The 1,003,206-nt window shown below is 47.1% G+C and overlaps 16 protein-coding genes, 6 long non-coding RNA genes and 1 other non-coding gene across 30 annotated transcripts in view; 13 read left to right on the plus strand and 10 right to left on the minus strand.

Annotated features, from left to right (window-relative positions):
* Positions 1–7,458: 7,458 nt before the first annotated feature.
* LOC126527745 (uncharacterized) lies at positions 7,459–14,808 on the plus strand. Its single transcript, XM_050175617.2, has 2 exons — positions 7,459–9,079; positions 13,062–14,808. The coding sequence occupies exons 1-2, from the start codon at positions 7,767–7,769 to the stop codon at positions 14,005–14,007; spliced, it is 2,259 nt and encodes a 752-aa protein (XP_050031574.1). The 5' UTR covers positions 7,459–7,766; the 3' UTR covers positions 14,008–14,808.
* Positions 14,809–27,724: 12,916 nt separating this feature from the next.
* LOC126527763 (uncharacterized) lies at positions 27,725–31,121 on the plus strand. The gene is made up of 2 exons (XR_007598833.3): positions 27,725–27,894; positions 30,955–31,121. It is a non-coding gene; the product is annotated as an uncharacterized lncRNA (long non-coding RNA).
* A 22,680-nt stretch (positions 31,122–53,801) lies between these two features.
* On the plus strand, positions 53,802–63,439 carry LOC126527748 (uncharacterized). Its single transcript, XM_050175620.3, has 2 exons — positions 53,802–55,409; positions 57,655–63,439. The coding sequence occupies exons 1-2, from the start codon at positions 54,238–54,240 to the stop codon at positions 58,646–58,648; spliced, it is 2,166 nt and encodes a 721-aa protein (XP_050031577.1). The 5' UTR covers positions 53,802–54,237; the 3' UTR covers positions 58,649–63,439.
* Positions 63,440–74,876: 11,437 nt separating this feature from the next.
* Positions 74,877–83,206, minus strand: LOC126527747 (uncharacterized). The gene is made up of 2 exons (XM_050175619.3): positions 81,544–83,206; positions 74,877–76,622 (listed from the first exon to the last, which is right to left on the minus strand). The coding sequence occupies exons 1-2, from the start codon at positions 82,728–82,730 to the stop codon at positions 75,626–75,628; spliced, it is 2,184 nt and encodes a 727-aa protein (XP_050031576.1). The 5' UTR covers positions 82,731–83,206; the 3' UTR covers positions 74,877–75,625.
* A 6,458-nt stretch (positions 83,207–89,664) lies between these two features.
* LOC140213368 (uncharacterized) lies at positions 89,665–112,761 on the minus strand. The gene is made up of 3 exons (XR_011890308.1): positions 111,029–112,761; positions 93,253–93,525; positions 89,665–90,342 (listed from the first exon to the last, which is right to left on the minus strand). It is a non-coding gene; the product is annotated as an uncharacterized lncRNA (long non-coding RNA).
* Positions 112,762–119,647: 6,886 nt separating this feature from the next.
* On the plus strand, positions 119,648–129,167 carry LOC126527764 (uncharacterized). The gene is made up of 2 exons (XR_008611730.2): positions 119,648–121,609; positions 126,518–129,167. It is a non-coding gene; the product is annotated as an uncharacterized lncRNA (long non-coding RNA).
* Positions 129,168–150,613: 21,446 nt separating this feature from the next.
* On the plus strand, positions 150,614–162,049 carry LOC129383909 (uncharacterized). Its single transcript, XR_008611731.1, has 2 exons — positions 150,614–150,864; positions 151,955–162,049. It is a non-coding gene; the product is annotated as an uncharacterized lncRNA (long non-coding RNA).
* A 2,610-nt stretch (positions 162,050–164,659) lies between these two features.
* Positions 164,660–186,449, minus strand: LOC126527772 (uncharacterized). Of its 3 annotated transcripts, XM_055068923.2 has the most exons (11): positions 185,873–185,890; positions 184,458–184,528; positions 182,550–182,769; positions 181,302–181,450; positions 178,301–178,418; positions 174,314–174,372; positions 173,436–173,552; positions 170,415–170,492; positions 168,948–169,014; positions 168,013–168,099; positions 164,660–166,596 (listed from the first exon to the last, which is right to left on the minus strand). In XM_055068923.2, the coding sequence occupies exons 3-11, from the start codon at positions 182,686–182,688 to the stop codon at positions 166,538–166,540; spliced, it is 873 nt and encodes a 290-aa protein (XP_054924898.1). In that variant the 5' UTR covers positions 182,689–182,769; positions 184,458–184,528; positions 185,873–185,890; the 3' UTR covers positions 164,660–166,537. The 3 variants fall into 3 exon arrangements, with proteins under 3 accessions (XP_054924898.1, XP_050031598.1, XP_054924899.1); XM_050175641.3 differs by lacking the exon at positions 184,458–184,528 and having other exon boundaries at positions 185,873–186,449; XM_055068924.2 differs by lacking the exons at positions 184,458–184,528; positions 185,873–185,890 and adding an exon at positions 183,499–184,404.
* A 2,776-nt stretch (positions 186,450–189,225) lies between these two features.
* On the minus strand, positions 189,226–192,096 carry LOC126527768 (RING-type E3 ubiquitin-protein ligase PPIL2). The gene has a single exon (XM_050175638.3). The coding sequence runs from the start codon at positions 191,898–191,900 to the stop codon at positions 190,338–190,340; it is 1,563 nt and encodes a 520-aa protein (XP_050031595.1). The 5' UTR covers positions 191,901–192,096; the 3' UTR covers positions 189,226–190,337.
* A 3,013-nt stretch (positions 192,097–195,109) lies between these two features.
* GlnRS (Glutaminyl-tRNA synthetase) lies at positions 195,110–227,045 on the minus strand. Of its 2 annotated transcripts, XM_050175634.2 has the most exons (17): positions 226,885–227,045; positions 226,513–226,666; positions 224,337–224,522; positions 223,766–223,896; positions 221,750–221,819; positions 216,778–216,828; positions 214,325–214,485; positions 211,792–211,978; positions 210,506–210,693; positions 208,170–208,531; positions 206,070–206,157; positions 204,683–204,768; positions 203,277–203,538; positions 201,409–201,536; positions 198,345–198,411; positions 197,223–197,348; positions 195,110–195,792 (listed from the first exon to the last, which is right to left on the minus strand). In XM_050175634.2, the coding sequence occupies exons 1-17, from the start codon at positions 227,017–227,019 to the stop codon at positions 195,742–195,744; spliced, it is 2,433 nt and encodes an 810-aa protein (XP_050031591.1). In that variant the 5' UTR covers positions 227,020–227,045; the 3' UTR covers positions 195,110–195,741. The 2 variants fall into 2 exon arrangements, with proteins under 2 accessions (XP_050031591.1, XP_050031592.1); XM_050175635.2 differs by lacking the exon at positions 216,778–216,828.
* A 393-nt stretch (positions 227,046–227,438) lies between these two features.
* On the plus strand, positions 227,439–228,681 carry LOC126527775 (uncharacterized). The gene has a single exon (XM_050175649.2). The coding sequence runs from the start codon at positions 228,053–228,055 to the stop codon at positions 228,482–228,484; it is 432 nt and encodes a 143-aa protein (XP_050031606.1). The 5' UTR covers positions 227,439–228,052; the 3' UTR covers positions 228,485–228,681.
* A 1,522-nt stretch (positions 228,682–230,203) lies between these two features.
* Positions 230,204–254,775, minus strand: Sec6 (Exocyst complex component Sec6). Its single transcript, XM_050175636.3, has 9 exons — positions 253,700–254,775; positions 249,976–250,305; positions 248,332–248,463; positions 246,414–246,592; positions 245,259–245,637; positions 242,377–242,646; positions 239,088–239,378; positions 235,179–235,272; positions 230,204–233,376 (listed from the first exon to the last, which is right to left on the minus strand). The coding sequence occupies exons 1-9, from the start codon at positions 253,997–253,999 to the stop codon at positions 233,081–233,083; spliced, it is 2,271 nt and encodes a 756-aa protein (XP_050031593.1). The 5' UTR covers positions 254,000–254,775; the 3' UTR covers positions 230,204–233,080.
* Positions 254,776–255,026: 251 nt separating this feature from the next.
* Positions 255,027–256,467, plus strand: LOC126527773 (non-selective voltage-gated ion channel VDAC2-like). Its single transcript, XM_050175643.3, has one exon. The coding sequence runs from the start codon at positions 255,128–255,130 to the stop codon at positions 255,974–255,976; it is 849 nt and encodes a 282-aa protein (XP_050031600.1). The 5' UTR covers positions 255,027–255,127; the 3' UTR covers positions 255,977–256,467.
* Positions 256,468–261,184: 4,717 nt separating this feature from the next.
* Positions 261,185–281,053, minus strand: SerRS (Seryl-tRNA synthetase). Its single transcript, XM_050175639.3, has 11 exons — positions 280,841–281,053; positions 280,559–280,629; positions 280,100–280,183; positions 277,159–277,317; positions 275,887–276,027; positions 275,072–275,227; positions 271,082–271,291; positions 266,903–267,032; positions 262,870–263,027; positions 262,388–262,517; positions 261,185–261,334 (listed from the first exon to the last, which is right to left on the minus strand). The coding sequence occupies exons 1-11, from the start codon at positions 280,974–280,976 to the stop codon at positions 261,213–261,215; spliced, it is 1,497 nt and encodes a 498-aa protein (XP_050031596.1). The 5' UTR covers positions 280,977–281,053; the 3' UTR covers positions 261,185–261,212.
* Positions 281,054–281,117: 64 nt separating this feature from the next.
* On the plus strand, positions 281,118–296,197 carry NitFhit (NFT-1 protein). 2 transcript variants are annotated; one of them, XM_050175650.3, is made up of 11 exons: positions 281,118–281,325; positions 281,536–281,750; positions 282,309–282,464; positions 283,068–283,271; positions 285,790–285,900; positions 288,356–288,457; positions 289,488–289,662; positions 290,902–291,018; positions 292,383–292,528; positions 293,542–293,640; positions 295,992–296,197. In XM_050175650.3, the coding sequence occupies exons 1-11, from the start codon at positions 281,322–281,324 to the stop codon at positions 296,082–296,084; spliced, it is 1,422 nt and encodes a 473-aa protein (XP_050031607.1). In that variant the 5' UTR covers positions 281,118–281,321; the 3' UTR covers positions 296,085–296,197. The 2 variants fall into 2 exon arrangements, with proteins under 2 accessions (XP_050031607.1, XP_054924900.1); XM_055068925.2 differs by lacking the exons at positions 283,068–283,271; positions 285,790–285,900.
* Positions 296,198–300,500: 4,303 nt separating this feature from the next.
* Positions 300,501–377,246, minus strand: LOC126527771 (uncharacterized). The gene is made up of 7 exons (XM_055068926.1): positions 376,747–377,246; positions 375,470–375,838; positions 307,902–308,108; positions 306,745–307,064; positions 304,193–304,339; positions 302,594–302,836; positions 300,501–300,912 (listed from the first exon to the last, which is right to left on the minus strand). The coding sequence occupies exons 1-7, from the start codon at positions 377,163–377,165 to the stop codon at positions 300,602–300,604; spliced, it is 2,016 nt and encodes a 671-aa protein (XP_054924901.1). The 5' UTR covers positions 377,166–377,246; the 3' UTR covers positions 300,501–300,601.
* TRNAL-AAG (transfer RNA leucine (anticodon AAG)) lies at positions 305,267–305,348 on the plus strand. The gene has a single exon. It is a non-coding gene; the product is annotated as a tRNA-Leu (tRNA).
* On the plus strand, positions 325,079–334,616 carry LOC140213369 (uncharacterized). Its single transcript, XR_011890309.1, has 3 exons — positions 325,079–329,913; positions 329,997–334,203; positions 334,411–334,616. It is a non-coding gene; the product is annotated as an uncharacterized lncRNA (long non-coding RNA).
* Positions 340,960–355,773, plus strand: LOC140213370 (uncharacterized). 2 transcript variants are annotated; one of them, XR_011890311.1, is made up of 4 exons: positions 340,960–341,911; positions 346,940–347,159; positions 352,535–352,672; positions 352,784–355,773. It is a non-coding gene; the product is annotated as an uncharacterized lncRNA (long non-coding RNA). The 2 variants fall into 2 exon arrangements; XR_011890310.1 differs by having other exon boundaries at positions 340,965–341,911; positions 352,535–352,693.
* Positions 377,247–379,505: 2,259 nt separating the features above from the next.
* Positions 379,506–384,194, minus strand: LOC129383881 (uncharacterized). Its single transcript, XM_055068851.1, has 3 exons — positions 383,931–384,194; positions 382,564–382,884; positions 379,506–379,901 (listed from the first exon to the last, which is right to left on the minus strand). The coding sequence occupies exons 1-3, from the start codon at positions 384,192–384,194 to the stop codon at positions 379,506–379,508; spliced, it is 981 nt and encodes a 326-aa protein (XP_054924826.1).
* A 9,744-nt stretch (positions 384,195–393,938) lies between these two features.
* Positions 393,939–953,583, plus strand: mib1 (E3 ubiquitin-protein ligase mind bomb 1). 2 transcript variants are annotated; one of them, XM_072284616.1, is made up of 23 exons: positions 393,939–394,341; positions 400,764–400,935; positions 403,669–403,903; positions 406,916–406,982; positions 409,749–409,879; positions 411,681–411,757; positions 415,066–415,267; positions 416,103–416,247; positions 418,358–418,491; positions 420,651–420,758; positions 421,473–421,670; positions 422,975–423,126; positions 921,772–921,904; positions 923,620–923,706; positions 924,815–925,003; positions 929,549–929,730; positions 932,360–932,552; positions 936,087–936,165; positions 939,378–939,464; positions 941,090–941,161; positions 944,143–944,256; positions 946,877–946,995; positions 949,250–953,583. In XM_072284616.1, the coding sequence occupies exons 1-23, from the start codon at positions 394,101–394,103 to the stop codon at positions 949,388–949,390; spliced, it is 3,258 nt and encodes a 1,085-aa protein (XP_072140717.1). In that variant the 5' UTR covers positions 393,939–394,100; the 3' UTR covers positions 949,391–953,583. The 2 variants fall into 2 exon arrangements, with proteins under 2 accessions (XP_072140717.1, XP_072140718.1); XM_072284617.1 differs by lacking the exon at positions 941,090–941,161.
* On the minus strand, positions 567,880–586,061 carry LOC129383910 (uncharacterized). Its single transcript, XM_055068927.1, has 2 exons — positions 585,413–586,061; positions 567,880–568,712 (listed from the first exon to the last, which is right to left on the minus strand). The coding sequence occupies exons 1-2, from the start codon at positions 585,588–585,590 to the stop codon at positions 568,279–568,281; spliced, it is 612 nt and encodes a 203-aa protein (XP_054924902.1). The 5' UTR covers positions 585,591–586,061; the 3' UTR covers positions 567,880–568,278.
* A 27,991-nt stretch (positions 953,584–981,574) lies between the features above and the next one.
* Positions 981,575–1,003,206, plus strand: part of LOC126527944 (CDK5 and ABL1 enzyme substrate 2) — a 150,154-nt gene continuing 128,522 nt past the window's right edge. Inside the window, exon 1 of one of the 2 annotated variants that reach the window (XM_050175781.3) lies at positions 981,575–984,691. In XM_050175781.3, the coding sequence (XP_050031738.2) occupies positions 984,330–984,691 (362 nt within the window). In that variant the 5' untranslated portion in view covers positions 981,575–984,329. The remainder of the gene's footprint in view (positions 984,692–1,003,206) is intronic. The other variant, XM_055069044.2, reaches the window with a different exon arrangement.

A 1,003,206-nucleotide genomic window follows, 5' to 3' on the forward strand; every position in this document is an offset into this window, starting at 1 on the left:
TCAAGCAAAGCGAGAGGCCTAGCAATGGGTAGCCGAAATATAGATTTGAGAAAACCAAAACGAATTCAGCAGTAAGAAGCTAAAGGGTTGTTTTGGTGTAGATCAGTGGCTAAGTCCGGATATGAAAGAGGAGGAAGAAAAGCCTAGTCTTTCCACTTCGACACTGAGGCACAACTCCCACAAATAAATAGGACTCTTACTTATTTTACTTTTTTAAGGAGATCACCGACTTGCATTGGCAAGTGTTCACTTCAGCAAACACTGCATGAAGTAAGCTTCCTGTGCATATTTCACCAGCTACTGCATCATTGTTTCACATTATGAGTGAAACTGCAATTTTCTTTATGCCACAACTTGCCCAATTTTGTGTTTTGCAGTGGGATGTTAGCAGTGCTAATAAGGCACCTAAATACTCGTGAATAGTAATACAGAGAAAAAAAAGTAAGAAAGCAGTGGCTTTTTGTGCGTAGACTATGCATACACCTGGTGCTCTTATGGTCATTTTTTCCCTATCCGCTCAGCCATTCTAAACAAGAAAAGTTTATACACAGACTACAACTAAACCACAGGTATCGTTGATAAGCAAAGTATATTTATTCGGTGACATTTTCTGGAGCCATGCTATTAAGCTTTCCTTCCTTTTCAGCTGTTCAGGTTCATTAAGAAGTGATGATACAGTTTGACAATTTTAATCATTGAAAGACTTAGCGAAACCTTTTTCGGGTTGTTTTTTCTTGGTTTCAGACTCTGCACATTGCATTTTAAGGCATGTTTTCTGTGTTTGCTGCTTTTTCTTTATGGCTAGGGCATGTCAACATTTTTTACACCACTTCAAGTATGTGGTGCCATATACTGTTCTTAGATGAAGTCTTGCCCTTTCATTCTGTACTGATGTCGGTTTTTTGTGTCCACGGCCGTTTTACAGCGCGATTGTAGCATTTCGCTAAGTTTTGCCTCTGTCACCCGAGCTTGAAAGATTGCTACACACTGGTGGTGGCATGACACATGTGACGTTTCTTTTTCAATAAAAGGAAGTCTGTCACTTATCCTGTGCACTGGTTGCCTTTTGTCTCTTTGAATTGTAATTTGTTGCCTATATTTGCTCTTTTGTTGCATTTCAGATGAGGAATGGCTATCATAATTGACATTTAACCATATTGCACACAATGTGGATGATATGTAATTGCAATATATGGCCACCATAAATATAATAGAAGTTAATAATTCAAGAATAGTGCCTTTGCATGGTGGTACAGCCATGAATTGTGGCTATAAGGTACCAGCGCTGCAGATAGCACTGCTTGTGCAGAATATAGTGCAGCTCTACTACTTTCAAACATCATTGTTTTTATCTGCATTTGTATAGCTCCAGTTTCTGTGAACAACACACATCTGGTGGAAGGGTGGCTTGCACCTGCAGTTGGGTCCAATGAATAGCCAAATTTCTGCCAGTTTTCATGTTATTAGCATATTAGTAAAGGCAGTCGTTTTTATAGTAGCCTGTTTGCCCAGTGTAGAAGCCGCTGCAGGGTGTCAGGATCTCATGCACATCTTCAGCTTTGCAGGGGACACAGCATCTGGCGCATAGTTTGTCACAGGCCATGTATTCGGGGCAAGTTGAGTTCACTCACTAGCAAAGGGAGAACCAAGCTTGTCAGATATGAAGTAAACCGCCTGTATACTCAGTGGCCTTCATTTCGTGTGACATATGTGGTTATAGCGACCCTTGTTTTAAGCACTTCTTGTCTAGCAGCGGTCGTTTGCTTTTTGAAACACTCAGGATAGCTTTCAGCAACCTGGACAGGAATAACACTGAAAAACCAGCAGATGTTAATTGTCGCACTTATCATGCGAATCTTCATACAGTATGATGAGGGCGTAAATAAATGAGGGTGTTCCTCAAGGCCTTGTAGCACATGTTACGAGTTTGGAGCAACATGATGTATAGCACTTCTTTGATCGCATGCTATAGGTTTAGCAGGTGTGGCCATGGTTGAAGTGCAGTGCAAGGTCAAGAAAACAGATATCTATGAGCAGCACCCTGGTAAGGAGACTCTGGGAAAACTAGTGGGAAGCCTGTTGAACATCTGGTTGACCCACTTGCTGGCTCCACCAGGCAAAGTATGATAAAGAGAAGGAAGTCATCAACACATCAGAAGGTTTTTACATATAAACACTGTGCTAAGGTCATAACATGCTAACAAGTCTTAGTGCGCAGGCTATGCACGACCAACTACATATGCCTTCTGTTCGGACATTGCTCATTGTAACTAACAAGGATGGAGTGGACAAAAAAAGAACAGCAGCTCCATTAATTTAGTTTCACTGGTATCGACGGTGTTTTGTAAGCGTAGATTGCCATACTCCCCAATGCCTTCTTGGGTGACATCAGCAAAGACCAGCTTGAGGCAAGGGGTAATAGACGTCTTTACAAGCTAAAAATGCATGAATGCATGAAGAGCACATTGTGTCCAAAAAGTAGGCACTTCAGAGGGGCACTGGAGAAGGAACAGGTTATTAACAGTGGGCAAAGACAAGCTACTAAACACCCAACACTGTTGCCATGTAACGACCTCTGAAACAATCCCTCTTAAAGAGGAAATCATCTTTGTGTATCCATAAAGAGGGCAGATGGGCAAAGCCCCTTCAGTAATGCTGCCAGCTTCAAAAGCCTATTTTGCACATCCTGAATGCTTCCTTCTTAAGACTTTGCTGGGTGCAAGCATTCTACTGTCCAAAAGCTGTCATTGAGAGCACTGTTGGTTTGGTGGCAATAAATTTCAGAAGCAATTGCAACAAACCTCTCTTCCTAGTTGGCCTGGATGCTCACTGTGCTTATGAAGCAGCACCATGAGGCAAGCAAGGTGGATGGATGCCTCCAAGCCCTTGTTTGTTTATCACACTGTTCTGTTAGTAACAACCATGAGACTTGAAACCAACAAGCTCAAGCTCAGCACTCGCATGGTTACTGCGGAGGATTCATAAAAGGCACAAAAACAGAAAACTCAAGGTAAAGGATAAAGCACCATTTAACACTTAGTATTGCTACAGCTCACCCCCTTCTTTTATTTTGTCTGGTCGTGCTACATCTTTTTACTATATATAGGCATGAACTTAGGTGATGTTCCCAATCAGTGCCCAATATGTATATACACTATGTGCTGGTTCAAAGAGGTTCGAAACACTGCAATGGAAGCTTCAAGTAGAAAAGGTGCCTGGAAGAAAAAAAAAAAGCTGTGCTGCAACCATCTTGGCAACATCTTGTCCCCTTAATAAAAGTTGTGCTTTCATATCAACTTGAGCCCTCCAGTTTAGAGTAAAGTACCAGTGCGCTTATGAACAATGAATCAATTCTCAAAGAGCATGTGCAGTCCAGCCAAAAGCAGGGGCAAGAATCCGCATTGTGCTCCTGCATTGAAGGTGAATAACACGTACCATAATGGCGAATGTGCTTTAGTAAGCTTCATTGCAATATTAATTTGTAATGTACAAAGAATTGTCAATGAAGCTTACCACGAGCACAGATGCACTTGCAAATTATGTCACAATTGAAAGTAATGAGCACAGTGTAAACCTATGTGCCCTTTCCACTCTTAGTATGCTTTACTGCACGATGCTTATTTACACCCCTGTATTGCGGTCTAGCAAGCTACAAAAGAAACGTTGCATAATTAGGCTTTTTACGATTATCTTTCTCGCAATACACTATTATTTCGCGATGAAGCCTAAGCAATGTACTGCGGTGAAGCATACTAAAAGTGAAAAGGGGCCACTGTCACTGGACATAATAAGAGTTCTTTAATCATACACTCGCGAACCCGCCGCCTCTCAGGTCGCCTAAGTGGACATACTATGCTGGCTGATAGTGGCCCCCTCCCACTTTTAGTATGCTTCATCGCGTAAGTAAAACGTACTGCGGCGAAGAAGACGTACATTTGTATTGAGTGAATAAACAAATGTTTTTTACAACAGTACAGAAATAAACGCGCACCATGCATCAGTCTACCACACGGAAGAGCGTCGCAATATACGGTAGCTGATTCACACAGGCCGTGTAGCCCACTTATCAGTTGTAAAGGGTATTATGGGTAATTCAAAATTTCAGACACACATATGTGTTCATGTTTACGTTCGCACTCCTTGCGTAATAAGACTCCCAGAACTTCCACAATAGAAAGTAATTTACAACACACAAACGCAAAGAACACTATATGTCTCGTTTTCAACTCGGCCGTCATGCAAATGACATATAGCGCGGAAAAACGTGAACATGCTGTGTGTTAGCGTCGTAAACTTCATACTAGGCAAGGAGCTAGCACACCACAATCCCGCGACAGCCGCTAATGAGACCAAGACGGGAGCACATGTCTGTGAACGCGCAAACCCTAAGCCACTCTGCTCCTCCGCCACCCCCGCTGCACGGCTGCATCAATCGTTTCAAGCACAGCACACTAAACACACATTCAGCGCTGAACAGTGGGCGGTCGACGCAGTTGCATTTACATGACTTGCAGCGAGCAGCACATGCCTCGATGTCCGTTGAGCAAAGTCGGACACGGCGACGCCACATCGCGGTTCGCAGAACTTCGCTGCCGAGACGCTAGGCCACTTCGATATGGTGGCTAGATAACTTCAATATTTCAATTGTCACCACCGCCGGCTTCTCAAGAAAGCACGGGTCACACAACGCAGATTCTGTAGTGCCAGAGTTCATCGAGGCCAAAGCCGCACTGCCACTACTCACGGCTTTCCGCCAAGTAACACAGAACCTACAACCAACACACAAGCAACGCACGCACGATTACATGAGCAATGTTGAACAACGCGCGGTCCAGAGAACGATCACGCCGAGGACGAACTCGCCACGGCGTCGCTCGGCGCCAGCATCGCGCCTTCTCAAAAATCCCTAAATGATGCTGTCCCTAGGCACCTAGGATCAGGTCACGTGAGGGATTTTTGTACGACAAATAGACGCACGCCACAATTACTTTTTATCCATATTATATGGTAAGAGGCCAAGGCATGCCCTGTGAAAGCCTTTTGAACAATATCCACAAGAAATGTCCAGCACTTTTCCGCCATACAGCGGTTGCCTGCATACACAATGCAACTCGTAAATACAATCTGGGGAGCAATCTGGGAAATACAATAATGGGGGAGCTTGCGAGTGGAAACACAATAAAAATACATAAGTATAATTAAGATAACCCTGCAAAGCAGCTTTCGCGCATATAAAAGGATGATGTTAAAGGCTTGCGAGGATGCAGCAGAACCAGGCCTTGGGACCAGCGACAGCAGAAAAGCACGACCCGCAAGTAACGGGATGAGTACTGAAGCACACCGTGCGAACGACAAATCAAACCAGGCGCCCTCGAAAAACCGAAAATATACATGCATCATGCATGCGACCACGGAGGAAGGAAACTAAGGAGAGGCCCTGACGTCACTCTTTGTGAAGCAAAAGTGAAGCCGGAATTTGGCGTTGCTCATGGCGATGCTCCGCCTTTTGGGCCACCCTCCTCTCTTGTTTACATCTTTCACGAAACCACGCCGCGCTGCGCGTAGTGTCGCGCGCGGAGCGCGCGCGCTCGCGCAACATCTGGCAGAGCAGGGTGCAGGTAACACAGCGCAACAAGACACGGTGACTAACGCAAACCCGCCCACTCAGCGCCTTTGCCACGGCCCGAAACCTACCAGACCAACACGTGTGAGCGCTCAAAACCATAACAACGCCGCCATTGTGGCCCAAAAGGCGTGGCCATACAACAAAAAATAAATAAAAAAGCAGCAAAAAAGTGAGAACCTACTACGTCATTTCCTTCCTCCGTGCATGCGACGTTGTTTTTTAGTGACGTCACTTCCGTGAATCGATTTTTAGAAGCTGGATGGATGGATGTTATGAGCTTGCCCTTTGGAACGGGGTGGTGTGTTGCGCCACCAAGCTCACCCTTTGGCTTGCCCCTTCTGCCACACAACAATAATCGTTATCTGCCTTGATGCGTTTCCTTTCTTGAACGCTGCGAGCCCGGAACTTTCCAGCAACGAACGGCACGCGCGTTATCAGAAGGGGCACTCCAAAGGGTGTAAACTGTTCTATGCTGATAACGCGCGTGCCGTTCGTTACTGGAGAGTACCGGGCTCGCAGCGTTAAAGAAAGGAAACGCATCAAGGCAGATAACGATTATTGTTGTGTGGCAGAAGGGGCAAGCCAAAGGGTGTAACTTTGCCTAAGAGTGTGTGAATCAATCCTTTTCCTGTACAGATGCACGCCGGTCTACTACAGCGCCATCTGTCGCTGCAGCCTGGAGTCATTGCTGGCAACAGAAAAAATAACGGTGCAACACAGGGCCTCCGGGATTGGCAGTTATGGTTGTCGCAGGTAGAGTTCATGCATGTACGTCGGGAGCTCGCCGATTGCTTGCTGTGTTTTTTCCTACCGCGTTCGCACATCCTTTATGCGCACGGCAAGCGCTGGGTTTGCAAATGTACTTTGTGTGTGTGTGTGTGCGTGTGTGTGTGTGCGCGCGCGTGTGCGTGCGTGTGTGTGCGCGCGCGCGTGCATTGAGGTTCCTGCACAACGATCACAACTCCGAGCTGCTTTAGATCGGGCACATTGAGAGGACTGGCTGTATTCTAGCCCTTCGGCGCCCTTTTACGGAGAGAAATGTCTAAACGTTAGCGGCGGCATTCGTCAGAGATCAGTGTTTTTTTTTTTCAGTGAAACCTGGCGATCGCTTTTCTGGCTGATACAAAATGGAAGGAATCCCGTGCAACCGACCAGGTACAGTGCAGGTGCTCCTTCCGGGCTTTTCATCCTCGTGTCTTTCGAAATACTAAAATCATATGCGTGCTTACCGAACAGAACGAGCAGACGAGTGTTTGTCTTTGGCTGAGCAGACGATCAGGAACACTGCATGATCTGTGGTCGGAAACGTGCAAGCATAGACGGCGTTATTGATGTATCTTAACAGTTTGTATTATTTATTTTTTTGCAAATTATAAGAATTTCAGTTGTATTTCGAGCGTATTTTAGTTTAGTTTAGTTTTTAGTTTTAGAAAGTTTTGCACAACATGTTTAGATTTCGCGCGCTAGGCACGCCGGTCGATCGTAGCGCCCCGCTAATGGCGTCATCGCAGAAGCGTCCCCAGTTCTCCCATTGTTTTTCTGCTCACACGACACACTGCCCCATTCCATACACCTTACAGTAACGAACGGCATGCGCGTTATCAGCATGACATAGCATTCCCGAGAGGAAAGTATCGGGCGCGGCGTTTTCAAGAAAGGAAACGCAAGCTAGGCAGATGACGATTATCATTGTGTGGCAGAGATACACTCTTAAGGCTCTTAAGGGTATAACTTTGCATAAGAGTGTAAAGGGTGTAATTTTGTTTTAGAGCGTAGTTAACACGAAAACAAATGACGTCATCGTAGCTAAGGGGGCGTTGCATGCGACAAGGCAAGACGACAGACCACGTGGTTTCTAGCGCCAGCACGCATGGCAGGGCTGCATAGGCGACGTGCTTGCACGGAAGAAGCGACGCTTTCATTTCCATGTCATATCCATGCAAGCAAACATGAGCAAGGAGCAAGTTAAGTAAGCTTTCACCCTGCCTCTGCATGAACCAACGTACGCCGACTTGCAGTTTTGGTGGAAAAGGCTCCTCGACACACTGACTCATTCGACGCCCCTTGTTTACATTAGCCATCCAAGATACACTTATCGCATGCTTCGTTGCCGGGGCCAAGAGCTTCACAGCGAACTGATATGGTCGACCGGCAGTCATCCTTGGAAGGAGGGATTGACAAAAGCTTGAAGACGGTCCGAACAATGGAGGCGCCCGGGGATTGCCAAGACGTAACGCACACAGCCGCCGAAACCGTCAGCGGTAAGTCGTCTCGAAGAGTCTCCCATTACATCGACGACCGCATCCGTCATATCCGCGGCGTCCTCGCCCGTAGCGGCATTAACTTCGACCGGGCCTGCACCTTCGATGCCAATGGCGACTGTTGGCTGTCCGCAAAGTTGACTCCGTGGAACAAGCTAATCGCACCGCTGGGCCTAGAGCTCAGCGAGTTGGAACCGTCGAAGCTCTACCTTCGCTCCATCAACGTCGATGGTCGGATCCAGCCTGAGGTGAAAGCGGTGCACGAAAGCGCGTACATCTTTACGTGGCTGCCCAAGCAGCACGCGTGCGTGCAAGCCATACATCTGAACGAGAACGTCCTCTACCAAAAGCCGGCGTACGCGCTGAAGCTCGCGCTTGGCGAGAGCGCCCGCTTGCGTCACCTCAGGCTGAAAGGCGGCTACTCGACACCTTTCAGCGAACGCGACCTGTCCGAGGGCATGAGGCCGTTGGCGGGCCTCGAGAGCTTCGAATTCCTCAAGCTGGACGTCGCTTCCCACAAGCTTGCCAGGGACATCGCGGCCCTTCTGCGCAGAAACGCGGACCACCTTGCCAAGGTAGCGTTCGAGCGCAACGCACTCTCGCAACGTAGCACTGCCACCCTTCTCGCCGCGCTCGCCAAGTGCGAGGCCCTCGCCAAACTTTCGTTCGACCACAACCACCTGAACAAGGCCAACATCGCAGCGATGGCCGCAGTAATCCGCTCCTGCAACCAGCTGAAGGAGCTGTCCCTTCGCTACAGCTTTGGGGAGGAAGGACACATCGGTCCCATCGCGGAGGCGCTGCAGTTCAACGTGTCGCTCGTGGAACTGAAGTTGCACGCGTGTGAGGCGCCTTTGGCACCGCTCTTCAAAGCCCTGGAGACGAACGCGACTATAAGGCTATTGGACCTGGACTCTTCCACGTTGTCCTCCACCGCTACGGCGTGCCTTGCCGAAGCTCTGCGCCACAACAAGGGACTCCGGTCGGTCGCGCTGCAGCACTGCAGTGTGGTTGACTCTGGCGCCGTAGTGCTTGCCAGCGTAATGGCGCAAAATGTTACGCTCGAAACACTGGACCTGTCTTACAATTACGTTGGCTTACGAGGCATCACGGCTTTCTGCCAGGCTCTGGGGAAGAATGACGTTCTAAGAAAAGTCTCCTTCGGATCCTTCGAGGCTTCAGATCAGCAAAGGTACGTGAACAGGGGTGCCTGAGCTACGACTGCAGTCAGGCGTCGGAGATAGACTGGTGGAGTCACGTTGAGATGACTGAATCTCTTGCACGTCGTTTAGCAGAGTCTGCAGGTTGACAGTGTCACGACTCAGAGTCGATGCATTAGCTCCTCCTGAGTAGTGGCATAAGGGAAATGAAGTCTGGTGCCTACCTTTCGCCAATTGCCTTCGTAAACGAGACAAAGGCCTGATGAAATCAAAGGCAGTAATTTAATGAAATTTTTAAGCTACCAAACAAACTGGCGTTATTAAGTAGTGGATGTGATTATGTTATACAGAAAAAGTATGAAAGTGACAATTCCAAAGGACAGGTGTAACAATGTTGGACAATTACGATGTGCAATCACAACGTGAACAATGAACATCAATTCAAACTACATTTCTAAATAATAATTGGGAAAGCATATATTTAGTCCACAGAATCAAAAGTGGCATGCATAAAACTGGGCGCGCCGACAGTCCGTCCCAACAGATGCGTAAGTGACCCTCGACGGCGGCGGCTGGCGGTGCTCCATGTCGGGGCACATTGTCAGCAGCTTATTTGCCCGGTAGTTGCTTTGCGTTCATCATTCCCAGAGCAGACTGCTGGAGTGTCGGATCGGCTCGTTTTCATAAAACTCTCGAGGTGTCTCCGTTCCCCTCCTGGCGTCCAGACATGGATCACACACGCGCACTGGATCTCACCGTAGTTCAGACTCCTCTGGCAGTCACCTTCACCGGCAGTCAATTTGATCGCACACAAAACAATAGCTGCGGACAAAGACGGCTGCACGTAGGCCGGGTGTGCTTCCACCGTGGTTCAGATTCTGCTAGTGGTCACCTTCACTGGCAAGCAGTATAATAGCACACAAAACAGCTGCGGACGCAGCCACCTTCGCGGGGCCCGGTTGTGTAGCCACCATGGTTTCTACCCTACCAGTGGTCGCCTTCTGCGTCGAACAATTTAATCACACACACAACAGGAGTCACGAATGCACACAGCTCACGTGCTCTGGATGTACCCAAGATCGCGTTCCCTTATAAGCCATTTACTTATAATGTTTCTTTGCATTCTTCATAGTGGAAGCAACTCGCAGGCACTCTCGCATCACCTTCCTGGAGTATGATCCTAAAGTTACCCGAGTTAAGCCTTTGAGCCTAAATATCAGGCGTGTTGGCCTAGTTTGACGCTACATTATCTCCATATGGGTAAGGTTATGCAGCAGCTATACTTTTCCGTTATTCATTCCCAGCTTACGTATTGCGTTCTAGTGCCAAGCACCTGTAACAGCACAGATGCAAACAGGCTGTGGTATTCCCTACAAAAACGCACATTGTGTCTAATAAAGTAGCATTGCCTAACACATGTCACTTTTTCATGTGTATAATGTGATTCTGTGTTTTTTGGATTGTTATAAACAACTAGCTGGACTGGTATTTCAGAATGTTAGACAACATTTCCAACACCTGACTTCATAGTGCACATAATCTGAATGTTGCAGCACTTGTCAGCCCAATAAGGTGCACAAACTTTGGAGCACGGTCGATAAACGATCAAATTGCTGAACTGTGTAATTAGAATCCTCATGGTATATGCAAAACGAGACCACTAACATATTCCAATTTAAGAAATCTTTCCAGTTGACGAAAAAGTGATGTGTTTCTCGTGTAAATAGAAGATGTACTGGGTTTGGTGTAGTGTTTCATGACATCTGCAAAATTTAGTGCAAATTCATCTGGCCAAATTTCTTTTTTCGTTATACTTTGCTGATTGCTTGCGTTTATGTAAATTCGTTGTGTGCTGTTCGACTTTCATTCCTGTATGATTAACACACACATCGTGCATACTGCTCCACGAGCGTAACATAGATTTGTTTTGTTAATGGGTGTTTCATCTTTTCGATCAAGTGTCCCATCTCTATACGTAGCATATGTTAGTGTTCTGCATTGCTGTACCTCTCTGAAGTGCGGTAGGAGGTTTAGGTCCAGTTGGAGGACAGATAGCCTCCTTTTCTCTCCATGGCAGTCGCTCAGATTCTGCAAATAAAAATGAAAAAAAAAGAATCCAGTGAAGCTTTTGCAAACAATAACACATCATAAAGTGCTACTCTTTAATAACTTTTCGTGTGAACATGCCAGTGGCTTAAAAGGGGTGGCTCTTTATCCTTTAATGACGGCACATAATATAACCCCAAAAATGCTTACGTTTGTTTTGTCTAAATGTGTTGAACACCTCAAGAATAACCATAATCAACTGAAAGAAAAGAAGGTTTTGCAGAAAACTTTGGCAATAGGAGGGAAACACTAGGCAGGAAACTAGAAGTGGGCCTCATCCCAAGCCGTCTATGGCTTCGCCTTGAATTTGTACAGACAGCTCTCGTTATGTTAACTATATGTGTACATTTCATTTGCTTTACGTCACGTTTGTGACACTACTGTAGCCGGAGACTTTGTATCAATCTCTCCTGCATGCGCGTTCAAAAGAAAGCAAGATGTGTGCCAGACTTCTTCCTCTTCACCCTCTCTGCCTGCTCTAAACCTGCTCAAATGATGCTGCCTTTGATTCAGTGTTGGTCGAAGGCATTTAGACAGAAAGATTGTACTCTATACCAGCAAGAAAAAAATTTCTTAATTTTAAGCAAAGCTTTCTTTTCCTCTTCCTTTGATTTTCCCGCTGCTGCTGTGGCTGCTTTGCACACTGCATCGAGGGTGGTTCAGAGCGTGTATATATACATGGAAGGAGCACGACAGAGAGGAAAGGAGACGCAAGAAACTCGTTTGGACCTTTGCACCGCATCGAATGTGCACAATGCCCTCTGGAGCTCTGTGGGCGTCACCACATTAACCTTATGACAGCTGTAATTATCCCTGACTCCCAGCAAAACCTCTGCAGAAATTGCAGTGCTTACCTTTCTACCAACCTGCAAGTCCAGGGGGGTGCTAGATAGAATGGTATAGAGGAGGGGGAGAGGAGGCAGAGATTAAGTAGAACCGGCGGAGTCGTGAAATGAGTAACATTCTTGCTACTTTTCGCTTGCAGTTCCCAAACGAAGGGGCGGGGAATAGGGAAAAGGTGACATGAGAACGCAGGGAAGCGCTACAACTATAGACATGACAGTGGTTGCGGGGAAATTAGATAAACTTAAGTTCAAGGTACGCTACCTTTGTGCTATTGCTGAAAATTAAACACCATGCAATTATGTTAAGCACCACATTAACAGCTAATTAATTAAAGCGCATTGCAGGGTCTAGGCAACAATACGGAAGCGGCTGCGCATCAAATCAACACTTCTGTGCGCGCCGCAGTAGCTTTTTGGCTATGGTATTGCCCGAAGTTGTGGATTTGATCCCGACCATGGCACCCGCATTTTGATAGGGGTGAAATAAAAAATGCTCGTGCACTTAGATTTAGAGACACGTTAAATATCACCACGGTGTCAATATTAACCCAGAGTCCCCCACTGCAATGTGCCTCATGCTCAGATTGTGGTTTTGGCATGTACAACCCCATAATCGAATTCAAGTTTAACACTTCTGCCACGATGCAATGTCCCATGTGAGCCAGTGAAAATGCTCAACCCTCTCAGAGATTATGAAATGTAGCACACAACAATGCCTCAAGCAAACACCTCTCTCTGGGTGTTCTGTAGACTACACAGACAGCAGTGGTGCATGCAAGGTAATGTTTAACATCAACTCACCACTCTCGTGTTGGACCAGACATTGAAGAAATTAAACATTCGTCATCAACATCACTACTAACTTAGTTAGTCAAAGCAAACAGCACAGAAAGCTTCGCTTACATCAATTCCCACATTGCATGGGATCGGCATGATTTTCGGTTATGTTGCCTGTAGGCAGCATTCATCAGTAAAATGTTCATGCCTATCTCATTTAACAGCAAAACATTCCGTGCTTGCGTGTGTGTAGCTACATTCATAACAGCTTTATTGTGCATTACAGGAGGGACTTGGCTCATCTGCTGAACCAGTGCCAGTGCTATGGCCGCATCGCACTGCCATGGATTGACGTTGACCTGACACCCCTGACGATGGCATTGATACTGGATTCTCAGTCTCCCTCGGAACTCGACCTTGATGAAACTAACGAGCTCTCCTGCTCACTTTTTTGCGCACTTTTTGACGCTCTTGCCACCAACACTGCGGTCAGGGTCTTAAAGGTAGAGGCACGGCACTACGAACCCCTCAAGGCAGAAGCACTGCGCAAAGTGTTGATCTCCACTGAGTCTATCAAGAGCCTGGAGTTGCAGATGGGCATCAATTCGTTCGAAGGGTCCCTCCTTGTCGATGTATCCAAAGCCCTACAGGTCAACACAACTGTGACTGAGCTGATCATATACACGCGGGAAGTGGGCCTTCGCTCTTCTAAGGAATTTGCCAAAATGCTGTCGCACAACAGAACGTTGACGAGGATAGTGCTTCACTGTCAGTACCTCGAAACAAAGCGACTGGAGATGCTGTCTCGGGGAATGATAGAAAACAGGGTTGTCACATCATTCACGTTCAACCACCCCTTGCGGAGAAATCATTCCACATTCCGTCTTCACGAGGCTCTCAGGCGAAACATCACCTTGCTCAACATGGCAGTCAAGTTTGTGATGCAGAGCAATCTGACAAAGCACTGTGCCCAAGCATTTGAGACGTTGCGCGGAACTTCTTTGTTGGTGTCGCAGGTCTCCAAGGTATGTGGGAAGCCCGAAAAGGATGCCGTGGCAGACATTGATGCAGCAGACAAATACATACGTTCGCATTATCTCTATGTGACTGGAGTCGTCAGGTTTTCTGTGAAGTGCTACCCCAGCACACAGACGCAGGTGGATGCGTTGAATGATTACTGCTGGCTAGCAATTGCAGAGTTCCTCAAGGTTTCTGATGTGCTTGATGAATAATGATCTGTTGGTGCTATTCATCGTCCTTGGTCTGTTTATGCTACTTTGTATTTATGTGCGCTATTACTTATGTAAACGTTGCCCAGCGATGGTGAACGTGCTCACTGGAAAAACCTTGTGTAACTGGCTTTTCATTACGTTGTATAGAGTGCCAGTTCCTCGAATGTTCTTGTGTTTGAGGAACAAGAATATTGTGATACTATTAAGTCTCGTTAAACAGTGTTGAAAAACTTTTAATACTTTTTTTTAGCCTGTTACGTTTTATTAAGATGAAAACGTACCTGGAAAGTACTTGTGACAAAACTTGTTGCTGTAATTTATTGTTCAGAACGGGCAATTTATCATTGTATTCCCCTGCCTGCATGTGTCTGTGCGATTACATTTGGCTATAAAAAGTTTTGCCACGTGTTGGCAGTGATGAGATTCTATTGTGGCTTAATGTCAAGCACTGGGTTCAATTCAGTGTTGCAATAACCCCATTTCACTGGTGATATGGTACAAAAAAATATTCTTGCGCACAAGCTTAGCTGCACCTCGGGGAGTGCCCTCTGGTCTACACTAATCGAGAGTCCTGTAGAAGGATGCATCTTGGAGCTTAACTGGCTTAACCGCCATTTTGGGACGATAAACATCAGTTAGAAGTACTCGGGGCAACCCGGTCAAGACTGAGTGGTGGCTTTGTTCACTTGCTGTATTGTTGGAATGTACTTCTGAAATGTACTATCGCGCTTCACGAGTTGCTATGCGGGTATACATCCGTCAGTTCTTTCAATAAAAATGGATGAGTGCCATTCTTGTAAACAGATTACTACCAGTCATTGGATTTGTGTTCAACAATACTTCCTGGTGCTGCCATTTGGACACTGTATGGCAGCAAGTGGGAGTCCCTTAAATTTTACAAACCTACCCACCCAGCAGCAACGATAACCTTAATGAATGTGTAACGGCCGCTGTTGCTTGAATATGTTATGAATAAGCTTAATAAACGTTTCTTTCAGTGCCCTTTCAATGTTCCTCGAGAGCATAGTTTACAAATTTTTTGCAAGTCAATAGGTGCGACAAATTTTTTACTATTTCACCCATTTTTTAGTAATGTCCTTGAGTGCCGTATTTTTTCACTTTATAAATTGGCAAAACTGATTTCAACACTAGCAAGCATTTTTCAATGTATGTAAATGTTGCAGGTGATTGAACCATGGTTAGAAAAAAAATACCTGTGGCACTATGACTTGCAGCTAAACTTTGATGTGACTGGACCTGAGAATGTTTATTTGTATCGAATACAATCAAAACTGATGTGAATAGCATAATGCTTATTCGAGAGCAAAAAATTTTTGCCTGCCTATTCTTTGATGCACCAAGAAATGCTGAGATAGCTGATACAGCCAATGCTGAGCTTTCAGTGCTGAGGCACTGCAACACAATTTCAACAAAGGATGATGGTCCAACTCAAACTGACAGTCTAATCAGGTAGTTTATTTTAACAATACTGGAATAATATTCTTGGCACATTGAGCCCCCCCTCCCCCCTTATTGTGTGCTTTCTTTCACCTCAGTGCGGCCTGAGGCCAGACCCTGTCCAAATCGTTGGAAAATTTGCACCATATGTTCTCCTCCAAATAATGGAGCATAACCAGGCCTGAATTTTGAAACAAAACCTGCTTGTATCATTGCAATTACTTCACACATCTCTCTTCATGATCAAGTAGTAGCATTGACGAGCAAGGCATTTAATTATGCATAGTCACCATGGCACAATGGCACATTCATTTTTCATTGCAAGCTCTTATTTTTATATTGAAATGATGGTGGTCACGCAGATTGAGCTTCGCTCTTTGTCAATATATCAAGATTGCTAGAAATGTTGCATGAAAAATCCACCAGTTGCGTTACTGTACTGAAACCACGAAGGAATTCATGTTGAGCATTAGAAGAAGGGTACTAATTGGATATAAGGTATTTTATTATATGCTTGTGTATAGCATGCTCTAGTACCTTGCAGAAACTTGAGTTAGGTGACACAGGCCCAATCATTGTTTTTCGCCAGACTTGCGGAAAGGCAGGACTTTGGGTAGCTCCCAAGAGTGGGCACAATTCCTTATGTCAATGATTTGTTGAAAATTACAGCTGAATAATGTGAGCACCAGAGAGAGTAACAAACCAGAAAGCTGTTTGGAATATTGTCAGCACCTCTGCACTTTTTTGTGTCTCTGTTCAGTATGACATTCATGGTAGCATTTTTGCTTATAACATCACCGAGAGTGAGCTCTGGAGTAGTGCCTGTAAATGGGGCAAAATGTTATCGCCTTATGCTAGCATAGGTTGGAAGCAAACATTGAAAGAATAAGCTATCTTATTCGGATCTGAATTGGTTCTGCCTTTTGATATAAATTACAGCTTTGTTGACTGGCAAGATGGAACTCCAGAATTTATGCGAGTTAGGTTGCTATAATCCTTGTAATCGAATACGAAAATAAATGTCTTTAGCTGCGTAAGTTTTGCTACGCAGCTACGCTTCAGCAGTATTAAAGCATACAATATTAACTGGATCATTGGCCTTTTTAGCCGTCGCAAATGACAAACACAATGTGCTAATTGCAGTATACCACGGTTCATCCAAGAGATCTTAGGATTTGTTGTTTTAGTCTTTCTGGGAACAAAATGACCAATTCACAGTTGTACAGTGCCCTGAAAAGCGTCAACCAAAGCATCAGCATCATCCTGAAGACCAAGCGCGTGAAAGGAATCAAAGAAGTTAAAAATATGTCAGATATGTTACTGGCACGTGCCAAAACCACAATCTGACGATGAGGCATGCCGTATAATGGGAAACTGTGGATTTATTTTGACCATCCAGGAATCTTTGTTGGGCACCCAAAGCGTAGCACACAAGCATTTTTGCATCCCACCCCCATCGGAATGCAACTGGGAAATTATCCCGGAACCTTGTCCTTTGCAGCACAAGTCCAAAGCCACTGAGCAACCGTTGCAAGGGAGTCCAACTGAATCTGAGTGCATCCGTCTGCACTTGACTGCTACAGATTCTGTGACTGAGCGAGCCCAGCTGGGTCTCATTTTGGTGGATCTGAATTAGCTTTGTATGGTTATGACCTCAGCCCTTGGTGGCAATGTTTTAATAACTGATAAATGTAAATGATTAAACAGTCCACGAGCAAAGAGGGTGTAGGTCAGGATATATAGTTAAGTATGTTGTGTTTATATTGTAAGCACTATTAACGTACTTCGTCGTTTTCATTTGTACATAGCCATCATCATCTTCCCTCTTCTTCGACTTCTTCGCGCGTGAGCTACGGGCGTTGCCTTTTTTTGGAATAAACAGTGCTGGACAACTTGATCGGTCTCGGTATTATAAAGTGGTGGAGGTACGTCAAGATCCCGACGTCCTCTCGCGTTCCCGTCCTCCCTGGAGCTCCGTTCCGGTCGCCGCCTGCACCCAGCTACCCCTACAACAATGGACACTTCCAACCCCGGCCCTTCCGGCGCCTCTAACCCTACCACACCGACGACCCCGCCTGCGGCGCCCTCTTGGACTGTGACGAGCCCTCAGCGCGATCCCCCTGTCTTCGCGGGACTCCGCGGTGATGACGTAGACGATTGGATCGACCACTACGACCGCGTGAGTTCTTGCAACAAGTGGAACGACACCCAGAAATTGAGGCACGTCGCCTTCTACTTGACCGGTGTTGCAAAGACGTGGTATTTCAACCACGAATCCGACATCGCGGATTGGTCCACGTTTACCTCGAAGCTGCGGCAAATCTTCGCTTCCTCGTCTGGCCGTGCAGAAGTCGCCAAACAGAAGCTGGGAACGCGGCGCCAACTTCCCCAAGAGTCTTACACCTCATACATAGAGGATGTCTTGGCTCTGTGCCGCCGTGCGAATCCTAGCATGACGGAAGCCGAACGCGTTCGCCACATCTTAAAAGGCATTGGGCCTGTCGCATTCAACGCCTTAATCGTGCAAAATCCGGCTTCTGTCCAAGACATCACTTCAACGTGTCAACGCCTCGACGAGCTGCAGTCTATTCGTCTTCCACATGACTGCAGCGATCCTCAGGTTCCCCATTCTCCAGATCTACGTGCTCTTATCCGCACCATCATCCGCGAAGAGCTTCAACTACAAGACCTCAGTCGTCCACCTGCTGCCTGCGCCCCAACCCCCGCCTTCGACTTGCGCGAGGTCGTAAAGCAGGAGTTGACAGCGATGACTACACCCATGACGCATCTTGCTCCGGTAGCGCGCTCCACACCTACCTACGCGGATGTTGTTTCGCTACCCACCCCTACCGTGCCTTCCGTGCCTACTGGCGCTTCCTATGACCATTTGGCTTCGATGGGAACCAGAGCACTTGCTGCGCCATCGTACCCTCAGTGGCGTCCACCTCGTCCAGTTTGTTTTTACTGCGGTATACGCGGCCATATATCTCGCTTCTGTCGCCGGCGCCAGCAGGATGAAAGGCGAGGCTATGCTGAGCACGAAAGAGACCGCACTCGCCGATCAGACGACTACTATCCCGGACCGTACTCGTCCCCGCAACAGCGTTCTCCGTCTCCACCAGCTGCTCCCAATCTGCCTCATAGTTCCCGTTCGGCCAGACGTCTATATATATATATATATGTTGCCATAGCCACGCATGAGCTCTTGATTTCCGAAGCATAGAATAATGCGCGAGTGTCTAATAATATGCCAACTGCAATTTTAAGCAATAATTATGCTGTATTTAACAACAGTCTACTTATATACAGCAATCTCGTAGAATACATCCAAAGTACCAAGATTTCACCACCAAGTCTCGCCACTTACTGGTTTTTGAGACTTTCTTTGCCAATTTAAAATTATAATTCCTGCTTAAATTACGAACCGCGTGCTTGATGTTGTCACTGTAAATCATGGTCATTTCATTTCCATCAATGTCTCACAACCAATTCTGGCCAGTTGCCAGTCCCTTTAAGCTGCATATTTGTATCTCCTGAGACTTTGAGATGCAACCAGATGATTTTTGTGTGGATAATGCCACATAAACACTAGATCATCAATTTCAGTAAGAATGTAGAAACTTTTTCTTTGCAACGCATGTTGCGCCACGCAAGTTAAGGTTTTAATTGACCAATCAGCACCAAAACATTGCGGCTCCACACATTTCTGCCCACCGGGCTTGCTTCGAGATGACTGGTTAGTACTGTATTGCACTGTCAGTGGCGCGACTTGTTCCGTACCATCTATCCATCCGTTGATGTGGAAGGTGGAGTTACTAATCTTTTAAAAGATATCTATAAAAGTAACAATGTGCTTATAAAATGAGGGAAAAGAAGGTATGTGAGCCTGTAGAGATACAGTGGGGGCTTAGATAAGGGTTGTCACCTCCATCACCTTTGTTCTTCATGTTATATCTACAAGGATTAGATGCCAAATTGGAGAGGAGTGGACTTTGCTTCAACCTTTTTTTCAAGCAAGGAGAATGGATTGAACAGACATTACCAGGACTGATGTATGTGGATGACATTGTACTATGGCTGACAACAAGGAAGATTTACAAGGATGGATGGACATCTGCAGTAAAGAGAGAGATAGAGTCATGATTTTTAATGATAATTAGGGTGGCGAGCATAGGGTACAGGAGGTTACACTGGAGGTAGTTAATAAGTACAAATACCTTGGCGTGTGGATAATCAGTGGGGCTGAGTACCTATTGGAACATGAAAAATATGTAACAACTAAAGGTACCAGGAATGCAGCAATGATGAAAAATAGGGCTCTGGAATTACAATAGGTATGAAGTGGTGAGAGGGATATGGAAAGGGGTGATGGTTCCTAGTCCGACTTTTGGCAATGCAGTCCCGTGCATGAGGTCAGAACTAGGTTCGAGCAAGGTTGGAAATTGAGCAATGAGGGGTAGGTAGGCTTGCTTTGGGAGCACACAGAAATAAACCAAATCAGGGGTTACAAGGTGACATGGGATGGACATCATTCGAGGGCAGGGAAGCTAGCAGCATGATAGAATTTGAGGAGCAGTTGAGAGAAATGGCGGGATAGTAATGGACAAGGAAAGTTTCCAGTTACTTGTACATGGGAATGTTGACACAAAATGGAGGGAGCAAACCAGAAAATTGTCAAGCAAATATTTGGACAGCATCAGGGAGGCAAACCAAGAAACATCGGTTAAGAAAAAGGTTAACGAAACAGAGAGGGGTCTACGTGAAACAGGCATGCAGACAAGTCGGCACTGGAAACATACAGAACTTTCAAGCAGGAAATTGCCAAAGAAAATATCTATGATGATTCTAGGGGAAGCTCTTTGTTGTTTGAAGCCAGGACAGGAGTATTGCGGGCTAAGACCTGCTGAGTCAAGTACCAATTCAAATGATAGATACGTAATGCTGTGCTTGTGGAGAGGAAGAGGAAACAGCTGAACATCTGATACTTTTCTGTAAAGGGCTTAACCTTGCACTTGCAGTTTAAAGCAACAGGGCGTATGTTCTCAAAGCGTTGGTGTTTAGGGTTGGTCAGTGGCATAGTAAAGGGGGGGAGGGGGACCGGTGGGCCATGGGCCCCAGGTACCAACCAGGTGGGGGAGGGGGGGCACCATATATGTCTAAGGACCCCCCTCTTTTCGCCGGCTTGAATGCGAGTAAATGGTAAAGAATGCTCCGGTGACCAGCAGCTCGAGCTCACATATCCGATGTACAGGGTGGTCCTTTATGAAAGGGAACACGCGAGCATGTGGCCTGTGCTCTGCAGAGGCTGCTTAGAGCGCCAGAAACAGGCAGCAAGGGCAAGCGCGTTCGCTTGTAGTGCTATCTATTGGTGGCCAGAATAAGCAGACAGCTGATAAGCAAGCTGCTGTGGACTGCCTGCCATGCCAGGTGGATGCGCAACAGGCGGGGCCTGCAACACAGTGTCTGTTGCTATCAAACCACACTTGGTACGCTTGCACATCGTTAACGTGGAAGGACTAACATATGCCCACTAGTTAATAGGCACTCCCAGCGTATTTTAATGCGTAAGCATTCTTTGGTGAGTACCGCAGCAAGATCTGTCCACCAGCCGCATTGGCCACTCGAAAAGTGTAATGCCTTGTATCCGCACAAAAATGTGTAATGTGTGAAGTTACAACATTTAGTCGTTATAATAGTGTCAATGTAGATGATTGGTAGCTTTATAAGCAATGAGGAACAATTGAAAAAGAAATTGATTAGAGAGAATAATTGTAGAGATACGTAGGGTCCACAGAAGATGCATGGGGAAGACTATAGTATGGGTGGGCCAACTTGGAATTTGGTTGTAGGCCAACATAACTTTAGGAGTGGGCCAATTTACATTTGGGGGTGGGTCAATTTGAAATTTGGGGGTGGGCCAACTTGAAGTTCTGAGAAATTTGGAGGTGGGCCAACCTAAATTCGGTAGTGCACCAATTGTTAAAACTTGGGGATGGGTCAACTTGAAATTTGAGCGTGGGCCAACTCATGTTTGGTTGTGGGTCAAGTTAAAATTTGGGGTAGGCTTATGCACACTTTAACAACTCCAGTAGAGTTTCTGCATACTTTTTTGTAGTACGGAGCCCTGGCTACCCATTCCCCTCATAGCATAAATAAAGCTCACCTGATTTGGAGCGGTTTAGGAGCAAAGTGCATTCAAGTGAAACTTTAACTTAGGTTAAGAAACAATTATATTGTTATTTATTATTCAGGCTTAGTTATTTCTATAATGGTGAAATATGCTTAAGTGCTTAATTAATTAGCCTTAGTTAAAATTATGGTGGGAACATTCATATATGTAATTAACAATTAAGATTAATTAGGTTTGCCTAATCTCAAGATACCCTTAATTCTTGATTAGGCTCCGTTGATTTAACCTTAGAAATGTTTGATTAGTCTAATAATTTAACATAAATTGGTTTTAATTAGCCTCAGTATTCCTACTTACTCTCAATTAATTGCCATTACACTTAATTAATTGTATCATAACTAATCTTATTAGCCTTTACTTACACTTATACGTCTCAGTACTCACTATATATAGTCAAAATCATAAATCTCATTAGTCATACGTAGTCATAAGGCACTCTCATATACACCTTCATAGGACCTCATGTATACCTATGCATGCAGTGCATCGTGTCACATATATTACAGACAGAAAAATGGACGGACGAACTGATGGATGGACGGAAAAAGTTCTGAGGAAAGAAGCCCTAGAATGCTTACACATTAGTATAGGTACACCAAGAGTACCTAATCACTACCGGGCATACATTGGCACTTCCACGTTTCTAGTGTGCTAACGTATCCAACGGGGTTTGCTAGCAGCAGGCATTGTGCTGCAGGCTCCACTCCTTGAGCAACGGTCATACGAGGAGGGGGGAGGGGGGGGTGGTTCCACTTAATTCTAGCAGGCGCTTCCTTATTGCCTGGTTATTCTGGCCACCAACAGACGATGCCACAAGGAGACTTGCTTCTCCTTGCTGCCACTTGCTGGCGCTCTCAGCAGCCTCCGCAGAGCACAGGCCGCGCGCTCGTGTGTTTCCTTTCATGAAGGACCACCCTGTACCAGATGGTTAGTGCCGCAGAATTGTCGGCTGCAGCTTTATGAACATCCTACGTAATAAATGCACGAAGGTGGGCGCTAAAAAATTTAATTCGCTAGGTGGTCGCTAAACTACTCACCTTAGCAGAATGTTTCATATGCAGTGCGCTCACGTCACACCATGTTTTGTGTGTCATCAGTATGTATAGAGTGTTCCATTTATCAGTTTGTACTGTTTGTATTAGTTTTGTATCAGTTTCACAGTGTTCACTAAAAACACTGCCTCTTAGTCAAAACTAACCGTCTCTTTGTCATCTTATTGTCGTCACGGTGGCGTCCCACAGGGCGGGGTATTCAGCCCTATTCTCCTTAACTTAACTATGGTTGGCCTTGCTGAAGTATTACACAAGACAATTCACCTATCAATCTAGGCTGATATTTGTCTTTAGTCTTCTGTGGTGACTCGTCTTCAAGTATGCGCAAGAATTCAGTGGGCAGCCACCCGAACTTGTTCGTATCTCCGCAAACAAGACCTTAGTGTGTCCATTGAAAAATGGGTGTTAATCGTGTTGATGCACAAACCCATGACGTCGCACCCTGTTTCTTTCAATAGTCAGGGTATCAGGTATCAGAAGTCTCACCGCTTCTTGGGTGCCTACCTGAATTGGAGACTAATTTTGATTGTACATATAATGAGGTTCCTGTGCTGAAAAACCTTGGTCACATCGGTACAGTTCATGCTGCAGTTGTACAGAGCCACTGTTCTTGGGATTTTTACAGTACAGCTTGCTGGTTTTGGTAAACGCGTATGAAACAAAGATTCGTACCCTGAAAAGTTTGCAAGGCCAGGCTCTATGGAGATGTCTTGGACTACCACAATGCGCCTCGACTCATGCAACAATCATGATTGCTAGAGACTACTTGGTTCCAACATATATAATGACTGACAAACTTAGAGGACACATTCGACATCTGTGTCGCGTACCCAGTCAATATGTTGCTGCTTTGCCAGCACAACGACCTCAAGCGACATTTTTCAAACTTGTTGCGACACATGAAGGCTACCTTCCATTGGGCTATACACCACCAGCAAGACCACTGTTACCCTAGTGGTGCCTACGACAGCCACAAGTACACCTCACGATTCCAGGAATTACAAAGACTTATCATTCAACAGTGGATTCACGTCAGTTCACATTGTAATTACTAGCTGAACAAGGCATTTGAACAAAGAACGCATATTTACACCGATGGATCTGTCTCAGCCACCAGCTACACAGGCGCTGTTATCATACCGGCCTTACAAGTCACAATTACGTTCAAAGTGCCCCTTATAAGGACCTCTACGGCAACAGAACTTGCCGCTGTTAACCTCGAAGGTGGGTCATTTTTTGTGACTCCGAGGCAGCCCCTCAAAGTCTGCAGTCAGCCTTATGACTCAAGACCTATCAACAACTGGTGTTTGAGAGAGGTTCTCTATCAAGCCCTCATAAACAGACAGGACATCATCAATCATCTTTCAATGGCTTCCGGGACACTGTGGCATTGGTAGAAATGACCTTGCTGGTTATGCCGCTCGGTCAGTCCATAAAGGAGCCCTGACACCTCCTATACCCTTATCAACGACGGACAGTGCGAAGTATCTTCATTTACTAGCTCATACCAAGACGAAAACTTTGTGGAACAGCCTGATTTTCTCCAACTGCCATCTCCACCAGCTGGGTTGCTGCAGATTCCATCAAACTTCTCCAGCTGTGGTGCAACCTTACTGTGCCGCCTCTGGTTAGGAGTGGCTTTATCGAAGCCTACTCATTCCTTGTTGGAATGTCCGACACATTGATTTGTGACTCGCGCAAATGTTAAGAGACGATCGAGCATGTGTTGTGTTTTTGTCATTTCTATGAGATCGAAGACAATGTTCTTCGGAGGGCGTTAAACAGATTAGATGGCAGACCATATTCAGAGACTTAATTACTTCACTCCATTTTACCGGTTTCCGCAGAACTATTACGTCAAACTCTTGCCTTTACTTCGAGTTGTTGACAAATGCGACTTTGTTAGCTCAGATGGTCAAGTGGCTGCCCCGGAAAGACGGTGGTACCAGGTTTGAGTCCCGGACCAGGACGAATTTTTCTTCAACTGCGAGGCTTTTCTTTTGAGGTACCCATATGGGTTTCCTTTGTAGCAATTGCTACGATTCGGTGGATGTCTCATTTTCCCTAACTTTCACTAAGATTTCGGACCATTTCCCCATGCGTCGCAGGCTTACAAAGTGACGCGGTCACTGCGACGTTTCATGAAATCGACTGGCCTCAGTGACTGATTATAGGCGTGAAGTTATGGACAAATGCACGTATTCCCACTGCTAGTATCTTCTTGCCTCTATCTTCTTTGCTTTCTTCCCTTAAACCCTTTCCCATGTGTAGGGTAGCAAACTGGACGCACTTCTGGTTGACCTTCCTACTTTTCCTTCTTTCTTTTCCTCCTCCTCTTCCTCCTCTTGTGGTGTCCTGTTTCAGCTGCATGGAATTTTGCAAAAGAATGAATTTTCTGACGATATTTCTCGATATTCTATCAGGTTATGTGTCTTTGTGATCACTAGGATCTTGGTATCATGCAAAATAATATGGCAGATAATTATTAAGGATGTCTTAAATAACTGCTTTATTAGAAATTATAGAGGAAACATTGCAATTTGGGAATTGAGGACCCAAAGTCATATTATTAACTCAACAAAAACTTCTCTAACAAAATCGTCTTGGGTGCTAGAACTTGCAGTACTTTGGCACTGTGGGTGACCCCAAATGGCAGTACCGAGAGAAACATGGAGTAGTGCACCAGTGATGCCGATATCTCTACCCTCTCGATTGCGAGTGCAGACCAACAGTAACGCAAGGTTTCGCTGGCACAGGCTTCATCGCGGTCTCCTCGTATTGTGCATGGTGATGCCAGGAATCGACGCAAAATGTGCTCTGTTCAGTTTCCAGTCTTGTGGCAGTACCATAGCTCGGTTGATCACGTTGGCAGCAAATAAAGAAAGGTGTTATGGATTAGAATGAAGCTCATAATTGTCATGGTCTTGGCACCCGCGCAGCAAGGAAGCAGGTGGCGTTTTGTGATAGAGTGGGCAGACCAGCGTCACTGATACGCTATTTAGTTTTCATTTGGGTTCAGGGCTGGCCATAGCAAAAATAGTGCACACCGTAGTAGCTACAACGATTCTTGTGAAGTTGTTGGTGGGCAACATATGACTGTCGGGCTTCCATTTTGCAAATGAAATGTTGCCTCTCAAATCGCTAATTAAAACTTTATCTGTATTGGCTGCCAAGCTTTACAGTCTGATAGCTGATGTGCAAATGCGCTTAAACACAATCTATCAAAGAGCACCCTGTGTTATTTGGTGCAGAATATAAAACAGCCTGTATACCTGCTACATTAGCGATCTCTGGGAACGAAAGCGAAGGGGGGTGGGGGGCCAAGGCGGCTGTGCTGGTGCTGAAACATCATCCCCCCCACGCCTCCCCCCCCCCAAACACACTCGCTGGAAATTTTCGATATCCTGGACTTTCTGACTACACCCGGGGAAGAGAGAGAGAGAGAGAGAGGGAGGGAGGGAGGGAGGGAGGGAGGGAGAGAGAGGGGGGTGACAGATAACCTAAGGGCCCCGGGTGCCAGACGATCTATAGCTACGCCACTGGGGTCGGTGGAGGAAAAGTAGACTTTCAGTGGGTAGAAATAACGAAATGGAGGTTATCTGATTGGTGGCTAAAATCAAGGCAAGAGTAACATTTCACCCTCCACTAAGTGCAAAATATATTACTAGTCACGGCTAGGTGGCGTGTGCCGCCGCCCGATTTAAGGGGTTCAGCCTTAATTATATATTCATCCATCGAACATCATCAAAGCTGCAGCCGCACGAGGCTTTTGCTCCGCTTCTCAAGCTTAGGTGGACGTTTTTTATCTATATAAACAGATAAATAAAGAAAGGGAAGGAAATTACTGCATTAAGTCGTACGCGGACCGTATCTACACCTGGCAATTCGTTTCACGTATCGCGCTGTGCCAGTTGCGCCTGCACCGCTTCACTCTTTCTTGATTTTCTAACCCTCTCGTGCTCCGGCGTCCTTTAAATATGACATCCAAGGTTGCGTTAGTAGCGATGTCGCAGAATGAGTTAATGGAACCACGCAGGAGGTATTACTGCAAAAGGGGAAGGCCGAGGCTGCTTCCGTTTTGTTAACGAATCTCCTGGAGGCAGCTAAGCGGGGGCCGCATGACCCCTATGGCTGTCGCGGAGCCGATCGCGGACCGGTGGTGCCGCCAGGTCCTGGAAGAACAGCAGCAGTGCTCGCCAGGGCTAGAGGCGTGGGATCCGGACAGTCCGGAGAGAAGAGGGCCAGGGAAGAAGGCCAGAAGGCTCCCACGGAGGCGTGGGATCCGGACAGTCCGGAGAGAAGAAGGCCAGGGTCCCCGCTTTATGATGGCCAGCTGGGGCACGAAGCGTAGGTGGGATGTAGAGGGGGCACTCGATCCCAAAACGTGTTTGAGATCAGCACGACATTTACACGTGGAACAGAATCCAGTTACGGGTGGCACGTGTGCCTCTCCTAGCTACCACACCAGCTGAGAGAGCATATCCGACGGCAGACAAGCAATGTGCGACCATGGCCGCATGCTTGTCGACGTACTGCCCACTTCACACGACGTACCACCCACTTCACAGCAGTGGGCAATCCACTCTCTATACCGTCGCTTCCCTTGAAGGTATTCACACGGCGAGAGTCAGTCTTGCTTCGGAGAATTCAGACAGGCACGCTCCTTACTCACTCGCGATGTCGGAGCCACGACCTACTGTATAAAGAGTAGGTCGTGGTAGGAGCTCGTCACCGTCCGATTGTATGTTGTGGCGGGGTCGCCATGGGCTACTGCGACCTCTACTACGACCCTACGATTACGTTACGACACTGACAGCTCCTTGTTCCTTTTGGATGTTTATTGGATTTATTGGCTGCATAGAGGATTCATCTGCTTTTTGTAGAAAATTCGCTGTTAAGGTTTCCGCCGAACGCGAACCCGTTCAGCAGATTTTGAATTTTCCCGCGCTTTCGGTAGAAGTTTCGACCAGTTTCGTAGCCCGTCTCTCGGACTGCGAACCCCATAAACCACGGCCGTGTCTGCTGTGCCCGGGGCACAGCAGACGAAAGGTGCCCGAAATGTCTACGTTCACCCATGACGTCACGTCCGCTATAACCCATGATGTCACATCCGCTCATTTCCATGGCGTCTGTCTTGCGGAGCCGGCTGCGCTGCGAAGCGGTTCGTATTCCGTGCCCACTTAGAGCGTGAGTAATTCATCTTTCCACGCTATATGCGTGTAATAAAGGATTGGGGCTGTGAGCTGTTTGATGCGTTACCATTAGGTACCTTGTGCGCATATTTTGCCTCATGGCCGCGTCAAATTGCAGCCGGCATGTGGAATGGGCCGTGGCATCTTATATGGAGCTGCTCATATGTGAGTGGTATTGCCTCCGTCAGGATCGTCAGTGCGTGCTCAGAACCATTCAGTAGTCTTTTTCAGGGGAGCGTGCGCGTAAGAACGAGGACGTGAGAAAACACTGGCATGACGAGCTGTTCCGTCAGATCGCGTTACGTCGTGCTTTTTGTCCAAGACCATCTCGCTCGAGCGAGAGGATCTTAGAACAGCATTACTACTGCTTTTTTACAGCTTTGCTGCGGCTCATTTAATCATCACCTGCATTCTTTTAATAATACGAATGGCATCGCTCCGCGGAAGAGCGTCTCTTGAAGTTTCCAAACAAGAGCCAATGCCGCCGTGCCTGCTGCATATACGCTTACCTTTCCTAACGCAGTTAAGACGCGGCACCAGCTCTGCTACTGCGTGATACAGGGTCACTATGATAAGAAAATTAAAAAGAACAAACGAAATTAATGCAGAAAATGTCAAACGTTGCCAAGCGTGCTAAACGGACCTGCCTCGCTAGATAAGTTGAATAAATCGGCGTCCTGAAGTCAGCTTCGCCGCAGTAGACTAGTGTTACGCGGTGAAGCATGTCAGAAGTGAAGAGTGACCGCTTTCACCGACATATATAATATGTGTTCCTTAATGATGTACGCGTGCACCTGCCGTCTCCTGTTACATTACGCGCGCCGAGGCGCCTAATAAGTGTACTGGCTGGCCTTCAGCGCTATTTCGGACATGGCTGTGATGCTTTGAACCTTTGGTTTGTCGGCCTCGTAAGCAATTGAGTTAATGTTTACACAGCCATTTGTTTCTGAACTGTTGATTTCTTCCATAATAGCTACGTAATTTCGTAGTCTCCTGTCTAACTGCTTTGGTCATATGCGAGTCAAGGTGTTTTCTTTAGCCGAGCGCAGTTTTCGAAAGCGAAACGACGCTTTTGCATCGATCAGCATATAGTGCCGTCGCCCATTTACAACACAGTCAATCAATGTCATTTTGTATGTCACTGGGAAACCGCCGAACGCAGGGAACTCACTCGCATGCGGGGAACTGCATAACTAGCCACTGGATTAGCGTGCCTCTTGGGAAGCTGCTTTGCATCAAAGGCCAGGTACCCTTGCTATGATTCACCGCAAAACATTTATCTCTAACTGCTTAATCTATTTGTATTGCGGTGAAGCTAACCTTACGGAACCGAATTTAGCAACGCTTTTTAGACTCCTGTATCTCTACCAGCCACTACCAAACGCTTGTCGGTACGTCTCTTGGCAAAGGTCCAGCTAAATCTCCCTGTTGGGAATTGGGGGGACTCACGTATATGAAAACTGCCAAGGAAAGCAGTTGCCCTGATGAAGGCACGCTCCCCTGTCGAAACATTTGCACCAGCCTGTTCGACCACCGTTATCACCGCAACATAGTTGTGTGTTGCGGTGAAGCATGCCAATATTGGGAAAGATTTACGTGAATCTGGAATGTATGGTTTCTGTTGGCGACGAACCTAATGTTCTACTCTCAACAAAGCAGATTTTTGCGGCAGGATGCATGGTGTCTTAAGAACTTTTGTTGGCTAAAGCCATACATGCCAGATTAGCTCTTGTCACAATAATACGCTTTACCGCAATACACAAGACGCCTCGCTGCAGGACACGCCCGCCGTAGTTAGCCAAAACCTTACGTGACCGTTCACTGCAAAACACCTCCTGTATTGCGGTGAATCGTAATAAAGCACATTTGTCAGTTTAGAATGTAAAGACCCTTGCCCTTCGCTTTTGTAATATTATGACTCAGTTTAATGAGAACATGTATTCACTGCTAAAAACATCCACATTGAACTAGAGATATGAACACTGATGGCAGCCTGTGTGATGTTTTATCTCTTTACTTCTTTTGTGTACCTGTCACGCTGCCATTATTAAATTTTCCTGTACTTTGTAAGGTGCTGACGTACATAACATTACATCGCAAGGAGCCACTGTGTAATTAGTGTTCAAGGACCAGTGTGATGGTTTTTCTCAAGAAAGGTTTGGGTTATTTTGTTGTGAAGGTTTTTTTTTTTAGAGAGGTAGCTTTCTGAGAAGAAATCAGATGTCAGGAAATAGACCTCAGTGGCACAGTAATCTTGGCTGTCTTTTGCTGAAACGTGCCCTAGACATAATTGAGTGATTTGCACTTGCAACTAGACAGCAGCCTTAGCTTGGGAGACCAGTGATATGGCATATTTTATCAAACTAGGCGGCACATTGCATTACCAGTCCGAACAGAGACCTGTTTAAATGTTTGTCACCTTTAACACCTAGATTTTCGACCATGAATTCAGAAAAATCTGTAGCACATTTAGAACCTAGATTTTAAATGCTGTATAAGTTGGCTTCTTGTTCACTGCAGCTGTGCTCGGCTTCTGTCCAAACGGGAGAGCACTTCTGCGCAGCTTATTAGGGAACATCCTTATTTACATACCTTCTTTTTATTTATCTTGCCTACAATAACAATCAAATGTTTATAGCACATGAATGTGCTATGCATGAATCTTAACTTACAATGCCATGTTCAACAGCACAGTGCATGTAGCTTGTGTTGGTTCATTCAAGCTAAGCATTGCTATAGCCTTTAACTGTAGGTATCATGGTATGAGAGCAGAGAAATGGATATGCAAAGACAGTTGGGTACATTGAGACAACATCTTTGTTGTGTGTGAAAAGGTGACAGATACACAATATGGGGAGAACGCATGCACTTTCATATTTTCTCGCGCACAAAAAAAGCCGGAGGAATAAGGTTTCTTCACTGTGCCATAGAAACTATATGTTTGCTCTCAAAGGTAATTCTGATTCATTGGATATGTTCCTGTGCTGTGTTTATTTTCTTGAGTGTGCTTTAGTTTTTGCACGTTAATGTTTCAAACTCGTTTTTGTTTTCACAGACTGAACATCCCACGTCTTGGTTTGACTTCCTGGTACGGGATACTTGCACTTAGCATGGAGTGATGAAGCAGAGCAGTGTACTTTTATTAAATGTGCAGATTTTAGCAGTATAACAGCCGTTCATTAAAAAAACATGTGTGCTGAAAATAAAGTGTTCTTACCCACATCCCTCGTTGTCTATTTATTTATTTATTAATACTGTCAACCCTCATAGAGGGTCATAACAGAGAGGACAATCCAATTACATAAATCAAATATGGACAATGTCAATGTACGTAAAGTTGCTTAACACTTGTCAATTCACAGTGAATAAGATGTTCACTTGAATGCTGTTCAGCACACTTCTGACATTTATCAAAATACGTACAATGAATATCAAGTTGCACATATCACTTGGCACTTCAAAACTAAATCGAAAACTCCCATAAATATGCCTCAGCAGCATTTTCAAAGTCGGTGACATCTTTTAGGCTAACAATAGCGTTTGGCAATTGGTTCCACATTTCTATCGCATCCAGGAAAAAATGAGTATCGATATGTATCACTATTGATACGGTCGGCTTTATGACATAGTCGTGGTTAGTTCGCGGGTATCTTTTGCCTAGAGCATGTAGATATTTGAGCTTATCAATCTAAAGTTGATCCTGCATTATTTGATAAAGCACCTTCAGCCTATATTTTTTTCCTACGTACCTCAAGAAGATAGAAGTTGTAACGCTGTAACATAAGCGTGACCGATTATAAGCGTGACCGATTCCTTCCTTCGGTATGTCGAACAAATGAAACGTGCCGCCAGACTCTGTATCCTTTCCAACTTCCTCTTAAGCGTCACTTGATGGGGACTCCAAACAACGGCTGAATATTCTAGTATCGTCCTAATGAAGGCGGTGTACGCAATAAGTTTTACATTACGCGATGCACGTTCCAGTTTTTTTTTCTCAGAAAATATGACTTTTGATAGGCAGTCATGCAGACGTTATCTATATGTTGGTTCCATGTCAATTTTGCTCGTATTCCTGTATTCTCATCAGCAAAACCACTTATATGGGGAACTGATCATGATAAGTGCTCATGAGCATTTTAAAGAACAGCCTTAAACCCTACTCATGCACTCGTAAAATGTATAGATGCAGTGAAATTGAAACAGAAGGCAAAATAGCAAACATGATGCAGTATTTGTCAGACAATTATGTCAGAAATTTTTGCATAGAACAATTTACTTAGAGCATACTAGCACTACAAAGTACCCATATTTCTTGTTAGGCATACATTACCACAAGCTTTTAAATGTGGTCACAAGAGAGATGCTGGCTTTAATGAGGAACTATAGAGGTTAAAGGCAGCCATGAAAATGTATTAAGAAATAATGCAATGCATAGCATTTACTCAGTTCAGAGAGCTTCCAAAGTTGCCATAAGGCCTTGATAGCTGTGGATGAGGGAACAGTTGTAGTCCAATTGGAGTATGAGGAATGAACATTAAGATCGAAACAAGTAACAACTTGTATTGCAATTAAAGAATATTGCTATACCTTTAAAAAGACAGTGAAATGAAATTTGTGTGACAATTTCCTTTTCCTTCTACTTCATTTAGGTTCAACATACTTATTTTAGTAACACAAAAAAGCAGAGGCGTGAAGCACATAAGAAAGATGCTAGTCTGTTTTTATATTCTGCCTTCTCTAAATTCAAAGTTCAGTAAAGTTAACTTAGAAAGCTACAGTGAAGCCATTGCATCTGCCTGTATGGTGCATAACAGCAGCAATCGCCAGCCTAACTGCTTGGGTTTACAGTGCCTTATCTGTATTGTATACCTTTTAAGTGCTGAGCTACTGGAAGATTGATTAAGGTGGCCAACATGCTGAACCAGTAGTTTACTGAGTAAAATACATGGAGAAGGGTGGAAAGATAGGACAGAGCACAGGGGATGTATTTCGTGTCCACCTAGTGGAAATGTCCATTTCATCCGCTGCTGAAGTTCTGATTGGCTGGGCTGGGGTAAGCATGAGAAGGAGACATGCTCCCCCAGCTAATTCAGCAGAAGAGGATATGGACATGTCCACAAGATGAATACTTACAAAGCTATTTAATAGAGTACTTCTGTAACCAACATGCCTGCTATGCCATCCTTGCTTTCAATGTCTGTCTTAGTAAAAGTGTGAAAGAACCAGGTTTGTGCATGAAAAGTCTTCCTGAGGGTGTGTGCCTTGAAGCCCATAGTGGTAATCACAGGAAACGGGGGTGGATCCAGAGTAGCACCAAAGGGCAAGCCTTCATCGAAACAAATATGGAGGGAAGTGACTGCATGCTCAAGCTTGTCAGCTCACAAGTTTGCCAAGACCAAGTGATGTCAGAAGTTGATGAAGCCTACATGGTTAATGTATAACCGCTTAGGCCAAAATTATTTAGATACTTTTTATGAGAACTACGTATTTACTGGAAATCTCAAAATAATTATGTTAGTGCAGAATACCTTCCACTAGTTGTGACTTCCTTGAAAGAATGAAAATGTTTGAGTTGTACTTGTGTGGTGCATGAAGTTACTTAAAAAAAAAAAAAACTCAGCAATGGAAACAAAATGCAAAGAGTAGTATTTGAAATAAATTGCCACCTCTTTAGGGCTAGATGAATTCAAATAATAATAACAATAAGCAAATGAAGATCGGGCATACAAGATAGATGCTTCGGCTCCCACTTGAAAGCCTTGTTCGCAAAGATTGCGAACAAAGCTCCAGTTGAACCAGTTCTTATTTTTCATTTTTATGGTTAGCACCTAATTTTAAACTACTTACCGTGCCTCTTTTGACCAAACCAGACAGGCTGCCGTCAAACTCTTCACTACTTCAATGCAAATAACTGGAGGTTGGCAAATACATTTTTCTAATAGGAATAGTAGGTAACGAATAGTCAAACACTGATGCATACAGTTACAGCAGGCATATTTATCTTGGAATTAAGCACCATGCTTATATTGTCTAGTAAAAAAAGGACAGCTATCAAGGAAGATTAGGATTATTTTTAAGCAAAAGCAATTATACCTCATATACTTGAAGCAGACGTAGTGCTTCTCAAGAATCACGTCCAAACTGCACACACTAAAACATTAAGCTGGGATACTCAAAAAGACAAGTACATGTTTTGCTCGCCAAGTGACTTTTAATGTGCTCAATTATGTAAAGTGTGCTATTATATGATTAATGTAATTTGCTAATGTAAAGAAAGAACAAGCCAAGATCTCTTGCTTCATATATATGCGCTGAATCAAGAAAGTAATTAAGGAAGAAGAACACCAGAAATAAACACAAATATTTGTGTGCTTTCTGGCATAAAATAATTCTCATGTAAGCCACATAACATGCTTTCCAAAGCATCCCCTACCTTAACTTACAGCTGCATTACATGAAGGCACTTTCTAAGAACCCACATGCTTCATGATCATTCATTGTGTTAGTGACTCCTACTGAAGTAGACTGAGAACATATCTGGGCATTACATTCAATAGCTGATGTAAAGTGAAAAGACGGCTGCTTGTAGGTATGAATGAACCAAGTGAATAAGAAATATAAGTTCTCAAACTTCTAGTAGTAAGTGTGGCAGCACTTAAGAAGAACATATTGCAACTAAAAATTGCAACACATGATGAAATAACTGAAATAGCTAGGGAGAGTTTAATAGACCAATAAACAGGAAACTGCAAATTCCCAACATTTCTGAATACTTTTCTTCACATGTACTCACCTCATAAGTATGACTTCCCTTAATGCTCGAACCTCTGCCTCAATTTCATAATTCCCCATTCTCGCTGCTTCGCTCATGCTGATTGACATCTAGCACAAAGGTTGGCAAAAGTAGCTCAGCATGTGCATGTGTTGTGAGGCAAGCTGCCCACATCTGGTAGCCGCATGCCAATTTCTCAGAGTAGATGAAAGGGAAGCCTTGAGGGTAAACCATAGAGAAGACGGATACCTTGGTTCAATGATAACTGAAAACACCAACATGGAAAATTTGGACAGCCCACAGAATCAGCAGAATTGACATAGTTTGGAAAAACTGAAAAGATGCATTATGATATTTATGTTACACAGGTTCCAGTCAAGTTGAAGATTTTCACTGTCTAACAAACTTACAAGACAATACATGACCAGCAATAATGTATGGAACCTAAACAATTTTAATAAAGTCATCTGATCCCGAAGAAGCACTAAACAAATTCTGCACTTTATTTTTATTGGCCGTTTCGACTAACACACGCACGGTAAATTTGGGAAAAAGTATAAATATCCGCGCAACCCATGAATGACGGAGGGTCTTCTAGAAAGTTTAAGAAAGAAGGAAAACATGTACAAGAAAACTAAATGTCAGCCCTTTAATACTAGACTAGCTAGACGCTATAGTAGATACTGTAAATTACTGAATGTTTTACTTAAACATGTGAAAAAAAAGTACTACAAAAATAAATTTGATCAGAATAAGGATAACCCCAAAAAGCAATGGCAGTTATTGAACTCTTTTCTTAACAAATCGTCTGTTGATGCCTCTATAACCAAAATAAATTACAATGGCCTCACTCTTTCTGAGCCCAACGAAATTGCTAATGCTTTTTTGGACTACTTTTCTTCTGTTTACACTAATAACAACACACATGCGCAGTTGCATAATAGTTTGAGCCGTACGACACAATCGTTCTTCTTGTTACCAGCTACACCAAATGAAGTGTGCTCCACGATTGCTAACCTTAAAAATACAGGGCCTGGCTTAGACAATATTTGTGTCAGGCATTTAAAACTGGTTGCGCATTTAGTTTGCGACACACTCTGTAATATCATCAACCTTATGTTCAAAGAAGGTGCATCCCCTTCATTTTTAAAAAATGCCAAGATTATTCCTGTTTTTAAATAAGGCGACAAACACGTACACAGTTAATAATTACCGACTAATTGCAATTCTTTCCTGCCTTAGTAAACTCATTGAGAAATTATTTGTTAAACGTCTTAATAACTACTTAACAAAGTTTAAATTGCTAAAGAACAATGAATTTCGTTTCCGCCCAGGAATTTCCACGAATCTAGCTGTCCTATCTCTACCTGACTACATAAAAAAAATGTATTGATTTGGGAAACTTAGTTGGTTCTGTATTTTTAGACTTCAGTAAAGCTTATGATACGGTTAACCATCAAGTCCTGTTTAATAAACTTGACTCTTATGGTATAACCGGTCCTGCGCTAACATTCTTAAAAAATTATTTACTTGACCGGCCATACACAGTACATGCAGCAAATACTTTCTCAGTAACAAAATGTATTAACCAAGGTGTACCACAGGGATCAGTTCTGGGCCCTTTGCTTTTCCTTTTATATATTAATGATCTTCCGGATTCTCTTAACTCCACCAACTACGTTCATTGCATTTTATATGCAGATGACACAACCATATCTTCATCTGACAAATCTGTTACTACTCTTACTTCTAAGTTAAATATTGCATTAAGTAACAATGTAAAATGGTTTAGCAACAATTACTTAGTTCTTAATCCTTTAAAAACTAAATTTATGTTATTCAAAAGTGCTCAAAGGGCCCTAACTTCTATTCCTGAAGTAAAGCTTGGAATTAATTCAATTCCCATTAGCACCGATGTCACTTTTCTTGGCATACATCTTGACCCTAACCTTAGATTTCGCTCTCACTTCCAACATCTCAAGCACAAGACTGCGTTTGGTATACGTGCATTAATCAAAGCTCGCCCTTTTTTATCTCGTGAGGCTCTGCTAGCGTTGTATTATGCATTCATTCATAGTCACATTAATTACGGCATTGTTTCATGGGGCAACACATACGCTTGTCACTTATCATCAATTCAACATATCCAAAATCAGTCGATACACATTATCACTTCTAGCTCCATGCAATCCAATGCCTCTTTGTTACTTCGCGCGTATAATATCTTGCCTATTAATAATTTGTTCCAGTTTAACATACTCGTCTTACTCCACAAGTTGCTTCATAATAACCTTACGTTTCCATTCATTGCAACTGACCTTTTGCAGAATAAAAATATGACCAGATTTGCGGCTAACAACAATTTCTTGTTACCCATGGTTCATACCAATTATGGCAAAAAAACATCTTCCTTCGCTGCAATTTCTCTTTGGAATGAATTACCATCAACAATAAAATACTGTACTTCTCTTGCAATTTTTAAAAATCATTTTAAGCATCATTTCCTGCGTTAACTGTGATGTGGCGGTGTACCTTTGACTTTTATCTCACATGTCATTTCTTGTATTTCACCCATGCTTTTTTCCGACTTTCTTTTATAACGTGCTTTTTCGTGTTTGATTCTAAATGACATGTCTAGTGATGTATTTGATCTGTAGATGTTGTTTATAATACGCTAACTTGCTGACTATTGATATCACCATCAATCTTGTTATTATTAACCGAGGGTCCCATTACAGTTCTCTCACTTTGGGACCCTCGTCTGTATATTTGTCATGTAATTACTTCTTTTTTTTTGGAACCAATAAATCTGAATCTGAAATATGAGAAGTCAGGATGGAGAAGTGACTAAATTGAGGATGCTAAAATGGATGAGCTGGAGGCAGATTGTGAAGACAGGTCTTAAAAAATTAACATTCAACACACACTTAAGTTGGCAAAGATTGGACTCAATGTTCAAGAAGAAATTGACTAATATAATTGATTGGTATACATACATGAGAGAGCAGCAACAATACAGCAGAGATAACTGTCATTCAAGAGGGAAGGACGTCAGTCTAAAAATTAACATTTGATCAGAAGAATGGTTATGCATGGGCTAAGGCTCATGTACAATTCTGTATGGTACGCATGATGTCAGAGCTGCATCGCATAAGGAACTGTGGCCTTACATGCCTCGATTATGAAATGATGTGGGCCAAGAGTGGAACAAGGATAGCACCAAGAGGGGGCCTCCTCCAAAAGTAGAACGGTAGGGAAACAGGGCGAGAGAGATTTTCTACTCAACAGATACAGAGTTATATGAGTCATAGTCATAGAAACCATGACCCAAGGAGCTGAACAACAAGGTATATAAATTCAAATCTCTATACAGTTAAGCCTCAGTATAACGAAATTCTCGATATAACGAAGTATTTAACTTTTCATAACCTCTTCTCCATAGAACACCATGCCTTTAGAGCCTCAATATAAAGAAGTGTGTTTGTGTGCAATTTCAATATAACGAAATTTTGCTTCTGCCGCAGAGGAGTGCCAAGACAATCAATGGTAACTTCCGCGGACGCAGATAGTCAAATGATTGAATTACAAGCGGCTGCTTGCAAACGCACCTCTCAAACGGCGTGCAGCGCGACAAGAACAGCTTGGAGCCGCATCATGTTCCGTATAAATTAAGTCCAAGTGCGATCAGATCCTATCGCGCCCCGCGCACTTGTGCTTTAGGTGCGAGTGAAAGTGTGCGAGGGTGAGACAAGAAAGATGGTGGCTTCATAAGTGCGCCCTTCCCACGCGAGCAATGGCAAAGTGGGGAAGGAAAGCGAGCTGGCGGTAACGCGATCAAGCGCGCGCGAGGGGGCGGAGTGGGGGGGGGGGGGGGGGGGGGGTAAGTTGACGCGCGTCTCGGCCATGACTGCGCGTGGCTGTAAGCGCGGCTGAGCGCATATGCAGCCGCGCACCCTGCTCTAGAGGTAATCTGCTGCATGTGGAAAGAGCGGGGATGCCAAGACGGCGTGGCATCATGTAAGCTGTTTTCCAGTACGTTTAGTATTGAAGGTTGCGCAATCTCGAGTTTTGATGACCCGTTGGAACGAGAAGCAGACGAAGCATTCGCTCCCAGCTGCCGGCGCTTTTCATGATAGCGTCGTCGCAGTGCGACCGGGCGACGCTTTGGGGGCGGAGTGCACGCGAAAGCATATGGCGTCACTTAATTCGTACCGCTGATGTGAAGATATCAACGTGGCATGAAACCGTATCATTCATCGCCGCTGACTCCTATATTTCTCAAAATAAATTGTTTTCTCATTCAAACGCTTTTTTTTATTGCCCAATAGTTCAGAAAATTGCATGGCCCCTTTCTGTGCAATAAAAATCGATCGGCGACTGTACTCATTTGCATATCAGATCGAATTTCAATGCAACGAAATTTCTATATAACGAAGCGAATTGCCGATTTTACCTACTTTGTTATATCAAAGTTTAAGTGTATAACGAAATTTCCTGTTCTCTACACGGGGGCGGCAATGTGGGCTTGTTCGTTGATCATCATGGAACAGCATGTAGTGTAGCGCAGCAAAAACAAGAACACAAGAAGAAGTGAAACACAGACACAAGCGCCTAATTATGTCTGTGTTTTGCTTTTTCTTGTGTCCTTGTTTTCGTTGCATTACACTACATGACATTCAATACTTTCACTGTCACATTCATGAGCACTGAAAACCTAGAATCAACTAATATCTTGCCTGATTTGCCATAATTAAAAAAAAATGTGGGTATAGTAGGTCTAATTGAGTTCTGGTGATTTTAGTATCACTGACATGTAGCTTTTAAGAATGTTTAATCGTTTCTTCTGTTAAGGCAGAGTACATGCTCAACTGCTACAATAAGTGTGAATGTAGGCAAAAACGACATTTCTGGCTCTTGCATCAATTTTATGGCATGTTGCGTGATCTAATCAAGTGGTTTGAATTTGACGAAGTTCTCGATTTAACAAAATAAAACCTCACATCCCAATAAAATTTATTAACTAGACTTATTGTACTTTATAACCAAAGTACTGTATAACTATAAGCAGCTACAGCCGCCAAGAGTGGCGAGCAGAATTGAAATGAAATTGCTTTAGTCGAAACACGCCGAGCGCTGCTGTTAAAGTACGCGCCACATGCATTGGGCAACTGCGGGAACTGTGGTACCACATGCAGTTATTCAAAGCAGCACATTAAAGTGCCGCGGACTCAAATTGGTTGGTAAATGCATTCGGAACCAGTCTTTCGATTACTCAATTGATACATCAGCCACACACTCGCATAGCACGGCCACGTGGCAAACGCAGCCATGCGGACGCTTCACTATGCACGGATCGGCTGGTTGCAATATTGGGGCACTCTATGGGTGCATGTTTAAAGCACAGCGTTTTTTGCCTATCGCATGATCGTTGCGGGTGCTCCATGGCTGAGTGTATTGCATGGTACAGAATTGGCCCCAGTACCAAAAGTACACAGGTAGGGTGGTCCGTGTAGACGAAGCGTGAACGCGAGCTCAACATAACCACGTCGTCATTATTCTATAGCGATTATTTATGCGAAAGCGTCAAATGGCCCATTGAGCAAAAAAGCCGGCGTCTGTCGTCTCAGCGAAACAGCACCTAAAATCCCATTGGCTGCGACCACGTCACAAGCGCACCTCGACGAAACAGAGTGGGTGAAAGGGTACACCTGCTGTCGCTATAGTGCACCAGGTGTTGCGTGAGGGGAGAGGGCGTCGCCGCGACGCCACGTCATCCTTGCTCTCGCAAGCCGCCGCCCGGTCCGTATCTCCCCTCTCCACTGGGCTTAACTGCTGCGCGTGCCTGCCGGCCTTGGTGGCCACTGCTGTTTCCTGGTCTCTGGTCATGCAGCACGTCGGTGGCATGTGGTGTTGGCACCGCAGGCTGCTGCTGCTTGCTAGCTTGGGCCCAATGTAGCTCTAGGGTGCATCACTTGCAGCGTAAAACTCGAAGGACTGCTCAGCCGCATTCAATTGGGCATTAATGCTTTCACAATCACAACTCAGATAAGACATGCTTAGCTGTCCTCATATGTTTTTCTTTAGTTGCCAAGTGGATGCAGCATTGTTCACCATTCACAGTCTTCAATCTGTCGTCATCATCGCATTGTCATTTCAAATTAGTTGTAATATCACGCCGTCGGATGCTGCCGCCTTCACGCTGTGTAGTAAATACGCAGTCATTGCCATGCATGCACTCATCATCCCAAAGTCGTTATGCCTCAATCGTGATGACTCTAGAATTGTCATCCCATCTTTGATCATGCCATCGTTGTCACCGCATCAGCATCATACTGTTGTCGGCATTCGACAGATGCATTACACAAATTAGCATTACCTTTTCAGCTTCTAGAACAGAATGCACGTGGTGATCTACCGCAGTAATATCATGAGAGACACTTGGGCGGAACAATTGCTGGCCTCAATTGCCAAGCCTCCCTGTGACATCATTTATTTCAATCTCCATAATAATCTTAAATTGTGTCACAAAACTTCTACAACAAATGTCAACATGGTTTCCATAAGACCTTGTCTCTCATGAAAAACACAACTATATTGTCATGTTCACTAACTTGATCTCCTCCATTGAACTTAGTTCTTGCGTTGAATGGATGCTTCTAGCATTTTAAATTCTGCTACTTTGTGCCACTGCCTCCTTCTCCTGAATAAGCTAACTTAATATTGATCCACATGCAATTACTAAAATTCACTGAGTGCTTTCTTCATGACTAAACACAATTTGTATGTTAACAACTCCAATTCATAAATCTGTCTTTTGTCACTTCTGGCATGCCACAATGCTGAGTGTTTAGGCCCTTGATTTTTCTCATTTTAGATCTCGCAATGGACTTAACGTAGAAAACTAAACTTTCTGTTGATGACTGTGTCTTTTGTCTTGAAACAACCGAACTCTGGCAGGTCCGTTTCTGTTCAAACAGACTAAACAAATGGCCCAATCAGTAAAAAAGGCAGCGTCAGTCGTCTCAGCGAAATGGAACCTCAAATCCCATTGGTTGTGACCTCTACGGAGCAGAGCGGGTGAAAGGGTACATCTGCCGTCGCTCTAGAGCGCCAGGTGTTGTGTGAGGGGAGAGGGCACCGCCGCAATGCCACGTCATCCTTACTCTCGCAAGCCGGCGCCCAGTCCATATCACCCCCCCCCCCCCACTGGGCTTAGCTGCTGCACAAGTCCAGTGGGGCAATGTCTACACTAATGTCTCTCCGGGGTGCCATCACTAGTTAAAAACCTAACATATGTACCCTAGCAAAAAAAACTGATAGAAATTTCTATAGTCTCTTAGGAATATGTATAGGTTGTACGGGTCCTTCTAAGAGTGATATACATTCCTACCTGACCCATAGAACTCTTTACCAGACTGGCAGGCAGCAGATAGATCTCACTGTGCTGCCTACAAGACCAAATAGCATGATATACGTATCAGTCTTTTAAACCCAGATAGAGATCATCATATGACATACAGAAATCTGATTGAGGCACTGATAAAGCATGTTAGAAATAGCACACATGCCGGTGCCCACATGCCTGAAGAGACGTTTTTAAAATGAACTGAATATACAACCCTGAATGCATTGCCTGCCACGTGAACAGATTAACAAACACAGTTGGGATATTGGAGTATCAAATAAAAATGAAGTGTGTAAACTGTGCAATTATCAAAACTTTTTACAGCTTGTATGCAGATATATTATTCTAAACATGTTTCAACATAAATTAAAGCACACGTTTTCAAAGCAGAGCAGCGTTACTTAGCCTGTGAAACTACATTGGGGAAGTTGCATGAGAAAACTATCAGTCCATCTTTGTAGCAGGTGTGCTCCAGCTCTTTTAATACAAAATTACATTTACAAATTTTGCGAGACGGATGTGCAACATTTAATGCATATCCAAAACAGGATTACTGTCATCATCATCATCATCATTATATTTATGTCCACTGCAGGACGAAAGCCTCTCCCTGCAATCTCTAGTTACCCCTGTCCTGCGCCAACCGATTCCAACTAGCACCCGCAAATTTCCTAATTTTGGCGCACCACCTAGTCTTCTGGCATCCTCTACTGCACTTCCCTTCTCTTGGTACCCATTCTGTCACCCTAATGGTCTAACGGTTATCTAATCTGCGCATTACATGACCTGCCCAGCGCCATTTCTTTCTCTTAATGTCTATTAGAATATCATCTACACCCGCTTGCTCTCTTGTCCAAACTGCTCTCTTTCTGTCTCTTAAAGTTGTACTTGGCATTCTTCGTTCCATCCCTCTTTGCACGGCCCTTAACTTGTTCTCAAGCTTCTTTGTCAGTCTCCAAGTCTCTGCGCCATATGTCAGCACCCATAAAATGCACTGATTGTATACTTTCCTTTTCAATGATAATGGTAAGCTCCCAGTCAGGAGCTCACAATGCCGGCCGTATGCGATCCAGCCCATTTTTATTCTTCTGTGAATTTCCTTCTCATGGTCAGGGTTTCCTGTGATTAGTTGACCTGGGTAGACATACACCTTCACAGACTCTAGATGCTGACTAGCGATCTTGAACTCTTGTTCAATGTGCCCGGTTATTTATCATTATCTTTGTCTTCTGCATATTAATCTTCAGCCCCACTCTTACACTCTCCCTGTTAAGGTCCTCAATCATTTGTTCTAACTCGTCCGCAGTGTTCCTGAATAGAACAATGTCATTGGCAAACCGAATGTTGCTGAGGTGTTCGCCGTCGATCCCTACTCCTAAACCTTCCCAGTTTAATAGCTTGAATACTTCTTCCAAGCACTCAGTGAATAGCACTGCAGAGATTGTGTCTACTTCTCTGATTCCTTTCTTCATAGGTATCTTCCTACTGTTGTAATAAAGTTTATTTACAAAAGCAAAACAAAGCACTTTCAAGACTGTGGATACTAACTGTAGCTCTAACATGTCCGGCTGAGTTTGTGAATGCCATAAATTAGATACTACCAACGTGATTTCATTAAAGCTACTTTCTGGGCTAGTTTGTGCATACTTGATTTGAAAATTAGAACAATGCTAATGCATCCATCCACAAAGGAACAAGGACAAGACACAAGCAACATGACTACAAACATGACTAGGGTTTATTTTACACTCCACTATCTAAAGAATAAGCAAGCAACTTTAGCCACATTTAAACAAACACATAACAGGAAGAACACAGACTGAAGTACCAACTTCACCATGCCCATTTGTGCTCACAGATGCTGTATAGAACACCAGGTCTAATTGGCATATGCTTTTATAATATTACAACTTCATATGAAGCTATTTTCTCTAGACTATGCATTTTTGCATTCACCCCAAAAGTGTTGTGATATGTCACAGAACACAAGTGAGCTTGTGCAAAAAGAAAAAACTGGCATGGCACACTGACAGGAAGCAAGGAAAGAGGACAAGCATTGCTACTGGTACAAGATCTACAGCAATATATCAGAACATGACAATGCAGCAATATTATTTAAGCAAAAGTGAGTACAGATCTGAGAACTTATTCAAGTAAGAACATGGATTTACCATTTTTAAAACCACATAATCATGAACAAAAACAGCTAAACATCAGTGCACATATTGCAAAATCAGAAGACACAATTCTTCACTGGGTGCTAGTTCAACCACCGCACGTTGAAATGTGTAAAAGTAGTTTAACCTGTGTAGCCTTCAGCATGCGAAAGCAAAGAAGACTATCAGAACAGGCTTCATATATAGTGTTTGGAGTCTTTGATTCAAACCATAATACACTGTTAAAATAAAATTTCAGAGTTTGCTTGTTTGATTCAGAAAAAAGATAGTGTCTGAGTCATGCTGCCACAGTTAACGGATAAACTTGCACCAGCTACATTGAGTCAAAGGAGTAAATAAAGTGAGGCAGAAGGATGCATGGTGTGAAAATGATGCTGTTGTATCAAGTAGCATAACTGCTCACTTAACATTCAGCTGCTTTCCATGCCTCTGCATACAGACTGAGAAACTTTACCTCTTCACCATCTGCTAATGAAGCAGTGTTTGTTCACTGTGATCACCCACTCAAGGCAGTCACGTGGTTAAGTAAGGCCCTTCGCTACATGTAAGGACACCGACCCGAAACTGTGCATAAGTCCTGTAAAATATTGTCATTTTTTGGCTACTGCAGCTGTTCATCAGCAGCTGCATCACTACTGCCAACATGCAGACCATGCAATTCCCCAAGCACTTAATCAACAAGAGTACAATAATGAAGAGTGGCAAATTGGGCTAGCTGGTTCGTTAGGAAAACAAGAAGCTATCGCAAGAAAAAATAAACACTCTAGAATTTTGACGGCTCTGGCTTGGTTAATATATTCAAACATCAAAAAGCTGATTATTACAGAACGCCATAAAGTGTGGTGCACTGTTACCAACTGTTGTTTTTTAAAGCTATAACCTGTTATTACCAGACATTCATGTACCATGGCTGAAGACATACTGTTCATCGTTGCCATGTCTTGAGCATGGGAATTAGTCTCTTTCATAAAGGTTTCGTATTGTCCATTCAAAAATATTGCTGTCTATTTCTATAAACACATAAAGGCGCATAACTTCGCTGGGTATTAAGTAAACTAGTGGCTCCTCTCTTCTGACGCAGACTGAAAGGTGCTTTGCATGGAGAATTTCAACAGGAAATAGTTCCTTGCATTTCAGAATTATACAAGAATTCGCTCCAGTAAGAATTCTACAAATGAGAGAAAACGCACCTGAGAAGCTGACAAATGCACTGTTTTTAGTCTTTATAGTTCAAGTGTACTGGAGAGAGTGGAATGTTTGTTGGTTGATGACCATTCGCTAATATTCAGTGACACTTGTTGAATCACAGCCATGGTTGTGGACTGCAGCCTGTTTTTCACTTTCATCCAAGTTCAGGCACAGCTTTCCAGTGCCTAACAAAACTGTCTGCTGACCAGCTCTCCTCTCCTGTACACCAAAAAAACTCACTGCTTCTGGTGAAAGATTTAAACTAACTTTAGCTGCCTGTAACTTTCGAGCAACTACATAACATTCCAATATTTGTAAAGGAACATCATTAGCTCCGCTGACCAATTTCACAAGAAGTTCATTTCCGCCTTCAAATACAAATGAAGAATGCGACCAATGAGGTCCTAGTTTAGCTGCACTTTTAGGAAGATGCAGGATTTGGTGTACATTGTATGTCATTGCACCCAATCCAAACAAAGACTGTGCTCTCACAACAAACTCCGAGAGAAGATCAGATGATCTCATTATGGTCATCTGAAGTGACGGTGTCTAGTAGAAGTATATAGACACCTTCCACAAGCAAACTGGAATGTCTGACATACTTATCTGGCAAAAAGCCATGAAGGCATGGTAATGAATAATGAAGAACCCACCACTTCCATTCACTAGCTTTTGAGATTGTGAAGTCTAATAATCTTTGTGGTGTATGTGTGAACCAATTCGGTGGCTTGATTGCCAATAACCTCCTTTTTAAAGAGGCAAACTTTGTTGTGAACCAATCTAAACATCTTTTCTCTTTTAAATGTGATCACATTTTTATTCTTTTTAAGCTGTTGTATGGTGTATATTTGTTCCAACAACCTTTCCTTTCTGAATCCTGGGCTTCATATTTGATTTATATGTATTGTCTTTTGTGATAATATAAATGCATTATTTCTGACGCATTTTTTGGGCAAATGAGGAAGCTTGCTTCTCCTTGAAGCACATTACACCTACACAACACACATAGATACTGATAGACTATAAATCTGGCAAACTAATATCAATACACTATTACACTAATAAAAAGAATACACTAGTAGACTTGTACAAGCAGAATAGCACAGATACGTCCGGAATAGAACTAAAAGTAATTTTATCAGTGTATCAGTTGTATCGTTTCATAATGCAATAGAAAAAAACTGATATAATTTTTATTAGGTTGCTCTATCAGATTTTTTGCTAGTGATCTTTCAGTGTAAATGCATATCAACTTTTTGACTAATGCTATAATAACTGAACACATGTCTTTTTTTGCTGCAAGTTTTCTTGGACTCCTGCTTCCCTTAAACTTATACCGTATAATATGCTTGCAAGATCAAAACTGGAGTATGCTTCATCAATCCGGGATACACCGACAAAAAACACAACTCTCATATTTAGTTGAAGCCATACAAAACCAACCTGTACATTTTATTGTAGCTGCTTATTCCCATACTGCAAGCATATCAACAATTAAAACTTGCCTTGATTGGCCAGGCTTGTCAACAAAAAAACTTACCCATTTATTTCACAAATTCTCAATTGAAACATATGTTATTACCTCCTTGTATCTCATTGAGAGTGAACTACAACCTCAAGGTACAGGTGCCAACTTGCCATACCAATCTTTACTATTCCTGTAAAAGGCAGCCTCAGAACACACACACGCACACACACGCACACACATATATATAAATGAGCTACAAGGAGGTAATAAAAACATGTTTCAATTGAGAATTTGTGAAATAAGCAGGTAAGTTTTCTTGTTGCCTAGCCAATCAAGGCAACCTTTAATTGTTGATATGCTTGCGGTGTGGGAATAAGCAGCTACAATAAAATGTACAGGTTGGTTTTGTATGGCTTCAACTAAATATGAGAGTTGTGTTTTTTGTAGGTATACCCCGATTTATGAAGCATACTCCAGTTTTGATCTTACAAGCATATTATTCAGTATAAGTTTAAGGGAAGCAGGAGTCCCAAGAAAACTTGCAGCACAAAAAGCCATGTGTTCAGTTATTAGCATTACTCAAAAAGTTGATATGCATTTGCATTGAAAGATTATTAGTAATATGAATACCTATGTACAAGGTGCTTAATTAGAACAGAGTGTTTAATTTTGTAGGTAAATGTGTTAAAAGGACTAGTCATGATGTGAAAATCTCTTCATTTTACTTTTACCACCCCACCTTACCACCATTTTACCTTTACACACACACACACACACACACACACACACACACACACACACACACACACACACATATATATATATATATATACCATGGCACCCATTCCGTAACTCTAATGCTCCATACGATAGAAAATACGATAGAAAATTGGGCAAGTTGTTGAAGCTTCATGGCAGCTACTGCATGACAGATGCCGACAAAAGTAATAGAATGGGACAGGATACAGCACTATCAAATGAAGTTTATTGAAAGAAAACAACCAATATATAACACACATCACGTGACCAACACCCGGCCCCCTAGCATATGCAGATACATACCAAAACAACCTTCACATCACCGAATGCACATGTTTTGACGGCAACACACATGTCACGGCTGATTAATCAATGTAAAAAAACAATTACTAAGGCACAATGCAACTCAGTGGCTTTACTTAAGATCTAACACGGCAACCTCGCTATCTTACAGCGAGATGGATGGCTGGCTAACACATAGTGAGCCTTTCTTTCTAATGTGATAAGCCTCCATTAATTCATGTGAGAGCTTTTCACAGTGTGTGAACAGCAGAATAGTGCTTTCAAAAACTGGATGACGCCCAATGCTGCAACAATGCACAGAAAGGTGTGGATGTGCAAAAACCCTTAAAAAACTATGGTACTTCCTTAGTCGAATGTTTAAGCACCTTCCAGTCTGACTGATATATATTTTGTAGGCTTCAAGAAAAAGGAATCGAATAAACAACATTTCGTGTGCAAGAGACAAACTGTATGCTATATTTCACTTTGCAGTCCTCCCTGCTCAAACACCCGTTGTGAAGAATGTGCTTGTTTATTGCTTCACATATTCCCTTCAGCTTATCTTTAAATGAAAACCCAATCCTCTCCTGGAACTTAGAAGCCACCTTTTTCTGCCTGTGCGACAATTAATAGAGGGGATAATGGCAACTTTTTTCCGCTCTTGCTCCTTAAGCTTCTTCCAGCCTGGTTGCACCTTAAGTTTCTTAATTAACGTGCTTCAAGATAAAAAAACCACTGAAACTGAATAACCTGCCTGATTAAGCCTTGTCTCCAGATTCCTTACACTTTCAAGGATAAGGTGAGGATAGCTCTTGGTTAGGGCATCTCTAATTGCGTGAGTGGCAATACTGTACTTAATAAGTTTTGAATGGCTAGACCTATAATCAAGAAGGAGCTTAGAAGTTCTCGACTGATATCCCCAGCATACGTGATCCCACATAAAAGTAAGCCTGACATAAGAAGTTGCAGCACATTTTTTTTCTGGAACTTCTAAAGTGAAGTTGAAACTTTGCTATTGTTCTTTAAATAGCTTAAGTACTTCGATGACAGCTCTGCGAAAGTTATCATTTGCTCATGAAAAACAAATAATGATCCGCGTATCTGAAAATTTTAAGAGCAAGCCCACTCAGGTTTTGATTATTTTCTGGTCAACATAACTTAAAATATTACTGAGCACTGGTGCAACACCGGAACCTATGCAGATGCCAGCATTCTGGACACATATTTTACTTTCCCACCAAATTGACCTTAAATACAAATCAAGAAGCTCCAGAAAGTTTGCAACAAGAATTTTACACCTTTCAGCAAATTCCAGCTAACCTATTTGCTTGTGTATGCAGTCCTTAACAAACTGCAAGAGACGCACCTGCGGCAAAGAATTGTATAAATCTTCTGCATCTATACTAAAGCCTGCCCATTTTCCCAGATTATGCTCCTGCAGGAAGTGTACAACAGTCTGAGAGCTGGCAGCAAGGAATTCGTTGTTGATTCCCAGCCTGTCAAGGTGTGTCTGCAGAAATTCTGAAACATGAAGCCATGATTTACATTCCAACACAATGGTTCTGAAATGGATTCCCTAAGCTTGTGTGTTTTGCACTGAAGAAGGCACATAAAAGAAGATCTTTTTCCACCTTAACATCATTTGAGACTGTTGTCAAACCAAACTGATTCAACTTCGTGACAGCTCAACATTTTATGTCAGCTATATTGGTATAAATTTCATTAAAATTTGTCAGTGGCTGACACACCCTCCTCCGGAAAAGTGCTTTCCAACATGACAACACAATGCCCTTTTTTTGTCTCCAAGGAACCTCCAAGTTTCTGCCCCATACGTTAGCTCAGGTAGAAGGCAATGATTCTATGCTTGATTGTACAAAATTATATATATATATATATATATATATATAACTTTGTATTCACCATCCAGGGCCAGGGAACAAGCGAAGCCAGACACCATTGACCAATTTCTGACTAAAAGAATTAATTTTTGACCTTATACATCTTGTTTTTACTGCACATGTCCCTCACCTCCATCCGGGTTCCCAACATTTATATCTAAAAAGCTTGTCTATCACCACATACAGGGTCTGTCCTGAAAGTAATGTCAGTAAATTTATTGTGATGTGACTGTATGTCAGAGCGGTCTAACTGGTTGAAACTAGTAGTGACGGAATCCAGCTAAGCAGCGGTCCGTCAGTCAGTGTGCTCCGAACATCAGAGAGTGTCGGACGGGCCCGTCCATGAGAGCTGTTTTTTATTCTTGTGCAAGTGAAAATGCAGCGCTCATTAGAACAAAAATTTGCGATCAAGTTTTGTGTGAAACTTGGCAATACCGCTGCGGAAACTGTTACTATGCTCAAGACTGCTTATAAAGAACATGCATGGTCAGATCAGCAAGTGTTTCGGTGGCACAAGGCCTTTTGGAAGGCCGAGAAGAGGGCGACGACAAGGACTGCGCTGGATGGCCATCCAGACCACTACGACTGACAATGTGACACGAGCGAGGGAACTGTTGAACTCAGACCAGCGATTAAGTGTTCGTTTAATGGCCGACATGTTAAACCTTTCGAAAACTCAAGTTCATGAAATTGTTACAAACGATATCGGCATGCGGAAGGCGTGCACGAAAATGGTTCCAAAAGTGCTCACTGACAACGGAAAGTCACACCGCGTTGAAACATGCCAAGAAAATCTCAACATGTGCAAATGTGAGCGAAAATTTTTGGACAACGTCATTACAGAAGACGAGACTTGGGTATTTGAATATGACCTGGAGACCAAAAGGCAATCATCTGAGTGGCACACACACTCGTCCCCTCCCCAGAAGAAAGCCAGGATGAGCAAATCAAAGATCAAGATCATGCTCATTTTTTTTTTTTTTTGACATCCACAGACTGGTTCATCATGAGTTTGAAGAACCTGGAACCACTGTGAACTCCAAATTTTATGTGGATGTCCTCGAAAGACTGAAACGCAGGGTTCAACATATCCGGCCGGACATTGCACACAACTGGAAGTTGCACCACGATAATGTGCTGGCCCACAGTGCCTTCATCGTCACCGACTACCTGGTTAATGCAGTGGGGCCAACGATCCCCCAGCCCCCGTACAGCCCGGGCTTGGCTCCCCCCCGACTTTTTTCTGTTTCCATGCCTCAAAACACCCCTGAAAGGCAATCATTTTGGGACAGCGGATGTGATTAAAGCAGCTAGCACCACAGCATTAAATGCCATTCCGGAGGAGGACTACCACAACGCATTCGAGAGCTGGAAGTCTCGCTGGAGCCGATGTATTGACGCAAAAGGAGAGTATTTTGAAGATTTTTAAACTTTTTGTAACAACAAAATCAATAAATGATTTTTAATCGCCTTACTGACATTACTCTCAGGACAGACCCTGTACATGCACCTTGAAGGTATGTATGTGGAAAGCATTTCAACCTCTGCTTGCTTTTCTGGCATGGAATAAAATGGCCTTTTGTCTCTAAACCACTTACTTTTAAACTATTCCATTTGGTTCATTTTTCTAACTTCTGCAGAGTTGCATTCACAAGTTTCATAGTTAACCGGCTCCGTTTTCATTCTTGCTTCCTAAAATATGCCCTCCTGTCATGCATAATTTGGAAGGCCTTCTGTTAGCAATGGGTATTGTATTTCAAGACTATCAGTGCAATGTTCCACGAAGGAAACTATTGTTGGAGTAAATTATTGTTCAGCTTGATATCATGATACTACTGCATGGTTGTTATTTATCTCTGCAAGAGAATGGTACTGCCATCCTACCAAGAGGGCATTTCATGGGTATTATTCTCTATCTTTTGACATTAGTTTATGAGGCTCACAGATATGTATCTGTGTCAACAACACCACCTGACATCTAATTTTGTGCAACATACACTACATTTAATCAGATAAAAGTTGCATGTTTGGTCTCTTGGACCAGTCTGCTCAGTGGTAGGAGGTCGAGATCGCAAATGAGAATGGCTGGCCAAGATCTGTGGTGTATGTCCCGTGTTATGCATCTGACAAGATTTCATGGTGGCAAGAAGACATGACAGACATGATGTGATCTTTCTAATTATTGTGCACAGAGTTATCAGCATGATAATATCCTTAATGCTATAAAGAGTACCTCCAGCAAGCAGTCTATATGCTTATGCCTTTTTGTTGCTTATGGCAACAAAATCCAACATCCTTTGAAACATGCTCACTTGCTGTCTGATGCACAAAATGAAGAACGCTGCCTTCTGTAAATTTATTAGCAACAAGAAAGCCACTCTGGAAGCAATTATATACATACACAGCAACACACACTAAAACCTACAAATGGGAGAAAAAACACAAACTAAGCTAACAATAAAAGAAACCAGGCACTTAACAAGTGTTACATGTTACTCATGTAGGCACATTCAACCTGAGTTAGAGAGATAGATGGTCGACTCCCACACTCCTGTGCATGCATCTGGATATATTAAGCCTCAACTACTCTTTCTGTATCATAACTATCCCCATGTTTGTGAAATCTGGTGTACAACAGCAAGAACAATGATGGCTTGACAGGTGGTTCACCTTTCAATGAGTTCTATAAGGAGGATGCATCAACTCTTCCAGCCAATCTACACATTACCACATGAAAGCAGCAGCTTATAAACAGCACAACACCATACAGCACAAATTATATATTTGCCACGTGTTATTAAACTTACATCATTAAAGTACATCAGAATTGGCGCTAAGGCTGGTGCACAATATATGAATATACTTTAATCAATCATAAATAATGCAGGAGCTTGGAATATGGTTGACTATTCTCGGAACTGCTTTGATAATACAGAAGTCAAGGCTTTGTTTTTGGCATCACCCACTCCAAGCATCACCCACTCCAATTCGTTTTCTTTCTTTTTCCAATTGAAGCGTTGGCAAGGTTTGTGCCATGCGCTTCGACCGTGATTTTTCCTTGTTCGCGCACGGCCATGACCATGATACAAAAAAATCGCCCCAGTAACGCAGTGGTCCCTGCCTACTTTTTCATATACTTTACCGCAATACATTACATGTGCTTCACGGCATAACATGACTGTTTTGCGGCAAAGCTGATTTTATGGAACTGACATTATGTAACGGACCTTTTGTCCTTCTGCTGCTCGCATGAGCATAAGCTCGAAAAAACACAAAATAAAGACTTGGCTTGCTGCTGGTTGATTTCTAGCTAACATTTCGAGACGTCCACGTTGTTTACAAAAAAAATCGGTGAAGTTTCTCGCGCTCGACGCGCTTCAAAAGGCAGCGTGACCACCTATAGTTAAAGCAGTCATAAGCGGCAACGAATTCCACACAAGGTACACCAACTTCCACAAAGCTACTGGGCAACGCCATCAATAACTGGCACACGGGCCACCCAGGAGCTGGCAAACGCTGCGATGACATCCACACAAACCACGTCGCTTTCCACAAAGCTATTGGGCAACACGATCAGTCACAGGCACAGGTGAAGTCCGCAAAACACTACATGGGCAGAACTACTACGGCCATACTCAATCACTTCGCCACAAGCTCTCACATTTAACGACATCAAACAGCTACAATCACTTAATTCTCCACAGCCACGGACACAGGCGAAGACCGCACGGACAGAACGGAAGCACCGATTCAGGGCTCGATCGTCGCGTTCATCGCTTTAGCGCCACCTATTTAAAAATAATATACGGAGCCAAGCCAAACCATTATTCAGCGTCTATTTGGGTGAACCTAACGCTTTCGGGCCCTAAGCGTTCGAACGACCAGGGCACTATAACGCTTACCCCCCCTTTCCACTCCTGCGACCGGGTCGCAGGAACGGCGGCCATAAACCACATAAACTCTATGCCATAAACTAACTACATCCATGGAGGCATAAAGTTTCTCAATATAGTGAGAAACTCTATGCATGGAGGAATGTAAAAAAATTAATCCATGCCTATGCGCTTCTCCGACAACTGGATGTGACTGTGAATCTGTCAGGATAGCGAACTATAGTCAGGGCCATGTCAATGCCTGCCTATGTCAGGGAGTCGGGCCGTCGGGCGTCGGTCAGGGCATCGGTTATTTATTCTATGAGGGCATGCTATGCTAGCACAGAACACCTATATGATGCTAGCAGTTGTTCTTTATTCTATGATGCTAGTCGCTAGTCAGACTGGAAGAGCGGACGGTCTGTGACTGCATAATCGAAGAAGCCCACTGTGTTCTTTGTGCATATGTGCTTAATTTCAGGTAATTCAACAACGTTGAAGGTGCAGCGTAGCGACGATGTCTTTGATGATTTCTACGTTGCTACCTGGTATCACCGACACTTGTTCGTCGTCAGCGAGGAAGGACTGTTGGCTCTGCGAAGAGGTGACGCAGTGGAATTTCTTCTTACGCCCCTTCTGTCTTGAACTGGAGGAGGAAGAGGCCGGAAACTTGTGTCTGCGGACTTTGACCAACGCCTGGCGATACGATAACGATACGTTTGACGTAGTAAACGGCGTAGGTTACAGCACGACCTATGCTCTGGCGTGCCTTACCCATCAGCACAGATGTATCAAAAGGCTGAGCCTTGGCCATCACGTGTTCGAATCTCGGGGGACTCCATCTCAAGTCGAAACCGTAGTCGAAGCACTAGGACCAGAGAGCGCCGTTGAGTGCATAGAGATTTCCGGGGGCGCAACCCGTTATTGGAATTCATTGCTGAATGCTGTCGGTAGCGTTGCCGCTTTAAGGAGCCTGCGTATCGAAGACGCTGTCATCGACAGTTGCTTGGTATGGAGGCTCGCCGAACTTTTTGCGGCAAATGGGGGACGTCTGCAGGAACTTGTCATTTCCGCAAGCGAGGCGGTCCCTGACATACCCAGGCAGCTGATTTGTGCCATCGACCAGTGTGAAGCCCTGACTGAGCTGTCACTTGATGGCCATCTGGCGTTAGAGGCTACCACTGCCTTGGAACGACTTCTCCAGTCAAATAAGTCCATCCAGAAGATTTCTCTGCGAGATAGAAGACAAAACCAAGCTTTTTTAAGTGCGCTCTGCAGTGGGCTTAGCTTGAACTTCTCACCCACAGAGCTACAATATGAATGTGCCAATTTGAACTTCGGAGAGCTGCTTAAGCTACTCACGCCCAGCCGAGTGCTGAAGCATCTGGTTTTGAGCGGCGATAAGTGCAAACCGGGAACGTTCGGAAAACATCATGGCATGGCGTTGAACATGCTTTTGGCGCATAATGCCGAACTTCGCAGCTTGGCAGTTCGACACTGCACTTGGACGCTTGATGCCGCTGAAGAAGTTGCTTCCGGGATCTCACTTAACGACTCCCTGGAGCGTTTTGACCTTTCTCAGTGTCACATGGACATAAACACAGTGATGACATTGTGCAGTGGACTCGAAACCAATGATACTTTGAAGGTGCTTAGGTTTCATCCCGACGAGAAATTCTTGCATGCGCCGTAAGTATGAAAATTAATTGAAACTGTTAGAGAAAACGTAAACTGCCAGTAGTAGCAGACAATATTTATGAATGACAATTGTATGGCAGCATGAACGAACTTTGATGATCCGGCTAAATATTCCCCAAAACTTAGTGTAACCGACTACTGACTTGCTGTGGCTGTTATGGGTTTTGGGATGCAGGTTTCATTCCAACGAATTTTAAGAAACTATAAAGGAATGCTAACACATGTTTTCGGTTTGTAGAAGCTCTACCATGTGCGTCTTGCTTATAAACGATGGCACTTGGCAATTGCGAAGATTAATGAACACAAGATATGTTAATGTGACCCTAAAGTTGGTGTGAAAATGCCGGGAATGGTGTCTTCAGCATCATTGTGACATCATGACACAGCAAAATTTGCTGATGTGTGCCACTAAGGCTAGCTATGATGATGCAGCTTATAAGAAAAATAAACAAGAGTGCTGCTTGTGTTCTGCCTGAAATGGGATGTGGCAGCATTAGTGATCACGGTAATGAAGCGAGCCAGTTTATTATGACATCATGGCACGTCAACATCCTGTGTACCAACACTGAAACTGGCTTATTTAAACTAGTATTATACCATTCTCTTCAGGTGGCAACTAATTCTGTTCATTGAAAATTTAATTTCAGTACACTTGTATGTTGAGAATAATTTAAAAAAAAATGCAGCTCTAGAATGGAGTAAACGTTTTAAATTCAGTGAGTTGTCAAGGCTCATAGGTTAAAAACACCACACGAGAATTCTTTACAGGAGCATCAGATGCAAGAACCTCAACTATTTCATGCTTAGCATACCATACTCAGCCACTTAAAAAATACGCTTGATATAAAACATGGTGAAAAACACTGAAATAAGTGAGCCCACTACTTGATGACATTGACATTGAGAGCAAACAGCTAGCTGTCTACCTTCCAACTCGTCTCGCAAGTCCAGTAAGAAGTGTTTCAGGATATATGCGGGGCATTTTGAATAGTATTTCCATCAGTGCTGTTGCTTTTGATACACCCTCTTCGTGTGCGCAATTGTGTACGCAGCACCTTAAAGGGTTACTTGAGGTGCTTCAATGCACGGAACTATTTTTTCTGTGGTCCAAAGTTCTTGGGCCTTCACACAAACAAATTATGTCAGAAGTGCAGTGCCAGTACTCCTTTATAGAGTCTGAACAGCACTGATAGTCACATGATACTGTAGGGACTGTCCATCCCTATATGTTGTCCCCACTTCTGGGAAATACAGTTACCTCGCCTTGCCTCCACGTGGGGGGGTCATTGTGCCTTGCTCTTTCTTCGAAGAGAGGTGGCTGCCTGAATGGGGTGCTACCACAGCCATTTGACAAACCTGCTTTTACTTTGGAATGAAGCCAGTTGACTCTCCGTTTTTAACCTGTCAAAACTTGTATTACTTGCCTCCGCCAAACCAAGCTCCCAACAATACAAAACTAACTTTTTGGCAGTGGTCAAATATTACTCTGTCCCAAAAGGACAAGGTTGGGGCATGATGGGCTATCTTGTAACAACAATTGTCTGGAAAATTTTCAGTGATAGGAAGGTGGATAAGTCTTAAAAAGTGTGTCATATTGATTGACCTTGAGTTGCAAGTGGAGTTGGCAAGGATGAAATGAAGTGAGCCAGTATAGACAAGTTCAAGTTGATTCGATTACTAGGTTGTGAGTGCTGAAGCGTATTCAAGCTCACTACAGATTAGTGCTTTTTTACAAGGGTGGTGTGACTGATACATGGTTGGAGTATGTTTCCAGCGTCTCTGGTGTAGTAAAGCTATGTTCCGGCAGAACTGTTGAATTTTTTTCGGCCACATTTGATGTCTCTTCATCATGTCTACAGTGTACCCTGTTTAATACATTGCAGGCAATGCTACAAAGGCTAGAGGGACTTCTCTTGCGACCTGCATTCACACGAAAAAAGAAAAAAAAGAATAAAACCTTCACAGATGCACGCCATTGTGACAACCGATACCTCAAAGACTGCAAAGGCGTACGAGCGATTTCACATACCCATCTGGGTTCTATCACTGTAAATCATGGTCATTTCATTTCCACTAGCATCTCGCAACACATTCTGGCCAGTTGTCAGTCCCTTTAAAGATTCTATAGCAGTGCAACCCATATTTACCCTTCATTATAAGATAGCGGTGGCATTCACGTCCCGACATGTGTGGCTGGTCAAAAAAGTGCAACAATGCAGATATCTTTTCTTTACAGGACTGGTTTGTCTGGAAAGCTGCTGGCTGCTCGATGCTTCACTCGAGTGGTCACAACTTGGCCCGAGGTATGTGTGGGGAATCTCGCAAGAGCCCTGAAAACGCCTGCGCTGTGCCCGCCAGAACTGCACATCAGCACTTCCGGGTTTTCTGACACATCTTTTGCGTGGCTGTGCGCAGCTCTTGGCCCCAGCACCATAAAGCACCTCTCTGCGAAATTCTCCAACTGTGACTTCAACCCGGCCATGCAGCTGCGTGATGCAGTCATTGCCAACTGCTCCATCAAGACGCTTGCATTGCAGGAGGACAGCATCGCTACCGACGTGTGTTTTACTGTAGCAGAAGCCCTAGAGAAAAACAGAACAGTGACCGAAATTTCCCTCAGCATCAACAACCTAAATGAGAGAAATGTAAAATATCTCTCGTCAGTAGCTACTGGCAGTGATGTCTTGGAAAAAGTGTCGCTAAACTGCATCACTGTAGTACCGTGGTTTATGGACCACCTACGCAGCATTTCTTTTTGGCTGAAGCATAACGGTACACTAACTGGTTTTTACATCTTCGAAGAGAGACGCCGCATTGAATGTGTAGTTGCTGAAGTCAAGGACAGTGTAGATAAGAATCGGAGAAAGTGGAAATGCGCGCTTCAATTTGTTCTTGAACCTCGCATCAACAAGTGCTGGGCAGAGGCATTCGAGTCATTGCAAAAAAAGCCTTGTTTTCTCCCACGCGTTGCGGCTGCCGCAGGGAAGTCATTGGAAGATGCGTCGAGAATTATCAGATCGGCCGAGCGTTTCATTGCAAAAAACTACCTTTTAGTAACTGAAGTGGTGTCTCGAGGTGTTACTTGTCATCCTCATCAGAGGACTCAGGTGGACAGCCTCAACAGCGACTGCTGGCTGGTCATTGGGCAGTATCTAAGCGTGTTCGATGTGCTTGACAAAGGGCCCACATTTGCAAATTCAGACTCTTCCTACGGTTTTACGAATGTTTAGTATAGTTGAATGAAAAATTCTGTCTACTAAGGAGTTTAACTTATCCATCTACGGCTATACTGTAGAGTGAAGAAAAAGAAGTGTAGGAGCAACCGTGTTCAGGCACGTGATGAAAAAACAAAAGGCGATAGAAGACAAAGAGAATGACTATGCCGGTGTGTGGCGACTCGGTGCATCATGATTGGGCCTGTGTATGCACGTGACTAAGTCAATGAACGATGGTCTTGTGGTGCCCCGGAGGTGCGGTGTGCTATGATAGGGCCTAGTGTCTGGAGCGTATGCCCAAAAAGGTGTGAAGAGGAGGTCGGGATGCAAGAGAAGCGAGACGTGCACCACGAGCCAAGGAGATTGAATGCGGTGGACATCCCTGGAGGCCCCCGATGACCCGGAGCAAGTGACAAGGCAGCCAAATGGGCACTGCTAAGAAAGAGTTCCTAGGCTGCCCGCCGTTCTGGGACTACCAGGGGCCTGTTGTCGAGATTGAGGGTGCCTGCGCAAGTGACGAGTGCTTAGTGCTGAGCCTGGGCTTTCATGGGTGCCTGGGCAACCGCTAGGCAATGGCAATGCTGACCCTAGCAATGTGTCTTCCCCGCCTGCCACCTCATGCTGCTGCACCTGCCTGTCTTAGTTCACGTGAACTGACCTACGTGAATGTGTTGAACCTTCTGTTTAGCGACTCGTGTGACACACTTCGCTAGCAGTTGTGTAGAAACTCATAGGACTTGAGGTACAGTGTTGGTTTGTCGTGCTTGTCTCACGAGTGTGCTTTGTGCAGGAGTATGTTTTAGTTTGTCCTGTGTCATATTGTAAATACCCATGAGTATGCTTTGAATGAGTTGCCTCACTGGGCCTCCTGTGTGTGTTCCTCAATGCACTGCGCGTCGCCAAGCATGACAAATGTCTGCTGATAAAACCTTACACGCACCCCTGGATCTCTTCTAATGGTTAGGGGTCCTAGACAACTACATGCTTGAAGGAAGTTATTCAAACAAGTTTCTAAATATAGGCAAACTTGGCCGCAGCAATCGTTGAAAAAGTTTCGTCATCCAAAAGCAATTTTTTGCTTGCAAATCTCTGCTGATTTAGATTTTTTTTTTATAAACCATCGATAAAGTGCATGTTTCTCCCAAAAAGTGCTTGTGTGACGTGCTGTGTGTTCTCTCCCCCTTCCCCTCTTACGGTGTAATCTGTGGGATTTTTACCAATTTAAAGTTCGCTAGTTAGCAGGTATGCGTGATGGATTAGATTCTATCAAGTAATCTGGCCAAGGTCAATGCCTATGTGTTCGTGACACGGACAGCAGGTATGGTAATGTGTCAACCTGGTGCTTTTTATCTGTAAAGTTTGAGAAAATGAATGTACATGTCCGCATTTTCAGATATACTTGTCCGCATTTTCTGTTACTGAACTGTTCCTGTGTTGATGGTGAATAACTACAAGATTTAAGGTAGATGCTTGGTTTAAGACTAAATAGCTATGTAGTGAAGACCTGTGTGTTGCAGCCATACTGCCGTCCTTCCACCTGAAGGAGAGCTCTGTGTACCTAGACTGGTACATGAGAACACCGCTGTGCACAGTTATTCAATTGCTTTAGAGCTGCAATAACGTAAGAAGTACTACAAAAAAAGTGAAACAAGCACAGTCATTCCTTCCATGGCGATAAGAACTTCTGCTAGCTTAATCTGTGATTTCTGAAACTGCAGCAGGAATGTCAACGTTTTCTTATGACTTAACCCAGCAGCCGTTCTGCCAGCCACTTTCTTGGGTGCTTGTTGTTTTAGTTCCACTCGGAAAAATTGCATTCCGGTTCCGCTACGGAAATTTAAAAAAAGAAAAAAAAAAAGTCGGAACGGTTTATAACTGTATTTGTTTGCGTGCACAAGTCTTTGAAGTAACTATAAAAAGAATAGTATTTTTTTTCAATAAGTGAATTGCACATTCTGAGATCGTCCTCGGTGCCTAGGCACTGCGCATGATTACTTGATTTGACCATCCGAATCCAGCAGAGGCCACTCTCTCGCGCTGCAATAATGTGTAGTAGAAGAAGGTTGAGTGGGACGAGTGGCTGGGGCACTTCGTGGCGCAAGTTTGATCGCAGCGCCGCGCATGCTGCGGCAGCGCTGCGATCGAACTGGAGTGGGCCGCATCAAGGCCGCACCATTGGAAAATGCTGACAATACTTCTTGGAAGGGTCATTCGTACTACCTCGCTCGCTGGTACATGCGTTCAGACCGCTTAAACGGTCTTCGTAATTGCATGCGGCATGTATTTATGCCTTAGGAATAGATGCCTTTCTTCCATTTTATTTCTCGTAATGCCGCTCGGTGATTACGCGGGCATGCAGCCGTAGTGTCAGCTTTCATTCTATAAATACAATGTCTTATACAATGTTATTGTATGTGGTTTCCTTTGGAGAACAAATATTTTTCGTGTTCTTCAAGCAACATATATCTCACGTGTGTATATTTAGGCGTATAGTTTTCCATCAGTGGGTCTTGAGAAACGCAGACGGAAATGGAAACTTTCTGCTTACCGCTTCAAACAAATAAAACACATCTTCCCCATCTGACGCTCTGTACTCAGATTGATGGGAGGCATTCTTATAGAAGAAAAAGAAAAAACTGCAGTGGAACATTCCATTCATGTTTCTGTCTTCCTCGTGTAACAGAATCGACTAATTGGTACCAGTTCTTGCGGTCGAACCTCGAGCGCTGAAAACAGTTTTAGGTAGCCATTATATCTGCTAATCTTTGGCCTGTAAGCCCATGCTTAACTAAAAGAAAAAAAGAAAATGGCACGGTAGCTAAAGTGGCTACATAGTGGATACGGCGTTGCGCTGCTAAACTTGAGCTCACGGGTTCAAACCGGGTCGCGGAATTTGATGGGAACAAAATGGAAAAACACTCGTGTACTTCTATTTAGGTGCACGTTAAAGAACCCCAGGTGGCGAGAACTGAACAGGGTGCCTCATTATCATATCGCCAGACTTAAGACGCCAGAATTTGCTTAATTAAAGTAAAAAATAAATAAGGAAAGTATCCTTCGATGGACTGGGCACACTAATTACGTATCCCTAAGTTTATCAAAAGCTGTTGGAGCACTTCCCCGGTGTCGTGGCATTCTTCCAGTGCGCATTAAAAAACGGATATATGTTTCATTATTTCAATCACACATTGCATATTGCCATCTTGTTTGGGGCACAGCATCACCGACTAACATGAATAGAATTGTGAGCCTGCAAAAGAAAGCGATTCGTGTCATTGCAGACGAAGAGTACTGCGCACACTCCAGACCGCTTTTTATTCGGTTAAAAATTCTGCCCATCAGTGTTATGCTACCGCACATTATTGTTTCTTTATTCACCACTAAAACCACGTTTCGTACTAACTACTATCTTCCTTATCAAGATATCAGCGCTCAAGGAACGCGTACCGGCAGCCAACACTCGACAATTAGAAAAGTGGTGTCTTCCCAGAACTCGAACTAATTACGGTAAACAAACGTTAAAGGTATATAATACCTTACACCCTGAACGATAATACAACCTTAATTGATGGCCCCGCAATAAATAAACATGCTTTAATTGAATACTTTTTAAACAGAATTGCTTAAGGGGAGAGGCTCCTCGAAACAACTTTTTTTTTTATTATTTGTACCAGAGACTTCAAAATTCAGCCAACTGGAGAGTTTTTCATGCAGATTTCAAATATGCAATTAGTTTTTGTGTAGCTGCTATAGTTCTAGAGTTATATTATACTGAATGACAAATTATAGCGATCTTTACGGGCACTTTTTTATGAACTAAACTTTCACAAAAGGTATTGTGCTATAGCTTATTTAGCTCTTCGTAGATCACAGAGTGCCGATATCTAGTCAAAAAACGTGTTCAGTTATAGGAAGTGGGACAAAAAAATTTTGACACTTCAACCATGGTTTCTTCCAGTTCCCTGAGACATAACTTCGTACTATTGTAATTACTGACGACTGATATTGAAATTTCAAGTAGATATCAGCATTCTACGTACCTTCAAGAGAGTGTGTCAAATTTCGTTAGTATACACAAATTCTAAGTGTACAAAAGGCTTCCCGGAAGACACGAAAATATCAAAAAATTTGAAAATGAGAAAAACAGGTTTGAAAGTTTCAAAACCTTCTATTCTTCAAAATCCAATTGTTTTTGCATGAATCTTGGTCACACTCAAGAGCAACCGATTTATATCACATAGTTTACATTCTGCGTTGTGCGTTCTTTTGTGTGGATTAGTTTGGAATGATTTTGCAGGCATTGTATAAATTCACTTTTTTTTTTCTCTCTCTCGCTCTCTCTTTTTGTAACAGTTCATTCTTCATAAAAAATTTAACTTGGAAGTTATACATGTGTGCACTTGAATGCTGAGCGTATATATGCCATGTGTTTGTGCATATGTGAATGTATATGTAGGTGTACATATATGTATACATATGGGGGCGTATGCGTGCCACTTCCATGGGTGTTTGCGAGTGTACGTGTGAATATAACATGTCGGTGTACAATATAGCTTTGCATTGGTGTACGTATATATAATATTTTTTTCTCCTTCACAGCTTGGTGCGAACAGTTTCTTTCTATTTTTTTGTTTGTTTCTCGTGTTGCTTTTTTTTTTTTCTTGTACGGGTGTACGACATACACTGCTGTTTTGCCGCTGTTGCCACTGCCTGTAGGGCCCCAGGCCTCGTCAAGCTGCTCAATGAGCAGCTTTTTGTCTGGGGTCCATTTTTCCTTGAGGAAAATAAAACTGATTCTGATTCTGATCCGTGTACCTCGGCTTTTTTCTAGGGGTGTAAACGAAATAAATTCTTGAGCCTCATTTCTAAGAAAAACGTTTTACGCTTATGTTATATTTCATACCTAAATGTAAAGCCATTCCCAACTGTACATCCGCTCAACTAAGCAGCTTCTGTATTACGAACGGCTGCTTTCATGTTATCCAGCGCACTATTATAAGGACAAATAATGAAGCAATTAAAGGAACGGCATACCCCACATATGTAGATCTGCTGTGTTCGTTGAAGATAAGTGTGGTACCACTTGGGGCACCCAGTTTTATTGGGTTTCAGACATGGTGAGACTGTCAAAAAAATGTTTTCCTTGCCTGAATCAAGTTAGCAGAGTTACAGGCTGCCCCAAAATGGGGCGTTTATATTGAATGACAGCTAGGAACTTGTTCAGCAGAACCGATTAGCACGTGTGCGTTAATTCTCTCGGGGATTGGTGTGCCTCTGCGCAACAACCACGTGCCTCTCCAGCAGCAGAGTACTACGGAATAAGAGTCCTCACTCGCATCGGCCCCTCACCTTCAAGACTTCAAAAGTGCTGTTATGTGTTACATCCGTACGGAAATGGCTATCCGTTAATTTTTAAGTCTGAATTCCGAAGTTGAATACGATCTGAATAGCAAATACCATTAGATGAACTATATGTTTTTACTTCATTTCGCCTGCTGGCACATTGGAGGAGATCGCCAGACAAGCTACGAAGATTACATTGGTAAAGACTTCCCGGTCTCCCTGATTCAGTCAGAGTGCTTGGGCAATGATACTTCCTTCTAGCACCTTCTCCATCCTCGCCATGTACATCATAAACAGCAGTGTGGCTAGAGGGCATCCCTGCCTCAGTTCCTTGTTAATATGAACTTTCTCCTCGCTCCTCGTCTCTTTTCATATTCAATGCAAACGGTATTTTCTAGGTAAGTCTCTCTCAAACGTTGTAAACAATTATCGCCTAAGCCTTCCCCTTCCAGAATATCCCACAAAGTGTTGCGGTCTACGTTGTCATACGCTCCTGTAATGTCTAAAAAGGCTGCATATAACAGTCTGCTTCCTACTCTTGATATTTATATACACTGAGTAAGAGCAAATAAGTTATCATCCAAACGCCTACCTATTCTGAAGCCATTCTGAAATTCTCCCAAAATTCCATTATTCTCTGCCCATGCTTGAAGCTTTAATTTGATTGCCTGCATTGCTAGCCTGTATATTACCGATGTAATGGTCAACGCGTTCTATACGAGTAAATTCTACCTTTCTCCTCCTTACCTTTATAAATTAATTTAGTTCTACTTTGTCGCCAACTGTCTGGTATTCGTCTATCTTTTAAAGTTTTTTCAACTGCTGGTCACTAGAGCTTCCTTACTGTTTGGTCCTAGTTTATCAATCAGCCTAACGGGAACCTCGTCTAGTCCTGCGGCTGTGCGCTTAGAAATTTTCTTTTCAGCTTTCTTCCAGTTTAAATTTGTCAGCACCAGCTCCTTTTCCATCTTGTTCTCTTTCATGCTCTTTTTTTTTCATCAAATATAACCTCATCATTGCCTTGGACAGATTCGGCTGTTACTTTTCGGATGTAATTTAATGCCACGTCCCCTTCCAGTTTGTTTCCATCTTCGTGCAGGATATGTTGTTCAATTGTTGACTTCCTGCCTAATAATTTTTCATTTCATTTATTATAATCCTCAGGGACAAGGGTATTACAAAGGGGGAGTGGCAAATACAAAAGGAATGAAGACAAGTACACTTGGTTACATGAATGTTTAAATGGCACCTGTATATACAATATTAGTTAAAGCTTCACGGAACTGTTCATAAGTAGGAAGGCCTACAACTTCAGCGGGAAGATAGTTCCAGTCACGTGAGGTTCACGGCAGGAACGACTGAGAGAAACTTTTAGTGTTGCATGACAAAATGCCGACTTTGTACTGATGATCAATGTGATGGGATACATAAACTGTGGTTCCAAAATATAAATGTGTGGTTCCAAAATATTTTAGGTGCGGCATTCTTTTTCTCACATATTTCTGACAACAGACGTTCACTTTCACCTTTTATCTTTGCTTGCACCAGTATTTGAACCATAATTTTTTTTTCTCCCGGTATATTTCCCATTTACTGGCTACTTCATCCTGCGGCAACTGTGCTTTTTTTGCCTGCCTGTGGTCTCGGGATGCTTTCTGTCGTTCGGCGATTGCTTCTCGTATCTCCCTGTTCCACCAGCTTTTCGGTTTCTTTCTTCCTTTCCAACGAGCATGTTGTTTCTCTTTCCGTATTTCTGTCGTTATTACAGTTAGACACTCACTGTATTCCCGCTCTTTACTTGGCCATTTGCCAAGTTCTTCCTCGACTCTAGTGACTATATTTGTTATTCGTTCAGCATTCAAATTGTGACTAGCCATTTTGCACTCCTTGATCTCTTTCCCAACTACATATCCCATTTTCAGAATGATGCACTTATGGTCACTCCCTATGCTGCTATACCCTTCCTCATCAATGACCATTTCTCTCAACTTATCATGAATTCCTTCTGTCATCAGACAGTAATCAATGGTTGACTGCCGGTTTCCCACTTCCCACGTGATCTGCCCTTCACACTTAGCCCCTGTATTCACGATAACGAGGTTATGTTGCTTGCAAAGGTCTAGCATTGACTTCCCGTTGTTGTCGGTATAGCCATCTAAATCCTGTATGTGGGCATTCATGTCACCTAATAGGATAACTTCAGCACCATTCCCGAAACCCTTAATATCAGCGCTTATGCATTCCATTAACTCATTTTTCTTCTCTGTGCAATTATTTCCGGTCCACAAGTACGTAACGCCCAGCGAAGTTTTTTCCCCACTCATTGTACCTGATAACCAAAGATGCTCTTGACATTTTGAATTTACTCTTTTCCATTTGGCTCCTTGACGGATGAGCATTCTGACTCCCCCTCCGTTTCTTTCCGACTTAGTTCTGTTGCACCCTTACCAAACATAATTCTCAATCACTGGCGGCTCTTCCGAGTCTCCAAGTATGTTTCTGTAAACGCATACACCCCTATTTGTTCTCTATGTAACTGCTCCTCAATCTCTGCCCACTTTTCCTTTCTTCTGTTGCCCTGCATGTTTATGTAGCCTATCGCATGGCTACATAAGGTTGCGCTTGGTGTGTCTTCTTCTCTTATGTCCGTGTCGCTTTTTTGTTGCACAATAAAACTTGAGAAATGGAAGATGTCTGCAGGAATTTGTCATTTCTGCAAGCGAGTTGGTCCCTAACATACCCAGGCAGCTGATTTGTGCCATCAACCAGTGTGAAGCCCTGACTGAGCTGTCACTTGATGGCCATCTGGCATTAGAGGCTACCCCTGCCTTGGAACGACTGCTGCAGTCAAGTGCATCCAGAAGCTTTCTCTTCGAGATAGAAGATACAACCAAGCTTTTTTAAGTGCACTCTGCGATGGGCTTAGCTTGAACTTCTCGCCCACAGAGCTGAAATATGAATGTGCAAATTTGAACTTTGGAGAGCTGCTCAAGCTACTCACTTCCAACCGAGTGCTCAAGCACCTAGTTTTGACCGGTGAAAAGTACAAAGCGGGAATATTTGGAAAACAACACGGCATGTCGTTGAATACGCTCTTGGTGCATAATACTGGACTTCGCAGCTTGGCAGTTTGTCGCTGCACTTGGACCCTTGGTGCCGCTGAAGAAGTTGCTTCCGGGATCTCACTTAATGGCTCCCTGGAGCTTTTTGACCTTTCTCAGTGTCACTTGGACTTCAACACAGTGATGACACAGTGCACTGGACTCAAGACCAACGATAACTTGAAGCTGCTTGTGTTTCGTCCCGACGAGAGATTCCTGCATGCGCAAGATTGCTGCTCGTTTTCTGCCTGAAGTCGTGTGCGGCACCATTAGCGATCACAGGAATGAAGCCATCCAGTTTATTACAACATGCCACATCGACCTCCTGGATACGAACACGGAAACTAGATTATTTAAACTATAAGTATTATAGCATCTATAGTATTACATCATGCTCTTCAGTTGCCAACTAATTCTGTTCACTGAAAACTTGATTTCCATATGCTTGTATCGTCAGAATAATGAAAAGCGTACAGCACCAGAATGGAGCAAATATTTTAAGTTCTTCAGCGAGCTTTGTCAAGGCTTGTAGATTAAGAACACCACACGAGAAATCCCTACAGGAACATCTGGTGCAAAAACCTTGACTATTTCATGTTTAGCACAGCACACTTAGGAAGTAACTATCCAGCCACTTGAAAAATACGCTTGGTATAAAACATTCTGGAAAACACTTAAATAAGTGAACCCACCACATGATGTCATATTGACATTGAGTGCAAACAGCGAGCTGTCTACCTTCCAACTCGTCTCGCAGGTCCAGTCAGAGGTGTTTCAGGATATATGCGAGACATTTTGTATATTATTATTTATATTTATATTATATTATTTTCACCAGTGCTTTTGCTTTGGATACACCCTCTTTGCTTGCGCCATTGTGCACACAGCACCTGAAGGGGTTACTTGGGGTGCTTCAATGCGTGGCGCTATTTTTTCTAGGGTCTAAACGTCTTGGGCTTTCACTTCACACAAACAAATGACGTCAGAAGTGTAGTGCCAGTACCATTTTAGAGTCTGAACTGTACTGAGATTCACATGATAAAAAACTATAACTTTTTGGCAGTGGTAAACATTACACTGCCAAAAAAGGACAAGGTTGGCACAGGGTGGAAGATCTTGTAAACAGCCATTGTCTGGAAAATTTTCGGTGATAGGAAGGTGGGATAACAGTCTTAACAAGTGTTTCGTTGTGATTAAGCTTGAGTTGCAAGTTGTAGAGGATGAAATGAACAGAGTCGGTATGATCAACTTCAAGTGATTTGATTAATATGTTGTGAGTGCTTAAGCATACTCAAGCTCGTTACAGATTAGTGCTTCTTTACAAGAATGGTTCACCGTTTCAACTGTACAAACTCTTAGCTGATCTCCAATGTGGAGCTGGCATAACGCAACATGAGAAAAATAAAATTATGGATTTCTGTTTAAACATAAGATGTGCAAATAAGATGCAAAGTTGTCCACTCCAGTGAGGTCTGCACAAGGTAACCTGTATTTTATAATCACTGATCATGATGTTTCAAAGTAAATTCAGGGTTATGATGTACATTGTTTTGAATTAAGATTTGATGTTGATCACATCGTCACATACCGCAGCACGAAAGCCATTGCAGAGCTACCTTTCACAGCTTTGCTGTAAAAATAGTGTGTCACATGTGAAAGGAAGTTACAGGTATGTTTCAGATAATCCGGTGTAACACTACATCTCATATGCCTTTATGTAACAAAATATGAGTCAGATATTACTAGGAAGGCATCACAGATGTGAGCCTATTCACCATTAAATGAGTGCTGTGGCATATTTCTGCAGCCAGGACATAGTTTGTTGCATATTAGAAGCACAGAGGTGCCCAGAAGATTAAGTGGAACCTTCCTGACTGAGAACAACCCAAGATATGCGTAGCATTATGTGGCGGTCAGTATTGTCTGGAATCTTTTATGCACAGTAATGATGTGTGTTGTGGTTATTTTGATGTAGCATGTATCATTTATTTATATATGCATCTGGAGCGCGAGCAGAGAGGGGCACAAAATTAGATTGCCAGACATATACATTGCACACCATGCCGGCTGCTGTATAATGCTACACATATTTTCAACCAGTGCGTTAATATTATACTATTATTAATAAATATTAATGTTATTAAGTTACCATATAATGAATATTATTTTAGGTAAGAAACCAACAACTAAATATTTGGGTGTGCTTCTGTCGGGCGACTGTTCTTGGAATGCGCATGTGAATTATATGGTTGCCAAGGCTCCGCAGTAGCATTAAATTATATTCAGAGATTTAAAATGTGCAAATTCCAACCTTAGAAGCACAGTGAACCTAACGTGTATAAGACCTATCTTAGAATATGCCTGTCCTGTATGTGACCCATCTCGAACATGTCTGATCAATAAACTAGAAAAAAAATTTCAGAACAGAGCAGTCAGGTTCATCTTGGGTAGGTACGGTAGGAACTATAGTTGCACTATAGTTCCTATAGTGGGGTTAAAACTAAAAAATTGGGGTTAAAACTTTTATACCAAATATTTAATAACAAAACTGGAATGGATAGTGAAAGTTACTTAAAACAGCCAAATTATATATCCGGACGGACTGACCACAAGTACAAAATTAGGGAATACCAGCCAGGATGAGAACCTGCATGAAAATTCTTTTGTAAAAACTATCGCTCAATGGAATCGACTGACGTCTGAGCAAGTGTGCAGTATGAATGAAGATGTGCTTTCTTTTTTCAAACTTGTAACCCCCCTGCTGTAGCGCCTTTGGGCAAAGCGGGGAAATATATGAAGAAAAAAAATTAATAAGGGGGGAAGGGAGGGCTTCGCATGCATGTGTGATTAATGCACTACGGGCACATCCTTCTGTTTATGGTCCATTTTAGTGACCTTCCATCCTCACTGGCTGGGTGTTTACCAGGGTGTCCCATACTGCTTGCTATCTCCCTTTTCTCCCTTTTAGTATAGTCTTGGGCATTTCTGGCCTAGGTTTAAAGCCTCCATTCTATGTCTGGGGAATGGTGAGAGCGGATAATTGGCTCGTAGAACGTTTTGCCTAAGCGCGCCTATGGTTATTGCGGACAAAGGGCCGTTTGTCTCTCTACTCCAGATGGCAGCTATCAACCGCACACACAATGTGCTTAAACTGCACATTCTTGTCCTGTATTGAAAAAGGGGGTTTTCTGGCTTCACATGTCATTTTTTGACCAACTAATCATATAATGCTATGCATTAATATGCAACCACATAACCTTATGGCCACAAGCGGTAGTTGTAATGTCAGCTATTTCATATAGAAAGGGTTGTAGAACAAAAACAAGTTCACCGTGAAATACACCAAGTGACTGCATATTTATTACCACACTATTTGCATATCTCCTACAGTGGTGCCTGCTACATACGAAATGGAGTACTAATAAGCTATCCCTCTCCCTTTGTTTGTCTTGGTCTAGCTGAGCACATAAGACTGAGACTTAAAAGACCTACTGCAAGAAAGGTAATGAAAGTGCCGTCTGAACATCCTGTTCAAGACTATGGTTTTCATGGGACTATGTTGGTAAATACGAAACAGCCCCGAGTGACTCCTCCTTGGTTTTCGAAACTGATGCTGAAGCCCAGTAGTCGACCTTTTTCTAGGAAACGATTAGTTCACTTTTTTTTGCCATGCCTCCAATGGGCAATGGTTGTAAAAGACAGGACATGTTAGTAAAGCAGTTTAAGGTCTTTGCAAATATAGGGAAAGATGATGGCTAGGTGTGGAGCCTTTTGTGCCAATATTCAGGCTGCCACAGCTTGTGCTCTGCTGCAAGAGTACTACACTGACAGTAGAAGTGCAATGAGATGGAAGGGTTGCTGAACTTTCACTATGCATAACTTTCATGTACAGTGTTGTCCACTGTTACAGGGAACACAGGGAAGTACAGCGCCTGGCAAATTTTTCCTCTGGCAAGTGTACAGTCGCTTAGCTTCACAGCAGGTGAAGTGTGCTTTAATGCTGGCGCTTTTCTAAACCCTCGTACAGTTAATTGACATGACTTCTACTGCAACGTGTTGCTAAAGTGCCAGCAAAGTGTGAGCCGCATATTCATGTGGTCCCTTCAACAGTAGACTGCACTGCATGTGTTTAGAAGTCTGCTAGGGAAGAAGTTGGTGGTGCCCGGCTAGAAGCGTCTAGTCATTCTTCCCTAGGCTCCCTGTGGCCAGCCTCGAGAGTCATGCATTGCATGTTGCCCATCTTTGAGAGGGAGAGTAATTATTCTTTAAAAATTCTGTAGCAGTGCAAGCGATGTTTATCTTTCTTTGCAAAATCGAAGTGGCATTCATGTCTTCACATGTGCAGCTGACGAAAAGGTACAATGACGCAGATGTCTTTTCTTTTTTACATGTTTGACATGTCCGAAAAGCGGGTGACTGCTCGATGCTCGACAGCGGTTCCGGGTTATTTGATTTTTTATTTCACCAGCCAAGAGGGGAAGGGGGACAGTTATCATCTTTGCCAATGCCTCCGCTTTGTTGTCAGACTAAACGTTGCACACAGCAGTCGCGTCACATCAGGGAGGAGCTTTGCGCCGATCCTGACTCTCTTACATGCGTAATCATGCAAACGACAATTAAAATTTGGAGTCTGATATATCTCGGAGCACAGACACGCTAGAAGAATTCTTCCAAGTGATACTGTGTTGAAACACGACTGCCTCTAACTTTTGAATACAAACATACCCACTTACTGCAGTAACCAAAAAGTTCATTATTCAATTTTAGTTAATTGGGCTGCTGACAGCGAGAATTATCATCTCACTTTGTGTCCTCCTTGCCATATAAATTATTTGCACCGGTGGTCTTCGCATGCTTCTCAGTGCCTAACCTTAAGAAAACCGTAAAGCTTAATTTTGAACATCCTGTATAATGCGACAAACAAGTAAACATGTTGCACATTCACAGATTACAAAATCCTAAAGCCCCCCCTCCCCCCCACCCCTCCCTCCAATGCATTCCGTGCGACGAGATTACTCATCGACTTCCAATTGGGTCCAACTGGAACCAACTGGACTTCTCATGATGCCCAATTGGAACTTCGGCCTCTGATAGCGTCCAGTTGGAACCAGTTGGGTCCCAGTGAAAAATCCAACCCGACTCAATGTTTTATTATTATTATTATTATTATTGGGACGAGAAAAATGCATATGCTTTGGCTGGCTCTGACAGCCTGCGGGCTGCAAGAATATGAAAATTGAAGAGGCTCAATGTGTCTTCGTGAATAAAAGTCAAAGTAGAATAAATAGATAAGAACGTAGTGACCTTTGCTGGCTTTAGTGTCTTGACACGGATGCTTTGGCGCAGGTGAAAAAGATGTTATTATTTTATGTGACATGACAGTACAAATGAACTACCATAACGCTTCGCCTTATCGGGCCTCACTGCGTGCTTTCTCAACTTGTCTAATAGCATGTTGATTTGGCTTGTCTCGTTGTATGGGCTGATGGGCGGCTCTAGAAAAGACAATGCACCTTTGGCGTCAAATGTTTATAAGAACATTAAACCCACAAAGATCCTCAATTGAAAATCTATAGCACGCCTTTGGAAATGTTAATGCACCTTTTGCATAAAAAGGTTATGAGAACTTTACACCCATAAAGATTCGGAATTGAAATCCATATGCTCCGTAGATTCCACGGCCTCCACGAGATGAGCCCGTTCACCATCAAAACACCATTACACTTTGTGCTCCGGATGGGGCTCCTTGCATTATCTGACTCCAGATGCATGGGCATTGCCACGAAAACCAGCCCGAGTTCGCAATGTTCGTGCCTAAATGTCTTTTCGAGTGTGAAAAAGACATTCTAGACAAAATCCAGAATTATTTCCGGCGCCGGGGGTTGTTCTGAAGCGAGAGTACGAGAGGAAGACGACTAGGTCTTCCCTCATACCTGCCTCATACATATGTATTTTGATGGTACAATGCAGTATGTCACTACATTGCTTCAATGCTCATCATCATTTATGCGATTAGCATTCGTTGAGAAGTTCACCTGGTGTGCAGTACGTCTCCACATGTATGTATGTGTCTATTATCCATGCCTAGCCTCATTTTTTCTGCCAGTTCGGGTCACTGGGTAGTCCATCGTCAAATGGGTGGAGTATCTGGCTGCTGTGCTGAGAAAACCAGCATCAAAACCAAGCATCGGCTCAACTTTGGTTGTTTGGGTATGTGACTGAATATGTGCCGCTCTTCAATGACCTCTGTGACATCAAACTGGGTCAGACTATGTGCTGCTCTTCAGTGAACCTTTTTGATGCCAACTTGGGTCAGAGAGTATCTGCCTCTAGGTACGTGTTGCTCCTTAACAAACGTCCTTGACATAGCTAAGCTGGGTGTTGTGTCACTGGGTACGTGATGCCATTGTCCTTATACACTTGTAATCTCATCGTCCTCATGCCATTGTCATGCTATCGTCGTCACACAGCCATCGTCATGCATTTGCTGTCATACCTTTGCGTCCATTCCATCGTCGTCACAATGTCATTTTACCATTGTCACCACATCGGTAACGTCATCCCATTGTCATCACACTGCCTTCGTCATTCCGTTGACGTCAATCCTTCTTCGTCCATCTATCCCAATTATGTTATTGTCATTCAATCGTTATATTGCCGCGAGTGTCAAGCCATCATCGTCAGACAGTCGCTATCATAAGGTCATTGTCGTCATTCTAGCTTCATCATCCGGTTGTCATCATACTTTTGTCGTCATATCTTCATCATCAAACTGTAGTCGCTATACCATCGTCATTTAGGAATTATCTCATTGCTATCATCATCATATTGCTTTTGTCATTCGACTGACATCATTCCTCCTTTGTCATTCAATCGTTGTCACTGCGTCAGACTCATATGGTCATCATGACACCTTGCTCATGGGTGACCTTAGCAAGCGAGTGTCATAGCTAATTTGGATGATACCCGAGTATGTTGCATATAGCAGAAGCAGCGGAAGTTTCAGCACGACCGCTACAGATGTTAAATAAATCTGACCTCAGTAATATGGTGTGTTGATACATTGCTCGAATGCTAATTGCATTGCCATCGTCAGTTACCGGGAGATGAGTTCTGCCACAACTTTTTTTTTCTCATTGAAGATCGGCATGTATCCAGTGACCCAAGTTGCTGTGGGTGCGAGAGGTTCACTGAAATGCGGCACATACCTAGTGTTACATACTGAGACCCAAGTTGGCGTGAAGGTTCACTGAAGAGCGGCGCATAAACAGTGTCGCATACTCCATGACCCAAGCTGGTTGAATGGTTGTTTCTGTATATGGTTTTCTGGACACAACAGCCGAATGCTCGACCAGTCAGCCTGTGGTTAACCCAGTTACAAAAGTTGGTGGGAAGACGGTTGGAAGTGTGTGAAGCAACCAAAGTATTATTATCGTATCAATAAAGATAACCAACAGCACTGACAACCAAATTAGGTGCAGTCCATCTGCTAAAAGTGTGCTGAAACGTTTAACAATGCTTTGGAAATACATTAAAGCAGATGTGGAACTGTAGCTAACAGCGCATTAAGAGTTGGGCTACCACATGCCTAACAATGTGGTGTGCATGTTACACTCCCTAGTTAAGACTGTCGAAGCAATTGTAATATTAAGCAAAGCTTGGCTCTGAATCTTGGTATACAGGCATGAATGTATGCTGTTATATCTTTGATTGTCTATGCACATAACACTAATTTATGTAACTACCCCAGCAATGTATTGTAATAAGTTGGTATTTGTGGAAAGGAAGTAATAAACGAGTAATGTAACAAATAATTTATTGCATTGGCTGTACATCAAGAACAAATGGGAAGCACTGCTGTAAGCAACAAGTAGCTGTATCTTGCAAGCACCCGCATATTTTTTGAAAAGTTGTCTTTTCAATTATCCTACAGACATCGTCCAGCACAAGCTTACGGGGATGGCTCTGTACAAATGGCTAAAGGTGTAAAGATGTGTATACCATACTACACGTGGAACTGTGAGAATGGGCAAAGTAACAGGTTCACTTCGCTTTGTGCATTATCACAGGCTTGAGCATTGCATGGCAGCGGTGAGCATTACTGTCACCCTGTGCAACGAACAACTCGAGGAAAACTTAGTAGTCAGAAAGTTTTTCTAACCTTCGTAGCACTCAAACGACACAAGCGCACTCTTTTTAGTTAACTGTTTCAGTACAGTAATACTCTGGCAGAAAATTATTTGCAATACCTTTACCTAAAAGCTGTCTCGCACCAGTTCTCTGTTGTACATCAGTGAGTGTTTTGTGTGGCTAGCATTCAGTACAACACTGCTTGGATATGACTTGGAGAAACTGAATCTGGTACTGCATACTGGAAGCAACAACAACGTAGGCCTCAGAAATTTTGGCACTGTGCCAGTTGTGAGCTGATGATGACATCTGATCGGCAACAGTTCTTTCTTTTCAGAAACTGACAGTTGTTACAAAAAATATACACTACAATACAAGAACTGCAAGATCTGCAGGTTTGCAAAAGGAGTCAACACATTTACTCATAATCTTTTTTTTCCTGAGCCCAACTGACTGAAGTGGTGCTTGACTCTGAAGGAATGACATCTGACAAACTTAGGTAGCGTGTGACTGCGCACCAACAATCATGGTTTAGAGCATCAAGCTGTGTGCTAGTAGAGGGATGACAGACGACACCATGTTGCACAACACCGGCAAGACGTAGGTAGTTTGAACTGATGTAATGCTGTGCTGAGACAACTGCAGACCTCGCATCCTCGTCACTTTGCCCATTCACCTTCAGATGCGGCAGGAGCGATGGTTTCGTTCGGAGCGTCTCAAATGCTCTAGCAGCTTGTCCGTCTAGCCTCTGCCCTGCAAGGAACCTAACTGCCAGGTTCAAAAGGTTTGTGTTCCTCCGCAGAGCACTCGCGATCCGCCACGACACACGGTTTGCATCGAGGTTAGGGGAAAGCGAAAATTTCATGACAGTTGTGTTTTTGGCCAGTGCCCGAGATATGATGCCAACCCACTTAATTTTGAGCGCCCATAGTGTGTTCAGTGACAACTTAGTTATGCTGGTGTTCTTTGATAAAAGGAAAGCAATAGTCTTGGCAGATTTCAAGGACAGTCTGGTGCTTCTCATCTGGACCTCCGACACGGTCCGATTCACTAGGAGAGCTTTGGCCACCCGGGCAAGCAGTCCATCGTCTGTGGTGTCTATGCCCACAGCAATTTCGAGACGCTCTATGGTTCGGTTTGAGGCAAGCGCATGGCACAACGCATCAACTGTTTCCACACAGTGTGTTACTGCCACAACTGTGATGGCCTTGACACGTGAATTGGTGGCGAGGCTCTCAAGAAGAGTGCGAATCGCATTCCCTGTAATGTACTGAGTGCTGCAAAGCTGGAGCTCTGTCGGTGATTCCGAGGCCATTGCCATGGCTGCTGAAAGCATTGGAATGTCGGGTAGTGCCCAGGACATCTGTATGCATGTGTAGCCTCTACCTGCAGCCATTTGGAATGAAAGCCTTGCTCTGCAACAAACAAAAGCACCAATACTGGTCACCCACTTCTGCACAAAATCGGCCAGACTTGCAGTATTAAATGTTTCAATGAATGCAGAAGTCTTTCAAGGGCACGGCCATGAGCAACTGTTGCTTTACACAATTCACAGACAGCACAAAGTTCTCACAAAATGTTGTTGCACCAGGATGCGTCAACTGCTTTGATTTAGAGGGGCACTGCAAAACTTCTTTGAGCACAAGGAACTGCTAGTAAACTGCAGACAATGCTGCCATGAATGTGTGAGCCAAATATTATTCCAGTGCGTGCAGCAGGCAGCTCATGATCTCGCATGATATATTGCTCACTCTTCTGCTGTTGTCGAGGCTCCCTCGATTACTTCCCTCCTATGGCGTCACCGAGCTGCCCGTCCTGTTGCTGCTCCTTTGTCGAGTAAAGCGAGAAATTAGGCTAGTTGCTGTTTGTTCATCTTGTAATGTGCAAAGTACAAGTATAATAGCACGGTAGACACACTAGACAACTCTTGCTCTGTTGTCCTTCTCTGGTGTGTCCTACTGTGCTACCAGTAGTACACAGTGCACTACAAGATGAAAGCTCCTTCGTTGGTTTCCCACACCTCTGTCAGACACCAACGGAGGTATTCTGTAAGTGTCCACCTAGTGGACATGTCCATTTCATCTGCTGCTGAAGTGCTAATTGGCTGGGCTTCCTCCTCATGCGTACCCCATACCAGCCAATCAGAACTTCAGCAGCAGATGAAATGGACATGTCCACTAGGTGGAAACTTACAGCGTACCCTCCCAGCTTTAAAGGGCTTTCATAGGTGCACCGTGGAAAGAAGAAAAAGTAAGAAAGGAGCAATAGGAAGGACATTGCTACTGATGCTGCCTATGCTGAGAAGGAACGTGTCAATGAAGAATGGGGAAGTAAACATTGCACTTGTTGTATGTCCATTATTATTAGGTCCTTTTCAAGAACTTTTACAAGAATACATGAATGAAGGACATTGCACTCACTCCAGTGTATTATCAGTTTTGAAGAATAGGTGTAGGAAAACCTCCCTTAAAGAAGTACTAAAAGAATGCAATACTTGCACAGAGTATTAGATTAATCTTTCAAGCTTTATAGTATACTCTTACCATAAATTGAAACGCTCACAGGAACTAACTGATCAGAACGCCAGTTACAAAGAATTGCGCGAATGTGTGTAGTGTAACTGCTCTGTAGCTGGTTTATAAGCATGGAGTAGTCCCAAGAGTATGTTCTGGAGTTTGAATTAAGTCCATGTTACAAATGCAGGTGGACCTGGAAATGGAACACTGCACTGGAGTAGTTTCTCAATTGTTCGCATTAGAATTTATGCTGCAAGTACAGTCATTTATGGCACGGAAAGGTTGATTACTAGTACAGAAAATGAAGACCAAACTTGTTGCTATTTGGAACTCATTGCCAGAAATGATGGCATCGATGACATCAGTTTGACGTTAGAACTTTGTGATGTTTTCATGCTTAAGTTGAGATTACGTCAACTCTTTCATTCTGGCACGGGCAGCTCAAGTTGAGGAGCAGTACCGGGACCTTTGGCAGCAATTTCCTATGCGACAAAAAGTTGCATGTTGGCACATAGTAAATGACGATACCCTTCAAGATGAATAATTCAGCAATCTAGCTTGACTTAATATTTAATATTTCCCACTAGAGTCCCTATAAGTAGTTGTACTGCCTGTGAGCAGAGCTGGGCAAAGATACTTTTCAATTGTATCATGATACGACACAAGATACTCAGACAAGTATTTGAAATAAAGACACAAGATACTACTACAGTTATTTTATCTGATTCGTTACTTCCCATTTGTATCTTAGGATACTTTGATACATTCGCAATTTACTTATTATAGATCTATGTAATGTAGTAGCAAACGCGTATACAGAAAAGTGTTTGCTTGAAAATTTCCTAACACCGTACAACCTTGTTTCATTTAAATGAAATGACTGTTAGTATCCCAACAATTCTGTCTTTCTTGCTAAGGTATTATAGTTTCATTCCAAAACAATGTGTGAAAGCCACTAGATGCAAGGCAACCCCATTCTTGCATTTTTCAGACTTCGTAACAAAGCAGCACTGAAGAGAAACTTAAATATTGACACCATAGCGGCACCAGAATTTGTGCAAAAGACGCCGCACGCATTGGTGTACGCAGCACAGTATGGTGGCTACGAGCAAGTGTCATAGCACCGGCGCAACTAAAAACAAGAAATCAAGAAAACAAAAGGTCAGCTGCACGCAGACTTTTGCGCACTTGTTCTTGTCAAGACAGTGCGACCGCTGCCACATGACTCTGCTCCACCAATAGGGATGTGCAGACCTCATCGCCTGCCCTTGCTGGAGGGCTTTGGCGGAAAGATAAAAGAATGTCACTGCCTTTAGTTTTATTAAGGTGGCTTAGTGACAGCAGTATCAGCCTGAGAAGTAGAGTTCATCCAGCCTTCATAGTTTCGCACGATCATGCTGCAATAGCAGTATCTTGTGTCTTAAGATACACAATACATTTTTCATGCATCGGAAATACAGATACTAATATTACACGTCTTGCCAGAGGTGTCATGATACAGATACAAGATACGCAAAGAGTATCTAAGATACGTGTATCTTCGATAGTGCCCAGCGCTGCTTGTGGCTTTCCTCAGTGACTTAAAGGGCCCTGAAACGGTTCGGACGAATTTTGCAGACGCGTAGGGCACAGCTAAAGTTAATAATTTCCACCACAATTTGTGTGAAGCGTCTCACATTAAGAGAGTTACGGATGATTACAAGTTACCCTCTTCCATAGCCATGCATTTTCTCCTCAACTCCTTCGTCGAGTAATCAGGTCTAAGCTCCGCCTTCACTGGCTCTGCATCATTGCGTCATGATGGCATGTTGTGTCGTCTACTTCCGGTTCTTTAGGAGCGAGCGCTCGAAGTATAGAGGCTAGAAAGGTTTTATAGGACGAAGCCTCTCCAACCTCTCTGGCAGCAGCTTGGCAGTTGACCCCAAGGAGAGCTTCGAAGCAGCGTGCGTTGCGAGCATTCTGTCGCAGCGCCGAACGCGTCTGGTATTCCAGTAACCACAGGCGGGCTGGGCCTTTTGACGGATGGGTGGAGGCATAAACTCAAGCTGATGAAGGAACTTTAGCATGGACGTACCTGAGTGGCCTGATCAGTCTGCACAGTCTATCCACCTGTTCGCGCAGAACTTAACCAGCCAAACAAAGAGCTAATATTGCTCTAACCAAGTGTAAAACATTTTAAACATTTACAAAAACAGCATGTTAACGATTCCGCTCCTGCAAAAATTTACACCAGCAGCAAAAAATACACTTCATTACTGCTACTGTGTTTGGTTGAGCTCTGTGCCACCAGGTGGCTGCACCGTGCCGATAATTCACGTTTGCACTTCTGCTCATCCCCTGAAACGGCAAGGTCAAGCAGCCAGGCCCTGTCCCCTCGCTTGCGTTTACCCGAATACCAGACTCACGAAACACTACTGTGGTAGTAATCCTCCGGTGTAAAGGGATGGCTGCAAATGCGCAAATTCTGGCGCCGATCGGATAGCGACAGTCAGATGCACTGCAGCCACTCCGCTGGTCTGCTGCCTTGCAGTGAGACATGATGTCGTAGCTTGACATATTGCCAGTTGCTATGCTAGCAGCTCACAAAGCAACAAAGGTGATTAATGGTGCTCAAGAAAAGACAGACTGACACTGACCGCGGAGCTCTCGTCAAGATGGAGCACGTTGTAAGACAAGCAGACGACGCTTGCTGTGTGCCGGAAGTGCTTAAGTGTAGTGAGAAATTGTTCTTGTGCATTCTCTTTCTGTTACTTTCTTTTGATAGATACAAGTGAACTAACATTCCAACTATTACAAACATCATTTGTTCATCATAAAGGTGGAAAAATTATCGATGACGTGCCCTGGGCAGCCAATTGAATAGCTCGCCCTACAGATGTCAATTGGGTGATTTACGTCATATGTGTAGGGGCGGCTGAAAATTCTGCCGGGCAGTGTACTGCGATTGGCAGTGATGTACATTTTTAAAACCTGATAATAAATTACACGCTTTACGCACAGCACTTAGATGCATCAATTAATGCTCAGAAGGGCTTACTCTAACGACTCAGTATGCTTGTACAAATCGTCAAAGTCGTTTCAGGGTCCCTTTAAGACATTGAACATCCATTTTGCATTGCACATTGTGCATAAGTAAGAGTGGGTGTACACTTCTGTGTAGACTTGACTGGCGTGATCGTGCATGTCTGCATTGTATTCGTCCGAACATGGCCTCCATTGGGGGTTTTCTGGACTGCCGAGTGCAAGTACAAAGGCATGCATTGCAGCTTATGCGGCGCTGTTGTGGTGGGGGGTTGAGCTCAAGTGCAACCACGATAGTCCAGAGGGCATTGTGGCGATTCCCAGGGTGCTCTCCTTGGAAACGTCTATACCAAATACTTCTTGTACAAAATCCAGTGGGCAGGATTGTTGCTGTGCCCTGTGTGTAATGTCCAAGCACATAGCACAGCTAATCTGTAATTGTAACCTCACTGTACATCAAAGGATTGTCCTATTAATCACACTAAATGCACCTCAACGTTCACACCTTCAGCTATGTGTGCTTGGACCATGGTAGTGTTGCCTGTGTGTCCCACGCTGTGAGGGCAGTTTTACCTTTTTTGCAAAACACAGATAACTTCATTTTGTATGCTGTGTTATGTGTATGTTAGGTGTTTGTTAAGTGATGTATGACCCTTTTCCTGTTTTGCATAATGAAACATGCAGCAACAGTACTGGTGTTTGCATCAACAATGCAAATTTTGTGCCATATGCTAACATGTTTACCGCATACAAGGTAAACGTTTGAGCTACTTTGCTTGAATAAAAAAAAAACAGTTACCTTTCCTCTTCAGAACCTTGAACATGACTGAAAAGGACACACTTCAAAGTTGTGTTTTTAAGCAGTGCTGTGCAGAACGCTGCGACCGCACGCACAGTGAAGAAGTTTTCCTTCAGGTTCAGCACTTCGAGGGTTGAGTTGGTCTCCAGTGCTGCTGCAAGTTGTACGGCGCAGCCGTCATCAAGTTGCGAGTACATCATCTCCAACCTTCGCAGTCCCGTGCTCACCCGCAGTGCCTTTGCAAGTGACGCTGCATTGTTGCCGTCGACATTGCAACCACACAGGTCCAGATGCCTCAGGCTTCTGTTCACAGCCAAGGCTTCAAACACGCGGCGAATGTCCGCTTCATTCTGAGTAGCGTCCAGTTCGCACTGGAAAAAGTGCAGTTCTTCAAGCGACGTACTGACTTCCAGAGCTTTTGAAATGCCGCCGAGATTCGCCCCACTTTGAAGGCTGTCGCTCAGATCCAACTTGCGCAGCAGCTTGGCGTACCGCACAAGTATCGCCACAGACGCCAGACAGTCGTTACCGAGAATGTTCTTGACGATGGACAGCTCGCTGAGAACACGGCAACGGCGCATGGCTCGGAGCAGCCTGTTGGTGGTGTTCTGTGACATGTCATTACTCTCGAAGACGATCGAGGCAAGATGGCCCGCGTTGCGGTTTATCAGCTCCGCCATGTGCCGGGAAAGGGTCGCACTAACGGGCAGTTGCGTGAATTCGAACTTTTCGAGTACGGCGAGGGCCGCCAATCCTTCGCCGAGCTCGCCGTCGCTAACGGGCGTGTCGAAGGCGCCCCGAAGCACCAGACGCCGGAGGTTGCAACTCCGGCCCAAAGTCAGGGCGACCGTCGACGCCGGCCTGCTCAGCAGAACGGTTCGCGTCCCTTCGAGGGAGACAGACTGTACGCATCGGTGCACCCTTGGAAGCCAAGAGAGGACGTACGCGGCATCGTACAGCTCCTCGATGTCGCCGTACGGACGTCTGTTCGTCGGCAGCGTAAGGAAGGCGAGTCTGCCGGGTGTAACTTCTCTTAGTTCGAGGCTCGCCGGATGCAGGACCTTGTTCCATCGGAGCAAGCCACGACAGAGCCAGCAGTCGTCGTTGTCGGGTTCGTACTGACAGTGACGGTCGAGGTCCAGACCACGAGCTGTCAGGCGCTCCACGATCTTTTCAGTATATGTCATTATTGCTCCGATTTGAGCGCTTGGGTACCAGCATCCGTTGAGTTGCCAGGCAGATGAATTCAACTAGAGTTTCCAGCAACGTGTACTACGTATTGCTGCACTTGACAGTCTTCAGCGTTAAAGGCACAGTCCCACTTCCTTCTGAATGAGCGTTTGTATCGACCAAGTACGGCACTCGTGCCGTCGATGCCATAGCATCCACTGTATCTAGCTATACATAGTGGCATTCGAACAAAATAGTGAAAAGTTGAGGCTGTATTTTGTACGTTGTTCATATGCGCTACAGCCTACACAACTATTTCTAGCACACAACACAACCCAAATCGGTGTAGCAGACGTCGTCCGTTGGTGTCCATGACGATAACGCTCTGAGGCAACATGCTCTGAGATAAATATTGAGGCAAAGGCTACCATAAACAACGTTATCATCATTGTTCTTAGACATCTGTTATTATAGCGTGAAAGAAGGCAATCCAGCATAGGATACAACTTGCGAACATAATGCCTACCATCATTCCACGCCTCTTATGGTGGCGCCATCTGAATAGACAAACGCTGATCCTGAAGGCTATGCTTCTACTTGTATGCGGCGAAAGCGATTGCGAGAGTACGTCATAATGCGTTGGGTTTTGACAGGCGGTGTCTAAGGCCACAAACCAGCAAAGGTTTCCTCTGAGCATGCTACCCTTCTATTGATAAGCCAAACGCACCTCATTATTTCGTAACAAGTAAAATAAAATCAATCCCGAACTCTAAGGTCATGGTTTTACGCGCTGTTTGCGATTGCAGAACGCAGCTCTATACGTGTTTTCATTTCGCGATATATTGGCTGGCGCGAACAATCTGTCTAGTGCGACACCCATTGCAAACAAAGCGAAGTGCGGCGCCACTGCCTCGCTAATCGGGAGATCGCGAGAGGCATGCCACTGGGTGACGCGTGGGCGCGAGCCGCCGCAGACAGACCGCCCCTTATGCAGCTCTTTGTTTCCATATTTGGTATCGGTGGCGTCATCGGTGAAAGACACGCGCTACTCTGGCGCCGTCTCGTAGCCATCGTCACCGTAAAACGGGTCTTGCGCGGCACTACGCTTTTATTCTCGCGCGCTTTCATACTTCGCTGTGCTCGTTCGCTCGGTTACGAGGGACGGCGACGCTCGCTGCAGGAACGGGAGCCTAACTGCGCTCTAAAAAAAAAAAAAGTCCAACTTGCGATGACTGCGGACGGTAATGCGTTGGGCATTGAGTCAATATAGCGAGCGACACAACGTATTGCGCCGCCGAGACGAGTTACGTATGAGGCGTGCACCCTTCTAGCCACCCTACAGCAGGACTAGTCTTTCGCACTTCGATGATGATGATTTATTGGCATCCTCTTTGGAACGGGGCGGTGACATATAGTCACCTAGCCTGCTTGAGTTAATCATCTTTTTTTTTTTTGCATTCTAACAATTTTTGTACACACTCCATCTTTTTTCTCTTCCTCAAAAAAAAAAAAAAAAAGGAATACTTCTCTGTCTACCTTGTACCGCTACCTGTGCCTGTAACGGGTCCGGTCGTATCAATCTCGTCGCTGCTTTTTTTTTTTTTCACGAATACTCTTAACACACCTTGCTTAACTTCACTGTTGACCGGGTGATGCTTACCTTTAAATCGAAGCGCTTCTGGTAGGTGTGCATTTCCTTAAGAACACTCAGCGCCCTCTGGCGTCGCCGCTGCGAAGCCTGCGCACGGTCACAAGCTATCCATCCCAGCTCGCTCTCTCTCTCTCTCTCTCTGAATATATTCCCTGAAATTATGTAATATCTCTAGATGCAGTGACAAAAATGCGATTAGTTCCTGACGCCGCACAGTTGCAGCAGCAGCACCGTGCACGCTTACAAATATCGACATTTGCTACAATTTTAATTATGGTCTTGGGCTGCTAAGCACGAGGTCGCGGGATCGAATCCCGGCCGTGGCGGCCGCATTTCGATGGGGGCGAAATGCGAAAACACCCGTGTGCTTAGACTTAGGTGCACGTTAAAGATCCCCAGGTGGTCGAAATTTCCGGAGCCCCCCACTACGGCGCGTCTCATGACCAGAAAATGGTTCTGGCAAGTAAAACCCCATCATGTTTTTTTTTTTACAATTTGAATAATTTAACAAACAATACTATTGGTGTATACGGTACTACAGTACAGATCTATCGCTAGTTCAGGCACTTGTATTGTCAAGGTTATACACATCAAAGCGGTCAACATAATATTCATACAATACAATATTCACAAGAAAAAAAGATAAAAAAATAAACGCCGGCAGATGTTTTCGACCTCGCAGGATTAGAAACTAATATCCAGCGAAGTTGTTTCTTTCGAGCTGTTGAAATAAGAGTTTTAGTTGTATGTACTTAATTACACCTTGAGAGGTTGCTTCGTTCCGTTTGAAACTTTGCGCGCATGTAACGCTTTCGAGCACTTATAGTTAGGAATTTTCGAAAGGCGGTAATTCATCAACACACATTTTACTTCGCCAGAACATTGAGCATAGCTGGTCGCACGGTATATCCCCCCCCCCTCGATTTTTGCTAGATTTTATATCGGTTGAGTTCCTCCCAGGTCTCCCGGAGCAGCGAGAGCAATTCTCTGCTTCGTTCGTAGAACACATTGATAACGCTCTGGATCACTTGCATCCGTGATTTAGTGCAAATGTCGTAATTTGTCCCCTCCCTTTTAACTTTGCCTACGCATTACCCATAACGCGCCCATTTTCGCAAAATATAACCAACGTGCCTAGAATAGTTCACTGAGGGTCTCACAGAAACCAACTACGTCTTATTACGCTTGAATATAGGAAAAAGGAAAACGAGGGTTCAGTAATTATTTGCAACCGGACCAGGAACGTAAAAATTTTGCCAGGCGTGGCATTTACCATGACCACCCCTCCCATATATAAAACTTGATGAAGAGTTTTTTTTTTTTTTTTGCAAAGGCTGTGCTTGTTTAACATTGCACAGAGAGTTTCATAACGTCTCACCCATTTGTGTTAAATATTTGGTCTCGGTGGCATAATTAGTTCTGCCAGGACAACGGGTTAAGTTCTGCTCCGTTCGTTAGACAGAATCATAAAGCTAGAGTACTTACATTGGTAATTTATTACCATGGCCTCAATTACCTACCCACTTTGAACTCTGCCTACACATCACCCATTACCTCGTTCGCACTGTCACCAAACATAAAGAAGCTTACTCATTTCTTTCACTAAAAAAACCAGGCGAACTCAATATACGTATCACGCATAAAAAAGAAGAAAAATAACGAGGGTGCAATAATTATTCGTAGCGCTCCTAAGTAAGACAGAAAAAGTTAGAACCTCGTGACACATTCCACTTAAGCTGCACCCATTCCTTCTAAATATAAAGTTGGTGAAATTTAATGCACAGTACTCTTGGGATTTTGGGAAACGTAGCTGATAACGGCAGCTTGACACTCTCGAACGCTTGCTTAAGATTTCTTTCATTTTTAAAACATTTTTTTACGGAAGCTGTATTTGATCAACACGCATTTAACATCGCACGCAAACTTGGGGTAGCGTTCCCCATATGTTAGCAAAATTTGACTTCTGTTGTAATTGTAATTACGCGAGGAGGTTTACGCCGCTCATTAACACACTTATAACGCTCCGGACTATGCTTGCATACTTAATCTATTGTAAAAAGGCGCATTTAACCCACATTTTTGGAACGTTGCCTTACCCATTACACACACCGTGCCTCTAATTTTCCCCAAATACAAACAAGGTACCTTGTTTTGTTCGCCGAGGACACCGGAGAAATCACCTGCGAACCTCGTATGACGAACAAAAATAGGGGAAACAACGGCGCTTCAGTAACGACTTACAACGTTAGATTTAGAGCGAGCATATATGTGAAAGTTTCGCAGCGCATTGCACTAAGAATTATCCCTATTTTCACGGAATTTGAAGTTCGTACATCGTGCCATTGTTTTAGGAGTCTGGGAAACACTTATCGCTCGTCACACAGAACACGATCCCTACTTCAACGAAATATAAACACTGCGAATCACATAGTTTACGGAGGAAACCAGGAAAGGCAACTAAATACCTTGTATAACGCATAAAAGTAACGCATAAAGCACGCATTTAGTCAATATTTTCGAAGCACATAAGTAGCCTACACAGTTGAAAATTTCGACATGTATCACCCAAAAAGCGATCCCGATTTCTTAAAAATATAAAATCTCTACGCTTTCTTTTTTGCTTCTGCCAGGGAACTTGTGCTAGTGTAACTCCTATGTTCAAACAGCCTGAAAATAAAAATATAACAGACAGCTTCAGAAGTGACAGTCGTCAGTCAGAAGGCCGATAGAAAAAAGAAATCAAGGCAGTGTTGTAAATTTTTGTAATGGCTCTCCTCTTTGGACAGTGTTTTCTTCTTAACGCATCGAGCACAAAACAAAAACACGAGGAAACATGCTGAAAGACCACACAGGACAACTGATGCCAAAATTATTTGTCACCAACTCACCCAACTGTCGACATTCCTGAAGATCGATAAGCGGTCCTGGACACACACACACACACACACACACACACACACACACACACACACACACACACACACACACACACACAACTTGTGTGTATATATATATATATATATATATATATATATATATATATATATATATATATATAGTTTCGGTTTGATTTGATGAAAACATTTGATAAACATATATAGCAAGCTAAGTTTGTTTTCAAATGTGATAGGCGGTCCCAAAACACTGCGAAACTTTTTATGACGGGAACTGCCCAGCGCCAGCCTTCTTCTCTATACAATGCCAGCGTGTATGGCGCACCCCGTTCGTCGTCTGCTGAAGCTCTTCGCGGCGAGGCACCGAAGACCATCCTCACCGCCGAAACAGAGGATGCGTAAAAAAAAGTACGTTACTTACGTGGCTAATGCATTCACAAAATAAAATTGGCCTCAGCTGTTGTTTTGTTGGATTTTTCCAGCGTGCAGCCAAAAGTGCCCGCTTTCAAAAGTGCGGGTTGGGGGTTGGGGGGCGGGGGAGGCGGCGCAAGCTACGGCTACTTTGGGGACGTAATTCCACAACTGGGGGAGGGGGGGATCGGCCGAGAACGATGTCCACGTATTTGAATGTGACGATGATTTCCGTATTATACGGCACGTACCCACAACGGGGGATCGGCCAAGAAGCGGTCAGTAAGTTTGAAATAGGAAGAAATTGAGAAATACAAGTCGGATATAATAGTATAATACACTACGTACACTACGTAGTATACAACGTATACGTATATAGAACACTACGTACCACTATAGCGCGCGAGCAAATACGAGCGATCCAGTTCGCTTTGCGCCAATAACGCAGGGAATTAAATTGACAAACTTGCAGCATTTCATTCACCGTTCACAAAAGCTTCGATTATTCATATAGATTCCTAAATGTGCGCAGGATCTGCGTTTCTTTTTTATTTTCTTAATTTCTTGCTCTACTTACGAGACACACTTCTAGCGTGCAAAGCAAGAATGAAGTTCGTAAAAGACATTTATGAAAAACGTATACTTAAGCATGATACATAAATAAAGGTTGGTGGGTATACTAAGCACATAAGAACACATTCACTCCTAATATGAACTGATACGAGGCCTACAACTCTGCACACTTCTCAGAACCCACGTAGAAACGTCGGCAATACTGCGTATTATATATATATATATATGGTGTCCCAGCTAACGTTACCCAAGCAGTTCAAAGAAAAACATATTTAGAAAAATTCACCGACCATTACTATATACTCCTTAATGCGAAGTTTCAGCGCAGCTCTACACGTGTTTTCATTTCGCGATATATTGGCTGGCGCGCACAATCTATGTCGTGCGGCACGTTGCAAACGACGCAACGAAGTGTGGGGCGACTGCCTCGCTAATCGGGGGATCGTGAGAGGCAGCACGTGGGTGACGCTTGGGCGTGACTCGCAGCAGACGACGCTGACAGAATTCCCAGACGGCGTGCGCTACTCTTATGGTGGTGCCATCTCATAGCAGTCGTCGCCGCACCACGCTATTCTTCTCACCCTTTCGCCTCCACTTTCCTCCTCGCGCAAGCTTCTATGCCACGCTGCACTCCGCGTTCGCTTTTTCATCTCTCACTGTGCTCGTTCGCTCGTTTACGCCGACGCTCGCCGCAGGAACGGGCGCCCAATGCGCCAACCACATGGAACGTACCTCCTGCGTTTTTTAAGCGCATAGCTTCTTTTGGCGTTGGCGCACCCGTGTCGCGCGTCGCGATCGCACAGTTATCTCAGCCGTAATGTATTCTTGGTTAATGCAAATTAAAGTGCGTACTCCCCCTCTTCCCAATCGAGATCGTATCAGCCGTGGTAAAAGCGTCATTTTCACACGCCGTAAACTGCAGGTGTCGACGGCGGACGACACGGCTCCGAAGATACGTCGGAAATACGCTCCATGTGGCTACCACTTAAGAGCTACGCTCTAAAGCATGATGCAAGATACGATTTTAAGGCCAGTGCTGTTCCGTCCGTCAGGCCTATGACGACCGAACACCGTATATGTATTATGACTGTATCGTGCACTGCGCTCGTTAAATCTTCATTTTCGTTGAAATAGCTTGGCTAACGCTAACTGGCACATTAGGTAGAGTGCTCTCAAGATCACCGAGCTGCATGACACTGAGTCAATGTTACGTCAGGCCACCAATTCTGAAAACTATCACACCAAAAATTAAATAAGAAGCCAGTATGGTTGAATGAAATCAAAATATTATTTCTGTAAGAAGAAAAAAAAAGACAATGTTGGAGAGAAACACACTGCAACCTGTTATAGTTTGGTAGCACGCGTTCAATACCACTGCGTTACACGAGTAATCGCGCATGAGACGCGGATGGACCAAGGTGTTCCTACGCTGTTTACACCGCTGACAACCTAGCAGGGCCTAACGCATCGATCGCACATGAACGACGGTTACACCGTGGCGTCGACGTATATAGCTACATTTCGTCTTCGAAGGCAGTATCGTCTTCCGCGAGGACCTCGGGATCTCGGTACGAATTCGTCTCGGGCACCCGGTAAGCAGTTGGCGAAGCGGTGCGGGCGTCGCAGAGTTGACACCACAGGCCAAACGGCGACGTCGGATGGTCTTCCTCGTCTGAAACGACGCTGCGGGTCGAAGGGCGCCGACTCGCCTTCCAAACGCGGCTCAAGAGGCCACAGCCGTCGCCGCAGTGCGCCACGACGAGGCCCGCGAGGATTCCCGAGACGTGGGCGGCGGTGGAACTGCCCGCGATGAACAATCGCAAGTGCGCCATCTCCAGCAAGACGCCCGTCCAGAAGGACACCGGGATGTCAAACGACGCCATCTGGTAGCTGCGGCTGTCGCGGTGCTTCCTGTAGTGGATGGTCTTCAGGGCCAGCAAGGTGCCGATCAGAGTGCAGCCGGACGAGACGGACAGGTACGGCGCCGGGGCTGGGACGACGCCTTCTCCGGAGGCGACCGCGTACTTGCACGCGATCCAGGACAGGCCGCGCGGGAGGAGGTGCCCGGCGGACAGCAACCCGAAAGCCAGGCAGAGAAAACTGCGCGGCCAATAAGTTGACGCGAAGCGCAGTGCGAGTGGTCTTTAAGTAGACGCTTATAACAGAGACGTCGCACCAGTTTGCACCGCTGGTCATTGCACTGAACACTGATGTGACCTACATGTGGTCTAACCACGACGTAGAGAACGCGAATGTATCGAAAATGTCCCATATAAGTAAGTACGTGTAAATGTTTCTTCTTGCCCACTTCTCAGAGCTTGTAAGTACAAAGTATGTGCTTATAACAAATATTCGATATAACGAAGGTAATTTGGAGAGCGCAACTTCATTGTATGGCCTGATTCGACAAACACCTGCGCAACACGTGTGCGCTGCGGTCGTCTCACGCAGTTCGCTATCAGTGAAAGCTAGCACCGACAGCGTGCCGCTTCCTGGCGGTTAACGTGTCATTAGGGATGATTTGACACAATGAACTGAAGGCCCCGATAAAGCGCATGCGTGCGGGAGGCCGCTCATTCGTATCGCAATCTGACTTCATACAGAACATCACGGTGATGGCGACGACAATAATTTGTATGAATTGCTCATATAGGTTTTTTTTTTAGTTGCACCAAATTAAAAAAAAAAGCCCTATGGCAGATAGCACGATTGTAACCCTTTTTCTAAATTACTCGATTAGGCAGCCATAACTTCTACGAGAAATAAAAAAGTTTAATTGAATATTTACCATAATTACGCTAATTAACATATAAAATAATCGCTGTACGGCGCGTATTTCAGTCTACGAATGATAGCCGCTAAGTCTGCAAGGCGTATCAATTTGTAACGAATTCTCAGGACTGTACCAGTTTCGAGATTTAAAAAAAAATCTCCGTTTTAGCACAAAAGTGTAACCGGAACACCAACGCATTTCGTCAGACACTGAAAATTAATATCGCGTTCAGAGAATTTGTTCCAAGTGTATACGCCTTGCGAACTCACCAGATTCATTTCGCAGATAAAAAAAAAATATATGTGCCGAAGAATAAGTAATTATAAAGCAGTTAGTGTAAATATGTTAATTCTTTTTAATTATGTATTTTGATTTATCGTACAAATGGGCGCGTCGAGTAATTCAGGGGTTAGAATTGTGATATTTACTTTAAAAAGTTGGTAACCTGTATTTAATTGCTACCACAACGACATGAAAAGCGTGACGTCGAGAGACAGGAAGGCATACGGCGTTGCCTAAAATAGAGCAAATTAGTGCAGCCGACACTTCGTTCGAGATTCCACGAGGTCGCGGGATCGAATCCCGGCCACGGCGGCCGCATTTCGATGGGGGCGAAATGCAAAAACAGCCGTGTACTTAGATTTAGGTGCACGTTAAAGAACCCCAGGTGGTCAAAATTTCCGGAGTCCTCCACTACGGCGTGCCTCATAATCAGAAAGTGGTTTTGGCACGTAAAACCCCATAATTAAATTATTATTCGTTCGAGATTGAGAGGAATACATCTATAGTTGGTCAGGCCATGCAAGCCTCGGTACGCACTGTATTTGGTGTGTGTTTGCGCTGTGTACAGTGGCGACCAGCCAATCGTCCAAGACTCTAGCCAGCGGCTAGCAAGGATGGCAATCGTATGACGACGACGTTACATTCAATATGACCAACGCGCATTCCGCAAGAGCTTTCCGTCGAGACAGCAGCCAGCAACAGCAGCGCAGCAGCGGGTGAGTTGAAGGAAGAGAAAAGAAAGATTCGCTCTTAAAGGGGCCCTGAACCACCCCTCGGGCTTGGTGAAATAACATAGTCCGCGGGTAGCATACGCTGTTGTGTACATCTGGGCCAAGTTCTGCTGTCGTACGCGGTCCGTGGAGCTCGCAAGCGGAGCGCGAGGTCACCTTTTTCTCAAACGCTCTCGTTTCAAAAACCCCATGCTCCTCGCTCTCTTCTGTGTGCTTTATTTCGTCATAAAGCACACTCCAATACGCGGCTGCTATTGGTCGCTGCGCTCGGCTACACCGCGGTCGCCGCGAGGTGCCGCCACGAGTCCAGTGGCAGGCGCACTGCGGCTCTCTGAGGACAGCCGCGTTTGGCTTACGTTTAGCGCGGCATAGGCACCAAATCGGAAATTCGAACTGCGCGCCACGGTGACGTCTCCGCCGTAGCCTTCCCAGTGCACGGCATGAGAGGAGGAAAGGGAGCACAGCTGAGGCGGTGTTTGATTGCCGATAACTCCGTTTCTGCTGAACGCATTGAAGTACTTTTCGCGGCAATTAAAGTGGTTCTGAAATAACCTATCTTCACTTCAAGTACGTGTCTTTCTCCACTAAAAAGTGGTTCAGGGCTCCTTTAATATTGGTCAGTGATTATGAGCGAGTGTCGACTCATTGAGCCGATTTAAATCGTCACATACAATCATCAGCCGTCATAGGCCGTGCGCTCCCCTCCAATGCCAGCCATTGATATGCTGATAGACCACCGGTTATTTACGTCTTCTACGCATCGCATACGACAAGGTCCACTCAGACGTTCCTTTTCCCGATTCCGGTCAACGCGACATTTAATAGAATTTTAGCCTCTTTGTTTACTACTTTCGTTAACGTGAGTGCCGGAAAACCGGACAGCAGCATAGTTTTACGGTGGCTAACGTAATAGTGTGCATCGATAAGCGAAGAACGAGCGCGTCAATTAAGGCACCCTATGGCGGAAGCGCTAGCAGCGCCACCTCGTACGCAACGCTTTGTTCAAACGGAAAGTGTTAGAAACCTTCTTTAGTTGAATGGCTTACCTTGCCGCAAGAGAAAGAAAAAAGAAAATAGTACGCGAATTATTGATGCGTTTACAGAACGCGGTCGTCGTATTTTGAGTTTTGTGCGCTCTAGCTTAACTTAGCATCACAAGACGGCGCCACGAATGCTCGACGCTACCGTGACATTTCTACAACGGAAGCGTCGTACAGTGCTGACCTGAAGTGGCCAAGGTCACGTTCGAGGTCTGTGCCCACCGCCAAAAGAGACAGGCCGATGTAGGCCACCTGGTAGACGTTCTCAAGGTACAGCGCCGACAGAAGGGGCGGTTTCCAGACGGGGTAGCGAAAAGTCAATGTCGACTCGGCCGCGGCCCAAGTGTCCGGGTAGGGCCCGCACAAGAAGGCGAAGACGAGCGCCACGACGAATAGATACGTGACTGGTGCGTTGGGAACGACGCAGAGGTATATCTGCCTCCGAGGGTTCGGAATCCTGCAAACAGAAAGAAGTCCCACAGTCTCTGCATTACCGGCAAACAGTCGCAGCTAGTCGAAGGAGTGCATGGTCACAACGACAGGATGCAGCAACTCGATTGAGACGCTTACTTATTCGGTAGTAAACCTGCGATTATTTTACGATGACGGGCCTTGTGGTTAATCTAGTGCGAGTTTCGTGGCACCGTGTACTGGACCGATAAACCGCTCCGTGTACTTGCACAACCCGCGGTGCAACACACAGGTGCAATCCTGTCCGTCGTTGCACGATACCGTTACTCAGACAAGCACGACATTTTATGGTTGTGCTACCCCGTCTCGCTCTTCTCCCTTGTTTCTGGCGTTCGTTCACCCCCCTCCCCCCAACAACTCACTCGAAGCATGCCCTACCTCTTCGAGGATCGAAGTGCAGCTGGCGATGGTCAGTAGCTGACTGAGGCGTCGGTGCTTCAGCGCCGCCGCCCTTTCCATTTCTCGAACGCCCATTCGCAGCTGTACTGTGCTGCGCTCTCTCTCTCTCTCTCTCTCTCTCTCTCTCTCTCTCTCTCTCTCTCTCTCTCTCTCTCTCTCTCTCACACACACACACACACACACACACACACACACACACACACACACACACACACACACACACACACACACACACACACACACACACACACACACACACACACACACACACACACACACACACACACACACACACACACACACACACACACTGAACTGGCGCATAATTCTCGCCGTTACACGGTGCCACCGAAGATACCTTGACGGACTACGTTCAGAAGGGCCTGGAGAAGCTCACCAGCGGAGTTCTGGATTGAGGGCATGCTTAGCTGAGCGTCCGCCATACGCGCTTCGTTTACAGGCTCACCTCTTGCATTAATTGCATCCACTGACCATCAGTGGTTCAACTATTTATGACCATGACGGCCAGACTCGTCCGTAACGAATTGCGCTTAATTAATTACGTGTAATGATCTACATATGTTAGGGAAGTTTTGTAATTGGTCGATTACCTTTTTACACGGTAAAGACAAGTGTAATTCAATTACTTTTTTTTTTCCGGCAACATGTAACCAGTTACTTTACTGATGACACAAGCTGTAACAGGCGAAGCAGCTTTGAGCACTCAATTGAATTTGCCGGGAACTACAGTAGAAAACCTGTGGATCGTGCCGCAGCAGCCTCTCCGATGTGCATATTCAGACAGGCAAACCCGGATGCTCAGTATTTGTTTAGTCATCTTGACGTTTCCTTTAATGTTGCGATGACGAATGTAACTGGTACTGCTAGTGCTCCGTAGTGACAGCTACTTTGGACGTTGATGCAGGAAATCACCTGCGAATGATGTTTTCATAGCATTTCGTTGGCCCTAGCGGGAGATTCTCCTGCGAACCCCAGCAATTATCCGACGCGTTCGTCGCGGCACTATAACCACATGTCCTGTGCGCTCGCACGTTGTAACACCACCCTCGAGTTTTTAGTGTTTTGCAAGTGTTCAGTATCGCTGCCGATATCCTCACAAATGAACGTGGAAAGTCGAGCGTCAAAAGCTTCGGAAAGTTATTGTTAGTTAAGACAAACAACGTGTGAACGGCTGCAGAAGACACGCACTGAAAAGAGCCAGGCCAGCTCGTTCTAGTCATTGGATTTGTGCAATCTTAAATGTGGGTAAAAAAAGTTGCGCCAATGTAATCGGATACGAAGTTCACTAATATGGGAAGTTGGGCTAGTTGGTGATTAATCATCATACCTTGCTGGTGAAGCAGCGCACTCACACAAGACGCACAAGGAAAAGACGACACTCGACACAAAAGACGTTACAAAATAGTTGCGAGTGCAAAGAGTGTCGTCTTGTGTGACTTCACCGTGTCCGTGCCAGTGCGCTGCTTCACCAGCAAGGTATAATGAGTAATCGGATACGTTTTCGTAATTTTTCACTTACTTTCCATGGAGCAGTAATTGGTCATTGTAATGAATTACATGTTTTGATAAACTAATTGTAATTGGTTACTTCTTTCTGTAATGTACGAGCACACGTCTGTCAATGGCCAGTAAAAGCCGAGCGAGACCCTATACACCGCGCAGGTCGCAAACTGGTCGCGCTGTTGCCAAGCGTAATATATCGTTAATTTTCATAATAATGTTTGCGTTTCTTATGCATTTTCAGCACATAATACAATACACTCTATTCTCGCAGCTGCACTAAATGGTATAATCGTGAGAAAGAACACGTTACAAACGCTGATCTTTCAGATGACAACAAAAAATCTCACCTGACTATGAGGCCTCCCAGCCTTGTGTTACATAAGAAGATGCCCACCAAATATCCACTGATTATCGGGATCGAGTTCTTCTCTGAGCAGAAGGACAGCAGCACAAGTTCGAACAGAGAGTACAGGAACGGCCTCATTCCGAACTGGCGGTCTCCGTAGTAGACCGTCGAGTCGTCGAGGTAACTCCGAATGACCATGTCCAGCGCCACGACGACGCCGGCCAACGTGTGCATGCACGTCGCGTAAACCGAAGGCTGGTCGGTCAGTTGGCAGACGACAGAGAGATAGAACGTGTTAATGAGTCCCACGAGGACCACGACAACGGCCAGGAGTGCGACGAAGTGCGCCGGACCGAGTGCGGCCTCGAGTAAGAGACCCTTGAAGAAAAAGAACAGCGTGCCGAACGAGAGCTGATCGACGTCGGCGTGGTGGAAGGCCGCGTAGGCCACGCGCCTCCACTGTCCTTCGAGCAGGATGGTGTTGACGCTGGCGCACCGTTCGGGATGGTGCTGGTGCAGGAAGTTCCAGTGGGCCAGCGCCTGCATCCAGATCACGGCCAGAGTGGCCCACGGGACGCGAGCAGCGGCGTACGGGTCTTCGGCGTAGGCCTCGGCCAGCAAGGACGTGTGGCGGGCGTCGTCTTGTCCGGGAGGCCGGTCGACGGTGACCGATCCGGCGGTGAGAACCGAGTCGGATCGCTCGGCAGACGACGCGTCTACGGTGGCCTCCGGTGTCTCGTCGAGCGGTGGCCTAGGGGTATCGCGCCGCGGCCCCAGTGACCTCGGAACGAGCGTACCACGTGATTCCAGAACCGGCACAGCCGGTTCGTCGAACTGCTTAATCACGGTCTCGGCCCTATTTCTCAGCTCGGCAGCTGCGGAGAAGGTTGCTGCGCTTCCGCACTGCGTGTTCCTTATCGCCGGTGATGGAGACACTTCGGCGAGCTGCCGCTGCCTCGCATCGTTCTGGGGACTCGCGGGCCACGTGACGTCGCCAAAGGGATCCGAGAATTCCGTAACAAGTAGCGGCGTATCCTGGCACTCCGACATCAAGGGAACTCGCCGAAGGCTTGGAGAACGCGGTCGCAAAGTTGAGTTGGAAGGCTTCGACATCGATGTTGTTTTCGGTTGGTCTCGCCTTGCTGGTGAAACCTGGCGACACAGGGATTTGTAACCGACGGTTGCCGGCACCGAATAGCGAGCTACCGGCGCGACTAGAGAATGGCAGTTCGGTATTGGTTTTGACGAATCTACGGTTTCATACTGCCGTACTCTCGGCGATGGTGAGTCCTTTGGCAACGTAGAAACACCTAGTGATGTTTCAGAGAATCCGCAGTCCTGGAGTCGCAAATCTTTCTGTGCAGTTAGTGATCCCGTCTCTGGACACTCGACAATGGCAACCTGTGTGCTTTCCAGCGGTGGGACATCGACTCGAATGCCTTCAGCTTCGCCCTTGGCTGGCGGTCAGAAATCGTAGTCGTTGGCATTAGAGTCCATCCCGGCGCAATCAAACTCCGCTGAGGTAGGCTCACTATACGGAACAGTCTTGCTTGCACGGGCCTTGAGGAATTCGCGTCCACATTTGCTCTGAAGCTGGTGGTGGTTGTGGTTGTGGTGGTGGTGATGATGATGATCCCTCAAGATATTGCACGTACCCACACTCGGGGATGGGCCGAGAATTGGGGCGTTTGAACGCACTGATATTGATAGGAACGAATGGATAATTAGTCAAGTTGAAAATCTCAAGAAGAAATTTGAACCAGATGAACAGATTAATAAAGAAACAAAAACGTTCCCTGAATGATTTAGCTACGGCGACTCTGTACCTCGTTTTCTTCTTCAGCACATTGCGCGACATCAATTCTTTTTGTTTTGTTTTTTATGTGCCTTACTCTCGCCCAATTCTTGGTCAATCCGCTGTACTGGGCTGTGCCATACTTCTCTTAGAAGCAACCACCAACTAACCTTGTTCAATTTCTTTTTTTTTTTTTCGTTTTGACGGATGTCAGCGCTAGGCATTTTAGGACAATTTGCTCAACGGTGGCCAAACTCAAGCCTCGTGTTTAAAGGAGTATACCCGTTGGAAAACGGGCAACAGATGCACAAAGTCATTGCTACAGCACTTGTATCACTCACGGCTGCCCATGTAAATTTTATCTACTTTCTTGTGTGTTTTTATGCGCGACTCAGTAAAGTGGGACAAAAATATTACAGAACGCTTTCGGATGTAAAATAAATTTTTAAAAGTGTATTCCTGCTTATCTAACGCAAACGTTCACTCTTTATTTCATTCGCTCATTTCTGTTAGTGTTGTTAATCGTACGTTAGCTCATTTTCACGGCTTTTATTTGACCTTGCCCTGTCATCCCTTGTCCGCAATGTGTGAAGTAGTAGCCAGTGTGCACGTAACCATCGTCGTCGACACGTCATTTTCGGCGGTCTTTTATCTTTTTTGTTTTTTCACACACTCGTTCCAAGAAGCACACTACACCCTGTCACCAGCTGTCAGCGCAGCCCGTGCAGGGGTTTGGGGTGTTATTCGCTCTCAGATTCCACCATACTGCCAAATACTACAATGGCGGCGTTTCGAGCCAGTCAGAGAGGCTGCAGCAGCCCTTTGAGCCCAACGGAACTCACGTAATGACAAATTCGACGATGTGGCGTCAGTTTGACAACGCCCAGAATACTACCTCAGGCTCGACGGGGCAGCTGACGATAAAGCCCTATGACTAGCGAACACTGGGCCTCTTCGATTTGTCGCCCCGGGACTGTCCGGGACTGCCCGAGACACTGCAGAAGAAACACTCATTGGCTGAAAGCACCGCCGCGGGCAGTTGAGGACTGTTAGGGACGTCTAACGGAAGAGCTAGGCCCACTCCCACGAAGCATGCGATTCAAGTAGGTCACATGTTATCATGTTTTTTTTTTTTCTGCCAGTTCCCTCAGTCCCAGGCGAAAAAAAAGGCTGTCTGCTGGAAGCTCTACGGTGTATGGTCTATAGGAAAGTGTGCGGGTCTAGCCACTGGCAACCTGACGTGATAACTCGTTACACGGTCCTATATAGCAGCGTAGCAGACGACCGAGAGATCCCGTGCGAATTCCAAGACGCCACGATGGTCTTCTACCACGTGACCAACTACTCAAATATTATTGGGAAGTTTAACATTCACGCTTCTTGCGCTAAGTAGTACGAAAAGACCGGGTCAGAAAAAGACGAACACAGTAATGGTGCGCACATTTCAGCTGGCTCATTAATATGTCAGGTCACGTATGTATACGTATTTAAACATGTCCTGAAGCATGTTGACATGTATAACTAAGTTTACATCGCTCATTATGCTACCTTGTGGCATTTGTATGTATTGCCAGTATAGTTGTATGCTATAACATTGTACACTGACATTTTATTTAATTCGTTCAACTTTCCTGATGTTGTATTTCACGCCATTGTGCTTGTTTCTTTTTAGATATTTTTACTTGATGTTTTCCTAGCTTGCTTATCTTCTCACTCGTGTGCAGATTTTTATAATTAACCGAGGGTCTCGTTGCAGTCTGACTTTGGGACCCTAGCTTGTATATTATCTGTATCCCATTCTCTGTATGTTAACGAATAATAAACTGAAACTTAAACCCTTTCTTTCTTTCTTTTTTGACCAAGAGGCCAAGTAGGACGATTCTGGAGATAGTGAACTGACTGAAGTCTATGCGGCAATGTGGTCGATTTTCAGCTATATTGGCGCTGATACGTCAGTATCATTAATTTTATTGACTCTTATTTTTTCTTACTTCTTGTGGGCACCACCGATGCCGCTTTTCGGTCCCCATTGCCTGGCGCCAACTCGCTCCATTTCCCAAAAATGTGCCGTACGATGGCTTTGCCGCAACATGTCTATAACTACGGCGGTGCATTCTTTACAGGGGCATAGTGAAATGTGGTAGAATTAGGAGTATCGAAGTAAAAAAAAATGGAGGACGCTTAAGCTTCGCCTTTAAGAGCGGAACGCAATAGCGTTCAAAGACCCCTTACTGATTTTCACACTTCCCGGATACTGCGGCTTACGTAACCGTAACGATTACCGGGAAACGCTGGCTGCGAACGCTATGCACGAAGGCGAGCTTTCTGGTAGAAACGCGGCCTCTTGCGTGGGTCGATCTCGTGTTATTGTTTCGCACTTTTAATGTTTTAGCCTGAGAAGAGCTAACATAAAGGATAAAGGACATACGCTGTCGGTGTGTTTTTTTCCATTACATTTGTTTATGGCCTGCCATTCTGTGGGCTGCCGTTCTGCCGTTGTTTGTGGGCTACCAATACCGAGGAATAACTTAGACAAGGTACGAGCAATTTTCCTGGTAGAGAAGTGGTTGGGTATGCGTGGTTCGGAAGTTGGTTCGAAATTCCTTTTTCCCGAAGCGACGTCCAACGCCGACGCTGGACGCCGACGCCGGATTTCCTGCAGCACGGGCTCCTTAACGCTATCGCGTTAAAAGCGCATGTGTGTGTGAAGCTGGGCCGAGACGTGTGTGAAGCCGGTTACGTGGTAGAAATAAAGAGGCGACAGGAGAGCTTACTGGAACTTACCAATGGGAGAGCTTACAAGAGCGTGGGCGTTCTAGAAGTCAGTGAGAGCTGGGAAAGAGAGAGAGAGGGAGCGAGATAGATAGATAGATAGATAGATAGATAGATAGATAGATAGATAGATAGATAGATAGATAGATAGATAGATAGATAGATAGATAGATAGATAGATAGATAGATAGATAGATAGAGAGAGAGAGAGAGAGGCAGCGCAGCTGCCCCCATCTGTCTGTCTGTCCGTCTGTCTTGAGCGGCGCTAAAGCACCGTCGCCTCAGTCTGCTCCTAACAACCGTTAGTTCAGCTTCGCTCCTCGAAAAGGCAGGGCATGCGTCGAGTGAGCTGAAATTATCTGCGAAGCTACGAAGGTGCGATGAAATGCTAGCGCATTTCCATCGCATATTCCGCTAAATCGCCACTGACTTGTTACTCTACAGGCGCTAATTACATCCGCACCGTTAGTTTTACCTCTTCTGCGACTTATTCACGATTCTTGTGGGCACCGCCGAAGCTACCTTCCAGTCAGCATTGCCCAGTGCGAGCCCTGCTTAATTCAAGCTAACTCGCCCATTAAAAAAAAAAAAAAGAAAAAAAAGTGCCGTATGGAAGCTTTGCCTCAACATTCTATAAAGTACAGCGGTGCACCCTTTACAGGGGTATGGTAGATGTGGTTAATTGTTTACCATATTGGCGCTAATTACACCTTTAGCGTTAATTTTACGTACTCAGCGACTAATTCTCGCTTTTTGTAACATTGGGATCTTCATTTTCATGCCTCTTGCGACTCGATAGGTCGCTCTGAAGACGCGGAAGGGCTGTTCTTTTTCTGGAAGTGGTTATAAGGTGCTCGGATCTCAGATGCACCAGACCCGTGCAGTCAGCTAAGACCTTGTCTTTAAACACAATACCAACAGACAACAAAGTGCACACATGACGATCACTGATGCTCAGACAAGACAGACTGATTTAACGTCCCTAAATTGCACGTCTATAGTAGGATACAACTTAAAGGTCCCCTGAAACGGTTCGGACAAATTTTGTAGACGCGTAGGATACAGCTTAAGTAGAACATTCGCACCACAATTTAAGTGAAGCGTTACGTATTAATGGAGCTACAAGCGATTAGAAGTTACCCTCCTCCCTAGCCATGCTTTTCCTCCTCAACTCGTTCGCCGAGCGATCGCGGCTAAGCTCCGCCTTCACTGGTTCTGCGTCACGATGCGACGTCACATCGTCCACTTCCGGTTGTTTTGGAGCTCGCCCCCGCCCGCGCGAAACCTCTCCGCTAGCCGCTTGGCCGTCGACCCCAAGCGAGAGCTATCGAAGCAGCGTGCGTTGCGAGCATTCTGTCGTAGCGCCGAACGTGTCCGGTATTCCTGTAATCGCACACTAGCTGAACGTTTGGACGGAACGGTGGATGCATAAACTCAAGGTGATGAAGGAACTTTAGCGTAGACGTACGTGAGCGGCCTGATCGGTCTGCACGGTCCAGCCACTTGTTGGCGCAGCGCTTAACCAGCCAAACAAAGCGCTAATATTGCTCAAACCAAAAGTAAAACATTTTAAACATTTATAAAAACAACGCGTTGATGATTAGACTCCTGCGAAAAATACACACCAGCAGCAAAGAAGAATACACTTCGTTACTGCAACTGTGTATGGTTGAGCTCTGTGCCACCAGGTGGCTGCACCGTGCAGACCATTCACATTTGCACTTCCAACTATTACAAACATAATTTGTTTACCATAAGGTTGGAAAAATTATCGATCACGCATCCTGGTAAGCCAATCATATAGCTCGCCCCACTGACGTCATATGGGTGATTTCCGTCATATGGGTAGGGGCGGCTTAAAATTCCGCCGAGCAGTGTGCTGCGATCGGCAGCGATGTGCATTTTTAAAACCTTATAATAAATTACACGCTTTACGCCGAGCACTCAGATGTGTCAATTAATGATCAGAAGGACCTACTCTAACGACTCAGTACGTTTGTAGAAAATCGTCAAAATCGTTTCAGGGTCCCTTTAAAGAAACAGCAGTTGGCAACCGAGGCACACGGACGGCGCGGCGTTGTGTCACTCCGCTAGACAATCACAGAAGCAAACAAAGTCGTCGTCATGCAACGTTTTTAAAATGGCGTCGTACTTTATACCTCCGGAGCGTCTGCTATTCTGCCCAGCCACTGCGGCGTGTGTCATGATTCTGGGTTGGTTAATGTACTCTTTTCATGATGTTACTTTCACACTTGCCTCCAATTTACAAATCTCACCAGCGTAGGGAAATTTTTTCTATTTTGTCGCAAGATGATAGAATTCTTGTTTAAATGATGAAGTGCGATAAACTTGACACGGAAACGATAAATGTGACATGATCATATCGTGGTTTTGGCACGTAAAACCTCAGAATTTTTTTTAGGAAGAAATAGAAGACACTATAAGAGCTGTCACAGTGAGCAGCACGCTTGCGCGAAAGCATCATGCTGTTGGGTACCGAAAAGTTTCGAGACACCTCTTTGTGGCATTTCGTTCTGAGGTCCCTTAGCATGAATTATCATGAGAGTAAATAAACTTCCAATAAGTTTCAAGCTTCAGAATTACTTGTCCGACGGTGGGATTCGACTAGGGTCGGCCAGCACGGGAGCCCGTTACACTACAAACACATGCACACACCTCTCGCGCCAACGCCAACTGTAGCACTTTCATGCGATTGGCGCGCATGCGTCCCGTCGCGTAGCAACAAAATTTTGAAAAAAGAAAACGAAGCGAAAGCGTGTGCTTTTCATTAGGCTGTACACGCAGGAACGGAACGTGACCATCGCGTTTTCTTTTTCACGTGCGCCACTTTGCATAGGAACACGCTGCTTATAAAAGCGAGAGCGTTGTTCCTCGCGTGACACATACAGTGTCATGTTCAGCACGTGTGCATGAAGTCAGAGGACGATGCAGACGAAATAAAGACTATTTATTTGTGGCCGTCCTGCCCTTGCAAAGAAAACGGTCGGCTGCTTGGCAGCAACCGTCTTTACCATACAAACAGTGGTCGGTGTAAAAAAAAAAAAAAAGAAGTATCGTTGTCAAATACAGGCAAGTAGCTTTTAAAGGATGGCATGTAACATGTGTTACGACCCACCTATCGAAAACCGCAACACCCTAGAAGACGTGCACGTTACTCTTCACTGTAGCTACCATCAGTCGCAGGTTATCGCGACGCAACAAACCAAAATAAGACGGCATACATGCATGAAGAAACACGCACGAGCAAATAGCACGCCAAGGCTATAGCCAGAATCCTTGCAGTAGGTGCGTTCGCAACAGGAATAAATTTGGTGTTTCCTGCGAGCAAAATATGTGATAAATAATATTATCCCCAGCCTCTCCGTATTGGGTTGTCAGTGGGCACCAGCGTGATCCCCATCTGTTTGCTGGACTTCGCGGTGAAGACGTCGAGGATTGGCTGGACGACTATGACCGAGTGAGTTCGGCTAACCGTTGGGACGATGCGTCCAAGCTACGTCACGTCGCCTTTTATCTGACAGGCGTAGCGAAGACTTGGTTTTTCAACCATGAGGTTGATTTCACGAACTGGGGCGCTTTCAAACAGCAGCTCCGCCAAATCTTCGGTACACCGGCTGTTCGTTCTGCCCTCGCAAAAAAGACGCTCGACACTCGCAAGCAACAACCCGGTGAATCTTATACGTCGTACATCGAGGATGTGCTTGCTCTTTGTCGACGCGTGAACACGGCCATGACCGAATCAGACAGGGTTCGCCACATCCTCAAAGGCATCGGAGCTATTGCTTTCAATGCTTTAGCCATCCAGAACCCCGCTACCGTCGCTGATATCGTCGCTACTTGCCAGCGCCTTGACGAACTCGAATCAGTACGGTTGCAGCCGGACACCACTGCAAACACTAGCGCCGACGACCCTACGTTACGAGCAATGATACGCGCAATAATTCGAGAAGAGCTTCAGTATCTTGGCTTAGCAGCAGGACCTATGCCTTCTCATGCCTCCGATACCAATCTGCGAGATGTCATCAAGGAGGAATTGGCATCCATGGCTGGTGCAGCGTACACGGACCCTCTAACACCTAGGGCCCCATCGACGTACGCACAAGTAGCCGCAGCTACTCCAGTCATCGTCCCACCGATGCCTCCAAAACCAACACCGGCTCACATCGCTTCCATGACTACCAGCGCACCTACCCAAACCAGCTATCCGCAGTGGCGTCCTCCTCGTCCCATCTGCTACTACTGCGGCTATCGTGGCCACATAGCGCGTTTTTGCCGCAAGCGCCAGCAAGACGAGCGTCGCGGATGTGACGTATACGAACGGGATGACTTTTCGCCCGGAGCTACTTTCCAACGTCTAGGGAGCTTCCATGACCAACGCCGTCCTTATGGTCCACCGCGCGGACGCTCTCCATCGCCTACTGTAGCATCCGAGACAGCTTACCGTCCTGCGAGACGCCGCTCGCCGTCACCCCTTCGCCGCTCTACGTCCCCATTGAGACCTGCTTCTCAATTCGCCGAGCGTCGTCCGGAAAACTGAATTATGCAGCTTTTGGAGGAAAAGCTGCATCGAACGACAGGACAGAAATTCCTCCATCGCGTCCGTACAATGTGATATTGGTTGTAGTAGAAGGTGTACAAGTAGAAGCTTTAATAGACACTGGTGCTAGTGTTTCCGTCATTCACCGTGATTTGTGTTCGCGACTTAGGAAAGTTACGACCCCCTATGATGGACCTACGCTACTCGCTGCTCAAGGGGCCTCCATTCGACCTATCGCTATGTGCACAGCTCGTATTTCCATCGATGGACTTCTACATCACGTACAATTTGCAGTGCTAAGTTCGTGTGCCCAGCAGCTCATATTGGGATGGGATTTTCTTTCTACGGCCTCCGCCTCCATCTGATGTGGACAACGCGTTCTCCACATGACCGACACGACCTATTCACTTCATGCAGATGACACACCCCTTCACTTCGTTGCTGCAGAAGATACCGCGTTACCTCCTCGCCATCAAAGCATCGTTACTATCACGTCTGATGTGATTGACTGCGGCGACGTGCTCGTCTTACCATCTGCACGCTGTCTTGCAAGAGGGATAGCCTTTGCATCAGGGCTCGTTAGGTTTGATCATGGCGCTGCACTTCTCTACGCTACAAACCCGACATCCGAAAAGATTCTCATCCCTAAAGGCACTACATTGGCTTGCGCCACTGCATCAGAGTCTATATCTGTTATTTCCTTTAAACCAGCTTCCTCTGAAGGTCCTTGTACCGGACGGGCCGCATCTCCTTCAGCTCTTGCAGCTGCCATCAGTTCCGACCTGACAGCTTCGCAGTCACAACAATTGCTTGCTTTGCTCCGAAAACATGAAGCTTCCTTTGACGCGCATTCATCTTCGTTGGGAAAGACTTCGATTACGACGCATCGGATAGAGACAGATGGTACATCCATCGTGCGCCGTAGACCATATCGCGTATCGCTAGCCGAGAGGAAAGTCATTGACGAGAACGTCACCGACATGCTCCAACGAAACATAATACGCCCCTCTGCTAGCCCTTGGTCTTCCCCCGTTGTTTTGGTTCGCAAAAAAGACGGCTCTGTTCGATTTTGTGTCGACTACCGAGCACTTAACAAGATCACACGCAAGGATGTATACCCTATGCCGCGAATAGACGATGCCTTGGATTCCCTGCAGGGTGCCGAGTACTTCTCCAGCATCGATCTGCGTTCCGGCTACTGGCAGATACCTATGCATGAGGACGATAAGGAGAAAACAGCGTTTTCAACACCCGATGGGCTCTACGAGTTTAATGTCATGCCATTCGGCCTTTGCAATGCGCCCGCAACATTCGAGCGCATGATTGACACCGTTCTTCGTGGCCTAAAGTGGAAGACTTGCCTGTGCTATCTCGACGATATTGTTGTTTTCTCGTCAACCTTCTCTCAGCACCTGCAACGTCTGGATGAAGTTCTCACGTGCCTTGCCAACGCTGGACTTCAGCTAAACACTAAGAAATGCCATTTTGCGAGCAAGACAATCAAAGTTCTAGGTCACATTGTGAGCAAAGATGGCATTCGTCCTGATCCTGACAAGGTTTCCGCAGTTCAGCACTTCCCTCGTCCCGAAAAGACCAAAGATTTGCGTAGTTTCTTAGGCCTCGCTTCCTATTTTCGGCGATTCATACGGGGCTTCGCCTCAATAGCGTCACCTCTGCACAAATTACTGGGTTCTAATGTTCCCTTTGTGTGGTCTCCCGAATGTGAATCTGCGTTCACCCATCTGAAGCGCGCTCTCACATCTGAACCAGTACTACGCCATTTTGATGAAGCTGTTCCTACCCTCCTGCATACGGATGCTAGTGGTCACGGAATTGGTGGCATTCTCCTACAGCGAGACGACACTTTAGGTGAGAGGGTCGTCGCATACGCAAGTCGCGTTCTGACAAACGCCGAAAAGAATTACACCATCACGGAGCAGGAATGTCTAGCTATCATTTGGTCTGTGCAGAAGTTTCGACCTTATCTTCACGGCCACCACTTTACGATCGTTACAGACCATCATGCATTATGCTGGCTTTCGACGCTGAAGAACTTGTCTGGACGACTTGGTCGGTGGATTCTTCGTTTGCAAGAATACGACTTTACCATTACCTACAAGTGCGGAAAAAAACACCAAGATGCAGACGCACTTTCTCGCTGTCCGCTTCCTACGACACCATGCAATGGAGCTCCAACTACCATCCGTGACAAGCTTTCGCTCGATCCCTCCTCAGATGCTCTCTTGTTGGCCACTGTCGACGAGATGCCTCCACACGACAACAAATCCTTCCAATTTCATCAACTTGCCGACTCTTACTGTCGGCGCATCATCGACCACCTTCAAGGAGCTTCGCGCCCGCCTAACGCCCGCCTTCGTCGGCAGCTGACGCAATTTAAGATTGACAACCGCGTCCTATACCGTCATGTCTATCACCCTGACGGTCAACGCTGGGTTCCTGTTCTGCCACGCTCTCTACGTGCTTATGTCCTGCGGGCTTCTCACGACGACATGACTGCTGGTCACCTTGGTTTCCAGAAAACCTATGACCGCATCAAAGGGCGCTTCTACTGGCCTGGATTGTCCGCCAGTGTAGCGAGGTATGTCGCTTCCTGCGCTCTATGTCAGCGTCGAAAGCTCCCTACATCAGCTCCAAGCGGACAACTGCAACCGGTTCCTTGTCCGTCGCAACCATTTGAGGTCGTTGGAGTTGACCTATATGGCCCACTTCCTGTGACTCTCACCGGTAAACGATGGATTGTGACAGCCGTTGATCACTTGACACGCTACGCCGAAACAACTTGTGTGAGTTCTGCCTCAGCCTCTGAAGTTGCTGCATTCATACTTCAATCCTTAATACTGCGTCACGGTGCTCCTCGCGTCCTCCTGAGCGACCGTGGAAAAGCATTCCTCTCGCAACTACTAGACGAAGTACTCAGAGCCTCCAGAACCACCCACAAGACTACCTCCAGTTACCATCCGCAAAGCAACGGCCTCACAGAGCGATTTCATCGCACGCTGTCAGACATGTTAGCCATGTACATTGACCCGGATCACAGAAACTGGGACGCAATTTTACCATTCGTGACCTTTGCATATAATACCGCCGTTCAACGCACGACCGGTTACTCGCCATTCTACCTTGTCTATGGTCGTTCGCCCTCTTCCTGTCTTGACGTCTCTTTCTTCGCGCCAACTGTCCATCAATGTCCTTCCTCCTGTGAAGAATATGTGTCCCGCATTCTGCGTTGTCGCCAGCTCGCCCGCATCAACACCGAAGCACGGCAACAGGACCGCAAGCAGCATTACGACGCCTCTCATCGCGTCGTGTGCTTCCGCCCTGGCGAGGAAGTGCTACTCCGGACACCAGTTCGTACTCCTGGCTTGTGTGACAAGTTTCAGCTTCGGTTCATCGGCCCCTACAAAGTCTTGGAGCAGACTTCTCCAGTGAACTATCGCGTGGAACCAGTTATTGTTCCAAATGACCGCCGCTGCCGCACCGCTGAGATTGTCCACGTTTCCCGTATGAAGCCTTTCACGAGACGTTCACCGCCCCTTTGAATTGCGGCCAGGATGGCCGCTCTCGCGCGAGGGGACATTAGTGTGGGAATTTATAAGCTATTCTTTGTCATCTGTACACGATCATCATCATATGGGGTTTATATGGGGTTCTTCTTCATCATCGCTTGTGGGGCTGGCTCTCGAGTGTGCTCCGTGCTGTGGGCGTGGTCGGTTCGCCTAATCTTGTGACGCGGAATAAAAGCCGTGATTACTGCTGCGTCACAATATTCTTTATTTCGGTTCAGTAGTAAATAAAAAACAGTTTCAATCCTTAATTTTAAAAAATTGAGAGAGAAAGAGAGAGAGAGAGAGAGAGAGAGAGAGAGAGGGAGAGAGATACTTTCGCTCGCCCGACATGTATCGCAGCCCAAGGCTGCGATGAGCGCTTAGATTAGTCCTGCGTTACACTTCGCAGCAGCTTGACACGGCGTGCTCCGGTCCAAGGCTGGCATCTGAGCCACATAATTATTGCACACAGCGCGCACTAAAAACACAGACGAAGAATAGAGACAAACTCGAGCGCTACCAACACTTAGGGCGATACCACCTCCGCAGGTTGCAGTTGTTCGGAAAGGGGCCAGTGGAACGGTTAGCGGAGCCTCTCGCAAGCGAGCTTACGCCCCTGCATAGAGCAGGGCACCTTGTGCCTGATTTGTATTCTAACTAACTAACTAACTAACTAACTAACTAACTAACTAACTAACTAACTAACTAACTAACTAACTAACTAACTAACTAACTAACTAACTAACTAACTAACTAACTAACTAATTAACTAACTAACTAACTAACTAACTAACTAACTAACTAACTAACTAACTAACTAACTAACTAATTTGTTATTTTTTAGCTTTCAGTTTTACTGCACTACTTCGAGTGATTTTCAATGTATACCTTTGCAGTCAAAAATTCAAAGGCAATCGCTTAACTATGAAATTTTCTCAATGTTTAAGAAATTCCAAACGCATTCTTTGAAACACCACCTTTCATTGGAGAACTTGTAATTGCATGCTAGGAGGAAGAATTTCGACGGCCGGCAAGTTTCGTTCTGACAAATAGACTTCTTTAATTCTCGTTGTTTTTTAAGCTACAAGAAATATGTAATAGAGAGCTCCTTCCATGTTATCATAATCGCAAATCTGTCTTTTTTTCTTCTGTAATATCAGTTTGTCTGACTGCTTTGTTTGATGAAGGCCAGCGACCTCCATCTGGCCCGGCATCAGCTGACTACATGGCGTGTTCGCAAGTTTCTGAGTCTCACAATACCATCTAATCTTCTTTCGCCATCGATGTAACGCACAACCGCTCATCTGTTTTTCGCATTATACATCTACGCATGCGCGTAAGGAATAGCATTGCACACGAACTACTGTTCATCAACCAATAAATCAGTTTTCCTCTGCAGTGACAGTGGCCTGGGTTTTCAGGGTAGCGCCATTCGTTAAACGCATACAGAGGTGGGTACTTGGGTACTTGGGAGGTGGGGTGAGTGTACGCGCTTGACCGGGGACAGATAGGTGGAGGAGTGGAGGAGGTGGAGGAGGGGAGGGGGGACGTGCTCAACACCCCTCCATCCGCATCTCAATGGCTACGCCCCTGATACTACTAATGCACCGCATATTACCCGACGCTTGTAAAATAGTGGGGAATAGTAAAAGTGAGCTTTTCCTTAAGTATAGTCTCACAACGGAAAAGCCAGCTTTCAAGGTGTCCTGCGAGCGCGCACACACACACACACACACACACACACACACACACACACACACACACACACACACACACACACACACACACACACACACACACACACGCACACGCACGCACGCACACACGCACAAACGCACGCGCGCACACACACAAAGAAAGAAAGAGAGATAGAGATAGATAGATAGATAGATAGATAGATACATAGATAGATAGATAGATAGATAGATAGATAGATAGATAGATAGATAGATAGATAGATAGATAGATAGAGAGAGAGAGAGAGAGAGAGAGAGAGAGAGAGAGAGAGAGAGAGAGAGAGAGAGGGGTGGCAATAGAAAATATTATGGCAGAGCCCATCATCACGACGATTGTCGACGTTAGTACCACTCGCATTAAAGCAAAGTAGGGGCACCCCGTATTGCTAAGGATACCTCTATTTAATAGCTGCAGTAACGGAAGTAGGCTGAGAATGTTAATCGCATTAATACATCCACACACAACAGCGGCTACACCTTCGGACGCCACAACAAAAAAGCCCCACTAGAAGCGGCATCCGAACCACATCCAGTTTTGTGTCGCCGGCACTGAATACTTGGTGTTCAACATCTATGAATTCGAATGAACTAGGCCTCAACTGTCCAGGCGTGAAACTCTTATTGCTCGCATTCTCACTTTTATTAGTCGGGTGTCGGGCCATAAAATGCGCGCCGTTTCAAGTCACACCCTATGTTAGACAGTGCCGTAGAAGCAGTTAAATAGATACCGGCAGAGCGAAAATTGCTTGTAGTATTCAAAGAACGCTAACAGCATTAATAAGCCTGCACTCACTTTTCGCTGCCCAAGTCGCTTTCCAGCCTCTAGCCAACCGCGTCAGTAGTAAGTGAGCCACATGGTAGTTCTTGCCAACGTACAACGGTGGAAGCGCGAAGGGCCGCCTTTAAAGCCACAGCTTCTTCGTCCGAGGCAGATGGCACGGCGCACAGTCCGTGCAGGGGGGTAGCCACGACCGCAGACGTGAAAGCAAACCTCACAGGCGCCACGGACACAACGAGCAGTTACGGGTGACGCCAGGGATACGGTACGTAGAGGAATGTGCATTTGCAAAAAAAAGATGAGGCAACACTATTACAATGTACTGTCATTCACTGATTACGAGTCGATATCCCCGCTGCATCTTACATTGTGGTCGTCTGGAAGGTCGTCTGCTGCTGTGCACGCGAATTTACGTCGTCAGCTATGAGGTCAGCGGAAACACAGTTTTAACAAAGCGAACGGTTTTGTTTGCCGCTCTTAAATATGGTACAAGCACATCGCAGCTATCGCTGTTGAATGCACTATTATTGCCTTACGGGGCTACCGCCGCAGATCCTTCTGTCATGTGTCTCTCTACGTCACATCACTGCTCCTTCTTCCCGCTCATGTCAGTCTCACCCAGAGAGTTGCTCTGTGGGGGACCTGCCATCCTGTACTGTCGAAGGCGAAGTTTTGGACTGTATAATGCAATCGAGTTAAAGTTCTCGCTAGGAAACATGCGGTGCCCTTGTGATCGGTGCGTTCAGGGCTTTGAATACACTGCCTCCGTGATCGGCCAGAGCTACCAACAGATGACATTCCGCCGGCCCATCTATGATAGCCATAATGCGGTTGCATCACAACTCGCTTATGCTGCATCTGTGTTTCATGCAATTCATGCAGTTGGCCGGTTGAGTATGTTAACAAGCTTCTATCATCATTGTTCCAAATAAATAAGTCGGAATTATATTTGAAAATTATCTGAATGCAAGTTTGGAGTGCCCGAAATTTGTTTCACATTATTTGTCATGAAATTCGTGAGCTTGTTCTGAAAAAAAAAAAAATCTGAAACGGCAATGTTGTGCAATGAATGACGTATATCCGCGTGTTCTATGACTGTTCGGCCTTTCACATAGTCGGGGTGCGGTTTCTCGTGTTAGGGATGGTGACGAACCGAAATGTATTAACTTGTAAGAGCAAGTGATTTAACCATCTTAATTACTTAAATGTGAATAATAACGTGAAGTCGTTTAGTGTATTCTTGATTAGTTTTCAACGTGAACTGCTTTACACGGAATTGAAGGGTACACGCGCGATGACGTCAAGAAATGACGTAATAGTTCTGCAGAAGCCCGCAAGGTGGAGAGAAGTAATTAATCAAGGGAATATGAGACATCCACCCAAACGTAGCAAATTGCTACAAAGGAAACCCATGCGGGTTCCTGGAAAGGAAAGGCTCGTAGTTGAAGAAAAACTCGTCCTTTAGGCTCCGATTTGCGGCCAATCTGTCTTCTCGTCCACTTTCATTTCTTTTTTTTTTTCCTATTGCTTCTACGATTAAATAACAGCCGAACGGTTTTATAACGAAGCGCTTAGGGACTCCGATTTCATTCGCGACACAGAGGCCGTATTCTGTAACGGTTCGCTGTGTAACTGGTTCGGTCTGGCTGTTACGTCAAGGTGATGTCATTCGGAGAAAGAGTAGAATGTCGCGGCGCGAGGGAGACCAATGAACGTGCGGCGTTCTGTCGCAAGGTCACGTCATCATTTTTTTTTACTTTGGGGACGATATAGTAACTGAAGGATGTTGCTAGTTCGGCAAAAAAATCAAGGTTGAATGAATGAATATATGATGTTTAATGGCGCAAGGGCCAGGTGTGGCCAAAGAGCGCCATGCTAGTGTTAAGGAGTTCGCAGTGGACTGATGTGTTCTGTGAACTTAATGTGACGTGGCTGTAAAAGGCCTAAAAGAGTTGATATATATTCCATAAAATCTACGTGTAGTAAAATTATGGGAATGATTATTGACGTGTACTATGAAGATTAGAATGCATAAAGAAAGAATGATGCAACATATGAAGTCTGTGAGGTGTTAAAATTGTCTAGAGCACTACTGCCTCACCAGAGCCCTTGAAAGCCAAGGGCTTAGAGGCATGTGCTTTACAAAGAAAACTATCGTAGCAGCATCCTCTGGAAAGAGGATGCGCTACGAAATTAATGGGATTGTGACATGGAGCACAACATCTTTCAAAAAGGCGACTGCTTTGGTCTTAAAAAGCGGTTCGTCACCAAGGAACATAGCCGGATGCGGGAGAATACAATGGCTATATGCAAAAGGAAAATGTTTTCTCCTGTCTCTTTCGGCTTCCCGGCACTCCAGGAGGACATGGAGGACGGTCAACCGGTCGCCACATCTACCACAGGTTGGAGGCTCGTTACCGGTTAAGAGAAAGTTGTGAGTGCCAAATGTGTGTCCTATTCTCAGTCTAGTGAATAGGACATCGGTTCTTCGTATTTTCGTAGTTGGGTGCCAGGAACCTAACTTCGGCTTAATTAGGTGAAGCTTATTACTTGTTTCTGCGTCCCACAAGCGTTGCCAGTGGCTTCGGAGCTTGTTTCTTAGGAAAGGCTTCATGTCCAGGGACAGCAGCAGAACGAATGCCTTGCGATGCTATTGATTTGGCGATCTCGTCGGCAAGCACATTTCCCTCGATTCCTCTATGGCCAGGAACCCAGCATATTACTACATGCCTATGCGATAGGTACATGTTACATAATAGTGAGTAGAGTTCATTGAAGACAGGATTCGTATGCTTTTGAAAAGAAATGAGTGCTTTTACAAGACTTCACGAGTCTGTGAATATGATGGCTTTGTCGAGTTTAAGTTTCTTTATATGTTTTACTGCACACAGTACTGCGTAGACTTCTGCAGTGAAGATACTTGTTATAGGGTTCAACACGTCAGATTCAGTAAAAGAGGGACCAACAGCAGCGTAGGATACGCCAGCATGTGATTTTGATGCGTCTGTATAAAACTCGGAGCAGGAGTACTTCAATTGAAGCTCACGGAAATGCATGGCAATTTCAAGCTCAGGAGCGTGCTTTGTGACCTTTACAAAGGATACGTCACATTCTATCACCTGCCACTGCCAGGGCGGTAATAGCTTAACTGCAGGCATTAGGCGATATTCGAGAAATGGGACGTCCATTTCTTCGCCAAGTTCTCTTACATGCAGTGAGAAAGGTAATCTCATAGAGGGTCTATTACGAAAAAGTGTTTCACACGTCAAGTCGTTAACGGTTGTGGAACACGGATGTTCCTTATTAGAGCGCACTTTCAGAAAATAGTTAAAGCTGATGTATGTTCTCCGAAAATGGAGTGACCACTCATCGGACTCGACATACAAACTTTCAACAAGGCTTGTTCTAAATGCGGCAGTGGCCAGGCGGATTCCCAGATGGTGAACGGGGTCTAAAATCTTTAGCGCGCTCGGGGCGGCAGAGTTATATACTACGGCACCATAGTCTATGCGTGATCGAACTAGGCTCCTGTAAAGATTCAACAGGCACTTCCTGTCGCTACCCCATGTTGTGTGGGATAGGATTTTAAGTAGGTTCATTGCTTTTAGACATTTTGTTTTTAGACATCTTATGTGTGAAATGAATGTAAGCTTGGAGTCAAGTATAACACCTAGAAATTTGTGTTCTTTGTTAAAAGGAATTTGTTGTCCGCCCAGTTCTAGAAAAGGGTCTGGGACCAGGCCTCTCGTTCTTGTGAAGAGAACACAGGAACTTTTGTGGGGGTTGATTTTAAATCCATTTTGGTCTGTCCACATGGACACCTTGTTTAGGGCCTGCTGTACCTGTCTCTCGCAGACTGTGAGGTTGCAGGATTTGAAACCTATTTGTATATCGTCTACGTAGACGGAATAAAAAATAATGATGTAATGAATAAGTAATGATGCCCGAAGCGTGTTCATCTTTACGACAAAGAGCCTGCAACTGAGTACTCCACCCTGGGGTACCCCAGTTTCCTGTATGAATGTACGCGACAGTGCAGGACCTATTTTCACCCGAAATGTACGGTTCTCTAGGTAGCTCTCTATAATAGTTAACATGTTGCCGCGGATGCCCAGCGCCGAAAGGTCGCGCAGGATACCGTACCACCAGGTTGTATCGTACGCTTTTTCCATATCCAGAAACACAGATAGAAAAGATTATTTGTGCACGAGGGCATCGCGAATGCTCGCTTCGATGCACACGAGATGGTCGGTTGTAGATCGCCCTTCCCGAAAACCACATTGAAATGGGTCAAGCATTTTGCTGGACTATAGGAGATGTATGAGACGGCGATTGATCATTTTTTCAAAAAGCTTACACAGGCAGCTTGTAAGCGCTATGGGACGGTAGCTAGTGAGCAATGAAGTGTCTTTACCATGCTTCAAAACAGGGATCACAATAGCCTCCTTCCACTTTGATGGGAGATAACCAGCAGCCCAGATAGTATTGAGAAGTGTAAGTAGCGTGATTTGTGTGTCGGAGTGTAGGTGCTTAAGCATATCATACATGATTCTATCGGGGCCCGGTGCAGAGCTCCGACATACTGACAAGGAAGCTTTAAGTTCCGCAATCGTAAAAGGACGATTATAAGGATCGTTTGGGATGGATTTCCAATTCAGTGGCTTAAGTGTGGCTTCTATTGCTTTATGCTTAAGAAAGTTCTCCGAATACTGAGTGGAGTTAGACACGCGCTTGAAGTGTTCACCAAGAGCATCAGCCTGGTCTTCCATACTTGTTTCCTTCTTTATCAACAAGGGGCAATGGCTGAAATTTTGTTCCCTTTAGTCTCCTCAGCCCCTTCCATACTTTTGCCTCCTGTGTGTAGGAGTTAATGCCGGACAAGAATCTCTCCCAGCTTGTCTTCTTTGCTTGCCTTCGCGTCCGCCTTCCCTGCGATTTAATGTTTTTAAATTCTATCAGATTTTCTGCAGTGGGGTATCAGCGCAGTATGCCCCACGATTTATTTTGCTTTTTCCGCGCCTCCTTGCATTCCTCATTCCACCATGGAACTCGTCTTTTGGATGAGGTACCCCTTGATTGTGGGATGAAGTTATTCGCTGCCTCGATGATAAAAGCGGTAAAATACGCTACCGCGTCGTCGATACTAAAATAGGTGATAAAATCTCGTGATAGGTAGGTCGATTCCTTAAAATGCTCCCAGTCGGCAGAAGCTAGCTTCCACCGAGGCGTATATGAAGGGCATTTATGTTCTTCAATTAAGTTTAGAAGTATTGAAAAATGGTCACTTCCGTATGGATTTTTAATAACACTCCACTCTAGGTAAGGGAAGAGATCTGCGGAGCCGATAGATAGGTCTATGGAAGAATGTGAGTGGTGATACATATTATAATAAGTCGGTTCGTTTTTATTGAAGAGGCATGTTCCCGTGTTTACTAAGAAGTTTTCTTCTAATCGACCTCTCGCGTCGCATCGTGAGTCTCCCCACATCGTGTGGTGAGCATTAAAATCTCCCACAAGTATGTAAGGTTCGGGAAGTTGGATAATAAGGTTGTAAAAGTCTGTTTTTTTTAGATGATGGTTCGGGGGTATATAAATAGAACAGACAGTGATTAATTTATTAAAGATAATGGCCCGAACTACCACTGCCTCAAGGGTCGTCTGAAGGGCGACGTGTCGGCAAGCTACAGTCTTGTCCGCTATTATTGCTACTCCGCCAGAGGCGTTAGCCTCATCGCGGTCTCTTCGGAAGATGAATTGCGAAGAAAGTTTGTGTTTGTGGGTTTCATATGTGTCTCCTGAACACACAGCAATTTGGGATTGTGTTCGTGTAGTAGTTCTCTAATGTCATCGAGGTTATTTAGAAGTCCTCGTACATTCCACTGTAGTATTTGTGTGTCCATTATGCTATTTGTGTTTAGTGCTGTGTGTTTAAGACACGAGGATTAGCTCACGGGCCCTTTTCAGGCGCCGTGACGGGAGTTTTGTCTCTTTTGGAGCGGTCGAGAGTGCCTCGCCGCTCCTTAGGCGCTGGTGGCGCCGTCTTGCTGGTGGTTGTGTCCATTGCCTCTTGCGAGGCGCTGGACTACAGTAGGTCGTGCGCTGGACACGCGCTCTTCCGAGCGCTTTGTTAATTTGCATACAACACTTGCACGTTTAATTTCCAGTAATAACCGCGCGCGACCCTCAATTGAACCACTTCTCCGGTGTTCCTCTCGTAGCAGGCGACGGGTTCATTTCCGGATGATTAACCTGTGTGACGACAACAAAATTTGTTGTCACGCCCACCAGGGATGACGACTACGAAGCGAACCGTTACACAATACGTCCCCAGGTCACTTTGTTGTAAAGGTCGCGGACCGCGCATCTCAATATAGAACAGGGGGCAGAATTATTCCTTCGTTATACAGGTAATTCGTTGTATAGGCGTTCGATTGTAACAATAACATTCATTTTCCCTTTTGCTTTCGTCCACACCATTGTTTGTTCGCTTCATGAGGTCGTTAACTACCGAAAATTCAAGCCCCCTATGGTTTCGCCGCATACTTCTCGCTTTAGACGTAATCGATACTTTTTGTAACGTAAGAGGCCCTGCTGGTGTTATATACAAATGTCGAAAATTTGGCCGTCAGAGTGATTACTCCGATGAAGGCAGGCCCACCTGCCGAACGTCAGTAAAGCTGTCTTCCGTGTGTGCCGTACTATAGGGCATTCCTACACGACTAAATGTGATTCTACGTGACAGTCGGTTTCGTCACGCCTCTCAGAGACCGCAGAAGTTGTGTTTGGGACGTTCACTTTTTCTTTACTTTATTGGCGCTAAAAAAGCCAACTTCAAGCAAGTGTAGTGAAGCCAATTTTGCCTAGAACTGAACAAATTCTTATGGGAGTTCTGTAAATAAATATATTATTCCCAGTGTATTTCCGGCATTTATTTATTGTGCCGATTCACTCAAGTGCTTAAAAATTGGCATTTTGGAAACTTCTTTTTTTTTTTTTTCAGAGATAGCTCGGGAAGCAAAGCATTAAAGATATGTGATCTAAGTGCAAAAAAGAAAAGTCGCAACTTCGCCCGATAAGCAAAGCATCGATTGCGATAGCAAATTAGTGGACAGCTATACAAAGTAAGGATGGTAGCTTTATCGGCAGAGTGAACTTGTAAACATTCGCTTACTAACTCAAGCATGGTGTCACGCGCGCGTACAGGCAAACAAACGCACCTTACTGGAAGACAGCAGATATTCGCTGCCGAAACGCTGGCGTTGGGAAGAGCGGCAGCAGCGAGCGAATCGACCTTCGTGCTGCCTCTCGCCTCAACGCAAACTAAGTCGCGCGAACACAGCGCACACGAAGCTATCAATCAGCCCTCGGCGTAGCTAGACTTTGTACCCATCGCGGATCGCTTTCAAGATAGGGCCTGCGCGGTCGCGCTCAACCGTGCCGTACGCAGCCGCCACCGGAGTAGAACCTAAAGCCCCTTAAACTTCGTAAAGTACTGCCACGCTTTGAAGAATGCCGCCACCTCCTCGCGCGCTCTGGCCTAGGCCTACGCCGCTATTGGCCTAATAGCATCACGTGGGCCCTCCCGCCATGCATCAGCGCCATTTTTGCTAGAAAAGCGTCTACGGAGTGGCGGGAAGCGCATGTAGGCGCCGTTGCTACGCTCGAGCAGTGTAGGTGGCGCCACGGTCGAGGAGGGAGCGTGAAAGAGAGGAGAAACGAGGAGGAGTGAAGGCGGAGGAGGAGAGCGTCGTTACTTTACGAAGTTTAAGGGGTTTTAGGAGAACCCCCTCCCGCCTTGATGCCTTGCGCGGGAGGGAAGAACGCGCTTCCTCTCCGACTTCCTCCCTTGCGGGCGCGTGATCGAGCACGGCCGCTGGCATTCTCGGCCGCTTGACTGGGCCGAACGGCGCTAGCTCTCGGGGACGGGACGCGTCGGTTTCCACGGGCGACGGCGTTCGAAGCGCGTTCCTCATGCACTTTCTATGCCGATCCGAGACAACAGCCCCCGACTGGCAGCGCCACGTCGGTGACGGCGTTTTCGATGCACGCGGCAGGCCGCACCTTTTTTTTTTTTTTAATCCAGCTTTTTATCCAGCGGCCGTGGATCGAGCCACCGTCCTCGGCTCACCCTCGCACGTTTTCATTCGCACCCACAGCAGATGGCGCTCGGCCACCATGTTATCGCGTTGAATGGGAAGGGATGAGGAGCGCGGAGAAAGTTCATATCAACAAGGGACTGAGGCAGGGGTGCCCTTTATCCCCGCTGCTATTTATGATGTACATGGTGAAGATGGAGAGGGCGCTAGAAGGAAGTAATATCGGGTTTAATCTCTCATACAAACAGGCAGGTACAGTAATAGAGCAGCAACTCCCAGGTTTATTTTATGCGGACGACATATTGTGTTGCTCGCAAACAAGCAAAGTGATTTGCAACGTCTGGCTAATATCTGTGGACAGGAAGGCAACAATTTAGGTTTGAAATTTAGTGTTAGAAAATCAGGTGTTATTGTATTCAATGAAAACAGTGAACAGACAGTGGAGATACAGGGCCAAGAAATACCTCGGGTAACAGAATATAAATACCTTGGTATATGGATAAACGAAGGCAACGGATATATGGAAACACAGGAAAAAACCATAACAGTCAAGGGGAAGAGAACTGCAGCCATAATGAAGCACAGAGCGCTATGGGGATACAATAGGTACGAGATCCTCCGAGGTATGTGGAAAGGGGTAATGGTTCCAGGACTTACTTTTGGAAATGCGGTTGTTTGCTTTAAATCAGGGGTACAATCAGGACTCGATGGGAACCAAAGGTCAGTGGGTCGCCTCGCATTGGGCACTCACGGGAAGACTACAAATGAAGCTGTGCAAGGGGATATGGGCTGGACTAGTTTTGAAGTGAGGGAAGCTCGCAGTAAAATTGAGTATGAAGAACGGCTGAGGAATATGGAGGAAAGTAATTGGGCTGGGAGAGTGTTCAGGTATCTGTACAGGCAAAACATTGATTCACAGTGGAGGAAAAGAACTAGGAAGCTTACCAGTAAGTATGCGGCCTGTGGGGTGGGCAACACAGCAACAAAGAAGGTCAAGCGGAAAGTCAGAGAGGCTGAATTAATCTCATGGGTGGCGGCAATGGAAAAGAAACCTGCCATGAGTAACTACTTAAGGGGAAAGAACGAAATTAGGAAAGAAACCATTTATGATAACTCAAAGGGAAGCTCATTACTTTTCGAAGCGAGATCGGGATGCCTTAGAACACGCACCTATAAAGCGAGATATAAGAAGGAAGAAGAAGCATGTGCTTGCTGCGGTAAAGCTAGGGAAACGACGGAGCATATTTTATTAGAATGTGAAGACGTCTATCCAGCGGTCGATTTAGGCACCACTGGCCTCCTTGAAGCCCTTGGGTTCAGCGGGAGCAGTGGTAAAGCAAACAGGTCCGCAATAGACATCAGTAAGAGGCGATTGGAGGATTGGTGGAAGAAAAGTAGGGAAACGACAAAAGACGGAGACGTACAAAAGCACAGTTCGCAATAGGGTATCAGAAAATTTGGACGTGGTAGTTCATAGTTGGGTTTTTTTGTTTTTTCATTGGTTAAACTAGGTAGGATATTAGGCAGCATAGTAGCAAGAGCTTGGTGGCGCAAGCCACCGCCCCGTTCCAAAGGGGACGCTCATAACATCCATCCATCCATCCATCGCACTTGCACTAATACGGAACGTCGGGGCGACGGGGCAAGTACACCTGGAGTGTAAATATAATGGTTATCGCAACAAAAGAAAAATAGTACAGGTTTTAACATCCCACGGACATCCGAATGTCCGAGAGCTACGCCTGCAGAACGTCCAGTCGCACGCCTTCCTTCCATTTTTTTTTTTTTTTTCTTGCTCGGCTCGGTCCAGAAGACATTTGTAATATTGTCACGACGTTAACAAGCGAGACATTGGCAAAACACCCGTGTACTTAGCTTTACGTGCGCATGTATTAACTTTAGATGCGCGGTAAAGAACCCCAAGTGGTCCAAATTATTCCTTAACCCTCCCCAACTATAGCGTGCCTCATAATCAGGTCGTGGTTCTGGCACGTAAAACCCCATAATTAGAACCGGGCAGACCAAACTAAATAACTGGTGATTCGCATTGATGAGCCATCAACAGCTATTTTAGATTCTTGTTTCACTGCTATATATATTAATTATAAACTGAATAAATCAGTAAGTTTAAACGACTGCTGTGCATCAGCAGGAATCGAAATGATCAAAACCACGAGAAGGACGCTACCAAAACCGCATACTAGTCGAAGCTTATCCAAAGCCAGCATTGTGCCGCCGCGGTCATGGCAGCGAGCGCATAGAATAAAGAACCGAGCGGCCGATCCCCTTCCGATGTCGGAAGCCAGTTTTGTCTTCCTGGGTGATTTGACGCAGTCGCGGTACACCTGCATCCAAGTTCGCTCTGCTTCGATTGTGTGGAACACGGCGTACAATACGTAACCCTGTCGCAAATGGAAGGGGACAGGAAGTTTTGGTATTACACGGGCTCTTCCACTGGCACAACGTGGGACGCTTCGCAGGCAATCGCTACACTGACATTGTTTGTGCCAATTTGTTCTTGATTTTGTGATTGTTGTTTGCTGAGAGGGCCCTGCGTCACGGGTAAGTCTGGTATGCCGCAGGTAAATCGGAGAAAGCTCGAGGCTGTCGGCTGGTGCCCTAGTTGAGTGGGTCGTTGACAGCGCGATATGTCAACCGCATATGCAAAGAAAAAAAAAACGGTCTTAAAAAAAAAAGAAATCGCACTTATTGTGGTACCAGCGGATGGACGTATGTGATAGAGTTTGCAGGCCTGGGCAGATCGTCACTTGAGACGGTCGAACTACGCCCGAGTCGCGTTTCCTTGCGTTGGTTGAGAATCTCGCCCGCCGACTTCAGAGCACATCCGCAGACGTTCTTGCTCGCATGCCCGCAAGCATGTCGCCTTTTCGCATGTTGCTTTTGCTTACATACGCGAATGAATAAAAGAAAATCAGTTGAGAGACATAGTCAGGGCTGTTGTCTTTGCTACTGGGAATCGGCATTTTATTACTGTAGTCATTCAAAGATGGAGATCTTTATTTTATTTATTTTTTTCTGGAAAATGCAACACTGAATCGCCAATGTATATTATGCGGTAAATTTTTATTTGCCGTTTGCGTGTGTGCGGTAGTTATAGGAAGATTTTCGTAGACGTCAAATGCACTTCGTGTATCGCGGAGAGTGATTTTTGCAGTAACATGATTTTGTGCTTTGAGGATGTTGGTGAAAACTCGCAGTGACAGCGGAGGTGGCGTTGCTCTAGTGATTCGTGCGTGAATTCTAGAGTTTGGCCACAGCTTATGGGAGTTCTAAATGGTAAAGCATTAATGTGGCTAACTTATTATATTCTTTAAAGTAGTATAGCCAGACCCACTATTGCTAGAGAACTGGCCACAATGTGACTTAATGCCACTTTGTAGTGACAAAAAGTGAACTTATACAATCGTATAAATGCATACCTACCCTGTATTTTATAGAACATGAATTTTTCTATGCTGCTGTTGTATTTGCTCAAATGTGTCTATTTTCCTTTGTATCAAGTCTTGTGCAATTAGCATTGTATGAAGGGTGACCATGTCTTTGTCGCAGTTTCCCAGAAGGTTACCACAAGCAAACATGTTATGCTCGAAATGGCAAATGTGCAGCATGCACTTGTAACATATTTTCACTGTGGCATGCGTCAGCAATCATGCATCGATTTCACGCTCCGTGATAACTATACTGTAACTGCAACCAAAATGTGTTCAGTATAGATATCGAATAAGTGGGGTGATTTATGGTATGTACGTTGCTCGTGTTAGGAACCTGGTTGATGCCTGCCGTGGTTGCTCAGTGGCTATGGTGTTGGGCTGCTGAGCCTGAGGTCGCGGGATCGAATCCCGGCCACGGCGGCCACATTTCGATGGGGGTGAAATGCGAAAACACCCGTGTACTTAGATTTAGGTGCACGTTAAAGAACCTTAGGTGGTTGAAATTTCTGGAGTCCCCCCACTACGGCGTACCTCATAATCAGAAAGTGGTTTTGGCATGTAAAATCCCATAATTTAATTTTTTGAACCTGGTTGATGTACTGATGTCAGGAGGGTCCTGTGCTGAAGATGTGTCGGAAATATGTTTCATGCTGTCCCTGCTCAAATTGTTGCCTTTCATTCATTGCCCACTAAACAATGTGCTTGCATCGTTTCATAGCAGCCCTGCATGGGACATTTGACAGCGAGGTATCTTCCAGCTGTGTGCTCTCTATTTACATGCTTCTTTTCTTTCTTTTTTTCTCTCTATCTGTGACAGGTGTGTACATGGGTACTGCCACCATACTAGGCAGGTGCAGCTAACACTGAATCATTGCTGCAATGCACCGGCCATATGGAGACTTGAGTGTTTATTGAGTGTTTAGGAATCATGAAACAGCTGGCAAGCTGTTGCGGCCATGTGACACTTGAATGTAACTGTATTGCATTGTGTTGAAGTGCACTGGTAGCCTCGTCAATCACTGATCGTGTTTGCCCACACACGTAAACGTAGCCAGAGTTTGCAGGCGGCCTGTGTAACCGCAGCTGTGCGGCACGCGCCTGCAGTTGGCCACTCTGCATTTGGACAAACTCGGATTGCCCTTGCAATTTTATGCATGACCATTCGTGCGAATACACCTTATCTGCAATGACCATGCCTCTATTTAATGTTTCAGATGTGCAGGGCTTGCTGTGTACAGGCGCCGACAAAAGTGGTATACTCCACGCAGCGGGAGCCGGAGCAGCGGCGGCACACTGCATAGCGGCGCCATCTACAGGCGGCATCTGGGACCGAGACAGTCGATGGGTGGCCTTTATTATCGGCAGACATGTCTCGAGATGCTGCCTGTAGATGGCGTTGCGATGCAGTTTGCCGTTGCTCCGGCTCCCGCTGCGTGGAGTATACCACTTTTGTCGGCGCCTGTACATGTCGTGCGGTAATCGTAGATGGTGGCACCATACTGTGCGTTTTGCACAATTGAGATTGAAATTTTTGCAGGATGAATGTCTTCGCCTGGTAGAGTAGCATTGTAGATGGGCCGTATGGGCGCATTCAGGAGCGGCATTCTCGGTCACTCACTTTTGGGGATACTTCCACTATTTCAAAATTCATGTGATAGACGACAATCCTGACACAATGCCAAGCACGTTGTCTTCACACAGTGCAGAAAGTGACTACTAGAGACCATATTTGCAGCCACTAAAATGTGGGTTTTAGATGCCAGGCACATAAAAACTCATTTTAGGTACAATAGGCGCCGAAATAGGCTTTATGTATTGCTCAATTTCTCAGAACCTTCTTTTATGTTCATGGGCAAAATACTCTGTAGGCCAGGCCGTGAAGGCCATTGTAGGTGTTTTTGAGAGACACTGAATTGAATATATGACTGTGATGAGCGTTTCCAGTTATTAGTTAATTTCTTGAGTCATGCCTTTTGTTTTTGAGTTATTATCATCATTACTTTCTCCTCCTCCTTTTGTTTCTCTTTTCCCCTTCCCCAACGTTGAGACACAGGCTAGAAAATAATAGTTTAGGCCAAGCTCTCAGCTTTTCTCTCATAATAAATCTCTGTCTCACCATTCCAGCGTCAATGTGAGTGGTGATGCTAGTGTTTCCTTGTTTTTTGGTGTCAATAACATCTATGTTTACAAGCTTTTCATGACAAATCCACTTGTATTGTGAATGCAAAATCATGTACAAATGTACACTTTGATGCAATACACCAAGTGTCAACAATATACGTAAGAACGAGAAGAAAGGGGGTTAACCGAGGGGCTCGATATTTATTCATCGTATCATGAGAAGCCAACAAAGACACCAAGGGCAACATAGGAGAAATTACTTGTTCTTACTAATTGAATTAAAGAAATGATAAGTTAATGGCAATTAAAGGGGATGAAAAAACAACTTGCCGCAGGTCGGGAACGATCCCACGTCTTCGTATTACGCAAAGCATTGCACGTGTAATGCGATGCTTTGTAATCATTTCCCACCTGTGGCAAGTTGTTTTTTCATCCTTTTTCATTGCCATTAATTTATCATTTCTTTAATTCAGTTGGTATGTACAAGTAATTTCCCTTATGTTGTCCTTGGTGCCTTTGTTGGCTTCTCATGAAACAATATATGTTGTTATTTTCTTGCAACTTTCATCAATCTGGATGCGATGAACGTCAACAGTATTCAAATTCTACATATTTTCGTTGAATCCCGTCACTATGGGAGTCGAGTTTTCAGTCTTAATGCTTCCTTTTCGTATCCTAAGTGTCTTTTGCTAATGCTACCTTCTTGCAAGAACATCTTGCAGCATGTCTTGATAGTTATGTGACAAATTGTTTTGTTTTTTTGAGTATGTGATCCTACTGTAACCATTGCACAATGTTGTTTACAGTAGCTTCTTGCCACTTATGTATCTTCTTGATGGTGCAAGCCCAACACTGCACAATTTTGTCTGCCATATAACCACATGACAGTCCGTTCTATATTAGACACAGAGCTGTCATTAACCATTTCACATCGGCTACTATCAGCAAAGCTTACTGGATGTTGAAATCGATCGAGTCTTGGGGAGATTTATATGTAGGGCATGGGAAACCGTCTTGCACTTGCAGGAGTGTGGCTTTTTCTCCCATGGTAGTGTCATATCTGAAGTTCATGTGATCATGATATCATGACCACTTGAGAGCTTGGTCGCATGATCTCTCTGACACCATGGAAATAATCAAATGTCATTGGCTGGTGCATCTATACAAATTCTCTTCAAGTTCGACTGTGGTAGATATGCACACCTGCCAACCTAGGGCTCTCACATTTCGGGATATTCAACAAGGGGGGGCGGGATGACAAAAGAAAAAAAGAAAAAAAAAGTTTTTTTTAATGCCTACCAGTGCGTCTACTAGGCATCTCGGACTTTGTTTTCTGAGTGGAGGTGTCGACTGCAAGTGCACATAATAATTAGGGAACACATACTATATCCCGTGAGAATGCTCGTTTTCCATTCTCAATGTGTTTCCCAACATAACAAGTCTCTGTAGTGATGAAACTGGCCAAAGATAATCGCCCATCGTGCAACTCGTACTAAACCTTTGCTTCGTGTACACTTTTAAACGCATGTCTCAATCCGAGTTAGGCTTACATTTTCTACTCACAAATGGCTTGGATTGCGATCAGACTTTGGCTAGCTAGCTTGTGCATAATTTCAGTTGCGATGCAGCTGAGTTGCATTAACTTGTCTTGTAGTGGCGGGGGTGAGGCAGTTTTTCGGGAGGTTTGTGGCCACGGTTGTACAATCGACGGAATAGCTTGGAATTGGGGAGTCTCCTGGACAGATCGGGAGAGTTGGCATGTATGCCTGTGCTACTGCATTCTTCGGTTGTCGGCGACTGTAGTGACATTTTTTCTTTTCCTTCCTATTTTCCAGCAACGATGCAGGTTGAGAACGCCCTCATGTGGAGGCGCGCCAGAGAAAAGAGCCTGCTGAAGTGCCAACAGTGCAATTACACCACCCGCCAACGAGGCCACATGAACCGGCACATGGTGGTGCACACGGGCAAGCGCCCCTTCGGGTGTCACCTGTGCCCCATGGCGTTCAGCCGCCAAGCCAGCCTGGCCGATCACGTGCAAACGCACAGCCGCAGCAAGAAGTTCCAGTGCCGCTACTGCCCCGTCACGTTCACCGACCGGTCTGCCCTCTGGCGGCACTTCACTGTAATGCACTTCACGCCGTAGAATTGTGTCGGCATGTTTTGCTGCACAGCACAAGGCCACGGCTCTGGGTCCTTGCTGCCGCAGTGACATTCCATTGGGTGTGAAGGGCAAGGATGCTTGTGTACATGGATTACGGCACACGTTAAAGAACAAGAAGAAGAAAAGAAAGCTTGTGTTGCATTTGAATTTAAATTAATTGTGCCAGCATGTGAAAGCAGCAATACATGGGGTCTCCCATGGAGTAAGGACAGAAGTCAACGAGCCGAGTATTCAGTTGGCTCTAGATGTGCCACATGGCATGTGTCAGCGAGTTATACGCCCGTACATATACACCGTATATACACCGTATACCGTATGTAGCATGTATATACCGGGTAGTTCTTCTTTTTTTACACCATACAGAATTTTTTAAAATTTCTGGCAGCAGATAGCATAATTCTGGTCATTGAGCTAGATTACTTGAAGCAGCAGACATTACTGGCTGGAGAAATAGAATTGCATGATCAATTCACAAAAACATACTCGTGAGCTTTTTAATTATTTATTTTATGGCATGTATTGCAATTTACAAGTTGCAGCCTGTGAGTTCGCAAGTACCCTGGTTAGATGCTGAAAGCAGCATCTCTGTGTGAATGGACAAGGTAATTATCTCCTCGTGGTTCTTGTTGTAAAAACCGTTTTCTTTGGCCAATACACTGAGTTGAAGATCTAACACTGCGCAGTACGTTGGCATGCTTGTGCAACATCCTCTATTTTCGTGTCAACTGGCCATAATTGAAAAGCACTTCATGGCTGCTTTTTGTTATCTGTGACCACACACCGGCCTAGACTAAATCGGCGGGAACTATCACAAAAGGCTCACAGCAATATTGCATCTGAACCATTTTCACACAGTTCTGCATGCCTCACCTTTTATATAGAGGAGAAATGTTACATCGAAGCTGTTAGCCTGTAGTTGGTCGGGATTTTTCATGGCCGTGTGTGTGTTGCTCACAAACTCAAAAAATGTCATGTTTGGCCTGATGACATCATCAGATTACGAAATCGGGCAATTTGTCACATGACGATGCTGTTTTCTCGTACATTCGAATTGCAGTCCGAAGCTGTCGTGTCTGCAGCTCGTGTGCAAGTCGTGCTTTATGAATTTTCTAGTGCAATTTACTTTGAGAAATTCAATTAGTTCAATACTACACTTGCACTTGATGGAGGGCCTGGAGGAATGAGCATCTATGCTGCACTACCACACACGTGCGTGCATGACGTATGTCGCTTGTGGTGGTGGAGCTTGTCTAACGTCTGTCATGCGTGTCTAACGTCTGCAACATCTTCACTGCACATCCACCTTCACAGGGTGGAATGGAGGCATTTTTTTTTTTACACAATCGCTGCTGAGGCTAATCTAAAAGAAGAAGAAAAGCAACATGCCCAAATGGGTATGGGACAAGAGATGTTAAAGTAATTAAAAAGTTAATTAGTAATATTTCGGTACGTAGTTGATTGCGCATTTCGATTTTTCGTGTGAATACTGTCCCCCGCTTCAAGCAATACAGCTTACGGATTACAATTACGCTGTCTGCCCCAGAAATTTTTTAAACATTCTGTATGGTCTAATGAAAACATACCGTGTATGCATATATCTGTAGGATACGTATGTCGCAAGAGCATTAAACTGTTTGCTGCAGAACAGTTGTATAAGTCATAACAACCATCCTTAACCAAATCAAGCACGCTTTGCATTACATAGATGTGAAGTGAAGTGAAGCTTGTACTGCTCTTCATTTAAGCATACGGCAAAACTAGACTGAATCTCAATGTTAGGTAGATGTGTTTCTGCTGATCATCAGTGATGTAGTCACTGCCTGCTCTATGTGTCACTCATTAATATATTCGACATGGTGGTGTGAAAGCTTTAGTAGATAGCAAGTGCTTAGCAGCCTTTTATTGAGAAGCATTGCATTTTATCATTCTCTTGTGACTGCTTTATTTACAAAAGCTGACAATATTAATCCAGCCATTTATCTTTGATCACTTGCATTATGCATCCTTAGAATGTTCCTTTTATTTGTCAAAGGGAAGCAGAGTGTTTCTTTACATGTTATAGCACCCCTTAAGTATATTAGAAGAAACATGATTTTAATTCTGCACCCTTACAATGTACACATCTGTTCCATTAAATTGTGATTAAGATCTTTGCAGTTAAGCATCCTCACATGCAGCTCTGTGCTGGTGACGAATAGCTACAATCCAGTGGTCTTGCTTCGTTGGACCAACAGTAAACATTGTACATATTTAGAGGGAGCGTGTGTATTCACTCACCTCATTTTCTGTGGCAACGAACCGGGCAATAAAATGGATATGCATAATTTGTGCATCTAAGGCATCTTCTTCAATTTCCTTTCTGTTATTGAAAACACGTAATCAGGAAGTTTGCAAGCACTGGATAGGTCGCCACTCCGGACGGCTGAACTATGTTTGAATCGCGCTGCCGTGCCTTGGTCCAGCAACTCGGCCGCCGATTTCCGAGCACGCCCTCTAGGTGAACATCTCTTTCTCAGACACTCTTGCTTGTGTGCCCTTGGGCATCGTGCCTTTTTGCATGTTGCCTTTGCATGCACATGCGCATGAATAAAAGAAAATCAATTGGGAGCAGCTCGCAGTTATTACCCATAACTTATGTTGTTTTCCTTGCTACTGGAGACCGGCATGTTATCGCTGTAGCCATTCAGGGATTGGGATTATATCTTTCTGGAAAATTCAACATTGTGATCACAGTGCATTGTATGGGACAAAATTTGAAATGCCTTGGGTGCTTGTGTACTGTGTTGCAGCTTCATGAAAAGCTTCAGGGGCACCGTGGGGGATTCAAACACACGTCTCGTACACAGTGGCTTTAGCAGTGACATGCTTTTGTCCTCTTGTGATGTTGGGAAGCTCACAATGATAGCAGTGGTGGCGTTGTCTTGGTGACCCAATGTATGCACTCATGAGTGAGTCATGAGTGTACACTCTGCTTCGTAGCAAAGCTTGTGCAATCGGCTATGTATGAAGTGCAATTACGTCTGTGTCATGGATTCCCAGAAGACTGCCACAGCGGGTCTGTCAATACACCTTAAATGACAGGCACGTGGAATATGCTTGTCAAATATACTTAGCGAGACACAGCTAAGTGACAGTGCATTCATTTTATGCTGCATGATAACTACTCTGTAACTGAAACCAATATGTGTTCCACATTATTATTAAATAAGGATGTATGGTACTCGTCTTTGGTCATGACGGGAGTGCGGCTACCTGCCGTGGTGGCTTAGCGATTATGATGTGGCGCTGCGAAGCATGAAGTCGCGAGATCAAATCCCAGCCACGGCGCCGCATTTCGGTGAATGCAAAAAACGCCCGTGTGCCGTGCATTGGGTGCACTTTAAAGATCCCCAGGTGGTCAAAATTTTCAGTCTCTCCCACCACAGCATGCCTCATAGTCATATTGTGGTTTTGGCACGTAATACCCCAGAATAACAACAACAAACAACATGTGGTTATCACAATGTGTGAAATTGACGTGCCGATGCCAGACGATGCTATGCCAAAACTATCTCGAAAATATGTTTCGTGCCTGAAGTTTCGGATCAAATTATTGCACTCTATTTGGTGACCGCTGAACAGTGTGCTTGCACCGTCTCTTAGCAGCACTGCATGAGACATTTGACACCTGGGTATTTTTCATCTGTGTACTCTCTACTAACATGATTCTTTTTTTTTTCTCTCCCTCAGCCTGCGACAGGTGCGTATGTAGCAACTGCCACCATACTAGCCAGCTGCAAATAATGCCGAAGCATTGGTGCAATTTCATCGACCACCTGAAGACCGAGGGCTTTGGGCACGAAACAGCCTACAGGCTGTTGGGGCCATTTGATACTTGACTGTAACTGTACTGCATTGTGTTCGAGTGCACTAGTACTCTGATCAATTACTGCATTTCTATAGAGCTCCAGCATTTGTGCAACCTTGTTTGCCCCCTCCATACATAAACATATCCAATGCTCAGAGGTGGCCTGCATAACCACAGCTGTGCTGCGCCTGTCCACTCTGCTTGTTGACCGACTCTGCGTTTAAATGAGTCCACCTTGTCTGTAACAGTCGTGCCTCTATTTAATGTTTCGGGTGTGTAGGGAGTTTGTTGTGTCCGTGTGATGCGGTAATCGTAGACGTAATTCACAATTAAAATTTTGCGGGATGCAGTTGCGTAATGTCGACACCTGGTAGCATGGCCAGAGAGGCAGTATGTGCACATTTGGGTGCGATATTTTCGGTCAGTCACTTTCGGAGATACTTTCCCCATCACGAGATTCGCGTGAACAGCAGCGGATGCACTGACATTTACAGGTGACGGCATTCCTGGCACGATGCCTAGTCTTTACAAAATGTCATAAACTCTGCTGCCTGTTGCTGCCAACGCATCCAGTGCTATTCATGCAAAGCCTTGCAAAAGTAAAAGTGTTCCTAAATGTGTTCGATTGAGAATGCTGCCCCAAGGTGTCTGACACTATGAATGGTTAATTTTAGGTTTATGGTATTTTATGTTGCTAATTAGTATTCAAAACAACATAGCTTGAACTAAGAAACTCCGAAGGGAATAAAGTGTTTGGTGTGACTTGTTAGGCAGATAAAGAAATGTTACGGAAGCATTTATGGCTAAACAGAGTTGTGTTCAGCTTTGAAATGCATACTAATTTAATGTTTGCTTTAACAGTACAGTGTGCTGTACAAATGGAACAAATCCTTATGACTCTTTTTGGTATCTTAAATCTGTGTCTTGAATGTCTTTCATTGACACTACCTTTTATGAGAACATCTTACAACGTGTTTTGACGATTATGTAACTAAGTGTTTGTGTGTGTGTGTTTGTGTGTGTCTGTTAGACCATACAAGTTTTGCAGAATGGCGTTTACATTAGCTTATTGTCATTTCCTGTGTATTTGTTCAAGGATGTGAGCCCAATACGTCACAGTTTTGTTTTCCGTGTAGCCACACCAGACACTCCTTCTGTGCTAAACAAAGAGCCATCATTAAGCGTCGCATATATACTTCCAAATTGGCTAAGCTTTCTGGATGTTGAAATTGATATATCCTTGCGTAAAATTTTTACGAAGGGGATAGGAAAGTGTTGTGTACTTCAATTGGAGGAATATGGCTTTCTTGAATGACTGTTCACATAATCATGCGACACGTGACGTGACCTTAAGAGAAAAAAACAAGACATGCTCCTTTAACTGAAATGCAAGATAGTTTCCCATGCTCTAAGCATAAAGTTTCGCATGTGACTTTAAGCTCATGTAGCAGAATTCTGTTTATGTCACATTGCGGAAGAAAAAAATTGAACAGGGAGAAGCGGTGATGGAGCAAATATTTCATACGTACACATGAAAGAGATGAACTGCGTACGGAGAGTGTTCATGCTGCGCATTCTCTTCCATTTTTCGTTAACAGACGTGAGCACCCTACCCATGTTTGTTTGCATGCTTGCACACTCATGTAAGCCTTAACCCTTTCGTTGCAAATGGCTTGGCATTGACATTGTCAAAGTCTTATGCTATGCTTTCAATATGCAGCAATCAAAGATTAGTGATTCAAGTTCTTAAAAAAAGTGTTTTTGCTTAAGCTTACATGTGTCACTGCAATGCACATATTGCTTTTCTAGAAAAAAGTCAAGCACATGCTTGAGCTGTACATTGCACTGTCCTATGCACCAAACTCCTATGTTGTGCAGACTCATGTGCACTACAGAAGTACTTTTTATCATTCTATGCATAACAAATGTTTACATACATTAAACATACATTAGTATTCAACTTTAACAAATAACGGTTTTCTTGTCGACTAAATGACATGGAAGCACTTAAATACCTCTTTAGGCCTTTACCTACCTGTGCCTGCCTGCCTGTTGCCAGTCGATTTCTTAGAATGTATTCAATGTCTGAAAAGAAAAAGTGCATAAAACAAGTGTCATACCTGCTGTTTACAAATGTATGTAGTAAGCACTGCAGCATTTAAGAACATCTTTTCAAGATGCGAACAGGGGCTTATTGGCAGTTAATATTGCACTTCCACAGCTCGGATGACATACAGATTAGGAAAGGGCATTGGCAACGTGAGAAGGGTGTTTCACCGCTAGTGTTTGTAGATGTACTTTTCCAGTCCCTGCGTTGTCTGCACTGTTGAAGTAGTCAGGCCACAAGCCTGGTTGAAACTTTTAACTGCTTTACCTTGGGAACAGTGCTAGACCACCTTGACTGGCGATTCCTTTCTGTTTCTCAATGGTGACGTATGCTGAGCACGAGAGGACATTGAATGCCAGTGCTTGTGTTGCTTTTTCTTGTCCCTCTGCCATCTGCACTGCAAAAGTAATTTATTCAAGAGGCTGGGTGGTTAGGTTAGGTTAGTCCTTGAGTCCTAAGGACAAAGTTAGACCACCTGCTGCTGCAGTCGATGAAAAGCTAAGAATTCAGCGAGAGCTCTGCCCATAAAGCCACACCGCACCTGCACCATCGAGTCAGCTTTGCACCCCCGTGTTATGAAGCACAGTAACTGAGACAGGCCTATAGTGAGAGGAGTTGAGCCTCCACTGTGACGTAATGGAAACAGGCACTGACTCGTATACACAAAATCTGTTAGAGTTGCACATCGGTACATATGCCACTGCATGCTTAAGTTGTCCCCAACTATAGCAACCTTTTTTTTTTTCTTCCATTTCCCAGATTCGGTGCAGGTTGAGAACGGCGTCATGACCAAGCGCGCCAAAGGAGTGAGCTACTGGATGTGCAAGCAATGCAGCTACACCACCCGCCACCGGGGCCACCTGAACCAGCACATGACGGTGCACTCGGGCCAGCGACCCTTCGAGTGCCACCTGTGCCCCATGGCGTTCAGCCGACGGGCCACGCTGGCCAACCATCTGCAACTGCACGAGCGGGACCGGACGTTTACGTGCCGCTTCTGCCCCGCCACATTCAATGTCAAGTCGGCGCTTGACCAACATGTCAATGTGCACCTGACATCGTAGGAGTGCGTCAGTACGTTCTGCTGCCAAGCATGAAGCCACAGGTCCGACGGGTGCGGAATGCAAGAATGCTTGTGCATTTGGCTTAAGGTGCATGTTACGAAACCAGAAAAGAAAAATGCTCGCTTTCCCGTTAAGGCGCTCAACACCATAATTTGAATGAAAAAATAATTGTGTCAGTACGTGAGAGCAGCAATACCAGGGTGGAGTCTCCCATGGAGGAAGGATATAGAGAAAGGAAAGGCAGGGAGTTTGCCATTCAAGCGCCAGTGATAGATGTGGTGATGATCCCAATGCTCTAGGTATTCAGAAAATGCTCCAGAGTTCAACTGGTTTAACGAAGTCTGGAAAGATGTGCTGAATATCGCATTGAGAACAGGTGCACGATGGTTTTCTGCATGTGGCAAAAAAATGAACTACTGAGAGACCGCGACGTCACTATGGGCAATGCCTTCTCAGACCACACTTCCGACTTGTGGCTCCTCCTCTCCACTTACCCTTTCTCATCTTGGAGCTGAGAGTGCCTCTCTACTCTGACCATGTCAGCAGCATAAAGCAACTGGCCTCCTCAGTAACCATTGCCATTTGATGGAAACCCGGAAAACAAAGCGAAAAATTAGGGCGACTTCTGCCACAATTTTCGCAAAGCATTTGCGAATATCAATGCTTCTAGACAGCTTATAAAGAGCCCCTCACCATGTTTGGGCATTGTAAACTGACAGGTGTAATGAATAGATCATAAGCTGATGATTGCATCCTCAAAGTATAAAATTGCTCTACGGCAAAAGCAACTCAAATTTTCAACTGAAAGCCTGTGCGCCTTTCCTCTAAAGGCACCCCTGCTCCCTGACAGATTCAACATCACATGCGTAAACCCTTCTATATGAGCCTGCAATGTCGTCAATTATGGCATGCATCGTCAGAATGGAGAACATGTGAATTTACCACTGGAAGTGTGCTGTGCAGAAAGAAAGGAAGAGGAGAAAAAAAAAGAGGTAGAGCTCACGACAAAAACGTGGTACAGTCCATCAGATGGCAGTGAAGCTAGCCTCCTACACAGCATTTCACTTTCTCCTATTTCCTCCAATCATGAACCATTTCAAAATTTATTTTGTTAAAATGCTCCACCAATGGCACTTTACGACTTCCGGTGTACAAGCAATATTTCCAATGGGGCCTGGTGAAGGGCCTCTTTAAAGTGAAGCTTTTTTCTTTTGCCTCTTGCCCCAACTTTGTGGATGCTGCCTGCTGTCTTGCACGATGAGTCGCGAAAGGTCAAGACTCGAACTATTCATGTTGGCCGTGCGGCAGCAATGGTTGGCTGGAGGTCCTGGTTCAGCACAGTGGTTTAAAATGCGTGCTTTGGAACGCGTGCACATGTTGGCTCGTAAACGCAAAGTAAAGCAGCGTTGAGCGGCAGCGATGAGCGCCAAGGAGCACAGCGAACATATTACCTAAAAACATGAAGCAGAGCAATGTCGATGTGCAGCAATAAATGGCTTGGACAAAGCTAGGCAGCTTCGATGCGCACTGACGAGACAGCTGTGGAACTGGTCCATATTCAGGAGGGTTTGGGCACGGGCTAGTTGATGTGAATCATTCATGTAAAACAGCACCAAAAGGTACGGACAAGGAAGAGCTTGGGACAGCAAAGCTCCTGTGCTCTTCCTTGTCCATATTTTTTTGGCGCTGTTTAAAATGCATAGTCTGTATTGTTTACAGGCGCAGACTAGTAGTAGTAGAAAACTTTATTTGTTGTTTTGTAATGAAGTCCCAGAGGGTGGAGCCCTCAGTCCAGGGCACTGTTTGCTGCTGCTATCCAGCTGACCCAGTCGATTGTGTATCACTGGTTGCCCAAGGCTGTGCTGGACAGAGTGGCTTCCCGCTTGGATCGGGAGGCGTTGGGTATTCTATGAAGGCCAGGTGATTTGGAGCATTCCCACATAGAATGGTAGAGGTTTGGGTGTCCTCGACAGAACGGACATTTGTCAGGGTACTGGGAAGGGTAGAAAGTGTGGTGGAGAGCAAGGCTGGGGAATGTATTAGTTTGCAGCTAGCACCGAGCAGCTGCATCTGCATGGTTTAGTTCCACATGTGGCGGAGAGAACGTTCTACAGGATACTCTGTAGTATTGTAGTATATGCATGTATGTAAGTGGCATCTTTCCACCTTGTCTGGGTTGGACTGCCCTTCCAGAGGTTCCCAGAGGATGAAGCCTCGGGCTGTCGCATGAACGCGCTCATTGCCAGGGAGAGACGCATGCCCAGGTGTCCAAACTAAGTGAACTAGTGGGATATATTGGTTCTTGAGTAGCAATTTATGAGCCATCCGGCAAATCCAGCCTTGTGCACAGTTTGGACATGCTTGCTGGGAATCTGTAAGAACATGTACTATCTGGGGGTTGAGCGCTGATGGTAAAGGCTGTGGCGGCACATTCTTCAGCTTCCGTGCAGTTGTCGGAATGTATTGTGGCTGATAATACTGCTTCGCCCCTCCAGTCGGCCGTCGCTACCACTTTAGCTGTAATGTCGGGGTAGCGCGCGGCGTCTGTATAGAAGGTGTCAAGGTCGTTGCTGTATGCCGAGCGCAGTGCCATTGCACAAGCAGTGTGCCTGCCTTTATGGTGTTCGGGGTGCATATTCCGAGCTGTGGGGCCACTGTAATGTTTTCTCCAATGTTTGGCACAATTGAAAGGGGCTCGTGTGGGGGCAAGCTCTGATGTTGGGTATCGTAATTGTCCGAGTACGTGCCTTCCAGTCGATGTACGTTTCAGTCGTTCGATCCGATTGACTTTCTGAGCTTTGATTAATTTGAAGCCATGGTGTTGTGCAAGCAAAGCTGTAATAGTCTGACTGTTGAGGCATAGATAGGAAGGTCTGTCGCTGTTTTCACCACTGTGCATATGAGGATGTCTAACTGGTTTGTTTGTTTTTGGGTGAGTCGGTGGTAAGGTGCGTGATAGGTAATGTGACTTACGATTAAGGCATGTACGATGCACATGATGTTGAATTCTTTTAGGCCGTGGCGGCAGTTGGTGACCGTACATATCATGTGGACTACCTGATTAATTTGTTTCTTCAGTAGTGTCAGGGTATATGTTGCCTTCACGTTGGCTTTGGCGTGTAGTCCCAGTAGCCGTAATTTGTTTACCTAATTTACAGGTTCACCCTCGATAGTCACCATGATGTCAGGCGGTAGGTGATGTTTCCTTTGGAGTTCTTCTACTATAAGCAGTTCTTAATTTTGAGCTGCGCACGTAAGTTGCCCTGCTCGCGCATATTGCTGGGTAACATCCGCTGCTGCTTGTAGTGCATCCTGTATTTTACCATCTGAGCCACCGGTGGCCCAGATGGTGATATTATCAGCGTAACACGCATGCCTAACTCCCGGTATAGCATCTAGTTGTGGAGGTAGTCTGCTCATAGCTATGTTAAATAGGAAGGGGGAAAGCTCTGACCCTCGTGGCGCGCCTTTTCCCACAAGTGGGATGGAGTCTGAATCTGTATTTCCTATGGACTTATTGTTGCAGTGTGATCTTTCGGAAATGCCTGGACATTACTGTATAATCGTTCGCCACATTTGGTTGCCGCTAGATTGGAGAGTATGAGGTCACAAGCTGCGTTATCAAATGCGCCTTTGACGTATAATGCAAGGATGGCTTTGCTTTGTTGGGTGCTGATCGATATGGTCAGTTATCTCTTCCTTAATTTGGAGCAGTATGTCTTGAGTAGATAGCCCCGGTCGGAAACTGAACATTGTATGCGGCAGTAAGGCTTGCTCTTCTAGATACGGCTGAAGCCTGTCAGGACGACGTTTTCGAATAACTTTCCTATGCACAATGTTAGCGAGATGGGTCTCAATTGGTTTAGAGACGGCTGCTTACCTTGTTTTGGCATCATTGTAATATCGGCGTGCCGCCATTCTTGCAGCAGCGTGCCCTCTAGCCAGAGGTATTGAAAGTAATCCACAAGTTCTTTTATCGATCTGTCATCGAGGTTTTTTAAGAGCCGGTACTGTATTCCGTCTGCTCCTGGGGCAGTGTTGCATACTGTTCGATGCAGTGTCGCTCTAACTTCATGTTGTGTGATGTCTTTATCTAATTATGAAGGCTCCGCATGTGGATAATCTATGTAAGCTGGTGTGGGGCCTCTTATGTAAGTGTCTTTAGCTGTTCTATTATGGCCACATTCTCCCCAGGTGTCTGTCTAAGATTTCTCGAAGGGTTTTGCTGCTCGTCGCTTTGCTTTGATTGGGGTCGATGAGATTTCTAAGCGGTAGCCACGTTTTGGTTATGCCCAACGTGCCCTGCATTTGATTGCATAGGTTCTTCCAATTGTTTTGCATTAGTTTGGTTGCATAACTTTCTGCTTGGGCTGTTAAAGTGGCTATCCGTTGCCTGAACTAGCAATTGCGTTTGTGCTTTTTCCACCTTTTTTACAGGCAGTGGCAAGCCTCCCAAAGTTGTAATAGGTCTCTGTAGACATCGGGATACTCTGGTGACGTGTCGATGATTTTCATTGTTGCACGGAAGTCTGTCTGAATTTGTTGGATCCATTCCTGCAGAGTTTCTAGTTTCAAGTCGCCTTCGTAGGTTGGTGCTTTGTTGCTTTCGCCACTTCTGGAGCTTGTCCCAATCTGTCATCTGTATTTTATGTTTTTTCATTTTTGTTTGCGGTGTTATTAGATACGTTTCTATTGTGGTCACTATTGAGGGTCTCATCAAAGTTGTACCATCCCTGGTACCTGATGTCTTTGATCAACATATAGTCCGGGCTTGTGTCTGGACTGACAATGTTGCTATTCTCGTTGGGTGGGTTGTGTTCGTCAGAATGGTTAGGTTAGGAATGGATCGTCAGTGCTGGCCGTCGACGCTTTGGATTATTTGTCTCATAGCCCCCTGTTGGGTGTGCTGCATTAGAGTCCTCTACAATAGTAACTGTTGCTTTGCTTCCTTTAGTGTGTGTTTGAAGAGTCCTTCGAAACAGTTTGCCCACTCTTTAGGGGCACTACAGATGTTGCGGACAAAGAAGCTAGGCTCTTTCCTGTCTACGGGAATGATTTCGGTGAGTATGTGCGGTATGCATTCACAGCCGAGTGTGTGGTTGAATGCGTTTAATCTCTTTGACACTAATGTTGCAGTTTTAGTCGGCCCATTCCGGTGTTCTTTGTACGCAGAAGTATTGTATCCAGCCAGTTTAGGTTCAATGTATGTTTCCTGTAGTGCCAATGTGTCTGGTGTGTGTGTTTGTGCGTCTATGAACTGCGTAAGATTTCCTAATTTCCAGCGGAAACTGCGACAGTTCCATTGTGAAATTTTTATGGGTTGTGTGTGTGCTACATTTTGTTTAGCCATGATTCATTGTGAGCTGGCCTGAAATGAAGGGCGTGCGTATGGATGTGTCCTGGTATCGTCTTTTGCCTTGAGCGGGCTAATACGGGTGCAGCTAGGGGTGGCGTTGTGGGTCACCGTTTGAGTAACTTCGCAGCGAATTTGTTGTCTAAATTCTTGGGTTAGCTCACTCAACATGTGTTGCAGCATGGTTTTGATTTCTTCCTCTAGTTCCTGCCTATCTTGCATGAAACTCTCCTTGAGTTACTGTTAATCCCATTGCATTCTGTTTTTCAGGCGCTCTCTATCTTGTTGAAACACGTGTTTTAACTGGCGTAATTCCTGTCGAGTTATTGCCATCTCATTTACTAACATTCGCATCTCTTGCCTAAGCATTTGGGCTATGTCATTAATCATTTCCTGCACCTGGGTGTTGGTAGCAAAGTTATTTGTGAGAGGTACCTGCCCTGCATGGGTACTGTGTGTGCATATTGTAAGGGGTGGAAAGTCGGTGGTAGTGGAAGAAGGCGAAGGAAAAGAGTTTGAGAGCCGCTCAGCCCAGCCCATTTTTGGTAGACTCGCTCCAGGGCCCTTCGTGACCGCTTTCCTCTCGCTCCTCTCCAGCACGTCGATAGTTGACCATGATTCCGCCACTTGGCTGGGCGCATACTAGTGATGGTAAACTATTGATAGTGTAGAAAGGACTATCGGTAGTACTGCGATAGTTCTCTATTGACAGTGCGGTCGACAGTTTTCAATACTTGGCTAGCGATGTTACAAGATATCTTACAATAACTGACCATCGGTAACACTCAGTTCATGTAATTGGGAACAGGGAAATGTCACCTGCTTTATGTTCCAGTGTTTACGTGCAGCATGTCGCATGGTGTCACATTATTGATAGCGCGCTCGATAGTGCAATCAACATCCATAGGACACTATCGATAGTGCTATCAGTGGTGTACTACTAATGGTACTATCAACAGCTTGATAATGACTAAACTATTGGTATGGATAGTGTTCTATCACTAGCGCAGACAAGTACTTTTAGAAAGACCTCATGCAGGGTGAGCTTGGTTTGATGCGCAATAGACTCATTTTTGTCGGACGTGTCTGCAATGTTGGACCACCACAATTTTACGTTGAGTGAGGTGTTTGTGGTGAAAACGAGTTCAACTTTGTCATTGTGGGCTATACTTCCAAATAGCCACTAAACCATGATAGAAAGATTTGTTTAAACTTATTTTCACAGCTCGTGGAATCTACAGACTTTTTTCCTTCCTCCATGGGTTCACCCGGGAAGTTTACATGCAAAAGAAGATTACAAAGCACCACTGAAACAGGACCTGAGTGCCACCATTAACACTAGAAGCTGTACTCCTGCTTGGCTCATTGCTACAACCTATTGCTCTGAACAACTATGCGTAGCTCAAAGCTAGGCCACGAATCGGCTTTTCACAATCTTCAACATCGGACTGTACTGTACGATGTGGAAATGAGTTGAGGGTGTAAGCCCAATAGATTCTTGTATTTGTCAGTGCCCCACTTATGAGTCATCATCTCTGAATGGTGTGAAACATTTGGCCATGTGCAGCTGTGCTGGTTTAGATTTTGTCGGGAATCGCAGGTGTCGCCAGGACAAAATAACAGTGCCTGCCTTGGTGCCAACTTTGTTTTGTGCATTTGATCATTATAACCAAGTGTTCTTGTTTCTCTTCTGATATTCGTCACTTGCATTTGTGATGTGACGGTTGTTTATAATCAGTACTACAGATGTACCGAATGAGCAGTTTTCCAAATAACTTTTTTAAACTTTTTGTTTTGGGTTTATAATGTTATGGCAGCCAGTGGTGTAGCTAGGTCTTCTGTCACCCCCCCCCCCCCAGGTGTAGTCGATGAAGGCGAGGGTATCGACAATTTCCGGGTGTCTTCAGACATATATGACACCCTCCCTCTCTGGCCCCTTGCACCCGGGGCCCACGGGCCCTCGGCCCCCTCGTTGCTACGCCACTGATGGCAGCCTTACATTTGTAGCTGATAAATCTGTAGAAAGACAAGCTCTGAAATTCTATGCAGCTATGTTAAGGTTAAACTTGCTTTCTTTCTTTCTTTTTTTTTTTTTTTTACCTTTTGACAGTAGCTTGAATTCTCTGAGGGCACTGCAACAAGCCTGAGCCCTGGAGTAGTTTATGTGAGACCTGTGTGTGTGACGGCTTTTGCTCATTTTACCACTGGTGTAAGAATCGTAAGAACATATTTTTTTACAAGTTTCATTCCATTAGTATTAGTGTGCCTAATTTAGTCCTTACAAAGCGTGCTGCGGAAGCCTAATTCCAGGCTTCATCAAAAAGGATGTTGCGCTTTTCGTGATGTTTACTGCTGCAGCATTACTGCGAGAATTCACTTAGCTTGTATTAGCTTTTGCCTGTGCTGAGAACCGATGTGTGTATATCTGTGATAAAAAGTAGGGCTTACATAAACCATTTCTTCCTGAACACATTTACTGCCCAATACTCATGGTTGTACGGCTGTTGATCCTTGCAACTTTGTAATGGTGTGCCACATTCCAAGTGACTGCTCAGATTGGAATAATTTTGAGGTGCTATAGAGCCTCTGATGACGCGGAGATACAGCCTCCCAATCTTCATTATCATGTGATCACTGACCATATGGCGTGTCAGTGCCTCAGAATGAAAAGAGGCGGTAAGATCGGTGATAGTATGTGCAAATATGCGAAGCACTTTCTAGTGTAGGCATCGTCTGCCAGGGTTATCTTTGCAGTTCTGTTTATGAGAAAATGATATAAGAACACAGTCCAGTGTTCGACAGAAATCCATGTAAGGAGCATAACCGTTGTAAAACTTACGCTAGTGAAATAAAATATAATATTGATTCTATGTTATGTGTCCCATATAGGTCTCTTGTTCAACAAGGGACCTGTATGGGCCCCCTAAAAGTCGAATCAGTATTACACATATTTTTTCTTATTTGGCGATTATACGTTTCACTTCAACAAGAATGTAAGAACGAGCGTATGACTAAGATAAGATACGCCATCTGCGATGCACTTTCCATCCTTCCTTCATATTGTCGGAGCCTGCGCATGCCCAAGGGAACCAAGATTTACGAAAAAAAAAGAACAACAAAAAATTATCATCCCGGTGTGAGGTATTGTCATAAAATAAAAGCATAAGTGATGATTGCAAATGTGTGTAGCTGTGTGGCCTGGCTATTTGTTACTCTGCTCGATGGAGCTTCAGGGATAACAAAGGCGGGGCATTTGCACTCTCCGAGCGAACTGCGTAGCAGACGACGCTCACGGCGGAGAGTGCTTTGTGTGCTTGTGCATTCTATCAATAATCTCGCTGCTTCTCGCCATTCTAAGGCACTCTAATGATACTGTTACAAAATTGGAGAAGCTGTACTTTCCTGTGATTACCTTACATGCTTACTAAAACGAACAAACTCGACTGCTTAGTGCGGACACCTAGTATCACTAATTCTTTTGGGATACTCAGCAACTGTTTTGTGTTCCTCACTAGCATGTCTCTGTAAACGGCGATTGTGTATTGTGCCAAATTGAACCAATGTTTCAAGATACCATTGCCATTGCTGCAAAATAGGATTATTGCAAAGGTGACGTTAGGTGGGAGGTGCACAAAGAACATAGTTACAACCAGACAGCACGAGTGCAGACTAAGAGGAGACATATATTTTTAATAATATGAAAATCTATCCAAGACAAAGGAGCCTGAATGGTATAAGATGCAACCTTGCATGCACCAGAAGAACAATGTACCCAAGAAAGAAAACAATAAGAGAAGCATGAAATTATATGTGCTTGCATTGCCCAACTTGCGCGCTTCCTTTTTTTTTTGTTTGAGCTTTCGACACTTGCCAGCATTTCATCGCTAATTTCGAGCTATGTAGTGTAAGTTGAGTATTTCTTAGAACCACTGTCAATGTCAAGCAACACAATTCTGGTCCTGTCTCCGCCTTTTATGGCAATGCCGGCATCAAGGCATCGCAGTGCCCCTTAAGTGATGGCCCCTTTTAGCAGCTGAAAAGAAAAAGCTCGTAGTGCTATTCAATGTGAGAACCATGGTTACATCAAATGCCACCAGATGCCTCTCTTTTGCAGTTTGCTCTGTGTGGCATTAACTGGTCCTCTGCAAACACTGTACGGAAAGGTTGAAGGCCTGTTGAAAGCAAAGTAAGGACATTACAGATCCTGCATAATTTTTATAAACCATGTCGCAGCATCATAGTGGGAAGAAAATTCTACGGTAATTACTATTTGTAGTTCTTCATTTACCTTAGTCTGCATTTTCTTTTTTTGCTAATGTAATTTAAAGAAGCGCAGGCACCAAATTTTTCTGAGGATGATCTTGTTTCTCTTGGGTAATACACAGCATCTAGGGGACCGTGATAAAATCCAGCATATGAAGAATCGTGTCACCAGTAATCTAACATGGTGCGATTTCCATCACACATGTTCTAGATTTTAAGATTCCTGCAAGCTGGGGTCGATAACCTTTGAGTTGACGTAAATCAGAACTGCCTGAGGTCACACTGTTCGCGTGAACCACCAAAGTGTTGACCACCACAAACTCATCCATCGTCTGCTCGATTTCACACGTTTGTCAATGCCAGAGCTAAGTGGGAGGTGCGCAGCTGTGTCTCCCAGCTGTGTTTCGGCAAGTGCACGTGTAGTTGTGAGAATGTCATCCCCATCAGCGTCTTTAACATCACATTATCTTGCTTGTAAGAATGTTTTCACGATGTCTATTGTGATGATTTTGAACAAGGGAACCGTCTTTAGTTTCTAGAATTTAAAAGCGAAATTAATTACTTTGTAACCATTAGCTGTCAGTTACATGTCGTGAAAGCGTTTCTTATAAGCATGCCAAGCTTATGCTATAGTCAATTCAACCTCTAAACTTGGTGTCTACGCTCCTTTGACATCTTTACAGATGTGTGGGTCAGTGCATGCATGATAGGTGACAGTGGTTATTTTCTCCGTGTGGCTGTGAAAATGCATGTCTTTTCTGTACCGCACGCCCTAGAAATTCTTGCTGCTTTTGTTTGCGAACACGGTGGCACCATCTCTCTGGAGCTCTGGCAAAGTTCTAAGATGCTCGACTCACCAGCGGGTAATGGCGCAGCTGAGGGATATGATACACGTGTGTAGGCACAGGCGGACTTCTCTCGGAACGACTCGTGAGACTGAACGAGTTGAGGTGAATCGAAGAGGGCACGAGGAGCGAGTTGCAGTGAACTGTGGCTCGTGCGGATGTGAGCGAGTTCGTGCAAGTTTAAATTACATGCGTTTCTGAACGATCTTGAATCTACGAGACTTTCTGTGAGGCCGAACCATGTAGTCAGAAATGATCCTCGACTCACAGCTGTTCCTTGACGTTAGTGAGTCGCACCTTGACTGAAGAAGGCTTCAGTAATGCTCCTCTGTCATTTCCTATGACACGGAGTTGCTTGGCAAACACACCTTAACCCCAGTGCATCTGAGTACACGCCGAGACCAGCTGGTTGGAAAACTTTTTGCCTGGAACTAGCCTTAAGGGTGCCATTAAAGTGCAGTGATTGTTGCAGCGAACAGGTGGCAGTGTGATACACCTTCTTAAGTTGAGTTGGAGCATCAAGTGGGGAAACATTCTAGAATACATGGGTTAGTCTACAGAATCCTATGTATTGTGGAGTGGAGCAGAGCAGACCCTATGATTGGGTGAATTTGATCAGCCAAAGCAAGTATGAGTCTGTGCCCATGATTCTGAGTGAATCTGTTTCAAGTTTATTTTGGTGAGTCAAAGTATGAATGAGGGCGCAATAGAAATGAAACGGAAACTAAATATACAACAGCCCAGTACAGGCATTTAGTTCGTGTGGCCATGCCAAGCGTCTAAAGGTTGAGCAAGGAGCCACTCAACACTGTGGAGAGGTGAATACTGTAGGTTGCAGCCTTCACAGGAACGATGAGGAACAAAGTGGTTCCAGCGCAAAGCAGAAGGTGAGAGAAGGTGTGACATGATGCCAAGAAACTAGCACTAGTAATATGCTTGGTCCAATGATGTCACGTTTCGTTGGGTGTGATATTTTGAGTGACTGACGGAGATAAAGTTTTGCTATGCCACGTGTGGTTGGCTGGACGGCATGCTCATGCAGTGATTGCTCTTTTGGGCCTCTGTTAAAGGCCAACTGCAATGAAATTTCAGGCTGTTTAAGGAGGCTGGCGGTTTTTACTAGTTGGTTTTCCATCATGTTAAGTGGTGCAGCACGAAGCAGGACAGAGGGACACAGAAAGGACGAGGAGGAGTGCTGACTGCCGACTGAAATTTTATGGTCTGATAGAGAAGTTTATATAGAAGAAACAGAAGAAAAAACAGCTAGCATGGTACGTGAAGAATGCCACAAGTAAGCTATCCCTGGCCTTATCGCAAAGGGCGTTGGCATTTCTAGACAGCGTCGGCACGAACAGTGGGCAATGATGGTGTTTCTCTTTTGTCACATGTCTGCATCTTGTTTTCTTTGCTTCGTTTTTTTCTATGTAAACTTGTGTCTAAAACAATAAAGTTTCAGTCGGCAGTAAGCACACATCCTCGTGCTTTCCTTGTCTCTCTGTCCTGCTTCGTGCTGCACCACTTAACATAATGTTAAGAGCCTTAGTTTAAGATAACACAAGCCTTACGATAACCCTTTGAGCAAAGCTTTATGCTTCAAACATGAGTGTATGTATCATGAAGAGCTTGAAAAAATAGGCGTTTTTGATACCATAACTTAAAAAAGAAACAGAAAAGAAGGAATCCTGCCATTACCACTCACTGGAAAGAAACTGGAACCAGTATGGTGCTTTGGCACAATGTCTGAAATTATGCGGTACCCGCGACACACTGATAATCTCGAGAGGTCCTGGGCTGGAATTTCTGTCGTATCCTGTAACAATCAGATGCATGTGTCTTCTTGGCTGCTATTTAAATACTGTTCAAAAAATTAGACACTTGCTGACCCTGCAGCTTAGCCAAGATTGTGTCAATTATATACTGCTCATCTGTAAAACATTTCACCAAAGTGAAATTTTATTGCAGTTGGCTGTCAGGAATAGTCATTCCTATCCTTGAACAAACTGATTCTGTGTTGTTGAGTTTTTTTATCTTGTGTCTGTTTGATTCGGTGGCGATTCCTGAAATAATGAGCGCAGGATTTCTTACGGCAGCTGCTTAGATAATGTTCCGAAATTTCGGGATATTTCAATGTGCCCTGCACCGGATCAACAGTTTGGCGCTCATTTACTGTCGGCAGCCATGCATTTAGCTTTCAGGTTTTCGACACACATTGTTTGTTTTACTCCGTTTAGGTGAACCTTATTTGATGACTGTCTGAAGGACCCCCTTATATCTCTCTCCTGTTTTAAGCAAACTGTGAAACTAGACTTGATCTGAACTGGTCCCTGAATCTTAAGAGGATGCGTGTCTGCCGATCACCAGTCATGTAGTCACTGCTCTATGTGTCACTCATTATTATTTTCAACATGCTGGTGTGAAGACTGTACAAGAGTGCCAAGGTAGGCTACTTGGTTCAACACCATTAAAAAAAAAAAGAAAAAACAGCGCAGCAACAGGACCGAAGAAAGACATAACTACACAGGCGCCTTTGTTTATTTCTTTTTTTATTGTGGGGGGGGGGGGGGGGGGGTGCCTGTTGCTGCACTGTTTTTCTCCGGAAGGGTGTGAAAACTATTTTGTAAATAGCAAATGTATGGCAGCCCTCTGTGGTGAAGTATTGCATTTTATAATTCTCTTGTGACTGCTTTATTTACAAAGGCAGAGACAATACTTTTCAAGCCCTCTGTCTTTGTTCCCTCGCTTATAGTGCATCTTTCAAATGTCCCTTTCATTTACTTGGCAAGGAAAGTAAAGCGTACTTTTTTTTAATGTTTTACTTTGTCAGCATAGCGGAAGAAATGCAATTTTAATTCTACATCTTTGAAATGTATGCATTTGTGCCATTATAATTGTGGTTTAAGACCTTGCAGCTAAGGATCCTACGGCACAGCTCTGAGCTGGTGAAAGTCCAGTGGTCTTGCTTTAAGTAATACTGGACCACCAGTAAGCATTGTACATAATTTCACAGTGTGTGTGCCTGTTCTCTTAGCTGATTTTCTGTGTCAACGAACCAGGCAATAAAGTGGATGTGCATTGTTTGTGCAGCCAAGCTTGACAACATGGACTTGTGTCTATCTTTATTGCTTTAATTTCTTTTCTGTTATGGGAAACATGTAATCATACTTCAGCCCACTAATTGTGTTGAAAGTTAACTTTATTGGAAACCGCCACACGTAGCAAAAAAAAATCCTAAGGACTCATGAAATGCAGTTAGTGTCCCAAGTAGGTAACATTGTGATGATGTTGCAGTTTTTTTACTAATATTTTGCTGTATATTAGACGTCATAAATAGCGAAATGCAGTACTGGTTGTAATATCCTTTGAGACGTCCTTGGTAGGATATCTGACGAGACGTCCAGTGGATGTCCCACAGACGAACTCTTTTCTTTCTTTTTTTACTGGCATTTACTGCAACATGCAAGCAACACATTATATTTAAACATTGGCAGAATGTTTAGAAGGTAACATTAAAAATATGAGTATTCATTAAAGCTAATACAAGGAAGCGCATGTCTCGGTCTGCACGCACACTTTAATGATTTCCGATGACGGAACTGCACCATCAGTGTAAGTGTCCACCTAGTGGACATGTCCGTTTCGTCTGCTGCTGAAGTTCTTATTGGCTGGGCTGGGGTATGCGGGTACGCGTGAGAATGAGGCAGGTGGCCTCAGTCAATCAGCACTTCAACAACAGATGAAATAACCATGTCCAGTACGTGGGCACTACAGCACTACAGAATGCACCCAGGTTCGAGAAATGAACCGTTTAAGCGTATTATATCGGCATCACAAGGCCACTTTCGATCGCGATCAAGCCCAATCTGGATCAAAATTCATGACTACGACTGGCTTCCTCTCGCAAATTGCACAAAGGAGCCAATTGCGATCGAAAAGTTCGATCCCTATCAGGCTCGATCGCAAGGGCGCCGTCACTATGCAGCACCCGTACCAAACGGCGAAAACAGGGGTAAGTTGGGAGATGGATATTCAAGACGATGAGCAAAACGGGAACAAGGTGAAAGCAGGAGCCAACGTTTCGACAAGTGGGCTTGTCTTCTTCAAGGCGACGTATGCTTTCCTTGCCACAGTATATATAGTAGGTGGGGTTATACTGGAGGGGAGAGGGCATAAGGTGGGTGGGTGCAGCAACGAGCAAAGGTGTGTTAGCGGCGAGGGTGTAGAATTGAGAATAAAGGAGTGCTGTGCACAAGGCCAGTGACATGGCTGTCTGTCAATCACGTGTCAACAGCCGTGTGTCAGCCAGCGTGTCAGCGGCGTGCACAGCAGCCCTCTATTACCTGTTTCGCTGGTGGTCGTGGGCTATCGTGTCTCTGAAAGAGATAATAGAAGGAGCGGCAAAACCGGTGTTCGTGAAAAAAATAAAATGAAATAAACAAATAAATAAAAAGAGAAAAGAAAATACTGAAATGGAATAAATAAATAAAAGGAAAAAAAAGACGGGGGGGGGGGGGGGGGAACACTAAGCAACTAAACGAAGTGTTGTTGCCTATAGCTTGATTTAGCACAGTGAATAGATTCTAAAGCTCCCCTTTCAAATGTTTATGCCTATTGGATGCAATGTCTTAAACTTATGGATAAGGTATGATTTTCTGTATTTTCTTTCTCATTCAGTACGGAAATTTGACTGTAAGATGTAGAGTTTAAGTTCATCAAAGTTATGACCTGGTTGTTTGAAATGCTCGACGACGGCTTTGGGAAGCTTTTTAGCTGTGTCTGCGCAATGTCCATTCAATCTGACGTTCACTGGTTATTCAGTTTCACTGATATATTGTATTCTTTCTTACAGAAGTAACATTCAAGAATATAAATCACATCTGAACTTGTACAAGTGAAGCTAGATTTGACTTCGTGTGCATAACTATTTGCGGTGCTTTTAATTTTAATGTCACTTTGAAGGTGCCTGCAGGTTTTGCACCTGGGGCAACAACATGCTTTTATTATGAGGGAATGATGTTGGCTGACTTTTGCGTGCACTAACATGTCTTTAAAGTTCCTGCTGCGGCAACAGGTAACCCTAGGTACATCTGGGAACACTTTTCTCAGACGCTCGTTAGTTGATAATATTGGGTGGTATTTTCGTAGGATGTTGTTTATGTTTGGGAGTGCATTAGAATATTTTGTTATAAAGGCAGGCGGTCTGTCAGGTGCTGGTGTAGGCTGTTTCTTTGCTAATTCCGACTGCCTCTCCAATCTTGATGCAACATAAAACCTCTATCGAGAGCAACTTGTGGATAGTTTCTTTCTGCTAGCATTGTTTTAAGGTCATTTAGGTGGTGGATATAACCGTGGTCTTAATCGTAAGAAGAATCTGCAGCGTTTAATCTGCAACATCAGATTAAATGGACATCACGCGGCACAGCTAAAGAGCTTCCCAAAGCCGTCGCCCAGCATTTCAACCAACCATGTCATAACTTTGATGAACTTAAACTCAAATTTCCGTTTGAATGAGAAAGAAAATACAGAGAATCACACCTTATCCATAAGTTCCAGACATTGCAACCAATAGGCGTAAACGTTTGAAACCGAACTTTAGAATCAATTCGCTATGCTAAATTTCAAGCTATAGGCAACAACACTTAGTTTGGTTGCTTGGTGTGTGTCCCCCCCCCCCCCCCCACCCAACCGTTTTTTACCTTTACTTATTTATTCCATTTCAGTACTTTCTTTCATATTTTTCACGAGTACCGGTTTTTGCCGCTCCTTCTATCATCCCTTTCGGAGACACGATAGCCCACGACCACCAGAGAAACAGGTAATAGAGGGCTGCTGTGCACGCCGTTGACACGTGATTGACACACGGCCGTGTCGCTGGCCTTGTGCACAGCTAGCCACCATGTGCACAGCACTCCTTCATTCTCAGTTCTACACCCTCACCGCTAACACACCTTCGCTCGTTGCCGCACCCACCCACCTTACGCCCTCTCCGCTTTAGAAGAACCCCACATATGAGGATATGTCGCCTTGAAGAACAGAAGTCCACTTGTCGAAACGTTGGCTCTTGCATTCACTTTGTTCTCGTTTTGCTCACCCGTACTAAACGTGCTTAATCGGCGCGCATAGCGAACAAAAATAAATTAAATGTACTTGCATGCGAAGTTAACCCGGATCAGCACACGTTCGGCCAAATTATCCTGCCGCATTCTAAAACTATCCACATCGGAAAAATCGTAACCGAAACCAAAGACTGCTCAAAGCGACGCCATCGCTATCGCCAGCATGCACATGGCAGAGTTTCTTCGGTTTGTTGTTGTTGCTTGAAAGCGCTTTTCACCTGCGCTTTCTCAAAAGACCACGGCTGTCCCGCGTTGAGGAGATACGAGGCGTCCTGGTGCGCGTTTTTATTTTTAACGTTTTACAACGTGTGCCATTTTTTTTTCTCCAGCGGCCTCGAGCTGTGGGGCAAGCAGCCCGTGTTCTTAATAGCCGACGATTAATCGGTTGTGTTTGTAAACATTGCAAGCTCAGTCAGCTGCCGCGAGAAGGTAAGTCTTGCAGCCGACACCGCCGAGGTAAGTGACATCTGCTCCGCTGTATGCTTTATGCCGCCGGCGCTAAACAAAGCCAGGTGTTCGATCGAGGTCAGCCTTCGGCTAGGGGCCCGGACCATTGCTCGGTTTCGCGTCATGTCGTCTTGCACGAAATGTTTTCAGTCGATCGCCGCTTCTTTGTCATGCTGGCTTACGGACGGGTCGCCTTATTTTGTCGCTCTCTTAACCGCGACCCGCTAGCGCTGCTCTTTCAAGCCACACCATACGATTTCTTTGTGGTCACTACTCCGAAGAGCAGCGGAGCTCCCCGAAATCGAGCGCTCTTCGTGTTTTCGATTACTCGACAGAGCAGTTTTTCGAGGAAATATCGTTAAAGAGCTCGATAAGTGTAACACACTTTAAGTACGTACGTTACATCTCACACGAGCAGTCAAAACATTCCACTACGCAAAGTAACGGCTTTCGTTTAAAGCGCGCGGTGCTCAATCTCATTATTGGTCGCATTGAACGAAACCGCGCAACCGTTTAAACAACAATGTTGGGCTTTGTCACACGCGTCGTGTTCCTCTACGCACAAAGAATTGCTTAGCATTAGCGAGAAATTAAAGTTGCCCAGAATGGCTAAATTTAACTCGACATCTGGAATTAATCGAATGACGGCGTGAACATTCCAGCTGGTGTCGAACAAAAAGTGGTGCGACCTTTCGTCAGCCTGCGGACAAATAGTTCAGTGTTCCCTGAAACAACCCATGCCCTGTGTCAGTGAAATCTTTCCTGTTAGCATTCATGGCTGTTGTGTGAAAGACCACAATAGACCGTGCTAGACTGCGTGCTCTAGAATATCAGTTCAAGCTTCAAGTTGTAGAACGGACATCCGCAACACACTACCAGACGCTGCATGCATGGCTTGCGACATTAAACATACTTAAAAGACTCTCGGCAATGTGAGAGACACATTTTGGCCACGAAATTAACCTTTCCCCTAGGTAGAATGTTTCTTCAAACATGCAATGTCTTCAAGTTGTGCACTAAGCCACAGCTAGCCATTTGCAACTAAGACAAATGCAGTGCTTGTGTTTTTCAGGTCTCCATTCCAAGACGGAGGTTTATGGGAAGATGCGACACTTGAAGTGATGAACAATGGTCGAACAAGAGATGCGAGGTTGGAGCGAACATATCAAACACTCTTTGTCAGGGCCCTGACAAATGAAAGCGCCCTTGTCGAAATGTTAGCTTTAATGTGGGCCATCTCTTATGTGACCACTGTTCATCAATCACTTCAGGTTTCCGTTGTTTCTTTGGGCTGTACTTTTTTTTTGTTATTATGTCACGTTCAATATATTACATATTATGTCTAAAGCACTGGGCTTTTTTACTGCATGCTCAGCTGTTGTGTTCGTTTTCTTCTAGCATGAACTCGTTGTGTATTCACACCTTGTTTCCTTGTCTTTTGCACTCTTTGTCATCGCATTGTCTTTCAAGTGGATTTGCACGTTTTGCATTTCATTTGCAGGTTGACCAAGCAGCAGTGTGCAAAAAAGTAGTGTTCAACTGTGAAACAAGTAATAAGGAACTAAAAGCTTTTTTAATATTTCTTTCTTTATATACCGTAGTGTCAGTACAATATTCACACCTAGGTAGACTTTGTAAAAAATGAAAGCTTATAATTATACCGTATTTGTTTACTGCTTCCATCTCCAGTTCTCTTTATCTATGTACTTATAAAAGTGCAATTGAGTGTGCTGCTGTAAAATTTATAGAATTGCTAACTCTATGTTTCTGTTACTAGCAACTGCCATAACTTATTGTGTGGTGCCTTTTCTAGTGCTTTCTTTTATCATATTTTTTATAATGCAATACAAAACACTGCTTCTTTTGCATTGATTTATTTATTGCACCATATCTTTTACTTACAGGAATTACTAAAGTTTAAAAAAAATGAAAAAGTTGTCCATTCTTGTTTTCTTTAAATGCACCCCCTCCCGCCTCTTGTATAACACCCCAGTCAGAGCCGTTAAAGCTAAAATCAATGATGGAGATTTTTCTCTCATGGAAAGGCGGTGTTTATGTAAGCCTGGGATGCAATGGTTCTGTTTCTTTTTTCCCCACACGCTATCACTGGTTAGAGCAGCTCTCCAGCTACATATGTTATCAGGATTGGCCAGTCATGAGCGGTGGGTGATATGAAAAAAAAAAAAAAAAAAAAATCTGAAAAAGCAATTCTTACATTACACTAACCCTGTTTTGGCTAAATAAGCACCTTGGTTTATTCTTAAATTGAAAAGCCATAAAAGTTTAGAAGTGAATTAAACAAAAAAGAACTTAGAGGGGTAATAGGCTCAACAAATTTACGGTGGATGGAAGTATGCTTTTGATATTAATATCATCTGGTTGCAAGGATACTTCGGCACAGCACAAGAAGATGGGACATGATTAGTAGACTCAACCAGGCTGAAATATACTCGTAAAGTATTCTTCTACAAGTATTCTTGTAGATATATACTAACAAGCCCAATTTACAACCCTTCTGCACAATTTTCTGGTTAGCAGCATACAGTCTGAAAACTAAGAAAAAATACAGAAAGAGCTACAGGAAGTGCGTTATCGTTTTTCATTCTTTCGTACCATCATTTGTTCAGAAAAAGAGACAGCTGTGGTCCATTGCATATTGTCATGCCAATGACGTGCACTTTCTGTGTGGTGTGTAACCTTGGTGTGTCTGACATAACCAAATTACTTTGTTTCAGGACTTCCAGAAAACCCACTTTGTGCCTTTGATGAAGAAACTGGAAGCAGTTACTGTTCTTCTGCTACCATTTTGTCACTGATAAAAATTGTCCTCAGAACTGTTCATGTCTCTGCCACACATGCATGAAGTTTGTTTGGACTGTTGACTGTTCATGAGGTTTTAATTAACACCTGTGTTTATGTGCCTCTGGTATATCTGGATTTTAGTATGTGCAATTCTGAAAATTTTACACATCATGGCAATACACTTTCCAATGAGAAACTATTCAGGTCAATGTGCTTGTTCCTGTCACACTGCTACGATACCTTCTGTAGAGTTGCTGATGATAAAAGTCACAATTGGCTGGTTTTCTCACGTGCAAAAATAAAGCATTCTCACAAGCATATATTCTACTTTGTATTTTGGATCAATATCTTACGTAACTTCTTCCAAGTTCACTTGGAAAAGGATCAAAGGCATACTCGACTGGGTACCGAGGCATCGAGAAGGGTATTACTGCAGCTAATTTTGGGACAATGCATAGACAATGCTGGAGTGCTGTGGAGACTGAGGCAAGCTCTGAACCTCAAGATTTCAAATATCTTGAAGGTTGATGCCATCACACAACACAGCCAGGTCTAGGTACTGCTCGTGCTTCTAATGGCTTTGTAGCGTGCAACGAAGGTTGTACCTGCTGTGAGACTAGTCAACTTGAGGATTATTTGGTTTTGTTAAGAGTGTTGCTTTCCTGGCAGCCTGCTTCTTGCTTTTCGCTAATTATATGAGAGTAATGCTGCACAGAGTCAAAGAACTCATGAGTGAGCACGAGTGCTTGAACAGAAAAATGTGTGCTGGGGTTCTCTTTATGCCATGTGCAACAGTTTTCCACCTATTTTTTCACGTTATGTTTGCTGACCATAGAAGTAAGCGGAGTATTCTTGTGCGTTTATGATAGGTGAGCAGCCAACCATTCTTGAAGCAATGCAACCAGCACTTATAAATCAGGAAAAAAAGGAAGCTATGTGCAGTTAAGATAGTGGTGACCTCTTTTCATTTGTGAGCAGACTTCTCACAAGAAAACATTCTTCTTTGTTGTTTAACTTATGCAAGAATTGTGAGCAGCCCACTTGTGAAACAGCGAGTTATCGTGTTAGCCCAGGGCCTCTGTGCTGTACCGCTGTGTACCATTTCTCAGTTAGCGGGCAAAGCTCCAGTATACAAATTGAGATATAACACTCAGTCTGAAAACTTAGACCAACATTGCATAGGTTGTATCCTTCTAATAAATAACTTTGCCTTTGTTTGCCAGTTTAGCACTACTTCTGTTGTTTAATGGCTGTTGTTAAATTTTTGCCGTGTCAGTTACTTGGCATCTTCTTCTGCCAAAGTAAATTATAATTGGTTGGGTTCAACACAATCTCACTGAAAACCATGCTTGTTTACATGACCCTTTTTCAGGGTGTGGTAAGTATAACCATATAACCGCTTTTATTTACAGAACACCAGTAGTGACGCCTAGTGGAATTTTGTTCAACCACAACCTGTTTGGAAGCTTGTTACCTTGTGTGGATGTTCTCAATGACACCTAGTGATTGCAACCACACATCTTTAGAAACTTAAGTTGCACGAGTGTTCTCATTGTAGTGACGCATTGTTTTTTAGAAACTTTCTTGTGTTGCACAAATGTTCTCCCCCAAAAGAAAGGCTTATATATGTCAATGATTGCTGCCTATGTCTTTACAACAGTAGCTAAGCAGAACTGCAGGTCATTGTAGTTTTAGTCTTGTATGCTCTCTAATTGGACTCAACATCACAAGTTAGTGCTACCAGTGCTCCACGTTAATGGTAATAGTTCATTGAAGCACAGGCTAAAACTATTATCTTCTTTTCTTTGCATAAGGACTTTGTGCAGGGCTTCACAGTACTTTTTCTTCTACAAACAGTTAGCAGCAACAACAAAAAATAAAAGGCGACTAGCTCCTTGTCATACCCGACTGATTAGTGCCTTGCTGTTGTTCTGTTTGACACCAGGACGTGCCAGCCAGGACTGGCACATTCAGCTGAACTCCCACTTCCTGCGGCCGAACCAGTTCCGGTGCCACCGGTGCTCCCGGATGTTCACGCGGCGCAGCAGCCTTGAGCGGCATGCGCTCATCCACACCGGGGATCGGCCCTTCAGGTGCCTCTACTGTGGCGCCTCGTTTGCCCTCAAGCAAACCCTCTCGCGGCACATCCTGACCCACACGGGCGAGAAGCCGCACAAGTGCGACTTCTGCCTGCGCACCTTCATCCAGAGGTCCATCCTGGTGCGACACCGCAAGAAGCACCTCCAAGAGCAGGGCATCGCCGTCAGCTGAGGAGCACACGCTTCAGCATCTTCGCATGGACGCTTGAGTGCCACAGTGTCTGCTTTAGCACTTCCCTCGTAGGCTGTGGAGACAGGAGAGGAGGAGAGAGGAGACAGGTGCTTCAGCACATTTTCTCACTCTTGTGACTACAGCTGGAGTGTTCCCAAGGCGTCTTCAAGAGCATCACCGTCAGCTGAAGTACAGATGCTTCAGAGCCTTCGCCACTTGACTGGCACATGGTCTACTCTGGCGTTGCCCTCAAAGAGGTGGTCCATTGCCATCAACGAAGAGACGGGTAATCCAGCACACTTCTTCGAACACTTGACCATGGCTGATGTGTTATAGTGGCATCTTTAAGAACAGGGCACTGCCATCATGTGACGGATGAGTGCTTTACTAATTTCTCTTCGACGCTCGACATGCCGAGTGGCATACGGCTGCATGTCCTGGACGGGCACGTTGACTGCAGAAAGCATTCGCAGGCCAACATGTGTATGGCTGGACCTGACAGCAGCTGCTGGTGGCATAATTTCATGAATTGGTGGGCTTGTTTTTATTGCTCGAATTTTATTGTGCATCTTTCACCTCACGCATACTCTCAAGCCGGTGCCGCTCGCGCTCTGCTTTGAACTGTTTTTGGCGCACGAAGATGTTGGCCACTGCTAGCCAGTCACATTCCACAGCTCGAAGTGTTCCCATCACGGTGTCTTGTCCAGGCATGCCATCTCAGGGCACATTTTCACGCACACAGATTGCTGGTCACAAATTTGTAGCCTCTACTAGCAAGCTATCGTTTGATGGTCTGATAAAATCCTGCGTAGTACTGCAAGGATCGCTGCCAGGACTTGGCATCACGTCTGCTGACTAAGAGACAGAGTCTACAACTTACTTAGCTGCCTTTCAGTGACTTGTATCAGAGCTGGACAACCAACCGTAACACTGCAGCAATGTGTGTTCAACTCCAATAAGTGGTAGCAGAAAGCGTATGTGTAGGCAATGTCGTGATGCAAGCAGCGCTGCACGACCTTGACATGTCACGCAGGCTCGTGTGCTGTGGCCCAACAGGAATCCTGGCATCGTTTCTTCATGCCTGTCATGCAAACCTGTGAAACAGCCAGTGTCTGGCATTACATGTCAACGGCAACTCTTTATGTTGTCTTGATTAAGTGTATAAGTAATGTGCGTGTGGCCTCGTAGCACAGTGCAGTGGTTTTGCTGATGTGTGATAGGGCATTTCTACGTTCTTTTAATGTCTAAGTTTTATGGCGCCGCTATTTGTCAACAACTTTTGTTTATGTTGCAAAGGGACACTTGGGTCAACTGCGCAATGCTGCATGTTTGCAGCGCATACTTTAACACAGCCCAGCAGTAGGAATGTTGCTTGCATAAATAAGTGCTTATTAAGCTTCTACAAATCTAGGTCAGATAGCCCAAGAATAAGGCACAGGAATTTTCAAGCAGCACTGCTTTAAACTGTCCTCCTGTTTACAGTGGCCAACATTCACATGGAACTTTCCAAGATGTCATGGCAAAAGTGCTGTTGCATTTTATAATTAATAATGTTCGCTTTATCTGATAAATGAAAACCTCTTTTGTAGAGCTAGTGTGCTCACTGCTGTAATGGGTTGCTCACTTGAACATGTGGAACAGAGGTACGAGCAGATGTGTGAAGCGATACCACAGGGAGGCATGGCGTGTTTGTCGGGCTGCGTGTCTGTATCGGCTTGTTTTTGTCGAGCCAGTGTTATTCTGAACAATCTGAGCTTCCCCATGAGACATTGTTAAATACTGTTATACATCTACATCCTTTGATTAGCGTTTATTTTTGTGTGCTTCTGCAACGAGTCAGATTCATATAGATCCTGAGACATGTACACTTGTGCAGACACGTGCCCAGACTCAGTCTAGGAAATGATACGTGCGGTAGACAACAGCGTTTTGTGCATTTGGTTTATTTCGTTTGCGCCTAGTCGTCTACCCAATGTATCATAAAAGTATAGAATGTCAACTCGCCCAAACCTACACCCTGCTCCAGGAAAAGATACTGCGTAAAACAGACTTAGGACGAGGAGAGACATGTACTAGTGCGACCATCTTCAGGGTCATTGGCCTTTACGAGGCATCATTGCTGCTGCTGGGAATTGCTGTGCATGATCGCTAAAACAGCACACGCCTACAAGGTACACTTTGCAGCCTCAGTGCTTGTCTAGCTGGGGGTATACTTTCACATTTACATTGTTATAGGCAGCTAGTGTTGAATTTTTCTATCCTTGTGTAAGGCACATAGTACGTGTCGAATATAGTTGAGAACCACGAACTGCTGTCATTGCACCCTTATCACGAATGCAAGCTTCTGCTCACAATGCTGCCATTATTGTTGATGCTACACGGCGTGTTCAAGCCACAGCATGAGTCACAGAAGTCCAACTGATCTGAGGCTAGAGTCCATCAGGACAGATATTCCTCCATCGTTCATCTTTGGGTATACAATTGCTTTCACAAGGTTTTGCATAGCTAGCACCAGACAGGTTGGCATCTCCAGCCCATAGCCTTCTTGGCACTGTCCCAGGAACGCTGGCGCATTCCCGGATGCTGACGCATTCAGTGCTAGTCAACTTGTAAACTTGTCCCGAGTACCTCCTCTGGATACTGATGCTCTGAGACTCAAAGCAACCTTGCTAATGTAGTTGCTTGTGGTAGCACTTATTTTTATAGAACAGTTGCTGCATGGCTTTTAAATGGCATGCACTTTGCATGCAAGTCCTGGAATTGAAGATACCGACAACCAGGGCCCCTAGCGGCCATAGGCACTTAGGTGCTTACTGTATGTCACGAAATTCAGCTTGCATATATGTTATACATGCTTCACTCACACCCAATCAGACAGGACACATGGCTAAAGTGAAAGGAGTATGTATTGTGGGACAAATTGTCACAAGTCAGTAAACAAAGCATTATGGTGCAAGATGTGTATCATACCCAGCTGCTAAAAAAAAAAAAAAAGCCAAATTGCTGCGTGTGCCAAGAAGTCGAATCTTTACCTTATCCAACTTATCTGACATTCTTATGCACAGATACCATGTGCTCGGAAATGAGGTCATGGTGACATTTTTTATAAATAAACAAACATCTCTTGGGGCTTCAAGCAAATGTTAGTAGACTAAATATGTAAATTCGTCACTCTTAAATATTGCTGCCGGCAATGAAAGTGCATTTTTAGCACAACCACTATGTTACAATAATAAAAACAGCACTTTTAACCCGTGAAGTTTGAATGCTGAGGTACTTGTAGTAATATATGTTTTTTCATTCTTTGGCAGCTACGAGCAATGTATGTGTGTGCAGACAGCAAAAAAATTGTGAAACAGAAACCTGATAATGTGCAAACAGAAAGGTCACGCAAGTCTTGTGCTTCTTGAAACTATGCTCCGTTTGGCACATGACAAAAGCCAACTTCAAGCTGTGCAACCCAGTTCCTGTCACACTTGAAGTGCTACAAAGCTGCAAATCCAAATACCAGAACAACTCTTTGCCTTCGATTTGATTCCTTTCCAATGACTGACTGCGCAGACAGCAGTAATGGCAGCAAAGTGACAGAGGAACTTGTATTTCACCAGAACATGGCATTATGCAAGCTACTAAGGAACACATATTTGGTTCCTCAGTAGGGAAGCTTCCCTGCTGAAGGAAAGTTCACCCCCCATGTCTTCTTCAATTTTAATTCTTTTACATTTATGTGTTGTGCTCAGTTGCTTATCCTGGCGATAACAATTGGTGAAGTGGTATGCAAGCCACTGACTGGAGGTAACACAAAGAGAATTGGAAAATGGTTGCAAGATATGGCCCCCAGTCCAGGAATTCAATCTAGCACACCTGTTTAGCTGGAGTTAGTCAATTTCAATTTATTGCTTCTCATAGTAGTTGCAAGTTTTGACAAATAAAAAGTACAGAAAGAGGTCCCATAGTCTACGACTATTGGGATCTGCCAAGTGAACCAACCAAGAGGCTGAACAGGCAGCTAGCTGTTAACCAGACCATGGGCTTAACTTCCCAAAACTACACAAAGTGTTTTGAGGCAGGCAGCCAAGAGTCGAACCCTGATCTCGAGCTCGGTGGTGCAAGCGGACCGTTCGCTTTCCCTCATGTGATTGGTTAGAATCGGAAAATTGAAATGTTCACGAAAGGGTTTCAAAAAGAGTAAAAGTGAGACGGAGTCATTTGTACTGTTTTCAGTTTTGGGAGAACAATGAATGACAAGATTTTCTTTTCCCTCACTCTCCGAAATTCCGGGTGGAGCACTGAATGAAATTGATGCTCAGTACATGGCTCAGAGCCATGTCTCCTCCTAGATTTGAGTGAGCCATCCAAAATTTTGATTGGACAAAGGATGTACAGGGCCCAGATAATGCAATGATTATATTCCAATTATTTTCTTTCTGCTGTCTTCAATAGTCTATGCAGCACTACACTCATGTTATCACCAGGATGGGCTAGTAATCAGTGGAGGAGGAGGAAAGAACTTTATTGTAATCAGTAGAGGATGGTAAATAATAGAATAAAGCGAAAGGAAACCTTACATTATAACGGTTCAGAACTCGTAGCCTTGGCTAAATTCACAAGTGGTCTGCTGTTTTAGTAACGACAACATGAATGTGTATGCAGATGAACAGCCAAGCCAGCCTTCACAGATAATGCATTTCATTTGCTGGTAATGCCAATGCTTATCGCAAGGCAGAGCCCAGAATATTGGAAGCTGCCAACTCGGTTGGTTGTAGAAGGAAACAGTGAAGAGCTATTATGTTTTCCAAGGCAGTGTCCCTGGTCAGTGTGGCCAGCCCGGTTTGCAGATGACGAAACGCACTACGTTGCAATGCTAACAATGATTCTCTCCTCTTTGCACTTATGTTATCGTACTCCAAGAGCTACTTACTCTGGTTTCATTGTCGGAAGCCAGTAGCTATGTTTTAGTGTTGTGTTGTGTTTGACGTGTGCGTGTGACAAGAGTTGAAGCAACTTTGTTTTTCTTCGTTACTGGAAAATCTCAGCTTAACTGACGACGTGAAGCAAGTACCTTACAGTTATTTCATAATTCTGTGCCAATGAATTGCAGCAGTGAATATGTTTTGTTGTGGCAGCCGGACTTACACTTTCCATCGTCTTATTTTTTTGGCTCTTTAGCAAAAAAAAAAAAAAAAAAAACTGTGGGCTTCTGTTTGTGAGATGCGACCACGAGGGTCTTTGCCAAGACCACCTGAAAGAAAGCTGGAAGATTCTGTTGTGGCAGCTGACTTTAAATGTTAAAGAAATGCTATCTCGTTGCAGCTTGGCCTTAAAAGCCTAATGGCAGCTACTTGTTAGTCTTTCAAACTTGGATTATTATTTATTTGTTATTTATGTTTTTGGTTACCCGTTTACTCCACTTGCCAAAACAGAACAAAGTATTTCCGAGTGTTGCTGAAAGTTTTTGACTAGCAAGCACTATTTCCGAGTGATCAAATGCTGCGGAGAAGTTTTGCGATGAAATGTCTCACAATAATTTGTGTTCTTTTACTTGTTATTTAACGCACAACACATTTTTATACTCGGCCTTTTCATGTTTAGCTGAAAACAAGTACAGGCCAATTGCTTCGCTTATGTATATTGTGCTTTCATTTACTTTATTCAATCTTTGTTTGTCTGTTTTAGAAAACACTGTTACGTTCCAAGTTTGTATAGACACTTTTGGTCAAGTATGTCCTAAAGATGTGACTGAGAACTTCAAATTTCCTTGGAAGAAAACGCAACTCAAGCTTTGACTTCTTGGCAAAGCGCCACATATTTTTAAGTACACTTATCTTTACTAGCACATCTCTTTATGTGTGCATTTTTCTAATATAAAGAGAACTGCCGACAAAGCTTGTTGAAGTACATGTTTGTGGGTTGCACGCTTTACTTTTTTTCCATTGTTGGATTTATCACTGTTCTCAATTGAATGTGAGACTAAACACTGTGCTGTGAACATCAGATGTTTTATTACTGACTTACAACTTACTTGCACTGAACTATGTAAGAAGTGGAACTTGTGTTTCAGTTACACGTTGAAGTAATAAATTTGCACCGTGAAGTTGTGTTAGTATGTTCATCACCTGCAACAAATCAACACTACAGAGTGCATTTGCAGCAGGATGTCCAGGCATTAAATCCCTGGAAAGGTGTGCCATTAGTGTGAAAGACTTAAATAAGTGGAGGCGCCAGGTATGGGAATCGAAAACAAGTCTAGCACACAGCATTTCGATTCACATTCTGATCAACGCTGTGCAACATAGATCGCACCGTGATGACTGTGTTCGTGAAGTATTACACTGGTGTGCATTGCAAAAACAACTGAAAAATCCAAACAAAAGCCTGAATTCTCTTTTCGAAGAAACCAGTGGGACGGCAAGTAAGTGATGTCAAAAGCAACCTAACTACCTCGTAACATGTGCATTGCCTATGGCGCAAGAAAGCCTGTTGTAGCCCAAACAATTCGGCGATTCCCATAAAATGCAGCATGCACCGAAATGCCTCCGGAAATGAAAGGGAAAGTTGCCATCCACCCATCTTTGAGACACACCTGTGGTAGCCCCTCGTTCCTCACGCCGTTTGTAGGCGCACGCCAGTGGTGTGGCGGGACGGTGCCGCTCTCGCCCTTCCGATTTCAGAATTCTTGACAGGTGGCAAATGATTTAATTTAATTTAAAGGTGTTGTCCCTGCACTTGTCTGTTGCACAAATTGGCCCCCCGACAACACACCTGCTGTGAGCATGGGAAAACCATACTTCTGCATTTTGGAGAAAACCTGGTGAGCAAGACTTTCTATCTAAATAGAGGATCGCCATAAAACACAGTTCTGCTACTAAACTGAGAGCCTCACTGGTATTAAGTACAGCATAAGATTACTAATTCTTATTACTAAGATTACTATTACTAAGATTACTAAGGAAAATAGAACTTGATTCTATTCAACAATGTATTGATAAAAAATACATTTTCCAGAACTTCATATACTAGAACTGAGCTGTAATCGGTGTTTGCATACTACGGTAATTTGGTGTTTCCTTTATAAAGAGTAGACCATACTGCACACCTTTATTATCAAGTACCCAAGCTACCAATAACTTGCAACTCTTTTTGTTATGAAATGCTAGGTGACCACAAGAATGTACAGCACCGTGTTTTCTTGAGCCAAGATTTGCAAGCATTAAACTCTGTGATAAAGTTTCTGATATTCGATATTTGGCTTTCTTCTGGATTAGATTTGACGAATATTCAATTCAAAATCTACTATATTCGGCATTCACCCCCTACCCCGCTACTTCCTGCACAGAGCTTCAGAACTTCTAATGCATAAAATGTTTTCAGACAGAGCCTGATGGAGGGGCCTCTTAAGAACAGCAGATCCTATGGGTCCTTTCATTGCAGTTCTCCATGCACCTGAAGGCGATACCGCAAAACTTTCCACCTTACACAACTTTAACAGTTTCCCCAGGCATTTCAGCATGGGTTAAGCCGTAAATCAACAGGAGTAGACATGAAGAATCCTTGTGCAAGCATACTATCTTTGACGTAACGCATATTGCCATTGCTGCATAGCTTGGTTCCGCATCTGTTGTAGGCATTGTTATTGTAGTCAATGTGATCCCAAAGGGGACACCAGGTGGCTACGAGTTAATGGCACCTAAAGAGATTTTAGTGCAAGAAAACGTGTTCGTCTTGTATATTATGAGGCAAAGCTACATTGAACTATAAGAGCACGCTGACTGCATGACATGCAACTGTCGAGCACTTCAAAAATTTAAAGTGCCATCTCTGAACCCCTAGTGTTTTTGCAGCTAGGCTGCAAAACACTAGGGGTTCATGTTGGCAACAAAAAAATTTTTTTGTACAACAATCTTGCCAGATGAAATGTATGCCAATCTACCTAAAACATGTACCACGAGGTGTGCACATCACAATGTTATGGCAAATATACCTCCCGGCAATAAAGTATTTAGGGAGCTCCGAGACTCGCATATATTTTTTTGGGGGTTTTCGAGGCCGAGCAGCTCTACCCGATGGAAAAAAACTTTTAACTAAATATTGTCATGCATTTCCTCAAAAATGGACGAGCGCTTTCCAAGGTCGGTGAAGGTAAGATTATCTTGTTCAGACAATAATCTGTAGACAGAAGAAACTTCTATGCAAAATTTAAATTCTTAATTTGTTTATTATAGACACGGAGCAGCGCAATACGACAGGGACCAAGAAAGACGCATACACAGCATTGCGCTACTCCATGTCTTTTATGGATGCAAACCAACTAGCACGGCAACATGTCCTAGCAAATTTAACTTGTTTGCTTCATTTCATCTGACCTCACCGATGCTTAAGACAACAAAAAATGTGTTAAAAGGAAACGTATGACTGACATTTAATTTGCACATAAAGAGGACAGATATGAAGTGACAGACTGGGAAACTTGAGAGGCTCTGGAGGAAGGCCACAATGTGCAAGAGCTGTCAGAAACATGCTTTGAGTAAAGTGATCACCCTGCAAATGTATGGAAAACTTGACTCTCGTCTTGCAGCGAAGGCATGGCACTTCCCCGGAATGCCTCATGGTCATGCACATTCAGAGTCGTAGCAGTATTGTGAGGTGTGAAGACAGAACTATGTTTTTGTGCTTGTTAGTCAAAACATAACACAAGCAGGCAATGTAAAAAATAACATAAATCCATTTATTTATGCTGGAACATGCCATCGGGTAAACAGGCTGCCTCAAAGATCCGTCATGAACTTCTTACGGAGAAAGAAAAGAGCTTCAATTTGTCACATAGAAGTGTAAAGCAGACTTTCCACATCTTAAATCTGGACTTGTTGGAATGATAATAATAAAGAGATCAACAAAAGTAATGTAGCAAGTGGTAGTGGCCTGACTGAAAAGAATTGTTCATTATCGACCAATTCTTTCGGCTAGAATTATGTTTTTATGGACGATCTTGATTCACACATACATAATTTATCGTTGTGTTTGTCTCCAGGCACACATTGCATCATTCCAAACATACAGTACACTTCACATGTAAGCTCTCAGGTTACTCTGACATTGCACTGTGTTCCAAAAGCAGCATTAATTAACCGAATAAGAATTAAGAAAGAAACACTGCAGACATAAGTTATTCATGAGCCGAACTTGCTGTACCTTTAGAATGAGTGGTTTTGTTGACCTTCAGCACGCAGAAGTCTCAAACAAGCAGGTTGCTTAACATGATGCGAGCTGTTTTGAAGTTCTAACAGTTTATTTTGCATAGGTCACGAAGTAAAATTTTTTGGGTCTTGTTTCATCTATGAGTTGCTGACGAGTTGATTCATGAATTGAACAACTAACAGTACACTGGCCACAAAACAGGCTGAACTGAAGCATGAACTTGCAGAATGAATAAATGAATATGCACTGCCTACTTGGTCCCAAAATAAAAATTCAACTTTCACGCTATTCTATATATATTTTTTTCATAGCTGCACAAAAATTGAGATTCAGGGCAATTTGCAGCAGGCAAAATTTCTTAATGACATTTATTTGAAGGGTACCAATAACTTTCCATCAAGCTCTACTATCAATGTGCAAGTGGTTACAACAATAGACTCGGGGGTCACCTTTTACACTTTATCCCCTGTAAAGTAAAATCTAGTACTAGGATAACAGGATATATTTAACAGCTGCGAAATGTAGCAGCTCTTCTAGTCTGGAAGCACAAACATTGATTAGTAAATATAGATCCATGCTTCAGGTTCTTCTAGGGTAGATTATTAGGTAACGTACATAACAGGAGCATTAATTTCAAAACAACCACAGTTCAGTGATTCTTCTGGTACTCTGCAACTACTAGACAGAAACACTCGTTAATTCATCCAAGCTTAGCGATTCATCAATACACCTTTCTCATCTACAATGTTGTGCCTTTTCCAGCATAAGCATAAAAGAAAATAATATTTTGAGCTCAATGCCACATGCATTTCATTGCATCGCCAAAATGTCTCCTAAGTCACTCCAACAGAAACACTGAGTAACGGGACCTCTCATAGTTTTCATGCAACACATACATGCATAGTGCTATCACTAGAAACTAAGTAAACGTGTAAGTATAAAAACATACAAAAATAATAAAGTCTTAAAACCGAAGTCAAACAAGAGGATAAGTGAATAACTTAGTACTATAAGCAATGTTACTTAGAGCTGTTAAAAAATCACCAAACAGATTCCAACCATCTCAAAGTCAGCTAGCACATCTTCCGAGTACACAGGTCAGTCTAAAAAGGCATTAACAACAGCAAGATAGCCCTCTGTACAACAGAAAAAGAAGATAATAGGCATTTCTCTACAGGAAGTCCCACTGGTAATGTGTGGCCTGAAGAAGACAGGCCGTATTAGCTCTGTTAGTTTACACAACAAGCACAGAGGATTAATAATTTCCTAGTTCTCCTCGCACCTCTTAAATGCTGTTGCATTCAAAGCAGTCCTCCCATGTTTGCGTAGGTGTAATGCGCACACCAAGGCTCTTTTGAGACAATGTCCATCTGGCACCACCATCAATTCAATGTCTCCTCCCAGACAGCAGGCCAGTGGTCTCTGGCGTTAGAAGACCTAGGAATTCTTAAATAAAAAGGAAAAAAAAATTTCAGAGATAGAATGTTGGTCAGAAAGCCATTTTGTGATTCGTCAAGCAAACAATGCCTCAAAATTATACCAACAGTGCAGATGACAAGGCCAATTGAAGCACACTACATGGCCTGCCCTGTCTACACTGTTTGCGTATCAACTCAAACTAACAGTATCATCACACACTTGTTCAGTGTACAGTTGACTTCTGTTAATTTGGCAATAGTTAACACAGCCCACCTTTAATTCAACTGTGGTTGAAACTCCCAGATGGCATCCATGTCTTTCAACCATGTCCATATGACCAATGCATATCATTTTTGGCACGTTCACTTTGATAACTCATAAGTCTGACATAAGCATGGGAAGCTTAATCCAAAGTCAATAACCAGTGTTTTTTATATCCTAGGGCGAGTCTTCCGCTGTGAGTAGTTGAGGAAAACAATAATACTCCTATACTAACTTTCACCAACCTTTTTTTTTTTTTTTTTTGAATAACTGACTCATGATAGCCAAATGTAAAGGTGAACAAGACCTAATTGTCCATGATGTAGAATGATGTTTGAGCTTTTCAGGGCCAGTTACAACTTCTGAACAACGCAGACAAATAAGTACGGTCCTGTGAAGGTCGAGTTCACAGATGATGTCTGTATTTTGCACCCAGTATGTCAAAAGGGAGGGTGACAGTCATATCAGAAAGAAATAGCCATAAGGTAACATATTTTCTTATTAGAGCCAGGTCAGGTACGGTTACAGATTTCAATGTGTTTAGTTAAAGTATAACTGTGACGCTTTAGGTGCCAAAACCATGATCTGATTATGAGGCATGCTGTAGCGGGGGAGTTCGGATATATTGTGACTGCCTGGCGTTTTCTAATCTGCGCTTGAATATAAGTATACAAGCGTTTTCGCATTTGTTTTTGATGAGTTTTGCATCAAAATGCGGCCGCCGTAGCTGGAAATGAACCTGCGACCTTAATCTCGATATCACAATTTCATAGCCACTAAGCTAATGGCAAGTTAATACTTACCCCCTTAAAGTTTTTACAAATATTCGGACAAACAAAAATGTGTGCACTGTTACTTTTACTTTCTAATCAAAATTTCAAGAATATTCTGATATTTTTAATTCCATACTATAAACAGAAGACCGCAATTTACAGTTTTGATATGCAATGCTTAATGAAGGTAGCCTTTCATAGCAGCAAGTAGGGGAATTCCTTAGTTCAAGGATTATTGGTGTTGTAAAAACTTGCAAAACTGATTAATCAATTGCCACCTTTTCTGGAGGGTACCAACTCCGTCATTTAAGTTCGGGTAGGGGTCTTGTGGTGTGGGACTTTTGACATATTTATGACAATTACTTATTAAGGAAGATGGAGACGCAATATTAATAAGGGCATTGCTCACCTTGATTAATGAGTCCGCAATTGAAGTTCTTGAAGACGTGAAGCAATTCAATGTGGAGATAGACTCTCATGAGAATGCAGAAGCCACCTAAAAGAAGCAAAGTTGCACCAAGCATATAAACTAGGGGCACACAAATACCAAATTTTCAATTTAAAAACAAATTCAAATAAAAAAAATGAAGTGCAAATCTAACATTTTTTGAATACAGATACTATGGGTTTTGCAAAATGCAATTTTCTTTCACCAATCAGAGGTGCGAAAAAAAACAAAAACAGTTTATTGCACAGCAAATAATCTACAGGAAAATCAAGTACAACACTTCTAGTTGACAGCATCACACCTGCAGTTATTTCATGTTGTCAACGGCAAGACATTGCCCTCTGCGTTTGTGCTTGGAGGCCATTCCAATCTCTGATGCTCGTTGTTCTGCCGGACCCATGTACCACCGTAATTTCACGATGAAAAGTGGAAACGCTATGTGTTAACCGATAAGTGTGCAATAGGCTTGTGCGGTTTATGCGGATACAAAATGCATTATGTTCAGTGGACGCTGAGTCAGGGATTTGACTTTGCTACTTTTAAAACAAAACTACTGTTTAAGCGGGTATGGTTTAACAAGGTTCTACTGTACTATGACAAGCACTTCTGCCGTGTTCCAACTAACAGCTGCATTCAATGTTTTACGTACCAGCCACTTAAATAATTTCGTACCACGAGGAGGAACAAAGTGTTCACAAAAAAAGTCTCATAAGCAAGAAATCGATCTCCCACAGTCATCCCAAGTAAACACATTGACCAACAACAGCCCTGTCATACTGCATGCCAGCACATATTCTGTGGAACGCACACATGCAAAATGCATCTGCAATTGTGCTTCCCTCGCTATGCACAGAAAATTTTATGTGAAGTGAATATGCAAATGAAAAAAAGCTCACCCGCAACAACATGCACAACGGGTATGTCGGCGATCTGAATGGTTTTGTTCGGAAACCTGGCACTGATCTGAAATGGCAGGATGAGAAACCTTGCACACATTACAGCATACCACATCAACTTGCGCCTCGGTTCCGAATGCTGCAGTAAAAATAGGATTTATAAAGCAGATCTGCTCACACCAGTGCATAGAGTCATACCCAGCTAATGAGTGTTTTATCACCCAATCCTGTGCAATATTATCCAATATTAAGCAAAAGCTAGCCAATCCTATACAATCAAGTGGGAAGGTGAAGCCACAGTGCTCCACCAGATCATGATATAGAACCACTATTAGTGACTATACCACAGCCTCCTAAACATTATGCTTGACTAGCCATGCTGCCTGAAAGTTATGCACACATCCAACAACACAACAGCGCTAAAGGAAACAGTCATTGTTAATACTTGATAGCACTGAAAAACAAAGCAACAGTCACTGTAAACACCTGCTTGGTGTTTCAAATGCCCAAACAGCACTTAGTGAGTCACTAGACATTCTCTAGTCATGCAGTCTTCAAAACACATGTACTTGATTACTAATTTGTTCACAAAGACTACACAGTGCAGTATTTATATCAAGCACAAATTAAATATTGATGGAAAGAAAGAGCTATTTAGACATTTAACATTAAATATTTACATCATTCTCTCCCTCAAAGATTACCAATTACATAATTACCCACAGCAAATAACAAGCCAAGCAAAACCTTTCAGGTGTGATGGGGTCAAATATATTGTTGAGGTTCTACTCTTTGCTTTATTATGTTTATTACTGTGGAATACACATAACCGAACAACACTTTCCTCAGTGGGATTAGCAACTAACAGTCCCCCTGCCAACAGTGAGCCCACGTATTTAAGCTTCACTTGAATAAACTAAACCTAAATCATTAACGACATCACTAACCACTACAGGATGCAATGATGCACTTATCCACCACCCCATCCACAACTCACCAGATTGCAAGCTGTCCAGTGGCGACAACTGCAAACCAAATCCTACAAGAGCCCGGTACTAATGCACGCTATATATCCAGACATATACACAACAGATGGATGCAACGTGTGTACCACCAGAGCGAGCTAGAACACGTGCTATGGGAATGCCAGGAACTAATACAGGACAATGTTAGCGAAGCCTCCATCGACAGCCTCCGCGCGCGATGGCAGGCCGCGCTGCTCAGCTCGAACCTGGAAGGCCAACTCTGGGCAGTCCAGCGGGCCAAGGAAGCCGCCGAGAGGCAAGAACTCTTGGTTGTAACCTCGGCGGGTGCCCCAGCCCACTAACTCGCCGGACGCGTATCGTTCTGATTCGAAATAAAGTTTTCTCACTCACTCACTCACCTAAACTAGTAGCCTTCATGATGCCCCTTAAAGTATGTTCAAGTAAAACTCTACGCTATTACATCTGGAATGTTATCACTCACCTCTAAAACAAGAAACAGTGGCGCTATCATGCTGAGTGCAACATATGTGTACACCATGATTGGACGTTCTTTTCTCACCTGTAACAGAGATGTCAAAGAAGCATGAAATCGAATTCTGGGGTTTCACACCCCAAAGCAACACACAAGCTGTGAGAGGCGCCGAAGTGTTGGACTGATTTCGACCATCTGGGCTTCTTTATTGTGCACCCTTCCACATCAAAAGGAACAACAATGCTGCTTGTGACAACCGTGCAGAGAAACTACAGTGGACTCTCTTTAAACGGAACCTCAAGGGACTAGGGAAATAGGTTCCATATATCAGGAGTTCCATTTACTAAGAGAAAAAGCTGAATACAAAACCAACCAACCATGAGGATGGTGTTCCGTTTAAGAAATTCTATTTAAGCGATTTCCGTTTATCGAGATTACATCGTATCAAATTGTTCTCTTACTGTGTGCGCAGGACAGAGCACTTTTCTACAATATCTGAAATTTGTAACCACTATATTTTGCATTTTGTAGACACTTTCCAGCCTTGCTATTTGCCAATATTTGTAATTCTATTTTAAAGACACCTTTGTATTTTGTCCGCACTTTTCAAACTTGATCGTGCACACTGTGAAATATATGGGGGTTATGCCTCCCAGTCTGACAAATAGATGCCTTTAACTACATCTCCCCCGAGACTGCTGTATGTATGTATACTGTGCATGTAACATTTAAAACATTAAAAAAAGATTATACGGATCCTACGCATCGTGGGAATCTATGTAAGCAAAGCTTTCTGTGCCATTTGCTTTGACTGACTATAATTAGTGGTGATATTGACAGAAAATGTTTAATTTCTTCAACATTTGGTCCAACACGAGAGTGATGAGTTGGTGTTAAACATTATTTTGCATGCACCACTGCTGTCAGTCTGCGTAGTCCACAGAACACACAGGGGCAGGCATTTGCTTGAGGTGTTGTTGTGCACCGCACTTTATAGCCTCTGAGAGGGCATATTCATTGCCTCACATGGTGCATTGCATCGTGGCAGAAGTATTAAACTTGAATTGGATTATGGGGCTGTACGTGCCAAAACCACAATCCAATTATGAGGCACGCTGTAGTGGCGGACTCCGGATTAATTTTGACACCGTGTCTTTAACGTGTCCCTAAATCTGAGTGCACAAGAGTTTTTTGTTTCACCCCAGTCGAAATGTGGCTTCTGTGGTCAGGATCAAACCCACGACCACGCTATGCCACAGCTGCAAAGCTACCGCCGCGAGCATGGAAGCGTTGCTTTGACGTGTGGCCGCTTCCATAGTGTTACCTAGACCCTACGGTGCGCTTTAATGTGGCTATGTTTCTGCACACCCTGCGCAAGTTGTCTGCTTGACATATTTGCATGGCGTTTATTTTTCAGAAAAAAAAAATTAACTGGCTATCACGATACTCTCTAATGCGAAATTGCCCTACTTGCATTTTCATTTCGCAATATATTGGCTGGTGCAGATAATCTGTCGCGTGTGGCACGTTGCAAACTATGCGAAATGTGGCATGACTGCCTCGCTAATCGGGAAAGATCGGAGAGGCAACATGTGGGTAGTGTGTGGGTGCAATTCACAGCAGCCGCCGCAGACCGATCTCCCAGACGAGGCACGCTACTCTGGCGCCATCTCGTAGCCATCGTCGCAGCACTACACTTTTCTTCTCACGTTTTCACCATGCCTTCCCACTACGCTGTGTGCCAGACAGCAGCAGCAGCAGCAGTGGGAAAGTCAAAGGAAGAGGCAAAGAAAGCTTTGCTTTAAAACATGCTTTTTGTCACTGTCCTTGCTACAGTACATACAGGCAGTCGCTCGCGACCACGTTGGCCTGTCTTGACAACTGCCCACTTTTGGAGCAGACAATCCTGGAATGCCAGTTTATACGGTCGTCACACCAGAAGATGGTCAACGCATTACTGAAGTTTTTTCGTTCTTGTGGCTTATTAGAGAGACTTTGATCCTATTAGAGGCATACTAGAGGCGTTCTCCAACCCCTCTATTCCTTTTTTAAGTGTTTGCTTTCTTTTCTTTGCTGTTTTTTCATCTTTCTTTCCTTCTTCACTTTGTCCCTAGTGTAGGGTAGCAAACCAGAAGCTTCTCTTTCACTTAGACTCCATGCTTTTCCTATCTCATTTCTCTATCGGTCTCTAAAGCACATGTACACTTCTTGCATTGCACTCCCACTGAAATGCCACCACAGTGGTCAAAAATTGCCCCCTCAACCTTGTGCAAACTTCAGAAGCGGAATGCTAGAACCACTGAGCCATTGTGCCACATGGTTAAAACAATGCACACCATGTCAACCAATGTTTTTACATCTCAAAAGCAGCAAAAAGAATGATAAACAAATGCAAAGTGGGAGAAATCTGACACATCTGATGACACAACATGCAGCTACTGTAACATGGCAGAGCAAAGTGGCAGCTCATGAGTGCTACAGCCTCAAGCATTCATATTTTTTATCAATTTCCTAGACAAGACAAATCTTTCTTATTGCATGGTAATTGTCTGAACAAACAATGAATGAATGAATGAATGCATACATACAAAACTGGTTCCTTGTGGGCAGTCTGATGATGCATTATCAATTTACTATTAAGTTACTGAGAAACTATCTAACTTGCAATCCAGCAGCACAACACTGATGCAGTCGACAAAAGAAAGCAACAAATAATGATAACCAAATCAAACGACTAAAACAGCATTCTCTTTAGCAGGATCATGAACTGTAGAGATGATATCTTGCTTCTGTGCAAATAAAAGATCTTGACATATGTATAGACTTTTTTTTTTCGTCAGCTCAACTACATATTTTCATAATGATGCACTTGTGCTTCCGAACGCTGGCTTTAGTAGAACTGATCACGCGGGCTTCAAGGAGCGATGACGACAACGACAACCACAGCAAACTATGACAACAGCGCGAAAAATTTTGTCCGAAAGGAAAAAAGATGTAGAGGATTCAGTAAAGCATCACAAGAACACTTACCCCCATTGACCCAATCCACCACAGGGCGAGACTGTACGCAAGAATGATCGCCAGAGTCGTGAACTGCCACAAGGTGCTATTAACACCGGCATTCAGCACCAGGATCCCAAATATTGCCTGCGTAAAATGACAATCAAACATAGAATTTCATGCTCAGCAGCATAACACCGTAGCCATTAAGCTGTTGTGGTGCCTTAAATGAAAGAGGATAACCTTAAGTATACAGTTATTCAGAGTTCAGCCATTCCTTGCGTGGAATGCACAGACATGCACATCTTAGAATGTGAAAAATACTATTGTCGAAGCCAAAAAAATTTTTTTCAGTATTGTGAAGAATACTACAATAGTGTTTTGTTGCTCAAGATGTTGACTGTTTATTCAGGAATTCACACACTGTTTTGTAGAGACAGCGTGTACAGGCACCATGCCCTACATTTGCAGCTAGAACAATCTGTGCCGCAAACAGAAATATTTAAAGTTTATTCATAAAATATTCATAGAAACGTTCTTTTTTAAGCTTCTACTTCCAACACAGCGAAGTGTCTTTGGCTTCCACTCCTCTGTAGCACAGTTACAGCATATTTAATTAACAATCGTAACCATTGCCGTGCCGAGGCAGCCGGAATTTTGGCTACCGTTATGCTGTGGTAGTGGTGGTGTTGCTAGGCTTGGACAATTGTGAGAGCCTGAAAAATCTGGCTCTGCAAATTTGGTCGGTGGGAAATATAGATTCGTGTTCTTTTCAAACCAGTTTTGTCTTGAAAGCACATAGTGAAAATGAAAGTTACTGGTGTCATTACAATCATAAACAAGCTAGAAGAATTGAGCATTCTATGATGAAATCGTAAATGTTGGCAGATATCAATGCGGCGACTTACATATGACATGAACTCCAGCTTCAGCATGGCAAGAAACTTGCAGAACGATCTGTACATCTCTGGAGAAAAGAAAAAAAATACACTCAAGCATTGCCTCACATTCAAGGAGTGACATACGAAGCAAGACAGTACCACTGGGATTTTATTCAAATACAGTTTGGGCATATTCAGAGGTGACAGAAGTCGTTAAAAATTTTCGTGCAGATTCAACATATCTGTACATGCTGAAATGTACATGAAGCCGTTAATTGTTCTGTACAGTCGAACCCAGTTATAACAATATTCAGGTGCCACGAAAATTTCATTGTTATAACCAGTGTGCATGAAACAAAACAAAATAGGGGGATAGCAGAGCTGTTGCGAGAAAACTATAATGGCAGGGAGGTCAGTGCCCCTCCCCACCACCTTCCGCCATCTGGCTGCTGATTGTGTTGACTCGTTTAACTGTTTACCTCTGCTTCCTGCGCACTCCAATCCTATTTAAAAAGCCGCGACTGTCACCTTTTAATAATGACACTGCTATATATGCACAGAGGGGTCACGGCCAGCAAGCGACATGCGAGCTCTGTCGGAGACATTGCTGTGGTGGCCCCAAAAGGTTCTTTTTAAAATGTGAGAAGGTTGCCGCGGCAGCCTCTCAGCATGAGAAATCCAGAAGTAATGTTGGGGCAAGATCGTCACACGCATCTTGCCATGTACTTCTCACTAGCTTTCACCAGAAAACCCCATGTCTGTCAGCCTTGCTTGCTTTACGCGAGGCTTGCCAACATCCTTCTCCAAGGCATCCAGGTGCTCCACGTAGTGCAGTGGAAGGTCCTTCGTGAAAATGAAGCCCTGGAGGGACTGAATAATTTGCAGGGTCTCCTGCGAGGACAACGTTGACGCAGCCTGCCCTACTGTGTCATTGCTGCTATCGCCGCCATCACTGTCACCGTCACTATCCCATGCAAGCCCGTTTGCTACAATCACCTCATCGGGTTAGAAATTCTGATGTTTCTAATGCACATCCGCATGTAGAAATTCTTCACAATACTGCACTTTGTTTCCAAATATATAGCAGTGCGCTTTATTTTCACCAGCAACGTTGTGGATTGCTGATGATTAGCAGGTGGATCAGCCATGTTCCGTTTCAGTGGTGAGTCAGACGAGGTGGAGAAACCAAGTGGCCAGGAACGACTTCGATGCAACTAACACAGATGAGCACGAGTGACTTAATCTGTTGGCAGAACTGTGCAGAATGAGGGGCCAGAGCGCAAACTGGGAGTAGCACTGTCGGCGCAGTTGGCACAGTCCATTTGTGTTTCGGAGGGTGGCATGGCATAGAGCTATGGGCACAGCCGATGGATGTTCGAAGGGGTGGAAGGGTGACGGTAGAGAGGCGCATGAGGCTGGCAATGCGGAGAAGGATGGAAAATGGGTTTTATTCTATGAGCATGTGGCGGCCATCGAGGCAGCAGGCGAGGGTGCAGCGGCTCAAATTTCTCTTTTTCTTTTGAAGTATTTCACATTCTATTACCTTTCAGCATGAACACCCAGCAACCAGACTTCATCGTTATAACTGATAATGCGGCATGGAGGCACTGTACTAAGCTGGTTATTTCACCACAGAAAACATACAAAAGTTGACGGTGCAGCAGCTTCTCATTGTTATAACCAACATATTGTTAAAACCGGTATCATTATAAGTGGGTTCCAACTGTACAACCAACGGCAATGTGTAACATTGTGTTTAATTACATGGCATTCAACATGTAATACCATGCAATGTTTATAAACTACACTGTTCACAAGCTATGTCGAAATGCGACATCAAATCAGGCATATGCACAGTGTGAAGGCAGTTTCACATGCAGTGGGTGGAGAGAAAAAATTTGTTGCTGCCGTGCACATCCTGAGCGATTGTTGCAGGCAGCTTTCACATGCATCGGCGACAGCGCAGTTTCTATCAGAGCGACATCCAATCTGCTTTGAATGTATTCACACCCTCTACTGGTACAATAAAACAACACGGAAGCCATTAATAAATTTGAATGTTGCTACTTATGTAAACATAGAATATGCTGTGGGCTTTGTAGGCATTCTACATTTATGATTACTTAGTGCTCAATTGCAGAGAAGCCAACACAGCACAATGTAAAATAGACATCAGCAAGAAAGCCTCACTTCAAGGGCACTTATTTAGATCTTGACAAAAGCCTTATTTAGCTCTCAGCCCGCTAAAAATTGTGCTGATCACTGCGGCTTTACGACCAACTTTGCGGAACCCAGTCATAGAGAGCTGCGACGATCACGGCAGTCACAGAGCGACAGAAATCGCTGTGTCGCTGAGTGAAAACCGCACCATGTGAAACAGCCCTGAGATATCGACACGGTGATGTGAAGAGGACGAAGGCGGTGTGTGATGCTTGTCGAGAGAAAATTCGTGATGAGAGATGTGTACGCATGGATAAGTATGACACATATCTAAATACACATTCAAGACTTGCCCCTTATGTCACAATGGAACGTACTCATGGCACATAAAGAATGGTGCAAGAATAGGGTAGCCCAAAATAAGAAGTAACATAGCGCACAGTGGCGCGCCAGGTTACACGAGGCGAAAGCCGATACAGCCCTGTGGCTCGCCAAGCCCGAACCCGCAGCGGTCGGCACTCCTGTGAGATGCCAGGGCCCAATTTTGTACTGATGCCTTTCCTGATACTAATGCCACTCTGTGCTTTTCACGTTCATGAGTGGTCAAGAGGTCGAGGCCACTCACGAACGCGAAAAGTGCTGAAAGGAATTAGCACCACAAAGAGGCATCGCTACAAAATTGCGACTCAGGCCCCCCACAACTTGACCTCGAAATATCAGATGTGCTCAAATTCAAATCACACAAGTACATGCCAGCATATCCTAGATGAAAAAAGTGTAATCGCATTAAACTTATTTATGAACTTGCAATAGACTAAAGAGCTTTCTTCAGTGATGTGCAGAGTGCTCACCATAATTTTTCAGGCATTCAATGCAACAGCAATAGATGCAAGAGCACTGCAATGGCTGCCACACATTTCTTTCCTTTATCTCAGTCCTTGATGTATCTGCTTCATCAAATTTTCAGCTAAAATGAAATTGGGATACTACATAGCAGCGATGTTGTCTGCATTATTAATAAATCAAAACCAAACCATGGGTTTTCTCTAAGAGACACACAGGCTATATAGGGAACACCAGTGTGGAGTGGCCTCCTTTCAAACTTCCTAACGTTCTTGAATACAGAAAAAAATTGATGTACACAAGCTTTTTTTTAAAGCTCTGCTCTCATTGTAGTGGGGGGCAGAAATGTAATGGCGGCTGGGAATTGAGCACATGACCTTGGGCTCAGCACTGGTACGCCACAGTCACAGAGCCACTGTGGCGAATTTGTCTACTAAACAATAATAATGTTTATTAGACTATTAGAATACAGTACCGAGTATTACAGTGAATGATCCAGACCATAAAAGGCAATCTTACAGCAAAATTTGAGCAATAACAGAGAAATGCTAAGTGCCCTTTTTTTTATTCTTCTTTTTTTCCCCTTTTCTTTTATCTAAATGTGTGCAGGAAAATGCAGGTCTCTTTATGTTTGATGCACTATTGCCCTACGGGCTCTTGAGTAATCAGGAATTCTAACGGATGTACATTTTGAGTGTAATTTGAGTGTAGATTTAGCATGCACGTAATAAACCATGTATCTATGCTTGGTGTTCAAAGACTGGATATGTTATTGTGCAAGGCTACATTGTAGCTGAATCAAAGGTGCCTGCAGTAAAGACACAGAAATCAAGCCTGTTACTTTATTTATTTTTTTTTCGCACCTTCTGAACTGTCTTCTGCAGTGTGACAAACTCATTTCACATGCTTTCCAAAGGAGCCTTCCGCACTGCTCTAGCACAAATACAGCACACAGTGTACTGTTATTATACCAGAGTGAAAAAAAGAACAACAGGAAAAGGAAGGCCTCACCTATCATTCCTTCAGCGACTCCGACAAGCACAAATTCTGTCCAAGTCGGGTGAAACACAGCCTTGATGGCAAGGATTGCTGATATGCTTGTCAGCGTTGCGGACACTAGTGCTCGATACTGCAAAAAAAAAAAAAAATTTTTTAATGCGTCTGCCCCGCAGGTTGTCCGAAACACACTGCACAGGTAATCGCAGTCCCTTTTGGGTGCGAAGATTGCGCCAGTCTCATTTCAAGAAAAAGTGACACAGCCAAGGAGGTATTAACCAATAATAATTCTCGTCATCTTGCAGTGTAGTGTCTGTCAGACATTGTAAACAGATACAAACACGCTTTATGTAAAAACCACAGGTGGTAACACAGTACGATTATTACCGTTTCTCTTTTTATAGCACTAATTATATATTATGCATTTGTGCTCTCTTTCTTTTAGGGGAGGAGAGGGTTTGATAATGTGATATCACACTTGGACTGCTACTATTCACCTGTTAAAGAAATAAAATAATTTTTTTTTTCAATTGTATGACCTGTGTTTATCAGAGTGTCGAAGCATAATACCAGTATTAGTGTTCAGTCTTAGTGTTTCATTATTCATTAACAAACTTGTCAGCTACTAAGTACTGTATTCTAAAATATCTTGTTCTGCTACCATGTATTCATTAGATTAGCACAGATTTTTTTACCCACTTGTACACCCACACCCGTACTCCACTTAAACTACTCCAGATTGTATCCTTGATTTTTTTTTGCCTCTACTGTTTCGTGCAGGAAAATTTTTTGCTCTGCTAGCAAGAATTCCCTATGGAATCGGCAGTCTGTTTGAATAAATAAGCAAATAACTATCAGACATGTCAAAGCAAACAATGAGGCTTGCATGACTACGCTCAGCAAGATTTGTGGGATCGAAAGAAAATGCCAGTGCAGAAGACAGTACAGGCAGCTTGCCATCATCACGTACAGCGAATGAAATAACAGTAATGCAGCACGCAATAAGGTCAGTAATTAAATAACTGAATTCAGGGGTTTTATTTGGAACACTCACAACCAGATTATGAGGCACACTGTAGCGGGGGTGTCCGGATTAATTCTCACCACCTGAGGACCTTTAACGTGCATGCACCCAAAGAATGGCGCACGGGTGCTTCTGCATTTTACTACTCCCATCAAAATGCAACCGCTGTGATTTGATCCCCTGACGTCAGGCTTAGCAGCACAATGTCATAGCTGTTAAGCCACCGCAGTGGGTAATAAGATCAGTAAGTCCACGAGAAAAATAAAAGGCAACTGTACAAGGAGTAATAACAATTTTGACATGTACATACTTCATATGGTACATTTTATGGACGGTGCCAGTATATCATTAAGGATAGCATGGGCAACACTAAATAGCTGGCAAATACGGAAACTTCAAGCTTTGCCACAAGTGTGGGCAATAGTTGCGATAGGCATCACAATAAACAAAAATTATTACAAAGTGACGGGTGATAAGGCTGTCTGCTTACTTGCTGCAAGCAGCATAAAAGCAGTGTGGCCGACAACTTTGCGTGCTAGCAATATGCATTATTTTGCTTATTTTTATTACAGGTTTCTTAATTTCCAGAGTTGAATTCTGGCTAACATACGCCTCCCAATCGTAATTACAAGTTTCTACAGCAAATATCTCAATGAAAACTTTGGTTAAGATACACATATGCAAAGCGATTAGTACAAAGTAAGCATCCTGTGCGATAAGTTTGACATATTTAGGACATAATGTAAATGACAAAATGCAACAGAAGCTATTTTCACCCTGTAATGCGAGCACTATTTTTTTTATTAAATATTTCGAGATGTTTGACGTAATAGTTCTGCGGAAACCAGTAAGGTGAAGAGAAGTAATTAATTAAGGTAAAATGAGACATCCACCCCCAATTGCAGCAATTGCTACAATTGGGTGGATCTATCATTTTCCCTTAATTAATTTCAAGATGTTACAGAAACATGACTGGAGTTGCAATTTAAACTTGACATTAAGCTTGACAAAAAAAGTGGTGCACACAAAGGGCTTTCTTTTCTCATAATTTGAAATATTTTTTTTTAGCAATAAGATAAGATCCATTTACTGATGATGATTTGGTGTCTGGTGATGCAAGGGCCAGACATGCCAAAGAGTGCCAAGCCAGTTAAGATCGATTTACTACATTCTTAGCCAAGTCAGCTCTATCTTAAAAAATCAATTTATAGGCGAGTGCTCTGCTCACTCTATTGAGACAGGAGCCTTATCTAATAACTGCTGTTTGGACAACAAACAGCCCTTACCATAACAAGCAAAGGGTCCTAACAGCCTCCAGAGATAAATTTATGTCCAGTTCAGTTTTATGACCCCTGTGGTACTGCCTGCACAGTTGTATGTGCCAAGATAGTAAACTAAAAGCAATAGCACTGATGAAAATAACGATATTTAATATGTGTCACAAGCATTTTCAAACACTTCTGATTTGACCTGTGTTGCAAGTTTGAACAATATGTGCATAATGTTTTAGCAAAAAGAGTTTTAAGTTTAGCCAAAAAAAAAGCAGATGGCTGAGTTTCAGAGTCAGCATGTCGTCATACACTGAGTTCCCTGCTTTGTTTTTTGCGATGTTTACATTAGGCAAATTTTTTAGGTTGTTTGACAGGTGCTTTCCAATTATGGTAGATACAAAATAGTTGATGTTCTCATATATTATGTTCCTGAAAAGACTTCTCGCATGGAGTGTACAGACCTTACAGACCTCGCCGAAGAATTCATAATTCTTAAACCGTTCTGCGGCAGTATGCTTTTCAGTAATCTGATGAAGCAAGGAATATGTGAAACTGAATTTTCTACGAACAGAATGAATTGGTGCGCGAGGGGAATGCAGATTGCTGCACAGACGATAACACATTCAACACAGTGAGCAAAGATTCGTGATGGTCTTCATGGACAATCTACTTGGCGACCAATTTAGTCACAAATGGCACCTGCACGGGCGAAATTCCTTACCATAAGGAGCAGAGAGCTGCCGTCGTTTCCGCACACAAGGTACTCTGTGAAACTGTACACAAACGCCAGCACCATGCAGGCTATGTGCAGTGCTAACTCGTATTGGTGCTCCAAAAGGACTCCGGAGATGCCAAACCATGCTCCAAATACTGGCAATCAAGAAGAAAAACAAATTAGCAAACTCGAGCCATTCATCCGGCCCAGAACTCGACTACACCAACAGCGACCGCCCCCCAACTCTCTCCAAAAACCCCAAACTTTACACAACTACGGTGCTGTTGACGTAGGATGGACACTAGGGCTAGGCTAGCTGGTTCAACACTCTGAACACACATCCAGCACGCGTGCGAGTTTTAAGTCTTTCTTTAATCTGCACCCTTTGCACTGCTGTGCCATTCCTAATGCTAAATTTTATGCAAGCTTCTCCAATTGTACGAGGTAATGAAAACATGATTATGACAATAACAGCAGCCAGATTGTGATCAAATCAAATTACTGGGTTCAACACTCCAAAGCAACTCATGGGTTATGAGAGATGCCACAGAGGAGAAGTCTCCAAATTATTTTTGCCTCCTAGGATTCCTCAATGTGGACTTAATCCCAACTAGATGACAATTTTTGCATTAGGCTCTCATCAAAGTAAGGCCATGACGGCTGCAAATTAAACCTGTGACCCCGTGGCAGGTGAATGCCAAGAAGAAGCCAAGTATTGTGTTTAGCAGCAGAAAGCCGTGGCCTCATTGCATATGCACAAGTTATGAAAATATTTGCAGGCAGCAAGAGAAGGCTGAACAAAATTAGACATGTGCCCATACTAGGACCAACATCTATTTGGAAATACTTGACTTACACACACCAGGTAAATGCCCAAACAGCCAAATTTGCATCTTCAATTAGTGTACACATATTTGTGTGTCTTTTCAAATAAAAGTTGCTGTTTGCCTTGTCTGTCTCTTTCTGTCCTCTCTAGGCATTCTCGTAGAGATGCACTAACAAGCTCGCTTTACAGCCCTTCTGTAGGCACAAGTTCTTCCCTGCATTTGCGCTATCTTCTGGTGCATCAAATTTTTGGTTGTGCTAAAAAAAAAATAAGAAAGCCCAAATCACTGCTAAAGGAGAACAAATGTCCGGGGACGCTTGCCTTTACAATGTTTTCCTTTCGCGACTAAAGGTGCCTGGCCTAAACCTAACAATCAGCACCGCCTTCGCAATGTAGTTTGTGCATGCAACACAAGGGTATCAACTGACCCACGGCAAGGAGAACGATGACATCGAAGGCAAATGGGTTGTAGGGCTGCACCACAAGCTCACTGCTTTCAATCGTAGTGATGTTGATGGGAATGACGAGCGTTTCTTGCGCTGACTTGATGAGCAGCGGGACGCCCATGCCGAGTTGAACAAACACGTTGACGACATTGCAGAAGAGCAGCAGCAGCTCGTGCCAGGTGTACTTAAGGAACAGCACACTCTACAGTTGAAAGGGAAGGGCCGTATTAATGTAAACAAATGTGCCACATACTTTCTTTTACACACGCGGTGATTATAAAGTGTATCTTTATTTGCCTGCTGCCCCCCCTTTGCAAGTGGTGGCTGAAGCTGCCTTGCCATGTACACATATACAACTTGGGTCACTTGGAATTCGCCCGAATAGAGAATTCACGACACTCGGTATGTGCAAATGAGCATGTTCCACTGGGTGTGTGAATGTTCTTGACCAGAACAGGCATGTGCGGCAGGGTAGGTGCCTGAATAGACAAGCTGAACAAGAGGCAAGAAGTGAATGAGTCGGTAAAAAACGGGTGGAGAAGTAGGCAACAAAAGCAGCTGGGTGTGGAAGGAAAGTGAAAGGAACAAAATGGCGCCAGACAGTACATTGAATGAGGAGCACTGAGCTAACAGAAGTCAATAAGAAAGATAAGTGAAGTGAGGACATTTCAGTAAACACTAAAGTGAGTTTGGCTTATCACCGATCCACAGATGTGCATGTAATCTACCAATATTTTTTTTCAATCATAACAGTACCTTTATTAAAAATCACATGTGGCAGATAGAACCCTAATGACCGAGATAAACCACTTGAGGTGGCAGATGCTGAAGTAGCACTGACACATTTCTTGCCTCAATTAATCAAATGAAGGTCAAAGAAAATACAAAGGCAAGCATCAGAGCAGTCTAAATATTTGCCTAAAATACTTACGTCTTCAATCAGTTTCAGTTCTGGTATGCAGGAGATCGTGGCTTATGACGACTTTCTACATTGGTCCACTTTGTTTTTGCGATCGCAGCAGCTGCCTCCGAAAGTGCAAGTGATTCCTTATACATATAAGTCATTATCGGTAGTCGAACAAGAAGTGTCGCTGGAGCCAACATGGAGGATTTTTTACTCCAAGGCAACAACTGTTTTCCTTAGCAGCGTATTTACGTACCTGCAGCTCAATGTCTTCCACCCTCAATGGGAGAGGAGGAGGATAATTAGCTGGTGAGTGGTATGGGGTAACCAATGTCAAAAGAGAGAGAGAAGGTGGTAGAAGGGTGGAAATAAAAGGGCAGGGACAAAGGGAAGCTTGGAGATATGACGAAAACGGGGAACAATGGGCTTGGTTCTTTCCAGGTATGTGGCTAAGAACCGAAAACAAAAAAGAATTTATGCACATAGGTAGGATGGCCGCACCTATAGTCTGCATATACCTATGCATGCAAATTCACCATGCGTAAAACCTCCCTCTTCCTCTAAACTTCCGTTTTATTTGGACTTATACGTGTAAGATATTGCACATCAAGAACATCGTCCAAAGGCATAATGTAAGCACAGTTTTTTTTTAGCGCCTTGCCGGTTGTCAAACATCTGCAATGTGATCAGTAAGAAGGAGAAAATGAACTGTTCAAAGAATCCCGAGGTAGAATAAACCGAGTTCAAGAAAGACATAGTACACCAAATTCCTATCAGAGTTGCAAAAAGGTATACATGAGGCAAACGGGCCAGTGTTATAACGAAAGAGCATGAGAACATAACTTGAATGTGGAGAATCAGCCCAGTCGGCATGGGCCAACCATTGTATGAGGTGCTAATGCACGCTGCTTCTGAAGCAAACAATGTTTCTGAGAAAATCCCTCGATAAACTGAAGAGCAAAATACACCAGATACCAGAAACTTACTTTATCAGTCAGGCAGGAGAAAGTGTGTAAGCACAACTTCTGTTGCCATCCAGGATAAAGAGATTAACCTCCTGCAAGATAATGCTGGTGGAAGCGATGACGATGTACGTGCACACGTATAAAGCCACAGTTGATGTTTCCATAAAACCACATTTGGAAGTAGCACATCATCCTCTGTGTTCGTGTTATTCATGTGTCTTCGCGGTTCACTGCTTTTGTGCTAATTAATACCAGTCTCAGCAAGCCCCAATTGGTGCAAGTCAAGATTATGTCGCCTAAGACATATACCACATTGTGGGCGCAGGTCTCATACATACATAATGCGACTTCATTCTGAACAATATTATGACAATTTTATGAACAAGACAAATATGAATACACATATTTGCATACTAATGATATGATGATAATGAATGTCATGGTAAATGTGCTTAACATACACACCCGAGTCAACCTTCAGTCAACCCGCAATGTATATGTAACACCTAGGGGAAGTGCCTTTACTAGAATGTAGATGCACCTCAGCAGCAAAACAGTTCTCTGTACACCATTTTCTTGCATACTGCCACGCCCAGTGAAGAAAGACAACTGTATATGCATGAAAAGCATAAGATGCATTTGACGAATAAGCAAGCACACAGGTTTGCTTGCTTTTGGGTTCATTTTCAGGATGGCCTTGTTTGGCCTCGTTAATGCAACGAATACCAGACAAGGTAATTGCTCATCTTAATAGTTGCCCACTAACCGGCAAGGGCGTGCCCGCCCGCCTTCGTTACCTTAAGCAATACGTCTTCTAATCACCTGATATACACTATAGCTATTTACATATGCGCTGCACAAGAAAAAAAAAACGTAAAATAACCGTGACGTTTCATACAGCACCATTAAAGTTAAGTTTACTGTTAATTTTCCGCTGTTTTTACTGCAACTTTGCAGCTTTATTTCCACCACAAACGAACGCGCACTATAAAGCGCAACGCCTTAACAGCAAAACGGAAGCATATTCGTATACAAATTATGTAGTTAAAACATTGCCGTTAAACTATAGTTAGGCTTGCAGTATTTTATTATTCATTCCGTTCACCGCACAGCGCGAATCAACCAGGATGGCACGTAGGCATCAGCAGCGTACGCAACAATAATTTTCTAAACCACGTTAACAGCTCCCGGATAATACGCCGTTTTAAGCCCGTTCAAACTTTCGTGCGTCGGTCTCTTTTCGACACAAGCTCCACGAATTCCTTAGTCCCTACGACTTCGAAAAGCTAGGAAGGCTTAAGACGCACAGCATGTTTATAGCACGACGCCGGTTGCTCTATCAAGAGCGCGAACACATCAACAAGTGTCCAATCAAATCAGCTACTATCAATCGACGATGCTTAAGTTTTATCTCGGGTGGACCGATGTTTACTTACGCCGCGGTAGTGCCTTGTATAAGAGCCTGAATTGTCGTATGCTGGCAAGAAGTCTACGCGAGGCATTTCCGCCTCTTATCGCCATGCACATCACTACTGTCATCGGAGAACTCGCATGCGTGGTGTACGGCTAACGCTAGCGGGAAGCACGTGCTTTCTTGTTTTGTTCGTGTTTCGCACCTTCATATCGCTCTCAACGCTCCACGCCTTCTCTCATGATGATGATAGCTGTGTCAAAGCCAAAACATGGTGACCATGACGTCACGTTTTTTTTTTTTTTTTTGTGCTCGCAGTATGAAAAAAGCACGGCCTTCGAGATGCGGTTTTATTAATCCAAGAGAGCCGTCGCGACGCTTGTTTTCGGCGCCCGCTGTACATCAAAAGCACGGTCTTCGAGATTCCTTTCCATTAGTCCGAGAGAGCCGTCGCGAGGCGTGTGCGGTCTAGCGCCCACGGCACCGCGGTTGAAGCGGCGACAAGGTCTAAAAAAATTTAAATAATTGAAGGGTTTCGTGTACCAAGACCACACCTAGATCGTAGTATTGAGGTATGCGTTGCACCTGGGGACTGTGAGCGCTGAATGCCTGACATACGGGTGGCGACACCAACTTGAACTTCCCGCACCAATTCCTCGTGACATCACAGATTCTGGCGGCGATCGTTTAATCCTACACAAAACATAAAACACTGCACTCGGCAACGTGCAGCTCTACATAGCATGGACTTTTCTTGCACAGGTTTTAGGAGCCGAATGCGTGAAAATACAATGAAATTTATGACGCTTCTATTAGATGCGAAATCCAAGTCCATTCTTTACTTTGCAAGGAATATTTCTCTGCTGAGTAGACAATTTTGAACTAACAATCTCTAAATTGAATCATTACCTCTGTAATGTCCTCGTAGAAGAACCAGCCTGCCAGCCAGCCATGGCTGGCACATTACAGCAACAAAATGACCTTGCCCTCAGTACCAGAACACCATGGCCACTGTCATAATTACCAATGTGAGTAGACTACCATGTTTACTCAAACGTTCTTTTCTTCCAAAAATGTTAACCAATATGAGCTATCGACTTAAATTCATGACCAAGGAATCTTGACCTATATTTATGAACAAAGCTAGCAATGGTACTGCCGAGGAAAGCTGTGAAGAATCCAGCGAGGATGACTTTGCTGGCCGTTCGGATAGTTCGCACAAGGGTGCAGCTTGTGGCATTGCCTAGCAAAATTTAGTAGCTAAGCTCAGGGTACATAAAGGTGTGTCATGCTTCAAGTTTTTCGTTTTTCTAAAGAAATATGGGTCAACCTACACTCAAATTATTATTTTTTTGTTTCTCGGCAAGCTTGATACATAGGGGTTGACCAATCCCTCTTCTAACCCTTTGTCGGCCTTGGCCGACAAAGGGTTAGAAGAGGGATTGGCATGTGATGAGACAATTTTAGGAAAACTAAAATTGCCTAAGAGTATAATTTCAGTTCCAAAGAAACGCATGGTAATCTGATTTAAACAATCACATAAGTCATCGCAATAGGATGAGTTGTTTGATGGGGATCAATAGCACACAGATAGTACTATATCTTTTTAAAACTAATAGTTAGGCAACACCAAATTAGCTCTAAATTAGTATTAGTGGGCACAGAAAAACAATTATTACATTCTTTAATAGCGAGCAGGATGCCACCACCAATTCTACCCGTTCAGTCACTTCGGTAAACAACACAATCGTTCTCACACTCAAACAGTTCGGGGTTCATTATTTTGCTATTTAGTGATGTTTCTGTGAGTACAATAATGTCAGAACTACAGTCGTTAATAATGGCACATGATACGTCTTTTTTAGAAAAGAAACTCCGAATGTTAGTACAAAGAACTAAACATTCGCAATCTGTTGAGGCATGTCCCCTCGGATAGCCCTAGCTTGCGAGTAACGTGCGGCCAGAACAAAGAGTTCTGCCATGTGTGTGCTCCTTTCTGCGTATTTCATAAGTGGTGTCTTTAGCTTCATCGTATCCATAGCATTTCCCATTGAAGGTGAGTTTTTCATACCGGAGTTTGAAAAACATGGCTTTCGATTTGCCATATTCTATTAATTTTTTCCTTACATTACGCGTTGCTTGGCAGAAATTTTCGCTCATTGCTGTGTCCGTGTTTTTTAAGAAACCTCGCTTTGAGGAGAGGAGCTCCCTTACGTTGTTCGTTTCAAGTTTAGTTATGAGTGGTCAATTTCTCGCTGAATTGCCTTATTCTTTGCGCGCGCCATATGTCGGAACTTGTGATTTAAAGCTTCAGATGATCATTCAGCAGATGTAGTACCTTGTTTTCCGATTCGGATAAAGTTTTGTCTGCAGCGTCCGGTATTCCGTAAAAGATAAGATTATTTCGTCGAGACCGTTCTTCTGCGTCATCAAGACGTGAGTGAAAGGCACGTGTCTTTCTTCACGCACTCTACTGTGGCATACTGCTCTTTCATATCTTGTTGCCACTGTTCGAAAACTGAAGACTGATTTTCAACTTTCACTTGTCTGTCCTTTATTTCGGACATCGCTTCTGAAACAGACTGCTGGTGTTGCTTTAACTCAGATACTGTTTCCAATATTGATTCTTGCGCTGATTCAAATCTTTTTGTGCACTCATTCAAGTCCTTCATCGTTTGCAGGACTTCTGCAAGAATATCAGGACCCGGGTTGCTTTTGACATCCCCACGAAGAAGTAGCAAGGAGTGAAAGGCCAATATGAGTGCTTCAGGACACGGAAGCACGATAATAAAAGGGTCATCTGATCTGAAGCTACGACAAGGTAATTTGCAAAGGCAACTAACCTGCAGGACGAAAAACACAGGTGTGTAAGCCTTTGGTTCTTCCATTCATCGTGCCTCCATGCCCACTGGAGAGATAGTGTTCGATGCTTGGTCTTAACCCTTCTAGGGTTGATGACGTTAACGTCGCAGCTGCGCGCTGGCGGAACTGCAGATGGCACTCGATGCGTTCGGTCAGGTCCACGCAAGCTGTTGCCAGCAGGTGTGGGTCCGGAGCAAGGGCGACATCACAAATTCCGTTCAAGGGTGGAAGTTTATGCCAAAGGCCAAACACCGATGTGCCGGACGTGAGGACGACGACTAACTGCAGGGCGAAAAAACAGGTGCGTAATAAGTCTTTGGTTCTTCTGTTCATCGTGCTACAGTGCCCACTATTATGCACGTTCTTTCTACATCATTTGCTGTTACACCGATGGCGCGCAATTCTGTCAATAAAAAAAGATCTGGTATTTTACACACCAATAAGTTGATATGATTATGAGGTACAATGCTGTCAATATCCTTGCACGCAATGCAGGGAATGAAACATGAAGCATGGTTTGTCTTATGTACAAAGTTTATACATGTTTCTGATACACAGATGACAGAATCGTTGCAGACATACAAGTTTCTTCACACAAGCTTCTGAAACTTAGTTTACAGCTATACCGTGTTGTGGGTGCTCTCAGAGTACCACAAGCAGCTTGGCCTTACGACATTGTGTTCTGCTTCAACCAGGATGCAATGCTAGTGCTCTCATCATGCACATCATTGGAAAGCTTTATTCATCCTTCATTCAAAAATACCAGAAATGCCCTTAGGCGCTGAACAGATCTGAATAAAATTTGTCGGCCTTGAAAAAAAAAGTTAATTCTAGTTATTGTTGGAAGCAGACATTTTCCTGAAGGCCGTCATATTTAAGATTAGAGGCTTACTAAAAATTGAAGCCCGCTTATAATGCTCAAATCAATACAAGAAAACTTATATTGCAATTCGATAAATATCAATTGATAGAGTTCGAAGTGGACTAATTTACCATATTAATTCGTGCTTTACATAAATTTTCTATGTGACTTCTGAAAATGTCTTGATAAAGAATAACAATATTTTTCACCATAATGTGCAATACACAAATCCTGCTCATTTTAAACACTGCATAAGGCGCTTTCTACAGGATCATCATGCCCACTTCTCGTAGCAGAGCTAAGGCTTCTCAAAATTGACACGTAAATTTTGACAAAATATTTGGATATTTGTGAAAACTGTGCTCCCTATATTCGCTTGAATCTACTTTTTCTTTTACATTCAAATCAGTTCCACAGTTTCCTGATGAATAACTCCAATTTCACATGTATTCAAAAGGAGGGAAGGAGTTATCTTCCTCCTAACAACAAATACCTTATCATGCAGCAGTTATGCTATGAGGCAGTAGAGATCATTTTTAAGCAAATCATGCCATGTTCAGGGGGAAGGACCAGGGAATTAACTGGGCTTCAGCTATCATATGATAAAGCCATCCCACGCCGAGAAAGATGGCTATACCACTGACCGTGTTCCAAACATGTGCACATGAAAAGTTCTGTCAAGTGAAATGGTACATGTGTGGCATTTCAATGCATCTAAAAGATGAACTGAACTTTCTTAAAAATGAAAACAATATTTCTGGTTTTGTCACCAGCAACTGAAGTCCCCAAACTTTCCAGTCACTGCCTTCACTTTCTTCACTGGTACTTCAGCTTCCGCCTCCTTGGTAGCTGCCTTTGCAGTTTCGGGATCAATGTACTTGCCAACTCCCTTGTGGAACTCCTTGAGAACCCTCTTGGCTTTCAGTTTCTTTTCCATTTGCTCACTGTCCCCTTGCTTCTTTTTCATTGCCTCATCTTCTCTCTTCTTCTTCAACTCCTCGTCTACCTCCTCAAAAGGATCCACAAAGACTACAGCCTTTAGAATGACAATGTCTTCGATGGGACGATCCTTATTGTCGGTCTCGACAGATTCGATCGTGTTCAGTGCATCCAGACCACCAACCAGCTTGCCAAACACTGTGTGCTTTGAATCCAAATGGCGGCAAGACCGGTATGTCACGAAGAACTGCGACTTGTTCATGTTTGGCCCTTCGTTTGCCATGCTCAGCATGCCTCTGCCTTGGTGGACGAGGTTAGGCTTGAACTCGTCCTTGAACGGTTTCCCCCAAAGGGAATCCCCTCCTTTCCCGGTTCCCGTGGGGTCTCCGCCCTGTATCATAAAGTGGCGTATGGACCGGTGGAACTTGGTGTTGTCGTAGTAGCCCTTCTTGCAGAGGCCCACGAAGTTCTCGCACGTCTTGGGCACGGCGTCGCAGTACAGCTCGAAGTTGAGGTTGCCGTGCGTCGTCTGGAGCTGGACGTAGCCCTTCTTCTTCACCATGGAGTAACGCACCACGTCGTCCGCCAGCACGGCCGGTTCATGCGCAGTGGTGACCTCCATGACAGTGGACGTGAACGAGGCGGCCACGGCTCCGGTGGAGTAGTGCGCGGCGTTGAACTTGTCCGCCTTCCGGACAACTTTCTCCGTCTTCTCCGCCTCCGTGGGCGGCTTGTACTCCTTGTCCAACGTGTCGAGGATGGTGCGCGTTTCGGCGTTCATCTTTCGCAGGGTGTACTTGGGGTCGGACTTCATCTTCTCTTCTTCGGGGTCGATCACCTTGAGGTTGTGCTTGAGGTGGTGAAACCGGGAGAGATTGAACTTCTCGAGGTCGCTCGGGTCCTGCAGGGTGATGATGTCCTGCCTCGTGAACGGCTCGTCCGTGAGCAAGTCCTTGAAGTTCTTGGCCCGAAGGTTCAGCTGGTCGACGGCGTCGTACGAGAAGACGTTACCGGTCGTCTTGATGGCGACGATGTGCGTGTTTTCGTTGAACACCTTGTACAAGACGGGGCAGTGGTACTTGCCGTCGGCGTTCTTGGCGAAGTTGAGCCGAATCAGCTTTTTGGCGTCGATGGGCTTGCCGCTTGCGGGGTCGATGCCGTACTTCTTGACGAAGGGGACGATGTTCATGATGTCGTAGATGATTCCTTCGGGTGTGCATAGCGGGTGCTCGAAAGGCTGTAACGAAAGCGCGCAGTGGTCGAACGGCAGTCGCTTGAATTCGGAGCCTTCGGCCTGGCGCGTCGCATTGGGACGTCGACCGCCGTAGATCGTCGACCATTCCGTAGTCGTGAGATAGAGCTTGTCCTTCTGATGCTGTCGTTTGCCCATCTTGTGGATGTGTCTGTCTCACACTTTGAAAAAAAAAAAGGACACAAGTGGGACGTGAAGCACGCACGCCAGGAAAAGAAATCGTCGCAGAACTAGATCAGAAACTGTAGAAAGCTGTCGCGTCGCAAAACACTCCTGCGAGCGGCCATGACGTGATGTCGCTGCGCCCGCCGCTGCTGCCTTTGGCTACGGAGCAACGCTTGTTTCGGTTTCTTGTGGACACTGTACTTGTGGAACACAAATACGCCCTGACGATCCATTCGGGCTAGCTGTGTGTGCCGCCTACTCTTGCTCCCAATAATTTTTGCACCTGCACGTATCGAGTGTCTACGGTTTTAATTCTAAGGTTTAGTCTGGTTAACGAGCGAAAAAATAAATAAAATGGCAGGTGACCCCTAATCTTTAGATGTCTCGCACCTCGGCGTTGGTGTTCGTTAGGTTAAGCGGGCGAACGTCTCTCCCATATAGTTTCTCACTGTGAGAAACTCTATGGTCTCTCCCCTGGTACGACATGGAGGCGACAAAAGAGGGAATGTGAATGGATGTTATGAGCGTCCCCTTTGGAACGGGGCGGTGGGTTGCGCTCCAAGCTCTTGCAATTATACTGCTTAATGTCCTACCCAAGTTAAAATAGAGGAAGCGCAGCGCGCGCAATAGAGTTTCCTACAAAAATTTTTGTAAGGAAACTCTGTGGCGCGCGTAACCCGGCGAGGCGTAGCCCGCTAGCGATTGATGCAAGAATCGCACGCATGCGCCCTCTCTGGTGCTGACGTCAGAGTATGTAACGTGCGCGCTGAGAGAGAACAGAGGAGGGAGTGACGTTACATCTGCTCTGCTAGGCAGATGTTCAGTGTATGCCAGGCAACTGCTTTCCATTAATTAGCTGGTTAAATTCATGCAATCTTCTTGTGTGTGACGTCATTACCACCACTTTATACTTCCGGGTTTCCAGGAATTTATCCAAAGTCATGCTCAAGTGGTGGGCCTCTAAAGCCTACAATTCTGTGCTTTGGTGTGCGGTAACCAGTGATTACAAATTAATTCGAATTATTCCAGACACTTCAGTAACTCAACTTGTAACTAAACTTATGCTCAGATATCATATCTATAACGAAACCCATGAATTTTGTACGCTATATTTTTGTTCTTTTATTCTGATTTACTTTGAATTTCGTCCCCGGTCGTCTCAGGAGGTGAACCGGAAGTGCTGCACAAGAAACAAGAGTGTCACTCGACGTTCATGCCACTATAATAAGAAATTACCCTAGGCATTTCGTAGTTCTTGGTGCTTAGCTTGGCAATATGCCAGGTCAAGTGAGAAGTAATTTAAACAACAAAACTCATATGCGCAACTGCAATGTATACTCTCTAATGCCTCCAGAGCCGTTAAGCAGGCTGCACGTTGAAGGCGGATAGTCCCCGTGGGCAAGCCTTTTTACTCAGCGCGTGTCGTATGCCAAGTTTACTGATCTAATACACGTGCATAAGGCTACACCTAAGCATGCGATCTTGCGAAATTGGTTTGGTTGACAGTCAAGTGATCTCGATGCATAGTCACTGTAATCAAATGTTTGTAATATAGTGAAGCTTGTGGTTTCTCCAGTTTCACCAGCCAATTGACCTGAAGCAACTGGATGAGCTAAAAAGCAGAAAATTTCTTGCTCACTCTTTTTTTCCAGGGGATGGTAATTATTCATAACTGATTACAGAAACATCTTGTGCATACAATTTATGTAAAAGCATATCTCAATAAATATATTTTGTTCTGTTCTGATAAGAGTATAGAAACAAATGAATGTATGTATGTTGACATGGCATTATTTTCCTTGTTGAGGTGTCTACACAATACCAGCTTTCTATTGATGCCGACACTAAGTGTATTAACAATTGATTAACAGGTTGCCAAACTACATCCTTCCTGAACAGTTTGCACTAAAATGAGCTTCACAGTGTAGTTTAACCTAGATTTATGTCTCGCTAAGGATGCTGGACTTAGCTGGCATATACGTTCAATCCTGCATTCACTTCCTACTTTGATAAGTGATGAACATGATAAGGCACAACAGTATCTAGTTTTCTTCCCCATTTTTCTGAACAGATTAAAATGCCTGGAGCATGGAGGGGTGGGAATCACTTCCATAATGGATTGCAGCAGCCAAGTAGCTAATTAAAAAGGCCAACTTTTTAATGCAGAAGCATTATATGGCTCATGAGGCGAAAAATCCGGAGTTGGCGTGACCACAGGATGGTCCAACAAGGCTATGAACCCTTGACCTTTGGTGGGAGTAACCCACGACCTTCGGGATTAAGGCAAAGTTAATTGAGGAAAAGTTAAGGCACTCAAACCCACGACTTTTGGTGGGAGTCCAACCCTCAACCTTTCGTGTGAAATAAGGTGAAGTTAATTAAGACATAGTTAATTAAACTATAGTTAATTAAGACACTTAAACCTACAAACTGGTGCGAGTCGAAACCACTACCTTTGGTGTTAAGGCAAAGTTAAATTAAGACGATTGAAAGAGCACAGACATTGTGCGGTAGTCTGAATGCTTAAAGCTGGACAGTACTCGTGAGATCATGTCTGCTTAGCAGAAATCTAAAGTCCGGCACACCTTTCGAGATACCAGTCCTCAATATGTGCTACAACATACATTTTCAGTTTTCCAGTCAAGTTTTCCAAAAGCGCACCACAAGCAGTTTGGGATAATCTTAACTGGAATCACAATGCACTGCTCGCAACATTTTAAGGAAGAATGTCTCAGAAGTGTTACTAGTCTTAGGTTAAGCAGACACAATTTCCCTACAGTTTAGGTTTAGCTTTTCATTTGTGCCCTAAAGTAAACAATAAAAAAAAAGTCAGAGAACCCTTTTCACTACCTGTACACTCCGATTCCGTATGTCAGTGATTTCTGCCTTTTCCTAAAATTCAACTAAAAGGGTGGAGGAAAATTTCTAAAGAATTTGCATGAAATAAAAAAAGACAGGTTACAGGTATACAAAGAAATATACAGCCAAATAATTGTCTTTAACCAACGGAAAACAAGGAACACAAGTTAACATCCAGAAAATTGTATATTTAGCTAAGAAAGATTGCACCAACTATCAGAAACCTACCACAATCGTGGTTTATATCTAGTCTGAGCAGCAAAACATGTTATTGCACCACTTTTGTGTATAAATACATGCACAAAAAACTTTGCAGGGCAAAATTTCCAGGTAGAAAACCTTTTATGTGCAAGCTTCAACATACAAACATCACCAAGGAAACCCCTCACAGAACACATTTCAAGTTAATTTATTCATATGCCACGGCATAATGCTTAGATAGAAATCATTTATGCATAAGCTCCGTCATTAAACAAACATCACAGAGGAACCCCCCCCCCTTCCCAAAACACATTTAAATTAATTTATTGACACGCCACTTTACACAAGGTTGTGTGCCAGTCCTGTCAGAAGTTGCCTTTCCGCAGTACTAAAAGGCGAGTAAATAAGAAAATATCCTTGGCAAGGCATAACATGGGCTACAGCATCACTGCACCCATCAATTATTTTTTTTCTCATTCGTGCCGGAGTTATTTGCACCTGGAGTGCCGAAGCCCAGTGCATAGAGTGGAGCCGTTATCAGTGACGTGTTCCATTTGGCGCTTGCATCAATCGCTGTGTAGAGTGAATGAGGCTTTGGCAGGTTTGGCAGGGGCCGGGAAGAAGCACATAGCACTCATCAACAACTGTCGACTGTACAAAAAAATTTGAAAAAATAGAATCCTTGTGCGTCGTTGCATGCGGTTCACAACACTTTGAAGAACAGAGGCACCTAGGGATGACAGTGTCGACGCTGTCAGTTCTTCCCAGAATCCTCTTTTAGTGTGACCGTCCGGTTGAACACAATCTGGAAGAGGGAAAAATGAAGATAGAAAAAGAAATGCAATACTTACTTGAAATTAAGCGCCATTCAAAGACACTTCAGCTATGTGTGTTAGATCGTGGCACAATTTGAGAAATGGCCACGGAATGCTGCGCATAATCAGTTTTTTGTCCGACACACCCCACCTGCCTACTAAGGTTGACCAAATACCAAATGTATTTGATACACACCTAAATACTGGTTAGCGTCATTGGAACAGCTACTAAAGGTAAGCTCTTAAGTAATAGTGAGAATGGTCACGCAATGCTTATTTCAGCTAGAACAACAAACCAGGTATTATTCAAATTAATTTGGAAACTGGGCTGTGCGGACCTCTAGCATACCTCGCCACTTCTTTAGTAAACACAACACTTAACACCAATGTTACAATATTGCATATATTGGGAGCGGTACAGACTGAACATCGTACAATCGAATCTCGATAACTCAGACTTGAAGGGGCCCGAAAATTAGTCCAAAGAAAATGGATTTCAAATTAAGGAAGCTAAGTGAGTAGAGGACTTGCTTGCAACACTGCATTAGGCGGCGCATGTGGGCTGGGCTAACAAACGAGTGAGGAGTTCCAAAAGTGTGGTTTCACGGCAGCACACACCATGCTACTGTGAAGCCACACTTTCAGGCAAAATTTTCACAGCTTTGAAGCCGCATCTCAAGGCAAAATTCGCACATACCCTTCACCCAGACATTACTGTTAAATGTTCTTTATTTCTGGTGCCGGTATACGCGGCAAAATACGGTATTTGCAATGGGAGATGAAAGCAGCAGTCAGCATGTGGCCAAACTGCCGGATCGGAAGCACCACCAAGTGAGTTAGCACACTTCAGAAAGCACGATCGACAGCGCGGTACGTTCGAATAAACCATTGCAAATGATTACGAGTTTGAATTACTAAGCGCTTTCACACATTGAAATACACATAATTTTGACAGCACCACATTGTCAGTTCAAATAGATTAGAGGTTTGAATTAAGCAGCTTCAAATTAACGAGATTCCATTTTAATTACTACCACCTGAACACAGTTTTTCCTCCGAATGTACCAAAAATAGTCAAAGTACAGCCAATGTGTCGTGACATGATGGTGCATTTGCCTCGACATGATGGTGCATCTGCCTCTTGGGCACGGAAACAACCTGGTTTATAGAAACAAGTACTACATTACGTTAAGAGTGCTTCGATGCTCCCTGCTACCTTTTCCAGGGCTTAGAACTTAAAATTAAAAAAAGAGATAAGTAAAAAATGTCATGTCAGTATACCTCAACACCTTCCGATCTGTCATTTCAGGCCACTGGTCATTGCCTCCATCAAAAATTAGCCACCACAACATTCACATACAATGACTGTAGGCGTCCTTGCGTAAAGACAGCATCCATTACACCTTAGTCGGAGTCTTACCTTCTCTGGAGCACTGTCCTGGTCGACGCAAAAGTATCCAAGGCGCTCAAACTGGAACTTATCTAAGACGGAACAGCTAGCCAGCGATCGGTCAATGAGCGAGTCGCTGCAGATTGTCATGGCCTCCTGGAGATGGAAAGTGCAAAGTTATTACTCCAAGACTTCTTTCTTACCCTTTAGATGACCGAAAGCATAATGAAAAATTACCCGCAGTCCTTTCGGGCAAGCACATTATAATGGCCGACAATGAAACATGCAAAATGAAAAGCCCACCAAACAGAATCTTTAAAGGGGCCCTGAACCGCTTCTTATTGAAGTCGAGAAACGCATTTGAATGTAAATTAGACTATTTCAGAAATACTTTGCCACAAGAAGTACTTCCACGCATTCAGCAGAAGTGGAGTTATTGGCAAACAAACGTCACGTTAGCGGTGATTTCTTTCCTTCAATGGCTTGCACTGCGAAGGCTACGGTGGAACGGGGCGTGTCCACAATGCTCTACCTGCTGAACAGTGGCGCACAGTTCAAATTTGTTTTAGATGTCGACGTAGGTGCCATAATTTTTTATTTTGGTGTGTATGACACCAAAGTAAGGCCTACAGTGTAAGGTCCAGGCACCTCTAAAAACTTCACATCTCTGCTTTGCCGAGATGTGCTGTCTTTGATGTCTGACACTGTGCTTCGGTATCTCCATCCAGCAGGATTTGTAAGATCCAGCGTTGAAGTATTCAAGACACACACACATACACATGCTTCATAAATGATGCTTTGCGACAAACTAAGAGCACCGTTAATCTACTTTGGTGTTGTCAGCTTAGGATTGACAGCTGTGGAGCATTTGTTTCTTCAAGAATGTCAAAGACAAGCACAAATCTGTGCTCAAGGGGAAAAAAAAAAATGGTGTCTTGTTAAGTGCCTGTCCCTGCATTTAATAAACAGCCCTTCCATAAAAGCATCTCGTCATTGGCAAGCATTCAGATGTCTGCCATTTATGGCAACGGTCGGCATGATAGGAATATTATCAGCATGGTGATAATCAGCCGTTGAAGTCATCTATGCAGGAGCACTTCTCGCAAATACACGGGCCCAGATCTAACCAGCTTACAGGCACGAAAAACTTACGCGATTGACATCGCTGAGGAAGCCACCGGCTGCCTCGCTTGTGTCTTCTGGGTTCTTATGGAAGAATCTGAAAAAGGTTGCAAGGAAAATCCTTAAAACACAGCTGTAATTCAGCAAAGTCGACAAAGTAAAAAAAACAGAAAAGCACTCAAAGGCTTGAGTCCCACTAGGACCAGAGTGAGCTGCATCCAAAACCTACAATATCTACAAGTGATATGTTCACAGAATTTATGTGTAGCCATACTTTTAGGTTCAGGAAATTGAAAGTGCCACCTTCTTGTGAAGAAGGGTTCACATTTGTTGGTCACTTGCTAGAGGGGGAAACTAAGGCCTCACCACAGAGAATATGCTACCCGTTTCCTTCCTGCTTTTTTTTTTTTTTTTTTTTTTAAGTTCGCACACTTCAATAAATTGCCTGTAACAGTGCTGTTTCACCGTTTTCAGTGGGCTTTCTAAATGATGCAGAAATTATCAGCGTGTGGTAATGTCATGTCCAGATAGCATTTTAAAAAGATTCAAGAATGCAATTAATTATTCACTTTATGACACATCCTAAAGTTGCGAGGCTCAAATTGAGTAGCAGAGATGATTGCTTAGCGAAAATTTGACTAGCACCACTTCTGAAATATTTATTTTCGATAAGCTAGGCTTATGCAAATAGAAATATTTGGTTTGAAGTGAAGTTGAGGCAAACAGACATTAGCATCAATTTCAAAGCCAACAGTTCCTAGAGTTGTAGGATTTGCATAAAATCTTGACCTAAAGTCAGATGCCAATGAATCTAAAATGAAATAAAAGATTGTAGGGTTTTACGTGCCTTATGAGGCACGCCATGATGAGGAACTCCGGAACAATTTTGACCACCTAGGATTGTTTAACATGCATCTAAATCTAAGTACACAAGTGTTCTTTGCATTTCACCCCCATCGGAATGTGGGAGCCAGGGCCGGGATTCAATCCCGCGACCTTGTGCTTAGCAGCCCAACGCCATAGGCACTGAGCAATCATAGTGGGTCTGATGTATCTAAGAAAATTGGTTGCTTCCTAGTAAAATACAGGTTCATCTCTGGAGACAGTTTATTTTCAAAGTGCCACTATTGAGACATTTTCTTAGAACTCCAGCACAGGCCACGGGAACTTTTCGCTTTCACCTGTCGTGCAGTGCCATGATGCTGTGAAGTGTGAGCTTGCCTGCGCGATGCAGGCAGTTTATGCTGTGTTGCTTAACCTGTTCCATTCTGCATTTGCACAGACGAACCTTGTAGGCATGCTCGCCACTTTTGTGGTCCTCATTCTAGCTTGTGCACATGATCGGGGGACCGGTCATCGATGAGCGGCGAACTTCCTGGCGCTGTGCCTGCCTTGGCTGTTAGGCCTAACCAGCGCTGTTTTCCCGGGTGTCAGGCACCAAAGTTACGGTTTAATGCTGTGTCGACAAAAATCTATTCATAGCAACCGTACGGCCACTGAGAACAGGATGTCTGAATAATTGAGAAGGTGCAGAAATTAGTAAACGAGTGTAAACAAATTTGACTTTGCCTTGTCTTAGCTATGAGCAATACAATGTGACTTGCTCAGCCAAACTAAAGCTGTCGATTATACATGTCTTGAAATTAAAAATTTTTTTTGCATGTATAAGACGCACCAAAAATTTTGTAAATTTTTAACAGTGAAAAACAGGGTGCAAATTATATGCAAATTTCCCCTTGAAGTGCGGTTTCATGGTAACACGACCCATACTGCCATGAAAGATCCTTTAAGGCAAAGTTCTCTACCATTAGTGTCACCTAAGAGTGGGGAACAGGGCTGCTGGACGATGGAAAGATGTGGACGATTCGCGCTTCAACAAATGGAGGCTGCTTTCACAAAGATTTGGCCACTGCGTGCAATTATTTCTGCATGTTATCTGCGTGGATTGTTTCTTCTTTCGGGGTGTTGTAATTCGGGGTGCAGCTTATATGCAGAAAAGTAGATATATTCATTCACTTTGCATACTAAAATTCAAGCCGGAATGAATATTGAATAAGACAATATTCGATCAGATACTCAAAAATATTGAATATTCGTACAAGCTCACCAAAAACTACTAAAGAACACATTGCCGTTGCAGCTAATATCATCTTCAGAAGGAGGCTCTTGAGAAATTGTTAAATGGTTTCCATTTTCCTTTTTGATTAGCTACCTGGCTCCTGCAATTCATTGTGCGTGCATTGTCCGACTCTTCCGGTAATTTATCTGAACAGGTCAAATTGCATTTATGCACCATGCGATTTCAAAAATCTAAGCTATCAAACAAGTGAAAATACACATAAAAAGTATATCAAAGTTCCTGATCCCAATGTTTCCGATCTAGATGCAGTTATCCTGCCACAGAGAGCCTTGAGCATTAAAAATGAGAGAAAAGGCTAAGCGAAAAAAATGAAAGGATGAAAGCCTGGATGTTTCAAATACGCCGAGCCATCCGTGACTGTTGCAAAACGCCTAGTAGGCCGCAATGGCTAAAAGGCATTAGCCTTTATGCATGCATTCTCGCCTCTTTCTCCTCGACGTACGCGACGCCGTGATGTCTGTGTGTGTGTGCGTGTGCGTCAGCGCATTTCTCTCGACTGTGCCAGTGACGGTTGGCAAATCCGTTCAACTGACTTCCATGTATTGACCAGAGGCCGCTTCTGATTGGTGAAAAAAATTGAAATTTTGCAAGACCAATAGTCGATACATATTTAATTCGGTTTGCACTTGGTTCTAATCGTTCAAATTCGTTTCGAATTTGAAAATTTCGCATCTGCACACCCTGACACGTTTTGTCACATAAAAGTAGGTAATATAATACATTACATCGAATTACATGACGCATACATGCGTCTTCCTTTCATGTGTGATGCACTAAATTTTTTGGTCACAAATGTGAGCTGTAACAGAAGCCTTCTCTAGCCTTCATGTGCTGCCTGTTATGTATGAAATGGAGCGCAAACATTTCCTCCCCCATGCCACACCTTCAGTTTAAAAGCTGCTCTTGTATGTTTTCGCGAGGTTTGGAAGGTTCCAGGTCGAACTCCAAACTTACAGCCGGTCGTACAACCGCACTTCGCAGGTGACTGGTTTGGAGACCCAGTGGATGAATGCGCGAGGCTTCTCGATGTCTTCGGCTTTTTGGCATGTCACCTCCAACTCTTGAACGTCACCAGCAGCATCCTGCACGTGGGAAAACATCGCATGTAGAAAAGAAAATGACTAGGAGCAAAGTATCATGGGATAATTTTGAATCTCAATGATAAAAAAATGTAAAGAAAAGGCTACTAGGAAATAGTCCCTCACCATGATCCTTTTACCATTATCTGTTGTCACAAGATTAGGCAGAATCTGCCTGACACTTCAGTCCATTCACTGATAATCTCCTATATAGAACAAACTTCGTTGAAGGAGTGACTTGCAAAAGCAGCGATGTTCAGTACATCCTCCGCAGCACTGTATGCATTACAGTAAGTGTTCCAGAAACAAAGATGTTGTCCTCTTCCGTAATTAGCTTGAACTGATGCAAGCTACCATGTCAAACAGGCCCTCATTAAGAACAGGATGGCATATATATGGCTCGTTTGGTACAGAGCTACATAATGAATAAACGGTACAAGGATGAGACACAGCAAGCATGCATTGTTTTGTTGCTCTAAGTGTGTCCTGCCTATATGCAATTTTTTCATATCTTTAACAAAGTTTATTTCTCTGACAAACAGCAAGTTTCATGGAATGATCACATGGCTGTTTTTATTAGCAAAAGTTGAACAACTAGATTCCTTCTCGTACATCACTCTTAAACAGTAAAACAGCCTTGCAATGTTAAGGCAGAAAGCTGGGCTAGTTCAGTTTGAGTATTCTGACATACATACAGTGCTGGAAAAAAAAAGAAGAAAGAACGAGAAGAAAATGCAACACAGAAACACAGCTTGAAAAAGACAGGATGGGCACTACACAAAACAGGTCAGCATCTGTCCTGTCTTCTTCATGTTGTGTATTTACTTTCTTTTTTTTTTAGCATTGTGAATATGTCAGAACGCTTCAGTGGGACCAGTTACACCGCCAAGCTAGTCCACAAACAACTATTCTCGTATTTTTGTGCATATGACCAGCACTAAAATTTTTAGAAATTTAACAGTAAACTGGGATGCAGATTATGTACGAATTTCGCATATACCGTAATCCTCAAGACAAGGCTCTCTGCCATTCATAGTTTCATTACCTGCCAGGGAACCCCACCTCCTCCCCACCCTTGCGTTATGAACCTCCCTTCACCTGTCTTTCACGGTCGCCTATTCTTCTCCGCTTTATGGGTCGCCATTCTGTGTTTAGTAGTTAGCGAATAACGCACGTGGCGCTCATATGTCACCCATTCCCACGGCACTCCCTCAGTATGCACGAAGTGCTTTGTGAAATAGTGGTGAGCCAAATCACTGTTGGAATTTTCGGCTGGGTCGCATTTGATCCATCGCCATTGCCAATGCGAGGGCTTCTCCATCTGCGCTGTCATCCGCCATTGTGCGAGTGCTAGCTGTGAAGTGATCTGATTCATATCAGATATCATGTGACTGATTCATCCGCGATAACATCCGGCGTGTGAATCCAGCTTTCTCAGCATCGCCAAGGAACAGAAGAACAGAGCGGCTGGCTGAAGATGCGACGTAGACGAGTCGTGCATCCGCCAACGGAGACTGTTTTTGCTAAGATTTGAGCAGTGTTGCATGCAGGTACTTGTGTGGATTATACGCAGGGATATCTTTTTTCTTTCCGGGCTGTTGTAATTGGGGGTGCGGAATATATGCGATGGCTGCTTATATGCGCAAAAATATGGTATGCTCCCCCTCACTCCACTTTCAGAAATTTTCATCTCTATCAAAACTCAAATAAGCTGAAAATAACGCGGTTTCCCTCTTTACTGACCTTGATGACCTTGCTGACCGAGATGACCAGCCCAGTGTGCCGTAGGCCAACAGACTGTTTGAGCGTGAGGCGGCGAAAGGACTTGTCGGCGGTCTCCCTGAAGTCGGCCGCTTCAATGTACACCACGCTGGCAAATGTGACCGTGTGTGAGCCTCGCTCAGGCGAGGCTGGGAAGTCGGGCACTGTGACTGGCACCTCGGCATCCTGACCGTGCGGAAAGTTCGTGATGGTCACTTTGAGTGGCTCCACCACGCACATCACCCTGGGTTAGTGGAGTGGGACAGCATCACACAAATGTTTCACATGCAATAGTGCGCGTATGAGGAGTTTCCCGAACACCACCTAATAATATTGTTGCGAGGCGGAGACAAGCACAAATGTTGTCTATGCAAGGCGAATGCTGAAGGCACCAGCTGACACTAGAACATAGTGGCTGAAACGCCCCAGCAACAACAACCGTTCTTCATCATCGTTGCTTGTCTGCACATTCTGTTCTACATCGCGGCACTATGCCACCGGGGTTGGAGCACCGACCCAAAGCAAGCTATTATGGCCCGACAAAAGCACACACGTAGGACTTTAAATGGGAGACATGAACAACATGTCGTGATCCAGAACAGGATGTGCAGACAAGAGACGATGATGAAGAAGTGTCGTTTTGCTGGGGTGCTTCGGCCATTGATCATTGTGTCAGGGCTCATGTGGTGACCACTGTAGAGCTCCGTGTTGGTACCTAGCACCTCCACCAAAATGTTGCGAAGCGGAGACAAGCACGAATGTTGTTTATGTAAGGCGAATGCTGAAGGCACCAGCTGACATTACAACATGGTGGCCGAAGCGCCCCAGCAACAACACTTCTTCGTTGTGGTCTCTTGTCTGCACGTCCTGTTCCGCATCGCGACAATATTATCCAATCCTAAAAGTGAACAGAGTGACTTTATCACAAAGACTAATACGGTCATATAAGTTATGAACTGGTGCAAGTCATGGATTCAAATCACTATAAAGTTTGCTTTTGGCTTTAACTGCACTTATCTTTTAAGCTTTTGTTATCACTGTACATTTCGGCCCCAGCGGTGAGTGCTGGCAGTTTTCAATGATTACGTCTCTTGGGCCATAGCGCAGGATTGAAAAGTATACAGGAGGCTATGTTCGCATTAAGTGGTGCCTTGCGGAGAAAAAAGAAAGTGGCGCAGGCACTGTCACAACTTTTGTAATCTTTCGCTGCCCCATCTTTCAACATCCTTAAAAATTTTTCACGAACAGAATTCATGTTTTTTTTTAAATTGACACAACATTCAAATGTAAGATTGTAGAACGAGCACAAATTAGCAATCTTTACAAGAAATTCTGGATAGTTGGCAGGTATGCACTGTCTACTTATTCAGTCTATAGCCATGACTCACCGGGGTGCTGTCAGGTTTAGCGAATCCCTAACGCAGGCTTCCAGCAGCTGAGGGTCTACAGCTGAGAGGGACCCTGTCAGGCCCAGCTGCAAAGGTAAAGAAACTGAAAAGTGAGTTTTGTGTGCGAACACCACAATATGAAGTGAGCATTACATTTGTGCCAAGCACACAGTAGCTTTTTCAAAACCTTTCGACCCTTCACCTGCAAAGCGAATGACAAACAATACACTTACATTCATTTATGCATGCAACTGCTGTAATGATACATGGATTTAAGGCACAAGAAGAAGCGGGACAATTATGCTTAAATGAAATTCTTTCCTGCAAGACTGTATCAAGCTCAATATGCAAGACGAATGTAAGTGTTAGATTGAGCTACGATCATACCTGCTTTTACTAGTACCTCATGCTTAAACACTAAAGGAAAATAATAACCAGAAGTGAAACATAGTAAAGAGTTTTACAGAAACTCATCTGGCCAACTGGCATATAAGAAGATACAAACGCTTCTGGTAACTGACCACGTCAATGGTTATTTCCTGTTTTTGAACCCACATGCATTCCTTCTTCCGAACCACACATTACCAGTTTGTTGCTGATCCAAAATGTAACTTAAACTTGACTTGCTTAAGGACCAGAAGCCTCTTGTTTTTCTTTAAATACAGGAACAATAGCTTACTAGCAATACTACATATTACTCTATAAGGCTTTTGCTTTCTCCATTTGAACGTAGTGCTTCGCAATACATTCAATGTGAAACTACAAATGTGACCAGATATATTCTCCGCAGTCACCTAAACGTCATGCATTGTTCTGTAAGTGGCTTTTCCCACACACAGAGTATGCAGAGTGGTACAACGCAATGCAAAGGAGGCAAGGTTGGCAAAGGGGATCGGTCGCTTCACACGGCATGCAGGAGGTATGGGGCCAAGCAGAAACGAAGCATAAAACAAACTCTTTCTACAAATGATGTTTCTACAAACATGCGGTTTTCATTCCTTTAGGCTCTTGGTGTTGGTCAGGCATGCAACATCAGGTCCGCATTGTGATTACGATACATTCCTTTTTTTTATGTTTCCACCCTCTAAATCTCTGAGTTCACATTACATTCTGTTACAGTCAAACGTCTTTATAACGAAGTGGTTGGGGCCTGCAAAATCACTTGTTATACAGGTCACTTCTTTTTAAAAGTATCGCACCGCAAAGCTCACAATAGAACCGGGACAGAACTATTCCTTCGTTATACAGGTCATTTCATTATTAGAGGCATTCGTTGTAGAGGCACCCAAATGTATATACATGCAAAGCAGTCACATGCTGTTTATTGAGATTATGGGCATGGCAGTTAGTTAATGTGGTTAAAATAGACCACTTGCACTAGCCTTACCTTGGCACAAAAGTTATTGATGGCGTCCGGAGGAAACCCACGCCGCCTCAGTGCTGTCAGTGTGTACAGTCGTGGGTCATCCCAGTCCCTGGAAAAAAATAAAGGGACAGGATACAGACAAGACCAATTTTATCGGAAAGCTGTAAAGCGTTCAAATCATTATTAACTAGCACAGTAGACTTTAATTTGACTCTGGTTATTTTAATTTTTCAGTTAATTTGATCCTGGCTGAAAGTCCAGGCCGATGCCAATGTGTTTTTATGGGTCCAAACTTTCGCTAATTCTCTCCTAAGTTGGCCTTCACCAGATAATTCGAACTTGACCAGTTAGTGCCTATGCGCCTGACCCCTATGATGACTCCAATAGTAGTAGCGTCTGTTTCAACTGAGCTTATGGGGCAGTGGATGCGTTGAACACGCGTCATCTGCCATTGAAAACGCCTATTTTTGGGCCTGCCACCCAAGGAAGATTTTGAAGCAAGAACCGCAGCTAACTATGCATGATTACGGTATTTACCCGACCCAACACGCACCTTTTTTGTTTTCCAAGACAATTGGGGTGAAAATTGCGTGCGCGGTGCAATTTGACGCAAAAATAAAACCCTGCTTCGCAGCGCATGTGCGCTTTACCGCATAACAGAAAGTTATTGCGGCAAAGCTGACTTTCAAAACCGCGCGGAGAAGCTAACTTTGGGAAACCGGCCCCCAATGTGCAACACACATTAGACCCTTGCCCTATTTTTCTTGCTAAAAGAGCGGGTGCACGTTAGACGTTTACATTGTTTAGGAGGTTCAATGTAATTTGTACGTTCGGTTTTACTTCAAACACAAACAAGTGGGCGTACATTTGATTCGGGGAGTTGCCGGAATAGGGCAGTTATTGCCAACTGAAACAGTGATGTGTCTTGATATTTTTTCTGCAACTTGTTTAATCCGACTCGCCGGATAACTCGATTTATTTGGTCAGTGCCGTCAGGGCTGAGTTAATAAAGGTCAACTGTGCTTCCTGCTAGACTGCTTGCCACCGTATCCTCTAACGATCCTTGACTCAAAAGCTTTTCCTCCACTCAACTGAGCAGGACACAGTGCCGCTCCACAACTAAAGAAGACACTACATTCCTCAAGAATTGCAGTGGACTGTCACTGAAACGCACCGACCACTTCTGTCGAATGGTGGCATTGGCATCCACTTTCTTGAGTCAAGGTATTGCACTGAGTGGAGGAACTTTCCAGAATATGGGGGTTAGCTGTTTAGGCAGAGAGAGAGAGCTTGCACAGCAAAACAAGTCCATTTCTTGTCATCCAGGCAACTACACGCAGTCAGGTACCGAGTAACCTCCTAGCACGTTGCTGATGTTTAGTGCAAGCTGTAGCGGCAGTTGACTCTCCAGAGTCCCCTGATGTTAGTTTTCCCCACACAACACATGCGACGGTGAGGTGAATGGGCACTAGTTTTGAGCTGAGACGAGACATAGTGGAAGTGTGAAAGCAGGTGCAATCAGCCTAGGGACTGCACTCAAAAGAAGCCAGCATGCGAGCCCACAGCGTTTTAGCGAGATAGCGCTTGATGAGGATGCTTGGTTCATGCTTGCGCGACGAGGAGGCGTAAATGCATCATTCGTTGGGGTCTGCTAAAGGTGTGACAAATTTCTATTCCGCAGTTCAGTTTCGGTTTTTGAAGTGAGACTGTTCAGCATAGGGTCAGCTTTTTGCATTCTGGAACGGGTTATGCCCTGATGACTGGCTTTAAATATTGCATTATGATCAATCGTCCTGACTCTGTGCCAGTAATGCTGGTGCCCGTAGACACCAATGTGTCCCGTGCCAATGCATGCAAAATTGACTGAGAATATTATTGGCGCCATTTTGGAAAGGTTCCATGTGGTCTTGCACAGCCAGGGGACTCCTAATTTTGCAATTTCGTTTATTCCGAAAATCCACAAATCTCGAAACATGTTCTGGCTTTTACAGCTTCGAGTTAATGGGTGCTTAATATACCACTATTCTCATCAGAGCTACTGCTCTTGAGACACTTTGGCGTGCACAACAGAGCTCACAGCGCCCAAAGGAGTTAATGTGGAGTAATCTGTGCCTGCCTCACCTGACCACGCCCTGTTCGATGAGCTTGGCAATCTTGCGCTTGGAGACGACGGTGTAGTTGAGGTTGAGCCGGCCGTACTCCCACTGCACGGGACAGTAGACGTCGACAGCATTGCAGAGCCAGTAGTAGGAGGAGCGCCGCGACTGGAACTCCTTGGTGCACAGCGAGTGGGTGATGTGCTCGAGCGAGTCGCACAGGCAGTGGGTGAAGTCGTACGTCGGGTAGATGCACCACTTGTCACCCGAGCGCGGGTGCGGTACGAACCGCACCCGGTATGCCACGGGGTCCTGCTTGCCTTCCTCCAGGGTCACTTTCATCCGTAGCGTGGCCTCGCCCTCGTTGAACTTTCCCCTGCGCATGTCCTAGAGAGAGAGAGAGAAGGATTACAGTCAAAACTTGATTTAAAGGCCAACTGCAACAAAATTTCGCTCTGACTCTGCTAACGTTCTTTTTTATCATCCTGTTTTATTTTGACCAAAAGCTATGCAAGGTGAAAAAGGGTGTACCACAAAAAGTCCCAAAAGTTATTTCTCTTGATAAAGCTCCATTCTCCCAGACAACAGTGGAAAGGCTTGTGCAATGTTACATAAATGCGCACAGTGTTGACATAAAGGCCTTACAACACAGGTACAAATAGTACACACTTTCATGTTTTTAAGATACGAGCTCATTGAAAACTAATACAAATAACATTTTGTACAGAAAAATGTCTTAAGCAACATAATAATATTTCGACACAATTGCAACAAAATGGTTATGAATGTTAAATTGAAATGCGCTAGTGAGCAACTAGAATGCATGGAAAGGTCATGCACGACATGCGGGCAAGCACGAACTGACGAATGTATACACTAGAACCTCACTGATACATTCTCATTGCATACGACTTTCCGGTGCCAACGCTCACGATCGGGAATGCAAGAATGACCCAATACAGATACGTTTCTTATTTACTGGTTAATATGTCCCCAGAAAACCAAATCTTTCTGCACCAATGCTCAGTACATCGGCAAACTGCAATCGTATGGTATGTATTGCAGCCGCTAGATCCCATGTCAATGATAAAAGGAGTGAGGCATGCGTGATCGATAGCAGTAGGTGCCCGCTACGGCTGCTTCATCACAGTACTCACCCACCCATGTGATGTGGAAATACCAGCACCCACTCAGTTTCCTATTCCGATGCTCGGAACAAATCTCCTCACAAGCTCGCATTCACAGTTATCACAGCCAACCCTACTGCAATAAGCATCTTCACTTACTGTTTTACCAGAGTGTGTGGCATAGTGCCATGAAAAGTGTACTGTACGCTTCTAATAGGCGATAACCCAAACACGCTGCTGTTCCTTGTGAGTGTCATGTTTCATGCTGGCAGCATTGTATTCTAGTGTCACCCACCAGCTCAATTTTGTTTCTGTTTTCTGGCGCCTCCTTCAAATATATTATACAACACAATAGGAAAACAACAAAGCGGCTCTCGGGTAGCTTGGGCTCAAGGAGCTCCACACACACCAGCATCTCAGGCCAGCACGAGCACTGAGTAAGTACGTCAAAACTTCCTGCCAAAACACCTTGTCTGAATGAGCTGCTGACGCGAGCCAAATTCAAGGAATGCAAGCGTGAACTTGCCAAAGCCACAGAAATGACAATGCGCATATCGAGCCACTAGGGCCCTCACCAGCTCATGCGGTGGCGTCTCGTGCTTCATGCAATGCTTCACATTACGCTGATGCCAATTACAGTTGAGTCTGCCAAATTTTTGAGTGACCTTGGATTATATGTTTTCCCGGCTAGTACATATTCCCCCGCATTTTTTTTTTCTGAAATGTATGAACAAGGTCTACTGTACTATACTCGGTCAGTAAGTATCGGAATGCATTGAAATCAGCCTATCAAAATGAGACATGTGGGAGAACAGAAAAACAGACTTAAAAACCGAGCATTCAAGTGCACATTCAAGAATCCATTCCACTATGCGGCTCACATATTATCATCAAATTCGAATTGATGACTTTCATACCAAGAATAAACGCTACCTCGTCATCAGGGAGGGAACATTAACCTCGGAGCGGCAAGGTGGATGAGCCGTGGTCCAGGTGAGAACAACACTTGAGAGATACATTTGATAAGAGATGATAGTGGAACAAAAGGACACTTAATTTGAGAATTTTAACAGCACTAATACATGCATTCGCAAAGGAACAAGGACAAGACACCAGAGCAGCGCTTGTGCCTTGTCCTTGTTCCTTTGTGGATGCATGTGTTAGCGCTGTTATAATTTTCAAATCAAGTATGCACCAACTCGCCCAGAAAGAAGCTTTAAAAAAGAACACTTACTTCAAATAACCGGAGGTTCTGCTCGATGGTGCGATCCCGGTAAGGCGATGGCGGTGGGTTGAATCCCTTGAGCTCCTCCGCGGTTTGGTGGCAGACGTAGGCCAGACCACGCTGAATCAGCCGCACAGCCAAGACGTAGAGGTCATCAAAGTAGTCAGACGCGTGGGTCACCTTGTACGGTTCGTAACCTGCAAGAATTTTTCATGTCGTGATCATCATCACATCAATTAAGCACATCAATAAATTACCGCCTCTACCAGCAATATCTAGTGACCCCTCTCACGTGCCAGCTGACCTAAGCATAAGCCTCCGAAAAACCAGGTGGCGAGCTCGACTGGTATCTGACCAATGTTTTCACCACGCTAGCATGTAAACATCCAGTCGAAAAGTTGAACATGGCACCAAAAGTGCCAGCTGCGATGCTGATCAACGCAATCAAGAACCACACTGTGCTCTACGACAAGAGCCGTACTAAAATGTACTGTCAACAATACTCGCGATAGTATTCAATGTTGTGGACCAGGAGGTGAGGCAAAAAAGTGTTGGTGTGATCGAACTTTTCGTGCTTTTACAATGCCAGGCAAACCCGCCACCATTTCTTCTGAGGTGTCCGCTTCTTCTGTTGTTTATTGTCCATTTCTAGGAAACAACTAGCTAGAAGTATCAAAACTATTTCTTCTTCCTCTTCCATGACAGACAGAAGTAGGAGACAACACACATAGTTGCACAAAATGATTGCTTTTGATGACAGATTGGTCAATGAATGAACATACCGCTTGAAATGGTGCAATGAAGAGCACCACCACGCGGACAAACGTATGCAGACTACATCAGTGTGAGCAAAAGTGGCAGCGGCGGTGGTGGCAAAAGAAATGTGAACAACTTGGACATGCAGGAAAAAGATTTTCCGTCCACTTGGCCTTTCAGCCCGCTTGCCACTACCCAAGTGTGAATGCAGCCTAAGTGCATAACCTTGACGTATTCTTTTGTGCAGGTGGCCTTCTTGTCAGGTTTCCAAGCAGGCCGCTAAGCTGCAATCCGGTTCAGCCAGCAAAGTTGCTTGCATCATTACTGATATCAATGCTGTCTTTGCCACATTTCTCCTGATTCGAACAAGACTTAAGCTGGCAGTTGCCCTCTTTGCTATCTATCCAGACATCTACGGCAAGTATTGGAACACCGTCAGTGCCAGAGGATGTAGTCCACTAGTATATAGCATGAAAATAGTGGAAAGCAAACCAGCGACATGCAACTGGAGTCGTGACTGCCACCTCCTGCTCTCTCACCTAGCCACTGGACCATGTCCTGGATCCCCGCAAAGAAGCGCTCCTCCTCCTTCTCGGGGTTGGTGTCGTCGTAGCGCAGGAAGCACACGCCGCCGTGTGCCTTGGCGTATCCAAAGTTCACATTGATGGCCTTGGCATGCCCTATGTGCAGGATGCCGTTGGGCTCGGGAGGGAACCGTGTCCGCACCTAAGTGGATCACACGGAACGCGTTAGGAAGTTCCAGGGACAGCTTACTCAAACAGCTTTGCATACAAAAAAAAAAAAAAACTCCGCTGTAAGCCCTTCAATTTCGTATGACAAATGCAAAACATATCAGCGTAAGGTAAATTGGTGTCTACAATTGACCGCAATTTTGACACTATGCCAAACATGCAATCTTTCGCGTGACCAACACAAAACACATTAGAGTCTACAAGCGACAGTATTCTTTGCACAGTGCCAAGCATGCTATCCAGTGCAGAAATGCTGGCGCCCATTGATGCATCTGATGCTAGTCATGCGTAATATCACGAAGGGGAAAGTACCTTCAAAAGTAGGAGTGAAATATTCGAAACAAATCGAATGATTGCTGGCTGTGTGGAAGCAAACATGGTTCTTAGCATTTATTTCTATCTAAGAAAGTGTGCCTGATTTTGTGCTGAATTTTCTGATAATTTCATGCTGCTGGCGAAATTTCGCCTGTAAAACACACTTAGCCGTTGGACGTCTAAGCTTCGCAAAAAAAGCCAGACTCTCAATGGTAAAGGGCACGGGTTTGTGAACAGCGAGGGTGCACTCTTTTGCAGGTTCCACCCCCAGTCCTGAGCTTATTACTCGACAGCAAATACGACAAGTGATAGCTGGTACAGGGTCAAATGCCTCTGAGTTTACGGAAAATCGATTCAGTACAACAAGACACAGGTTGGCAAGAACAGACAACTAGCAGAAATTACTCCATTTTCCAAGTACACAATCTTTTAGTATGACGGCTTACTAGTTTAATTTTTTTACCAATGATGATGCAATTGCAATGTTCCAACATGTTAATGTAAACCAACTTGCTAATAAACGCATGTTCATATCACTATTCCATATTTGATGCTAAGTATTTGTATTCGATTTATTATCCAAAAATTTTTATATTCGCACACCCCTATTCAAAAGTAATCATCCAAGAATACAACACATGTCAACATGTTGCTGCATGTACATACGCTTGCCTTTGGCCTAGACATTCAGTGGGCACGATTTTCTAGCAATGCCTTTTATGCAATTCCTTTTGACACAATTTCGTCCTTTATCAGTGGTCAGGGCGACGCCATGCACACATTATCAATAGGGGCAGCCGGGCATGAAACGTGGATAAAAGAGGCATAAAATCGAGCGGAAGGCATCACTACAAAATCACGGCTCCTATCTCGACCATTGTCATGCTCTCACTACAGATAGACGAAAGTAGAGCCAATGCATGCACCGAATACTCATTGGTGACTACTAGATCGATTAATCTTTGTTAGTTTCGGTTTCAAGGAGGCACCACTAACATAGCCAACGACCATGCCGGTCATGTATTAAACCGAAAATGTTGCCGTTTCTGCTCAACTTGATGGCCAAATTAAGATGGTCGCGCAGTCAGAGTCCGAATCATTGCATGGCGTGCTGTAAGGCGTCTGAAATTTCGGTCATCCTTGTACATGAAGTTTATGAAGCTAGTGGCGGTGTCATGGAGTTGTCCAAATAATCATGTCCGAATTATCGGTATTCGAATTATTGGTTGGCAATGATACTGCGCAAGCACAGTTCTACATCAAGAAAAATCGTCCGGCCGAGCACATGTGAAACAGCTCAAGAACGAAGACTGGGCTAGGTGCTAAAGCATTAAGGTCGACGAAGCAGAGGGGAGAAGTAGAGAGAGAGAGAGAGAGAGAGAGAGAGAGAGAGAGAGAAAATGGACAGAGAATGGGAATGTCCTGACACATGAATGATCAGCGAACAGTACAAAAAACACACACACAAAGCAATAAAGAAAAAAAGCAACAGAAAGGAAAGGAGACAAATTTTTTCCTTTTTGTTTGTGATTTTCGTGCTGCTTCGCCAATCTACATGCATTAAATACATGACTAGGTTAGTGTGCGCAGCAAAATTACCTAAACTGCTGGATTTCCTCGTCCTAGCTTGTCACGGTAAGCTCTGTTTGCAGGGTGCATTTGCGTTGCAATTTCTGCTTTATACATACAACCTGATGCCATGGATATGACCTGCTTCATATAAGTGGCAACCTTTCTCAATAGCAGACACACGAAAATGCGTTTTACAGTTTATCAGGCCTGGGAAACCGCAGTGAAAAGCCACCGGAAAAACCGGGTGTGCCTTCGTCCAGTCACCTGCATCTGATGCCATTGCTCTTACAGCCGCCATTGGTGGCCCAGACCACCAGTGCGCTGCTGGCACCTTACAACGGCTGCCTGGTGCGTATAAACTATGAGTCCGGTTTACCGTGCTTAAAACAGAACTTTCAGTATCAAATTCAGCACAAGCAGAAGGGTAACACACCTTGCCACCGGTGACCTTGAGATGGTTCTTGAGGTGTGCCATGGTGGCTGGGGTGACTACGTAGCCTTCCGTCTTGTGGTTCTCGCCGGGCTTGTGGAAGTGGACTTTGGTCCGGAAGAGTTCCTCCATCGTGTTGGCACCAGTGTCAGCAGATATGCAATCTGGCCAAATCGAAGCCAACAACATTGTCGCTATCAAGTAGGACGACTTCAATTGAGAGCACTTTGGCACTGCCATCACCGACTACAGAGGCAACGAAAAAATATTCGCCGAAACAACCAACATCTGTGGTGAAACTGATTATCTAGGGCTGGCTGTGCAGGAATAGGCGGGTGGCGAGGGTGCTCCTCCTTTCCCACATTTATAGCACAGATGTGGTCAGCAGTCATGTGCAACAGTGTTTGATGGATTGTGAATCATAATTGGAACCTTTTCCTCTTGTACTTATACATACGTTGGCCGGTCATCAATTTTTCGAAGCAGAAAGCGACTGCTGAACTATTCTCGAGTCTGATGAATGGGACATGGCCTGGCACTCATGATGTCAGCGTGTCATCAGCTTCAGCGCCTTGTGTCGAAAGTGAACTCAAGAAAATTTTTTGAAGTAGACAGCACTGTTCACTGTTAAGGGGCACAACCAAGCAGTAATAAAGCCAATATAAGTGGAAAATTTTTTGTCTTTATCGGAAGAAAGTGGCTAGTTAATCAAATGCACATACAATTTATGCATAACCAATTCATCCATCGGTCTTTATGCCACATATATCATTGATAACTGACAGCAGGACATGAAACTGTGTGTTGCCTTTACAGTGGGCCTTACTGCACACCAACATGATTACAGCGCAATTTGGCTCTGCCTTTGTCACCACAAGCAAGCACTTTAGGAAATGAATTAACAAATGCAAGCATATGTGAGCCATGCAGGTCCAAATTGTGTGTGTGTGTGTACACTGCTCATTGATTCTATTCATTGCCTACGCTTGGTCTTTTCCACATTGCTGATGAGCATATTGGGGTAGCATTCTTTAGAGATCCCTTTCAGAGGTAATTTCACTTGTGTGAGATTTCATGTGACTTGGCAGTGAACTTGCTCATGAACATCTGGCTCAGCTGACAGTGTTTCCGCTGCTGTTCCAAGCTGATCACTATCTACACACAGTGCCAAGAGCACTGTGGGCCATATACACATCAGAGTGCCCCATGCCAAGTCTTCGATAGAGAGGACTGCTCTTTGGCGAAGAAAATAAAAACCACTGGTACACGCAACCTCATAATGATGCCTACGTACCTGTTTTTTTTTTTTTTCTTTCTTGCACAAGGAAATGTTCTGAAATAGCTACCAGGTTGAAAAATATTGTTTTCCTGATGTGATAAAATTTTTTCTGGTAAGAAAGTGGTAAGTAGACTTGGCTATACACTTATTTATTTATTTTACTTATTGAATACTGCAGGCCCTCACAGCGGGCCCTAGCAGGAGTGGCATAAAAATACAACAATGCACAATACGAATTCAGCGTAGTGACGTCATTCAAATGTGTGACGTCGCATTAAGCTGCTGTGGAAATTTAGGAGGCAGTATAACCCCTGGTGCTACTTTCTTTTTTTTCATGAATGAAGCGAGAATGATGTAATTTGGAGTAGAAGTAGTACAATCCGCCAATCTAAATGTTTCTCTCTATGCTCCAGCTCACCAACTCCAAGCAGTGCAGAAAAGGCAAAGGCTCAATCCCTAGAAATTGGGTGGGGCTCTTTACGTAGACTCGGGCTCGTGTAACAAGCCCAGCTTTGTGATGAGCCCAGTGAATCAGCAACGAGAGCCAGTTGCATGCTGTGAGAAGAGAGGAAGGCCTTTGCCCGTTGCACACCTTTAAGGGCTCACTCACAATGGTGATTGACAGAGGTCGCGCAACCAATCGCGACTGGCAATCGACCACCAGTGGCAACCAAGCAGCGACTCACGGCACCAGTTGTTCATATCGGCAAGTGCGACCTGCCAGTCGCCACACGGAGATGTCACGCAATCGATGCCACTCACCGTCTGCTCACACTGCCATTATTCCGTAAAATAAGTGGCAGTAAATGCAGACGTCCTGCTTCTGCACCGTTGATTAGTTCAGTAGGTTTCCAAGCGAAAAATTTAGCAGCCAGGCGATTGACTCAAAACAGTCACTTTTTGACCAAAGTAACAATTTGTGACCAACTCGGTCATGCAACCTTTGTGAGTCACAGGCGTGAGTGAGCCCTAAATCTACCGCAAAGGTTCCATTTCCACACGCTCATCACAACGCGAAGGTTGTTAAAAGGCGGACAATGTGGGAGCCTTTCTTCTGATTATCTATTTTACTTGGCTGACATAACCTGTAGCTTTGGCTGTAGTGCATGAATTTGGTGAGACGAGGTACAGCATTCCTCACAAGAAAGAAAGAAAGAATTTGAGAGCCCTCTCTCACCCAAGATAGCTGAATGCAGTGCCTTTCGGAGATGACTGATACTTGACCTCGCTGCCCGCCCAAACCAGAGTCAGACAGCATGCAGCAAAGCGTTCGCGGACGTGCACGACGTGACCACACCGGTTTGAAGGAAAGAGGGAAGAGAATATGAAAATGCGATGCTGTGAGGAAGAAAGCAATACGTGCGGGCGAAGCAAGAGCACGCACAGGAGCAACCAGTGAGAGCAATGCAAAGAGTGCGCTTTTACAAAAAAAAGGAAGGCTGCTGTCAAGGCTTTGTCGCAATTCTTTTCTTTTTTGCTCTTCACTGGCACACACACATTTGCTGTGCTGCCATCATTGCTGCCGTTGGCCAGGGAGTTGAACTTCAATATAACAATTTATTGAATATAACAATGATAATGTAATATGTTTGATGCCGATATCGGCATGTAACAAATACATTGTTACAATCAATACTGGATATAATGACGGTATTGTTATGTCAAGTGTGACATCATTTTAACAAGGCTGGACTGTATTTGTATTACCCAGAGCAAAACCTGGCACTACTGCAACGTTAGGATATGGGTGGTTCCCCTCACCTTGAATGTGGCTTGGCCACAATTATGGTCACGATTGCACAGCTAAAGCTTTCTTGGACCTAAACCTCGATAAAATAGATTTAGTTCGCGTAGTACCTTTTCCATTCACGTTTGCTTGCATACACTGCGACAAGTAAGTGGAGAAAACAGAAACATACTATTCAAGCTAACGCAGCGAATGCAGACCTCGTCGTCATTCTCAGAAGCATGCAAGATTGGTCTTGTTGGTAAAACATGCTTTAAAGTTTGTTTAACAGCGCAAGGACACCAGAGGGGACATACTATGAGAGAATACAACGTGGACTTCCAACCAACCAAGTCAGCACCCTGTTTTCTTTTCTGTCCCCTCTGGTGTCCTTGCACTGTTAATAAAATGTTAAAAGGCTCCTCACCAGGTCTGGCCATTTTTAGCTGACAAGTGCAGAGCATACAATAAGTGCTAACGAATGTGTCTACAAAATATTACTTTGGTACACACCTCAGAAAGATCTGAGATTTCAAGCCAAATTCCGTTTGCCCTTCTCGCGGCTGCCATGCTCCAAGCTAGAGGGTGACGTAGTGTGCCTATGTACACATGTTTGTGCTGTGACATGGCTCGTAGTGACATGTGCCCTTGAGAATTATTCAAGGCGACATCTGTTGTTTCTGTAATCTGTTGCTTGAATAGACGATTTAAAGGTTAGAGAAGTAATAAAACACACAAACCGAATGTCTGCATGCTTATGTTTTGCTTCGCACCGCGGCAAGAGAGATGTACTTCCCTTTCGTCGCGCAAGCAGACGAAACGTTTCATTTTCTACTGCGTTACGCGTCATTTTCTACTGCATTACAACGCGATCCTGCCCTCATTATTCGTGCAGCACTGACTTATACCACTAGTCAGATGTCCTTGTGCACAGCGCGCAAAATTGTGCGCTGCATGAAATGAGACATTCGCAACAGCTCGCACGCAACGCTGTCAGCGGAAGAGCACTGTGCAACAAAAAAGCAACAAAAACAAAATCTGACAGCGAGGCCTGTGACATATGCATCAGGCGATCTTCAAGCTACGGCATGGGAGAATGCAGGGAAGGAATTTCACTTGCGGAGGCTAGACGGGGCGAGCTGAGAGAGCGTCTCGCTTGGCAGTGGCACTCGCTTCCCGAAATCATGAGTTCGCGGCACTGAAATATTTACATCCCGGCTATTAATGAACCAATTTGAAAAATTTTTGCAGCAGAACGTTCTCTAGAGGACATGTAACAACTTCAAGCCTATAACCGAAATTCGCACCGTGGCCTGGTGAGGGGCCATTTAAAGCACCTTTCTTCCAAACTTAGCAATCTGCTGACAGTGTTTGTGCTTGACATAACTGTACAATCAAGCACAAGTTAATTATTTTATTTATTTATTTACAGAGTACCTACATCGCCATAAAGGCATTACGTAGGGGGGAACAAAATATGACCAGTAATACAGAAAAGCTTGGACAGATATACTCACAAACAAAAGCACTACAATGGCTGTTAGAGAAAGGCATACAAGTAACGTGAAGCAAGCAGGTTCCAAGATATATAACACATACATTTGTTTTACAAGAGTGCCGTCACAATATTGAATAGAATAGTTCGTTATTTGACACATTTACCATATCATTTGATAAACTGTTCCATTGTCTAATTGATTTGGGGAAAAAAGAGTAGTAAGAAGTGTTAGTTCTGCAGTTATAGGCTGATATCTTTTTGTTGTTATCACAGCGAGTCGATATATAATCTGGTTCCAGGAGATAGTTATAGCGATTAATACCTGTCTGATTATTATATATTCAGTGCAATAGTTTAAGCCTTAACTTCTGCCTACGCATATGTAGTAGATCCCATCCTAAAGTGGCCTTCATTTCGGAAACGCTAGAGTACGGGCTGTAATTATTGCAAACAAACCTTACTGCTTGGTTCTGTAGTTTTTCCAGTCTATTAATGAGGTAATCTTGATAGGGATCCCATATTACACAAGCATAATCAAGTATTGTTCTAACATGTAAGAAGTATAAAGTTTCTTTAACTTCGCGTGTTGCCTGTTTAAAATTTCTGCAAATAAAATGTAACATCCTACTAGCTTTTGCTATGACAGTGTCAATCTGTTTATGCCAAGTGAGTGATTCGGTAAAATAGACTCCTAAATACTTTTATTCCGACTGTATGTCGATAAGCGTGCCACTGATGTTATATCGGTGCTGAAATTTGGATAATTTTCTGGAAAGACTTATGCTACTGCACTTTTTTATATTTAAATTCATGTTCCATTTTTACACCACATCACTACCTCATCTAAATCTGTTTGCAATGTATCTATGTCATCTTCAGTGGTATTTTTCTCTGTAAATCACACAGTCATCAGCAAATAGTTTTATGGGTGATGTAATTAGTTCGACAATGTCATTTATGTAGATTAAAAATAACAAGGGGCCCAGTACGCTTCCCTGAGGAACGCCCTAAGAAACAGTTATTGGTGAAGATACAGCGTTGTTTAGGACAACAGACTGGGTTCTTCCGTTTAGGTAGTTTTGTATCCAATTTTGAACGTTTTCGTTTATATTTAATGCAGCAAGCTTTACATCTAGGAGCTTATGGGACACAATATCGAAAGCTTTTTGAAAATCAATAAAAACCGCGTCTACCTGACTATTGTTATCAATGGTTTTAAAGAAGTGCTGGAATTCTATTAATTGTGTGTTGCAGGAATAACCTTTTCGGAATCCGTGCTGGGAAGGTGTAAAAAAAGCGTTTGAGTCAAGGAATGCAGATATGTTACTATATAAAATGTGTTCGAATATTTTGCAACATATTGACGTTAGTGAAATCGGCCTATAATGTTCTGTGAGTTTTCTATCGCCCGATTTAAAAATGGGTGTCACGCTTGCCGTTTTCCAATCTTGGGGAATGAGGCCTGTTTCAAGGAAAAGCTTATAAATTATCGTTAAATACGGAGAAATGATGCTATGACACTCTTTAAGGACCACTGGGGATATTCCATCAGGTCCAATTGCTTTTGTGTCATCTAAATGCCGTAATAAAGAGTCGACGCCACTAACATCAAATTCCATGTCTGGCATCATATCGCCTTGCTTGGCGTTGTTCAAAAGCAAAGTCTCCCCAGCAGGTAATAGCGAAAACACAGATTGGAAGTACTTGTTGAAGCATTCCGCCCTCTGATAGTCCGACGTCATGGTTTTGCCGTCAACATTTAAAGATGGTATTGATATGTCTATCTAATTATGTTTTAATAAGAAGCATTATTGCACAGTTATGCAGATCAAAACCGCATTTTATGTGCAGCTTCAGTAGAGATTAAACCATTGTGACAGACGGAACATTTCTTGCCTGACACGACTACAACATGAACTGGTTCTTTGAAGAAGATGTCAGTCCAAAAACTCTCACTTCCCAGCAATCCCACACATTCAACGGCATCGCAGCGCCACTTTTCTGGTGACGCACTTATCGGGAACTCTATGGCATCAGCACTGCCATTTGTTGGGCGTGTTGATGAACTGAAAGCATATTTAGTGCCAGCAAACAAGGACGGAAGGGAGACGACACCACAATGCGCTAACTTCAATTTCAAGGCTGAAGTTAGCGCATTGTGGTGTCGTTTCTCTTCCGTCCTTGTTTGCTGGTGCTAAATGTGCTTTCTATGGCATCAGCCAGCCAGTGCAGCAGGCAACAGGAAAACAAGGAGAACTGATGGCAAAGAACACGTAGGATACATAGACCCTGTAAACCTGCCCTTTGTCAGAAGCCGAGTGATTATTAGAAGCCATGCTTGAAAGCAGTGATGCAGAACTTTTGGGGCAGTTGACTAGAGGAAGGGGGGGAGAGGCACGTGCCTGGTGTGACCCCCCTTCAACCTGGATTCACCCCTCCTTGAAAGACACAGCAAGCAATAATGTGATGCAGATTCGGTTAGCATGGTAGCATGATACAACGCATTAAGCTGTCAATTCCCATCTTTGCAAGTCAAATCAAACTGCCAAGTTTATCATTTTTTTTGTAAACTTGCCAATCTGTTCGATCTTGTAACTTTTATAACCTCCCTGCAAAAATCCCCATTGGGGACTGCAGTATTTATAAATAAATAAATAAATAAATAAATAAATAAATAAATAAATAAATAAATTTACTTTCCTGTGTTGTTCTGCCCTAACTAGTTGGACGAAGACCATTTGGCCAGCCTGCCAATGTGTGCAATGAAACATGGGTTACTTTCTCATCACAGTGTCTATTATGAAACAATTTTACTTCAGTGATCCAAAGCAGCCAGTACTACATCAATATCCACACAAACCTGCAACACAGACTTTAGAAAGAGAAAGGAAACAAAAAAAATTACTGAGGCAGCTGGTCTCTCACCACTATTCAGTTGAGTGTCAACCGACTGCGTATCCCGAGGAGTGCAGGCTTTCGGGCGCTCCTTGCCTCCCTAAAAAGCGAGATGCATTAGATTCCTTAGCTTGAAGTGTTTTACTTGAGCGCAGCAATTCTAATTAAAACTGAACATACTACAGGAGGAGGTCCCCGTCAATGTGACTGGACTGGAAACAAGAATGCGGCGTAAATGTTAAAATATTAAATGCAAACATGAGGTTGAGTTGCGAATGAACGAAGCATGGCGTGATATAAAAGCATGGCCTTTGACACGTTCTCCACTGTCTCGAGGCATGTGGACAAATTTTTCAACTGAAGTCAATCCAGGCTGAAAGGTGCGAAGGTGCATCTGAAACTTGTCTGTGTCAGCCACTGCCAAACCCAAACACACAGTACCGCAGCAGAAACCATGCTACATACTAAGCACTTGAATCGTGTTTCATTCGTTGCCTACTGCACATAAGACTGTATGCCTGCTAGTTCAGCTGTTATCTATGCATTACTGTTAAATGTTACACAGTCCCAACAGCCTTTCATTCAGCTTCAGTGCTTTGATTAGCTAAGAGAGCAGAGACACATCAGAGCAAGTCTAACATAGAAGAACACAAGCTATTTGTGAAGAAGTACCTTTAAACCCTACTGTGGATGAGAATGTGTGGGGAACAGTTGTGAAATTGTAAACTGTGGCATTAGTGTCCTCAGTGCTCAAGAATTTATTTATTTGTAGTGCTTAACATCCCGAAACTACACAGCGGCTTATGAGGGATGCTGTAGCGGAGGGCTCCAGATCAAACTTGACCACATGGAGTTCTCTACTGTGCATGTGACACATGGTCGCATTCTGCCTCTAGTGGAACACAGCAGCGACAGTCCAGAATCACACCCAGAACACCACGCACACCAATACAATGCCATAGCCACTAAGCCACTGCTGCGGGTACAAAAAAAATTATTTTAAATAATGTGAAGAAGAAGTACGAATACACTTCGCTACAGTAAACTTTCATTAACATTGAGCAGAGACTGCTTGGCCAATAAAAAGCTTGCCTTGGTATTATTAGCACGTGACTGGGCATTCGTCACTGAACTCGTGCATGAGCCGACTGACTCAGACTCAAAGACAGCCACAAGCCTCAAGCTGAGCCACAAGCCTCAAGACACCCACAAGCTGAGGCTCGCTTGTACTCGCCTCAGCGAGTACCAGCGAGCCGAAGAGGTGATGAGCTTGAGTGTGAGCGAGTTGAGGCGAGTCCAAGTTAGGGCGAGCACAAGTAAGACTGAGTTCAAGTGAACTGAAGCTTGTGCGAGTCTTAGCGAGTTCAACTAAGTATGGATCACATGTGATTTTAACAGCATTTAACTAAATCAGAGTTCATGCGAGGTTGAGTCCACATGGTCTGATTACAAATGAACCTCGACTTTGCGTACCCACCAGTGAGGTTGATCCGATAATACCATATGTCTGAGTGAGACATAGACCTGACTGAGCAAGAGGGAGTACATGTCTGTGATTCTCAGCGAGCCTGCACGAGTCTGATTCTAGTGAGTCTGAGATGAGCAAGTTTGGTGAGGCGCAAGTTTGGTTAGTACGAGTTCGAGTGTGCCAGGCAACATCTAGTGAATGAAAGTCCAAGTAAGGCGTAAGCTAAAGACATATTCTGTAAGTTAGTCTGACTGAGTTTTGTTTATTTTGCTGACCTACCATGTTGGACCAGTCCAACTACAATGAATCTGCATTGAACTGCCGTGGGACACATGCGATGCATCTTTAGTGTTTGCCCCTTCAATAACTGAAGCAGAAAAATTGAAGCTCGTAATTCTCACTTCTCTGTTCCTTTCTAAATGAATGCAGCAACAACAATATAGTAGTTTTCTCTATCCTAAGAAAGACCATCCATGAGGCCACCATAGACACACCAGCATTCTCAATGATTGGCAGTTGGGCCAGAATGACAGCGACCGAAATTCCTTTTCCCTGGCATTCGCGGCACGTCTACCGACCTTGGTCTTAGGACGAGACGCTTTCTGTAGATCAGCGTCTGACTTAGGGCCAAGCAGGTGCAGCACCTGCAAGTCCACCTCGTTCTTGATGTACTTGCCCTCCGCAAAGGGCAACTTTGAGCGAGCTTCCACTGCGATAAAGAAAAAGAACACATTTTAAAAACTTGATTAAATTTTATCAGTAGCGGTGTTCGAATAGTTGAAATTTCCAAATCAAATTGAATACGAATAATATTCGGGAAAACATGACCACCAAACTGATTCAAAGATTTTCTCATATCTAAAGCAATATAGTCCGCTTGGAAAAAAAAAAAAAAAAAACACAGGCTTATACACATTGGCGCATGCGTGTAATGCTGATCGCAATTAAAAGTCCAGACATAAAATAGAAAGAAATGAAAGAAAAAAGGAAAACGGAACATCGAGTACAAGTTAACTAGCATAGTAGTTAATAATTAGTAACTAGATTGCTGAACCATCTACAACAGGAATCTTGCTCCAGAATCTAAAAAATGCTACTAGCAGCACGACACCATAGCCACCGAGTCACACCAGCGGGTTCTCTTCTCACCAAGTAGAGTTCCCACGTTGAACTGGTACCGGTCCTCCACCAGCTTCTCCCGGTGTTTGTTGATGACGTCCTCAACAGCCTTTTCAATCTGGTCGGGCGAGACAACGACACCAACGCCGCTGTATGTCTCGAATGCCTTTGTGTCCAATGGCGGTTCCGGATGGGTGAGCAGGTAGTCCATGGCAGCTGCGCGAGATGGGAGAGAGAGAGAGAACAGTACTAATCAGCTGGAGAATTGGCTGCAGCTATGCCTCATCATGCAACACAGAAGGTCAGCACCACCAGTCAATGCAGAATGAAAAAAAAATTGGTAGGGTCCAAGGTGCCAGTTTTGACCTGTGGGCAATGAGGGATGCCACAGAAGGGTACTGTGAAAAAAATTTTGACCACATTGGTTCCTCTACCGTGCAACCGAGTGCGGATTCTTTGATTTCCTAGTACTGCACTGCTAGAACACACATAAATAAGACACGCAAAGAGGCAGAGCTTCAAAACACGTGCAAAATGATAGGTTTCATTCATTTGCTGTTTCCCACTGTATGATCCCCAGGGCATGTGCGACAACAGGTCAGACGATGACATACATCGTATAGTATTCCAATGGGCAATATTGAACTGCCCTAATCCAAATGAAGTTGTTGGAGGTCTTCAGCTCCATCTCTTGGTGTGTTGTTTTCATGTTTAGTTTTAGTACTGGAGCACATAACTTCACTAAGGTGACAATCTGGGCTTGTCGGAGATCTATTACAAGCGTTTTGCAAGCGAGAAAAATTTGAGAAGTGTGTCCTGTCACTTCTTGTCGCCCTCGTCCACTACTGCTTATAATGAGGTACATAAGTGTTTCTTTTTTGTCTGGGAAGGGCATCTATCTGTATCAAAACAAAATCAAATCACATGGTTTAACGTTTCAAAGCAACACAATGGTTATGAAATGCTGTGTTTGGATGGAGGGGAGGGGCCTCCAGATTATTTTGACTACACTGATTCCTTTAATGTGCCTCTAAGCGCACAAGCATTTTCCTGCATTCTGGCCCCATTAGAATGTAGCCACTGTGGCTGGGAATCGAACCCACGACCTCACACTAAGTAGCAGAATGCCACAGCCACAAACCCACTGCATCACGTGCCTGTATGATCTGAATTTATCGTGTGAGCATAAAGCCTACCTTTATGACCAAGTTGAGGCACACATCCTGGTGTGAGACATATGCATGGACCCCTCCTTTTCACATCAGCAAACAATTTCAAAGTGTGATAGTAGTAAACTTGTGTTACCACACTCTCTTTTAGCTCTTTCTCCAAGCGTAATCTTTAAGTGTTTCTGGGGCAGTAAATTTCACAATGGTCACCAATATGGAATTTAACTGCTTGGTCTTACGAGTAGGTGAGCATACTGTGTGGGCATATCTGGGGTTAAGGCGTGTTTCACATTAGTGTTGATCACGAAACTACCACACCATCACTGCCTTACAAGTACTTCTTGAGGGATGCAGTGGTTCAGCATAGTACTAACATGCCAAAGGTGCAAGGCAGGTTGTTCTGGTTAAACACGACCTGGAATTTTCGAACACATTTCAGCACCTAAGCAGCCTCAACAGAGACAAATTGGGAAACTACACCCAAGAAGGACACAACATAAAGAGGAAGAAGAAACGGCTTCCAGCAAGCTGTGACAAGAGAACGTTAGCAAAATGATGGAACTTTCCCTCAAATGGTCTGTGATTGCTGAAACATCACGCTATCAGCATTTATCTATTGATTAGGTGACTATAGTCACCTTATCATAGTGTTTCCTAAAACCTAAATAGTGTGTCCCTATAGGGACACACTATTGGGAGACGCGAGGAGTCATTCCAGGGAATTTCTCCCTTTCTTTCTTTATTTTTCCTGCATCTTTAGTTTCGCCCAGTTAAGCAGGTTATGTAGTGTAGACGCGCCTCTGGCAGTCGGCATGTCTGCTACGTTGGTGAGCGAAAGCCAAGAAAGACACGAGAAAAAAAAATGAGAGAGAGAGAGAGAGAGAGAGAGAGAGAGAGAGAGAGGACTGCTCTCTGCGAGCTGTGACAAGCGAACGTAAGCAAGATGATGGATATCTGCCGGCCACGCACGATCGACAGACATAAAAAACAAGCGGCGAAAACACATGGCGCTCGTTCACGACGCGGCATGCGTATACCTGTCAGCTTGGCCTCGGAGTCGAGCTTTTCCTTGGCGACGTACTCGACGAGGAGCAGCTCGTACTGTTTTATTTGCCCCTTCATCTTGGTCACGACATGGTACAGAAGGTTGCCCATCGCTTTCGTGATCGGCTTGTTCGCTTTTCCCTCGGCCTGTAAACGAAATCAAAGAAACGCGTCACATTGTCGCAAAACGGTCGAGTCACAGGAGACGAAAGCAATGCGCGCGGCACCATCGCAGATTGACAAGTGTCAGGTTTCACGGATGATGCAAAATCGCACGCGGTGCGAGAACGGAGCTAGGTGCCGGCGAGCCGGCATCGCCCGAAAGCTGTCAACTCGGCAGGGTACGTTCTGTTCTCGGGACTCACCGCGACGATGGCGTCAAAGAGCCCCTGCGAAAGCGTCGCATTTTTCGCTGTCTCCTTCGCCTTCTGCTCGCTGAGTCCGATCTGAACAAACTTCAGCTCGCGGTCGCTCATCGACGCGTTCGCAGAAGCTGCCATGTTGGCCAGAACAAGAACCGGAAGTGCTGAAAGAAGACGAAAAGTTTCTTTTTCGCTTTCTTTCGTTATATATAATTACTCCTAGACGTACTGCAGGCAGATGCCTTTGCGATACGGAGAGGGAATGACGTCATGAGCTAACCTTGAATTTGACGTTGTCTCGTGCATATGTGAATTCAACAGATTTAATTGCACAATGCAAAGAACGCTAAGCACGTAATTGATTTCAAGTATAAAAACTAGTGGACTGTCAGAAGCGAAAAAGCCAAAACTCAACACATCTCAGTAGACTGAGTCCCCATCTACCGGGAAAAAAATAAAACAAGATACACACGTAGCGCACACGTACTTCCTGGTACTTCCTTATTTGGTGTTTGTTTTGCCTTTCATCCACGAGGTGACGATAGGTGAATGTTAGTTTTGCCCACGTTTTTGCCCATCTAGGCGCTCAGCACGTGCTCACGTCCAAGTTACGGTTTAGGCAATCGCATTATTATCCATTAGCTTCCTTTCTCTAGATGTTGGAGTATGACCTTCTGGTGATCGACAGAGATAGCGTAGCGGCCCAGCTTTGCACAGCAACAGTGCTACGTTTCTTTATTCTATGGTTCTACACTCTGCTTCAAGTCTGCCCACGGCGGTCGCTAATTTCACAGGCCGCAACCGAAACTAGAGCAAAGCTAAAAAAATAAATAAATAAAAAGAAGTAGTTAGCGAAGGCTTTTATAACTCTAATGTCAAGTTGTTGTTGCAACGGTTTAAGCGAAGTTGTCTTTTTCATGCTGCGCGACAGCGATCGATAAACGGATAAACGTCATTACGAAAGCACGGCCTCGATCGAGTTTGCAGCTGTTGCTGTTTGTCTGTTGTTAAAAAAAAAAAAAAAAGATAGTATGGCGGCGTTGCGCTGGCGTTGTTGAACAACAAGAGCATTAGTTGGCTTCGTTTTGTCGGCGCAAAGCAAACCGCGAGACAATCAGCAGGCGCGGTCCCGAAACACCCCTTCAATTGCCCCGCTCTACGTATAACAAGCATGGGGGCCCTGTACCAGGGAGACTGCCTCGAGGACGACTTCGATCCGTGGTTGGACGAGACAGACCCGTGGATCGACAGGGTGTATCGGCTCAACGGCGACATCTCGACGCCGTCGGACTCGGTCATCACGCACTTCCTGACCGACGACGAGCTCTACCAGGCGCTGGCGTTTCCCGCCGACTACGATTGGTCGACGACGGTCATCTTCAAGTTCGACGTGGACTGCCCCGAGATATGGCCCAAGCTGTGCAAATTTATCGATCACTGCCCGGAAGTTAAGTTCGGCGGCTGGGCCCGGACGAAGGTGGCCTACGTGCACCTCATCAAGACGTGGACGGTGGACGAGGCGGACTTCCTCATTGGGAAGCGAGAGGTCGACATCGAAGGCGTTCACTGTCGCATTTTGCCCGTCAGAGTTGTGCCCGTCTGAGAGACGGTGACAGTGAAAAGCGTGCGTGGTTTGTGTGCGTGTCAACGTGTCGGTCGTCGCAACGTTACAACTGTTCGGTCCTCCCACCCCTTTTCGTCCGCATCTCGTTTTGGCGTGCGCGTGTATTCATAGGCGGCAGAAGTTATTAAAAAAAATGCTGCCGGCTCGTTTGGTGGCTATAGTGTGTTGACAAAATACGTCTGCCTCTTAATTGCTTGCGCTGAGGAGCTTTGGGGCGCAGAACAAAGAGCTGGAGCTTGCGGAGACACGCGAAAGTTTGCAGGTTAGGCGTGCTCGAGAAAAGACGCTGACATACTACTGGGCGTTTGCATAGTGCAAGTGTATACACTCATTTCCTTATAGTGCTTTTTTTGATCGTGGCTTTTGGAAACACGTTTTGAACCATATCAACTACTGTCAGCCGTAAGCAACTTTTGCTTTTCGTATACTAGTCGTGTCGTTAAACCTGGCCAAATGTAGATTGCCTTAAATAAGCATCTTGTTTTTTCCATGAGAGTCGCATCGCTAAACGTGGAAAACGTAGATTGCCATTTCTAAGGCAACCGGGTTGCTTGTTTACTGATATTTATTTGAGAAAATGATGGTGTAGTTTATAGAGAAGTTTAGCAAGTCTGAACTGTTAGGTACTCATTCAATTCGTGCTTCAAGTTGTGATCATCGGGTAACCGGCCGAAATGCGATTAACATTTTGCAATAGTCTGTTGTAGCAACGCAAGCGGTGAGCAAAAAAACAACTGTTGCAGACACCACAAGCTGCCAAAATACTTGGTAAAAGTATGTACCGAAGGGCACATAGCGTTTTATTTCAACTTGTAGATTAAAAAAAAAAAAAAAATTGCCTTTGACAGCACTGCTTTGGCACTTCAGGTAAATTGCTGGAAGAAGTGAAATGACCTCCATGATGAATTGAAATGTCCAGATAGCAACTTGAATGTATTTAACTGTTATATTCGCCTAAGAGCACATTTTGAAATTTCAAAACAGAAACTAAGCAGTAGTGATGTCATGACTGCTTAGTAGATATCACAAGACTACTACTTTCATGATATCATTTCCCAAGGATTTGCTAGCATTCCAGCTAATATCATCCCAAAGTGCTAGAGGGATGCTTTCACTAGAGTGTCGCCTGGAATGCCACTGCATTTCATAGCACATATTAAGTATGGATACCTTGAACGTGGTGCTAGTCTTACTTCTGATGAGCAGACGGCTTGGCTTCAATTTCAGCACGTGTGCTAAAGTGAACAGTTGAAAAGTTCATATTTCTTAATCAGCCACTTGGACAATGCATTTTGTCCCAGAAGTATGCCCACCTCTTCAGACAGCCAAACTGAACAAGGCTCAAGTTATGCAATTTGTTTTGTGATGACACATAAGCCAGTAAATGGTGTTGCAAAGCTGGGGTTTAGCATACTAAAGCACTGGAGCCATGCGAGACGCAGTGGGAGGGCTACAAATTAATTCCGACCACCAGGGGATCCTTAACATGCACCTAAATCGAAGAACACAGGCACTTTTGCATTCTGTCCCCACCAGAATGCAAAAAGTGCTGCCAGGGCTACAGATTTGAACTCTCGAACTTACCAGCAGAGTGATGTAGCCACTGCAGCATGTAAGCCAGAGATTTAAAAAAAGGAAAAAAAAAAAAGCTTTTGTAGAGTTTTATAGAACAACACATCAGCACAGCGAGATGACAAATTTTGAGAAAAAACATTTTTAATAGGCGACTTTCCATTACAGCATAGTGACAGTTGGTACATGTGATGCAATGTCAGAGAGAAACTAGTGTTCAAGAGTGCCATTTAATGAAGCATGTCAAGAAGGATTTGCACAGGGAGTGCTCTGGCGAGCAACAAAAATATATTAAGCATTATACACAGTCTTGTACACACATACAGCAAAATAAACGGTAACATGTGCACAAATTTCACAGAGGCTATAAGCAAGCAACCAATGTTAATGCTAAATTCATGTACATACAGATTGCAGTGACAGAACAGCTGGTGGACACTGCGAAATAATGTTATGTGTGTGGCAATTTGAAACAGCCGACGCTGCTTTGTCTTCAACAAAGTGCAGCTAACCCTCGACACTCCGTGAAGCTTTGTCTTGCTTCGCTTGTGGCCTGAATGCTTGACCTGGGTACGCCCTACAATCCGTCGATAGCTAAGCGTCCAACAACGCCCGAGGTATGGCACGTGGCAAACAGGCATGCTAGATTGTCACTCACGCATAACTCGATAGTCAACTGATGCAAACTTATTTGGAAAGCTTGTGCAGCTTTGAATCAAATTACCTTCTTTTAGGCCACACTTAGAATTCATCCGTAAAGGCTGCTTTTAAGAAACACAAACATCATTGCACTGGACATGAAAATAACTCTATTACATTATCTGTTGTAAAGCACATACGCAGTTTCTTATAGTATGCTGATGGCAACTAGAAGATCTTTTTATTTACTTTGCTATATCTAGGTTTGAATGCACAAACTAAGCCGTTTCGTTCTATGAGTTGGTTATTCCGAGCACATCTATGAAATCAATGAATCATCGCGATTGAGTTAATCTAGCTATATGCAGTGGGGCTGTTTGCAAGAGATAATCTAGCTTGCCACTGATAACACGGACGTAAACCTACAACCTTGTTCTTTGAAATGTATATTTAGGCAATGAAATACCCGAAACAGTGAAAGAGTGATTGAACGCATGGCTTTGTTTCCACAGCTCCATAGCTGGCCCTCCTCACACCTCCACCTAAAGCACTAGTTTACCAACACAGAATTTTGCACCAAAAGATAACACAAAACTATTTCATGCAAACCACTCCTGCTTGCTATACGTATAGCAAGCATGACTTTTTACCAGTGTTCTGCCACATACAATCAGTGTTAAAAGCTTGTAAAAGATGAAATTCAGGAGAAAGCTGAATTTCCATGGTTCCCGGGAATGCTAGGAGGAATTTAGAGTAACATCCTATGCAAGCATGTACAACAAACACAATGTTACATTTTTTTTTTTTCACAGTTTGGAAAGCCAGACTGCACAAAAATACTGCATGGCTGACTGGGAACAATTAAATAAGTGAGAACTCTGGGTTTCGATAACTTTTTGTTGCAGTTTTTTTTTCAGCTTTAGCCAAAATCAGCTTTTTTTTTTCGGAACCCGTGCTTTTTCAGTTTCTTCCACTGATAATGCAGTTAGACCTCCAATTTAATAAAACAATTTTACGAAGTGCTTTTGATTTCACAACACACATTCATACAACCTGATGCATTAAAATGCTCAAACCAATGAACTACAAGTCTTGCCTAATTAGACAAAGTTTTGGGAAAACATAGGTGCAACAGATTTTGATGTCGGGCGCAGTTCAGGTGATGGATGCCCCTGACCTGTTACGAATGCTTGCCGCTCCCATTAAGGCACACAAGACGTGATCAACGGGCTCATGAAGACTAATGCATATGCAGGCAAAAGAATTAATTTCTTTTGTCTTGCTCTCCAATAAGTGTACGGTTATTTGCACGAATGCGTTAAATGTTTACAAATTAGTGAAAGGGTTTAATGAGCCATATCAACTTTGTTAAATTGAGGTTTGACATTACTGCTTTTCAAGAACGTTATTAGTGCATCATGGTAACCAATGTCGCAATAGGACACACTTTCATGTAGACTGCCCACAAACTTGTGTGACAGCATAACTTTATTTAATTACACTGCGCTCCATTACATCCATTTATTATCATTACCAGTATTACTACACATAGACAGGCACACAAGGCGCGAGGGTGCAGAAGTGGCAAGGCACCCCAGAGCCCATGGGAGGGGCTGCAGATTTGTCTCATCGCATGAATCACTTGGGAATAATTATGTCGGGTAATTCAAAACAGCGCCCCGTACAGCAGGCCACAGATGTTTGCGGGACATAGGCTACGCGAGAGATATAAACTGCTGTTCCTGTTAAGGCATAGCAGTTCTAGTTTAATAAATAACTACGTAGGTCGCAAAGGCTACTGCGCACAAAAACTAATTGATTTGAGGATATGTGCCCGGGCTTTGCGGCAATTCGGCTTTCTCGCAAATCCTGTGTCTCTTAAACTTTTGTGGCCATCTGTACATCCAACTGTACATCATGGTGAAGACTCAGGGTGCTAAACAATGAGCCCAGCGATTAATCAATAAGCCCAGTACTGAACCATCATTTTGGTTGGAACATTATTGAGCGACTTCATCCGAGATACTTGACAACTATCCAACTAATCGGAATGTACCTAGAATGAAACAAGGCGACGTACAGAGGCAGGGATGAGGGGAAGGGGGGGGAATGCAGATACGAGGGGCACGGCCCAGGAGGTTGGCATTTGCCCTCTCCGATGCCCCCCACGTGGGCACCTGTGTACACCCGTGTCCTGCTACTCCACTGAACTGATTACGTAAGCAGTTTCTTGTTGGCCACCCATTTGCCTTGGGGCGAGGATCTAGTCCGTCGCCCAGAGGTGTTGCTCCGCAGGTTGTCTCCGCTAGCACATGCACCCGCGGACGCGCCGAAATAAGTCCACCCGTGTGTCCCGTGCAGGGGCTACGTGAGCACAATGTCGGAGAAGACGCTCTTGGGTGCGCCGATCCCTAGTGGCTGGTCGTCAGAGCGCATCTCTGCCACAAGGGTGCGCGCCTCGTTGCGCGACATGTCACCGCGCAGCAGCAGCAGGGACTGCAGGTGCTCGCCTGAGATGTCCGGGTAGCGCTTGATGAGTCCCGACACTTCCAGGCTGAGCAGGCTCGTGTCCTTCATCTTGAGCACCTCCGCGAGCAGCGGAAGGGCGTCCAGCGGCGAGGAACCGTGCGAACCCATGCTGCCACCCCTGCGCGAACTCGCTGTGCAGGCGTGAAAAGAAAGAGACCGGATGTTTGCATAAAACTGCGACTGAAAGAATGTGCAACAGAAAGTTCAAGTCTCTCTTGCACATGTTGTACATGTTGTAACATAGTACCACAGTCAATCAATCACTCAATCAGAGAAAACTAAAATCTTGCGCATAAATATCTGATTCGATGTCCTGATGTGGCTAGTTATCAATCCAATACAATTTTCACATTATTGCCTTCACTAACTGTTATGTAACTTCACCTTGTTTTAATATGTATACCATAGCATTTGGCTTATGTCTGTGCAGTCTTGCTACTGACTTCGTAGCACATCCACTTGCAAATTATATATATTTATATGCACAGTGAAATGCCTTTATAACGAAGTGCTCGGGACCTCAAAATTCCTTTGTTATTCAGGCCACTTCATTGTAAAAGTCACGCACCGTACCGCTCGCAATAGCGCAGGCTAAGCACATTCGACAAAAAGAAAACCTTTCCGAGATGAACTGAAAAGAAACTCGGCAAAATTAGTCGGCAACTTTTCCTGTGCTGTGCGACTTCAGCCAACCTCACTGCACCTAGGCTGATAGCATCTGCTGCGGCAAAACGCCGGAAACATGCAAGATTAAGCGGCAGATTGTCAAATGCCGCCATCACCTCCCTTGCTGTCAAAATTTTTGGTTCGTTTACACAATCTCTTCATCATCGTTGCCTTAATTTAGATTCACATCTTATGCCTTAGACGGCTTTGAAGACATTGGTCATCAGTTACAACTGCATCACCATGTCGCCATCAACTGTGATGCATTCGTCAGCCATCGCACTCGTTCTTATGAAACGCAGTGTACTATGAGTTGAGCGATTCCCAGTGCAGTCCAGCACTTATATCGGCACGCTCTCCAAGTACGTCACTAGCACTGCCATTGACGTCAGCACGGAGCACACCTTGGTGACATCTGCGGAAGGACGTGGTGGCAAGGCTACATACTGTTCATAGTAAAGCAACAAATTGGTCGTCGAGGGTGCCAAGTTCCTTCGTTGTACAGGCAAATTCATTCCAGATATATATATATATATATATATATATATATATATATATATATATATATATATATATATATATAGGTAAGCTGGCAAAAACACTAAAATTTTAACATAAAATTAAGCTCAATCCATAGGTCCAACATGTATTTTAAGTCCAGAGGTCTTTTCAGAAGAAAAAAGAATGACATGCTAACTGGCTCAAAATTCTGTGCAGTTTTATTGTGCTCCAACTTTTACCACTATAAGACTCTATTAATCATGTGCTGTCACTCACCAGTTGCCACTACAGTGTGCCTAGACAAACGCGCTAGAGCAGGGTGCAGATACTGCATTCCTTGATAGAGCTGAGTTTGCTGTGGCACTAGTGCATATTTTAGTAACTGCTCATTTGAAGAAAACTATGCAAAACGTTTGGGTATAGTATGTGAAATTTGGCATGATCCGATTAATTAATTAATCAAATGAAGCCCAAGCCTGCATCAAGTACTTTTTTTTGTTACATATTTTATATATACACCTCCACTCTGTCACTGCCACTGTTTACTTACTCCCAATGATATTTAGCTATACAAAGACATATTAATGCATAAAAAGTAAGCATCAGAAAAAAGTGAAAAATAAGAAAAGCTTTGTGCAGTGCATACGCGTTTGGACAGTGACAGAAAATCAAGTGTTTTACACTAACTGCTTTTCTATGTCTACGTTCAGCTGCCCTTGCTTTGTTCCAAGTGTTCACAATAAGCCGTTTATACTTTCTCTCTCACCTGCTGACGGTGGTGTGGCCTTCCTGAAAAACTCTGCAAGTTTGTCACTCTCTCGGTTGATCTTCTCGGCTGCATCCTTACGCTCCTCGTAACCCTGCAACATTAAGAGTTGCGGCACCCTTATAAGGTGTCCTCTAGGCGACCAGGGGAGCGAATATTCACGCTATAAAAAAGGTGGGGGCGCAGACATGGACACAAGTCGTGGGAAGCGGACAGCATGACCTGTTGTGTTGCCCATTTGTGCCTGCATGCCTACCTTTCTTTCTAACATGAATCCCTACCAACTAACTCAATAATTGCAAATCCCTTGAAAAAGGAAAAAGAAGAAAGAAAAATTAGAGATAGAACAAATAAAGAAAAATACAAGGCACAAAACACTAGTTCCTCTTGGAAGATGCCAGGTCGTCAGCAACACCCCAATAACGTGCAATTCTAGAGTTGCCACTAGCCAGTTGGGTGACGCACTGTCATTTCACTCATTGCTCCCGTGCGCTTGCAGTTTGCTTTACTGTTGACTGGCCGAAGCTGACCACTCTGAACACATTCTCCTGGTCTACTCGGAGCACTCGGAGGCGCTCTCGCCTTCATCCTGGAGCAATACTCTTGGACAATCAATTTCGAGAGATCATGTGATTCACGCCGGATGCATTGTCGTCTGTGAGTGGCAGTTTTCTTGCCGCAGTACCAAGCAGGCACAGTGCACAAGTAGCACAGTGCCAGGAACGCCCTTGCTTGTGGACAGAGACACATCCTGTGCTAGTCATGCAATCTCTCGCGAAAGTTAAAGTATTCTCGAATGTGATCGTTCCAAGAGTAATGCCCCGTAGAGCACAACTAAAGATCTGCCAGAATACCAGTCACATGGTTTCTGCTGCTTTTGGTGCTGACTGTTTTCCTTAAGCGAAGCAGCAGTGATGTGTCACTGCTTCTAGCCTCATATTGCTTCCAGCCTTATATTGCTTTGGGAAGTGGCTGAACAAACGCCTTCTCTGGCTCCAATCTTGATCGTTCTCCACAGCATTGCAATTTGAGTTGGAAACCAGTAGGAATCAGCCAAATGTACCATAGGCACATTCTGAATCTGAACCAGTTGGAGTGTGTCAATGGTTTTGCTTTGCCAGCATCGCTTTGAACAGGGCAGAGAAAAGCGAGGAGCTGGAGATCTCAATTCTCTCTGTGGCTTTTGTCTTAACTTATGGTGGTAAAAGCAGCGGATGCTTTCTAAACGTTTAGCACATGAGAATCCAATGATCCACTGGAAGGGCATGAATGCTTCTCACCATCCCATTCAGCCACACAAGGCTTTAATAGGAGCGATGACTTTGTAATAGTACTGCTATAGTGTAAAATCAACAATGTATGTTCAACTTGGAACCCATCTACTACATATATATTTCCATCAGAAGAAATTATTGTGAAAACCGCAAGCTTTCACAGCAGGTGCTGCAATCATCTCGAGAAATTCTTGAAACAATGTTGAGAAATGAGGGTGAGCACCTGACTGACTTTAATAACGAGGTTGAGATAGGTCAAGGCGAGGTCACTGGCTGTGGCGGAAAGCTGAGGCAAGACCAAAAGCACCTCAACCTCAACGAACGAGGCTGACTGCAAGTATCATATCCAATTTGACTCTGAGGCGAGGTGGAGCTACGCAAGGTCATTGGCTCACCTTCGACCATGATTTAACGTCTGTGCTTAGTGTCCCCTCAAATGTCTTTAATGTAACCGATAACAAAATTACAACTAAAGAATTGTCAAGAAGCGTTACTGAATGCAGCAAATCAGCACAGCAGAAATCCACAAGGCGGAGAAAGTTTGATAAAAATGATCAGTTTCACCTGAAGGTGAAGCCCTGAAAGCAATAGTGAGGTTTAGCGTTGTGCTGAAGGCGCCATAGGGAGCACCGTCAGCGGTGTCGCAGGCATCGCACCTCAATGGCGCACGAGATGAGACCAACAAAAACCAGCCGGCATTTTGTCAGTTCTGAGTGAAGGGATTGGATAGATTTAAATTGAAATTTACTGTCCATTCCTCTCAGTCCAGTGTATGCACTGCGGTGTGGTATGCACACAGCTCATAGGCAGGAATGTTCATGCACGTGGGAAAAACGCCCATGCCAGCAGCGGAAGCCAGAATGCTGCCCTCACTCTGGCAGAGCCGACCGAGCGGAGTGCGACGGTGTGTCCACGTGGCTCCTTCGCTTTTGGAGCCAAACGCACTGCGCATGCGTGCGGGTGCCATCACAGCCTGACGACGGCAAAGTGATCGTGTGATCGCTATTGCAATAAAACAACAACAACAAAATTGGCCGCATCACCTGAAAGCAGCACGAAGCTACGAACGAAACCCACACAGCTTTCATAGAAAAAAAAAACCACTTGCATGGTATTGATTCTGGTTTAGATCGCCGATTGATCCCCACACCAGGCCAAATTTTTCTTCAACTGTATAACTTTCTGATAAATTCGTATGGGCTTTCCCTTTAGCTTTGTGCTGCTTTCCAGATGTATGACAATCATTCCCTTTTATAAGCATTACTAAATTGCAGCAATTACTTCAATCAAGGGCCACTGGTGCCCGCCCTGCAATGGAGCAAAGAAATGGTTTTCTATTCATGATGTGTTTGCGTACCTGCCGACCTGCGAGCTCAAAATTCGTAACAATCTCTTGTGCATGTTGTTGATGAGAGGTAGGGGGGATAGCACTCATATTGCTTTAAAGGTCGCCTTTTGTGGGGTACACATGGACTTTCCTAATGATTTACGTTAGGCACAGCAAACTTGAAACAGCAAGCACTGACAAGCAACACATTATTTTTAGAATACAGCAATTTTTCAGTGACTTAGCTGTTAGACTGACTATACCAAAATTAAATTCTGGGGTCTTACATGTGAAAACAACGGTCTAATTATGAAGTGAGCCATAGTGGAGGGCTCTAGATTAATTCTGACTACCTGGGGTTCTTTAACATGCACCCGAGTAGTACATGACCATTTCAGAAATTCATGCCCATCGAAGTGCAGCCGCCTTGGACGGGATCACACCCACAACCTCGACCTCAGCAGCTCAATGCTATGGACAAGTAATCTACGACTTTGCCATTGCCAATTTTGCCTGCTTTAGGAAATTGTCTTTATAGACTTGTTTGAATAAAGTACCCATCTGGGGTCCTCCATCAGACTTGCAGTGGAAGGTTTGGAGGCCGTCGAGTGAAACTTGTCCACTAACAGAAAGTATTCTAGTCCCCCGTTCCTGTGTTGAGCGTTGGCGTGCCTTGGCGTAACTGAGCGAACGGGCACAGCGAAAAATGAAAACGAACGTGGAGCGCAGAGGGAGATGAAAGAAGAGAGCGTGAGGAGGAAAGTGGAGGAGGAGGCTACAGTGAAAGCATGAGGCAGAAAGTGGAGGATGAGTGTGTGACAAAAGAGTGAGGAGGAAAGCAGAGTGCCTCACAAGACTACGAGATAGCACCATAGTATTTGTAATCTGATTGGTAAGTGCGAAGCGAATTATGTAGCACTTTCTGGATGCCACGCAATTACGCTGGTACCATCGAAGAACCACGCATAAAAGCCGACACGCTTGACCCACAGATCAGATTTTCGACGATCACCTACTCTGCTAGCCGCTATTGTAGTGCTTGAGTGTTACCTGTTTCGCAACGCTTCACTCCGTTCGCAATATCCCGCACAAGCCAGATAGTCCGCACAAGCCAGATTGTCTGCACCAGCCAGATTGCCCGCACCAGCCAGATTGTCCGCACCAGCCAATATATTGCGAAATGATAACACGTATAGAGTTGCATTCAAATTTTGTATTAGGAAGTATCGCAATCATTGAATTTTTTCATAAAGCTGTCTTCCCCTTCCCACTCGCTCACGCCAGTCCTCAAGGGCGAGACGCACCCACCTTGAAGGTGATCTTGCGCTGCAGGATGGCGTGCATGTACGACCGAGCCAATGCCCACTGCACCTTCGCGGCCAGCGTCTCATGGTTCCTGGGCTGCAGGCGGGTGTAGTCGCGAAAGTAGTCGTCGAGTGTGGCCGCGACTGTGTCGATGATGTTGGAACCCGTGAGTAGCCACTTGCGAGTCATCACGTCCGTCAGCTCCTTGTTGAGGTCCAGGAAGAGCTCATCGCGCAGCGAGTCCAGGGCGCGCTCCTGTAGCCGATCCAAGCTCTGCTGCAGCCGGTGGTAGACCTGCGAGGACAGCAGTTGTAAGCAAGTACTAGTGGGCAATGCGGCTTGAGAACGAGATGCGAGTAGCAAAAAATGTCCATATACGTGTCCCTGTATATGGCATACAGCATTCACCGTGCGAGGCTAGCAAGCTTGTCACAGCTCCGGGAGTGCTGCCAGTCGTGTATCCGTCAACATGTCCGGCGCAGAGTCATGTGAAATCTTGCAAAGGTGAACATACGCCCGAAAGCGACCGCTCAAAAATGATGTCCCTGCTCTTAAATGTCATCTGCTTTATGTCCTGTCATAAAGCGATCCTATTTTGTTACCTTTGGCCATGCAACGCATAAGACATAAAACTATTGGTTCTTTGTTATTAAATTAAAGAGTTTGACATATTAAAACTGCACATCAGGTTATGAGCGATGCTGTAGGGGTGGAGCACTCCGGCTTAATTTTTACCACATGGAGGTTCATTACTGCGCACACAATGCATGGTACACGAGCGCTTTTGCCTTCTGCCCCACCGGAATGTGGCTGCCGCAGCCAGGGTCATTCACTGGACGTTGTGCTCAGCAGTGCAACACCATAGCACTGCAGTGCTGTGCTCGGTTATCATTAGTGTGCTCAGCCGTAAATATAGTGCTTTCTTTGACTTCACAACGGTGTGGCGGCTACACATGCGGGCTACATTTTCTGGCTATGAAGGCAAAGCTGCGAGGAGGAGGGGTCTTCTGCAATTATGTCTCGCACTGCTCTCTTGGCTTCTCTGACTCTGCAGTCTACTTAGTTCCACGAAGGCAGCCACAATTAAATCAGCATAAATGCTGTGCACCATTTTCTTTGTTCGTTGCAACACTTATTTGTTGCTGACGCTTGTTATAACCCTCTGGGGCATGAGCTGAGCAGAGCCAGCACACAACAATTGGTGACCTGAAGACACAGATGCCATTTTGCAATTTGAGGAATGCATAAATGCACAATTATGCCGCAGGGGCTGTAACTTGTGGGGATGCTCGACTCTCGCACGTCTTCTGATGTTGTTCTCCCCGCATGGCTCTCGCATCTCCTGTAATCTGGCTTCTCCCTATAGCTAAGCGCCGGTGGCGGTCGGTGTGGTTGCAACATGTCACGAGAGATGGTGCGAGTTTTGTGCTGCTAATGCCACTTGATGGCGGGGTTAGTGGGGCGCGACATGGAGGAGGCACTTGCTCCTGGGTTTGGGGTCGGTGAGCGGTGCGCATGCGCCGCGGTGTTTTGCGCATGCACTGACCCGCTTCGCGGGACACTGGAATGGACGAACACGATCATTCGAACGTGCCATCGTTCACATGACCGTAGATGCAAATAGTCGGTGTCCAGCATGGGGGCAAACATATTAGCTCCCTATCTGGTCGCGGTGAGTGGGACTTCCTCGATTTTTTGCATGCCCATTGGAATGTTCGATGTGTTGTGAGTCAGCTAGCAGGCATTAGTGTATGAAAGGTGCAATAAATGCTCTTGGGACAAAAGAACAACAACACAGTAGTGCAAACAATCACAAGGGCATTAAACGTGAAAGGCAAAAAATCTGCGCATCCCACATGATGTGCGAATTGATTTAAGTGAAGCCTACATAGATGTTTGAGTGAAGAATGCTGTTCGGGCTTAGCAGCCACTTGCAGTAGAGACCACACAACCTGGTTCGAAACATTTTCACTAGTTAGTGCCTCGTTCAACATAAAACTACGGCACTAGATTATGCACATGCCAGGCATGACAACAAAAGAAGGATAATGATGAAACGGCTACGACGGCATGATGACAGCTGTATCAACAACGATGCAATGACTATGGAATGACGATGATGGCTTGACAACACAATCGCTATGACAAAATGACGACAATGGAACCACCACGAAAACATGACAATGGCAGGATGACAACATCTTGCCAATGCTGGTATGACAGTGACTGTGCGACAATGGGCCGATAGAGTTAGAATGATGACGATGGCATGACAACAATGGGATGACTACGATGGGATGACAATGATGCAATGACAATGTGATGACAATAAGATGATGACGTCTGAAACACTACGACAGAATGACAACGATGGAACGACCATGACGACATGACAATGGAGGAACGATCACAAGTAGGTGTAGTAAAAATAGGAGCACCATCCTGTATGCGAGTGATTTGGCAAGATGAAGGCAGCAAGAAAGTTGAAAAAAGGGGCAAAGAAAGCTTCACTTTAAAATTGTTAGCCAACTGAGAGTAGCTTCCCTAACTGCAAAGCTTTCTTTCTGAGAAACCCGTATGAGGTTCCCTTGTAGCTTAGAGCTACTCTAGGGTGGATGATAATTTTTGCGTAAAAAGATCTGCCTCAACTTTGTGAAGTCATTCTACCTCGCAAGATGAACCTTCCCCACCCCTCACCGCAAGTTAAACAGAGCACAGGCAACCACCCTTTGTGTGTTACAGACCAATACATACCCCTCCCTCACATGCTATCACATCATATACCCCGACATCTACCCGAGCCAGACGTGCAAGATCTGTAAAACTCAATCAGCAACACTCCCCCACATGCTATGGGAGTGCAAACATCAATACCCACACCTTAAACCAGTGACGCTCACGTCGAGTTGGCACGCCGCCCTGCGCAGCTCCCATCTCGATGACCCACTCTGGGTGACCCAACAGGCCTACGAAGCGGCAAAGAGGCAAGACCTCGACGTCCCATCGAGGGAGGCCTAGGCCCAGTCGACAAAACTGCTGCTTCTCATTAAAGTTCACTCTCTCTCTCTCTCTTGCAGATTTCTGCAGGACTGATCTGCCAAAAAACAATTGTTTTCATCTCCTAAAGCTATAAAATGCCAATGAAATTATGTGGCTATTTCCTACAGTAATGCTACCTACCTGCACATTTCAGTTCTGTGCACTATGATATACCCTTCATTTCGCTCTGAAAGGTGTCACCTAAGTTGGCCTCACCTTGCACGCAAAACAGGCAAGAGCGCAGGGTGCTCACCTGAGACACCTCGTTGTCTCCCTTGGCCAGGGCGCCCTGGCCACTGCAGCAGTCGCTGTAGGACTTCTCAAAGAGTTGCCGGAACTGGAGACAGTTGTTGGCCACGCCTATGACGTAGTGTGTGAAGAACTTGCGCAAACTGCGGTCCTCGAAGTGACGGTCCCGGAACTCAGTCACTGCCTCCATGTAGGAGGCCACAAACTTGGTCGTCTGTTCTAGGCTGATGGTCAGCACTTTGCGCACCAGGTCGGGCCCCACCGTTTTGGCGACCTGGAGTTCAGTGACCAGTCCTTTAAACCTCAAAAGCCCTCACGATCCGTACAAGCGAAAGAAGCCAGCAGAATGTCAGAAGCTTCAAAAGAGCTTCCGACATAGTGTAGCAAAGTGATGTGAGACATTATAAAGTGAAGACATGAATGCAAATCAAGTGAAGCACGCTTGACTTCTATGTAGAAACAATGTAATGCGTCCACGTAAGCGTAATACAGTGGACTCTCTTTAAATGGAACTTCAAGCGACCAGGGAAATTGGATCCGTTTATCAGGAGTTTCATTTACTGAGAGTCATTGCAGAGGGCACTGCACGAGTACAAAACCAACTAACCATGAGAAAATTGTCCCGCTTAAGCAGCAGTCCCGTTTAAGCAATGTCCGTTTATCAAGATTATACCGTAGTATGAATTCATACAGAATGTATGAATTCTATGTAAGCATAACAGTAATTCAGAACTGATTAATTTAGTTATCATCAGCAACCTATATTTATGTCCACTGCAAGACAAATGCACCTTCCAATGATCTACAATTACCCCAGTCTCGCTCCAGCTGATTGAAGGTGATGTCTGCAAGTTTCACAATTTGATCACTCATCCTAGTTCGCCGCCATCGTTCTGCACTTCCCTTCTCCTGGCACCCTATCTGTAACTCTAATAGAGCCCTGGTTATCTGCCCTATGCATGACATGGTCAGCACAGCTTCATTTGTCTCCTGTTAAGGGGCCCTGAACCACTTTTTATTGAAGTCAAGAAATGCATTTAAAGTTAAAATAGACTATTTCAGAAATACTTTGCCACAAGGAGTTCTTCAATACGTTAAGAAGCACAATTATTGGCCATCAAAGGTCGCGCCTATTATCCTGTTTGCTGTGCTCGCATCACTCCTTCAATGCCTTGCACTGCTAAGGCTACAGCGGAGCAGGGCGTGTTTACAATGCTCTGCCTACTGAACGTCACCGTGGCATGCTGTTCAAATTTGATTTTGGATGTTCATGTAGACGTCACTACTTCTGATTTTTACATTTACAATGCACCAAACGTTTCCAAACGTGGTGATCCTCAGCGAGCTGTAGTGTGCTCAGCCAGTGGACTTGTCGTGGTACCCTGTGGCAGCCGCAGTCCCCATGCCCTGCCTCGGAGCATAGGTACTGGTTGCCTTCATCAGTGCTCGACAGTGCTCGCACTTATATGCTCCAGTCTGGCCGTGCTGCATGGTGCAGACCGGCATGGTCCTGCACCAGCTTGAATGGCAGATAGTAGCCACATCCAACTTGTGCGTTTTGAAGCACTATCAATAGCTCAATACGAAGCGAAGTCTGCCAAGGCGTCTAACCAGGAGCAGCCAGGAGTGGGCACTCACTGGCAAGTGTGCTGTAATCTGACCTTAAGTTTCGCTTGGTTCGAGGCTAGTTGAGTGTTCAAGAATGCTAGTCGAAATTAGCGAGACCAGACGGCTTAGACACCGATAAGCAGGGTGGCCACAGTTCAACTCCTATACAGATGGCTGTGGCCCAGCGTGAGCAAACAACGGTCGACTACCTCCGTAAGTATGCAAGTCTTATCGAAATTTGAAGGCAGATTTTCATTTACTACAGCCTGTTTATTAAAATGCGTCAATAAATATACACAGTAACATTAGGAAGAAACACACTGATCCAGACGCCCTCCTTGATTGATGTCAGCTATTGGCCAATAGAAGCTGCGTATTGGAATCTGCTATAATACAAAATGAAGTGCCCAGAAAAGAGTGAGGAGCAGGCTTCTGTTGAAAAGAAGGCGTATGAGAGAAAGGCAACTTTGTGCTCTACTTGCGAACTCTATGTGCCACACACAACTGCAAAACTTGGCTGAGATGCTCACAGGCGCGTATGCTATCCGCGGACAGTGTTTATTCACCAAACCCGAGCGGTGGTTCAGAACCCCTTTCATGTCCACTATAATATTGGCTACCCCTGTTAACTCTCTAATCCACACTGCTGTTTTCCTGTCCCTTAATGTTACACCTATCATTTTTTGTTCCCTCACCCATTGCGTAGTCCCAACGAGCTTGTTGCACAGACTAAAATGCTTGCATTGCCTCGATGGCTTGTCCTGGTGTGTTGCACCTCCGCCTCTGCTTACATCTGCGACAATTTGCCACGCTTTGCACATATGTTCGTGCAAGCGAGTTTTCAGTCCATGCTGCTTGTTACTGCCTTTCTTGGGTGTGTGTGCCTGGCTTGGCTTAGTTTGACTGGCACTGGCTGGTCTGCTTACAAATGAAGTAGTAGCTTAGCGCAAATAAAACCACGGACACAAGGAAGACGGACAAGGACAAGCACTTGTCCTTGTCCATATTCCTCGTGTCCGTGGTTTTATTTGCGTTAAGCTACTGCTTCAAATATGGATGCCCAACTAGCCCAACAGTCAACTCTGCTTACAAATGAGCAAGCTGATGTGTAATGGCAGACGCTTTTCCTCATGTCTACAAGAAACGTACAAGCACTTCTGCGTGAGTGCAGAGGAATAAGAAGGGCAGGCTTAGCACACTTCTGCTAGAGGAACTTCTGCATCCTTGACTCGTCATTGATTATAGCACCTATGTTGCACTTATAGAGTGGGTGCCCACCTGCAGGTGCTGGTCGACCATCTGGAAGACGATCATGGGCGCCGAGGTGTGGTAGTAGCCCCGGCTGTCCATGTCCGGCTCGCACTCGCGGTGCCAGTCCTTGACGTCAGACTGGAGTGCGTTTCGCAGCCAGTCCTGGTAGTTGGCCACCAGGGTGCCCAGGTACTTGTCGATCAGCTGCTGCACGTCCTGCCGGCCCAACAGGGGCTCCAGGGCGTGCGTCTCCTTGTCCAGCGCCAGGTCGGGGTGGCCCATCAGCTCCTCGCTGGTGTACACCGTCAGCCAGCCCAGCACCGTGATGTACTCGTTGCCTTCTAGTTCATTGGCGATGATGCTCTGCAGGTGCCGCGACAGGCAGCTGTGGTACATGCGCACATACCTGCCGTGCATCACAGCAAGAAAAGAAAGAGACAAATCAGGGCACTTCGGAAGAGGACAGCGCGTATTGGCAAGTTAGTTGTGCAAAAATCTGCAAGAGGAGGATGCTTAGCTTTTTGAGATCATATAGTAGGGTGGCTGTCCCGGAAATGCATCAGTTGCAAGTTTGAGCACCGGAGCAGGATGCATTTCTTTAGCTGTGAAGTTTTCTTTCTGAGAAACTTGTATTGGGGTTTCAGTTTGTAGCTTTACAATACCCTCGGGTGGTACTGTGTAGATTTATGTGTGTTTAATGTTTCAAAGTATTACTCGGGCTATGAGAGATGTCACAGTGAAGAGGTGCCATTGTGAAGAATCATTCTGACCACCTTTGATTCTGTAGCATGCACTTAAATCCACATAGGCACATGAGAGTTCTCACATATTGTCCCATCAGAACGCTTTCACGGCAGCAGATAATCAAACTCGTAGCTTTAAAGTAAGCAGCAGAATGCCAGTGTCTTAGCTACACTGAGGTGACATGCATCAGCTGTTTCAGCAAGAACTACATACTTGTAGAGGGAGAGAGAATCGGGTTATACAACATCCTATACTGACTCAATGCTTGCACTTAATGCATTACACTAAAGCACTCATGAAAGAGCTGTTACTAAATGGATGTGCATAGTATGTGCCATGTGTTAGCAGCATCCGTGATGGCATTACTGTGCACCAGTAGCGAGCTCTACAGTGTTACCCTCCACTTATTCTGCTTGAAAGTCTGAAGTGAGTGGGCACCTGTTGAAAATGTCATATTCTGGTGGGAAACAGGGAGCGCAGACAGTCTTGACGGTTCTCAGGTCGTCCAGGACGATCTGCCTCGTTACCTCCAGGTGCCGCACCAGCCACATCTTGTTCTCGTGCCGGTCTTCAAACTGGTTGCCTTCGATGCGGTCCTCGACTGCACTTTCCAGCACCTATACAAAGGTACGGGGTTAGCACGCCACCATAAAATATGCCTGGAATTGTGAGAACATCGAAAAAGCTGGATCCACTGAGGATGCATTTATTCTTTTTGTTTATCATGTCCATTTGAGTAGATGTTTTATGCTCATAGTACAGCTCACAAGTGATTGTCACTGTTTCAATGTGTACACATTTTACGCAGTTTACAGCGACTGTTTTCAAGCCCCTATGCAAACCCATTACAGCTACCCTTTGTCACTGACTGCATCATCAAATACTTCACACCATTGCTTCACACTCTTTGGCCATCAGTGGCCGTTGACAACAACAACAACAACAAGACAACAGCAACAACAACCCTGCCCTGCTCATGTCTTGCTGAAAGTAAAGCATGCAGTGAGAAGCTGTGGCTCTTACTTTAGAGAGTTTTAGCTGAGCATTTATAGTCTGCTCCACTAGGACCAGTGCGTCTTAACTTGCATACAGGTGCTCAGCGGATACACTAGTGCGTGTGTACACAATGCTAATCATAAACACCAGAAGGCAGAATGCTGCTCTTGCTCTGTTACAGAGAAGATTTGGCGACGTGTGACAGCGTGCCCGTTTGGCTTCCTTGTTGTTGCGCAGCCAAGCTGACCTTATCGAAAGTGTTCGCTCAACACAATTCGTAGCAGTGCCACAGTGCATAAACTGTGAGCCGAGCAAACTGCCCCCCACATAAGCAATGTTCAGCTAAAGATCTCTATTATTTAAAGGAACACGAAAGAGATGCACCAAATAAGCTTAGACTGATAGAAAAACCTTTAAGATCTCCATTTTCATTATTTCGTAAAAGAAGATATGAAGACCAAGCTCCGGTTTCTGAAAATTTTCACACCAGGACCACAGAGCCAACACATGAGTGCGGTGTCACAAATTTCACAGTATCTTCTCGTATTTTGGCTCGTTGTGGGGCCAATAAAAGTTCTTGAAGATCTCCAATGCTGGTCTTTGGCTCCTTTAGAATACTATGTTGTCCATCTTCGACAATATAAAATTAACTAGGTGTGAGCAGACACCATATAAATCTACAATGCCATGGCAAGCTGGCGAGAAAACATCAGTGCAGCGTTGCATCCGCTCTTTCGTTTTTGCTCCTTTTTAGGCTTAAAACACCTCCTCAAACAGTAAGCATGTCTTTTTTTTTGTATTGTATAACATTAAATTACTAATACAGCTCAAGTTATTTTGTCTCATTAGTGTCCTTTTAAGGCAAAGATGTTTTGCAATACGACCGACAGCCTTTGCTCAGCTACGTTCCAAGCCACAGCGAGTGAGGCAGTCATCAAGAAGCAACGAGTTAAGAGGAGTTAAAAAAGTAACGGAACCGGCTCACTTTCTTGAATGTCTAGCTGCTGAAACTTATTCAGATCTCACCGAACTACCCTCTCGCCCACACTGTCCTGGAATGATACGTCTTCCTCAAAGAATATGAGGGGAAACATGGGGAAGGAGGGAGATGGAAATTCAAGACGATGAGCAAAATGAGGACGAGGTGAAAGCAGGAGCCAACGTTTCGACAAGTGGACTTGTCTTCTTCAAGGCAAGTTCAAAGCATGTGTCGCCTTGAAGAAGACAAGTCCACTTGTCGAAACGTTGGCTCCTGCTTTCACCTTGTTCTCGTTTTGCTCATCGTCTCAAAGAATACGAGTTCCCCAGATCCGCACAAACCCTGCTCGTCAATGGAGGCGTCGCAATTCACGAGCCGCACCTCGAAGCAGCGCTTCCTCCACTGCTTGGGCCTGCTCGGTGGCAGGAAACCGCCCGAGGACTTTTGACGCTCCAGTGCCGCCTGGTCCCGCCGCTCCTCGCGTTCGATAATGCGCAGCGCGGTCACCACCACCTGCGCATTGGCAAACGGCACGGGTTGGTACGATATTTCTGCCAAGAGGCATCACAGGTCGATATCAACAGACTGACTGTACACATTTCTACAAGAATACCTGTGTGTTTGTTTTCCGTTGAAATTTCTATCCGCCGAGTACGTCGTGTGAGTCAAGAAGCAGCTATGTAGCGCGAAGGAGCTGCCACTAACACCCAGATAAACAAAGTTGGACATGTTTGTGCCGTGAGCAAAGAGTGCTGTGTATCAGTTTCCTACCACATGCGGTAAACCTTACAAGGGCCAAGCAATGCTGCGTCAGAATCAACATAAGAGGTTGTTGCCTGAAAACCCGTCTAATCGGTTGTTGTTGATGCACTGCAGTGCGGTTGCAAACCCATTGTTCGAAAACAAAAAGAACTTTTTGGTCTTAAACAGTGCACACCTTGTCATAAGAAAGAATGACCAGTCTTCAGTAAGCTTCAGCCTTTATGAAAAAAGTTAGCATGAATCTTGACTGCGAATAATGTGATTCAAGATTTATATTTTGTGTTTCCATTCTTATTGCTTTTCTTTTACCAGCTCATAGTACGCACGAGCAATTTCCTGTGTTATACAGCAACCATTCTTCCAAAATACACTTCAGTTGCATGTCACGCTTGTTTTTGTCACCTTCTACCGTCCCTTGTCATTTGCACTGTTCGCTTTCCAGCAACGTTTGAGTTGGTGGAGTTACTGCATCACCACAGTTGGCGCCTTCTCTGATGACCGATGCTCAGACAATCGCTTCTGAAATTAGTCCCTCTTGCTTTTCTTTCTTTTGGTGCATAGATCAGATCATATTTTGCTTGAGCAGAATTGCTGTTTGGCATCTGTTTTGACAAATGGTGTCAATGTTCTATGCACAGCAGTGAATTATTCTACATTAGACAGCATTTCAGCACAAGCAATGCATTACTTCTTTTCAGTGGGAAGGAAACAAACAGCTGCCACAGCTCAGATGTGTTTAGTTCACAATAAAGCAGATCTCAAGTGTCCCAGAATAAAAAAAAGAGGTGCTGACTATGCAGTCATCACAGGTGTTGTGATAAGTCTTAAAAAAAAAAAAACAAAGGTAGGTAATTTTGAGGTTTTACGTGTGAGAACCATGATCTGATAGCGAGGCATGCCGTAGTTGGAGGCTCTGGATTAATTTTGACCACGTGGAGTTCCTTGACGTGCACCTAAATATAAGTACACGAATGTTCTTGCATTCTGTCCCCGTTGAAATGTGGCCGCCGCAACCAGAATTGAACCTGCGACCTCAAACTCAGCAGCATAATGCCATAGCCGCTAAGCTACTGCGGTGGGCGTGCAACAAGCTTTGACCTTGCAAGTGCGATGTGCGGCTTTTGCACACAACCTCGGTTCACTCTGCACCCAAGATGGTGGACCTCCGTCTGTTGCCTTGCTCTGAGAATTCCCGAGTTCATGAAAACTGCACCATAAACTGCACCAGCAGTGCCAGGTACAGCGCCAACCGCAGTCACCCACCTGCGGTTCCTTGCGCACCGAGTTGAGTGTCCTTTTCAGCACCAGCCAGATCTGCTTGCCCAAGTCATCCGAGAGCTTCTCCACATCCACGAAGTACTGCTTCAGCATGTTGCGGTCTGTCACACTCTGGCTGGGCAGTTTGTGCAGCTCGTAGAGCAAGTCGTCACGCGAGTTCTCCAGCTCCGACAGGGCCTGGTGCGCATGCAGCAGCTTGTCGTTGGCAATCAACTCCTGCGTCTTCTGCACGCTGCCCGGGACGTTGAAGATGTGCTTTAGGTTCTCAATGGCCGCTCCGTACTGAGAGTGGCGGATGCTCTCTTCTTTCACCTCCTGCAAGATGTGGATGAAGGAAGACAAAAAAGATAACGCCCACTTCACAAGCTGCAATTTTGCACTGATGTTTATGGGGCCACAAGCGCTACTGTGCTGTACAATGATAAAAGACCTGTCTTTTAGCAAGCACCAACTAGGCCAACAAGCAGTTCTCTACAATGATAGTATGTGGTCACAATGACTGACTGCAACTGCGTATTGGTGCTCCATTTATTCCTCCCCCTCTGCTTTCCTCTCTACTTTCCTCTCACTTTACCTCCCCTCCGCTCTCTCCCCAGCGTAATTAGCAAACCGGATCTTCCCCTCTGGTTAACCTCCTTGCCTGCCTTTCCCCTTTCTTCTGTCTCTCTCTCGCACTGTAACTTTCACAGCTATGATTTCCTCACATGCAAACTTCTAAGAACCATTTCAGATAAACCGATCATCGTTGCTCCAATTTTTTGCATTTGTGAGCAGCTAGTGGAACACTGAACTACAGAACCTTGTTGACATGTTTTTTGGGTGACCATGGAAAAAGAATGCATGATGAGGTAATACATAACAACCAATAGTGCTTGTGGAAGCGTTATTGATGGCACGAAAAGCCACTCTCACACAAAACCTTACTTGAAGTTGAATAGGCAGCCAGCAGTCTATTGAAAGCGTAGTCAGTAAAACCCGTTATCGCTACCTGGTGGTTAGACAATCTTAAAAACTTTTTGGGGGGCAGTCGTAGGCATTAATAACAATCAGTCGAACACCTTTATGTCGAAGTGCTCAGGGCCCCCAAAATCATTCGTTATGCAAGGCACTTCGTTGTAAAGGCTGCACACCGCACTGCTCACAATAGAACTAGGACAGAATTACTTTTTTGTTACACGGGTCATTTAATTGTAGAGGCACTCATTGTAGAGGTGCTCGACTGAAATAACGACTAATTTATATCTTGGAATTCTCTTAAGTCATTGATATTAACACCTGCTTTTTGAGCACTCGCAGCTCTTTTCCACTTTCCTCGGAGCCTTGTATGTCAAAGTAACTGCACACGACAGAGCAGGTCACGAGACACCTTCTGCGAACCAGGGTGAGAGGCACTGCTTTAGTCTCCCTTCTCTTGACTTTTGGTCACCGGTGCTGATCCGAACGCAGCAATTGCAATCTTTCTGTGCTTCATGGCAGATCCTGCCAAATGATAGTTTTCAGTGGTCACAGTTAAAATTACAAATGTCAAATTCTTTACTCAAATACGAACTGAACAGCAAGGACAGCAGACTCCCTTTAAGACGAACTCGAAGGGACCATGAAAATTTGTTTTATCACAAGAATAATTGGCAACATGACTAGGTGCGTGCAGATATCTTACTTCAAAACAGTAAATGAAAGACTTACAACGGGGGCAAAAAATGACATAAAAAGCATTTATTTAGCTGAACTTAATAGAAAACTGTCTTCAAGTGGTACGCTTGCTTGGTTTCATCCAGTCCGTGATGGATGTTTGGCGCTTCTGCGCAAATCAACGAGCAGCCACAAACAATGTCAACTCGCCTAATGACCTTCGTGCTGCCAGAAAAAGTTCACTAGGGACTTGAAGCAGGCATATGCCGCCTCACAGGTCATCAGTGCAGGCTCCGAGCTAGCGTAAGTACGAAGGAGCGCGCTGAGCACATGGCGAAGCAATGCTAGCTAGAGGAAAATCTAGGTGACATTGAGCAAAGTGGGGAAGGAGAAATGAGGCGAAGAGTTGCCGAGGAAGAGGGTAGGCAGAGGTGCGTTGGGTTGACCTCCTCTGGCATTTGCTACAGGTTATGTTTGCAATACAGATGTACCGGGTTTGTCTCGTAATATTATCCTCGCATGCCATGCCATGTGTGAGTGAAGGCGTGCGACAGTGAGCCAATGATGGCAGGTCAATCTCGCGTAAGCAAAGGAGGAAATGGGGGTGAGGAAGCACGTTGTCTTCCGTTGCATGCATGGAACCGGGAAGGGGAGGGAGGGGGGTGTTGTACTTCGGCTGCACGCAGTCGTGCAAGCTTTAGCTTGAAAGCGAAATGCTTTGGGGCAAGGTCTAGGTAGGCCGATGGCTCGTAGCTCTGCATGCGCCGTGTTCGCGTCATTCAGGTTGCATTGAAGCGATGGACAGGCCGAAGGTCCCTTCACTCGCTGCTGCTGCGATTCCTCACGCCAGCGTTTTGACAGCAAGTGTCCGTGGTCATCGAGTGTGATGTGTTCATGTTTACCTGTGTGTGTGCTGATGCCATGCTTGCCAATTTAGTTAGTAGGCAAATGAAAGAGGCGTTCTACTCCGGCAGCTGCTGCGTATGGCGCGGCTGTGCAAGCCCGATCTTGAATACAATCTGCGATGTGGACAGTACATGTGCACTGAAGGCCAACAGCTTCATGTGCGCTATAGCACCCATACTATTGTGCACCGTCCGCATTCATGAAGTGAAACGTCACTGGCTTTGTCTGTTTTCTCCTCTTGTTTTTGCCTCTGTGCACGGGTGATGTGCACTGCAGGTCTCCAGTAGGGTGCTTCGATGCATGTGTCTTCAGCGCATCGAGGCACCCTCTCCTGCAGATCGGCAGTAGTCATCTCAAATGTTCGTCTGAATCAAAGAACATGTCTTAAGCGGATTTTTTTTTTTTGCATTGAGTCTACGGCAAACCAAACAAACGTTCCCATTTCGTTTGGGATATGCGAGAATTCGGCTTAACCGAGTTCGTCTCAACGAGAGTTCAATTATATTTGGTTTATATTATAAATTTCAAATTTCACACACCCCTAAATTTAAGCATGAATTGCCAAGTTATAAAAGTTCCTGTATGCAAGATTCGCAAGAGTGAACTTATCACTTGATTTCTTTTTTTTTTCTTGACTTCAGACTCCATGAGGCTCTTCCAGACATGAAGCTTTGATGTCTTGTAGAGCTATTAGATGCTTCACACAGTATCAAATGCAACCAAAGGTTACAAAAATATTTCGTTTTTTTCTACCCAGTATCCTACGCACCACTGTCAACAGATGAACCTTGAGGACCTATATATAGTTTGTCATTAAAAGAAAAAAAGAAAGAAAGGAAGGACGAATAGGGGCAAGCAAGCAACACTGTCTTAATTCAAAACATAATTGTTCAGACTTGTTTAAGAAACTTCATTCTTGAACGTCACTTTATGCGCTATTTTCGCCTGCTGCTATAATCCAGCTAGACCAGGTGTTTTTAGGCACTTTCGGTTATATCGCGATGTCAGTGCGTTGTTTTCAACACACAGTGCTTTCGTACTTTTAATCCTCAGCTATGTGTGCGTGCGCGCGCGCGAAGGAATAGGATGATGAGGATTGAAAGCTAGCACCATAAGCGAAGGTGACAGGGCCGCTTATAAGCGATCGAACTTTACAGCTGTCAATGTATACCTGCAGTCGCTCGGTGAGCCCTGGCAACGACTTGAAGATCTCCTGGACATCCTCGTTGAGGTTGCGCTGAACTTCGAGCAGGTCGTCAGGGATGGACTTCTGCAGATTCAGGGCGGTCCGGAAACCGTCGAGCTGGGACTGAAGCGCCGTTTTGAGCATGGCTTCGACAGACGCCTTCTTGCGGCTGACGCGCTTCTTGTACTGCTGCACTTTTTCCAGCTGCTCGGGCACTTGCAGCATCGTGACGATGTGCTTGATCGCCGTCGCCTTGGCCTCGGCCTCCAAAGCGTTCACGTCCATGGCTGTCCTAGTTCCACGTTACTCAATTAGGTATTGTAGCCCTGGTTCGGAAATGGAACGAGCGTCTGCTCGCGACGTCCCCTCTTCCGGGGTTGAACGGTGTCAGCGCGCTGTCCTCTCAGCAACCGCCATTTGCGCGGGCTGCCTTTCTAAATCCGTAACTTCCCGCTCGTGTCACCTGATAGACATAACTCAGCTTAAAAGTTACGACGTGGTTAATAAATAGAAGGGCAGGAAGCGACGGCAAGCACAAGCCCAACGCCCCCAGCAAAGTGTATATGCCGGTGCGTCCTATATTTGTCTCAGCACATCCAACGCGCTCTAGTAAGTGGATCAAAAATATATCTGACGTAAGAGGCGCTCGTGTCGCATTTTGAGCTTACACAGCAGAATCGTAATACTGTAACCGTACTACTGGATTCGGCTGATAATGGTAAATCCCATATAGTTGTAGTTCCCTACCAGTTTCTTTTTAGAAAGTATGATACCAGCAGAATCACCATTCCTTCAGAAAGCTTTACAATGACTTCAGCTACCTTACAAAACAAGCGACACAAGCGCCGCCGCAGCCTATTTTTCGCAAGGAGACTGGCGTTTTTACCTCTCTTACAGTACGTTTTTATAAACTATATGTAAAATGATGGTGATAATGAAATACTGCTCCACAAACATTTTTAGTTCACATTCGCCTAAATTAAGCAAGCCCGTAAATATGCGGCGGCAAATAAGAGTTTCTTGTAAGTGAACAGCAACCAAATGATGATGTAGCAGAACACACAACTCTGCGGGCTTTTTTTTTTAAAGAAGCGCGACAGAACCGACTATTTCGTTTTTGCAAAAGCGTTTCACCAGTAGCACTTTAACACTACTTTAGACAGCGCGTTTGCCAGCCAGGTATTTAACGGCGGTGGGCTGCCTTGTCTGCATTTTATCGCGTCCCCAAAGTCGACGCGGCAACAGACACATCACGCCCCGTACGAAGCCGCGTCTGAAGCGCAACGACGCTCCTTTCTTCTCTCTCCTCGCCGCGGCCTCCATCTTTAGCTTTCGCACCGCCATCTCGGCTCGCGGAACAGGCCTCGCTCCTGCACGCCGCTTTCCACGCCGCATAAAACCTCACTCATCGCCATGGCTCCACCGTGCTACGCTGACTTGGGCAAGCAGGCGCGTGACCTGTTCAACAAGAACTACCACTTTGGCGTCGTGAAGCTCGATTGCAGGTCCACCACCCAGACTGGCGTCGAGTTCAACGTGAGCGGTACGAGCCTCAATGACACCGGCAAGGTGAACGCCTCGCTCGAGACCAAGTACAAGGTTCCCGAGTACGGCCTCACGCTCAAGGAGAAATGGAACACCGACAACACGCTCTCGACCGAGATCTGCACCGAGGAGAAGCTCGCTCGCGGCGTAAAGGTGGCCTTCCACGCCAACTTTGCGCCCCAGACGGGCAAGAAGTCGGGTGCCCTGCGAACGGCCTACAAGCTCGACAACGTCCACCTCAACGGTGACGTCGACCTCGGACCCCCGGGTCCCATCGTCCACGGCGCCGCCGTGCTTCACTACCAGGGCTGGCTCGCCGGCGGCCAGGTCTCATTCGACACGACCAAGAACCGATTGAGCAAGACCAACTTCGCCGTCGGATTCCAGGCGGGCGACTTCGTGCTCCACACGAGCGTCAACGACGGCCAGGAGTTTACCGGCTCCGTGTTCCAGCGCGTCAACCCGCAGCTGCAGACCGGCGTCCAGCTGGCGTGGACCGCCGGCACGAACGCGACCCGCTTCGGCCTGGGCTGCGTCTACGACCTGGACCAGGAGACCTCGGTGCGCGCCAAGGTGAACAACTCGGGCCAGATCGGGCTCGGCTTCACGCACCGCCTGCGACCGGGCATCAGCTTGACCCTGTCGACCATGCTGGACGGCAAGAACTTCAACCAGGGCGGACACAAGCTCGGACTCGGACTGGACCTCTCTGCGTGATCTACGCCGCAGTTCCTCGACCTCTCGCGCCACGCCGGTGCAACACTTTCTGCTGCTTAGGCCCAACAAACGCACCACGTTGCATGTCTCGACCGACCCCTCCACATTTCTTCTTTAGTCTGGGGAGAAAGAAAAAGTTATCGAGTAACCATTGGGACTACGAAACCAGTTATTTGCATTTTGAGGACAGTTTTTTTTTTTTTTCCTTCAGTGTTTCAGTGCATCTCGTCACGAGGCGAGTGCGTATGGGTGTGTACAGTCTTGTATCATCGGGACTTGTAAACGTGTAATGCCCTGTACCGTTTTTTTTTTTTTTTTCTTCAGGTGTCCTTGCGAGTGAGTATAGTGAAGTCTAGTTGAGTGACTGAAGAAGCTTTAGGTGTCCACTTTGTGCTTTCTTTCATTACATTTATTTTGTTGCATCTCCTAGGAGAAGCACCGAAAGAAAAAAACAAAAGCAAATAAAAACCGTTGGCTAAGCTCGGCAACAACTTGTGTGCTCTTTTGAAAACTTACCTTTGCTCACTGCTGAACGACATGCTCGGTGGTGCAGTCGGCATGCAGCTGAAAGTGTCCAGTGTCGGAGCTTGCAGTGGAAGCTGTCTGAAGCTTTGCTTGAAATTTGATGCTTGTTGCGATTAATGTTGCAATGTGCCACACCTAGAAGCAAGCTACGAGGAATCTGCAAGGTGAACTTTTAATCTGAGCCACATTTTGCATCTATCTGCTCCGCCTAAAAAGCTTACCCGATTGCTTAGCATGGAGCTCCAAGTTGCAACTGGCACATGATCCCTCTAGTGGTGCGAGAAAAAAAGTATTGGAATGACATAGAAAACTGGCTTGGTGGCTTGACACTAAGTCGTAAGTTGGATTCCTTGTTGCAGTGGCTGCATTTCGATGGGTATAGAATGCAAAGCTTCATGTACCCGTGCTTTGGGTGCACAGTTAAAATTTGCTTAAAGGCCTGGATCACTCGTGTCCTTCATAGCTTATTGTGCAACTTTGGGTTATTGAACTCGCACTGTCTTATAGCTCTAGTGTTACTTGGTCATTAAACCATATGTATCACTGGTGTCCGAGGCACCAAAATGTTATCCTGTGAGCATGCATGATTCATTGAAAGATGCGAGGATTTTTGCAGGGAAGGCTTGAAACAAGAACTGTATTGAAGTACTATAGGATGGGCAAGTAGCATTAAGGAAAAAAAAAGTCCAACAATAACCTCATCACTCACAGCTGTCAGGCAAGCATGCTTTGTTCTTGCGTCATCCAGACCCTTGAGCTGTCTTTCAGACCCCATAGTGCAAATTACCTGCTGGACAGCACCTGAAGACTTTCCCCATGGGGCCGATGGCTTCTCTGCATGGTTTGCTCTTGTACAGTTTCAAGCAAAAAGTTTGGAGACCATGGTGGTGCAAAAAATGTTTCCTTGTAGCCTGTTTTATATATATATGCATGCGAGCTGAAATAGTTCAGCTTTCCTGAGTGTGTTTGGCCAATGCAATGTATTGAAGCAATCACACATTGCGAAGCTGTGTTAGAAGAAATTATTTTTTGCTGATGGCATGGTCTCCAAACTTTTGCTCTCAACCGTACAGTCCTCAAATAAAATACTTGCATAGGAGTGTACACAGCAGAAGTACGACACACTGTCTCCATGTTGAACTACATTTGCTTCACAACTAATAACGCAATATGTTATATTGGGCAATGTTAACCTTCTTTCAGTTTTGCAGAAAGAGGCAAGACCTATACCCATGGACAACTTTCTATAGCAACGATTAGAAGGGTGCAAGCTTCTGCAGATGTGTTACGGTTCCAAGTAGTCTGGCAGAGTTTGATAGACTTTCTACAATGAGTATTATTCGAAGTGGCAAACAACTAAGAAGCAGAGAACTAAAAAAGTCGTCTCCTATATTCACTTGTACAATGTCCGTTTGTTAACAGACATGTAGCCTGTCTGATGTTCCTATTTTATGTCTTTTCAGAAATGTCAAAACTGCTTTGCCTTCCCATGGTATCATCATTAGCCTATTCTATGTCCAATGCAGGACGAAGGCTCCTGCCAGCAATATCCAATCGTACTTCTTTTCATACTTAGCAGACAACACTGCAGAAGCTGTGCAAGAAGCACAGTCACGGATATGTCAACCCCCCCGCATTCTAGAATGTTCCTCTACTGAGCCCTTCACCGCAACTCGAGGAAGAGGATGGAAGTGCCGCTCCTTGACAGAAGTGGTCACTGCTCTTCATTGACCTTCACGGTAATTTGTCAGAAGCATAGGGTCTCTTCTAGTTGAAGGGTGGCACTGTACTCAACTCAGTTGAGTGGAGGCCATGCTATGAGTGGAGAATTGTTAGTGAATAGGGGGGGAGGGTCACTGTGTTTTACAGTGCAGTTGTCTTTGATCTGTGAAGCAATCTACGAAATTCCTGCTTCCTACAACACAATTTCTGGACGTCAGGTTACGTCAAACAATGCATTATTTGTGCCCCTCAGTGCTTTCAGTGTGTGACAGTTAAACCTTGATATAACGAAGTAGGTAAAATCGGCAATTCCGTTCGTTGTAGTGAAATTCCGTCACATGAAATTTGACCTTTTGTGCAAATAAGTACAGTCGCCGATTGATTTTTTTTACACGAAAAGATGCTGCAGAATTTTCCAAATTATCGGGCAATAATAATAATAAAAAAACAAGTTGGAATGAGAAAACAATTAATTTTGATGAATTTGGGAGTCGGTGACAAATGATACGGTTTCATGCCACATTGACAATATCTTCACATATGCATATGAAATAAGCGAAGCTAGCCACGCTGTCGCGTGCACTCCACCTCCACGGCTCATAGTGTTGCCCTCAGTGGGACAATGCTATCATGAAAAGCGCCTCCAGTGGGAAGCGAATGCTTCTACCTCTCGCTCCAACGGGTCACCGAAACTCGAGATTACGCAACCTTCAATGCTAAACGCACTGGAAGACAGCTTACCTGATGCCACGCCCACTCTTTGCACACGTGGTAGATTATCTACCGCGGCTGCGTATGCGCTCAGTTACGCCGCTTACTGCCATGCGCAGCCATGGCCGAGTGGCGCGCCAACTTGCCCTGTCCCTTGCGCACGCTTGATCACATTACCAAGGCGTTACCGCAAGCTCGTTCCCCTTCCCTCTTTTGGAGGAAGGCGGCACTCGTGCGTGAAGCCACCATCTTTCTTTCTCACCCTCACACACTTTCACTCACACCTAAAGCACAAAGTGCGTGGGCCCCAATAGGATCTTATCGCACTTGGACTTTATAGGGAACATGATGCAGCTCCACTTTGGGGGGTTGCTCTTGTGGGGCAGCAAGGCGCAATTTGAGAAGTGCTTTGCAAGCAGCCGCTTGGGTCAAGCTTCCGTTTATTGTCTCGGCATTCCTTTGCGGCAGCAGTGAAATTTCATTATAGTTTGGTTCTAATTACATGGTGTTCTATGGACAAGAGGCTAGGTGAAGTTAAATACTCTGTTATATCGAGAATTTCATTATACTGAAGTTCGTTATATCAAAATTTAACTGTACTATATTTTATTTGTAAGTGGCATGCTGTAGCCCCTGGTTGCAGAAACATGACACTCTAATTTGTTTGAGGTTTTCATCTGCAACACCTTTCATGTAATGAATACATCATATTTTGTGACATAGAAGTATTAGACTTAATGTTGTATGGAATTACGTGACGCACACCTATACGTATATGCCTGTACTACATGCCTGCAAATTTCCTAATCTTATCACGCAACCTTGTCCTCAGCTGTCCTCGATTGCGTTTCCCTTTCCACTGCCCTAATAGATTGCTCCATGCATAATGTGACCTGTCTAACTCCATTTCTTCTTCTTATGGCAAATTTGACTTATCATTCCACAGTACTACGGCAGCGCTACAAAGGTCGCACAATACAGACTTGAAGCTGCATTACAAGTATAAACAGATCTGTAAAAGGTAATTACGGTAGGCTTCACTGCTCCCAGCAGGGCCTGCTCATGCTCATTGTCAAAATCCTATACCCCAGTCACAAGGGCCACTTTTGATCACGATTGAGCCACATTGGGATCAAATCTTTTGATCTCGATTGGCTCCTGTCTGCAGCTTGCGCAAAGAGGCCAATCGAGATGGAGGAATTTAATTGTGATCAAAAGTGGCCCCTGTGACTGGGCCATTAGTTGCTGTCCTAATCAACTTCTGGAGCATTGCTGCAGTTTTTTGAAACTAGCAATCAAGTGTTTCATCAACCTCACAGAGAATATCAGCAATAACAATATGCCATCTACTGGCCTGCTTAACCTTACACCTATCGTTTTACAATCCATCACATGTGGTGCAGTCCCATTAGCTACTCCTCAAGCTTCTTTGTCATCCTCCAAAATCAAGAAAGGGACTGACAGATGGAATAGCACACTGTGGTATGAAGTTTGTAAACAGGGATAAGGTGCCTCAGAAAGGCTGGCCAACGTTTAGATAGGAGAAACGTTGGCCAGCCTTTCTGAGGCACCTTATCCCTGTTTACAAACTTTGTCATCCTCTAAGTTTCAGCTCTAATAAACTAGCCTTACTTCGAAGGATCTGTTAATGCAAGGAGTTGGTGGCTCATCTTCCTTTGGAGATGAATGGAAATGTTTGTGCGATTAACAATCTTTAGTATGGTGGATGTGCAAATGGTGATGGTATGTCTTGCATGTTAAGACGATTATTGCATCTCCGTGCTATATCCCCCCTTGCCATCTGTGAACCATGAAAGCGGCGATCTCACTGGCAACCACAATGCCGAATGATACCACAACACAGTAGATGTCATTGTTGAAACTCCACAGTGCTGAAATCCGAGTAGGAACGCCATAGCAACCCCCACTATCCCTAGCATCCTACCAGCAACTTTGTTGCAATGACTCTCCGTCAAGTGGCCACGTTCGACACGGAGGTGTCTGCTGCAGATGGGGGCTTTAACCTATTTAAGGCTACGCACCCCTCGTGTCACCCTGACACATTCATTCTGGGCGACGGCCAAGAATGGGCACGTACCCACACCACACACACCCGAGGGCCCAAGCTAGTTGGCAAGTGAGGTCACTGGTTAAGCGAAAGAGGTTAGATACAAACATACCGCAAACTGGGTGAAGTTCTCACTGAATGCCAATTACATTAAATGAAATGCAATGACGACAGCATGAGAGTTTGTCAAGATTGGGAGAGCATGGTTTTCTATTCCTCTTTCTTGTCCTCGCCGCCCTTTTTCTCCATGCCTTCCCGGTGCTTGCGCTGCTTCTTCGTCTCGGCCTCGTCGATTGGAGCCGGCTTCACAAATGGAATGAATTCCCGGTACTCTGCAAGTGTGAGCAAACATGATTCATTTAAAGCCCTCATTTGATTGGCAACGGCGAATGTGCCTGTCACAGAGGAGGAAATTTAGTTGACTGGTTTGACATCTGGCTGGTTACTACCTCGCTAAAACTTGGTTTTCAGTGATGTAGAGCTACTGGCTAATCCACAAGGGAGGCCCTGGTGGCCTGGGCCGCCTTTGAGGCATGCCAGCTGACAGTAATGAGCGTGGAACAAGTCTCTCCCCCCCTCCCACACACACTCCTCCTTCACTGTAATTTTTAATGAGTCTTCTCCCCCCTGGACGGTACCCTGAATCTGCCCCTTTGAAGAGCCTTGTCAAGCTCGGAGCCAGAGAAAGCCTGCCAAAGCTGAATGTGCAATTTCAAAAATTTTAATGCAAATAATTTGGAAACTATTCCAATGCATTGTACCATTTCCACGTTCACCTTAATTTGTAACAGTGGCTTAATTCGAACTCCAAAACATACACTTGAGACTAACTACTACATGTTTAGAAACTGGCTGCAGAGCGATTACACATCACACTGTTGTGTAATGCCACACAAAATGTGTTTGTTGCTCTTCACATTTCAATCTTTGAGAACTGTACACCCATTAACACTGTGTGGAGACCAGGGATTTTGTTAAAAATCTGAATTTCTTGGAAACTCAGACTGCCAACTTGAATCTAAAGAAGGCACCATCAGCACTCTTCGTCTCATGCTGGTTGAGTCGCATTTAAAAAGCAAGAAACAAAAATGCGTTACAGATTACTTCACGCAATAAAAAAAAGATTTTAATTTGCCAATTTTGCCGCTGATTGTAAATTGGGCCTTTCGGATAACTTGACCAAATCTGAAGATTTGGTCAAGCCATCTTCAATCAAATCTTCAGACTTGGTCGATTTTGTCGAGTTATTTGGACCAAAGTCAGATTAGTGGGAGTCGACTGTATCACCGAAAGTACACTGCTTCAGATCTTCAGAACAGCTCACGGAACATGTTGCATGCACAGAGCATCAGTTGAAGTACTGGCGATGGCATGTAAGCACTCACCAGGTGGCATAAATTGCCGCAGGGCCTCAGGCACGACGACGCCCTCCTCCGTCTGGTTGTTCTCCAGGATAGCACAGATCACCCGAGTTGTGGCACACATTGTTGCATTGAGCATGTGCACGTATTCAGTCTAGAAAAAAGTAAAGCGTATCTATGTACAACACAGCCATCTGTCTTAATGTGGATGTGCTGTAGAGGTCACTCGAGTACTGCAACATCCGATCCTCATGCATCATAGCCTGACATACAAGTACAGTTTAATTTCAATACAATGGTCGGTAAAACCGGCGTTATATATTATGTCAGTAAAAATTGGGCACTTGCCAAGAGAACCACCGCAAGGACGTCTGAAGCATGAAGAAAATCCATGTACTAATCACCATTCCAACAGTAACTGTACAATCACAGCACCGGAGTTGCCGCTAGTAACTTTTGCAGGAAACTCCACGCATTCTGCACAGCACTGAACAAAAAGTCGTCACCTGTGCATTCATCTTCTTGGTCTGGCCATAACGGACTAGTAGGCGGCGTGCCTGGTAGTCGAGGCAGTTGGAGCAGGACACCAGCTCTCGGAAGGCACCCGATCCGGGAAACCACGCTTCCAGGTCGTGCTTCTTGGCCGCTGCATTGTTCAGTGCTCCTGGAAAGCGATGAAGTTGGACAGATGATACACGCATGCAGGAAGTGCGAACTATCATGCACTTTGTAAGGCTTAAAGGCCGGCTGCAACGAAATACAGCAGACTTGCGTTTATTAGACTCCGGTCAATTTGATGCCAGCCAAAGGTCCCAATGCGTCTTTACGGAACCAAAGTTTTCTTATTTCAATCCTAACATTTGTCTTTGCTGGATAATTCAAACTTGACCAGTTGGCATGCGCGCATGAACCCTATGGTGATCCTAACAGTGGCCTTGTGAATCTCAGCATGTCTCAGCTGAGCTTAGGAGACAGTGAATGCGCTGGACGCAAGTCGCCCCTTGTTGAAAACGACTATTTTTAGCCTGTAAGATTTTCAAGCAATAATGGTAGCTCACAACGTCCTATTACATAATTTACCCGATTGTAACAAGCGCCTTTCTCTTTTCATAAAAATTGGGGCAAGAATTGCCTGCGTAGTGCAATTGGATACAAAACCATAACTGCCTTAAAGACGTTTGCATACTTTACAGCATAACGCATTCATATTGTGGTGAAGCTGACTTTAGGAAACTTGCCGCCATTGTGCAACACGCGTTGGACCTCTGCCCATTTTTCTTGCAAGAAAATCGGGTGCGCATTAGGTTTATGACTTGTTTGGGAGCTCTAATGTCATTTCTACGTTATTTTACTTTGGACACACGAAAAGTGAGCAGTGCACATTTCATCTGGGGGAATCTCAGAATTGGGTGAATACAGCCGCATAAATGAGTGGTGTCTTGGCGTTTTCTTTCTGCAACTTGTTTAATTCGACCCAACGGATAATTCAATAATTTCATCGGTTCCATCAGAGTTGAATTAACAGAATTTGATGGTACTGGACTGAGTAAAAATTCCAGCTTCAGATAGCATAGGTATTGAGCAGCATCCATGAGGAATTTTACGTTTGAAATCAGTAGATGCATCACAAAACGCTAGCAAAAATAGACGTTTTATATAATGGAAACGTAAAAAATAGTTCTGTCAGTTTTACTACTCAGAGATAATGCATGACCCACAACATATAGAAGCAGCCCAGCTCCTCAAGATGACCTCCAAAATAAGGCTACACCCACAGCTGCCCACGGCGTGCTGAAAAAACTTGGGAAGCGATGTGCAGGGACATATGTCATACAATGGCATCTCATTAATTCAAACATGCTTAATCTGAACTTCAGGTTTATTCAATCTAATGCCATGATCCTGTCAAAATGACGTGCATCTAAATTTGCGAGAACACCAAATAATTTGAATGCATAAGCACTTGCGAAGGTTAATTTGGACACACCGTGCTGCCAACTGCACTCTCAGCGGCCCACCAACTCGGCGGTGACGCTTCCGAACTGGCAGCGCGGCCGCGTTCCGGCTGCTGCTCCCATTTCCCATTGCAAGTACCGTATTTTGGCTTGTATAACTGGCACCAGAAGTTCACAAAATGTAGCAGTAAAGACAGGGGTGCGACTTCACTTCAGCGATAATTTTGCTTAAAAGTGTAGCTTCCCGGCAGTACACGACGCGCTGCCACGAAGCCACAACTTCCGAAACTCGTTACAAATGTGCTAGCTCAGTGCACCTACGCAGTGCTGCATATAAGTCCTACATTCAATCAACTTCCTTTAATTAAAACTCCGCTTAATTAGAACAAACTTTAGGGCCCCTTCGAGTTTGAATTACCGAGATTTGATTGTATATAATGACCACCATGTGCATGCATCATCTGCTTAGGTACCACTTAAAGGCTACTAATGTGAAAATTGCAAGCACAAATTGGAGTTAGCTAGCGCAAGACAGGGGTAACTGGAGATCGCAGGGAGAAGCCTTCATCCTGCAGTGGACATACAAAAGATAGGCTGATGATGATGATGAAAATTACTCAATTACTAGCCCTGCAACTTTGCCAAGATTGCTCCAATAGTATGGTATAGCAGTAATAGTAACTTATATAATAAACTTAGCGAAAGTGAAATTTTGTTGCAGCTGACCTTCAATGGAGCTGTCCAACATAGACAATGCAGCTTCTGCTACTAATGGCAAGTGGGTGTTCCTTGTCTCGGCTACACAAAGCCCATTTTCCTAGTTTGCAAGTACACTTCTCTGCGTTGCATATTTGTTCAACTAGTGGTGGTGCCAGTTGTGATTCAAACGAAGACGAAGTGTTACCTGTTCAGACTGGGGTTTGCCTCTGGAACATGGTTTCATCACAACAGCGAGTCTACATTTTCCATATCTTAGGACAAACTGTGCTAATACGCACTGATTGCAACAATGACTGCACCACTGTTATTAGCCTGGCAAACTGAATAGAGGGAAAGCTAGCTTTACAATTACGAAAAGGGTTCATTTGACAACTCACTCTATTCATGAATAACTTTCCATGGCAATGAAGAAAAAGTTGTGCAGTTAGAGCTTCTGCACGTGTTACTGCACCAAGTATTCTGGTAGCGTATTACGTTGCTTTTAGTTTCTTGGAAGGGATATTAAGGCGAAAACGTTCAATGGCTCATAGATTGAAAAATCTGTAGTCCAGTGTCATTGACACTCCGGCACCAAAATTCAATGGCACCAACATTGATGGTGCCTCCCATGACCACTGGTGGCACTCGAACCCATGACCTTCGGTGGGAGTCGAACCCTTGACCTTTGGTGGGACCAAAATTCAATGGCACCGAAATTGATGATGCCACCACTGATGGTCGAACCCATTACCATTTGTGGGAGTCAAACCCACGACCTTTGGTGTTAATTAAGATGAAATTAAGAAGGCATATTTAAGGCACTCAGACCTCCGACCTTAGGTGGGACTAAAATTCAATGGCGCCAAAATTGATGGTGCCACCATAGATGGCCGAATCCACGACCACTGGTGCGAGTCGAATCCACCACCTTTGGTGCTAATTAAGGCACAGTTAATTAAGGTACATTTAATTAAGGCACTGGAACACACAACCTTTGGTGGGAGAAAAGAAGTAATAGGGAATAATGCGTTCGAATGAGAATGTCAGCTAATTTAATGAATGTCTTGCGAGTGCACAGGCTTACGCTTCTATCCTCTTAGCGTATGCCAAAGTGACTGTCAACTCTTGAATCAGCACAGCTTCCACATCCAACGTTCTACAATCGCACAAATATGGGAGAGAAAAGCAGAAAAGTCAAATTTAACACTCCATGATGTATCTTATCTTATTCTGCTGATGTTGATTTTTTATTTTCCCCAGCTAATGCAGACGAGAATATGGGACTTTTTAAAGGAGTGCTATTAATTGCACATGCTTTGCCTTTGTGGCTCTCCCTTTCTTGCCACAAAAAGTTGTCTGCGAGTATAGATTACTTAAGAAGCCAGATGTTAACATTAAATAAATTGCAAAATGTTATCACCTAGACAATAAAATGCTTGATCTACAAATTATCTTCGCTAAACTCTCATTAACTCTAATTCATATAATCACAAAAGAATTTCAATGTAATCAGTACTCTGATATGAGTAAAACTGCAATGCACTAGCCATGCATTGTGAAATGCAGAAAAGTAATCTGTGACCATAAAGCCACTGTCTGTGCATAAAAACATGACATATCATAACTCAGAGTATGCCAATATCAGCATGGAATACATACAGAGCATTCTGAAGCAATATAATTAAGAAAGTGCTTAGCCACGCTTTTCAAGTACCCATGTTGCTCACCGCCAATCACACCGCCAATCGCATTGCCAATCGCACCGCCACTCTCAAAGCACACATGTCATTGGTGCTAGTGACTGGACCACAGTGTCTACATCACAATGTTAAGTCTGAGTGAGCATGTTATATCAGAACTTTAAGACTCGTTAACAGCTTCTCACCTGACACAATGCTGACCACACGGTAAGGAATGCCCAGCTTTTGACAGAACTCTTCCGCATTGCCAATCATCTCGTCAAACATCTCCCACGACTTGTTGTCGTGCGGTGAAGTGATGCAGAACTGCTCTACCTGGTGGAAAGCAATTCAATGATGAGATCAGCTGACGTCATAAGCCGGAGATGCAAGGAGCAAGTTGCAAGAAGGTGCCTCTTTCATAAACCATAAGTACAGGTCATCAGACTTGCTGTAACAGTCACGTAAACATTTGCGCATGTGCATGAATAAAGTATAATGGCAATTCAAAAGATACTTGCATCACCTGAAATTCTAATGATCTATAACAGACCGCAATCACAGCAGCAAAGCAAAGGTAAAACAGTCCTGTTTATTTATAGTGATTGCGTTTAATTGAAGGTGTTCTCGGTAGCCTTGGAGTAGACACTGCTGGAATACATAACTTCCCACTTATTCCTTTGCCTAAATAGCCTGCGTTCACTGCAAGCTGCAGTGAGCCCTTTTCAAGTACGTAGATAGCTGCCAAGATCATGGAACACACAAGTTCAGTACATTGACTTTGCAACTGTATACAGTGGCCGTACTCCTCTTACACTGACAGGTCTCTTGGCCCCTCAGAAATTCCTATCACCCATCGCAGCCCAGTAGAGCATTGGAGTCATTCCAAGGCTTTTGATGGGAGTTGATAAAAATTTGTACCACCACAAAATTTGGATCCACCATGACCATATCACTGAGATTCTACAACATAATGCAACCACGAATGTAACGATATGGCGGCTTTCAAAGACCTGGAAGGGTGTTCTGTAAGTGTACCATTAAGTGGACAGTCCATCTCAGTGCACACCGATCGGATGATTGGATGGAGCTTGAAGCTGACAGGTCAGGCAGGCGCCAATCGTCACCACTGGCTCTCAAGCTCTATCCATTCAGCATGCGCTGAAATGGACAGTCCACTTAGTTGGACACTTACAGTATAACCCCCCTGGTCTATGACATGAATTAATGCCATGCCATGCAATCATAACCACTGGCTTTAATATACGATGCTTTAGCATAGCATCCTGTGCAATTTGCCAAGAGTGTGTGCCTTTGGTGAGAGCGAGGCCACCTACACATGTGCTAAGGTCCACATGAATGTGCATCACAATGTATTATACTAAACTGAGTTGAGTTGAGTTGTTGAGTTGAGTTGAGTTGTTGTAGGCTACTGGTGGGATTAGCCTTGCAGTTGCTGCCGGCAACTGCTCCACCGCAGCGACACTTAAAATGAGTAAATCGCATAATCAGACACAGACCACACAAAATACAAATGGTCACTCCTCAGTTCACCATGTGGAGGCCAAATCTGTGTCCTGTAGGTAATTTAAAAGAAGGCGAGAGACCTCCTTCCTACACAACCGGTTCCCGCGCGGGAAAACAATGTCTTGAAAAGAGCTGTGAGGAACTCCTGTCTTCTTGAGAGACCCGAATAACTCCTTCCTTTCCGCGTTATACACAGTACAGCACATTAGGTAATGTTCTATGTCACTGCACACACCACACGTTGAACATAATGGTGATAACGCCAGGCCAGTCTTATACATCCACGCAGGGGATGTAACTAACACAAAGTCATAAAAGCCTCTGTATAGAGAGCTAAACTGATGCCCTGCAATCCAATGAAACTGATATTTATTTATTTATTTATTCAAATACCCTAAAGGCCCTCTTGGAGAGGGTATTACATAGGGGGGGCACACGAAACACACTAATAAGAATATGCGAAAAAAAATAGTAAAAATAAACAATTCAGCAAACATATTAAGAACACCACAAAATACGCATACACCAATATTGGAAGTGGATTAAAGTTCGAATAAAGATAAGAATGAAGTGTGAAAATCGAAACACCGGGGGTTCAAGGATAACACAAAAAGAGAAAAAACTGCAATACGATGTCAAACAAGATACTATACTATACTATACAAAAAATACTATACTATACTGTACAAAGGTATACTATACGATACAAAGGTATTAAATTAGCCCTGAAAAGAAATAGCTAACACCAAAGACGCATAAAGACGTCAAGTTCTGATATGATTCCACAGCATTTGATGAAATTGATCGGTGTTAACTTCAGTGGCAATATCAGATGGTAGGTTATTCCAGTCAGCTATGGTTTTGGGGATGAATGATTGTGCGTATTGGGCCGAGTGGCAAGCTGGGCGTTTGACTTTGCAGGGGTGATCACGGCGAGGAAAAATGACAGGGGGTGACGGAAAGAAGTCGTCGCGCAAACGATCATGATGATAAAGTTTGTGAAAGAGAGATAGGCGGGCGTGTTTCCGTCGTAGTGATAGCGGAGGCAGTTCGGCACGAATTTTTAAAGATGTAACACTGGAGTACGGAGAAAAATCTGAAAAAATGAAGCGAACAGCACGGCTTTGCAGGGATTCAATGTTACGTATAATGTAGTCTTGGCTCGGGTCCCAGATGGCACATGCATATTCAATTTTAGGCCTGATTAACGTGGTGTACGCGAGTTTCTTTAGGTGTGAAGGCGCTTGCTTTAGTCTGTGTTTCATGATTCCGAAAGTACGGTTAGCAGATGCAAGAGTAACGTTGATGTGATGATGCCATGTTAGATCCGATTGCAAGTTGATTCCTAAGTATTTGTACGTGGTAGTAAGTTCGACAACATTGTTACCTATAAAGTATGAAGTTGGAATACGGGAAGAGGAGTGCGTAAATGACATGCACTTAGTTTTAGTATGATTTAGGGTCATTTGCCAGTCTGAACACCATCTGTTTATTGCGTTGAGGTCTGACTGCAAAGCTTGATGATCAGTGTCAGTAGAAATGGTACGGTAAATTACGCAATCATCGGCGAACAGTCTTACTCTGGACGACATGCAGTTAGGCAAGTCATTAATGTAAATTAGAAAAAGCAAAGGGCCAAGCACGCTCCCTTGTGGAACGCCGGACGTGACAGGAATAAAAGAGGAGTTGCAATGATTAATATTTGTGAATTGAGTTCGAAAAGACAAGAAATCTTTTATCCATGCAATGACTTGTGCGTCAATGTTAAAATGTTTAAGTTTCAGTAGTAGCCTGTGGTGAGGAACGCGGTCAAAAGCTTTGGAAAAATCTAAGAATATTGCGTCGACTTGGTTGCCAGCGTCAATACATATATCTGCTAGATGCTGGCCAATATCGGAGACAATGCTTGTAACCAGCTGAAGACAAGGATGCTTGGGCAAAGCAGCATTCAGCCCGATACCTTGAGCCTAACAGTTGCTGTGTTTGCTGTGTCGTTACTACAGTACTCCTTTGCTCTTCAACCCTGTGCTCAAGTGCTCTAGATAAAAGCACTAAAGACTGTACAGGCACAAATCACCATCATCACCACCCTATCTACTACGTCCACTGCAGCACGGAGACCTCTCCCTGTCTTCCATCCCTGGCTTATGCTAGCTGATTCCAAGTTATGCCTGCAAATTTCTTAATTTCATAACACTACCTAGTTCTCTGCCGTCCTCAACTGCATTTCCCTTCCCTTGGCACCCATTCTATAACTCTTAATAGACCACCAGTTATCTGGCCTACGCATTACATGGCCTGCCCAGCTCCATTTTTTTCTCTCTTAATGTCAACTCGAATATTGTCTACCCTATTTGCTCTCTAATCTACATAGCTGCACATATACAATACAATACAACTTCGTTCATTTATATACAGGCGTGCACCAGACAACGACAGGCACCAACCAATATCTTGCCTTGGCACCCATTATTAACTCTAATAGGAGACCGGTTATCTGCCCTATGCATTAAATGGCCTGCCCAGCTCCATTTTTTACCCTCTCAATGTCAACTAGAATAGTGGCTACCCCCATTTGCTCTCTAATCTGCACAGCTACAAATACGATACAATTTTATTCATTTGGATACAGGTGTGCAACAGCCAACAACGTGCACCGCCAATGTTCTGCTTTGGCACCCATTTGATAACTCTAATATAGACCATCAGTTATCTGCCGTATGCGTTAAATGGCCTGCCCAACTCCATTTCTTCCCTCTTAATGTCAACTAGAATATTGGCTACCCCTTTTAATCTTAATCTGCACAGCTGCAATGACGTGCACCAACCAATGTGCTGCCATGCCTTCTCGTACTGACCTTCTCAAACTGGTGGACACGGAAGATGCCGCGAGTGTCGCGCCCATGTGAGCCGACCTCCTGACGGAAGCAGGTGGAGATGCCAGCATAGCGGATGGGCAGAGCTTCTGGCGACAGCCACTCGTCCCTGTGGAAGGCTGCGATGGGTTGCTCCGAGGTGGCGATCAGGTACTTCTCGTCCACCGCACCATCGCCGCCCTTGCCAATCACCTGGTTGTTAGAGAGACTGCATTGGCTGATTGATAGTTGAGAGTTTGATTTCCTAAAACAGCACAGGGGTTATGGAAAGCATCATAGCGGAGAGTTTCACATTAATTTTGACTCAGGGGGCCCCTTAACATCCACCCAAAGCATGGTACATAAGTGTTTTTGCACAGTAAACCTGAGACCTTGTTCAATCAGTAAACGCAACTGAGTCACTGCACCAGGTGTCCCTCAAGAACCACGTGAACATTTTAAAGTATTAAATAGTGAACACAGGAAATGTCCTTATCAATGAATGGACCATTTATTTGAAAGGATGGCCATGAAAACCTGACATAATGGCACAGAAGAGTCGCGACTGTTACGCCTATATTGAATGGCTTCTGTCAGCACATTCGATGTAAAAGACAGTACCTATATACAGGGCAGGGTGCCCCTTCCCTCATCACTTGTGTTACACTGATGCTGCACCACCCACGATGCAAACTGGGTGCAGAATACTGTTCACACAATCGATACTTCGGCCACCAGTGGTCACTCAATGGCCAGCTACATGAAGTCGCACAGCCCTGCGATTCGAAGTGGACTGATTCTGAATGTCAGTGAGCACTTCAGACAGCGCAACAGTGTCGCCAAAGGAAAGCATGGTTGTACTGAACTTGAACGTCACGCCACATTCGTTTATAGTGTCCAAAAGTTTTTGGTAGCTGGACTGTTAGAATAAAGCAAAAAATGTGAACTGAAATAAACATTGTGATAATTAGTAAAAGAACTATCTAAAGGGACACTAAAGGCAAATATTAAGTCAAGCTAAAGTGATAGATTAGTGCTCGAGAATCTCTAAGGCGTCAATATTATCGCGAACAAGGCCTTAATAATCGAGAAATTGAGGTAAATGCAGGACATGGTTAGAGACTCCCCCGGGATATTCAAGCACTTGCCCAATGACGAAAGCACTCTTCAGTTAAATTCTGTAGCTAGTACTCGGACATTCATTGCAAAAAACATCCTTGTATTGTATTATTAGACGAAATAGTGTGCTACTCGTCCAGTTCTATTTCATTTTTTCGAAAAAAGAACTCACTGAAATTACCCTTGACAACCACGCGGGTGGTTGAAAGGTTTCATTTTCGCTTGACTCCGCACTGCCCGTGCTTTCACGTTCCACTATTTTCGTTATCACGTAGTGCTGCGCTGGTTTTGCTGGCTCACGAAACGCACAAACTGCAAGTAGCAGAGAATTCAACTTCCATGTGATGACGCGGGCTGCCCGAACGATCTACGCCACTTGACCAAAAGCAGCTGCAGTGGCGAACCAACCACTCTGTCTTGGCTCGGTAGTGCCATCTGTCGGGCACCGCTTTACTCAATGACGACAGCAAAGGGTGGCGATGGTGTACGCAATATCACCCCTCCCCCAGTTGGGTGGCGGGAGATTTGAATTTCGAAAAAGGCATTCGGACCCTTCAGATGCAATTTTTCTCATAAACTAAGTCTTTTTTTTTTGGCACGAAACAAGCGTTGCGAGGTTTCTGGAATGGTATTCAAATAATGCACGTTGACTTAGTATTTGCCTTTAGTGTCCCTTTAATCACAGGCACTATCTGCTTGAGTAGTCCTGACTCCGTGATAACGATTTTGCGGAAGCATGCAGGTTGCAAAGACTTGACGTGGTTCATGGCTGGTGACATATGGACGCTCGTTCGCACCAACCCTTTAGAGTTACGATGGCCTAATGCTTCGGCCTAGCCCAGATACCACAGCTTCATAAAAGAACCCTTAATCTGTGCGTGGTTACATGGTTATACCTCTGTTACCTGCAAAAACTAAAAGAAGATTAAAAAGGAACGCTATATAAGTTTGAAGTGAAGAAACTGCAGATGAAGCTAAAGTTGATAAAATTTGGTGAAAGATCTTTAAAAATTATTTTAATGCTGAAGATGTTGACTGTGGATAAAAAGAAAAAAATTCAGTGACTTCTTTCTGTATAGGGATACTGTGAACAGACATGTTCCACAGTCAGAGCAGAAATAATCTACACCACGGACAAAAGAAATATTTGCGAAATATTACCGAAACTGAGCCTGAAATTTCGACTGCTGTTATGCATAGGTTCTACATAAGGGTGGCACTGCTGCTGGTAGATTTGAATAAATGAGCAGGTCCGAAAACTCGGCGTCTGAAAAATCGGAAGGTAACTATATCTGCATTCTTCTGAAGTGAGATTCGCCCTAAAATGACTACAAATGAAAAACCTCTAAGTTCTTGCAGACAATACGACAGTCATAAAAAAACTCTACAAATTGGACATTTCATGATAAAACTGAAAATGTTGACTAGTGCAAACATCCCACTTTAGCACCTCTTCAACCTTTCCATACAGCAGAGAACAATACAAGTATACCTGGTAGCGAAGCTTCCATAGAAGCCCACACATTCAAAACATGGTGGTTCATGGGGCTTAGCACCATCTGTATAACGAGGGAACCCTTTTGGCGGAAGAATAATGTGACGCCAGATCCATTAAAAATAAAAGTGACGTCATTTTGTTCTCAAAGGCACAATATTTGTTTTAATGGCCTGCCATTAGAGCTGTATATTCAAATTCCCCGCCATTCGACTTGATGGGCGTTTCAAGCTTTCAACGCGGAAAGTGATGCAGCAGAAGGTCAGCCGTATGGGCATCGAAATTACACCCCTGCACAAAACATACTTTCTTTGGAGGTCGACGAAAGCTTTAGGCGTAGAGTGCTGGTCCTATCGCCGGATGCCAAACCCATTGACCAGCGCAGTGGCACGAAAACAACTAAAGTAAACAATCATCTGGTGGTCGTAACTCACTACTTTTGACTGAACAGGTTAAGAAACGATGAAGCTACCCGCGTCACCAAATTCAGACAAACGTCAACAAGCAAACCAGCACAACGTCTGAGGGGGGCATCTTGTAACAGGTGAACTTTGCAAGCGCGCCTTTCTGCACACTGCAAGTGATAGCAGAGTCAACCCCTCTTACGATGGACCATAAAAAAAGATAATTACTGATAATGACAACATTAAATAGAGTTGTCTTTTCTTTACTCGTCACGCATATATAAAATTGAATAGTAATTTTATTTTCGTTGAATGAATTTAACTGTCTCTTCCTTTAGTTAAAAAACACCTTTTTCTTTTCTAATGTTTGTTCCCTCCAAAAAAAGTCGCGCTTCAATTGTTGCTACCATAACCACCATTGTTGATGTCGGTGACAATTTGTTCTGAACCGCTTTTCGCCCAAAACTTCGTGACCTATTTGGATCGACCTTGCAGAGAGTGACAAAAATTTTGCCAAATTTACCAGAAGCTCCCTAAAAATTTGGCACTCAGGCTACCATGTTTGCACGTAAGCATTCAAGCAGCCCATAATAAAGAAAAAAAAACTGCAACAACAACAAAAAAAAAAAAACGGCACTAGCCCACCAATGCTAATAAAAGCTGCCATCTAGTGCCAAAAGGTCCAACAAGAAGCAAGCTGACCAATATACTCGTCATTGGTTCTCACTGCAAGGTATTCTTCCTTGTGACAAAACAATATTCGTATCACCTATACTGTATCACCAATACTCGTATCACCTATACTATTTTGCATGCAATTCTTGTAAAACTGACATCGTTGATGAATAAACTTGAACTGGAACTGGAACAAATTTCAGTGATGACTACATTCACCAGTGGTAGTGAAAGGGGTTAAAAAGGTTCAACCAAGGCTGCTGCATAAGTACGTGCGTGCACACCACTTCAGCCGCCCACCTTGTAGAGCTCCTCGTCGAACTGGCTGAGCTGCGCCACCTCCTGCATGATTTCCTTGCGCATGAAGAAGGGCGTGTACAGGGGCGAGTAGCCCTTGGAGTGCAGCATCTGCAGCGACAGCTGCAGAAGGGCTTGCTCCAAGAACACAGCTGCATTCTGCACACATCAACGAGGGAGCAACATGTTCTCGAGCACACTGTAAATATCCAAAACTATTCATAACGTGTTTGTCAGTAAGCTCACATTGTAAAAAAGTGACATAATGCTCGGTAAATTTTGTCAACCTTAAAGGAGTACTGACTAGGGTAGCCAACCATCCTAAATTCAGCAAGACAGTCTTGTTTTTTTAGGTAGTAAATGTCCCTGAGTCTTGACTTGACCCAGTCGGAGGCGCCCAAAAGTCCCGACTGTTGCTTTTTTTTCCTGCTGGATAACAATAGACCAGATTTTCATTCCTAAGATGCCTGACAGCTCATTTGTACATTCTTCCCTTTAGTCTTGTGTTGGAATCGTCATAAACATAACGGTTGTGTTGTTTTTGTCTTGGTTCTAGTTCTGTTATAGGCCCTAGCTGTTCCCAGCACCTCTCTCTTATTGGTAACCATGTTAGCCAGGCGCCTTTCCTGTTGTTAATTGCAACACGACAGGAACAAAAAATTTGTTCAACTTTGCTACAGATACACACTAGTGGCCCCTGGCACTGACACTGAGTCGGTCAGTGCCACCAGCTAGCCTACCCTTCCTCCCCTCAGGCAATTTCCTGCAAGAATGATATAGCGACCACAAACTCTCTCCAAACGTAACTGCAAACCAACCATGAGGTAGTAGCCACGCCCACCAGCTGTGACCGAGCCCCGATCACCATCCATGCCATTGATCATGACAATCAAGTCGACGTGCGAGTACTTCTTTTTTGCCTCGACATCTCCGTGGGTCTTTATCACAGCGTTTTCATCCTGGAGAAAAACAAGAAATCAAAAGTCACTCAGAGCAGAAGAAATTGCTGCCTCTACCACCACTGAATTTGGAATTGTATGGTATTTTACGGCAGCAAGATCACCACAGCCAAAACCAAATTATTGCTTCCAAATAATGATGTACCGTAACAACAACAACAATAACAACAACAATAATAATAATAATAATAATAATAATACCACAAGTGACATGGCAAAATTACAGAAGTTCCATTCTCATATTTGCATAAAATATAAGTTAGACATGGGATAGGATTGAATGATCTGTTCATTTAGCCATTCCATCAAACTTTCCAGAGGTCTGCTCCAACACAAAAATTTAAAGAAATCTATTCCTTTCTTATAGTAATGTTAAAGATCCACAACCAAACACCATCAGCAAATGAAAGCACACAACACACACATACACACACAAGAATACAGTGGCTTTCCAAGAGTTCTTTGGCTCTGAACTCATCTAATGCAACAGTAGCAGGCTCCCACAACTGGAACCTCCATCTACTCAAGAACTCACTTAATTAGCAATACACACAGTAACATCCTCGTCTATGCGATCCACACAACCCTGCACAAATTGCCAAGTGTCAAAGCTGCATGATAGCACAGTGGTTAGCGTGTCCAGCTCCCAGGTGCCCATTGCAGCGGGGCATGCGTTCAAGGGGCAGTGGCAGACAAAGTTTATTCGTTTTTGCCCTATAGCGGGGGTAAAGCTGAGGACGAGGAGATGACTGACGATGACCCAATGACGCCAATGGCTGCCATCATCAGTGCAACAGAAAGGACAGACAGACTTTGGAGCCCTTAGCTGCTCTCGCAACTACTGTCACTTTGTTGTACAGTATTGCATACTTTCTCTGCTAACCTTTCCATGCTTTATATTCTTTTTAAATCCGGTCATTGCTTCAGAGCCTGACAACCCCAGCCATATGGTCCCTTTTGCAAACAAGCAAGATCAAAATAAACTTAACCAATAATGATGGGCTCATTGGTGCAAGCTGCTGAAAGGTGCCAATCATAGTTGAAAAATTCAGTCTATACCAGGTTCGATTGCAACCAAAAGTGGCCCACGTGACCAGGGTATTAGAAGAGGAGGAGGAAAGGGACACACACCTCATCGTTAGAGACAACGCACGACTCGTGAAGCCAGTTGCCCATTTCACGGAGCGCAGCATTTCGTTCCGCTTCGTAGGTGTCGAGGTCCTTGTTGCACTGAATTATGGCTTCGTCGATGAGTACTCTAATTCGCTTTATCTGGTTGACAGTGAGGCTCTGAAAAGAAAGAAGCAGAAGCACCAAAGTCTGGCTCAAAAATTCTCTACAGAGATGGCAAAAAGGAAAAGCACCAAAATTTAATAAATGCTGCGATTTCTATGAAACCACACATCCACGTGAAGTGAGAGATTGAGAAAAATTTCATGATGAGAAATGCAGAGGTCAGCTTGCAGTACATTCCTCTATCCAGCTACTCTGTAATGGGGCAAGAAAGAGGAACAAACAAGATGGACAATGATACATGAATAAGGCAAAACACGTAGCTGGCAAGTCTACTCATAGCTTTGTGTTCAGGCCTGTACCTCAAAGCAGGCAAGAGCATCAGCCAACTGTACAGGGTGGTCCTTTATGAAAGGGAACACGCGAGCGCGTGGCCTCTGCTCTGCAGAGGCTGCTTAGAGCGCCAGCAACAGGCAGCAAGGGGAAGCACGTCTGCTTGTAGTGCCACCTACAGGCGGCCAGACTAAGCAGACACGGCTGATAGGCTGTGGACTGCCTCCCACACCAGGTCTGGTATCAAACCGCACTTGGTATGCTAGCACATTGGAAACGTGGAAGGACCAACATCTGCCCACTAATTAATAGGCACTCCCAGCACATTTTAATGCACAAGCATTCTTTGGCGAGGACCGCAGCAAGATCTGTCCGCCATGCGAAAAGTGTAATGCCTTGTGTATCTGCCCAAAAATGCGTAATGTGCGACGTTATGACATTTAAGCATTATAATAGTGTAAATGTAGATGATTGGCAGCTTTATAAGCGACGCGGAACAATTGAAAAAAAAAATTTCGATTAGAGAGAATAACAATAGAGATACATAGCTTCCACAGAACATGTATCGGGAAACCTAGAGTAGGAGTGGGCCAACTTGAAATTTGGGTGTAGGCCAACATAAATTTGGGAGTGGGCCAATATAAATTTGGGGGTTGGGACAACTTGAAATTTTGGGGCTGGGTCAACTTGGAATTTAGAGAAATTTGAAGGCGGGCCAACTCAAGTTTGGTAGTGGGTCAAGTTGAAATCTGCAGGTGGGCCAACCTAAATTTGGGGTAGTCTTATGCACACTTTGACCGCTCCAGTAGCGTTTCTGCGGTACTTTCTTTTTGCAGTACGGGCCCCTGGCTACCCACTCCTCCCATAGCGTGAATAAACCTCACCTGATTCTGAGCGGTTTAGGAGAGAAGTGCACTCAAGTGAAACTTTAGCTTTGGTAAATAAATGTAACTTTGTTATCTACTATTCAGGCTTAGTTACTTCTATAATGACAATGTTTGCTTAATTACTTGACCTTAGTTAAGGTTATGATGAATACATTTATATCTGTAATTAATAATTAAGAGTACTTAATTCGGTGTAACTAATCTCAAGGTACCCTTAATCCTTGATTAGGCTCCATTGGTTGAACTTTAGTACCTTTTGATTAGTCTAATAATTTATCATAAATTAATTTTATTTAGCCTCAGTATTCCTAATTGCCCTCAATTAATCGACATTACACTTCAGCAATTCTATTAGTTAAGTATTAACTTTACTTACACTTACACCTCTCAGTACTCACTATGTATAGTCAAAATCATAAATAACATTAGTCATACGTAGTCATAAGGCATTCTCATATACACCTCCGTAGGACCTCATGTACACCTATGCATGCAGTGCATCGTGTCACGCTTTACAGACAGAAAAACGAACGAATGGTCGGTCTAAGTTCACAGGAAAGAAGCCCTAGAACGCTTACACATTAATATAGGTACGCCAGGAGAACCTGATAACTACCGGGCGTGTGTTGATGCTTCCACATTTCCAGTGCGCTTGCGTATACAACGCAGTTTGCTAGCAGCAGGCGTTGCACCGCAGGCCCCGCTCCTTACACAAGAATCATGCGAGGAGGGGGGAGAAGGGGTTCCAGCTAATTCTTGCAGGCGCTTGCCTATTGGCCATGTCTGGTTGTTCTGGCCTCCAACAGATGACGCCACAAGCAGACGTGCTTCTCCTTGCTGCCACTTTAAGCAGCCTCCGCAGAGCATTTGCCACGCGCTCGCGTGTTCCCTTTCATAAAGGACCACCCTGTACAAACTGCAATAACGCAATCAGCCAACTTGATTTCACCTTATTACATAGGAGAATACATGCACCCCATGTGTCAGTTAAAGGCAAATAATCTAGTAACGAGCGCAGCACGAAACAACCAAACTGCCATGATGTTGCTATTCAGCTGCTGAACATATGGCGGTGCGCTTGGCTCCGAGACGCTGTATATGTACTCTGATGGAGGTGCAGAACAGGTGCGCAGTGGGGAGCAATGGCAACTTGTGCAAGTTGAGAGTCACATGCGGCTCAACAAATAACCTCAAATCCATCCGTAAAGCATCTCTTATGGCCCTGGCAAACCTCTGGAATTTCAAAATAATTTGATTGATCGACCAGCATCATGCATTAACAGGTTCAGCCTGTGTTGCATGGTTGATGTCATTTTAATGTCAAATTTTCTCGGCAAAGCAACTAATCAGTGCGAATGAGCATAATACGTCATAACGATGGGCACAAAATTCGTCAATGCATGACAGCATCGCACGTATAAAAGCTACTGTTTAAAAATGGGTCAAAACTGTTGGTGCAAGTGATTACGAGATGAAACTTTCTTTCATTTCACTTCGTCGGTAACATGCCAAGGTTCACTGTTAGGGATGCTGGTGTGAAAATATAGTGGGCTGTGGACTGCAAAGTTCTCTCCAGTAGGTTGTGAAAAGCTAATCAGGAAGGTGATATTGTGATTTACCTGTAGCACCTCCGATGTAAGTTCGCTCAGCCTTTCAACAACACTGTCAGGTAAGTGGTCGCCTTCGCCGACGTTCTCCTTTTTCTGAAACCGGGAGAAATACCGAAAGAAAACAATGAACAAGCCCTGCTGGCCGCTAAGACATGACAAAACAATGAAACGCGAGCAACATACTGCGTGACAGTATTACAATAGCTAGTTTTCCGGAACATTATAAAAGAAAATGAAAAAAAAAAAACTGAAGGCGGCACATGTTCGTGGCAAACCTTGCTGGCGGCATCGGTCCGACGTTGAAACTCAAGTCGACACGTGATAAGATACACCAGCAACCTAGCACGAACTTCTGAAGCCATGCCCACCTGAGTTACGTTTCAGGTTCGATTCAGCGTGAAATTTGTAGCAGGTCGCCCCATTCAAGCAACGCGGCAATTTGCACTTGACTAGCTGTGCTCGCCTTACCTTCATTTTCTGGCCAATCTCCTTGCTGCACAGGTTTTTCAACTTGTTCCAGTTGTCCAGTTGATGCCTCACTGCGACAAACGGAGCACGGCAACGAAACATCAAACTTCATATTTAAAAAAAATTTCTTTCCGGCGAAGTTTATATTCTGCAACACTCCGAGAAACCGAGTGACGAAACGAGGGGCCACGATTGCTGCATACGCCACGCGCATGCAAAGCGGCAAACGTGGTTTACCAGCCGCTTGTCACACGCACGCAATGCACCGCACACACAACTCACGTTTTCGCCACACTGTATCGGCATCGACGACTTTGTCCACGAGTCCGGGATCCTTAAAACGTCTTCGCTGGTTCTCCCGTATCTTTTCGGGGTCCCCGCCCTTGTCGGCGCGGAAAAGTTCTAGGTCCAAAACCATGTTTCTTCTTGCCGGCTGGTCGATGCGTAAACCCTGAAGTTGGCGAGGCTGGCGAGGCGAGGCAGTCAGAGGGCCGGGCCGGCTTGGAGCAATGCTTGCGAAGCAACGCGTGGCAGTTTTTGAACGCTCGAGGGCAGCACAGACACTATTACTTGGGGATTGACAACTTGTATTACTCTACTGGAGAAGTACAACTATGTTTGTTGTTACCTCTAGATGTCCCTAGGTGCTTAGGTCGCTTGTCGGCGTTATTTTCGAGTGCGAAATGCACCGGTCGCACCCGAAACCAACCGTAAAAACAGCCGTGAGAACGTAAATTGTCGAGCTGCCAAGCGTCCTACGACTATGGGTACGTCGGCTTCACTGCTGCTGTTTTGCATTGTTACTGGACATTGAGTTTGTTGTCGTCCGATCTCGGCCGCTCGCAGCTGTGACGACCGCGCAATTAAGTACGTGCAATCGCCGACCGAGAGAACAGGGTGATAGGATCGCTGCGAGCAGCCGTATTGCTTGTAATTTCCGCTTTGTTCTGACTGTCAACTTTCGGTTTCTCCGCCAGCTTTGGCCGCCATATCTGGCACCGCACGAGGCAAGGTCTACGAGCTGCTCGTGAGATCGTTGGTAGGTCCATCGGCGGCACGCAAGATGTTTAGCACGAGTTCCTCAAACGGAAACCTCATCGCCGTGTGCCAAGTGACGTCCACTTCGGATAAGGCGGCCAACTTTGAGACGTGCTCCGCGCTTATCCAAAAAGCTCGGGAGAGAGGTGCCCAGGTGAGAGCTCGAGAGCATTTATTGCAGCAAAATAGAAGCTGGAAAATTTGTTGATTTTGAAATTTTTTCTGCGTAACGACGGCCGCACAGCCCGTTAGCGCCGCCTTGACAATATTTGCCTTCACATTGTGGACTCTTGTATTAAAACACTAGCATCTACTGCTCGGACGTTTCGTAGGTAGGAGCACCAAATATACATGACTCTTCAGGCAAAACTGTTTGCTTGTTCGAGCTGAAACTTAGCACAGAGTTAGCATTGCCTGGTAAATTTAGTTTGCATCAATCACTTGCCTGTTTCGTTCACAATAAATCAAAAGCGCGTTGTCTCGGGCGATGCCACCAACAAAACGTGTCGATTTCACTGCAACATATTGGTAGTGCCATCTGTCACAGCTACGGCGAAACAATGTACGGCGTTCGCATTAACCAAGCTTGCTTGCTTACGGAACATGGTACTTGGTGGAAATTTACCATATGCAATGTCATTTTACAGTAGATCTTTCATATATAACAGCATGCATCCCATGATTTTGCTTAACTATCATTGTTGTCTTTTAGGTGGTCTTTTTACCGGAAGCAGTTGACTTCATAGCGGAAAAGAAGGCACAAGCATATGAATTGGCCGAGCCACTGGATGGTCCAATCGTTACCAAGTACAAGGAACTCGCACGGAAGCTAGGCGTTTGGCTATCACTTGGCAGTGTCCATGTTAAGGTGTGTTCTAAGCTTTCTAAAGATATAAGTGACTTGCCTCGTGTAGTTAGGGCTTGAAAGATGAATACGTAGGCATATCCACAATGGCATACTCTCTGTCTGCATTTTGTGCCTCATGGCATGACATTTACATTTCTTATCAAAATGTCTGTCGTCGCCAAAGTCTAGAAGAAAGCACAATAAAGCCATTCTTGTTGAAGCAGTTTTGCATAGCTTCAACATATTCATTTGTAGGTGAGGCTACAAAAGTGTATTTCACCTTCATGACGAACGATAACACATTTTACAAACCAGCCTCAGTGAATATTTTGTAAATGAAAACTGTTTTCTGTGCACAAGTTTTTGCACAATTTGGAATGTATACTGTCACTACAATATATGTATGAAAGCTTGTGCATGGCTATTTAATGACAGTGAGTGGAATACGTTATCAAGCTCACACACTACTTTGGGCATTTGTCATTCCTTTTTCTTCGTTTTAGTTGTTAATCTTTACTTTCCAAGAGATCATTCTGAAAAGCCATTTTGTATGTTCTTCTGCGAAGCAAGGACAGGATTTCTCCAAGAACAAAAATTTCTTTTGACGGGAATAAAACTTTGCAGGACCTAAACGAACCGAGCAGCCGCATTTACAACACACATGTGGTCATCAACAGTACAGGGGACACGGTGGGAACGTACAGCAAGGTTCATCTCTTCGATGTTGACGTCGGGACATTCAGGAGCCGGGAGTCAGACTACACCATTGCAGGGTCGACGATTCCCGTACCTGTCACAACACCTGCTGGAAAAGTTGGCCTCGGAATTATATCCTTCTGTTTTTGTTAAACGAGGCGCAGTCTGCGGCACAGCTGTGTGTACGTTGTATGTTTTTAACATGCCGAGCTACATTGAAAAGCTCCAAAATTTTTTTCTTTACTGTCTTGCCACAGTCAATTTGAACTGCTTGCCGCTCCTTCACTTGTCGTAGCTCAGGTTCACAATTCAAGATGGCCATTATTGTTATGTATAATTTATACTTAACACAGCCACCGATTTCCGGACCTGTGTCCTGTAAACCTCTCTGGCCAACTGTACATCTACTGAGAACAGTGGCATAGGGAATCTGCTGTGGCCAGAAGTTGTGGTGATAGCTTCAGTATTCTACTCAAAATTACGAGCGCAAGTTGATGTGGGTTCCTCTCAAGAGACAAGCAGCTATAAATGAAGTGTGTCGCATGCATGCACCTGTTTAAAGGGACTGACAACCGATTTTGAAGGACCTTACGTTTTATGGCACAACACAAAGCTCACCCTAAGTAGTGTTTACACCTGCAGCAGTTACTCCCAAAAGCACATGTATATTTTGTAAGCAGAATTTTTCGATCTGAGCAGCCTCTAAAAAAAGTAAGAGTCCTCCAGCAACGCTGAGAAGTGAGAACGATATCGATAGCCCGCATTGCAAATTGTGAAAGCTGCCCATCGTTCTGCTTCCACAGGAGTGAGTGCAACTGTGGTTAACTGCCTACATTTTTACCTTTTCAACCACTTTTGAAAATAAAAAGCAGGTACAATAAGTTTGTGTTGTTATGCCGACCTTTCTTACATTTGTACTGCATTTTTTCCCAAGCATACGCCTACGCCATGGCTGGCTGGCCCCCACCATCATTATTCTGTCGATAGACAAACCAAGCCAACTCTTCAAAAATTACGGCGAAGGCAGCACAATTTTTTCACTCACTATCACTATCTGTACAGTGTAAGTCAGAAAAATATTATAACAAAAAAAAGGTGTACTGCATTTCAATACTAATAGAAGACCACAAACTGCGTACACTAATAGAAGGTCACGTGATAGGCCTCTTATGCATCTTCGTGTTTTTGCCACGTGGAGTGCCAAAGGTCACTTTTCACGACATTTAGTGAAGACTTAAGAATATAAATTCATGTTTTGTAAGGAAGACATGACTCATTTTAACCAATACGATAAGCCATCTTTCCATTAGCGGTGTTATCTTGAGCCATGTTCTGAGCGGTTGTCTCTCCCTTTATTGCATGTGCTTGATGAGCCCAGCTGTGGCTAGTTTACAGACATGTCCAAGAGAAGTGTTCATGCTCCCATGTTGTAGCTTCCACACTGGGCACAGCATATGGGGCACCGCTTATGTAGGTATGGTTAACGCTGCATGCTTGCCCCCCATTTCTTGACAGTGTTGACAGGTTAAGTGCTGCTGCTGGATTCCGTTACGAATACGAATGAGGCAGAGGTTCACAGGAAGGTGAAGGCCTGGAAGTAACCGACACCCAGAGCAACAAATGCTTTCCTTGGCAGCGTTTATGTAGCTCACTTTCCTCCACCCTCGATTGAGAAGGAGAATGTAGGTGTCAGTAGGGCAAGGCAATCAACATGTTGAAAAGGGGGTTTTGGTTGTGACAAAGAAGACACCTGCGGGGGGTTGCACTGCAGATTCCTTCAATAAGCAGGGGGCGACAAAAACAGAACACTCTTCACATGTACGTGGGCGGCGTCGATCTGGTGGGCTTAGCCTTCCCAAAACTAAGGAAACAGTTCAAAACGAGCAAGAAAGGCAAAAAAATATTAAAAAGGGGGGGTTCAAATAAACCATAGGTCGACAGGATAAGTGGATACTTACTCACCAATATTTTCGTAGGCTAAGTACTCGTGTTCCTACCCATGTTCACCGGCACTCACTCAGATTTATGGTCACTTCAATTAACAGTTGCTGGCACTCCCATAAATGCTCACATCAACTTACACTGGCTGACAGTCGCTCACGTTGACGCTCAAGTCCACTCAAAATCACCCTCATGTACTCATGTTAACTGGTGCTCACTCCTGTTCATACTCTCATCCATTCACCACTTTTGCCACTCACTAAAATTCAATCTCACGCCTGTGAAAAGAGTAGGGAGCAAGTATGAGTCACTGTACTCAGGTGCGGCATGCCGACCCATGAAAGAAACTGACTTGTATAAAGAGGTCTCCCTTTAAGAGTAAAAAAACGCGAAGTAGAAAGTGCAGTTACTGCACAATACGTTGGTGGGCTAGTTGGTGCAAATCCATAATTACTTTGTTTAGTTCAAAACACCAGACTGTCCTGACGAAGACATGTCACTTTGTTGTTATGTCAGCTGTGGCCTGAGGCATGCATCCCTTGTTTAACCACTGTTGATCATGTAGAAATATGTTATGTCCCCGCTGTTCACAGGCAGTGTTCAATTTCAGATTGGCTGTACCTAAGAAAAACTGGTGCAGCTTTAACTTATAACAACCAGTTAGGAGAGATTCTGCAGCTGTATTGCTTCCTTGACTACTTGACTCCACTGCTATGACCTCAGGTTTCCAGAATTTTCCCTCAGCTTGACAAAAATGGGTGCTGAGATACTGACGTACCCTTCAGCATTTACTGTGCCCACCGGAATGGCTCACTGGGAGGTGGGTTTATTTGCTGTGTGCATATTGTGTCTGCTCAAACCTTGTGAATGTTTATGATGTGTATCATTTCTTTTTTTATTCTCTTTTTCTTTCTGTTTGCAAATTCTACTTGAATGTTGCTTTTGAATGTCACATTTCATGTGTGAAGGAGTATTTGCCACATGTTATCAGACTAAACTAATCTGGTGGTTTTAGTAAAGTTGTGAATTCATCAGGACTGATTAACTGCGACATAATGCCGGCTCAGCTGTTCATGACCCTGAACGTCTGCCTATGAGATAGAAGCTTAAATTGAAGCAGACATTGACATACTCTTCACAATGGTTTAGCTGTTTGTTACTGAGCAGACAAAACAGAAAATATCAGCACGTCAGTGATCCCTCTGGCTCTGGACTTGTTTGGCTACAGCAGCAGCAGTCTCTCACTTCAGCCACTGCCATCTTCTCAATAACAGTGTCCTTGTGATGCACATAACTTTGCCCTCGTCCATGACAGTGTTGCCTGTTCTGGCCTCCAAAATGCATGCACAGACGCTGTCACTCTCAGAGTCTCCTATGCAGTGAAACCTACGGATTACCATGAAATGGTATCCGAATAACGCAGCAAAACACGGACACAAGAAGAAACGAAGACAAGTGCATGTCTTCGTTTCTTCTTGTGTCCATGTTTTGCTGCGCTATCTAGATACCATTCCATGGAATGGATAGCGATATGGGCTTGTTGGTTACCATTCCATGGTGACCAATCAACAAGCCCATATCGCCACCCTCTACAGAGTACATTGCGCCAATGCCACGTAATAGTGAAGTGGTTGGCGCATCCAACACTCAACAGCACATTTTTGCAGGAACGTGAGCCTTTACCCAGTGTCGGTGGTGGGAAAAGTATATAGTTTTTATTTGCCTTATGGCTTGTACAAAAGTGCTCGTGTACCATATGCATTCATCATCGTCGTCCTGTCTGTGTCCACTGTAGAACAAATGTTTATCCTAGTGATCTTTCATTACCCTTTCTCATGCCGTCTGGCCCCATCTCATACACGGAAATGTCCTAATTTCATCTCACTACCTATAGTTTTCTGCCATTCTCGACTGCACTTCCCTTCTCCCGGCACCCATTCTGTGACTAATATACCACCAGTTGTCTGCCCTATATGCATTAACATGGCCTGCCCAGCTCGATTTCTTCCTCCTAATGTCAACTAGAATTTGGCTACTTCCATTTACTCTCTAATCTACGCCACTGTTTTCCTGCATCCTAACGTTATTGCTAACATTTTTTGTTCCATTGCTTGTTTCACTGTCCTTAACTTCCTCTCAAGCCTCTTGTTAAAAACCTTAAGTTCTTGCCTGATACATTAGTACTGGTAGAAAGCGATGTTTATACATTTATTTTTCACCGAAGATAGCAGTAAGCTGCCTGTCATTACTTGGAACTGCCCTACACATGTTAACCCATTTTTATTCTGTAGATTTGTTTCTCGTGATGAGGAGATCTTGTGGATAGGTCGCACCTTAAAGGACCCCAGGTTGTTGAAATATATTTGGGTGCCGCAATTACAAGGTCCCTCGCCTACAATAATTTCACCTCATGATGAGACTGTAACTGAGAATGAAGAGTTGGCCTAGTGATGATGATACGATAATGGTGGCTTGACAATGATGACAACATGCATCATGGATACGTAATGGATACGGTGAACAGGCATAATGGATAGGACCAACAGCCGTGGTAAACTGGGTTTCGAGTTTGCAATTGCCGTTGCAGAAAAGGGGATGGTGTTCATGCTTCTATTTCATACAGTGTATTATCTGTGGGAAAGAAAAAGTTTGTTTAATGAAGGGAGGCATTTGGGGAGTGTATATTTTTGCCTACATGAATTGATGTACTATGCAGTGGAAGCAAAACGGCTTTAGTAAGAGGTGCAGAGGAGTTTTAAACTATAACATGCTTGATTTCTCATGGGTTCTGTAGCACTATGGATGCTCTAAAGGAAATGAACAATTTCATCTGCTCACTTTCTTTGGTGGGGTAACTGGCCTCCTTGTTAGAACAGAAGTGCAGAGAACTCGCTGCAATCTGTTTGTGTTCATCTATTGAGCACAATCGTCTCCAATTCTGCATAGTATTGAGCATTACCATAATCTATTTGCAAGGTGAAGATTTTCATTTTGTTCTTTCTTTCCACCACTTTCTTGTCACATAGAAATACTCATTCCATTCTTGCATTCTTCTTTTCTGTGCTACTCTTGTTGTGTTCTCTGTCACCATTGTTTTTACTTGGTGTGTGACTGCAGAGCATGCCCACTCACAAGCAGCACATGCACAGGTGGGGCAGAAGTGTGCCTGTACAAGCACATGGATTAATAAAGAAATCATTAATAACAATTAAGAACCGCCACCAGTAGTATTATTTAAATGTTCTTCTGTTTTTCGTTGGTTTTTGTGGATGCAGGCAATGATGCGAACGCGTGCAATCGAGAACCAGTGCTACGTTGTGTCTGCTGCACAAGTTGGGCAGCACAATTCCAAACGGTCTTCTTATGGACATGCGCTGGTGAGTTATTGTCCCATTAAAGCTTTTGATTATTTAAGGAAGAGTTTTGTTACGATGTGTCATGATAACTCGTATCGTTTTCTTTCTGTAACTTGTATTTTGGTACGTTGCTTTCCTTTGCAGATAGCTAGGCATACCAATTAAGAATTAATTGATTACTTATTAACTTTTCACTTAAATAATATTTTTTGTAAAAATGTACTTGCCATGGCTAGAAAAAATGGTGAGCAAATTATAAATTTCTTTTATGTGCAACTGTGTTTGAGCAATTTACAAGGTTTAGTGCTGTGACCTAGGAAACTCGTCTTCGGTGCATGTGCACACCTCTTGCCATACCCGAGTAAAGCCATGGCAGAATTTTCACTCGCTTCCTGTCTTTTACAAGATGCTTCACGAACATATGTGTTGCATAATTGCTGGTTCTCTTCAGTCATCTTTGCCGCAGTAAAGTTGTGTTATGCGGTGAAGCATGTCAAGATTTGAAAAAGGGCCACTGTCATGGAGCATTGTACGTAGCCCTTAATTATATGCAGGCGCACACTCGGTCCCCTGTCTGAGTATGAGTGCCAGCAGCCATTCAGAGCTGTTTCTGACATTAGTGCAACGATTTGCTGCTGTCCTGATGGTTATGCTTTCCCTGCTGTCTCGTATTGTTGTTGCGTTTTCTTGAAAACATGTCAACAAGGTTCTACTGTAGCTACTGCATGTAGATTGTCGCAGAAAAAAAAAATTGCACTGCAAAATGCATTGAGCAAAACTTCTATGACTGGACTATGTGCGTAGCTTCTGCAGCTTTGCCTGCTAAGTACTGCGGAAACTTGGTTGGCCACAAAAAAAGCACAAATGAAAAGTCAGTGGCAATACCATCTAACCGGCTTTCCGTGGCATTGTAGATTTTGGCTACATTTGGCAAATAATATAAAGTTCTATAACAATGGTCCTCCAGTCTCAGGCGATTCGGTCCTTCGGTTTAGTGTGTGCCCCTTTAGTGCTGGGATGATGTGCACATCTTTCTTTTTTGCCCCGTCAGGTGGTGGACCCGTGGGGCTGTGTTGTGGCTCAATGCTCGGACACGGTCGGCCTGGCATTGGCCGAGATCAACCACGATCTGATCAAGAAGGTCCGACGTGCTATTCCCGTTTGGGATCACCGACGGACTGACCTCTACGGAAACCTCTCACCTTGTTGGAGCGCCAATAGCAATGGCAAGTACTGCCGCTCATTAGTCCTCATGCTTGTCGAGATTTTGAAACATACCGGTTCTGAGCATCTGAGTCATTTGGAACCGAATGCTCAAGTGAGAGAAAGCCAGGTTTCAGCATCAGTTGCAGTTGTACAAGAACGAGTCATGTCACATTTTCCAACGCGAAGAAAGGCACTCTGTGGACAGCCTTTCTGGTGATTCTGGACACACCAACAAACTCGGGCGTCTGCAACCACTTGGGGTTAGAAATTGGAGTCGCCAGTCCTGCAACACGTACCATTTTATAACTTGCTATAGAGTGCAAGGCAGTTTACATTCCAACTGAAAAAAAAAGACATCCGCTTCAGCTTTCTTCAAAACAAGTACATGAATTTTACCATAGGGTAACAATTGTTGTGAAACTAACTCTAGATGTTTTAGCCACACTTACAAGCATCTTTAACTACAACTCGAATGTTTTTATTTGTGCAAAATAGAGAAGGGGTTGGCACACAATAAGAGATCAATATTCGTGTGTCAGCATAGTTTGGAAGAATTACCTATATGGAACAGAAGATTTGGAGCAGCAGTACAATTTTGTGTGCCAGTTAGAAGTGCTTGCACAGTTAAACAGTGAAAAACCTGAATGTAATCAATTATCAGTTATAAATGGAATAAATATCACATTTGTCTTGCTGTTATTAGTGTGTGACAAATATATGCCTGTAACAAATACCAGATATAACAAAGACATTTTCGTGCTAGATGCAAGCTTGATACAGGCGAGTTTGGCTGTAATGAGCAGTTGCCGCATGATTTTAGGTCAACCATTTTGCTTTCTTCACCCAGAACCCACCTGCTGAGTACCTCTTAATATACGTACAGGACATAAATTGTCAGCTTGCGTGTTTTGCAGGTGGTGTCAGGCATACATATGGCACAACATTGACAGTATTGCAGCAAGCAGGCTCTGTACAGCTTATGTTCTTGCCAGATTTTCCTGGTTTTCATTTTTTAGTGTGGGACAAATTCTGAGAGATGAGATTCAGGGATTATCAACTTTAACGTGGAGAGAGCAGCTCCCTCTTCGACATGGGCTGCCATGTGACCTGACACTTTTGGCTTTTGCTGGCTGGTTTTCACTTTCTGGCTACCTCTGAGTCAGTCACCTAAAGCACGCTTTGCGATCTGCTCACTTGGATAAGTCGCAGCTTGCGGTTTCCTTTCTAAGACACTCCAATATTATTTATGCTTTTAACAGAAGTACCAGACAAGGACCAGTACCAGTTTGGCCAGGTGACGTTGGAGGAGTCGCAGATATTTTACAAGTCTTCCCTGTCTATGGCGTTTGTCAACAAAATGCCTGTGCTTCCAGGACGTATCCTTGACCCTCATGTTACCTTGTTGTTTATCGGGGCTGTGTTTGCTTCGAGAGACGTTCAAAGGGCCGTGCCATAGTATTGTATTAGAACCATTGTGAAACTAACAACCAAGACCAGGAAAGCCGGGAAGAAAGAATTGTGTGCAGGAAAAAAAGAGGAGGAGGCTGGAATGCGGTGGTCTGACAAATAAGGCGGCGCTAGGATTTTTCTGCAAGTGAGCTGGTGGAGGGTAAGAGGAAACTTTAGAGCTGCCTTTGCTGCCGGGGAAGCTCATAATCTTCTTGTTGCAAGGCAGTCTGCTAACGCTACCAGGCTAGCCAGGGCATATAAGTGTTCAGCCTGTGGAAACTCGACAGACCAGGCTGGTGCTACCAGGCCAGATGGTACGGGAGCAGGTCCAGCACAACCAGGCTAGAGTGTATTCTCTGCCTGATGCATTTTGTGCCGCCAACAGCAGTGGCGCTGCATTTGCCAACTATTGAAGGTACATCACGGCAAAGTGCGCCGGGAGCATGGTCAGTCTGGAGTATGCATCTGGCATCGTAGCAGACATGTGGTCTAGACCGGCAATGGGTAGAGCTACGATTTGCTAGACATGGTCAATAGCTAGCATCAACTACACCACTGCTATGAGTAGCACGAGAAGGTGAGGCGCTCTTTGGTCGGTGGACTGCCCATATATTCTAGTTAACTGTAACCGGGTTGCTGAGGGCATGGCCGACCGTACACTGTCTTGCCTACACTGCCATAGTGTATTTAAAGTGTTCCGGTGCTTTGTGTGCCACAAGCTGCATGGTGACGGCACCTAGAGGCTGGATCGTCACGAACTGCCGGTATCGTGAGTCACCGTCACATCGGCAAATATAATATCAGTAACTGCCAGAACAGTCAGAAGGAACATTTCTCGATAATTTGCATGTGTTATGGACTGCATCAGCACAGTTAGCTGTGCTTGTAATGTGCCTTTATTGCAGTAGTTAACTTGTGTGTGTGTATATAAATGCTTGCCCTGTCTGTATATCTCTTGTATGTCTGCTCGTGATAGACTACAGACGATCACAAGTATGCAGATGGCATGAACATTTGGATGTCTCTCTCTTTCTCTGCATGTAATCCAGCCTGTACATTATTGTGTTTGATTAATTTAACTCAGCACGTTTGTACTTTGTGAAGAGCATACAGCATTGTGACATAGGGGCATGTTGAGTATCAAAACTCACTAGCATTTATGACACAAGTCACGAAAGTACAGAGACGTTAACACTAGTTTCCTCTTCGATTGCACATTAGTTGTTTATTACACAACTCTACAGATATGTCATTGCATCAGCTTCTTTTTCCATGATTTTACCTCTGTCAGACGTCTTGGTAGCACCGTTCAGACCAGCGCTTCGGCTGAGCGACCTGTCGAGCGAAGAAGTTCAAGATCTCTTTCTAGTGGTCCAAAAGGTGCAGAGGGCTGTGGAGAAGCACTTTGGTGCCTCTTCTTCCACAGTGTCCATACAGGCAAGTTGGCTGTCACGACCGCATCTATTCACAGCAATCCCCACCAATCGTATTGCGATAAGCATCTTCGCCTATGTGTTTTACAGCATGTGGTGCCGTCGGAAGTGTAGCGAACGCTTTTAGTAGGCGATAACCGAAACGCACTGCCGTTCCCTGCTGCAGACTGCGATCGTATACATTTTTGGCCTGCTGGATGCCATATATATATATATATATATATATATATATATATATATATATATATATATATATATATATAAGGTGCAAGGCGTGTGTAATCAAGCCGCCGTCTCACATGAAAGCAACAGCGCACAGTTTCTTATTCCATTACTAGCAAATCTCCGCCCGGCTCGTTGCACGCTGAATTCACAACTATCGCCGCCAAACCTATTGCGATAAGCGTCTTCACGTATCTGCTTCACAGCACATGGTGCATAGTGCCATTGATAGCGTACTGCATGGTTTTAGTAGGCGATGATCCAAATGTGCTGCTGTTCCCTGCTGTAGGCAGCATGATGAGAGCATCACGTTTCGCTTCGGCGGTATCGGGCGTCGCCCACCAGCTCGATCTTGTCTCGGTTTCCCGCCGCCCTCTTAAAATGCCATGCAATAGGAAAACAACAAAACGTGTCTCAGGGTGTCGGAGCACCACCAGCTCGACGTGTGTCATCTCGTGTCTCAACAATCCATGCGATGCTTCGCATTACGTAAATGTCAGCAATAGTTGAGTCTGTCCAAATTCTTTAGTTACTTCAGATAGTACGTTTTCCTGGTTAGTATGTTATTTCTCTCAGTTTCTTCCAAATTGTATGAATGAGTTTCTACTGCAATAAATCATTTAGGACGCTCAGGGGCTTACTAGTGTGCTTTCCTCGATTTCAAGGTCCAGGACAATTATTTAATGTAGAAAAAAGAAAGAGGGAAAGTCCACTCAGATACTGCAGGGCATGTTTTGTTGTAGACTAAATACATAACGTACTGTACAAAGTTTAACCATGACTTTAATTTTTCAGGATGGCCCTGATGCCGGCAGATCAATAAACCACATTCACGTGCACGTGCTTCCGAGGAAACCGGGTGACTTCTCTCACAATGACAACGTCTATGTCAAGGTCAGTTCTATGGCCTAGCTAATTCTAGTTCTAACTGGTCATAATTTTTGTACAGTCAAACCTTGTTAAGTCGCACCTGACCTGAAAGTCCCCTCATTATATCTGATAACATGTGCTCATCAATCTATTAGAATTGTGCATGGTGATATAGGCAAAAGAAATTATTATCTTCAAGTACTCTGTGCAAAAGAAACGCAGGCCCTGATGCCTCCAATGAGCCGACTTTGACGCCTTGCATGGCTGTTGGTACACGATCATGTGATCGGTGTTATCACATGTGATCAGCACATTGGCTTGCCAGCTGCAGGCCAGTCAAGCCAAGCTGCAGCCCAGTCAAGCCAAGTTGCTGGCCAGTGCCTGCATGTGCATCCAGGATATGCTTTTTCAAGTTGCTCATGCTGAGTACTTGACATTTTTGCCGCCAAAATGCATACGTGAACTGCAAGCAAACGAATATTCTCTTCAGTAGAACCAATATTGTCTCAAATCTCGAATTTTTAACGTTGTTATAGTGGTACAGTAGTACAGCTAAACCTCAATAAACCAGAATGGGTAAAAGACGCAAGTTGCTTCATTACATCAAAATTTTGTTATATTAAAATTTGACTTCTTATGCAAATAAGTACTGTCGCCGGTGGATTTTTCTTAAACGGAAGGGGCTGCAAAATTTTCCTGAGTAATGCTTGTTTGGCTTCTGATGCATATCCCTGAATGTTTCCTGGACATTTCATGAATTTGAAGCATCCATAGACTGGTAGCGTCTAGTCAGAAGTTGGTTAAACAAGAATTTTATGGGAGGTTTTGTGTTTATGGCGGCAGATGGCGCAACAAAGCTTATCAACCGGCATTGTTGCTTACGTCTTTCATTTTTCAACATAGCGGAATGGCACGAAAAGCCTGTGCTTTTTTTTTCTTTAACAATGCAGAAATTCAGTAAAATTCTTATCAACTCTGAATTGGGGGACTTCACATTCATTATGAGGTGTTTTCAAGGGACAGACAATGACAGCAACAAAGAGTCCCTGTTGCCCAAGGAATTCTAATCATCTTAGTTAAAATAATTAATTAGCATTTCTGTGAAAATATATGTGGGTTGTTTACTAGCATCTCGCCTATATATAGCATTTGCATTTAAAGTCTGCCGATGCGTTACTTGGACAGATACTGAATTTGTTGCATTTCAGAAAGACACCCGGCACCAAAGAGTTAACAAGGTCATTGTGAGGTCACTGCAGATTACTATATTGGAAGATTACTTGCGAGATTACAAGTGTAGTGCTTCGAGGGTCCGATACGGAGATTCAGGGGTTGCTTTTACTGTTTTGTGGCGCAGAAATACCGTTCTGTGTAGACCACACATGGTTGAACATGATGTGCTCTGCTGGAGCAATGGCATATGAACAGAGGATTAAAGAAAAGCGCTTTGCAGCTCAGACAATGCTTTGTGAGACGCTCACCTCAGTATACCTGATAACTATGAGTACATGTACAAGAGAAATGAATATATACATTGGTGCATCTCTCGTTCCGCTGCATGGTGAGGTTGAAGACTACCTGATGGGTGCATTGCAGCATGCCCGCATGCCTCATAGCATTAACTAGCAGCATTAATAATTGTCCCAGTTGCACATATGAGAAGAGCTACTGGGAAGCTGTTGCTTGACTGTGACAATCATCCTCTGATGGTTACTGCTCAATTTCTTTAAATTTTTCTTCCACTTGACGTCATTTTCCTGTTCCTCGCTCAAGTTCTTGCATATGAAATCTTATGAACTCATATGATGCCTCTGTGTTTGCAGAGCTCGTTTTTGCATATTGAAAGCTTGTGTGGTGTCCAAGCAGCAGGCTGTGGCAGCTTTTTGATAACTTCTCAGAAAAAGAAGCTCTGCAACTTTAAAGTGTCGCAAACACCTGAAATTGATGTTTTGAAATGTGCTTTACAAGCCTCGTATGGACATTGATTGTGGCCGTAAAGTTGATAATTAAGAAGTGTTTTAAATAGTGCTAACCACTCTGTAGCAAACACGAGGAGTGCTGTCCAATCACCAGCACCGGCGCGAGGCACAAGATCAACGCTTGAGCTTGTACTCTCTGTTCTGTTCCCGTCATGTTAGCCGTTCTGAACTTTCAGTAAATAAATTTCTTTAGAACTCTACTTATGAGAATAAAAAATACTGGATGCTTCTCCTCGAGCTTGCCGACAATGTACGGGTTGGTTTCAACCGCACAGAAGGATTTGCTTGCTTTTTTAAACACGATAAATGGGACACCGAGTGTAGTTAGCTTGTTCGGTACAAGCCTTCCTCTCCAAGTTATTTCTTGTTCATGGTGTTTCTTGTGCAACCTTGCAGCTTCAAGAACATGACAAGGACGACAAGAAGCCAAAACGGTCTGCTGAGGAGATGGCAGAAGAAGCACGGCTGCTGAGGGCGTTATTTCAATGACGAATATTAGCAACTCCTAGGATTTATGCTTTATTTCCGTAGTGTTCGTACATTAACGTACAAATACGTATAATGCTTGTAAATAAAAGTGATTTAAAGACTTTCCAAAATAATTTTCAGCCTACAGGACTCTGTTGTAAGATAGATGAATGCAGCTGTGTAGCATTTGCTAAAAGCCTTCGCAGATGTATGCGTATCAAAGCAAATAAATTTCAGGATGCATTTTTTAGCTGCACCAAATTTCTAAAAATTGCCTGTGGCTGATAGCACCATTCAAACCCTTGATCTAAATAGCTCGATGAGGTGGCCAATAGTTCTACGAGAAATCAATATGCTTATCAAATAATGAATATATATATGGTAATTAACCTCTTCATTAGTTACATTATGGCACATATTTTGATGTACAAATTGTCACTACTACTATGCTACTACTAGTTGCTACTAGCCCAGCAACAGCTACTTCTGGAATAGTAGTTATGCTTGCGAACAACTTTATGTGGCTATGAAGAGAAAGCTACGGGGGCAAAGCGTGCACAAGTGAGAGCACTTCTGAAAAGAGTCCCGCGTATTAATCTACGTTAGTTTAGGCTGAGGAAGAGAAAACATAAACACCTTATTAACCACAGTTAAATAAGACACGGAACACACACACCACTGAGCGTGAAGGTTTACTTATTTTGCAGCTTTCCCCTTCACCTCTGGGGAAACACGAAACCATTGCACGTAGGAGCTGCGTCGATTCAGCGTCTGTTCTTAGTAACCAAAAGCACTGTCAAATGCTGCCTGACCACTTGGCACGTTAACTGTGCAGAAGCTCCACTTCCTAGGTTTCCCTTCATTGCCACAGAAAGTTGTCCACGAATATAGTGAGTATACAAGGCATATTTGTACATTTCGTACATGAATGACATTAACAACTTACAGCTAATTGTGAGGATGGCACTAGTTTCGAGATATGCGCTGCCAAATTTGCAGCAAGAATGCACTGTTCCACTTACTTTTTCAAGAAAATGTTGTTTTTTGCATTGCATCACAAAAGTAACTGGCAGACCGGTGCATTTCATTAGACACATTGAAAATTAATGTCTGAAACTGATGTAGTCCTGAGAATTCGTTCCAAGTAAATACACTTTGCGAGCTCACTGGCTAAAATGCATAAATCGAAATATGTGCCATAAAGTATATAATTAAAGAAATAATTCATTAAAAATTATTAGTGTGATTTCATTATTTAATCAATGAGACATTTTGATTTCTCATAAAAGTACAGCCGAATCCACTCGTAACGATACCGGTTTTAACAATATATCGGTTATAACAACGAGAAGCTGCTGCACCGTCAACTTCTGTATGTTTTCCATGGTGAAATAACCCGCCTACTACAATGCCTCGATGCCGCATTATCAGTTATAACGATAAAGTCTGGCTGCTGGGTGTCCATACCGAAAGGTAGTGAAATACGAAATCCTTGAAAATAAAAAAAGGAAAACAACAAATTCGAGCCACTGAATGATGACCTGCTGCCCGAACAACTGCCACGCGCTCATTTTCCAGCCTTCTCTGCGTGCCTCTCTCCCATTGCCCTTCCACCCGTCTGAAACACGAATTGACTGTGCCAAATGGCCTGCTCCCAGATTGCTTGCTGGATCCTCATTCAGCGCAGTTTTGTAAACAGCTTTAATTGCACGCGTTCGTCTTTGTTGGTTGCGTCAAAATCGTCCCTGGCCATGTGGTTTCTCAGCCTCGTTTGACTCACCGCTGAAATGGAAAATGGCTGATCCGCCCGCTGATCATCAGCAATGCACGACGTTGCCGGTGAAAGGAAAGCACACGGCTATAGATTTCGAAACTAAGTGCTCCTAACCAATGAGGTGATCATCGCGAATGTGCTTGCATCGGATATCGACGGCGAGAACAGTATCGATGACACGGTACGGCAGGCTGCCTCAACATTTTCCTCACAGGAGGCCCGGCAGATGATTCAGTCCCTCTCTTCGGGGCTTCATTTTTGCAAGGAATCTTCCGTACAGCACTTGGGTGCCTTGGAGAAGAATGTCGGCAAACTTCGCGTAAAGCATGCAAGGCTGATGGACAGAGTTTTCTCGTGCAAGCCAGTGAGAAGTATGTGGCGAGATGCTTGTGGCGATCTTGCTTCAGCGTTTCTTTTGGATTTCTCAAGCTGATGGGCTGCCACGGCAACCTTCTCGCATTGTTTAAAAGGCCCCCTTTGGGGCCACCAAAGCGATGTCTCGGCGAACGTCGCATATCATTTGCCGCCTGTGACCCCTCTTTGCAGTTGTTATAGCAGTGCCATTCTTTAACGCCGACAGCCGCGGCTTGTTACACGCGATCGGAACGCCAAGGAGGCAGTTAAACGGGTGAACACAATCAACAGGCAGATGGAGGAAGGTAGTGGGGAGGGGCACTGGCCTACCCACCATTATAGTTTTCTCACATCAGCTCTGCCATTCCCCTAGTTTGATTTTTTATGCAACCCGGTCATAACAATTATCGGTTATAACAACGGAATTTTCGTGGCACTTGAATATTGTTATAAGTGGCTGACTGTAGTGGCCACCTCACTGGGTAATTTAGTTCAAGGGTTAGAATTGTGCTATTTGCCGCAGGCAATACTTAACGATTTGGTGCAGCTAAAAAATAAAACGCCCTATGTAGCAAAGACGGCTAAGCTAGATAATGGAGCTCTCGCACTCTTTGGAAGTCCTATGTTTTCCACTGCCTCAAATCTACCCAAGACTTTGGAAATGATAGGAATGATAGCACTGCAAGCAGATGCCCCCGCTCGCAGTCAGATCCTTGATTGTAAAGAGCCACCTTGCCCGACGCTCTAGGGTGCCCTCTCTGCTGTGGGTGTGCTGCGCCGGTACTGTGCTGGTAACGAGGGAATCGAACTGAAGCAGGCCAACACAATCTGATGGGTGGAGAATGTCAGATGTGTTTTGTAGCCCTTAGTAACAGGTAAAGGCAAAGGCAAACATTACGGCATACTAGTACACACAGTTTTGTTTTCAATAAATCGATTCCTTCCATGCTTCTTTTCACCACGGAAGATGACAAATTTGTATATATAACAAATGCATCACAAAGGCTTACTTTGTTATTGGTGAGCCTTGGTATATCAAATTACCTGATATATCTATCTTAGCATATAAGCATGTTGTAACCAGGTTCAACTGTATATAGCCACCAGCAGTGCAAACGAAACTTTACAACTTCCTGCGTATAACTGATATTTATGAAGTCCTGTTGGCGATGCTTCTGATTTTGCTTGCGTTACCGCCTTAAGAACCTTGTAAATGTAAAACTGACAAGGCATGCCAATCATTGTGGCATTGTAGACTCAATGACAACCTAGGAATTTAGTACAAGCCCCGCGAACAAAATGTCTCTGCATCTATCCTCCGTTCCTTTTCGCTCCCAAATACAGTTCCTGGAAAATGACAATATTGAAATAAGTTTGCCTTTGTCGTGATGTCACGGAAATTAATGTTATGGGTTGGTGCATTCATACATTATCTCCAAGTCGGGCAGTGATGCGTTTGCCACTTTTTTCGTTGGTTTTCACAGATTATAGACTGTTCTGCAACGGCCATGGCAGCAGTGAGGTTGTGCCTCATGCCAGATAGAAAGTGCGTCTTCAAGTTCGTTTAACTTACGAGACATCTTGCTACCATTTTAAATAAAAATGCCTCAAGTGTGAATATGTATAATTTTTTGTTTGAGTGAAAATGTATTTGTAAAATTGTGGCTAGCTGCAGAGGAAAAGGCTGAGTTGAAAACCTTTGTGTGATGCACTACAGCGGTCCACCATTGTCCTTCCTGCCACTGAGTTATTTCTGCTGGCAAAGACAGATCATTTCCAGGGTCTTTGTTTGTAAACAGCAAAATGGTCTATAGATGCCTTCATAGAATGCGTTGGTGGGCGAATTGGTTCTAACTTGCAGGTTTAACAAGCGTGCACCATGGACGGGACAGACTCAAGGCATGTACGGTGCTCAGCGATTGAAACGCAATATTTAGACAGCATGGCGGCTGGTACTCTCTTGCGCCACTGGTGGGTGCTGGCGACACTGAGATGATGCATTTTTGTACGTGAAAGCGAGAATCTTTTTGATGCATCGTAACTGCATTCGGCCTCCTCAGTAATCGCCCAGCGATCACTGGTGACGCAAAGAGTGTCTGCCGCCATGCTTTCTGAATATTGCGTTTCAATCGCTGAGCACTGTACATGCTATATTATGTGCCTTATATGCACATGCACTTCAAGTGCTTGTCATTTACCTGCCTTCTCTCATCCCATCTAATGTGTGCACTTGTTAAACCTGCACGATGCCTTCAACGCAATCCAACAGCATACATCCTCTGAGCTTGAAAGACTGTAGCGGATGTTCATGAAGCAGCTTTATTTCAACCAAGGCAAGAAAGAGACCTCACAGGCGCTGTCGAGTGACGTGTCAGTCGGGAAGCTCGAGTAGACGGGCACGTTACCCACGTCACATGATGCGGCACTTCCGGTTCTCAACAGCTGCGCTTCTGCTGGACAGTGTGGAGCTTGCGCTAAGGCGGGGCCGGCTGATGACCACGGATGCAGGAGGGGCGGTGGCCGCCTTCTCGGGAGGCGCGGGCGCATCCGTGTAGACGCGAAAGTAAAGCACGACGCGTGCTCGCCGTTCCGCGGCGCCACTGGCGTTGGTGGCCGCCATGATCTCGGACTTTCTCGGCGCCGACGCGTTGATCTTGCTCGGTCCCCGCCCCGATGGGTCGTAGTCCACGGTCAGCGACTCGGCACACAGGACATTGCCGCCTGCGTGGTGACCGACATAACGGTGCCTCTCCGTGTCGCTCGTGCTATCGCTCATACGTGATATATGTGCGTGTGTGTGTGTGCGTGTGTGTATAAGCGAAAACAGTTAGCGGAACCGAGGCATCTAACTATTCGTTAGTTACATTCATATAATTAGTAGCACTCATTATAGCGAAATTGCTTTATTTGACGTGTTGCTTAACTTGACAATTTTTTCTTGTTCCGACCGCAGTGTGAGACCGAGTTGTTCGACGTTTAGGGAAGAAAATTGCACTATAGCTGGTTAGTTTCAGGATTCTCATGTCGTGTCCTGCGTACTTTTTAGTTGTCTTACATCTGCCTAGCATTTAGAAATACGTAAATCCCGGATATTTCGAAAGGCAGTAACACCGTACTTCACCTGGTACAATGTGCGTAACGAAATATCCACATGTGAACCCTCGGTTCAGCATACACACTATAACCCCTTTGCATACGTTTTTGCGTGTCACTCTGCTGAGGTGAAGAACGCTGCGAAGGAGCACTCTGTGCCATGTGCCGCGGCCAGCTCCTTGAGAGTAAGTGAATCGCGCGTGGTGGTAACCGACAGACGTACGAGGCAGCTGTTTGTGCAGGGTCATTTGCATAGTTTCACCGCCATCGTCTCGCCACTGCCAGGCGCTGCTTTGTTTCAATCACGGTGGTTTCGATATACGTTTTGCGAGCTCCCGTGCTGTTGGAGTGCACGTATCGCATTAAATGGAGGAAGGAAATAAAAATTACGTCACGCAGTAAGCCCTATAGGTTATGCAGCCAGACTTCGCAAGCTAGCTCTCCGTGAAGCCACCCCCTTCGCCTTTTCTCTTTCAAAATGTCAGCCCAACACAGGACCCTGCTCAGCGGACTTGACTTGTGCACTGGGCTTAGTTCGCGGTAGGTTTCAATTGACGCGCACTGTATTGGTTCAGGTGCCTCGCCAACTGTTCTGTGCATATTTTCTGCCTACATGTTCGCACAACTTCAATCGTTTATATTGCAACACTTATCGTCTTTGCAACATGTGAATGCGGCCACTGTTGCAGGTTGCTATTGTACCCGTTGCCTTTTTGGAAAAGGCGTGCGTTGAGTGCGGCAGTGGAAGGTGCTAAAAACTTGCCGTGACATATCACGTGTTGAGCTTACTTCTTTATTGGGGGGGCGTGGGGGGGCTTCAATTTCATTCTTCCTCCATGGCGCACGACTATACTATTTTATGGCTGCCACCTTTAGCGAAATACTCATTATAACGATGTGACGTTTCTCTCAATAACTTCATTATAACGATGCAAGGTTAAGTGTAACTGGCAATTTCGTTCTTCCTCCATGGCACGCGACTATTTACTATTTAATGAGTGCCGCCTTTAGCGAAATGCTCATTATAACGATGCAAGGTTACGTGTAACTGGTCGCAACCATGCATGGTTACGACCAGTTGCGTTAGTAGCACGCGATATCAGTTGAAACACGGGCGAACAAGTCTCTTCCTGCAGCAACGACGCGGCAGCGCAGGCTGCACAGTTCATCAAATCTGCGCCCTAGCTCTTAAACAGAAATAAGAGGGGGATTTCCTTCTGTGTTAAGCAATATGTGCTCCTTGCGTATAAAGAAGAAAACGTCCAATTAGCGATCTCTCATTAATATCGGGGTTGATTTGTCCACTCACGCAGGGCGACGCTCCAGAGGCTCATGTTAGCCTTGAGCGCGCGGATGGCCTCGGCGACGGGCAGGTCGCGGCCGTCGCGGCTGAGGGCGGGCATGAACACGTGGTGCGACAGGCAGCGGGGAAAGATCAGGCTCGCGAACTCTGCCGCACTCTCGGGGAACGTGCTGTACACGATGCGCAGGACCTTCAGGTAGCGAACCAGAGTGCGCACCTTGCGGGAAAGTGCCGTGCCCGGAGGAACGTCTGTGGGTATGCACGTCGCATTTGATGCAAAGCAGCTGTTAATCAAAGGAGTATACTGACTTAACACTTTTCAAACTATGCGTTAGACGAAAGTACAAATAAACGCTCTAAACGCCCCAGAAAAGAACGCCTGGCCACTGTAGTACTCCAGTAGCGTGCCGCAAACCACGTCGGTTTCCAGGACTTGTGAATGTTCCACAACAGAGTCTGTAGGCTCTCATAGGCTACGAGTTTTCTCAGCTTTTAAGGAAAAGACAAAAGATTAAGAAGACGTAGGCAAAAGACTACGTCTTCTATTTGTCACCGCCCCATTTCAAAGATGATGACAACAAACCACGGTGTAAGAAGTAGCTTCTTACACCGTGGTCTACATACATTTCACTATAAGGGGAGCATATATTTAAAAAAGAGACGTTCCGCTTACTAAAGGGAGCCTATTTGGAAAATCTCCCTGAGCGATTGGCTCTTCGGTAGAGATTACTGCTCCTCTAACTTGTGGGGACGCAATCGACTCCCTCGCGTCACCCGATGTTGTTTTCCCGGCATTGGCTTTCACGTCTCCTGTAACCCGGCTTCCCCGCGTAGCTGTGTGCCACCAGTGGTCGGTGTATTGTTGCATATAGCCTACTATATTTTTATTATTGTTGCCTATTACGAGAGGTGGCGCTACTGTTCCAATGCTAGCGCTACCTAGCGGCGTGGATATGCTCGAGCGTAAAGGGAACGAGCCTGCTCCTTCTTGAGCTTGGTATCGGCGATGCGCGCGGACGCTGGGACCCGGCGTCCGGACCGCGGGAGCGTCCCGCGAAAGGCTTCGGAACAGGACACCGCCGGATGGGCGAGCACGATCGTTCGAGCACATGCCACCGTTCGCGTGACTGTAAACGCGAACCTGTACGGCACGAGGCGACCATATTAGCTTGGTGTCCTATCGCGGGAATTAGACTTCCTCGATTCGTCAGCGCCCACCGACATGTTCCATTGGTTGTATTTCGGCTAGGTAGCACTGGTGTATATATAAAATGGCGCAGTAAATGCCCTTTTGATTGCTTGCACCCCTGTGTTGTCGCTCCTTTGTCCCAAGATCATTTTTTGAGACATCACGAACTACATTAAGTTTCAGTAAAAGAACATTTTGCAGAAACGTTGCCAAAACGCGGCTGTGTTGTTTCGGGCGACGTAGATCTCCTGGAGCCTACATCCCTGTAACGATAGCCAGCAGAAGTGTTCACTACTACGCCAAACGTGCGCATACCTTACTTCCCAGTGCAGAACTCGTAGATGGCGTATGGCAAGATGTTTTAATTATTAACATGTGCGCTCCGAAATTGTCGCGCGCGACTTGCGAAGGCTCACCGATCTTGGCCTTGACGAAGAGCGTCTGCAGGTTGTACAGCTTGAGAGGGCTCTCGCTCTGCAGCCACTGGGAGGCCCGCTTGAGCACGCACGTGAAGTCCTCGAAGGCGTAGTCGTCCAGCGGCTTCGGCACCACGTCGCGCACCTCTGCCGCACAAGGTCGGATGCGATGTTCGCGTCAACTCAAACGAATGCCTTGAATATGTCAAATAATTGCCAACAAAAACGTAATGTACCCTTTTCCGCGAAAAACGATTTGTAATGGCGGAGCCTGTTGGTGCGCATATTTTATTGCGGGGGGGCGGGGGGGGGGGGGGGGGGGGGAGGACGCCTTTTGTACGCATGACTGTGTCTGTGATCTTCGTTGACGCTACGCAGTTGAATGCGAATTCTCTGCACAGCTGGGCAGGCCGTAATCCTGCTAATGAGCTTGCATGTTTCTACTACTCTTCCTGTCCTTCTTTGTGCGTGTGTTAGCGCTGAATACACTATCTTCTCCAGAAATAACGCACAAACTAGTACTTCGCTTACGTTCGTTAGCGTTATTAATCACTCGGGAGTGTTCTGTTATGGCTAAGATCTATTCAAAGCCTACAAGAAACCCGAGAAACTAAGGCGCAGTTCGAACAGCGCGCTCAATGTGCAGTCGCTTGTCATTGGTCGCCGTTGCTCTGAGTCAGTCGCTTGTCATTGGTTGCGCTTTCGGCAGCGCTTGGCTTGCAAGGGCGTCAGCGGCTGGGTGGAGGGGAGAAGCATGACGTCATGCAACCCGCAAGTAGGTATGGAGCCAAATGCAAAAACACAAGCTTGTACCGCGCCCTTTTCCCACTTTCTACACTGTTACTACTAGTACTACTACTTCGTGCGCTCTTCGCCGAACGGACAGACGTAAACATTACGCCATTGCGAACGCTGTTCGAATTGCGATGCTCGTTTTGGATACATTGTGAGAGCTTACGGATGGATTACTGTTCAAACGGCGAGGTGAAACGTAAATAAAATAAATATTGATGCATAGTGTCAAACTGCTGGTCTACTTTAACAAAATGAGATGTTGGCTGCACCGCACACATCGGTAGCGTGGCCGAGCGGTCTAAGGCGCTGGTTTAAGGCACCAGTCTCTTCGGGGGCGTGGGTTCGAATCCCACCGCTGCCACATTTTTTTTTTCTTTTTCAGAAACGACAGGTTTTGTAGAATGAACTCTAAATAAAAAAAGAAGTGCATAAAAAAAATTAACATCCGATCCGAATGGCAGAGAACGAACTCCGAGCGGAATTAAACTTCGAAATAATACGGGCGGCGTTACGAGTTGCGCCTTGTGTATGTAAGGGGGGGGGGGGGGGCTGCCGGCTGGTGTCGCGCCTTCGTCGGATTCATCGGAATCATCATAATAATTTTTATGTCCGCTAGAAGACGAAGGCTTTCTCCAATCATCCCCGACTTGCGCCAGATGACCAAATGTGTTACACCTGCAAATTTCCAGACTTCAGCACACTACCCAATTCTTTGCAGTTCTCGACCCGCGCTTCCCTTGCCTTGGCTACCCACATTCTGCAACTCCAATAAACCACAGGTTATCCCCAGTGGCGTAGCTAGGTCGTCTGGCACCCGGGGCCCGTAGGTCTTCTGTCACCCTCCCCCCCCCCCCCCCCCCCCCCGGTGTAGCTGGCGGAAAAAGGGGTGTCTTCAGACGTATTTGACAACCCCCCCCCACTGGCCCCTTGCACCCGGGGCCCATGGCCCTTCGGCCCCCCCTGTTGCTACGCCACTGAGTGACTCACCTAGATAGACGTATTCTTCAGCAGATTTTAGAAACTGACTGCCAATCATGAATTCTTGTTCTCTTGCGAGGGCACTGAACATGGCATTTGTCTTCTGCATATTAATATTCAACGCCGCTTACACTTTGTCGGTTAAGGTCCTAATTTATTTTGTGCAAGTCATCGCCAGCATTGCTGCACAGGGCAAAGTCATCAGCAAACCGTGGGTTGCTTAGATATTCGCCGCTGATCTTCACTTCTAATCCTTCTCAGCCTAATAGCATGAATACTTCTAAGCATACGGTGGAGAAATTGGCTCCTTGCCTGGCCCCTTTCTTGATCGGTATCTTTCCGTTTTTTTCTTTTTTTTTGCGGAGAATTAAGGCATCTGTTCGCGGAGTCTGTAGGTATTTGCCAATATACTCACGCACGCTTCATGCGCTAGTTGAATATGCAAAGCCTTCATTATTACTGGTATCTCTATGCTGGATCAATTGACTTTTCGTAATCTATAAGAGCCATATAGCTTCATCTTATCTGGCAGTCACTCGCCCCCTATACCCCTTCCTCTCTGCTGGCAGGCAATGTTGACCATGGGGCGGACAACAGATATAACGAAATAATAACTACGTTTACGGAGTACTTACGGCTTCCACCTCAACTTCGTTATAGCGGGAAATAATTCTTGCTTCCCCCCTCAACTTCGCTATACCGAGGTTTCACTGTAGTTCGAACCGGAATGAAGAGCCGACCGCCTTTCCGATTGATAATACGGGTCACGTGGCACTCACGTATCCTTTCTCGAGTGGGCAGGCCCCTGTAGAAGAAGATGCGCAGGCTGAAGGGTTGGAAGTAGCCGAAACCGTCCCCCTGGGCCACGTCGCGGCGCATCTTCTCGGGTTGGTGCACGTCGCGCGACTCGACTCCGATGACCTTGCCCGGGACGGGCCTCGCGCCGGTCGCCTGCTCGGCGTTGAATCTCTCCAGCAGGTCGGGCACCGTCTCGTAACGGATGCAGCCGGCCGGCTTCTCCACCAGCTGCGGCTCTACGTCGAGGTAGCCCAGCTCCACGCCGCCGTTGATGTGTGCTTCGCAAGGGAACAGCCACACCCTGCGTTCGCCGAGGCGGCTACTCGCTCGATTGACGCGTGCAGACAGACAGACAGACAGACAGACAGACAGACAGACAGACAGACAGACAGACAGACGGACGGACGGACGGACGGACAGACAGACAGACAGACAGACAGACAGACAGACAGACAGACAGACGGACGGATCTCATCATCACCGTCGTCATCATCATCATCATCAGTGTAGCGTAAATGAACTATAAGGGCTAGGGCTAGGTTGACCGACTACTGGCTGGCTGGCTGGATATATGACGCACCGACTGACTGACTGACTGACTGACTTAAAGAAAGTAACCGATTCCCTTACAACCGGCTGGCCATTTCTGTAGAACAAACAGGAGCCTCGCCGATATAACCTTAATAATAAGCTAGAATCAATTCATAACCACGCCACTTGGTTTAATCTATTCTTAACTTACTCGCTCGCTCTCATTCACTCACTAGCTCACTCACTCACTCACTCACTCACTCACTCACTCACTCACTCACTCACTCACTCACTCACTCACTCACTCACTCACTCACTCACTCACTCACTCACTCACTCACTCACTCACTCACTCACTCACTGTGAGCGCATATTACTGTTTGTATATTCGTTGTGACGTCGTCTGCGCCGTTTGCCCTGTTACTAGGAAGGTTCGGTAAGATGTTGACTTGGGCTACAGTTGGCTAGGCGCGAATCTATGCTGTTTGTGTAACTTATTTCGCCGTCTGCGCTTTTCGCCATATTGAACGAAAACTGAATGCAGCACACGGCTTGGAACTCTCTTTCTACAGACACAGCAGCGGTCAACGCTGTCCGCGTGCCTTGCCTGAGCCCGTCGCCGTAGTAGTGCTTCTGAGCCGACAGGCTTGTGCGCTCTTCGTCCGAACGGGAAGAACGGTATGCCTTCGCTTCCCCTGAAGAGGAAGAGGAAGCCGGATCCCTGTCCCTGAACTTGAACTGCACCGTCTCCATGGAGACCACACGGTAGCCGCAGATCTGCCGGTACCAGTCGCTGGCACGCTCCACCACGTCCCTGCGCCATGTTGCGGTGGTTGGGACGATTTCGATTTAACCATCATCTTCGTCGGCACCCCTATCTGTGTGCATTGCGTATGATGGCTTATTCTCCCACGCAATATCTAATTACCTCTGTCTTGCACCATCCGACTCCATCCTATAGATATGCCTACAGTTTCCCTAATAACGTCATCTTACCACTTAATTCCCTGCTTTCCTCTATCACATTTCCCTTTCCTAGGACCCGTTCCGTAACAGTACGTTACATATTAGTCTGATGTACCGTAACTTACTCTACTTACTAGTACGTAAGCGAAATTTGGTTATCTACTCAGAACATTACATGATTTGCGCATCTTCACTTTGTCTTAGCAAATGTATAGAATATTAGCGAATTCCCATTGCCGTCTAACCCACACACACACACAAAAAAAAAAACGTATCAAAGGAATACACGTCTGTCGCATTGCGCGCTTCCCGAAGCTAGTCGTGCACGGTATGCAATATTTGTGAAGGGCGCCAGTGTGTTTTATAATCTCCACCATAACGTTACAAGAGCAGCGGAGAAATTCTGCAGTACTACACTATATACGCATGCGTAACCATGCCCCCAAATTTAAGTTGGCCCACGTCCAAATTTAGGTTCGCACACCCCCAAATCTCAAGTTAGCCCACTCTCAAATTTCAATTGGCCCAATATATAAGCTTCCTCAAGTTATTTTGCTCTCTCGCCTGTGCATACGGCACAGCGCCTTCGGATCACACCGAAACACCTCGCGCCACTTCGCTTCGTAGCAGACAACGGATTCGCTTTCCGCATGATCGACATGTGCGTGACGTCACCATAATATGCGTGCGCGCCCCGAGGCGATGGCGTCACCCAGGCGGCGACCAATCGCTGCTCGCAAAGCGAATTCCACGGAAACCGAATCATTACAGGATACGGTAACGAACGCGCTCGTCATTGCCAAGGCAAGTTGTTTTGATGAGAACGATCGAGTCGGATTAGACGAAGACGAGCTCATTCATTGAAAAGCGGACATCAAAATAAGGGTCCTCTCATGTTGCGTAGTGCTTGCAAGTGTCACCCTCTTGCCTGTTAGCCTTTAAATTGGGTGCTTCAAGGTGAGATATGTGCAATGGCCGCCTAAGAGATGTATATAACTGGCACGGTCTCTGCCATCTCCCGAAGCACAGGTATTTCACTGTGACGCAGGCTTGCCAGCTGCTCGCTGTGCACTGTTGAAGATTTCTAGGCGGACGCAAAACATGCGAATTTCGTACTCACTCAAACCCTTGAAACTCCAGGAGACTCGTGGTCTTGGAGCGACGCACGAGGGGCAGAAACTCGTAGTAGAGCAAACCGGGCACCACGTCTTGACCCTTGTCTTCTTCCGACGCGTTCGACTTGTTGACCGTCTGCAACGAGAGCCGAGACGACCCGCTCGCCTTGGACGACGTTAACGACGCGCTTTGCGCCATGTCGACCTTAGTAGAGCGCGCGAACAGTTCAGTCACGACCACGACCTTAGCAACGTCCGTTTCAGGTCGTCCGATTCGGACCTCCTGGCAACAGTGTCTTCTGCTTCAGGTCAACTTCAGGCCTCGTGGAAACAGCGTCTTCTGCTTCAGGTGGACTCCGGGCCTCCTAGCAACAGTGTCTTCTGCTTCAGGTCAACTTCAGGGGCAATAGTGACGTTTCCTTCAGGCCACCCGCTTTACTGGCCTGCTAGAAACAGCGGCAACGCTCTTGCTTAAGACCGAACGAAGCGTTTCCTCACCGCTTGTCGTTTCGATAGCGCGGATGCTAATTACCGGCGAAGATGTCTGTCCAGGTCGCACTCGATGGTAACATCGTGAGGTGCCCGAGAGGGTTCACGACGAGTGTATCAGTCCTGCGATTCAGTTCTCGTCGTAGGCGAAGGAAAGTCACTCGATGATACAGGCGCCGTTCCCCGAAACAACGCCTACGTGGAAGTCGGCAGAGACGATGCGCGCGGACGAACCTTCGTTTTTCTCCGTCAAGGTGCGAAGACCGACACGGGCTACCGCATTCCGTCCTTGATGCACGAGGACCGCTTGCGCACTGTGAGCAGATTTCCCGCTGCCAAGACCTGGAACGGCGGTACCGCACGGAAGGCAGGAGAGGCTGCCGCGACGAAGATGCGCGCGATTCGCACTTTCTGTTCTCTTCTTCGTTGAACGGAGCACCTTTCCTACGATAAAACTGAACATCGAAGAAAGGAAACGAAAAAAATGTTATTTATTTATTTATTTGACATACCCAGCACCGAGGCATTGTAGAGGCATTCCCCTATCATTAAAAAAATAATTCTGTTTTTACTGAATGGTTTCACTGCTGCAATATCCCATGTGACTGTCAAGACAGCTCTGTTGCTTGCAGTGTTGTAGTGCAGAGTAAGTAGTGTGTAGTCAGTACAGTCTGCATGTTTTTCCATTTTTGTTGTTCCGAGCATATGAATCTTTTTTTTTCTTTCAAAGCATTTCTTAACTTAGAGGTCGCATTTGAAGTTCTGTATAAGTTATCACATTTCATAGGACATTTCACCTTTCTCACTGCAAGAGAAAAACCTTGGATAAAGCGATTCATAGCTGTCATGGAATGTGAGCTTGAAGAAATATAAGGTTAATTTGGCTGCAGCGAGAGAGCAACGACAATAACTTTGAGACAAGAAACAAGGCAGAATAAGGTCCATTTTGTTTGTTGAATAATGAGCTATCACGTTGAAACTGTTTCCGTTACTGCCCCATTTGGGGTTTTACTTGAGGGTTGGGCTTATCTAGGTCATAGTTTCAATGATTGCCTTGAACGATGAATGACTGGAGTGATGCACCGCCAGTCTTCCCAGTCTTTCGCTGTGTGAATGAAGAAATAGTTCAGATGAGCGGCGGTGCGAGCTGGAGGAGGATAAACAGCCTTTGAATGGCTATGACGGGATCAAGTGCGATGCGCAGGCGTGATGTCGGTCTGGTGAAGCAGCGAGTGATAAAAATTGTAAAAGATATACAGTCTTGCTGTTTTGCGGCGGTGTTCGAGGGTTGGAAGATGTAGTAAGAGCAGTGGCGTAGCTAGGTCGTCTGGCACGCGGGGCCCATGGGTCTTCTGTCACCCCCCCCCCCCGGGTGTAGCCGGCGGAAAGAGGGGTGTCTTCAGACGTATGACGTATATGACACCCCCCCTCCCCCCGCTGGCCCCTTGCACCCGGGGCCCACGGCCACCCCCCCCCCCCCCCCGGGTGTAGCCGGCGGAAAGAGGGGTGTCTTCAGACGTATGACGTATATGACACCCCCCCTCCCCCCGCTGGCCCCTTGCACCCGGGGCCCACGGCCACACCCCCCCCCCCCCCCCCCCGGGTGTAGCCGGCGGAAAGAGGGGTGTCTTCAGACGTATGACGTATATGACACCCCCCCTCCCCCCGCTGGCCCCTTGCACCCGGGGCCCACGGCCACACCGCCCCCCCCCCCGGGTGTAGACGGCGGAAAGAGGGGTGTCTTCAGACGTATGACGTATATGACACCCCCCCTCCCCCCGCTGGCCCCTTGCACCCGGGGCCCACGCCCCCCCCCCCCCCCCCCCCGGGTGTAGCCGGCGGAAAGAGGGGTGTCTTCAGACGTATGACGTATATGACACCCGTCCTCCCCCCGCTGGCCCCTTGCACCCGGGGCCCACGGCCCCCCGGCCCCCCCCTGTTGCTACGCCACTGAGTAAGAGTATATATCCGGAGTGAATGAACCTTGGCGCACGATTTTGTATGGATTCCAGTGCCGTTGCCAGGTTAGATTGGTATAGGTCCCAAACTGAGCATGCGTATTCTAGTTTGGGTCGAACATGTGTTCAATATGCCATTAGCTTTACAGAAGGGGGAACAAGAGGTAGATTACGGCGCAGGTAGCACAGTACACGATTGGCATCATTACTGATGCTGCAAATGTGTGAGGACCAACCGAGGTTACTGAACAAGGTAATACCCAGGTACTTATAATAAGTCACAGCACGTACTTCAGAACCGAAGATAACGTAATTAGCTGAACTACATGACTGGCGACGGTGGAAAGTAGCGACGGTTTTTTTTTGACGTTGAGAGACATTATCCAATTATTACAGCAAGTTTCAATGACGTTAAGGTCGGGCTGGAGAGCACGAGAATCGGCGTCGTTATAGTAATAGAACGATATATTACACAATAATCAACAAATAAACGAATTTTCGAGGAACAACCTCTGGGTAAGTCGTCAATGTATATTAAGAAGAGTAGTGGTCCCAGGACAGTGCCTTGTGGCACGCCAGAGATAACTGGTGATAAATTAGACGAGCATTGACGTGCCAACGCGTAGATAATAACGGGATATCTCAACGGTACCACGCCAGTGACCTGTTCTTAAAGAATACACTGATGCCCTTCGCAAATGATCAGAAGGCTCAAATGATTGTGGCTCTGAGGGCGGCGCACGGCGACAAGAGGAAGGGAGCCAAGCTATTCCGGATGTGGCATTGTGGAGGACGCCCTACTCCGTCAACAATACTTGAAGGTACGAAGTTCTTTGGGAGACAGGTAGCTTCACAAGAAAGCGACACAGGAATGCGACGCGGAAACGGATGTTTTGGCATTCCTTGCTGCTAACCCTCACGTTAGTGTGCGCGACGACGTTAAGTGCGGAGGCCGGAACTTCAAGGTCAGCAGTGCGGAGAATTAAAAAAAAAAAAAAAAGGTCATATGCATCCGTACCTTGCACACCTTCATCAAGAACTTGAAGACAGATTTTGAAAACAGACTTGACTTTGCCAATTGGATTTTAACGAAATGTGATAAAGAACCGGACTTTCTCACTCGCGGGCTTTGCACGGATGAGCCTATTTTTTGTTCCTAAAACGCACCAGTTAATCGTCACAATGCGCACTATTGGAGTGATAGAAATCCCCACTGGCTGGAACAAACACGACACCAATGCCAGTGGTCGTTTTTGGCTATTGGTGGTGGCTATTTTTGATGGCGACATCATCGGACCGATCCTTTTTGACAACACAATAACGACGCAACGCTACGTCGACGACATCCTTGAGGGCCCCGTGAACGACGTCCGTTGCAACGTTCCACTTGCGCACCTTCGGAACATCTGGTTTCAACACGATGGTGCTCCTCCGCATAGTAGTATAGTCAGTCTCGAGGGTGGCTCGACAAGCTTTTTCCTGGACAGTGGATTGGCCGGCACGGACCTGTACCATGGCGTGCAAGGTCGCCGGACTTGACACCACTGGACACCGTTGGAAGGACGCAAGTACTGTATTGCTTCAGTCGGTGACCTGTTTGAGCACGTGCTATAAGTGGCAGTGGAAAATAAACGCTCAAAACTGGTGTAAAACCTGACTTTAACGTACCTTCATGATGTCACCCTATCCTTAGCTAAAAAAAAAAAAAAGCTCACGACAAAGATAGAAATAGGTAAAAAACCGCTTTGTTTTGACTGTTTTCCGGAGTTCAAGAGACAGAAAGGATAAATGGCGAAACAGTAGTTGCACCTTTGAATGTTTTTTTGTGGGCTGCTGAGACGCCTTACGCACTTTTGGTTTATCTTTTGCAGAAATAAACTCCCCAGTGGCTCTTTTCTATTCTCCCGAGATATGTCCTTTTTTTCTTTTTTCGCGTTCTTTCGCGCGCTGTTACTTTTTATTTTAAACATTGCTTGAATTTCTTTTGTGGCTTTGTTTCACGATACGCGAAGGGATCGCGAATGCATGCCTCACGATTGAGCACAACATTCTTGCGTCCGCAAATGCTGACGCTTATCGCACCACAGTAATTAGGTCGCGAAACCACTCGAGCCATCCTACATGACGAAACCTTGTGCGACGCGGCGATAAACGTATGCAGCCGTATACATTTCAAAGGTTGCTTGGAGGCGCTTGAGTAGAGGCGCTCGAGCGCCCATCTATTTCATATTTCGCGCATTTTGCCGGCTTTTTTTTTTCTTCGAAAATTTCGCAGTTCCGCCGGAAATGTGAAGCACCGATTGCGATAGCAAATTAGTGGAATGCTGTACGAAGTAAGGATAGTAGTTTTATCGGCCGTATAAACTTGTAAACGTTCGCTTACTAACTAAATTAACAATCATAGAATGTGCAAGCGTGACTCAACGAGGACGTAGAAAGAAACACACGGAGACAGCGTCGTCTTTGCGTGTCCGCTTCTTTCTACATCCTTGTTCAGTCGCGTTTACACATTCTATCATGGATTCAAACCAATTAACTAGCCCGTCAACGTGTAAATTTAAACTAAACTAACCAGCACGGTGTCACGCGTGCACAGGTAGACATGGACACAGATCACTCGATGACAGCGGAAACCGTCTGTGAAAATGCTCGAGTTAGGAATCGTGGCAGCAGCCGCGAGCCAATTGACCTCCATGCACGTGTCTCTTCAAGGCGTACAAATCGTAGAAAGTACTGCGCATACGAAGTTACCGGCACTACGCGCACTCTGTAAACATCGCGGATCGCTTGGAAGATGAGGAACGCGCGGGAGCGCTCTTTCGCCGCGTCGCAGACCGCTTTCAAGACACACGAGCGCCGGCAACGCGTCCCTACGGCGTCCGCCAAAGGCGTCTACTACGGCGTCCGCGATTCGCGTGGCCAACGCCGTAGTAGACGCCGCGGTTGTCTTCCCTCTGTACGGAGCGGCGGGCGAGGAGGACATAGAGGCGACGAGTAGGTCGGACGTTGGTCGGACGTGCTCCGATCGGCTCCTGCTTTTTCTCGATCTGTTGGAGGTTTATAAAGTGGTTTCTCGTGAACTTTTGAGTGCATCGCTTCAGTGGAGACTGCCGAACACGTGGATACCTTTTTTGGAAATGTGGGTGGACTTTCTGATAATTTATCGCCGATCTTGTGCCGATCACGCCGGACCGAGTGCTAACCCTAACGCTAATCGTAACGGCGCCATTCTAGGCGAGACGCTCAGCCGGTGCCGCTGGCCTGCGTTAGCCTGTATATAGGAGGAAGTTCGCCGCCTTTTGTGCGATGGAGCGTCAAGTCGATCGAGAGGATTTAGCCTCCGAAGGTTTTGGGAAAGATTCTGGCTAGATAACGGTCGCCAAACGGCGCGTTTACCAGAACGCTGCCGGCCGTCTTGGCTCCAACTCGTCCGTGGCCCACGATGACGGCCAAGATACGCTGCCGGGCCGAAATAGATATAACGAAGCTAAAAGCAAGATTCTCCGGGGCAGCAAGATATGTCACCACTACCCAAGGACGAAATGAAGATAGTTTGATGAAGAATGCTTCCAGACGCCGTATGTGGTCAGACGCAGAAGAGAACGCGCGCAACGCCGAGCAGGAAGAAGCAAGCAAGCCATCACCATCCTTCAAGGATGACCAGCACCATCCGACTATCTCCGGTGAAAGGCCCCCACGCTCTCAAGAGGCGTATTCATCGACCCCATCCGGCACCGAAATATGTTCCCGATCCAGACGGCGATCCAGATCCCGCGTAAGCGTTTCTATGCCTACTCAACGAGGAAGCACGTCCGTCCGTAGCCTAAGGTGAAAAGCGCGGCGGAAGCAGCAGCGAGAGAATTCACCTTCGTGCTGTCCCTCACTTCAACTAAGCGGCGAAAACACGGCGCGCACCAAGATATCAGCACTCGGCGCACCCTGTCCCCATCGCAGATCGCATTGAAGATGGGACCCGCGCGGCCACCGTCCGTAACAGTTATCTATATATACTGGTCGGATCCCCTCTTGGCCGGCGGAGAGGGGATGCTTCGTTCCGGCCGCGAAGCTCTCCACATCTCTGTAAGGTGCCTTGGGGTGGTCCCGTGCTGAAGATGCCCTCTCGGTGAGCGCATATTTCCCCCCTCATCTTTTAAGAGGTTCAATACATACAAGCATTTGTCTCGCAAACCAGATTTTTTTCAAGGGAATTTTCCACGTCTCAGTAATTTCTCTCGTCGCATTCGAGTGCTGATTGCCGTGTTATAGTTTGTGTACGAAGCTTTGCCTCAAGTCTAAATATTTTAAGGCAGTTTTCCTAGCCTCTAAAGCCGCTCGAGTTCGCTCTTCTCCTCGAGCGGCCATTTTTCCTAGAAAGTATGCCTTCCAACCACTCGGACAACATGAGTCTCTTTCCACGTAAGTGACGCTCGGAGCAGGAGCTGTGGCGCTTGAAAGTAGCCTGGGGCCTGACGAACCAACCGACTGAGCTATCTTTCCGGGCAACATCGAAGGGTCACGAGTTCAAATCACCTGTTATGTTCCTTTTTTTTCGCCCCTTTTTCTTTCTTTTTTTTTTCTTTCTTTTAATGTCTTTTCCTTTATTTTATCACTGTACGGGAACCCTCCTAAAAAAAAAAGAAAAAAAAAGATATACATCTTCAAATATGTATGGCCTCACATGTGCAGGTCATAAATACCAGGTTCTCTAGCCGAGTGCCATCCATGCGGTATAACAGAGCTCAGATTGGTCCACCTTGACTGATCAAATAGGGCACCACTGTAGGTTAAATGAGGCGTACAACTCCTGCGGGACCCGCCGTGGTTGCTCAGTGGTTACGCTGTTAGACTGCTGAGCACGAGGTCGCGGGATCGGACCCCGACCACGGCGGCCGCATTTCGATGGGGGCGAAATGCGAAAACACCCGTGTACTTAGAATTAGGTGCACGTTAAAGAACCCCAGGTGGTCGAAATTTTCGGAGTCCTCCACTACGGCGTGCCTAATCAGAAAGTGGTTTTGTCACGTAAAACCCCATAAATTAATTTTTAATTTAACTCCTACGGGGACGGTAGAGTATCCGTCTCCAGTGCAAGAGGACCGTGATCCAAATCCCGGTGCCGCGCAATTCTCCACCGGAAAATACAAAAAAAAACCGTGTGTTGAGAAAATTGCACAAACAGGCCTGGAGTGCGGCCTGATCCCGGTGACCAGAACCGGTAACGCACTCTCTCACCAGAGCAGGATTGGTCACCCTGGTGCAGTACTTGGCCACAACCTCCTATATGAATACAACAATCGAACCCCGGCCCTCAGTCCCCAGCAGCCGCGAAGCAACTGACCACGGCGGCGGTCAGATCTGTGACGCTGCAGAGGGTGCTAAGAATACCTGGCTCCGGACAGGCCGCCATTGGAATCTGAACCTGGCAACGTTTAACGTTAGAACGCTATCTAGTGAGGCGAGTCTAGCAGTGTTATTGGAGGAATTAGAGGGTAGTAAATGGGATATAATAGGGCTCAGTGAGGTTAGGAGGACAAAAGAAGCATATACAGTGCTAAAAAGCGGGCATGTGCTGTGTTACCGGGGCTTAGCGGAGAAACGAGAACTAGGAGTCGGATTCCTGATTAATAAGGAAATAGCTGGTAACATACAGGAATTCTATAGCATTAACGAGAGGGTGGCATGTCTTGTTGTGAAACTTAATAAGCGGTACAAAATGAAGGTTGTACAGGTCTACGCTCCTACATCTAGTCATGATGACCAGGAAGTCGAAAGCTTTTATGAAGACGTAGAATCGGCGATGGGTAAAGTCAAAACAAAATACACTATACTGATGGGCGACTTCAATGCCAGGGTAGGCAAGAAGCAGGCTGGAGACAAGTCAGTGGGGGAATATGGCATAGGCTCTAGGAATAGCAGAGGAGAATTATTAGTAGAGTTTGCAGAACAGAATAATATGCGGATAATGAATACCTTTTTCCGCAAGCGGGTTAGTCGAAAGTGGACGTGGAGGAGCCCGAATGGTGAGACTAGAAATGAAATCGACTTCATACTCTGCGCGAACCCTGGCATCATTCAAGATGTAGACGTGCTCGGCAAGGTACGCTGCAGTGACCACAGGATGGTAAGAACTCGAATTAGACTAGACTTGAGGAGGGAACGAAAGAAACTGATACACAAGAAGCCAATCAATGAGTTAGCGGTAAGAGGGAAACTAGAGGAATTCCGGATCAAACTACAGAACAGGTATTCGGCTTTAACTCAGGAAGAGGACCTTAGCGTTGAAGCAATGAACGACAATCTCATGGGCATCATTAAGGAGGGCGCAATAGAAGTCGGTGGTAACGCCGTTAGACAGGAAACCAGTAAGCTATCGCAGGAGACGAAATATCTGATCAAGAAACGCCAATGTATGAAAGCCTCTAATCCTACAGCTAGAATAGAACTGGCAGAACTTTCTAAGTTAATCAACTAGCGTAAGACAGCGGACATCAGGAACTATAATATGGATAGAATTGAACAGGCTCTCAGGAACGGAGGAAGCCTAAAAACAGTGAAGAAGAAACTAGGAATAGGCAAGAATCAGATGTGTGCGTTAAGAGACAAAGCCGGCAATATCGTTACTAATATGGATGAGATAGTTCAAGTGGCTGAGGAGTTCTATAGAGATTTATACAGTACCAGTGGCACCCACGACGATAATGGAAGAGAGAATAGCCTAGAGGAATTCGAAATCCCACAGGTAACGCCAGAAGAAGTAAAGAAAGCCTTAGGAGCTATGCAAAGGGGGAAGGCAGCTGGGGAGGATCAGGTAACAGCAGATTTGTTGAAGGATGGTGGTCAGATTGTTCTAGAGAAACTCGCCACCCTGTATACGCGATGCCTCATAACCTCGAGCGTACCGGAATCTCGGAAGAACGCTAACATAATCCTAATCCATAAGAAAGGGGACGCCAAAGACTTGAAAAATTATAGATCGATCAGCTTACTGTCCGTTGCCTACAAGGTATTTACTAAGGTAATCGCAAATAGAATCAGGAACACCTTAGACTTCTGTCAACCAAAGGACCAGGCAGGATTCCGTAAAGGCTACTCAACAATAGACCATATTCACACTATCAATCAAGTGATAGAGAAATGTGCAGAATATAACCAACCCTTATATATAGCTTTCATTGACTACGAGAAAGCGTTTGATTCAGTCGAAACCTCAGCAGTCATGGAGGCATTACGGAATCAGGGTGTAGATGAGCCATATGTAAAAATACTGGAAGATATCTATAGCGGCTCCACAGCCACCGTAGTCCTCCACAAAGAAAGCAACAAAATCCCTATAAAGAAAGGCGTCAGACAGGGAGATACGATATCTCCAATGCTATTCACAGCATGTTTACAGGAGGTATTCAGAGGCCTGGAGTGGGAAGAATTGGGGATAAAAGTTGATGGAGAATACCTTAGCAACCTGCGATTCGCTGATGATATTGCCTTGCCTAGTAACTCAGGAGACCAATTGCAATGCATGCTCACTGACCTGGAGAGGCAAAGCAGAAGGGTGGGTCTGAAAATTAATCTGCAGAAAACTAAAGTATTGTTTAACAGTCTCGGAAGAGAGCAGCAGTTTACGATAGGTAGCGAAGCACTGGAAGTGGTAAGGGAATACATCTACTTAGGGCAGGTAGTGACCACGGATCCGGATCATGAGACTGAAATAACCAGAAGAATAAGAATGGGTTGGGGTGCGTTTGGCAGGCATTCTCAAATCATGAACAGCAGGTTGCCACTATCCCTCAAAAGGAAAGTGTACAACAGCTGTGTGTTACCAGTACTCACATATGGGGCAGAAACCTGGAGGCTTACGAAAGGGGTTCTGCTGAAACTGAGGACGACGCAACGAGCTATGGAAAGAAGAATGATGGGTGTAACGTTAAGGGATAAGAAAAGAGCAGATTGGGTGAGGCAACAAACGCGGGTAAACGACATCTTAGTTGAAATCAAGAAAAAGAAATGGGCATGGGCCGGACATGTAATGAGGAGGGAAGATAACCGATGGTCACTAAGAGTTACGGACTGGATTCCAAGGGAAGGGAAGCGTAGCAGGGGGCGGCAGAAAGTTAGGTGGGCGGATGACATTAAGACGTTTGCAGGGGCAACATGGCCACAATTAGTACATGACCGGGGTAGTTGGAGAAGTATGGGAGAGGCCTTTGCCCTGCAGTGGGCGTAACTAGGCTGATGATGATGATGATGATGATGATGATGATGATGATGATGACTGGTCGGATCATGTATCGTATAACATTGCTAACGACAACGCGCTGTGTCGAGATAAGCAAGTGGCACAGTGCGTAGCACTTGGCACTTGGACCGGTAGCTCCTTGGCGTGTACATCTTCCCGCTGGGAAAGTCTTCTCAATGCGCCCTGGTTTTAAACATCTGCAGCTGCGCCACAATGTAAAGAACTCAACGGATACAGCCGTTCCTCTATCTTCGTTCTCTTCTTCTTCTCTTCCGGTACTCGCGCCGCTTCGTCCTCGTCTTGCCGACATGCGCATTACAGCGCATATATATATACTTCGATAATCCACAAGGGAGTTCTGGCAATTTTTTTTTCTCGCTTTAAAGAAAAAGTAACTGTAATTTTGTTTCATAAGCATGTAACATATGCAATATAACAAGCACCTTGTCACGTATTTCGACGCATCTCCGGAATAACGCAGGGCCATCGCAGATTTGAGGATGCGTGGTCCAATGGGGAAAGAACCCGTCGGCATCGTTTTCTTTCCTCTCATCACATTCATTAATACTATTATTCAAAATTTAACGCTGCTTCTTTACGTCTACCCTTTACTTTATGTACTTTTAATATTAAGTTAATGTTGCTATTCTTGTCGATGCAAGGCTGACTACGTTATCATTTCATTTATTATCGTTTTTTTTCGATGTTCAATTATCAATTTATTTTCACTTGTACGTTTAAATCATGTTACCACCCCGTTCGTGGTCTATCCCCCATAGTGGGTTTGCGTCATTAAATCAGTCATCATCACCTGAGTCGGTGACGTAAGCAAGCTAGCTGGTGGCGCGCGCACCGCTGACAGAAAGCTCGTGCATCGGCAACCCGGCGACGACGTTCGATCACGCCTGCGTCGAAGTCAACGAAGTCAACTACTTGTGAAGGCAAGAACCCACGCATGGCAAACAAAAGGACTACAGGAGCGTGCAGGGACAGCTACTACCGAAGATCCAGAGGAGACAGCGAACCGGAGGACACGACCTCGTCGTCGACAAGCGAACCTGCGCCAAGCCGGAAATGGTCATCGGATCGCTTGCGCGTCACTGCGCCCCGTCTCCAAGGGCGAAATTACACTGTCGGAACCGCAGACGAAAGCGAGGTCGGAGAGTCGACTGAAAGGCTGCGCCGACGACGCAGCAGCGAAACAAGCACCACGTCGACCACCTGCTTGAAGAGAACACAATCAAATAGAAGAGGAAGAGAACACAAAGAAAGGGAAGCAGCACCAAAACGAAACGGAGGCGAAAGAGCCGTCGAAAAACAAGAAGGAAGAAAGAGAACAGCAAGAAAGGCGCCCTCAAAGGCGTCCAGCAGCGACACTTCTCAAACAAGGTCGCTCAAACGACGCCGCTTTGTGGACGCGAAAAGCAAGAGGGCCAGTGCTAAGCGTCATCGAACTGTATCATCTGAGTCTAGCAGCAAAAGAAGGTCCAAAAGAAAATCAAACCGCGAGGCCAAGAAGACAATGTCAGATAGTAGCTCCCAAGATTCCGAGAAGGAATCCTACCTGACCAGAAAGATTAAAAGGTACTGCCAAACTAATCGTCTGAGAAGACATTTGGAGAAGAGGATGGAAATCGTTGAAGAACTGAAAGAGATACTTAGGAGGAAATATAAAAGTGAGTGCCCGTTTCTTTTTTTCAGTGACATCGAGACACACCTTGTTATGGAAAATCTGTTCCGCGGAAACCCGTATTGTCGAAGAATGTAAGAAAAAAAAAACGAATAAAGAAAGGAAAGACAAGGTTGGCGCTCACCTAACGGACGCTACAAAGGAAATCCACAGTGGTTCCCCAGAAAGAAGGCCAAAGAACAATTCCACCTCCTCGCGGGGTCGAAATCGTGACCAACGCCTTTCCAGGGCAGTTGCTACAAATCGGTTCTATGCACCTTCCGGGTTTCCGCTGAACAGATCTGCCTTATTTTGTGCTTAGAGTTCTCGAATAATTGGCCGCGTCCTGGGAATCTGCTATAGGCTCCTAATGTTCCGCGCACACCACGCTCAATGCGCATGCGCGCGCTTCTCTGAAGTTCACTTGCCGCCAGGTTATAGTTCTAGTAAAGCTCTTGTTTGGGCTATTTGGTGCATTATAGAGCACATAACAGGGCAGCGCGAAAAAAAAATGCCGCTGAAGAAAGGTATACGTACGCATTCGAACACGACAGGAAGGCCCTGGGCGATGTTAATCTACCTCGTCGCTTCACCAACTCCTGTTTTGTCTAAGCAATGACGCACAGCCCATATATAGTGCGTATTCGGCGACTGAGCCATTTTTGCGTTAATTATGGAGCTGGAAGTGATAAAAAGTTACAGTTCCGGTGTGGGGAATGGTGTGTCTTTTACAGCGTAGCTGTAAAAGACACACCAGGAAATTTTCGTGTCGTTGTGGTCAGCAAAAAACTCCCCAATACGTGGGTCGATCTTGGAGATAGTGCAGTGCCGGGCCGACTCGCGGCGGAGGTGCTATGCGCGGTGGTAGTATAAGCACACGTCACGAGGGGTAGAACGCTGTCTTAACTATACTGGTCAGATGTGACCAGTATAGTTGTCGAGAGTGAGGTTAACGTGCACACACATTTGTGATAGCGTGCGGATGATATGCAGTAGTGGTTCCGTAGCTGACATGGCATGCCTTTAGGAGGGCTTCTGTGATATTGAAGAGAAAGTCATAGCCTGGCACTAAGCACTTCTCTTGGGACTGCATGACGAAGTATTAATTCGCTTATCTTTTTATTAGTACCTCATAGGACATGGTGGGGGGTATTACCTGAGAAATGCGGCAGCATTGAAATTATGTGGATTGGACTGGCGCCTGGCATCTGCAGAAAGGTCATTCGTGTGATAGTTTCGTTCTTCACATAATGCTAGTGGTTGAGAACGCTTTGGATTTAAAATACTCCACCTCTGCTTAAAGTTATTTCAAAGAACTAGAGTATTCGCTAAAGAGAGCGTTTTGTTTGATTAGCGAGGGATGTGTACGTTTTTTTACCGGTGGTGTGGTATTTATGCCATGTGCACTCAAGAGTCAGTGTGCCTAGATGGGCAGAAAAGTCTTTTCTCTTTATTGTTGAGGAGCTTTAGTCTCATTTTGAGCCATGGTAATGAGTGCTTTTCGATTACAGTTATAGTAGGTACGTACGTTTGTGTCAGATCATGGTTTTTATTTTAAAAAGAAGCCAGTTAGTTTCAACAGAACGTTTTAAAAACCAGCTGACAAATTCCATAAGTTAGATATTTATATCAGTATAGCTGCCTGTATCATAAAGCACAATGTTTTTCTTTATTTGGAGGAGGCAGGGGTGCCACATAGCAGTGTGGTATTTGGCGTTTAATTATAGCTAAGGCCAGGTAAGTGTGCCACTAGCTAAACTTTATTCTAGGGTTTAGTGTGCTACATGACTTATTGCGCCTTACTGGGGTTACCGGCGATTTATGTTAGGCCAAGTGTAAGACACATATTAAGGAAATCATTTGGAACCCGAGATTACCCGAGAGACCTAGCCCCGAGATTCCAACGTCGTAGGTCAAAGCTGCAACAGTACAAGCCTTGGAAAGAAGCAAGTACCGTTGCTTCAGATGGTGACCTGTTTGAGCATGTGCCATCAGTGGCATTGGAAAATAAACGCTCAAAACTAGAGTAAAACGTGACCGTTTAACGCACCTTCATGATGTCACCCTATCCTTAGATAAAAAAAAAAAAAAGCTCACGACAAAGATAGAAATAGGTAAAAAACTCTTTGTTTTGACTCTTTTCCGGAGTTCAAGAGACAGAAAGGGTAAATGGCCAAACCACTTGCACCTTTGGATGTTTCTTCATGGCATGCTGAGGCGCCTTACGTGCTTTTGGTTTATTTTTAACTGAAATAAGCTCCCAAGTAGCTCTTTTCTATTCTTCCGAGATATGCCTTTTTTTTTTGCGCTCTTTTGCGCACTGCTACTTTTTTTAAACATTGCTTGAATTTATTTTGTAGCTTTGTTTCACGATACGCGAAGGGATCCCGAGTGCCTCACGATTGAGCACAACATTCTTGCGTTCGCAAAGGCTGACGCTTATCGCACCACAGTAATTAGGTCGCGAAGCCTCTCGATCCATCCTACATGAAGCGTTGTGCGACGCGACGATAAACGTATGCAGCCGTGTACCTTCCAAAGGTTGCTTGGAGGTGCTTGAGTAGAGGCGCTCGAGCGCCCATCTATTTCATATTTCGCGCATTTTGCCGGCTTTTCTTTCTTCAAAAAATTCGCAGTTGCGCCGGAAAGGTGAAGCACCGATTGCGATAGCAAATTAGTAGAATGCTGTACGAAGTAAGGATAGTAGTTTTATCGGCCGTATAAACTTGTAAACATTCGCTTACTAACTAAATTAACGATCATAGAATGTGTAAGTGCGACTCAACGAGGACGTAGAAAGAAACACACACACCGAGACAGCGTCGTCTTTGCGTGTCTGTTTCTTTCTACATCCTTGTTCAGTCGCGTTTACACATTCTATCATGGATTCAAACCAACTAGCCCGTCAACGTGTAAATTTTAACTAAACTAACCAGCACGGTGTCACGCGTGCACAGGTAGACATGGACACAGATCGCTAGATGACAGCGGAAACCGTCTGTGAAAACGCTCGAGTTAGGAATCGTGGCAGCAGCCGCGAGCCAATTGACCTCCATGCACGTGTCTCTTCAAGGCGTATACAAATCGTAGAAAGTACTGCGCATACGAAGTTACCGGCACTACGCGCACTCTGTAAACATCGCGGATCGCTTGCAAGATGAGGAACGCGCGGGAGCGCTCTTTCGCCACGTCCCAGACCGCTTTCAAGACACACGAGCGCCGGCAACGCGTCCCTACGGCGTCCGCCAAAGGCGTCTATTACGGCGTCCGTGATTCGCGTGGCCAACGCCGTAGTAGACGCCGCGGTTGTCTTCCCTCTGTACGGAGCGGCGGGCGAGGAGGACATAGAGGCGTCGAGTAGGTCGGACGTTGGCCGGGCGTGCTCCGATCGGCTCCTGCTTTTTCTCGATCTGTTGGAGCTTTATAAAGTGGTTTCTCGTGAACTTTTGAGTGCATTGCTTCAGTGAAGTTCTGCCGAATACGTGGACACCTTTATTGGCGAGGTGAGTCGACTTTCTGATAATTTATCGCCGATCTTGTGCCGATCACGCCGGACCGAGTGCTAACCCTAACGCCAATCGTAACGGCGCCATTCTCGGCGAGACGCTCGGCCGGTGCCGCTGGCCTGCGTTAGCCTGTATATAGGAGCAAGTTCGCCGCCTTTTGTGCGATGGAGCGTCAAGTCGACGGGGAGGATTCAGCCCCCGAAGGTTTTGGGAAAGATTCTGGCTGGATAACGGTCGCCAAACGGCGCGTTTACGAGAACGCTGCCGGCCGTCTTGGCTCCAACTCGTCCGCGGCACACCCTGACGGCCGAGATACGCTGCGGGGCCGAAATAGATATAACGAAGCTAAAAGTAAGATTCTCCGGGGCAGCAAGATATGTCACCACTACCCAAGGACGAAATGAAGATAGTTCGGTGAAGAATGCTTCCAGACGCCGTATGTGGTCTGCAGATGCAGAAGAGAACGCTATCAGACGCAGAAGAGAACGCGCGCGCAACGCCGAGCGGGAAGAAGCAAGCAAGCCATCACCACCCTTCAAGGATGACCAGCACCATCCAACTATCTCCGGTGAAAGGCACCCACGCTCTCTAGAGGCGTATTCATCGACCCCGTCCGGCACCCAAGGCCGTTCCCGATCCAGAGGGCGATCCAGATTCCGCGGGGGCGCTCATGCGTAAGCATTTCTATGCCTACTCAACGAGGAAGCCCGTCCGTCCGTCCGTCCGTCCGTCCGTCACCTAAGGTGAAAAGCGCGGCGGAAGAAGCAGCGAGAGAATTCCCCTTCGTGCTGCCCCTCGCTTCAACTAAGCGCGAGAACACAGCGCACACGAAGGTATCAGCGCTCTGCGGACTCTGTCCCCATCGCAGATCGCTTTCAAAATAGAATCCGCGTGGCCACCGTCCGTAGCAGTTAATATACTGATCGGATCATGTATCGTAACATTGCTAACGACAACGCGCTGTGTCGAGATGAGCAAGTGGCATAGTGTGTGGCACTTGGGCACCGGTAGCTCCTTGGCGTGCCCATCTTCCCGTTGGGCAAGCCTTCTCAACGCGGTCTAGTTTTAAACCTCTGCAGCTGCGCCACAAAGTAAAGAACTCGACGGATAAATGATGATGATGGAGCCTCAATTAAGCCGTTCATCTGTCTTCGTTCTCTTCTCATTCTCCTCCGGTGCTCGCGCCACTTCGTCGTCTTGCCGGCAACGCATACTTCTATAACCCACAGGGGAGCTTGGACGATTTTTTTTCTCGCTTTAAAAAAGAAGTCACTGCAATTTTGCTTCATAAGTATGTAGCATATGCAATATAACACACACCTTGTCAGGTATTTGGACGCATCTTCGGAATAACGCAGGACCATCGCTGATTTGAGGAGACCACTCACAAGCGTGGTCCAATGGAGAAAGAACCCGTCGGCATCGTTTTCTTCCCCTCTCATCACAATCATTAATATTATTGTGCAAAAATTAACGCAAATTCTTTACGTCTGCCCTTTACTTTAGGTATTTTTAATATTTAGTCCATGTTGCTATTCCTGTCTCTGCAAGGCCGACTACGTTATTATTTCATTCATTATCGTTTTTTTTTCTGACATTCAATTATTCAAATTTATTAAATTTATTAAATTTGCCCTTGTATATTTATATCATGTTACCAGCCCGTTCGTGGTCTAGCCCCCACAGTGTGTTTGTGTCATTAAATAAGGATTTATCATCATCGTCATGTGAGTCGGTGACGTAAGCAAGCTAGCTCGTGGCGTGCGCAGCGCTGACAGCAAGCTCGTGCAGCTGCAACCCGGCGATGACGTTCGATCAAGCCTGACGCGAGCTGCGTCGTGTGGACAGGCCGCAAGACGATTCGTGTGTCTGTGGGGTCAACGAAGTTTCAGTGCTACCTTTAAAGGCAAACCCATGGCAAGCAAAAGAACAAAAAGAGCGCGCAGCTACAGGTCCTGCTGAAGAAGCAAAGGTGAGAGCGAACCAGAGGACACGACCTCGACCCCTACGAGCGACCTTTCAGTAAGTGAGCCAGGCGGAAAATGGTCGACCGATCGCCGCCCCCTCACTGCGCCCCATGACCGAAGACGAAATTACACGGTCGGAACCGCAGACGAAAGCGAGAAGATGGGACACTCGACTAAAAACAGGCTGCACCGACGACGTAGTACAGAAACAAGCACCACGTCTTCCACCTGCAGAAAGAGAAGACCATCAAACAGAGGAGCAAGAGAAGAAAAGGGAAACAGGAGCGAAGAGAAAGAGAGGAGCAAGAGCTGTCGAACACGAAGAAAGAAGAAAGAGAACACCATCAAAGAAAGAAGTTGGAGAAAAAGGCGCGTGCAAGGGCGTCCAGACAAGGTCGCTGAAACGACGCCGCTTTGAGGAGACGAGTCGCAAGAGGGCCGCAGTTGAACGTAAAGATACGCGCAAGAGTCCTCGAACTGAGTCTTCTGAGAGAAGCCGCACAAGACGGTCCAAGACAAAACCAAACCGCAAGCCCAAGAAGGCCACAAGAAAGTCAGAAAGCCGGAGCCTAAGCTGTCATATGAAGGTAGCTCCCAAGATTCCGAGAAGGAATCTTACCTGACTAAAAAAATTAATAGGTACTACCTAATAAATTGTCTCAGAAGACGCCATATAGAGAAGAGAATGGAAATAATACAAGAACTGAAAGAGATCCTCCGGAGGAAATACAAAAGTGAGTGCCCGTTTTTTTTTTTTTTCAGTGACATCGAGACACACTTTGTTATGGAAAATCTGTTCTGCTGAAACCCGTATTGGGGAGAAATGTAAAAAGAAAAGAACGAAGCAAAAAAGGAAAGAAAAGGTTGGCGCTCACCTAACGGAAGCTATAAAGGAAATCCATTGTGGTTGCCGAGAAAGAATAAGCCTTCATAGGCAAAGGAAAATTCGTCCTCCTCCCGAGGTCGAAATCGTGACCAACGCTTTTTTAGGGCAAATACTATAAATCGGTTCTATTCACCCTCCGGGTTTCCGTTGAACAGATTTTCCATATTCTGTGCTTAGAGTTCTCGATTAATTGGCCGCGTCGTGGCATTCTGCTAGATTCCTAATATTCCGCGCACACCACGCTCAATGCGCATGCGCGCGCTTCTCTGCACTTGCCGCCAGGTTAAGGTTCTAGTAGAGCTCTTGTTTGGGCCATTTGGTGCATTATAGAGCACATAACAGGGCAGCGCAAAAAAAATAAAAAATAATACCGCCGAAGAAAGGTATACGTACGCAGGACGGGCGCAAGGCTTCCAACTATATATATCAGAAGCGATAGTTCTCGGGAGATATTCGAACACGTCGGGAAGGACCTGGGCGATGTTTATCGATCTCCCCACTTCGCCAACTCCTGCTGTTTTGTGTAAACAGTGACGTACAGCCCATATACAGTGCATATTCGGCGACTGAACCTTTCTTTGCTCAAATTATGGGCTGGAAGCGATAAAAAGTTTACAGTTCCGGCGTGGGGAATGATGTTTTTCTTTTTTTTTTTTAAAGGTCGCGTTTGTTAGCATGCACCAGCTATGCGAATAGCTGTTACGCATTGTTTTTTTTTTTGCCAGTTCGCGGTGGACAACATGGAATGCCGTCTATTGCTGATATCTAAAGGCGATGCGCATTAATATTCGAGCTATGAAATTCCAAATGACACCTTGCGTTATAATCATATGGTGTATATATTTGCTTAGATTTGTTCATTGCCTCGTCTGGGAAAATATTACGTGCGAGCATTGCGATACGATATACCGCGGTGTGCGTTGGAATTTCATAAAGACGTCTGCTTGTCCGAAGGAACATGTATTTTAAGTGGTTAATGTCACAGACGCTACGCGGTACTTCCAGGTGGAGAGCGGTTCGACTGGTTGTTTCCCAGCGCTCTGATATATGAGTGAAAAAAATTGACAAAGCTGTTGCATTTTGATTTTGTTACGATGTGCTTGTCCCGATAGAGATTGTAGATTTGTTAACGCGGTCGTAAACAGAAGCTTTAGCTCGGCACTAGCTACGATTTCGATTTTTCAGATATGTGTAAAACGCAGAAATGCTTTTAGCTCATCCACGCCAAACCCCAGACCACTGCGCTCTGTCATCTCGGATTTCTCTGTTCAGCATTGTGGCAGATCACTGCTTCGCAAGACAGCTTGCGCAAATTTAATTTCTCGGGAAAAAATTATTCAGCTACGGTACTCCATAATGCGAATTTTGAGCGCACTATAGCTGTTTTGGATTCGTGATATGATGCGGCGGCGCTGAGCCTCTCCTCGGGCAGCTCGTTTAGCGGCAGCGGCAGACGAAGCATTTCCACCGGTTGCGTCGTTGCACCGGTGGCGATTAACCGGCGTCTGTACACGACTCAACCGGCGTGTCTTGACGCCGTCGGGCGCGTTGCAGCTTTGCTGGGCGTTTTTCGCCCTCCGCGCCGAGCCGCTCTGGCCACGTATCCCAGCACTCCTCGCGCGGCGCGGGTAGTAGGACGCGACCGCGCTACGAGAGAGTTCGTTCAAAATGCGCAGTGCGCGACTGAAGCCTCCAGCTCTGTTGTGGAGCAGCGCTGCTCGAATCACAGCCATCCATGCGTATACGACAACAAGAGAATGGGCTACCGAGACGCCCAGAGGAAACAAAATGCCTGGGAAGCCATCCGTCGCCAATGCGACCTCCCCACAGGTCAGTGCCTCGTTGCGTACGGAAATTCCACTGTTGTACGCCTAAAAGGGTACTCACTTGAACGCGTAATTTTTTTTTTACAGCGGAGCTGTATATATACATCAACCATCCAAGGAAATTTTCGTGTCGTTGTCAGCAGAAAACTGCCCATACGTGGGCCGATCCTGGAGATAGTGAAATGCCGGGCCGACCCGCGCGGAGCTGAAACAGGCGACGTGGGCCGATCCCGAAGATAGTGCAATAGCGGCCTGACCCGCGGCGGAGGTGAAGCAGGTGTTAAGCACTCCTCATACGTGGGCCGATCCCGAAGATAGTGCAATGCCAGGGCGATCCGCAGCGGAGGTGCAGTTCGCCTTTAAAGGGCCCACCTACACAGCTTCGCTGGTCATCCTTCTTCACAGAGTGAAAGGGCACTGAGATTTTTGTTTTCTCTTTTCTGCACTGGATGCGAAGGAGCAGTGTAGTAGGTTGGAAGGCACGGGCATGTAAATTGGCCGGCTAGGTCACCTAGCTATCCTCTCTTTACTCGATTTCGTTCTTTGTGGTTATGTGGAAGATGGTGATACGTGATAGAGACGGACGTCAGATGAGCTCAAGAAAGGGATAACAGATGTCTGCCGTAGAATTCCAGCATCAGTCATCAAGAAAGCCACAGAAGATGTGATCAAACGCACTTAGCACTGTGTAGCTGCAGAAGGAGACCTATTCCAACACGTCCTCTAGGCAGCAGCTGGCGTTCAACAACACTTAAGAATTTATAGATAACTCCACACTGAGATCTGATGGCTTTAAATGCGCAGGCATTTCTATCCTTATCAAACTAAAAAACCGACCCTCCATCCATCCCAGACAATCGCTTTCAGCATAGCGCCTGCAGTAGCGAGCAAATCCACCTGCGTGCTGCCTCTCGCTTCAACGCCGACGAAGTGTCGAAAATACATCGCTCAGGGAGCTCTCAGCACATGCCGCACTCAAGACGATTTTGCAGATCGCTTCCAAGATACGGGTCGTGTCACCCTTAGCTGCCTACGGATCATGGTTGATCACGGTTCATAATGGTTCACTGTACCTAAGAAATGTTGCATATATTTCCATCATTTGCTACATCTCCCTGGTAATTTCATGCCACGTCCATGTTCGCTGCGGGCTGTCTATAAACCCCAGTGAACATTGCTTCTACTTGCCTCTTCTACGTCATCTTGTGCAGGTCTCACTTCAACAGTTCGGTGTTGAAACCGCGCTTCTCCGTTTCACAGTTATTTCGCGGATTTCGCAATTATACGAAACACACCAGCATACTACCACGAAAAGCAACGTCAGTACTATGGAATGCATACGCATCACTCAGATCAATCCAGAAAAGATACTGCGTGTTTTTTTGTTTTTTTGTGCAGACGTCCCGATTGCCTATTCGGCTTATTTAATAGTGGTACAGTTACTTGAACGCATCGGTTTTGCTTTTGTCTACACCATGAGTCGCTTCTTGGTCTGCGTATTTCGCTTTCATTTCTTGCCAAGAATCTGTTTTTGCAGCACGTACACTGGCTTTTGTCTGAAGCATGTTTTTGGCGCAAAACATAGCTGCGCTCGCACTCTTTCTATGCTATGCGAGTAGAGCCAGGATTTTGAAACATTCTATGCTTATTCCATTGCTTTCCGCGTTTCGTGCGTCGTCGGAGCGGTGCTTCAGCTGCGTTATCGAGGGGCTTTTGTTATCAATGTGGTCAGTTGGTCTTGAGAGGCAGACAGTAAGTGTGACGTAGAAATGGGAGGAAGGAATAGCTGCGAAGCAGTGAAACCTGCTTTTGGTGCTCCTTCAGTACATTATCAAGGTGATGCGTTGTCTCTTTGGGTTTGCCAAAGTCACAGCAGTTGCTTTCAATCAGCTTATTTGAGGGCACTGCTTTATGCGCATATGTGGGTGGGAGCGCAGTCACGTGGTATTTTTTATTTTTCGTGGGGTTCCTGTACCAGTCAGAAAAATTTGTACGCAATTAGTATGTCGCTGAAAACACCACAGTTAGATGTCATTTGGGGGTGCCTACAAATGCCCCATTGACACTTTGATAATTACAACAATTTTACGGAGGAAGATTACACTACCGAGAGACGTCAGATTGTTGGTGGTGCGAGGGGACTTGGGCTTTGAAACTGAACTGTCCCCTGCTTTGAGGGCTTGTATATGCTCATATAATGCTGTCACTTCAGTGAACAATCCTTCGAGGTCACACGAAGTTTGTTTTAACTGCAACATTAAAGGTCATATATATACATGGGTTTCACTCCCCCCGCCTCCTCGGAAAAAGTAAAGCTTTCCGCCTATGCCACTGCCGTAAGTTAAAGAAAATATGCCTACTTCGCACTAAGATGGCCTCACAAGTTAAGCAGGAGGCCGAGCGCTGGTGTCCGACAATGGACAACTGGGTAGCCCGCCACGGGGCAGAAATAGAGACCCTCAGAGATGAATACCGGAAAATAGAGACTGAGCTTCAGAGGGAGCGAAGACTGAGAAAAGATCTGCAGTTGGAGGGGGTGTGTTCAAAGCAGCGAAGCCATACCGAATGCCTACAAACGCCCGAAACCCCTTTGGGGGGACATGATCGTCGACACGCTGAGGCTGTCGCTGCACAGGTGGTGTGGTTACCCAGCTCTGGCAATCGCACATCGAGCTCTGCCATAGTAGACGAGAGAAGTGACACCAGTGTGAAAAAGACAGACTTTTCAACGAAGAATCAGAACCGTGACGAGGCACAATATTATCAGCTCCCACCTAAGAGGCAAGGACAGCGAAAGCATGCAACTCCTGTGGCAGGCTCTCACGGTTGAAATCCAGCATCGACGCAACACAGAGGCGCCGATTGAAAACTTGAGAGTAGGCGCTACGCCAGTGTTCACACTTTATTTTCAGAACAAACTTCCTCGTGACATAGCCAGAAATGTAAAAAATGAGCCTTTCATCACTTTCTTTGAGACACACGTACGGCGTGATCCGGTTCTCCACCGGTCTGCTTGCCTTCTTCTATCAGCCTTTCAATCAAGCCACATTTTCTGGCTTTGCACCACCTGCAATATCTGCAAATCGTCATCGAGGAACGACTACTTGCGCCTCACCTTCCACTTTTGTGAATACGGAGTCTCACGCAGGGCAATGGGCAGTTAGCCATTAAGGGGCCCATATATACATGGCTTTGCTGGTCATCCTTCTGCACAGAGAGGAATGGCACTGAATTTTTCATTCTAATCTGCTCACAAAAGACGAGAAACATGGAAAAGTGGAGAGGATTTTGGTGAGACCGTGATATCATAGTGAAAATAAATAACCAGGAGAGGAGAGTGGTACCGGCATCTCACACAGGTCCGCTTCTTTTGCTAGATTCCTGTGGTGGTAGAAAATTGCAGTGGCGTGAAATGGGGAAGTATAAATGCCACGAAAATGTATCCTCAGTAAAGTAGAGTTGGGAGAGTGATTTCATATACGTGTCAAAAGGGCTTGACAACGATAGTGTCACACAATTTTTTTATTATATGCAAAGAATTCCATCCTCACGAGCTGTTCTGAATAGACAGTGCCAGATCGATCGGCAGGCAAACATTTTCGATTCCTTTTGGAATGGGGTAGCCTGTGGCTGTTAAGGAAGATCTTTTTTTTTGCTGGGCTCATTAATGCATATTTAGTGTGTACGCGTCACTTTGACGAGGTGAGTTTTCATGGTTTTTTGACGTCGTATGATCATGATGAAGTGGCTGCAGCCCGAAATTTTTTAACGAAAAGCAAAGGGCTAGGCAAAACAGTGGAAGATCTGTAAAATGCTTTCGTTCGGCCCAATACCGCATAATCAGCGTGCACACGTCATACGAGATCATGACGTCATGTGGCAGACAGGCAACGTGGGAGGACAACAGTCGCGCATGGCTTAAGGCAGAAATGGCCAAGAAGCAGATTGTAATACCTTTATGTCAAATCGCCTCTCATGTTACTCTGCCATTCTGCAGCACAATTAGACTTTGTATAAATGCAGATATTCCGAGGTGTCTCAAAATATTTGACAGCATTATAACCATCTCAACATCTGCTGGATGGTGTGACGCGTGGAAAACTGGCGCATTATGTACTGGTCTGCCAGTTAATGATTTGATGACAAGGGAAGTGCTGTTTCAGTGTTTTTTTTCTTAATTCCTAACGAGGAGCTTTTCAAATTTGCAGACATCGTGCCAACGCCTTATGGCAGCACTGTAAATGGCTTTGGCGACAAGAATGCAGACCTGGACATTACTCTGCTATTTCTAAAGGTAAGTTAACCTCATAGCACTTTTGGAAATGCTGTGACAAAGGCCTCCTGTCTTTCTGGGGTTCACAATTACTAGTAGTGAATTGTGATTCGTAATTTGTTTGGACATGGTATTTCGTGTTGTCTGGATCTTTGCTATAGACACTACATGTTCCTTGTGAAAAAAAAAAAAATACCGGGTTACTAAAAATGCTTGTGCTCCTTGCAGGCGAAAGTTAAAGTTGATTCAGGCAAGTTCCTCGCCAAAGTAGCAGACATGCTGAAAAAGTCCGGTAAGCTTCTTTGTTCTTTTAAATAATATGCAGTGCTGTCTGTGCCACTAGCTAGTGTCCGTTAGAATTTGAAATGCAAAGTCTGAGAGCAGTTATTCTAGAAGCAATCTCCACCCAGCTCATCCTTTTGTGATTCTAATGCACTCGATTGTTATCGCGCGACGAAATCATGCAGTTTAATGATTTACATCAGCTTTGAACACTTCATCTTGGAACTTGAGTAGGAGATGGGAATGACTGGGATGTCTGCCAAGAAATTCACTTGAAAAATTAGTCTAGAATGGGCACGACATATGGCGATATCGTGGCGAAATTCACCATTGCCCTAAAAATTTCAAAGCGAGACTCTGCGCCTAGGTACTGAGATGGGACAGCTACGTGGTTATGAGATCTGTGTCAAATCTGTTGCTCACTAGGCGTGTGCGTCGTCAGAACAGGTGCTAATTAGGCGTTGGTGACTTAAACATTATGTGAATACGAGGAAAGTGGAGTTTAATTGCAGTTTGTATTTAAGAGAGAACCACACTAATAGAATGGGTCCTTGAAAACTGTGTTTCTGCTTGTTAATATTGTGCACGGTTACATAGCTCACATCTAGAAGAGAAAGCATTCACGAAGAGTGGCTGCACTAAAATGCAGCACAATATGCATATATATTTGTAATGCAATAACAGCAGTATAACAAGCCACATGTCCTATGTTCATACACTTGCTTGTAGTGTTATTGGCCAACAGCAACAGGCCTGTGGAAAGTAGGTTAATGATTCACCATTAAACAGCAGAATATCATAGGGTATTCAAGGTATTGTGCTGTTTTGTTATGACTGACTGTCAATATACACTGCCAGCATAAACATCTCCTCCTGTGTTTATTACAATTAACCAATAACTGTTAAACTTTCTGCACATTCTTTTTGTTTTAAACTTTGAATGGCATCATGAAGTATTATACCAGTACCATTGAAGCTGCAGCAAAGAGAATCTATTCATTGTTTACGAAAGGCCCCCAAATTACATTGAAAGTACTTGTGAAAAAGAGCCATCTACAATTTCAGCAGGAGGAGATGACAAGTGGAAGTATTTGATATTACTATGTGTCTGAAAAAGTTGTAGATTTTTCAGATTGGTAGATTATTACTGCTTCATCACAATATGATAATAAATATTATTATACACTATTGTATGCTTATACAGCAAGAAATTAGGATGCAGTGGTACTTTGATATCAGGGCCTGCTACAGGCTGCTACAGGGCTCCAGTGGAAACTGGCCGTGTCAACCTTTAATTGCCGAAATCTGTCGAGTGAGGCTAGCTTAGTAGGGCTCTTTGAGGAACTATCAGACGTTTGGGATATTATCGGCCTTAGTGAGATTAGAACTGGTGAGCCTTATACATTGCTAAATAACGGCCGTGTCCTCTGCTATAGAGGTCTCCCTGATAAGAAGCAATACGGAGTAGTATTCCTAATCGATAAGGACATAGCGGGCAACATTGACTAATTCTACAACATTAATGAAAGCGTAGCAGTAGTCGTAATCAAACTTAATAATAGGTATAGATTAAAGGCAGTACAAGCCTACGCTCCAAGGTCCAGTCACGATGATGAGGAAGCAGATTAGTTTGATGAAGATGTTGAATTAGCGATGAGAAAAGTGCAATCTCGGTATACAGTAGTAATGAGTGACTTCAATGCAAGAGTGGGGAAAAAGCAGGCTGGTGAACAAGCAGTTGGCAACAACAGAGTCGATTTTAGCAATGCTAGAGGGGAGATGTTGGTAGAATTTTCAGAAAGGAATAAGCTTCAAATAATGAACACTTTTTTCAGAAAGCGTAGTGTCGCGTAGCTGTCTTTACGTTTTTTTCGTTGCCTGTGCTGTGTGGCAGTGTTCCTTTCTTTCTTACCGCTTTTCTCTCAAAATGTCTTTTCGCCCACGAGTCGGGAGGGCGGCTGGGGGGGGGGGGAGGGAATCTCACGCGCGGCACCCCCCGTTCCGCCTGAGGGTCCGCCGGCCGACTGCGCTGTCACCCCCTCCCCCCCTCCTTTGTACTGGCGACGGAAGCAGCGCCTCCTAATTGCTCAAACTGTTTGGGGATGCTTCTCGACTCTTTTGTGTGTTTTCTTTTTGTAGACGCCGCTAGTTCGTCTAAAGCCCAACGGATGTCTCTGTAGTTTTCTGTGCATCTTTACTTTTATTTGGGTCATAATTCTTCAGGCAAGCGGCCGTCATCAAGTTCAAACTCGGCGAAGTCCGCCAACGATTGGCGGTGAGTATTTGAATCTGTGCGGCCTGATTGGCCCTGGTCACCGAAGAGTTGGTATTGGTGATCTGTTTGCTCTCGGGCGGGATGTGGTGACGTTTCCCGAGGGTCCCAGGGCAGTTCGCGCCGGAGACACCGAGGGACGAGGTCGCAGCGAGTGCTGCTGAGATGTCGCAGTTATGAATTGTACAAGTACGTACATGCTTATATTCGGTTAACCAAAGTTCAAATAAATCAAATCAGGAAATGTCTACGGATCTCCAGTGTGCTCGCTTAATCTCTGCGGCGCGGAACAAGTAGCGGACAATTTTCTACGCTACAGTAGTATGAGAAAGTGGACCTGGAAAAGCCGTAATGGTGAAACAAGAAATGAAATGGACTTCATACTTTCTGCTGATCCCAGCATAGTGCAGGATGTCAAAGTGATAAGTAGGGTAAAGTGCAGTGATCATAGGTTAGTGAGGGCTGGGAATCACCTCAGTTTGAAGAGAGAAAGAGCAAAATTGGTCAAGAAGAAACAGGTCAACTTAGAGGTAATAAGGGTAAAAGGTAGGCTGGTACTTGCAAACAAACATGCAGCCTTTGAACAGAGAGATGATGATGGCGACATAGAGGTAATGAATGAAACAGTAAAAAGACTTGCTTCAGAGGCAGCAATTGAAGTGGGAGGCAGGGCACCAAGGCAACCAGTAGGCAAGCTCTCCCAAGTAACAAAGCACCTAAGAAAGAAACGACAAATAATGGAGGTGTCCAACTCAAGAGATAAGATAGAAATTGTGGAACTGTCGCAACTGGTCAACAAGGCGAACATAAATGATATTCGAAATTATGACGTGAGGAAGACCGAAGAGGCCATAAAAAATGGATACAGCCTGAAATCAGTGAGATGTAAACTTGGCCTAGGCCAAACCAAGATGTATGCACTGAAAGGTAAGCAGGGTAATATTATCAGCAATCTTGAAGGTATCGTAAAAGCAGTGGAAGAATTCTATGCTGACCTGTACAGTACCCAGAGGACTTGGTGAAACTCCACTCGAAACAGTAATGAACAGGATATAGAAACTCCTCCTATAACTAGCGACGAGGTCAGAAGGGCCTTGCAATTCATGAAACAAGGAAGAGCGGCAGGAGAAAATGGAATAACAGTCGATTTAGTCAAAAATGGAGGAGACATAATGCTTGGAAAACTGGTGACTCTATATACGAAGTGTCTGTCGACTGCAAGGGTCCCAGAAAACTTGAAGAATGCAAACATTATACTAATCCACAAAAAGGGAGACATTAAAGGACTGAAAAATTTGAGGCCTGTTAGCTTACTTGCAATATTACACGAAATATTTACCGAAATAATCTCCAATAGAATAAGGGCAACACTGGACTGTAGTCAGCCAAGAGAACTGGTGGGCTTCAGGAAGGGATTCTCTACAATGGATCACATCCATGTCATTAATCAGGTTATCGAGAAATCCACAGAATACAATAAGCCTCTCTATATGGGTTTCATAGATTACGAAAAAGCATTTGATTCCGTAGACATACCAGCAGTCATAGAGGCATTGCATAATCAAGGAATACAGGCCGCTTACATATATACCTTGGAAAATATCTACAGAGATTCCACAGCCACCTTCATTCTACACAAGGAAACTAGGAAAATACCTATAAAGAAAGGAGCCAGACAAGGAGACACAGTCTCTCCAATGCTATTCACTGCATGCTTGGAAGAAATATTCAAGCTATTAAACTAGGAAGGTTTACGAGTAAGGATTCACGGCGAATACCTCAGCAACCTTCGGTTTGCCGGTGACATTGTTCTGTTCTGCAACACTGCAGACGAGTTACGACAAATAATTGAGTACCTTAACAGAGAGTGTAAGAGTGGGGCTAAAAATTAATGTGCAGAAGACAAAGATAATGCTGAATAACCGGGCAAGGGAACAAGAGTTCAGGATCACCATTCAGCCTCCAGAGTCTGTGAAGGAGTATGTTTACCTCGGTCAATTAATCACAGGGAACCCTGACCATGAGAAGGAAATTTACAGAAAAATAAGAATGGGTTGGATGGCATACAGCAGACATCGTGAGCTCCTGACTGGAAGCTTACCATCATCACTGAAATGGAAGGTGTACAATCGGTGCACTTCGCCGTGCTGACATATGGGGCAGAGAAGAGACTTTGAGACTGACAAAGAAGCTAGAGAACAAGTTAAGGACTGTGCAAAGAGCAATGGAACGAAGAATGCTAGGCATAACTTCAATATATAGAAAGAGAGCAGTTTGGATCGGAGAGCAAACGGGTAGAGAGGATATTCTAATTGACATTAAGAGAAAAAAAAAGGGCACTGGGCAGGTAATGTAATGCGCACATTAGATAACCGTTGGACTATTATGGGACAGAATGGGTACCAAGAGAAGGGAAGCGCAGTAGAGGTCGGCAGAAGACTAGGGGGTGGGACGAAATTAGGAAATTTGCGGGTGCTAGTTGGAATCGGTTGGCACAGGGGAAGGGGGATTGGAGATCGTAGGGCCTTCGTCCTGGCAGCGGACAGCGGACATAAAATAGGCTGATGATGATGATGGTAATAAAATTATAAGTACAAATTATGCGTAAAGCTAGTTTAGGAAAGACGAAGTATACCTCTCTAGTTGTGTAACGCAATATATTTTTGAAGGTATGTTGCAACATTGCTTCTCTGTAGTGAAAAGAAGCAGCACCTTCAAAGGAAAAGTATTCTCCGTGTAAAATGACACGGAGAAAACTAGGGCAGGAGAGTGAATGATCAATATGTGTATGTAAATATAAGCTGATGCCCTGTATCACCGAATCATTTCGCACAGGCGGGTAGGCACAGGCAGGGAAATTCTGCACACGATAGAAAATGCCAAAAAGAGAACGAACAGGTGCAAACTTGAACTTCGATCAGCAATATGTGCCAAGCAAGCAGTTTAGCTCAGATTTACATTCAAAGTACTGAGCTCTTAGGTATGTATGCAATGGGGCTTAACATTTGACCAACATTTATAAAGTGTGGCAGAAACCCATACAGGGCTGCTAATTGCTCTGGCACTTAGGCAGACTAATTGTTAAGAATCTCTTTGCAACACAATTTGTGTAACTGGTCATCCGTTATGCAGGTAAATGATGTGCTCGCTTTAATACAATGTTATATTGTTGAAAAAGCTAGTTCAACTTTTTGTACTGTAAAGCTGTCGCTTATACACCTGCACATGACCTAACAAAGGGTAGGCAGGTACCAGAGAGAGAAATGTGCGGCAAAATACCACACAGCAATACTTCTGGAGCCGCCTATTGCACCAAATGATATGTCACACAAAACTGAAAGTATTACATGAAGGAATCAAAAGAGAATATTGTCCACTGTTGTGGCAATTATTACTTCCAGGTGTTAACAGCTTGAAATGTAGACTGGACACGAGATGAGAAGACGATATCGCGCAGTTAACACCATGATTGGAAACCAAGAAGCCCAAGCTGCTATTGTAGCGAAATTATTACTTGTTGCTTGTGCCAGAAATTGCAAAGTCGTTTATAGAAGTCCGAGACCCATAACTGCACGTGCGGCGCCATGTAAATCTGATCATCTCTGACATTAACTAGATGTTTAGAAGTTTTTACGCACAAAACACTGTTATCAAATATTCGTCTATGCAGCACATATCCTGACGGAGAGGTGCACCTAGCGAAAAGTAGAATATGGCATCCTAAGCAGAGGGCCTAGGCAAATCATTTGCTTTGGTTTTATAATGTCTTTAGTTGATATTATTGAAATAGGAGACAAAAATGGCACCAGAAAAAATGGGCACTTGGTGGCACCTAGTATATTTCAGGAAAAATTTTGCCATGCCTCCGTTCTTGCTGACCAGCGTATCAAGTTAAAGACACACAATCAGGGTAAGCTTCTAAAATGTAAGCGAAAGGAATCTCGCATTACCTACATTGCCGTTAGCGAAGAAAAAGGCCAATCCACAACTTATCGACAGGCCTTGCCTCTGTGTGGCGTTTCGTGTGAACGTGACCAACATTTTGAAGAATTCACCTGAATAGCTCGCTTTAATACCCAAAAGAATGCTGTACGACAGCTTGGCCTCATCATGGTGTGTATATCGAAGGCCAGTGCACCCTTTACAGGGGTGTCGAGCAATGTGGTTAATTTTTTGTTGTGTTCATGCTAATCAAACACATACCGGCAATTTTATTTTCTCTATTTCTTGTCTCATTGAGACATACATTTTCATGGCTCTTGCGACTCGCTACAGCGCTCTAGAGACACAAATGGGCGGTTCAATGTCTGGAATAGGTTACGAGATGGTCAGATCCCAAACGTGTCAAACCTGTGGGAAGTCAGCTAAGGATACCTTGTCTTTATAATATGTGGCATAAATAATTTGTGCCATTTTCATATGATCACTTCTTCAAAGGTAAACATTGCCTTCAGTGATTCCGTACTATATTTTGAAATTGAAGTAGCCACAGAAAGCAGCCAAATATAGCACAATGGTAGTGCAGTGAAAGATTTTACAGCTTAAGGACTTAAACTGCTTCATTGAAGAAACTGCGCTCTACCAACAAACCGGGAGTGTTGCGCCAATGAGCTAGCTAAGAAAAACTTCACCCACTTCCCTAATGTACAATGCATGCTGGATCGCTGTCTCATGGTTCCATCTTCCACGAAGGCCTCACTCTGAAATCTTCTTAGTGGGTGCAAAGTGTATTACCCCTTCATATCTTTAACAGAGGTGTCTTGAGGACTCTATTTTGGTGCCGATTGTGTTAGAACATTTTCTTGTAGATTTCAGCGTGTGCAGTTGATGTGCCACATGCATCTTTACACACGGCACAGCACTGATCGTTCTGAATTCAACATTCTTCTCTGTGCCCAGGTTTTTGCACTGCTGGAAGTGTCAATATCGTACCGGCGCGAGTTCCTCTACTAGAACTGACGCACAGCAGTGCAATTCCAGTAGACGTGACTGTCAACAGAGCCTCAGCAGTTGATAGCTCACATTATTTAAAATACTACAGCAACCTTGATGAACGAGTTGCTCCCCTGGTACTCTTCGTAAAAAGATGGGCTGAAAGGTCTGGAATAAGAGGAGCAAGAAAAGGAGGCCTGTCATCAGTCACATTGTGTGTCATGGTGATATCACATTTACAAGGTAAGGGACCTTTTAAACAAGTGCATTTGAAATGCATGCCCAGCTTGCTATAGTTACGCCCTGAAATACTTTATCTGAAGTCTATTTGTTTTGCGGCATCTACTTGCCTTTAATAGCGTTTCAGATTAGTTTGCAGGGAATAGGTGTGATGTATTTCCTTTCCCGTCACCGGAATAGACGCATTCTTTGTCTGGTCGCCGACTCGAGCAGCCCGGATCTTACTTTTGTGGCGCTTCATGCCAGGCCGTCAGGCCTCACTGCATAGGTCCCGCGTCCGGCCGCCCCGTCAAAGCTACTACAAACTGGCGACGAGGGTGGGACCTACGGCGTGAGGCCTGATGGCCTGGCGCGAAGCGACGCAACAGAAGAGCCGGACTCCTCGAGTCGGGGCCAGACAAAGAATGTGTTTATTCTGGCGAGAGGGAAGGAAATACGTCATACCTACAGTGTTAGGCACGGAGTAGCGCCAGCAGTCACAACCATTCGAAACAGAAACCAAAACGAGATATTGCAAGGTTCACGGTGATCATTCACTACTACAATTATCTCCCCGTATAGCAAGAGCCGTATCACTGGCCTACGGGCTTTATTGGATGGGTGGATTGCGGTAGAGCTTCGGCCACTGAATGTGCACGATTTGTGACCTCAGCCGTGCTTATCTGAAGATGAGTCAAGGGGCCTTGCCCTCCAGTTTACAGGAGAAGCAGTAGCGTATGAAGCAGTGTAGTAGACTGTGAGATGTCGGTATAGTATGTAAATACGGTATCCATTGTGCAGGAAGGCTTCCTAATTGCTCCTGTAAATATGAAAGAATGGGGAAAATTTGGCTGTGCTATGCGCGGTGGTAGTATATAAGCACACATCACGAGGGGTAGAACGCTGTCTTAACTATACTGGTCAGATGTGACCAGTATAGTTGTCGAGAGTGTGGTTAACGTGCACACACATTTGTGATAGCGTGCGGATGATATGCAGTAGCGGTTCCGTAGCTCACATGGCATGCCTTTTAGATCATAGATCATAGGCGACACATTGAAAGAAGATCATGCAATTTTATGGTGTCCTGGCCACGAGGGTATCTCGGGAACTGAACAGGCACACACTCTAGCTCGAGGCTTTACTAACCGAGCTGGAGATACGCACAACGATGAAAAAGACGATCACCTACTGGTCCGCGATATACTGGAGCACCAGCGAAGAACCCGGCGACAGTACGCCCCACCACACAAACTACTCTATGTAGAGGAGGCGCAGAAATATAGAAGAATACAGACGGATACCTACCCACATTTGGGTAGATACCATAAAATAAACCCAACCTTGTACACTAACTCTTGCCCGTGGTGCGGGCCATGGCCTTCATTGCCTCACGTAACATGGGAGTGCGCCAAAAGACCTCATGCTATTAATTCACCTTTGGTACTCACCTTGCTAATGGAGCCCTGGGAGGCCATCCTCGCTCTTGCTGACCTCGAGGCCCAGAAGGGCCTCTTGGACCAAGCTGGGCGGGTCGCAATGGCCACTGGAGTCTTGGAATAGGGACCCACCCTGCACCGCTCCCTTCAACCATTTTTTTTTTGTCTCATCAATAAATGTTTATTCCTCCTCCTTTCGGAGGGCTTCTGTGATATTGAAGAGAAAGTCATAGCCTGGCACTACGCACTTCTCTTGGGACTGCATGACGAAGTGCCCATTCGCGTATCTTTTTATTAGTACCTCATAGGCCACAGTGGGGTGTATTACCTGAGAAATATGGCAGCATTGAAATTATGTGGATTGGACTGGTGCCTGGCATCTGCAGAAATGTCATACCAGTCCTCGGCAGCCTTGAAAAAGAGGACAAGGAATGAGATCCACAATAGTCCAAGCAGGTGGAGGGTACATATATTTTTCATGACTTGTATGGAAAAGACGGGGCACTGGCTGAAGCACTAGAAAAGAATGATAAAATTTGAGGTAAAGACTCCGTCTTCAAACTTGACGCCTTGTATCCAAATTAGAAATTCCAGCTTTTAATTTGGCCGGAGAGGCACTTGCGTAGTGTAAGTAATCGGAATAAATAAAATGAGCTGCACAATTTTGAACTGCTTCTAATGCATTAGAAAGGGCAGTTTGGCGTGGGTCCCAAACAGAGCCTGCACATTCTAGCTTAGGTATGACAAAAGTTAGATAAGTTAGCAATATTAGGCATGGGGGAGCAATGTGCAAGTTGTGGCGGAAGTAACCAAGCATGCCACTGGCTTCATTAGTAATCTTTGTACATTGAGAAGACCAAGAACGGTTATTTGAAAGTGTAACGCTAAGGTACTTGCACAATTCCAGAGATGATATTTCCGAGTTGCAGAGACTATACTTGCATGCTGATGCTTACCTCAATGAAAAGGTGCTATTAAAATATTTGTAGTATTCTGTGACATTGGCTATAAGTTGCACCAAGTGGTAACATTGTCATGATCATCTTGCAACGTACCATTATCAGTACTAGTAAGGACTGGGCGAAATACGACACAATTGTCCGCGAAGAGACGAATGTTAGAAGAGAGTTCTGCGGGTAAATTGTTCATGTATATAAGAGAAGGCGCCCCAGGACTGTGCCTTGGGCCACTATAGAAAGAACAGGGCTTCTTGATGAGGGGTGGTTGTTAGAGTACACAAACTGCTGTCTTTTGGTCAATAAATTTCGTATCCAGCCTAAAGCAGGATGATTAAGGCATAAGCAGGAAATATTTAGTAGAAGCAGTTGGTGCAGAACTTTGGCAAACACATTTTCAAAATCCAATATGAGAACATCAACTGGAAAGCTTTGATAAAGGTTAGAGCTTACGTTCTTTATACTAAATAGTGCTAATTGGGTATCGCAAGATAGACCTTTACGGAAGCTGTGGGGTTTACTGTGGAATAAATTGACAGAGGATAGAAATGTAGCAATGCGGGAGTAAAGTATATGTTCCATTAATTTCAAAGATACCGTGGTTAGGGAACTTGGGCTATAACCACTACCTAATGATAAAGGACCTTTGTTCAGGAATGGTATAACCTTATCAATGTTACATCCTGCACGGCACCCCTCCTGACAATGAAGACTTTGAAATATATGAGATAAGACCTCACTTGTAAAATATTTGGTATTTTTTTAGACTTTGGAATTGACGCCATCAATACTGTATGATGAAAACTTCAAGGAATCAATGCATTTGCTGATGCTGTTAGAACTGAAGGTGATTGCGGACATGGTATGGTAATTTAAACATGGAAATTCATGAAGGCAACCATTATAGTCGTTAGCAAATACAGAAGAGAATGCACAATTAATCAGTTCGGCTATTTCATGATGATAAATATGATAGTTTCGTTATTCACACAGTGCTAGTGTTTGAGAACGCTTTGGATTTAAAATACTCCAGAGCTGCTTAAAGTTACTTCAAAGAAGTTAGAGTAGGCGATAAAAAGAGCATAGGATAGGATTGGGATAACTTTAATAAAGTGCCGGCAAACGACGGTTTGACGCGCCGTGACGCTGGCCAATTTAGGTTATACAGTATACAATTTAGGTTATATAGGAGTAGGTTATACCCTACTCTGCACTAGCCCAGTTAGGCCCATTTGTAGTGGGTCATGAGGCTTGTGCTTTTCGAGCGCACCCCGGGCCTGCTGGATGGCCCATAGTTGTGAGTCCTTGTCTGCAGACTGCAGTGCACTTTGAAGTTCGGGCGGGTAAGTCCTGGAGGTAGCTGCCGTCGGGAACCTGGCATAGTCCCACATGATGTGCCATTGGTCCGCCAGACCCGCTGCACAAACATTGCACAGCCGACTCAGATAGAGCTCTGGGCGAAGCACGTGCAGCATTGCGGGGGCAAGGAGTGACGCGGTCGAAGTAAAAGGAAGTTCAGCAACAATACCAAGCAAAGCGGGCTTTTTAACCGCCATAATGACTGCAACGTCGTCGTAAATCTTCTTTGGGCAATGATTATGCGGCCGTGCTGATGCAAGCTGGCATCCTGCAATGAACTGCGATGGCCTAGACTAAAGCTTGGCGGGAATTTGAACGGCTGGCAAGCATTAAATTATGATGGCGCCCGTTACCTAGTCGAACCAGTGCATACAAGCTCTGGAGATTATGTGCAAACTGAGGTGCTAAAGTAATACCAGAAAGGAAAAGAAAAAAACATTCCTGAACAGAAACGACGTTCATTCTAAGCATCTTTCCATGTCATCTGCACTTCTTTCTCACCATGCCACTTTAGCATTCCCCTTTGCACATAATGTCACACCAGCCAGCTCAGCTATCCACGATTCTAGAGCTATGGGGGAGGGGGAGGTGCACCTGAAGCTAGAGTGCCTGCACAGAATGTTATCTTTGGGACAAGCATGCGTGCCTCAGTTGTTGGTGCTTCTCGCCATGCCAGCATTGTGACGACGAGTGCTGGCCTCATCGTGTGAATCTTCTTCGTGTGCTTCTTTAGGCATTTGACGTCGCTCATGTTTAGTCAGTAAGCGAATGTTCTCTGCAATATAATCTTGCACCTATAAACCACAAGCCTTACTTCATGTATAAGTGTAATACATTTTTCTCACTGTCGTTGTCTGGAAACTGTGCCCATTTTATTCTCCATTGTTTAGGATGGCACCAAAATGTGGTGGACATACCATCATGAACCCACTCATTATGGCTCGTACCACCACACTGCCCTCCTGAATGCATTTACGCCCTTCAGGCCTGAAATTGTTGCCTAATAATATTACTCCTTTATCTTGCGTGTAATTCCCTCCTGTAACATGCCTGGCTTTCTAGTCTACCTTCCAGAACGCTGTCACACTGTTAAATGTGTGCCGTTCATGAGTCGAAATCACCAGGCAAATACTATACGGCATTGCTTCTTTCTTCCATATCCTCTTGCGCTGTCCTTAAAATGTCACGACTTTAATGCGATAGCTAATTTGCTCTTCAATAACATGTTATATTTCTCCTTTAGCTTCTCGGAGTTCAGGTATGCTTTGACAGGCATAATTTTTTTTTTTGCCATGCAGGAAATGATGAACAAGACCACAAGCCGTAGCCGACTGACGTGGAGGAGCAGAAACCAGGAAGGAGTTGGAGAGCTCTTCCAAGGTTTCATCAAGCACTTTGCAGCGTACGACTTTAGACGCAGCATTGTGTCTATAACACCGACACAGCCCAGAGATCGGGCAAAGATTCAGGCGGATGCATCCAAGTTGACCACGCCCGAGTACTACGTGGTGGTACTTGGTAAGCTTCAGGCATGGCCAGCGCATATATTGCCTACATTAACTCGTTTCACTTCAGTTAGGTGGCAAGATTGAATATATTTTACGTAATACCCTTTAGTTCGGATATAATAGGTGAGTTGCATTCAAACACGCCGCTTCGTTTAACAAAGTTACTTAGGTATAAACAGAGAAAGAATAAAGCTCCACTGGAGTAAGTATGCATAAGCATACTCCTCCAATTTCAGTTGGCTCACCCCTAAATTCAAATTGGCCTACGTCCGAATTTCAAGTTGTTTCACCCCCCAATTTCATTTGGCTCACCTCCAAATTTAAGTTGGTCCTTCGCCAAATGTAAGTTGGCCGGACCCCAAATTTAGGTTGGCCCACCCCCACATTTCAATTAGCCTATTCCCTAATTTCGCATTGGCCCGCCCCCAAATGAAGGTTCGCCCATAGCCAAATATTAAATTGCCCCGCCCCCAAATTTGAGTTCGCCGACCCCCAAATTAATTAGCCCAACCAGCTTCAGTTGGCCTAGACCTACTGTAGGCTTCCCTTTGCATTTTTGTGGAGCGCTCTATGTATCCCTATAGGAATCCTCTCTTTTAATTAGTTTCTGTTGTTCCATATTGCATACAAAGCTTCCAATCATCTACATTTACAATATTACAACGATTAAATGTGTTAACTTCGCAAATTACATATTTTGTGCAGATACAGGGCATTACACTTTTCCCGTGATGGACTAAGGTACTCGCCAAAAATTGCTTACGCATTTAAACACAAGTATAGTTTTCTGGTGTTTACTGCAATACCTCCGAAGACAATCAACACAAGATGAGCATTTTTTTGTGTGTGTTTGTCCACTGTGTCTAAGCTCTCTGCCCTAAACACTACGAAAAAATTCGTTAAAACAATGCCCAAAACTCAACACTGGTAGTTGATGTGCTTCCACCACAACAGAAAAGTTGAGATGGTCAAAAAAGATAATTGGGTAGGTTACATTGCCATAGCAAGAAATTTATCTCTGGGTGGAGGAGGGGGGGGGGGGGGCTGTTTTTCCTGATAACTACCACTGCCCCCCTCCTTCTATATATACATATATATATATGTGTATGACATTTCCTCTGAGGCAGAATGCTGACAGGCCTCTAGAAAAAATAGGGGATAATTGAATGTTTAATTCTACGAGGCGTGTCATGAGTGGTAGTAATCCTTCGTCGGCACGTTGACATTCCGCGATTTGAGTTGGTTCGACAATGCCTAGGTACTGAAAGTCCTCTTCCTCTGATAGTGCTGCATCTACTGGTGCGCACAACAAGCAGTTGGCATCAGTGTGCTTTTTTTCCAGACCTGCAAACCACCGTAATGTCATAGTCTTGCAATCGGAGGCTCCATCTTGCTAGTCTTTCAGATGGGTCCTTGAAGTTCGCCAGCCAGGAAAGTGAATGGTTATCGTTGACTGCTCTGTATAGTCGGCCATATAACCATGGACGAAATTAACTTATGGCCCAAATCACTAGCTCACTCTTTGCACACGCGGCAGATTACCTCTAAGGCAGGGTGCGCGGCTGTGTGTGTGCGCTCAGCCACGCTTACAGGCATGCGCAGCCACGGCCGAGACGCGTGCCAGAAATCGAGACTTACCCCCCCCACACCGCCCCCCACGCGCACGCGCTTGATCGCTTTACCGCGAGCTAGTCGTTCCCTTCCCTCTCCCTTTGCTTGTGCGGCCGGAAGGCGTCTCCCGTGAAGCCATCATCTTTCTCGTCTCATTCTCGCATGCTTTCTCTCGCACTTAAAGCTAGCTGTGTGCACAGTGCGCGGGGCATGATAGGATCTTATCGCACTTGGACTTTATACGGACAGAACATGATGCGGCTCCACTCCAGCGGTCGCTCTTGTCGCGCGGGGCGTGATTGGAGAGGTGCGTTTGCAAGGAGCCGCTTGTAATTAAATCGTTTTTGACTATCTGTGCTGGCGGTAATTTCCATTTGTTTGTCTCGGCATTCCTTCGTGGCACAGTGATATTTAGCTGTAATGAAATTGCATACGAACTTCGTTATAGTGAGGTTCTAAATGCATGGTGTTCTAGGGGCAAGAGGTTATGGAAACTCAAATACTTTGTTATATCGAGAAGTTCGTTATATTAAAGTTTGTTATATCGAAGTTTAACTGTATCATAATCCGCTTTTGAAAACATCACAAAAAGTACAATCTCAGAAAAAGTATTGCAGACACTTCAATCGTTCACTGCACGTGTTTTGAAGGTTTGGTTCCAGGATTATTCAAAACATCATTGAGAATCAGTTTAACAGTTCTGGTAGTTGAGCTCACGATTGTTTTCACGTTAATGCACGTGCAGTGGAAGTTACTCGCTTCCAATAAGTAGACCCACTAACAAAACAGTGATGCAGAATTTATATTAACAGACAGACATTCTTGCAGCATCACTGAGTGCAATAAAGAAACATTGCACAATACAAACTATAAAGCGAAACCTTGCCTGTGAATCATTTCGGCTACATTTACATATAAATCTGTCACCGGCAGACGCACCCTTAACAAGAAAAAAAATGAAGCATAAGAGTAAAGTACATGACAGATGCCGGATGTTGCCATATAAAAGATGATGATGGTGATGATTGAAGTTTATTGGCGCAAGGGCATCTAAGGCCAAAGATCGCCAGGACATGTATTGCGATATAAAAGAGAACTTAGTTCTACAGCTGTGTGGCTTTGCTTGCCAATGTGTGCACCGCTTACTTTTACTGCCCCCTTGTGTTAATGAGTGTACCGGATTAATGGGGCTACCATTGCTTTCTTGAGATATGGCGCTGCGGCTCCTTTAGCGTATCTTGACCGCTGGCGTGGTAGAGAAGATGGAATGGGGCGAAAGAACTAAAGCATAAAGTAACATAACCTACTGTTCGCTATGATGGGCGTTGTGTGTGTCTGGTTTCTTTGCTGTTGACTCGCTCGACTGGCTCTTGCGGGCGCTGCAGTTCGAAATGAAGCGCTTCCGCGAAAGCGGCGACTGTACATTGGAAGACGACTTTACTGACGGCATGTGAAGAAGGTGCACATACACTCTTATGTGCGATTCTAGCTAAAAAAAGATGCGGACGCGAGCTTTCCTAGCGAAGAATAATTCATGAAACCTGTTTCATAGTATTCGAGCTCAGGAGTGGTTGTTTGCTGTGCCTATCGTTCACCACGCTCAAAGATAAAGAAACAGCTGTCGAGGTCATTCCAAGAGTATTCCTTCGGCGAAACGTAGTATATGAGCAGCATCTGCTTTTTCCATATATGGCCACATATGGCTAGAAAGAAATCAAAATGCGCCACCCTATGAAGAAATTGACTCCCGTATCTCTCTTAACGCCTAAATAACCAGTCAATTAAGCACAAGGTCGTAGCGCACTGCAATATTCTCTACCGGAATACTCGTGTGAGGATCCTTAAGAATACTGCCTTGAATTGGGCGCATGCTGTCAATTTAAAAGTTGTCGAAATTAACGCGGGGCCCCAGACAAATACAGCCCTACAGCACGTTATTTCACTTCATTTATTTACCTTAAAGACCCCACTAGGACGCATTACATAAAGGGTGGGTGTGCATCAAGAAGAAATAAAACACTCAAACTTATGATAACAGGTACTCAGTCACATTGGCAGAAAAAGATGATAGGCAGTTGAAAGCGACAATATTATGAGGAAGGCCGTTCCAGTCTTCGGCTGCACGAGGTAAAAAGATTCTGAAAAAATGAACAGTTCTCACACGTGTACGGTAAACGAAGTTGATGACCAGTGCGAGGAGATATGTATGCCGGCGGGGTGATGTAAGGATCACTATTAAGTGATAAATGGTAAAGCTTATGGAATAGACAAAGTGTTACTATGCGTCGGCGGAGGGATCAATTTTGCAGCCCAGATTCCGCTTTGAGGGTGGTAACGCTGACTTCGTGAGCGGCACGATTTGGTACCGCTTCAAGGTCATCTACGAGCTATACTTGTTGCGGGGACAACATGGCTGGCGCATACTCTAGTTTCGAGTGGATAAGTGACTTATAGGCAAACAACCGGTAGTTCTATTTGATATGACGTTTGTAGCATGCACATGCCATGACAGATCATTGCACAAAATAATGCCTAAGTATTTGAAGGATGGTACTGGCTGTATAGGTTTGTTAGCAGTTGTGTACAGCTGTGTAACGGGGCACTTTTGGCGGGTAATGGAAAGAAGTTTACATTTAGTCGTTCTTAAGGGTCGTTAGCCACCGGTCGTGCCATTCCTAGGCACGGTCTAGATTATACTGAAGCTTCACTGCGTTGCAGTGGTTAGAAACTGATGATAAATTACACAGTCATCAGGGAACGTTCGGGTTTGGTAAGGCAAGTGTTGAGACAAGGTCGTTAATATATATTAGAAATAAGAGAGGACTGAGAACAGAACCTTGGGATACACGAGATGTTGCAGGAACGGGGTCAGAGGTGTGATTATTAACAAGAACGTGTTGAAATCGGTTAAACTTTCATTCTCAAGTAGGCATGCATTATTTTTTAACTATGCATAAGTTGGCTTGCTGTGTTTTCCATCCCACTGTTGTCAGTTCGGCTCGTCATAATGAGTCGCTCTTTCTCTACAAAGTAAATGCATGGGGCTGAAGAACGCGTTTGTCACCAGAATTGGCAAATCATATCTTGTGACATTGCCCAAGTTGTCACTCATAAATATGTGACCCGAGTAATGCCGTTTTTCCACGATGAGGTGGCACTACTTTAATGACAAGAAAGTCATCAAAATATGAGGCCTATGGTTTTGAAAGAAATCACCCAGCTCCTAGCTTTTTAGATGGTGTGTGCCCGAGCGTTGCACGTCCTTGCGCACATTGTGCTGAATCTACTGGCTTTGCTTGCATCCAGCGTGACCGTTGAAATGTATTCTGAACGCTTGGTCCCATACATCCTACAGAGCATCATCAACTGACTCCGGCATATAACTTTGTATGAAATTTAGGCCGCTGTTATTGTGAAAGTTGACTGTACTTAGGTAAGCGTTCTTGCATCAATACTGACTGCATTTTTTTCTGTAATTAATGTTTCTTGTGGGTGTGAGGGGGGGATAAACGGAAGTGAAAGCTGCGCAACGGCAAAAGAGCGCAAAAATTCAAATTTCATAGTGCTGGAGAAAAAGCTCTGATTAACTACTATTCTCACGAAAGATATTGCGAAAGAAACTCCGAAGAACTCTCTTTAATTTGGCCCCGAGATGACTTCAAAAGTACAAATCTTAATAGCGTTAAATAAAGCAACGTTTTAGCAACCATTTGCAAAAAATGCAAGCCTGACACGTTATCTTCAATTCTGCCTCATTTCTACTTGTGTTTGCAGATGCAGTCACTGGCTGTAATTTGGCGACTGCCATGGCATCGCGGGAGAACTTCAGGAGGCTCACGCGGGCATTCCGGCATGAGAGCCATAACTTGAGCGAGTGAGGCGGCAACTCGCCTGACGTTCGGATGAAGACCTGTATGTGACCTCAACAGACCTGTGTGGGACCTCAATTTGTGTGTGACCTGTGGGTGGCTCGGCCAGTGGGGGCTTTTGTTCCCCGTGCCTCATTTCTACTTGTGTTTGCAGATGCAGTCACTGGCTGTAATTTGGCGACTGCCATGGCATCGCGGGAGAACTTCAGGAGGCTCACGCGGGCATTCCGGCATGAGAGCCATAACTTGAGCGAGTGAGGCGGCAACTCGCCTGACGTTCGGATGAAGACCTGTGTGTGACCTCAACAGACCTGTGTGTGACCTCAATTTGTGTGTGACCTGTGGGTGGCTCGGCCAGTGGGGGCTTTTGTTCCCCGTGCCTCATTTCTACTTGTGTTTGCAGATGCAGTCACTGGCTGTAATTTGGCGACTGCCATGGCATCGCGGGAGAACTTCAGGAGGCTCACGCGGGCATTCCGGCATGAGAGCCATAACTTGAGCGAGTGAGGCGGCAACTCGCCTGACGTTCGGATGAAGACCTGTGTGTGACCTCAACAGACCTGTGTGTGACCTCAATTTTCGTGTGACCTGTGGGTGGCTCGGCCAGTGGGGGCTTTTGTTCCCCGTGCCTCATTTCTACTTGTGTTTGCAGATGCAGTCACTGGCTGTAATTTGGCGACTGCCATGGCATCGCGGGAGAACTTCAGGAGGCTCACGCGGGCATTCCGGCATGAGAGCCATAACTTGAGCGAGTGAGGCGGCAACTCGCCTGACGTTCGGATGAAGACCTGTGTGTGACCTCAACAGACCTGTGTGTGACCTCAATTTGTGTGTGACCTGTGGGTGGCTCGGCCAGTGGGGGCTTTTGTTCCCCGTGCCTCATTTCTACTTGTGTTTGCAGATGCAGTCACTGGCTGTAATTTGGCGACTGCCATGGCATCGCGGGAGAACTTCAGGAGGCTCACGCGGGCATTCCGGCATGAGAGCCATAACTTGAGCGAGTGAGGCGGCAACTCGCCTGACGTTCGGATGAAGACCTGTGTGTGACCTCAACAGACCTGTGTGTGACCTCAATTTTCGTGTGACCTGTGGGTGGCTCGGCCAGTGGGGGCTTTTGTTCCCCGTGCCTCATTTCTACTTGTGTTTGCAGATGCAGTCACTGGCTGTAATTTGGCGACTGCCATGGCATCGCGGGAGAACTTCAGGAGGCTCACGCGGGCATTCCGGCATGAGAGCCATAACTTAAGCGAGTGAGGCGGCAACTCGCCTGACGTTCGGATGAAGACCTGTGTGTGACCTCAACAGACCTGTGTGTGACCTAAATTTGTGTGTGACCTGTGGGTGGCTCGGCCAGTGGGGGCTTTTGTTCCCCGTTCGACTGGTCGGCGCTTGCTTGGGGAGCTGGCCCGTTCTGCGAATGCTCGGCAACCGCTGCCACGTGGAGGGCTAGGGAAGGTGACGCCGGGTGGCTGTCATGGCGCCGGCGGGGGTCGTTCGCTTGTTGTTCGCCATGTTGCGGAGCTTCGAGAGATGGCGGTGGGCTGCTTTCCGTCGCGGCCGCGGTCGTAGTTTCGTTGTCAACGCGAGTCAGCAGTAAGGCAGGCAATGATGCAGACGACGAGCGATCAGACCTCGTGGGTTTAGAGGTTGGTGACCCGCTACACGAGGCGCTGAGCGATGGCGACGACTCCGTGCTGTCAGAGCTGCTGGCCGGCGAGGAGGAGATCGTGCTGCTACTCGGAGACGTAGGCGCTGAGGCATTGCTGTCGCTTTCCATCTCGGCGAGAGACGCTGCGGCTACAGTGGTGTTGGCGGCCTCTCGCCGATGGCGGTTGCCACGTGCGTGGTGGTTGGCGTTCTTGCGGCCGGCGTTCTTACGGGTTGTATGTGACAGGCGCTTTGGCATCCCTTCCGAACCTAGCATACGGCGGGCCTCCAAAAGTAGCAAGTCCAGTGCTCGCGAGCGAGGCTGTGGCGTGCCAAGACGAAACCCGGGCACTGTGTTCTGGGTGTCATCCATGTCAGGGTCCAACCAAGGGCCGAAACTGCCGGCTACAGGTGCATACCTTCTCCCCTGGGAGCCCTATAAAGGGCTACGCTCAAGAGCGCTGTCGTGGGAGAAGGTTAGGGTTAGGGTAGGGTAGGGTAGCTAGGGTTAGGGTTAGCTAAGGTTAGGGTAGCTAGGGTTAGGGATAAAAACAAAACTTCTCACACCGAGGGCTGTAGCGAGTGCCGTGGTCGTCGGAGCGAGGGGGAATGCGACCGCTCGCTACGAGTGTCCGGGAGCGTCTCGAAGACCTCTGCACTGTCTTACCCCAGTCATTCTTTATGTACTCTAGATGCTTCAAATCTTGTACAAAAGAGAACTCAGCATTTTCTGTGAGCAATTTAAAGATACATTTGATGTTCTTAACTCAGGTGTTGTCGGCAGATGGTGCATCAGTCTTTCGAGTTCCTGCCTGCGACATGTTTTATTTAAATCGACACATTCGTCATGTTAGAGACATTTGCATCCCAGTGCAGAATACATTTGAGTGTGAATTACTGCCCCGTTTCTCTGTGATTATGAAATTTGATCAGTTAAAGCGCAAAGTACAGTGCTTGCTGTTTGTTATCGTTCCCCAAGTGCAGTTTCCTTGTCATTTGTTCCCTAATCGAAAAAGTTTCTTGATTTCATAAAAAAAGATGCTTCAATCTCATCGCGGGGGCGGGGGGGTGACGTTTACGTAAATACGAACAGCAGTGATGTAATAAATAGGACCAATCTAGATGTTGTGTTATGACTGTCTTAATATAATCAATCTTCCTACGAGAGCGACTGAAAGCTCATCATGTCTAACGTGTATGTCACAAACATAATCACTGATAAAATTAAAACTGTCGTTTTCGCATTTGACATTGGCGACCATTTTTGCCTATACTTGTTCCAAGGGCAGTGTGCGAAACATGTGCTCGACTAATTTCACACAACACATCATGGAAGACATTTTCATTTTTATAACAATATTGCTGAAACATTGTGGGACTGTATTTCACAACAAGGATGCAAATAGCGCTTATGAATAAATGATTAGTATGCTAAAGCATATTTGCAAAGCTAGCTTTCCTTATGTAAACTCTAAACAAAATAAAACATGAAAATCATGTGTGACTCCTCAATTATCAAACGGAATAAAATATATAAATTGGGCTATTCAACGACTTCATCAAAAACGTGGATCCAGACGTGCTGCAAGCCTACAAAACTTACTGAAATCGTCTGGATAAAGACGTTAAAAAGACTAGGGGAGATTAATTTTCGAATTTTATTATTTCAACTGCTGGATCTATGGATAAAACGTAGAAAAGATTGAATTTTGTTTTAAGTATAACGCTTTTACACCACAAATATACAAACTTATCAGTAATTCAGAGTTTACAGGCAAGGCTTTTGCTGATGCTTTTAAAAGGCACTTTGCTTCGTTAAGTATTTACTTTGAGTGTGAAAACCACTATAGTAACCTTCCTTTTAACCAGCATTCAAATTTTCTTGCTCCAGCACCAGAAAATAAAGTGATGGGATATTTTTTTAAAGCTTAAGAAACAGTTCTGCTAAAGGCATTGTTTGCTTTCAAGTTAAATCCATCACAATCTGTATGCACTTTCTATACACGGTTGTTTCATTGACCAAGAGCAGGCACATCATGATTGAAGCGACGAGGACGATGAGGACAATCTTATAACCCGTCAAGGGCTGCTTGCTCTGGGATGGGCTAGATGCATCATCATCATCAGCATCTTCCTATTTTATGTCTACTGTCCCAGGATGAAGGCCTCTCCCTGTTATGTCCAGTTACGCCTGTCTTGCGCTAGCTGATTCCATTTTACAGCTGCAAATTTCCTCATTTCATCACCCCGCGCAGTTTTCTGCTGTCCTCGACTATGCTTCCCTTCCCTTGCGACCCAAGCAGGCTATTTGACCATTTGCCACTTCCCGTTTCAAAGGGTTGTCATTGGATCATCATCATTGTCATCAAGAAGCGCCAAATTTAAACCGTAAAGCGATTTATTACAGCTGGCATTGGAGCGGTGATGGCAGACCGAATGTCAGACTGTTTGCACGCGCAGGTTTTTGAGAGGAAGGAGGGAGGAAAGGGAGTGTATATGCTTGTGCATGTCTTGAGCGTGCGTGCGTGTGCTAGCATTTGCGTGTGCGAACGTGTTTGTGTCTCCGTATTTGAAGCTGCGTACGCAGGAGTACGTCTGGGTGTGTGCGTGTGTGTCAATTAATATTGCTTCATTAGTTACCCGTACAAATGGTCAAATTACTCCGTATCTAAGAGATTACCAATCTGAACACTCGAAAATGAATTCTTTAAGGTGTATATTGATTTTATATTTTTATTCGGTGCAGTTAAGCGGCATATTGATAGTGCGGCAGGCTCCTTACAAATCAAGTGTGAAAGCTTGGGCAGGTTTTTTTTTTTTGGCGGAAATCAAGTTCATGGGCCTAAGCCAATGTGCCCACCCGTGCACCTCTGCTTTTAAAATGAATTTTCCTACATCCTACGAGAACCACCTCAGTGCTACGGCACATCGCACAAGGTGTGCCAGAACATTGTATGCGCTCCCGATTAGATTCCTGAGCTTCGGTGGCATCACGCTTAGTTCCCTGGCGTGATTAAGAATAAAAACAGCTGCCTGGCAGAAAGCATTGTACAAATTTTTTTATACTTTGTAACTCATGGTGCAGCGCAGACGTGTGCGTTAGAACTAAATTTACTGAAGTTTTAGGACGAAAGCTTTCCACTGTATGTCTTGGCTGTCTAATGCTAACACCTCAAAAAAAAAAAAACATAAAAGCTCCGTGCCCTTCCTCTTTGTGAAGGATGACACTGAGCTGAAACACTTTTCGAAAAAAATGAGTTCTCTGCGGCATTCTACAATTTTGAGTCCCGTGAACACGAATATCTGGTTCAAAAAGGGCGGAAACAAGAGCAAGCGGCTGTTTTTTAATGAAAACGTGCACCAGCGCCTCAGAGTATCGCGCGAACACCGCTGTTGCCCGTGATTGGTCGGGGCCGCTGTGACATCATTCGCGGCAGTCGCCGGTCGGCGCCGCCATTTCAGAGCGTAGCACGCTGTTCTGTTCTGGCTTCATAGCTGAGTTGTAAGCATTATGGAAAGTTCTCGCTGTCTCGGACAGCTTGTATTTTCGCCATACATGTTCGAACCGACAGCCGATACGGAAAACGATGGCGGCAACGACGATGTTGAGTGTGCCAAAAGCGAGAGCGATGTGTGCACATTCTCGCGCGTTGGAAATCTTAGCTGGTACGCATGTTTTTTTTTTTTTTTTTTCATGTAGCTGCACGTTCCAATGACGGGAGAAAAAATGCGCTAAAGTGTCACTGGGAACTTGCAGCTGGAAGAATGCCGAAGCACTAACTTCTTATTAGATTGTAAACACGGGTGCAATTCCGCGATGTCAAGCACCTTGCCGCTGCTTGTCTAAAGCCCGTGGTTTTTTTAGTGTTGATACACGATCGCGAACATGTCCCGCGTTTCAAAGTGCGCACATGCAGTGCTGCGAGGTACAGTCATGGAAGTTGCTTATCGTACACATCCAGAGATGGCCAGAGGTATTATATGTGCAATATTCATACTATAAGGTTCGACGACTTTGCGATTGTGGCTCAATCAAGAATCGGTATGCGTGCTCCATGCTAGTGTTGACATAAAGATATTAGGCAGTTTTAGCACCGCTGTGTGGTAAACACGATAACTGCAACCGTACGTCGAACGTCACTAGGCAAGCCTATACTCCATTTCATACCTCAGGTGCATCGCTGTGGAAGCTACGCTCGAAGTCCTGTCACCAAAATTTATTACTGCGCGCGTTTCCGTCTATGCTTCGCAGCGTGCCAGCGGCGTTTGCTCGCGCGAGCATGCACGTGAAGCTGCCGCGACGGGCTGCAATTAAAAAATGCCGTAAAGAAAATTGATTTAAAAGAAGTGTTAGCAGCCGTATAAGTACAGGGATTGTTTCTATGGGTAAATTCTTTTTTTTTTTCATTCAGAACTGAGCTTATATACGAAAAATCTTCTCAAAAATCTGGTCAAGAAACACCGAACTTTTTCTAAGTGCGAACGCAGCCACTGCAAGAAGTATCTCAAGCCTCCACAGCGTTGCACCTGATGTATGGAACGGAGTATATAGCAACGCTAGCAACAACGCATTTGTCGTAAGGCTATCCGGCTATCGCGGAAATGGTCCGAGCACAGCACAGTTGATTTCGTCGGCACGAACTTATCTCTCCTCACCGCACTGCGCTACAAGCTTCTTGTCCTTCGGGAACCTGTGAAATACCACATCGCGTCGCCCGCCTGTGTTCGCGCAGCCGAATGCTGCACAGAACGACGGCATGTTGGGCACCCTTGGCTGTATGCACTCACGCAGCACAGAAGGAAAGAACAGTTTACGAAAATCGCAAAAGAAAACAAACGTGAGCGGCGGCGGCGGCGGCAAATCTCTCGTAGCGTCGTTCAGTAAAGCGCAGGACGGAAAGAGGCATGCCAGCACGCCGGTCCGGCACCTCGGTCCCCGCGAGTGACGTCACTCTCGCCGGTTCTCTGCTCTGGCAACCACCTCACCCGGCGCTCCGGGAAGCGATGGGGGCGTGTCCGCGGGGGTGATTTATAAAGCGATTACTGCCTCTTATATTAACAAAACGAAAAAAAAATTCGGAACCGTAAATTATTAGGTCTGTTCTTCCCAATCCCAGCAATTCATGGTAATTGAAAACCGTTTCAGCTGCCCTTTAATGCCACGGGTCACTTCTGCCGCGGGTCGGCCCGGCATTGCACCGTCTTTGGGATCGGTCCTCGTATGACGAGTGCTTAACGCCCGCTTCACCTCCGCCGTGGGTTGGCCCGGCATTGCACAATCTTCGGGGTCTGTCCACGTAGGGGGAGTGCTTACCGCCCGCTTCACCTCCGCCGTGGGTTGGTCCGGCATTGCACAATCTTTGGGGTCGGCCCACGTAGGGGGAGTGCTTACCGCCCGCTTCACCTCCGCCGTGGGTTGGCCCGGCATTGCACAATCTTCGGGGTCGGCCCACGTAGGGGGAGTGCTTAACGTCCGCTTCACCTCCGCCGTGGGTTGGCCCGGCATTGCATGATTAGCTGAAACTGTCATCATTCTTGCTGCAGCTTCTGGTCGATATAGGTGCCTTTTTGAAAGCAAACTTTCACGAAGTAATCTTGCAGTTTTGTATATGTATATTTCTTCATGTGCCATTATTTCTTTCCTGAACTTGGAAGAGCTGACAATGCTAAAAGTGTTTAGGCCAACCTCCAAAATATTTCATGGTACAAGTAATCTCTGAATAGCTGGTACTTCTGGCTGTGCAAGTTGCTATTTGCGGTTCAGTGACCAGCTGGGTTCTGCTAATCGTGCCATTTTGTAGATGCTTTCCTCAGCTGCTCAATCTTGCCACAGCAGCTACTGTACTTGTTTCTTCCACCTACCACTCACAGCAACAAGGCAGAATCATGGCATCAGTAATGTTTGCAGCACAATATGCTTGCTCTAATGCAATTGTCATTAGTCTATATTAGTAAAGCAAGCACATTAAAATCATCTGCAAAGGTCAAGTATTCATTGTTAATGCTGGGCACTGCAGACAAATATCCTTCTTTAGAACGTGAACAGCATTCTCTGAGCTAGGAGCACAGCTCTAGCCAAGACATAAGGTAACATAAAGCTGGAACGCTTGTGTTGTCACATGGCTCGCTTGAATGGGTCTTGGCTCCTGCACATAATGGCCTCTCTATGAAGCCAAGTTCTGCAGAGTTATACGACTTGCAGTGCCGAGGCTTGTTGAGGGACCCTGACCCTCTGCAACACATTCTGAAAGGACACTTGAAACAACTTTGCCTGCTACATTACTCAGCAGACACTCTCCCAGCAGCCATGTTCTTGGAGGGCTTGCTGGACCATATCTCAACCCTCATCTTGCATGCTTTTGTCCTAGCATTGTTGACACCTTGTTGGAACAGGTTGTAAGTTGTAACGTACATCTACGATCAAAATTAGGCAGACAAACCCCTCTGGGAAAAAAAGGAATTTCTTGCCAACTTTGACTCGTAACATTAAATTGATGAATGCACGGCAATAGTTGCTGTGCCAAGTTTCAACTGCAGTTTTAGGTTCAATGCCAAAGATCAAGAAAATTTCAGTTTTTTTTTCACAGATCCCCAGGAGCCCATTTTTTTTTTATCAGTTGTTTACTTCAATGGCACTACGGTGCAGCCCGCACTACGTGCTGTGGCAGATGCTGCCAACAAACATTTGTAACTCCTCTATGCTGCTTTAACGTTCACCTTTAGACACCCTGCGGGCAACCATCCTGCTAGCTTGATGCATTTAACCTGCTGCTGCTGCTATACAACACTCCAGTGGCCTTGCCGACTATCATGTTCACTTGATTGGGATTTTGTTCTGGCTACCAGTCTGCCCTTTGGAACTACAAGGCTCTATCTCTTTGACCGCTTTCTGAACCTTTCTGCTGTTCTCTAAAACCCAAGGTGCCAGCCATACAGGGTATTCCCTGTAGTCCCCAATGCCACAGCCCTTGGCACTGTGCCGACTGCTTTGCCTTGAATTCTTCACACCACTGTCCTCAAGGCTACACCAACCTCTCCATGGTCAATCAGCACGACTGATCACTCTGCATCCACCCTCAGTTTTGCTGCCATGCCCTTCTACAAGTGCTACCGAGTATGAATACTCCAACAGTTCGCATCGAGCCCTATAGTATCCCACACCTTCATCTCACTCGAATGCCAAATAGTCTCTTGAAAGTTTCGTAACTTCACCCTTCTGCTGCTGCTCTACACATGTGCAAACATGACAAAACATGGGATTAGCCAATAATAGATGCAAACATACCCTCCATGCGCAGTATTTTCCACTGTAGCATTGGCAGAGCAGCTGAGACCTACTTTCGTGTCATCTGATCTGGTACATATCTTTTACCGTAATGAAATTAAAAACTTCAACAAAAATTCAAACTTTAAGTAAAATTTCCAGCTTTTAATAAATGCTGTTTTTATCTTGGTTGCATTAATATCTGGAAATTTTTGTCAATATTGTAGGAGTTGTCGGACGATCTCGCCGCTGCCACCGTTTGTAAGGGTTGAAGGTCGTAGAGAGGAACTTGAGAGGAACTAGGTGAACAGGGTTTAATTACAGTATCTTACGTTTTAAACAAGTGATACATTTACACAGTCTAGCGTGACTCCCAAATGGAGCCCGCAAAACGAAGCATACAGCAAACGAGCACACAGCTCACGAGTACACTGACGAGCACATAGCACGACGACGAGCACACTCTAGCAGCCGACAACAGCCGCTTATAAAGTCTTCCCGTGTTCCCTTGATCCCTAGGTGAGGCAAAACGTTTGACGCCATTGTAAACAAGCCGCCTCTCCGCGGGACGGCTTGCACATACACGTACGCACTTTCACTGTCCCCCCCCCCTCCCCCACCACACACACACACTCCGAGGGCAGACGACCTTCGCAGCACTCGGAGCTGACCTTCGCAACGCGGCCATCGTGGTGTACATTGTCTTGCGTCCCCGTAGCCAGTTGGTCACGCTTGACCCCAGCCGGCGCCTCTAAATTCCAGAGCGGACCTCGCACAGTGGCCTCCGCCGCTGCCCATTGTCTGGCGTCTTCAAAGGCCCGTGAAGAGGCACCGCAAGGCGTCTCCGAACGAGGCGCCCGGTGGATTGACACCGCCGTAGTCCGCACTTCTCTGAAGTAAGTGCATGGTTGGTTAGCGCTATCCTCGCTGGTTCCTACGAAACGAGTCACCGCGGCGGGTGTTGGAGGCTTCCATGGTATCTTCGAGGAAGCTCGCCACGCCAGCCTAACTTCACGAACAGCCTGTTCTTACCCTATCGCAGTGGCATACTTATCTCACGTACTGTTGCCACTGAACAGTCCGGTCAACTCTACAAGTACGTAATCACAAGCGCGCTAGCTTTGTGGTGACTATACAGAACGCGTACTTGCGTCGTAGGCAAACCTTTCATTACTCTTACTCACGTTTCTTCCTTTAGTCCCTACAGGACACGTAACCTAAACAAGAACTTCATTTGCGTAACTTACGCACTCCGCAGAACCCTTTAAAAAAATGCGTCTCCTAATAACTCGTTCCGCGCACGGTTATTAGAGAAGTCAGAATACGGCTACCCTCATTACACACGAGCAACCCAGTCAAAAATCAGCTTCCTTCCGTCCGCACAGGACACGCGCTAATGGAACTAAGAGCTCTTCTCAGTGCAAATTACGCACTTACTGAAAACCTACGCGCTTAACCTTAGAAAATTAAAAAAGAAAACACTTATAAAAAAAAAGGTTAACTAAGACACACACGCGTTACCATAGGCCTCTCACCGATAACATTGGCATTCAGGTTACTCACACACACACAAAAAGAAAGCCTATCTGCTCATTAATGAACAATTCGCGAGACCTAATTTTTACATAAAACACCTCTATCAAACATCGGAGATTCTCAAACGAAAACATAAAGAAAGCTCGCACCTTACTTATTCAAAGCAATTTTTAGTCTCAAATCGCGAAAATTATCCAATGCTCAAAAATAAAACAAAACAGCACTTCTTACTTCTACGGAAGCTCTCTTGGCCTCCCGTTCCAAGCGATTACGACTGACTCATACTTTTGAGCCGTACTCGAGTTGGTCGCGGTTCAAAAGCTACTCTGACTACCCCGGAACAACAAAAGGGCCGACACACTAGCAGCTCCTTCAACACGTTACAGTTTCTGGCTTAATTTACGTCCTGGCGCCACGCTTTCATCACTAACTCGACTGACCGCGTCGCGACTCCCTACCACCTCTGTTAGGATCGGCCTGCAGCTATTTCAGCCCGCTGCAGGTGCGTCGATCAATCCGGGGTGGTGGCTCCCTTCAGAGAACCAGCGAGGACAGCGCTGACCAACCGTGAACTCCCTTTGGAGAACTGCGGACTACGTCCGCTCTGGAATTTAGAGGCGCCGGCTGGGGTCGGGCGTGACCACATGACTACGGGGAAGCCAGACAATGGATACCACGACGACTGCGCTGCAAAGGTCGTCAGCCCTCGGAGAGAGCACTGGAACGTGTGCGACATGTGTGTGTGTAAAACCCCTACCCCCTTCTCTCAAAGGCGACCACGAGGACTTTCTACGATGACGTCGAACGATGACGTCGAACGGAGTGCTTATAAGCAGCGACTGTCGGCTGCTAGGCTGTGCTCGTTGTCGTGCTCGAAATGTACTCGTGAGCTGTGTGCTCGTTTGCTGTAGCTTCGTCTTGCGGGATCCATTTGGGAGTCACGCTAGACTGTCGATGTATGTCTTGTTTAAACTGTAATACACGTAAATAAATCATGCTCGCCCAAGTCCCGACGAAGAATCAAGGTCCTCCCTGCAACGACTGCCAAATCTAATAACTCGTCTCGTCTTTCCACCTGGCGCTCCTTCGCCCTACATGCTGCACTCCGAAAAGAACGACGAGGAACTTAACTGACCCGTGCCCTTTGTCCGTGCAGAACATGCTTCTCGGTCTCCTTTTAACCTGTGGCTCGAACGTGTTTGATGCGCCAACGTCGTTAACCACGACCGCACCTTTCTTCTCCTCCGCCTTGGGTTTTCGCGCCTCTCGCCCTTTTTGGCTGCGCTACGGCTTCCCGATTTTTCCCGCGCTTCTTTCTGCGGCGCTTTCTCTTTGAACTCGCTTTCACGTCGACTTCTGGCGCCTTGTGCTGGCCGGTACACACCTCGTCGGCCCGAATCGGTCTCTTACCCGGACAGTCCGAATGATCCTTAACGAAGTCATCCCTCTCTTGGCTACCTAGACTGGCGGAGAGTTGCACCGATCCCTGAACAATGCAGTTGTTTTCTCTTGAGCTACGCAGCTCGCAATCCTGAGAGTCGCCCTCAACTGCATCGTCCAGCTGCCACTGCACTTCGGCATGCAGATCTGACTCGACATGGGTGCTCGCGTCTATCGGTTCAGCAGTGCTCTCTACTTCGTTAGCGACCTCGTTAACATTACCTGCGACGCACACGCGTGGTGAGTGTGCCAATTCATTAACAGCTGGCCTAGCTGTCTCTACAGTGCTCTGTTGGCACAGCGCCTCGTCGCTCTCACTACGGCCTTTAACGGCATCTGCTGCCACTAAGGCATCATTAGCTTCTCGCTTTTTCCGTTCACCTACGAATGTGCCGCTACTCTCGCAGGTACTTCTCTCGGCTTTCGAGCAAAATCTGCTATCTACTTCTTCCCACTTTCGCTGCGTCCAGCCTACAGATTTCTCAAGCCTTCTGTTCTCTTCGTGCGTTTAACTGCTGCAAATACCCCTTCTGTTTCTTCACTGCTGCAATTTCCTTTTCAAGCTTTTTCCGTTTTTGCTCATGCTCTTGGCGTTCTTGCCTGATTGATTCCCGTTCCTTTCTTTTGCTTAGAATTCGTTTCCCCATTTGTTCTATGAATTTCACATGATTGCCACTTTGCAAAATGGTCTTACGAATCTCTGCTTCCGTCAAGTCCTGATCTACGTCTACCTCGATCTCTTCACACAACCACAACAGGTCAGCTCTCGTCAAACACATTAGGACCGTGGTCGCTACTTTAAGCTTTGGCTCTGCTGTCACACAATACTTGCTGCGATACCCACGCAAATCAGAATGCAAGTAAAGCTTGTGGCGACAGGACTAGGCGAACAGGGTTTATTTACAGTATTTACATTTTATTCAAGTGATACATTTACATAGTCTAGCGTGACTCCCAAATGCAGCCCGCAAAACGAAGCATACAGCAAACGAGCACACAGCTCACGCGTACATTGACGAGCGCAGAGCACGACGACGAGCCCACTCTAGCAGCCGACAACGGCCGCCTATAAGGACTTCGTGTTCCCTAGATCCCTAGGTGAGGCAAAACGTTCAAACGTTCGACGCCATCGTAAACAAGCCGCCTCTCCGCGGGACGGTTTACACATACACGTACGCACATTCACTGCCCCCCCCCCCCCTCCGAGGGCAGACGACCTTCGCAGCACTCGCAGCTGACCTTCGCAACGCGGCCATCGTGGTGTACATTGTCTTGCGTCCCCGTAGCCAGTTGGTCACGCTTGACCCCAGCCGGCGCCTCTAAATTCCGGAGCGGACCTCGCACAGTGGCCTCCGCCGCTGCCCATAGTATGGCGTCTTCAAAGGCCCGTGAAGAGGCACCGCAAGGCATCTCCGAACGAGGCGCCCGGTGGATTGACACCGCCGTAGTCCGCACTTCTCTGAAGTAACTGCATGGTTGGTTAGCGCTGTCCTCTCTGGTTCCTACGAAACGAGTCACCGCGGCGGGTGTTGAAGGCTTGCATGGTATCTTCGGGGAAGCTCGCCACGCTCGCAGCTGCAGCTGGCTGTGAAAACTTGCATGTTGCCACCTCGGCAGGCCATTCCTACCAATATTCACTAAAGTGCTTTTTGTACACTGGCAAATATCATAAAACTCAAGATGCACCTTCTTTTTAAGTCAATATACTTGATACTCGCTGTGGTGACATAGTCGCTATGGTGTGGCGCTGCTAAGCCTGAGGGCGCGGGATCCAATCCTGGCTATGGCGGCTGCTTTTCGCCTATGCGCCACGCAGTGGGTGCATGTTAAAAACCTCAGGTGGTTAGACACAATCCGGAGCCCCCCCCCCCCCCCCCCCCCCCCATTATGCCTTGCTTCATGATCAGATTGTGGTTTTGACACATAAAACCTCAGAATTTGAAGTTTAACATACTTGTGGCAGCCACGTCCAGGTATTCTTGCATTGTGCAACTGAAAAAAATTGTCTCCAAGTCCTGGTGAATGCAGCAGTGAGTTGCTAAGCAGGCTTTAACAAGACTCCTTTTCTTACACTTGATGCAGTCTTTAACACCTCTTAATTAAAAAGTAAGCTATTTTTAAGAAAAAAAAAAATGCCTACCTTTCAAAAATAGGCATGTGCTGGCATCATTCTGACTAGCATTCAGCACAACTGGCAGAGCTTTCGTGCAGCATCGCTGCCATATGGCAGACACAAGGGGCGGGCATACCCCCCCGCCGAAACTAAGCGGTATATACCCCCCCCTCCCTACCTGCGCCACCACCAAGTGACAAGACTAATAGCTAGTAGTGGTTTTACTGTGTGTGTGTGTTGGTAGGAAAGTGAGAGCGTGGCCGCCTGGTTGAACACGTGCGAAAACGTGTCATACCTTAAGTCTCTGCGGCATTGATTGCTTTTAAAACATTGGTGAGAATTATTTTGCGACATTTTAAGGATTTAGATCCTGTGCTGAACGGTTTTTTCCAGAAGGCACGTGCTCTGCATTATTTTAGCATTATAGTATTTGCATTAGAAAAAGCCGTGTAATACATGGCAAGAAAGCCGGGAAAGCAGGCAGTGCGCGGGGGTCTCTCAAGGCAGATGAGGGGACGGATGAAAATGGAGAGGGAACCGAGTCAATCGGCACACACTGTGATGTCGATGCTAAGCTCGAGAAAATTGAGGCTTTCCAGGAGGAACTTGTCAAACAGGTTCTTGTCAAACAGGTTCTTGTCAAACAGGTTCTTGTCAAACAGGAACTTGTCAAACAGAATTCAAAAATGAGCTAAATAGGGAGCATGATGCACGGAAGGTAGTGGAAAAAAAGACTTGAAGCAGCCGAGGAAAAGCTGAACAAGGCCGCCATTGTAGAGGGCCGCCATCCTGGTCGTGACAATGGAACGCAGTGCCCCGACGTGACGGGAGAGCGCAGGGCTGCTTCTCTCCGAGTACGCCGCTCCAGTCGAGCGCCCCAGCATCCACCGCAACACTTTCAACTTGTGTCGCATCACGTGGCTTTGCATGATGCGGGAGAGCCAACAGAAAAATATTGCGGCAGAACTCATCTCACGACGACTATCGAATGTAATTCGTTAGCTTTGAGCCCAATATAGTCTCGCAATGCATTTTCACCCTGGAAACTAGTTATGTATGAGGCGTGTGGCTGCAACGTGACTCCTCTCTAGCACTTTCCTGAGGAAACTCTGCCCCATACGGCGCCGACACCGACAAGCCTCCACATGAGCTCCGTATGCATGGCGCACCGTTGCGTGCGAACGCTGAGAAACACGTCATGCGGCAACCGGACTCCTCTCTCGCCCTTCTTATTTAAGCCCCTTAAACTTCGTAAAGTAGTGCCACGCTTTGAAGAATGCCGCCTCCCCCTCGCGCGCTGTGGCCGAGACCGCCGCCGCGTCGCTATTGGCCTAATAGCATTACGTGGGCCCTCGCGCGTTGCTTCAGCGCCATCTTTGCTCGAGGAGCGTCCACGGAGTGGCGAGGAGCGCATGTTGGCGCCGTTGCTACGCCCGAGCAGTGTAGGTGGCGCCATGGTCGAGGAGGGAGCGTGAAAGAGAGGAGAAACGAGGAGTGAAGGCGGAGGAGCAGAGTGTCGTGTTTTTTTATGATGATGATGATGATGTTGTTGTGGTCAACCCGTTGTATCGGGTGGACGTGGCAACCCAAGCCATAATGACGCTCTTCTGCCTACATATCGAGCAAAGCAGGCAGAACTTTAACATCGTACTGGACACGCTGCGCCATCTGGTGGCACTGCCGAGAAGCGCGCGCGTCCTCCGTGATCAGAAGTGTGGTTCACAGGCGCCTGCGAACGCTGAGAGTGGTTCCATCGCTCGCTCGCCACGCATGAGTGGCATATACCTCAGTGACCCAGCTTGGCAAGAGATTCGCTGAAGAGCGGTACATTCCCAGTACACTCGTGGCGCAGATCTCTAAAGCGTTAGTGTGAAAATCGTTCGTCGAAAAGCGGCACACAGCCAGCGTATTTGTGGCGCAGCCTCCACATGCGTCGCGCTGTCCTTGAGTATTCTTTGTGACGTGGGCTCGATTTCTCCCAGGATCGGATAAGTTTACGAAAACTTTTTCGTCATTGTAGGGCGGCATATTGTCAGTGGCGCATGCAAAGTTACCCAAGTTGGCGCAGAGAGCGTTCATTGAAAGGCGGCGTGCACCTGCTGGCACATACCGAGCCACCCAAGTTGGCGCCAAAGGGGTTCTTTGGACACCAGCACAGAGTGGCGCATGTCCAGTGCTACAAATCAGCGTCGAAGAGTTTCTGCGAACAGAAGTGCCTACTCAGTCCCGCGTAGACGCATGTCGGCGTGCATGAGGTTCGCTGAAGTGCGTCACGTCTGTACACCTTACCACATACTCAGTGACCCAAGCTAGTCCGACGGTTGGTTTCGAACCATCTTACCTCTGCACAGAAGCCAGATGCGCAACTTGTTTGACTACAATATACCTAGTGATCCATGTAGGCAGGGAAACGTTAGGTAGGTAGGTAGATAGATAGATAGATAGATAGATAGATAGATAGATAGATAGATAGATAGATAGATAGATAGATAGATAGATAGATAGATAGATAGATAGATAGATAGATAGATAGATAGATGGATAGATAGATAGATTATTAACTATGAACCGCTCCGAAGCCATACGAACCGCTTCAAACAGGTTGAAACTGATATTCTTGCTCCACACGTGAGCTTCAACCGAACTGGAAAACATGCAGAAACCTCACGACGACGTGAACTAGAAAGGTTTTCTTTACGACACCTTGTAATCGTACTGACATCGGCGTTCATCGTGAGATGGGTTCTGCCGCAATTTTCTCGGTGGTTCTGGACATATTTGCATAATAAAACATTTATTTGGTGATACAACCTTCCCTTTCACCAGCGCTGTTATCGAGGCACTATCATGCCTATCATGCTTGAAGCAGGCTGGGAAGGTGGCGGGTCTTGCATGCGAGCAGAATCGGTCATCTCGCGCATCGTGGTCATGACCCAGGTTAGCTGCTCCTTCACGGAAGAAGGTTATAAGCTAGGGGATGTTCCCTTCCCGAGGACGGCAGGGTAGGTGATGGGTGCCGTTCCCTGATACGCATCTGCTGGTATCGATCGGGTCGTAGACTGGTTTGAACGAGGGGGTTTTATTGCGATCATATTGTCGTAATGTTCACCTAGCGCTAAAACTGCACATGCAAACGGCTGGAGTACTAAAAAAAAAAAAATAACTTCGTGCAGCTGCAGATAGGTAGTGAGGATGGGTAGGGATGGGCAGGTAGGATATAAGTATATCGGGAATGAGAGAGGAGGGAGAAAGAGAGGATTTCCTTGTGTCAAGAAAATGCACTAACAAGGAACGGTGGACATCACGCCGTTTGTTGCAGGCGTGGGAGAGGTCGTATTGAACTAGTGGAAAGCCCGATTCGTGTCACTTTGTAGTAGTCTGTGTCCTGTGAATGGGGGCACGTTAAGAATTCCGGTGGTAAAAATTAATCCGGAGTGCCCCCACTACGGCGTGCCTCATAATCAAATCGTGATTTGGCACGTAAAACCCCGTAATCTAACTTTTTTAACACCACTATACACAAACACACGTCAGGAGAAATCAGAGGGCACCTGAGCACATTAGGGGAATATTCGTAAAGAAGAAGAACAACGCATGCGCCAGGAGCTTTAAGACCTATTTTTTGTCTTTTATATGAATCTCCAACACACGGTGTCACGCACGCACAGGTAAACGTGAACACATCTCGCTCAATGAGCGCGCAAACTCGCTGTCAATTAAGATGTTGGAGTGAGGAAACGCGGCAGTAGCAGCGATCGAGCGAAAAACGACCGAAACGTCGAAAGCACCGTGCACACGAAGCTACCGGCACTGCGCGCACTCTGCAATGATCGCGGATCACTCTGAAGATGAGGCCCGCGCGGGCGCGCACTTTGTCCGCGCCGTAGATCGCTTTCAAGATATGGTGCCGCGTCGTAAGCAGCAGCCGCCAGAGAAGAATGCCCCCCTCGCCTCAAGGCCGTGGCTGGAGCGCGACAGGAGAGGGCGCGCTCAAGGAAACTATTTGTGTATGGTATACGATACCTATACCTCTCATAAGTGTCGTTATTTTTTTTTGGAGGATGTCCCTGAAGAACACGGCATCCCTACAACCTACAAAATAGCCATCAGTCATTTCAGAATGTGAACGCAAACGGCAGTTTGTCGTGTTGCGTGTGCCGAGGTATGCGTGGCCGGCAGAAGGTCTTGACCCCACTTCACGCAGAGTCAGAGAGGAGGAGAGCTTTCTCGGCGAAGAATTCTTTATACAATGTGTACAAGTCGGGGTGCTTATCAGGAGAGAGCAACAGAGCAGCTGTAAGCTGCTTAAATAACACCTCCCCGTCCCCGGATTCCCCAGACGGTCCGTAAGGACGAACAAGGTTGAGAGAGAGAGAGGGTCCGGGCATAAAGCCCCTTAAACTTCGTAAAGTAGTGCCACGCTTTGAAGAATGCCGCCACCTCCTCGCGCGCTCTGGCCGAAGCCGACGCCGCGTCGCCATTGGCCTAATAGCATCACGTGGGCCCTCGCGTCGTGCATCAGCGCCATTTTTGCTCGAGAAGCGTCTACGGAGTGGCGAGGAGCACATGTTGGTGCCGCTGCTACGCTCGAGCAGTGTAGGCGGCGCCGCGGTCGAGGAGGGAGCATGAAAGAGAGAAACGAGGAGGAGTGACGGCGGAGGAGAAGAGTGTCGCTATTTTACGAAATTTAAGGGATTTTATCCGGGCAGCCTCCGTGGTCCCAACGCCGCTTTCACTGGCCGGCGCCTCCGGGCACCGCGCTGCGTCGTCAGGCCAATCTGGTGGTCGGTCGGAATGGTGCGCCGGGCAAGTTCAATGGCCCGGCGTAGGACAAAGGGAACAATCTGCCAGGCACGGTGTCGAAACATAGTCCTTGGGTGGTCGGTAAAAGGGTTGCCCCTGGGCGCTGCCGCGCAAAGGAGGGGGGGGGGGGGGGGGGTCTGCATTGCTGTTGGCACGAGGAGGGGTCGAATAGCAGTCCGTGAGCAGGCGGCCGCTTCCGTCGTTGACGCCGTGCAGCCACGAGGACACCCAAGCCGTGCAAGCAGTCATGTGCCCGAAGCGGGCACCATGTGGGGATGAATACTGCCTCCACGGTCGACACACCACAGCACTGGCCTCCCGCCAGGCAAATCCCAAGGCACCAACATAACAGTCGACAACGGCGTGAAACAGCCCCCTTTTTTTCCAACCAGGTTTTGACGGGAATTAAGTGTTGCCGGATGTAACTTAAAGAAAAATGTTTTGATTTCTGGAGGAATGATCATCCAACGGGCGCGCTTAAGTACCATCTAGGTAATAACATTCTAAATAGGGCGCACGATAATGGGGAACAGGAAGCGCTAACACCTGCTAACTCTAGCGGAAAATATGCCCTATAAACGCGCCCTATAGCACGCGTCGAGACACCCGATGTGACATGCGCGCCGCGTAACGTCGATACGTGCCCGCTTTTTAATGCGTATTATTGCACCAGGTGGCACGCCATCTAGCAAACGCACAGGTAGCTGTATAAGGTGTATAAGAGAGCAGGTGTAAGTATGAAATGGCTACCGGTTAAGCAGATTGGTTGGAAGCGATACTAGCCACAATCTTAAAATTGACGTAGTGCAGTCCAGCAGTCTTCTCTGACGCATAACTGGCTAAGCGATCAGTTCGCCGAAACAACCGACCGCGGCGCTCCGGGCGCTGCCTGTTTGCTCACGCAGCGTGGCGCCATCTCTCGAGACAGCGCAAAACCCGAGCCGCGGAACTCACGGACCGTTGGCGTTGAATGGTACCCTGTGTCTGCTTTTTAATGTCGCTATTTGAAAATCGTTGAAGCTGAAAAGATAAACAGAGCAGGGCGCACATGTGTAAGCACACCTTCTATTTTCCTCTGCGATAAAGAGCAAGCGTTTCTGTGACGCTGATACCGGTTGTATAAGCGATAGCCTCTACTTCGGGCGTATAAAAGTGATGTATGTGAAAAATAAAATTTGTTGGAAGTTAGCGCTCGCACTGTTCGTGTGTGTGTCTGAATTTTACTGACTCGTCCTCTGCGCGCTATTCATTGCTATACAAATCATGCACCAACAAGCCCAAAAAGCTACGCTGCTGAACTTTTCATATAATTATATTATTTGAGGAGTTGATTCATTAAGACCAATTATGTAATAAGGCGGAATGCAAAAAGAATTATGCTGAGCATCTCCAAGCGACGGCAAACTACCTTATTGGTTCTGTCCAGCTACATGGCATTTGCATATTTTTATATCTATAGTTGGGACACCCTGTATATTTATGACCTCTGCATGCAAGTGGCGAGGTTTCCATTCCTATAATAAATGTTATAAATTATTTGACGAGCTTCTCTCTCTCTTTTTTTAAGGAATTGTTAGCATTGTCTTCTGGAAAGAGGAGCAATAGTGAGACACATCATTCACGTGCATTTCACACGCCGTTGATAAAGAACTCTGACGAAGGGGTCACTGAAGTCTACAAGGTTTTTTTTTTTTTGAGGGTTATGTTGGCTTCGGCATCGCCTGGGGGAAGGGAACTCCCTCCCCCCCCGGAAATCTTCGGAGTGGGCTCGGCACCTATGGGGCGTTTACATAAAAATCTAACCTCACGTAACCAACACAGGCGTCTGTGTGTCTCCTATTCTAACCTGTGAAGACAAATTTACTGGCCCCGAGATGAGTCCGCCGCCACGTGCTCTAAATGTGTGGTTACTTCATCGATACGTATCGGAAGGAGCAGCTTAACGCAACGCACGTTTATTTTTATCTTGTCACAATTAAAGAATACTTCCTTACGAGCCTCTGTGTAGAGTTGCCTGTGAGGAAAACACGCATACTGAATCCCCCGTGCTGTTTTACGTGCAACGTGTCGCATGACGTCGACACAAGGCACAGAAGGAACAGACGACGCGTGCGAGGCAAAAAATAAAAGTAACGACGGTTTTCCTCTCAAAGCCGGCGTTCTCTACATTTCCGCGCTACTTTCCAACCGAGCCTTCGTCGAGAGCGCCAACCCGTGGCCTCCGAGCATTGGGCCGTGTGCACGCGCAAGCCTCCAGATCTCGGAGGCCTGCACAGCCGACCGCATGCTGGTCTCTCGCTGGGCTACCAGACGTCGCACCGGTCCCGCGTCCGGTTTCGCCAGTTCGAGCATCTGAAGGTCTCCGCAAACTCCGACGAACGGCGGGCCATGACGTTGCAGCGATGGTGCGTCGCCGGTTTCGTAGCCCCGCTACGGTCGTCGGCGCAGAAGAGCAGGCAGCGGCTCATGAAGAACAGACGGCCACGGCTGCTGCGCTCCGTCGGCGACATTGTGCGACGGCGGCCATCTTGAGCGGCCGCTTTTCGGAATGCCCGAAGCAGGGCGCTAACCCCGACGGACGCGCTCGGCGCGCCGACCGTGACGCCTGCCGACGTCCCTTTGCACGACAACCTGCAACGCAGTGGCGGCGGATACGCCATATTGTAGCGATAATATGGACACTATACTACAGCCGTATTTTAGAGCGCAGTTAGGCGCTCGTTCCTGCGCCGAGCGTCGGCGTCGTCCCTCGGCGTCCCCGTAACCGAGCGAACGAGGGGAGCGAAGTATGAAAGAGCGAAGGCGGAGCGTAAGGCGGCGATATCGGAGAGAGCGCGAAGAGGAAAGCGGAGGAGGAGGGTGCAGCGGAACCATGAGGCGGAAAGAGGACGAGTATATGACGAAAGAGTGGAGCTGCGCAAGACGCAATGTATGCTTCGCCTTTCAGGCGATACTGCGACTTTTTTTTTTTTTTTAAGCAGTAGATTGGACACTTATGTCAGACACGTCGGAATTGAACGATAAAATTTGTCAAGGCGCTCTCGGATAGGCGTGCTCAATAGGGATTAAAATGAACATGCCTGATCCTTAAAACGATATCGGTGATTAATTTCGGTGTGAACGGGAAACTAGATTTTGCAGCATAACTAAAATTCACCCTGTTCTTTTCACGATTGCGTTATTTTAAAGAGAATGAATGATAAACGGTGAAATTTAGGCAAACTTTGATTCCAGGTGGTACGTTCCGTTAGTTCGGAAGCCAGCGTCATCAAACAAGCGGAGGTTAAAAATTGGCGGGTGGAGGAGGGGGGAATTGCGTATAGAATTGTCGAACGTTGAAACTGGAGAAACGTCTGAACCGAGGCCGAATTCACGAAGCTTTTTGCTCGTATGTGTTGTTTGTCATTGCCCAACTGCTCGCTAACACACATATAGGCCTAACATCTCATTCGTCTGAAACGTGCTCTTACCATCCTTTTGTAGCGCAAGTATGCTTTTGCGAACACGGGTCCAAGCTCGCGGGCGCTCGTTCGGGATGTAACATCAGCATCACTTGAAACGCGATAAAGTGGAAAGCGTTCTTAGGTTCCCCTGTTCGCAGTATCTGCAGCAGTATGGCCAGATTCAGGCGAAGAAGCCTACGTTTGCGACCTACGCTGTGTGCTTAGAAACCGCCCACGAATAGATTTTCCCTTCACATTCATGGGCAATTACGCGTAAAGGGCGTTCTGGTTACTTCTGCCTTATATGCGCTTACATTTATGCTGATACCAGCGCAATGCGTCAACAAACGGGTAGTCCGCAGCTCACCCCAGCACTATAGTGTAAAAAAAACTTCATGTAACGAACGCGCATGTACAAAACTATTGGCTCTAACGAGGTGAACATACAATATTTCTCACCGCTATCCCCGTGTAGGAAATATATTCCAACAGCAAATATCGGATTTAACGGAGGCATCTACGTGTGTCCGATGCGACTTTGTTACGTTACGGGGTTCTGCTGTGTAACGTTTACACAGTGTTGAGTATATGTACCTTTCGACGAACTGCTTCGCACTGCGCTGGCTCCAAGCGTCCTGGTTATCGCCGACGTGCCTGGCGTCGATCTCGTCGATGGCGGCGCGGGTCATGACCCTCAGCAGCACGGAACCCAGCAGTCCGTAGTTGACCTCCGGCAGGCTCCGCTCTTCGAACAGGGGCGCGAGCATGGACGCCGCCGGCAGGGCGACCCTGTTCTGCGAGGACACGTACGTGGGCTCGGTCCGGGGCTGCTCGACGAAGGCGAACCGCGTGTCCGCGTCGTCGTCGTGCAGGGACTGCAGGAACCGGCGCATGCGCTCCTGCCTCGAGGCCAAGTAGTCGGCCGCGAAGACTCCCGTTGCGGACGGGTACCCGCGGTAGAACCTGGAGATCGGGACGGAACGCGGTGTCCTCTTAAAAGGGGAACTCACTGAGGAGCGATCGTAAATCCTTTTTCAACTGTAGCAAGTTGTTCTTCCGAAACTTCGCTCCATTAAATGTACAGGCAGAAATGAGTTGCTCGTGCACTGCTGCAGAAAACGAAACTATAACCCCGACCCCATTTTTGTTTTATTAGCACCTAGACTCCTCGCTGGTATGTCACTGGGATGTCGACGACAGCCAGGCCTCAACCGTATGCATTCCGCGGTGCGTATACAGGGATTTCTTGAAGCGCACGCTCCGGTAACAGATGGCGCTCGCGCCCGTGACTTGCGCAATAGACATTAGTAAGAGGCGATTGGAGGATTGGTGGAAGTAGGGAAACGACAAAAGACGGAGACGTACAAAAGCACAGTTCGCAATAGGGGATCAGAAAATTTGGGCGTGGTAGTTCATAGTGTTTTTCATTTCTTTTTTCATTGTTTAACCTAGGTAGGATATTAGGCAGTATAGTAGCAAGAGCTTGGTGGCGCAAACCACCGCCCCGTTCCAAAGGGGACGCTCATAACACCCATCCATCCATCCATCCATCCATCCATCCATCCATGCGGAACAGGCTCCGGTTAGTCAAAAAAATCAACAAGGGCTTTGTTTAGGACAAAACGATTCTTGATATCCCCTCGTCTTTTATTTTTAATACTTGTTAACCCTGTGTATCCATTACTTAACCTTCCCACCGCTCCCTTGTCTGCTTCTTCCGCTTCCCGTGCTCTTTTCTGCTTTCTGCAGCCATCATCATACCATCTTATCTCTACATTATACCTCCTCGTAACCTTCGATGTTAAACATGCGTGACACTGCACGGGCCGCCAAGGGGCACCGCACACGATGGACTAAATCGGAAACCAGACCTGTCCAATCCGCTCCACTGGTCCAGGCGAGGCGCGTATCCCAACATCCAACGCATGCGACGGACCCTGCTCTTCAGGTCCTCCCGGAGCCTGCGGGGCATCCAACGCGAGCCGTCGATGCTCGCGATCAACTCTCGAACGACGCCGCCGATCATGGTTTTGACCTGGACCAGCCTCGCGGTCGTCAGGGCCGCGAAGAGGTACGGCGCTCGCACCACGTGACCGTAATCGGCCGCGGTCAGGGCGATGCACCGCGACGCCTTCCGCGGCACCGGCGTGCTCACGTTCACCAGACGCCGGCACGCCTCCCAGGCGACGTAGAGGGCGCGTCCGGCGTCGCTGACGCCCTCTCGCGACCGCATGTCGTTGAAGGACGCCGCGGCGCCGTCGGAGCCGAGGTCGAGCTCAAAGTCCGCCATGAAGGCCCCCGCGGAGTGCGCCTCCAGCGACGTCTTCCAGCTCTCCTCGACGGAGTCGTCGTAGTCTGGAGCTTCGTCTCCGGCCTGCACCTCCTTGAAACGTCGTGAAGCGTTCGCACACCCCTTGCACTAAATTTAATGCGACCGAAAGCCCCGCGTGAAGCCAAGCGCGAGAACTTGTTCCTTACGCGTCAAACAATGCATTGTGTTCACGGGTTTATCGAGTATACTCCTCACAAAGACTACTGTGTTTTGTTGCAGCCTACGGTTCTCAGTGAAAAATTGACCCGTCGCGTTATTTTCGATGCGTTTGCCAACAGCATGACTCCGAATTCCCAAAACGTTTCCTCCGGAAGCGCGCTCGAGTAGTGGTATTTCCGAATCATTTTGAATATGAAATTTTCAAAAGACCTCCGCATATTGGAATGCAGTATTGTATTTCCAAACACAGTGACATATAAAGTTTTTGAAGGATCCTCTTTGCAAAAAAAGATTTACTTATTTATTTATCATTTGATTAGAGGCGTGCCTCATTTACGTGCCTGATTCACAGGCATACTTAAACGCATGCAATGCGGTTCGCAAATGAACGTCCAGTCAACCGAGGGTCTTTTAAATAAGATAAAAAAGCTATTTCTTTCGGTCATCCGTTACATCGTAACAATCTGATTGTAATAAAGAGAAAAAAAAAAGGGGGGGGGGGGGAGGGGACAGCACGCTGCCAGAAGCACTTACAGCGTTGAATGAGAGAAGTGTGAATACTATACAGCATCAGACATGATTTCAAAGGGTGGAAGCATGTGGTTTGATCGAACGGGCAAGTAACAGATTGTGTTGTCTAAACCGAGACAAGTAATTCGCATATAGGCTGCCTAAATATGAGACATTTATAATGAATTAGTTACATTCATTGAACTGAATCTGTCTGCTACAGTGAGATCGCTCAGGAGCTGAGATAGTGTAGCTGCTGCTACTGCGCAATCGCAGTAACAGCAGCTACACTATCGCAGAACAGTCCGGAACAGTCCTCACTTCCGTCGTTTTCTCTCCTTTGATACGGAAGTAAGCGTTGTTAACTCCTTACAAGTTCTAAAGAAGCGCGCACTCAGTGAATTATCGAATCGAATGCGAATCGAAAAGCAACAACAATTCGATTCGTATTCAAAATGTTTAAGGTTTCGCGCACCCCCTAACACTGTTAATGTGTTTAGCATCAGGATTGGTTGGCATTTGTTTTACTAACAATTCGACAGTTAAAGATCGCTTTTGTGAATGAGGGCCGATGTTCAGACTCAGAAAAACGCTCCTCAGTCCAGTAACCTCGAATAAACCTAAGCGCGTTGAGAAACAGACCTACAGGGGAGGCTGGCTACACCACCTGTGATGAGTTCTTCTTGCATTCGTATTCACTTCCATTTACCCTGTAATTTCCGCACTTAAAGGGACCCTGAAAGACTTTTATCGAAGTGGAGAAAGACGTTTGAAGTGAAGATAAGCTATTTCAGAACCACTTTGCCGCAAAAAGTACTTGAATGCGTTGAGCAAAAGCGGGGTTACCGGCAATCAAAAACGGCCTCAGCTGTGCTCCCCTCCCTCCTCCAATGCCTTGCACTGCGAAGGCAACAGCGGAGACGTCACCGTGGCGTGCAGTTCAAATTTCCGATTTGGTGCCTATGCCTCGCTAGACGTAAGCCAAACGCGGCTGTCCTCAGAGAGCCGCAGTGCGCTTAGCCACTGGACTCGTGGCGGCACCTCGCGGCGACCGCGGTGTAGCCGAGCGCAGCGACCAATAGCAGCCGCGTATTGGAGTGTGCTTTATGACGAAATAGAGCACACAGAAAAGAGCGAGGAGCATGGGGTTTTTGAAACGAGAGTGTTAGAGAGAAAGGTGACTTCGCGCTCCGCTTGCGAGCTCCACGGACCGGGTACGACAGCAGAACTTGGCTGAGATGTACACAACAACGTATGCTACCCGCGGACTATGTTATTTCACCAAGCCCGAGGGTTGGTTCAGGGCCCCTTTAAATTGAAAGAAAAAAAAAATGTCCCATATGCTTTCCATGCCTTCATTTATCTGTTGACATCGTGTGGTTGTGACTAACAAAAAGTCAGAACCTTCCGTTTTCCTTGTCCTTAACTACTTATCGAAGTAACTAGAGTAGATCAGACATGAGACTGACCCTTAGTGCCTCGAGTGAGGCTCGCTCGTTGTGCGCCACCAGGATGTGCCCCGCTTCTCTCAACCTCACCTAACACTTCTCTCGACACATAAAAATCCGCGCGCTAGCGGCGTTTCAATATGGCGCTTGCTTCTTTTGCAAGCGTGAAGACCATGCGTATTCAAACGCAGACGAGTACCTTGGCGAGGAGCTTGTCTTCCAGTGCCCAGATTCGGCGGGCCAGCTCCTGAGCACGATGTTTGCCGACGCCGCAGGAGCAGAGCGCGTCTTGTGCGAGAGGACCGTGCTCCTTCCTGTCCGTCATGGCGACGCGCTTCCTTTTCCAGTCGACGAAGTCGCCGTTGGCGACGACTCGGACGAAGCGCACACCGCGGTTCGGGAAGACGTCCACACGCAGATCGAAGAACAGTCCGAGGTCGTAGCGCAGGAGAAGCTCGACCGTCTTGTCCAGGAAGTCGGGCGAGACAGCGCCACCCTCGGCGTCCGCCGAAAGTTGCAGGTCGTTGTGCTCGAAGAAGGCGGCGAGGGCTCTCACGTTCTCGGGACTCTCGGGGTTCTGCGCGACGCGCGTTAATTTCGTGATCGAGAAGGTTAACTGCAGCGAATTTCGTAGACGCATCAATAGTATAGATCGCTACGCAAAAGGCTGGGAGTTAAAGCTTGTGCGCGTTATACGAACAGGGACGTCACGCAATTGAAGAAGTCACTGCTAATGTGGCCGGGAGTGACGGAGAAGTTAAAATAAGCCTGACCCAATCAGACTGCGCTTGCTTGCTGCTTCACACAAATAGTGCACCCTGCGTGCGGTTGTACTTTGAAATTGTTTGAACGTGTTTAAACGCAAAAAAAAAAAAAAATGTAATTGAGAAAGCTCCTTGCGCGCCGCGTGTACTTTTGGGATTGACATCATATACACCTATTCATGAAGCTGTGCGGCACATTTCTAAGGGTTGACATCATATATACACCTATTCTTGAAGCTGTGCGGCACATTTCTAAGGGTTGACATCATATACACCTATTCATGAAGCTGTGCGGCACATTTCTAAGGGTTGACATCATATACACCTATTCATGAAGCTGTGCGGCACATTTCTAAGGGTTGACATCATATACACCTATTCTTGAAGCTGTGCGGCACATTTCTAAGGGTGCCTGTCGTTTCCTGCGGTGCAATCTGAATGACGTTGATTAAACATCTGTGTAGTCTGTATATATCCGTACGGCTTTGTAACAGTTACTTTCGTTGCGTCTTCCATTTGTTTCTAAACGTCAGCTTCAGTGTGATTCCGTAGCAGTTGGCCTTTAAAATGAGAGAAAACCTGACCAAGAAAGGAGGGACCTTGAAACCCAGACAAGGCAAATGCATCATAAGAACATGGAAGCTTGAAATTATCAACAGCTTGTAAAATGGAACCAACGGGTCGACAAGAGGAATTAGCCTGACAAGGGATACTTGCCCTGGACGTAAATTAGTCTCCTTGTAGAAACGACAAGGGGACTTGACGCCAACAAGCAAACTTGTCCTAACAAGGAACGCTCGCCCGACGAGAAAAAAAAATAAAAAAAAATCTAGTTGACACGATGGTTCTAACCACTGGCTTCCCGTGTTCCCTCACTGAGCAACCGAGAAGGAAATTGAATGAACGTGTGTTGTTTAGTGGCGCAAGGGCCAGGTATGGCCAAAGAGCGCCATGACAGTGTTAGGGATTACGCGGTGGAATGATGAGTTCTGTGAAGTTGATGTGACGTGGCTGTGAAGGGGCCTAAAAGATAGTCGCTGTAAATTGAGTAAAATCTACGTGCAATAAGATTATGGCGATGACTAACGACGAGTACCATGAGCCTCAAAAATCGGACTCCAAAAGGATCGAGAGCTGGGTACGTTGGAGCATTTTAGTCACCTATACTGTCAGCACAAAATAGAAGTAGTATATATCAGCATCTTTGTTGTGCCTTCGGCGTTTTTCGTACCTTACACGTCGCGGCTGGGTTATATGCGCGGACGAGTTGAGTTTGTCGTCTTCCAAGTACGTGTTCTATCACTCGTCCATGCATGCATACTCACCGCGCGGAATCAAATGTTATAGCGTTCCACTTCTGAGCATATATATAAATGGAGGATTCGATTACCCGGTCGTGGCATTTACGTTGCGATGTGGGAAAGAGGCAAAAATCATCGCCTGCTATGTGATTGGTGAAAGTTAAGGAGATCCAGGTGGTCGATATTATTCCGAAGCCTTCCGCTTCTGTGTGTGTGTGTTTGTGTTTTTTATATAGCCATTGTGTTGCTTTAGAACATCGAACCATATCGACCATTATCGGTTTATGAATAATTCAGAACAAGGCTAGTGGCGAGGCTCAAGTCTAGTGCGAGCATTTCGACAAGAAAACTTGTCTTCGTCAAAGGCCAAGACATGTTTACGGGTCTCATACGGGTCTCCTTGGTCACACTCGATGGTCAAGGTTACTCCGGTAATTACCGTATCCACAAATCCTAGAGCTGTGGTTTAAACTTGTAAAAGGGCGCTGTAGACAAGAAATGAAGTGAAGGGGACACGTCCCCTTGTACGCTTCGCATGTTTGCGTCTCATGACAGGAAGACACCAACGATTCGCTTCTTCGCAGTCTATACTCCTCAGATCCAACAAAATCCCAGTGGTGAAATGCATCTTAGATTAAGTTCATGTTGTCAACGGATTACGGACCTGAAAATTTATTTGCCTAATCAGACGGCACGGGCACATGCTCATATCAACACAGCTCCTATATGTACATGAAGAAATAGTGCGTTTCTTCAGTTTTTAGCCTCTCTTTATTTTTTTGCCTAAACACATTGATAGAGGTTTAACGTCACATGGCGGTTAGTTGTCGTCCTAGATCTCCGTGTCGTCTTGCGAAAGTTTAAACGTATTGCGGAATCATTTTTTCGATTTCGGTGGTGACACAGCGCTATGTCTCGCACAAAGCGGCAACGTTTCTAAAAAAGTTCGGTAGCAAAATAATTAGGCTGTTTGAATATAATGTCGCCTCAATCTAGCTTTTACGTTAATTATAACGTCTTAGCGCATCGTTTCTGTTTCTTAAGTTTAGGCAAGTGTGGAAGCCGATGCATACGAAGATAGGCACTGTGGGAATCGCGAATCTATATGACGCTCTTTTGCAAGTTCAAATCGCATCTATATGTGTACGTTGGTATACCAGCACTCCACGCTTACCGCATCCATGCACGACCGGTAGTAGGTGGCCGCCCTGCGTAAGGACCAGTGCTTCGCGACCAGTCCGGAAGGGGGGCTGATGGCGCGACGGAAGGAGGCCTCCACCGCGACCGCGACGTCTTGGGCCGCCCGCTCCTCCAGCGGTCGTCCCCTGAGCTCGCCGCTGTCGTACCCGGAGCACACGTGCGCGCGCAGGTCTCGGCACGGGTCGGCGCTGTCGTCCACAGACTCCCTGAGCAGCCGGGAGGCCAAGCCGATCTCGACGTCATGGCGACGGTTGACCGTAATCGTTGCCTTCGCTGCCTTCGTCGACTTCAGCGTCTGCGCAAGGTGTGCGAAGCCGACGAGTCGTATGCAATCGTACATCTCCAATAAACGAACGAACGAACACGACCGAACGAACGAATGAACGAACGAACGAACGAACGAACGAACGAACGTACGAACGAACGAACGAACGAACGAACGAACGAACGAACGAGCGAGCGAGCGAGCGAGCGAGCGAGCGAGCGAACGAACGAACGAACGAACGAACGAACGAACGAACGAACGAACGAACGAACGAACGAACGAACGAACGAACGAACGCATGAAAGGTAAAGGGGTACTGACACTTACACTTCTCGTGATGAATGAATGAATGGTAAAGGAGTACTAACACATATGCTAGAACTTTTTGAAACTCTCCCGTCCATTTCTCGTGATGAAATGACTCACACTCAGCAAATGTGAAGGTTGGAAAGCGTAAAATATTTTAATGCAATACTATATAATCTTGCTCTCGAAATGCCGGGCCTGGCGCCATCGACTTGACGTCATATTGGCACAGAGACAAAGTTGCTGACGTAGTACAGCACTAAGGCTAGGTGCGGGGACGTTACTCAATACAAAACAGAAAGCGGCCGTGCGTTTCTTCTCGCTGTGCGGGCAGCCCCAGCGATCAAAGGAACGGAGCAAGCCTGCGCATCACAACGTCGTGACGCGTTCAGCTCCTGCGTGAATACGTCGCCGAAAGTGAGGACTGCAGCAGATGCTTGACATTACAAACATCGCAGGGTATTTTTGGATTTGAGGTTGTCAATGAGATTCCCCCCCTTTTTAAAGACGCTTAAAACGAAGTACAATACGACGAAGAGTGATATGCCATGGCGATTGTGTGCTGTGTCCCTTCTTGTCCTTCGTTCTAAGCATTTTTAGATATTGGGGCTCGCAGCGACGTACTGGGTAGTCGTTGCTTCGGTTAAGGAACCGGTCCATTGTCTCTTCGGGGGCTAACCTTAACAGATCGGTGATCTGTGCCGTGCCGACAAGTCTCCCCCCCCTTTAAAAAAAAAAAATAAAGTAATATGTAAGCGAACGAGTCCCACCTTCGTTGTGTTTTGATACGGAGGCGTCTGTCTGGACTTCACCGATGTGTCAGCGGCTTGGCTGGGGACGACGGCCGCACCACCGACGACCCCACCGGAGACGGCTGGCCTGGAGAGTGCACGGCCGTGGGCCGACACCACGGAACCCAACAGCAGCGCCAGTAGGGTCGCGACTCCAACGATGAGGGTGCATACGGCAGCCTTGGCGAACAGGTTGTCGTCGCCGTAGTACGAGGTCGTCGAGAACCCCTTGTACTTGGTCATGGCGGAAAGAGCGGCTTCCTCGGCGATTGCGACGATCCGAAACGCTGGCACGTGGGCACCCACAACGGGGGATCGGTCAAGAAGCGCGTGGTATAGAACGAAAAGGACGAAGTAGTGATGTAGTAGTTGAGCGATAAAAATGGAAAAGATGTATCAGATGGAATAAAAAAAATTCCGTAGAACCCATTTCACGACGCATATCGACGTTAATGCGATTAGCAGTGAAATAATGTAGCAGCACTCCATATTTCCATCTCCGGAACGCGTCTTGTACGAGGCGTGTATATACAGCCGGGCTTAGCTCTCGCGCTTCCCTCTGGACACGTACGGTACGCCATCTGGCGGCGCCGCCCCGAAGTACGCGCTTGGCGCGTGCGTGAATTTTCATTGAGACAAGATCGTTTCAACATATATGGCGCGGGTATGATTACGGCCCGCAGAGGATAAATTTTAAGTGTTTTAATTGTCTTTGAAGAGCGGCACATATACACTGTGGCACATAGGCAGCGAATAAAGTCGACGTCTAATAGGTTCGTTGAAGAGCGGCTGATACATAGTGGCACTTACCCAGCGACCCAAGTTCGCGTCAAAGAGGCTCACTGACGAAGGGCGCCACATATCGAGTGGCACATAACTAGTGAACAATATGTTGGCCTCGACGAGGTTGGACGTTGAACGAGGCGATGGAGACTGCTGTCAGTTGATCACCGGTGGCGCCTCCTTAGTGCAATTAATTATGTTTCTTAAAAAGTGCATCATCTAAACTTAGCAGACGTTCGTGGAACAAACCCGCTGAGGTATTGCTTAGTGGCTACGCTGTTGGGCTGCTAATCACGAGGTCGCCGAATCGAATCCCGGCCACGGCGGCCGCATTTCGATGGGGACGAAATGCCAAAACACCCGTGTACTTAGATTTAGGTGCACGTTAAAGAACCCCTGTTGGTCCAAATTATTCCAGGAACCCCCCTCCCAACTACGGCGTGACCCATAATCAAATCGTGGTTTTGACACGTAAAACTCCATAATTGATATTTTTTTCGTGAAACGAGTCTTGCTCAATGGGCCTCATTGCGTGCCGTCTTCTCGTTTGTGCTTAAAAGGGCAAAAAAAAAAAACCTAGCACAGCCAGTCTCACGACGAATGTCCACGCTGTATTACGATTAGCAATAAAGCAGTGTAGTGGCCTAACGCATTGCCCCTGGAGCAGCATGCCAGGCGTCCTGCCACGTCTCCAGCGTATCATTAAAGCTTGCATCGCTCTCGCAGACCGCGTTGACACCGTCGAAACGCGTCACGTACGAGGCGTGTATGCAGCCGGGCTCCTCTCCCGCGCATACGTCTGGACGTGCTGCGCCATCTAGCGGTGCCGCCGCGAAGTCGGCGCGTGGCGCCTGTCTCAATATATATTCAGACAATTGTCTCGGCATATTCAATTCAATTAAATTCAATTAAGTTTAATGCGTTAAAAAAGCTGAAGTTTAGGAACTGTTGCAAGCAATATATTTAGGATGGAGGTATTTCATAAACATTTTTGAAGATCGCAAAACTTTAGAAAACGAAACTATCTAGTTTGCAACTCTTTAACTCAGCAATGAGAAACAATATCCTAATTCAGTTAACTGCATCTACTCGAAAATCTAAAGCGGGCCACTTTGATATGTTAATTTATATCTTATGTTAATTTGTTACGATGTTTACGAGCGTTTTACAACAGTCTTGCTGACATAGTGGTATAATTGAAAGTAATTCATATTACATCAGTTTTTGTGGGCTTGAGATGCTCTAACGGGTGTAGCTTACAGAACCACGATATCTGACTGTGGTGCAGAGATACGAATTCGTAAACTTCGTTCAATTTCTTATATTTACAAATTTTTAGCTATTCTTGTTAAAAATTTAGGACGTAGATCAAACTTCTGCTTGCTACCGTCGCAAGAATTTAAGTTTCTCTCTTAAATGCAACAAATTTCCCTCTACTTGTTCAGGAGGTTGGCTCATAAAAGCATTTATGCTTTTTACATGTATCTGAATAGGCGGCATCGAAGTTTGCCCCATGCAAGATGGAACCAACTTACCTTAAGCTTACTGAACCAACTTAAACACTAAAGGCAAATGCTAAGTCGACGTGGACTGTTAAAAACCATTCCAGACACCTCGAGGCGTCTTGTTTCGTGCCAAGAAAAGGCTTAGTTTACGAGAAAATTGCATCTGAAAAGTCCGAATACCTTTATCGCAATTCAAATCTCCCGCCACCCAAGTGGCGAGGTTGCATACGTCATCACCGCGCTTTGCTACCATCGGTGGTAAAATGGCGCCCTACAGACGGCGGTATGGCTTTTTTCGCAAAACACAAACGCGCGGCCATGGAGAAACTGAGCCAAGAGAGAACTACATTGACAGGGCGGTGGATTCGCCGCTGCGGCTGCTTTGGATTGCAGTGCTTTCTCGAACACTATCTTCATTTATTTATTTATTTATTTATTTATTTATTTATTTATTTATTTATTAAATACTGCGGACATGTGGTTCAAGCAGGCAGGGCGACATATTGTACATACAATGAAAATCAGTTTGACAAAGCAAACAGAACCATGAAGTTACAAGATTAGGAAGTGGATTCAATTATATAATTCCATTCGGCTACAGTTCGAGGAAAAAAAGAAAACTTATATGCGTTTGTTCTTGCAAAGTACGGGGTTAATGCATCATGTCTGCGGTGGCGTGTAGCTCTGGTCGATAACTGCGATAAATGTTCAAATGGGCCAAGGGATAAATTGTTGGTGTGAAGTAGTTTAAGGAATTCAAGTCTCTGTTTCTTTCTTCTAAGTTCGAGTGGTTCAAGGCTGTTAATTGCCATAAGTTCGGTGGGGGAATCACACCTGGAAAATTTGTTAAATATAAATCTGACCGCTCTTCTCTGAATTCTCTCAAGACTATTGATATTAGTTTTTGTGTATGGATCCCAAACTATGCAAGCATATATTCCAGCTTAGGTCTAATTAGGGAGATGTAGCATAGAATTTTAACGTTAGGTGGGGCTTTCTTAAGTTTGTGTCTCAACAAGCATAGTTTTCTGAAAGCTGAAGCACAAGTGTTAGTTACGTGATCATTCCATGATAGTGTATTGTTAAGGGTCACTCCTACGTATTTATAGCTAGTGACTTCATGAAGAAGTGATGGACCTAAGTTATATGTATAAAGCAGGGGTGATTTCTCATGTGTCATTCGCAGTGGTACGCTTTTATCTGTGTTTAGTGTCATTCCCAAGCACCTGCACCGTGCAAGAATATTATTTAAACTACAACATAAACTAGTTTGGTCATGGAGAGAAACAACATCTTTAAAGAGCACACAATCATCGGCAAATGTTCGAATCTGTACACCACTTACAACCATGTTAACAATATCGTTAATGTGTAGAACGAAAAGGAGGGGACAGAGCACACTGCCCTGGGGAACACCCGATGTGACCGGAAGGCAGCCCGATTTTTCACCATTTATCTCTACGAATTGTTTCCGGTTAGACAAATAACCAAAAACCCAAGAGATAAACATCTGAGGGATTCCTGCATTTTCAAGTTTTAGAATTAATTTATCATGAGGGACCGTATCGAATGCCTTACGGAAGTCAAGAAAAATTATGTATATTTGTCCGTTTTTGTCAAGGGTTGACGCAAAGGAATGAACTACAGTGACCAGCTGTGTGACAGTCGAATACCCTCTTCTGAACCCGTGGTGAAAGTTAGTTAAAATTGAATGCTTTTCTAGATATGTGGTTATGCTTTTTGCTATGATATGTTCGATGAGTTTGCAGCATGATGGCGTTAAAGAAATAGGACGGTAATTGTCTACAAGTAGACGGTCTTCCTTTTTATGAATTGGTGCTATTCGGACTGTTCTCCAATCACTCGGTAATTCAGACGACAATACTGAAGCACGGAATATTATAACATGAAACTTTGATAAGGTTACAGCACATTTACGGAGAAACAGATTAGGGGTATTATCAGGCCCACTTGCACATTCCGGGTTTAGGTTCAGCACCATAGAGAGTACACCAGCATACGATATAAAATTCCCATCAAACGGTTGGTACACTGGGAAGTTACGTGAAGATTCACTGGGATTCGAGAAGACACTGTGAAAAAACATATTAAAGTGATGAGCAAGCTCAAGCTTCTCCGTAACCATCTGTCCATTTATTGTCATTTGGGATATTGTTTTGTTCTTCTCGGCAATGTAATTCCAAAATTTGCTTGGATCGTTCGTTATAAAATTAGGCAAAGATGAGTTTAAACAACAATCCTTTGATCTACGCACGACAGGTGCAAGCTTGTCTTGTACTATAGATATTAAGTTTGGCTGCGTACGGGCCTTTTTTAATATCTTAATTTTACGTTTCATATGAATGTTGTTGCGATTGATCCATAGTGTTTGCTTGTGAACTTTTTTTTCTTATTTGGTGTGAATTTATCAAGGCACAAATTACACATGTCCTTAAAGCGGGTCCAGAGTAAGTTAACATTATTTTCGTCAAAATCAGTTAGACAGTTTTCCAAGTAATCACGCATGCGTCGTTCGCGCGAGAATATAATCTTTGACAAAATTGGCAGATGATTTTTTTAGTTTTAGCACAGGAAACAAGCTGTAAGCAAACACAAACAAGACAGTGGTCAGATAGCCCCTGCTCGATCACCAACGTGAATTCAGCGAATTTCCGAGCTAAGGAAACGAGGTCCAAAAGTGAAGATGAAACTGGTCAAAACTGGTCAAGTAGCGTGGACCGTTCGCGCATTTTATGAAGGGAACACAGGGGCTTCACCGCCATGGGCCCACAAGACATGGGCAGAGGGTATTAGCCTAGTGGATGGTGTTACTACTGTGGTAACTGTGGCAACTACTGTGGTACTGTGGTAGTCTTTAAGTGGGTGCAGTGTAGCAGCGTGTAGAGGGTAATGGACTTGTGTCTACTTGAGGTTGGCGCCAGAAACAAGCACCCAGCACCTGCGCTCTCGGGGTTTGGAGGGGGAGTCGCAAAAACATCTTCACAAATTTGTTTCTTAAGAAAGACTGTTGCACCTGCGCTAGCAGCCGTGCACCCCCCAGGTCTATTCATTCAGTTAATAAAGGCAAATTACTGGCCATGCAGTGCACATCGATTTAATGAACTACCGAGGCCTGATCCATCAACAGATTACTTTTTTTGACAGAGAAAGCTATAAAATCGCAGCGATTGTTAAGAGCTTATTGAGCGCATTGCTCGGCAAGATATTAAACATACTAAGCAGTATACCAAATATCATTGCCCGTAAGCTTCCATCCACCCCGTGAACCATAGTTCTTCAAGAGGTAGGCGTTCTATGAATGGAACACCGGGGCTTTACCGCCATCGGCGAATCGGCTGGGCATCGAAACACCGACGCAAAGTCACCCGCGTAGGCCACGGCCGTGTTAATGTCGCGCGCCGCTTCAGCAGTCGTTTTCGCCGGACATCGGTAGTAGACGGCCAGAGAATAGAAAAGCTGTCCGTGCGACATTCGCTGCAGGCTCCACGCCGGCCGTACCCTGTCCCAGTCGGGACGACTGAAGGCCTTCAACACGGAGGACAGACCCAGAGCGAGGGTGACCGACACGTCGCTCTCATTCCTGCCACGTGCTTCGCGGTTGAAACAAGAGCGGAGGCGTCGGATCCCGGCCTCGGTCTTGGGCGACCACCAACCGCTGTTGAAGACCGTGTCCCAAATAACCTGCGCCAGGTACCAGCCGAGCACCGCCATGTTGGGTATCTCCGTGCTCGTCGCCGAACCGGCGCGCACAAAGTCGTACAGAACGGGAGGGATGAAAAAGTGAAGGGAAAATCTTCGCTCCCTTCGAACGTAGAAGTCGTAGGAGCGACCTTTCAGCAGGTTTTCGGCGAAGACAAGCGTGGGTTTCGGCACTGTGATGATGGCTTGGCTCGCGTTCATGGCTCGTTCCACGGACAGCTTCTCGAAGAGGTCTCCGAGTCGACCAGCGTCTTCGGCATCGAAGATGGCGCTCGTGCGGCAGTCCTGGTACACGGCGTCTGTTACCGCCGTGAATATGTTGCGCAGCCGTTTCTCCTTTTCGGGAGTCATCAAGACTTGGGTAGTAAACGTTTCCCAGAGTTTCCCATCCTGCTGTACGCTACGGTTGCAGATTTGAAACACGTGGGGCCACGACTCGTCGCGCGACGGGTAGAACTGCTGCATCCCACTCGCCACGCTGTGCAAGAGCAGGTAGGCCGCCTTGGCACCGTCGGCTCCGTAACGCCGGACGTCCGCGTACAAGTCGAGGACGGCTTGTAGTCCGGCGACATGCTTCACACGGACGCGAGTCTTACCGTCTACCGGGAAGCCGACGACGACCAGACCGGATCGCAATCCGTCCGCGTTCCAAACCGTTTTGTTGAAGTCGTCGACGCTGCCGTCCAACCGGATCTCTTCGCGAGCCGAGAGGAAACGACGGCACATGCTGGCGGTTAGCTCGACCACTTCGTCCGACGTCACCGAAGCGTTGGCTACATCTGCTACGGCGTTGACGGACGAGTTCAGGGCCACGGGAGTCAAATCTTCGGCTGTACAGAGGGCAGCGATGCTCAGCTCCAAGACGGAACTGCCCTGCTCGTAACTGAGCGCAATTACGGACGGTAGCCTGTACTTGAGCGACACCGTCGCGGCATAGGCGAGGGCGTTTCCAGGATCCGGTTTGCCGAGGAACTGGCTTGTCGACCTTGCCAGGGCTCCGGCTAATTCCGAGACAAACTTTTCTCTGTGCGGGATGGTCTCTATGCAAGACTTGTAGTAGGTGATGAGAAACTTCACGGCGTCGGCTGATCGCAGGCCGCGCGGCACGACGCCTGTGACCATGATGCGCTCGAGCTCGGCCTGGATGTCGACCTGTTTCCTGAGCTTGAACCTGATCACGTCGGCGCAGACTCGCGTGTAGTAGTCCTTGCAGGGGTCGAGGCTGGTGTTGAGGAAACGAGACACATCCCGAGCGTCTTCCGGGCAGCAGAAGGAACCTTCTCGGGCTGCGGCGGATTGTCGAAGTCTGCTCCTGTGGCTTCCCAAGTACACACTGAGGGAGACGACGCCCACCATTACCGCCACGACGAGAGCCACGATGAACGCGGTCAAGCGCCAACGGTAGCGAGAGCGTCTCGCGTAACTGACAAGCGCGGGGACGCCCAAGGTCCTCGACTGAGAGGGCGACCTGGTCGAATCGATCATCCTGTCCGTAGAGAGCGTTCTACTAAAGATGTTCTATAGGACACTCTGCGAGCCAGTCCGCTGCCAACGTATTCGTCTTCTTCGCTGCATGCAGCCGCAACGTTGGTGCCGCACGTGCAGCACGAACGGATTAGATTGCACCGAATTAGATTTGGATTGGATTTGTTGGCTCTCCCCTTCTTAATTTTGTCGTGCCATTTTCGACCATTTTTTTTCTTATTATATAAACGAAGGACCGACCAAAAAATGTCCCAGCAAGAGAGTCTGGCAAGTCTCAGAGCACGCAAAATATTCCACGATAGTAACTTTTTCAAGAGGGGCAAGGTCACTCCTGCCGCATCGCTTCTTTGTCTCGCGCGGCCCACGCAAGCCTAGGCCACACGCAAGGAGCTCAAAAAAATTAAATTATGGGGTTTTACGTGCCGAAACCACTTTCTTATTATGAGGCACGCCGTAGTGGAGGACTCCGGAAATTTCGACCACCGTCATTGTGGAAGCTTCCTACTTGTTCAGCTTACCCCCTGTTCATTTTTGCCCATTAAACCATTTTGTAATTCCTTTCAATCCCAGCCTCAAGTTCTGCCCCAAGCACAGCATGGCATTAAAGTGACGACGACGACGATAGGGATGATTGATTAATTGAATAAAATGTTTATTTTCGATGGGACGTCACTATAGCCTGATTCGTGGAACGGGTAAGGGAAGAAAATGTGCCGGGAGGCCGTTTTTTCGGGACTGCAAGTCGCGCTGAGAGGACCGGCACCTACAATTGGTGAGACAGACCGGATCCCCTGGGGACATCCAGGAGAGATGCCAAGGTGGCGCGAAGGTCCTGCAGGTCGCCCACCAGTGGGAAAAAGGCCTCGTTCAACGGCACCTCATGGGCACCTCTTCCATGTCGAGGCACTGTCTTCGTGCGGCTTCGTCTGCCGTACATTCCCGCAATAAAAGCCTCCATGACAGTTGTTGGGAGCGAGCGTGTCGGCGTCTGCGCCGTCGGAGTTCGGCGAAACGCTCGCATTGTTTGCCGCTAGAATGCATCGATGCCAGCACCGAGGCACCCTATTTGCCGCTAAAGGGGTTTTATTTGCCGCCAGATGTCAGCGCCGCTTCTTCCCCTAGCGGAGAGCCAAGTCACAACCGGCCAGTGCGGCGGCCCTGCCAGGCGCTCGCGATCAAGCTTTTGCGAACATGCTCCTCGTTTCGCATGGTTTCACCGTTGTTTCGCGATGGCTGGAGAGGTCGCAGGAAGGCCGAGTAACTAAGGCAGCCGGTGTTGTTGCGCGGTGAACTGCCGCAACTGTAACAAAAACACACGGGCCTCGCAGCTGCCGGTCGTGTTCTACAGATTCCCGGGTAAAAGGTGTGAAAAGGAACGCAGGTAGGAATAGAAAACTGCTGTCCGGAATCAAGTAAATGAAGTTGGTTAGCTCAGATGTTAGATCGACAGCTAAGGAAATGCGTTGGTCTCGGGTTCGATTCCCGGACGGTGACGAATTTTTCTTCGACTGCGAAGCTTTCTTCCCGGGAAAGCCGCATGCGATTCCTTTGTAGTAATTGGGTGGATGACAATTTTTTTCGCTTTCGTTGACGACAAAGTGGTGTCGCTTGGCGGGCAGCGATGGGACTTTCTTTTGGAGTGCGCGAAATAGTCTGTCAATGTCATTATGCGGATCACTCACGCCTATTTACGCGAACTGCTTCAGTCCATATCGGCATCTTTCTCATGGCAGATTTTCACTGCTCATTCCACACTGGGTTTGTTGTGTCCATCCGTCCGGCCAGTCCGTTACGCCGTCATGGTCATCCTCCATCCTCGATGAGATTTGACGAATTAAGGCAGGCTTTACTGTTCTGAAATCCTGATCCTTTGAGAACGCCATAAACTTAGCGCAGTGTACAACCTCCAGTTACTTAGGCCTTGCATCAACTGGATCTCTTCAATTTGTCGTCCTGGACTGTCCAAGGGTGCCCGAAACGCTGCATACGCAACGCTGATTGGCTGAAAGCACCGCCTTGAGCAGTCCATGGGCAGTACGGGACGACAAATCGAATAGTCACACTGACTCCACCTTATCCTTGCAGGAAAGTTATTCGAAACGTGAGCACACATTCACATAGCGTGCCGTTCGTCGAAAATGTTTAAACATGAAAGCACAGCCTTCAAGAAGTCACTGGGAGCTGCGATCTGGACATCAACCGAGTTCGCCGACATCATCTTGTCTCACTCTGCAGCTACCACTGACCTACAAAGAGTCTGAGTGGGTAGATTATACGTAATACTTTTCTTATTGAATGGTATGTGCGTCTGAGGACTGGTTAAATTCGCGGTAGCAGCAAGTAAAATTTACTACTCATAATTTTGATTTGATAATACGCGCCAAATTCTCTCGTCATGGAGCATGCGCAATTCGACTCTTCACGGGAAAATAAATTTCCGGACTGTTACGACGTCGTTTTAGACGTCGATATTGATGTCTCGTTTATTGCGACGCCTAAAAGTGAGAGAAAAGCTTGCGCGGTCGTCGTCGGTTGGCGGCCAGAAAGGAAACACAGTTCGTCGTTTATAGTCGGGAGTCTGGTCTGCGGGCTAGGATCCCGTGCCCTCGGCCGTAGCTATCCTTGGAAGAGGAGCATGCCCTACTATTTTTGAGGCATGGATCAGTGTGGACCATCGCGGACGAACCGGACGAATGTCATGGAAGGCGTCGGATCGCGCGTGATCCGAGGTCCCGACTGGAAATGGGGCAAACAGGACGGCGGAGACGGACATCTGGGCACCGTGCGAAATTTCGAGTCATCGGAAGAAGTTGTCGTCGTCTGGGATAACGGCACGGCGGCCAACTACCGCTGCTCCGGAACGTACGATCTCCGCATCGTTGACAGCGCACCCACAGGTGGGTTTCGAGACGTTACGGTGTGCTCAAAGAACAACGGCAATTCGTGCGCGCTCTCGACTTGAACGCTGAGCCCCCCTTTTTTTTAAGCATTCACACCACTTTCGCTTTCTTTCGAGTTACCGGTCTCACTTAACCGAAGTGGCACCCACGTGCGCGCGCTGGGCTACTTTTTCAAGAAACGACGACGAAACTGATTCGTCTTGTCGTTTCGCTGTGTGATTCTTACGGCGTCTTGAGCGCTTTGTTACTGTTTGTCAGCCAGGTTTTTACATCAGAAAAATATTGTAGCTCGTATAGCAGTGCGATGCAGACACCTCAGTGGCTCCACTTTGCACATTCTTTACGGTTTATGTTACGGTTGAGGTCAACTTCCTTCAACAAACGCTGTTGTCAGCTACAATTTTCTTTTTTTTCTTTTGTTCAAAAAGACGAGGCGCAGTATCGCCTCGTGAAGATCTGAGGTCTATGTTTGCTTTTATTCGTTGGCTCTAGAAAGGAATGTGAAAAATTTTTCATCGCTGCGTCGTCGCAAAAACGAGCTGTCGCTCTCGAAAACAGCAGTTTTCATTCATTCGTCGTCGCGTGCCTTTAGCTTCACTTGGTGGTGGTGTTCAGAATCTCATCGGTACATGCGTAAACTTGTTCTCAAAATTCGTTTTGTCTTTGACAACGCTAGTCGTTAAGAGATTGTGTTTACATAAAGCACATGACAGGAAGCGAGGTTTCGCGCCGTTTTGTTTTGCTCACATCCAGTCCAAATCTACACCGAAACACCCGGATGTGCCCCAGTGCAGTAGTAGCTGAAGGTTGCAGGCGTGACCTCGTAAGCGATGTTTACCTGCTGTGAGTCGTTCCGGCTCACTTGCAGCTTCGAACGAAGGTGCACTTTGTTCCTTATGCACTGGCACTATACCCATTAAATGTTCCTATGCATGCAATCTAGCATTTTCAGTCAAAGTGTTGAGAGGCACATTGCTTTTGAATGCTGTGCCTAGTGACGACAAAAATTAAAATGTAAACGTAGTGCTGACTGTAAACGTAACTTGCTGTTAACAAACAGCAACATCATAAGCCACTTTAATAAGGAGAGTAATGTAGGTTGCACCTTATGTCATCCTGTTTGCACGTAAATTTATTATGAATTCTAATAAACTAGCCTGCCAAAGCACTCTGCAAAACAGTGGTATTGCTCGACGCTGGCCGTCTTTGGCCTCGCTCTGGACATGGTTTGATGAGAAGTTCAAAGTGGAGCTTTGTATCACTGTTGTTAATTAGTGGTCTTCTCGCATTAGAGGGCCTTCAACTTAATATAAATCGGCGCATCTACTCGTAACAAACAGTTCAGTTCTTTTCATGATATATTGCGGCATATATTAGAGGTCAATATCCGTAGTAAATTATTTTTGTAAATGTGACGATTGCTCTGATGTGACCTTCGCGTACATGCTGCGAGCCCAAACATTTTTCTGCAATGTTTTCATGGTGTTTTCAGAAAAATGCATAAATTTTGAGGCCTTAAGAGCACTCAGCCGTAATTAGGCACTGAAAGGGTTAGAGCAACATCAGAACTCATATAAAGGTTGCTGCTTGAACTTCTAAAGGCGAAAGCATTTCTATGCCTACCCAATGAGGAAAGCCGTCCATCTGTCACGTAAGATTATTGCTTTCAGCATAGGTCCCGCAGCAGCGAGCGAATTGACCTTTGTGCTGCCTCTAGCTTCAATGCAAACTAAAATGCAGGAAAACAGCGCACATGAAGCTGTCGGCACTCGGCGCACTCTGTCCCCATCACAGAATGCTTTCAAGATAGGGCCTGTGTGGCCATGCTATACGCTGCTGGGGTATGATTGATAATTGTTCGCATTGAGAGGTGGCAGCGCCATCGACCTGCTACGTACGAGGCCTTCCAAACATGACACTGTTTAGTTGCGTCACTCGCTGCAGCACGCATTGGTCAGTGCGCATCTTCCATGAAGCAGTGGCATCATCCAAACGCACCATCATCCAATTTGAAGGTAAAGAAGAAACATGACAAGAAGAACCAAACAAGAGACAGTGCACATAATAATTGTATATATTTGCTTCACTCACAAAATCTTTCTCGTCACTTTATCCCACGTCCACATCCTCTGGGAGTTATCTGTGACATGAGTGAACATTGCTACTACTCGCCTCTTCTTTGTCGTCTCATGCTGGTCTCGGTTAACATTTCGGTGTTGCAACTGCGCTTCTCCATTTCACAATTCCTTCCCAGTGTTTCTTGCAATTATACTGAACACAGCAGCATATGACAAAGAAACAACGAGTAATTAGTAGAAAATCACATTGCATGCAGAATCTCCCACCAGAGATTCTGTGTGCAATTTTTTTAAAGTGGCGCTAATAAAGTCAGAACATCTACTGTACCCTTTTCTTGCAGGCAACCTTTTCTACAGCATGATGGATTTCCCTGTATCTTTTACATCCATATATGGAACTTATGAATGGAATGTATCTGTAAAAGATATATATATATATATATATATGTAAATATATATGCAAGTATATGTATCTACATATAAATGTAGATATATCTGTCTGTAAGAAACTAGGACTGATTGCTTGATTGTCATGCTGATGTCTCCTGAACGGGGGAGTGATGCAAGGGAACGATTCTTTTTTGGTGTGTGGAAATGGGAGATGGGGAAAAGTTAGTTGAGCTGTATTTGTACAGTGCTTTTCAACAAAACATGAAAAGCCATGAGAGGAAGCCTATAAGCCAGGAAAGATGCTAGATCAAAAAATTGGTGGCGATGCAGCCTTCGAGATTCCGCACCAACTTGCCATGACGTCGTGGATTTTGATGACGTCTACCCAGGTCTGGTTCATTTTTTATCGGCAAAGACAGACTACATTGCATTCTAAAGCAGCCAAAGATGGAACTTCGCAAGTTTTCAAAACATTTACTATGCCAAAAGAACCCAAACATGAGAAAGCACATAAGAATTCAGATGTCACACTGACACGGTGGCCCTGAGATCTTGGCGTGAAATTAAAAAAATAGAAGATTGCATTTCATTGCCTGTTTCAATAAGAAACCTCTTACCACATAATTAATAAAAATATAGTGATGAAGGAATGCTTTATCAGTCTGAACTTAGTGCTTTCTTTTAGTTAGTAACGTCGTAGATTGGGCTAGCTGGTTTTACATGATTCAAAGTCTAACAGTGCTACTTTGAAAGTCAGCTCTTGTCTTTGTCTGTCATTTGTTTTTGGTCTTCTGCATGAAGTCGCACTGTTACACTTTGAATTATTTTCAATATGCCTGTGGTGTAACCACTGCACTCACAAATAGAGACAGCTGGGAGTTTCACAAACCTTTTTTTGCAGGTTTGTTCACTTGGCTCTATGGAGGCTTAGAATCGCTCTGTAGAGAAACAGCTGAGCCAACAGCAATATGCCGGACGTCACAAAGCTGATCATGTGACAATATTTGTTAGCTGCATGACAAGTTTGACAGGAAGTGGGACATTTCAGTCAAACTTGCGTCGTTCACTAAACCTTATGTTTGTGTGGTGCAGATATGTCCCCAATGCTACAGTTAGCAATTTTTCACCGAAAGTACAGATTTGCCCGACTGTCTGTTTTGCATTGCTGTAGAAACAACATGAAAGGATTACATAAAAAGTTTTGTCTATTTTTATTTTGTCGTGGTGAATTAAGTACAACAGTGCATTCCATTTGTGACTGGTTTGTGGAAAAAAATGATGTTTGAATAAACTAGTTTGACACAACTATTCATTACGTCTTGTAGAATGAGCAGAATGCCTTCGGTACCATTTAAATGAGAAGAAAGGGGGTTAACCGAGGGGCCCGATTTTTATTAGTCATATCATAAGAAACCAACAAACACTGACACCGAGGACGCCATAGGAGAAATTACTTCTGCTTAATAAATGAAATAAAGAAACGATAATTTAATGGAAATGAAAGTGGATGAAAAAGCAACTTGCCGCAGGTGATGAATGATCCCACAACCTTCGCATTTTGCTTGAGACGCTCTACCAATTGAGCTACCGTGGCGCCGTTTCCCCATTCAAATACCCAAGAAAGTGGCTGGGAAAATGGCACCAAGGTAGCTCAATTGGTAGAGCATCGCACGCAAAATGCGAAGGCTGTAGGATCGTTCCCCACCTGCGGCAAGTTGTTTTTTCATCCACTTCCCCATTTCCATTAATTTATCGTTTCTTTATTTCATTAATTAAGCGCAAGTAATTACCCCTATGGTGTCCTTGGTGTCAGTGTTTGCTGGTTTCTTAGGATTCGGTACCATTTGTAGTTTTCTATCAGGGTGAGTCAAATGTAAACTTAAATTTGTTACAGAAAGAGAAAGGTGGTGCCAGTAGCCTGCAAATTGGCAGACATGTTCATAACAGTGTGCCAGGTGTTTACTAGGTGGCAGCACCGTCCACATGCAGAAAACAGGCACAGGAACAGTTTAAGGATCACTGCCTTACTAGCAACTTGCACCAGTGAGGAATGACTTTGTTACTTGGTTTCTGTATAGGGAATGTATGAAACATATCAAAATTCGTCACAGAATGAAAGCCCAGTGTGGTGATCCATGTGTATCATAACAGCAAGTCTGCGAGTGGAGTCACAAGTTCGAAAACAGTGTGACGTCAATGGCCGATGCTCTTCATCAGGGTCAGGCACATCCTGTTGAGACTACAGAACTGCTCTACTCTACTCTATCTTCACTTTTTCCAGAGTGATGGTTTTTCAGTGTTTTAGATACGTGTTCTTGCGTATTCATAGCATGTTTTAAACTAATATCGCAACTCTACTGGTTTTTTTGCATGTTGAACTCAATGCTGTGAAATCTGCTTTTTGTTTAATATTAATTCATATATTATTGTACAAATATGAGAGCTTTGGTTGACAGAAATCTAAGGTATTCCTGATTCTATTTGCGATTACCTTAGTAAATACTTTGTAGGCAACGGACAGTAAGCTGATCGGTCTATAATTTTGCAAGTCTTTGACGTCCCCTTTCTTATGGATTAGGATTATGTTAGCGTTCTTCTAAGATTCGGGTACGTTCGAGGTCATGAGGCATGGTGTATATAGGGCGGCCAATCTTTCTAGGACAGTGTTCCCACCATCCTTCAACAAATCTGCTGTTACCTGATCCTCCCCAGCTGCCTTCCTTCTTTGCATAGCTCCCAAGGCGTTCTTTACCTCTTCCGGTGTTACTTGTGGGATTTCAAGTTCCTCTAGCCTATTCTCTCTCACCTTATCGTCATGGGTGTTACTGGTACTGTATAAATCTCTATAAAACTCTTCAGCCACTTGAACTATCTCATCCATATTAGTAACAATATTGCCGGCTTTGTCTCTTAACGCACACATCTGATTCTTGCCTATTCCTAGTTCCTTCTTCACTGCTTTTAGGCTTCCTCCGTTCCTGAGAGCCTGTTCAATTCTATCCATATTATAGTTCCTTATGTCCGCTGTCTTACGCTTGTTGATTAACTTAGAAAGTTCTGCCAGTTCTATTCTAGCTGTAGGGTTAGAGGCTTTCATACATTGGCGTTTCTTGATCAGATCTTTCGTTTCCTGCGATAGCTTACTGGTTTCCTGTTTAACGGCGTTACCACCGACTTCTATTGCGCACTCCTTAATGATGCCCATAAGATTGTCGTTCATTGCTCATCATCACGAAACTTTGGTCAGCTGTTACCAACCGGAAACGAGCAATGGCATCATTCCTTTTAGAATGTTTAGAAAGTTTGAATGTTTTAGAAAGTTTAGAAAACAGCCATGAGCAGGGAAGGTTACTTTGCTGACCCTCTTCTGGCATGGAAAAAAAGGTGCAATACATCGTGAGGGACTGCTATCACTAGCGGCACATAGTCCAACCGCCTAAGAAATCATCTTCGGCCTGCAATCAAATCGAAACGACGTGGATTGTTATCTGCAGGTGCCCTCTTGCAATGTGACAATGCACAGCCGCATACAGTCAGTGCAACCGCTGCGACAATAACGTAACGCAAGTTTGAGTGTCTTCCACATCCGCCACACTAGCCAGACCTTGCCCCGAGTGGCTTTCACATGTTTGGACCACTCAAAGAAGCCTTGGTTGGCAAGGAGTTCCATTCTGACGAAGAGATATGCCGTGCGGTGCATGAGTTGTTGCACACACTACTATACGAATTCTTTTCTACAGGAATTCAGGCACTTTGTAAGAGCTGGCAAACATGCCTTGAGTGGGGAGATTTTGTTGAAAAGAAATACAGATTTGTGGTTTTCATTTGATTCACCCCCTTTTTATAAATAGGTTTGTCTGTTTTCACTTGGTTGTGATGAATTAAGCACAACATTTTCATCGTACATTAGTTTCCGTGAATAAATTAGCACTTTGCCACGTCCCTGTGCAGGCATCAAGCACGAGGGAACCATGTGCGACACCTGTCGGCAACAGCCCATCTTTGGAATCCGGTGGAAGTGTGCTGAGTGCTCCAACTATGACCTCTGTTCCATGTGCTACCATGGGGACAAGCACCAACTTCGGCACCGCTTCTTCCGCATCACTAACCCAGGCAGCGAACGGTGAGCTGTGGGCAATTAGTTGTGAACCTGCTACACAGCTTCATGTTGCGGGCTCGATCACGGCCATGGCGACCGCATTACGATGGGGATGGAAAACAAAAGATGTTCTTGTGTTTAGATTTAGGCGCATACCTAAAAGCAAAGTTAATATACTGACTCTAGACGAAATGCTGGGTGAGAAAAGTGGCAACGAGAAAGGGGCCATCATTTTGCTGCCTCTAATTTTTGTAACACCAAATATAATCAAAATATGATGATAAAACAAGCTTTTACATGTATTATGCATGTGTGGAAATTGCGTAAAATTCATTCCATATAGTTTTGAGAAATATCCGATGCTATTTATAAAGTTTAGGTGGAAACCGTACAGGGTGTGAAAGGATGCATGTGCAGGTGCCAGAACTAGATGGCGCCATTAAACTGAGGGAGGCTCGGGATCGCGCCGATTCCCTGTCTGGTCTGAACCACAGCTTGTCGTCTGAGTAGCAACATGATGGCATCGTTGCGGTTACCGATTTCAATGTGTGGGTGCTATAATGAGTGTTTCCTCTAAGGTTGGTTATATTAACTGCATGCCCAAAAGAGCCCCAGGTGGTGAAAATTAATTTGGAGTCTCCCACTACACCGTAGGTGCCTATTAATCAGATTGTGTTTTGAGCGCGTAAAACACACAAATTTAACTAAAATTTTTGATGGGTCAGTTTGGGTCCAAAAGTAAATATTACTGTCAAGGTGGGGGCCTCCGGTTAATAACGGATGTCAACTAGTAACTTATGCAGCTAGTAAATGCAGCGTAGGCATACAAACTATAAAAAAAGAATACAGCAGGTAAAAATGAAAAAAAAAAATTGATGTAATAATAACATCACAAATAATTAGCACCAAAACAAACCAACACCAACAAAAAAAGATAACTATACATAGATTTCAAGAAGAATATAATAGCATGATTTATAACACAGTAAACTAAGAGATAGCAGCGTGATATATATTTTACTCCAGTCCCTCAGCATTTCCATCACTAGACACTGATGCTTAGTGTTTAACAGTGTTTTTAAAAAGCATAGCTTTTTACCAAATCTAACATAAAATTCACCAGAGACTGCAGAAAAAAAACTGTCTGGAGTTTGATGTGTTTATATAAAATTCCAGCTTTCCAGTCTGTCAGATAAGGCCAGGGCTTGACCCCTTGCAACAGCAGCCAGATTCCAATAACATCATCATCATCATCATCAGCCTGGTTACGCCCACTGCAGGGCAAAGTCCTCTCCCATGCTTCTCCAGCTAACAGTGGAATGTAAAACTGCTCATGTGCTTATTTGATTTATATGAACGCTAATAACCGTCATTTGGTCGACAATGGCCCTTTTCGTGATTGTAAAGAGAACTTTCCTGTGGGGCAGCTTTCGAAGCTGATGGTGGCATAGTTGATCTTGCAGTTGGTGCATTTGAGTGCAGTTTGGCTTGTCTTACGAGATGGAAATAGTGCATGCGGGTCTAGTGAGGAAGCCACGTGTAAGAGATAAGCCCCAGCATGTGCTGCTGGCTTTTTTTTTCATTTGAACCATCACTGGTGGTGCCATTAGTTCGACAATAGTGCAATGCATGAAAGTGCACTTGCGTATTAGGAAAAGGCCTATTTGTTTATATGTCAATGAGTTACTTAATTAATTAATTTACTTATTTAAGAAATACCTTATAAGCTCCAGTGGAGGCACTGTGTAAGGGGTGCAGTCCATAAAGTGCTACTAGTTGACATGGATTGAAAAAAATAAAGAACATGTAACACTGTCAAAAATAGCACACTTATCAAAATATGAATAATAACAATAATTGCAATAAATGCATTATATCAAGCACAAACATTCAAAGCAAGAGAGCCAGATTGACATACAATAATGCCAATGCATCTTTGTAAAAAAAAAAAAAAATTGTTTTATTATACTGTGACAAAAAAAAGCAAGAAAAAAAAAAACATGCATATACCCTTCAAGTGCTAGTTAATGCTTTCCATTGAGAATTCAATTTCAGCTGATTTCTTGCGTATTGGGAATCATGACAACTGTACAACTGCAGAACAGCTTAGGAATTGCTAATTCTCTAATGAGTTTTGTCAAGTTTACAGAATGTGGATTCCATGCGAGAACATTCTACAGGAAAGTCATTTATTAGAAGATCAATTATTTCACGTCTGGTATACCTTGAAATGCATTCATCCAGCCGCTTGAAAGAAACGTCTGATGTAAGACAGTGTGAAAAACAATGACAGTGTTGAATCCTCTAGACAATGCATTCTGAGATCGAGAGCAACCACTCCACCTCCTTCTAACTCAATTTACTAGAACACTTAACACATGTCATTAAAACTTGTAGCACAGGTGGAATCAGAAGTGTTTCAAGATGTATCTGGCTTCTTTTAAATATCATTCATTAGTGCTTTCGGTTTTGATGCACCATCTCTGAGTGCACAATTGTTCACACAGTGTCTGAAGGGCACATACAATGAATTGAGAGAGGTATCACATAGTTATGTGAAAAAGAAGCTGTGGTAGATGATGCAGGGTATCTATAAACTTCTATTAGCAAATTATCTAGCTAGGCCATTGCAGAATATATCGTAGTTGTTGTTGCGGAGCTCTCCACCATAGCTTCTTTCATAACCTGCATGTTTTTTTGGGATGTTGTGCCCCATAATTCGATGCCCTCCAACTCATGCGGTGCATTTGTTTGCAGGGCACTTATGGAGCCTCGTCGTAAGAGCAAGAAGATGGGAGTCCGCGGCATGTTCCCCGGAGCGAGAGTCGTCCGAGGCGTCGACTGGCAGTGGGAGGATCAAGATGGCGGTAACGGGCGCCGGGGGAAGGTCACCGAGATCCAGGACTGGAGTGCAGCTAGTCCTCGTAGCGCCGCTTATGTGGTGTGGGACAATGGGGCCAAGAACCTCTACCGCGTTGGCTTTGAAGGCATGGTGCGTGAACATTGTCGCTTTGTAGTGATAGGGGACAACCAGCAACGCTGCCAGAAGTGTCAAATTAGGAACCAAACTTTATAGGGTCTCTTCGATTTCGCTGTACTTTCTGCGCTAGTTCAGGGAGTTCAGCACTTTTGTCCTTGATTTGACGGTGTATTGAAGGCTGCCTGCACTGTGTTATTCGATTTGACATTATGCAAAGACATTTAAGCACGAATTCGTGGTTCTCCTGTATTCATCACTTGGGAAGTGCAGGCGTTGTGAAAGCTCTCAGTAGCAGATGACATGGCACAGCGCTAGTTTATTCACAATGCATGAGGGCAAGTGTCTCCCGCTCTGGTTACAGTGGCTAATCTAGCAGGCATAAGGACGTGAGGTGCAACCTCGATGCCTCAGTGGTTGTCGGGGCATGCTAGTCAAGACTTCTAATGCGCTGAATTGCATTCGATCGTGTCGATTTCTCTTGGGATACGTTTTGCTAACGAAAAAGAATAGTGTCCGGCCACCATTTCGAAATCACGCCGTAGCGCTGTCACAATATTGATTATTGTGAGAATGAAAAAAAACAAAAGAACTTCGTGTTGGTAGCTGCCTGTTGATGTGCAAATGAGCAGACGACAGTGCTCGTCTGCTTCTACACTTTTCTGCTTGGTTTACGAGGCATTCAGAGGCAGCGCTGTACTTGCATGATGCAAACTTCTGCAGCACCACGCTTGGGACTCTGAGAAATGGTTCGGAAAGTGTAGTCGAATCGGAGAGCCACTTTGTTGAGGTGAACTTGTGCCGAGGACGACAAATAGCACTCAAATTGCAATGATGGTGGTGAGCACCATAGTCCGTTGTTGAATCTGAAGCAATGGACGAAGCATATCTGCCATTTACTCATGTACCACTGTACATTCCAGAGCTATCACTGGTGAAGGCATGCATTCTCGAATGCACAACACTAATTGCTTCGCATGCTCAATCTGATGAAATGTTTCTCTTTCGCTGTAAAAGTGGCAGCAACGTTCGTGAAATTTTAGATACAGTAGTAGTAATAACTCGATAGCAGTGATAATCCAGTGTAAACAGATGCCGACACAAAGAAAAACGATGCATGCAAATGTTCATCTCGTTGCGGAAGACCTGTGTTGCGGAAGGCCTGTGGTATTTTGCTGCCAAGCACGAGGCTGCAGATTCAATTCCGAACTGCAGCGGCCATGTCCCAGTGAAGGTGGAATGCAAAAAGCACTCCAGGAACTTGGGCGACAAGAATCGGGGGAAACCTAGCAGCTCGACTTCTTGTTAGTAGCTACCATGTGAAGCTGTCAGACAATGATGAGGCCAATGAAAACCACAGGGGAAGTTAGCCACATTTTTAAACTGAAATTTAGAATCAGTAAGGAAAAGGAAACGAAAGTGGACAAAGACACCTTGCTGGCTAGTAGTTAGAGCATGAGTTCACATACTAGCTGATGCCTGCAGTTGAAGCAATGTTCCCCATCTGCCGCCATGGCTGGGACTGGTGCTGGATTGCATTCCCCAAACCAAGGTTTGCTGCACATGTGCAAATGCAGTTAAACCTCGAACATTTTATAACTTCTTTTCCATGTATTTTGATTCTCAGTATAATGAAGTGCCTTTGTACATAATTTAAATATAATGAAATTTCCCTGGTGCTGCGAAGGAATACCGAGACAATAAATGGAAACTTCCGCAGATGCAGCTGCTCAAGCGGTTGAATGACAAGCGGCTGCTTGCGAACGCACCTCTCAAATTATGCCCTGCGACCAAGAGTGACTGTTAAAAGGGAGCAAGGCCGTGTTCCATATAAAGTCCAAATGTGATAAGATCCCATCATTCCCTGCACACTGTATGCTGCGGGTACGAGTGAAAGCTTGCAACGGAGAGCTAAGGTTGGGGTAGTTTAATGAGCACTATCTTCCCATGCATGCAAGGGAAAATGGGGGAGGGGAGCGAGCTCTCGGTAATGCGGTCAAGCGGGAGGATGGGGGGGGGGGGGGGTCAGGTAGCCGTGGGTTTCCTTTTTCAGTCCACCTGTGGCTTCTCATTGCTGTTGGCGGGTCTGAGTGCATATGCTGCCCGCGCACCCTGTTCCTGAGGTAATCTGTCATGTGTGCAAAGGATGGGCGTGTTGAAATGGCATGGAAACATGTGCGCTGTCTTCCCGCCCTTTGAGTGCTGGATTTTGTGTAATTCTGAGTTTTGGAGATGTGTTGAAGCGAGATGCAGATGAAGCATTCACTCTTTGCTGCCGGCGCTTTACATGATATCGTCGTGCCACTGCAGGCGACATACATTCGTGACTTTACATATTTGGCATAATAGGTCATATTTCCATATTATGAAATTTTGATACAACGAAGCAAATTGCTGATTTTACTGACTTCGTTGTATCGAGGTTTAACTGTACTACCTAAGCAAGGGGATGGGATGCCGCTGCTGTAGCTTATTTGGTGGAACATCACATGCATCATGTGGAAATTGTGGGTTCAGCTTCTACCAGCGGAAAGTTGTCATCCACTTTTGCTTTGTTTTTCCTTATGATGGTTTCTACTTATCAAGTAAAAAATTTCATTTATATCCTGCTATGACTTTTGTCAGTCTCATTATCTGTTGTGTACGTATGGTAGTTCAGATCGCGCACTTTCACTTATGTGAATGTTGAAGAACCCAGGGTGATCGAAATTAATTCGGGGCCCTCCATAACAGTTTACCTGATAGCTCAGGTTTCGCTGTGGAATGATAAGCCTTGTCACTCGAGTGAAACAATCAGTCAATAAATCAATCATCAAATTCATCTATTAGTTTCCTTCTACCACTTGTACCACTTGCTTGTCAAGCTATTTCATATGATGAGTTTTCCGTAGCATTAACCACGAGTACGCAGACTTAGTGGTAAAGTAAAAGTTACGTTACTTGCAGCCCCTGGTGTTACGAGTTGTTGTTGAGCATCAGCAAATGCCAGTTGTTTCACACAGGGCTCTTGCTTCTTCTTGCTTTCAGGCTGACCTCAAAGTTGTGAACGACGCAAAGGGTGGCACAGTCTACAGGGACCATCTACCCCTCTTAGGTAAATTGTTCATGTCTTGGAGTGATCACTGCAATCTGTTCTATGATGTAGGGCTCTTGTGTTGGTTGTCTTTATTGGAAGAATTACATTTACAATAGAAACTTGTCAATGTTTGAAAAAAAAAATGTGAGAAAAAGCATGCCAACTGGGGAAACGTATGATCCGAAGTCACTAAAAATTCAAGAGTCAAGTGTAGAGGACATCTACGTAATGCGAATCATTGCAGCACGAGACGCTGATGCATGACGAGCTGGTTGAGCTGAGACAAGTAGTGTTGTTTTTACAGCTTCGGCAAGCTTACGTTCGTGCTCCTGAAATTTGGCCTGGGTCAGTAGCTCCTTTGAGCGGGGCATTTTGGCGAGTAGTTTTGACATGCCCACTCTGTGTGAATTGTTGCGGTGTGAGACGCCAACATACGTCGAGCTGGTGGGGTCAGAGTGACCCATGATGTGCATTGTTTCTTTCTTTATTGTGTAGTGTTTCAAGATGGCATTGGGAAGCCAAAATAAATTTGAGCTTGTGGGTGACACCAGAATACGATGCCACCAGTGTGAAACATGGCGCTAGCTTCACGCCGCCTGCAGCAGGGAATGGTGGTGCATTTGAATTATCACCTATAAAAAAATGTGCAGTACACTTATAACAGCACTACATCCCATGTGCTCTGAAGATGCTTATCGCAATAGGGTTGGCGGTGATAGCTGCGAATGGGACGCGTGACAACTCTGTAGGAAAGTTTGCTGGTACCGGAATAGGAAACTGAGCGTGCACTTGCATTTTCGCCTGACAAGGGTGGGTGAGTATTTCGAGGGAGCTGCTGTGAGGCGGGCGGCCACTGGTCTTGATCGGGCATGCCTCGCGCCTTTTCTTGTTTAAATGGGATCTAGTGGCTGGAAAACGTATCATACAGTCGCAGTTTGGCAATGTAGTGAATGTTGTTTACGAAGGATAGCATTTTGCTGGAACGTAAGAAGTGGTAGAAAAGCGTAACCATATTGGTCACTTTGAATGCCTTCAATTGCAAGCGTTGGCTCTGGGAAATCATAGATAATGGGAGGATGTCAGCGAGGTTCTATTGTGTAACTATTTGCAATGAGTTAAGAGCTAGCTTTACCCATTAGAGTTGCAGTGCTTCACACCATTCAGTTCATTCTGTTTTGCTTGTTGCGGGGGAAGTTTCAGTTGAGAGCATTTATTGAGTTTTGCATCCACGGACTACAGCTTTATGATTTTCCTGTAGTCGTGTGTTTCATATTTAGTGCCAGTTGTCACTGGTCGCTCTAGGGTACTTGTACTAGTTTGTTACCATGAGATGTAGGCAAACATGATACGTTGTATATATTATGTTTGTATGTGCTGCTTTCTTTTCAGGCTTTACATGCTTTAGGAGATTATTTAAACTTTGGTGACTCGTAAAGTGTCCCCTGCTAAGAAAGAAGTAGGCGTTAAAAAGTACGAGTGCAAGAAGGAAACATGCTTTGACAAAAAAAAAAAAAAGCCTTAATGTGCACCAACTGCTAGACTATACCTGAATGCCGTAGATGTAGAAACAGCACTGTTGAACAGGACAAGAGGAGACGACAGGCATGAGTGATGACTGGCAATGATAATGTTTATTCCTGTCCAAGTGCCACCAAGCTGGCTGCTTCAATATACGCCGTAGTCCCATGTGCTCAGTGTTTGAGGTCACACGATCTGATTTTTGGAGACGTGGCGCAGTTGAAATTTGAAGCAAGGTGCAGTACGGAACATATGCCTTGGGATGTGCATGCGGGCTCACCACTCTCGGCGCTCTTTATCATGCCAGCATTGTGACCGTAAGTGCTCGTGGCCATGGAGTGAATTCTGTTCATTTATGCCTTTGGATGAATGACACCGCATTTTAGTTAATAAGCAGATGTTTAGTGCACCTTACGCTGCCCATGGAACTACGAGCCTTACTTTGTGTACTAGTCCAATACACTGCTTTTGCTATCAATGATTTGCCTTTTGGGCAGGCGAGACTGTGACATCTTTTAGTGACTTCATATGGTATGTTTTCCGAGATACGGTAACACCTTGTTAATTTGAAGCGTGTGGGACCACGAAAACTCTTCAAATTAAGTGGATTTTCGATTTACCTGAAAACAAGAAGAAAAAAAAGAAATCGGAATAACAAGGGCGAAATGGCGTGACGCAAGCACGTCGCATTTATTTTTCTTGTTGCAGGACTAGTTGAAGTAGTCATTGATGTGGGATTGCTTGGTGGGGTAGTTCACAGCACCAAGGTTCGTGATCTTTAGCCCTATAATCCTGTGCAGCGTCACAATCACGACCGCTACGCTAAAAGAAGCAGAAGACCACGTTCAGGGACTCGATAATCATAGCTTAAGCAGGTGCACGAGTGGGCTCATTATTGTCTCTGCTATCGCCTACTGGCACACTGTAGCTGCTGTCGGTGATTTCGTCTTTCACGTTAGTACACAATGTACACTAACAGGTCTATCTAACATTTGTAACATCTGAATGAACTTGGTAACTGTTCGTTGGGGTGGGTCTGTCTTCAGGATGAGTGTTCGGGTATACATAGTGTGCAATCAGCATGTTGCAGAACGACTGCGCCAGAAGTGTATTGTGGTAGAAGTATAGCATTGTTGTACTGTATGCTGTTTTTCTCACGTGACTCTACTTTAAGACTATTCGTATGTCAGTAGGAATTATCGCTTCCTACTTCCTTCTCCTTTTTCTTCGACCTTGATCCTATTGTTTTTCGTTTTTCACTAACAGGAGAACAGGGCCCTGGTCGTTCCGGAGGTGTGGGCTTCCAAGTGGGTGACCAAGTGAACGTAGACCTGGATCTAGAAATTGTTCAATCACTTCAGCACGGCCATGGCGGGTGGACAGATGGAATGTACGAGGTGCGTGGAACATGTACCAATGCTGTCACAAGGCCTTCAGGTCATGGCTGTTCTGGGGCTGTATTGTCGGTCGAGCACTTTCAGTGACACTTTTGTTCAACGTGATATGACGGCCAGTGTGATTCTCCTTTGGAGCAATGACCATCCTGTCTGCTTGCTCATTCATCAAGAGCATGCTGAAAGTGATAGTACAGCAGTCTTCTGTAAATCTGGTTCTTGTTCATTCAAGCTGTAGTTAATTCAACTCCAGGTAACTGGATTTTGCAGTTAGTTTGAACCCAGCTGAAGGTCCCAGCCAGTGACCATACATTTCTATGGGCCAACACTTGGCCTCCCAGCTGAGACGTTTTCCGTTTGATCACTGTTGGTCACATCAAGTCTCGATTTTCTTATGAACCTCTTGTCTTGTTTGGATTGATAGGTCATCATAGTAAGAGTGAATCAATTATAACTGGCTCTTACTGCACACTAGCTTCATAAAATACCACTGAAATGCAGCTGCCACTTGGTGCTGTGGCCTGTGTATGAAATGCAATGTTGTGACTGTATATTTGTGTGTGTAGATAAACATGTGGCTGTCCCAGTAGCTATTGCATTGCGCTGCTGAGCTCAAGGTCCCAGATTCAATTTCAACTGCGACGCCCACATTGGGATGGGGGCGAAATGCAAAAACGTTTATGTACCTCAATATAAGTGCGCACATTAAAGCACCCCAGGCAATCATAATTAATCGATAGTCCCCCACTATGGCGTGCCTCATAATCAGATCGTAGTTCTGTCACAAATCCCGAATATAACTTTCTTTTAAATGTTGAAAATGTATGACTTTTCATCTGTCGCAAGGGCTAGTGAAAGGCTCAAGCACTCAAACGTATTGGTTATTTGTTATCAAACTTGAGGAAGATTGCTTAAGATGGATTTCAGTTGTCTTAAACATGTTCTTGCACGTGTGATAGTGAAACAACCACACAGACTTACACAACATAGTGTTTTGCAGTCTTCTCTGTGTTGTCATATCTACATATTGCTTCTAAAATCTGGCTTGCTTTGCAGTGCATAAATTGATATTTCGGACAGCACCTCACTTTGGTATGTTGTGGCAGGCATCAGTGCATGCATGGAAATTGACTCATGCTGGCAAGTCTGATTAAAATTTTGTGTCGTGATCCTTTGAAGGGATGCTACAAAGAAACACTAAATTAGTTTAAACTTGCAAAATATCTTTTCATACCTCTACTTTTGTTAATTTCACGATAACATGTTGATTACTAGAAGAGAAGATGAAGACCAAAGTTCTATTTTCTTGTATTTTGCTCTCAAACCCCAGTGCCAGTGTAACGTTGTGGATGTCACCATATGCTCTCGTACTTGGGCCCTTGCGGTTCAGTGAAAGCTCTTGAAACTTGCCAAGTTCTGTCTTTTACCCTTCTATATATTTTTTCGTTAGGGACCAGTTGACTAAACCGGAACGGAAGCCATCAAAATCTGTGATGTCATGGCGACTTGATGGGGGAACTTCAAGATGGTATCGCCACCCACCTTTAGTTTGTGTGGCTTTTCTGGCTTACCAAGCTTATAACTGATGGTATAAGAGTGACTCTTTTGATATTGTAGAATGGTAATTTACAGATACAGCTAAAATTGTTTTTCTGTTTAGGGACCCTAGCAAAGCTCTTCACTTGCAACAGTTAAGTCCATGGTCATGTGACACTTGGTTAAGAACAAGCTCTGTTGATAAAAGCATCTGTTCTTTTATTATTATTGTTATTAACATATATGTCTTTTTATTTCTTTTTTGCAGTGTCTAGGAACAACAGGCACAGTGATTGGAGTTGATGAAGACCATGACATAGTGGTCTCCTATCCAAGTGCAAACAGGTATGAAGTAAGGTGGAGCTTGTGTTTGTTAATGAGATAATGACATCTTGAATCTCTCTTCAGTTTCCTCCTTTTTTACTTTTCCACACTTCCTTATATTCAATATTAAGCAATTCTACCTAGAAAACGATTATTGTAATGTTTGAAAGGTTGTGTTCAGTTGTTCCTTAATTGTAACACCACCAACGTGTTTGGTGCTTACTGAGCATGCTGTTTAATATCTGCTATATAGAGCAACATGCAACATCATGTGAAGTTGTGTTGTCAGTTTATAAGGTGTACAGCATTCCTAAGAATGTGACTGCGCTTTTTGTTGTACTCATTGTCATGATTCATCCATTCATTTATTTGATTGGTTGTCTTGAAATACAGTCGACTTACATTAATTCAACCCAGATGGGACTGAAGAAATTGATAGAATTATCCGGCAGGTTGAAATAAACAAGGTGCAGAAAAAATAGCGTTATTGCACCTCGTTCGCACCGCCCACTCATTCGCTCTGCATGCTCTTGAGTCACACTAAGACGAAACGTGCGCCTGAGCAAGTGGAACGAACCAAAGAACTCGGTGTCTCGGAGGGAGAAACGATCAACACGAGCCAAATCGCAGGGGATGCTTTCCCACTAGACGCGCTACGGTGCAGCGATCACGTCAGAGGTGTCCCGCATCGAACGCTGCACCTAAGAATCGCACTGTGAACGGAAAGAGGGGCCGCGTCGCGCGGGCGAGTGGCGCGCCACCTGTCGGGGCAGCGCCGTACATTGTGAGGAGAGGGTCTTCTGTGTTTGCCGCAAGATGGCTCTGCGTGCGCGCCAAGTGTAGAAGAAATGTAGCGCAAACGTATTTCGCTATGTGTTTAACTGCGACTTCTATAATTTACATGCTCATAATTACCGATATACACCACAGTATTAACTTTCTACGGCACGTTTCTAAGGCAACATCACATTCACTAGAGGCGCTTTTGTCCCGCTTTGAAGCATCGAACTCATGGCTGAGTGGTAGCGTCTCCGTCTCACACTCTGGAGAACCTGGTTCGATTCCCACCCAGCCCATCTTGCAAGTTGTTTTTATTTATGAATTGCCTTCCGCCATATTGCGCCCACGGCCAACGCCGCCGCCGCCGTTGACACCGGCTTTTCTGCGACACGAGCTCCTTAACGCTATCTCGTTAAAATGGCAAAACCCACCGCTTATTCAATTGGCAATGTTTTCCCAAGTCTACCACACCCCCGAATCAAATGTGTGCCCCCTTTCTATGTGAATTAAGTAGAAAAATTTGTTAGAAATTGCATTAAAGCTCCTAAACAAAGTAGAAATATAATGTGCACCCGGTATGTTAGGAAGAAAAAGTAGGCAAGTGTTTAAATGTGTTGCAGAATAGTGGCCGGTTTCCTACAGTAAGTGTTGCTGCACATCTTTTTTAAAAGCCAGCTTTGCCGCAATACACCATGTTATGCGGTAAAGCCTGTGAACACCTCAAAAGCGGTTTTGATATGGTGTCCAATTGCACTGCACAGATAATTTTCAACCCAATTTCAAAGGAAAAAAAAAGAAAAGATGTATGTGTGTTAGAATTGGGTAAATACCGTAATCAAACATAGTGAGCTACGGTTACTGTTGGAAAATCTTCCAGGGCAGGCTGAAAATAGGCGTTTTCAGTGGGAGATAACGTGCTCAAGACATTCACTGCTCCTAAGCTCTGCCTAAACAGACTCTGCCACTAAAGATGTGTCTATTGGGGTTACCATAGGAGTCACCATAGGGGTCAGGCATATCGCGCTGACTAGCCATGTCTAAAGTGTGGGCCCAAGCAAGAAAACACATATTCAGTTTTCTAGGACTTCACGCAAAAGCCGTTAACACGGGACAAGCTGTTCTGAAGTCTATCATGCAAACAGCATTTGCTCATGGTATAAAATATAACTGGGAAACTTTAAAGTGTGGCACCCCACATGTTCAATCACGCTGATGTCACACAAGCTGCAGATTGAAACGAAAGTATGCGCATTAGCCCTCAATTGGCATACTTCATTCCATGAGCACTGTACTATCATTCAAAGCAAAGATTAGTGCGTGTGACCCATAAGCGCAGCGGAAAAGTTCCTCTAGTTGATGCTGCGGTTCGTGAACATGTTGACAGCGAGATTGTCTGACTGTTTGCACCTTTCAATCTTTGGAAGGGAGGGAGGAGGGGGTGCTGATGGGGTAATCAGTTATGCTGAGATTCGGAAAACTCATGTACACGGTCAGGCAGAGTGCAGCGATACTTTAAGGCAGCAACAGCCTTTTAAACGCGTGCCTTAGGGAAGGCTGTTGGCCCACCCCATGCCGCATAAATCCTGGCACTCTTGCGATCTGCGCACTCATGAGTAGCAGTGCCGTGCAGTGGAGTACTGCTATTCCAGTTGTGATTCACTGTGCTAATCTTTTAATCTGATTAGCATTCTTAACCCATTTCCCCCACTTTTTGTTTGGGGTCGTGTTTCTAGCTTCCTTGCTCCAGTGGTCTTTCTAATGAAAAAAAAAAAAAAAACTCGAAAAACTTTGTTACTGCGCAGTATTGCAACTGGGTGCCCGGGCGCAGCAGCCTGACGCTGTGTCCGCTCGGCCACAGTCACGGGCTGCGCAACGAGGGATTAATTATCAGTGTTAGCATGCACCAGAGTGCCACCTGTGAAATTTCGGAGGCCATGCAAATGCAAAGGGACTTTGCGAGCATGCCGCTAGAGGGTGTAGCATGTCCAGAGGCAAGTGCAAGAGAGGAACTCAGCTGCAGTACACGGATCACACGTGACCCGTTTCAGTGGTGGCTCTCTCAGTTCTCTCTATTGGCCTTCAAGCCAGAACACGTGGCAAGAAAACAATGGTGATATGCACCCGATTGTGCTCTCATCCATTACCCACCCACCTGCACACTAGTCCTCTCGGTAGCGAATTTCCCTCCACCACTTGAATGCTGATTGCAATAACAATCATAAACATCCCTAAAGGAGGCGTTCTGCCAGAAATTTTTTCCTGGATGACTCTTCAGTGAGAAGCAATATGAGAGGGAATTCTGAATTGCTTTTTAAGCAGTGATTACTTGTTATCGCCTGATTTGAACTTTGCATGTTAATACATAAACCAGTAGATTTCCTGTCGAAAATTTAGTCTCATTGAACACTTTTATGTAATTCGTGTGTGTATCACCACGACGGACCTTTCGAAAGCAGCTTGCATGTTCTCTTATTGCTTGAGGAGGTACAGCGTGCTTTTGCTTTTAGGAAGTAGCCTTGCCTGAAAGCTTGTTTCATTGTTGCCGTCAGGTGGACGTTCAACCCAGCTGTGCTAACTCGTGTCAACACGGCACCGACTGCATCGACATCGTCGGCAAGCGGCAGCGGCACAGGGGACTCGGCCTCATCGCAGCAGTTTGCTGTCGGGGACCTGGTGCAGATCTGCAGCGACCTCGAGCGCATCAAGATTCTCCAGAGGGGTCATGGAGAGTGGGCGGAGGCAATGGCTCCTGTGAGTTTGGATGACACAGTCGCTGTGAACACTGTTTTCAGTTGTGCTGTTCTGAATTCTGGTGCGTGTGTGATCGTCACTCGTTTTATGCATCTGTCAGGGGCGAAATAGTGTCTGCACCTTCTGGTGCCCGCGTGTCATCTGCTGACCTGCCTCTCAGCTTACCTAGGGGTCCATGAACTTCAGTGACAAGTAGTTGTCATAAGAGATGGAGCAGGTTATGTGCGTGTAGGCCGCTGTAATTGGGATTCCCATCTTAAAAGTGAATAGACTTGCCTATACCTCTTGGTGAAATGATGTGCGTCTAGAACCAAGGCCCTCAAAGCTTTACCTTCTTGGCCATAAAACGTTATCTGGGAGTGTAATGCTTATGTGTTCTTTAAGCTCTCAGTGTGTCCTTCCATATTGTAGTGTTTTAGTGATGGTGAAAAACCAGAAGGAGTGCCAAAAGCGTGACTTAAGAATCTAACTGTTCATTGGGGAACCAGCCAAGTAATGTTACAAAGCCAAGTAATGTTACAATCATAATGACAGCAGTGAGCATGGTTGTCAGTCTTCCAAGTCTAATCCCTCAAGTCAAGTCTGTTAGCTGTTCATACGTGTCTAACTATACATTCTAAAGTAATTGCTTATCATCATGCACATTTAATGCAGAGTGCTATTTCTTATTAGACCTGCCTCTTTCTTTATTGTATTGATGACAACAATCAAGAAATTTTGGATACAGTTTTGACTTTGAACACTTGAGTGTTGGCAATCCTATCGCGCCAGCGGCTATGTGCTGTGGTATTATTGACCCTTTTTCTTGCTTTTTCGTCTGTCTTTTCTTTTCTAGACACTGGGCAAGATAGGCAGAGTCCAGCAGATTTACCATGACAATGACCTCAAAGTCGAGGTCTGTGGCACGTCTTGGACCTACAACCCTCTCGCTGTCACAAAGATGTCATCAGACGGTGCTGTTGCCGGTGTGTCCAGCGGTGGTGAGTGTGTTTGTTACATTTAATATGAATGACGCTGTGTTTTACCTTTCTCTTACAGAGGCTTGTACACGAAAACTTTGGTAGTACAGTAGAACCTCGTTAATGTGATACCACTTCGAACTGTTTCCCGGCTCCAACGTTCGCAGTCGAGAACACAAAAAATGACTGAATACAGTTACGCTGTATTTCTTAGCGGTTAGTACATTCCCGGAAAATACAATCTTTAGGCACCAATGTTCAATACATCTCCAAACTGCAATCGTATGATACATTCTTCAGCCACTAAGGTTTCATATGAACAAGAAAAAGGCACGAGGCACACACGATCGAGAGCAGCAGGCTCACGTGACAGTGGCTTCCCTGCAGTACTCGTCCACCTGTCGATGGGGGCGAAGTGCGAAAACACCCGTGTGCTTAGATTTAGGTGCACGTTAAAGAACCCCAGGTGGTCGAAATTTCCGGAGTCCTCCACTACGGCGTGCCTCATAATCAGAAAGTGGTTTTGGCATGTAAAACCCCATAATTCAATTAATTAATCGTCCACCTGCGTCATGTGAAAATGCCGGCAGGCACTTAGGTTCCTCTTCCGGTTTTAGGAAATCTCCTCACGGGTTGTCTGATGCCACACTCACAGCTATTGTTGCCAACACTATTGCAAAAGGCATCTTCGCCTATCTGTTTCACAGCACGTGTAGCATAGTGCTGTTGGAACCGTAGTGCATGCGGCGCAAAGTGTGTGAAATGTTTTGCTCTGCTGGCATTGTATTCCGATGTCACCCTCCAGCAACATTACTAGAATACTCCTTAGCTTGATTTTATTTTAGTTTCCCGTTGGTGTCTTATGCTCACGATTGTACTGCGCTCAGTATTACACTGATGAAAACAACCAACTTGTTTAATACTGCTAGAGAACCTGCTTATATAAACTTGCAATAGAAAAAAAAGAAAAAGAAAGAAAGGAAGAGAAGTGCGTGAGCACTCACGTTCGTCGAAGCCGAGATTGAGTTTGCCCGGGCCAACAGGTGCAAGTGAACGCAGCTGTCCCGGCCAACTGCATCATCACATGTCATTTGCCTTGTCATATCTTATATTTCATACCCTCCCCAATCACCATGCATGTAAGCGTCTTCTCTAGCAGTATTAAACGGGTTGGTAGTTCGTGCTAAGTACACCTCCTTTTTGTTCTCTTTAGTTTCGTTCTTTAGTACTTCTGTCAGTGTAACACTAAGCGCAATACTATCGCGAACGTCCACCAACTAGCCCTGTTCATTGCACTACACTATGCAATTGGAAACTGACAATGCATGTCTTGGGCTGCTCAAGACCCACCATATTGAGGTGCGTTGGTGTCTAGTGCTGCAACGATTTGCGCTGAGTGGGCACGTCAAAACTTCCCGCCAAAATGCCCCGCTCGACGCAGCTGCTGACCGCCGACGAATTCGAGAAGCGCAAACATAAGCTTGCTCAAGCCGCAAGCACAATAACTCGGGCTCCGGTGTCTTGGGCCGCTCAGACACCACCAGTTTCGTGCACTTCGGGGTCTCATGCTGCAACGATTCGCACGTTTCACACTACGTAGATGTGAACTGCCGTCCAATCGGCCAATATATTTAGAGCCTTCAGATTGTATGTTTTTCTGGTTAGTGTTTCTTTTTGAGCATTTTTTTCCGAAACTTAAGAACGAGGTTGTACTGTATTTAAGAAAAGTGAAAAAAAAAAGAAAAGATGGTGGTAAGCATGATCAAACACCATAATTTTTCATAATCATAACATCATAATCACAAGCGGGGCGCTGTCTTCGTAGGGGTGCCTGTGTGCATCGGCCACAAGAAACACGCAATATGCATGTATCAATATTCATTATGTACTTATTAACAAAACAAAAATAATTATCATTTATAATTTCATACGGACATTCTAAGTAATGTGCACTATGTCCATTCCTGATAAGTCTGTCCTGTCAGCAATTCCTTTTAGTGTTACATCTGCAGTGATTTGTGTCGTGGTTAGCACCATGTTATTTGACTAATGTTTATGCACAAGGGATGCTCCAGCAAACAACTCTTCATGCTCTTTTTCCCATTTCTTTTTTTGCGTGGCCTTTTGGCAGAACGCCTGAGCGCTTTGCTCAAGAAGCTGTTTGAGAACCATGTCTCCGGAGATGTGAACGAGGAACTGGTCAAGGCGGCGGCCAACGGCGACGCTCAGAAGTGCGAGGAAATTCTGAAGCACCCTGAAGCCAACGTGAGTTGTGCTTCCCATTTGGCCACGGCTGTTTTACCAGTTTGATTTGGCGTGTGCTGCTTCATATGTTAAGATGATTGCTCACAAACTTGCCTAGCTGTCGACATTGCTGAACTTAATTTGATGTCCCTTGGGAAAGGGGGGGGCAACAAAAGTAACGCGCACTTTGGGAAGTGTTAAAGCATGTGTGATAATCAGGCCGATCAGCCATTGGAAGGCATGCAGATCGGAGATTGTGTTGGATACGGTACGATTTAGCCCATATTCAATTTACCCCATACGTGGGATTCCTGGTGCTCGTGGCAATCACTCCGCGACGGTTTGCAGCCAGTCAGCACATTGTCCAGCGGCAAATTTTCGTCACAACCACACTGTTCTCACCATTAGGCCTGATTTCCTTGCATTGTGATGGCACCCCGAGCTTTCTGCCGTGAAGTAGGCGACACACAGTACAATATGATGTCCGATGCATCGGAACAACAGCTGGATCCGAGGCGTTTTGCCGTGCTATATGCCATAGCGCCAGTCGAACGCGCAGCAAGCGACAAAAGTAGGAGATGCACGGTACGACTCGACGGCCAACGTCGTATTGGATGCCGACTAATACCATGAGAACTGCTTAAAATTTTTCGCCTCACCATGAATGCATGCCCCTTCATTGCGCAAATCATTACGGAAAAAAAGTGTGTTCATTAGGCGAGTGAATACGGTATTCAGTATTTGCACACCCCTACCTCGCCCCTCCTTTGTGTCGCTGACACCATCCTGTGCCTGCAAGTTTCCTAAACTCATCACACCAGCTACTGTACTTCCTCGTTTCTGACAGGCACTTCTCTTGCAAAAAAGCTTGACTAAAAAAATGATGCACGTTAAAGTCCAGTACGAAAATGAAAGTGAAATAATGACAAGCTGTTGTCATTGGCACTCAAGATCACTGTAATCCAGGGATTCCACGAACAGCAGTTTAGAATTCCAAGTGTGGTGAGAATGAATCCTACCCCAAGCCATATATTTCCCGTTAAATTCCTCAACTTATCGATCTAGAGAAGAAATGATTTATTGCATTTTGGATTTAATGAAGCTATCGCATGCCACTTTCGTACTTCGGCAGGCTGCAAGACACCCACATCGCAGTGTTGCCTCAGACTCGTCACTGTGAAGTATGCAGGCCCACTTTGGTCACGCTGAATGCCTTTAATTCGTGCTTGTGGGCAGAGTTTGGAACATGCGAGCAAGAATCAGTTCGGTAGTTCTTGATGCTGAGAGCCACTTCTGAATTTAGCAGTGTCTGCTTGGTCCACTTTTGCTGCTGACGGATTGGTGTGCATTCACGCATCATTTGTGGTTCGGGCTTGTTGGTATCAGTAACACAACATTTGGATACTGGCTGGTTTGCTGCCGCACTGTGCTGCTTTCTGCCTTGTCAACCAATATTTTTTTGGTGTTGCAATTTTTATCAATATATAAAAAAAATACGGAAGGCCTAAGTAAATATCCACCTCCTACAATCACTAGATTATAACTTTTCTTTTAGAATGCAACAAACCTCATAAAATTTGGTGCAGTGGATGCCAGAAGAGCAATTTCTTCATCTCCATGTATTTAGACAGGAGCTCTCAAGCTAAAGCTTTCTGCTGATACTAACTACTGTTCATGCTTTATTGGTATTTATTTGCTGCGAAGTAGGGAAATACACTTTTGCAACTTATTTTGCTAGATCATTTACCAGTGCAGAGTAGTATATTATTGTGTGTGACCAGGACTTCTAAGCCTGCAAAAAATTTTGTCTGAAAGGCTTTGATCGACCTATCTCTTTGAAGCTTAAACTGCTGTGCCACCTACTACACAGGACATCGGAAGCTAATCTGGGTTGGTCATGTTAAAGATTCCATGATAATTATCATGCTTAGCTATGGACACAGTATGGAGATACTCATTTCATAGCGAAGCAGTTATAGCTTCAATTATTTTTTTAATTTGATTCTATGAACCTAATGGTGGCACCTTGTCACACTTCTTGGCGTATTCTTCTTGTGTGCTAAGATGCTTTCTCAAACATGACCTGACCAAATGGTCATTCTGAAAAGAAAAAAAGAAGAAAACCCCCCCCCCCTTAAAACTGCAGCTGTCTCGTGTCGCCTTGCTTTTGCTACATTCAGGTGAACGGGGTGTTTGCGAGTCATACCGCCCTCCAGGCTGCCAGCCAGAACGGTCATGTGGAGGTGGTCAAGATCCTCCTGCGCCATAGTGCCGATGTTGAGATTGAGGTGAGTTGTTCGTTCATGTTCCGAACGAGCACCGCGTTCATTGCTCATTTTACAGTGTCTGCACAATACGGAAATTTTTTTCATTCTGAACAAGGAACTTCCATTTTCTGCCCCTTACTTTAGAGCAGGCGTATTTTTTTTACCAAGTGCGGTACATCCAGAAAATGCTGGGGAACATTAATCGCTTGTTGGGCGCTCTCCCCGCTGTCTTATTTCCCAAGGACCATGCAAGGTTGTCGCATGCCTGTCTCAGCATTACAAACGCATATAAGCACTGCTACGCCTACTACCATCGTGCCCCTGAAGAAGGAGCCTGTCGAGGGTCTGAAACGTCCAGTTTTAAAATAAATTTTTTGATTGGAGTTTTCCCCATGTTTAATTCACACCCCGCGTTGCACAGAGTGTTTCAGGGCACCTTCCCAAACTGCTCATGACCTTGTGTAATGCACATCAGTGCAGCGCCTAGTATGTGACAGTATGTATGTGACATGTGACAGTATATGTGGCATGTGACAGTATGTGTGACATGTGACATATGTGACAGTATGTGACATGCTTAGGCAGGTCAGAATTTATGTATTTGTATGCTGTATTGACAAATAAACTTTGAACTTTGAAGCAGTGGCTTCATTTACAGTAGTGTCACATTGCGTTGGCTGTGTGCAGCCTGTTCATCGTGTGTTGCACTGTGTCCTTTGCCATACCTTGTGACAGGACAAAGATGGTGACCGTGCCGTGCACCACACCGCCTTTGGAGACGAGCCGAGCGTGATGGAGCTTCTAGCTCGTGCCGGTGCCGACCTGAATGCGCGCAACAAGCGTCGCCAGACTCCCCTGCACATTGCAGTGAACAAGGGCCACATGGGCGTCGTCAAGACCTTGCTCGACCTGGGCTGCCACCCTAGTCTGCAGGTGAGCCATGGAGCATTTCTTTTAAAGGGGCTCTAAGCAAGTTAGAACGTTTTTAATGAATATGTACAGTCTGTAGAGTACAAGACTCCGAATTACATCTGCAAAGAATTGCAGCACTGTGCTTTATTGGTAGCTTGCAGAATGAAGAAACTGGCACACAATCTTCTTCTTGTAGGCGCCATTCTTCTTCACCTGCTGTGGCAATACCAGTTCGATTTGTGTGGCTGTTGACTTTCATACACTGACTGCTCGGTCGTTCAGCGTAGTAGCAGTTAAAGAAATAAAGAAAAAGGTTCATCATTGGGTCATGGTCGATCGTTAAAGGAAAACTTAGGCACAACCTAAAAGCAATGCAGTAAAACCCCGTCCATACATTCTTAAAGGGACTGTGGAAAAAAGAACACATACGAGCCGGGAAAATGCAACTGTGAGGAAAGAGGAAAATTGCCACAGCACAACGTCAGAAATAGTCTGAGTGGCTGCCAGTGCATTTATTGAGATGTCTCGGCGCTCGTACTGTGACCAGAAATGGCAGATGCATGCATATTTATTTAAGGGACACGTACGGTGTTCCGTGACAGTGGCCCCTATCGCCATATTTTGTGTATGCTTCACCGCATAACATGGCTCTGCTGTGCCGAAGCTGACTAAAGTGAACCGGCAATTGTGACATGCAAATAAGTCCCTTGCAGGCCCCAAAGTAAATGTAGTCCTGTACTTGGCAGAATTGGCCCAGTGTGCAGAGTTCCCGGTAGGTTTTAATCGATGCGCACTTTTTCAGATGTTTCGCCAACTGCTTTGTGCATGCTTTTGCCCAATGTTTGTGCAGCGCCTGGCTTGTGCAACTTTGTTCGTTTATTGTAAACTTCGTGTCGTTTGTTGCAATGAACTGGTAGCTTGCTGCAATGAATTGGTCGCTTGTTTCAACAAATTGGTCACTTGATACAACATGTGAGAGTCAGTTTTCTCCCTGCACAGTTATATTTATGTGGCAGCCACTTTCAAATGCAACGTAAGATGCGGGAAGTTTACAGAATGGCACTGTATCAAATGGGAATACGAGTCGATGGGATTGAGGTTGGGACCACGAAAATACAGCATAGCAGCCAGGCGAACGCAACAGTGAGGAATGTATCAGCGGGGTTCCATTATATCTCAGAAGGTGATAGATCCCTTATGTATGTATCAGTGTATCGCTCCTGAAGGTGTGGGCATTCCACTGCTCTTCAGACAGAGATTAGGAGATTAGGCACAGTTGTAGAAAGAAAGACTTGAAAGAAAACTGCTCGCTCCGTTTTCTTCAGGACTGCGAGGGGGACACACCGCTCCACGACGCCATCAGCAAGAAGCGGGACGACATGCTTACCCTCCTCCTCGACCACAACGCGGACATCACGCTCACCAACAACAACGGCTTCAACGCCCTTCACCACGCGGCACTCCGAGGCAACCCAAGGTCTGTGCAGCATTTCTTCTGCCTGCCCTCGCTTCGCTTCTTTTACAGATGACACTCGACGAGGAACACATCGTCGCAAGTTTTCTTTATCGCTTGCCAGACAGCTGTCCCAGCATGACACTGCTCCGGGCCAGTCACGTTTTCTCGTATTGTCTGTGAAGTGACGTTTTCGTGTGGGGTCAACTTGTCTTGCGCTGGGTAATGTGGCTCTGAAGGTAGCATGTGAAAAATTATGTACAAGAACTACCATTCATGCCTGAAGGTTGTTTGAAACTGGCATTGCTAAGCCTCCCAAAAGAGGGATGTGGGGTTTGCAATTGTTATTTCGCTGCAATGCCCCTGAAGAAAAGCAAGCGCCAGCTCAGGGGACACGTGTACCCATCTTTACCCGTGGGTGTCTGGCAGTGGGTTTCGAACGAACCCTCTCCCGCAGCCAAGGCTGTAGCTTTAGCCACTAGGCCGTGGCTACAGTTTGTGTTCGCATTCTCTCTTGTTCCAGCAATGAAAAAGCAACAATGGAGACAGCCAGCCACCATCTGGTCTGTGGCAAAGTGCAGGCATAATTTGACCTTGCTACTGACTGACTTTGTCGCAGGGTAGTTATAGTGCACAAGTAGAAAGGGTTGATTGGAAGAATGAAACCATTTATTGGGTGGTCTTTTTCCCAGAAAGCAAAGCAATTCTTAAATGACAGGGATAGCATCAAGCCTTATCGGGTGTCAACGAGGTAAAGGATGCTCTTGCATCCATTGATTGATACATGTGCACATCATCTTGCCTTATAGAGAACGGTTGGTGGTGCTTACCTAGATTTGGGAATGTACTACACCATTCATGGCACGCGTACAATCTGGTTCGACGGTGTCAAAGTGGCGACAATGTCTATGAGTTTTTGAAAACTGAATATCTCGTGTACCATGTGTGAGAGTGACAGAATGATAACAGTGATCATTGTAGAGGCAAAAAAAAAAGATAACTACACATATAAATATAATAGTCCTCGTCATCCTTTAGTCATTTAGCAATTTGTTGTTTGTAGGGAAGACAGTGAAAGAATGGTTGCGAACATTGCTAGTTAGATCCAAACAAATAAATTTGCCAGAAGAAGGAGGAACATATAGAAAGCTGTAATGGCTGCTTCCTTGTAGAATTAAAGACTTGGGAGTTTATACCGTATGCATACTTGCCAACTCTCCCAGATTTCTGATACAGTTTATGAATTTGGGCTCCTTCTGCAATTTTGCTATGTTGCATCAAGTTTTAAAAAACATTCTGTTCTTGAAAAAGATTTACACATGTTGAGCGGCGCGAGATCGCAAAAAAAAAAAAGGGGGGGGGGGGGGGAGATGAATGCTAAAAAAGTTGGAATGATACTTATGGCGCCCTCTTCTGCCAGTGCAAGACACCTCGTACAGCAAGTGTAAGTCCTTATACACTTATCACTGGCTACGCACCGGTGCTGAAATGTCCACCCAGACTCCTTTCTTCTGCTGTCCCAACGCTCCAAAAGGGACATTAAATGTCAGTCATAGTTCACAAAGTGCATGTGGATCCTACAAAGTGTGCATACTCATGGTAAGTTCAAACAATGCTCGTGCCAGCAGTCAGACGTAAAACGCCGCCCTGGCTCCATTACCACGTCAAATTAGTATACCAAATTATAGACAAATACGCATTCACGGCCTGCACATCCTTTTCTACGAAATTTTCTATTAACCGCTTTCTTATGAGGTCTATGACGTCTTTCGACATCCAGTGAAATTATTACGTTACACATTTTGCCAAATAATCTCTTATAGACCTTCTACAAAAAGTTGCTTGGAATCTCATGAAATACAGTGAAACCAAAGGAAAAAAGAAGTTGTCTGCAGAAAGTTTGTATATATCCTATATGACGAAGAAGTAGTTAGCGAAATGGCAGCTCAGTCTGTTTAAAACCTATGAACTAGCATAGACTGTCGAGCTGGACTTTATGATGAAGTGGCAATGCCCTTCCTCCAAGCGATTGAGGGAAAGCTCTACGAGCAACAGTATACTTCTGAACCGTTGATCCTGAAGCACAACACTTGTCGAATTTCGCGCCCAAGTTGCGACGTTCTGCGAGAGGTGGCGCCACCGTACCTTCTCGCCCCCCTCTATTAGTCCATCCGTCGCGCCATGACCGAAGCGAAAAAAAAAAAAAATCATTTTCGTTTCTGATTCGCCACCTTCTCTGAAGATTCTTTGTCCATGCATCGCCTTTACTTGTGTCGTTTGTAAATTCACGCGAGCTTGCTGTCATTTTAGTGGTGCACTCTAAGAACAGTTTACACCCTTTGGAGTGCCCCTTCTGCCACACAACAATAATCGTCATCTGCCTTGATGCGTTTCCTTTCTTTAGCGCTGCGAGCCCGGTACTTTCCAGTAACGAACGGCACGCGCGTTATCAGCACGATAGCATTTCCTGTCGGCAATGCTATCATGCTGATAACGCGCGTGCCGTTCGTTACTGGAAAGTACCGGGCTCGCAGCGCTAAAGAAAGGAAACGCATCAAGGCAGATGACGATTATCGTTGTGTGGCAGAAGGGGCACTCCAAAGGGTGTAAACTGTTCTTAGAGTGTGGCAGCAATGTTGTTGCGTTACTGCAGTTTTCATCGTGGCTGGTTAAGAGGCATACGCATTAGTAATAATTTTGTGAGCGTTTCAAATCGATGACCGGCTAATAGCTTTTCCGGTGGTGGTAGACCTGCGTAATAGCTCAAACGAAAAGGAAAAGCGCTTTTGATAATACTGGTATGGGCGAAGTGAAAGAGGCCCGATTGAAATTACGTATTGATCTTCATTTAGGCTTCCACAATCCGAATTTCTTTTGAGAACTTGCGGCATAAAGAACAGCTCGCGCACTTTTCTGTTTTTTCTGCGCAACTCGGCAGTAGCGTCGAGTTTTTGTGCGAAGTAAATGCATGCTGTTTTTCTGTAGTGACGCGCACGTTATGCAGACGAACACAAATCGGTTCAAACCGAGTCGAACCGTTCATTTTTCTTTCCAGTTTTCGTTTTTGGCTTCGGAGTTCGACCGTAAGTGAACCGCTTTCGCCGAACCGGAACGCAAAATTTGACCCTCTGGCACCCGACAAGTTCCGCCGAGAGATGGCGCCACCACCAGATTTTCCGGTCTCCGCTATTATTAGTTCACCCGTCATGCCTCGCTGACTCTGGGATTAAAAAAAAAAAAAAAAAAGGAAAAAAAAGAACGGCGCCGAACTGTTCTCGCGCTGCCGCATTCCTTCTTGCATTTCAACGTGTCAGGCCTACCCACACTGCTTTAACGTCTCCTCCTTTTGTTTTATTTTTTTCACCCCGAAGCCGCGGAGATTGCGTTCCTGCACACTCAACGGCTTCCCTAATTAAGCGGCCGAATGAGCTTCTAGTTCTGCTTGCTCCGTTTTTCCCCATTAGGGAAAGAACGGGTCGGATAATGGAGAGAAAAAAAACTAAAGAAGCGAAGCTGAGAGAGAGAGAAAAAAAATAAATAAAACCGACGTGGTCTCGTCCCCGTCGTACTAATTCCGCGCGTTGTCAGGAGATAATGTCGACACGTGTACACCTCTCTCTGCAGCGTACGCGTTTAGGCAGGAGAAGAAAGAAAGAGCTGGCCAATTAGTGGTTTGCGTATAGTCGACCGACGTATGTAGACACTTGGCCCCCGACGGTCGCATTCTTGGCCCCGCTGTCGTAGTCAGGTTGCGTGTCGTTTTGGTTTTCCCGCCTCCGCCCCACGCTTCTATTTCTTTTTTTTTTTCCGTCTTCCTCTCTATATTCGTTCCCGGGCTATATAATTCTGTTTACACGTTCCGGGTGGGGGGTAGGGGGAGGGGGTGTCGCGCGCGATGCCCTTTCGCGTCGACGGATTGTTTGCGTTCCTTCTTTGATCGCCCAGCGTTCGACGTGATCATCGTGCACGTACGCTGCTTGTTGTGCGCGTGCCTGCCCGCCGAGTGTGTCGCTGTCACCGCCGGCTCCAAACCCTTCTCCTCCCCCTTCTCCCCCCTCCCCCCCCTTCCCGTCGGCCCTACACGCGCGTCTTCTTGCCTTCATAGTAGGTGTCGGCTGGCTTGCGTATATTAAACTGTTCGCGGCGAGTGTCGAATGCTTTCGTTTTAGCGAAGTTCTCAGTTTAAAGGAGCGTTCACTGGCACATAGTTTCGAAGTTGTCGAATGTCGGCCGCGCATCGTCTCTTTCGCGTAAAAGAAACTACGCGCACACACTCACGCACGCAGGAAAAGTGCCGAATTTATAGACGATGATTGTTAAAGGAAGGAAATAGCGTAACGGCTGCCATATTGTTGCAGTTAGGATGTTCGGGTTCGCTTTTGTTCTTTGTTCTGTTGCGGAAGTGAGTATTAACCGGCACGTCTGCGGCACAAGCCGCTTACGGCCGGGAAGGAAATGGACTAAAAAAGCCAACGTCACAGAAGCTCTCCCGCACGACTCTGGTGCAGAGAGGCAAAGCAGGAGTGTTCGCTGGACAAAGACGTATTTCACCGCGGTCGCGTTGGGTGGCGTTTGTGGAGGGGCGCTGATTGAGCGATTCGTGTTTGTCGAAGGTGTTTGCTGATGCGTTTAACGTGCGTCGCTGCGTTCCATACTTCTCTGTGTACGCACGGCTCTGCCGTTCGCCCATTGCCTGCCCCATGCACTCGCGAAACATATCGCGTAAGACTGTGTAGGTCGTCGCTGCATTCCGCATCGCGCGTTACGAGGCCGTCCGAACTTGTGCTTGCATCGTTTGTTTCCTCGCGTTAGCATTTATATAAGGCGATTCAAGAACGGTGCAGTGAGGTACAAACGTTTGGGCTATAGTCGGTGTGCCATCCCGAGTGTGCCTCAAGCGCGCAAGGCTATATATATAAACAAGGACAGAAGACGAGAAACACGGTACAGCGCTGATTTCCGACTGTTAGCGGTGTCATGCAACTGGTTTCGTTCGCCGAATATAAACACTTATACATTATGTTGCGATCGAAACATCGACGTTGATAGTACAGAAGCGCCGTTTTCACCTAATCGCACGAAACCACCGTTACGTCTATACGTTGTATCAAACGCGCGTGTGATGTGTTCGAAGCAATCTAGCTGCTCATCGGTGCGGGAAATCGATGCCACAGTTGCGCATTTCCACATCTCGGATGCCCCGGTTTCAACACCACACTTGCCTTTGATATCAGGCCTGAGTAAGAGGGTGTCCACGTAGCGTGAGTAGGTGACGGCGGTGGTTCTGCAGTTTTAGTTTCGGTGCTTTCATCTCACAAGCGTTCTTTCTGCGTATATCTCTATCGTTGTTGGTCCTTGCGCCATAAGCGTATTCAGGGATCAAGAACGCTTCGCCTAACGTAGTTCCCAGCAAGTGTGTCGAAATCTGTCATAACTTTTTTTTTTTTTTTTTTGGTTCGAGGCACCGTGGTGGCGTCACTTGCTGTAACTCGTGACTGTTTTTGCCGTCCAACGAAGTCGTCATCGTCCGCGACACGCGTCCTCACGCGAGTCACGTGCGAGGCCTTCCTCGGCGCCGGTGTTGCGTGTCCATCGCCTTCATTAACGTTATATTGCGGCTGCATGGCACCGGCGTTCTTCTCCGTCGTTATCATCCGCGCGCCTCGACGCCTTTTTTCCCGCTCACGTCGGCGCGACGCCCATTTTCCTGTCTGCCTCGTTAGGAGATGCCCCCCCCGCCCTCCCCCTTCCCCCGTTCCTGTCCCCATTGTCACTGTCCTCCGATCGTATACAGCGTCGTTTCTGATTTGCCGTACGGAAGGGAGGGAGGGGGGAGAAAGCTCTCATCCGCCCAACTTTAGCACGAAGGCGCAAGGGAGACCCGTATGCGAGTTTATTCAGGAATGAAGCCTCGCGGTCGAAGAGGAAGTTGTCCTGGCCCGAGAATCGAGCCCGGGAGCAACGCCTTTTCGGGGCTGTTTCTGTGTATACTTTCTGGACTAACCAGCGGGCTGACGGGTGGCAGCGCGAGGTTTTTATTCAATCGACGACTCGAAGCGCAGGGATTCGGCACCTGTGAAATCAGTTCTGCGGAACTTCGCGAGGTCGGAGGGAGGTTCACGAAAGTGGAAAGTTGTCGCCCACCCAACTTGCGGCACGAAACTACAATCCTGTCAGCCCAAATGGTGGCAGCTGTCGCGGTGGGAAGGTGTTGGGCCCGCGTTCGAACCCCGGACCAGGACGAAATTTTTTTTTCTTCGAAGCTTTCTTGCTGAGGTGGGGAAAAATAGCATCGTTTTCCTTCGTATAGCTTCGTGCTGTGCAGTCGAGTGAATGACAATTTGGTTCCCATTCGTGAACCTCAATTGTTCCAGCTTACGGGCGTCCGCGAAACTTATTTGCCGTGCGTTATTTTGACAGCAGCGTTCGCATCATGACAGCTGGGACCACGTGACGCCAGCTCGACAGTCGAGGCATTATGCGAATGCGACAGCCTTCGCATAATGTCGCCACTGTCGCCAGTCGTGCGCTCTCCGACAGGTGCGTGGTCGCGGTAGATTTTTATTTATTTTCAATACTGCTAGTCTCAGTGAGACCAAAGCAGGGGTCGGACTGCTATCCTCGCAGAAACACGCATGCGCTGTCCTGTTATCAGTGGGGTGCCGTGGTGAGATTCAAGTAGTCAGTACCTCGGCTACTATGTTTTATCTATGTCCTACAGAAGAAAATGAGTAATGTAAAAGCAATAAAAAACGGAAAATAAAAAAGTGAATGAAGAAAATCACTACAAGAGGTGACGTCTTATTTGAAAGAGAGGAGAGAGAGGCTCTTTATTAGAAAAAAAAATTTTTTTTTTTGCCGGCGCGTGTACAACACCAAAATCGCAAGTCGTGGCGTCTACGTTACACTCCAAGAACAGTTTACAACCTTTGGAGTGCCCCTTGTGCCACACAACAACAATCGTCATCTGCCTTGATGCGTTTCCTTTCTTTAACGCTGCGAGCCCGGTACTTTCCAGTGACGAACGGCACGCGCGTTATCAGCATGATAGCATTTCCTGTCGGCAATGCTATCATGCTGATAACGCGCGTGCCGTTCGTTACTGGAAAGTACCGGGCTCGCAGCGTTAAAGAAAGGAAACGCATCAAGGCAGATGACGATTGTTGTTGTGTGGTAGAAGGGGCACTCCAAAGGGTGTAAACTGTTAGTGTGTAACACCCAAAACGACATTTGAAGCTTCGGGCCACGGTGACATTTATCACTCTTAAAACGGTTGCACCTTATGGGGCGTGTATTTGTCCCACAACAATAATCATCTGCCTTGCGTTTCCTTTCTTGGAAACTCGGCGCTCGCTACTTTCCTGTCGAGAATGCTGTGTCACACTAATAACGCGCAAGCCGTTCGTGATTGGGAAGTACCGGGCTCGCAGCGTTAAAGAAAGGAAACGCGGCCAAGACGGATGACGATTATCGTTATGGGACAGGATAAGCCCCAAAGGGTGTAATGAGTGCTCTCGAGAATGCTCTCTCATGCTGATACACTCTACACTCTTAGAAAAATTTACACCCTTTGGGGCGTATCTTGTCCCACAACAATAATCGTCATCTGTCTTGCCCGCGTTTCCTTTCTTTAACGCTGCGAGCCCGGTACTTCTCAGTCACGAACGGCATGCGCGTTATCAGTGTGACGCAGCATTCTCGACAGGAAAGTAGCGAGCGCCGAGTTTCAAGAAAGGAAACGCAAGCAAGGCAGATGACGATTATTGTTGTGGGACAAATATACACCCCAAAGGGTGCAACCGTTTTAAGAGTGTAGAAAACGTTTACACCCTTTGGGGTGTATATATGCCACACAACACTCTTAAAACGGCTGCACCCTTTGGGGTGTGTAGTTGTCCCACAACGATAATCGTCATCTGCCTTGCTTGCGTTTCCTTTCTTGAAATCTCGGCGCTCGCTACTTTCCTGTCGAGAATGCTATGTCATGCTGATAATGCGCATGCCGTTCGTTACTGGGAAGTACGGGGCTCGCAGCGTTAAAGAAGGAAAATGCGGGCAAGAGAGATGACGATTATTTTTGTGTGGCAAATGTGCATCTCAAAGGGTGCAACTGATTTTAGAGTGTAGAAGACGGGGTGTTGTGGGCACGCTCCACTCCGTCGTAGCCTTCGCAGTGCAAGCCATTGAACAGAGAACGGGGAGCACAGCGCAGGCCATGTTTGATTGGCAATAATTCCACTTCTGCTGAACACATTGTAGCACTTTTTTGCGGCAAAGTATTTATGAAATATCCTGTTATCACTTCAAATGCCTTTTTCCACTTCGATAAACAGTGGTTCAGGGCTCCTTTAATGTCCGAAAAGAGTTATGTAGGTGTGTTTCCACAAATCAACTCCACTTCGCTTGATGAGACCAAACTTTCATAGTTTCCAGCAACCAGTTTAGTCGCTTGTGAATCATTTCTTCGAATGGCTTCCTTAAGCAAATAAGCAGAGATATGGGTCTAAAGGAAGTGTAATTTGCTGGCTGTTTCCGTGGCTTCAATACAAGATAACTTTCGCAAGGTTCCATTACGTAGGAACCTCACCATTTATCTGTGAGGTGTTGTAGCACTCCAGAAGACGTAGGCGAGATGTGCAGCATAGTTTTGCGAGGACTTCATTACTCGCACCGTCATGGCCAGGTGACGATCGCTTGTTTGTGTTGCTGATCGCTGCCGTGAGCTCTTCAACTGTAAATGGTAATTCTAGGTCAGGAAGGGTCGCCCGAGGGGAACTAGGCTGATGACTTGCAGTTAGCTGAGAAGGTATTCCTCCGCCTGGAAAGGAGCCTACAGTGCTTCTCTGCCACCTTTTTAAGCGATGCGCGCTCATGAAATGACGGGGCGATAAAAGGCAAAAGCGGTTGCGGCTCTTTGCGAATACCTTTGACGACTGGCCAGATTTTGCTCCGCGGCTTTCGTATGGCCAGCGTCCCACGATAGTCCCTCCACCTTTTTCGGTTCAGTTTGCTGAGGTAACGCCGTATGTGTCTTTGTGCCCGTCGACAAGTTCTGAGGTTTTCGATATTCTTAGTGCGCAGACCCTTCCTTTCGGCACGCCTACGAATGGCGCGTAACCTTTTGAATTATTCACCGTTAGTAGGTACTTTACAGTGCTAAGTGGCAGAGCGGGTACCTTGTTCGAGGCAGGGAGCTATCGTCGGTATTAATTCTGCATTCGTAGTCGAGACTGTGATCCCTTTGTCTACGGCTGCTGCATAAGCTTCCCAGTCTACCAACTTCACTTTTCACTTTTCTGGGCGACGTCCGAAAATGAAGGGCAAAGATTAGGATCGGGTAGCGATCGCCACCTCTAGTCTCGAAATCTGTGCACCAGCCGAACATAGGGAAGGGACAACTTGACTTGATGCGAAGTGTGACATCGATGCAGTCTTCGGGTTTTTCAGGTACGCTATGCTGCCACCGTTCAAGGGCTCTATATCGCAAAATCTTCCGAGCAGCTTCGCCTGCTTAGCGCCACGTGCATGTGAACTGCCCCAGATCTGGTCACGTGCTGTGCTACAATCTCCACTCAACTGAGAATTCGATCAGCATCTAAGTTCTGTCCACATCGCTAAGCAGCGAAATATGACCGGTACACCGTGCCGTCTTTGACGCGCCGTTTTTTCCCAGTGCAACCAAATAGTCTCAGGTTGCCCTATTTCTCTGTCGTGCAGCGGCTTTTCACGAGGCGGTAAACGCGGACGAATCTTGCACGCAGGGGCAACTATATATATATATCCTCTTGAACGCCGTACATACTTGGTCGGTTTGCACACTGACTCTCCGCCATTACGCTCCCTGTCCCGTTCCAATAAATGGGCAGCCATTTCCCGGGAGGTTCTTTATGCCGCATACTCTTCTTCCGTACCGGCCTTGCTCCAACTCGCGTTTCCTCCTCCTGCTATAAGCTCGCTCGCCGAATGCGTGTGCCCTTCGTGGCTATACCATTCGACACGCTTCGCCAACGTCAAACTACTTCCGACGCCCGCAGGCAGGCGTATGTGTGTGTGTGTATATATATATATCGCAGCTACATGGATCGGTCACGATGCGGGATGCGCACATACTATTCGCGCCTCGTATGGGTAGTGCATCCACTCCTCCTTTTTGCCCGTGCGAGTCTTTTTTTCTCGGGCATCTCCGCAAACGTCGGTGCGCGGTGATCAACGCGCGTTGCGCCGATCAGATCGCGAACCCGCGACATTTTCAGCTGTCAGACACATTTTCTTTTCTGTACTTTGCAGTTTTTCGTGCGTTGTCGTCGCCGGCTATTTACTTCCTCCACCTTTTCCCTCGCGGCTAGGGAGTCGCTGTCAGCATCCTCTCCCCCCCCCACCCCCTCCACCATCATTGGGGTCGCGCTCGAGACATTACAGCGCCGTCGCTGCCTTTTCGTATATAGCATACCGTAAGACGTCAAATCGCGAGTCCTCACAACTCTCTCTCTCTTTTTCATCAACTGTGGCATTGGTGATGCGACAGTTGCACTCCGCCCCCTCATTCCACTCTCCCTTCTTCCACACCCGCGACTTGCTTGCCGCGACTGTTTTAGGCATTCACGTCGACCTCTCCCATTCCACGCGACGGTCATCTCCGGTCATCGCTATCGGCGTTGGCGCCGGCCCGGGCGCCACCTTCCCTAATCTTCCCCATACCCGTCGTCGTCATCTTCGTCATCGGTCGTCCGCGTAATCGCGCCAGGTCATCGCAAAGGCGACCCCCCTCTTCCTCTTTCTCCTCCTTGTCCTCCTCCCACCCGCGGAGTTCCATTCTCGGGAAACGCCGGTCGAGCCTTATCGAACGCGGGGGGCCACACACACATCCACGTATCCCCTGCGCTTTTCCCCTTATTCCCTGCACAGTTCCTTTCTTCGTCACGACGACGGCCACCACCGACGGTCATCAGCGTCTTTGTTGCAGGGCGCGCGCCGTCTCTTGCGGTCGCCTTCGAACCGACGTGTTGCTGCAGCGGCAGCAGCAGCAGCAGCTAACGATACCCTCCCCCCCCTCCCCACACACACACTATCGAGGCCTTACCGCGCCCCGTCGGCGTTGCAGTTGTGTGCGCTAGCTCCGGACGGACCGGCGGCCCGCGATCTGTGGGACCGAACGCCGGCTGTGCGTTTTTTCGTTGGGGTTTGATATGCTGCAGCACACGCGCGCCTTAGCCCTATACGCCGCCCGGAAGGCCCGCTCCGTTCATCGATCACGTGCTTTGTTATATTTCGTCATTCTTCAAGCCCCGCAGCGGCTGCCGCGTAGCGACCAGTCGTCCGTATGGGCGGCCGTCTTTTTGCGCTTTTTTGGGGATACGATTCGGTCGAGGCGGCTGACACACGGGTCATTCATTCATTCATTCATTCATTCATTCATTCATTCATTCATTCATTCATTCATTCATTCACAGGTTAAAGGCGAGTAGGCGACGACACAGGTGAGAGATATACGCGCATGCTCAAGGCGCCTTGTTTGTGTATCTTTGTGAGTGTCGTCGCTTACGCGCCTTTCATCTCAGAATGTGCTAAATCAACACGCCCAGGTTTCCATCCTAAATTCATTCATTCATTCATTCATTCATTCATTCATTCATTCATTCATTCATTCATTCATATTAACTCTCCTTTTTCTTTTCTCTAATATGCCATGAGTATATACGGGCTTCGCTATTCGATTTCGAATGCAGTCACGGGGCGTTATGCGAGATTTTCATGTACAACCCTCGCCTCCACGTGGAAGTCAATTTAAATAACGTTCGATGTTCCTTTAGTCTCATGTGCTTTTAGTTCGGATTTTCGATTCGGGTGTGGAAGGGTTGCTCCGTTTTTCCTATCTTTTGTCGTTTTCTTCGGCGGTTTGTCCTTAGTATGCAGAACAGACATACCCGTTGGCTGTGTTTGGTAATTCATAATATAGTCAAAGGGAACCGCCTCGATTATGTTAGCGCGTTTTGTCTGTCCTCGTTTTGCTGCGTGTCTCCGTGTTTCTTCGATTGCGCTGCTTCAACTCAAGAGCATCCGGGGCCCGCGTAACTCCCACTTCTTTCACGATTCTATCGTAACATTCCCGATTTTTTAGAGCCGCCGTTCGTCATTTTCGTGTTGACACCATTGGCTTTGCGTTTTCTTTTATTTGCGTGCGTCTAGTACAGATTAAAAAAAAAAAAAAAAAAAACTTAAGAAAATGTAAACACAGTCGTGGACCGATTTTCAAAGCCCAATTTTTCGAACCCGTCGACTGCGGTGACGTAAATGAAAAATTTAGCAGCGAGCGGCTGACCCAAAGCAGTCGCTTTTCGACCAAAGCGACAATTTGCGGCCGGTTTCTCTGCGACCAGTCTCTATGCGACCGGTTTCTCTGCGACCGGTCTCTCTGCGACCGGTCTCTCAGCGACCGGTCTCTCAGCGACCGGTCTCTCTGCGACCGGTCTCTCTGCGACCGGTTTCTCTGCGACCGATTTCTCTGTGACTGGTCCCTACAACCGGTTTCTCTGCGACCGGTCTCTCTGCGACCGGTCTCTCTGCGACCGGTCTCTCTGCGACCGGTTTCTCTGTGACCGGTCTCTTTGCAACCGATCTCTTGGCGACCTACTTGGTCGCGCTACCTCCGCGGGCCGTCGGTGTGAATAAGCCCTGATGCACTGTGTGGGGTGCCACACGGGCTCTTGGGACAAAGGAACGACAGCGTAGTAGTGCAAACAATCACATGGGCATTTATTGCATGCAATTTTCGTACATTAATGCCTGCTAACCGAATTGCTATCCACAGAACATGCCGACGGGCGCGCGACAAATCTGGAAAGTCCGGCTCACCGCCACTGAATCTCGAGCGAATATGTTCGCCCCATGCTGGCACCCAACGTCTGGCCATTCGCGTGTATGGTCACGTGAACGGTGGCGCGTTCCTCCATTCCGGTGTCCTGCTCCTAGGCTTCGCGAGGCGGTCTCGCAGAAGCAAGGATCGGCGCTTGCGGGGAACGACGGCGCCGCTTGCCGAGCCCGAGTCAAAGAGGAAGAGCCTACTCCTTGTCGCGTCCGATTAACTCCGCCGTCAGGCTGCGTTAGTGGCGCAACCCTCGCGCCATCTCTCGTACTATGTTGCGACCACACCGACCACCGCCGGCGCTTAGCTACAGGGAGAAGCCGGATTAGAGGAGACGCGAAAGCCATGCGGGGAAAACAACATCAAGGGACGCGTGAGACTCGCGCATCCTCACAACTGTAACATAATTTACACCCTTAAAAGTGAATAATGGTGTAAATGTGTCTGGAGATCGCAGGGAAAGGCCTTCGTTTTGCAGTGGACATAAAATAGGCTGATGATCATGATGATGTGTCTATAAGTCACACCCTTAAACCCAAAAATAGTGTAAGGATGTAAGTTATAGACACATTTACACCCTTATTCACTTTTTAAATGTGTAAAATATTTTACATTGCATATAATTAAGGTGTGAGAAGCACTCATTTGCCTTGAGATCGGTGCTTACAGATCTCCCGGTTATCGCGGCGCCGCGTCGCATTTATTTTTGCAATATCGTTCGTGCTCGCTATTGCCTCCAAATTTCGGGGGCCAGCTTGCTGGAAAAGTATACAACGATAACGGACGCCGGCGTCACTTCGCCGGTCTGGTTTGCTTGGGATGCACGTGGCGCCTGCAAAGAAAGCCAGACGCCCACCGAAAACCGCAGGCTGATTATTGTAATGACACCCCATTTAGTGCGAAAGGAAGCTTATTATTAATTGCGTTCGCCAATGGCGATGTTTACTTTAGGCGCTTACATGCACGCGCTCCGTTTGTGCGCTGCAGTGCCTTCGTTTTTCATCACGCGGGCGCGTCGTTATTTCGGGGCTTTGCAAGCTGTGCCCTGTCTGCCCTTGACCCGTGGTGACCTTTCTTTCTCAACAGGCAGTCAGAATTTTTCAAAGCGGAGGAAACGTGCATTATCCATTCCTCGTCCTGGACAGCATTGACGACGAAGGCCAGACCATGCCACCAGACAGGGCTCGTTTTGTCTGGGTTTCCTGAAAAAGATATATATATATATATATATATATATATATATATATATATATATATATATATATATATATATATATATATATATATATATATACACACACACTATAGTAGACAGGCTGCTTGAAATCGCAGTCTAAAAGTGGGTGCGCCGGACTCATTAGGCGCTCGATGGTTTTTACCTTCTTTCCGCGAATGCATGAAATTGTTTGTAGTGCAGTTCTTCCCGTAAATCATGAAAAATGATTTTAATCTGGGTAACTTCACCAGAGATGGGAAACGAGTATGATAGAAAAGAAATAAAGAGGACTCTCGAATTTAGTAAGAGAACTGGAGCTCAGGGTAGATCGACAGATAGATAGATAGATAGGTAGATAGATAGATAGATAGATAGATAGATAGATAGATAGATAGATAGATAGATAGATAGATAGATAGATTTGGCTGATTGATTGATTGATTGATTGATTGATTGATTGATTGTCGTACGTTTTCTAGGAACAACGCACGCCATCATCGGTGCTGCAACTTTAGCGATTCTTTTTTCGCCAGATTTAGCGACTTTTCTGTCTGTTTAGCGACTTTCTTTTTATAGGCATGACAGAACGGTTTGGACATTCGTCAGCGTCTCGGAGCTATAAGTTGCTTGAAAAAATTGCCTTCCATATAGAACGTACCTTAATACTCAAAAGCTACTTCTAGGTGGCCGAAATTGTCTTTACAGTGTTTTGTGTCTGTGACGTTGATGAAGCCACGATGGTCTTCAGAGAGGAAGTACGATGCGGCTACTTCCGAGGCAAGCACGCCATTACTGTGCGCTAAAAAAATTCAGTTATTATCGTTACTATATTTTTTTCATTACGAAACCCGTTATAATGGATCTTAACGCTGCGGGGGCTGCAGTTTCACTGCATGCACGTTCGATTGGTAGACGTTAGCAAGCGTAGCAGTAGATAAACTATTGAAACATGTTACAATAAATTTTATGGTTAGATTAATGATACAGTAGGCCTACAGTGAGGCAGATCCGCTGTAGAAATGCGTACGTAATGGAATATCTGGGCTCGTTCGCGTAAAACTCACGCAAATTTTAACGCATTGCGTCTCTTTCTCGCAGCTTTCGGGCTAATAAATGCCGCGAGGTGCTTTAACGTAGATTAAGGGACGGAAGCCCAGTGTGTTTGAGCCAAATGAATGCCATGCATGTCGTCACCGCGCCAGTAACACGACAAGGCTCGTTTCGCTGGATTTGTTACTCTTCGCGCGCTCTGAGCGATAGAAAACTGGAGGAGTGTGCGTTATCGTGCTGTGAAAATGCGCTTAGCCCTGTTTTTCTTTATGACGTGCTGCATTTTACTAGTTACAATGTGAAGTTGAACGCAGAATATTAGTCATGTCAATCGTCGTTTTGCGTGCGTGTTAGTTAAGAGCCTTCTACATGTACCGATGGTAACTTGCTAGTTTATTCTTCGCCTGCACGGACGCTAAACGAACGTGAAAGGCTTTGCTGGGTGCGCCACGCCATGCACGTTAGCCTATATGATAGTGTCCCAAAATGGCTACGTTATCTAAATGTTGACTCGACGGTTTTAGGGGCAATTTTAGCTAAATTTAGCGACAATTTTGCGACTTCGTAGTCTCAGTTAAGCGAAAAGCTCGAAGGACAGTTGGCAACAGTGGCCATTCTCAAAAGAAGATTACGTGGCTTCTTGAAAAAAAAAAAAGAATATAAAAGAAGTGATGATGATGTTTGGTGCTTAATGGCGCAAGGGCCAGGTGTGGCCAAAGAGCGCCAAATATAAGAGAAAGACCAAAGGCTCACACCAGCAAGCTTCGATAGTTTTCCCGATGCGAGAAGGCCCAGATAGACGCCTTTAAGTCAGCGACGTCGCACTGAGAAAAACTAGAGATTGATCTTGCAGTTGTGCCAGTAATAGTCAAGCTTTATCCGCCAAATGAATGAATACGAAGCTTTCAAATTCCATCACTAATCATGATGGACTCTCGATAATTGTCTCAAAGGTACATAATTTTGTAGCAGGAGGCTGCAGACTGCGCGGAAAGAAAGTGATGTTGATAGGTTGATGCTTCATGCATTCTCTAACGAGTCGTCTAATTAAATAATATTTTAATATATTTCCGCGTCTCTTCTATGTCGGCGATAAAGACAACGATGGGAGCTTTAGGGTGCGTTCCCATTCTGGACAGCATCAGAGACGGTCTACGTAAACAGCTAAGGAGACAGTCGGAGACAGCTTCGAGGCCACGTAATGGAACGCGTTTCTAGCCGTCTGGAAGACGTACAGAAGACGTTTCTGCGATGGGGACGCCATCTCGCGGCCGCACGAAGCTTAGAAAAGCACACATTTCTGCCTGCGAACCTATGAAGAACAAGACGTAGCCTAGAGGAATGTTCAGCTCGGGTGCTGCTGTCTAAATACATGTAAAATGGGAATTCGTTTTTCTCGGCAATCACTGGGCCAAGTTTGACGAGATTTGTTGCGTTAAAAAAAAAAAAAAAAAGAAACTTAAGATCTAGTGACTGTTGGTTTCAAACTTCTGATTTAGGTCGTCAATTTTCTATTAAAAAGTGGCAAAATCGACAATTTTCAGAAAACGAAACTCTCAAGTTTACAACTCTGTAGCTCAGCAATGAAAAATGATATCACAACTATGTGAATTGCGTCTAATAGTACATCTAGAGCGGACAAAATTGATATGTTACACGTAAATCTAAAAAAAAAATTTGCTATATGAAAATATAGCTTTTCCAGAACCCTCGTACACAACGTAACAAATTCACGAAAGATATAAAATGACATATCGAATTCGTCCGCTTTTAATGATGTAGTGGATGCCGTTTACAGAACCACGATATCTGTTCTCGATGCAGAGCTATTAATTTGTAAACTTCGTGCTTCTATTTTTTTTGCAAACTTTGGAGCTTTGAAGAGCTTTTTAACAATATCCAAGCCCTAAATCGAAATTGTGCTTCCAACAGTCACTAGAATTTAACTTTCTCTCTCAAATGCAACAAAATTACATTAAAATTGGTCCAGAGGCTATCTGAGAAAATGTTCTTGTGTTTTGAATGTATTTGAATATGCCGCGTCGGAGTTGGGCCCGAGCTAAAGCTTCCTCTTAAGGGCGTAGAATAGCGCGTCTGCGTTTCCTTGTGCGCAAGCAACCTGCCTGCCGGCTTTGCAAGCGTCCTGCTCGGCCGCCATTTTGTTTGGACAGGAAAGTATAACCTGCATCGTTTTTGACTTCGACGCTGTCTTCGCGAAGCTGTCAACTTTGACGTCTTCGTGAGAATTGGAACGAGACTTCAGATGTCCGCCGTCCGCTTAGCCGTCTACTTAGCCGTCTATACGGCGAGTATCGGAACACAGCCATAGTAGGCTTCGTCTCGTGTATCGGCCTAGCGGAGATTAGAAGACGAAGAAGTAATCTCTAGGCTCTACTGCTAAAGCAAGCTGCTTTTGTTATACGTTTCCTCGTCTCCTATCTTCGTTGCATCGCGCCAATGTACTGTGTATACTACATAATCATCCGCGCTGATTTTTTTTTCATCATCGCAGACACAAAGTAAGCGCGCAGTTATTCGCTGCATGCGTCACGAGAAAGGAGGGAATATTCTTTTGCAGCCGATGACGGATATATATATATATATATATATATATATATATATATATATATATATATATATATATATATATATATATATATATATATGAGGCGAATAGACAACCGCTTATACACGCCGTGTTTTGCTTCTTTATTATTATTTTTTCACTAACCCGTAACGCCTTATAACATCGGATAGCTCAGAAGAGACGAAATGACAAAAGGCAGGCACAGCGCTGTTACATGATGCGCACTTTTTTCTTTTTACTCACGTGTTCGCACATTATCTAAGGCGGTAAGCTGTCTGACTTTCTTTTATTCATCTTTCCTTCGTGTTTTTTTTATTTTCACCGGCTAACACCTACATAATCGGTGTGTGCTTCGCTGTAAAACGTTATTTGAAAGTGTCGCCTTGCTCTGTATTCTTTGTTCCGTCCTTCGTCCGTTTTGCGTCGTTATGGAACTCGCACCACCAGCCCGTGTCATAGTGCTTGCTTTAACTTCTGTTTCTCGCGTCGTATTATACCGGCCGCATGTTGTAGTTAAACTGTAGGAGTTTTGTACGGCAGCGGCGGTCATGGTTGCTGACCCTTTGATGTTGGAATTCAGTCTTCTTGAAAAGGAGGGGGGGGGGGGGGGGGGGCGTCACTACAAGAACAGCCGGCTGCTACCATTGCAGCAGCAACAGCCGCTGCGTTCGACTTACGAAGAGTTTGAGAAGTCGCTCACGCTGTCTTTCATGTGTCAGTTGTCAGAGTGGGTTACATCTGGGAATGATATATATTTTTTTTTCCGGCCACTGCACATAATTGGCAAAAAAGAAGTTGCGCACGGAAATGTGAACACCTTGACATGGTGAAGGAGGGAGGGGGTGTGTCAGAAGATGGGAAGGAGGGGAGGAGAGGGAGGGGTAATCACATTTATGTTATAGTCCCTCTTTAGTTTTCCTTCTAAACCTTTTCTCTTTACGGACCGCTGCTTCAAACTTCCTTCCCTGCATCATCCCAGGTTCTTTATCATCTCACCTGTTATCGCGCGGCCCGACTGCTATCTCGGCTTTGAGCTTGGCTCGCTAAGTACCGCAGCGTCAGTCTTTGTTATCACATTCTGTTTCATCTTGGCGCCGTCTTGCATTATCCGTGGCTGTCTCGCGTTCTTGCCTGTCAAGTGCGAATTTTTGTTTGCGAGGCTCGGAACTGCACTAGCGCGCGGCCCGGCTCGCTAAATCGCGTTCTACTTATTTCTTTACCGCCCGGTGTCTTCTCTGGCGTACATGAAATTCCAGCCTTTTCCTCTGATCTCTAGTCTCACCCGTTTCTTCTTTCGGTTTTCGAGGCAAGCGTAAGAGCAGGTTGAAAAAAAGAAAAAAAAAAGTATAATAAAAGAAACAGAACGAAGTGAAACTTCGGGGAAATTGAGAAAAGGGACGTGTTACACCGTCTTCTCCCGCTTTGCGCATGATGGTGTAAAAAAAATAGTTATAAGAAAGCGTACATCACATGCTGCATATATGGAGGAACATGAGCACGTAGTGGATTAAAAAAAAAGGGGGGGGGGGGATACAGAGAGAAAGATTCCTGATAAGCTAGAGGAGGTAACTCGGGAACTTGGGTCGGAGGAGGGTTTAGGGAAAAAGTGACGGTAAAAAAAAATAATAATGAAAGGACCCAGAAAATTCACGAGAGGAAGCGCATTACGGTGTCTCGCATCGCGTCGAGCAAACGGTGTAAAAACAAGAAGACGAGAAGGAACGCATCTCAAGAACGACGGAGAAACGAGAGAAATAAAAAAAAAAAATATGACGAGGCAGGCTTAAGGTGTTAAGGGCGCGGGCACAGGGTATACCCAGTAGCAAGAGCTTCGGAAGTGAAGATGAGTTGGGGCGTAGCTAGCGAAGGACTGGCAAGAGAACGCTGCATTCTTACACGCGCGTGTGTGTTTATCTCTCTCCCCATCCGTCTGTATGTGTGTGTTTGTGTGTGCGCACGGACATGAACATGGGCACCCGCCACAGTGTGGTGGTGCGTAATCGAATTTTGTGTTTCCTCGCACGTGTACGTATCTTGTACGCTCGCTTGACGATCCCTGTCGTTGCCCGCCTTTTCTCTTTTGTTCTCTCGGTCTTCTGTTTTCTGCCCGCTTAGCTCATCTTTGCTGCCTTCGTCATCGCGACTTGTCTGAGGATAAAACGCACCGAGTGGGCTCCACCTCCGCTGCCTCCTTGCCCCCTTACCCTCGCCCTTTAATGTCGCTTTCTTGTTGTTGGGTCACTTCCGTTTCACCCCTTTTAATTCATCTAGGGTCCTACTTTTTACTGTAATCGCTGTCGTTGTTTTGTCTCACGTTTTATTTGATCTCGGAGTTACGGGAACGTTGTATCCACGTGTTGACGCTTCCCCGTTCGCCGCCCGTGCTGCTATTATTAGCTTTTTAATTGCTGTATCAGATGTTCCTCGCTTTCAGGTCCGGCGCTGTTTTTCTAATTTTCATAAGCTAGCCGTTGTGCCTTAATTGCGCCTGTTGCTCTATTGTTTTACTCTCCTTGTGATCAACTATGTGCACCTTCAGCGTGCTAGGTCTCTCTCTTATATTGTGTTACTGTCTTTTTCTTGTGTTTCTTTGTTCGGAGGAGGTCGTCTTCTTTTCCTTTTTTTTTCTGTTTTCAATCGTTGTCCTTTCGCAACCCGTAATTTGCTGAAGCCGCACACGAATCCTAACGCTGCTTTTGCGAAGCACGTCTATTGACTCGTGCTCTTTCTTTCTTTCTTTCTTTCTTTCTTTCTTTCTTTCTTTCTTTCTTTCTTTCTTTCTTTCTTTCTTTCTTTCTTTCTTTCTTTCTTTCTTTCTTTCTTTCTTTCTTTCTTTCTTCCTTTCTTTTTTTCTTTCTTTCTTTCTTTCTTTCTTTCTTTTCCCTTTAACTTTCGCGTAGACTGATTGGGTGAGACGGGAAAGCACAAACTTCGCGTGCTGATCTAATCGAGTTGCTCGTGTTTTCACGGCGGTTCGCGGCCGGCTTCGCGGCTAGATTGTGCGGGTGCTGTTTGCCGGATGAATAGAACGGTATATGCATACCGTCTAGTCGGGGAACTCGTCGAGCGTAGGCTTCGCAAATGACGAAACATAATCTCTCCTGAGAGGCCAAAAATTTCTTCAGAGAAAAAAAAAAAAAAATTCGAAGAGATGCGCGCCGCAAGTCGGAAGCGCTGAAACGTGAATGTTTATAGTGTAAAAAGAATGGCGCCGAGCTGTCTACGGAGGAAGAGAGTTTCCCGAAGCCTACGTGGGAGTCCGACGATGACTAGTGACTCGCGCAGCGCTCACAATTACGTATGCGCTGGGAAACAGGTTGACGGAGATTGCAGGCGCATCTTAATGAGGGTTCAGGCCCGGCACGCGCGTTTACCGTCGAGGAAGTTTTCGTTTCTTCCTGTTCGTCGGTACGTTCGTTTAACGAGAAGAAGCTGCTTCCGCGTGGAAGTAGGAAAAACAAGAGGCACGTGTCAGAGGAAATTGCTTTGAATTAGGTGATGTTTCCTTCTTTTTTTCTTGTCTGTTTCGGCTATCGTGGTATTTCGTCGAAAATTACTGGAGGTAGGTCAATCAGCTTCTGCCTCTGTGACCACCCTTCAGTACGGTGCTTCAGACGCTGTGAAAATAATGACGCTGCGTAAATTTGCTTGAATTTTGACTTTCAGTTTGAAGAGTGCTTGTGGTTTTTTTAGTAGCTCTCGTCAAGTTTAACTGTATTCGCTCATTTGTTCAACGGCGACGCCGTTACGGTGCAAATGGAAGCAAATTTTTTTTTACTCCTTAAAAGCGTGCTTCACCTTTCGCAGTTGTGCGCAACGAAAAGCTACCTTTACAGTGCCACTTTTCGGGCATTTTTGTTTTTTATCCTTTAGGGTACGTCTTACTGACGTCTGGGAAGAGCCAAACTGAAGCGATGCAGGCAGTTCTGCCATTGCGTCATTTTCGTGTTTCCTCGCTTATTGTGGTCGCTTACTTTTCAGTGTTTGTCAGAGGGAACCGCTTGGCGCTGTCATTTATTAAAGCCAGTTTCGCCCAAACCGGCCTCTAGACGCTGAAAAAAAAAGGAAAAAAAGAAAAGAAAAACGAGACGACACAAAAAAAAAAAAGAAGAGAACGTCAATCACCCACGCTTCATCTCTCGTATTACCCACCGATCCTAGCCGACTATAAACTCAGCAATGTTCCCACTTACGATTTCGAACGTGGACACGTCGAGTCACGCACAGAACGTGCATTCTTCGCCATTTTTTTTTTACACCTCGGACACTCTTGTCTCGTGATTAGAGATTGAAGGTGTCGCGGCGAATGTTCACCACGTCCCTCCACGTTCGCTTCTACCGCTTGCTAAGGTGTGTGTTGTCGGCACTGCTATCAACTATGGGAAGCTAGAGTGCAGTCTGCCCATAGGTTTCGGCCCATTGTGTTTTAAATTACTGTTTCCGTTGTTTCGAGGGAAATGGCAAGAAAGAAATGAAAAAAAAAAAAGAGGCGGAGAGAAAAAAAGAAAGCGAAAGAAAGAAAGAAAGAAAGAAAGAAAGAAAGAAAGAAAGAAAGAAGACAAGACAGCCTATGTTTCGTGCCGTGCGACAGCGACTGACACTTTTGTAGCTTCGTAGTCGTTCGTCCTTCTTAAACAAAAAAAAAAAAAAAAAGAAAGAAAAGAAAAGAAACGGAGCGTGAAGATGAGAAGACCTACGTAGTAATGCTCAAAAGAAAGGAAGCCCTAGCGAGAACGTGCACTCAGACGCTCGGATAAAGCGGCCGTTTTGCAGTCGTCATGAATTCCAATTGCTTTTCGCGCGTCGTTTGGCACGTGCCGGAGCGACAGCGCGTTTTTCGTTTTCATCTTTCTTTATTTGAAGTTGATGCTTTATTTTCACCTTTCGCAAGTGAAAAAAGAAAAGGACTGCATATTTTTGACACGAGGGCTAGCGGACAGCACTGCCCGCCCCCCTCCCCGCCCACCGACCTTCAGAGGGAACGGCGAGCGTCATCACCGTTTTCCTGACGCGTCGTTTTGACCCACGTTGTAGATTTTATATGCATATAAAACGTTGCTTCACCCTGCCTATGTTTTCTCTGTGTGCCTGTGTTTTCTGCAAAGACAATAAACAAAGCAAAAAATGCAGTGGTCTTACAAGCGCTGTTGTTGAGCAGACATCCTATAAAAGAAAGAGACAAGGTTGCAAGTACGCTGTCCGTCGTACGTACGAGGAATTCATCGACAGTTGTTCAGTGTTTATCGCCTTTATTTTTGTAATTCCCGTTCCTGGTGCGCGTTGCTTGAAATGCAAGCACTCCAACTCGCCCGGCTTTCTATATTCTTGTTTAATATACGTGTCTCTATTCCTTTAAGACCTGCTGGTTTTAGAAAAAAAAAAAAAAAAGGGAAGGACGCTTTCGGAGCGTGCGGGTCGTATCGGGATGATGGTGCCTAATGCTATAAACAGGAAGGAGGAAGATGGCTGCGGCGTTCCCTGGCGTCACCTTATAAGGCGAGTGCCGGGAGAGAAGGGCACGCACTAAATACGGATCGAGAACGGCGCTTTGAACCGGAGGAAAGGGAGTAAGAACGCCGTAATAAAGAGTATCGGGAAAGAGACAGGGTGTATTACAAGAGAGGGGAACAAGAGGAAAGAAAAAAGGGAAGATCAATAAGGCAGCGGCGGACGAGGTTGATGCAGCGTCGTGCGGCTGGGTGTCCCGAAATAGTAGTAGCAAGAGACGTGTAAAACAAGAGATTCGAAGAAAAGGAGAGAAAAGAAAAGAAAAAAAAATAACGTCCGGAATGAGAAAGCGTTTGAAAAGATAGAAATGGCGCGACGACGTCATTCCAGTCGGATGATGGAAAGTAACAAAACGAAATACAAAGAAAGGCGAGGGTAGGCAGAGGGGCGGGAGAGTACAGGGAGAAAGGGTCGCAAGGAAAGTACGTATAATTCTCATTTGGGGCTGGCGCGCCGGAAGAGAACAAAGATCACATCACTTCGCACACATGTGTTCCCGCAGTCTAAACAAATTGAGTTCGGATGAAAATAAAGAAAAGGCGGCGAGCTCGAGACCCGTCGAAAAAGAAAAGAAGGGAAGCGAATTAAAGGGAGAATAGAAGAAGAAAAAAAAAAAAAAACGACACGAAAACTCGAGCGTTGCGTTTTGCTGCGATCGCGGCCTTTCCAGCGGCGCCGCCAATAACCCGAACAAAAGAAAACAGTTTTCCTTGTCAGCCTTGCCTTTCTCGGAGCCACCTTCGTTTTTCCCCTTTCTTTCTATAGGGATGAAATGAGACAGAAGAAGAAAAGGCGAGGGGAATGCAGGCGGAAATGTAGTGTATAGGGGGAGGAAGTAGGGAAGCTAGGGAGGGAGTTAAGGAAGGAAAGAAAGGAAGCTAGACGGGTGGGTACTGGTGGTGGTGGTCGCTGCCGATCAGGTTCGTCGGCTTGCGTGGTGTGTCTCGGAGAGAATAGAAAAAATAAAGAGAATATTGGGAAGAAGGTGGGGACGGGAAGGGTGATGGGGACACGGGGACGAGGTGGGGTGAGGGGGTGAGATTTATAGGGGCATCGATTTTTCCATTTACCGAACGCGGCAAGGCGGCGCAGTGCGATCGGTCGCTTTGCTCTTGTTCGATACCCGCGGGTGGGGCGGCGTAGCAGCAGCAGCGGCTGCTGGTGGGCAGGGATCGGGACAGAAAGATAAAAGGGAAAGGGGATGAGGAAGGGGGAACAAGGGAGAACGGGGATAGGGGAGCGGGAACGTTCTCGGTGCCGGCGACGCGTTTGGGAAACTACCGCTGCTGTCTTCTTTGTATGTGCGCGCGTGCCTGTGTGCGGATTGCTGCGTGCGTTTGTGTGTGTGTGTGTGTGAGCCTTTGTCTTCGGCGCTCCGCTGCGGTATCGCAAGGGCGACGGCTGTCGTGCGTGTTGGTGCGTGCGTGTCGCTCAAGTGGTGTCGCGCAGCGGAGACTGGAAGAACGACTGGGATGAGAACCGAAAGAAAGAGAGAAGGAATAAAGAAGACGGGAACGAAGAAACAGTGCCGTGCGCCATAGCTTGAGTTCCCTTGCGCCAAAGTATAAGCGCGGGTCTGCGAACAATTCCTTTTTCTTATGGGTGGAAGGTGGCGGCGGTGGGGCAAGAGCGGGTCCCGGGCGCGGCACCCGCGTTATTGTTTTGTTGTTATTTGTTCTACCTTTTTGTTTTTCCCCGGGAGAAGCTGGCTGCTGGCGCAACGCTTTTTGATTCAGCCGTGTCGGAACCGCAGCGGTGAATGTATATGTGCATTCTCGGTGAGCTCGCCGAGCTCGCCGCGCCTGGTCGACTGTATAGTAATTTCGGGCGACGGGCGGGTTCCGAATCGCTCGGCGAAGCAGGCGTGGGTGGCCCTTCGTTTCGCGGCCCAGGAGCGCAGCCGACACGGCTGCGTGGGCCCACCATCTTGACCCTGACGCGAGAGGTTTGACCCGTCAGGATATTAGACAGCTTTACCTTGTCCTCGGACGTATTAGCGTTTGCGAAATCGCTGTTACCGGAGTGGTGGTGGACAGAAGCAATAACGTCGGTAGCGACGTCTTGCGTCGCAGAGCTTAACCAGAGAGAGCGTGAAAGATAATACTGCAGTGAAGTGGTAAAAGCGTAGAGGGGTGATGTATAATCTTTATCGTGGAAGCATTGTTTCGACTTTCATTTTTAACTGGAACGCGTACGCGGCACGAATGTTTCAAACGCATCGCGTTGTTATAAAAAGCGTCTCAAGATGCCGCCGCTAGATTTGCTTACTGGTCGTGACTGTAGTGACGGTCTTTCGAACCGCAGCCTGTTAGGAGGAACGTCCTTGTGTTGCAAAGTGACATTATCGAAAGGAAAAAAGAAATAGTGTAAGTACGCTAATTGTGGCTGCCGGTGTCCTTGTACAAGACGCCAGCTGGAACGTGCTTTGCAATTGTAGTTTCATCTGCTGGGGTGGAACTAAGTGTCACAACGTGGGGCCACCCTCCCTCTGCGTCTCCAATACTCTCTGAAGTTTAACAGTTCTCGTATAGCGTAAGATTTCGTACTAGAGCGTTCATTCGTAAACTTAGTTCAGTACACAGAATACTGGACCACAGGGGGCTCACGGCAACATTAGTGCTTGTAGCGTCCCCTCGTGACGCTTCTTTTTAGCCACAGTGCCCTAGAAACGTTTTTGCATGGTGTAAATTTGTGCTTGCAGTTGGAACATAAAATCTAAGGTATTTATTTGTTTATTTATTTTCATACTCTCGGGACCCGAGGGTGTTACAGAGAGGAGTGTTCTAACATTAAACTGTTAATCGCAACTTTAAAGGCGGCCGGGTCTTCGATTGCAGCTACAGAGGCGGGAAGGTGGTTGCAGTCGCTGCTCGTCTGCGAAAAAAAAAAAAAAAAAAAAGAGAGAGATAGAGAGGCACGGCAAGTGCTAGTGCGACATAAAGGAATTATGGTTGCCGCCAGTAACATGGGTACAGCATGGTTGTTGCAATTAAGCTGATCTAGTCAACGCCAGCATGACGAGACGGTGCTTCCAGCGATGACGTGCAAGTGTGTCTAATTTGTCTTCCGAGATGAGAAAAAGGCGAACCGACGGGTCTGCACGATTTCCAGTAGCGACCATGAAAAGGCAATGGTTTCCTTGGAAATCGACTTTTTTTTTCCCTTGAAATGTAGAAATAATTGTCCGTCAGTGTTAAGTCTATGGCAAGTGTCGAATTCATGATAGAGGGAAAAGATTAATTGAAACTTAGAAGTAAAGAAAACTTGCACGGATGGGGTTGGGGGTGGGGGGTGAGGGTCAAACCCTTGACGTCGGCATGACGCGCGGGATGTCCTGCCAATTGAATTGCGGCGGCGGCTGTTCCTGGTGCGTACATTCTTGGGTAGGTATGTCAGCGGATGTAACGGGCTCCGACTCGCACCATGTCTTCGTCGTCAGCCGTCGTCGTCACAACGTCGTTTTACCATGGTCATCACTTCGGTACCGTCATCCCATTGTCATCATGGCGTTGTTCAAGCGTTCGTAGTAACTAATATCGAGATTTGCCTAACATGACAGTTGTCATCTGCAAGCCGCAAGTTCTTGGGGGGTATTTACTGCTCGTTGATCGTCGCACCTAACCCTTCCCATTCTAGCAGGTTGAATACGTATGATCATGCCCCGAACAGCGTCGGAGAGATGGCGTCTCCTTGTCTTATCCCTTTCTTGATCCGTACTTGACCGCTTGCCCTCGAATGATTCATGGCACGTAGATGTGAAATATTTTTCGACAATTGCTGAGACTTTCACGGGTGCTTCCCATATTCCTTCACTGCGCGACGCCTCCATCCCTGCAGGTGTTTCTACCGCATCGAAGGTACTTTAGTAGTTCATTAACCTCTGTAGTAACCTTAGGAAGCCATCAAACTGTGGAATATGTGTGTGTGGAATATCTGAAAACGCGCCAAGCGTCTCAACGCGCTCCCGTGCCCGCGAGGAGTTCACAACTGGAAGGACCGCCCAGCGGCGTTCAAGTGGACATTAAAGCTTTCGCTTTCACGACTCAGAAGTGCTCAGGTGTCCTCGCATTTCTTGTTCTAAAGCTATACTGTGCACACTGCAGTGCAGCGTAAGCTTTGAATCCCTTCCTCAGCGAATCAGGATATAGCACCAGAAGAATGACTCCCTTGTTCTCTTTCTGTGATCGCCTCACGGGAGACGCCGACAGAATGCGAACCTTCATCACAGAAGCATCAGTAGCGCTCAATGGACGAGCGCCCCCCCTCTCTTTCTACTCCATCTCTCTCTCCCATACCCTCTTCGGTTCGCGTGACCGACAGGCCAGCCAGCAAAGCGAGGGCCATGTCACGCCTTGTGAACCAGCGAAGGTGAAACTGCCGTTTTTCGAGGCTTTCAACGTTTCGCGGGGTGTTTAAAAATGGTCGATCGAATTTGGTTTTCGGCGACGCTTAGTCGATTTTATTTGTGCATATTGCGACAACCTATCTGCAAGCCGAGCGTCGTATCAATCCAATTCGATTAGTGCCTTTCTGGCGGGGAGCCATCTTTTTTGTGGCGGTGGTTAAGCGAAACAGGCTTAGCGAGCATCCATCTCCAGTTATGCTGGCACATTTTTTAAGCCTTTTCTTTTTACGCTGTCAGACATCGTGGTGCGTTAATCCACGAATATGCTTTGTTGAGGTCTCAAAAGTCCTTGAAAATCATATATATATATATATATATATACGCAGGAAAGAGACGACGAACTTTTTGAAAGACTTCTTTTACTAAACGTTTTCGGCTGGTGGACCAGCCTTCGTCAGAGTAGAGTAACGCATGTACAACACATACACAGCTTTAAAGGCACCGTATCACAGGCAGAGGGCGCGCTATGTGCACTGACTAGACCATACACTGCGCATCATAAATCATGGTCAATATATATATATATATATATATATATATATATATATATATATATATATATATATATATAATATGAGGCATATGTTGCTATATACCACCGTGTAATTTTCCCTTTCGTTGAACATGCAGCGGGGCTCCTAAGCTTCGCCTGTGCTGCTGACTTGCCGCAGTAGCCCAGTGGCTTTGGCGTTGGATTGCTGATCTCGAGGTCGCGGGTTCGATACCGGCCGCGGCAGCCACGTTCTGAAGTGCGCGCCGAATGCATGCAGAGACGCGCACGTGCCGTGCATTGGGTGTACGGTGAAGAACCCCCAGGATGTCGAAATTAATCCAGAGCCCCACCCCATAGAACCATCACCACCGCCGCTGCTGCGTACCTCATTATCAGATCGTTGTTTTGCCGCGTATAGTATCCCAGAATCCAATCGAATCTCGCCTGCGCTGCATGCACGTTGTTCGTGAGACCTGGAATACAGGTTATACTCGTAACTGAGAACCTGCAAACCCGCTGCAGGCCGCGCTGTGTGAGAAAAGAAGCAAGAGAGCCCTCGGCAAAGATAGAGAGAGATGGAGGGAGAGCAAGGAGAAGATAGGCAGGGAGGTCAACCAGACGAGCGTGCGGTTTGCTACCCTATGCACCAGATGGGGGAAGGGCAAGGAAAAGAGAGGGAGAGTGAACACTGTGTATGCGTGTGCGTGCACCGTGACACCGAAGTCGGGTCCCATAGCTTGATGATGTGCGTTGAAGTCATCTGGGATGACCAAGGGGCCGGTCGATGCTGCAGTCGATGCTACTGCTACGGCGGCCGCTGCTCGGGCGAGGAAGATCGAAGCCGGTCGCCGTTGTGGCGCGAAATCGTCGTTGAGCGAACGACGCCCGTGTACGCTTTCTTGCTTCACCTGGCAGCTCTCTCTTTCTTGTCCTGCGTTATTTGTTCTTTCTTTCTTATATTTCTCCCGTTCCGGTTATCCGCGGTCGCGTGCATCTCTGCTGGCCTGCTGCTCTTCTTCGACGTTGTGACGACGGTGCGTTCTCTCGGGTCACGTGCCGCGTACGTTTGTTCCCACTTTCTTTTGCGGCAAGATCCGATTCCGATTCTCGCGCGAGAGAGGCCGGGCTGAATTCTCGCAGTCGGTGTATGTACCTATGTATTGGGCTTCGCGTGTACTTCACCTCAGCACCCTCCGTGCTGGGCAGCGAAGTTAGCCTTAAGGCTTGTGTCAGCCAATCGGGAACTGGAGCCATGCTGCGCTTTCCTAGAGAAGGAAAGGATGGCTTACCCATAATTATGCGTTACTGTAAACCTCCCGTGAACCTTTCATTACGTCAGCATCGCGCGGAGAGGGATAAGAGATAGGCCGATGCGCGCAGGCGCCCTTCTCCGTGCTTCTCTGCTTGGTTTGGCCGACCATATATTGGCCTCCGTGATCTTGCGCGCGCAGTACAATACCTAGGTGTGCGGCGTTTCGGAGGCCATGACGACACCATCGAGTTTTTTTTTCTTCTTTTTTTTGCAAGGGTTCCTAGAGGGGAGTCTGGCGCTAATATCTACTGGAGCTGCAAACGTGGTGGTTCAGCCAGTAAGGCAGTAACAGTTAGAACGCGAATTTGGCTAAACGTCGTACTTCTGGATTCAAAGGACTATACGATATTTTGCAAATGGGTCATATTCAGCAGAATATTTTGCGTTATGAGTGCGACAGTTTGCGGTCGTTAGGCGCGGTGTGCGAGCCGGCGTTTGACACTGCCTCTGTGCGTGTAGAATATATATATATATATATATATATATATATATATATATATATATATATATATATATATATATATATATATCTATGGTTGTTCAGGAACTTAGGTCACCAAAGGCAAATTAAGCGTAACGAGCAAGGTCGCAAGACCTTCTGCCAGCCGCAAGTGCGAATATATACTAAGACAAATCCGCGTACTATAACCACCAGAGTTGCCTCTACTACCTTTAGTGGGGAAACCCTTATACGGACGTCGCTATATACATATATACATCCCGAACGTTCGCCGAACTGCGTGGAAGTTTGTTTTCTGAGGTGGAGGGTTATATACAGCCAGATCCGGTGCGGGTTACGTTTGAGCGCGCCCGCACCGCCGTGTGCTGAACACCGCAGTATTCGCTCCGGGTTTTTGCGTTGGCGGGCACAGTTTTACTGCCGACGCGTCCCCGACGCGTGGGAAGCGCGCGGCGCGCCGGACAGTCGATTTCGCGACAGCCGCTTTCCGTGGCGCCTTACGTGTTTGTTTCTAGAATTTGGAATGCCGTTTGTCGAGCGCCAACAGCTAGCGCATGCGCCGTGTGGTCACTCGCGTGCGGGGAACCGCGTTTCGCAGAAACGGGTTGGGGTTGGTCCATCGAGCGAGACTGTGTGGGTGTGTGTGTGTCGATGAGGATAGACATAGGGGCTTGTTGGTACGGCATATCTTATTTTGTATTAGCGCAAGCCGAACAATAACAACGGAAAGGCACATGTGACGCACACAGCGCTAACTTTCACCACAAGTTGAAAGTTAGCGCTGTGTGTGTCAGATGTGCCTTGCTGTTGACCTTGTTTGGCTTGCGCTACAACAAAGCAAGATGTGTGTGTGTGTGTGTGTGGGAGGGGAGGGGAAGAGGAGGTTAATTGTAATGGATGGCGGAGGTGGGTTCGGTGCGGATAGAGAGCTCGTCGCGCGAGGTTTTGGGGTCGACGTGGGGCGGAATTAAAGGATAACGAAGAATTAATCGCGATGTTTACGGCGGAAAGAAAAAAAAAAGAAAAAAGACCAAGGTCGAGAAGTATAGAGGGTGACGCGAGCGCTGCATTTCTCAAGTAAATGTTTATTCCAAACACGTGGAGATAATTTATGCAAGGGGAAACATTGAAAACAAGGACGCGCCCCTCTTCTCTACCCCCCCCCCCCCCCCAAGAAAAAAAAAGCTACGAGTAGATAAGTGACAAAATCGGAAAGCACACAGGACGAAGCTGAGTTACATTATGAATCCCAATTTTCTCAATGCTCCATTCTTGTTCGGGATGAGGTCTGAAATCTTTAAAGCAAATTGTGGCCCGTGTCGATACTGAGGTAGCCACTACTTGTCAATTGATAGCAAGATCACCTATAAGAGTAATCTACTAAGAAATTCACGATTGAAGGAAAATACGTCCGCAACCAAACTAAAACTGCAACGGACAATATCCCCTCCCTCCGTTTTTCTCTTTGGTTGTGGGAAAGGGGGCGCGGGGGATTGCGATGTGTCACATTTGAAGTCTGCGTATGCGGAGGTTTCGTGGTCGTCACATTTTTAATGTAGGAAAAATAATCTAGCTAGAGAATGTTGTGCTGGGCAGGTGTAGAGGTGATAGAGAGGGAGAGTATTAATTAGCAGTGATTAATTGCTTAATGCTAAGTGATTAATTAACGGTGCTATAAGATCCGTGCAACTACCGACTGGCGAACCTGAAAACTACTCGCGACTGCTTGCAGACCGTAAGTTTTGCAACTATCTCCTGCAGCACTTTTACGCACGTTGATGGAGGCTTTAATGTCTCGCATATTTTTCAGCCGTGTGTCAATTCGTGGCATTTGAAACAAACAAACTGCAGAGTTATCTTTTTTTCCCTCCAGTTCTTCCCGCGCTCGAAATAAGGCTAAGAGAAAAGAGTAATTCATTTCTTTCCCCCTCCCCATTCGCTTCCCCTAGCTTTCCTCACGTTTGTCATCAAATGTTTATTTATTATAGCTGTCTTGCTTGGCACTGACATCTTCAGTTTGCTTCTATGCGCGGCGCATTTTACGTGTTTTTGAACGAGCAACCGTTTGAACAAGCAATCGCGTTTTCTCACGTTTGCGAGCGGCCGGGCGGGTGTCCCCGTATAGCATGGAGAACTTGAAGCTGCGCTGTTAAAGCTTGGGCAAGTTGGTGCGACAATCTTTTACAACAGCGCAGAGGACGCGACAAGTGCACCGGGCAAGATTGGAGATCTGCTTGCGCACTCGTCTCGTCCCTGTCCTTCGCGCTGCTGTAAAAAAAAAAAAAAAAAAAAAAAAAAAAAAAAAAAAAAAAAACCAAGAAAAGAAAACAACAACAACGGGACGGCCGATCTCGTTGATTGTTCTCTGCTCGTTTCGCGGTTCGACATCTTTCGCCGAAAAAGAAAAATGTTCGTTGCGATGACGGTTTGTGTTTTCTTCTGCTCGATGATGTCTGTCGAGGTGGTCGAGACGATATCCGCCACTCGACGCTTCCTCCGTTTTAAGATCATTTTTTTTCTTTTCTTATATTGTTTTTTGTTTCAGCGCTGCCTGCTCCACATGCATCAGAAGGAGCAGTTATCTCGTTTTGTTTTGGTGCCCCTTCGTTCGGAGAAGAGATGAAAAGAAAAAGTAAACACGAATGCGAAAGTTCGCAGACGCACAAATACACACACACACACACACACACACACACACACACACACACACACACACACACACACACGCACGCACGCACGCACGCACGCACGCACGCACGCACGCACGCACGCACGCACGCACGCACGCACGCACGCACGCACGCACGCACGCACGCACGCACGCACGCACGCACGCACGCACGCACGCACGCACGCACGCACGCACGCACGCACGCACGCACGCACGCACGCACGCACGCACGCACGCACGCACGCACGCACGCACGCACGCACACACGCACACACACACACGCACACACACGCACACACACACACACACACACACACACACACACACACACACACACACACACACACACACACACACACACACTGGCGACCGAACAGGTCGTGGGTCTTCAAATAGTATCTTGCACCAGGTTTTTTAAATCATGTTCTTCGTATAATAGCTTGGCTAACGCTAGCTGCTGGAAACTCCTCTCCCTTCCCATATATATATATATATATATATATATAATACATAAGCGTCTCGGAGGTCGATGTTTCTGTCTTTTATCCGCTCTCCATTACCTCTTTGACATCTCGGCACTGTATCCGCGTTTGTTTTGCGCCATCACCAGACATTGTAGTATAGTATAGCCTCGTCCGGCTATTGCTTTTCTTTCTTTTCATTTTTCCCCCCCGCACTTGATTGAACTTGAGATTGTGCAGACTTACCGACGATACCTCTGGCCGTTTCGGTACAGGCGGTTGCGGTGGCCTGTAGCGATCGTAACTGTTAAACGAAAATAAATTCAAATAAAAAAAAACTGTGCGCACGAATAGAACGAGAAGACATTGTCGGCACCTGCCCAGGAGATTCGTTTAAGGACGCGCCCTGCTTGGGAGACGGTGCTGTCAGCACCGTCGTTGTATGCTCTTTTTTAACGGCCCGGAACAGGGATATTGTCTTTGTAAAAAAGAAAAAAAAAAAGGAAAGCGCGAACAACCTTCTCCTGGTTCAGAATTTCTTTCAACCTCCCCTCCCCACTCCCTCGCCCCACCCGCTCTTATTTTTTTTTCTTTTATGGACGCAGTAGCGGCAGGGCTGCAAGCAGGATCGGGGCAAGTACGTTTTTTTTTGGAGTGCCAAGTTTTTCTTTTTTGCGCTGAAACTGTGGTATTTCATTCAGCGTTATAAGCCGTCTTTAATATCAAGTTTGGAACTTTGCTGTAAAAAAAAAAAATACTTACTCTCTGACATTTGCTCTCGGTGCGCTGATATTCCCATGCTTTTTTTTTAAATTTTGTGTGTCCCTTCCATGTAAATGCAAGTAGACACGCGTGCGTGCTAACTATGGAAAGCAGTAAAGGAATTTAGGGAGAGCGAGAGAGAGAGCGATAAAGAGTGAAAAAAAGAAAATAAGAATCAAAGTTTAGTTCTCTCGTTACGATCGCTTCTTCCCTGGCGCGTTAGCCTGAATGCGTAATGAGCGAATACATTCTTCTTTAGCGTCGCACTCCTTTGAAGTCGCCCGCTTCTGTGTTCCTTGTTTGCTTATGACGTGTGACTGGTGGCCGTGTTTTGTGTGTACTTGAGCCGGTCCAGGGAGGCTCCTTCCGCTTTGTTTCTTTCCATCAACAATTCTGCTTTTCCTTCTTTCTCCGTCTTTCTTTCTTTCTCGTTCGAGTGACGCGTGCGGAGTTGCTGTTTCAACCCGTTCATCGCAGCGGGACTGCCGTTTCCCGAGGCAGCCTGTAGACCAAGATTGCGTTTGGTGCTTTCGTAAGCGGGACGTTACCGACCTCGATACCTCTTCTCCCCTCAGAGAGAGAAGGAAAGAGAGCGTAAACCATAGAGTTTCTCACTATATCACCTAGAGGGAAATCTGGCGCTGCTGCGCTGTGGTATGCACGGGAATGCCGGTATATTGTGACTTCGGATTGGCATCGTTCTCGGAGAGCCGCAGGACACCTTGAAGACGCGACTATACCAAGCACCGTTCCGTCTGTCACAGTGACTCATTTTCTACTCAAACAGCGCGTATAAAGCTGTTTCAGCCTTAATGTTACACAAAATCAAGTTTTGTTTAATTATGAGAACTTGTTATCGCATGTACAATTATATGAAACGTAAACGTTATCAGCGGGCCGCTAAAGTTGGAGCACAGAGGGCAAGATTCGCGCTCGCTTTGGAAGTGCTTGTCGTCTGTTTTTGCTTTCCTTCGCTTGGTTATGTATTGTAAGTGAGTAAACTTCATTGGAAGATGAAATGTGGGCGAATGAACATTTTCCGTGAAGATTTTACTTTAAGAACGTGTTATTCGCGTAGCCACATCCATGTTTCAGACGAAGCCTCTTACAACACCAGCCAACACAAGCCTGGCAGACACACATATCATCATTCCCGTGACAACACAGCGCCCCTTACGAAACTCCCATAGACGGTGGCGCCAGATTTCCCTCTGGGTGTTATACAGTGAGAAACTCTATGGGGTCAACCTTCAGAGAAGTTTCATTGTTGCCAGGCATCGGCGGTAAGCGAAGAACGCCGCAATGCGCGCCAGAGGAGCAACTCGCACGAACCGCCATACACGAAGAAGAACTTGGCTACCGTTTGCCTTGCCTCGCTGTAATATTAATTCCTGCCGAAAAAAGCTTGCCGAATCATCCGCGGCGGTCTCTCGGTGACTTTGTGCGGTGTTCCGTATAGCTGACGACGTGGATGCCGCCGGATTCGTTTCTCGGCTGCGTTCTGATAGGGACGGTGATGCAGTGATGCCCGTTGTCGTCTTGAAACGTGCTTCTTCGCGCGTGTTGGCGATGCCCCTCCCCCCCCCCCCAAATCTTCCAAAATCAATGGAGATCACGTTACCGTGGCATTCGTCGGGGTTTCACGTTGCTTTTAACTTAAAACTATTCTGTTCCGTAAAGCTTCTTCCTTGTTATTTTCATGTTCTACGTAGGTGTTCTTTCAGTTTGTTTCTCATAAAAGCTGTTGAAAATTTTTTTATAATACCGAACTTGTGTACTCTTGCCACAGGTAAACATTCCTTGTGCGCCTTATTGTACCATCTACTCGCTTTTGTTATTCCTGCAGTATTGCTTCACGCAATATTCGAGTTTTCTCGAACGTCTGACGCGAATGAATGAATGAATGACTGAATGAATGAATGAATGAATGAATGAATGAATGAATAAATAAATAAATAAATAAATAAATAAATAAATAAATAAATAAGATCAGTCAACAAATCGATGGATCTAGCAATCAGTAAGTATCAGCAAATTTACTGCTGGTAATTTTGTGAATTCTCTCCTATGGAACATTGCTGTGCGTTTCTATTAGTTAACGATACAATATATAGTGTTCTTTTTTCGGCTGCTTATGTTGAACAAAAATTAAGAGCAACATATCTCGTTCTATCACACTTTGTTAGTGGCTTTATGATAACGAAAACATTTGGACAGCCAGAATAATAATAATAATAATAATAATAATAATAATAATAATAATAATAATAATAATAATAATAATAAAGTAATAATAATAATAATAATAATAATAATAATAATAATAATAATAATAATCCTGTATCTATGTCCACTGCCCAGGACGAAGGCTTCTCCCAGCGAGCTCCAATTACCCCTGCCTTGCTCTAGCTGGCTCCAATTAAGTTGCGCCTGCAAAGTTTTCCGCCGTCCTCGACTGCGTTTCCTTTCTATGGGCACCCATTCTGTAACCCTAGTGGTCCACTGGTTATCTGACCTGCGCATTGCCTGGCCTGTCCAGCTTCATTTCGTTCTCTCAATGAGAAGTAGAATACCAACTATCCCCGTTAGCTTTCTGCTCCACACCAGTCTCTCCTGCCTCTTGACGTTGCAACGTCTTAATTTATTTTCGTTCCACCCCTCTTTGCGCGGCCCTTAACTGGTTCTCGAGCTCCCTTGTTTAACCACCAAGTTTCTGGGCCAAATGTTAGCACCAGTAGAATGCAATTGTACACTTTTTATCTCAACGACAGCGGTAAGATTCCAGTCGGGATTTGATAATGTCTTCCGTGTGCACTCCAAGCCACATTTATTCTTCTGTAAACTTTCTTGCCATGATCAAGGTCCCCTTGAGCTATGGACCTAGATAAATGCACTCCTTCGCAGACTGTAGAGGCTGACTGGCGTTGAAAGTCAGGCAAGTTCATAGAAGGGAAACGTTACCGCTTGTTCTTACTTATTGTACTTACTTGCAATATTTTACGAACGTGCTTGCTCGTAATTGTTTTGCTCCCGTTTCTCGTTCCATTCAAGCTGGGCATGCTGTTATCGTGAAAGTTAAATGCTGCCAACGCATCGCGCATTTCTGCAGCAAATCTCGCGTTGAACCGGAACATTTCGTGAAATATATAAGCTTTAATTGCACGGTATAGACTTTCTGGAAGACTTCTAATCTGGCCAACATGTACGTAGTGCTAACTTAAGGTCCATATAAAAGAACATGAACATATATTCTGGGGTTTTACGGGCCAGGACCACGATATGATTATGAGGCTCGCCGTAGTGAGGGTACTCCGAATTAATTTTGACCACCTGCGGTTCTTTAACGGACACCCGCTCCATGCGCAGTACGCGGCGTTCGTGCATTTCGCCTCCTGGGAAACGAGGCAGCCAAGGCCGGGATCACAAAAAGCATGGACGAAAGGAAACATAAAATTAATGGGAACGATTTCGCCTACAGAAATATTGGTGCTTCCTTCGGCGGGTCCGGATTTTTTGGTCGTGGCACTCTGCCTATAAGGGAATGCGAAAGTATTGTCTATCCGGTTCTGATTAGTAGATAGTAGGCAGCGATTCATGTTCAACTGATTGTTAAGAACGGCCAGCTGCAGTGCAAGTTTTGCCAACCAGTTGCGACCGCGGGCGTCATCTTCTCCTGGAGCGCCGCCGCAAACCTCTAGCCACGGCGTCACTAAATCGCCATTGTAACTGAATGCGTTTGGCGGGCCAACTATTGTTACCGAACCCACCAACGCCGCCCTGTTCTGCTATGAGTGGGGAAGTTGCCGCGGGAACGTCGGCGGAGGCCCCTTCCCACACGCCGACCAAGACGCAGGACAATGGCTACCCGGGCGCGCTGCGAGGGTCCGCTCGGAGTTCTACGAAATTCGTGTGATGTCGGTTTCGGACGGTGAACCTGTGTATGTGTGTGTGTGTGTGCGTGTGTGTGTAAACCGTCCCGCGGAGAGGCGGCCTGTTTACAATGACTGGACGAACGTTTCCGTCCCCTTGGGATCAAGGGGGGACCGAGTGTTTAAAAACCGCTGTTGTGCTAATGCTCGACACACTTTCTCAAGCAGTCGTGTTAGACTGACGTGCTTTCTCTCGCAGTCATGCTAGACTGATGAACTGCATGTAAATACTGTAAATAAACCTATATTCCTCGTTCTCGATCAGAAGCAGTCCTTCCCTTCCTCAACGTCCTCAGCGTGGATAAGTTGGACGACGGCATGGGCCAGCTACCCTCTAATTCATGCCGAACACCAATCTTGACAACGAATTACGACCGATGGGATTGAGCCCCCAATCCTGACATGATCTTGAAGCGCGCTGACACACAGACGAAAAGCTACGGAAAAGCGGGCAGGACATAATCATTTGTATGTGTAGCCAGCGCGCTTCAAGACAGGTTCAACAACGCGAATTTTCATCAACTAGAGCCAATCTTGCCATCTGGTTCCGTGTGGTAATGACATTAGAGAGAGCGTTTGACTGTTCGCCTCGCAACGTTTCTGCTATCTAATTTTATTTCTTGCCGAGCCTCCTAACGTAAATTTTAATTTTTTTCCTTGAGTATCTTTAAGGCCGCCGATCATCCGTGCCGCTGCTCTCTAATCGGCCTCGTGAAACTGGGAGCTCGCCTTCCCCGCTCCCGTTTTTCCACTGCCCTCCTCCTCCCCATCCTCCTCTTTTTTCTGTGCCAGCGTCTTCCCCTAACGCCGGTTGCTTGCCCTCTCCGCGTCTCTGCGAAGACCGTGCTGCCCGTCGGTTACAGGCAATGACTTCCGGTCCCCCGGAGATTGTCGTCTGGCCGGAAGGCCATCCCGGAAGTAGCGGAACCCGGAAGTGCACGCAAGGGGCCATCTGACAGGTAGCTCATCGGGTCCTTCCATCCCTTTGTTATAGTTGTAAACGGTTCCGCTTCTCCCTACGTTAGAGTCTTTTTTTGTTTCCCGCGTCGTCGCGTTTCTCCATTTTCTTTTTTTTTATTATCCACTTCCTGATTGAGGGAAGCAGTCTTCCGCGCTCCTTGTAGGCTGAGAAAGGGGACGGTGGGCTTAGGGTCTCGTTTGTTTCCCACCGCCTCTCTCCCCATTATCCCTCACCCACTAGCCCTTAGTGACTAACGGGTGTCAACAGCACGCACGCGAGTCTCTGTTTTTACCGTCGCGTATTCTTTTTAATGAGCTGCATAGGAGAAAGGTTGGGAGCAAATATATGGGAACAATGACATTATCTGGCAGTCTGTAACTTTCGTTTATAAACTGCAGTTTCTGTTCCCCTTTTTTAATCCGCATAGGCTAGCGGCGTTCTGAGTGTCGCCTACCCAGTCTCGTGCACACGCAAGTACATACATACATACATACATACATACATACATACATACATACATACATACATACATACATACATACATACATACATACATACATACATGCATACATACATGCATACATACATACATACATACATACATACATACATACATACATACACACACACACACACACACACACACACACGCACACACACACACACACACACACACACACGTCGGGTGTTCCAGCGAACACTCAAAATTAAATAAACGTCCTGTGACAGATGGCACATAGTCCATGAGCTGGTCTACCTGAAGAGGCGGACATCACTTGCACAAAAGGTTTAGTCATAATAGACTAATTAACAAAAAATAATGAAATAATTTTTTTATCTGATAACCACATGGCACATATTGCAATTTACAAATTCTAGCCGGGCAGTTCGCAAGGTGGAACCACTTGGAACGAATTCTCAGGATGGCGCCAGTTTCCAGATATTAATTCCCGAGTATTGCGGCGAATTCCCGAATGCGTTGGCGTTCCGGTAAGCTTAGTGCTTCAATACATAAAACGACGCTTCGTTAAGAAAGTAAGTACAACGACAGTGCATGTTTACCGCAAGTTTAACGGCGCATATCTTCTAAATGGTGTTATCCACGCAGTTCCTTTGAAATTGATACGCCTTGCAGTCTCACCCGCTAGAATTCAATTGCAATATGTACCATAATGTAATTAGTTATAAACTTAATTAGCCTATTTTGTTAATTAGTAGATTATGGATTTCAATTTCAATGAGGTCTTGCTCGCGTTATTAAGGTTCCTGCGGTCTGCGGGGCTTCACGATAGACTTTAAGAACGCCGCCCCCTACCGATCTGGAGTGTACGCGGTTTGTTCGTGTTCGTATCTGTTTCTCTCTATCTCGCCCTTTCGCTCTCCTTCTCTTTTTATCCCCTTCCTCGTGCAGGGTAGCCAACCGTAGCTACCTGTGGTTAACCTCCCTCCATTTCTATGCATCCTTCTCTCTCTCTCTCTCTCTCTCTCTCTCTCTCTCTATATATATATATATATATATATATATATATATATATATATATATATATATATATATATATATATATATATATATATATGTTGGCTTCTCATGATGTGACGAATAAAATCGGGCCCCTCGGTTAACCCCCTTTCTTCTCGTTTATACACACACACACACACACACACACACACACACACACACACACACACACACACACACATATATATTGACACGTGTACTTATCCTTATCGGGCAACCACGTTTCGCCGCCTAACAAATGTAATCGCACAGCATGGGACGCGCCTGCATGTATCCGAAGTTTCTGGAAAGTTATCGATGCTTCTATCCGCTGTCTGTTGTCGCCGAGACTTATGTTATCTGATTTCATCACCTGACGCGAATGGTGTAGAACTTTGTGGAAGGCACGCGGGTCCGAACGATTAGTCTGGAACATTCGACGACTGCTCTATAAAAGCCGACCCGCTTGACCCGCAGATCAGATTTTCGACGATCGCCGACTGTGTTCGCCGCTTTCGTTGTGCTATAAGTGTAGCCTGTTTTGTGGGCACAGGTTCGCCCAATAAAAGCTAGTTTTGTATTCCACCGTACTGCTTCTTTCTTCACCGTCACTACCACGTGACATCTGGTGGAGGTGCTTGTGCGTTCATGTACCGAACGCCCCCGCAAAGCCGCGATCCAAGCCCGAAGCCCGAGGACAAAACCGACATCGCCCAAGGCCAGCGTACTAGCCGCAGACTGCAAAGACTGCCCCCAGAGCACGGACTTCTGCCTGAAACGACAAAGAAGATCGCCGTGGTCAAGACAAACCAAATGGCTGCCCCAGTGTCCCCCGTTATCCTACAGCAACCTCGGGACCCACCAACCTTCCATGGAGCAGCAACTGAAGACCCGGAATCCTGGCTGGAGACGTACGAGCGAATCGCGACTTTCAACAACTGGGACTCCGACTACAAGTTGCGGCATGTATACTTCGCCCTAGAAGACGCCGCCAGAACGTGGTTCGAGAACAGGGAGTCGACAATGACAACATGGGACCTGTTCCGTACCGGCTTCCTGCGCACCTTTACAAGCGTCGTGCGCAAGGAAAGGGCCGAAGCTATGCTGGACGCCCGAGTGCAGCTACCAAATGAGAACGTTGCCATCTTTACGGAAGAAATGAGCCGTCTGTTCCGCCACGCCGACCCGGATATGGCCGAGGAAAAGAAAGTACGCCTACTCATGCGTGGTGTGAAGGAAGAACTTTTCGGCGCAATGGTACGAAGCCCACCGACGACCGTAGCAGAGTTCCTTCGCGAGGCCACCGGCATTGAGAAGACACTCGAAATGCGGAACCGGCAATTCAACCGCCGCACAAGCTCTACCCACTACGCAGGAATTCAATCACTGGCCACGGACGATCTGCGCGAGACCATCAGGGCCATTGTGCGCGAAGAACTGCGCAAGGTCTTGCCTTCGTCGCAGCCTCAAGTGGCCTCTATCGCCGACATCGTGAAAGAAGAGGTGCACCGATCCCTTGGAGTTCCTGAGGTGCAACCAGAACCACCGCAGCCGGAAGCAATGACCTACGCCGCCGTCGTCGCCCGCCGTCAAGGCCCCCCTGCGCGACCGCGCCAAGGTCCCGCAACACCGCAATTCCGTCGTCCGCCGCCGCCGCCGCCAGCGCGCCCACCCGTCGCCCAGCGCACCTATGCGAGGAAGACGGACATTTGGAGAGCCCCCGACCACCGCCCGCTCTGCTATCACTGCGGAGAAGCCGGCCATGTGTACCGCCGATGCCCATACCGCGACATGGGACTGAGAGGGTTCGCCGTCAACGCGCCGCGTCCACAGCTTGGGGAGCGCCCACGTGACATTGCCGATTACCTAGCCGGCACTCAGTGGAACTCTCGACGACCGTCCCGTTCGCCGTCACCAGGCCGCTACCTGTCGCCGCAGCGCCGTCCATACACTGGCCCAGCCCGGGGCCGCCCTGCGAGCCCATACCCGGAAAACTAAAAGCAGCAACCGATGGAGGTGCGGTTGCTGTTCGTCGAACTGACGAAGATCCTCCGCCGCCGACGAAGACGACGAAGAGACCATCTCGACGACATAACGACACGCCGCCGTCCCGACGAAGTCTGGAAGCCAAAACTACACCGACGAAAGACGACTTGACGACGCGACGTTCCAACTTCAGTTCAACACGACGCAGCCGTGATCCAACGCCAAGACCTAACTGCAATGCCAGACAAAGAACAACCGACCTCGACGTGCTTCTCGACGGCCACGCAGTCACTGCCTTAGTCGACACAGGGGCCGATTACTCCGTAATGAGTGGACACATCGCCGCCCAGTTGAAGAAAGTTAAGACCGCATGGGAAGGCCCTCAAATTCGCACCGCTGGAGGACACCTCATCACGCCGACTGGGATCTGCACGGCAAGAATAACCATTCATGACCGGACTTACCCTGCCACCTTCGTTATCCTCCAACAGTGTTCACGAGACGTCATTCTCGGTATGGACTTCCTGGACCAACACGGCGCAATCATCAACCTGAAGTCGAAGTCAGTAACGCTGTCGGAAGATAAAGCAATGCCGCCGGAGAGCCCTCGTAGCCATCACGCCTTGAGTGTGCTCGAAGATCAAGTGAGCATCCCGCCTCGCTGCAGCATTGTTATTTCGGTCAGCACCGAAACACCCGCTGACGTAGAAGGCGTCATCGAAGGCGACCAACGTCTACTGCTAGACCGTGAAATTTCCGTCGCAAGAGGGATCGCTCGACTGCATGGAGGGAAAACTGATGTGTTGCTGACAAACTTCAGCCAGGAGTTCAAGCACATCAACAAGGGCACGACGATCGCGTACATCGAGGAAATTCTGGAAACAAGTAATGCGTTTGTCCTCTCGGATTCCGCCGCATCTACCCCGACGACCATGGTTCCCGAACCAGACTACGACATTAATCCAAATCTCCCTATGATTAAGCAACAGCAGCTCAGAAGTCTGCTCCGACGATACAAAGGCTGCTTTTCGACGTCATCGAGGATTCGACAAACACCAGTCGCCAAGCATCGCATAATCACCGAGGAATGCGCTCGACCACTCCGTCAGAGCCCTTACCGAGTTTCGGCGCGAGAACGTGAAGCTATAAGAGAACAAGTCGACGAAATGTTGCGCGACGACATCATCCAGCCGTCCAAAAGTCCGTGGGCATCCCCTGTTGTTCTGGTAAAGAAAAAGGACGGAACCCTACGTTTCTGCGTCGATTATCGTCGTCTGAACAAGATCACGAAGAAGGACGTATACCCCCTCCCACGGATAGACGACGCATTGGATCGGCTCTGCAACGCTAAATACTTCTCGTCCATGGACCTCAAGTCTGGCTATTGGCAAATAGAAGTCGACGAAAGAGATCGCGAAAAGACCGCCTTCATCACCCCAGACGGCCTCTACGAGTTCAAGGTTATGCCATTCGGACTGTGCTCGGCGCCTGCAACGTTCCAGCGCGTGATGGACACGGTTTTAGCAGGATTGAAGTGGCAGACCTGTCTCGTATACTTGGATGACGTCGTCGTCTTCGCCGGAAATTTCGACGTTCACCTTAGGCGGCTGGCAACAGTACTAGAGGCCATCAGGTCATCAGGACTTACTCTGAAGCCGGAAAAGTGCCGCTTCGCTTACGAGGAGCTTCTATTTTTAGGCCACGTCATCAGCAAATCTGGAGTCCGCCCCGACCCGCAGAAGACAGCTGCCATAGCAAAGTTCCCACAGCCCATCGACAAGAAGGCAGTGCGTAGATTTCTTGGCATGTGTGCCTACTACAGGCGATTTGTCAAGAACTTTTCACGCATCGCTGAGCCGCTGACGCAGCTAACTAAATGTGACGTCGAGTTCAAGTGGGAAACGCCGCAGGCCGACGCATTTCAAGAACTCAAACGACGCATGCAGTCGCCGGCCGTACTTGCGCACTTCGACGAGCACGCCGATACCGAAATACACACTGACGCCAGTAGCCTAGGCCTCGGCGCCATTCTGGTCCAGAGAAAAGATGGACATGAACACGTGATAGCTTACGCTAGCCGGTCGTTGTCAAAAGCGGAAGGCAATTATTCTACAACCGAAAAGGAATGCCTCGCCATCGTTTGGGCTACAGCGAAATTTCGCCCTTACCTATATGGCAGGCCATTCAAAGTCGTCAGCGACCATCACGCCTTGTGTTGGCTAGCGAATTTAAAGGATCCCTCAGGACGGCTGGCACGGTGGAGCCAGAGACTACAAGAATACGACATCACTGTAACATACAAGTCCGGACGAAAACACTCAGACGCCGATTGCCTATCACGCGCCCCCATTGACCCGCCGCCGCAAGATGACGAGGATGACGACGCCTTCCTTGGAATAATAAGCGCGGAAGACTTCGCCGAACAACAACGAGCGGACCCGGAACTTAAAGGCCTCGTCGATTATTTGGAAGGGCACACCGACGTTGTTCCCAGGGCATTTAAGCGCGGATTAGCTTCCTTCACGCTTCAAGACAGTCTACTCGTGAAGAAGAACTTTTCACCAGTCCGCGCCTATTACCTTCTTGTTGTCCCGTCAGGACTTCGTCCAGAAGTATTGCACGCCCTACATGACGATCCGACCGCTGGACACCTTGGATTTTCCCGGACACTATCGAGGATACAAGAAAAGTATTATTGGCCGCGCCTGACCGCCGACGTCACCCGTTATGTCAGAACATGCCGAGACTGTCAGCGACGCAAGACACCGCCGACAAGGCCAGCCGGATTACTACAGCCAATCGAGCCTCCTTGCCGACCATTCCAGCAGATCGGGATGGACTTGTTGGGACCCTTTCCGACGTCAATAACCGGAAATAAGTGGATAGTCGTGGCGACGGACTACCTCACCCGCTTCGCTGAAACAAAAGCACTGCCGAAAGGTAGCGCAGCCGAAGTGGCGAAATTCTTTGTCGAAAACATTCTGCTGCGACATGGCGCCCCAGAAGTCCTCATCACCGACCGAGGAACGGCCTTTACAGCGGACCTCACCCAAGCCATTCTGAAATACAGTCAGACAAGGCACAGGAGGACAACGGCTTACCACCCGCAGACGAATGGTCTTACGGAGCGGCTGAATAAGACCCTCGCCGACATGCTAGCGATGTACGTCGACGTCGAACACAAGACCTGGGATGCCGTCCTGCCGTACGTAACATTCGCTTATAACACGGCGGTACAAGAAACAACACAGATCACGCCGTTCAAGCTGGTCTACGGCAGGAACCCGACGACGACGCTCGACGCCATGCTGCCTCACGTCACGGACGAGGAGAACCTTGACGTCCGTACCTACCTCCAGTGCGCCGAAGAAGCCCGACAGCTCGCCCGCCTGCGAATCAAGAACCAGCAGAGGACCGACAGCCGACACTACAACCTCCGACGACGCTTCGTGGAGTACCAGCCCGGTGACCGTGTTTGGGTTTGGACCCCTATACGCCGACGAGGACTGAGCGAGAAGCTTTTGCGTTGCTATTTCGGACCGTACAAGATCATCCGACGTATTGGCGCACTGGACTATGAGGTCGTGCCAGACGGTATTTCGCTATCACAGCGGCGCCGCTCGCGACCTGAAATAGTCCACGTTGTGCGACTCAAGCCCTACTACCAGCGTTAACGAACTTTGTGGCTTCGCGTAACTGACCTTTGGACTTTATTTCTTTTTTGTTACTTATGTTTAAGAAGTGTCCTTTTGTGTTTCGCTCTCTTATATTTGTAGCATCGGGACGATGCTTTTTTTTAAGAGGGGGGTATTGACACGTGTACTTATCCTTATCGGGCAACCACGTTTCGCCGCCTAACAAATGTAATCGCACAGCATGGGACGCGCCTGCATGTATCCGAAGTTTCTGGAAAGTTATCGATGCTTCTATCCGCTGTCTGTTGTCGCTGTTACGTTTCGCCTACAACGCGCGGTAATGCCGGCGCGGATGCAACGGACGCCGGGGCTTTGTTCAAAGCGGCGGACATTTTGGCCCGTCCGACGCCGCCGCGACGCCTACCCGCCAAGCGTGTCCAGGCGTGTTTCAGTGCCACGTGTCTTCGTGTGTGCGTGTGTGTGTGTGCCCTCGCTTGTCAAAGCGCGGCAGCCGGGGAGCGGAGTTCCCCGAATGAGGAGCCTGGAGGTCTCTCGGCTCAACAGTTCGCGCCGTCGTGTGGGCGGTTGGCGATGCGTCACTACACTCGGTTCAGCAGGTCTCTCGGCCCGACAGTTCGCGCCGTCGTGGGCTCCTGCTGCGCCGTCCCGTGACCTTCATCCCGTGACCTTCCCTCCTTCCCTTTTGGACCGCGACGCCGGGAGTATAAGAGCAGCTGCCCCGGACGCCAAGAGAGAGGCTCCGATTTGTACTGTTGAGTTACGTGCTCTCCCGTCTCTCCACTTCGGTCGACCTGACCGGCCGCTCTTTTGCTATGTTAGAATAAACAAGTTGTTCTGTTACCAGTCTTCTCATGCTTTGCCGGGACCTTCGGATGCTTCCAGTGCCCCAGGCCGCCAGGCCAACGCTACCCTTGGGGCTTGCGACCCATTGGCAATAACGGGCGTCAGCACCGAGACCCCAACAACTCGGGCCAGCGGTGCGATTCCAACATCTGGTTGCCAGCGGTGAGATCGCGACAACGGAGGCCAGCAGCGAAGAGATGCGGTTGACTGTATGCTGAGCAGCACAACGACCATCCGGGAGCAGCGCAACGAGCCCTGTGTGATGACTGGTTGCCTGCAGCGGAACGACTGCGCTGAAGTCTTGGCTGCGAGGTTTGGTGAGTGCGGGACTTTCTTCTTCTGAGTTTTGCCAGGCTTTTGTTAGTGTTAGAAACAGAGCTGGTAATTGTGGTTGTCGTTGCTACCGGGTTAGTTTGCGGCAAGACAATAGTAGGCAGTAGAGAAAGCAGCATTCAGAGCAGCCATGGATTTGAAGTCGTTGCGCAAACCGAAATTGTTGGAGCTTGCAAGAGAGTTGGGTCTGGATGTCTCAGACAAACTCAGAAAACCAGAACTGCTAAGGGCTATTCTTGAGTTAGAAGCTGAGGATGACGAGCTGTCGGAATGCCTTGAGACCATTGAGGAGAGGGAGCGTGAACTTAAAGAACAGAAAGAGAAAGATGAGCGTGAACTTAAAGAACAGAAAGAGAAAAATGAGCGTGAACGAAAAGAACAGAAAGAAAAAGAAGAGCGCGAACACGCTTTGGAAATGAAGCGTCTCGAGGTAGAGATGGAACGCGCTCGTAATGGAAGTCAGGCACACGGTGCAGGAGAACGAGTATTGTTCAAAATGACTGACCTGATGCGGCCGTTTAAGCTTGGAGAGGACATTGGTTTGTTCCTGGTTAACTTTGAGCGAACGTGCGAGAAGCAGGGGTTCTCTCGGGAAACGTGGCCACAGCGCTTGCTCACTTTGCTACCCGGCGAGGCGGCCGACGTAGTCGCTCGCTTGGAGAGAGAGGAGGCAGAGGATTTCGACAAAGTGAAATCGAGTCTGCTAAAAAAGTACCGGCTGTCAGCGGAGGCGTTCCGTCGGAAGTTTCGGGAAAATGAGAAAGGCAAAAGTGAGTCATATACAGAGTTTGCGTACAGGCTTATGTCAAACATGCAGGAGTGGCTCAAAGAAGAGAAAGCGTTTGGTGACCATGAGAAAGTTCTGCAGTGTTTCGGGCTAGAACAGTTTTATAGTCGGTTACCTGAGAACGTGCGGTACTGGGTCTTGGATAGGCCAGACGTTAGTACGGTGGCTAGAGCCGCTGAGCTAGCCGAGGAGTTTGTGACGCGTCGGGCTCGCGGAGCTAAGGACGGTCAAAAGGGTGAATTTGGCTCCAAGTTGGAGAGGCCGAAGTTCACACCCATGAGAGCAAAGGGGGATACACGTAGTGCGGATGCGAGTGAAAGCAGTCCGACCGAACGTAAGGAGACGGCGGCAACCGAAGCCGAACGCAGAAAGCGGTTCGAGATGAGGCAAGCGCGCGTTTGTTATACGTGCCAGAAGCCGGGTCACTTTTCGGCGCAGTGTCCGACCGAACGTAAGGAGACGGCGGCAGCCGAAGCCGAACGCAGAAAGCGGTTCGAGGCGAGGCAAGCGCGCCTGTGTTATACGTGCCAGAAGCCGGGTCACTTTTCGGCGCAGTGCCCAGAAACAAAACCAAAAGTCGTGTTTTTTTCATTAGGCAGCACTGACGAGAACATCAAGCTTCTCGAGCCTTACATGCGAGACCTCCTCGTGAACGGGAAAGAGTGCCGAGTGCTTCGCGATACCGCAGCTACAATGGATGTAGTTCACCCCTCTTACGTAGAACCCGATATGTTCACGGGCGAGTGCGCATGGATCAAGCAAGCAGTGGAAGCTCATAGCGTGTGTCTGCCGGTAGCAAAAGTGCTTATTGAAGGACCTTTCGGAGCACTTGAGACGGAGGCCGCAGTGTCATCTATGCTGCCCCCCCAGTACCCGTACCTATTTTCGAACAGGTCCGATCACCTCCTGCGCGAGAAGGGGCTTTTGTTTGGTGAGGCTAGCGTTCAGGCCTTAACCAGATCGAAGGTTCGGGAGCTCGCTGCAAAGGCGGTAGTTGCGGGGCCGACGTTGTTGAACGATGAAAAAGGGTCAGAGGCGCAGCAAGCTAGTATTCAGAGCACGCCCGAACGGGATAAAATTGAGCCTGTAGCGTTAAAAGCACCAGATACTGGAAAGGAAATTCCCGATGCGGGAAAGTTAGAAGAGCTTCCGATCGAGCTTCCGGGACTAGGCTCAGTGACGAACAGGAAAGACACCGATCAAGTCATTAGTGACTTAATAAGTAAAGCATCGCTGTCGCCTGAGCAGAAAACCGAACTACACCAGCTCTTACAAGAGTTTCAAGGTCTGTTCTCTGAGAGGCCTGGTAGGACTTCTGTCCTTACTCATGACATAGAACTTACCTCCCCAGAGCCAGTACGATCCAAGGCGTACCGGGTGTCACCCCGCCAGAGCGATATTATGGAGGCTGAGGTAAAGAAAATGCTACAGCTCGGTGTTATTGAAGCGGGTGAGAGTGATTATACCTCCCCTTTGATTTTAGTTGAGGTACCGGGCAAGGAACCTCGTCCTTGCGTCGACTACCGCAGGCTTAATTCCATCACTAAGGATCAAATTTATCCGATCCCTAACATCGAGGAGCGCCTTGAGAGAGTGAGTAGCGCTCAGTTTATTTCCACCCTAGATCTTGTCAGGGGTTATTGGCAGGTTCCACTTACAGAAGAGGCTAGTAGGTATGCGGCGTTCATTTCACCCATGGGGACATTCCGTCCTAAAGTTTTGAGTTTTGGTTTGAAGAACGCGCCATACTGCTTTTCAAGCCTCATGGATAAAGTGTTGCGGGGACAGCAAGAATTCGCTTTACCGTATCTAGACGACGTAGCGATATTCTCCGCATCCTGGCCGGAACATATGGCGCACTTGCGGGCAGTGCTAACCCGCCTGCGCGATGCGGGCTTGACAGTCAAGGCTCCCAAGTGCCAGTTGGCACAGGCCGAGGTTGTCTACCTCGGACACGTGATTGGTCGGGGTCGTCGCCGCCCCTCTGAAATAAAGGTGGCCGCTGTGCGAGACTTCCCGCAACCGCGCACGAAGACCGATATTCGGTCGTTCTTAGGTGTCGCCGGCTACTATCAGAGGTACATCCCCAGGTACTCTGATATCGCGGCTCCCTTGACGGATGCTCTAAGAAAGACAGAGCCGCAAACAGTCGTCTGGGATGAGACGAAGGAAAGAGCTTTTAGCGCCCTAAAGAGCGCCCTAACAAGCCAGCCTGTGCTACGATCGCCCGACTACACAAAAGGGTTCGTTGTTCAGTGTGATGCTAGTGAGCGAGGCATGGGCGTTGTACTGTGCCAACGGGAAAATGGAGAAGTAGAACACCCCGTCCTGTATGCTAGTCGTAAGCTGACCAGTCGTGAGCAGGCGTATAGCGCCACCGAGAAAGAGTGTGCGTGTATCGTGTGGGCCGTTCAGAAATTGTCATGTTACCTAGCTGGCTCGAGGTTTATCATTGAAACGGATCACTGCCCTCTCCAATGGCTGCAGACCATCTCTCCCAAAAATGGCCGCCTCCTGCGCTGGAGCCTCGCTTTGCAACAATATTCCTTTGAGGTGCGTTACAAAAAGGGGAGTCTCAACGGTAACGCCGATGGCTTAAGTCGAAGCCCCTAACGTGGGAATCAGCCTCAAAATTGCTTGTTACTGATGTTTTTCTTCCTGAGGCAGGATTTTTTTTAACTTATTGCTTTTGTGTAGTGTTTCAAAGTGATGATGTGCTTTCTAGTGCAATTTTTCGATTTGTGGACGCGTTCTGAGTGCTGCTAAACTACTGTAAGGAACTAGGCAGCAGTAAAAAAAAAAAGGGGAAAGAGCCTGGCAGGGCTTAGTGAGGGTTGTGCCGTGCTTGCTGACTGAGCGGTTGACTTTTGGCGTGGTTCTAACGCTTGCCGGAAACGAGAACAAAAATGTCAACTCTCCCGAAGTCACTTTGCAGTGTCCTGTGTGCACCTGAACGTGGGAACGAGGCCTTCTCTGTGCGCTGCGCTCAAGAAACGCCCAAGGACGCCCAACTTCGGTTATGAGCATCATCGAGCGACATCCCTCCGGACAGCGGATGCAGTCCCCTGACCATCGGGATCTCCTTCCCCCGGCGGGGCGGTCTGTTACGTTTCGCCTACAACGCGCGGTAATGCCGGCGCGGATGCAACGGACGCCGGGGCTTTGTTCAAAGCGGCGGACATTTTGGCCCGTCCGACGCCGCCGCGACGCCTACCCGCCAAGCGTGTCCAGGCGTGTTTCAGTGCCACGTGTCTTCGTGTGTGCGTGTGTGTGTGTGCCCTCGCTTGTCAAAGCGCGGCAGCCGGGGAGCGGAGTTCCCCGAATGAGGAGCCTGGAGGTCTCTCGGCTCAACAGTTCGCGCCGTCGTGTGGGCGGTTGGCGATGCGTCACTACACTCGGTTCAGCAGGTCTCTCGGCCCGACAGTTCGCGCCGTCGTGGGCTCCTGCTGCGCCGTCCCGTGACCTTCATCCCGTGACCTTCCCTCCTTCCCTTTTGGACCGCGACGCCGGGAGTATAAGAGCAGCTGCCCCGGACGCCAAGAGAGAGGCTCCGATTTGTACTGTTGAGTTACGTGCTCTCCCGTCTCTCCACTTCGGTCGACCTGACCGGCCGCTCTTTTGCTATGTTAGAATAAACAAGTTGTTCTGTTACCAGTCTTCTCATGCTTTGCCGGGACCTTCGGATGCTTCCAGTGCCCCAGGCCGCCAGGCCAACGCTACCCTTGGGGCTTGCGACCCATTGGCAATAACGGGCGTCAGCACCGAGACCCCAACAACTCGTGCCAGCGGTGCGATTCTAACATCGCCGAGACTTATGTTATCTGATTTCATCACCTGACGCGAATGGTGTAGAACTTTGTGGAAGGCACGCGGGTCCGAACGATTAGTCTGGAACATTCGACGACTGCTCTATAATAGCCGACCCGCTTGACCCGCAGATCAGATTTTCGACGATCGCCGACTGTGTTCGCCGCTTTCGTTGTGCTATAAGTGTAGCCTGTTTTGTGGGCACAGGTTCGCCCAATAAAAGCTAGTTTTGTATTCCACCGTACTGCTTCTTTCTTCACCGTCACTACCACGTGACAATATATATATATATATATATATATATATAGACACACACACATACCTCTCTTCCTCGTTCTTCGGCTACCGGTGTTTCCTCTTCACAACGCACACACGCAAGACACAAGGACGCTTTGTGTTCTAATGCCTTAGTTAATATTTCACAGCTTAATCTCCCCCTCCCTTAAGAATGATAATGGCGCAATCTTAAAGTTACAGGAAAAAATGGAAGGAGTGAGAAAGGGCGGCAAATCATTCTTACGCGTCACATCGTTCGTAAGCTATGCACCGACTAGCCCAACGTAGTACCCTCTGTTCAACTCCCCGTCCTCGTTCCCCGGTGTCGACGATGAGACAAGCGCAACTAGAAACGCTGTGTGCTTCTGGACGGATCGCTTGCATTGTTCCGCTTTCTCTACCTCTTTTTTTTTCTTATTATCTTCCCCCGTTTCCCCGCCTCCCTTTCTACGTTCTCCTGTTTCTCGTTCCTAGAGGCTCCTACTTTCCATGTGCACGACCCTCTACCTCCCTCCCCCCTCGTCTCCTCGCCGACCTCTGCCATCGCCAACTTCCTTTTATCTCTCCCAACTTCCGGTTCCGGCGCGGGCCGTCTTCAGAGGCAGCGATTCATTGGACACCGTTGTCGCCGTAGCTCACCGTGGCCGCGTCTTGTTGCTGTGTCGTCCTTATCGTCTCTTGTCGCTGCTCCCGTGTGCTTCCGCTTCCTCTTTTGAGCGGCCCCGCAGTTGGCCGCCCCGGCGGAAGCGAGAGGCGGAAGAACCTGTTCTTGCCGCTTTGCTACGGCTTAGTGGCGACGCCGTGCTTATGTGTGTTCTTGTGCACGCGCCGGCAGATCTTGCCTTGTGTGTCCCTCCCTGCAGAGCGCTTCCGCCCGAGTGGTTCACCTGTTGAACGACCCGCCGCTAGCCGGCGCGCAGTGGTTGTTGCTGAGCGCGAGGTGGCGGGTTCGATACCGGCCTCGTCCCGGTATCGACGGGGGCGAAACGCGGAAACGCCTATTTAGATTTCGGTGCTCGGTAAATGAAACAACGAAACACTGGGTGGTAAAAATTAATCCGAAGCCCTCTGCTATGGAGTCTCTCTCCTAGGCCCAGGGTTACCTTGGGACGCTAAAGACAATCAATCAATCAATCAATCAATCAATCAATCAATCAATCAATCAATCAATCAATCAATCAATCAATCAATCAATCAATCATTCAATCATTCAATCAATCAATCAATCAATCAATCAATCAATCAAAAACTCAATCACTCAATAAATAAATAAACTGTTAAACGCCGACGCTGGCTGCACCGTGAATGACTGAGAGCTGATCTAACTCTTTCGGGACATGCTCCTCGGCGCTTATTGCGTCATGGACGAGTTAGGAAAATTTTTTTACAGGGTCGGCTCTTCGTTGGCCAGAAGACGAAGTGAACCTTTAAAAGGGGAACATAAAAAAAAGATTGTCCAGAAACCGTCAATGGGTGATCGTCAGAATCGAGCGATAGCTTGGTCGTGTGAACCTGGCGATTGATGTCCGCTTGTGTTTAGTGCGAGCACGTGTGTACGGCGTCAACAACAATACGATCGACGTGGAAGGGGGAGGGGGGAGGCGACGCTGGGCATGAGAGCGACGGAGACGAGGACGCGTCGCGACGACGAAGTGACGGCGAGGGTGCTGGTGGCTTACGAGCTTATAGCGCGAGCTCCTAAGCCAGATTCGCCCCACCAAGAAAACCAGGGAAGAGTTCGGAAAATAACCCGTCGCTTTAAAATGGCTGTCACGTTTGTTTTGCAACTGGCCGTGTGCCATTAGATCCGTGGACGAGCGCGCTTGCTTCCTTGTTTTATGTTATTACAGCGCGTATCGTTCCTGTCGATAGCTGAACTCGCGTTCCTTACCTCTTAATATCGACTAAAATACGGACTACCTTCGCGCGCCATCTCCAATCCACTCCGATGTCTTCCTACTACTTAACGTTGGGCCTATCATTTTTTCGTGCCATCGTTTCGTTACGCGCTATTCTTCTTCTCAGGCTTCTTTGTTAATTTCGCAAATTTCTGCCCCCGTGCATGTTAGTATTGGTGGAATGGAATGTTTCTTTTTTCGATGCGAAAGCGTCAAAAAGCCCATTGAGCGAAATAAAAAAAAATAATCGCCCAAGCACTCCGTACAGATAGTTAACCATCGAAGCTGAAACGTGCGGCCCCGGTGTTTATCACTGGGTTAATCCTGACGGTTCATTAAACGACGGCTCGATAGGCTGCCGGATCCTCGGTGCGCAGGTGCTGCTTGCGCTCGGCTGCGCGAGCCTGTTCTTGTGCCCGGGCTGCAGCATCGGCAAAGCGCAGACGAGCTCGTTTCGGGTTCCGTTCGCGGCGTTGCTGACCGAAAGCTGCTTGCTCCTCAGGAGTACGTATGACGCGTGGCCTACCCACTTTAGAACCGGAGGCAAACTGCTACGCGCGCGCTATTAAAATTTGAGCGGTCGTAGTCGTAGCGAGGACCTTGGGACGACAGGACTGGGCGAGCAGGATTTAATGGCAGTCTTTACATTTTATAACACGAGGTACATTGGCAGTCTAGCGCGACTCCCATATGGAGCCCGCAAGACTAACATACAGCAAACAGCTTATGAGCACACAGCTCACTAGTTCATTTCTAGCATGACGAGCACTCAGCTCCCGACAACGAGCACGACACGAGCACACTCTAGCAGCCGGCAAACGCTGCTTATAAGCTCTCCGCTTGACGTCATAGTTCGACGTCATCGTTCGGCGTGGACGGAGCAGGAATGGTCGGGAATGTTCGTCCAATCATTGTAAACTTGCCGCCGCCCCGCAGTATGGCTCACACACACAAAGGCACACACGTTCGAGCCTACACACACAAAGGCTGACACGTTCGAGGGCCCCGTGGACGGAAATGTTCGTGTTGCACTCACACACAGGTGAAAAGGCCGGACAGTTCTCGGTACCGCCCAGCTTTCAGTGCCGACGTCAGAGGGCTTCGTAGAACTCTGCTTTGTCCCGGATGGCTCGGCCAAGTACCAATTTCCTGAGTGGATCGCGCGCCACGTGGCTGCCGGCTCTTCGCAGTTCTCCGAAGGGCGCCCCGTCTGTTGGGCTTGGAACACGTGCAGCGGGCTGAAAGCTGGCACGTTGCCACCCCGTACTGCCATTCTTAACAGCGCTCGGCTGCGACGGAGAGCAACGACGTCATTACTGGTGCAGCTAATCCAACACCACCTAGATAGTCCTTTTCACTCCGATCCATGACGTCATGTTACCTGGCCCGACTGCCATAGAATATAATGGGGTGCCCCCGAGTAGGCACCAGTGGTTTTGACGTCACCGCTTGCATCATGCCAGCTTTGTCGATCGAAATATCGGGCCAGATAGCGCGACGTCATGAATCGTAGTAAACAGGCCTTGTGCTATCTGTGTGGTGTTGGCTAATCGCGCGCGTCTCTTGCTCTGTTTTTTTTCGCGCATGCGCATGTGGTTGCGACAGATGAGTTTTCGGCGTACAGGCGACCGACAGACGGGCGGACGGACGGACGAATCGGCTACCAATGTACAGCTTCGCTGTAGAAAGCCTCGCGTCTGTCGTCTGTAGCAGCGAAACGGCATCTAAGCTCTCATTGCCATTGGCTGCGAGGCCACGACACGAGCGCGCCTCGACGGAGCAGAGCGGGCTAAACGCAACGTCTGCTGCTTAGCGCGCCAGGTGTTGCGTGAGGGGAGAGGGTATCGTCGCGACGCCACTTCACCCTCGCTCTCGCTCTCGGATTCCTCTGTTATCCGCGCGTGCCCTGTCCGCGCAAGCGGACAAGGAATTCCCCGTTGTTGTAACTGCGCCTCAGTACGCCAATTTAAAAAGCGCCAGGCACCTCAGCACGCTCGCTTGCCCTCAAGGAGTTCATAACTCGAAGGATGGCTCAGCGTTCAGTTCGTCATTAATGCTTTCGCATTCACTCACAAGAAGAGCTTAGTTGTCCTTCTTTCGTTCCTTTTGTTCCGACTATGTTAGCCCTAGTAAAAGCTGTTTGGACTAGCGTCTACCAAGATAACACGAGGAAGAGCCGTGCACGCTTTGTCCTTCTCTCTCTCTCTGCACACTCTTTTATATGCGCGATACCATTTAACCATCCCGTTCCGTGAGGATGAGCGCTCGACTGACAATCGGCACGGCATTCGTTTCGCCCGCGGGTGCATGTGGTGGCCCGTACGCGCGCTGCCTCGTGTGTTCGCCGCATGCGCGCCGTTCCCCGACGGTTCCTAATGAATCGTGTCCGAAACATTAGCCCGTCATCGTGTACTGCCTTCAAAACAATTGTTAAAGAAACAAAAAAACAAAAGCGCCGACAGGCACACGCGCGCTCGTGTCGCTCCTGTCATCATTTCCGGCCTTTACACGTCGCCTGGGGAGCCAGCGTTTGGACGGCGTACGGGGGCGCTGGCGTTACGTTGCGCGCCTCTCTCTCTCTCTCTCTCTCTGTAACCATGTGAGCACGCGCGGCCGGCCAAGGCTCACTGACGCACGTATTCGATGCGTGGTGCTAAAGAAAATATACAACCTCGCTGTACAGAGAAGACAGATGTGAACTGTGGCCCTCCATGCGTGTAGTATTATACACGAGCGCTTTCCTTTTTTTGTGTGTGTCTGTCTGTCTGTCTCTCTCTCCCTGTGTCTGTGGCTCCTCGTTGGGTCTGTAGGCGGAGATGGCGTGGAGGGTGAGCGGGGAGAGGTTAGGTTGTTCCGCACTGACGGTCGACGCCTGCGCGCTAAGCGCTCGCTCATTCGAAATGCGCATAACTGGGGGCTGTATCGCAGTTACGCTTGAAACAAAGCAGCCTGGGACGCCTTGCACCGAGGCCGGACAGAAAGCAGGGATGCTGGGGGTGGGAGTTGGCGCGAGATGGAAGGGCAGCCGCAGAGGTTGCGTGAACGGACGGAGCCGTTAGGAAACTGTGTGGGGAGGAAAATAGGCCGGACACGAATGCCCTGCCTCGAATGCTGGAAGTGCGAAGAAAGAAGGAACGAGGGAGGGAAGAAAAATTGCGGGGGGCAACTGGAAGAGCCTCCTCGGTAATGGAATGGAATGCCGGCGTGGTCCCGGCCCCGGCGCTCTGTTCGTACGTCAGCTCGGAGGAGAACGCGAGGCGCGTTCAAATTACCGCGATTTCCGGGTTGCGATCCGCGCACCTTGTGTGTTTGGCCCGCGGGGCTCAGTTTGCTAGAGCCATAGCCGTTGGCAAGGGGTCTGAAGGTGTCGTGTACATTCTTTTGCCGGCACAAAGAAGAAGAGGAAGAAGGAGATTGACTGAATGAGTTACCCGCGCAGCGGTGCATGTCTGCATACGCAGTCCTCGCGGAATCGAATTTTCTGCGCCTGCGGTTATCTGCACGATACACGTGTGCGTTGGGGAGGTCAGGGATCTTAGCTCGAGTGGCTCGGGGGTTTAGGCTTGTGTTGCTGCTGAAGGCGAGGTCGGGTCTTCCATTCCTGGCAGCAGTGACCGCATCCGGATGGAATCAGATTGCAAACTTACAAAAAAAAAGCGCTCATGTAAATCTTATTGGGTTCACGTTAAAGAACTGCGATATTTTGTCGGAGGGCATGTTGTTGTGGTTGTTGTTGTGCTTGTTGGTGCTTATACTTAAGGACAATGTTGCGCAAAGGCACACCCCCAGAGAGAACGAGAAGACGAGATTAACCGAGGGGCCCGATTTTTATTAGTCATATCATGAGAAGCCAACAAACACTAACACCAAGGACAACATAGGGGAAATTACTCGTGCCTAATAAATGAAATAAAGAAACGATAAATTAACGGAAATGAAAGTGGATGAAAAAGCAACTTGCCGCAGGTGGGGAACGATCCCACAACCTTCGCATTTTGCGTGCGATGCTCTACCAATTGAGTAATTTACCAATTATTAGGTTCTCGTGACGCCTGCGGCAGAAAGGACGTTCCACGTCCGCCGCTGAGGTCTGTGAGTGGTGGCGCTGGCTAACACTCCCAGGGTTCTACTAGGAAACATAAATGCCCAATAAAGTGGATGGGGAAACGGCGCCGCGGTAGCTCAATTTGTAGAGCATCGCACGCGAAATGCGAAGGTTGTGGGATCGTTCCCCACCTGCGGCAAGTTGCTTTTACACCCACGTTCATTTACATTAATTTATCGTTTCTTTATTTCATTTATTAAGCACGAGTAATTTCCCCTATGTTGTCCTTGGTGCTGGTGTTTGTTGGCTTCTTATCAATGACCCCCAGAGAGAACCAGAGCCTGTCACGTGTGTCTATGTGCGAGTCCGTCACCGTGGCTGCGCCCTTGCGCTACATTATGTCACTGCGATATCCTGTTTGAAACTAAAAGCAAGCAATGTATTTTGATAGGACATCTAATGCGTTCATATCTAGCAGGCAGGCCTCTACCCATCGTTACGATCGGCCAGCGGGGGTAGTGACCTTCTAATCTCTCCTAGCCCGCTGCAACGAATGGCTTCGTGACGCCAACAATGCGCGCCCTTCGGACAGCACTACGGCGCCAGTAAGTCGAGTCATGTTTGGCGGACCGAGTATTGTTACCTGGTTTGCTGTCGCCTTCACGGACCAATTGGAGCAAGAGAACTCCTGGGAAAGAGTTCTACGACGTTCCCTCACGGACTCACGGACTGCGGTAGCCGCCACGGTCGTTTGACGAACGCGTCAGGTAATTGCGTCGTCATAGCAGGAACCAAGACGCGCCAGCTTGAGTCAACCGCGACAACCCATGTCTACGAAGCTCCCCCCCCCCCCCCGTGTGTTCAGTGAAAGGTGCTGGAGTGAGTCTGTGAACCCTCGCCCTCAAACGCGGGTGCTTCGACAACTCTGGACGCTCCGATTGGACGAATGTTGGACGGCAGTTTTCCTGGCCTAGGGATCTAGGGAAGATACAGGATGCAGCCGTTTTCGGCTCCTCGGTGTGCTTCGTTTTTGTTCATGCTAGACTGATGAGATGTAATGTTCTCCATTCTTCATGCAGATATTGTAAATAAATCCCGTACTCCTCGTTTTCGATGAGAACACGTTCATCCCTGCAACAACGTCCTAAGCGTCGATGAGGCGGACGACGGCATGGGTCAGCTACCCCTTTATTACATGCCGGACCCCAAATCTTACACCATTTACATAGTCTGTTAGAGCGTTAAAGGGAGCAAGAACATATTGGGGATGGCAAACGACTTTAGCTTATGGGATGAAATTAGATTCGCGAGTATAGTAGTATGGAGTCTCTGGGAAAGGCCCTCGCTTTACAAGTAGGCATGATTTCAGTTGATGGCAGCTATGGTGATTAAGACAATCAAGCCCGATCAACGCTGTTCGATTAACTTAGTATCTCAATACAGGTTTTTGTCTCTCTTGCGCTCTCCTGATCCCGCTACCGTCTCTCAGCGCAAGAACGCATGGAGGCTATCTGGATGAACGAGTGTAGAACGCCGTGCTAATGAGAATCTCGTTTGGCATGCCAGGTTGGAAGGAACGAGCTTTGGAGAGAGAGAGAGAAATATCCTCTTGGTAGTCCGCGTACGAATTTTACATTTAAGCATGCTGAGTATCTGCGGACTGTAGTCCGGTTAAATACGGTATACCTTCTGTATGGGCGACGGCTCTTGCTGCTGACGTTGTGCGTTGAGTTGCTTTACATTATGTATAAACTCCCTGGTCGTTGGAGTGGCCCTAACCAGTTACCCGGGCCTATATATGGTAAAACTTTCGGTGCGGAGCTCAGCGTTTTGTCTCGACAGGGTTAGTTCCGTGTGTATTTTATTGCGTTTGCTCTTTCGCGGAATTTTCAAGGACGGGAGAATGGTGGTTATGCTCGTAGAATTTATGCTTATAACACCTGCCGCGTATAGGCTCACCGTCTATGGTGTTATGATGCCAGAACAAACGTAGCGTGTTTTGCTGGCTGTGGCCGCATTTCGGTGAAGCCGGATTGATAATAGGCAGTTTCACCTGTTCACTTAGCACAGGCGCCTCGTCCTGTCGATACGAGCCACGATATAAGCGCCTTCGTGTTCAAGCACCTTGTCTGCAGTCCATTGCTTTGCCCTGATCAAACGGAGTTGGAGATACGCGTCTTCCTTGTCCTGTCTATATGGCGTTGTGTTGTCCTTGCTACTTAGGACAAGTGTTTTGACCTGACCATGTGCGTTGTCGGCTGTCCACAAGCTCATCCTGGTCTTACGAATTGTAGGACAAGTGCCTTGAATGCTCTTTACACCTCGTCCGCGGTGTTTACGAGACGCGGCAAGTATCTTGTCTGCCGTTCGTAATGGGGAGTCCTGTCCTTGCAAGTTAGGATCGAGCGCCTTGACTTGTCCGCGTACGTTGCCGGGCTATCCTCAAGCTATAGTCCAGACTTTACGAGACAAGCGCCTTGTGCTGTTTACACACCTTCTTCTGTCTTTGTTTTACGAGACGCGGCAAGCATCTATATAGTCTGCCGTTCATGACAGTGTCCACATCCCATGTGAGTTGAAGACAAGCGCCTTGTCCCGTCCACACCACGCCGTGTCTAAATGTATGAGACGGGGCAAGCGCTCTGTCGTGTTGACACACGTCTTGTCCCGGACAGGGCGAGCGAGCGCCTTACTTTGTCCCTGCGAGCTGTTTCTCCTACGGCCGCCTTTCCGCGTCCTTCTATACTCTCTATAGGCATTCACCAAAGAATGCCGCCTCCAACTGGCCCGAGAAAGTTTCCTTGTTCTCTGCCCCCCCCCCCCTTTTTCTTTTCCAGTTTCGGAGCGATGCAGTTTCTTCGCGAGAGCGGAGTAGCAGCGTTCTGTACACCGCGTCGTCACATAGTATAAGCGCGCTTCATTCGCACTTGTACAGTATAGTTCGATACGTGTGTCGATGTACGTGTGTCTCCGTGACGCTCGAAAAAAAAAAAAAAATGCGGACTCGCCGCGTGAGCTTTCTGTTTTTCTTTTGTCTCATTTCGAAGCGCACGGAAGCCTCGGGGATATATAAAGCGCCGATGTGCTCGAAGTAGATGTGGAGCACTCCGCGCACACCTCTCGTAAGCGCTATATATATACACACACATATATATATATATAGCCGGATTCCGAAGCGCCTTTCCCGATGCGCAGCGGCTTTTCACCGCGAAGGTATATTGCCGCGACTTTTCTCAACCACGCGCGCGCGCGCGCGCGTGAACGCTTTCTCCTAGAGCTCGCGGAATCGATATATCTTACGGCGTTCTTCGCGTTGGCTTCGGCGAGTCGACCGAGTCTTCGTACAAGCGTCTTAGCACGTCGTCGGCGAGTCATTAATCATTCACGCCGCGGAGGAGGAAACCTTCTTCGCCATCGGGGAGGAGGGGGGGAGGATCTCTAAGTGCCTATATATAAGCATGGCGGAGAGAAACTTTGTTGCGTCGGCGTGCTTTCGCAGGGCTGCTTTCATTGGTTGCCACGGTTTCTCGTACTCTCGCGATCGCCGAGTTGCGTGCCGCGTGTGTGTAACCGCGTCGCCGTTAATCTGCCGTCACTCTCGTTACTCCCCTTAATATTCTTATCGTGGAGGACGCTTTACGCCTTCTTGCTAGTCTCATAAAAAAAAAAAAAATTAATATAGCGCTTTCAGAGACTTCTGCGGCACGTTATACTTCGTGAATATCGACTGCGGCTGAAAGGATGTGCTTCGAATGCGCCGCCGTGGCCCAACACTTGCCAGTGCTGTAGCTAGATTTGTAGTGTATACGTGTGCGGTCGGGTGAGGAATGGGACGTATGCCCGGCCTGAATTAGCGAAAAAGAAAAACTGTGGATGCAGCTTGTGGGCAAATTTTGGTGTGTACTGCTCAATGTCGATGAAGCAGTAACGGTTTACCCTAAATTCTGTGTGGTACGTGTTCCGGAAAGAAAAAAAAATGTCCGGCCATCGTGCATTGGGTACAGCCCGTTTTTGTTTCCGGATGTCTCGAACGCCCTACTGGGTGTTGATGGATAATACGAATTCCCGAGCCGCCGCGAGGCCTCTTGTTTATAGTGATATATATAGACTCCTGGAGCACGGTGTATAGTGGCGAAGTCGTTTGAAATGTTGCTTTTCCGGGATCCTGTCAGAGACCATTGCACTTGGACGGCGGCGTTCGTATGGCTAAGTGGTCGGCTGCCGCCCGCGTGGTTTGCTCCGCAAGCTCCAGGGAAAAAAAAAATACAGAGGCAACAACCGATAAACCAACGCGAGATGACACACTTTCGGGCAGCCACCTCGACTTTCTATTTTATTGAAAACAGTTTTGCGCTTCAAACTCTGTACGCGTAGTCATAAATTTCGTTGCCCTTTGCAATATAAAGCTTACTCTGCCGGTTATGCGGCACCGTGGTACCGCAGTTGCGTTTGAAAGCACGTGACTGCTGCATTCGATCTGCGCTTCCCTCGCGCTGAGCGAAAACAGCTCCGTAATTAATAATTTATGCGCACATCTCTATGAATTTCTCATCACTGCGCTGGTCGTTTGTATGCGCGCCGCGGGCACGTTTAAGCCTAAGTGCTACACATGCGTTTGGCACTGCGCGGACTGTCAGCTCTTTGTTTTCTTTTTCTTTTTAGTATTTTTGAACACGAATAATGAATCGGATGGCTTCTCCCCGTTTTACGGCTTGGTATACGTAGCGTCGCGTCCGGTGTTTCGATTTGCATAGCTCGGATCCACTCAACACTAAAAGCGCTGGGGTAATTTTTTTCCCGAGTGAGGAGAAGTGGACGGAACGACCACCGGCACTCCTAAAACCGCAGCGTATGTTTTCTATTATGGATACAGCCTTAGTTGCAAGCCCGGCCCGTTGACCTCTCGCTGTGGCTTGGAAACCCCTTAACTGCCGATGGCGAGGTGAATCACAACGAGCGTCCTCTCGTGTGCCGATGGCGAGTTGACTCGTCCTGAACGTTCCTCAATTTGTGCACACGTGTGTGTAGTTTCTTGTAAATTCTGACAAATATAAATTATACGCAATGACTTTTGCTGTTTTTGCTGAACAAGCAGGAGAAGCAGGAGTAGGATGAAAGGGAAGGAAGGAAGGAAAGGTAGAGAGGTCAACCAGACGCACGTCCGGTTTGCTACCCTACGCAGGGGAAGGCGTTTAAGGGAAGAAAAGAAAAGAGAGGGAGGGAAGAAGGTACTATCGGTGCGAGTACGCGCGGATGACCGTAACTTCACGCCTATAATCGGCCACTGAGGGCCAGTCGCCATCATGAAACGTAGCAGTACCCGCGTCGCTCTGTAAGCCTGCGAGGCATGGGGCCAGTATGACAAGACCAGTAAACATGCAATAGGCATTTCAAGTATCATACTGTTTGGGAAAAAAAACGTTGGCGCAGAATATGCAGGGTTAAAAAAAATTCCGCACAATTTTTTTTATATATTTGTCACCACAGTTATAGGGTTAGTAGTGTCACTTATGTTCGGCGTGATGACGGAGAGGGTGAATCATGGAAACTGCTAGCCCTGTATACAGACGCTGACGGCGTTCGCGTGTTGCGACTGGGCCACTTTTTTGTAGGGGAACTTCAGGAAACCTAGTTGTGGGGAAGGCGCGTCAGTCTTGGGAGATAAGTTCTCGTTGTATTTCGCGACGTGATCGCTTTTCTCAACTTCGGCAAATGCAGCCACTCTACTTAAAGTAGAGGTATTCGCGGTTAATGTGCCTCGCAGTATTCGACTTCGTTTCAGTTTATTGCGACAACTATTACGTAGTCGCTTAAGTGGATGGCGACTTTATTCTTCGTTCAATTTCAGAGAGCTGTCGGATGGAGCATTCACAGTCCAGCGATAGCCTTTTTGCTGTGTCCAATAATACTTGTTCTCAACCAAGTTGAAAGACGCTCGCGGTTACGGACAGTCTCTTCCATGAAGAGAAACCAACTTGGATGGTGATGGAAAACTCACTACGAATTCGAAGAAAGCGTTTAGAACCGAACGAGGTTTCGAATCGTATATGCAGTCGCTAAAAAAAAAAAAAAAAAAAGCGATCAGATGCTCTAAGACCGCTTGGAATCGTGTTGAAATTTGTCGTCAGCGTCACCCATCATGCTCCTCTCCTACTTCCCCTTCCCCCGGCGCCGAGTAGCTCGCTGGAGGAATATACTATCGCGAGGAAAAGGTTTGGATCCAAAGTGCCGCGATTGTTTTTTTTTCTTTTTTTTTTATTCGCAGGGTGGATATTCCGGCTGAAATCAAGAGCGCACGCCTGCGTGCGTGTGTTTGACAAATACGATGTATTGAACCAATTCTAGGCCGCGGAGTTGCGAGTGAATATATTTAACTTTCTTTCTCCTTTTTTTTTTTTTTTGCTGATGCCGGTGGTCTCCAAATGTTTGCTCGCGACTGCACCTCTGGTCGACCTATCTGCATTTCGTATCCCTGAACATTTCTCTCTCTCTTTCTCTTGCGCACTGAACTGCGCAGTAAAGAAATGAATGAAAAGTTCTGCTTATGGAAGCAACGAACTTACGAACTGAGCTGTTGCTCCCAGGCGCATTGGACGGCCTTCTTCAGAGGCATAGAGAGAGAGAGAGAGAGAGAGAGAGAGAGAGACGAGCTCTCGCTTATGCGGCATTTAAAAAAATATATACACTGAATTTTGTAAAGCTAATTAGAATGAAACACTGTAGATGACAACATAAAAACTACTGTTCACAAATGTATTTCTTTTACTTCTTATTCATTCTGTTCTGAATTTTTAAGCCTTCAATAAACTTTCTATACAGAAGCTGTTGAAATACCATTTGTACTCTTCGTGAGAGCGAAGTGCACATAACCGTGAAAGCACCCCCGGACGCATTTCGTGCTTTTATTTTTATTTGATTCTTTCTTTTTGACGTTTATTCATTTTTTCTTTAATTGTTGGATCATCTCCATACTTTTGCCACCGTGGGCTGCGGAATAAAGCCGTGGAGATATCGTAACATAGTAACGAGATAAAGCTTGAGAAACGAAACAAAGAAAGAAGGAAAGGAAGAAAGAAAAACAAGACTGGTATGCTAATAAGTACCCGACTCGAGCAACCCCAGCGCCACGGATCGACACGTTCGGGCGCAATTAATATTAACGACCGGCCCACCTTTTCCCCGGACCCCGTGCTCCCTCTTTCTCAACCTCCTCTCCACCCGACGAACCCCTTACTACGTCAGCCGCGCCGCTGTTTCGCACTTGCCGGCTCGGCGCATAACCTCAACTTCCCATAAAGAGGCGTCCCCTTTTTATACGCTCCGAGAGCGCGCGCGGATACGCAGATAAGCTGCGCCCACTCGAATAAATAAAGCCCGGATATAAAAATAAGCATTGGCTCGAAGGCGCTACCATACCGCGCACTCTAGCAGCGGCTTGTCGAGTGTGCCAATGCGTTCGGCGAGGAAGCGTAAAAAAAAAAAGAAAGACGGCGAAGAGAAGAATCCGTGCTGATAAAGAGATAAGGAAGGCGACTCGGACGCGGCATCCATTTTGATTATACAGGGTCGCCATCAGCACGCCGCCGGATCGGCCGTGTGTGCGGGCTTTGCGCGCAAGCTTCTTCTAATGGAAACTAATGGCCTTACCGTGCGCGCTGTATTCGTTGCGATCCATCTCGGGCCCCCGTTCCCGTATTTCTGGACCTTGCGTTTCGCTTATTCGCCCGCTTTCTTCGCAACTCGCGTCGCCCCTTGTCCCCCCTCCCTTCCCTCCCGCTAAAAGTTGTCGGGCTCTCCTTGCGTTTCTGTTGTCTTTTGTTTTTGTTCGCTTTTATACGGCGTGGTTGCTGTATTTGCACGGTTGAACGCCCACGCGTGCCTGTCGTTGGTCGTTCTTGGCCAGTGCTTCTTAAACACCTAATATCACTCACTCACTCACTCACTCACTCACTCACTCACTCACTCACTCACTCACTCACTCACTCACTCACTCACTCGCACAGGAGCAACGATCACGCCCACCGCGGTTGCTAGTGGTATAGTGCCGCGTAATCTGATCGCGGTTTTGGCACCTAAAGCGCCGTAATTAAAAAAAATTATTTTTTCGGACGACCGCTGCGCACAAACAGACGTCAAAAGACATCCGAGAATACCTTAGCACTTATTGGTTGTGACGCGAAGCATTAACTTCCAATTGGACGCCATTGAGCGGACCTTCGAGTTTTGCGTTGCGAGTAATGGTTTCGAGTTTTGCTGCGGCTTATGGGTTGCAGAGTTTTGCGATTCAATTGGTGCGGGTTATTATTATTATTATTTTACAGCTTCTACGTTATCATGTTGGCTGTAGGTCGGATCATTTGGACGATATGGCTGAAAAACCAAGTTACTTGTCACTTTCTACGTACGCGGCGCAAGCGACGAGAAACCCGACGAGGAAGCAGCAGCGGCCACCAAGGCCGTTAGGCGCGCGCAGCAACTAAGCCCAGTGCGGGTGAGAGAGAGAGAGAGAGAGAGGTACGAAGCGCGCGCCGGCTTTGATTCCCCTCTCCCCTTCACGAAACGCCTGGCGCGCCATCACAAAGGCGTCCCCTTTCGCCCACTATGCTCCGTCGGGGCGCGCTCGGGTCGTGGCCTCGCAGCCAATAGGAATTTCGGTGCCGTTTCTCTGCTACGGACGCCGGCGGTTTTTCGCTCGAATGGCCCCGCCTTTTATTTTTTTTCGCTCAGTGGGCCATTTGATGCTTTCGCATCAATATGCACGCGCACGAACACGCACCTTCTTGGCGAAATTATTGCCTACCACCATTGGTATGTGACAGACTATCTCATTACCCCTTGTTACTCTTAAATTTACTGCTATGTATTATTGTGTAATTAATGCCTACCATCTTGTTCACCTTTGTAAATGTTCTACCTTTTTGATTACCTCTCGCGTTTTCGTAACATTACAATGTATTACGTTATTTTCCTGCCTACTATATTGGTTGCCTTTGCTAATTGCATGTCTATTATGTGTAATCTTAATATTGTGCTAATTGTTATTGTTACATTGTAAGATAACTATGTAAATGCCCTTCCTGTTATGATTCCTGATGGAATCGACAGTATAAATAAATAAATGAAAATGAATGAATGAATGAATGAATGATTGAATAAATAAATAAATAAATAAATAAATAAATAAATAAATAAATAAATAAATAAATAAATAAATAAATAAAAACGTGCAATGAAGGGTGTGCTAACTGTTGCGAGTGGCGCGTTGTTGCCCTCCGTGCGGCGCTGTCGGCGCCTCGGTTCTTTGTTCGCTCCCTTCTTCGCGAGTTCGGGGTCGTCGTGGGTCCTCGCAAGGTGTGCGTGCGCGTTAGCTCCGGTGATCATCCCGGCACGGCGGTCCCTTCAGCATATATAACAGTATAAGCACGCAGCCGAGCGATGAATGGGGTGCGCTGCGCCGAGTGCCGCTCCATTAGCCGCGAATAAACGTTCGAGAGTGCATATATATATATATATATATATATATATATATATGCTTTTGGAAGGGGGGATCGGCTGCGCGCTTTCAGCGCGCCCGCCGCGCCTAGATGGTCCCTCCCCTCTTCCTGTCGTATCCGATGTTTCTGCCTGCAAGAGAGATCGTCACGCATGCGTGATGTGGTTGTGTTTTCAGTGGCGGCGGGGCTAAGAACAGAAGCTCCACATCTCGTTCCCTTCTCAAGTTCGACTAAGTGAACGGTTGGCGGAATCTACGCAAGAAGCGAGATGTTCCACTCAAAGAGAAACTTATGTGTGACGATAATAAGAGGTGACACAATAACAGCGGAAACAAGCTTTACAAACGGAAGAGCTGACGCTTTTGTGCGCAGTTATTATCCTGTGTGAGTCTACGAAAAGAGAGGTTAAGATGAAGAGAGATAACGCTCTATGACGAAATGGATAGACCGACGCGTATTTAAACGCCTACGCGCTTGTCTGCACGAGGAAATGGATTTGGGACAAAAGGATCCTAGGGCAAACGGCAGACACGGAAAGCCAGGTTAGCTAGCACACATGCGCTAACTCCTAAGAAGTCCAACAAGGTTTTTAGAAATTAGCGCTGTGTGTTGTCTAATGAGCCTACCAGTGTCGTCAGTCGTTCTGCCTACACTATACAGCAAATCAGAGGATGCCATACCAACAAGCCTATCCACATAGGTGTCCTATGGGGAAGGCTGGGGAAAGAAAGACCAGAAAATGCGTGATTATGGCATGTACACCCTTGCAATTTTTTTTTTAACAATAACGCGCGAGCGCCGACCACACGACGTGTCAGTGGCCTTGCAGCGGTGAGGGGCACTCCTGAAGCGAACAGTGCAGCAGTACACATTCGAACTAGAGTTCGCCTTGCACGACCGCACGTAATGTTGCCAATCCCGCCGTACCTGGCCACTACAAGGCCGCGGACACGCCTTACCGTCGACGCTCGCGTGCTAGTGTTAAAAAATGGCAAGGGTGTACAAGTGAGACCGAAGGGAATGTGGCCGATGTAAACAGAGGCTTTCCCCGGCAGAGCACTAAATCAACACAGCAGACGAGGAAAGAACCGTAAGGAGTGAAAACCCGTTTCAGATCGTCACAAGACGCTTTAGGCGATCAACAGCGCCGTTAGAACACTGCGTCGTAATCAGTCCACGAAAATCGGCGTTGGGCGACGGGGTAATATAGAGATTTAGATTAGAGGACGCAAGCGGCTTGCGTACGCAGGAACTAGGGGTCGCGGTACTGCGCATGCGCAGATACAGACGTGGCCGGCGCATGCGCAGTACCGTGATCCCTAGTTCTTGCGTACGCAAGCCGCTTGCCTACCCTAATCTAAAACTCTATTGTACTGGCTCCGGGAATGGCCCGCGCACCTTGGGATGGTGTCCCTAACATCTGGAACTACGAGTGGCGGTCTTGCGTCGTTACGACCCAGGAGGCGTTACGTGTCCGCGCCGCGTTCGGTTTTCGCTCGTGCATAGCCTCCTCTATACTTCATATCGTATATAGTACGTATACTATGACTCGTGTAAAGGTCAATGCTTGTGTAAAGGCCACTGTCAAGGCCGCGCAGAGGCAATGGACCTTGACAGTGGACTTCAACATCTTGTACCGTGAATTGGGTCGTTGCGTGCTATACGCATGATATTGAACGTAATGCGTTGTGCACAATACTTGTGAATCCTTGTAATAACTGTAGTGGATCGTACATAGTAGCGCAACGTATTACAGACTTGTGCAGTGTTACCGGCTGAACTAACAGAATTATTTCGATAGCGAGAACTTCTATACAGGCATAGCTTTTTTAATTGTTATACTGTTTCTTTTTTGTTCTGCTTACATTCAAGTGAAAATATCAGGGGAAAATTCCGTTCCGTAAAGGAAATGTACGTTCCGCAGCAGAGGGCTCAAAAAGAGAAAAGAAGAACCAAATGCGGATGCGATCGCGCCTGTTCCAGTCGCAGTTCTTGCAGCAGAAGCGCGAGTCGCTTGTGGTAGTGAAGGAAAGATCAGAGCGTGACCAGTGAGCGTGAAAATTTAGGAAAGACAACTCTTAAAAAAAAAAAAAAAAAGCCGCGTTCTGGAATGCGATTTTCCCTAATAACGGGTTCTACCGAAATTCGCTTCGGGAATCTTGCCACACCGCAATTCCGAGATGGAATTTGCGTCGCTCTCGCTGCAAGCACCTCACTCTCGAGAAGGGCGAAAGCGCGCGCACGGACGTCGCAGTTTTCGAGGAAGCGGTGGGTCGCGCTGCGAAGAGGAAGTGTAGTAAGCCGGCGAAGGGGGGCGAAACGGAAGTGCGTGCGCTGCTACATGCTTGCGTGCGCACGGGCGTGGGCGCATTCCAGTTCTTCTTGCGCGTGTCGATAACGAGAAGTGCAGAAACGAGAAACAGCGGAGTCTTCTTCTGGAAGTTGAAAAAAGAAAAAAAAATGAGTTTCGACGACAGCGGTATCGAAGTGCTGTGCGGCGTCGCCGCGCTTACGCCCGGTGGTTTGCCTTCAGTAAACTTTTCGACGCGCTTCTGTCGCGGAAGAGAAAGCGGAAGCAACACTCCGTGCGCCTATGCACGAGGTGGTTTAGCGTGTAGGGACGTGTAAAATGGCAGTGAGTGAAAGAGATAAAAAGACATAACGAACAAGAAACAAATACCAAACGTTCTTCTTGTAGTCCGTGTGTATACTCGGTGGGAGAGAATTTTGATTTTTGACAGTAAACGAAGAAAAAAGAAACATTGTAAGGCTGTTTATTTAGGCCCACAGAGAAGGTTGTCAATAAAACCCAGGAAAAAAAAAAAAACACTCGCTCCTCACATAGTGTAGAACCCCATATAATGCAAACTGAGCTGTCTAATTGGGTGAAATGGGAAATTTTTCCAACTTTTGTGTCAGAGGGGCCTCCGCAGATAACGAATTGTTCAATCATCAAAGGATGATAACATCAGGTGGTAAAGAACATCTCGCAAACGTTCCTAAAGAGTCAGTGTAGAAAAGTTATGCAAGCGGACTCCGCATTTTGCCGGATGAGTGCAGGCGCAAACGTGAATGGCCTGCACGGTGCAGCCACCTGGTATAGCAGAGCTCTACCAGATACAAACAGCTAATATTGCAGTAGCCGAGTGTATTTAATTCTGCTGATAGTGCATATTTTCGCCAGTGACGTGATTACGCCGCTGCCGAAAATTTACACTAGCACCGAAGTAGAAAACACTTGGTTGCTGCAACATTAGCTCTGTGTTTGCTTGGTTGCGTTCTGCGCCATCAAGTGCCTGCACCATGCAGGTCGCTCACCGTTTGCACATCCACTCATCCGGTGAAACGCGCAGCCCGCTTGCGTTTACGGTAATACCACCCACGCTAGAACTATCTAATGCATTAAACTTTACATTCCGCGAATGTTGGCCAAAGCAATGTTTAACAGAGGCTGTCGTTGTAAAGCGAGGTCTTGAACTGTTCCCACAGAGTGAAATTTTGGCTTTGAGTCGTGTCACGTTTATGGCCTGCGAACTATTAGGAGTGAAATGCGGTAATAGGAAATAAAAGGAGAAAAGAGACGCAGTGGTGGCGGAAGTGAGACGGGAGCAAGCGTTGTGAAGCGTGAACTGCGGCGACATCAACTACATCGTCTCCCTATAGACACGTTGTCGGCGGCAACCCATTTGCATAGGACCTAGCCGCGGCTGCTTGGCGCGCCGAGCAATAAAAACATCAGAAAATAAACGAAAAAAAAAATAACGAGCTTCCTTTCCGACATCCTTCCGTGTCATTCGCTGCATGCTTTGAGTGGAGATCTCTCAGATGAACTCAGGGTTGTATGGAGGTGCGGGTTGAGCGGGACGTGAAGGGGGGTGAAAAGGAGTCTGGAATGGATGGGTGGGCGCCTCTATTATGCTGCTACCGCGTCTACGCTTGTCTGTGTACACACTCGACTCACAACGGGCGGCAGAACGTGTAGACATTGCCACTGGCGCCTACTCACCACCTTCCGCCCTACTTCTCCCTCTCTCCCTCCCCACCACCGTGTCGCCTCCTTATCGTTTTTGATTCCCTCTGCCTTTTGACTCGCGCGCCCTCGCGCACTTCGTGTTTATTATTGTCATTTTATTTTTCTAGCGTTTTATATTTTGAATATTTCATTTTCATTCCCGTTTCGTTTCTTCCGGTTGCTTTATGGATACTTCTCACCAACTTCCCGCCCCCCCTACTACTCTGTAGTTTACGCCGTTTGTTTAAGCTCGTCTCTCTCTCTCTCTCTCTCTCTCTATCTATCTATCTATCTATCTATCTATCTATCTATCTATCTATCTATCTATCTGTCTGTCTGTCTGTCTGTCTGTCTGTCTATCTATCTATCTATCTATCTATCTATCTATCTATCTATCTGTCTATCTGTCTGTCTGTCTGTCTGTCTGTCTGTCTGTCTGTCTGTCTGTCTGTCTGTCTGTCTGTCTGTCTGTCTGTCTGTCTGTCTGTCTGTCTGTCTGTCTGTCTGTCTGTCTGTCTGTCTGTCTGTCTGTCTGTCTGTCTGTCTGTCTGTCTGTCTGTCTGTCTGTCTGTCTGTCTGTCTGTCTGTCTGTCTGTCTGTCTGTCTGTCTGTCTGTCTGTCTGTCTGTCTGTCTGTCTGTCTGTCTGTCTGTCTGTCTGTCTGTCTGTCTGTCTGTCTGTCTGTCTGTCTGTCTGTCTGTCTGTCTGTCTGTCTGTCTGTCTGTCTGTCTGTCTGTCTGTCTGTCTGTCTGTCTGTCTGTCTGTCTGTCTGTCTGTCTGTCTGTCTGTCTGTCTGTCTGTCTGTCTGTCTGTCTGTCTGTCTGTCTGTCTGTCTGTCTGTCTGTCTGTCTGTCTGTCTGTCTGTCTGTCTGTCTGTCTGTCTGTCTGTCTGTCTGTCTGTCTGTCTGTCTGTCTGTCTGTCTGTCTGTCTGTCTGTCTGTCTGTCTGTCTGTCTGTCTGTCTGTCTGTCTGTCTGTCTGTCTGTCTGTCTGTCTGTCTGTCTGTCTGTCTGTCTGTCTGTCTGTCTGTCTGTCTGTCTGTCTGTCTGTCTGTCTGTCTGTCTGTCTGTCTGTCTGTCTGTCTGTCTGTCTGTCTGTCTGTCTGTCTGTCTGTCTGTCTGTCTGTCTGTCTGTCTGTCTGTCTGTCTGTCTGTCTGTCTGTCTGTCTGTCTGTCTGTCTGTCTGTCTGTCTGTCTGTCTGTCTGTCTGTCTGTCTGTCTGTCTGTCTGTCTGTCTGTCTGTCTGTCTGTCTGTCTGTCTGTCTGTCTGTCTGTCTGTCTGTCTGTCTGTCTGTCTGTCTGTCTGTCTGTCTGTCTGTCTGTCTGTCTGTCTGTCTGTCTGTCTGTCTGTCTGTCTGTCTGTCTGTCTGTCTGTCTGTCTGTCTGTCTGTCTGTCTGTCTGTCTGTCTGTCTGTCTGTCTGTCTGTCTGTCTGTCTGTCTGTCTGTCTGTCTGTCTGTCTGTCTGTCTGTCTGTCTGTCTGTCTGTCTGTCTGTCTGTCTGTCTGTCTGTCTGTCTGTCTGTCTGTCTGTCTGTCTGTCTGTCTGTCTGTCTGTCTGTCTGTCTGTCTGTCTGTCTGTCTGTCTGTCTGTCTGTCTGTCTGTCTGTCTGTCTGTCTGTCTGTCTGTCTGTCTGTCTGTCTGTCTGTCTGTCTGTCTGTCTGTCTGTCTGTCTGTCTCTCTCTCTCTCTCTCTCTCTCTCTCTCTCTCTCTCTCTCTCTCTCACTACCGCTGTCTTTCTCTTTATTTATCCCTCTGGTCCTTCCACCCGTGCAGGGTAACCAACCGAAACTGCCTCTGGTTAATCTGCCTGCCTTTCTATGCATGTTTTCTTTCTCTCTTTCTTTCTCACCAACATCGTGCGGTGCAGCAGCAGAGGATGCGTCAACCAATCGGTAACGAAAGTCGGCTGCCTGTTCCTGAGAAAGGAGGACAGCTCGCCCACTGTGCAGTGACGATATTTCCGTGATGAAGCTTCCACCCAGTCGGCGTCGCGCAGGGAAAGTCATCGGCCGCGGGCAGCGGAGGATCTACTGTTCTGGTTCGCTGTTTTGGTTGGTTGACGCGATCCATGGCTTTCGGGGCACTCCGGGCTGTTTTACACACACACACAGACGCGTCCGCGTTTCTATATTACTCTCTAAGGCCGAGGGTTGAGCAGAGCTAGGAACAGCTGCACTTGGCACTATATCGACTTCCTGCACGGTGGCTTACCCGTCTTATGCATACCCACGCTGCCGGTGCACCATTTAAATTGCGTCGTTCGAGTAGGAGAGGTTTGAGATGGAGCAGTTGAAGAGGGGTGCGCATGCGTTTCTGCCCCGTGTGCGCTGTCCCTGACAGTCTTGCGCAAGTGGATCGGATTTAGCTTGGGATTTTCGTTTCGCAGTGTCGCAAGTACAGTGCTATGGCTCGCTGAATATATTGGTGACATTGGGTAGCTTGCTGCGCGGTCAGCGTTCCACTTCGCCAGCGGATGAGTGCTATTACAGTGGAACACCCGTTATACTAAGTAGACCAGTGATTGGCGGTAACAACGGTAGTTTTCCGATAGCCGAAGTCACTGCAAGTGCTAAACTTCTTTTTGAACACCCGCCGAAGGTTTCTCGGTGCGGATCCGTAGTTATAACAAATACAGAAGTGTCAAATACGTAACAGTGAAGAAGCTGCTTACGAAATTCTGTCCGTGTGGTTGTTCTTTAGCGTATTCTCAGAAAGCAAACGGTAACCCGTGACCTTGAGTGTTGTAGCATAGAGGTTCACCAGAAATGTTCCGCAAACTTAGTGGCATGTCCATAGCCTGCACATGTATGTATAACCTTGCAATCGCCCCCCAGTGCGTGCAGTAGACCGGGAGACCGCGGTTAGGTATGTCACGTGATCGGCATGGGCGCCGGTTGTTTTGTGAATTGGCCTACCGTGTCCTACTGTGTCCACCGCTTGCAAAGCGGTGGACACGGGCTGTGTGATGGCTCGGACCGAGGAGTCAGCGCAGCGTTGCCTGTGCGGCTGCGACGCGCAAAGTAGCACAGACCTCGTACGCACAGCCCACACTTGCCCGAACTGTTAGCAAACCAGTTCTGCGCAATTTTGCAGACTTGGCCCGAGCAAGAATTGTTTTCGAAACGTTGTGGTGTTTCTCTTGACTTGCTATCGCGTTCGAAATAGTTTTTTTTTTGTAACTGAAGGTAGCGCAAAAAAAGAAAAGAAAAGACGCATTAACGTGGGAAGGTAGGAAGGGCAAACCCTCATGTGGATGGATCTTCTTGCACTACGTTCTGTTACAAGTATGTCTAACGCAGTAGGCAAAAAAGGCTTACTATACTAAATGAGTTTCTGTCGAATAGTAATTGAATGTTGGGCATGACTCGTGTGAGATGATGAGGGATGTTTTATAAAAGGTATGTTGTCGGACGCCCGAAATCGGCACGGTAGTATGTACAAATGAATCCCATCTGTTTTAGTCAAAAATATGTCGTCTCGCAGGTAAAGAAGACACCCGTCCTGGTACTGCCGAGCATCGAGCTCGGGACCAACTCTTTCCCTGGCCAATCGCTATGCAACTTCGAAACGGTCGATTCAATAGATTTTCTAAAGAAAGTGTATTCGAAGGCCTTACAAACTCGAGGTCAACTATGCGTTGTCGTCAACAACAATTCTTGTAAAGGGCGCACGCGATCTGGTCCGACAGGAAGCCACCAGATGGTGGGGCGAGGCACACTTAATCGACCGACTCGCAGAGTATATACAGGAACACCGAATCTCCTAACACTGTTAGCGAGATGGATTAGTCTTAGCAGGAACCCTATATGTGACGTGCGCCTCTGGCGCCACCGAGACTCGCAAGGAGTTATCGCTCGGAACGGTTGCGGCCGGGCCTTCTTGCTTTTTTTTTTTTGATCGGGTCTCCTCTTAGCCACACCGCGGAATGCGACGAGCCCGGCGGGGCGAGCGAGTGTGAGCGCATTTTGGCGCTGATTTGATTTTTGGCCCGCCAGCTATAGGAGGTGCTCCTCGCGGCAAGTGGATGCCGCCGCGAAGCGGATGGGAGGCGTTGCGACGTTCAGCTGCTGCCACGAAACAAAAGTAAAAGGCCGTTGTGCCTCCATCCACTTACACCCGTACGTCTCCGCCTTAGTTTTCCCTCGCTCCCCATTTTGCGTTGTTTCCTTTCTCCCCGTCTCTCCCCCACCATCATCGCAACACGGTGCCACTGGTGCGCGGGTTTTCGCGCCTAAAGCTCCCTAACGTATTCCCCCGCTTCGACCCCCTTTTCCCGAATCGTTTTCCCCCGGCTACGGCCCCCGTTTCCCTCCGCGAAGCGAAAGAACGTGCGCCGAGTGTGTTCGTACGCTTATGAAATGCGGGCCCGGTTATACGGCTGCTATCTGCGACTGTTGTCGACGCGTGTTGTGTGGAATCTAGGGGAGCGGACGTCTACGCATTTTCACCTCGCCGCGTTACTTGGAGGTGGTCTTCTTATTTCTTTTTTAGGCCTCTCCCAGCGATCTCCAATTAACCTTGTCTCGAGCCAGCTGACACCTCGTTATGCCTGCGGATGTCCTATTTTCATCTCGGCGCGTATATTTCTGTGCCGATGTGAATCGTATATGTGCTCTCAAAAGCGCCATATTTTTTTTTTTTGAAGTGCTGTGGCATTAGCCGACAAACCGCGTGAACTTCACCTACTGCCTGCGGACATTATGTAGGCCTCATTTCGAAGCAGCGATGCACTTCCTTAAGACTGTAGACTAAAAGGGTTATATATATATATATATATATATGGACTACAGCTGCTGTATACGTACTGCATGGTAAATTTTTGTATAGTAGACTTGAGACATTAACTTAGAAGACCGTATTGCAGACGACCTTACAACAAAGGATCTGTGTTATGGCATGTCGAAAAATGTGGAGCACGTGTAAGCTTCGCCTTTAGAGTGGAACGCGATAGCATTCAAAGATCCCTGATTGCTTCTCACGCTTCCGGGCAACTGCAGCTTATGTAAAGTGCGACTAAGTACAGACATCAAACGGCAGCTGGAAAATGCCATGGCGTTAGAAGGGGCTTGTATTTTGAGTTTTAGCGTAAGAGAACGATGGTGTCTCGTATATTCAAAATACAGTCCGACGCTATGATGTCTGAAGGCTGTGTGTAAGTCGCACTTTACGATTTTTCTGACGCATTTTACTCTGAGAAATTGAATTAGTCCAGTCACTTCCTTGCGCTACACGGAGGGCCTGCGTGGTTGGGTATGCGTGGTTCGGCAAGATTATTCCCGAAACGATGGACGCCGACGTCGGATTTTCTCCGACACGAATCCCTTAACGCCGTCGCGTCGAATCTGTCCTTGCGATCGAAGTCCCAGCTCATGCCGCTTGTTGAGGGTTTCGCCCGCTACGCCGACTCGCGATGGGTAGCCGGTGCCGGGCCACGTCCGGCCGCTCCGTTTGTGCAGCGTGAATAGCAACACCGAGTTCGGGAGACGCTGCTCTGCGTAAGCGGCGCGCGCTTTACTAAAGGCCCGCGTTCGTACATGGCGCTTACGTCGCGTTCGCTTCGCCGTCTGTGGCCTCCCCGCTTCTTTCTTCGGTTTATGTGCTTGGGCTGTGCCTGACACTGTGCGTAGCGCCAGGAGTTGGAGCGTTTATTTTTGCTAACTTTTGTGTGGCTCTCTCCGCTCGGCCCTGACGATGCGGCCAGGTGACGCACGGCTTCGCCCGATCTCTCTCTCTCTCTCTCTCTCTCTCCACGCTTTCGCATGTTCGAATCTCTCTCTCTCTCTCTCTCTCTCTCTCAGCCTCGCCTGCCCGCTGGCGCTTCATCTGTGCTCGGGACACTCGTCATCCGTGGAATGGAATTGCGATTGTCCTAATGTGAAGTCGTTCGCCCTTGGTTGCCAACGCCCTCCCCCCCCCCCCCCCTCCTCTACTTTCCTTGCTTTCCTGCAGACCTGGAAAGACTTTTCTCTCTCCTTCGATTAGTCCTTACCCCGAGACTCTTATCTTGACCATTCTGCTCCAGCAAACTGCGTATTTTTTGGGCCCCATTATTTTTGATGGTTTCTGCTTTGTGCTTCTCCTCCTTCCTTGCTTCTGCGTTTCTTTCATTCCTCCATTCGTTGTCTCCTTCTTTCCCTTTCCTCGAGTCTTTCCAACTTTCTCTTTTTTTACCTCCCTTCATTCTATCATATTTTTGTCTTACCTTCTTCACTGTTTACTTACTTCCTTCATTCTTTATTTCGATTTTTCCTCCATTCATTCATTACTTCTTTTCTCCTTCCTTCCTGCCTTACTCGTTCGCTTTTCTATCCTTTATTGTTTCATTCTTTCCTTCAATGATCAATTCCTTCCTCCTTTCATTCTTACTATTTCATTCCTTATTTCTTCCGCCGCTCATATTGGTCTTGTTACGCCTACGGCGCTCCGTTTCTCCTCGTTATGTGCATTAGTCTTTTCGTTTTGTTTTTGTTTTCCCCTAGAGATCACGGGCAAGCGTTGCTGCAGGCGTTCTTTCTTAGTCGCCGCTGTTTTGCTTTTGCTTTCTTTTGGGCACAGGTCTGCAGGTTTATTTTTGGTCATCAGCGTCGCCGAGATGGCCTTCTTCTGTCCGCTGCGGGAGTGCTGGAACCGGGGAGGACGGTGAGGGTAGACTGGCCCGTTTCGCAGCCGGAAATAAGCTCGTTTTCGGCGAGGGCGTAAACGTCTCGGGGTATAAAGTGTCCACTTGACCACAGAAACGAGCGACGTCGCGATTTGTGTCTGTTTCTCCGACAAAAGAGTGCGGTGTGGGACAAATAGAAACAAGCTGTTTGTGTGGAGGTGGTCGTTGTTGCCTGACCTTGCCGACAGCGTCTATATATAATATGTGTATAAAGAAGCAAGTGTACAGAGGACCTCCCAAGGGAAAGCCTCAAAGGGACACTAAAGCGCGGCATGAAATTGTTTCAGATGGACGGACACAACGAAACGTGAAACGCATTTTTGAGCGTGTAAACTGCTGTTGCTGTAAAATGCAATGTTGTTGCCAACTTTAAGTGGTTGTAGAACAGCTGTAACCACGGTGTCTGTCAAATTTGTCAAGTAGAAGCTCGGGCCACCACGTGAGAAGAAAGGCGTCTGTGGCCGATTGAATGGCTTTGCGCCGACAATGCGCACTGTGTGAAGCCTAACGTAACAGTTTTTGAGGGAAATGTGGACTTTTGTCTATTTTTTTCCTTGAAACTTTCTTTTTCGTATAGCACTTACTACTGCACTGTCTTTTGTTGCAGCCGTTCTGCAACTGTTCATTACAAACGATGTTTTGACTTCCGCGTGTCTTATTTGGGCACTGCGAAAGATGTGACTTCTGGCTGTAACCTACGTCCTATGCGATGAGCATGTCATATTCGATGACCATCTGCTGCGTAGCTATCTAATAGTTTGCGTGTGTGTAGGCTCTTCATTTATGCTTCAAACTGCTTTGTAACGTTTAGAGTCGTTCACAATCCTCGCCGCAATTTCGCGAGCGCAGATTAGGTTGAAGGTTTTTTCCAGCTTAACTCAATCCACCTAAACTTGGACAATACTTTTCACTTCCTTATCTTTAGTATGGCGTCCTTTCTGCTCTTAAATTACGGAGCTGTTCATTTGTCTCGCATGTGACACGTCCTTCGGTGCTAACGAAACGCCCTTTCCTTTCAGCTGCCCCAGAGCTGCAAATTTATTGCGGAGTCCCGATGCTGTCGCTTCGCCGCATTTGCAGTGTGCATGAGGGAAAGACAACTTTCCGCCTGCCATTCTCGGCGTATGCGAGGGATACACGTCACCCCCTTGTCGGCAGAAGGCCATGACGGCCTTCGGCGTCCCGAAACGCAGTCTTCTCCGCAAGCACACTTCTCGCGAGGGAAAGCCTTACTCTTCGCAAATTATCCGCAGGCGTATAGTGAGAACGCGCGGAGCCCTTTTGTCGCGATGATGTCTTCCTCGGCGCAGCCTTCGGGACTCTTGTCGCAGTCCGCGACGAAGCTTCGTCGCGTTTTCCTAACGATGTCTACAGTCTCTAATAGCCGAGCATCCACTTTTTTTAGCGCGTGAAATATGGGCAGCTCGTTATTGCTTTCCGCCCCACTGCCTTTCATTACTCGGCGCTACCGTCCCTCGCACCCTCCTCACCCCGCGCATTCTTCCGAGAGTTCAGACTTCTCGTCGCCGCCTTCTGTGGGGAGTTTTCGAGAAAGGGTTTTGTAGGCAGAGATTGCGTTTCGCGGGCTTGCGAGAGGCTGGAGCCTAGGCACCCGATGCGAGTGGGAAGCGATTCGCGCTCGCTCCAACGGGTTTCTTCCGTCGCCGCTGCGGGCGGCCAAGAGTTTCGAAGAAGCCAGCGGCCGTTAAAGTGATAACCTCCCCCCCCCCCCCCCCCCTCAGCCCCCCTTCTTCCCGCTGCTCGTGGTGTCTTAATCTATTTCCAGCCGTTAAAGCGATAACCTCGTCGCGCCTCTTAATCCATTTGTCAACTCTCTCACTCCTCTGGTGGAGTCGTGCCGCCTTCCTCGTACGCCACCAAGCTGTCCATAGTTGCGCTTCCGGCCATCATTCTCGGCGTTTTTGTGCCCCGGACCGATTTTCCGAATGCGTTTTGCCGTTTGACGCTTATTTTGTGTCGTCGCTTTGGTCCTTATTTTCTATTTCCTCGTCGTCTTGTGTAGCTTTTTTTTTTGTTTTTGGCGCGGTCGCCGAATTTTGTTGTTTTTTCGTAGTTGGAAGTAAATGCGCGCGAGGCTGCTAAAAAGATTGCGCACCGCACATGTAAATTACCATGGTCCCAAAATCGGAGACTGCTGCGGGACCTACGGTTTCCTGTTAAGAAAAATAAAGTAATGGGGCAGGAGGATTACGCAAGCAACTAACTAAAGAGCAGGACCAACACAAATAAACACAAGCATTACTATGTGTGGCAACGTGAATAAATACATAACATACGCGAAACACGACGACATTGTAGATGACATACAATAATCAAGAAAAGACATACATGGGAATAGGAAAGCAGAGCGTGTGAAAACATGTATTGAGTTAATTTGATGCGAAATGTCAAGTTTTGTGTGTTTCGTATGTTCGTTGGGAAGCACGCGGGTCGTGTTTAAATTGAACGACTTGCTTTGCATTTCATCTGCGAACGCGGTCAGTGCTTCGGAGCGTGCCCGAGTTTGTTGCGGCCACTGCGGACGGACCCGAGTCGCCAGATTGACGATGGCCGTGCCACCGCCCACGGATGCATTCATCCCTCCATTTAGCTTTCTCCCTCTTGCAAACTCTGCGTCTCTCCCAAAGCAGACTTAAACCACATCATGTGGGGGTGCCCTAAGCACCCCCTTTCCTCAAGCAATTTATATCTAGGGAGGAACAGTGGGAGGCTGCCTTGCGCAGCTTCAGTCCCGACCTTCAGGAGGCCACCCTGGAGTGGGCTGAGAGGACAGAGGAGACCTACTTCAAGTAGTTCGTCCCCCACCCTCTATTCCGTTGCCCCCTCCCCTCTAATGAGGGATAAATAAAGTTTTTCATCATCATCATCATCCCTCGCCGCACTGGCTTTCCCTCTAGAACTTAGAGCAAAGTTGTACGAACGCGGTCCCGAAGTTTGTGCAGGCGCGGAGCCAAACGCGCCGCTGCAGGCCTATATACTGCGATTTCTCAAACGCCAACTGAGGAGGCTTCTGTTGGCACGCGGAGAGAGGGAAGCTATCCCCCGGGAACTACGGGAGTACGGGTCGCGGTTCTCACACCCTCTCGGCTCGCCGCGCTGTGACCGCGCGTGCGTATAGCCCGCTCCGGAGCCTTCTAGCCCTAGGCTGATAAGGAAGCGCGCAGTGTTTGAACACGGCGTGGACGGTGTGTGAGCTGTGCCTCGTCGCGCGCGCACGGCACGGTTTCTGCAGCGTCGTAAAGCGTTGTCGCGTCGTCGCCCCCCCCTCTCCCCCTGGAGAGGAGACACTTAATTTAATCGACGAGTCGCGCCTTCGCAGCGTCGTTCTCCCTGTGCTGTGGAGCGGCGCGGAAGAGCCGATAAGGACGCTCGCCGACGTTCGAATCGATCGATCGACACTATTGGGGGCCTCGTAGCGTGCTTTCCAGTTTGGTTTCTCGTTTTTTTTTTATGTTTTGTGGCAGATCACGTCCCCGTGCGTTTATTTTTCGTTGTCTGCTCTAGGCCAAAAAAAAAAAAAAAAAAGTCCGGAGGAGCCCATCGCACGATGACTGCACTGTCGGCGTTAACTCGAATAGCATTCCGGCACTGTAGCGACACAGCGGTATTGCCATCGCGGAAACGTGTCGTGCATTAAGGCGTGCACTGCGTGCGGGCTGGTCTATTTCGCTTCTCCCTGTACGCGCTGCACCGTGTACAAGCGGGCGCAACCGGGAAGTCCGTGGAGCCGCGATCTCGGAGGCAGCGATAAAGGAGGGTCTTTATCGTGGCCTCCGAGATGTGCGCCGTGCTCGTGCGTGCTAACACTGTGAATTATTGGCTCGCAGCATTTGTGGTGCCGCAGCGGTGTAGCGTCAGACTGCGGCTGTGGCCAAGCGCCGGATAAATTTCAGTTTTATTTTTCTTCGTAGGAGACGGGACGTGAAGAAGCTAGATAGACCCAAAATGGCTGAAGTAGGCCAAAATGTTATTTAAAAAAAAGCTGTTTGCATGGTCTCCCTAAGTTTTTAACCCCAGGGTGGCCAAACACTGTTCCACAATGGGGAAAATTGAAGCAAAAACAAAAACAATTGTGCACTAGTATCTGTTCATGGAGACTACATCTGTTAAAAAGAAAACAGAAGAGTTACAAAATGTCATTTCTATAAAAAACCGAATTAGTATTGTAATTCTTTAGTTAGGATGCTGAAGTTATTCACAACTGAAATCTTGCTTAAGCGTATGAAACACGCTAGTACTCGCGTCGCGTTAAATTTATGGCGCGCCTAGACGTGAATTTTGAGGTATCAATCTCAGCGTATCAAAAAAAAAAAAAAAAAAAAAAAAAAACTCAGTGCCCTTCAATTTTGTAAAAAACGATGACCAGCGAAGTTGTGTACGTGGGCCCCTTAATTGCGACCTGCACCTCCGCCGCGGGTCGTCCCGGCATTGCACTATGTCCGGGATCGGCCCACGTATGGGGAGTGGTTTGCTTACCACGCCAACAACGACACAATAATTTCCTTAGACTGTAGTGGTGTACAGCTTCGCTGGAAGATGATGCGTTGGACTCTGCAGGAGGGTTGTAATGGTGACTAAAATAGCTTATAGTTCTTGTCATTTCAGCGCCCAGACAGGACGGCCGATTAAACTATGCAAGTCAGAATGCTGGCTATCAAATATAATGTTAATTGCTCCATTAAGTATATATGCCGTAATCAGAGAAGCGAATAACGAAAAAAAAAAAGAATCTGCAGTAAAGAAGCGCCGTACGGTGTGTACTTTTCATAATAAGGTAATTTACTTGATTGCGGCGTGTGTGTACCGCAGCCACACAGTAAGCTTTAGTGCGCAGTGAGTGCTTTAATTGTCTTGTACAGGCTACTAATTTCTATCGTTTTCGTGCTAGAAATGGAAACTTCCACCGATTGCATTTCTCGCCAATTTCCTCTCGCGCACTTACAAAGAATTATCTTGGCGCTTCACGGAAAGTGTGCAGGCGCTATTTTGTTGAAGTATGCACGCTGATTGCCATGCAGTCATTCCCGAAAAGTGCCTGTAACATTTCTGCGAGAAACCCGTTCTGAGGTGTAATGAGCCACTAGACGCGAAAGGAAACGAACGTGTTAGGAACTGTTATCTGTGTAGAGGCAGTATATGACATTTCATAGGTAGATAGCAGTAATATCTCTTCCTTCCTTTTCGTTTATTTTAATAAGCGATTGGCAATAAAATAGCTGACACTGAGGCAAGATTGGCCTTGTCTTCTTCTGATGAAGTACGGATTGCCTACTCGCGACCTCACACCAACTCCATGATTAAGGCACTCGTGCAGGACCTTACAAAGGCACACAGAGCCCACGATAACAATATTCACAGACGCTTACATATGATTGACCCAGACGGTAAATTCTGTTTGCCCCCGAAGCTTACACGGAGCAAAACATCATTGCTACACAGGATTCGGCTCGGCGTTGCTTTCACCCGTCGCTACGCGCACCTCATCGGCCAGTCGAACAGCCCTGATTGTGAACACTGCTAGGCGCCTGAAACACTGCAACACTGCAACATTGCCCAGCATATATGCTGTAGCGAAGGACGTTAGAAAGTTTCCTAGCCAGCGTTGGCAGGCAACGCTGGCTAGGAGCTGGAGGAAGCTATCATCGGCCCATGGCTTGACACTGCAAGTTGAGTGCGTGCAACTAAAGTGTTGTTGAAGTTTCTGCAGGACACCAAGCTTGACGAGCGGCTCTAGCAAGGCAACTGTCTCATATACATAAGCACTCACGACTTATTATCATCATTCATCCCAGTACTTTCACTCACCTTCCCTCTTCCCCAGTGCAGAGTAGCAGACTAGAGCTCACTAGCTCGATCAAGCCGATCTCTGTGTCTTTCCCGTCAATAAATTCTATTCTATTCTATATATTAAGCGAATTTAAGGGTACATGCGAAATCCGCTAAGCATGCTTTGCAGCACACCTAGTTTGACCTAAGAACGACGGCAGACCACGGGTTAGAATCGTCACACACTGCTACTATCTTGAACGCGGCCATCTTGGTTAGGGCAAGCTAGCCGTGTGGAAAGTCCAGCCTGCTTAGGCTACTGCACTGCTTGGCTTGACGAAGGCAGCTGCGCCATTCTTAGGTAGAAGTGGACAGTGCTTATCTTGAACATGTCTCAGGCGGAATTTGTAATAAACATGAAAAAACGGAAACGGAATACTGGTGCACCTACCTTACAGGAGCACATATGTGTATGTACGCAAATCTAAACGCCGACAATTTTGTTTAAAAGAAGTAACATCAGATAAAGCATAGTATATAAAGCCACACGAACGTTTGAAGCATCACGCACGTTGATGAACGATTGGATAAAGCCAGAGATCCCGCTAGTAATTTCAGCATGAAACTCTACTACCGTTACGACTCTACGAGATGAGACTCTACGACCTGTGACACTACGACCTACGACTTAAACTGTACGACTCTACGACCTGAGTGGTGGCACTGGCTAACACTGTCAAGGTTAGCTCTAGTAGTAACACACAAATAGTTAATAGCCAAGAAAGTAGATGGGGAAACGGCGCCACGGTAGCTCAATTGGTTAGAGCATCGCACGCGTAACGCGAAGACGTGGGATCGTTCCCCACATACGGCAAGTTATTTTTCCAATCACTTTCATTTACATCAATTTGTCATTTCTTTAATTCGTTTAATAAGTACAAGTAATTTCCACTATGTTGTCCTTGGTGTCAATGTTTGTTGGCTTTATATGATACGACCTTTTTTTCGATACACTAAGCCGGCTCTCGCTGCCGATTGGCTGGCATAGCAACCTTCGATACATTGCACGCAGTAGGTCAGACGTTCTCCCCGTTGCGTCTGCCCTAATCGCATCCCGCGAAGCTCATAGGCGAAGGCGAAAGGTCGAGGGTTCGGCGAACGTGCTCTTTTAGCGTACTGCCGTGTGCTAGATCGGTTGCTATTCTTTTGACGCGGTGCCTGCTATTGCGGATCATTCCTGCCGAGACGTCACGGGGTCTTTGTTTTTCTGTCTCTCATGTTGTTGCTGTTGTTGTTTTTTGTTATTGCATATGTGGAATCGGCTGGCGGGTGGTCGCGCGCCCACCTCGCCTTCGAAGCTTTACGGTGTAGCTATACGTTGTTGTAGTGGTAGATCGTTGCTGCTGTTGTGTTTAATTGTCGTTTACAGCTTGGTTGTCTGGTGGTTGGGGTGCTTACCTCGCTTTCGAAGCTTACCGTATAACTCCGCGGTGTTGCCATAGTAGTTTGTTGTTGCTGCTGTCGCAGTTGTTGCTTGCCGAAACTTGCCGCGTGAAGCTTCGATGTCGTAGAGCGGCAGCCCCCGTGCGGACGCCGAAAGTGGTGGATTTTTATTGCGGAAGCCTGGAGTTCTAGTCGTCGTCTTCGGTTATTGCTTGCCTGTTTTCGGTCACCACTTTTGGATTTTGTTGAGATGATTTTTTTTCCATCGCACGCGTATATGAGAAATGAAAAAAAAAAAAAAAGAACAGAAGCAGTTTTCGTGCAGCTATCACAAATGCTTATACATCGCTCGCCTGTTCTCGCTTCCTTTCTGCGGAGTTTTATACGGACATGGTCATCCATACCAATCTTTTCAGAAACAGCTTTTCAAGTGTCCGTTTATAGCTTTGTTTGTCTGTATCGTTCACGTTTACTCAACTAGGATGTGTCTCCGCACTTCACAGCGCGCAGGTGAAACGGGGACGCAAAAGCTCTTTGCAGATTTTTCGGCAGTAGCAGAACAGACCCTTACAGGAGTTCTGAAGCGTGTGGGAAACTCCTCTATACCGCTTCGCTGTCTTTTATGTATGAATGCTCGGATTGACACACGTACATATCCGAAGGTGTTTTTTTTTCTTTTTAGGTGTTATAACTTGCCAGAAATCTTTAGTCTAGAGCTAGTTGACATGGAAGGAAATGATGCGGCACCTGAAGAGGCGAGCTTTTCTCTCTCTCTCTCTCTCTCTTTCAACTGAAGCTCTTCTCTCCCAGCGCCTGCAAGCGACGTTCCGCTCTTCAGTCCACCTTCTCTCTTTCGGCGCAGCGAACTTCCAGGGGCGCTTTTTCGCGCTCTGTATTTCGCGGGAATTCCCCGAGTTGTCCGCTCTGCGGCTTGATTGTTTCTTGGCGGTAGGCTGCACTACGTATTGTACGCGCCCGCTGCGAGTGCTGCTCTGACGCGCCAGAGCAGCACTGGGGATGTGAAACGGTGTATTGGGAATGCTCCGGGTAAACTTTGACCACCCAGAGGTTTTTAACGTGCACATCAATCAAAGTGCGCGAGCATTTTAGAGCGCATCTCTTAGGCGCCCGTTCCTGCGGTGAGCGTCGGCGTCGTCCGTCGGCATTCGTCGTAACGGAGCGTACGAGCGCAGCGAAGGATGAAAGCGAAGGCGGAGCGCAGCGGGAGATGAAAGACGGCGATAGCGAAGAGAGCGCGAGGAGAAACGCAGAGGAGGAGGATGCAGCGGAACCGTGAGGCGGAAAGCGGAGGAGGAGGGCGTGGCGAAAGCGTGAGCGTAGTGCGTAGGGCGGCGCAAGGCGGGGGGAGGGGGGGGGGTTCTGCGGCGACGATGACTACGACATGGCGCCAAAGTAGCGCGCGTCGTCTGTGTGGAAACGAAGCGCTGCATTTAACGCGAATACTTTCGATGAACACATTATTACTCCAGTTAGAGCACGTGTGTAACGTCCGGGCTTGTCGCAGTGTTCACAGCTACTTCGCCTGTGACTATACGTTAGTCCGTTTCTGGAAAACACGGGTTGCTCAGAGGTAGATGGATCGCTAATTGAACCTTCCTTCTTGTTATTGCGAAAAGTGATTGTTAAAAATAAAGGTTAATGGCTAGGTCGGTGGAAAGGGCGGAGGTCTTTGCGCCTGCTCTACGTTGCTAGTTAAATGGTAAGTGTTTGTCATTGTGTACGGCAGAATCGAAGAATTTTTTTTTTGTGTGTGCGTGTGAATCAAATTCGCTGCGGACATAGGCGCATTCCGTCTCTGCTTGCACGCCTGCAGACGCAAGAAAGATTAAAGAAAATATATTGTTGGGACGCACTTGGACGTGCTTCAAGGGTAATAAAAATGAAAGGTATAAAACAGAACGTAACAAAACAAAGAACAAGAAAAACAGCAGTGAAATCACCGCCGGAGAAAAACTACCTTCCAGGAAGGATCTCCGCATTGATCTCGTTAGAAGATTGGCCCGGGAAGTTTCTCTTTCGGACCCGTGCCACTGTTGTCCCAAAGCGATTTATCTCTCCGCAACGAGGATACTGGTGGCGGATCGAAAAGCGAGCCGAGCGCCGAGGTCCTCGTACACACGCACACCACACACGCACCCACGCACAGAAAATTCGTCATGAAAAAAGGCCAAGAAAAGAACGAGCTCGAAATATCTGCTGCGATGGATACGCGAGTGAAAGTGTCGAAGGAAAAAAAAAGAAAAGAAGAGGGAAAACAAATAAAGGTGGGCCGCGACGGTTAATGAATGAGTGTAACCGAGGGGGTCTTCGTTCCTTTCTCCGTGTGGCTCTTATTAAGAATCGCCGTCCTGTTTGCGTTTCCTCGTTTTTTTTTATCTTTCCCTCCCCATTCCGTCTCGAGTTGCGTCTTCTCGATTTCAGATTTCTCCTGGCTCTGATGCTTGTGGGCTCCGCTTTACTCGTTATTTGAGTGCACTGCCATTGCCTCGCCTTTCCAGTTGTCTCTCTCCTTTTTTCGCTCCCTTACTAAGGTTCTGCAGAGAAGGCTTTGACGATGACAGGAAAATATACAAAGAAAGGGCTCGCTGGTGAAAGTGAGTGAGGAGGTACAGGGGCGGGGGTGGGGGGTGGCAAAGCTCTGTGAAAGGAAGCAGAATGGAAGATAAAGTGTCTGCCTTGCGCTATCAGTGTGGACACCTTCTCATTTCTGACGAAATCCCTTGAGTGAGTGAAGGTGCGTGTGCGCTTTTGTTTGTGCAGCATCGGCGCGCTCATCTAGCTTGTATCATGATGGAGAAGAGTAAGAAATCGGGAAGTGCAGTCAAGGCTTACTTTGGTTCATCTTGTTTGTTCTCTCATCCTTTTTTTTTCTGGCGATAAACCGGGATTGGTGTTCGCTTTTTCTCCGTTGAACACGGTGAAGCGGTCGGTGGAGGTGTGAGGATGATGAGGGCGACCGAGTGCAAGGCTAAATGAAGAAGAAACAACGCGAAAGCAAAGGAACGGAGGATGGTTTAGGAGGGAAGGGATAGATGGCTTGGGACGAAATGAAAGGCTTGATAAAAGCGAGCGAGAAGCCAAAAAACTTCGTGAAATGAATGTAATGAGTATGGAAGAAGGAAATGAGTAGCGAGTTGGGCTTGATGACGACCGTTCTGTCGCCGCTGTTTCTACGCCTGCGCGCGTGCATGTGTGCGCCAAAAAAAAAATAATGCGAAAGTGGCTCTCTTTGATTTGACCGCTCGATTGCCGGATCCTGAGAGTTACGCCGTGGGGATGAACGCTTATTCGATCCTTCGCATGAGGTTCGTTTGAAGCTTGTTTGATAGCTCGTCTTGTAGATAGAGAGAGAGAGAAAGAAAGAAGGAAGGGGATTGAGGGAAAGTTAGGGAAAGCAGCACGGAAAAGGCGGAGGGAGGACCGCAGCTGACGGGTGCCGCAATGTTGGCTCGCGATGGCTTTGGGCACGGCTTGAGCTCGTCGTGGCTCGACTTGGATTATGCGGGGCTCCAGGAAGTGGGAAACGAAATAAATAGAGAGGTGACGAGGGAAACGAGGAAAGCTGGTTGCTGCTCTTGATATCGTGAAAGGAGAATGGTGAGATTAGGGATGAAGGAGTCGCCATCACTTTTCTATAGCCCCGGATTTGGCTGGGATAGCCGTTGAGGATTTGGCTTATGGTGCCGAAAGGGCCTGAGAAGAGGAAACTGTTGAGAAATGCGAAGAAAAAATCGGACTCGAAGGGATGGGAGGGTACGTCAGGAGAAAAGGATTCGGAGGAACGAAGGAATGTTTCACGATGGCCGACGGGTCCTCTCGGTTATTTCTTGCGTCCTTGGCTCGGTTCGACTTTGGCTCGGTTCGATGGGCCTTGCCATTGTGTCAGAGCCGGGGTAGAAGGGGGAGCAGGGAAGCCGAGGAAATACAGCGAGATTTTCGGGAAGTAACGTCCCTGCTCCCCGGTCCCTCTTCTGCCCTCTTCCTTCCCCTTACAGAATGCGTAGTCCGCGGTGCGGAAGGCGAATAATATGAAGGAATAAAAGGACGCTCGGGAAGAAGCAATGTTCGGAATGAATCGCTGGGCAAGAGAAGGAAAAGAGGGAAAGCGGAAGGGAGGGAGCCAGGAATGTAGGCGCGTTACAGCCGTCTTTGTTTCCATAGAGTGGACGGCTTTCCTTCGATGACCCGTAGAATTTTTCTGTGGGACATAAAGGAATAAAAATGAAACTTCGGCATGTAGTGATTCTGAAAGAAAAGGAAACGAAGGAAACTACTATGTGGAGCGCAACGTAATGTTTCCCTCTTGGGATAAAAAAAAGCAGCATAAAAGCTAGCTTGAGGGGACCTGAGAAGGATAGGAAACCAGCGAGAAATACGTTTACAAGGATTGCTATAGAAAGCAACCTAAACCATAGGAAAAAGGGTGATCGAAAAAGAAAATATGCCCTGGGCGACGTTGGACTGTTGGGAGGGAGGGCAGTGGCTAGGACCTCGGGCTCAGTCGAAAGGGGATCCATGGATGGATGGGGAAGATTAGGGAAGTCGAACGGGTTCCGCGCGGGCGACAGCTGGTGTCCGGGGACTTGTATAACGGTGTTGCACTGCAGTCGTTCGTCCTCCTTTCGGACTGAGGCGTGTAAGGGAAAACGGGAAGAGCAAAAAGAAAGAGAAATGAGGATCGCGACGGTACTTGAGGTGACAAAACATATACGGGTGCGCCATCGCGACGTTAAAGGATGTTCGGCAGGAACTTGGGATGACTTATGCGGGAAGACAGGATTTCGGGAGACACCTATGATCAGGGAGGGAGAGATTTGAATCCCCAGATGGGTGCCATGCAGTGATCTGCAGATGACGTCAAATGTGCGCTCTTTCCTTGTGGTATGGTAAGACGTATGCTAAATTAGAATCGCATCGAGCGACTGTGGTTCTAAGCGGTTTGATTGGGTATTATGCCAACGGGTTTCGTAATCGTGGTATCGTGTCATTGGATATCGTGTCAGACCGCCCGGCACCCATTGGTCGCATGACAGTATATCTTCACAGCAACTGAGAACGCGACCTAGCTTCGTATAGACTCAGGGGCTAACAGTGTCGAACAGTGCCGGGCCGGGCCGGGCCAGGTGCGGGCCTGTTTTAATGTCACCAGGCCGGACTCAGGTGGGCCTGCGGATGGGAATTTAAGGCTCGGGTCGGTCCCGGGCCTGAAGAACCGCCCTGTGCAGCGCTGCAGTCCCAAGTCCGTCTCGGACGGAAAGCTACACAGTGGTTTTATGACGCGTTGGGCGTGGACCCCTCTCTCTCCACTCCCACATATCCTCAGAGTTTCCGAGGGTCCGGTTGGTTTAATGTGATTTTGAATTGTGCGCTTGAGGTTAGCTACGGCGATGACACGGGGCGAACACAATCGCTTGTGTGGCCGCCTGCATAAGTGGTGATTGTGCGGAACACGGCTTGTAAATACGTGGCCTATGGGTTGTAGCGGGTTATTTGGGGAAGGGGGGGGGGGGCTTAATAAGCAGCCGTTTTGCTAATTCTTTTCTTGAAACTCTCGTTGTTCGATTGTAATTCGAGCGATGTTTACTTGTCTGAAGAACGGTGCCTCCGGTCGACTTTTTCTTTCTATGCGCCCGTTTTCCTTCGGAAATAAGGTCATTCACGGGGCACGCGCCGAAGGATGGGCGGTAGTTACATTGCTTTATGAGCTACCTGAAAGGTTTTTTGTTGGAGGGGTGGGGAGTAATCTTTTCCTTGTTTTGCGGTGATAAAACTGTACTTTTCAATGCAAACATTCATTTTCTTTTTGTGAAGCAGGATTGTTGTAACGTCATTTTTATAAAAAAATGCGTAGAGTCGCGTTTGTTTCTTTATGTAGCAGTGGCGGGTAAAGGTTTTGCGCGAGACATTTAAAAAAAGAAAAAGAAAATGCGACTGTCAACAGCTCTATAAGATATTTGTTTGGAAGCTTCGGCTTCAGTTTGCTGTCGTACCTTTCTTTTTTATTCCGATAGCAATTGTATGGACATTTCAAGCGAATTTTCGCCGTTGCCGTCGCCGTGAGGTTCCGTATGTACTTAGTTCTGCGGATGCTACATGCATGTCATGCTGTATGATGTGCAGTATATGCGGCTTATGCTGCCATACCATTCTATCACTAAATTTGTTCACACCAGGTCTTATATTCCTGACAAAATTATTCCTCAGAATTTTGAGAATGGCAGCCCACAAACAAATGTCATGAAGCAGAATACCGACAGCGCATGCCATTAATCATAAATGTTCTCATACTTAAAGATTAAAAATACGAAACAATCACGGAGCTCAAATCTGAATATATGATGCAATTTTATTGGCCCGGCTGTGCAGTACCGCCGATATCGGCCCAGGAAGAAAGGTTTGAAACATACCCGATACGGAAAAGGGGCGGTAAGGTCGCTAAGACGTTGGCTTTAATCGATAAGCAAATGGCATTGACCGACGGCAGAGTTCAAACAGAGGAACCCTAGCACAACTCGTTTTTGCTTCGTCAGCTTACGTTTACTTCGATTCACGTTGCCACTCCAGCTGCGAGTCTTACACTTGGCCTATAATTCTAACATGTTGTTATGCTATCGCATTCGTTGCTTCCCCCCTTGTGGCGAAACGATGAATATTTAATGCGCACGCATTATGTGCGGCATTATGGAAAAATCCGTCGGCGTGACCGAAAGATGGTACCAAAAATGGCCGACGCCGCAAAGAGTAAAAAAAACGCCTCATGAAATGCTCAAATCGACGTCACATTTCTCAGGGAGGTTCCTGTGGACAAATTATAAGTTGACGCCTTTAAAGAAAATGTGGTAAATTTCGGTTAGGGTTGCGAGACGAGCCCGCTTCCCTGACGCCAGGGTGGCTGCATCGTTTTGATTGATTAAAGGTGTGCCTAGTCACACGTCACGTCGCGCGCTGGCAACCTTGAGACGCTTGGCGCGGTTTTACTTGGCCTTGCCGAGGCGCAGTTAGAATGCAGGCGAGAGCTGGCGCGGACAAGGAACGTGCGAAAGAAAGAAGAAAACATTTAACCAAACGGACTACAATGCTTTCGCGTTCCCACTCGTAAGCAGTCTTAAGTGTGTCAGCCGAATCGTATTTTTTAGTTAAACGGCCCGTCACCAGGTCTGGCCATGTTGAGCTGAGAAGCGCAGAGCACACATTGCGCGATAACGATCGTGTCTGCAAAGTATTACTTCGCTAAGCGCCGCGGAAATATCTGAAATTTCAAACCAGAACCCCGTTTTCCCTTTTCCTCGCTGCCGCCGAGCTCCCCTCCCCTTTCCACCGCAGCGTCTTCGGCGCTTTTTAATGCGGAATAAACGTGGTTTCATTCATTCATTGCAAGCCGGAGAATGACGTAGACGTGCTAACGCGCTTACGTACATGTGTTCGCGCTGTGACGTCGCTGGTGGCCGGTGACACGTGACTTACAGAATTCTTCCTGACAACATCCGTTATTTGTGCGATGGGTTGCTAGAACAGACGAATTAAAAGAGCTTAGAGAAATAGTAAAACACACAAACCGAATGTCTGCGTGTTTTTTTTTTTGTTTTACTTCGTACCGCAGCAAGATAGATGTACTTCCGTTTGGTCTGCTTGTTCCCACAGTCGTGCAGTCGCGCGGGCAGACGGGGAAACGATGTCATTTTCTACCACGTTCCAGCGCAGGACCATTCTCTATGATCCGCTTGTGTCTGCCTCAATATTCCTGTAGTACACACAGACTTATACCGCTAGTCGGGTGACCTCGTGCAGAGTGCGTACAATCGTGCGCTGCGGGAAACGAGACAATCGCAACAGCTCGCATGCGACGCCGTCAGCGGAAGTGCGCCACGCGGCGAAAAAGGGAAGAGAAAACAAAAATGAAGGCGGGGCTCGTTACGTATGCGTCACATGATCCTCGAGGTCCGGTATGGGAGAACGCAGGCAAGGAAATTTCGCTTGCGGAGGCTAGACGGGGCGAGTGGAGGGAGAGTCTTGGTTGGCAGTGGAGCCCGCCTGCTGAAATCAGGGGTTCGCGATACTGAAATATTTCTATCTCGGCTATTAATGCGCCGATTAGGGAAATGTTTTTGCAACAGAACGCTTACTAGAGAACACGTAACAACATCAAGAGTATAATCAAAATTTGCTGTGGGGCCTGGTGAGGGGCCCTTCAAAGCGCCCGCTTTTTCTTGAATGTAAACAGGATTGCGTTTCATTCGTTACAAAAAAGCAGGTGTAATCAAAATTATGGGGCCTGGTGAGGGGCCCTTCAAAACGCCTGTTGTCTCTTGAATGTGAACAGGATTGCGTTTCATTCGTTCCAAAGAAACAAGTGTTTTGTTGAAATACAATTCCGTTTTCTGTGCAATGCACGTGAGTGCTTTTCACCTTTTGTTTTTCTTGGTATTGGTGGCTACGTTTTGGATGGCTCCCGAAAACATGCCTTTCCCGTGTGTCCTATGTCCGGACTTTTTAATGAGATTGTAACCTAAGCTCACGCGATTACTCGACGTTGAGAGACGCTGCAGGGGAAAACAATAACACGAAGCAAAACAGAATGACGTTTCGTAATACGAAGCCCCAACGTTTACCTGTACAGCAAACGCATCGAGTGCTTGCAGTGCTAAGCCTCGCTTGCGGATCTAGTGTTATCTCGTCGTTAAGGGAGAGGAGGAGATACGTGCGGGAGCAGGTCGGATAACCGAAACGCAAAACAAGTTTGAACGGGTCGTTCTGAGAGAAACGCTTGCGTGGACAAAACGTTTGAAAGGGTTGGAAACGAGCGAGCTTGCAGTGTAGCGTTGCTCGAGTCTTTTCGGTTTCGTAGCGTGCCCAGTGTAGTGCAGTGAAGCAAGCGTGTGGCAGGGCGCGTTTTGCAACCACGGCTGCTCGGATAAGACGGGACTGCCGAGACGGTGTTGAGACACACGAAGGTATCATCGTGTTTTTGGCTCCAGCCGGTTCGAATCGAGATTTGTGCGGAGTCGTTGTCGCAGTCGGAATGAAAAGGGAGGGAGGGGGACCTCTCTGTTACTCTGGCTTCGGCCCAGTAGAAACGTATGTCGAGCCATTTTTTTTTCTTGTTTTCATTTTCGCCCGCTCTCTCTCTCTCTCTTTCCAGATATATTTTCTTGCGCTTTCGTTGCTCTCTCTGTCTTTTTGTGCGTTTGAAGCGCTATACTTAGTTGCGTGCGAATTTTAAAATTGTAATTACAATAATCGTTTTGTTGACAGTGTTACGTCTGTGTTTTGATACGTCCTGCCGTCTCCCCCAGTTTCGATTACACTTGGGAGTCGTTCCTTGCAGACGCGGCTTGTGAAACATAGCTATCAGAGGAGGGGCGCTCAGAAGGACAAGCAAGATGATTGCCAGACAAGGCAAACACAAGTCAGAATGACGACAAATAAGACAAGAGGAGCTCGTCTTGGACATCTGTCTCTGTTGTGTACAGGGCGTTTCACTTAACTTGAGTCAAACTTTAAAGATACGCAAGTGCCATGTGCACCTGGACCGAACCACGGTAATGTCGTCTGCCGTCGCTTGGAGATGCTCAGATTATTAATTTTTTGCATTCCATTTAATGTGTGTTAATTAGTTAATAAATTTCTGAATTACTCTAATTAGATGAAAATTGTAGAACAACATGAAAAACTCCCGATACAGCATTCTGTTGCTCCATACGTGCTACGTGAACGTGTTTTTTTTTTTCCGAGCGCGAAAGAAGCGCGTGAATACACGCGAAATGCGCCCCGCGAGCGGCGAGTCGCGCGGCATTTGTTTCATTCGTCTTACAGTTCCTCGATAAGCCGTTTGTTAAGAAACTAATGGAGCGGCCAACTGCTGTTAAAGGGTTCCTGAACCACCCCTCGCGCTTGGTGAAAGTCCGCGCCTAGCATACGCTGCTGTGAAACATCTCAGCCAAATCTTGCAGTCGCGTGCGACCCGTGGAGTTCGTAAGCGGAACGCGAAGTCACCTTCCCCTCAAAGGCTTTCTTTTCAACAGAAGCCTGCTCCTCACTCTTTTATATGGACACCCGCCGTGGTTTGCTTGCACTCTAAGAAATGTTCACACCCTTTGAGTCGTATTTTGCCACACAACAATAAATGTCACCTGTCTTGTCCGCATTTGCTTTCTTTAACGCTGCGAGCCTGGTACTTCCCAGTAAAGAATGGCAAGCACGTTGTCAGCATGGCATAGCCTTGCCGACGTGGAAGTAGCGGGCGCGGCGTTTTCAAGAAAGGAAACGATAGTAAGGCAGATGATGATTGTCGTTGTGTGGCAGATATACACCCCAAAGGGTGTAAACTTTTCTTAGAGTGTAGTGGTTAGGGTGTCGGGCTGCTAAGCATGAGGTCGCGGGATCGAATCCCGGCGAAAACACCCGTGTACTTAAGATTTAGGTGCACGTTAAAGCACCCCCGGGTGGTCCAAATTTCCGGAGTCCTTCACTACGGGCGAGCCTCGTAATCAAATCGTGGTTTTGGCGCGCAAAGCCCCATAATTTAATATTTTTTTTTCTGGACGCTTTATTTACTAATACAGGGTGCTCATTTTTAAGTCCTATGGAATATTTTTTTTTAAAAAACGCCTGTTGCAGGTAACGTAATTCCAGCCCGTGAGCTGGGTTGTTCAGAGAGGCGGACGTCACTTGCACGAGAAATCGACACACGTACATATTCAACTAATTAATAAGAAATGACTAATCAACTTCTGAAACTATTAGGATACGGCACGTATTGCAATTTACGAGTTGTAGCCGATGAGGTTGCAAGACGCATCCACTCGAAACGAATTTCCAGGATGACACCAGCTTCAAGATATTATTTCTCGAAGTGTCGGACGAAATACGGGAGCGTTTCAGGCACTTTCATGCTTCGATGCATAAGAGAGCGTTTTGTTAAGTAAGCGGACCAAGTGTTGCATTTTTACGACGAGTTTGATGACGGATGTCTCCGCAAACTGAGGCGATTCTGGAAATTCATTCCGAGTGGAGACGCCTGGCAAACTCACCGGCTACGATTTGTAATTTGCAATACGTGACATAAGGTTCAAGTAGTTAATTTGTGAATTGTTAATTAGGTAATTATGTTTCACTTTATCGGGCAAGTATTTGTCCGCCTCTCTTAACAACGCAGGGCAAGGGCTGGAATTATTTGCAATAGGCGAATTTTAAAAAATTCCGTAAGACCTAAAAATGATCACCCCTCTACAGCAGAATCTCGTACGCAGTTGCTGTTGACCAATAGCTGACATCGATCGCGAAGAGAGTTTGGATCAGTGCGCCTCTTTCTACTGTTACTATGTATATCTATTGGCGCAGTTTAATAAACAGGCTGAATAAGTAGGTGAATATGCGCTTCCGGATTTCGATCATTATTACGTACTTCCGGAACAAGCCGACTATCGTCTGCTCGCGCTCGGCCGCGGCCATAGAGTTTCTCATTATATTACCTAGAGGGAAATCTGGCGCTGCTGCGCTGTGGTATGCATGAGAATGCCGGTATATTGTGACTTCGGATTGGTATCGTTCTCGGAGAGCCAGGCAAGCACCGTTCCGTCTGTCAGTGTGATTAATATTCGACTAAAACAGCACGTAACGAACTTTTACCTTTACTATTACACAAAAACATGTTTTGTTTAACTATGAGAACTTGTTATTGCATGTACAATTATATGATACGTAAAAACTATCAGCGGTCCGCTAAAGTTGGAGGATAGACGACAAGATTCGCGCTCGCTTTGGAACAGTTTGTCGTCTGTTCTTGCTTTTCTTCGCTTGGTCATGCATTGTAGGTGAGTAAAGATGTAATATTCGTCAATGGAAACATTTTATGAATATTTTACTTTAAGAACGTGTTATTTGTGTAGCCATATCCACGTCTTAGACGACACCTCTCACAACACCCGCCAACACAAGCCTCGCAAACACATATACCGTCATTCCTATGACGGCACGGCGCCCCTTAAAAAACTCCCATGGACGGTGGCGCCAAATTTCCCTCTAGTTGTTATAGTGAGAAACTCTATGGCCGCGGCCGCCCGCGTAGGGATTAAACTTTGGCCACCCTGCTTATCGGTGTCGTAGCCGTCTGGTCTCGATGATTGCGACTAGTTCTGTTCTGAACACTCAACTAGCCTCGAGCTACGCGAAACTTAAGTTCAGACCACACGCACGCTTGCCAGCGTGCGCCCACTCCTGACCGCTCCTGGCTAGAAGCCTTGGCAGACTTCGCTTCGTGTTGAGCTATTGATAGCTCATCAAAGTACGCAAGTTGGATGTGGCTACTTTCCGTCGGTCAAGATGGTGCAGGACAAATCCAGTTCGGCCAGACTGGAGCACATGAGCACGAGCGCGCATTCAAGGCCTGTCGTGCGTGAAGCAAAGGCTGCGCATGCGCACTACAGTTGCATGTAGCTGTCGTCTGCTACGTAGCGTAGATGCTGCGGCGAGTGCCGCGACGAGTGCGTCGTAGGCGCCGACATCGTTAGTAGTGGCGTCTACGTTGACATAAAAAAAAATCAAACTTTTGAACTGCGCGCCACGGTGTGACGTTCAGTAGGCGGAGCGTTGTGACCGCTTCCCGTTCCGCCGTAGCCTCCACAGTGCAAGTCATTGAAGGAGGAGCGGTAGCACCGCGTTGGGGATGCTTGATTGCCGGCAACTGCGCTTGTGCCGAACACATTGAGGTACTTCCTTTTTTGCGGCAATGTATTTCTTAAATAGTCTATTTTAACTTCAGAGGCATTTCCCTGCTTCGGTAAGAACTGGTTCACGGTCCCTTTACATAATGTCCAGTAATGTATTAAAGCAATGGCCGGCATTTAGACGGCCTGAGAAATTGTCGCGAGATAGCCTAGGCATTGTATTGTTTAGCCAGTTTGACCAGATATTTCTGCGCGTTTAAAACAATGCGTGGAAATGTAGTGTTGCACTCAGCTCCAGTAACGAGCACAACACTGTCCGTGTACCTTGAGACGTACTGTTTTTTTTTTGTTTCCTTTCTGTCATTTGCATTTTTCATCAGTCAAATTATCGCCTTCCTAGCGTTTCTTATTCACAAAGCCCCTAAATTAACCGGATGTCTTGATGTGAACGGCATCGCACGTGCGAGATAATGTAGATGAGCATCTTTACCAAACGGACCAGACGTCAAGGTTATATATATGTTTTTTAGCTTCGTTTAGAAGTGAGAGAATGTTCGATTCGGTATCCGTAGGTTAAGAATTCCGGTTAAGCCCTCTGGAACAACACCAGTTACAATAGCCTATAAATTTACAGAACTCTCCTGCTCGCATCTGTTTTCCTGTAAAGTTGGAATGTTACAAGTGAATATTATTTTTCGGTGCAACGACACCAAAAAAAAAAAAAAAAAAAAGCCCATACATGATATCGACGCATGGCGCACTTTCTTTATATCTGAAGACATGAAGAATATGTGCCTACAGTAAACTATGCGACAAAATAATTCCGTTTTCTTGGCTAACTTGACTGTTCAGAAATGAATTACCGGAATTTTTCTGGGGTCACGGATGCACTGCTGCCACAGCGGAGACAAAAATGGTCAATAGGAGGAGGAGTAGATTTTAATGAAGAGACAGGAGGAGAGGTCGGCTTGGAGAGCGTGTCTCTAGCCTGCTGCTCCTCATTGGGGAAGTGGGGAACGGGGACAAAAAGGGTCAGTAGTGGGAGGAGTAGTACATTTTAATGAAGAGAAAGGAGGAGAGGTCGGCCTGGAGAGCGTGTCTCTAGCCTGCTGCTCCTCACTGGGGAAGTGGGGAATATAGGGAATAGGAAGTGCAACGGTGCCACTGTGGCATTCATGTAAGCGCGGCTCGCGACGCTTCCGTTCGGTGGGCGCTGTGTGAAGTGGGGGTGAGGGGCAATCGCTTACGCGGAGGATTGAGAACCCTCTCTCCGGGTTCTTCTTTCGGTTCGCCCGAGGCGACGCGCAGCTTTCGTTGCTCGACACGGAGTTCGCGTGACGGGGTGTAGAAAGCAGTCTGTCTGTAACGCTAGCGGGATCGGAGGCCCGAGGCTGTGGGTATTAGCACCGTAGCCAAATACGGGCCAACTTGAAAGGGAAGCGCGCCTTTTGGGCGCGAAGCCGAAAACCGTCCGCGCACCCCGCTCGTGGTCCTCTCACCGACCGGGCTGCGCCGCCGGCGTCGTCTCGCTGCTGCGATTTTCGGGGGGAGGGGGAAGGGGGGGGTGCCACGCGCACGTCGGCGCTTAATTAGACGCGAAAAGGTGTGGGTGTGTGCACGGGAGAGAAAGGGAGAGAGGGAGGGGGGTGGGGGCACGGCGACGGGCATGGCCCATGGTTCCCCCGGTTGCGCCTCCGCTGTCCCAGCGCGCCCGTCCTTTTCATTGTGTTTCGCGGGAAGCTTTCATCCCGAGACACTCCCGCATCCCCCTTTCTCCCCGTCCACGCGCTCCCTTAAAAAGGCGCTCGCTGCGCCTAATGGCACGCGGAGAAGAGGAGCGCGACGCGGCTCGTTCCAGCCGCTTCGCCCGTCGCTCGTTTGTAGCCTCGTGCTTCCAAAAAAGAGTCGCTGCGCATGCGCTCTGAGGCGCTTCGCTGGGCCTACAAAAGAAAACCGAATTACTGTTGGCCTTCGAATTAGTTTCCTAGTGGAGGCGAGACAGCGTGCGGGACCTGCTCGGCTGACGGGAATAGCCTAAAATGAAGTGGACGAAGAGAATGAGAGAGGGAGAAAATGAAAGAAGGTAGAAATGGGGGGCGGCCGCCGGCTGTTGGTGTCGTGGTACGCGTCTGTCTCTCCGTGTATTCTTGTGTGAACGTACGGTAGACCGCAAAAAGTATACCGGACGCGAATACCACGGCAAATGTGAATCTCCTCTCTCAGGGCTCATTCAGGCCGGCGACTGACAGTGGTCGCGCGACCAAGCTGGTCGCAAAGCGACCAGTCGCAAATGGTCGCAAGCGGTCGCTTTTCTCGAAAAGCGACCATTTTGGTCCAGTCGCTCTCTGTGCGATTTTTCAATCGCGCGACCGTGGTCGCAAAACTGATAAACCCATCAGCGGCGCACCGGAAGTGATCTCTCATGTGTCTACATCCGGCCTCCTCCCGCGTCGCGGCAAATTCCGCGTAGAATCGGAGAGTTCTCGCTGAGAACGATAATCTCCGGGATTTGCGACTTGCGGGTCGCGCTCAGCCGGGCTTGCCGGTGTGAACGTCAGTCGCCTTCGGTCGCTTTTGGATCGCGAGTCGCAAATGGTCGCGCGACCTCCTCAAGTCGCCGGTGTGAATGAGCCATTAAGGTATGGCGATTCTAACTTAATAGTTGACCCCGAAAGTCGCAGTAACTATACTGTAAACTGAAACATTTGGATGTGAGGCTATATGGAACCAGGACTCGTGCGATTTGAGAAGCGTGTTTGAGTAGTTCGGCGTAACCTTTCGTTGCAAAGTGTAGGCATCGGTGCGTCTGGCTGTGCTCTCGCGTGTGTGTGCGTGCTTGCGTTTCATTCTTTAGGAGCAATCGGGGCTGACGTTGTCCTCCTCGCCGCGCGATTGCAGTGATTTCTCACGGCAGGGAGGGTGAAGGGAGGAGTTTGGAAAGGCCGCTTTTTGTTTTCGTCGCCGGCGTCTTCTCTCGTTTTGTAAGAGAGGGGAGGGTGGGGGTGTGTAGCCGTTCTCTGGGTAAATCTCAGCACCTTTCCGCTCCCTGGCATGCCAGCTGCCTGATTGCGTTCGCGAAGCGGGAGAAATCGATTCTCCGCGCGCCCGCTGCATGTGCTGTACCTGTGTCACTTGGTTGTCCTGGCGCTACACAGGAAGGTTACACTGCTGTTTAAGTGAGGACTCTTTTCCACCGATTCTATAATATTATCGCCCATCGGATGCGAGTGGCCGTTACCGGCGATAACGCAGACGTGGCGTCCTGCCATTCAGTGACGAAGGGTGAGAAGAATTAAGCATAGAAAGAATGATATGGCCCCAGGAAATATCGGAAGCCGCACGCTTCGGCTGCTCTTTTTAACTTCTCGAGAAAGATCAATCAATCAATCAATCAATCAATCAATCAATCAATCAATCAATCAATCAATCAATCAATCAATCAATCAATCAATCAATCAATCAATGTTTATTGAAATGTCGATGAACAGCCGTTGTAGTACTTCATCCTCGCGTACTTTTGCGTGCTTTTATAGAACGCCAGAAAACGGTAATTGCTAAATACTTATTTATCGATTCTGCAATCTGAGGTCCAGGTTTTAGCAAGTCGAGGGGAGGATCACAGATGCGTGATTTTTCTTCCACAACAAATGGGGGAACAAATTGAATACAAACAACAAACGCACGTCCTAAAGATGACGTGTTTTGAATGCGAAAACACCCGTGTACTTATATTTAGGTGCACGTTAAAGAACCCCAGGTGGTCGAAATTTCCGGAGTCCTCCACTACAGCATGCCTCATAATCAGAGAGTGGCTTTGGGATGTAAAACCCCATAATTTAATTTAATTAGCTTATACTATTGCCTGCTGGATTTCACGCCAAATTTAGGCTTCTATGAGTGCTTGAATGCTAACGATGTCTGTAATGTCTCTAATTCAGCATTTTGTCAAATGTAAAAGTGCCATTTGATAAGTTGTTGTCGACAACAAAAGCGGTTTTTTCCAAGGCCAATGACTGACACTTCTTCCAAGTAAGGTCTGCTGTCTCGAGCACTAATTGATGGTTGCCTAGTAACCTGAAGAAAGAGAAGGGAAAGGGGGAAGTTAACCAGACCTAAGCCCTGTTAGCTACCCCGCAATTGGAAAGAGAACGAAGGGAATCAGGAAAGGGCAGAATGCTCATTCGTACCTCCCAGCTCTCCTGAATTTTTTCGTAAAGATTACGAATTTGAAGTTGTTTCACGATTTTGCGAGTGTTGCATCAATATCTACGAAAATTATTGGTGTGCGCGAAAAAAAAAAAAAGAAAAAAAAAGGAAGGAGTGTCGCTCTTTGGTCCGAGGGTGAAATGACTCCAGAGGGGTACTTGCTTCACCAAAAATGAAAGTCCCTGTTATCTAAAGACAGTCTGTTGCTTGTAAGCACCTGTTTTTGCAGTTTCGCCCCTGCTTATGCGCTTAGTCTAAAGACATTATAGTTAGCTGAGACTAACGTTTAATAAAGTTCGTACGTATCTCTCAAGAAGGCGTGTGCTCAGAGCAAGGTCCAGTGTTGCGTGATATATATATGCTGATATATATCCACTACCCCCTCGATGTAGTTAGTGTCCGGGGGATGGTACGAATTTTAATGTCCACGAGTTGGAAGGGTATGCTCACGTGAGCGGTAGCGTGACACACGGTGTGTGTAAACTACTTCTTTTCCTAGTCTGTTTATTACAAGAAAGTTATTAAAGCTCGCGTAGTAGATAATAATGGAAAAAAAGTAAAAAGGGAAAGCGAAGTGTTCTGGGCCGTTCGGAAAATTTCATCAACGTGATTTGGGGAAAAAGAAGAGTTGGTACATAGATGAAACTATGGACATCGCTATGTATGTGAGCTTTTGCGTATGCCTTTGCGTGCGCGAGCGTGCATTTATAAGCGCCGTGTTCAGTTAATGTTCCTCGGGGGAGAGAATGATTAGAAACGAGCTGCTGCTTTTCCTTGCTCTCTATAGATACGGGCATTAGAGTAGGACTTATACTTAGACTTAGGACTTAGACTATAGAAAAAAAGCAAAAAAAAAACAACAACAAAAAAAGCAAACAGGAAATATGTGCCTGTGAGATCGAAAACTTATAGTGGTACCTACGTTCTGAGACGCTGTCGAGACATATCGAAAATAAGATAAACGCAACAAGCGTAGGTAGTGTCCAAAAGCTGTCTGGAATGGGCGCGGCGAGGGCCTGATAACGAAGATGAACACGGCAGCATATATGCGTTTGCTCTTTGGAGCAATTAGATAAGCGCTAATTAAGACGAAAGCTTCGTTAGCGCGTCGAAGCCTCCTTCATTTACACTCCGGGCGGTTCGGAAATGGGAAAAAATTGCGTCTGTCTTTTTCGGCGTTTTCATTTTCGAGGTGTTTCGTATAGGTGGGCGAGAGAAGCTTTGAGAGGAGTTTTATAACGTAGCGTGCATGCCAAGCTTGGCGACATTCCGGAATTAGTAATTTTATGTCGGTGCAATAAGCTAACATTTTATCGAAGAAACGCCTGGTGCTCTTCGCAAACACGCACACAAACACACCCAAAAGGAGAGGGAGAGAGAGAGAGAGGAAGGTGTAATTAAGGATTTTTCGGTGATCAAAGAGTGGCCTATACGTGCTTCAATACCTCCTATGATTGTTTCCATTTTGGTAGTGTCAATAAATAAATTGTCCCAATGTTGTTTGTAGGAAGAACTCTTCCTAGGCCTAATTTGCATTCAATTAATGATTGCATTCAATTAATGTAGCGGCACACCGTATTGCCACCAGCTGAAGCGCGTCATGCACGAGTCGCGTGCTGCATCCGGCCTCCGCTATCCTCCATACGAATGAAAAATAGTTTTTTGAGGAATATCCTTGCCAGTATAACGAATATTGTTTCTTTTTAGGGTCCGCTGTCGAGCTGATGCTCTAAACCTATAGTATTAGAACTATACGTCAGCATGACAAACTAAGCCCCCCCCCCCCCCCCCATCACACACACACACACGCACACACACGTTTGGCACGTACAGCCCCATAATTCAATTCATCTTTAATACTTCTGCCACGATGCGATGTGCCATGTGAATCAATGCCAATGTTCAACCCTCTCAGACGTTATGAAATGTGGCGCACAACAATGCCTCAAGCAAACACCTCTCCCTGTGTGTTCTGTGTACTACGCAGAAAAACAACAGTGGTACACGCAAGGCAACGTTTAACATCAACTCACCACTGTCTTGTTAAGACTAAACGTTGAAGTAATACATCTTTCATTACCACGCCTGTTCATATCGATCACCGGGGATCGATGCTTTAGATCGTTGATTTCGTCTTGTTGGAGCCGTTTCTTATCCATGCAAGGCCATCCAGTAGTTATCACAGACACTGCACCTTCAGAATTAGTTTACATTTTCGCGCTCCGGTGATGTCGTGATTCTTCAGCGACCTTTTTGCGAACTAATGTGCGTATACTGTAGCGAAAAGAGGCGTGGCTGTCACTTTCTGCCGCGCTCAAGAAACAAAGCATGCGGCTCACTATTTCGCCGCACTAGCATCAACATTTTTTTTAATCAACTGACTCCCGGCAAGTCAAGAATTAAATTATATCGTCGGCTTTGCAGGCGCACTGCGCTGAATGGGGATAATTAACCAGAAACGACGCCAGCTGTTCACTAGCTTTGACTTAGAGTCCGTGTCGTTTTATTCTGCCAAAGCGTATCTCTGAAGGTCCGCCGCATGTCCAACATGTGGACCCGGCTTTTGCAACCAGTTTCGAAGAGTTTCGGTAACGCTACTCTCGTGAAATCCCAGCGAGGGGCGCTGCCGGTGTCACCGCGCAGTTATCGAAAGCCGCTCCCACGGCGTCGTCCCGCGCGGTGAACTGGTCTGTTTGTTTTTCGTGTCCGAAGAACGGCGGTGTACTGAGCATTTATTTTTTCAGACATTATTCCTGGGTTACTTATCTTTGAAATGCATATTCTGAATTTCCTTCGATAATAATGTTTTTGTAGATATCATGTTTTATTGTTTTTATCAACTGGTAGCAAAAATTACGCTTTCTATAATTTTTATGTTTAACTTAAACATTTTTTTTTTGGCAACGTATGTTTTTTGGAGAGAGAATTTCATTATGCGCAATATGATATGCTGCAATGTGTGCTGGGTTATTATTTGTAGTGGTAAATAATTTTTTTTCCGAGACCTATAACAAAAGACTATTTTCTTGCAGTAACACAAGAGTTAAGCATTCGCCGTCAACATCACTGCTAATTATTGTCAATCAATTGCAACCAGCACTGAAAGCTTCGCTTGCATTGATTCCCACAGTTTTGGGATCTGCATAATTTTAAAGTTTACCAATGGTCACGTGTTTCCCTGTTACTGTAGGGCTAAAGCCACTCTATGTTTAACCCTCCGACGGCTTCCCAAAAGCCAACGCTTGTGTGCCGGCCATCGATCGAAGGAAATTGCCCGACCTGCAAGTTTTGCGCACTGCGCGCGAGACCGGGTTCCTCCGTATTCGCACCCGGGAGCGCCCATCAAATGGCACGCGGTCGGCCGTTAATTTATCGGCGCCGCTTAAACAAGGAGGGGCTGGCTTCCCGCATTACGCTGCGTCCTCGCCCTGCGAAGGCCTGCTGCAGTATAGCGGCGACCTCCTCTCATAGTCGCGACGCCGCATTGTTTGAACACGTGGCGCGCGGCGGTGCATACGCGCGACGCCGTCGCCTTTCCGGCTGCGTGGCATTCAGTTCGCCTGCCCTCTCCCTCCTTTTCCCTACGAGGATTTTACCAGACGGCGCCTCTTCCCCAATCCCCATTTCGCCCCGTTCTCCCCTAAACGGACCGCGCGGGTTTCCCGCACTTGCTGTCCCTTTCCTCAGGTACCTTCTTATGTTTCGAATAGCTCCATTTCCCTTTCCCTCCCTAATTTGATATATCTCTCGCTCCTTTCGGCAACTTTGCCGGCGACAGCTTCGCGTACAGTAGCATCTAGCCATAGAGTGAAAGGGGGTCGTACCGTGTGCAGCGCGTTCCCGCGCCAACGTTCTCGTAGTGGCCTCTCTCTCCCCCGTTTTCCCTCTTTCACCGCTGTCGCCAACCATTCTTCCCCGTCGTGCCCGCCTATCCCATTACATTCCCGATGCGTATTCACGCCCGCGCAGGTCGACTGGCGCATCTCTGTCCTCATTTGGGGCTGCGAATTGCGTTCAGCGCGTCGCGAGTCGAACCTGCATACGATCGGTCCGATATCACCCGTGTGATTTAGTTATTCGTTTATTTATTCGTGCATAATGCAGCCCACTCTGGGCTGTTCCAGGATTGGGTTACAAAATAATGAATCAATAAATTGTACATACTATTACAAACGTTCAGTGGCTGCTAGAAATCCATTTACGGGCAGTTCGCGAACATTTCCACGCAGGACATCCCAGCACTGAATCGTATTGAAAAAAAAAAAAAAAATGGCTGCCTTTCCCGTAATCGAGAGTAGATGTAAGCAGGAAATGGCAACCGGCAAAGCAGATTGGTTGGAGATGATACTAGCCGCAGTCTTAAAATGGGTGTAGTGCATGTTCGCAAGGGCACTTCCCACCACACTGCACCACGCCATACTGTGCACTGGTCAACATGGACGCTGCCCAGCTAGAAGAAGAAAACCGGTTGAAGGCGGCACAACAGGCAGCGAAAGACGCCAGGGATACTGAGCGCACTGCCCAGACAGAAGAAAATCGCCTGGAGGAGGCACCACACAGCGTGGCGCCATCTGTCGAGGCGACGCAAGACCCACACCGGGGAACTATCGGATCGCTGGCGTTCAAAAGAGCACAGGGAACACTGTCTCAGCGCCAAAAGATGACAATGTAGTGTATGGTGTCCTGTATTTGTTTTTCGAACTTCGCTGTTGGAAATGACAAATAAAAACTTCAGCCTTCTAGAAGTTACAGCTTGGGTGATGCTGTGAACAAACATTAGGAAGAATTCTGAAGCAATATGTTTTGTAACTTAGCGTATGTAATGCGGTACTGTACAATAAGTTGGGGGCCAGATACAGCATCTTCTTAAGTTTTGGTTGGGTTCCTTCGTAACAATAAGCGATTCTATCGAGGATAATGGGTAAGATGGCGTTCATGTTTTAGGAATTGACGCCACGCTCCTGTCTCACAGATTGTGTGCAGTGGAGGGAAGGCTAACCTCCCGTATTCAGAAATGCATCTTAACTTGAAGTTCATGCTTGACTTGGTCCAGGTGACGCCTGGCGTGAACATACCCAAGACGCTCTTTGCGCTTCCTTCGGCGCGTTCACGTCAGGCCGTATTTTGACCAAGTCAAGCACGCTCTTCAAGTTAAGGTGCACGTGCTCCAGAGTAGGTTGCGTGGCACGTCAATTGTGCGCCAGTAATCTCCCCGTTGAGCTGTCATTTCAGTAGGCAGAGGACGAACAGCGGCACGTATCTCTCTCTTTTGCGGTCGGCTGACGCGACACGCAGCTTTCCCCGCATTGCACGCCATTGCTGCGGTGGAGTATCCTTTCAGTTGACGGGAGGCGTATTTATTGAAGGCGGCACTAAACAGGACTTCTGAGTTAGGCGGGTTTCGTAAATACGCTTCTTTTACGCTGAGAAGATGAGTGCTATCGCTTGCTGACAGTTAATAAATTAGTAAAGGATGCCAGAAACAAAGTTGCATGGTGACATACTCAAGGACGAGCGAAAATAGCTTTAAATCTTGAACGTGCGTAGCACTGCCATATCGCCGCTACGGCTTACGCGCAAAATTTCGAAATTCGCAATGGGAAACGTTCGTTGTCATTTTATTTTAGTCAGCTCCCCCCCTCCGAATCGGCAAACATAGTCTCGAAGGAATATTCCACGATTCCAAACTGGTTTAGTGCTTGCCCTTCAGTGTTTCTTTTTAACGAAAGTATAGGTATTCGTATCTCGCCGAAATCAAAGCGCCCTGCAACGCGTCCTTCCCGCACTCCGTCATGCGCTGACGGCTTTTTGGACGCCAGCTTTCGCTGCATGCAATCTCAGCCGGGGCATTGTCGCCGCGTGCCCCAACGGTCGGTCGCGCGGCAGCTGGCGCGGCCCAGCGGCCCCTTCCTCTCCTCGCCGAGCTTAACGCGCGCGTCCGTCCGCGGGGACGTGCCGCTGTCCGGCGTGATTAACGTCAGGCGTCGGCGGCGCCGGCGGCATCAGCAGTGGCGAAGGAGGGTGACGGGGCGGCAGAGAATGAGGAGACGAGTTGTGCTGCGCTCTGTGGTATCGCGCCCGGAAAACCAGCCAGTGTGTGTGTGTGTGTGTGTGTGTGTGTGCGTGTGTGCGTGCGTGCGTGCGTGTGTGTGTGAGAGAGAGAGAGATCGGGCTCGCGCTGCTGCTCGCTTCGCTGGTTCCGTGTCGTGGCTTTAGTCTGCGATGGCTGGCACTATATCGCCATGGCGCTTTATCATCGATTCTCGTTTTTTTTTACTCTCTCCCTCTCACCCTGGCTCGTCTTCTTGCGTGGGTTGCCAGTGGTTGGCCCTCGCCGTCTCGGCGTTATGCTCAATCTGGCAACGCTGCCGCCGTATGCGCATTCACTTCTCCCTCTGCTTCGGTGTATTGCGTATTTCTCCGGGACTTCCTGATCTGTTACAATGGCTCAGGGTGTGGCTCTCTCCACTACTGAGCACAAAAGCATCGGGTTCGATTGCTTGCCTTACTTGTATTGGGACGGGAGGTGAAAGACAGATGCGATTTTTTTTTTTTGATACGGTTGCACGTAAAGGAACACTGCCAGGTGATCCAAAACCTATCTGTATTTTAACCTTACGATGCAGTGCTACTAGGATCATCCTGCGTTTTGGAAATCTTGGATAAAATACCGAATTCATAGAGGCTTTGCTTCGCCAGAACTGTGTTCTATTCACCGTTAGCCTTCGCTAGTGATGTGTTCTACCTTACGGTTCCTTACCAGTTGTCTTAGGGACAATGTTAGCACGAGAACGGTTTTGCGAATAAGTGCGCAGTACTCGATGTGTTGCTCCCTGTGAAGCAATAATAGACCCTTTTTCAAAACACTTTGGTTCGCTTCATCGTCCGGCCCGACGCCCAAAATATTGCCAGAGCGTTCTTCGCTAAGACTGCTATTAAATGTTTAGTGAATTTTCCTTACCGCATTCGGGCCGTGCAGCTTTCAGTACTACACTGAGAATCGCACGAGCAAACTCTCCCAGGCTCCTTGAAGTCAAATCCGCCACTCAAAGAACAGGTTGGCCGTCACGTTTCGGGCGTTGGGTCTTTGGCGGGGTCACGTGGGCGCAGGATCGACATCGCAACGTTTCGGCCCTGGCTCCGGCTCGCTCTGTCGTCTGCTATGCTGCTGCTACCTGCGCCACCCAATGCGTAGCAGCATAACAGACGACCGAGCTATGTTAGCTGGGCAGTCATTACAGGGACCATGCAACAGACACTCACGTGTTTACAGATAAGGCCCCCGACCGCACTTCTGGAAGAATTGGTGTCTGTAATTATGGGAGCTCTGCGACGAAGGTGAATCGTACACAAACATCTACTCGGGATAAGTGAACCGGATAACTCAGATAAATTTAGTGTTTAAAAACGAAATATCTACTTCATGACGGTCATGACCGAATGCGGGTGGCAGTGTAGTATGGTTTCGTAATGAACCCATCTTTAAGGAATAGCTTGTTATATATATAAAAAAAACTTTCGTCCAATGAGGAAAAGTGTGCTGGGGATGAATCCGCCGTTGTGCATACAAATTGCAGCAGTATCAATTTCACCGGGAGAAAGCGAATTCGTAGTTAGCCGGTGCTTTCTTGGTCTAAATAAAGTTAAAAAAAAATGAAAGTTGAAGAAAAGACAAATGTGCGAGGTGAAGAGCGACGGTCAGAAATGATAGGAATGCGGAATTGGGGGGCGGGGGGGGGGGGAGGAGAGGACGCTTATTCGGGCTGCGAAACGCGCTCGCATTGATGTGCCGGCTGTCGGACGACGCCGGCGCCGTAGAGGAGAGAGAGAGAGAGAGAGAGAGAGATAGAGAGAGAGAGAGAGAGAGAGAGAGAGTCAAGTGAAACGGGCGCAGTCAGCTCCGCCTAGCAATGCAGTTCGTATTCATTCCGCGGTGGGACTAGTATCGCGCGCGGGCCCTCGGCTCGCGCGATAACGTCCTCCCTTATTCGGTGGTGCAGCAATGACCCTTTGCTTTCTCTCTCTCTCTCTCTCTTTTTGTATGTCACGACATTCCTTTCTGATCGTGTGCGCTGGACGGGAGACGGCATTCGATGAAATGAAGCTGAAAAACAAGAGAATGTGGAAGCGTCATGCGAAAGGGTGGTGTGTGAGGTAGAAACGAATGAGCCAATTTTTACCCTGCCCGATATCGGGGGTAGAGAGAGAAACGAAGCACGCTGTCAAAAAAAGAAAGAAAAGAGCAAGGAAGAAAGGAGACAATGCGGGCTAGGGAGATGGAAGAAAAAGAAATTATACATAGGGATAGATATACATTTGGGGAAGGAACACAAAAGGTCATTTCGGGTTCTTTCTCACGGCCCAAAGGGAATAATTCCATCTCACCCGTATAATTACCTTCGATGGCGGGTTGGGAAAAGGCCATTTTGCCGTACGAACCATCCCCTCCCCCGCTTTCCTTCTGTTTCTCCGACTCGCATTTTTTTGTCTTTTTTTCTTTTGTCGTTTCGCGTATCGTTCGACTCATTTGGACCGAAACTGTATACCTGGGACGTTTTGCTCGTATTACTTTATTTATATATGTATTTTTGCTTTGTGTCGATCGACTAGAAGTGCCGGCTTCTGCACTCGATTATTCTTTGTTTCTTCTCTTGTTGGCACTTTTTGATCTCAGTGCTCTTTGGATGTTTGGTGTTAACCGCCAGACACCACACTCTCGTGAAAAAAAGAAATAAGGATGGAGTGAAAGGAACGGGGGATTTTAAAAGCGGTGTCTGCTTGCGGTGTGTTTGTCGTCTATTGTGTCCTCAAGTTCTTTTTCTTCTTTTTTTTTGTGTCTTAAGAAAGAGGTACCTACGCGTGGTCGTGTCAGTGAGTATGGGCGTGTCCTCTCGAAAAAGCGTGATAATGAGCACCGCCACGGGAATGAGCTCATATTACAAAAAAAAAAAAAGAAAAAAAAGAAATGAAAGAAGACAAAGTTGACATAGATGTGGCGCTTTTGTTTCGTTAGTGTTGTTATTTTTCTTTTGGAGTCAGATAAACGTTAGACATTGTGAAAGCTTTCATAACGACGGTGCCCTAGTGCTTTATTTTGTCTATTTTCGAGAAGACGAAGAAAGCATGAACGTCCTTTCAGACGATATTTAGAGTGAGACTCCGTTCGTAGCGTTCGTGCAGATTTGCAGCCTGTATGATTAATTAAATATTTAATTAATTATGTACCCGCAGCGCGAAGAGGCATTACGAGGGGGGTGGCAATTAAACATATAAAGTTCATATACAGCGAACATCACTTTAGCGCACTAGGCAAGCATAACAGAATCGCACGCACAGAAAAAAAGAAAACAAAACAAAACGTACGTCCACACGCCCACGCACGCACGCACGCACACACACACAAGGGTTTGTAACAAAGTTTGACAGCTTTATGCTGCGACCACGCGAAGTAGGGAATCTTGTTAGAGTTCTCCGTCTACCATTTGCCGTTCTACTGTAATGTGAAGCACTGGCGGCTGAGTTGGTCTAGAGCGCGCAAAAAAGAAAAAAAGAATTGTAACTGCGATGGTTCTGGTTAGCTCCTGGTGTAAAGACGTCGGGAGTAAAATTTGCATTGTTCACAATTAGAACAGTAATGTCGACGCAGCCTTTCTTTCGACAGTAGGTCTCGCCTTCGTCAGGGCAGCTAAAGCAGCGCCTCCACTGACGAAGACAAATCGCTGTGTTGAAACATTAGCTGCAGCGACGTTCTTCGTTCTGGAGCACTGCGACTCTCTTCAATCTTCCAACTTCCCGTGAGCCTCTTGTCTTGTTTTGAGTCGCTGATGCGTAGGGACTTTTAATTTCGGCGAGGACCACCCCGCGATGCAGCTTTCCTAACAAGTTGTAGTTGATTAAAGGGTCGTGAGAAGTCGCTCATCGGACAAGTGGCGCTTTGATTCAACGGTTTTCTTTTTTGTTATTTAGTTGACTGGTCGGCGTAGCCACGTTGACCAGTTCGTGGGTGAGCAGTACTACCGGCATATGTAAGACAATACGTATAGCGGCGCAGCTACGGACGTATCATTTTCGAAACACCGAGTTTGATAGTTTTCATAAAATAGCGCTGAAGACGAAGGAACACATACGACAGGACTGGCTCTACTTCCAACTCCTGTTGTACGTGTTCCTTCGTCTTCGTCTTTAGCGCTTTTTTGTTAAAACTGACAAAATGAACCAACTCGCCCAAATCAAGGTATTGTTGAGTTAGATATTTCAGAATTGAAAGTTAGAGCGTGATTAGCATACGGAATGCCCGTTCTAATATTTTTGACACGCTGGAACGAGATTTTAGTTGTGTATATTTCAGCAAATGAAATATTACTGAATCACTACTGTAGACAGACGGACGGACGGACGGACGTGGCTCGCCGCGTTTTTTAAGGGATTACATTGAAGAGCGGAGAGCATTGGCTTAATATTATGAAATTATAGCACTATTTATGGAGAAAATAACAGCGCTGTGGCTTTTTTCCTGATGGTGAAAAAACAAAAACAGAACGGAAAGTGTTTTGAAGAAACACTTGTTCCTCGAAACGCGTTTGCATGCCTCATTTGCTTTATAGCCGTCATCCGGCCAATCACAGTCGTTGCCGAGATGAGATGCGAATAATAAGGACGCGTTCCGAATTTGCGTGAATTTTTCTTTTGGTCCGGGTCATTGTTCTCTGCTGTTATTGTGCCGAAATTCGCCATTTTCTCGGTGCGCCACTCGTGCGGGCCGTGGTCTCTGCAAATCGCACGATGTATAGTCGACTCAGAACTAAGTTGCTTGTTACAAGCCCCCCCGTAAGCTCCTTTTTCTTTTTTTTTTGTTTAGAAGTGCCGGAAAAAAAGAACGCGATCGACGGCTCTGCGTCTAAAGCGTTCATTGTTAAGATTCGTAAAGCGTGAAAACGGGTGCGTTGACGACGTCTGTTTTCTTCTCCAAGTATGTCGTTCATTCATTTTAGTTACCTCCCGTATAATCCTATTCGTGTCATTCCCACAAGCCCTCTCGTCAACGTGAATTAGTGACAGGCGCTTTAACTGGGCCGACTTCTTACACCGTCGTAGAGGAAATAGGTGTTCGCCTCGACTCTCGTCGCAATCTTTGCCCTCCCATCCTGCTCGCTGAAAATTTTCTTTCTTTAGTCTCTCTCTCTCTCTCTCTCTCTCTCTCTGTCGCTGTGCTTTTTCTCCCGACGAGGCCTAAGTTTCTTTATCCGCTCCCCTTTTGTTTCTGCGTTAGGGCTGGTTCATCTTTCTTCCGTCTCGCGATCTAATGTGCTCGTTCGTACGAGGTCGTCATCAGCATTTGTCATAACCCTCCCGCTGTTGCTGGTGGCACGTTCCGCCTCCCGCAGCGCTTTATTTCGTTTTCTTCTTCTTTTTATCGCGAAATCTTTCTCTTTACGTTTTGCTCTGTCCGGGCCTTGGCTTCGGAGATAACACTTGCACTCTTCGATCGTCACGGTTCGATTAGGGAAGTCCTTTTAAATTCTTCAGCGCCTATATGGATTTCGCTCCTTCTTTCTTTTTTCTGCGTACAATCGCATTGCTTAAAGGGATTCCTTTTCCTGATTTATCGCTCCAAGTTTCACCTCCAATTCCGTTTTTTTTTTTCCTTCTTCCTTTTCCTAAACGAGCTATGAATGAAAGGTCTTCCATCTATATCGCCTTAGCATTTCTTGTTTTTTTTTTTTAGTCCTTATTTTCTCTTTGCTGGTGACGCGATTGATGGCTAATGTAGCTTCTTAGCTTTTGCCAGCGTTGACTCTTTTGTGTGTGGCTTTCTTTTGTTTCCCGTGTATGGATGGGCTTACAAGGCTTTTCGTCGTGTATGATCGTGTTCGCTCGTCGTCGCTATTGTGTGAGATAATTATAGCTCGTCTGTACTCTGTTGCGCACGTTGTCACGCTTTATAGTGACGGCGAAGAGGCGAGACACTATCAGAAAGTGTGACTATAAAGACTTTAAGGACTCTGTAAGTCGGCCAACCTTGTGTCCAGTAAAAAAAGCAACACTCGGATGATACCGAACGTGACAACCAAGGTTATCGGTCGCTGCAATCTATAGTTTAGCGGACCAAGTCAGCCGCGTATTTATAGGCACCTTGCGCTGAAGCTTTCCGTAGTTGGACGCAGTTAGCTCCTTATATATAGGTACGTTTCAGAGCAGCGTCATTCGTTTGTCCAGGCGCATGTTTTCATCTTCGTGATTGGCTTGGTACGGTCACGTGGCATTTCGGCCGGTAAGTGGTGTTGTTTGCTTTTTTTTTTGTTCAAAAATGTTCCAAAGAATTCGTTGCGCCAACATGAAAGGGAATGAGGATTTTATGCATGGAAATCAGCTTCACTACCAGGGGTGGTAATAAATATAGGAAGAATATTTATAGAAGGGGAACGAGGAAAGAAGAATGGCGCTGCTTTGGAACTTATGTATTCAGTTTTCTACAAAACCAACCATTGCAGGGAGTCCTGCCGCCGCGATAGTTCCGCTACTATGATAATGACGGTCGTAATATACTACATGGATTTGTCAAATCGTCGTTCGTGTGGCTTCAAACGTAACACGTTGCGTCATTTGTTGCGCTTACTATTGTTAAAAGTTTTCGAGCCCTCATAGTTCTCCAATACACAGCAAACGCAATTGGTCTCCATGCATACGCGCAATCATTGCGAATTGTTAAATTTATAATGCATCCTTATGTCGAAAATGCGCAATTTACGAAACCACAAAGACGCGTTTTGCAGCGAGAAGCACGAAGTTTAGACATGTTCGTGAGCTGTCCATGATTCCACTGGCTGGCTGGGCCACCCTATTTGCAGTCCCCGTAGACACGTGCGTGACTAGCGCCAAAGCTTCTTGTAGTAATATTTTTTTTTAGCGAACCTCACTATGTTGGTCACCCTGTATTACTCACATCGCGTGCTGACAGGTGCGCACCAACTCACTATACACACACGTCGGGTCGACTCCGAGGCATGAATCCTTACACGCGGAAAATCGGCAGGCCCATGCCTGCTCCCGAGCGCACGCACTCTGCGAGCCGCGAGAGCTAGATACGCGCCGAGCTGTTCCACCCCGAGCGAATACCGTTAACCTTACACACACGTATCCTACAACCCCATTTGCCTGTCGCGAAGAACACAATGCCACCCGCCGCCCCAACGCTCTCGCGCGAGAGGAAGTTGTGGTATGACAGAAGCTACAAACATATATCCACGCTCGAGTCTGTACGACGCTAGTACACCCGACTGCGTCATATTCATCTAAGTACCGTACTGCGATGAATGCAGAGCGCTCTGCCGCGTGGTTTGCGCACGCGCAAGCGCTGTATACAGCTCCGACTCGACGGACCAGCTCGAACCGGTCGACCGAGCCAGAAGGGCGGCAAAGGCCACTGGACTCTTGGACTGAGGAGTCCACCCACACGGGAGAAGCTATGTACGCTCGCTTCGCTCGCGTCCTGTTCCCCAATAAAGTTTGTTTCCCCTCTCTCTCTTCCTTTTGTTACGGTTGCTGAAGCCGAGTTCACTTCATATGCATTCTTTTAGGTCCATCTTTCGTATCTAGCGCTATCTCAGTTTATATTTGGTTTTTGGGCCGCTTGCCGTAGTTGTAATGGGTTTTCTATCCTACACCTGATGCAGAAGAGCTACGGACGATGCCGGTGAAGTCGCCAGTGCGAACGGCGGATGTAGCCGGCGAAACCGCGCTGTCTTTTTCGTCTGCGTTGTTTCGTCTGCTCTTTTGTGTCTTTTAGCCCGTTTCACTGCGGTGACGCAGGCCACAAAGCGCTCCTTTTGTATGTAGGTTCAGTGTTTGTTTCTCCGCGTTGCTACCGATTGTTACTTGAAATGCGCGCTCTTCATTGTCTTCCTACGCGTGGGTGCCGACGATGTGTCCACCTTCTCATTCTTAGCTTCGCCTCCTCTCCCGCAGTTCCCCATTTCCCCTCGTACGCGAACGCTCGATAGAAAAGCACGGGAGCGATTTTGCTTCCGTTTCTTCCGCCAGAGCACAATGCCTGCTTTCCTTTGTCTTCTTTACCGTTTTTTCCTTCCTCCTTACCCGCCTCCTTTTCTCGGCCCATTTGACGACGGCTACATGCGCCCCGTGGTCGTCCCGAGGAGGAGCCAAAATGAAGTGGGCTCCTTAATTCCCCAAATGGCCTCAAACGACGCCCTTCCGGAAATGACGGCTGCCGTCTCCGCCGCCGCGGCCGCGAAACGAATGTCCGTGCAAGACGAACTGAAATAGGGAAGAAAAATATCTAATATAGAAAAAATATTTGGGGGAGACACCGCACATCCGAGGAAAGCGTCATCCCTTTTACTCTTCCCTTACGTCCCGTTTTCCTTTTCTTTTGCGACGTTATTTCTTCCCTTCTTTGTCCCTTCAGAAGGGGAAGCCTTGCTTAGGAACAGAATTTTCTTTTTTTGCTGTTGTTTTCTGCTTTTGATTCATTTTTCATCCTTCGAGCTCCAATTTTCGCCGTAAAATTAACTTGGAAACCAGAAAGAAAAGAGGCCCATCCGCAGATGGAAAACAACTCGGAGGTTGTCTTCAGCTTTAGGGCTAGCCATAGATGGATTGCTTTTTCTTCTTTTTCTTTTTTTTTTCTTCCACGACGCTGGCCGTGACCATTTTCTTGCGCCTAAGTGTGGCTGAAGACGTTCTTTTTTTATTATTTCACAGTTTCTTCTCCCCTCTCTATCTATCGACCAGTGCTGGCCACAAAGTGGTCCTCTATACGAAGCGCAATCGGCAAAGACAGACTTTCGCGCGGGGAAGCGGCGTCGGTGTTGTTGACCGCTTTGGTTGTCGTTTCCCTCAGTCCTTGGCGAGTCCGATGAAAGGGTCCGATGATCGAATTTTCCTCTTCCCGTCTTCCAAAGAGAATTTTGCGGCGCCTTACGGGTGGCCCTATATGCCATTGAAGCTGCGTAATGCCAGGGACTTTGGCCGTCGTCACAATTCGACTACGTTCTCGCATCACCGTCAGGTTTTTTATTTACGTTTTCATTTTTCTTCTTTTTCTTCTCCTTGTACGTCATTTTACCGGCTCGATACGCTTGCTTACGGTCATTTTCACGTCGGCCATTTTTGTAGTGAGGATTGGACGGTGGCTTTAGGCCAAGGGGGTTTGAAAAGAATTCTGGAGTGGAGACGCTGTCCTAAAGGTGAAGGCGGCCACCGCCATATTACCAGGGGAATCGATTAACGTTAGATTAATCTTTCGTCTTTTAGCGCTCTTCCCCCAGTAGAATAAAGTTAGCATTTGGCGGAGAACAGGAAGAGTTTCTCTTTTTCTCGCGGTTCCAGTGGCTTTCACAAGGCCAATTTTGCCGTGCAGTTGTTTCTCGGTGTGTCTGTCTGTGTCGCTGGTTTTAGGGTGGAACTTGAAGGTCTTGGCAACTCGAACGGGATATTGCGATGTGATTGCTCAGCCTATGGCAATATTTTAGCCCGAAACATATCTTATTATTTTACATTTTGTCTAAAATTTATATTAACAGATCAAGAGCACTGCGACTGTTCACCGTGTAGTTCAGTACGCTTTGAAGGGGGGGAGTAGGGGCATGAGAACGCTTCACTTCTGGTTGTAAGAAACTGGGAGGGCTGCCACTCCAAAGTTTTTAAAGCGAAAGCTTTACTGGCCGCGAACTTGCGATTTCATCGTGGCGGTGCTCCGAGGAGGCACATGACGTCACAACGCGCCGCCTCGCCGCGGATATTTCTCTCTCTCTCGCTCCCTAGTCACTACTGCGCATGCGCCACTAGTAGCACCGGGCCACAGGTGTTCCGCCGCTGCGCAGCGCCGCGCCTTTCCGCAACTGCCGTTTGGTATGACGTCACACCCTGTTCCTCGTCGTTTCGCTCGCTTCCGCTCGCTTTTTATAACCTCCTTGCTTTAGGCGCAAAGAGGGCGTGGCTCCGGTCGTCTGTATTGGGGGCGATTTCACGCAGAGTGCACAAATCGCACTAGTGCGGAGTTTTGCGGGGTTCTCGTCGCACGTCTTTTACTGTGCACACGTGGTCGGCACGTAGCTTGTTTGTCCAGTGCTTTCTTTTTTTTTTCCCCAGTTCTTTCTTGTTATTGGCGAATTCCATGCTTTTCTAGCACCGTGATTTGTAAACTTTCCGTCACACTTCGTCTTCCTTCCCTTCTTTGTTTTGTGTGTTTACTGTATTCCACCGGCCAAGTTTCAGCTGGCTCTGGGCCGTCCTGCAGGTCCTCGCGGCGCTCGAAAGGCAGGGGCCCAGCGAGCCGGCAACGTCGAGCGGAGACCCGCACCGAGTAACGGCGACATCGTAGATGACGTAGGCCCTCGTCGGGACGCGCGAGCGCCCAAGTGCAGGCACACATAAAGTTTGCTCCAATCCAATCCAGTCACCTGGCTCGCTCGAGCTGTACGCCAGTGCTCTTTCGGGCAGGAACGCGACCCAACGGATGACGCTCCCATCTACGCGAGCTTTGTGAGCGTAAGGTTAACCTCGAACGCGTTCCGCAAGGTCACACCGCCGTAACGTGCTCGAAAGCGGAGAAGCGATGCGCGAACTAGGTAAAAAAAATTATTCGCCCGGATGTGCATATGTGTTTATACGCGTTCCTTCTTTTCTTTTTGCTATGAATGATGTGTATTGAACTATTACAAAGTGCGTTGTTCCGCTTGTGTGTACATTGCATCTCGCTGTTGCGCATCTTTGTTATTTCCTGCCTCCTCCGTACGCCGCGTGCGGTGCAACTACAGACCACAAGACCCGTTCAAGATACTCGCCGTTGCTTTCTTGTCTGGGGTCCTTCCCACACGTTGGGAGAGTGAAGTCCGATTCCGACGTAGATGAACGCGTACGTTGACTTGCGGGTACGTATACGTATTGACGGGAATTAACCGGTTAAACTCGGTTAAGTCGGCTAAGCTGGTTAAGCTTGTGTAGTGTACGGCCTCTAGAGCTTCCCGCTATAATTACTCGAGGGAACTCTGGCGCTGCGATCCTTCAGCCAACGTGGGAGTGATGGGAATTCGTTCATGCATTTGTCTGATCTTCGTGCTTGAGGTTTCAGACGTTGTTGTGGCTCCGTTTATTACGCTTTATCTGGGCCTGAATTGGGCTGAATGTCAAAGCAATGTATACTTTTTTTTTTAATGCAGAAGGTATTCAAACTCTGCAAACATGCATATAATTGCTGCCATATTAGCTGCGTTTCCACTTCTCCGTGCGTCCGTGGCGTGTACTCTATTCTGTTTGCATACTGTGTAAAGAGGTCCCTAGTTCTAGACTTAATGCTCTACTCCCCCATCTCCCTGCCGTGCGGCTGGCGTTTTACACTGGACTAACTCTGGTTAGGAATCCTGCCTTTACTTCCTCCCTTCTCACTCTCTCCAACTGCTCAACATTTCTGCTTGGAACTTAGCGCAGGTGTAAGGGTGAGGCGCTGTAGCTTGCAGTAAGCCGTCGAAACTATATTTCTGCGTACAGTAGCGTTAATCGATGGGCGACTAGCTGTGATCGGTCGTGCGTGGAATGTCGCTGGCAGCGCTAAAATAATTTACGCCCCTAAAAACGAATAACAGTGTGAATAGCTCTATAACTCATTCCGTTAAATCAACACAATGGTGTAGGGGTGCGAGTTGTAGACCAATTTACAGCCTCATTGAATTTTTAAGGGGCTAAATTATTGTACAGTGTACAGCACGACAGTGCGATTCGGCGCGGGGCACCAGTCTGGCTTCTTATGAAGAAGGCAGATTGGATAATAAACTGAAAAAAAAAAAAAGAAAGAGAGAGAAAGTCTCACAGCAGCCAGAATTGCCGCCCTCTTGTAAGAATGACGCTCGTGGCCAAAATATGACCTGCACTTCTTCTCGCAAGGCTTCGCAGTCGCAAATTTATGCAATTCCCCTGTAGTTTTGTTGTTGTTGTTGTTTTTTGTCGAGTTGTTCCGGTTCTATTCGCACAAATGGTCGAAATCTTCGGTGAGCTGCGTCATTCGCCCAAAGTTAGGACAGAGGTTGCGTAAGAGTTGAGTCGATCGCCGTCTCGCTAAATGTTTTGGTTTCTCTTGGATTAGAATTTTCTGTATCCAATCAGTGAAATATCTGATACCGTGTAAACAGTGTTCGTTACTTACCGGTCTAGCTAGTCGGCAGCTTGACGACGAGAATGAGTGAGCTGACACACGCGGTGTTGTTGTTGTTGTTGTTGCTTGCGTGCGTCCGCTCGCTTGTCCTCGTCATCGCCAGTGCGCGTAGGAACAGTCCAAAGCACCTCTTACAAGCAAGTCCATACGTCAACGCTAGCCGACAGTGTCAGGTCACTCAATTAGAGCTGCTTTGTGGGTCACGGGCGTTCTCGGTTATTTCGGAAGTTTCTTGACTGTAGTGCTTCGCCGGGGTGCCCCTTTGCGTTCGAACCTTCCGAATAAACTTTCCTTCTTCTTCTTTTTCTCCTGTCTTTTCTACTTGCGTGTTTACGTGCGCACTGTACAAGCTTCGTCATCGTTAATCACGTTCAACTCAATGATTTTCCCGGTCTCTCTTATTCGCTTCCCGTTTTCGTAAATCCAGTTCCTCGACCCGGGCAATCAATAAAGCGGACTTATTTAAGGCCGCCCTACATTTCACCGGTGAGCGATGCGGAAGCCGAGCGAATGATTAAACTGCGAGAGAAAGAAAGAAAAAAAAAAAACGCGAGGAAATCGCAGAAAGAACAGCGCGAACGGAGAAGAGAAAATTGGGCGGTTGCGGCAGGCTTTGTTTGGAAAGTGTACTTCGATTGAACGGCCCTCCGCGCTGCCGGCGGAGCGATGAGATTAAAGTGGAACGAATCAAACGTGTTGCTGACGAAGCGGAAACACGCGCGTCGTACCATTCCTCCTCCTCCTCCTCCTTTCTTCTGGCCTCCTGCTTCTGCTTCTTCTGCGCCTGCGTTTCCTTCTCCTCTTTTCCAGAGCAATCGCTTGTGGTTTTCTTGCCGACGCGTCGTCTTCGCGCAGAAAAACTTTCTTGTGTGTACGTGCGCGCCTCAGTTGTTTGTCGTGTGCTCCAGGTTTACTGCCTCCTCCCCGTCCTTTCTCTTATTATTTTTTTATATGCATGATTCAAGACGTGATGCCTTGTGTTCGGTACTCGACGGGTCTGCCGAACCGCGGCGAAGTTTCCCGAGGAAGACTCGCGCACGCAGAAAGAAGTCGGGTTCCCGAACTGGGGATCGCTTTGAAGTGCTCGCCCAGACGTGCAGTTCTTGCGCCTGTGTCGGCGTCTGCGGTTAGATGCGTCGGCTACAGATGCCGTCTACCGACGTGTAGTAACTGGGTAGTAACTACTACTATTACTGCTACTACTACTGCTACTACTACTAGAGCTGCCTCCACTATGTGTCTAGTACTACTACAGTATAATAAATTCGTTTTCTATGGATGCCGTTTACCGATCTATAGTAGGTGCACTGCGTTTATGTATTGCTGCCTAATACTACTACTACTACTACTACTACTACTACTACTACTACTACTACTACTACTACTACTACTACTACCAACTAGTAGCGCTACTGCTATAGACTCGTCATTGTGCCAGTGCTACTTCTATACTACAGTAGATGCGTCTGCCCAGACACATGAACTAGAGATGCGCTAGCATTTATCTGTAGATGGCATCTGTATGGGACGCGTGCAGGCATCGAAACGTGCGGACAAGAGGTCAGTTTTAAATAGACAGGTGTCGTAAATCTTGGTTCTTTGAATGTGAACTACGTGTACGATAGCGCGGGAACCATGAACCTTGATCACGCGGTGTCTTTGCTTCAAGAGGACTTGCGTTGTATCTTGTTGGCATGATTCTTGGCCTACACTTGTGACACGCATTATTTGTCTTTTTTTACAGCGAAGGTTTATATGGCTAGGCTTCCGTGCATTTTTGTTCTCCGTGAACAAAAACTATTATCATTAATGGCTCATACCCCCGTAAGCATTCATGCTCCCGTAAGCAAGCAAAAAATGCAATGGCTCATAGCCCCGTAAGGCAGCGGCTACAAGCACTCAGCAAAATGAAGCGAACAGTGCTTAGATTCTTTCTAATCACGCACACAACATACAGAACAGCATGTCGAAAACTGTCATCACCAATGGCTCATACCCCCGTAAGCATTCATGCTCCCGTAAGCAAGCAAAAAAATGCAATGGCTCATAGCGCCGTAAGGCAGAGGCTACAAGCACTCAGCAAAATGAAGCGAACAGTGCTTAGATTCTTTCTGCTCACGTATACAACATACAGAAGAGCGTGTCGAAAACTGTCATCATCAATAGCTTATACGTCCGTAAGCAAGGAAAAAAAAATGCAAAGACTCCTAGTCCCGTAAGGTTCATAGCTACTTACTTTGCGTGAATTAGCTGCGATGACACTACTGTTGTCGTGGTCGGTGATTTCAATGTGGAGGTGTCGGTACAGAAAAGGGAGCGGTAATTACGCATTCCGTGTTGCAGACATATCTCTTGCGATGCCACACCGATCCGGCCCAACCGACCACCAAGCGGCGTACGTGTATCGATTTGACATTATCAAAGAATGTGATTGTAGTTGCGAGTGAAATAATGACCACCGATCAAGACTATAAAGGAGTGTGCGTACCTTTCGTCACGATGACCACCCATGAAGAAAATAAATGAGTTCGTACATTTGTTCAAAATTATGTCACCTCCGTGTCGTATACTAAACAGCTTCGCTGGTGAACTACTTTCACAGAGTGGATAGCTCATGATTTCTTTTTTTTTTCTATGGCATCGTGGTTTCATTGTTTTGAATAGGGAAGAATTTGCTTGCTCTTCGCTCTTTATGCGTTGCTTATGTTTGGGCGGTCTTAACAGCAAACAAAATGAACGGCTGCCCTTTCGCTATCAGCTAAGAGGCCGAAACGACTCGAGTGTTTTGTTACGTTTTCTGTTTCACCTTCATCTGTAGCAGGTCCTAATTTTCTTACGCCGAAGCGTACAGTTCCGCTTACTCGACGCGCACAAACCCTCTGCGGAGCGTTTGCGTGTCACTTTTCGACGCAATTCCGCGGAACAGGCAGTCTGGTCAGCCTTTCTTGCGTAAGCGTTTCAATTTTAAGCCGACTATTTTCGTACCTGCCGTTGTCCCTGTTGAGCACCTACGTTGAGCTCAAATTCAACGTGCTCCTCCAGACAGCGTACGTTTGATACGTACGCCGGTTCGTGAAAGGTACGTATACCGGCGTTCATTAAAGCATAGGTTGTTGGAGGAAAAGGTGATAGTATACAGTTTTGGGCTTAACGACCCAGTCTAGTGATGGTCAAGCAAATGACTGACCGCCGGCGGCCGTCCCGTCCTGCTGCAAATGTGGCGGACGTTCAATACCCTTGTCGGCATTACACGTGCAAACCGAGTGTCCCACTAAGAGGTTTCATTGATTCGCGGGGTTTAACGTCCCAACCTAATACTGGGGCTGTGACAGACGCCTGGTTATTTTTGACCACCTGGTGGTCTTAAACGTGCACCTAAGTCTAAACACACGAGCGTTTATTATTATTATTATTATTATTATTATTATTATTATTATTATTATTATTATTATTTGCCATTTCGCACCCCACCGAGATGCGGCCGACGCGGCCGGTAATTGAATCCGCGACTGTGGCCTCGGCATTCATCGCACCTTGTCACGAAGCTGGCACCACTTCGGTTGCGGAGAGGCCGCAGGAAGCACTCGTCCATCGATTACGGCTCTACGTCCACAAAATCGGACGAGCGCGGGTACCCGACCGCAGCGTCTGTCGCACTCCCGAGACAACAGCTCACAGAATTTTGCGTGTTCCCTCAATATGTGTCCGAAAGAAGGACTTTCCCACTCCCGTTTCGGAAGAAAAAAATTTTGGGCGCGTGGAAAATAGTTGGCCGTGCCCAACGCACCGTAATGTTGCAATAAAACGAGATGCTAGATCACAGAGTTCATGCTCTAGGCTCATTAGCTACGTGCGAAGTCAGTCAGTCAAGAACTTTATTGAAGTCCTGAGGAGTTTCAAGCCGTTGGAGATCCAACGCGGGGAACTCCTCCGGCCGAAACCGTAGGCGACGCCCAAGTCGGGAGGGGAACGTGGTGACGCTCCGCCAGTTCTTGGGCCCTCTGGACGGCCTTGAGTTGGAGTTGAGTGCGAACGTATTTTTTTCTTTTAATAGTGAGCCTCGTTTTATGAGAATCCTGTGGTGATGATGATAACTGCTGGGATTCCACGAACTGAAGCGACGGCTTGCTTGGCCTGTGCAGCGGTGACGAATCCTTATAAATTTTTTACCACCCGAACTCGTTCTAACTCGCGCCACAATCCGTCTACACGAGCGCCTCTCCATTCCACGTCACGTAGGATATGATGTCAGGAATGGAGTCCGTGACGTCACCATCGGCATGGTGAACGTCTAGCCAATCGCAGAAAGGAGGAGGAGAGGCGCTACGGCCGATTTCTGTTGTTTATTGTTTTATGCGCCTCCTTTCTGCAAATGCAGTAAACATTCGAAGGGGGAAACGAGGAAGCCAGAAATATGAATAATAGGGAACTCGAGTGTCTGGCCTGCTACCTTATGCCTGCCGGCAAGGGAGCAAGAAACAGAAATTGGAGAAGGCGTCGGAAAGATTGACAGTAGGCGTACAAGCGATCTATCACCAAGGCCGCTGCAATTCAAACCACTGTGATAAGAAATCCACTGTCTGCTGCATCCGGCTGCGTTATGCCTTGCACTCGCTTGCGGAGCACCCTTTGTTCCCGCTCTTGCGCTCGCTCTCCTCGTGTTCGTTCTGTCCTGGGCGTTTAGTGTATGTATGTATGTATGTATGTATGTATGTATGTATGTATGTATGTATGTATGTATGTATGTATGTGTGTGTGTGTGTGTGTGTGTGTATGCATGTATGTATGTATGCATGCATGCATGTATGTATGTGTGTGTGTGTGTGTGTGTATGTATGTATGTAAGTATGTATGGTGTGCGTGTGCGCCGCTTGTCCGGGCTCTCCGGCCAAGAAGCCAAGAGCAGCATCCCAGTGTCGGCGGCCGCCCCGCCAATATCGCTCCAGCTTCCACTTGTGCTCTTGCTTCCGGATCCCCTGCCCGGTGCTCTCCCGCCCGTCCTTCGGGCATCGGATCCCGCCGCTTCCCGTGAGCAAACACGGCGCAAGAAGACGCTCCCGCGCCTTTCATTCCCCCCCCGTGTCCCCTCTCTATATCCTTCTTCGCGCGACGCGCTGCCTCCGCCACTCGAACGCAATCAAGGAAGCTTCGCTCGCGCGCGCGCTCAGCCATGCGGCGAGCAGTGACGACCGGCTTTGCCTGCCTGCCTCTTGCGTCGAAGCCGGTGGCTGCTGCCGCTTGCTGTCTCCCACAACTCCTCCCCCTGCTCCTGCCCCTTCTCCAGAGCTTCTGCATCACGTATAAGGCTGCTTATTCCGAGTTGATTCTTCTCTCGCCTCGCTGAGGTTGCTCCTCTTCTTCGTCTTGTTATTGTGCTTCGTCGTCGTCTCGTTCTTTATTTCTTTTTTTTTTGTCGCACGGCACCTCCGTGCCTCTTTCTCACTTTTGATCTTTTTTTCTCCCTTGCCTTCCTTCTTTTGTGACTGCCTGCCCGCTTTCTGGTTTACCGTCCCTGTCTCCCTGGTTCTTTTCTGTCTGTTCCCTCGGCTATACCGTCCGCTGCTGCAGATTCCGCGTTGAATCCTGGTGCTCGCTTCTCTTGCACCGTCCCCGGAGTTTCCACCTCGGTTTCTCTGCCGATTTCGCGGGCCTTCGGATCTTTTTCTTTCTTGTTTTTGTTTTTACCGTTTTTGATTTCTCTCCTCTTCCTCTTGTGCCTGTCTCTCTCTGTCTCTCTTACCGTCTCTACTCCGTTCTCTACTTCTCCCTGCTGCTCGCTCTCCTTCGTCCATCTTCTTCACTCGAGCGCCCAAACGATGACTCTGAAGACGCTCGATGAAAAGCAGCGAGCATTGCGGGCCTCCCAGCCCGTGCGAGCGATCCGGTACGTCTTCACGATGAGGGAGACCGCGCTTCTTTCTTTCTTTCTTTCTTTCTTTCTTTCTTTCTTTCTTTCTTTCTTTCTTTCTTTGAGGGTACGTTATAAGCAACCTTTCCGCGCAAAATGCTGCTCCGCGGACGACGACGCCGTTGACTGCACCTAAAAGTGTTCGAGGAGATTTGGAAAGAGCCAAAAAAATCAATGATGCCGGCGCATTTTTCTTATTTTTCACACGTCTCTCCCACGATTGCTCGAGTCGAGCCAATCGTGGGAGGAGAGTGCAGAACTATTCTCCAGCCCAGTGTGAGTCGCGGAATGCAGCTCTTTCGTGGGAAGTTCCTTGCGTTTCCGAAAATTTTCCGGCGAAGCTGTCTGCGGCTCGGACCTCGGGATTTCGTCGTGGCGTAACCTCGCCAGAAAAGCTATCATCATCTATGGCACGTACCCCCAAATGCAATGGCTCATACCCCTTGTAAAGCAGAGGGTACAGGTTCTCAGCAGAGGGAAGCGAACAATGCATTCATTGTTTGGAATCGCGCGTAAAACGTGCAGAACAGCGTACGTATCAATAAAGGACAAGCTCAAAAGAAGCATCCGAAGCGCATAACTGATGATGAGGCGCTCCTGCCCCTACGTGCAATTCGAAGCACCTAGCGCTCTCCGCATACGTTTCCGTGTAAAGATTCCTGTTCCAGAAGTACATGCTGCTGGGCTAGTCGGTTCATACTGCTGAGGGGACCTCCCCTTGTACCCTCCCGTCCTTCCGTGTTTGTGTGTTGGGCTGCTGAGCGGGATCGCGGGATCGAATACCGGCCACGGCGGCCGCATTTCGATGGGGGCGAAATGCGAAAACACCCGTGTACTTAGATTTAGGTGCACGTCAAAGAACCTCAGGTGGTCGAAATGTCCGGAGTCCCGCACTACGGCGTGCCTCATAATCAGAGAGTGGTTTTGGCACGTAAAACCCCATAATTTTTTTTTCCTTGTTTGCGCCATATCGATCGTATTTATGGTCTACTCAGCAATAGTAAAGATTGCAGTTACGCAAGCTGCCGCGGCGACGGCAGCTTGACTATAGCATACGAGGCAGGGAGTGACGTAACCACACTTTCGTACGTAAAGGTGGAACCCCGCCCATCTGACTTGTGTTGTGACAGTGGTGTGGGAATAAGCCCACGTATATACTGAGGACTCCTGAAGGGTTTAGTATGCATGCGAAGCACGACGAATTTCTCTACTCTCTGTTCCACTCTCTGTAGGTGCACGAAGTAAGTAGCGGCGCAAGCGGAGTGTCAGGCCGTCGCAACGTCTTAGGCTAACAATTAGGTAAAGTGCGTGTGAATGTGACCACGTGAATAATTTTAAGCTACGTCGCAGTGGCTCATAGTTCTAAGTTATCGTTTACGGCTTTGCTGTCCAGCCACTTTCACAGCGTGGGTTGGAGACCATTCTTTTTTCAAGCTTCGCTTTTGGTTCTTTCGGTGGCCGTCTTGTACTTTCCTGTTTTTTTTAACCATTTTCATTTGAGGACCATGCGAATAGAGTGTTCTAATGACCCGCTGTGGTCACTTAGCGGCTATGACGTTGTGCCGCGGCGCTTGAAGGCGAGGGTTCGATCCCGGCCGTGGAGGCCGCGATTGAATGGGTGCGGAATTGAAAAAAAAAAAGGAAGAATGCTACTGTACTTAGATTTAGGCGAGCGCTAATGAACCGTGGGTCGTAAAAATTAATCCGATGTTCCGAAACGGAAGAAAGACAACAAAACCAAAAACAAAACAAAACAAGAACGCTTGTGTGCTTAGATTAGGGCGCGGCAAGGAAATCGATAAAATTAATCCGAGGTTCCTTACTAAGCTGTCCCTCAAAATGACGTCATGGTTTTGGCACGTGTAAGCCCAGATTGCATATTAAATCTTGTTCTTTTTTCGAATGAGGAGCGTAATCTTCGGATACTCGCGAGGCCTGTCGACCGTACGCGGACGAGCCGGGTTCTGGAGACACGTGGGCTTCAAGCACCGAGGCGTTTCACCGGCGGATCACGTCGATATCTCTGCGAATCGGCTTGTAAAGCGCCCGCTGGATCAAACATGCATTTCGTTCGTTCTTAGACAGAGGTTGTGTGTGTGTGTGGCGGGGGGGGGGGGGGGGGGGGGGCTTGGATGAGCCTCGAAGCAGGCATCTGTGCATCATTTCAGGCATCATCAGGCATCATTTTGGATATCGAGTCTAAGTTGATAAGCGTGCACCCCGTTTGCTTGCTGCGCGACGGCAATTTTCTTTTTTTCAGAGGGGCTTGATGCGTGACGTCGGCGTCGCCGTGATGGCGTTCACTGGTCGTTGTCGGCGTTGTTCGAAACTTCGTCATTACCCGCACATGCACGTAACCTGCAGAGTCACGAGATGGTGTTGTTTTTAATGCGAAGAATATTAGCCTCTTACGAGGAACTTCGCGGCAGGTTATGTTTCTTCTTTTTTCTTTCCTGCTTGTTTGGGGCTTCTCCGGGATTAAAAAAGGCCGACCAGGCAGACTGGCCAAACCTCGGGAAAGGAAGGCTTCGCTTTGATGAAACAAATAGTATCGTCAAATGCAACAAATGTGCGCCTTCTTCGTCTGTTTGTTCCACCTGTGATATTTCGGTGTCTTTTGTTCTTTCAATTCGTACTTCCGTGTAGAGCGGATCCGAGGTCGCAGGACCATCTGCTGGGCCGGGAAGCTACAGATGGGGCTACATATAATGGGCACTGGCATCGTCCACGCACGTGCCAGTGTGGCTACTGTCACACTAGCACTTTGTCCATTGAAAGGGACAAAAGAAGAAAAAGAAACGAAATAGAGAGAGAAAAAGAACATGAGAGAAAGCTTTTGCGACACTCAAGAAAGCTGTTTCGTGCGCTGTGAAACAAATTCTACAAAGAAATAGAAACGAGGACGATAATAATAATAATAATAATAATAATAATAATAATAATAATAATAATAATAATAATAATAATAATAATAATAATTTATCTTGATAATGGATTGTGTGCAGTGCTTCGTAAGCATCGACGTTCCGACGGACGTTGCAGTTTTTTTTTTTTTTTTATGTTCCTTCGCCGTGTAACGAAACACCGGCGGGTGTCCCGCTTCGTGAAAGTACCGCGTACTGACGATTACCGTGTCAATTAGCTGCCGAGTTCGAAAATATAGCCGAGCGATTTAATTTCGGCGCCATCATAAAGGGCAATACTCGAGTTACTGCTAATGAATTATCGCTTCATCCAAAAAAAAAAAAAAAGAGCTGGCGAATGTCGCGCGCTGCAATGCTTTGGCGGCTACTAATTTCAGAATGATTAGCCGAGCGATGTCGGCACTGAAGTTCGTGACACTATTTCAGCGTGTTCTTCATGCGTGTGTGTTTGCTTTACTGCATGTCAGTTCGGCGCCGAGAAAGTTCTGAAGCTTATTAATTCATATTGTCCGTTAGAGGGCACTTTTTTGCTCTCGAGAACACCGAAATTGCCTCTTATTATTATTAGTTTTTTTCTTTTTGCACGAAGCCCCGCCTGGTGGGTGAATAATAAATAATTTACTGCGACGGCACCCAAGTGGGCTTTGATCTCTTTGAACTTCCCTCTTTTTTAGATTTCCGTGACAGGCTTTTCACGACGCTTCGCGAGTCGTAGTATATGCTGATTTTTGTATTATCGGTCGCGAGCTCCCGAATTCATTGTTCTCTGTGTTGGTCTGTTATGCTTATTTTTATTATAATGCAAATAGCTAAACGAAGTTTGGTAGCGACCTGCTGTCTAACAACTGTAAAGCTTCGCTTCACCTATCATTAGTTGTTATTCGTGGAACTTGCGTGGAGTTCTGGAGAAGCCGGCGAAGTGCGCCGCTTTTGTCATTATCGCCAATCCACAATGAATGAATGAATGAATGAATGAATGAACGAATCTACGTGTGCTTGGGTGTCTTTCGAACGACTAAGCTCGTTTTTGTTTTTCTTCTGGCGATGCTGCCTTGCGGAGTCCTAGAGCGTTTTTCCCTTTGCCGTTGACATTCGCTTACATGTTACTCTTTTCCAGCAGTCGCTGGCTTGAGGTGTTGTTTCTAAAGAATTTCATTGCGTTTTATTTTTTTTTTTTTCATTGCTTTTACTTGCGCAAATGGCCAGGTGGCCCGTCAACGCGAGAATGGAAAGCCTTTTGCGGAGAATAAACTTTAGTAGCAATAACGCTTCCGGCGTTGTCTGTGACTTCGCCGCCCTCTTAACGAATGTGTCGAACCAGGAGCGGCCATAATGGCCGCTAAAAATGTGCTCGTCAAAGAAGCGCAGGTGGTCAGAATTAATCTGGAGCCCTCCACGGCGGCGTCTATCGTCACGTCGGCGCTGCTTTTGGAACATTAAGATCAACGAAAGAATGAATCAATCAGCACGTGCAATTTCTGGGGAAGCTTCGAGATAATAGTTTATTTTTTCGGTTTCGAGAGCGAACGCGCCGAGAGCAGTATTTGTGTTGAAATTTGTTCGCCTCTCTGCATGGCAGTGTCACCGTCTACACTTAGGGGAAGTAGTAGTAGTAGACGTTTATTGAGCCCAAAATTACGGGACGAGCATATCGACCGCCTGGGCGGCCAATCGACGCTGTTCTTCCCCTTCAGCGCCAAGCCACTCGAGCCAGGTAGTGATTGAAATGGAAGGGAGAGGATATGAACCTGATTGCTGGGCAGCCGGACAGTATAGAATAGGCAATGGGATAGGTCTGCATAAGTAGGGGGGCAGTTGGGGGAAGTTGACCTGCGTACTGGCCAAAATATTTTACTCTCGGACGCCCCTCCTGTCGAGGAAGCGCACTTAACCTCGACTCCGGACACAAGCCGTCGCCGAGGCCCGCTTTTCTGCGCGCCGGGTTTGATGGTGCGGGTTCAGCTGACGACTGAGCCATGGCGAACGGGCAATGGCCTGAAGCGTTTCTTTTTTCTCGCCAGAGTCCGCAGTCCCTGTGGAAAGAAGGGCTATAGCGCTCGAAGCGCTGCGAATTCTGATTTGTGTAGTGTACGATAGGTGGCAGCACGCGGAGTGTTTGCGATTGGGATTCCAGTACCATTCTGTAGCGTAGGTAGAGCGTGTTGCTCGGCTAGCTGGTACATAGTGATAGGTTTTACCACGTGGCACGCCTTAGACAGGACAGAGCCCACGAGTATCATCGTAGCGTTGGCCCGATATAAATGATTGATGGCGTAGGTAGCGCAGTTTCATTGTCTCTGTTTGGTCGCTTATGGAAGTTGCATTGTTGTTGCGTAAGGACACTGACTCTATGAAAGTATCTACTGTGGGATTCGTCGAGCTACTTATTGTCGGCTGTGTAGCGAGTTTTCTTTTTTTTTCGCTTGGCAGTAAGGCCTGGCGTTTTCTTCGAAACACATTTCACTGTTCCTTCGATATTGTGCCTTCTGTACTAGCCAAGGTTATGCGATATGTTCTAACTCTTTGTCTTGTTCTTTTTTTCTTTTTTCTGGCAGGTAAGGCACCACCACTCATTTTGGAATTGTGACATCTGCTCCAGGTACCGTGAATTTCGTTCTGTAATCGGCGCCGATTTATGGACCAAGGTATAGAGAAATAAAAGTTGAAACCGATTACCCGTGATAGGCGAGCGCTGAGCTTCGACCGACGCGACTTTCTTTGACGCTTAACGCGACGGCTGCTTAATTTCCGGAAGGGTCTACCGTCTTATAAAAGCCCACCTGCCTAGCACGCGTACAACGAAGGAGTCGTTGCTCCTCGTATCTCACTTGTTTGTGCTGGACTGATTGGAAGTAGCTGAAGTACTTCGAGGGCTTTACTGTCGCGTTTCGTCTTTGTTCCGGACCAGCGTGATTTCGTTGATTAAATAGGAATGAAGATGGAGTTAATCCGCTTCCCACAAGCAGCGCACGCGAGTTGACGTTGTTTCGACCGACGTTGTGCGATTGGTCGAGCACCTTTTACCGCTTCTGATAGCTCGCTCCGTCGGATTAAGATAAGGCGGCAAATGCCCTGAAACGCGTACTGTATAGCTACGGTTAAACGACAACTACAGTGAAACTACAGTATAACTACAGACGGGCATGCTGCGGTGAACGTGGTCGTGCGTTTGTAGCGACTTGCCCATCGCGACTTTTCTGTTAGTCTGCAAATCGCGGCATGATGGCCCGGCCATGTTTGTGTCACCTCGCGCTTGCGAGACTCGAATCTGTGAGCGAGCAAGTGTGAACGTGTTAATGGCGGCACGAACCCGTGTGAAAGCGTTTTCATGCGACTTTCATTAATCTAGCTTGGCCAATATTTGATGTTTAGCCGGTGATTTCTCTTTCGCTGGCGATTTTCCGGCTTGGTGGTTTCAGATACACCGGTGATTTCAGGTTTGCCGATGATTGTGACTTCCGCAACGATTTCCGCTTCGCATCTGTTTTCGTATCGGGCGGTACTCTTTCAATTATGCCGCTGATTTCCATCATGCAGTGATGTCGATTAGCTTCTGCCGCGATTTTGGCTTCGGCTGTAATTTCAGCTTAGCGATTACGTTCAGCTTCAGTAGTTGTTTAGCTCAACCGGTATTTCCTGCAATTACCGTGATTTCTTTTTAGCTGATGATTTGCACTTGGGCTTCGGACCACTGTGCATTCAGCCACACAAGTATATGTTAATCCAGGATGGTAATTTCAGCTTCAGTGAATTTGACTTAGGCGATAATTTTAGCTCGGCCTGCGATTTCAGCTCCGATGGTGGCTTCATCTACACCTATGATTTCAACCGCACCAGTACTTTCAATTTTGTTGGGTATGTTAGGTTCGGTTTTTTTTTCAACATTCGGCGGCGATTCAGCTTAGCTTGGTGGTGGTTTTCAGCTACTCTAATACTTTCAGCTTTGCCGGTGATTTCGGCTTTTCACTGCTAATTTCGGCTTAACGGGCGGCTTCAGCTTCACCTGTATATTTAGCCGGGGCAGTGCTTTCAGCTGCGATAGTGATTTAAGGTTCGCGAGTATTGCTTGCGAACGCTGGGTATAGATTTCAGCTCTGCAGTGCTTTAAGCAAGCTCTCGTTTACAGTAATCACCCCCTCGTGCCTGTGACAAACACTGGTCCCTCGAATGCAACGTTTCATACCGTTAAATGCCAATTGTTTTCTTTTTCTCATCATTTGTTTTTATGTGCAGAGGGGAATGGCTCTCAAATATCAGTTTTTCTTTTGTTTTTGTTCACGGGCTATTTTAATTACAACTCAGCAGTCACTAAAGTCACGTGATTTGTGTGAAATATCACACACAAAAAAATCTGAGTTAGTTTCACCCGATACGTCCGTTAAGCGAACCTCGGAAAGCAATTAGTCGGAAGCCAATTTCCCGCCCCTGTATGCGGAATAGAAAAGTCAATGCCCGCCACACCGTGCTTGAATAAATCGCCGGCTGCCCGAATCGGAATCGTTCACCGTGAAAGGGCGATGGGGGATTTCGGAAATTCGACGCGACCTCGCCCTCCTCCCCGTTCACCTCCCGTTGCGTCTGCATTCAGGTCTCGGTGTGCGGATCGGAGTGTTCCTCGGCTTTCCCCATTCGCGCGTCGCATTCGTTACGTGTTGCCAGGGTCGCTGGCACACGGCCTTCATTGCGAGCGAGAAACATTCGGTCCGAACCGGTGTAGGCAGCGACTAGCGAAGCAAGGGTTCGGGGAAACTCTCGAGCACAAATAACTTTCGTAAAAAGAAAGAAAGAAAGAAAGAGAGAGAGAGACAGAGAGAAAGAGAGAGGAAAGACTACGTTACATTTCACTCGGAAGAAGCTCCTATCGACTGAAAGATACTTTCTTTTTTTTCCCCGAAAAGCGCGAGGAGCGAATCACTGACGTTGCTTGTCTTGGCCGCTTGTTGTAGCTGGGTTCGATTGGCGATTTCTAGAATGCGTCCGCTGTTTAAATTCTGATCGGCGGTGTGATCCTCGGCATGATGTGTGCGTTGCTTCGTGTAATCGATTCGCCGTGTTTTTTTTTTTTTTGTTCTCTCCCACTTTTATTCATGCGACTTTTTGTAATTCACTTTCCGCGCGCGGATGTACGCTTCGACGCATCGATGGATCGTGCGTAAACTTCGTCGGAATCCTTCGCGTCCGCTCGGCTGGTTCCTTCGGCTCGCTTTAATGGGAGTCCGTGATGCGCTTTCGAACGACGCGAACTGCAGCAGGCGAGAGAATTGTGTGTGTGTGTGTGTGTGTTTGTGTGTGTGTGTGTGTGTGTGTGTGTGCGTGTGCGTGTGCGTGTGCGTGTGTGTGTGTGTGTGTGTGTGTTTGTGTGTGTGTGTGTGTGTGTGTGTGTGTGTGTGTGTGTGTGTGTGTGTGCGGGCTGAAATCGTATTCAAATTCAAGTTCCCTTTCTATTATCATATTTCGCCCTCTATTTCATACTTTATGTGTGTACATTTACAAGCCTGCATGTGCGCTGTTGTCAGTTGTCCTTGTGAGTTGTCTCTCTTTCTCTCTCGTAGTTTACTGGAGTTTTCTGGAAGGTCATGTGCGCGTAGGTGTTAGCCTTATAATGTATGTACCGCGTAACGCGACAAAATAGCGGGAATTTTGAAATATTGGGGAAGTGGTATCAAATCGCGTAGCGTTTGGAGGACTTCTTTTCCATTCACAGTCGTACTCAGTGCGTCCCCCATAAAGTGGAGGTAATCATTGCAGGCTGTATTCTTTTCCTCTTTCTGGTTCTTTCTTTTTTGAAGCGAACCGCTTTCTTTTCAAACGGTAATTTGCTATAAAGTAGGCAGCCGCGCACACACGGCTGTCCAAGGTGAAGCCAGCTTTCAGTTCGAGAAAAAAAAATGAAATTGCGTAAGATAAAGCCAGCGGAACGCCTTGGTCACGGGGCCGCCGCAGCGGGTACTTAGTTCAACGGATGGACATCGAGCGCTCGGCATTAACTTCTGCTCAAACGGGATAAGTTGAAAGAGAGACAATAGGGGGAGCTAGTGTCTCTTGAAGAGGGGCACCCGGCTGTACAAGTCCACCGGCCGTTTCCTTCTTTACTAGAGTGATCTTTTTTTTATTGCGTCTATTCTCGCTTGGCCTGCATGTCCTTTAAGCTTGTTCGCGGACGTAAATGCGGCCCTTAACAAAGGGGCATAAGTTTTATTAAGGAGCCGGAGTGTCGGGGAAGCCGAAGCCAGGCGTTTTAGCACGGGCTGAGGTGGCTCGTTTCAGACAATGTCCGCGCAGTGGCGCTTTCGTGCAGCCCAAAACGGGGTGCAGACGGCGCCGTAACGGGGGGGGGGGCGGAGAGAGTCGCGCTCTGCGTTGCAGACGACAACCGGCAGAGAACGCTGCAGGGGTAATCACATTTTCTCCAGACGACGTTTTCGCAACCCTCGTACACTTCTTTAGCCCTGTCCGTTTCCCCGCTTGTATTGCCGCGTAGTCCGGTTTCGCTCGTAAAAATGGCCTTTAAAGTGGCGCTACCGCCTATGCTGCGGAGCGGGGAAAACGCAGTTAGCCGCTCCGAGACCGCTGTCCGGGCATTCTTCCGGCTTCGGGAGTAAGTGGAGCGAATGGTCGCTTAGAAGGAGAAGGGAGCGTTTAAATGCAAACACGCGTATTTTTTTTTTTTTTTTTGCTGTTGTCGCTGAAGAAGTATGGGCTTACGATTTAGCGATTTAGCGAAGTTACGATTTTAGCGGAGCCACCCCCACCCCGTGTGTGTCCTACTGTTTGTGTTGCGTTTCGTATTCGAAGGCGGGAAATGGCGGCCTTTTGCCATGTAGATTGGTGTCGAGCGTGCACGCGTGTTTGAGGAGCTGTTTAGATTGCGGGAATCGATTTTTTGCTTGTTCGAGACATGTTCTTGGGTTGAGATTGTAGGCTAGACTAATCTTGGAGCTGACTCAGTTAATGAGTCAAGTAGGGAAACAAAACAATTAGGAAGTTTGATAATCGGAAGTTTTCCGTGCTGAATGTCAAGGTTAGCATTATTCAGCCATGTGAAGGTGACAAGGCGATAGAAAATATTAATAAAATTGCGACCCGTTCTTATTTATTTATTTATTTATTTATTTATTTTCTATGAATCGATTACTGGACATGTCATGATTTGATCCTGATAGCGTTGACTCGCTGAATTTTTGTAGCTGTGTATTGGCTGCCTAATTCAAGGACAGACATAAAAAAAAAAAAGAAAGATCGCGAGCCATTCCACTCTGCGAAGGGTGTTGACCAGCGAAGTTGTTCTGCACAGGACACGGTGGTGACACATAATTTTGAACAAATTTATGAACTCATTTATTGTTTTGTGGGTGGTCATCGCGACGAAAGGTACGTACACTGATTTATTGCTTTGATCGGTAGTCATTATCCCATTCGCAACTGCAATCACATTCTTTGATGATGTCAAATCGATGCACGTACGCCGCTTGGTGGTCGGTTGGGCCAGATCGGTGTGGCATCGCAAGGGATGTCTGCAACAGGGAACGCTTACTTACCGCTCCCTTTAGGTACCGACGCACCCACATTAACATCACCGACAACGACAACAGGGGTAGTGTAATCGCAGCTAACTCACGCAAAGTGAGCAGTCATGAACCCTACGGGACTATGAGTCATTGCATTTTTTGCTCGCTTAAGGGGGTATGAGCCATTGATGATAGTTTTTGTTCACGGAGATCAACAATGCTCGGAACCCTAGCCATATATGGCTTCGCCGTAAAAACTTGAGCACATAATTGCACAGTCTAGGGCACACGATCCATCGTCATCTGAACTTAACTCGCTGATCAAAAGATGAGCGAGTTACTGCAGATCCACTCGTTATTGATCCAGCGATCGTCAAACGAAACAGAACGGCGGAAGATCAGTTTCTCGCGGGTACCGGAATCGGGAGCGCGGCCCGAGAGAGCAAGAGGGGGTGTGCCAGTTGTAATCGCGTGCCTGCGGTAGCCTTTTGCGGCGCCCGCGGGATCACAGCCCATCTCACGCACACATGCGTACGCGTTGTGTGTGTGTGCGTGTGCGTGTGTGTGTGCACAGTCTACGCGAGAGTCGTCCCTACAGCTCGCGTTGTATTTCCCCTGGGCTTTTACCCGTCGTTACGGGGGGCTCGTCGTAAAAAATAAAACGGCTTTCTGGCCAGCGTGTTTTCGTACTTCCCCTTCCCTCTCTGTCTGCTCGCTTTTTTTTTCCTTTTCACTATTGTTATTATTTTCTCGTTTTTCCGCCGTCTCCTCGCCCATCGCCCCGCGGCTCTCCCGTCTGTGTCCGCGGATTCCGGCGTGTATCGCCTCTTGTCGCGTGCGCCGCCCAGACGCGGCGTATTGGCTGCTTTTATTTATTGTGGCTTCGGTTCTTGTTGTTGTTTATGTTGTTTCCTTGCTGCATCGGCGGTGGTGTCGGCGGCGGAGGCAGCCGCGATCATGTCGGCCCTTCTCTGTGCCGTCGCTTTTATGTCGGCGCCGGCGCTGCTGCACTACAAGTTTGTGCGTACGCCGTCGTTCTCCATCAACCCGCCCGTAGAGCACCGGAGCAGTGTAGCACGCCGTTCGATCGACGGCCCTTGGCGTGGCCTCTCTCTCATCCCCTTCCCCCGCCTTCGCTCCCCCTCCCTCTCCACGTTACACACGCCACTGCTACTGCTCATTTCCCATCCCCACCCCCTCCTCCTCCCGTTCCCCTCTTTCAATCCGGATTTTTCTTTTCCTTTTCTATGGGAGACTCTGCGTCTGTGTTCGTCCGCTGCGGGACTGAAAAGAAGCAGCTACCACCCCGGCGCCTTTGGCCGCGCGGTGAGAGGTCGTAAGGCTTCCATCGAAACGGCTTTGAGAAGCGTGACGGTTTCCTCGGGCTTTGATTGCCCATGTCTCTCTCTCTCTCTCTCTCTATGTATACACATAGGTATATGTTTTTCTTTCTTCCTTTCTTTCTTGGTTTTCTTGGTGCTCTTCTTTCGCTTCCTTCTTGGCCCAACCGATCAGTTCTGCTCGGCGCGGTAGCGCGTAAAAGTTGCGGGCACTTGTCGAAGATCAGCGTGCGCGTTGGAGTTTATTGGGAGCCGGAGCATCCGGGCCGGCGCCTCGACTGTGCGCCTGTCTTTCGACGCAGCTCGGTGGGTGGCGCCGAAGCTTGATGATTGAGAGGGCAGAGAAAAAAGGAAGGGAGCTCGGGCTGTGAATGCTTTTGAAGAATAAGAAGATGATGTAATAGTTTTTGATGGGGGTTTTTTTTTTAGACCAACTTTTTGCAAACCTCATTTGACTTTCATAAGCCTGCCAATATGGATGTGTGAATGGTCCCTTTGGACACGGTGCGGAGAGATGTCGTTAAGAGCTGCACTTCCTTTGGCCTGTTTGCTTTCTGTGGAATTCCAGACGGGTTGTTTCCGGACGGTCTGTAATCATTTAATCCACAACGAATGTAGGGCAATAAGTTCGTAGGCGTTCATTGTAAAAGGCAACTGACTTGTACGAAAAGCTTTAGCCCTTACCGATGTTATCTGATGTTACTGATGTTACTGATGTTAACATCGTAGCGTGGAGCAGAGGTGGAACATCGAGATTCTAATCTGAAGGTCGTAAGTTCGAATCCTCCTCCAGTCGATTACGTTTTCGGGCTTGAAGTGGCGCCTGGCCCCGGCAGAAAAATAATATTGGCCACAGCCATTGCGGCTATGCTGGTCTAGGTGAAACAAAATTAGGAAGTCGCGCCAAACTTCAGAAAAGGCACTCCCTCAGCAGAAAAGAAATTGGCCTCCCTGGCGCAGTATTCGGCCACAACCTCCCTCATGACTCCGGCAATTAACCCATGGCCGTAAGCGCCCGCGGCGATGGAGGACGTGACCAAGGCGGCGGTCAGACCTGCGACGCGGCAGAAGGCTCAAATCTCAGGATCCGGCAGGCCACCACTGGAAACTGAACCTGGGAATGTTTAGCACGTGAACCCTCCCGAATGAGGCTAGCTTGGCAGGACTCTTCGAGGAATTATCAGGCATTGCCTGGGACCTTATTGGCCTTAGTAAGGTTAGAAGAAGTGATGACTAATGACCGCGTCCTCTGCTACAGAGGTCTTCCCGATGAGAGAATTCGGGGTAGGATCTTTAATCCATAATTACATAGCAGGCAACACTGGTGTACTTTACAGCATTAATGAGAGGGCAGCAGTCGCCGTAGTAAAGCTGAATAGGAGGCGCACAGTAGAGGTAGTATAAGCTTACTCCCCAACCTCCAGTAACGATGATGAAGAGATGGAACAGTTCTATGGAGATGTTGCATGAGCAGTGAGAAAGGTGTAAATTCAGTATACTCTAGTCATGTTCGAGGTCATTGCGAAAGGCGGGAAAAGCTGGTTGGGGAACAAGCAGTTGGCAACGACGGGCATCGATTCCAGGAACACCCAAGAGCAGATGTTCGTACAATTCGCGGAAAGGAATAGGCTCCGAATGTTGGAATACCTTCTTCAGGAAACGCAGTAACACGAAGTTGACCTGTAAAAGCCCTGATAGAGAAACAAAAAATGAAGTAGACTTCATAGTCTCTGCCGATCCCAGCATAGTGCACGATGTAGAAGAGTTACGTAGGGTAAAGTTCAGTGACCATAGGTTAGTGATGTCTAGGATTTCTATCAATTTGAAGAGAGAAAAAGTAAAATTAGAAAGAAGAATTACGCCAACATAAACGCAATAAGGGTAAAAGCAGACGACTTCGGGCTAATATTCGGAAGCAGACATGCAGCCTTAGAACAGGAAGATGAAGATAACATAGCGGTAATGAATGAAACCGCAACTAGGCTGATTTCAAAAGCAGCAAATGAAGTGGTATGTAAAGCATCAAGGCAGCCAGTAGGTAAGTACTCTCAAATAACAAAGGACTTAATAAAGAAACTACAAACCATGAAAGTGTCTAACTCAACAGATCAGATATAATACGCGGAACTGTAAAAACTGGTCAACAAGTAAAATGAAAAGGATATTCGAAATTATAACGTGGGAAATGTTTAGGCAGCAGTAAAAGATGACCGCAGCATGATATGGGTGAGAGAAAACTTGGCATCGGATAATTTAAAATGTATGCACTTAAAGATAAGCAGGGTAATGTCATCAGGAAATCGGTGATATAGTAAAAGCAACAGAAAAATTTTATGCTCATTTGTACAGTACTCACAGCAGCCACGCTACCTTCATTCGAATTAGTGATGAACAGGACACAGAGATTCCTTCTATAACGTGTGATGAAGTTAGAAAGGCCTGAAACGACATGAAACGGGGAAAATCGCAGGAGAATGTAGAATAACAGTAGATTTGCTGAAAGGTAGAAGAGATATCATGCTTGAAGAGCTTGCAGCCCTTTAAATACAATGCGTCATGACTTCAAGCGTACCAGCAAGTTGGAAGAATGCCAACATTATACTAACCCGTAGGAAGGGAGTGTTAAACGATTGACGAATTATAGGCCTATTAGCTTGGTTTCAGTATTGTATAAAATATTCACTAAGGTAATTTTCAATAGAATGAGGGCAATATTTGACTTCAGTCAACTAAGAGAACAGGCTGGCTTCAGGAAGGGATATTCTACCATGGATCTCATCCATCTCATAGATCAGGTAATTGAGAAATCTTAGGGGTACAATCAACCTCTCTGTATGGCTTCTTATAGAGTATAGAAACGCATTTCATTCAGTAGAGATACCAGTAGCCATAGAGGCATTGCATAATCAAGGAGTACAGGAGGCGTGCGTAATATTTTGGGAAATACCTATAAAGACTCCACAGCTACTTGGGTTCTCCACAAGAAAAGTAGTAAGTTACCGCTCCTATCAAGAAAGGGGTCAGACAAGAAGACACAATCTATCCAATGCTATTCACTATGCTTAGAAGAAGTAGTCAGGCTATAAGATTGGGAAGGCTAAGGAGTGAGGATCAAAGGCGAATATCTCAGCAATCTTCGGTTTGCAGATGACATTGTCGTGTTTAGCAACATTGGGGACGATTTGCTACACTTGATTGAGGACCTTAACTGAGAAACTGTAAGAATGGTGTTGAAGATTGATATGCAGGCTACAAAAGTAATTCTCAATAACCTGGCAAGAGAACAAGAACTCAGGATCGCCAGTCAGCCTCTAGAGCCTCCACAGACTGTACGTTTGTCTAGGTCAATTACTCACGGGGGACCCTGATCATGATAATAAAATTTACGGAAGAATAAAAATGGGTTGGAGTGCATACGGCAGACATTACCAAATCCTTACTGGGAGCTTACCACTGTCGTTGAAAATAAGAGTGTGCAATCAGTCTATTTTACCGTTGCTTGACGTATAGGGCAGAAACCTTGAGGTTAACAAAAAGCTCGAGAACAAGTTAAGGACCGCGCAAACAGCGATGGAACGAAAATTGTTAGGCGTGACGTTAAGAGGTAAGGAAGAGAGCGGTGTGGATCAGAGAGCAAGCAGGGAGGGGTAGCCGATATTCGGGTTGAGATTAAGAGAAAAAAAAAAATGTAGCTGTGGAAGATATGTAATGAGTAGGACAGAAAAAGTTGGACCATTAGAGTTACAGGAGAGGTGCCAAGGTAAGGAAAGCGCAGTCGAGGACGGCAGAAAAGTAGGTGGGGTCATGAGATTGGGCAATTTACAGGTGCACGTTGAAAGCAGCGCGCGCAAGGGAGTAGTACTAATTGGAGATCGCAGGGAGAGGCCTTCATCCTGGGGGGCAGTGGACATAAAAATAGATTGATGGTGATGATGATGATTTTAACTTAATTGGGCAAGCGCCTGTGCGCCAGTTGACCTTTTCCGCACTTTCCTGCCTTTGCTTCTTGTCTTTGCTTTTTGTGTAGCTATAGTACACGGTGTAGGGAACTGCAAGATTACGTCGAGTATCTCTTGTCCTTGCTGTGACACTATTGAAAAATCATTCTCATTTCACCCCAGCCATCTTCATTGTCAGCCTATGTGTCACGTGCGCTGACGGCTAATTGCCTCTCCCAGTGCCCTCCGGTTACCGATTTCTCGCGTCTGCCGAGCCCATTCTCTGTCTCTAAATTTCACCGACTTCATCGCATCGCCTATCAATCGGCCGTCCTGTAACGCAGGTCCCATCCCGTGGAAACAATTTTGTAACGCTAGTGGACCGCTGGTTATCTTACCTACGCATTACGTGGCCTCCCCGGCTCCATTTCTGCCTCGCATTGTCAACTTGAATATCGGTTACGTTCGTGTGCTCTCAACTCGACACCGCTGTATTCGTTTCTCTTAACGTTGTGCTTATCGTCTTTCCTATGATCGCTCGATGAGCGCTCCCTATCGTGTTCTCAGTAAATTTGGTTATCTTGCACGTTTTCGTTCCGTCGTCATATGACAAAAAAAAAAAACAACAACAAAAAAGGAAATGAATACTTTACCCACTATAGGATACTATTGTGCGTTAGGCAAACTCTGAGTGGCAACATCTGTGCTTGGGTTTCCGTTGCCACGACCGGAAATATGATAGCCTACGAGGATAACCTCGTGCTCATCGCAAATAAATTTGTCCTTCTTCGGCGCCGATGGAATTTTTGAAGTCATCTGATCTTTAAATATTCCGGTATTCATGTTCGAGTCCACGAGTTCTTTTGTTGCACGAAGGTTTGCACATCGAGCATATTTTATAAAGTTGGGACCCCCATAATTTTCGGACGACTTGTAAAAGGGGTACCTAGACTAAAAATGCTTTGATATAAATGTAATGAGCCGGTTAATGAAGAAGAAAAATAGTTTCTGGCAGCACAAGTGCATTGAATAGTTGTGTAACAGCATAATCACTGTGGCGATGTTCCATCTGTCGGTAATTTATTCCAAAACTTTGCTGTGGTATACGAAAAAGGGAAATGTAAATGAAATAAGTGGTACGTGCGCTCAGGAGAAATAGCGTTTTTTTGTGATCACTGATCGTAGTGGGTATGCAATTTGTGATAAGTATTTTTTCCCTTATCGTATTAGTGTTTAAATACTCATCGTATCGATCTTTTTTTTTTACTGAAGGACATAATAATTTTGTGCATGATATTGTGAAGCACAACGGGAACATGGTAACGAAGATGCGATCCTCTCTAGGCGTTACAAGTATGGGGTAAACGAATGTAACCGAGTCCATTTTCTTTTATTAAACTACATCATAGCTCGGAGGAGCAACCTTTCGCTCGAGAATAATGAGAAAGAAGCCGGCGGGGGGGGGGGGGGGTTGCCAAATGAAAAAGAAAATATTCCTTTCCTTCTCACGAGGCGCACATTCGTTGTTGGCTGTTTCTCGGTTCGGCCCCGGAAGACAAATTGATGAAGAGGACAGTCGCGTTGTCTTCGACCCCGTTGTGCTTCGAACCGCCGCTTCCTCGAGCTTCTGCGTGCGACGTTTGCGAAATGCTCGGTTCGATGACACCACCACCGCCAACTGCGGTGGCCGGAAGCCCACGACTCGGTTCGCGTATCTCCTGGCGCCTCCCCCCCCCTCCCCATTCCCAACCGCCAACGAGGGAAGCAATTTTCGAGCGCGCGAATTTCCGCGACAATAGGCTAGTGGTCTCGCTAACGACCGAGCAAATGACTGCGCCCCCCCCCCCCCCCCCCCCCCCTTTCCTGACTGCACGTTTCTGTGGCTATCGCCGTTGGTTACGAAAATCGGGGTCCGCCGGCCGGCCCGTCTTGCAAGGTTCCTCGCGATTCGCTTGATGAGCTCCCCCCTTAAACCTCCCCCCCCTCCCCACAAAGAAAGAAAGGGAAAGCTACGCGTATTCCTCAGGCTATTTCTGAACTGCTTGTGTCCGTGGACCTGGTGGACGGTACCCGCCCACGGTAGCTTGGTGTTTGTGGCGTTAAGCTGATGAGCACGAGGTCGCGGGCTCGATTCCTGACGGCCTCGGCGGCAGCCTTTCGTTGCAGGCAAAGCTAACACACACAAACGCACACACGCACACACACACGCACACACGCTCACACACACGCACGCACGCACACCGCACGCACGCACACACACGCACGCACGCACGCACGCACGCACACACACGCACACACGCACACGCACGCACGCACGCACGCGCACGCACGCACGCACGCACACGCACGCACAGAGAGAGAGAGAGAGAGAGAGAGAGAGAGAGAGAGAGAGAACGCTCTTCTACTTGAGCGCACATTAAAGAACCACAGCTGGACATGATTTATCAGGAGTAACCCCGCTACGGCGTGCCTCATAATCATACCGTGGATTTGGCGCGTATTGTAGGCCCCGGTATTGAATGTTGTAGTTTTAATCTGGTGTATGCACTATTTAGCTATAGCATCTCCTTACCCGAAAACAGTCTCCCGGCCTTCATCGATTTTTCTAGCCGGCCTTTTACGATCTTAGTGTGGATTGAGACCGTGAAAAAAACTCTTTTTTTAACTTAACAATTTTTTTTGATCCCCACAACACCCAACGTGTAATTTATTATGACATGCTCATTTATATGCCTTCAGATTTCGATTACGGCGTCCAAAACCCAGAGCAATGCCCATAGTTAGTGTTTCTTTTGTATATATATATTCTAGAGCGAGTCTTCAGTTGAGGGTAGTTGAGTAAACCAGTGTTTAATAAATAATTCCTGTAATATGTATTTACTTAATTAGCAGTTTAGTGCTTATTTTTTGTACGGATGTAGTTCTGATATCAAATATGGAGGTGAGCAAGTCGTTATAGATATGTATATTTTTTTACTTGAAATAGTATTTAAGTATTGGGGGTTTAATATCGCGGTTAGATGTCGAAGGCGGCATTTCCGCCTACGTTCGAACTGCTCTTTTCACTCAACAGCTCCATCTTCTTGTGCCACTTCAACCGCCTCACTTGGCATAGTCCTCGTTATTACATTTAAGAAAGCTGTCCTTAAAGTACAGAATGCTCACAATCAACTATTTGGTTGAACAGAAGTGCTTCTCTGCTTTAGGCCGCGGGTCCCGCGAATGGCATCCTCCGTTCGACTCCGTGAAGTTGTTCGCCACAAAGAGGGACTCCCCACGCATCCCAGTTGTCCGATTCACCACAGGATTATCTGCTGTTCCGACGCTCTCCCGCCGTCCTCTTCCGTTGTCTTCTCGCGCAATCTTGTCGTCGACGACGACGACTGGTCCGCTTTGGTCGGTTTGGAGATCGCTGTCTCGTCTCCCGTGGTCATCGTCGTCGTAATCTCGTCGGTGTTGACGCTGGCGTTCGCGGCCCTGGGTCCGAGACCCGCAGCGCCGGCCTTGTTTCCTCGTGTTCGCTCCATCTGTTCGGCCGATTCGGAGCTCCGACTCCGAAGTTGGGACGCGTTGCTGCGCTGGCTCCCCGGGCGCCAGGGCAGCGGCGGCACCCTCGAGTACCCGGAGTCGCGACGGAGGACCCGGGTCCCGACGTCTAGGTGGGGACCGCGGGCCACCACGACTGAGATGGCGACGGCGAACAGAGCTAAGGCGATCCACACGGCCATGGCTGCGTGTGGGCGAGAGGAAGAGGAGAAGTAATAGTGTTTGGAAAAACCTTGAGTCGTTAGGTACACATTTCACGTTTTCGTGACATAATGTACGCGTGCCATGTTTTCCAGATATTCGATTATGAATGTTTATTTTTTTTTTTCATCTTAATCGTACTAATATTCTTGGTGGTGGAGCGTTTTTAGTAGTAAATGAATCTTTCAAATCTTACTCGCGAAAGGACTTCAATTTTCGTAGATACCGATACCGAAATGCCGTCAGTAATATCGGATAAGTATAATCACTCACCTACGGGGCAAGAACCTGCACGCTTACGAAAAGGGTTCTATTCAAATTGAGGACGACGCAATGAGCTATGGAAAGAAAAATGATGGGTGTAACGTTAAGGCATAAGAACAGAGCAGATTGGTTGAGGGAACAGACGCGTGTTAATGACATGTTAGTTGAAATGAAAAAGAAATGGGCATGGGCAGGGAATGTAATGAGGAGGGAAGATAACCGACGGTCATTAAGGGTTACGAACTGGATTCCAAGAGAATGGAAGCGTAGCAGGGGGCGGAAGAAAGTTAGGTGGGCGGATGAGATAAAGAAGTTTGCAGTGAAAACACGGCCACAATTATCACATGACCGGGGTAGTTGGAGAAGTATGGAAGAGGCCTTTGCCCTGCAGTGGGCGTAGCCAGGCTGATGATGATGATGATGATGATGATGATGATGATGATGATGATGATGATGATAATGTAACTACGCTTTGCCGTCTTCTCCGTGGCAATTATTGCAATATCTTTGTCCTCCCGGCCACAACGGCCGCATCGCGATGGGGGCGAAATCGAATGCACCCGTGTACTTAGATTTAGGTCACATTAGAGAACTCCCAGGTGGTCCAAATTTTTGGGGTGCCGACTGCGGCGTGCCTCGTAATCGGATCGTGGTTTTGGCTGGCAAAACCCCATAATTTAATTTTTAAATATATTTTTGTCCGTACTGAAACTCTCCTGCTGTACGCGTCGACAAACAAGTTAACCATTGTTAGCAGTTGAGATTTCAACTTGGATTTGCTTTCCTAGAATGGCGCTGCCAAATAGTCCGTGTGGTCTTTTGAAGGTTTTGGTCGCAGTACTTAAGCTACTTTGCCGTCGAGAAGCAGTTCTAATTCTTCTACATAGCTACACTTCTTTCTACTAAGTTCGAGCATCCAGAACTTGAAGACTGGCTTTACGGCGTGGGATGTAAGTGACCACTTTTGTGTGTAGATTGCTATTTCGCGACATTCTCGAAAAGCAATGTTCTCTTCTTACACCAGACGTATATCTTCGCCGAATTTAATAAGTTTTCTGCAGAAAACATATGTTTTATTTTTCGAAGACTACTTTATTCTCGATGTGCCGACGAAACCATAAACATTTTAATTCATAATCTCCGGGTCTTGGCGAAAAGCGTTTCTTTTTCCATGCGTAATAAGCCACCGCGTAAGTGGTGAAAGCCGTGGATTTAAATGTATATGTGATACAACATTAATGAAAACAATTTCATGTACAACAGGTTCCTTACCAGACGTTATCCTTAACGCCTCGGAAATTTAGAAAAAAGATACACTTGCGAACTAAACTAAACAAAGAAATTGAACTCGCCAGGAAAATCAACTGCAGTAACACGTTTTGCGGTACCCGTGAATAATTTAGCCTTTAGTTTTAGAATAAGTAATTCATATTTCGTAACTTAGGCACCATCTGGGACTATAACTCAAGTTACAATCGACGAAAATTGTATGATCGATACTGACTTAGCAAATGTTTTCAATAACTACAGCGTAATTTTTTTTTCACTTGTTACGGATGGTCACTCTTCTTTCATGACGAGTGCCTGCCCTGAAAACATCTTTTGTATCCCGTTCGTAGTCGAAACCAGAAGTCCTCTCCAAGCACTTCTGAACAGGACTGACTAAGCCCTCCTCATCTTAAACCCCTCCTCCCCCCCATCTATCACCTCGCCCCCCCCCCCCCCTCTCCCACCGCCATACGTGCCTGCGTACTCTTTCTCTCTATTCAATGGCTTCGTTAGTGCACTGCGAAGCGGTTTCGAATTTGCCGCTGATTGCGCCCTTCCTCCTCCTGTTCTTTCTCGTTTCCTAGGCGACCTATACACGAGTTTCTATTGAAGCGAAATGCGCAGCCACCGCGGCTCCACAGATTGCAGCGCTCGTTAAAGAGCCCTTGCGCGTCGCCCGAATCGATCCCGGGTCTGCCGTGCGGACCCGACTTGGTTACTCCGTTCGCGAGCTCGCGGGGTTGATTTAGGACTCGATGCTTTCGCTGATTCGAGATCGGTCGGCGGTTTATTAAGCATCTGGCGGGGTTCATTACGTCACTTGGGTCGGAAAGGGAGAGAGGGAGAGAGAGAGACGGGGGAGGCGCGATTGATACGTGACGCCTGGTTCGGTCAGCGTTTGATGGGGCGGGTGGTGTGAGGCGGCCGCTATTTCGGGCTGCCTGGTCTGGTGGTCGTCGGTCACGGATAAATGCCCCGACTGCCACGAGCCCGACACGACGAGCCCGTGAAAGGCGGCGCCATACGCGTCGCGCTGTGATGGATCGCCGCGTAATCGGTATATAGCGAATGCGACGGCGATTATGAGCCGAGAGAGAGAGAGAGAGAGAGAGAGAGAGAGAGAGGAAGTGGTGGAGAAGAGCACTGCTGGCGTCGCAGCGGCTGTCCGTTGAGCGATTGTGCCGGGTCATTACGTGCAACGCGAACCGGCGGCCTTTCCCTCTCTCCCTCTATCTTTTCCTCGTTGAGCCGTATGTCACGTGTCGTGCCTGCAGGTTTGTCTTGTGTTTTGTTCGATTCCCCGTGTTCCTATTACTGTCTGCCGAGTTGGCAGTGTTCAGCTACGTGACGCTAACCCTACAGGGAGTTCACCCCTATGTTATAAGTTTACGCGTTGGGTCGAGTGATTTAGTCGTGCATCTTTCCGCAGAGAGTAAGAAAAGTAAGTTTGCTAGCCGAGGTTTGCCTCTAGTTTAGATCGCCCCAAGGAAAAGTGTGTAACAATGCAGTGTCCTTCCACACTGTGAATAAGGATGAACAGCGAAGGTGTGTATGTGGGCCCCTTAATGGCGAGCTGCACCTCCGCCGCGGATCGCCCGGCATTGCAGTATCTTCGGGATCGGCGAACGTGTAGGGAGTGCTTAACACCAGCTTCACCTCCGCTGCGAGTCGGCCTGGTATTGCACTATCTTCGGGATCGGCCCACGTGTGGGAGGAGTTTTGTGTCTACACGCGGACACGATTCTGGGGGAAACTAAGCCTTACTAGCTTCGCTGTAGTTCGCTTTACAATTGGTAAAGTTTCTGTTTCTTAATTAATGACGACGACGAAAAAACTAAAGCTGTCACCTTCGTTTAGCTACAATACAGAGTACCCGCTGTCTCCATATATCTGCATATTTTTACAGCGAAGCTGTTAAACGCTACTTCCCCCAGGATCGTGTACGTGTGTTAAGAGGAAGCTTTAGCTCGGGTTCGCCTATATAAATACATGTAAAAGGAAAATTCGTTTTTCTCGACAACTACTGCACCAAATTTGACGAGGTTTGTTGCATTTAAAAGAGAAACTTAAAATCTATAAAATCTACTGACTGTCGGTTTCAAATTTTCGATTTAGGTCGTGAAATTTTTATTATATATGGGCAAAAATTCAGGCCCTAATTCGAGATTCCGCTTGCAACAGTAATTATAATTTAACTTTCTCTCTCAAATGGAAGAAATTTGATTTAAATCTGTCCTGGGGTTATCTCAGACGAACGTTTTTGCGTTTTACATGTACTTGAATAGGCCGCGTCGAAGTTGGGCCCGAGCTGAAGCTTCCTCTTCAGAGTGTTAAGAACGGCCCAGCTGAGGTGCAAGTTTTGCCAGCCGGTTGCGACAGCGGCGTCAACTTTCCTGGAACGCCACCACAACACGGCGTCACTAAGTCGACAGTGTGTGAACAATGCGCGGGTCCTCGACTCTCCGTCGCTGGAGCCAAGATGAGTTAGATGAAGCAGGCTTTGTGCCGGAACACGACACCGCCTATCCGGTCTGCTATGAGCGGGGGAGTTGCCGAGGGAAAGTCTGCGGAGGCCACTTCCCACGTGCCGTTCACGACGCAAGACAATGGGCAACCGGCCGCGCACCGGGGGTCAGCTCGGCGAATAAAAGGCACCTTTCCTGACGTATGCCCCGAGTTCTACGAAGTCCGTCTGACGTTGGTTGAGGACCGTGAACCTCGCGCAAAGAAGTGTGTGTGTGAGTGTGTGTGTGTGTAATCCGTCGCTCAGAGAGGAGACTTGTTTACGATGACTGGTCGAACGTTTCCCTCACCTTGGTATAGAGGGAGGACCGAGTGTTTATAAACCGCTGTTGTGCGGCTGCTCAGTGCACTTTCTTTCGCAGGCATGCTGGACTGATGAACTGCAACGTCCTGATGTAGATACTGTAAATAAACCCATATTCCTCGTTCTCGATGAGAAGCAGTCCTTCCCTTCAAGAACGTCCTCAGCGTGGATAAGTTGGACGACGGCATGGGCCAGCTACCTTCTAATTTATGCCCGACTTCAATCTTGTCAACTGATTACGAGCGATGGGATTGAGCCCCCAATCCTAACAAGAGGAAGCTTTAGCTCTGCATCAAAAGCATCAAATGCTCTGCAATAACTCTGCATCAAAAGCAGAGATCGCGGTTCTGTAAACGGCGCCGATTAGATCATTGAAAGCGGACAAATGTGTTATGTAATTTGTATCTTACGTGAATTTATTACGCTGTGCACGAGGGTTCTGTAAATCTTGTATTTACATATTACTAAATTTTTCGAGATTCATGTGGAACATATCAATTTTGTCTGCTTTAGATGTACTATAACATGCAATTCACAGAATTGTGGTATGATTTTTTTCCTTGCTGAGTTACAGAGTTGTAAACTTCATAGTGTCGCTGTCTGAAAATTTATTATTTTTGCCCATATTTAATAAAATTTGACAACCTAAATCGAAAACTTGAAACCGACAGTCAGTAGATTTTATAGATTTTAAGTTTCTCTTTTAAATGCAACAAACCTCGTCAAATTTGGTGCAGTAGTCGCCGAGAAAAACGAATTCTCCTTTTGCATGTATTTATGTAGGCGAACCCGAGCTAAAGCTTCCTCTTAACACACGTACACGATCGTGGGGGAAGTAGCGTTTAACAGCTTCGCTGTAAAAATATGCAGATATATGGAGACAGCGGGTACTCTGTATTGTAGCTAAACGAAGGTGACAGCTTTAGTTTTAGGGCCGTGTCATCTGGTGTCCAGGGATGATGAATTGCACCCTCGTTTGCTTATTTGAGCCAGAGGCTGTCTCTGGTAACCGAGGGCTCTTTAACCGTGCAGACATGGGGGTGGGGGGGGGGGGGTGGGGGTTCTACATGCGAGTACGTTCTTTATAGAAGGGATATTGGAGAGAACATGCGGATTGTCTGCTGCCTAAGCGTAGACCGGTTTGTTTTCGTATATGCTTTGGCTATGTGGAATTATACACTGTCGCGGACCATAATGTTTCCGAATGAGTTGTGTGACCAAAAAGAAAGCCTTCAGGTGTTATTCGGCAAAACGTTTGATGCAACATGGAATGTCTGTAGACATTGTGTAGAGCTCTCGGAGAAGTGTTTGTATGATTTTAGTACGATATTGTAAGTAGAACGCCGGATATCCGCGGTCGTCGTACTCGTGCGACACCTCGTGGCTTTTTTTTTTTGGAAAGTGTTGTCGACTTTGGTGAGGTGTCGATTCCGGCATCGCTGGCGCTATCTTCGTTTTGAACTGCTAGCAGCATACCCCGTAGATACGTGTCAGGTCTCTCCATCGGCGACGTTGCCATTGGTAAGAGAGCAAGGAAAGGAATTTACGCTAAAGGAACAGGGCGTTGTGACGAGTAGCTTCTCTAACAAGTGCGTGCGGGAATGCACGGGGAAGACCCCCGGACTGTCGGCGATGCGCACACAAAGATCGCCTACTCCCGCGCCTTACTCACAAAAGTACGTTTACTCGAATGATACAGCAGCGTATCGCATTTGATGGCGAATCGGCGTTTAAAAAAAAAAAAAAAAGGAGCTTGAGTGTTTTTCCGGTGAGTGCGCTTTCCATTTGAGTCCTGAAGGAGTGAGAGAGCACGGGCCCGGCAGCCGTCTTCAAAACTCTCCCTCGATGCGACACGCCAGCGTTTACACGCGCGGGTCAAAGTCGACTCGGCACGCCTCACACTCCGATCTGTTGGGCAGTGACTGCGATTCGCCTTCCTAGGGCGTTACCGTAGTTTGCGCGGATGTGGCGCCCAAGAAATGCGGTGCAGTGCTCCACGTACTTCCCGTATTCATCTAAGTGTCACCCGGTACGTATTGAAAACTCGCTGTTCCGCCGAGCCTGCTTGCCAGGGCTTGCGAGAACGCTAACCGTCTATTTGACTGCAGTTCGAGTATATTGCGCAAAGGGTTGGTCGTTCGAAGACGCTTTCCGCGCTGGAAATGCCCGGCCGGCTTGGATCACCACGGTCGCACTGGCGGTATAAAGCGAGGATAGGCAGTCCACCACGCAGAAGCAGCTAGGACTTGGCGAGTTCGTGTAATTGTCCTTTCTCCCCCCCACCCCCCTCTATCGTGTAACAATGATGGAACAACTTCACCGATTGCATCCCAGTTACGAGCATTGTTGTGTGCAGCGATTCACGGGCTGGCCTTACCAGTGCGGTGTCATCAGAAGTCGACAGCAGTGGCCAGATTCATTACCAAGTTTTAAAGCGGGAAGTGCGCGGGAAGCAGCGTATGTTTTGTCACGGGAATGCAGGCATTGATTGCTTTTAGTGCGACGAAGGAGTTGTCGGGAATCTTTATAGGTACCCTGTGAGAAGCTTTGCGGTGAGCGCGCATTTCCAAGCTGCCGAGAATGGAAGCCCTGTTGCGCGGCGTTGTGAAATTCAGCGATGACTCATCTGGTTTATGGTTCAAAGTAGGCGCAATGGTCGCTACTACGTCTGGTTGCCTACACGTCAACAGCGGCGACGCGTTCTACACTGCTGGCACTGCTCAAACTACAAAACGGACTGATGATTGAGTTAAAAACTTCGTATCTATCGCTTCCCCGGTGTTCTCTGCGGGCGATTCGTCTTGATCGCAAAGTGTAAAGCAACGCAGGCGTTCCTGTTGGTACGCGTTAAAAAGAAGGAGTAGAAGGAGAAAGCTGTTCCTCGCATTAGCTCGTATTGCAGGCCAAAGCGCGGAGCTTGAAGGTGGCAGATTGCTTCGCACTCTCGAAGATTGGGGGGCCCGATAATTAAGTTTGAGGGTGGCCATACATCAGCCTGGCGGTGCAAGCGCGCTTGTCGGCGGGTGAGTGCAGGGGCCTGTTCCGAAGCTGATGAACTCTCGGGCTTCGCTGCGAGTTAGTTCTCTTGGCCACTCTGCGCCCTTCTACTATTACATCTCTCCCTCACTGGGAGCGAAGCACGCGAAAAAAAAAAAAAAAAAAAAGGTGGGGTCGAAAGAAAGCGACATAAAAGCTACACGAGTGAGCGAATTGATTGAGACGGGCCGTGGGCGCGTGCCACAAGCTGCCAACGCTCCGTGCTATATATATATCTATATACCGCCTCTGCTGTGGCCCCCGTTAATTACCACTGACCTCTCGAATGGGCAGCAGCAGCCCCGTGCACGCCGAAGATGGCTGACGAAGCGGAACCGACGCACACACACAAGCGCGCTCTCCTGTACAGTTCGCTTCTCCGCTCTTCAGAGCCGCTCAGCGTTCCCCGAACCCTCGCGTCTGTTCGGTTGGTGACGCTGCGTTTTTTCTTACTCTCTATTTCGCTCTCTCTTAGTCTCTCTCTCTTTCTCATTGGGAGGGACTGCCGTCTCGGATGGCCCGAGGAAACGCGATCGGTACCTTTCTTCCACGCCAACACATCCTCCACTTTCCCTGCCTCCTCCCCCTACGTCTTTTATTATTTTTTATTTTTTTCATGCGTTAGCTTTATTTTCGAAGTGTTTCTCGACCTTTTCCGGCGCTGCCCGCGTTAGACGTTTCCTGCTTTGGTCATCGCCGCTGTGCCTGCTGCCCCCTTTGGCGTCAAGCGAGCGCCCTTTCCCATTGACGCACTCGTTCCTCTTTTCCCTTCCTTCCTTTGCGTCCCACCCTTTTCCTTTCTATCTTCGGCGCGGCGGGGCACCGTAATTATTGCCGGCCTCCGTTCTTCCCGGCCAGTTCTGCTGGCTCGTTCCCTCAGCGGTGGCGGCGGCGGCGGTTGGCGACTGCTGACACGTCGATCGGTTTCGCGTTCCTGGCGGTTCGGCCGGCTTCCACCCCCCCCCCCCCCCCTCCATCGCCTCCCTTCCCTACGCACCTTACTTTCCCGCTGTCCCCATCCAAGCTCGCGGACAAACCCCCGCTTCCAGCGCTCATTAGAGTTCATCAGTGCCGGCACTCTGCCCGCCGCTGCCGGTCGTGTGTCGCGCGCGCGTGTGCTAGTCCCGAGATTACCCAAGCTCTTGCGCGGGCGCGAAGGGTGTAGGGAAACGCTGGGGGGGGGGGGGGGGGGGGGGGCAGTGTGCCCTGAAGTGTGCTGTACTCTATTCCCGTCGTTCGTCTGTCGCCTTTTCCCGCGCGTCTTCGTTCGTTCGTTCGTTCGTTCGTCTGTCCGGTTTGCGCGAGTCTGTTATGTCTGTTGCGTAGTGTTCCGCGACCGTACTTCTGCGTCGCCCTTCCTTTCCTTCCTACACTCCTGTTCTTTTGGCTCTTTCTATTTTCATTTCGCCGCCCTTCTCTCGCGGTCACCTTTGCTTCCTCTAGCTGACGCAGTGGCTGTCCCACGCTCTGGCTCGCGACAGTTACCAGCAGGGCAAGCGACAGGAGCGCGCTTTCGCGACATGCAGTCAGGAATGCAGTAAACGGACAACACACGGATTCGGCGAGTGACCGCCGCGAGTCCTGCCGTGCGTGGTGTTGGTTTAGCACGAGTGCTACCGATGGGTTATAGGCGAATGCCGAACATGGCCAGCCCTCGCCATTTCTGTGTTTTTTTTTTTTTCGTTCGGGAAGCCGCAGTCTGTGTTGGCATCCAGGTGTTTCAACGGGTCCTGTAGCCTTGGCTGTACTGCACGTAATTGCTGAGGTCGGAGTGTGTTGCTAGAAGGGCGCCTCCCGTCAGTGGTGTGGCAGGGCGTAACACTCGTACCGCGTTCCACGCGTGTTGCTTCATGCCACCACGTATACTGCACAAGATATAGGCGGGAGAGAAAGGGGGGGGGGGGGGGGGGTCAGTAAGATTGGCGTGACCTAATTTACGGTGCGTCCGTCCCGGCGTATCGCCATCACGGCAAAACGTGGGTTTGCCGTCTCTGCACGTTTTTTTTTTAATGTCCCTCTTCCTCGCGTCTGCGCCGCTCGCCTGAATGGTCATTTCAGGCCGGCACTGGGTTCGTGCGCTGGCATGCGTCTCGAGCACTTCTGGCTCGCCTGGAATTCGCGGCATGGCGGTTGTGAAAAGAAAAAAAGCAAGCAGCCATGGCTAAAATTGTGGGAAGGTAGCGTCTATGCAAGCGGAGCTTCGGACCGCGTTGGCACCACGCAGGGCTAACGTTGACCAAACATTGCTCCCGCTTGCATGCCGTGATGGAAAGAGAGAAGGGGGAGGGGCAAGGCTCTAGGCGTTCTTTTCGCTTACGTTATGGTTTCCCGCGTGCAGTGTTTTTATTGCTCTGCACTCTCTACTTGAATCGTTATATACACCAGCGACAGCTGTTATTCGGACTTATTACTTGCGTTATCTGCATCTCCTTATATATTCGCCGTTTTAGCTTTTGGGTGATGAAGATATTAATTAGATTATGAAACGTGCAATCAGAGGAAGGAGTCGGCTTATGGAAGGCGATGGTAACACGAAAAAAAAAAGAGAGACGTACTCGTCGACCTGAAAATACGCAAATTTTTTGTTTTTTTTGTTTTAAGAACCCCGCGCGGGTTTCCGGTGTAGCTTCATACTGTGGTCTCGTGTGGATGACATTTCCTTTTCATGAAGGCTTCTCCACATTGCATATTTCCGCTGAACGAGTTTGCCCTTATTCCGGAGTAAGTACAGTTTACTGGCCCTGCAGAGGCCCAGCTGCTGTAGTTCACTAATTAGGCTGTTGATGTTGGTGAAATTAGATGTTAATGTGGGTGCTATCTCTGTGACCGCTTGACATACTTGATGAACCTGCATCATCTCGTTTACCCCTTTAATTCGCGTTTTGGGGCGATATTCTCTATCGTATAGTAAGCGCTCATGACGTTTGTGTTCATGTCTTGTCGGTTTTCTGTTTGCTAGTGATCTGTTTTTATAAATGATTACCAACGAACAAGCCCGGTCACTCAGCTTGTGGTATTCTCCATCGATCATCTTGAGCATACATTTACTTTCGTGCGACAAGTCTGGTTAGGCTTCGTTTTTACTTCTTTAAGAAGTGTGCTAAGTGGAGTGCATTGAATAATAGTTTTCTTTTGTCCGTAAACACAGTGCCGTTTGCGGAAGGAGTTACGAAAGCCGGCGACCGCAGCGGCAACGCTTGTAGCGACATCTCACGACGCTCTTTTCAAGCACGACGCGTTAAAAGCGTTTTCGTCACCCGAGTGTTCTCGTCGAAGCAAAGTAAACACAGAAGGGCAGAACGTTGACAAATGTGTCGTTGCCTGCTCTTTACTTCGTAACATGAGTAGTATGTGGTTGGTCAGTGGAACAGTAGCATTGGCCTTGACGTTTAAACTATGTGCCACATGATGGCGTCACCAACATGGCCTCTCGTGCGAACTTCATTGGTAATCGGGCGTACCGTGATGGACAACCCATTTACGGGTAGGCTAGAACTTTCTATTTTTTGTTCGTGGCGTAATCTCATAACGGGACCAATACTTGTTGCACAACAAAAAAGTAATATATATATTTTGAATGAAGGGTTCCTTCAATGCTTGTCACGTTGTACCGAATTGGGATGTAATGAGCGGCGGAATTATTCGCTCGTAATAACAACGTGGGGGAACAAGTAAAATATACAGTGAAGAATAACTTTCCTATTCGTCGCCGTCTTGTGAAGACGCCGTCGCCGTCTTACCATTCGCCGCATTCGTGTGTTACAGAGGTTATGGTGTATTTAATAAATATTGCAACTGTAGTAAAACATGTTCGTGTAGTTTGCATTGCGGCGGAGATTTTTATCATTTTTTTATCATATTGTTTTACAGTGGACATTCAAGAGATAAGCGTATGCCACTTGTAGTGTGGGCTTTCCCTCATACGTGATGTGCTTGCAGAGATGCACGCTCTACAGGGCAGTTGACAAGTGATTTCTGCTGTAATTATTTGCGGTGTTAGGAACTTTTCTTACCTTGCTGTACAGTACAAGCGGTCTTAAATAAGAGTGAACCGTAAGGCATTCAATTCACTGCGCAACATTTCTAAAAGTAAAATAGGCGTGCTTTCTCTAACAACGAGAAGAGACGAGAGGCGAAATTCACGTCGGCGAAACACTTCTTTTTTTGTCTCTTCCTTAGGGCCATCAGTGAAACGAACGAATGGAAAATATATACACGCTAGAGTAACAGAAACTGTCGACGAAGTGATAACGGGCGGATCGGGCGAAAGGTCATTCGTAAAAAAAAAAGAAAAATAAAGTGAAAGAAGCAGAAGAAACGAGAAGGCGCGAAACATGGAAATGATTGGGGTCGTCTTTAAATCACGTCTCGGAGCCCTCACGACAACCGTAGGGGTGCTAAGGCGACGTGTCTTGTTGGCAGCGATGTATCCTCGCCCCCCTCTCTCCCGTCTAGTTCGCGTCAGAGGCGACCATTTTCCTCGACACCCTCCCCCAGCTCTCCGTGAGGTTATATACGAAGCTCTTCGTCTTAAGGCTGTCGCATGCTTCCGCCGCTTGTTCAGCCGTCGCAGTCGTGTCGATATGCGCCGGGCTCCGTTATAAATATGCACTCGCCGCCGTGGATCGTCGGGGAAGAAGCTCGGGAGGGTACAGCTTCCCTTTTAACGCCTCCCGAAACGCGCCCTCCCCACGCGCCTTTGGTCCTCGCGCACTTGATCTTTGGGGAGAGCGTCAGCAGAGAACGGGGCGACCGCCCGTCGACTGGGCTCCTGTCTTTATTAAGGCCGCTTTATGCATTATTCATGCGCCCTGCCCGGTCCTCTTCTCTGCCTGCCCACGTTCCCGGCGTGTCTCGAAACATTCGCGTTCAGCCGTACCGCGGCGGCGACGACGTCTTGGGCGAGTGCAAATGAACTGCCCTTAGCTTGTCGTTTTTTGTCTTTTTTGTTTGTCGCCTCCCCCGAGACGGAAAGTAGTGCGGGTTTTGCGACGGCTTCCCGTTTGCCGTTCAAACCGATCTTGTAGCACCAGCTGCACGAGCGGAACATCAGAGAGCTTTAGATTCGGGGAAGCTAGCGGCTTGCGTACGCGAGAACTAGGGGCCACGGTACTGAGCATGCGCAGACACCTACGTCAGGGTCTGCGCATGCGCAGTACCGTCGCCTCTAGTTCTTGCGTACGCAAGCCTCTTGGGTCCCCTAACCTAGAACTCTCCATTATGAAGGTGCGTATGCGTAGTTGTGTACCTATCGGTGGGCGTTGACTTGTTCCTTCGTGGTGGCGTCAGTCCGCCGCGAATGTGGAATTGAGGTGCTGGTGACGAGGTCCAAGGTTTGGTGCTAAGTATGTTCAATAGTAATAACGAAAACTATGTGTGCCGAAATAGTGATAGACTCTGAAGCGATCGCTGGTATTCGAAACCGTTTCGAATTCTTTACTACGTCAACCACCGTTAATCGTGTAAGATTGCGATGTAGAGCGCCTTGACATTAGTTAGTATGCCTATGTTTTTACAAGTTGGCGCGGCCGATAAAACTACTATCCCTACTTTGTGTCGCTGTTAATTTGCTGTCGCAATCGATGCTTCGCCTTTCAGGCGAAACTGTAATATTCTGTTTTGATGAGTGTAATTTAGCACGGAACTTCGGAAACTTCTAGCACGTCCTTTCCTCCCTAACTGTAGGGTCTCTAAATGAAATAGTACTGAACTGTTCGTATAAATAAATTTAAGCTGCGTTATTACTGCACGGACCTCCTTTATTCGCTGATACACTTTCCGCGTAAGTGTACCGTGTGTAGTGAAGGTTTGAATGTCATCGCTCTAGGCGACTGAACATATAAACAGCGTGTTCACGCTGCGTTCTCCGACACGAACTTGTAGAAAAAACTGGACGTTCACCGTTCTTCCAACGAATCCTGAATACCGTAGCTTCAACAGCTGCTTAGGTTAGCTTTAATGGGGACCCTGAAATTGCGGTAGGTGGCCTAACGTCACCACATCGATACAACATGGCGACGACGAACGGTTATCATAACCAGAACGATGACTATATTATGACATGTTCTTGTGCTGTCTTTGTTTTTCCTTGTTTTCAGTGATCCACGTGACATTCATACAAGATACACTCCATTTTTGCCTGTTACAGCAACCCTTCGTTATCCTTTTTAAGGGATATTTACTTTCTCTGTAATAACGTCTATTTTGATGCTTAAGATTTCCTTGGCGAGTTCACCAAACAAAATCTGTCTACACGCGATAAGTGTTATGGCTTGTATCTGCACAAAAACGCGCGATTTGGAAAGGTAAGTCTTTTGTTCGTTATAATTTTGTAAATGTAGATGATTGGTAGCTTAATAAGCGGCAAGGAACAAGCGAAACAAAAAGAAAAGGATTTCATTGGAGAAAATACTAATATGATCAGATATACCCAATTACCAATATACCCAATTGCCCAACATCCAATATGCCCAATGCCCAATATACCCAATCAGATATACCCAATTATATATTAATATACTCATATTGATACATGGGGTTCCATTGGAAATGGGTGGGGAGGCCTGTAGTAAGGGTGTGGGCGGACTGAAATTTTGCGCGTGGGCCAACTTGAAATTTAGGGAATGGCCAAGTAATATTTGCGGGTGGGCCAACATAAAATTTGCAGGTGGGCCAACTTGAAATTTAGGGGTTGCCTAACTTAAATTTGGGAGAGGGCTAACTTGAAATTTTTGAGGGAGCAAACTTGGGATCTTTGGTTGGGTCAACTTGAAATTTTCGAGTACGCTTATGCTTGCTTAGACAACTCCGGTGGAGTTTCTGCATACACTTGTTTTTGTCTTTAATGAGGTGATCAGCTTCTCCATTGTTATGTCTTCCGTGTAGAAATTTGCAAACTGTTTTGTATCCTTTCCGCCCGCATTCTTTCTCTTGCTTAGTTAGACTGCGGTAAGCACAAAATCGATAAGTAAGCATCCGCCAATATCTGGGAACGCTCGGGCCCCGCAATTTCCGCTCTCATCAACATTGCGTCGGCGTCCAACACGGACGCCTGTCGCGTCTCTGGCGCGTGCGTCGAAGGCGCAGAACGTCAAGGCGCAACGATTATGACGAGAACGCGACTTCTGTTTTCTCCAGTGGGCGTCAAACGAGCTGATCTGTGTAGCAAAGCAAAAACGGGTGCTGGGGAATGAGGCATAACGGCTGCAACAGATTATGCGCTTGGTCTCACCAATTTCGTGCGTTGCGATGAAAGCTAGGCGCTCTGGCTCAGCTGATCAGTATCGAGAATCGGCCGCTGCGTTTGCCGGATAGATTGAAGATAATTCGCCCGTTTTGCTCTGCTGATCCTTCCGCGAAGCTTCTTTTTTTTAATTCAGTCGACATCGCGCAAGGACGCGATCGTAGGCGGGACAATGGCGGGAGCCGAAAGTTCTGGTTCTCTTTTCTAGTTGGCTTCTTTTCTAGTCGACTTACAGCATCCTCGACGCCGCATGGATTTCTTGACGCAGAGTATGGTTGACGGAGGAAGGCGGCGAAAACGACGAACGAACATTTTTCTCCTGATATCTGTGGACTCGCAAAACGGGACGAAGTGGATTACATCGATTGCGCGCTTATCGATTCCCTGTTTCAGACTTTCACCTTTTTTTTTCTCCTTTCCACAATGTGCATCCTGCGTCGACTCGGGAGGCCGTTAGAATCTATGCGGTGTGAGAAGGTAAACAGAATTTTCATTTTGATACGTTTACTTCTTCTTATCTTTTATTATCGTTGTTATATTTCATTTGCGTCTTTTTTTTTTTGCATGTGTCTCACGCCGATACCGAGCCCATCTCACTTGAGAGATGCGTGACCTTGGAAGCAGAGCTTCTCTGCGGTCTCTACCGGATCGAGTTCACTTTGGTCCCGGGGCGAACCTGTCTTTGTGTCGAGTGTGTGTGTGTGTGTGTGTATTGTGGTTGCTATCTTGTCTTCCCTATTTTTTATTTTCTTGGATTTTGCTTCGGAGAAGATAAGACAGGATTCCGTGCGGGTTATCGATTCTAACTTAGCGGGTCGTTCTCGTAGTGTCGACGTGTTTACTAGCCGAACACCTCCGCCGCGTTTTTGAAGATCTTCCCCTGCTGTCTGTGAGCTGCCGCGAAACTCGCATCATCATGCGCCGCGTAAACAGTTGCTTGTTCGTTGACCTTCTTTGGTTTTGTGTCTTTCGCGCTTGTCCTGTTCACCGCACATGCCGACGTGAATGAATAACAAACGCCGAGTAAGTAGACGTACAGTGTCAGCGTTGCTTTCTGTTTTTCTTTGTTAAATTTTTTTGGCTCCAAGAGTGCTTTACTGGAGTGGTTACGTTTTCCGCAACCCTATAGTTTATGTCCGTATTGAAAAAAAAAAAAAGGAAAGGAAGAGCTTTTGTGCATTCTTTTATTTCTTTTTCAATGGCAAACATCGTTGACTTGTTGCCGCATTTTCGCCGGTGTGCGAGAAACATTCTTTCTATGGCTGAAGTTAGTGTGTTCGCTTCGGCGTCGCATCATTGCATGTGGCGTTTGGAGTGTTACGGTGACTTCAGTGCGTGGTGATGTTGTCTGTATTGCGTGGCTTTAGATTCGGCGCACTTAGAACGCTGCTCGAGGTTTCTTTTTTTTTTTCTCCTCTGTTTCGTCTTCACGGACTAATAACACGTCCTTCCACACTTGTACACCGCTTCTGTTGCGTGGTGATAGCGTGGTTCCAGTGCTGGCCTGGCGGCCGTGTTTGTTAACTAGATTTTGTGCATGTGCATGCAAAGCACGACGTCGTGGGTTAGAACGACAGCCGCTGCTGCGTGCGCGTCCTGATTGACATCTGAATTCAAGAACGGGCCCGTGTACTGTGTTTTAGGTGCGCAGTAGCTAAAAAAAAATGAAAGAAAAAAAACGGGTGGCCTAAATTTCTCTCGAGACTCTCCGCCGACCCAATTCCTCCTTTCCCCAACTACGAAATTTCTCGTTTCTCTCACGCACGTGACAAAAGCAGCGGACATGTGCGGGATCAGCTCGCATAATTAATCACCCGCATGCTCGCAGAGCGAAAGCTGCCTACACTGTAAAATAATTTGCGCCCTTAAATGTGAATAGCGGTGTGCATTTGTCTATAACTGACACGTTTACACCCTTTTATTTAGGTGTAAGCGAGTGAGTTGTAAATTGATACACGCAACAATTCACTTAGAGGGTGTAAATTACTTGACGCTGTGGGCGACTGTGGAATAAACATGGTGTCGCCTGTCATCGGTGCCGTACCTATGTACTCCTCTTTGTCATCGTCGATGATGGAGTTCTCGAACGGACCACCGCGGGGCGGCCGGTCGTCCGAGGCCCCTCGCTCTCGGGCCTGTCGCCGCGGCGACCGGAAGAACTGGCGCCGCAACACCGGGTCGCTGGTGATCACCTTCAGCGGGTCCTCCTCGTCGTCCGACATTGTCAGGTCAATACGGTGGCGCGTCGGTTCCAATTTCTTCTTCTTCTTTCTGGTCGCAGAACTTGTTGTTGTTGTTGTTGTTGTTGTTCTTGTTGTTGCCGAAGCATGGTTCACACCCAGTACAAGGGGACAGACTCACTTCCAGGTTAGCAGAGGCAGGGCTTGGTTCCGAACGAAGTTGCGCGCTATTCTGAAAAAAAAAAAAGAAGAAAGATAACAAACAAATGATAGGACGGGCGCAGTTCGCGTGCTTTTGCTGCAGGGCTGCCGTCTAAAACGAAACCTTACAACCAGGAAAGAGAGATATATTTCATTCCAGGACAGTCAGAATCGTCGGCCTGCGCGAGTGTGCTCTACCCTGTGACACCGCGCAGAGGGGCAAGATGGCACGATGATGCAAGAGGCAAGATGGCACGATGAAGATGGGAAACGCGCAGAAATTATCAATGTGGCGTTGGCGCGGCAAAAGTGCTCTTTAATCTTGTGAAAAGAGTTTTTAGATATGTGTACGTGTATATATCTGACGCACTTACCCAGCACCTCCACCAAATGTAATGATGCTTAAATAAAGGCGAGCAGCAGCAGATAAACAGCAGCCTAGCAGCAGCGAACAGCCCGGGCTCTCTTGCTAATCACAGCACGGGTCGTCGTATATATATATATATATATATATATATATATATATATATATATAGCGAGAGAGAGAGAAAAATTTATTAAACAAGAAAATAAGGAGGGGTGGTCGGAGGCATTTATTCCCGGGCTAGTCGACCTGGAGTGTCGCACGTAAATCGTGGAATTACGTTATTAGTCCCGCAGTGAGCGTGCTTGTATATTGGTTCGATTACGGAGTGCACAGTGGGCCACATATGTCTACGGGACTCGGGTTCCCCGGCAATTAAACGCAAATTCTACTCTGTTAAGGCATGCGGCTTGAAATTTCATGGAGCAGATGGAAGAATCTGCTACAGATTGAAACTTCGAATTCGAAGCTATTTAGTTATTTGCTTGCTTATTTCTTGTTTTATTTCGTTCTTTCTTTTAGTAATTTTGTTTCTCTGTTTGGTTTGCTGTAGTCATTCCTTCGTTGTATTTTTTTGCTTTTTGCTTTCTTTTTTTTCATCGTACTGTTTTCTACGATAGCAGGAAATGAATCTGATTTCTGATCGTGCACCCTTATAGCCATTTGCCGACCTTGCTCTGACATCGCTTGGAAATCTCTGACGCCGTCAGTGGAAACCTGGACAATGTGAACCTCGCTCTGACGTCATTCATAAACAGCACTACCGGCCTTCAAAGTGGATGTTTGTCTCGGTAACTCCCGAAGCGCTTCTATTTTGAGAGCGTTCGGGCCCGTTTGAACTCAATACTTGGTTCCTTAACTAGGACCTATTGTGCGCTGACCTCGTTGCGACGTCAATGAAATGAAGCTCGGTAGTATAGACGCTCCCGCCGGCAAAAACGTACGTTTCTTTTAAAACGGGAAAGGAAATACGCCTCTATTGTGATACCGTTCTGACGCTTGTAGACTCGATACGCCGTCTCCGCATTGCCGCTTCTGTAGTGGACTCGCAGTGACGTCAGTGCAAGCTCGATCGCTTTATATACTCGCGCACTTGTTGACGTATATATATAGAGCGTACGTTTTGAGGCTTGCGTAAGACGGAGAGGCATTTCAAGTTCACTCCAGCATGGCTGCCCAGTTTCGGTTGTCCGCTCGTCGCTTGACGCACTGAATTTTCTCTCTCTCTCTCGCTTTGCGCAGCAGGCGGAGGGCGGTCGATAGCAAGTAGCGCAAAGCGAATCATTTATACGACTCCACTTCATTCGGCGTCGGCTTCTTTCTCCGAGCGTTCCGCCTTTCAAGAGTTTAGGTTTTCTATAGTTTCGGTTTTCAGCGCGCCGTTATGCCCTGCGTGTTTCTAGCTCGATTTTCTTTTTCTTTTCAAATGTGTTCGGACTTCACTCCGTCCTGTTTTTTTCTCGTCTTCCGCCTTACGCGCGCACACACAAAAAAAAGGTCTGCTTCGTTCGAGGGATGCGCGCCTGAGAGCATGGCTAACCTTTTCGGCGGGCAACACAATACTGCCGAGCTGGTTCGGGGGACAGCCGTCTCACTGCGTCACCTGCCCCTCCCTACTGCGCTTCCCCATCGCTCACCCCGCGCCCTCTTTTGTATTCTGGACGTGGTTCCGTGTGCTCTCTCCCGTACCTTTCCCCTTTTGACCGTATCACGGACGTGATGCTGTCAGCAGCAACTTGAGCTTCTCGAGCAAGCTGGCGCGCGATTTCGGTTTGTTCAGGTTTATATCATCTAGCGTGTTTTTTCGTTTGTTTTACGCACTTATACGGCACTAGTGTGTTCTCTCTGTTTCTTCCCCACCCACCCTTTTTTTTCGAGCCATCGGGCATTCGTTCTTCACTGCGTTGCCATCGCCGCCGTAGGCGAAACGAAGGCTTGTCCGTCCGTGCTCTGAATGAAAGCTCTTCTCTCTTCTTCCTTCCCGAGAGAAGGAATACGCACGGGGAAAGAGAATGAAGCTTGTTCTCTCTCCTGTCTCGAAAGAAGAGAGAAGGGTTTTCATTCTCTCGCCGGGCTTGATTCATTCTTTGCCCCAGGTCCGGTGGCTAGCTCTAATGAACCGTGGCCCCGAGACGTTTCTGCATTGTTACGCGCGGTGTGCCCCCCCCCCCCACCTGCCCTCTGTTTTGTTCTCTTGTTTGCTTTCAATCTCGTAGCCTGCGGTGTTTCTCTCGCGGCTTCGTTGGTTGCTTCGCCGTATCGGTGGCGAACTCCTTTCTATAATTCACTTTATGTTTTTTTTGTCTTGATTTTCACAAATTGCTCGGCTTTCGTTCGTGGCTCTCTTTACCTCCCCCCCCCCCCCCTTTTATTTTTTCTCGAGCCTATAGACCAGAATTCTGTAGCTCTCTTAAGGGCGCAGCCATCTTGTTCCGGGAGGCTGCGGGAACGTGGAGAGCTGGCGAGAAGGGTATCGCTCAGAATGTTGAACTATGCACGTCGCGTGTAGATTCAGGGGCTCGGGAAAGCGGCAGGAACAAAGTCAGCGGGTAGACTTTTCGCTAGTTCTGTTCCTGCATCCTCCCTGAACAACATCGCAAGATGGTCCTTGGAGCTCCGAATTCAAAGACTTGGACTCACCCGGTCGAATTATATGCACAAGTTAATCATTGTCTGCCCAACCATTACTACAAAGGAAACAAAACTATTTCCGCAGTAGACGCCGCACGTCAAACTTCCCGTAAAACATGGTAGTGCCTTTGCGATGAGGTCGTCTGTAGCGATGCATTTCACTCGAAAAGTAAAATTGGGGGTCTCTTTTTTTTTTTTAGGTAAGCGGCAGGTTTGGTTTACCCTTAGTTTAAAGTTCGTGGCCTAGCTATCCCTTGCTGTCCACTCCACAGAAATGGCAAAATTAGGTAACTGCAAAAAAGAAAGGGAAAATGTGTTGCGCCTTACCGAAGCAGGTAAAAGAATAAAAAAATAATATTGGGTGGCCTAATTATCTCGGGCCCCCATTCTAGGTATAGTTTAAGCAAGCTCCCGAGGCGTATCGTCCACGCGCAAACGAATGATATTTGGGAAACAAGCTGGTTCGAAATGATCCGGTGCGAATTTCGCCGCATTCATTTTGCTTCTTTTAATAATAGTATTATTATGTTTTTGTCGCCTGTGTTTCTTAATTAGTATGAGTATGACTGGTGAGGGGGCTAACAATTTGTGCGTGGTACCGACACCTTACTAGGGCGGTTTCCTCTCCGCCTTCATAATTGGAGCGATAGAAATTAGCCACGGTCTGCTGCATAACTTAATTCCTTCTGTCTCGGAGAAGATGCCTGATATATATATATATATATATATATATATATATATATATATATATATATATATATATATATATATATATATATATATATATATATAAGCAGCGCGCTGCGTGCATTCCTTCGAGCGATTGTTCGTTGCTCGGTTCCTAACGATTGTTCCGTCATTTCATATTGTTGAGGGAAAAAATTAATTAACATGCGCAAAAAAAAGCAAGAGAATTGTCGAATGCAAAGTATGGGCTACCCAACAAGAATAGTGGTGGTGTGGTCGACCCAGTGTGAAGACGTCCGCTTTGTTTGTGGGACTCCTAGAAGGAAATCGAGTCAAGGTAAAGAAAGTAAGTAATCAAAGGAACTAAAATGAAGTGTATAAGTGAACGAGGGCTGCAGGGCTGTGAAGGTGGGCGCAGTATGGTGGAACGTTATGTGACCGATGGGATCGGCCACTCTACAAGACCGACGGTACCTGGTGGACTTCCCCTTCGCAGTGCTGGAGTGCGTTTTCGACGAAACCCAGGACTCAGTGTATTGACTGTCTTACCGCCCTGAACTAACAGTAAAGTGGTGCTTATGCGTGTTTTCATTTCGCGTGTCAATATTTTGTATTATGATTATATAGGTACATGGTTTATATTAGAAGGAGAACGCTGTGCGTAGCGTAGCTGGCGCGGACAATTTGTCTCGTGCGGCACGTTGCGAACGCAGCGAAGTGGGGGTCGACTGCCTCGCTAATCAGGAGATCGCACGAGGCGGCGCGTGGGTGACGCGTGGGCGCGATCCACAGCAGCCGCTGCCGGCGAAGACAGACCTCCGCTCATGCAAACCTTTGTTGCATGCAGACCTGCATGCAGACCATGCAGAGGACGCTGTAGGGGTTGGGGACGGACTTCGAGATGAAAAACTTGGGAGGCTTATTTTACATTATTTACAGTGAAACGTCAATGAACAGTCGTACAGTCAATACGGGCCGGCAGCAACTCGGACGCTGCGGCCCGCGGCAAGAAGTTCGAGAGAGGTGAATCAGGGACTGCTCTGGAATCTCTGCAATGCTCTCGGTCTGTGTCTTTTAAGCCCTTCGATCTCTGGAAGGCGCGTCATGTTCGGCCAATGGGAGAGCCCGCTCCGATGACGCCACCTTCGGCCAATGGTAGGCACCCGTGCGGTGGTGTCACACCCGGCGGCTCCCCGCGGTCTTGCCTTGCTGTGGTGCAATGCTCTCTCCAAAGGCGGCCGGTGGGGCGCTGCCAGGCCTTCCCGGTACATCACAGCCGTCTTGTTGTCACGGTGCATTACAGCCGTCTTGCTTCGGGACCCAATTTACTTGCAACAATGCCGGGCTATCCCTTCGCTTTTTAGCAGAGTCAAGCATTGAATAGCCCCACCGGCGGCGTACGAAGTGGGGGCCTTCAACTTGTTTGCCCGTGCGCGCCTCTGCGCTTCTCAATTAGCTGTGGTGCGATTCGATGTGGTCTGGGGAACTCGAAGGGGGCTCAGGAAACAGTCCCATATCTAACAACGCGCGCTATTTTGGCGCCATATCGTAGCCAGCGTCGCCGCGCAGCCCGTCTTGCGCGGCACTGCGCTTTTATTGCGATGTCCGTTACATGGGTACTCCAAGCGCATTTCTGCCGTCGCCGTGATGTACCGTATCAGGTCCAAACACGATAACGTTGTTGCTGCGCGCCGTACGCGGTTTGTGCGAGTGAAATTTTGCGAAGGTCGATCAGCCGTTGACCGCGGCTCAATCTCGCGCGCGCGGGGGAGGAAATCGGAGCGGAAACGCGCCGCCTTCTGTCGCGCGCGACGCAAGGGGGAGGGGGTGAAAGGAGGAGTGAGGAAGGGGAAAGGCGTGCTACCTCGGCGGCTGCTGCTTACAGCGGGGCCGCGCGGGCGCTGTATCTTGTATCTTGCACGTGATCTGCGACGTGGACAAATAGCGCGCCGGGGCGGGCCTCATCTTGAAAGCGATCTACAACGTGGCCAAAGTATGCGGGGTGCCGGTAGCGTCGTATGCGCTGTACTTTAGACGTTTCGTTTGCGTTGCAGCGAGAGACAGCACGAAGGCTAACTCGCTGGCTGCTGCTTCCGCGCTTACTCCAGCGTCTTGACAGCGAGTTTCCACGGTCATCGAGTGGCATGTGTTCATGTTTACCCGTGCGCGCGTGACACCGCGTTCGTTAATTTTGTTAGTAAACGAATGTTTGCAAGCTTATACGGCCGACAAAAGTACTCTCCTTACTTTGCACGGCTGTCTGCTAGTTAGCTATCGGAATCGATGCTTCGCGTTTCGGGAGAAACTGGGACTCTCACGCTTTCTTTCCACCAACGACGAGAGCCGCCCAACGTCGCGGAGAAATCGTGCCACCATTCTCAGCGACGACAACATCCAAGAGAGTGTCACATCTATCCTTACTCGGAGGCGCTCGCCATCGTCCCTATCAGGGCCGATTGCCGTTCGCTGAGATCCCCGTTACACGCTGGAACCGCTCACGGACTTCAGCAGCTGACGACGCGCACGAGCGTTGCCCTCCTCACCTCACGCCGTTGTGACCCTCTCCCTTTTGAAGATTGAAATGTTCCGCCTGCGTTCACTTTGACCACGTCTTTTGCACGCCTCGTCGCTTCCGCCGATGAAGACTCCTCAAGAAAAGCAGCCGTTCAGGATGTATCAAGTACGACGCCATATTGAGAAGGTTGCATTGCGACGATTGTGTTTCCTTCTTTGATTGGCTGGCGAAGTAACACAATCCCGCGCGGTCCGTGTGCCCTGGTTCGCAACTGCTGTTTTTTTTACAGTATTATCTTTCTATAGCAGACATAAAGCACGAGTATAGGTAAGTTATAGAGAACGAATTACATGACTTAGGGATTCATTCGGTCGTTCGCACGCTCGGAAGATCTTGTGGTATATGCGGGAAAACTGCCCATTTGTTTCGAATGCTTCATTTAGACTGTTAATTAACAACGCTTCCTAACCTGCAGTGTTACGATGAAGGCTTGCTGACATTGGGAATACCGAGATAGGAACGTCGTTTTTGCATTAACACTGAGCACGGCAGTTTGTTGCTCGAACATTTTTTTTCGATTCGATTCGTTACTGGTACTATTCGATATATATTCCCTTCGATTTCAAGAGTTTCTATTCACACTCCCCTACTATATGATACTTCTGCCTTTGAGTACGGCCACTCAGTTCTCTTATAATCCTCAATATGATGCGTTTCGTAAAAGATCGGAATTGCCATCCGCTCTTTGTAGTTTAGTGATACTCTCTCGGCCGATAAGGCCAGTGATCTTTGGGAATGCCAACGCCATGAGGAGGAAGGACTAGGAGGAAGGGAGAAGACAACAACAGGACTCTCTGAAGCGGGGCGCCTCGCTGAGAGATGGCGAGCCGCCCTCCTCAGCGAGGCATCCCACGACCAGGAGTGGGTCGTCCAGCGGGCCGAGGCCGTTGCCGAGGATCTCGGAAGATTTTCCTCAGGCGATGGACCCTTGGCAGCCTAGCCCCGGACACCAACAGCAATAACCGTTGGACAAATAAAGTTTATTCGTATCTTCTCCTATCCTCTCAAGTAGATGACGCTCTTCCTTTTTAAGTTTTGGCTCTGATAGGCGCCGATAGCGAATGACTTCGCCATAATTTTCATCACCTCGAGACTTCAGCAGTGTTCAAGAAAGTGTCACCCGGCGGTTCCTATAAGGTGGTTCTGTTTTCGTTGTATAACGACCGAACATCCAGTTTCATTAGACGTATACGCGCTGTCACGCAGCTTCAGCTTCTCTTGAGGACTTTTTTCTTTTTTTTTTCCCGAAGAAACGTGAATTTCCGTGTTCGAACGCCGTAAGTGGATGTGCCTCCTTCACGACGGCAGGCTGCCATTACTACTTCCGCGGTCGACTCAGTCGTTTGTGGGCGGCACACGCTCGACATTCAAATTAACCCGCTGGGTGCTGCATAATTCATTCCAGCCTGTCATTTCGACGAGGCGCGCGAGTGGGGGCAGCGTCATTGCCGTTCGCTGTTGACGCGGCATCGACTCGCAGAGCCCTTGCGCTATCACGCTCTCGATCTATAACAGGGTGTATATAGGAAGCCAGTTCAGCAAAGAATACCCTTTTCACCGTGCTCGTTTCACCCTGGCCAAAGACAAGAGCCGGCGGGAAAACTACGCTTCAAGCTTATAAACAAAAAGATAAGTTATCTGACGATAGAGAGAGAAAAGAAAGCCGAATCTCTGAGGAAGGCAAGATAAATGGCGGCTCATCTAAAGGGTCATCATTTGCTTTGCGCGACTGCGGCAGACGCGCCTTTGCAACGGCGAAAGACTTTCTCACAGTTGGCTGACTCTAATGGGACGCGCGCTCTGCTATGAAACAGGGAACAGAATAGAGCGGAGAAGCAAGAGCGGCGAGGACAACGAGAGAAAAAAATAAGGGGGGGGGCAATGTTATGGGAAAGTGGGACGGTGGGACGAGGAGTTCGACTACGCATGCTTGTACGCTCCTTCGCGAGCCTCACTCCGCGCGCCCGCTCGCTCACACGAACCATGATAGCGCACATGTCTCGCGCGTGCGATTGCTCCCTCCAATTTAGGGTTGTGCGTTCGCCCCCTCCCTCCCTCTTCCCGACTCCCAATTTCTTTATTCGCAGCGTCTGTACGTGGCCCTGTCCTTAGGTCCTCAGCATTTTTTTTTCTCCCTCGCGCCGGTTTCTGCTGTTTCTCTGTCATTTGCCTCCGTTTCTCATTCAAATTTAGGCGCACTATCATCTCCCTGCACTCGCGTTCTCTACGTTCGGGCTTTCGTTTTCGCTCCCTACTTCGCGTGCTTTTCTCCCCACGTGATACCCCTTCCTTTCAGGCCCGTTTTACTGCTCTGATCCCCTCCCCCTTTTTCTCTCGTTTCTCTCAGTGTCTCTACACTTCGCGTGTCTCTTCCTGCCTTTCAATTTCTCCTTTTCATTCCCGCATTCCCCTCTGTTCCCTCAGCCCAATTATCCCTACCGCTGCATTCCTCTCTCCTTTTAGAACTTCACGCCTATGTTCTTTCCTCCCGTTTTGCAATGCTTTGCCCCATCGCCCTACCCTATATGACCCATCTATATCGCACCTTGCGCGGGATTCCTTCCCAGCTTTCCCTTTTCTTTCGTTGTTCCGTGTTATTTTCCTACCCCGTATCCCCCTTTTCGCAACCGCCTTCTCTTTCCCACCACCGTCAGTTCCTCTTTCAGCTCAGCCTAATAAAGCTCACTCGCTAATTTCCCGCCCACCGTTCCGATGCCTCCTCACCTTTCTTTCGAACTTGCTTGCTTTCCGCTCGTCCCTTTCTTGACATCCTTTCCACTTGTATTTCTCTCCCCACGTCTCGTTTCCCAAGCCACCCTCCTTCCCCCTTTTTTCCTTGCGCGTGCCAGTGTTTTCTTTTTTTTCTGCGAAGTTGGAGCAACGACGCGCGTTGGCGCTTGATTGCACGGAGCGCCGGTGCATGCCTTGCCGCAACGCCGCGGGCGCTGTGGAGTTGCGTATACTCGGAGCTGCACGAAGTCATCTGTGTGGTTGTACATGTGCGTGTGTGTGTTTCTTGCTCCTGGCTCGCACATGGCGGGCTGCCTTAACGAACGATGCTACCCTGTGTGCCGACTTACATTACGTATCCGTTCTCTCTCTCTCTCTCTCTCTCCCCTTCTCTCTCTCTCTCTTTCTCTCTCTCTTTATTTTTATTTGCTCGCGATCCTATTGCCTCCAAGGGAATTTGAGATTCCCGTCTGATGCAGTCAGTGCCTCTGCGAGTTGTGCTTCTCGTTAGTTACGTGACCTATTCGTGTACAGAAGTGTCTGTTACTGTTAACAAGTTCTGTTAACGGCAAGAGGTACTGTTAACAAGTTCGGGCCTTTATTTGCTCTTGTAGCGTCATAGCCTTCCCATGTAGCGGTGACCACAGAGACCTGGCTCCGTAATGGCGCGTTTGACTCTGAATTTAGCCCACCCGGCTATGTAGCAATGCGGAATGACCGATCAAGTGGCAAAGGCGGTGGCGGTGCGCTGCTTATTCGCTCAGACCTAAAATTTGCTGTGCTCCCTGACACACCTCGCGTTGAAGTTACCTGGTGTACGCTCTATTTAAGCAAACTGTTTCTATATGTTGGTGTATGCTATCGCGGGCCAGGTTCCTCATTGGAAGTTTTACAGAGGCTTCATTTACCATGTTCATGCAGGAGCACGACTTCGGCACCTCGGACTTTGTGTTCGGGGGTGATGTTAATGTACCGGGTATTGAGTGGCGAACCGTGAGTTGCACTGGTCGTTATTTTTCCATTTCCAGCGAACTTGCTTCTCTTTCATTATCCCTTGGTCTTACTCAAATCGTACAAGCTCCAACCCGCCATTATGCTCTCCTGTGCCTGGTTTTTCTCATCTCGTCCAAACTGGTTTTCAGTGCGACATTATCAACGGCATTTCTGACCACAAAGCTGTGCACGTTTCCCTTCCCTATTCATTGATTAAACTGCGCTCTAATCTGCCTTTCGACTTTATTCATGGTAACGACACACCTGTAACAGACACGTTAGCTTCTACGTTTGATTCCTACCAAGAACTTGGTTTCATTTGAGCGCATCCTAAAATGATGCAGTGATAATTTTGTTTCCCTCAAGGCTAAAAAGGGAAATCCTAAGATTCCGTGGATGAATCGCGGCATACCGCAAGCATCACGTCGTGCTCGTCGTCTGCGCAGACTGAAAAAAGAAGCATTTAATCATGATAGTATCATTCTCTTTAATACTGCCAAGGAAGAACTGTGTATCGAAATTTAAGCAGCTAAAAGACTTTAATTTTCAAGTTGAACTACCAATCTGCTACAGCTTCCTTTATATTAAGATGGCACGACTATTTCAGACCCCTCCGACATAGCTAACGCTTTTAATGTATACTTCCAATCAGTGTTCACGCATGACAACGACTCTCTTTCACTGTTCACAAATACTAACCACCCGGTGAGGCCGCAATGAAAACCTGTCGAACGGAATGGCGCCTCACCAGCTTCAGGCATATTTCGGCGACCGTTGATTCTCCTACAGACGCAACACGTTTGTTCGGATTTGGTTCCACCTGGTATTTCGGCAGCGCAAAGCAGAAGCAACGACGCAAGACATTCAACCAACCAACGTGTAGCTAGCGGCAGCGCCTTCTGCACCCGGCTCGGCCATCACGTGACAATTGCATTCGCGGCGCCGCCGTATGATGGCGCCACCGGTCCAAACTCGTCCCGCTCCCGCTGAATGCTTAGTGTATGGAATAAACTTGAATGCCTATGTAGCTGTGAAACTCGTCTGATATTTCGGCGCGCACACGAGTTAGAATGATTGCAGCGTTTTTTTTTTATTATATGTCTTCTCTCATCGCAGTGGTTGTTTGAGCACGCCATCGTGCACAACATGTCGTGTACGAAATCTGGCCAATGCCCGCCCCAGTCTGCACGAGAGCGACGAAAATAAATGGATCCCGCTGCAAAATGATAAGTCTTTGCACGGATCGAGCTTTCCCCCGGTCCTGTCAAACAGCGCCGTCATCACAATACCCTTCTTTTTTTCTTGCCCTCTTTCCTCTCTCTCTCTCTCTCCATCTCCTTCTGCCGCCTGCCTCCGCCTCCTCCTTCCTTGGCGCATCTCAACCATGACAGATCCCCCGTCGGCTGCCGCTTACCCACTGCTGCTGTCTATACGACCAATGACCAACCCTGCTGGCCTCTGGGTGGTGAATATGCCCTAGCTTCCACGAGTGTATACGCATGCCTCTATCCGTAAGCAAAGCTAACCTGGGCCTTACCGTGATCCGCGAGGCGACGATTCTGCACGTCCTGTCTCCAAGTCTCCCGCCACCTTACCAGTCTGCCCCAAAGCGTGATTGTTATTTGATAACAGTGCTGGTGAATGAGGACAGTGTAGTGTCGAATAAATTTCTTAGGTCGCGTTATCCTGTGGCAGGAACAACCGAGAAGGTTATTGGTTTGTTGGTTCGTGGCTAAGTATACCGGTTCAGTCTAGGTTGCAGGCACTATTCTGCTTGTTTAGCGCTTAATAACTAGCGTATATCGTGCGCGGAAAGCATGTGTGAAGTGCAAAAGAATACACTCATGCAAGGACTCTGTATTTTAAGTTCTCATCTGATGCTTTGTACCCGTGTATTTGATGTGTCGGGCATGCCTGGACAGGAATACGGAGGCATCTTGTAGCGGTTTAGGCAATGTAGGTAGCATCGTATAGCGAGCGCTGCATTTGGTAGGCATCCCGTAATTACCTTCGGAGGAGCACAGTTATACATCTGTGAGACGATGTAAGCCGTGCTTCAAACTAGATTTCTGGCATTGTTTCAGAAACGGTTAAGCTTGTATCAGACATTTCAGCAGTGCTTCAAATTTCTTTATTTGGTTTCGATTGGCGACGTACGTTGAGCACGTACATCACATATTTTCTTAATCTCTTGAAACATAATTTTTAAAACGCTACCCAGGAGGCATAAATTTAAAGTGCCAAGCAAAACAGACTTATTTTTTATTTATTTATACATACTGCAACCCTCCGAGGGTTATCGCAGGAGTGGGGTACAAAATCAAGGGTTGCCACACACACAGCAAAAGGGGTACACAAATGAAAGGTACAAAGCAAAGGACTAGTATAAGGAATATGTTAAGAAAGATAAAGGGGTCTCAGTACATGCATATGTGCATATAAGCATAGTGAATGATACATGGTTTTAGGAATCACGGGCATCAAGCAGTGATTGCCTTAAGAAAATTATCAAACGTCAATTTTCGTATGTTATGGGGAAAATTGTTAGTGGCCAGTGTCTACGTGATCGTGATAACGTAGGACGCGAAGCGCATCCTTTGTCGGTGTTGGGAAGCCGACAATTTGACGCAGCTCATAGGGGCGGTCGACGGGCGGGGAGCGTAGAACATCGTGAACAATTGCAGCAGCAATAGGTGGAAGCGCGCCAACGACGTGGTCGAACGTGGTCAACTGCGAATTGAGCCGGTGGCGATGTAGCAAGGATTCGACGGCCACTACTGCGGGAGCTTGAGAGCGGAGACCTCGGGATCGCGGGGTAGTGGCGTTGACGGCAGTACCTGATAGGGAGAATCCCAAGGCCATGAATGATTGCGTAGAAGGCGGACCGCGAAGAAAGCTGGGCTCGGGCTCCTTGCGGAGGTAGGCCTAGCGAAGCGGCTGAGACACCTGGAGCTGAGAGCGATGACGCGGAGTCAGGAGTCAGCAATTCGCGGGTGAAGAAAAACCAGACGGAACCGCTGGTGCCTGGTGTCCACAGACAGACAGACAAAGAACTTTAATTACAATGTCCTGAGACGCTTTGCCCTAGGGCAGAGCTGCGGGCCGCTCCCACGTGGGGACTGGTAGGCCGAGCCTAACCGCTGCATCGTGGGCTCTCTGGATAGCCCAGGTTTGACGTGAAAGTTCTGAGCTCTGGATGGCAGAGCTCCATTCTTCTTCTGTGATGCGATTGGGTCCTTGTAACGAGGGGCATCGCCAGAGCCTGTGTGCGAGATTGCCAACAGCCCCACAGTCGGGGCAAGTAGAGCTAAAAGCCTCTGGGGTGATCGTGTGGAAAAGGGCCAGGTTTGGATAGCACTTAGTCTGAAGCATGCGTAAAGTGGACGCCAGAGGTCTAGCCAGTTTGCTGTGAGGGGGAGGATAAGTCCTCCTACCCAGGTGATAGTGCGTAGTAATTTCGCTGAAAGTAGTGAGGTGTCCGCAAATTAGATTTTTTTAGCCGAGCCCGCTCAATCAGGCGGAAGCCTGATTCCGCTAGCTCATTCCGTTGCTCGTGCACCATCAGCGTGCTGGGCGTGTCCCCGTCGCCTTTTGGGACCGGATCATATTGGCACGTACGCGTGCGCTACAATCGTACAGCGGCAGCGCCAGCATTCCTTCTGCGTTCGTTTGACGAGAGTGTATATACGACAGGCCGATTGTTGGGTTCTGCGCATACATGCATTGAACGTGCGTTGGCGGGAGATACGTGGATTGTGCATACGTGGTTCTGAAATCTTGCGTGCTGATGTCTATTTCACGTGGGTTTACGTAAAAAAACAACAACAATGCCATTTCTGCTCCTTCGAAGAACTGTTTGAACGTGATCAAGCTGACGTCCTCGTGATGGCGATACAACGTCGCACAACTTCTGCTTAGCGTTAGCTGCCACTAGGAGAGTGCCGGGCGTTCGATCGCCCGCGCCAGTACAAATGTTCGTTCGGTAACTTTTGCAGCGAAGGCTATTTATCGCTAGGATGTCGTGCATTTGTCGTGTCCGTCAACAGATCTCTGTGAGCAAAGACTGTCATCATCAGCAATGGCGCGTGTCGTACACATGCGTTCGTCGTCTTCTTCGACAGCTGGCTCTGTTGCCGCTCATCATGCCAGCGTTCCCATACTGCCCCTCCCTCTTCCAAGGCGCTAACGGCACTTGCCCTCTGTCACTCGGTACGGTGGTCTCGGTCTCAAATTCTCTGCCCCAGTATATCGCGATATGAAAACACGAATGAAAATTTTAGGTTTTTACTTGGCAAAACCCCGCTTTCTGATTATGACGCACGCCGTAGTGGAGGACTCCGGAAATTTCGACCACCTGGGGTTCTTAACGTGCAGCTAAATCTAACCACATGGTTGTTCTCGCATTTCGCCCCCATCGAAAAGCGGCCGCCGAGGCCGGGATACTGCGATAGCGCGACCGCGTGCTCAGCAGCCCAACACCATAGCCCCTAAGCAGCAACGGTGGGTGAAAACACGATTGAACGCAAATGTTGATGGTTTTGGGCGCCCTGAACGAGAACACCTGATTAGAGGTATTAGTCAGTGCCACAATCACCAGCGCCGAGGCAGGCGCGAGAGGATGGAAGAGCATGATCGCGGCGCTGGAACACGGTAGGAAACGACATAGTTCCGTTCTCTGCGCTCGCGACTGCACGGCATGGGAATAAGCAAAGAAAACGGAAGTACATATCCTTCTTGCTACGGTACGAAGTAAGAAAGAAACGCACACTCACGCTGACATTCGGTTTGTATGTTGTATTATGTCTCTAAACTTTAATTCCTCTATTGAAGCAACAGATTAAACAAATAATTGGTGTTGCCCTGAATAATTCTCCAAGTCACGTGTCACTTTCAGTGACGTCACGGTACTGCCATGTAAGTAGGTGCACTTTTGCAATTTTAGTCGACTCTCCGGCATGGATCGGGGCTTCCGCGAGAAGTACCAACGGCGTTTAGTTTGAAGTTTAAACTCTTTTCGCGGCGCGTAGAGATGTAATAGCAGACAAGATGGATAGCGCTCATAGTATACACCAGTTGTGCTTGCCAGCTCAAGATGCCCAGACCTCGTGAGGGGCCCTTAGCTCAGACTCCCCATTAGTACGTTTCGTACTTCTATATATTTAGCTGCGGCTGCGTATGACGCGGCTGAGCGCAGCCGCGCGGGCTTTATCTTGAAAGCGATCGACGATGGGTACAGTGTCTAGAAGCACCGAGGACTGATGGCTTCGTGTGCGCTGTGTTCTCGGCGCTGAGTTCGCGTTGAAGCGAGTCGCACAGGAAGAAGGGAAATTCGCTCACCGCTGCTGCCGCGCTTCCTCACGCCAGCGTTCTGACGGCAAATGCCCGCGGTCATCGAGTGAGATGTGTTCATGTTTCCTTGTGGACGCCATGTTTATGCTTGTTAATTTAGTTAGTGAGCGAATGTTTACTGAAGTTAATGCGGCTGGTAAAACGACTAACCTTACTTCGTATAGCTGTCTGATAATTTGCTGTCGCAATGAATTATTCGCTTTTCCTGCGAAACAGTGACTTTGTTTTTGCTTGTTTTATCTCGTTTTTTCATCTGTAATCACGTCACAGTAAAGAGGCCCGTGACACTATCAAGTGAACCAAAGCTACCGCTTGGTATAGCTTCCTTGAGCAAGTAAAATTATGCCTGGTTTCGCAACCCCAAGATGGGCATGACACGCAAAAGGCTTCAGACAAGAGGTTTTACGAAGTACGTGCGCCCCCGTAAGTACAACTGGGCATTGCGGGAAAAACCGTCCATTTCTCCGTAGCCGTATTATGCTTCAATAGTCCGCGTCACGTGACGCGTTGCGGCGGCGCTGTCATTTCGTTCAGGTCATTGTCGTCAGTCAATGAACTGCCGCATGGAATTGAAATCTCTTCATCATTGTCATCGTGGTTGTCGCCATTATCGTCGTCGTCCTCGCTGCCTTTGTCGTCGTGATGGGACCACCGCAACTACCTCACGTGACGCGTAAGGCGCGTCCGTCAAACCTTTCTTCCACAACTTCTTTAGGACGAAGCGACGACGTCCTCGAGGCGTTCTTGAACGTTTTGTCCGTCTCCGTGGTGGACAGTGAGACCGCGCCATGGAGCACAGATTGCATTCAAAGTTTAAAAAAACAAAGACTCTTAGCCACGTTCCCGTTTTCGGCGTGCCCGATGTGGGCAAGTCGAGACGCCGTTTTACGACGCAGCGGTCTGTTGGGCGAAGCGTGGGGTTCGCTTCTAATGGCGCGGTGCAGCTGTCCAATTAAGGGGCTTAAAAGCTGGGACGTCGCCCGGACAGCGCCGAATAATTTACGGCCCATCTCGAGATGAGTTTCGAGTCGGGACGAATTTCTCGAGAATGAGCGCTGGCCAGAGGATCGCGTATAGTGCATCCGTAGAAAGATGTGCGCCCAAAGACACGCCCGTCCGCCACGTGGCGTATCAAGGAAAGAGGGAGAGAGAGAGAATTAGAGGGGGAGAATGGTCGTATAAGAGAGGACTGAGTGCGTTACGCACACGGCCGTGATGTTTTCAAAATCTTTGTCCTACCGCTTAGTGACGCCATTAGTGCGGGCTTCCTTCTGGAACGTGTTTTTTTACCTGAAACGCCGCACTGCGTCAATTGGAGACGTGTCGTGTGCAAACGATGCTTCAGGGAGAACGGTGCTATCTGGGTCGGTTCTGTGGGCGGCAGGGAAAAGCGGGAGGCTTGCAGTTCCTGGATAGCGCGTACACCGAGGTGAGCTCGAGGTTTCCAGATCGGCCAGGCTTGCGCGGAGGGAAAGAAATATGGCAGCACAGCTCATTAGAGCGCGAGACATCCGGGTGGTGTCGCTGTAGTATATTCCTAGAACTGTATTTCCCGGCCAAACACACCGACAACATATGAAACCAAAGAAAGCGTTGAGTGCATGCATGCGTGCAAGTAGTAGAACGCGTGGTGCAAGCACGCAGTGTAGCACAAGAAGCGAGAACTCGGCGAGTTGGAATGTGTTCATGGTCAGCCGGTGCAACGAGAGATCCTCTCTTCTTTGTAGAGCGCATCTCCTAGGCGCCCCTTCCTGCGATTAGCGCTCCGAAGAAGATCGTAGTGCCGCGCAAGACGGGTTTTGCGGCGACGATGGCTACGAGATGGCGTTAGAGTAGCGTGCTGTCGTCTGTTCCCCGTTTACGCCACCGATACCATTGGTCTGCTTTTAGCCTTACTGCGTCTAGGTTGACCTGTTTCCTCGTGACCAATTTTACTCTTTCTCTCTTTCCATGTACTTCTCATAATTCCAATGCTGGCTCCCGTAATTCCCGTTGCAGCTCTCGTAGACACTAGCGCCAGAGTTCCTTCTAGTTGTGATTGCATGAAACTCCATGGGGCAATACACATGCGTCGGCTCGCCACGTCCGTGGCTTGGATTGGCGTGGCCTCGTGCAGCATACGATCTCCATCGTCTCTATTAGTTCCCTCCCTGAGATGATTGAAGCACCCTAATTTACATTCGCAAGCGCACCATAATGCGGCAAACCAAAAGAGCGCGCAATTATACACGCATCCTTCGTCTTAAGCGCCTTACTAATTAGCTGAAGCCCTGAGGAATGCTGCAAAGCGCCTAATGACGAAGACACGAACGCCGCCAAAGGCAGCGACAATAGGCGTACGTCGAAACGAGCAAGAAACGGCGCGACTGGTCCAGAGTTGTACACTGGGTGCCCCCCCCCCCCCCATTAACCGCGTGCCACTTCCCCGCCTCCTTGAGATTTCCTTTGTTCGTGCATCGCTCACCAAGCTCAGCTTGTGCGCTTGAGGTCATGAAGCGATCAACCATGAAGTAAAAAATTATGTACGTCTTTTTTCTTCCGTTTCATTTGGGCTTCTGGGAATTCCTAGGCATTTTCTTGCCGTGTACATGTTGTATATACGCACCGCCTGGAGGGATAATTCATGTTTTTAACGTCATCCAACGATGGCCGCGCTGCTGGACATATATGTGCTAAAGTCCAGCGTTCGCCCGGACGCATCGAGCGCTCCTGTCCAACAGTTGCTGGCCGTCCTTTATAACGCTCGTGCTTTTTTTCCCCCTCCTGCGCTATGTGTTTGTTCGGCGCAAACTCGGGCGCGGTGCGGGCTTACGCCGGCAGTGAACCGAGTGTGCCCCAAGACCGACCCGTAAGCGGATTTGGCGTCCTGACCTCTTCTTCCCTTGCCCCCCCACGACAATCGGTCCACCGTCGAGTGGCCCTTGTTTCGCCGCAGATAAATTGCCCTTGTATGTCGGTATTAGCTGGCCGACTGTGGAAGCCTCGGGCCATTTTTGGCCTGTGAGCCGCGATGCTTGATGCGCCGCGCTCTCAGGGGGTGGCCGTCCAGAATATCAATAATAAAAAAAGAAAGAAAGAGACAGACGACGCCCAACGCTTTGGGTCTTTCGGTTGGTCGGCGAACCCGTTCTCTTGTTGCGTCGCGCTGTTGTTTTGCGTGTCGCTTTTGAGTTTCCCGTGCCAAAGTTGCCGGAAGGGGGGCGGGGGCGGAATTTGGCGCTGCGGTCGTTTGGCTACCTTTGAAATGACGAAGAGTGCGCGTGCTTGTCTATTGTTCGTGTTCGTGGCTTTGCTCGTTGCGCTTGATCTGGAAGCGTCTGCAGGCGCGCGGCGTTTGAGCTGCGGAGTTTTTCCACGAAATTGCCGGAGGAAAACCTGGTGCACCTTTTCGTTCGGCTATCGTGGGTGGGTATGATTGTAAAGTACGAGGGTTTGTCGCCTATCCGTGCGTCAGGCGTTCTTTTTGTTTTTATTTATTTATTTGTCTCGTTGTCTCTTTGTTTGCTTGTTATACTCTCACGGCTTCTTTGTTAGGTATTATAGAGCGGATTTGCTACAATAGTAATTTTACAAGTATAGAATTCACACAAATGCGCTATAACAAACTTAGAAACATTGTTAGAATATCTGAAAATACTGCGCCTTTGGTAGTAAGAAAGGCAAATACAAATACAGCAATACGGAAGTCAGTAACGAGAACCGATGCCTGGTAAGCATTGTTATGGAAATCAAACGAATGATCTCGTAATACAACGAGGCAAGTGTAAAACGAACTTGAGAAGAGGGAGACAAGCTATATATCATCTTATGCCGGTGGCTAGTGCTGCTTCGCGACCGTGGTGTATGTCGGTGATGTTTACTAATTGGGCAGGCAAGTGCGTGATTGCAGTGACAACTAAATGTTCTTGGCATAAATGGTTGAGAATGTACCGACTGTGTTGAGACGTGATACGCCGACTTTGCGCCACTTGTCTACACCATGCGAGAGATGTAATACGCACGTCTGATCCCGAGTGACCTAAGGTGACGAAGAAAGATGTGACCTGAAATAACGATTATGATGATACATATTACGCAATTGCGTGTTTATTTTTGTCGGTGAGCGGCCAGGTCTGTAGACCAACAGTCGTGCAATACGCCTCATAACTTTCTAACTTTCACAGCAATCGCATTTTTTTTTGAAAGCGGATGGATGCGGCAGGTCCCTGCGCATAGCCATAATCGGCGCAGTCAGTGCGACTTGCTGTGTTTATAGCGAAGTATGGCGTGGAAGGTCATCAATTTGCAAATCGGCAATGTCGTTCCGAGCCTGAAAGATGGAAGTTGAAGCCAACTCGCGCCACACTGTGCCGTCATTTTGATGCGGACACAGCCGCCATGTTCGCAGCTACCACGTGGGCCAGAGTCTGTTGCTGTTGTCATAGAGTTTCATGCAATGATTTCTATATAGGGAACTCAGGCGTTTGTGTCTGTGGGAGCGGCAATCGGGGCGGCTCAGCAAGCGTGGGAGTTACGGGAAGTATGCATGGATTTGCTTAAGCTTCGTCCTTCATGGCTCCAAATGGCTCCGCTACTTTGTAAGTTTGTCATTTTCAACATAGCACTGTGCATCAAATATTTAAAGGGACGTTATTACAATTGTCCGACGGCGGGATTCGAACGCAGGACCTCTATAGCGCAGAGGCCCGATGTTGAAACCGTTATGCCGCGCACGCATGCATCGACGCGTGGCGCGGAAGGCCCCCTTACGAATTTCTTGTGGGCAAGCCAGCCTGTTGAGTCGCTTGGCGCGTTTCAATTTGGCCGCCTCGACAAGTCGAGCAGCTGCAATCTGTAGCGATCGTGCCTGTTCGCAGAGTATTCTGCACGTATAAATGTGCAGATCGCGTTGAACTTTAGCCTAAGTGAAGACAGACAAAGCGTAAATAAACAGAGCCACAAGAACGTCTGACTCCTCAAGTACGAAGATAAGACAGAATCCACCTACTTCCCGTCATTCCCACGGTGGGTCGACGATCGCAGCGCTAGAAGTCCCTCTAGTAATTATTGTATGAAAGAAACTTTATGGCGGTCGCACCACATCCGTTCAGTGCAGGCGCGCTTGTAATCTCGACCCTTGTTGCCAGCTGTCGGTGCAGACCGCTCTAGGCTGTGGCATAGTGCACACTGGTTGTCGCGGCAACAATGAAAACTTTATGACAGCGCAACTGACGACAACGCCAAGGTGATCGAGCACCGGCAGCAATAGACCTTGCGTCAAGAGCAGGGTGAACGTTATCGCGGTTGTTCTTCCTGCCAGTTCCCGCAGTGCGAAGCACAAAAAGATGCCAACTCCTAGAAGCGTTGCACAAAATTCTGACATATATAAACACTAAACCCGGATTTTCGTCTACTAAATATTTTTCATGGAAAACGCGATGGTTTCAATAGCTTTAACTAACGTTGTTTCGAGAAGCGGCGACACTTTTGGGCGGAGGTCTCCGAGTCAGCGTAGTCTGGGTCTTGTGAGTGTACGTAATAATTCTCCCGAAAAATAAAGAACAACAACAATATTATTTATAGCTTCTAATACCCTGGTCTGCTGAAGATTTGGTCAAATGACATTGTGTTGAGCTTAGCCTCGACCAGTGTGCCAGGATTCTTTCCTCCTCCAAGAGGAGCCGACTGAGACGTTGTGGAGCCGATCAGACATTTTTCCCTGTGTGGCTGCGGCCGTTACAGCGGGGCTAGAAAAGCGCTCCCTGCGGCGCTGGGTAAACTGCGGGATTACCGCAAATATGATCGTGCAGATGTAAATCGTAAATAGTAAAAGAAGTGTTTTGTAAGAGACACCGTGGTGGAGCACTGCGTAATAACTTTTGGCCACGTAAAGTTCTTGATCGTGCACGTAAGTCTAAGCACACGAGCGTTTTTTTTCCTTAATTTTCGTCCCTCCCTCCCTCCTTCCCATTCTCTCTCTCTCATCGTTTCATCCAAAGGCGGCCCCCGCGGCACGGATTCGAACCCGTGATATATCGCGATTAGCAGCCAAACGCTATAGCCACTAAATCACGGTGGTGTTTCGCGCTGAAGTGAAGGGATGATATACAGTAAATCGAACAACATTCCACCCCGTAAATCTTTCACAAAGCTGACGAAGAAGATTACCCATGTTTACTAGGAAAAAAAAACAACTGTGTATATGGTAGGGTGGATTATACCGCAGGCTCGCTTGGGTAAAGGGATCAGGATTCCCGTGTTCTTTTCCCTAACGGATGACAGAGGGAGACAGACCGCTGGAGGCGTACACATGACCCCTTCCCTCCCCCCCCCCCCCTTAAATCCCTGATGAAGGTTTCAGCTGAACCAAAGAACAGGAGGTTCGTCTCCTATTTCCACCGCTCCGTTTGAGTCGTCGGCTTTCCATCCCATCTCCGTGATTGCCGGCGCTCTAAGCGCTTACAGTTTCTTTTGTTTACCGCTTGGAGAGTGGTTGTCTGTCTCCCAATCTCTAAACGCCGATTGCCTTGCTGTTGGTGACAGTGTGCTCCGAGAATTTTGGTTCGAGAATCCGTGCCAAGGTAGCTTTGATATTCCTGGGAGCTGGGGGAAATCCTCGGGGCGAGATTGCGGCAGGCACCTCGTCGCTTTTCGAGCGTTCGCCTTGCCTCCGCAACGCCGCTGAGTAGTCGACGTTCGATTGGCGCCCCAGCCTCGCGGACCGCTGACGAAAGCGTGGCGCTGGCCAATCACCAGAGCGTGAGCCATGTGAGGATTGGGGGGTCAATCCCATCGCTCGTGATCAGTTGCCAAGATTGGAGTCGGGCATGAATTAGATGGTACCTGGCCCATGCCGTCGTCCAACTTGTCCACGCCGAGGACGTTGTTGAAGGGAAGGATTGCTTCTCATCGAGAACGAGGAATATGGGTTTATTTACAGTATCTACATAAGGACGTTGCAGTTCATTAGTCTAGCATGACTGCGAGAGAAAGTACACTGAGCAGCCGCACAACAGCGGTTTATAAACACTCGGTCGTCCCTCGATCCCAAGGTGACGGAAACGTTCGACCAGGCACCGTAGACGAGGGCTTACAAACACACCTCTTTGCGCGAGGTTCACGGTCCCCAACCGAGGCCAGACGGTCTTCGCAGAACTCGGGGCTTACGACAGAGAAGGCACACCTTATTCCCCAGCTGACCCCCGCAGCGCGGTCGCCGGTTGTCCTTTGTCTTGCGTCTTGAACAGCGCGTGGGAAGGAGTCTCCGAAGACGTTCCCTCCGCAACTCCCCCGCTCGTGGCAGACCAGATCGGCGGTGGCGTGTTCAGTCATAAAACCTGGCTCGTCGAACTCATCTCGGCAATCCGGCGACGTAGAGTGGCGGACGTGGCTTTGTCCTCCGCGCACACTGGATTTAGTGACGCCGTTTGGCTAGAGCGTAACGGTGACTTTCCAAGAAAAGTTGACGCCGCTGTCGCAACTCGCTGGCAAAACTTGCACCTCAGCGGGCCGTTCTTAACAGCGAACGTTCGGGAAGCGAGATGACGGCGCGATCTCGCCCCCGGGTTCGTGTTCGCAGAAAAAGATCTTACGCTATAACATTGTCCGTAAGAGAAAAGTTTAGCCAATCATGATGCTGGACATGCTAGCGAAGGCAACCGCGTTCAATGGGAAGCAGCACTTACGAGCCGAAAGCTTTGTGAATTCCGCCCTCTGAATATTTCCCGAGCATCGGCGCGCATTCGGCTTTAAGATTTGCTATATCTATACCAGTGTATAGAAATAGCAAACGGCGTGCTACTCTGCTGTTTTGTTTCTTCCGCTCTGAAACTATAGGCTGAGATTAAGCTTCCTTGCGGTACCCGCATTCTGCCAACTTTCGACGCCATATGTGCGTCTTGCGGGAAGCGAAAGAAATACGCTGTTTCGTACTTGGACAACGTAATCCTGTTTTGCTTATCAAAATAATTATACATCATACCTCGTGGCTGTGGCGTTGCTCTGCAAAGCACGAGGTCGTGGGCTCGAACCCGGCCTCGGAAGCCGCATTCTGTTGAGGCTTAAATGAAGAAAAAAAAAAACGAAAAAAAAAAAACGGAGAAAAGAAACTCTCCCGCAGTTTTAAACAAAATAGCACCTTTTGGTGCTTGTCTTGTCCCACAACATTAATCGTCATCCGTCTTGTCCGCATTTCCTTTCTTTAACGTTGCGGGCCCGGTACTTCTAAGTCAGGAACGGCATGTGCGTTATCAGCATGAAGTAGCATTACCGACGGGAAAGTAGCGGGCGCGGCGTTTTTAAGAAAGGAAAGCGGGCAAGACAGAAGACGATTATTGCTGTGTGGCAAATATACACCCCAAAGGGTGTAAACCTTTCGTAGAGTACACTACACTTTAAGAAGGTTTACAGCATTTGGGGTGTATATCTGCCACACAACAATAATCGTCATCTGCCTTGCTTGCCTTTCCTTTCTTGAAAACGCCGCGCCCACTACATTCCTGTCGGCAATGCTACTTCATGCTGATAAAGCGCATGCCGTTAGTTACTGGGAAGCGCCGGGCTCGCAGCGTTAAAGGAAGGAAATGCGGACAAGACATATGGCGTTTATCGTTGTCTGGCAAGATACGACTTAAAGGATGTAAACTTTTCTGAGAGTGTATACCGCAGGGCATGCCGCACCACAAGATAAGCGCTGCCCTGTGTGTCCTCATTTTAGTATCGCTACCGAAAAGCTTACATTGAACATGAACCAACCACCACGAAGCTGTCTCTTATCATCGACCAAACCTGGAAAGGGGCCCATCACGAGCAATATCACTCAGATAAGAGCGCGTCCTGCGGAAGGGAAAACCTCTCTGCCGGGTTTTCATCTTTTGTTTGTTTGATTTGTTCCCTTCTTTTTTTTTTTGGTTTCTTGGGGTTCGCTTCTACAGGTGCTATTTTTTGTTTGTTTCTTCCGTTTTCGCACACATCGCTCTTGTTTCCCCGGTCCGGTAATCAGCCGCGTGCCCGACGGTAAGCCGACTATGCGGAGAGAAAAAGAACGCTGTGGTCAGCCCTTTCTTTGTTTTGCTGCGCGCGGCGGGACGAATTTTCCGCCGTGGAGGCCGGTGGCACTCTGCCTCGTCTTGTTTCTTTCTCTCCTACGCGCCTTGACGCTGATTAATTGTTTCCCATTTCCCGAACTCGCCTTCTGGCTACAGGCGGGCCCGTTCGATCCGCATTGTTCGGCCTCGACGCGAAACATGGGAACCACACCCGCGGTTAATCGCGCTAGGCCTCTCTCACCCAGTCCTTTGTAGTTTGCGTCAGACGTTATCGATCCGGTTCCTTGAAGAGCCGGCGCTACCTTGGAGGTGTGCCGTTTGGCGCAGCTGTGTTATCGCCGATGTGAGCTCTATGGCGGCAGATAAGAGCGTGTGGCGTTATATGCAGTCTTTGCTGCGGGCGAGGAGGGGGGGGGGGGGGAGATGAATGTGGTAAGTGATAGAACAAGTGTTTGGTGCTCCGGTGCACGTGACCAGCCGGGGCAACCTTAGGTACTGCATCCCGCGTTTCTCAGCGCAACCAAATGTGCGAGGTCGCACGATATTATGTTAAAACGGCTGGCGTCCACATTGCAGCCCCAGGAACGGCCCCCTCGGAGCAGCGGGGTGTCGAATCTCGGAAGCTGCGCTTTTACGTACTTCAGGCGCCGGAAGCAATAGGCGGTGTCCTATAATGCACGTGCCAGCGACTAGTCTTTTCGAGTGTGTAAAAGAAGGAGATCTGGAAGGTTTCGCTTTTCCTGGCTGCATGCGCCGGGAGCGATTGCACGAGTCGGACACACCGCCAAGTTTTGGACGCCACCATTGTGTGCATTTTGGACACGCATCTATATCTTTTGTAGTTTAGCGTCCCCATGTGAGTCATTAGCGACGCCTTAAATAGCGGCTGCGGATGGATTTGACCACCTGGGCAACTTAAACCGCGACCTTCCAGGAAAATGTACTACACAGGCGTACGTTTCTGCTTTCTGTACCCTGCGTAGCGACGCTCTTCCCTTTTGAGAGTAAACGTGATAACAGACTCACGTTTTCCTTTTTTGTTGTTGTTGTGATAAACGTGTATATCCAAGCTCTTCGTAACGCCTTAACGTCGATACAATGAGTTTACGCCGTCTTAGGAGCTTGTGCAGACTGATCATTAAATGACAGTCCCCGTGTTTCAAGTTTAATGTTCGTGCGGAAGGCGCATATATATATATATATATATATATATATATATATATATATATATATATATATATATATATATATATATGTAACGGCTTAACGCGGATGGGCCGTTTTAACACCATTATCACTTTGAACGACAGTTTCTTAAAGACTTTTTCAGGCTGCAGCCATCGTTCAGGTTTAATTTAACTGCAAGGATGGCGGCCTTGGGACGGGCGGCATTGTTAAGATACGGGACCGTTTCCTGAGCCTACTTCGAGTTCCCCAGACCACATCGAATCGCACCACAGCTAATTAAGGAGCGCAGAAGCACGGATACGACATTCCTGAGGCACGGCACGTGCAAACAAGTTGGCGGACCCCACTTCGTCTGCAGCCGGTAGAGCTATTCACTGCTTGGCTCTTCCCGAAAGTGAAGCGAGAGCCTGGCACTGTGGCGGGTAAAGTGGGTCCCGAAGCAAGACGGCTGTAAGGCGCAGTGACAACCTGGCGGCGTCGCCCCCATCCATGTATTGTGACGGCGCATTGCAAGTCAGCAAGGCAAGACCGCAGGGAGAAGAAAGCCCTCGGACAAACTAGAGCAGCGACTCTCTTCGCCGGGTGTGACTCCATCGCACGGGCGCCTACCATTGGCCGAAAATGGCGTCACCTGAGCGGGCTCTCCCATTGGCCGAACGTGACGTGTCTTCGAGACACCGAAGGGCTTAAAAGACTCATACCGGGAGCAGCAGGCGAGGATTCCTAGAGCATTCCTTGATTCTTCTCTTTCGAGCTTCTTGCGACGGGCCGCAGCGTCCGAGTTTCTGCCGGCCCGTAATGACTCTAAGACTGTTAATTGACTTTCACTGTAAATAATGTAAATAAACCTCCCAAGTTTTCATCCCGAAGTCCTCCTCAACTCCTACAGCATTCACTCCGATATCAGCGAAAGCGAGCTGCTATGTACACCTCGACCACGAGTCTAACGGGCGTAACGTCGGGATGTAATGCCTGTACACGCGTACACCGTGGCTCCAGTTCCTCACAAGCTTTGTCTCGACGTTCCATCCCCCCCAACTGAATTTTTTTTTTCTTGCGAATAAACCATTTAGTCACATTGTCGTTACTTGCTCACCCGCTGCTTCTGCTGATGATCATGGCGAGGCGCTGTCGTCGATCCCTTCGTGGTGCAACATCGCGCGCAAGGGTATCCCTATGGGTGGCCTCCATTTTGGTTCTCCTCTCCGGCGCTCGCCTGTGTATCTCCCGTTCCAGGAGCGTCGCGAAGCTGGCCGTTTCCTTTGCCGTGCGGGATGTACCTTTTATAACGAGCACTTCCACCAATTGTTACGCGTTGTATTTGGTCGGAATAGCGGAAACTAGCAGTCGAACGACCGCCGGGTAAAAAAAAAGAAAAAAGAAACGCGCGTTTTTTAAGCTCACCCCAACCACTGGTGATCCGGCTGTCTCAATGTGCTACTTCAATACAGGCGCGGACAATTTGGCTCGCCTCGTCTGTGGACTCTCTTTTTCGTTACAACAACAACTACAACAATAACAATAGTAACAATGACAATAGTAACAATAATAATAACAATAGTAACGGTAACAATAACAATATAATAACAACAATAATAATAATAGTAACAACAACAACAATAATAATAATAATAATAATAATAATAATAATAATAATAATAATAATAATAATAATAATAATAATAATGGTAACAACAACAATAACAATAATAATAACAATAGTAGCAACAATAATAATAACTGAAACGTACATCTCTGAAATGTTTTGCAATAGATGTCCGCTTGGTAAAGTTAATCCGACAGTGTCCACAGCTACATGCAACTGTATATACTGGGAGATGAACGTCTTCACGAACGCGTAAAGAAGAAGAAAAAAGAGGAAGATAAGAAAAATAAAGATGAAACAATTGGACGTGAGCGCGCATGTAAAACGCCTCACTCGAATCTCGCTGTGGCGCTTATACGCGTAAATTCTACACGCGCTGTGTACGCGGTTGTCGCGCCGACGCTAATTGCACCGTCTCCGCACTCCGGGATTTGCCCACAACTCAAGCGCGCGCTCCGTTTTCGAAATGGGCGCTCCGTTCTGCCACGTGTGTGCTTTCACGAGTCTTGGGAGACGGCTAAGAAGAAGAAGAAGAAAAAAAAGAAGAAGAAAGCGGACGTTGAAAGAAGTATAACAGGGTCCTCGAAAGCATGGAGATGATAAAAAAAAAGAAGCGAATGGGTAGTGGTACACTCCCGAAATGCGCTCGCAAAAGCGCAGTTTACTGGCCTTACTAACTCTTTGTCTCGCAGATATATCGTCTCCAGCTTGGTTTCCTTTCTTCTGTCGTTATTTTTTTTGCTTCTTTTTTGCTTGTGGACGCGTATACGTCCCACACGCAAATGCCTTTGGTCCGTTTTGCCCTCTAACTCGAACCATTTTGTTTTAGTTTATTGCATTCCGTTATCCTTCTTTTTCATATTTTTCATGCGCGTGTTGCAAGCGTTCGTAGCCGCGTATTGTAAAGAACAGAGAGTATATAACGACGACGAACGCTACACGAAATATGAGCGACGACAATTGCGATCTGCACAACTGCAATGACGACGCCACGCGCGCTGTTCCCTCTTTAAAAAACAAAGAATGAAACAAAACAGAAAGAAAAAAACTACAAATCAAAAAAGGTTTCCTCGCGCCGTCGGCGTCGGCGTTTGAATGGGGCCCGGCGCTATGCCGTTTAGGTTTATGGCTTCCCTATTGAGTGCGCGATGGCGTCTCCTCCTCATCCTCCTCCTTTGCCGCCGACGCCGCCTTAAAAGCGTGCGGGGATTGAAGTGCCCGTACAGGGCGCGGGTCTCGGCGAGACCAAATGTTGAAATGGCGAGGCGGTTATGCGAAGAAAGGCGCGAGTGAACCGAGGCTGGAAGGACGCGGTAGCGCGGGCGTGTATTAAGAGGGTATAGTAGCTGCGCGGCGAAACTGCGGCGCTCGCCGTTTTGTCGTTCGCGGTTGGCTGTGGGGGGGGGGGGGGAGAGAGAGAGAGAGAGAGAGAGAGAGAGAGAGAGAGAGAGAGAGAGAGAGAGCAAGTCGAAGAAAGAAGAATGGAGGGAAGGAAGGCGTTAGCAGGACGACAGGGAAGGGAAATGTGGGAGCGAAGAAGGGAGAGAACAACTGCGACGACGGAACACGTGGAGGAAAAGAAAAATAGATGTCGCGGAAGAAGCGATAAAAACAATGAAAGACAACGGCGGACGAAGAGCGAGGAACGCAAGAGGCACGAAAGGAAGGAGGAAGAAGCCGAACGAAGAAAGAAAGAAGGTGGAACAATAAGACCCAAGGAACGGCTGTAGGAAAGGGCAGGAAGAAGAAAGATGTCGCAGTTTTGCCCGAAGCGTTGATTATTATTTATAAATTATGGGGTTTTACTGCCCAAAACCACTTTCTGATCATCAGGCACGCCGTAGTGGGGGACTCCGGAACTTCGGACCGCCGGGGGTTCTTTAACGTGCACCTAAATCTAAGTGCACGGGCCTTCTCGCATTTCGGCGCCATCGAATATCGGCCGCCGTGGCCGGCATTCGATCTCGCGACCTCGTGCTTAGCAGCCCGAAGCGTTGATGGCAAATGCAAAGTATTTAACAGCTACAGAAAGTAATGGTCGTAGCTTTATCGGCCGTGTACACTGCACCAAATCAATCAATCAATCAATCAATCAATCAATCAATCAATCAATCAATCAATCAATCAATCAATCAATCAATCAATCAATCAATCAATCAATCAAATATTTCAATAACAAAGACACTTGGTGGGTACAGACAAAAAGCCATCTAGCAGGCTTCACGAGGTGTGCACCCCCTAGTATTAGCAGACAAAGCGCATAACAAATACAGCAGGCCAACATAAATAAACCGAAGAGTATACAGAATTCAGGTGTATTTTTTGTGCGGTCCTAAATCAGCTGCTGTTGTCATAAATACTAGTAAAAGAAGCATAACAACAAATCATTGTGTAAAAATAAATAAACAAATACGCTCGAACACATGACAGGTTCACATGAGTACACGAATACTTCATGAGATTACATATTCTTTTGCGAAAGCAATAAGCACCGAAAAATAGAACGTCACAGCAAAGCAAATAAGACAATTAGGAGTGGCAGCGTGTTATATTTGGAACTCTGGATTATTAATCAGCGCAGATATCTGGTATTTTAACATCTGAGTGCCATACTTTGTACGTGTTCGAGGCACCTTCCAAAGCTCACGCATTCTCAATGTACGGGCATGCTTAAGCCGGCATAGTCCGGACAATTCAGTAAGAAACGAATTATTTTTCACTTCCAAATTATCGCGTTTACTTAACATTATAGGGGAAAGCTCATATAATGAGCTTACCTATAATACCTTACTAAACGTTTATTTCCTATAAACGTTTGCTTACTAATGAAATTAACAAGTCACGTGCGTACATGCGAGATTTCAACATGGCTCTATGAACGCGTACACTCGCTCTCGCAAGCTTGGCGTGGTAATCGAACCCGGGGTCTTCGTGTTGCCTCTCACTTCAGCGCGCCTACAGAACAGGATTACGTGGCCTCCAAGACTATGGCGCGCATGAACACAGAGCACGCGAAGCCGCCAGCCATCTCGGCCCGCCTAGACATTGCACCTGCCGCAAATTATCTCCAAGACAGTCCACCCGGAACAGCGCTCGTTCGCGTCACGGGCAGCCAAGGCCGGGTTAGAAGAGTAAACGCGCGCTCACCAGTCCCCCCTTGCCCCCCCTTTTTTTCGTTTATATATGTTGTACATTTATGCTTTTTTTTTCGACGATTACACTAGCGGGACTCGTTGTAGTTGGACAAAACGCCACAAGATGTCGTTACCAGTCCTGCTACTGCCGTCCACGGCCTTGGTAACCCGCTAGTCCGCTCACGTCAAAGCCTTTACGGACAAACTGAAGCTCTCTAACATTTCTGCAGTGTTCAGCGAGCGAAAGAAAGAAAAGAAAGAATTAGTGCAATACATTTTATTCTCGCTGGAACAACTCGGCCGAAATCGTGAGCGGATTCCCGTGGAAGCGCGTGGCGCAGGACAAATGTAAACGCCGACGCTTGCTGTATTAAAACGCTCCAGCCTGTTGCTTAACAAAAAACGGTCCCGGGGCTGCACGCTCACTGAATCCTTGCCGCGCCCCTTTCGCGTGCCTCTCTTTAATAATGTATGCGTCCCGATTCTCCGAGGCGATGGGGGAACAAAAGGGTGCGTTTGCAGTGAAGCACGTAGGTGAATTGCTTCGTCCTCATTTTGTCTCGCTTTTCTTTATTGCCTTGTCTTTGTTTCCGTAATTATTTCGCTTTGCGCAAAACAACGGATACAAGAAGGACGACAGGACAAAGCGCCTCGTCCTGTCGTCTTTCCTGTGTCCGTTGTTTTGCGCCAAACAAGGTAATTGTGGATTCGCACCAACTAACCCGCCGACGCATTGTGCTGAATTGTCTTTGTTTGTTGGTTGCTTGTCTGTTTGTTTGTTTATTTGTTTCGCATCTTCATTGAACGCTGGGAAGAAGTGGGTGTGGTGGAGACGGCCTTTTTTCTTTCTCCTGTGGTTTTCAAGCGAATATCTTTGTTTGCATCATTCGCCTGTTTTTGTGGTGCTTGGTGGTGTCGTCATGCGACCTCCACTGTCCGGGGATGGGAAGGGGCCGATGGGAAGGTCACATGGTCTATTGATGGCCAAGGTCACGTTGCCACGATGCAAGGGTCACGTGATGGCCAGCCATCATAGTTCTTCGAGACGCATCCTGGTGTCGCGCGAGGGCTATATAGCAGCTGTGAAGGTTTCCATGCTGCGGCTGATCCCTCGCGAAGGGCAGTCCTCTGGATGAATGCTGTGAGTGTCCCCTTTGTAACGGGGTGATGGCTTGCGCCACCAAGCTCTTGTTCTTATTTTGCCCAATGTCCTACCTACCTTTCTGGTGGGGGGAAAGAAAACTCAAGTAATTTCCAGCATCAAATTTTTTGAACCACTACTGGGGACTTTTTGTTTTTGGTCTCCGTTGTTTGTGCTTTCCCTATACTTTTATGCCACCAAACGTCCAATCGCCTCTTGCAGATCTCTGTTGCGGACATGTTTACTTTCTCCCTGCTCTCGCTGAAACCAAGGGCTTGAAGGAGGCCAGAAGTGCCTATATCGACAGCTTGGTAAATTCACATTCTAATAAAACCATCTTCTATCGTTTTCCTAACTTTACCGCAGCAAGCACATGCTCAATCTTCTTTGGTGTACCTCGCCTTGTAACTACGCGTTCTAAGGCATCCTGATCTCGTTTCGAAAAATAATGAGCTTTCCTTTGAGCTATCATAAATTGTTTCTTTCCGCTTTTCGTTTTCACCTCCTAGGTACTTACTCATAGCAGGTTTCATTTTCGTTTCCGCCACTCGTGAGATTGTCTCAGCCTCTCAGACTTTGCCTTTGACGTTCTTTCTTGCCATGTTGCTTACCGGTCGCACAATTGCTGAAAAACTTCTACTTCTTTTCCATCTGTGAGTCAATGTTCTTCCTGTACAGATATTTGAACACTCTCGCAAACCACTTACTTTCTTTAATAACCTTCAGCCGTTCCTTAAGATCAATTTTGTTCTGAGCTTCCTTCACTTCAAAACTTGTCCCGCCCATGTCACCCTGCACAGCTTCACGTTTTTCTCGTGAGCGCTGAATACGAGGCGTCCCACTGACCTTTGCTTTCCGCCGAGTCCTGGTTGTACCCGTGGCTTCAAGCAAGCAACCGCATTTCCAAATGTAAGTCCTGGAACTGGTTGCTCAGTGGCTATGGTGTTGGGCTGCTGAGCACGAGGTCGCGGGATCGAATCCCGGCCACGGCGGCCGCATTTCGATGGAGGCGAAATGCGAAAACACCCGTGTACTTAGATTTAGGTGCACGTTAAAGAACCCCAGGTGGTCGAAATTTCCGGAGTCCTCCACTACGGCGTGCCTCATATTCAGAAAGTGGTTTTGGCACGTAAAACCCCATAATTTAATTTAATTTAATCACACATTTCAACATACCCCGGAGCACCTCGTACTTCTTGTATCCCCAGAGCGCTCTGCGTTTCATTATGGTAGGATTTCCCTTCCAGTTTACTATAATTGTTTTCTCCAGTGTTTCCATATAGCTATTGTCTTCGTTTATCCATACACCAGGGTATTTGTGGTATTTACCCGAGCTATTTCCTGTCCCTGTATTGACATGCCCGTTCACTGTTTTCACTGAATACCACAAGACGTGCTTTCTAACGCAAAATTTGAATCCTAAATTATCACATTTGTCTGCGCAGATATTAGCCAGACGTTGCATATCGCATCGCCTGTTAGCGAGCAGCACAATGTCTCCCGCACAAGACAAACCTGTATCTACTATTTTGAGCACCTTTTCGTATGAAACAATAAAGCCGATATTGATTCCCTCGTTCGTCCTTTCCATCCTCATATGCACATCATCAACAGCAGCGGGGATAGAGGGCACACCTGTCTCATTCCCTTGTTGATGTCAACTTTCTTCTCGCTGCTCATCTCTTTCCATTCAACGCGAACGGTATTAATGCGAGAGCATTATGTGTCTCATGAGGCGGAACATCCCGCGTTGGCGCCGTGATCACACAATGGCACAAAAAGACTACGAACCCTCTGTCTTTGGTGGGAGTTTAATCCACGACTTTTCGTGTTAAATAACTCGATATTAATGAAGATACAGTTAATTAGAATAGTCTTAATTAAGGAAATTGAAGCCTCTACCTTTGGGGGAAGTCTAATCCACGACCTTTGGTAATAATTCAGAATTAATGAAGGTACGGTTAATTAGGATAGTATTAACTAAGGAAATGGAACCCTCGACCTTTGGTGGGAGTCGAACCCATGACCTTGCGTTGTGGCGTAGTGTCTAAGCATCGCGCGATGGTCGCAATGCTTTCGCATTCATCCACGTACCGATCACTAAGTGCCCCTTTACATTTTTCCGGATAAATCTGCCTCAAATCTGTACACAGTCGTTGCTTAAGGCTTGCCATACCGTCCCGTTTCTTCTGACCTCAAAACATGCATGACTAAGGCACCTGGCATACACGGGCGGCAGATTGCTTTCGTTGTGATTAAGAGTGTTTTCGTATATGCAGCGAGCCCGACGATTGTGCAACGATAAACCGATAACAACACAACGCAACGATAAAAGCAGCACGGTGATAAAGCGAGCTTTTCGCATTCTTCATTGGTGACAGCTAGCGTTGTAGACGGTCAGTGTGAGAGCGTTCTTAGACGCTTTTCAATTTTTTTTTAAATTGGCCACACACCTCGTCCTTCTTGTTCTTCTTCTTATTAATATTGAAAGAAAAAAAAAGATTATGTATCGTTTTATTTCGGCATTCGTCGCTTGATTCAATTTATTTTTTCTTCTTGCGCTCTCGCACGAACGCCATCTGTAAGCCTGAGGCAGTGCTCTTGAAGGTTGGACAAGTTTGGAAACCTTGTCTTCGTTCATAAGTGGCCATTCTATGAACGCCCTCGTTCTTTTTTTTTTTTTCGCTTCCTAAGTTGGTGCAGGGGGCCTCGGGGTACGTGTTTGTGTTAAATCGGCGTCTGCTTCCGGCGATTTCTGCAGTTCGCGAGCAAGAGAAGATTACTGGGCGTAACACGTCTTGGAGCCTCTTAACCCCCCCTCTGTTTAGAAGACAAAAAAAAAAAAAGTTGGACAGAACTTTGTGGTGAACTTTTCTAGCGGCCGAATCTCCTATTATCGTTATGGCCGATTCGTCCTTGTCGGTTCTACTTTCTTGACCCGTGAACTTTTTCCTTCCGGGACGTCCTTGCTCGGAACTTTGTCGCTTGGGCCCACGTCATTTCTCGTTGAGATTTTATTAAGCATGATAGTTTGATTTCTTGTGTGTCGTTGTCCGCGGTCGGTTTTCTCTTATCGGCTTCAGAGGGCCTCGCGAGCTAGTAAATTCTTGCTCCGAGGGTAAAGCTGCTGTAATAAAAAAAAAAAAAAATTAAGGAAGAAGGGATGACGAATGAAATGATAAAACTACGCCCCGAAACGCATCTCTGGGATTTTGTACCTTTAACGGACCCTTAACGGTACTCGTTATCGCGTTACTCCTTTCTGCGGAATACTTGCACGGTAAATGCGAACAATTATAACATCCGTATTGAGACGGCGCGTTGACATACTCCATGGAGCTCGCTCTTTAAAATTCTTTATTGCATTTAAATCTTTATATACCTTTGCGCGCACAGTTGTATTATTCACAGCACAAAGTTCGATTTGTTATTTATTATTACATTTTCTTTTCTTTTTTTTTGTGCCAGGAATCTGCCAGCCTTTTTTTTTTTAATTAGCGGTCTCCTTCATTTCTGTTGCCCATGCAGTCGTGAAAACCAAACGCCCCTGTCAAGCCTACTGATTCCACACCTATTGCGGAGTGACTAGTTACACGAGTGCAGTGTTTACCTTTTTCCAGTGGCCGTTTTTTCACCCGCTAACAGCTGATACCAAGTTGACTTGATTTATATGACGCCTCGCATGAACGAGCCCAAAACGCTCATTGCGTTACCTGCTTCACCACAAGCGTCATAAAGATCAAGTCAAGCATGGGCTTCAAGTTAAGATGCGTTTCTGAATGCGGGGGTTCAAGCGAATGAACCTTGTCCAAGTCAAATTTCGTGGTTGAAGCGTTCAATGGTGTACAACAGTCATCAATACGAAAAGAAACAGTGACTTTAACGCTGGTAACTAGTGAAGCATGGATTGAAATCTAGGAACTTCACACATAAGTTTTCCTGTTGAACTTTGTATATCATTGAAGCACTTTTATGGAGGGAACGGGTGCTTAGCCCCCACGGGCGCTTGAAAAAGAAATTACGGTGTTCTTTTTCATATCGATTACAATTGTACATTCCCGAACTCACGCGAGCAGCAACGTTTGCCATGGTGACGTTACCATGGTAACGATTTATGTGACGACTCACATGTAAATAGCTGACTCTCTTGACCTGGAGATCAGATTTCGACGACCGGGGAGCGACCTTGCCGCTGTAGTTGTTTCTTAATTAAAAATTAAAATTAAATTATGGTGCTTCTGGGGCAAAACCACGCTGTGATTATGAGGTGCGTCGTAGTAGTGTACTCCGTATTAATTTGGGCTATCAGGGCTCTTTTGTAATGCGCACCTAAATCGAAGTAACATGGGCGTTTTCGCGCTTGGCCCCCATCGAAATGCGGCCGCCGTGGCCGGGATTCGATCTCACGACCTCGAGCTCTCGGCAGCCCAACGAGCATGCACGGTTACCAAGCAACCACGGCGGGTATAGTTGTTGCTTGTTTTACTGGGCACATGTGAGAGGTTTCCGGCAGTTCTATTCTTCACCTTTGCCTGCAACTTGGGGACGTTGTTCTATTCCAAGAGAATGGGGCTCGAAGGTACGTACGTCGTTTATACGGCGCTATTTGCGAGTCGTCTTCAACGGAAAATTTTGCTGCTATGACTGCACGTTCGCTTACGCCCTTTATCTGGTTTCTGAACAACCAGGCAACTGCCTTTTGAGTTATCGTAAATCTTTGACCTTCTGTGACTTTCCCGTCGGGAGTGCGTGAAGAGAGTGGGATCGCGCCGAAATATAATTGCGGCGTTGTACACACATGAAACAGCTTTCCGGCCTGAGATTAACTACGCCGTGCAGGCTGTGTTCGAGTACGTCGACTTGTACGCTCGGAAGAAAGGGACTAGACGATATCGCCTATACTATTTCACGTTCATTTCATCATCATCATCATCATCATCATCATCATCATCATCCTGTTTTATGTCCACTGCAGGACGAGGGCCTTTCCCTGCGATCTCCAATTACCCCTGTCCTGCGCCAACCGATTCCAACTAGCGCCCGCGAATTTCCTAATTTCATCGCTCCACCTAGTCTTCTGTCGTCCTCTACTGCGCTTCCCTTGGTACCCATTCTGTCACCCTAATTTTCCAACGGTTATCTAACCTGCGCATTACATGACCTGCCCAGCTCCATTTCTTTATCTTGATGTCAATTAGAATATCGTCTATACCCGTTTGCTCTCAGATCCAAACCGCTCTCTTTCTGTCTCTTAACGTTATGTTATTTATTTTTCATTGACATTGGAATGCCGACACGCGTTTCCACGTCGAGACAAATTGTAACAACTTGTTCGCCATGTTTTACAGGTGTAGAGAGTATATTTGTTTAAAGAAAAACAATGAAATGTTGAGGTGTCAGCCAGTCATTGCAGCAATTCATTAATTAGTGATTCGTGTGGTGGTCTAAAGCTTGAAGCTCTCTCGGCGTATCAAAAGCGCTACGGTGGGCTATGCGTAGAGTGCCCTGGGCTTAAAATCACAATTCTGGCTTATAAAAATCAGTCTGGCATATATGGTACTTTGTGCATTGCAAAGATGAAGGCACAAGGAGCGTTGCGTACAGTGGGTGTACGCGTGAAGAATATAAGGAAACAATTAATTTTATGTGATAAAATCTATTAACCCAGCACAGAGTGCTGCAGTTTAGTGTGGCAGTAAATTCGTCACTTTACGAATGTGCCAAAAAAGCAAAAGGTAATACGGAAGGGAGGATAAAAAAAAAATGAAACTGAACTAAAAACGAGTGCTTGAACGAAACACTGCGAACGAAAAAAGAAAATGCGAAGATTCGGCGCTGGATTGGGGTAGATGTTCTCTTCTCTGTGGGCCTCGGGCTCAGATGTTCAGGCAGTTGTGGCGTGTCGTCTTTTTTTTTTTTTTTTTCGGTAGGGGTGGGCGGTGTGCAGCAAAGGGGTGTGCACCAGTTTGGAGGGCACCGTGGAAGACTTATGGCAAACGATAGGCGAGGTGGGCTCCTTTGCTTGGGGGGGGGGGGGGGGGGGGGGAAATGCCCAGTTACCCACAAAGCGATAGCCGGGGACACTGCCGCAGGCGGCTTGAGAAAAAATGTCCTGGTTCGGGCTGCTTCGCGAAAAAAAGTTCCTTTTTGTTGAAAATTTTGATTTTTTTTTTCTTCCTGTTTTCTTAAGCTAGCCCTAGTTCCTTGGGTAATAACGGTGATGACCCCTATAGTTACTGATGTTGTATCCTAGCATCTTTGTTTATTGCTGATTTCCTTTTCACTTTTTTCCTTCGGGGGCTCAGGGTGAGGTGTTGCGTTTCCTGGAAAACTTGGGAACGAGGAGGTGGGGAGTAGGGGATGACCAGCAATAGACTCGCGGGGAGTCAGCATGGCTTTGGTTAGGGCTAGTTGTGGCAATCAAGAGCTATTAGACGTTTAGCACGGAATTTTTAGGACGGCACACTCGGAACCCGAAACGACGGACGCGAGCGCTAGCTCGGGTCAAATCGTCAAGCCAAATCGCGCATGTATGAATCGGCGTGTTCTCTCTGTTGTTGTCACACTGGAATTACGTCAAGGTTTCCTGGAAATCATCACGCATGGAGCGTTTACATTTAAGTGTGCACTTTTTTTGCTATCGTTCTGATACGAAATAACGCTGTACCTACCATTTATGTTTCAGTCCTTCCGTTCCATCCAGGATAGTCCTTCCGTCCTTCCGTCCTTCAGAAGGATAGTCCTTCAGTCCTTCCGTTCCATCCAGGATGGCTCTGTTTTCATAAGCCATAACGGCTCGTTCGGCATTTCGGAAAGCTTTGCAGACGCAATTTTCAGGGGGCTTTACCTGTACGTGCTATATTAACTTTGGCCCGCCGCACAATGAGCGGAAGCATGGAGGGGCGGAGATGGCAAGTCACTCAGATAGTTTAGTGTTTCTAGAAGAATTGTTTGTTTGGCTAGTTGGTTTTTGCATGGCTGAACAAGTGGATTAGCGCAATAAAAGACGTGGACGCAAGAAAGGGAGAGAAAGACAGGCTTGTCTTTGTCTCCCTTTCTTGTTGGTATTACAAAAAATTGGCGCTTCCTAGTGCCATCCAAATCTTGGCCAATCCGACGCTGTGCATGGGTACGCGCCATCGAAGAAGGATATCGTATCCTTTCACATCTCATCCTTTCTTGTGTGTTTGTCTTTTGTATCGTTAATATACTTGTTCAGCACTTCCAAGTTTACCCGCCGCAGAGGGGCTCGAGCGGGGGGTGGAAGGACGAAGAGAGTTTTGGTGAGCTTATAGAACTACTCTTCGAACTAGTTCGATCGTTCGTATTTAAAGCAATAAACATATCGTTAACGTCAAGGACACACTAAAGGTGGCGGTACTATATCGAGCGTTGCATTCGCGATCTGTCGCATTTGGTCGCGTCCGTCGTGCTGGCTTTGCGGTCTTCTGGGGCGGGGGAAGGGGAAAGAAACATATCGTGCTTAGCATTCTGAAATCGGACATTCGCTGGCGTGATCGTTTACATCTTAATCTGTCGCAACGTTTACTTGTAACGCTGCCGAGACAATACTGAGCTTTGGCATAGCGTTACCTCCTTATACCGTTGCCACCGACTGCCACGACTGCGCACGAAAGTTTACCGGCCTCCAGCACACGCTGCCTGTTTTTGCCGAATTATTCGTCTCTGTTACCCGCTCTCCGTCGCGACAGCTAAAAAAAGAAAAAAAAAACACACACACTTCAATCGGAGGTCGCGTTGTGTCACCTCACGTTGTGTAAAGGATATAAGCGACGTTTTGTTGTTATTATTGAGATGGGTTTGTTTGGCAGCCGATAAGGCTAGAAGATGGCACCGAGGCGGTAAAAAAAAAAATCGTCGATTTCCACCTAAAAAAGTTTGCGCCACCGCATTGTAACCGCTACGCTATTGCCGTGGTCGATGAGAGCGGTAAATTAATAAACGCGGCGTCACTAAGAACGACCTCCATTCATGCCGCCGAAGAAGCAAGCATAGCACTTGCAATTACAATGAGGAGAGGCTCCACGATTTTCTCTGATTCCCGTACAGCTATTAGGAATTACTCAGCCGGCTTCATCTCAGTGGAAGCACACAAGTTACTTATACACAGTATTAATACTGATAATTACGACCAACTGGATAGCTCACACCTAGTCTGGTTTCCGGCTCATCAGGGCCACTCGGTCAGCCCCAGTGGCTGCAATCCTAACGAGCAAGCTCACTCTGCTGTGCGAGATCTCACATGCCGCGCATCAGATCAGGAACTGCTCCAGGATGACTGCGGCTCCTACAAAGACCCACTTACTACTTTTCACGAGATCACCTCACACTATAGGGAAGGCAGGAGGTTTTTTCCTCCCCCCCATCAGAAGCTCAACCGAGCTCAGGCAGTCACATTAAGAATGCTTCAAACTAAATCTTATCCCACACCTTTTGTGCTTAACAAAATTGACCGGGATTTTCCCGCGGAATGTAAAAGTTGTGGACACACTTCGTGTCTATTTGATCATATGTTCTGGCTGTGCCCCAACCAAAGGGCTTCGGATCTCAACAGTGAGGAGGACTGGAGTCGGCGCATATCCAGCGAAGTCCTCCAAGATCAACTCCTGGCCGTCCGGAGAGCTCACGACATCGGGAAAGCCTTTGGCCTACCGGTGCCTACGTGGGCGGAGCCACCGACTTAGCCTGGGGGCTTGTGCCCTCGGACCCTAGTTTCTCTGGACTAAAATAAAGTTCTTGCCATGCCATGCATTTGGCGTCGATCAACGCTGTTCGATTGCTGTGGCGCCATCTTACTGTAATAGTGTAGTTAAAAATACGAAACAGCTTCTCCTGTGCCTGTCCGTTAGGTTTCCTTGCGTTGACGTTGTCATCGGGCCAGCTTAACCACCTCCTGTTTTTCCCTCGCCGTAAGTGGAGAAAAAAAATTGGCTGAAGGCTTAGCTTGGTTAAGCCTGGAAGATTGCGAAAGCAAAACCCTTGGCTGCGCCTTGGTTCGGCTGATGGTGTGGACATGGTTGCCCTTTGTTAAACTTATGGCTATACATCATCCGACATAGCGCAAGGCAGCGCGCCGACCACTGTGAGGAGCCGAGCTGTAGCCCCATTTATCCTCCTAGCGTGACGTCACACCAGCGAGCGCCCTCTCTCGGTAGCGCCGCCGCAGCGGCGCGCAAGGCTTCGCCTCCACCATCGATGCCGCGAGCTGGGGCCCCGTCTCTCGGTCTGGCGTGACGTCACACGGTCACGTGACGCGCAGCTATGTAAGGAGGCGCCACGACCACCGATGGGCCGAAGGTGCGAGCAGTATTGCTTTCGCAATAAAAAAAGAACGCCAACCCTTCCTACTCTCGAGATGCCCGGTCTGCATCAGCGGGTGCAGAGACCGTACCCATCACCTGCTCAGCGATCCTTCAACATCACAGGCTGGAACGCAAGGTGTGCCCACCACCTCATCCAAAGCTCAACAAAGATGAAAGTGCCGCACTGAGAAGACTACAGGGTAACGCTTACACCCACGGAGTGCTCATGCACAGACTCTACCCAACAGCTACAAGGATACCACCGCCCAATGTGGAGGCGTACCGGACATCTTGGTGCACCTGATCGTAGAGTGTCATAGCCCCGTTTACATGAATGCGACAGTGGCGCATCGCATTTCCAAGCGCATTTGGAAAAGGCGATGCGACGCCGTTTACATGTAGCGCATTAATTCTTGCGAGAACGTAGCGCCACATGGTGACGTATAAGGGAAGTGCAGCCGACTTCCGGTCTAGCTGGTTTCCGGTAGTGGGCCTAGTGCACGTTGGTGACTGAGTGTCGAGAAATAGTATGGCGTAGAGTGCGCTGCGGCGAGCGAAGTTGCCGTGGGGGACGCCATTTTGCTTCTGCTTCGGGCGTTGCTGTCTCGCAGCTTCACCAGCACGGCATACCCGCAGCTGATTCCTTCCCATAATTCCTGATGCGACGATCCTGCGTTTACATGCTCCGCGAGAGTCGTCTCGCTCCCGCAAATCTACTCTCGCCTGGCGCACTAATGCGATGCGCCTTCCTAGCGGATTAGCGTTGTTTACATGAATGCGATGCGATGCGACACTGTCGCATCCGCGTAAACGCGGCTCATGGCATCTAGACAGAGACGCATCGCCTTTTCTGAAAGACTGCAACGCCAGCCAAGAAAGCGAAGTCCTCATCGAAGCGCGGGAGACCAAGCTCGTCTCCGAGGGCCTCGAGGAACAACGACGCCTCGTCACCAGGACCAAGTAGGCAGCGAAGGCCAGAGAGTTCCTGGAATGAGGAGACCTCCCACCTGGAGTAGAACCGGGGCTTACCCCGGAATGCTGTTTCGAAAATAAACGTCTATTCCTCCTCCTTCTCCTCCACCCTAGGCCCGCAAAAGTTCTGACACTGAGCTTTTATTGAAAAGGAAAGATTGCAATTTACCCGACAGGCGGGAAAGCTACAAAAGAAACTCAAACTTTTTTGTTTCACACCTAGCTCCCACCATGATGCAATTTACTGTGCTGCAGCTGGTTAGAGCTAGCTTTTACGAAAGCCTGCACTTATTAGAACTCATTACTTACTAGAACTACTTTTTAGAAGGTCAGACACTCGTGTGCCACTCGTGCAACTGTGATAAGCCAAGAGAGCGCGTGTTATGTTTGTGTCGTCGCGATGACGCCGAACGTGATCTTTAGACAGGCTAGGTGATAGACCATTTCCTGAGGCAAGGATTCTTGGTGCATGGTTCCACGCGTCTTATGCTTAAAAAGCCGCACGCGCATTTGCTGCACTTTGTGGAGTTGACTGGCCTGAGTGACCGATTGTAGGAGCGATTTACAGCTGCGCTTGTTCGCGCTGCTACACTGTGTTCCTCCCTCTCCCGTCTTTCTTTTCATCCCTTAACGCCCTTTCTCCTACGTAGGGTGCGAAACTGTTCGCGTGTCTGCTTGACCCCCCCCCTCTCTCTTTCTCTCCTCCTTTTCTTCCGTGAGTGTTATCCCTTGCTGTTGCGTGGACGTCAATTTCCTCCTTTTCATGGCATTTTTGCCAACCTATACTGATTTCTGCAGAACTGAGTTTCCCATACGGATCACTTAGCTTTTATATCTCAAATTTCTATGTATTGTTCAGTTACCGGCTTACCGTCGCACCGGTATATATATATATATACGTATATATAGATAGTGAGTCTGAAATTTGTAGTGCAGTTGGTTTCCAAGGTGTTACGTTTCGTAGTTGTGACGCTTATTCAGCTAACCAGTTGGTACATGTGTCCGGGCGTTCGCTTTTCTGTCCCTCGGGCGTTATTTCTCCTCCAGCCAAATCACACGGAAGCGAGTTCACGAAGGAAACTATGGCCGTTCGCCGCAGAGCAGTCGTCGTTCTACCCGGGCTCGGCAAAAAACAGAAAGGAGCTGCTCTCCAGGCCTGCTAGTTGTGTCGCCAGGGACGTTTCCAAACAAAACGAGCGCGTCGTGTATTTTACGCGGTGCTTGCGTTTTTTCTTTTATTCTTCTTCCGGTTTCACTCGCGTCCACTGCGTTCGTTCTTTATATCGCGTGTCCTCTCTCGATCCGACCGACCGCCTGAGTCCTTCCTATTTATCCGGCGAGAGTTCTTTATCGCTCGATACTGTCCCGCGCCTCTTGTCCGCGACGCCGCCGCGCGTTCACACTGTGTTCACACACACGCACGCACGCACAACTCGCATCGTCGTCCTCGACGCATTGGCCGATTTCCCCGGGGAGGGAAACTGAATGGCGATCGAAACGCCTCCTCCGCTGCGGCCGCGCGGAGCGCGGGCATCAATTTAGAGCGGCCCGCTGCAGTCGTCCCGTTGTGTTGGCGTGTCGCCCGGCGACGCTTGGTGCCTCTTGGCTATCCTGCACTATGACGCAGGGGGTTTCCGGAGAGTGCGATTACTAACCGAGATTCAGCTGTCCCAGCTTTCTTGTTTGTTTGGTTGTGTTGTTGTTTCATCGAGCCTTGTTCATCCTGCAATATTTGTCTGTCTGTTTGTTTGTTTGTTGGAGTTGTTTCATTGATTCTTATTGATCCTGCTTTGTTTGTTTGAGTTGTTTCATTGATTGTTATTGATCCTGCACCATTGCTCTGGACGGCCAGATTGATACTGAGTTGCTACCCGGTAGATGCTCTGCGTTCACGTTTTTCTTTTTCTTTTTTTTGTGTGTGTGTCGTCCTTAGGCTTCTCCGACGAAATTGTTAACGCCTCAGGCGTTTCTTAGAATTCTCCGTGCGTCTTTCTGTCTTTCTCTTTCTTCCTTTTTTTTTTTTGCTGTGAAGTTCCTTTTTTTGAGCGTATTTAGACGGCCTTGTCGAATTATCACCTTTCCGTTTCTATAGAGCGTCTGTAGACTACTCTATTGAAATGTATACACCACAGAGTGAAGGGAAATTTAATGAATGAATGGATTTAATGAATTTAATGAATTAGTGATGCGAAAGGTGCAGAGGTTGGGCCTCACGTGCATCGTTCCTGCAGGTATTGTTTGATTTTTCGGTAGGCTCAGCAACGTGTGGTTAAGGAGCCTGTACCACAGCTTTATTAAAAAAAAGTTAATCATTGGTGCCTTGCGTTCGCGGTCCTTTGTCGTGCCTAGTTCAGTATCGTTCTTTTGTACTTCTTGCGCACCAATTTAAGTATGCTTAACTAATTAAATTAGCCCACTGTCGAATTTTCGCAAGTGACAGTTTTTATTCGCTCTGTGTACGCGCATTGCCATGTACGCGATACTGTGTTAACGGAGACGATAGCATCAGCAGCATCAGCCGTGGAAGTTAAGCAGAGAACTACACACCGCTATTATCTCAGTGAGCACTCGTATTCTTCTTAACTGCTGTTGTAATGCGTCCGCAGGAACGTAACAGTTAATACTGACTTTTTTCTTTGGTTACCTTCGACCATAACATCCATGCAATTCAAAAATGCTTTGCGCGTTGTGGTTCGCCAAAGCGTCACTAGATGGCGCCACTAGCGCGGCTGCTCGTGCCTACATCCGCGGTAGGCTGATGTTTTTATATGGTAATGCTAATACGTAGTAGATGAAACCATATAAGATAGTGTACAAATAAGCGCGACTCGTCAAATGTGCGATTGGCACCGTCGATTTTGTGATGATGACAAGAGAAAGACGTACACCGACCAAACAAATAATTTGAAAGGCCTGGCGTTTCGGCTTCCGCACGGAAGTCTTCTTCGCAAGGCTGTTGATTATGTAATGAATACGTGCTTGTCACGCAAGGGTATTGGTGATGCATGTAGCTAGATATTTATACTTGCGCTTTGTGATGCTCGACGTTAACTTCCTCTTTTTTTTTTCGTTTCAGGTAAGACCTGGTGTTGACTGCCTCCACAGAGTGTCCGATGGCCGAAGCGAACTGTACGTTGGACGTTTCTTGGCTCTCCTTAGGGTTGACCTGATGTCGCTGACCTTTATGTTGTCATGTTCGACATCTGCACGGGAAAAAAGAACTATGGTAATAATAAGCACGCCGATGCATCGCGCACGTAGCCGCGTGGTCGAGTATTACGTCACAGGTGTTTCAATACTGACAACACACGTGGCCCTGTTTCAGGGACTTTTATCACTAATGCCAGACACGTTTGTAGTTCATCTTTTCGCACACCAAGTCTAGTGTACGTTACGTGCTACTGGAAGCAGTTTTTTTTTTTTTATCGTGGGTAATTGTCAATTTTCGTTGTGTTTTAGCCCAGAAAAAGGAAAAAAGAAGGCTCGGTACTTCGAACGCGCCTCGAGGTTTTACGTATATAGTTACCATCGCAGTAAAAGAAGGAAATATTTTTATGACCCTTTCTCGGAGTTTCTATAAGCCGTCATTTGGGGGCGTCTGTATCGTGCTTTGAACCGGTTTGATCTGGTTCGCAAGTCGAATATAGACAAACACTCGACAATAGGAAGTCAGTCGACTAGTCTCCGGACTCGGTCGGCGTCACTCGGAAATACCCGAGCGCGCGCACGCACGCACGCAAGCACTGGCTTCTCGGCGGTTCAAGCCTGCAGCTTCAGCACCATGGCCTCGCGCACTCCGTTCAGGGTCGTTACTACGGCCCGTTTTTCGCCGCGCCGCGGGGCGTAGCCCCCTCCCCATTGTCGACAATGGCCCCGTGGCTCGAACAGAGCCGCGCCGCTGCACCGGCTCGCTCTGGGCGCTCCCTTGGCGCCCGTTTCTGTCCGCGCCGATTCCCGCGGCTCGTTCCTCGAGTGCGCCATTCTGCGTGAAACACAGGGAAGGACACTGCTTAGGGAGAGAGGGGAAGGGGGATGGAAGGGAGTTAGGCGAGAGGACTGGAATGGCCGGATGGGGACTCGGGAACGGTGCCGACAGCCCCATTTTCTTTCTTTCTTTCTCCGGGTGCGGGGGGGGATATGAGCCTTAATAGCGTCGGTAGAGCGATAAGCTTCTCAGATAAACAGCGCCGGTCGGATGCCGCTGCGCAGTGGAAAGAAATGGTTTAGGGAACGTATCGAACGCCGGGGAGTGACCTTCAAGTGATGTTCGCGTGAGATTGTGCTGACCGTGCGGTTCGCAAGTCTGGAAGCGAGGGATATCTTTGATTAGGGGGTGGAAGAAGACGCGGAAGAAGATCGAAAGGCATGTGAGATCCGGTCTTGCGACGTGGTCTGCGACTTGAGAGTTATACGGTGCGTGATCACGCGTTTCTTTTTTTTTGGCACCCTGAGGTAGTTGAAGAGCGCATATGAGAAGTATTCAGGTTATAATGAGACCGCGTTACGCCTATGAGTTTTATACTAGCCTGAGAAATAATAATAAGCGAGAAAGATTATCAAAGAGATACGGATGACATAGGCAAGTGTGAATAGCTCATACTTTTACGTCCCTCGTTCCTTTCTTTTATGGTCGCTTTTCTGAGGTATCATTGCTTATGTCTGACTTCACAGCTTTTGTAACGCTGCTTAGAAGCAACGTAGAAAAATGATGAGGGAATTCAAGAGCACAAGTGACCTTTGACGCTTAGTCATTGAACGGAGCTGAAGGGAGATGCGAGAAATGGCGGAGAGGCTTACGAAGTTGTATCTGGTTATCTGCCCTACACTTTGGTGGAAAGTGAGAGAAGTTGCTGGATAAGGGGAAAGAAATAAGTGACGACGCACTCGTACGCACAGCAATGTTGAGTGCGCATTCGAAGAGCGATCGCACGGTAGGTTTTTTCCGGCGAATACGCCCGGCGCTTGTTATGATTGGGGATTCAATCCCATCGCTCGTGATCTGTTGTCAAGATTGGAGTCGGGCATGAATTAGAAGGTAGCTGGCCCATGCCGTCGTCCAACTTATCCACGCTGAGGACGTTGATGAAGGGAAGGACTGCTTCTCATCGAGAACGAGGAATATGGGTTTATTTACAGTATTTATATCAGTCTAACATGACTGCTTGAGATAGAGTGTCCTGACCAGCCGCACAACAGCGGTTTTTAAACACTCGGACCTCTCCCGAAACCCAGATGACGGAAACGGCCGTCCAAGCACCGTAGGCGAGTTGACCAGGCACCGTAGGGGAGACGACCCGGCACCGTAGGGGCATTTATTCCCCGAACTGCAGCGCGCCCGCCGCCCGCCCATTGTCTGGCGTTTTGGTCGTCGCGTGGGAAGAGGTGTCAGCTGACGTTCCCGCGGCTCAGTAACAATAGTTGGTCCGCCGAGCCCGTTTAGTTACAATGGCTACTTCGTCAAACCCGGCTCCAGCGACGGAGAGTCGAGGACGCACGTATTGTTGTTCACACACAGTCGACTTAGTCACGCCGTCGCCAGAGGTGTGTGGCGACGCTCCCGGAATGTTGCCTCCACAGTCGCAACTGGTTGGCAAAACTTGCACTGCAGCTGGCCGTTCTTAACAGGCTGCTACCCGCTATACGGGACCGAGGAATTGGTGGATTATTGCTATGTATAAGAAGAAGCAAATGTTCAGGGTCGGTGTAGAGTAATACTGTTCGAAGGCGGAATTACATGTTAAAGTAAGAGTGACATTAGCTGTAACAATCAATAATTGTCCATTGAAAAGTTTAAAACAAAGAAAAAGAAAGACAAGATTTAGTGGTCTTGCAAGAGTGGCCGGGCTCTATAGTGGCCTTCTGTTCGGAAGAAAACGGCAATAACCATAACAGCAATAGCAACGACTACGGCGAAAACAAAGCTTGTTTTCCTTTCAGTCAGCGTGCTGACCGGAAATGTGCATCGGCACTGTAGGTTGCTGCAACATGAGTATGTACAAGTACTGTAAGATTTGTCGGACGATTCCACCGCTGCCATACAGTTGTAGGAGTTGTCGGACGATCTCGCCGCTGCCACCATTTGCAAGGGTTGGAGGTCGTAGAGAGGAACTTGGGAGGAACTAGGTGGGCAGGGTTTATTTACAGTATTTACATTTTAAACGAGCGATGCATTTACACAGTCTAGCGTGACTCCCAAACGGAGCCCGCAAAGCGAAACATACAGCATCCGAGCACAGAACTCACGAGTACATTGACGACCACAGACGAGCATGAGCACGATCACACTGTAGCAGCGACAGACAGCTGCTTATAAACACTCCGCTCGACGTCATAGTTCGACGTCATCGTAGATGACCCGCCTTTTTGGAGGAGGCGGGCTCTCGACTTGGAGGAGGAGGGCTCTCCCACTTTGGATTCCCAGAACCCGTGTTGAGCGCGTCCCCGTAGCCAGATGGTCACGCCTAACCCCAGCCGGCGCTTCTAAATTACAGAGCGGACCTCGCACAGTGGCCTCCGCCGCTGTCTATTGTCTGGCGTCTTCAAAGGTCCGTGAAAAGGCACCGCGGCGGGTGTTGAAGGCTTCCATGGCATCTTCGGGGAAGCTCGCCACGCTCGCAGCTGCAGCTGGCTGCGAAAGCTTGCATGTTGCCACTTCGGCAGGCCATTCCTAACAGTATACGCCTTAATTCTATAATTTATCCGAAGAGACTGTCAGGTTTATTGTTCTATTAACCTCGTTTTTTCTTTCTCACAAATAAATAACTCTACCTAGACCTTCTCTTCTTTAAAATATTCCTTAAAATTCGTTGTAACGAGAGTTAAGAGTTGAGCTCCTGCGTTTCGATTATCCATTCATATATAATTAGTACACTTTTACTACCGTCTCTTTTGCAAAAAATTGTTTCTTTCTTTTTTTCTTGTACTGCGCAGATTCACGGCCTATCCCCGATAACGGGTTGCGCCGGTTCACGCATTACGTATGAACGTAACTTGAACTGTGAGGTGTGCTCCTTTTTTTTTTTCTTAGAGCGCGTTAAAACGCAACCGACGAGCACCGAATGCCGAACTGCGGGAACAGTGCGAAACAAAACACTCCGCTTCATTTCTCGCCGACGCCGCGCCGTGCCTCTTAGATCCGGTGCGCTTATGGAGCCCCACACTGCATGTACGCGTGCCCCCTCCCACGTAGCTATGAGCTGCAATAATACAGTCGGCTTCTCGTTCTGCGAGCTTTCAACCCCCTTGCCGTTTTCTGCGTCTTCTTCTGCGCTTCGACTTGTCGCTGCGTTTAATATATATATATATGTATTTGTTTGCATTTGTTCGTTTCAACGAGGAAAAAGAAATGCCGCTCTTCTTCTGTAGTTGCAAAACGTCCGTACCCCGTCTTCCATCCAATCGCCCCGTTCTATTCGATCTCATCGCTCTGCCTGTCGCGTTTACGAAATAACCTCCGCGTACTATAGGCTCGCGCACCCCTGTATTTCCAAGCTTTTGGCGAATGGTTGGTGGGGAAGGAGTCTTTCTTTCTTTCTTCCTTTCTTTCTTTGCTGCTTCCTTTATTTTATTTTATTTCTTTCTCTCTTTCTTTCGCGTTGTTCGCTCGCATCTGCAACGACACCACGCGAGCGTTGGACGCCCTCGGCATCCGTTCTTTTCACATCCAATTTCGACGGACTCAGCTCGCGTGCGTTGTCCGTCTGCTTCTATCTGCGTCTGTGTTTGTTTATTTACTGATATATCTCTGGCTGTAGTAGTAGTTGTTGCTGTTTAGTGTACGTGCGGTCGTTTCTCTCCCACGGACGCCCCCGTTATACCTTGCCGAGTCGGTGTTGTGGACAGTCGGCGGTCAGACGCGTCATCCTGCGGTGGTGAGGTGCTCGTGACGGTTGGGGCGTTTTTCGTGGGCTCATCTCTTTTCCATCGGCGTGTATCGTTCCTTTGTTTTGCCCTCTCTATGTGTTCCTTTCCGGTGCGTCTCCCGCATTATAGACACCTTTCCTGTAGTTTGGTTTATTGTTCTTTTCTTTTCGTCGTATACCCATTCAGTGTTTCTTTCAGCGTTGGCAGTTTACGACGTCGCCACGAAGTCCTTCCGACTCGTCTGTCGTGTATTCGGCCGATTCTCTAGCAGACGACATTCAATCATGTCGCAACGCTTTGTTACAAGAAGGGGTCATATTATACGGGAACGCGGGCGGCGGTCGTGGTTCGTGCAAAATAGTGACGATATTATTGCCCGTATTTGAGCTTTAAGTGCGGTTGCTTTCCGACCGAATCATTGAAAGGGAGTGCGCTCGAGGCGTGCTCAAACGAGATATTCTTCTGTTCTTTCTCTCGGCTATAGCGAGACGCTATTGGCGGGATCGAGGCCTATGACTTCGCTGTCGGCGATGTCAGACGTAGTTCTGTGTCGTCTGCTCTTTACCGCTACTTCTGCCTTGCGGGCACGCCAGTCCTTTCTTAGCTTATCTTTTATATTTTTCTGGGTAGAAAGTTCGAACAACTCTAGCGCTCATTTTAGCGCTCTGTGGCGTGTGCCGAAATTTTACTTTTGAAGTGAACACGCTGTAGTCAACTTGCAGTCGGTTGATCCACGTGTGAAAATATATACGCAGCGCTTTTAGGGATTTCCAATTTTTTTCAGATGGAGCTCCGACATAAGTGGGTATCTATATTCAAGCGCCTCTTGCAAAATTGACAATGTGGTGCAGCTTCATCTTTCGTTGGGGATGTTGCGCTGTGGAGCTGATATGATTACGTCATCGTTGTCATGTGGTCGTGCGTGCCGTAGCTCGACTAACTTTTTTATTATATGCGGGAGAGATAGAAAAGAAAAAGGAGGCGTTTCTCTTCTTTAACAACCAATTTACCTAATCCTTTCCTTTTAAACCGTAGCCGCTCAATTATGCGGTGGAATGCGTTTAAATGACAGTAAGGATGAAAAGGATTTGAGTTGTGTTGGCAACAAGGTACCCTCCTGCAATATGAAAAAAGGCCATGTTTATTGTGAGGAGACGTTCGGTAAGCCAGGAAAGAAGCCAGAACAAAAAACCTAGGTTGACTCCACCTTGACGTTCTTGTCCCAGCATTCCGTCACGTCGCGGATTTCGTGACGTTATTCCGTGACTTCACTGCATAAAGATGAACTTCGTTCTATTCAATAATATTTAAAAAAATAAGCTAAAAACCGAACTTATAATGTTTCGAGAATTCTTACTGAGCCACAGTGACCCCAAATACGAAAACAATGCTTCTAAATCTGTACGTCACAGTGACCTGGAGGCGATGGAGTTCCATAGTGATATTTAAAAGAAAGAAATAGAAGCTTACCCTTCCTACAACGTGTATATATTATCTATATGTTTTTACGTACTGTGTCCAAAATATGGCCCATAGCAAGAGCGGAATAACACATAGGCACAAACCAGTGTAGTAAGAGACAGTCAAATGCAATAAATACAAAGTGCTCAGCACGAATATTCAATAGATTTCAGAAACTCAAGTGGCAATTCGCCATACACCGCCATGCAACAAATTCCTATGGTCTATACTGTACGAAAAAAAAAAAAAAAAAACATGTTCTTAAAGAAATCCATGCGAAGATGAAACGTTGAAATGTTCAGGTAGTGGTGGTGCGTTGTTATTGATTGTTACAGTAAATTACTGTTCCAGTACTTTTAAGTGTTAAGTGTGATGTCGGGATTGGAGCGGGTTTACACCTACGAGCTTAAAGCTTGACGACGATGAGACACGATTTTTGGTATTTGAAAATCTAGGGTGTATCGAAACTGTCTGGTCGGGGAGACTTTCAACAAGGCTCCCGTGCGGGGAGCCGGAACGTCTTATAATTTTTCACTCAATGTCTTTTTTTTCGGTTCTTGGTCGCCATTCTCTTTTTCCATAATTTTGTTCGTATTCGTTGCAAAATGACAGTGCGTCGCGGTCGCGGATTGCTGTGGCATCCGTTTCCTTTTTTTTTTTTTTTCGGACCGCGACAGGGTCGCGAGTTGGGCAGACTAGTCTCTGGCTTCAGCTTTGTTACGTAATGTTCCGTCCTAGTTCTTTCCGCGCGCAATCGTGTGCAGAATGAAACCTCCGAACTCGCTTTGGTACAGCCGTCTCCATAGTGCCATGCGCCGCTGGCTTGACCTAATCGATTGATCGATTAGATTTTCCTAGCGCACACGAAAGCTTTTTGCAAATTGCGCGAAACTAGTATGGACCCGCAGGATGTAATGGCTAGTTTAAGGTACAATTCTAAAGCGCGATTATATATACCCACAGCGCGCAGTGGCGTGTCACCACTAGTGATATACACAACCAGCGTATACGATACTAACGAAGCAACGTTAGCAACTTTCCCGCGTTCTACGAGTCGGCGAGACATGAAGGATACCTCGAAAGGGACTGTTCATTTTGATATATCGTTTTCTTTCATAGACGTAGCTAAGGTGACATGTCAATGTGACATCGTATTGAGTATGGTTTTCCAAAGGAGAGCAACGGTCGGTTCAAATAGCTTTAGTCCACACGCTTTTCTCCCAAGCGGTAGATTAGGACAGTTGCTAGTTGCAGTCCTTTCGTCACCACTGGTCTGTCATGAATGTACTCAGGGACATGGTCTAGTTAAAGGCCATTATCCTACGTGTGATGGCACACAACGGGGCAGGGGGGGGGGGGGAGGGGGTTACGGCGTGCGGGACCTGTTCGTGGTAGTGTACGCTTTAAGCTACGTGTACGCGGTTTTCTAGCGTTCAATCACGGAGCTGTTACTCTCTACTCTGCTTTCCTCTACAATTACTGTATTTCTTTATCTTTATTTCTTTTTTCCCGTCCTCACTCGAACATTTATCACGACACCTCCTTGGCTCGACTGCTGCTGTGGCTGGTGCTTTGTTCACCGACGTTTCTTTGTCTTCATTTTTTTTTTTTTTTGCCCACGCGCCGATGGGGCAGTCGCGTTTGCGAAACGTTGTAAAATATACGGAACACGATAGGCGTGAAATATAGGGGACGTCGCATACAGTGATCTGGAAAAAAAAATGAGAAGCACGGCAAACGAATAGCATAGAAGTCGGTTTGCGGAGGCGAGATGTCGGACGCCTCGATTTCCTTGGGGCATTTTAATATGAATAATGCACCACCGCCCGCCATCGCCCCCCTCCTCTTTCTCGCCTACCCCTCAGCTTTCCTTTCTTTGGCCGGTGTTGCAGCATCCGAGCTTTGAAAGAGAGAGCGAGGGAGAGGGAGCGAGATAGCCGGCGCGCCATGCACAGTTGTCTTGCCAGCTCTGCGTGTATTGTCCCGACCTCCTTCCTGTCTCCGAGACCCCAGCCCAGGTTTCGACCCGGGCTCCAGAGATGGACGACGTTCTCGCGTGCGGGTTCCACCGTCACCGCATGTGTCTCGCTTGTCACTGTGTTCTTATTTTGCGCCTGTCCTACATTTATATCTTTCTTATTATTATTTTCTGAAATCTCCCTCGATTTCTTTTACTTCTATACCCCCTCCCCCCCACCCCCCGTGTAGTAATCGTGAATACCGCTGACAACGTTTGTCAGCGTTTTGAATTCGTGTTTCGTTTCCTTCACTGAATTTCTTTTTTTTTCTTTTTTTTCCGATTTCGGTAACGCCCATCTCCCTCTCAATGTCATTTTCCTTTGTTGCTTTCGTTGCTGTTGTTTTTTCGAGGTTCTCGTCGACGTCTCCAGTTGTGGATTGACAATATTGGGCCGGAAAGTGGCCGCGCTATTTGAGGCTAGACATTCGCTCCGACGTGTGAAACCCAGTCTAAATCCTGAACAGGAGTACATCATTTGCGTTTCTTGGCGACTCCTTTTTTTTCGTCCTTTGACGTCAGTTTTCTGCGAGCCCTCGAACGCATTTCGTTACGACAAATTTAAGAGAAAAACAAGCAATAGTAGAAATAAAAGGACAGAAGTGAGTCGATGAAGTGTTTCTCTACGCGAAGATAATGCGAGCATGTTGTAATCTTAGCTAAGCGAAGCTATCTCGGAACGGTTACTTACATGTCACACAGCCTTATCATCTCCCGCATCGCGTATGGCTGCGTAGCGGTTACGTACGCCCGTCCACAAAAGTTTACGGACCACGAGATCTCCGAAAACGTTCGATTCCCGAGCTGCCTGTAGCTGTGGCCAGTAAAAGTGTATACGGCAAAGTTAGCATATTCTAGTCGAGGAACGAAGTGCTAATACCAGGCTGCGTTGTGAGGCTGCGGAGATATTCAGCTTTTTCTCAGATTTCATGGCCCGTAATATTTTGCGGTCGGGTGTACATGCGGCCGAAGACGCGGGCTCAGCACGCCACCCACGCGGCCACGCCTCCTAGGTGGCAGGCCTGTGCATTCTGCTTTATGACGTCATGCTACTTTCGACCGAAATTTGCACGGTTAAGGCCGCCTTGACGAAAAGCGGTGACTTCAAAATCGCCATGGCATACTCGGGAGCATTCCCGTTAGTTTCGGTTGCGGTAGGGCAATGTAGAATGACGTCATGGATCGATGTGCGCACATGCCTTCTGCTATCTAGGAGGTGTTGGATCAGCCCAGTTTACTTGTGCACTCTCTCCAAGGTCGACCCGCTTGGCGAGCAACCGACCGACAGGCGCCCCAAACTCCGTAGAATAGGGAATGGAAAGCCTCGTTCTAATAAAACAAATATGCCGTTGGAGACGCATATTTGTTGCTCTCAGGACATTGAAGTGGCCTTTGTTGTCTCATTCTGTAATTACGTTGAGAGCAGAGCCTGCCACTGAGACGTGCAGTCATGAGCAAAAGTAACGGAACCCCTTTGAGAGTGCGCGCCCAAATATCATGCCAGCGCCACCTGGCGCCGCGGCGCTCAAGCTCGCGCGACGGCAATTTCGGTGCCGTGCGCATGCGCGTTTTTATGTTATTCGTCTAAGTGGCAGCGGCACATGGGCGCTTCGCCGGCATTGATGTCACGCGAGCTTGTGCGGCGTGGTGCCAAGTGGAGCTGCCATGATATTTCGGGGCGCTCTCTCGCAGGGGGTCCGTTACGTCTTCTCACTACTGTACAGCTCCAGTCCTCAATTTCTAGTTGCATTCACAGGCAGCAGTGGAAATCCACTTGACCGCGCGATTCCTGGCCCGTATACTTTTGTTCACGGGTGTAGATTCATCTAGCCAGCTAGTATTTTTTTTTTTTCGCCGCTCTGGAAAAGGCTTTAGAGCGAGAAAGAGGGACAAGGCGGGCGTCGATGGTGACAGAGCGAAGAAGTAAAAGACATGGTGGGCGGTGACTACACCTATAGCCTAGAGTCCAGTCCCTTACCTGTTTAAAATATTCAAGTGTTGCCGCCTGAAAAAAAGAGAGAGATAGAGATGGGGATAGAGAGACGTGCCATGGACAGCACTGCAGAGTCAACGGCGCTCGCACAATCCAGACCTTCTCAGAAAGCACGAAAGCGCCTTCACTGCCTTCTGAGTCGGTGATCGGCGGGGATGGTGTTGTAGTATTGTCTATTCGCTCAGAGGACGATCATCTAGTTTTCGCGGCGCGCAAAATGTCACGTAAGCTTCATAAGCACGGAAAGCGTGCCAGGCCCATATCGCCTCACGAGCACTAGCTACGACAAAGGCGCCCGAAGTGTGAGCCACACTTTCTCTACACCGCGTCCGTAAAAAAATAAAGAGCGCTATCAGCGTCAAGCCAGAAAGGCAACGGGAGCCAGAGACGAGGACCTGTGTAGGACGACCGCGCCTCGAACGAGGCATCTCGCCTATCGCAGGCGCTCGCTTCCCCCACATACTCTTCGAGCGTCTTAGGGAACCGCGAGTAAGATGAAGAGAGGACTAACACCGCCTTTTTATGTGGTTCTTCCGCGTTGGCCGTCCTCGTAAACAACACGAGCGTATCCGGCCATTACAGGGGAAGACGCGGAGCCCTCTTTTCTACTAGAGCCCTAGTCCCAGCTTGGGGAACCCCGATCTTCCGAAAGGAACAGGACGAAGCGGGCCGTTAACGCAGTCCCCCCCCCTCCCTCTTCTTTCATGTACTCCGCCTCACGGACTCCATGCAGTGCGGCGAAGCCTTAAGGCTTGTGTCAGCCAAGCAGTAACGAGGCCGGCCGCGGTAGCTATGTGGCTGTGGAGTTGCGCTGCTTAGTTCGAGGTCCCTCGTGTGCGATTGAGGTCGCGACGGTGGCCGCATCGAATAGTAACGACAGATTAGTAACTGCAATTCACTAACACCCACCCCATTTCTTGTTAATTCTTCGGCGTTATGAAGCGCATGCAGCTGCCGAACGGATTGAGAATTTTCATTTGAGTTGAGCTTTGTCCCAGCCTAAAGAAATGTGGATCCCGCGCGATGACGCTTCTCATGGGAACGTCGCATGTGCAAGTACGAACTATTTCGTGCCAGCTACTTGGAGGAAGCAAAGGTATGACATACGTAAAGCAATGGTAAGAACAATCAAAGTCGAGCCGCTAGATGATGACATGCTAATGCCGCGGTCAAACAGACACCCGGCCGTCTGTCTTCCAGGTCGAGTTTAATAAGCACAATGCACGTGTACTTCACACTCGTAGCACAAGTCCAATTAGAAGTGCTTCAAAAATATATGCGACACATCTTAAATATCTTTAATTTCTTTCAGTGCGTCTGCTCCTAGACAAACCTTTCTGGATGTTATTAAATTTTTTCGCTATCTCACGTTTTGATGCACGATTTTCGGGTGTAGCTGTCCACATATGCACGCCGTGTGAATGGCCTGGTTATAGAGCAGTAAGCCACGAGAAACGAATAACACACATCGGACAAACGAAGGCATCACTTTCATCAGTAATACTAAACTTCATCGCGAAGCGGTACTTTCTCGCTGAGCGCGTCACGAGCAATGTGCGCCTGAACCTAATCAGCAACAACATGAAGGAAACGAGATGCAAAAGATAAACTCGGAAGCGTATAAGAACCGAAAACAGCGTATTAAAAACTCGGACGTTACCAGAAGCTACAAGGATCGCATCGCGCTACTAACTATTCCGTGATGAAGCTTGAGTCGGCGTCGCACGGGTCGCAATCAAACGAGGTCCCGACGTCTTCTGGGTTTCTTCCGGGTTTCGCCGACGCGAGAGGCAGCTTTCGCCGCACTGCACGAAGCTCTTGAGGTGGTGTATTCGCGCGGAAGGCGCGCGGCATGTGTGCCTTTTACGGTTAACGGGGCGGTCCTTACGCTCTCCTAAGTGCGATACGTGCGCGGAAATTGCGTTAGCGGAAGAACGCGCTTGGAGAGAGCTATAGGCCGAGCAGGGAAGCGCCGCGGTAGGCGTGATAGAAGAGTGCGCTTGGACTGAGCGTTGACTCGAGCCTGACCCTGTAGCCCTCTCTCGCTCTGTGGTTACAGTGTCGCTGAACGCTGCGTGTTTCGCAGGTTGTAAGAGTCATCTTTGCTGCAAAACGTCGGCGTTCTTCTTTTTGGACGTGATCGGTGAAAGGCGGTCTCCGGCGATTCTTTGTGGCTGACTCATGTTGCTCGACAAACCTTTGGAATCCAGAGAGAGAGAGAGAGAGAGCCACTATTACCTTACCGATACACGAAGCGCTCCTTACGAGATGGAGGGTTGCCGGTGCCGTGAACGGCAAATGCAAGGTTTGTAGCGACGTCTTGCGACGTCTAGTTAGGATACTTCCGTCGCTGTTTGTAGGCGCATGTGTCTTGTAAAACATAAAATAACAGGAAAAGTAATAGGGAAAAAGGAAAATAATATAAATAAAAGAAATGCGAAAATTATAAGTCACGTTGCCATAGCGGAAAAAATGAGAAGTGCAGAATGACTAAAATAAGCGCTTCGGTATAGCCATTCTTTTTTTTTCCTGTGACTGTACGTCGCATTCATTCATTCATTCATTCATTGTTGTTGTTGTTGTCCTCCTCTTTGTCGTCGGGCCAGCGACCGGCAGTTGGCTCGCAACTAACCCTTTCTTCTTGGTGGTCCTCTGCGGTGGTTTATGATCGATATTTCCATGGCGCAGCGGTGTTTTTGGGGAAGCAACACTGACCGACGTAGTGGGGCGCCTTGGTATACGCGCACGTGCTCGCTTTGCGTGCGTGCTCTCACGTGTACTTCGCCCCGTGACCCGCGCTCCATCGTCTGGAAGAAAGTTCGTGTCCGTGGCACAGGGTATTCTGCATCGTGCTGTAGTGCAGATATACAGATGTCCGATCCACTTGATGGACGCTTAATTGGTTGAAGAGCTTTCTTAGTTAACGTCGTTGGACTTAGTCGAGCGTTGTTATGATTGGGGGTTCAATCCCATCGCTCGTGATCCGTTGTCAAGATTGGAGTCGGCCATGAATTAAAAGGTAGCTGGCCCATGCCGTCGTCCAACTTATCCACGCTGAGGACGTTGATGAAGGGAAGGACTGCTTCTCATCGAGAACGAGGAATATGGGTTTATTTACAGTATTTATATCAGTCTAACCTGACTGTTTGAGAAAGTACATCAGTCTAACATGACTGCTTGAGAGAGAGTGACCTGAGCAGCCGCACAACAGCGGTTTTTAAACACTCGGTCCTCTCCCGATACAAGGTGACGCGAACGTTCGTTCAGTCATTTTAAAGAGGCCGCCTCCCTCCGGGACGGGTTACACAAACACACGCACACACGCATACACACCGGTGCGAAGGTCCGGAGCCGACGTCAGAGGGGCTTCGTAGAACTCGGAGCCGTTCCGGGTAGCGCGTTGTCTTGCGTCTTGGTCGGTGCGGGGGAAGGAGCCTGCGTCGGCGTCCCCGCGTTAACTCCCCCAACCGTAGCAGATCACGTCGGCGTTGTGCTGTTGCGTACAAAGCCTGCTTCGTCGAACTCCTTCAGTTACAACGGCGATGAGGCTAGAGCGTAACGGTGACGGTTTCAGCACAAAGCCTGCTTCGTCGAACGCATCCTAGCTGAAGCGACGGAGAGTGGAGGATGCGCGTATTGTTTATGACACAAAGTCGACTTAGTCACGCCGTGGCTAGAGGTTGGCGGTGACGCTCCCGGAATGTTGCCTCCACAGTCGAAACTGGGTGGCAAAACTTGCACTGCAGCTGGCCGTTCTTAACAGCGTGGCTTTTGCAGCTGCTGCTGCTGCCGCCGTCGTGGTCGGCGTCGTTTTGCTGAAAAGTCCACACATCGGACAGCATGCACACAACGAATTGTCTTGTATGCCTCTTATGTTCTACCCTACAGATTTGACGGGGAAGGAAATACGATGGGAAACTTTGAAAGGTAATGCGCAAAAAAACACCACCACACAAAATGTCACGTCAGAATAATACCACACACGCGCAAGCCGCAAGCACGAAGACTAGACAAATCATTCTGTAGCCACCTTCATTCCCATAGTGGCTGAGCGATCGCAGCGCCAGAGTTTGCTGCGGTAATTTTTATAAGGAAACTGCATGACTCAGTTGGCAAGCAAAAGAAAAGTGCCGTAAGCGAAGCAGCCATGACGGATTCCCAGCCATTGAGGAGGCCATTCGTGAAAGCATTTCGCTAGAGACTCGCACCGAGGAGAGCCGGGCCAGTGCGCTGACGCCAACGCAGCTGCTAGAGCTTGACGCACCATCCGCTCGCAGCGCCACCGCGCGGCGTCTCCAGTGGGCGGACCTCGCGCGTCTGTCCGCCCACAGTTCCATCTTCATCGCCTTCGACCTCGGCATATTTGCCCGCGCTTCTTCCGACCCTCCTTCCCTCGGCATCCTCTTCGGTGCCACTCGTTCGAGCCTTAGTCATCTCCTCGCTTTATTCTTTCTCTTCTTCTTCTTGTCTATTCTGTAGTCGCCTTTACTCTAATGTGGCTTCTTGCCCCCGGGGTGTTTCATATCGGCACTGTCACTGGTTAGTGCATGCCCGCGGCCAGCGCATCTCGACAGAGTGGCTACGCGCCGTAGCTTCACTGCTGTGCATCGCGGTGGGACGTTGCGACACCTCGCGAAGTCGCTAAGGCTGAAAGGGAAGAAGTGCCTTGTTTTGGAAGTTCCTGTACCTTCCGAACTTGCTAAGCGGTGTGAGGGTCGCTGCGCATTCGTATATCTTCTTTCTCCTTTTCTTTCGCTTACGTGTCCTCGGATTCACGATCTGTATATACCCGTTCTTTGCTAGTTCCTGCCTCGTTGGTTAATCATGGGGGCGCTTCGGGGTGGCTCCGCCATTAGATAGCTACGCACTCGAACGCCTTCATTTGAGGATCGAATGCTCGTTGTTATCGATAAGAAGTTCAATCTACTTGAGCGTTCGTGATCGAAAAAGCGTAAGAGAACGAGACGTACAGAAAGCTGACTGGACGTGAAGGAGAGCGGCGCTGGCGTGCGTCGCCTTTCTGTGCGTTCCGTTCTTTCTCGCTCTATCTAATATGAAACACAATAAGCTTGCCCAAACTTTCAGTCCCATCTCACGTTGTATGATTACACCAGAGTGCATCTGGATCCCGCCTTGCACGTGTTGTGTGAAGGTGACTTCCCTGCCATTGTTGCCTCTTTGCGTGCAGTGGGTTCGTCGCTTTCGGGTTTTGGCCCTTGTGCTTTCCAGAACGCGCTCCGTATTATCCCTTGCGTCGCAGTGCGCCGTCTGTATGCTGTGTACTAACTTCATGTATTTACTTTCTATGCTTTCGAGCATCTCGGCATCGTAGAGCGCAGTGGGTTCGTGTGTACAACAATAAAGTTACTTTGATACGTTTCATCAATCCTACCGACATTTGCGCTGAACGCATGGTCTGATTTCTAAATTAAAGAAAAAGAACTAATAGATCACAGTTTCGCCAGGAATACAGTAAACAAACGAAATCTTAGGTCGCGTGCTGTTATAACAATAAAAAATGCAAATAAAGTGTCATGCATAGATGCGCAGTTTTCCATTGACACGATATCAGCTCTACACCGTCGGAAGCAGACGAAACGATGGCACAGCGGTACACAGTACGGTGCTTTAGGTAACTTAATCACGTATTGTATTATTCGCTTATGCATATGGACAAACTTCAGCCAAATACACGTGCCTGCCCGTCATTGTCGCGCTCGCCGAGCCACCGTGCTCGCACCTTATACGTAAGCGCTAGCGGCACGGTTTCTCCGCTGTATTCGTTGTGACAAACTCTACGATGCTTCGCGGCGTTCGATTGGCCGAACGCCGAGCCTGGCACCGACGACGCTGCGCCGTACTGTGGAAGGCTGAAGGCGTGTAGAGGCGCCAGTGCGGCGTCGATATCTTGCGACCCGTCGCCGCCGTCGCTTCGTCGCGGCGCGAATCCCGACGACAGCGTCGGCGACGACGAGGCAGCGGTAGCGCGCTTCCCCAATTGGGGACTTGTATCCCGTCGCGCCGCATGATGGATGAACGCTCACGGTGCCGACCGCTCGCCACGACGCCTCGGGCGTGTCCTTTCCCCCGCCGACGTCGTCGTGTCGGGCCTTGCGTCCTTTTCACAGCGACGCCTCTTGCTCCTCTTCCCTCTGTTTCCTTTTTCCCCTCCTCTCACCTCATTTCCCTCCTCGGGATTTTTCGCCATCTTGCCCCTTCTGTTTCCCCATGGTACCCGAGTGGGAATCCCACGGCGGTGCATTGAGAATTCGAAGCTGGGCTAGTTCGCTTTCGTTCAGCGTGACTAAGACAAAAGCGAAGATGGAGCCCCGATGCGATCACTAGTGGACGGGAAAGGGATGACTCCAACGCGGTGTTTCACCATGGCGGACGACAGAACGAGAGCTATACAAACATGACGAGGGTCCGTATTGACCACGTTCTTATGCTGCAGGACTGTTCGTAAGAGCAGCAGGTGCCATCCGACCGTGATGTTTGACATTACATTAACGAAAGCGTCTGGCCTAAGGCAAACGGCTGTTAAGAAAAACGAAACCTGTGAATGCAGCTCCAATGTTCCGGCGTTCGTCTAGTCATGTTCGAAAGGGATCAAGAGTTGTTGAACAAGGACACGTCTCACACTGGACACAGAGTAAAGGCCGTTTGCCAACTGTGGAAGCCAGCTTCACAAAAATGTAGACGACGCTACCATACACTCCAAATCAGTACTGTTGTTTTCATGTAGGTCTTCGGCTAACGCTCCATCCGCACCCCCTTCTCTCTTTTGTGCGTTTCTGTCCGCGTTTCTGGGCATCCCGTGCGTTCTCTGAATTATGTGGAGCTTGCATTTGTGATTCCATCTGGTGGCACTCGCAAAGAATTTCGGTGCCTCCATTTTCTACAGAATCCGCATCCTTGGCTGATTGTTGCCTATACTTGCGCTTATCAGTTTGCAGTCGTTAGATTGAATCTAGCTACTTCGGATTCGCTGCCATCCGTCCTATAGCCTCTGCAGCCTCGTCGAAGTTGAAGCTGTCTGGGGATTTTCGGCGTGCATTGTGTTTTCTTTTTCTGCGCACCAACGTATGCGAGGATGTCGATTGAAGTGTGGGTGTTTGCTTTCGACGTCTGTTTCTTGTAATCCTGTGAAGGCAGCTCTTACGATTAATTTGGCCAGAAATGACTTTGCCTTAAAATGAGATAGCCCATGCGTGAAACTTCCCCGATGATGAAATGGCGTGCCCGATTCGTTGAGACGTGTATTTGCACTGTTGATACTTTCGGGTGTAAGTTTCCTTCCGCCATTTGTGCATTTCCCTGCCTTCTTTTGTTTTTGCGAGTGTATTTCGTCAAAAGTGAATCAGTATCTTCACCTCTCACTTTCTTGCCGTTAGCAAACTTCGTCAGTGTTTGGAGCTAACCTCTTTACCCGGTAACATTTTACTACTTGGGCATCATGATCCCGCCACACACCGCACGCATGCGGTGCATTTTTTCCCCACTTTTCCTTCTGTTCATCCTAACTGTTTTGCAAAGAAGATTGCGTTATTTCTTTGCCTGTCTGTTACAGGTTTCTTTTGCCTATCTTGCGGTATCATAGCCTTCATTTTCCCCGTGCTATCTATCTTGCGTGTCATCAATCTGGAAAGTTACTGGCTTCGTGCATTTCCTGTTTTTTTTAAATCTTTTTTTATATCTATATTTATCTGATCATCGTCCCGTCCTCGAAGAAGGCGCAAGGACGTCGGGATATATCCTCCCCCTCCTTCCCTTGCTTCTCGCACTTACGTGTGCTCGTGTATTCCCCGAGGTTGCGTGGTTCTTACGGCCGACGCTTCTTTTCGCTTACGGCATTCATCAATCCTGACGCCCTTCCTTCCCTTCCCCTACCCGTGGCGCCTCCTGTATTCATTCCTTCGCGGTTGCCGCGTCCCCTCATCTCCCGCCTGATCTCTTTACTTTTACTTAAAGATCCCTTTCATTCCTTCTCCTGGGACATTGTGGTTTCCTGCTTGTTTCTCATGCCTATTTCTTTCATCCACACCTTTTTCTTATTTTCTACTTCTATGATCTTCCACGTTTTCCCTTTTTCATCTCCCGACCTTTATTAATTGCCGAACTGGACAAGTTGTTCCTCGGTTTTCTTTGTCTCTTTTTGACGTCATTGTGTTTTCCTCATTTTCTCCCCTTCGATCCCTTGGTAGTTCGGAGGGTTTCTCTCTTCGGGAATTTCCACGTGCCTCTGTGTTCCTTTTTTCCCCCTGTTATGCCCTCCATCTGAACCAGAACGTCATCCCAACACCGTCTTCATCAATCCCCATGCGCTCGACACTGCTTTCTGCCCCCTCCCCCTTTTGTGTGCTGCATCGCCTGCAACGTTCTCTCTCTCATATCTTGCTAGACCCTTCTAGGGATCTTCGGAACGAACGCTTTACCCTTCCCTTCTCACCCCGTGCTATCCCGTTAGCTGCGTGCTCCGTGCATCCATTCATCCCTCCATTCATCCCGTCCGTGCGTCCATCAATCCATATATCCATTTGCTTCTCGAACAAGGCGGACACGATGTTGGTGCTTCCCGACGGTGGCGCCATCGACTGGAGGCGTCTGCGGGAATGGCGTGTCTGGCGGGACGAGGCACCCGTGCTTGTGGAGCAAGAAACAAACAAGGAAATCGGGAGAGAGAGAGAGAGAATGGAAAGAAACAGAACGGCGAGAACGAAATAAAACAATGCGAAAATTTGGCGAGACAATTTCTCAGCTTTTTCTGTGGCTTGGTCTTGGTTTTCCCGTGTCTGGCTGGCGCTCGGCATCATTTCTGGCCCGATTGCTCGGGGAGGCTCTTGCGCTTCATTTTTTTTTTTTTTGTTTTAGGGCGCCGGACGCCTTCAATGCACTGGGTAGGGCTCCTGCGCCTTGAGTACGGCGCATCTGTCGACTAACACCTACTGCAACAACGTATTCGTTTTTTATTTTTTATCCTTTTTTTTGTATTCGTCGTTTGATTCACTCTGATTCGTGTCAGTTTCTCGTGTCGTGTTCTTTTGAGTGGCGCTGTTCTCCGTGTTTGCGGTCGTCGCGTTTGTGTCTCGTGTCACATCGTGCTGCAACCATCTGCTTCTTGGTGATACTTTGTTCTACCGTGTATTGTGTTTAGCGAGCCAGCTGTATGGTTTCGCTCTCTTTGGTACTGTCCGATCTCGTGCTATCGTTGTGAGAAAAGACATAGTTTAGGTTGACACCTCCCTTTTGCCGTTTTGCGTTGCTGTGCGTAACGCGACGAGGATCGCGTTATGTCGCGCTAGGAATCACTACGGTCTCGGTCATAAGTTGTATAAGTTTTGCCCCCACTGCACGTGAAAGAGCACCTTTTTTTGGCGATCCAAGTGCTCCCTGGGGTGCTTTAAGAAAATGTTAGGTAATCTTGTGGCTAAATGCTGCACAAGGGAAGCGTGTATGGACAAGTTCAACAGAAGGACACAGGATGACACAGGAGTTAAATACGTTTCCATGTGCGTATCTCAGCTTGTGGGTTGTAACCGAATAGAATTCAATTTTCGTAAGCGGGGGGGGGGGGGGGGGGGGGGGGGGGGGGGAGGGGGGGGGTCGATTATATTACTGCAGACTCATAATCAACAAGTGTAAGTAATAGATAGCAGACCACTGTCATAATAGAATCAGTAGGCCTAATAACGAGGTACCCACAGTGCAGGAGACTATAAATGACTGGCCATAGCAACGTGCTACCTATATTCTTTGCTTGCTCCGAACGGTACTCACGAGCTAGTAAAATGGACCAGCGGCGTTCGTTTAGTCACAACTGTGGTTTAGACACGATTTAGCGTAACGCAACTGATAGCCCACTGCGTATACACTGGAGAATCGTACGCAAATTCGTATGCAAATTCCTACGCACTTGTCGCTGCGCCAATGTGCTTTCTGGCGACGGACGCGCCGTCCGCAGGGCTATATCGCCAAGCTCTTCCTCGCTTCGCAATTCGCGTTTCGAGTGCGACGCACCTACGTGAGGGCGGCGGTGGGGATTTTGGGGAGGGCCGCCGCAGGAAGTGTCGTACATCGAACGAATACGGCGCGTTATGCCGCATCGCAAAGAGGTGTTTGTTCGTGACGAGATGGCCGGTTTCCCCGTGTGTGCGAGAGCGTTCTACTGCCGCAGTGATCGAGTTCGAATCCGGAAGAATCGATCGCTGGAGGGACTGCCAATTTCTGCTGGGTAGGGTTCTTCCCTAATTAGGCCCCAACTGGCGGGAAGCATTTTTGGCGCTCTCCGCGGCTTCGTTTGTGCCTTGTCTCGTGGATAACGTGTGCGCATTCTGGAGCCACGTAATGTGATTCCAGTAGAATACAATCAGTGCGGCTAATAGCATCAGGTTATATATATATATATATATATATATATATATATATATATATATATATATATATATATATATATATATATATATATATATATACATATATACTGTTAGCGCAAAGGCTGATATATAGGATGGAGTAATCATGATATAAGCTTCAAAGATCGCTACATATACGAGCGCTACACAATTCAATCCAGGAAATACAACTGCTTAGGTATACCAATTTTACACAAGATTATAAGCATTGTATGACAGGCACCGAACATTACAAGCAGCAACTGTACCATACAAAATGGTATTTTCAACGTCAATGTTACACACGTTGCTTAGCATTGCACAAAAAAGCTAATAATGTGAGAGGATGGATACATAGAAGAATATTAGGCCAGCACAGATTTTATATATATATATATAATTCAATGAGAAGTTCTGTAGGTCCGGTGCATAGGTCGCTTTAGAAACGAAGGTGCACACTTACGTAAATTGCATCTTTGATGTTTTTAACGTTTCGGCCGTGGCACGGCCTTCGTCAGAATAAAACTGGAGAGACTTATTCTGACGAAGGCCGTGCCACGGCCGAAACGTTAAAAACATTAAAGATGCAATTTTCGTAAGTGTGCACCTTCGCTTCTAAAACTAATAAGCCGAGAAATTGAATATGTGCACGATGCATTGAACATGACCGGAGTTCCTTCCCGCATCACCACTGCACCGATCGATCGAGTTACTGGACTATACACGCCCGCGTCTTGGTCGCGCCGGCATTGCGGAAGCAGGAATGATTACTAATACTTTCAACTTCCGTCTCTTGAGCACTGTTAAAGAATGGCCAAGCTGTCTACATTGCTGCCTCTATTCCATATTGTAGGGGACGTACTAGTTAAAGTTGTGTGCGCACGTCGTACTTGTGCTATGCAGCGATATATTTTGTTTATTTCCGCACAGTGTCGATGGAAGTCCGTTGTCGCATTCAGAGACAACACGGATTTGTAGCAAACATATTGTGAGAAACTGGAAAAATGACTTTAGCTCGTATGTGCCGTATGTATGTGCCGCATCGTATGTGCTGACGATTTTTCTGGCGGCACATACGATGTCGTTTCCAATTACCTGCTCAGCGTCATTCACATGGCTAAGCAGACGCGGCCCTTTCGCCGCATTGCAGCCATAAAAATAATCGTCAAGCGTACCGATCTTCTTAAAGACAAATAGAAGCGTGTACAGTGTGTTTCACGCTTAGGGGAAAACTCGGAACTTATTGCATCGCCATGCGGCAAGCAATGGAGTCGTGCGGCGGCTGCAGCTCGAGCAGGCGCAGACGCTCGAGGGGCGGAGTCGTGATCTGCGTCGTCTGCTACGGCGGCGCGCGCTGGTCGCATTGTCGGGAAGCGTGCTACTGTCAGGGGCAGTGCACCGACTTCATCGGTACTGCGGGAACTGAGCTGATATTCTTTACTAAACGTTGTGCGACGCCAAACTCTGAGCCTTCATTGGCGATAATGGAGTTCCACAAACTTCTTTTGACAGGAAGCTTCGTTTGTTCTTTCGAAAGGCCGGGGTACTGAGCGCGTGCGCGTATATTTCTTCACAGTGTGTGCGACCGTAATAAGCAGCGACAAGATGCACCAAGATGTGCGCGCAACGTGTACAGTCTTTATTCGACTCGAAAGGAAAACAAAGCACTCAACAATGATAACTATGGGGGTCGAACACGATGAAACAAACGGATACGAATAAAGGAATGTTTTAGGTTAAGACAATGAGCTGGAAGTGATTTTTCTCGACAATCATTCACTACACCAGACAGACCCTGTCCGCAGGCGGAGAATTGGACACGTCACGCTCCGAACTTCACTTAGTATCTCGTCATGTCCCCAGCGGCAGCGATGACAGCGCTCATCCTGGAAGGCAGGGAAGTGTAGAATGACTTGATCAGTGATGTGTTCATTCGCAGCACGTCTCAGTCGCTGACGATGGTGGTTCGAAGCCTATCCTCGCGCGACTGATAGAGGGGATGGTGCGCCAGCGATACTTTCAACGAGCCCCCAACATTTTAAATGATGTTAGCGCCCGGGGATTGAGGCGGCCACTCCAAGAGAGTGACTGCGCGCTCTTCCAGCAGTTCTTGCACAACACGAGCAGTGTGGATCGGCGACCTATCGCGTTAAAATATATAGTCGCAGTCCAGAAATGGGCCGTCAAGAATGTATGGAATCAGTGCGTCGTCTAGGACTGCCCTGCACCTTTCAGCGATGAACTTACCTTCGAGGCGTATCAGTGGGCGTCGCACAACGCTTAGTGAAGAATACCGGCTCATTTCACGCCGTAACGATGAGATCGGCGCACTGCAACTGGCAGTAGAACGCTTCCCGACAATGCGGCCAGCGCGCGCCGCCGTAGCAGACGACGCCGTTCAATATCCCGCCCCTCGAGCACCTGCGCGAGCTGCTGCCGCCGCCTGACTCAAGCGCTTGCCGTATCGCGATGCAATGCGCTCCGAGTTTTCCACTAAATGTGAAACAGACTGTACATCCCCCTTCGAATAAAACGTCCACGCACACACACGTGGGCACACACCGCGCGCGGTACAAAACGTGCCCAAACACGCGCAGTGCGAGCGGCAATCAAGGCGGTGCGAACGAGAGATGGGAGAGGCGTACCACCCGCTAGTTGAATTTTGCCCCGGATGCGGCGCTCTCAACGCCGGCGCAGCAGCACCGCTCTCGGTGCCGTTCTTGTCTATGGCGCCGACGGACACGGGAGGGGTTGCAGCTCTCCGCTTTGAGCTGATGTTGGGAGCTTCCGGCGCTGATACAAGGCGCAGGAAGCGACGTACCTCGCTACACTAGCGGATAAGCCAGGCCCGTAGAAGCGGTCGTACGTTTTCTGGAAACCAAGCTGGCCAGCAGTCATGTCGTCGTAATATGCCTGAAGAAAGGGAGCGAGGAGAGAGCGAGGCAGAACAGGCACTCAGCGTTGACCGTCAGGGTGATAGACATGGCGGTACAGGACGATTCATACGAAGTCTCGTATGAATCGGCGAAAATAAGAAGCGAGGGCGAGTAAACTGCTCAAATCTTTGGGCCTTTCCGGACGAGGAAAGTGAAGAACCGCTGAAATCTTGTCGGGATCAGCACGAATGCCGTCCTTGCTAACAGTGTGACCCAAGACCTTAATATTCTTGCTGGAAAAATGTAACTTTTTCGTGTTCAGCTGTAGGCTAGCGTTGGCAGGGCACGTGAGAACGTTGTGCAGACGTTGCAAGCGTTGCGAGAAGGTTGATGAGAAAACAACAATATCGTCCAAATATCACAATCATATCTTTCACTTCAGGCCACGCAGAACGGTGTCAATCTTGCGTTCGAATGTTGCGGGAGCATTGCAAAGGCTGAATGGCATTAGCCCATCTTGTGTGGAAAACGCTGTTTTTTTTTTAATTATCGTGCTCATGCATAGCTATCTTGCCGGTAGCCCGGTAGCCCGGACGCGGATCGAAGCTCGAGAAGTACTCGGCATCCTGCAGCGAACCCGAGGAATCGTCCATCGTTGCCCCTGATCTTGTTGAGTGCCCGGTAATCTACGAAAAACTGCACAGAGCCGTCTTTTTTCCGAACTAGAGCGACGGGGGATGACCAAGGACTAGCGGAGGGGCGTATTATCATCCGTTGCCGCATGTCGGCGTTTTCTTCAACAACTTTCCGCTGGGCTAGGCATACGCGATATGGTCGACGTCGAACGATGGACCCGCCATCTGTCTCTATCCGATGCCTGGTGACGGAAGTCTGTCCCAATGAAGTGGAATGCGCGTCAAACGAAGCTTCATGCTTTTACAGGAACGCAAGCAACTGTTGTGACTGCGAAGCGATCAGGTCGGGACTGATGGAAGCTGCAAGGGCAGAGAGAAATGTGGAACGGCCAAGAGATGGAGCTGCAGATCAATCAGGTTCAACGGAAACAGCAGAGGGCGGCTCTGATTTAGTCACGCCAGCCAACGTTGTGCCCTTTGGAATGAGGATCTTTTCAGGTGTCGTGGTTGTAGCGCAGACGAATGCGGAGCCGTTGTCAAACCGGATCAGCCCTGATGCAAAAGTTATCCCTGTTTGCAGATTGCGTACAGATGGTTGCACGAGCACGTCACCATGGTCAGTGGCATGGGACGTGATTGCAACAATTCGCCTATGGCAAGGAGGTAGGTCGGCGTCTTCAGCAGCAAGCAAAGGAAGTGGTGCGTCATCGGCGTGAAGCGAATAGGCGGTATCGGTCATGCGGAAAGCACGTCGCCGGACGCAGATGGAAGCGGACGCTGTGGAAAGAAAATCCCACCCTAATATCAGCTGTTGGGCGCACTAACTTAACACTGCGAATTGTATGTAATGCGGAATTCCATCAACATAGACACGAGCAGTGCACATGGCGGAATGTCGATAGCGTCCCGTTGAGCAGCGAGTAGTGTAGGTCCGTCATAGGGAGTGGTAACCTTCCGGAGACGCGAACACAAATTACCGTGAATAATTGACAAACTAGCACCAGTGTCTCTTAATGCTTCCGCGTGTACTCCTTCCACTAAAACAGATTGCATATTATGCGGACGCGCTGGAGAAGTTTATGTCGTGTTGTGCAATGCAGCTTTTCCTTCAAAAGCCGCACAATTTAGTTTTCCGCGCGGTGGTGGGCAAATTTAAAGGCTGGTCGAAGTGGCGACGTAGGGAGGCGAAGGGGTGACGGCGAGCGGCGTCTGACAGGACGTCAGCTAGTAGGCGTTTCAGACATTGCATATGGCGATGGAGAGTGGCCGGGAAGCGGAGCGTAAGGTGGCCAGTGGAAAGTGGCTCCATCAGAAAAGTCGTCCGGTTCCTATGTGTCAGATCCGCGAGGCTCGGCTTGCTGACGCTTGTGACAAAAACGTGCGATGTCGCCACGATATTCACAATAGTAACAGGTAGGTCGAGTCGGAAGCCATGGCGGATAATAAGGTTGGGTATTGTTTGGAATGGCCTGCCGAGGTAGCAACATGCAAGTTTCCTCAGCCAGCTGCAGCTTCGAGCGTTGCCAGCTTCCCCGAAGAGAACCATGGAAGCCTATCATAATTGCGGCGGTGACTTATTTCGTGGGGACCTCGAGATGCCGCTTCAACACCCCCTCGGCGCCGTAGACTAAACGCGATCGGCGGACCAACTATTGTTACTGAAGCCGCCACCGTGGACATGGTCTCTCTGCATCAAGAAGAGCTTCCCTAACAAAAGGGTGCTTTGCGGTACGTGGGCCCCAGGATTCGTCACAGTCTGCTGACACTCGTGGCGACTACAGGACGCAAGACAATGGACAACCGGCGGGTCGACTGCGTTGACGTTTGACGCTGTGAATTGGCGGTGAACTGCCGTTTTCCCTCACCTGGCGATCTAGGGGGAACGGAGTGTTTATAAGCGCCTGTTTTTCGGCTGCTAGCGGTGCTCGTGATCGTGCTTGTGAGCTGCGTGCTCGTCCGTGTGTTTGGAGCTTCGTGCTCGCATGCTGTATACTTCGTCTCGCGTGCTCCAGTTGGGAGCCACGCTAGACTTTCGAATGAATCTCTTATTTAACATGTAAATAAGTAAATAAATGTAAATAAACCCTGTACGCTTAGTTCCTCCCTAGTTCCTCTCTACGACCTCCAACCCTTACAAATGGTGGCAGCGGCGAGAACGACCGACAACTCTAATAGTAGGTGCTCTGGTAGACATCGAAGCCAGGGTGGCCGGCGTCGGTTTTCGTGGCTTCGATAGAATGGAGGCTACGGTAACCGCGGCTACTTGCGCATATGTTGGTGGAGGCCTAGGGGGTAGAGTATCCGTATACGCAATGCCAACCGGGGACACCAACCCCTCCTTGACAACGTCACGCAATATGGTACTGGAGTAGCGAGAAGGAACGGGACCTGCCGAGAAGCCAAGACACTGCAGCTCTTCTCGTATGGTTGCGCGGACCATTGCGCGCAAAAAGGGATCGGCTGTGAGGTTGGTTTCAGGGGTGTCCGGTGGCAATCGGGACAGATTCGACTTTGTCAAGGCGTGACACGTAGATACAAGATCAGCGACAGTAGCCGGGTCCGCGATGGCCACCGCATTGAAGGCTCTAGTCCCGATGTCTTTGAGTATGTGGTGTACCCTAATTCCCTCATGGAAGCGTTGACGCGTCGACAAAGAGCAAGTACGATGTAGAGGACTCGCCGAGTTGTTGCTTGCAAGCGTCGAGAGTCTTCGCGAGGGCGGAACGGACCGCCGGACTACCAAAAACTTGTAGGAGCCGCTGTTTGAAAGTACTCCAGTCGGTGAAGTCGATCTCGTGGTTGAGAAACCAAGTCTTCGCTACGCCCGTGAGATAGAAGGATACGGGGCGTAGCTTCAGCGCCTCATCCCAACAGCTAGCAGCACTCACCAGGTCGTAGTTGTCCAGCCGATCCTCCACATCTTCACCCCGAACGCCTGCGAACAGATGGGGATCGCGCTGGGGCCCACTGACGATCCAAGGAGGAGATGCTGTGGCAGGCGTAGCCGATATTTTGGATGTAGCAGTGCCGGATGGCTCGTCCTGCGACATGCTGGCGGACAGTTGGCACAAACGGCGACCTGAGCGAAGCTCCATGAGGTAGAACCAGCGAGCAGAGGACGGGGAGCGAGCAGCAATCTCCACCACGTGTGACGTAGCAGTTGACACGACCTTTCATACTCCCCGAAGACGTCGGGGACAGATCACACTGCAGGCACAAGTCAATCTCTAGAGTCCCCGCAAGCGGTGAAGACAAAGAACCCGATAGAATGATAATCATGTGCAGACGATGAAGAAGTTCATAAGAAATGCCCGCAATATATCCATTCGCTTTCCTACACGCACACAACGCAAAGTATATACGTTTTCTGGTTAACGTTTCAGGTTAGTGTGCTGCTTACATGAAAAATGTAATGTTATGCAAGGACAAAGTTTGTCGAGTACTTTTACAGATTTGGCATCAATGACTGAGATTACTCGGCAACCGTACCTTTCATAATCTGTCGGGAAATTGTGTTTCTTCTGGTAAGCTTGCCATCTGTTAGATCTGGGTGCATCAAGAGATGAACATTGTGATAGAATATTTGTTTCGAGGATTGTGTGAACTACAAGTAGCAGTCTTAAAGTCGTGAACACAAATGGTCGCCGTGACGCTAGGTTCGTATAAAAGCGCTGCGCAGACGGCGTATTTCTGTAAATGAATATGGGATTTTTCTGGCAGCCTCTTTTCCGTGGACTCTCTTCCGTGGAATGTTGACTTGCCTGAAACGCAGCTCCTTAAACCGCGTGTGTCAATGCGGTATGTCAGGTGGCGGTGGGAGAAACACATTTGTTATAAAAATAAAATCTGGAAAGCTTGGATTGAATCTTCAGTCCTGGCCCGATGCTTGGCATTTGGGAGGGGGGAATGGTAATCGAAACGGAAAGAGTGAAGAAAGTGGGGCTGATGATGAACACCGAAATGGTGCTGAATAAACGTGAACAGCGAAGACTCTTCAAAACCTGACATGCAGAAAACGCATTATATATATATATATATATATATATATATATATATATATATATATATATATATATAAACTAAAGTATTCAGCGACACCAAACAGAAACATCAAGTCTAGCTAGATCGACAGGTCGTTCGTCTGTAAATCGGTTATCGTTTTCTGTCTGACAGTGCGTCATTTGGTTGGCGAGAAAATTGCCGCCGAAAGTCCCACATTTGCTCTTCAACTTGGGCCGCCCGCGCCCTAACGGAAGAGTTCACGTAACCTTCTCGCGACCTCCCTCTCTGGCGTTTCCTGCGAATCAGCAGTGCTGACGTCGCAGGAGAGGTACCGTAATCGACAGTAGGTGGCGCCGCTTCTATTCTGCATTTCTTTTTGTCATCATCTCGGTTACAAACGCTCTGTTCCCGCTAGGAATGATGAATTCGTTAATACGGATGCCCAATCTTTCAATCTAACTCGACCTATTATGTTCGTTTAGTGTCCACTTAGCGCCTTTCCTATGATTCTGTCCACCAGAGTAGCGTAATGCTTACTCGTTAGCTATCCGATTCTTTGTGATCACTCTAAAAAATGTGAGTCTTGCAGGGAAAAAAGAAACACTAGTGCTATGCATTGCTTTCTTGTTATTCGTAATCGGCGACTTGTTCGTGCCGTAAGCAGGTGTAGACTTTCAATGATTACGTGTTGCATCACACTGGAGTGTGGAGTATCCTGGGTGTTGTCATTCACTCGCTTACTGATTACGCTGTGTGTGTGTGTGTGTGTGTGTGTGTGTGTGTGTGTGTGTGTGTGTGTGTGAGTGTGTGTGTTTTGTACAATGCAATCAGTACGCTTTACTCGACAAAATTCTCCTTCCCGGTGTTGAAATTTCAAGAAAGACACCGAAACTACCGTCATAGCTTGTTTCTGTATGTGCTTTGAGCAAAGCAGTCATGTCTGTGCGAACTGTTCTTTTTTTTCTGAGGAGTGCCACCCTGGAAAACAAGCCTGGTGTTTGTTTATAGCCTGCACTCGCATCGTCTGTTTCTTTCGACGTTTCTCCGTCGTCTGCTCTTTACTGAAATTCGTCTGCGATTGCGACAAGCCCGTTTGGATGCACTAGTTGTCAAGGAAAAGAAACTCCGCCGCCACGGCTTTTGTCACGCAGTCCTTTCCATCGGAACTCCGCGCGTGTCGGCGCTTTCGCCAGTATTATTCGCGAGTTTTCGCGGAAAGCTCACCCAGGCGTGCAAGAACTTCCATTGACATCGAGCGACGTGGCTTTCCAAACAAACCCTCGCTTCACGGTATGCAGAGCAGAGCGCGCGCTCTTCGCAGCGAGCTGTATCCACGTGACCGGAAAATTCTCTCCGCTCGAGGAGTTGTGTTCCTTTGGGCTCCCGAAAAGCAGCGCCATTGTGTCGTCGGAATGGTGCGTTTGAGATGGCGAATCAACCTTTCTTTTTTGTCTTCGGGGCTCTCGATAAAGAGGCGTCACATCTCGTGCGGCGGGACCTGGTAGGTAAACGTGGATAAAGAACAGGAGACGAAGGGTTCGAGACGAATGGCATAGGGAGAGTCTGGGGGTAGGTGTTGGGTCACGTTCATTTGACGCGGCCCCTCCCCACCTCATCTGCCGCAACGTCTGCCGATCCCTTTCTCCCCTGGAGACTCGCATCGCGGCAAACATGTCTCAAAGCGTCGCGCTAGGAGAAACGATGTAGGGAAGAAAACGGGGGACAGCGTAGCAGACGGCATCCGGTGTCGGATCGCAAGCAGACGACGCTGCATAACGTTACGAGGTTAGAAAAAGGGAACGGTGGGGATGGTTTGGGGAGAAGGGGGAGGATCTGAAAAGCGAGTCGCAGGGCGGTGGCGTGGATGTCGCCTGTCGACGAGCTGCCTTTCGAGTTGAATAGGAGGGCGGGGGGGAGGGAGGGGAGAAGAAAGAAAACGTAAACAAACATGGTGTCTGCCGCCCCGCGCGTGCCTCTGGTACGTGTCGGCACCAGGCGCGTACAGGGGAAACGAGCACTTCGCATTCCCGGTCACGTTCGCGCCTTTTCGGGAGATGCGCCTGTAGGGAAGCGAAGCTGGCGGTAGAGGGCGCTCTAGAAGGAGCAGGCAACGTTTTTTTCGTGGTACGCGCGTCGAGCGTGCTTTAGCGAGAAGCTGAATGCCCTCTCTCTCTCTCTCTCTCTCTCTCTCTCGTTTACTCAGTGTAACGTGTTTGACGTGTGCTTTCGCCGGCGAACTTTCCTCTCTCCGGCTTGCCGTGGCGTTTTCACAGTGCCGTGAAACACCGAGCACGGGTGGTGTCAGGGTGAACGGGATCTTTTTTTTTTTTTTGAACTTTTATATGTACTTTGCAACACTCTCGCGGAGGTAAGAGGGTGGCGTCGGGTGGGTGGTTGCCCAACAACAACAAACACGCGAAATTTTCGCTTTGCTTTCTTTCTCGACAATATTTTCTTTTCAGCCTTTCTTTGCTTCCAGCTTTCGGATGGGAAAATCGTGGTTGCTAAAGCGAAACATGCGTATGCGTGCATTCCGGTTCGGAATGTGAAAACGTCCTCCATTGACGTGTGTGCTGTTTCGCGCTTTTGTCGTTTTGTTACAGTTCTCGCGACGTCGCGCCGTTCCTTAACTGCCGACTTGTTGACTTTTTGTTCTCGGCTCATGTTGGAGAGCGACGCTTGCGCGTCAAAGCGGCGGATGTTTCTTATCGGGTCTATTTCTCCTAGTGGATTCAGGTCGAAGCCGTGACGTACATCCTTGATTATCTCCGAATGGTCCTCTAGTTTGTTCTATATTCATTTTTTTAATTAACACGGAAGTTGTACATTAAAAAACACATTTGTCACTTTGCTTTCATTTGAGGCGTGGTATAAACCTTACCGAGAATAGGTTATCTAATAGAAACAGTAATCACAACGCGGATAGATAACTTGTAGAGTGCGTAAGTGGGGTTCTGGCGATGTTCAAGTTTCCTTCATCTACGTTGTCAATTTTACATATAAGTACATGCGATATTGTTAGCATGCAGGCAGCGCCAAGGTTGGGAACTGTCAGAGGAACTCCCATACTTGAACAAAATAATGAAGAAAAACGAGAAATTACATCCGCTAGTTTTTACGCGGTGAATGTTTGTTTCCACCGCCAGAGGTTGGATTCCGAGAAATGACCTTTATCGGACTTTTTTTTCCTTCCGTACCTGAGGACTCCGTTTATACTCCGCGGTTTCAGTGCACGTTGGCTGGAGAAATATTTCGAAACCCGAGAGGGCAAGTCTGCAAGTAGCACGGCACTTTGGTATTGAGCGTAAACAGGATGAGCTTTCTGTAACTGAAGTCAAGTTTTTTTCGTTTTTTCTGTCTTCTTCTCTTTCTTTCTTTCTTTCTTTTTTTTTCTATAAGCGCCGTAATCCATCTATTTTCACCTGTACTTCGAATGACGAACACGATGTTCTTGTAGACGTACTGATAGGGATCAGTGACTTGATTTTGTCCAGCGTTGGAGAGGCGGTGGTACTTTGAGAGCCGCTTCGCATTCTAGTTCAAACCCGTGAGTCCGAGTGAATCCGATTGCGCTCTGAAGAAGAAGAAAAATAAGACAATGGGCTACGGCGCAGCGATCACTTACGAGGCGCCCCGCATCGGACGCGGTGAGCGTCGAGCAACACAGCGTTCGGCGCGGCAACGAAACGTGCGCCTGAGCAAGCGGCGCACGCCTGAGCCTTAGAAACAGCTCGTTTCTAAAGCAACACCGCATTCACTAGAGGCGCTTTTGTACCGCTTTGAAGCATCGAACTCGTGGCTGAGGGGTAGCGTCTCCGTCTCACACTCCGTAGACCCTGGTTAGATTCTCACCCAGCCCATTTTGCAAATTGTTTTTTAGTCATGAAGTGTCTGCCGGGATTTATCGCTCACGGCCAACGCCGCCGACACCGACGACACCGGCTTTTCTGCGACACGAGCTCCTTAACGCTGTCGCGTTAAAGAAAAAGCATTTCGGGCAAGATTGCGTCTACAGCCACGCGTGCGCGTGTTGCGTAGGCCCTTGAAAGCTGGCTTCTCCTATACCACACCCTTTGTGAGGTGAAACCCGCTTCTGGGTTTTCGTTGTCATTCGTGGCGTGGAAGCATCCTCAAATTTCAGCCTTCTTGGACCGTCCGCCGCGTCGTGTTGGACGCGTCAGTTCCCGCAAGGTCACCGAAAGCAAGAAACAGTGTGCGCGCTTAGTGCTCGGGACGCCTATGACTCGCGATCGCCGAGTGGCTGACGCCTCACCTTTTTCTGCGGAATGGTTTCCGGCCCGTATATTCGTAGCAGAGCTCGCATGCGAGAACTGTTTGTAAGGACTGGAGCCAGCCAACTGAGATCCAGCGCACATGCTTAGTGAAGGTTTTTTTTAGCAACGAGGAAAACTTTGTGAATTCGGTCGCGATAGACGCAGTTCTGTTTTCTGTTGGCAGTGCGTTCTCCCTTTCACACGTAACAGTCATTCACTAGCTGATATTTACGCGCGTCCTGACACACTAATCTGACAGTGTTGGCACTTATTAGATAATACTTACGCATATTCAAGAACGCTTTAAATGATGTCAAATGTTAAATTAATCCAGCACCTTTAGCGATTTTGAAGTTGCGCGCGCGCGCGCGCGCGTGTGTGTGTGTGTGTGTGTGTGTGTGTGTGTGTGTGTGTGTGTGTGTGTGTGTGTGTGTGTGTGTGTGTGTGTGTGTGTGTGTGTGTGTGTGTGTGTGTGTGTGCGTGTGCGCGCGCGTGTTATTCGTCGTCCACAAGCATTCGCGTGACTTTTGATTCATTTAACGTGATTTTCGCGTTGACATAATTTTTAACGGTCTCTTTTAATGTTTCGCGTTCCTTAGCGGGCGTTCATATTGTCGCCTTTGTTTCGTCGGTATTTACTTGTATCTTCAAGTAAACTTTTTTGTTGTTGTTGAGGGCCAGTGCAATCACTGGAACACTCAGGATGTGTTTGTAGAATATTATAACTTTGTGGTGAATTTATGTACGCTTGAGAATGTGCTCGTTGAGCGCCTGCATGACGAGTGGCAGCGCGAGAACCTGCACAGCGTACTATATCTCTGGACAAGCGTGTCACCCCCGTATTCAGAAATGCAACTTTACTTAAGCCTGTGTTTGACTTGTTTTAAATGACGCCTGGGGCGAACGTGCCCTGGACACTCATTGCGTTTCCTTCGGCGCGTTCACTACAGGCGTCATTTTGATCGTGTCAAGCAGGGAGTTAAGGCGCACTTATGAGCACGGGGGGTTAGTCCCTGCTCATGTCTAGACAAAGACACACACTGGCGCAACAGTTTGTGACTTCTTAGTGTATTGTCGGCCTTATGTGTAGTCTCTTTTGAATGCCGAATGATTGTGAATGAGTTTATAGTCTGTATTCGATCCCGCCCATACGAACTGGCATTTATCGTTAATGAAGCGGAATGTAGTGTCGATTCCTTATGCGTAGAATTCCTTGTAAATTACTCTGTTGTGCACCGTATGCAAGGTTCTGTTCTTTTTTTGTTTTTCGTGTGTTGAGTGAAGAGTCGTTTTGTCAAGGTGCGCTGTGACTCTACATTCACTTGTTACAGATGCCGTTCAAAAATAGTACTAGTTATTCAATGGAATCTCATTGGAAAGTTTAGTTCGGGCAATTCAATGTCAGAGGAAACACAGCAGGTTTTTTACAGATATTTTGTAAAGGTTCATATAGCTCCGTCTATGACTATAGTATTTCGGGCTGTGCCTCAATTATGTAACGTATTAGTCTTGTATGTTCTCTCTTATTTTTCTTCTTTTTTTTCATTTCTATGTTTTCGTGGTTCACTTGATATATTTGGTTTTTCCGAGATGTCATCATTTAATAAACAGCAGCAACATTCAATAATGCGTCCTTCTTCAGAGCACATAGTCGCCGGTTGTCTCGCTGCTCGATGTGTGATAGTGGGGGCTACCACGATGACCCCCAATTCACGTGAATCGTGCGTTTCGACAAGGCACGTGTGCGCTAGGTTTGGAAACGCTGTAGTTCGTTACCGCCTGGCCGGTGCCAAGCAGCCGCGTCACCTGTTCAGTTGCAAGAGCATCTCCAACGCTATCGAGCTTTGCATACAGGAAATGGGGTAGCGCGTACGCTCCTACTGGAAGGCGTATCCAACAACAGCTGGTACATGGCGCTGTCCTTCGACGTCATGTTCAGTCATAACAAGCCGTAAACAGTAACGCTGCTATGTGTTGGGCGTGTTGGAGTTTAAACTTAGATTTGCATTTTTTGCGCAAGGCGATAGGGACGAAAGGCAGGCGTAGACAGGAGACTGCTCTACGTAGCGCATTGTCCCGTCTGCGTTTACCTTTCGCCCCTGTCAGCTTACGCAAGAAAATGTTTTCGTATTGCTATAAACTTTTTCGTCTGTCACGATCGTTTATCATCAAGCAAATAAAACATTTAAATGGGATTAGTGCTGATCATGTCGACGTAAACACGTTTGCGTCGGGAAATCATCGAAATACAACGGCCGTTAGTGTAAATTTTGGGCAGAGTGTGTCACGACGGCTTCACTGTGATTTGAGATGGCGACTTCTTGCGACCTTGTCATCAGTCGAATGACTTATTTGATATGTATTTCAATATGGTGTTTAACCGGGTTTGTTCGTATTTTAGGTATTTGAAACATTTGAATATTTGAAATGTTCTCGCGCAGCGTGATCCGTCTTTTCGATAAATAATAGCACATTCCAAGAGATGCGTTCGTAATTCGCTGCCGACACGTTTTGCCAGTGCGTCGACGAAATACATTCGTCCGCCGAAAATAAAAGTTATGCGTCGTTTGGCGTAACAGCGAGTCGCTAGGTGTCGCCACTTTGCTTGATTTTTCCGCCTGCATCTCCCGGTTGTCTCGTGTACAGGCAGAGTCATAGGCTTAAGGATCCAGGGTTCCGCGAGAAAAAAAGGAAAGAAGTCGAACGTCAGCCCAGTATTATCTGGAAGCAGTTAAAACAGCGGAGCATTACGTTGACCGCGTGCGCTGTCATAATGCACGTAGCGCACTTGAAATCTGGGCACCGCGCCCAAACAAGGGAAATATTCTTTTAGTTTTCTGAAGTTTCGACTCCCTTAAATGTTTGACCCTGCCCTTACTAGTAGTTTCTTCTTGCGCTACGTAGGGAAATACGGAAACGGGAAAACACGGGTAAACGAATGTTGGGCGTGTGCTTGTTATCCGCATCTCCGTGTTTCCTCGCGTATTACAAGAAGGAAACGTGAAGAGCCACCAGTTAGCCTCTTCCATGTCCCCTTTTGAACTCGAAGTTTGTGCCTCTCCTTTTGTAAAGATGTCTGTTCCCGAATATTCTCCAGCGGGATAGATAGCACTATCGTGAGATTCGACTCGCAGCAAAGGAAATGTAACGATGACGTCGTTCTCCTGCGATTTCTCCCTCTCCGTGCTGGTAGGGTAGGTAGTTTTGAGACACGCTCAGGCGAGGGCCAAACGCCTCACTTTTCTCTCTCGCTTATGATCACGCACGTTTTCCAAACTTGAATGCGTGTGTTCGCAAACACAACTCGACTCTAACCTTCTTCTTCCAATCCACGATGCTGATGATGACGATTCGGTAATTGCAGACCCTCCCTGGCCCTCACCCCTGGAATCGGGATGGCAGTGACTCGTCACCTGCCGCGTGTCAGCTACTTACGTGTTACCATGTTGCACTATAGCATTCCGCCTATCTCTTTTTGAACTGTTGAAACTATACCCTTGCCTGCAGCGATTCCACTCCATCTTTGCTGCGTTTTATTTTCTTACCAGAGCTCTAAACGTAGCTTGCTTATCCCGACAGCTGACCACTTGACGTTCATTCAACCCCAGTCCTTCTGGAATGGGAACTTTTCCTGCATTCCTGCAGTTCTGGATGGACTTGTACCTTTGCATTCGATTACAGATTATACGGAGTGGTCCTCGGATATTTCCCGCGTCAGGCACATGCCTGAACCCGCTGCCTCTATTTTCTTCTCTATGTTTTTTTCTCTTCCATTTGCTATATTGGTTATTAAAAAGCAAGGCGCAGCCCTTTGTGTAATCTTGCAAGCAAATTTTCGTTCCAGGTTTTTTCTTGCCGTCTTTGCTCGATGCTCTGGCGATTGAATCACAAGGCCGACCCTTGATCGAATAATACACGGTGCTTGTGTAGCGCTCTTTGTTTATTTCTGTGATGATGAGTTGCTTGACAGACGCACCTTCACTCCCGTTTATTACAGTACAGACCTAAAGCGCCAGGTTGCCAAACTTTCAATCAACAACCGCCGTGTAGTGTCACTCAAGCGCAGTAACCGCTTCCCTAGTAGCTTGGAGCATTGGGAAGGTGGCCAGCTGTGGAACAATAGCGAACAGAACAAATAAATAAAAAAAAACGCAAGGAAACAGAGAAGGGATGATGTTTCAAGGCGCGGTTTTGTACTGTTCTCAGAACCCGTAGTTACATATAAAACATAAGGTTCAAGTGAATGCGACTCCTGCATAGAGTGTGGAAATGGTGGAAGAACTCTTGTGCATATTTTATTAAAGTGTCTAAGTATCTGTCCAGCGTTAACAAGGAAGCAGTAGGCTTGAGCAAGGTGTCAGGTTGTAAGGACAGCATAAATGAAGCATCAATGAATCTGGGCTGTGGGGACTCTTGAAAGGTTTGCTGCGCATTGTAAGCGATCAGACGCGATGGAGGGAGATTTCTACTGCGACTAAGGGGGCTTAGAGCCTAAAGGTAACTTAAGCTTTCAGTGTTACGTTACGCATTAAAGAGCTAGCTCGCATGTGTTCCCGCGCCATTTCATGGGAGTTCTCATATAATCCTAATCACCCTCGTTAAGATGAGGTGATGTGTCGAGAGAAAAGAAAATTGCAGTATACTAGTCTTATTATTATCGTTATTTGTGTAGAAAACATATGTGCAATTAAAAGCGCGAGAAAAGAAAGAAAGAAAGAAAGACAGAAAAAAACCGAGAGGCAGGCTTGCAACGGCCGCCCGGTAGGAGGCTCGACGCTCGCCTACTCTTCAGGAAGGAGGCGACAGAAACATGAAACTCTGGAAAATAGGAAGAAGAGATGGAAAGAAAGAACAATATGGGGGTAGATGACAAAGAATGAAATAAGTCGAGGCCAAAGGAATAGGGCGCTGAAGTAAGAACAGCAAAAATCACTGCTGGCCGTGCTATCTAAAGAAAGGTAAAGAAATAGAAGGAACGATCTCCGGAGTCTCATCACTCGCGATAAATGAATGAATCAGTAAATCAATCAATCAATCAATCAATCAATCAATCAATCAATCAATCAATCAATCAATCAATCAATCAATCAATCAATCAATCAAACACGCTACAAACGGGAAGTCAAGTCAATCTGTTCTACAATAGTCAGAAGGGCACGATGAGCCTGCTTGCGGGCGATACACACAACCACTGGGCCACAGCCGTTCGACGAGGCGAGGCGTGTGAGCCGGTGCGCTGTGCAGATCATCAGGTGCAGGTCATCGAGAGTCGTACACCACGGGCCGAGAAGACGATAGTCCCCGAGTAGCGACGTGGCGTTGTGGAAGTGAACTTGGACGTTCCGGCGTAGGTGCTCCAGTGTCTCGCGGGAAACCACAGGACGCGCACGAAGGACTGTCCACACGTCATTCTCGGCACGAATGTTCACATACACCGGAACACAGCCAACCCTTAGCTGGACTACAGTAGGGCTCTATAGTGCGATGAGGCAAGCCTCGACCACGAACACTGGGCGTAAACGTTCCACGTGCGATGCGCTGGACTGGGTGCTGTTTGAAGTAGCGACGAATCAGCCGTCGAACGTCGTCTATAGCTTGCACAACATTTCCGGGCAGTCGCAGTCGTTTGGAGCTCAAGTCAGCGTCGCAATTGCCTGTGATCCCTGCGTGCGATGGTATTCACTGGTGGCCAGTGAGGGATACGCCGCGTGATGTCATCTTACAGGCGGGGTCAATCACGCTTCGCACATCTGGACCATCAGCGTAACTTCTCTTTAGTCTGCTAAGGAAAGCGTGGGAGTCCGTAAGGTTGGTATTCTTCAACGCTGTTGACTCCTCGTGCACGTATTTCGGGGCGACGTCAAGCGCCGTTAGCTCAATGACAGCTATGTCACCCGTCCGAAGATCAGCTATTTTTATGCAAAAGCATTTCTAAGCGTGTGTACTTTAGGGACTGTGTCTGCGTGTTTCTGATATCTTTGTATGCACTTTGCTATTTTATGCGTTTCCTTCGATGTGTATTGTTTCAGTCCACATCGGAGACTTTTGTTAGACAGAGCCTGCGTGAGAAAGGCCTACTAGCACTCAGCGTTTCAGTGACGGTGTCAGTGAAAGCGCACGCATGTGTTCTTGAGGACTTCAGGGGTCGGGTCCGAGAACCTGCCTCGAATAAACGGGGGTACAAAAGCCTCGTTCCAGATTACAGATGGTGTGGTCTTAGCAAACGTCCCATTTTCGAACTGTTCGCGACCGTAATCCACTAAATCCGTACGACACACTGTTGCGCGCATACGTGGTGGAGATCCAAACACTGTGGGCGGCGCGCCCATACTGCTGAATTTTTCGGCGTCTTTTTTCAGATTCTAGGGTCCGTAAACTGTGTACGCCTCAGTGTTGCTGCTTGCATATTGTGGCCAGTGTGCACTCCATGTATGATCTGCTGTAGCTCTTAACGAATACGCCTTGCAAGTGTTTGTGTCATCAGGCGAGTAATATATATATATATATATATATATATATATATATATATATATATATATATATATATATATATATATATATAGTACGGTGAGTAATAGGAAATTCGGCAATGGAACCTTTTAAGGGACCCTTAAACCGCCACTGATAATTCAAGAAACAGACGCGTGCGCACACCGCTGCGTTTTCCCGGATACCCTTCACACTTCTCGACACCAGCAGGGTCACGCGCGTGACGTCACCAAAATTAAAGCTGTCGATTGATCTGTCCACCAGGGACGTTATTCACGCGTAGCCGAAAACGCGGGGAAGTGCTGAGGTGGGAAATTTGATGGCATTTTCAAACAGTAACCGACATAGCTGCGTGCGTAGTATCCGCGTGTCTTCTTAAGAAGCAGTACGTAACGTAGGAACGGAGCCCGGGTTTAAGGGCTGAGAAGGCGTGAGATGAACAGCTTGCTCGCCTTCGGGCTGAGAGTTGTTAGGGGCTCTTTAACAGTCTGCAGGAGTCGTCAGTGAGACTTTCGTAAAGGAAATAAGCTAGTCACTGCGGCTATTTCGTGACGCCCTGAAGTGCCGGGGTGTGTATAATCGGATAGCTATCTGACATGCTTGGAAAGCCAGTCTCTCACATATAACGGCCTGACCCTGATGAATTTGTCGTAAAATGTCCAGGTTTTCGGACCTCGTTTACGGTTGTCGCACTCATACCACTAATCGAAGATTTTTAATTTCAGGCTTCTGGAAGGAAAACCTTTTTTTTTTCCTGCGAATACAGTTCCCGCTAGATTGTTTTTTTTTTTTTCGTGGCCTCATTTTCCGGGCCCGCTCGACTATTCGGACCCACTCCCGTCACCTCCACACACTCATTGAAAGGAATCTGTAGTCGAATCTGCAATTTCAGCTGTATACATGGATATCTTTAGAGGGGAAAAATTGTCACCTATCCGACTGTAGCACTGAACTACAAGGCTATTGATGCGGGTTTCTCATACAATAAGCTTCGTGCTACATTTTGGTGGAAGACAACTTATTTCCCATTCACAAACCTCCCTCCACCTTGCGGGATTCTGCTGAACTGATTTGCCGCATGAATATATTCAATGTGATCTTTATGAATGTTTCCGTTCGTGGCGCAGATCGTTCTGTCCAATACTGTTCAACCTGCTCACAACATTCCTACAGTAAATTTCATTTGTTATTAAATGGTCAACCTGTTGACTAATAAAGGAATTTTCGATACCTTTAGGATGTTTTTTTGTGCGTGTGTTTACGCCTGGACTCTAGCAACTACTTCTCTATTTTAACTTTCAATCGGTAAGCCTGGCCCGGTACGAATGGAGACGCTTACCTGCACTTCACCGCAGTTCCCAATTCTTGATCCTCGGATGCGAGATGTCACGGTGTCATATTACACGTCCGACGATTCTTCCAGCTGGTCACGGGAACACGTAGAGCGGACTTCGTGATCGATCGTTCTTTGGTTCTTCCATCCCGGCGCAGTCGTCACCGTCGCTGTAGCGACGATCCCTGTCGTCGTCGCAGCGTCGCTTCGACGTTCCTCTTGCGCGCACGCACCAACACATTCGCTCACTCAACGCGACACGCACAAAGAGCACCTTCGTCGAAGTCGACGTTTTCCAACCCTTGGACTCGGTGCGTCGAACCGTCGTCGTGTCCTTTGTGCACGGGGGGGTGGACGCTTCCGATGAAACGGTATGCCAACCACAGCTGGTTGAAGGGGACCAAATGTATTGGCGACCTGCGTTTTTGTTTTCTACAGGATTTATGACGATTTGGCCCGGCTTCAACCGGCTAAAGTTGGTCATTTGAAATGCGTCACTCGCTGGCTTCCGTCCGTTGCCGTGGTGGGCTCGTTTGGGCACTTCGAGCGACGACGACGACGACGACGACGACGGTTTCCATGATTGTTGCTTGCAGAGGTCAACTGTTCTGGTATCCATTGGTAGCACAGGTTGGCATCACAGCTTCCCCCTCTCCTCGAGCCTCTTTAGTGTTTGTTTCACGAATTCTTTTTTCCGAATGATAGCGCGCTGGTTGATTTTTTTTTGTTTATCACTATTACCTCCCACTTAATGGACCTCTCTAAATTATCTAGAACCATTTCCCGATACGGCATTCACTTCACGTAAATGTTGTACAACTTTCAAAGCGAACGTTGCTTGTTGATTAGCGACACTTTGTACATAATTGTTCGGAACGCATTTCTTTCGGTTATGTTAGCGCCTTAATATACGAAAAACTTAGTCGGTAGTTCCACGGGTATCTTCGTTCGGGATAACCCGGTTTAGCACCTTTCCTGGCAGGACCTGACCTCTTTTTGAGATGGCTCTCCGTTAACGGGACTCTAAAATCTCTGCTATTCTTAACACCTGTCGTTCCTATCCACGCATACAACAGGCAAAGAAAATACTGCAGTTAAACAGTTTTCCTGAGGTACGCCGAGTAGCCTCGTTAGCTTCCTGTCCACCGAACTTCGTATGTGAACTCCAGAAAGGAAAATAATTAGAAGAAAAAGGAAGAAATGTTCTACATGCCAGCGTCATAACTGCCTCCGGGATGATTGACAAGCGAGAGGGGAGGGGCGACCGGACGGCCACGGAGAACGACTTCTAGAAGGAGGGAAGGGCGCACCCTCTAGCGGATCTCTCAGGTGATGCCGTCATACTCTCTGCCGCCGAGAGGCCATCGCGCGGAAGAGGCGACCCCCTACATGCCCACGCGGAGGGGCAACACCGCCCTCTCAAGTACGTGGGCGTCAGCGAGGGGTCGTGTGCAAGCACGCGCTGTGTTTGGCGCGCGTGCAGCTTCGAAGGAGTTGGGGTACAGTGGAGAGGGTTGAGAGAAAGGGAGAGGAGGGGGGACGCGAGTGCTCTATTTTGGAACGACCTGGCGCTGCCCCGGAACGGTGGTGGGAGGGGGATGGGGAGCAACGGGCGACGGAAGAGAAATGCGAGGGGGGGTAGATATATACGGGTTCGGAAACCGTGGCCGCCAACGTGGACCAGAGTCCGCTCTCGCGGTTCTTAGGCGTCCACGGTGTCTTTCCTTCTCTTTTGATGGAGGTAGAGAGAGAAAGCGAGGGAACCACTATCGGATGACGGTACGGGCGAGCTGCCCTCCTTGGCTGTTCCCTCCCCCCCCTCCCTCCCTCCCACCGCACACACTCCTCTGTGAGCCCGAAATGCTTTTTGCGCCCTGGGCTGAGACGCGTGCGTCTTTAGCTCCGGCTCGTGAGTCACATTTCTGAACGCAGGTGGGAAAGCAAAGGAAGAAGGAACACGCCGGAGAACGAGTGGCAGGTTTTGGGCGTGCCCAAGGGACTCGGCGGCGAAGAGCCTCCACCAGGGGCTTCTAAGGTTACACAGGCGCCATAGGGCAGAGGGGGTAGATAATTGAAATCCGTATTATTCTTTGTTCTTTGTTTCTGGTCTGTCCGACTCTAGGCGTGGCCGTAGCCTCCCTCTGTCGAGGTTAACTTTGCACCCTCGAAGAATTCGTGCGGTAGAGGTCGCACGAGAGACGTTTGTATGCGAGCGCAACGTCCAACGAAACAGTCCGTGTGTCACGTGACACACGGGCTTATCGCTGCGCGGGCTGCCACGTTATTTTGGTTCCGTTGCTGTACCGAGTTAAGGGATCTCGCTGTCAACTTCCGCTTATTGCCTGAGCTTCCAGTAGCGGGCGTAATGGCGTACTATATTCTGCACGCCTAAACGGAACCACCTGAACGTTAGTAAATCTAGTATAATAAAGTGCAACAATTACACTGGGCGGGATAGTCTGATCTGACGCGCTAGACGGACGTTTCTGCGTCGGAAGAATAAAATCTGCGTGTTGTTACGTCATATCACAGCTCTTACCGGTGTCCAGAATGTCATTTAGTCGTCGCACTTTAATAGCGAAGCACACACCGCGTGCGGCTGGTCTATTTGCTGCCGGTTTCGGCCTAATATTTTCACCGTCATTTTGTAGACCCGTAATTGTCGAGCCCGTCGACAGCATCGGACGCCTTAAGCGGCGGGATATCAACAACGACAGCCGCTGCAATAAATGACATCATACCAGATGCCGTTAGCTTCGTAATTCTCTCTACAGTCCCACTTTCGCGACGATCAGCTGGGACGAAGACAACTGCCGGGAAGCTGTGGCAGGTCAGAGCAAAAGGAGCACGTGGAAAACGAAGGTTAAGGTGTTGTGCGTGAATTGCCTAATTTTCTGATGTCTAAATACGTCGTGTGCAAGCGAAAAAAAAAAGAAAGGCTAAAGGAAGCAGATAAATAAGATTGATTAGCAGCTGCGTAGTCAGGTCATTTCCTCACTGGACAGCACCTGCGCCGAAGTTGAGCAATATCAATACAGCTAGACGGTCGCTGAGACATATGTAACCAGCCACGACGTCTTCTAGACGTCGCGAAGGCGTCTTTTCTCGACTGTTCTTGGACGACACCGCGCCTTGCGCAAACACCGCTCCCATCAACGGATGGGCAATCGAACGTTGGCAACAGCGTTTAGGATAAATGCTAAGCGAGTGAGAGGCAGTAACGTTTCGTAAAGGCCAGCCTCGAAAACTTAAACGGGGTCAGAAGATGGCGATATAAAGAGATAAAAAGTGAGGTCTTGGTAAACGTCCCCTAGTTGTATTCTCACTTCTGCTACGCACTCACTTTCGTCCTTTCAAGATTCTCAGTATTTATTCTTCCTTTCTTTTTCTTTTTTTCTTTTTCACTCTCTCGATGATTTTGACGGTTCTCTCGCGCCTAGTATGGTGGCTCATCAATCGGCTCTTGCGACGAAGGGTGGTCCCTCGGTTTCATTAATTCCCTTCATCCCTTCCTCTAGTTTTGTGACGTATTCCCTCTTAACACGTCTTCATCACTTTTCATTCTCCGCCGCTACTTTTCCTTATTTTATTTTCTTCTTTTTTTTTTTCGGTTCTCGCGCGTGTGTCAGCGTTGTCAGTGTGGCTACCTCGCGGAGCACCGTCAGCCGGTTTTGCTGATTAAGCGATTCGCGGCCCGCTATTTGGACAGCAGCCGCTCGGACCGTGGGCTGGTACCCCCCCACCCCATCATCCGACCTCGCTTTCCTTCTTCCTTTTATTCGTCTTCATTTCATTTCTCTGAAGTATCTCTCGTTTTGTATTTTAGTGCCTGTCTTGACTCGGTGTTGACTCGAACTGGCCAAAGGAGAAAGTGCGAAGGTTAAGCGCAGGCCATTGCAGCGAAAAAAATATATATAGGCGGCGCCGGAATCTGTTTATTCTGCCTCCTTTCTCCGGGTTCTCAAAGTTCTTTCTTTTCTTTCCGTCGTGGCTTCATCGGATCCAGATTTCTTTCAATTTCGCTTTCTTTTTTTTTTTTCTTCTTGCTTTTCAACCCGGCTTCCGAGGAGTCTGCGTTTTTTCAACGACCCCGTTTAATTTGTTTGCGCTCGATCGGCGATTTCTCCGTCATCCCCGTCGAATGAGCTTCTCTAGGAACCGGGTCGACTGCTATATATACGGACGTAGCCTACTTAAGATTCCATGATCCCGTTTGACGTCGTTTTCTCATATATTGCCCACTGGGTCTCTGCTGTTATTGAAATTGTTCACTGTCGAGCCCGAATTCAACGAACGCGGGTAAAGCGGATCATTCTCGATATCGAGCACGCCACATTTACTGACCGACACTCATGCATCATAACTCCCTCATAATTGTCTAGACGTTGCTGGCTGGTATTGAAAGTTTATATGTTTTAGTAATCATTTTTCTTGTATAGCTTTATCTCTGCACCTACCGGCTAATATTCTATCATATTGTTGTGGGTAATAGTGTGGCTATATTTTTTTTTTGCGTCCTTGTCTCTGATTGAGTAAGGGAAGTAATTGTTATAATTCATTGTTTAGTGGAACGTCTGGTGATTAAATCATCACGGAACCTCCTGTCGTTTTCTTTGTGCTAAAACAGTGATCGTCATAGCGTGTGCATAGGGGCTTACGTTCTATGTCCGCTAATATGTATCGTCTTTCTGCGAGTAATTAGGTGAATAGCAATGAACTTCTTAGTGGCTTTTGGGCACACATTGCCTGTTTAGTTTATACAGCCGAAACGACAGCTCTATAAGAAGCTAATGCAGTCTGTTCTTGTAGTCTGTGGACATCTTGCGAATGATTGAATTCATTCATTTGATAAGAGATATTGGAAGTGAATGTGCGAGCCGGCGCTATCGGAAGAGATGGGTTGCTTTATTCATCGTTCGCAATACTTTCGGATATGCCATGAACGTGTCTCTATAAAAACCAAAATTTTCCGGTCTAAAATGTCGCTGATTTGCTAGCTTAATTCACACTTCCGTTTTGTATGAAACTGAGCGACTTGGTTGAAATTGTCGTCTGTGCCGACGATTGCTCGAGCCTTCCAATAGCGGTAACGTTCCAGAATCAAGATGTTCCGCTTTTTTTGAGGAATAGTGCCGTTAATATAGTCGCGGGTAAGTATACCCTAAGCCCAGATGTACCGCGTGCTTGAACACTGATACTGCTTCAGAGCTTTGCGATCTGAATATTGCGACACTAAACCTTAGCATGACAGGAACAGTTTCAGAACCGAACGGTGTTGCTACTGCGACAGACACGCAGTTTCATTATGTACTCTTTCTGCACTGACGTAATGACCAGGAGGAGTTACCGGAATTTCTTTTGGGCCACTGCATGCCCTTATAATCTTTGACCTTACGGTAGGTTTCCTACGTCGTAATAAGAGGACGCGAAAGGGATAGTTGAAAATAACATGGCGCCTGCAACATTCATAAATAACTTCTCAAAGCGCATTTTAGCTGTGGCACGCGTTTCCATTCCGGGGCATAGGCGACTGAAATGCGCATTCCGGTGCTCCGAAAAGATGACTCGGGCCCCGCGTCACTCTTCCGGGCGTCTTATGCCTTTTTCTAGCGTCTGAGTCGGTCTTCGTTCCTGCGTGACTCAATGGTCGGTCCTTTTTCGGAACGCCGCCTAAATTTGGGAGCGTCTAAACGCGCATCCCGTTGTGGGCAGGTTTGGGATGACGTCATGTCTGCCCGTCCCGGCGGCGGCGCGACGCGTATTCTGTTTGCTCAGAGTCTGCACCGAAACTGCCGTCTGTCTGAGTCGCGCCGCGGAGACGATCAATCGTCTGCTCGACGCGCGTGCAGACGATCACCCCGTCATTCAACGGGCACTTGCGCAGGCGTGGCGTCTGACGTCACCACGCGCGCGTCGACTGCAAACTCCAACCTGGACTATTACAGGAAGACTGCCTCGCCCAGAGCCTTCCAAACACGATCAGCATTTGCTGATGTCATTCATGGGGTGTTTGAGTTGACGAACCATTTTTTTTATAATGGATAAATTGATTCAATTTAAACTCCAAAAGCAACGGTGCAGCATTGAGGAACGCCATGTTGGGGGGCTTCGGATTCATATTGACCACCTAAGGCAGCCGGCTTACGTGCTGCGTTTGTTAACTCTCTGCTTTAGCGTCACTGGCCAGCTTGCTGTATCAGCCGGCGTTTGTCTTTAGCGAACGGAATTCGAAGCTCCAGATGCGTATCTCCGTCGGTGCAACTGAAGTCCGACCATAGAGCCTAGCGGAGTAGTTGGAATTCTTGTGTTAGAGGCGGGGTGAGGGGGGGGGGGGGGGGGGGAGCGTGTACGTTCCTGGTGTGTGCCCCCTCCTCTTTCGCTGTCTACGCCACTGGTACCGATTGCGGAGGGAAAAGCAAATGTTGTATGACTATTTCGTGCATTCTTATCATAAAGAAATGAGAGTTGTCGGGTCTAATTTCAACATGAGAGCTAGCTGGTCTGATTTTAACAAGCTATTTCGAACTTCGGCACTTTAGGAAAGACAAGTTAATCATGGGGGAATCCTGAAGTCGAAAGAAACATAGTAGCATGGGGGGGGGGGGGGGGGGGCGACTAGTCACTTCTGTATACCGGAGAGGGAGCGCTGATTCTACACAAATTTTGCGCGACGCCATGTTTTAGAGTGTCTTTTTCGGAAGTAGCTGACTCTAGGCCTTATTCGTTTTCCTCTTCCACGATCGCAACGCAGCTGCTAACACCTTGAAAAAAAAAAAAAAAGACTTAATTTTACTGGCTTCCTACCGGCACATCGATGTTCCGCAGCAATACTATGGAACTAGTGCTATCAACATGTGCCGCTTACGAAGCCCAAGCGGGCGCACGTAGTACAATTCGCGTTACCTTTCTGCTCGTTAGCTACTTTGTGACAAACTCCTCTGGCTTGGCCACCCGGCTGTGTTTGCTCTGTACGAATGTCACTTTGAGGGATGTGTCGTCGCTTTCGGCGACACTATTTTTGAAAGCTCGGCGTCGCTTCCTCTCTTCCGCCCAAAACAAATCCTAAAGCCCGCAGCGGCGCTTGCGTCGTTTTCCGCGTGTCACTCTTGTCGTCTGCTTTGGCGGTAGCGAACAGACGTGTGTCTGACGCGTTCCCAAACGAAAAGGGTTGTGAGCACCCTGCCGCAATGCTAGAATAAAGAAAATACAGAGAAAGCGAGAGAGCGAAAGCGTACGTAGAGTAATGCGTCTTTTTCCTGAAAAAACAAAAACAAACAAACTTTGGTGTGTGGCTAGAACCGAACGACGCCGGGTGTGAAACGCGATAGCAGCTCTCAGAATACGAGTCAAAGTGCCGTTCCTTTCTTTACGTTCGCCGTTTTTGGGCCTTCTCGTTCTAGCCGCAGTCTCGTTTTGACCGTTCGCGGCCGCTTTGGACTCGGCGTCTGGTATTCGGTCAATTTTTAGCCTCTGTCGCGATGCGGATGCTTTGTTCCAACCCGTTCAAATCGCTGTGCACAGTTCAAAACAGCAGTTGAAAAACAGAGAAACTAACGCTTTTTCTTTTTCTTTTCTTTCTTTTTTCATCCGGCTAGTATCTATTGAGGTCCGCGGTGTCTTGCGTGGCTTGACAGTCACCTCTGCTCGTATCTTTTAAGTTACTCATCTGAACCCTTCCGCGTTTCTTCGACATATAAACAAGCAAGTAAGACGGGGTTTGTTTGCTCATCGCAGACGCGATAAATAGTGTCACCCCTTTAGGCGATAGTTTGGAACCGCCTACTTGAGACGTAGGAAGAAGACTTTGACTCTGGCTTTTTTGGCATTTACTCACGGGGTTCCGTTTTTTAACTGTGTACTTCGCAAAGTGGTTTTCAGCCACTGAGAGTTCTGGAAGCTTAGTTTATATAGTCTTTGTTGTCTTTGGTGTGGCTCGCAGTAGCTCTGACGCATTCGCGCTAATAAAATGTGGCACATTCGAGGTAAATATATGAGTGTTATCCTGAGCTCAGATGCGTTGCTTGAAAGCAATTTACTTGAGATTCGTGTGCCAGCGTGTTTGAGCTTTTTAGGAAAATTCAGACATTCTCCGCAGTGGGAACATTGTGCAGCGCTTCAATCTCCTAGTGTTCTCCAAATCTCTGAACTTCGGCTTTTTTTCTAATTTTTTATTGTGCCTTCTGGTCGCACAGATCGCCATGACTAAGAGAGTTCCATTGACCTCAAGCTAACCGCAAACACTTCTTGCCGATTATAGGCCGTGTTCCGAAGCCGCTTCCAAAACCTGATCCGTGCAAGCCGAAGCTAGCCTTGTCAAGGCTAACCCACCTTTCCCAAACCGAACTGAAACCCGTCTACATGGCCTAAGCTAATCAGAACTACACTTTGCCCGAAACCGATCGAACCCTAATGAAGCCCGCCTAACCTCGCCTAATTCGAGGGCGCCTAAGCCGACTTTACCTAATCCACATTTATCTCCTCTATCTTCATCTAACCTAACCGAAGTCAGACCTGCCTGAGCTAACCATCTCCGTGACTACTGGGACATAGCGCGGCGGCCGATCCAATCGGTAATCTGAACCGCGACAAACCGAGATAAAAAGTTGCTCTCGTTGTTGCACTCGGCGCTGAAGATAATTCTCTTCGCTCTCGATCTACACGTGGGTAACACCGCCGCGAACCGTTGTATCTTCGTGTGGCTTTCAACCCGGGTCTTCGAGAATCGCCGTCATCGCTCACACATCAAAGTCGGGAAAACGGTCATAGAAGGCGGGCGTATAGAGCGCAGCCGCTGTGAAATAATCACGGCGCGGTTGAAACGCCTTGAGCGCGAGCCTCTCGGCTATTAACGAAAAGAGCTTATGCAAACAAATTGGGCGCCGGCGCTGTCTCAGACACACCCCCCCCCCCCCTTTTTTTTTTTTTTTGTCGGAAAGAGAGACGGCGAGCAAGCGGTTGGGAAAGGTGAAGGGGCAAGTAGGGGGGTGGGAGAGGGGTGGCGAACAAAATCAAAGATTAATCCTCTTAGAATTCGCTCGTACTGAGAGCGCAATTTCTGGACCTACTGAATGAACGATAATCCCGCGTGTTTCTTGGTGCCGCCAATATATATGCAGCTGGAACGTTTCTCTGGCGCTTTTGTTGCGAGGTAAACTAGAAACAGGATATAACAGAATTGCTTTCGGTAACTCGAAACGGAAAGGTAAGGGCCGACGAAACGCGGCGGCCGTTCCGAGCTCAAAATCTTCTCTTACTTTTTATGTTATGTTTATTTTTATCTGTTACGAAAGATATCAAGAAGGGTTAACCCGCTTCTGTCGCGCTAATGAGAACCGCCCTTAAGCGAGAGAATGAGTTTGCCGACGTGTTTCTCCAAAACTGAACTGCCCAATTACGCGAACTAACATTGTTTCCACCAATCGACGTGCAGTGTTCATTTGTACGCTGCTGATTGGTGGCTTGCGAATGGGTTTTGCTGGCTTAAGAGTTCCCTAACGCGCTAATTAATTGCTGCTGCCGACAGCATTCTTAGAAACTCGGGGTTTAGAAACCTTCGTAAAGGGTAACGAGAAACGTAGCTACAACATATTTTGTTTCGCTTGCTTTGCTTTGCTTCACATTTCTAGTTTCTCTCGGCGCACATTTTAATCACCATGGAAACGAACCTAAATGTTCTGACTACCCCATGTCGATAACTATTGCTTTGTGCGCCACGGGGATTGTTTCCTCGCGAAGTTTGTCCCAGGTGAGTAGAGCCTCTGTCAGTGAACACAACGGAAACACGAGTAAAGGTACCATGCTTTGGGGCTCCCCAGGATTACAGCGGAGCTTACTTTACGCAAATCTTACCGACAAAGCAGTTTTAGTGTGAACATTGCTTCGTGCGGTTCTCTAGGTCGAAAAGAAACGTGTGCTGTAATAGCCGTGTCTTGCTACCAGTTCATTATACGCTTTCCGCGAGAGTCAACGTTCTTGCTGTTTTGTTCGTTATGCTTGTCGAGCGCTTCCAACTAATCAACCGTGATACACGTCAGCGTAAACGGGCCCTCTGTGCGGCATTCGGTTACACTTCGTCTCTCTCGCTCTCTGTGTGTGCGCGCATGTGCGTTGTGACGTCACTTCCGTTGCTCATGCCCAATCAAAGTGGCTCAAGGTGTGGATACTCATCGCCTTCTCAGTACAGCACGCACACTTTAGGCGACCGTGTGCGTAACGACCATCTCTCTCATTCACTGCTGTATGATCGAGCCGAACCACCGGAGAGGGAGAGCAGGCTAAGCGGGGGCGCCTGTGGTATATGGCCTCGCGCGCGCGCATCATGGCGTCGTGCGGTGTTCTCCTCCAATGATCCCCGTTCTCTCTGCTATATACCAGTGGGGTCTCTACCTCCCCGCCCCCATCTTTCTCCCCACAGTGTCGGGTGCCTTTCCGGCCCGCGCATTTAGCCGAATCCAACACCGACTGATCACAGAAGCTTGCCCCCTAGTGTGCCGTGCGCACAGTCTCTCTCGACCACCGCGGTTACCGGGGTAACCAACCTGCCATCGACGACTACGACGGGCAACACTGCCCGGGGGTGGAGACTGTATAGATGCGCCTAGGCTGCGTTCCTCCACACCTGGCCAAAGAAAGAAAGAAAGAAAAAAAGAAAGAAAGAAAGAAAGAAAGGAAGGGAGAGTTCATCTTTCCGAAACTTTCCTGGCCTTAGCTCGCTCGCGACGTGAATCGCGTGCCGACTAGCTTGCTTTCTTTATTTATTCCTTTGTCTCTGCCTCTATCTGTCTTTTCCCTTAAGATTTCTTTATCTTTATCTTTCTTTGCCTGTCTTCTCCGACGCTTTGTTTTGAACGCTATAGTCTACTGCGATCGTCGCGCATTTCTTTTCTTCATCTGACCCGGACGTATTTCTGGCTCGCTCAGTTTTATCTCGTCAGTTCCCTACAAAAGGAGTCCCTTTTTTTTCTAACCCTAACGGCCAAACTGAAGGGATCATTGTAGCCGCGGCGCACTGGTAGAAGTAGACAGAGACAGCAATAAAGAAAGGTGTTTCGATTCGACGCGTTGCGCTGCGTACCCTGTGCAGCAAAGCATCCCTCCCCACCCCTCCACCTTCCGTTCCGCAACCCTCGATTCTGCTTGGCGCATCGCGGGCGCCCACCTATACGACGCCGCTTCCCCTGCTCCCTGGGCGGCCTTCTCTCGGTGCGTTTCAATGGGCGCCCGAGGAGCGTTCAGCGAGCAGCCGCCGTCGCGTTGTTGGGCACCGTCGTCGCCGCCTTTTCAGGTTGTCAGCGGCTTCGGAGACGAGGGAGAAGAAGACCGGATGGGAAAGAGGGGGGCGAGTAGGGCGCGCGGGCGCGACGTTCCTTTGTCGTTACCGAGGAGCTGCGTTAGGCCACAGTGAAGCGGAAGCGGCATTCTCGTACAGCGCGACGCTCGCCGCTGTTGTCGACGCTCGGCGTAATTTCGCGCACTGTGGTATCCCTTCGAAAAAGCTGTGGGCACGATTGCGCCTGCCGGGGGGATGGTGTAGGCGGCAAGCCCGCAGCACGGCCCATAATATAACGGCGTTCCAAATGCATGGCGTACAGGTCTTGATGCATTTCTGAGTGGACCTGTTCTGCCAGTTTCGACAGTGCCTGCGTGATAAAAGGCGATTTATTCAAAGGAGTCGGAATGTAGTACGGCTCAGTTTGCTCTTCGGTCTCCGAATTTCGTCACGGGGTGGGTTTTCTCCGTTAAATAATTGTTCCGCAACGTTCGATGTCAGGCATATTTTTCCGAGTCGCTGGATGAGTGGCTTCCGTGTACGCTAGACATCAGACAGTTGACATATCTAACGTTTTCTAACGTTTTTTTTTTCCCTCTTTTTTAAGGAGTGTACTCGCCTGGAGTTTCACATTCTGTACGCTAGACGAAACTCCCACTGAAGAATTGACAATACGCAAATACATTCTGCAGCTCTACGCTTGTCGTGACGTTCAAGACGCAAGCAACGTCTGAAGACTAAATTTTCTGTAGAGAGAAGTAATCGGCGCCTCAGTAAGGGGATATGGGCTGCGTTGCGTATGCGGAGCTGTTAGCTACAGCGCGCAGCTGGACATACATGTGTGTATATACATATATGTAGCACACTGTAGCGGCAGCCATCTTAGAGACGTTCCTGTGTTCGCGGATTATTTCACCGGTTGCACCGTCTGGCCGGGACGTTCGGCCTCCCAAGTGCAACGCGCACAGTTGCGAATAGGCTGTCCTCAAAAGAGAAAGCCACGCAATGTTCACTGTGCTGCTGGCAAACACTTCAGAACGTGCGCGAGTACTGTGCAATTGTATGCGCGTTCCTCAACCCTCGTTTCCAGTTGGTTTCTCGCGTACAGTAGGCTTTGTTGCCGCTGCACGCATTTGTGGGGGACGTGAAGCTGCGCGCGCGTGCGTACTTTCTTCTAATGCGCGCCGGAGACGCGCTGAAGCGTTCGTACGCGGCACCGTTACCGTGGTGCGCCCGGCGGGATGAATAGCGCGCGGAATCGCCCCGAATGTTGAGCGCGAGGTAACCTCGAAATTATTATTGCCCTCCCGCCTACCCTCCGCTGTCTTTGTCACGCCCGACTAATTTCTTGGTTGCTCTCTACGACTTTCTTCTGCAATTTTGTTTTGGCGCGAGAACCTTATCGTGTTCAAAGAGAGTCGGCGTCGTCTAAAACTTTTTGCGAAGCGTGAACGTCGCATCGAAGGCGCAGCGATGCGCCTCGAGCAACGGGCGGGCTTAGGTTAAGGCATGAGACAATCCTTGGCGTTGTTGGCAATGATAGCACGGTTCGTGGCCTCTCGGAGATATCGTCATTTGCATTCGATGCGCAGTTTCGTTACCCTTCGTTCAGTGGCTTAGCGTACGCCTTTCTTATGCAAGGGTTTTCTTCTTTTTTTTTTTGTCGCATTTGACTGTCAACGTGTTCGCCGGAACGAAGTGTACAAGTGCGCGAAATGGAACCCAGGACTGCATGCTGTAAGGATTCTCACCGTTCGCCGTTCACTCTTTCCTTGCTCATTTCCTGACTCGTTGCAAGCGCTATGACTCCGGGCTACGTATCGCCGCGATCGGCCATTCGGCGTGATGCGTGTTCCAAGAAATGAATGGAGTCGAAGCAGAAAAGTCCCTCCAACGTACCGCTTCAAATGAATTCCGGGACGCCAGCACGTCTATGGCCGTAATCTCACATAAACAGCAATGGTCGGTGCTGTTCTATCCTCTGCTTGATAAGGGACTGCAGTGAATAATCCCTGTTTGGAACACGCCAATGTCGTTCCACTTTTTACCGCGTCTTGACCCGAGGTAACGCCGCGATGAATGCTTTGATCGTTGCTTACGCCTGCCTGCGGTAGCATGCAGCTCCTGGCAAAACGCGTCATACAGTAGCACACGTCGACGTCAGCTTCGCGTGAGGTGAGCTTAACGTCGGTTATCGGCGTTGTCGGACAATATTTAGTCGTTTTTGGTCTCCGTGTGTCGCGGTTTCTATAGGCTTCGATGTCATCGTTCTGCATTTATATGCGGAAATAAGGGACTGTTGTTAACGTATGGTTTATCTACTTGGCGATTGGCTGTTTGTTTATTTGTTTCTTTTAAAACAGCTTTCTGTGCTCTGCTTACAAAGTTTCTGCGCAATTCGCTTGCCTTCGCGTCCTTCCTCATTACGAGATTGCCAAACATTGTGGCTTCAAATACCCGCAAACAGCAGAAACACTCCCACGCCTACATCGACGTCGTACCAAGCGTAACGCAAGAACTTCTCCACCAACGAAAATGTTTCGTTTCTTGATCAAATCTTTCTTTCTTGCTATACTCGGAGCAAGAGTGATCACGTTAACGTAATTGCCAATGTTTCCAAAAAAATAACAGAACCATTACATCAAGGTATCAAGCGCGAAATTCGTTCCCTTATCCCGTTTCCCGGATCGGTTTCCTTCGTAATCGATCCGGGCGGACTCAGAAGCGTGGTTTCTGATAACCTGTGTGCCGGGATCACGTTTCCGAAATAGAATCGTTGAGGTACTCGGCTGCGGCCTTATTGTGTGTCATTTATGCTTCTTTAATGAAATGCCTCGTGCGTTACGTTTATTGCTTTCAGAGAAAGCGTCGACGCAGGCAGAGTCGAAAGAGAGACGATCACCGACGACGTGAATTCGCATTTTTGACCCTTCTCCCTTTTTGTACTTCGTGTAGTGAAATTCTCTGTTTAAACTCTGGCCTTGGCGCGTGCTTTCGTAATGTTACTTGACTTTGGGAGCAATGTTGGTTGCGTAACGACACTTGCAATCAGTTGACTGAGTGGTGTTACGGTTCGCTAACCTCTCGTGAAATGCTATCCGCTTGTCGTTTACTACTGCATTTGGTCGATCGCATTCGAACGGGTCGAAATCGTAACAAAAAAGGAGAAGAAAGAAAGAAAAGAAAGAGAAAATGTTCGCGTACGTAACATCTACGTTCGGGTAAGATGAAACATCAGATGAATGTTAGAGAGCGTCAGATTATCGCAATTTATGCGTTGGCTTGCGCAGTTCCTTCTATCACAGTTCCTTTGCAGGTAGGTTTTGGACGTTAAAGCCTATGAAGTCACCGATTCATTCAATTTTTTTTTTACTGGTTTAATCTCAAGTGGATCTGATTTCGAGCTATAATGGGTGCCATATCGCCCTCCGGGATGTTTAGTATCATTGCCTCAATGCTAATGATCCAAACGCCCTTACACGCTAAATCAACGTCGTTCGCTGCGCCCCAGGGACGCTATTTGAAAACCGTACCAGCTGTTGTCCCATTACCGCATTCGTTTCGGCTTGAAGCCTTGTAAGAAAGCTGCCTTTCTGTCCAGCGAAAAGAAGTTTGTTCGGGCAGAACCCGCATTCTGGTGGTTCGGCTTTCCTGCTCGTAAGTTGTTGTCGCCCACCTGTTATAACGTCTCCATAGCGCACGCTGCGTGTGCGCCCGAATAAGAACGGGCGTTTAAGCTGCGCGAGAGCTCGGTTTATTTTTCCTAAACGGGACACGGTCTCGAATGACAACGAGCTCGCGCGAAGGGGGGATTGGGATAGGACGGCGAAGGAAGGGGGGGGGGGGGGTGTAGCTGGGGAGCAAATGCGACGAGCGTAACGAAAATAGCGACCGAGCTGCGAGCACCCGCAAAACACCGCTGAGGAGAGAACCGCGCAGGCTTCCAAGAATGCGCCGCCTCGCTTCGAGCTTTTCTGGCGCCCCCTCCCCCCTTTTTATTTTTTCTCTCTAGCCGAGCGCGCAGGCACGCAGCCGAAAGTGTTGCGTCGCGTTTCCTGTTGCTTTCTTTTTTTTTTTCTAGATTTGTTCGATTGTTTGTTTGCTTTAATGTGAAAGCCCACCTGCGTTTTCTTCTCCTTTGAGCTCGCCGTTGTTGCCTCGCCGATCCGATGAGCCGTGCGCGAAGAAATGGCGATGTTATCCTGCTTCGGTGGCGGTGCTGCTGCTGCTGCTGCTGTTTTCACTTTTGACGGGGTGTGTTGTTCTCTCCATCTTCCCGCGTCGTGGAAAGCAAAAAAGTGAAGCGATAGCTGCGTACAATCCGAGTCACGTCGAAGCCCTTTCCGCTGGCTCGAGAAAACCCGCCTTCTTTTCTGCTCCGGCTTGGCTGTAAGGCTTTGTAGGCTTTGTAAGGATTTCAGAATATGTCGTCAGCTTCGCGTAGCGACGGCCTGCTTCCTCGACGCAATAGAAAACGACGAACGGAATGGACTGTCAGAGCAGTGAGCGTCCTGGAACGTCAACTAGGAACGTCAGCTTATTTTTGCTGCTACTGCACCAACGCAGCATGGACTAACGCTTCTTCGTACTTAGAACGATCGGAAGGCAACATCAAGATCAACTTCTCTCAGCGCCGAAAGTAGCCGTGTGCCTCAATTTTGATAATCTCGACTGCACTGTCGATGACAGGCCTCGGTTTGTCGTTTACGTAGCCGATCATCGCGTAACTTTTTTCGGCGTCAAGGCGGTATACTCACAACGTGCAGCACGTGTATTAACGTAACCTACCTTAGCCTGAATCCACAAAGCCTTGTATAGCCTAGAAGCGAATTTCGCTTTACGATTTCTACCACCGATAATCTTTACAACGCCCAAGCTTACCCACCCTTTTGCGAAGCCTGTGTGCCTAGAAATGAGCTCTCAGCTACAATGATCACATATCCACTGTTAACTTTAAGATACTAGCAATTCGCAGCACGTGTGCTAACCTAACCAAACACAACCTTACTGAGAGTACGTGAAATTTCACCGAAGAGCGAAATTTCCTTTATGACATGTAGCTCCCATAACGCCGACATTGCCCAGATTCACCCTGCCATCTCCAAACGTTCTGTGCCTAAAATGGAGCTAGATGGCGCGCCTAGTAGGCGTAACCAGTTAGCGGTTCATCACCTATTCCGTAGCCGCCGTAGGCTCCTGCAGCATTCCATGCCGAACGTTCTCCGTCGCCGTCTTCGCTTCGATTCACAGCCCGCTCGTCGTCGCCGCCTTTCAGCTTCCCTGTCGAGCAGTGCTTCTCCGCTTGCATCTTCGATTGCTTCTCCCATCCGTCGCGAGACGCGTCACTCCTCTCGGTAACAGTCTAACCAAAAAGGTGGAGAAAAAAAGACGCTCGAAAAGAACGGGCCCTTTGGGAAAAAAAATCATAATAATAATGTACGTCGCACACTCGCGCATCGACTGGCGACTCTTCGGAACTCCGCCGATGGTGCCGCCTCCGCTTCACCGAAGGAAAGCAGCTTTCGCGCGAAACACTCGCCAGCAGCCGTGCCTCAGCATCGGTGTAGGGGGTAACGGTAACGGCGCACCGGGAGCAGCGGGAGCAGCCTTGCTCGGAGGGGGGAAGAGGCTCCGGCGAACGCGGCGCTGGTACTGCGGGCGCGACCACTCGAACGCGCTGGGTGAGGGGCCGCCTGCAGGGCGGAGAACGGGAGGAAGAAAAGAACGACCGAGGAGTGAGCGACGAGAAGAAAAAAAATAGAGAACGGCGAGGAAAGCGGAGACGGGACGCGAGCCTTATAGGAGGGAAGAGGATGGAGAGCAGGGATCGGAAGAGGATGGAAGATGCTGGAGGAGGGCACGAGCGCCACGTTGCGTGCGTCCCTGCGGTGATATGCGGGTCTGGAGGGGGGGCGAGAAAGAGGGAGAGTCTAGAAAGATGCGCGCTGCTCCCTCCTCTTTCGCATCATAATCATCATCATCACCCGCACCCTGCTCTCCATCCTCCGTCTTCCCGGCGCTCCCCGCGGCTTTCGCTGAAGCACTGGAGGGATGGAGAGGGGGAGAAGCGAATGAGAGGGGGAGATCGAAGGAGATGTGTGAGGGGAAGGGCTCAGTGTCGGAGGATGCGGACCGGTCCACTGCCGCCCGCTTGCCTGCCCGGGGTGGGCGCCCTGATGCTCGCGGATTGCTCGTCGCCTCCCCTCTTTTCCGAAAGAGAAGAGAGCCCCGCGCGTTGGGCTCCGCCACCGCGTTTGGGCGTGTAGCGGAGAAAACTGCCTCTCGCCAGCGAGTGTGCGTTGCTTGCCAGCGCCCGTGTATTGCTCCGTTCGCTGCCATATTCGCCGCGCCGTTCTTGTACGGTACGCGCTGGCCGAGGTTCCTTCCGGATCTCGCCAGTGGAACTATTTTATTTTTCTTACACTGGTTAATTTGGTCTTTCCGCTTCGGCAACGGTCGCTGCCCCCAGTGACAAACGTTTTGCGCCTCCCACAGTGTCCGTCACAGCCGCGTAATGCGCTATGCGGCTTCCTCTAACGCGTTGCGCGATATGTGTTACCTGGGTCATCACGTTTATGTAAGCGCGTGCGTCTTCATTCGTTGTAGGTTTCGACGTATTTCATCGTTATGTTTCTTTCGTTTCAGTGGAAATGTGTTTCATTCGCCTGTTTGAGATATGTCGGTGGCATAATCGCGGCAGCCGTTATTTGGGAACAAAAACAAAATATATGTAAATGGAATAGAATACAGTTCACGTATCGGCTCTTTGGTCAAAACGATGTTCGACAAGCTTTTCGGGACGACCGGGATACATTACGCGTGCCGAATTTCTTATGCCCTAAGCGTTGCGCTTAGCACTTTTGAGCTGAACTTCGACGCTTCTCAGCCGTAGTCACACTTTGACTTCATTGTACACTGTGGTTACACTTCAAACGTAGCGGCCTGTCTTGGCTACGGTCTTTCACTGCTGAAGTAACCAAAGCGCAACTGCAGTTCATGGTACAACTTGGCTTCAATTTTTCGCGTAACCTAACTGGGGTAGCCCTTAGGTGACTTTCTTCCTAACCGCAGTCACTCTGTCCTGGTGATACCGCATTACTAGCCCTCTGGAAGCTACAGCTCCTATCGTTCGTATCTTGATTGTTTTTTTTGAGTTAGTCTCTTACTCTCCTCGCTTCGTTTTCTGATGTACAGTTTTTTCCTCACTCGCATATATACTTGTTGCATTACTTCTGCGTGTTACGAACACAGATTGAAGGATTGTCGACCGCTCTAGTGGTCTTCCATCTGCATATTCGTTTTCTTTCGACCCCCTAACCCCGCTTGCCCCCTTCCACCTCGCTCACATTGATGTGCGATGTAATGCAGTGTGTTTGTTTTATACGTCGCGCGTTCGCCGGGCAATCCGTCGTCTTTATAGTCTAATATTTCTTCTCTGCGATAGTGCAGGTCGTCGAAACGTAGTTCAAAATGTGGACAACGGCTCTGTCGAAGCAAGAAATCTCGTAGGCTGCAATTTTTGTAGCAACGATAGAGCTCTGGATTGACAATGTAGCGTTGAGAATTCCGTTGCAGAAAAAAAAAAGAAAGTGCGATAGAAATAGCCGCTACCACGACCCCGTCTAATGTACGTGTCGTTGTAGCTGGACGTCGTAGAATATTGTGTGGTATTGCTGCTGGCACGACAGTAAACTATGACGTGAGACCAGTGCTATGCTTCTCAATATACACAAATATTTACAGTTGGCTGATAGGAAACTTTCTAGTTGACCTCTTGACTGGGAACGCTAACTGTTGCGATGCCAGACTTTAAGCGTGCTGAGCAGGGCTTGGTTTCCACAGGAATAGATTTCGACTGGTACCGAAACTTATATCAACCTATAATAAACGTGTATTGTAATATGTAGAGCGCCTGGACGAATCCTTATGAGGTTTGGATTGGGCTTTGTCTTTCTTTAACATAACAGATTTTTTTAATCTTCTGTGGCATATCGCATAAGTTTCTCATTGAGCTCGATCACTCCAAGAAGCGGGCCCTTCTTGCGCGAGAAATAAAAGCGCATAATAAAATATCACTTTTCAACTATTTCAGCTGATTGCTTTAGCGCACATGTTGCAATGTAGGAGCTAATGCCAGTGATTTTGCATGGCACATTCTTTTTTAGTTTTGACCCTACCCAACTTTTGAAGTTAGCGCTGATAGACAGCGCTTACTGTGTACAGGGAAACTCAAAAGTAACGGGAACACGAATGTATTTCGTCTCACACTTTGCTCACGCTTATCTTGAAACTACTGTAATCCCCAGAATTCGCTCCGCGTTCCTGCGACTTCCGAATTCACTCGCTCTGATACGTAAATTGCAATATGTGCGGCAGACTAATTAGTCGAACATTTCAGTAGTGATAATTTCGTAATAAGTCAATCACGCATTTTGATTTCTCGGGCGAATGATGTTCGCCTTGCAGAGTAATCCAGTTGAGTGTGAAATGTGTGAAATGTCACTAGAGATTTTTAAAAATTACGTTAGTGGTAAAAAGGCACTGTATAATAAATAAAATACAATAAATTTTGTTAGGCACAAAAGGTACACGTGTTCTTAAGTTAAGTTTGACGTTTATATCTTGTTCGAGCAAAGTAAGAAAGAAAAGTAACACGATTGCCTCTAGAGGTTATTCTTCACGCGTTTCAGACTGTTTCCTGAGTTGCCTAAGTAAAAATCGGCTGCTCTGAGCCTCTCACCGTCTACATCTGCTTATGCGTTTGGATTAACACTTGATGACTATTTTTAATATGGCACTGTCTGTACGACAACCCGGTATAAATGAATGTGCAGTCTTTCATTAAGGTTGATGTTTTTCCTCTCTTTTTCCTGGATATTCATTGTTTCAATGAGTTTCGGTTTGTTCATGGCGTCTGCCTGTTTCATTGGTAGTTTAATTGGAAATGCGCAAAGGGACGAAAGGGACAGTAGGAAGAGGGTGAATCCGCACCGAATCTCCCAGTTCGCCATTTTGCCATTTCGTTCAATATCATAGAAGTGATCATTTTGAAAGCCTCTTATTCCTTGTGTGTGGGCATATTGCTTGTCCTATTTCTTGATATCTTTCACTTCCACCTTTTCTCTGACACCAGATGTAGTAAATTTTACTTTCTTATTTACTTTAACCTATGCGTTCGTTTCGTTGTACTACTTCTTTCTGCGTTCTGAGTTTGCCCTGGTTTATTGTACGTCGGCGTTTTCTTTCTTGTTTTTTTTTTATGAAGAATGCTTTGAGGTGGAGTATTGCCGTCTCTAAGTGACCAGGAGAAAGAGTCAGTTGACGGCGAGCATCCATCCGGTAGCCTCGCCGTGTCCCTAGTGCGACTTCGTGGCCATCAATCTTGCCCGCTTTTGACTTCACTGGACAGGCAGGGAGCAAACGCGGAGTGTTCACGCTGCCCCTGTATAGCGTTTCTTCCTTTCCCCTTCGGTGCCCTTCGTCTTACGCACGCGACCGAAGACGGCTGCCTTTTAAGACTTCCGTGCACTGCGATCCTTAACACGAAGCATGCAGCGGCCATTTAGGGTAGTCTCTGTTGGGGTGCGCTCGGTTTCCTCCGGCCTGGGTCGCTTGTCGTCTGCTAGCCGCCTCCCTCTTCTGTCGTCTGCATCGTTATTTCACCGCAGAAGAAAAAAAAAAGCCCCCGTCGTCGTCTGCTCTCCAGTTTTTTTACCTGATAGTCTTGCTTTTTTTTTTGTGCATGTGTGTTCTCGCCGAACTGCGTGCCGTTATTCACATTTAGCAGCATGGCTTGCCTCATTTGCCGACCTGATTGAGTTTTCTGGCGCGAGCCGAAGACTACACGTGACCAAGCGAAGTTTCCTTGCGTCACTAAAAGGGTGCAGTGCGAATGCGCTAGCACTCCGTGGTGTCGTTCAGCTAATCACTTTGACGAGCTGGGGAAGTGATTTGCGTGAAACAGGTTAGGGGGTTTCTACAAGTCCTTGCTGATGGCATGATTTTGTAATTTCTATTTGCGGGATAAATACGTATTGAATGTGTAGTCACAGCAGTTTACTTCCCTAACCTATAGGGTTTGAGCGAGTGTGTGCTTTAGCTAGTTGGTATTTCATTAGAAAAGATGTACAACGCAGCGTATAAAAAAGAAGCATGCAGTAGTTCAAGACGATAACAAAGATGTACGCTTGCTTCGAAGTTTAATTACTGATATTCTCGCATATGTGCAAATTGTTAAAAACAATGCGTGTGCACAAAAGCACACTGTAAGTCCTACCACTATCGGCAGTCCTCTAGTCAAGAGCACAGTTATGGTACGAAACTTTCTTCGCTGACAGGTCGATCGAGTGTCTGCTGATTTAATTGGGGCTTTATATTTTTATCCTTCCATTGCTTCTATGATAGGGTGATGGGAAGGACGTTTTGCTTGGCGGAAACAAGTACCCAAAAAGGGCGGAATAGGCGCATTAGACATGTACTACTGCTGCCCGCAGTAGTAGGCCGTCGAGGGAATGTATGCTTCATTGAATAAGCTCGCCTACTGGCACACACATTGCTAGAGCACAGCGAAATGACTGAGGTTGCGCTCGCTACACTAAGCTGCCGGTCAATATTCCATATGTCAAACACATGCATGGTTGACCCGCATACACGTATCGAGAAGGTAAAAAAAGGTTCAGAGGAAGACGGATGCTCAGGGTGATCAACAGTAGGGGAACGATAGGGAAATCTCAGCCTGGAGCCAATGTTTCGATAAAGTGCAAGGTCTTCGTCAGGCCAACATCACCTTTCGTCGACGGATTTCTTGAAAAGATGCAATTACTACCCCGACGAAGTCGAGACCAACGTTACCACATCTCCCGCTCATTGCTCCTCTTCCGTGCGAACAGCTCGAAAAAGCTCGAGATGCATTTTCGTGTTCTTCTCTATGTCCTCCTCCTTTGTTTCTTCTCCTACCTCCTCCTCCTTTTTGATGAATTTCATCTTGTTATGCTTCTCCTTTCATCTCTTCATTCCTCTGCTTTCTCTTCCTCCTCTGCTTCTTCAACTTCACCGTTTGAGTCCTAGTAATATTTTTCGTCCTGTTCTTTTTTCAATTTATTTTTATTTTTATTATTTCTCTTCATTCATTCCTCTTCCTTCTCTTCCTCTTCAACTTTAGTGTCTCCTCATTCTAACTTCTCCTCATTTTCCCCTTCTTATTCTGATTGTTCCCCTTCTGCTTCGGACTTTTCTTGTTATTAGTCACCCTTTTCTCTCCCTCCTCTTCTTTTTCAACTTCAACTTTTCTGTTCTTCGCATCTTACTGTCCTCCCTTTTCCTCTGCATCTCTGTCTTTTTTATTCTTATTTCTCATCGTTCTGCTCCTCGTCTTCTTCCTCTTCTTCTCTTCACCTGCTGTACCGACTTCTAAGAGGTAATCTATGAAACTATTGCGTTATGTACTATTTTTGAACTGCACCTGGCTTTTGTAGGCGTCGCATAGCCGAAGGACTACATGCTCATTGTAGCTTTGTAGCAGCCAATACGCTTCAGTGGCTGTAGCGTTCTCCTCACAAACACGCCAGGTGCGGCAGGTCCGACTCCCGGCCGCGTCCGTACGTCTAGACCTAACTGTCTGACATAGCATCGCTTATTGCTACAGGTACCAGCACTTTGTCCAAATGTTTCTTCACAGTTTACAGCATTCTTGAAGTACTAATGGTAACGGTTAGGAATACTAACGCAACCCTTTTTTTTTTTCATCATTCCCGATGCTTCATTGCGGGCAGACTGAAAACCGTGTACTCAAATTACAGCGAGCCTGTAAAACCCCGGGGGTTTCAAAAGCTTTACTGCGCTTGCGGCTACAGCATCCTCGTATCGCTGATTTTGCGTTAGGACGTAGCTAGAGCCGCTGAAGTTTTTGCATGCTCGGCACGTCTTGCACGTATTAGTTGGCACGTGCAGTCGTAATCACATCGCATACGCAAAAACTTACCTCGGCGACCTACCGCGACCAAGGAAATTTCCTAAGTTTCACTGCCGGTTTTGCTTTAAACACCGTATCATCGTCTGGTGTCCCACATCAAGACCGCGCGTGGACGCGTGAATGTGTACTCTAGATAATTCGGTGCTATGAATATGCTGGTATGGATATGTACGTTATTGGCAATATTCTTTTTTTTTTCACTAAGTATAAAAATCCTGTAGACGGGTATCTCCAAAGTATGCGGACATTTCTTTATAAAGTCTGCATATTTCTCATTATTCCTGGAATGCTGTTCATATCGCAGAGGCTGCAACTCTGCTATGAAGCCTTTTGTCCGCAGGATAAATGGCTTTACTCTTAGGACAATGTGTGGACTTCACGCATACACAATGCTCTTACACTTTCGCCAAGATTTGCGTCTGTGTTGTATGGCGGACAGTTACCTTCAAAATCTGTATATTTCTCTTCATTCCATCCTAAACTGCTATTCATAATGCCGAGACTGCAGCTCGTTTATAAAGCCCTTTGTCTCCACGATAAATTGCTTAAGGCTCTCGACAATGTGTGGACCTCGCACGTATAAAATGACCTTGCACTTTCAGCAACATTAGCGACTAGGGTGTCCTGAGGTTCTGTGCAGGCGAAGGGGCCGAATAGTATAGTGGTGGCGCTGAAATACGGGCAGGTTTTTATAGATTTATCTTGGGAAAAAAGTGGTATTAGTGAAAGTTGCATACACACACATGGGCGCTACTTTCAATTGTCCCCTCGAAGTCCATTCTATCATATGTTTATAGTGGATGACTACATTGTAACCATTGTAGCCAGTGTAACGAAAACCAACCTCAAAGCTCATGCCTTTGCATACTCTATGCGCTAAAAGCTGTTGCGGGTGACGGGAAAACGCCATGGTGGCATTGTTTCGAATAGTTATAGTCAGTATATATATATATATATATATATATATATATATATATATATATATATATATATATATATATATATATATATATATATATATAAAGAGAGAGACTCGCACTTATTTCATTAGGGTATCCTTTTGTTGCCCTAGTGTGGCGAGCGTGCGTGTATGTGAGATAAGCAAGGGAAATGTACAGCATCGGGATATAAAGTATAGCTGCTGCCCAAAATATGGTGACCATGATGTGTCTCCGGCTCCTGCAATCGCTTTTGGAACATGTATCAAGCGAAGGCATAGCCTTCGAGATCGGGTTTGATTACTCTGATGTAGCCGAAATCGTACGAAGTACGATTTCTTTGAGAGAGAAAGAAAGCACGGAAGAAATGGAACCGAGTACGTTACAAGCATAGCTTAATTTTAAATATCGGCGTAGAGGTTTCAATGAAAGGAAAGAACACAAAGTAGAGATGGGCAAATGCTAGGCAGCAATAGATGAAATAAGATATGATTAGCTGAAGCAGGCTAGATCACTATTTGTCACCGGTGCCGCTTATCATCGTCTTATCAAATAATCATCGTCTTGTCAGTTATGTAGGCGATATGTACGCGAAGGACACCGCCTCAGAAGGTTCGGCCGCCACTTTCGGGTGTTTCGCAATCCTAATGCTGCACAGATTTCGCCAGATGGCGCCTTGTATGTGGGCAGGAAGCGCGCCGTCTGCTCCCCCCGCTCGAGTGGATCGTCGTCTGCTGTTCCGTTCCACGCCCTCGCCGCATCGGACAATTAGCTCGCCGGGCACTTTTCAGGACCCGAGCGCCCTTCGTTCTTTCTTTCTTTTGTTTGTCTCTTTGTTTCTTTATTTTTTGGGTTTCTTTCTTGTGGCCTTTGTCGCCGTCTTTCTTCGCCCTGCGGCACTACTCTGGGCTCGCTTCATTAAGTCGTCATTAAGGATCCGGGAGAAAACGCCTATTAGGCGCAGTGGAGTGGATAGGGGAAACCAGCATACTCAGGTTGGAAAGAAGTGAAAAAAAAATGAAAAGGAGAGAGGAAGGAAGCAACCGGAAGTCCGGGACCGCACAATACGAAGGACAGCCGATGTCGTAGAATGAACTGGGCGGATGCTTGAAATGCGGAGCTGTTCGAAAAACGCCTTTATCGAAGCCGCGGAGAAAAAAAAAATATAGGCACCGAGATTGGCGAGCGGATTGCGTGCAGTGTTGCACTCCTTAGTGCACTTTCTTTTTACGAAGCTCAGAATCTTATTCGTATAGTCCCGTTCCATTCCTGTCCTTTTCTTTCTTTCTTATTTATGGAACCACATACGCTTCGCTTCGAATGGTAAAGCTTCATTCCTATTTTTTCATTTATGTGGTTCCCATAATTTGTGGTTCTTACCTAAGGTTTCCAGTATTGATTCAAGACATGCATTTCGATCAAACGTGCAGATGCACGGCTTCGCGAGGGGAAATAATATAAAGAAGTTAGGCCTACAGGAACAGCATAACACCATGTTTAAATGTCTATGCTCACTATTCTTTCATCATATTTTTCTTTGTGTTTGTTAAAAAGAAAAAAAGGAAGATTATTTTAGCAATTGAATCCACCACTTCAACGATTGTCTTATCAACTTCCTGTGAATGGCGCAATCCTTCGAAACTGAATAGGCATCTTTTTTTCTTATGTTTCTTGTGTCAACCCAGTTTTGGGTGTGTATCTCACGGTGTATCTCAATGTATTCGTGAGTCGTCGAGCGGACAACCATACCGCCATCTGTACTCAAGGATGGGAAATAGCCAAGGCTTCGGTTGGAATGCCGCGAAGGGAATGAGACGAAGGAGAACCAGCCGAGTGTGTTGAATGTGAACGTCCCTGATCCGCCAAGCACGAGCGCTTGCATTGGTACTTCATTGGCACTTGCATTGACATGGATCAGAGTGCCGTAAGTGTCACGCGTCCTCCAGGTGTCCGCGAGGGAGACGCCGGCGAGCGTCGCGCTGGTCTGCAATATTCTGTAATACTTAAAAGTAATGATATTTTTTACGATGTGTCTTAAGTACCTAATGAATCTATTATAAAGACTACATAAAATCGTAGCTACTTTTAGCCAAAAATGGCGTGACACATCCGTCAGACTTCGCAAGTGTCAGCCGTCTGCGAGGGAGACGCCGACGAACGTCGCGCTGGTCTGCAATGTTGTGTAATACTTAAAACAAATGATATTTTTTGCAATGTGTCTTAACTACATAATTAATATAAAGACTACATAAAATCTTAACTACCTTTAGCGAAAGATGGCGTGACACACCCATCAGACTGCCGCAACTCTCAGCCGTCCTGCCAGGTGTCCGCGAGGGAGACGCTGACGAGCGTCGCGCTGGTCTGCAGTATTGTCTAATACTTAAAACAAATGATATTTCTTGCAATTTGTCTTAAGTACCTAATGAATATAAAGGCTACATAAAATCTTAACTTTTAGCCAAAGATGGGGTGACGCACCCATCAGACTGCCGCAAGTCTCAGCCGTCCTGCCAGGTGTCCGCGAGGGAGACGCCGACGAGCGTCGCGCTGGTTTTCAGTATTGTGTAATACTTAAAACAAATGATATTTTTTGCAATGTGTCTTAAGTACCTCTTGAGCAGTCCAACATGACTGCTCAAGAGAAAGTGTGTCAGTCCAACCTCACTGCACGAGAGAAGTCTTGTTGGACTGACACTCTTTTTCTTAAGCAGTCATGTTAGGCTGATTTAATTTCTGTAAATAAACCCATTTTCCTCGTTCTCGATGAGAAGCAGTTCTTCCCTTCATCAACGTCCTCAGCGTGTTTAAGTAGGACGACGGCATGGGCCAGCTACCTTCGAATTCATGCCGGACTCCAATCTTGGCAACGGATCTCGAGCGATGGGATTGAGCCCCCAATCCTGACAACTGGTGGCAGCGGTGGGATTCGAACCCACGCCCCCGAAGAGACTGGTGGATGGAGGCGGTTTTCAGCACAAAGCCCGCTTCTTCGAACGCAGCCTAGCTGCAGCGACGGAGAGTGGGGGATGCGCGCCTTGTCCCCCAGTCGTAATTGGGTGGCAATTTTTCCTTGCAGCTCGCCATTCTTAACACCCGCTTGTCTGCAATATTGTGTAATACTTAAAACAAAGGATATTTTTGAAATGTGTCTGAAGTACTGTTAGGATCGGCCTGCAGGGGTACTGCTCTGCAAAGCTATTTCAGCCCGCTGCACGTGTTTCGATCGACCTGCGGTGGGGGCGCCCTTCAGAGAACCAGCGAGGACAGTGCTAACCAACCATGAACTTACTTCAGAGAACTGCGGACTACGGCAGCGAGAAGACCCCCCCCCCCCCCCCCCAAAAGGGTTCTTTGTGGTGCGGGGGCCCCAGGATTCGTCACAGTCTGCTGACACACGTGGCGACTACAGGAGAAAGGCATCTTTAATTTAGAGGCGCCGGTTGGGGTAGGGCGTGACCTACTGGCTACGGGGACGCAAGACAATGGACACCATGACGGCCGCGTTGCGAAGGTCGTCTGCCCTCGGAGGGGGGCAGTGAAAGTACGTACGTGTGTGTGTGAGCCCTCCTCCTCCAAAAAGGCGGGTAGTCTACGATGACGTCGAACGATGACCTCGAACGGAGTGTATAAGCAGGTGTTCGTCGCCGCAAGTGTGCTCGTTGTCGTGTTCTGTGCTCGTCGTCGTGCTTGTGCTCGTCAATGTACTCGTGAGCTGTGTGTTCGTAAGCTGTGTGATGTATGTTCGTCTTGCGCGTCCATTTGGGAGCCACGCTTAGACTGTTGAATATATCCTCTTGTGTAAAATGTAAATACTGTAAATAAATCCTGCACGCCTAAGTCCCGAAGAAGAGTCAAGGTCCTCCATACAACTCCGACTCCAAATCTTACAGTACCTAATGAATATATAGACAACATAAAATCTTAACTGCCTTTAGCCAAAGATGGCGTGACACCCATCAGACTGCCGCAAGTGTCGGCCGTCCTGCCAGGTGTCCGCGAGGGAGACGCCGACGAGCGTTGCGCTGGTCTGCAATATTGTGTAATACTTAAAACAAATGATATTTTTTGCAATGTGTCTTAAGTACCTAATATAAGTCCACATAAAAACGGAACTACCTTTAGCCAAGGATGGCGTGACACACCCATCAGACTGCCGCAAGTGTCAGCCGTCCTGCGAGGTGTCCGCAAGGGCGACGCCGACGAGCGTCGCGCTGGTCTGCAATATTGTGTAATACTTAAAACAAATGATATTTTTGCTATGTGTCTTAAGTAGCTAATCTAAATAAAGACTAGACATAATCTCTACTACATTTTGCTACACAACACTTGCATTATTCATACAATCGTTCTATGCAAATCAAGAATGCTTCGGATTACGTAGATCTCAACTACGTTACAGTGCTACTTTTTTTCGGGAGAACGAGCACTTCGCGATCGGCTAGTATAAAATGACACCGTGTAAGAGTTAATCAGAAAGACGTGGTAAATTATTATAAGGAATGCTTGTCGCAATCCAGTTCGATGAAGTAATAATAGTCACCGAAGCAAACCATAGCGACAAGTCAGCGCGACGTGTGATGCCTCTTGGCAGTACCCTAAGGCACGAGTCTTTAGACTGTCCTCTTTTGTTTCCAACGTAATCTTTCGTCTGCTTATAGGCGTAACTTCATTGCATGAAATTTATGCAGTGTTTTAGAGAAGTGTTGTCAGCAGGTCCATATCTTGTCACCGTTTTTGTCGTGCATAAACATACACATATGTTGCCTGTGGACAGCACGACTGGGCTGTCGTCCCCATAAAGCGCAAAACTATAAGGTCTTCCTCTCGGAAAATGTTTATCGTCAGTGTAGAGACAGTCTATCAGCGTAATGTCATAGCTATACGTTTTCTATGGACCACACCCAAGCCTCCCTCCGTGCTGCGTTTTGTGGATCGCTAGTCCACACCGTATACATGTAACTCTGCTATAGTTCATTGAACGTAATCTACACGTGCAGATATAACATGCATCACTTGTGTTATGTCACAGGGCAAGCATTCGAATTAAAGAAAATATAATAAGCACCGCCGATAAAAAATTTTCCAATGGCCGGCCGCTATCCTTCAGTTTATAGCGTCCTCTCTTGTAATGTAATAAACGCCTCTCCGTATATTCGCGCTCCGTGTACGGGTTGTCGGAGTTGGGGAGGTCGATCCCACCGCTGGCATCCAGTTGTCCGAGTTGACGGCCGTTCTCGCCGCTGCCACCAGTTGAAGGGGTTGTAGGTCGTAGAGAGGAACTTGGGAGGAACTAGGGGTACAGGGTTTATTTACAGTATTTACAATTTAAACAAGAGATACATCGATAGTCTAGCGTGGCTCCCAAATGCAGGACGCAAGACGAACATACAGCACACAGCTTACGAGTATGAACACGAGCACAGAGCACGACGACGAGCACACTCTAGCAGCCGACAACAGCTGCTTATAAGCACTCCATTGGTCCCTAGTTCCCTAGGTGAGGGAAAGACGTCAGTTCACCGCCGATTCGCAGCGTCAAACGTCAACGCAGTCGACCCGCCGGTTGTCCATTATCTTGAGTCTTGAAAGGCGCGTCGGTTCCCCAGCTGACCCTCGCAGCGCGGCCGCCGGTTGCCCATTGTCTTGCGCCTCTAAATTGCAGAGCTGCCTTTCTCCTATAGCCGCCACGAGTGTCAGCAGACTGTGACGAATCCTTGGGTCCACGTACCGCAAAGCACCCTTGTGTTAGGGAAGCTCTTTTTGCTGCCGAGAGAGACCATGAAGACCCGGCAAATTAATCAACAATACGCTTGGTGCCAAACGTGGCCCGCCGTGCTGCCTTCACCGATTCTTCGAACGAGGCGCATGGTGGATTAACGCCGCTGTAGTCCGCAGTTCTCTGAAGGAGGTTCATGGTCGGTTAGCGCTGTCGTCCTCGCTGGTTCTCTGAAGGGCGCCACCACTGCGGGTCGATCGAAGCAGGTGCAGCGGGCTGAAATAGTTTTGCAGAGCAGTACCCCTGCAGGCCGATCCTAACAGGGTGCGTGCTTGTATGGCGCAGCGATGCAACGCCCTTCTCGCTTCCCAGTTATAGCTGTGAACATTGCCTGCCCTCGCAATTGGCGAGGTTTCGTGCACGCACTCCGAGCCACAGGACACTGTAGACGCGATGATATTGCGCTGTCGGCTGCCATAGATTGCTATGCGCGGTCCGATTTGAAACTGTGACGTTTGTAGATCTTAAAGCGAATAGGCTTTCTATGGCTCGTTCGGCCGTTTTCCTGGTTCGTCCGTGGTCGGTGGTCGGACTCGGAGACGAGAACGTTCGTTCGTTCGTTCGTTCGTTCGTTCGTTCGCTCGCTCGCTCCCTCGTTCGTTCGTTCGCTCTCCCTCTCTCCTTCGCTCGTTTGTCTGTTCGCCCTCTCGCTCGCTCTCGTTCGTTCGTTCGCTCTCCCTCTCTCCTTCGCTGGTTTGTGTGTTCGCCCTCTCGCTCGCTCTCGTTCGTTCGTTCGCTCTCCCTCTCTCCTTCGCTGGTTCGTCCTCTCGCCCTCTTGCTCGTGCTCTCGCTTGTTCGCTCGCTCTCGTTCGTTCGTTCTTTCAGGCTATCCGCTCGCCATCGTCTATGTTTTCTGCACAATAAGTGGTGTCCCAATCCACACCCGATTGCGTGGCGCACTCAGGATTTAAAAGGTGGATCCTAATAGCTACACTTTTGCTGGTTGAATGCGCTGGAAGCGACTTCGAGAGCTATAAATACGTCATAGACGTCCAGTTTCGGACACCATCTATATTTTTGTATGTATACATGTCTTTATATGGTTATGCGCATAAGTGTTGCGTTGTGGGTGTAGATAGTGTGTGTGTATATGTTCATTTATCGTGCGTCTTTCTTTTTCTTTTTTCTTGTCAGGAACACTGATTTAAGTTTGCCTAATCATCGGACATCGTGTGCTTATCGCATATAGCGTTTTTCCGTCATCCGTTCCTCATCGCACTTAACTTTTCCGTTTTCTTCTCTTTCTTTTTATCTCTTTGTTGAGTAGCCGACCGTTCCTACGGCCAGCCTCTCCCTCATTCCCCTTCACATTAAACCTTTATTTTTTTCCTCCATGCGGGTGGTGGGCGCGAACGCTTTCATAAGGAGGGCACATCCTGCAGACTGTGAAGCTCGGGATGGGAGAGAGGGTGGGTGGGGAGGGGTACGTATAGCAGTGTAACGCTGCAACTAAGCCTGTGTCTTAGGGACGCCTGGGGCGATAGACGGTTTCATTTCCGCTTGGTCACACCAGAGTGCGCAGCTCTCCTCACTGGTGATGCCCGCGCTCCGCCTGACCCTCGCTTTGCGACTTCCCTCGTGGTCCTCGCCACAGTTCCTTCTCACCTTTCTTCAAGGGGGCACCTATTCAAACCTTAACCTCAAAGGGCCCAGCCTATCATTTTCCATGCGCCGTCTGATGTGTCAGAAATGCTAATGTTGATAGCTCAGCGAGCGACCTACACGAACTATTCCTATATTTTCTATATTCCTAACCTTAAGTTTTAAATTAGATAGTATTTCATCGTTCTTTACTATTTCTTTTTTTTGTGCGAAAGTTCTCTCCATGGCCAAAAATAAACTTCACGAAGTGCTACTTTTACTTGCAAAATGTAACGTCGTTCCTGCTGTACAGTGTATTTATTTTACAGCGAAGTTGGTAAGCGTTACTTCCCCAGGATCGTGTCCGTGTGTCGACACAAAACTCCAACTTTGCCCTCCGGCGTCCGCGTTATACGCCACCTGCGTTTCCGTCTCCAGTTTATCGCCAGGGCTCTGTAGCTCTCAATCTAATGTAGGTAGCTTGGAAAAAAATTGCACTGAAACTGGCCACTGAGACGACTCTATCAATGCGCTGAATTTTATTTACTTGTCGTAATTAGCTGGTTCACAGTGAAGTTGTAAACGTTACATAATTCCCGTCTGCTGCCAATAAATGGCCGTCTACGGAGGGAGTATAGTTAGAGGAATTGGCTTTAACTCTTGTTTTATCGAAACTTTATCCCGAAACAAATTAAATGACGCTGAGCCGCTAAGACGACTCTAACATTACGACGAGTTTCATATACTTTTCATTATTACGTAGTTCACAGTGAAGTTCTAAATATTGTAGGATTCCCGTCTGCAATGGCGGGGTACTTGCACACGTGACTACTTCATAAAAAAGTAAGGATAAATCACTCCACAGTCAAAAGATCTAGTCGTTGTCTGCGCCCTTCAGTTATAATAATAATAATAATAATAATAATAATAATAATAAATTTGAAGTGTATTAGTAAAGTACGATACCAAGAAAGCGTTGCAAATCTTTGCGAACGATGCTCGAGAACAAGTTAGGGACCATGTAACGGGAAATGTTAGGCGTAACGTTAAGAGACGGTGAGTGGGCGCTGTGGATCAGAGAACAAGCGGGGATTCCCGATATTGTATAGTTTACGTCACGAGGAAAAGAAATGGGGCTGGGCTGGTCACGTAATGCGTAGGGTAGATAACCGGTGCACCGTTAGAGTTGCAGTATCCATGGGTCTTACGGGAAGCGCAGAGCTGGACGGCAGAAGATGAGTGATGAAGAAATTGGGAAGTTTGCAGGCGCAACTTGCAATCAGTTAGCGCAAGGCAGGGGTAATTGGAGCCTTCGTCTTGCAGTGTACATGAAGATAGTCTGATTTTGACGGCGTTTTCTGTGTCCCAGGTAAGCCTTTCCTGACACTCATCAGCTATACCTCGTATTATCAAGGAGGCAACAAATACTGAACTTAGAAATTTTCGATAACGTCTATTACTCCACAATGGCCAAAATACAAAAAAAAATTACACATAGATATCCGTGACGTCACACCGAGGTACCGTCGCTGCCGTTAATATGGGAAGCTTGTAAATAAAAATTAAAGTTCGGTTATAATTTGATTCTTTAATAACGAACCTCATACTGCACGATTAACGAAAATGAATTTTCCAAATAATACTTCGTTACCTTAAACTCACTCAGTGCTTCTCTGTAGTGTTCCCTTTAACCGTCGTCATTCTGCCCGTCCCGTCCTTTTGCAATACCATTGCGCGCACGCTACTTTCCATAATCAGTCTCGTTCTGCAGAAATCCGCATTCCCTCGTAATTGCCTTTCACGACTCGTGACGCTTTCTTTGCGGAGGCTCGCGAAAAAGAAAAGAAGATCGACACCGCGGCGCGTCGCATTCCACGTCCCCCAGTCGCGAACAGCGGAGCAGCCGAGAAGTTTACGTAACGGAGCGCCCACCACGCTTTTCCCCACGCCCACTTCAAGCCGGCTTCTCTGCGTGACGCGACGTCGCTATCGCCTCTCACGTCTGCTACCTCTGCGTCCAAATTAATCCCGGCCGACGTCGACGACGCCCTCCTTCACCTACCAACGCCAAACGCCAAGTTCTTGCGCCCCCTTCCCCTCCCCCCCTTTCAAAGTTGCCATACCTGTCCAGGGCGCAGTGTCGTAATCACAGTCAGGGCCGAACTCGTTTCAAGCTGTGGCCCCAGTGTCCCCGTTTCGCGCTGCCACAATGTAGCCCTCCCCCTCCGCTCGTCAACCTTATTTCTCATCTCTCTATATGTTTCTTTCTCTCTCTCTCCTTTGCACCGTGTGCACTGCTTGAGTTCTCTGCTCCTTATATTACGTGTCGGGCTCCCCCTTCTCTACGTCACCGCAAGCGCTCGCTCACCGCTTCACCTATCTGCCTCCTCTCCTTCACCCCTCCCCCCCCCCCCCAGTGTCCTCGTGTTTGCCCCGCTTTCTAAGTTTCGCTTTCTCCTTCTGGCTCTCGTTCCTTCAGTCACTCGTGTAGTGAGTGCACTGCTTGATGCTCTTCATTCCCGTTCTTGATTTCGTGATCTTATGTACAGTTCACCTCTTCTTTCACTTGGAGTGAGGAGAGACCAGGGATGGGGGGCGGGGAACGGGGCTTCCTTTCTGGGTCGCAGGCTACGAGTTGTCTGCTTCTGATTTGCGGCACTCCTCCTTCGCTTCTTTCACATTTCCCCTCACACTCATTTTCTCTCACTCAATTCTTTCACCCCATCATTTCTTTCCCGCTGTGTTTCTTATCGTTCTTCTTAAACTATCTTGTTCTGTTTTGCTCGCGCCTACCGCACTGCTTCCATCCGAGAGAGGAAAGTGGCTGGGGTCTGGCTGCCGCCGCTTGGAGCCCTCAGGAGAAGCGCGGGCCCCGAGTCCAAATAAAGGTTCCTCGACGTCTTCTCACGCGGTGGAGGGGGAAAGAGAGACCGTGAAAAGAAGGAAAGAGAGCTCTCGGAGTGCGGGAAGTCGGAAGAGAGAAACGAGTGTCGCGATGCAGCAAAGTGCGGCAAAAAAAAAGAGAGAAAAAAAGTGGCGGGGAAGGTTGCGGAGGTGGGGTGAGACTGGGGAGGAGGAGGGTGCGGCGGTGCTGCGGAGGGCTCGGCTGTTCTAGGCCTCCGCCGCAGGAGACACCAGACAAACAGCGCCCCATGCCAAGAGCAAGGAACCGATGCGGTCGGGCGGCAGGACGGAGGCTTGCGAGAGAGGAGGAAATGGAGTAGAGTGTTAGAGAACGGGAAAGGGCGAGACGCGGGGTGAGGGGGAGGGGCTGTGACGCTGCTGGAATGTGTGTGCCTTCCTCTTTTGCCGACTCCTTGCAGAGCCTCGCCACCAACGTTGGCAAACTGCGCGAGGCCGCTGCCTGCAGTGTTCGCGGAGTCCTCTTCCTCAACTCCTTCTCTGTTCACCTTTTTTTCCTTTCTTTCTTTTTTAATGTGTTCGCGTCTTTATATTGTTTCGTTCCTGTTACTATTTTTGGACCTTACTGTTTCGACCCGCTTTCTTTCCCGACTGTCCGGGCAACTTTGCGTGTTGGTATTTCTTGAAATAAAAAGGGTATGATGCGTTTTTATCTTCTTTGTCTTATACCCTCATCCACACAGATCTCTTCCTCTTCTTTTCAAACTTTATTACCTAGTTTCTTTTAGGTTTATTGTTTTTATATAGAACTTACTTTTATTTCCTTTTGGCTCCTTTTTGCGGTTCTTTTTTATTTTTTCTTGGTCCGCAGTTGCTCTGCGCTAAGTTCGCTCGCCTGCCCTCAGCCATGTCACCCGTCCACGTAATTTCCGCCTTTCATCCTATACGACCCGGTCTAGCGCATTTCTCGAACCGTTATAGGCTTCCCTTTTCTTCCTTCCTCACGTCAACTATCTTCCTTCTGAAAAAAGAAAAAAGAAGTCCTTTTTTTTCTTGTTTCGTTTCACTTTTTCTTCCGTTAACGATCATTCTCGACCACATTTGTCTCGCCGCTATCTCTTCGTCCGTCATCCACCAACCTCCGGCACTTTCTCTCTCTCTCTCTCTCTCTCTGAGCTATATTTTAATGTCAGAGATCTCCAAAGTAACAGTGTCCCCAGATAGTCGGGCGCGGGCGCCCCCTAAGGAGCATGACAGATTGGGAAAGGCACTAAGCCGACACCGCGCCTCGAGCCTAAACCAGCAACGCCTTCGCGCCGTCTCGAAATGCGAAACACAACTTAAACAAAAAGAAAAAAATTTTGCGTAAGACAAAAATGAAGATGAAGCAAAAACGGAGTTGCCTAAAGGCGAGCTATAAGCTCCTCGGGTAGGTATATTCTCTCACGAAATGCTATAGTTCCTAATTTTCACGTCTCCAGCCGCACTTCTCCCCCATCTCTCCTCTGCTCGTCCCGTAGTACTCGGGGAGTCGTCCGCTGCTGACAAGACCGTGAGCTGAGAGACCCGGTTAGCCCCTTGAATGCACCTGTGAAGAAGGGCGAGGGAAACCAATAGTAAAACATCTGCTCTTTTTTTTTACTTTTACTTTTACTTTCCCGGCCGAACGTGCGCATGGTGCCATGCTGCGCGGTATCTCCGAGCAAGAGTGCAAAGTCATGTAAGCCGGCTTTGGTCGACGGCACTCCGGGAAGGGGTTGGCGTGTTCACGGGCACGCCTTCTCCCACAGCAACAGCACGAATGAATGCAAACAAAAACAAGCGCTTGATAAATTTACGAGGCAGGATGCTTCCAGCGTTTTTCTCTTTCTTTCTTGTCTATTTCTTTCGTCTCGGTTGGGTGAAATTCCCGTAAGACATTCTGGCGCCTTCTTTTTTATATTATTGATATTAACCACGCGTCCTGTGTTTAGCGGGCGTCTTCTCTGCAAAAATCCTAGGAACGTGCCCCGAGTACGCTTCTAGGATATCCGAGTTGGTTGGGCCGCTTGTCGCGTTTGTCTGTTTGTGCGTTTCTTTGTTTGCTGTGCATGCGTTCGTGTGTGTTCGTGTGAAAGAGAGAGAGAGGGGGAGAGAAGAACACCTTCGGTGTTGAGATATCTCAAGAAGCTTCTTTACAGGGGATAATTTTCACCTCTAGCTCTTGGCCTCGTGGCAAAACCAATCGAGTGGGACTCAATATCGCACTCATCTTCAACTGAGGAGTAAGCACGGTTGTCCTCATGTCACCACAAAATGTTCGTCGTTTCACAAGCAAATTGATACGTGCTTGTGGACACTGGTTCCTTTCTTGTTCTATCTCGTGCTACAACACTTCAGTTTTTTTTCTTTTATTGTGCAGTCGTACTTGTTTTTCAAACACTGGCTTTAAAACGGAAGCTTTGTTTTGCGAACCCGCCCAGACGTTCCTGGTCGTAGCTGCTTGGTGCGGCTGCTCTCCTGCTGGATAGCTCATACGTAAAAAATATACGTAAAAAATATCCGTAAGCTTGGTGGCACTTGCTGCACGCATACGACGCGATGCATGTGTTTGACCGCGATTGACGCAGCCGTAGACGGTTCATTAAACATATGCTTTATTGGCCTTGTATTTAGCTCTTGATCCGACCAGTGATCCGACCCTTATTAACGCTTGTCGGTCGTTACCAACCTCATGGGACTCGATTCAACCCTTGTCGTCAAGCTTTATTCGCCGTTATAGACCTTTATCGGTCGTTATCGACCTTATCGGAATCGCTCTGACCCTTACCAAGCCTTATCTGACCTTATCGCACCAGTTCTCCCTCTTCTGCGCCAAATTCCGCAAGACGAGATTCCCTGCGCCATCCTAATAAAGAAAAAAAAAATCTTTTTGCGCAGATGTGCGCCAAAGTTAGTGACTGCGCGATGCCTGTGTGGCCGCAGTGGTCTGCTGACTTGTATAGTGCGCGCGAATGAGCCGGTTTAATAAATCGAACTTCCCGTTATCCCTAAGTCGCAGACTGATCATTCGGGCTCGACGATGGCCGCCTTAATGGCCTGATAATCTGGAGCCCGAAATATCCAAGATTCGCCAGAAAACATGTAAGTTTATTCCACGAGTGACTAAAACGTGTGTGCCGTTTTCTCGAATGGCCAGTTTCGGGAATACGTTCATTTTCGCTTGATTTCGCCTCTCTAGGGTCAGACTTCCCGCGCACGCTTTTCACTATATCCGCCAATTATTTCGCACTTCTTACACGTGCTCAATAAGATGTTTCCGACACAATACAGGGCCACCTGCCCTTGGTGCGGTGCCAAACCTACACTCTACCACATCACCTGGGAGTGCGAACGCAACAAAGCATTCCACAAACACGAACACCCGAGTGCGGAGCAATGGGAGAGTCGGCTCACCAGCAGCGAGCTCACGGCCCAAAGGGCCCTAGTGCAGCGCGCGAGCGATGCAGCACGACTCAGTGGAGCCTTGGAATAGGGGCCCACCCTTGCTGAAGAGGAGTCTCAAGTCGCCAGCGCCAAGAAGATGAAGACGACGGAGACCTCGTAACCGCGAAACTCTTGAAAGACTCAAAAGTTTTCACTCACTCACTCACTCACTCACTCGCACTTCTTAAAGATCGGGGTGCAACCACACGTGTTACAGTGGGCATCCAGATGACTGTACGGGTTTCCTTTTAGTGAAGCGCCATGCTCGCACAGGCGATCATTAATGCACCTCCCCGTTTGCCCGGTATAGCAACGTCATTTACGAGCGACGGCATTCTTGGCATTGTGCGAGGAATACGCAGTCCTCCGTCGACGTGTCCGGTGCTATTCAGGCGAAATGCGGCGAAAATGAAATTATCCTCGAAATGGATCGTTGCAAAATAACGCGGAAGTTTGTCCACGCTTTCGCGTCGCGCACATGCGCTTGCCTACGATCTGGCCAGTCCGTGCCTCTACCATTTGTCATGCTGTCGCCTCAGGCGCCACGAAAGTGTGATCGATGCATGCACCGAAACTTCAACATAACAAGGCTGCTATTTTGTAGGGATGCCTTTTCCGGTGCCACCCCCTCTTGCGCTTCCTCAGTCGCAAGAGCGGCGCTTCGCTTGCGTTGTCAGTGATATCAGCCGGCCGTGAAATGCGGATGATAAGGGTGGCGTATAAAATCGAGCGGTCCGATTCTTATCAATCTTCATCGGTCCTTATCAACATTCTCGGACATGATCCGAGCCTTATCTGTCCTTATCAGAATAGCACCAGCCATCATGAACCCTTATCGTTCTCTGGCACCTTATCGATCCCTCATCGAGCCATTATCAGCCGCGGTCAGGCCTGTGTAACCCCTTAACACTCCTTATCAACTCGTTGGCTGCTTATCTGTCTATGTTGTGGCCCAACAAACACAGCGCGGTGCAACCCATTCATATGGTTCAGATACACTCGCCTTCTGCAAGCGTGGGCGTTTTAGTCCGGTGGGTAACATACTCGGCTTCTGAGCGTCACGCCTCAGCGACGTTTTCTTTTTTTTTCCCCCAAGGAATCGACATAGAAATGCTTACACAATGAACAAAATCAAGGACTAAGTTCCTTATAGTGGGATGCAAACTCCCCCCCCCCCCCTCCTCCCCCCAAGCACAGTAGCATGATGTTCTAACCTTTAGGTTACAGTCGCGCGTGTACGTCTGTCGTGCCAACGCCAGCTAGCTCTTTGAGATAATCGCCGCGTGTTAAAAAAATTTAATTATCGGGTTTTAAGTGGCAAAACCACTTTCTGATTATGAGGCACGCCGTAGGGGAGGACTCCGCAAATTTCTCCGCAAGTTCTTTAACGTGCAGCTAAATCTGAGTGCATGTGTGTTTTCGCATTTCGTCCCCATCGAATTGCGACCGCCGTGGCTGGGTTTCGAACCCGCGAGCTTGTGCTCAGCAGCACAACACCATAGCCCCACTGAGCAACCACGGTGGGTGATCGCAGTGTGTGTCACACTGCGTAGCACGGGTGCGCGAGAGCCCGAGCGCGTGCAGTTTACGCGAAAGACACGGGAATGAAATATGCATGTATAGCATTTCATTAGCAGCTTCACGGAAATCTCGCTTCACGTAGATTCTAAACATGTGCGGTGGATCTGCATTTTCCTTTTTTGGTTGCACTCGCAGTATAAGGTGTACAGCCTCTTCGCACCTCTCTCGTAAATTTGAAGCGTGGCTTCATTTTCCGTCGGAGGTCATCATCGACCTGCCTAGTAATTTCGTTTAAACGTATCCTCTCCTTTTCTTTCTGCTCGTTGCAGGTAAGATTCCTCGAATCGTGGACTGAAGAGCGGGCAACTGCGGGGACCAGTGCCGCTGTTTCTCCGCAGGTATGCTTCTGCGTTTGCGCAAGCCCTAATATTTGCTCGGTGCATCTTTCTTTCCCTTCGGCAATTCGCGAACAGGAGACTACGGACGCGCGCCTCAAGTTCAACCACAAGACGAGAAACGGCGAAATTGAATCTTTTGGAAATGACTCGAGTTATGTGCCTCCGTCGATACACAATGTTGTGCAGTTTATATATTCATGTATTTATTTATTTATTTATTTATTTATTTACTTATGTCATGCTTGCTTCGCACTTGCGGGCATTACAGGAAGGAAATTACCAAAAACATCTTATATACCATCAGACGTGAAAGGCGGGGAGAATAATTGTCATTCACAATATGAACAACATTGCTGTAAGTATGTTTCCTCTTCTAGGGGTCACAAAAAAAGAAAGAAAGAATATCAAAATGTGTCTGTTCTAAAAAAAAACTCACGATCCTTCTTTACACGGCGACATCTCTTCGAGGCTTACGATGTTTACCCTATTTGCCTTTTCGCAGTCCACTTTACGAGTAATAAGCAGCGTGCAAAAATTTTTGCCATAAGCTTCGTCGACGTCTTGTTTCCTTTTTTTCATTCTTTTTAGCCCCGATAACTTAATTTTGCTTTCTCTTATGCTTCGCTTTCCGTCGCAATTACTCTGAATAAATCTAACATCCCTGTTCTGCACTCCTTCAACCTTATCATTGATATTGGCCATGTAACGATCCCAACAGATATAGCCGCACTTCGATTGCTATTTTAACGTACGATGTAACTGGCTAATCCCGCAGGGTGAGGAATTCGAGAACGTTCACCTTGACCTCTGTATCTCATCCGCGTTCGCCCATGCGCAACATAAGAGTGTTTTAGTTGAGCGTGTTTACGCTCCGCTAAGCAGCTAAGCGGAGCGGAAGCGCGAACGCGCATGCGCCGTCCGTTTAGCCGTAAGCGGGCTGGCGGAGCGAGGAACACGCTCCGCTTTAAAGCTGCCTGAGCGGAGCGTGCTACGCAGCGCTTTGGCTAGCGTTGGCGTCAGAAAGGATTGGATTGGCTGCAGAAAGCAAGCGCGCTGGCTATCACGTGGCGTTCCCCAAGACGGCGCTTTATTTTCGATTGGATAAAATGGACCGGTAACGCATTACAAGCGCACGTCTAGATAGTTCATGAAGAAATAAGTTATATACGTTTTACTGTATAAGAGTGATCAATAGGTGTTTTTATTTTCTTTCATTACCCTGAATTTGGCCAGGGGGCGCTGCGACTACGAAAGGTCCGCTCCGCTCCGCTAAACGTACAACTAAAACGTGAAAATCGCCCGCCGCTCCGCTGTGGCTTAGCGGAGCAGCTCGGAGCGGAGCCTCCCGTAAAGACGCTCAACTAAAACACTCTATTAACTCTAAGCTTTACTTGTATCAATACGTAACCTCACTGATTACACCAAAATCATCTTCAAAAACCGCGCAATCGCCGACCTTCACGCAATCGCCTGATTATATTTGAGGAAAGCTGTTGATGTCCTTGGAAGTCCCACGTGTTTGTTTCTTGAGTAGTGCTGGCAATTTTTGGACAAAGTGGCTAGGTCGCGATCCAGAGCCGTCCATTCTCAGTGAAACGTCGCTAAGGGATACTGAGGATGAAAATGTTTCGCGTGAAATGCGTTTATTCTTTTAATAGGGTCTAGATATCTTCTTCATTATTATATTTAAAGTATAAATTTAAGCTACATCTCGCGATAGGCAGGTCAACGGTACGCATGTGAGAAAGAGACACAGACCTCGATTTTATAGACCGTTATCGAATAGGAAATACGTGCTTTGGCTTAAAAAGTAGCTCTGGTGCACCCGTACGCTTCACTAATGTGCTCTTTTGTACGTTTTTTGAACAACCAACTAGCGCAGACGCATATATCAATCTTCGGAATAAATGGAGCCGAGACATTTAGATTTACCAATGTCCCGGGAGGAATTTCACCACAGGCAATTTGCTCGCTATTTGGGTCACGAAAAGGTCACTAAGAAAGTCCCCGAGACTCCATAAAGGCAAACGCGTCACTAAAGTCGAGGAAAACTTGCTAAATTTAGCGACTTTCTCGCTCAATTTCCGGTGCTGTTCATGGGGTTACATCTGCGTTTACGCTGCTTTTGTCGACAGGTTTTCCCGCTGTAAAGCGTCATGTAAGCATGTGTTGAAGACAACCGTCGCAACTCATGTTAAACTTGAGCTGTAATACGATTTGTATACGATTGTATACGAATACAATCAGAGCACTCTATTTCCTGTAAAGCGTGCTTTGTGCCTAACAGCTTTGCCGTGCGCCGAAGCATTCGCCAGTCCTTAGGGCTGACGTCGTAGCTGAATGTGCATCTGGGACTTGGTTCACTGATAGTCGAAAGCGAGCGGTCGATGGCATCATTCATGTGCAGTTTTTTTATTATTATTATTAATATTTTTACACGTCTGAGCGTTTCAACTACACATCTTATGTTTTGTCGTTCGTGCAAGGCGTGGAATGAGCTGGCTTCGAATGCATTTCCTCAATGCAGAGTCATTGTCCTCAAGTAATCTTAGCCTCCAAAGAAATGAGAGAGCTTCCGCGCTGAAAAGAATTTCGCTTTTATCCTTTGTGTTGAACCTATATGCCACGAGTAATTAAGCTTTCATATTTGCAAGCGTTATCGGAATGCTTTCTATCGCAATATCGCAATAAGCCATTCTCGTCACACTGCCGTTCTTTTTTGCCGTAGTTTCCAGCTCAGGACGAGAAGCTTTTCTTTTCTTTCTGTTTTCTTTCCCTCACCCCCCCCCCCCCCCCCTTCTTTAAATTACCATTCTCTATAGCTTGCGTGATTGGGTTTATCTTTATCGTGTCTTTTTTTTTTGTCTCATTTTCTTTAACTTCTTTTTTGATATTTTGGAACATTACACTCCTCGTCAGCACATTACCTTGTTCTTTTCATAATAGTCTCCTTCTTTTTACGAGTATTGCCGCCGTTTTATCGCGGTAGCTTCAATTAACGCTTAACTGACAGAATTCTTCCGTGTTGGCCGCGGTATCGTTTTTCTTTGTTTTTAAGTGTTCAGCACTTTTGTTCTGGTCAGTAAGTTTAATCTAATACTCGTTTTTTTTTTTCTGATAACGTGGTTTTCTTTCAACCACAGCTCGTACTCTCCACCTGCTTGCAGCCTTTTATATGCCTCACATTTTTTATTCGTTCTCATCGTGCTTCTTACATCGCCACGTGTCAGGTTTTTCTTTTTCTTTTCTTCAAATTCACAGAACTCGGAGGAGTCTTGGCAAAATAAGTAGACCTGTATTTCGTACATCTTGGCAAGAGTTTGATGTGGCCGCGAGTCGCATATCTAAGGACGCTCCGTGTTTATGTCATTTTAACGTTGTTTAAGGCCCTGAGGGGGGCGGGTTTGACAGGAATAGTTTCAGTCGCCTTGCATGACCGTCTGTATGTACTGTCGCTTTTACCGCCGTTCTTTCTTTTTCTTCCTGCTCTCTTTCTTAGAGACTTCTTTTTAGCAGTACCGTAAGTGCGGTATACGGTACGGTACTACGATTCCGTACTAACCGAACGCGATAACGTAAGAAGCTTTAGCTGTGCTTGCCGCTCGATGTGCACGGTAATGTGATAATGAAGACCGTGGCTAACATAAGACTACGCATTTGGGCTGGTTGGTTCATGATTCCGACCAGTAAACAGCGCCAAGCAACACGTAGAAGAGAGGGACACTAATCACAGCGCTGACTAAACAACATGTGCCTTTATTCTTTCAGTCAGCATATATATATATATATATATATATATATATATATATATATATATATATATATATACTCTTCTACCGTTTTCTCACAGTGCTATCTCCTTTGAGATCGCGGTAGAAGAGTATATGTATGCTGACTGTAAGAATAAAGGCACACATGGTTGTTAGCCGGTGCTGTGGTTTGAGTCCCTCTCTTGGTCGTGTTGTTTAGCGCTCTTTACTGCTCGTAATAGTGGCTAACGTCGGCACATTGCAGAATGCAATAACTGCGTGCTGAGAGCGGAATGTTCGTTTCGGCGAATACTAGAAAGCCTTAGCTTGTCCATACACACATTGTTCTTTGCTGCCGAATTGCCGGGTTACGGCAAACGTAGACACCAGTCTCAACGCCGGTAGCGACGTCTTGTGACGCTCTGCACTACAACACGTGAAACCCTTTATTGTTTTTTTTTTTTTTTACGTAGGTGCTCCTGTCTAAGCAATGTATAAAATAGGGACTTGTAAATTGCACCGCGGCCTACACTTTACATCAGCAGATAAGTATAGTTAGTATAGTTAGTTGCTCCAATAACAAGTCTGCGTCCCGTCTACGTATACTCTGCGTCGCTAGATGGCGCCAACAAAGCCAGGTTTTATTTTTCCTGCAATTTTTATTTTCTGTTTTTTTTTCCTTTTAGATGATTCTTCCCTTATTTATTTGTTTTTTTCGCTTTCGACCGGGTTATATTATTCGCCTGTTACGAAGGGTACGACCGCAAGCTCGGTTCAGCTCAGCTCAAATGTACCTTCCAGTTAGGAGGGCCGTCATATACTCCCTGCCACTTCGTCGCGTAGCGTAAGGTGAATCAAAGGTAGCCCGCGCCATGGTGAAAAACGGGGACGCGAGATGTGGACGTGCGCGCCGTGGACTCTGTGGACTCACTGTTTTTCTTTTCCTGACTTGGTGCGGCTCGGCTTCGCAAAACACGGTGCGAGCCGTACCTCACCGACTCCCTTACCCTGTTAGTGTGCCGCACGGAGAGTCTTTCAGTGCGCTAAGTGCGCACATGCGCAGTCCTCGGCCGGTCTGGCGTTGCGGAACTTACCGTAGGGTAACTTGGCGCTACTAAACTCTCTATTGTGGCAGCCTTTTCTCTCCGTCTCACTTTCGTGCTCACGTCACCTGCACCTGTGCACAAGGACGCGCTCCGTCTGACTGTGATGGATAGTTCCGGCTCGCGACGGCCAGTATTCGGCCTTCTGCGTCTTCATCGGTGCAATCGCGTTCGTTCTCAGCGTGTGTGTGTGTGTGTGTGCATGTGCGTGCGTGTGTGTGTGTGTGTGTGTGTGTGTGTGTGTGTGTGTGTGTGTGTGTGTGTGTGTGTGTGTGTGTGTGTGTGTGTGTGTGTGTGTGTGTCTGTGCGTGTGTGTGCGTGCGTGCGTGCGTGCGCATTTGCTACATTCGAATACAACAATAAATTCATGATGTATCTGAACAGAGACTTAGAGATGAAGACTAAAGAGCAAGCAATCGACACTAAGCTAAAAAGGGCTGCAGGCGGCGAAGTTATATCGGCACACCTTCGCGCGTCGACGTCGTCGTAGCAGAAAAGGAAAACTTAGAAAAAAATGAGAAAAGAAAAGCGCTAATGGCGCGGATTCGCTTTTATCAACTCCAAAGAGTAGGCTAATGACGCGCAGAAGTGCGCAAAAGAAAGTGCTTGTAGTCGGAGCGTGTAAAAGAAAAAAAAAGGGGGGGGATGGGGGGAGAGGAGGGTTGACAACTGCCATTGTCCATCGTTTCAGTTCCCGAGTACCTTGGTGTGCAAGCACCGAAGGATCGCGCCTTAGAACACGCTCTCGGACATTTTGTCCTCCTCTTTCTCATGAACGTTGTCGAACGAAATGGCCTCCCGCTCCCCCTCCATCTTTCTTTCTTTTCTGTTTCTTTTTTTTTCGGGCGCAAGAAAAGTGAGCTTTTGAAGCTAACGCCTCGAAAACTCTTTTGCTGCGTGTTGTTTAATCAGCTGAAGCGTGCTCGCGCCGCTCGCAACGCAAGGGGAAAAAGAAAAAAAAAATACTTGAAGAAATCAAAGAAAGGAACACGTCTCGAGGCGGGGTCGTGTGAAGCGGGAGAAACCCTGTAGAGAGGCTACTTCGAGAATACGTCTCACTAAGGAAACACACGGGCCGGCGCGGCCGCCGTTACGTTAAAGGAACACATTCTTGCCCGGTACAAGTCTCGCGCCATCTATCAGAATTTGCGTGAAACACCATTAAGAGGAGAATTCAAACTGCGCCGCACCTCCTCCCCTTCTTCTCCCGAGTCACCTTTCCTTCTTTTTCTTAATCTTATTTTTGTCTCGGTGATTGCGAATACTTGCAGAGTAACTTACTTTTTCGTCTTTTGGTTTCGTTTCGTTTCTACGAGGAAAAGAAATTACTGACAAGCGCTGGGCGATAGGTACACGCGGGAAAGCCAGTGCTCGAACGCCTGGCGAGATGGGTTTGAAGCGAGAAAATTACCGCGCAAGTGCGCTTCATTTTCTTTTATGCGTCGTAATTTCTTTTGTGAGGGGAACATGGGGGTAACAGGGGGGGTGGGGGGGGGGAGCTGAAGCACAGCGTGAGCACACCGTTCTCGAAGCTGGGCGGTTTCCGTCTTTTCTCTCGGTTGCTTTAATTTCCTTTATTTTTCTCCTCCAGTTTAACTCTGGCTGTATTGGCACCCTCTTTTTTTTTTCTAGAGTCGACTAAGTGTATCCGTCATCTTATCTTGTTCCTACCGGCTTCCGGACCTCCTGTTCTCAGCTTTATCTATGCCGGTCGACTTTAAGGAGGAATTCTTTCTTCTTTCTTGCAGGTTTTCTTTTTCTTTCTTTCTTTCCTTCGTTCCTTGATTCCTTATTTCTCTCGGGATGCCTCACGTTTCTCCATCTTCGTGGTTAATTGCGCCGGGCCCGCCCTTGTACTCCCCGAGCACTCTCTTTATTTTACGAGGGTGTTTTTCTTGGAGTAATCGTTGGACTTATCCTGTCTTATTTTCGGTATTTTTTTTGTTGTTGTTGTTGAATACGTTTGGTTAAAAGCTTTTGTATGTATGCTCAGTACTCCTCCATCCAGCGTTGTGTGCCAAAAGCGCTCAGGAGAATATTTCCATATGACGTCACGCTGTCCGGAACTTCCATCTTAGAGTACTTGGACAAAATAAAGCCGAAGAAAAAGAAAAACAAAAATTAAACCATGCGCCTTCATTTTTGTGAATATAGAACTTGATAATACAGCTTCTTTCTTTTTTTGGTCTGCGACTTCTTTAGTATTTTGTCTCGAAACATAGTGAAAGAAAGGAAGAAAAATAGTAAGCGCAGTTATTGGGCCGACTGTAGAAATGGTTGAGTAAGGTGCTTCCAAAAGAAAAAAAAAATGGATGGGATTACGGGCAACACCGCACATTCAGGCGCGGGCAATACTCCAGGCAGAAATATGAAATCTAATATTTATTTTTTAATTGCACTGCAGCCTCTGTAATATATTTTTTTTTATTTAACGACCGAAACGTGGGCTTAAACTGTCGTTTGATGACTTCTCTTAACAATCTCAGCAGACGACACATAACAAGAACGGTGAAGCTTTTGGTTTTGTAACCGCATCCAGGGCCTTTTATTTTTTCTCTGTTTCTTTTTAAATACATTTTGCACAGACTTCGTCGCCAGGAAAATATAGACGCTTCATCTCGTTCCATGACCGTGCGTTACTCTCTGTTCCCTTGCTTCTAAAATAGTATACTCTGGATATTTACTTTTCGTTTGTATAGCGATGGCTGGCTGGAAAATTTGCGTTTAAAAACGAAAAAAAAACGAGAACCCGGTAGAAATCACTGTCAATTATTATCAAACTCGGCGGTAGCTCTGTGGAATCCGCTGCGTTAGCCTACCATTTTCTTCTTTATCCGTGTAACGCCGAAGCAATGCACTGAAATTCCAGTCAAGCTACGGCTGACTTTTATAATCATGGGCAGTGAATTCTACCGGATTTTGTAAACTCATTTCGTTTTCGCGCGAACATGTTGCTCTTCTTTTTTCATTCTTGCGCACTGCACGTTTCCTGTAAGCGAGCTGCTGTCCACACTCCTTGAATCAACTTCCGTAACTACGTATACCGACGACGAAGTGCTTCCGCGCGAGTCCTTCTTTTTTTTCTTTCCTGTCTCAGCAGGAGTATAAGCATGCATTTAGGGAGACTTTTTTTTTTTTACATAAACCGCGTAAAAGAACAAAGAAAACACACGCGCACCGCCCGAACGAGACGTTCACAGAAGTGCGTTATGAAATTTTGTCAAGTTAGTGTTTACTTTCTCTAGCCTTCGATAAACACGTCTTAGAAGATCAATTGGAAGTTCGGCGTGAAATTGTGCCAAGTCGGTAACGTGCGAGCGGGCGAAGTTCTCGCTGGGTGCAACTACTGTAAGACATTTAGGGAAAGATGGGAGAAGCCGTTGAATATCGCGCAGTCTGCCATTGAGAGGTGTGTGTGCCGGCCTACCCGCTCCATTGAATGCACGGCCTCCAGGATCGGCGCGTGTGGCGCTTGCGAAAAGATCCTTGCGAAGGCTCGCGTCGCGCACTGGTGTCAGGATCGGACCACCGTGTCACCGCCGTCCGATTACGTAGCCTCCGAGATCTACCTAGTTTACTGTCGGCGATAACAACCACCCCAGCAGCCGCCAAAGCCACGCCATAGATTCGGGAAGTTGGCAGAGGCAGTCTGTCTTTTTTTTTTTTCATTTGCTCTATAGTAAGCTTCGAAGCGCCGGGACAGCGAGTGCGGAACGAGACGAAGCGGTGGCAGGAGGAAAAAACATCTGAAACGATCAGCCGTACGGGCGAACATATGCAAGCCTCAGCCCAGAGCCAGCTTTTTCGACAAAGCGATGAGCCTTCCTCGGGGGAAGCAGCTGCTTTGCTCATCGTGGTAGAAGTCACGGCTTTTACGAGAATCGGCGCTCCACCAGTTAAGGCAAAAAAAAAGGCCTGCCCATCAAATGCTGCGTGCTAAGTTCAGAAGACAGTGGCTGGTTTTTTTTTTTTTCTTCTACTTTCTTGTTCTTTTTTCAATTTGTCACGCGCGTATTAGTTATTGATTGGAGATTATCAGGCATGGCTCGTCGGGGAAAAGAAGCCGGCGCTGGGCCGATTGGCCACTGCGGCGCCGCTACGTGTCAAAATATAGCAACACCCCCGTGAGGCGGTGAATTCTTCATAACGTAGCGCCCTCTTCAACGCGCCAACGTCTCCATCCTGTTGCACAAGCAGTTTTGCAACCGCTCTTTATAATAATCAAGCGCCTCCTCTCCCGTGATACCAGCTGCGTCTGCCTCGACGTTTGTAACCGAGAAACAGAGATCGTGAGAATCACCGCTACCCTTCAAAGGCTATGTACGCACGTATACGAAGCAAGCCGGAGGTATTACTCGAAACGTGCTCATCGTTTCCCAGAATCAACGCGAGGCAAGTAGCGGTCCGGGCGCAAGAAAGAACCAAACGTAGTTTCGGGGTGTGTGGAGAAACACGTAGCAAAGGGCCCAACAAAGCGCGGCTGAGAAATGAACGTTGCAGAAGCACGTTCCCGTCTGCAGGATGAACGAAAATCCCGCCGCCTACCCTACACCCGCCCGCTTTCCCTCCGTAACTTGCCGCCCCACCCTCCCCACCTTCTATTTCGTTTTCGCAGCCCTCCTCGCCCGCTCTCTCGGACAACGTAGGCCTGTTCGTTGAACGGCTTACATTCTTAAAAGAACCAACCTCTTCCTCTTGGCGTGTCTAAGCTGGAGTTATAAGACCCGAGACCGAGTATCCTCTTGTTTCCTTGGTGTTCTCCTTCTCTTCCTTAGGATGCGGAGTCTTCGCAGCACTGGGCTCATGATCCGTTCTTACCCTTCTTATTTTTCTCGAGTGGTCTAGATCTCACTCTCAAGTCCTTTCTTGGTCTTTTATGTGTGTTTCTTTGTTTTTGTTTTGTTTTTGTTTTTCGTATCTTTCGCCCAGCTTCATTCGCTCTGGTTTCGGGAGCTTTCGCAGCCGGGAAGTCGCCGAGATGAAGATAGGAACCGCGTCTCAGGGCAATCTGCCCACGTGTCTTGCCATCATCCCTTCGAGGTAGCGCGTTTGTTGCACATAGATTCCGTTTTATTTCCCGTTTCCCATGTTGGCGTATGCGTTCTCTCTCGGCTATTCGACTCGCCCGCGTTGCCACATTACTCTTTCTTTCTTTATTTTTCAGGTCGTGTTACAACGTTTTTCATTGGGCCTTCCTGCCCAGTCCGTGGTTCGGCGCGTTGTTCGGCGTTTGTACCTTAATGCGTGGCTCTAAGCGTAACGGTGTAGCGAACGCTCTCTCCAAACTTGAATCATTCTTAAGACGTTCCTCTGTTTAATCTTGACATTTTTTAAAATATTTTTTCTTTGGGCTCTTCTGCCTTTAGCGTGTGCGAGTCTGCCGTCGTTCTTTCTTCCTTTCTCTTTTCTTTCTTTCCTTCCTTTTTTTCTTTGACTTTCGTTTCATTACGACAAAGATGTGGTAGCGAAGAGCACGTCGTGCAACCTGAGCGTTTGGCTTTCGGATTTAACCGCGTACCGGATTTAAAGGAAAACGCTCCTTTTTTTATCATCCTCGGGGAACGAGATATTGAAAAAGGGAAAAGAAGTTCCTATTGTCCACATATATATATATATATATATATATATATATATATATATATATATTGAACGCAGCTGTTCAAATAAGGCTTACGCCTATAAAGGGCCGAAGAGTTAGGCGACACCAACAACAACGCGGACCCGTAAGCCCGCGCGACACAGAGTCGTAATCCGCACGCCCAACAGATGTGGGTCACCGGCGTCGATGCCTTCTTGTGCGCTTCGGTTCCGACGCGACACTGCGCTGTCACAACAACGGACTTATCGCCCATGTCCCACGGTCGCAAGTTCAGGGCAGTCGTTCGGATGTTTGATCATCCAGCGCGGATATGCTGTCTGACCGCGCACTCGTCTCTTTCTTTCTTTCTTTCTTTCTTTCTTTTCCTTTCTCCCTAGTTCTTTTTGCGGTTGCGTAACTTCTTTTTCTTCTTTTCTCGTATTTGGAAGGTTCTCGTTTCACCGCGTCCATCTCTCTCTCTCTCTCTCTCTCTCTCTCAAATGCCAGGTTTTCAGTGGCACCTGCACTACTGCGACTGCGAAAGCTTACACGTTACGTTGAAAGGGATACTCCTCAGTGCAGCCTCGTAATTTCACCAGAAAAGTCAAATATAGTGAACGAGTGAAAGTTCGCACTGAAAGGTGTCGAGTTTTCTCACGTGCGCATTGAAACGTGCCGCGACTAATCGAGCACGCTATCTCCTAGATATGCTCATGCCTCGGCCGCTACCCGGACTCCAAAAAACGTGGCTTGCGACACGGACACTAACTAATTTAAGAATTAGCTTTTGTCACGAACGCGGATATGCGCAAGATGTCAGATAAAGAAACATCAAAATATCGTCGCGCCAAAGGCGTAATGTAGGTTGGTTGCGTGGGAGACAGATATTCTGTCGTGAAGTTTATTCCACAACTCCTAATGTACTGCGTAGCTTAACCTAAGGGCCCCTTGAAACGCGCCCTCCGAAATCGCGGCTACGGCGTGCTGTTCTCACCGGGGATCTCGAAGGCCATTTCGCGAAGGCTTGCGCATATTCGGGGGAGTCAATTCTTCACGCTTCCTCGGAGTCACCGTCGTGTAACGTATGACCTTTCTTCTGCTGTAGCTCCTCCCATTTTCAATGTTTACGGTGCCTGAAATTCAACCTCAATCCAGTATTACCCTTCACTGTGAGTTATGAATTCAAATTACTTAAAAGAGTGCAGCCGCTTCCCAAAGGCGCAGGGCTTCGATTTCGCGCGATTCTTATACTTCAGCAACGAATATGCAATTAGAAGCTCTCGAACCTTCCAATATTTCACTTCTGTTTCCTGCTTGATTTTCGAGTTACCTGGAAGAGGGAATAAAATGAATAAGGTGAAATTAAGAGATAAAAGCTTCAGCTGTGTAAGTTCTCGCCTCGTCCACTTCTTTCCCTCTTAATTGCGCACTAATGAGTCTGAACGCGCATATATATCGTCCTGCGCCTCTTTATATGGCGCTCCGCGCGCGGGCCATTTATAACCGGCCTTTGTCTTATACCGCTCTCTCGGGAAGTTCCTGATTTCTAATCGCCCCCGCATAAATCTCCGCTTTAGCTTCGCTATTTGGCTCCAATGGTCCTTTCTTTTCCTTTTTCACGTTTTATTATTAGGGTGTGTTTCCTTAGTTCTTTAATTCGGTATCGTGCACTGAAACCGTGGCGTGCCGCCGTAGCCGCATATAAGTCTTCTGAATTTTTCCAGGCGCCCATAGGTTTTCGTGGCTGTTTCTCCTGGGAAGATTTAAGACAGCAGAGTCAAGTGGGGCTCTGAAAGAGAGAGAGAGAGGGGGGGAAGAAGGGAAGGCTAGCATGACCTGATGATGGTTTGGGTCAGCGCATACCACCCTCCTCCCCCGGGCCTCTACTTTCCCCCCAATTTGACTCGTTAAGGTCGATTGATGCGGCGAGTTTTGTTTCCTTGTTGTACTTTAGCAGCTTACCCCGGCTGTTGCGTAATTAATTCCTCCTTACAGAAGACCCAATCGCACGCTCCTCGATTGCACCCCCCCCCCCTTTCTCCCTTCCCGTGCCAGTAATTTACCAAAGCCCCTTCTTAATGCGACGGGCAGCCATCCGCCATTCGTTATACCTTGCAAAAACGCCGCCCTGATTCATCCGCCGTTTATCTTCGGTCGCCCGCTTAGGTGGCCCGACCTTGCGAAACGTCACTTTTCGGTTCATTGTATGGCGGGTGCCTTACTAAAACGAATACAGAGGGAACGAAGCAACTCTCATCTAGCTTTTTCTGAAAAGGAATTGTGCCTAGCATAATTTTCCACTGAGAGAAATTGCGAAGCTTCACCATTCTCCTTTTGAGTGGTAAGTATCGTAGTATACCAAAAGCAGTCTTCGAAGCCTTCTTCTTTCTTTTTTTTTTTCTTGTCCAGATCGCGGTTGTCCCTGTAGCTCCTGTCCCCATCCTTGTCCACAATAACACGTACAAATGAAAAAGGGTGTGTGACAAGTACAAAGGGCATAGAGATAGTGACACCGCACCAAAAAGACTCTTCTAATGGTATTCGCCATGTATGAGATTCAGCACTTCTTAATCACCACGTTAGCCCAGTGTCTGAGGTGCGGCGCTGCTGAATTCGAGGTAGCGGGTTCGATACCAGCCGCGGAGGCCGCATTTCGGATGGTGGTGGAATGCAAAAAGCTCTCGTGTACTTAGACTTCGATGCACGTTAAAAGAACCCCGGGTGGTCGGATTAAATCATATGCCGTGTCTCATAATCAGGTGGTGCTTCTTGGCACGTAAAACCCGGGAATTGTATTTTTAATGAAGCGCACGTCTTTATTCTTCTTACCTTCTGTCTTTGTTCCTGTGGCACTGCCGCCATACAGTGAACGTTCCCGAACTCACCTACTTTTTTATAGGTGGTAATTAAAACCCGGCGGCCGTGGCGTGCATCAGGCTCCGCTGTCACTTCCGGCGAATGCAACACGCAAAAGCGCGGACTTCGAGATCTGTTTCGGTTATCCAGCGACAACCGTCTGCCGGAGGCGTGGATTTGGACACCACCTATGTTCCGATGTACCTTTCGGACCAAGAAGTGAATCAGACGAAATGAGGGGAGATTTTCGTTGGACGTCGTCGCTTGCCATCGAAGAACTCATGTCAGCGAAGTAAAACAATCTGAACCGTATGGAGGACCGTCGAAGATTATATATAACCGCCGTAATACTCGTCATTCATTCGCATGAATTTATCGGTGGGATCGAATCTCATTATACGAGTTTCGAGAGCATGGTGTTGCCTACACGGTAAGTTCGTTCGAGCTTGTGGCAAACTCTAACGACATTCGCTCTCGCTTCAGTTACACTTTTTGTTGTTGTTGGAAGACACATCGGGCTGTAATTAACGAAGCTTGTACTTTATTATATTGGGGCAAGTGTTTCAGACATACCGAAATTTAAAACCTCGCAGTGACACTCGAAGCTCACGATAGCAGCAGGCTGTGCTATCAGACGGCCTGGTTCTCTTATTTATTTATTTATTTATTTATTTATTTATTTATTTATTTATTTATTTATTTATTTATTTATTTATTCGATTAACACTGTCTGCTTCATCCATCCACCAACCCACCCACCTTTGTTCTTACTTCATTCTTTTTATTATCTTTACTACGACAACTCTTATTAATGGCAAGCTGCTTGTTCGACAGGCAGCTAACTGAAGAAGAGTAATATTGAATGGTTGTTGAAAGAAATTCTGCTTTCGGTAATTCCTTTATCTGGCGTCGACGTCCTCCTCTTCCATTTGAATGCATGAAGACAGCGCACCCTTCGGAAAACCGCGAGGATCGCCCGGCCTCTCTCGTTCCTTTTTGTTTCCTTTGCAAAGCGGTGGATCGCCCTACCATCGTAGCGCTGCATTATATTAATGACCTCCGGAATAAGGGAATCCGAGAGGCTGGATTTAGTGGTGGATTCAGCCGTACGAGGAACACAGACGACGAAGCTGGAGAAATCCCAGACGAAATTAACGATTGCGTTTTATTTACACCAAGAAACTATTAGGCAAAGTGAATTGGAACTGGGCGTAAAGATAACTTCCCGCTGGTGTGATTCGAACCCGCGTCCCCTCCCCATTATGCGTGCGGCGCTGTGTGAATTCAGCTACCGTGGCGGCCGCCCTAGCTATCCGCTTTCTTGGTTGCTTGCGCACGCGTGCAAGATTAGTCCTGCGAACGGCAGCCAACGCAACTCGTGTCCTTGGCAGCGAACGCGGAAAATAATTTCAATTTCAGATGCGACGAAGTATGCATGATTAACTAAACGAGAACAGGGTGAAAGCAGGAGTCAACGTTTCGACAAGAGGACTTGTCTTCTTCAAGGCCTTGAAGAAGACAAGTCCACTTGTCGAAACGTTGGCTCCTGCTTTCAACTTGTTCTCGTTTTGTTCATCGTCTTGAATATCCATCTCCCGCCTTCCCCGTGTTTTCCCACGAAGTATGCACGAAATTCGGAACGGGCAACTGAGGCTGTGCTCGACGCGTTGACGGTGTCACCCACACAGCTTCTGGCGGCACGTCGTCCTCGGCCAGTTGTCGCTGTCACCGCCGAAAGACGCCATTACGCGGGATCTCTGTCTCTCGGTTTAATACCGTCACGTGTCTCTCGACATTGAAGCAGCGACGCGGAGCGAACGAATAAGGAGTCGATGCGAACGAGGGTTGTGTATGGCCGCGTGGAGGAAGTGCGTGTGCTATCGAGGAGACCGTAATGGCGACGCGGAGTACGTTATGCCTACGCGTAGTATCTCCCCGTAATCCCTTCGTCGACTCGGCCGCCCGCAGTGCTTGCAGCTCGAGGTCGGTGGAGCCGTAGCTGACGCCGGGCTGGAACACCCGCTGAGAAAGCGCCGGCAACCCGCAGGCTCTTGAATGGGTAACGATCCGAAGAATTTCGTAGGGGATTTTTTTCTCTTGCTCGGACTCTCTACCCTCTCCCCTTCTTTTAGCCTCTCTACATGCCTACTTGTTTGCTTGCTTGCTTGCTTGCTTGCTTGCTTGCTTGTGTGCTTGCGTGCGTGCGTTGTAAGATTCGTCGGACGATCTCGCCGCTGCCACCATTTGTTAGAGTTGTCGGACGATCTACGAGCTGTAGGCCGATCTCACCGCTGCCATTCAGATGTAAGATTTGGCAGTCGTAGCTGTAGGAAGAAGCTTGACTTTTCGTTGGGACTTAGGCGAGCAGGATTTATTTACATTATTTAGAGTTGAACATGAGATACATTTACAGTCTAGCGTGACTCCCAAATGGTGCCCGCAAGACGAACATACTGCACACAGCTTACGAGTACATTTCGAGCACGACAACGAGCACGACGACGACCACCCTCTAGCAGCCGACAATCGCTGCTTATAAGCACTCCGCTCGACTTCATAGTTCGACGTCATTGAAGATGACCCGCCCTTTTGGAGGAGGAGGGCTCACATACACGTGCCGCACACACACACAGTAGCAATGGTCGGAAGCCGACGTCAGAGGGGCTTCGTAGAACTCTGAGCCCACCCGGGTAGCATGCCCGGGTAGCACATTGTCTTGCGTCTTGGTCGGCGCGTGGGAAGGAGCCCTCGTCGGCGTTCCCGCGGCAACTCCCCCACTCATAGCAGAACAGGGTGGCGTTGTCGTGTTGCGCACAAAGCCTGCTTCGTCGAACGCCGACTTCTCACAACAGCGGCCGATGTTACGATCGGCCTGCAGGGGTACTGCTCTGCAAAGCTATTTCAGCCCGCTGCACAAGCTTCGATCGACCCGCAGTGGTGCCGCCCTTCAGAGAACCAGCGAGCACGACAGCGCTAACCGACCATGAACATCCTTCAGTTGAGCTGCTGAGCACGAGTTCGCGGGATCGAATCCCGGCCACGGTGGCCGCATTTCGATGGGGGCGAAATGCGAAAACACCCGTGTACTTAGATTTAGGTGCACGTTAAAGAACCCCAGGTGGGCGAAATTTCCAGAGTCCTCCACTACGGCGTGCCTCATAATGAGAAAGTGGTTTTGGCACGTAAAACCCCATAATCAATTAACTTCCTTCGAAGAACATTGAGACTGCGGCAGCGTTAATCTACCAGGTGCCTCCTTCAGAGAATCGGCGACGGCAGTAGGGCTGGCCACGTTTGGCGCCCCGTATATTGTTGGTTGATTTGCCGGGTCTTCATGGTCTCTCTGCAGCAAGAAGAGCTCCTCTAACAAAAGGATGCTTTGCGGTACGTTTTCCTCGGGCCCCAGGATTCGTCGCAGTCTGCTGACACTCGTGGCGACTACAGGAGAAAGGCAGCTCCGGAATTTAGAGGCGCCAGCTGGGGTCAGGCGTGACCACCTGGCTACGAGGACGCGCTCAACTCGGTTTCTGGGAATCCAAAGTGCGTGCGTGTGTGTGTGAGCCCTCCTCCTCCAAAAAGGCGGGTCAACTTCGATGGCGTTGGACGCTCTACGAATTGGCGGTGAACTGCCGTTTCCCCCACCCAGTGATCGAGGGAGAACGGAGTGTTTATAAGCGGCTGTTTGTCGGCTGTTAGGGTGTGCTCGTCTCGGTGCTCTGTGATCGTGCTCGTGAGCAGTGTGCTCGTGCTCAGAATCAGTGTGTTAGGAGCTTCGTGCTCGCATGCTGTATGCTTCGTCTTGCGTGCTCCATTTGGGAGCCACGCTAGACTGTCGTCTGTATCCCTTGTTCTAATGTAAATATATGTAAATAACTCCTGCTCGCCTGGTCCTGTCCCCCCAAGTTCCTCCCTACGACCTACAACTCCTACAACTGGTGGCAGCGGCGAGATCGTCCGACAACCCTTACACTGGTTCCTTGGATGCTGGTGAAACAGCGGTGCCGTTTTCACTGTTAAGGGCCTGGCTCGCAGTTTAATTATTAATCGGTGCACGTTAGAAAAACACAATCAGAGAGAGAATTAATGACCTCCATGCAGCGCCCCGAGACGTCTCGCACTGTATTGCCTGCATTTGCGGTAGTGTAGCGTATTCATTCCCCATACACGATTGATAAAATTGTAGCTTCGAACCCGCGCACCCCGGCAAACAGGCGTCACTCGCAAACGAAAGACCTGCGGGCGCGCACGCTTCGGCGCTGGAGCAATGTTACCCTTACTTTTGCATAAACAAGAGGGCGAACTGAGAGAAATGTATAGGGAATTTGGGTAAAAGCATGTCAATGGAGGAGGGTACCTGAAGTGGGACCCTCCCGAATATGTGAAACGCACAACTGCTTTCATTTAGAAATTGCTTAACAGGTTTCCTAAATCATTTTTGTTCGAAAACATAGAACAAGGTTGTCGCGGTGATTGCTGAAAGCCATACACTTTCTTTTTAGAGCGCAGCTCGTAAGCGCCAGTTCCTGGGTTGAAGACGCGTGTGTAGTCCAACCTAGCGCGAGCGCACGCGCTAGCGCATACGCGACTTTACGTTCGCAAGAACAACAACGTCAGTAGTTCGACGCACCGGCGCAGCCAACGTAACCGGACGCGGCCAACGCGCTCGGAAGTGCCTGGCGTTGAGATAGCCCTTGCTACGTCCGCGCGTTCGTCGCGCCTACTGCACCGACCCAGAATGCATTGCGCGAAAAAAAGGCGTCCACACCGCTTCGACGACGGTGCCTGACAGCTGTTGAAAGCAGCGCGTTCTGCGCATGCTCCGACGAGAGCAGCCGGGGGGGGGGGGGGGGCGTCGTCGGAGTATAGAGGAGATGGCACTTTGGCTGACGCAGTGCAAGCGCCGCAGCGTAACTGGCCGCAAGCGACGCTCATCCGCGCGTCGAAAACGTCGCGCTGTGAACGCGCTTTGAGCGTAGGCGTCCCTCGGCGTAACCGAGCAAACGAGCACAGCGAAGGTTGCAAGCGCGAACGTAAAGCGCAGTGGGGGACATGCACTGGAGAACACGGCGCGCAGGGGAAAGGCGGTGAAGACGAAGAGAGCGCGAAAAGGAAAGCGGAGGAGGAGGGTGCAGCGGTAGCATGAGGAGGAATGCGGAGGAGGAAAGTGTAACGAACGGGTGAGGAGGAAAACGCGGTGTTGCACGAGACGCGTACTCAACGGCGGCGACCAGGCACGCTACTAGTGCGTCCACCGATACCATATATGGAAAGAAAGTGGTGGCGTGAACTTGGGGCCCACTGCGCATGCGCTAATTCGCCTGCGCCGCACTGCGCCGCTAGATAATGCGCTCCGCGTGAGCCACGCGTTTTCGTGTTCCCGCTTTCTTGCCGAACAATGAGCGACGCAACCCGTGGAAATGCTTCGTCTGCCGCTGCTGGTAAACGAGCTCGCTGAGCAGAGGCTCAGTGCCGTCGCCGAGAGGACCCTCTCTTCAAGATCAAATTTTTGCCACGGTATATCGCGATTCAAGACAGCTATGCAGCTGCGCTCGAAAATTTGCATTAGGAATAAGTGTCTTAATCGTCGGTGAACTTTTGAAATGCCATCTTTTTTTAATTTGTAGGCAACTAACTACTGCTGGAAGGACTGTGCCGAAATCTATGGCGTCACGGTAACGTGGTTCGAAAATTTCACAGTGACGTCACTGCCCGCTTTCTGTCCTCTTTATTCGTTTCTTTTTTTTTTGTGTATCCTTTTTTTCGCTTGCTTAACCTGCCGTAGCAGCAAGGCCTTCGTATTCCCGAGTCGAACTGGATGCACGAAATCTCTTGATCGAGACTATATCTAAGACAATAATCTATTTAGCGTCCCTTCGATGCTACAGCGAAGTCTACATTGCAAGGTAATCCTGCATTCCCTTTCCTTTTCCTATACCATCCCGCTTGCTGAACAGGTACTGAGCAACGAAAAGTCATGTACAACAGCGACAAAAGAAAAAGAAAAAAGGAAGTGGGGAGGTTTGCAGTAAACTACCGACAGGCCTTGCAAGTATTTCTCGTAGAGCCATCGCTGAGGTATTTTGGCGCAGAATAGCAAGTGTTCGAGGCCCGCCTGAATCCGTGCAAGACAAAAAAAAAGTAGGTTCAGCAACGTAGGCAGGAAACCCAAAAGAAAAATGAAAGAGAAGCCTACGAGAGAACAACACTTTAGCGTTCTTTTCCTCCACAATCCCGCATCCACACCCGGGAACACGTTTGCCTCGAACCGTATAGGGAGGCGTAGGGATGCTTTGCAGTGTCTGCAGAGGGCTCTGAGGGAAGGTCGTTTAGGGTTCGCAAGGAAAATGGGAACGAGTGCGAGCGGGCTTTCCGACTTGTCGGTGCGAGGCTCACATTAAACGTTCGGCTTTAAACGCCGGTGGCGCTAAGGAAGACAGAGAAGAAAGCGCGGCGAACGGATCCACGATATCAAGAAGGAGAAAAGAGCAAACGCTGGGTAGCGAGGCGATACTTGCTCCGTACTTACACTTAAGTCTTACGCTCTGGGCTCCTAAATGCGCACGATACTCACCGTGGAAGCCGACTGGTAAGAATGGAGAACGTAGAAAGAACAGTAAAAGTAGAAAGAAAGAACGCAGGGTTGAACACAGGGATCGACCCGGGGTCGGCTTGTACGATCTCCTACCGCTCCGAGAAGGATCACCTTTCCCCGCTATCACAGCGGTGGCGGTGCTCGTAGGCCGCCCCCGGCCCGGTGCCTGAGGGCGCAGGGGTTTAACTCGTCGCTTGCGAAAGGAAGGAAGCGGGCAGTAGTTCGGTGCAGCTGCATCGCGGAGGGAAGAAGGGCTGTATTCACACGCCTGCCTTGTCGAGAGGGATGCGGGAAGAGGAGGGGAGGGGCCGGCGAGGGACAGTAAGGAGTTTGGGGAAGATGCGAGAGGCGTTGAATAGGGAACGCTGTCTTGGGAGCTAAGGGGACAAAGGAGAGTTCACCTCTCCGATAGCGTGTACGTAAATAGAGAGTCCGGGGAAATTTTCTGGCGGGATGCAAGGAGCCAGCTAGGGGAATCGGAGGATGAGAAGGAGGAAGAACGAAGTGAGGGAGGGGGTTTATATGACGACTGCTGGGTCTCAGGCCCCGCTTCGCGGGTTCTAATCCGTCGCCTCGAACATACAGACGAACGCAAGCATCCACGGAGTGTTGAGCAACGCCGGCGTGAGATCAGGCGCTGATCCGTCGGATATAACGATGCCTCGCCGAAGCGACGTGCTCGGACACCCTTGCGCTTCGGCCACACGTTCACTAGACTGAGCCTACCGGTGCTGATTTCCTCTTCGCGGTCCTTTCCTCGACGTATATCTTTTTTTTTTCATCTTTTTCTGTTTTCCGGCGTCGGGGTGGACGGTGGAAAGCCTTAGGCGAGAGCCCGGAGGCCAACGGGCTGCTTTTTCCATGCCTTCTCGCAACACCGCCGTGGTTGCACAGACTTTCTGAGATTCCCAAAGATGTTTCTTGACACTTTGTCCTTCGTGTTTTTTTTTTTGGTACCTTCTCAGTGGAACGCCACGAGGTTATAAGAAGAAAATACTGTTTCGGAGAGTTCCCTTAAGTTCGTGGCTTTATGGGCGCCATCTTAGCCAGTTCACGAAGGAGCTATAGCATATCACTATAGCGTATAGCACACTGTTTATCAGATATCGTTGCTTCGGGCCTCAGTGCGTCGCGTGGATACCTATCTAAAGGCCAGTGGGGTAGCTTGCTTCTCGTGAGTGCTCTGTCAGTATTCGCAGAGCTTATTCTACGCTTATCTGTCTGTTAAAAAAATGCACATGACCGCAACATTCGCATGCAGCAAATGCCTGTATCTGTGTAGAAAGGCCCGAGCTTTTCTGTTGTAGTTAACCTAGTAATTGCTCCTTGCTCGCTTGCCAGTGGGGGCTGAACGCAAGAACATTCGTGTACCGGTGCATCGGATGCACGTGAAAGAATACCAGCTTGGCAAAATTTGTCCTTAACCCCCCCCCCCCCCCCATCCCCACGGTGTACGGTGTGCCTCATAATTACATTGTGGTTTTGGCGCGTAAGATCACATTATTTAATTATTTTTTCTATGCGAAAGCGTCGAAGGGCTCATTGAGCGAGAAAGCTGGCGTACGGCGTCTGTAGCAGCGAAACGGCTCCTAAGTTCCCATTGGCTGCGACGCCACGTGATGAGCGGGCCTCGACGCAGTTCCCATTGCAGGCGATGCCACGGCACGAGCGTGCCTGCAGGCGGAGCAGGGTGGGCGGAAGGGGACAACTGCTGGGCAGCAGTAGCGTGCCAGGCGTAGCGTGAGGCGCGAGGGCACCGCCGTGAGACCACGTTATCCTCGCTGTCGCTCTCGGAAGCCCGTGTTGTCCGCGCGTACATTGGCCGCCAAACTCTCGCCTGCCTTCTAACTGTGCCTGGGTAAGGCCAAATCAAAATGCGCCAAGCGTTTCAACGCGCTGGCTTGTTCGCGAGGAGTTTGTAAATTGGAAGGACCGCTCAACGGCGTCCAATTGGACATTAATGCTTTCGCGTTCACGAGCCATAGGAAGTGCTTAGGTGTACTGGGATTTTTTTTTTGTTACCCCTGCCTGCGATATCAAGTTATGTGCAGTGTTTCTAATGGTTTGTGAAGCCTGTCATACTTCATGTGTGCCTCCGAGATCTGTAATCGCTGAGAACTGCGCAAGCAATAGCGAGTTACGCTTGACTGTTTGCACTCGTACGTGTCGCTACGTCTGAAGCCTCTTCTGTGTCGTGCGTTTTATGACGCAAAAATGAAAGAAGCAGAGAATGATGTCGAAATGTACGCAGAGATCTCGGAGGCATTAGCCGTCAATCGACGAGCGCACGCCAGATGGCGCCGCGCGTACCGCTTCAAACACCGAGGTTTTGCCAAGGCGCGCGGCATCTGTGCCTTGCTGGCAGCGCGTCGTAGAAAACAAACCTGAACTTGCTAACTCGAGTTCTTTGCAATCGCAATACCACGCAGAGGAGATCTTTTCGTAGCCTTTTAGTGGTCTACATGATTCCCCGCGCTTGCAGCCCTGTTGCACGTTTTTGGATTCCCCTCTCGCCGGCTCTTATCGTCTCCCGACCTCACTCCCCCGTCTTATCGTGCTCTATAGAGCGCTCGTTATCTCGTCGACGCTTCGGCACAAAAGCGTGGTACGTCTTGTCTTCCCGCGCTTTGTTAGCGCTGTCCTGCTCTGTTTGCTCAGAGGTCGTTTTGTCGGTTGCAGCGGGGATTGTCGGCAGCTCGTGTTTCACCGTCTTATCGGCCGTGTAGCACCTCGCCGCAGTTCCGTATATGGGAGGGTCGCAAACGACCGTGTCAGGGCCGGGCTTTGCGAAAGTTCTTTGTCCTTGTTTTGGCTTGCTGGGTGCTCTCCTGTTTGAGTGTCAGTGATTTACTTGGATGAAATTTGGAAATATCAACGACTAATTTGTCGCGGACTTCCTGCACGAATAATAAGTTCTTTTTGCAATAAAGCTCGCGTAAACGAACTTATAGAGTCAGTTTAGAAGAAAAAAATAACAGCATCAAAATGGCACCTTCTGCGCTCTGCAATTAAGCATGAGTTAATCAATCCAGGCATTCGATTAATGCAATATAAGTAGGCTGTATGAAATGTATGAAAGCCTCTAACCCTACAGCCAGAATAGAACTGGCAGAACTTTCGAAGTTAATCAACAAGCGTAAGACAGCTGACATAAGGAAGTATAATATGGATAGAATTGAACATGCTCTCAGGAACGGAGGAAGCCTAAAAGCAGTGAAGAAGAAACTAGGAATTGGCAAGAATCAGATGTATGCGTTAAGAGAGAAAGCCGGCAATATCATTACTAATATGGATGAGATAGTTCAGGTGGCTGAGGAGTTCTATAGAGATTTATACAGTACGAGTGGAACCCACGATGATAATAGCAGAGAGAATAGTCTAGAGGAATTCGAAATCCCACAAGTAACGCCGGAAGAAGTAAGGAAAGCCTTGGGAGCTATGCAAAGGGGGAAGGCAGGTGGGGAGGATCAGGTAACAGCAGATTTGTTGAAGGACGGTGGGCAGATTGTTCTAGAAAAACTGGCCACCCTGTATACACAATGCCTCATGACCTCGAGCGTACCGGAATCTTGGAAGAACGCTAACATAATCCTAATCCATAAGAAAGGGGATGCCAAAGACTTGAAAAATTATAGACCGATCAGCTTACTGTCCGTTGCCTACAAAGTATTTACTAAGGTAATTGCAAATAGAATCAGGAACACCTTAGACTTCCGTCAACCAAAGGACCAGGCAGGATTCCGTAAAGGCTACTCAACAATAGATCATATTCACACTATCAATCAGGTGATAGAGAAATGTGCGGAATATAACCAACCACTATATGTAGCTTTCATTGATTATGAGAAAGCGTTTGATTCAGTCGAAACCTCAGCAGTCATGGAGGCATTGCGGAATCAGGGTGTAGACGAGCCGTACGTAAAAATACTGAAAGATATCTATAGCGGCTCCACAGCCACTGTAGTCCTCCATAAAGAAAGCAACAAAATCCCTATAAAGAAAGGCGTCAGGCAGGGAGATACGATCTCTCCAATGCTATTCACAGCATGTTTACAGGAGGTATTCAGAGACCTGGATTGGGAAGAATTGGGGATAAGAGTAAATGGAGAATACCTTAGTAACTTGCGCTTCGCTGATGATATTGCCTTGCTTAGTAACTCAGGGGACCAACTGCAATGCATGCTCACTGACCTGGAGAGGCAGAGCAGAAGGGTGGGACTAAAAATTAATCTGCAGAAAACTAAAGTAATGTTTAACAGTCTCGGAAGGGAACAGCAGTTTACGATAGGTAGCGAGGCACTGGAAGTGGTAAGGGAATACATCTACTTAGGACAGGTAGTGACTGCTGATCCGGATCATGAGAGTGAAATAATCAGAAGAATAAGAATGGGCTGGGGTGCGTTTGGCAGGCATTCTGAGATCATGAACAGCAGGTTGCCATTATCCCTCAAGAGAAAAGTTTATAACAGCTGTGTCTTACCAGTACTCACGTACGGGGCAGAAACCTGGAGGCTTACGAAAAGGGTTCTACTTAAATTGAGGACGACGCAACGGGCTATGGAAAGAAGAATGATAGGTGTAACATTAAGGGATAAGAAAAGAGCAGATTGGGTGAGGGAACAAACGCGCGTTAATGACATCTTAGTTGAAATCAAGAAAAAGAAATGGGCATGGGCAGGACATGTAATGAGGAGGGAAGATAACCGATGGTCATTAAGGGTTACGGACTGGATTCCGAGGGAAGGGAAGCGTAGCAGGGGGCGACAGAAAGTTAGGTGGGCAGATGAGATTAGGAAGTTTGGAGGGTCAACATGGCCACAATTAGCACATGACCGGGGCAGTTGGAGAAGTATGGGAGAGGCCTGTGCCCTGCAGTGGGCGTAACCAGGCTGATGATGATGATGATGATGAAGTAGGCTCAAGGCTAAATATTGATACGCTGATATCAGATCATTTTCATTCATTAAGGTTATTAAGGATTTTAGAGGTGGTCGCAGTAACGATGGGTAGACCCGTTGCCCACGGAGCTTTTTGACAACGAAATGACCATCGAAGCAAAGAATCGTCTATGTGATCGTCCTTTCGGGTTTGGCTTTTCTTTATCATGTAGTGGCAGGCTCGTAGCCCTGTCATTGCGCCACTACGGTAAACCTTCTCTTTCAGAGTAGCATTAAAGAAAGAGAGAGAGAGATAGAAGTTATTAGGGAAAGGCAGATAGGTTAACCAGGCTGTGCCCGGTAGGCTACACTGCAGAGAAACACTGTTTGAGCTGAATTTGCAAATTGCTCTTCTACAATCCCTAAAAAAAAAGAAAAAAGAAAGAAATTTTTAACCTTCCAGACGGCTTCATCAGCAAGATAAAAGAAGAATTCAAGAATGAACCGCGACTAAACAACGCCACCTTGAAGTTCCCGTACAAGCTCTTCGTGACGTCATCAATTTTGATGCCGTCTGCTCGAGCTTAGTATTTTTTTTTTTTCGAGAAGTCTAAATAGCCAATTGGCAGGCTAAGCAAATTTCAGGGACCCTTAACGAGCCACAACAGCCCGAGTACAAAAAATGTATTTAAAATATGTGACGTCACACTGAGGAACGTGCGACGGAGTTTCGGCGAGCTATTAAACGGAACTAATTTCGACCTTCGTTTTCTACTCTAATAATCGCACTATTACGGTTAAATATAGCAATTTTCGAAGTATACGTTATCAATCTAAACTGAGATTTTTCTGTTCGTTCTTTTGTATGCCGTAAATTCTTATTCGGAACGAAAAAACACGCATTATTTACCGCGCATTATGCCTGGATTGCACTTTAACAGCGAATATATTCAAAGAACGCTTTTGTCTGCTATGTCCGCACTCCTAGCTAAATTAGTCAGAAAGAAACCATGCATCGACGTGAAACTTGGTATGAAGTGGAGGGATTGTGGAGGGAAAGAACGCTAAAGTGTTGTTCTCTCGTAGGCTTCTCTTTCATTTCTCTTTTGGGTTTCCCGCCTACGTTGCTCAACTTACTTTTTTTTGTCTTGCACGGATTCAGGCAGGCCTCGAACACATGAAGTATGCTGGTGTGTGCGCGTGCTTAGGTGGGTTCGCGTCTTCTGCTTGCAGCGCGTCTTTTGTGTCGAGTGCTTTAATAGTGTGGGCCGTCTGCGTCGCCTCGGCAGTGTATTTCGGTGCCGTCTGCTCGCGGTGTGTTTGTCCAAACGTGCGTCTGGTGCTCGCGTTGTAAGGCCTTCTGCTTGCAAGCACGTGTGTTTTCGTCGCGAGAAAAAAAAAGAAAGAAAACAAATCTCTTCTGTTTGCCTTCCCCACGCAGCGAGCCGAGATTACTCCAGATTTCTCCTCGCAGCAGACTACGACATAGCAACCGCAAATCCGTTCCCTCTTTCTTTTTTTCTTCTTTCCTTCCCCACGTCGGGTTAACCTTGCTGTTTGCCAGATGTTTTGTCGTTGCCTGCAGCTCTGCTTCGTCCCTGTTTTTTTTTTTTTTTTTTTTTTTCTGATGTGTTCCGAGAACGCAAGGCGGTGACGAGAGTCAACAAGAAAGCAGTCGGAGAAAGCGAAGAAAAACGAAGGGAAGGAAGATTGGCCCCCGCGAGCGCGGAGAATGCTTTCGCCGTCGCACCGGCATCGTTCATCATTTTGGCCGCGCAAAGTATGCGAGGCGCAGTGGAAGGGGAGAGTGGGGAGCGAAGCACAATTATCCCGCGCTTTCCCGTCGCGGCGTGTGCCGTCTCCTCGTTCGTGCGATGGCGACGGTGGTGAAGTGGAGGCACTTTAATCTGATAACCTCTTCGAAACCGAACGGGGCCGCACGAAACTCTCTCGCGTGCCGGAGCCTAATCACGCAGCGCAGTTTGCGCACCATCAACCCGCTGTCGTAGATTGACTCAAGGCGGTGGTGCGCTTCCGAGGTGAATAAGGAAATAAGGGAACTGGAGGGAGCCTATTGGCGAGGCAGGTCACGAAAAGTGAAAGCGCTGAACAAACACACGGCGGGAGCGCTTCTCGGCATTGTTGCGGACGTTTTTTTCTCTTGTGGAAGGTAACTTGTTACGCAGCTTTGAGCGTAGCGGGGTTAGTGCAATTACTGCTTGTCGTATAATAGTGGTTAGGCCTTACCGTAGCGAACCTATAGACAGCAGCAATTGGAGAGGGATAATTGGAGATCGCTAATTGGAGATCGCTTGGTCCTGGCAGTAGGCATAAAAATGGGGGGGGGGGGGGGGGGGGGCGGATGATGATTATGATGATGATGATGATCGCTCCTTATTTATTACAGCACCCGCGGATGCTCAGTGCGTCTGACGTTGTGGTGCGCATCACGCGATTGCCCGTTTGATTTCAGGATTGATTGATTGATTGATTGATTGATTGATTGATTGATTGATTGATTGATTGATTGATTGATTGATTGATTGATTGACCAACGGCGGCCGTGCAGTGGCTGTGGTGTGTGACGGCGCGAATCGGATACTTGGTCTCAGCCGCCGTGGTTCCGATGAGCGTGGAATGCACAAGCTTTCATGTGCCGATCTCTGGTTGAACGGAATTGTTCAGCCAGCGAACGGTGCAACATACTTAACCGGAGGCCTCCACTATACGCCGCCGTCTTTCATAACCGCCGAGTCGCTTCGAGACGTTAAACTAGTTCAGTCAGTGAACAAGTCACTCGGTCCAGCTATGCATCCGTTAGTCGGTGTTTGTATACTTATAGTCAGCCACCTAATCAATCCATTGATCGATCAGCGCATCGTGCGAAAATACTCCAGCCAGTCGCGATAAGGAGGACTCCAGTCGCAGACGTGGACAATTATTTACGTGCAGGCAGTTCTGCCGAGGCGAAGCCTCGCGAATTTTCGCGTCGGACTGCGCATGCGCAGACCGCTGCCTTGCGTGTGGTATTTGGCGCGACCACGTTGCCAGAGCGTCGCGTTCGCGAGAGTACGAACTGACCTTTGTATATGCACCGCGTCTTACCGTGCGCATTCCAAATGCCGCAGTGTGCAATTTCCCAAGCCGCGGTAACTAAATCTAACCACAACCACAATCAGAACCTCGTGAACATGCAGACTGTTGCGAGACGAGAAGCGCGGGTTGCCGGGTCTCTCTCTCTCTCTCTCTCTCTCTCTCTCTCTCTCTCTCTCTCTCTCTCTCTCTCTCTCTCTGTCTCTCTCTCTCTCTCTCTCTCTCTTTTCGGCTTAACGCCGTATCTCGTTAGGTTAGCGGACAGTCATGCGCAATCTGCGTCGAGATTCCTCCGCTGATGACTTGCACTCTTCGTGCGGGCAGGAAAGCATTCCTGAAGGGCTGCTTAACCTTTTCGTTGTCCAAGGAATCCTGCAAAATTGCACACGCTTGACGAGAAACATCCGACATGTAAACAACGCGAACACTGAGACTATATAGTGTTAGAAATAGGAGCGTGGGCGGCTTTAATTGCGTAACTGGTCACTTGGTTATTTTTTTTTTTTTTTGCCCCAGATAAGCGTGGTTCTTCCTCCCTGCGAGGAAGTCGCCCAATCTCATGACAAATAAATTCTCTCTCTCTCTCTCTCTCCTAGTATTTCGCAAATGCTCGTGCGTCACATCACGCACAGGTTATAGGCCTCCCTTATAAAAAGTTTTATTGACATTATATAGAACTGTTGCGACTCGCTAACGTTCAATAATGTTCGTTTCGAAAAAAGCTATTGCGTTGTTTCTAAACATTTGCAAGGGCTACGTGCTTCATCGTTGAAGCACGCTGTTTAAGGCATGTCACTTGCCTTGGGAGGCTCAACAATGACCTGCAGCTATGTTGTGGCCATTCTTCCTCATCGTTATGATTGACAAATCAGTTCGAAGTTCGAACCCAACGCTGCTTCCGGGGCCTTGATTTGTGGGCAGTCCATGAAAAACAAACATTCGTTATATTGCAAAAAAAAAAAAAAAATGTTGGCAGCACTATTCTTGCTTGTCGTTTTGTACCTCAATAGTAAAGTTCTCACCAGAAAGGTTTAACATTTCCCGGGGCTTTTTTTTTTTTTTTTTATTCAAATGCGGTTAAACCACACCACTCACCAACGAAGCTGCTGCTTCCTCTCGTGTCAAGACTCCATAGTGCTTTGTTCGCTCGATGAAGCTGTAGACCATGCGCTTAGTTGACAACGACGCGGGAAGGAGACACGACGCGTCGTTGTGTCGCCAAACGCGTAACGCTCGTCTATTGTGGTGATCAGCCGGCAAGCCACAAACGCGCTGTGTTGGTGCACGGGGTTAAATTCGGGAATCTCGTTGGCCCTTTTAAGCGTTATTTCTATATCAGTAACAACGCAACGCTTGCTGTCGCGCCGCCGCCGCCGCTCACTTGTTTGCCCCGCCGCCGGGAGAACTTGGATGTGCTACGTGCGCCAGCAGGTAGGGACCGCCAGGTTTGCGTTCAGCGCAATCTGATGTTCACAATCAGTTAAGCTTTCTTTCTCTCTCTCTCTCTCTCTCTCTCTCTCTCTCTATCTATCTATCTATCTATCTATCTATCTATCTATCTATCTATCTATCTATCTTTCTATTTATCTGTCTGGCTATCTATCTGTCTATATATCTATCTATCTGTCTGTCTGTCTGTCTGTATCTATCTATCTATCTATCTATCTATCTATCTGTCTGTCTGTCTGTCTTTCTGTCTTTATCTATCTATCTATCTCTCTATCTCTCTATCTATCTATCTATCTATCTATCTATCTATCTATCTATGTATCTATCTATCTTTCTATTTATCTGTCTGGCTATCTATCTGTCTATATATCTATCTGTCTGTCTGTCTGTCTGTATCTATCTATCTATCTATCTATCTATCTATCTATCTATCTGTCTGTCTGTCTGTCTTTCTGTCTTTATCTATCTATCTCTCTATCTATCTATCTATCTATCTATCTATCTATCTATCTATCTATCTATCTATCTATCTATGTATCTATCTATCTATCTATCTATCTATCTGTCTGTCTGTCTGTCTTGTCTGTCTGTCTCTCTGTCCGTCTATCTATCTATCTATCTATCTATCTATCTATCTATCTATCTATCTATCTATCTATCTATCTATCTATCTATCTATCTATCTATCTATCTATCTGTCTGTCTGTCTGTCTGTCTCTATCTATCTATCTATCTATCTATCTATCTATCTATCTATCTATCTATCTATCTATCTATCTAATCTATCTATCGATCTCACGCACGCACTCTAAAAGAAAATAACGGCAGACCTCATTCAAAAGTTCCTGTGACTCCGAACTCGCTTAAACGAGACCCCCCAACAACGGACACAGCGCGACATCGCTTAAGAACGACTCGATCTCTGCTGCGCGGTGCAACGGCCAAGCATATGGGAAATCCACGGTTAAGTTATGCGCATTACTTGCGTCGCAGTAATGCACATCAAGAGTGTCGCAATAGTTACTCTTTCGCAAAGATTCCAATTACGGCGGCTGCACCGCTCCACTTACTCTAAACATCTGCCTTCGCTAAAGAAGCTGGGCCCCTGCCGTCGTTAGAATAGATATAAAACGAACTTGCGTTCCATAAGAGCGCGCTTTTTACTTTAAACCCATTAGCTGTACGGCGAAAGGCCGCGAAGCCACCAACGCCTCAGTGCGAAGCTCTGCGTTTGCTAAATTAGGCTAGGTCCCCGCCATAGCTGGAACAAATACAAAACGACTTGCGTTTGGTTGCAGTAGGCGTAAGTTTAAACCTATTAACCGTGCGGCGAAAAGCCGTGAAACCGCCAACGTCATGTCCGCAGGCTCTCGCCCCCCCCCCGCGCTCGTCTCGTTCGAAGAGCCTTTAATTGAAGTTGGCTAGACGGTTGCGGCCCCTTCGAGGCATTCTTTTTCAGGGCATTCTTTTTTACTTCGAAACAGCGGGTAAGTAAAAAAAAATACGTGAATAATAAGGGAACGGGACCCCGTACCCCTTTCGCCGAAAAAAAAAACAAATGCCCGCAGAGTACAGGCGCCTAGGCACGAGAGTTGATGGAGTCGGTAATTTAATGAAGTTTCAGCTTAATGGAATATGTCGCCATCGCTTGTCGTCTAGTTTGTATGGACGCCACTTGTCGTCGACGACGCTTGGATCGATACACGTGCCTCGGCGTCCACGTGCCGCGCCGGAGCGCTTGATGCAGTTCACGGGAGCCGTAGTTTTATAGCCTGCTACGTTAGCCGATTTTCGCTGAAGCTATATAGCTGGTGACGGAATGTGGGTTTGCGGTCGCAGTCTCTGGTTCGCTTAGATCGATGTTCTGTAGTAAGAGAAGGAATTTCGAAAAAAGAAAAAAGTGGAATAAGTAGCTTGCGCCCGAAACGACTGACTGCCTTGCATATATTATAATCGATGGAAGGCTGTGGAAATTAGATGCACGTGATAGGCTGGAACGTTGACCCGGGCCTATAGTCCTGCCGTCAATCCACCCGCGGCGTTGTGAACAGCGAAGCCGCGCACTTGCGTTAGAAATTCGGCGTGTTGGCTTGCGAAGCTCTAGCATTGCTTTCGTTCTCGTTGGGAGTGGTACAAACGCGTGTCCTGTGCTGCGTTTACAAGACGATCGAAAAACAAACGACCTGGAATGTCGCGAAAAATTAAAAAAAAGAAGAAAGCAGAAGTTATCTACCGCATCAGTATGTTTTGCGACGGGTACCCCAGAATACCCGCTTCAGCGAACGTCGGCGGCGGTTCCAAATCCAGAGATGCCTTGTTGACGCTTTCTTTATCTCTATCTTTTTTTCGAACACTTCGAGGCTCCTCCGACGATGACGGCGCCGACGTCCTGTATTCGTGCGTCCCCGTTCGTCGCGCGTCACCCGTTCGCAAACTCAGCAGGTGTGGCGATCTCTTTCTCTCTCTCTCTCTCTCTCCTCTCTCTCTCTCTCTCTCTCTATCTCTCTCTCTCTCTCTCTCTCTCTCACACACACACACACACACACACACACACTCTTGTAAGGCTCCGGCCACGTCTCAGACGCCCGTGGTATCCTGGGTCGTCGCCGTGTTTTTATATTTCTCGCCTGCGCGCTTCCTCCGCTAGAGAGTGGCTGCTGCTGCTTCTTCCCTGCCTTTCCTCCACTGCTATACTGAGCCCACCCAGGGGCGAAATCGCCGGCCTGGGCGCCATCCAGATTTAGTCGTCCTTGAGTTCCAGCGCACTCTCTGATCCTGTCTGTGCGTGTCCGCCTCGTCTTCCTCCTCCCCTACTCCTCCCTCTCCTGCCGGTGCTCTCTCTCTCTCTCGCTGGTTGTCTCTAAACCCGGCCGCAGAATTTTCTTTCTGTATCTTATTACCATTTTCTTTCCCTTTCTTTAGTTATCTGTGTTGATGTACTTTAGTAGCTTGAACGCGTCCTCCTCTGACGACCTTGCCCCCTTCTCATTCTTTCTCTCTCTCCCTATGTTATAACCACACCTCACCTCTTTTCCTTCAACCGTAACGCAGCTTGAACCAGCGCACAAGCCCTCGCTCGCATCCTGCTGCATCTCCGCTCCTCCCTTCCCCCCCTCCCCCCCCCCTTTTTTTTTTTTCTGATGGGACGACCGCATTTGGCGTTGGCGTCTCGAGCCGACGTACCGCGATCCATTCGAGGGACTTAGGCGACGACTCCGCGACATCTCCGAAGGACAGTCGCTATTCGTCCGCGCTTGCACGTGGCACCGCTCGTTCGACACCCATTCGTGTAATCGGGCACTGCCGGTGGCTACAGTACCGAAGCAGCACCAGCGTGGTTTCTATGGTCGGGGAGAGTGCTCGACCGTACGTCGACAGATTTGGCTTGACAGCGCTAGAGGTGTCGGCGCACCTCGCCGGTGGCTTTAAGTTTCACCTGTCCTTCGGCGGGCGGAGGGAAGTGCGCCCCATGTTCGCGAAACTGTACTCTTGCATCTGTAGGCTGTTGGGCGTCCCCGTCGCGATGGTCAGGTTATCACGACGATCGCTGACGCATGCTTGCGCGCGCCTCTGAAAGGAAAACCTATGGCGGATAGGTTACTTACCATTTTTTTTCCTAATCATTTTAGTGGTTGTTCGATATGTGTTGCTTAGCCTTCACTAGAAATGAATTTTATTTTATTCCGCCTTTCTATGAGCGCTTCGGTATCGCTGTCAGAAAGCGTAAGGATACTTTGCCGCATTATCATGCTGCATGCAGTGAAGCCAGTTGTGTACGTCCTATTATTATTATTATTATTATTATTATTATTATTATTATTATTATTATTATTATTATTATTATATAGTCACGTGGTAGTGACGTTAAAGAACACAGTAGCAATACTGTGAAAGACAAAACTAGCTTTTATTGGGCGAACCTGTGCCCACAAAGTTCTACACTATTCGCTTCACGCATACATGCAATCAGATTACACAAGTTGCGGGGAAAGACAGCGGATGGAACCATCGATAACATTCCAGAAACTTCTTTTACATGCAGGCGCGTCCTGCGCTGTGCGATAACATTTGTTAGGTGGTAAGAAGTGGTCGCCCGATAAGGATAAAGAAGTACACGTGTCATTACCCCCCTCTTAAAAAGTATCGTCCCGATGCTACAAATATAGGAGAGCGAAACACAAAAGGACACTTATCAAACAAAAGTGAGAAAACAACGAAAAGAAACAAAGTCCAAAGGTCAGTTACGCGAAGTCCCAAAGTTCAATAACGCTGGTAGTACGTCTTGAGTCGCACAACGTGGACTATTTCACGTCGTGAGCGGCGCCGCTGTGATAGCGAAATGCCGTCTGGCACATGTCAATATTGCCCTGTTGATCCAGAAAACTACATTCGCCGAGATTTTTGCAAGAATAGGGCCTTGATTACTCTGACCTGTAATTATTTACACCTCAAAGCGCGGACAGCGATACGAAGTGAACGGGAAGCCCACTGCTGGGGTTTTGACATGATATAGCGAAATTTTAGCTGAGAATAGTTCCACAAAGCAATTACTAATTAATTACAGTAGTACTTATGCTGTAACTCCAATAACTTTTGGTAGTTCTTTTTTTCTCTCTCTACTGATGAGCTCTCCGCTGCCAGTAATAACGGTAAATGAGTTGTTCCGATTTAGTGTGAAGGGAATCGTTGTTTGGGCTTTACCGAGCTGAAGATCAGGCAGCTCACGTGGCCTCTTCCGTTTGCCTCGTCCGTCTTAGACGTGTAACGTCTTGTTTTTAATGTTTACACTTATTTACGTAAAATACCTCCTTGCACACATACATATAACGTAGCATATATCAGTCTTGGTAACTTAGCGAGGAAGTCGTTTAATTTAGGCACTTTTAGTCACCATAGCGACGAGGTTTCCTTTTTTGGAGTCTCCTTTTAGTGACACAAGTAACCAGTAAATCATATTGGTAATATTCCTCGTGGCACTTTGGCTGAAGTACATGCCTCGCCTAAATTTTATTCTAAGCTGAGTATATTAGTGTCCGTTCTTTTCCTTTGTTCATTCATTTTCAACCAGTACATCTTTGCTTGTTTAGGAGTTGTATGAGTCGTTCCAGATTGTGTTATTCTTTTTTGGGTAGGAGCTATTGCTGCTGAAGATGGTATTGTACCACACGTCAACGTTTTTTGAACCACTGGACTTGATGACGATATTTTTTAACCACTCGACTAGACGCCGCTTTCTTTCTGGTATGCGCCATTGCAACGAGCCACAAAACGCTTTCCCCTTAATAAAGGTTACAGGGTGTCTACCAACCGGGAAAACCGGGAATTCTCAGGGATTTTGAGTAGTCTGGAAAAGGTCAGGGAAAACTCAGGGAATCTGGGCCTCTATCAGGGAACATTAGCGGCAATTTTATTGAAAGGGTCGAAAGTCGCGCTAATGCTGGCTCGAGTAACAGACAGGAATCGTAATGAATCGTCTTTGAAGCTCTGTCGTCGGCTGGAGGAGTTGCCAGTGTACAGTCAACGACCGGTTTTCCGGATTCCCGATAATTTGGACGGCTTCGCGGCACCGCCACGTACCCCATAGAGTCAACGTATCAGAACGTGTGACATTTCCGACGCAAGAACTCTTCGCCGTCCGATTTTCCAGACGTTTTGCCGTGACCGCAGGTCCGAAACGGCAATAATCGAAGGCGCCACCTCGAACCGGCACTCTCGCACGCAGATCCGCTGGCAGCCGTTGCCGCCACTGCGGCAACGCTAGGCCTAGCTACTTCTGTATTCGCTATGAAGCTTCTTGCCGTTGGATGCCGAGTTTTTTATTGAAAGAATTAGCTGCTGTCAGCAATGGCACGGACTCCGCCTTTGTGGTCCTCGCGATTGGCTTAGAAACTTGGAAAACATAGTGCGTTGCATAAAGCCGGTTCCTGAAAGTCAGCTTCGCCTCTGTACAGAAATGTTACTTGGTGAAGCATACGCAAAAGTATTGCAGTGAAGCATAACAAGCGGGGGAAGGGGCTATTGCCACGGAACACAGTATGTATTCCTTAATTATACACGCGTGCACCCGGTATTTCCTGTCACAGTACGAGCACCGATATGCCGAATATGTGTACCGACAGGCCTTCAGAGCGTTTTCGAACGTGCCTGTGGCGGTTTGAGCCCCTAAAGGCACTAAATGACACGCATTTATTTTTTTCCCATCTGGCCGATTTTTCGGGCGTTTTCGCGGCCCCTTGGAGTTTGAAAAATCGGCCGTAGACTGTGCAACTGACCAAGATACTTCAAATAGTCTTTGGGGCGAACGAGTGGCGGAAGGAAAACAAGAACAGAAATGACATACGCATTGAGGAATAAACAGGAAAGGAAGCTTGCTGCCGCCGTTTTGAAGGAGCCAGCGCTAATGCCGAGCTGCTAGTGTCTCTCATCCAAACCAAAATAAACTCGTTAAAGCAGTGAAACACAACACTGAAGAGTCGTGCGCGGGCTGAGAGTATGTCAGGACAGTTGAGGTTGACTTACGAGCTGTTGAGAGAGAATCTCAATTGTGACAGAGTTCGGGCCTAATACCACTGAACTTGCTATCAGTTGATAGAAATAGCTCATATTCGAGAATACTTGCTTCTATATCCATCTACTTTTTATTCGTATTTGAGAATGTCCGACTCCATTTGCAATTTTTTTTGAAGACGTTTTATTTGCTGTGCATTTTACTAACCCCCCCCCCCCCCCCCTTCTATTCTCTTTTTGAATAACATGAACACTACTCCTTAGTATTCAAATTAGATTAAGTCGTTTCTTTTAAATTTTTTTTCTATATCTTACTAGAGAGTGACAGCATCGGGCGATATGGTTTCAGCCCGTCTTGCCATAAAACATAGTTCTGCATCACTCAGGGAAATTTGCAATGGCACTCAAGGAAAGCCTGGAAAACTCAGGGAATTTGGAAATGTCAACTTGGTAGACACCCTCGGTTACCATCGCTGGTCTATGTACTAAGAGTATCCCAATATATTTGCATTCTCCGTCGTGGGCTAAAAAAGAAAGCTCTCTACACGTCCCTGTGTTCATATGGATTTCTTATCTAACTTACTGCAGCTCACGTTTGATTCATAACGCAGTATTTCTTTTTTTCGTTGTCACCGCTGCGTAACCCTGTAGCTCTCACGTGTTCTTGAACAGCATTACGTCAGAACGTGCCTCGGCAGGCAGACGGCGGACACTTGTGGTTCGTGTTGCTTTGTATGCGTCTCCTTGTTGTCGGGGGATAGAACGATTCTATAGTGAAATGCGAAAGCGCAAAATCAGGAACGAAAAGCAAGAAAGGAAACCCACCTCGGTGACACCAGTCGCCCCCCCTTTTCCTCCTCATCCCCCTTCCCGGGGGGGGGGCGAAATTGTAGACGCTGCAAACCGACCCGGCGGCCTTGGTGTGGTTGCGTCCTCGAAGTAGCGTTACGTGACGTGAAAGCAACGAACGGCGTTGTCGGCTTGATCCTTCAGCTTTCCTTGCTTTCTTTCTTCCTTTCTATTGTTATTAGGCCTTTTCTGTATACGTTACTGGTGCCGATGCCTCGAAGACACCGATGTCATCACTTTCTTTGCCCAAGCTTTTTTCTTCTTTCTATTATTCTCGTTTCTTTCTGACTGCGCACCCTCAGTCTCGTTGAAAGAGGGAAACAAGTACATGCACCTAAAGCTAGAATGTAAATTTAATTCCTTATTTCGCTGATCTCCCGCCAGACGTTGTAATCGGGCGTCCACCCTCAGCCTCCTCGCATCACAGTTCCTACCGTCAGCGCCGCCTCTTCCCTCCCAATTTGGTCGTCGCCGCCGTGTGTCTGTGCTTCATTCCCACCGGCCCAAAGTGCGCATTGTGCTTTTTTGCCCGCGGGCACCTTCTTTGGGCTCCCAGCGCTACTGCTGCGTCTGCTGCTCGGTGGCGGATCTTCTTCTCCACCCTGTTTCCTTCTCTCTCTCTTCTGTCTCTCCCTCTCCCCTGTATTTCTACCTATTTTCTCTCACGCGGTCCTCTGTTATTTCTTTTCGTCTCTTCTCTCTCCCGCCTCCTCCTTTCCACACCCTCCCCTTCCTCGAAAAACGTGTCGCAGTGCAGTCCTTCCAAACGAGTGCCGCCCCGAACTTGACACCTTGCCAGTCGCCCCCTTTATTTCTCGCGGTGAGCACTGTGCCTGCGTTAGTTGCGTGCAGCCGCGCGAAGCAGAACACCCTCCCCCCTCCTCCCCCCCCCCCTGCTTAGGTGGCTTGTCAAGGGGGGCACAGTGTGATAGAATGTTGTTACTGGGATAAACATATTGCGCGAACGTATACCGTATGTTGTGTTAGCATCATAAGAAACGAGCTTCCGCTGCGACGTTGTAATCTGGAATGCTGAATTACGAGACACATCTTAGACGAGAGTGCGAATACATTTGGGTTTGTGGCTCGTGCGCACTGAGAAAGCGCCAGATTCTGTTGCGGACTATGCTTGTAACTTCCGACCGTGAAGGACGAGCTTCTTCTTTTCGAGAGTAATAGTTTATCTTTCAGTTCTAGGTTGGGCTCGCTGAATTTGACGAAATTCAGAGTTTTCTCTGTAGGCGCGTTCCACAAGTTTCTGTCCTCGACTCTACCATGTTGTGTTTGACCAGAAAGGATACGGCGGCGTCGTAGCTTATTCGTGTGCATTAGAAAGGAGGCAAATCTTTCAAGTTACCTCGATAACTCTCAGCACGATTTTGTGCTCTTCTGACGCGGTGAGGGGGTTCTCCAGTAATGCAAGACCCTCCCACCGTTGAACCGAGTGTGGTCAGCCTGATTCAGCCAAGCGAGGGTATTCATCACAAGCGAGGGTAATCCTGCTCCACCTAAGCGCATAGCAGTTCTCGAAATTGCCATTAAATGTGGGACAAGTAACGACCCCTCCAGTTGCGGTCCCCGGCACTCCCTTTGGCTTTCTGGGCCAGCTCAGCAGCATCTGGTATTTCTGCCTACAACGCATAGAAGGCGGCAATTGCAACACCACAGCATTCAAGCTTCTTTTTTCCTATCGTGAAGCGTTTTACTTTCTCCTATTGAAGTTTAATGAGACATTTACTACCTTCTTTATCTATAAGGTTCTGTCGCTTGCTGCGCATTCTGTTTTTTGTTTCTCTGTTTTCTTCTTCCCCATCAACATCCTTACATGAAGTATGATCGATACCAAAACTTGAACCAACTCAGCCCATTCTCTCGTGATAAAGTACAACGCTGCAATCTTTTTTCCTTTCGGGCTTCCTTGCGTAAGCCTCTGCCTTACGGCTTTGCGGATTGCCATACGTCGGCACTCCATAAACGAGAAAAGCGCCACCTGAACCCCCTCCTTCTTGCCTGCGCGTTTTCCCAGCGGAGCATCTAACGCTGCCTTTCTTGTCTGACCTTTCACCGCCTCTGCAAACGTGCTTCTTCCTACAAGCTACCCCCGGCGATACATCTACCGCCATTTCCTCTTTCCTGATTTTTTTCTTCTCGTTGCAATTGCGCCTTTTCTCCATTCCCTATTTCCCCGTTTTTCCCGTAGGCGTCCCTTAGGCCGACCCTGCGCCTTTTGTGCGCGGTATTTACATCCCGCAAGGCCAGTCTTTCATAGTATGACTCTTAGACCCGTCCCGTCCTAACGTCGCTCGCGTGCGTTGTCACCTCCTTCGCTTTCCCACCTTCACTTTATGTTTAGGCTGTCCCTATTTTTCCCTACGTTGTGTGCTTCCTTTCGGCGCAGTCGTATTTAACGAAGCGCCGCGCCTGCTTCCTATATTTATAAACTCCTGGTGTCCCCCGAGACTGGCTTTAACCGGTCGCTAATACGTCGTCGCTTCTCTCTTTCATATTCCCCCTCTTCCGCGTCCTCGTTTCCCTACGCGACTCCTCGCTTCCTGGAAAGCTTTTGTTTTCTTTTGTCCCTTTTTCCCTGGACGGTCTCGTACGCACGCGCAACAGCGCACTGCTTACCTTTTTTTCTCTCGGGAGGCCCAGCAATCTGCTCTCGTAACCGTGAGTGTGGTGGAAACCCAGCCTTCCTTTTCTATCCCTATTTTCTTTCTTTCCGCGTTTCCCGAAAGCCTTATGTTTCTCTACTCGTTCCTATTTTTTTCCTCCGCCCAGCGTGTATCTTATGCCTTTCCGCGCGGGCGTTCGCGACATGGCCCCGGTGCTCTCGGTACCGCGCGGCCGTTCCCTGTAGCGCCTCGTCCCTCCTTTGCATTCCCCGCGCAGCGGCCCGTGCGCCGCGCCACTGAGGCTGACACGCCCGTAACTTGTCGCCTCTCCTCCCTGTCCTTCCGCCCCAGGCTTCCTCTCCAGCTTCCTCCATTGCGTGCTTCCTTCCGGACCGCCACTGTGCTCGCCTTTCGCCACCACCTCGCGTTTCTTTTCTTTTGCGTTTTCTGCATTGTCCCTGCTTTCCCTGGCATGCCTCTACTACATCGCACTCGCGACTGGCGTTTTGGCTTCCCTATTTTTAGTGTATTTAAGGGACAAGGGCAAATGGGCGCCAGTGTGCTGGCGCTGTGGGAAGGGGAGCGGGGAGAGCGACATGAGGCCTGAGGCGGCTAGAAGCTTTGGTAAGCACTATCAGCTAGATTTCGTCTTCTCCTAGCTCCTTCATTACGCCCTATCCCTTGCCTTTTTTTTTGTTGGTCTCCTCTCGCTGGTCATATCTCTGGGCTGTTCTCTTCCTTCTGTTGCGATCTCCGCTTTGTCTTCCAGACGTCGTACTTCTGTTCTCTCGAAGCGGTGGGCTGGCCACTTGTCATTCTTCCGCCTCCTTTCCTTGCCTGGCTTCTTTCTGTTCGGTCGTGGCTCCGTTGCGTCTGCTACGGTCTGGCTTGCTGCTTAACGTCCTTAAGTTTACTGCAGGCGTAAATTAGTCCTTCTTGCCTGTCACGTTTCCCCCTTTCTCGCTTTTCTTTTTTTTTTCCTTCTTGCTTTCGTGTTGCCCCGTTTTCGTTTGTTTCATTCCTTCTCGTCTATTCCTTCCTTTTTCATTTTGCTTCATTTCCCCTTTCTTAGTTTTCTTTGTTTCTTGTAGTCATCGCGTGGAGGTGCTATCTCGACATTTTATTATCCATCCAGCCCAACGCACAGTCTATATTTTTCTTATTTTTTGCAAACATACATAGAAGTTATCGGGAAAGAAGAGAGCAGGCAACAAGCTTGCAACTGCACCATCATTGAAGGAAAACCAAACAAGTTGTCTCCACAAGGGATAGAACACCTACCCACTTTTCAGGAAAGAAGGGGCAGAAACCTAGAGATAAAACATTCTCGCTCATTCGTTAGCTGCAGCCGTCTTTCTTTTTTTCTGCGCCACTCCGTTTCTTGTTTATGACTGGACCGTCCTATTTGCATGCTTCCCCTTCAAACGCTGACAGTCGCTCAAGTATTATTTACAACTTATGCACATGAAATTTTTCAGGCGCACAATAAAGTTCCTTTATCAGATCGCACTTTTCATGTTGTTTTCAACCCCTCTCATCATCTCCGCCCTATCGCGGTGCTTTCGAACGTTTGTTCGAAAGCACCGCGATAGGGCGCGATAACTGTGGGAGCAATGGGAAGGACCTCCATCTCTTGGCACATTTCGCACGAATCTACGAGCCGGTACGTGCCCTTCTATGTGCGCAGTAGAAGCATTGTACTTGTGACTGCAGAAAACTGCCTGTCGCGTGCTTTTCACTCTGAAGTTCGGGAAGAAGACTGAAGTGTTTTGCCGCCTCGTAACCCACTCTATGTAGTACGTACGAGTTCTTGATGTTGACGTAATAGTTCTGCGGAAACCCGCAAGGTGGAGAGAAGCAATTAATAAAGGGAAAGTCAGACATCCACCCGTTCGTAGTAATTGCTACAAAGAAAACCCATACGAGTTCCTCGAAAGAAAAGCCTCGCAGTTCAAGAAAAATTCTTCCTGGTCAGGGACTCGAACCCAGGACAACGCCTATCCGGGGCAGCCGCTCTACCATCTGAGCTAACCAGGTGGCTAGCAGATGGCAGGGCAAAGTCGATTTTGTCTACAACTCGAAGCAAAGGCGCAAGAGTTTGAAGTAATAGTTCTGCGGAAACCCGCAAGGGTTTCCGCAGCTCAGATGGTAGAACGGCTGCCCCGAAAAGGCGGTGGTCACGGGTTCGAGTCGCGCACCAGGACGAATTGTTCTTCAACTGCGAGGCTTTTCTTTCGAGGAACCCGTATGGGTTTCCTTTGCAGCAATTACTACGAACGGGTGGATGTCTGATTTTCTTTTTATGGAGTTCTTGATGTGTTCACGTACGAGAAGTACACCGTGGGCCTTCGAGCTTACGTGTCCGCCTTGAGAATTTCGCAGTGTACTTTTCAATCGCTTATCAGTCTACGTCTTGAATCGCGCAGCAAGATTAGTGCCAACTGGACGGCACTGCACGTTTGGCCCTACTTTGGCGGGGGCGGCGTCTTGCGCGGCTGCCCAGGCCCTATCCGGACATCTATCCGCGATGGGCAACGAGTCTAGGCGCTCCGAGGGCTGATAGCCTTGTGTGCGCTATGTTCTCGCCGCTCGCTCCGCGTTTAAGCAAGAGGCAGCACGAAGGGCCAATCGCCCTTCGTGTTATTTATTTATTTATTTATTTATTTATTTATTTATTTATTTATTTATTTATTTATTTATTTATTGTTTTTGTTGATCTGAGTGCGTTATCATTTTCGCTACATAAGTATGAACCGTAACCTGCAACTGAAATAATATAGCGTTTCTGTATTCCGTTCCCGGTGGAACTTCACCGCCTGGCTCGGGAATCCACGGTGCTGCCGCCCCCGCGGGAGCAAAACGTGGAGGCCACTCGGCCACCTTATTCCGTGTCAAACGCAAACTGAGTTCTCCTCAGCCTGTGTTTTCCGTTTGTTCCTTGTCGGTGCAGCTGCTCGTCTCTGTCAGTGCGCGCTCTACATATGTCGCAAGAACAGTGAGCGACGGGCTGCAGAGTTACAGTTTACTGCAGGGCCTGAAGGCTTAATTCATTCACTGGCGCGGTGAAACACATGCTCATCGTGATCTCTGCGATTCTTCCTTTACACGCGATAACAGCCCGCCTCTCTCGAGATGCCGGTTCATGTCCAGCGTTCATATATCATTACGCGTCGCTTTTTTCTTTTTCCTCTGGTCTCTTCGCACGGGAAAAGCTCCCAAAACCGTGGCGGCAGAAACAGCGCTCTTTGCGCCGCATGGCCTGCGGCTAAATCGCGCGTGAAAATTCTGCTTTCCAGTGGCGTTAGCTAGTACCGCTTCCTGCCGCAGCGCGCCGCGACAAGCGCTTTATATGCTCGCAAAGATACAGCCTCGTTGCTGTTTTCGGCCTTCGCTTATGAATTCGCGCTTCACTGAGCGGCGCTATGGGGTAGAATGGAAGCACGAAGAAAGTAATGGAGGTGGATACAGTGTTTCCGGATGACGTGGCGGTTGGGGAGGTTGAGATTTCAGGAAAGCGAAAGCCAGCAGTACGAGGACTGTAGAGGGTCGTTTCTTCGGGGAGCGGCAGATTATGCGTGGCTGTGCACAACGTGGAGGACAATCTTTGTTTGTGCGGTGAGTTGTCTTAGTTGACTTCGCGTTCTGTATCTGTACGAGGAGCGCCGGCCAACGCTCCCAGAGCAAAGGTTGGGAGTATACACAAATGAATGCCCCCCTCCCCCCCCCCCCCCAAATAAAGGAGGAAGGGTAGGTGGGTACCGCGGTAGCCTAATCCTAACAGTTATTTTATTCCACTTTCAATTCGTTTTACCTTACTACTTTTACATTTCGAATAAACGTAACGTATTCTTGTCCCTAGACTTTATCTGGTTTGTCTTGCTATGTTTCTCTGTAAGTTTTTTTTTTTAGTTTTCTTTTTCTTCGTCTGTCTGTTGTGACTAACAGAAACTCCAGTTCCTCGGGTCTCTTTATTACTCTAATTCTTCGTGTGCGATGGTGTTCTTGCTCTTCCTGCCGGCAGCTGTGTTGTTCAGACTTGCCTTTATCTCTGCGGCCGTTCAGTGAGCTGGCTCGCAGTAGCTTGAATAAATGCTTGCTTAGCAACAGTGTTCTTTCTTTCACTTTAATTTTTTATTTCATAACTACTGCTTCTTTTTTGTCTGTTGCACTGCTGTATAATGCTATTCGGGTGCTCTGGGAGTAGCATGAAGCGAGCGCAGATTTGTCGTGCTTACGGCGAGATTTCTGGAAAAGTCACATGCCACTTTTATTTTGCACTGAAATATTCCCGACAAATTCCTATAATTTCCGGTGGTACTGAAGTTGTGATTGAGAAAATTAAATTACCGGGTTTTACGTGCCAACTCCTGGATGTAATTATGAGGAAAGCAGTAGTGGGGGACTCCGCATTAATTTTGACCACCTGAAGTCCCTTTAACGTGTACCTAATTCTGAGTACATGGACGTTTTGTGCATTTCGCCCCCATCATAATGCGGCCGCCGTGGCCGACATTTCCTGACTCGGCCGCATGCTTCGCACGCGACACCATAGCCACAAAGTAGCCACGGCGGGTATTCGTTGTTTACCTCAATTAAAATATTCCGGGACAATTATAGGACAGTTAGAAGCACGGAAGCTCTTGCCAATGTTGTTTTTGAGGGACTTACCACGCATAGGCTGGGACGAACCCTAATACACTAAGGATAAGTTTAGTGCATGTGCTATTTTTTTATTCCTTTTCAATTTTTCTATTTAGTTGTGTAATAATATAGCGAACCCGAGCTAGACGGGCCCAAGCAGGGTAGGCAAAATATAAAAGAAGAGAAAACGTACAATATATGGCAGCAGTTCGGGCAAAACAAAAGAACACATCATAACGTTCCAGACAGGTTACTCAGTGCGAATATATTTACCCATTTTTTCGGTCTTTTGCACTCTGGTATCGTTCTCTGAAAGGAATACAGTTAAAACTCTATCTCACGAAACCCGATTTTACGAAGTTCACTATATAACGAAAAAATTTCCGTTCCCCGGCAAGTAGCCATAAGGTTCGATGTTGTCATCAATCCGAATTAACGAAACTAGCTTGGAATAAACCCGATGGAACGACGCTTTTTCAAAAGTAAATGAGTAAGAAAGGTTTTATTTCTTTCTAGTTTTGACGCAGACCTGTTCTTCCAACGTGCGCTCTAGCGCTATCGCGTTCAAACATCTCGGCATCCTAGTCACAGCCCTAGCTTTATTTCGACGAGGCTGCACGAAAACAACGGACTCGGCAGTCACTAGCGTTCTTACTCATCAGATGGCGCTAAGTGCGGCGGTAGTTGGGCCGCCCTCGCGGACTTTCTGCAAGAGCAGGCGTCGGTTAGCGCTAAACACAATGCCGCGGTACCTTTTGGGTTCCTCACTCGATTTTCCGAACTTCCCGATTTAACGAAATAATTCGAGCGTGGTCCTCACTTCGTTAAATCGAGTTTCGGCTGCAGTTCTTAAGCGCACTTTATGCCGGTGTCACGCGGGGGTCATCTTCGATCGAGCCCGACCGGGATCGACTTTCGCCGTCTAGAGCCGCTCCCTTCCTCAACCTCTGCATGTGATCCAAATGCGATGGATCACGATCGGAAGTGCCCCGTGTGACACCGGTGTTGAACGTTTACTAGTAGCCAGGCTGGTACAGCGACTGGTTCAGTACCCGTGCATACTGAATCGAATTCTGGGGTTTTGCGTGCCAAGCCCACGGTTCGTGAGACGCGCCGTAGTGGGGAATCCAGATTCATTTTGACCACCAGGGAATCTTTAACGTGTCCTTAAACGGGCGTCCTCGCATTTCGTCTTGAGCGCAATGTTTAAAAAGAGAGACGCAGATTTGTTGACACGTTTTTCGATAGGTGCACGATTCATCGTTGTTATCGCAGTTACGTGAGAGTTCTTTCAATCGGTGACGCAAAAGCTCGGAACTTGTTATTTTTGCGTAAGTGTATTCTTGGGTATTTTGAATGTTCGATCTTGCTTCAGTCTATTTGTTTAATTTTCCGGAAAATGCAATTTCAGCGGCATCGCGGGTTTTGTGTTCGCAATGTTTGTATAAGCTGTGTCCTATAATTCGATGGCAAAGTTTGTTCAAGGCGGTGAGTGGGTAGGGATGATACTCGCATCTTCATATCTGACGCATTCGCTTTTGAAAGTATTGCAGAATTGCTCCTTTCAGCTTTAAGTATTTTTGTCTTGTTCTCCTTTTGCGTCTGTTTCTTTTTTTTCTCGTGTACCAAATCAGAAGGCAAATACGTTGTCTTTTAAGCAGAGTAATAATTCATAAGGGGACTGGAAAAGTTCTCCAACTGCACTTCACCACACATTTTGTTTGACTCATACGTGATGGCAGACGCCGACCTTTGGAAAACGAAAATTAAAAAAAAAAACATGGGGCGTGAGCAGGTGCTGCTATAACTTTGCTACCACTCCTGTCTTACTGTGCAGTAAAACCTGGTTATAACGAAATTGAAAAAAGGAGCCAGAATTACTTCGGTAACTACATTACTGCATGTACTGCACTATGAATCTCTCTTGGGATTTTAGGAATAATTTCACTTACATCGTTGTGTTCATTATTTCGTTGTATCCCGTTTCGTTATACCGAGGTTTGACTGCGCATCCTCGCTGTTCGCGAATCTACCCTGAGTTCAAAGGTGCCGCTCACGAGAGGCCAGGTATCTTGTGTAGGTCAACCTTATAAGCCCCCTTCCAGTATTTCGCGTATAACCCTATTCAATTATCTCGAGAACAGAAGCGCTGTAGGATCTTCTGACCCTGTCTGGCTAGGAGTATTGTGTTCAGCCGTTCGGGCGAGATGCTTATTTACGGGAATATATTTGTCCTGTCGTCTGGCGGCGCTATACACATAAATGTTGCAACTTGCGTCGACGCTAATTTATGTGTGCGCGTCCTTTCGCTCCGCTCGCCATCGCAGTGCGACGAAGTCGCACTGGAAGATTCATTGGCCTACGTGCATGCCGTGTTTATGATTGTCACTGCCCGACGCTGGACTCCCATATAGAGGGAGTGCGCGATTCCCGTAGTGGAAAAAGAAAAGGTGAAGTGCATAAATAATAGAAACGACCAGCGTGCGTTCGGTGATGCTAGTACGCGTCCTCGTATATCTCGAATGAAGAGAACCAATTCGCAACTGCGGTGCCGCTGCTTTTGAAGACTTCGGACGTACGAATGCACTTTGCAGATTAAAAAAAAGCTGCTGGTCTCGCGTGGTGCTTAAAGAGGGGAGGTCTCGGGCCGGTTGTTGAGCGCTTTCCGCCACGTTTTTTTTTGCTGTTGTTGTTCTTGTTGCCGTTGTTGCTTCGTGGGAATGCGCAACCACCCGCACCCATCGGACAAGTGCCGACAGGGAGATACGAAAGGGACGGCCGAGACGAGAAATGTTGCAGGCCGTCCTCACGAAAGCTTTTTGTGCAACAATGAAGTGACGTTTAGTCGAATAAGGTTTGTTTCGTTTCAATCAGGTTTCGTTCTATAAGGTGTGTTTCTCCTTCTCATTTATTTATTTATTTATTTATTTATTTATTTATTTATTTATTTGTGGAACCGGTCAACCTGAAGATAAAACGCAGTGCAGACTTTTTGCATGGACTTATTCAGAGCAGGCACTGTGCATCTCCAGCAGTGATGTGAAGGCCTAACTAAGCGAGGCAGTGCGCATAAATTTAGGCTTGATAATGAACTAAGAAGCTCCTCGTACGCACACCTTCCTTTGTACGGTGTATTCCATATATTGTTCCTCTTACTTTATATACAGGGTGTCCCACGTAACTTTAGCCACACTTCAAAAATATGCGAAGGCCACGTAGCTGGACAGATATGAAGTAATGTTGTTTGCCGTCGCTTGGAGATACTCAGATTACTTTTTTCATTCCACCTAACTAGGTAATTAATTAATCAACTTCTCAAATATAACTAGATGAAATGTGTCAATGAGAAAATTGTTGAGCAACACGAGAAACTCCGGCTACAGTTTTCAGTCGCTCGATACGCGCTACATAAAAGTTATTTCCGAGTGTGAAAGAAGCCCGCGAATACACACAATATTGCCGCGCGACTGGCCACTCGAGACACTTTGGGATTTTGGGACTAAAGGGGATTTTCCCTTTATTGATCACCCAACTAATCAAAATACTTTATAGTGGTGTGAATGATACGTTCAGTGCAGGACCATTTCGACCGATAGCCAAAAGGCTAGTATCCGGTCGAATACACAATTTGCGTATACATATCAGACATACACGACAACTTGCGTAATTTGTTAATACCGCAGTTCTTTTCTCAGTGGTTTGTCTTATTGCCCTAATTTTCAGTCAGGCCACTTTAGTATGGCACGAGCGTGTTCTACCGTCGCAAGAACTTTCTGTCGCTGAGAACTTTGTATTCCGCTCATAACGCAAAACAGAAATGTTGTATGCTGTCCGTCATCTCCTCGCTACGACTGCTGCAATTATGGTTCTCGCGGCTGCTCGAAAAATTACCCTTAACGTATCGACGAAGCCGAATATATTCGCCGGCACAAGTCCCTGGCGTACGTCTTCATGGTATGCGAGCCTCATTCTAATGGGATCACCTGCTTATTGTTTAAAAAAAAACACTCTGAACCTAACTACTTCTGTGTGTCTGATTCTTTTGCCTGATCCGTCTGCAGGTGGTGGGCGAGTACCAACTAGTCTTAAGAACGCATCCGTCATCACTCTTATTCCTCCGTTTAATTTTTTTTCTCGTCGCTACTTTCACAAGTCCTTCGACCAAGCGATAACGCTTACTCGTCGCGAATGCTCAGCTTTTCCAAAGGACTCCTTGGCATCGGCCGATGTTCGCTGACCCGTCGGCATTCTCCCTGCCAGCTCACTTTCTTTATCCTTCAAGCGCTTCCTTCCAAGGCTGTCCGGAGAAATGGTGTGGTGTTTCAGCAATGCGGCCGAACGAAAGAAGAAGACCCGCGCACGGTTCTCTTCACTGTCGAAGGAACGGCACAAGGGCGATATCTCGTTGGAGGAGGGAATATAGGGATCGGGAGAAAGGGGAAGAACGGGGAGAACAGGAGTTGAGAGGAGAGGGAGGGGTCGTTGGGGGAGGGAAGATAGGGATGTTGAGAAAGGGGAGGGAGGAGGGGGTCGGCTAAGCAGTCACGGCTGTCCTGGCGCCATTGATTTCGTATTAGCGCTCCTTTCGCGTTGCCAAAAGAAACAGATGAGGATCCCGAACGGCAGTGTGAGTAGAGATGAAAGACGAGTTAAGTTTACGAAAGTGGATGGAAGTGGCTGCGGGGAAAAATGGCAGGAGGTGTTGAGGGGGGAGGATGCAGCAGGGATGCACCACTGGGCTCAGTTCAGTGGTTTGCCGTCTAGCAGCAGACCGATAGGATGGGAGCTGCAGAAGCGGTGTAGAGGCAGCCAGCACAGCTTCGCCGGCTGTTGAAGAAGTGCGCTCTCCGCGCGAACCTTATACATACAGACAAAAAAGAAAAAGAAAGCGAAGCCAAGCCAAGCCGCGAGCCCCGCATCATCACATCGCTCGTCTTTCCCGAACGCTGGTATAGCGTACACTGTATAAAGGGAGTGTACTGTATATGCTCTATACGTGCTTCCTCAGCGGGGAGTCGCTCAGCTGTCGACGGGCGCTTCCATCGTCCGTCTCGAGCGATGCTGGGGCGCCTTCGCTTCCGTGTGTCTGCCGCGTTGCGTTATTTGTCGGGCCGTTTGTTCCTTTCGAGCGACCCGGACGGTTGGCGAAAATCGCGCGGCGTGCGCCCGCGAGCTGCCGCTGAGACAGGCCGAGATGGATGGCGGGATTCGGGAGGGAGATTTACGCCGATTTCGTTGGCGTCTATACAGTGGCTCTCTCGCCCACGTCGCTCGCTCTCATCGCTACCCCCCTCCCCCCAAACGTTCTTCCTTTTTCCATCTCCGTCTACCTCTCAAGTCTTCGTCACGTCATCCTGGCTTCTTCTCGTCGACTTCCTGTATTTTTTTTTTTTTTTTGCCGCCGTCTACATATTTATTCAAATAGTCACCACAGTAGTGTTCTTGTTCTTGTTGGTTGGTTCGCTTATTCCTTCATTCCTTATTTCGTTTGTCGGTTTGCTTCTTTGTTTGTTTGCTTGCTGGTTCGCTTACTTGTTTGTTTCAAAGCGGATAACGCTTCTCGGGGGCTTTTTCTTCGCAGTGCGCGCCGCGCATCGTCGCATTAAGCGGTGAGCGGACAGTGCGTCTTGGCTGCGTGCGCAGCGTTCGTATAAAAAGAGAAGGCGAACGAAAGGGGATTTATAGAAGGATGTGAGCGAGGCATAGGAGAAGGCGGTTTTAGTGTTGTTGTTCGTAGTGCACCCTGCGATATTCGGGCTGAAAATCTCGGAGACGTCCTAGTTCGTTTCGACGTCGTTTGCTCCCGCTGTTTTTGGGTGCTGCAACCGGTATACTGCTGCAACCGCTGCAACCGGTATAGCAGCCGATTTGTATACGTGCATCTTTTGTTTCTTTTTGTTTCTTCTAACAGCCAACTCTCGCAGCAAATATGGATACGTAAATGAAAGCATGGTGGCCTTCGTCAGATAAGGCTTTCCCAAGCTTTTTGTAAGTTTTGTAATTACTAAATTTTTTAACGTGTAATTTTGGCTCGTTCTACGACTTTACCAATCTTGCATCGTGTCTTACGAAAACTAAATTACGCTCTCTAAATTTAAATTGCTTTAAGAGTGTTCAGAGATGAAACGGCGGGAGATTGCTCTCTATATATATACCGCCATTTCTTGTGCCAGCGCAATACACCGTTAAAGAGAGCAGTACTTGCTTCGAGCAAGTTTATTTGGACAAGTTTGTTCCTGGAGCAGGCCAAATCGTGAACAGCGAAGTCACTGAGAGAGTTACTTTTACCTAAAAGTGTTGTATCTGTCTCTGCTGTTCCACGTTTTCTGCCGATCGTGCTGCGTGTAAATTTGAATTATCTTTAATAAGTTGTGCGTATGCGTACAAACAAAAGAAAGGTAAAAGGGTATGCGATCTGGGCAAAGTTGAAAAAAAAAAAGATTGACAACCGCTCCATATACTCCGTTATTTTGAATTTGTTTGCTTTTCCAAAAAACAGTGCCTGCTACAACGTGTGTCCCATCTCAAGTTATCCAAGCTGGTCAACGAAAAAGAAAACAAAAGAATATTTAAGGAACATGGTGCAAGCTGCAATCATAAAACTTACGGTGTTCGATCATCACAGATGTGACAGCAGAACATTGTAGGCCTTAAAATCGTATCTTGCGCCATGTTCTTCTAATTTTGTTTCTTTCGTTGTACAGCTTAGCTAAACTGAGCAGGAAACCCTGTATACCTTCACCTCAACCGAAATTTTTTTAAGGCTTTAACCTCTTAACGGAAATTCAACAGAATCTTTACAAAAAAAATTTTTTTTTTTTTAGTGGTGAAATAAATATGTATGTCTATCTGGCTCTGGTTGCTCTCCGCATCCCCAGTTCTGCGGTCCGTTAACGAGCTAAGTCTTTTTTCGTTACCGGCCACGCAACACCCATTGTCGCTTTATTATAGGGACACGACCCGATGCACGCCCATCGTCTAGCGAACACCCTGATCGTTGACACTCAGTAACCCGGCATTCTCGGCGTGCTCCTCGCGTTCCTTAATACTATACCGCGGCGACTACTAACGTCGCGTTAGCGCCACGACGCGTCAGGCTAGCGCGCCGCGTTCCGACCCCCTCTACACTGCGATGAGAATGGGGATCGCTGGCCTGGACGCACGAGTGCAAGTAAACAGGATACCGGGAGCTTGCGGGGGAGGAGGGGAGACCGAGGGAATGTTGAGGAAGGGTGGGTGGAGGGGGGCTTCGTCTCGCTTTGTACATCCGAGCTCCGTTGTCGCACCGAGCCGCGGTCGTTAAGCCGGGCCACTTCTTAACGACTAAGACGGCGGCGTTTGAAGAGGGCGAGGGCGTTTTTTTTTTTTTTTTGTCCTGGCGCGTCTTCCCTTAATTTCCCACTTTCTCCGTTTTTCCTCGTTGCACAGTTGCTTGCACTGCCAGTTTCTTCCCCGTTCTCTTCCCTAAAAACCTCGTCACAGACCTCGTGCACCCCGCTATAGTGTGTGTCCTCTGAACTTCACTACTCCCGGAGTTCCGGAGGCACTTTTTTCGCTTCATCTTTCTTTCTCGAACTGCTCTTCCTTAGAAAAAAAAAAGAAAGCGCGTACGCACCGCAGCGCTAACTTGCAGCTTATGCGGCTGGAAAGTGTTCTTCTCAAAAAGGAGTCTGTCTGTATGGGCGTGCTTGCGTTGGTGCGTCGTGTTACGCTTAGCGGTGTGTGCTTGTGCCTCGTGGAGCGACGACGCCGCCGCCTTCTCCGCGTCGTGTCCGACTTTAAGCTAATTAGCGGGGGGCCTTTTGCGCGGTCTCGTCGCGAGTGCCTCCGCGATGAATTAGGTGCAGCGTGTGGTGTTGCGCTCGTTGGCGAGGAGTCAAAGGGCTTGATTCGTCTTTTCTTTTTTAAATTGTTCTTCTTTTTTTTCTCCTCCTGCCCCCCCGTGCACACTACACCGACTAAAACGAAGGCTCCACCCCTGCCCACACCTGCCCTCCCTCTCCTATACGAGAGGTGGGGGAGAGATATTGAAAGCGAACCCTTCTTGCTAGCTCCAACCGGTGACACCCAGTGACAGGGTTCCCAGTGCCTTATTGAAATTCCGTATTATTCGTGTAGTACCGGAACGGAAGCAATACGGACACTGTATATTACCCGCCGTGGTTGCTCAGTGGCTATGGTGTTGGGCTGCTGAGCACGAGGTCGCGGGATCGAATCCCGGCCACGGCGGCCGCATTTCGATGGGGGCGAAATGCGAAAACACCCGTGTACTTAGATTTAGGTGCACGTTAAAGAACCCCAGGTGGTCGAAATTTCCGGAGTCCTCCACTACGGCGTGCCTCATAATCAGAAAGTGGTTTTGGCACGTAAAACCCCATAATTAAATTGACACTGTATACCAACTCTGTCTAACTGCCCAAAGCGTAACGCAACGGCTGGTCCGCGTTCAGGTATTCTTTTTTTTTTTGTTTTTTTTTTTAGTGGCGTAGGTCTTGCGGAACGTTTAAGTAGTAGCGATTCGAGTCCCAGTTGAAGAGCTCATTAATGACCCTGAGGCCAGCTGTCAAATTGTGTGCTTAAACTTCCAGAAATTCTGCGCAGCAGCTAGTGCAGCTGGTTGTGCAAAGGGAAGCCGCAGTGGAGGTCTCCGGTTTGACTTTCAACATCTAGAGTTCTTTAACCTGCATCCAAAAGGCGGCACACTAGCGGTATTTTTTTCTCTTTTTTTAGCATTTCGCCTCCATCGAAGTGCAGTAGCCGCGGCTGGTAGTCCAACCCGCGTCATACCGGCGACCGTTATATGCTACGCGCAAGCTCCGCCGCACGCCATTCAGCTTTCTGACCTTCCGGATCCCACACACTGTGCCTTGTAGCTACCGTATTCGGATGCACTGCATCTAACTAACCTCGAATACGAGAGAAGCCTCGCCCGCTTCGTTGCTTCCAAATTTGGTCCGTTGCCCGTTTGCTTTCATGTTGGCAGATGCGCTGGGAGGAGGTGGCTATGTAGCCGTGCCCAACCGGGCCAGCCCTTTTGAGCAATCAGAATCCTCAAGTTGTGTTCAGTGTTACGATCCTTCCGTACATGACAGAAGCTGGCGCTTCTTCATTTCCGGCAAAAAAAATTAAAACATGGCTGTCTGTGTCCCACGGCGGTTCGCATGCAACCAAGGTGGAACGACAATTTCGCTTCGCCTAGGCAAGTGATCAAGTGGGCGACATTCTAAAAGCGTGCAGTACTTTCGCGGGCCTGCGTGTCAGCGAAAGGGTAGTGGGTCACTCTGTGGACAGCAGTGCAGATTTTGTTGGGAGACCTCGGGTTTACACATCACCGATCCTCGGTGTTCGTTTGCCATTGTCTCGACCGAAAACCGTGCCCTCATCGCTCTCGAAGCGCTGTCATGCGCTGCACGCATCTACCGTGCACTGGAGAGTGTATTACGCTGCCTGCGGGCTGTGCCTTCACATAATTAGGTAGCGGTGCAGCTCTGACAGCACTGCCGGCATTAGATGTGCCCCAGGATATGCAAGGAGAGAGAGAAAGAAAGGAGGCAAACCTTATATTGCGCATCCCGTGTTCTTTCCTCAGAAAGACCGCGTCTCCGTTGTTTGCGTAAAGTCGCGTTACGCTGGAAGAGGAGGCTTCTCGCGTCGTTCTCAATCCCCGCTTCAACCCCCTTTTCGCTCCTTCTTCTTTCGCTCGCCTTCTCCCCTCTCTTCCCCATTTCTCCCGCAACCCGTGGTCGCCATTACTCCGCTGCGCCGCTCGTTTCTCTTCGGTCCTTCACAGGGGAGGACGACTCCCTATTGTGGTGGGCTCTCGGTCACGGGAAGGGAAAAGGGGGGATTGCTCGGAGAAGAGCCCGATAGGGAGGAAAGGGCCAGTCCTGCAGGTTGGAACGCCGCTTCTTTTGTCTTCCTCGCGGTGTGTGTTCGTTTCTCTTTCCCACTTTTAATCACTCCGCCCCCCCCCCCCCTCTTCCCTCCCCGAGAGCTGGCGCTATACGTGTCGTGCGCGTTCTAGTCGCTTTATTTGCTTGGGTATTTAACGGCTTGTCCTCCCCGTTTAGCCGCCATGGAAAGATAGCGACAAGAAAGGGGGGGGGGGGGGAAGAAGGGAGGTGTGACGCTCTGGGGAAGAAAGCGTCGTTCTTTTTTCCCCCGACGCTCTTGACAATGGCCTTATCGCCGCCTCCTGCGCGCTTGCTTTGATCTCGGAAGAGAGAAACGGCGCTGCTGGGATGTGTAGGGGTAACGCGTGGGTAGGGGGGAGGGTGGGTATTCGGGAAAAGATGCAGGCGTGAATAGTAGTGGTGACGCTAGCGATTAAGGAGGCTGTTAGTAAAGAACACGCGTGCGCGCTTGCCTCAACCGTGACAGGTGTTATCTGGCTCTCCTCCTCCTCTTTCGCACGATTTGTGTTTACTTGTTTTGACGCACAGGGGCCGAAGCTCTTTGCAGGACTACGCTTTTCAGCTCTTTCCTTTTTTTGTGTGTGCGTGTGTGGTCGTGTTCACCCCAGTGCCTCGGACACCTCTAGCATTTTTCTTGTTCATTTATTTATATATTTACTTTTCTTTCCTTTACCTTCGCTCATCTCGTAAATTAGTCCTTTCTTTCGGAATCAATGCGCCTGGTGCGCTTTTCTTCTGTAATATTTATTGTTTTTTTATTGCGCACCATACTTTTTCTTGTATAATCAAGAGTGAGACGCAAATTTTATTATAACGTAGCGCGTGGCGCGTTCATTTTTGTCTCGCTGAGCGGTTGTCAGACATTGCGTTCACGCTTCACATTTTCGCGTCTCATGCCAGCAAGCCCGCTGTGTGCGTGCGTGTGTGTATTAGTGCGCGCTTCTGCAAATTGTACTGCAACACCTGGTCGTTCCCTAAGTTTTCTTGCAGTTCGTAGAAAAAGAAAAGAACGATAGACTGAAAATGGAAGTTGGAATCTTGTGCTACACCGTCCATCGGTGATACTTTTTGCCGTACTACTTGCGTCGAAAGGACCGGTAACGTCAGTGCCGCCATCTTTTAAAGTCCACCTTCTCCAGCGAATCCTTGTTCTGCAGTTCCCTGCTGTCGGCCAAACCACGAAAAGTCAAACCACGTTCGGCCAAACCACGTTCAGTTCCCTGCTGTCGGCCAAACCTTCTCAAGGGGCGCGCGAGCTGCCGCTGCGCGCCCTTTGAGAAACTCTGATAGACAGTGGCGCCACGTTTTCCCCTATCGAGAGGAGGCTCCATGAACAGCAGCAGACGTTCTGGCTTACACCACTGTCACGTTATGTTGAAGCGAAATATATTGTCCCACGTGCAGGTATTTCAATTGCCATGCTAACGCATTTCCCCGAACACTCATATCCACTCGAAAACGAAATATATATCCCAAAACGCTGAGACTCAAGGCTGTGGCATATGAAGGAGGGGAGGCTGCGGATGGGGGACACGATAAAGAACAACTTCGAGTCCCCCCGTCAACGCCATCGCGCGGGCGATTCGCGAAACTGATGCTGATCACGTCGCCGCTCGGTTCGAACCGGGAGCTGGTGAGAAGCTAGGTAGTGGAGGACATAAAAGCTCTCGAAAGTTCTTCGAAAGCCAACAAAACCACGGTTGTAAACCCGCAGGGCTGTAGACCTTCGGCACAATGTCCCCTGCCACACTCGCTTCCGTACACTGGAGAAAACACCGTAAAAAATTGCGATTTTCGTTAGGTGATGTTCCTCTCACTTTCTTTATATATTTTCTTTTTCCTTTGGTTTCGGTCGAACCGAGGTCCTCCCTTTTAATGAAGGAAACGAACAGAATAAAGAGTCGCCACGAACAAAGCCGGGCCGACCGTTGCAGGGAAGAGATAGATTCAATGATATGTGTGTGTCTGGCAAACGGAATGACCCCGCCTCCTGGATTCACCGCGTGGATCGCTGGCGTCGCCCTGGTTTTTTGGTCAGAATGGACAGATGAAAAGAGGGGATAGGTGAAGTACACACGGCGGAAGTTCGGCTCCGTGCGTTGATTGGTTAACAATGGCGTCTTGCGGAAACCCCTTCGTTTCGCCCGCTTGACCTTATTTGCTTTTCGCTGCCTTGCGGGAGAGCCTACTGAAAGGTCCCCTATTCTCTCTCTCCTCCTTCCGTTCTTTCTGTTTCCGTTTATTGTTCAGTTTGCTTCCTCCTCTCTTGCGCCATCTTGCTTCCGGGTCACGTTCGAGTGGCCGCCTAGCTCGGTTCCCATTTACCGTGAAAACGCTCCGCACGCCATCTGGTTGCAGCGGTCGGCGTATAGTTTTCATCGATAACGGGAGGTGAAAGAGTTGGACGTACACGACCTTTTGTAATTTATCACTCCTTTTTTTATCTTTTCTTTTCTCTCTCGGCCGGTACATTTGCGTATTTCGGCGACGCTGTACCGGGATTTTCGTTGAGGGAAACTGTGCTTTTCGTTACTTTTTTTTCTGTGGCACAAGTTGACAACGAACTGCTGCCGGACACCCCTGTCAGCCTTTTTTATCTTGGTTTTCCTTTAGATTTATTTTCTGATTCTTTTTATTTACCCAGCACAAATTGAGGCGACGGAATAGTGGTTCGTTTGCGAGAAATATGGGCTCGCCGCGCATCATTTTTCTTTGTGTGTGTGTGTGTGTGTGTGTGTGTGTGTGTGTGTGTGTGTGTGTGTGTGTGTGTGTGTGTGTGTGTGTGTGTGTGTGTGTGTGTGTGTGCGTGCGTGTGTGTGTGTGTGTGTGTGCGTGCGTGCGTGTGTGTGTGTGTGTGTGTGTGTGTGTGTGTGTGTGTGTGTGTGTGTGTGTGTGTGTGTGTGTGTGTGTGTGTGTGTGTGTGTGTGTGTGTGTCCGGCGTTTTTGGTTAGCAGACACTTCAGAAGCCTGATTCGAGCACTATTCTTTAGGAATGACACTGCAAATTAATAAACGGAGGTTCGGTCGGAGTGCTCGCCTCAGACTATCGAACGCCTCGAAACTGCTCATATATAATGGGTCTAAATAGTGCACTTTTTTAGAAGCGGTTAACCGCTACGCCGTACCGGGAATCAGCGTCACAAAAGGGAAGGCAGAAGCGTTAACCAGGTTCATTGTGATACGGCTGCTCTGCCGAAGCGAAGACGAACTACCTTCCGTCTCCGCTTAAGTAGCACTGCCACATTACGATGAACGTCCTGCAAATCGGCCAGCCTTCTGTTCCGATGAGTCTAACCAAGGCTGGGATAACATAACCGATTTCATTCAGATGTCATTTTCTTTTGGCGCTTCGCGATTTGTTTTGTTGTTTAAGAACTGTTGAGCGGTCCGCGCAGCGCTCCGCTTTCGTTATCACCAAGATCGGCTAGTGATAAGCATTATATGATAAATATAGGTAATGGAACTGCATGAATAGAATCATTTCATTGTAGCGGCACGCGCGTGACTTTCGCGTTTGCTGCCCGGCACCTGTTTCAACGATTCTGACAGTCTTCGTGTAAGCGTCTCCAGATTTGAGTAATCCTCGTGAATGCTATAGCATCAGATAGAAAGATTGCATTTTACCCGCCGTGGTTGCTTAGTGGCTATGGTGTTGGGCACCCTACCCAAGGTAGCTGAACCGTCATGCTTACAGCTCCCGTAGACGCTACAGCGGCCAGAGTTTTCAGTGGGAGCTCTTTTTCGATAGATCACTCGTGTTGCTTTTGAATGTGTAACGCACCTACGCGCGATCGTTACCAGACGCCTCCTGTGCCTTCATTCCAGCTACGACGGCCAGAGCTGCTCTCTCCGGACAGCACTTTAAACCGGCTTATGTAAGACCGTTCCCAGAAGCGAAGGTCCTTGAAGCGTGGCTGTGCGCGTCGCTGGACCTATCGTGGGCGTCGCTGTGGCATCTGAAATCGACAGGACCTTGCGATCGTTGATAGACTTGGTACGCAGCTTGAAGTGTGCGCAGAACTACTCTCTCTCTCTCTGTATCTCTCCCTTCTTGATCTTTTTGCCCATTTATTCCCTTCCCAGAATACAGGGTAGGAAAGCGCACGTCCGTCTAGTTAAATTCCCTGTCCTTCGCATACTTTTCTCTCTGTCTGTCTGTCTGTCTGTCTGTCTGTCTGTCTGTCTGTCTGTCTGTCTGTCTGTCTGTCTGTCTGTCTGTCTGTCTGTCTGTCTGTCTGTCTGTCTGTCTGTCTGTCTGTCTGTCTGTCTGTCTGTCTGTCTGTCTGTCTGTCTGTCTGTCTGTCTGTCTGTCTGTCTGTCTGTCTGTCTGTCTGTCTGTCTGTCTGTCTGTCTGTCTGTCTGTCTGTCTGTCTGTCTGTCTGTCTGTCTGTCTGTCTGTCTGTCTGTCTGTCTGTCTGTCTGTCTGTCTGTCTGTCTGTCTGTCTGTCTGTCTGTCTGTCTGTCTGTCTGTCTGTCTGTCTGTCTGTCTGTCTGTCTGTCTGTCTGTCTGTCTGTCTGTCTGTCTGTCTGTCTGTCTGTCTGTCTGTCTGTCTGTCACTCACTCACTCACTCACTCACTCACTCACTCACTCACTCACTCACTCACTCACTCACTCACTAACTCACTCACTCACTCACTCGCTCACTCACTCACTGCTGCGAAGTTTTCTTAGAGCGTGCCACACGTGGTAAATCTCGCCTTGCACTCCACGCAAGAGCCGGCGGGGCGCGGGCTCTCCTACAAAGGGAAGCGCTGTCGCATACGGGGCCTGTCGCCATTGTCTTTCTGCCGTTTCCGTCTCGTCGGGCCGCCGAGTGCCACAGCTTCGTCGCCGTGTGACGGCGCCCGGGCTTCGCAAACAAGCGGCCCTGACAGCTTTATTGCGGCGGCGCCATATAAGCGACAACGGGCGTTCGAGCCTCTGTGCGCGGCAAGGCACGAGCGCGCCACGTTGTGTGCACTCGCGTAACTTCTGTCGGGACGTGCCGCTTAGTGGCTCCGGCGACGTCATAAGCGACAGGCGGTGCACGTTCGTGTTTGGTTACCGCGGGACTGCCTTTTGTTGTTGATGATGATGGCCTCATGTTATGGCCCATACCCACACTGGGGGACTGGCCAAGTTCTTCTCCTTCTTCTTTTTCTTCTTCTTCTTCTTCTTCTTCTGCTACTACTACTACTACTTCTTCTTCTTCTCCTTCTTCTTCTCCTTCTGCTTCTTCTTCTTCCAATTTTAGTTGTGGCTGGTAAAGGGGTGCTGCAAGGCTTCTTTCAGCCCTGTAGTGGCAAGAACTGTTCCACATCAACGAAAATCAGAACTGCTTGTTCACTTTTACTATATGGCTGTAATTATGGCCGTAACCCGCTTAATGTAGTAAATAAATAATTAGTAATTCGCTTGCTGAACTGTTCACAACTGGAAACTGGCTCCCACGTCTTAAAAATACGCCAGTGTAATGGTATATATGCGTTAAGTTACGCGTCCTTACATAAGAACGTTGGGGCGACAAACTCGGCATGGCGCTACGTGCGATGCGTTGGGTATTACGATGTGTGTGTCTGGAATGCGCGCCGGTTGGAGAAGTTGCGCCAACCGCAGGCTTCGGATGCTCTGCGCACAACTGCGCACGCCAATACACTGGCACGTCGAAAGCGAAAGCAATCGCGAAAATGAGGACATTTAAACCTCGCCGCATAGATATTGAAGCACCTATACGATGGGGTCTGGGCTGCAAGCTTGCAGAAGATTTGGAAAGTGTATAAAAAAAATGGAGTTGAAAGCTGGATGACGTCTTGTTTGCCGTCGGTGTTGTTATGTCTTCGCGCGACGGGTTCGCTTCATGCGGCTATGTTATTTTTTTTTTCGTTCTTTCGCAAATGGTTGGCGTCAGGAACATTTCTGAAGTTATTGGATAGATCGGTTCCTTCTAAGTATGCGGAACACGATGTAGTTGATGTTATATTATCTGACGTTCCTGTAGGGAGTTCTCCTATGGGGTCCACATTCTCTAAGCCTGACGAAACTCACTGAACGGTGAGTTTCGGCGATTTCGGAATTTTCGTTTCTTCGAGGAATTGAAAAATCCCAATTCCTTCTTCAGCTTTATGCTTTTCGTGATTCTGAAGGTGCGAGATAATTTGTGAAACTAGATTATTAATGTAGAGAAATGATTGGGCGCACAAAATAGGGCGCACAGCTTCTAAATGCATGCGTACTCTAGATGGAAATGGGTGCTAGTCCTACTACGGAATTTCTTCAACGGCTCTCCAAACACATGTGGGTGCGACGGGAAGTACATGGAGTTGCCAAAAGGGGTCCTTCCGGCTTCGAACGGCCCTGTGGATTCCTGTAGTAAGCAAGCCGACGGAGATGGATGTTTACGGCTTGTTTGGGCCGGCGCATGCGTAACGCCTTCAAAATCGGTGTGTTTCCAAATAAACCTACAGTTGTTATTCAACACCGGTCCGATCTGTTCGTCTTCCTCCGTCTTCTGTGTCAATGTCTATATTGAACAATGCGGGCCATAAAATGCGATCCCCGTGCGAGATTGGAAAAAAATAAAAGAAACATAGCAGCGCGCTAAGCGCAAAATAATTTTTTTTTTCTACGATTTTAAGAGAAATACGCACGTACCTGAGTATGGGTACTAACCAGTGCTTGCCCAACTACGCAGGACTGTATAAAAAAATAAAAAATAAACAGACACCTATTACATGTTTTTACGTTTTTACTTATATATATATATATATATATATATATGTGTGTGTGTGTGTGTGTGTGTGTGTGTGTGTGTGTGTGTGTGTGTGTGTGTGTGTGTGTGTGTGTATATATGCACGACTTCCTTTGTGAAGGCAGCTTTGGCTATACACCAAAGCCATCGCATTGACGAGGCACGGGCTATCTCATTTGGTGATCGCCCATTCAGCTGTTGATGTGGAGCATGTTCCTCTTTTATGGCGTGTTCCCACTAAGGGGCGTAGGCCAAATATGTGGCAGCAGGGGGTAACTTGACGAGAATTCTTATTTGAAAAGGACGAGCTCCGATTAAAAGGAAAAAAAGAGAAGGAAATACCGATAGAACTGCAATAGTGTGCGAGGGAACTGTCAGACTAACAAAAGGAAAATTATGAAGGAAGTGATCGACGAGAGAATAAAGGCAACGTTAATAAAGGACTTGGATAAACAATTTCGGTGAAATAACCAGTGACAAATAGAATAGATAATAATAATGATAATAATAATAAGAAGAATAGATAGAACAGATAAAGTTAGCAGCCTAATCGCTTATCTTTCTATCCTTTCTTTATTTCTTTCTTAATTACATACTTTTTCACTTTAAAGGTAATCTGCACTTTTATGCGTCCTTACTTGTCTCACATCTTCAACTGCAAAGGCTGATACTGTGACGATACCGCCGTTTCTCGTTGTCTTCTTCTTTTGTGCATTTTTTTTTTTCGAAACCTTGATTGCGCCTCTCGGTTATACGTCCGTGCATGTTTCAGAGACTAAAACTAAGATAGACTAAAACTAAGATAGATGTAAAACTAAGACAGACAAAAAAAAAAGGGAGAAACGACTAGATTTCTGTCGGCCGTAACGGTGATGGTACAGGTTATCCTAAAACGCAACCCTTCCTGAAATGGGGATGCGCGCGCCTCTCAAAAATCGACTCCTCGTCAGCTCGCCGCTTCCGCGGCACGCGAAAGGAGACGACCCAGGAGCTGGCTGTGTGATCGACTCCTTTCAGTGCCAAAACTTAATAAGAAAAAGAAAATGGTAGGACTACAGCGTTAGGGTCTAAGGGCAGGCACAAAAAAAAAAACAAGAAAGAAAGAAGAGGCAGAAGATGCACGACATACCAAGCAAGAATCAAGGAAAAAATGCCTTGGGCAAGAAATTCTGTTACGCGGCACAGTGGAGAACGAAAAAAAATGAAGTTAAACGAGGTGAGCTTCTGGTTCCGTTACTGCCATCGTCGACCCTGCGTTTCCTGCAGCGGAAGGACGGGCAAATAACGAACGAGGAGGGAAGAAAACAGAAAAAAAAAAAACAAGAAGCCTGGAGGACATGAGGGATGGTGTTCAGAACCAGCACACTGCCGCTGTTGCCCGCACTGCCGTTGAAGAAGAGGCGTCATTTGGGATTGATTTTTCCTTCCGGTTATGGCGCGTACTGCGGGGCGCCCAGTGTCTGCTGGTGTGCCGTCTGGAACTACCCGCTTCCTCGACTTGATGCCTTCCGGCACGCGCTTTTTTTTTTTTTTGCGTTTCTCTATACTTTCTTCCTTTTTTTCTTCTTTCTTCCTCTTTCGTGCGTCCGCTTCGCCATTGTTACAGTATATCAATTTCTTTTGTGTCTTTCTCGGCTTTATTTTTCTCTTTTTTTTTGGAGGGGGGGGGGGGGAGGAGGGCATATGCGTCCGCACACGTGGTGCTCCGATTTTCTTTCTTTACATTTCATTTTCTCTTTCCTTGCTCGATTTATGTCTTTGCTACTTGCTTGCTGCAGGGGCCAATCTTCATGAAAAATAAAAAAAAGAGGAGCAAACATGTGCAACCCTTTTTTTTTTCAGCTTTGCACTCGATATGTGCGGGAGTCTGTCCCCAACCAACGCAGCTCGCGGAGTAAGCGCGGCGGAGCTTAGGATGAGGAGGTTACGTAGAGGGTCACGTGACAGCCGGAGCGGCAGTGGTATCGCGGAGTGTGTGACGTATGCATCGGATTGTTCAATAACCTGTAGCACACGGCCACGTGTGGAAGAGGTTGTCATACAGCGATAGCAGAGGTTCGCGTAGTGAATGTATGCGTCGTTACATGTAGCGACATGTATCGTGAGTTTGCAGTGTGTTCCGTAGCAATAGCTGCGTTCGAGGATATGTAAGACAACGTATTTTAAGTAAGGACATGGATGCCTCCGGTATGTAGTTAACCTCGTACCACTTGGCTTCGTGACCTCTCCACCTCTTGGCTTTTTCCCACAAGGCCTTTTGTTAAGGACAAACCAGCTTTCGCTATGTCCGTAGCTTAGGGGCACATATAACGCACAGGCACGAAGCGAAAGTTATTTGGGCGTAATACAAATACGGGCTTTCGACATGGAATTTAGGAGCTTGCGTCCTAAGTTATCCGCTCAGTCTTTTCGTGCCTACACCGACGGCCGCTTATAGGCGGCACTCGGGCGAAAGTGCCGCACAAATTGGGCCCTCAAGTGCCCGAACGGTCGCACAGCGCAACACCTTGCACCCCAAGACCTCCCCCATGCATCGTCGCTTTCGTTTCTACTACTCGTGGTGACCCCTCCCCGCTCTCCATACATCTTTCCGAGTAGTGACCAGCCCAGCAGCGGGCGCGCGCTGGTCCTCAAAAAGTGCCTCTGCGTAACCTTATCCCGAGTTCTTTGTCCCGCTTGACTTGTCGTGTGCGATAGCTTTCAGGACGCAGACGCGAAATGATAGCAATCGACACAGCTGCAGACGAATAAGTCGTTAACTGCCAGCCGACTTCGCGGATTCCCCGCTGCTCATGACCTTCCCGGTGAGGACTTTGCGAAGCCTCCTTTCGCGCAGACTTATCTGGTTCGCACAGTCGCAAACACTGAAATGCCAGTCCGTACAGCGCTGGAGGCCTGTCCCCCTTTGTGTCCGCAGTGTCCTTGCCACTGTAATGATCGACCTGTAGAGTGTGAGAAACATTCCAGCGCACTTTCCCATGACAAGATGATTTGCCTCGTCCCAGAAAAGGCTGTTACGATAAGCCTGTACATCGACCTGTTAAGTATGAGAAGCGTTCAAGCGGGCGTCCCCATGTCGACATAATTGCCCTCTTCTGCGAAACAGCGTTGCCCTTTTTATTCCCCGAGCTGACAAAAAGGGATGGACGAAGAGAAGAAAACCCGAAGGGCAGGAGGTCGTCGACGGCAGAACCTGACGAAAGCACTAATGCTTCCACAGACTCCCCAAGAAGACAGCGACGACCACAAGACCGCAGGGGGTTATTTAAGGCCGTCGTGGCCCCCGTGTTAATCCGAACCGCTGGAGATTCGGATAAGTGTCACAACCATGTACCAATGAAGTGAATACATTCTGTTCTACTTTTTTTCATCATCGCGATGGCCGGCTTCGTCATCGTTTCCTACCTCTCGCGGTGAAGACCCACCTCACCCGGTCGAGGTCGTATCACCAGGTTGGACAGCCGTCTGCTTTCTCATTCTTTTCTAGTTTCGGGTAGTCGTCGGCGACTGCAACTTCTTCGAGTATAAAACCTAATCAGTCGAGCTTTACCTCGACAACGTGCAAGTCAGCACAGCGTTACTGTTACCACGTGTGTCAGGTGCGTTCGTAGACGAGTACAACACTGTCTATACCTAACTCAAATATAAAGCTATGGGACGAAAGTGGTTATGCTGCAGAAGCACATTTCGCGGACCTTCGTGTTCAGCGAAGGACATGCAGGGACAGCGACACTGTAACCTGCGGGCTCCAGGGGACGTATCACTTTCGGCAATGGTATCGCCGTGAGGCGCGCGCTGATTGGTTGGCTGAGCAAAATCGGTTGGGCTGATTGGCTGGTTAAGCACTGCGTCACGCGAAGGAGATATTATCGCCAGATTGATCGTCACGGAATACGTCCCCAGCTGTCGGCACTCCGCTGGCATGCCATAGGACATGCATCAGAGCAAGAACAGGGTACAGGCGTCTACACTTCTGTCTATAGGATTCGAGTGCTGTGCTGCAAATGAAGGGGGTAGTATAGGGCGTTAGCATATTGTCACGTGGTGGTGACGTAGAAGAACACAGTAGCAATACTGTGAACGAGAAAACTAAATTTTATTGGGCGAACTTGTGCCCACAAAACAGGCTACACTTATAGCACAACGAAAGCGGCGAACACAGTCGGCGATCGTCGGAAATCTGATCAGCGGGTCAAGCGCGTCGGCTTTTATACAACAGTCGTCGAATGTTCCAGACTAATCGTTGGGACCCGCATGCTTTCCACAAAGTTCTACAACATTCGAGTCACGCGATGAAATCTGATAATACAAGGTTCGGCGACAACAGACAGCGGTTAGAAGCATCGATAACTTTCCAGAAACTTCGGATACATGCAGACGCGTCCCGCGCTGTGCGATAACATTTGTTAGGCGGCGAAACGTGGTTACCCGTTAAACATAAGTACACGTGTCAATATCTTTAACCTAATTCATCGCCACCGCCTGCTGCCGAGTGGGCATTCGCAAAGTTTGCCGTGGATGCGCAGTTTGAGTTAACGTGTTGTTGTCACTGGCTTTACTAAAAAAAATATATAACAAAATCATGCACGTTTCGCCATCTATGCGGGTGGCATCGTCCGTACGCAAATGGCAACAAATGAGAAAATACATCCTATTTATGTATGATACTGCCGTAAACATCCGGCAGGGGGCCACGGTTAGAATTGCACGCAGATTGATTGCGACGGATAAACTATGATTCCACAAATTTTCTCGGGCCTTAGCATGGGAACACCGATGGGGCTCAAGAAAATTGGTGGAATCATGGTTTATCCGTCGCAATCAATCTGCATGCAATTCTAACCGTGGCCCCTGCCGGATGTTTACGGCAGTATCACACATAAATAGGGTTTACTTTCTCATTTGCCTTTTGCGTACTGGCGATGCCACCCGCATAGGTGGCGAAACGTCTACGTTTTTGTTATATTGTTTGTTGAGTAAAGCCAGTGATAACAACATGTTGAACTATGAGTTCCCCTGGCTTTTGTAACATTTTTTTCACATACGCAGTTATACACAGCGTGCTTGAGGTTCAAAGGACAGGTGTCATGTCTTGTGTGGCTAGATTGTCATTGTGGCTTCCGCATTTCTCAAGCAGCTTCTGCCGAACCGGCCAGAATTGTACGTAATCGATTTCTTTGAATAGCAGCGCACCTATTCCGCGATCTACACATAAGTGTAGACGACTGTACACGCGAAGGTTACAAAAGCCTCTACGTGTGCTTTCACTTCGAGAGAGAGAGAGAGATGCAAATGAGAGAAAGGCAGGGAGGTTAACCAGACTTACGAATAACCCAACAATGCAGCTCACGTGCAAGAGTTACATGAATTCCCTCCTAAAGCCCCGCCCAACTTTTTTAAACGTTATCATAAGCTCGTAAACCCGTTTAGAAGATCAGCCGACGTTTTAGAGAAAGCGAAGTATACCTGAGAAATAAAGGTGTGAAGAGAGCTGGTTCGTGTTGTTGGTGGTGGTGTTTTTCCTGTCTTTTTCTAACTTACCTATGCTTCCGTTTTCTCAGTCAGTCCACATTTCTGAAATACCCGGGAACACGGTGGGGATAAATGGTAAGGGAGATGAAAAGGGGAGCGAAAAGCGCTCGGGCTCCTACGTTTTAGGATCTTCCTACGCGTGATCCCGTCTTCCCGACACGAGCCGACGACGGTTGAAAAGAGGAAAGGCAAACACTGCGAGGCAAAAGGGGGAGAAGGGAAGAAAGGCGAAGTTGGCGGAAAAGGCAGGGCTCCTGCTGCTGCCGCCGTCGTTTCTGCCGGAGCGACGGAGCTCGCATATAAATCCGCCGGGAAAACAACGTGATTCGCCTTTCCCAGCCTGGGCCGGCATCGATGACAAATGGTGCTCTGTGCTCCGTCCCGGGGCCTGCTTGCTACGACGGCTGCCTCCGTTCCCAGCTCTTGCATCCCCCCCCCCCCCCCACTGCCATCGTTCCCCAACCCAGCTCCTCTTTTTCTCCCTCAACACTTGTGCTCCCCGGTTTCCCGCATCCTCCCTTTTCCCCATGCTCTTTCGTTCCCTAACGTTGCTTATGCTTTTTTCCTCGTTCTCGCTCTTCGTTTTTTTTTTTTTGTCCACCTAGCTTTTCTTAGTTTTTTTATTTGGGGAGTTGTTGGCATTCCTTGGTGCCAGCTAGCTCTTGGCTCTGTGATAGAACTTGGTTGTGCTGTCTTCCATCCTCGTGGCGTTTTCTTCCAGATGGTTCACTCTGACCACGTTAACTTTTTCTTCTGGTTTTTCTTTTTGTCTGCTAGCTTATCCTGCTCTCTTTCTTTTCGTCTGCTGCTAGTTCTGCTTCGTCGTCTGGTAGCTAGTCCTTTTCCTGCTCAGGCAATTTTTTTTTACTTCACATGTCAGTTGGAAATGTGTCTTTTTAGTCAACTCGCGGAATCTGATAGTACCGGCCTCCCTCCCGAAATCAGTTTATGTGCGTTTGTTTCTGTTGCTGCTGTCGTTACTGTTACCTCTGCAGTATGTCTACCGCCGATGCTGTTTGAAGCGTTTCGAACGCCAGCGTCGGAAATTTTTCGCAGAGGTCTAGGATATGGTGAGACAGGTTCGCGAGAGAAGCAGTTCTTTAAATCTTCGTTTTCTTCTTTTTACTTGTGATTTCCTCGCCCGTGATGTCATTTTCCGCTTGCAATGCAGACACGTGGCGGCTGTCTCGGCGAGTTCTTTTTTTTTAATGGTGGCGCTTTACGTTCTTGGTTTCTGAGGTCTCCGTTTGTATAGTTTCGTTTTCCCTCTCTTTGTGTGTGTGTATAGATTTTATGACTGCAAGAGTAAAGCTCTGTGCATGCATCCGAATGTGACTGAACGCTAGATCACCTTCCTGTCGTTTCTTTCTTTATTTCTTTCGTTCTTTCATTCGTTTCTTTTTTTTTCAGCGTGTAATCTTCATTTTTACTGCGCATCTACGGGTCCAGCATTTCATCCTCATGTGACAGCCCAACTGCGAGGTGATTTTTAATTAAATTCTGCGGTTTTACGTGCCGTAACCGCTGTCCGATTAAAAGACACGCCGCAGTGGAAGACTGTCGAATAATTTTAACCACTTGGGTTTCTTCAACGTGCACCTTAGCGAAAGCACACAGACGTTCTTGCATTTCGCCCCCATCGAAGCTTTGACCTCGAACTCAGCAAGGCAACACCATACCCTCTAAGCTGTCGTGGCAGTTAACAGCGAGTCCCTAATCCCCGCAGTTACCCGCCGCGATAGCTCAGTGGCTATGCCGTGGCACTGCTGAATTCGCAGACGTTCGATAGTCACTTGGTAATAATTACTGTTATGTCTGTTCGCACGTTCGCCTCCTTAATGTGTAACTTATAGCATAAGTTACGGGCTTCTACAACTGCACGGTAACCGTTCACTGTCAGATGTTCGTATAACGCTTTGTTTTATTTTGTATGTAATGTATAGGTTCAAAGACACAAACTACACGATAACGCGGTATCATATGAGTGTCACTGTAGAAAGGCAGCGTGATAACCGGCACAACGTGGAGCCGTCTACTCTCCGTTCTTGATTCCTTCCTTTTCTTTGTGTTACTCTTGTCATGAGCCGTGGCAGCTAGCTCAAGTTCAGGTGCTGCGATCATTTCAAGCGTGTGAGAGCCTCTAGTGGCATTCACATATTTGATATCCACTCCAGAACAAGCGGCATTCTCAGAAATTCGAATAGACCGAACGGCGTAGAGGTGTATTTGATGTGACGACCTGCGATCGTGACAGAGCTAGCGGACACCTTTCGACAAAGGATTTGGTGTAACGATTTATTTATCATATGATAGGCACTTCTAGCCTTTTTCTCTTTTTCATCTATTTCGTTCTTGCCCGCTGATCGGCAAGTTGTAAAAAACGCTTATCCGACTGACTTGCAAATCACAGTGAAGCGACAGATGCGTTTCAAAAGCGAATCTTTTCCTCGCGAACCTCGCCAGGTTTTAGTGACCGTGGGTGTTGCGTGGCTGTTCCCTAACCGAATAGGCCGACCAATCACGGCGGAGGACGCGCGCGACGTCACCGCCGCTTGGTTCCTTGCACCACCACCAGGTGGCCCTGGTCTCCGCGCATGCGCGGCAGCGGCATTGCATTAACCTCTCCACAATGCCCGAGCAAAGCTTTCCGTGTCACTGTGCGCGGACCTTCGATAAACGCAAACTCGTCTTTCGACTCTTCATGCAGTCACACAAAGCTTCGCTGTATGTAGATTCCAACTCGTTGGATCTGCTGCAGGTTCTTTTCTTCCTTTTTATTTTATTATGATGGCAAATATATGGACACTCTGAGCGAGTTTACGCCCTCGTCGTCGCCGTGAGGCGCAGCATATATTTAGGTATTTGTATGCTATATTCCACGCCCTGCTATATGACACGATGTATGTGCGGGTTACATTGCCACATTGTTCTGTCACTAAAGTTTCTGACACCAGTTCTTACATTCTTGACACATTTGTTCCTCAGAATTTCGAGAATGGCAGCCCACAAACAGGTGTCATGAAACATAACACTGACAGCGCATGCCTTTTATTCTAAATACTCTGAGGCTATTAAATATTAAAAGTGCGGAGCAATATCAAGGCTCAAACCTGAAGGCAACGTCACTTTACTGGCGCGGCAGGCTTCACAATCTCGGGGAAAGGCCCACAAAAGAGGTTTGAAACATACCCTATAAGGAAAAGTGTCGGTAATTCGCTAAGAAAGATGTTTTGTCTTTATTAAGCAAACATAAATGGAATTGTCCGATGGCAGGATTCGAACAGAAGATCCCAGTCACAACTTCTCGGTCCTGTGATTGTTTCAGTGAACGGAATAGACCCTCCTTCAGAATTTCTCGTAATCAAGCCAGCGCGTTCATCCGACATACACGGGGGGTACAGTGAAGAGCTCCTTCCTTCCTTCCAGTTCGGTGATGTAAAATCGGAAGACCACTATCAGCGTATCAAGGGTTAGTGACAGAGGTAAGAGGTTAAAGTGCAAAATGTCCAGTAGCTGTCTCACGAGCAGTCGCTGTCTCTTTAACATCGATTACTTGGCGCCCTCGGGCTGGGGCACAAGTTGTGTGTACCGTTTCATAACAAGCTGCACCATACCGTATAACCTTGTGAGACCCGTTATACATTATATTGCGCATTGTCATTATAATTCTTAGTTCTTAAGTTAACAACGGAGCAATTTACGTAAAATATTTGTGCCGGATATAAAGGCGGATGCATGTTTAACTGTGTGAAACTAGCCAACTCGAAACGCAGAACTAATAGGGCAAACGCACGAGAAGAGACAAGACACAGCGCTGTTTTGTATGCAGGCGACTTTTGTTGTCTCTTCACGTGCCTTTGTGTTTTGTGGTAGTAGAGCGCGCTCCGAATGAGACATGCTTGCATATCAATTCGCCCATTTTTCGCTTGTGTGAAACTGGTTTAATCATGTTACTGCTGTCAGTATTCAAGAACATCGAAACTAATTTGATCTAGGCCGTTGTGTTGTCGTTGATGACACAAAGCGAGATAACACCGAAATCTAACATGCAGCAACGACTTGCCAACCCGTCACCCAGTGTTACATTTTAGGCAAAGAAAATCAGTCTTTGCCCCAGCAAACGTAACACGACGTTTTCTTTGTCCACTTACATGGATGTTGCGTCATTGGTACCACCGCGTTCGTATCATACCTGGCAGTTGCAGGGACTCACATTAAAAAGATATTATGCCCCTGAGCTGTATTTAGTGTTTCAGGACCTGCGTCAGCGAAGCTTATGGAAACCCGGGTTTCCGTGGTAAACCTGATTTCCTTCTCCGCCTATGTGTGTAGCCTCAAATTGAGGACAGCTGTCTAAGTTTGGCAATGCGAAATCTTTAAGGGAACTCGGCAAATTCAGTTCGTGTTTCTGAATTACAAACAAATTCGGTATGCTCTAGCACTAACTTGTGTGTGTATATATATATTTGTGTGTGTGTGTGTGTGTGTGTGTGTGTGTGTGTGTGTGTGTGTGTGTGTGTGTGTGTGTGTGTGTGTGTGTGTGTGTGTGTGTGTGTGTGTGTGTCTATCGATGTTTGTACCTCAAATTGATAAACGGTAGCAACTGTCGGGCCTTAAGCAAAATTACACCCTTTGGGTCATATTTTCCCACACAACAATAATCGTCATCTGTATTGTACGCATTTCCTTTCTTTAACGCTGCTAGCCCGGTACTTCCAAGTCACGAATGGCATGCGCGTTATCAGCATGGCAGAGCATTCTCGACAGGAAAGTAGCGAGCGCAGCGTCTTCAAAAAAGGAGACGCAAGCAAGACAGATGACGATTATTGCTGTGTGACAGAATACGACCCAAAGGGCGTACATTTGTTTAAGAGTGTATGTAAGAAAGTTAGATTCAAACGACAGTCAAAATCGAACACAAGTCAAGCGTTGCCCCTTACACCAAAGTACAAAGAGAAAAAAATTATTCCTCGCGGAGCGCTCATATTTTACCTACCACCGACGGCGCATCGTTATGTATCGAAAGTGAGCGCTTAATCATCCCCCCCCAAAAAAGTTCCTTTCCCCCCTCATTCCTGTCTTAATTCTGCGTGGTCCACCACTCGAACTTCGATTTTCTTTCTTTCGTCGTCGTCTTCGTGCTTCTTGATTTCTCCTCTCTTCCGGCCCGGCGCACTCTGGCCTATTTGTCTTTCACGGGTGTCAGTCGCCGCTTTGTACCGCATATAGCCGGCCTTCCCTATTGCATTCTCAATAAGCCCAAGACGTCGCCGCTCGCTGCAACGTCCGCTTTGTTCCGCGTCATCTATAATCCCTGCCTCTCGTTGGCCGGGCCGGCCAGACTACTTCGCCCGCGTTCTTCCTCCCTTCCCTGACCTTTCATGTCTGAGTGGGCGTGCGTTGCTGTCTCGCCGCTGCCGAGCGCGCCCCCTGACGAACTCGGACGGCGGCTCCGGTTTCGCCGAGGTCGTGTTCCCGGCGACTGTTTGTACGCGTCCCTATTCGAACGCCCTTGTCCGAATAAATATTACCCCGCTCTTAGAGCGAGCCAGTTTGTTACCTTTTGCCCTCGTGTCTGTCTTCTTTTTGTCACCTTTCGGCTTTTCGGTCTTTTGAGCAACGGTGTAATCTCGGATGGCCTTGCCTGTCTCGGTCCGCGCGAAGTCGTTTCTCATTTGAGTCGAGATAGCTTGTAGCGCGTTCTAGTCGGCCTTCCTTATCTTATTTTAATGTGGGTATCTATGTAGCGCTCTGATAAGTGGAATAATTATACGTAATGAGTATACACATGATATCTGTCTGGTATGGCTGTAGGAACACGATCATCGACGAAACGATTAACTTTAACCGCTGCAAAAGAAACGGGGCATAAAACATTGCGTTAAATGTTCAGTACGAACCACACTTAGCGGGAATAACGGGTATCTGCGATAGTGTCGCGAAGGGGGTGAGTGGCATGAATGGATTGTAGTGAAACATCCATGGGCACGAATGAAATAATCAGCAGGTCTCTATGGCGTATCCCTGCTCTAATAGGGAATGTGGCATATTTAGCAATTGTGCGTCCCCACACGTCTTTTTAGACTCACACACGATGGCGGACGTCATCGTACAGCCAAAAATAGAGCGTGAGCACACAATCCGCTTCACTTCTCTCTGTCATCATCCCTGCTGACTACATCTATGCTGTTTGCAAGCCACACTGTTGCACCTTAAAAATGGATACGGGTGTAAATAGTCTATAAAACACACCCTTACAATCACTTTGGCTGTAAGTCTGTAGGTTATAAACCGATTTACACCCTTATTTACTCTGGGTGTAAGGGCGTGCGTTATATAGACCGATTTACACCCTTATTCACTTTGCGTGTAAAGGTATGTGTTATATACACATATTCACACCCTTCTTCACTTTGGCTGTAAGGACGTGTGTTATATAGACCGATTTACACCTTTATTAACTCGGAATGTAAGGGCGTGTGTTATATAGACCGATTTACACCTTTATTCACTTTCGGTGTAAATGTGTGTGTTATATAGACCGATTCACATCCTTCACTTTGGGTGTAAGGGCGTGTGTTATATAGCCCGATTTACACCTTTATTAATTGGGCGTAAAGGCGTGTATTATATAGACCGATTTACACCCTTATTCACTTTTAAGGGTGTCATATATATTTTACAATGCACTCTAAGCTATATGGTGCCGTGATTGGGAGTGGGAGATTTCGGCCCATTAGAGCGTGTGCTGAAAGGTTTGTTTCATTAATGAAGCGAAGCTTTTAAAGCGAAAGCTTTACTAACCGCGTCGAGGCAAGTTTCGCCGTCGCCCGCAATTTAACCTTCATTTGACCGCCGCTGCGCCGTACCCTTCGCAACGCATCACGCGACTCGCCGCGCCGAGCTCCGCCACCGCCGCCGGCATGGCGCATGCGCTCGCCGCAGCCGGCTCGCCGCCTGACCACGTGACTCGCCGCGCGCCTGGCTAACAGGAGCGCCGTGCTCGCTTAGTCAGTGCGAGCTTCGCCATGGATGAAAGCGAGGCCGGGCTGTCTTCTCTGAGCGTTGTGCGGGAGGCCTGTGAGCCGTCATCGCCAAGCGACGTCTGACCACCCCGCGGACATCGCCCGCCGAGCTGCTTCACTGGAGAGGGTCGGGAATGCAACAGGCGTCGCCCCGTCGATATGAATGTAGCGACCGCGTTCGCGCCCTGTGCGTTTGTGCTTCGACGCTGCGCATGTTCGCGACGTCTCTTTGCATGTCGTAGCACTTGCGCTTTCCCTGTGGCACAACAGGCGTCGCACCGTCGAACGATGCGTGTCTAACCAAGCCTAATCACTGTCACGTCTAGCCACCGACCTAGGCAAAGCCGTCATACCTGGCTTAATGATGATTGTGTACCTCAGTATAATAACTACAGCTAAATCAATGGTTAACCAAATGGAACCAAGACTTAACCAGGCTAAACCAAGCTTTCGCTTTGCATATCCAGGGTTAGCTGACCTGAGCCGCAGCCAATTTTGAACACCGCCTGTGCAAGTGACATTCATTACTGCACAATATTGTGCAGCTCTCCACATTACTGTACAGCACTGTACAGGAGCTGAACAACGCGTGGGGAGACTCCAGTGCCAGTTGAATGCACGCTTTACCACCTTGCTTACACAGAAAAGGTGATCTAACCCAATAATCAAACATGAAGGGGCTTCTGCATGCTTGATGAAGAGGCATCTGCGTGCTCCTTGAACTGCCAAATATTGCTTGGCGAGCCTAAGGAATGCGGTAAAACGGTGACCAGGTGCTTGCTGCAACGAGTAAAAACAAATGCCCACTGTACAATAGGAACTGACCCGTTTTCACATTTGCGAAACTACTGCTTTCCCGCATAACATGGGCACCACTATAGTTAGTAATCACGCCAAAAAATCTCCATAATAATTTTTAATCGTTGTCACGTACGTCCCCGACCAGGCTGGTTTCCGTCCAACTCTTGGATTTCACCGCGGCGGCCCCTACGGCTCCTGCCGCCGCGGTCATTCTTGTTGTTGTTTTCCTGCCGTGTGAGCCGTACGCGTCACATCGCTTATCGAGCGCGCGCGCTCGCCGTTTTACATTTGGAACGCGGGCCTTCAATAGTCAGCGTTACCACTATCGATCGCGTCGCACTTCTTCCCGAATTGCACCGTTTTCCTCTGACGTGCCTCAAACATCGCCTTCCTTTCTGTGACATCGCCGCGTCGACGTCACATAATGCGCATTCGTATGAACAGCTGTTCTCAACTAGGTAAATACACGCACTTCCGGTTAGTGTCAGCTGGCTCAAGACAACAAAAGCTCAAGACAAGAAAAGGTAAAAAAGATCGATGGCAGAGGCTTTCGTCCGTGCAGCGGGGACTCAAAATGGGCCGAATATCATGATGATTATGATGGAGGAGTGCTCTGCTTCGCACCGGAACTGAAATTGCAATTTATTAATGTAGTTTTTATCTTTTCCTTCAGGTTCCCCGCTCGCCTGCCGTAAGCATCTCAACCGCATTCGTCGCCGCATTACCATAGCTTCGAGAACCTCTCCCGCCTCCGCGGCAATACACGTGCTTATCGACGGTTTTTCAGGCGTCTCCGGTCGCCTCGTCAATCGTAATTTCTCTCGCATCAAATAAAGACAAAGAAACGTATGCCATAAACTTAGGGCAATTCGTTCGTCGACGCCCCCGAGTCTATTATAGTCTTCTCTACCTATTCTCTCTCCCTCTCTCTCTCATTTCATTTTTTTTATTATTATTATTTCACGTCATTTCGTATATCACACCATTCCGACGCCTTTGCTGCCAACGCGTGACAGGCAAGCGCTCTTGTTTCTTTCCCACCTTTTATTACTTATTTCTTCTTTTTTGTTTTGCTTTAATTTTCCCTCGCATGATGGTAGCTCTTCTATCCGTTGCCTGGAAACTTCTTTTTTTTTTTTTTCCTCAGCTTCTTAGGAGTAATCACTGTATAACCGTTGCGAATCTGTTTTGCCTCGAGCTCTGCGTGATATGCTCCCTTTTGCGAACGCAGCGAGCGGCTTTATTTCCATTTCCGACGCCACGGATCCTCCGGTATCCTTCACCCCCCCCCCCCCCCCAAAAAAAAAAAAAAAAAAAAAAAAACTCGTTCTCCGTGACGTGCCTGCGTGGGTTAAAAAACAAAACAAAATGCCAGAACTTATCTGCTCCAAATCCTTATCATTTCCCCTCTTTCTGTGTTTTTTTTTTTTCCTTGACTAAGCAGCGCGTCAACTTGAATGGCATTCTGTCCTCCTTCCTTTATTATTAATTCTTGCTTCTTTATTTTTTTTATCTGCCTACTTTTCTCGTTAGCATGGCTGGTGGCGCTCTCTTAGATTTTTCGTTTCTTTCCTTCGTTTACGTATTTCTGGCTATGAAAAGCCAAGTATCGCATGCAGCCCTGGCTTGGAGGCGCGAGTTGCTCGTGTTGGGACAGCGGGACAACAACAACAAAAAAAACAAAAGGCACAGAAATAAAGCCGTGCTTGTATTATAATCATCGTTCCAGACGCCACAATTTCGTTCCCTACGCCGCGCCGCTCGAGCTTGCTCGTTTGTGCAGGCCAAGTTTTTTTTTCTTTTTCTTGGTTCGAGTCTACCCTTTTTTCTCGATTATGTTTTCTTTGTTTTCTCTTTTTCTTTTTGCTTACTCGATTACGTGGACTCGCAGGTTTATTTCGCATGCTCCACTGTTCCCGCTGGTGCCCGCTCGTTTTTGCCGCGTCCTGACGAGGCTTGATTTGCATAGCGAGATTTGCAAATAAAGAAAGAAAGCAGTGCGTCCGTATATAACGTTGAACGGGTAAATAACCGAGTAGCTGTGGTATAAATGTGACGCCGTAAATCCTTTATTTTTTTTTTCGGTATTACGGATAACCTCGGTTGTGTGAGTTGGGTTTGCGTTTATAACGAATGTTCCGTTTCTTTCGTACCTCCAACAGGCGCTTAGAATAGCGCGTCGTGAAGAATGTCTGCTGCGTGGAATCCGGGCCAACCTTAACGGTGGATTTCTAAAGAGTGAGCTGTTCGTGCGAACGTGGATTGGAGTGTTCACGTGGTCTCGCGCCTCGTACCAAAGCCTAGCGCTCACCCCGCGCATGCGCAACCTTTGTTTGACGTCTCGCGAGCTCTATAAACATTTGTTCTGCGGATCGGTGAAAGATTTAGTGCGCGAAGAGTCTGTTCTATCAAATAGGGGTAGCACATTATAGGTGTGCTTCGAGGCACAACTTCTATACGCTATGGCACTTTCTTTTTCTTTCTTTCTTTTTTTTTTTTTGCTTTCTTCAGGAGCCTTTCTTTAGGCATAGCACGAAGATATACATTTACGGGTGCACGGACACTACTACATTCGCTTCGCACGGAAAGTCTAAAGAGGGAACTATGGTAGAATGACCGTTCCCTATTGGGCATGGGGGATCTCAAGTGCGAAAGTTTCCAATTGAGGATGAGCGAGTAAGTGATCTTGCACTTAATCAAGGGCTTAATCAAGTGAATAAGTGCTTTCACACTGAGTCATCCCTCGAGGATGGTCTCGAAGTTTGGCTCTCTTTTTTTCTTTTACCTCATAAAAAGGCGATGGCTGGGCTACTTCTTGTCTCGTCAAAAGTTAAGTGTTTTACACCATATCTCAGTTAAATAGTTAGTTAGTTAGTTAGTTAGTTAGTTAGTTAGTTAGTTAGTTAGTTGCAGAATGCCTACACCACCCCTTGTGTGGGCTGTGGGGGCTGATTAATTCGAAGATTCGCGCACTTTCGATGCGCAAACGATCTACAGATACATTTAATGTTAGTTAATTGTTTTTTGTGTTTAACCTGCCGTAAGCACCATATCATTCTGAGGCACTCCGTAGCGGGTTACTCGGAATTAATTTTGACCACCTTGAGTCCTTAAACGCGCATCCAATGCACGGTACGCTTGCGTTCTCTTGCATTTCGCCCCATCGGAATGCGGCCTCCGCGGCCGGGATTTGAACCCGCGCCCTTAGGCGCAACAGCGCCACGCCAGAGCCACTACGCCACCACGGCGGGTGGTACAGGTGCGCGCGTGTAGTGTGTCCACTCATAAATGCTCTGGTGCTGATCCCGAGGTCGAAGGTTCGGTTCTCGATCGCGGTTGCCTGAATGCGAACAAACGAACAAAGTAACGCACTCTTAGTGCTTTGGTTGCACGTTGGAAATGTCCAGGTGGCCGAAGTTAGCGCGGATGCCAACAATACACCGTCTGGGAGGCTCATAGCTCGTGTCTTGCTTTGAGACCTTAACACCATAATTTGAAGGAGAAAAAACAAACAAACTGGCATATCTATATGGGTTACAGGTATCAGGTACTAGGTGGTACTAGGTGTTACATAACAAGTGGACCATATTAGCGCGCCCGGGGCGTTCCCTTTTGTGGTTTGCTAAATGCGGCCCTCTCACTCGCTGGTCTTGAAACCGATGAAATATTACGTGTGGGGTGTTGTTGAAGGGGAATCCAACGAGAAACCTCGCAACACGAAAGATTCTTTAAAAGTAGCCGTAGTTTGCCACGATGGGGGGCTCACATAAGAGCATGCAGTTACTTTAGGTTAGACCCTTGTCGTCGGCTTGATGTTCTTGAGGCTTTCATCGAATTCTCGCCCTAGAGGAGTCTGGATGTGAGACTTCGAAGAGTGCTTGATGTTCAAGTCCACTCACCGGTGCTTTTGTCCTTATCGTGAACAATGCCTCCCTCCCTCCCCTCTCTCTCTCTCTCTCTCTCTCTCTCTCTCTCTCTCTCTCCCTTCGAAGCCGAATTGAGGCCGTTGTACTCAACTTAATCACAGCTTCGTCGAATGAAATTCAGCAAAAGTGAGTTGACAAAACGTGGTAACAAATGTGGCTGACATTCAATATCTAAAATTGGAGCGACGGCGTCTTCGCTCAGGTGTCTGCTCTGAAATGCTTCGCTCAGCAAATGTAGAGCTCGAGGAGACAGGAAAATCGACAACACGCGCGCGATGCAAGAAGCAACGGGTTTCGCGTTCTTTGCGCGAGGAGCAACCGAAGACGTCCCTACGCGATTTCGGCTTACGAGCTAACGGCCGGGGCTACTTGCCGTTCGCGTTCTGTAGCCTTTTTATCGCACCGTAACGTTTAGACGGCCCGATTCGCAGCAGACGACGCGCGCTGGTCGTATGAACGACGAGCTGTCGGCGTCCCGACGGCTGTGCCCCGACGCATTCGGGCGGTGATCAGTCAAGAGCTCGCGTGTCCAATCGGTAAATGGACATCGACTCCGCTACACGACTGTCCGGCAGAGCTTTGCTGTCTCGTTTTTCGCACGCTCTTCTGTCGCTTGCCTTCGTGTTTGTTTTTTGTTTGCTTGTTTGTTTGTTTGTTTGCTTGTTTGTTTGTTTGCTTGTTTGTTTGTTTGTTTGTTTGTTTGTTTGTTTGTTTGTTTGTTTGTTTGTTTGTTTGTTTGTTTGTTTGCACTACCACCACTTTCGCTCCGTTTCTGTACGTTCTGTGAGAGTTACGTTCCCCTATAGACGGCCTCTGGTGTTTTTCGAGTAAGGTTGTTCTTTTGAACCCTCTTGTGCTGCCCACCACGCATCGTTTCGACAACGCACGCGACAGTCGTCTTAGCGCGCAAGGAATTGGTTATCATTCTCCTCAATGTCGGAGACAAGGCTCTAGAAGGCTTTCTGTGGAGTGATTACATTTTTTTTCTAATTTTTGCCTACCACAAATCTCTATTCAGCATACAGGTGCGATTTCAATGATGCTGAGCCGGAAGGGAGGGGGCGGAGGCCGCACTGCATCTACTTCCTTAGTCTCTTTTTCTTTGTTTTCTTTCTTTTTCCCCCCTGCTTTTTTGCACCGAGCGTTTATTTGTTTGTGGCTATTTAAATAGAGCTGTAGCCTCACAGCGCAATTTGTCATAAGGATGGGAAAGATCAAAATGTTACCCCTAGCCGCGTTGTGCCCATGCTGTAAAGTGTTTCATGATCTTGCGTAACCTTTAAAGCAATTCAGAGTGTCGTTTTTGTTGAACAGTTTTCGATGCCGGTGCCTCAAAAACATGTCCAGCCTGCACCGTTCCCTCCCCGGCCTCCGCCCCGGCCCTCCTTTATTTTCGTGCGTGTGCCATTCGCGTGGCTTATTCCGCGTCAAATGGTAGCCGAACGAAGTGGCCCGGTAAGAGGAAAATGTGGCGCCCGTCTGCGACAGGAACAGGTTCCACCACTTAGCCAGGTGGCCGAATTGCAACTGATGGAGGGCCGCCTGGGATCTCGACTCGCAGCTCGGCCTATCCGGCGTTTGCATTCGTGTAGTGTGCATCGATAAAAACCGCGTGCCATTGTGCATTCTGACGCTATATCTTGAGCCAATCACAAGAGCGTGTGTTGTAAGTCTGCGTCCCTCTAGGGTCGTCTGCTTTCTCCGGAACAGCGAGCAGACGGCAGTATAGGAAATGCGCTGGCACGTGGTTAGTTAGTGTTGCAAAACTTAAGAAACGGTATAGTCCCGAGCTGATGCAACAAGATGCTTCAGAATCGAACGGCGCTCTTGGTGCTTCTGCGGCGTTCCATGGTTTGCGCCAGTGAATATTGTCAGGAATGTAGATCCGGCAGCTTCCGGCAAAGCTTCTTGCAGTTTATGCATTATAGTTCGAGCCCATAATCAGTAAACGAGGTGGCAGACGTTTCGCTTCAGCCCGTCTCTCGAAATCCCAAGTTTTTTATTAAACATCGTGTGCCTTCTTCTACCCTGGTAACGAGTTGAATTGGAGGCTACCTAGCTTGGGGACTGCGACTTCCGGTCCATTGTGCGCTTGGCACTCCTTTGCCATGGCAACATTCATTTCTCAGCAGCGTATACAAACTCCCAACGCCATGCAGCCTGCGTCTGAACTCGAATATGATGGTTTTCTTTAAAAATGATTTCTTCTCAAAATCCTGTGTCTCCACTAAAACAATCGCGCAGCTTCTTCGCATCTTTCTTTCTTTTTATTGTTTCTTTAACCTCCTTGAGTGTTCTGCGTCAACTCGAGAGGGCGCCATAGTCTATGCATGCAGTAGTCCTAATTTGCGTGGACAGTTGTCACAATCTCAACAATAACAATTTTGTTTCTAAAAACAAGAACACCACAAGCGTTGGCGCAAGAAAGCGACACAAGCACAACGCTTTTAGAATCATGTACCAACTTATCCAAGAGCAAGCTCTCCTAAAGAAGTTGTGTTTTTATTGTACTCGCTTTGTACCTAATTGTCTTCAAAAACGGCTGCGGTTCCGCTAGCTATTGTATTTGTTGTATGACGCGCCCTTTTGGTTTTTGCTTGTCCTCCCTTAAAGGGTAAATAAATTAGGATGATCACTGGTCCGTTCGCCATTTTGTCGGTTCTTATTCACTCACTGGCTTGCTACGGTCTCTCGTATTCCACCCCACCCCAAGACGGGCTGACCCACCGGAACATATTCAGTCAGTCAATCAATCAATCAATCAATCAATCAATCAATCAATCAATCAAAGCTGTTTTATTTCCACCATTCACGACACACGGCGAATGTTTTGGCCGAGCTTCTCGCTGCCGACGTTCTTTTTTTTTTTTTCTTCCCGTTTCTCACTTCTCCAGGCTGAGCTCCGCTTCCCGTTTCGCTGCCGCCTCTTCCGCCATCTTCTCCCACTCGTGCATTAGCGTCTCGCCAGAAGCGCACTTCCGCGACCACTCATCGAGCCCCCATATCCGGGACCGCTATTTCCCTCGATTCCCTTCTGCTTCCCTTCTCTGAGATCACTTTAAAGTGAAAAAAGAAAGAACAGCAAGCCCGCTGACAGCGATGGGCGGGAAAGGGATTTGTGGACCGAACAGGCGTATAGGGAACTGAGCCTATCGGTGAATACAGGCGTATAGAATGTAGTGTCGCATACATTCGGGAATCCGTTTTGGCGCGTGCGGGAAAGCCGGCTTGGCGAGCGGAGGGGGAAGCCGCTGATGCGTACGCGTCTCATAGCCGCGGCCGCTAGCTGTCGTCAAAGCTGCCACTTCGATGTGTCACCGAAAAATCCTTCGCGATGAAAATCGGCCGTCCTTATTTCCAGCGACGACAGCGTTATCCGAAGGAACCTACCGATGACGGATTCGCTGCGTGTGTTTTCTTAGTTTTACTTAATGTCGAAAGACGCGGCGTTCGAGAAGAGGGGACTGTTCCTGTTTCCTTCTTGCCTATTCCATTTCCTTATTATCTCCCTTTCTTTCTGATTTGTCGCTTGTTTTCGATGCATTCGTTTGTTTGCTTTTTTTTCTATAGCGTTAAATAGTAAATGCACAACCTGCACGAGCCCCCCTCGATTCGCTTGGCTATTTCCTGAAATCGTCACGTCTTTTGCAGAATTTCGTGATTGAAATTCAGCTGCTATTGTGCGCCACGACATGCAACCCTTTGTTTTCTCTCATTAGTAGTAGTCGGGGTAGCATACTTGTGGTGGCAACAGTACTGAAATGTCAACACGTTGTTGGATCTTCCTTGGACGAAGGTTCATGCCTAGCGCTGCCACCAGTTGTTGGATCTGGAGTACAATCCCAATTGCTGTCTCCCAGATATTGGACCTTGCCATTGTGTGCGGGAGTTGGCCGAGGTTGAGGAGGACTTTCATATGAAAGACTGGAGGTTTATTTATATATTTACAGTGACAGTACAAAGAAATTAACAGTCATAAAGTCATTACGGGCCGGCAGCAACTCGGACGCTGCGGCCCGCGGCAAGAAGCGCGAAACCGATCAATGAAGGAATGCTCTCTTGCTGCTCCCGGTCTCTGGCTTTTAACCCCTTCCGTGTCTCGAAGTCACGTCATTTTCGGCCAATCGGCGAGTCCGCTCAGGTGGCGTCATTTTCGGCCAATGGTAGGCACCCGTGCGATTGTTTGACACCCGGCGCAGGGGGTCACTCCCTGGGCTCCAATTGTCCGAGGGATTATTTGTCTGCGGTATTGCCTTCCCGGTCTGCAACTGCCTTCACAAAGGCAGATGGGGGGGATTGCTGCCAGGGCTTCACGGTGCTTTACACCGTGAATTACACCGGTCTTGCGAGGCCTTGGCAAGGGGCTATGGCCTCGCCCAAAAACTGGGCATTTTCGTGTTGTTATTATTATTGTAGTAGTAGTAGTAGAAGTAGTGGTAGTAGTAGTAGCAGTAGTAGAAGTAGTAGTAGTAGTAGTGGTGGTGGTGGTAGTCTCGTCGCGCCATCCCGTGGCCGACGCGGTATTTACACTACGCAGCACGCCGATGCGATCTCGTAGGCCACGAGCAGCAGAGACAGCTTCGCGCGACTGGCTTCTGCGAGATCAGATGTGCAAAGATGAAATACTTTGTTTATTTCATGTCTTTTCGGTATTGCGGACATGTGTGCTCTTTCAATTATTTTAACCCGGAATGAGCAGTTATAGTATTGCCGAGAATGTTCTACTAAATCCGCCCATACCCGTCGAGCTTGCTGTCCCGCTCGCGACGGAGCTCCTGACGACGTTGGGACGGAGACCGCAAGCGATGTTTCGCCGTTTTTTGACACGCGATTGTGAAGACCCTGGTGCGTGAATATTCGGCTCACATATCCACGGGAGCCTCGCCTCGAGATCGGAAGTGTTTTCTTATAATGTTCACAAAGTGTTTCGAGGCCCCTTCGACATTCTTCCACAAACCAGTACTCATCGCGCCAGCAGTTATAAAAACGGCGCGAAAACGCAACGTTGATGAAACAGCGTGTTTCGAAACGAACGTCAGTGTACGCAAACTATTCTGCGGCACACAAAATAAGATTTGTGAACTTGAGTACGTATTATCCGTAAATTGTGGCCACAACTTGCTCTTTTCCCGTTTGTGCCGTGAAGCGGAGCAGAACAAGCACGCGAACAGCATACCACGTTTTACGTTTTACTGGCATCCCATGAGAGGCCGCACTGCCGGCCGCTCGACAACAACATGAGAGACGCAGGCTTCGTTCGCACACAGTCGCACCCGAGTGACATGCATGCGCCAAATATGATAGCCAGTCCCCGAGGCCTCAAGGATGCATAGGGCGCCCTACAAATGCTATGCTTCACTCTATCAGTATACTTTGTTCTTTGTTGTTGTTTTCATCTTGCGTCCTTTTGAACTTTTCTTATTTTCCTAGTTGTCTTTCCAGATATTCCGTTTGAAGACCTTAAAGAAACCTACCTTCCAAAATTGCTTCACGGGATTAAAAAGAACTACCTTTCAGTCAGTGCAGGGTTTAGGGCTGTTTCCAATATGCAGGCCGGCTCTATGTCCTCGCATCTAGAGGGGTGTTTTTTTTTTCTTTAATACTGTAATGATCGGGTTCTTTTCCACTCGGCTTGTTGCGCACCATGTCCCACCAACCTGTCGACTGCTCGCTACCGCGAACTTCCTGGGCGCAATTCGCGCATGATCAACTATCGAATAAATAAATACCCGTCGGCTTCTTTTTTTTTTTTTTTTTTTCGTTACGCCCCGCTTAGCCCCCCGCCAACCATCTTGCCTCGACGTCGTAGAGCGGAACAAGGCCGGTTTCACTCGAGGAGTTTTCCAATATTCATGATTGATAACTGGCATGCGCGACATATGCGACCGTAGGCGTTCGGGCCACGCCAGGGGGAATGTCGTTGCCGAAAAACCTTCTCCTCCGCGCCCCCTGGGCTAACTTCTTGTTTCCTTACAAGACGTCCCGCCCTCCTGCAACAGCCGGTGCGACGGTGGTGCCTTCTCAATTTTTTTCGACGTGCTTTCCTTTTCTCTCCCTCCCCCCCCCCCCCCCCCCCTTCATTTTCCTAACGTCTTGGCCGCGCTCCGTGATCTCTGTCTGATTCTCGTCTCAGACCTACGCTGTTTCTCGCCCTTGGTTTATGTTTGTACAGATTTAGTCCATATAAGGTACTCCCATTTTTCTAGCCGACGTTCCTCTTGTTTGTTTTATCTCGTCTTTCGAAAATTGCTCCCCTTTTCGTCCCTTTTGGGGCCTTTCTTTAACCGGCACGTCACTCCCATTTTGCTGCTCGTCCATTTTGCGCCCCATTTTTACTCCTTTTTCGTAAGTGCCATTTTCTCTCGCTTTGTCTTTCTGGCTGTCCTTTCGTCCATATTTATTCCTTTTTTTCGTCTTCGTCTGTTGGAAATTGCCCCCTTTTTCATCCCTTATTGTGGAATCTTTTTCCGAATCTACTAATTACTCCCAGTTTACTTATTGTTGATTTCTCGTCTCTTTTTACTCCCTTTTCTGGGCGTACGAGTTTGCTTTTTCTTTCCTATTTTCTGTTCACTCCCATTCCTGAACCTACGCTTTTCCGTCTGTTTAATAATACTCCCGTCTCAGTCCCTTCTTCTGTCCTTTTCGACCCTATTCGTTACACCGAGTCTGAACCTTCTCGCTCTTTTTTTATTTCTAGGGGAATCGTGGGGGGTGGGGGTGAGAGAGAGAGACCTACGCCTCTTTCTTGCATTATGTTTCTCGCATCCAGTTCTTCTTAAGACCCCGCTTTTTCCGTTACTCCGCTTCAACATCGACGAGGTCACCGTATTTTCTTTCTCTCCTACTCGAATTCCGTTTCTTTTTGGGTTTTTCTTTTTTTTTTTTGCGCGGCAACCTTCGTTTGAGTGATCGCGCCCATATATACGATTGGAATGTTCCCGCTTGCATGAACGCACGCCGTTTCTTATCGGATTCGTTTACCCGCTCCGTGTGTCGCGTAATATATTTCTTTTTTTTTATTTTTCTTCATCTCCTTTCATTTTTTTTAGCTTAAAGGGCGCTTGCCTCTGGCGCAGTCTACAGCTCGTTTACGTACATATTTTCTTTTTCGCCGGCTGCACGAAAGAGTCCGGAGGGCCATTTGTCTTCCTATTCGAATAAGCGACCATCGTTCGTTGCGGTGCTGCCAAACTTGTTTCCACCGTCGTCTGCTCCATCTTCTGGCGCCGTCTGCTCGCAGTGCCGTTGGCTCCCGACTTCCCCTCTTCCTTTCTTCCTCGCCCGCTTCTCGTGACGTGGGAGAACGGCGTAATCTCGAAAGAATGCGCGCGTGGAGTCGAACTGTGTTGTGCCTGCTGGTGTCTGTCTGCGTGTGCGTTATTTGGCGTGGCGTTTGAGTTTGTCGCAGCTGCGTTTTTACGCCGCCTTGTGTTTGTATAGTTTTCTTCTTTCACGTCGTCCCTCGTCGTGATCGTGGAAAACAGTAGCGCACTCGAAGATTACTTTCTCTTTCCGATTTCGGCTTCGTGCGGCCGCCGATTCTTCGATGATTTCAAGGAAACGGCAGCTGTCTGCCTTCTTTCCTCTTCGTCGATTGGCGCATATAGAAAAATATGAAGAATACTTCTAAAGCCGGTTAGACCTCATAAAAAAAGGAATTTCGTTGACTAAACTTCTAGCACTGTCACTGCTTGAGTCTCGTATTGTTTTACACGGAAGGCACGGGGTAAGGTTTCTTCCTAGACGCGCCCACATATGTACTTGTGTTATTACCTCAAATCTAAAGCCACCCGTAACGCCAGCAGAAGCAAGCTTCATTCTCAGTGAAAATGTGAATGCCAGCATTTCGCGTGATACTTCTTTAGTGATATTAATTTAATTAAGGAAGAGGTTCATGCCTCTAGTCGCGCCGGCTACTCCACTTGGCCGCGAAAACAAAATTAAAAGAACGAAAAGCACTGAATGAGACGAAAGACAGCCAAACGTCACGAACATGTGCGAAGTCCCGTACACTCTTAAGATACGTAAGCCTAACAATTTCCTTGGATTGACAATAATTTCACTCACGAAACAAAAGAACCTACTGAGGAGAAAAGAGAGAAAGAAAGAAAGAAAGCCGGTAGATACCACGCCCAGGGGGAATAGATGTGCGAGAAGCCTACTGAGTTAACGAAACGACCACGAGAGCACCAAGATGTAGGCGGACGTTTCATGACCTACATGACACGCATGTCATTACGCGTATGTCATGCCATTCATGTCGTGACCTGTCATTTATGTTCGTCGTACTGTGCCAATTTTGGTACCTACCAAGTCAACGAAACGACCATGAAAGCACCAAGACGTAGGCTGCTGTTTCATGACCTACATGACACACATCTCATGATATTCACGTCATGATCGATCACTTACGTTCGTGATACGCTCTTGTCATACTGTGCCAATTTTGGTACACCAACTTAACGAAACGACCATGAGAGCACCAAGACGTAGGCGGCTAAATAGGTACTGTCAAAGTGGCAAATGTTCGCAAAGAAATGCTTCGCATTTAAATATCACCGCTGAAGCACTCCGTACAGATAGTTAGCCAGCTAAGCTTAAATGTGCGGCCCGGTGTTTGTCACTGGGTTAATCCCGAGTTCATCAAACAACGGCTTGGTAGGCTGCCGGTTCCTCGGTACTCAGTCGCTGCTTGCGCTCGGCTGCACGAGCCTGTTCTTGTGCCCGGCCTACAGCATCGGCACGGCGCAGACGAGATCGTTCCCGGTTCTGCTCGCGGCGTTGTTGATCGAAATCTGCCTGCTCCTTAGGAGTACGTAATACGCATGGCCTACACTTTTCGGAGCAGGAGAGAAACTGCTGCGCGCGCGCTCAGCTGCGCCGGAGAACAACGCCGTAACTGCTGTCGCAACCAGTCGCCCGCCTCTCTTTCTCCTTACTTTTTTTTGCGCATGCGCATGGGGTAGCGCCGGAGCAGTTTTCGGCGTACAGGCGGCGTATGGACGTAAGAATCGACTAGCCATATGCAACTTCGGTCTACAAAGTTTACGCCGTTTTTGGCGCTTATCTTCTCCCACAATAATAATCGTCATCTGCCTTGCGTGCGTTTGCTTTCCTGAAATCTCAGCGGTCGCTATTTCCCGTCGGGAATGCATCACGCTGGTGCGCGCAAGCCGTTCGTGACTTGGAAGTACTGGACTCGCAGCGTTAAAGAAAGGAAATCCTGGCAAGACAGATGACGATTATTATTGTGGTACAAGATACGACTTAAAGGGTGTAAACTTATTTTAAGACTGTGCCCGAATGAAGGGATGCACAGAAGCGAGTGAGGTGTAAAGTGGCACTCCGATACACACGCAGATCCGTAAACAAGTGCAACTGCACAGATGATGAAACGCATACATAATTTGACCCTTTTACCGGATGAAACGCCAGACGCATCTGCACGTCGCTACCTATTTTCACTTGGTCCGCTGACTCATCTGTTGCGGCTTTTTGCTGCTTCGCACAAGGTAGCAGGAGGGGTTCGAATCCCGTTCGCGACGACAGCATTTCGATATTGGCGAAATGAAGAAACGCTCGCTCACTTTTATCATACACTCGGCTGGTTGCTACCGCGCTCCCTACTCGTTTTACAAGCGATGCGGAGCGTTCTCGAGATTAGATCTGAAAAAAAACCTGCCCCAGTCGAGCCTGCTTGGTTGCTCCCAGAGATCGGAATAACCACGTGATCGGCATTTTGTCGTATCTCGGTCGCACTACCAGCTCGAAGGGGAGAGCGGTTCCGTGCGCTCTGGAGCGCTCGAAGGCGATCACTCGAATGTATCCTCAGATTTAGGTGCACTCTGAACTTAAGCTAGGTAATTCGAAGCCCTCCGGTATGTCGTGTCTCGTAACGCCGATGTTGCGTTGTGATGTTATGTTCCGTAAACCAATCAATATTTCTTGTTACGCATTTTTCCGGTTGGCAGGACGCAGCTACAGTTAAATAACTGCTGCACTAAATGTACTCGTTTAGAGTCAGCTACACATGTCTCATTCTCATTTATGCGGTTGGGCCTTGTCGCCGCATAGACAAGCAGTTGGACCTGCAACCCATTTCGGAGGTTGTTATTCAAAGCCCTCTATTTACGACAAATTGGCACGGCTGAACTGAAAAGAAAAAAAAGAAAACGACTACGGGAGAGAGACAAAAACGTCGCTATACTAATAACTGTCGTGGTTACTACATTTCTCGGTCTAAAAGTTATCTAAATTTTGAAATTTTGCATGCCAGAACCACGATCTGGTTATGAGGCACGTCGTAGTGCTCCGGATTATATTTTGACACCATGGTTTCTTTAACGTGCGCCCAATGCATGGGACACTGGAGCTCTCAGTACAGCGGCATCCTTGCCTGTCTCGTTTAGTCCCTTCTTTTTTTTCATTTCAGCTATTCAAACTTGCCTTAGCTGTGAGCCAATTATCTGATATAAATAGCATTTTAACGTCCTTCTGTGCACATCTTTGGTAATAATTGCAATAACGAGCAATGTTTAGTGGATAGGATTGGTGGAAGGAAATTCAAGCGTGCGTATTGCCTCAGCTATAGTTCGCTGTTTTTTTTCTCTCTATTCTCCTTTTTTTTTTTACTTTTCTTTATATATATTTTTTTTTTTTTACTTTTTCCGCCTATCCGCGCGATCTTCGCTCACGAGAGCTGTTCGCCCCCTTGTAGCTTTTATATGCTTCTCCTGGTGACAGTCGTGCCAACGGGAAAGTACTCTTTCCGGGGTAGTTTCTTTACGGCATTAGTGACAAAGGTGACCATGCTGCGTTATCCGCTTAACATGTTGGCTGTGTTATCAGCGTTTTATTGCGAAGTATTCTTTTCGAACTTCAGGTGCTTGTGATATTATGTGTATATATTGCTGCGGAACCCCAGATAATGCTGCATATAGCCCGCTGCCCGCAATTCGTATAACGATTCCCACAGTGCGAGGGATTTGCACAGTTTTTTCTCAAAACTTACGCAAGTTTAACGATTAGTGAAACTTCATGCCGTGGTGCTCGGTCCATTTTTCCTGCTTTTCTGATATACATACGACCAGAGGACGCAGGCGCGCAAGGCTAAATCTGTTTTGCCTTTCATCGCTGGCATCGTTCAACTGGCCACAGTAGCACACTAGGAGAAGTAAACTAAACCTTGTTTCCGTCGAATCTTAAGATTGGTCAAAAGCCCCGAGGTGTCCTTGTGAAGGCACACAGATGGAAACGTCATGTCAGGCTCTCGGTCATTGCCCGAGTGGCAAGCGTATACCGCGAATCGTTTCATTCGAAAGCGATCCGGTGCGACGTACGTGGACGTCAATCTCTGTGTCTTCTTGTTTTATATATGTAGTATTGTGTTCACCTCGGTACTGCCGGCGCCGAAGCATCCATAAACAACAATTCTGCTACGCCGCTATGTAACTAACACACGTTGTGTTTTCATCGTTTTATGTGCTTCCAAGAACACGACGTAATAGAACTCTTGTTGCGTGCAATACCTCGGGGCGAAAAACTGGAAAGCGTTACGAACTTCAGTCTCCGCACCGCTACTGCCTCACTACTCCAGAGTACGCTTCCTAGTTTACAATAAAAACAACGTCACTGCCCTCACATCGCCGCAAGGCGTCGCGTTTGTCTTCAAGAAGCGGCTGCGACTCGTTCGTCGTCCCGTCGCTGCAAGGCGTCTACCAAGACAGTACGGTCAGCTCGCGGCGCCAATGTCTCTCGAATCCTGTAGACTTAAGCCGATTTCCTGTGCGCTTCGCGTCGTATGGCTACGCATTTTTGCTGTATGTATTTTTTTGAATTATTATTATTCCTTTTGTTTTTCTTCCTACGTACAAGAATTGTGAATGAAGGCAGGACACGCGTGTGTTTCTCTCTCTCCCTCCCTCCTCTCTCTCTCTCTCTATCTATCTATCTATCTATCTGTCTCTCTCTCTCTCTTTTTTTTTTCATCTAAGCGCCGAGTCTCATTGCTGCCTTTGTGGAACGAGACGTTGGAGTGCGCCTGTCGCATAACTTCCGGCAAGCCGCCATGTTCAAAATTTGACTGTGGCGCGTTGGATTTAGCGCCAGTGATGATCTCTTGTATGGAAGAACCAGGACTGTCACTCCTTTCCTTCCCGCGTATGAACCCAGGCTTTCTTATTTTTGTTTTGTTTTTCTATCCCCATCTTAATTTTGTCGTAGTCATCACCATCATCAGGCTATTTTTGTCCAGTTCAGAACGAAGGCTCCTCCGAGCGATGAACTCACTGTCTCCAATTGCCCGTGCCTCGCGCCAGCTCATCGACGCTTACGCCTGCGAACTTGCTCATTTCGTCGTGATTGCACGACGCCGCAATTTGTTTAAATGCATACAAATAAGGTGAGGCCTTCCAAATCATAAAGTGCTTGGCCTAAATCCGGAGTGGTAGTTCGTATTCGTACTAACCGAGAAGCGAGGCATTCTGATTGAACGGCTGAAAATTGATGCGCAGAATTTTTTTATTATCTCAGTGCTGCTCCATCTGCAGAGGAGGAAGAGAAAATAGCTTCATTAATAATACGAGAAACGAAAGGCGGCTGGTCTTCCTGCTTGCGCTTTATAGTCCAGAGCTCCCGCTCTATCCTGCAAAAGAATCGCTCCGAACAATCTCCACTTGCACCTCACTTTCTACCTCGAGACTCCAAAAAGTACCGTTATCCTTTTTAGTTGAACAGAGTCGTCCGCCTCCATTTGCCTTTTTTTTTTTTCTGGCGATTCTCGATACCTTGAAGTCGGCTTGCATTACGATATATTCCTAGTTTCAAGAGAGTGTCATGTTTCAACGATGAACGTCAGACGTTTTCAGCGATCGCTCGCTTTTTTGCTTGCCAACATAGCGCACTTCCACGATACTTCGTTATTCGAGCGTTTAGAATAACATCCCTCGGCCGAGATAATGCAACCTTCTTGTCCTCTTTTCTGTGCCATGTTGGCACGCAAAGATCGAGTATACGACTCAAACGAAAGTAGCGGGAGGAAAACATGGTTACGAGACTTTTTCTTTTTTTTTTTCAGAATGTTTACGTACTACCCTGTATGTGAAATTCCGTAAGCAGGCTTTCCCACACGTCCAACTCCCTCTTACGAAGACGACTGCGTTCCCGCTTGTAGTACAGTTGAAGGTGAGGTGCACTTTTGGGGGGGGGGGGGGGGACGCGATGGGCGTCAGGAATGATGTCACCTGCCAGCTCGTGGGCTCCTCATTTACGATGTTATCCTGAGGTCCACCGTCTTGGTTAAGTCAGACAAGGTGCGTGGGCAAGAGCACCTGCAGAATTTCGCATAACCCTTGTTGGGTCACCTAATGAATAGAACAGGAAGTGCTTAAGCGAATGCAATCGCCTACGCGCATGGGATCATCAGACTGGGGGCAGAAGGAAAAAGAATTGAGCCGGTCACGGAAACGGGACCTAGAAAAGAAATAATAAAGGATGAAAGGAGGCTGAGGAAAAGGCAGGGGTGGAGAAGAGGGAAGGGGGGGGAGGGTAATGTGGCCGTCGGGGCGAAGGCGAAAGGCGAAGTCGTCGGCTAGGAGCATTTGCGAAACGAGTTTCTCTCGGCCGACCCCGCCGGTCGTGGGCCCTTTTCTCTTGGCGGGCCCGGTCGCGTCGACGGCGCAATAGATGACCGCGGGATTTGGGAGGGCTGAAAGTCCGCTCCATCATCGGCCGGCCGTCCGGCTTTGGATTCGAGGCCCCGCGCGCCCGCCTCCTCCGGCGGCAGAGTACGAGAGGGCCTGGCCGAATCCGGGTATATTCACGAAGAGTAAGCAAAACCTTTCGGGAGACGCAGAGCAACCGCAAAAAACGATAGTAAGAAATAAATAAAGGTAGAATGTGCCAGTTCGGGGGTAACACGTTTCGTGCTAGTCTACACTTCGTTTGCGCGGTTTCCATCTTCCGTATCTTGGTTCTTTTTTTTTTTTCTCGAATTTCATGTCTGTAGTTTCGCCTGAAGCAAGGAGGAGATGGCCTGTGGGCAACCCATTCTCTCCATCGTATACATTTGGTTTTGTTATTTCTTTTTTGTTTATGCTATTCCGCGGCTTGATGGAAAGACCTTATTCGCTCTGATGGCGTCCCTCCGATACGCCTGGTCTACGTGCCCGGATACGTGTGCCACGTCCGTGCTCCGTATCCGGGATAGCGAGTAATGCGGGAGTCGCGGGCAGGGAGGAAGTGTGGGGACGACGGAAAAGGGAGCGTGGGCGTTGTGACAGCCCGAGGCCCCGCTTTGGCCGGTCGCAGTTTTGTTTGCCTTCGCCGTGGGTATGTTTGCGCGGATGATGTAGGTCTTGCGTAACTCGAGCGTCGTGAAAGAAATGCGGCCGTGATAGTATTGCTGTTGTTCTGTTTCCCGGCTTCCTACGCCATCTTTCTTTTTTCACCCATGCCTTATACATAAGATGACGCCACGCCTTCTCCGAAAGTTTCGTCGTACGCGTTGCGTCAGATACTCGTCATACATGCTACTCGCCCTGTTACTTTGGTGACGTCCTTGTGATTTTTCTTTGCGTAAACAGCCATGTAATAACTGGAGCCTTTCTTGCTGAGGCCGGTACACTTCGTGCTGCTGTTCGCGCGGGTGCTCACTCTTTCTCTATTTCTAATTCCTCTTCCCCGCAGTGTAAGGTAAAAAACCGGGCACTCGTGAGGTCGACCTTTCTACCTTTCATCTCCTTGCCTTCTCTGTTATCTTTCTCTAAACCTCTTTTCGGTAAACTTCGCTTGAAGATTCTTCCGACACCAAATTCAGAGCTGGTGTGTACTGTAAGGATTCGTTTGGCTCGATTTTATTGGCTTTTTCTTATCGTTCACAGCTCGCGGCAGGTCGGTCTTGGTGATAACGCAAGCATAGCCGCCGCTCGGACCACTGACAACGCGTGAAAAAGGAAATGGAATGGAATAGAATCGTTTCACTGTCCGCGTCCAAGGGTGCTGTCAGTATCCGCCATGTTGTCGAATTCAGCCATTTTAGCTTTTCGAGTCAATCAGCGAAGTCGAATAGTAGCCTTGTGGGCCAATCAGATTTAACAAGGTGACGAATTTAACAATGTCCAGATTAACCCTCGAGGCCTGTCTTGGACATGATATCGTGCCGCTCACGTATCCTCATCGATCACCGCTTCCGGTGCATGTTGACGAACTTGGGCTGCAAAAAAGGTTTACTGTGGCTTGCCTTAGTAAATCCAGTTCTTGAAGCGGCGTTCTACTATACTATTGCGCCATCTAGCGCTCACTGAGCGATTTACGGCCGTTGCCTCCGAGATTCGCTTGCCCATCTTTGAGTCTTATATTGGATGTGTGTGTGGGGGGGGAGGGGGGTGCGTGCGTGCGTGCGTGCGTGCGTGCGTGCGTGCGTGCGTACGTGCGTGTGCAGTTAGGCATGCCACATGCAAGAGGCTTCGAGCAAGATGACGCGAACCAGTCGGGACATTACGTATACCGTGATATCGCAATTAAAACGCCAGCTGAGCGTCAATCTTGGAGGCTCGCATAATACGCTTCAAACAAGAGGCTCCCCCAAGCCACTGGCGAACACTATGAACGAAAACCATCTCAAGCAAAAACTGAAGCAAAAACTAAACAGCATGGCGTTCATATCAGCTTTACCAGCTTTCCCGTGCCTTTCCTGCACAAACGTTTTGAAGAACTACTTGTGTGCGTAAGTTTCGCGGTAGACAATCGTTTTCGTTGCTCGTGAGCTGTGATTCTACCTTTCTTTTTAACCTCTTCTTTCTGATGTGAAAGCTGGTCTAAAGAAATCAAATCATTCTTTCAATTGAAGGTCCTGGCCTGATCTGCCGGCCATACGTTCCCACTTCTTTATATGTTATTGCAATTTTCTTCCGCATCCCAGTGTTTCCTCGGGTTCTTATTCCGGCGACAAAATCCATTTACGTAACGTCGCGCTTCCGGCGTCCACTGGTAACGCTTCCATCCCCGTTTATTCAGTTCGTCTCATCCGATGGTCGTCGAGCGTGTAAAAAAGACAAGAAAGAAAAAAACGGAATTTAAGAACCTGCGCTTGTCACGGTGTTCCGGCCGCGCATTCCATGGACCCTAGCCCCGGTCAATGGTGCGCAGATTTCAGCTACTAAGGCCTATATATACAGAGCAGTGATAATGATAACGGACAAAGGACATTCTAGATCGGGTAAGCGATTTGCGCCTCCCTCCCCCCCCCCCCCCCCCTGTCGCTAAATTTTAGTGTCGTATCCGTTTGCATCTTTTTTTATGTACCACCCAAGCTCCCTCAGTACTCCTATTCTGTCTCCTTCACTGGCCATGACTGTTCTCGTTGTTCTTTTATTCGTTTTTTATCTGTTTCCTGGCGACGCTGATGTGGCGTATAATGCGACCATTTCTTCGCACTGGATGCGTCTTTCGTCCTGTCCACTGCGGAGGGCTCCGGGCAGTGCTTTCGAATTCTGCGTTTGCCATTGCAGGTGAACGAAGAGAGGGATAAAATAAACGAAAGAAACTTTTATAGACTGCGAAACGACATCGTTCTCCTTAAGTTCGCCTTTCGCTTCATACATTTACGTTATCGCTCTATAGGAATGAGAAATGAAGCATCGCATAGGTATGTTCGAGAAAAAGACAAAGTAGGAAAGAAAGAAAGCGAGAAAAAAAAACTGACAATATATGTATAGAAACGCCACTGCTACTACTCTCTTTTTTTCCGTCTTTTTTTCTCTCCCTGTCGTTCTTCCGCTGCTCTCGCAAGCATCATCTATTCGTACCGACCTGCCATGCTTTCAGCTCTGGAGACAGAAAAACGCTTAACAAATTTTGAAAAGTCTCCCTCGCTTCCCTTTCTTTTTTCTTACCTGCTTAGATGCATCTGCTTGTCCGCCGCATCGGCTTGACGTCAGCGCCGTTTCAAATTATTTTTTTTTTGGCCTGTCGCCTGTAACGGAGTGTCTTTTGCGCTCCCGAAACTTCCCGAAAAACGTTCGCGACCATCCCTAACGCTTCGGGCCCCCTTTCCTCTGCGATCCCTCTCCACCGTCCCCGTTTCCCCACGCCCTCCTCCCAACCGCCCACCGTCCATCCGTTCGTCCATCCGTCCGTATATTCTGTCCCTTCCTCACGACTGTCGAATCGTTCCATTCGTCTTCGTAAGTAAGCTCGTTGTTGCTTTCTGCCACGCGCGTGTCCATAAGAAAAAAGACCAAAAAAAGGAGAGTTCCGGTCAGTGTGAAAACAGTGCGATGCGATAAAAAAAAAGGGGGGGGGGGGGGGGGAGCCGGCAGAGCGCGACATTGCACTGGATGCTCCCGATTCCATGTCGACGTTTTTTTCCCTTCCTTTTCCATGTATCCGTGCTGTTCCTTTTTCCCTCCTTTTCTTTTTTGTTTGCTCGCTCGCTCGTTCTTTTTCCGTCTCAACAGTCGGTCGCTTTGTCGCCGTGCCTTAATATTTGACTTGCCTTCGTCAGCGGATGACCCCTCTTTGCTTGCAGCTATCGCGAACGTCCATTACGGTTCCTTGTCGCAGCTGGCGGAGCATGGGGACAAACACGGGAGCGTCGTGGAGATCACAGAGACGTTGCTAGCGCAAACACTTAGACACACGAGCCCGGGTCGCGCCACCAGTAGACGCACGGATCAGGTGTTCTACGGTGTAAGCTGTAGTGCAGGCGCAGCGAGACTAATTTGTAGCACACGAACTGACTTTACTGGAAACTCAACCGGTGACGCGTTGTGTTGTGCGGGCGTGGGTCAGTCTTGCTTTTTATGGGGCGTATTTCTTTTTTTTTCTCCGGTCTTCAGTCTAGCTGCCGTGTTTGTGTTGTAGTATGCATTCAAACCGGGTTACCGCGAGCTGCTTAGTATAATAAGAATAGTTCGTTACTTGATGGTAACGCGATAGATCAGAACCTTAATAATATCGCTCGGCACTTTTTCGTATTTTGTGGGCTGTGTTTCAGGCTCGGAAAAAAAAAGAAATGTTTATTTACCACCTATTGGGTAACACAAAGCTGGATCGCGATTTCAGGATGGGCTACGCTTATCTCATTGACGCTTTTGCTCTGATCATGATATTTGAGAAGTTGATCAATTAATGATCACTGATTATCTAATTAGGTAAAATAACGAAAACAGCCTGATTTGCTCCAAGCGACGGCAAGCAACATCATCTTGATCCTGTCCATCTACATGTCATTTTCATATCTTTTAATTATTATTAGTACTCTTTTTTGCAAGTTGCGTAGGACGCCCAGTATATCGAGTGTCAAGTGCGTTATAATGGCATTATTTTTAGTACAGGTTGATAAAGAGAATTTGAGCGCCTAATATAGACGCTAATTCATTGTAGATGGTTTTATTACAACGTGTTTGTCCTCTTTGGTGAGAAAACATTTCACATGTATACTAACCCTGGTGCACGAGACGCTAAAGCTGCAGGTTCTTGATGGGCGTCAACAGACAGAAAAGTAATTGCTTGCGTCCTGCTTTTAGTCGCCTTGTCCTGACGTGCGGGGTTTCGTGTGCAATAAACACCGGATTCAGGTCTGTCCTGAAGGCGGCAAAAAAAAAAAAAAAAAATGTGACCCCAGTGTTTCGAGAATCGGTTTAGGTGAAGTCTTCCTTGGTGTTTGCGAGGAACGCTCATCTTCTTTAACGACCGTCTGCGAGTTCAAACCAGACGACCAAGTTCAAAGCAGGCGGCAAGTTCAAAGCAGACGGCCAAGTTGCGCGCATTTCCACCGGTAAAAACTTCGTTCGATGCAAACGCGTGGCACTCCAACGATCAGGTCCCACGCATGACGACGAGCTTCGTCCGAAAAATGCTGGCGAACGTCACCTTCACGTAGGATCAAACACCTGGAGACACAGTCGAACTGCCTAAAATGCGCTGCTCCCGCATCTTCTGCAGCCGTCGTTCACCATCCTCTGCGTCTCTGCCCAGGAAACGATTGGGCTACTCGAAAGAACACGCTTATAGCTGTCAAGTTACGAACGGGTCACACAGACCGTTTGTTATAGGTTATAAGCCACCGCTGAAATTTCTTTCCGGGGAGATGTCTTCCACGTTCTCATTTAAATACAATTGTGGGCCACGGGGAAAGCCGCGCGAGGAAAATTAAAACGCGAATGAAGTGGCACATAAAGCATTCCTAAAGAGACGGTTTCCTTGGGACCTTCTTTTTTTTTTTATTATTCTCCGTACTCTCTGTTTCTCGGCACGCCATTGTCCACCTGCCTCTCGGCGCCTCCGCAGTAACACCAAGAGCAGCACGAAGGTAGCAAAAGAAGGAACAAAAGGCGGAAGCGTTTTCGTGGCCCAATGCGTCCCGGGTGGGCCATCGTCGCCGGAGCGGAAGTGTATTTGCGCCTGTTGCTTCCGGCCTCTGTCGCATGCTGCTGCTCTCGTCGTTCAGCGAGCACGCGAACCTGGCGCCCCCCGGTGGCAAGTCGCCGCCTCAATTGCGGACTAGATTGCCACGTAGGGGGGAGCCCCCATTTGAGGTCCTCATGGCCGCATCATTCTTTCTCTGAATACCTTTTTTTTTTTTAATCCGAGATGCGGCATTTTTTTTTTTTCTAGAAAAGAAACAAAGACTACAGGACGACATAAAGAAACGAAACGACACTGGCGGTGGCTACAAAGGGGGTGGTTTAGCCGTTGGAAATACATGTATGCGTGACAAATTTCGAAGGTGTTGAAGATAGCTGACGTCACATCCGCCTGTCGTCAAAAAAGATTGTGTAACGAAAGAACGGCCGACCGGCATTAGTGACCAAGCCAGGTGCAAATTGTCGGCCGAAGGAATTAAACCTTCCTGTTATTGACACTTTATTGATTCATTGATGTAAAGGAGGAAAAAATGTCATCCACCCGACTATATGTATAGCACGGAGCTACAAAGGGAAGGTATCTATTTTCTCTTTCGCGGAACTGATTTCCCGTAGTCAGTGTCGCAGTGCTCCGAGTTGTCCGTTATTTTCGTCTCGCTCTGCGATCTGCTAGCCTCAACGTTGGCTCAAATGGCAGAGCGACCGCACCGGAAAGGCGTTGGTCCCGGGTTCGATCCCTGTGCCAACACGAATCTTTCTTTCTTTAATTGCGAAGCTTTCCTTCTGGACAACCCGTGCCAGTTTCCTTTCTAGCTTCGTGCTACGGTCATATCACATTTTTGTTGTTGTTTTCTTTTCAGCTTCCTCCTCCTTGCAGGCTTCCCTATACCCGACTTGGTGTTTTCATTTCCACATAGCTTGTGGAGGGTGTGTAGTACATGAACTCTGTGTGAGGCAAAAGTGCTGACGTTTACTGGTAGGTAAACATAAACATTGAAAGAGGTTGCGTGCTGCGCAGGATGATTATCACCGTTAATTGTGCATGTTTTAGTACCCGCCGCTTGACTGAAGCTTTGTTTCGCAAGGATTCCGATGTGTGCGTTCTCCATTATTTCGCTTTCTTTTACTTTGCGCCCCCTTCGGAATGTGGCCGCTGCGTCGTCCTCTCGCCGTAGTTACGGAGCCACCGAGCCGGTCTTTCCTGCCATATTGCTGACGGGGAGTTCAATGTGGACCATTTTGAATTCCCCATGAGCCGAAGTGTGGTTTACATGATTTAGTCTCTAAACGTGTGTTGGTTTGTAACGCAAGCAAGCGATGAAAACACGTAAAAAAATACGAAGAACGCTTTGCGTGCAGGGGGAAACGTCGCAACGTATTTGAGTCGACCGCACCGAGATATTGTGGTGACTGTCTCCGCTCGGCGATAGCAGCCGTCTGCTCGAGAAATTTGTCATTATAGCGGATGACGCAAAACTCTGGAAGCAGGCTTTTTTTTTTCGTTTTTCGCCATTCGTTTGACCCCCCCCCCCCTCTCCCCTACTCCGGGTGGCCGACCTCTCCCGTTCACGACACCATGGACCCGAGGTTAGACGGGCTGGCAAACAGCGAGGATGTAGAATGAGAAATACACGGTGGAAAGGGTATCCGGCGCCTGCTCTGGCGCGCCTGCTTTATGTCCACTTCTGCGACGGCATCCGCCATCTTTTGTGGCTCAAACGAGGCGCACGGGGAAGCGCACTTGCAGAAATTCGTATGTCATCCGTCGAGGGATGACAACGTGTCGCGAGAGCTCAGGGCCGCGCACGTCGCAAACAGCAGCGGCAGAATTGCGACGTGGAGTTTCCCGTGTTAGCGAACGTAAGCGAATGCAAAAAAAAAACGAAAAAGAAGAAGACGAAAGGAAAGCGCAGTACAGCTCACGGCAAAGCCATAGAGGGAGGGGGGAGGCACCAAGAGTGATGAGCAAAAAAAGTGTGATGTGTAGGCTTGGGAAAACGCTGAGATCACTAGGAAGAAAGAGGAGTGCATGACAAAGAGACGCGCTGGAAAAAGAGTAAAAAAAATGGGAGAGGGTGGGAGGGTAGTTCCGATCGCGAAGATCAGCGAAATAACTTCCGTACCCTCCGGTGTGCGCTGCGAGAAAGGAGCTGACTATGCGCTCGGCTCCGAGCGAGACGACCGAACGCATTTCACGTTCTTTCTTTCCTCCCTCTCCTTCTCTCCCTCTCTTCTTTCTCTTCTTTCTTTCTATCTCTCGTTTCGCATGCCCACTTTCAATTTTTACCTTCGACCTTTTTACCCATCTTGTGGTTTGAGATCCAAAGTCTTGCAAACGAAATACAAAAGAAAACATTTTTTTAAGAAAAGGACCACGTCAGAAGACCTAGGGTGGCGGGACCTGTTTCAGCGAAGTTGAGACGCGGCCGCGCCTTGCGGATCTCGCTTCTCATTGCCTTTGGCGAGGAAGCTCCCCTGGCTCCTCATCCCTTATTCCCTGTCCTCTTCCCTGACGTCGTATCCCTCTTTCTGTATCCCTAAAACCGAGCACGCGTAGCGAGTGTCATCTTCTCCACTCCGCCCTTCGGCCTCCCCTCCCCCCTCCTCCTTTTTTTAGCACTCCTCACACTTTCCACCGACGTCGTCCTTTAGGGACCGCCGCGTTTTCTGCGGCCCCGAAAGACGTCAGATCCGTTGGATGTATATGCTCCCCCAACATTATTTCAGTCATTGTTTCTTTTGTCGCTGTAGTTGGCTCTTCCTCACTCGTTCTCTGTCCACTGAGACGTTTTTGTGTATGTGTGCTGTTCGGCAATATCTTTGTTTCCTTATTTGGAGGGAAGGGGGTCATCCTTTTTATGCCTGTTTGTCGGGCGTCCCTACGTGCAATGCGTCCCCTTTTGACCCGTGGGCTTTTTCTTCCCTTCTTTCTTTATTTTTTTCCTCCAAGCTAGCGAGGAGTATTGGTTCATTCTGCGGCAACGCTGAAGTCGGTGAATGGCTTAGCATTTTTATGATATCGTTCTGTTTCTCTCACTGCTTTTTGTTCTCGTTCTTTCTTTCTATCTTTTTGTCTCTTTCGCCCTCCGGTGTCTTTAATGGCGCTGTCGGAGCGGGTTTATTTCGCCTTCCAGTCGATAAGACGGGTGACGAATAATATGACCCGTGTTTTTCTTTGCCCCAACAATCCTTTTTTTTTTTTTTTGCTATCATTCCCCCTTACCTTTTATTTTTTCCTGATAGCGGGAGAAAGGAGAAGGGGGGGGGTTAAATCTTTCTTTTTGTCTTTCGGTTTGGTTTTTATGCGTCCTATACTACACCAGCTGCGTCCGGAGCTTCCCCATGGGCCGTTGTCGTCGCGTAGCTCTCCGATGTGAACCATCGTTGTGTCGTTCCGGCGACGATAAAGTGAAATCTTTGCAGAGGATTGACGAAAAGAAGGCGGCTAGCGAGCCGCTAGGGAAACTGGGACGCTCCGCGAAAATGGCCGCTTCGACTGTCCGACATGGCCACTTCGACACGGACGAATCGTGGCCAATCTCACGAAATTCAAACCGTCTGCGCGCTTTTCCCGCCGGCGACACCATTCCGTTCGCCCCCACCGCCTTCCCGCAGTACTATAGGTGGGTTCAAGAAATTGGGTCTGGTGTACGTGTAAACTTGGGCCGCTCTTTTAATCGCTTGCACAGCTTATACAGATGGGACAAAGTTACCTAACCAAGCGCGGCCTCAATGTGGAATGGCAATGTGGAAGGACAAGCCGCGTAACAAAAATCTGTAATCGCGAAGCTCTTTTTATTGTCTTCTGCAAAATTAAAAGGCAAAAGCTATATGTGTATATAATATCCTCCTCTTGCTGTGTCACCTTGCCTCAAGTCATCTGCCTACTCTCTATGCAACGCTGTCGATGCGAAGTCGCTGACCTTTGCTAGCGAGCGAAAATCTCCGCGATTGAAAGCACGAACTTGCAGCCGAGGAGGCAATCTGAGCCGCTTACCGGAGATTGTTCTTGAAAGGTTATTTTGTGCGGGCGTCGTGTCGGAAAGAAAACTCCCCTGTTCCCCGCTCGCGGCGTGGGCGGATGTACTTATTCGTCGTTCTCTGTCCTTTCCGCGCACGCGATCGGTGACCCGCCGTGTACGGAATAAGGAAGTATAAGTCGAGGAGAGCGCGACTTTCCATTAGAGAACATTCCTAGGAGGCGTGTACGCATTCTTGGCGAAGTTTCACGGAATCCGTCCAACCGAACTGCGCCTAATGCAGAGACAATGGTGTGGGTGGTTCGGTGTGCCCGTTCGTGGTAATCGCATCTATTTCAAGCGCTCATATAAGCCTCTGGGTCGTGCTCTCATCGGGCGCAGGCAGGATCAAAAGTATACTGGATGTGGGTTCCGCGAAAATGTCGATCATCTGACCATGTTTTTTATATTGCAGCCGTGTGAAAACAGGACAACACTGTGTGTTGGTCGCTTGCACTTCTAAGTGCTGTAGTTTCGCGCTTTTCTAATCCAAGCCGTGTTCCCCGGCTCAGGAAATATGCAGCTTATATTTCATATCCCGTGTATTTTGACCCTGCTTGTACATGCGTGCACTCACGTGTGCGTGTGTGTGTTTGTGTGTGTGTGTGGGGGGGGGGGGGGGAGAGGGGCCTGCCGCATCGTTAGTGCAGTTAGTAGTAGCAATACTGACAGGCTGCGTCGTCGTTCGCAGTAGCAGTGACACGCTCTTCTCATATGACGCTACTCAAAGGTCTTGCAATAGCAAGCATGTTAAGGTCTCCGTAGCATACACACGGTGCTGCTGGCATACACGCTGTTTCTTATCAATCTCCGCTTTATGCGCACGTACACTTGCGCTAGCAACGTACAGATGCTACGCACTTTGATGTGTTTGCTACGGTGCAGCCTTTTGTCGCATTCTGGCGTATACTGGGCGAATGACGGGAGTTGTTTCCGAGGCTTCGTTGCACACCTTAGCAGCTTCTTTTTCTCCCTTTTTCTTTGCATTGTTACGCATATGACACGCGAGACGCTTTACGCAAAATGACACGAATTAAGTTGCAAGTACTAAGCAAGGCTTGCCAGCTTAAGTATAGAACTATGTGTGCTTATCCCCAGCTAACCCTTACTCCTTCCTACATCTATGAATATTACAAAAAAATTCACCTTTATTTTTGGCCGTGGTGAATACATTCGTGCCAAAAAGACGCTTACTTTTAATTCTAATGTAATGAGTGTAGTAAATAAATTAGTAATTGGTCTGCTGAACTATTCAGAGAAGGAATTTTCCTCCAGCGTAAAAACAACGTTATTAGTGCAGTTCATTCATTCATTCATTCATTCATTCATTCATTTATTTATTCATGTTATTTCACATTATGGATGTTGAAATTATTCCAAAAGCTAATGCGAAGCTTGGCATGAATTGTACCCCCAATACGTGGCAACTCGATTGCAACGGGATCAGCACTTTACACCACAAGGTACAGTTGCTATTTTCGATGCTTTGTGCACCACAAAAGAAATAGCAGTTAAAGCTACATACAATACACCACTTACGTTAAAATTACATTATGAAAAAGTCAAGTCTACCCATGCGTCACGAAATATGTAGCAAAACCAAAGTCGCCACAACAGAAAAAAGTAAAGAAAAGGGTACTTTCAAAAATTAAACTCATAAAAGCTACAAAGTATTCCAACTATTTGCTGCACAGCAGTAAAATGACGGAATGCAAGAAAAAAGGCGGGTGTCAAGTTTTCTCTGCCTAAATCACAACTTCGAGGATTCAGACTGGGCGTATCAGAAATGATACGTTGGGTTTTCGGAATTATACGTTTAGTACACTATATATAACGCTCAAGAAGTTTTCACGATCCTTTGCAGGACACAGTGTATAATTTTCTGTCGCAATAAAACAGCTTTGGACTCTTAATTTATCGTCCGGCGTCTCTGTACGCAGACTATACGCATGCCGTCCGCATTGCAGTCGCTAATACCAGGGAACGTCCTCCTCTTTCGCGAGAAACGTCCCACGCCTAATTGCAGCAGCCGATGCCTGGAAACATCCTACGCGCTCCCCGTCTACAAACTCTCTGCAGCTTTTTTTTTTTTTTTTGCGTGCTCGTAGATGGCACCGCAACTGACTACTCCGTCCACGTAGCCAGCAATTTCGACATCTGTCTCAAGGTGTTGTGCCCGTGCAGCTGTCTCTATAAAAGGATGCGGGGATTCCGTGAAGTTCCCCTTCGGTGCTTAATATTGGCGAGCGTGATGGGGCACGAAAGCGTGCAAATGTCACCCTGCTGCTTAAAGGAAGGGGAGAAAAAAACTTCGGTGGCGATTTAGCCGCAAATGCGAGAGAAATGCGTTATATGTATGTATTAGACCCGCCGTGGTTGCTCGGTGGCTGTGGTTTTGGGCTGCTGAGCACGAGGTTGCGGGATGGAATCCCGGCCACGGCGGCCGCATTTCGATGGGGGCAAAATGCGAAAACACCCGTGTGCTTAGATTTAGGTGCACGCTAAAGAACTCCGGGTAGCCCATATTATTCTGGAGTACAACACTACAGCGTGCCTCATAATCAGAAAGTGGTTTTGGGCACATAAAACCAAGTTATTTAATTTAATATATCTATACTAGAACTTGTGCGATGCTACAAGGTAAACAGAACAAGTACTTGATTTCAACAATGTCGACCGGTGGACCGATCTTCAACAGGGTTGATGAAGAGCGGTCCACAGATCGAAACTGTCGAAATTAAATACTTGTTCTGGTTACCTTGTAGCACCTCTCAAGTTCTATGTATATATATCGGGCAGCGCAAGGCTGGGGCAATTGGAGATCGCACGGAGGGGACTTCGCCCTGCAAGGAACATAAAACTGGTTGCTTCTGCTGCTGATTATGATGGTGATGATGATGATGATGACTTGCCTATGTCTCTTGCACATATTTAACAAATTACTCATAGGGACTGAAGGGATAGCACTATAGTCGGGGACAACTCAAGAATTACAAACGATCTCTGCCCACAAGGCCTTACTGTGCTTGCTTTTCACCTCTCAAACATAGCCGAATCAGATGGAATCCGCTCACAGCTTAACGATTTTGCTCTGCTGACGCAGGTGCTAGTCTAACTGGTACATATAAGCTCGTTGTTTCAATCTAAACTATTAACTAATTAAATTGTGGGGTTTTACTTGCCGGAATCACGATATGATTATGAGACACGCCGCATTGGGTCAACTTCGGGAATTTGTACCACCTGGGGTTGCATAACGTGCACCTAAATCTGAGCAACCGTGTGTTTTCGCATTTTATCCCCATTGAGGAGCGGCTGCCTTGCCCGGGATTCGATCTCGTGTTTAGCAGCCCAGCTCCATAGCCACTAAGCAACCACGGTAGGCCAGTCTATTTACGTTTAGTAATTGGCTGAGCATTGATATCAATATCACCAGTAAAATTTCCCAAAACGTCCAGGTTTCTTTTTCCTAAAAACCAGCGACACAAACACCTAGGAGTACGGAGTTGACGGCCGATCCAGTCGCGGAAAACCACTGTAAGACACAGGAATAAGCGAACCTAATTAGCTTGCGTATATATGCAAATTGTGTTTGAGTTTGACAGCGCGCATATAACTTCTTAAATATTAGGTTTTCACCGACTATGAGTCACTTTAAACAGACTAATGTATTACTAAAATAAACTCTCATTCATTTGGTTGTGAAAAACTTCATTTTGTTGCTAAGAAAAATCGACCGCCAAGCTTCCGTCTCTTGAATTTCATGCAGGCGTGTCAGCATCTGTGCGTCATTGTGTCGTCACCGTGTTCAAAATATTGTCTCCTTTTCTGGCCATTTTGTTGGTGACGGATACATAACATTCCTCTTCGAAGTTCACTTTCTCTTGTCACTTCTCTGCCCCTTTGATGTCACCTCCCTTTCTTTCCTTTTTCCTTCTCGTTCTTTCCTTCTTCGATGCCCTTTCAGAGCCTTCGCTGAAAGACCCTGCTTAGCTTTCCTGGGACGAGAAGCTTGACGATGACCAGGGGTATTCTCTTTTGCACTCTTCCTCCTCAAATATCCCCAATGACGCCTAGAGGGGGAAATGGGGGAAAAGGAGCGGTGGTAAGCGAGGAGATGGCTTGTTCCAGCGGGAGTATGGAACAGAAAGTACAACGCCGCCGATAAGGTAAAAGAGGAAAAATCCGAAAGTGTAGTGTCGCGGCTGCTCGCAATGGCTTCTTAGTAATGCAGTTCTCGGTAGGGAAGAAGCGAATGAGACGTTGGGAAGTTTTGCGGGAGAAAGGGTTACTGGGAAAAGGGCCTTGGCAGACGCTCCCTAAAGAGGATGAACGCTTCGTGTTCCGGGATGGGTGAATCGGCTATTAGCGGCTAGTGCGCGTTTAGAGAGTCGTTCTTTCTCACTTTATTCCCTACTCCTGCATTCGCTTTCTTTTTTCCTAGCACTGTGTGTGCTTTCTGCATCGCTAGAGTTGCGTTTGCTTAGTTGGTTACGCTTTCTTTCATGCCTTGACTTGTTGTGGAATTAAGTTGCGTTGTCATGAAAGAAAAAAAAAAGCTTTTTTTTCTGTAACACAAATGCACCAGTAGATGAAGGAAAGATGGAACGCAGTTTCGATCATTCCCCCGTGTCCAAATAGCTTTTTCACTTGGAAAAGAAAAATGTTTCTAGTGTTAATAAATGAATAAGCGAACCGAGGCAGGCGGCTGTATGGCTCAGGCCCTCACTGGTGCGGTTAGCTAAATGGCGAAATATAGAAAACTGTGGTGGGTTCTGGAAGTATGTGCCGGTCTTGGCCATTTGGAGGGAAGTATGAAAACTTGGAATGGGGCCAAAACTCTAGGCTAGGACTTTCGGGCTTTGGAGGATGAACGCCAGGAGGAGGACGTTAAACTTTTCGTATTCGAACTTTCTTTCTATTGCGAGAACTTTCAGGTAAAAAGAACTGTACCCCTTAGGAAGTAATAAAGAAGCACATGTGAAGGGGCCGGTGCCGCCGCTGTAAAGTGAACGACGCTTTGGTGTTTGCGCCTCGGTTTAATTCAATTCGCAGCTCTGTCATATAAACAATGCTGACTAAGTGCCAAACGCTGTCAAACTTTGCATAACCTCACCATATTGCCCGGACGGACGGACGGACGGACGGACGGACGGACGGACGGACGTCTGTCTGTCTGTCTGTCGGTCGGTCGGTCGGTCGGTCGGTCGGTCGGTCGGTCGGTCGGTCGGTCGGTCGGTCGGTCGGTCGGTCGGTCGGTCGGTCGGTCGGTCGGTCGGTCGGTCGGTCGGTCGGTCGGTCGGTCGGTCGGTCGGTCGGTCGGTCGGTCGGTCGGTCGGTCGGTCGGTCGGTCGGTCGGTCGGTCGGTCGGTCGGTCGGTCGGTCGGTCGGTCGGTCGGTCGGTCGGTCGGTCGGTCGGTCGGTCGGTCGGTCGGTCGGTCGGTCGGTCGGTCGGTCGGTCGGTCGGTCGGTCGGTCGGTCGGTCGGTCGGTCGGTCGGTCGGTCGGTCGGTCGGTCGGTCGGTCGGTCGGTCGGTCGGTCGGTCGGTCGGTCGGTCGGTCGGTCGGTCGGTCGGTCGGTCGGTCGGTCGGTCGGTCGGTCGGTCGGTCGGTCGGTCGGTCGGTCGGTCGGCTCGGTCGGTCGGTCGGTCGGTCGGTCGGTCGGTCGGTCGGTCGGTCGGTCGGTCGGTCGGTCGGTCGGTCGGTCGGTCGGTCGGTCGGTCGGTCGGTCGGTCGGTCGGTCGGTCGGTCGGTCGGTCGGTCGGTCGGTCGGTCGGTCGGTCGGTCGGTCGGTCGGTCGGTCGGTCGGTCGGTCGGTCGGTCGGTCGGTCGGTCGGTCGGTCGGTCGGTCGGTCGGTCGGTCGGTCGGTCGGTCGGTCGGTCGGTCGGTCGGTCTCGGTCGGTCGGTCGGTCGGTCGGTCGGTCGGTCGGTCGGTCGGTCGGTCGGTCGGTCGGTCGGTCGGTCGGTCGGTCGGTCGGTCGGTCGGTCGGTCGGTCGGTCGGTCGGTCGGTCGGTCGGTCGGTCGGTCGGTCGGTCGGTCGGTCGGTCGGTCGGTCGGTCGGTCGGTCGGTCGGTCGGTCGGTCGGTCGGTCGGTCGGTCGGTCGGTCGGTCGGTCGGTCGGTCGGTCGGTCGGTCGGTCGGTCGGTCGGTCGGTCGGTCGGTCGGTCGGTCGGTCGGTCGGTCGGTCGGTCGGTCGGTCGGTCGGTCGGTCGGTCGGTCGGTCGGTCGGTCGGTCGGTCGGTCGGTCGGTCGGTCGGTCGGTCGGTCTTTATTTGCAGGAAAATCACATCATCCTGCGGGTGGCAGAGACTAAAGGCATGATTGCCTGACGAGGTCTCTGCCCCCGTAACAAAAAAAGCAGTCGACAGCAGTACAGCAGAGAGCTGGTAACAAAAGAGAAGCGGCGTTACAAATAGTACACGCATACAGCCTGCACCATACATACATCATACATCCTATGCAATATGGGTGTTCTTAAGCACTATGGACAGTTTGTTTTTAAAAATCACATTGAAGATTCGCTCATATCACAAAAATACGCAAAAGGAAGTCAACTGAAACGGAAATTTACATTTATCATAGTAACTTAACAATTTCAACGGAAAACAAAATCGACCGCAGTTCACGTTTGAACGTTTTTCTCGGTAGGCAGAAATAAAAAATAGAAGCACAGTTATTTAACATGTCTATTACCTGATATTCCAGATATTGTTTTCCATAATTTGTTCGGACTTTTTTATTTCTGTGTTTGGGATTACGAATATCATATTGCGCCAAGACAGGTGTGTAAATACTGTGGAGTTTCTGTTTATAAATTCGCTGTGCCAGTATCCATAAATAGACTTTATTTGCAGGTAAAACATCAAATCTAGGAAAAAGTGGTTGCGTCGGCAACAAACTAATAGTGCCGGTGTGGTTCACAAAAGTGTGGAGGACACGTTTTTGCAGCAGTTGTAGCCTATCGTAGTTCCCTTTTGTCGTTGTCCCCCAGACCAGAATGCCATACAAAAGTTTAGAATAGAACAGGGAGTAATATAGTGATTGCTTTAGCCAAAGAGGTAGAAGAGGAGCTATTTTTCTAATACATCCAACAGACTTCGCGAGTTGGTCGGTCGGTCGGTCGGTCGGTCGGTCCGTCCGTCCGTCCGTCCGTCCGTCCGTCCGTCCGTCCGTCCGTCCGTCCGTCCGTCCGCCTGTCTGTCTTTCTGTCTCTGTCCGTCTGTCTGTCTGTGTCTGTCTGTGTTTTTGTTCGTTTTTAGGGCACATTCTAGTAAATCGCCGGACCGAGTACCTATACAATCTAAATTGCTGAATTTTCCCTCTACTACCAGCTCAGGTTCCCACAGCGTCATTGGTGCGGGAGCTATGTTTAAGTTCGGTTGAGTCACATAGGGCGCCTGAGTGGAGGCTAGGTGACCGCACGCGGATATTAGCGTCATAGCTATATCGGGGCTGATAAAATGCAGTAAGTACCCTTATTTTTCACGCTCCACAAGCACCACGACGCGAGCCGCGTCAGAAGGGCCAGTAACAGCTAGGCTCACGTGGCCGTTCGGACGGTGGCCTGAAACATTAGGAAACCGTCTCTGCGAAGGGAAGCAAGGTGTTGCGGTCTCGTCGTTAGCCATTGTCCGATCTTGTGACTGGTTTTCTACGGCGTTTACTGTCTTCCGTGGCAAACTGGAGATGGTGGGTGGAATTCTTGCTGGTAATATTGTCGATGGATATTAAGATAACAAGCTCATGTGCATTGTTATCGGTATTCATTTATATATTTATGCACTGTGTCGTTAGTCACATTGTATTCATTTTCGTACTCAAATGAATTGTGCAAATTTTTCTCTCGTGACGTTTTGAGCATCTCTAGTAAATATATATATATATATATATATATATATATATATATATATATATATATATATAGTACTTGTGACATCTTAAACAATATTCCTCTGTGGTGAAGTTTCTTGCCTTGAGGACTTACCGTGATCGTGAGGTCATCTTATCATGCGTTTCTTTTACTTTAGAAATAATTTGTGACTTGATATATTTCAATGCGTCTCGTGTGAAAAGGACCAGCAGGTATCACATCTTGGCGCCAGCATCTGCTTTTTTTCTCGTGACAAGTGAAAAGAAAGCATCAGCAGACAGCTTAAAGAAGCGTCACTTTTGAATGTGACCCATCACCACAGTCTCCAGCCGCATTCAGTGTGAACTGCGCCCTTTCTTAGTCTGTTGGAATGGACGGAGCATCCAGGGAATCGACCGCGTTGGCACCATATCACTTTCTGGCCAAGTCGAAGAGTTCGCTTTGCTTACCATTCATTTTCTTTCACGTTTTGATTAAACATGGCTAGCGTATTTCATTGTCGTTCTTTCTCTGTGGAAACGCAGCGGTCGCGACCGTAATTGCGCTAAGTGGTGGTTCAACTCGCCTGTTTCCACATCCGAGGTTACGAGCGTGCTTCCACCGACTCGCGTGGTAGCGAGCTCCTTGCCCTTTGACCACAGCTGACCGGAGCGTGTTGCGCTAATGCGCCGCTCGCGCGTTTCGCGTTTCTGTAGCCGCTGTCGCAATGCTGTCAACTCGTGCGCTTCACACTCTCCCTCTCTTTCTGCACCTCCCCCTCTAAGCCCTGTTTCCGCAGATAACACCGTAACGTCATTAGCGTCGGAAGAGCCCGGTCGCGGACGTTTGCCTTTCCTCCCCGTTTGCTCCTCCTTGTCCACCAATTATATGTTTGTTCGTCTCGCCTCTTTGCGTCTCTCTCTCTCCCTCTTCTTTCCCTCAGCTACCTTTCTTCACCACTCCACTCTCGCTCGCTCTCCGCTCTGAACTCTACAATGCGAGAAAAACGCGAGACAACGAGATGAAAGCGAGGAACACATAAGGCTCTGTAGTGAGTGATACTTACAGATGAAACAGCAAATGTTGGTGGCTACTGAGTCGCCGGCTGTTGAGATGCCGGCTTCTCGAAATACAGTAAATTTCTGAGTGTTCAAAGGTCAAAGCTTGGTCAAAGGGCCGCAACATATACGGCGACATTGAAATGCTTTCCACCTATAGAGCGTATTTCGCGAATGGCATCAAACAGTCAGTGTAAGAGAATGGCGTAGTCAATGCTATCTCTAATTATACACGTCTGTCAGTCATGTCGACCGAATAATAGAACATCCGTAAAAATACAAAAATAAATACATAACACGCACCAAGACATGCTAGGCGTCCGTGTACAGATACAATGTTGCTTTTATTTGAAAAGGCGATTAGGGCTTTTAATAGCAGATCGCTGTAATGCAGGGTTACCCGATGGCCCAAGCAACTTGCCTTAAGAGGAAGCTTTAGCTCGGGCCCAACTCCGACGCGGCCTATACAAATACATGTAAAACGCAAAAACGTTTTTATGAGATAACCCCAGGACCGATTTTGATGAAATTTGTTGCATATGAAAGAGAAAGTTAAATTCTAGTGACTGTTGGAAGCGGAATTTCGATTTAGGGCTGGAATTTTCTTAAATCGATTTTCAAATATTTGACCGTTTGAAAAATATGGAAGCACGAAGTTTACAAATTCATAGCTCTGCATCAAGAACTGATATCGCGGTTCTGTAAACGGCATCCATTAGATCATTCAAAGCGGACAAATTCAATATGTCATTTTACATCTTACGTGAATTTGTTACGTCGGTTACAACGGTTTTGCAAAAGTTGTATTTCGCTATGATTAAATTTTTTTATATTCATGTGTAACACATCAATTTTGTCCGCTTTAGATGTACTATTAGATGCAATTCACAGAATTGTATTATCATGTTTAGTGGTTGAGTTACAGAGTTGTAAACTTCATAGTTTCGTTTTTTGAAAATTTTCGATTTTTGGCAATTTTTAATAAAAAATTCACGACCTAACTCAAAAATTCGAAACCAACAGTCACTAGATTTTAAGTTTGTCTTTTAAATGCAGCAAACCTTGTCAAATTTGGTGCAGTGGTTGCCGAGAAAAACGAATTCTCCTTTTACATGTATTTATATAGGAGCACTCGAGCTAAAGCTTCCTCTTAACCGAAAGGACGATCATAACGGCGATTCATTACTGACCCCTAACAGGTCTTTGCTGCTCGAAGTTAGCACAGGTCAGGTGAACGTGTTCTACATTCTCCCAAGTATATCCGGATTCCTCCGGCATGGTGTCTTTCATAGTCTAGGTGTTGCTTTGAAAACTCCTTCAATTACGTTTTTTATATTGAAACTCGCAGCTTGCTTCACAACCAGTATCAGCTCTTCGCGGAACTTAGTTCATGATGTGTACTGATGTGTCGCCTACCTTTAGCTGTCATCACGGCCTGTCCTTGTTTTTGTCAACGCCTCCGTCGTTCACAGTGCTGCGCCGTCTAATGTGGCATTGACTCAAGCTAATTAACCACATCGTGCCGTTCGAGATTGGTCCTGTAAAGCGTGCTTTACCTTTTGCGATTGTGTGCAGCTAGGAAGCGCACGTAGTTTGGGAAGGGTGATAGTAGAGAGGTTTAGCTTGTCCGGTATTCCGCTAAAACGCAGGCAGGCGGGGCGTTGGGGTGGAGGCCTAAACGTGAGCGCTCTGTATGGTGCAGCCACCTGGTGGCGCAGTGCACAAACAGACAAAAACAGCTAATATTGCAGTAACCAAGTATATTTTACTTTGTTGCGGGTGTAAATTCTTGGCAGCGACACGATTACGCCAGTGCCGAAAATTTGCACCAGCAGCGAAGAAGAATTACGCTCGGTTAATGCAATATGAGATGTTTCTGTCTGTTTGAGCACTGCGCCACCAGGTGGCTGCACCATGCAGGCCGCTCACGCTTACGCCACTGCCCCAACGCCTGCGTTTTACCGGAATACCTGACAAGCTAAACCTTTCTATTGATGAAGTGATGAGTGTCCTCGTAGGAATTATTTCGTAGCCACCGGCGAGCAGAATGATGACTTGAAGTGCGTTAATGGAGCATTAAACCTGCGCCATGAAAGATCGAGATGTACACCGTTGTCGACTTACTCGTACCACTGCCTCAGATCGGATACAAGCAAACTCCCTCAATGGCTGCATTTTTTTTTTTGCAGCGCACAACGGTGCAAAATTCCAGACGGAAAGTGGGCTTTTAGCACTGCTCCAAATATTATCAGCAACTATATCATGCTTCGGTGTAGATACTTGACATGGAGATAATAAGCAGTCGCTACGCAGCATGTTGTAGGCTTCATTTTATGCGAAAGCATCAAATGGCCCATTGAGCGAAAAAGCTGGCGTCTGTAAGCGAAACGGCACCCAAATTCGCATTGGCTGCGTCACGAGCGTGCCTCGACGGAACAGCGTGGGCGAAATGCTGTTGCGTGAGGGGAGGGGCATCGCCGCGACGCCACGTCACCAGCGCGCGCCGACGTAGCAGATACGGTGGCGCGACGCCGCGGGGCGAAGCGGGTTTTTTGTCGGCGAGGCAGTCGCGTGACTTGTGCGGGCTGGTGCCGCCGTCTCGCTCTTGCTGGCACGGTCTATCTATCTGTCTATCTATCTATCTATCTATCTATCTATCTATCTATCTATCTATCTATCTATCTATCTATCTATCTATCTATCTATCTATCTATCTATCTCACTCACTCACTCACTCCTTAGCTTAGCTGATTTGCGCTCCTGCCGGCCTTGGTGGTCGCTGCTGCTTCCTCGGTCTCTCGTCACGCAAGACGTCGGTGGCATGCGGCGTTTGCACCGTAGGCTGCTGCTGCTGCTTGCTGGCTCGTGCAGCAAGCACCGCAACGGCACATTACTCGCAGCCTAAAACACGAACGACCGCTCAGCGGCGTTCAGTTTGAACATTAATGATTACGCATTCACAACCCATGAGAGGTGCTTAGGTGACCTCGGCTTTTTATCTCTCTATATGTATTTTATTCTCAGTGGCTTAGTATGCAAATTAGTCGTCGACATTAAGTCGGCTGATGTGTTAACGGCCGTATGTAGGCTGTTCTTTAGCACTTTGTCATGCTGCCGATCGAGTTGGCCGGCGCTCTCAGCCAACGACGTGTTTGCGGCAGTCCTGTCGCGCAAGATCAGAATTTCTGTGAATAATACTTTAGGCGTTTCCGTAGCCTGAAGAATTGACCACCCAGCGATTATTGGTAGTGAGTTATGCGTGTTTCCTCAGAAGTGATTTGCCAGCGCTTATTTTTAAACAACAGCAAGCAAGGAGAAAAAAAACAATAAAATAAAAGTGTCCTACCGAGGTTATGGGATTTTATGGTTTGTCTGGCCCGCACATATAGAACCTGCAAAACGCTGAGCGGCTCTTTAGGACGTGTGCCGGATGAAAACGCGCGATCGTGCGCAGTCGTTTCCACGGCTACAGAGCTAGGATTTGGGCGCGCTGTCGTACGAGGTTAAGGAAAAGGTCTAACCGAGCTTTTAAAACCTCGTCGACGAACGTTCTGGAATTACAAGCGCGCGAAATTGCTGCAGCCGACCAGTTCTGTCGAGCCGGCTTTTGTACATTGTCTGCCGAGTTCTGGCAGTTCAAACTTCCAGAACAGCCGTATCTTCTGTTCTTTTTTTTTTAGCTTTTCTTTTATAAAACTTCTTGGGAAGCCCCAGCAGTCGTTGCAGATGTAGCGATATACCTTTGCAGGGTTTGGTATTCGAATTTTCGTTTACTTCTCTCCTCTTTTCTCTAGCTTTTTCCTTCGAAATGGCGTGCTCGTGAGCGTCTTCTCGATACTGGGCTTCTGAGAAGGTCGTCATTTTCTTCAGGCTTCTCTCCCGCTGAGATGAATCTCAAAAAGTTTTTTGGCTAATGCCACTCGCACAGCCATAGCGCCAGCGTTGTGCTTTATTCCTTAACGATCGCCTGACGCGTAATATCTGGACTCTAGGCTCCGAAGCTCGCCGTTCTTTTTCTTGCATTTTCTTTTTGCTTTCTTTCCTATACTGGGGATATTTTTTTTTCTCTTCCTCAAACTCGTATTTGCTTGTCCCGATATTCTCTGTTCGGCGATTTCACGACTGGTTAGCTTCTTTGATTGTTCTTTTTTTTTTTTACTGGCCATATCCTACTTTTTCTTTCTTTTGCTTTTTTGACAGTGTGTTCATTGCTTTCTTTTTTTTTTCTGGCTGAAATACTGCCGATGAACCTTCTTGGCCTACGCATTGATGTTATCGTGCTCAACTTTGCCTCTATGCATGATTTTTTTTTTTTCGTTTTGATGTGCTCATTTTTTCAATTCTTTAACTGGCGCGTGCGATTTATGCCGCAACATAGACCATGCTAACGAAAACAGTAACGCTGAAGGTCTAGCCTCCCGACCACGTTGTCCAGACGCTGCACTATTGGCTACATAAACGCGGTAGTTAAGGCCTCTATGTTGATCTTGACCACCGCTGTTAATTGTTGTTTTTTATCTTGACGGGGGTGGAGAAGGGGGTGTTATTCCAGTTCTGTCGCGTTAGGTTGCTGACTATATCAGATTACTCATCTTCTCGTGAACTCCCGTATCTTTTCTTTCTCTTTCTCTCTTTCTTGCTTTTTTATGTCACACAATTGTGCGCAGTACCATTAGGTTTAACGAAACACAATATCTCGAAACCTGCGATTGAACTAAGCTTTTTTCGATTCCCCAACGCACATTCGTAATGCTCACTGTGTTTAACTCTGCTTAGCAACAACGGGCGCACAACGTTTCGCCCGATTTATTGAAGTCTGGCGAAGCACCAGAGGTACAATAATGGATATGCCGGGCTTCAGTTTAGGTGAAGAACGCCATTGACCCGCTAAGAAGGCTTGACGCTCCCTCGAAGTTCCAGAAGGCACGCTCAACGGGTTCGCTGTCTAGGATAATCGCGTATATCTGCAGAAAAAAATTACGTCCTTTTTCTTGCCTTTTCTTAATTATAATTTTATACTCACGAGTGTCGTCAGTCTTTTCTATTATGTCACTTTGTGGCGCCGATGACGAACAAAACCAGTGCCAGAACTGAGTCACGTGTTCGGCTTTTAATTGGGCAGAGTGAAGCGCGCTATCCGATTGGAGGATGTTATTTTGCCACAGAATCGGCGACAACATTGTAGACCAGCCTTGCGCCGACCAATAACTACCCAGCAGTGGTTGGCCGGTGTTATGATTGGGGGTTCAATCCCATCGCTCGTGATCTGTTGTCAAGATTGGAGTCGGGCATGAATTAGAAGGTAGCTGGCCCATGCCGTCGTTCAACTTATCCACGCTGAGGACGTTGATGAAGGGAAGGACTGCTTCTCATCGAGAACGAGGAATATGGGTTTATTTACAGTATTTCTATCAGTCTAACATCACTGTTTGAGAAAGTACATCAGTCTAACATGACTGCTTGAGAGAGAGTGTCCTGAGCAGCCGCACAACAGCGGTTTTTAAACACTCGGTCCTCTCCCGATACCCAGGTGACGGAAACGGCCGTCCAAGCACCGTAGGCGAGTTAACCAGGCACCTTAGGGGAGACGAAGCACCGTAGGGGAGACGGCCCGGCACCGTAGGGGCATTTATTCCCCGAGCTGCAGCGCGCCCGCCGGCTGCCCATTGTCTGGCGTCTTGGTCGGCGCGTGGGAAGGGGTCTCAGTAGACGTTCCCGCGGGCTCAATAACAATAGTTGGGGCGCCGAGCCCGTTTAGTCACAATGGCGACTTAGTCAAACTCGGCTCCAGCGACGGAGAGTCGAGGACGCACGTATTGTTGTTCACACACAGTCGACTTAGTCACGCCGTGGCTAGAGGTGTGCGGCGACGCTCCCGGAATGTTGCTTCCACAGTCGCAACTGGTTGGCAAAACTTTCACTGCAGCTGGCCGTTCTTAACACCGGTTAAAAGTGGTCGTAGAAACCAATGTGCGCGTCTCCCTATAACGAAGCTCTCTGTTTAACGAAGGGATTCTCGGCCTCGATATTCTCGTACACGTACGCGATTGATTCTATTTTCATTTTACTTTCACGAAAAAATACGGCCGTGCCTGCGGAAACTCGCAACACGCTACCTCGTGTGTCCAACGCATCCATGGTAGCACCACGGCATCGAGTGCACAGCGTGTGCTGCTTTGTGTGCTACGTTACCTTTTTGATTTCTCTCTCCCTCTCTCTCTCTCTCTCTCTCTCTATCTATATCTATCTGTCTGTCTGTCGGTCTCCCTCTCTCTTTCTTTCTTTGTCTCTCTCGGTGTTTGTGCGTGTGCGTGTGTGTGTGTGTGTGTGTGTGTGTGTGTGTGTGTGTGTGTGTGTGTGTGTGTGTGTGTGTGTGTGTGTGTTTAATATGTACAAACCCATCGTGGCATATTCTGCGTACACGAGCAATACAGATTAATTTAAAAAGCCAAAGAGCTAAGCAGCAAGAAAAAGTGAAGGAAGTAGAAGGAACCGCCGAAACGAAGCGGCGCGTTGGACTCGGCCTCGCAGTCGCAAGCCGTGCATGCGAGACGAGAGTGCAATATCCGAGATTTATGCTCCTCGCTGTACACTATACGCCTTGCGCCTTGCTCGCCTCCAACTGGCGCGTTAGACGGCGGCAGAGTGCGCCACTGTACATTGCTCGATGACGCTTGCCCCGTCTTGTGCCTACTTCTGTCTCTCTCTCTCCGTCTCTCTCTCTCTCTCTCTCTCTCTCTCTCTCTCTCTCTCTTGCGTGCACCTTTTGAATTATGTCTGAGCGAGGAAACCGTGTTTCCATCTTGTCTCCCATAGCGCTCGCTTCCTTGTGCGAGCACCGCCGGCTCGGCGAGATGCTTCCGCATCGCTCTGCCCCATTACACCCGAGTGCACGAGGGAAATTGTCCGCGCCGCAAGTCTCCACGTTCGCGTCTTGCCAGCCATATCTCACGCCCTCTTGCGCTTACGTGTGTACTTGACTGCGTGTACCTATGGTTGTCCATGTACGCGCGCCTCTGCGTATTTGTATATGTGTGCGAGTGCTTCCGTGCGCATGTGTGTCTGTGTGTGTTTAAGTGTCCTCGTTGGCGTGTCTGCGCGTACGTGCCTGTGTGTGAGAGAATGTTGCGTGCTTGCGTGCGTGCGTGGGTTGGGTGGATTTTACGGCTGCTTCTCTGGGTTCCTGCGTTTTGTGTCGCAGTTGATCGCTACGACATATTCCAGCGCTCGCCCTGCGAAGCGGCCGAGAGTGTTATATTTATACTCTCGAAGGAACCGGAGCGTTCCATTTCCCGTACCCGTCCCGCCTATCAACGGCAACGAACTCGTGTGTTTACCGCCAGGAGATCTGGATCACTACGCAGCGCCGCTGCGACGCTTCGAAAGGTAGTGGCTTGAAACGTCTTCCATTGAATACTGCAGCGAATGCTTGTTAAAACGGGTCCTTTCAGCCTCATACATTTTTCCCTGGGTGATAACCGGTGCTGTGAGTGTTCCCAGCAACATTGAAAATACAGATATGCTCCACGTCATCGGCTGGGGTTAACATTTGCTGTGACATTATGGTAGATCCGGGATGTGACGGACTTCGCCTGTTTAAAACGTTTTTTGTCCTTAAATACAATGACGGCTGGTAAAAAAAAAAATGACATTCTCTTCGAGCTAAGTCTTCGCAATATGATCACACCGAATTGCGCGTTCCAATAATGTTTGTTCGCCTACAACGTTACAAGCAAACAAAGGAAACGCCAACGTACGATTGTAACCGGCGCGCAGACTGAAAATTGCCTCCTTGCAACGCGTCCCTACTGCAATAAAACATAACACTTTTAGCTTGACCGCAAACATATTACTGTTTGAGGAACAGCGTGTTACCGGAGAGGTGTACGGTCGCACCAGTGCTGGTGTGGCATCTTTTGACGCCCAGTTTAACCGCAGAACATGCAAAGGTAATACTGCAGTAACTTGCCACATTCTACTTGACCGCGGATGTAGAAGGTTCGTAGTCACGTAATCGTTAACGCGGTCCTTCTCTGTTATTTTCTATCCTCGATTGAACACTCACGCAACACAATAAAACGCTTCAAATGTATTGTAGTGTGGCAAAGCGTCACCAGATGTCGCTGCCGGCTTCGCTACTGCTGAAGTAAGGTAAGGTTGCTAAGGTAGCATGACGTCAAGGAGCTCAGTGAAAGGGCATTGTGCTGTCTAGGAGGCGTTTGTCTACCTTCTGCAAGCGAAATTCCTTCCCTGCGCTCTCCCATGCCTGAGCCGGAGGATTGCGTGACGCGTACGTCATGGTCCCCGCCTTCCTTTCTCTCTCTCTCTCTCTCTCTCTCTCTCTCTCTTATTCTCTCTCTCTCTCGCTCTCTCTGTTGCCTTTCTGCTGCTCCTGCTGCGCGGCCCACTTACGGTGACAGTCTCGCGCGCGAGCTGTTGCATTTGTCTCGCTTAGCGCAGCGCACGATTTGTCCACTGTGCACGGTACATCTGACTAGCGTTATATGTCCGTGGCACACGAGCCCTGAGGCAGACGGAAGCGGATCAAAGAGCACGATCGCGCGCTGGAACCTGGCAGGAAAATGCAGATAGTTTCGTTTTCGGCGCTCGCGACTGCACAGCGTAGGAACAAGCAGAAGAAACGAAAGTACCTCCCTGAATTGCTACTGCATGGAGTAATACCGACACTCGCAGATATTCGATTTGTAGATTTTGGTATCTATCTATCTATCTATCTATCTATCTATCTATCTATCTATCTATCTATCTATCTATCTATCTATCCAAAAAGAAGGAATAAAAGAACACGTTCCAGACTTTGCGAGCAGTGGCACTGTCTGACTAGTTCTGTATCTTATTGCCAGCCTACTGATTTCCCGCGCCATTTGCCAAGTCGTATCGCGTAGCTCCGGTAACTTGAACCAATCGTCGAAAGAATACACAGGAAAAGAAAAAGCTTTCGATGTAACAGAAACGAATGCAAAACGCGAACTTCGCAACGGGAATGAACCGCATTAATGAGTGTATCTGATGTCATCGCGCTGTCCGAGCTTGCTAATTCGCTGCAGTGCGGCGGGAGCCATTGCGGTGTTCCTGCGACACGCCGCCTGTTTTATGCGATAGGCTTATTGCAATTACGCCTTCCTGTGGCCTTATCGGCATCCATTTAAAGGGACACTAAACAGAAACTATATATAAGTTCAGGCTGATAAGGTATTCTTTCGAAACGTTGTTCGCGCTAATTTCGTGGAAATTGTTTAATAATTATAAAAGACGATGACTGTCAAAGCTCTATATATTTGTTTGTAATTTCGCGCCGATACCACAGCGCTGGTTCATCAGTGTGAGGTCACGGATTTCAATACATCTATATATGTATTATTATTGGCGCCGCAGTGAGTAAGTAAACGTTACTGAAACTTCCCAAATTCTGTCGTCTGGTGTTCTTTTTTAGAATACAATGTAGTCCACCCGTATAAAAACAGAGCCGGCTGTCCGAGCAGATGCTGTCAAAATCCGTGACGTCACAGTGAGCTGTAGTGCGGAAACCTCGAGGTGGTGTCGCCACCGGTCTTTCGATCTTACAACTTTTATGGCTTACGAAGCCTCTTCTCACGCTGAAAGTTCTTTTTTTATTATTGTAGAAGTGTAATTGACTACAACTTGCAGTTCATCTTATTTTTCTATTTAGTGTCTCTTTAAAAGTGGATTACACTGCAGAAGGTTAGCTGAAAAAAGAAAAGAAAGAAATAATTCCTGCCCAGAATCTTTAGCGTTCAAGCGTGTACGAAAGCCTCGAGAAAATCACTATGTCTCATTTTTCGCACGGTTGCGGCAGTTCATCTCGTTATTCGTCCCTCCGCTGCTTGAACTCCGAACGCGGTGTCCAAGCCCCGACATTACTGCACTGAATTAGTGATGCGCACTGCAGGCTTAGCGGGAAAAATCGGAACGGGCGCACCAACCCGACCGAAAGGAACAGCGGCTGTAGCGGCGTGGCACCGCAGAAGTTATTGTGACGTTGTTTCCGGATGCCCGAGTTCCTGCTTCCGGTCGACCGCTGCTCCTCCAGCCCCGTGTCCTTGCAATATCCGCGCCCGCACTTTTCTATGTTTTTTTTTTTTTTTTCGCTTGCTTCCTTGCATTCCGGTTGCGTTTTCCACGTTCCCGAGCATTCGGAGTCGTCTGCTATCGATCTTTCGCGTGTTTTTATCTCTGATTTCTTCCAGGGACGTTTCTGATTTTTTTTTTTTTTTTTCGAAGAATGCAGACACCTTTTGCGCGATGCTGGTCTTTCGCCGCAACGACAGCAGACGGACAGACGTCGGGGTACATAAACGCGGAGAAATAGTAAAACACAAATTATTGCCGCCAAACAGACGAGGCCGCGTTTACATACCGTCTGCTATTGACCTTTGTATCTGTTCTGGTCGTTCCAGACGTTCCTCTTCTGGTGTGTCCGTTATGGCGGTCGTCTGTTTTCCACAGGTTTGTCGTGAGCTTGCGGCCGTTCTCGCTTCTTCTTTCCGCGATAGGCTTGGCGTGCAGTTTGCTCAATATACCCTGTTCCTGCCACGATGTTGCGGTGTTCGTAGTTTTTAGTATTTATACTATTTATGTATTTTTCCTCCATTTCTTTGCCGCGTTCTTCACCATGCGCTGTCTATTAAATTAACGACTGCGTAGCTCTTCGGTGTTTTTGTCTGCTGTCCTCTCGTCGAAATTTGCGGGCTTCGCTTTTTCATTCCGTTTTCTGTATCTCTAAGCCGTATACCTGTCTCCCGACTACGATTTTCAGTCCCCTTGATTCAATTAATTGGTAGACATACCGTGTAGATTCGTGTAATAGCCGCACATTTTCTAGGATTTCGTCCTTCTGCTGCCACATGAAAGAACCGTCAGTATATGGCTGGATTTTGCGCCAACACTGCCAGGGTGTTGCTGGAAGCCTCAGACCATGCATAACACCTATTACTGTTATTATTATTATTATTATTAAACTTACAACAGTCAAGAAATAAAACTGTTTTCTCTGTCCATGCTTTCCGTTATACCGCAGTCATCGTCGCGCCACCCGTAATCGTCATCCACACCTTATGGTGAAGAAAGGCAAATCTTTTTTTCTGCGTCAATGTTCACTTAAGAGAGGTGAGGGAGAGGAGAAAAAATTGCTGGCTCTCCCGCAATCCAGAGTAGATGTAAACATTAAATGGCAACGGGCAAAGCATATTGGTTGGACATTATTCTAGCCGCAATCCTAAAATGGGTGTAGTGCGTGTTCGTAATGGCAGACCCCACAACACCACACCATACTGTACAACGGTCCATATGGAAGCTGCCCAGCTAGAAGAAGAAAACCGGTTGAAGGCGGCACGACAGGCAGGGAAAGACGCCATGGAGACAGAGCGCACTGCGAAGATAGAAGAAAAGCGTCTGAAGGAGGCGCCACGCAGGGTGGCTCCATCTCTCGAGGCGACGCGAAACCCGCGCCGTGGAATTCACGGACGGCTGGCGTTTTGAAACAGCACAGGCAACCCTGTCTCAGCGTCAAAAGATGACAATGAGGTGTGCGGTGCCCTGTATCATCTATTTGAACGTCGCTATTGGAAATGACAAATAAAACTTCAGCGTGCTAGAAGCTACAGCTTGAGTGACATTGTGAACAAACATTAGGAAGAACTCAGAAGCAATATTTTTTGTGACTTCTTCGGGCAATAACTAGCGTATGCACTGCAGTCCTGTACGGAGGGTTGGGGGCCAGAGACCGCGTTTTCTTAAGTTTTGACTGTTTGCCCGGACGATCTCGTTTGAGTGCCCACTTAACGGTTCTGGCGTTTGGCTCAATGTCACTCGAATGTCACCGGCAACAGAAGCAATAAGCATTTCATGCTTAAAAACATGTCAGGTGTTTATGAGCTGCACGCACTATACACTGTGATGTCGCGCCGCAGCTTTTGCTCTGCACAGTATGCGCAATGTTTTGCGAGCCCCGCAGACTCTGAGAATGGTTACGTGAGCGCATATGTTTCGGAGGGCGCAACCGGAAATGACTTGTGGACGAGAACGACGTCGTGTGTTCATACCACAAACGTTCTTGAGACGATATCGAATTCCCCTGTTATATTCGCACTTCTTTTCTTTCGCTTCTTTCGTACTTTTCAGTTATTCAGTATTGGTTCTTGCTGTTGCTGGCCTCATTTTAACATACCTTGTCGCATTCCCGCATTGTTTACTCTACATCAGTCCTGAAGATTTATTGTTTGTTCTAACTTGGAATAACAGAGAAACTCCCATGCTTGTTTTTGTCCATGCTTTTTGTCTTTCTTACATCATAAAATACCAACAATTTTAATACTAGCTCTTCTTTAATATATCCGTCAAAGTATTCATTTGTAGAATTTATTTATTAGTGTTCTTGTTTCTTTCTCCTGCTGCCGCCCGATTCGTGGCCCTTCCCGCGTAGTGGGTTTGACCGTGATACTAAACAATCAACGAGTCAAGCTAGGGAACAAGAACAACCAAGCGGCTCTAGTTGTAACGGACTTCACAACCTGAAGAATGGTGGTCTTTTTGCTAGTTTCCCGCTTTTACGCTTGCATAAATACATGTGTATTGTCCAAAGCAGAGTGGTCGTTACCTTGCCCTCCACATTTATAGAAATCTTGTACTCGTGTCTACAAAATACTTCTCGCAAATTCTCTTTTTCGTGCACATAAGACATCGGCAAGCTCGTCCCTTGCCATGTTCCCTGCCATTCTGAACAGCCGCGCTTGTGGAGAATCTAACGATCCTTCCTTTTTTTTTTTTTTTTTTTTTTTTCTCGGGGCATGCCCGGTAATCCCCAAGGCGTTCTCATCGCGAACATTCTTACAAAGTCAAAACAAAACGAGGTCGGTATGGGGAAGAAACTAAAAACGCGGAGTGATGAAGCTTTCTTTCGTTTTCTGTTTCTGAGGTCTCCACGTCAGCCTATGTAGCCGTTGCCATGGTTACGCATGTGCAGCTGCTGCTCCGTGCTCGTGTGTGCGACGCTACCTCCGCGAATCTCGCCTACGTATTTAGAGAAAGCGAATAAACGCGCTTCCTTTCGTTTTCGACACAGCATTCGCGTTCGACTCGCGCAAAAAAAAAAAAGAAAGTGAGAATTGCCTCTAGTCGAGTCGTTTCGACAAATTCGATCGCCAAATTTCTCGCGAGAGTGTGCGAGATTCATCACCCTAACGACGTTTCTTTTTTTTTTTTTTACTCTCTCCTTCCTAAATAACATCACGCATTTCCGCTCGTGCATGCCGTGACGTGGTCCCATACGGCGGTAAACTCGCACGCAACCTTTTCTTGGCTACGAAACGAAAGCTCCGGTGGGGGGGTGACTTCGTCGCATGACGCGTATTCGTACCGCGCGATGTAGTCCGGGTACGCTCGGCAGCGGTTTCGCCAACCTCGCAGAACCTCTTTACTTTAGCGAAGGCAGATACCGTTAACTCGGCGTGAATCACTCAATGTTTATTCGCCTTTTATTCGCCTCCGATGTGTACTCAAGTTCTGAACGGTGAGCAACGCAGCGCTGCGTCGTAGCTCCGAAGCAGCCGCATGGCGCAACATGCATGGCGTGAGTTAGGACTTGGACGCGCAACGGACGCTGGCGTCGTCGGTAGAGTCGGCGCAGCAGTCAACTCGCTCACTGGTTTTCGACATGCCGAAGGTTGCAATTTCCAGACGGGTTCGCTTGGCTTCCGCGTCAGACGCTGCAAACACTTCTTTTGTGTTGCTCCGACAGTCTTCCTCTGTTGCTGAAGTTGGTCAACAGCCTCTCGATGGGGGGGGGGGGGCGGGGTCAGGATTGGCATAACAGCGCACGCGACGACGAACGCTCTCCAGAAAAATTGGCAGTGGCTTAGCTCGGCTATGCCAGGACATGCGTAGCGAAAGCTAAGGCATAGCATGGCTAGCCTTGGTTAATCATGATTGCAAGTCCAGGTTAGTCTGGTTGTCTAGCTATGTTGCGGCGTTTAGCCAGTCGTCCGGCGCGCTGTTCGTCTGTTTCCTGAGTGATTTGTTTCCTCTTCATCTCGTTCCGATGTCGATCCCAAGCCTCCTCCTGCTTACCAGAATTGTCGCCGTCCTTACTGCCGCCTCAACTGTGGTTGCGGCGTACGCAAGCTCAACTTTTCAATCCTCCGACATGTTATCGGCCATGCGACGCAGCTGGAGAAACGAGCGGAGGCGAGCGCAACGACGAGGAACGTGGTGTGACGAGGAACGCGGTGCGACGTCATGTGCCTGCTCAGAGCACGGCCACGGCGAAATCGCAAGTTCGCGGCTAGTAAAGCTTTCGCTCTAAAATGTGGCCGGTTTTTGCGGTTGAGGAATCCGCAAAACGTGCCACCGTCTCAGGTGTGCGAAAACTTGGAAAGAACAAGCTAAGACAAAAAAAAAACAGAATAAACTACCAGTAGCTGACATATGAATTACGCATCGTTTCAAATTAGGTGCTGTAAAAGAAAGCAAACTATTAATGTTGTTTTCTATTTCCCACGTAACAAAACGTGGAGAAAACTACGGCACTACTTTCAGCAGCGGTGAAAGAGGCGCGCTTTGTCTCCGCAGCCTTCGCTTCATGGCCAAGAAAAGTTGCCACGCGAGTTTAATGCATTTTTCTTTAGATCACTATCATCATCATCCCGTTTCCTTCGCCATCGTGTTTGGAGCGCGTTCAATAAGGGACGCGCCTGTGTTTTGCTCGTCGCTGTTTTGCCGATGCCTACCTTCCGCTTTGCTTTCTGCCTCTGTATGTTCTTAGGTGTGTTAAACTACATAGAAATCGCTGAAAATGTTCTCTTTTATTAACTTTGTCTCATTTCGAATGGGAACAAAAGGCGTACTCACTAGAACAATGTCAAAGGGCGCATTCGGAATTGCTTTAAAGAACTTGTAGCGACTAAGCATACACGCTATGTCCCACGTAAGAGTGTTCGTTGGGAATAAAATGTTCAACGCTAAGCATAGATGTGTGTTATGACAGCCCATGCGGCATTTCCTTGTAGACAGCGTGCTACTTAATTCGATTATGCTTGCAGAATCTTAGAAAACTTGTGAATATTGAGTGCTTGAAGTCAGGTCTACTTGAACACTGACGCTCGTTTGTTATGCCTACAGTTGTGTTTCTATTGCAGAGTGGGCATGGAACTGGTTTTACATCGGTAGCTTTTCCTGGTTTGTTTGTTTGTTTGTTTGTTTGTTTGTTTGTTTGTTTGTTTGTTTGTTTGTTTGTTTGTTTGTTTGTTCTGTTTACATTTACTGTTTTGTAGACTTAGTAGGTTGGTCTGTTGTGTGGTGTCTTTATGAGTAAACATGGGGTTACAGCTTTTTAACTGTGTATTTGAATAGCCCGCTCTTATGTGGCCTATATACCCATCTGTCTGCATTTACTAAACAAACTAATAGAAGCGTTTCATTGAAAAGTCAGTTGTCACGCATTAACATGTCAAATTCTGATCCACACCTCACGAATAACCGTTGCTTTAAAACGAACACTGTGATCCCTGTCACGTTTTCGTTACGTTTTTCTCGTTATGTAGGAGCTGTTCGAGTAAATGTGCAACTGTATTACTCTCCTATTTACTGTCATTTTCAGTGTGGCATACTGGCATGGGTAATGACTACTGAAACTAACATAATACAAGTTTCTATATTCCTAAAGTAGAGTGGTGCGGGCTGTTGGAGACGTGTCCTTCCGTGAAAACACCAAGTTTCCGTCTTCAAAACACGCGTTACTGAACATTCCACAAACTTATATAAAGAAGGTATCTATCTATAAACGTAAACAAGTAATAAGTGATCAACTAAATTTTTAGCAAAGAGAAAGAGAGAATATTTAGCGACAGAAAGGTGGAGAGGTCCGCCTGAGTGAAATGCCTCTAGCCTGCTACTCCACGCTGGGGAAGGGGCTTGGGGAATAAGAGAGATAGGATGTGAAGAGGAAGGAAGGTGGTGGTATGGTGAATAGGATGAGGGCTGCACAGCATAATGTTTCTGTGTCATGCGTACGTGTGCACTTCACAGCACAGCACAGTCATCTTCGCGGGCAGAGGTATAAGTAGCAAAAATATTTAAAGATAGACACAGCCTGGGATTTGGGGCAATTACTATGAGGTTGATAAGTAAGGCAAGAACAAATTAGGGATTCTTAAAACGGTCGGCCGTAATCTTATCTGTAAATGGTTTTTCTAGCTATGGAAAATTCATATCTTCCTTTTAAGCGCTAAAGCCGCAGTCTGCTATTAGGAGAATTGTGATGTCTGTGTTTACTTCTTGTCTCGTTTTCTTCGGCGGTTATGAGGTGATAGCTTCATCAACAGTGAATGTTACGCTACCATTCATAACCGATTCTTTTTAAGGTTATTATTCCCGCGTTTACGCGTGTTGAATAACGAATGGCATTATTGAGATATATTGCAATTGAGTGCCTGTATATTCTTTTTTTTTCAATTATTGCGCTTTGACGTAATGATAACATGTTCAAACTCTAGTTAGTGTCCTTGCATATTTGATTATCTACGCCATTTTGCAAATTCTATGGTGCAACCGTGTGTGCTTGAATTACCGTGGAGGCTTTCGTCATATGTTGTAAAAACATCTTTAGCCGTAAGCTTCCCTGTTTTGCAGTGTATTTTTTGAACTTAATATAGATGTCCTAATAATAAATTGCTCGCGACTGTACAGTAAATGGACAGTCCCGTAATTTTTTTTTTCTTTTGTTCTCGTGTTGTCTGTTTTGCAGGTGAGTTTCTCGTCTACGCATTTCGTGCGCGATCGTTGTCACAGTCACCGTCGTCTCCACCGGCGCCGATGTCGACTGCGGCGCCGCGCATCTGTTAAGTACGCACTCCGTGGAAACGAATTCTCCATCCTTTCCCACGCGGTGTACGGTGAGTGTGTCTTTGTTTTTACAGGGCGACGCTTTTCCGTGGAGTTTAGAAGCAACGTTCGTTCGGCTATGTGGTCCGTGTCAATGGGAATCAAGATTCAGGACTTCATTTTCAGCATTTTCTTGCGGGAGGTCCTTCAGACCAAAAGATGTTGCGAACAGATTGAAAGTGCCTGAATGCACTTCACGACAGCACAACTGTCAGCGCACAGAAAAAAAAAAAGATTCATGTTATGGTGTACATACCGTAAAAGCATTCGAACGTAATGGAAATATGTTGCCTTTACAAAACAGCGCTAATCACACAAAATTGTAGAGGGATGAGGGAAAAAATAGACATTGTCACGAAAAAATAATAGGCGTATCTAAGTAAATCAACAGACAGAATGCCAAGGAATTAAAATACTATCTAGCATCACTGAGAATACGTCCACCAGTTCTCATATACAGACTCAGATGAGAAAAAAATAAAAGAAACAGCAGAGAACAAAAAAAGCAGAATTTTTTTGCTTCTAGACCTAATTACCAAAGAATGTGAAATAAGGGCTGCCTTCCATGCACCTCAAACAAATAGATAACACTTTCTTTGCGCGGATTTTTGTGCGAGTAATCCTTAAGCTTTGTTTGTCACGTCGCACTTTACCGGTTCCTCGTTTGGAGGCCAGCTAGCGCGTGTGTGCTGTAGCTATGGTAACGAGCACCAGGAGTGCGTATCAGGAGGAGTGTCAGCCAATCAGCACGTGAGCAGCAGATGAAATGGACTTGTCCACTAGGTGGACACTTACAGAAAACCTCCCCAGGGCGTCGGTGAGAAGTCGGCGCCGGTGATGGATCATCACTAAGAACCGCCTTCAAAGAGACCCCGGTAACAACGTAAGAATTGCAAGGTTACATGTGCGCTTTCCTCCGTGAACACCCCTTGCTCAAATGCGCCAGCCAATTAGGTTCGCGTTCTTTCCTGACATCAGGCGGTCTCGCGTGTGTTAAGCAACCGTCATCTCCGTGCAGATCGGTCTTTGTGTCTCTGGTTTGAGGATGAAACCTGAGCGTTTAGAGCAAATTTCATGAGTGATTATCATATCACTGCATAGCCATAGCTAAGATTTTATCTTGAAACAACTAGCTTTTATGTTCCGATTAGCCTAGCTTTTGCGTTAGTGGAACGATGTCATTAAACTGTGAGCGGAAACCAGCAGGCTCGGCTCTCTTTCAGAGGTGAAGGACAGGATGTGTTTTTTTTTTTTTTTTTTTGGGGGGGGGGGGGGGGGGGCAGCGTGTTTTTGATTCTTAGGTTGTCAACGACTATAGTACTTCTAAAGTGGGGGCAGAAATCGCTTATGGAGCTTCGCTGTCTTTGACGTGTGAGCTGCTTAGGTTGACATACATCTGCGAAGGATATTTTTCTTTCTATCCGCGTTTCAGCATTATATTGCATGTTGAGCTGCTTTTTGTCGCAATGGCAGGTTTCTCGCGACGCTACTACACGTGCGTAGCAAACCTGCCGAACTCTTTCCTTCTTAAAATACTTCTTTACCGCTGCAATACGTGAGGTTGTGATGGTGCCTAAGTAAACCTGCTGTCCATCAAAGTATCCCCATTGAGACTTTTCTTTTTCATCACCTACCATCTCTGAAACTAAAGTGAAACTAAAGTGGATGTAGTAATAGGATGCACGTAGTATCGTGTCTATAGTTAAAGGGAACAGTTGAGTGCAGAGCATGTCCGGACTTTTTCTCTCTCGCAAAAGTACGAAACCCTAGATTTGCATCAAATAACCTGTGATCGGTAGCCCTGGCGCCTATCGACACCCATGTGCAGTGAATTTACGTCGCTTCCGCAGCCACTTGCAGCTAGGACACCACCATATCGAAAGCCGCACGTTTGAGCGTTCCCTTTAGCAGTGTACCGCGCTGTACACATGCGCCGCGTCTCTATAAACGTCTCTAGTGACTCGTTCCGGCCCGTTTCTGGCGCCCGATATCGCAAATCGCTCGTGTGCAAAAACGTCGCCGAAGGGTCTTTTAAATGCGGTGGCATTCGATGACCGGTGAGCTGCTTCGGTATGTAGCACCGTGGGGAGGAGCAGACGTCCTGCATAGAATGTTTACCGTGTCGCAGAGTTTTCTGTATAAAGTAATAAATGCAGCAACTGTACACAATGACTCTACGGAAACGTACTGGAGAGCGCCGCGGTTTGTCGGAGCGGATTGGTTCGCCCTTGCCTCTGACGTCATTTAGCCTTCGCCGTGGTTACGACGGGCGCTGATTGGTTGCGTGCGGCGCTGACGTCACGATTCTGCTTCAAGTTCGCTGTTGCTCGGCCTAATTGCAAGGTACTGAATGGGATGCTATTCCTTTGCGTACGTATAACGCTTTCGGGCCTGCTTACACACGCCGTTCTAAAACTCTCTATCCGTCCTAATACGGGCGACTAAGAAAGACGGGACTCTCTTGCTAACGACACGGGGTTGCACAACTCGTTCCGTTCGCGAACGTTATTACCAACTCCATTTCTTGACGCCGTTGCGCCTTCTGTTTTTCTTGCGCGCGCTGAAACTCGCGAAAAGGGCTTTGTTCTCATCCCCCCTCTTTCTTTTTTTCTCAACAATTTTTTTTTTCTTTTCGCCCAATGTTCCGTCTAGGCCGATTTATGGCGTCCCAGATACGGCTAGACGGCTCGCCTGATCTTGCGTCGCCAGCTCCACCTCCCCTTAGCCCCTCCCCCCCCCCCGGGGCCCCCCACCGCCCCCTTCCTAGTCTTTCTTCCGTTTCATGTTCTATTTCTTCACGCTTCTAAAGAAATGCCGGCGCCCTCTGTGTCAACTAGAGTTTCAACAAGCGCCTATTTACTGCATCCGCTAGTTCAAGAAAAAGAAATGGAAACAAATAGCCGGTAGGGAAGTTGGTGTACTTGTAGCCCGCCGTTTCAGACATCAACTTTCCTAATGAAAGCTCTTGGCGCTCACGTCACCTTTCTTTCTTTCTTTTCTTTCTTCTTTCTTTCTTTGTCGCTCTGTTTCTCCCGGTCTTAAATCTGCTGCCCCTCGGCCAAACATTATTTCGGTGTCCTTTGTTCTCCGTTTTCGTCTGTTGCGCATGCTTCTGTGCAACTTTTTAGATCGCCTGCTTCAAAAAAAAAGAAATCTACTGCTCTCAACGGCAGTAAGATTGCTGTGCCAGTATGTGTTATATAGCTCTTCTGAACCCCTCTGCCGGATAGTAAATTTCCTTGTTTTAAAGGCCTTGATGGTCGTCCGTGTTCCCGTACTTCCATTATTTCTTTGCTGAAGCCGTGTTGGAACTGTTTGCCCTTGTTTTTGTTTCCGTGTCTGTTTTCCGACTCCCGATCTATCGCCTTCCGACTTCCATTAAAAAAAATAAAATCTCAACCGACGCGGACGGTAACAGTTAGCTTGCGGATGTTTTTGAAACCGTTTTTTTTTTTTTCACCGTTCTTTTTTCCAACTTGAACAGAGTGGCCGTGCGGCACCTTGCGTGTGCGAAAATACTTCTAATCTCGTTGTATAGAGGAAGCTCCTGTCTGTATTCTCTCATCATCGTCGTCGTCATCACGGTCATCATTTACGTATTGCGGCAACATTTCTACCGAAAACTGAAGTGAGAGAAATTAGATTTAGAAACACCTTATTCTCTCCTGTTCAAGGTGTTCCACTCTGAAACGGAGCGCTTAAACTCTCTTTCATGCATCAGGCGTAAGGCTGTGGAGGCTGGAGATACTCTTTTGCAGTGGATGCGTTCGCACTTAGAAATAGTTCGGTGCTTTTTGAACGAACTTTGTTAAAATTCTCTTTGTATAAGCTCGGTACTGAATGAAAACAAAAAGACAAGAATTTACCCTTAGAAACGAACAAACCATGTACTCATGCGGCTGCTAACACCTTGTTTTATATCAATTTGCTTTTCGTTGTTGTTGTTTTTTTATTCGCAGCCCATCGCGGCAGTCTCACGTGCATGCTCGCGCCAGCAAACGTACGCTGACGCGCAACGGAGCATGGACGGAATGCGCGGAGTGATACATATTGGGGGCCGCACTTCTTGAGTAGCTTCCACAGCGTTGCGCCTGATGTATGAAACGGGGTGTAGGCGGCAACCAAGCCAATACAATTATTAATCAGAAGCTTGCTCGTTCGAATCACAATTCTGTGCCACCAAATTCGTTCGGTAACCCGAACGAAGAGACGTTGGTTTCCCTATAGCATTTGAATTCATACTGCCTTTTTTTATTTACGCAGGGATGTTTCGGAAAGGCACGCGTTCAGAATTCGTCGAACATATCGAAGGTCCGACAGTTGGGTGAATTTCCGAGGATAGATTTTACCACGGAGGCGTACGTTCTAAGACGACTAGAGGTTGTGATTAGACGTGTACTGATGCTAGAACATTTTGAACTGTTTAGCCGAAAGAGCCAGACGATCGACCCCAATGCAAGACTCGAAGCACGTCGTGCGGGGAGTTCATGACCGTTTTCGGAAATGCAGCAAGTTGATGCCGCTAAGCGCAGCGAATCCCGGCCTACCTCACGGTGAGCCGAAACTGAACAGCCCAGAGCGCAGGCATCACGCCCTTGGTAGATTGCCATTAAGCTTCACCTTCAGGCGGGCATGAAGTGAGCGAGATCCTGCCTCGATAAGAGTCTTGGGTGGATTCTTCGAATCAACCTTCTCTATATTTTAGAAAATTGGAACCCATCTTCTGAAGACGCACCCTATATCTGAGTAAGCAATGAAGAAAGGGTTTCCCGGCCGGATGAAGGCAAGACCTTTGATGATTGTTTCATCCTAAAGCGGCACTCTTTCTTCATCGTGCTATAACCATTCACGCTGACCAAACCTCCCGAATTTTCCGTGAGCTTTGGGAAGTCGAGCTCCTTTTCTGATTTTTACGCATATTCGTTGATACATAGCCGAGCCGAGCCGAGCCGAGCCGAGCCGAGCCAAGCCGAGCCGAAGTTCTGGGCAGCGTTTGCGTTCCCACGCTCGCCCTTGCCACCCTCAGCGCTGTTCGTGACGGATTATAGCCGGTTTTGCATGCGTAATCTCCCCCGGTACCGTTCGTGTCATTTTGAGCGATGCTAAACGGTGACGCCGCAGTTTTCTCGTCGTGCGGTCGTGCGCCTGGATTCGTGTTGAGTGAAGCCCATTATGAACTCCAGTAATCCCGTCAGTCTAGGTAATATGCAGATTACTGCCTTCGCTCCTTCGCTTCGCTGATTCGCTCCGCCCACACTGATTGGATTTCGAGTTAGCGACCGGATTTGCGTTACGTCGAGCGTAGGGATTAAGTATTGCGGCGTGTTTTATTTATTTGTTTTCTCCACTCTGAGGAGCCCGGTGAAATTCAGTTTAAGTGTCTTCATCGCGCGCATTGCGCGACTCTCACTTCCAAGCGACGGTTCTCCTGCAGCAATTAAGGAGATCATTGCCTCCAATTAGTGAAGCGCCGGACAGTATTTAATGAAAACGGCAGAACGCTCCGGCTCTTAATCGTTCACTCACACACTGCGCAGCTGTAGATTCAGACGCGAATCTGTATCTATTAAAAAGGTCTCGACCTACCCAACAAAGCGTTGGCTAATTTGCAGTATAATTGTGCACCTCGAAAGAGGCGCTGGACCCTTTCGGAAAGCAAAAAGCTTCAACAAGCTATCAAGAAAATGGCACAGACAGCCATGCGCACACTCACGTGTTCTCCAAGGTATTCTGAATTCGACCTGGAATTGGAGCGGCTTCGTGCGATTCGCCGTCGTGCCGAAAGAAGATATCGACGCACTAAGTCAATTCAGGATCTAAGAACAGCCAGGCGAATGCAAAAGAAGATACAACGCCGCATGGATAAACTAGAGGTTCAGCGGTGGTCGAAATTTTGTGCGTCGCTAGCTCCCCGCAAACCGCTATCTCAAATATGGAGAACTGTGCGAGGTCTACGTTCTGCTCCGGAACAGCGTTTCCCGTTTAACGCCCTGGCACTATTCCAGCGCCGACAAGACATTGATGTGGCGGAAGACTTCTGTGCTATGATTGCGGGCCAGCCAACTCGCACAGGTTCGCTTACATTGAACCGTATTCCAGATTCACGAGATTCACGCATGGATCTGCCTTTCACGACGCAAGAGCTTGACGCGGCGCTCGCCCTATGTAATCGTTCGTCGTCGCCTGGTCTGGATGACATATCTTACCGCATGCTATGCCACCTTGGTGAACGGGCACGAAGTGCGCTCCTTAATATCTATAACGAGTCCTGGCAGGAAGGCAAAGTTCCCCAAGATTGGAAGATCAGCCGCCTGGTACCGCTTCTTAAGCCTGGCAAGTCTCCCTTAGAGATTGCTTCATACCGACCAATTGCGCCGGCAAGTTGCGTTGGGAAGGTAATGGAGCGAATGATCCTCGCCAGACTTGAGTGGTACCTTGAACATTACGAAATCTACCCGGACGCCATGGCTGGTTTTCTACGTCACCGATGTTCTATCGACAACGTTATCGATCTGGCAACCTATGTTCAACACCAAAAGACGTATAAGAGGTTATCTGTCGCAATGTTCTTAGATATAAAGGGAGCCTACGACAACGTTCTTCATAACGCCATACTTGAAGCATGGAATCGGTGGGCCTAGGCGGTCCATTATATCGTTGGGCTCGCAGTTATTTACATAGGCGGTCTCTATTTCTTAACACTGAAGCTGACCCAACCTCGCAATATTATACACACCATGGAGTTCCACAAGGCGGTGTCTTGAGTCCCACGCTTTTCAACCTTGTACTCATTGGTCTCGTGGAACGACTTCCGAACACAGTTAAAATATCAATGTATGCCGATGACATCTGCGTCTGGGCATCTGGTGTGACACGGCCGCAAGTACGCGCGAGGCTTCAAAAAGCTGCCACGTCAACATCGGCGTACTTAAATGAACAAGGCCTCAAGATCTCGCCAGAAAAATGCGCATTGGTCGCGTTTAGCCGAAAGCCAATGAGATCACACGATGTCTCTATCGACGGTCAAAGCATACCTTATGTCACGACGCACCGATTCTTAGGCGTAATCATTGATCGTGACCTCTGCTGGAGTCCTCATGTGGCCTACCTAAAGAAGCGACTGACGGATATTTCTAATGTGTTTAAGTTTCTTGGAGGAAATGTCTAGGGTACCTCAGTACATGCAATGATGCAGCTGTACAGGACGCTCTTTCTTGGGTATTTGCGATACAGCTTGCCTGTGCTGACCAACACCTGCAGAAGTAATATCCGTACACTAGAAAGCGTCCAGGCCCAGGCACTTATAGTGTGTCTTGGATTGCCGCGGTGTTCGTCAACGGCTGAAATGATTGCCATTGCACACGATTTCCCAGCCGAGACCCATATAGTCATGGAAGCGCTCAGAGCACACGTAAGACATCTTGCTCGAGCCCCTGCCCATCATCTAGCCTCACTGCCAGAGGATCGACCACGTGCTCCCTTTGGTGAAACAGTCCTGCCTTATCGTGCATACCTTCCATCAGGTTATACAGCTCCAGCGAAAGTTCCGTTTCCACCATGGTGCTTGGCTCAAGCAAAGGTTCGACTAATGGTACCAGGAATACGAACAAAAGCCCAACTCTCGTCTCCAGCACTCAAGCAGCTTTCACTGCTCTTGCTGTACGAGACGTACAACGAGCATCATCATCTATATACTGACGCTTCAACCACGGTGAATGAGTCTGCAGGATCGTTCATCTTTCCTGCAAAACCTTCCACCGTAAAGATTCGACTATCTCACCAGACTACATCGACTGCCGCGGAGCTTGCTGCTATTCTTCGTGCACTTCGTGTAATTTCTGAAGAACTACCCAAGAAATGGAGCGTGTTCACTGACTCCAAGGCTGCTCTTCATTGTTTGGTTTCTGCCTTACGCCGAGGACCCCACGAACAACTAGTTCTAGAAATCAGACTGCTGCTTCACCACCTCGTCGAGCAAGGACACGACATGACGTTGAAGTGGATTCCAAGCCACTGTGGCTTAATGGACAATGGACATGCCGACGCAGCAGCACGATCTGCACACGAGGAGGGCTTGCAAGACTCCATTCCATTCTCAAGAACAGACGCTGCAACGAAAATTCGTGTGCTTGCAGGTGAAGCCATCAAAACTTTATGGAGCACACCAAGCTTAAAGCACACACGTCTACACCGACTGGAGCCATCCCATCGACTTCGACCCCCCTCTGGACTCTGTCGACTCGAAACAGCAGTACTTTGCCGACTGTGGCTTGGTGTCGCCTACACAAGATCCTTCACCTTCCGAGTCGGTATGGACGACAGCGCGGCTTGCAGACACTGCGGCGGCGAGGAGACTATCGAACACGTGCTTTGCCACTTGCCTTAATACAGCGCGCACCGGCTGTCACTAGCGACCGCGTTGGCACGCCTTGACGACAGGCCACTTTCAGAACAGTCAGTTTCGGAATGCCGACGCGAACTGTCGTCGCAGCAAAAGTCGGTCAAGGCTTTGTTGACTTTTCTACGTGACAGTGGCCTATTAGAATGACTATAATGACTCCATTTCGTCCCTTTTCATATTTTTTTTCTCACGCTTTTATTTTTGTCACGCTCTTCTTTCCGTCTTTACTTCCCCTTTCCCTTCCCCTAGTGCAGGGTAGAAAACCGGACGGTTTAAGTCTGGTTAACCTCCCTGCCTTTCTCTCATTTACATCTCTCTCTCAAAAAGCTGGCTTTCCCGCAAAGCACTATCGCGCATCCAGTGCCGGCCACTGTGTTCAAACGGCGATTAGAGACCTAGCTGTGTGTTATGGCGTTCATGTGTCTTGCTTCTTTCTCTCGTTTTCTGTTTCTTAAGAAGTCTGCATCAACTAGACGATACCTGCACTCGGCAAAGCTTTAGCTTCGCCACATTACTCTTTCGTGTGCAGAGGAGCCCACTTGTTGAGTTTGGAATATCTGTTTGGCAATCCAGGAAAATTCGCGCGCCTCACCAGCACTTCGTCAAATCTGCCCAGAGGACACGTAGCTATCCGCAGAACTCCTGATGAAAACTGCACATTGTCATTAAGTCTTTAAAAGTGAGAGAGAAAGAGAGAGAGAGAGAGAGAGAAGGGTTTTTCATGTTTTGCAACGGACGCGTCTAGCCAGATACATGCTTCAGGCACTTTATTTTTAGGTCACACGCATTGCTCGTTCCTCCTTAGCAATCCTTGTTGGACGGCTTGGAGTTACAAGTGTCACGCTATACCCGGCGCGAAATGTGCGGACGCAGACAAAGACAGCCGTGAACAAGCGCCCAGGTGACGCTATCGTTCCACCTCTCCTTCACCTTTCCCCTCACGGTATTCTGCCGCGTACTCTTTTGACTGCTACAGTATGTGTACGTGTCTCTGCAGCTATGGTTCACTTCATAGCAGACATCCGCGTACTTGCCGTCTGCTTTCCCGGGCAGCGAGCAGACGACGTCCAAAAGACGCGGGGTGCGACATCCGCCTGCTTCGGCCATCTTGCAACTTCCAGCAGGGATAAACATTCTATACGTTCTAGAACATGCTGAGTCGTGGTTGCGCGCTGCTTTCTTCCGTGCACTAGTCGCCACGCACGCTAGACACTATAAGCCGCATTTCCCTTGTGGGGAAGGGGGGGGGCAGCTTAAGGCACTTCTCCCCACTCGCAGTCCTGTCTTCTTGTTATTCTTCTTCTTCTTGGCTCATCTTGGGTAATTGCTGTCGCTCTAGAGTGAAAATTTTCCGCGCTCGCTCAGAAATTTCCATCAAAACCTGCCAGGCGTACCACACACCGAGCTTTTCTCCGCTTTATTTTCTTTTATCTTTGCCTCTTTTCTTTCTTCTTTGTTTGTTTTCCTTCTTTTTCGCTCTAAATCTCATCCTAGAAGGAGCGTTCGCGTGAGCGCCGAAGATTACGGCCTCGTCACGAGGGAAAGCTCCTCTTCCCGGAGAAGGGAGCTCCCGTGAGAAGAAAACTTCCTGGATGTTCTCGGGTAGCGCACGGTTTAATGAACCCGTAAGGCATTCACTTTGCGACTCTTCCGGCAGGCTTTGTGTGCTCTTCGCTGAGAAAGGGAGAGAAAAGCAAAAAAAAAGAACACGCAATGGGACAGAGAAAGGAAAAGTAAAATCACAATGCGTATAGTACGCCGTCGCTATGGAACTTAGTTGAAGGGTTGCCAAGTCGATAAACAGCTGACGTATTCCCCCTAGCTTTCTTGTTCTGCTGCTCACGTCATATTTCTTTTTCCCACCGCTTCCTCTTCCACGTACCTCTTTTCTCTTCGTGCGTCTTTCTGTGATGGGGCGTTTATCGCCTGTTTTCTTTTTGACGCCCCACCGCGCGCGCCTAGCCTTCCGTAGTCGGATTAACCAGTTCAGTTCCAGTAAAGAAATGAATTACGGGGAACGCGGAAGTCTTTGGGGAGAGAGAGAGAGAACCAAAGAGACGTGAATACAGCGCGCGCCCATTAGAAAGCGGATTATTCTCCCCGTAGCGATAATTTCACCGCGCGGCTTTGCGTTCCTTTCGCCTTGATTAAGCTTCATTAGCATTACAGACACGCTTCCATCGATTCCTGGAACTTCGGTTTCTTTTTCTGCTATTGTTCTTGCAGCTCCGTCGCTTAATGTGACAGCTTGCGTGCAATACGAGAAAGCGGAAGGGTCGAATTGCGATCCGCTTGCGATGGACTCGTCGGCTGTGGCGAGTTTTAGCCTGTGCGTGAACGGTTTACAGCTTACGTAGTACCGGAACACCGGATGGAATGCATGCGTGTAGCATAAGGCCCCTCTGTTGGATTTACTATAGCAGCGTCTCTGGCGCCATCTTTGTGACGCTGACGTCAACTCACCAGACGAAATTGATTTGGAATAGTCATGTTCCACTTAGCTGCTATTGTGACAGCAATGGTAGTAACAATGAATCACTTGTATTGCCCCCCACCCCATCCCGCAATTTTTTTTTTCCTTCTCCTACGAGAGCAATTGGACAATACAAAAGGGTTTCTACCGCGTTGTGGTTCAACAAAACGGAGCCTAGCAAGGATAGCTTTGGCCTGTACATAAACGTATTACAGTTTGCAAATTACCCTAACACCAGTGACATGAACCTTCGCATCAGCGTGTGCTGTGTGATCTCTCGTGATGCCGGCGTCGTCTGAGGCACACAGAGCTATAATAACGCCGATTTTCTGCCTACCTGCTGTTGTAAACGCGTCGACGTGCAACACTCATTATCGTATAGAGGATTTCCTTTGCGAATCACGGCCTAAAGATATTCCCGTGTCGGTAATTATTCATTGCGATCACCGCGCAAACTAAGGAGAGCAACACACAGATAAAGACTTTTCCAAGTCGTGGTTGAAGATGTTGTCATGAGATGGCGCTATCAGCGCCGCTGCAGTTTGCGTTGAATGGGAAGGGATGAGGAGCGAGGAGAAAGCTGACATCAACAAATGACTGAGGCAGGGGTGCCCTTTATCCCCATGCTGTTTATGATGTACATGGTGAGGATGTAAAGGGCACCAAAGGGAACTAATGTCGGTTTAATCTCATGCAAACAGGCAGGTACAGTACTAGTCTCGTCTCATCCTCTCTCAGAACGAAATAAAGCTTGATTTGATTTGATTTGATCGCGCTTTGCAATTCTGTTTACACCTGTTCTGTCCTGATCGCAGAAGATAGGCAGAATTGCGGTCTGTTAGTGATTGAAACAGAGACCACCTGGGAATGCCAAGCCTCGATGGAGTGGGACAGAAGAGACAGAGCGAAGGGGCAGGCCCATAGGTCGGGGGTAGGGAGGTGCGAATATTCGAAGCTTTCGAATCACAAATCGAACAGTGTCTCATTCGATTCGGTCTTGGACTCGAATAGTCAGTGTTAGTTAATGCGAATGATTTTCGAATATCTTGCGTACTTCTTTCAATACGTCAACTGCGCCCAAATAAGCATAAAATTGGAGCAAAAGTACGGTGAATTTTCACCCCCGCTGGTATAGAACATGAGAACTTGCGTAGCGGAGCAGGCTACGTCAATTAGATAGCCGCACTTGATATAGCGATAGTTCGCGCACTCTGAGGAGCCCTACTCAAGCGAAGGAACTACTACTTGTATGGCCCTTATGCTCCATTTGTGCTTTTAATAAATGACGCTTCATAACCTACTACGTACTATATGTACGTGCAGAAACTTTCTGACTTTGATAATTCTGCCATTTGAATGTCGTTTTATATTAATTGTGATACCGGCTGTCCATTATTCGAAAAGTACTCGATATTCGATTCCATTCGCTTCTGACACTATTCGATTCGAATTCGATTCGGTCTCAAAAAATCACTACTCGCACACTCCCTAGTTGCAAGACGTATCGCGGTCATTACCGCAGTGCTCACACTCTGAGATTGGCGGCTGAGAGATGGGTCTGCGTTTGGAAGAGACGTAGGAAAAATTGAGACGGTCGCGGGTGGAACGGCGGGTTTCCGCGGCTGAAGGTGCCCCCTCGAGTCGGCCTCACCGCAGTATCAGCGCTGCAGCGAAGCTTGCTTTCGGGACTCCTTGCTCTACTTCGTTCGTTCAATTCTCCGAAGTATTGTCGAGCGTAAATTTGTTGAATTGAGTGTTTTCATCAGCCGAGTTGTCCTAATTTGAGTGCAGAAAGCGTGACTGCGATAACAGAAAAAAAAGAAAGAAAGGAAGAAGAAACGCGGCCTGAGTGATGCATTGCAAGGAGCTATGCATCAGTCAACTATTACAACGGAAGGCTGGCATAACTTACAAGGACGCCGCTAAAAGCGAACAAGGATAAGTTAAGCGCCTACAATTCTTTTTTGGGAGCTTGGCTAAAGTTACTTTTTCTTTGGTCTTGTAGGTCGCGCCCTACTTGTCCCCCGCCCCGCCCCCTCCGTTGAGGAATGGTCGCAAATCCAAGCTCCACCGTGCTATCTCGTTTACACTTCGAAGCACTAGCTGCTTCGCGTTCCGGTTATTCGCGCGCGAAGAAAACCGCTGGCTGTGTGAACCCGCGTATTATACCGGCAAGGCGCGCGCCGGTCGCGTTATCTGGTGTCGCCCGTGCATAAACGCCCGCACCACTAAACGGCGCCACCGCACTCGTCGCTGTAGTGTGTCCTCGTCGGCGTGCCGGGCGCGTGTGTGTTTTTTTTTTTTTTTTTTTTTTTCGCGCGGGCGAAGTTCGCCGCGCGGACAGCAGTTTGCGGCTCGCGGCGCTCGAAATCGCGGTGACGCTCGCACACGCTCGGGGCGTTTTTTTCCTGCGTATAAGCGGGCAGCCGTATGTACCGTCGCGAGACAAAGAAGCGCGAAACAAGAAGGAAAAAAAACAGACAAAAACACAATTGGGACCCGGGAAGACAAAAGCTTGGGACGTTAATGCGACTCTCGGCGCGGAAGGTTTTAATGAGATAAGACGGGATAGGAGGCGATGAGGAGGAGGAGGAGCAAGAGGAGAAGGAGGAGGCGGAGCAGCGTGGTTTCTTTTTTTTTTCTTCTTTTTTTTTTTTTTTTTTTTTTTATTCCACGTCGCGAAACGAACCGCCCTTCACCAGTGCGCGGTAGTGTCGGGGAGTTTTCGCGGCCCGCTTTCGCGGTTCTTTTGTTGCTTAATCGCGTGGTGCCGCCGCCTGGCGCTAGGTCTTCTCACCAGTGGTCTCTCGCTGGTTTTTCAGCACGGATGGCGTGACGGATAAATGGTCCTCTCTGTGTTATTCTTACCTCTCTCTCCCTCTCTCTCTCTCTCTCTGTTGCGTGTGTGTAGGTGCCTGCTTGCGCGCCGCGCACACAAACCCGTGACGTCTCATGAAGTGCACGCGCGATGCGCGCACATGCGAGCGCTTGCCTCTCTCGGCAACCGTGTTTTCCTAAACTCGAGCCGGCCTTTGTTTTGTATCCTGCGCCGTCGAGACGCTCATACCGCCGAGTTCGTCGACGAGCACGCGAGTTGAGCGTCCGGGCTGAGAAAACAGAAGGGATCTTCCTGGGCGTCGGCTCGGCCTCACTGGATGCGACGATCCAGCGGCGTTGTAGTGTTAGGTGACAAAGACGTGAAAGTGGTAGTAACGTGCGTGGCGTTCCGCAGAGTAGCGTCAATGTTTATAGACAAGAGGAAGCGTCGCCGCATCCTATACGCTATAGAAAAAAAGAAGCAGCGGGGTTATGCCACGGAAACCCTGCTAACAGCTTTCTTCGGTTTTTTGTTGTCGCCGCTGTTTCTGTTGTTGTCCTTACGATGCGAAGCGTTCTTTGGCTCCTCTGGCAACTTTGCGGTTCCCGTTTCCCACCGTTGCCTTGGTTACATAGGCTCCGCTTTTGGGATTGGGCGCCGTCGTGCCGCCGTCGTGTCGCTGTGTTGTCGTGGCCGTCGTCGCTGCCGTCGTTACCGATGACGCTGTCCTCATCGTTGCTGCATCCGCGTGCGCGTCATAGTCTCGATGCCGTTGTTGCGAGGGTGGTCGTCGTCGTCGTGCCGCTGGCCTCGCCTCATCGTCACGTTATCGCTTACTCCATTGTTGTCATGCCGTCGTAGTCGTTCCGTCATCGTGTGCGCCGTCAGCTTGCCGTTGTCTTGGTCATCGTGCCGTCATCGTCGTCGTGTCGATGTCGTTTAATCGTTGTCCTCGCGCACACACGCTCGCATCTCCCACGCAATTGCTTCGCCTTGCAAGCGCACGTTGCGCCATCTGGTGGCGCATTATGCTAACCCAGACAAGTCCAGATGACCTGATGCCGCCAAGCGGCGTCGCGCAACATCGATTTCTAATACGTTGGAAATCTGTATAAATATTTGTTGTCCCTGTTTTGATTCATGTCGTAGTAGTAGTAGTAGTAGTAGTAGTAGTAGTAGTAGTAGTAGTAGTAGTAGTAATTGTTGAGAGAGAGAGAGATAATTTAATTGAAAGAAGGCAGATACCATGCATTGAGCACAATTAATTTAGTTTCTGCAAAACGCGTTCAGAAACATCTCTTCTTACTGCAAATTTTGTTCTCAAAACCAGGGGCCACGGCGGCCGCATTTCGATGTGGCCGAAATGCGAAAACAGCCGTGTATGCTTAAATTTAGTTGCACGTTGAAGAACACCGAGGCCTGTAAAGGCGAAGGCTGGTTGCCTGTGCTCTGTTTAACTAGCGGTGAGATAGTAGGGAAGGTTCTTCTTTCGAGCTAAAACGACTTCACAAGCTCACAAGTGCAAGATCTGTAAAACTCAATTAGCAACACTCCCGCACGTGCTATGGGAGTGCAAACATCAATACCCAGACCTTAATCCCTTGACCCTCTCGTCGAGATGGCAAGCCGCCCTGCGCAGCTCCCATCTCGACGACCAACTCTGGGCGACCCAGCAAGCCCATGAAGCGGCGAAGAGGCGAGACCTCGACGTCCCATCGTGGGAGGCCTAAGACCAGCCGACTAAACTGCTGGTTCTCATTTAAGTTTCTCTCTCTCTCTCTCTCTCTCTCTCTCTCTCTCTCTCTCTCTCTCTCTCTCTCTCTCTCTCTCTCTCTCTCTCTCTCTCTCTCTCTCTCTCTCTCTCTCTCTCTCAAAATCAGGGTTTCCCTCGGCTTAAAGTTCCCGCTCCACTGCTTCTAGGATTGAACCTAGCCGGAACCTGATTCAATGATAAGCGCAGTGGGAGGGGGGGGGGGGGGGGGGGGGGGGGAGGCCTTGCAGCGCCGTGATCCTGTTCTTCATTTTGCTGTCTCTCACCTCAGAGGTTTAGCAGCACTTGTAGAAGCATAATATTCGCGCTATGCTGTTTCAGCGGTCTTTCGGCGCTGCCTTTACGTTCGCTTCTCTCTCTCTTTCTTTAACTCTATCACAAAAGCCCGACTTTGATGGGTCATTCAGCGGTTCTGCGTTCCTTTCTGTCATGCCGCGGTGACCGCTCAATCACCTCCGCAATACGGTGATGGATGACCGTTCGATCGCGCTTCGTTGTCGCCTCCGATCGCTTTTTTTCTCAAGATTGCGTTCTAGCGTGATTTCCTCTCTCTCTCTCACTCCCTCACTCACTCTCTCGTTCTCGCGTGCGAAAAGAAAAAGTCGCGTGTCAATATCGTGAAATATTGCTTTAACGAGCTCTCCGCGAGTCGTTCGAAGCCGCTGATGGATTATTGCGTAATTGACCCCGATCTGTGGACGTATGTAATGTACGCGAAGCGCGCTCGTTAATCAGCGTATATAGACTCTCGAAGTGACAAGTGCGTGACGGGTAGGGTAAAATGGGAAAGAGAGAGAGAGAGAGGTAAAGGGGTCACGTCGAACGCGGTCGCTCGCGGCGACGGTTTTATTGGAGCGCTGAAAGTCGTCGGCGATGCATCGGGCGTCAGGCTCTCACCAAACACGCGTACGAGAAAGAAAAATACCGCAGGGCTGTGTCTCTCTCTACGAAAGCGCGTTTACATGTAAACAATGCGACCGATGCGCTTGTAGGCCACGGACAGTAGACCGATAATATGGGCTCGCTATTTAGCGGAAGATTTATCTTCGCTTCCTCCCGTTTATATTATTTTTTTTTTTTTGGTCTGTGTCTGCTCGAGGTAACGTTTAGGATGATGCGAAAACGCTCGTGTGCCCAATTTTGGGGGCGCGTTAACCCTTAAACGACAGTAGCGAATACCTTACCCGTTTCGTTTCAGTGCCTCTAAAGCTTATGGAAATGGATGCTTTTCTTCTGTACATTATTGTAGGCAAATGTAGTGTTATCCTTCTGCCATCATCATCAGCAGCAGCTTATGTTTATGTCCACTGCAGGACCGAAGGCCTCTCCCAGCGATCTCCAATTACCCCTGTCTTGCGCTAGCTGATTCCAGCTTACGCCTGCAAATTTCCTCAGTTCATCGCCCCACCTAATCTTCTGCCGTCCTCGACTGCGCTTCCCTTCCCTTCCCTTTGCACTCATTCTGTAACTCTAATGGTCCACCGGTTCTGTCTGCCCTGCGCATTGCATGGCCTCTCCAGCTACATTTTTTTTTTCCTAATGTCAACTAGGACATCGGCTACAGCCGTTTCATCTTTGATACGCACCGCTGTCTTCCCGTGTATTAACGTTACGCGTATCATTTTTCGTTCCATCGCTCGTTGCACAGTCTTTAACTACTTCGTAAGCTTCTTTGTTAACATCCAAGTTAACCTCGTTCTTCAATGCAGGGTTTAATGATGGTTTATTATATTGCAACCAGTTATGTGCCGGGGGATTCGTGGCCCTACAGCCTATTTATCCTTGTTTGTGCTTTCGGACTCTTCAATCGTAACGAGGACCAACTTTTTCTGAAAAGTCAATAATACCCAAGTTACGTGCTGCAAGAAGTGGAAGGAACTCATACTGAGTGCATATTTCTTGGCCTCTTCTAATATTGCGCTACTTTCCAGGCTTCACCAGAAGTAAGTCTCCGCCAAAGGCACACAAATGTAAATATTTCCGTAGCTCTTTTTCCCGCTAAATAGAATTCTTAGCCTACTTTCACACATTGGTGTGTGCTTCTTTCTTTCTTTCTTTCTTTCTTTCTTTCTTTCTTTCTTTCTTTCTTTCTTTCTTTCTTTCTTTCTTTCTAGCCTCTGTTGAGTTGCTGTTGAATCTACCCACTGAAGTGCTTTAACCAAACAACGAAAAAAAAAATTAAATAAAGCATAGCTGAAAGCGATGCCTTTATTCTGTCGCACCATTAGCTTTGGTAGCTTTAGATAGGTGCTTGTTTCGAGTCAACAGCGGCAACAAAGAAAGCATAATTTTGCCCTCGTCAATATTATTACGATGTTGCTTCTTACTTCCAAGATTCCTTTTTTTCTTCTTCTTTTTTTTTTCTTTGTGCCAACTCACACCGCAGCAATATTTATCTACCCGCTGCGCAGAACTGTTCAGAAGTTGCCCACTGTAAGCGCGCTTTGCTACTTAGAAACGATGCGGTGAAGACCGTCCCCTGCGTTGATCTCACTTCACAGTGTGTTAAAACCGTTGGTACGCTGTCGAAGCTATAGAGCCTGCGTCAGCCAATGAGAAAAGTGAGGCTATACCGAGGAACTGTGTTCCCCCATAAAGTACACACCTTCGCGCTTGTGTCGTCTGCTCTCGAGAACCGTTAAGCAGACGAGAAAAAGAAAAAAGCTTTCCAGTTGTCGCAGTGAAGCGCTTCGACGAGCGTGCGTTTTTTACAGAGACAGATACTTTAGTTTTGCTGTTTATTTCCGACCTGGTGAAAAAACAATTAGCAAAGAATATCACGCTTTGAGCAAGAGCAGCTATCTAGCATATTTAACGCTATCTAGCGTTAAGTATTTAGGCTTTAGAGTTGGGGATGTTTCACAGGGCTCGTTAACGTTACGGACCAATTGACTAAAAGTCCATCCTATCGCTTTCTTTAGTTCGTTGCCCCAACCGTACAGCTCTCCGGCTTGTGTCACTCCAGCTTGTGTGCGGCGCGATCTTTCCCTTCAGTCCATATATTATTAACACATTTGCGGTCTGCGTCAAATTCAGGACGCTCTAGCAAATAATGGCGGTATCAACACGAGCTTGGCAGCGCACACACGACGATGAAGTAAAGCGTCCCAGTTGATGAATTGATCCTGATACTGGAATCGAACCCGGGACCAATGGTTTTCTAGTTCCAACTCTACCGTCTGCGCGAAACGGGGGGCTGTGCCCGCTAACAACTTTCTGTGGCTATGAACACGGAGGCTGAGCTCCTTACTGCGCCGTATATTCCGGCAGCGTTTGACAGCACATTTGTTTTTTTCGGAACAGATGCTGAGTCAGCGTATTTTTAGAAACGATGGAACCCAGCCTTTAAGACGCAAACACCAGAAGAGAAGTAAACGCACACACGCTGGGTGTGTGTCTGGTGTTTGCGTCTTAAAGGCTGGGTTCCATCGTTTCTAAAAGTATGTACCAACAGGCCCAGCAACAGACTCTTCTATGAGTCAGCGTAGTTTTAACGTGTGACGTTTTCGTATTTGCCTAAACGCGTAAGAGCGGAAAAATGAGTGTAATGTAACACTCATTGGCGGGGCGTATTGTCCTATTTTGCTGCTGTACGTAGCACCTTGAAGTTCACGTGTTCGCTAGTTCACCGTGACATAACGGATTCCTGCAGCTTCTGCTAGGATGTATTTAAAGGTACAGATGGACTACATTGTTTTCTTGTGGAGCCAAAGACTGAACCTAGCAAGTTTCAAATTCTTTTTACTCAGCTATATGAGCCCAAATATAAAAAAAAAAATATTCTTGAAACCTGTGACCTCACACTGACGTGCCCCACTGCCGTCTTCGCGCGAAATTTTAAAAAAGAAAAAAAAGAGAAAGCAAAATCTCATTGGGGAGCCTCATAGTCTCTTCTGTTAATCAGCCTACTACTGTGAAATTAACCAATATAGTATTTTGAAGATATACTATCTCAGTCCGAAGTCCCTTTAAATGCTTACCTTGATTGACCTCTTCGTCATCTGGGTGACAAATTGTGAAGTGAAGCCATTGTGAAGACCAGGGGTGCTAACTGGACACCTTCAGAATTCCTCTATATTGTGGAATTGTGCCGTGTTGGTGTTTCGAACAAACCAGAGATTGGCTGCCCTGTCAGCCACTCACAGCTGACAGTGTAGTGACTTTTGCAATATCGTTTAATTTGGCAGTAACTATACTGTCAAATCAGCCATACTGCCATGCTCCTAACCGTAGAAACACACCGGCGCGGGCAAAAGTAAAGCTTCCTGTCCAAACAAGGCTGTTTTAAGGTCTACTCACGTCTGGCCGACCGGGTGCTCAGCCAACAACTCCTTCTCCACTGCGATTCAAATTAAGGGTAGCGTAGTGCTACCTTTTTTGCCAAATTAGGCAGTGTTTCGCTACGTTATGCATTCGCCGTTCTTGAAACGCGTAAATTATTGTTTACTCGCAGAGAGAGAGTAGTGGAAAGGCTTGCAGTGGTCATTGTAAGATTTGAAACTCACCTTTTTTGGCTTCGGCTCATGAACCACTACCGTGAACGCTTTCCTAATCCTTTGAATGAGTCTATGCCCACCTCACTGTAAACCGGTTTAGACCCTTAAGGACCATCAAGAGTGTGCGGTCATTAATGGTGCAGATCGGTCTATGACTCGCACCCTTACACCCGTAAGGGTGCAAGGGTTTAAGTCATGGGCAGACAGCTTCCTTAAAGATGTGAAAATTGTTTTACAGTTCGCGGTGTTTCAGTCGTTGCGGCTTTGTGGCTTCGGTGTGCAAGGAAGCAGGGGCAGGTTCCCAACCCGTGTACTGATTTGAATGAGTGTGAAGAACTCCAGGTAGGTCGAAACTATTTCCGAGGTATTCATTGGGAAATGGCTTGCAGCCGCTGTGTTCCATAAGTTCCGCCAATCGATCATTCAGGCAATTTATTTAATTGGTTTAGTCTCTCTCTCTCTCTCTCTCTCTCTCTCTCTCTCTCTCTCTCTCTCTCTCTCTCTCTCTCTCTCTCTCTGTCAATTCGTGAGCTAAACTGAATTCGCGCCTCTCTCGTCTGTGCACTACGAATTCACTTAAGCACAGTGTTGCGTTACCAGCGAGTTGTCTTGTGGTTTCAAATTCGACCAATCTATCATAGATTCCTTTTTCAAGTAGTAATCAGTCAGTGGCTGTCTCTGTCTATTCCTCTATCCATTCGTGGTCCAGGCTGTTCGCAGTTCTCTGTATAGATAGATGTTGCTGTGAATGATGCGCGGAAGTTTGCCTTAGTTGCTGCTTGCGTGTGTATGACCCACACTTCTCCGCATGCTTCTTTCTTTTTTTATCTCGCAGGTGATTCAGGCAATCGATCATTCTCATCCATGTTTCTTTCTAGTATTAGCGCCGCTAATGAGAGGAATTGTAACTGCGCAACTTTTTGAGCTAGCGATCGCCTCTTAGGCATATACACGTTCAGTCGATTCTGGACTGCAAATAGACGCAGGAACAATAGCAGTAGCGACGCAGGCCAGTCAAATAATCAAGAAATTGGCGCAGTAACATAATTGATGGACTGACTGACTGACTTGCGCTACCGCAAGTTGCTATCTCACTAATGACTCCAGGGATCCCGGGGAGCCATTGTATGCGAAAGATAGCAGCGAGTTTTGAAAGCCGCGCCCGCTAATGAAGCTCACCGGTAAAGGCGGTTTGCATTGCGTGTAAGCATGTAATTAGGCTGCAGCGATATATCGGCGTCGGCTATATCTGTCGGTCTTATGCTACTATGGCCCCGTGCATAAGGTTCCTTGCTTTATTAATAATAATTGAGAACGATGTCCATTTCAGTCTTGCTTAACATAGTTTTAATCAACAAAAGAATGCAGTGCAACGAAAATTTATTTCGACCACGTGGGTGCGTGTGTACAAAATTGTTTTGTAATGCGTGCCCAAGCGCACAAAGCAAGCAAACGTTTCGACAGTGATCGTGCCGTTACTGTCTTGTGAACAATTTTTCATGGTTTCACGTGTGATGTAAACTCTTTATTTATTTATTTTTCGAACACATCAGAAAGGGAACACAAGTTTCGTATACAGCTGACCAAGACACCGGCCAATTTATTTTGTATTTTTTACAAAGCACCACGGTGAGCATCACATTTAGCTGTTCACGAAACGACAGGCACAACGTAGTTGCTAGAGGGGCGTTATGAAATAACGAGTACAATGCATTGGAATAAGCTCGTTAGCAAAAGTATAGGTGTAACGTGACGATTGTTGTAGCTCCTGGTTCCGTTGCGCTTTCTCGATCAGACAGGCTCGGCCGCGGACCCTCTGCACGAAATGAGTCCGATCGACCGCGTGGCCGATCACGTGACAGCAGGGCCGCGTGCGCATGCGCAGTGATTGTGCGCACGCACTGTTTAACCAAAACTGTCCGTCGAGCGTTCTTCAGAGTCTGCAGCCTTGCTCCAGTGTAGCCGCTGCGTTTGGTGACATACAAGCCGTCTTTGTACAATAGGGTCCGCTGTTAATAAGAACACAGTATACTGCAATAGATCATCGCTGAGGTATGGCATAATGGCCAAAAGTCTCATTCTTAATGTATTTCAATTTTTAATGTACGTCCGTTTGATGGTATCAGCCACCCTCCGACAAAGGCGAACTGCCCTCAGTCTTATTAGGTTAATTACTGGTTAAAAGTTCCAATTTATTATCTGACAGTACTGTCACGTGATTGTGTCGCAAACCGTTTACTATGCCTGCAGATATGTCTTGTTGATACTCAAGTGGTACTATAACATATCTTGCTTTAACCTTATATTACAGGCATGAGTTCAACTTCATTACCTTTTTCTCTGTATGGGTGTACGTTTGCTATCCGATGGCTGTTTGTTTGTTCCAATCTTTGTCGTTAGTGTGATGCTGTGATTCGTTTGCTCAAACGTACAATTGAGCTTCTACTGTACCGCACCGCACATTTCCGTGTAGAAAGTAGGTGCACGAGCCAAAGCGAAATCCGCAGATGCAAGTAGCTGCGATGCGGACGACAGCAGCAGTCGATGATAGATCGTCCAGCGGAACTCCATACTTCTTTACATTCCATACCGCTTTCAAGGACACATATGGGAAGTAAGGAAGCACGGTGATCCGAATGGACAGGCAATGGGCCCTTGACGAAGTCCTCGGTGCTTGTCTTCTGCTGCCGCCTCTGTCACGTGATTTAGAGAGCACTTGCATTCAGAGCTCATCCGCCATACCTTTCAGTGAGACTAACCATAGGCTTCCTGTTTCATAACTCGGACACAGTAATTGGTGAGCAACATGAGTGTTCGTGCTGTCTTTCTTATCACCCTTGGACATCAAAGACAACTACAAACGGTCACTTTTTCAGCACATCAGCAAGCTAAGATATCGGTTTTAGTACAATAGGTATGATTTATTAACCCTGCTTGCAACTGGTCGAAGCACAGTGATTGAAGGGAATAGAGTTGTTTGCTCTTAGTGTTTCTGAAAAGATTGCTTTTAACTCTGCACTGGAAGCGCGAAAGATCGCCACCGTCTACACCTGAAGTCTGAGCAGTGATATGGTCTTACAGTTAAAGGTATTTGCGAACTGCTCGCGTAACGCGTTTCTCGTTTTTTACGGCACAGACTTTCTTCACATTTAACACCTTTTGAAATCCTAGAACTGTGGTTAAGGCACAACCATGAGAAAACTCGCATTAATACATCATTCAACCTCGTCTCGCAACACCGACTGCTCGGTATCTAACATTTAAAGCCCCTTGGAGAATGGGAAATGGACACTCGTACGTTTGTCCGAGAACTTGGAAAGCGCTGTGCTTTACTTTCTGTTCTTGTAATTTTGGCATTGCGCCCCACCAGTCAACCCCATTTGAAATTAACAACATGAAGGCATATAGAAAACTGCCGCGCCGTGCTGAGCACCGTAATATTGAAGCCGGATAAAACATATCTAAGCACTTCGACTCACTTTAAGCATTATCTTGAGAAATTCACACTTCTGAAGCTTTACCTTTCATCCGAAGCACGATGACGCCAGGCTCTGACGAAGCAGTCGATGGAGCCGTTCCTCTTGACTTTAGGCTGTCTAAAAACGGATGCTCAAACCTTCTGCACAACACACAGTGCTTCGGTTGCGAACTTGTCACGCACACATCCGGGCGAAAACAGACGACGAGTTCCAGACGTGCAGAAGTGCCGAAAGGAAAGGATGCACGCTTATTGACGGGACCAGACGTCGTCGTCGTCGCCAGACGACAATTTCAACCCTTCAAGCGTCCATCAGTTAAACGAAACGACAAATTTAACTGTCCGACGCAGAGCAATATAACAGCAGCATTCGTTGCTTCGACGTGGGGCGCCCGTCCTTGTCGGCCATGGTCGCACGTTAGTGTACGTGGCATAGACGAGAGATATAGAGCCGGCCCGACGGGGGGAGATGCGTCACCCGTGAGAATGAAGACGTTGCTCGAAACGCGTCGCATGTACCCTTCCCCGCGTCGAGGGTACGAGACAGATTGCAGACGCCAGCCGGCCAGAGATGCCACGAACGCTATACGCAATGCGTCGCTCCGAACACGATGTTGCCGTTTCTCGCCTAGGGCGTCCATGGCGGCGCAGTGCGTTCAGCGAGGCAGAGGTTTCAATCCGGGTGTTGGGATTGTGTCTGTTGCATACGGCGGTAAGTTCCAGACGAAAAAGAAAGAGAACTGTAGGCTGTGCGAAAGGTGGAGAACGTTGCAGACAACTGTATGGTGCACACGACGGAATGGTGCAGACGACGGAATGGTGCAGATGGCTGAATGGTGCAGACTTGTGCAGACGGCAGAACGGTTGCAGACGGTTAAAAAAAATACAGCCGAACCAGGCGACTCAGAGGGTGGCCGTTGCGTTCCAATCATAAGTCGCGAAGTTCAGCGGTATTCTTTTTTTCGCGTGGGTCGGCTTCATTCCGCGTGGCCGATGGGACCTCCTCCCTCATCCGCGCATGAAGCGCGCGCGCGGAACAGAGACCGGAAGCCCTCGGCCGCCACCAAGTGGCCCTGATTAGCCCCAATGAGGGTCTGCCCCAGCGTCAAGCTAGTCTGCATGAACAGATCGAGTGAGGAGGTGATTGCGAGAGAGAGATAGAAATTGTGTATGTATGGGAGAGGGCGGGCGTACGACGGGAGGAGAGTTCTCGTTTGCCCTCGCGCGCCATATGACCCCCCTCCTGACTCGGACACGTAACCGTCATTTCTTTGTTGCCTGCGTCTGAATTTTGTGTTTCTTTACTTAGCGAGAAATTCGTGAAACCCGTGGCATCTGGTGCGCGTAAACGGAAATGACGGAGAAAGTGAGGGTGCGCGTTGGTTGAGTCATCGTGCTTAATGTACTTTCCGGTCTCGTCTGCACGTGTAACTGAACGCCTTGCTACTTCTGTGATCTGCAGCACGGGTACTCATAGGAGAACTGCCAGTTTTATCTGTGTGAAGCCGAGCTCATATTCTTCCTCGAAATGTCGCACCGTTCGACTTGTACTTCGGCTCTGTTTAAGGTTTCCGATGAAGTTGGTTCCAGATGTATACTGAAAGGCGAGGCGCCCTAAACCTATGCAAAATTTTGAATTCGTCTGACCCGAATACGCTGTATTCTGACAGCCGTTATAAGTAACTCCTCCCTTACGCAATCAACAATCGCTTGAGATAATGTACGAACTGCATCGACGTTGTAGCCAGTTACGCATTCATTCAACATATGCCGTGGTATATGGTACTGCACGCGTTTATGGAAAATTCGGTCAGGCAAATTGAGGGAAATGTGCTGAATACCTGTGCGTACAGTAAACATCGCGTGTTTCATTCCTACCCCGTTTACCTCGTAATATCTGCAGTTGTCGTCGAGTTGACATGTAAGTGTCGTTATGATAATCAAACAGCTGATTCGGGCTAAAGTTAATCACTCCGGTCGTCCGTTAAGCTACTCAGCCCTTCGGAGTCACCGTTTGCAGTTATAGTAGTCTAAATTATTCTAGTGTCCTCGGTATTAAGGTTCAAACGTAAGCGACGTTACGGCAAAGAAGTTCAAGTGCCCGTTATACGCGCTCTACCTGCGCGAAATCATGCTCTACCTGAATCGACGCTCTTCGTTTAAAGCGAATTCCTTAGAGTTGTGGCGAAAGTACCAGGAAAAAAAAATTAATACTATCCTTAAGAGAGCCGCATTCCCAAAACTCTCGGGGATATTGTCGCGGCGTCTAACACTTCCCCGGGTTGCATAATTTGAAAACGGGCGACAGATCGTGGTTAAGCCTAACCTCGGAGGCCGTTAGGAGCAGACGCACCCCGACAGCCTAACGCGACGCGCTCTGAAAAGCGCGGGAACGCGATACTCTTAGTTGGTGCACGAATTGTAGCGCACTCGAATACTCAACTGTGCGACCTCCTTCATCTAAATGATGTGAACAACTAAAAATTAAATCGCCACACAGTCCTCTCTTGCACGGGAGAAACTTCCACAGAGTTCATTCATCCGTGAAATTTCACGCAAATAGCGTCGAGCTTTTTATGCATGCGGTTTCGAATTGAAAATCGAGAAAATATCACAGGTCCGTGCATATCTTGTTCTGCTGATGTCGTTTCCGCCAGAACCAGCCTATATAATTTCTCAGATTACCGCTCCAGTCCGTTATCGACTAGCTGACGTCAGCGGCTCCGGAAACGTTCTCTTGCCGGCGATAACTAGAGACACTCAAGATGAAGCAACACGAGGAAACTCTATATGCCAGACTTTGCTATAACGAGAAACATTCGCGCATGCGTCTTCAAAGCAGAAGATCCGACAACCAGCCTAGCAGACGACGCCACGTCGCTACGGCCATGGCCTTCGGAGCAGTGGATGGCTCGATAAAAGAAGAAAAACGCTGTCTCACAAAGACAGACCGCCGTTGTCGACAAGCGGTCGCAAACTCACATTTTCGCTGGCGTCCACGAATTCCATGCAACTTTCCTTTCGAAACGTCGTTTACACGACTTGGAAGGAGGTGGCATTGACGAGATAGGTCCATGGGCTGGTGCCGGAGACGCGTTGCTCGCCATCAAGAAAGAAACATGGCTGCCATTGAGTGACTTCGGGTCGCTCTCTTGTCTTGTCTTGCCGTCATCGTCACCGCACAGCAACTTGGACAGCCGCGGCCAAGAAGAAAGTGGATCCTTTAGGATGAGAGGACGAGGGTGGATGTCGCGGCTGGGGTCAGGAGAGAGCGAAAGGGAGGGGGTGCTAGTGGGAGAGAGAGGTGCGGAGGAGAGGACATCTTTCTACCCGGCGATGGGGGCGAGGACGCCGAGCAGAAGCTAGCGGGAGATACCGCCACATCTGGAAATTTTGGGAATCCCCTCGCCCCGCCGCCCCCCGACATTACCCCTGCAACGGCCGGAGGCGTAGCCGTGGAGCTCTGCGGCATCCCGCAGAACCCCCCCCCTCCCCCCAACGGGCCTAGCATAACCTTCTCTTTTGTCCTCCTCTCGTTTGGTTCTGGGTAGAACAGAACGTGGATGGTTTCCTTTCCCACCCCTGGAACGGTCCCCCCTCCCCACACCCTTCTCCTTCAAAAGCGAAGCGGCGGGCCTGGTGGCGTGCACATGTTTAGTCTCTCCTACCGACGCGGCGCGTCTCTGACCCCCGGCTTGAATCTTTCGTCGTCGTCTGCACGGATGCCTTCGTTTCTTTTTCTTCGTCTGTTACCCCCCGCAGTTTTGCCTGCATCGCAGAGAGCAGCAGAAGGCAACGGTACTAGAAGCAGAAGGAGCGGGAGGGGGGGGGGAAGAAGGGGAGGAGAGGAGAAGAGGAGGGGGTTATTGCAACGATGGCGGCCGCGCCAACTAACGCGTAGTTTCTTCTTCCCTTCGTACCTACTCTCTCTCCTGTCTTCTTCCTTCCCCAATACTAGCAGAAGAAGCAAAACAAGAACGACACAAAGTTCGAGCCTACGTTGCGTTGGTCTCTCCTCCCTTTCCATCCTTCAATCTGTTTTAGGCAACCGCTACACACCCCACCCAGTGTTGACGCATTCCGTTGACTCTCTTGGTCGACTCTGTGACTTACTTGTCCCCTTGATTGCTCTCTCTTTTTTTCTTTTTTTCTTATTTGGCTTTCTATCTTCAGTGCGCCCCCGCGAAGTTCGTAGCGGCACTCTTTTGGTTCCGGTTACTCCTAAATTTGTTAATCGGTTGCGGTACGGAAAAGTCGAGCAGCAAAGGGCTAGGAATGTCGAACGGCTTCTTCTACAGCTTCTTCTGACTGTTCTTTAGACGGAAATTTTTTTCTGATTGGCTTACTGTATCTTCTTCGCTGAAGACACCCCTGGCAAACGTCGTCGGTCACCTCCTCTGACATCTGCTGGCAGTCGCATACAACAGTTTATGACGCTTTTACGCGTAACAAGGATGATCTTATCGTTCCGTTCTCATCCGTGGAGCCGTCTTGGCATCACATTATGTAGCACCGGTGGTATATATGCTTTGCTTCAGATATAGTCTTTTTTTCTGGAAAGTAAAAGGGTGCCTTTCCGAGCGCCTTACGCAAGGACTGACCGCTTAATTCCTCGCTGTAAAAATTTGTTGCATCGGTCATAATTGTTCAATAGTCCTTGTTCTCCTGCCACGAAGTTCGTGCGAAACCAGCCAGATCTTTGACAGCAGCAACATTCGCCCAGTGACCCGAAGTTATGTTTCGAGAAGCTGACCTGTTGTTTATTTTTACCAAATGCTTCCTTCCTTTTAAGAGCCTCTGGTGAAAGGAGCTGTTAGGGAGCACGCTACTAATCGTCTACGAAGTTTTCAAGCGATGTGGTATTCGCGAAACAACCCAAGCTTTTTTACGTCAACCGGAAGGCTACCTCTGGCGCGAAACGTTCAAGGGATAGGATGTGCTTAAAGGCTATTCGCTGTTCTTAATACCTGTCAAACCACAGTGCTGCAGTCTGCGACTTCTCATTCGTCGCTGCTGTTATTCTTACTGTTCATCCTCGTCCTGACAGACAAGTAAGAGCCCAGTGCCGTGAGGAAACGAAAAGGTTTCTTCAATTGCACAAAAGACCCAGTCGTTCAAAGACTCGCCCCACGTCTTCTTGATGGTCTCCATTTCGTAGCCGCCGCTTTTTTTTTTTTTTCCTCCGTCTGACTCGCGTCGCACGCTGAAGCTATCGCGTTCGACCTTCGCCTGGTGACTCGAATCTCATCCTCGTACGGGGCTTCAAGGGCCCACCGCGCCTGCGCTCTTAAAGGAAAAAAAAAAAACGACGCTGCAATGGTCTCCATGTTGCCACACGCATGTCCTCTCGCCTTTCAAGCATCTCGCGTGCTGTGTCTCGCGAAATTCGCCGTCGTGCTACACACCGCCTGGGTTCGTACACTTGGCCGCAAAAGTTAGCGAGACGCGGGATTCGCGAAAAAAAAAAAGAAAGGCTGGATTTCCGCGAAACCTGGACATAACATCGAGTTCAAAGTTTTAACGCGTTGTGGCCTTTCCGAACCGACGTAGCTGTCCATAAAATCAGAATTGTCGCGAGCGTAAGTGCAAATTTGTCGCGGAAATTGTACCGCGTAAGTTTTGGGGTTGACTGCGCGCTATGGCACGCTCTTAAGGGGGAACGCCTAAAATCGTGATAAGGCGGACGTCGCTCCAACAGTTGTTCAACTTTATCGGGAAAGCAAAGAGGTCTGATATCAAGCTTCGTCCGGGCCCGCGTACAGACACAATCTGCGGGCATTCGTGTCATGTCTTGACTGTTATGAACGGCGGACTACTAATCAGCTGTACCATTCTAGAGTGTGCCGTACTTATTACGTGAGAAAAATGCAAAGTGAGACCAGCATGATAGCAAAGTCAGCTAGACTGTTCCGATGGCCGGTACTCGCAAGCAAGTCATCTCATGAGCGTCATGCTATAAACTCAGGTGCATCGCTGCGTTTAGTACTTTTCGTGTAGTGGACTGCAATGAGCGTGTTCTTTCTGCCGTTTGGATACTCATATATTCCATTACGTGCTTACAAGATTTGACAAAGAAAAGGCGCCCTTGTTTGCTACAAATCAAAGCAAGAAAGCGAAGTTTCTTCGTCGCCGTCACGGCGTTCAACTCGGAAAGAACGCTCGTCGAGACCCTATTCGAGATCAGCGATAACTTTATCTGCGGGCGCCGCGCGAAGCAAATTTAACGCAACGCGAATCACCGCTAACGAACAGCTAAATTTATTGAAGTGTCGTTGCTAATCGTTACTCGTGATTCTTGCACCTCTTGCGTCGGGCGAAGCCATTTCACACGAAAGCACCAGCTCGGCGTAAGACCGATGAGTTGGAAGTCAAGGCGCAGGGGCATTTTTGGGCTTTCGTTGGGTTAAAGGCCCGCGGGACTATCACAATCGTCCGTCTTTCGGGTAATTCACTGTGGCGTTCGCACGTCGCTTGGACACTGTGTTTGCACACACACCCGTTAGCGTGTCGCCATTTAGACTAGTCCGTATTCTGTGCACTACCTAACCTTCTAACCATAACTGAGCAACCTCTTCGTCTGCAGAATGCTTCCCGCTGGTCTGACGAAGTGCCTTTTCGCAAAGGGAACGGCTGAAGACGGGAGGACGAGCACTTAAGCCCAACGTCATATATGATTCCCCGTTTCTACCGGCACACCATCAAACACCGACGGCTACACTGGCTTTATCTTGCGGTTCTTCGTGCGTCTACTCCCAATTATCCGGCAGCGGAGATGTGTCCAAGACCACCGTTTCACGAAAAAGATACCGTTTCTCCCTGCTATTAGCGTAAGAGGAATAAAAGTAATTGCAAAACAAAAATGGAAGGGATGATTTGGCGGCACGAAAGCTGGCGGTCTAAACGTGACTCCTTCGCGCTCGGGGTTTTGTCGTCATCAGGCTGCTCGCCATCCATTGCCGCCCTCTTCTTCCTTCCGTCTGTCTGCACGTGTTTTTCTTTCCTGTTTTCCTTTCGACCGTCATCCCTCGCCGGCGGATGCTGTGACTACAACCGGCGCGTACGCGAGAGACAGCTCTCCGGCCTCTGTTATAAGCTGGCTTCGGGCTTTGCTGGCGGCGGCTCCGTTTATTTGCCTTTCTCTAGCCGAGGGTCTCCGATGGCGACGGAGCCGGTGCAGGAGCGCCTCTAATTGGAAGCAGCGGTGGCATCGGGTCCGCCGGGGCTGGTGCAAGCCGCCGAGCGGGGCAACCGCGAACACTATGGTGCAGCCCCCCCCCCCCCCCTTCCTCCGTCCCACCCATGCCTCCCCTGTTCCTTGACGGCGGCCGTTCTTTTTTTTTTTCTTTTTTTTTCCTCCGCCACCCTTGCCGCTGTCCACCAGCCCGTCTGGGACGAACGGAGACGAAGAGACCCTTTTTTTGCGACCGCCTGTGTCCCCCCTCTTGACCCCCCCTTTCTTCAACGTCTGGGACAGTGCTGACTGAGAACCGTGTAACTGTAGTGGTGGGTGATAGGGGAGAAAAAAAATAAAAGTGGCAAAATTAAAAGATGATGAAGAACCCCGTTGGAGAAAGTGGAAAGCGGGGGGAGGGAGGGGGAGGCTGTAGCGTTAAAAAGAAAATGTTGCCGCGGGATTGTAAAATGGGTCCGCCTTCATTGGCAGCAGCAGCGGCGGCGGCGGCAGACGTTACACACACTACGCGCGGGAATCTGAAACCGGAGACGAAGTCGCCGAGTCGGACGCGGCCGTTCTTTTTTTGCTGAGAGCGTGTGGGCGCTTTGCCCCCTTGCTTTTATCATTTTCTCTTCTCACTCTTCTTCCTCTTTCATCCTCTCTCGGTTTCGCCGTCTTTTCTGTTGTGGCCGTTGGATCGCCCGTTTAGCGCAAAGTGATCTCGATCGCGGCGCGTCTCGCGGTCTTCGTCGGGGACAAGCCGTTCGTTTGGCTTCTGCGGCTGCGTTTTCTAAGGAACGTGGGCTTGCTGCAGCGTAAACAAACTTCTGCGTAGGACGGCAGAGATTGAGGAAAGGTCGAGCTTGGGCTTCGCTTCGTTATCGTTCGACGGCGGCTGGCGCATCGTAAGGCGAGGAAGCGTATCGTTCCGGGTCTGTTCCATCCCCACTGGCGTAAGTTCTACACTATACACAGACTCGACATTTCGATCGATGGAAAATGATCGTGTGTCTGCTTTTCACTAACTGTGGTTCAGTTTGTCTGGTCTCGTATCTACGGTCGCGGTGGAAGCTTATATTGCGCATCGTATAAGATACATTGTCACTGCCGCGCTGGGTATCGAGGCACTGAGCTACCTACGCAAAAGCCTCGTGAAAGAAGGAAATCTGTTAGGTCGTTTGAAGTATTGAGGAAGCTTTTGCGTCATTGAGGTTCGGTGTCAAATCATACTAACCAGCCGAGCCGCTGTGTGTCGGATCAAAATGCTATAACAGCAGAAGGCTACGACTTGTGCAGAGGGGTGCCGCATTATCGGGTGCCTGTTAAAGTTGGGGCACGCTGGTTGCCTCGCCAGCTTTATGGAATGTGGAAAAATGTTATATAAGCAGTCTGTCGAAGTCTCAGCTTAGTAAGGTCATGCGTCATACAGCTCACCATCATTTCCCCCGTATTAAAGTGCTCGTTAATGCGACATATTCTGGAGGACCTGACAGATGTGTCATATATCTAACGTCGATACGTCCTGCGATACAGTGCTTGGTCCAGTGTGGCTATTAATGTTGCATGTTATGCATACGTGGCTGACAGACGGCGAATGCGCAGCGTTGCATTTGAACTCGGAGTACGCATAAGTTAGCCCCTAGAGCGGTATTGAAAGACTGCGTATATGGTTGTAAATTTCCTCGAGCTTTTTAATCGTCCCGATAGATTCTGCAGAAAACGAAGAACTGCACGTAAGTGTTTCTGTACAACGTGTTGGCGAGCACGGTTGGAGAATTTAGAAACTCGGTGAATGGCGCAAGACAGGTCCGGACTAGCTCTGCTCTGGCCTCTAGTTTCCAACACTGATTTCTAACTGCGGACACTTCAAACGTTGGGCGCATAACCAGCACAAGTGCCGCCTACATGAAGCAGAACCAAGCTCGCGTCTGTGGTTATCGACGAGGTTACCCAACTCCCATATCGCTCTGCATAGGAGCACGAGGAAACGAAACCGACATAGCGCGGGTGGTGTGGACTCGGCGACCGCGCCAAGTCGACGCAGCGCGCTTCCAGTTGACAGTAAAGACACCGCGAGTGACCCAGACACGTAACCATTACATCACGTCTTTCTGCGTCTCCTACCCCCCTTACCCCTTGTGACCTTCGCATCAAAAGTACTCGCCAGAGGGTGCAGAGGGTTCGAGGAGGGGCAGGGGACAAGAAGGGGCGGTGGGTTGGATGGGAAAGGGGAATGTATTAGCGTACCTCTTGTTTTCTTCTTCCTCTTCTTCGTCCTCAGGTGCTCTCTCGTTGTGGTGCTCGTCGTCTCGCACTCCCAGCCGGTCCCGCCTTCTTCGCTCGCCGCCAGTGCGCTTCAAGAGAGCGAGCAACTCTCGCGAGTTCGCACGTGTCCGGACGAAACCGTCCCGGTCGCGGCCGAGGCCGCTCGAGGTCCAGGAGGTCGGGACATTGGAAAAACTCGGGCTCCCGCCGGTGGCGCCGGCGGCTTCCGCTGGCTCGGGGTCCCGACCGCACGTCCGCCGATGGCCGGCGCTCTGCGAGAACTCCTCGCCGTGCCAGGGGCGGGCGTGTTTCTACCGTCGCCAGCGGCGGAACCTCGCGGGTCGAGGTACACCATGGAGGGGCGGTTCGCGAAGGAAGGGGGAGGTAGAAGCTTTCCCCCCGTGACCGCGGTGGCGGCTATAGTAGGAGGGGGGAGGCCAAGCCCGGCTCGGTCTTCTCGCATGGCGCGGAGCACCTCGTGCTGTTTTTTTAAGCCTTACCCTTATAAGGCCCCGAGGTTGAGACCCGGAGGAGGGCGAGGGAGAAAGGTGTAGGGCTCCGGTCTCTTCGCCTGCGCAGCCGGGATGCGGAAGAGGATGAGGGTCGAGTGCGTAGCGGGGTTTGAGAGGAGGGCATACTTCCCACTTCCATCTTCGCTTTCCCTCTTTCTCTCCTCCATTCTCTTACGCAGCAGACGGCCCGCACTTGCTGGGGCTAGAAATAACCGCGGCGATCTAAAAACGGAACCATGGCTCCTGCTCCTGCGGCTACGGCTCCGGGGGGCCGGGGAGGTCTGGAACCGTACGCGTGCGTGCGTTTTTCCCGGCATTCCTTGGAGCGGCTGCATTTTTTTCTTCTCGTTCGTTACTGTCCCCTAGTTATCTATGTTGTTTCTTCTTTCTCTCTTTCTTTCATACGAATATTAAGTTTTGATTAGCTTCTTCTTTGCTATCGCGGTCGTTTAGTCTACGCCAAACACGCTAATAGCTCTTAAGGAAGAAACCGTTCTTCATCGCTAGTTTTCTCATCTCGAACGTAAGGTCCCGAGCTAGCCATAGCATCCAGACGGTTCCTGACTTAGTTCCTCCACAGCATTTTCTTTTTCCTTTTTTTTAATCACACCCTCCGCCTTTTCTTTCTCTTTCCGCTGCGCCTTTCGCCACTCTCTCTCTCTCTCTCTCTCTCGTCAGATCTGTGTTTAGTAACCACGGCCCGGAAAAATAGTTTTGACGATTAGCTCGGCCACCGAGACGAGCGTTTCGGTTTGTCCCCGCTAGAGGACGTTCAGGGGGTCACCCACTTTTCTCTGTAGCCTTTGACTGCACGCGTCTTTTAAGGTTTGTCTTTTTTGTTTCACCGGTTGTCGTCGTTCTATCCTTCTTCTCCGCAACCCATCCCCAACACGAATCCGTTACGGCCCCCCTTCTGCCAAGCTTTTGGGCTGTGTGCTCCGTGCAATCATTTGCCTCTGCTACAACTGGGGCGGTGCCAGCCGCGCCCCATGCACGTTGCCAAGTAGCGAACTTGACGTGTAACGCGGTTACGGAGGCTGCTACCCACGCCCCAAGGAGTTTCCTACAAACAAATTACTAAGGGAAGCTCGGGCGCAGCGATCGTTCGGCTACAATGGGAACGATGGTTAGAACATGGATATTTGTCTATTCTTCGTGCTTACGGCTTCAGAGGTTCTTGTGGCTTTTATATATTTATGCACGCTTGACATTTCTGAATGGCCAAGCAGTCATAGTTTTTCTAAGCACTTCGAGATAACGAGTCGCGGTGCATACGCGCGGTTTGCGATTTGTTGCATATATAGCGCGATGTTTCGTTCAAAATGATCGATTTAACGAACTCTCAAAGCCGTTTGAAACCAGGAGGATCTAGTTTAGGCCAACCAGTGTACTACACCATTCCTGTAGAGTCGAGCTATTTCCCCCATGCTTGCTGGACCGTCAAAATTGCGACTCCCTTAGGCACTCACTGTAAACCTGTTAAAACAATTAAGATTCCTTAACAGTGTAAATTGGCCTATGACTCATACACTTACGCCCATTACGGGTTTAAGGGTGATAGTTGTAGCCAGAAAGCATTCTTAAGGGTGCAAATCGGTTTACAGTGTTGGAAACTGCCGGTGTTTTAATTCTTCCACCCAGCTGGTTGGAATCGGAAATGGCCGTCTGTCCCGCCATCCTCAGGTGTTTGGCTGCGTCAATTTCTACCCCACTGCACTTCCCAGACCCACGTCTAAGTCCTCAGACGCAAAGTTCATTCAAGTGAAGCTCAAACGAGTGGGTTTGCTGTCGGCGCGAGGATTTTCGTTCGCTACAATGATAAGTTCATTCGACTAAAACACAGAGTGCACGGGGTTGGCTGTCTGCACGGGGATTTCTAACTTATTCGCTAAACTTCCCTAGCACAGCTAGGGAAGCGACAATTGACAACACTTCGCATGTCTTCTCCGTGTCGCTGTTCGGTCGCGCTGTCAGGCAAATGAATCCACTAGCTCAATTCGGCTTACTTCTAAGTCGTTAAACTGAGAAGTTTGTTCAATTAAAGTTCGATCAGGTCCAGTCTTTCGCTGTAGTCGCATGTAAGCTCGCCATTTTACGAAGTGCTCTAACTCATCACCGTGGCTCGCATCAGTCGCGAAAATTTTGGCAGTAGCTCAGTTACACCCCAAAGGGAAAAAAAAAATTTACAAGCATGTTCGCGTGTGCTACCACCCCATCTTTTTTTTTTTTTTTCGAAGGCGATGTCGCATTATTATCGTCATCGCGCAGGCGGGTGGCCCTATAGGATGCTATTCTGGACACCGTCAAATTCCGGCATGTTGGCGTCGCGAGCCAATCATGTAGGCGGTACCAGGTCCGTGAGCCAATCAGAACTGAGAAGATGGCGCATTAGACAATGTCCGCAGCTGTAGCACCCTGAGCCCCTACTGCCATGACCTTGACAATCAACTTTCAGCCAATAAAGAAATACTAACACATGTTTACGATTTTGTAGAAACTTGCCACACTACTTCTCAGACGTATATCAATATTTAATGTTGAAAAACAAAGGATATATTATTTGAAAGTTAAATTATGTTCCCAAGTGTGAGCCTGGCGAGCGCCATCGTGACATCATGACAGAAATCAAAATTTGATGATGTCATGTGGCAATATGGATATAGGTATGATGGCGTTGCTCATAAAAATATAGACAATATTGCTGCGCGCGTTTCTTAGGTAAGAGCTCGCGTTTGGCGGAAACTGATATGAATGAATCTCGATCGAAACGCGGCGACGAATGCTCTTTCAAGTTTTGTGATCGACGTTATCTCCAACAACAACCTTTCGTCTCGGATCTTCTCAAAGAACTGGTGGCTGTCGGAGCTCACTAAACCAAGCATTTCTTTTTCTCTCTATCTCTCTCACTCTTGGTACGCTTAGCGCATCTTTATCGATACGGTTGTAAATGCGTTGCACTTCATCATACGATCGCCAACACAGGGAGGAGCGAGCGTGAAACAGTTATCTTTTACGCCTCCCACTTGGCTATGATGGTGCTAGCCACAAGACGCACTAAGCCATAAACTCGTTTGAGTGTAAAGCAGAGCAGTAGAGCCCGGGATTAGACAGGCTCTAACCCGCAACTGCGCGGGCAGACGGCGGTCTTGCAAGAACAGACGACGCCGAGAGCAGACGCTCCTAACGGTCAGGCCAGCCGGCCGTAACTTTTGTTTCGTACATCGTCTGGTGCTTCGTCGCATTAATGCTACGCGCGCTATACTCTCTTTTTTCTTGGAGCGACTTCGCGTCTTAGCGCTGCCCGCGCCTCGGGGGCGTTCGGGGCCGTTATGGCCAATGTTTGTTTGACCGTAACGACCCTTTCTCCCTCTGGCGGCAGCTGCGTCGTTCTTTCTCCTGGTTTTGCTGATATGCCCCTGTTTTGTTTTTGCGGTTCTCTTTTTGTCTGCGATCAGAATAGAAGCGACTACGTAATCTGTCTATAGCGTCCGTGTACCCTCCATATATGCACCAGGCAGACGCTGCCGTTAGGCCGTTCTGGGCGCGGGATCTCTTTCTCTTACTTTCCTTCCTTCTTTCTTTCTTTCGTTCTTTTTTCTCTCGCCAGTAAGCCAAACTGCCCGGCAGTACTTGGAAGTAAACCGTGGCGCGTACAAACTACCCGTGCGGCGTAGCGTTACAGCCAGCCCTTTCCGTAATTGTAGTGGTAGTTATGCGTGTGGGGGGCTCTTCTGCTTCCTCCTGCTGCATTGATACTATCTTCATCCCGTGCCTATTTTCTCTGTTCTCCGCCAGAGGGCGCAGGTCATCGCCCCTTCTTTTCTCGTCTGGAAGCGCGCGCGTGATCCCTCTCTCTCTCTATGAGTATGCAACTTATCGTCTGCTTTTCTTTTTTCTTGATGACACGATTATCAAGTGCACTTTCTTCTTCTCCGTCGTCGGCATGCCTGGATCTCCAGCGTCGTGTCGATGTTTTTTTTTTTTTTTTTGAGCCAACTGTATCGGGTTCTTCCGCTAAAGGGTTTGCGGCGCGCACGTGCCAGTGCCTTGCCGGATGTGACGTCACATTCCATCACCGCTGCTGAAGCGGGGAAGGCGGCGCCGTCTGTAATGTCGGAGCCTAAACAGAAGCTGAATTTCCGCTCTCACTTCCTGGCGAGTTCCCGATGTTACGTCTGCACTACGAAAGGCTAAACAGTGCGCAAAAAAATAGGGATCTACTCTTATAAGAGGAAGTTTGTACATCGATGTATCCAAACTTGAGGACGCATGCACTGCCGATTTACGTTGTTACTGTTCGACTTCTCTTACGATTATCCAATACATCAGCTCTCTCGATATATGTATATCACTGCAGATGTGCTTTCGACTTCTCTTGTCACATGACGCCTTTCTATTTCCTGTTATTTCAGTGCGATTGTGTATGCAGTAATCGCTGACATTTTTTTATGTGATTAGATGTATCATGTGACCGCCTCAAGCGTGCGACTTGCACGTGCGGTTGTCGCTCCAGCTGCATCACTGCGCATCATATACTCGGAAGTTAATTGTTTACGCCAGAGGAGGAGGAGGAGGAAGAACAGGAGGAGGAAAAACATTTACTGAAAAAAATAAAGGAAGCTGTATGCAGTACATCAATTTTGTCCGCTTTAAATGCCTATAGTAGATGCAGTTTACTTCGGATATCGTTACTTACTACGCTGTTATAGTCGTAAACTCGAGGCTCGATATTTTTGTAGTACTTTCCAGTCGTCAACAATTTTGATAGCCCAAGAACATTGATGGCCCAAATAGAGAATTGGTTTTGTACATTGACTAGACATAAACGTTCGAGGCTCGATATTTTTTAATACTTTCCAGTCTTCAACAATTTTGATGGCCCAACAACATTGATGGCCCAAATAGAGAATTGGTTTTGTACATTGACTAGACATAACCTTCCTTTTTTTTTCAGTTTAAGTGTGTACCCAGCAAAATGATTTCTCAGTTGCCATTTATTTACACCAGGAGCTCCCCTCCCCGGTGGTCTGTAGAAATGTGGCAAATAGATGGCGAATCCGTGGACCATTGGGCGCTGCCGTATAAGATGTAGTGCGTTTGCGTATTCCGCCTCAGTCGCGGTGCACGACGACGGGACATCCCGGTGGATACTTTGCCGGGTACCCAAAACACGCGTCATTGAAATTTCTTTTTGGCTGAGTGCTCCTCCTCCGCCGCCGCCGCTGCACAGTTTATTTATACGAGCGACCGCAGACTGTGAAAGTGAGTCACCACAGGTGCACGTCGCCAGAACGATTTCGCGCCTCACTTGCGTGTCTCGGTTATAGTTTTGGCCCTCTCGCTTATATAGATATGGACGGTTGTCGCTGACGTCATCTTGGCCGCCATCTTGGTGGCGCGTCGAGAAGCTGCGTGAGCGAGACGCGTGACAGTAGGAGGACGGAACGACAGGCGCGTCTTGCCCCTGTATAGTGATAAATCGATAGCAGGGATATAATCGGGCAAAAAGATAAAATCGTCACGGTCAAAAAAAAAAAAAACACTAGCGATGCGCGCTCGACTATATGGTGCATTAACGTCATCGCGGCCGCCATGTTTGGATGCTGGCACGGTGACAGTTTGCGTTCGTGACGTCACATGAGAACTGTTTATAGAAGGCGGATAGCCGTAGTTACTGTGCATTATTTCGAGGGAATGCTGTGCAGTGAAGAGAACCGACCTTGCGAAGTTGCTCTTAGGTTTTCGCGTGCCGCAAAAAGAGACACCGAAGGCGAACATCGAATGCCCTCACATTAGCAGATGATCCGTTCAAAACTACATCGGCAATTCTAACGTGAGAGCAAGTTCGTTTATGTGTCGATGTCGATTATTAGCGGGAAAAGAAGTGAAGATTTAAGCTTCCCTTGAATTTCGCGCCCATTGACAGTGCCGGTGCGCCAGTGTGACGTCGCTGGTTTCGAAGTATACTTCTCGTGTTTGGCCGCGTTTCGACGAAGAAAAAGAGCTGCCGAAGCTTGCTAGGTCGAGTCTTTGATTGCGTTAGGTACACGATGCAGTAGTTGGTTACCGTTAACCGTTTAACTACCCCAGTAGACGTTGTCGAAATCCATGACGCGATGGCATCTTCAGTGCGACAACGTCGCCACCTGTCTTGTTTTCTCGATTCTTGAAGCCTAATTAATTCTCTCTAAGCAACACACTGGCTGTACGACGGACGCTGTACTGCGGTAATGTGAATTAATTTTGACCAGCTGTGCTTCTTTAAGGAGGCCCTAAAGAGAAAAACAAGATGTTGAGCGGTATTAGTAGATTGCTTTTCTAGTAAACAAAACAAGATGGCAGTTTCTTCAGAAGAGCGAAGCATTGTCAGCGATAGCATGGTGTAGCCTTGCTATCGCTTGAACTCCTCTGGTATATGGTGTTCTATAGCTAAACGAGGGTGCATTTATACGTGTATGCGACATACGAAGGTGCACAAAAACTTCTAGCAACCTTAAAAGCTTTAACACGCCATGTATGGTTTGCATGTAATGGCATCGCACAGGCACCAGCTGGTATACGCTGCCCGTAAAGAGGGCAGCGTCAGTGAAACTACACCATGTTCATATTGTGAGCACTAATATTGTTTGATAAGTTTGAGAAGATATAAAATAAGTGGAACGCACTGCGGATGATATGTCTCGTGGCTTTCGCTTGCGCGCTGAAATTGAAAAAGAAATTCTGAGGCAGGAATTCATCAAGAACATAAGACTGGTCTTAGCTACTTCGGTGGTTTAGTAGTGTAGCATCTCTGGCGTACACGTCGGGGATAAACCTATAGCATATATATATATATATATATATATATATATATATATATATATATATATATATGTATATATATATATATATATATGTATATATATACGGAACATCACGCCGACGGCGAAAGATGTGCCTGGAGTGTCCATATATTGCTCTTACAATGTAATGCAAATTGTGAGCATCTAATACATTGTAATCTCATGGAGCTAAATACTGAACTTGTTAAGTTTCAAGAACTTTCGCTGACACACAACGACCCGAATTCGCACAATACACATTGAAGTCCGCCGGTGTTCTGGCGCGGAACTCGGGAAGTGGACGTATAGCTATTTATTTTTTTCTTCAGATATTCAACCTATGACCGCGATAATGAAGAAAATACACTTGAAGGGATTTTCGTGGTTGTGTTGCGCTTAGTGTTACACTGACGAACATAAGAGACAAGATGCGGACGTACTTGCGCCGCAGACGTCCGCCTCTTGTTCCTTACGTTCGTCGGTGTTACGCTAAGCGCAATACAATCACGAACGTCCACAAACTAGCCCCGTTCATTGCTTTACTTGAAGGGATGCTTGGTAAACTCACACCGCTTTATTGTTTCATTTCATTGTTCCTTTAACGTTGGCAGGACTAGGGTTTCTGCATTTGTGTTTTTGGCGCGTCAGCCTTGAGAGAGAGAGAGAGATTTGCTGTTCAGGTCAGAAAGTTTGTCCTCGCTCCTTACACTTAACAGCAACTGCTTTAAAAAAAAGGGGGGTGGAGGGGGGAGAAGAGAGAAAGAAGTGAATCTGCCGCCGCACCGTTTTTCGCCTTTCTCCGCACTCCTCGCGTTTTTCCATCTGTGCCTCCCGATGCTTTCGCGTTTTCCTTTCTTTGTCGAGAACGCAGGAAACTGGCATCCGAGTGAAAGGAAATAAATGACGAAAAAAAAAAAGAAAGAAAGAGCACGAAAGACGTGACGCGCGCTCGCGTGCAGTGTTTCGTACTGCAGCTTGTGCTCGGATATCGAATTCGTTTCTTTTGTTTCTCTCTTACTTCTATGCCCTTCTTCTTCTTCTTCTTCTTCTTTTTCTACTACTTCTACTGCCACTTGTACTACTACTACTACGACTACTACTACTTCTTCTTCCTCTTCTTCTTCTTCTTCTTCTTCTTCTTCTTCTTCTTCTTCTACTACTACTACTACTACTACTTCTACTGCTACTTGTACTACTACTACTACTACTACGACTACTACTACTTCTTCTTCCTCTTCTTCTTCTTCTACTACAACTACTACTACTTCTTCTTCTTCTTCTCCTTCTTCTTCTTCATCTACTACTACTAGTAGTACATCTTCTTCTTCTTTTCCTTCTTCTTTTTCTTCTTCTTCTTCTTCTTCTTCTAGATCAATTTTATCCCCTGGCTTTTAATCTTCGCCACATTGCACGTGTCGTGCGCGTCACACGGTAGGCCGTCCAAGTGCGCGCCGGGGGCTTTCCTAACCTTTCGCTACGCTCCCCTTGTACGCTCCGAGCAGCCCCTTGACGCCGTCTTCGTCGTCAGGCGCTGCCCTTTAGCCGCGTTGGCCGTCTCTTCTCCCCTCCTTCATCTTCTTCTTCTGCCGTGTACCGAGGAGAGCGGCTGCTCTCTCGCGCGCCAGCTTTATTTTCGCAAGCCCAATATGGAAACGCACCGCCCCCCCCGCGAGCCTGCTGCTGCTGCTAGTGCGCTCGTGGTTCGCGTCTCGCGATGGGGAAGCGCGCGCCACGGGTCCGAACCCGGAGTTTTCAAAAGTGCCTGCTAGGCAGGCGTGCCGTTACTTACTGCGTGGCAGCAGCAGCAGCAGCGCGGTATGGCGGCGTTTCGGTCGTGCTCCGACGCGTACAGATTTTAACGGGGCAGCGTTTCGTTCTTTTTCACTTTCTCTCTTTCCTTCTTTCTTTCTTTCTTTCTTTCATTTTTCTTCTAAGACGTTCTTATTTCATTGTTTCCCATTTGCTCGTGTTTCTTCTGGCGCCTCTTTTTTTTTTTTTCTTCTTCTTCTTTTGAGGATTCGCATGCGCCGCACCTCCCACTGCCTTCTTCCCTCCGCCTCACCCTTCGCTTATCTTTATTTATTTCGTCTCTGTGCTTCCCTTTAATTTTCTTTTGTTTATTCCTTATGATCTCTCTCTATCTCGCCCTTGCCCTCGTCATCCTCTCCTAGCCTTATCTCGTGCCTGTTTCAATCCCTTCAGCGCCACGAAGCGCCAGCCGGTGTGCAAAAGCACATGAATTTTTAGTTTTTGTCTATTCCCTATATCCCATATATGTGGCTCTCACACACACACAGGCACGCACACGCTATCTATATATCTCTATTATTATTTATTTCTCACACGCACGCACTATATCTATCCCTGTCCCTTTCCGCATCTATCGATCCATCCATATTTCCCTCTCTTTATCTTTCACCGCATTTTCACCTTCTCTCTCTCTCCGTCTGTAGATCTATCACTATATTTCCCAATCTCTGTCTACCTATCTCCCTCCCTCAAATATGGCTTTATCTTCTTTTTCTCTTTTCTTTTTAACCTCGTTCTGCAAGTTTCTTTTCGACCATATCCCCCTCTGTGCATACGCCAAGTCACGCGCTCGTAAGACCCCATTTCCCTGAAATTGATGCGCTTTTTATTATGACTACTTTTCTTTTTCCTTTTTTTTTATCTTTTAGAGATGCAGACTCTTGCGCATCGCAAGCGAAACGTCTTTCTCTTTCGAAGTCCCAGCGTGCGTGCTGCTTAAGGCGTTGCGTATTGCTGGTTCGTTCTTTCTTTTTCCCTGCTTTTCCTCTCCAACGAAACGTGTACGTCTCCGCGTGTAACGGCGTGATTATCTTTTTCTTTTTTTTTTTCGCTACTAACTGATACTGATTCCGCGAAGCATGCGCTCTTTGCAACGGATGTTCAGACGCGTCTTCGCTCGTCTTGTGTCCGTGTATTTTCTGTAATTCCACATCGTTCGCAACTCTTTTTTTTTTTTATGTGCATATCGCTCTTCCCGAATTGATAGCGCCAAATCTAAGCGCGCTTGCTGGTCACAGTGGTAGCTTTGGATGGTATTCCGTTTAACGTTGGGGCCGTAACCGTATATACGGCGCCTCACTTCTGCTAGACAGATTGCGCGACAAATTGGGACTGGGCACTGTGGGGTGTTTTATGTCTCACTTGGAAATTGACATTGTTTATGACTTCGTGGCAGACAAAGATATTTTGTTTGTTATTTCCTTCTCTTTCTTTCTTTCCTCTCCCCTTTCATTTATTCGTACCCGCTTCACCGTTGCTGGGTAGCCGACCGGAGATATCTTCTGATTAACCTTCCTGTCTTTGTTTTCATCTCACTCACTCACTCACTTTTCTCACTCCACTCACACATCACTCACTTACTCACTCGCTCACTCACTTCTGCAGGTCACTCCACTCTTTCACTCCACTCACTCACTCACTCACTCACTCCTGCAAGGCGAGCAGAAGTGCCTGTTCCCGGTTACAGTCATAAAGAATGACAAAGCTCAGTATTTGGCTCGTTTAGAATAAAATGCAATTCATGTTTATCGATAACTGAAAGTTAAGTAGTTCCGAGCAGACGCCCTCGAAATCCGTGACGTCATGATTCGGTGCTTCGGGAATTTCAAGGCAGCGTCGCCACCATAGCTGTCTCTCGGTTCTGCGTCTGTTCTTTCTTTCTGCGCATCCTCGCGGCAAAAGGAGGGCTTATCTGGAATTGCGGAAGCTTATATTTATCGTCACAGCCGAGCCTATTATTTCTCGTTAGTGTCCCCCTTAAATACACTGGCACAGTTGTGTAAGGAGATTCCAGCGCCAGCAACCACAACCGCTGCATATACATATAGCGGGGTAAGTGTATACGTACACTTGCCAGAGAGAAGCATTCGCACGTTCTCCGCTGCCACGCGTTCCCACAAAACAAGTGTACCACGGTTTGCTTACATTGTCATAAAAACTATGAGTGGTATCAGAACCCTTATAACCACTAAGCCGCTAGCTGCAGCTGATTAGCTATAGCCGGAAAATGGGGGAGCGTGGCGGGATTTCGCTCGTGTTATGAGCGTGCATTAACGCGCGGACTATTTTACCGAAGGCCGCGCGAAGCGTTATAGCTATTAATGGCGCGCGGCCTAATTAGCTCCTCGCGCAGCTTCGCTTACACGCGATGCGTGTACATGTTGTTTGGATAATTTCGGCACATTCGTAGCCGTTGTTTTTCGAAATCTCGCGCGTCCCTGTATATGCGTGCGTAGCGTTCGCGCGCCCTTGATTGATTATTCGGCGCTCGTCCGGGGAGCTTTTATAGTATTCTCGTACAGTCACGCATATGTGCGACGCGTCCTCCGAAACATTGCGGTGCCAAGCCAATAGCGTGCAGTGATATTTCGGCCAACGAATTTCACGCTTCCGAAAAAAAGATGGGGTGCGCAACCGCTAAGGACATCGAGATTAACGTTAGCCAGGGCGCTTGCCTTTAAGTGTATACACTTCATATAGCTTATACGTTACTATATATAAGTGCTTAAAAGCGGTAAAAGCGATTAATGTCGCCGGAAGCCGCCGTTTCGACAAAGAGGCTTGTGTTCTTCATCGCAGTCGCTGCGAGCCTCCGTCTTCACGCACTCGTTTTACCCTTCATCAGACCCCGAGTTCTTATAGTAACAGAGTTGTGTCTTCGTCACTTCTGTCATCCTTCGTGCTGTGTTGCACTGTATGTATATGGTGGACATATTCAATTTCCAGTTCCATATCCATGTGTGTCATGTATGCCGTGCTTCGAGTTGTCGATTAATTCGGCCTCGATCTGCGACCGTGTAGCCTATGCTGGTTAGCTCAGGTGGTATAGAGCGACCGCACCGGAAGGGCGTTGGCCCGGGTTTGATCGCCTGGAACAGGACTAATTTTTACTCAGTTGAGAAGGTTTCCTTTTTAGAAACATGCGTGTACGGGTTTCCCCCTTTTGTAGCCTCGTGCCACAATTGATTGGATGACAATATTTTTTTTTTCATTCATGTTGAACATAATTAATTACCATGTTTGCGCAACAGTCAATTCTTGTGCATTTTACCCGTGGATAACTTTAAGCACAGGTAAAAGAAGCTTCAAACGTTTTTACGGTAAATTAACGTGCATCATCTTGTCAGCGACATAGGAGTTGAACATTCAGGAGGCTTATATTTGCATTTGTCCCCCGGACAACTGAATATGCGGCAAATTGCTGTCGCCCGCGCGAAACCTGTTTCCTGTTTGCTGCTCAAACGCTGCTTTCAAACAACCTTTTGGATGGCAGTCCCTGCTGCGGCCTGCGAAGTTACTAGAGCCCATTGGCAGGAATCACGGTGGGAAAAAAAATTTTAAAAACATATATGTATATGAGATTCTTCGCTTCACCTGCGAAAGAAAGTGCTGCCGATTCCTTTTCGTGCCGGGCACATTAATCAGCACGCGTTGTATCCGTCTACTTCGCGGTCTTTTCCATAACTCCTATCTCGCTCACTTCTAAAGTTTCGGCAAGCGTTGGACGTCGATAGCCACATCGCACCGGCCAGCGCTAACCTCCATCGGTGCTGTGCTGCCGTCTTGTTACAATGAACAAGTTTCCAACTGAATTTCGGCGTCGACGTCTGCCGACTTTTTCGGACTTTGCTAGCCACTTCGCGTGCGTCAGCGCTTTGAACTCGCAGGGGCATACTGTCGGGCAAGCATTCCATTTCGGAATGAAGACCATTATTGACCGGTTCTTCTTTGTCGCAAACTTTGTTTTGTGGATGCGTTTTAGAGGCCAGGAATACAATAACAGTGATTGACAGCGTAGCGTCAGGGACAAGGCGTTCGAGGCACTTAGGGTCTGCGAAACTTCGTTCTGGTCTTATATTTTCCCCAGTATTAGGTTTATAGTGCGGCGCACTGAAAAAAAAAAAGAAAAAACACTGCACCGAACTTCGCCGCGTAGCAGACGTTCTCGCGTGTGTACCCGCCGTCTGCTACCCCGCGGCGGCGCTGGCTGATTACGGCGCGTCGTCTGCAAACGAAGCATTCACCCTGCGGGCAAAAATTAGCCGGTCGTGTATCGGAAGTGGATAATGAGCTTACTCTTGCGTGCGCGCGTGCGTGCGTGCCTGATCTCCCCATATCCTCTTCATCGTTATACATTCCGGTATCTTTTTCTCCCTCTTTTTTTGCCTAGTTTCTCATTAAAGCGAGCACTTACTTCATAGCTTCTCTCCGGGCCGCCATGCATGGTATTGGCGGGTTCGGGGTGTTTTCTTTTTTTCTTTTTCGGTAATTTAATCCCTTGTGCTCTCGGCTGCTTCTTCCTTCTTTTTTTTTCGTTCCTTGTCGTCTGCTTCGTATGTACACAACGATAGTCTGTTGCATCGATTTTTTTCTTTCGGAGCAGTGTTCGGTTGAGCCAGGGCTTCGGCTTTGGCTTGGCACGCTCTCATTTCCTGCCTAGTACGCGTATATGCACAGCTAGCCGAACCGGGCACGTTACTCGATGATCGACGTGATCGGCGCGGGGCCGATTAAAGCTAATTTGCCTTTCGAAGCTAGGTTACCGTTTCATTTCGTCGCTTTTTTTTTTTTTTCAAGCGTGTCATTCGTTGATTTCATGCCAGCATACGCCCATTTAGGAATTCCTTTCTTTCCGTCTCATTCAGTTTGTTCTGTAACTGCATCCTCAATGAGCACTGCACGCTGAAACCGTAAAATAAGCTTCTCTAAATGACTTTCTTCTTTCTTTCTTTTGCCCCCCTGCCCGCCCTCCCTCCCTCACTCTGCTTTTCCCGTTGAAGCCTTGTTGATGGCACATAGTAAGGCTGTGCTATAATAGTAGTTGTTGGGGGATGTACTGATGGCACTATTAAACCAGAACACAGCTAGGGAATGGACAGACAGAAGTGCTTACACAATATTACGGTTTCCCTCTCTCTTGTTTTTGTTTAAATGATGCGAAAGAATTGCGCGTAACCATTCGTACAATCCGCGTAAGCATCGACGATGTCGTTGAAAGCGCATGCAGCTATACTGGCGTTTTGCAAAAGCGTGGTGCTCAATCCCTGGGCGGGGAAAATGCTGAAAAGAATGTATACATAACGAATCCCGCAAGAGTTCATACTTTATCCCGTGTCGCTTTCATCGGTCCGCTACCAGTGTGGACTACTGCGTGGTTGCGCATACGTTATTTCCGTTTCCGGACGTTCGTGTCGTCACCCAATGCGCGCCTATGACGTTGCCTCGTCGCTCTGTGCATTCTTGCTCAATTTACGCACTCGGCACTTTTACAGCGACTCCGTTTTGAGTGCCCGCTTGCCTGCGGAACAGTAGTATACACGTGTGTGTTTTCGGGTCTTTTTCGTGGGGGCGGTTATCTATCGTTCGCTCTTAGCTTAGTAGATACAGCCACGAATTCCGAGATTATGGCGGCGCAGTGGACCTAGAGAGTGCGCCTTTTCGATTTCTCGTCCCGAACGGTCCAGGAACCGCCCGAGACGGTCCAGGAACCGCCCTAACGGTCCAGGAACCGCCCGAGACGCATGCGAACGCGACGCTCTTTGGCTGAAAGCGCCGGCTCGGGTAGTCCGAGAACCGTCAGGGATGGATAATGGAAGAGGCCCAGTGACCAGCCGCTCGGTATCTGGAGGCCATGATGCTGCTTAGCTAATGCGGGCAAAGCCATCCGCATGGCGCTGCGCATATCGGTCTCACTTTTTGTCTCGAGCTGCGTTGTATGAACCGTCGCGTTTGTCAGTCGCACATTATACCGTCATTTTAGAGCGCAGCGCTTACATGCCCGTTCCTTCGGCGAGCATCCGGGTCGGCGTTGGCGTCGGCGTAACCGAGCCAACTTAACCAACACCTCCTAGACTAGAAGGCCGGAGTGCTCGGCGAGTGACGTCACGGGCAAGAGGCCATCGGTACGCTCGGGGATACGGGTTCAGTGAAGGGATCGCGGCTTGGTTCACCTAGCAGCCGTATGCTTTTATTGACCACTCCACACGTTTTCTTCAGTCGAAACTGCGGAATGAGCAGCAGGCACCTTACAAAGCATTTATTTAGAGGCACAGATACAAAACAGCTTTGTAAAGCTTGTGCATGTATTGATGCCAGAAGCTTTTGTAGCATCGCGCTTTGTCGTCTTTGTAATGTACGTATTTTGTGAATTATTATTCATTATACCCCATATTTCATACCTATTACTTCAAGTAAATTGAATCCATAAAAACCTCTCCTTCCGTATCTTGTACTTGTGGTTTTTACGGCACGCCAATGACGAATGTAATGCACTCGATTAGCTTCACAACTGCGTATGAACAATCTTATTGGGGACACATGTATTTATTACAATCTAGATTATGGTCAAACGAATAATTTCGCTTTCGACGCACTAATTACCGCAATCCACTAATTTACAACAACTCAAATGAGTTTAGAAATGGGATATAAAACATTTGTGCAGCTATTTACACGTAAACAGCTGTCTTATTGCGCAGAGTTTCAGCTTTTCTCTTCCTTGCCTTAGCATTGGCATCCAATATTTTGTCATTCATCTTGCAGCAGTAGTTCTTCAATAAAATATTTGTCCTACACCACAAAAGGTGCCTTAACACAAATTCAGATTTATGTCTATCCTCGCAGGCGTCGAACTCTGAGGAATCATCACTTTCTGTAAATGCACTTGCTGTAATTGAGCAGTTAACTTTCCGTATTTTTCAAAAGTAACTATTTAAAGAAGTTCTGAACATCTTACCCTGGAGTGCGCTAATACAATGAAGTCTGCACGTGGTAGCGCCCTAATCCAGGCACTCTGGGCTTCTTCATCTTGCGGAAACTTGAAGGCATTATTTTTCTGCCTTGATTTGTACATGTAATTGCTCCAGCACTTAATAGGCATATCTTGGCATGGCACTCCACATTCCGGGGCAATGAAGACTCGCGGTACACACAATCGCAAGCACAGCACAAGTGTTGAGACTACATGCACTGGTCACGTCTAGAAAAAAATGTGCGTTCGGAAGCATGCAATAGCATGGCCGAGCATGCCGGGACTTGTTTAACCCCGAAGCTATTCAAGGAGCGGCAGGGCTCCTGGAACTAATTGAATTGTTGTCGCCGCTTTCGTCCCCTCGGTCTTCTCCGAATAGCCGGCGTTAACCATTGTATATCTTCCGCGCTTCATTTTCAAAACTGGTGCGCCGCTCGTAGCTTCGTAGCACGCTGCACGGAACTTCTATGTTGGCCTCTTGTGCGTGACGTCGCTCAAGGGGAGAGGGTCAGCCAGAAGGCCTTAAGTTCTCTAGAGGGTGTTGACTTAACACAGTGACGGTGAAAGAGCGAACACGGAGTGCGGCGGGCGATGAAAGGCGCGAGAAGGAAAACGAAGGAGGGGGGTAGGGCGAAATCGTGAGAAGAAAAGCGTAGTGCGGAGACGATGGCTACGAGATGGCGCCAGAGTAACGCCCGTCGTCCGATTGGTCTGTCTGCGGCGGCTGCTGTGAATACCGCCCACGCGTCACCCACGCGCCGGCTCTCGCCATCTCCAGATTATAGCGGGGCAGTCGCGCAACACTGCGCTCCGTTTGCAGCGCGTGCCGCACGAGACAGACTGTCTGCGCCAGCCAGTATATCGTGAAATGAAAACACGTATAGAGCTGCGCTCAAATTTCGCATTAGGGAGTATATCGTAATCGTCGGCGAATTAATTTTTTTCTTTTTTTTTTTTTGCGGGCTGGTAGTGATTGGGCACATCGAAAATAAGAAAAGGAAGTGACAATGTCGACGAGCAGTTAATATAAAACGCACTTCGTTTCCTTAATTATAGCTGATCGCGCACGTAGTTATACCGGCGCTGCAACCGCGATGTGGGAAGGGGCGGGGGGGGGGGGGGGGGGAGGGGGGGTGATCTGGTCGGCCCACGTGCGTTTGCAACAACGCTCTTTTAGCTTTCCGTTCTTTGTTTCTTTCTTCTTCTTTTTTTACCGTCGGAGAACATAATCCACTCTCTCATGCATACTAATTCCATGTCAGCCTATTGCGACGGTTCACTGAAAAAGTTCTAACGTACAACGATAATAACAAAGCGAGAAAAACGAGCCGTTACCGCGTGTGCGATGGTGGTTTTAATTTCCCCGATGCGGCGAACGAACGCGTCTAATTCGCCCTCCGTAATAAGGCCTTCTCTCTTTTTTTCCCCTCCATATTCCTTCATCCGCATTTTGCGGAGGAGCTACGCTGGGCTCTTACACGGGGCTTCACTTCATGTATTATTTTCGCTCTTTGACATTGCCATATTGTGCATCGTTTAATTAGCGCATCGCCTCTAGCTATATTCGCCACGCTGGATCGGTGGATATACTGCGTTTTGCTACCGAGCACGAGGTCACGGGTTCGTCATTCATTCATTCATTCATTCATTCATTCATTCATTCATTCATACATACATACATACATACATACATACATACATACATACATACATATGTTTGTTTGTTTGTTTGTTTGTTTGTTTGTTTGTTTGTTTGTTTGTTTGCGCATGTGTGTGTGTGTGTGTCAGGAGTTAAAGTTCACGTGTTTATGCTCACTCCTCTGAGACGGTTTCATTGGCGTCATTTGCTAAACGGTGAAGATTTGTGCTTCCTGAGAGCTCGAGAAACTGAGGACTATAGAACGGCAAGATGTAGATGGCGCAAATTTCTCTTGGTGCCTCGGTATGTTTGTTCAGTTGGTTACGCTTAGGGTATCATCGTGCCGAACCAAATCGCCTAGTCAGAACGCTTCTCACCAGGCGGTATAGTACATTCTGTGACGCAAGCACACGACTTCGGAGGGCACAGACTTGTTCGAGCCATTCTTTTCTGTCTTTATTTTGCTGTTGGGAGCCATTAGTTATGAGCCATAGTTGTCTGGATGCGTCCCTGTAGCATCACGGTTCTTTGTAACATCACGCTTTCTCGTAACGCCACCAACGCTTCCAACACGGTGCGTACGAGCGGGATCACGGTCACTCGTAAGCATCAGCCTCGAAGTTTCGGAAGCGAAGGCAAAGCTTAAACTGCTTAAAAACGCCTAAAACGTCTACTGCCGCGCAGTGGCAACTGTTCTCAGCGGTATTCGAGGGGAAACTGGTCTTCAGCAAGTGCTTATATAAATGTTCGTTTGGATGTACGTTTGGGGTCGCTTAGGTCGTCTGAAGGAGCACATTGCAATGCGGCTTCATAGCGCAGTCCGTGGCCTCTGAGATCCATCGCGTCGCCGAATCGCCGAGGCCATGCACAGTCATGGACTCGGGTCTTCTGAGTTCGTGCGTTTCTTCTTTCTTTGCTCGCATTTCCTTTTTAATTCATTTGGCTTTAGTTTGTCCGCGCCACTAGCATTACGTAAGGACCTTGAATAAACAGAAGTGAAACAGAAGTGAACATCCAGGCTTGTATAGTATATAGAGTATATAGTGTAGTGTATATAGTGTATAGAGTATAGTGTATATAGTGTATTGGGGGGGGGGGGGGTGTAGTGTTAGAGGCACCAAGTCTGAACTTGATTCATTCTGCAGGTCACTCCTTTGAAACCAGCTTGATGCGCATGTTACCGGTGCGGGGCGCAAACGAAGCGATTTCCGGTGGCTGTCTGACGACACTGCCAGCTTGCGCGAGATGTGACCCGCGTTAAACGCTGTTAGCGATTATGCAGTGCAAGAGCGGATGAAACGTGCAGAGCACTACGTTCGGCTGCGCATTGCAAGCGCTTACGAATTAACAACCATCGCTGGGCGCTGTTTTGCTTTCGCAAAGGCGCACACTTTGACAACAAAAAGGGTTCAGCTCCTATCGCAACACTGTTACACTGCTTTCATCTAACCCAGTGCATGGCACTTAGTTGGATGAAGGCAGCGTAACAGTCCCTCTCCTTTCTTTTCTTTTTTTTTCCCGTTATTTTATTGCGCTTTCGGTTCTTGCCTTACGCTCGTTTCCACTTTATTGTGCAGCCAGCCTCCCTCTTTTCGTTACTGTTATTACAACTACTGCTTCCTGTCCCCCCCCCCCTTTTTTTTTTTTGTTTCCCTGCACTTATTCGTTGTCCTTGTCCAATCGCCTTAATTAAACTCGTTCCGTTTCGGGCCTTATAATCTTGACCCGCGGTCTAATTCCCCCCCCTGCCCGCCGATATACCTTTAAATTGCTCGCCAGCACGGCCTTATACCTCCTTTACCTTAATTTCCCGAAACCTGACTTTGTTTCTGTTTCGCTTATTCTCTTCAGCCACGTCGACTGGGCTGGAGACCCGTAATGCTCTCCAACACTAACAGCCCCGCTGCGGCAGTGTGCTTCCCAAAGCTTTCCACTCATCCGTGGCATGCCTGTAATTAGACGGGGGATGGCAGACTCCTCGGTGTGTTCGCATGCCGAGTGCGCTTTATTACCTCCTCCTCCTCCTCTCTTTTCCTTCGTCTTCTTTTTTTCGTTTATGTGAATTCTCCGCCGTTTCTTTTTATGACGTTTTTTTTTTTGTATTTTCTGCTTTACTGGTCGTAACCGTTCTACGCTTTTTTTTTTTTTTCAATCGAGAATTTCGCAAATGGGAAACGGCGTGTACACGCCCGAGAGTGTACGTGTTCGGGAGAATCGAAAACTAGCCCATTATTGTTGTCAGGGCCTGTTGTTTTGTCTGGCGAGACGACCGAAAAGGAGATAAAGAAGGTATCTTAAAATAAAGAGAGAGAGAGAGAGAGAGAGAGAGAGAGAGAGAGAGAGAGAGAGAGAGAGAGAGAGATTCATGGCTGGCTCAACGGAGGCTTTGCGTTTCTGCGTTTTCTTTGCCTTCAAATTTAAAGGACTGTACTGACGGACATCTTCGAAATTACAGAGAAAAAAATCAGGAACCACGCCGCCGTATAGCCCAGTGACTATGACGTGGCGCTTCTGAGCCAATTGACGCCTCTTACAGACATCACAAGGCCTGCGCACTTCGGTCCGTGACGTCATGCCACCTTGCCCGACTGCCACAGAATCTAACAACAGGTATGCTCCCGAGGGAGCCGAGCAGTGGGGACTTTTGACGTCATCGCTTTCGTCGCGCCGGGCTTGACGGTGGAAATTTCGGTCCAAGTAGTATGACGTCATAAAGGGGAGTGCGCAGGCGTGCTACCTGGGCGGCGTTGGCTTGAGCTCGAGGTCCCGGGTTCGACCCCGGTCGCGGCGGCCGCGTTTCGACGGCGGCGAGACGCAAAAAAGAAAAAAAGAAGAAACCTCGTGCATTTTGATTTAGGAGCACGTTAAACAAACCCCTAGGAGGTGGTCGAAATTAATCCCGAGTCGTCCGTCACCCCCCCCCCCCACCCCCCTGCTGCGCCATGCCTCATAATCAGATCCTGGTTTTGGCATCTGAAAGCCCTGACTTTTTTTTTTTTTTTTAAGCTTTAGAAACTCTGCCGCACTTCGTAAAAGGTTAGCAGGTGCGAAGCAACATTTGCAAGATATTTTGGTTCAATACTACATATTTCGTATCGAAATGCTCGACACTGGAGTAACTGACGTTATCGTTAGGGACCTCTTGGCACGAAGCAAGATTTACTGACGTCGGGTATCAAATAAGGCTTTCTGTATCGTGACGTTGGTCATTGAAGATAAATAAACTATAGTGTTGCGCGGCGTCTCTTCTGGCAGCGCCCTCCCGTGGCGTCTGCGCCCATCGCCGGAATGGAGCAGCAGGTCAGTGTATTATATGACGTCGTGAATCCACCTCGTTATCCAAACCGAAATTGGTTTCAGAGAGAATGCATGATAGGTAAATTGTTCTGGGCTCGCCGATTCTTGCCAGTATGTTTGGTTTGTTTGTTTATCGAGCCTTCACTTAAGTTAAAGAATAACGTAAATCTAAGATTCCGTGTCATTTATTAATTATGCTAATTTTCCAAGCTATGCCCACATCGTCGTGCAACACGCTACACTAGAAGGGGGTGGCGGGAGGGCGGTATGATTCGCTAAACAATCGCGGCAATATTAGTGGAACTTTTTTTGACGTACACTTAAAGTTCAGCAACACGAATCGGGTTACACGGGCTCAGAAAAAAAATTAAGCTGGGAAAAGCGTGGGCTTCAAGGTAGTTCAAGTAAGATCATTAATATACTGCCCCTTCAATAGAGCAAAGGAAACATCACCACTTGCAACATTCACGGTGGGCCTGACCTGTATAGACGAGGCTGTCGCGAACATGATAGCCAAGTACTATTTCACTGCACGCAGCAGGGAATTGACATTCTCGTACACGATAGATCTATCTATCTATCTATCTATCTATCTATCTATCTATCTATCTATCTATCTATCTATCTATCTATCGATCGATCGATCGCCTGTGCACGACAGCGAGCTCAACTGAACGAGTGAAGCCGAAGTGGGAAACTGCGTGTGAAATCTGACCATCCGGTGTACACCGAAGTATGTGTCACGAGAGTTTGACACCGATATAGCTGTTACGTACAGTTTTTTCCACGCAGCTTCTGGGTCGTTTATCGCAGCCGTGTAGTCTATATATGTCACGAAAAACTATCAAAAATTAAAAACAACAAAAAAGAATTTCATTTTTCCCCCCAACCACGAAGCAACCTCATAACCCCTTATGGGACATGGAACAAACCAAACACCCTTAAACGTGCAAAGTTCTTTTTTTGTTGTCGTTCTTATTGTTGCTGTTGTTACTGAATACCTGGGCGAGGGGTGTGCTAGCTACCTCATCCCCGGACATTTGACGCCCATCGTGGGGTCACCTAAACCAAGGCCGTTAAAATAAGTCTCGCGTCGAACCAACCATACTTCATTTTTGAAAGTGTCTGTAACTTTCACTTTTATAGCACCTGCCGCGTTTTTGCTTCGACCGATCGGCTCACCTGTTCTGTCCCGCAGCTTGCTCGCCGTTCCGTCGGGCAGACGCTTTCTTTTTTCTTCGGGGGGGGGGGGGGGGGCGCAGCGTGATGTTCGTGCTTGCCGCCTTGTGCCGCGCACCTTAACGCCTGGGTCGTCGTTGCGGGAGCCGGAAGCTGCTTCATTCTGGACACGTTGAAGTTGTGCACTTTCAGGAGTTGAGGGAAGTGCCCTGCCACGTTGAAGTTGGGCTCTTTCGGGGGTTGAGTGAAGTTCCCTGCCACGTTGGCACACTTGCGGTAAAAGAGCAGGAGGAGACGGGAGGATTTTTGTCTTGGTGGATCACGGAGCCGCAGATTTGGGTAGCGAGCGCGCCCGCTCTAAGCTTAGAACACCATTCGCCGGCTTGAAAGCAGGCCCATGTGCACAGTGTACGTGGACCGTCGTAACTTCTTGCTTCCGAGGAAATCGTTTGACTGGAAGAGGCTGGCAGGACTTGTGGCGTAACCTATGCGAAAAGCTTTCAGCCAGCTTTGAAAACACACAACTAGCTGTCTTGGAACCATGCTGGTCGCTGTGTAGTGACATGGTAACGCCGGAGTCATCGTGTGCCAGTCACGGGGGAGAATCTCACTCACTGGTGTTTGCGAAGCCATTGCTTTGGTGGCGAATGATTCTTGAATGGGTTGACTGGTGGTACCTGCAGTGAAATGCCGGACAAATGGACTGGGGAACACGCAGCAGCATCCAAGACGGTTCGATTGATGTAACGTGCGGCGACATCTAACAGGCCGCCCGTGTCCAAGGACTCGAGGCCGTCACCTAGGCTGGGGCGCTTATGGCCCCACCCCGCCCAAATCGCCGGACATTTCAAATAAAGTTTTCACTCACTCCAAGCAGCGGTCACCAGAGTGCCCTTCGAGAGTACACATTCATCAGATTGCTTGGAGGAGTCCAGACTCTGTCGAAGCGGTAATAGATTTCGACGCATTATTTTTCTCATGGATGCCGTATCGTAGTAGCTTCTGCGGATGTCGTCACCTCGTCTTCCGGCATTTTTTACGAGCTTTTCGATGTCTTCCAAGCTGCGACCTCGGAATAAGGATTGCAGGTACCTGGTCATTCGTCCAAACTGCTTGAATACTCTGACTTTGCGAGTTTACAACTTTCAGGATTATACGTGTACGTAAATCACGCATTAGTGCTGGCGTCGCTTACCAGGAAAGTTCATTATTACCAGCTTGTTTTTTTTTTTGTTTTTTTGTGCCGTTATACACTACTACAGGGTTCCTTGGAGAAGTCGAGCCGATAGCACTCGCTCGTAGTAAGCGGGGATCTAGCAGCCTTATCTCTCAGGGTGATCGTAGTCACGTCATCGAGACAGATAGTTACGCAACTTACGCCGCATTTCACGGGCTCAGTCCATCGCTGCTCCACTGCATTGGCGCGTCTGCTGAAGTCACCGCTCCATGGCGAACTTATAATATCCGCGGCATGGTTTATAAAAGCATGGTGCTAGAAGAAGAAAAAAAACTACCGTCGCACTTTGCAGAAAGAAGTATGACGATGCGTCCACCTGTTCTACAGTCCATATGCTTAGGAATTCACTGCAGGTTCGTTTGGTTCGTTATTCTCGCCCTTCGCTCCAGATGCCACCAGCCGATCCCTGTTAGAAGCCGCCGCACGTTACATCAGCCGAACCGTCTTCGATGCTACTGCGTTTTCCCCAGCCCATTTGTCTGGCATATCACTGCAAGTACCACCAGTCCACCTGTTCAGGAACTCTTCGCAGAATCATATATATTAGTCGAACTGTCGAGGATGACGCCGCAGGTCCTATCAGTATCCATCCAGATCACTGCAGGTTCCCCAGTACACGTCATTAGTTCAAGGTTTCTTCAGGCTGCATCGGTTCATCCATACTAGACTTCACTGTAAGTTCCATTAGTCCAACCGTTCCGGAAATTTCATCAATCGGTTCGCCGAAAGATTCACCGCTGTTTCGATCAGTACACCAGTCCACTCATGCTGAAGTTCACTGCAGGTTCCATCGGTCGATTCGTCTAGGGTGTCAGCGCAGTTTCGATCCGTCCATCCGTTCCAGAAATTCACTTCATGATCGTCAGTTCAACCAGGCCGTCTTCACCGCTGTCTCCAACAGTCCATCCACCCTGGAGTTTACCACGGGTTCCGTCAGTGGGTCCTTTTAGAGTCAGCGCTAGTTTCGTGCAGTCGGTACGCGTAAGGTCACCGCAGGCTCCACGCCCAGTCGTTACATCCGTCCAGGAGTTCGCCGCAGCGTTCATCCGTCGTCCAGACTGTCACTCGTCCGCAGCCCGGCAACCGCAACGGACGCACGCAATATAGGCAGTCGCGCCTCGTACGCCGTTCCCGTCCGCCGGCGTTCTCAATCGCCTGCCGCGTCCTCTCGACCGGGGGTCGTCGTCTCTGGGAGGAGGTCGGTGCGGCAATGTCCCCTCCCCCGGGCCACTTGTCGCTCGCGCGCGAATCGCCGACGTTGCAGCACCCAGGGGGTTTGACACGCGCAGAAGTGTATGATGACGCGTACGCAAGCGAGTACTTGTCGTCGTTGGCGTTATTCGTTAATCCTCACCTTTTCACTGCTTCGGAAATGCTGTACAAAATACCATCGATGATCCCTCGCGCAAGCGCTTTCTTTTTTCTTTTTTTCTTCTTTCGCTCTCCTCCGCCCGTCCCCCCCCCCCCCCCCCTCCACTTTCTTTTCTTCAAGTCCTGTCGTGCTGATACCCGCGCTCCGCGAGGCTCTTCACCGTACAGGCAATTGAAGAGACCCCAGGCAAAGTGAGCGAGCTGGAGAACGCGAAAACTTGCACTGGGGCCACCTCGTGGTTAGGTTCAGAAGCTGTCTTGCGTAGAAACGGCAGAGACGCTAATGGGTTTGTAGTTCGCGAGAACTCCGATAGGTGCCGCAACTGTTGCTGGTTCGACCCGCAGTGGCCGCCGGGTCGTTTTGTCCCCTCGTTGACGTCGTCTCGCTGGTTCCACTAAATGTTTTTTCCAGGCCACTGCTGCTGCCGGGAGCGCCCTTGAGCGTCGATGGGCGCGCGTCTATCTGTCCCTCTTTGCGGCGGTGCCGGGATGGCGGCGGCAGCAGCAACGTTGCGGTTCGACGTTGGGCGACAACGAAGAGGAGCCCCCCCCCCGCACACTTCTCGCGTTGTTCGTTAGTTTTCTTTTTCTTTTATTTTGTTTTTCTTTTCTTCGGATACGCGAAGCGCAGGGTCCCTTTGCTGTCAGCGGTGCCATCTCGCTGTCGTCTTGAGCGATGAATGAGAGAAGATAAAAATAAGCTGATGGGCGCGGCGGCCTGACAAAGGCGATTCAGAAAACGGTGCCTCCTCCGGGCACTTGAGTTTCCCAGGCGAATGCCCCATTGTTTCGGTCGCCTATGGCGCAACAAGTACCGCTTGCCTGGCTCTTTCTCCAGTAGTTAGGCTGCGCAGACGATTGCAGTGACCTGCGTCTTTTTTTTTTCTCTGTCTTAGAGACATAAGTGGAACACCTGCCTCTACAACGAAATAACCTGTATAACGAATGATTTCGGAGGCCCCCAAACACTTCGTTGTAAACCCGTTCGACTGTACTGCCATGATACGTTCCACTCTCCAGGTTCTTTCTGCGTTAAAGTGAAGGTCTGGGACCTAGAAACCGCCGAATAACTAACGGCTAGTCTTCAGAACGTCAAAAAAAGTTTAGTAGCTTGCCCAGGGCCACTTCCGGTTTCGTTTCCAATGTGTCCTGACGTCATGACGCAGGAGGTGGTCACGTGGGAGCAGAGCAGCGCTACAATATTTTATATTATAACAGTATATTTCTCCTATGGTCCGCAGGTCTATAGACACTTCATTAGTGCGAGAAAGGAAATGTCGAAAATATCGCGTCAGTACTCCTCTAAATTTGTTTTTTTAATGCGCTCACCGCTATTCTGCTCTTTCTAGAATTTCTCAACAGGATCGTGTTGTATTGTCCCGATCGCTCAATATAACATTTTACACCGTCGTTACTTATTGTCTGGATCGCAAAGAAAAAAATATCATGAGCCATTCCACTCTGTGAAGGTGGTTAACCAGCGAAGCTGTTCAGCACAGGAGACGGAGGTGACACATAATTTTGAACAAAAGGTAGAAACTCATTTATTGTCTTGATGGGTCGTCATTATTTCATTCGCAACTGCAATCACATTCTTTGATAATGTCAAATCGATGCACGTACACCGCTGGGTGTTCGGTTGGGCGGGATCGGTGTGGCATCACAAGGGATATGTCTGCAGCACGGAACGCGTAATTACCGCTCCCTTTTCGGTACCGACACATCCGCAGTGAAATCACCGACAACGATAACAGGGGTAGTGTCATCGCAGCTAATTCACGGAAAGTGAGTAGCTATGAACCTTACGGGACTATGGTATGGTATGCTATGAAGAACTTTATTTAGGTCGTGAGGGATCAGTCTGGGAATGATGCGGGCCGCTCCCACGTCGGTCATTGCATTTTTTGCTTGCTTACGGGGGTACGAACCATTGCTCACGGCGGTACGAGCCATTGATGATGGCAGTTTTCGTCATGTTGTGCTGCATGTTGCATGGGTGATTAGAAAGAATTTAAGCACTCTTCGCTTCACTTTGCTGTGGGCTTGTAGCCTCTGCCCTACGGGGCTATTGCATTTTTGTCATTGCATTTTTTGCTTGCTTGCGGGGGTATGAGCCATTGATGATGACAGTTCTTGTTCCAAAAATGCCCCGAACCTCAGCCATGTAACGCTTCGCTGTAAAAAGTGCGAGTTTGCCTTCGTCTGCTATTCTCGCTGTGAGTGCATGGTGTCCAAAACATGGCGGCTGTATCGCTCTCGGTGTCTTGCACTGCAGCAGAGCACGGTCTCCCGATTGCCGTTCATTAACCGCTGGACGTTGCAAAGTGGACACTAACCTCAGCATTCTAGCACGTTCCTTAACTCAACGCTCTGTCTCGCCCGTGTGGCCTCGCCTCAAGGCTGCGGCTCGCAGCATCGCCTTTCGGCAAAAGTGATCACTGCGCTTCGTTTTACACTCCGCGGCGGGAGAATATTCAGATAAGTAGCGCGTCTTTTTCTCCAGTCGACACCGAGGTCCCAGTCTGTGTGGCTAGCACTTCCGTCTTTATTCGAACGATTACCGGTGCCGCCTCTGTGGTTGGGCACACGTGCGGTGCAGAGAAGCACGCTTGTGAGTCGGGGAAAAGTTTATTGATAAGTTGAAGTGCGGGGAGAAGTGAAGCTATAGTCGTTTAAAAAAATTCAATTCTTGGGTTCTTCGTGGCAAAACTACGTTTTGATTGCGGGACACACCGTAATGGGGGGACTTCGGATAAAGTTTGCCCATCTTGGTTTCTTAAACGTGCCCCTAAATTAAAGCTCACGAACGTATTTTGTTTTCTATTTCTTTTTGCATCTTGACCCTATCGGAATTCGGCCACTGCGATCGCAGCCACAACCTCTAGCTCTACAGCGTTCCACTAAGCTGTACCGCGGCAAGTAAGCTAGTCGTGCCAGCTTAGCAGAAATCATCTAAGACCGTAGAATCACTTTCTCGCCAAATATCTGCTATACAAGTGCCTTGGCGTTCCAGTTAACTTCCAAACTGTTAGAGGCATGCTTTTGGGAAACTATCAACTCGAACGCCAATGTATTTCGTAACACATTTTAAGGTCGCATATTCGGAAAGTGGTGCCAGCTTTAGGATTTCTGCTGGACAGATGTGGTTTCATTACTCTTCGGCTTCAATTTCCTAGTTGCGTCTGCTCCCCAAAATGAGTGCCTAAAAAGTTAATAAGAGGCCTTCGTCCTTTTGCAGTAGACATAAAATAGGATAATGACGATTATGATGATAATGATGATGAAGCGCATTCTTTGGTTTTTAGCGAAATAATCGTAGACAACCTTCTTGCCGATGTATGGGCTATCTGCAGTAACAGCTGGGGTCTAGACACAGACAGTTTCTTTTAAACAAAGCCTTTCGATGTGAAAAAGGAACAATCGTGTGTGTCGATCGGTTCGGAAAGTACGACGCACCGACGACAGGAGACGCTGTACGCCGGATCAACAACGTACGTGGGAATTCTCGGTAGTTGTTGCTTTAATTATTAACGGAGTTTAGTTTGCACGCGGTCACGTGCATTGAAGCGGGCGCCAGTGACGGTCGGTCAAGTTCAATAACCCACGTTCCTTTTTCTTTTCCTTTTCTCTCTTTTTATTTTGCGTGCTGATGATATCGGTTTGTACCTGGCATACTTCGCGCGACACTCGTACTTTCTTATCGCTCCAAGTCTCTTAAGATCCTCGATTCCTTTCGGGAGCACCTGTACGCCTGCTTGCCACACGCCTCAATAGCCACCGCTCCTTATCGTCGTCGGCTTCTTGTAAAGAACGCCCCTTGATCGCAGTCGCGGCCACTGAAAAGATGATAGCGATAATGTCACCCTTGGAAGAAGAGTGCGCGGCCCAAAGTGACAGCAGAAAAAGAAAAGAAAGGAAGGAAAGGAAAGAAAATCAGGACCATTTCATTTCTGGGTCAAACTATAGGTTATTGCTGAAGCTGCGGCCGCTGAGGGCCATAGGAAAAAAAAATTATTAAATTATGGGGTTTTACGTGCCAAAACCACTTTCTGATTATGAGGCACGCCGTAGTGGGGGACTCCGGAAATTTCGACCACCTGGGGTTCTTTAACGTGCACCTAAATCTAAGCACACGGGTGTTTTCGCATTTCGCCCCCATCGAAATGCGGCCGCCGTGGCCGGGATTCGATCCCGCGACCTCGTGCTCAGCAGCCTAAGCCATAGGAAATGTGAAAGTATAGCCGCAAGTAAGTTTGCTGGCGCATGGCGTTGAATTGTGTGTTACCCGTCGAAGACGGGTACATTTCCAAACACGGACTAGAATGTGAGAAAAATGTTCATTTAGGCCATAAAGTGTCTGGTAACGAGTCGTTCACTGAACAATTAAAGTGAAAGAGCGCAGTTAAATAACACGGACAAGAAGCAGTGCGTTAACGGCCCCATGGAATATTTGCAAAAGCGGTTCAACGCGTCCGAGCATTGACGCACGAGCAGCGGGAAGCATGAATGCATATAGGTGTACATTGGTGCCTGGATCAAAGTCAATCCATGCGAGTGGCTTCGATTTTGCAGCATTTGATCAAGTGAATTGCCTTTAAGCAGAGACCTTGATTCGCCGGCCAAACTAAGCACGTAAGGCTTGTCCACCGGCCACGCAGCAGATGGACCGTGGTTGCAACACTCGTTTGACTAAAAGGACGCGTGTCAGACACTAACATCAACAATGGTTTTGAAACAGGCACAAAATGCTAGACAGCAGACGCGCATGGAAAACACATGGAAATATGTTCGCACCTTTGTGCAACGTTCTGGGTCATCTCTGTGTCCTGCACTAAACAGCTGCGCAGGTCATCCAACTTCACAGAGTGGAATGGCCCATGATTGTTTTTTTCTGTCAAAACTTCTCCATCTACCTTGTATCGCTACCTAGGCCTCAAACGGATCCGGTTGTGTCAATTTCTTCCCTGCTTTTTGTCCACCAATCCTCTAAACGTCTCATAGCTTGCCTCAACTGCTGACCGGTCGATGCTTCCGTTCATTTCAAATCCACGTCTAACCGTTATCGTGTGCCCTCTTCCCGGCCACGGCGGCCGCATTTCGATGGGGGCGAAATGCGAAAACACCCGTGTACTTAGATTTAGGTGCACGTTAAAGAACCCCAGGTGGTCGAAATTTCCGTAGTCCCCCACTACGGCGTGCCTCATAATCAGAAAGTGGTTTTGGCACGTAAAACCCCATAATTCATTCATTCGTGTGCCCTCTACCGGGCGGTGTCGGCAGTTCATGGTCACACACTGAAAATTCCGCGCTACTCGTGCCTCTTGTCCAGCGTTGGCTCCATATACGGGATTATTGGTTCCCTACATTGGTTCCTTGCAGTTTGCGCGCGACATCTTCGCCATCTACCAGTGAAACCCGGAAACGGCCAGCGCCTTTCGGAGTATAGACAGCTGCGCCAGAACACACAGCTTATAAACGAGTGGCAGAAGCAAAACGGCAGAGACGCTGTATACATTCGCCGTGAAACTTTCGGTCACGTTGTCACGAGGCAAGACCGTCCGAGTTGTGAAAAACGTCGAAGTGACTGCGCGCGTGCGCGATCGATATCAGAAGCACAAACAGTTGTGAGCTTGATCACGTCAAAGCGCAGCGCATAACACTCGGACGAGCGACGAAAAGCGAGCCACTCTCGTTTGGAATGGCCTGTCATTTCCGTGGCCTCTCTAGCAGCCGCTGTGGGAGATATTGGGCGGGAAAAAAAAAATGAAAACGTCGTAGCGCGTTCTGAACAGTGCACAGCGCCTAAGCCGCACCATGGACAATTTATTGTTTGGAAACAGAACTCTTTTAACAAATGCTGAGAGGCTTTCCCGACGTCGCGCGTAACATGTTACTTCTGATGAAACTAATCACAAACGAAGTGATACACGCAGGGCACGCCACAGACACTCGGCATAGTCGTACACAAAGCGCACCACAATATGCGAAACAACGCGTCCATCTGTCCTACAAAAAGAAAAAAGAGGAGGAGGAGAAGAAAGGGAAGGTTTCTAGCTCGTTTTGAACGCAGCTCCACAAGGTGTCGCCACCGACAGCGCTGCTTCCGTCGACGTATACATCTGGCAGTTCAATGTCGCCGAAACGTTAACATTTATACAGATAGGCTATGGGCAACCAGAGCTGACACTTCGCGTGCCGACAGCACATGCCATAACACACAACCTAGCGAGCGGTGGACACAGTTTACAGTGACACGCACTACGATTTCGCATCAGCAAATTGACCGCCCATTTTGAAAGCACGTATGTCCAGCTTCAGATCTTGTCTGGGCTCCGACGTTAGAGTTGGAGGTCGTAGAGAGGAACTTGGGAGGAACTAGGCGTACTGTATTTATTTACATATTTACATTAAAACATGAGATGCATCAGTCTAGCAAGACTGCAAAGAGGAGCACGAAGCTCCCACCCCGAGGCACACAGCACACAAGCACAAAGCTCCAAGCACGCCTCTTGTCGAGCACACCTCTAGAAGCCGACAAACTGCTGCTTAAAAAGCCTCTGTCCTCCCTAGATCCCTAGGGGAAGGAAAACTGCTGTCCAGCCTTAGTCCAATCGGACCGTCCACAGTCGGGGCGTAGTCGAGCCACCTTTGAGGGGGAGGGCTCACACGCTCACATACGCACTTTGGATTCCCAGAACCCGAGTTGAGCGGGTCCTCGTAGCCAGATGGTCACGCTTGCCCCAGACGGCGCCTCTTAATTCCAGAGCTGGCTTTCTCCGGTAGTCGCCACGAGTGTTAGCAGACTGTGACGAATCCTGGGGCCCGAGGAAAACGTACCGCAAAGCACCCTTTTGTTAGAGGAGCTCTTCTTGCTGCAAAGAGACCATGAAGGCCACGGCAAATCAACCAACAATACACGGTCCGCCAAACGTGGCCAGCCCTGCTGCCGTCACAGACTCTGCGAAGAAGGCGCATGGGGGATTAACGCTGCCGTGGTCTCCAATTCTCCGAAGGAAGTTCATAGTCGGTTAGCGCAGTCGTCTTCGCTGATTCTCTGAAGGGCGCCACCACCGCGCGTCGTTCGAAGCACCCGCAGCGGGCTGAGATAGCTTTGCAGAGCAGTACCCCTGCAGGCCGATCGTAACGCAGCAGCGCATGCGCTCCGCGTTAACCAGTATGGCCGTAGACAGAACTTGCCTGGGCGCATCGGCCTAAGAAAACGTTAGGTACACGCCCGCGTCTGTTATCGTTAAATATGCCTTGCAATCTTCGTGGCCTCCCTACCGGACCTCCTGGCCAGAGCTGGTTCCCAATAGCTATCTGTACCCTCTCGGGTATCCCTCGTCACAGTCAGGATTGATTGATTGATTGATTGATTGATTGATTGATTGATTGATTGATTGATTGATTGATTGATTGATTGATTGATTGATTGATTGTGTTCATGACGTCGCTTCCCGCCGCTGCAGTACGCAAAAGCATGACCTTCGAGTTCGGTCTCCGTTACTCTGTAGGAGCCATCGTTTGGGAATATCATTCATTCATTCGTTCGTTCGTCGATCGGTAAGAAACGGGTATTAAAAGCGTCCCGTTTTCTCACTCTAGATTTCCTCTGCCTTCCTTTAATACCCGTTTTTTTTTCGTTTGTTTGTTCTTTACGTGTGCTTTGTGCCTGCTTGCTTGCTTGCTTGCTTGCTTGCTTGCTTGCTTGCTTGCTTGCTTGCTTCCTTGTAAGTTCAGCTTGTCACCCTCGCTTCCTTATTTTTCCCCAGGGTTCTCCCTGCTTTTTTTTTTTTTCATCGTTGCCACCGACATCTTCATTTCCATTTTATTATTTTCCTACGCCATTGCACCAAGGGGCTCCTGTGTATGCCCTAAGGAGACAAGCCGGTCGGTTTTTACGAGCGCATGTTTCTCGCATACACCCCCCTCCCACACACACACCTCCTGCGCCTTTCTGTATTTCTGTCCGCACCCGAAGAAGCCTTCTGGGAACCGAGCACCGACACGGAGAGTCCCAAAAACCCCTTCCCAGGACAGCGCTGGCCGCTGTGCTTACGCAAGCAGTTCCGAAAGTATCGGAACAGAGCGCTGCGCGTTTTGTTTCGTCTTTCTTCGGTTTTCCTTCTCGTATTTGTTTTATCGCGAGCTCCGCGTGCTCGGCACGTTCTCGCTTATCTCTCCCTCAGTCGCGCTATCTCTCGCAGTGTCGTCAGACGTGCGAACTTACGCTTTGGAGCCGCCGCTGACCGCGTGCAATCTCGTTCTCTCCGCGACGCTGATTTTCGGAGATGCAAAGGCAGCCGAGCTGCTGCGGTGGCCTTTTTTTTTTTTTTTTTTTGCACCGCGGAGCAAAGAAAGAAATAGGAGAGAGGCGTTGCGCAACACGGTTGAAGTCAAAACGAATCGGCCCACCACGTGATCGCCACCTCATAGCGCGCGGTAGGTTCTAGCGCTCCTTCTAACAAGTGTGGCATTGGTTGAAAACAAGCGCGAGCCAAACGTCAAAGGCCACTTCGCCGGCTCTGAGAGGTCACGTGTTGGGCCGACGCTGCAGGAGGGCAAGCGAATGGAATGGCTTCGCGGAGAGCTCTCTTGCCAAGGCTGGCTGCGCGACTGTAGTGCTCATTTGTGTAGTTCATTTCCTTCCTCCTTACCTTACACGCGTCGACCCCACGCGAGCCGTCTGCTGTCTCGGGCACGCAGTGTGGCGAGCAGCCACAGCCAAAGCTGCGGTTATCTCTCTGCGAGCGCTTTCAAAAAGATACGAAACTGGGCTTGCTCTGTCTGTCCTTCCTTTCCCTTAGGTCCATAGAGCTAGTGTAGTGAATTTAGAGGAAAAAGCTGACCGAAAAAAAAAAAAAAGTGGCAACCGCATTGACGCCGCCATGTTGCCGCCCCTCATTTTCGTAGCGCAAGAAACATTCAAAATATTATTCAAAAACGAGCATATACAAAACGTACGTCTGCATGGACAATGTGTAGAGTTCGCTCCCTATATTTCTTTTCAGAAAGATCCGATGATGGCGGTTTATAAAATTCCGATGTAAAATTTGCGTTGCGTGAAAAGGCACGTATGTGAAGGTGCCTGAACTGGATGGCCTCGCCATACCGAGGGAGTAGTCTCTGGATCACGTTGATTGCGCGTCTCGTCTGAATCGCATCTCGTCGTCTGCGCCTGCGCGGCGTATACAACATGGCGGCGCCTTTTGCGGTTACCAATTCCAACGCACGGGCGCTATCGAAGCCTTAACTTTAGGCCTAGGTATATTAGCTCTGTGGTTACGTCCGCGTTGTCGTCGGACAACCTCCACAAACATCAGCTTCGTTTTGAAGGCCAATCGCAACGAAATTATTACGCCGCGCACGAAGCCTACATTCGCATGATAAAGCAGCCTCCGAGAAAATGTTTATGCTTGGAATAGGAGTGGATGCGTCACGGGAGGCTCTTCAAAAGTTGACGTTTTCATTGCTGAAACTAAAAAAAAAGGGGGGGGGGAGGGGAGAGCGCCGGCATTACCGCTCTCCGGAAGTGACGCATGACTAGGAACGCGCGACTCCTCCGCATGACCTCCGAGACTAAAGGCGCTGCCCGCGGCGCACTGAAAAATCTCAGAGGCGACGTGCTAAGATCTACGTCGTATCCGCTAAACACCAGGTGCACGCGTCGTCTGCTGAGGTGCTATTCAAGGGCTATTTCAAGAAAGACAAAATATAGGCAATTTCCAGCTCTGCAGCTTTTCCACTATTTATGCAACGGTATGTACACCCGGCCACAAAAGTTTACGGACCACGGGATGTCAGAAAACGTTCAATACCCGGGCAGCTTGTAGTAGTAGCCAGTAAAACTGTATACGAAAATGTTGTTAGCATATTCTAGTCGAGGCGCGAAATGCAAATACCAGGCTGCATTGTGAGGTTGCGGAGATATTGAGCTTTTTCTCACATTTCACGGTCCGTAATATTTTGTGGCCGGGTGTACTTCTCCTTTATAAATAACGTAGCCGAAGTTTAATTTTGTTCCATTAGGCCGTGAAAGCTTCGCCGTAGAAACTCTCACTTTAAAAGAACAAGAAGGAAAGCAGAAATAGGGAACCAAATTCGAAGGTGGTTCAACCTGTGGTTGAAGTCAATGAAAGACAATGTCTTTCTGCACAATGTCTTCCAGGTTAATTGGCGTGAGCATGTGTATGAACCGTACAGTTTTCTTTGCGAGCCAAGTTGTGAGACCGAACTGGTTGGTGCAATCCATGCTGTGCGCAGTGCGACAGCAGACAGAGGACGGAAAGGCGCGACGGGAAGACAATGCGCCGACTTCCCACTAAACTTTGTTTTCGTGAACTAAACTTTATTTTCGCGAACTAAACTTTATTTTCGTATCGCGAAAGCCGCGCTGGAGCGAGAGCGTGTCATCGACGATCGACTAGAGGTTGGACCGCCTTCCAGCTCTTCGTCATCAGTCGTCAACATCAGCATCATTATCGTCGTCAGCCCCTTGCAGCTTCGTGGTCGTTATCGTCAATCGCCGTCATCAGCTTTGTCATTAGACTGAACTATTTTTCGGGACCAGCCTATACGAGAGACGCTGGGAACAAGTGTTGGAAACAGGCGCACCCGATGCGAAAAAGGTGGTGGTATAGCTCGCAGAGGAAGACGTCGTCTTCAATAACAAGCTTTACACGCACTAGACGTACACCACAAAAAAGCATGCAGCCGGTGTCACCGTGAGAACCGCATCGCCACAAAGAGGAGGCCGCACTATATTCCCAAATGTACGCGGCAGTCCAAACTTGCAGGTAAGAATATACTAGCGCTAAGCATAGCACCGAATTCTCACTAAGCAGTAGTGCAGTGCATGATGATGATGATGATGATGATGATGATGATGATGATGATGAAAACCTTCATTGAAAGGACAAGGGAGGGGAGTGAGGAGTAGGTTGGTCGCATTCTCATTCCGGACTTCCGTTGGCTAAGGCCGCCGCCCTGGCTCTTTCCACGGGGGCTCGCTGGGCCTCGAGGGTTGAGCTGGACAGGGCTGCCTGCGTGTGAAGTGATTTTTAAAGAGAAATGGAAGAGATAAGTGCAGTGCCGTAACTGTCTCCCAAAGGAGGACACCAGGGCTGCCTCCTATCCTTCCCACGTTGTCTGTTGCATAGTTTCTAAGGCACTATTAGCCTGGCAGAACCATACGATATGGTACAAATCTGCTTTCTGCCCGCAGAATTTACACTCGGCCGAAAAGGATTGTGGCTCAATAGCATGTAGCTTGAATGGGTTATTAAATGACATGGTTGGTAATCTTCGTAAATGACATCCTTCTGATTTATCTAATTCCTTGGCCGGGCCCGGTTGTTGTTGTTGTTGTTGTTGTTGTTGTTGTTGTTGTTGTTCGCGATCCGCTGTGCTTGCTTGCGTCAACGCAGTGCTGAGAGCACAGAAACGTTGATTTCAATGTTCCAAAGATGCACCACGCTTTGATTCGTAGCTTCTCGGCGTTGTCCTCTCTCGCGTGCATATAATAAAGCTCTCACCAAAGACGAAAACGGGATATGGCCAATTAGGCTGCCCTTTGTGTGATCAAACTCCAGTGACATCGAAACGGTAATTTTATTACTAACCCTTTTCGCAGACTCCATCGGTGCCAGAAAAAAACAAGGGAGTGATATTGAATTTTCGGAATGCAATCGAAGACCAGTCGTAACGGATGCTCTTCTACTTACAGATAACCGAGTTAGTATGGGAGGGTCCTTCGCACAAGACTGCGTGAATTTGCAGCCACCTCGCCGATATTTTCTTTTTATGTATTATTTTCTTTCGCGCTTTTTCGTTGTTCTATTAGGGGTGGGGTGGGGGGGGGGAATCTGTTCGCGGGCTGAGTACATACCGTGTAACTTCGTGTAGTACCCGCGGTTCTCTTTCTAAGTGATAGCGTAGGGAGTAGCCGTTACGCCGATATAAGAAGGCGTTCTTTTTTTTCTCATTAGTCAAAAAACATTTGTTTGACAACTGACTCGAAGGATTTGTCACCCGCTTTACGGGCTTTTTCTTTTTTTTGGTCAGCTGTCTATACTCCACAGTTAGGGTGCCCCCATCACAAAAAAAAATTCATTACAGCAGCTGTTGCACGAGCACTTACAAACGTCTACATATATTTTTTTTTTTTCTAGGGTTTCGCGTTCCACAATCTTCATTTACCGCGTGAGAAAAAAGAATGCAATATCGAAAATGTAAAATCAGCACTACTCTAATTAGTAAGCGCGGCTTTATTGTAATATCGCTGCAGCGTATCAAAAGGGCCATGCTAGGGACCTTCCATTAAATATTCCCGCGCCTAAATAGGAATCTTGAGGTATAAAATCTAGCGCAGCAAAATTTCTGTGTTTGGGCTTTGTGGTAATAACGTACCCACACAGCACTGCGGGTGAACCCTGTGAGCTCGTTCTATAGTAACGTTGGTGTCGTAATCGCGCTGTCGTTGTCCTTCCGCATAGTAGTTGCTATTGCGCTGTCGTCATTGTTGTACTGCCGTGTAGTTTTGCCTTCGCGACTTCGTAATTGTTGTTCGGCACGTTAGTCGCTGCCGCCGCGTTCATTTTCATCGCTGTCGTCGCTGGGGCAGCTGTCGCTATAGCTATACGTTTGTGTGAACGCCGATAAAGCCAGGCCGAGTCGACTTCTCTGGTCGGAAACCGGTCCTCGGATTCAGTTGACGCTAGCGGGTCGGGTCGAGCTTTAGCGTCGGGGTGGAGCTATGTCTCTCAACTAGCCTGCGAGGGGATATGGTTGACTCGTCTTTCCCGCTTGGCAAGATATGCCATGTTAGCGCGGTTGGGTCGAGCTCAGTTGGCTCGACTTCAGACTCGACGCGCTCGAGTATAGATCATGTAAACGAAGGTGCTGTAGACCTTCCTTTGAGCGACCTTTCATTCTCTTGATTGAGTAGAGTGACCAGCCTGCTAACTTCATTGCTTGCTCCCTTGCTTGCTTGCGCGCTTGCTCGCTCGCTCGCTCGCTTGCTTGCTTGCTTGCTTGCTTGCTTGCTCGTTTGCTTGCTAGCTTGCTTGCTTGCTTGCTTGCTTGCTTGCTTCCTCGCTTGCTTGCTTGCTAGTTTTCTTTCTTTCTTCCTTTCTTTCTTTCTGTCTTTCTTTCTAGTTGAAGTTTTCGACATTTGTGCGGAGGTGAGGCTATTACAGCAGGCTCTACAGTAGCCTGACCGGAAAATGAGGATTCTCAAGCAAGAAAAATAATAATAATAAAAAAATGGACGCCGCTGGGCAAAACGCGAAGAGTAAGAAAGCCGAATAAAGAGGGCGTACGAATCGAACGAGAGGCGATGGAGGTGGAGGAGGGGGGGGGGAGGGGACCTTTTCCGCGAGAAACGTGGAATCGCGAGAAACGAGAGGTGCAGGCTGCGAACGAACGGTCTGTTTACTCGCACGCGGCTCGCCCCCTGATTGGGTTAGGCGGTGATTAGGCCTAAACGAGTTAGAGCCGCCGCTGCGAGCGCTGCTGTTGCTGCCGATCTCGTGGAGTTTCGTCTGTCATGTCTTTTCGTTGCTCTTTTTTTTCATCTTTTTCTTGTTAGACGCTCTGAAACATCCAAGCGTCGAAGCGTCGGCGAAAGATCTGGGTACCGGAAGCGTCGCGATCGAATTGAACATCGGCGTGCGTTTTCATTGATCCGGCGGACTCAACTCCTGTAGGAGCTAGCACGCCAATTTCGCTGTTTGCAAACAGAGACCCTGGCATGCTTCCGGTTTACGGTGACATGCTTCCGGTTTATGGTGGCATGCTTCCGGCCATATTATTAAAGCCTGCAAAGGAAGGCAACGGCGAGCTGCTATAGCGCTTCAAAGCTGAGACCCGCAGATTTTCAATGGAGGTCGGCGCGCATGCGCATTGAGGCCGACTGCGTGCCGTGTAGCATCGTCTGCGTGGTCAACCCGCTGGACGCCGTGTCCGCTGGCTCAATTGAGAAAGCATTTCGTAGACTTTGAAACGAATGCGCCGAGATATTACTACTGTCGCCACCAACCACCAGTATTGCTGCTACTGCTGTTACTTCTACTATAACTACACTACCACCATTTGTGCTGCTACTACTGCCACTACTGTTACTTCTATTGCTGCTGTTATATAGTATAGCTGCTAGTAACTATTACTGCTACTACTGCTACTGCATACTTCTTCCCAAGATCCACGATAAAGAATGCGCAGCAGATGCAACGATTTGGAATCTATATACAGCGAAGTTTTGCGTAAGTGGATAAGGAGTCGGGAAACACGAGCGCACAGACACACACACACACGCGCGCAAACGCTCGCGCACGCAAATTATACCGAGCCTTTTGTTAAGCCCAGTTCCTGACTGCTAGCGAGTACGACGGACGCCTTGGACGCATCATGTTTTCAGAGGCATCATGCGCATACGTACGTATAGCGCAGTTCAAATCAATTCCATCCGCAAGAAGCGTTTACTTCCTCATTACCGTGCAACTGCAGATGTGCGAAGGCGAACTTTTGGGGTTTTTTTTTCCCCGCACTGCCGGCGTCGCTGATGCGGTGATGATGACGATGATTTATTGGCATCCCCTTCGAAATGGGGTGGGGACGAATCATCCCCTCTAGCCTGCTTGAGTTAATCGGGTACGCTGTGAATGCTTTTCGTTCTAGGATTACATCTTTTTTAATCTTCTCTATCTAACTTGTACCGCTGCCTATGCTGTAATGGATCAGGTCGTATCAGTATTCCCTGCTTTTTCTTTTCTTTTTTCTACTGATACTCTAAACGTCTGTTGCTTATCTAGACGGCTGACCGTTTGATACTTCCCTCTACATTAAAATCCAAGTGCTTCTGGAAGCAAATTTGATTAGATTCCCGTGTTTTGCGTGCCCAAACCACGATCTGATTATGATAGAGGCACGCCGTAATGGGGGACTCTAGAATAATTCCGACCACCTGGGGTTCCTTAACGTGCACCTAAATCTAAGGACACGGGTGTTTTCCCACTTCGCCTTCATCGAAGTGCGGCCGCCGTGGCCCGGATTCGATCCCGCGACCTCGTGCTGGGCAGCGCAACGCCATAGCCACTAAGCAAACACAGCGGGTCGCTTATGGAAGTTGTACGTTACGTACTGGTCTCTCTGTGTGGATCCTGTCACATTCCATTAGGATGTGCTGAGTGGTCCCCGGATTTTTGGTGCAGCATATACATGCCTCATGGATGGATGGATATTTGCTATCAGCGTCCCCTTTGGAACGTAGCGGTGGGTTGCGCCACCAATCTCTTGTTATTGTACTGCCTAATGCCCTACCTATGTTTAAAAAAAAAGAAGAAAAACGAGGAATTCCCATCACCAAACTTTCTGAATCCCTATTGGGAACATTGTTCTTGTACTCCTGCGTTTTTGTCGTTTGCCTACTTTTCTTCCACCATTCTTCCAATTGTCTCTTACTGATCTCTATTGCGGACATGTTTGCTTTCCTCCTGCTCTCGCTGAACCCAAAGACTTCAAGGAGGCCATTCGTGACTAAATCGACCGCTGGGCGGATATCTTCATATTCTAAAAAAACATGTTCCATCGTTTCCCTAGCCTTACCGCAGCAAGCACATGCTTCTTCCTTTTTGTATGTCGCTTTATAAGTGCGTGTTAGGCATCCTGATCTCGCTTCGAAAAGTAAGGACCTTCCCTTTGAGTTATCATAAATTGTTTCTTTCCTAATGTCGTTTTTTTTCCCTCTTACCTAGTTACTCATAACAGGTTCCTATTCCATTGCCGGCACCCATGAGAGTGTCTCAGCCTCTCTGACTTTCCGCTTGACGATCTTTGTTGTCATATGTTGCTCACCATACCGGTGGCATTCTTGCTGGTAAGCTTCCTAGTTCTTTTCCTCCACTGTGAATCAATGTCATTCCTGTACAAACATCTGAGCACTCTCCCAGCTCATTCACTTTCTTCCATATTCCTCACTCGTCACCTGCGCGGAGGCGAGCGCCATCTGGTAGTGGCACAGGGAACCCAGCGGCGCGCGCGGGGCGACTCCGCTGTGATTGGTTGGCCTGTTCGGCAAGAGAACAGCCAAGCGGCAGTCACGTTCACGAAACCCGACGAGCTTCGCAAAGACAAGCTTCGCTTTTAAAAGATGCTGCAGTGCTAACGAAGGAACTACCGCGTTTCCCCTTTCCCTCGCACAGGGTAGCTAACCAGAATTAGCTCTGGTTAAGAGTTTTCTCTTGCGATGCACCCCCCCCCCCTTCTTTCCTCCTGTTTCTGTCTTTTGACAGCTCACGTTGGTCAGAGTTGTGTTTGTTATATATAGAGCACACGTTCCAAGTGTAGCCTTGCAGCTCTTAAAGCAGAGGAGTGACGGAACACCTGACGGCTTGTGACGTTGTGAGCGCGCACGTCAGTGCTCGTGGCAGTGATTTTCGTACTCTTTGCAGCTTTCGTTCGTCTCTCTTCGTTCTTTCCCTTTATTTAATGAATGAGTTTAATTCTGGTCCCTTCTAGCTGTCCTCTTTTGGGCGATTGAGTTGCTTACAAGCGGCGCCAATCCTGGACGTGTTACTAACGCAGTCAGCGTCGCTGTTTGTCCATTCAAGTATTTGAAGCCATCGTGCAATCATTATTGACCGTGTCCGCTCCAAGTTTAACTAGAAGGCGCATGATTATATCACGCCACGATCTAGTGGCGTTTAGTATTGCAGATGTCTGCACTATATACGAAACCACGCCTATTGTGGCGACACGGTTCCATTGTCAAACCATGTATGTATGTATGTATGTATGTATGTATGTATGTATGTATGTATGTATGTATGTATGTATGTATGTATGTATGTATGTATGTATGCATGCATGCATGCATGTGTGTACGTATTCTTTTTGAACACAGCGCACCCCCAGGTTATACGAGTGATAAGTGTACGTAAGTGATGTTTTAGAAAAGCAATACGTGCAATGTGGCTCGTCCACTGATGATGTGCAGCACTGTTACCACTGTCGAGAAAATATACATGGCTGTCTGCGCTATACGCGCAAGACGACCAGACGAAACGCGAAATGACCAACATTGCAGGCGCGCTTTGTCCCGGTCAAACCGGGAGCAGACGACGCACACATAGATCTTCGCAGACGGCCGTGTACGCAACTCCCCTTGCAGAGGAGGCACAGAATGCTTCTGTAGAACGGGTGTGGGAGGAGCTTCGGGGGCCAAGCAGACGATCGGCTGCAACGAGCAGACGAGCGCGCCCGTGTGTACAGGCTTGGCCGAGCAGCGCCGCATCGGCCCCTCGTATATAATAAAGCGCGATTTATCAAAGCGTTGCGAGCTCATCGCGCTATACATATCTCTCGCTCGAGCTCTCCCATCCCTTCCTCCCCGAGGAGTTTTCTGGCGACGCGCACGCGGCCCGACCATATATATATATATATATATATAAAAGACAAAACTATGAGCAACGACAGGCCTGTACAAAACCGCCACGGGCTGTGTTCATCGCAACGAGATTTAGCCCTCCACGGACCGACACGTATTTTATTTTTATTTATAATTTTTTTTCTTAGCTCGCAAATTCTCATCATAGCTTCAGCTCTCGAGAGAGAATACACACACGCACTGCATGCGCGTGCTTCTCGATCGCGCCGAAAATGATGGTCCCGAGTCTCGAAACGGAAGCGAGATAACGGGAACGTGCTATAAAGGGGGCAATAAATGAATAGAAAAAAAAAAAAAAGAAAGCTTCAAACTAGAAAGTCAAAACCCGAAATTCAGCGATGAACTTTTGGATGTGCAAACGAACGGCATTGCATAAGTAAATACCTCGGTATGCTACGAGGGATACGATGAAGTCGAGGCGGGGAGGGGGGAGGGGGATTGCTAGGAGGTTAACCGCGTTCTGTCGTTTTGCTGTAGTGGAGGAGGAGTCTCGGAGGAATTTAGCGCAGCCTTTTATTCTGCGCTCCGTACGTCATATTCCTTTCTTCCCCTCCGAGTCTCTCTGTTCATAATTCAATGGCGCTGGCGCGCGGTTTATTATGCGGAGTCTTTGTTTTGGCACCGTAAGATAGATATACGCGAACGTCTATGCGGAACGTCCGCTGGGTTAATTTTTGACTCTGGTCTGAATCGGGAAAAGGAAGCCGAGGTTGTAAAAAAGAAAAAGAAAAAAAAAGCGCCTCCGGCGCCGTGCCGCACTTCTTCGCTTTTGCGTCTCGCTTATTACGGAGATCGTTAAATATATAGCCCGCTTCGTTGTCTCGGCGAGTGCCGGCTATTATTCTTGACACACGGTCCTGTTATTGCTTCATAGATTCGATTCGCTGTTTTTTTTTCTTAGCTTATCTTTAACTTTTTTTTTCTTTATCTTGGTTACAGAATGTCAGCTTTCGGATTACTTGCTCTTCTTCATATCGCCGTGTAGGGATACGTACAGAACGATACAAAAAACTAAATCGACGCGTCCGTATATCGCTTCGTAGATCCGATTCCCTTGGCGTTTGCTTCTTTCTTTTGCTGCTTTTGGTTCCGAAGTGCAAGTGTTTGCATTACCAACGCTGTTATTCGTGTATAAATAAATAAATATATATATATATATATATATATATATATATATATATATATATATATATATATATATATATATATATATATATTGCGCGCCACACGTATAGTACGAGGCAAAAGTAATAAAGTAATAATTCGACGCAGACTTTCCTTTTACAGCGTAGCTTCTTTTTTAATAATACCCCCCCATTGCCGAACGCGTCTTCCGTTTAATGATGGAGGATGAATATACCCTGCAGCGTTTCCCGGCGTTGCACTACATTTTGTTTTAGAGAGATGTTTGATTGGGTATGCCTCGCCGGTGTATAGTCTTTCCATCTTTCACTGCCGCTCTGTTTAACGTTAAGGAGCCGACGCATTAAGCCGTTTCGTTTTGGGCACGCCATATACGTTAGTCTGCCATGCCAGGACTATATATAATCCCCTTGTGAACTTATACGCAACGAAAACAACTAATAAACACGCACGTAAGCGCGCGCTGCATTTTCCGGCACTGCAACTTTGATTACTTTCTACGTCTATACTGGGAAACAGCTCACCCGTAACCGTAACTAGACGAACTGATTGCCTCCTTGATTTTGTTAATTTTGCCCTTGTTTGTGTCCTACACGTCTGAGGGGGCTAATACGTCTCTTAATTAAGGGGGTCTTCCCTCTCTTTTTTTTTCTTTTACATATGTGTTTCTCGATGTATCATTCTGCCTGCTAAAGTTTGTGTGCAAAACCAACAAAAGGACCAGACTGTAGAGCAAGTATCCAAGCCCAGGAGACCCGAGCGCAAGTTATCGCGCGTTTATTCTTCAGAAAACTATAGGCAGTGTGTATGTGTGGCCAAACGGCATGTGTGAAAGGATGACCTTCCGGGCTTGCCGACGCTATCGATTGTTACCGATTAAGTTCATCTCTATCTATCTATCTATCTATCTATCTATCTATCTCTCTCTCTCTCTCTCTCTCTCTCTCTCTCTCTCTCTCTCTCTCTCTCTCTCTCTCTCTCTCTCCCTCCCGAGCTAAGGAAAGTGCGCAGAACACTAATGTGCACCACGAGGAGGAACCCTAAATGATGTGAGCTTCTGTCCTACGGTTACTTCGCTGCCCTTTGGTTGCTGGACTTCGGCACTGCCGCCCGTCCTTTAAAAAAAAATTGACTTCGCACTCGCACATACATAGTGCAGTGTGCGGCGAGGTGTCCCGGAAGTTGCAGCTTCCTTTTTTTTTTTTTTTTTTTTGCGCGTAGACTTTGGTATGTTTAAGCAACTATAGCCCACAATGAAATTTTTCTTAATTATTTGTATACCACTTAAAAGCTAAAAGAAACGCGTGTGTGTGCGTGCGTGGGTTTGTCCTCGCATGTCGCATGCTGGCGACACAAAGGCGCATAAATAATAAGTGATTTGGCGTAGCCACGCAGCCCCGTGATGCCCACCGTTATGATATGCTACGCTGAGTTCGAGGCTTCGGAAAGTTTCATTTAGAACGTTCCGGCGGGCTAGTTGGTTCGTAGCTGTAGACGTTTCCTTTAACTGTGGCGAAGAAAAAAAAAAACAGGACACACGAAAGAAAGACACACTGCGCTCGTGGTGCGGTATGTGTTTCTCTCGTGTCCTCGTTTCTTTTTTTTTCTTTTTTTCGCGCAGTTAAAGGAAACGTCTAAAGTTCACTTAGGCGCGGAAAGGAAACGCAAAGCCCTATAGTTTCGTTTTCTTTTATCTATACTGGAGCGAAGTTTGAGCGGTGAAGAGTTCAACAGACCACTTTCAACTGTGAAAAGTTCAACAACCCAGTTTACTAATAAATGAATTATGAATATACTAATTACGTTATAACTAAACATTTTGTTGTTTATTTTTCGTACAGACCTGCTCTCTCCACGGCCAAAAATAAAGGCGGACAGATCGTTCCAATCTCCTCTGGCGTGGAAACTGTGTTGGGGCGTTTACGCGGCTAAGTCCGCGTGTTGCGCGTGTAGTAGACGAAGCGGTCTCGTCATGCGCAATGTGGTGTCGTCTCCCTTCTATGCTTGTTCGTTGGCGCTAAATATGCTTTTAATGGTCAGTTTACCAACGCGTTCAACAAATGACGATGCCGAAGTATAAACGTTTCAGATAAAGGGCGTGGTGCCCTGCGAAACACGCGGAGGGACACACATATCTATGACCGCGCTACTTGTGCTTCCACAGCGTTGTCTGTTTTATTAAGTATGAAACGGAATGTAACAGATTCTGAGATTCCGCATGTATTTCAGATACCACCGCAAGCAATACCGTAGGTACGCATGTAGACGCTGTGCCAGTAGCAAAGAAGCAGTTAGTGTCCTTGATAGAATCTGCTGCCGTCGCAGTAAATTAATTGAAAGCTAGCGGAATCGCTAAAGAGTCTGCTGACCGCTTTTCTCTCTTTCTCTCTCTTTTCGCTAGCTGCCGCGTCTCATGATGGTGCCATAGAGATTTAAGAGGCTTAATTAGGAGCACACCTATTCGCTTCATTGCCCTTCAATTAATCTCACTTTCCACTTTCATTATTCATCGTCCCTTAAGTGCTGGTCGTTGCACTCGTACATGCATGACAAGAGTGAAGAGAAGCGGCCTTCCAGAGCGGTTCCGGTGTCAGTGCTTGCGGAACCCCGGTACGCGCTATCCATCAAAACGACAAAAAAAAAAGAAAGAAAAAGAAAACTGCGTTTCCTAGAAAACAATAATTGCGAAAACACGACGCTAATCGCCCGACATTTATTATTCTCTTTTTTTGCCCCTCGCGGCGGACTAATTCAGGATGCACGCGAAAGTGCGTCATTGAACGCGTCATCGCGCGTTCGCCATTGTGTTTCACAGCCAAGCAGCTCGGTGAACAGCTGCTCTCCGTCCGCTTATCTCCAGTGCGCGCTGTTGAAGGTGCGAGTAGGACAAGAACATGGCGTCCGTGACGTCACAGGAATGCTTTTCTTGCACACAGTTGCGCGTAGTATACGTGCTTCAGCTTATCGGTATAGGCAGGTTGCGAACGTAGTTCCCGCGCCTACTGGGGCGCCCCTCGCGGCGGCGAGCGCGGAACCGGCAGGATACGACCGGCCCGCTTCCGTTCGGAAAGCCTGTGTGCGCACTGTTTCGCGCGTAGCTGTTGCCTTTTCTGAGCAATGCCGAAGTGCAACTCGAGCTGTTGAGTAGTGGGCTGCAACAGCACGTACACCAACTCACGAGGAACAAAGTTTTACAGGTTTCCAAGCCGACCGTATGAAGCAGAACGGCGTCAACACTGGATAGCGCTCGTCCGACGGCATAAGCTGTTTTATGTTCCGGCGTTATGCCAAGTGCGCTATAACGCTGAATTCTTTGCTTTTACAGTAATGATGGCAGCAACGGGACACCTGCAGCCAGTGGCGTAGCTAGGTCGTCTGGCACCCGGGGCCCATAGGTCTTCTGTCCCCCCCCCCCCCCCCTCACCCGGGTTTATTCGAGGAAGGCGAGGATATCAACAATTTCCGTGTGTCTCCAGACGTATATGACCCTCCCCCCCGCCCCCCACTGGCCCCTTGCACCCGGGGTCCACGCCCCCCCCCCCCCCCCCTTTGCTACGCCACTGCCTGCAGTGCGTACCAGGATATGCAGCAAAGTATTTTGTCCCCACACTGTACCGCAGTAGAGCTGTGGAACTCTTTCCCAATCCTCTCCCATTCAAACAGCGCTAGGGCTTGCTGAGAGATTTGAGGGGTTGCAGCCGGCTTAGCTGGCAAACACCCTTCTGCGCCCAGCATATCAACGAAGGGGCAGTTGAGATCACAAAATTTTTGACAACGTGGTTTATTGGAACCTCCTTTGCACGCACTGAAAAATCGCAACTAAAAGTATCGCACTTCCAGTAACTTGGGCGAAAATATTTTCCCAGCGTAGTCTAACACAACTGGTAAGTTCATCGCTTTTTTTTGTGTTTGGGGAGAGCAACGTTAGAATACCTCTGGTAGGTCTTACGAGTCGTTCGTACGCCCCACGTTCTTGGATGAGATGTTTTGGATTCGTATTTGGCGTCCTGTATGTACAGGGAAACTACCGCGGCGTCCTTGCACTTCCCTGCGATGCCAGCGCGGCAATCGCAGCTCCCCGCTAGGATTTGTCTGCTGTCGCCGATCTTCAAGAATCAATGTCGCCTATAATTTCATGCGTCCACACCGTAGATAACGAAGTAACTTACGCTGAGCTTCACGCATCTCGCTGGTGCATTATTTTTCGTTTGCGGAATAAACCTAGCAGTCACTTCCGATCAGTGCGAGGTCAACACTTCCCTCACGTCGTAGACGTGCCCCACTTCAAATAGACGACTTCCTTTCTCTAAATTCTTTCACGAAAAAAGCTATGAGGATCTTCTAATTCCCGAAACCCGGTTAAAATTAATATCGGCACGCTGTTTCGCGCCATCGCTACCGTTTGACAGGACGCCAAACACGCAGCGCGGGTTGCTGACGCCGTGAGTAATCCTACCACATTCGCGCAACTATTCGTCAGATGGCGCTAGGGGTCGGAAAGACAGGGCGCCGCCTAGCATTTGCAACGTGCCCATATAGCACTTCGCAGGGTCGCGGAAGGCGCACGCGGCCACCCGCGGTGCGCGCCGTGAGGTCTCGAAGCTAAGCGACGGGCTGGGAACATTGCGTCATGTACCCGTTAAACCAAGATATGCACTACAATGGCGTCCCTAATGTCACGTGGCCTAACGGACGCCATATTGTTGTCACATTCAGGTTTCTCCCGGCGCTGCTTAATCGAGATAAGAAAACAGAAATAACTTGCAACTATATCCGTCGCGCCAGCCGTGCTACGTTACAGCAACCTCGATATTACTTCTGGGTCAGTATAAGCAACGCCACCTAGATTAAATCTAGGTGGTGGATTAAACACCGCCTAAATCTAGGTGGTGTTGGTATAAGCGGGCGCGATGTACAAATGAGATTTTTTTTTTCGTGTTCCGTTGTTTGCCGTTTCCTTTAAGGAAACAACCAAAGAGCAAGAGCAAATCATTTTCAAGCCTGGCGAAATGTCGCTCATCCCCGCCTGCCCTGTAGCCCCGTGGCTATGAAGTTGAGCTGCCAAACTCGATGGTCGCGGGTCCGATGCCAATCGCTGCGGCGGCCGCCGTCCGAAAGAGGGCGGAATGCAAAATCGCTCGTGTGTGTGTGTGTGTGTATACCGGGCACTGCGTACGCATATTGAGAAGACGTTTACGCCCTTTTCCGGAGGGTAGATGGAGCGACTGCAATAGTCGCTCCATCTACCTTGCATCCCTTTCCTTTATTGATAAGGCTGGCCGTCCCGGACTTTCAGCTCACGAACGGCACGCGCGCTTTATCAGCATGACGTGGCATACTTTGGCGGGAAAGTATAGCGAGCACAGAGTTCTCGAAAAGGAAACGCAAGCCAGACAGATAACGATGATTGCTTGGGGACGATTAAGGTACTCCCCAAAGGGTGTCAGCATTCTTGTTTTTTTTATCAGAGCCCCCATTTCTGCATACCTCATATTATGAGATCGTAGTTCTTGCACTATATATATATATATATATATATATATATATATATATATGAAGTTGAGCTGCCAAACTCGATTTTCGTGGGTCCGATGCCGCGATGGTCTGAAGCAACTATGTCGCGACGCCGATCGCGGCATAGTCGGCCTTGCACCATCGAGATAGAAAGTATATATATATATATATATATATTAGACATTCTTTGAATTTGGTCTTTGTCACAGGAAAAAAATTTTTACTAGTGGAAAAATATAAAGGCAGAAGTTTCCCTTCCGAGTTTCACAACCAGACTGGAGTGCCGTTGCGTCAATGTGGCATTGCATACTTCTAGGGCTTGGGCTGGTTTTGTGTGCGTAAAGCGTTGAGCAACTCGGTGGCTGGCTTGTTTGTTTGTTTCGAATGCAATTTAAATGGCCTTTCTAGGCTTACGCAGACGCTGGCAAAATGTATGACATCGTGGGAGCTAATGCAGGAACTTGGAGGTGGCCTCACTGCCTGCCTTTAATCCTTCTAGCCTAAAGTCCAACTGCAATGAAAGTATGCGCCTGTAAAATGCCAAGTTTCAGATAGCGTAGATATAGACCCACCTCCTTGCAAAATTTTATGTTTGGTATACAAGCGGATTCATCACAAAATGCTAATAAGATGCATGTTATTCATACCAAAAATGAAATAAAAGAAACCAACCATTACCGCTCGCCAGAAGTGATGCATCATTCAGAACTTCAAAAACCATTGTAGCTCCTTAGATTGACGTCTCAGATTTGGCAGCGCACACAGCTGCTGGCAACGACGTTCTGTAACATTTCAGAAGGCAATGTGCTGGTACATGTGTCATGTCTGCTAACCACTAGGCACACATTTATAACCAGTTTAGCCTAAATAAAATTTTGTTGTTGTTGTCCTTTAATTACCAAGCTGTCGTTCATGAGGTCCCTTCCGGGACTGCCAGAAGTAATTTGCAGAACCAATCTTAATCTCATGTTCCTTGCAGAGGAAGTGCTTGCCCTCATGTTTTTCCTGTTTAAATACATATTAAATGTCAAAATGCCTTCATTGGCCATCATTCATTTCAGTGAAATTTGTTGCATTTAAGAATTTGCTCTAGTTTTTTTCCACCTCTGATATCACTCTCAATTCAAACACAAAAGAGAAGCAAGCATGTTTTCAATAAATAACTGCATAACAACTTTAACTGAAATTTGTTCCATTTAAGAGAGAAAGCTAAATTATATCGCCTGTTCAACGCAGAATTTCGATATGGGGCCTCAAATTTTTTGCTGGGAATTAGTAACTTAAAAGCGAAGTTGAAGGGCAAATTTTACAGCTCTCTTACTCTGCACTGAAAACAAATGTTGCAGTTCTACATACTTTACCTCTATATTATCTAAAGCAAACTATGATAGAATAGTTTGCAGCATGCGTGAATACATTGCATTGTTTACACGAGTTTTGCAAAATCCCTGTTTGCATATTTTTGACATATTTAATAATCATGTGTAATGTATCATGTTTGTCTATTTCAGACATTCCAGTAAATGACTTTCACATAATTGTTTTTTTCATAATAAGATATTCCTTTCTCTTTATTCCTTCTTTTTTTTCTAAGGCTTTTTTTTTCCTTTTTCTTCCCCCCGAATCTCAGCAATTATCACAAAGGCATCTATGGCCTGAACTAAAGATGTTTTTCCAGTGAACAATCAATGGACAAACTTTTTGTGTACATACAACAAATGTTCTCAAAATTGGTTCTGCAGGTGCCAAACAACATGATTTCTCTGTTTTCATGTATTACTTCCTGAAAGCTACCTCCTAAAATGGAAAATTATATTCAAGTTTAAACTGAAGGCGGAGGTTTGGTTTAGGCTGTAGTTTTAAGAAGTACCATGCTTGCAAAGCTCCTTAACTCCGCCCAAGAATGCATGTATATAATACTACAGTTCTGTAAACTGCATAAAATAGGGTGTCCGAAGTGGACGTTGATGTGTTATGGATTATTATGAAACATACCAATAAATTGGAAAAAAGTAAGGATTTAATCCAGACCCAAAATTAAATCAGTCAGTTTGCTTGCATTAGATGTTCAAATAATCTAGTCCACTTTTTACTCTAACATATGCTTTTTGCTGTGTACCTATATAGTGGTAAACTTTTTCTTTAAGTTTTTTCTGGTATCCAATTTTTTCTTTTTTTTTTTCAAGTTCTTTGACTTTCATCAATTTTTACAAAAAAGAAAAATAATGAAACTGGCATGCTTCACTAAGGGAAGATGTTTGTCTTGTTTCGTTGTTTTCATTTGCACCAAATTCACCTGGCGGCCTGATTTTCCTTCTGTGCAGTGCCATGCGAACCCTGCTGGCCAAGCTGCCAAGACCCTGGATCGTTGATGAAAAGAAAGACGATGGCTACACCGCACTCCACCTCGCTGCCCTCAACAACCACGTGGAAGTCGCCGAGCTGCTTATTCATCAGGTAAGTGACCTGCTGATTTCTTTCACAGTGAGTTTCTCTGCTACAAACAACATGGCTGAGCAAGTGGAGTTTCTGTCAATAAATTGCTAGAGGGAACATTACAAAAATTGCTAGAGGGAGTTGCAGGTATGGTGGCTCAGCCGGCTTGAGAATGATCGCTAGTTCATGGACTTGCCTAAACTGTGCCCTTCTGGCTTTAAACCACTTCGTGACTTTGAAATTTACCATTTTTCAGAATTATTTCATTATAAATGCACCAGTTTGCATTGATTATACATTCAGGCAAAGGCTCATTGCCTTGCCTCATTTAGAAAAGTATTAATATTGCTTGGAGACTTAGCAAAATAAAGCACTATACGTAATGCCACAAGAGTGTCTGAAGCTACAGGCACGAAGAAAAATTTGGAGGACGCTTGAGCTTCGCCTTTAAGAGTCGAATGCAATAGTATTCGAAGATCCCTGACTGCTTTTCATCCTTCCCAGCAACTGCAGCTTATGTAACCATAATGTTTACTGGGAAACGCTGGTGGCGAATGCTATGCACGAAGGCGAGCTTTCTGGTAGAAAGGTGGCCTCTTGTGTGGGCCGATCTCCTGTTACTGTATTGCACTTTTAATATTCCAGTGTGACAAGATCTACCTAATATCAAAGGTATGCGCTGTTGGTGTTTGTTTTCATGACATTTGTTTGTGGGCTGCTATTCTCAAAATTCTGAGGAATAATTTTGTAAAGAATGAAAGACAGCATATAAGCAACTTTGGTTATAGAAGAGTGGTTGGGTATGCATGGTTCAGAGTGATCTTTGCTGAAAGAAGAGTTGACGCTGGAGGTGGGACGCCGACACCAGATTTTCTGCGACAGGGAGCACTTAATGCTATTGCATTAATAAAGAAGTCCATATGCTACCCGTTATCATACCCGTGGTACTGAATTATTGCTGCGCCAGAGTTCGCTTGACTAAGTTTTATAGGAGACTATAGTTCAGCATCTGCCTCATTTGGGGGGGGTACCGGGTCCAAATCCCAGTGCCACCAAGAACCGATCAGCTTTTCTGCTGGGTCTCTCAGTCTGGTGCTTGGCTTCTTGTGGGGATTCTGGTCTTGAAAGGGCACACTGTAGAGATTTATTGGCGAGATCTCGAGTCACCTTTTGTCCGACCACAGACAGCATTGTATTGTAAAATTTGCCTAAGCAGTGAGTGTTTATTGCACGCTGTAAGCAATAATAATCAGCAGTGAGAGACAGACTGGTGCATACATTTTGACTATTTGGTTAGTCTGATGCTGATACTGGTGCCATAGCACTTAAGTAATGGAGACATAGCATACCGTCCTTGTCTGTCTGTCTATATCCATGTCGCTTCAGTGCTATGGGGTCCTAGTATCAGGCAGACTAGCTTGCCACTGGGAACGTACTAGTGAAATAAGTGCAAACAGGTTCCCGGCCAGGTGGTTTTTCATTGTGGTACCTCAATACTTGGAAAGCTGGGCATCTCCCTAAGCCAAAGTTGTCCCCACCTAATGTAAGTACTTTGGGGTGCCATATGGGACATTGTTGCAATGGAATAGCCTAAACAAAGAATTGGCTTTGCTTACTACGAACATTCTCAGTGCTTGCGAACATCTTTGAACATCTTGAAGTCGTGTACATTTTCCATGTGGTATTATACGATCACCCTTTACTGATCGATTACCTTTCTTTCATATTAACCACAGGGTCACGCCAACATGGACCTGCAGAATGTGAACCTGCAGACACCGCTGCACCTCGCAGTTGAAAGGCAGCATGCCCAGATAGTCAGGGTGAGAGTGTGACGCATTCGTAATAATAGCACGTGCAGTATCTGCAAAAAGTTTTGGCGACACTTCATGCATCACTAGGTCATGCACTCGTACATTCACTGTTACATCAGATTCCCTCACCGACTTTAGTGCTGTCGGATGTTATACGATGTGGTGGCTCTGTTCCTATGGCCTTTGGCTGTGGAGCACGAGGCCTCGGGTTAGATTCGTGACTGCATAGGCTTGATTAGGCTCGATTCCTTTTCAGGCACCCAGTATGCCTAATGGAGGAGGAAAGACAGAGTACTGAATTTGTAATATCAATCCGATTAAAAAGACACAAATGCTTTATGCTGTATGCTCTATATTGTAGCAACGCAACTTTTCGACGAGGGCAATACTGAAGAACAGACGAAGGACAAGCAGTTGTCCTTGTCTGTACTTCAGTGTTTACCTTGTCGAAAAATTGTACTATATACATAAAATTATGCAGAACCAACTAGCGCAATCTTTAACATTACCTATATGGTCATATGGGTTTATGTACAGAATTCCATATGATCATGCAGGATTTTGAATACAGGGAATGTAGGTCTTCTTCAATAGGCCTTATATAAAGCTTTTATAAGGCTTTATGTGAAGATTTTCTGTCTGCCTAACAAGGACTTAAAATGCACAACGTGCCATGCCCACGTTTCATTTTTTCAGCTGGTGTTTACATGCAAAAATTATCACTTTCGATTCTTTAGAAGCCTATTTTTATTGATCTCGTTGCTGTAATGGCCAGCGTATCATTTATGCTACGCCGACTTTGATACCTCAAAATTCTGAATTAAGTGCAGGAAACTTATCCCATAGTCTATACACGCATCTTTGATACGTTGGAGTGAGGGTTTATTTGTGGATATTTCAGCAGAGCAGATTGTGGCGGCGGCGGTGGAGGCAGTTTACGTTGCAGTATTGTGTGGGAAGAATGCCTCGTCTCACCAAACCAGTGTCTCCCAACACGCGATGTGCGGCAGCCTCCCATCTGCATCTTTCCATGTAACAATATTATAAACGAAGAAGTCGTGATTATAGTTGCGAGCATGTTGGCTATGCTTTCTGATGAACGCTCCACAATTCGCAGCACCTGGTACGCGAGGGGTGCAACCTGAACATCCCAGACAAGGACGGGGACACACCGCTGCACGAGGCGCTACGTCACCACACGCTCTCACAGCTAAGGCACCTGCAAGACATGCAGGATGTCACCAAGGCTGGGGGAGGACGCTTGAGCACGGCAGCAGGCTCGACCTCCACCGCTGGAAACCTGGAGGTGAGCACGGGGCTGTGTGTGGACCCCAGGTGGCAGCGCTGGTCAGCTTGTCGAATTATGCAGTTTATCTAATCCATGCTGCCTATGTATTGCGCATATTCTGTGGGGATAAAAATTATCTCGGAATGAATGTCTTCTTTTTTTTCTGATATTTTAGTATATGGAGTCACCCTCTGTTTTTGTACTTAGTTTCATGTGTTTTTTTTTTTTTTTTCAGGTTGCTTGTATGGCATGTACATAATTGAAAAAAATTCCGGCGGAACCCACCTTACGACAGTCGTCTAAGCTAATGCAAGAGCATTCACACACACACACACATGCAAGCACACTGTTGAACTTGGACACGTACACGCACACATTTATTCAATTTCCCTTCTATAACTTATCGTTGGTGATTTGCTTCTCACATGAGCTGTAACCTGCACTCACATTCTTGAGGTATTTCTTGGACAAGTCATTGCCATTGTACAGCTAGCTGTAGTTGGAGCCAGCATTCCCTGGCTGCCCCAGTTTTGGCAGCATAGCGAAGACATTCTGTTTCAGCACACCATTGCTTCCCATCTTCAACCTCTTCTGCTGATGGAGGTCTCTTTCTAGGACCCATTTTAACCACTGCGACGCATGGCATCTGGTTTTATTTGAAGCTGTAAAGCCTTCCTATTCGAAGCAGCTGCAGTTACTCGCGGGCGAACACCACTCGCTCCTCTCATACCTTGTTTTCCTTTTCCTCCTAATGAGAAACACTTCATGTTCGATTATGTACGTCGCCTCCTTAGTCATACGTATTATGAGCCCATTCCTAACGTTGGTGTAATTCCAAGGAAAGATACTTACTCACCACACTGCAGGCCCAAGTTCGATTCCTTATTGAGGACTGAACTATTTCCTTCTAAACTTGTGTCTTTTTTTTTTTAATGCAGAAGCGTCAAATTGCTCATTGAGAGAAAAAAAGCTGACGTCTGTCGTCTGTAGCAGCGAAACGACACCTAAACTCGCATTACCATAGGCTGCAACATCACGTCACGAGCTGCGCCTCAACAGAGCAGAGCAGGTGATAGGGAACACCAGCTGCTGCACTAGCGTACCAGGTGTTGTGTGAAGGGAGAGGGCATTGCCGTGATGCCACGTCACCCTCTCTCTCGGCTCAAGCACTCCTCGACAGAGCAGAGCCAACGCTTCCTAGATAGCAGGCCAGTGCGCTCCGATTTATGACATCACGCTACTTGGGCTGAAATTTCCATTGCCAAGTTGAGCGTGACGAAAGGGGTCATATCAAAATCACCATGGCTTACTCGAGAGCATCTCCATTAGATTCGATGGCAGCCGGGCAAGGTAGCGATCACTTTTGTATACAGTCGCCATCACTAGATTTTGCATGACTCGGCAACCGACATTTTAAGAAGCACCTGACTAACAGTGTTTCCTACACTGTGCAATGATAGCGAGCTTGGCGCAGTGCCAGGAACACTGCCAGTTGTATATTTCTGTGCGTCCAATGCTGAGTCGTGCAAAATTGTGCGAAAGTGATTGTGTCCCCAAAATTGATTGCTTGGGAATACTGCCCCAGCACTTAACTACACAGCACCGCTGAGGCATGAGTTCAATTCTTGGCGACAGTGGAAAGCTTCAAGCTTTTCTTGTTGTTTTTCTTGTTGTCTCTTTGACGCTGAGAGTTTAGGTTGCGGCCTGGCGTTGACACGATAATGATGACAGAATAACAGCAAGTACAAATTAATGTGACTCATTTTTTAGCTTTCTTTTTCTGCTGTCGCAGTAAGTCAAAAGAGACTTTGAATGGTGAGGCACTCTTTCACACCAATGCTACCAAACGAACTTGCCAAACTTCATGTTCTCATGTGCTTATATACAATACGACTCTATAGAATTTTATTTCTATCAAACAGATGAAGAGGCTGTAGGTAAAAGCTGCCCCCAAGAGCAGCTTGGCAGAAGCCCACAGCCCCCTCTATATATTGCAATCAGCGTGCACTCTACATTCTCGCAACACATATTAGCTAGCTAGAAAAAAAAGATTAGAAAACTTCATAAGATATGTAGAATAACAATATGACTCACACGTGCCAATGGACTTAAGATTAACTTGAGGATTTGTTACCCAAGTGGAAATTATTTATTTACATTGAGGAAAAAGATTGTATGAACTTCTAAAATCATGGGAGAACAAAAAAAAAAGCTTTTTGTATTCTAATTTTGGGTTGCATAAGAAATGCTTCATCTGCTGGGGATTTTGAATTGTTATGATTGTTAGTCCAGCACGATGGAATACCAACTTTCATATGGTGATTGACATGCGTAGATACAGTCAGGAGCAGTAAAAAGACTATGTTTTAGGTTCTCATTAAAAATAACAAAGCTTGTGAAAAAGCCGTAGGCAGTTCATGAGACGACGATTGGAAAAATTGGGGAGACAATGTTTTTCGTTTTCATATTTGTAACACTAGACCCGTGACACTATAGTCAGCTCTGATAAAGCGAACAAACCGATTCTGATTGGCTTCAGTAGTTTCAACGAGTGATTGCATATGTGGGTCTCAAATGAACAAACCGTACTTTAGTTTGGGCCTTACAATTTTCTTCTAAAAAAGTCAGTTTAGTGGTACAGGAGCACAAGAAAAGTTTTGACAAAGATAACCGAATGTACTCTTAGCATTGTTGCAGACATACTTGGTGTGTGTATTCCAGATCAGATTGTTAGTAATGTTAATGCCAAGCTACTTGCATTCATTAACAAAAGAAAGAGCAAAGCCATCGAGGTAGTAAGTGGGTGAGTCCGGCAGGTTAGTTTCTCGCGTAATCTTCACCACTTTACATTTTTTAACGTTCAGGCACATATTCCATGTATTGCACTAGTTGGAAATCTTGTTAAGGTCGGTTTGAACGAGGAAGGTGTCTGACTCGTTCGAAATGTTTCTGTACAAAACACAGTCATCTGCAAAAAGTTGGATAACTGAAACACTGTTACTGGCAGTGTCATATATGTAAATTATAAAGAGGAGGGGTCCTAGTACTGATCTTTGCGGAACACCAGAGATTATGAAACAAACTCAGAATTATGGCTATCAGTAGACACGTACTGGGTCTTACCATGCAGAAAGCGCTCAATTCATTTCAAAATATTTGGGTCGATGTTAAGTTGGCCGAGTTTATAAAGGAATGTGAGACCATATCAGAAGCTTTCACACAATCAATAAACATACTATCAACAACAGAAAAGCAATTTAGAATGTAAAATAAGTCGCAAGTGTAGGCTGTTAGTTGTGTTTCACCGGAGTGGTGTTCGGGAAAGCCATGTTGGCATGTTCAGAAGAACGAGTTGGAATTGAAGAAACTGATTAAATTTATGTAGATCACCTGTTAAGCAGTTTACATGGAATAGAAGTTAGAGAAATAGGCTTATAGTTATAAAGGTTATTTATAAATGTCGCCAGATTTATACACGGGAATGATAGGTTGTCAAAATAAACAGATCTCACTCTGACTCACTCACAATATATATTTTTAACTAAGGAATCGCTCAAACTCACATTCGCCAGAAATCCAACTCATCAGGCTCACTGAGACTCAAACTCGCCAAAAGCAGATTCAGCCGGTCGGTGTGAGTCTCAGTTAGTTTCGGCAACCTATAGCTAAACCACTGCCTACGGAGCTTAAGTGCAACGCTAAACGTGCTTGCCCTTCAATTGCCCTTCAAACATGCTTTGCCCTTCAATTGAAACTGCCAAATTTTTTATGAGCCTCATAGACGAGATATTTATTTTATGCATTGTCATTGTCTAAAGAAGTATAACCCAAACCTCAGTGCTTAAATAATTTTAGCATGAGCTTCACTGCGGTAGTCTGCCGCTATTTGTATTCTTTAGCAGCTATGACCAGTTGAAGCTGGCTGTTCTGATACGAAAAGTAAATAGACTTCCTTGGATATTTCATAACATGTGTTAAAATAACAACCAGAAACATGTAAGCACTGTAGTTTGCCATGACATCCTACCTAAACGATACTGTTTTTTTCAGCGCCAAAAACAAGGTGACTGAGCAATGTGCTGGCGATTGTTATGAATGCAATGAACAAAGCATGCATGTGTGATGTGCGAAATGCAAAAGCACGGTGCGTCGGTTAGGCAGTGCCGATATAAGACGACAACAATTACTAGCGGCGAAATTCAATGTGAGCCCGTCGTTAACAAAAATATGGCATCAATCATCACAATGGTGAACTCGTTTGGCCGCGACCTCAATTGGTTTGTTCTGTTAACAGCCTGCTAGCTTAGTGAACTCTCAATCCCTTCAGTACTTACGATGTCTCTTGTGATGTAACGATTATTGTGTAACTTTTAGTGTGTATGTATAAGATTTTGTAAAATGTGAATGTTGTCCTCTTTTGCTGATAAATTTGTTCTTGTTTGTGTTTGTTTTGTATCCAGCCTTGTCTCTTTTAATCTGAAGCAGCACCTCGGATGCATTTAGCAGTTGCGTTCCTAAACAAACATATCAACATCATAACAAATGATTGTCAACGGCTTGCAGCTTCTAATGGGCTTGGGCAGTCAGGGTGCGGACAAGAAGTCCAGCGCCTCCATCGCCTGCTTCTTGGTGTCCAACGGGGCTGAGCTCTACATCAAGAACAAGAAGGGACAGGCACCCTTGGACCTGTGCCCCGACCCGAATCTTTGCAACGCACTCGTCAAGTGTCGCAAGGACAAGTCCGGGTGAGTCTGGGCAGTTGTCCTTTGGCAAGTGACATTGTGTTGGAGATCATTTATTTGGCTTGGTGTTGCTTTGCGATTGTAGATTCATAAAGCAGGAAAAATAACTGCTGTACTATCTGAAAATCTGACTTTTAAACTTTATTTGATGTACTGACTCTTCTTCTTTTACTTGTCCTATATAATGTGCACCTATTATCTTGCCGATTCACTGAAATCATTTGCAGTACGAATCTTCTTGATTTTTCCTTTCTTTCTTGTTTGTGGCAGCAATAAAAATGAATGCCTTAATAAACTTTAAAATTTGTAATAAAGAATAAAAGATAGATTGTTCACATGTAAAAGCAGTGTTTCTTATGTTTCTTTTATATCCAGCCTAGTAAACCTTTCTTTCTTGTTACACCATCGTGTTTTGGCAACCCGCATTTACTGTAGGAGCCTCTACAGCTCTATACCATGATCACCAAATGTGGACGCTAGTTTTGGTATTTATGTTTCACAAAATTGGTTGCCAGTTTTTTATGACAGAAGTGCCTGCATTGCAGCCATAAGAATATACATGCTTTCGGCATAGTTTGACATGCTCACTCATGAGTACAGTCATTCGTATTTTATTGTTATCATTTCAGCATTCTGGTACATTTCTAGCATGCACAAATGCTGGGGGTACAGCCTAAAAGCCACAAAAGGATTGATGGAGTCTGCACCCAATAATTGCACTTTGACAGAAGCAAAGCGAAATAGTCGTACCTTGAATGTAGGCCGAGCAAAAGAAGTGAGGACAGTGTTCACAAAATGATAACAGCATTTATTTAATATGAACATGCCGAGCTCACTCTACGTCGTCGCCACCGTTACATTGTCCCTATAGCCCAGACCACACATACGCTTGCAGACGCGCGCAAGCTCGCGTTTGCGCACTCATGCATGTGCAGGCAGTGAGGCATCGCACGTGTCAAAATGTGGTGTGATCTCGGTTAACAGCTCCTCTCTATTATTGCGCGCTTATCTTCCTTATCGCTGTCATCTCCTCGTTGCGGCACGTGCACAAGCATAGCCCGCTGTGCCTTCCAATGACAGACGTTTTTCTCATCGATGCTGAAGTCCCACCTGGCTTACCATGCCTCTGCGGCCAGCACAACTTTTCGGTTGAAAGCAGCACTATAGTGTGCCATTGCAATAACGCCACGCTGTACGCCAATACCATAAAACCAGCTCCGATACGACACAGGTCAAAGCGACGACATCGCTTGTCTACTTCAGTTGGATACAGGCCCGGCTAGTAGCAGCTGCAATACTGACTTTTCTAGATGGTGCTAGCTACGGACAGTATTTATCATCAGTTACAAACAGGCGCATTTTTTAATATCCTCTAATATAAGCCAACCCTAGATCATGTTTATGATCATTTGGAATAACTATCGGCCTAGATTCAAATAAATATGGTAATACTAAAGTCTAAAAACTAAAGCTAATATGAAAACGCTTTACTTTTCTGCACAATATCAGTAATTCATCAAAACTTGTAGAAAGAAAAAGCATTAGCAGCACTATAGAAGTCAGTGTTGGTGGTTTGAAAGAGTAGGCAATGTATATGTGATCATTTGCCGGCCATACTTAGTACGAGTCCGTGGCGGAAACCAAACACCGATTCCGTACATGTCATAGAGATTCACTCTTTCTGTCAAATTAGCGTTTTTTCAAGTGCAGGTTTTTGTTTTAATGCCTTGTTTGTAATGTGTCATTAGTAAAGAGTCGTACAGGTCGGCAACAGGTATTACGTTTAGGTTTTTACCGATAGACCTTGAATGCGCATTGTACGGAGCATTGACAATCAAACTGGCAGTCCTTTCTTTTTTGTAATCTATAACGCCTCATAATGTTGGAACGCGTTGTGGTTCCTCAAACAATGCAGCAGTAGCACAGTTTTGAGAGGAAAGCCGAACTATACAACGAGAGCTTTACATTCTCAGGCAAAAGAAAATGTGCGCATGATAGCATACCCACCATTTGAGAAAGGCTGGAACACCGAATGAACGCTGAATGAGTACTGAGTACTCACACTCATTAGTCAAGCATGAATGTGAGTGGATATTTGTTCATTTGAGTGAGGGTATTGGTGAGTTCGAGTGAATGTTAATGAGTGCCAATGAATAGCGTGAAGCATCTGCTTAACTTTTCAAGGTGTAGCTATGGGGACAAAATCAGCCTGCAATAGGAACAGAGGCCCATGTCAGGCTATATAGCCTTTAGCTTTGGTTCCCGCTCCTGTAATAAAGCAGGAAAAAATCAACTGCAAGTTAAATATGCCGCCAAGTCAGCCTTTGAAATTCTTACCTTCCGTGACAGAATTAATTGTTGAGAAGCAGCTTAAAGTGCCTTTCTTGTCATCAAGCTTAAGTTTTCAAAGGCCAGTACTCCTGGTACTGATTCTAGGGGCCAGCCTCCTTTACTCTTGGCTCATAAGCAACACAGTGTATTGCATGAAGAAGTGAGCAAATTAAAATTTTTAGTATTTCAGTACCACTTGCTGCACTGTACTGCTTCATAATTGTGTCCACACGCCAACATGTGGTCTCCAAGGTTACTCATGGTTACTGTGCCTGACAACGCACATTTCCCGCACTGGCAGGTCGCAGATGCTGACGCCATCGACGAGCCCGCAACCGAGTGAGCAGGAGGCCTTGGAGGACTGCATCGTCTGCTCGGACATGAAGCGCGATACCCTGTTCGACCCATGCGGTCATATTGCCACCTGCGCCCTGTGTGCTCCGCGCGTCAAGAAGTGCCTGCTTTGCAAGGAGCCTGTGCTTGCACGCACAAAGGTCAGATTCAGCGAGAGGCATGTTTGTGTCGCGCACCTCACTTGTATCATAGTAAAGCTGTACTACTGAGCATTTGTAGTGCATGATAGCCTCAGCATAACAGGCGCAGGACAACAACAACACGGCAGGCACATGCAATAGGATTACATTTATCCTTATCACTGTAAGTAGTGCAGCTACATGCCAATGTTTAGAAATGCCACCATTCCTAAAGCATACCTGCAAACCTGTGAACTTTCCACTTCGCAAAATCCTGGGGCAAGGTTACGGGGGGGAGGGGGGATGCACAGCAGGCATTTCATTTTTAAAACTTCCCTGAGCTCACGTGTTTTCACAAATGCATACGCAGTTGAGTTATGAGGATTTAAAGGGACCCTGAAATACTTTTACAACATGGTAAGAAAACATTGCTGATCTGTGAACAAGGCTCCTGTGAACATATGAGCCAAATGTTAATGCACTGCATGCAGCAGGGAATTTACAATCTCGAGAGCAAGTGAAAAATCACTTGCTCTCGCTTTCGCAATGTTGTCATGCGGCGTCATCGCATGCAGTTGGACCTACAACAGCTATTCACTGATTTTCGTGACTGCGAGAACGTTCTCAGTAATACAGTTGTTGCTCATTTACATTAAGTAAAAAAAAAATATACTGTCTGCCACCTCAACAATACAGAAAAACCATTTCGTATTTTCACTGCCAGTCTAAACGCGACAGTTGTGTGTTGCTTGCTCGAAGCAAGTATCCCCCTTTGATCCTTTTAATTTAGAAAAGTTGAAACGGAAGGTGCAGAAGCCAACGTGCAAACATTTTAACACACAAAATTACTTTTTTGTAAAATTTGATGCATTGTTCGTAAAATCGTAAAACAGGCCGATATTCGTAAACATTACAAAAATTTCAGAGTTGGCCTGTATGCTTAAAGGAAGTCACGATGTGCTGACTTGTCAACTGAGAGAAGCGTGCAGGATACAAAGGAAAAGAGGTGTATCAGTGTAGCATTGGTCGCGGAGAAGTATCGTATCATGCTCCTTAATGTTTCTTCATTTGCCCTTGTGCAATCGTATCTCGATATAGTGAGCACAGGTATAAAGTATTACTTATTGTGTATAATAAAGTAAATCTAAAGGTTTCTCAGTGAATGGTGAACCATGTGGGTTGTCGTGGTTAGGAAAACACGCACATTATCAGGCTCCGAGTCAACTTCTTTTTTGAAGCCGGTGTTTTTAGTGGTACTGCGAAGCGTTTCAGACCGTATCACAATTAATAGGTGGCATTCGGGCAGAGCAATTGCCGGCAACCTTTGCCGTAATAGATATGTAAAGGATATGTAACATGTTACAAATAGAGAGAGAGAAATGAGAGGTGAAAGGCAGGGAGGTTAATCAGAGGAGCTTCTGGTTTGCTATCTGCCCTGAGGAAGGGTAATGGGGAAAGGAAGGCAAAAAGGATAAGAGAGAAATAAAGCTAACTTGCAAGAAATAAATAAATAGAGGAGGTGGGAAATATCTGGGAGAGCTACGGTCTCTTTGATAAGGCACCCAAACTTAAAAACTTTTATAGCACCTTGACTCTTTTGTGATGTGGTGATTGTATAGACCGTTTACAGCAGTTGGTTAGTGGAACGCATAAGGGAACGCACCAATCACATGGTTGCATATTGACGTTGGTGCAAGGCGTGACAGGACACCCTTTCCAAGCCTGTTGGAAGCGTAATGCTTGCATTTATTTCTTATAGACTCGATTGCAATGTTTTGTTAATTTTTCTGATGTCTTCACATACACTCAAAGAATATTTGATATAACAGCGACATTTTCATATAAGATGCAATTTCATTATAAACGGGGTTCAATACACATTCATTCTGAACCTTCAGCTAAAATATATTTTGTTTCTTTCTTTGGACTGCCATTTCATGCGGAACCTAAGCATCTGTGTCAACTCTGAAAGGAACAGTCGCAAGAAGCATGTGGTGTTATCATTATCCTCACATACTTTTCTACATTGTACTGAAGCTGTCATATTGTACAACTTGCACCATCTTATCTCGCAACTTGCTGATAGGGTTCCAGAAATATTTTTTGGCAGCAGTTCTGGTATAGTTCATATCGACAAGGTATGAGTATTCTGGTTGCTATAGCAACAAAGTTCAGGTATTGAAGCCAACATGTGATACGGGACAATGCTTCAAATACTATATTCAACATTATATATTGTTTATGTTTAAAGTGCAAAACTGACATTATACATGCATTGATCCTTAACATTATCAATGTTCTTTGTATATGTACATATATATATAGTGCCCACCTGCTATGGTCTCAGTAGAGACTGGCAGTATTGTAAATAAATAAAAATAAATAAATATATGTGTACAAAGGTAGTACGCTGTAGTGAAGTGCTTGATGAGGTTTTTTTTTTTTTGTGCAAGACACCAGATACAACAAATGAGTATAACTCTTGCGTATACAGCTTCACAGTCTTGTTTACATACAAGTTCCTTAGATTTGCATAGATCCCCAGAGTTTCCTTGATTTATCTTTCCGTCAAGGAAAGCCTTTCAGGCTCTGTAAACACACACTTTGTGGAGCTTCTATGACTCTTCTAAACCAAGTCGAAGTGCTGTCATCCTAATACACTATGAACCTCACTTGGTAGGGCAAATTTTTCTGTATCGGTAACTTAATGTCACATCATTCTGATTTATATTTTTTTTCCTCAGTTGCCACATGGCACAATGTCGGAATGATATTAAATATAAGCATGGAGGCTGTTTCATGCAGGTTGCTGCAAAAGTGACTTGTAAAATATGTTGTCCATAAGCCATCATTCATAGTCTTCAGGTTGGCCACTTCTAAACTTCACTTCCCCCCCTTTCTCTTTGGGAATTTGTGCCAGGACACCTGTCTTTGATTTCAATGCATCAGAGCCCACCAGCTGACACAAACGCATGAGCCTATTGTGTGTGAGCCAATGGGCCTACTTTTCAATGTCACCAACCTAACATAAGTTACGTAAACCCTTCAAGCACCAATTAATTCTGCTGATTCAAAATTTAATCTCATCACATTTCTTGCATTTTGAGAATCGTGAAACACATACGGGTGCACAATGGATTAAGCGTTTTCATTCTTCATTGAGGTTTGTCATGTTTACTCAACGTGGACTCCACGCGAACTCTCTACAGGAATGTCAGATATGAGAAAGTAAACTATATTATGTCCAGCATACTAGGAAAGCACTTGTTTAGTCAATTGACAAGTATGCATGCTGTAAGACATTGTCATACACAATGAAACGTGTGAAGCCATCACATGACACTATACTCACATCGAGGACAAACATCCAGTTCTATTAAAACGCTTCATAAATATTACTTAAACTTGCCACACAGGTTTAATCGGAAGTGTTTCAAAGTGTGTGCTACATGTTTTAGGTACCACTTTTCTCATCACTGCTGTTGCTTTTGATGCACTACTTTCATGTGTACCATTGTGCGCACAGCATCTAAAGAAGATAAATCTTGATTGCAGGTAGAGGAGTGCGTCGTCTGCTCAGACAAGAAGGCATCAGTACTCTTCAAGCCTTGTAGTCACATGTGTGCCTGTGAAGGTAAGTACAACGTGAACATGTTGAGTGCACATTTCACACGTCACAACTACCTTTGTCAGTGTCCTGAAATTTCAACTTCTGGATGCCAAGTGTATGTCATCGTGCTAAAGATTGAAGTGACAGGGACGCACTTTCTTATGCATTTTGGCATGCAGCAGCACAACCCATTACAAACGTATTTGTTCTCATGCTTGCTTTTAATGCATAAAGACTAACTTCTTGATTTCACTCAATGGGACGTTGTTGCAATATCCTGATTCTCTAGTAGATTATTAGGTACAGTTTTACAGCGAAGCTGTGAAGGAGAGTTTCGCAGCCATTTCCGTGTAGCGGCAGGTGGTGACACGCTCGTTATCAACACAAATGCTTTCAAAATTTTTTGCTTTGAGACGTAATTGTTAAATATCATAAAATAAAGTTTACCTTGTGTACCCTTCACATGAACAGACACCACCTTCATTGCGCATTTCTTTAGCCAGTAATCTGTAAATTTTGTTTCTCACAGTGTGTTTTACTCACTCCACGTTGAAGGTCAGCTAGGAGTTTGTACAGCCGTGGACACAAATTAAGAGGAGCGGGCCTCGAAGAGGCTGTGTGACCAGGGTGTTGTTACGAATGCACAAGCAGTGCTGGCAATGAATCATCAATAAGAACAGCCAACAAATAGACGTCCAGCACTGTGGAGGTTGTGAGAGCTCACTTGCACATCTTCGCTGTCTTTTGATGTATCAGTTGCTCAGGTTAGCATACACGTGTTTAGGATTTTGAAGCAAAGCAAAGCTTTCTTTGCCCCCTTTCTCCTCACTTTGTGTGCGTGCTGCTGGCTACTGTCCTGCCCATTATACAACTTAATTGGACCACCAGGCATGTGCCGCAGGGCATGTGAGTGCTCTTGGCCATTCCCCCAGAATGAATGTGTGCCGCTGGTATGATCACTGCATGGACAAGCAGAACAAGAGGAAAGAAGCGATGACGTTAAACAGACGTCAACCATCCAATAGCCAAATGCTCCAAGGATTCTTCGCAACAGTAAGCCATTGTGTGGCAATTTATTCACTTAATCAATGCCCTCATTGGCACGGGCATCAAAGGCGGAGTGGTGGAGTTGGCGCCATTTGAAGCGGCTTGGCGATTCTGAGCGACAAACATCTGTACAGCAGTCAAGGAAGTCGCCTGGGATTGTGTTGCTATTTCACACGTTAATGACAAACGCTATACACGTGGAGCTCACATCGTGCACACAACAAACAGCAACTGTAGCCTTCACGACTTAGCGGCTCGACCTGGCTTGCGCCATAGTTTGGGTGCGGTCAGCAAGCAAGCTTTTTCAGACACAGATTCTGAAGCAGGCGATATTGTCTACAGCAGTCACTGAAGAAGTCACTGTGATCTCTAAAAATAGTTTGTTACTTGTTAGTCTTTGGTGTTCCAAGGTTGCTGCTGTTTGTTGGCTGCATCTGAATGCAAGTCATCGTTAGTAAAGTGTGTGTGGATTCCACGAAAGGCATGTGCTATAGGCAAGCTTTAATATAGTAATACATGCTATCCCTCTCCTCCCTCCCCCCCTTCTTGCTGTTGTGTCACGAGATCTTACAAATTTTAATGCTCACAGGTTGGCAAGTATTAATCTTTTATTTATAATCAAGCATATGAAATATATCGACAGTCTGAAAACATTTTTTACCCATTTAGCATACAGGATCGCCTTGCTACAAAATACAGTAGAACCTTGTTCGTACCTTCCCGTTACGTACGTTTTCCTGGCACCAACGTCCTCAATCGAGAACATAAAAAATGACCCAATAGAGTTACGCTCATTTTTATTGGGTCATATGTTCTCGGAAAACGCAACTTTTCGGCACAAACGTTCAGTCGTCGCCAAACTGCGATTGCGTGATACATTTTCGGGCCACTAGATCCCATGTAAGCAAGAAAACGCGTGATGCGCATATGATCAAGAACAGAATATAGCTGCCCTCCGCAGCAGCTTCACCGCATACTCGCCCGCCCATCTCACATGAAAACGCCACCACGCAATCAGTTTCTCATTTTGGCACCATCAAACCTTCTCTGAGGTCGTCACATGCGGCATTCAGAGCTATCACAGCCAATCCTATTGCGATAAACATCTTCACCTATCTGTTTCACAGCGCATGGTGCATAGTGCCGTTGGTAGCATACTGCGTGCTTTTAGCAGGCGATAATCCAAATAGGCCGCCGTTTCCTGCTGCAGACGGCGTGATGTGGGCATCACGTTTCGCTTCGGCAGCATCCGGCATCGCTCACCAGCCCGATTTTGTTTTAGTTTCCCGTCGCCCTCTTAAAACACCATGCAATATGAAAACAACAAAACACGTCTCGGGCCGCCAGAGCACCACCATCTTGACGCGAGTAAGCATCTCATGCTGCAACGAACCCCGTGACGCTTCACATTACATAGATGTCAACAATAGTTGATTTTGTCAAAATTTTTGGTTACTTCAAATCATACGTTTTCCCGGTTAGCACGTCTTTTCTTGCAGTTTTTTCCAAAACGTATGAACGAGGCTCTACTGTGTTTGTAGTTGGTAGTGCGAAACTTCGCTCATTTCCCATTTCTTTTAGGCTGAAATTCAGGCTGAAATTGCAGTAGCAGCTCAGCAAACTTGTCATTTATCAGCCAGTGCTTGTAACTGTCTATTGACATAATTTTATCTAGGAAGCTACTAGGATTCGCTGTCGAGTAGCTCAATCTTTTCTGGGCTGAGGTACAATAGGTTGTGAGTGTCCACTGCAGAAGCCGGAGTGGCACAGTTTGGATGGTTCACTGCGTCTTCAGGACTTGGAACTCAGGCCAAGATGGAAGGAAGGTGCACGAACCACCCCAGTAGAACAAATTATGTTTGCATGCGGTTGCAGCAGCACGTTCTTGAGTATTATAGCTTGTAGTTGAAAGGAGAACGCCCTTTATCGATACATAAACGCTTCACATGACAGCAGTCATTTTTCGTGGTCTTGTTTGTTTGTTTGCTTGTTTTATTTTTCTATTCCAACATAGCCTAACTTCAGAATGAAATTAAGTGTGTAAGTATGTAGGCCCATTTCATGCAGATACTGAAAAAGTGACTTATAGAATGTGTTGTCCATAATACATTATTCATAGCCTTCAGGTTGGTCACATCTCATCTGTCGCACACTGCAACGGAAATTACGACCTATTGTCTCAATTTCAGGTTGTGCTGCCCTGATGAAGAAATGCGTCCAGTGTCGTGCGCAAATTGACAAGGTGGTTCCTTTCATCGTCTGCTGCGGAGGCACGGGTGAGAATAACTGACAAACGCGACCCTGCAAACCATTTGCTTTATCTCCACTTTCACTGACTAATTTGCACATTTCGCGAGACATCAACAGGGCAAAACATAAGCATCTTCTAAAGAATTCACCTGGGGGCAGCCCTGCTGAACGTTTGTGCAGCATTCTGCATGGTAACCAACCCTCTCAAGAACAATCAGAAATCTTGCTTTCAGTTAGGTGGTGTCTCTTAACTCAGAAGTTCAACGGTACAATACAGATGTGGACGAAAAATGCGTTTGAAAGGCCGTGCTTATGTAGCAGGGTGGAAACGGGAACTGTATTCTGCTTCATGCATACAAGGCAATGCCATGAAGGCTGTTTTTGGCTGCAATCATGACCAGAAATAATGTATCGCATATGAAAGATAAATTCATGCCATGTAATTCGGTGTAACATTAGGTCTCATACATTTATTTTGAAAAGTAAGACATAATTATTACCCAAGAAGCATCGCAGATATGAACATATTTACAACCTAGTGAGACGTTTTCTGAGACCAGTGGCCACAGCGAACAGCTCGATCTCTTTACCAGTACTTAGTATGGAACTTACTGTAAGCACAAATATGCACACATAATACATGATTTGATGTAACCTTACATCCACAAGTTGTAGTTGTAATCTATGAAGTATTTATTTTGTAGAAAGCATCGCAGGTCAAAAACCGCTCCACTGCAAAGTGCGTCGAGTGAGACTTGTACGACCGTGCTACTTGCATTTAACTTCCGCAACATGGCCTGCTTGGTATGAAATGAAGTCTAGTTCATGACTTAACAGGGTGAAGAAATGGAACAAACACATTTGGCACTGGCCTAGGGATTCCTGTATCCTTAGGTTAGTGTTAACGAAACACTCTTACCTTGCTTTGCACCCAGCCTATTATTTTATCACAACGTGGCTGCCTGTCCTACCTGTGGCATCTTGCTGTGTTACATGTTTTATTTTAATGTATTGACAGTTATTGAAAAAATTTGGCTGAGAAGCCTATGCAAATTGTTAAGGGGCTTGCCAGTAGCAATGACTGTTTTTTATTACTACACAATGTTACAGTTGGTTGCAAATCTTCTTTTTTTCTGCTCAGTGTTAAGGTGATACTTTTAGCACATATTTTCTGGTGGAGCAATGCATGGACAATCAAGAAACAACCCATGTTCTTGTCGGACACATTTCTTGCTTCTGCATTCTTACCGGTGACCACCTGTGTTTCTTTTAATGTTTATATTGTTTTGTCTCCGTACAAATACAAAAGCAAGAAATGTGGACAGCAAAGAACAAAGGCGATGTCTTGCTCCTGTATTCACCTCTCTAGCAGTAAATCTGTTCTTTGGAAAACACCAGCTAGGTCAAGAACAAGTTCATGATACAATGTCCAGTGGGATCGGACAAGGACAGAGAGATAGAAGCAGACACACGCGTAGCGCCGTGTGTGTGTGTTTGTTTCTATCTGGCTCCTCATCCGGTTGTGCTGCACGTTGTATCACGAATCCCAGCCGACTAGCCCTTCAACGTGTTTTATCCAAGAACAAGTTATTCTGATGATTATGCCTTGCGTTTATTGAGGACTTGCCCATTTCCGGGCTTCTCATTCAAGCTACCAAGCTGCTCGACTTCGGTGCACAGGAGGCTTTCGTCGGTCAAGACTTCGCGGTGGCGACAAAACGCTGTCAGTTTTTATTTTCGTTTTTCTTTGCACAGCTATTCTCAGTGGTCTTCCGAGTGGTACAAAGCAATAACTGCTCTTGAAGACATTTGTAGAGCATGACATGTACTCAGTGGCCTTAACCCTTTATATTTCAGGTTCTTTTTCAAGAAAGTATACAAAAATTACCGATATATGTATTTCTTTTTTCCATCAAAATCTTGTGTTCTACATCCACATTTGAAAAATATGTGAGGTTTATCCCTTATAATGACCCAAAATATCAGTTAAGCACATCTAGGCTGAAAATGAGGCTTTCCTTTAGTACACGTATAAGGTTCCAACATACCTAATTATTGGACCAGATGACAATGAAAAGAATCGAAGGCACCGAAGCGCCCAAACGCAAATGCATGACACGAACTGAGTTGATGAGCACGACTCGTCTCTGGCAAGCAAAGCAGAAAGGTGTGGCCTGGATGAACGACGATAATGGTACAAACCGCTTGGACAAGTACAGCTCGGGCTAGGTAGTTAGTGGGTTAACTGCTTTCAGAGCTGTCATTATTGGTGTGTCATGTAGCACATTGAAAGCATGAGCGCTTGTTACAAATGCAAATTCACTCCTGGTCCATGCCCTGAAACAGCCACGACTCGCATCACTTGCTGCTTGTTGGTCGTGATGTGAGCATGGGTGGTTGCAGCATTGGCACCTGCATCTGTGATGCTGTTTTTAAAGAAGTACTGACTCATATTTTCGAGTTGCTAGAAACTATAACACAAAACTTCTTGCACATGGAGAGATGACACTTAGCAAACATAAATGTTGGGAATCACTTATAAGGTATCTTAATTTTACGCTAAAGTTAGTTTGTCCCAAATCCGGACCTGCTGCCATAAGCGTTATTGTGAGCTCATGACACAGCAAAATTTGTTGACATCGTGCTGCATAAGGCTTTGCATGATACGATGTTGCTCGTAAAAATTAGAAGAGAGTGCCGTGTGTGCTCCCGTGAGGCTGTCGCAACAATTGCAGGAACCAAACAAGTACCTGTGTCATGACACAGCCATCCCTTGATACCAAAACTGCAACTAGTTCACAGAAACTAGTAAGAGTGAACTATTTAGAGTTATCTGATGCTTGCTAGTATTTTTTTTGGCGCTCACAGTCTTCGGACTTTCACTTAAAGCAAAAAATGGCAAGTCGAAAATGTCTTGCAAGTACCCCTTTAAACAAAATGTGCAGCACTGTTGTTATTGCCATGAGCATCTGTGCTCTGTGATATAAAGGCTTAAAGGGTTCCTAAATCACTCTGAGCTCAAAGGCAGGCGATCAGTTTCTCTAGCGCCTTCGCTACCCTCCCCACATGTGTTCCCTTCTCGGCGTGTACTTCTTTAGGAGGAATACAGTGGAACCCGGGTATATCGAGCTCGAAGGGTATTGCGAAATAGTTCTATATCAATAATTCGATATATAAAATGAAAAATTTGATACAAAATTCTTCAGGGGGATTTTACAGCTGTTTGTTATACACAATAATTTGTTAAATCAGGGTTCGGTATACTCGGGTTTGACTGTAGGGACATTGTGTCAGTACCAATCAACACCATCGACTTCTGCTTATCAGGGCTCTGCCCTTTTCAGCTATACACTGTACTTGCCACCTGCGCATGGCAAAACAAGCTGTACGAGGTGAAATCAGTTGGTGCACAAGACAGGCAAGCAAGGCAACAAGTTAAGGAACGGTGTGCTATCAGACGGATCGTAATTGATATCCCTCGTAGATGGACCAGGCGACAGCTTTTTACTCTAGTGACGATGCATTGTGAACTTTAGGGGCCCTATAACCAACAGCATAACCTTCATAGAGTGGTCATTTCATGCTTTCCTTTCTGCAAAGGCGAGTCATACTACACAAGGACATTCATAGCTTATTGTAAATGGACACCTTGCCTGTTGCCACTAGCTATAGTGCTTCTTTTTTGGATGCATGGTTGTTTTAGAGGATCACCAAAGAGCTTCACTAGAACAGTCTAGGCTGGTTAATAGACATTATTTCAAAGCCACATGAAGGTTAAACTTTACTTGTTTGAATTTTTGGGCAAAGTTTCAGTGCTGGCACGTGAGAGTGGTGTTGCAGATCTTAATCTATGTCATCGTATTTGGTTGTCTTGGCACAGTAAGGGTTCTCAAATTTTGCCAAGTTGAGTTTGTTCCATTGAAATGCAGCATGATCCGTATTTGGTGATAAACAGTTAACCAGACTCTATTAGACACTGTCAAAATTCGTGATGTCATAGCAAGCTGGTGCAGTAACTTTAGACAGGCATCACCAGCTGTCTTTCATTCTTGCATATTTTATGACTTGCCAAGCTTACCAAGCACCTGCTCACGAGTAGAATTGCCATTTCGCTGTTTCAGAGGTGTACTTTACTAATCCAGACTAACTTAATAGTTAGATATTTTTACTTTGTGTCCCTTTAACTACATTATGAGAAGCTGCTCTCAATGCGTCTGAGCGCAGTTCTTGTTGCAATACAGTGTAATACTAGAGTTTTTTTCTGCCTTTTGTACAAATTGAAAAATCTTGCCCTGTCTTGGGAGGTGCAAAGAAAATCTAGAGCAACCACTTCCCTGGCTTGGTAAAGTAAATTACTGAGATATTTTTCCTTTTTCGCAAGTTTATTTCATTTCGAACACTTCTCAGTAACATTCTGTCTCTGCATCAAAGCATTTGTATGATATAATCCACTCTTTAAAAGGAACACTTAAATTGTACTAATAAACTCAACACAATTCTAATATACCATCACGTTCATCAAAAAAAGAAGTCTGCCCGAGGTCTTTGTGTGAAAAACAGGTTGTAATTAGTCCCGAAACACTAATTTGGTGTTTTCCTCAACAGTTGGCCATATTGTGCCTGCAGTGATAATTAGTGCAAGGAAAAATGTAAGGGAAGGATGATGTGCGAGAAAAAATAAGATGCATTCTCGTTGGTATCCAGTGGGTGCTGAGGACACCGAGACAAAGAAGAAAGTGGTGAACCTGCGTGGCCCCATGACCAAGTCTGACATCCCACTCAACATCTCGAAGTTTCCCGTTGACAAGAATGACAACTGTAAGAATTTGTTAAATCTTTTTCTTTAATCTTTAAATCTTTTCCCCATTAGCACTACGGGAGAGTGTACCATATTTACTTGTGTCTATGACCCACGCCCTCTATTTTCAATGTAAAGAAATCAGCGAAAACAAGGAAGAAAGTTTGGCAGCATGTTACACCCCTGTAACACGTGAAGGCGAAAGCCTGCTGCACACTTGGTAATGCGCCATCCCACATCGTCGCGTTGCTGCTTTCAAAGTTCAGATTATTTGGCTCTTTTTTGATGCTTAGCTGCAGCTTCGCACGCTCATGTAGTGGGATCAGACTCGTGCCAACAACATTTCTCTTTGACTTTACATTGCATCCTCTCAGCAGGGGATTGAAATGTATGCTGTTCTGTGTGTTGCATGGGTGATTTCAACGAATGTATGCACTGTTCGCTTCACTTTGCTGAGCGCTTGTAGCCTCAGGCTTACAGGGGTATGAGCCGTTGCATTCTTTGCTTGCTTAGGGGGTATGAGCCATTGCTTACGGGGGTGTGAGCTATTAAGAAGGTCACATTTAAAAAAAAAATTTTATTACTCTGCTAGTCGCTGCATTTCTGTACATTGTATGCTTGACTCGAATGAATGTATTCACTGTATGCTTCACTTTGCTGAGTGATTGTAACCTCTGAATTACAAGAGAGATGAGCCATTGGATGTTTTGCTTTCTTAGCGGGGTATGAGCCATTGCTGATGATGATAGTTTCGTGCCATTGGACTAGACAAAGCATTTTTTTTTCAGGGTCATTGGGGGTATGAACCACTGAAAGCTTTAACCTTAAAAACAATCTACCTCAAATGATTTGCCATAATAAGTGCATTTGCACGAAGACTGTCTTTGAGAGTCTGCTGATGAGGTATTAAGCTTCAGTGACGATAAGAGCCACATTTTATGCGGGAGTGTTGACACGTGAATCGGAACTTGATCAGTGGTGCATTATCTTGAATAAGTGTGTTTCAGTCACATGTATCCAATGTTTCCAGTATTCATACCTGCCAACTCTCCTGAATTTATCGTAATGTTTACTAATTCGGGCTCATTCTATGATTTTCTAAATGTTGTGTCAGGTTTCATGAAAACTATAGTTGCTGTTTGCAAAAATCTTTTCGATGTGTTGAAGCTTAGAGCGAGCAAGGTTGATGAAAAAAAATGTGCATAGAGGAAAGAAATCGCAAAGGTAGCTGAACCACCCTTATGTGGCAATGCAAGACACTAAACAGGGAGCCACTTGGCTTCGAGCAAGTTTCCTCAGTCCGCTTCCTGAACCAGGCTAAATTAGCAAAAGCAACGTCGCTGATAAAGTCACTGTGATTTTAAAAACAATTGTATTGCTTCTAAGTCTCTGCTGTTCCTAGCTTGCTGCCCGTATGTACTGTGTCTAAACTTAAGTAATCATAAAGAAGAGTGCATATTGCAGAGAAGGTGTTTGCTAAAGGGAAGGCATGAACAAAAATGTGTGCTGCCCCCTTCCCCTCAGCCCTCACTCTCTGTCCTGTCTGTTAGTATTTTTCACTCATTTTAACATTCTCAGGTTGGCAGGTACGATTAATTTAAGACTCCATTGCAGTGAAAAGCTACCTTATTTTTTGTCTTTCAGTGCTCTTCCTCTCTCAGTGGTCTCTCAAGTTGCATTGGGCTGATCCCAAATGATGCAAGAGTTTCTTTAATTACAGACTGTCATCAGGAGCAAACATTTTAGAGTAATGTCACTAATTGGATGAAGCCAGTGAATCATGCATCCTGATTCAGGGATCCGGTCTGACTCCGCTGCCTGTAATGTCGTTCGATTCACCAACAGAGCTAAACAAGAAGCAACCAGTTGGTAGAGGTGAAATAATCTATAAGTCGAAGCACGGTTACATTGATTAACCATATGAAAAATTAGAGACTACAGCATAATTGTGGTTAATGAAAATTGGTTGAACAGAATTTCCTTTTAAATCAAACAGCTGCTTCTAGACTGGTTAGTTTTGCATCTGGGCAATGCAAAAAGAAAAAAAACGGTACTTAACGCGAACCGAAATTTTCACATCACTGTGTAAACTGAACCACAGAAGATGTCACAACACTCCAACAAGCAAAACTGGCAGTGAAAGTGCTAAAGGACTTCTCACAGAAAGCTAAATTTCTTTGTACAAGACCTGCCTTTTATGGAGAATGCAATCCTAAAAACAAGAAAAAGTGGGGGCAAGGACTCAAGCAAGCATTAGTGGATACATTTTTAATGCATAAAAGGTAGTGGTTTTAAAATAAACTCCGCGAATGCTATGCCAAAGTACATTGTAATTTTCTCCGTTACTGCGAAAAAAAACAAATGGTGCTTCACTCACTTCCTAATGCTTGACATTGCCGAAAACAGTGTTAATGCGTCATACAGTGCCGCAACTCATCACTTCTTTCTCAGCCGACAAAACTCCTGTTAAATGTGACATATTCTGCCAGTGTCTCTAGGTTCTGTGTAACGAGACTCTACTGTGATGTACTGTATTGTTACAGTAATGTAACACCTTCCATAAACTGGGCCCCGGTTTGCGGGCTCTTTCTGGATTTGTTTCTTTCGTCTGTTGATAACGAACTGCTTTTCTCTGCACAGCACACTCTGCGTCTATTCGTCCTGGTGGGCCTGGGCCACTGATGAACAACGGCGCACACGACAACACGGTCCACGACTTTCAAAAGTTGCAGCAGCAGCTGCAGGACATCAAAGAACAGGTGCAGTGCCAGAAGTCGTTTTTCTCGGATTTTGTTTTTAAATGTTGCCTAGCATACCTGTGGGCCAACGCACTTTAAAGTTTTGTACTTACAAGATTTACCTACACTTTCTATTACAGCAAATTGTAGTGCATTACATCTGCATTTGAAAACTACATTAAATTTAAGGTTTGCCTCCTATATTGACCCAAAATATTGTCGCATTGTAGCGATGGTGAAGAACCACCCTGTACCCAAACTGTGAGTCTCAATTTGACACTCTATTTCGTTAACATGTGCCCAGGGAATCTAGTGACACTCAGAGCACAACGGTGGTGGGATGCCCACTCATCAGTTGTCAAAATCTGATCTACGGGTCGAGTGCGTCGGTGATTCATGCACGACTCGTCATACATTCCAACTTAAAATCGCTGGTAATGTGTCAATATCAATGAAAGACGTCTGACCCGAAGCGAACAGTTTCCCTCGGCACGTGTGTAAGGTTAAAACGCAATAGTCTGACCAGATGGTAACGAAAAGAATCAAAACCACCGAAGACTGCTTAATTGCCAGAATTCAGATACACGACACGGACCGAGTTGACAAGTACGACTTGTCTCTGGCAAATAAAGCAGAAGCAGTGGCCTGGCCGAGTACAGCTCATGGTAATTCACTGAATTAGTTTATACTGATGAGGTACTCTTTGAAATCTCTGTTGTCATTGATTTCGAGGTAATAGGTTCATTATTAAAAGAGAAAATTAAAGTCATAGTTTCGTTTTTGTAATGTCGTGCCAAAACCCTAGCACCAGCATGTCAGGGTGACATCACAAGTTTCCAAGTATTTACTTGTATTTGGGTCGTTGTGGCTCAGCGCTAGTTCTCAAAACTTGCTAGGTTCAGTTCTTGGATCTTTCAGAAACACAGTGCAATCCATCTTTACTGACAAAACGTTACCTAGGCTTGAGCTGGTACGGGGAACTTCAAGGCGGCGTTGGCACCCGCCTTCTGTTTCTGCCCCTTTCTGGCTTGCCAAACTTCCTCTCAGTTAAAGAGTGACTTCCATTTTTTTTTTTTTTTTTTGTACTGTACAAAGGTAATTTACCAATACAGTTCGACTAATTTGTCTCTTTAGTGTTCCTTTAAAGGAGTTTTGTCACATATCTTCAAGGTTTCAAAAAAACTCTTCCACGTGTGTCCGTAAATGTGAAGGTAGGGGAATACTTATAATATATTTTAATTTAATGGTAAAGTTGGGGGGGGGGGGGGCTTCCAGTAAACAAGACTGGTAATCAACTTTACCACTACGTTGATGACACAAAGTGAAATTTATTGACCTGGCATAGTGCTAGGGCGCGGTTATGCGAGGTTGCTCACGAAAAAATGTACAAGAGCGCTGCACAGTGTTTCTTCTGGCTGAGCTTACATTCCAAGAAATTTCAAAATTTGGAGAACTTTAGTCCTTTACCTCTCGTAAACGAGCTAGGCCTGTCTGCGGTAGAAAGTGCCAGTTCACCTCGTTGAAGAGGACCATAGTGCAAAAACGAAAGACGGGTGCCGACGCCACCTTGCAAGTTCCTGCATGAGGTTGCCATGACATCATCGATCTTGACAGAATCTGCTCAGGCCTAGTTAACTGTTTATCCATTAAGATGGACTGCACTGTATACTAAACTACTATACTGTATACCAAAGGAGCCAAAGATCTTGCTAGTTTTGAAAACGTTTGCCAAGTCAGAACGACCCAAATACAATAGCATTTTTTGGGGATCTGTGATGTCACGCTTATGTACTGAGCGGTCCACTGTTAAAGGAAACACTTGAATGCAGAGTAAGTCGGTATTTTCCTCTCTCGCAAGAGTAGAATCACCTAGATTTGCAGATAACTTGCGGTTGGTAGCTCCGACTACTTTCGGCATACCTGTGCGGTGGATTGTCATTGCTTCCATAACCACTTACAGCTAGGGTGCCAGCAAAGTGAGAGCTTAATGTTTGAGTGCTCCCTGTAACACTGCACCGCACTGTACAGTGCTGGAGTTTCAACACAAAAATTGAACTTTTACGTTCATTTTCTCTTCTAGTAACCACCTATTACTGTGGAATTCGCAAAAATAACAGTGTCGATAGAATACATTATCATTCCGAGCAGACTTAGTTTCTCTTTGATGTCCCTTTACACCCCGTAATTTAATTTAACTAGTGGGACGCTTTCTTTTGAGCAAGGTCAGTTAGAAAAGGGATAACAACCCCCAAATTACCTTTCTTCCCCTTTTCAGACCATGTGCCCAGTCTGCCTGGATCGACTCAAAAACATGATCTTCCTGTGCGGTCACGGGACTTGCCAGATGTGCGGTGACCGTATGTCTGAGTGCCCCATCTGCCGCAAGGCAGTCGAGAAGCGCATCCTGCTCTATTGACTGTTTGTTGTGTCTGGCACAGTAGATCACGGGTCTCGAGTCGCTGGTACGATCTGCGGTCCTCTTAGTCACAACCGTGTAGCTAGTTGCACCCTTTTCGGGTGGAAACAACACCTTGACATCATTGAGACTTAGCCCTTGCGTTGATGCCGTGGCTCTCCCCCCCCCATTTGTCCTTTTTTTTTCATATGCCTAACATATATGCATGCCCGTATTTCCGTAATATTTCACTCCTTTTATCGTTTGCCACGCTAGTTTGCTTAAGCGTGTCGCTTTCCTTATAGTCAGCTGTGTCTCTTTTGTTGCATTTAGTCTTCAGTTATGCCACACCCATCCTGTTGTATTTGATTGAACTATCACTTTTCAGCTATTTGTCAAGGACAGTTTATTGCCAAATGTCATTTATTAAAGTCCATAGAATGTAGTCTCTGAAAAACTAGGATTTCATCCCTGAATTTACGGAAAACTCCATTTAAAAATAAGAAGTCATCTTTGCTATCAAAGTAATCAGGCAAGAAACAAAGACCAGATGAAATAAATTTCTTGTTTGTAATAGTTACGCATCTTGCGCTAGAACTTCGCGGGCTCATGAAGCTCTATTGCATTTTTAATTGCCGTCAAATTTTCCTAATACTTCCTGTTCAATGCCATATTCAGTTGTGTGTACTCGCAAAGATTTCCTTTTGAAGAACTTCTGTGTAGCTTTCTTTACTGGATACTATTTAGCATTAAAATAAAATGCCCACAAGAGCTTTTATTTTCTCGTCATGATGTGTGTCTTCTTGTTTGTTTTTTTAAATACTTTTTAAAACGTTACTCGTGCAGTTTCAAAAGCCACATAAATTTTAGACTAGTCCGCAATATTACTTGGCCACCGCACAAATTGACTGTTTGTTCAAAACATCGAGCAAGTCGGGAATGTGTGCTGGCTCCATGAATGTTTTTTTTTTTTTTTTCAAATTGCCACTCACCCTTGCTTCAGCACTTATTAACGAGATTGTCATAATGATTGCTTTCTGCATAGTTCATTCATATACTGCGCTCACGGAGCAGCTAGAAACTTTGTTAGAACAAAGGCAGATTGAGTGTGCTCAGGATTCCTGCGATTCTGTTGCTGTCATTGTAGTGTGTGCCTCGCCATTGTCACTGTAGTAGTTTTGTTCGAAGTGCATTGAACTGTCCTACCCTCTGCAAAGAAGTTCATGATGAATACCAATGTGAACACTTGCATTTAATCTTCACGTTCTCTGTGAAAGTTCTTTCTTTCTAGCAAACAGTAAATATCGTAAATGACCACAGGAATTAGTAGGCTGTGGTGTTAGGTCTTCCTCATTGTGTTATAAGCTGCTGTGCATCCAGAATGGTTAATTGTTTGTTGGAATGAAAACTTATGTGCTGGTATCCTTACTGCTTGTGTGCTCTGTAAGTTATTGTTGATAGTTTTTACCAGCGGGTTCGGCTCACAGACAAAGAGCATGTACCATCTGGCCTTGAGGATTGGCTGCCAATAACTGCCACTAAACTACTACGCATCGCCGCAAAACCTTGAGCCAGTTCTCATTACAATAACTTTTGCTTGAGAGTATTTGAAACATGTTGTAATCACAACTCCGGTGTGATAGTGTATTGTCATTGAATCATTGAATGTCCATGTAATGGGAAGCTGCGTGGTATTATTTCAGTCAAGTCACAATGTTCTACAATAGGCTATATATAGTGCGGTATACTGTCGTGATAGCTGGTCCTACTAAGTGCTGTAACTCTTGAAAAATATTCCTTGATCATACAACTGATTGTTTGTTGTTTGCGTGTGTTATGACAAGAAATCTTAACGACTGCACTGTCAGTATTTTGCCGTATTGACACGTATGCCCTTGTCACCAGGCAGAAAGGGTGAGTTGCAGGATGTTATGTGACCTGTTGGCTTAGCACTTTTATGTGCATTTACTTCCATCAACAGCTGCTGTCCTAACATAGGGCTTAGCTTTTTATTGCATGTCAACTCAACACAGGGCTAAATGTGATGAAATATTGTGTGCCCTTGTGTCTGCACAAAAGTTGTTGATGGCTCGCTCTCTGTGCAGTTTCGTTTCACTAAATGGTTGCACTTAATCTCCAGCCAAGCCAGTCTATGTAAGACATTAATCAGCTCTGCTTTCTTCAATGCCATAATATTTAATACCACAGGGTGTCTGAAATTATTGTCTAGAAGACAGATGAATGATCCAACCAAGAGAAAGCGGTGATGGATGACAAGGACTGGAATTGATCAACAGTGAACAAAGGAGGCTGAGGCATCACTTGTTCACCCAGTGCTAATCAGTTCACTGGTGGATGGACTTACAAGGAGATATTCACCTTATTTTCCCAACTGTGATCTGCACCTAGTAACAGTCTGCAGGGTCAACTTTGTGCTTAATATAGAAAGTTATTCCTTAGTCCGCCCCCACTGCAACCTCTGCAGAGATAGTGATAGACCAAAAATAAGTTGTTGTTTTCTAATTGTCTGCAATGAGTATAACCAGTCTTGCTATTATACAGTCGATTTTGTTATGTAATTCAGCGCGGTGAAAGGCTGCAGGGGCGGTGGTACCTAGCTTTTTTCAAGCGTGCCTGTGGTCCTAAAGGTATTAAATTATAATCCACGCCGATGTGTAGTCTACAACACGTGAAATTTCAACTTTCCAACATGTATTGTCTGCAGGCTGTATTCCAGAAAATGTGGTATTCTAGTGTCAAGCCTGTGAGCATAGTATTGTAGTTTATGCATAGTGTTTTACACAAAAGCCACCAGAGGGCACTCTTGTGTTAATAATCCTGCCATGATCAGCGAATTTACCACTGTGGTGGCTCGGCCGGTGTGAGGTATAGTTGTATACAGGACTCAAAATAAAACTGGCTTGAGGTGTGCCTATAGCTTTTTAAATAAACCTATCATAGCAAAATTTTATGTCAAAATAATCAGTAACTTAGTCCAGCCACTTAGCACTACTGCTATCTCTCTGTTCACAGTGCTTCGAATGAAGAGAGTTGGTGTTAGTAACGTGGGCTCTTGCTGTTAAAATATTAGCCAGCTTTAGAATTGCATGTGCCTTGGACAGCTGTCATTTGCTTAGTGCACCGAAATTTTATTGGTTTTAAAGCTTTACCACAATGGGTGTAAAGCAACACTACAACATTAATACACGACATTGTTGAAGCAAACAAAAGGGCTCTTAATGAGGTAGGCACAGGTACTTCGCTGGCCAATAAAAATCGCCTGTATCTCCCTGTTTTCCAGGATGCTTGACCTTTTTTTGAGCACCAGATGGCACTCAGGTGGTGTTTGTGTGAAACTCCGTGGTTGTTTGCTAAATCAAGCAGCTCACCTTCTAGCCACTTACATTGTCTAGCCCAGTTTGAGTACTAGCCAGATAGCCACTTCGCAATTGTCATTTTTTTTAGCTGTCTTACTGCCATGAATCTTGCAATCCCGCCTTTGTATGAAACAGACGCCGTAAGTGCATTTGCAGTATATTGAACCAGTGAAGGCTCACTCACAGTGGTGAGGACATTAGAGTTATCGGTAACTAATTGATGAAGGTGAACATGTCCTGCACAGTAAACAGTTGTCAACTGACTTTAAAGAAAAAAACATAGTGCTCCCTTTCTCATTATGTTTGCACTAACCATACCATCAATGGACCGTTGAGTGTACCACCATTGTACCACCATTGTTTTGTGCCTTAATCTACAGTCCGCTGAGTGGGAGAGCAACGATGTGCTTACTAGCGTGAGAGAAAGACTGGTTGACTGTAGTGTGCTTGGTAACATGAATGAAGGCTTGGTTAACTAACAGTAGTTTGGGGCTTCGATGACTGCGCTCTTCAGGTCTGGCTGCCACGGCTGATCCAAGTGCGACTGTGTGTTTATCACTGGAAAGTTTGCAAGAACTAAATGCCAATGTTTTGATAATGTCCTTCATGCTGTGCTTTCGCATTTTGCTTCTCCTGTTTACCAGGAGTGCAAATGTCCTCATCCTTATTCAGAACCTTTGCATGTTTACTTGATTTAGTTTTGCCCAGAGTAGCTCAGTTCAGCCTTGTTTTTAATTTTCTTAAGATCCAAATTACTGCACTGCCTTGTAACGGCACTTTCAGCTCTTATTTATATTGCCTTGTTTGTAGAGCATAATAAAAAATGGTGCAAACCGATGTCTTGTTGTTCAATGGGTATGTTGTTATGCTTATCAGAATAGCCCTGAACACTCTCTTCTTCATACACTCCAACTCATACAAACATCCGACCTTCCCTTCTCTATTTATTTATTTATTGGTATTACCCTCAAGGCCAGAGGCATCACAGAGGGGAGTGGAACATATGGGAAAGAAGATATGATACAGGTTTTGTTCTGTTAATACAATGTTAGCTAAAAAGATGAGATAAAAGTGGGAAGCAACAAAGATTCAAGCAATTGACGGATAACAAGTATAATTAAATACTTGGTTAGTTACGTTGCAATACACTTGTGTTTAGTTAAAACATTATGAAACTGGGACTAGTGAGCAGTGGATGTGACTGATCCCGGAAGGTGGTTCCAGTCCTGTGACGTGCGGGGTACAAATTATTGGTAACATATTTGCATGACAACATTATTCCCACCTTTTGTGCATGATCGAAACGAGGGGAAATCTATGATGTAGGAAGAATAAGGTCATTGTGCAGGGCGGTACTGTAGTATATTTTGTGGAAGAGACATAGGCGAGAAGACTTGCGGCGACAGGCGAGTGACGCAAGCTGGAGAGACTCTTTCATTAAAGCAATACTGGCAGTACGACTGTGGTTTCTTAGAATAAAGCGGACAGAGTTATTTTGGACAAGCTCGTGGGCAGAGGTTAAAATAGCAGTGCTGGGGTCCCAGATGGAAGAGGCATATTCGAGTTTACTTCAGACTAAAGATTTGTAAAGGAGGAGTTTTAAAGATACAGGAGTAGATGATCACATGCTTGCAAAACAGCGTAAAAAATAAGAACGCTAAATCAATACAAAGAGTTATCGGGAAAGGAATGAAAAGTGCAATTCACGGTGATGTGAATTGCATGTGATCATTACAAACATTTTTAGCTCTCGCATTTTTTAGCACTCAGATATCTGTTTTCTCTTGTCATTTGTTCAATGATGCCCCCCATACTCAATGCTCCCCTTGGGGCCTGTAAGGTACTTTGAAATAAATAAATAAATACAGGAGTAGATGAAACATTGTGCCGGAGGTAACCTAATGAGCAGTTTGCATTGCTAATTATTTTGCTAATGTGAAGAGACCAAGTAAGAGAGGAAGTTATGTGGGCACCTAAGTAGCAATAGGATGTTACACCTGGGAGAGCTGGACTGCTCCACTGCAAGAACTATGTCTGAAACTGTATAGGCAGGCTTAGCCTGTCCATGAACCTTCAGTCAAGCCTTGGTATAACAAACTTATTTACAAAGCAAATATAAAATTTGTACATTTCTTGCCAATATCCCAATGACAACACCTCCAATGACCTCCACTGGATATTGTACGAACATCCACTGCCAGGACATGGATATCCTAGGGGTTTGTCGAGCACATCCTGCAAACATTCCTCATACATTCATTTGGCCACACTTTCCGTGTGCTGCTGACATCCCTTGCACGTCCGCCAGGGACATGCTGTGTACATTTTACTAACGCATGACAGGGCCTTTTGCACACTGTTCGTTATAACATCTATTCCATTCATAGCACACGTTGTGTGAGATATGCAGCTGGCCGACTGTCAACGCATCAAGATCTCGTACATTGCATGTGCACATGTTACGCATACGGAAGTGCAGTATACTCTTCATTCTTCTAGGCCTTGCATCAACTCAACTGGCTGATTGAAATAACTCAAGTTTTCATAGCAGATTGCATCAAAAGATTTGCAAAGTACAATGTACGTACAAGCCGCAGACATGAAAGCTTCGAATTTTAATTTGAACATACAAAGAAACTCGACGACAGAGTCTCTTGGAAGATGAGATAATCACGTGCATGCCGAAAAGAGTTCATTTGTGATATCCTTTGCATGACTGTAGTAGGATTTATTAAACATATATATCTGGGATATCCTTAGAACATCTGTGTAGTATATTTGTTTTCGAAATGGTGCGTGGACATTGCAACATGATTCGGATGTCCTGCGGACAGTGTTCTCACTGGGATCATTGTGCTTGCTTACACGTTGATCAGGCATGATGAAGGTATTGCTGTGTTAAATGTGAATTTGTTATGGTAAAATATAGATGTATTTCATTTTACAGAATAGGTGATGGCTGCAGCAGCAATGGTAGCACCATCTTCTGACATGGTCTTTAGACACAATGTCTTGGGAATATCTTGTGTTGCTTCACTGTTACTGTAGAAGGGAAAAAAAGAAACAGGAATCCAAATTTGTTGCTGTCAACACCTTTGTACCAGTAGATGGGCAGATCTTGCTCATTACAATTAAACATCTGTGCATAAACCTCCAAGATTGTGTGGCGACCGCAACTCGATCCCGGAGTTCATGGTCTGCGCACTCTAGTTGACGTCAATCTCGCAAGGTGGCACCTCCAGCACAGTTGTTGTCAATTTTTCCTGTATTCCGTAAACTGTAATACGGAGTTTAACTTGTCAATAAACGCACTGCCATTTGTGGAATGCTGGGTCACCACAAATGCAGATGTGTGTGACCTAGGGTGCTGGAACGAGAGCTTTTTAATGCATGAGCATTCTTAGGATACTTCACATATTTTCCAGGAGCTATGTATGTATGTTTGTATCTAACCGTTCTCCTGCCAACCTGGACCACTGGGTAGTCAGTGGTCGAATAAATTGCAAGTTGGGCTGCTGTGCAGAGGTAACGGCTTGAAACCAAAGATCGGACCAACTTGGGTCATTGAGTATGCGGCAGTGTGCACATGCGTGCTGCTCTTCAATGACTCTCTCACACCCACATGGGTCACGGTATTTACGGGCCTGTGTAGATACCACTGTTCGAAGAAACTCTTTGATGCCAACTTGGGTCGCTGCGTATGTGCCAGTAGGTTCAATGAACGTTTTTGACGCCAGCTTTAGTAACTACGTATGTGCCACTGGGAGTGTGCCGCTCTACAATAACGAAAAGGATTTCTTAAGTTTCTCCGATGCTGAGCAGAATCAGACCCAGCTAGGTCTCAAGGGTTTCTGAAGGTCAGCAACCCGACGCATTAGCAGGCTGCACCACGGACGCACAGGGTATGTTCAGCTCTTCAATAAACCTCTCGCTGTCTTGGATCGCTAAGTATATGCCACTGGGTGTGTCGCAAGTTAGGGAACAAACCTAATCGTTCGGAGGTACTGGTGCGCCACGCTTCTCGTATCGGAGGTTGCACGTGAACTTTTCGGCAGTGCCGCTAGATGGCGCGGCTTGTCCAGAAAGGAGCGCGAGAGAGTAGCACGGTTGCTGTAAAGTGCCTTAAACTTCGTAAAGTAGTGCCACGCTTTGAAGAATGCCGCCGCCTCGCGCGCTCTGGCCGAGGCCGCCGCCGCGTCGCAATTGGCCTAATAGCATCACGTGGGCCCTCGCGCCTTGCTTCAGCGCCATTTTCGCTCGAGAAGCGTCTACGGCGCGGAGGAAGGAAACTCGGGAGAGGCCCTGACGTCACTCTTTGTGAAGCGAAAGTGAAGCCGGAAGTTTGCGTTGCTCATGGCGTTGCTCCGCCTATCGGGCCAGCTCATCTCTCTTGTTTACATTTCTCGCGAAACCACGCCGCGCTGCGCGCAACCTACCCGTGCGCTCCGCACCAATACTAAACAATCGTTAGCACGTTAGCATGATTCCGCCAAAAAGGGCAAAATTTTCCGCAGATATTCCTTCGTCCGTTGCCATTGCCGTGGCGTGGTACATTGCGTACAGCGTTGCATGCGCGTTCATTTCACGAACTTTAGTTCCTCCTGTCCCACCTGGCCATAGCAACATCCGGTAGAGCACGGTCCAGATAACGCAGCGCAACAAAACACGGAGGCCAACGCAAACCTGCCCGCACGGCGCCTTTGCCACGGTACGAAACCTACGGAGCAACACGTGTGAGCGCACAGAACAATAACAAAGCCGCCATTGTGGCCCGAAAGGTGGGACCACTACAGCAAAACAAAGGCGCACCTTCTACGTCATTTCCTCCACACTTTTCTAGCGCGCGGAGGGGGTAGGGCCTCTCCTCAGTTTCCTTCCTCCATGGTCTACGGAGTGGCGAGGAACGCATGTTGGCGCCGCTGCTACGCTCGAGCAGTGTAGGCGGCGCCACGGTCGAGGAGGGAGCGTGAAAGAGAGGAGAAACGAGGAGTGAAGGCGGAGGAGAGCGTCGTTACTATACGAAGTTTAAGGGGCTTTAGGTTGTTGCACAACACATTTCTCAGCGTACGCACGCATTGGTGCGCCATGCATTTCGGAGGCTTCACGCAGGCTTCCCCGTGGCGGCGTTAGATGGCGCCGAGTGTTCTTGGGGAAGCGCGACGAAGGAATACCGCTCCAGTACACGCCTCGTACATAACTCGTTCCGATGGTGGCAGTACATTGTGTCGCTATATTGATTCAATGATAAACACATTAATGTCGACAGTCATCGTTAGATGTATTCTGTAGCAATTTCTCATACCAGCTCGTGCGTAAGAGAGACATTTAGGGACTTTTGCTGGAGACTTTTGCGATATCTGAGGACTTCTTTTCTGGGAACTCTAGCATCTAATGTGCGTTGCCTAGGTACCAGTCGGAGGATGCATGGCGCGCCATTCTCCCTTGTAAGCCCCGCTTGGACTTCTGTTCAAACGGGATCATAACGACTGACGCAGAGTCCGTAAGGACGAAGTGGTATCTAGTTCCCAGGGAAAACAATGAAGTCCTATGGATATCCTATGACATCCACTGTCAGGACGTGAATATCCTAGGGATGCATCGATACGTCCTGCGGGCGACCCTCGCATGACCGCTGCTTGTCCGCACTTCCTTTGTCCTGCGTACATCCCGTGCACGTCTGCGAGGGACATTGTGGGAACACGCTGCATACATTTTACGGACACATATGCCAGGGCATTTTGCACAGTGTCTGAAATAACGTCAATTATTTGCGGTCGCAGCACACGCTGTGTTGGAGATACAACGGGTAATACGCCCACGCCTCTTCAACAGCTGCATTGTGTGCACATATTACGCGCGCAAGCACGTGTGCGGAAGCGCAGAACACTCCTTGTTCTTCTGGGCCTTCTGTCAAGCGCAAGTGGGTTACTGAACTAAGTGACGTTTTCAAGGTAAATTGCGTAAGAAAATTCGTAAAGTTCGACGCACACACGAGGTGCAGACATGATAGCTTTGGGTTGTAATTGCAAACGTTCTAGAAAACATAATTTTGTTTGCGGAAACTCACTAATTGGAGGACAAACATTCACGTGTATGCTGAAAGAGGTCCATATATGGGATAACCTAGCTGGGTACGTCCGTGGTAGGATATCCGTAACTGCGCGTCCGGCGGACGTCCCATTCGTATTTGAAATGGTGCGTGGTCATTGGGACATAACAGGGATATGTCGTACGGATGAAGTGTTTCCACTAGGTTGTTTGTCTTCAGTGGTTGGACCGTGTCTCCGGGACTCACGTTGCGTGAAGGTTTGCATCTTCGCAGCGCCTCTTCGGCGCTCGGCCACTGTACATGGTCGTCGTCTGCAAGAAGAGTGCCACATGGGCACGTCCTGCGAGTGCTCTGGCTGGACGGCACCAGACGTATGAAGTATAGCCCAATCTTTTGGTATGACGTGCATATGAATACTTTAAAATGGAAGGAATTCCCAGTAACAACGTGTAATTCATTGCCCATTGGTCTGCAGCCGCTAAAGCGACAGGCGCACGAAACTCGGACGAATACGAAGAAGGAAGTCACCTCGATGTCCTCCTGACATGCAAGGTGGCGACAACCGCGTCGTCTGCTACGGCGTCCACCATGTCAGTGCCCATGCCTTGGCAGCGCACGGCTGGAGCACTAGCGGAAAAAAAAAGAGTTTTCAAGGAAGGGAACAGCAGTTTGTGTAGAAAACAGTGCGCGGAAAACCACTACTAAGCGATAGCTGCTAAATTATTCAATTTTACTGACATAGCAATAATGTGGACACTCCAGGCCCATTCTTGCCGTCGTCGTGAAGTTCCGTATAAAGTCCAAAATCGTCGCCGCGCACCGCGTGCTGTATGTGCGAGTGTAAGCGTGCGAGGATGAGCCGACGATCGCGGCTCAATCGCCCGCACGCAAGAGAGGAAAGTGGGGAGCAAGCGCCCCGTCTTTCGCGCGCAAGGCTCCGGGAGGATGGTAGGGAAAGACGGTGCGTTCTACTCCGGGCGCGCCCGTCCGGGTAGGGTTGGTAATATCGATGAATGATTAATCGATTAACAGTATCCCGCAAAACAGTTAATCTTCGTCGACGTCCACCTTTCATTTAATCGATTGGACGCCTTCAATTAATCGATTTCGACAGTTTGACGGGAGTTGCTAGCGCGAATATTGAAGTCGTACTACAATATGGCGGAGCACGAGCAGTGACTGTGCGGCTGTGGTAGAGCGATGTCTACTCTTTTCCCGAGTGATGCCGAGCGGAGCGCTTCCCATCTCTTCCCGTACACCGCACACGCCACCACACCACCCGAAGCCAGAGGCTTGAAATGCGCTCGCATGCCCAGCCTTACTGAAGGGAAGGACTCGTTCTCATCAAGAACGAGGAATGTGAGATTTATTTACAATATCTACATGAAGGATGGAGAACGTTACAGTTCGTCAGTCTAGCATGACTGAAAGAAAATGCACACTGGGCAGCCGTAAAACGGCTGCTCTGTCCTCCCTAGATCCCTATGTGAAGGAAAATGGCCGTTCAAGTTTCAGCCAATGGGAGCGCCCAAAGTCATCGTGGTCGACCCGCATTTGAGGGGGAGGGTTCACACACTCATTTCCGCACTTTGGTTTCACTGAACACACCTAGGTGAGAGGATTCCTGCGGACAGGGGTCTTGACCCGAGCAGGCGCCCTTGATCCCAGAGCTGACCCCGCAGTCAGTAACAGCCGCGTCTGTCCATTGACTGTGACGGCTTCTGGGGCCCGCGAGATCGCACCGCAAGACACCCTTTTCCAGGAGTTCTCTTGCTCCAAGCAAACCGTGAAGGCGACGGCGAATCAACTAACAATACTCGGTTCGGCGACCGTCACTAGACATGCCGGCGCCGTTGGGCTGTTGAGGCAGCGCATTGATGTCCTTACAAAGCGAGTCGTGCAGCGGACTGAAACGGATTCGGAGGTCGCTTCTCCGAAGATCGCCAGCCCCCGCAGGCTGATCGTAACAACGTACAGTTGAAACTCGATTTAACGAAGTGATGACCACGCTTGAATTATTTTGTTAAATCGAGAAGTTTGTAAAATCGAGAAAGGAATTTTTCGGCCCTTCGAAATCTAATATTTTGAAGTAGCGACACGCAAAGGCTACTGCGGCATGTATTCGCCGCTAATTCAGCCACCTGTCGCATAAACCATAAAATCATAAACCATGAAACAGCGATAGCTCTAGAGCGCACGTTTCAAGAAGAACCCGTCTGTGTCAAAATTGCAAGGAAATCACCGCTTTTTTACTCATTTCAGGAAAAACTTCATTAAATCGAGTTCGGCCAAGTTTGTTTAGTTAATCTGGGTTCCTGCCGAAACGCAACTGCCGGGGAATGTGAATGTATTCGTTAGATCGGGAACTTCGTAAACTTGGGTTTCGTTTGGTCGAGTTTTATCTGTGTTTGACGTAGCAATTTGACGAGTTCGTGTCGAGCCCCCCGTGGTTGCTTAGTGGCTGTGCTTGTTGGGCTGCTGAGCACGATGTCGTAGGATCGAATCCTGGCCACGGCGGCCGCATTTCGACGGGGCGGAATGCGAAAACACCATGTTACTTAGATTTAGGTGCACGCTAAAGATCCCCTGAGGTGGTCCAAATTATTCCGGAGTCCTCCGCTACGGCTTGCCTCATAAATCGGTTTTCGCACGTAAAACCACATAATTTAATTTTTCAATTCATGTCGACTTCAGCAATCTATAGCTTCCGAGCGTTTGTTCTCGCATGCTGGTGGTGTGGCCACTGAAAGAAGGTGTCGGTTTCACTCAAACATCCCATCCAATTGACATTGCTTCGCTCTGTAGAAAAAAGCGTGTGACTGAAAATCCTAAACCAGCAATCTTCTTTTCCCCAGTGCGTATTGCAATTTGATGCATATTTTAGTTGGACTTCAGCTTTCACTTTTGCCAGTTTTCTTATTCCTTTTTAACTGCACTGTACAGGGATCCACTAGTGTCATTTATCTCGTTCAGTGCTACTCTATAAATGACATTTTATAACATACTGTTACGTCTCAACACGGTATCTTCGGCATGCGCTCGAAGGGAAGAAGCATTCATGCATCACGTCCACGTAACACACAGTAAGTCTGACTTTGACCAAGCTGTGCAAATCCTGCACGTTACTCCGATTATTCAGCCACATAAATTACTGCCTCCAACCTTTCCTCCCTGGACACTTTCGCCTCTAGATATAGACCAGTTTGTACCCGGTCTATAAATGGGACAAAAAGTGGCATTCCACAGGCCGCGCTGCTGCAGACCACTGTCCTCTATACTTAGCCGAGAAATATACTCGACACACTGACATCTACACTGATGCCTCAGCCACTCGGGAGCCTCCTGTGGCCTTTATGTGCCCTCAACAAGACAAACGCTTTCGTATCAGCTGTAGCGGAGGACACCCTCAACGACAGCAGAGCCTCACGGCATCAAAGAAGCTGTCCTCTATATACATCACCAAGCACCTGACCAATGGGAGATTTTCACTGATTCTAAACGAGCACTAGAACCACTGTGCCAGTCTGCTAAAAAAAATCACCAGCCTGTTTCATTCGACATTGCGTTCTTGCAGCACTTTGTCATTGCATCAGACCACAGGCGGTATCACGTCTCAGTGGATACCGGCTCATTGTAGTATTCTGGCCAACGAAAAAGCAGATGAAGCGGCACGCAAAGGTCTTCAACTCCAAAATTGTAAGCGGACTTATTTCACTAGATCTGATGCTTTCCAACTAGCTAAGAAATATGCTTCTGAAGAAAATGATCGGCTCTGGAGCTTGCCGACCCAACATTACCCTTTCCTTTATTCAATCGACCCAAATCTCGGATCCAGATTCCCATCCACCATTCCTCGCCATTTGGAAACTCTATATATCATCGTCTTCGCCTGAACGCCGCCTATAGAAACGGCTTACGGTACCGCTTCGCTCAAGTGACAAGTCCACAGTGCAACAAGTGTGGCTCAACTGAAACCGTGGATCATATCCTGTTTGAGTGTCGAGCGTATGCCGACGAGTGTGCGTTCTATGAACATTGCATGCGCTCACATACACAGAGACCTTTGTCATTTGACTATGTCTTAGGCCCTTTAGCCTGCCTCACGCGACAGAGTTATGCGATGAACTTTTTATTTACATACTTAAAAAACATTAGTACACTCGACAAACTTTATTTCTACTCTGTCACCCTCATGCAAATTTCACGCAGCGAATTCTGTCACCTTGTAGGACGGTGCATACACTAAAGGGCTCTACCATTGCACGCCGTTGCCCGTGAGTCAAAAAAATCGCTGCCCAATTTTTTTTTAACTTATTCCTCTTTTTCTCACGCCTCTCTCCTTCTCTTTCTCTTCCCAATTACCTTTCCCACGCAGAGCAGCACGTCAGCGATGTCTATACGCCGGCTAAAATCTCTGCCTTTCATTAAAGGTCTATCTCTCTCTGTCGACGCGGCCAATGCCATTAGACGTTTGCCACGAGGCAACACCACCCATCCATTGGCGCCTATCTAGACGTCAACGCATGCAGCGTGGACACCGGCTGTTGACGGGTCCACTAAGGGCCACTGCCACTACCTGGCGCCCTCAACTAACGATGAAAAGAGCCAACATCAAATGCTATCGAAGAACGACGGCAACCCTGGATTCGCGGGTTGGTATCCTGCCACATATTCCATACTATCGGGCTGAGGAGGCGGTGTTACTGCAGAGCGTTGGGATAGCATGAACGTGGTGTCGCAACGGATTTGACGATTGTGATTTGCTTCGATACAGTCAGATTCCCTAGAATACTCGCCTAGGGAGGACGACGGTGTTAAAAGCGGAGACTTTTCGGCAGTGAGGCCGAGGGTCCTGATGTGAACCCGGACGTTTTACTTGCTCCTGTATGGAGTGGGCTTCCGTAACTGGAGCCGAGTAACTAAGCCAGGAATAACTTTTTTCCTTTATTCCTATTACTGGACGTATTCGTCGACGAGCTTGGTGGATTCCTTGCCCTAACGCCACCTAAGCCACTACAATATATTGTTTCTATCTTCGAAGGCCACTAGTGCGAAGTCCATCTTGTCTAAAGAATTAAAATAATATTATGCATCAAACTTTATGCACTTGTATGTCTAGCTTGGTTCCACTTTTGAACCATTAAAATAGGGGACAGAGTTAGGTCAGCAGAATAATAGATGAAAAATCCTGCATCGAAAACGATTAAACGATTGAATGCGAAAATGATGATTGATTAAGCTTTAATCGGATAAACAAATTAATCGACTATCCCTACGCCCGGGCTCTTGCATCTTGAAAGCCATCTGTGACGGGGGACAGAGTCCGTCGCGTGCTGTTTTTGCGGCTTCGTTCGCATTGATGCGAGACGCAGTACGAAGGTCAATTCGCTCGCTGCTGCTGCCGCGATTCTTCACTCCAGCGTTTTGACAGCGAGTTTCCGCAGTCATCGAAGGAGATACATGTGTTCACGTTTGCTTGTGTGCGTGACAACATCCTTGTTAATTTAGTTAGGATGCCTTTGTTCAGAAGTTTATACAGTTCATAAATTGACTATTTGCTATCGGAATCAATGCGTCACCTTTTGGGTGAAACACCTTTCTTTAGTTCGTTTTACAGTGTCACAGAAGTAAAACAGCAGTTGCAGCTTTTTTTTTTTTTTTTTTTTTACATATCAGGAATAGGCGTGGTATCACCAAAGTGGCGAAACTGGAGAACACACGACGGTTCAGAGTCTTGACGTGAAAGGATCTGTAGCAGACAATAGAGCCGTACGGCAAATACTTTATTAAAAATTCATAAAAACGACGATGGTCTTATTGTGCTGAAAGCGTCATAGATGCAGTTCGTTTGTACGGACGCGTACAACGTGTCATGTTTATGATATTTAAGAGTGATGACGAAAGGGATAAATGAAAACAGTGTACGGACATGATGAAACAAATGCGAGATGGTTTGGTTAAAGTTGTTTGCAATGATAAAATAGCTTTAAAAGAACAATATTTCCGCGCACTAAAATGCAGCTGTGCAACGCCATTCATCCGTGACGGAGGAACGCTGGGCCTACAGCCTGCACCAGTCCCGATTCCGGGGCCTTGCCAGTCCCACGAACGTTGAAGTGCAGCACAGCACGCACGTGTCTTCTTCGAGCACGGTCAGCTTCCCATCTTCGACGTTATTCTCGAACCAGCCGCGCGCTCGGCGAACCCACGTGATCTGCCGCTTGACGCCGACGACAATGTCGTCTGCCACCGCGTAGTGAACGTGCAGAGAAACGAGGGACGGTAGATCTCGCAGCAAGTCACCGGCGAAACGCATAATCACCCGACTTCGCGCTCCGATCTTGGAGAGCAGGCAGAGGTAACGCAGCTGGCTTTCTCTGGCCAGTCCGAGTTTGAGCCGTAGGGAGTCCGTGAACACGGGAAGCGCGTTGTGCTCGATCACCAAAGAGCGGAGGTACGGGCTGTCGCAGACGATCTGTCCGAGCAGCTGGTAGGAGCCGTCGCCACCTGGCAGGGCGTCGATGCCGCACAGCCGCAGCTCGGCGACGTGGAATCCGCACGTGAACGAGCGGAGCGGCTGGATGCGCCGGACGTTGTACAGGGTTAGCCGTTGGAGACTGTTCCTCCAGCTGTGGAAGGCCGGACCCGACAAGTCTCTCAGTCGCAGGTAGCCGGACGAGCAACTCGAGCACGGCGGTCCGAAGGCCGCATCGACCCGGCTCGAGCGCACGTCCAGTTCTTCGAGCCTGGTGCAGAGCTCCGCAAAGTTTTGCAGGGGCGCCACTTGGGTCGACATGAGGGCGCACGGCGCCACGGAGAGGGCTCGAAGCTGCCAGAGGCCCGAGGCGATGTCCGTGAAGACCATCCGTTCCTCGCAGAAGTGGAATGCGCTTAGGTTCAGCTCGGCGAGGGTGCGGCAGGCGCCCAGAAAGACACCAAGAGCGCGAGCCAGGAAGGGCCGTCTGTGCCAAGACGACCGGCTTTGAAGATCGCCGCCGAAGGATTCCGCGGAGATGTCGTCAGGCTTGGAAGCTAAGACTACCGTCAGGGCCCTCAGGCCCGTCCACGGCACTTTCTCCGCGGCCTGTTGGAGCATCAGCGGAGCTTCGGCGGTTCTGCGAACGGTCAGTACAAGATGGCTTAGTAGGTTAAACTCGGAAACGCAGCGGCCCAGCACCGAATCTTCCAAGGAGACGCAGTTGGTCGGTCGAAGGGGGTGTGAGCCGCGGACATACGTCACGTTTCCGCAGAGGGCGTAGTGCAAGCGGGGTCGTCTGTTCGCGGTAAAGGATTCGTCCTCGCTCGAGAAGTCGAGGTCATCGAGCACGACGTTCTCGTTCGTAGAGTGCGTGAAAACGGCGACGCAGGGGGCGAGGCGGTGGACGAGCTCGAAAGCGGCGCCATGTTCTGCGCGCAGCTCGTGCACGTGAAGCCGCCTCAGGTTGGGGCACAGACCCACGAAGCGAGCCAAGAACCAGTGGCTCGTCGGTGCCTCGACTTCGACGTAGACGCGTTCGAGCGAGTTGGCAGGCGGCAGAAGCGCTAGCTCGCTGTCGTCTGCATACTGCCGTGCAGGAAGCGCTCGCTGCGAATTGCGGTCGCATAGCGACCAGTCGAGTCGCTGGAGCGAAGGTAGCCACCTGGTGACGACCTTCAGGAGCAGGTCCGCGTCGAGCGGACAGCCCACGCAGCGCAGTTCGGTCAAACCTGCGCAGAGGTTGACGCACGCCAGGAGCGAGTCGGGAGCGGCCACGACGCAGTTGGTCAGCTGCAGCGCCCGTACGTGCCGCGAGCGGCCGCCCTCGAGCAGCGACCGCAACGACGCCGAGTCGGCGTTGGCGCCGCAGATGACCGTCCTCATGCAGTGTTCCCCGTGGACGAGCCTCTCGAAGTGGGGGCCCAGTTCGGCGACGGCGAGTCTCGACTCCGCGTCGAGGTAGTCGAGGATGACGAGCCATGGTCTAAGCGGGAGGAGACCGTAGTCGGGTTCGTTTGAAGGCGTTCGACGAGTTTCGCTACTTGAAGAAACTAGTGGTACGGGTCGACAAGACGCTTCGTTCATGGCGGTGCAATCATAGGATGATGGGCCGGGGACGGTACCACGTGACACTCTGGGCGCAGAGCGCAACACCGCCCTTTTATAATGTGTTTCCTGGTGCTTATCGATATAAAAAAAGGAGGAAAAAAAAACACGTGGATAGGTCAGTCACACACGTGCAGTTAGCTATTCCATCAATTGGGAGCCCAACATTTTGGCAGTGTAGTGCGTCTGCGCACAGAATGCCGATAACTCGCTTTATCTATAGCTGATGAGTAATATTGCGATAGCAGATGTACATGCGGACAGTCGAGACGCCTTCGCGCCTCTTCTCACGGTATCGACAGCGCATGCGCGGCCCGCACCTGGGGAATTAAAATGTCTTCAGACGCGTAGTGCTTTTATCTTCCTTTTCTTTTTTTTCTGTCTTTTTATGAAGTTTGATCTGCTGTATAACACGTCCGATGCATACAACTAATTCGCTTATACACCCTTGATTTTATCAAATGAAGTCAAACAGGGATCGATGGTGGGGACCATAGATTAAGGAATGATGGTCACGTGGGCGGCTTGGGTGTAGACTGCAGGCCGCAGGCCCATATCCTGGGGAAGGGTTGGGAGTTCCCGACACCCCCGAAATTAAGGGCACCGGCGGTACACTCCTCAGAAAAACTGATACATTTCATTTATTACAGGTTAGTATATGCATTATATGCTTGTACTGCCATATGCCAGCGATCTGCTTGATTTACCCATAATTTTCTTTTTATTTTTTTGCATTTCTTGCTACTTCAAGTGTTTAACTCAACGCTGATCCTTCTTTCGGTACATATGTGCGATTGTTGTTATGGATTTAAACGTTAATAGAAATTCCTTTGATTACTCACCCCTACTGAGCAATGTACAGGACCCTAGTCAGGCGTATGTATAAATAAATTAGGAAAAAAAAAACATTTAGTGCCCTTCCACTCTGTGAAGAAGGAAAACCAGCGGGGATGTATTGTGAGGACTATATTGACAACTATATTGGCTATATTGATCGCTGTAGAACTGCTATATTGATTGAATATACACATACGCATACCTTCGTGGTTTTCATCGTCTTTATTTTGTCTCATTCGTTACCACAGTGACCATAGCTTTGCGGTCGCTGTGGTACACCACGATCGGATGTACTGTTAGGCTAGACACGTTCTTGACAAAGTATGAATCACTACACGACCGGTGACGCGTGGTCGCCACAGCGACGTCGGTGTAGCATTCAATTCCAAACCCTTCCAACTGGAAGGATACAATCCACTTGCCGTCGGGGCGCGCTAGGTCGACGCTAAAGTCGACGATTGGTGGGTACACTATTGCTTTTTATCATGCATTTGGACCCTCCAATCCTCTGAGTGAACAGGCAGTACTAGAGCACCGTCCCCACCGATCATCGGCTCAGATGGCAGTCAAGGGGCACATTTGTGCTTTCTGAAAACGTCTGGTATGCACGAGCTGCTTTGACTCTATGATTGTCTGTGCACGTCTCTATACCCTCTCCCATCTCTCTATTCCCCTTCTCCCTTCCCTCAGCGTAGCGTAGGCAACCAGACTTTTGACTGGTTAACATCCCTGCCTTCCTTATATCCCTCTCTCTTTCCCTCGACCCTCCAATGGGGAGCGAAGGAGCGCCGCTATCCCACGCTTTCTCTATGGTCATTAGAGTCATGCATCCTAACGTATGGTCGATAAGATGACATTCAAAGCGACCTCCGATAATTTTTTTTTTTTACGCGCATGCGCATGGACTGACGGACGGATCAGCTAGCCATATACAGCTTCGCTGTAAAAACAGCACAAGGGAATAAAAATCTTTCTAAATTGGCTGTCATTGTTCGCGGAAAAGCTCTCCCGAAAATAATTCCTGGCTACGGCCCGACGCGCAGCGAGTTTGGCTGCGAAAGCGAAGCCAAGTGGGCGCACCCTGAGACGTCCACTCCAGAGGCTCGGCCGGACGGAGCCCGGGACCGCGTTCTATAGCTTCCGTTGTCGGCAAGAGCGTTGTCTGCAAAGAAATAAAATTAAGAACAACAGTTTCTGGTGAGCAGCTGCGTGCGTATACTAGGCCGTGGCAGAGCCCTTCAATGCTTTTCATTGAAGGACTCTGGTAAAAGTTGCAGTGTAATCGTCAACCTAAACCTTACCAATGTTTTCACTGCGCTCCGTCAAACACCAGCGGTTTTTCAGTCGGCCTTGCACCATCGAGATAGGAAGTATATATATATATATATATATATATATATATATATATATATATAGACCATATTCACACTATCAATCAAGTGATAGAGAAATGTGCAGAATATAACCAACCCTTATATATAGCTTTCATTGATTACGAGAAAGCGTTTGATTCAGTCGAAACCTCAGCAGTCATGGAGGCATTACGGAATCAGGGTGTAGATGAGCCATATGTAAAGATACTGGAAGATATCTATACCGGTTCCACAGCCACCGTAGTCCTCCACAAAGAAAGCAACAAAATCCCTATAAAGAAAGGCGTCAGACAGGGAGATACGATATCTCCAATGCTATTCACAGCATGTTTACAGGAGGTATTCAGAGGCCTGGAGTGGGAAGAATTGGGGATAAAAGTTGATGGAGAATACCTTAGCAACTTGCGATTCGCTGATGATATTGCCTTGCTTAGTAACTCAGGAGACCAATTGCAATGCATGCTCACTGACCTGGAGAGGCAAAGCAGACGGGTGGGTCTGAAAATTAATCTACAGAAAACTAAAGTATTGTTTAACAGTCTCGGAAGAGAACAGCAGTTTACGATAGGTAGCGAAGCACTGGAAGTGGTAAGGGAATACATCTACTTAGGGCAGGTAGTTACCACGGATCCGGATCATGAGACTGAAATAACCAGAAGAATAAGAATGGGTTGGGGTGCGTTTGGCAGGCATTCTCAAATCATGAACAGCAGGTTGCCACTATCCCTCAAAAGGAAAGTGTACAACAGCTGTGTGTTACCAGTACTCACATATGGGGCAGAAACCTGGAGGCTTACGAAAAGGGTTCCGCTGAAATTGAGGACGACGCAACGAGCTATGGAAAGAAGAATGATGGGTGTAACGTTAAGGGATAAGAAAAGAGCACATTGGGTGAGGCAACAAACGCGGGTAAACGACATCTTAGTTGAAATCAAGAAAAAGAAATGGGCATGGGCCGGACATGTAATGAGGAGGGAAGATAACCGATGGTCACTAAGAGTTACGGACTGGATTCCAAGGGAAGGGAAGCGTAGCAGGGGGCGGCAGAAAGTTAGGTGGGCGGATGACATTAAGACGTTTGCAGGGACAACATGGCCACAATTAGTACATGACCGGGGTAGTTGGAGAAGTATGGGAGAGGCCTTTGCCCTGCAGTGGGCGTAACTAGGCTGATGATGATGATGATGATGATGATGATGATATATATATATATATATATATATATATATATATATATATATATATATATATATATATATATAGATAGATAGATAGATAGATAGATAGATAGATAGATAGATAGATAGATAGATAGATAGATAGTGCTGAATGCCGTCATCACTCCGTCGTCCTCGTACCATTGGCATCCCTGCTGGCTATATATGCAAACAAGCAAACAGTGACCGCATATATATACATGCGGTCACTGTTTGCTTGTTTGCACCATAGTCAACAGGGATGGCAATGGTACGACGACGACGAAATTACTTGGTAACAGGCCCTCGTATTCCTGAGCGCCTGTTTCGCGAGACAGCAGCTATACAGCAGCAGCGGGAAATTCGAAGCAACAGGCAAAGAAAGCCCCGCTTCGAAATTTGGGCCGTGCTCGTGGGTGTGTGCCGCTCTTTGCAAGGAACCGCTTCGACGCCACATCGGGTCGCTCTGTATATCTGCCACTGGGTGTGGGCGCGCACTTCATGGCGGCGCCGCCAGAAGGCGCGACATGTTCAGAGGAAAGCGCGGGACGGGAGCCCGCGGCTGCAGCTAGCCCGTATATACGCGTCAAACATGACGCGTTTCGGCTACTCGCACACGTGGATGGTCATCGTAGATGAGTTCTTGCCCCATTTAGCTTCTACTTAGGAAGAGCAGTTAACTTTGCCCTTTGCTTCCCCTGGCTTTGTGCGGTTATGGGTAACGAAAAATAGAGACCCTCTTTTCCGAGGACTTAGCAAGAGAGGGGAGGGGGGGGGTCCACTTGGCACGCAACGGTGGCGAACACGCAGATTTCGAGACCGAACTCGTGGGCTATACATCGAATATTCCTTTGCGTCCCAGTGCGCCGACTCAGTGCTCTAGACAAAAGTGTGGGCAACGTGTTAATCGGGAACCGCCATGAAGTCTATGGGAGCCTGCCTGTTTAAGGTAGTCAATTTGGTCTTTGAGAAGTGCACATGGCGCCGCCCGCCAAAGGGTGGGCTACACTTTCAGCTAACTTTAACGTTTCTTTTTATATTCGAAGTATATTAGTCCGCCACGAGGTCATCCAGTCCATAGAGTTTCCTGCAATGGGAACTCTGACGCTGCTCCAATTGTTCAGCCGCCGTGGAAAAGATGCGGAGTATACATGGATTTGTATGATCTTCGTGCTTGCGGATTCGGACGTTCTTGTGGCTTTGTTTATTGCGCTCTACGTGCCTGCGCTGTCGCGAATTTCGGAGCAATCTAGATACTTTTAGAAATGCACAAGACGCAGCGAATACGCGCAATCGCTATAAACTGCAACGGTTCAGCTTGTCGAGGTGGCTGCCAAATCGGAACGCGGAGTACGTGTCTCAAGACGCTGGCTTGCCCGCGATAAATTCGAAAGGGAGTCTTTTTTTTTTTTTTACCTTTTGCCGATGCCTGCGTACGTGGCGTGTACATATGCGATGGTTTATATCGGGCTTCTGTGCTAGAGGTCCTATGTTCGACATTCAGAGACATCCTGCCGTCGCACAATTTTAATAATGCTTGTTTAATCATTTGTTATGTAGTACCTTGTTAAAAATGACGGGTTCACGAAGTCACGAAGCCGTTTGAAGACAGAAGAACGAAGTGTAGGCAAAACCCTGTACTTCCCACAATTTCCATGTTGGCTAATCCAGCTCCCGTAGACACTGGCGCCGTGGAATTGCGAAACTATGGGCCAGATCACCGCCCATATTGCCCGTGACCGTTGGTGCCGTGCAAGTTCTTTTGGATACGCCTTGAATCTGCAGCCACCGAACGGAAAAAGAAAAATCAAGTATAACGCATATGTAATTTCTACACGTTTACCGTATAGTTAGTACAATTAGTACTTTCCGTAAAATCGACCATTTGGAAAAACGCTTCACGTGCAAGACCAGAAACAGTGCTTTATGCAGTTCACGATTACTTGGCCGCGTCTTGACGCCAGACGCTGTTTCCAAGCACCTGCCAACGTGTACGTATATGCTACAGATTTTGTCAATTGCGGTGTTTCGTGCAACTGGGACGAATAAAATTTTGTGCCTTCGAACAAAAGGAAATGCAACGTACAGTCGCGGACAGAATATTATGAACCATTAAATCTAAGAAAAAGCTGAATATCTCCGCAACTGCACAACGCAATCTGGTATTTGCATTTTGGACCTCGACTAGAATATGCTAACAACGTTGTCGTGGGCAGTTTTACTGGTTGCTGCTACATGCTGCTCGGGAATTGAACGTTTTCGGAGATCCCGTGGTCCATTTTATTCTGTCCGCGACTGTACATCTATTGAAGGCGTGTAGCTAGAGGTGTCCTGCGCGCATCGCAACATAAGTGAATGAAGTCGGAATAATGGCACGCCATTATTATCAGCACATGTCAGGCTGTCAGCGCGGAACGCCGGAAGAGGTAGAACGAGATGCGCGTTCAAGGCGAATTGAGACTCGAAATTGTGGCTTGTTCGATTTCGTGGCAAATTCCGGTCTATCGTTGTGCAGACTTCACCGCGCAAACTGACAGCGCTCGAGCAAGCGTGTGTATACACTCCCCACGCCCCCCGTTCTGCAATATAGTTAATTACAATCGTGGACAGATTTTCAAGGGCGCCTCAGGGCCCGTGATATGCAACTAATCACCATATGCATATCGCGTAATGTGTACACGTATACTCATTGAGAGTTATCATTAGCTCTGTCGTGTACCTGCATTATGTCCCAGCCGTCCGGCTGTGAAGAGCGTTCGGAATCCGCGAACGAAGTGATCCGGGAACCACAGGCATGAAAGCTCGCAAAAAGCACAACGGGAAACGGTTTATTAAAATTCGTAAAAACAATGCTATTGTGGTGTCGATAAACGCCAGGCTCAATTGGTTTGAACCGACGCATGCCATGGATACGGTTGTAAAAGAACATAAAATTCGCCGCTTATGATGAAAATGACCAAAGTGAGGAATGGAAACTGTTCAGCGTGCGCTACAGGAAGTTATGGTCGATGGAAATGTGTACAGATGGTGTGAAACCATAGTGCAAGATGATTTGCCTAAAGTTAGTTGTCGGGATAAAATCGGTTAAGAACAGTACCCCTTCTAAAATGCACCCGCGTGTGCGATGGCAACACCACAGGCCTACAGCCTGCACCAGTCGCGATTCCGCGGCCTTGCCAGTCCCACGAACGTTGAAGTGCAGCACAGCACGCACTTGTCTTCTTCGAGCACGACCGGCTCCGTGTCTTCAACGTCATTCTCGAACCAGCTTCTCGCACGGCGAACCAGCGTGGTGTGTCGATTGGGGACGACGACGACGGTGCCGTCTACCTCCGCGTAGTGAACGTGCACGGAGACGAGGGAGGGCAGAAATGAAAGCAGTTCGCCGCCGAGACGCATGACTACCGCTCTTCGCGATGCGACCCTGGAGAGCAGGCAGAGGTAACGCAGCTGGCGTGCCGCGACCAGCGAGGACCACAGGAAGTCGTCCTCCAGCAAAAGGTCGTCGTGCTGGATCACGAGAGAGCGGAGGTAAGGGTTGTTGTCCAGGATCCTTCGCAGCAGGTCGTGGCAGCCGCCGAGGGCGGGAGCTAGGGCGTCGACCCCGCACAGACGCAGTTCGCAGACTTTGAGCACGCTCGCGAAAGAGTGGAGAGGGCCGAGCCGCTGGACGTTGCACAGCGTGACGCGCTGGAGAGTGTTCCTCCAGTCGTCGAAGGCCGGATCCGACACGTCGTTCAGCCGTAGGATGCCGCTCGAGCAACCGATGCACGGGGGCTTCGGCTTCCCGCGGAACCGGTTCGAGCGGACGTCGAGGTCTTGGAGCCTGACGCAGATCGACGCCAAGTTCCGCAGGGCCTTGCCAGCGGTCATGAGGGCGCACGGTGCCACAGAGAGTGCTCGAAGTTGTCCGAGACCAGAGGCGTTCTCTGGGAAGACGATCTCTTCCTCGAAGTGGAATGCGCTCAGGTTCAACTCTGTGAGCGCGCGGCAGGAGGCCAGGAAGACGCCAAGAGCGCGAGCCAGGAGAGGTGGCACGCCGTGGTGCCCACGCGGCCACCCCTTAAGATTCCCACGAGGGAGTCCCGCGGAGGTGTTACCAGGCTTCGAAGCCGAGACTACGGTTAGGGCGCTCAGACTAGTCCACGACTGGTCAGCGGCGGCCTGTTCGAGCATCTCCCGGGCGTCGGCGGCGACGACCAGCACGAGGTTGGGCAGGCGCCGCAACTCGAGAACGCGGCGGTGCCGCACCAAATCGTCCACCGAGACGCAGTTGGCAGAAGAAAGCGAGCCGCCGACGAACGTCAAGTTGACAAAGGCGGCGTGCCTGAAGCCCGGTCTGTTCGCAGCAGACGAGTCACACTTGCTCAAGAATTTTTGGTTAGCAACGGCGTTGTCCTTCGAGTAGGTGAAAACGTCGACGCTGGGGGCGAGACGGCGGGCGAGCTCGAAAGCGGCGCGATGTTCTGCGTGCAGCTCGTGCACGTGAAGCCGCCTCAGGTTGGGGCACAGGCTCACGAAGAGAGCCAGGAACCAGTCGCTCGCCTCGACCGCGCGCGCGACTTCGACGTAGACGCGCTCGAGCGAGTTGGCAGACGGCAGAAGCGCCAGCTCGCTGTCGTCTGCAGCCTTGCCAAGACAAAGCGCCCGCCGCAAATTACGGACGCATAGCGACCACTCGAGTCGCTGGAGCGAAGGTAGCCACTTGGTGACGACCTTCAGGAGCAGGTCCGCCTCGAGGGGACAGCCCACGCAGCGCAGTTGGGTCAGCCGCGTGCAGAGGCTGACACACGCCAGGAGCGCGTCGGGAGCGGCCACGACGCAGTTGGTCAGCTGCAGGGCCCGTACGTGCTGCGAGCGTCCGCCCTGGAGCAGCGACCGCAGCGACGCCGAGTCGGCGTTGGCGTCGCAGATGACTGTCCTCATGCAGCTTTCCCCGTGGACGAGCGCCTCGAAGTTCGGGTCCAGGTCGGCGACGGCGATTCTGGAGTCCGCGTCGAGGTAGCCGAGGATGACGAGCCATGGTCTGAGCGGGAGGAGACCGTAGTCGGGTTGCTTGGGAGGCGTTTGACGAGGTTCGTTACTTAAGGAAAGGGGAGGTACTGGACGACGGACCTTCATGGCAGTTTGTGGGGTGCGGGTCGCTCTGCATACGGTGCGGAGAGCGCAGTGACCATCCTTTTATAAGGTGTCACGTGTAGCCTATCGATTAAATAGAGAGAGAGAGAGAAATCTGCATAGGTCAGCGATACGCATATGCCTTTAGCGATCCCTCCAAGCGGAAGCCCAACATTTTGTTAAAGCCGCACAGTGCGTCTGCGCAAGGTGTGCCTTGGTAAACTGGTGTATTTATCTAGCTGATTAGCATTATTCCGATAGCATTTATACAGGCACATTCGCGTCGTCTGGCTCTCACGGCATCGACAGCGCGCATGCGCATTCCGCACGTGGAAGATTAGAAGGTAGCCAGACACGAGGTACCGCAGTGACACTATATCCCTTCGGCTGCCAACTCGAAGCCGAGTGGATTCACCACCCACACACCTCACTCGAGATAGGCTCTGCCGCGGAGCCATGGAGGGCGACGGTCCGGCTTTCGCTGCTTGATGATGATGATGATGACGATGATAGTGATATAACGAAAGTCATGAGCGTTGTCTGCGCACGCATAGCATTAGCGTTCCCTCCGAGCTGCGTACACTGCTCAAGAGCGGAACTGCGCCAAACTAACCATACCTAATATTTTCGTACGGTGCTGACAACGAACGCCTATACGGTTTTCCATCGGTCTCATTTCGTGCGCACCTATCGAGGCCTGACGCCGGAACGCCCCCGCTGCCGGCGGAGTGGACCTATTGCAGGACCCCCTTTGGCGCATGCGCTGCGCAATGCAAGATGGGAGAGGTTCAGTGGCCATATTGTTTGGCGGGAAACGTTCGCTGAGAACTGCACGAACTGAGCCGCTTCAGCAATGCCGCATCGGTGCTGGCGTGTCACGCCGGCGTTGTGACACGTCGGGTATCTGCCGGGCAGCTGTTTTTTTATGCGAAGCATATTAACGTAGGTTTCGGGCCTTCGCGCAACGCCCGGCGGTGGCCACCATTGACCCTGAAGTGGGGTCACGTGACATGACGTCACGTGATGACGTCACACCGGCTGTAGATGGGGCCTCATATCGCGCCGTCGGTCGGCTCCCGGCGGTGGCCACCATTGACCTTCAAGTGATCTTCAAGTAGGTCACGTGACATGACGTCACGTGATGACGTCACACCGGCTGCAGATGGGGCCTCATATCGCGCCGTCGGTCGCCTCCCGGCGGTGGCCACCATTGACCCTGAAGTGAGATCACATGATGTGAGGTCACGTGATGACGTCACACCGGCTGCAGATGGGGCCTCATATCGCGCCGTCGGGCGTCGCCCGGCGGAGGCCTCCACGCTTCGGTTCGCGCCGTCGCGCGCGACGCGGCGGCGGCGTCGCGCGAGAGTCAAACCAAGCGTCATGCATTTACGGACCATAAGAGTGTGTTTGTCGGGCTGCAAAGAATAAAGTATGACGATTAACCTAAAACCACGTCTCCATTACTTAGCCCCATCCACACTGAGGCAGATGCTTAACATGCTTCGCATCCACTGGGCTTAACCTTGATAAGCCTCCAATTTTTTTTTGTTGTTGTTGTTGTTGAGTTGTTGTTCGCTGTTGCAATTTCGAGTTTTCAATGCTGAACACCTTCGACCGAAACCGCCAACTTTTTTTTCAGTTAATATATTCTTTTCTTCGCGCCGTTGTGACGGCAAGCGCTCGATAGATCACTTCCGCACATTCTTGCTATCTGCTTGCTACAACCTCGCTAAGTAAATTCTTCTTATGGGGGAGAAGGGGGAGGGGAGAGAAGGCTGCTGCTCCCAACATTAAGAGGGGGCACCTATATAGACGCCGCAGCAAAATGAATCCGCCGCGGCGTGCTCCCTCTGTAGGAAAAGTTAAGCTCGAACAAGCAAGCGGTTTCTGTGTCATATTGCTGTTTACCTGAATTTGTTTATTTATTTATTTTTAAAACACGTTACAAGGCATTGTGCAAGGCGTCACATGGGGCATCGAGTAAGGGGGCGTAGAATCAAGTAAGCACGCGCAATCTCGTAATATGGGTTGGACAAGTTTTGAAGTGAGGGAAGCTGACAGTAAAATTGATTATGAAGAACGGGAAGAAAGTATGGAAGAAAGTGAATGGGCTGCGAGAGTGTCGAGGTATTTGTGAAATGACGCCTGTCGTGAACGCACCGAAGGAAACGCAATGAGCATCTTGGGCGCCTTCGCACCAGTAGCACCGGGCGTCATTGATATCAAGTGAAGCATGGGCATCAAGTTAAGATGCATTTCTGAACACGGGGGTAAGTCACAGTGACGGGACAATCCCACCGGGACGAAAACATCTACAAAGTACGAAGGCATGTATACATGGCACGTTTTGAAAGAAGTGTCTGAGACCACGCTCACTAACATATAACCACATAGACCCACAGAAATGCACAGTTGCACATGAACTGATCGTTACATTACTCAAAATCATGTTCAATACATACAGTGTACACAATGGTTATGTACAATGATGATGTGACTTTACATAGCTTTGTAGCGATGCTGTGAGATGTGTGCATACAAAGATGATCATGCATACGAGAGCACACAGAAATCGCGGGCGCCTACGTGCATGTATATTCAGCGAATACTTTTGATGGCCTGGCTCCAATATACCAAGATAAATTTTATTCCACAGACACTCATGACTGTAAGCATTATACACTGCTAATATCACAGTTACGATACAGTTAGAATACAATGCACTTCAATACAGTTCACAGTTGAAGTAGTTCAAACATGTCTTCGATGTCTCTTCGAACTCTTTGTCTGCGTAATTGTATTATACACACTATACTTGTATAGACATTATACACTCTCCATGTCTATATATACACCTATACGCACTATACAATATTTTTAAAACTCACACACTTATGCAATGCCTATGTACATCCAATCTTCTTTACAATGTTTCATAGCATTTCTTTTCTGGGGGGTGTTAGTATTGACTCTTGTGAGATCACATGCCTTCGAATAATAACATCTGAAGTTTTCACTAAGTGGGAACCAAATATCTATAATTGGATTATGGGAATTTCAACTTTGTTTTCCTTGATGATCCAAAACTGTGTGTGCCATTTTCCAAGAAATTTATCGAGTCCGTTTGACGTGAGTTCTTTGATTAGTAATGCTCTCATCGGTTTCCTAGTTTTGTATAATTCTGGGCATACTGCTTTCTGCGGTTTCCGCTTTATTTCCGCAGTACTTCTCCCTTTTCCAAAGCGCAAACATAACGACTGGTGTTAGTAATTTCTCAAAGGACGCTTTTCTTTTTTCCGTTGTTAATAACTTGGTTTCAAACTCTGAGGAAGCGGCTCTCCCCACTGGTTTGGATGACATGCGTTCTTTAAATACGTGAGTTTGTGTCTCGGGCGCTTGACAGTTGGGGCATCGATCCGTGGGTGTGACGCCGAAACGTGCCAGTCTCGTCCGTGTCGGGAGCACACCCCATTGCCTCTTCCATTCAAAGTCTTTGATTTCACTTGGTAACTGCGTTTTTCTCCACAGTTTCTATTTGTTCACTGAACATTTAGTCATTTCGTCAGGTTCTAGTTGTTTAATTGTCATCGCATCATTTAGCTCAGACGGTTTGATTTCCGTGAGTGTAGTATCTGGGCACAATTCTTCAATACGCGTTTAGAAAAAAGTTTATTTCGACAAGAGACGATACGAACACTGAGTCATAATCACGGCACAATTCCACCAGGACGATAACGTATAAAAAAACGAAGCGTTGTACATACGGCACGTTTTCAAAGTGTTTGGAAAAAGTTTATTTGAACAAGGGACGATACGAACACTGAGCCACAATCACGGCAAAATGGCACGAGGACGATAACATATACAAGAAACGAAGCATTGTATACATGGCACGTTCCCAAAGCAGTGTCCGAGTCCTCACTCATTAACATATAACATAGACCCATAGAGAAAGGAATACAACATATATTCCTTGCTCTATGATAGACCCACGGAAAAGCACATAACTAATTGTCACATGTATAAAATGATGTTCAATACATACAGTGTACACAATGGTTATGTACAATAAGTGTGTTTAGAAAAAGTTTATTTTGACAAGAGACGATACGAACACTGAGTCATAATCACGGCACAATTCCACCGGGACGATAACATGTAAGAAACGAAACACAGCACGTTTTCAACGTAAGTAATGTCCGAGTCCTCACGCACCAACATATAAACACGTATACCCCCGGAAAGGCACAGTTACACATACACTAAATGCCACATGTACAAAATGATTTTCAATATATACAGTGTACACAATGGTTATGTACAATGATGATGTGATAGAACACTTTACACAATTTTGAAGTGATGTGCACGAGATGTGTATGTAAAAAAATGATCATGTATACGAGAGGACACACACACAGAAATCACGGGCACCTGCATTCTATGTGCATTAAATGAATACTTCTGATGGTCTGGCTACAAGAACCAGGCTGGACGAAAATTCAGCCATACGCGTCCATCAACCACCGACAGGAAACGACATGACCACTGTCGAAGGAACTCTTCCAAGGAAGAACACCACCACATGCCTCAAAAAACTGATTCAACGCTACAATCGGAGGTCGCTTCTGCAACGACTGTTCAACGGAAAGGCGCCGGCTATTGGACCAGGTTGAGGCAGCGCCGTCAGCCCAATTTTAGGCGACATGTCTCAAGCACATTTCTAATCATAGCCATCAGTCCAACAACAATCAAATAGGGATAAATACCTTTAAATAGATCGACATTTATTTATGTCATCAAGAAAACTGAACCCCTCTATACACCAGGGAATTTTGCTTCTTCGTGAACCCTTTATTCGCCTCCGCTGCCAACTTCGTTTCTTTTCTCTTGAGCGCCTGTTTGTAGTTACTGCAATAATTGCGCAGATCGAACGCACAGTTTGACATATTGTGTGAAGCGAAGCTTGCCTGAAGCCGATTAATGAAAATGCTATAAATTTGATAATTTAATAATTCCTGAATATTTGATGTAATCTAGACTGGCGCGAGCATGTTCTCTCGCGCACCCGTGTTATACGCGATGTGACAGCTATCATCATCATCATCATCATCATCATCCTATGTTATGTCTGCTGCAGGACGAAGGCATCTCCCTGCGATCTCCAATTCTTATATTCCATTGTATTTATTCATTCCTTCTTATTTGTTTTAACCGCACCGCCCGCTTCTTGATCGATCACTCGCTGTATACGTATGTGCCATGGCGTGGAAACCGACATCGTAATCGTCGACACGCGGCTTTAGTTTCAATGAGGAAGTTGGCGCTGGCCCGGTTGAAGTACACGCGTTATTCGCGAGACCGTGGCCTGATGACTGGGAAAGCCGCCATAGAAAGGTTTGCTTTGTTGAAGGAACTGGAACTCTTGATGACGTACATTTGTTGCAATGAGGGTACCTAGGTGTCGTTGGTTTGCAGCAGCTTGGACACGTATAAGGGTAGTGAAATGGTGCTGCTGCCCTGCGTGTCAGCTATTCGGCGAGTATACAGCCGCGCCCACAGCCACTGCAGTATCCAACAGCCACACCAACAGCCAACAACGGCCAAAAGCCACGCCAACGGCCAACAGCCATTGTATCGTCTACAGTGAACTAGAAAACTGTAATATCGTCGCCGTGCTCTGTTTCCGCTTCTCGAGAGGCTCTGCTCTGGAGTATACTGTCGTTTCTATCAGAAAAGTTGTTCTTCCTTGGGGAAGAAGAGTTCCTTCGACAGTGGTCTTGCCGTTTCATGTCGGTGTCTGATGGACGCGTATGGCTTAATTTTCGACTAGCCTAGTTCTTGTAGCCAAGCCATCAGAAGTATTCATTGAATGTGCATGGAATGCAGGTGCCCGTGATTTCTCTGTCTGCGTGCTCTCGTATACACGATCATTTTCGTATACGTGCACATTTCGTAACATCACTAGAAAATTATGTAAGGTGTCGCTGTCACAACATCAATAACCACTGTGTATACACTGTGCATATTGAACATTATTTTATATATGTGACAATTAGTTTATGTGTAACTGTGCGCTTCTGTTGGTCTATGTGGTTGTATGTTGGTGAGTGAGTATTCGGACACTATACTTTGAAAACGTGCCGTGTATGCAATGCTTCGTACTTTGTACATGAAATAGTTCTGGTGAAATTGTGCCGTTAATGTGACTCAGTGTTCGTATCGTCTCCCGTTGAAATAAACTTTTTCTAAACACAGCAAAGAACCGACGTGGCTCGCCAAAGAAAGGTTCGATTTCGAAAGCCCTTGCTGATGCCTGCTAAACATGGGATTACCGTTAAAGGTTAACGTAATTCTGCCTCTCATTCTAGATTCAGGTATTATCGAATTACATTCGATACGTTTTCTTTTACTCGAAAGTTTCCCCTGTGGCATAAAACGTTTGGTGCGTGCAAGTTACACGTACGTGTATAATTGGCTACGGCCGATGAAATCTTACGAGGATCTTTGTTCATACGCGGCCGCCGTGGCCGGGATTCGATCCCGCGACCTCGTGCGCAGCAACCCAACACCATAGCCACTGAGCAACCACGGCGGGTGAATCAACATTTAAAGTACCGAATCAAATGAACATCCATGTACGTCGACCTGGTCTTTTTAGCGTCGACACTTCGTTGGCCACTTATGTACACTAAAAAAAAAATTCCTTTCTATACGTCGTTGATCAGTTTCCCCTATTCTTGTCGCTGAGGGTAGCCTTTTAAGTTAGAAGTTCATTGAGGGAGTGTATACATTGTTCGAAGCGTCAACATTCGCGATCGCTTTCACCCTCGCTTTTTCGGAGACAGTCTTCGTCTTTGTTTGCCGCATCCGTTGCCGTAATTTCTGTTCTCACAAGGTGTAGCAACGAGTCGAGGTCAAAGCAATTAACTCAATAAAATGGAACACTTTATTGGACGTACTTGCGTCCCCGAAAAAAAAAAAGGAAAAAAGCTCGGCGCAGCGACCATCGTGACAAGCACAGCATGCCGTCGGCGAATCAGAACTGAAAATGGCGGTAGGCTATATTACTCTACGGAAGCGCTTAAGCGTCGCCGCCATTTTGGGCTGTTTGCTCTGCCGTTTTCTGTCCGTAACAACCAGATGCAAGGTACTAAGATTCATAATTTTTTGCCGCTAGGTTTGCCACGCTGCATGACGTCGGCATGAAATTATCAATACAAGCATACAGACCCGTTTCACGTGGATAATGCGACAGTGACTTATGGAGTGTATTGTCCGTAACCCATCGTTTATAGCATACGATTTAAATGCATACATGATTGTGCGGAAGCGTTCGGTGTTTCAGATGACCGGGTTAATTTGCCCGCCTCGCTATAGCTGCAGTGGCTGGCGTTATACGCAGGAGCTCGTGTACTTAGACTTAGGTGCATATTAAAGAATCCCAGGTGGTCAAAATTAATGCAAACGGCTTCACTACTACGTCCTTCGTAGCCCACCGTGCAGTTAAGGGGCGTTAAGCCCAGCCATTTAATTTGCACCATGTTGAATTGGCGTCACTTGGAACCAATAAATAAATAAATAAATAAATGAGAAATTGCACGTGTAGCAGCTCAAGGTGGTAGCGGCCCACGAATTTAAAAAAAAAAAAAAACCGTCTATAGTACACTAGGCAGAAATCTCCCGATTACCCGAATGTACATGAAGGAGCTGGGAGGCTCGAGCTGAAGACGCACTCAGATAAGGCAATCACAGCATACAGCTTCAAGAACGCGCTGGTCGCATAGATGTGCACAGGTAATGCAAGAACTCGTGCTCGAAAATTTGAAGCATAAAACAATAAAACGATATGCCAGTGGCGGTAAGTAAGTAAAGTAAAGCGAACACATCTCGCAGAAATCGGGACCAGGGCGTACGCGACACTAAAATAAAGAGGTCCGCAAGGTTGGCTAAGAAAGCACCGCTTTAACATGGCATATGTCCTGCACGGGTTTTTACCTTTGTTGCGTACACTTATAGTGATTTATAAACTGAGCGCATGTGTTTTTTTTTTTTCGTTCTCTTTCTTTCTTTATTTTCCTGTTCGTATGTTCAATAAAATACCGCCGCTAAATTAAGCTTGTTCAAAACTGGCGGGAAAACTGCCTCACGCATCGCCGCCTGCTGGCAGCCACGGCAACCGCGCCGACCACCTCGCTACTTCTCGTAATGGCCGAGCAATGACGCTGCCGTCGCAGCAGCCGCGTCTCGCGATCGCATACGATCTCATATGCTCGCCGCCGCTGTATTTCGGTCGGTCGATCGTTGAATCGAGCACCGGCCGCGGTCTCTGGGCGAGTAGGGGCTCGCTCTTTCTTGTTTTTGTTCTACCTGCGGCCCGCGAGGCGGCTGCCTGTTTCTGCGGTGATACATCGGCAGCTGGCCCGCCGTGCGCGCACCGGAGCCCATGGTGAATCTTGCGAGCGTCGTTCTTCCTCCCAAGCGAAGCGCGCCTGCATCAGCTGCGTGGTGAGGCGGGACTGCCGCGTCCGACCATGACTCGTCCACGTTCCACCAACACCTCCGCCGGCCGCGGCGGAGCCAGCGCAACGACGACGACCACGGCAGAAGCCGCATCGGACGCCGCCGCTGTAAACACAACGCCGTACCGTCGCCGCCGCAACTTCGCCGTGCACCGCGCCGCCGATCAGCCGCCGTCGTTCGCTCGTGCGCGCTCCGCAGTGACTGCCAAGCCGACGTTACGGACTACATGTCGTCTGCGTCTCCCGTCGCTCTGAGTGTGTGCGTGTGCCGCGTTCGGCAGGGACACACTTCCTCTCCCGTTTTCCTCGGCCACACCGCACGGGGGTCGGAGCCTCGCCGCCCGGCTCGGGAGCCACCGCCGCTTGCTGCGGTTCGCGTCGTCCGCGGACAATAATAATATTATGGCCGCCGTGCTCAAGCGGCAACGTTCTCGGCGCCGGCTCGCCGCCTTGACGTTCCTCTCCAACATATCGCTAGACGGCACGCACCGGGACACCAAGCTGGGCATCTTCAACCGCGCCGGCGGCACGCAGTCGTGCGACCTCGACGTCGACCGAGGAGGTGGCGCGTCGTCGTCGGACACGTACCATCCCGCCGGTTCCGCGAGGACTGCCGTCGAGGCGCGGGAAGAAGACGACGAACTGTGCAGCTCGCCGCCGCCGCCGCTAGCGAAATACGGCGGCGCCGACTCGACCGGCAAGGCGAGCAGCGAGGAAAAACTGGCCTACTGCGGCGCAGGCAGCAGCCCGCAGGAACGCGATAGGTAAGCTGCCACCCCCTCCCCGTCTGTCCGTGTGTGCATGCAAGGTGCGTGTGCGGCTTTCGCTTTCACATCTCGCTTTTGTTTCGCGCTGCCGCCGCGGTGTTGATATACCAGTGTCTCCCGGTTGTTGCGCTCTAACGTGCGCGCGTGCATGGGGTACCACATTGGCGCCACGGCGGATGGATCGAGCGGAGGCCAAGCAAGCACTTCGCAGTCGCGACCGCTCTTTTCTGTTGCAAACGCGATGTGGCACCGCGCGCGCTCTCGTCGGGGAGAGCGGGGCTGCGATTTGTTTACTTTGGTGCTAGGCCAGCCTGGCCCCCGCCGGCGGACTCGGTCGCGTTTCCCTTCCGGAAACGAGCTCACCTCGCAAAGCGCTTGCGCCCGTTTCTGTCGGTACCGGTCTCAGCTGCGAGCAATAACACGCGCGCACTAATGCACGTGTGTACGCACATAAAAACAAAAAAAAAATGAAGGGGAGGGGGAAGCAAGAAGAAAGGCAGCAAGGTTCATTCTTGTGCCCACATATCCTTGGTATCGAAAACTGGCCGTGTGCCTGCCCTCCGTTCTTTTTTTCTTTTTTTTTTTTTCGGTGTTGTGCGGAAAGCAGCTCGCGGCTGACGGCGAGGTCTCTGTGGTCGGTCTAGAATAGGAACACAGCTGCCCGAAGCCTTTGGCTATTGCATCAGACAAAATGATCAGACGCGATTTCAGACTGGCGGTTCTAACGTGGAACTTTTAGCCTCGGATTAATCGGGCGACAATTTTTCGGTGCCTGATGCGCGCGCCACAAACGGCAGCAGACGACGCTGACCTGGGAGTCGGTTTCGTCGTCTGCTTGAGGACACAACACCTGTGCGATAAGTTGTATGCTGTCACAGACAGTGCAACGCCCGACGAGACTTGATCGATAACGACGGCTTTATCCCCGTTAAAAGGCATTCGAAATAAGAATTAATTACTTCAGCGCTGTGACTGCTTCGGTGTTAATGGCGCCTGCTGCTGCTTGGATGAAGCGGTTGTGAAGAAAGAAAAGAAAATGGCGAGCCCTACTGGCAAAACCGGAGGCGCGCCTGCATAATAAACTAGAAGCTGGATTTCATTCGAGATTTTCCTTTTACATCGGAATATGTGGTGCGCACCTGCGTGCTTAACTTTTTAGCAGACGATGCCTCGTCCTATCGGCGGCTCACAGACGGTTGCGCCTCCATAACTTTCTATCTTTACGATACCACAACGGTCACAAAATGCCGCATCAGATATGTCCGTTTAGTCGCTGGTGGATCGAGGCTGTCAAAACCAGCGTATAAATAGAAAAAAAAAAGAGCTTTGGTCGCATTGCGTGATCCGTGCAACGCGAATCAAGCTTTTCCGGTCGCCTGTGCAGCTTCGATGCGTGTGCAGCGAATGGCTGCGTGTCCGATGTCGCAATGCAGCCTTGCTTGTGCCCGCGCGTGTGCATATATAAGTGCTGGCGCCTGATCGGTATATGCCGGTCTTCCGCTGATTGCAAGATCATTTCCTCGGTAACGTTCTGCTGCACGGTGCGCTGCAGGCTTAATTATGCCTGTCGTTAATGGAAAACTGCGTTGCACCGTGTATCAGTGTAATACATCTACGCACGCAGCTCGCTTGCGTATAATAATCGAAGGCGATACGATGTAAAAAATAATGTTCACATCCAGTGCACATGTGTTGGAATCTCTGTGGAGTGATCGAGGATATCGCGATGCTGTTACTGAAATGGTATGTGGAATTAAATGCGATGCGTTCGTCTTTATTGCCATCTACGCGATGTGTAAATGTTATGCAGTGTTTGTTTTTACACCGTACTGGTCGCGGCCTTGTTTTGATGCAATGCTTATGTGCTGTAAACATATGCATACATATAACCACATAAATATTAGAGAACGCTCATAAATTTTATTTATATAAAACACGAATATCTCGGAGACCGAATAACAAGTAACCTGACCCCGCTGTAACCATGCCTCCTACAAGTTTTGAAAAACTACTGCTGCCATATGTCGAACGATAATTCGCCCAAAGTTAGAATATGCTGCAGGATTATGGGAGCCGCCTCCGCAAAATTAGCTGATTCACGTTTTAGAATCCGTCGAAAACCGATCGGCTCGTTTTGTTCTCGCTTATTCGCCATCTAACTTCCGAGTGTCACCTCACTGAAATTGTTTCCTGGGCCTTCCATACCTGGCTATACTAAGAAACATTTCATCCATTTCTCTTTTGCAAATGATTTTTTTTCACGACTTCGATGGGAATTCATGATAGAACTATCGTATGCGTCACCTCAGCAAAGTTGGGCTGCTGAGCACGAGGTCGCGGGATCGAATCCCTGCCACGGCGGCCGTACTTCGATGGGGGCGAAATGCGAAAAACACCCGTGTACTTAGATTTAGGTGCACGTTAAAGAACCTCAGGTGGTCCAAATTATTCCGGAGTCCCCCACTACGGCGTGCTTCGTAATTAGATCGTGGTTTTGGCACGCAAACTTTTAACCGCAACAAAGTGGCCCTATCGCATTTGGAGAAACAACTATCGTATTTGGACTGCACCAACAAAGTGACCCTTGCTTTTCGTCGCTGTAATGTCTTCTCATATTCGTTCTTGCCACATACCACCAAAGATTAGAATCACCTTCCCCATTCTTTGCTGCCGCAGAAGATAGCCAAGTCATTCAAGACTGCCCTCACGAACCTCTCTTTTAATTAGATGCATCTGACTTTCTTTTTTTTCAAAATGACCATGCAACCCGCCCACTCTGTAACGCCCTCTGGGTCTTAAGGGTATTCTATTAAATTAATAAATAAAATAAATAAATAGGCACCGTTCATAATCTCAGACGATGTGCAAGCAAGTTTATCGCGTTAAAAATACTTAAACAAAATCACATTTTAAGCGGGTTGTTAATACCTCCACCTCTTTTTCGGTTTCGTTGCTTCCCGTGTCAGATTTTTCCGGGAACGCTGACCTTTGTGTGATTAAAAACCGTATTACCGATAATTAGTTAGGTGCGCCTCTTTCGATGTTGATTCGGTTTGTTGTTGAAATGTTCGATTTTTATTTTTTTGTATCCCCGCGAAATCGTTGCTGTTACCAAATCTTGTTTTATGTAAAAAAAAAAAAATATTTTGTCTCCGTGACCCCCTAATTCGTGTGGAAACCTTCGTTGATGTGTGATCGCCTTTCAATGGGTGCCTAGTCATTGTGGTGTTTTTGGCAATGAACTCGCTGACAGTGAGGCAAGATCGGCGTCCTCTTCCACTGATGAAGTACGGATTGCCTACTCGCGACCTGACACCAACTCCATGATCAAGGCACTCATGCAGGACCTTACAAAAGCTTACGGAGCCCACTATGACAGCATTCTGTTACGTTTCGCCTACAACGCGCGGTAATGCCGGCGCGGATGCAACGGACGCCGGGGCTTTGTTCAAAGCGGCGGACATTTTGGCCCGTTCAACGACGCCGCAACGCCTACCCGCCAAGCGTGTCCAGGCGTGTTTCAGTGCCACGTGTGTGCGTGTGTGTGTGTGTGCCCTCGCTTGTCAAAGCGCGGCAGCCGGGGAGCGGAGTTCCCCGAATGAGGGGCCTGGAGGTCTCTCGGCTCAACCGCTCGCGCCGTCGTGGGCCCCTGCTGCGCCGTCCCGTGACCTTCATCCCGTGACCTTCCCTCCTTCCCTTTTGGACCGCGACGCCGAGAGTATAAGAGCAGCTGCCCCCGGACGCCAGGGGAGTGGCTCCGATTTGTACTGTTGAGTTACGTGCTCTCCCGTCTCTCCACTTCGGTCGAACTGACCGGCCGCTCTTTTGCTATGTTAGAATAAACAAGTTGTTCTGTTACCAGTCTTCTCTTGCTTTGCCGGGACCTTCGGATGCTTCCAGTGCCCCAGGCCGCCAGGCCAACGCTACCCTTGGGGCTTGCGACCCATTGGCAATAACGGGCGTCAGCACCGAGACCCCAACAACTCGTGCCAGCGGTACGATTACAACATCTGGTTGCCAGCGGTGAGATCGCGACAACGGAGGCCAGCAGCGAAGAGATGCGGTTGAATGTATGCTGAGCAGCACAACGACCATCCGGGAGCAGTGCAACGAGCCCTGTGTGATGACTGGTTGCCTGCAGCGGAACGACTGCGCTGAAGTCTTGGCTGCGAGGTTTGGTGAGTGCGGGACTTTCTTCTTCTGAGTTTTGCCAGGCTTTTGTTAGTGTTAGAAACAGAGCTGGTAATTGTGGTTGTCGTTGCTGCCGGGTTAGTTTGCGGCAAGACAATAGTAGGCAGTAGAGAAAGCAGCATTCAGAGCAGCCATGGATTTGAAGTCGTTGCGCAAACCGAAATTGCTGGAGCTTGCGAGAGAGTTGGGTCTGGATGTCTCAGACAAACTCAGAAAACCAGAACTGCTAAGGGCTATTCTTGAGTTAGAAGCTGAGGATGACGAGCTGTCGGAATGCCTTGAGACCATTGAGGAGAGGGAGACGGCAAAAAGACAGGAGCGCGAACTTAAAGAGCAAAAAGAGAAACAGGAGCGCGAACTTAAAGAACAGAAAGAGAAAGATGAGCGTGAACGAAAAGAACAGAAAGAGAAAGATGAGCGTGAACGAATAGAACAGAAAGAAAAAGAAGAGCGCGAACACGCTTTGGAAATGAAGCGTCTCGAGTTAGAGATGGAACGCGCTCGTAATGGAAGTCAGGCACACGGTGCAGGAGAACGAGTATTGTTCAAAATGACTGACCTGATGCGGCCGTTTAAGCTTGGAGAGGACATTGGTTTGTTCCTGGTTAACTTTGAGCGAACGTGCGAGAAGCAGGGGTTCTCTCGGGAAACGTGGCCACAGCGCTTGCTCACTTTGCTACCCGGCGAGGCGGCCGACGTAGTCGCTCGCTTGGAGAGAGAGGAGGCAGAGGATTTCGACAAAGTGAAATCGAGTCTGCTAAAAAAGTACCGGCTGTCAGCGGAGGCGTTCCGTCGGAAGTTTCGGGAAAATGAGAAAGGCAAAAGTGAGTCATATACAGAGTTTGCCTACAGGCTTATGTCAAACATGCAGGAGTGGCTCAAAGAAGAGAAAGCGTTTGGTGACCACGAGAAAGTTCTGCAGTGTTTCGGGCTAGAACAGTTTTATAGTCGGTTACCTGAGAACGTGCGGTACTGGGTCTTGGATAGGCCAGACGTTAGTACGGTGGCTAGAGCCGCTGAGTTAGCCGAGGAGTTTGTGACGCGTCGGGCTCGTGGAGCTAAGGACGGTCAAAAGGGTGAATTTGGCTCCAAGTTTGAGAGGCCAAAGTTCACGCCCATGAGAGCAAAGGGGGACACACGTAGTTCGGATGCGAGTGAAAGCAGTCCGACCGAACGTACGGAGACGGCGGCAGCCGAAGCCGAACGCAGAAAGCGGTTCGAGGCGAGGCAAGCGCGCCTGTGTTATACGTGCCAGAAGCCGGGTCACTTTTCGGCGCAGTGCCCAGAAACAAAACCAAAAGTCGTGTTTTTTTCATTAGGCAGCACTGACGAGAACATCAAGCTTCTCGAGCCTTACATGCGAGACCTCCTCGTGAACGGGAAAGAGTGCCGAGTGCTTCGCGATACCGCAGCCACGATGGATGTAGTTCATTCCTCTTACGTAGAACCCGATATGTTCACGGGCGAGTGCGCATGGATCAAGCAAGCAGTGGAAGCTCATAGCGTGTGTCTGCCGGTAGCAAAAGTGCTTATTGAAGGACCTTTCGGAGCACTTGAGACGGAGGCCGCAGTGTCATCTATGCTGCCCCCCCAGTACCCATACTTATTTTCAAACAGGTCCGATCACCTCCTGCGCGAGAAGGGGCTTTTGTTTGGTGAGGCTAGCGTTCAGGCCTTAACCAGATCGAAGGTTCGGGAGCTCGCTGCAAAGGCGGTAGTTGCGGGGCCGACGTTGTTGAACGTTGAAAAAGGGTCAGAGGCGCAGCAAGCTAGTATTCAGAGCACGCCCGAACGGGATAAAATTGAGCCTGTAGCGTTAAAGGCACCAGATACTGGAGAGGAAATTCCCGATGCGGGAAAGTTAGAAGAGCTTCCGGTCGAGCTTCCGGGACTAGGCTCAGTGACGAACAGGAAAGACACCGATCAAGTCATTAGTGACTCAATAAGTAAAGCATCGCTGTCGCCTGAGCAGAAAACCGAACTACACCAGCTTTTACAAGAGTTTCAAGGTCTGTTCTCTGAGAGGCCTGGTAGGACTTCTGTCCTTACTCATGACATAGAACTTACCTCCCCAGAGCCAGTACGATCCAAGGCGTACCGGGTGTCACCCCGCCAGAGCGATATTATGGAGGCTGAGGTAAAGAAATGCTACAGCTCGGTGTTATTGAAGCGGGTGAGAGTGATTATACCTCCCCTTTGATTTTAGTTGAGGTACCGGGCAAGGAACCTCGTCCTTGCGTCGACTACCGCAGGCTTAATTCCATCACTAAGGATCAAATTTATCCGATCCCTAACATCGAGGAGCGCCTTGAGAGAGTGAGTAGCGCTCAGTTTATTTCCACCCTAGATCTTGTCAGGGGTTATTGGCAGGTTCCACTTACAGAAGAGGCTAGTAGGTATGCGGCGTTCATTTCACCCATGGGGACATTCCGTCCTAAAGTTTTGAGTTTTGGTTTGAAGAACGCGCCATACTGCTTTTCAAGCCTCATGGATAAAGTGTTGCGGGGACAGCAAGAATTCGCTTTACCGTATCTAGACGACGTAGCGATATTCTCCGCATCCTGGCCGGAACATATGGCGCACTTGCGGGCAGTGCTAACCCGCCTGCGCGATGCGGGCTTGACAGTCAAGGCTCCCAAGTGCCAGTTAGCACAGGCCGAGGTTGTCTACCTCGGACACGTGATTGGTCGGGGTCGACGCCGCCCCTCTGAAATAAAGGTGGCCGCTGTGCGAGACTTCCCGCAACCGCGCACGAAGACCGATATTCGGTCGTTCTTAGGTGTCGCCGGCTACTATCAGAGGTACATCCCCAGGTACTCGGATATCGCGGCTCCCTTGACGGATGCTCTAAGAAAGACAGAGCCGCAAACAGTCGTCTGGGATGAGACGAAGGAAAGAGCTTTTAGCGCCCTAAAGAGCGCCCTAACAAGCCAACCTGTGCTACGATCGCCCGACTACACAAAAGGGTTCGTTGTTCAGTGTGATGCTAGTGAGCGAGGCATGGGCGTTGTACTGTGCCAACGGGAAAATGGAGAAGTAGAACACCCCGTCCTGTATGCTAGTCGTAAGCTGACCAGTCGTGAGCAGGCGTATAGCGCCACCGAGAAAGAGTGTGCGTGTATCGTGTGGGCCGTTCAGAAATTGTCATGTTACCTAGCTGGCTCGAGGTTTATCATTGAAACGGATCACTGCCCTCTCCAATGGCTGCAGACCATCTCTCCCAAAAATGGCCGCCTCCTGCGCTGGAGCCTCGCTTTGCAACAATATTCCTTTGAGGTGCGTTACAAAAAGGGGAGTCTCAACGGTAACGCCGATGGCTTAAGTCGAAGCCCCTAACGTGGGAATCAGCCTCAAAATTGCTTGTTACTGATGTTTTTCTTCCTGAGGCAGGATTTTTAACTTATTGCTTTTGTGTAGTGTTTCAAAGTGATGATGTGCTTTTTAGTGCAATTTTTCCGATTTGTGGACGCGTTCTGAGTGCTGCTAAACTACTGTAAGGAACTAGGCAGCAGTATAAAAGGGGGAAGAGCCTGGCAGGGCTTAGTGAGGGTTGTGCCGTGCTTGCTGACTGAGCGGTTGACTTTTGGCGTGGTTCTAACGCTTGCCGGAAACGAGAACAAAAATGTCAACTCTCCCGAAGTCACTTTGCAGTGTCCTGTGTGCACCTGAACGTGAGAACGAGGCCTTCTCTGTGCGCTGCGCTCAAGAAACGCCAAGGACGCCCAACTTCGGTTATGAGCATCATCGAGCGACATCCCTCCGGACAGCGGATGCAGTCCCCTGACCATCGGGATCTCCTTCCCCCGGCGGGGCGGTCTGTTACGTTTCGCCTACAACGCGCGGTAATGCCGGCGCGGATGCAACGGACGCCGGGGCTTTGTTCAAAGCGGCGGACATTTTGGCCCGTTCAACGACGCCGCAACGCCTACCCGCCAAGCGTGTCCAGGCGTGTTTCAGTGCCACGTGTGTGCGTGTGTGTGTGTGTGCCCTCGCTTGTCAAAGCGCGGCAGCCGGGGAGCGGAGTTCCCCGAATGAGGGGCCTGGAGGTCTCTCGGCTCAACCGCTCGCGCCGTCGTGGGCCCCTGCTGCGCCGTCCCGTGACCTTCATCCCGTGACCTTCCCTCCTTCCCTTTTGGACCGCGACGCCGAGAGTATAAGAGCAGCTGCCCCCGGACGCCAGGGGAGTGGCTCCGATTTGTACTGTTGAGTTACGTGCTCTCCCGTCTCTCCACTTCGGTCGAACTGACCGGCCGCTCTTTTGCTATGTTAGAATAAACAAGTTGTTCTGTTACCAGTCTTCTCTTGCTTTGCCGGGACCTTCGGATGCTTCCAGTGCCCCAGGCCGCCAGGCCAACGCTACCCTTGGGGCTTGCGACCCATTGGCAATAACGGGCGTCAGCACCGAGACCCCAACAACTCGTGCCAGCGGTACGATTACAACAATTCACAGACGTCTACATATGATTGACCGTGACGGTAAATTCTGTTTGCCCCCGAAGCTTACATGGAGCAAAACATCATTGCTACACAGGATTCGGCTGGGCGTTGCTTTCACCCGTCGCTACGCGCACCTCATCGGCCAGTCGAACAGCCCTGATTGTGAACACTGCCAGACGCCTGAAACACTGCAACACCTACTGTGCGACTGCCCAGGATATATGCTGGAGCGAAGGACGTTATAAAGTTTCTTAGCCAGCGTAGGCAGGCAACCACTGTCGGAGGAAGCTATCCTCGGCCCATGGCCTGACACTGCAATTTCAATGCGTGCAACAAAAGTATTGTTGAAGTTCCTGCGGGACACCAAGCTCGACGAGCGGCTCTAGCGAGGCAACTGTCTCATGTACATAAGCACTCACCACTTCTCTTATCATCATCATCCATCCCAATACTTTCACTCCCCTTCCCTCTTCTCCAGTGCAGAGTAGCAGACTAGAGCGCACTAGCTCAGGTCGACCTCTCTGTCTTTCCTATCAATAAATCCAATTAAATTCAAATTCGTTGATGTGGCAAACAGTCTGAAGCAATGCTACAACAGTGCAGTGAACAAAGCTCATATCACGTGGTATTTTTTACGGGAAACTATTGTTAGAAATAGCCCGGGAAAAGATAGCGCCGTTAATTAGTGTCACGTCAGCTTGGTTATCTTAAGAGACGGACGCTGTGCGTCGTTATAGTAATTCACGCTGCGCGTGTTAATCAATATAATTATTAGTCACGTTAGGGCGCATGTAAGACCTAATCGCAGATGTGAAGCCTAGCATAAATGAAGGCACGCTTATTTAGCAGTAATCCCTGACTTGATACTGAAGGCATAACATGTATATACGTCAGATTACGAGATTGAAGCCAAGGGACCGCACAGAAAGCAAGAAAAAAATATTGCCTACCAAGGCACGTTAAGTGACAGTTTACACGAAGAGAAAAAAAGAAATATCGCCTACGAAAATAACCGTGTTCTGATTATCTGACTTGACTTAGACTGAACTATGAAGAGGAAGTTAGGGCCAGATTCTCCTATGCCGCCTATTAAAATACATGTAAAACGCAGAAACGCCTTCCTAAGGTAACCACTGGGCCGATCTTAATGAAATTTGCTGCATTTGCGAGAGAAAGCTAAATTCTAGTGACTGTTTGGAGTGGAATTTCGATTTCGAGCCTGAATTCCTGAGAAGGAATTTTGGAAAGTTAGTAATCTCGAAAAACAAAATAGAAGCACGAAATTTACAACTTCGTTGCACTGCAGCTGGAACAGATATCGGAGCTCATTAAACTGCATCCGTTTGAGCATTCAGAGCGGAGTGATTTGATGTCAGTTTTTGTCTTACGTTAATTTGTTACATTGGTCACAAGGGTATTACAAGACTCCTGCTCACATATTAGTGATAAATTTTAGAGCCAGGTGTCATCTATTTTTTCCGATTTAGATGCACTGTTAGATGCAATTTACGGAATTACGTTATCATTTTTCATTGCTGAGTTAGAGTTGTAAACTTTATAGTTTCGTTTTCTGAGAATTCGCGATCTTCGACAAGTATTACTTATAAGCCCCAGAGCTAAAGGTTCCCCTTAACTGAATTGACTGGACACATGCAAGACTGCAGGAAAACATTTGACTTAGCTCAGTGCATCACATCATTGTTGTTGTTTTCTTTTGCATTCACGCACGCAAGGCTGCCACTACGGCTTGCAAATAATAATAATAATAATAATAATAATAATAAAAACAGGAAAACGAACGATGAAAATCAAATTGACATAAAAGCATTAGCACCCGTATACCGCAGTTTGTTCGTTTTAAGGGCGGAAACGTTTTTGATTCAATACTGAGCCGATATAACGAAGTTTCTCACGATTGTAGTACAAAACGAACTATTTCCAAGTGCCAACACCGACACTGCAAAAAAGAAAAAAGTATCTCTAGCCTCCACGGCGTCGCACCTGATGCCTGAAGCGGAGTACAAAACGAGAGCTGTGCAGATCGCCGTGTAGCCACCGACTTGGAAGAAACCGCGAGAATAGCCACACTCTGCCGATCGATTGGGTGTGCTTCGGCGTGTCTTGGCGGCGAGTCGTTCTTCCCTCCTTCACTCCCCATTCCCCTCCCCACGTGTAGGGTAGCAAACTGGACTGTTTGGTTAACCTCCCTACCTTTCCCTCTCTCTCTCTCTTCTCCCGTGGCGTCTGCGAATGCGGACGAGATAAAAAGGCGAAAGAAGAAGAAAGGAAATACCGCCGTTGCGAATTCCCGTCTTTTCGTGGAGAAGGAGAGAAGCCGGCTGTGGCGTTGGGTTCGCAAGAGGGGGGGGGGCATGGGGGAGGGGCGCGGCACGTCCGTGTACTTCTCTCGCGTTTCCTCGCCGTCGACCGACAGACGTTGTAGATATATAAGTGTAGCTATCTGCTCGCCGCGTCGTGTTGTAGTCGCTGCGAATGCAACGCGTTCGCTGTTGTCGGGAGCTTCTCGCGGGCTTTCGACGACGTCGCGCTGCCAACCTTTCTTTTTTTCTTAATGCGACGTGCAGTTTCTTCTTTAAAGGTGAGCTAGGTGCCTTTTCGCGGATCCGGCAGTCAAAGGTCTCTCTCAACAAAAAAGCTTAGAGAGAGAGAGAGAGAGAGACGTTAACAAACGAAAATAGATAACATGAATGAATAAGAAGGCCAACCCCATGTGGTGACTTCGGCGAGGCGGCGGTTCCGGCGAGGTGCCTGCGTAAATTAGGCGGATTCCTCTGCAGACCCATCAACGAGCTTTTCGTAGATGGCTTTCGGGTGTCGCGCGTGCCCTTCTTGATATCATCGAGTCGTTTAACGCGGAGTCTTAGACAAACGCAAGAGGTTTCGTTACGTTTGGTTAAGAAAAGAAAAAAACTTTGTTGCACGTTAAATAACCCCAGCTGGTCGAAATTTATCCGGAATCCCCCTCCGCCGCCTCCTCCACCCCCCCCCACCTCCCCCGCGACGGCGTGCCTCCTAATAATTTCGATGTTTTGTCACTTGAAACCGCATGGAGAATGAACTTTTTATCCATGTCTATGTTTTCCTACATCTTCCTGTCCATCCATCCGCCCAGTCAAGAATAAATGAGTCACCGTTGTTACACAGTGGATCGAGTTTTATGCCGAGCGCTTATAAAGGGCTAATTCGCAGTTTATCTTTCTTTCTTTTTCGGCCGGACGAGAGAGATCAGTCAGACTCGTCTAACGGCACGGCGAATGTAACATCGTTTCACGTTCCGCCACCGCTGCGCGCAGCCATACCTTCGGAGCTGGGGAGAGGGGGGGAGGGGGAGGGGGCAGCCTTTACACGCCTGGCCGAGCTATAAATAAGCGCAGCGGGAATGCGTAAATGGCTGCCACCGCGGTTGTCAATCGCCCAGTTTTGCGGCGTTGAAATGTTGCTACGCGCTTCAGCGGGGGGGAATCGAGAGAACACAATCGTTTAAATGCTCCACTGCCCGGACGACGCCGAGCGTTTTGGCGCGGCTGCGGGATCCTTAAAAAAAGTTTTTGTTCTTCTATAACCGTGCGCTTCACAAACACGTTTCCACCCTTTGGGGCTTATCTTGCCACACGACGATAATCGTCGTCTGCCTTGCTTGCGCTTTTCCCTTCTTGAAAACGCTGCGCTCGCTGCTTTCCCCTAGAGGGAGAGAGAGGTGCATAGAAAGGCAGGGATCCAGGTTTACCAGAGGTATAGTTCCGGTTGGCTACCCTGCGCCGGGGGAAAGGTTAAGGGGGATAAAAAGAGAAAGTGGAAGGGGGAGAGAATGATCTGTCATGGCTGATAACGCGCATGCCGTTCGTGAATTGAAGTACCGGGCTCGCAGTCTTAAAAGAAAGGAAATGCGGACAAGACAGATGCCTACTATTGTTGTGAAGCAAGATAAGCCCCAAAGGCTTTACATTTGCTTGGGAGTGTAGAATCGTGATGGTTCGTCATCAGCCTACTTTTCATGTCCACTGCAGGACGAAGCCCTTCTGTCCGCGATCTCCAATTACCGCTGTCTCGCGCGCCAGCTGGCACCGTCCTATATGTATAACTGCGAATCACCCGATACGCTGTAAACCGATTTGCACCCACGAATGTGCTTTCTGTCTGTAACACCCTTACACCCTTTTACGGGTGTAAGCGCCACTTTTACTGACGACGACGGAGCTTTTGTGGGCGAGAAAATGACAAACTTAGTCAATGACAATGCAGGTCGAGCTACCACGACCCAACTGCCAACTGGACTTTCGTTTATGGTTGGTCAGTCGCACAGTAAACAAGTTAATGCTGTACTTTCCAACCGCCTTAAAATCCTTGCGAGCGCAGAATTTCCCAAAGGGGAATCTGACCTTATGGCGGTATCTATGGAAGGTGCAGATGTGGCGGTTTAGGCAGCGTGGGAATTATGACTATACTACATGAACTGCTAGGGAGTATACCGTGTGGCTATGGCGTTGCGCTGCTTAGTCCGAGGTCGAGGGTTCGATCCCGGCCCCGTAGGCATTATTTCGAAAGGGGCGAAATGAAAAAAAAGAAGAAATCGCCCATGTATTTAGGTTTAAGGTGCACGTTAAAGAACTCCAAGTGTTCAAAATGAGTTCGCTATGCGAGGCCGAATTAATCGACAGCTGGAAGCGCACTTGTTGCTGTTGTTAACTATAAGACAGTACGGAGCTAGAAGTTTGCCGACGAAAGAACAACCTGATATCTAATTACAAAAAAGTTGTTAAACACACACATTAAAGCACTACACGTTATTACAGTAAAGTAAAAAAAAAGAAATAATTACAAGTTTTCACATTCGCTTGGAGGGAAACACTTCACCCACTCTACAAACGTAGAAAGGAATTGATGTAAAGTTGCAAATCTATGCAAATCCTGTGTACAGAGTCAGCGTATGATTTGGGACATGCACAAATAGTCTCTCCTCGTGGGGAAATACTTCAGTTCAAATCGAAGCGTATAATGACATTGAAGTTTCTCTGTGTCCTCTGCTTGGTGTCCTTGCGGGCTTATGCAGAGCTGATTTGCCATAGCGCATAGCTTTAAGCGACTTCTATTTATTTCTTTTCAAAAACACAGAAATTGGGGACGGGAGGGAGCCGCTCTTAAAAGTTTCATTTCTTTCCTTCTTTCCTCGGTTCTTTCCGAGTCTGCTTTCCTCGGTTATAGATCCCGCGGTCTGTCTCCGGCAGCGCTCCCTCCTTTCTTTCCCCTCGTATCCCCTATGCCTGCCTATATTTCGTTATGGATGTGGGTCGTGGCTCCCGCGACCATATACTTATGGTCGCGGGAGCCATAGAGGAAGGAGGGAAAAAAGAAAGAAAAGCCTGAGGTCCGGCTACGTTTAGGCTAGAGCTCCGTTTCGTGGACCCTCGTGCGAGTGGGATATATAAAGTGGTGTGACGTAACTGCGCCGGATCGCGCTCGAAGTGCGGCACGAGTCTTTCACGCACGCCTGTGACGGACGGCTGGCTGCTTGAAGTGTTTGCGCTTGATGGAGTGCTCTCCTACGCGGTTCACGGGATTCACTTAATTTTTTTCTCGGGAACTGGCCGTATCACGCGCTTCTCCGCTGTTCCTTTCTTTTTTTTTTCTCTTTGATGACGCGAGCCGCGTCCCTTTGCCGGTATTCGGGTGACATGCCTGTTGCGGGATTTTTATTTTCCCCTCTTTCCCTTCCCCTTCCCCCGGCAAGTGTTACATAAGTTTTTTTTTTTTCAATTGAATGTGGTGAGGTTTAGGCGGGAGCAGAAAGATCGCGGCGTCAGTTCGTGCCCGAATGCAGAGGAGGAGAAAGCAGTAAAGAGAGAGAAAAAGGAGAGAGGAGGAGGAAATAAGAGAGGGGAAACGAAGGAACGTGAAGGAAGGAAAGGAAAGAAAGAACAGAGAAAGTTGAAAGTTGTGAAAGAAAAAGGGAAGGAGGAGAATGAACAATAGAAAAGGAGGAAATAAAATGAACGAAAATAAAAACAAAGGAATAATTTAGGGAAGACAAAGGAAAACGAAAGGAAGGAAGGACATAGAAAAGAGGAAAGAAAGAATGAGGAGTTGAGAAAGAGAGAAAGAAAGAAGTGGAAGGTATTGAGAAGACGTGGAGGTAGGAAAGGATGAGAGAGCGTGGTTTGGGCACATATTTCTTTGAGACAGCTGCGGGTATGTCTGGCCGTCGGTTGATCGAGAGCTGGAGGAACTTCTGGGTTAGCTTTTCGTCGCTTTCACAACGAGCCTGGAGGGAAATAAAAAAAGCGAACAAGACAACAAAAACGGAGATAACGTCGCGAGCCCTTTCGGGCTTCTCAAATATCCCCCTGACCTTTCGGGAAACTTGAAACGGGGATCGAGGTCACGCAACTTATATGCGAACTTCTTGTCGCGCTGTAGGGTTGGGTCGGTCGAGCAGGAATGGGGAACAACTGGGAGAGAACGGACGCGGCGGTTCCATTTACTCCTGTTGCGTTTATGTCCGCCGTTGTTGTTCAGCCCTTGATTGTACTCATGGTCTCGCATATATATATATATATATATATATATATATAATTAGGTATTATAATATCATAATATAATTATGTATAATATATATGCGGCAGTGATCCTTCTCAGTGGCTGTGCCGTCGCACCGCTTTGCGCCAGGTCCCCGGGTTCGACTCCCTGCCGCATTCCGATGGGGAGCGGAATGCAGGAAAGCGCTCGTGGGCCGTGCCTTGGGTGCACTGCACAGAATTACCCTAGGTGGTCGAAGTCAATCCGGTGCCCTCCCGTTAGTTACGCCGGCCCTCATAGCCTACTACTATGTGCAGTTTCGGGACGTCGGCCCGCGCAGTTTAATTTTAATCCTTTTCGCCGGTTAATGTACGCTTATAGTCGTTACCAGTTTAGCCGTATACGAGTCCAGCTTTGCGCGTGGACAAAAAAAAAAAAGAAAAGGTGTCGCTAGGTGGCAACTAGCGCGGCTAGCAAAACGAACGAAAATAAGAAAGAAGGAAGGGGATCACAGGGAAGGTAGTGAAATGAGCGCTATAGGGAGAGGGTTCTCCCCTGTTTTGGCCCTTACAGCGCTCTGGTTGTACACTTTGGCACGCTTCCATCCACTCCCGCGCTAATCGATCCCCGTTTCGTCCGCAGCGAACAAGCCGCATTGGCCGCCGGCTTTCGGCGCGCACCCCTGCACACTGCACACACACGCCTGAAGTTTGAGGCGCCACCAGTCTCTCTCTCTCTCTCTCTCTCTCTGTCTCTCTTTGGTATTTGCGGTGAGGATGAGTGTCATTGCGCCTTCAGTGCGCTGATGTATACCATCTCTCTCTCTCCCTCTTTTCCTCCTCTTCTCGATCTTGAAGTTGTCCTCCCGTCTCTCATTTACTGTGCGCTCTATACGGCGCCGGAAGGTGTGACGTCACCATTTCCCCTCTTCCTTTTTCTCCCTCTTCCTGCGTGCGCCTGACGAGTCCATCTCCTGTGCGGCGATCTGGATTCTGTTTTTCCCCTCCTCACCACGCTTGCTTAGCACTGTGCACGTTGAGAGCGGAGTCGGGGATGGTACCGCTTTTACTCTGATGTATGGGGCGGCGGCGAATGTTGCATGTCGACCCCGCCCCCATTCCTCCGATACAGGACCTTCCAGTGACAAAAACACTCGAAGAGCGCGCACCTTATTCGGTCACTGACCCGACGAGGTATTGCAATCAATCCGTCAGTATGCATCGGCCTGAACATTCGACGTGAAAAGTACTGTCGCTGTTTCCCAGTGACTATGGAGACCTGCTGTTGAGCTCTAGGTTGCTGGTGCGATTCCGTCCGCGGCGGCCCCATTGCGATTGTGGGGGGGGGGGGGGGGGGGGGGGAGAAATGCAGAAGACGCTCGGGTAAATAGATTTAAGCCAGGTTAAAGAACCCCGTGTGGTCAAAAGTACAATACAATAAAAAAGTCGCAGTTTCGCCCGAAAGGCGAAACATACTATACTTGTATAGTATGTTTCACAACTATACGAAGTATAAAGATAGATTTATCGGCCATATGAGCTTGTACATACAAGCACACTAAATAAATTAACAAGCATGGTGTCACGCGCGCGCAAGGAATGTGAACACGTCTCACTCGATGGCCGCGGAAACTCGCTGTCGAAACGCTGCCGTGAGGAAGCGCGGCAGCAGCAGCGAGCGAGCGAATTGACCGTCGTGCAGCCGCTCGCATCAACGGGAACAAAGTCCCGAAAACACAGCGCAGCGCGGAGTCTGTATACCCGTCGTAGATTGCTTTCGAGATGCCCGTAGTAGAACGCACCTCCGCCCCCCCCCCCCCCCATCATTAACCCCCGAAGCCTCCCTGCTTTCTTCCGTTGCGTGCTCGAGATTGAGCCGCGTTTGCCGGCTCACCCTAGCACGCTTTCACTCGCACATACGGCGTAAGGCGCGTGGCTGCAGTGTTATCACCCTTGGATTATACAGAGCATCACGGCGACGGCGACGCCAGCAGGTTCGAAAATGCACCTGGAGTGGCCGTATAATTGCCGTATAATTGCTATCGCAATAAAGGTTATTTTATAAAGTTTTTTTTTAATAAAACCTTGGTGAGGCTTTGGTAGGCCTGATTTTGGTGTACGAGAATTGATATCAATAAAAGTACTATCTATCTATCTATCTATCTATCTATCTATCTATCTATCTATCTATCTATCTATCTATCTATCTATCTATCTTTGACAACAGATACGTGGTTGTCAAGAGATTGACGTAAAGGCAAGCAAGTGCCTTGACAAATCAAGACCACTTCCCTCCAGGGGACACATTACTTAGCCTGCCAAATAATGAAATAATGGTAACGATAAATTAAGCAGGGAAAGAAGCAAACGTACATATATCATGTACCACGAGCGACGGGGATGAAACCTATATAAATGCGCTTAACGGACACGTATGTCATATAATATATATGATCAAATAAACGCAAGATAGCAAAACGTAGAAGCAATACTGTTCATACAAATCCCAAGTTCCACATTACGGCGTGACTCGTGATCAGATAGTGCTTCTGGTACTACAAAATTTTTTAACGCGGAAACTGTGAAGCAGGTGGTCCTTTTGTATCCCGGCCACGGCGGCCGCATTTCGATGGGGGCGAAATGCGAAAACACCCGTGTACTTAGATTTAGGTGCACGTTAAAGAACCACGGGTGGTCGAAATTTCCGGAGTCCTCCACTACGGCGTGCCTCATAATCAGAAAGTGGTTTTGGCACGTAAAACCCCATAATAATAATAATAATAAAAGTATTTATTAGGAAGCATGTCATTTTAGTGTCTGTTGCGTAAAATGCAAAAAAAGCTTCTGCCGTTTTCTACCGAAGCATCAGAATGGAACCTAGGCGAAACTTTTGTTTGGGTGGTTTGTGGGTGTGATATGAACACTTCCGTCACAATGCCAGAAATTAAAAACAAAAATAAAGGAAAGCGAGAGAAACACGGGTGCAAAGAAGAGACTGGACGGTGCCTGTCCCATCTTTTCACTGCGCACTCCCCCCCTTTTTTTTTCTCGCTTGTCATTTTAGGCGCTGGAGACGCTAGTGTTGATGTAAAGGCAAGGTTAAGTATTGAAGTTATCAGCGACTCAAGCAAGAAGACCCGCGCGGGAAAAAATTTTTCGGTAAAGAGGGGAAGTTCACCCATCCGGGGGCTGTACTTGGCCACCAAATTTTAAGTCGTCGTCGTCGTCTCTCTCTCTCTCTCTCTCTCTCTCTCTCTCTCTCTCTCTCTCTCTCTGTGTGTGTGTGTGTGTGTGTCCCAAGGTTACTTGTCGTCTCTCATCTTGTCCTGCATGTTCGCGAAAAGGAAGAAG

This window comes from Dermacentor andersoni, chromosome 9, assembly GCF_023375885.2.
Source record: "Dermacentor andersoni chromosome 9, qqDerAnde1_hic_scaffold, whole genome shotgun sequence".
In the NCBI taxonomy this organism is placed as follows: domain Eukaryota; kingdom Metazoa; phylum Arthropoda; class Arachnida; order Ixodida; family Ixodidae; genus Dermacentor; species Dermacentor andersoni.

Excerpts from the sequence above, each read along its gene's own strand:
- LOC126527745 (XM_050175617.2), top strand. The coding sequence starts at position 7,767 with ATGGTCGACCGGCAGTCATCCTTGGAAGGAGGGATTGACAAAAGCTTG. Across the intron at positions 9,080-13,061 it reads GAGGCTTCAGATCAGCAAAG|GAGGGACTTGGCTCATCTGC; the intron begins GTACGTGAACAG and ends TGTGCATTACAG.
- LOC126527748 (XM_050175620.3), top strand. The coding sequence starts at position 54,238 with ATGTCTTTGATGATTTCTACGTTGCTACCTGGTATCACCGACACTTGT. Across the intron at positions 55,410-57,654 it reads GAGAAATTCTTGCATGCGCC|GACTGGTTTGTCTGGAAAGC; the intron begins GTAAGTATGAAA and ends TTTTCTTTACAG.
- LOC126527747 (XM_050175619.3), bottom strand. The coding sequence starts at position 82,730 with ATGACATATACTGAAAAGATCGTGGAGCGCCTGACAGCTCGTGGTCTG. Across the intron at positions 76,623-81,543 it reads CAAGGTTCTGAAGAGGAAAG|AGCAAGGCTTTCATTCCAAA; the intron begins GTAACTGTTTTT and ends TGTTTGTTGCAG.
- LOC126527772 (XM_050175641.3), bottom strand. The coding sequence starts at position 185,938 with ATGCCTCGCGTAGACTTCTTGCCAGCATACGACAATTCAGGCTCTTAT. Across the intron at positions 173,553-174,313 it reads AGCTGGAGTTCATGTCATAT|GCAATATTTGGGATCCTGGT; the intron begins GTAAGTCGCCGC and ends CATTTTACGCAG. Across the intron at positions 168,100-168,947 it reads CGTTGTGCATGTTGTTGCGG|GTGGCTTCTGCATTCTCATG; the intron begins GTGAGCTTTTTT and ends TGCTTCTTTTAG.
- LOC126527768 (XM_050175638.3), bottom strand. The coding sequence starts at position 191,900 with ATGGGCAAACGACAGCATCAGAAGGACAAGCTCTATCTCACGACTACG.
- GlnRS (XM_050175634.2), bottom strand. The coding sequence starts at position 227,019 with ATGGCAGCTTCTGCGAACGCGTCGATGAGCGACCGCGAGCTGAAGTTT. Across the intron at positions 206,158-208,169 it reads ATCGAACAGGGCGTGGTCAG|GGACTGGGATGACCCACGAC; the intron begins GTGAGGCAGGCA and ends ATTTTTTTCCAG. Across the intron at positions 201,537-203,276 it reads CGGTCAGCAAGGTCATCAAG|GATGCTGCTGGTGACGTTCA; the intron begins GTCAGTAAAGAG and ends TCCCACGTGCAG.
- LOC126527775 (XM_050175649.2), top strand. The coding sequence starts at position 228,053 with ATGGGGGCCCTGTACCAGGGAGACTGCCTCGAGGACGACTTCGATCCG.
- Sec6 (XM_050175636.3), bottom strand. The coding sequence starts at position 253,999 with ATGGACGTGAACGCTTTGGAGGCCGAGGCCAAGGCGACGGCGATCAAG. Across the intron at positions 250,306-253,699 it reads GGCTCACCGAGCGACTGCAG|GAGGTGAAAGAAGAGAGCAT; the intron begins GTATACATTGAC and ends CACATCTTGCAG. Across the intron at positions 242,647-245,258 it reads TGGTCGACCAGCACCTGCAG|GTCGCCAAAACGGTGGGGCC; the intron begins GTGGGCACCCAC and ends ACTGAACTCCAG.
- LOC126527773 (XM_050175643.3), top strand. The coding sequence starts at position 255,128 with ATGGCTCCACCGTGCTACGCTGACTTGGGCAAGCAGGCGCGTGACCTG.
- SerRS (XM_050175639.3), bottom strand. The coding sequence starts at position 280,976 with ATGGTTTTGGACCTAGAACTTTTCCGCGCCGACAAGGGCGGGGACCCC. Across the intron at positions 280,184-280,558 it reads AGATTGGCCAGAAAATGAAG|AAAAAGGAGAACGTCGGCGA; the intron begins GTAAGGCGAGCA and ends TCCCGGTTTCAG. Across the intron at positions 271,292-275,071 it reads TCGACGAGGAGCTCTACAAG|GTGATTGGCAAGGGCGGCGA; the intron begins GTGGGCGGCTGA and ends TCTAACAACCAG.
- NitFhit (XM_050175650.3), top strand. Across the intron at positions 282,465-283,067 it reads TTGGCAGTGTCCATGTTAAG|GACCTAAACGAACCGAGCAG; the intron begins GTGTGTTCTAAG and ends AAAACTTTGCAG. Across the intron at positions 289,663-290,901 it reads TTGGAGCGCCAATAGCAATG|AAGTACCAGACAAGGACCAG; the intron begins GCAAGTACTGCC and ends TGCTTTTAACAG.
- LOC126527771 (XM_055068926.1), bottom strand. The coding sequence starts at position 377,165 with ATGGCGGACTTTGAGCTCGACCTCGGCTCCGACGGCGCCGCGGCGTCC. Across the intron at positions 375,839-376,746 it reads CAGTGGAGCGGATTGGACAG|GTTCTACCGCGGGTACCCGT; the intron begins GTCTGGTTTCCG and ends CCCGATCTCCAG. Across the intron at positions 308,109-375,469 it reads GCGAAGCAGTTCGTCGAAAG|GGACGTGGTGGAGCGTGCCA; the intron begins GTACATATACTC and ends AACATGGCGCAG.
- LOC129383881 (XM_055068851.1), bottom strand. The coding sequence starts at position 384,194 with ATGACCAAGTACAAGGGGTTCTCGACGACCTCGTACTACGGCGACGAC. Across the intron at positions 382,885-383,930 it reads CGTATCAAAACACAACGAAG|ACGCTGAAGTCGACGAAGGC; the intron begins GTGGGACTCGTT and ends CACCTTGCGCAG. Across the intron at positions 379,902-382,563 it reads ACCGGTCGTGCATGGATGCG|AACCCCGAGAGTCCCGAGAA; the intron begins GTAAGCGTGGAG and ends CGCGTCGCGCAG.
- mib1 (XM_072284616.1), top strand. The coding sequence starts at position 394,101 with ATGGATCAGTGTGGACCATCGCGGACGAACCGGACGAATGTCATGGAA. Across the intron at positions 406,983-409,748 it reads GGACCATCTACCCCTCTTAG|GAGAACAGGGCCCTGGTCGT; the intron begins GTAAATTGTTCA and ends TTTCACTAACAG. Across the intron at positions 421,671-422,974 it reads GCTGCCACCCTAGTCTGCAG|GACTGCGAGGGGGACACACC; the intron begins GTGAGCCATGGA and ends CGTTTTCTTCAG.
- LOC129383910 (XM_055068927.1), bottom strand. The coding sequence starts at position 585,590 with ATGTCGGACGACGAGGAGGACCCGCTGAAGGTGATCACCAGCGACCCG. Across the intron at positions 568,713-585,412 it reads TGACAAAGAGGAGTACATAG|CCATGGCCGTGTGGATCGCC; the intron begins GTACGGCACCGA and ends GCCCACACGCAG.